The 1069206-nt window shown below is 43.2% G+C and overlaps 6 protein-coding genes, 1 long non-coding RNA gene and 1 pseudogene across 7 annotated transcripts; 1 reads left to right on the top strand and 7 right to left on the bottom strand.

Annotated features, from left to right (window-relative positions):
• Positions 1–6975: 6975 nt before the first annotated feature.
• On the bottom strand, positions 6976–20169 carry UCN3 (urocortin 3). The gene is made up of 2 exons (XM_060776407.2): positions 19787–20169; positions 6976–7804 (listed from the first exon to the last, which is right to left on the bottom strand). Exon 2 carries the CDS (start codon positions 7781–7783, stop codon positions 7319–7321), a length of 465 nt encoding a protein of 154 aa, XP_060632390.2. The 5' UTR covers positions 7784–7804; positions 19787–20169; the 3' UTR covers positions 6976–7318.
• A 27296-nt stretch (positions 20170–47465) lies between these two features.
• On the bottom strand, positions 47466–115519 carry LOC132775611 (collagen alpha-1(VII) chain-like). Its single transcript, XM_067468517.1, has 23 exons — positions 115503–115519; positions 115228–115353; positions 111639–111678; positions 107906–107977; positions 106557–106592; positions 104230–104289; positions 97898–97942; positions 94982–95017; positions 93883–93918; positions 90594–90650; positions 86587–86658; positions 85707–85778; positions 82419–82454; positions 76974–77054; positions 75417–75470; positions 73541–73594; positions 73045–73107; positions 71833–71895; positions 66218–66334; positions 60231–60308; positions 58889–58942; positions 52610–52658; positions 47466–47820 (listed from the first exon to the last, which is right to left on the bottom strand). The coding sequence occupies exons 1-23, from the start codon at positions 115517–115519 to the stop codon at positions 47705–47707; spliced, it is 1434 nt and encodes a 477-aa protein (XP_067324618.1). The 3' UTR covers positions 47466–47704.
• Positions 115520–129750: 14231 nt separating this feature from the next.
• LOC137097103 (uncharacterized) lies at positions 129751–135108 on the bottom strand. Its single transcript, XR_010909980.1, has 4 exons — positions 135032–135108; positions 134886–134948; positions 130454–130489; positions 129751–129805 (listed from the first exon to the last, which is right to left on the bottom strand). It is a non-coding gene; the product is annotated as an uncharacterized lncRNA (long non-coding RNA).
• A 17924-nt stretch (positions 135109–153032) lies between these two features.
• LOC132775617 (collagen alpha-1(VII) chain-like) lies at positions 153033–245558 on the bottom strand. Its single transcript, XM_067468516.1, has 53 exons — positions 245444–245558; positions 238204–238384; positions 233995–234154; positions 232407–232500; positions 230887–231060; positions 230548–230708; positions 226980–227109; positions 222438–222554; positions 220426–220581; positions 218722–218838; positions 214506–214652; positions 214264–214383; positions 208862–209020; positions 206744–206872; positions 204698–204847; positions 203076–203267; positions 201287–201426; positions 199281–199404; positions 198857–199000; positions 198553–198743; positions 196152–196283; positions 195447–195464; positions 193679–193705; positions 191809–191883; positions 191393–191473; positions 191262–191288; positions 189723–189767; positions 188408–188476; positions 185401–185496; positions 184470–184496; positions 181154–181207; positions 179188–179259; positions 175824–175883; positions 175571–175606; positions 173520–173564; positions 173322–173357; positions 173129–173173; positions 171115–171150; positions 168203–168238; positions 167792–167824; positions 165969–166040; positions 165520–165579; positions 164435–164470; positions 162152–162232; positions 160394–160429; positions 160086–160130; positions 158797–158868; positions 156706–156741; positions 156543–156578; positions 155383–155424; positions 153451–153489; positions 153147–153182; positions 153033–153056 (listed from the first exon to the last, which is right to left on the bottom strand). Exons 1-53 carry the CDS (start codon positions 245535–245537, stop codon positions 153033–153035), a joined length of 4545 nt encoding a protein of 1514 aa, XP_067324617.1. The 5' UTR covers positions 245538–245558.
• Positions 245559–280475: 34917 nt separating this feature from the next.
• On the top strand, positions 280476–307599 carry SLC35B4 (solute carrier family 35 member B4). Its single transcript, XM_067469349.1, has 10 exons — positions 280476–280595; positions 287838–287951; positions 288067–288169; positions 290729–290778; positions 292424–292505; positions 294308–294377; positions 296773–296882; positions 298831–298906; positions 300353–300428; positions 303681–307599. Exons 1-10 carry the CDS (start codon positions 280519–280521, stop codon positions 303931–303933), a joined length of 1011 nt encoding a protein of 336 aa, XP_067325450.1. The 5' UTR covers positions 280476–280518; the 3' UTR covers positions 303934–307599.
• Positions 307600–313261: 5662 nt separating this feature from the next.
• Positions 313262–422372, bottom strand: LRGUK (leucine rich repeats and guanylate kinase domain containing). Its single transcript, XM_060776409.2, has 20 exons — positions 422088–422372; positions 414884–414991; positions 411356–411437; positions 408324–408424; positions 401213–401294; positions 389883–390007; positions 384064–384207; positions 380790–380870; positions 373888–373974; positions 370691–370797; positions 363623–363742; positions 357048–357144; positions 355007–355120; positions 351427–351628; positions 349608–349724; positions 341170–341315; positions 336831–336919; positions 324753–324890; positions 316776–316888; positions 313262–313852 (listed from the first exon to the last, which is right to left on the bottom strand). Exons 1-20 carry the CDS (start codon positions 422364–422366, stop codon positions 313674–313676), a joined length of 2511 nt encoding a protein of 836 aa, XP_060632392.2. The 5' UTR covers positions 422367–422372; the 3' UTR covers positions 313262–313673.
• An 18882-nt stretch (positions 422373–441254) lies between these two features.
• EXOC4 (exocyst complex component 4) lies at positions 441255–1020700 on the bottom strand. Its single transcript, XM_060776413.2, has 18 exons — positions 1020569–1020700; positions 985264–985453; positions 975932–976126; positions 947758–947942; positions 947386–947492; positions 938338–938581; positions 912707–912884; positions 825745–825890; positions 817192–817280; positions 698824–698920; positions 559004–559223; positions 536994–537130; positions 526945–527100; positions 522062–522240; positions 490436–490574; positions 482334–482512; positions 481049–481208; positions 441255–441707 (listed from the first exon to the last, which is right to left on the bottom strand). Exons 1-18 carry the CDS (start codon positions 1020652–1020654, stop codon positions 441470–441472), a joined length of 2925 nt encoding a protein of 974 aa, XP_060632396.2. The 5' UTR covers positions 1020655–1020700; the 3' UTR covers positions 441255–441469.
• Positions 733007–733151, bottom strand: LOC137097222 (U2 spliceosomal RNA; annotated as a pseudogene).
• Positions 1020701–1069206: the final 48506 nt, after the last annotated feature.

Below are 1069206 nucleotides of genomic sequence, written 5' to 3'. Positions count from 1 at the left end.
GGCCTTTTTAGCTGCCGCATCACACCTGAAGAGGGAAATGTGTGATAGGAAGTCAGAACTTGAGACGGGACGATTGGGGATCTAAATGTACAATTCCCTTTGCTAGACAGAGGGCTACCAAAGCTTCTCACGGTCCATGTGATGAAGTCCGAGGACTATTCTAGACCTGGATACTCCTATTAATGCAGAGTAGAATTACATTGGCCTTTTTAGCTGCCTCATCACACCTGAAGAGGGAAATGTGTGATAGGAAGACAGAACTTTAAAGGGGACGATTGGGGATCTAATGGTACAATTCCCTTTGCTGGATAGAGGGCCCCCAAAGCTTCTCAAGGTTCATGTGATGAAGTCCTAGGACTTTCCCTGACCTGGACACTCCTATTAATGCAGCGTAGAATTACACTGGCTTTTTTAGCTGCCTCATCACACATGAAGAGGGAAATGTGTGATAGGAAGACAGAACTTGAAACGGGACGATTGGGGATCTAAATGTACAATTCCCTTTGCTAGACAGAGGGCTACCAAAGCTTCTCACGGTCCATGTGATGAAGTCCGAGGACTATTCTAGACCTGGATACTCCTATTAATGCAGAGTAGAATTACATTGGCCTTTTTAGCTGCCTCATCACACCTGAAGAGGGAAATGTGTGATAGGAAGACAGAACTTTAAAGGGGACGATTGGGGATCTAATGGTACAATTCCCTTTGCTGGATAGAGGGCCCCCAAAGCTTCTCAAGGTTCATGTGATGAAGTCCTAGGACTTTCCCTGACCTGGACACTCCTATTAATGCAGCGTAGAATTACACTGGCTTTTTTAGCTGCCTCATCACACATGAAGAGGGAAATGTGTGATAGGAAGACAGAACTTGAAACGGGACGATTGGGGATCTAACGGTACAATTCCCTTTGCTAGACAGAGGGCTACCAAAGCTTCTCACGGCCCATGTGATGAAGTCCTAGGAGTTTCCTAGACCTGGACATTCCTATTAATGCAGCGTAGAGTTACATTGATTGACAACTGGAAAATAGAGGGAGAAAATGTGGAGGCCGTGACAGACTTTGTATTTCTAGGTGCAAAGATGACTGCAGATGCAGACTGTGGCCAGGAAATCAGAAGATGCTTCCTTCTTGGGAGGAGAGCAATGTCCAGTCTCAATAAAATAGTAAAGAGTAGAGACATCAGACTGGCAACAAAGATCCATTGCCTAGTCAAAGCCATGGTATTCCTTGTAGTAACCTACGGATGTGAGAGCTGGACCTTAGGGAAGGCTGAGAGAAGGAAGAGAGATGCTTTTGAGCTGTGGTGTTGGAGGAAAGTGCTGAGAGTGCCTTGGACTGCGAGAAGATCCAACCAGTCCATCCTCCAGGAAATAAAGCCCGACTGCTCATTGGAGGGAAGGATATTAGAGACAAAGTTGAAGTACTTTGGCCACATCATGAGGAGACAGGAAAGCCTAGAGAAGACAATTATGCTGGGGAAAGTGGAAGGCAAAAGGAAGAGGGGCCGACCAAGGGCAAGATGGATGGATGGCATCCTTGAAGTGACTGGACTGACCTTGAAGGAGCTGGGGGTGGTGACGGCCGACAGGGAGCTCTGGCGTGGACTGGTCCATGAGGTCACAAAGAGTCGGAGACGACTGAATGAATAAACAACAACAACAACAGAGTTACATTGGCCTTTTTAGCTGCCTCATCACACCTGAAGAAGGAAATGTGTGGTAGGAAGACAACTTGAAACGGAACTTCTCAAGGTCCATGTGATGATGTCCTAGGACTTCCTTAGATCTGAATGTTCAATCCCTATTGATTCAGCGTAGAATTGCATTGGCCTTTTAAGCTGCTTCATCACACTTATCCTCTATCGACACATTTCATTTCTCCTCCTGTTAATATCTTACTACAGTAGAGTCTCACTTATCCAACATAAACGGACCAGCAGAACGTTGGATAAATTAAAATGTCGGATAATACAGAGTCTCCTACTGTTACCTGTCCAACATGGTGCTAGATACCTAGAATACTAACAACAGGGATTCAAAGAGTTAAGGCAAGGCAATGCTTCAGGGCTAGAGAGGCTGAGCAGGAAGTGCTCGGATGCAGAAGAGGAGCGTGGAAATCACAGAGGGAAGGAGGGAGGACGCTTCCGCTTCCGGTCCTGCCTCTTTTTCCCCTTTCCTCCCCACCTCCTCCTCCTCCTCCTCCTTGTCTTGTCTTTTTCATTGATTGGGAAAGGAGAGAGAGTTGGGAAAATTGAAGGGGAAATGTTGGAGGAAAGGGGGGGCTCGTCGGATAAGACGAAATGTCGGATAAGCGAAGGTCGGATAAGCGAGACTCTATTTCCCCAATGTTGGATTTCATTTTGTCAGTTTTGACCCTGCTGTCTAATCCACGAAGGTCATTTTGGATTGTGGTCGTATTCTTTGAGGTATTTTCTGTCCAGCTACAAAAGCTATAGAAAGGGGGAAAAAGACAGGTAAGAAATCAACTCATTCGAAATGTTCCACGGGAGAAAGGTTCTATGGAGACCTTGTACTGCCCAAGATACAAATGCATGGGTCAGAAATTAAATTGAACTTTTGCTAGGAGCCAAGACAAGTACACCATGGCTGTTGTACTTGGGACATAACAGTTTGGCAAGAGGGCAGGAGGGAAAGAGGGAGATCACATTCCAGATATAGAGAGAAGCCACTTGAGCTGCCATTGTTCAGTGGTATGGGATCCTGTTTTTTTTTTAGTGTGGTGAAGCACCAGCATGCTTTGGGAGCTTCCAAACAGCACTTAATCATGGGTTTTAGTGAGGGGCAAAAAATCTGCACAATCAAACAGGAACACACACTTTCAAACCAGAAACACAACTTTGTTATTATTGACACTTTTTAGAGCCTGGCTGTCTGGGTGTCTGTCCAGACAGATTTGGTTGTGTACTTGTGGCATCAAACAACAGGGTACTGTTCCTGGGTTAGACATGGCTGTTCCAGATTTTTTTTTCTTGTGAAAAGAGTACAACGTCGACTGGGGGGGGGGGGGGGTGTCACAATTTTGTCTTGGCCAGAGAAACCGTGCCCTCCACACGTTTCATGAAGTTTCTGGCACACAAACAAAGTTTTTGCCTTCTACTCAAGTGTCACCTTCTTTTTAGCAACCGACGAATCAGGAACAAACATCTAAAACCCAGGAACAAACCCAGATTAAAAATTCTGTGATTTCCAATTGCAGGATATACAGTAGGCTTGTTTGATAAAAAAAAAAAAGGTTCAAAACTCTTTTCGAAACTTCCGAAACTTCCTAATCCTTCCTTACTGGTTTGAAAGTGTTATTTCCTGTTTCATTGGGTGGTCTTTACTTTGAAAGTTGTTGTTTTACTCCAGATTGGGTGTAGGGGAGCAAAGGGAGGAAATTCATCCACTGGTTTAAAATGGCTTCCCAGGCTTGAGACAAAAAGGAGGGGGGAGAGGAAAGGGAGGAAATTCATCCACTCTGGTTTATAACACCTTCCCAGGCTTGGTACAGAAGTGGTGAGGAAAGAGAGGAAATTCATCCACTCTAGTTTAAAATGGCTTCTCTGGCTTGAGACAAAAGAGGGGGGAGAGGAAAGGGAGGAAATTCATCCACTCTGGTTTAAAAGCCATGATGGCACAATGGGTTAAAACGTTGTGCCAGATAAACTGCTGACCTGAAGGCTGGCAGTTCAAATCCATGAGATGGGATGAGCTCCTGTCTGTCAGATCCAACTTCCCTTGTGGGAACATGAGAGAACCCTCCCACAGGGTGATAAAACATTTGACTATCATGTGAGCAATGTCCTTGCAGATGGCCAATTATTTGGCTTGTTAGATTTAAAAAAAATGGTTCAAAACTCATTTCAAATGTAGGGGGCGCTGGTGGTTCAATTCTAAAGTCAATTCCGATTTTCACAGAAAAAATGTTCAAAACTTCCAAGACTTCCGAATCCTTCCTTAATGATTTGAAAGTGTTATTTCCTTTTTCATTGAGTGGTCTTTACTTTGAAAATAGTTGTTTTACTCCAGAAGTGGGGGGGAGAGAAAGCAAAGGGAGGAAATTCATCCTTCTCTGGTTTAAAATGGCTTTCCAGGCTTGAGACACAAGTGGGGGGAAAGGAAAGGGAGGAAATTCATCCACTCTGGTTTAAAATGGCTTTTCTGCCTTGAGACAGAAGAGAGAGGAGAGGAAAGGGAGGAAATTCACCCACTCTGGTTTAAAACGGGTGCTCTGGCTTGAGACAGAAGAGGGGGGAGAGGAAAGGGAGGAAATTCATCCACTCTGGTTTAAAACGGCTTCTCTGCCTTGAGACAGAAGAGGGGGGAGAGGAAAGGGAGGAAATTCATCCACTCTGGTTTAAAACGGCTTCTCTGGCTTGAGACAGAAGAGGGGAGAGAGGAAAGGGAGGAAATTCATCCACTCTGGTTTAAAACGGCTTCTCTGGCTTGAGACAGAAGAGGGGGGAGAGGAAAGGGAGGAAATTCATCCACTCTGGTTTAAAACGGCTGCTCTGGCTTGAGACAGAAGAGGGGGGAGAGGTAAGGGAGGTAATAAATCCACTCTGGTTTAAAACGGCTGCTCTGGCTTGAGACAGAAGAGGGGGGAGAGGAAAGGGAGGAAATTCATCCACTCTGGTTTAAAACGGCTTCTCTGGCTTGAGACAGAAGAGGAGGGAGAGGAAAGGGAGGAAATTCATCCACTCTGGTTTAAAACGGCTTCTCTGGCTTGAGACAGAAGAGGGGGGAGAGGAAAGGGAGGAAATTCATCCTTCTCTGGTTTAAAACGGCTGCTCTGGCTTGAGACAGAAGAGGGGAGAGAGGAAAGGGAGGAAATTCATCCACTCTGGTTTAAAACGGCTTCTCTGGCTTGAGACAGAAGAGGGGGGAGAGGAAAGGGAGGAAATTTATCCACTCTGGTTTAAAATGGCTTCTCTGGCTTGAGACAGAAGAGGGGGGAGAGGAAAGGGAATAAATTCATCCACTCTGGTTTAAAACGGCTGCTCTGGCTTGAGACAGAAAAGGGGGGAGAGGAAAGGGAGGAAATTCATCCACTCTGGTTTAAAACGGCTTCTCTGGCTTGAGACAGAAGAGGGGGGAGAGGAAAGGAAGGAAATTCATCCACTCTGGTTTAAAACGGCTGCTCTGGCTTGAGACAGAAGAGGGGGGAGAGGTAAGGGAGGTAATTCATCCACTCTGGTTTAAAACGGCTGCTCTGGCTTGAGACAGAAGAGGGGGGAGAGGTAAGGGAGGTAATTCATCCACTCTGGTTTAAAACGGCTGCTCTGGCTTGAGACAGAAGAGGGGGGAGAGGTAAGGGAGGTAATTCATCCACTCTGGTTTAAAACGGCTGCTCTGGCTTGAGACAGAAGAGGGGGGAGAGGTAAGGGAGGTAATTCATCCACTCTGGTTTAAAACAGCTTCTCTGGCTTGAGACAGAAGAGGAGGGAGAGGAAAGGGAATTAATTCATCCACTCTGGTTTAAAACAGCTTCTCTGGCTTGAGCCAAGGCCAGGGACCAGAAGCGGAGAAAAGCTGAATAATTTCCGACTCACTTACTGCTTTGTAACAGTAATGGCGGAAAAAGCTTCGGAAGGGCAAAGGGACTTCCGGTTTCCTTAAAAACTTCGAAATTGCTTCAAAAAGCAAACCTTTCCAAATTTATTTCGAATTACGAAGATTCCGACCAAACCTAACCATGCCTAATATACAGACATGCGGAGATCTGCATATTCTGCTCAAAACCGCAATATTCCTGCATTTGGAAATCTCATGGTTTTTGCCTTTTGTAGCAATTCCTTCCAATGACCTCACTACCTCTGAGGATGCTTGCCATAGATGCAGGCGAAACGTCAGGAGAGAATGCCTCTAGACCATGGCCATATAGCCCCAAAAAAGTACAACAACCCAATTCCTTCCAAGTTTACAGGGAACGGCATCTGGCCACCCTCCTGATTGCTGCAGGAGCTTCTGGGATAAAGGTACTGTCTGGACGGGCCCCTTGTAATACTGTAGCTCTCATGGTTCATTCTTCAGTGTAGATGCACTCTCCATCTTCCAAACATCTCAACACTTGACTTGCTCTCGTTCTAGTAGAGGGTTTAATCTACAAATACAAATTCTATGTGTTTTATTTTTCCTTAATTGTAATGGTTTTGGCCTAAGGAACCCTAGTCCTCCACCAGACTACATAGCCCATTCTGTAAGATAGTGCCACAACAGTTAAATTGTTATGGAACTGGGTTGTTGTAGGTTTTCCAGCCTATATGGCCATGTTCTAGAGGCATTTTCTCCTGACGTTTCGCCTGCATCTGTGGCAAGCATCCTCAGAGGTAGTGAGGTCTGTTGGAAGTAGGAAAATGGGTTTATATATCTGTGGAAAGACCAGGGTGAGACAAAGGACTTTTGTCTGCTGGAGTTAGGTGTGAATGTTTCAACTTTCTCTGTTGTTTTGTTGTTGTAATTCAACAGAAAGGAAGAAACCATGAAAATGAACAAAATCTGGCTACCAGTATTAAAAAACTGAAAAATTACAACGGCAAAAACAACAGAGAGTAAACAATCAGGCACATCAAATCACCTCTCAAAGAAAGATTCCCCCAGGCACTTCCAAGCCATTAAATGCTAATCAAGGTGGTCAGTTTAAACATTCACACCTAGCTCCAGCAGACAAGAGTCCTTTGTCCCACCCTGGTCATTCCACAGATATATAAACCCATTTTCCTAGTTCCAACAGACCTCACTACCTCTGAGGATGCTTGCCATAGATGCAGGCGAAACATCAGGAGAAAATGCCTCTAGAACATGGCCATATAACCCGGAAAACCTACAACAACCCAGTGATTCTGGCCATGAAAGCCTTCGACAATACATTGTTATGGAACTGATATAATTTTCTGGTGCAGATATGCTCTGTTTGATTGTGGCAAACCTCGGTGGACGCATCAATCAAGCGGGAAAGAAATCCAATAAAAAGAATTAGAAACTCAAGAGAATTTGCTTTAATTGCAGCCCGTGTCATGGAAAATGAACAATTTGCCCTTCCTTTTTTTGGAGGGTAAGTAAGTATTCCAGATATTGGCTCCACTTAGGACAGGTTCCACCGAGAGGGGGGGAAATGAAACAGAAAGGGGTGGTGGGGAAAATGAAGCACGAATGTGAAACAGCTTTTGAGGACTGGAAAATATACAGCGCTTGTGTCGTATAGTACAGCAGACAGTTCTTCCGAGTGGGGTTTGGAGGGAAGGAAGGGCAAGAGCAAAGGCTTTCTTCCGGGGCTCAACGGTGGTGGCCCCTTCCCTCTCTCCGTTCCCGGTCTTCATCACTTTCTCCGGCCAATTTGCGCCATCAGCTCGGCGTTGGCGGCCGCCTTGGCCCTCATGTTCTTCGCCTTGGCAATGTTAAAGAGGATGTTCATGATGTTGGTGGGGACGTCGAGGGAGAGGGTGAACTTAGTGCGGCGGTCACTTTTGGCTGGTCCCGGGGGCGCCTTGCCCTTGCCCTGCCATTGGGAGAGGGACTTGTAGCGCGTGACCCCCGGATACGTCCTTTTCCCCTTCTCCTCCTCCTCTGATTCTTCGTCTTCGGCCTCCTCCTCGCCTCCCGACCGCAGGCCAAAGCTCCTCTTTTCCAAGGGGGAGTTTTCCCCCAGGAAGGCTCTGCTGGCGTCTGAGAGAGCGGCGTTGATGCAGCCGTAGATGGATTCGGCTTGGTAGAACTTGAGCGAAAGGCCTCTCCTGGCCACGAGCAAAACCAGCAAGAGGACCAGGACCCTGGGCTGAGCCATCGTCCGTTCTGCCCGACGTCACTAGAGAAGAAGAGAAATGGAGAGACAGAGGTTGAAATCATCTGTGCTATATAATAATAATAATAATAATAATAATAATAATAATCATAGAATCATAGAATCAAAGAGTTGGAAGAGACCTCATGGGCCACCCAGTCCAACCCCCTGCCAAGAAGCATTCAAATCACCCCTGACAGATGGCCATCCAGCCTCTGTTTAAAAGCTTCCAAAGAAGGAGCCTCCACCACACTCCGGGGCAGAGAGTTCTGTAATAAGAAATTCAATGTGCAAATTCAATAAACGTGAATTTAAAATGATGTGTGGGAATGAATGGAAGAATGGAAGGATGTATGGATGGAGATAATAATTTTGGAAACACCAGTATAATATTAAGGCCTGCAATGACTAAATACCTGCTTGCTGCTTTGTGATTAAAACCTGTTAATGAGATCTGAAGAGTAAACTCTGATAAGAATGGGACAGTGATAAAGGAAATGTTTGCAACCTTCCTTATGCTAAGAAGGAAGTCAACATAAGATCAACACCAATCAAGAAGATCAACATCTAGCCAGGAAACTGAGATGGATCCAGGATGGAAGATGTCTATCATTAATTTACAACTTTGGGACTACATCAACAGAATTTTCCTATAAAAGACTCAGACTAATAATGCTCAAATGGTGGCAGACCGAGGAGTCTGTTCCACCCGCCATGCTCTGCTCCATGGGAAGGAGAGAGGTGGTGTATTTAGAGAGTGTCAGATATGCTCTGGGAAAGCATGATTCTGGACACTTTGGGGCTTCTTGCTCAAGGGAAGAAGAAGAAGTGTGCTTTTGGAGTCTTGGATTTTGTGCAGGGAGTCAGGTTCTGCTGTATGGAAAACAGAGATCTGGTCCTTGGCATTGTGCTTAGGGAAAGAAGTTTTGGCATTTCAGCGTTTTGAAGTTAAGGCGTTATGGAAGTTTTGGAACTCTGCTTTGGCAGGCTGCAGGAAAGCAGGGTCTGGCCTTACAGGTGCTTCTCCAAGGAGGGAGAAAGGATATGGTAATATTTGGATGCATGTGGATGAATGCGTGTACATGTGTGTGAATGCTGAGTGAAAATGTAATTCCCCTTTGTTTGTTTGTTAACCAATGTAATTGTAAATCCAATGTAGTTGCATAGAATCTGTATGTCTGTATGTCCAATGTCATTCTTTGTCTAAATGTTTTTCTGTAATCTGATATACCTTCTCACACTGGAAATTGCAATAAAAAGAACCTATGCTTCAAAATCATTGAAAAGTCATTCATGACAGTTCCACTGCTGAACGGCTCTAATAATAATAATAATCTTTATTTATACCCTGCTCCATCTCCCTGATGGGGACTCGGTGCGGCTTACATGAGGCCATGCCCAAAACAACAATTACATGAAATAAAACAAAACCGAAAACGCAAATAATAAACAATAATAACGCAAGTACATAAAACAAAGACAACATAGCAATATAAAATTGCAGTAATCAGTACAGTATTTGCTTTTGCTTGATAATTGCTAATCATAATTTCTGTGATTTGCTAATGGCAATGGCTTGACAAGTGTATTCAATTCGGCAATATTGCAAATGTGTCTTAAACAACACTGTTTAGATTTGCAAAACAACATAGAATCATAAAGTTGGAAGAAACCTCGTTGGCCATCCAGTCCAACCCCAATCTGCCAAGAAGCAGGAATATTGCATTCAAATCATCCCTGACAGATGGCCATTTATTTATTTATTTATTTACTGTGCTTATAGACCGCTGTTCTCAGCCCAGGGGCGACTCACAGCGGTGTACAACATGGAGGGATAGGTGCAAATTACAAGACATAATCTAACAACAACTAGTAATATCAAAAACATTGTCATCAACAGCATCAACATCAACAATCTCGATATCAATAATACAAAAATACAAAAATACAAAAAGTCATTCGCATCGTCTCATCGTTAAACCACAATCCAATATCGTTTCCGCTGTTCCATTCCTGTCATCATTACCAATTTATTGCACATCCAGTCCAACCCCATTCTGCCAAGAAGCAGGAATGTTGCACTCAAATCACCCCTGACAGATGGCCATCCAGCCTCTGATTAAAAGCTTCCATAGAATGAGCCTGCACCAGGGCAGAGAGTTCCACTGCTGAACAGCTCTCACAGTCAGAAAGTTCTTCCTCATGTTCAGATGGAATCTTCTTTCTGGTAGTTTGAAGCCATTGTTCCGTGTCCTAGTCTCCAGGGAAGCAGAAAACAAGCTTGCTTCCTCCTCCCTATGACTTTCCCTCACATATTTATACATGGCTATCATGTCTCCTCTCAGCCTTCTCTTCTTCAGGCTAAACATGCCCAGCTCTTTAAGCTGCTCCTCATAGGGCTTGTTCTCCAGACCCTTGATCATTTTAGTCGCCCTCCTCTGGACACATTCCAGTTTGTCAATAACGCTTTCTGTATATTAATAATTGCCTAATAGCTTAAACTATAATGTAAGTTGGGTTGTTGTAGGTTTTTTCAGGCTATATGGCCATGGTTTAGAGGCATTCTCTCCTGACATTTCACCTGCATCTATGGCAAGCATCCACAGAAGTAGTGAGGTCTGTTGGAATTAGGAAAAAGGTTTATATATCTGTGGAATGACCAGGGTGGGACAAAGGACTCTTGTCTGCTGGAGCTAGGTGTGAATGTTTCAACTGACCACCTTGATTAGCCTATAATGGCCTGACAGTGCCTGGAGTAAACTTTTGTTGAGAGGTGATTAGATGTCCCTGTTTGTTTCCTCTCTGTTGTTGTTTCTTGACTTAAATCAAGAAATAGTTTTCTAAGATCTACAGAGACACTCGCTGGAACACCTCAGCAAGCGAGAGTCCAAAAGTGGCAGGCTCAAACCCAGAACCTCAATCAATGACTGATACCAAATGAGAGACTCCCCCCTGAGCACACAGAAAGCTGGGCGACTTGGAAGGCGCTGTACAGACTGTGTTCTGGCACCACGAGATGCAGAGCCAACCTTCAGAAATGGGGCTACAAAGTAGAATCCACGACATGCGAGTGCGGAGAAGAGCAAACCACTGACCACCTGCTGCAATGCAACCTGAGCCCTGCCACATGCACAATGGAGGACCTTCTTATAGTAATACCAGAGACACTCCAAGTGGCCAGCTACTGGTCAAACAACATTTAATAGAATACCAAGTCTGCAAACTTTGTGTTTTGTTTGTTTGTTAAAAAATGCAATACAACTGTTTGGCTTGCTCCTGACACGATAAATAAATACCATTGCCTTCCTCTGAACATCTACAGACTTTATACCACTGACTTCTTTTGAATGCCCTCCACTGCTTTTCCAGATTGTCCACCATCATCCTCCATTGGACATCATCCAGACTTCTTACCACTGTCCTCCTTTCAATACCCCCATTGACTTCTTTTGAGACCCTCGGCCATTGCCATCTTTTGAATGCTCTCTATCACCTTGGCAAACCGTTTCCCAACACCTTTCTTTAATGTGCACCACTGCCTTTCCAGACCTTTTACCTTGCCCTCTTTTGAATGCAATCCATTGCCTTTCCAGGCCTTTTACAATTTTACTATGAACTGTATTGTCGAAGGCTTTCATGGCCGGAATCACTGGGTTGCTGTAGGTTTTTTCGGGCCATCTGACCATGTTCCAGAATAATAGAATCATAGAATCAAAGAGTTGGAAGAGACCTCGTGGGTCATCCAATCCAACCCCATTCTGCCAAGAAGCAGGAATATTGCATTCAAATCACCCCTGACAGATGGCCATCCAGCCTCTGTTTAAAAGCTTCCAAAGAAGGAGCCTCCACCACACTCCAGGGGAGAGAGTTCCACTGCTGAACGGCTCTCACAGTCAGGAAATTCTTCCTCATGTTCAGATGGAATCTCCTCTCTTGTAGTTTGAAGCCATTGTTCCATTGCGTCCTAGTCTGCAGGGAAGCAGAAAACAAGCTTGCTCCCTCCTCCTCCCTGTGGCTTCCTCTCACATATTTATACATGGCCCTCATCATATCTCCCCTCATCCTTCTCTTCTTCAGGCTAAACATGCCCAGCTCCTTAAGCCGCTCCTCATAGGGCTTGTTCTCCAGACCCTTGATCATTTTAGTCGCCCTCCTCTGGACACATTCCAGCCTGTCAATATCTCTCTTGAATTGTGGTGCCCAGAATTGGACACAATATTCCAGGTGTGGTCTAACCAAGGCAGAATAGAGCATGGGGAGCATGACTTCCCTAGATCTAGACACTATGCTCCTATTGATGCAAGCCAACATCCCATTGGATTTTTTTTTTTGCCGCCACATCATATTGTTGGCTCATGTTTAACTTGTTGTCCACGAGGACTCCAAGATCTTTTTCACAGGTACTGCTCTCGAGCCATCCTCAGAGGATGCTTGGCATAGATGCAGGCAAAACATCAGGAGAGAATGCCTCTAGAACAGTGGTTCTCAACCTGGGGTCCCCAGATGTTTTTGGCCTTCAACTCCCAGAAATCCTAACAGCTGGTAAACTGGCTGGGATTTCTGGGAGTTGTAGGCCAAAAACATCTGGGGACCCCACGTTGAGAACAACTGCTCTAGAACATGGCCATATAGCCCCAGAAAACCTTACTATGAACTGTCGAGGGCTCCTCTACTTTTAATGGTTGTGTAGAAGAGAGAATTGCATCAGGTGTTACTTGTTGCATTGGCAAGCAATACGTAATGAAATTGACTCCATTAAAGGTATAGGAGCCCTCAAAGGATGTTTTGAGCCTGGCAACCTTATCCAGTTCACTATCCTTGCAGTGTATTTAGAAAGGGCCCTTCGATAAAATCAATGGGGCCTAAAGGCTTCATAAAATGCCATGCCATAAGTGGCACTCTTTGTGGACACAAACGCATCATAACAATGCAGACAAAAATGCCTACATCTAATACAAATAATTTTTTAAAAAGCGGGGGAAGTCCTTACTTACAAGATGAAATAACACTTCGTATAAAACGATGTTTATTTTCTAGAGAAACACACATTTCAGTAAAGTTCTTCCACTGAATATAGGACTTTTAAGTGGGAACATTATTGTATCATCTATAATAATGGAAACTTCTTACGGATCTCCATTAGTGGTGATGTTCTGGGGACAAAAAAAAAAGTAAAGGAAGAAGATAATATTCTGAAGGCTGGATACAGGCAGACAAATGTCAGCGTGCTAGAAGAAGCAAAGACCACCAGTATTGAATCGATGGTCCTCTGCCATCAATTCCACTGGACCAGCTATGTTGTTCGAATGTCCGACCTCCGTCTCCCAAAGCAGTTGCTCTACTTCGAACTCAAGAACGGAAAAAGGAATGTTCGTGGGAAGGAAAAGAGTTTCAAAGATGGGCTCAAAGCCAACCTTAAAAACTCTGGCATAGACACTGAGAATTGGGAAGCCCTGGCCCTTGAGTGATTCAGCTGAAGGTCAGCTGTGACCAGCAGTGCTGTAGAATTTGAAGAGGCATGAATGGAGGGAGAAAGAGAGAAACGTGCCAAGAGGAAGGCGCGTCAAGCCAACCCCGACCGGGACCGCCTTCCACCTGGAAACCAATGCCCTCAAGCAGGTGAAGATACGGGTCAAGAATAAGGCTCCACAGTCACCCACCGCCAGGACACTGAACTTGGAGGACAATCCTAAGTAAAGTAAGTATAAGTTAGATTCTTGGGTGGGTGAGCAGGTGTGGCTTTGCTGTGCATTATACGACGGTTGAATGTAAAGTAATGCCTCCACCTTCGTAACTCCTCAACAGATGGCAGTACTGGTATGTGGCAGGTACTGGCTTGTTCAGTAGACTCTCCTCTACAGTTCCATTTTGGTGGGAAGTCTTAACATTGAACGGTTGTGTTGGTGAAGTGCGAAGTATGGAACCCTGCGCAGATGGTCGGTCAATGTGATTTAAGCAACGTGCAGTCATCGAATTCTTGACACAGAAGGTGTCACCCTAAAGGAGATTCATCAGAGAATGCAAGCTGTTTAGGGTGATTGTGTTGATGTGAGTACTGTGCGTCATTGGGTGAGAAAGTTTAAAGATGTTGAGTTGGAAACATCTGACTTGTGTGACTTGCATCCAAGAGTTGGATGTCCTGTGACAGCAACCACTGAGTTTCACAAGCCAAATCTTGACAGATTGATTCAGGATGATCGTCGTATCACTCAGAGAGAAATTTCAATCATAATCGGCATTTCACAAGAATGTGTGGGTCACATTATTGCTTTGCTTGGCTATCGGAAGATCTGTGCACGATGGGTACCCAGGATGAGGAACTGTGAGACGCTGGTTGCGGAAACAGAGTGTTGACCTCTTCCCTGACGGCTTCAGAAAACTTGTTCATCATTGGCAGAAATGTATCCAATTGTCTGGTGATTATGTGGAAAAGTGAATAGTAGTAGTTAAAGAGCACATTCTAAGGATTATTTCTGCGTTTGATTTATTAAAATATTCCCATCCGCACCCAAGTACCGAAGGTGGAGGCATTACTTTTCATTCAACCCTCGTAATGGTGGAGATTGTCATTTGGTGCCACCTTGTGGCCTTAATCAGCCACAAGCAGGTAGATGAGACAGGTATGAAAAAGGGTGCACTTCTAGTGCAGAATGAATACAGTTTGACACCACTTTAACTGCCATGGTTCAATGCTATGGGATCTAAGGTGACACTGAGATATTTAGGATGGAAACAGTGTTCGAACTCTTTGCCTTCCCAGGTAACTTTCAATTTTCTGTTGGCTTCACAGTTCCATAGGTGGAAAGCACACACTTGTGTCTTTGGCCTGTCCAGACAGCACCTTTATTCCAGGAACTTCTGCAGCAAACAGGAGGGCGGCCAAACGCCATTCCCTGTAAACACTGAAGCAATCACTACAAAAGGCAAAAAAGTGAGATTTCCAGGTGTGGGAATTTTGTGGTTTTGAGCAGAATATGCAGATATTCACATGTCTGTATGTCCCTGCAATTGGAAATCTTGAGACTTTTTAATCTGGGTTTGTTCCTGGGTTTTAGATGTTTGTTCCTGATTGGTGAGTTCCTAAAAAGAAGGTGACACAAGTAGAAGGCAAAAACTTTGGGTTGTTGTAGGTTTTTTTGGGCTATATGGCCATGTCCTAGAGGCATTCTCTCCTGACATTTTGCCTGCATCTATGGCAAGCATCCTCAGAGGTAGTGAGGATGCTTGCCATAGATGCAGGCAAAACGTCAGGAGAGAATGCCTCTAGAACATGGCCATATAGCCTGAAAGAACCTACAACAACCCAGTGATTCCGGCCATGAAAGCCTTTGACATGCGGGGACATGAGAGATGCCTCCCACAAGGAGGGTAAAAACATCAAAACATCCGAGTGTCCCCTGGGCAACGTCCTTGCAGACGGCCAATTCTCTCACACCAGAAGCGACTTGCAGTTTCTCAAGTTGCTCCTGACATGACCAAAAAAAAAAAAAAAGCCAGTGCAGCTGCTGCAATATGGAAGTGGTTATCTCCCTGAACAATGCTCCAGTTAGTAACCTGGCTGCTAATCTCTGGACCATTTGAAGCTTCTAAACTATCTTCAAAGGCAGCCCCACGTAGAGAGCATAGTCCAAATGGGATGCGACTAAGGTGTGGACTACCATGGCCCAGTCTGGTGTCTCAAAGTATGGGCACAGCTGGTGCACAAGTTCTAACTGTGCAAAGGTACTCCTGGTCACCGCTGACACCAGGGTTCCAGGGTCAGTGATGAGTCCAGGATCACCCACAGACTGCGGACCTGTGTCTTCAGGGGGAGCACGACTTCATCCAACACAGGCTGTAATCCCACATCCTGATCTGCCTTAAGACTGACCAGGAGTACCTCTGTCTTGTCTGGACTGAGTTTCAGCTTGTTGGCCCTCATCCAGTCCATTACTGAGGACAGGTTCAGGACCAGAATGGCATCCTTGGCATTAGGTGGAAAGGAGTAATAGAGTGGGGTGTCGTCTGTATAAATTTGGCACCGAACTCCAAAACTCCGGATGATGTCTCCCAGCAGTTTCATGCAAATGTTAAACAGCATGGGGGACAGAATTGAACCCTGAGGGACCCCACAGGCCACCCGTCAGGGAGTTGAACAGGAGACCCCCAGCTCCACCATCTGGGTCTGCCCCTCCAAGAAGGACCAGTGCCTCCAAACACCAAGTTTTAAATCATGGAATCATAGAATCAAAGAGTTGGAAGAGACCTCATGGGCCATCCAGTCCAACCTCATTCTGCCAAGAAGCAGGAATATTGCATTCAAATCACCCCTGACAGATGGCCATCCAGCCTCTGTTTAAAAGCTTCCAAAGAAGGAGTCTCCACCACACTCCGGAGCAGAGAGTTCCACTGCTGAACGGCTCTCACAGTCAGGAAGTTCTTCCTCATGTTCAGATGGAATCTCCTCTCTTGTAGTTTGAAGCCATTGTTCCATTGCATCCTATTCTCCAGGGAAGCAGAAAACAAGCTTGCTCCCTCCTCCCTGTGGCTTCCTCTCACATATTTATACATGGCTATCATATCTCCTCTCATCCTTCTCTTCTTCAGGCTAAACATGACCAGCTCCTTAAGCCGCTCCTCATAGGGCTTGTTTTCCAGACCCTTGATCATTTGAGTCACCCTCCTCTGGACACATTCCACCTTGTCAATGTTTTAACTGTATATTGTGGACTGTTATGGCATCGAATGGCTGCCAATCTGTAAGCCACCTTGAGTGGCCTTCGGGCTTGAGAAGGGTCGGGTTAAAAATATTGTAAATAAATAAATAAATAAATAAAATATCTTAGCATGGCTCATTATGTTATCTCCATTCACAATGTTGGCTAGTAATGCCATTTGTGGAACCCTGGATGAGATGTGATGCAGGTACCTAAACCAACTCTCTACAAACCGAAATGGGTTTGACGCATTGTGAAACATGAAGCAAGTCTGCCGCCACACCTGAAATACCAACAACTAGGCTAAAGGAACATACAAAATCATTTTGAATATGGGTGATCTACTCTTCATGGTAGCAACTAAAATCCGCCCTGGGTTTTAGTTTGAACTTCCAAACAGTGCATCTATGCTGTAGAATTAATGCAGTTTGACCCCATTATAATTCTTGCCACTCAATGCTATGTAAATAATGAGAGTTATAGAATCATAGTGTTGGAAGAGACCTCATGGACCATCTAGTCCAACCCCATTCTGCCAAAAAGCAAGAAAATTGCATTCAAAGCACCCCTGACAGATGGCCATTCAGCCTCTGCTTAAAAGCTTCCAAAGAAGGAGCCTTCATCACACTCCGGAGCAGAGAGTTCCACTGCTGAACGGCTCTCACAGCCAGGAAGTTCTTCCTAATGTTCAGATGGAATCTCCTTCCTTGTAGTTTGAAGCCATTGTTCCATTGCGTCCTAGTCTCCAGGGAAGCAGAAAGGAAGCTTGCTCCCTCCTCCCTGTGGCTTCCTCTCACATATTTATACATGGCTTTCATGTCTCCTCTCAGTCTTCTCTTCTTCAGGCTAAACATGCCCAGCTCTTTAAGCCGCTCCTCATTGGACTCGTTCTCCAGACCCTTGATTCTTTTAGTTGCCCCTCTTTGGACACATTCCAGCTTGTCAATAACTCTCTTCAATGTAGTTTTACAAGGTCTTTTGCTTTTTCCGCTCCCCCAAATTACAATTCCCAGGATTGAGCCATGGCAGTCCAAGCAATTGCATTCTACGGTGCAATAACAAGACAAGTTGTGCAAAGTAATAGACCCATTCAGAAGAAAGTGGAGTCGACATCTTTGCTAAAACGTTCAGACTAAAATACAGAGTGGATTTCCTTTCCTATTATGGAAGCCACCGGACGCTCTGGGTTATTAATATTTATGCAGAAATCTTGAAAAACTTGCAATGACAGAGCATCCCTCGACACAGTGGCCAAAGAGTTCCTGATAGGAAAGTCTCTCGGTAAAGATTTTCCGAGCAGGGAAGCCAACTGATGCCGAGATCCATGGCTGAGTCCAGACTCCTTTTTGAATTGGTCTGGGAAAGAGACCCTCCCATTCAAGGGTGCATCACTCAGAGCTTCCATGCCTGCTCTTTCCTTCTTATCCCATCCTCCTGGGATGGTGACGGTCTCCCTTTCTTCTCTTCCTTCGGAATATGATCAAACCAATCCCCCAAAGTGGCTTTTCACGACATGACTGGCACCCCAAATTCTTGATCACGGCTTGCTTTCTGCCCTCTTGATCAGCTTTGAAACTCTGCCCACCTTTTCCCCTACTCATCATCATCATCATCATCATCATCATCATCTCATACCCAAATTTGCAAATTACACCTAAAATCCTAAGAGAAACATCTAAGCCACTTTGGAATCCAGGGATGATTGGAAATTATTTTAATATGCTGTGAGGAATCTTGAAATAATTAGACCCCTTCCCTTCCCTTCTTTCTACCTCCCTTTCATTCCTTCTTTCTCTCCTTGCCACTTTCTGTCTCCTTTCTTCCCCATCCTTCATTTATTTTCTCTCCTTCCTTTCCCTCCTTTTTTCCTAATTGCTTTCCTTCTTTCTCTCCTCCTAACCTTCCCCTTTCCTTCTCTTCTTTTAAAATGTCCCACCTTCCTTCTTTCTTCCCTTTCTTTTCTCTCTCCTTCTATCCTCTTCTTTCTACCTTCTTCTTTTTATTCCTTCTTTCTCTCCTTGCAACTTTCCCTCTTTCCTTCCTTCCCCACCCTTTTTATTTTCTCTCCTTCCTTCCTTCCTTTTTTCAAATTTCTTTCCATCCTTCCTTCTTTCTCTTTTAATATTCCCTCTTTCCTTCTTTCCCTATCCTTTTTATTTTCTCTCCTTTCTTCCTTCTCTTCTTTTTCCCAAATTTCTTTCCATTCTTCTTTCTTTCTCTTTTAACGTTCCCTCTTTCCTTCTTTCCCTATCCTTTTTATTTTCTCTCCTTTCTTCCTTCTCTTCTTTTTCCCAAATTTCTTTCCATTCTTCTTTCTTTCTCTTTTAATGTTCCCTCTTTCCTTCTTTCCCTTCTTTTAAAACTTGCTTCCTTCTCTTTTCTTCTTTCTACCTTTCTCCTTTTCATTCCTTCTTTCTCTCCTTGCAACCTTTCTTCCTTCCACTCCTTTCCCCCCCAAAATTCCTTCTTTCTCTCCTTCCTTTCCAGACCTTGTTTCTAACTTTCTCTTTTTACCCTCCCCCTCCCCTTTCCTTTCCAACTTTCTCTCCTTCCTTCCCTTTATAACTCTTCCTTCCTTCCTTCCTTCCTTCCTTCCCTCCTTCCTTCCTTCCTTCTCTTTCCAACTCTCTTTTCCTCCTTCCTTCCTTCCTTCCTTCCTTCCTTCCTTCCTTCCTTTCTCCCTTCCTTCCTTCCTTCCTTCCTTCCTTCCTTCCTTCCTTCCTTCCATCCTTCCTTCTCTTTCCAACTCTCTCTCTCTCCCTTCCTTCCTTCCTTATCATTGTTTCCAACTTCCTCTTTCTTCCCTTCTCTCCTTTTCCTTCCAACTTTCTCTCTTTTCCTTCCTTCTCTTTCCAACCCCCTCTCTCTTTCTTCCTTCCCATTCCTTGTTTCTAGCTTCCTTTCTTCCCCTTCCCTTCTTTTCTTTTCCAACCCTTTTCTTTCCTTCTTTCCTCCCTCCCTTCCCAGATCTTGTTTCCAACTTCTACTTTCTTCCCTTCCCTTCATTCCTTTTCTTTCCAACCCTTTCTTTCTTTTCCTCCATTCCCTTCCCTTCCTTCCCCTTCCTTCTCCCTTTTTCTTTCCAACTCTCTCTCTTTTCCTTCCTTCCTTTCCAGCCCTTGTTTCCAATTTTCTCTCTTTTCCCTCCCCACCCCCTTTTCTTTCCATCTCTCTCTCTTTTCCTTCCTTCCTTCCTTCCTTCCTTCCTTCCTTCCTTCCTTCCTTCCTTCCTTCCTTCCTTCCTTCCTTCCCTCTCTCCCTCCCAAAGCCCATGCCTTTTCCTAATATCCAGGTAAGGAAGCCCACCTACCTGTGATTCTGGGGAGAAGCCAGGAGGGCACACCCTTCGCCCTGAGCTCCTTCTTGGCAGCGCCTGCTTCCCTCTCTTTCTCTCTCTTTCAAGATAAGAAGAAAGGCATCAGGTGCTTCAACCTGGACTCCTCTCTCCTTTGCCTTTGATGGTTGTGAAAGGAGCCTGCGCTGCTAAGGGGTGGTTATTTTTTAATTCTCTCTATGGAAACACCTCCTCTCTCTCTCTCTCCCACTCTTCCTTCCTTCCTTCCTCCTCCTCCCTTCACCTCCCTTGGACTTCTCTCCTGTATATATGGAAGGTGGGGAGGAGGAGGTAGGAAACGACTGTGGGCTGAAAGCGTAAATCCAAAGAATGAATTCAGACACAATTTCGTTCATATCATTTTGGACGGGCTTGCAACGTCATAGTAGATAGATGCTTTCTGTGTAATTTAGGGACAACCTTGCCTGTGATGGTTGCACACCTTACATCAATGATGCGTCATGGTTTGAGCGCAGGACCACAACTCTGGAGTCCTGGGTTCGATTCCCTGCTCAGTTATGGGAACCCATTGGTGACTTTGGATGAGTCACACTCTCTCAGCTCCAGAAAACCCCATCATAAGGTTGCAATAAGTTGGAAATTACTTGAAGGCACACAGCAGTAATCCCAACATGTTTGTGGATGTGAACGTCCACCACACGGATGGTGTTTTGACTTCTTCTCCTTGACTTCTTCTCCTTCTCCATGACTCAAGATGGAGGATGGAGTTGGATGGGGAAATGGGTACCAAATTCATACCACAAAATAGCTGAAGAAGGGAAGGTCTTCTCATATGTGGAGCAACCCTTCTTTCCTTCCCTTGGGAACCCAGAGCAATTATATTTTGATGGTCTGAATGTAAGAGGATCTATTCTCCTATATTTTGAATCCATTGGCCTATATCGTAGTCTCCAGAGCAGCAGAAAACGAACTTTCCCTTCCTCAATCCTTTCAAATATTCAAAGGTGGCTATTGTGTGTCTCGTGGCTATCATTCCACCTGAACATGAGGAAGAACTTTCTGACTGTGACAGCTGTTCAGCAGTGGAACTCTCTGCTCCAAAGTGTGGTGGAGGCTTTTAAACAGAGGCTGGTTGGCCATCTGTTGGGAGTGCTTTGAATGTGATTTTCCTGCTTCTTGGCAGAATGGGGTTGGACTGGATGGCCCACGAGGTCTCTTCCAACTCTAGGATTCTATGATTCTTCCTTCAGACTAAACATACCCAGTTTCCTAAGCCACTTCCCATAGGTCTTGCCTTCCAGAGCTTTGGCCATTTCGGTCACCTCCTCCGGACATCTTCCATCTTTTCTCTCCTTGCATTGCATTGTCCAGAACTGGACAAAGGGTTATTATTCCAGGTGAGAAGGTCTGATCAAAGCAGGAGGGAGTGAGATGAGGACTTCCCTCCACCTGGACATTTTACTCCTGTTGATGTCCTCCAATATTTCATCAGGGATTTTTAGCTGTCATAGAATCATGGAGTGCCTTGGACAGCGAGAAGATCCAACCAGTCCATACTTCAAGAAATAAAGCCTGACTGCTCATTGGAGGGAAGAATAGTAGAGGCCAAGATGAAGTCCTTTGGCCACATCATGAGAAGAAAGCAAAGCTTAGAGAAGGGAATGATGCTGGGGAAAATTGAAGGAAAAAGGAAGAGGGGCCGACCAAGGGTAAGATGGATCGATGGTATCCTTGAGGAGCGGCTGTGCCCATTCAGAAGAAGACCTACAAGCCACTCTAAATACCTTTGCAGAAGCATACGAGAAGCTTCTCGTATGTCATTGAACATCAAGAAAACCAAAGTGCTCTTCCAGCAGTCACCAGCAGTCACCAATCCCTCTCCAAGGCCAGAGATACAGCTTAATGGTGTAACATTGGAAAATGTTGATCATTTCCACTACACTGGCAGCCACCTCTCCACAAAAGTCAACGTTGACACAGAATTACAACACTGCTCTGCGAGTGCAGCTTTTTTTCCGAATGAAGCAGAGAGTGTTTGAGGACCGGGACACCCGTAGGGAGACCAAGGGGCTTGTTTATAAAGCTATGGTCCTCCCAACCCTTTTATACACCTGCGAGACGTGGACTGTCTACAGACATCACATCCAACTCCTAGAACGATTCCATCAGTGCTGCCTCTGGAAAATCCTGCAAATCTCTTGGGAAGACAAGTGGACAAATGTCAGTGTGCTGGAAGAAGCAAAGACCACCAGCATTGAAGCGACGCTCCTCCGCCATCAGCTCCGCTGGACTGGCCACGTTGCCTGGATGCACCACAATTCAAGAGAGATATTGACAAGCTGGAATGTGTCCAGAGGAGGGCGACTAAAATGATCCAGGGTCTGGAGCACAAGCCCTATGAGGAGTGGCTTAAGGAGCTGGGCATGTTTAGCCTGAAGAAGAGAAGGCTGAGAGGAGATATGATAGCCATGTATAAATATGTGAGAGGAAGCCACAGGGAGGAGGGAGCAAGCTTGTTTTCTGCTTCCCTGGAGACTAGGACGCAATGGAACAATGGCTTCAAACTACAAGAGAGGAGATTCCATCTGAACATGAGGAAGGACTTCCTGACTGTGAGAGCCATTCAGCAGTGGAACTCTCTGCCCCGGAGTGTGGTGGAGGCTCCTTCTTTGGAAGCTTTTAAACAGAAGCTGGATGGCCATCTGTCAGGGGTGATTTGAATGCAATATTCCTGCTTCTTGGCAGAATGGGGTTGGACTGGATGGCCCATGAGGTCTCTTCCAACTCTTTGATTCTGTGATTCTATGATTCTATACCCGACCACCGTCTCCCAAAGCAGTTGCTCTACTCCGAACTCAAGAACAGAAAATGCAATGTTGGTGGGCAGGAAAAGAGATTTAAAGATGGGCTCAAAGCCAACCTTAAAAACTGTGGCATAGACCCCGAGAACTGGGAAGCCCTGGTGCTTAGTCCTCCGCCATCAACTCCCCTGGACTGGTCTTGTTGTCCAGATGCCTGACCACCATCTCCCAAAGCAGTTGCTCTACTCCGAACTCAAGAATGGAAAACAGAATGTTGGCGGGCAGGAAAAGAGATTCAAAGATGGGCTCAAAGCCAGCCTTAAAAACTGTGGCATAGACACGAGAACTGGGAAGCCCTGGCCCTTGAGCGCTCCAGCTGGAGGTCAGCTGTGACCAGCAGTGCTGCAGAATTTGAAGAGGCACGAATGGAGGGCGAAAGAGAGAAAGAGAGAAATGTACCAAGAGGAAGCCGCGTCAAGTCAACCCCAACCCCGACATCAGGCATGGGCAAACTTGGGCCTGCCAGGTGTTTTGGACTTCAACTCCCACAATAGATAGGAAGGAACACAAGCCACAACTTCACATGGAGAACTTCGCTATTATGATAATCCTGACTTTTTGCAACTACGCAGATGGCAGATATTACTAATACATTTACCGCGTTGATGGAAGAGCTCAACATTGATGAAGCATCTTGCAGAACGATAATATATTTATATGCCAGACATGAAGACTTTGGCGCAGGAATGATTTTATTAAAGTGACATCAGAATGAAAGGATACAGGCTCTTGGAAAAAGAAGAGAAGGGATTCGTGTAGTATTTTATCATTCCCAATCAGTTTCAAGGGCAGATGAGCAAAGTCGGAACCTCTCTTTGTCGCCTTTCACTTCCCATGAAATGAGATCTGAAGTTTCCATTGTAAAATTGAGATATGTATATAGAATCAAAGAGTTGGAAGAGACCTCAAGGGCCATCCAGTCCAACCCCATTCTGCCAAGAAGCAGGAATATTGCATTCAAATCACCCCTGACAGATGGCCATCCAGCCTCTGCTTAAAAGCTTCCAAAGAAGGAGCCTCCACCACACTCCGGGGCAGAGAGTTCCACTGCTGAACGGCTCTCACATTCAGGAAGTTCTTCCTCATGTTCAGATGGAATCTCCTTTCTTGTAGTTTGAAGCCATTGTTCCGTGTCCTAGTCTCCAGGGAAGCACTCCTCCTCCCTGTGGATTCCTCTCACATATTTATACATGGCTATCATATCTCCTCTCAGCCTTCTCTTTTTCAGGCTAAACATGCCCAGCTCCTTAAGCCGCTCCTCATAGGGCTTGTTCTCCAGAACCTTGACCATTTTAGTCGTCCTCCTCTGGACACATTGGGAAGTACTGTATCTTATTTTACAAGTGGTATGCATGTAACAATATCGTTACTACGGCTTGCATCAGAACTTGGCCAAGTTAGGTTGTTGTAGGTTTTTTCGGGCTATATGGCCATTGTCTAGAGGCATTCTCTCCTGACGTTTCGCCTGCATCTATGGTAAGCATCCTCAGAGGTAGTGAGGTCTGTTGGAACTATGAAAAGGGTTTATATATCTGTGGAATGACCAGGGTGGGACAAAGGACTCTTGTCTGCTGGAGCTAGGTGTGAATGTTTCAACTGACCACCTTGATTAGCATATAATGGCCTGATAGTGTATGAAGCAAACTTTTGTTGAGAGGTGATTAGATGTCAGGCCATTATATGCTAATCAAGGTGGTCAGTTGAAACATTCACACCTAGCTCCAGCAGACAAGAGTCCTTTGTCCCACCCTGTTCATTCCACAGATATATAGGGGGCCAGACAGCATACATGAAGTGCCTCATACCTTCTCAAAGCAAGGTATGAGTGCAAAATATTATTTTATGCGAAATGCCAGAGCAATCCTGAATGCTTTTTGAGACGCGACAAGGCAGCCATTTTGTAGAACTGCGGTGGTGCAATGGGTTAAACCCTTGTGCCGACTGGACAGGTGACCAAAAGATCAGCAGTTTGTATCCGCGAGATGGAGTGAGCTCCTGTCTGTCAGCTCCAGCTTTCGATGCAGGGACATGAAGGAAGCGACTTGTAGTTTCTCAAGTTGTGTCTGATATGATAAAACATGATAAACATGATATGATAAAACAATGCTATTTTGTGATGAAAGTTTGCTTTTCATTTTACGAGGGTTGAATGAAAAGTAATGCCTCCACCTTCGTCACTCCTCAACAGATGGCAGTACTGGTATGCGGCAGGTACTGGCTTGGTCAGTAGACTCTCCTCTACAGTTCCATTTTGGCAGGAGGAATGGAAGAAGCCTCCCACAGGATGGTAACACATCCGGGCGACCCCTGCGCAACGTCTCTTCAGACAGCCAGTTCTCTCACACCAGAAGCGACTTGTAGTTTCTCAAGTTGTGTCTGATATGATAAAACAATGCTATTTTGTGATGAAAGTTTGCTTTTCATTTTACGAGGGTTGAATGAAAAGTAATGCCTCCACCATCGTAAATCCTCAACAGATGGCAGTACTGGTATGTAGTAGGTACTGGCTTGTTCAGTAGACTCTACTCTACAGTTCCATTTTAGTGGGAAGCATGGAAGAAGCCTCCCACAGGATGGTAACACATCCGGGCGACCCCTGCGCAACGTCTCTTCAGACAGCCAGTTCTCTCACACCAGAAGCGACTTGTAGTTTCTCAAGTTGCTTCTGACATGATAAAACAATGCTATTTTGTGATGAAAGTTTGCTTTTCATTTTACGAGGATTGAATGAAAAGCAATGCCTCCACCATCGTAAATCCTCAACAGATGGCAGTACTGGTATGTAGTAGGTACTGGCTTGTTCAGTAGACTCTCCTCTACAGTTCCATTTTAGTGGGAAGCATGGAAGAAGCCTCCCACAGGATGGTAACACATCTGGACGTCCCCTGCGCAACGTCTCTGCAGACAGCCAATTCTCTCACACCAGAAGCGACTTGTAGTTTCTCAAGATGCTTTCGACATGATAAAACCATGCTATTTTGTGATGGAAGTTTGTTTTTCATTTTACGTAACTACGATTGCATCAAAACCCCAAACCAGCTCAAGTACGCAAATATTGCTCATCCTATCGACAATTTTTCACATTGCAGAAGTATTTTTCCCCACGAAATTGAGGTTTGTTGATTTACCACTTAAGTGATTCCTCAGGGGATTCTGCCTATGAAAGAAGGAAAAGTGATAAATGCGAAATCTGAGGATGGCACTGAAAACATTTTACATGAAACTACGTCGTTGCCCATCTATTTTAAAGCAGTGGTTGTCTTTTATTCCCCTCTGTTTAAGAAGTTATCCCTTGGGTTGAATATTTTTCTCCCCATAGAGTTGGATGCAGACTTCATCATACATTTGGGAAGACCCACGGAAATTAGTATTTCAGTATATATATTTCTATCTATATAAATAAAAATGTAATGTTCGTTTGTGGGATTAACATAACTCAAAAACCACAGGATGAATTGACACCAAATTTGGACAACATACACTTAACAACCCAATGTATGTCCTTCACTCAAAAAAATAATGATTTTGTCATTTGGGAGTTGTAGTTGCTGGGATTTATAGTTCACCTACAATCAAAGACCATTCTGAACTCCACCAGTTATGGAATTGAACCAAACGTGGCGTACAAGACTCCCATGACCAACAGAAAACACTTGAGGGTTTGGTGGGCATTGACCTTGAGTTTGGGAGTTGTAGTTCACCTACATCCAGAGAGCACTATGAACTCAAACAATGATGGATCTGGATCAAACTTGGCACAAATATTCCATATGCCCAAATATGAACACAAATGGAGTCTGGGGCAAATAAGACCTTGATGTTTGGGATTTGCAGTTACTGGGATTTATAGTTCACCTACAATCAAAGACCATTCTGAACTCCACCAATTATGGAATTGAACCAAATGTGGCATACAAGACTCCCATGACCAACAGAAAACACTAGAAGGGTTTGGTGGGCATTGACCTTGAATTTGGGAGTTGTAGTTCACCTACATCCAGAGAGCACTATGGACTCAAACAATGATGGATCTGGACCAAACCTGGCATAAATATTCCATATGCCCAAATATGAACACAGATGGAGTTTGGGGCAAATACACCTTGATGTTTGGGATTTGTAGTTACTGGGATTTATAGTTCACCTACAATCAAAGACCATTCTGAACTCCACCAATGATGGAATTGAACCAAACATGGCATACAGGACTTCCATGACCAAGGGAAAATATTTAAGGCCATCCAGTCCAACTTTCTTCATGAGAGCAAGTAATGTAATTAAAGCCCTCCTGACAAAGAGCCATCCAGTCATAAGTATAGATAGATAGATATGATTCACACACAGAGAGAGATATAGTATCGTAGATTTGAAAGGGACCCCTAAAGAAGGACAATTATATGTTGCACATTCCAGAGTAGGCAAACCAGACACTCTCCACATCAACACTGACAAAGAAACTGCAAGAAATACTGTTTACCCACAAGCAGAAAGACATCACATATATTAGAAACCAACACTTTCACATTACTTTATTTTCCAGATCACCAGACTGGCCACAGCAACGTATGGCAGGGGACGGCTAGTGTGTGTGTGGATAGATAGATAGATAGATAGATAGATAGATAGAGAGAGAAAGGAAGGAAGGAAGGAAGGAAGGAAGGAAGGAAGGAAGGAAGGAAGGAAGGAAGAGATATTCCTTTCATCCGAACCACACAAGTAGAAGCCAACTCTGGGGACGCCTTGATGGAAGTCTAGATGTTGTTTTGTTGTGTGGTCTTCCCCATTTTTCCTACCGCCTTCCACTTTACTGTCAAGCTTAGTGAAACTTTCCCAGTGAGTCTTGTCGTTTCAAGAACAATATTGACAAGCTGGAAGGTGACCAGAGGAAGGTGACCTAAATGATCAAAAGTCTGGAAACCATGAATCCCTCTGAGGAGCAGCTTAGGGAGCCAGGTCTGTTTAGCCTGGAGGAGAGAAGGTTAAGAGAGGACAGGAGAGCCTTTATATATATATAAAAAAAACATATGAAAGGATGTGGCACAGCTAGTTTAGTAGCCAGCTGCAATAAATCACTACTGACTGAGAGATCATGAGTTCGAAACCAGCCTGGATCAGAGTAAGCTACCGACTATTAATAGTCTAGCTTGCTGTCGACCTATGCAGCCCAAAAGACAGTTGCACCTGTCAAGCAGGAAATTTAGGTACCGCTTTATGTGCCTTGATGTTATGGCTCAGCTTGATGAGCCTGAAATGTTCCCTGAACCCTCTTGTGAGCCTGAAATGTTCCCTGATGAAGAGGATGATGGGATTCAGATTTCTGGGCCTGCTTCTCTGCCTTTCTCTGTGCCTCTTGCAGACAGTGCACCGGAGGAGTTGCCAAGTCAGTTCTCATGGGAAAAGAATGCCAGTGAGGCCAGCAAGTTAGATAACATTCCAGGGAGCGGCGTGAGCTTCTGCTGTCAGCCCTAGCTTCTGCCAACCTAGCAGTTCGAAAACATGCAAATGTGAGTAGATCAATAGGTACCGCTCCGGCGGGAAGGTAACGGCGCTTTATGCGGTCATGCTGGCCACATGACCTTGGAGGTGTCTATGGACAATGCTGGCTCTTTGGCTTAGAAATGGAGATGAATACCACACCCCAGAGTCAGACTTAATGTCAGGGGACAACCTTTTACCTAGGTGTAGAGGCCTTCTCTTTCTCAGCCATCTCACGCTGCTGATAGAGAAGAGAGCTTTGATAGTGATTTAATGAGCAGGCAGGAACGTTTAGATTGGTGGGTCAGGAGGAGTTCATGGATAGCCAGCAAGAAAGAAGTTAGGTCGGTGAAAGGTTACCGTAATGCTTTCATGTTGGCAAGAGCGTAATGTTTTCATTGGCAAAAAGTATTTAGGCTTCTGGTTAACAGGGGGAAGGTGTCAGTTCAACGTGGCTTTTGGCATGAAAGCTTCTATGGAATAATCTTGGCTATACAGCGGCACGCTTTGGGCTTCCTGCATCGTGATTCTTGGGTCTTGTGTTTCACTGTTCTTACCATGGACTCTGCTTTGACCATTGCTTAAAGGATTATGTTTTATGTTCTTACCTGAGGACTTTTGGAACTGTGTTTTGTTTTTAACCTCTGTCTTTGAAACTTTGCATTGCGTATTCTATGTTTTGATTTGGATTTTTTCCTCAATAAACTACAAAATCTACAGCTCTTGTGTGGTGGTGCTTGAGAGCAAGGTTTTATTTATCGTGTCATCAGCAACCATACCATTGTATTACAGTTCTAACAGAGCAAAGCAAACACACAGATTAAAAAGAAAAAGAAAAAAAAACACACAGATTTTGCAAACTTGGTTGTTGGTTAAATGTCCTTTGACCAGTATCTGGCCACTTGGAGTGCCTCTGGTGTTGCCGCAAGAAGGTCCTCCATTGTGCATGTGGCAGGGCTCAGGGTGCATTGCAGCAGGTGGTCAGTGGTTTGTTCTTCTCCGCACTCGCATGCCGAGGATTCCACCCTGTAGCCCCATTTCTTAAGACTGGCTCTGCATCTCGTGGTGCCAGAGTGCAGTCTGTTCAGTGCCTTCCAAGTCGCCCAGTCTTCTGTGTGCCCAGGGGGGAGTCTCTCATCTGGTATCACCCATGGATTGAGGTGCTGGGTTTGAGCCTGCCACTTTTGGACTCTCGCTTGCTGGGGTGTTCCAGCGAGTGTCTCTGTAGAGCAAGGTGAAGCCTACTCTGAGTTGCAACACTTGAGTAGAAAAGGGCAGGGTACAAATATTTGAAATAAATAAATAAAATTAACTAATTTACGACGCCATAAAACCTTCCAGCAGCATGCAGAAGAATGAGGAAGTACTCCATTAAAGGACCCGGTGGCACAAGTGGACGGTGAAGCAGCAGTTCCCCCTGTGGCCGGAACCGAGCATACCGTCATGAAGCCGGAAATGCTGGAATGTTAAATTGCCTCTGTGTCTGTCTATATATGTTGTATGTCCAAATGGCATTGAATGTTTGCCATGTATATGTGTATTGTAATCAGCCCTGAGTCCCTCAGAATATAAATACTGTAAATAAATAAATATCCTATGGAAAATGGAGCACTTCTATGTGGGCTAGGCAATGCTACTGCAATTGATTAATTGGCTGGATCCAAAGGGTGTCTTGAGTGGGATTGCGTCCACTTATTTGGCATACTGTTGCATTTGCACCAAAATGCACCCCAAAATGGGAAAGCAGTGAGTCAGCTTCCTTACCTGGGTTCAACCCACCAAAGCCGCATCCGCAGTTACTTGCTCTGTAAGCTGTATTGAAACGTTTCCTTTTCGTGCGTGAAGAAGAGTGACGCATGTCATTTAGCACGCATTCCCATTGCCCCGAATTTATACGCCATTGTGCAAGTCACCCTAATTCTGAGCTGCTGACGTTGAATCTGCAATGAATTCGGGGGACAACCCTTTGTATCCCTCTTCCCTCACTTCTCGAAAAATAACCGTCCTCCCATTTTGTGCAGAGTTAGTCATTATGCTGACGGAATTGTTATCAAATTACTCCATCACGCTGTCCGTGATACAGTGTCAAGCAATTCATTTTTTCAGGTCACGAGGAGAAATAATGTGTCTTCTGCCGCATTGAGGTACCCAGAGTGTGGCCGAATGAAAATCATGCATAGTTCACGTCTTTATCAATCCACACACTGTCTTGCTAGAGAAAAGATATGCCACGCAGATTATCAATAAAGAATAAAGTGTTTACTCTTTGTTATGCAGAGCAACATATATACAGTCAAGGGTCTGGAGAACAAGCCCTATGAGGAGCGGCTTAAGGAACTGGGCATGTTTAGCATGAAGAAGAGAAGGATGAGAGGAGATATGATAGCCATGTATAAATACATGAGAGGAAGCCACAGGGAGGAGGAGGGAGCAAGCTTGTTTACTGCTTCCATGGAGATTAGGACAAGGAACAATGGCTTCAAGCTACAAGAAAGGAGATTCCATCTGAACATGAGGAAGAACTTCCTGACTCTGAGAGCCGTTCAGCAGTGGAACTCTCTGTCCCGGAGTGTGGTGGAGTCTCCTTCTTTGGAAGCTTTTAAACAGAGGCTGGATGGCCATCTGTCAGGGGTGATTTGAATGCAATATTCCTGCTTCTTGGCAGAATGGGGTTGGACTGGATGGCCCATGAGGTCTCTTCCAACTCTTTAATTCTATGATTCTATGAGTCTATGAACAGTTGCGTTGACTCACACAATGAGATTCACATGGTTCTTAGGTATCCATGTGAGAGATCTTCTTTCAGCAGCCCAGAAGCAGAAATTACAAACTGTCTTGGCAAGATTCTGCACAGAAAACCTAAATATGTAACTGCTGCCAAAACACCCAGGCTCAGCTAGCATCTTGGGCATATCCCAACCAATCAGCTTCGTACTTTGCATTTTGCAGTTAACACACTCACCAACTGATTTTTACATGATTTATTTATTTATTTATTTATCGTGTCATCAGCAACCATTGTATTACAATTCTAACAGAGCAAAACAAACACACAGATTAAAAAGAAAGGAAAAAAACACACAGATTTTGCAAATTTGGTATTTGGTTAAATGTCCTTTGACCAGTATCTGGCCACTTGGAGTGCCTCTGGTGTTGCCGCAAGAAGGTCCTCCATTGTGCATGTGGCAGGGCTCAGGATGCATTGCAGCAGGTGGTCAGTGGTTTGTTCTTCTCCGCACTCGCATGCTGAGGATTCCACCCTGTAGCCCCATTTCTGAAGGTTGGCTCTGCATCTCGTGGTGCCAGAGCGCAGTCTGTTCAGCGCCTTCCAAGTCGCCCAGTCCTCTGTGTGTCCAGGGGGGAGTCTCTCATCTGGTATCACCCATGAATTGAGGTGCTGGGTTTGGGCCTGCCACTTTTGGACTCTCGCTTGCTGGGGTGTTCCAGCGAGTGTCTCTGTAGATCTAAGAAAACTATGTCTTGATTTAAGTCGTTGACGTGCTGGCTGATACCCAAACAAGGGATGAGCTGGAGATGTCTCTGTCTTGGTCCTTTCACTATTGGCTGCTACTTCCCGGCGGATGTCAGGTGGTGCAATACCGGCTAAGCAGTGTAATTTCTCCAGTGGTGTGGGGCGCAGACACCCTGTGATAATGCGGCATGTCTCATTAAGAGCCACATCTACTGTTTTAGTGTGGTGAGATGTGTTCCACACTCGGCATGCATACTCAACAGCAGAGTAGCATAGCGTGAGGGCAGATGTCTTCACTGTGTCTGGTTGTGATCCCCAGGTTGTGCCAGTCAGCTTTCGTATGATGTTGTTTCTAGCGCCCACTTTTTGTTTGATGTTCAGGCAATGCTTCTTGTAGGGCAGAGCACAGTCCAAAGTGACTCCCAGGTATTTGGGTGTGTTGCAATGCTCCAGTGGGATTCCTTCCCAGGTAATCCTCAGAGCTCGGGATGCTTGTCTGTTCTTGAGGTGAAAGGCATGATTTACATGATTCAACACAGATAAGTCCTTCTGTCCACCTTCCCCTTCATCTGATGTTGTTGTAATTTATTGTAGTAGAAAAGACTCAGTGATTTTTACGCAATTCACAAAAACACCAGTCGCCACTGGCTCCCACGTCAGTGGGATGAGGAATTCACTCCAGGTTTCCATTTGAACAGAGCTATCCAAGGTGCTGAAGGCTCGTGGGTGAAACACCATTGGTTGCATCATGTTGGTGCAATTATAGGAATGTACTAGCTGTCTCCTGCCACGTGTTGCTGTGGCCCAGTCTTGTAATTTGGAAAATAAAGCAATGGGGATTCTGTGTGGGAAGTTTGCCCCAATTCTATCGTTGGGTTTCAGAGTGCTCTTTGAACTACAGTATAAATCCCAGTGATTACAACTCCCAAATGTCAAGCTCTATTTCCCCCAAACTCCATCTGTGTTCATATTTGGGCAAATGGAATATTCATGCCAAGTTTGGTCCAGATTCATCACTGTTTGCGTTTACAGTGCTCTCTGGATGTAGGTGAACTACAACTCCCAAACTCAAGGTCAATGCCCACCAAACTAGTGTTTTCTGTTTGTCATTGGAGTTTGGTGTGCCACGATTGGTTCAATTCCATCATTGATGGAGTTCAGAATGCTCTTTGATTGTAGGTGAACTATAAATCCCAGCAACTACAACTCCCAAATGACAAAATCTTTTTTTTTGAGTGATGGTCACCCTTTGGATTAGTAGGTGTCTTGTGGCCGCCAAATTTGGTGTCAATTCATTCAGTGGTTTTTGAGTTCTGTTAATCCCACAAACGAACATTACATTTCTATTTATATAGATACAACACTTAGGTCAAGCTGGATGCATGATTTATTAAATGCGCACAGGTCCAATGAGTCTCGTACCATACAGGGATGTTAGAAAAATGGATTTGTATATAAAAGGCTTATGCTATTGATTTATTATCTCAACAGCTCCTGCCCAGCCAGTGTACGATTATGGGAACGTCTCTCTTGGTTCCTCCATTATCATGTTTGGTTGCAAATGTCAGTCGGCTGTAATTGAGTTTCTCAAGTTGATTCGATTGACTGATAGAGATACAAGTGGAGGGATACATTTTTCAAGAGGAGGGCATGCGCTCTCCCTTTATCACAACATAAGAGGACTTTGGAGATGTTCTCTAGTCCATGGACATTTCAATAGATTATACCTCTTAAGTGACAATCTGGCTAAATCTACGTGGAGTGGATCTACCAATATCTATGTTTGTATATATTACTACTAGCTATACCCACCATGCGTTGCTGTGGCCAACCTTCCCTCCCTCTTTCTCCCTTCCTTCCCTCTTTCCTTCCTTTCCTCTTTTTCTTTCCCTATCTCTCTTCTTTCTTCCATGTCTACCTGTTTCTTTCCTCCCTTTCTTTGCTCTTTGGTTACATACTTTCTTCCCTCCCTATCTTTTGTTCCTTCTCTCTTTCCTTCCCCCTCTTTTTTCCTTTCACTTTGTTTATTTCCTTCTCTCCTTCCTTGCTTCTCTATCTTTCTTTCTTTCCTTCTTTCCCTCCCTACATATTTATTATGGTCTTAGGAACCCCTTGGGCAGAGAAGGCTGAAGGTCGCTCAACCTGTCCTTCTCATCCTTTTTGATGTTGGTGAACTACAACTTTCAGAATTCAAAAACAGCCCCCCGATCCCATCAGCATTCAATGTTGGCCATGTAGGTAGTGTGCAAAGTTTGGTGCAGATCTATTGTGGATTGGGTTCAGAGTGCTCTTAGATTGTAGGTTAACTGTAAACACCAGCAGCTACAACTCCCAAATGTCAAGGTCTATTTTCCCCAACCTCCACCAGTCTTCACATCTGGACACATTGAGTATTTATGCCAAGTTTGATCCAGATCCATCATTGTTTGAGTCCAGAGCTCTCTTGATGTAGGTGAACTACAACTCCAAAACTCAAGATCAATGCCCACCAAACCCTTCCACTATTTTCTGTTGGTCATGGGAGTTCTCTGTGCCAAGTTTGGTTCAATTCCACCGTTGATGGGGTTCAGAATGCTCTTTGATTGTAGGTGAACTATAAATCCCAGCAACTACAACTCTCAAACATCAAGATTCTATTTCCCCCATACTCCACAAGTGTTCACATTGGGGCATATTGAATATTTGTGCCAAGTTTGATCCCGATCTATCATTGAGTCCACAGTGATTGATGGAGGCAGGTGAACTACAACTCCAAAACCAAAGGACACTGCCCACCAAACCCTTCCACTATTTTCAGTTGGTCATGGGAGAAATGTGTGCCAAGTTTGGTTCAATTCCATCGTTGGTGGGGTTCAGAATGCTCTTTGATTGTAGGTGAACTATAAATCCCAGAAACTACAACTCCCAAATGGCAAAATATTTTTTTTGAGTGAAGGACATACATTGAGTTGTTAGGTGTCTTGTGTCTAAAATTAGTTCAATTTGCGGGACTGTGACCCGGCCCTCTGTTCAAAAAGTTTGGGGACCCCTGGATTATACCTCTTAAGTGACAATCTGGCTAAATCTACGTGGAGTGGATCTACCATTATCAATGTATGTGTTTATTTACTATTTATCTCTTTTATTATTATCCCAACTTTCTCCTGATATAGCAGTGTTTCTCAACCTGGGGGTCGGGAGTCTGCGGGGGGCGGCGGGGGGGTCACAAAGAGGGTTTCAGAGGGGTTGCCAAAGCCCACCAGAAAATACATATTTATGATGGTCTTAGGAACCCCTTGGGCAGAGAAGGCTGAAGGTCACTTGTAGGCCAAAAACATCTGGGGACCCTAGGCTGAGAACCACTGCAGTGTCGTCGAAGGTTGCCATAAATGAAGCAAAGCAATCACATCACTTTTCTCAATGGATTTATTTCCATACAAGTTATCTCAGGCTTGGGCCAACTTGGGCCCTCCAGGTGTTTTGGACTTCAACTCCCACAATTCCTAACAGCCTACCGGCTGTTAGGAATTGTGGGAGTTGAAGTCCAAAACACCTGGAGGGCCCAAGTTGGCCCAAGCCTGAGTTATCTCCTTTGTTCACAGAACAGGTAAGACCCCCAAACCCAGCTTTTCTTAAACCATTCCATCTGCAGCGTGTAGAGTCTTGGACACCTGCTTCTTTTCACCATCAATTTCTTCTTGTATCTGGTCAACATCTTTGGAGGGATCTTCAAGAGGAGAGAAAGGGAGACACAAATAGTCAAATTTGACATGATTTCCATGATTAAAAAACTCAAGGGTGAGCCTACATAGATTCATAGAATCAAAGAGTTGGAAGAGACCTCATGGGCCATCCAGTCCAACCCCATTCTGCCAAGAAGCAGGAATATTACATTCAAATCACCCCTGACAGATGGCCATCCAGCCTCTGTTTAAAAGCTTCCAAAGAAGGAGCCTCCACCACGCTCCGGGGCAGAGAGTTCCACTGCTGAACGGCTCTCACAGTCAGGAAGTTCTTCCTCATGTTCAGATGGAATCTCCTCTCTTGTAGTTTGAAGCCATTATTCCATTGCATCCTAGTCTCCAGGGAAGCAGAAAACAACCTTGCTCCCTCCTCCCTGTCGTTTCCTCTCACATATTTATACATGGTTATCATATCATGTCTCCTGATACGGTAAGTAGGTGTAACCAGGATGGCGGTCCCTCAGGATTGAAAGTGGTGCTGTTGAACGCCAGATCTGTCAATGGTAAAACAACTTTCATCCAGGATTTAATCCTGGATGAACAGGCAGATCTGGCGTGCATCACAGAGACCTGGCTGGACGAAGCTGGAGGTGTAAACTTGACCCAGCTTTGTCCACCCGGGTTCTCTGTGCAGCATCAACCGAGATCCGGAGGGCGGGGAGGCGGGGTTGCAGTAGTCTATAGAGATTCCATTTCTCTGACCAGGACCCCCATCCCGCAGTCAACAAATTTTGAATGCGTCCACCTGAGGGTGGGTGACCGGGACAGATTAGGGATTCTGCTAGTGTACCGTCCACCTCGCTGCACTACAGTCTCCCTACCTGAGCTAGCGGGGGTAGTCTCGGACCTGGCATTGGAGTCCCAACGGCTGCTTGTGCTGGGGGACTTCAACGTCCACGCCGAGGCTGCCCTAACGGGAGCGGCTCAGGACTTCATGTCTACCATGGCGACCATGGGTCTGTCCCAACAAGTATCTGGCCCCACCCACAGTGCTGGACATACATTGGACTTGGTTTTCTGCCAGGGATGGGAGGAAGGTGGCGGTGTTGAGGAGTTATCCATCTCTCCGTTGCCATGGACCGACCACCACCTGGTCAGCTTTAGACTTACTGCGCCCCCTAACCTCCGCAGAGGTGGAGGACCTATTAAATTGGTCCGCCCCAGGAGGCTTATGGATCCGGAAGGATTCCTGATGGCTCTTGGGGATTTCCCCGCCACCTCGGTTGGTGATCCTGTTGATGCCCTGGTCGCTCTCTGGAATGGGGAGATGACCAGGGCAATAGACACGATCGCTCCAGAACGTCCCCTCTCAAGTAGCCGAACTAAACCAGCTCCTTGGTTTACTGAGGAGCTGGCGGTGTTGAAGCGAAAGAAGAGGGAACTAGAGAGCGTGTGGCGTTCGGATCCGAGCGAGCCAAACCGAACACGGTTTGTGTCCTTTTTAAGGTCATATGCCGCGGCAATAAGAGCCGCAAAGAAAACTTTCTTTGCGGCCACTATTGCGTCTGCAAAGAACCGTCCGGCTGAACTGTTCCGAGTTGTCAGAGGCCTTTTAAAACCCACCATTCAGGATGGGTGCCCTGATGACGCGGCAGCTCGCTGTGAAGCTTTTGCTCGGTTCTTTACAGACAAAGTCGCTTTGATCCGCTCTGGACTGGACACCATATTAACGGCAGTCTCTGAGGATGTAACACGAGCATCTGCTTGCCCGATTTTGATGGATTCATTTCAATTGGTTCAAACCGAAGATGTGGACAAGGTGCTTGGAGGAATGAGAGCTACCACATGCATCCTAGACCCCTGCCCATCCTGGCTTCTAAAGGAGGCCAGAGGGGGATTGGCTGAGTGGGTTAAGGTGGTGGTTAATGCCTCCCTTCGGGAAGGCATTTTTCCAGCCAGCTTAAAGCAAGCTGTGATAAAACCGCTGTTGAAGAAACCATCACTGGACCCCACTCAATTGGTAAACTATCGGCCTGTTTCCAATCTTCCCTTTTTGGGCAAAGTCATGGAACGTGTGGTGGCCTCACAACTCCAGGCATTCTTGGTAGACACGGATTATCTAGACCCGGCACAGTCTGGCTTTAGGCCGGGACATGGTACCGAGACAGCCTTGGTCGCCTTAGTGGATGATCTCCGTCGGGAGCTCGACAGGGGGAGTGTGTCCCTGTTGGTGCTACTCGACCTCTCAGCGGCCTTCGATACCGTCGACCACGGTATCCTTCTGGGACGCCTCGCGGGAATGGGTCTCGGAGGTACTGCTCTGCAGTGGCTCCGGTCATTCCTCGAGGGTCGGTCTCAGAAGGTGTCACTGGGGGACTCCTGTTCTACCCCACAACCTTTGTTTTGTGGGGTTCCTCAGGGTTCAATACTGTCCCCCATGTTGTTTAACATCTACATGAAGCCGCTGGGCGAGATCATCCGGAGTTTCGGAGTGCGATGTCATCTGTACGCAGATGATGTCCAGCTCTGTCACTCCTTTCCACCCGCTACTAAGGAGGCTGTCGAGGTCCTGAACCGGTGCTTGGCCGCTGTGACGGTCTGGATGGGGGCGAACAAATTGAAATTGAATCCAGACAAGACAGAGGTACTCCTGGTCAGTCGCAGGGCCGAACAGGGTATAGGGTTACAGCCTGTGTTAGATGGGGTCGCACTCCCCCTGAAGACACAGGTTCGCAGTTTGGGTGTGATCCTGGACTCATCGCTGAGCCTGGATCCCCAGGTTTCGGCGGTGACCAGGGGAGCATTCGCACAGTTAAGACTCGTGCGCCAACTGCGACCGTACCTTGGGAAGTCTGACTTGGCCACGGTAGTCCACGCTCTGGTTACATCCCGCCTTGACTACTGCAACGCTCTCTACGTGGGGTTGCCTTTGAAGACGGCCCGGAAGCTCCAATTAGTCCAACGGGCGGCAGCCATGGTATTAACAGGAGCAGGGCGCAGGGAGCATACAACTCCTCTGCTGTACCAGCTCCACTGGCTACCGATTAGCTACCGAGCCCAATTCAAAGTGCTGGCTTTGACCTTTAAAGCCCTAAACGGTTCTGGCCCTACATACCTATCCGAACGTATCTCGGCCTATCAGCCCACCAGGACCCTAAGATCTTCAGGAGAAGCCCTTCTCTCCATCCCGCCTGCTTCACAAGTGCGGCTTGCGGGAACGAGAGATAGGGCCTTTTCTGTGGTGGCCCCCCGGCTTTGGAATGCCCTCCCTACTGAAATAAGATCAGCCACCTCGCTAATGGCATTTCGGAAAAAACTGAAAACTTGGATGTTCGAGCAAGTTTTCAACTAATTCCGATGTGATGATGTTTTGATCATGGACTAGCAATCAAGGATAACGAATTGGATTACGACTTTAACTATGAGATGTTCCGGTCTGTATTGGTGGCCCAATACTATGTATGTATATGTATGTATTTTTATATTTTATTTTATATTTTTAAAGTGAATATTGTATTTTTAAATATGTTGTAAACCGCAATGAGTCGCCGCACAGGCTGAGATATTAGCGGTATACAAGTGTACTAAATAAATAAATAAATAAATAAATAAATCTCCTCTCAGCCTTCTCTTCTTCAGGCTAAACATGCCCAGCTCCTTAAGCCGCTCCTCATAGGGCTTGTTCTCCAGACCTTTTATCATTTTAGTCGCCCTCCTCTGGACACATTCCAGCTTGTCAATATATCTCTTGAACTGTGGTGCCCAGAATTGGACACAGTATTCCAGGTGTGGTCTAACCAAGGCAGAATAGAGCATGGGGAGCATGACTTCCCTAGATCTAGACACTATGCGCCTATTGATGCAGGCCAAAATCCCATTGCCTTTTTTTGCCACCACATCACATTCCTGGCTCATGTTTAATTTGTTGTCTACGAGGACTCCAAGATCTTTTTCACACATACTGCTCTCGAGCCAGGTCTCATTGTCCCCCATTCTGTATCTTTGCATTTTGTTTTTTCTGCCTAAGTGGAGTATCTTGCATTTGTCCCTGTTGAACTTCATTTTGTTAGTTTTGGCCCATCTCTCTAATCTGTCAAGATCGTTTTGAATTCTGCAGAATTAATGCATTTGAACTACTGTGGCTCACCGTGATGGACTCCTGGGAGTTGTAATTTCATAAGGCACCAGTACTGTTTTACAGAAAACATGAAAGGCCTGCAACTCCCAGGATTCCATAGAATTGAGCCACAGCTGTTCAAGAGGTGCCAAACTGCTAGATACGAGACTGACAATTTTGGTATGTGCTGTGAATGACCTTTGCTAGGTTTTGCTTGCCTCTGTGGCATTTGCTCTTCCAGTGTGCAGCGGTTCCAGGGAGGTCATGATTGGAAAACCACAAGTCACTTCATGAACCTATCCCACAACATGAACTTCATTGATTCTATAGTGTAAATGCACACTAAAACAAAGGATCTTCAGTGAGGCGCCCTACCTGTTGTTCTCTTGCACCAAAGCTCACACTTCTTCTTGGATGGAAACTGGTTGGCATTCCCACCACAGCCTCCGAAGATGAACGGCCGGCAATGGTTGGCTTCCTGGTGGAAGTACCAGAGGACCGTGTACTGCTTGCAGGCGCCTTCATCCATTGGTAAGACACAGGGATCTACAAGGGACAACATGTAGCTTGACAACTGGAAACCATTCCTTTTCTCCATATTCTGTCCTAGGTTTCACATCAGGACAATAAAATGTTATGATGCACCCATTTCTTTAAGAACAACCCATAGCTAGGACATTAAGATCATCTGGGGAGGCCCTGCTCTCGGTTCCGCCTGCATCACAGGTACGTCTGGCGGGGACGAGAGACAGGGCCTTCTCAGTGGTGGCCCCTCGGCTGTATAACGCCCTTCCTACAGAAATTAGATCAGTCCCCTCCCTATTGGCATTTCGGAGGAAAGTGAAGACCTGGTTGTTTGAGCAGGCATTTGAATAGGCAGTATAACGGACATAGGAATACGGAACAACGGATGATGAGATTGGATCTTGATTTTACTTGAGACGCTAATGGGATGTTATATTCATAGAATCATAGAATCAAAGAGTTGGAAGAGACCTCATGGGCCATCCAGTCCAACCGCATTCTGCCAAGAAGCAGGAATATTGCATTCAAATCACCCCTGACAGATGGCCATCCAGCCTCTGTTTAAAAGCTTCCAAAGAAGGAGCCTCCACCACACTCCGGGGCAGAGAGTTCCACTGCTGAATGGCTCTCACAGTCAGGAAGTTCTTTCTCATGTTCAGGTGGAATCTCCTCTCTTGTAGTTTGAAGCCATTGCTCCGTGTCCTAGTCTCCAAGGAAGCAGAAAACAAGCTTGCTCCCTCCTCCCTGTGGCTTCCTCTCACGTATTTGTACATGGCTATCATATCTTCTCTCAGCCTTCTCTTCTTCAGGCTAAACATGCCCAGCTCCTTAAGCTGCTCCTCATAGGGCTTGTTCTCCATATTGATGTTTAACTGTTTATTATGTTATTATTTAATTGTTTTTTTAACTGTTTTTATGATTCTGAGCATTGAATTTTGCTGTTGTTAACCGCTTTGAGTCGCCTAAGGACTGAGAAAAACTGTATATAAATGAAGTAAATAATAAATAAATAAATAAATAAATAGCACTGGTTAACACACATTTTGGTGTCTCTGATGTTAGACCTGATTCTGGGTATATTTGACCTACTGATTTCAAAAAAAGGCAACAGGTTTCCCTATCAGCTGTTAAGATTTGAGATACAGAGCATATGCCATATACCACTCTTCGTGTGTTGACCATAGGCATTCTCTCCTGACATTTCGCCTACGTCTATGGCAAGCATCCTCAGAGGTAGTGAGGTAGAGACCTCACTACCTCTGAGGATATTTGCCATAGATGCAGGTGAAATGTCAGGAGATAATGCTTCTAGAATAGGGCCATATAGCCCGAAAAAACCTACAACAACCCAATAATAATAATAATAATAATAATAATAATAATAATAATAATGGGTTGTTGTAGGTTTTTCGGGCTATATGGCCATGGTCTAGAGGCATTCTCTCCTGTCGTTTCGCCTGCATGTATGGCAAGCATCCTCAGATACCATCCATAAATGCAGGCGAAACGTCAGGAGAGAATGCCTCTAGACCATGGCCATATAGCCCGAAAAAACCTACAACAACCCAGTGATTCCAGCCATGAAAGCCTTCGACAATACATTATTATTATTATTATTATTATTATTATTATTATTATTTTGGCAATGTGGAACAACTCAGCAACTTAAAAGTGCGGTCTTCCATTGCAGGTGCTTTGGTCAATTTCCAAATGAGAGCAAATGCTTTAAACTAGGTTCTTGTGGGTTTTTTCGGGCTATATGGCCATGTTCTAGAGGCATTTCTCCTGACGTTTCGCCTGCATCTATGGCAAGCATCCTCAGAGGTAGTGAGGTCTGTTGGAATTAGGAAAATGGATTTATATATCTGTGGAATGGCTGGAGTGGGGCAAAGAGCTCTTCTCTGCTGGAGCTAGGTGTGAATGTTTCAACTGACCACCTTCATTAGCATTCCCTGGCTGAGCCTGGGAAAATCCCCTGTTGAGAGGTGTTAAGATGAGCCTGGTTGTTTCCTCTCTGCTGTTTTGCTGTTGTAATTTTAGAGTTTTTTTAGTACTGGTAGCCAGATTTTGTTCATTTTCATGGTTTCCTCCTTTCTGTTGAAATTGTCCACATGCTTCTTGTGGATTTCAATGGCTTCTCTGTGTAGTCTGACATGGTGGTTGTTGGAGTGATCCAGCATTTCTGTGTTCTCATATAATCTGCTGTGTCCAGGCTGGTTCATCAGGTGCTCTGCTATGGCTGACTTCTCTGGCTGAAGTAGTCTGCAGTGCCTTTCATGTTCCTTGATTCGTGTTTGGTGGTCCCTATGGAGACTTGTCCACAGCTGCATGGTATACGGTAGACTCCTGCAGAGGTGAGAGGATCCCTCTTGTCCTTTGCTGAACGTAGCATTTGTTGGATTTTCTTGGTGGGTGTGTAGATAGTTTGTATGTTGTGTTTCCTCATCAGCTTCCCTATGCGATCAGTGGTTCCCTTGATGTCTGGCAGGAACACTTTTCCTCTGGGTGGGTCTTCATCTTGACTCTCGTGGCTTGTTCTTGGTCTTGCAGCTCTTCTGATGTCTGAGGTGGAGTCTCCATTGCTTGGGTTTCCTTCCTCGGTCCCTCTCCGTCTCCATCCTTTAGGGCAGGAGATGCTGGTCTAAAAGCACTTCTGCACCAGTTCTGATATTGAGGCCGCACGGCAAGTGACTCTCCGAAATGCCACTTAATTCCGCGGTTCCACTTCATAATGGGTCCGTCTTTCTCACCGTGAGATGAACCCATTATCTGCTGATCCCTCGGAGCCGTCGCCGCCAAAGCAAATGGAAACTAATGAGGGCGCGCAAATAAATTACCTGCGATTTAAATATTGATTGTTTCCAGGGCTGGCGTGATCCCTTTCTCCCCTCTTCCCGCCCACCCTTTCTCGCCCTCGTTGTAGTACACGCAGCTCTGGATAAAAATGTCACGGAAACAAATCGCCGGGCGGCGGAAGGCTTTGGGGGCAATAAAAAGGACTCTTAATGGCTTTTAACAACTTTGGGGAAAAGGTCGGGTGTTAGTCAGAGAAAGAGAAAGAAGGAAGGAGGTGGAAGCTTTGCCAACAGCTGGGTTGAGAATGGGAATGAAAGGAATATCAGAATGGGGACTGAGAGGTTGGAGAGAGAAAGAGAAGGATGTGCAGAGGACCATTTCCACCCTGAGCATCGCTCCTGACTATAGAACCCTGTTAGATCTGGAATTGGTCCTTCACCTCCTCACCGAGGATCCATCTGCACTGTAGAATCAATGAAGTTTGATACCATTTTGACTGCCATGGCTCAGTGATATGAAATCCTGGGTGTTTTAGCTTTGCAAGGTCTTTGTAAATAGTGCTGGAGCCAGACCAAACTACATTGAGCCATGGCAGTTAAAGTGGCATCAAACTGCATTAATTCTACAGTGTAGATGCACCCTCAGGTATAGTCCCGTATAGACTACTGCAACGCACTCTACGTGGGGTTGCCCTTGAAGACTGTTCGGAAACTTCAACTGGTCCAACGAGCGGCAGCCAGATTGCTTACTGGAGCGACATACAGGGAGCACACCACCCCCCTGCTGTGTCAGCTCCACTGGCTGCGGGTTCAATTCCGAGCACAATTCAAGGTGCTGGTTTTGACCTACAAAACCCTTTAGGGTTCCAGTCCTGTGTATCTGTCCGAACGTATCTCCCTCTACGTCCCACCCCGGAATTTGAGATCATCTGGGGAGGCCCTGCTCTCAACCCCACCACTATTACAAGTGAGGCTGGTGGGGACGAGGAGCAGGGCCTTCTCAGTGGTGGCCCCTCACCTGTGGAACTCACTCCCGGGGGAAATCAGGGCATCAACATCCCTCCCCACCTTCAGGAGAAAGGTAAAGACGTGGTTGTGGGACCAGGCCTTTGGGCAATCTGACAATTAGATATGGAAACCATATGGACAGGACTGAAAGGACTGACAATTGTGGAATTGGAATTTAACTATGAGATTGTGAAACGCTGACCGTCAATGAGGTTTGTATTGGTTTTATTGCTTTTATTGTTTTTATGGTTGTTTTTGCCTATAATAATTATTGTCTTCTGTTAATTGTGGTTATTGCTAGAATTGCTGTCTTGTTAATTGATGTTATTGTCCTTTGCTGTTATGTGATGCGGGCATCGAATTGTGCCTCGCTTTTGTAAGCCACCCTGAGTCCCCCCGGGGTGAGAAGGGCGGGGTAGAAGCAACCGAAATAAATAAATAAATAAATCAGGTGGGCAAGAGTGTTGCTGAAAAGCTTACCTGCCAAAGGTAGGACAGATTCGGACAGAGGCAAGTCCGCTTTGGTAATATTCTGCACTCCACCGAAAAACCCATCTTGCAGAGTCCTTTTCCCCCTTGGCTCAATGTCGGCTACATAGTCAGTGCCAAGGCCTGCCAATCTGTTCGCCAAACGGAAGTTTTTGCCTGCATTAAAGGAAAGGTATTGATATAGTGAGAAGGTTGGTATATTTCTCTCCAGATATCCAAATCCACTTCTATCCCCATACCAAAAAAGGAAACAGTGATAGGGGGAGATATGCCCAATTAAATGCACAATTCCAGAGGTTAGCCAGAAGAGATAAGGAACTATTTTTAAACAAGCAAGGCATGGAAGTGGAATAAGACAACAGAATAGGAAGGACATGAGACCTTTTCCAGAAAATTAGGAACATCGGAGGTAAATTTCAAGCAAAAATTGGCATGATAAGAAACAAAGATGGCAGAGACCTAACAGAAGCTGAAGAGATCAAGAGCAGGTAGCAAGACTATACAGAAGATCTGTATAGGAAGGATAATAATACTGAGGATAGTTTTGATGGTGTGGTGAGTGAATTAGAACCAGATATCCTGAGGAGTGAGGTTGAATGGGCCTTAAAAACAAAGATGGCAAGGACCTAACAGAAGCTGAAGAGATCAAGAGAAGGTGGCAAGACTATACAGAAGATCTGTGTAGGAAGGATAATAATATGGAGGATAGTTTTGATGGTGTGGTAAGTGAGTTAGAATCAGACATCCTGAGGAGCGAGGTTGAACGGGCCTTAAAAACAAAGATGGCAAGGACCTAATAGAAGTTGAAGAGATCAAGAGAATGTGGAGAGACTATACAGAAGATATGTATAGGAAGGATAATACTGAGGACAGTTTTGATGGTGTGGTGAGTGAATTAGAACCAGACATCCTGAGGAGTGAGGTTGAATGGGCCTTAAAAACAAAGATGGCAAGGACCTAACAGAAGCTGAAGAGATCAAGAGAAGGTGGCGAGACTATACAGACGATCTGTATAGGAAGGATAAGGCTGAGGAGTGAAGTTGAATGGGCCTAAAGAAGCACTGCTAATAACAAGGCAGCAGGAGACGACGGGATCCCAGCCGAACTGTTTAAAATCCTGAAAGATTATGCTGTCAAGGTGATGCATGCCATATGCCAGAAAATATGGAAAACACAAGAATGGCCATCAGGCTGGAAAAAAATCAACTTATATTCCCATACCAAAAAAGGGAAATGCTAAAAAATACTCAAACCTTTGTACAATGGCCCTTATTTCACATGCCAGTAAGGTAATGCTCAAGATCCTGCAAGGAAGACTCCAGCAAGATATGGAGAGAGAGTGGCCAGATGGACAAGCTGGGTTTAGAGAAGAGAGAAACGAGAGACCCAATTGCCAATATGCGCTGGATAATGGAGAAAGGCAGGGAGTTTCAGAAAAAAACATCTCTTTCTGTTTTATTGACTATTCTAAAGCCTTTGACTGTGTGGATCATAATAAATTGTGGCAAATTCTTGGTGGAATGGGCATACCAAGCCACCTTGTCTCTCTCCTGAGGAATCTGTATCACAACCAAGTAGCAATGGTAAGAACAGGCCACGGAACAACAGACTGGGTAAAGATTGGAAAAGGAGTACGGCAGGGTTGTATACTCTCACCCAACCTATTCAAATTGTGTGCAGAACACATCATGCGACGTTCAGGGCTTGATGAATCCAAGTCTGGAGTTAAAATGGCTGGAAGAATCATTAACAACCTTAGATATGCAGATGATACTGCTTAGATAGCTGAAAGCAAGAAGGAGGAGCTGAGGAGCCTTCTAACCAAAGTGGAAGAAGAAAGAGCAAAAGCTGAGTTGCAGTTAAACATAGAAAAACCAAGATGATGGGAACTAGACTGATTGAGAACTGGCAAATAGAGGGAGAAAACGTGGAGGCCGTGACAGACTTTGTGTTTCTAGGTGCAAAGATTACTGCAGATGCAGACTGCAGCCAGGAAATCAGAAGACGCTTACTTCTTGGGAGGAGAGCAATGACCAATCTCGATAAAATAGTGAAGAGTAGAGACATCACACTGACAACCAAGACCCGCATAGTAAAAGCAATGGTATTCCCCATAGTCACCTACGGATTGGTAAATAAAGGGGGGAAACGTGGAGGAAGTGACAGACTTTGTGTTTCTAGGTGCAAAGATTACTGCAGATGCAGAGTGCAGCCAGGAAATCAGAAGGTGTTCCTTCTTGGGAGGAGAGCAAGGACCAATCTCAATAAAAGAGTGAAGAGTAGAGACATCACACTGGCAATGAAGATCCACATAGTTGAAGCAATGGTGTTCCCCGTAGTCACCTATGGATGTGAGAGCTGGACCATAAGGAAGACTGAGCGAAGGAAGAGAGATGCTTTTGAGCTGTGGTGTTGGAGGAAAATCCTGAGAGTGCCTTGGACCACGAGAAGATCCAACCAGTCCATACTTCAGGAAACAAAGCCAGTGGAGGGAAGGAGATGAGAGGCAAAGATGAAGTACTTTGGTCACATCATGAGAAGAAAGGAAAGCTTGGAGAAGACAATGATACTGGTGGAAATTGAAGGGAAAAGGAAGAGGGGCCGACCAAGGGCAAGATGGATGGATGGCATCCTTGAAATGACTGGATTGACTTTGAAGGAGCTGGGGGTGGTGACGGCCGACAGGGAGCTCTGGTGTGGGCTGGTCCAGGAGGTCACAAAGAGGCAGGAGCGACTGAATGGATAAACAACAACACATATATATATTGGAGTTGCCAGTTGGTCTTTCAAATTTCTGGATAAGGGATGCTCAATCTGTACCAGAAAATGTGATCTAAGCAGTGACTATTAAAAAAAATTCCCAGTAGCAACAGAAACAACATCAAGTGGATGAAACTATGTGATTCATCTACTATATACATAAAAATGTAATGTTAGTTTGTGGGATTAACAGAACTCAAAAACCACTGGACGAATTGACACCAAATTTAGACACAAGACACCTAACAACCCAATGTATGTCCTTCACTCAAAAAAATTGATTTTGTCATTTGGGAGTTGTAGTTGCTGGGATTTATAGTTCACCTACAATCAAAGACCATTCTGAACCCCCCCAACGATGGAATTGAACCAAACTTGGCACACAGTTCTCCCATGACCAACAGAAAATACTGGAAGGGTTTGGTGGGCAGTGTCCTTTGGTTTGGGAGTTGTCGTTCACCTACAGCCACTGTAGACTCAAACAATGATGGATCTGGACCAAATTTGGCACAAATACTCGATATGCCAATATGTGAAAACTGGTGGAGTTTGGGAAAAATGGACCTGGACATTTAGGAGTTGTAGTTGTTGGGATTTATAGTTCACCTACAATCACCCACCAACAATAGAATTGAGCCAAACCTCCCACACAGAACACCCATGTGGGCCACAGCAACACGTGGCAGGGGACGGCTAGTTGTAAATAAAGTAATAATGCCACGTGTGCATTGGAAGCTTAAAAAGTAAATTCTTATAGAGCTTTCATTCTCTAAGCATATACTGATATAGTACTTGAAATTAGAATTCCAGGCTTATCTTCAAGGTGGGCAAGCAGTAGTAGTTTCTCATTGGATGGCACTCCTGTGTCCAACTCACCAGTGCAAGCTGTGAAACAAGCAGGAGAGATAAATGTTAATAGAGGATGGGAATCCTATTGGAGTTTTCCTCATATATAAAGGAAGTGTCAGGATGCATCTACACCAGGCATGGGCAAACTTTGGCCCTTTCCAGGTGTTTTGGACTTCAACTCCCACAATTCCTAACAGCCCAGGCCCCTTCCTTATCCTCCTCAGCCGGTGGAAAGGGTTTGGTGGATATTTACGTTGAGTTTTGGAGTTGTAGTTCGCCTAAATCCAGAGAGCACTGTGGACTCAAACAATGATGGCTCTGGACCAAACATGGCATGAATACTCAATATGCCCAGAAGTGAACACTAGTGGGGTTTGGGGGAAATAGCCCTTGGCATTTGGCAGTTGTAGTTGCTGGGATTTATAGTTCACCTACAATAAAGAGCATTCTGAACGCCACCAATGATAGAATTGAGCCAAACTTTCCACACAGAACCCCTATGCCCAAGAGAAAATACTGGAGGGATTTGGGAGGAATTGACAATGATTTAGGGGAGAGCACACCTGCTCTCCCCTCCCCGCTTGGAGTCACAGGAACAGCCCTCCCCTTGGCTGAGAGGCCAACCAATCACAGCAGGAGGAGGGTTTTTGGTGAAAGGATTTGCCCTCTGTTTCCAAAAAGGAAGAGAAGGTGAAGAACTCTTCAGCCTTCTCTGCCAAAGGGGTTCCCAAGACAATCAGAAATATAGGTTTTCTGATGGTCTTTGGTAACCCCCCTTGCGTCCCAACCCCCTGGTTGAGAAACACTGATCTATAACATTATCCACCTAAGAATGCTGGTGCAGCATGAAACTACAGATCTCCTGACTCCATAGCATTGAGCCATTGCAGTTAAAGTAGTACCATCCCATGTTATTGGAAGTATGGTGTTTCCTCATTACTTCGCGGTTCACTTACCGCGGACTCACTTTTACACACACACACACACACACACATATATATATGCAGCAAGAGAACATTGTAGCAAGGAGGAAGAAGAGCTGCCCCCTCACCCTCTTTACCTTCCTCTTTCTCCTCCTTGCCATTGCCTGGACCTCTTCCTGCCGCATGGGGCCTGTGCCACCTCCACTGCCTCCTCAATCGCGGTGCCCAAGCAGTGGCAATAGGCCCAGGTGGCAATGAGGAGGACGAAGAGGAAGGTAAAGAGGGTGAGGGGCAGTCTTCTTCCCTCCTTCCCCTCTTTACCTTCCTCTTCTTGCTTCTCATTGCTGCTGGGGTCTCTTGCCCCTGCTTGGGCCCTGTGCCACCTCCGCAATCGCGGTGCCCAAGCAGTGGCAATAGGCCCAGGTGGCAATGAGGAGGACGAAGAGGAAGGTAAAGAGGGTGAGGGGCAGTCTTCTTCCCTCCTTCCCCTCTTTACCTTCCTCTTCTTGCTTCTCATTGCTGCTGGGGTCTCTTGCCCCTGCTTGGGCCCTGTGCCACCTCCGCAATCGCGGTGCCCAAGCAGTGGCAATAGGCCCAGGTGGCAATGAGGAGGACGAAGAGGAAGGTAAAGAGGGTGAGGGGCAGTCTTCTTCCCTCCTCCCCCTCTTTACCTTCCTCTTCTTGCTTCTCATTGCTGCTGGGGTCTCTTGCCCCTGCTTGGGCCCTGTGCCACCTCCGCAATCGCGGTGCCCAAGCAGTGGCAAGAGGCCCAGGTGGCAATGAGGAGGACGAAGAGGAAGGTAAAGAGGGTGAGGGGCAGTCTTCTTCCCTCCTTCCCCTCTTTACCTTCCTCTTCTTGCTTCTCATTGCTGCTGGGGTCTCTTGCCCCTGCTTGGGCCCTGTGCCACCTCCGCAATCGCGGTGCCCAAGCAGTGGCAAGAGGCCCAGGTGGCAATGAGGAGGACGAAGAGGAAGGTAAAGAGGGTGAGGGGCAGTCTTCTTCCCTCTTTCCCCTCTTTACCTTCCTCTTCTTGCTTCTCATTGCTGCTGGGGTCTCTTGCCCCTGCTTGGGCCCTGTGCCACCTCCGCAATCGCGGTGCCCAAGCAGTGGCAATAGGCCCAGGTGGCAATGAGGAGGACGAAGAGGAAGGTAAAGAGGGTGAGGGGCAGTCTTCTTCCCTCTTTCCCCTCTTTACCTTCCTCTTCTTGCTTCTCATTGCTGCTGGGGTCTCTTGCCCCTGCTTGGGCCCTGTGCCACCTCCGCAATCGCGGTGCCCAAGCAGTGGCAATAGGCCCAGGTGGCAATGAGGAGGACGAAGAGGAAGGTAAAGAGGGTGAGGGGCAGTCTTCTTCCCTCCTTCCCCTCTTTACCTTCCTCTTCTTGCTTCTCATTGCTGCTGGGGTCTCTTGCCCCTGCTTGGGCCCTGTGCCACCTCCGCAATCGCGGTGCCCAAGCAGCGGCAAGAGGCCCAGGCGGCAATGAGGAGGAAGAAGAGGAAGGTAAAGAGGGTGAGGAGGGAAGGGGAGGGGGCATCCCTACTTTGCGGTTTTTCACTTATTGCGGGTGGTCCTGGAACGTAACCCTAGCAATAAGTGAGGGAACACTGTAATTGATTAAAACAGATCACGGGTCCTTTCTTTCTCTGCATGGCTATGGATCCCACCAGGGCTACAAGATGTTCTACAAGGCTGAATGAAAAGTAATGCCTCCACATTCGTTACTTGGATTTGGGTGGGAATATTTTAATAAATCAAACTCAAAAATAATCCTTAGAATGTGCTCTTTAACTATCTCTATTCGCTTTTCCACATAATCACCAGACAATTGGATCAATTTCTGCCAATGATGAACAAGTTTTCTGAAGCCGTCACGGAAGAAGTCGACACTCTGTTTCCGTAACTAGCATCTCACAGTTCTCTCAACATCTTCATCAGAAGCATCATGATGTCCCCGCAGATCTTATTTCATTAGTGGGAACAGATGGAAGTCAGGCGGTGCTAAATCTGGACTGTATGGAGGATGCTGTACGGTGGTGAGAACCAGTCTCTGAAGTTCTGCTGTGGTGCGCTTTCATTTCAGGCGTCAGTATCCTGGGTACTCATCATACACAGATCTTCCAATAGCCAAGCAAAGCAATAATGTGACCCACATGTTCTTGTGAAATGCCGATTATGCTTGAAATTTCTCTCTGAGTGATATGACGATCGTCCTGAATCATCTGTCAAACTTTTGCTTGTGAAACTCGGTGGTTGCTGTCACAGGATGTCCAACCCTTTGTCACGCAAGTCAGATGTTCCCACCTCAACATCTTTAAACCAATGACGCACAGTACTCACATCAACACAATCACCATAAACAGCTTGCAGTTGTGGCTGAGATGTTCTGTGATGATGAGGATGATGGGATTCACATTCCTGGCTCTTTTTCTGTGCCTCTGATCTCTGGGCCTGCGGCTCCCACAGACAGGACAGACAGTGCAGAGGCAGACAGTGCAGAGTCAACATCAACACAGCGGTTCTCAGGAGAAAAGATTTTTAACGAAGGAGATAGCGAATAGGTGGGGAGGCATTTGCCTCCTTCCCACGCTGATACTGAAAGTACTGAAAGCCTTGATAGTGACCTGACCCAGCAAGCTCGTCTTGATTTGCAGGTCAGGCGGAGTTCTTGCCTAGCTGGCAGACGAGAAGCCAGCTCGGTGAAAGGTCATCGCAATGATTTCATGTAATGATTTCATGTTAGAAAGGTATTTAGGCTTCTTGCAAACCAAGGGAAAGCATCAGTTCAACATAGTTTATTAGCCTGAAAGCTTCATGGAATAGCCTTAGCCTGGAAAGCAGTACGCTTGGGATTTCTTGCATTGTGATTCATGGGGCAATTGTTTCATTGCTTGTACCTGGGACTCTGGTTTGAACTTTGCCAATAGGATTGTGTCTACTGCTTTTACCTGAAGATCTTTGGAACTATATTCTGCATTTAACCTTAATCTTTGGAACTTTGCAATGCTTATTCTTTATTTTGACTTGGATTTTTTCCTCAATAAACTATAAAATTACAGCTCTTGTGTGGTGATATTTGGAAGCAAGGTGAAACTTGCTCTGAGTTTCAACACTTGCATTCTCTGATGAATATCCTTTGGGGTGACACCTTCTGCTGTCAAGAATTCAATGACTGCAAGTTGCTTAAGTCGCATTGACCGACGGTCTGCGCAGGGTTCCATACTTCGCACTTTAACAACACAACTGTTCAATGCTAAGGTTTCCCGCCAAAATGGAACTGTAGAGGAGAGTCTACTGAACAAGCCAGTACCTGCCGCATACCAGTACTGCCACCTGTTGAGGAGTTATGAAGGTGGAGGCATTACTTTTCATTCAACCCTCGTATTTTCCACTGGAGAAACAGAGTCTGGGACTTGCTGCTTTGTGAAGCCTTATCCCATTGCTTTAATCTGATTGGAAATAAGAGCTCAAATGCCCCTGAAATGATTATCGGGGGGAGGGATACTGTCCAAATCTTGGAGGAATGTCCAGAAAGGAGGATCTCTCAGGGAGAGCTCATTCTTGACAAGCACTGCTCATTGACAATGTCACTATTTGCAAACCCTTCTTCGGCTCTGTTGAGGGTTCAGAGGAATCGACATGGAACTCAATCAAGAGCCTTGCGAGCGGCGCACCACGGGGAAAGAAATGCGCAAAGGTCATGCTTACAAGAGGGACCTCGTGCCCGGCAACGGTTCGGATTCATCTACTTAGCCGGCTAAGCAAAGCAGCCCCATTTGCAGCTAATGGGGTGAAATTTGCTTCGCCAGACGAGGCTGTGCCGGCATTCAAATTGATCTAATTTACAGTATTTGGGCGGTGTGTGTATATGTCACAGTGCCGGGGGTCAGCTTGGACTCGCTTACCGTCTTGGTCCTTTATCTCGGTCCTGACAATATGCTTCACATCTTCGACCTGTAAACGCAAAGGAAACACACAAAAGCAAAGGCTGACTTAGTAACAATCCTTGTCTCTTTAACAATGTCCTATTAGCTTCTTGAGATGCCACTGGTCCCCCTGAAGAGGAATTCTGCCACTCCGTGAAGTTTTCCTGCAATCCTCACATTTCTAGCATTGTTGACTTCCAACAGTGTGTTGACAAATTGGCATGCAAAGAAAAGGGGGAGGAAAAGCTATCTTTGGGGTGTGAACCCAATTGAACGCTATTCAATATCAGATTTGTTGCAAGGCTGGACATTTGGGGAATGAAGGAATATTCCATTTGAGTGGGTCAGAATTCTATTTAGGACCCCCCAACCCCCATTTATGCTGGGGAAAGTGGAAGGCAAAAGGAAGAGGGGCCGACCAAGGGCAAGATGGATGGATGGCATCCTTGAAGTGACTGGACTGACCTTGAAGGAGCTGGGGGTGGTGACGGCCAACAGGGAGCTCTGGTGTGGGCTGGTCCATGAGGTCACGAAGAGTCAGAGATGACTGAACGAATGAACAACAACAACAACCCCCATTTTAGTTCCCTGAAGCTACAGCCCAAATGCTTGCATGATACAAAGGAAAAACCTCCATTCCAAATAAGGAAAGGAAATGTGGAGATATGGCAAACAATCCCACTCATTGAAAAGTTGGCTTGTTTCTGCACCAATCCAAATTCAATTTATGGCAGTTGAGAGAAAGGCTAGTGATGTCACAGAATCATAGAATCCTAGAGTTGGAAGAGATCTCATGAGCCATCCAGTCCAATCCCATTCTGCCAAGAAGCAGGAATATTGCATTCAAATCACCCCTTCCCACCAAGGCGATACCTATTGCTCTACTTGCATTGCATACTTGCAAAGTGCTAGGTTGGCAGAAGCTAGGCTAACATAGAATCATAGAATCATAGAGTTGGAAGAGACCTCATGAGCCATCCAGTCCAACCCCATTCTGCCAAGAAGCAGGAATATTGCATTCAAATCACCCCTGACAGATGGCCATCCAGCCTCTGTTTAAAAGCTTCCAAAGAAGGAGCCTCCACCACACTCCAGGGCAGAGAGTTCCACTGCTGAATGGCTCTCACAGTCAGGAAGTTCTTCCTCATGTTCAGATGGAATATTCTTTCTTGTAGTTTGAAGCCATTGCTCCATTGCGTCCTAATCTCCAGGGAAGCAGAAAACAAACTTGCTCCCTCCTCCCTGTGGCTTCCTCTCATATATTTATACATGGCTATCATATCTCCTCTCATCCTTCTCTTCTTCAGGCTAAACATGCCCAGCTCCTTAAGCCGCTCCTCATAGGGCTTGTTCTCCAGACTCTTGATCCTTTTAGTCGCCCTCCTCTGGACACATTCCAGCTTGTCAATATCTCTCTTGAATTGTGGTGCCCAGAATTGGACACAATATTCCAGGTGTGGTCTAACCAAAGCAGAATAGAGGGGTAGCATTACTTCCTTAGATCTAGACACTAGGCTCCTATTGATGCAGGCCAAAATCCCATTGGCTTTTTTTGCCGCCACATCACATTGTTGGCTCATGTTTAACTTGTTGTTCACAAGGACTCCAAGATGTTTTTCACACGTGCTGCTCTCGAGCCAAGCATCTTCTCCCATTCTGTATCTTTGCATTTCGTTTTTTCTGCCTAAGTGGAGTATCTTGCATTTGTCCCTGTTGAACTTCATTTTGTTAGTTTTGGCCAATCATCTCTCTAATCTGTCAAGATCGTTTTGAATCCTGCTCCTGTCCTCTGGATTATTGGCTCTCCCTCCCAATTTGGTGTCATCTGCAAACTTGATGATCCTGCCTTCTAACCCTTCATCTAAGTCATTGCCCAAGGGCAAGGACATCTAATGTCCTTATCCTTGGGGTTGTGAATCTGTTCTGGCTTTTAGTTTGAATTATATCACCAGAGGCTGTGGTAGTGCAGCGGGGTGCCCTTTTACCTTCCCACCAAGGCAATTCCTATTGATCTACTTGCACTGCATGCTTGCAAACTGATAAGTTGGCAGAAGGTAGGGCTAACAATTGAGAACTCACCCTGACTTCCAGCGTAAAACTGCCAACCCTAGTTGCAGGAAATCTGACAAGCTGGAATGTGTCCAGAGGAGGGCGACTAAAATGATCAAGGGTCTGGAGAACAAGCCCAATGACGAGCGGCTTAAAGAGCTGGGCATGTTTAGCCTTCGGAAGAGAAGGCTGAGAGGAGTCATGAGAGCCATGTATAAATATGTGAGAGGAAGCCACAGGGAGGAGAGAGCGAACTTGTTTTCTGCTTCCCTGGAGACAAGGACGCAGAACAATGGCTTCAAACTACAAGAAAGGAGATTCCATCTGAACATGAGGAAGAATAAAGGTTTATTATTATTATTATTATTATTATTATTATTATTATATAAGTGTGTGTGTGTGTGTGTAAGGTATTTTTCTTTTTTCTTAAGGAAGAAATGAAATGAATGATACAACATGCAAGGAAGAAGACCAGAAGTACAAAAAACTCAATATTTTATTTTCATATCATTTTTTTCTTTTTTTCTTCTTCTCTTTTATATTTTCTCTTTTATATATTTCTCTCTCTCTCTCTCTCTCTCTCTCTTTTTTTTTCCTTCAACCCATTTTCCCTCCCCACTTCCCCTTCTTTCCTCTTTCTTTTTACTGCATCTTGGGAAGTCTGACTTGGCCACGGTAGTCCACGCTCTGGTTACATCCCGTTTAGACTACTGCAACGCTCTCTACATGGGGTTGCCCTTGAAGACAGCTCAGAAGCTCCAACTAGTCCAACGCTCGGCAGCCATTATTTTAACAGGAGCGGAGCGCAGGGAGCATACAACCTCCCTGTTGCGCCAACTCCACTGGCTACCGATCTGCTACCGGGCTGAATTCAAAGTGCTGGCGTTGGCCTTTAAAGCCCTAAACGGTTCCGGCCCAAGCTACCTATCTGACCGCATCTCTGCCTATGAACCCACCAGGACTTTGAGATCTTCCGGGGAGACCCTGCTCTCGATCCCGCCTGCTTCTCAAGCTCGGCTGGCGGGGACGAGAGATAGGGCCTTCTCAGTGGTGGCTCCTCGGCTGTGGAACGCCCTTCCTACGGACATTAGACTAGCACCATCTCTAATGGCATTCCGCAAAAAGGTGAAGACCTGGCTGTTTGAGCAGGCTTTCGAATAATTAGTGCAATGATTGGTTAATGAACACTGGAATGGAACAATGGATGACGAATCTGGAACATGTTTTTGATGACGAGACGACAGTGAATGGGTATTGTAGTAACTGTTTATTAATTGTGTAATGTGTTAGGTTGTTAACTGTTTCTATACTGTAGCACTGAATTTTTGCTGTTCGTATTTGTTGTGAACCGCTGTGAGTCGCCTTCGGGCTGAGAACAGCGGTATAGAAGTAAGGTAAATAAATAAATAAAAAGACCTATAATAATAATAATAATAATAATAATAATAATAATAATAATAATAAAGCTATAATGATAGAATTGAACATTGAAACGGGGACTAGGTAGTAATAAACCAATTAGACAATAAACCAGGACATGTGTAAGCATCATTAAAAGCAGTTAAACATTAATTGCATTTGAAATGGCTAACGCAGGTGTTTATTACAAATGTATCATAGCCAACATATTGTGCAAATTGGTTTGCATTCCAGTGGAGTAGTATCTTAGTCTTCCTTCTCTCCATATGCTAAAGTGCATAGGTGTATCTTCAAAAGTTTCTTAAAGGAGAAGAGGGTAAGGGGCATTTTTATTTCTTTTGTGAGGGAGTTCCAGAGACAGGGAGCGATCACAGAGAAGGTCCTGTCTCTCGTTCCCACCAGCTGAGCTTGACACAGGAGTGGGACCGAGAGTAGGGCCTCCTCCACTGACCGCAGTGCATGAGATTGCCTATATTGGGAGATGCAATTTGACAAATAGCCTGGACCCAAATAGTTTGTTGTTCATTCGTTCAGTCGTCTCCGACTCTTCGTGACCTCATGGACCAGCCCATGCCAGAGCTCCCTGTCGGCCGTCACCACCCCCAGCTCCTTCAAGGTCAGTCCAGTCACTTCAAGGATGTTGTTCATTCGTTCAGTCGTCTCCGACTCTTCGTGACCTCATGGACCAGCCCACGCCAGAGCTTCCTGTCGGCCGTCACCACCCCCAGCTCCTTCAAGGTCAGTCCAGTCACTTCAAGGATGCCATCCATCCATCTTACCCTTGGTCGGCCCCTCTTCCTTTTACCTTCCATTTTCCCCAGCATAATTGTCTTCTCTACCAAATCGTTTAGGTTTAGTGATATTGTATTATTTTTAAACTTTTGTAAATTTAAATAAAGTTAAAATAAATTTCCCCCTACGCAGTTTTATATACTATGTATATAAAACTGCTCTCGCTCCTGCCTCCCTCGCAGGTGCAATTGGTGGGGACAAGGGAGAGGGCCTTCTCGGTGGTGGCCCCCCGACTCTGGAACTCACTTCCCAGGGATATCAGGCATGCCCCAACATTGGCAATCTTTAGGAGGAGCCTGAAAACGTGGTTGTTCCAGTGTGCCTTCCCGGAATAAGGAAATAATTCCCAGAAAAATGTCCTCAAATGCACTTTAACTATCCGCTTGGATTGCGCTCCCCTCACTTCTTAAAAACCCTCCTATTAGATATATCCTACCTTGTTCATGCCCAGCGTTTATTTTTTAATTTTTAACTATTACATCTGGCCTGGCCACAGGCTTTTAAATCTTGCATGTTAATGTTTATATGTGATTTATTTAATTGTATTGTTGCTATTTTTTGTTTATTGCATTCTTGTTTATTGATGTGTTGTCGGGCTTGGCTTCATGTAAGCCGCTCCGAGTCCCCTTGGGGAGATGGAGGCGGGGTATAAATAAAGTATTACTACTACTACTACTACTACTACTACTATTATTATGTCTCTAAATTGGATTAATTATCTGGATTTCAGTCTTCTTGAGCATCAGAGCCAAATTTCAACAACTGCCTAGTATTGAAATAAGGGTCATTTTGTTCTATGGGACATATTAGATAGTTCATCCTTTAGCCTTTGCATTTCAAGGAGATGGAGGCAGCTGGGAAGACATCAAAGGCCCAAATTTTACTTCTGCGGTTATGAATAGCCATCAAGTTGGCTTCAATTTATGGCATCCCTATTAACAAGAGGATCCCCGGTGGCGCAGTGGGTTAAAGCACTGCGCTGCTGAACTTGGTCACTGAAAGGTCCCCGGTTTGAATCTGAGGAGCAGAGAGAGCTCCCACTGTTAGCCCCAGCTTCCGCCAATTGGTCGGAAGCTAACTCTGACCTGGGCTGGCTTCAAACTTAAGACCTTTCGGTCATTAGTGATCTTAATTCAGCTGACTCCCAGCCAGCTGTGCCACAGTCCCGGTGCAACTTGCTGACTGAAAGGTCAGTGGTTCAAATCTGGGGAGCAGGATGAGCTCCTGCTGTTAGCCCCAGCTTCCGCCAACCTAGCAGTTTGAAAACATGCAAATGTGAGTAGATCAATAGGTACCACTCTGACAGGAAGGTAACGAGGCTCCATGCAGTCATGCCAGCCATATGACCTTGGAGGTGTTTACGGACAATGCCGGCTCTTCAGCTTAGAAATGGAGATGAGCACCAATCCCAAGAGTTGGACATGACTGGACTTAATGCCAGGAGAAAACCTTTACCTTTGCCTATGAACAAGACACCTCCAAAATCTATTGTTTTAAATACCCCTACCTAGGTCTTGCAAACAATGCTCTATGGTAGTGGTTCTCAACCTGTGGGTATCCAGATGTTTTGGCCTTCAACTCCCAGAAATCCTAACAGCTGGTAAACTGGCTGAGACTTCTGGGAGTTGTAGGCCAAAACACCTGGGAACCCACAGGTTGAGAACCACTGCACTATGGCATCTTTAATTGAGTCCATCCACTTGTAGTGTGGTCTCTTCTTTCCTTCCAAACACAAAACACGTTGAAGAGATGAGATAAAGGAAAGAGATGAGGCCTTTGCCAAGTCAACACCAGCTATGCTGCAACAACAAGGGCTAAGAGCAGAGCTAAATAAACAAAAGAAAGCTTTTCAGGGCAACACTTTTACCCAGAGATTCCTCCTCTTTCCCTAAAGCTTGTAGACTCTGATCAGAGTCTGAGATCTGGGCAACCCATCGATCCTAGACCTTCACTTTGAAGAATTATTTCCTACGGTCACAATCAATGAATAATACTCACAGATAGTCCAGGGTTTCCTTTCTCTCCTTTCCGACCGATGGAACCGTCTTCTCCCTGTTGAAACAGTTAATAGCAAAGTTACTTTGATGAGCAAAAAGGTGCCATCTTCCTTATATACCTAATACGCCCAAATTTGAATACTGGTGGGGTTGGTGGGAGGGATTGATTTTGTCATTTGGGAGTTGTAGTTGCTGGGATTTATAGCTCACCTACAATCAAAGAGCATCCTGAACTCCACCAATGATGGAATTGAACTAAACTTGGCACAAAGAGCTCCCATGACCAACATAAAATACTGGCAGGGTTTGGTGGGCATTGGCCTTGAGTTTTGGAATTGTAGTTCACCTACATCCAGAGAGCACTGTGGATTCAAACAATGATGGATCTGGACCAAACTTGGCACGGATATTCAATATGCCCAAATGTGAACACTGGTGGAGTTTAGGGAAAATAGACCTTGACATTTGGGAGTTGTAGTTGCTGGGATTTATAGTTCACCTACAATCAAAAAGCATTCCAAACCCCACTAACAAGAGAATTGGGCCAAACTTCCCTCACAGAAGCCTTGTGACCAATAGAAAGAACCCCACCAACAATAGAATTGGGCCAAACTTACCACACAGAAACCCAATGATTAACAGGAAATACTGTGTTTTCTGATGGTCTTTGGTGACCCCTCTGACCCCCCCATGACCCCCAGGGGCCCTGACCCCCAGGTTGAGAAACACAGCTCTACATGATGCATAGCTGTCGATATTAAGGGTCTTCTGCCCTTAGCCTGACTTTGCTCTACTTAGGCAAAGTTGGAGAAACTCTGGAGTGTTCATGTGGACAACTGAATCAGGTCCATTTTGGTCTGATATGCTGTCGAAATGGTCACTCTTTCCCTATGTTGATCAGCAGAGAGAAGACAATGCTTACCCTGTCTCCAAGCTGTTTTTTTCTAGCCTCGGTCAATGGTGAACCAATAGATAACAACAACAACGACAAATTTATTACTTGCCTCTCCCTGAGGCTTAAGGTGGGATACAACATAATTAACACAAGAGATAAAACACTATGAAAAGACATGCAACAAGATGTACAGAGTTAAAATACAAGTTACTGATAACATGCAGATTAAAATTCACAACGAGTAGATAGCAGAATCTCTTTCAGTGTTTGTGACAGTACATGTGGCCTTTGGGGAATGGAAAGGGTAATGTGTTGTCCATCCCTGTAGCAAGCCATCTGATCCTGCCCTGCCATTGAAAGGTGCCTTGTGGACACCTCGGAGCAAGGACTGGCCCCGTCTTAGCAGTCTGCGTTGGCCATCAAAGCAAGAACAAGGCTGGCTCCTCACCTTTCCGCCTTTGTTGCCAGGAGTCCCTGGGGCTCCCTGGAGACACAACGGTTGCTTTCCTCTTCTGCCTCGTTCCCCCTGGAGGTAAAAATACAAACCCATGAGATGCGTTTTGGACACAGTCTAAATTAGCCATGGGCAAACTTAGGCCCTCCAGGTGTTTTGGATTTCAACTCCCACAATTCCTAACAGCCAATGATGTCGAATACGAATTTGGGGGGCCCTGCTTAGGCAGAGACCGGCCAGACCCAAAAAGAGGATCATAGATAGAATCATAGAATCAAAGAGTTGGAAGAGACCTCCTGGGCCATCCAGTCCAACCCCATTCTGCCAAGAAGCAGGAATATTGCATTCAAATCACCCCTGACAGATGGCCATCCAGCCCCTGTTTAAAAGCTTCCAAAGAAGGAGCCTCCACCACACTCCGGGGCAGAGAGTTCCACTGCTGAACGGCTCTCACAGTCAGGAAGTTCTTCCTCATATTCAGATGGAATCTCCTCTCTTGTAGTTTGAAGCCATTGTTCCGCGTCCTAGTCTCCAAGGAAGCAGAAAACAAGCTTTCTCCCTCCTCCCTGTGGCTTCCTCTCACATATTTATACATGGCTATCATATCTCCTCTCAGCCTTCTCTTCTTCAGGCTAAACATGCCCAGCTCCTTAAGCCACTCCTCATAGGGCTTGTTCTCCAGACCCTTGATCATTTTAGTCGCCCTCCTCTGGACACATTCCAGCTTGTCAATATCTCTCTTGAATTGTGGTACCCAGAATTGGACACAATATTCCATGTGTGGTCTAACCAGAGCGGAATAGAGCATGGGGAGCATGACTTCCCTAGATCTAGACACTAGGCTCCTATTTAGGGCTGGGCGGTTTCATTCGTTAATTTCGTAATTCGTTAATAATTCGTATTTAAATTGGCTTACGATCCGATATTGAACCATTCAGGAGCAACTAAAAATCGAAACGAATTTTTAAAATTTATTTCGTAATTGTTTCGTAATTGTTTCGTTATTATTTCCGTATGTCTGGTGCAAGTTTTATAGTTGTTGTTTGTTTTATCAGTGATAAAAAAATAAATTATCACACCAACAGTCAACAACAGAGGGAGAGGGAAGCTTCAGAAGTTCCCCCTGTCCCATTTGGAGGGTTTTTTAGCGTATTGCGCAATCGCATCCGCCATTAACGAATCGATTCGTTATTGTTTCGAAATTGTTTCATAATTTCCAAAATTTCGTAAATATCGAACTTTTTTAAAGAAAAATTTCGGAATTCTTTTAAAAAACGAAACGCAAAAACCCCCTAAAAACGAATCGAGTTTAGAAACAAATTTTTCCGTGGTTGCCCAGCCCTACTCCTATTGGTGCAGGCCAAAATCCCATTGCCTTTTTTTGCTGCCACATCACATTGTTGGCTCATGTTTAACTTGTTGTCCACGAGGACTTTTTCACACGTACTGCTCTCGAGCCAGGCATTGTCCCCCATTCTATATCTTTGCATTTCGTTTTTCCTGCCAAAGTGGAGTATCTTGCATTTGTCACTGTTGAACTTCATTTTGTTAGTTTTGGCCCATCATCTCTCTAATCTGTCAAGATTGTTTTGAATCCTGCTCCTGTCCTCTGGATCCAAAACACCTGGCGAGACAGCAAGCACCAAAGAAGATTTTTCCCTATTTTTTTCCAAAATAAAGTCTCACCAAGTTGAAAGAAAGCCAGCAAGATGTTTATTTCATTCCAGTGGATGACGACCGGAGTAATCTGCCCAGGACCCGACAGGTCAAGAAGGACAGGTATATCATTTATTTATTTCAAATAAATATTTATTTATTCGAAATAAATAAATAATATAATATACATTTAGGCATGTTGTTGTTGTTCATTTGTTCAGTCGTCTCCGACTCTTCGTGACCTCATGGACCAGCCCACGCCAGAGCTCCCTGTCGGCCGTCACCACCCCCAGCTCCTTCAATGTCAGTCCAGTCACTTCAAGGATGCCATCCATCCATCTTGCCCTTGGTTGGCCCCTCTTCCTTTTTCCTTCCACTTTCCCCAGCATAATTGTCTTCTCTAGGCTTTGCTGTCTCCTCATGATGTGGCCAAAGTACTTCAACTTTGTCTCTAGTATCCTTCCCTCCAATGAGCAGTCGTGCTTTATTTCCTGGAGGATGGACTGGTTGGATCTTCTCGCAGTCCACGGCACTCTCAGCACTTTCCTCCAATACCACAGCTCAAAAGCATCTCTCTTCCTTCGCTCAGCCTTCCCTCAGGTCCAGCTCTCACATCCGTAGGTGACTACAGGGTCCAAAACACCTGGCTTTGACTAGGCAATGGATCTTTGTTGCCAGTCTGATGTCTCTACTCTTTACTATTTTATCGAGACTGGACATTGCTCTCCTCCCAAGAAGGAAGCGTCTTCTGATTTCCTGGCCACAGTCTGCGTCTGCAGTCATCTTTGCGCCTAGAAATACAAAGTCTGTCACGGCCTCCACATTTTCTCCCTCTATTTTCCAGTTGTCAATCATTCTTGTTGCCCAGACCATGGATGTATGGCTCTTGCAATGGCTCTCAGTAATAATATTGGATTTAGGCATGTATATTATATTATTTATTTATTTCAAACATTTATTTCAAATGTTCGAAATAAATAAATAATATAATATATATGCCTAAATCCAATATTATTACTGAGAGCCATTGCAAGAGCCATAAATCCATGGTCTGGGCCATGAGTTGCCAGGTTCAGTGTAGAAGCTGATCAGTTCCAATACGACACTTGAAGCATAAATTAAAGAAGAGCAGGGACGTACTTGGGGAAGGGGAGCACGGCTGGCATTCATGCATGGTTAAACAGGTTAGAGCATTTACACGAATAGGAGGAAGGAACAGCCCTTGAAGAGCCCTGAAAGCGAAGGTCTCGATGAGCAAGAGGATACGAATAGATTTATCTTCCTCCTCCTTCATCTCCCCCCCCCCCCCCCACATCCTAAATTATGAAGGAGTCCACGCAGGGGAAATGGGAGCCATCAAAGGACACAGACTTCTTTGGCTTCTTGATCTAGGGATAGGAAGCAGAGGGACAGAAAAGAAGCTTCCCTCCTCCCTCCGTAGGATATCAAAGCGCCTTGGCTCTCATATTCATCGCAGGGCTAGAGATCAAGGCAAGGGGGTGGTGGCCTTCAACGTATGCATATTCTGGGCATCACAATTCAAGAAGGAGATGGACAAGCTGGAAGGTGTCCAGAGAAGGACCACCGAAAAGGCCAAAGGTCTGAAAGTCAAGAATCCATCTGAGGAGCAGCCTATAAAGCTCTAAACCAGTGGATCTCAGCCTGTAACCAGAGCATGGACCTCAGCTGATCCCTAATCCATCTAAAACACAGACATGTGCCTTTCACCTTAAGAACAGACAAGCATCCCAAGCTCTGAGGATCACCTGGGAAGGAATCTCACTGGAGCATTGGAGCACATCCAAATACCTGGGAGTCACTCTGGACCGTGCTCTGACCTACAAGAAGCACTGCCTGAACATCAAGCAAAAAGTAGGTGCTAGAAACAATATCATACGAAAGCTGACTGGCACAACCTGGGGATCACAACCAGACACAGTGAAGACATCTGCCCTTGTGCTATGCTACCCTGCTGCTGAGTATGCATGCCCAGTGTGGAACACATCTCACCACGCTAAATCAGTGGATGTGGCTCTTAATATTATATTAACTTTATTTATACCCCGCAAAATCTCCCGAAGGACTCGATGCGGCTTACAATGGCCAAGGCCGCCAACAAACAACAACATACAAATATAACAGTAAAACTCATAAGCAAATAATAAAACATCAAGCAAAACAATAAAACTCTAAAAACAATGACACCATGACGCATTTAAAACCTAAAGGCCGGGCCAAGTGTAATGGATAAAATTTAAAAGTGCTGAACTTGACAGGAAGGTATGTAGAAGTTTTTGGAGGTAGGTGCAATGTGCAGACAATCTTAGTCTCTAATAAAGTGCATTTGGGACATGATGCCAAGAGTTTCCTAATCTGGAAAGGCACACTGGAACAGCCAGGTCTTCAGGCTCCTCCTAAAGATTGCCAATGTTGGGGCTTGTCTGATGTCCTTGGGGAGAGAGTTTCAGAGTTGGGGGGCCACCACAGAGAAGGCCCTGTCCCTCACCCCCACCAAACGTGCTTGCGACGCAGGTGGAATCGTGAGCACGGCCTCTCCAGATGACCGAAGGGAATGCGTGGGTTTGTATATGGAGATGCGGTCACGCAGGTAGGCGTGGGAAAAGGCGTGGGAAAAGAATGTTTTAGTGGACCTCAATTGACTGATTTGGATTCTGTTTTGAACTGGCGAACTGTTTTGAATTGAATGTTTATAATTGTTTTAATTGTGTTAATTGTAAATGTGTGTTTTAATGTAATTTTTTTGGCATCTAATGACTGCCTGTTCTAAGCTGTCCCGAGTCCCTCTTCAGAGGTGAGAAGGATGGGAAAGAAATGCCCGAAATCTATATAAATAAAAATGTAATGTTCGTTTGTGGGATTAACAATTCAAAAACCACTGAACAAATTGACACCAAATTTGGACACAATACACCCATCAGGCCAACAAGTGGCCATCACTCATGAAAACAGTGGAAAACACAGTGGAAGATACTTTAAAAGCCAAAAAATAAAAAATTACAATGCATGCACATAACCACACATATACACAAATACACAAATATATACACACACAAAACACATATACACAGACTGGGCCACAGAAACACGTGGCAGGGGACGGCTAGTAAATAAATAAATCCATATAAATAAAAATGTAATGTTAGTATGTGGGATTAACATAGCTCAAAAACAACTGGGCGAATTGACACCAAATTTGGACAGAATACATCTATCAGGCCAAAGAGTGACCATCACTCCTAAAAACACAGCGGAAGAGACTTAAAAAGCCAACACATATGCATAACCACATATATACACCTAGAATCATAGAATCGAAGAGTTGGAAGAGACCTCATGGGCCATCCAGTCCAACCCCATTCTGCCAAAAAGTAGGAATATTGCATTCATATCACCCCTGACAGATGGCCATCCAGCCTCTGTTTAAAAGCTTCCAAAGAAGGAGCCTCCACCACGCTCTGGGGCAGAGAGTTCCACTGCTGAACGGCTCTCAGAGTCAGGTTCTGTGAGAGCCGTTCTTCCTCATGTTCAGATGGAATCTCCTCTCTTGTAGTTTGAAGCCATTGTTCCATTGCGTCCTAGTCTCCGGGGCAGCAGTAAACAAGCTTGCTCCCTCCTCCCTATGACTTCCTCTCACATCTTGATACATGGCTATCATGTGGTGGAGGCTCCTTCTTTGGAAGCTTTTAAACAGAGGCTGGATGGCCATCTGTCAGGGGTGATTTGAATGCAATTTTCCTGCTTCTTGGCAGAATGGGGTTGGACTGGATGGCCCATGAGGTCTCTTCCAACTCTTCGATTCTATGATTCTATTATCCTCTCAGCTCTCATAGTCAGGAAGCCGTTCAGCAGTGGAGCTCTCTGCCCAGGGGCATGGTGGAGGCTCCTTCTTTACACATCCATACACACACAAAACACATCTACACAGACTGCGCCACAGCAACACGTGGCAGGGAACGGCTAGTAAATTAAAAAAAGGGAGCTACTATTCATCTGCATGGCCACATGTCATGGTGTGACTTTGAGTTATTTCAGACTTATTATCCTGTGAGTTTCTCAGCCAGAATTGCTCAGAGAAGGGCTGTTCTTGCCTTCCTCTGAGGCTGAGAGAGTGTGAGTATCCCAAGCTATGCCCACCCCCCAAAACCAGGTTTCTTTGTTTGCACAGAGATTGGGACCCTGGTCACCTTGCATCGTAGTCAAGCATTGAAACCATGGCACCATAGTGGCTCTTCAGGGCTGGGTAGTCTATTAAAGATGACTCAATGACCATTTGTTTCAGTGATACAACAAATGTTAGTCCTTACCTTTGGTCCCAGCTCCCCCCGCGGTCCTTGTGGGCCAGGTGGGCCTGCAACACCCACCTTGCCAGGTAGGCCGGTCTGTCCTTTAAAGCCCCCCAGGCCAGGAACCCCCTTGGAACCCTGCAAAATGAGAGAAAGAGGTGTTCGTGCAGAATGTTAGAACAATGCACATAAATATATTCCTACATACAGGAAATAAAGCATGACTGCTCATTGGAGGGAAGGATAGTAGAGGCCAAGATGAAGTCCTTTGGCCACATCATGGCAAGACAGGAAAGCTTGGAGAAGGGAATGATGCTGGGGAAAATGGAAGGAAAAAGAAGGGGCTGACCAAGGGCAAGATGGATGGATGGCATCCTTGAAGTGACTGGATTGACCTTGACGTAACTGGGGGTGGTCACGGTTGACAGGGAGCTCTGGCGTGGGGTGGTCCATGAGGTTATGAAGTCCGAAACGACTGAACGAATAAATAACAACACATTTGAGATAGAGTCATAGAATCATAGAGTTGGAATATACCTTGTGGGCCATTCAGATCAACTCCATTCTGCCAAGAAAAAGGACAATCGCGTTCAAAGCACCCCCAACAGATGGCCATCCAGTTTCTGTTTAAAAGCCTCCATAGATGGAGCCTCCACCACACTTCATGACAGAGAGTTCCACTGCTGAACTGCTCTCATAGTCAGAAAGTTCTTCCTAATGTTCAGGTGGAATCTCCTTTCCACCTGAACATTTGACTAGGACGCGGAACAATGGCTTCAAACTACAAGAGAGGAGAATCCATCTGAACACGAGGAAGAACTTCCTGACTGTGAGAGCTGTTCAGCAGTGGAACTCTCTGCCCCGGAGTGTGGTGGAGGTTCCTTCTTTGGAAGCTTTTAAACAGAGGCTGGATGGCTATCTGTCAGGGGTGATTTGAATGCAAAATTCCTGCTTCTTGGCAGGGGGTTGGACTGGATGGCCCATGAGGTCTCTTCCAACTCTTTGATTCTATGATTCTGATTCCTGTAGTTTGAAGCCATTCCTCCATTGCGTCCTAGTCTCCAGGGAAGCAGAAAACAAGCTTGCTCCCTCCTCCTCCCTGTGGCTTCCTCTCACATATTTATACATGGCGATCATGTCTCCTCTCAGTCTTCCCTTCTGCAGGCTAAACATGCCCAGTTCTTTAAGCCGCTCCTCATAGGACTTGTTCTCCAGACCCTTGATCATTTTAATCACCCTCCTCTGGACACATTCCAGCTTGACAATATCTCTCTTGAATTCTGGTGTCCAGAATTCGACACAGTTTTCCAGGTGTGGTCTAACCAAGGCAAAATAGAGGAGTAGATTTATTTATTTATTTATTTCGGGTATTTCTACCCCGCCCTTCTCAACCCCCGAAGGGGGACTCAGGGCGGCTTCCAACCGGCATACGTTGATGCCTACAATTCACACAGTAAAATACATAGTAACAATAAATTATAACAGTTAAAACATTACATTAATACAATAAAAATACAATAAAATGCCAGCCTGGTGGCCATCGTTTTGCCAAGTCCATAATTAATAAATTCATTCCACTTATCATAGCCCGTTTCCAAAGCTTTAGTCGTCATTTTCCATTGTCAGTCTGCCAGAGTACCCAAAGGCCTAGTTCCATATCCATGCTTTTAATTTCCTTCTGAAAGAGAGGAGGGATGGTGATGATCTAATTTCCCCGGGGAGTGAATTCCACAGGCAGGGGGCCACCACCGAGAAGGCCCTGTCCCTTGTCTCCGCCAATCTTGTTTGTGACAAGGGTGGGGTTGAGAGCAGGGCCCCTCCAGAAGATCTTAAATTCCTAGGCGGGACGTAGAAGGAGATATGTTCGGACAGGTATGCTGGGCAGGTACCTGTCCGAAGGAGATACGTTCGGACAGATACGCTAGATGGATGGACTCAGTCAGGGAAGCCATGAGCTATTGAGTTTGCAAGACCTGAGAAGGGCTGTTGATAACAGGGGGACTTGGAGGTCTCTTCCATGGGATCCCCATAAGTTGAAGTTGACTTAACAGTGGTTTAGTCTTGGATATAAGCCCTCCCAAAGGGGAGGATTTGCACATTCGCCTCCCACTGGAAGAAAACCCACAAAAACATGAGCCGAGTTCTGGCAACTCAAATTTCCACTCTCATGATCAAATGTATTTTGCATTTCTCTGGAGTGATGGTTGAATTTTGCCTGGCTCAACATCCCCTTTGTCAGGTTGAACAAGTTGGGCTTCTTTCCTCATCTCTATAAATAGGAGCGGATCCATCTCAGCTCCGGGTGTTAAAAAGGTGTTGACGCTGCCCAAGAAGTCTCCCAGGGAAGGGAGATGAATGGCTAAACAAAGCCAGTTCCCAGGCACCATGCGCTTCAGGTGGGGGAACCTGGCAATGACGGATGAGATGAATTCCCCGTGTCTGGCAGGCTGCCTTTCCTATTTAGTCCAAGTGACCCCCTGCGACTCGTTGAGCAATTATTACAAGCGACGAGGCAGTGCAAACGGAGAGAGATCGGAGAAGTTGAATGACTGGAGCTATTAGCAAAGAGGTCGAGTGAGGTTGGACTTCTTTGCTTCTTGACTTCCAGCTCTTGACTTCCTTCAAGGCTAGGGTCCACCTCATTTCTCATGTTGAGTAATGTTGAGTAATCACAGAGTGGCAACAACAAACCCCAAGGGCCATCCAGTCCAACCCTCTTCTGCCAGGCAGGAAGACACAATCCAAGCACTCCCAACAGATGGCCATTCAGACCCTGTCTAAAAACCTACAATCAGGAAGAGCTAATCACCTCCCAACAAAGAATTTCCCCAGGCAGGAACAGGGCACAGGAGCTAGGTGTGAATGTTTCAGTTGGCAACCTTGATTAGCATTTGACAGGCCATCAAATGCTAATCAAGGTTGCCAATTGAAACATTCACACCTAGCTCCAACAGAGAAGAGTTCTTTCTCCCACCCTGGACTTTTCACAGATATATAAACTCAATGTTCCTAGTTTTCAACAGACCTCACGACCTCTGATGATGTTTGCCATAGATACAGGCGAAACGTCAGGAGAGAATGCTTCTAGAACATGGCCATACAGCCTGAAAAACCTACAACAACTTAGTGATTACGGCCATGAAAGCCTTCAACAATACGTCTTACATGTATTGTTGAAGGCTTTCATGGCTGGAATCACTGGGTTGTTGTAGGTTTTTTGGGGCTATATGGCCATGTTCTAGAAGCATTCTCTCCTGACGTTTCGCCTGCATCTATAGCAAGCATCCTCAGAGGTAGTGAGGTCTGTTGGAACTAGGAAAATGGGTTGACCAGGGTGGGACAAAGAACTCTTGTTTGTAGGAGCTAGATGTGAATGTTTCAACTGACCACCTTGATTAGCATTTGATGGCCTGGCAGGGCCTGGGGCAATCTTTTGTTGAGAGGTGATTAGATGTGCCTGATTGTTTACTCTCTGTTGTAATTTCTGAGTTTTTTAATACTGGTAGCCAGATTGTGTTCATTTTCATGGTTTCCTCCTTTCTGTTGAAATTGTCCACATGCTTGTGGATTTCGATGGCTTTTCTGTGTAGTCTGACATGATGGTTGTGAGAGTGGTCCAGCATTTCTGTGTTCTCAAATAATCTGCTGTGTCCAGGCTGGTTCATCAGGTGCTCTGCTCTGGCTGACTTCTCTGGTTGAAGTAGTCTGCAGTGCCTTTCATGTTCCTTGATTCGTGTTTGGTGGTCCCTATGGAGACTTGTCCACAGCTGTAGACTTGTCCACAGCTTGTCCTACTTCCAACAGACCTCACTACCTCTGAGGATGCTTGCCACAGATGCAGGCGAAACGTCAGGAGAAAATGCCTCTAGAACATAGCCATATAGCCCGGAAAAACCTACAACAACCCAGTGATTTCGACAATCTATTATTATTATTATTATTATTATTATTATTATTATTATTATTGAAGTAGTCTGCAGTGCCTTTCATGTTCCTTGATTCGTGTTTGGGCAATGCTACATTTGGTGGTCCCTATGTAGACTTGTCCACAGCTGCATGGTATCCGGTAGACTCCTGCAGAAGCGTCAGGATCCCTCTTGTCCTTTGCTGAATGGAGCATTACTTGGATTTTCTTGGTGGGTCTGTAGATAGTTTGTATGTTGTGTTTCCTCATCAGCTTCCCTATGCGCTCAGTGGTTCCCTTGATGTATGGCAGGAACACTTTTCCTCTGGGTGGATCTTCATCTTTACTCTCGTGGCTTGTTCTTGGTCTTGCAGCTCTTCTGATGTCTGAGGTGGAGTCTCCATTGGCCTGGAGAGCCCAGTTGAGGTGGTTCAGTTCATCTTGGAGGAGGTGGGGTTCACAGATACTTTTTGCGCGGTCTGCCAAGGCTTTAATGGGGCTACTTTTTTGACTTGGGTGATGGTTGGAGTTTTTATATAGATACCATGAAGATACCATGGGGGGGGGGGGTGTTTTTTCTTGTGATGGTGAGGTGTCTCTATCCATGTTGGTAAAAGATTAATCCCAACAAGACAGAGGTCCTTCTGGTCGATCATAAACCGGATCAGGCTATAGGGTGGCAACCTGTGCTGGATGGGGTTACACTCCCCCTGAAGTCACAGGTCCGCAGCTTGGGTGTCCTCTTGGACTCATCGCTTACGCTTGAGGCTCAGGCGTCGGCGGTGTCCGGGAGGGCTTTTGCACAATTGAGACTCATGAGCCAACTGCGACCGTACCTCGATAAGGCTGACCTGGCCGTGGTGGTCCATGCCTTGGTCACCTCCAGATTGGACTACTGCAATGCGCTCTACGTGGGGTTCCCCTTGAAAACAGCCCGGAAATTCCAACTGGTCCAACGGGCGGCGGCCAGGTTAACTGGTGCCCCTTACAGTGAGAAGTCAACCCTCCTGTTTAAGGAGCTCCATTGACTGCCATTCATTTTCCAGTCCTAATTCAAGGTGCAGGTGCTTACCTACAAAGTCCTAAATGGTTTGGACCCCCCTACCTCTGTGACTGCATCTCCGTATATGAACCCACACGAGCTCTCTGATCATCTGGAGAGGCCCTGCTCACGATCCCACCTGCTTCGCAAGCGCGGTTGGTGGAGACGAGGGACAGGGCCTTTTCTGTGGTAGCCCCCCGACTCTGGAACTCTCTCCCCAAGGACATCAGACAAGCCCCAACGTTGGCAGTCTTTAGGAAGAGCTTGAAGACGTGGCTGTTCCAGTGTGCCTTTCCAGAATAGGAAACTCCTGGCATCAAGTCCCAAATGCACTTTACTAGAGATTTAAGATTGTCTGCACACCGCACCTACCTCTAAAAAACCTATACATTTGACCTGTCATGTCCAGCATGTTAGTGGGGTAAAAATAAAGTTAATAATAATAATAATAATAATAATACCTATCTCTGTGTGTGGGTTTCCTGTAAACAGTGTGAAAACAAAGACCCAATGAAAGAGCCCCCAAAGGAGGCATTATCCAAGGAGGGTGGCATTTGCCCAGCAGAAAGGACACCTGAGTGCCATCTTTGGCCTCTAATATTATTAACCATGGCTGATTTGTATCCAGAAAAGAGATAATGTGATTTTGTGTATCCAGAAAAGAGATAACGTGATTTTGGGAGCACTAACCTTTTCTCCTTTCTGCCCTGTAATTCCTTGCAACCCATCAGTGCCAGACTCTCCACGTTCGCCCTGAAGAGCAAAAGGCAAATACACAAACTAGAATGCAGGTTTCAAGGATATTCGATATACATACCAATGGAGACATTGAAATATTGAAAGCAGAGTAGGAGAGAAAAGAAATATGCATGGCCCTTGTCCATCCATCATTTTTCCCCTCTGCTGCTCCTCATGCTAAAGATGGCTCTTACTTTTCCTGGATTGCATTTCTGTATTCCAAGGGCATCACTAGGGAGGGGCAGAAGGGACAAATTGCACAGGATGATACCATCCGAGTATAATATTTCGTGTTCTTTTCAGTAGAAAAGCATTAGATTTGAGCACAAATTGATTTTTCTAAGCCTGGGTTGCCTGTATTGTATTAATCATAGAATCATAGAATCAAAGAGTTGGAAGAGACCTCCTGGGCCATCCAGTCCAACCCCCTGCCAAGAAGCGGGAATATTGTGTTCAAATCACCCCTGACAGATGGCCATCCAGCCTCTGTTTAAAAGCTTCCAAAGAAGGAGCCTCCACCACACTCCGGGGCAGAGAGTTCCACTGCTGAACGGCTCTCACAGTCAGGAAGTTCTTCCTCATGTTCAGATGGAATCTCCTCTCTTGTAGTTTGAAGCCATTGTTCCCTTGCGTCCTAGTCTCCAAGGAAGCAGAAAACAAGCTTGCTCCCTCCTCCCTGTGGCTTCCTCTCACATATTTATACATGGCTATCATATCTCCTCTCAGCCTTCTCTTCTTCAGGCTAAACATGCCCAGCTCCTTAAGCCGCTCCTCATAGGGCTTGTTCTCCAGACCCTGGATCATTTTAGTCACCCTCCTCTGGACACATTCCAGTTTCTCAATATCTCTCTTGAATTGTGGTGCCCAGAATTGGACACAATATTCCAGGTGTGGTCTAACCAAAGCAGAATAGAGCATGGGGAGCATGACTTCCCTAGATCTAGACACTATTAATGCAGGCCAAAATCCCATTGGCTTTTTTTGCCGCCAGCAAGGTGGAAAGCAAAACAACAACACCTTAGAATCATAGAATCATCGAGATGGAAGAGTTCTGTAATCAATTTCTTTTGCTTTTCAAAAAATACCCAGCCCCAAGATGTGATGTGAAACAATAGTTCTATGCATCCTTTACACATGGAAGATGGAAAGGACTTTGAAGCTCACCTTTGGACCAACAAGTGCGTCTGCCCCTGGTGTTCCTGGCCTCCCAACACCACCAGTTTCTCCCTAGAGATGGAACGAGACACAGAAACATGTTAACTAGTTCAGTGGCCTTTGACATTTCACTATAGATTTGGAGTCCGAAAGCAAGACCACTAAGAGGTTTTAGTTGCTGTAGCCCAACAAGTGTCAGATGATTTTTCTGAAGGTTCAGAGGATGAGGGGGAATGGGTTTCAAAATGAGAAGTCTGTGAGTGATAGGAGAGAACTGCAGGCAGAGAAGGCTGATGTTTTGGATTCCTGTGCTCATTCCCAGGCAACAGGGGAAAGTGAAAGTTCCCTTGAGAAAAAGCCTTGGGCAGTTGAGGAGTTTTCCCAGGAAACTAGATTAGACCTGAGAACGCAGGGAGTGAAAAACAGGCAAATTAGATATTCTCAGAGAATCTGAGAATATCCAAAAATCCAGAAGGAGAGGACAAATAACATAAACCTGACTTACCTTGATACCATGTGAACCCGGAGGTCCTGTCCTCCCTGGCAAACCACGTAAACCCTAATGACAAATAGTAATCAGATCATGACAACACACATGGAGAACTGGATCTCTCTTCCACCCCCTTGCAATCAGAGCCAGTCATGTGATAGTGAGCCCCACAAATAATATTCTAAGTATTTTACTATGCAGGTTATGGGTCACAGGTCAATCTGTGCCCAGTATCTGGATGATATCAGAGTTTCAAGGTAGGAGGCTTTCTAGTCCCACATGGAATTTTCCATACAAATACTAACTTTTGCATTGGTTAATCTAATCTATATAAATAAAAATGTAATGTTTGTTTGTGGGATTAACATAACTCAAAAACATTGGGTGAATTGGCACCAAATTTGGACACAATACACCTATCAGGCCAACAAGTGTCCATCACTCATGAAAGCACTGAAAAACAGCAGCAGAAGAGACTTAAAAAGCCAAAAAATAAAAATATACATTACAATACATGTGCAAAACCACATATATGTTACAATAAGTCCTTGCAGTATATGTGTGTTGAAGAAAAACCTTATTGTGTGTAATTATCACGAGCAGCTGGCAAAGTAGGTCAACCAGCAAGGGGCTATATCTGTTTGAGTTTTCTTGAATACTTTCTGGAGAACCAGCATGGAGTTCCAGCAGGAGATGCTGAAGGAGAGATGCTGAAGGAGAGCTTCTGGAGAGTCTTTTCTCTGAGGAGATCCATGGACAAAGGCTTTGCTCTGGGGAGCAGTTTGGAGAAGCTACTCTGAAGAAGGCTATAGTGAAATAGCATTTACTCAAGGTTTACTTTGATCACTCATTTGCTGCAAGATGAAGATGCCTTATTTTGTGTTTCTTACAAAGACTGTGTAAAGTTTGTTGCACTGCTTATTTTTGTATGCAACATTGCCAAGTTGATGTTTTCATCTCTGCTGAGTAAAGAGTAAATATTTTTTCTGATCACTTTTATTCTGGTCTGCGAGTCTTTTGCATTTGGGCTTTGGGCGCCAGGACAGTGGGCAAAACACATCCCTGCGTAACAATATATACACATATACACCGACATATACACACACACAAAACACATATACACAGACTAGGCCACAGCAACACATGGCAGGGGATGGCTTGTATTAAGTAAATGGGTTCCTGACTAAGCCAAACCAAAATTTATCCACAATCACAAAGATATATAATGTCAATGATAAATTTATCTAACCCAGTCTCTCAACACACATAGAAAACTAGATCTTCCCTTACTTCTGTTGCAAGCATTATGGGATGGTGAGCTCCATAAATGATATTGTGGTATGCGTAATTTTTCTATGTATGTTTCTGGTTTATGTTGAATCAGTTCAAAGATCCACTTAAGCAAAGCATCTGGTGGGCAGTAGAGTTTCAATACAAGGTTCTTTCTAATCCTAAATTGAGATCTCCTCATAGTCTTCCATCCAAATATTAGCTATGGCTTTGGTCCATGTTCTGTCATCCCAAGTTAATCTTTAGCTTGTAACACCAACTTCTAAACGTGTGATATGTTTTGCTTCTTTGCTCCTCTCGCACCTTCTTGCAAATGACTGGTTCCAAGGAAATGCTGAACATGCGCAGGAATATCCCATATGTACTAGGAAGAATAGTAAAGTCTCAGTGGGGGCATAATAGTCCATTGAACCAACCCAATGTGCTCAACTCTGATTGTCAACAAGGGTTTCAAGCAGGGCTCTTTCCTAGCCATAACAAGAAATCCCTGGTATCACTCCACTGAGGCTTCCCTCCCTTGCAAACACCAGTCCCCATCCTGTTTAGTTCCCCAAACTTGGCTGGTTCAGGATAGTATAGCGGCCCTTACAAGTGATTGTACCTTTGCACCTTTCCGTCCAATGTCTCCTGTGATTCCAGGATCTCCTTTTCCTCCCTGAAAGCAACAAAAGATCAAATGTAGTTTGCACACAACCACAACAATATGATGCAGAGCTGAAATGCAAACTTCAGAAGGCTTAGTATCTGAATTCAGCATTTACCACGGGCAAAAGAACCAATGTTTACATCTGGGCTTGCATCGAGTATTAAATCCCTCCTCTCTTCCCCAGCTATCAAAACATCATTGCTGTTGCAAGGATTTAATAGCAAATATGGCAACTTTCTACATTCCATATATACAAACTTCACGTGGTTGAACAATGCAATATGGTCCATGTAGCCAGGCTTCTCTCACTTCTCTAGGCATTGCTAGGTCTTCCAACATGCTTCTATGGTGGGGAAAATGGGGTCTCTGCCATTTGCATGCACTCACTTTACCCAGGGGGACCCAGTAGTTGGGGAAGGGCTCTTTGTAATTTATTGTAATTCTCATATTCCTTCAAACAGCTTTTGCTTTGCTGATCGGAAGGTTCAAATGGGCCCTAAAAGAGACCCGCTGCGTTGCTGTTACCCAGCCTGGTGCTCCTGCTTAGCTCCCCAAATCTAATCATTATAGTTTCCTAAGTGCTGTTCCAGCAGTCACCAGCCATCCCCTCCCCAATATCAGAGGTACAGCTTAATGGTGTAACATTAGAAAATGTTGACCATTTCCGCTACCATGGCAGCCACCTCTCCACCAAAGTCAACATTGACACCGAAATACAACACCGTCTGAGCTCTGCAAGTGCAGCATTTGCCCGAATGAAGCAGAGAGTGTTTGAGGACTGGGACATCCGTAGGGATACCAAGGTGCTTGTCTATAAAGCTATTGTCCTTCCAACCATACTATATGCCTGTGAGATGTGGACTGTCTACAGACGTCACATGCAACTCCTGGAATGATTCCATCAGCGCTGCCTCCAGAAAACCCTGCAAATCTCTTGGGAAGACAAGCGGACAAACGTCAGTGTGCTGGAAGAAGCAAAGACCACCAGCACTGAAGCGATGGTCCTCTGCCATCAACTCTGCTGGGCCGGCCACGTTGTCCGGATGCCTGACCACCGTCTCCCAAAGCAGTTCCTCTACTCTGAACTTAAGAACGGAAAACGGAATGTTGGTTGACAGGAAAAGAGATTGAAAGATGGCCTCAAAGCCAACCTTAAAATCTCTGGCATAGACACTGAGAACTGGGAAGCCCTGGCCCTTGACCGCTCCAGCTGGAGGTCAGCTGTGACCAGCAGTGCTGCAGAATTCGAGGAGGCACGAGTGGAGGGTGAAAGAGAGAAACATGCCAGGAGGAAGGCGCGTCAAGCCAACCCCGACCAGGACCGCCTTCCACCTGGAAACCAATGCCTTCCCTGTGGGAGAAGATGCGGGTCAAGAATAGGGCTCCACAGCCACCTACCAATCCACAAGGAAACCCATCATGGAAGACCATCTTACTCGTCCAACGAGGGATCGCCTAAGTAAGTAGTTTCCAAAAATTGCTTCCTTCCATATTATTTTAAGATATGCTCACCGGTTCTCCTTTTTGGCCCTGTAGACCTCGGTCTCCTTTTGCTCCTTTCATCCCGTTCTTCCCATCAAGCCCTGCCCTTCCCTGCAATGAAACCATTTTGCTTTCTTAAATAATATACAGACACAGAAAGACTGATAAAAAGTTCCTAGTGTTTTTTAATCCCATTGTCCCAACTAGGGCTCCGTATCTCAGAGCTACGGCTTCCTTCTCTGGTTTTCAGAATGAGATCTTAGAGCAGGCTTGGGCCAACTTTGGATCTCCAGGTGTTTTGGACTTTAACTCCCACAATTGAAAAAGAGTTAGGATACATGACCACCACAACAAGGTTATCATATACACACCAAAAATGAATTAATTAATTAACAACAGCAAAAGAGGAGTGGACGTTAAGACTGAATGCCAAAGCAAACAAATCCTTTGCTTTGATGATAGTAAAATTGTTGGTAAGCTCTTATGAAGACCACAAACTCTTGAACAAAGAGGAAATGATATTATAAGAAAGAATAGGTTTAAGAATTGTTGTTGTTCATTCGTTCAGTCGTTTCCTTGCAGGATCTTGAGCATTACCTTACTGGCATGTGAAATAAGGGCCACTGTATGGAAGTTGGAGCATTCTTTAGCATTTCCCTTTTTTGGTATGGGAATATAAGTTGATTTTTTCCAGTCTGATGGCCATTCTTCTGTTTTCCATATTTTCTGGCATATGGCATGCATCACCTTAACAGCATCATCTTTCAAGATTTTAAGCAGTTCAGCTGGGATCCCGTCGTCTCCTGCTGCCTTGTTGTTAGCAATGCTTCTTAAGGCCCATTCAACCACACTCCTCAGGATGTCTGGTTCTAATTCACTCACCACACTGTCAAAACTATCCTCAATATTATTATCCTTCCTAAACAGATCTTCTGTATAGTCTCACCATCTTCTCTTGATCTCTTCAGCTTCTGTTAGGTCCCTGCCATATTTGTTTCTTATCATGCCCATTTTTACCTGAAATTTACCTCCAATGTTTCTAATTTTCTGGAAGAATTAGTTAGCTTAAATTAGGGGTAGAAGTGTGTATTTTTCACTGGTTTTAAAAACGATGGTAAAGAAATCAGAAAGTTACTGATTTTTTCTTCTGTCTCATTTATTCTGCTTTCATTATCTTTTTCTTTGTTAAGTAACTTTTAATATCCAGAGACATCTTTAGTAAGATCATACAGGAAAGAAGGAAGTAAGGAAGGAGGGAGGGAGGGAGGGACGGAGGAGGAGGAAAAGAAGGAAGGAAGAAAAGTAAAGAAGGAAAGAAGGAAGGAAGGAAGACAGGAAGGAAAGAATGAAAGAAGGAGGGAGGGAGGAAGGGAGGAAGGTAGGCAGGAAAGAAGGAAGGAGGGAGGAAGAAAGGAAGGAAGGAAGGAAGGAAGGAGGGAGGAGGAAAAGAAGGAAGGAAGGAAGAAAAGGAAAGAAGGAAAGAAGGAAGGAAGACAGGAAAGAAAGAATGAAAGAAGGAATGAAATAAAGTAGGGAGGGAGGGAGGAAGGTAGACAGGAAAGAAGGAAGGAGGGAGAGAGGAAGAAAAGAAGGAAGGAGGGAGGGAGGGAGGAGGAAAAGAACAAAGGAAGGAAGGAAGGAAGAAAAGGAAATAATGAAAGAAGGAATAAAATAAAGTAGGGAGGGAGGGAGGGAGGAAAGAAGGAGGGAGGGAGGAGGAAAAGAAGGAAGGAAGGAGGAAGGAAAGAAGGAAAGAAGGAAGAAAAGAAGAGAAGAAGGAAAGAACACAGACAGGAAGGAAAGAAAGAAAGAAGGAAATGAGGTAGGAAGGGAGGGAGAAAGGAAGGAAGGAAGAAAGGAAGGAAGGAAGGAGGAAGGAAAGAAGGAAGGAAGGTGTCCTTCAACTATTAGAGTGGTGTGTATCTACACTGTGGAATTAATGCAGTTTTGACACCACTTCAACTGCCCCGGCTTAGTGTTATGGAATTCTGGGATTTGTAGTTATTCAAGGTCTTTAGCCTTCTCTGGTTCCTCACCAAACTGCAACTCCCAGGAATTTGTAGCATTGAGTCGTGGGGTAAAACTGCATTCATTCTACAGAATAGATGCATTCATTGTTAGTTTTCTTATCGACTAAAAGGTCAAGGGTCTAAACCCTATTTCTGAATGCTCATCTTTGGGAACGGAAAGGAAATTTCAATAATAGAAGGAGAACTTTTAATGGGATGATGGTGGTGAACACTCTCATTTCCTCACGTCATCATAGTTACATAGTTAATTTTCGTCTAGACTTTTCCTGCAGCCATTATAGAAAAGATCTCAATTGAGAAGTGACCCCTGCAAATTCACAAATGCTGCCAAAAAAAGGGAAATGTCAAGAGACGCGGATTGGAAGAACGCGATGCTGAAATTGGACGGAGAAACGCATAGTTAGGAAAACACCTCCTTTCACCCGTTCGTCTTCCTTGCCTGGTATTAACAATTCTATTACATCTCTCAGAAAGGTAATGATTGGAAAGCATTTGCCTCCGATGAATGAGGCAGCGAGTGATTCAACAGCTCTTAATGGATCGCATCAATTTCCAGCCACTTGTGGAGTGAGAAATATACTTGCATTGTATTCTTTGCCCCATCGCAAATTGAATAGCATACCTTTTATTTCAAAAAGGGCATCGCTTATGGAGATGTTTAAGAAAAGAACATTCCTGCGCATCATTCTCTGGCTAATAAGAAGAGTTGGAAGGAGCTAGTGGCGCAACTACACTGTTGAATTAATGCAGTTTGATACCACTTTGACTGCTAAGGCTCAAGGCTATGGAATCCTAGGATATTTATTTATTCATTCTTTATTTACAGTATTTATATTCCGCCCTTCTCACCCCGTAGGGGACTCAGGATGGATCACAATGCACATATACATGGCAAACATTCAATGCCATAGACACACAACATATATAGACAGACACACAGAGGCTATTTAACTTTCCAGCTTCATGAGGATATGCTTTTTGAATGGAGCCATAGCAATTAAAACTGCATTAAATTCTGGCCACCGGGGGAGCTGTTGCTTCACCACCCACTTGTGACACCGATGGAGTACTTCCTCATTCTTTTGCATGCTGCTGGAGAGTTTTATGATGTTGTAAATTAGTTATATTAGCCTCCTGCATAAGTGGTACCTAAATTTCCGAGTTGACAGATGCAACTGTCTTTCGAGCTGCAAAGGTTGACAGTAAGCTAGATAAATGGTTGGGAGCTTACTCCGACCCGGGCTGGGTTCAAACTCATTACCTTTTGGTCAGTAGTGATTTTAATGCAGCTCACTCCCAACCAGCTGCGCCACAACCTTCTCTGCCAAAGTGGGCCAGTGATTCAGTAAACTACAACTCCCAGGACACAATAGGATGGAGCCATAGCAATTAAAACTGCATTAAATCCACAGTGTAGATCAGGCATGGGCAAACTTTGGCCCTCCAGGTGGTTTGGACTTCAACTCCCACAATTCTTAACAGCCTCAGGCAGAAGAGAAAAGGGAAAGGGTCTGAGTGGAACTCTCTGCCCCGGAGTGTGGTGGAGGCTCCTTCTTTGGAAGCTTTTAAACAGAGGTTGGATAGCCATCTGTCAGGGGTGATTTGAATGCAATGTTTCCTCTCAGCCTTCTCTTCTGCAGGCTAAATATGTCCAGCTCTTTAAGCTGCTCCTCATGGAGCTTGTTCTCCAGACCCTTGATCATTTTAGTCGCCCTCCTCTGGACACATTCCAGTTTGTCAACATCTCCCTTCAATTGTAGTGCCCAGAATTGGACACAGTATTCCAGATGTGCTCTAACCATGGCAGAATATTATTTACATGTACAGCCCTAGATTTTATACTTAATGTTGTTTAAGTATACTTAACTAAGTGGCTAACACATGGTTTTGCATTTGCTTGTACACACAAATTAGCTGGGGCTATTTATGCAAGGAAAGATAATTTTCATCAATTCAAAGAAATCTCTGGAAAGATGCAAAGTTCCTTCTTATCGGTTCCAGAGTGAGTTGTGTCCTTACATTTGCCCAGTCCTATAGAAAAGCCTCCCATTTTGTGTGCTCAGGTTTTTATGACTAAGATACTCTATCAGAACAGGATTCATGCTGCTTAGTAGTCTATATTTTTGTTTCCTGGACCAATATGGCCAAGGTTGTTTTCGGCTTCATTTATCAGTTCGCAGGAGCCACTTCCAGGTCTCAATCAATAATTCCTATTCTAAATGACCATTATCGAAGCTTTTCATATCAAACTGTTGTTTGCTTTGGCAGGATTACAGATGCAAATGGCTATGAATATATGCTAACAGATGCACTCTATAACTCAGCATAAGGCCTTCATAATATGGCGGGGCAGATTCTACTCCTCTTTTCTGCAACAATTGACAAGTGCAGTGCCAGAAGCAGGATTCTGTCCTGGGCACGGTCCTGTTCTATGTGAGATGTTGACAAACTGTAATATGTCCAGAGGAGGGAGACTCAAATGATCAAGAGTATGGAGAACAAGCCCTATGAGGAGCAGCTTAAAGAGCTGGGCATTTTTATCCTGAAGAAGAGAAGGCTGAGAGGAGACATGATGAGGGCCATGTATCAATATGTGAGGGGAAGTCATAGGGAGGAGGGAGCAAGCTTGTTTTCTGCTGCCCTGGAGACTAGGATGGAGCAATGGCTTCAAACTACAGGAAAGGAGATTTCACCTGATCTTGAGGAAGAACTTTCTGACTGTGTGTGAGAGAAAGCTGTTGAGCAGTGGAACTCTCTGCCCCGAAGTGTGGTGGAGGCTCCTTCCTTGGAGGCTTTTAAGTAAGAGGCTGGATGGCCATCTGTCAGGGGTGCTTTGAATGCAATTTTCCTGTTTCTTGGCAGAATGGAGTTGGACTGGATGGGCCATCAGTTCTCTTCCAACTCTATGATTTTATGACTAAGGGACTAGTTTGTATAAAATGGTCATTGTTGTTGTCATGCTGCTTTTCTCTAGAATGAGTTGCATAGCAAACATAAATGAATGAATATATAAATAGCTCAGGCAATTTTCACAGGAAGGATATTTTGACAAAATCAGATAGTCTCTGCAAACTTGTAACATCTATTATTATTATTATTATTATTATTATTATTATTATATTTCTATCAAGCTTTTATTGAATTATCTTGCATCTCTTTTTTATTTTTTATTGAGAAAGAAAAATAATAACATATTTGATCAGATAATACTTGTCTATGTAGGCATATATTATCTTGCATCTCTATATTGGATTATTCTTAGCTTAACTCACCCATTTCTGATGCTCAGTAACTGGTACTGAATTCCAACTATTATTATTCGCAACATGTAATTTCCAGAAGTAGAGGTAGACTATGGAAAATGGTGGCTCATGGGCCTGTAAGTGGCCTTTAAATGGTCTTTCTGTTATAGAGTAAAAGACTTTGAGGATATAGTCCAACTTACTGCAAATCCAAGCAGTCCAGGTTCTCCGATTTCACCCTGCAAGAAAATAAGAATGAGCAACTTGGGGAAAAAAAACTGAGTTCAGTAGGGAGAGGAATCCAAACCAATAGGGCAGTGAATGCATTCCTTGAAGGAACTCTCCAGGGTGCTGAAACTACTCTCTGAAATAGCTTCAGCAGTTGGATAGCGCTATTCATATTCAGACTAAACCTTGATCCACCAATTTACTGCCATAGAAGCTACCTATTTTTCAGAGAAGACCTGATCTCATCTCTTGAATTTGGAATTGAATCCACATTTCCAAGATCCCCCCTTATTGGATGAAGTGTCTGTAACTCCTGAGATGTTTGCATGCTTGGCAAATAACCATTGGGTCTGCCCTGAAAGGAGACCATACTGTTCTTTGCAAGGGTCTCTGATATTACTGACACATGCTCAGCCAATGCGTGAAAGGTCTTGGAAATTGGGATTTTAAATATCTAAATACATATGACAGGAGAAGCTGTTGCTCTTAGAGGCTTTGCCCAGGACTCTGGACATCTAGGTACAAATTTCCAAGGAACCATAACATGCATTTTGGGCCCAACATTCCTCTCAACTTGACCTACAGGATTGTTGTAGTGTATAAATTAAGACTAAAGCTGCAAGGATACAAGAGGAGAACCTTGAGGTGATGGCAAGTAATGAATAAATAAGTTGGAAACAACCAGGCACATCTTATCACCTCTCAACAAAAGATTTTCCCAGGCTCAGCCAGGCCTTCAAATGCTAATGAAGGTGGTCAGTTGAAACATTCCCACCTAGCTCCAGCAGAGAAGAGCTCTTTGCCCCACCCCAGCCATTCCACAGATATATAAACCCAATGTCCTAATTCTAACAGACCTCACTACCTCTGAGGATGCTTGCCATAGATGCAGGCGAAACGTCAGGAGAAATGCCTCTAGAACATGGCCATACAGCCCGAAAAAACCCACAAGAACCTAGTGATTCCACCATGAAAGCCTTCGACAATACAATAAATAAGTTACTTATTAGGTTGAGGTTCTCCTATTCAAAATGGATTTGGAGGGATCTCATCCGACTGTTTGCCCACCGGTTGTTGGCAGGGGACTAATGAAAGCCCTCCCACATGAACAGCAAGATGTTTTCACTGCAATTCGTTGGAATGGATTTAATTACTCTTGTACGTATTAGGCTGCAAGCAAGAAAGGGGAAATAGGCCAAGATGCCTCTCCATTTTCCCTGTCCACAAGTACTTTTATATTATACTGTCTTATACTGTTCATCCTCCACATCTACAGATTCAACCCATCTGTAGCTTGAAAATAAATCTTGATTTTTCCATATTTTGGGTCGTGTCAGGAGTGGCTCCTGGTGTGAGAGAACTGGCCATCTGTAAGGACGTTGGCCAGGGGACGCCTGGATGATTTGATGTTTTTATCATCCTTGTGGGAGGCTTCTCTCATGTCCTCGCATGAGCAGCTGGAGCTGATAGAGGGAGCTCATCCGCCTCTCCCCGGATTCGAACCTGCGACCTGTCGGTCTTCAGTCCTGCCGGCACAGGGGTTCAACCCACTGCGCCACTGAAGGCTCCATATTTTTCCATATTGATACCACTTGACTACTCCATTAGGACTTCAGCACCCATAGTTTTTGGTATCCACAGAGGGTCCTGGAACTGAACCCCAGTGGATACTGAGGGCTCACTGTACCATAAGAAATCTTCCTTTAATTTCCAGATTTGTCATTAATTTACTATTTTAACATGCAGTTTTGTTGAAGCAAATACCTCCATCTAATTACAAGAGTAGACTCATTGGGACTAGCAATCACACTGAGGGAAACAAAAGGCTCGGATAGAGTGCGGTGCAGTGGTTTTAGTATTAGACTAGCTGTCCCCTGCCACGTGTTGCTGTGGCGCAGTCTGTGTATATGTGTTTTGTGCGTGTATATATTTGTGTGTATATATATATCTGGTTATGCGCATGCATTGTAATGTATTTTTTATTTTATTTTTTGCTTTTTAAGTCTATTCTGTTGTGTTTTTGAGTGTTTTTATGAGTGACTAGCTGCCACCTGCCACGCATTGCTGTGGCCTAGTCTGTGTATATGCGTTTTGTGTGTATATATATATGTGTATATGTGTGTTTTTATGTATATGTATATTTATGTGGTTATGTGCATGTGTTGTAATGTTTTGGGGTTTTTTTTTGGCTTTTTAAGTCTCTTCCACTGTGTTTTTCAGTGTTTTTATGAATGACTGTGGCCAAACCTTCCCTCCCTTCTTCTTTCTTTCCTTTCTTTCTCTCCTTCCTTCCCTCCCTCTTTCCTTCCTTCCCTCTTTTTCTTTTTCTTCTTTTTTCCCTTTTTCTTTCTTCCTTCTCTACCTGTTTCTTTCCTCCCTTCCTTTGCTCACTGGTTCTATCCTTCTTTCTCTCTTTCCTTCTTTCCTCCCTCCCTCTTTCTCTCTTTTGTTCCTTCTTGCCTTTCTTCCCTCTCTCTTTCCTTCCTTCTTTCACTTGTTTATTTCCTTCTCTCCTTCCCTCCTTCTTTCCCTCTTTCTATCCCTCCTTCTCTCCTTCCTTTCTTCCTCCTTTCAGTGTATATGTATTTTGTGTATATATATATATATATATATATATATATATATATATATATATGCATGTATGTGTGTATATATTTGTGTATGTGTGTTTGTGTATATATGTGGTTTTGCACATGCGTTGTAATGGGTTTTTTGTTTTTTGGCTTTTTAAGTCTCCTTTGCTGTTTTTCAGTGTTTTTATGAGTGATGGACACTCGTTGGCCTGATAGATGTATTGTGTCCAAATTTGGTGTCAATTCGTTCAGTAGTTTTTGAGTTATGTTAATCCCACAAACAAACATTACATTTTTATTTATATAGATGAGGACTCTGGGAGACCAGGTTTCAAGTCCTCACTGAGTTCTGGAAACCCACCAAGTTACCTGGGGAAAGTCACACTCTCTCAGCCTCAGAGGAAGGCAATGGAAAGCCTCTTCCATAGACATTTGGCCAAGAAAAGCCCATGATACGTTGACTCTAGGATTACCCTAATTTGGAAACAACTTGAAGGATCACAACAACATCTTGTGTTCTAGCATGACCCAGAAATTCCTAGAGATATGTTCTCTTTAAACATATTTCTAGGTCTTCCAGCATGTCTGGAAAAGGTTGACAACTGTCTATCTAAGACAAGGTCTAAGTTACTACATAGTTAATCCTGCCCAAACCAAGTTGCATGTGAATACTTGGACCATGATACAGACCTTCTGACCCACTGGTCCCCTTGTGCCAAAGAGGCCCATGACTCCTTTAGATCCCGCTTCTCCTTTCATGCCCTGAAAGAGGAAAACGACGAGGAGGAGGAGACACAAGGGGACAGGCAATGTCAGAACACTACCAGTCAGATAAAAAGCTGGAGAAACAGAAGTCAACAGAACACATCCCATCAAGCAGTGCAACAAATGTGTGCAAAGTCAAGGAGTTTCTCTGCCTCCACAGAGGTGCACTTGGAGCACGCGAAGGATGATTTTAAGTTCCAGGAGACTGCACAATCTATAAGTTATTGATCGGAAGGACAAGAAAGATGAGAGAGGATTCCATCTTTGGGAGCAGAAGGAGCCATGCTTGGATTCTGTGAATGAGCATGAATGAACTCCATGGCTCAATTGAGCTCAAATTTAAGTTAAGCCCATTTATGCTTCATCATATACTGTACCATAAGGCTGTTACGAGTATTTCTGGAGCATTTTTTCCTTTTTGAGCAGAACTTATGTTCCTTTACAAAGTACCGTATGAAGTGGAGAAGGTGGTTCCCATGTGAGTTGGGCACTCAATCTTTCCCAGCCTTTAATATTGACTCTAAAGGAGCAGACAAGTATTGTGAATCTTATTCCTATCCAACACACCCACCCCTTGGTAGCTCCTTTAAAGTTCAGACTAAAACCCAGATTGAACTCATCAATCTGCTGACGTTGGGCTATTGGTCTTCTTCAATAGATCAGAGTTAGGAAAACACTTGAAGGGAGTTGTCTAGATAGCTCTACCAACCCCACTCTCATATCTGAATAACATCAAGTATGGGGAAATCCTGGAAAGTTTTCTCAAGTGTCTTTACAATGTACTAACTTGTCAAAACACAAGTACCTTTTCACCAGCAGGTCCATCTTCTCCTTTCTCACCCTTGTCTCCATCAAATCCGGGAGGGCCCCTTTCACCCTAAACAACAAGGGGAGAACATTTTGTTACATTCTCCACCTGGTCAAAGTCAAGGCACATTAGAACTACTCCTTTTGTTAAGGCTTCTGGAACAATATGAGTTCTACACCAACCTGGGATTCCTCTAACCTCTTCCATATGTTAGAAGGTTGGAAGCTGGCTGTGTTCCCATAGCCTGACACAAATCAGTGACATTGAGAGTTGTGGAGGTCCTCAATGGATCTGACATCCTTGGTCAGGTTGGATCATAGCCTGATACAAATCAGTGGCATTATCCATTGAGAGCTCAAGAGGACCTCAATGGCTCTGACATGCTTGGTCAGGTTGGATCATAGCCAGAAACAAATCAGTGGTGTCATCCATTGAGAGTTCAGGTGGACCTCAGTGGATCTGACATCCTTGGCCAGATTGGATCACACCCAGAAACAAATCAGTAGTACAATCCATTGAGAGCTCAGGAGGACCTCAATGGATCTGACATCCTTGGTGAGGTTGGATCATAGCCAAGTACAAATCAGTGACATCATCTGTTGAGAGCACAGGAGAACCTCAATGGATCTGACATCCTTGGTCAGGTTGAATTATAGCCAGATACAAATCAGTGGCATCATCCATTGAGAGCTCAGGATTATCCCAGTGGATTTGACATCTTTGGACTGAGTCTGAATATGAGAACATAGTCAAACACTTCTATGATGCTATCTGCTTTCTAGAATCCACAGAAGAGCTGTTGGAAGGAGTTTATTACAGTGACACATTGAGACCTGGGACTGGTGAGAAGCAGTTTATTGTCGAGTTCCAAAAGCAGAACTCTTAGGTCTCATGGACAGCTTGGAAAACAAGGATGGGGAGATGCTGGTGGAAGACTCAGTGATCAAGCTGGAAACCAACAGTGGCCAGCAGTTCCCTCAGCCAAGCCTTGAAGAAGCACCCAAGGAAGGAGTGACTACTTCTCAGCCTGCAGAAGTGCAAGAGAGTTCCTTTGAAAAGGGTGAGGAAGAATCAGTTGTTCCATCTTTTGTGCACCTGTGAAGAAAGAAATCTCAACTGCGCAGGTCATTGAGATTAATTGAGGAGCAAGCCATCAACAGGGAGCACCTGTGGATTTAGGATTTAAAGAACTCAATCCTGCCACCTTTTTACTGGCTGCAATGTGAGTTCTAGAAGTGATGGCCTTGGACTCTTGCTATCTCTATTGTGTTATCCTGTTAAGACTTGCACTTTTGTTGGAGTATCAGCTTGACCTCACACTACTGATTAAATCTGCTGGTAGATGGGAGTCGAGGCCTCTGACATAAGCCATTAACAATGATGTAGCATCTCAACCAGAGTGCATTATTAAAAGCAGTGATTCCCAAGCTTTGTTCCCCCAGGTGTTTTTGGACTTCAGTTCCAAAAACACCTGGGGGGTGCCTGGCTCGAGAGAAGTACATGTGAAAAAGATCTTGGAGTCCGCGTGGACAGCAAGTTAAACATGAGCCAACAATGTGATGCGGCGGCAAAAAAAGCCAATGGGATTTTGGCCTGCATCAATAGGAGCCTAGTGTCTAGATCTAGGGAAGTAATGCTACCCCTCTATTCCACCTTGGTTAGACCACATCTGGAATATTGTGTCCAATTCTGGGCACCACAATTGAAGGGAGATGTTGAGAAGCTGGAATGTGTCCAGAGGAGAGCGACTGAAATGATCAAGGGTCTGGAGAACAAGCCCTATGAGGAGCAGCTTAAAGAGCTGGACATGTTTAGCCTGAAGAAGAGAAGGCTGAGAGGAGTTATGATAGCCATGTATGAATATGTGAGAGGAAACCACAGGGAGGAGGGAGCAAGCTTGTTTTCTGCTTCCCTGTAGACTAAGACATGGAACAATGGCTTCAAACTACAAGAAAGGAGATTCCACCTGAACATTAGGAAGAACTTCCTCACTGTGAGAGCTGTTCAGTAGTGGAACTCTCTGTCCTGGAGTGTGGTGGAGGCTCCTTCTTTGGAAGCTTTTAAACAGAGGCTGGATGGCCAACTGTCAGGGGTGCTTTGAATGCAATATTCCTGCTTCTTGGCAGGGGGTTGGACTGGATGGCCCATGAGGTCTCTTCCAACTCTTTGATTCTATGATTCCCAGAATCCTTGGCAGTTGGACAAGCTGGGGGGGGGGGGCTTTTGGGAGTTGAAGTCCCAAACATTTAGAGGACCTAAGGTTGGGAACCACAGATCTAAAGAGCAGCTGAAGCATCGATGTGATGTTCCTACACTCCAGACTACGCGATTGTCTGATCATCCCGCCGGGCCTGACACAACTAGCATTGAAATCATTCACTTTTGTAGAAATGATGTGTCATCTTTCCAGGGACTTGAAACTAAGATTCATTCAGTTGTCACTTGCCTGTCACTGGAGCAAACTTGAGTTTGAACTTTTAATATGCAAACCTAGCTGCCAAATTCAATAAACTTAGTATGAGCTATCCAAGGTGCTGAAGATATTTGAAAGATATCATCTTTCACACTACAGTATAGCCTTAGCCATTTACGTTGGATCCACTGCGGTTCCTATTCTACCACATCCTAAATACGAAGACAGCCGACGTTATTGTTGAAGTTAGACCTGTCTTTCTGTCTGCCTATGAATAACATGAATATGATGTAGTCACATCAGACAGAAAGCTAGTGGGGAGGAAATCGGATTGCATTAAAAGCTAAAGAGAATTAGAAATGTGTCGAGTTGCTGCCTGAACTTCCATTAATTCTAATTTTAAATGTTGAAAAGGACAGCTCTTTCCTCTGTTGGAAACATTTCCTCACCCACACCAGCACCACCACACTCAACTGGCATGTGGATGAATAGCGTTTTCTCAGCCCACATTTCTACCAATGATACAACCTAGACCCCCCCCCCCCCCAACGCCGGAAATAAACTATGCAATTGGAAAGGGCCCCCTTTATGTAGGGATTGCCTCAAAACCTCACTTTGGCTGCCTTTGAAACCCTTTGCCAGTTAAAGTGGCATCAAACTGCTTTAATTCTACAGTGTAGAAGATGCACCTGTTGTTGTTGTTGTTGTTGTTCATTCGTTCAGTCGTCTCCGACTCTTCGTGACCTCATGGACCAGTCCAAGCCAGAGCTCCCTGTCGGCCGTCACCACCCCCAGCTCCTTCAAGGTCAGTCCAGTCACTTCAAGGATGCCATCCAGCCATCTTGCCCTTGGTCGGCCCCTCTTCCTTTTTCCTTCCACTTTCCCCAGCATAATTGTCTTCTCTAGGCTTTCCTGTCTCCTCATGATGTGGCCAAAGGACTTCAACTTTGTCTCTAGTCTCCTTCCCTCCAGTGAGCAGTCAGGCTTTATTTCCTGGAGGATGGATTGGTTGGATCTTCTCGCAGTCCAAGGCACTCTCAGAACTTTCCTCCAACACCACAGCTCAAAAGCATCTCTCTTCCTTCGCTCAGCCTTCCCTAAGGTCCATCCGTAGGTGACTACAGGGAATACCATGGCTTTGACTAGGCCGATCTTGGTTGCCAGTCTGATGTCTCTACTCTTTACTATTTTATCGAGACTGGACATTGCTCTCCTCCCAAGAAGGAAGCGTCTTCTGATTTCCTGGCCACAGTCTGCATCTGCACTCATCTTTGCGCCTAGAAATACAAAGTCTGTCACGGCCTCCACGATTTCTCCCTCTATTTCCCAGTTGTCAATCATTCTTGTTGCCATAATCTTGGTTTTTTTGATGTTTAGCTGCAACCCAGCTTTTGCGCTTTCTTCTTTCACCTTGATTAGAAGGCTCCTCAGCTCCTCCTCGTTTTCGGCCATCAGAGTGGTGTCATCTGCATATCTGAGGTTGTTAATGTTTCTTCCAGCAATTTTCACCCCAGCTTTGTATTCATCAAGCCCCGCACATCGCATAAAGATGCACCTGTAGTTGGTGGAAAAGCAAGGGACCCCCACTTACCGCATCTCCTTTGTTGCCTTTGTAGCCTTGAGGTCCAAAAATCGTCATGGGATCTCCCTGTGGGGTAAACATTGGAGAGAAGAGACTCTGTTGAGTGTTGCTTTATGAGCCAGAGTTAGAAGTAAAGTCAGAGCCACATAAGACCAGGTGTCATAAAGACATTGTGGGTGCTTTTTGCCAGAAAAATACCCAACACTGTGACAAATAACAACAACAACAACAACAACAATGCTTCATTTCTATTCCTCCCTTCTCCCCATGGGGACTCAGAGCGGATTACAGTGTAAACAGATTCCGGCAAACATTCAATGCCTTGTTACAATACAATGAGACACACAAACACAAACAAAGGCAAAGGCTTCTCCTTTCATTTCCAGCTTTGGAGGTGGTGCTCATCTCTGGCTGTTCTCCATTTCCAAGCCAAGGACCCTGAGTTGTCTCCTCCTGCTTGGAGCATCTTATGCCTTTCCCACCGAAACGGTACCTATTGATCTACTCATATTTGTATGTTTTTGAACTGCTAGGTTGGCAGGGGCTAGGTGTAACAGCTGGGCTTTGGAGGTGGTGCTCATCTCTGGCTGTTCTCCATTTCCAAGCCAAGGACCCTGCGTTGTCACCTCCTGCTTGGAGCGTCTTATGCCTTTCCCACCTAAGCGGTACCTATTGATCTACTCATATTTGTATGTTTTTGAACTGCTGGGTTGGCAGGAGCTAGGAGTAACAGCAGGGCTTTGGAGGTGGTGATCATCTCTGGCTGTTCTCCATTTCCAAGCCAAGGACCCTGCACTGTCATCTCTTGCTTGCAGCGTCTTATGCCTTTCCCACTGAAGTGGTACCTATTGATTTACTCATATTTGTATGTTTTTGAACTGCTAGGTTGGCAGGAGCTAGGAGTAACAGCAGGACTTTGGAGGTGGTGCTCATCTCTGGCTGTTCTCCATTTCCAAGCCAAGGACCCTGCATTGTCATCTCCTGCTTGCAGCGTCTTATGCCTTTCCCACTGAAACGGTACCTATTGATCTACTCATATTTGTATGTTTTTGAACTGCTAGGTTGACAGGAGCTAGGAGTAACAGCAGGGCTTTGGAAGTGGTGCTCATCTCTGGCTGTTCTCCATTTCCAAGCCAAGGATCCTACGTTGTCACCTCCTGCTTGGAGCGTCTTATGCCTTTCCCACCGAAGCGGTACCTATTGATCTACTCAGATTTGTAAGTTTTTGAACTGCTAGGTTGGCAGGAGCTAGGGCTAACAGCAGGAGCTCACCCTATCCCACAGATTTGAACAGCCAACCTTCTGGTCAGCAGTTCAGCAGCACAAGGTTTTACACCACAGCCCTGAACTTGTGGGGATCCCATGTCGTAAAAATTGTTCCCAATCAAAAGGTTTGGGTGGAATATCCTTTAAATTAAATGCTTGTGATCAGAACCATCAAAACAACAACAAAACAATGGTGTCACCATCTCAGCCAGCCATGTGGACAATTTTGGATTATTTCAGATTTAGCAATTCCAGATAAGAGGGGCTCAACCTGTAATTGAAATTAGGGAGCATATCATGCTGTACACCTATAGCAGTATAACCCACTTCATTATTATTATGTGTATTGATACCCCGCTTTTTTTCTCCACAGGAGACTCAAAGCAGCTTTAACATCCATGGTTGCCTGTAATGAAATCCTGGATTTTGTAGCTTGATGGAGCACTACAGATGACAATTGTCTCCAGCTGACAATTCAAAACACCCTTCCCTAAACTGCAAATCCCAGGACTTTGTAGGATGGAACCTTGGCAATAATAGTGCTATAATTGCACAAGAAGCCATGATGGCACAATGGGTTAAAACCTTGTGCCGGCTGAACTGCTGACCTGAATGTTGGCAGTTCGACTCCACAAGAGGAGGTGAGCTCCCATATGTCAGCTCCAGCTTCCCATGTGGGGACATGAAAGAAGCCTCCCACAGGATGGTAAAACATCCAGGCGTCATGTGGGCAACGTCCTTGGAGACGGCCAGTTATCTCACACCAGAAGCTACTTGCAGTTTCTCAAGTTGCTTCTGACACATACACACACACAAATTGCACAGTATGAAAGAGCCCAGCTTTTCTTGATGGCACTTCATGGAACAGAAGGACAAACAGCCCAGTCTTCCCCCAAAGTGGCCTTCCAAAATAGACAAGACTGCAATGCATGACATATAAAGTCAGAAAACACTGTGAGCATCCTCGGCTTAATTACGGCTCCCACGCTGGTTTAATCCGCCTCCTTCCTCGTCATGTTTTATTCACACACTTCCTTTCAAGAGGGCATTACGGATTCCTTTATGATGGCAAAGGGCCCTTCCTCCAGTAAGAGAAGATCCAGAATTAATTTGCCTCTCTTTGAAAGGTGTTTTTCTTCCCGAGACAAATTGGCCATCAACTTTTAACAGAGAGCCGGATTCAAAGGGCAGGACTCTCCGTTTCTGTCAAGCTGTTTCGGGGAGGAGGGCAGCTAAGCGAAACTTTGATTATGAATGACTAGAAGCAATTAAGTTGTTCCACTTTATCGAGACAATATGATATTGATATGATATGATACAATGATGTGGTAAACCCCATGGTTTTCCAGGCAACTTTGGAACAAGCAAAAGATAGAGAATGGATTTTCTATGTAAAAATGTAATGTTTGTTTGTGGGATTAACATAACTCAAAAACCACTGGATGAATTGACACCAAATTTGGACACAAGACACCTATCTGGCCAATGAGTGATCATCACTCATAAAACACTGCAAAACACAGCAGAAGAGACTTAAAAAGCCAAAAGATTTTACAGTAACGCATGCTCAAAACCACACACACACACACACACACATATATATACACATATACACAAATATATATATACACACATATACACACACAAAGCACATATACACAGACTGGGCCACAGCAACGCACGTTCTAATGGCTTGTTCTTGGGCTGCTAGAATCAGGCCCTCCTTCGTCTCCTTTTTCAAAGTCCCATTTGTGAGCCACAGCCATGTTTTTTCTTTGTCAATTTTGTTCTCAATTTTTCCCAGGAACTGGCCATGGAGAGCCTTCTTTTGCCAGTTTTCTCTTCTGCTCTGTATTGTGCATTCCCTCTATTATTATTATTATTGTTATTGTTATTATTATTATTATTATTAGTAGAATAAGCAGTTTCTCAAGTCGCTCCTGATACGACAATATGTGTATGTATTTGTGTGTGTACACACACACACACACACACACATACATAAATTACTATTACTATTATTATTACTTACCCGTTCTCCTTTGGGCCCAGGAAATCCAACGTCACCCTAAAATAAACCAATATTTAAGAGAGATATTGACAAACTGAGCACCACAATTGAAGAGAGATATTGACCAGCTGAAAGGTGTACAGGGGAGGGTGACTAAAATGATCAAGGGTCTGGAGAACAAGCCCTATGAGGAGCGGCTTAAGGAGCTGGGCATGTTTAGCCTGAAGAAGAGAAGGCTGAGAGGAGATATGATGAGGGCCATGTATAAATATGTGAGAGGAAGCCACAGGGAGGAGGGAGCAAGCTTGTTTTCTGCTTCCCTGGAGACTAGGATGCAATGGGAAAATGGCTTCAAACTACAAGAGAGGAGATTCCATCTGAACATGAGGAAGAACTTCCCGACTGTGAGAGCCGTTCAGCAGTGGAACTCTCTGCCCTGGAGTGTGGTGGAGGCTCCTTCTTTGGAAGCTTTTAAACAGAGGCTGGATGGCCATCTGTCAGGGGTGATTTGAATGCAATATTCCTGCTTCTTGGCAGAATGGGGTTGGACTGGATGGCCCATGAGGTCTCTTCCAACTCTTTGATTCTATGATTCTATGGATATAAACAATGAGCTGCCTAGTCATCATTAATAGTGATATAACCTGAGACCGTGGCCATTTCTTAGGTTGCACCCACTGCATCTAGATGTTGAATTTGATGGGTTTTTTTTATTAGATCCACCAATAGCTTAAGTCCATTGATTTATCTATGCTGGAAGGACAGGATGTGTTAGTAACCACAATATCAATATGCTTTTGGTGATGATGGCTTAGAGGGTTGGACTGGATGGCCCATGAGGTCTCTTTCAACTGAAGGAGTCTATTATTCTCTGAGGTTTTTGATTAGATCCACCAAGGATGCTTTCGTGATAGATTAAGCCCATTGATTTATCTATGCTGGAAGCACAGGATGTCTTTGTAACCACAATATCCATATGCTTTTGGTGATGGTGACTTAGTGGGTTGGACTGGATGGCCCACGAGGTCTCTTCCAACTCAAGGATTCCATGATTCTCTGAGGTCACGTCTCTATACATGGCTGCTTCTCATCTGTGTCCAGAAAAAGACTGGCTACATACCTTTTCTCCTTTGATCCCCACAAGGCCATTCTGTCCCTAGAAATATAGAAAAGAAACCATGTTGGTAAAAGGCAAGAATGCCTAATTTTGACCATTCCATGATCCATATTACCTTTCAAGTTTTTGGAGATGACTAAAACTACTAGTAACTGTGCAAATTAAAGATATTACAATGTTATAGTCAGTGGGTGGAAGAAGGCAGTTCTGCTGGTTTGTCTTCATTAGCAAAAGAAAAGAAATTGGGGTGTTTTCTCAGATTGGGGTCTACTCTCATTTCTCTTTTCCTTGCATCTGAATCCAGTTGCTTTTTCACTGTCTGAAGGTCTGTAATGTAGTGTGACACTACTTCATTTACCATGGCTCAATACTATGTAATCCTGGGATTTATAATTTGGCACTCTTAGGTAGAGAAGGCTAAGGTCCAAAAGGATTACATGGCTTTGGGTCATAGCAATTAAACTGGTATCGAACTGGATTAATTCTATAGTGTATATGTATCCTGACTCATCTTTCTAACCTTGTACAGGATTTACAGTACAGCAAGGAACACAGAGAATTCTAGTCTGCATCTACATGAATTTGGTCTCAAGCCGAAGGAAAATTGGACTCCCTCTAAACATTAGGAAGAACTTTGAGTCTGCTTTGGACTCTGGTGGAGTCTCCTTCTCTGGAGGTTTTCAGACAGAGGCCAGATGGCCATCTGTCAGGGATGTTTTGGTTGTGTTTTTCTGCATGGCAGAAGAGGGTTGGGCTGAATTGAAGGGAGATGTTGACAAGCTGGAATGTGTCCAGAGGAGGGTGACTAAAATAATCAACGGTCTGGAGAACAAGCCCTATGAGGAGCGGCTGAAAGAGCTGGGAAAGAGCTCTGCCCCGGAGTGTGGTGAAGACTCCTTCTTTGGAAACTTTTAAACAGAGGCTGGATGGCCATGTATCAGGGGTTCTTTGAATGCAATATTCCTGCTTTTTGGCAGAATGGGGTTGGACTGGGTGGCCCATGAGAAGGCCGACAGGAGACATGATGAGGGCCATGGATCAATATGTGAAGAGAAGTCATAGGGAGGAGGGAGGAGTCTATTTTTGGCTGTCCTGGAGACTAGGGTGCGGAACAATGGCTTCAAACTCCAAGAAAGAAAGGAGATTCCACCTGAGCATCAGGAAGAACTTCCTAACTGTGAGAAGGGTTGTTCAGCAATGAAACTCTCTGTTCTGGAGTGTGAATGGAGGCTCCACCACTGAACTGGATACACTTTGAAACAGAGGCTGGATGGCCATCTGTCGGGGGTGCTTTGAATGGGATTTTCTTGCTTCTTAGTATCTTCCAACTCGGTGATTCTATGAAAGGAGACGTGACCACTCCACACAGACAGGAAGCAAAACTCCCTGAGTTACAAATACCTGAGAAACAGGTGTCAAACAAGGAAGCAGCAGGACTTGTACAGACACTGTAAATTATACAGTCATAAGGGACTTGGCCCCCAATGGCTGTATATACAAGAACAAGCCCTATGAGGAGTGGCTTAAAGAGCTGGGCATGTTTAGCCAGCAGAAGAGAACACTGATATGAGACATGATGAGGGCTATGGATCAATATGTGAAGGGAAGTCATAGGGAGGAGGGAGCAAGCTTGTCTTTTGTTGCCCTGGAGAGTAGGATGCAATGGAACAATGGCTTCAAACTACAAGAAAGGAAATTCCACCTGAACATGAGGAAGAACTTCCTGACTGTGAGAGGTGTTCAGAAGTGGAACTCTCTGCCTCAGAGTGTGGTGGAGGCGCCTTCTTTGGAAGCTTTTAAACAGAGGCTGGATGGCCATCTGTCAGGGGTGCTTTGGAGATACAGCTTAATGGTGTAACACTAGAAAATGTTGACCATTTCCGCTACCTTGGCAGCCACCTCTCCACCAAAGTCAACATCGACACCAAAATACAACACCACCTGAGCTCTGCGAGTGCAGCGTTTTTCCGAATTAAGCAGAGAGTGTTCGAGGACCAGGACCTACGTAGGGATACCAAGGCTCTTGTTTATAAAGCTATTGTCCTCCCAACCCTGCTTTATGCCTGTGAGACGTGGACTGTCTACAGACGTCACATGCAACTCCTTCAACGATTCCATCAGCGCTGCCTCCAGAAAATCCTGCAAATCTCTTGGGAAGACAAGCGGACAAATGTCAGCGTGCTGGAAGAAACAAAGACCACCAGAATTGAAGTGATGCTCCTTCGCCATCAGCTCCACTGGACCGGCCACGTAGGAGTTGCATGTGACATCTGTAGACAGTCCACCACTAGCATTGAAGTGATGGTCCTCCGCCATCAACTCCACTGGACCGCCCACATTGTCCGGATGCCCGACCACCATCTCCCAAAGCAGTTGCTCTACTCTGAACTCAAGAATGGAAAACAGAATGTTGGTGGACAGGGTTGGGCTCAAAGCCAACCTTAAAATCTCTGGCATTGACACTGAGAACTGGGAAGCCCTGGCCCTTGAGCGCTACAGCTGGAGGTCAGCTGTGACCAGCAGTGCTGCAGAATTTGAAGAGGCATGAATGGAGGGCGAAAGAGAGAAACGTGCCAAGAGGAAGCCAACCCTGACCAAGACCACCTTCTACTTGGAAACCAATGCCTTCACTGCAAGAGATGATGCAGATCAAGTCACCTATGGACCCACAAGAATACTGATCCTGGAAGAGTATCCTACTCGGCCAACGAGGGATCGCCTAAGTAAAGTAAGAATGCAATTTTCCTACTTCTTGGCAGAATGGGTTTGGACTGGATGGCCCACGAGGTCTCTTCCAACTCTATGATTCTATGAAATTCTAAGCATTCCATCCAACTGCAAATCCCAGAACTGGGTGTTGTTGACATTCATGACACTAATACTATGTAGAAGCCTGCATCCCCTGTTGCTATATCTTACCATAATGCCAATGGGGCCACGGACTCCCACAATTCCTTCTTCACCCTGTTAAATAGAAGATACAGAGATATCAGTGGGCCTATGGACATGTCTGCTCCTGTTGAACTCAATGAATGTTAAATGGTGAGGTTTGTGATTATGATACTAAGAGAAATTTGCACTGAAAAAAAGTACCAACTATTCTGCAAACCCAAACAATATTTTGGGAATTTGATGTTAAATCTCATTCGCAGAGACAAAATCCAATTTAGATGTGAAATAGAGGGAAACGAAAACCAGCAGATGCACCCATCCTGGCCTTTGGTTCTATGAAAAGTCTTTAAACGAATCTAATAGAACGGCGGATTAAATGTCACAGCGTTGCTTCTGCATCTATCCACATATCGATTGATACACTTCCCTGCCTTATCTTCATAGGCCAATGCGATCTATTATCACGCGTGTCTTATTTTGCCCAGTCAATAAAATCGTATTGTCATTACCTGTAATAAATATAAGTTCCCTTTTGAGAAAGAATCGAAACCAAAATGTCATGGATATGTGTGTGTAATGGAGTTACAATCATAGAATCAATCATAGAATCAAAGAGTTGGAAGAGACCTCTTGGGCCATCCAGTCCAACCCCTGCCAAGAAGCAGGATTATTGCATTCAAATCACCCCTGACAAATGGCCATCCAGCCTCTGCTTAAAAGCTTCCAAAGAAGGAGCCTCCACCACACTCCGGGGCAGAGAGTTCCACTGCTGAACGGCTCTCACAGTCAGGAAGTTCTTCCTCATGTTCAGATGGAATCTCCTCTCTTGTAGTTTGAAGCCATTGCTAGTCTCCAGGGAAGCAGAAAACAAGCTTGCTCCCTCCTCCCTGTGGCTTCCTCTCACATATTTATACATGGCTACACTTTGAAATGTACCTGTTCCAACTTACATACAAATTCAAGCTAAGAACAAACCTACAAGTTTGATGGCTTTCCAAGGTGTGGGAAATGGGGACACATGATGACTAACTCAGAAATAATGCATGCATTTCTTTTGGATTGTGTGTCTTGTTTGTATTAAATTTCCTCCAGAAGAACAAGCTGACATTGTGGAGGTTGCACGGATGTATCTTCTTCTCTATGAGTTCCACAAAACACAGGTGATTTACGTAGTAAGAACTTGGAAGAGCAGCTCTGAAGAAACCAAGCAAAATCTTGAAGAAGAAGAAGACATCATAGAATCATAGAATCAAAGAGTTGGAAGAGACCTCATGGGCCATCCAGTCCAACCCCATTCTGCCAAGAAGCAGGAATATTGCATTCAAATCACCCCTGACAGATGGCCATCCAGCCTCTGTTTAAAAGCTTCCAAAGAAGGAGACTCCACCACACACCAGGGCAGAGAGTTCCATTGCTGAACGGCTCTCACAGTCAGGAAGTTCTTCCTCGTGTTCAGATGGAATCTCCCCTCTTGTAGTTTGAAGCCATTGTTCTGCGTCCTAGTCTCCAAGGAAGCAGAAAGCAAGCTTGCTCCCTCCTCCCTGTGGTTTCCTCTCACATATTTATACATGGCTATCATATCTCCTCTCAGCCTTCTCTTCTGAAGGCTAAACATGCACAGCTCATTAAGCCGCTCCTCATAGGGCTTGTTCTCCAGACCCTTGATCATTTTACTCGCCCTCCTCTGGACACATTCCAGCTTGTCAATATCTCTCTTGAATTGTGGTGCCCAGAATTGGACACAATATTCCAGGTGTGGTCTAAGCATTGCCTCCAGATGCCAGAGATGGAAAGAGAAACCTTTGCCTTTGTTTGCGTATTGTATGTCATTGTTCACTGTATAAAAGGCACTGAATGTTTGCTTATATATGTATATACTGTAATCCACTTTGAGTCTCCTTGAGGAGATAGAGCAGAATATAAATAAAGTGTGTTGTTGTTGTTGTTGTTGTTGTTGTTGTTGTTGTAACCCTGCTCCTCGTTTTGGTGATTTTTTCATCCAAATCAAAGCAAACCATTAATTTGTCTTTTCAAATCGACACAAATAAGAGGGTGGCCCTTACTTGGCACGACCCGCAGCACCAAACCACTGCAATTCCTTGCTTAAAAACCTAACAAACTCCAGTTATGATAAGATGCAAAGCCTCACCCTGCCTTGTCCTTCTCTGTCCCCCAAATAGGTTCACCTAGGTTTGAAACAGATGCTGACATTATTACTTTCAGTCCCTGTTGTCAGTTTGGATTTGTGAGCAAGCCTTTTTGCCATTTTGCAGGTTTGTATAAAAAGGGTACTAGGTGAGAAAGATTTATTCCCCAGCCCCTGGGGTTCACAGAGAAATCTGTGTCTTGATGCACAGTCTCATGTAGGACTTTTACTTACTTATTTTACTATGATGGCTTTCCAAGTGTAGTGTCTTGGCAGTGGATAGATACATAGGTGACTGTGGAGCCCTATTATAGAATCATAGAATCAAAGAGTTGGAAGAGACCTCATGGGCCATCCAGTCCAAACCCCTGCCAAGAAGCAGGAATATTGCATTCAAATCACCCCTGACAGATGGCCATCCAGCCTCTGTTTAAAAGCTTCCAAAGAAGGAACCTCCACCACACTCTGGGGCAGAGAGTTCCACTGCTGAACAGCTCTCACAGTCAGGAAGTTCTTCCTAATGTTCAGATGGAATCTCCTCTCTTGTAGTTTGAAGCCATTGTTCCTTGTCCTAATCTCCAGGAAAGCAGTAAACAAGCTTACTCCCTCCTCCCTGTGGCTTCCTCTCACATATTTATACATGGCTATCATGTCTCCTCTCATCCTTCTCTTCTTCAGGCTAAACATGCCCAGCTCCTTAAGCCGCTCCTCATAGGGCTTGTTCTCCAGACCCTTGATCATTTTAGTCCTCTGGACACATTCCAGCTTGTCAATATCTCTCTTCAATTGTGGTGCTCAGAACTGGACACAGTGTGATTCCAGATGTGGTCTGACCAAGGCAGAATAGAGTATGGGGAGCATGACTTCCCTGGTTCTAGACCAGTGGTTCTCAACCTGTGGGTCCCCAGGTGTTTTGGCCTACAACTCCCAGAAATCTCAGACAGTTTACCAGCTCTAGAACATGGCCAGCTCTAGAACATGCCTCTAGAACATGGCCATATAGCCCGAAAAAACCCACAGGAACTGAGTTTACCAGCTGTTAGAATTTCTGTAAGTTGAAGGCCATAACATCAGGCCATAACATCAGGGGACCCACAGGTTGAGTACCACTGATCTAGATACTAGACTCCTATTGATGCAGGCCAAAATCCCATTGGCTTTTTTTGCCGCCACATGACATTGTTGGCTTATGTTTAATTTGTTGTCCATGAGGACTCCAAGAGCTTTTTCACACGCACCGCTCTTGACCCATGCGTCCCCCATTCTGTATCTTAGCCTTTCATTTTTTTCTGCCCAAGTGGAGTATCTTGCATTTGTCCCTGTTGAATTTTGTCTAATTTGTCTATTTTCTAATATTATACTTAAATAGCTTCCTGAAATGTGTTATGAACACACTGATATGTAAAACAAGTCCAAAAGGTTTCTTTAAATATGTTTTTCTTAGTTATGGGATTGTTTTGTTGCAAATGAGATTTTCTGACCACTTTTGGTAATGTTCAAAGCCAAAAGTTGGCATGGAATGGACACTGAAAAGTGCATCCATTCTGTATTAAAATGTGATCACATAGTAAAAGAAGATAAAGATAGTCACCACCTATCTTCGCAATCACATCTCCTTCTATGAACTGGCGTGAACTCGCAGATCTTCCGGGGAGCCCCTTCTCTTGCTTCCACCACTGTCACAAGTACGGCTGGTGGGGATGAGAGAGAGGGCCTTCTTGGTGGTGGCCCTCCACATCTGGAATGCCCTTCCAAGGGAAATAAGACAGGCCCCATCCCTCTCCTTTTTTCGTAAGAGCTTGAAGACATGGTGATTTCATCAGGACTTTGAGAATGAGTAGTGCTAGCACAGCCCTTGGACACTATTAGAATCTGGCCTTGTACCCCATCTACTATCCCAGACAGTCCCCAAATAGGGCCATTTCTGAAATCCTTGATCCAACAGTAATTTTTGCATGATGAATTGAGTGGGCCCAGTTTTTAATGTAATCGTGTTGTTTATGATAACTCTATGCTTATGTTTTGTTCACTCTGTATGTTGTTTTTTTGCTATATGGAATCCACCCTGAGTCCCCGAGGGGAGATAGAGCGGTATATAAATAAAGTTTTGTCATTATAATAAAACAAACAAAAAAAACTCCATACCGTATATGCTCGAGTATAAGCCAACCCGAATATAAGCCGAGACACCTAATTTTACCCCCCCCCCCCCCAAAACTGGGAAAACATATTGATTCGAGTATAAGCTGAGGGTGGGAATCATAGAATCATAGAATCATAGAATCATAGACTCAAAGAGTTGGAAGAGACCTCATGGGCCATCCAGTCCAACCCCATTCTGCCAAGAAGCAGGAATATTGCATTCAAATCACCCCTGACAGATGGCCATCCAGCCTCTGTTTAAAAGCTTCCAAAGAAGGAGCCTCCACCACACTCTGGGGCAGAGAGTTCCACTGCTGAACGGCTCTCACAGTCAGGAAGATCTTCCTCATGTTCAGATGGAATCTCCTCTCTTGTAGTTTGAAGCCGTTGTTCTGCTTCCTAGTCTCCAGGGCAGCAGAAAACAAGCTTGCTCCCTCCTCCTCCCTGTGGCTTCCTCTCACATATTTATACATGGATATCATATCCCCTCTCAGCCTTCTCTTCTTCAGGCTAAACATTCCCTGCTCCTTAAGCTGCTCCTCATAGGGCTTGTTCTCCAGACCCTTTATCATTTTAGTCTCTCTCCTCTGGACACATTCCAGCTTGTCAATATCTCTCTTGAATTGTGGTGCCCAGAATTGGACACAATATTCCAGGTGTGGTCTAACCAAAGCGGAATAGAGGGGTAGCATGACTTCCCTAGATCTAGACACTATGCTCCTATTGATGCAGGCCAAAATCCCATTGGCTTTTTTTGCCGCCACATCACATTGTTGGCTCATGTTTTAACTTGTTGTCCATGAGGACTCCAAGATCTTTTTCACACGTACTGCTCTCGAGCCAGGCATTGTCCCCCATTCTGTATCTTTGCATTTCGTTTTTCCTGCCTAAGTGGAGTATTTTGCATTTGTCACTGTTGAATTTCATTTTGTTAGCTTTGGCCCATCATCTCTCTAATCTGTCAAGATCGTTTTGAATCCTGCTCCTGTCCTCTGGAGTATTGGCTATCCCTCCCAATTTGGTGTCGTCTGCAAACTTGATGATCATGCCTTCTAGCCCTTCATCTAAGTCATTAATAAAGATGTTGAACAGGACCGGGCCCAGGACGGAACCCTGTGGCACTCCACTTGTCACTTCTTTCCAAGATGAGGAGGAAGCATTGGTGAGAATTACCCTCTGGGTTCGTCCATTTAACCAATTCCAGATCCACCTCACCGTAGTTTTGCCTAGCCCACATTGGACTAGTTTCCTTGCCAGAAGGTCATGGGGGACCTTGTCGAAGGCCTTACTGAAATGCAGCAGCTACTGATAAATTTCAAAATAAAAATAAATGCCAATAGAATTACATTAATTCAGGCATCAGTAGGTTAAATGTTTTTGAATATTTACATAAAACTGTAATTTAAAATAAGACTGTCCAACTCTGATTAAACCATTATTCTAACTTTCCTCAATGTAAATGTGCTTACATATCCGTCTAATACTAATGCAGAGAGTTAAATAATAAATGTAGTAATAATAATAATAAAATAATAAATGTAATAAAAATAATAATAGAGTAAAATAATGTAAATGTAGTAATAATAATAATAATAATAATAATAATAATAAATAGGGTAAAATAATAAATGTAATCAAAATAATACTAGTAAGAGAGTAAAATAATAAGTAACTTTGACTTGAGTATAAGCCTAGGGGAGCCTTTTCAGCCTTAAAAGGGGGCTGAAAAACTAGGCTTGTACTCAAGTATATACAGTAAGTGAAAGTTGACGTGATGGCAAACAACAACAAATGAACTCATTGCCAGCCCTGAACCTCAGCTAAGACTGACAACCTGCATCCCGTGCATTTTGGCTCAGTTACTCAAGTTAACACACAAAATTTTGATGCTAACAGTGACTTAGGAAGTATGTGGAGAGGAAGAAGTTCAATGCCTTGGATGGGTCTTTTTAAGGTCAGGGATGAAGTCTAGAATGGATTTAAAGCATCTTTGGCATGAAAGTGAATGGCCACCTCTGTTGAGGATGTGAATGAAGAAGCTGACATGCAAAAGTATTGAAAGGCACCCTACCCGTGGCCCAGGGAAGCCACGTGGCCCTCGTGGACCCACTTTGCCAAGACCAGTCTCCCCCTGCAAAACAGAAAGAAGACATTAAATCATAGAATCATAGAATCAAAGAGTTGTAAAAGACCTCATGGGCCATCCAATCCAACCCCCTGCCAAGAAGCAGGAACATTGCATTCAAATCACCCAGGGAAGTCTCTGGATTGCTTCTTCAAAAATGTATCTATTCTGAGGCTAGGCAATTGATCACAGAGTCACATTGGAAGATGCAGAAATTCCTAAAGAGACCATATTAATCAATGGGTTCTTGTGAATTTTTGGGCTGTATGGCCATGTTCCAGCAGAATTCTCTCCTCTCGTTTCGTTTGCATCTGTGGCTAATGGCAACTTCAGAGGTTCTGTTGGCAGTGAAGCAAGTGGAGTATATATATGCCTGTGGAATAATGCCCAGGGTGGGAGGAAGAAAGAACCCTCCAATGCTAATTCAAGCTTTCTAATTGCAACATTCACATGTGTTTTAAATATCATATGAAAGCTGACTGGCACAACCTGGGGATCACAACTAGACACAGTGAAGACATCTGCCCTTGCGCTATGCTACTCTGCTGCTGAGTATGCATGCCCAGTGTGGAACACATCTCACCACACGAAAACAGTGGATGTGGCTCTTAATGAGACATGCCGCATTATCACGGGGTGTCTGCGCCCTACACCACTGGAGAAATTACACTGCTTAGCCGGTATTGCACCACCTGACATCCGCCGGGAAGTAGCAGCCAATAGTGAAAGGACCAAGGCAGAGACATCTCCAGCTCATGACCTGTTTGGGTATCAGCCAGCATGTCAATGACTTAAATCAGGAAATAGTTTTCTAAGATCCACAGAGATACTTGCTGGAACACCTCAGCAAGCGAGAGTCCAAAAGTGGCAGGCTCAAACCCAGTACCTCAATCAATGGCTGATACCCAATGAGAGACTCCCTCCTGGGCACACAGAAGACTGGGTGACTTGGAAGGCACTGAACAGACTGCGCTCTGGCACCACGAGATGCAGAGCCAACCTCAAGAAATTGCACCACAAAGTGGAATCCATGACATGCGAGTGCGGAGAACAGCAAACTACAGACTATCTGCTGCAATGCAACCTGAGCCCTGCCACATGCACAATGGAGGACCTACTTGCGGCAACACCAGAGGCACTCCATGTGGCCAGCTACTGGTCAAAGACATTTAATCAACTACCAAGCTTGCAAACTTTGTGTTTTGTCTGTTTGTTTGTTTGTTAAAAATGCAATACAACGTTTTGGTTTGCTCCTGACACAATAAATAAATATATGGGTTTTAAACAGACAAGGGTCCTTTCTCCCACCCTGGACATTCCATGGGTATATATACACTCCACTTGTTCCACTGCCAACAGAACCTCTGAAGATGCCATTAGCCACAGATGCAGGTGAAACATTAGGAGAGAATGCTGCTGGAACATGACCATACAGCCCAAAAACCTCACAGCAACCCAGTGATTCCTGCCATGGAAGGCTTTGACAATACGTATCAATCAAATCTATGAACAATCAAATCCACAACTGTTGAACCCACAATGCTCTCACTGTCAAGAGGCTCCTTCTAATGTTCATGTGAACTATATCCTCCTAGAACTTAAAACCAATAGACTTGTTCCTACCCTCTGAGATAGCAGAGAGACAAACCCATATCTTCCTATTTTGGGGGGTTCTTGAGCTATTTCAAGAGGGCACTCAGGTCACCGCTCAGCCCTCTCTTCGCCGGGCTGAACATGGTGAAGAACTTTCCTCATTGGTTTCATTCTCCATACCTCTTTTCATCCTCATTGTCCTTCTCTGGATCTGCTCAAAGTTGCCTATATCCTCCTTAAAATGACTCATTAACCTCTCTGCTAAATGATAAGCTGACACTGAGACAATTCTGCTCAAAGTTGTCTATATCCTTCTTAAAATGACTCATTAACCTCTCTGCTAAATGGTAAGCTGACACTGAGACAATTCCCTTGATTCTGTAGGCCTTCAGTAGTTGCATATGAGTCTTTATTGCTCCCAAGGCTGAGGGCTTCATGATCAATTGCCCCTTCATTGTCCCTTGGACTTCCTATCATCTTGGCTAAAAACCAAGGCCTTTAATTATTGATTGCTTCTCTGTATTGATCATATTTTACAGCACAACAGTGTCACATCACACCTTCATTTGGCATTTGTGTCCCTCACCAATGATAGGTTGAGCACCTTCCCTTTGGTCTTCCTTGAACTTATAGCCAACCAACTTGACTGTGTTTACTCTCCATACTATGTCATGACTCACCTTGTTGCCCTTGATCCCAGGGACACCTGGCATACCCTAAAGAACAAAAAAAAAGGAAGCACAAATCACAACACTGTTTAACTCCAAGATTAAGACCTCCATTACTTCTGATATAAAGGCCTACACTCAGCTGCTAGTCTCAACCAGAATGGACTAGAATCAAATCTGCTGCTGAACGGTGAACAAACACTAATGTAAACCCCATTGGGATTTATTAGCTGGTTCAGGCTCTTGAGGTTGCTTTATATCAAGGCAAACAAACCCCAGATACATTAGTTTAGTATTGCTCTGTAACCGGCGGCAGCTCTGTAGGGTCTGAGAAAGAGATTGTCCCAAATCCTGCGTGGAGATTAAATGTGGGACTTTCTACAACTGGGATGGGAATCATTCATCCACCATGGTTGGCATACAAGACTCACCAGCTCATGTTATATAGCTAAACTTGGGGAATGCTGTAAGGCAGTGGTTCTCAACCTGGGGGTCGGGCCGCCAAGGGGGGTCATGAGGGGGTGTCAGAGGGGTCACCAAAGACCATCAGAAAGCACAGTATTTTCTGTTGGTCATGGGGGTTCTGTGTGGGAAGTCTGGCCCAATTCTATCGTTGGTGAGGTTCAGAATATTCTTTGATTGTAGGTGAACTATACATCCCAGCAACTACAACTCCCAAATGTCTATTTTCACCAAACTCTAGTGTTCACATTTGGGCATATTGAGTATTTGTGCCAAGTTTGGTCCAGATACATCACTGTTTGAGTACACAGTGCTCTCTGGATGTAGGTGAACTACAACTCCAAATCTCAAGGTCAGTATCCACCAAACCCAGTATTTTCTCTTGTTCATGGGAGTTATGTGTGCCAAGTTTGGTTCAATTCCATCACTGTTGGAGTCCAGAATGCCCTTTGATTGTAGGTGAACTATAAATCCCAGCATCTACAACTCCCAAATGACAAAATCAACCCCCACCAACCCCACCAGTATTCAAATTTGGGTGTATCAGGTATGTGTGCCAAATTTGGTCCAGTGAATGAAAATACATCCTGCATATTCATATGACGATACAAAACAATTGCAAAATTACAGTTATGAAGTAGCAATGGTAATAATTTTATGGTTGGGGGTCACCACAACATGAGGAACTGTATTAAGGGGTCGCAGCATTAGGAAGGTGGAGAACCACTGCTGTAAGGTGGACCAAACTGACAAATAATCAAGACTGCAAATGCCCACAAATGTGATGGGCTGGATCTCAACAGAAGGCAGGAGCTCTACCATTGAGCACCACCTCCTCAGCTCAGTCAATGTAGTTTATCACTCTCCTTTTCCACTTAAAGATTCAACGTTTTCTATACCTTTGGCCCAGGTGGCCCAGGGGGACCTGGCAGTCCAGACGATCCACTCCGGCCTCTCTTACCCTGTTCCCCCTAAGGAAGAAAAAACATTTTCAAAAGCTAGGCAAAATCTTTGAAATGTATGTAGCTGATCTCAGTCCTCAGGCATGTATATTACGGAGAGGTGTTCTCTCAAGCCAATGGGATTTTGGCCTGCATCAATAGGAGCATAGTGTCTAGATCTAAGGAAGTAATGCTACCCCTCTATTCTGCTTTAGTTAGACCACATCTGGAATATTGTGTCCAATTCTGGGCACCACAATTCAAGAGAGATATTGACAAGCTGGAATGTGTCCAGAGGAGGGCGACTAAAATGATCAAGGGTCTGGAGAACAAGCCCTATGAGGAGCGGCTTAGGGAACTGGGCATGTTTAGCCTGAAGAAGAGAAGGCTGAGAGGAGATATGATAGCCATGTATAAATATGTGAGAGGAAGCCACAGGGAGGAGGGAGCAAGCTTGTTTTCTGCTTCCTTGGAGACTAGGACGCGGAACAATGGCTTCAAACTACAAGAGAGGAGATTCCATCTGAACATTAGGAAGAACTTCCTGACTGTGAGAGCCGGTCAGCAGTGGAACTCTCTGCCCCGGAGTGTGGTGGAGGCTACTTCTTTGGAAGCTTTTAAGCAGAGGCTGGATGGCCATCTGTCAGGGGTGATTTGAATGCAATATTCCTGCTTCTTGGCAGGGAGTTGGACTGGATGGCCCATGAGGTCTCTTCCAACTCTTTGATTCTATGATTCTATGATTCTAAGTATCATGGTTGTGTTATTTACTCTGTTGTAAGTTGCTCCGAGTCCCCTCGGGGAAATAAGGTTTCAGCGGTGGTCAGGGGAGCATCCGCACAATTAAAACTTGTGCGCCAGCTGCGTCCGTACCTTGGAAAGGCTGACTTGGCCATGGTAGTACACACTTTGGTTACATCCCGCTTAGATTACTGCAACGCTCTCTACGTGGGGTTGCCTCTGAAGACTGCCCGGAAGCTGCAGCAAGTACAACGCGCGGCAGCCAGATTACTAACTGGGGCTGAGTACAGGGAGCACACCACTCCACTGTTACTCGAACTCCACTGGCTGCCGATTAGCTTCCGAGCACAATTCAAAGTGCTGGTGTTAACCTATAAAGCTCTAAACGACTCCGGCCCTGTTTACCTCTCCGAACGTATTCTCCCCTATGAATCATCAAGACCACTAAGATCGTCTGGAGGGGCCCTGCTCTCGGTCCCACCGCCTGCACAAGCATGGCTGGTGGGGACGAGGGACAGGGCCTTCTCGATGGTGGCCCCTCGACTTTGGAACTCCCTGCCATTAGAGATCAGAACTGCCCCCTCCCTCATGACGTTCAGGAAACTAACAAAGACCTGGTTGTGGAATGCGGCATTTGACAACTGATTTAATTCTTTGCCCACATGAAAGGAGGATGATGAATGGGATTGTGATGGTGTCGGACGATTTGTCTCTTTTAACTGTGATGATAATGTTTTAATGTGTATAGTGCTGATATTTTAATCGTGTTATGAAGTGGCATTGTGTTGTTATTGTATATTCTTTGTATGTTAACACATGTTGTGAACCGGTCCGAATCCCTCTTTGAAGGTGAGAGGGTCGGTATATAAAACCTCGAAATAAATAAATAAATAAATAAAGTTGTTGATGTCGTTGTTGTTGTTATGTTACTGAAATAAAAACACAGTATGTCACAGCAAACGAGATCTATTTGCTGGATTTTGTATCAGAAAATCACAAGTCGAACACTTCCCAAGCGTTTAGGACTGTGTGATGTATTTTCAAATAATGTCCACAGATCCAAGTCAGGTGGCCTTTTAGAGTTGACAGATCATGATTTTGCCAATGTTTATTGTTTCCAAATGCGTGCTGAGATCTTTTGGCACGGAATTCAGTGGGCCAATGACCACTGGGACCACCTGGACTGGTTTATGCCAGAGCCTTTGCAGTTCAATTTTGAGCTCCTGATAAATGGCTGACTTTTTCCTGTTATTTTTCCCAAGCCTTTGACAATACAATGCTGTGTAGCTTATAGCCTCTTGCACTCTAACTTGAAGGAATGAGTTTTAATTGAAATCCATATTGTATTGTCCTGACACTGAACACAAGAGAACAGCTCTTGGTGTGCCAGGAAACAGCAATAACCCAGGGAAGAACAACCAAGCAATCTGAGAAGTTAAAACCTGAAAAACGGATGATTATCTTCCTATGTCATTCTGAAAGAACTCAATTACATGGTCATTCATGCAATGGTTGTCCTCCATGAAAGCTCGAAACATTTAAACCAGGTCGGATTGACACAAAGATTTATGAGGAAGTTTAGAGTAGTTTCATTTTTTAAGATGGGAACAAATTCTCTACTGGTTTGCATCTTGGGGAAGGGAATGATGGAAAGGATATGAGTCTTTTGGAGGATCAATTCCAGTGGGAGAAAAATTGTGGAAGTCATGCTCAGAAGGGACTCCCACTGCCAAGGAATGAGGAGTGGTATCTTCTGGGTTATTTAGGCAGGGAACCCATTCTAGGTTTTAGTCTTAACATTAAAGGGGGCAATGCAAGGTGGGTATTAAGATTCAGCACCATGGAGAATTCAATTGAACTTTGAGCAAACAATCCTATCTAGAGAATGGGTTTCAGCACCTTGAATAGTTCCACTATACTTTAAAGGAACAACCCTAGCTGGAGAATAGGATTCAGCACCATGGACAGCACCACTGAGCTTTAAGGAAACTACCCCACTAGGCCTGGGTAACAACGGAAAAATTTGTTTCTAAACTCGATTCGTTTTTAGGGGTTTTTTGCGTTTCGTTATTTTAAAGAATTCCGAAATTTTCCTTTTAAAAAGTTCGATATTTACGAAATTTCGTTAATATTAACGAATCAATTCGTTAAAATGGCGGACGCGGTTGCGCAACGTGAAAATAATAGTTTTAAATAATAGTTTTAACCTCGGAGAAGGAAAGAGGGGGGAAAGAGAGAGAGAGAGGAGGGGGGAAATCTCTATTCTGGTTTGACAATGCTTCTCAATAATAATAATAATAATAATAAAAATAACAAACCCCTTTCTGCCTTCGTGCATGTAAGGCACAGTGAAAGCACTACTGAAAGATGGCCATCCATTCTTAATAATAATAATAATAATGATAATAATAATAATAATAATAATAGTTTTAACCTCGGAGAAGGAAAGAGGGGAGAGAGAGAGAGAGAGAGAGGAGGGGGTAAATCTCTATTCTGGTTTGACAATGCTTCTCAATAATAATAATAATCATAACAGTTTTAACCCCTGCCCAGGAAGGCAGGAGGTTAGGCAGGCAACAGGCAGGTCTCTGAGTGCTGCACTGCTGTGTCTCTTTGCCCAATGCATGCAGGCCAGAGTGAGGAACGAGGTGAGGTGACGATAGGAGAAGAGGAGAATTTGATCCACTTAAGCAGAGGCCAGGGACCCGGAAGTGGGGTAAATGCCGACCGCTTGCAACCAGGGAGAGGGGAGGGAAACAACTATAAAACTTGCACCAGACATACGGAAATAATAACGAAACAATTACAAAACAATTACGAAATAGATTTAAAAATTCGTTTCGTTTTTTAGTTGCTCCTGAATGGTTCAATATCGCTTCGTTATAAAAAAAAACGAATTATTAACGAATTACGAAATTAACGAACGAAACCGCCCAGCCCTATACCCCACCTTGAGAACAGGATTCAGCACCATGGACAGCTCCATTGAACTTTGAAGGAACAATCCTATTTAGAGAATAGGATTCAGAACCGTAGATAGTTCAATTGAACTTAAAGGGAACTATCCTATCTGGAGCATAAGATTCAGCACTTTGATCAGCTCAATCAAACTTTATAGGAACTGGGTTGTAGGTTTTTTGGGCTGTACGGCCATGTTCTAGAGGCATTCTTTCCCGACGTTTCACCTACATCTATGGCAGACATCCTCAGAGGTTGCGAGGTCTGTTGGAAACTAGATAAATCGGTCTGTTGGAGCTAGGTGGGAATGTTTAAATGGCCACCTTGATTAGCATTTGATGGCATGGCAGTTTGTAAGTGTGGCTTGTTACTGCCTGGGAAAATCTTTTGTTGATAGGTGATAGTTTCTTGTCTGGAGTTCCCCTGTGTTTGAGTTTAGTTCCTTATTACTGTTATAATTTTAGAGTTTTTAATACTGGTAGCCAGATTTTGTTCATTTTCACGGTTTCCTCCTTTCTGTTGAAATTGCCCACATGCTTGTGGATTTCAGTGGCTTCTCTGTGTAGCCTGACATGGTGGTTGTGAGAGTGGTCCAGCATTTCTGTGTTCTCAAATAATATGCTGTGTCCAGGTTGGTTCATCAGATGTTCTGCTATTGCTGGCTTCTCTGGTTGAAGTAGCCTGCAGTGCCTTTCATGTTCCTTGATTCGTGTCTGGGCAATGCTGCGTTTGGTGGTCCATATGTAGACTTGTCCACAGCTGCATGGTTTACAGTAGACTCCTGCAGAGGTGAGAGGATCCCTCTTGTCCTTTGCTGAATGTAACATTTGTTGGATTACCTTGGTGGGTCTGCAGATAATTTATATGTTGTGTTTCCTCATCAGCTTCCCTCTGTGGTCAGTGGTTCCCTTGATGTATGGCAAGAACACTTTTCCTCTGGGTGGATCTTTGCCTCTACTCTTGTGGCTTGTTCTTGGTCTTGCAGCTCTTCTGATGTCTGAGGTGGAGTATCCATTGGCCTGTAAAGCCCAGTTTAGGTGGTTCAGTTCGTCTTGGAGGAGGTGGGGTTTGCAGATTCTTTTTGCATGATCTGCCAGGGCCTTAATTGTGCTTTTTTTTTTTTACTTTATAGGAACTACTATCCTATCTGGAGAATAGGATTCAGCAACTTGGATAGTTCTATCAAACTTCAAGGAAACTATGCTATCTAGATCAGTGGTTCTCAACCTGTGGGTCCCCAGGCGTTTTGGGCTACAACTCCCAGAAATCCCACTAAGTTTACCAGCTGTTAGGACAGTGGTTCTCAACCTGGGGTCCCTAGATGTTTTTTGCCTTCAACTCCCAGAAATCCTAACAGTTGGTAAACTGGCTGGGATTTCTGGGAGTTGTAGGCCAAAAACACGTGGGGACCCCAGGTTGAGAACCACTGTGTTAGGATTTCTGGGAGTTGAAGGCTAAAACATCTGGGGACCCACAGGTTGAGAACCACTGATCTAGATAATAGAGTTCAATGCCTTGCAATGGTGTATAGGAGTTACAGTCCAATGGAATCTGGACCATCACAAATGGGTCATTCCTGGTAGACATAGTTTGGGAAGCTTCATCCACTAACAAAGCTTTCTCCAATCTGGTGGGTGCCATATGTGTTGTACTACAACTCTTACTATCCTCAGCTGATGGGAGTCATTATATAATCAAAGCTATTTGCCTTGGGCAATTTCCATCCCTCAGAAAAAAATGCCTCATAAATTTGGTTCCTAAGAACATCATTTCATTGCCTTTTTTAAAGAATAAAAAGCAAATATCTAATCCTTGGCATCTACTGTGAATGGGACAGTGTGTCAACTCTTTCTATCTGTTGCATTCAATATCAGGCTTCAGTACCTTAAATGATTATTTTGGGGTTGAGACTAAAACCCAGAGTTGACACACTGTCCCATTCACAGAGTTGACACACTGTCCCATTTCTGAGGGATGGAAATTGCCCAAGGCAAATAGCTTTGATTATATAATGACTCCCATCATTCATTTATGGAATGCATAACCCTCTTAAACAGTCCCTGATGAAACTTCAAGGCACCTCCTGAAACAGCACTAAAAGGATGACATTATATGAAAAAAATTAAATCATCTTATAAGCAATAAGCAGCTTGTTCCCGTCCTTTTCAGTTGAGCTAATGCCTTCCTCATTCCTTACAAAAATAGTCCCATACTCTCCAATAATGCCCCAATGAAATCCTCTGTTTTCCTCCTGTTACAGCTGTGCCTTAGTGGAGAAGGAGCAAAATTTTAACATAAATAAAATCATAACAACTTTAGTAAAACATAATTCAATAAATGCTCATTAAAACAATGTCCAGTCCTATCATGTAGTTGTTCCGTTCTTATGTCCGTTACTCAGTATTTGCAAATGCCTGCTCAAATAGACATGTCTTGAGTTTTTTCCGAAATGCTAGAAGCAAAGAAGCCGATCCGATCTCCATAGGAAGGGCGTTCCATAGCCGAGGGGCCACCACTGAGAAGGCCCTGTCTCTCATCCCCGCCAGCTGTGCTTGCGATGATGGTGGGACCGAGAGCAGGGCCTCTCCAGGGAGGGGGGTGAGCTCCCATCTGTCAGCCCCAGCTTCCCATGCAGGACATGAGAAAAGCCTCCCACAGGGTGGTAACACATCTAGGCGTCCTCCGATAATGGAACACCTCAGCAAGCAAGCGTCCAAAAGTGGCAGGCTCAAACCAAGAACCTCAATCAATGGCTGATACCCAATGAGAGATGCCCCCTGGGCACACAGAAAACTGGGCGACTTGGAAGGCGCTGAACAGACTGCGCTCTGGCACCACGAGATGCAGAGCCAACCTCAAGAAATGGGGCTACAAAGTGGAGTCCACAACATGCAGGTGCGGAGAAGAGCAAACTACTGACCACCTGCTGCAATGCAACCTGAGCCCCGCCACATGCACGATGGAGGACCTTCTCACAGCAACACCAGAGTCACTCCAAGTGGCCAGCTACTGGTCAAAGGACATTTAATCAACTACTAAGCTTGCAAACTCTGTTTTGTCTGTTTGTTAAAAATTTGTTAAAAATGTAATACAATTGTCTGGTTGCTACTGACACAATAAATAAAATAAATCCTCAAATAATGTCTCTGTAGACAGCTGATTTTTCTCACATCAGAAGTGACTTGCAGTTTCTCAAGTCGCTCCTGACACACACAAAAAATCTTGATTATTTGTTTGGCCATGCATATCCTAGAATCACAGAACCAAAAATCCATTGAGTAGGAAGAGACCCCAAGAGCCATCCAGTCCAACCCCATGCCATGCAGGAAACACACAATCAAAGCAGCCTTGACAAATGACCTTTGCTTAAAAACCTCCAAGGAAGGAGACTCACTGAACTCCAGACAGCCTATTCCACTGCGGAATGGTTTCCAAAGTCCTTCCAAATGTTTTTCCTAGTTTCGTCCATGAAATGTTGGAGGTTTTAATCATCCAAACCAATAGCCCTGGTTACAATAGCCTTGTAAGGCTTGGATAAATGGAAGGTGCCAGTAAACCATTGTCTCAAAGACATCACTTACCTTTTCTCCAGGAATACCCGGTAATCCGGGTGATCCTCTCTCCCCTTGAGATCCTGGGATTCCTGGGTTTCCACGAATCCCCTGGATCCCTTGTGCTCCTGGAGCTCCTGGAGCCCCTGGTTCACCCTGGCAACAAGAAACAAACAAATAAACAATTTTATTTTTATTTTTTCGTGGCTCAAGGGGAGGTAGAACATAGTTAAGACCCACAGAGAAAACACAGTACCATTAAATACATATTAAATATATATACAATAGAGTCTCGCTTATCCGACCTTCGCTTATCCGACATTACGTCTTATCCGATGCTCTTATCTGAAGGCCCCCTTTTCCTCCAGCATTTCCCCGTCAATGAAAGGAGTGCTCCCCAACTCTCTCTCCATTCCCAATAAGTGAAAAAGCCAAGACAAGGAGGAGGAGGAGGAGGAGGAGGAGGAGGAGGAGGAGGAGGAGGGGGGAGGGAGGGAGGGAGGAAAAGAGGCAGAACTTACATACTTATTTACTTACTTACTTACTTAGGTGGATCCCTTGTTGTCTGAGTAGGATAGTCTTCCAAGATTAGTGTACTGGTGGGTCCTTAGGTGACTATGGAGCCCTATTCTTGATCTGCATCTTCTCCCGCAGTGAGGGCATTGGTTTCCAGGTGGAAGGCAGTCCAGGTCAGGGTTGGATTGATGCACCTTCCTCCTGGCACGTTTCTCTCTTTCACCCTCCATTCCTGCCTCCTCGAATTCTTCAGCACTGCTGGTCACAGCTGACCTCCAGCTGGAGCGCTCAAGGGCCAGGGCTTCCCTGTTCTCAGTGTCTATGCCAGAGTTTTTAAGCTTGGCTTTGAGCCCATCTTTAAATCTCTTTTTCCAGGCAAGACTAGAAAGGGAAAGCATCCTCCCTCCTTCCCTACGCTCCTCTTCCACATCTGGGCACTTCCTGCTGGGCCGCTCTAGCCCCCAGGCATTGTCTTGCCTTAACCCTTTGAGTTCCTGTTGTTGCTATTCTAGGTGTCTAGTGCTGTGTTGGATGGGTAACAATAGGAGACTCCGTATTATCTGACATTTCCATTTACCTGATGTTCTGCCGGCCCATTTACATTGGATAATTGAGACTCTACTGTACTACAATATAGAAAATGTTGATCATTTCCGCTACCTTGGCAGCCACCTCTCCACCAAAGTCAACATCGACACCGAAATACAACACCGCCTGAGCTCTGTGAGTGCAGCATTTTCCCGAATGAAGCAGAGAGTGTTTGAGGACCAGGACATCCGTAGGAATACCAAGGTGCTTGTCTATAAAGCTATTGTCCTCCCAACCCTGCTATATGCCTGCAAAACGTGATGTCTACAGACGTCACATGCAACTCCTGGAATGATTCCATCAGCGCTGCCTCCGGAAAATCCTGCAAATCTCTTGGGAAGACAAGCGGACAAATGTCAGCATGCTGGAAGATGCTAAGACCACCAGCATTGAAGCGTTGGTCCTCTGCCATCAACTCTGCTGGGTCAGCCACGTTGTCTGGATGCCTGACCACCATCTCCCAAAGCAGTTGCTCTACTCTGAACTTAACGGAAAACAGAACGTTGCTGGACAGGAAAAGAGATTTAAAGATGGCCTCAAAGCCAACCTTAAAATCTCTGGCGTAAACATTGAGAACTGGGAAGCCCTGGCCCTTGAGCACTCCAGCTGGAGGTCAGCTGTGACCAGCAGTGATGCAGAACTCAAGGAGGCATGAGTGGAGGGTGAAAGAGAGAAACGTGCCAGGAGGAAGGCGCGTCAAGCCAACCCCGACCGGGACCACCTTCCACCTGGAAACCAATGCCCTCACTGTGGGAGAAGATGCGGGTCAAGAATAGGGCTCCATAGCCACCTACGAATCCACAAGGAAACCCATCATGGAAGACCATCTTACTCGTCCAACGAGGGATCACCTAAGTACTACAATATACCCAACAAAGATTAAATCACCAATAGTAATTTTAATAAAGGAAAAATTCATAATTTAAATTGATTGGGTAGGCCTGCTGGGAAATATAGGTCTTTAATTATATCTGAAATGTTAAAGAAAAGCCCATATTATTCTGTTACGATGGAAAAGAGTGCCAATGGCTCATCACACTATATCTCCTATGTGAGTTATTGGTTTTTGAGGCATCAGCATTCTTGGGTAGAGAAGGCTAAAGATCTTGTTAATCTAGATTTCCCATGAGTCCAGAGCATTGAGGCATGTTGGTTAAAATGGCGGTGAACTGCATTAACTCTACAGTAGAGATGCACCTGTAAACAGTCACCGTACTCACTTTTTGCCCAGGAGATCCAGCTTGGCCCACTGGGCCTCGGAAACCAATCCCAGGTTCTCCCTTTAAAAGTAGATAAAAAGAAAACAGAAGTGGGTCCTTAGAAACACAGAACCACAGAGCTGAAAGGGACCTCTGAGGGCCATCTAGTCTAACCCCTTTCTGCCATTAAAGACCTCCTCACAGATGGCCATCCAGATTCTGTATTGTTGAAGGCTTTCATGGCTGGAATCACAGGGTTGTTGTAGGTTTTTCCAGGTTATATTGCCATGTTCCAGAGGCATTTTCTCCTGACGTTTCGCCTGCATCTATGGCAAGCATCCTCAGCTTCTGTTTACAGTCCTCCAGAGATGGAGACCTCACCAGACACCATATTCTACTGCTAGTTTTTAACCTAATCTTTAGGTGGAATTTGGATCCAGGGCTTCCTAAGAGGCAAAAGTCTACATGCCCTCTGAGTCATCCATTCCACCAAATGGCATCACAGTTGCATCTTCAACCATTTTCTGGCCATCAATCAGGAGACATGCTTTTCCCTACCTGGAGGTAGCAGATGAGTGGGAAACCGGGATTGTGGAGCAGCTGGCTGAGTGTCAGCTGCATTAAGATCACTCTGACCAAAAGGTCATGAGTTCGAAGCCAGCCCGGGTTGGAGTAGGTTTCCAACCAATTGTGTGTATTATTATTTATTTATTTATTTATTTACTACGCTTATATACCGCAATTCTCAGCCTACTGGCAACTCATTGTGGTGTACAACATAGAAAAAAGGTGCAAAATACAACATAAAATAAAATAATCTACAGCACATAATTATCAACATCACCAAACGTCGTGGTGGGGAGGAGGAGATGCGGAAAAAGGAGACCTCGAATTTGGCCTAATTCGGACCGTTTATCTACATTAACAATTCCCAACCGGTCTCCTAAGGTAAATTGGTGTAACCAGGTGAGCGGGTCCTCGGGATTGAAGGTGGTGCTGCTGAACGCCAGATCTGTCAACGGAAAAACGACCTGGATCCAGGACCTAATCCTGGAGGAGCGGGCAGATCTGGCGTGCATTACGGAGACCTGGTTGGATGAAGCTGGAGGCGTAAATCTGACCCAGCTTTGTCCTCCAGGCTTCTCCGTACAGCACCAACCGAGATCCGGAGGACGGGGAGGCGGGGTCGCAGTAGTCTATAGAGATTCCATCCGTCTGACCAGGAGCCCCATCCCGCAGACCACAAATTTTGAATGCGTCCACCTGAGGGTGGGTGACCGGGACAGAATAGGGATTCTGTTAGTGTACCGTCCACCTCGCTGCACTACAGTCTCCCTACCTGAGCTAGCGGGGGTGGTCTCGAGCCTGGCGTTGGAGTCTCAACGGCTTCTTGTGCTGGGGGACTTCAACATCCATGCCGAGGCGACCCTCACAGGAGCGGCTCAGGACTTCATGTCCGCCATGGCAACCATGGGGCTGTCCCAACGAATAACTGGCCCCACCCACTGTGCTGGACATACATTGGACTTGGTTTTCTGCCAGGGATGGGAGCAGGGTGGCGGGGTGGAGGAGTTGTTCATCTCTCCGTTGCCATGGACCGACCACTTCCTGATCAGATTTAGGCTCACTGCGCCCCCTAACCTCCGCAAAGGTGGAGGACCCATTAAGATGGTCCGCCCCAGGAGGCTTATGGATCCGAATGGATTCCTGATGGCTCTTGGGGACTTTCCCGCTACCTCGGCAGGTGATCATGTCGAGGCCTTGGTCGCTCTCTGGAATGGGGAGATGACCAGGGCAATTGACATGATCGCTCCGGAACGTCCCCTCTCAAGTAACCGAGCTAAACCAGCTCCTTGGTTCACTGAGGAGCTGGCAGCGATGAAGCGAAGGAAGAGGGAACTAGAGAGCGTGTGGCGCTCGGACCCAAGTGAGCCAAACCGAGCACGGTTTGTGTCCTTTCTAAGGGCATATGCCGCGGCAATGAAAGCCGCAAAGAAAACTTTCTTTGCGGCCACTATTGCGTCTGCAAAAAACCGTCCGGCGGAGTTGTTTCGGATTGTCAGAGGTCTTTTGACTCCCGCCACCTCAGGCGGGAGCCCTGACAATTCGGCCACGCGCTGTGAAGCATTTGCTCGGTTCTTTGCAGACAAAGTCGCTTTGATCCGTTCTGGGCTGGACACCATATTAAATGCAGTCTCTGTGGATGTGACACGAGCACCTGCTTGTCCTGTTTTGATGGATTCTTTTCAGCTTGTGAAGCCCGAGGATGTGGACAAGATACTTGGAGGAATGAGGCCCACCACGTCCATCCTAGACCCCTGCCCATCCTGGCTTCTGAAGGAGGCCAGAGGGGGATTGGCTGAGTGGGTAACGGTGGTGGTTAATGCCTCCCTTCGGGAAGGCAAGATTCCAGCGAGCCTAAAACAGGCTATTATAAAGCCGCTGTTGAAAAAACCATCACTGGACCCCACTAAATTTGACAACTTTCGGCCTGTTTCCAATCTTCCCTTCTTGGGCAAAGTCATGGAAAGCGTGGTGGCCTCACAACTCCAGGTATTCTTGAGAGACACGGATTATCTGGATCCGGCACAGTCTGGTTTCAGACCGGGACATGGTACCGAGACGGTCTTGGTCGCCTTAGTGGATGATCTGCGCCGGGAGCTAGACAGGGGGAGTGTGTCCCTGTTGGTGCTCCTGGACCTCTCAGCGGCCTTCGATACCGTCGACCACGGTATCCTTCTGGGGCGCCTTGCGGAAATGGGTCTTGGGGGCACTGCTTTGCGGTGGCTCCAGTCATTTCTGGAGGGTCGTACCCAGAAGGTGTTATTGGGGGACTCCTGTTCAACCCCACAGCCTTTGACCTGTGGGGTTCCACAGGGCTCTATATTGTCCCCCATGCTGTTTAATATCTACATGAAGCCGCTGGGTGAGATCATCCGGAGTTTCGGGGTTCGGTGTCATCTGTACGCAGATGATGTCCAACTCTGTCACTCCTTTCCACCTGCTACTAAGGAGGCTGTCGAAGTCCTGAACCGGTGCCTGGCCGCTGTAACGGTCTGGATGAGGGCGAACAAACTGAAATTAAATCCAGACAAGACAGAGGTACTCCTGGTCAGTCGCAAGGCCGAGCAGGGTATAGGGTTACAGCCTGTGCTGGACGGGGTCGCACTCCCCTTGAAGGCGCAGGTTCGCAGCTTGGGTGTGACCCTGGATTCATCGTTGAGCCTGGATCCCCAGGTTTCAGCGGTGACCAGGGGAGCATTTGCACAGCTTAGGCTTGTGCGCCAGCTGCGCCCGTACCTTGGGAAGTCTGACTTGGCCACGGTGGTACACGCTTTGGTCACATCCCGCCTCGACTACTGCAACGCTCTCTACGTGGGGCTGCCCTTAAAGACGGCCCAGAAGCTTCAGCTCGTCCAGCGCGCGGCAGCCATGTTGTTAACAGGAGCAGGACGCAGGGAGCACACAACGCCCTTGTTGTTCCAGCTCCACTGGCTGCCGATTTGCTACCGGGCCCAATTTAAGGTGCTGGTGTTATCCTACAAAGCCCTAAACGGTTCCGGCCCAAAATACCTTACGGACCGCATCTCGGCCTACGAGCCCACGAGGACCTTGAGATCATCTGGGGAGGCCCTTCTCTCGATCCCGCCTGCCTCACAGGCACGTCTGGCGGGGACGAGAGAGAGGGCCTTCTCGGTGGTGGCCCCCCGGCTGTGGAACTCCCTCCCTGCTGACATCAGACAGGCGCCCTCCCTCATGGCCTTTCGTAAGGGCCTGAAGACGTGGCTCTTCGAGCAGGCTTTCAACTGAGTGCTATGTTACTGGAAATGACAACCGGAATGAATTTACGACTACGAGATTGATTATGATTCCATAATATGACGCAGCGGATTTTTAGTGTAATTTAAATGTTGTGTATTAGTGATGTTAGTTTGTTGTCCTGATTGCTTTGTAAAGTGTCTTTTTTGTATTGTACACCGCCACGAGTCGCCCTAGGGCTGAGAGCGGCGGTTAATAAATGCAAGAAATAAATACTACAAGATCATTCTGAGTCGTCTCATCGTCAAATTCACAGTCCGATACCATTTCCGTTGTTCCATTCCTATGGTCAAATTACCAGTCATTGCACTTCTATTCAAAAGCCTTCTTAAACAACCAGGTCTTCAGCTTCCTGCGGAAGATCAACAGGGAGGGGGCTAACCTGATGTCTACGGGAAGGGTGTTCCACAGCCGAGGAGCCACCACCGAGAAGGCCCTATCTCTCGTCCCCGCCAGCCGTGCCTGAGACGCAGGTGGGATCGAGAGCAGGGCCTCCCCGGAAGATCTCAAAGTCCTCGTGGGCTCATAGGCCGAGAGGCGGTTAGTTAGGTATCTTGGGCCGGAACCGTTTAGGGCTTTATAGGCCAGTGCCAGCACCTTGAATTGTAGCCTGTTGTCGACCTTTGCAACCCTTTGCAGTAGGAAAATTAGGTACCTGTTTCCAATCTTCCCTTCTTGGGCAAAGTCATGGAAAGCGTGGTGGCCTCACAACTCCAGGTATTCTTGAGAGACACGGATTATCTGGATCCGGCACAGTCTGGTTTCAGACCGGGACATGGTACCGAGACGGTCTTGGTCGCCTTAGTGGATGATCTGCGCCGGGAGCTAGACAGGGGGAGTGTGTCCCTGTTGGTGCTCCTGGACCTCTCAGCGGCCTTCGATACCGTCGACCACGGTATTCTTCTGGGGCGCCTTGCAGAGATGGGTCTTGGGGGCACTGCTCTGCAGTGGCTCCGGTCATTTCTGGAGGGTCGTACTCAGAAGGTGTTGCTGGGGGACTCCTGTTCAACGCCACAGCCGTTGACCTGTGGCGTTCCTCAGGGTTCCATCTTGTCCCCCTTGCTGTTTAACATCTACATGAAGCCGCTGGGTGAGATCATCCGGAGTTTCGGGGTGCGGTGTCACCTGTACGCAGATGACGTCCAACTCTGTCACTCCTTCCCACCTGCTACTAAGGAGGCTGTCGAAGTCCTGAACCGGTGCCTGGCCGCTGTAATGGTCTGGATGAGGGCGAACAAACTGAAACTAAATCCAGACAAGACAGAGGTACTCCTGGTCAGTCGCAAGGCCGAACAGGGTATAGGGTTACAGCCTGTGCTGGACGGGGTCGCACTCCCCTTGAAGGCGCAGGTTCGCAGCTTGGGTGTGACCCTGGATTCATCGCTGAGCCTGGAGCCTCAGGTTTCAGCGGTGACCAGGGGAGCATTTGCACAGCTTCGGCTCGTGCGCCAGCTGCGCCCGTATCTTGGGAAGTCTGACTTGGCCACGGTGGTACACGCTTTGGTCACATCCCGCCTCGACTACTGCAACGCTCTCTACGTGGGGCTGCCCTTGAAGACGGCCCGGAAGCTTCAGCTAGTCCAACGCGCGGCAGCCATGTTGTTAACGGGAGCTGGACGCAGAGAGCATACAACGCCCCTGCTGTCCCAGCTCCACTGGCTGCCGATCCGCTACCGGGCCCAATTTAAGGTGCTGGTGTTATCCTACAAAGCCCTAAACGGTTCCGGCCCAAAATACCTTGCAGACCGCATCTCGGCCTACGAGCCCACGAGGGCCTTGAGATCATCCGGGGAGGCCCTTCTCTCGGTCCCGCCTGCCTCACAAGCACGGCTGGCGGGGACGAGAGAGCGGGCCTTCTCGGTGGTGGCCCCCCGGCTGTGGAACACTCTCCCTGTTGAAGTGAGACAGGCGCCCTCCTTGATGGCCTTTCGTAGGGGCCTGAAAACATGGCTCTTCGAGCAGGCCTTCAATTGAGTGTATCTTGGAACGACACTGGAATGAACTAGGACTATGAATTTTGGCTATGACCCCAGGACTTGACGAAGCGGATTTTTAGTATAAGTATTTGTTATGTCGTATTGTCTGGTTTGTATTGTCCTGATTTATTGTACACTGTCTTTTTCTGTTGTTGTTCACCGCCCCGAGTCGCCCTCGGGCTGAGAGGGGTGGTCAATAAATGCAAAAAATAAATAAAAATAAATAATACCACCTTAAAGTGTGGGGAGGCTAAATTAACTGATTTATGAGGCCATAAAGAAGACTCCAGCAAAGCATTCCAGCGGGGAAGCATGCGGGGAATGCGGAAGTGCTTCATCAGCGTCGCAGATGGACGATGAAAGCGACAGCTCCCCTGGCGGCCAGAAAAAAGTTAAATAGCCTTTGTGTATGTCTGTATATGTTTGTATGTCAAAAATTGGCATGGAATGTTTGCCATAGATGTGTACACTGTAATCCGCCCTGAGTCCCCTGCGGGATGAGAAGAAGGGCGGAATATAAAAGCTGTAAATAAATAAATAAATAAACAATATCCCCGCCACTCCCATTCACTTATAATAAGCAAGAACACTTCATTGCAAAACATAGTTGCAAAATTGGCTGCCTCATAATGTCCTTTATGCCCCCAACCTTAGACCTCCTGTCAATTTTTTGACGGATATTTCAAAATGTTCTCCTACCACTTTGCAAATATTTACCTTACCTGTTATTCTACCTACACATTTACAATTACTGCTGAATATTGTTTCTGAACAGAACCCAGAAAAAACAGTCTTTGGAGAAAGAAACAACAAATATCTCATATCTTCGAAGCTCTTTGCAATTCATGAAGGGCAACACTGCAAAGCAGAAAGGCCAAACCTGTATAAATTCGCTCCCGCACATTTCTTTTTTCTGTATCTTTCCAAGACAGCAACAAGTTTAAGGGATGTGAGGGAAAACGAACTTTTTATAGGGATGCAAATATTTATTTCATTATCTCATTCAAAAATGATGAATTCTAAATAGTTTTTTTCCTGTCTGGAAAGCTGATGGTTTCTCACATTTTGGGACTTCTTTGGCAAAAAAAGAGTACATTTTGTGCAAAATATATGGATTTAATTTCTTGCTATTCTAAGGTCTTAGAACAGTGGTTCTCCACCTTCCTAATGTCGTGACCCCTTAATACAGTCCCTCATGTTGTGGTGACCCCCAAACATAACATTATTTTTGTTGCTACTTCACAACTGTAATTTTGCTATTGTTATGAATCATAATGTAAATATCTGATATGCAGGATGTCTTTTCATTCACTGGACCAAATTTGGCACAAATATCTGATACATCCAAATTTGAATACTGGTAGAGTTGGAGGGGATTTATTTTGTCATTTGGGAGTTGCAGTTGCTGGGATTTATAGTTCACCTACAATCAAAGAGCATTCTGAACTCCACCAATGATGGAATTGAACCAAACTTGGCACACAGAACTCCCCTGACCAATAGAAATTACAGGAAGGATTCGGTGGGCTTTGTCCTTGAGTTTGGGAATTGTAGTTCACCTACATCCAGAGAGTACTGTGGATTTAGACAATAACAGATCTGGACCAAACTTGGTATGAATGCTCAATATGCCCAAATGTGATCACTGGTGGAGTTTGGATAAAACAGACCTTGACATTTCAGAGTTGTCGTTCCTGGGATGTATAGTTCACCTACAATCAAAGAACATTCTGAACCCCACCAACGATAGAACTGGGCTAAACTTGGCACACAAGACCCCCATGACCAACATAAAACACTGTCTTTTCTAATGGTCTTTGGTGACCCCTCTGACACCCACTCGGGACCCCCCCCCAGGGGTCCCGACCCCCAGGTTGAGAAACACTGTCTTAGAACAACTGCTTGAGGCAAAAGTCTCCCCTAATTTGGCTTCTTCTAACCAGTCAATGGAGGATCTTTGGTTTGATTTATTTAATACTAGCTTGGGTACCTGGTGTTGCCCAGGTCGTTTGAAAAAGTCAATTTTAATTGTCCAAAATGCATAAAGTTTTGGTTGAACTACAACTCACATCATGCCAGGTTAACTGTGACAATCTCCATCAGTACTTTTTATTATGTGTATAACTTTGTTATGTTGGGCACGTTTGTGCTAGATGCATCATCGGTGGGGTTCAGTGTGCTCTCTGTCTGTAGGGCAAACTACAACTCCCACCATGGCGAGTCAGTCCCCTCAAACCCCTCCAGTAGGTTGAGTTAGTCATGTGTGCCAAGTTTCATTCAGGTCCATCATCAGCAGAGGTCACAGTTTCTCTGGTTGTGGGTGAACTACAACTCCCAGAAAGGAAGGTCAATTCCTCCCAAACCACTCCAGTAATAAAATTTCGGCATATCAGGTATGTGTATCAAGTTTGGTTCAGGTCCATCAGTGTTTGGGTTCACAGTGACCTCTGGATGTAAGTGAACTACAAATCCCTAAATCAAGGTGAATTTACCCCCAAGACCTCCAGTATATTTTGCTCGCTGGGTGTGTGTGTGTGTGTCTGTGTGTCAACTTTGGTCCAATTCCTTCTTTGGAGGAGTTCAGAGTGCTCTTAGACTGCAGGTGAACTATCCATCCCAGTACATACAACTCCTATAAATCATGGTGAATTCTCCCCAAACCTCTCTAGTATGTTCAGTTGCTGAACAATTCCTCTGTTTGCTGTGTGCCATAGAAAAAAAGATAAGGATAGGCAGTGGGCAGGATCATGCAAATTCCACACTAATGGAAAGAGTAAGAAACACTGGGATGTCTGTGGTGGAGGAAACATATAAAATCTAGGATGAAATGGTCCTCGTATGAAAGCCTTCAACTTGGTGGGCAGTATGGTGTTTGTGGAGGACATTGGCAGGGCTCTTGGACATGTTCAAGGCACTCACTATAACCTGCAATGTCAATGGAGGGAGGGTCATTGGTGTCTCTTGCATAGCTGAGACACCAATGTCTCAGCTGTTTGTGGAGGTGGGAGCCTCTTTGTGTAAGTGGACACTCCAGTCACACACACACACACACATACACCACACACACACACACACACACACACACACTTTTTCACTTTTTATTGTGTGTTTTCACTTTTTATTATGTGTATAACTTTGTAAATAAGGAGATTGTATTTTTTCCCGTTTGGCTCAAACTAAAGTCATTACCGTACCTTTTGACCAACATCTCCTTCCTCTCCTTTGACGCCCTGAAAAGAAATTACCAAAACAAAAGATAAGATTCTTGAACCATAGAATCCTGTTGCTGGAAGAGACCCCCAGGGCCATCTAGTCCAACCCCATTTGGCCATGCGGAATGGTACAATCTAAGCCTTCCTGAAGGAGGCCATCCAGTCTCTAAATCTCTCCAAAGAAGGAGACTCCATCATTTTTGAACAGCTCCTATTGTTAGGAAGTTCTTACTACACTAAAGTCCCACCTACACTGCCATACAATCCAATGTCTGAATCCGGTTTATCTGCTTTGAACTGGATAATATGGCAGTGTAGATCCAGCCTAGGTTACAGTTTTCTTGATTCCACAGATATGAAATAAAATAACTTGCCTTATATGAAATGGAGAACTCTGAGAAGTGGCATACCAAAATCAGAAAGGGATGAGGAACCAATAACCCCAAGTGTCCTGGTTGATCACAGTGTTAGGTTATGCTCAAACATATCTATAATTTTCTATGGGATGCTCAATATATGTTCATTCGTTCAGTTGTCTCCGACTCTTCGTGACCTCATGGACCAGCCCACGCCAGAGCTCCCTGTCGGCTGTCACCACCCCCAGCTCCTTCAAGGTCAGTCCAGTCACTTCAAGGATGCCATCCATCCATCTTGCCCTTGGTCGGCCCCTCTTCCTTTTGCCTTCCACTTTCCCCAGCATAATTCCACTTTCCCCAGCTCAATATATAAGGGAAACAAATCCTGTTCCAACTGTAAACAATACAGGAAGCCCCAAATCCAACTTATTGGGCAGTTATGATGGTAGTGCAGCAGGTTAAACCACCAAGCTGCTGAACTCGGTGGTTGAATTCAGAGCTGAATTCGGTTGTTCGAATCCGGGGAGCAGGGTGAGCTCCCGCTGTTAGCTCAGCTCCTGCCAACCTAGCAGTTCAAAAGCATGCAAATGTGAGTAGATGAATGGGTACTGCTTCTGTGGAAAGGTAACGGCGCTCCATGCAGTCATGTAGGCCACATGACTTTGGACATGTCGGTGGACTACGCTGGATATTCGGCTTAGAAATGGAGATGAGCACCACTTCTCAAGAGTTGGACATGACTGGACTTAATGTCAAGGGGGAAACCTTTACCTTTATGATAGTATAAGATGGGCTTTGTTGCCATATCAAAGAAGGTTTCCACTGGAAAATGCAAGATCTGACAGGCAAATGGCTAACACAGAAGGAGAACGTTGGTTCTGATAGACCTTCTAAACACCTTGTGATGAAAGCACTTGCCCTCACTAGCATTTCAGAAGTCAAGCACGTTATGTTACATTCAGTAGTTTTAATTTAGTTTCAGCTTTCAATCACCACATCCATTACTGCTATGACTTGCATATGAAATTTGGAATATTGAAAGAGTCATTTCTTTGGTGCTTACCTTCTCGCCAGGGTTTCCTGGCTCTCCAGGTTCTCCCTGAAAGAAGGAAGGAAGAAGGAAGGAAGGAAGGAAGGAAGGAAGGAAAGAAGGAAGGTGGTCAGACTATATATATTGCATGGTTTCCATCAAGCTTCTTAGAAATATGTCATATGGGTTGTTGTAGGTTTTTTTGGGCTATATGGCCATATTCTAGAGGCATTCTCTCCTTACATTTCGCCTGCATCTATGGCAAGCATCCTCAGAGGTAGTGAGTCACCTCACTACCTCTGAGGATGCTTGGTATAGATGCAGGCGAAACGTCAGGAGAGAATGCCTCTAGAACATGGCCATATAACCCGAAAAAACCTACAACAATGCAGTGATTCCGGCCATGAAAGCCTTCGACAATACGTCATATGTCTTTAAGGTGGGAGATAGGCAGTACATTTTGACTTTACTTTTCAAATATTGTTTTTAGGGGGGAAGACAGGGAACGTTGTATAGGTGAAAGATACCTTTTCTCCTTTCTGGCCTGGGCTTCCTGGAGAACCCTTTTCTCCCTGCAAAGTCAAATATCCAGTGTTAAGAGACCATGGTTTTTTCTTTCATTGACTACAATCCCATGTTGATTAGAATTGTTAATCTTTCTCTGGAAATGAGAATGCTGAATTGGAGCTGACATTGGCCAAATGTCTCTTAGCATTGGCACATTCGTACTTTCAAGCAATATCCCAATAAAATAGTATTTGGCTGCCAGCAAAAACAAAGCGGAAAGAAACCGAAACTCCTTTGGGAGGGAATGCCATAAATCAAAAAGGCTTTCTCAGTTCATACTGTAGAATGAATGCAGTCTGACACCACTTGAACTTTCATGGCTCAATGCTATGGACTCCTGGGAGTTGTAGTTTACTAAAGCACCTGCAATAAAGACCTGGTAAAACTACATAGAATCATAGAGTTGGAAGAGACCTCATGGGCCATCCAGTCCAACCCCATTCTGCCAAGAAGCAGGACAACACATTTAAAGCACCTCCGACAGATGGCCATCCAGCCTCTGTTTAAAAGCCTCCATAGAAGGAGCCTCTACCACACTTTGGAGCAGAGAGTCACACTGTCAACACTGGTGGAATTTGGGGAAAATAGACTGGACATTTGGGAGTTGTAGCTGCTGGGATTTATAGTTCACCTACAATCAAAGAGCATTCTGAACTCCACCAACGACGGAATTGAATCAACTTGGCACACAGAGCTCCCATGCTCAACAGAAAATACTGGAAGGGTTTAGTGGGCATTGACCTTGAGTTTGGGAGTTCTAGTTCACCTACATCCAGAGAGCACTGTGGACTCAAACAATGATGGATCTGGACCAAGCTTGGCTCGAACGCTCAATATGCCCACATGTCAATACTGATGGAATTTGGAGGAACTAGAGCTTGACATTTAGGAGTTGTAGTTACTGGGGTTTGGAGTTCACCTACAATCGAAGAGCATTCTAAACCCCACCAACGATAGAATTGGGTCAAACTTCCCACAGAGACCCTCATGACCAACAGAAATTACTGATGCTTGCCATAGATGCAGGCAAAACGTCAGGAGAAAATGCCTCTAAAACATGGCCATATAGCCCAAAAAAACCCACAAGAACCTAGTGATTCCAGCCATGAAAGCCTTCGACAATACATAGAAATTACTGTGTTTTCTGATGGTCATCGGCAACCCCTCTGACACCCCCTCGCGACCCACCCAGGGGTCCTGACCCCCAGGTTGAGAAACACTGCTTCAGCCCATAAGGTATCAGTCACTATTCAATGACATGCTTTTACAATTGCAGGAAATATATACTGGCCTTCTGATCTTGACTGGCTCCCAAATCTCCATCCATTGTGTCCGATTCTTGCTTCTAAGGAGAAAGAACATCATTCCCCTCAATGTCTCTCTTATAAACCCCCCATTTTACGTTGCATCTTGAACAATACATTTTTTTCCATCTGAACAACCAGGAAGATTTTCAAATTCCAGCAATTAAGAAATGTTGCACTTCTGTCTGAATATTGCATTGTCTCCTAAACATCTGGGCCCTGTGGAACTACTGCAACCTGTACTGGTCTAAGTGAGCATCTATATTGTCAAGTTTAATACTGTTTGACACCACTTGAACTACCATGGCTCAATACTATGGATTCTTGGGAGTTATAGTTTCCTAAGGGAGCTCACTTTCCCTGACAAAGGGCGATGAGGACTCAGCAAACTACAGCACCTAGTATTCCATAGCACTGAGCCGTGGAAGTTCAGGTGCTGTCAAATCTACATTAATGCTGCAAGGTAGATGCACCCTTGGAGCGCATCCATCCCTGCAATATGGGAAACATTTGTGGATTAGGTAGATTTTCAGAATAACTGCAGTTTTGTAGGAGGACAAACGTAAGTCCTCACCCCTTGTAGGTGCTGCTAGCATTGAACCCAACAGGAATCTAAAGTTCCTTATTAGTCCAAACTTTGTGCAACATAAAGGATTTGGAATGATAATGTTTTTGCAGTCAAGATTTACCTTAATTCTCCTTGTTCCTTGCGCTCCAGGATAAGCCTTGAAAATCAAACAGAGACAGGTGCATACATTATTAAATAAATATACACATTCAGCTAAAGATCAATCTTTTTGGGCTGAGACAGAGATACAGGGTTGAGCACCTTAGAAAGGTTTAAAGTCTAGGGTTTGTATTCACACTGCAGAATTATAGCAGTTTGGCACCACTTTAACTGCCATGGCACAATGCTGTGAAATTCTGGGAATTGTAGTTTTGTAAGGCATTTAGCCTTCTCGATCAGTTAGTGCCACAGCAAACTACAAATCCCAGGATTCCACAGGATGGCACCATGGCAGTTGAAGTGATCTCAGTCTGATATAATTTTGCAGTGTGAATTGGAAGATGTCTTGCTCCCTAGCTCAATGATTCTTAACGTGTGGGCTATGGACTACCAGTGGGCCATGAGGATGAAAATCTGGCCCGTGAGCATCTTTCCTCTTTATTTATTTTTCTGCTCCTTTCGTGTCACCTGCCACTCCTTCTCTGTTGCTGACCATGACATATGTTCTGTATCAGAAACTAGAGTTGATGTGATCTAGCTAATGCAATTTTCTGAATCAGTACCTTCAACCGAATATAAAGTTGACCAAAACCCAATTCATAACCCTTTTGGTAATAATGTTGAAGAGTGGTCCCTGGCCAAAGTAGTCCCTGGTCAAGTAATCCCTGATCAAAGTGGTCCCTGGTCAAGTAATCCCTGGTCAAAGTGTTCCCTTTTCAAGTGGTCCCTGGTCAAAGTGGTCCCTGGTCAAAGTGGACCCTGGTCAAAGTGGACCCTTGTCAAGTAATCCCTGGTCAAAGTGGTCTCTAGTCCAAGTAATCCCTGGTCAAAGTGGTCCCTGGTCAATGTGGTCCCTGGTCAAAGTGGTCCCTGGTCAAGTAATCCCTAGTCAAAGTGGTCCCTGATCAAGTAATCCCTGGTCAAAGTGGTCCCTGGTCAAGTAAACCCTGGTCAAAGTGGTCCCTGGTCAAAGTGGTCCCTGGTCAAGTAATCCATAGTCAAAGTGGTCCCTGGTCAAATAATCCCTAGTCAAAGTGGTCCCTGGTCAAAGTGGTCACTGGTCAAGTGGTCCCTGGTCAAAGCGGTCCCTGATCAAGTAATCCCTGGTCAAAGTGGTCCATGATCAAGTAATCCCTGGTCAAAGTGGTCACTGGTCAAGTGGTCCCTGGTCAAGTAATCCCTGGTCAAAGTGGATCCCTGATCAAGTAATCCCTGGTCAAAGTGGTCCCTGGTCAAGTAAACCCTGGTCAAAGTGGTCCCTGGACAAATAATCCCTAGTCAAAGTGGTCCCTGGTCAAAGTGGTCACTGGTCAAGTGGTCCCTGGTCAAGTAATCCCTGGTCAAAGTGGTCCCTGGTCAAGTAATCCCTGATCAAAGTGGTCCCTGGTCAAGTAAACCCTGGTCACAGTGGTCCCTGGACAAATAATCCCTAGTCAAAGTGGTCCCTGGTCAAAGTGGTCCCTGGTCAAGTGGTCCCTGGTCAAAGTAGTCCCTGGTCAAGTAATCCATAGTCAAAGTGGTCCCTGGTCAAGTGTTTTTGTCATGTCAGGAGCAACTTGAGAATATGCAAGTCGCTTCTGATGTGAGAGAATTGGCCGTCTGCAAGGACATTGCCCAGGGGAGACCCGGATATTTTTATGTTTTACCATCCTTGTGGGAGGCTTCTCTCATGTCCCTGCATGGAGAGCTGGAGCAGATAGAGGAAGCTCATCCTCGCTCTCCCCGGATTCGAACCTCCAACCTGTCGGTCTTCAGTCCTGCCCGCACAAGGGTTTAACCCACTGTGCCACCGGGGGCTCCTGGTCAAGTAATCCCTGGTCAAAGTGGTCCCTGGTCAACTGGTCCCTGGTCAAAAAAAGGTTGGGAACCACTGCCCTAGCTCGACTGGGAGATTCCTGGTGATTGTAGGGCTTGATCCCATCCAGGATCAAGTCCTGCCTAGAATGTGGAATGAGAAAGTGGTGCGTCTACACTGTAGAATGAATGCAGTTTGAACTGCCATGGCTCAATGCTCTGGAACCCTGGGAGTTGTCATTTGGTCAGGCACCAGCACTTTAAAGACCTTGTAAATCCCTGGTCAAAGTGATCCCTGGTCAACTGGTCCTTGGTCAACTGGTTCCTAGTCAAAAAAACGTTGGGAACCACTGCCCTAGCACAACTGAGAGATTCCTTGTAAAACTACAACTCCCATAATTGCATTGAATCAGGGCAGTTTAAGTGATGTTAATGTTCTACAATGTAGACCCACCAAAGATACACCATGTTGAGGACATTACAGTGACTCTGTTGTTCCTTTTCTGATACCCGCTTCTCTGTCTTTTCTTTTCCGTCTTCCTCCTGCTTTCCTAATTGGCAACCAGGATAAATTATATTTTTCCTCCCTATATCTCAACCGATTGCTTGCAGAGAGCCTTTGAAATGAGGACATGCCGCTTTAGGGCTGGAGGTTGCCCACAAACAAACAAAGAAAAGGAGGCTGAGCAAGGAGGTCGCACCCACACATCCAAATGTTTGTCCTTTGCTGGGCGTCGCTTTTGTACTCATTGTTTCAGATGCAATGCCAGTGTCTTTCCTTCCACCTTTTGACTGTGGGGGATAACAGTTCCCAATGTTCTCCAGATTTAAATTGCAAAACACAGTCTTAAAAGGAGCACAAACAACTAAATTCAGTCTTCACCGTCTGGTTACTGAACCAGACATATTGGCCTAGGCTTGTCGAAGAGCCAGACATCCGTCTTTGTCTTTGTCATGCTTTCTTGTGAGGTGAAATGGAAATTTCCCCAAATATTTTCCCAAGTTTGGCTAACTACCCTCCATTTCTACAAATATGACTTCAACTAAAGTTGTATTTTTAAAAGCAAACAACAAGAACAAATAATGTAAAAACATTCACTGTCTTTCACTGGAGGGAGGGTCCAGATAGCTCATTAAACTAGTTTGACATTATTTATGTTTACAAGCAGCAACCTACTAAGACTCCAAGTGGGTACCGCTGGCCTTCCACATTTGTGGATTAAACTTTTGTGGACTCAATTATTTTGAGATTTGATTAATATGGCCTCTCTTTGCATCCTTCAGTGTGACTTTATGGCCAACTTCCACTTGAACTTGCCCATGTGTTGTGTTGTGTTGCCCATGAGATGTGTTGGAGAACCTAAATGTCCCAAGAGAGGACATCTCTAGGTTCTTTATGTTCAGCTTTGGGTCAAAGTTGATCACACAGTTGCATTGGAAGACCCAGAGATACCCAAAGAAGTGACCTCTCAGTTTTCTAGCAGTTTTGAATTAATGGTTTTCCCAATTTCACCAGGGTCCTGTTCTCCCAACCCTTGTAGTCTCTGGTGGATTCTGTGTTAGTAAGGTTTGAATTCAAGTTTTAGCCTGATTATTCAAGGTGCTGAATCTTGTTCCCAAGATAACCATAGCATTTAGAGGACTCCTTTAAAGTTCAGACTAAAGGAGGAAAAGATTAATTGTCCATCTGGCGTAGGAGCCACTAGCTCAATGGTTCTCAACCTGGGGTCCCCAGATGTTTTTGGCCTACATCTCCCAGAAATCCCAGCCAGTTTGCCAGCTGTTAGGATTTCTGGGAGTTGAAGGCCAAAAACATTGGGGACCCCAGGTAGAGAACCACCGCACTAGCTGGTACCAGTACTGGATTCTGGTGGAATTTCCCCTTCAGCCTTACCTAGAGAGGACTCGGATGCAATGTGGAATCTTCAGCCACATCTACGCTGCAAAATAATCCAGTTTCTGAATCCAAATCATCTGGCTTTTGATCTGGATTATATGGCAGTGTAGATCCAGTCTTCTACTTACAAAGTACAGTTTATCTATAACTACACAGTTTATCCCAGAATACTGTGTCCAATTCTGGGCACCACAACTGAAGGGAGATGTTGACTCTAAGGTGGAATATGTCCAGAGGAGAGAAACTCAAATGATCAAGAGTCTGGAGAACAAGCCCTATGAATAGTGGCTTAAAGAGCTGGGCATGTTTAGCCTGAAGAAGAGAAGGCTGAGAGGAGACATGATAGTCATGTATAAATATGTGAGGGGAAGTCATAGGGAGGAGGGAGCAAGCTTGTTTTCTGCTTCCCTGGAGACTAGGATGCAATGGAGCAATGGCTTCAAACTACAAGAAAGGAGATTCCATCTGAACATCAAGAAGAACTTCCTGACTGTGAGAGCCGTTCAGCAGTGGAACTCTCTGCCCCGGAGTATGATGGAGGCTGCTTCTTTGGAGGCTTTTAAACAGAGGCTGGATGGCCATCTGTCAGGGGTGCTTTGAATGCGATTTTCCTGCTTCTTGGCAGAATGGGGTTGGACGGGACGGCCCATGAGGTCTCTTCCAACTCTATGATTCTATGATTCTAACTCAATTGGCTACTCACCCCATTCCCAGCATGAAATCCCATCAGAGTTTCTTTAATTCCAAGAGCTCCTGGAGAGCGGACCTGTGAAACAACAGGAAGACATGAAGTCATTTGCTATCTCAATGAGGTTTTCGTGGGTGAGAAATTGGGGGAAAGGACTTTACCATGAGGTTTCGGTTGTCCACCATTCTTCGAACTCTGAGGCTCCTTGTTTCCCCAGCATTAGCAAAGGAAATGGTACTTTCCTGGTTGGAAGAAGATGTCCAGAGTTAAGAGAGATCTGCATTCCTTTCCTACAAACCTGCTCTTGGTTAGAAGCCTAGCACTTCAGTTTATGCATCATGAATATATCCATGTTGTTCATTCGTTCAGTCGTCTCTGACTCTTCGTGACCTCATGGACCAGCCCACGCCAGAGCTCCCTGTTAGCCGTCTACAGTGCTCTCTGGATGTAGGTGAACTACAACTCCCAAACCCAAGGTCAATGCCCACCAAACCCTTCCAGTGTGTTCTGTTGGTCATGGAAGTCCTGTGTGCCATGTTTGGTTCAATTCCATCATTGGTGGAGTTCAGAATGCTCTTTGATTGTAGGTGAACTATAAATCCCAGCAACTACAACTCCCAAATGTCAAGGTCTATTTCCCTTAAACTCCATCTGTGTTCATATTTGGGCATTTGGAATATTCGTGCCAAGTTTGGTCCAGATCCATCATTGTTTGACTCCACAGTGCTCTCTGGATGTAGGTGAACTACAACTCCCAAACTCAAGGTCAATGCCCACCAAAGCCTTCCAGTGTGTTCTGTTGGTCATGGAAGTCCTGTATGCCATGTTTGGTTCAATTCCATCATTGGTGGAGTTCAGAATGCTCTTTGATTGTAGGTGAACTATAAATCCCAGCAACTACAACTCCCAAATGACAAAATCAATTTTTTTGAGTGGAGGACATACATTGGGTTGTTAGGTGTCTTGTGTCCAAATTTGGTGTCAATTCCCCCAGTCGTTTTTGAGTTCTGATGGTATCACAAACGAACATTACATTTTTATTTATATAGATGCCCAAATGTGAACACTGGTGGAGTTTGGGGAAAATAGACCTTGACATTTGGGACTTGTAGTTGCTGGGAATTATAGCTCACCTAGAATCAAATAGCATTCTGAACCCCACTGATAGAATTGGGCCGAACTTCCCACACAGAACCCGCATGACCAACAGGAAATACTGTATTTTCTGTTGGTCTTTGGCGACCCCTCTGACACCCCCTCACGACCCCCTCAGTGGTCCTGATCCCCAGGTTGAGAAACACTGCTATAAGTCAAAGTGGCCTCAAGGATACATACTGTGGCTGACGTGGCTGTGGAGTCAGGCCTTTGAGGAATGAGACAACACCATAGGACTCTGGATGGAAGTGGATATAGATCCATCTTAATAGGACGACTGACCACTGTAGTTTTATATTTAGTGTATTTTAAAGTTGATGTGTAATTTGTTATATATGATATTTTAATGAATGTATATGTTTTTATGGCTGTAAACCGGGCTGAGTCCCTCAACGAGGTTGAGAAGCTCGGTATACAAAACTGTGAACTAAATAAATAAATAATACTAGCAGCAACAAGTTTGTGATGGAGAGTCATCCCATTGCTGTGGGGTGATCTTCAACAGAGAAGTGAAGAACAGCAAATACTTCTATAGGTTCTCAAACTCTGAAAATGGGTTTCGCTTTGCTTGCTTTCGTGCATGGAGCAGCAATGGAAGGGGACAGAGCATCTGGGGGAAGGAGTCTATGTACCTTACAAAACCCTTGGTTTTGTCATCTTCCCCGGTCCCCTGCATGGCAAGCAATTCTGGCAAGCAGCATGCCAAGGCAGCCACAGGGCAGTCATTGTGTTCTGATTGAGGATTTGTGCCCAGAAAGGGGACACGATCTGGAAAAAACATTAGGAGTGTTGAGCCAATAAGAAGAGGAGAGAATGGGGGAGGAAAGACATCCACGTGAGCTGCAGAGCAGAACCAAAGTGAGATAGATAATACCCTGTTCATTCATCTCTCAGGGAGCAAAACTCCAAAAACAGGACAGAGCTTGAGAAGGGGACCCCTTTAGACTGCTACTACCAGAATCCCCCATGAAAACCAGTTTGGAAGAAGGCAATGTGCAGGTTATTTATTTATCGAGTCATCAGCAACCAGGCAATTATATTACATTTCTAACAGAACAAAGCAAACAAACAGACAAAATACAAAATTTGTGAGTTTGGTAGTTGATTAAATGTCCTTTGACCACTTGGAGTGCTTCCAGTGTTGCTGCAAGAAGGTCCTCCATTGTGCATGTGGCAGGGCTCAGGTTGCATCACAGCAGGTGGTCAGTGGTTTGCTCCTTTCCACACTCGCATGTCGAGGATTCCACTTTGTGGCCCCATTTCTGAAGGTTGGCTCTGCATCTCGTGGTGCCAGAGCGCAGTCTGTTCAGCACCTTCCAAGTCGCCCAGTCCTCTGTGTGCCCAGGGGGGAGTCTCTCAATTGGTATCAGCCATTGATTGAGGTTCTGGGTTTGAGCCTGCCACTTTTGGACTCTTGCTTGCTGAGGTGTTCCAGCGAGTGTCTCTGTAGATCTTAGAAAACTATTTCTAGATTTAAGTCGTTGACATGCTGGCTGATACCCAAACAGAGGATGAGCTGGAGATGTCTCTGCCTTGGTCCTTTCACTATTGGCTGCTACTTCCCGGCGGATGTCAGGTGGTGCAATACCGGCTAGACAGGGTAATTTCTCCAGTGGTGTAGGGCGCAGACACCCCGTGATAATGCGGCATGTCTCATTAAGAGCCACATCCACTGTTTTAGCGTGGTGAGATGTGTTCCACACTGGGCATGCATACTCAGCAGCAGAGTAGCACAGCGCAAGGGCAGATGTCTTCACTGTGTCTGGTTGTGATCCCCAGGTTGTGCCAGTCAGCTTTCGTATGATATTGTTTCTAGCACCCACTTTTTGCTTGATGTTCAGGCAGTGCTTCTTGTAGGTAAGAGCATGGTCCAAAGTGACTCCCAGGTATTTGGGTGTGCTGCAATGCTCCAGTGGGATTCCTTCCCAGGTAATAATCCTCAGAGCTCGGGATGCTTCTCTGTTCTTGAGATGAAAGGCATATGTCTGTGTTTTAGATGGGTTGGGGATCAGCTGGTTTTCCCTTAATAGGCAGCAAGAGCACCTAGAGATTCGGAAAGCTTCTGTTCTACCATCCCAAAGCTCCCTGCTTGAGCAGGTAAAAACCAGAAGAAGGGTTAAGATCATCCACGACCTGCAGTTTTTTCTCATTAGAACTTGCAACACGAGAATGTTTGTTCTCTCCAAATAGTTTGGACTACAGCTTCCATCACTTAGAATGGTCAGTGGGAGTCTGAGAAGATGCAATAGAAACGAGATTCCACTTAAATATTAGAACGAATGTCCTGATGGTAAGAACTGTTCGGCAGTGGAATATGTTGCCTGCGAGTCTAGTGGAGCCTCCTTTTCAGAAAGCTTTTAAACAGGGGCTGGATGGCCAGGAATGAATCATAGAATCATAGAATCAAAGAGTTGGAAGAGACCTCTTGGGTCATCCAGTCCAACCCCATTCTGCCAAGAAGCAGGAATATTGCATTCAAATCACCCCTGACAAATGGCCATCCAGCCTCTGCTTAAAAGCTTCCAAAGAAGGAGCCTCCACCACACTCCGGGGCAGAGAGTTCCACTGCTGAACGGCTCTCACAGTCAGGAAGTTCTTCCTCATGTTCAGATGGAATCTCCTCTCTTGTAGTTTGAAGCCATTGCTCCGCGTCCTAGTCTCCAAGGAAGCAGAAAACAAGCTTGCTCCCTCCTCCCTGTGGCTTCCTCTCACATATTTATACATGGCTATCATATCTCCTCTCAGCCTTCTCTTCTTCAGGCTAAACATGCCCAGTTCCCTAAGCCGCTCCTCATAGGGCTTGTTCTCCAGACCCTTGATCATTTTAGTCGCCCTCCTCTGGACACATTCCAGCTTGTCAATATCTCTCTTGAATTGTGGTGCCCAGAATTGGACACAATATTCCAGATGTGGTCTAACCAAAGCAGAATAGAGGGGTAGCATTACTTCCTTAGATCTAGACACTATGCTCCTATTGATGCAGGCCAAAATCCCATTGGCTTTTTTTGCCGCCACATCACATTGTTGGCTCATGTTTAACTTGTTGTCCACGAGGACTCCAAGATCTTTTTCACACGTACTGCTCTCGAGCCAGGCGTCCCCCATTCTGTATCTTTGCATTTCATTTTTTCTGCCAAAGTGGAGTATCTTGCATTTGTCCCTGTTGAACTTCATTTTGTTAGTTTTGGCCCATCTCTCTAATCTGTCAAGATCGTTTTGAATTCTGCTCCTGTCCTCTGCTTTGATTGTACATTCCTGCATGGGAAAAGCAAGTTGGACTGGATGGCCTTTGGGGTCTCTTCCAGTTCTAGGATTCTATGATTCCTAGAAATGGTTAGAAGGTACACCACCACAACAACAACAACAACAACATGTGATCACTCTCTCCCCACCCATAGTTCCCTCCCTTTCAATCAGATCTTGGGCACAATGATGGAGACGCTCATTCAACAAAAACCAGCCTAGATTGCCTAGGCTATTTTTTGCTCTTGTTTATTATCTGACTTTATGGGAGTTTAATCAAAGCCTTTGCCAAAGTGTTTTTCTAGCCTTGTGGTTTCATTTAAAACGGCTCTTCATTAAAGAATGCTATTGGCTCTAATTTCCCTATATAAAATCACCCGCCAGGGAATGTGTAGTTTATTGAAAACTGCTCCAGACTTAGAAAGGAAGACGAAGCTGACGGGAGGAAAGGGATTCGGGTGCTTTACGATCAATTTGAAATGCCGTAAGCAAAGGGAGTTTTCAAAGAGTTGATGGTTGGAGAGGAGAATATCAGAGATGAATGGAAATGAAAATGGAGCAGCGGACTCGCCCTCAGCTGCCTGAGCAAAACAGACACTTTTACAATGCCACAGGAAGCACTGAAAAAGAAGGTGGACTCTCTGCATAAGGTGCATCCACACTGTGGTATTAATATAGTTTGATGCCGCTCTAACAAGAACCTCCCAGCCATTGTCGTTGTCATCATAATCACCACCACCACTATCATCATTATTATCATTAGACGTGTCTTTCTGCATGGGTTGGATTGGATGACCCCTGAGGTCCCTTTCAGCTCTAGGATTCTATGGGGTTTTTTAATCACAGCTCCCAGAATCCTTCAGCTAATTATCTGATCTGTAGTCCAGAAAATAACTTCTGTAATTTCTGAATTATTGGATAATGCTGTCTAGAGAGATACAAATATAACTTTTTATGTTCCCCGGTTTAACAACTGCATGCCTAATTCTGAATTGTGTGTGTTGGCTACCCTCTAGTGGATGCTATATTAATAGGTACGATTAAGAGTATTCCAATAACATGTGGAGAATTTAAGTGGTCCTTGAGGTCCACTTGGAGAGTGTAAGCTTCAGCAATCCTAGCCAAAGAATACTGGGATCTGTACAACGCAATGCAATGCAATGCAATGCAATGCAATACAATACAATACAATACAATACAATACAATACTTTATTACGGTCACAGACTAGCACAACTGGAATCCGTAGTCCACCAGTATCCAGTAAGCCATGCTATTTCCAGTTTTACAATAAAGTACATGACTGCGCTTCATGCAGTCATGCCAGCCACATGACTTTGGAGGCGTCTACTGACAACGCCGGCTCTTCGGCTTAGAAATGGAGATGAGCACCAACCCCCAGAGTCAGACATGACTGGAGTTAATGTCAGGGGAAAACTTTAACCTTTACCACTTTGATTGCCATTGTTGTGTGCCTTGAAGTCATTTCTGACTTATGGCAGCCTGTGACAAAGCTTCAATAAGCTAAAAAAAGAAACCAGGATCAATAATGGGCATCATATGCTTTGCTTGCTCTATTCAGAAGTCAATTTCTGTGAATGCCATCTCAAAGGGCAAAGGGATTTAAAAGGGGAAGTAACCAGGATAGTGGTTGAGTCTCTTATCTGGGGATTTTAAAAAGAAGGCTGGATGACCATCTGTTGGGAAGGCTTAGATGGTGTTTCCCTACATTGCAGGATTGGAGTTGGACTGGATGGCCTTTGGGATCTCTTCCAACTATATGAGTCTGTCTTATGTATTGTTGTAGAGGTAGAACAGAGGGCCTAAAGTTGCACATGCAAGATCTTAAAATTATATACTTGGAACATATGGACTATCCAGTCCAACTGCATTATGCTATATAGAAACCTCCTGCTAAGGAGGAAATTAAATGAAAAGCAGAAGGAGAAGTTTGTAGAAGGAAGCAGAGCTGGCTTTTGTGTCACATGAACAGTTATTCCTATTTTTTAATCCAGATTTTAAAGGAGCAATCCAGGCTGCATAACTCTACAAAGATGAATCAACTGGCAGGAAAAGAGATTCCATTAGGAAGACCTTCCTGAGAGTAAAAGCTGTTTGATAGAGGAATGTGCTGCTGCCTTGGAGTCTGGTGGAGTCTCCTTCTCTGGGGTTTTTAAAGCAGTGGTTGAATGGCCATCTTTTGGGAGTGCTTTGATTGTGTTTTCTTGCAGGGCAGAATATTGTTGGGCTGGATGGCCCAATTCTACGATTCAAAGGAGCAATCAGGAATTTGGAAACCAATCACTGAACAGGTTCAGCACCTTGGACAGTTCATATAAACTCCAGACTATTACAACCCTTTAAAGAGCATATTAAGTGTCCCACTTACATGGGAATCATCAATCAGAGAGAGTTCCCATCTGTCTCCACATTGCACTCTCTGCATTTCTACTTTATTGATTTTTGCTCCATTTTCCTAAAGGTTTTGAGATTGATAATGGAACCATATCCAGGGTTTTACGTTTCTCATTGTTGATATTCCTTTTGTTAGCTCTCTATTATGGTCATTTGGATCCTGCTCTTGGAGTATGAGCTGTTTGGTATCATCTGCATAGAATCATAGAATCATAGAGTTGGAAGAGACCTCGTGGGCCATCCAACCCTCTGCCAAGGAGCAAGAAAATCACATTCAAAGCACCCCCAACAGATGGCCATCATTCCTTTGGTTAGCTCTCTAATCTATTATGGTCATTTGGATCCTGATCTTGGAATATGAGGTGTTTGGTGTCATCTGCATATTTGATCTGCATAGAATCATAGAGTTGGAAGAGACCTCCTGGGCCATCCAGTCCAACCCCATTCTGCCAAGAAGCAGGACAATCGCATTCAAAGTACCCCCAACAGATGGCCATCCAGCCTCTGTTTAAAAGCCTCCAAAGAAGGAGCCTCCACCACACTCTGGGGCAGAGAGTTCCACTGCCGAACAGCTCTCACAGTCAGAAAGTTCTTCCTAATGTTCAGGTGGAATCTCCTTTCTTGTAGTTTGAAGCCATTTGCTCCATTGCGTCCTAATCTCCAAGGAAGCAGAAAACAAGCTTGCTCCCTCCTCCCTATGACTTCCCCTCACATATTTATACATGGCTATCATGTCCCCTCTCAGTCTTCTCTTCTGCAGGCTAAACATGCCCAGTTCTTTAAGCTGCTCTTTTTTGGTCGTGTCAGGAGCGATAAGTCACTTCTGTTGTGAGAGAATTGGCCGTCTGCAAGGATGTTGCCCAGGGGATGCCAGGATGATTTGATATTTTTATCATCCTTTTGGGAGGCTTCTCTCATGTCCCTGCATGAAGAGTGGAGCTCATAGAGGGAGCTCATTTGCCTCTCCCCAGATTCGAACCTGCGACCTGTCGGTCTTCATTCCTGCCGGCACATGGGGCTACCATGACTTCCCTGGATCTAGACACTAGACTCCTATTGATGCACCCAAAATCCCATTGGTTTTTTTAGCTGCAGCATCACATTGTTGGCTCATGTTTAACTTGTTGTCCACGAGGACTCCAAGATATTTTTCACATGTACTGTTGTCAAGCCAGGATTCCTCTATTTTGTCATCTAAGGCATCAATAAACACTGCCCATAGAAACTAGCATAAAGCAGTTCTTCAACAGGGTTTCCTGAAACCCACCAACCTCTTGAATGACTTGACTATCTTCTTTCTCCTTCTTCCGCTCCCTTCGTCTTTTCTTCGTTGGCTCCTGCACCTCTCTGGGTGCCTGCTCTGAAGAACTGCCTTCCACCTCCAGCTCAGGAAAAGGGGACACCTTTAGAGACAGAAGACAAGAAATGATTTCTTTATATTCCAGGCCCAATTCAAGGTACAAGTTACTTACTTACTTACTTACTTACTTAGGCAATCCCTCGTTGGACGAGTAAGATGGTCTACCATGATGGGTTTCCTTGTGGATTCATAGGTGGCTGTGGAGCCCTATTCTTGACCTGCATCTTCTCCCACAGTGAAGGCATTGGTTTCCAGGTGGAAGGCGGTCCCGGTCGGGGTTGGCTTGATGCACCTTCCTCCTGGCACGTTTCTCTCTTTCACCCTCCACTCGTGCCTCCTCAAATTCTGCAGCACTGCTGGTCACAGCTGACTTCCAGCTGGAGTGCTCAAGGGCCAGAGCTTCCCAGTTCTCAATGTCTATGCCAGAGATTTTAAGGTTGGCTTTGAGGCCATCTTTAAATCTCTTCTCCTGTCCACCAACGTTCCATTTTCCGTTCTTAAGTTCAGAGTAGAGTGACTGCTTTGGGAGATGGTGGTCAGGCATCCAGACAACGTGGCCGGCCCAGCGGAGTTGATGGCAGAGGACCATCGCTTCAATGCTGATGGTCTTTGCTTCTTCCATCACGCTGACATTTGTCCGCTTGTCTTCCCAAGACATTTGCAGGATTTTCCGGAGGCAGCGCTGATGGAATCGTTCCAGGAGTTGCATGTGACATCTGTAGACAGTCCACGTTTCACAGACATATAGCAGGGTTTGGAGGACAAAAGCTTTATAGGACAATAGCTTCCAGGCCCAATTCAAGGTACAAGCTATCACCTATAAAGCCCTAAACGGTTTGGGACCTGCCTACTTTTGTGACCGTATCTCTCTCCATGAACCAACCTGGGCCCTTCGATCTTCAGGGGAGGCCCTCCTTTCACTCCTGCCAATCTCACAAGCTCATCTTGTGGGCACAAAGGAGAGAGCCTTCTCCTCTTTGGCTCCTGTCTCTTCCGCTGCGCCTTTGGCAAGTAGGTGCACAACATGACACTACTGCTCCCCTCAACGCTTCTGTCACTGGAGTATACGCCCCCCTAATGGGAAGTTTAGTTTCACAACCCTGTGCTTCTTTATGAGCGCCCTGCAAATCACTTACTCCTATTTTTATCTCATTTGAGTTTTTTTAACATTTTATCCTGCACATGTGGCCCGCCCACTGTTACTGTGATTGTGTTTATTGGAATGTTATTTTGTTATTGTATTCTTATGTTTTTAAAAAATATATAATTTGGATGCTGTTGCTTGTTGCTTATGTTTGGTTTTATTTTGCTGTAATATGCTGTCCGGGCTTGGCCTCATATAAGCTGCCCCGAGTTCCTGTTGGAACCGTATACTTGACCTGCATTTTCTCCCGCAGTGAGGGCATTGGTTTCCAGGTGGAAGGCGGTCCCAGTCGGGGTTGGCTTGACATGTCTTTCACTTGGCACGTTCCTCTCTTTCACCCTCCATTCGTGCCTCTTCAAATTCTGCAGCACTGCTGGTCACAGCTGACCTCCAACTGGAGCACTCAAGGGCCAGGGCTTCCCAGTTCTCGGTGTCTATGCCACAGTTTTTAAAGTTGGCTTTGAGCCCATTTCTCAATCTCGTTTCCTGTCCACCAACATTCTGTTTTCCATTTTTGAGTTTGGAATAGAGCAACTGCTTTGGGAGACGGTGGTCAGGCATCCGGACAACATGACCGGTCCAGCAAAGTTGATGGCAGAGGAGCTTCGCTTCAATGCTGGTGGTCTTTGCTTCTTCCAGCACGCTGACATTTGTCTGCTTGTCTGCCCAAGAGATTTGCAGGATTTTCCGGAGGCAGCGCTGATGGAATCGTTCCAGGAGTTGCATGTGACATCTGTAGACTGTCCATGTTTTGCAAGCGTATAGCAGGGTTGGGAGGACAATGGCTTTATAACAACCCCCTTGGTATCCCTACAGATGTCCCGGTCCTCAAACATTCTCTGCTTCATTCGGAAAAATGCTGCACTCGCAGAGCTCAGGCAGTGTTGTATTTTGGTGTCGATGTTGACTTTAGTGGAGAGGTGGCTGCCAAGGGAGCGGAAATGGTCAACATTTTCTAATGTTACACCATTAAGCTGTATCTCTGGCATTGGAGAGGGGGTGGCTGGTGACTGCTGGAAGAGCACTTTGGTTTTCTCGATGTTCAATGTCGGGCCGAGCTTCTTGTATGCTTCTGTGAAAGTGTTTAGAGTGGCTTGTAGATCTTCTTTTGAATGCGCACAGATGACATCGTCATCAGCATACTGGAGTTCTATAACATATGTTGTTGTAACCTTGGTTTTGGCTTTCAGTCTGCTGAGGTTAAATAGCTTGCCATTTGTCCGATAGATGATTTCCACTCCGGTGGGAAGCTTCCCATCAACAAGGTAAAGTATCATAGTGATGAAGATGGAGAGTAAAGTTGTGGCAATAATAACACATCCCTGTTTGACACCTTATCACACACACACATACACATACACACATATCGTAACATTATAATGAAGTATAATGGAATAAGCAACTTTGGATGGGGTCTATACCTTGAATGAATCATTGTCTGTCTTCCTTATGTTTGGATTCTCTGTCACCTGAAGCGATGCATTCTCCAGAGAGTAGAACTGAGTCTCCAAATCAATGTGAACAGGGCCAAGTTCCAACTAAAGAGACAGAAGAATCTGGTTGTCAAAGGCTTTCATGGCCAAAATCACTGGGTTGCTGTGAGTTTTCTGGGCTGTATGGCCATGTTCCAGAAGCATTCTCTCCTGACGTTTCACCCACATCTATGGTAGGCATCCTCAGAGGTTGTGAGGGTTGTTGTAGATTTGTAATAAAGTGTTATTATTATTATTATTATTATTATTATTACTTTAACTACCATGTTATGGAATCCTGGGAGCTGTAGTTTGGCAAGGCACCAGCACTGTCTGTCAGAGACAGCTAAAGACCTTGTGAAACTACAACTGCTATTTTTTTCATATCAGGAGCAACTTGAGAAACTGCAAGTTGCTTCTGGTGTGAGAGAATTGGCCATCTGCAAGGATGTTACCCAGGAGGCGTTGCCTGTATGTTTGATGTTTTACCACCTAATTGGGAGGCTTCTCTCATGTCCCCGCATGGGGAGCTGGAGCTGACAGAGGGAGCTCATCCATGCTCTCCCCGGACTTGCCGGTCTTCAGTCCTGCTAGCACAAGAGTTTAACCCATTGCACTTCTATGATTCCAGAGTATTGGGCCATGGCACTTAAAGTGGTGTCAAACTGAATTAATTCTGCAGCGTAGATGCATCTTCTTAGCTAGTTTGGAACTATAACATTGGTATTTTACCTCTCCTTCCATCTCCTTCCTTATTGACAATTCTTCCAGGGAGAAATTTCCTTCCTGAGACTCCAAAGTAGCATTTTCGGCAATTTCTCCTGGCTGTAGGAAGCCATAATTTTCAGCGGTTTCCTCTCCTTCTGGATTTTCTGTTGTTTTCATGGTTTCCATCTGGCCCATCTCGAGGCTGCTGGCTGTTATTTCAGAAGTCCCCGAATTGCTATTAATAGGAGTTGCAAACTTCTCTTCTGCAACAGTCTAATGAAATAAGAAAACAATGTTCACGAGACAGGAGGGAAAACAAGACCAGAAGTATTAAGTTTGCTGCTGACTTGGCATTGTGCCTGGGCTGCAGCGCTAATGGGGCCGAAAGGTAAATAATCATAATTTCTCTGTGCTGAATATTTAGAAAATGATGGGTTTTGGAATTGCTTTCTAAATAGTTTTCAATACAGTTGTTTTTACCAGATTGAAAATTACTGGTGTCTACTCTAAGGGATCATCTATACTGCAGGATTAATGCAGTTTGGCACCACTTTAACTGACAAGGCTCGCTGCTATGTAATCCTGGGAGTTGTAGTTTGGCAAGGCTCACTGCTATGGAATCCTGGGAGTTGCAGTTTGGCATGGCTCACAGCTATGGAATGCTGGGAGTTGTAGTCTGGCAAGGCTCACTGCTATGAAATCCTGGGAGTTTTAGTTTGGCAAGGCTCACTGCTATGGAACCCTGGGAGTTGTAGTTTTGCAAGACTCACTGCTATAGAATCCTCGGAGCTGTAGTTTAGCAAGGTTCACTGCTATGTAATCCTGGGAGTTGTAGTTTGTCAAGGGTCACTGCTATGGAATCCTGGAAGTTGTATTTTGGCATGGCTCACTGCTATGGAATCCTGGGAGTTGTAGTCTGGTAAGGCTCACTGCTATGGAATCCTGGGAGTTTTAGTTTGGCTATGCTCACTGCTATGGAACGCTGGGAGTTGTAGCTTGGCAAGGCTTACTGCTATGGAATCCTGGGAGCTGTAGTTTAGCAAGGCTCACTGCTATGTAATCCTGGGAGTTGTAGTTTGGCATGGCTCACTGCTATGGAATCCTGGGAGCTGTAGTTTGACAAGGATCACTGCTATGGAATCCTGGGAGTTCCAGTTTGGCAAGGCTCTGCTATGGAATTCAAGTAATTGTAATCTGGCAAGGCTCACTGCTATGGAATTCTGGGAGTTTCAGTTTGGCAAGGCTCACTACTATGGAATCCTGGGGGTTGTAGTTTTGCAAGGCGCACTACTATGGAATCCTGGAAGTTGCAGTTTGGCATGGCTCACTGCTATGGAATCCTGGGAGCTGTAGTTTGGCTAGGCTCACTGCTATGGAATCCTGGGAGTTGCAGTTTGGCATGGCTCATTGCTATGGAATCCTGGGAGCTGTAGTTTAGCAAGGCTCACAGCTATGGAATCCTGGGAGTTGTCGTTTGGCAAGGTTCATGGTTATGGAATCCTGGGAGTTGTAGTTTAGCAAGGCTCAGCGCTATGGAATCCTGGGAGTGGCAGTTTGGCAAGGCTCTGCTATGGAATTAAGTAATTGTAATTTGGCAAGGTTCACTGCTATGGAGTTCTGGGAGTTTCAGTTTGGCAAGGCTCACTACAATGGAATCCTGGTAGTTGCCATTTAGCAAGGCTCACTGCTATGGAATCCTGGGAGCTGTAGTCTGGCAAGGCTCACTGCTATGAAATCCTGGGAGTCGTAGCACATTCGGTTGCGCTACATTGCCTTTTGATGCAAGAGTTGCATAACATATTGAATATATAACTCTGGGCTTAGAGTTTTATGCTACGCAGTCATGATATAGGTGTATTAAAATATTGTGGTCCTAATGATTTCTGGAAAAGGGAAAGGAAGGAGAAGGGACAAAGAAAGGGGAAGAAGAAGGAAAAGGAAGGAAAATGACATGGAAAGGGAAAGGGGAAAGGGAAGTGAAAAGGACAGTGAAAGGAGAAGGGAAAAGTAAAGGGGGAAAGGAAAGGAAAGGGAAAGAAAATGCAATGGGGAAGGAAAGGAGAAAAGGGAAGGGCAAGGGAAAGGGACAAATAAAGAGGAAGGGGAAGGGAAAGGGAAAGGGAAAGAAAACTGACAGGGCAAGGGAACAGCAAAGGAAAGGGGAAAGGAGGGGAAGGGGAAGGGAAAGGGAAGGGAAGGGAAAGGGGAAAGGGGAAGGAAAGGGACAGTGAAAGGGGAAGAGAAAGGGAAAAGAAAGGGGAAGGGAAATGAAAGGGAAATGGAAGGGAAAGTGGAAAGGAAAAGGAAAGGGACAGTGGAAGGGGAAGGGGAAAGGAAAGGGGGGAAGTGAAAGAAAAGGGGAAAGGAAAGGGAAATGGTGGGGCAAGGGAAAAGGACAGAGAAGGGAAAAGGAGGAAAGGGGGAGGAAATGGAAAGGGGAAGGGAAAAGGGAAGGGAAGGGAAAAGGACAGGGAAAAGGGAAGGACAAGGGAAAGGAAAGGACAGAATGGGAAGGGAGATACAAGAGAGAGAGGTCCAGTCTCTCAGGCTCTCTTTAATCTAACTAGTTATGGGACAAATGATTAGAGTGCCTATTAACACACACACACGCATTCTTCTTCTTAGAAAAAGAGTGGGAATGATTCAGCCAAACTTCTGAAAAGATTTCTATTCATTGGGTAATTAATTGGTTGTGTAGAAGATGGTTTTTGAAATATGGGATATGCTATATTTTAATCTTTATTGTGTTGTTTTTAAATTATTTGTACCTTTGAAGTCAATGCTGTTTTATTTCAGTGTTTTGCCATCTTTTACCTTCGTCTTGCTTTATCCTGGTGCAAGCCACCTTGAGTTTCATGTTGAGAGAAATGCAAATTGTAAAACTAATTCACTCATTTCAGCAAAAGCTGAAACGTTTTACGGAAGGAACTGCCCACACCCATCCTGTTTCAACTAAATTCAAGAATCTGCCACTTTATTTCAGTAAATAAATACCTCAGTAATAGTGTCGATTGGAAAAGTAGAAGGAGGCAATAATGTTTCTTGGGTTGGATATTCTCCATTGATGCTCAGATCTTCCCTGGGAATTTCTGTGGCGGTAGCGAAAGTCTCGCTGGGAACATCAGACTTTGCTAGAGCCTGCAAAGAATAGACCAAATAGCAGACCGGAGATTACTAGGCATTCTAGCGAATCTTGGGGAAAAGATAGGACATGAATCAATTGGTTTATTGTATTGTTGAAGGCTTTCTTGGCTGGAATCACTGGGTTGTTGTAGTAGCACCCAGTGGCATAATGGGTTAAGCCCTTGTGACCAAAAGATCAACGGTTTGAATCTGACCAAAAGATCAACGGTTTGAATCTGGGGAGCTAGGTGAGCTCCCATCTGTCAGCTTCAGCTTCTCATGTGGAGACGTAAGAGAAGCCTCCAAAAGGATGGTAAAACCTCTAGGCATCCCCTGGGCAACAGCCTTGCAGATGGCCAATTATCTCACACCAGAAGAGACTTGCAGTTTCTCAAGTTGTTCCTGACATGAAAAGAAAATTCTAGACAACAAGCAATCAAGGGCCAGCTAACACCTCCCAAACAGAGGATGCTTCCAGGCAACAGAGGCCAGGCTAACTCTATGCAGATACCCTCACTGATTAACTTTGCAGCTTCATGGCTACTCAAATGCTAATTCAAGCTTGCTAATTGCAACATTCATACTTGCTTCAAACACACAAGGGTACTTTCTCCACCCTGCACATTATTACACTCTACTTGCCTCACTTCCAGCAGACCTCTGAAAATGCCATTAACCACAGAAGCAGGTGATACATCAGGAGATAATGCTACTGAAACATGGGTGCAGCCCGAAAAACTCACAGCAACCCAATTGATTTATTGCTTGATTAATCCCTAGACGTGTCTCTAAACCAGGTATGGGAAGCCTGGGGGCTGGATGTGGCCCCTTGGGCTCTTTTCTCAGCCCCTCCTCTCTCACACAATTCTCTTTCCTTCCTTTTCTCTTTCCTTTCTCCTTCCCTCTCTCTTTCTCCTTTACTTCCACCCTATCATCCTTCCATATTTCCTTCATCTCTTTCCTTCCTTCCTTCCTCCTTCCTTCCTCCCTACCTGACATCCCTCTTTCTCCCTCCCTCCATTCCCTTCCACCCTTTTGTCCTTCCTTCCTTCTCTTCCACTCTTTCTTCCTTCCCTCCCTTTTCTTTTTCCTTCCTTCTCTCTTTTCTTCCTCCTTATCTCCCTCCTTCCTCTCCCCCTTTATCCTTCCATCCTTTTCTATCCTTTTAGCCTTCCTTCCCTCATCCCTCCTTCTCTCCCCCTTTCTCCATCCATCCTTTTCTATCCTTTTAGCATTCCTTCCTTCCCTCTTCCCTCCTTCTCTCCCTCTTTCTCCTTCCTTCCCTTTCATCCTTCCTTCTTCCTTTACTTCTTCCTTCCTTCCTTCCTTCCTTCCTTCCTTCCTTCCTTCCTTCCCTTTCATTCTTCCTTCAACCCTTTCTCTTTCCTTCCATCTGTCTTTCGTTCCTCCTTCCCTTTCTTCCTTCCATCCTTCCCTTCCACCTTTTCACTCTTCCTTCATCCTTTTGCCTTTTCTTCCTTCTCTCTTTCCTTCCCCCTTCCCTCTCTTTCTCCTTTACTTCCACCCTATCATCCTTCCTTCTTTCCTTCATCTCTTTCCTTCTTTCCCCTTCCCTTCCTCCCTTCCTGACCTCCCTCTTTCTCCCTCCCTCCATTCCCTTCCACCCTTTCGTTCTTCCTTCCTTTTTTCTCCCCCCTCCCTCCCTCCCACCCTTACTTCCTCCTTCCTTCCCTTTTCATTCCCTTCTACCCTTTCATCTTTCCCTCCCTTTTATTTTTCCTTCCTTCTCTTTCTTCCTCCTTATCTCTTTCCTTTCCCTCCCTATTTCTCCTTATGTCCTTTTCTTCTATCCTTTCATCCTTCCTTCCCTCTTTCCTCCAGCTCTCCCTCTTTCTCCTTCCTTCCATTCTTCCCTTGCATTCTTCCTTCATCCTTTTGTCTTTCCTTCCTTCTCTCTTTTCCTTCCTCCTTTCCTTCCTTCCATTCTTCCCTTCCACCCTTTCCTTCTTCCTTCATCCTTTTGTCTTTCCTTCCTTCTCTCTTTCCTTTCTCCTTCCCTTTATTTATTTTTATTTATTTATTTCATTTACTTATACCCCGCCCTTCTCACCCCGAGGGGGACTCAGGGCGGCTTACAGTGGGGGCACAATTAGATGCCCAAGACAATTCACAAGCAATACAAATACAAACAATTCAACAATTAATTAAAAACATCAGTACATAATAAAATAATAAAACAGTCTCATGCTCAGGGTTCAGAGTCCATATATCCATTCCATTCCATTTGTCCTTGTCTATCATCAGATCCTTCAGTTAGCTGTCAGAATGACCAAAGGCTTGATCCCAGATCCAGGTCTTCAGTTTTTTCCTAAACGCCAAAAGGGAAGATGACGATCTAATCTCCCCGGGGAGTGAGTTCCACAGGTGGGGGGCCACCACTGAGAAGGCCCTGTTCCTCGTCCCCACCAGCCTCACTTGTGACAGTGGCGGGGTCGAGAGCAGGGCCTCCCCAGAAGATCTTAAGCTTCGAGATGGACATAGAGGGAGATCCGTTCGGACAAATACACTGGGCCGGAACCGTATAGGGTTTTGTAGGTCAAAACCAGCACTTTGAATTGTGCTCGGAATTGGATCGGCAGCCAATGGAGCTGACACAACAGGGGGGGTGGTATGCTCCCTGTACGTCGCTCCGGTGAGCAATCTGGCTGCTGTTCGCTGGACTAGTTGTAGTTTCCGAGCAGTCTTCAAAGGCAACCCCACGTAGAGTGCGTTGCAGTAATCCAGCCGGTATGTGACAAGAGCGTGGACCACCGTGGCCAGATCTGGCTTCTCAAGGTACGGGCGCAGCTGGCGCACAAGTTTTAATTGTGCAAAAGCTCTCCCGGCCACCACTGAAACCTGGGGTTCCAGGCTCAGCGATGAGTCCAGGATCACTCCCAAGCTGCGAACCTGCGTCTTCTTCCTCCTAAGCAGGGAGTGCTAGCATGTGACCCCCAAGCTAGAAAGTTTGCCCATGCCTGCCCTACACTGTAGATGGACTCTCTTTTCCTGGAGTTTGAATCTATAGTACCATGTGTCCTAGTCTCTAGAGCAGCAGAAAGCAAGCTCACTCTTTCCACAATGTAACCTCCTTTCAAATACTGAAACATGGCTCTCATGTCCCTTTCTCTCAACCTTCTTTCCTCCAGGATAAACACAACCAGCTCCCTAATCTGCTCCTTATAGAGCTCAGCTTCCAAACCATTGACCATGTTGATGTCCCTTCTCTGGACATCAATATCTTTCTTGAACTGGACACTGAATACTGGTACTCACCACATAGTCCATGGTTTGTTTGATTCCCTGTTTCTTCCTGGCTGCCTTTCCTCTCCCCTTTTTGGAGGCGGTGATATGTTGCGTCAACATTTCAGCCCCTTCCTGGAGGAGAAGGTCCGTCAATTCCTTCAAAAGAGCCAGCTGTAGGTTAATAAAAACAAAGAGAGGAAAAACAAGATAGGCAATCCTTGGGAGAAAGAGACCTAAAGCAGTGGTAGAGACATGTAGCATCTGGACTTATTTCTGCTTCCTGAATCTCCCCACCATTCACCCAAAGTCTGTTGAGTCTTCCTTCACAAAAAGAAGTTTTGATGCTACAATAAGTTTAATCTAACAGTTTAAAGTATGCATGTTGTAGTTATAGGTAGGATGGGGACATACCTTGACACCATAAGCTTCAAAAAGGTCTTCCAGATCCTATATTTGGAAGAAATCACAACAGTCTTGTTCATTTTGATGTCACATGCCTTCAAGTTGTTTCTGATTTATGACAACCCTACAATGACCATATCTTAAGGAAGATGTGTTCAGAGGGCAGTTGCCTTTGCTTTCCAAAGACAGTGCCTACTGAAGTACAAGCAACCAAGCCACTGAACTGCCACCACAATGCTCCTAGGTCTGCCAAAATTGTCAATGGATGGATGAGTGTTTCTTATCATGTTGCTCAATATTTTTCTTTGTTTACCTTGATATCCATCCTTTTGCCAGGAGGTCCAGGTTCTCCCTTTGGAAAAACAAAACAAAAAGACCATGTGAAGGTATTATCCATCCATTCAAAGAGGAATCACTGAAATGGAACACAGGGTTGTCTAAAATGTGCCTAATTGAGTTGTAGGTTTTGGTTTTTTGTTTTTTTTACTATATGGTCATGTTCTAGAGACATTCTCTCCTGACGTTTCACCTGCATCTATGGCAAGATGCAGAGTCTTTGCAGTTCGATCTTTAAATCCTCATATCGTGTCAGCTTTTCCAGTTGTTTCAACATGTTTCAAGTACAACATCGACAATCCATACTTTTTTTTAACACGAGCGTGTGGTCAGGAGTCTTGTGCTCCAAAACTCTGTCTGTCCGAATCCAGAAGTCCCAGAGTAGCTTGACGTGTTCATTCTCTGTAACTTTTTCCGGCTTGTGATCCCACCAGTTCTTTGTCGCAGGCAGATGGGATTTGTGGCACAAATGGTATTGAGCCTCTGCTTGTAGTCTGTGCGATCTTCTTGCAGCAGCTGAGGATGGGATCTATTGTTTCATCTGCTTCCTTGCAGAGTCTACATTCAGGATCTATTGTCGACTTTTCAATTCTGGCTTTGATAGCATTAGTTCTAATGGCTTGTTCTTAAGCTGCCAGAATCGGGCCCTCCTTTGTCTCCTTTTTCAAAGTTCCATTTGTGAGCCACAGCCATGTTTTTTCTTTGTCTATTATTATTATTATTATTATCATTATCATCATCATCATCATCAAACATACCTAACAAATGATTGCACCAGATGAGACCTAGACGAGGTCAGTGTTCTAACAACACAACATTGATTGTTGCATTGGGTTTTCCAAGCTGCTTCAGTTCTTGCAGCAACCACAATGTAGAGGCAATTGGAGACACCATAAAATCTCTGCTTTGGGGAGGTCTTTGTGAACACGTCTTAAAGGGGGATGAAGAATTCCATGCCTGGTGGGCTTCATTTCACAGAAATCCGGTGTTTGCCGTGACAGATTCCGGTGGAATGAAGGGCACCCAAGCTCTGGATTTGTGGCTAGATGTTTTAACCACTTGGAGGGTCAGTTGGAGGGTGACTATGGTCACTTGGAGGGTCAACAGGACCCACATTTCTGTGGTTTAAAACTATCTTGGAGATTCCTGGAAAGAAATATAATTCTGCCATTGACTTCACATGACTGATGGTTTCAAAACAGTAAGAGAAATATATAGTAAAGGTAAAGGTAGTCCCCTGACATTAAGTCCAGTCATGTCTGACTCTGGGGTGTGGTGCTCATCTCCATTTCTAAGCCGAAGAGCCGGCGTTGTCCGTAGACACCTCCAAGGTCATGTGGCCGGCATGACTGCACGGAGCGCCGTTACCTTCCCTCCAGAGTGGTACCTATTGATCTACTCACATTTGCATGTTTTCGAACTGCTAGGTTGGCAGAAGCTAGGGCTGACAGCGGAAGCTCACGCCGCTCCCCGGAATCGAACCTGTGACCTTTTGATCAACAAGCTCAGCAGCTCAGTGCTTTAACCCACTGCGCCACCGGGGCCTCCTAAGAGAAATATATACACAGCTCAATAATATCAATGAGGTCTATTGGGAACTAGTCTGTAAAATCACCTATGAAGTCCTGGTCCAATTGTAAGCCCACAAGATTATCTAGGGCCCCCTAATTTTGAAATAAAGGTCTTGGATAAAAATCTCCATGTCCTCCATGTACAAGGCAATTTTGCCGGAGCCTAAAGTCTCTATTAGGCTTAGGAAAGGCCTACTTAAACTAGGAAATGTAGTCAGAATTTGGGTCTTCAGCCTAAAATGCCCTCTAGTCTAATGCCAGTTCCCCAACTTTTCTGCAAGTGGCAAATGCCAACGAAGACCACTGGCGAATGATAGGGATGGGAGGATGGACGATACCTTCTCTCCTTTGAGGGTGATGCCGTTTTCCAGAGGAAGAACCTGGAATTATCAGAGAGACAGTAATAAGCAGGAGGGAAGGTGTGAAAGCCCCTTTTATAGTAAAGACATGCCTTGCAGTTGCCCACTCATGACTAAAGACAAATCCCCAAAGTTTGCATAGAAATGCCAAGGAGCTCTTTGGGACCTCATTCTAAATCCCAACAAGTGCAGACCCAAATGACTATTTAAGATTTATGTCGTACACCAAAGAGACCAAATCCTGTCTGATCTTGGAAGCTAAGCAGGGCCAGTCCTGGTTAATACATGGATGGGAGACCACTACCCAGTAGGCCTGTTTGATGAATGAAAAATTTTCAAAACTCATTATGAAATTTGGGGGTGGGGAAAAATAATTCTGAAAGTGTTTCTGAAATTGGACAGGGTCCGTATCGTAACTATAACGAGTTAACTCCTTTTTTATTACTTTTCGTTAAGTAATTGTGCAAATGGGGAAACTTCAGGGGCTCCATTCTCCTGCATTGTCAGAGGTATTGGCAGAGGTGGCCCTAGGTAATTTTCAACAGTAAGCAAACAGTATTTTGGTGCCCCCCCCCCCAACCAATCACTGATCTATATTTTCTGTTCGTCGTGGGAATTCTGTGTGCCATATTTGGTTCAATTCCATCATGTTCATATTTGGGCATATGGAATATTTGTGCCAAGTTTGGTCCAGATCCATCATTGTTTGAGTCCACAGTGCTCTCTGGATGTAGATGAACTACAGCTCCCAAACTCAAGGTCAATGCCCACCAAACACTTCTAGTATTTTCTGTTGGTCATGGGAGTCCTGTATGCCATGTTTGGTTCAATTCCACCATTGGTGGAGTTCAGAATGCTCTTTGATTGTAGGTGAACTATACATCCCAGGAGCTACAACTCGCATATGTCAAGGTCTACTCAGCATAGTAGGTTATGTGGCTCCCATGCCAGGAAAGTTGAAAATCCACTCCAGGTTTTCAAGCAGTTTCTAACAGTCTCAATTATGTTCAGGACCTTGGAGAGCTCCTTTAAAGCCACCTAAAACCTGGATCGGACTCTTTGGTGCATTGACATGGGAGCCACCAGTTGATACTTTGCCTTGGAATATTTTTCCCTGAAGGGACGGAATAATTACTCACAGTTTCTCCAGGCATTCCTGGAGGTCCAGGCTGTCCCTGCAAAGAAACAAAACACATACACAACAATGCAATGAAGTACAAAGCAAGAGATGAATGATGACTGCTATCACAGTACTTCAATGTGTTCTTATGTGGGGCTAGCAAGCAAAATAAGCAAACCTACAGATTCTCCCTTGTCTCCTTTTTCTCCAGTGACTCCCTATGAGAAGAATGAGAGACAGGAAAGTATCAAGTATTTGCAGATCTAAGGGAGTTAACTATATCCTTCACAGCTGCATGCAATCAATCAATTAATGGATCAATTACACTATGTAACATGATTTTTGTTCCTGGTTTACAAATGTCATTTCCTAATTGGTTCTATCATAAAAACATGGAAAAAGCATATTAAACTTCAAAAACTTTGTTGTTGTGATAAGGATATTCCATCTGAACATCAGGAAGAACTTCCTAACTGTGAGAGCTGTTCAGCAGTGGAGCTCCTTCTTTTGGACTACAGATTGGACTACTGTAATGCACTCTACATGGGGCTACCCTTGAAAACGGCCCGGAAATTTCAATTGGTCCAATGAGTGGTGGCCAGGTTGTTAACTTGTGCTCCTTACAGGGAGCGGTCAATCCTCCTGTTTAAGGAGCTCCATTGGCTGCCATTCATTTACTGGTCCCAATTCAAGGTGCAGGTGCTTACCTACAAAGCCCTAAACGGTTTTGGACCCGCCTACCTGCGTGACCGCATCTCTGTATATGAACCCACATGATCTCTTCGTTCATCTGGAGAGGCCCTGCTCACGATCCCACCTGCGCAATTGGTGGGGACGAGGGACAGGGCCTTCTTGGTGGTGGCCCCTCGACACTGGAACTCACTCCCCAGGGACATCAGACATGCCCCAATGCTGGCAGTCTTTAGGAGGAGTCTGAAAACGTGGTTGTTCCAGTGTGCCTTCCCAGAATACGGAAACTCCTAGCAATATGTCCCTAAACACACCTTATTAGTGATCTAGGATTGTCTGCATGCTCCATCCCTCTTCAAAATTTCTATCCTGGTTATATGTCATCTGGTCATGCCCAGCATTATTTTTAAAATTTTAATTATTACATTTGGCCCAGCCATAGGTTTTTAAACATCGCTGTGTTATTGTTAATGTTTATTGCTTATTTTCTGTTTATGAGTTTTATTTATTGTTTGTATTAGTGTGGCTATTGTTTTTATTGTTGTATTGTGAGCTCAGCCTCATGTAAGCCGCACTGAGTCCCTTGGGGAGATGATAGCGGGGTACAAATAAAGTTGTTTTTATTATTATTATTATTATTATTATTATTATTATTATTATTTGGAAGCTTTTAAACAGAGACTGGATGGACATCAGTTGGGGGTGCTTTGAATGCAATTTTCCTGCTTCTTGGCAGAATGGGGTTAGACTGGATGGCCCATGAGGTCTCTTCCAACTCTAGGATTCTATATCCTGCAGCACATTTTGCTATAGTTTTTCAATGAATCACAACTAATTTTCATCGAGTCTCAACCAATTCAACCTAGTTTGTGGCAACCACAACAACAAAGTTTCTGGAGTAGAACAACTACTTTCAAAATAAGCACCACACAAGTAACAGGAAATAACACTTTCAAACCCGGAACAGAACATTTTCCAAATGTTGTTACATAGTGTTATCGATCCCTCCTTCCAACACAAGGCATCTGACAGGCTCTAATGTGGCGCAGCTGGCTGACTGTCAGCTGCATTAAGATCACTCTGACCAAAAGGTCATGAGTTCGAAGCCAGCCCGGGCTGGAGTGGGTGTCCAGCCATTGTGTAGCCCGTTGTCGACCTTTGCAACCTGAAAGACAGTTGCATCTGTCAAGTAGGAAAATAAGGTACCACCTAGTGTGGGAGGCTAAATTTAACTAATTTATGAGGCCATAAAGAAAAAGACTCCGGGGAATGTGGAATGCGGAAGAACTTCATCGGTGTCGTTGATGGACGATGAAAAGCAGCAGCTCCCCTGGCGGCCAGAAAAAAGTTAAATAGCCTTGGTGTATTTGTGTGTTAAATGTTGTTTGTCAAACTGGCATTGAATGTTTGCTATATATGTGTTGACTGTAATCCGCCCTGAGTCCCCTGCGGGGTGAGAAGGGCGGAATATAAGAACTGTAAATAAATAAATAAAATATTCAATGAAGACTGAAGCCCAGAAGCATTACTGGCACAGAAGCCACCACGATTCCTTGGCACCACTTCCTTAGCAAGCAGCTTACATCCTTTCCAGGATCCCCTGCATCTCCTTTCATCCCGCGTTCTCCGGGACGCCCTGGAAGACCGGTTGGGCCCTGCAGAAAGAAAGAGGGGACCATGGGCAACAGAGATCTCATGGCACTAAGGCAGTGTTTCTCAATCTTCCTAATGCCGCAATCCCTTAATACAGTTCCGTATATTGTGGTGACCCCCAAACATAAAATTATTTTTGTTGCTACTTCATAACTGTAATTTTGCTACTGTTATGAATTTTAATGTAAATATCTGATATGCTGGATGTGTTTTCATTCAATGGACCAAATTTGGCACAAATACCCAATATGCCCAAATTTGAATATTGGTGGGGTTGGGGGAGGGCTGACTGAGTTTGTCATTTGGGAGTTGTAGTTGATGGGATAGATAGTTCACCTATAATAAAGAGCATTCTAAACACCAGTGATGGAATTGAACCAAACTTGGCACACAGAAACGCCATGACCAACAGAAAATACTGGAAGGGTTTGGTGGGCATTGAGTTTTTGGAGTTGTAGTTTACCTACATCCAGAGAGCACTGTGGACTTAAACAATGATGGATCTGGACCAAACTTGGCATGGATACTCAATTTATAGTTCACCTATAGTAAGGCATGGTGTATATCAGTGGTTCTCAACCTGTGGATCTCCAGATGTTTTGGCCTTCAACTCCCAGAAATCCTAACAGTTGGTAAACTGGCTGGGATTTCTGGGAGTTGTATTATTATTATAATATTATTATTATAACTTTATTTGTACCCCGCTAGCATCTCCCAAGGGATTCGATGCGGCTTACAACAGGCCGGAGCCCAACACAATACAACAATACAATACATAGCAAATAAAACAGGTAAAGCAGAAAACAATAGCAATAGCAATTGTAGTCCAAATCACCTGGGGACCCATAGGTTGAGAACCACTGGTGTAGATGCACCCTACGCAAAACCCTTCAGCATGTTCTGAAGCACAGCTCGATGAGCTATAAGGTAGCTTGCAATGAGAACTTGGAAAATTTACTTCGTTGGACTGGATCTTCAGCTTCTGTGCATTGTGGTCCAAAACATTAGAATTTCCAAGATCAATATTGCATAGGATACTCTTTCTTACTACGTCTAAAGGACAACCTGCACATGCCAAATCCCCCCTTCTGCAGCAGCTTTGATCCTTCGGGAGGTGTTTTGCCTAAGTTTCCATAGAAAATGAGGACTGGGAACTGGAACATTCAGGGAAATGCATCAATTTATACCCAGCAATACGGGTCCCAGAGAGATTCCTTACCCGGGCTCCTCTCTCTCCTTGCTCTCCAGGAACACCTCCTTCCCCCTAAAAATACAGAAGGATTCACCGTCATTACAATGCTATTTTTACAACATAAATTTTGCAGAAAAGGGATGGGGAAATGCAGGTGACCCCGCATTTTGGCTCTTGCATCCCCTCCATGGGATGCATCAGTGTGCTTGATGTAATTAGATATGACATCATGACACATCTCTTTTCAAATTTGGCTGATTTGAGATTTATGTAGGATGCAATCCACTGTGCTGCAATGGAATCAAAAGAAGCAAGCTAGTTTCTCTGGGCTTTACCTGAACTCCAGGCTCTCCCTTGTTTCCTGGTTCTCCCTGGAACAAATGCAAAGTTTCTGTTTACACTATGTTTACGGTGTACTATCTCGATTATGTGTATCGCTGTTACCCCTTTGGGTGTCTTGGTTATTACTTACTGTTCCAAATGTCAATGCCAATGTATCTTTGGCTAAAATATCGAGGGTCATCAGTGTAATACCAGGATAGGCATTACAATGGATTAGTTTCTAATTAAGAGAATCTCCTTGACAATTATGCTTGTGATGGACCATATGGAGTGGCCATAGAGGAATCTCCACAAGAATCAAGAATCAAGTTCATAAGTGTAAAAGAAAAAAAATCCAAACCTACTTAATACAGTAAAGATTATATGAAATGTAAGTGTGTGTGTGCGCGCGCATCTATATATACAGTATATTCTGGTGTATAAGACTACTTCTTAACCCAAGAAAATCTTCTCAAAAGTCAGCAGTTGTCTTATACGCGGGAGTCGTCTTATATGCCAGGAGTCATCTTATAAAGTGGATGCTGAAACTTCCAATCCGGATTGGAGAATCTGTGGTTGCTGCATATTGTGGGGGGAGCTCAAAAATGGCAGTGGCCATGTCCCTGCCATATGCAGCAACTGTATGAATGCATTACAAGTATTATTGCTGTACAAGTACGGTAGAAAAAAATCCATTCATCAGGATTCGTGGACTTAATGCGGTCCCGATGGTGAGGTGAAGGGGCGCCTCACTGGGAAGGTGTAAGTGAAGGGCGGAGCAAGCTGCAGGTGTCTGGGGTGCCCGGAGTAAGGAAAAAAGAGATAGAGTGCCTCTGAGCCCAGAAAAACACAACTCTTTTACCTGTCTGGCCCGGCCTTGTATCCTATTACCGTACCTCCTTCTCTGCTTCTCAGATCTCGCTCCTGAAGACTGCAGTGAAGTGCTGCAGGTGCACATGTGCGAGATCTGAGAGGCAGAGAAGGAGGTACAGTAATAGGAAAGTTACCATATTTAAATCAAATGTGATGCTTTTACAATTTTTATTTGGTGTGTTATTGGAAGAGGGGTAGTCTTATATCCCAAACTCTATATTTTAACTGGAAAGGTGGGGGTCATCTTATACTCCCAGTCGTCTTATATGCCGGAATATACGGTATATGTATGTGTGTGTTTGTGTGTGTGTGTGCGCGCATATAGAGTAGATAGATAGATAGATAGATAGATAGATAGATAGATACACACACACACACACTTACATTTCATATAAGTAATTCAGTTTTGCAAACAAAACTGAATTACTTTGTTGTGTAAGGATGTGTGTCTAAAAACTTTGCCACCAACATGAAAAGTTTGGAAAGTAGGCATGGGCAATCCATGGTTCTAAATGGTTCTAAAGTACTTACAAAACTAGGGGACGCTGTGTTGCTAAAGTTCTGGTGGTGAAAGTTTCAGAACTCTAACAAAACTTTCAAAATTTCATTATTCTTTCATTATTGGCAATTTTTATGACATAACCAATTAGGAACTGCCATTTATAATGAAATTTTGAAAGTTTTGTTAGAGTTCTGAAATTTTCACCACCAGAATTTTAGAAACACTAAAGAAGCAAAGCACCAGCGCCCCCTAATTTTGTAAGTACTTTAGAAACATTTCGAACCATGGATTACCCATGCCTATTGGAAAGCTCTCCTAAACATTTGGCCCATTTGCCCCCTCTGTCCTTCATTTAGAAATCACAGAGATGCCTCCCCTGCTACATGTTTCTACTTACATCTTTACCTCTTAGGCCAGGCTCTCCTGGTTTTCCTGGTTGTCCTGGATCTCCTTTATCACCCTTAGGACCAATTTCACCCTGCAATGAAAAGTTTGCAACAGAAGGTGTTGTTGGGGGACATCTGCTCAACCCTGCAGCCATTGTCCTGTGGGGTCCCACAGGGATCAATATTGCCCCCCCCCCCCCATGTTGTTTAACATCTACATGAAGCCACTGGAGGAGATCATCTGGAGTTTCAGGGTGCAGTGTCACCAATATGCACATGATGACCAACTCTGTCACTCCTTCCCACCTGCTACTAAGGAATCGGTAGACAAGACGGAGGTACTCCTGGTCAGTTGCAAGGCCGAACAGGGCATAGGGTTACAGCCTGTGTTGGACGGGGTTACACTCCCCCTGAAGACGCATGTTCGCAGCTTGGGAGTGAACCTGGATTCATTGTTGAGCCTGGAACCTCAGGTTTCAACAGTGACCAGAGGAGCTTTCGCACAATTAAAGCTTGTGTGCCAACTGTGCCCATACCCTGGGAAGTCTGACTTGGCCACGGTAGTCCATGCTCTGGTTACAACCCATATAGACTACTGCAGTGTGCTCTACATGGAGCTGCCTCTGAAGACTGTTTGGAAGCTTCAAATGGTCCAACGAGCAGCAGTCAAGTTATTAACTGGAGCAGCACTCAGGGAGCACACAACTCTGTTGCGCCAACTCCACTGGCTGCTAGTTTGCTACGAGGCACAATTCAAAGTGCTGGCTTTAAACGATTAAACTTTATTTATACCCGCCACCATCTCCCCAAAGGGGACTTGGGGTGGCTTACATGAGCTTATAAAGCCCCAAACAGTTCCTGTCCAGCTTACCTGCCTGAACATACCTCTTCCTATGAACCATCTAGGGGAGGCCCTGCTCTCGATCCCGCCTTCTTCGCAGATACATCTGGCGGGTATGAGAGACGGGACCTTCTCAGTGGTGGCCCATCAGCTATGTAACTCCCTCCCTAGGAATATTTGATCCACACCCCCACTCCTGACCTTCCAGAAAAAAGTAAAAACCTGGCTCTTTGAAGCTTTCCAAAAGCTTTGAAGCTTTTGGAAATGAAGGGCAATAGACAAATATGGAATTATGGAATGGGTTAGACGATGCTACCGGAAAATGTGATTAACAGGAAGACTTTGGTTATTTTATGTTTTTAATAGTTTTGTATTGATTTTGTAATGTTGCTTTAAATATTTTTAATTGTACACTGTGGATTGTTATGGCATCAAATTGCTGCCAACTTGTAAGCTGCCTTGAGTCTCCTTCAGACTGAGAAAGGAGAGATAGAAATATCATTTATTTACCACATTTTTATCCCGTCTCTTTCAGCCCAAAAGCGACTCAGGGCTATAATAAATAAATAAATAATACATAATTATTAATTATAATAAATAATAAATAATAAAAGGCTCTGCCATAAACCAGTCCAGGTGGTCCCAGTGGTCATCGGCACACTTGGTGTTGTACCAAAAGATCTCAGCTGGCATTTGGAAACAATACACATTGACAAAATCACGATCTGTCAACTGCAAAAGGCCACCTGACTTGGATCTGTGTGCATCAAGGGTCTGGAGAACAAGCCCTATGAGGAGCGGCTTAAGGAGCTGGACATGTTTAGCCTGAAGAAGAGAAGACTGAGAGGAGATATGATAGCCATGTATAAATATGTGAGAGGAAGCCACAGGGAGGAGGGAGCAAGCTTGTTTTCTGCTTCCCTGGAGACTAGGACGCAATGGAATAATGGCTTCAAACTACAAGAGAGGAGATTCCATCTGAACATGAGGAAGAACTTCCTGACTGTGAGAGCCGTTCAGCAGTGGAACTCTCTGCTCGGAGTGTGGTGGAGGCTCCTTCTTTGGAAGCTTTTAAACAGAGGCTGATGGCCATCTGTCAGGGGTGCTTTGAATGCAATATTCCTGCTTCTTGGCAGAATGGGGTTGGACTGGATGGCCCAGGAGGTCTCTTCCAACTCTTTGATTCTATGATTCTATGATTCTAAAATTAGGATTGTCCACAGCATCGTATGGAGGAAAGCAAGAGGAAAGCAAGTTGATAGGAAGAAAATAAATTCATTTGAGACATGGATCTGGAAGAGTTGTGTGGATACCAGAAACCACTAAAAATATAAATCTAGGGGTCCCAGAGCAAACCAAGCCTGAATTCTCCCTGAGAGATCCTCTTAAACCCTGTTGTCACACATAACTTTCTGTCATTTTAGAACATTGCACTGCTTGCTTTCATGCTCACCTTTGGCCCAGGTTTCCCAGATAAACCAACATTGCCCTGTTTAAATGAAAACATAAAGGTTAACTATTCCAAACTTATTCTCTCAAAAGCCAGCACAGTGTAGTAAGTTGATCTTTGGACTACGAAAATGAAGATCAGGGTTTAAATCTCCACTTGGTCATGGAAATTCACCAATGTTGAAGCCCAAACATGCATTCGTTGAGGTTGCAAACCTCAGGCTTGGGCAAGTCATACTCTCTCAGCCTCAAAGGGAGGCAATGGCAAACTCCCTCTGAACAAACTCTGCCTAGAAAAAGCCTGAGCTCTGCAAGTGCAGCATTTTTCCGAACAAAGCACAGAGTGTTTGAGGACCAGGACATCCGTATGGATACCAAGATGCTTGTTTATAAAGCTATTGTCCTCCCAGCCTGCTATACGCCTGCAAGATGTGGACTATCTACAGATGTCACATGCAACTCCTGGAGCGATTCCATCAGCATTGCCTCTGAAAAATCCTGCAAATCTCTTGGGAAGACAGGTGGACAAATGTCAGTGTGCTGGAAGAAGCAAAGACCACAATCAATGCTCCTCCGCCATCAACTCTGCTGGACCAGCCACATTGTCCGGATGCCCGACCACCGTCTCCCAAAGCAGTTGCTCTATTCTGAACTCAAGAACGAAAAATGGAATGTTGGTGGACAGGAAAAGAGATTTAAAGACGGGCTCAAAGCCAACCTTAAAATCTCTGGCATAGAGAACTGAGAACTGGGAAGCCCTGGCCCTTGAGCACTCCAGCTGGAGGTCAGCTGTGACCAGCAGTGCTGCAGAATATGAAGAGGCATGAACAGAGGGTGAAAGAGACAAATGTGCCAAGAGGAAGGTGCATCAAGCCAACCTCGACTGGGACCGCCTTTCATCTGGAAACCAATGCCCTCACTGCAAGAGAACATGCAGATCAAGAATAGGGCTCCACAGTCACCTATGGACCCACTGCTAGTACACCGATCTTGGAAGACAATCCTACTCAGACAACGAGGGATTGCTTAAGTAAGTATGAAAAAGCTTGTGATAAATACACCTCTGAGGTGGAACTTGGTCCAACTCACCCTCTCTCCTGGTTCCCCTTTCAATCCCAGTTGACCTGGAATGCCAAACCCGGGACTTCCCTGTAAAGGTCAAGACAAAAGAGAGCCTGGTTTAAGGATTTTTCAGCCTAGATTGAAGGATGTTTAAGAGGGAACTTATGGTTGATGGCTTCTATATTACTGGCGGATTTAATCAGTTCTGGGTTGTAATCTGATCAAAGTTCAGATGCAACTCTACGGCTTTATAGAAGTTGAGCAGAGTGATACTGAAGGGCCTAGGCATCTCCAGAAGGAACAATGTAATCAAATCTGTGGAGAATCCAATACTCAAAAATCAAAGCTGTACATGTGGAGAGCTGACTGTACTCCTATGGTTGCAACCGAGTATCGCATTGCCTTTTTAGCTGTTACAGCCCACCCGTGACTCACATTCAACTTCGGAGAGACATGGAATCATGCAATGAAAATACCTTCTCTCCTTTTTCTCCTTGTTTTCCTTGTTCTCCTTTTGGACCTGAAGGACCCACTGGCCCAATATCTCCCTGGAGAAAAGATCAAAAAAGGGGGAAAACATATTGAAACTTGAACAATGTCCAAAGAATGAAGAAGGAGGAGGAAAAGGACGAGGAGGAAAAGGTGATGGAGGAGAAGGAGATGGGGGAGAAGAAGGAAAAGGAGAACAAAGAGGAAGAGGAGAGCCAGAAGGAGGAGAAGGAGAAAACAAGAGGGGAAGGAGAAGGAGAAGGAGAAGGAGGAAGAGGCAGAGGAGAAGAGAGAGGAGGAGGAGGAAGAAGAAAAAGAGAAGGGGCAGAAGGAGGAGAAGAACGAGAAGAATGTGAAGGAGGAAAAGAGGGAGAAAAAAGAGGAGAAGGGGGGGAGGGAAAAGTGACAGAGGAGAAGGAGATAGAGGAGAAGGAGGAGGAGGAAAAGGAGAACAAGGAGGAGGAGAACCAGAAGGAGGAGGAGAAGGAGGAGAAAAAAGAGAAGGAGAAGGGAAGGAGGAGGAGGAGGAGGAGAAGGAGGAAGAGGTGGAGGAGAAGAGGGAGGAGGAGGAGGAAGAAAAGGAGAAGAAGGATAAGGAGGAGGGGAAGGAGAAGAATGTGAAAGAGGAGAAGAGGGAGAAAAAGAGGAGAAGGGGAGGAGGAGGAGAAGGAAGAGGAAGGAAGAAGAGGAAAAGAAGGAGATGGAAATGGAGAAAAAAGAGGAGGGAAAAGAGAAGGAGGAGGTGGATATAGAGAAGAAGGAAAAAGGGGGAAAGACAAGAAGAAGAAAGAGAAGAGGAATGAGAAGAAGGAGGAGAAGGAGAAGAGGGAGATATAGCTCTCTATTTATTTTTTAATGTACGGCACAGTAAAATACATAGATAAAACAGACCATTAAAACACCCATATTTAAAGACAGATTTCAGGACAAAAGAGTGTTCTCTGACACAAATAGTAGCTTTGATGTCATTAAGGACCATCAATCCACTCTGGATTTTGGTTTGAACTTGAAAGGAGCTACCCAAAGTGCCATAAGGACACTGTCTTTAGGAATAACTCTTGTCTTTGGTCCAGGAAGTTTGAAATGTCCCCTAAAACTCATGATTTGTGAAACCATTCAAGGCACTGGGCATTGGAGAGAGAATTCAGCATGCTGGATAGCTCCCAAACATCTTACCTGCTGCCCTAACATCAGAGTCTTGAGTTGACGTTGAACGTAGCCACCATTAAGAGCATTTCAAGATACAAAACACTGTGTGTGGGTATGTTTGTGTGCTTTTAAGAGCCTCTTGATTTAGAATGATCCAATTAATTCTGTAGGGTTTTCTTAGGCAAGAAAGATTCAGAGATAGCTTTGGGAATTCCTTCCTCTTAAATATAGCCCACAGTACCTAGGATTCATTGGCAGTCTCCCACCCAAGTATTAACCGGGGGTGACCCTGCTTAGCTTCCAAGATCAGATGGGAATCTGGTGCCTCTGGGAGATTTAAGGCCCTTCCACACAGCCCTATATCCCAGAATATCAAGGCAGGAAATCCCATATTATCTGAGTGTGGACTCAGATAACCCAGTTCAAAGCAGATATTGTGGGATTTTCTGCCATGATATTCTGGGATATAGGGCTGTGTGCAAGGCTAAATGCATGCCATTCAAATACATCCAATTCTTTGCATGGCTCCTTTAAAGTTCACACTAAAATCCAGAGTGGTCTGGAGAGGGAAGCAAGTGTATAATATCAGCACTAGATCTCACATTGTTGTGATGACCCTCATTTTTTGCACTTGGAAAATCATATATTTCCATGTACTTACCCTGGAACCTTTCTTGCCTGTGGGTCCCACCACCTGTGGATTAAGAGCCCATGTAAGAGACTTGCAAATCAGTCCTAGATAGAAATAATGGGATTTCTGCATTCAAATGACTATTGCTCTTCCATGCTACACTAGTTCTCTCTTTACTTCATTTTAGCCTTTTTTATTTAGACTGGGCTTTCATTATTCATTGGCCCATATTGGATACCTTTCCAGGCAACATTGACAAAGCATGAAACGTGCATCTATGCTGTTGAATTAATGCAATTTGACATCCCTTTAGCTTCTATGACTCAATGTTGTCGAAACATGGGACGAAACTCGTGCTTTTTTACAATTCAAAGAGGATATTGACCATCTGGAACAAATGCAGTGGAGTCTCCTTCTCTAGAGGTACAAAATTAGACTTACTCCCATTGCTGGAGCCCCAGGAAATCCTTGGATGCCCTGACAAAGAGAGAATAGTCTCATTGAGTCACATAGTATTGGCCATAGCAGTACAGCACAGTGTTGCATAATAGGCCTGCATGTGGATCTTAACAGTTTGAGTATCACGTATCCAAAATGCTCTGGACCAGAAGTGTTTTGGATTTTTATCCTGGCATACCTGTATTTGCAAATACATATGCAATGAGATACCTTGGAAATGGGAACCAAGTCTAAACATAATTGGGTTGTTGTAGGTTTTATAGGCTATATATTACTGCCTGGGGGAATCCTTTGTTGAGAGGTGATTAGCTGTCCCTAATTGTTTCTTGTCTGGAGTTCCCCTGTGTTTGAGTGTTGTTCTTTATTTACTGTTATAATTTTAGAGGTTTTTAAAATATTGGTAGCCAGATTTTGTTCATTTTCATGGTTTCCTCCTTTCTGTTGACATTGTCCACATGCTTGTGGATTTCAATGGCTTCTCTGTGTAGTCTGACATGGTGGTTGTGAGAGTGGTCCAGCATTTCTGTGTTCTCAAATAATATGCTGTGTCCAGGTTGGTTCATCAGGTGCTCTGCTATGGCTGACTTCTCTGGTTGGAGCAGTCTGCAGTGTCTTTCCTTGATTCCTGTTTGGGCAATGCTGCTGCATTTCGTGGTCCCTCTGGAGACTTTTCCACAGCAGCATGGTATCCGGTAGACTCCAGCAGAGGTGAGAGGACCCCTCCTTTCCTTTGCTGAACGTAACATTTGTTGAATGTTCTTGGTGGGTCTGTGTAGATAGTTTGTATGTTGTGTTTCCTCATCAGCTTCCCTCTGCAGTCAGTGGTTCCCTTGATGTCTGGCAAGAACCGTTTTCCTCTGGGTGGGTCTTCGTCTTTACTCTCGTGGCTTGTTCTTGGTCTTGCAGCTCTTCCGATGTCTGACGTGGAATATCCATTGGCCTGGAGAGCCCAGTTGAGGTGGTTCAGTTCATCTTGGAGGAGGTGGGCTTCGCAGATTCTTTTTGCACGGTCTGCCAAGGCTTTAATGGTGCTTCTTTTTTGACTTGGGTGATGGTTGGAGTTTTGAGGTAGATATCTATCTGTGCGTGTAGGTTTTCTGTAAACTGTGTGACCCAATTGTTGATCTGGTTTAATCATCATCATCATCATCATCTTTATTTATACCCCGCCACCATCTCCCCCAATGGGGACTCAGGGCGGCTTATATGAGGCCAAGCCCAAACAATAAATTACAATAAAATAAAATACAAGTTACAACAAAACAACAATATCGCAATAAAGGACAAAACATAAGAATACAATAAACAATAAAAACACAGTAAACCAAACATAATAACAGTGAGCAGGCCACATGTACATAAAATGGTTTAAAAACTCAGGGTAAGATAAAGGAGCAGGATTATTTGCAAGGGAGAACTCATAGAGAGAGACAGGGTGATAGACAGACTTCGTACAAGGGGGGAGTGTACTCCTAGGACAAGAACGTTGAGGGGAGCAATAGCTTAAGATTATGTGACTACTCTCCAAAAGCGTAACGGCAGAGCCAGGTCTTGAGATTCATTTTAAAGGTTTCTAAGGTAGGGGCTTTCCTAATCTCTCCGGGCAATGAGTTCCAGAGTCGGGGGGCCACAGAGGAGAAGGCTCTCTCCCTTGTACCCACAAGGCGAGCCTGACAAACTGGCAAGGGCGAAAGGAGGGCCTCCCCCAAAGATCAAAGAGTTCAGGCTGGTTTGCGGATGACTAAGACATCTAGAAATTGCAGTTTTTCTTCCATTTTCTTTTTCCATGGTGAATTGGATGTTTGGGTGGATGCTGTTGAGGTGGTCCAGGTGGTCCTGTTTAGTTTTTCTTCTCCATGGCTCCAAATGTGAAGGTGTCATCTACATATCTGAACCATACAGTGGGCTTTTTGTTGCTGTTTCCGGGGCTTGTTTTTCAAACTGTTCCATGTAGAAATTTGCTATGGCTGGGGAAAGGATTCCCCCAGGCAGTAACAAGCCACACCTAAATACTGTCAGGCCATCAAATGCTAACCAAGGTGACCAATTGAAACATTCACACTTGCCTCCAACAGACAAGTGTTCTTTCTCCCACCCTGGTCATTCCACAGATATATAAACCCAATTTTCCTAGTTTTCAACAGACCTCACAACCTCTGAGGATGTCTGCCATAGAAGCAGGTGAAATGTCAGGAGACAATGCTTCTAGAACATGGCTATACAGCCCAAAAAACCTACAACAACCCAGTGATTCTGGTGATGAAAGCCTTCAACAATACATCTAAATACACCATTCATTTATAATTCACATATACACATAGGCTGAAAGTAATTCTATACAATATTTTTAATAATTCTGTGTGCAAAACAATGTTTGTATACAGTGGACACCATCAGAAAGCAAAGTTGTTGCTATCTTAGACCGCGGAGTAGTTCATAATTCTGGGTAAGGATGCTCAACCTGGAGTGGGTTGAGCCATATAGGCTTACATGGACTTAGTCTCAGAAGTTTCCTTTACAGAAGTATTTAGTTATTCTCCACAGATATTGAATAACTACATCAGTACGGAGACCTTTAGAGAATCCAGATGGATCTCCGCATTTGCTGTCATTACCAGTATTTTGCAAAACTGAGTACTGAGTCTCTTTTGTAATCCTCTCTTTCTCCATGAAAACCTATAAACTATGCAGAGATCCTCAGAGGCTGTTCCATAAGACCAGAAGCAGGCTGCAGAGGTTGGTAATCAATCAATCAATTCATCAATCAATCAAATGTTCAGCCTTTCTCCTTACACAGCAGCCAGGGCATCTTGTATCCATGTTGCCCATCTATGTATGAATCCAGTTTCATGTCATTCCCATCCTTGAGGGAAAGGTCAACGGTTCTTACTTACTTGGTCTCCTTTTGGTCCAACAGGGCCAGGAAGACCCTAAAAAGACACCCAAAAAGGCTAAATGAGTAAAACTATATATATCAATTATGGCAATTATTTTAAAAAACAGAAGAAAATGATTAGGTTTTCATTATAATCTTTACAAAGGAGAGAAGGAAGGAGGAGGAGGAAAAGGGAAGAATGTAAAGCAATTTTAAGACCATCTGGTTTTTATTTTAGCATGAGCTTTTGCGGATATTGTTGGGTTTCATCCCTGGCTGCACAAGCCCTATGAGGAGCGGCTTAAGGAGCTGGGCATGTTTAGCCTGAAGAAGAGAAGGCTGAGAGGAGATATGATAGCCATGTATAAATATGTGAGAGGAAGCCACAGGGAGGAAGAGGGAGCAAGCTTGTTTTCTGCTTCCTTGGAGATTAGGACACGAAACAATGGCTTCAAACTGCAAGAGAGGAGATTTCATCTGAACATGAGGAAGAACTTCCTGACTGTGAGAGCCGTTCAGCAGTGGAACTCTCTGCCCCGGAGTGTGGTGGAGGCTCCTTCTTTGGAAGCTTTTAAACAGAGGCTGGATGGCCATCTGTCAGGGGTGATTTGAATGCAATATTCCTGCTTCTTGGCAGAATGGGGTTGGACTGGATGGCCCACGAGGTCTCTTCCAACTCTTTGATTCTATGATTGCGTCTAAGTCTCTAGCCCTCTATGGGTAGGTAGCCTAAATAGATTAGAATGAGGGATTCCTTCCCCAAATTCTTTGTGCATACCTATCTCAAGAAGGGGCTGAGAAGGGGGGGGGGGGTGTCTTGCGCATCCTGAATGCCACTGTCCAATCTACTGAAGCTATTATAAGTGTAATGTTCAGCACCTTGAGAAGCTCAGGCTTAAAGGAAATGCTGATTGATTGCACCACTAACTTGGAAGGCATCACAAGCCATTTGGATGTTGGCATCACCAGGGATTGGAAATGTCAGCAGTAAAGTCCCCTTCGGGGTGAGAAGGGCGGCATATAAATGTCGTAAATAAATAAAATCTATGTATATAATAAAAGTCTTTGTTTGTATGTGGAGGGAGTGTGGCAGACGTAGGGTGGAGGTGTTTGTGGCAGCTTTCTGATTGGTTACCACTGAGGTACAATTTGCATATGGTCTCTGATTGGCCAGCCTGAAAATTCCAAGACTCTGAGGTGGCAAAGAGGAGAAAAGGCCTGAGGCTGTGTCAGAAAATTGCCAATACAGACCAAACTTGGTACACAGAGCCCACAAGACCCACTCTACACCCTACTGCAGTTTGGAGTAGGATGGACCATGGATGATGGGACTTGCAGTTCCATCACTCACTTTCTGAGACCACTATGACCCTCATCCAAAGACAAAACTTGGCACACTGAGTCTCCATGATGCACTCTACATCCTGCTGAGGTTTGAAGGAGGATGCACTATGGACGATGGGACTTGCAATACCTGCACTCCCTTTCTGAGACCATTATAACTGCCAACAATGATGGATCAGGATCCCAATTCACACAGAGAGCCCGCATGACCCACTCTACATCCTGGTGCGGTTTGGAAGATTTTGGAGATGAATGATGGGACTTGCTGAGACCACTGAGACCCTCGCCAATGGCTGATCAAGACCAAACTTGCCACACAGAACCACACAGAACCCCCATGACCCACTCTACATGTAAGGAGGACATACCACAGATGATGGGACTCGCAGTACCTTCACTACTTTCCTGAGACCACTGCGAGCCATATAAATAACTGATAAAGACCAAACTTGACACACAATTCCTTTCTCAAATAACCCGGGCAGCACCGGGTTCCCAAGCTAGTAATAAATAAAGGCAATGTGGTCTTGTTAGCACTCATTTGGAAAACTAGCTAATGCTTAGTTGATGTTATTAAATTAATTTGGCAGATTAATTACAATGTATACACTTTGGACTGTATATGTATATGTATGACCCCAAATTGGTAACTTCCCCCACTTCCTCCACAAGCATCATGGCCGTCTTACCGCAATTCCCTGGAGACCCTTTGTCCCAGTCTCTCCACGTTCTCCCTGGAAAAGGACAGAATATTAACTCCACAATCATGCAATCAGAAGGCAATTTTATTTCTGCATCAAGAGCAATGAGAAACTGCAAATCGCTTCTGGTGTGAGAAGGCAAATGACCATGTAGAACCCATCTCATAAACAGACTCCTCACCTTTTCCCCCTTCACACCATCTTGGCCTTTTTTACCCTATATTTAAAACACAAATAAGACATAATTAGAGTATGTATTCATAGCCAATAACTCCAATTGCAGAAATGATTTAACTTGTAAATATCTGATTGGATTTGTCAGTAGAGATCTGAATCTTATTGTTGTGCTTATCGACCTCCAAGTCATTCATTTGCTTACCCTCAAGCCAGTTGGTCCTTCAGGCCCTGGCATTCCTCGTTCACCCTAAACAGAAATAAATAATAATGAATGGGTGGGTTATTTTCTACTATTAATGGTATGCTTATTAAATGTATTGATACCATCATAGAATCATAGAGTTGGAAGAGACCTCATGGGCCATCCAGTCCAACCCCATTCTGCCAAGAAGCAGGAATGAGCTCCCTCTATCAGCTCCAGCTCCTCATGCAGGGACACGAGAGAAGCCTCCCACAAGGATGATAAAACATCAAAACATCCGGGCGTCTCCTGGGCAACATCCTTGCAGACGGCCAATTCTTTCACACCAGAAGCGACTTGCAGTTTTTCAAGTCACTCCAGACACAACCAAAAAAAAAATCCTGGCATACCTGTATTTGCATATACATATGCAATGAGGTATCTTGGAAATGGGACCCAAGTCTAAACATAATTGGGTTGTTGTAGGTTTTGCAGGCTATATATTACTGTTTGGGGGAATCCTTTGTTGAGAGGTGATTAGCTGTCCCCAGTTGTTTCTTGTCTGGATAGAATCATAGAATTATAGAATCAAAGAGTTGGAAGAGACCTCATGGGCCATCCAGTCCAACCCCATTCTGTCAAGAAGCAGGAATATTGCATTCAAATCACCCCTGACAGATGGCCATCCAGCCTCTGTTTAAAAGCTTCCAAAGAAGGAGCCTCCACTGCTGAACAGCTCTCACAATCAGGAAGTTCTTTCTAATGTTCCTAATCATATTGTCGAAGGCTTTAATGGCTGGAATCAATAGGTTGTTGTAGGTTTTTCGGGCTGTATGGCCATGTTCCAGAAGCATTCTCTCCTGACATTTGACCTGCATCTATGGCAGGCATCCTCAGAGGTTATGAGGAGGCAAAACATCAGGAGAGAAGGCTTCTGGAACATGGCCATACAGCCCAAAAAAAACTTACAACAACCTATTAATACCATCCTTTCCACCCAAACTGGCAGTTTTTAGCCACGGGTCACAATCGCAGTCACCCATGTGTATAAATTTGGATTTCAGAGTATGTAGTGACGTCTACTGGTCCAAATGACTTTAAAGTTGGATATTTTTATTTGTTGTGTCAGGGCAACTAGTCAATTTTATTACATTTCTAACAGATCAAAACAAACAAACAGACGAAATACAAAATTTGTGAGTTTGGTAGTTGATTAAATGTCCTTTGACCAGTATCTGGCCACTTGGAGTGCCTTGGGTGTTGCTGCAAGAAGGTCCTCCATTGTGCACATGGCAGGGCTCAGGTTGCATTGCAGCAGGTGGTCAGTGGTTTACTCTTCTCCACACTCGCATGTCGTGGATTCCACTTTGTAGCCCCATTTCTTGAGGTTGGCTCTGCATCTCGTGGTGCCAGAGTGCAATCTGTTCAGCGTCTTTCAAGTCACTCAGTTTTCTGTGTGCCCAGGGGGGAGTCTCTCATTTGGTATCAGCAATTGGTTGAGGTTCTGTGTTTGAGCCTGCCACTTTTGGACTCTCACTTGCTGAGGTGTTCCGGCGAGTGTCTCTGTAGATCTTAGAAAACTATTTCTACATTTAAGTCGTTGATGTGCTGGCTGATATCCAAACAGGGGATGAACTGGAGATGTCACTGCCTTGGTTCTTTCACTATTGGTTGCTACTTCCTGGCAGATGTCAGCTTGTGCAATACCGGCTAGACAGTGTAATTTCTCCAGTGGTGTAGGGCGCAGACACCCTGTGATAATGTGCCTGGATGATGTGATCTCACAGTTGGATGATGTGATCTCACAGAAAATATAGACAGCAACTGGTCATGAAGTCCAGTTACCATCTGGGCCATTTATTCAACAGGATGTTATGTGCAACTCAATTGACCTGTTGATCAACACTGTTGGTAAGAAAGTGACTTTGCCTCTTTAAAAAGGAATAAAGGTCCAAATCAACCTGTGAAATTTGCTCACCCTGGATTATGTAAGAGGAAACAGTTTGAATTTCAGCATTGCAACTGCATTCACCCAGGTCTAACATGCAACATTCATTCATTTCAAAACTCACCTTCTGTCCTTGAGGTCCGGAAGGTCCCATCATCCCCTTAAATGGAAACAAACAAAGGGAGTTCAGCCTGGTCATTACAAAATTTGGATTTTGTGGGTCTGAAACTCTCAACAACTTCTAGCTGGAATCTAGAATGCCATACAATGGAAGCATGGCAGTGAAACTGCTACTGAACTGCTAGAATTATGCAGTGTGTATTAGTTCCACATACATCCGTTTGTCCAGAAATCTCAATGGCAAAGGTGAAGCCTACCTTGTCTCCTTCGGCTCCTTTGAAACCAGGGATCCCTGGGACACCAATCCCTGCTTCACCCTGAAACACAAGCCAAGAAAGGTTATACGAGGAGCATGATAACCCCATCTACATTGCTGCATAATCCAGTTTCAGAATCCATATTATCTGATTTGAACTCGATTATATAGAATCATAGAATCAAAGAGTTGGAAGCGACCTCATGGGTCATCCAGTCCAACCCCATTCTGCCAAGAAGTAGGAATATTGCATTCAAATCACCCCTGACAGATGGCCATCCAGCCTCTGTTTAAAAGCTTCCAAAGAAGGAGCCTCCACCACACTCCAGGGCAGAGAGTTCCACTGCTGAACAGCTCTCACAGTCAGGAAGTTCTTCCTCATATTCAGATGGAATCTCCTCTCTTGTAGTTTGAAGCCATTGTTCCTTGTCCTAATCTCCATGGAAGCAGTAAACAAGCTTGCTTCCTCATCCCTGTGACTTCCTTTCACATATTTATACATGGCTACTATCATGTCTCCTCTCAGCCTTCTCTTCTTCAGGCTAAACATGCCCAGCCCTTTAAGCCGCTTCTCATAGGGCTTGTTCTCCAGACCCTTGATCATTTGAGTCGCCCTCCTCTGGACACATTCCAGCTTGTCAATATCTCTCTTGAATTGTGGTGCCCAGAATTGGACACAATATGGCAGTATAGACTCATATAATCCAGCTCAAAGTGGATAATCTGGATTTAAAACTGGGTTATATGGCAGTGTAGATGTCATGAGTGTGTTGAATGAAATTGTATAATCGGGGTCTGGCTAAGGGCCTATTAAGGTTTGCCAAGGCTGAAGACACCATCGTAAGAAATTTGGAACCTGGAAAACTGCATTATGGAGAAACAAAGAAGGTGAAGAAAAGTGCTGAAATGCTGACATAACTGATCTGGGAACTTCTGGTGTAATTAGCACATGTTTACATGGTCAGAGACACATTTTTAAAAAAATTTAAGGCAGTCCAAAATAATGGTTCCTTATTTTAAGGAAGAAAAACAACATCTGCCCAAAATTGATGGAGCATCAGCAAGGTTTAGCTGAACGACAGGTTGAAAAACAATCCAGAACAACAACAGAAAGAAGTTGCTACATAAAGAGACACTTTTCACTTCCAAAAGTGTGGCAGATCTCTGAGGAATACAGCCTGTCTAGTAGTCTACACGTCTCCTTCCAAAATGGCTCTCAGTCCCACCTTCGTCACAAGTACGGATGGCAGGGATGAGAGACAGGGCCTTCTTAGTGGTGGCCTCTTGGCTATGGAATGCCCCCCCCCCCCTAATGATATCAGATTGGCCCACTCCCTTTTAATATTTCAAAAGAGAGTCAAGACTTGGCTCTTTGAGCAGGCATTTCCAAATACAGTGTAAAAGACATAGGAAAATGGAATGGTTGAATGATGACTGGACAATGTTTTCATGAGAGACCCTAATGTTTATGTTTTTATTGATTTTGTTATGGTTTTATTATTTGATTGTTTTTATTGTATTAAAATTGTATTTTATGGTCTTGGCACCAATTGTAAACCGCCCGGAGTTGTCTGTCGGCTGAGAGGGACGGTATAAAAATGTAGTAAATAAATAAAATAAATAAATTGAATGATGATGGATGGTGAGTATGGATGAATAGTATGCATGTGGAGTGAATGCTGAATAAATGTGAATGCTCCCCTTTATGTCATCTCATACAATGCAGTGCAATGCAGTGTAGTGCAATGCAATGCAATGTAACAAAAACTACTGTCACATATAATATCCCCAGGAAAGGGGATATTATATTCACTAGCTCAACCACTCCTTTGTTGCACTCCAGGACAGGAATAATGCTCTGACTTTAAATACCACATGTTGAATAGGAAAAAACAATCCTTTTATTGAAGATAAGTAAAAAAAACCCACAGTAAAGCAAAAAGCACTTTAAAGAAATGGGTAAATCCAATTAGGTAAGAAGATAAGCAGGAGCAAATTAGTCCAAGGTAAAGTTCAGCAAAGTCCATAAACTCAAAGTCCACACAATTTTAAAACAATCCAGAAAATCAGAAATACATTGATCCTAGGCTTGGGTAAGCAATCATAAAATCCAGGAATCAAAATCATGAAACAAGAAATATCTTAGCATGAATCTTTAAAGCAAGGCTTCCATGAACAAGGACAAGAACTTGGCATGATTCTAAATGACGCTTCATCTGACTACACATCCCAAACTTGAGACTTTTATCCTCTTGTTAGCTAGGTCACTAGCAGTCAGAAATTGGTTTCTTTTTAATTGAGGCTTTGTTATTGTTTTCTGTCAAAGCCTATCAGAGCACCGAAGCCATTGCTCGGCTCTCCTGTTTTGACTAATCTCTTCTCATCTATCTCTGGGCTTGTTATCTACTTGCTCATTAACTTTTGCAGCTGGGCCAGGTGCTGAGCTATTTTCATGTTCTCTCTCATGAGAACTCTCTGGTAACTATTCAGAAAGCTGTAAGACTGTAGGTTTTATATAGCAATATTAAATGATCACTCACAAGCCAGTTTTGCTTGGAAATGAATATATTGCTTGTATCTCTGCAGCAAAGAAAGACACTACTGACTTTTTCCCACCACACTTCCTTTTATACACCTTTCCTGCTCATCTCCCCCCTCTTCTCAGTTTCCTCATTAGAACTTGTTGCTTCACAAGTTCCAATACAAGGTTTCCAGCACCCTCTACTGGCTTCAAAATGTTACAGAGAGAAAACTGAGGCAGCCAGGATGATTCAGTCAGGATGTCACGGAGGGAACTGATGATGTCTTCATCATCCCCACACCCCTCAGGGACATTCTCATGGGAAACTACAGGGATCTCCTGGTCATTCTCTGCATCAATATCATTGAGCAAACCATTGCCATCTTGAAACTCATCTTGAACCTCATTAACATCATTCCCCACACCCAAAGCACCCTGATCCGGAAACACAATCACAGGCTGAACTCCAACATCCTTCCACCCTCTTTTGCATGTACACAGGATGAATATCTACTTTACAGAAGAGCTGGATGCTAAACCAGAGCATGCCATTCAGATTATATCACTTGAAAAAAGCAACAGATTTTACAACGACCATCCTGTCAATATAGAGAGCAGTTCTGAGAATATATAGAAATGTATAAATGTTCCACATATGTTTAATTGGGTCAGCAGATCTTTTTTTGCAGAGCACTCTTATGGTTTGGGTTTTCATGTTGAAGTGGGGCAAAGATTGGAGGATGAGAAAGATTGATGGTGAGAAAAATGTTGAAGGTTCCTTAAGATCTATTCCATAGTTCTTTTGGGGAGGAGGTTTATCCTAATGTCCCTTAAGACAATGTACCTTTTCACCCTTTGGTCCAGATGCTCCTGGAGTCCCATCCAGTCCTATTGGTCCAGGTAAGCCAGCCTTTCCCTGCAAAAGAAGGAGAAAGTCTGCTCTCAGAAAAGATTTGAGAGGTTCTATATTGGCATGGCATGCTAACTTAGTCCTAATTTCTTCTCATCTGGTTTTCTTCCTATCTGCTTTCTTCACTTTATGTTACAATCACACACAGAAATGGGAAATTGTGTGCTGGCATGTTGTTTGTTGTTCATTCGTTCAGTCGTTTTTGACTCTTCATGACTTCATGGACCAGTCCACGCCAGAGCTTCCTGTCGGCCGTCACCACCCCTAGCCCCTTCAAGGTCAATCCAGTCACGTCAAGGATCCCATCCATCGGGATTGTGGTGCAGCTGGCTGAGTGTCAGCTACATTAAGATCACTCTGACCAAAAGGTCATGAGTTCGAAGCCAGCCCAGGTTGGAGTGGGTTTCCAACCAATTGTGTGTAGCCTGTTGTCAACCTTTGCAACCCGAAAGACAGTTGCATCTGTCAAGTAGGAAAATAAGGTACCACCTAAAAGTGTGGGGAGGCTAAATTAACTGATTTATGAGGCCATAAAGAAGACTCCAGCAAAGCATTCCAGTGTGGAAGCATGCGGGGAATGCGGAAGTGCTTCATCAGCATCGCAGATGGACGATGAAAGCGACAGCTCCCCTGGCGGCCAGAAAAAGTTAAATTGCCTCTGTGTATGTCTGTATATGTTTGTATGTCAAAAATTAGCATTCAATGTTTGCCATATATGTGTACATTGTAATCCGCCCTGAGTCCCCTGCGGGGTGAGAAGGGTGGAATATAAAAGCTGTAAATAAATAAAATAAACAAATCCATCCATCTTGCCCTTGGTCGGATCCTCTTCCTTTTTCCTTCCATTTTCCCAGGCATCATTGTCTTCCCTAAGCTTTCCTTCTCATGATGTGGCCAAAGGACTTCATCTTGGCCTCTGCTATCCTTCCCTCCAATGAGTAGTCGGGCTTTATTTCTTTAAGTATGGACTGGTTGGATCTTCTCGCAGTCCAAGGCACTCTCAGAACTTTCCTCCAGCACCACAGCTCAAAAGCATCTATCTTCCTTCGCTCAGCCTTCCTTATGGTCCAGCTCTCACATCCGTAGGTGACTACGGGGACAATCTGGCATGGACAATCCTAATTTTACTTTTCAATTATACATCTTTATACTTCAGGGTCTCGTCTAGATCCTTCATACCTGACTTTCCAAGCCCGCAGCTTCTAACACTGACTCAAGTCTCCACTCTGATTGATGAATGATCCAATGTATTGAAATTTTTGAATAATTTCAAAGTCTTCTTTTTCTCTTTTAAGGTTATCTTACTCTTATATAGTTATTATTTGAGCTCTTTAATGTTCAACTGTAAAACTGTCTTTGTACTTTCTTGAGTTTCTTCAGTCATCATTTATGAAGTCTGCCATTTTTTGCTAGTAGTGTGGTGTCATCTACATATGTTGAATAGTTGATAGTCCTTCTTCCAATGTTCAAGCCTCCTTCCCCCAAGTCTAACCCTGCTTGATGCATCATATGTTCATCATACTAGTTTTTTATCATGTCAGAAGTGACTTCGGAAACTCCAAGTTGCTTCTGGTGTGAGAGAATTGGCCATCTGCAGAGACATTGCTTAGGGGATGCCCGGATGTATTACCATCCTGTGGGAGGTTTCTCTCATGTCTCTGTCTGAGAAGCTTGAGCTGACAGATGAAAGCTCACCCTGTCTCATAGATTCAAACAGCTAACCTTCAGGTCAGCAGTTCAGCCAGCACAAGGGTTTAACCTATTGCACCACCATGGCTCCATAGCATACAAGTTAAACTGACAGGATAATGATTACATCATTATTATGTTACCAAAGCCATTTTCCATCAGGATTCCTACAGCAACTTCCCTTCACCTGGACTGTCTGGAACACACTTACCATTTCTCCAGGTTCACCTTTCTCTCCCTTAGTCCCACCTTTTCCTCGAGGTCCCTGCACAACACAAGGAATCATTTAGTTAAAAGGTGAACCCTTTATTTCAAAATAACCTTCAGACCAAGGGTATGTCTACACTGTCAAATGAATGCAGTGTAACATCACTAACTGCCATGGTGCCATCATGTTGATCCATGGTAATGAAAGTGGTGTCAAACTGCATTAATCTAACAGTATAGATTTATTCATTCTTGCTAGCTGTACGTTAAAGTACACATAATTTGTATCTTCTCTTTTCTTTCTCTTCTCCTTCATAGCCAACCAATTATTCAGAAAAAAATGAATTTTCATGGAGGATACATAGAATTATAGAATCATAGAGTTGAAGGAGACGTCATGGGCCATCCAGTCCAACCCCCTGCCAAGAAGCAGGAAAATTGCATTCAAAGCACCCCCGACAGATGGCCATCCAGCTTCTGTTTAAATGCCTCCAAAAAAAGGAGCTTCTGCTTCATTAGACCTCATAGGAACTTCATCGAGCACAAAGATTAGTGACTCATCGTTCCCTGTGCTTTGAAACTCTCTGGGAGTGAGTGTTTGCTTCCTGTTTAACCTATAGAAATCAGGGCCTGAACTCAAGTGGCAGTTGAGTTCCCACAGAAGCTGAGGAAGCAAGAAGCCATCTTTGCTCCCTTTGCTTCAGGTAAGCCTTGTCTTAGAGTGCATTAGAAATCTGAGTGTGAGTTTGAGACTAGCTGCGAGGCAGAGATTGACAGTTTCAGGAAAGCAATTAGTGACTCATTGTTCCCTGTGCTTTGAAGCTCTCTGGGAGTGAGTGTTTGCTTCCTGTCTAACCTATATAAGCCAGGGTCGCGCGCAACTCACACCCTCACTAACCCACACCTTTGCCCCTGCATACAAAAAAACCCCCATAAAACAAACACACTAAGGGGGAAGTTATTAGTAGTCTGCAGACGGAACAAACACAAACTCTTCCCGTCTCATGCACAAGCTGTGGCATGTTCAGCTTCTTCACGCAACAATTACATCTGCCCCAAGTGTAAACAGATCATTCACATGGAACAGAGGATCCAAGAACTCGAGAACCATATTAAGACCCTTAAGGACATTCAGGAACTCGCGCTGTTCTTGGACACCACATAGCACACTGTCCTAGACAGCAACCCACAACACACCAACATTATGGGAAGGATCATGAGGTGATCACTTCAGATGTGGGCAGCCTTTAGGCTTGAAGGAATGTCACCCTTAGAAAGAGACATAGGTCCAGGAAGTCTCCTCAAAATACTTCTACTCAGCTGCAATTACACAATAGATTCCAAGTTCTCACACAAGTTGAAGGAGAAGGAGTTGCTATATTCCTCTTTTTATCTCTCAAGAGACACATAGGGTGGATAACTATGGAGGATCAAGCACAAATCTATGGTAAATTCCTTTAGGTGGGTTGGCAACTCCCAGAATCATCAAATTTTAGTAGTCTTAATATTCATATCCCTCGTTTTCTCTCTCTCATGAGAGACTCAAAGTGGCTAACCATAGAGGTTTCTGGAATTTGTGGCCCAAAAAGGGGACATTTTCAAACTCTGCTGAGTTTGGACACTCATTTGTCTTTCTTCTTCAGACCATTAAAGCTCTGACCAGTCTTGGAGATGAAGGAATATCAACTACAAAAGTTGAATGAAAAGTAATGCCTCCACCTTCGTAACTCCTCAACAGATGGCAGTACTGGTATGCATTCAGTAGACTCTCCTCTACAGTTCCATTTTAGCGGGAAACCTTAGCATTGAATGGTTGTGTTGTTAAAGTGTGGAGTATGGAACCTTTCGCAGATGGTCAGTCAATGCGACTTAAGCAACGTGCAGTAATTGAATTCTTGGCAGCAGAAGGTGTCGCCCCAAAGGAGATTCATTAGAGAATGCAAGCTGTTTGTGGTAATTGTATTGATGTGAGTACTGTGTGTTGTTGGGCGAGTAAGTTTAAAGATGTTGAGGTGACACCTTCTGTAATAAGAAATTCAATGTGTAAATTTAATAAATGTGAATTTAAAATGATGTGTGGGAATGAATGGAAGAATGGAAGGATATATGGATGGAGATAATAATTTTGGAAACACCAATATAATATCAAGGCCTGCAATGACTAACTACCTGCTTGCTGCTTTGTGATTAAAACCTGTTAATGAGATCTGAAGAGTAAACTCTGATAAGAATGGGACAGTGATAAAGGAAATGTTTGCAACCTTCCTTATGTTAAGAAGGAAGTCAACACAAGCCTTGTGTTTGTTAACACCAATCAAGAAGATCAACACTGAGATGGATCCAGGATGGAAGATGTCTATCATTCATTTACAACTTTGGGACTACATCAACAGAATATTCCTATAAAAGACTCAGACTAATAATGCTCAAATCGTGGCAGACCGAGAAGTCTGTTCCACCTGCCACGCTCTGCTCCATGGAAGGAGAGAGATGGTGTATTCAGATAGTGGCAGATCTGCAAGGGAGCAGTCTGGTCACTTTGGGGCTTCTTTCTCAAGGGAAGAGGAAGAAGTGCGCTTTTGGAGTCTTGGATTTTGTGCAGGGAGTCAGGTTCTGCTGTATGGAAAACAGAGATCTGGTCCTTGGCATTGTTCTTAGGGAAGAAGTTTTGGCATTTCAGTGTTCTGGAGTTAAAGCATTATGGAAGTTTTGGAACTATGCATTGGCAGGCTGCAGGAAAGCAGGGTCTGGCCTAACAGGTGCTTCTCCAAAAAGGGAGAAAAGGATATGGTAATATTTGAATGCCTGTGGATGAATGCGTGTACATGTGTGTGAATGCTGAGTGAAAATGTAATTCCCCTTTGTTTGTTTGTTAACCAATGTAATTGTAAATCCAATGTAGTTGCATAGAATCTGTATGTCTGCATGTCCAATGTCATTCTTTGTATAAATGTTTTCTGTAATCTAATATACCTTCTCACAGTGGAAATTGCAATAAAAAGAACCTATGCTTCAAAGTTATTGAAAAGTCATTCATGACACCTTCTGCTGTCAAGAATTCAATGAGTGCACATTATTTAAGTTGCATTGACCGACCGTCTGCACAGGGTCCCATGCTTCGCACTTCAATGCTAAGGCTTCCTGACAAAATGGGACTGTAGAGGGGAGTCTACTGAACAAGCCAGTACCTGCCGCATACTAGTACTGCCATCTGCTGAGGAGTTATGAAGGTGGAGGCATTACTTTTCATTCAACCCTCATATGATGAAAGAGGCATAATATTATAGAAGAAAACAGAAGTAAAACGGATGACCACTTACTCTGATCCCAGGATCTCCTGAGTCACCCTGGAATAGAGAAAAATAATATTATAGAATGCCTAAAGTTTGAAGGAGTTCACAAAAGTTTAATCCTTGTCTAAGAAAGCCCTACAAATACCATTAATGGAAAATCCATGGATACAGAGGGCATATATATGCATATACATACACACACACACATGCCTTCAGTATCCATGGATTTTATCCACACACACACACACACACAGTGTGTGTGTGTGTGTGTATTCATTCATAGTGGTCAGGTATTTTAGTATTTAACCAGTTTGGATCCCCAGATGCTATTGAACGACAACTCCCATAACTTTGGATTACCTCCATGTAGATGGGGATAATGGGAATTGCAAGTCACCAAAAATTGTGTTTCTGATACTGAGGAAAGGTTAAAGAACATTGAAAAGTCAGGCGTCATATCCATGAGCCTTGTATCTCAAAGCAAACTCCATCATCCTGATTAAACTGAACAGACTGCACCCTTCCAGATGTTACTGTACCCAACTACCATCAGCTCTAGACATAATGTGTAATGATCAGGGACACAGGAATTATAGTCCATCATCTGGAGAGCCACATAAAATGACATAGTGGGCCAGATTCGGACTGTGGGCCTTAATTTGATATGAGTCTTGAGACAAGACCATCAAGGGGTTTTCTCAGCAAATCTTGTTCAGTGTGGATTTCCATGTTTCCCACACTGAATATCACTTTCTGTGAACCCAGGCAACACACCAGCAACAAGTTCACCTTAGAGCAAGCATGGGCCAATTTGGGCCCTCCAGGTGTTTTGGACTTCATCTCCCACAATTCCTAACAGCCTACCAGCTGTTAGAAATTGTGGGCATTGAAGTCCAAAACACCTGGAGGGGTCAAGTTTGTCCATGCCTGCCTTAGAGGCTCACCATCCCATACATACCTTGACTGACAAACCAGGTGGTCCTTGAGGTCCAGGTAAACCAGGCAAACCTGGAGGGCCTGCCACTCCTGGCACTCCTGGTTGTCCCTTGTAACCCTGGAAAGATTCAGACCAGATATCAGACCAGAGGTGGATATAGAGAATCATGTGGCCCTGAGATCCTTCCTCCACACTCTCAAATCAGTATCCACTTTAAAAAAATGCCATTTCAAGGAAAATCTTTGCCCCTAAATCAGGCTGAAAGCTCCCCAAACATGTGGAAACTGTTAGGTTGATAATACACTGTTAGACAGGATTGCATTGGCTGTAACCCCATTGTGTAAAATGGTTGAAAATGCAGTTCTAATGGGCATGTGGTCACACACCTAATTGTCATGTATCATGTTCCGCAGTTGATGGTGGCTGGGGGTGGCAGACCTAGCAATTGGTGATGGAAGGGTTAATGTAAGTCTTAGTTCTAAGGAGTTAAGTAATCTCTAAGTCAGAGTTTATCAGTGAAAGCAATTAAGGGTGGAGGCATGAATATAAGGAGCTAACCTTGGGATTGATCTTTGGGAGAAAAGTATTTGTCTTATTTTGGTGGTAGATGCTGCTGGTTTTCCCCCCAAGTTTGTGGATTTTCGTATCCTGACCTGTCTCCTGTACTCGTTGTAAGCCATGTGCCCATTGTAAGCCATCCTGACTCCCCCTTTGGGGGTTGAGAAGTGACGAGATAGAAATACAGTAAATAAAAAAATACTCTTGGAACCCTGGAACCTTGAATCTTTGGACTGGCTTTTGACTACGGTGTAGACTCTTGATCCCTGAACTCTGCTCATTGAACTCTCGGCATTTGACCACCGGACCGGACCCTTTGACTACGGTGTAGCATTTGCTATCAGTTTTTTTTAATATTCTGTGGCTGAGTGCTATCTTTATGTTTTATGTTTTGGACTATTAAAACAGCCAGAAAATAAGTGCTGTTTCAATTAAACTGTTTCATAACAACCTGGGTGTTTGTTTGATTAACCTCTGCCTGAATAACGGCAGAGCCCTGTCATTGTGACACTACTAGAGGGTGTGCAACTGAAGGGTCAGGCAAAAGAAGCAGATTCATGACTATGTGACAAGCATGACGAGGATTGTATCATTCACTGTTGTTCCTGGTTGATGATTAGAAGTAATGGGTATAAAAGACGGCAGCAAGCATGTGTTCTTTCTCTTGCCATGATTCTCTTACTTCTCACTGTACATTAGTTGCTATTATCTGTGTCCTGAGTATATCTCTGTATATGCCATTGACTGATAGGAGATGAGGGGATCCTGATGTGTGTATATAGCTGTACTTAAAGTAATGTGTCAAGATTAAAAGCCTTCACTGTGAATTTGGATGAAACCCAGTGTCAAAGAGTTTTCATAAACAGTGAGTGGCACAAGGTCATGCTGCTGACAACTGATAAAGGACTCTGCTATGTTTGGGTTGATTTTTAAAGCTTGCTTTTGAGACAATCTGTAAGTGTGCAGCATATTTAGGGACGGTGTGATTGTGAAGGAGAAAACTATAAATCATGCATTTATCCAGTGGTTTCTGTCAAAAACATGCAAGTATATCCCTTTCTCCACACCATAAATATCCCAGGACAACCTCCCTTATCCCAAATGGTTCCATTTCCTTCTACTGTCCCTCTCAAAATGGTGTTAGGAAGTGACACAACATAACTTTTTGTTGCCAAGCACTGTAGAGGAATGCAAAGATATTGATTTGGTATAGGAATTGCAGCCCATAGGGGAGAAGAGTTGGGGTGAAATTCCCCCTCAATTTATCTAACCTGAATTAGGTCAATATATTTTTCTATGAAGTACTAAGATTTTTTTTGGAACTGATCCCATTACCAATTAGAAAGTTGGGGTGAGGTATTGATGCATTTCAGGTTATGTCTCATGCCTTTGTTTCCCCAAGAAGGTCATTAGGTTCTGAATGTTCCAGAGTTCTATGTTGTTGTTGTTCATTCGTTCAGTCGTCTCCGACTCTTCATGACCTCATGGACCAGCCCACACCAGAGCTCCCTGTCGGCCGTCACCACCCCCAGCTCCTTCAAGGTCAGTCCAGTCACTTCAAGGATGCCACCCATCCATCTTGCCCTTGGTCGGCCCCTCTTCCTTTTACCTTCCACTTTCCCCAGCATCATTGTCTTCTCTAGGCTTTGCTGTCTCCTCATGATGTGGCCAAAGTACTTCAACTTTGTCTCTAGTATCCTTCCCTCCAGTGAGCAGTCGGGCTTTATTTCCTGGAGGATGGACTGGTTGGATCTTCTCGCAGTCCAAGGCACTCTCTGAACTTTCCTCCAACACCACAGTTCAAAAGCATCGATCTTCCTTCGCTCAGCCTTCCCTAAGGTCCAGCTCTCACATCCGTAGGTTACTACAGGGAATACCATGGCTTTGACTATGTGGATCTTTGTTGCCAGTGTGATTGCTTTGTTGCCAGAGTTCTATATATTTGTTGCATTTCGTGTTTTGGGGAGAGGGAACTTCCATATGACTCTAGAGAAAAGAAGAGTGGCAGGAAGTGACTTCCACTCTGAGGGATTTAGTCCAAACTTTAAAGGAGCTATCCATGGTAAAAGACCAATCCCTGAAGTAGGTTCAGCACCTTGAACAGCTCTTTTCTCGTTCTGAATGAAATCTAGAAGAAATTCAACACTCCAAAGCATGAAAACCACTGACTGCCACTGTTAAAGTATACACAATGAGATGGGACAATTTGAGCATGAGACACAACGGGTTGCTGTGAGTTTTCCGAGCTGTATGGCCATGTTCCAGAAGCATTCTCTCCTGACATTTTGCCTGTATCTATGGCAGGCATGCTCAGAGTTTGTGAGGATGTCTGCCATAGATGTGGATGAAATGTCAGTAGAGAATGCTTCTGGAACATGGCCATACAGCCCGGAAAACTCACAACAATCCAGTGATTCTGACCAAGAATGCCACCAACAACACAGAGACACAATGGTTTGACTTCAGTTACCGGTGGGCCAGGTTGTCCGCCTTGCCCTGGAATGACTTCCATGCTTCCTAACATGTATCCCGGCTCCCCCTGTGGAAAAGGAAAAGGCTACATTCAGGAACAATTCATCTGATGCATTTATTTTTTATATCTATGCCAAAATACACAAATATCTAAAATAACAAAGTTATTTACTCTAAAACAAGAGTATTAAGTAATAAGAATATTGCAAAATCGGACTATGTCCAGAGAAGGGTAACCAAAATGATAAAAGGTCTTGAAACCAAGCCTTATGAAATACAGATTAAGAAGCTAAGGTAAGAGTTTTCCCCTGACATTAAGTCCAGTTGTGTCCGACTCTGGGGGTTGGTGCTCATCTCTAAGCTAAAGAGCTGGCATTGTCCAGAGACACCTCCAAGATCATTTGGCCAGCATGACTGCATGGAGTGCCGTTACCTTCCATGTGGAGCAGTACCTATTGATCTACTCACATTTGCATGTTTTCGAACTGCTAGGTTGGCAGAAGCTGGGGCTGACAGTGGGAGCTCACCCTGCTCTCCGGATTCAAACATGTGACCTTTTGATTAGCAAGTTTAGCAGTTCAGCGGTTTAACCCACTGCACCACTGGGGGCTCCTTTGATTAGGAAGCTGGTGATGTTTAAATGGAAGCCATTTAAATATCTGAAGATGTGTCCTGCAAAAGATAGAGCCAGCTTCTTTTCTGGCTCTCCAGGGACAAGCACACAAACCAATACGTTTACATTACAAGCAATTCCACCTAAAAATTAGGAATAACTTCTTAAATTGTCAGAACTGTTCATCAGTGGAATAGGCTCTCTTGGGAAATGGTGGACTTTCCATCTTTGGAGGTCTTTGAACAGAACCTGGATGGAGACCTTCCAGGAGTGCTTTGGTTTAGTTTTCCTACATGCAAGAGGAGGGATTAAATGGCCTTTAATAATTCAGGTCAGTGCTGGAATGGCTTGCTTCTAAGGTGCAGAGTTGCTAGCCATGGTCCTGAAAGCAAATCAAGAACTTCAAGGGCAGCCAGCTTTCCATGGATCTGACCCTACTGTTCCAGATCTACATCAGGTGAGTGGCATACCTTTTGCCTCCTTTATAGAAGACTGAAGATGAGATCTTCGGCATGAAAAACTTACATACTACACCTGAGATATGGACATCCCCCAGATCTTGGGGAAGTTCTATGGGGGAGGATTTCCAAAACAATGTTTTCAAAACTATGAATTCTTCCACAGGAGTCAATGCATGTTAATAACTCATCCTGTTGTGTCCACATAGATACATAAGAACATTCACAATAGGTAAACTCACTCTGTCCCCCTTTGGCCCTGGTGAGCCAGGAAATCCAGGTGGACCCTACAATGCAAAACAAAGTATGAGACTCAGCCCACCATGGAAACAGGCAAGCAGGATATCAAGAAAACATGTATGAATAGAAAAGCCAGATCTAAAAGCCGATGTATGTCAGACCTGGAAGGGAACTGGTGGTTTCTTCCAGATGTTCGTGGACTACAACTTCCACCATCTCTGGTCTGATGGGAGTCCAAGAACATCTAGAGAACTAATGGTTCCCTCTATCTTTGCATAACTTGAAGCACAATGACTGTCATCAGCATTTCCAATGTTCAGGGTTTCATAGGCACTCATATTTAGGCAGATGCCAAGTTTTGACAGTTCCTTTGGTCCACAAGCTAAAGGAGCACAATAAAAAAAATGGGATATGGAGGAGGACAGGAGGAACTGTGGTGGCCCCTTGGCTATGGAACGTCCTCCCTAAGGAGATTAGATCAGCTCCTTCACTCCTAACGTTTTGGAGACAAGTCAAAACATGGTTATATGAGCAAGCATTCACAAATGCAGAGTAACTGACATAGGAAACAGAATCACTCAACAATGGAACTTGGACAACTTTATTTAACTAGGAGACGCTGATGATAATGATGTTTTTTTATTGTTTTATTGCTTCTATTGTTATTTTATATCGTTTTAATGTTTAATTTGTATTTTGTTGTTATGTGAACTGACTTGTAAACCGCCTTGAGTCGCTGTTAAGGCTGAGAAAAGCAATATACAAGTATAGTAAATAAATAAACTGACATTGTGTTGGATTAACTTCAAGTTGGTTTTGTTGTCATTGTTCTAGGATGACCTCTACAAATTTGTGGTTGAAAGGGATGGATGAGAGTTCTTGGGCTACATGATTGGTTGCCTATTTTGCATTTCTTTGCCCAAACTGAACCTTCAGTGCTATACAATCTGTGTCAAGTATTATCAGTAGCATCACTTTAGAACACAATACAGTACAGACTAACTCAGCCAGTCAGAGACTTCATTGACCCAAGTCCAAAACCATTTATTGGCCTCTATTTACATGACATTAGAATCATAGAATCAAAGAGTTGGAAGAGACCTCATGGGCCATCCAGTCCAACCCCCTGCCAAGAAGCAGGAATATTGCATTCAAATCACCCCTGATAGATGGCCATCCAGCCAGAATGGATGTCCAAAGAACTTCTAACTGTGCTAAAACACAAAAGAGACATGCACAAGAAGTGGAAAAAGGGAGAAATCACCAAAGAAGAATTCAAACAAATAGCCAACACCTGTAGGGAAAAGGTCAAAGAAGCTATTGCATTCCTATCTGCTCAGATTTGGGGGTTAAAAGCCTGCATCATAACAGCACTCACAACAATGGTTCTTCATCATTTTGTGAAACGTGGGGTGCCTTGTCATCATCAACACTCTATGAATTCCCAATTTGACCCAAATATCCACCACACTCAATGCTATTAGAGGAGATCTTTCATGATCCACCAAAGGAGAAGACTGGATGATGTGATTCCAACTTACATGATCCCCTTGAATGCCAGGGAGGCCCTGTCAATTAGCAGAGGGAAAGAAAGGCAGATGTTATCAACACTGTCTACCAGACTTTTGAACATTACTGGCAATGAACATTACTAGCATTACTGGGGTCCTACCATCAGTCCAGGAGAGCCAGGGGAACCTGTTCGCCCAGGCCTGCCAGGCAGTCCAGGAATGCCATCTTTCCCTGGAAGTCCCTAAACAATGATGGAAATAGCAAAGGTCAGGTTCTAGAGAACCTTCCGGGAATTGATGCAAAAATGTGAAACTGCAGTTGAGGACCTCCATCCTGTGTTATCAAAGGCACAGGACTATACCCTATGGCTAGTTCCAATTATGCAGGCCCACTGAATCAACTCACTGTTCAATATCATACTCAGAGGGTTTGCTCTATTTGGGATTAACCTACAGCACTAAAAAGTCACTGATTTCTCAAGATGAGGATCCATTTGCTTGTTGACTTCCTTGGTTACTTGGTATAGCCATTCCATAATAAGAGGCATCGCTGCGCACCTCAGAAGAGGCTACTCACCCGCTCTCCTTTCTCTCCTTTGGTGGCAAAACTGAATGGATCATATCCCCCTCCTGTCTGTAGACCAGCAAAGCTCTAGAAGTTCAGGAAAAATGAAATTTAAAAAGCAAATATATGCAAGTTGGTCAGGAAAAAATAATGAAAATGTTTAGATACAAAGGTCATATGGTAAATACTGCTGTCAGGTCACAACTTTTTTATTGATAGCATACATACATATATAAAGTAACCCTTTGTCTACAACATGATATTATTCAAAATAGTCTCCACTATTGGCAATACATTTGTAGCATATGTGAATCAAATACACCTTGGACACTCAGTCCACTGTCTGGTCCAGTGTCTGATAGCATCTTCTGTTTCACCTACCTCATCAAAGAGACATCTCTATAGGCTTTCCTTCAAACACTTGAACCATTGAAAATCTGTGGGTGCCAAATTGGGGCTATTTTATTTATTTATCGTGTCATCAGCAACCATTGTATCGCAATTCTAACAGAGCAAAACAAACACACAGATTAAAAAGAAAAAGGGGAAAAAAACACAGAGATTTTGCAAATTCGGTATTTGGTTAAATGTCCTTTGACCAGTATCTGGCCACTTGGAGTGCCTCTGGGGTTGCCGCAAGAAGGTCCTCCCTTGTGCCTGTGGCAGGGCTCAGGTTGCATTGCAGCAGGTGGTCAGTGGGTTGCTCTTCTCCGCACTCGCATGCCGAGGATTCCACCCTGTAGCCCCATTTCTTAAGATTGGCTCTGCATCTCGTGGTGCCAGAGCGCAGTCTGTTCAGCGCCTTCCAAGTCGCCCAGTCTTCTGAGTGCCCAGGGGGGAGTCTCTCATCTGGTATCACCCATGAATTGAGGTGCTGGGTTTGGGCCTGCCACTTTTGGACTCTCGCTTGCTGGGGTGTTCCAGCAAGTGTCTCTGTAGATCTTAGAAAACTATTTCTAGATTTAAGTCGTTGACGTGCTGGCTGATACCCAAACAGGGGATGAGCTGGAGATGTCTCTGCCTTGGTCCTTTCACTATTGGCTGCTACTTCCCGGCGGATGTCAGGTGGTGCAATACCGGCTAAGCAGTGTAATTTCTCCAGTGGTGTGGGGCGCAGACACCCTGTGATAATCCAGCATGTCTCATTAAGAGCCGCATCTACTGTTTTAGTGTGGTGAGATGTGTTCCACACTGGGCATGCATACTCAGCAGCAGAGTAGCATAGCGCAAGGGCAGATGTCTTCACTGTGTCTGGTTGTGATCCCCAGGTTGTGCCAGTCAGCTTTCGTATGATGTTGTTTCTAGCGCCCGCTTTTTGCTTGATGTTCAGGCAGTGCTTCTTGTAGGTCAGAGTACGGTCCAGAGTGACTCCCAGATATTTGGGTGTGTTGCAATGCTCCAGTGGGATTCCTTCCCAGGTAATCCTCAGAGCTCGGGATGCTTCTCTGTTCTTAAGGTGAAAGGCGCATGTCTGTGTTTTAGATGGATTAGGGATCAGTTGGTTTTCCCTGTAATAGGCAGTAAGAGCACCCAGAGCTTCGACTGTGGGACATGAGAGAAGCCTCCTCACAGGATTGCAAGACATCCGGGCGTCCCCTGGGCAACGTCTTCATAGACGGCCGATTCTCTCAATCCAGAAGCAACCAGAGACGATTGGGGCTATACGACCAATGTTGTCATGTCTCCATCCCTGCCTTGAGAGTTCATCTTGTCCCAAAGTCAAAGAATACAACAGTGGAGTACTCTTCAAATTCAGCAAGATCTTCCATATCCCCCTAGTTGTGCTGGGTTATAGTACCCCATCACCACTATTATCCACACTAATTCTATTTCCCAGGTTTCTTAAAATGTCACCTTCTTCATCTACCTCCAGATCACTTACCACATCTCCAGGTGGGCCTTGTTCTCCCTGACAAAGAAATGGGGAGATCTTTAGAACCGAGGGAATTTCTAAACAGTCACAGATCAATAAGAATATTGACAAGCTGGAATGTATCATAAGAAGGGTGAACAAAAAGATCAAAGTCCTGGAAGCCATGAATCCTTATAAGTAATGACCAAGGGAGTCAATTCTGTTTAGTATGGAGAAGAAAAGGGTGAGAGAAGGGTACATGAAAGCCATGTGTAAATATTCAAAAGGATGTCTTATGGAAGAGTGAGGCAGTTTGTTTTCTGCCACTCCAAACACTAGCAGATAGAGGGTTTAAATTACAGGAAAAGAGATCTCACCTAAACATTATCAGAGAATCATAGAACCATTGAGTTGGAAGAGACCTCATGAGCCTTCCGGTCCAACCCCCTACCAAGAAGCAGGAAAATTGTATTCAAAGCACCCCCAACAGTTGGCCATCCAGCCTCTGTTTGAAAGTCTCCAAAGAAGGAGCCACCACAACCCAGTGCAGAGAGTTCACTGCTAAATAGCTCTCACAGTTAGGAACTTCATTAGGAAGAACTTCATGATGGTTAAGAGCTGTTCCACAGTGGGGTATGCTGCTGCCTGGGAATGTGGTGGAGTCTCTTTCTCTGCAGGGTTTTCAAGATAGCCATCTGTCGGGAATTCCTGCACAGAAAATGATTAAACTGGATGGACCTTGTGGTCTCATCCAACTCTATGTTTCTGTAAAACTGTGGGCTTCCATGTTTTTGGCGTAGGGGATTCATTCTATATTTTGGTCAGAACTTTAAAGGAACCATTCAAGGAACTCAAGCTATTCAAGGAAATAGTAGAAAAAATGAAATGCAAAGATACAGAATGGGTGACGCCTGGCTCGAGAGCAGTACGTGTGAAAAAGATCTTGGAGTCCTCGTGGACAACAAGTTAAACATGAGCCAACAAAGTGATGTGGCGGCAAAAAAAGCCAATGGGATTTTGGCCTGCATCAATAGGAGCACAGTGTCTAGATCTAAGGAAGTAATGCTACCCCTCTATTCTGCTTTGGTTAGACCACATCTGGAATATTGTGTCCAATTCTGGGCACCACAATTCAAGAGAGATATTGACAAGCTGGAATGTGTCCAGAGGAGGGCGACTAAAATGATCAAGGGTCTGGAGAACAAGCCCTATGAGGAGCGGCTTAGGGAACTGGGCATGTTTAGCCTGAAGAAGAGAAGGCTGAGAGGAGATATGATAGCCATGTATAAATATGTGAGAGGAAGCCACAGGGAGGAGGGAGCAATCTTGTTTTCTGCTTCCTTGGAGACTAGGACACGGAACAATGGCTTCAAACTACAAGAGAGGAGATTCCATCTGAACATGAGGAAGAACTTCCTGACCGTGAGAGCCGTTCAGCAGTGGAACTCTCTGCCCCGGAGTGTGGTGGAGGCTCCTTCTTTGGAAGCTTTTAAGCAGAGGCTGGATGGCCATTTGTCAGGGGTGATTTGAATGCAATATTCCTGCTTCTTGGCAGAATGGGGTTGGACTGGATGGCCCATGAGGTCTCTTCCAACTCTTTGATTCTATGATTCTATGATTCTATCTTGGAGGATAGGTCCTTCAAAGGACCAGGTCCTTCATAGTCTGGACTAAAACCAGAAACAGATGTGCTGCCCTTCTGACCTGACAGCCATCTGAGATATTTAAAGGTAAGTAAAAACACAGCTCAGACCAACAGCCCAAGCATCATATAGCCAAAGTAAGTTGGAACCCTTACCTTCTCTCCTTTCTGGGCCTATCAACAGAGAAAACAAATTGACAACATGCTTGTGAGAATATCCAATATCTTATCCTATACCTGAGGTGGAAAAACTATGTAGCTTTCAAAAAGTATTTCAGATTTTCAGAGAAGAGATATGCAGCTTGTATTGTAAATAAAGACAACCTCAGGTTGTGTGTATAAGGGTCAACAAAACACATATAGAAAGCGTGTAATGTGGTATCAAGTCCAAAGAGCTTGCTTTTTTCTTTTTTTAAAAAAAGTCCCATTTACATATATTTATTTATATATTTTATATTTATTTCTGCTTTAAAGAAATCCATAACATCTCCATACCAAAGATATACATCAGGCATGAGCAAACTTGGGCCCTCCAGGTATTTTGGACTTCAACTCGCACAATTCCTAACAGCCTACCAGCAACTAAGAGTTGTAGTCCAAAATACCAGGAGAGCCCAAGTTTGCCCATGCCTGATATAGATGTACATAAAGTAACATTCAGTACTAAACTACACTCTTGTTAACATAACCTAGATGAAACTTTACCTCATATACTCAACCAAGCAAGACCTGAAGCTTAACATTTATCTCCTATCTGCATACATCCAATAAAACAGTTGTTGCAAAGTTGTGATTTTAATTTCTTGCCCTTAGGCCCATGTAGGTTCTTCAAATATTATGGTTCTTCGGTGTCTGGCTTACCTTGGGGCATCTGAGGCCACATGGTCCTTCTGGGGGCTGGACCACCAGTGGGACAGAAGATGGAACAGAGATGGGCAGGTCTCCTTTCTCACCAAGCAGCAACTCGTCCATCTTTCCTTCCTTGTCATCAAGCTGGGAACAAAAAAAAAATATGAATTAAGGTATTTTGTCCCATGGCAGGTGGCAGCTTCCATATGTGGTGCATCTACTCTTGGTTTTGATCTACATTTTAAAGATGCTATCAAACATGCTAAAGGAAGCATCCAATGTTCTATTCCTTTAAAATTCATATGAAAAGTTCATGCTAAAATCCAGAGCAGATCCAAACATGAGGACCTTTAGCAAGTACTGGTTCAACCCAAAATGTATTATCTTCGCTGGTGAATTCTGAGAGTTCTAGTCCAAATGAAAGTAGCTTCCCCACAATCCATGGAGGCATCCTATTTGTTCTTCCCTCTTGGAGGATAGAAATATGGATGCCACAACACCCCTCCAGATTAGATCGCTGCCTCAGATATGACAATCAACACTATCCTGTTGGAAGGGTTGAAGATCATTCCACCTGCCAGTCCTGGTGGCCTATGGATGTGGAACATGGTGGTCTGAGTATTGGACTTGGAGATAAGGGTTCACATTCTTCTTTACTATGAAAACCTCTCCTGGTTGAATTTAGGCAAGTCACATTCTCTCAGTCTCATAGGTAAATAATAGTAAGTTCTCCTCTGAATTTCTCTCTTCAAGAAAATCCTAGGAGAAGTTCACCATGAGCTGGAGTCAACCTGAAGGCATGTAACAATAACAGCAGGGTATAGGTCAAGTTTTTTTTAGAGTTGAATTAAATTTGAATCCTTGATCAGCCATGAAAATCCATTGGTGACCTCAGGCAAGTCACACTTTATTTATTTATTTATTTATTTACATTATTTATATTTCACCCTTCTCACCCTGCAGGGGACTCAGGACGGATTACAATGTACGTATACATGGCAAACATTCAATGCCATAGACACACAACATATAAAGACAGACACTCAAGGGCTATTTAACATTCCAGCTTCTGGCCACCAGGGAAGCTGTCGCTTCACCATCCGTTTGTGACACTGATGAAGTACTTCCTCATTCTTTGCATACTTCTTGGATATTTTTATGGCCTTGTAAATCAGTTAAATTAGCCTCCCCACATAAGTGGTACCTAAATTTCCTACTTGACAGATGCAACTGTCTTTTGGGTTGCAAAGGTTGACAACAAGCTACATAATTTTGGTTGGAAGCTCACTCCGACCCGGGTTAGCTTCAAACTCATGACTTTTTGGTCAGTAGTGATCTTAATGCAGCTGACTCCCAGCCAGCTGTGCCACAGTCCCGGTGCACATCTTAAAGGAAGGCAATGGCAAACCAATAACTAGCATGGTGTCATTGTTTGAGTGCTGGATTAATTTTACATGAGACCAGCCTTCATGTCCCCATTCAATCATGAGGACCTACTGGGTGACCTCAAGCAAATCATATTCTCTCAGCCTCAGGAGATGCCAGTTGCAAACCTCCTGAATAATTGGTCATCATAAGGTCACCAGAAACAGAGATGACCTGAGAGCACCCCTTGTACCTTGGGAAGTCAGATCTGGCCACGGTAGTCCACGGTCTTGTTACATCCCGATTAGATTACTGATTACACTCTACGTGGGGTTGCCTTTGAAGACTGCTCAGAAACTCCAACTAGTCCAGCGGGAGGCAGCCAGATTGCTCACCGGAGCGGCATACAGGGAGCATACCACCCCCCTGATGTCAGCTCCACTGGCTGCCGATCAAATTCCGAGCACAATTCAAAGTGCTGGTTTTGACCTACAAAACCCGGTGTATCTGTCCGAACGGATCTCCCTCTACGTTCCACCTCAGAGTTTAAGATCTTCTGGGGAGGCCCTGCTCTCGACCCCGCCTCTATCACAAGTGAGGCTGGCAGGGACAAGGAGCAGGGCCTTCTCGGTGGTGGCCCCTCACCTGTGGAATTCACTCCCCAGGGAGATTAGATCGACGACTTCCCTCTTGTCATTTAGAAAAAAATTGAAAACTTGGATGTGCGGCCAGGCATTTGGACGTTCTGGCAGCTAGAGGAAGGACCTTGATGATGGACAGGAATTGACTGAACGGAATGGATTTATGGAACTCTGAACACTGAGCATGAGATTAGTTTACTGATTGTGTTATGTACTGATGATTTTAACCTGTTAATTGTTTAATTGCTGTTTTGTATGTATGTATATTTGACATAGGCATCGAATTGTGCCTTCTTTGTAAGCCGCCCTGAGTCCCCCCTCGGGGGTGAGAAGGGCAGGGTAGAAGTAATCGAAATAAATAAATAAATAAATTTATGACCAATGGAATGATCAGAAAAGATCCTCACCTTGCTATGTTTTGTCACAATAGCGCCTTGCTGGGAGCCAAAGCAAATAGTTTCTATGAGTTCCCTTATGATCTGTGGGAGATCATCAAAAGTGCTGACATAGAAGAGATTTTCCAAATTCTGGTTCACCAAGATCTTCTTCAGTTCCTCAGGGTCAGCTCCTGAAACACCTATAATGATGAGACGAATCCCTGGGGCAGAAAATTTAAATCAGTCAGTCTCTAAACACTTCTTTCCTCCAGATAAGGAAGATCACAATTCTGTGAAGCACACGCTCCTGAGAACCTGAGAACCATAGCTTTACCTAGAACATGGGCCACTTGGGCTGGGGGCAACACATCGTCCTGAGAGGGACCATCTGTCAGCAGAACCAATGTGTGTGGCACTGAAGGCCTCATCCCTTTGGAAGCTTGAAATACCTCCTTCAGCATATAGCGAAGGCCTCTTCCTGCGTGAAATCACAGAGAAATATGACAGAAGGACACCAGCATCAAAGCACAAAGGGGAATAAAGGAAGAGCATTGAAAGGTTACTTTGTTGGACTAGTTTACCCAGAAATACTCAGGCAATAAAAGGCAGCAGCAATTAATGAATTCCATGTCAGTTGGGCAGCACTCCAGGTTTTGGATTGCTTTAAAGGAGCTGTCCAAGGTGCTGAGGTGATTATGAGACTATGATTCAGAACCTTGGATAGCTCCTTTGAAGCCAGACTCATAGTTTGTATTTACCTGTTTTTGTGTTTCCCCCAACATAACGAAGTCTCTTGAGAGCTTTCAGAACACCATTCCGGTCTTTATACCGGTTAAAGTGGAATTCCATTCTGGGTTCTTCACTGTACTGGGTGACAGCAATCTGAGAGATAGAAAATATGGTCAAAAAGGCTGCAATGGACTACAGAAGACCTGCGTAAATTCATGTTATGTGGTTTTTGATATATGCAAAGATCCCCTCCATGGATGAAGAAAGGGGCAGTGGGGGACTAGTAGTCTTTGACAAGATCCCAAAGGGAAGCGCTTTCCTGGGTGCCAAATCTGGCAAGAAAGCTGGTTGTGTACAGCCTGTGTCTTTGAATCATAGAATCAAAGAGTTGGAAGAGACCTCCTGGGCCATCCAGTCTAACCCCATTCTGCCAAAAAGCAGGAATATTGTATTCAAAGCACCCCTGACAGATGGCCACCCAGTCTCTGTTTAAAAGCTTCCAAAAAAGGAGCTTCCACCACACTCCGAGGCAGAGAGTTCCACTGCTGAATGGCTCTCACAGTCAGGAAGTTCTTCCTCATGTTCAGATGGAATCTCCTCTCTTGTAGTTTGAAGCCATTGTTCTGCGTCCTAGTCTCCAGGGAAACAGAAAACAACCTTGCTCCCTCCTCCCTGAGACTTCCTCTCACATATTTATACATGGCTATCATGTCTCCTCTCAGCCTTCTCTTCTTCAAGCTAAACATGCCCAACTCTTTAAGCCGCTCCTCATAGGGATTATTCTCCAGACCCTTGATCATTTCAGTCACCCTCCTCTGGACACCTTCCAGCTTGTCAATATCTCTCTTCAATTGTGGTGCCCAGAATGGGACACAATATGACTTGGTGACTTGGTGCAAAGGAAAGAAATGGATTCCACTGAGAATGGAGTCAGACTGTTTCCTCTACAGAGAGAAGTAATGGACTGGGCTTCTGTCTACCAAGAAGAGAGCCTGTCTCTCAGTGGAGAAAAGGACCTGAAACTTGACTGCATATCTATCTACCAAGAAAGGCAAGATTGTACTTCTCAGTCAATAGAAGCACAACCAGATGCCTATTGTTTCTTTCTGTAGAGGAAAGAGATGGACACTATACTTAGAAATTCAGCCAGTTGCTCCTCTTTTCAAAGGAAAGAGATCAACTCCTTTCTCAACAAAGTCTTCCAACTGGATTTGGTGCCAGGGGAGAAGGCTGCTTTCAGGAGCTATGTATGGACAGACCATGCCCCAATGCATGAGTCTTCACTTCAGCTTATCTCTTCTCCATAGAGAAACAAGTGAAAAGACTGAGGAATACTTCAAATGAGTATTATGCATATTTTCAGCTGTTCAGAAGCATGCTGGCTTGAACGTTTCAGATATTATACAAAAATTACATAACACAAAGAGTCCCAAGCACAGATCCATCATGAAATAAATGGATCTATTGTGGATTGAAGCATTTTTTGTATTTATCTGTCCAGTTTCAAAACAACTGCACATTCACTGGAGGAAAGATGAGGAAGAAACATAACTAGGAAGTAAAATAGGAACCAGGGTGTTGAGAGATGAACTAGGACTCAGAGACCAAGTTTCAAGTCTCCACTTGGCCACATAGATATACTGAGTGTCCTTCAATAAGTCATATTCTCTCAGTCTTGGAGAAAGGCAGGGTTAAACCTCTTCCAAAAGACTAGCATAGGTTTGTCACATGTTTTCAAACTGACATGGTATAGTGCACGCATGGGCAAATTTTGGCCCTCCAAGTGTTTTGGACTTCAACTACCAGCTGTTAGGAATGATGGGAGTTGAAATCCAAAACAACTGGAAGGCCCAAGTTTGCCCATACCTGGTTTAGTGGCTTCAATATTGGACTAAGGGAAACCTGGATTGAAATTCCTGCTCAACTATAGAAACCTTGTTGTGTGTCAATGATAAAGACACATAACAAGAAGGAAAATAAATGATAAAAGCTGGAATGACTGCACTTCACACTCCATGTAAGCCCACATGTTTACCTGTGTCCCTTCAGGCCCAATTTTGGGGAAATAGGAGACAATGCGGAAGAGGAAGTCCTTGACTTTGATGAAGTTGCTTTGTCCGATGCTTGAGGAGTCATCCACCAGGAAGGCAATGTCTGCTTTGAATTTGCTGCAGACTAGAAGGGGGAAAGAAGAAGGTGCTGACGTCTCTCCATAAGAGGCAGCCCTCCATATCCACAGATCCTCCACCCAAAAGTTCAACCATCAATGGTTGAAAATATTCAAACTAATTTCCCCAAAGCAAACCTCGATTTTTTCATTGTATATAGGAGATGATATTTTACTATAAAGTGGGTCATGGTACCACACTCTCTTAGCTTCGGAGAAAATCAATGTATAAATATTTTCAAGAAAACCCTGACATAAGTCAGAAATGAGTCAACAACAAATTTCCTAGAAATACTTATCTGTACATAGTTTCTATAAAGTCCTTTGGGATACCTGTTTCCATATCAATTCAGTGCTTTATTATACAGCAGACTCTCACTTATTCAACATAAATGGGCCAGCAGAATTATTCTAAGTAAAACATTAGAACAATCACCAGAATTAAATGGTCGTCCTACACACCGTCCATTCAAGTCCATCAGAGTTCACTGAACCATAGCTCTACCATCACGTCAGTCTACTCTGCAAAGGCCTGATCTCATAGCCAGGATTTCACCTTTTTCTGTAAGGTCAGGAGGGAAGGAGCGGGTCTGATTTCACTTGTGTGGAAATTACATAGCTGAGGGGCCACTACAGAGGAGGCCCTGTCACTTGTCTCCACCAAATGCGATTGCAATGGTGGGGGGACAGCAAGCAGGGCCTCCCCAGACGATTGTAAGGTCCTAGGTGATTCGTAGTGGGAGATACGTTCAGATGGGTAAACTGGGCCAGAACCGTTAAGGGCTTTATAGGCCAATGGCAGCACTTTGAATTGTGCTCGGAAGCTAATAGGCAGCCAGTGGAACTGATGTAACAAGGGCATTGCGTGCTCTTTATATTCCACTCCTGTCAGATAAACAAAAATGTCAGATAATACAAAGTCTCCTACTATTACCTGTCTGATGCAGTGCTAGACACCTAGAATACTAACAACAGGGACTCAAACGATTAAGGCAAGGCATCACTTCGGGGCTAGAGCAGCCCAGCAGGAAGTGCCTGGATGTGGAAGAGGAGGATGGAAATCAAAGAGGGAAGGAGGAAGGACACTTCCACTTCCAGTCCTGCCTCTTTTCCCCCTTTCCTCCCTTCTCCTTCTCCTTGTCTTGCCTTTTTCACTTATTGGGAATGGAGAGGGAGTTGGGGAGCGCTCCTTTAATTGAAGGGGAAATGCTGGAGGAAAAGGGGGCCGTCAGATAAGAGTGTCGGATAAGACAGAATGTCGGATAAGTCAAGGTCGGATAAACGAGACTCTACTGTAATTATGGATTTACAAGTCATTTATGGTATTCTGATTCTTTCTGTTATGATAGTATATTTAAGATCACCACAAGGATTCTGGATCCGGTGGCACATGCTGAAAATGAGTGAGACAGCATAATCTCTAAAACAGAGGCATTAAACAATAACTGGCAATGTTCTTTGTCCTTGGTTATGTTGGTTAAGGATGCTGGGAGTGACAATTTAACAACATCTGCATTGTTGCGCAGCTCTCTAACTTGGATCCACCAAATCAATTGGGTCTTCAGTTCCCAGAAGTCACAGACAGCATGGGAATTAGGAATTCTCAGGGCTGAAGGTCACAACTATCTGGGGAGTTAACCCTCAAAGATGAACATACTTGGGGCAGGAGTGGTCACCGAGGAGACTGACATCTTAGTGGCTCTCTCTCTTTGTGCAGCGGTGAATCTTGGCCCGAGGGAAGTGGCTGTAGGAAGAGTCAATGGACTGGAACGCATCGGCTGATGTTTTGTTGTGATTGTTTTTTCTGGCATAGCAGTCATAAGAGGGATGGATAGATTCACAGAAGGACCTTCCACAAGAAAAGAAGGATGAGAATGATATAGTGACATCCAAAATACCTGTGCATTTCCGCATCCTTAATAAGAAAAGTACCCCCAGCAGACATCAAGAAAGACTATCATGAAAATCATCAAGGAAAGAGGGAGGAAATTTCAAAAGCTGAGGCGAATTTAGATGACTGTCTCTTGCAGTGGTTCTCAACCTGGGGTCCCCAGATGTTTTTGGCCTTCAACTCCCAGAAATTCTAACAGCTGGTACACTGGCTGGGATTTCTGGGTGTTGTAGGCCAAAAACATCTGGGGACCCCAGGTTGAGAACCACTGCTATGGTCACAAATACTCCAGGGAAAAATGCTATATCGTAACATAACCTCATTCCCAAAGTCATTAGAAGCCATTATTCTGTGCCTTTGTCTCTGGAGCAGCAGAAAGTGAGCTAACTCTATGTTTCAAATAAGACTCTCTGCAAACTCCCTTTCCTTCTTGAAGATAAATACATCTGCATCCCTAAGCCACTCCTCATAGGCTTGGCTTTCAGAACTTTGACCATTTTGGTTGCCCTTCTCTGGACATTTTCCATTTGGTCAATGTCCTTCTTGAATTTCTTTGCCTACAACTGGACACCAGGTTATTCTTCCAGGTAAGGTCCAACCAAAGCAGAATAGAGGGGCACCATTACTTCCCTAGACACTGTACTTCTGTTTATGCAGCCTATTGGCTTTTTTGCTGCTGCGTCACCTTGTTGACTTATATTCAGCTTGTGGTTTATGAAAATCCCTAGATCCTTTTAGATGTACTGTTTTCAGGCCAGGAATAACACGACTTATATCATAATATTACTTAATGACCAGAGGCAATCTCTACCCAGTAGGCTTGGGTAACCACGGAAAAATTTGGTTCTAAACTCGTTTTATTTTTAGGGGGCCCTTGCGTTTTGTTTTTTTTAATAATTCAGAAATTTTCCTTTTAAAATTTTTGAAATATACGAAATTTCGTAAAATTACGAATCAATTCATTAATGGCGGACGCGATTGCGCAATATGCTAAAAAAACCTCCAAATGGGACAGGGGGAACTTCTGAAGCTTCCCTCTCCCTCTGTTGTTGACTGTTGGTGTGATAAAACAAACAACAACTATAAAACTTGCACCAGACATGCGAAAATAATTACGAAATAATTACGAAATAATTTCGAAATAATTACAAAACAATAACGAAACAATAACGAAATAAATTGAAAAAATTGTTTCGAATCTAATTTACTCCTCGCACTATTCCTGCATGGCTCAATATTGGATCGTAAGCTAATTTAAATACGAATTAATAACGAATTACGAAATTAACGAACGAAACCGCCCAAGCCTACTACCCAGTAATGCTGCAATAGGGGAAGAACTCCAAACATCACGTTGCACCTTAGTTTGTAAACTATGCAAATCTCACCAGTGTTTTGAGTAAGTGTTACCACTTTCCCCTCAGAGCTTCCAAACACAGGACAGATGCCAACGGTGTATTGGATGCCAGGCAGCAGATTCTCCAGTTGATGAGCCCGTACACGACTATCGAGGAGAACATTCTTAACAGTATCTCTCACTGAAAAAGAAGAGAGAACTAAAGATGAAAAGGAATTATTTCATTTGGTTCACGTGTTAAAGACAACAAGCTACAGTTGTTGCACCACATTCACCATTTTGACTTTTGTGGATCTGATTATTCATGGATTTGATTGAAAATGTTCTCCGAATCCTCCATTGTGACCCTATAGCCAACTTCCTCCAGTCATTCTGGAGGCCCTAGAGATTACACATCTCTAGAAATCTCTAGGTCAGTGGTTCTCAACCTGGGGTCCCCAGATGTTTTTGGCCTTCAACTCCCAGAAATCCTAACAGCTGGGATCTCTGGGAGTTGTAGGCCAAAAACATCTGGGGACCCAAGATTGAGAACCACTGCTCTAGGTCCTCCAGTGAGATTCCACGGCTAACAAATTCTATTTAAACTAATCATCTTCACCAGAAGTTGCCATATAATCCCACCTTATTCTTTTGTGTCAAGGTTAGCTGGTTATGGCCGAAATTTCATAGTCTGCCAGGGTGGAAACATGTAGGTCCAAACATATTTCTCTGAGTTTTCATTTTTCATATTCTTCAAATGAGACTTGTTGGTTGTTAGTAGTGGGTTCTACGTTATCAAATAAACATCTATCTTTAACCAAGGAATCTTTGAAAGCATCATCAAAACTTAGGTGCTTAAGCCACTCAGCCATAGCAAGCGAAGCTTGAGTCATACCAGAAAAGAAAAATGGGTTCCCCTTACACTGTGGAGACCAAAATCCACTGATTGTGGTAATATGAAAATAGCTAAATTAACTCAATGTATATATTACACATACACATATCAAAAAAACAGGACTGCCACATTCACATTAAGTAGAAATAACTGGTCTTCTCTTGAAATATAAAACACAGTCTTCGTGTGAGTAAATGTCCTGTTCTTTATTCCATATGAGTAGACTCCAGTAGTCACATGAATTGACTCCAACCTACGACCGGTTTCAACTCGCAAGAGCCTTTGTCAGGTGGTTGCGTTCAAATTATCACAAAAAGCTCAACTTTTGAGGTGAGCAATTCACCAAGTGTCTTCTGGAGGGGTGGATCAGCTAGTCTTTGTTGAGCAATATACCCTGCAAAGAGTTTTATTCTGTGGCGAGTATGAGATTTCATAAAGTACATCAGCAGTTTGAAATGGCTAGGCCAGGCTAGTACAAGTAGGACCTGGGGGGCCAGTGGAGTGGGTAAAATACAATAACCGGACCCAACAATGGTCATAGAGGGGCCAGTGACTGCTCATTACCTGAGCCTATTGAGGAACTGACTGGGGTAATTGGTGGGAGTAAAGAGCCAGATTCTAACTAGTGGCCAAAGACTCGAGGTTGAACTAGTTGTTGTTCTCAAAGGCCTGGTGAAACCACCAAATCTTTAAGCTCTTACAGAAAAAGGAGAAGGGATGGGGTCTGCCTTATTTCCTTGGGGAGGATGTTCCAGAGGCGAGGGGCCACCCCCAAGAAGGCCCTCATCCCCACCAGCCATAGTAACGACGGTGGTGGAAGCAAGAGAAGAGCCTCAAAGTTAGCGCTGATTCATAAAGGGAGATACAATCGCAAAGATAGGCGCAGCCTGAACCATTTCGGGTTTTATTGGTCATAACCTGCACCTTGAATTTGGCTCGGCAACTTACTGGCAGCCAATGAAGTTGTTTTAATAGGGGCGTTGTATACTACCCATAATTTGCTCCGGTTAGGAGCCTGGCTGACATATTTAGCCGTTAGATGAAACCAGCCAAATGTGGACTTTGTGCAGCATAAATTCTGAACTGCAACTATTGGTGACAGTCCAGAATTCTTGACAAAAAAAACATTTTTTACCATTTTTGGAATATTTCTAAAATTCCTTTCTGGGCCTGAGACAATGGCAGTGACTCCTCTCTACTTACCTTCCTCTTTGTCATCTGGTTTCCAGGTGATTTTGTATCTGGTGGCCCCAGGAACCGCGCTCCAAGACAGAGAGATGGAAGTACTTGTGTAAGACGTTACCTTGAAAGCAGAGACATAACCCAGAGGAGCTGCAAAGAAAAATCAACATCTCAATGAATTGAGGCCAATGTTGATGAAATATACTTTTCCCAACTTTCTTTGTACCTGCAGTGACAAGTTTTCACACCTATAACAGATGATAAGTCAAATCTGGATTTCCTTGCAAAAGGTGACATTTCAAGAGCATAAAATTGAACCCCCCCCCCCAAATTGTCAAAATAATATCATTCCAATCTATATGTATATAAATACTCTGTTCGTTTTGAGTGACATCTTAACTCAAAATCCACTGGACAAATTGCCAACAAATTTGGCCACAAGATACCTACTAACCCAAGGAGTGACCATCACTCAAAAATTGATTTTGTCATTTGGGAGTTGTAGTTGCTGGGATTTATAGTTCACCTATAATCAAAGAGCATTCCAAACTCCACCAATGATGGAATTGGGGCAAACTTGGCACACACAACTCCCATGACCAACAGAAAACTCTGGAAGGATGTGATGGACATTGACCTTGAGTTTTGGAGTTGTAGTTCACCTACATCCAGAGAACACTGTGGACTCAAACAATGATGGTTCTAGACCAAACTTGGCACGAATACTCCATATGCTCAAATATGAACATTGGTGGACTTTGGGAGAAATAGACCTTGACATTTGGGAGTGTAGTTACTGGGATTTATAGTTCACCTATAATAAAAGAGCATTCCAAACTCCACCAATGATGGAATTGGGGCAAACTTGGCACACACAACTCCCATGACCAACAGAAAACTCTGGAAGGATGTGATGGACATTGACCTTGAGTTTTGGAGTTGTAGTTCACCTACATCCAGAGAACACTGTGGACTCAAACAACGATGGATCTAGACCAAACTTGGCACGAATACATATGCCCAAATATGAAGACTGGTGGAGTTTGGGAGAAATAGACCTTGACATTTGGGAGTGTAGCTACTGGGATTTATAGTTCACCTACAATCAAAAAGCATTCTGAACTCCACCAATGATAGAATTGGGCCAAACTTCCCACACAGAACCCCCAAGACCAACAGAAAATATTTATATATCTGTGAAATGATGTCCAGGGTGGGAGAAAAAAAACTTTTGTCTGTTGGAGACAAGTGTTAATAATATTATCTGCAAGGTTATTCAGTGCTAATCAAGGTGGCCAATTGCTACATTCACACTTGCCTCAAACAGACAAGAGTTCTTTCTCCCACCTTGGACTTTCCACAGATATATAAACCGCTCTTGCCTAGTTTCCAACAGACCTCTCAACCTCTGAGGATGCCTGACATAGATGCAGGTGAAACGCCAGGAGAGAATGCTTCTGGAACATGACCATACAGCCCAGAAAACTCACAGCAACCCAGTGATTCCTGCCATGAAAGCCTTCAACAACACATACTTACTAGGCTTGGGTAACAACGGAAAAATTTGTTTCTAAACTCATTTCGTTTTTAGGGGGTCCATTGCGTTTCGTTTTAAATAATTCCGAATCTTTTCGTAAATTTCGAATTGATTAGTTAATGGCGGACGCGATTGCGCGATATGCTAAAAAAAACCTCCAAATGGGACAGGGGGAACTGAAGCTTCCCTCTCCCTCTGTTGTTGACTATTGGTGTGATAAAACAAACAACAACTATATTATATTATATTATTATATATTATATTATATTATTATATTATATTATATTATATTATATTATATATTATTATAATATTATAATATTATATTATTGTATATTATATTATTATAATATTATAATATTATATATTATTGTATTATATTATATTATATTATATTATATTATAATATATTGTATTATATATTATATATTATTATATTATATTACGAAAATAATTACAAAAATTGGAAAAATTGTTTCGATTCTTAATTACTCCTCACACTATTCCTGCATGGCTCAATATCGGATCGTAAGCTAATTTAAATACGAATTAATAACGAATTACGAAATTAACGAACGAAACCACCCAAGCCTAATACTTACATGTCCTCGCAGTAATAGTGATCCCAGGACCTTCCACCGCACCAAAAAGAACGTAGAGGGAAATCACGTATTCGGTGTCATGGGCCAAGTTTTGCAGGTGGAAAGAGGTGGTGGAGCTGTTCAGAGCAAGCTGCCGGGGACGGTCTCTGCCAAAGAACTCTTGGGAGAAAGAGAAAAAGCCAAGCAAGAAGTAAAGAAAATGCTGCAAACACTTTTCTGGTGCATTTTTCTTGACATCTTTCTCCCCCTCGCAAAGGAAGTCTTTGAAAATGACACTATTTTGGAGCATATAAGTATTTTGCCTTCATTCTGCGCAAAATGTGCATGTGGTTGTTTCGGGCAGAGATCAGCATTCTATGCATATGAAACATCTTTTTCTGAGCAGCAAACAACATGGGAAACAGGGCCTTCTCAGTATTATTTATTATTTATTTACCACACTTTTATCCCACCCTTTTCAGCCCAAAGGTGACTCAGAGCGGTGTACAAACTGGTAACAATTAGATGCCGAACACACATAAATACATCATTAAAAACAGGCCTGAAAATCCATATAAAAGCAAATTAAAACTATAAAAATCAATGACTTCTGGGTTTAAATCCATGTCCATTTGCATCGTTAAGCTGTTCCATATTCGTTCACAATACTGAGTTTATCTGGTTACAATGAGGCTCCAAAAGCTTGCTCAGGAACTCCACCAACGATGGACTTGGAACTAACTTGGCACACAGGACCCTCATGACCAACAGAAAATATTAGAGGTCTTTGGAGGTATTTATAGGAGTTGTAGTTCACCTACGTCCAGAGTGCACTATGAACCCAAACAAAGATGGATGCGGACCAAACTTGGCCTGCATACCTGATATACCCAAATTTGAATATTGATGGGTTTTGAGGGGAATTGGCCTGGACATTTTGGAGTTGTGGGTACTGGGATTTATAGTTCACCTGAAATGAATGAGGGATCTGAACTCCACTAAAGATAGAATTGGACCAAACTCGGCACTCAGAGCACCCATGACCAGCAAAAAATACTGGTAGTCTTTGGGAAAAATTCACCAAATTCACCTTGATTTAGAGGAGTTGTAGTTTACCTACACCCAGAGATCACTGTGAACCCAAACACTGATGGATCTGGACCAAACTTGGCACACATACCTGATATGCCAAAATTTGATTACTGGAGGGGTTTGGGGTTTTTTTTGTTTGTTTTGTTTTCATGTCAGGAGCGACCTGAGAAACTGCAAATCGCTTCTGGTGTGAGAGAATTGGCCATCTGCAAGGACATTGCCCAGGGGGCGCCCAGATGATTTGATATTTTGTCATCCTTGTGGGAGGCTTCTCTCATGTCCCCGCATGAGGAGCTGGAGCTGATAGAGGGAGCTCATCCACCTCTCCCCGGATTCGAACCTGCGACCTGTCAGTCTTTAGTCCTGCCGACACAGGGGTTTGGGTGATCTGACCTTTTCTGGGAGTCGTAGTTCACCTACAACCAAGGAAACTGTGACCTCCACCCATGATGGACCTGAACCAAACTTAGCACACAGAACCCCCATGACTAATTCAAACTACTGGAGGGGTTTGAGGGGACTGACTCACCATAATGGGAGTTGTAGTTTACCCTACCACCAGAGAGCACACTGAACCCCATCGATGGTGCATCCAAATCAAACCTGCCCAACATAACAAACTTTAAGTACTGATGGAGTTTGTCGGGGTTAACCTGGCATGATGTGAGTTGTAGTTTGTTACAGTAAGTCCTTGCAGGACACAAGTATATGTGTGAAGAAAAACCTTATTGTTTGTAATTATCTTATTCAACTGACTAAGTAGGTCAAGCAGAAATCTTGTGCCACGCCCAAGGGGCTACAACTGTATGTGTTTTTTAAATACATTGTGGTGGGTGCTATTGCAACCCAGAGCAGGAAACTGGACCCTCAGTCAACCATCCACCACACGTGACTTCAGGAAAACAATCCTTTTTTTTTTTTTTATGAAAGATGAATACAAAATAGAGGAAAAATGCAAAGGTAAAAAGACACAGTAAAAATCAGCAACAAGAAATGTCCATAAACGAGATCATAAAACCCACAGCAAAACTGCTGAATCCTGGAACCTGTTAGCAATCCACTAACTGTACTTGGAACAACTACAAAACTTCTGAGGAACAAGGCCACTGGAATCAGGAGACCTGCAAAAGCTTGCACATGAATCTGGAACGATGCCTGGTCTAATGCTGCATTCAGGCCAGGCATACTTAAGGCTGAGAAATCCATTGCGAGACACGCCTGACGTTTTTGTTTGCATTTCTCTCAATCTAGCTGACCTACGTAAACTTTGTGCTTCACCCCGGCTCTGCCAAATCTGCCCCCGCCTATCCTCATTAGGCAGACCAGGTGTCAGAGTCTCTGGAGAACTAAGGCTGGGAATAAAAGGGAGTGAAACTTCTCCGCTTGGCTCGGAATGCATGTTCTCATGGGAATTTTGACTTTCACTTTCCAAGGCTGTAGGATTTTCACTACTCAAACCATCATAAACTAAATTGGCCTCAGAATTCACATTGACATCTACATTAGCATAAGGGAATACAATCAGAGAATCGGGTTCACACACAGGCTGAACCCCAACAGGTGCTGGTTTTCTGGTGGGTGCTGGATTTCTGGTGGGCTGCTGCTGGAGTTCTGTTTCACCAGTGTGGAGTATCAGCAGGAGATGCTGATGGTGAAATAGCTATTTACTTCAGGTTGTTTTTATTTCCCATTTGCTGCTTAGAAGATGCTTTACTTTATGTTTATTACCAAGACTGTGTAAATATATTGCACTGCAGATTTTTGTGTGTAGCATTACCAGTTTTGTTTCAACTCTGCAAAGTAAAGAGAGTAAAGATTTTCTGTTTACCTTGGCTATTGGTCTGAGACTATTTTGCATGTGGGTTTTTGGGCGTTAGGACGCTGGAATAAAACATGTGCTGTGTAACATAGTTCACCCACAACCTTATACATTTGGTACAATTAAAAAGCACCCAAGCTTATATATATATAAGCAGTAGATGGTTGAATCCCTGCATATGGAGGGCAAGTGTAGATTTCAACCCTGCAAGCCAATATATCAATTGCAAGGCTAAGACAAGCCACGAAAGTGTGGGCCACTCCATATGCTGCTGTTTCCCCAGATAATGGGAGATAACAGCAAACGCAAATATACTGAAACACAGGAGACCTGGCTTGTCTGTACTCCATCTATCCATCTGTTTATCTCTGCTTATCTCTCGTTTAGCAGCACCATTTCCCCTGCTGCGCTTCCCTCTCAATGCTTAGGGATAATCACCAGTCGCTTGAAAAGACATGAAATAAGTCCAGATTAACAATGGGAGGAAACACTATGGACACTAGAAATGTTGCCAGAATTCCATTCTGTCCACATTTTGAAGCCAAGTGACCAAATCCACAGTCTTCAAACCCAGGCACTGTTCTCTTTCAGATGTCCAAATGCTCCAGAATGTGTAAAGGCATTTCAATATTGCAAGATGATTTAGAGAGTTGAGAAAGTAAGTTGAGAAATATGTGCATAGTATGAAGTTTCATAGAAGGGCAAGGGTCCAGAGCCAACGTGGTCGCCCTCACAGTCCCAAGGAACTCCTCCGCGTACTCAGGAAGAACAAGCCAGAAAGAATCCCACAAAACCAGACAAGCAGATCCCTCGGTCACCTCCCCTGGCACTGTATTCAAACTGGAGTCCAACTCCAGAGGAATCTGAGCAACTGTACCTGCAAAATGGTGCGCAAACCCGCAACACCGAGTTGTCAGGCCATCGAAAGTCTCCTCCACCTCAGGGGGGTGAAGGAGTTCCCCGACATCCCAAAACAACTCTGAAGATCTATTGGATGCAGATGCTATACGGGCAGTCGTGAAAGATTCTCTGGCTACCTGTATAGCCACGGAATAAGCCTTAAGTGAGGCTCTAACCTGTTTTTGGTCAGAGGCGTCCTAAGATTTCCTCCATTTGCTCTCTAGCCTCCTTCTCATACGTTTCATCACAGCCAGCTCCCCAGTGAACCAAGGAGACGGTGTGTCTTGACGCAACGAGATGGGCCATTCGGGAGCGATCGTATCTATAACCCTGGACATCTTGCTATTATAGCGGTCAACCAGGGAGTCGACAGGATCGCCAAGGATGAATGGTATCCTTGAAGTGACTGGATTGACCTTGAAGGAGCTGGGGGTGGTGACGACCGACAGGGAGCTCTGGTGTGGGCTGGTCCATGAAGTCACGAAGAGTCGGAAATGACTGAATGAATGAACAACAACAACATTAGCAACATTAGAAAGAATCCATCTTTCTCTCTCCTATGTGACTCAGTGTGAGTATCTGCCTATAATGTTTGTGACTATTTGATGACTGGTTATTTGCAAGTACAATGAAAGTGGAACTGCATATCCTGTCTGGATATTTTGGGTGAAAACCTGGGTGGGGTTGCCTCTGAAGACTGCCCGGAAGCTGCAGCAAGTCCAACGCTTGGCAGCCAGACTACTAACGGGTGCTGGGTACAGGGAGCACACCACTCCGCTGTTACACCAGCTCCACTGGCTGTCAATTAGCTTCCGAGCACAATTAAAAGTGCTGGTGTTAACCTATAAAGCCCTAAACAACTCCGGCCCTGTTTACCTCTCCGAACGTATTCTCCCCTACGTACCATCAAGATTACTAAGATCGTCTGGAGAGGCCCTGCTCTCGGTCCCACCGGCCTCACAAGCGCGCCTGGTGGGGACGAGGGACAGGGCCTTCTCAGTGGTGGCCCCGCGACTTTGGAACTCTCTCCCACTGGAGGTCAGAACCGCCCCGTCTATCCTGACATTCAGGAAACGGGTGAAGACGTGGTTGTGGAGACAGGCTTTCGATGAATGAGACAGCACCCTAGGATTGTGGATGGAAGATGAGGTATACTTGTTTTTAATATGATGACTGACCACCGTAGTTTTAAATATAGTTGCTATTTTAAATGTGTTATTGTAATTATGAACTATGATATTTTACTGATTGTATGTTTTTATGGTTGTAAACCGGGCTGAGTCCCTCTAAGAGGTGAGAAGCTCGGTATAGAAAACTTTGAAATAAATAAATAATAATAAATAAAACCTGAATCCATGAATTCACTAAAACAGTGTGTAGAAAGGTCAGAATCTAGGAGTTGGACTCTGCTGATAGATGGGCTGAAGCACGTGTGTTTAATGTAGAAGGACTCTTCTGTGTTTGCTGTAAAAAGACTCTTCTGTATTTTTGCTTGCTTTTGGGACAATTGCTATCCAGCTTACAGCAGTTCAGGAAGGTCATGATTTGGAAACTATAAATCACTTTACGTATCGCCCAATTCCGCTGCATATTCCTAACTGCACTTAATTACCTGGAGTTGGGCCCCATGTCACTCGGTATCCCGCTGCTCCTGGGACTGAATTCCAGAAAACCAAGGCGGAATTGGTTGTGATATCTGTTGCTTTCAAAATCTGCACAGCACTTGATGACACTGTAAAGAACAAACAGGTAAGTGGCAGGAAAAGTGCATCAGACTGAATTTTTTGCCTCTGTGGCACATTTAAATGTATGTCGTTGGTGCAGAAATGGTTCTCCAGGTGGAGAGTTACTTACAAGTTGTTGCTTTAGCAGTTACTATGGGACCTTCAGTGGCACCGAAGATGGGGTTAACCGTGACGGTGTATTCGGCCCCAGGTTGCAGACCTTGGATCATGTAGTAGCTGTACGTTTCACCCAAATTCACGTTCTGAACACTGCCTTCTGTAACCCAGAGGGAAATGACATCAATGGAAAAACTTCATGCCATCCCCCCTTTTAAAGACATGAAGGGTCTCTCAATGCATGGAATCAATTTAAAACCATAGAAAACAATAGAAATGATAATTCAAAAGCACATGAAACAGTTTAACAAGCCAAAACAAGACAATTACAATTAGATAAAGCAGTTGAATAGTCAGCATTACATCTGGTCAGGAATGTAATGCTGAGACTAGGATTTGAATCCCCAATCAGCCATTATTATTATTATTATTATTATTATTATTATTATTATTATTATTCTACTGACACAAAAACACAATATGTCACACAAACAAGATATCTAAGCTGGATTTTGTCTCACAAAATCACAAGTCAAACACTTCTCAATCATCTAGGACTGTATGATGTGTGATGTCTGTGCAACTCCTGGAACGATTCCATCAGCGCTGCCTCCGGAAAATCCTGCAAATCTCTTGGGAAGACAGGCGGACAAACGCCAACGTGCTGGAAGAAGCAAAGACCACCAGCATTGAACCAATGGTCCTCCGTCATCAACTCTGCTGGATCGGCCACGTTGTCCGGATGCCCGACCACCGTCTCCCAAAGCAGTTGCTCTACTCCGAATTCAAGAATGGAAAACGGAATGTTGGAGGACAGGAAAAGAGATTTAAAGGTGGGCTCAAAGCCAACCTTAAAAACTCTGGCATAGACACTGAGAACTGGGAAGCCCTGGCCCTTGAGCACTCCAGCTGGAGGTCAGCTGTGACCAGCAGTGCTGCAGAATTTGAAGATGCACGAATGGAGGGTGAAAGAGAGAAACATGCTACGAGGAAGGCGCATCAAGCCAACCCCAACCGAGACCGCCTTCCACCTGGAAACCAATGCCCTCACTGTGGGAGAAGATGCAGGTCAAGAATAGGGCTCCACAGCCACCTACGGACCCACCCCCAGGACACCGAACTTGGAGGACCATCATCCTTGGACTACGAGGGATCGCCTAAGTAAGTAAGTAAGTAAAGATGTATTTTCGAATCATGCGCGCAGATCCAAGTCAGGTGGCAGTTGACAGATCATGATTTTGTCGATGTTTATTGTTTCCAAATGCTGGCTGAGATCTTTTGGCACGGCACCCAGTGCGCCAATGACCACTGGGACCACCTGTACTGGTTTTTGCCAGAGCCTTTGCAGTTTGATTTTGAAGTCCTGATAATGGCAGAATTTTTCCTGTTGTTTTTCCTCAATGCGACTGCCACCTGGTATGATGACATCAATAATCCATTTTTTTCTTTTCCACAATCATGATGTCTGATGTATTGTGTTCCAAAACTTTGTCAATCTGGATTTGAAAGTCCAGACTGTTTCCCACTACCTTTGCAGGTTTATGATCCCACCAGTTCTTGACTACTAGCAGGTGGTACTTGTGATATAAGTTCCAATGAATCATTTGGGCCATAGAGTTGTGCCTCTGCTTGTAGTCTGTCTGTGCAATTTTCTTGCAGCAGTTGAGATGATCCATGGTTTCATCAGCTTTCTGGCACAGTCTGCATTTTGGGTCATCAGCTGATTTATTTCATCCTGGCCTTAATGGTTTTTGTTCTGATGGCTTGCTATTATTATTATTATTATTATTATTATTATTATTATTATTTCTATCCCTCTTTATCTCTCTAAAAAGAGTCATGAAGTGGCAAATACTATACACACACACAAATACAAATATTAAAGCAGGATTGAACATTGAAAGTATTTTTAAAAACAGTTAAAACTATATAAACAGTTAAAACTATATAAACTATAAACCTACTAAGTGACCTTGGTCAAGTATTATTATTATTATTATTATTATCATCATCATCATCATCATCATCATCATCATCATCATCATCATCATTATTACCACTATCAGTGTTAATATTATACCACTAGTATTGTTGCAAAAATAGATGAGTTTTCTTAATATAGATTCACCATCTCTTATTGGGAATTCTGAAATTGGAAATACTGCAAAATTGTCCACATGGCTGGCTTTTTGGTGGTTCAATGTGGACAAATTTTGTTTCTTGCACAAAAATTATGAAAAATATTGTACATAACATATAAATAGCTTCTGTGTTTAGACTTGAATTTCCAAGATATGTCGTTATGTACGTACATGCAAATAAAGGCATTCCAAAATCCCCCAAAAAATCCAAACTCCAAAGCACTTCTGATCTTGGACAAGGGATGCTCAATTTATGGTGTGAAGCCAGACAAATTTACTCCTACCATTAGATGGCAGTATATCCTCATGTTTCTGGCCACACTCTCTCTTTGCTCAGCCCTTCAAAGATGCTGCAATGTTGGTATTATTTATCCTCCCCTCCCATCCTAGTTTATTTTTTTAACAAAACCAAACAAAGCCTCTTTTCTTGTTTGAAACTCAAATGCACCTGGTGTCTCTGGGGCACAGAGGTTAAGCAAACAACATGCGTGCTTTGTAAGGGAATTGTGCTATTGCAACCATTTATAATGATGTGTATAGCTCATTTGTTCTTTTTCTGAGTCCCAGAAGGAGCAATCCTTGCTGAGAGGTATTTGGGCATTCAGGGGAGGGAAAAGTGAATTGTTTAATGCTCCTGGAGTCATTTGAAAATTCAGGTGATATCTCAGGTAACAAACTCCCTCTCCTTACAAAATTGTGTATTTCCCCATGGTGGTATGTAGTCTTTGCTGCTGCACACCTTTTTTTGTAACACAATGGAACAACAAGGTCCATTGCAAAATCCTGGTATTCAACCTGTGTGTTGTGTTGCACCATGACAACACCATGATGTGGGTTCAGGATCTTGCAAAGTCTTGACTGTTGTATTCATCATCCTATCAAAAGCAATTGCATAGGTTCAAAACACTGTGTTTCATTCCACAGTGTAGATGCACCCTGGAAGATAACACCAAAGGCAAATACAAAGGCTTAGGTCATTGAATTGTAGAGTTGGAAGAGACCCCAAGGGCTATGCAGTCCAACCACATTCTTCCATGCAAGAAGACACAATGCAAGCTCTCCCAACAGAGAGCCATCCAGTCTCTGCTCAAAAACCTCCAGAGAAGGAGACTGTGCTGGTACAGCTGTACCAGGAGCTCCAACTTTACTTGCTTTGTATTAAATGTTTGTTTGCAGTCCTAGGTTTCAGGGACTCTGAAGATAGGTGGCTTCCTTCGGTTGCAGTCATAGGGCAAGTCACCTGTTAAGTTTTGGTTCCGCCTCTTGCTCAGGGCAATTGGGAAGGGAGCCATTTTTAGTCAGTCTCAGCAAAGAAAGCTAATGTACAGGACATGTGCAAGCTTCCCGTGTACAAAAGCTTCAACCCTTAAGACTTTCCGGGGGGAAACAGTCTTAAGAGCATCAAGACTTCCCAGGGGGAAACAGTCTTAAGAGTCTCCAAAGATTTCCAGAAAAACAGCCCTAAAGACTGAAGAACTCCAGCTGGAGAATATCTAAACCTTTACTGGTAGGTCCACTCAGTGCTTCGAGACAGTTCGACCCGGTAGCGGAGCCCACATCAGTAAGGGTTAGATTACAGTCAGCCTGGGAGAAGTTAAAAAGGGGATTTTCCATTTAAAGTAAAGAAGAAGTTATTGAAGACAGTTGCCTGTCCTTCGTGGGCAAGATTAGGAAGTCACCAGTTGCATAAAGCTGGTGCAGCATTTCTTTAGCTTTATTGAAGACAAGAGAAGTTTCTGCTTGATTGTTCATTAATAAAGAACTTTGTTATACTTCACAAGCCATCTAAAGGTCATTTGTGGTGGAAAACCTCTGAGAACTTCTCCCGCTGGGCAAAGGTTGCACGTCCTGTTCTAAAGACAATTATTTACAGGCCCAGCATGCAACAGAACAGAGACTCCATCACATCTGTCTTCCTCCATCTATTTCTCAATGTTTTTCCATACCATCCTTCAACAGTCACATTTCCTGGCTGCTTTCCTGGACCCTCTTTAATGATAGAGAGAGATGATTGATATAGTTAGATGGGTAGATAGATACTAGATACATAAACAGACACTCCTGGAAATACAGGTTGGCTTTTCCCACCTGAAGACACCCATGTCAGTCTGTATCCGGATGCTCCCCTGACTTGCGTCCATCTGGCCTGGATGGTATTGGTTGTCTCGTTCTGGAGCCAGATGCTTTTTACAGGCAATAGCTTCACTGCAAAAGACAACAAAGGACGCTGATGGAGATCTCTCTATTGGCTACAATCACTTGTGTATTATCTGAAATGAACCAAACAATATCAGTTCATCCTTATAGGAGAGGGAAACACTACAGAAATTGGAAAAAAGTGCTGTGCTACAACAAAAATTACAATCACTGCAATTGGGTCATGGATAAATCGCTCTCATGGTCAAGAAGTTCCATCTAACATTCAATCGAAATCTACCTTCTTGTAACTGAAAACTGTGAGATCTCCTTCCTTTTGAAGCAACACAGAACAGCCTTGGATGGATACAACTGAAGCCCGTTTAATAGTTTCAGTGCATCTTAACATTCACAGTTGACTCACCACATCTATGAATTCAGCACCCACAAATTCAACCATCTACAGAAAGTGAATTGCGATGTTGCCATTTTATATTAGGCACACCATTTTATTATGCCATTGTATATAATGGGTTTGGAATATTCATAGCTATTTAGAGTTTAACGTACAATGATTTTATCAGACTATACCCCAGTCTCCTTATCATAGAATCATAGAATCAAAGAGTTGACCTCACTACCTCTGAGGATGCTTGCCATAGATGCAGGCGAAACATCAGGAGAAAAATTGCCTCCAGAACATGGCCATATAGCCCGGAAAAACCTACAACAACCCAGTTGGAAGAGACCTCATGGGCTATCCAGTCCAACCCCATTCTGCCAAGAAGTAGGAATATTGCATTCAAATCACCCCTGACAGATGGCTATCCAGCCTCTGTTTAAAAGCTTCCAAAGAAGAAGCCTCCACCACACTCCAGGGCAGAGAGTTCCACTGCTGAATGGCTCTCACAGTCAGGAAGTCATTCCTCATGTTCAGGTGGAATCTCCTTTCTTGTAGTTTGAAGCCATTGTTCTGCATCCTAGTCTCCAAGGAAGCAGAAAACAAGCTTGCCCCCTCCTCCCTGTGACTTCCTCTCACATATTTATACATGGCTATCATATCTCCTCTCATCCTTCTCTTCTTCAGGCTAAACATGCCCAGCTCCTTAAGCCGCTCCTCATAGGGCTTGTTTTCCAGACCCTTGATCATTTTAGTCACCCTCCTCTGGACACATTCCAGCTTGTCAATATCTCTCTTGAATTGTGGTGCCCAGAATTGGACACAATATTCCAGGTGTGGTCTAACCAAAGCGGAATAGATCATGGGGAGCATTACTTCCCTAGATCTAGACACTATGCTCCTAGTGATGCAGGCCATCAATAAATCTCTGCTAACTGTGATAAGGACTCTGCAGTGTTTTGGATCGGACCTAACTGCTTGACTTGAGACAGTTCCATCCCATGCACAGCTTGAGGAGGATGTGAGAGGATTTAGTCACATTCATACGTAGCAGAGGTGACATATGTGTTTACGCTACCCCCACGACATAATGTAACATTTGCTTACTTATAATAATTTCCAGTTCAACATAATTTGTAGCTATACTCCCTGGAGATATGGGTAGTTGCAGTCCCCAAAAGGAACTTATTTAAGCTCTGCAGATTGCATGCATTTCTGAAGCATGTCTGAAGAAATGCAAGCAGGAGAGGACTTACAAGTTCTGCCCATTGTTGACACCGGCTGGCTTGGGCCTTCTGGGTAGACTGCGTATATGCTGACCGTGTAGTCTTTATCCTCTTGCAAGTTTTCCAGAAGGTGTGAGGAGATGCCGCTCCCTAGGATCTTCTCAGAGGTCATCCCAGTCTTGTTGGCTGTGGGATGGAAAGCAGCAGATGCCACAAACCACATAAGATGGATCTCGAAAGGCTCTCAAAATATTGTTGGTGGATTCATTTTATCCCATGCAAGCTGGGAAGTTTTGTACTGGGAGAGGGTTGGGCTACTAAAAGAGAGGACCCCATTGACACCACAATATAATCCACTTTCTGAATCCAGATTAATAACAACAACAACTACTCCTACTACTACTACTACTACAACAGAGAGGAAACAAACAAGAACATCTAATCACCTCTCAACAAAAGATTGCTCCAGGCACTGCCAGGCAATCAAATGCTAATCAAGGTGGTCAGTTGAAACATTCACACCTAGCTCCAGCAGACAAGAGTCCTTTGTCTCACCCTGGTCATTCCACAGATATATAAACCCTTTTTCCTAGTTCCAACAGACCTCACTACCTCTGAGGATGCTTGCCATAGATGCAGGCAAAATGTCAGGAGAGAATGCCTCTAGAACATGGCCATATAGCCCGGAAAAACCTACAACAACCCAGTGATTCCAGCCATGAAAGCCTTCGACAATAATAACAACAATAATAATAATAATAATAATAATCTATATAAATAAAAATGAAATGTTCATTTCTGGGTTTAACATAACTCAAAAACCACTGGACCAATTGACACCAAATTTGGACACAATTCACCTATCAGGCCAACGAGTGACCATAACTAAAAAAAAATTGATTTTGTCACGTGGGAGTTATAGTTGCTGGGATTTATAGTACACCTACAATCAAACAGCATTCTGAAGTCCACCAATGATGGAATTGAACCAATCTTGGGGCACAGAACTCCCATGACCAACAGAAAATACTAGAAGAGTTTGGTGGACATTGGCCTTGAGTTTGGGAGTTGTAGTTCACCTACATCCAGAGGGCACTTTGGACTCAAACAACTATGAATCTGGACCAAACTTGGCATTAAACTTCAATTTGCCCAAATGTGAATACTGGTGGAGTTTGGGGAAAATAGACCCTGACATTTGGGAGTTGTAGTTTCTGGGATTTATAGTTCACCTACCATCAAAGAGCATGCTGAATCCCACCAACGACAGAATTGGGGCAAACTTCCCACACAGAACCACCATCCAGTCCAACTCCCTTCACCGGGGCAAGAACATGTAATTAAAGCCCTCCTGATGAAGAGCCATCCAGCCATAGATATAGATAGATAGATAGATAGATAGATAGATAGATATACAGAAAGGAGGAAATAATGAAAAGGAACAAAATCTGGCTACCAGTATTTAAAAAAAACTCTAAAATTAAAATAGCAAAATAGCAGAGGGAAAACAATCAGGCACATCTAATCACCTCTCAACAAAAGATTCCCCCAGGTACCAACAAGCCACACCAAACAACTGCCAGGCCATCAAATGCTAATCAAGGTGGTCAGTTGAAACATTCACACCTAGCTCCAGCAGACAAGAGTCCTTTGTCTCACCCTGGTCTTTTCACAGATATATAAATGCATTTTCCTAGTTCCAACAGACCTCACTACCTCTGAGGATGCTTGCCATAGATGCAGGCAAAATGTCAGGAGAGAATGCCTCTAGAACATGGCCATACAGCCCGAAAAAAACCTACAACAACCACAGTATTTTCTGTTGGTCATGGGAGTTGTTGTTGATAACTGTCCCCACATTGAAAGAACAAAGTGGGTTACAAACTGAAATTGAAGAATAGGAAACTTACCTAAGGATCAGATTCCTTCCTTGAAGAGGTCTTTAAAATCTTCTACCATGTTCTCTCTCTAGCCATATAAAGCCCCATTTTCTGGACCCAACGTTCACAAAAACCCAGCTAAGCTTTGGCTGGCTGACTTACATTTGGGGATGTAGATCTTATAGCCCTCTAGTTTCCCTAACGGTGGAGTCCAAGCGACCTTGAGGCTTGAAAGTCCTTCTTCAATGACCCGGAAATTGGTCACCGGAGGAATGGATGCTTTAAGACAAGAATACACAGGCATATATGAACCAGCCAGAGTTTTGAGATCCTCAAGAAAGAACTTTCTCCCAGTTTCATGGCATGGGCCAACTTCGCCCCTCAGATTCCCTGAGAAGATGTCAGACCCTACTTTTTAGTGGCTTTTAAACAGCAGTTGGGTGTCCTCTTGGTGGTGGATTTCCTGCAAGAACAGGGATCCTTTCCAACATTGTGCATCCACAATTCTATGGGATGATCACAATAATCACAAATCCCATGCCCATGCCATAAAACCCACCCTGTGAAAACAAAGCCTCATGTAAACATTGGCTGAGCCTTCCATTCAGGGGAATATCTCCAGGCCGGATTATAAATCAAATGGACAAGTCAAGGAAGAACAATTTGCTCCTAAGCTTCCTCTCGGCAAAGCTGCTTAAGATGTGCAGAAATCCACACCTCTCCTGACACATCGGCTCACTATGAGCATCTACCTCTGAGGTGCAAAGCAACGCTTCCAAACTAGCCTGCAGCTGCTGGACGGTGCAAAGAAATTTCCCAAGCAATGCATTAACTGGAAATCCCAGAGTCATTGTTTGGGAAGGTGAGTTTTTTTGGACTATATTTCCTAGAATTTTTCTAATCCCAGCAATGACACTGACACTACTGTTTGGAGAATTTGAGAAATCGTAGCTCCTGCCCCCAAAAGAGCAATTGACATCCTGTTATCTGATGGTGCATTTGCACTGTAGAATTAATTGAGATATTGACAAGCTGGAATGTGTCCAGAGGAGAGCGACTAAAATGATAAAAGGTCTAGAGAACAAGCCCTATGAGGAGCGGCTTAAGGAGCTGGGCATGTTTAGCCTGAAGAAGAGAAGGCTGAGAGGGGATATGATAGCCATGTATAAATATGTGAGAGGAAGCCACAGAGAGGAAGGAGCAAGCTTGCTTTCTTCTTCTTTGGAGACTAGGACGCGGAACAATGGCTTCAAACTACAAGAGAGGAGATTCCATCTGAACATGAGGAAGAACTTCCTGACTGTGAGAGCCGTTCAGCAGTGGAACTCTCTGCCGCGTAGCGTGGTGGAGGCTCCTTCTTTGGAAGCTTTTAAACAGAGGCTGGATGGCCATCTGTCAGGGGTGATTTGAATGCAATATTCCTGCTTCTTGGCAGGGGGTTGGACTGGATGGCCCATGAGGTCTCTTCCAACTCTTTGATTCTATGATTCTATGAGTTTGACACCACTTGTGCTGCTATGGGTTAATGCTATGAAGTCATGGGAATTGTAGTTTGGTAAGGCACCAGCCCTCTTTGACAGAAAAAGCTCAATAATAATAATAATAATAATAATAATAAGTTCTTGTGGATTTTTTCGGGCTATAGGGCCATGTTCTAGAGGCATTTCTCCTGACGTTTCGCCTGCATCTATGGCAAGCATCCTCAGAGGCATGAGGATGCTTGCCATAGATGCAGGCGAAACGTCAGGAGAAATGCCTCTAGAACATGGCCCTATAGCCCGAAAAAACCCACAAGAACCTAGTGATTCCAGCCATGAAAGCCTTCGACAATACATAATAATAATAAGCAGGATTGCAGAGAAACAACTGGAAAAGCTGACACGATAAGAGGATTTAAAGATCGAACTGCAAAGACTCTGGCACAAGCCAGTCAAGGTGGTCTCAGTGGTGATCAGCACACTGGGTGCAATACCTAAAGACCTTGGCCTGCACTTAAACACAATCGGTGCTGACAAAATTACCATCTGCCAGCTGCAGAAGGCCATCTTACTGGGATCTGCATGCATTATTCGCCGATACATCACACAGTTCTAGGCACTTGGGAAGTGTCCGACGTGTGATCCAATACAACAGCCAGCAGAGTGTCTGCTGTGGAATCATCTTGTTGTGTTTCAAATAATAATAAGAGGATTTAAAGATCGAAGTGCAAAGACTCTGGCACAAACCAGTCAAGGTGGTCCCAGTGATGATTGGCACACTGGGTGCAGTGCCTAAAGACCTTGGCCTGCACTTAAACACAATCGGTGCTGACAAAATTACCATCTGCCAGATGCAAAAGGCCACTTTACTTGGATCTGTATGCATTATTCGCCGATACATCACACAGTCCTAGGCACTTGGGAAGTGTCCGACGTGTGATCCAATACAATAGCCAGCAGAGTGTCTGCTGTAGACTCATCTTGTGTTTCAAATAATAATAAGAGGATTTAAAGATCAAAGTGCAAAGACTCTGGCACAAACCAGTCAAGATGGTCCCAGTAATGATTGGCACACTGGGTGCAGTGCCAAAAGACCTTGGCCTGCACTTAAACACAATCGGCGCTGACAAAATTGTCATCTGCCAGCTGCAGAAGGCCACCTTACTGGGATCTGCAACATTATTCACCAATACATCACACAGTCCTAGGCACTTGGGAAGTGTCCGACGTGTGATCCAATACAACAGCCAGCAGAGTGTCTGCTGTGGAATCATCTTGTGTTTCAAATAATAATAAGAGGATTTAAAGATCGAACTGCAAAGACTCTGGCACAAGCCAGTCAAGGTGGTCCCAGTGATGATTGGCACACTGGGTGCAGTGCCAAAAGACCTTGGCCTGCACTTAAACATAATCGGCACTGACAAAATTACCATTTGCCAGATGCAAAAGGCCACCTTACTTGGATCTGCGTGCATTATTCACGGATACATCACACAGTCATAGGCACTTGGGAAGTGTCCGATGTACGATCCAATATAACAGCCAGCAGAGTGATCTTGTTTGCTGTGGACTCATCTTGTTGTGTTTCAAATAATAATCTTTGTTTATATTCTGCTCTATCTCCCCAAGGGGACTCAGGGTGGATTGCAGAACACATATACGTCAAACATTCGATGCCATTATACAGTTAACAAGGGCAGACAATACATAAGCAGAGGTAAAGACTTTTCCCTTCTTTTTCCATTTCTGGCATCAGGAGGCTGTGCTCAACTCTGGCCACTGGGGTGCTGTCACTCCACCTTCCATGCCGAGGAGCTTTGTTGTCTGAATCGTTGGCATGTCCTTATGGGTGCTTTTTATTACCTCCCAGCTTAAAGCACTACCTATTGATCTACACACATTTCTCTTTTCGATCTGCTAGATGAGCAGAAGCTGGGGCTGACAGTGGTGCTCACCCCAACCCAGGCTTGAACTGCCAACTTTTCAATAAGCAGGATTTTCTGCAGCTTGGTGGTTTGACCTTCTCCAAAGTCCGACCCAAACTACAGCTCCCAGGATTCCATAGCACTGAGCCATGGCAGTTCAAGTGGTGTCAATTTGCATTTATTCTACAGTATAAATTCATCATCATTATCATCATCATCTTTATTTCGATTCTGCCTTTTTCTCCATAAGGACTCAAGGCAGCTAACAGTGACATAAGACAATGCAATAGAATTTAAAAACAGGCATATACATATACATGCAAATATAAAATGCATTATGGGTGTAAAAGCTAAAATAAATTAAATTAATTGAAATTACATTAAAAAACTTAAGAGAACTTTGTGTTTATCAGCCTGATGCATGCCCTTTCCCACCCTCAAAATAATAAGAAACAATGCAACATGAATTTACTGACTTAAAATTAACATATGCCCAAAAAACCTTCCTTGCAATGCATATTAATGATTAATATAATGTGTTAACTTTTATTTCAGCCAAGGAGGCATCTACACTGTAGAACGAATGCAGTTTGACACCACTTTAAACTGCCTTAACATAAGGGTTAAAAATAAAGGTTTTCCCCTGACATGAAGTCCAGTCGTGTCCAACTCTGGGGGTTGGTGCTCATCTCCATTTCTAAGCCGAAGAGCCGGCGTTGTCCATAGACACCTCCAAAGTCATATGGCCAGCATGACTACATGGAGCACTGTTATCTTCCCGCTGGAGCGGTACCTATCTACTCACATTTGCATGTTTTCGAACTGCTAAATTGGCAGAAGCTGGGGCTAACAGCAGGAGCTCACGCCGCTCCCCGGGTTCGAACCTGCAACCTTTCAATCAGCAAATTCAGCCGCTCAGGGGGCTCCGGCCATAACATAATGCTATGGAATCAAGGGAGTTGCAGTTTAGTATTGGTACTTCACCAAACTAGAAATCCCAGGAATCCATACCACTAAAGTGATGTCAAACTGCATTCATTCTACAGTGTAGATGCATCCTAAGATTCCCTTATCACATTCACTGATGTCTATTTAACACCAGTAATATTTTTGTAAGCCAATGACACATCTACGTAAGTTTGTGGAATACGTCAAAGTAAATCAAACCCTTCAGAGTTGGAATCCTGCTTGCTGGGGCTCTATTTTACTTTACTTGTCAACAGGAGTGTTTGTGTGTATATATGTGTGTGCGTGTGTGCTAGAACTACCTAGGAGGATGCGTTTGAAAAGGGCAAACTCACTTGTTTTGCCTTTGACGGTTGCTGGCTCTCCGAGAACGTCGGCGTAGACTGCCAAGACGGTGAAGAAATATTTCGTGTTAGGTTTCAGATCTGTCACAAACACTGTGCTCTCGCTGGCATCCAAAACAATCTGTCATGTGCGACCCACACATACACAAAAGGGAAGAGAGCATATGTACACGCATGAACGCTTTGCAGGTTTCCCTTCGCTGGCGTGTCTCAAAATAAAAGCAGTGGATGGAATCCCATTTGTGGAGCCTTTGTAGCACTATGCTTCCGTCTTAACTGCCATGGCAACATCGTGTGGAATTCTGACATTTCATTGCATCTTAGGGTGCATCTACACTGGAGAATTAATGCAGTTTGGCACCACTTTGACTCAATGAGATGGATTTTTAGCCTTACCAAACTGCAACTCCCATGATTCCATTACATTTAGCCATGGCAGCTAAACTGGTGCTGAAGTCGATAGGAAGTTTAGGAGGGTCTACCCCAGGAGGAGAGACCCTGAGAGCCCACCAAAGAGGGATCACTACTTTGGCGAGCAAAGAGAAGCCTGATTTTCAGCAATTTTATTTCCCTAGAAATCCAGATAATCATAATAAATTGTGGCAAGTTCTTGGTGGGATGGGCATCCCAAGCCCCCTTCCCTCTCTCCTAAGGAATCTGTACAAGGACCAAGTCGCAACAGTCAGAACTGACCACGGAACAACAGACTGGTTCAAGATTGGGAAAGGTGTACGGCAAGGCTGCATCCTCTCACCCAACCTTTTTAACTTGTATGCAGAACACATCATGCGAGGATGTGCGGGGTTGATGAATGTAAAGCTGGGGTGAAAATTGCTGGAAGAAACATTAACAACCTCAGATATGCAGATGACACCACTCTGATGGCCAAAAGCGAGGAGGAGCTGAGGAGCCTTCTCATCAAGGTGAAAGAAGAAAGCGCAAAAGCTGGGTTGCAGCTAAACGTCAAAAAAAACCAAGATTATGGCAACAAGAATGATTGACAACTGGGAAGTAGAGGGAGAAAACGTGAAGGCCGTGACAGACTTTGTATTTCTAGGTGCAAAGATTACTGCAGACGCAGACTGTAGCCAGGAAATCAGAAGACGCTTCCTTCTTGGGAGGAGAGCAAGGTCCAGTCTCGATAAAATAGTAGAGTACAGACATCAGACTGGCAACAAAGATCCGCCTAGTCCAAGCCATGGTATTCCCTGTAGTAACCTACGGATGTGAGAGCTGGACCTTAGGGAAGGCTGAGCGAAGGAAGATCGATGCTTTTGAACTGTGGTGTTGGAGGAAGGTTCTGAGAGTGCCTTGGACTACGAGAAGATCCAACCAGTCCATCCTCCAGGAAATAAAGCCCGACTGCTCACTGGAGGGACGGATACTAGAGACAAAGTTGAAGTACTTTGGCCACATCATGAGGAGACAGCAAAGCCTAGAGAAGACAGTTATGCTGGGGAAAGTGGAAGGCAAAAGGAAGAGGGGCCGACCAAGGGCAAGATGGATGGATGGCATCCTTGAAGTGACTGGAATGACCTTGAAGGAGCTGGGGGTGGTGACAGCTGACAGGGAGCTCTGGCGTGGGCTGGTCCATGAGGTCACGAAGAGTCGGAGACGACTGAACGAATGAACAACAACAGAAATCCAGAAGAAATCTCACCAAAGTTGAAGAAGCAATCCCTCTTTGGTGGGGTCTCAGGGTCTCTCCTCCTGGGGTAGACCCTCCTAAAGTTCCTATCGACTTCAATTGGCGACCACGAAGGGACACAAAGTATCAAGCTGGAGAGTTTAAAAGTTGCAATTTGATTAATCTTTATTTGGGGATTGGTTACATAGTTGGGGCTAGTAAAGGAGTGAAAGGAGAGAGCATAGGACTGTAGAAAGTCCCTGGTTGAGAATGCTGCTGGGGCACATTTCATCAGTTTGGCCCAACTTGGCATTCAGGAACTGTGGAACTCCCTGCTGCTGGTCAGACCAGTTTGAAGGCAGGGGTCTGGGATGCCCTCGACGACAGTGCCAAACTGCATTGATTTTACAGTGTAAATGTACTCATAGACATATCTAAATTCCATTATTGCAGGTAAGAGTTCATTAAAATAATTTTAAATATATATTTTATTAACATTCAGGCTTTAAGGGAATTCCTCATAGTAAAAGACTTATTTCCAAAGCAGGTTCAGCACCTTAGACAGTTCCTTTCTCCATCAGACTAATGGCGCATCTACATTGCAGAATGAATGCAGAGAAGGCCAAATAATAATAATAATAATAATAATAATAATAATTATTATTATTATTATTATTATTACTATTTCTATCCAGCTTTATTTCTCCCATAAAGATACCAAGAGTGGTTATTAATAAAAGCAATACAATGTATAATTAATTCTGTTTGAATGTTTGCATGTTTATGTATTTTAAATTGTATGCTAATGCTTTTATGTTAAGCTGGTTTGAATCTCCTTTGGGAGAGATAAATCAATAAATTTACCTCTCCCAAAGAGATATGTATGTGTGTGTGTATTATTATTATTATTGTAAATATAATGATTATTATATTTAATTATCCCTCAATGGCACAGTGGGTTAAACTGCTGAGCTGCTGAATTTGCTGACCAAAAGGTCAGCTATTCAAATCCGGGAAATGGGGTGAGCTCCCACTGTTAGCCCCAGCTTCTGCCAACCTAGCAGTTCTAAAACATGCAAATGTGAGTAGATCAATAGGTACCGTTTGGGCGGGAAGGTGACGACACTCCATGCAGTCATGCCAGCCACATGACCTTGGAGGTGTCTATGGACAAAGCCAGCTCTGCAGCTTAGAAATGGAGATGAGCACCACCACCCAGGATTCGGACATGTCTGGACTTAATGTCAGGGGAAAATCTTTACTCATGATGATGATAATACTGTAATAATAATAATAATAATAATAAATCTCAGCCGGTATTTGGAAACAATAAAATCAACAAAATCATGATCTGTCAACTGCAAAAGGCCACCTTACTTGGATCTGTGCGCATCATTCAAAAATACATCACACAGTCCTAGATGCTTAGGAAGTGTTCGACTTGTGATTTTGTGATGCAAAATCCAGCATATAGATCTCGTTTGCTGTGACATACTGTGCTTTTGTGTCAGTAAAATAATAATACTACTACTAATAATAATAATAACAGCAACAACAACAATAAATACAACCATTAAAATAGAGTTAAACATTGATACTATTAAAAAGAAATAGATAGAACCATTACATCAAATGGAAAAATCTATGCACCTAGCTAAAACTCTTCACAGCACCCCCTGACTTGAATGCAAAAACTTTCACCTTTAAAAGAACTTGCAAAACTACAACTCCCAGGATACCACAGCATTGAGCCATGGCAGTCAAAGTGGTGTCATTCTACAGTGTAGATGCAAGCTCTGGCAAGGAATTCCAAATATGGAAATTGCACATAAGGTGAAAATGTGGCAGTAAAAGTGAGTGCATGGTGCCATATTTGTGTGGTGCGAAAGGACTGGGTAAGGGGGCCAATAGACTTCCTGCGCACAATCGTACCTGTCGCTGATCTACTGGAACATCTTGCCCAGGAGCTGAGAGTGAATCAAAGAGGACTTGGTAGCCAGTCACTTTCCCTGTGGCTGGTGTCCAGGTGAGTCTCAGAGAGTTGTGGCTTTGCTCGCTGACCGTCAGGTCCCGTGGCTTGGTTATCTTCTCCACTGCAAGGAAAAGATGGGAAGCTGAGCGAAACTTCAGGTCAAGAGGGTAGTAGCCAGGAGGGATTTGCAGTGTAGGGAGCAGGGAAGTAGTGCATATTTTGTTTTTCCTGCCTAAGTGGAGTACCTTACATTTCTACCTGTTGTATAACAGATGTCAAAGACAGGTCTTTGGACTCACCATTATCTCTCTGCTTGACCGGTTGTGGAGGCTCTGAAGCAGTGACGCAAAGCCGTCTGGAGAGCTTTCGGGAAAGGCTGCCGAGCTCCTGGAAGTCTTCAGCATAAAGCACATGCTCCTCAACCGGGTCGGATGCTATTTTCCGTAGCTCATTTCGATCTGCATTGTTTATTCCTTATTTATAGGAAGAGGAGGAGGGAGCAAAGCAAAGCAGACTCAGTTCAAGGTTGTCTCCTTTTGAAAGCTAAATAGCCTTGGTCCTGGTTAGTCCTTGGATGGGAGACCAGAAAAATAATAAGACCAAGAAGTTCCAGGTTTAGCTAGGAAGGAATGGGGTCTCTAGGGAACTGTAGCCAACTTCAGCTTAGGATGTGACTTGGTATTAACTGATACATGGAGAGGACTGAGAGGCAAAGTGTTGTATGCCAGCCTGTTCAGCTTGTGATTGTGTCTAATGTTCCTGATGGGAATGTTCCTGATGGTGGGCTGGGGTCTATTGGCAATGGGGATGAGTGTTTGCCTGGGCCTAAATTATGCTGAGGAAAATCAAAGGAAAAAGGAAGAGGGGCCGACCAAGGGCAAGATGGATGGATGGGATCCTTGAAGTGACTGGATTGACCTTGAAGGAGCTGGGGGTGGTGATGGCCAACAGGGAGCTCTGGCATGGGCTGGTCCATGAGGTCATGAAGAGTCGGAAATGACTGAACGAATGAACAACAACAAATTAAGCTCAGACGAGAGGCCCGAGTTGTCTCAGGAAGGTTCACAAGGCCACATTCCTGGGAGAGGCCCTTCACAGTCTTCCTCAGAGGAACTGTCTGAAGATGATTTGCTAGTTGATGAAGTTAATGAGAGTGTAGATAGAAGGCAAGGCTTTTGTAAACAGAGTGTTCAAGTGCAAAGAAAATCAGTTCGTTTACAGGAAAAGAAAGATAAGAAACCTTTATCTGGGGTTAAGGTCAAGATAAATACTTTCCTTTCAGTTTTGGGATCTGGAAAACTTTTATATTGATTCATGGGAAAGAGTTGCCTCAGTTGGGTCAACATTAAAATATGACAGTCTTGCTTTCAAGTGTTCTTAGTTTCATGTACCAAGTTTTTGCCAAGCTCCTGATTTGTGTATTGGATTTTTCATGCTGCCTTGTTTCATGGATTCTGGTGCCTGTTTCATGAATGTTATACCCATGGATCTTGTTTTGCCTTGAAGCTCATGGACTAACCTTTGTTTTGGAACTTTCCTGTTTTTGCTAATTTAACTGCTTTGGTTACTTATATTCTTCAATAAACTGCTTGCTGATTTTACCAAGTTGGTGTGGTGTTTAAGTCAGAGGTGTTCCTGCTCTTGTTTGACAGAATGTTTGTGTTTGTGAGAAAATTGCTCAAATCTTTTCTTTTTGCATGGAAGGGCAAAACTATCAAGGAATTGCATCCTTATGGCACTTTACAGCGCCAAAAATATTGAACCTCCCTGGAATATTGTGTTAATATGATTTAAGCACTTGGATTTCTACTAGACGTACCCACTGCAAATACTGTTACTCCTGCGTCCTTTAGGAGCGTTGCCGGCTCTTCAACTGAATTGGAAGACTTGCCTTCTGTAATTAAGATAATTACCTGCAATTAAACACAGATGAATTAAAAATGGGAAAATAAATATGGAGAACCTCCAGTTCCAGATTTCAAGCCCTTTGTTTCATTCATTCAAGGTTGAATTGGATGGCCCTTGGAATCTCTTCCAACGCTGAGAGTTTATGTATTTGTTATGCTCTAAGACAGGCATGAGCAAACATGGGCCGTCCAGGTGTTTTGGACTTCAACTCCCACAATTCCTAACAGCCTCAGGCCCTTTCCTTTTCCCCCTCAGCCACTTAAGCCTGAGGCTGTTAGGAATGGCGAGAGTTCAATGTATTGTCGAAGGCTTTCATGGACGGAATCACTGGGTTGTTGTAGGTTTTTTCGAGCTATATGGCCATGGTCTAGAGGCATTCTCTCCTGACGTTTCGCCTGCATCTAGAATTACAACAGCAAAAAAACAGAGAGGAAACAATCAAGGACATCTAATCACCTCTCAACAAAAGATCGCCCCAGGCACTGCCAGGTCATCAAATGCTAATCAAGGTGGTCAGTTGAAACATTCACACCTAGCTCCAGCAGACAAGAGTTCTTTGTCCCACCTGGTCATTCCACAGATATATAAACCCATTTTCCTAATTCCAACAGACCTCACTATCTCTGAGGATGCTTGCCATAGATGCAGGCAAAACATCAGGAGAGAATGCCTCTTGAACAGTGGTTCTCAACCTGGGGGTCGCAACCCCCAGGGGGGTCGCCTGGCCATTTCGGAGGGGTCGTGAGGCCACCTCCATTGGCCCCGCCCCAAGGGCGTGGGCCAGGTGAGGGCTCCTTCATGCGAGGCCTGGCCTCGTGCAAAACCCGCCTCACACTCTAGTCATCCAGCGAAGAGTCCTCCGCACGAGGCCTGGCCTCGTGCAAATCCTGCCTCTCTTGCCTTGTGCTCTCGCCATCCAAGGCAGGTGAGGTTGGGGGTCACCACAACATGGTTGGGGGTCACCACAACATGAGGAACCATATTTAGGGGTCCCGGTGTTAGAAAGGTTGAGAACCACTGCTCTAGAACATGGTCATACAGCCTGGAAAAACCTACAACAACCCATTGTGAGAGTTGAAGTTCAAAACACCTGGCTGGCCCAAGTTTGCCCATGTCTGTTCAATAATTATCTCTGGTTTCTGGCTATAGATTCCAGCATGACTTTATGATAGATTTCCAGCAGATATTGAGCATGAATGTGCAATGGAAGACCTACAAATACCTTGAAAGGTGTTTGCTCTATCAACTCGCTAGGTCTTCCAGTTGCACGGGGGGCCTATGGCTTCCCAGAAAGAATGCATTAATAAAATCCATGAATAATCAAACCTGCAAGAATGAAACCTGCAAATGTGGAGAGCAGACTGTAGTCATAAACCAGGGCTGACTTGCCGGCACATGACAAGATTGCTTGAGTTTACTTCTTTCGGCGACTGCAGGTGGCACTATTGCTCTGTGCAATCTCTAATTTTTTGTCTCTCTTTGCCTTCCAGTTTGCTCACCTTTGCTGCATCTCCTCTCAAGGCTCCTGCAGTGATCAATGTGTCAACCAAGAAGGAGAGCGCATGGCCGGTCCTGGCATTGCCACCTTGGAAAGACAGGTCCCGAACTGCCACCAGCACCTCCTCAATTGTGATATAATCTGTCAGGTCGATGCTTATCCTAAGGCCAACACAAGGAAGCACAAAAAGGGAATATATTGTTACTAGCCGTCCCCTGCCTCACATTGCTATGGCCCAGTCTGTGTATACGTGCTTTGTGTGTTCGTATATTTGTGCATGTGTGTATATATGTGTGTTTACACACACACACACACACACATACATACGTGTGTGTGTGTGTGTTGTTTTGTGCATGCATTGTAATGTGTTTTTTATTTTTTGCCTTTTTAAGTGCCTTCTGCTGTGTTTTTCAGTCTTTTTATGAGTGATGGTCACTCATTGGCCTGATTGGTGTGTTGTGTCCAAATTTGGTGTCAATTCATCCAGTGGTTTTTGAGTTATGTTAATCCCACAAATGAACATTACACACACACACACACACACACACACACACACACACACACACATATATATATATATATATATATATATATATATAAAGCTGTCCCCTGCCACGCGTTGCTGTGGCCCAGTCTGTGTCACTGTGTTTTGTGTGTGTATATATGTGTGTGTATGTGTATGTATATATGTGTGTTTGCATATATATATGTGTGTGTGAGTGTGGGTGTATATATTTGTGTGTGTATATATGTGTGTGTATATATTTGTGTATTTGTGTGTTTATATGTGTACATGCATATTGCATATGTGTGTGCTTGTCTATATGCATATTTGTGTGTATATGTATGTATGTGTGAATTTGTATATCTATATGTGTGTATATGTGCATATTTGTGTGTGCTTGTGCATATGTATATGTGTGTATGAATGTGTGCATGTTTATATGTATATGAGTGTATCTGTATATGTATATATGGTGTATGTTTTGGGTTTTTAAGTCTGTTCTGCTGGGGTTTTGTGTGTGTGTGTGTGTGTGTGTGTTTATGGGTGATGGACACTCGTTGGACTGTTTTCGTGTCAATTCGTCCAGTGTTTTTTGAGTTCTGTTAATCCCACAAATGAACATTACATTTTTATTTATATAGATTGGGGTTTATTCACATTGCCAACTCTTCGTTTGATGAATTGAGTGAAAAGACTTAACCTCCTGTCTTGGAAAGATAAATATGCACCAGCTATCCTATGAGATGAAGACTAAAATACCTTAAGGCACCAAATCCCATCTGATCTTGGATGCTAAGCAGGGTCAGTCCTGGTTGATCTTTGGATGGGAGACCACTACTGAATACCAGGTGCTGTAGATTTGATTTCAGAAGAAGGAACTGTGAGTTTCTCTTGCATAAGAAAGCCTCACAAAATTCACATAGTTACCCTAAGTGGTGACATGTGCAAAAACACATTAAGTGTCAGTCACAGCTTCTCTCACAGGTTGCCATTTAAACACACACTCTTAAAATTATCCTGCTTTGAAATTAACATAGAAATGTGTCAAACTACAAAAAAAGGAGATTCTATCTGAACATTAGGAAGAACATCCTGTGAGAGCTGTTCAGCAGTGGAACTCTCTGCCCTGGAGTGTGGTGGAGGCTCCTTCTTTGGAGGCTTTTAAACAGAGGCTGGGTGGCCATCTGTCAGGGGTGCTTCAAATGCAGTTTTCCTGCTTCTTGGCAGAATGGGGTTGGACTGGATGGCCCACAAGGTCTCTTCCAACTCTATGATTCTATGATTCTATTGTCGAAGGCTTTCATGGTCAGAATCACTGGGTTGTTGTGAATTTTACAGGCTGTATGGCCCTGTTCCAGAAGCATTCTCTCTGGCAGGCATTCAAACAGAGAAGAGTTCTTTCCCCACCCTGAACATTATTTCTAGTTTCCAACAGACCTCACAACCTCTGAGGATGCTTGCCAGAAATGCAGGCGAAATGTCAGGAGAGGATGCTTCTGGAACATCACCATACAGCCAGGAAAATTCGCAACAACCCACTAACAATGAAATCTTAACTAACTAAGGTAAAGGTAAAGGTTTTCCCCTGACATTAAGTCCAGTCGTGTCCGACTCTGGGGGTTGGTGCTCATCTCCATGTCTAAGCTGAAGAGCTGGCGTTGTCCGTAGACATCTCCAAGGTCATGTGGCTTGCATGACTGCATGGAGTGCAGTTACCTTCTTGCTGGAGTGGTACCTATTGATCTACTCACATTTGCATGCTTTTGAACTGCTAGGTTGGCAGAAGCTGGGGCTGACAGCGGGGGTTCATGCCATTCCCCAGATTCGAACCTGCGACTTTTTCGTCAACAAGTTCAGCAGCTCAGTGGTTTAACCCACTGCACCACTGGAGGGCTCCTTAATTAACTAAGCCAACCCAAATATCTTTCCTGTCTCTTGTTGTCCACCAAGTGGAAATAATCTATCAGACAGATGGCAAGCTATTCAACCTCAGCAGACTGAAAGCCAAAACCAAGGTTACAACAACAGCTGTTATAGAACTCCAGTATGCTGATGACAATGTCGTCTGTGCGCATTCAGAAGAAGATCTACAAGCCACTCTAAACACCTTCGCAGAAGTATATGAGAAGCTCGGCCTGTCACTGAACATTGAGAAAACCAAGGTGCTGTTCCAGCAGTCGCCAGCCAATCCCTCTCCAATGCCAGTAATACAGCTTAATGGTGTCACGTTAGAAAATGTGGACCATTTCTGCTACCTTGGCAGCCACCTCTCCACCAAAGTCAACATCGACGCCGAAATACAACACTGCCTGAGCTCTGCAAGTGCAGCATTTTCCAGAATGAAGCAGAGAGTGTTTGAGGACCGGGACATCCGTAGGGAGACCAAGGTGCTTGTCTATAAAGCTATTGTCCTCCCAACCCTGCTCTATGCCTGCGAAACGTGGACTGTCTACAGACGTCACATGCAGCTCCTGGAACGTTTCCATCAGCGCTGCCTCCGGAAAATCCTGCAAATCTCCTGGGAAGACAAGCGGACAAACGTCAGTGTGCTGGAAGTAGCAAAGACCACCAGCATTGAAGCGATGGTCCTCCAACATCAACTCCGCTGGGCCGGCCACATTGTCCAGATGCCTGACCACCGTCTCCCAAAGCAGTTGCTCTACTCCGAACTTAAGAATGGAAAATGGAACGTTGGAGGACAGGAAAAGAGATTTAAAGATGGGCTCAAAGCCAACCTTAAAAACTGTGGCATAGACACTGAGAACTGGGAAGCCCTGGCCCTTGTGCGCTCCAGCTGGAGGACAGCTGTGACCAGCAGTGCTGCAGAATTTGAGGAGGCACGAGTGGAGGGTGAAAGAGAGAAACGTGCCAGGAGGAAGGCGCGTCAAGCCAACCCCGACCGGGACCACCTTCCACCTGGAAACCAATGCCCTCACTGCGGAAGAAGATGCAGAGCATGAATAGGGCTCCACAGCCACATATGGACCCACAAGGAAATCCATAATGGAAGACCATCTTACTCGTCCAACGAGGGATCACCTAAGTAAGTAAGTGTCCACCAGTTTAGGGTTGCCAGGTCAGAATTGTTCCAAGCAAGGAGGATTCTGATGCAAAGCCGAGTGACAGCCCCTGTCATTAAATACTATGCATTAAGTATCAACAACATTTTCTCACAGTGCATCATTCAAATACACATACACATGTTTTTCTTGGTTTAGAAATTAAGATAGCCATCAGAGAATCATAGCCTTGGAGGAGACTCAAATGGCCATCCAGTCTAACCCCTTTGTACTTGGCAGGAAGACAATCCAAGTCCTCCCAACCAATCAGGAGACCTCACCAGATTCTGAGGCAGCAACATATTTATTTGATGTACAGCTTTTACCATCAGGAAATCCTAAAATTCAGGTGGAATCTCTTTTCCTGTGATTTGAAGCCATTGTTCCAATGTGTCTCCAGATCAGCAGAAAACAATTCTGCTCCTTCTTCAGCATGTCATTTCTTCTAATATGTTGTCAAAGGCTTTCATGGCCAGAATCACTGGGTTGTTGTGAGTTTTTTGGGCTGTATGGCCATGTTCCAGTAGCATTCTCTTCTGATGTTTCACCTCCATCCTCGGAGGTTTGTTCAGAGGTCTATTGAAAATGAGGCAAATGAAGTATATATATATATATACTGGATGGGATGGATTCCTCCTTTCCTCACCTTGGTTTATCTCCATATAGCACCACACTCACACGGACACCAGCCTTTCCAAACATCGCATTTTCAAAGGTCCGGATGACGTTGTAGATGAAGTCTTTGACCTGCTGGAAGTTGCTCTCCCCGACACTCCAGGACTCATCCACAAGGAACACCATGTCTGCTCTCTCTGCCATGGCACAAGCTGAGGAAAGAGGAGGAAAGACTTGGAAGTGTAGAAATCAAAGACTCGCAGAATTAGAGAACACCCCATGCCAGCCAGTCCCAACCTCTTCTGCCAGGTCATTTTGGATCCATCAATGTTTAACATTTACAGAAATGATCAGCCACTGCCAGAAGGGACAGAAAGTTTCATCTGTGCTAATGATCATGCCATCACCACTCAAGCAGAGAGCTTTGAAATGGTTGGACAGAAGCTCTCCAAAGCTTTAGGTGCTCTTATTGCCTATTACATGGAAAACAGCTGATTCCTGATCCATCCGAAACACAGACGTGTGCTTTTCACCTTAGGAACAGACAAGCATCTCGAGCTCTGAGGATTATTTATTTATTTACAACATTTTTACCTCGCCCTTCTCAACCCCCGAGGAGGGACTCAGAGTGGCTAACACTGACAACAATTCGATGCCCCAATATCACAATATAACAAACAATATAAAATCATAAATACATAATAGATTAAAACAATAACATTAACTATACAGTCATATAGCCGTTTCCATTATCATAACAATCATCATATGGTCCAGTTCAGTGTCCAAAGTGCTGTTATGCCTGCTAGCCAAAAGCCTGGTGCCAAAACCATGTTTTCAGTTTTTTTCCTAAGGGAAAAGAGGGAGAACGCCTCTAATCTTGCTGGGGTGCGAATTCCACAAGCGGGGCGTCACCACCAAGAAGGCCCTGTCCTTCGTCTCTACCAGATGAATTTGCGAGGCCGGTGGGACCGAGTGCAGGGCCTCCCCGGTGGATCTTAAACTACAAGGCGGAAGATAAAGGGAGATATGTTCAAACAAGTAAGCTGGGCCGGAATCGTATAGGGCTTTATAGGCCAATACCTGGGAAAGAATCCCACAGAAGCATTGCATCACACTCAAATACCTGCGAGTCACTCTGGATTGTGCTCTGATTTGCAAGAAGTACTGCTTGACTATCAAGCAAAAAGTGGGTGCTAGGAATAATATTGTATGAAAGCTGACTGGCACAACCTGGGGATCACAACCAGACACAGTGAAGACATCTGCCCTTGCGCTATGCTACTGTGCTGCTATGCATGCCCATTGTGGAATACATCTCACTATGTTAAAACAATGGATGTGGCTCTTAATGAGACATACTACATTATCACAGGATGTCTACACTCAAAACCATTGGAAAAAGTATACTGTTTAGCCGGTATCACACCACCCGACATGTGTTGGGAAGTAGCATCCAGTAATGAAAGGACCAAGGAATTAACATCTCCAGTCCATCCTCTCTTCAGATATCATCCAACAGGCCAACATCTTAAATCAAGAAATAGCTTTCTAGGATCTACAGAGACATTGGCTGGAACACCTCAGCAAGCGAGAGTCCAAAAGTGGCAGGCTAGAACCCGGAACCTAATCCAGTGGCCAATAACATGAAATTGTCGAATAGCCCTGAAAGGCCCATGAGAGACCCCTTTGCCCCCCCCCCCCCCACCGGCCCCTTCTCTACAAAAGGAAGCAAGAGGAGCCATTGAGGATGTCCTTTGACATGTCAGCAGCCACCCTGAACACCGAATTGCCAAGACAGGTGATAACTGCCACCCAGGTAATAGGAAAGAAGGATCACCGACCCACCCCCCTGCAGTATAATTGAATATCACTGTCCTAGAGCTATCACAGCTGGCAGGGAGGTAACCGGCATAATGGGAACATCATTTAAAGCAATGACAAAGGCTTTTTTCCAGCTCTTAACAGGTTTAATCTATTTTAATTGGTTTTCACTGTCTGTATGAATGATATTTCATGGGCCGAGCCCAGGTGAAATGCCACGGAAGCCCAGACGTACACACTCTTGCATCGGAAATCTGGTTTTGAAATGTCATGTTTCTCCCTCCAGTTCCCTCTTTGTTTGGTGAGAAAGAGAAGAGAGACTCATGAAAATGGAAACCCTAACACACTCACACTTAAAATGGGTTGCTTCGCACATGAGAGCAGTACATGTGAAAAAGATCTTGGAGTCCTCGTGGACAACAAGTTAAACATGAGCCAACAATGTGATGTGGCGGCAAAAAAAGCCAATGGGATTTTGGCCTGCATCAATAGAAGCATAGTGTCTAGATCTAAGGAAGTCATGCTCCCCATGCTCTATTCTGCTTTGGTTAGACCACATCTGGAATATTGTGTCCAATTCTGGGCACCACAATTCAAGAGAGATGTTGACAAGCTGGAAAGTGTCCAGAGGAGGGCGACTAAAATGATCAAGGGTCTGGAGAACAAGCCCTATGAGGAGCGGCTTAGGGAACTGGGCATGTTTAGCCTGAAGAAGAGAAGGCTGAGAGGAGATATGATAGCCATGTATAAATATGTGAGAGGAAGCCACAGGGAGGAGGGAGCAAGCTTGTTTTCTGCTTCCTTGGAGACTAGGACGCGGAACAATGGCTTCAAACTACAAGAGAGGAGATTCCATCTGAACATTAGGAAGAACTTCCTCACTGTGAGAGCCGTTCAGCAGTGGAACTCTCTGCCCCGGAGTGTGGTGGAGGCTCCTTCTTTGGAAGCTTTTAAGCAGAGGCTGGATGGCCATTTGTCAGGGGTGATTTGAATGCAATATTCCTGCTTCTTGGCAGGGGGTTGGACTGGATGGCCCATGAGGTCTCTTCCAACTCTATGATTCTATGATTCTATGATTTATTTTCATATTCATAGTGACCAGGGTAAATGGCGCAGTGGGTTAAAGCGCTGAGCTGCTAAGCTTGTGACCACAAGGTCGAAGGTTCGAATCCAGGGAGCAGCGTAAGCTTCCGTTGTCAACCCCAGCTTCTACCAACCTAGCTGTTCGAAAACATGCAAATGTGAGTATATCAATAGGTATCGCTCTGGAAGGTAACAGCGCTCCATGCAGTCATGCTGGCCATATGACCTTGGAGGTGTCTACGGACAATGCTGTCTCTCCGGCTTAGAAATGGAGATGAGTACCACACCCCAGAGTTGGACACAACTGGACTTAATGTCAGGAGACAACCTTTACCTTTACCTAGGGTAAATGGTCTAAATACCAATGTTTACGCAGATCAGAAAGAATTCAGCAGTTAAGGCCAAAAACTGGGGGCAGTAAGAACCAGTTTTTGGGATTAAAAGTTGGCCCTTAGAGAATCTTCTTCAGATCAGGCATCATTTGGAATCAAGCTCAAGTCTCATGGAAACTCCTGTTTCAAGTGGTCTTATCTTTAAGGATATTCTCAGCTTTTCAAGTGGACTAGCAGGGGTTAGTCTGTTCATGGTTTTCTTTTGAAGGCTTTTTAGATATTCGCTGCTTTGGATTATAATTGCAAGCTTTTTGGACATTGCTATTATTCCTATATTGGGACACTGCTTATCTGCTGCATTGTTTGGTCATTGCTTCTGGACTTCCACCTATTTTGTAACCATCTTTCTTTTTGGGCTCCTGTAATTCTTTAATAAAAGAGGATTCTTCCTTCATTCAAGGTGTGGTGTGCTTATGATCAGAGAGCCCAGGTTCTGTTCTGGAGTGCAATAAAACTTTGCTTTCTGTCCAAGGTTTCACTATCCTCTCCCTCATTAACTCCTGCACCTGGAAAATCAATCTCAGCATCATTTTCAGACAGTTGTTCTGAGAAAAGTTGTGAAAGGTCTCTCCCAGGAATGTGGCCTTGCTCAGGCCTCTCTTCTGAACGTAACTCAGGCCCAAACTCTCATCCCCAGGCCCATCATCAGGAACACCATCCCCATTCCCATCATGTGTTGGGGTTCAGCCTGCGTGTGAACCTGAACCTGATTCCCTGATTGCTTAAACTGAACCTGATTCTCTGATTGTATTTCCTGATGCTACTGAACATGTATTTTTCCCTGATGGTAATGAAAATGTTGATTCTGAGGTCAGTGGCTTGGAAAGTGAAACTGTTTCAGAGCCAAGCAGTGATAGCTCTCCAGAGGAGTTAACACCTGGCTTTCTTAATGAGGATAGAAAAGGACAGATCTGGAAAAACAGGAGTGAATCGCAGAGTCTGTGAAGGTCAAGCAGATTAAGGGAAAAGGAAGCACAAGCTTCAGAGCCTGGAGGCGTGTCATGAAATAGTTTCTTCAGTTTTAAGTGCCTCTTGCCGGGTTGTCTCGTTAGATCAGGCATTGTTTAGACTGAGGCATTACCTTGGCAGATTTCCTTGTTTCCCGTGGCCTACATCCCAAGAGGCTTCTAGTGCTCCAAGTATGGTTAGTGGTTTGCTAACAGGTTCCAGGTTCTTACAGTGTTGCTTTTGGGTGTTCATGGATATTCCTGACTGCTGAATTTTACAGTGGTTTTTTGACTTTGCATTTTCCTCTATTTTGTAACTATTTTTCATCAATAAAAGGGATTGTTTTTTCCCACAGTCAGGTGTGGTGGATTGTTATCTTATGGTCTCGTTTCCTGCTCTGGGTTGCAACATCATGAACATAAACATGAGCATCAGTTACAATCACAGGTTGAATAGTCTGACATACAACAGGGTAGAAAAACAACACTATAGCCAAGATCCTATATCTAGAAGGGAGGGCATATCTTTGCTCTCATGGGGTTATAGCAGGCATAAGGCTGTTAGGAAATGGGGGAGTCCAAAACACCTGGAGGGCCGAAGTTTGCCCATGTCTGGTGTAGATGCACCCTCTGTTTCATTTGCACCAAGCCACAAAAATACACAACCCTAAATACCCAACCGTTTTGTCAATATGTTTCAGGAGGGGTCCCCTTCTGTAACAGAACACCGGCTCCAGACAGCTATATTAATCATAAGGGAGATATGATTTTATTTGAGAATTTCCCCTCGCCTCCTAGATTACTCCGTTTCATAAATCAAAAGGTTGCCGGGGACACGTCCAGACGCTGATTTATGGCGCTGTTCCCGGTCCTGAATTAAACGGCATTATAGTCGAGTACATTGGCTTAATTGGCAGCTGGGGATTTAATATGGGCAAAATCTGGATGGAGCTGGAATTCAAACATCCCTTTAACTCTTCAGAGTTTAAAGCTGCACTCTGTTCACACGCAAGTCCTGGTGAGTTGGCATATATAGGAAAATGTATGTCTGCTTTTGCCTGTCTTGCAGATTTCCTTACTGCCTTGTGTCCCAGTGGGTTGTGAATCTAAATGATTTAAAGGGTTTGAAAGAATGGCATGTTTACATTCACTTAAAGTATTTACATGACACTCTTTCATGTCAAAAGAATAATGATTTTTGAAAAACCCAGAGTATTTTGCAGTATGTCACAGCAGGTAATGTATCCAGTTTGAACTGGAGGTAATGTTGGGCCAGAACTTACTTTTATTTATTTACAGTATTTATATTCCACCCTATTTATATCCCCGAATCAACCCACAGGGGATTCGGGGCAGATAACAATCCACATATACATGGCCAACATTCAATGCCATTTAGACATACAACATATATAGACAGACCCATAGGTCAGCTTTCTGGCTTCATGAGGGTATGCTTGATTCTGGCCACAGGGGGAGCTGCCACTTCAACATCCACTTGTGACACCAAGTCATTCTTGCGCACACTGCTAGAAGGTTTTATGGTGTTCCAAATTTGTTAAATTAGCCTCCCCGCACAAAGCGGTCCCTAAATTTCCTACTTAGGTACAACTGTCTTTCGGTCTGTATAGGTCAACAGCAAGCTAGACTATTAATGGTCAGGAGCTCACTCCAACTCAGGCTGGCTTCGAACTCATGACCTCTCGGTCAGTAGTGATTTAATGCAGCTGGCTACTAACTAGCTGCGCCACAGCCCAGTCCAAGAGTGGGAAATGTATGGTGCTATCCACATTTGAGCATGAAGCATGAATTTCGCACATTTAGGATGGGTGACATTTGGCTTGGAAACAGTTCATGTGAAAGGGATCGAGGAGCCTCAATAACTGGACATGAGGCAAAAGTGTGATGCTGCAGCATGAGGCAAAAGTGTGATGCTACATGAGGCAAAAGTGTGATGCTGCAGCTAAAAAAAAACAAATGTGGTTCTAGGTTGTATCAATAGGAATATAGTGTCCAGATGGAAGGGAGTCATAATCCCACCATTGAGAAATTTCCCAGTCGTAGGACACTTCTGCCTCTTTTCAAGCATGGAGAGGCACTGTGAACTGACTGAGAACTGGCAAATAGAGAGAGTAAACATAGAGGCAGTGACAGACTTTGTGTTTCTAGGTGCAAAGATGACTGCAGACATAGATTGCAGCCAGGAAATCAGAACATGTTTCCTTCTTGGGAGGATAGCAAGGACCAATCCTGATAAAATAGTGAAGAGGAGAGACATCACACTGGCAACGAAGATCAGCATAGTTAAAGCAGTGGTGTTCCCCGTAGTCACCTACAGATGTGAGAACTGGACCATAAGGAAGGCTGAGTAAAAGAAGAGAGATGCTTTTGAACTGTGGTGCTGGAGGAAAATTCAGAGAGTGCCTTGGACTGCGAGAAGACCCAGCCAGTCCATACTTCAGGAAATAAAGACTGCTCATTGGAGGGAAGGATATTAGAGGCAAAGATGAAGAATTTCGGCCACATCATGAGAAGACAGGAAAGCCTGGAGAAGACAATGATGCTGGGGAAAATGGAAGGAAAATGAAGTGGGGCCGACCAAGGGCAAGATGGATGGATGGCATCCTTGAAGTGACTGGCTTGACTCTGAAGGAGCTGGGGGTGGTGACAGCCGACAGGGAGCTCTGGTTTGGGATGGTCCAGCAGGCCACAAAGAGTCAGAAGCAACTGAATGAGTAAACAACAACAAGAACTCTTTTCCTCTGGGTGGATCTTTGGCTTGCTCTTCGTCTTGCAGCTCTTCTGATGTTTGTGGTGGAGTCTCCATTGGCCTGAAGAGCTCAGTTTACTGCCTTTTCTTTGCTCTGAAGTTCAAAGAGTTGCCCAAGATCAGCCAAGGATTTCAAGAGCTGATAGGGATTTGAACCCTGGTCTCCACCCACAACTCACTACGCTATGCAGTCCTTTTGTGTTGCGGTTGTACTCCATTTTGCCCAAAATAACCCTCAAAATATATTTCACTTACTTTCTTGCAGAGCCAATATTTTCTGCTGAGCCAGAAGAACAGCCAGAGTGAGGAGGATCACGGGAGGTGACGTTTTCATTTTAGACATCATCATAAAACACCTTCCAGGTGCACAGGCATCATTGAACTGCTTGGAAAGTCAGATTCCTGCAATGGAAAACAAGGGTTTTGCATGAATCTTGTACTAGAAACCCCCCCAAACTCACCGAGCATATTATATATGAAGCTTTCAAAGGCTTTGACAATTAGGGCTGTGTCTACACTGCAGAACGAATGCAGTTTGACACCACTTTAACTGTTTTGTTTCAATGCTATGGAAACATGGGGTTGGTGACTATAGACCTTGAAAAACTAGAGCTCCCATGATTCCATAGTATTGAATCAAATTGCATTAACTGACAATGTAAACACACCCTAGGTTTGCCAGGTTGGCTGTAGATGCATCTAAACCAGGCATGGGCCAACTTGGACCCTCCAGGTGTTTTGGACTTCAACTCCCATCATTCCTAACAGCCTCAGGCCCCTTCTGCTATGGAAACATGGGGTTAGTGAAGACTATAGACCTTGAAAAACTACAGCTCCCATGATTCCATAGCATTGAGCCAAATTGTATTAATTGACAATGTAAACACACCCTATGTTTGCCAAGTTGACTGTAGATGCATCTACAGCAGGCATGGGGCAACTTGGACCCTCCAGGTGTTTTGGACTTCAACTCCCATCATTCCTAACAGCCTCAGGCCCATTCCGCTATGGAAACATGGGGTTAGTGAAGACTATAGACCTTGAAAAACTACAGCTCCCGTTATTCCATAGCATTGAGCCAAATTGCATTAACTGACAATGTAAACACACCCTAGGTTTGCCAGGTTGGCTGTAGATGCATCCTACACCAGGCATGGGCCAAAACACTCCAGGTGTTTTGGACTTCAACTCCCATCATTCCTAACAGCCTCAGGCTCCTTCCTTTTCCCCACTTCAGCGTTGGTTATGGACCAGCACTCAGCTTAACTTTGGTTATGGGCCCAGCACTCAGCATAACATTGATTATGTGCCTGGCATTCAGCTTAAATAGCTGAGAAGGAAAAGGAAGTGGGTTGAGGCTGTTGGGAATGGTGGGAGTTGGAGTCCAAAACTCCCAGAGGGCCCAAGCTTACCCATGTTTGATCTACAAAACTCAAATACAGGGGAACTCCAGTCAAGAAACAATCGGGAACAGCTAATACCTCTCAACAAAGGATTCCCCCAGGCAGTAACAAGCCACACCTAAAAACTGTCAAGCCATCAAATGCTCATCAAGGTAGCCAACTGAAACATTCATACCTCCCTCCAACAGACAAGAGTTCTTTCTCCCACCCGGGACTTTCCACAAATATATAAACCCCATTTTCCTAGTTTCCAACAGACCTCACAACCTCTGAGGATGCCTGCCATAGATACAGGCGAAATGTCAGGAGGGAATGCTTCTGGAACATGGCCATACAACCCAAAAAACCTACAACAACCCTACATATATATTTGTTTCTTCTTTCCTCCATGTGCAGGGTAAACAAATAGTACTATACCCCCTGAGATGGCTGCTTCATGAATTTGAAGCCTCTCTGGCTCACGAAAGTTTACGCTGCAATAAATCTTGAAAGTCCGACTGCACCTTTTAGCATTTTTCATTCTTGTCAGATGTCGAACAAATGGAAAAGGAGGGAGGACTTGCCAAAATAAAGAAGGGAAGCCCAAGGGGAATTAAGGGGCCATTTCATCTTACACAGAGAGGCGATTCTGATGGCATCTCAGCAATGCCCTTGATCTTTTATTGCTCCTCGCCAAGGGTTACTGGGGATGGCTTCCCTCCCCCCTGTTTTTATGGGGATCTTTAAAATTCACTCTGACGCCCCATTATGCCTCTGATCTTCCACATTAGGAAGCTGGCAGAAGAAAGTATTTCCAGTCCCAGATGGGTTTGGGATGGAATTGGGGACTTCAAAACATGAGCTTAAAAAACCCCCAATATATATATCGATATAAATAAAACAGATGAAGGGAAAGAAAAAGTGGGGAAGGAAGGAAAAAGGGAAGAAAAGGAGGAAAGAAGGAGAAAAGGAAAGAAAAGAGACAGAATGAATGAATCATAGAATCATAGAATCATAGAATCAAAGAGTTGGAAGAGACCTCATGGGCCATCCAGTCCAACCCCCTGCCAAGAAGCAGGAATATTGCATTCAAATCACCCCTGACAAATGGCCATCCAGCCTCTGCTTAAAAGCTTCCAAAGAAGGAGCCTCCACCACACTCCGGGGCAGAGAGTTCCACTGCTGAACGGCTCTCACAGTCAGGAAGTTCTTCCTAATGTTCAGATGGAATCTCCTCTCTTGTAGTTTGAAGCCATTGTTCCGCGGAAGGAACAATGGCTTCAAAGAGGAAGGAAGGAAGGAAGGAAGGAAGGAAGGAAGGAAGGAAGGAAAGAAGGAAAGGAGGAAGAAAGAAGGAAGGAAGGAAGGAAGGAAGGAAGGAAGGAAGGAAGAAAAGAAGAAAGGAAGGAAGGAAGGAAGGAAGGAAGGAAGGAAGGAAGGAAAGAAGGAAAGAAGGAGGAAGGAAAGAAAGAAGGTAGGAAGGAAGGAAGGAAAGAAGGAAGGAAGGAAAGAAGGAAAGAAGGAAGGAAGGAGGAAGGAAGGAAGGAAGGAAGGAAGGAAGGAAAGAAGGAAGGAAAGAAGGAAGGAAGGAAGGAAGGAAGGAAGGAAAGAAAGAAGGAAGGAAAGAAAGAAGGAAGGAAAGAAAGAAGGAAAGAAAGAAGGAAGGAAAGAAAGAAGGAAGGAAAGAAAGAAAGAAGGAAGGAAAGAAAGAAGGAAGGAAGAAAGGAAAGAAAGAAGGAAGGAAAGAAAGAAGGAAGGAAAGATAGAAGGAAGGAAAGAAAGAAGGAAGGAAAGAAAGAAAGAAGGAAAGAAAGAAAGAAGGAAAGAAAGAAGGAAGGAAGGAAAGAAAGAAGGAAGGAAGGAAGGAAGGAAGGAAAGAAAGAAAGAAAGAAAGAAAGAGAGAGAGAGAGAGAGAGAGAGAGAGGAAAGGATGGAGAGAAAGAGAGAGGGAAAAGGGGAAGGAAGGAGAGAAAGAGAGAAGGAAAGAGAGAAGGAAGGAGAGAAGAAGGGACAGAAAAAGAGGGGAGATTAGAAAGGAAAGAGGTAGGAAAGGAGGGAACCAGACTGAAGCCACAGCAAAGCATGGCTGGGGGCAGCTAATAATCTATATAAATAAAAATGTAGTTTCTTCATTTATTTATTTGAAACTTTTATGTCCCGATCTTCTCACCTCCGTAGAGGGACTGAGACCGGCTTACAGCAAGGATTCAATGCTACTAATACAAGTTAAAACATCATACAACAATACAAGATTAGAATACATATAGATAAAACACAGATATACCAAATCGCCAAGGTAAAATCGTGTTCAACTCAGTCCGCATATGTGGTCACTCATTTTGGTCTGTAACCAGTCTCAGCCATTATTCTGGGAATGCTTTGTTCCATAAGCAGGATTTCACTAGGACAAGACGGAGGGGGCAGATCTAATCTCGCTCGGGAGAGAGTTCCATAGCCGAGGGGCCACCACAGAGAAGGCCCTGTCTCTCATTCCCACCCAACGCTCTTGTGAAGATGGTGGGATTGAGAGCAGGACCTCTACGGAAGATCTTAACGTCCTTGTTGGTTCATAGGGGAGAATATGTTCAGACAGGTAAAGTGGGCCAGAACCGTATAGGGAATTATAGGTTAAAACCAGCACTTTGAATTGTGCTCAGAAGCTAACTGGCAGCTGTGTGCTCCCTGTACCCAGCTCTCGTCAGTAGCCTGGCTGCCGAGCGCTGGATTAATTGCAGTTTCCGGGCGGTCTTCATAGGCAACCCCACGTAGAGAGTTTGTGGGATTAACATAACTCAAAAACCACTGGACGAATTGACACCAAATTTGGACACAAGACATCTATCATGCCAACAAGTGACTATCACACATAAAAACACTGGAAAAACTCAGCGGAAGATACTTAAATAGCAAAAAAGCAAAAAGACACTACAGCGCATGCCCAAAAATGTTCCCCCTCTCCTGCCAAACAAAACACACCATAGCATATCCACACTCTCTTCTAGACTACAGCTCCCAGCATCCCCTAGACCAAGCCCTTTAGGAGAGGAGGATGACCCAAATGCCCTGCTTCCAAGCTGCAAGCTTTCTTCTCCTTGGATTTCTTTGAGAGCATCCCAACCCTTGCATATATGTGAGTCGTAATATAAATATCTGATATGTAGAATATATTTTCATACATTGGATCAAATTTGGCACAAATACCTGATATACCCAAATTTGAATATTGGTGTGGTTTTTTTTGGGGGGGGGGGTTGATTTTGTCTCTTGGGAGTGGTAGTTGCTTGTATATACAGCTAACCTACAATCAAAAAGCATTCTGAACTCCGCCAGCATTCTGAATAGCCTGGGTCCATTCAGCCTACACAAGGTCAAAGGCCTGTCTGAATATCCATTTTTTCAGGTTGGACTGGAAGGATTAAAGGATGGGGGCTAATCTAATCTCTTTTGGCAGGGTATTCCAGAGCCAGGAAGCAACCACAGAGAACGCCCTCTCTCTTGTCACCACCAACCGTGCTTGAGACGGTGGTTGGACCAAGAGGAGGGCCTCCTCTGTCAATCTCAGGGCCCGAACCGGTTCGTAGAAAGAGACGTGGTTTCAAAGATAGGCTGGACCTGAAGCGAGGAAACCACAATATGAGGTCCAGTTGGTGAATAAATTGAACTAGCTAGGCTTATAAAAGACTAGTGCAGCGTTTCTCAACCTGGGGGTCAGGACCTCTGGAGGGGTCGCGAGGGGGTGTCAGAGAGGTCACCAAAGACCACCAGAAAACACAGTATTTTCTGTTGGTCATGGAGGTTCTGCGTGGGTAGTTTGGCCCAATTCAATCGTTGGTAGGGTTCAGAATGCTCTTTGATTGTAGGTGAACTATAAACTCCAGCAACTCCCAAATGCCAAGCTCTATTTTCCCCAAACTCCCCCAGTGCTTACATTTGGGCATATTGAGAATTCATGCCAAGTTTTGTCCAGATCCATCATTGTTTGAGTCCACGGTGCTCTTTGAATGTAGGTGAACTACAACTCCCAAAACTCAAGGTCAGTGCCCACCAGGGGCGGCTCAACCCATTACGCAAAGTAAGCATTTGCAGTATAGTTGATTTTGCCCAGGGGCGCTCTTGAGGTGCTCTTGGGGGAAAATAGACCTTGACAAATGCGAGTTGTAGTTAATGGGATGTATAGGTTCACCTACAATCAAAGAGCATTCTGAACTCCACCAATGATGGAACTGAACCAAATATGGCACACAGAACTCCCATGACGAACAGAAAATATATATCAATGATTGGTTGGGGGGGCGCCAAAATACTGTTTGCTTACTGTTGAAAATTACCTAGAGCCGCCTCTGGTGCCCACCAAACCCTTCCAGTATTTTCCAGAATTCCATTGTTGGTGGAATTCAGAATGCTCTTTGATTGTAGGTGAACTATAAATCCAAGCATTGCTCTCTGGATGTAGGTGAACTACAACTCCAAAACTCAAGGTCAGTGCCCAACAAACCCAGTATTTTCTGTTGGTCATGGGAGTTCTGTGTGCCAAGTTTGGCTCAATTCCATCATTGGTGGAGTTCAGAATGCTCTTTGATTGTAGGTGAATTATAAATCCAAGCAGTACTCTCTGGATGTAGGTGAACTACAACTCCAAAACTCAAGGTCAAATCCCACCAAACCCTTCCAATATTTTCCCTTGGTCATGGGAGTTCTGTGTGCCAAATTTGGTTCAATTCCATCATTGGTGGAGTTCAGAATACGCTTTGATTGTAGGTGAACTATAAATCCCAGCAATTACAACTCCCACAGGACAAAATCAATACCCTCCCCCAATCCCACCAGTATTCAGATTTTGGTATCTTGGGTATTTGTGCCAAATTTGGTCCCGTGTATGAAAATACATCCTGCATATCAGATATTTACATTACTATTCATAACAGCAGCAAAATGATAGTTATGAAGTAGCAATGAAACTAATTTTATGGTTGGGGGTCACCATAATATGAGGAAGCGTATTAAGGAGTCACCGCACTAGGAAGGTTGAGAACCACTGGACTAGTGGCTTCCCATCCAATTGACAAGCTGGAATGTGTCCAGAGGAGGGTGACTAAAATGATCAAGGGTCTGGAGAACAAGCCCTATGAGGAGCGGCTTAAGGAGCTGGGCATGTTTAGCCTGAAGAAGAGAAGGCTGAGAGGGGATATGATAGCCATTTATAAATATGTGAGAGGAGGCCACAGGGAGGAGGAAGCAAGCTTGGAGACTAGGACACGAAGCAATGGCTTCAAAATACAAGAGAGGAGATTCCATCTGAACATGAGGAAGAACTTCCTGACTGTGAGAGCCGTTCAGCAGTGGAACTCTCTGCCCCGGAGTGTGGTGGAGGCTCCTTCTTTGGAAGCTTTTAAACAGGGGCTGGATGGCCATCTGTCAGGGGTGATTTGAATGCAATATTCCTGCTTCACGGCAGAATGGGGTTGGGCTGGATGGCCCATGAGGTCTCTTCCAACTCTTTGATTCTATGATTCTATGAGAAGAGGAAACCATTGCAAGCTTTCAATTGCTTTACAGGAGCTCTCCAAGGTGCTGATTCTGCTTGAAAACCTATTTAGTGGAGGCCCATGGCTCACTGCTAGGAGAGTTTCAATAGCCTCTCATTTAAACCCTAGGCTCGACCTGAAGCGATGAACCAGCAATATGAGGTCCAGTAAACTACAGCTCCCATATGCAAGTCCTATTGTTCATTCTCCTCCAAACTGCACCAGGATGTAGAGTTGGTCATGGGGGCTGTTTAAAAGCCTCCAAAGAAGGAGCCTCCACCACACTCCGGGACAGAGAGTTCCACTGTTGAATAGCTCTCACAGTCAGGAAGTTCTTCCTAATATTCTGGTGGAATCTCCTTTCTTGTAGTTTGAAGCCATTGTTCCATTGCGTCCTAGTCTCCAGAGCAGCAGAAAACAAGCTCGCTCCCTCCTCCCTATGACTTCATCTCACATGCTTCTACATGGCTATCATGTCTCCTCTCAACCTTCTCTTCTGCAGGCTAAACATGCCCAGCTCTTTTTTTATTATCTTTATTAACAGTTTGGGTTACAAGTGATAAAAGGGAAGGAGGGTAAAGGGGAAGAAAAAATTTAAAAATTTAAAAATCCATACACATAGCAGGAAGTAAAAAAGGAAGCAAGAAAGAAGGAAAGATTTTCTGGAAACCAGAGAGGGGGTGGCCAGAAATAGGAATGTCTAAGAAGCACAGAAGAGGAAGGGTTAGTCAAAATGCATAGGCCAATAAGCCATTCAATTGAATGGCTTATTGGCCTATGCATTTTGACTAACCCTGTATATTAGGTGAAGTAGAGAGCAGAGAGAAAAGGTAGAGTAAAAATAAAAGAAAAAAAAGAAGAAAAAACCGTGAGAGATATAGAAGTGTAAAGCTATGTTTTGACTTCCTCCTTCGTTCCCCTGGGTTGTAATATTTTTCTTTCTTCAGTCCCACATTTGATCTGATCCAGGTCACTTCTTGATCATTGTTTCAAGTTCCTATCTTCATTAAGGAATACGTTTGTAGTCGTTCTTATCTTCGTTAAGGGGAGCCAATATAATGTAGACTCTGTTGAGACTTCAAATAGCCCAGCTCTTTAAGCTGCTCCTCATAGGACTTGTTCTCAGGACCCTTGATCATTTTCGTCGCCCTCCTCTGGACACATTCCAGCTTAGAGTCAACATCTCTCTTGAATTGTGGTGCCCAGAATTGGACACAATATTCCAGGTGTGGTCTAACCAAGGCAAAATAGAGGGGTAGCATGACTTATTATTTATTTATTTATTTATTTATTTATTTACTGTATTTGTATACCACTCTTCTCAGCCCTCGGGGAAGTTCACAATGGCAATGATTCGATGCCCAAAAGCACCATAAAACATTTTAAAACATTAACACATAATATAAAATGGAATTTTATATTATGTGGAATTTGCTTTCCGGGGAAATTAGGTCATCATCATCCCTCCTCACCTTTAGAAAGAAGGTAAAAACGTGGATGTGGGATCAGGCCTTTGGGCAATTAGGTTAAAGGACAATGGATAATGGTTTGTTGTAGGTTTTTTCGGGCTGTGTGGCCATGGTCTAGAGGCATTCTCTCCTGACATTTCACCTGCATCTATGGCAAGCATCCTCCGAGGTAGTGAGGTCTGTTGGAACTAGGAAAAAGGGTTTATATAACTATGGAATGACCAGGGTGGGACAAAGGACTCTTGTCTGTTGGAGCTAGGTGTGAATGTTTCAACTGACCACATTGATTAGCATATAATGGGCTGACTGTGCCTGGAGCAAACTTTTGTTGAGAGGTAATTAGATGTCCCTGCCTGCTTCCTCTCTGTTGTTGTGCTGTTGCAATTTTAGAGTTTTTTTTAATACTGGTAGCCAGATTTTCTTCATTTTCATGGTTTCCTCCTTTCTGTTGAAATTGTCCACATGCTTGTGTATTTCAATGGCTAATGGATAATGTTTGACTATGGCTTGGAAGAGGATTTGGGTAAGTTAAGTGGAGTACTCATAGAATCATAGAATCAAAAAGTTGGAAGAGATCTCATGGGCCATCCAGTGCAACCCCATTCTGCCAAGAAGCAGGAATATTGCATTCAAATCACTCCTGACAGATGGTCATCCAGCCTCTGTTTAAAAGCTTCCAAAGAAGGAGCCTCCACCACACTCCGGGGCAGAGAGTTCCACTGCTGAACGGCTCTCACAGTCAGGAAGTTCTTCCTCATGTTCAGGTGGAATCTCCTCTCTTGTAGTTTGAAGCCATTGTTCCGTGTCCTAGTCTCCAGGGAAGCAGAAAACAAGCTTGCTCCCTCCTCCCGGTGGATTCTCTCACATATTTATACATGGCTATCATATCTCCTCTCATCTTTCTTTTCTTCAGCCTAAACATGCCCAGCTCCTTAAGCCGCTCCTCATAGGGCTTGTTCTCCAGACTCTTGATCATTTTAGTCGCCCTCCTCTGGACACATTCCAGCTTGTCAATATCTCTTTTGAATTGTGGTGCCCAAAATTGGACACAATATTCCAGGTGTGGTCTAACCAAGGCAGAATAGAGCATGGGGAGCATGACTTCCCTAGATCTAGACACTATGCTCCTATTGATGCAGGCCAAAATCCCATTGGCTTTTTTTGCCGCCACATTATTGGCTCATGTTTAACTTGTTGTCCATGAGGACTCCCAAGATCTTTTTCACACATACTGCTCTCAAGCCAGGCGTCCCCCATTCTGTATCTTTGCATTTCGTTTTTTCTGCCTTTTGGGCCATACTTCCCACACAGACCAAAAGAAAATACTGCAGATGGTCTTTGGTGACCCCTCTGACACCCCCTCGTGACCTTCCAGGCGTCCGGACCCTCAGGTTGAGAAACACTGGTCTATGCAAAATCTTTGTTTGCCTTTTGGAGAACCTGTTTCATGGGGAGTTGGATCCTGCCAGCTTTTCAGCCCAAAACTATAGACCTAATGAATCCTCAAGAATGAATATTTCTACACTGCCAAAAGCAAAGGGAAGCAAACCAAAAACCATCCTCACCGCTTGATCCATGCCTTCAGGGTCAAGTTGATTTTGTTCTTAAATGACACATCCTTTCACTCCGGTTGACAGCAAAGACGGTTACGAGGATGTTCTCATAACAAAATTGCCCCAAGCTGGCTTCTCAGCTGCCAGATCAGATCCCAGGATGGAAGGAGAAGGAGATGGAGCACGCGGGGGCCCTCTCACAGGACGGATGGCATCTTGTTAGGTATTTATGTTATGTCAAGTGTCTTACCATCATGGGGAGGTAGATTGTGATGTTGTACAGGCCTCATATTCTACGAATAGAAGGTGAATTTAGCTATGATGCCAGACAGATTGCATGCTCAACATCTCCTGAGGCATAATGGGACAAGTTGCACATTGGGACTCATTACACACAGGGAGATGTTGTGTAAGAGGAACCCGTGCTGCATAATGAGACAGTTTGTGTCGTACCTCGTTGTGTATCATCACAATCTACTGCTTATCCTATCAGCAAAACAGCTACATCACAGAATCATAGAATCATAGAATCAAAGAGTTGGAAGAGACCTCATGGGCCATCCAGTCCAACCCCATTCTGCCAAGAAGCAGGAATATTGCATTCAAATCACCCCTGACAGATGGCCATCCAGCCTCTGTTTAAAAGCTTCCAAAGAAGGAGCCTCCACCACACTCCGGGGCAGAGAGTTCCACTGCTGAACAGCTCTCACAGTCAGGAAGTTCTTCCTCATGTTCAGATAGAATCTCCTCTCTCCATAAAGCCATGCATTGTCACCTCTGGTGCATCTACATTGCAGAATTAATGAAGTTTGACACCTCTTCCAACTTCCGTGGTTCACTTCTATGGAATCGTAAGAGTTGCAGCTTGATGAGGTCTTTAGCTTTCCCCATCAAAGAGAGCTGGTGCCTCGCTAAACTACAACTCCCAGGCTTCCATAACACCGAGCCCTCAGCCCAGTGGTTCTCAATCTTCCTAATGCTGCAACCCCTTAATCCAGTTCCTCATGTGGTGGTGACCCTCAACCATATAATTATTTTAGTTGCTACTTCATAACTGTAATTTTGCAACTGTTATGAATCGTAATGTAAATATCTGATAGGCAGGATATATTTTCATCCACTGGACCAAATTTGGTACAAATGCCCAACAGGCCCAGATTAGCACCAAGACTGTGGCGCAGCTGTCTGAGTGTCAGCTGCATTAAGATCACTTCTGACCACAAGGTCATGAGTTTGACCGGGTCGGAGTGAGCTTCCGACCAATTGTGTAGCTTGTTGTCGACCTTTGCAACCCAAAAGACAGTTGCATCTTTAAAGTAGGAAAATTAGGTACCACCTATGTGTGGGGAGGCTAATTTAACAAAATTTACGAGGCCATAAAAAAGACTCCAGGAAGCACTCCAGCAAAAAGCATGCGGGGAATGCGGAAGTACTTCATTAGTGTCACAGATGGACGAAAGTGACAGCTCCCCTGATGGCCAGAAAAAAGTTAAATAGCATCTGACTGTTTGTCTCTATCTGTTGTATGTCTTTGGCATTGAATGTTTGCCATATATGTAATCTGCCCTGAGTCCCTTGCGGGGTGAGAAGGGCGGAATATAAATTGTGTCCAAATTTGGTGTCAATTTCCCCAGTGGTTTTTGAGTTCTGTGAATACCACAAACGAATATTACATTTTTATTTCTACAGATGAGAGTGGGATATAGTTATGTAAATGCTTTATACTCTGTTCCGCATCTAAAGAAGTTGGTTGGTTTGCACGAAAGCTCATGCAGAAATAAAAGCCATTTAAAGGAGCTGCTAGGTTCACGTTTCCCCTTTTGGACAACAAGGAGACGTGTGAAAACACAGCTGTCTAGATGTGCGTCCCTCTTGCAAGTCTGGCTTTGTCTGGTTTGGGGACATCGCATCACTTTCCCTCCAGCTTTGCTTCCCCAAATACGCTTCCCCCAAGATCTTCTTCCAGTTTGTTCCAGCTGTTTGGTCTGGACCCCAGCCAAAAACCCAGATCAAACATCTGTGCGTTCTTTGTACATTTCGTTGACATCTTAAGAACATTAAAGAACTCTTTAAGACTGAGAACACGCTGGGCCTCTTTTCAGTGTTTGAGACCATCAGGCAAGAGGGAAGGAATTCAGGAATGAGTGGCAACGCATTTCATAGAATCATAGCATTGGAAGGGACCCCCAAAGGCCATCCAGCCCAACCCCATTTTGCCATGCAAGAAGACACAATCAAAGCACTCCCAGAAGATGGCCATCCAGCCTCTGTCAGGCAGGAAGACACCATCAACGCTCTCCTTTTTGACATGGACTGTTTCCAAACCAGATGTCACCCATCTTATATCATGGTTTTCTAGAAGACACGCAAGGAGACACAATCAAAGCACTCCCAGAAGATGGCCATCCAGCCTCTGTCAGGCAGGAAGACACCATCAATGCCCTCCTTTTTGACATGGGCTGTTTCCAAGCCAGATGTCACCCATCCTATATCATAGTTTTCTTGAAGACAAGCAAGGAGACACAATCAAAGCACTCCCAGAAGATGGCCATCCAGCCTCTGTCAGGCAGGAAGACACCGACAACGTCCTCCTTTTTGACATGGACTGTTTCCAAGCCAGATGTCACCCATCCTATATCACAGTTTTCTTGAAGACACGCAAGGAGACACAATCAAAGCACTCCCAGAAGATGGCCATCCAGCCTCTGTCAGGCAGGAAGACACCATCAACGTCCTCCTTTTTGACATGGACTGTTTCCAAGCCAGATGTCACCCATCCTATATCACGGTTTTCTTGAAGACACGCAAGGAGACACAATCAAAGCACTCCCAGAAGATGGCCATCCGGCCTCTGTCAGGCAGGAAGACACCATCAACATCCTCCTTTTTGACATGGACTGTTTCCAAGCCAGATGTCACCCATCCTATATCATGGTTTTCTAGAAGACACGCAAGGAGACACAATCAAAGCACTCCCAAAAGATGGCCATCCAGCCTCTGTCAGGCAGGAAGACACCATCAGCGTCCTCCTTTTTGACATGGACTGTTTCCAAGCCAGATGTCACCCATCCTATATCATTGTTGTCTTCAATAGTGACCCTGCAAAAGGATTTTCTGAGGCTGAGAGAGTGTGACTCACCCAAGTTTGCTCTAAGAGATTCCATGGCTTCAAAGCCTGCTCTCCAAAGCCCAATGCCCATAAAACCAGACCACCCTCATTGCCATGTTTTGCTCCTCATTGACAGCTGAGACTGTAAGCTGCGAGGGAGAAAAAAAAGTTGAAGTGGAAACATCTGGGTAACAGCAGCATCCTTGGGAGCTGTTTGCTAATGTGAGAAGTGGGGCGCTGATTGAAAAAGAACCTTCCCAGATTTGTTAGACTGGAAACAAAATGGGAAATGCAAAAAGCTCAATCACTGCTGCTCATATTCTCACTCATGCAAAGGAAGGAATCAAGTGGAGGAAGGAAACTTGTAGCAACTCTCTGAGAGGCATTTAAGGCTTTCCATTTCTGGAAGATGCCGGTGCGGCGTAGTCTTTTGGGCATTGGGACATGACTCTGGGGGATAGAGTTCAAACAGCCATGAAAAATTGGAGGAAGTTACCCAACAGCCTCTCAAAAATACACAACCACTCTCCATTTAAAGCAAAATTGCCCTCCAGTTGCCCAAAATATATGAAAGTACCTGTAGTCCAACTTCACAAACACTCCAGTGTACAAGATTCCCAGGAAGGGAGGAAGATAAGAAGGAAGGACGGTAAGAAGGAAGGGAGGGAGGAAGGGAGGGAGGGAGGGAGGAAGGGAGGGAGGGAGGGAGGAAGGGAAGAAGGAAGGGAGGAAGGGAGGAAGTGAGGGAGAGAGGAAGGATGGAAGGAAGGGAAGAAGGAAGAAAGGAAAGAAGGGAAGAAGGGAGGGAAGAAGGAAAGGAAAGATGAAGGATGGGAAGGAGGAAGGAAGGAAGGAAGGAAGGAAGGAAGGAAGGAAGGAAGGAAGGAAGGGAAGAAGAGAGGGAGGGAGGGAGAGAGAGGGGGGGAGAAAGGGAGGGAGGAAGAAGAAAGGAAAGAAGGGAAGAAGGAAGGAAGAAAAGAAGGAAAGAAGGGAGAAAGGGAGGGAAGAAGAAAAGGAAAGATGAAGGATTAGGAGGAAGGAAGGGAAAAAGGAAGGGAGGGAGGGAGGGAGGAAGGAAGGGAAGAAGGAAGGGAAGAAGAAAGGGAAGAAGAAGAAAGGAAAGAAGGGAGAAAGGGAGGGAAGAAGTAAAGGAAAGATGAAGGATAGGAAGGAGGAAGAAAGGAAGGGAAGAAGGAAGGAAGGAAGGAAGGAAGGAAGGAAGGAAGGAAGGAAGGAAGGGAAGAAGGGAAGATGGAAGGAAGGGAGGGAGGAAGGAAGGGAAGAGGGGAGGGAGCAAGGGAGGGACAGAGGAAAGAAGGAAGGGAGAAAGGAAGGAAGGAAGGAAGGAAGGAAGGAAGGAAGGAAGGAAGGAAGGGGCATACAGTTTGCAACCAAAATGCCATCAACACCCCTTTGCACCAAATCCATACATCTTTGCCTAACATAGTAAAACCAACCAATATATTTTGAAATGTGGTCAGCAAGCAGCCAAAATTGAGTACTGTACTTTTAGGATGTTCACCTGTAGACCCACCTGTCTAGCAGAAAACCACATTGAATTTCTTTTCCTCTAAATACATAGGTTTGTGACTGCACAACTTGGGCTGCATCTGCATTGTAGAATGAAAGCAGTTTGTCATCACTTTAACTGTCATGGCTTAATGCTATGGAGTCATGAAAGCTGTGATACAGTGAGACATAACACTATTTAACAGTTTTTTTCAATGTCAGGAGTGATTTGAGAAACTGCAAAGTAAGGAATTGAGTGGAGGAAGGCTGTCTGCAAGGATGTTTCCCTGGAGATACCTAGATGTTTTACCATCCTATGGGAGGCTTCTCTCTTGTCCCAGCATGAGAAGCTGGAACTGACAGATGGGAGCTCACCTCTGTCTCTGAATTCGAATCGCCAACCTTTTGATCTGCAGTCCTACTACCGGCAGAAGTGTTTCACCCATTGTGCCACCTTATTTGATAGTGAAAGCTAAAGACATTGTAAAACTACAACTTCCAAGATGCTATAGCAGTGAGCCACTGAAGTTAAAGTGGTACCAACTGCATTAATTCCACAGTGTAGATGCACCCATACTTGCAGCGTTGCAAGACACAATCTCCACCAAGCCCAATGGGACTGATGTGCCATGTTTTAGGATTACTATGTGAAAGACCCACTCATTTTGCAGGAGACCTTTAACCTTTATCATTCCATTAGGACTAAGGCAGTGGTTCTCAACCTTGCTAATGCCGTGACCCCTTAATGCAGTTCCATATGTTGTGGTGACCCCCAACCATAATATTGTTTTTGTTGCTACTTGATACCTGTCATTTTACTACTTTATAAATCGTAATGTAAATATCCGATATGCAGGATGTATTTTCATTCACTGGACTAAATTGAGCAGAAAAACCAAATATACCCAAATCTGAATGCTAGTGGGGTTGGGGGAGGATTGATCTTGTAATTTGGGAGTTGTGGTTGCTGGGATTTATGGTTGCTGGGATTTATAGTTCACCTATAATCAAAGAGCATTCTGAACTCCACCAATGATGGAATTGAACCGAACTTGGCACACAGAACTCCCATGATGATTAGAAAACACTGGAAGGGTTTTGTGGGCATTGACCTTGAGATTGGGAGTTGTAGTTCACCTATATCCAGAGGAGTGCTGTGGATTCATGCAATGATGGATCTGGACCAAACTTGGCATGAATACTCAATATGCCCAAATGTGAACACTGGTGGAGTCTGGGGAAAATAGACCTTGACTTTTGGGAGTTGTAGTTGCTGGGGTTTATAGTTCACCTACAATCAAAGAGCATTCTGAACTCGACCAACAATAGAATTGGGTCAAACTTCCCACACAGAATCCCAATGACCAACAGAAAATACTATGTTTTCTGATGGTCTTTGGTGACCCCTTTGACATCCCCTCACGACCCCCTCAGGGGTCCCGACCCCCAGGTTGAGAAACACTGGACTAAGGGATCTTTAATGTTGGCTGCATTGCACCCTGCTGTTTTAATCTTCATTGGGAGACAAAGAAAGAATCCATATAATATTACTACAGGGGATTTGAAGGCTACTTACCTGTCTTGGGCTTGCTTGGAAAAAAATAACACTAGAAAAATGCAAAAGTATAATAATGAGGAAGCTTGGGCAGGTGCCTTGTCTGTTTCCGAGGTCAAAGGCGGCTCGCAGCTAAGCTCTAGAGGCGACTGGGTCCTTTTGATTCAAAAAACCAAAACATTCCTCCAAAGCAGGCCAGCAAAGCTCCAGCTTGAGAAATCCCCAGGTGCCAGTAGTTCTAGATCCAGCATTTGCAGAAGAAAATAATAAATTCCAAGTTGGAGCCAAGGGGGAAAAATAAAGTACGAAAACTCCAAACAAAGTTGGGAGGAAGGAGAAAGAAGGAGGAAGAAGGGGGTTAGATGCATAAGCCGCTCTCGGCGATAGAGTTCGGTCTTTTATCCCTAGGACGAATAAAATTAGTCCGACTGGCTTTTACGGGGGTCTCTTTTCCCCATGTGATGCTTGCAGTGAGGAATGTGTGAAGGAGGGAGGGAAAGAAGGAAGGAAGGAAGGAAGGAGGGGAGACAGGGCCCCTATATACCTCATGGGCGAAAGGCGTCTTGAACAGCATGCAAGAGGAATTCCTTAGCCAAAAGACTAAGGAATTGCAGGGAAGAGCAGCCCAAGGGAACACCTGAGAAATGGCAAGGAATGGGTGCATATTGTCGAAGGCTTTCATGGCTGGAATCATAGAATCAAAGAGTTGGAAGAGACCTCCTGGGCCATCCAGTCCAACCCTCTTCTGCCAAGAAGCAGGAATATTGCATTCAAATCACCCCTGACAGATGGCCATCCAGCCTCTGTTTCAAAGCTTCCAAAGAAGGAGCCTCCACCACATTCCGGGGCAGAGAGTTCCACTGCTGAACGGCTCTCACAGTCAGGAAGTTCTTCCTCATGTTTAGCCTGAAGAAGAGAAGGCTGAGAGGAGACATGATAGCCATGTATGGATATGTGAGGGGAAGCCACAGGGAGGAGGGGGCAAGCTTGTTTTCTGCTTCCTTGGAGACTAGGACGCGGAACAATGGCTTCAAACTACAAGAGAGGAGATTCCATCTGAGCATGAGGAAGAACTTCCTGACTGTGAGAGCCGTTCAGCAGTGGAACTCTCTGCCCCGGAAAGTGGTGGAGGCTCCTTCTTCGGAAGCTTTTAAACAGAGGCTGGATGGCCATCTGTCAGGGGTTATTTGAATGCAATATTCCTGCTTCTTGGCAGGGGGTTGGACTGGGTGGCCCATGAGGTCTCTCTTCCAACTCTTTGATTCTATGATTCTATGATTCTAATTGTCCATTAACCTGATTGCCCGAAGGCTTGGTCCCACAACCACAATTTTACCTTCTTTCTGAAGGTGAGGAGGAATGACGATGATCTAATTTCCCCGGGAAGCATATTCCACAGGTGGGGGGCTACCACCGAGAAGGCCCTGTCCCTCTTCCCCGCCAAATGTGTTTGAGACAACGGTGGGGCCGAGAGCAAGGCCTCCCCAGAGGATCTTAAGCTCCGAGGTTGAACGTAGAAGGAGATACGTTCGGACAGGTATGCTGGACCAGAGCTGTATAGGGTTTTATAGGTCAAAACCAGCAATTTGAATTGTAAAACTACAACTCCCCAGATTACATGGCATTTAATAGGAGCCCCCGGTGGCGCAGTGGGTTAAACCCCTGTGCTGGCAGGACTGAAGACCGACAGGTCTCAGGTTCAAATCCGGGGAGAGGTGGAAGAGCTCCCTCTATCAGCTCCAGCTCCTCGTGTGGGGACATGAGAGAAGCCTCCCACAAGGATGATAAAAACATTAAAATCATCCGGGCATCCCCTGGGCAATGTCCTTGCAGACGGCCAATTCTTTCACACCAGAAGCAAATTGCAGTTTCTCAAGTCACTCCTGACATGACAAAAAAAAAAGGCATTTAATGATTAAACTGATATTAAACTGCATTAATTCTACACTGTAGATCAGTGTTTCTCAACCTGGGGGTTGGGACCCCTGAGAGGGTGTCAGAGGGGTCGCCAAGGACCAACAGAAAACAGTATTTTCTATTGGTCATGGAGATTCCATGTGGGAAGTCTGAGCCAATTCTATAATTGGTGGAGTTCAAAATATATTTTGATTGTAGTGAACTATAAATCCCAGCAACTACAACTCCCAAATGTCAAGGTCTATTTTCCCCAGACTCCACCAGTGTTCACATTTGGGCATATTGAGTATTCGTGCCAAGTTGGGTCCAGATCCACCATTGTGTGAGTCCACAGTGCTCTCTAGGCCTGTTTGATCAAGAAAAAATTTGTTTCTAAAATCGATTTGTAATTGGGGTGTTTTTTTGTTTCGATATTTAAAATATTTACAAAACTTTCCAAAAAAATGTTTTGTTATTTACGAAATTTCGTAAATATTTACAAAACATTTTGTAAGTATGAATGTTGCAGTAATGGTCACCTTGATTAGCATTGAATGGCTTTCATTTCTCCCACCCTGGACATTCCATAGATAAACTCCATTTGCCTAGTTTCCAACAGACCTCTGAGGATGCCTGCCATAGATGTGGGCAAAATGTCAGGAGAGAATGCTTCTGGAACATGGTCATACACTCATACAGCCCTGAAAACTCACAGCAAAAGAGCCTGGATGGATGCAGCCTTCAATTTGTGGCAATCAGATGGTATTGGTCTCATCTCAGGCGGGCCACGGAGGCAGAGCCGGCGCTGCAGGAATCCCCTCCCCGGCTCCTGCGCTCCGGCTCCGGCTCCTGCGCCCTCCTCCTCCTCCTCCTCCTCCCAGCTGTGTTGCAGGAAGTGCCAGGAGGAGGAGGAGGAGGGCGCAGGAGCCGGAGCCGATTGGATGGCGCGCGGAGGCCGGTTGTAAGGGTGAGCGCGCGCGGGCCGGGCGCCCAACAGGCAGGGGCGGTGCTTGGCTCACTGGGTGTGCGCTCGTGCCGCCCCTTCGCCCCGCCCGCCCCATTTACAAAACGGGCGAAAGCTCGTAAATACTGTGGGAGTTGCCGTTTCGATATTTAAAAACCCTTCCGGGTTTGAAAATATGTTTTGTTATCGTACCGTAAATGCAAAAATTAACGAATGTTTTACGAATTACGAAATTAACGAACGAAACCGCACAGGCCTACTGGATATAGGTGAACTACAACTCCCAAACTCAAGGTCAATGCCCACCAAATCCTTCCAGTCATGGGAGCTCTGTGTGCCAGGTTTGGTTCAAACCCATCGTTGGTGGAGTTCAGAATGGTATTTTATTATAGACGAAGTATAAATCTCAGCAACTACAACTCCCAAATTACAAAATCAACCTTCCCCCAATCCCAGTAGCATTCACATTTGGGCGTATTGGGTATGGTATTTGTGCCCAGTTTGGTCCATTGAATGAAAATTCATCCTGCTTATTGGATATTTATTTACACTATGATTTATAACAGTAGTAAAATGACTGTTATGAAGTAGTAATGAAAACAGTGTTATGGTTGGGGGCCACCACACATGAGGAACTGTATTAAGGGGTCACGGCATTAGGAAGGTTGAGAACCACTGCTGTAGATTCACCCTGAGTCCTCAAAAAGAATAGTAATAATGATCATGTTGAATGATCTCATAGAATCAAAGAGTTGGAAGAGACCTCATGGGCCATCCAGTCCAACCCCATTCTGCCAAGAAGCAGGAATATTGTGTTCAAATCACCCCTGACAGATGGCCAACCACCCTTTGTTTAAAAGCTTCTAAAGAAGGAGCCTCCATCACAGTCCGGGGCAGTGAGTTCCACTGCTGAACAGCTCTCACAGTCAGGAAGTTCTTCCTCGTGTTCAGATGGAATCGCCTTTCTTGTAGTTTGTCCTAGTCTCCGCGTCCTAGTCTCCAGGGCATCAGAAAACAATCTTGCTCCCTCCTCCCTGTGGCTTCCTCTCACATATTTATACTTGGCTATCATATCTCCTCTCAACCTTCTCTTCATCAGGCTAAACATGCCCAGCTCCTTAAGCCGCTCCTCATAGGGCTTGTTCTCCAGACCCTTGATCATTTTAGTTGCCCTCCTCTGGACACATTCCAGCTTATTTTGTTTCCATCCAGGATGCTGTCTGCCTTAAATACCCCAAATGTGAAAAGGCAAAAAAGAATATTCCCAAATTAAAGTGAGTATTTTAACATATGGAAGTGAGATTTCAAAGGAGGGGAAACCAGAAATGGAAAACATTCTTTATTTTTAGGCTTAGCTCTGCTTAGAATCTGTGGTCCGGCCAACATCACGTCTATGCCATTCCAAATCTCTTTGTTTACCAAAAAAAATATAAAAAAACAACCTCCTCTTTTGGACATTTTCCAAATGGTTTTAAACAAGAAGAGCCAACTGTGCTCTGACTTGGTGACACTTTTGTTTATTGGTTCTTTCCCTCATCTCAATCTTTTTCGTTCCCCCTCTTTTCCGGGCTCAATGGCTTTCAAACATGGCTGATCGCTCCATCGGTTGAAACACGCTTCTCTTGGAAGCCGACCAAGAATGCTTCAAGTTGCGTTTATTTTCACATCTCGGCAGCCTTCATTCTGCTTTGACAAGCTCCTTCTTTGACAAGTTTGGGGGAATTGGAGGAGGAGGAGGAGAACAGAGATGGCTAGGAGCCAAAGAAAGTGGGGCCAAAGGGGAAAAGCTTGCAAAGGGATTTTCCAACAGTGCTCATGTCTCCTTCGAAATATCTTCAAAACAATCTGGTCTGGGTTTTAGTCCAAACTTTAAAGAAGTTGTCCAAAAGGGCTGACCATATTTTGAGAATTGACATATCACAGAGTTCTTTTAGAATGAATGAATCCTGGGGTGCATCTATGATGTTGAATTATTTCCGTTTAACACCATTTTAACTGACAGGGCAGATGGAGTTGTAGTTCTACAAGATGTTCAGCCTTCTCTACCAAATGAGGAATGGTGCCTCACCAAACTACATCTCCCTGATTCCACAGTAGAGTAGTTTGTGGAATTAGTTTCTAACATTTCTTTTGTGCCTTTCGTTGCTTCGGGAGCACGGAACAGGATGCCCCTCCCCGTACGAAAATCAGCTCGACACGGAAGCAAGCTGGAGCCTGTTTTCGTCTGCAGCCAAGCGCCTCCCAGAACTTGCCTCCTTGGAAAGAGAGAGTGTTTATGGTGTGCAGGCCTAGAAAGCACGCACATCTGTCAGCACCTGCAGCTGAGTGCCTCTTACTCTAGAGCAGTGATTCTCAACCTGGGATCCTCAGATGTTTTTGGCCTACAACTCCCAGAAATCCCAGCCAGTTTATCAGTTGTTAGTGTTTCTGGGAGTTGAAAGTCAAAAACATCTGGGGATCCCAGGTTGAGAACCACTGTTCTAGAGTAAGAGGCACTCAGCTGCAGGCAATGGCAGGTTTGCGTGCTTTCTGGGCCTGCACAGCAGACACAGTCTCTCTTTCCAAGGAGAGTGCGTGTTTGGCATGACATGTGTAAAGATCCCTTACCTTGCCAGCCTGGATGGCAGGGCCTAGGAGAGGCAGGCCAGATAGTTGCAGCTTTGGTAAGCCTGGCAGAAGGGCAGCTGTAGCCATTTTGGTTCAGGGAAAACACCATTTTAGAGAGGGGAATGTCCTAGGCCTGAGTTAGCATTAGAACAGCCAGGATTGGTTTAAAAAAGGGGGTGGAGTTTAGACTGTTTGGAGGGAAAGAAAGAGGCTTTTTCAATCAGTCTGTTGTTGTTAGAGATTAGTGTAGGAAGATAGTTTAGGAGTTCGTGTTAAGAGAAGGCAGTTTGCCTTAGGTTTGCCAGCAAAAGAAGCTGTAGCAAACTAGTATAGCTATTTAGGGAGAAATAGCTGGATTTGTAGTTAGCTAGGCCACAGTTGAGGGTAGCTAAGCTACAGTTGTATCTTGGCAGAGATTCAGATCCTGTCAAGTGTACTTGGTTTTAAAGAGAAGAAAATCTCTGTGTTGTAACAAAGAAAGAACCATTTACTTGTAACCATTACGCTTTAAAGACAAGAACATTTTCTCTGTAACAGCCAAGCTTATTAAACAGCATTCACTTCCTCTGTATTTTCATCAATAAACTTTTCTTGATTATTTTTAAAACTTAAAAAGTCTGAGTCAAGTGTGCCTTTTGTGGCTATAGTTCTTTCCAAACAACCTCAACTGTTTTCCTTTAAAGAAGAAAATAAAAGACACAGTGCTTGGTGGTCTTAAAAAGCCCTTTTAAATATTTTAAGTCGCTAGAGTGTTCCTGTACATTTGTTTATGGTGGCAGCGGAAGTTAATTAGTGAGAGATATCCCCTCAACGTTATATAGGTGACAGTGAATTCTTTATATTGGAGGGACAGTTGGTGGGATCTGTTTTCCCCCTTGTCAAGATATATTGTTTGCCATTGCCCATTGCAGGCCCAGAAAGCATGCACACCTGGCAGTACCTGCAGCCAAGTGCCTCCTCTAGAGTAAAAACAGCAGCCAGGTAAGAAGCTTCATTAAAGAGTACATTGAGAAGGAGAGCCCATAGAAAACAGATCTTTCAAGGCCCCAAACTGAAAACAGACAACTGCCCTTCCAATTTTGGGAGGCTCCCAAAAAACATCACGGCCCTAACGAAAACTGGGACATGCAACAAGTCAAGTTTTACTCCGAATGTACAACCTTATTCCATAGTATTGAGCCACTGCAGCCAAAGTTGTCCCAAACTGTATTAATTCAACAATGTAGATGAAGCCAAGGTGTCCAAGGCTAAGGGCTAATCCAATACTTTAATTACTCCATCACAATGGACCCCCAGATTAAGAGGAAAATTACCCTTGCCTTCTTCTTGGGCTGAGAGAGTGTCTTACTCAAAGCCAATCAGTGAGTTTCCATGGCTAAGTGTGGATTTGAAGTTTGATCTTGCAGAATCCTAATGCAACACTGAAACCATTGCACCATGCCGGCTCTTTGCTCCAAAATGCAGGGCTGCTCACTCATTAAATGCCAGTTGTAGGTCATGGTTTGTGTACTTATTGTCTCTCTTCCTATGAGCCTCAGCTAAGGTGCATCTATATTGTAGAATGAATGTGGTTTGGCGTTAACTCCTATGGCTTGATTTATACTACCATATAATCCAGTACCTGATACCAGATGATCAGCTTTGAATTGGATTTTTATATTGTACTAGCATTCCGCTGCCACACGTTGCTGTGGCTCAATCTGTGTATAAGTGTTTTGTGAGTGTGTGTGTGTATGTTTTGTGTGTATATATATGTGTGTGTATGTGTGTGTATTTATATGTTTGTGTACATGTGTATATATTTTGTGCATGCATTGTAATGCATTTTTTTTGGCTTTTTAAATCTCTTCTGATGTGTTATTCAGTGTTTTTCAGAGTGATGGTCACTTATTGGCCTGAGAGGTGTCTTGTGTCCAAATTTGGTGTCAATTTGTCCAGTAGTTTTTGAGTTATGTTAATCCCACAAACGAACATTACATTTTTATTTATATAGATTGTATTGTATTGTATTGTATTGTATTATTACTCTGCTTCATCTCTCCCAAAGGGGACGCAAAGCAGCTCTGAATCCATATGAATCTACACTTCCATATAAATCCAGTTCAATGCAGATAATCTGATTGTATGGCATCGTAGATCCCGCCTAAGGATCAATGCTGTGGGGTCACAGGAGCTGTAGTTTTACAAGCCTTCTCTGCCAAAAGAGTGCTGGTGCCTCACCAAACTACAACTCTCACAGTTCTATCACCTTGAAGTTTGATTCCTTTTCATGTCAGGAGCGACTTGAGAAACTGCAAGTCGCTTCTGGTGTGAGAGAATGTCTGCAAGGACGTTGCCTAGGGGACGCCTGGATGTTTTACAATCCTGTGGGAGGCTTCTCTCATGTCTCTGTATGAGAAGCTGGAGCTGACAAACGGGAGCTCACCCTACTCCCCAGATTCGAACCAGCGACCTTTCGGTCAGCAGTTCTGCCAGCACAAGAGTTTAATCCATTGTACCACCAGGGATTCCACTCTTGAAGTGGCGTCAAACTATATCCATTTGACAGTGTAGCTGAACCCTAGGGTGGCCAAGGACTGGGTCAATGTGAGTTGGAGCCCAACAAAATATTGCATCTCCCCTCTCCTTTTGTACAATACGTTGGCACCATGTCTGGCACCGATGAATGGAAGCAACAGCTTCATAAACCGAATCATTTCGACATTGTTTGGAAGCACTGAACCCAAACAGGGCGGCTCAAATCTTTGCCGGCTAATAAATTTGCCAGAAGGAGACATTTGCAACAGTGCAAAAATTAGCAGAGGCTCGGGGTGTTCAAAGGAGCTGTCGAAACACAGTGCCAAAGACCACTGAGGTGTGAAGCGCTCCATCTCGCGGCCATTGACTCCTGTTTGGGTTGAGGCTCTCCTAGAATGAAGGCACCCATTCATTTTAGGCCGTTGTGGGGTGCCTTGGCACGACACTTGTGGCCAAGTAGTTCCAGCTCAGCACCCAAAAAGAAAGGTCTTCGGATTGAAACAAAACCAAGGGAGCGGAGAGGGGAACCCGAGCTCTATAGGTTTGGCAGCACGACAAACATTTTTGGCACAAAGGCCAATATCTGATCCAAATGGATGTAGTGATTCCCAAACTCTAGTCCGCCAAGCATTTTGGGGACTTCAATTTCCAGAAGTTGGAGATGCCTTGGCCTATGATCATGGATTTACTGTAAAACCAGAATTTGGGGCACATTGACATATTTATTTATTTACAGTATTTATATTCCGCCCTTCTCACCCCACAGGGGACTCAGGGCGGATTACAATGTACATATACATGGCAAACATTCAATGCCATAGACACACAACATATATAGACAGACACCGAGGCAATTTAACATTCCAGCTTTTCTTGAGGGTATTTTGGCCACCAGGGGAGCTGTTCCTTCACTGTCCATTTGTGACACTGATGAAGTACTTCCTCATTCTTTGCAAGCTTGCTGGAGAATTTTATGGCCTCGTAAATTAGTTAAATTTGCCTCCCTGCATAAGCGGTACCTAAATTTCCTACTTGACAGATGCAAACTGTTTTTCAGGCTGCAAAGATTGACAGCAAGCTACACAAATTGGTCGGACGCTCACTCCGACACGGGCTGGCTTTGAACTCATGACCTTTTGGTCAGTAGTGATCTTAATGCAGCTGACTCCCAGCCAGCTGCGCCACAGTCCCGGTGCGCAGAGGATCCACATAGTGGATCCATGCAACAAAGGAGAAGAAGGAGCCATAAGTCCTATTATTAATCCCAACTAAAGCTATTGAATCACTTGGGATTTACCTTTGTCTCGACCCAGCATTCGACAGGATTCCAGCCATTTCAAAAGTCATGGCCTGAAAGTACATGAGACCACCTGATTACTGCAATGCACTCTACGTTGGGCTGTCCCTGAAGACCGTCCAGAAACTGCAGCTAGTGCAAAGATCGGCAGCCAGGTTGATAATTGGAGCGAATCACAGGGAGCGGTCAACCCCTCCGTTCAAAAAGCTCCATTGGCTCCAGTAAGTTTCTTTTTAATGTGTATGCAGAACACATCATGCAATGTGCGGGGCTTGAGGAATGCAAAGCTGGGGTGAAAATTGCTGGAAGAAACATTAACAACCTCAGATATGCAGATGACACCACTCTGATGGCCGAAAGCGAGGAGGGGATGAGGAGCCTTCAAGGTGAAAGAAGAAAGCGCAAAAGCCGGGTTGCAGCTAAACGTCAAAAAGACCAAGATTATGGCAACAAGAATGATTGACAACTGGAAAATAGAGGGAGAAAATGTGGAGGCCCTGACAGACTTTGTATTTCTAGGTGCAAAGATGAGTGCAGATGCAGACTGTAGCCAGGAAATCAGAAGACGCTTCCTTCTTGGAGGGAGAGCAATGTCCAGTCTTGATAAAAGAGTAAAGAGTAGAGACATCAGACTGGCAACAAAGATCCATTGCCTAGTCAAAGCCATGGTATTCCCTGTAGTCACCTACGGATGTGAGAGCTGGACCTTAGGGAAGGCCGAGCGAAGGAAGATCGATGCTTTTGAACTGTGGTGTTGGAGGAAAGTTCTGAGAGTGCCTTGGATCATGAGAAGATCCAACCAGTCCATCCTCCAGGAAATAAAGCCCGACTGCTCATTGGAGGGAAGGATACTAGAGACAAAGTGGAAGTCCTTTGGCCACATCATGAGGAGACAGGAAAGCCTAGAGAAGAGAATGATGCTGGGGAAAGTGGAAGGCAAAAGGAAGAGGGGCCGACCAAGGGCAAGAGGGATGGATGGCATCCTTGAAGTGACTGGACTGACCCTGAAGGAGCTGGGGGTGGTGACGGCCGACAGGGAGCTCTGGCGTGGGCTGGTCCATGAGGTCACGAAGAGTTGGAGACGACTGAACAAATGAACAACAACAACAAAGTTTCTAGTCCCAATTTAAGATTCAGGTATCACCTATAAAGCTCTACATGGTTTGGGACTGGCTTATCTTTGTGCCTGCATCTTTCCCTACAAACCTATGTGATCTCCAAGATCTTCAGGAGAGGCCCTTCTATTGCTCCCACCCTCATCACAAACATGGTTGGTGGGGACGAGTGAGAGGGCCTTCTTGGTGGTGGCCCCTCTGCTCTGGAATTCTCTCCACAGAGAGATTAGAGTGGCACCCACTTTGCCCATCTTCCAGAAAGAACTAAAGACGTGGATGTTCCCGAACTCAGTACTGTGCATTATTCAGACCATTGAAGGTTGCTAGATGTTGCTGTGTATTGCACTCTGTGGTTGTTTTATATTGTTTGGAATGCTTTTCATGAATTCTGTTGTTATATTTTAACCTTGTTGAATCACAGGCTTGTTCCCATGTAAGCCGCCCCGAGTCCCTTCGGCGAGATGGAGACTCAATAAGTTATTGTTATTGCTGAAGGTAAGTAGGTTTTGGTTCTGCTTAGGTTAAGTAACAGGGTGCGTCTACATTGCAGTTTGACAGCACTTCAACTGATGTGGCCCAATGTTATGCAAGCCTGAGAAGGCTAAAGGGTGTGGGGATTTGTAAAAGGGCACCATGATGTGATGAGTTGACTGGAAAGATATGTGTCGGCAGCTGATTGGCTGAGTATGCCAGGGGCCAGAATTCTGATTGGCTACTGTCTCTAGCTTGCTGCTGAGAGAAACTGTTTTAACTGCCACTTTCACCTTGGAGAGTGAAGAGAACGCTGACTGGAAACAGCCAGGAAGGAAATGGCTGCCAACTCTCTGAATTCTGATCATTTCTAAGGCATGAAGCACATTTTAAAGACTGTTTAATAGGACAGTTTATTCCCTCTGTTCTCTGTAAGAATTCAGAGAGACTGCTGTTTATATTGTCGCTCTGTTTGACCTTTTGAACTGAAGTAAAGGAGAGAAATGGTTTTAACTGCCACTTTCACCTTGGAGAGTGAAGAGAACGCTGACTGGAAACAGCCAGGAAGGAAATGGCTGCGAACTCTCTGAATTCTGATCATTTCTAAGACATAAAGCACATTTTAAACACTGTTTAATAGGGCAGTTTATTCCCTCTGTTCTCTGTAAGAATTCAGAGAGACTGCTGTATATATTGATGCTCTGTTTGACCTTTTGAACTGAAGTAAAGTTTAATGTATTGTCGAAGGCTTTCATAACCGGGATCACTGGGTTGTTGAAGGTTTTTTCGGGCTATATGGCCATGTTCTAGAGGCATTCTCTCACTACCTCTTAGGATGCTTGCCATAGATGCAGGCGAAACGTCAGGAGAGAATGCCTCTAGAACATGGCCATATAGCCCGAAAAAACCTACAACAACCCACTGAAGAAAAGTTACTTTTATTCATTAGACAAATCTGAGTGACACTTTATCATACTGCAGGGTATATTTTGGTTCAGAAACTGTGGTAAAGCTTCTGTTTAATTATATTTACAACCTCTAACAAAGGGCTTGAAAAACTACAACTTCCAGGATTCCGTAGCATTGGGGCACAGCGATTAAAATAGTACCAAACTGCATTAATTCTACTTATGGATGCACTCCTAGTTTCCCCTGTGAGACTTAGCAGAACCTCACTGAGACAGGTAGGAAACAGTTCAGGTGAATCTGGGTCTTAAAGTCCATTAGGACATTTGAAGCTGGATCTACATTGCCCTATATCCCAGGATATGATCCCAGATTATCTGCTTTGCAATTGATTATAGGAGTCTACACTGCCAGATAATCTGAGATATGAAGATAATCTGGGATCAGATCCTAGATTATAGGGCACTGTAGACCCAGTCTGAGTTTTAGGAATAGCTATCTAAGTCATGGGCAAACTTCGGCCCTCCAGGTGTTTTGGACTTCAACTCCCACAATTCCTAACAGCCTACCGGCTGTTAGGAATTGTGGGAGTTGAAGTCCAAAACACCTGGAGGGCCGAAGTTTGTCCATGCCTGAGCTATCGAATCTGCTCCACGATTGACTCCATAACTGTTCAGTCAAATCCCAAAAACCAATTGAGAAGAACACGAGATTCCTATCATAGCTATGTTTGTTGTTTTGGAGCAGAGATCTTCCTCCATGTTCCGCCTGGACTCGCCGCCCGCATTCCTCATGGCACACACCTGCATCCCCATGGAGCTGCAGTGCTTGGAAGTGGCTGTAAAACAGAGAAAGTGATTAATGGATCTGAGTGACAGAGATGGCTAGGTAGGCGCATTAATACACAGGTATTTTGACAGACAAACTGAAGGTGACCTGAGCTTTACATCGTTCAAGGACAAAAGGGTTGGCGCCTAAGGGTGGATGTGAACTTGTCAGTAAGGCACAGATTTGAACTTGGACCACAACAAATGCTTCAGAAATGACTATACGGTATCTTGTGTGCGGGCAGCAGAGTTGAGCGGTTATATTGCATCTAAAATGGTCTGTGTTAGCAAAAAAAAAAAGTACAATTTAGAGCTTCTGCATCCTGAGAAGTGATCAGAGTCGATGGTTGTGCAAATAATCTTGGGAACTATAGCAATGTGGCACAATTTGGCCTAGGAATCATAGAATCATAGAATAGAATCATAGAATCAAAGAGTTGGAAGAGACCTCATAGGCCATCCAGTCCAACCCCCTGCCAAGAAGCAGGAATATTGCATTCAAATCACCCCTGACAGATGGCCATCCAGCCTCTGTTTAAAAGCTTCCAAAGAAGGAGCCCCCACCACACTCCGGGGCAGAGAGTTCCACTGCTGAACAGCTCTCACAGTCAGGAAGTTCTTCCTAATGTTCAGATGGAATCTCCTCTCTTGTAGTTTGAAGCCATTGTTCCGCGTCCTAGTCTCCAAGGAAGCAGAAAACAAGCTTGCTCCCTCCTCCCTGTGGCTTCCTCTCACATATTTATACATGGCTATCATATCTCCTCTCAGCCTTCTCTTCTTCAGGCTAAACATGCCCAGTTCCCTAAGCCGCTCCTCATAGGGCTTGTTCTCCAGACCCTTGATCATTTTAGTTGCCCTCCTCTGGACACATTCCAGCTTGTCAATATCTCTCTTGAATTGTGGTGCCCAGAATTGGACACAATATTCCAGGTGTGGTCTAACCAGAGCAGAATAGAGGGGTAGCATGACTTCCTTAGATCTAGACACTATGCTCCTATTGATACAGGCTCTCTTTCCAGCCCCCCTCCCTTGACCTTTTGATGGAAAGTACCTTCTTGTACCTGCAGACTCTGCGCTTAACCACAACCTTTGAACTTAACCACAACACAACTACTTCCTATGTAGGCTTGAACTTTGTATGACCTCTACATGTCACATCTTGTTTCTTTAAAACATTTTCTCCTGTGTTGCTCCTTTTCTACAGAGAAAGGGTATATTTCTCTTTTGCTGTTAATTTCATTCAAAGCCCTTTGCTTAGCATTTGCAAATTTCACTCAAAGACCCTTTCAATGGTGTGGATAACGGGTCATGGGGTTTCATCCTGATAGCCTAGATAAGAAGAGTTGGAAATATTAGGCAAGACTAGGCCAGCTAGATGCGTTTAGGGCAGCTTTATGAAGCACAAACAACGGGAATAAATCTTGTTCTACCCCATGTTCACCATCCATCTTCCTTATGGGCAAAACCAAGAATCCCTTCTCTGTTCACAGGCTTTCACTGGGTTTTCCCCTCCCTTTGCCTCCAAAACCTCATCCATCAAGCCGCACTCACCTGCCCAAAGCGGGAAGCCATGCGTCTAATTCCGCCAGGTTCTCCAAGAGAGAAAGCGCTCCAGGTGGAAGCTCTCCGACTTCATTTAAAGAGATGTCAAGTTTAACAACCCTGAGGAATGAACAAGAGGGGAGGGAGAGGGGAAGGAGAAGAGAAAGAAAGAAAGAAAGAAAGAAAGAAAGAAAGAGGGAAATGGAATGATTTCCAACCCGTTTCCCATATTGACAATCCATGCCCTTTCATTTTTGAATGTTTGACTAATGAGATCACCCCCAGGGCAAGACATGTAGGAACATACAGTGGCAATATGGTTCTTCATGGAAGACTGACATGTTTACACCGGGTTTTTCTTTCTCTTCTGAAAAACTGAGTCTGGAAAATATCTTTTTTAGGACTGGAAATTCTGGAATTGCTATGGTGGCTATGCCAGTTGAGGGATTTTGGGAGCTATAGAGACTAATCTAATCTATTTTTTCAATAGAGTTACAAGCTGGGTAGATGTGGGGAATGCCGTGGATGGAGCGTACCTGGATTTCAGGAAGGCCTTCTTTGACAAGGTCCCCCATGACCTTCTGGCAAGGAAACTAGTCCAATGTGGGCTAGGCAAAACTACGGTGAGGTGGATCTGTAATTGGTTAAATGGACGAACCCAGAGGGTGATTCTCCCCAATGCTTCCCCTTCATCCTGGAAAGAAGTGACGAGCGGAGTGCCATCAGCAGGGTTCATTACAGAAGTCTGTTGAAGAACTGGTCCAAGAGTCCAGCAGAGCCTTGACTTCCATTGTGATCATTGTCCCACTTTCTTTGCTAGTTAACTTGCACCCAGTATGCTTTATTATGCCAGTTGTTTGTCTTAGGGCCCATCCAGACAGGACCTTTATCCCAGGAGCTCCCAAAGCAATGAGGAGGGTGGCCAGATGCCCTTCTCTGTAATTGCAACAAAAGGCAAAAAATGCGAGATTTCCAGATGCAGGAATATTGTGGTTTTTAGCCAAAAATCCAGATTTTTGCATGTCTGTATGTTGCTGCAATCGGAAATCACGGGATTTTTTGATCCGGATTTGTTCCTGGGTTTGTTTGTTTGTTTGTTTTTGCTTGTTCCTGATTGGTCGGTTCCTAAAAAGAAGGTGACACTTGAGTAGAAGGCAAAAACTATGTCTTGGGAAGAGGAACTTCACCTGTTTAATGAAGTTTGTGGCAGAAAAATAAAGTTCCTGGGGTGCAATAAGTACTTTCACAGTAATTAGTACACAATGAAACAGGAACAGACACTTTCAAACAAGGAACAGAATGTATAATTACTCAGACCTTGTTGTGTGGCCATCTGTGCAGACAGGTCTCATAGTGTACTTGTGCCAGGGAACAACAGGATGATGTTGCCGGATTATACATGTTGGTTCCTCTTGGGTGTATGCTGAAGTGTTCAGCAGTGGAACTCTCTGCCTCGGAGTGTGGTGGAGGCTCCTTCTTTGGAAGCTTTTAAACAGAGACTGGATGGCCATCTGTCGGGGGTGCTTTGAATGCAATATTCCTGCTTCTTGGCAGGGGGTTGGACTGGATGGCCCAGGAGGTCTCTTCCAACTCTTTGATTCTATGATAACGTGTACAGTTTATGGCAAAAACTTACTACTAGCTGTTGGGACATAGGTGTCCTGGAGAGGAATGTAAATACTGAGAGCCAAGGTCATGCTGGTGGCTAATAGGAAAAGCCATGTGTAACCTAGGAACAGCTCGGAGTTGTTTGATGCCACCAGTACACAACCAAATCTGTCTGGACAGATGGCCAGGCTGTCTGCAAAACGTGGCAATAATGACAAAGTTCTGTTTCTGGGGATTTTTTTGCCCTCGCTAATGCCCGTGAAAAAGTGCTGTCTGGAACCACCCTTAGATAGTTTAGCAACTTGTTTTCATGATTGCCTCTCTATGTCAGATTAAGGAAAGCTTCTGGGAGTTATAGTCCAAAAAAGGAACTTCTCCAAGCTCCAAGTGTGAATGCAGAATCTTATGCAGATGCTGATTGCTTATTCATTTATGATCTCAAATGGTTGCTGAACCAAGGAGGCAAAAGCAAGAAAGGACAACTTTTCTTGGGCCCAACTGACAAGATGCCAATGATTTATAAAACGAAAGCCTTTCGCTCCATTTTTGATTTGCATTGCTTTTTAATTCCATTGAAAAGCAGTTCAAAGGGAGCAATTAGTTTTGTCGGCTTCCTGCCAGGGTGACAATCCATTTATTTTGTAGTGATAGACTTCTGGCTCAAAGAAGGTGAGGAGGCAAAGGAGAAAGCCATGCCAGACCTGGAGGTTATTAATACGCCGTTCGGAGGGGAGCGATCAATCATTGCGAGCGGGAGAATGGCCATTTAATAAGCCCTGGGTGCAGTGGGACGCTTCAAGGAGTCACTCCGAGTTGGGCTCTTTGTTCCTCGCCAATGGGCTGTGAGAGGCATTCATAACACAATTCCTGGAGATTACAGACTGGACTCTGTCCAGTGGCCGGAGTGTTTTCTCTTTCAAAGGAAAAGGGGCACAGCTCAAAAGGCCTCAAACGACAAGTCATTGGCCTCCTTGCCATGGGGGATGCATTGGCATTCATAGAAGGGATCTCAAGGCCATCCAGTCCAACCCCCTTCAGCCAGGCAGGAAGACACAATCCAAGCACTTTTGACAGATGACCATCCAGTCTTATTTTTTTTTATTTATTTCAGATATTTGTAGCCCTCCCTACAAATATCTGAAAAATTTCTGATTTTTATTTATATAGATTTTGTTATGTGTACATTGGAGGCATCGGATTTCAGATATTTCAGATATTTGTAGGGAGGGCTACAAATATCTGAAGTATCTGAAATATCTGAAATTTGATGCCTCCAACGTACACATAATAAAATCTATATAAGTAAAAATGCAATGTTTATTTGTGGGATTAACGTAACTAAAAAACCACTGGATGAATTGACAATAAATTTGGACACTATACCCCACACACACAGACACACACATCCATACAGTGGGGGTAGTGGGTTAAATATAAATGTATATGCATATACACTTATACATTATATATATATATATATATATATATATATATATACACATACACACACACACACACACACACACATCCATACAGTGGGGGTAGTGGGTTAAATATAAATGTATATGCATATACACTTATACATTATATATATATATATATATATATATATATATATATATAGTTATACACACACACAAACACACATCCATACAGTGGGGGTAGTGGGTTAAATATAAATGTATATGCATATATTTATTTATTTATTTATTTATTTGCTTTATTTCTATACCGCATTTTTCAGCCCTTAACAGGCGACTCAATGCGGTTTACATGGTACAATTATCAAACAGTGCCAGTGCAATTAAAACATAACAATGCAACAAACAGGATCAACAGCATCAATCCACAACAATTAACAATCAACAAGACAGATCAACAAACAGACATAACATAATGCCTCAGTTGAAATCAGATCCGTTCTCATAATCCTTGTGCCATTCCTATGTTCCATTTACCGTCTTCCTATGATTGGTTGCACTGCTTAACCAAACGCTTGTTCATAAAGCCAGGTCTTAACCATTCTCCGAAACGTCAGCAGCGAAGGTGCCTGCCTGATGTCTGCCGGTAGGGCATTCCATAGCCGAGGGGCCACCACTGAGAAGGCCCTGTCTCTCGTCCCCGCCAAGCACGCCTGTGACGCAGGCGGGATCGAGAGCAGGGCCTCCCCAGACGATCTTAATGTTCTGGTCGGTTCATAGGTAGAGATGCGTTCGGAGAGGTAAGCAGGGCCAGAACCGTTTAGGGCTTTATAGGCTAAAGCCAGCACCTTGAATTGTGCCCGGTAGCGGATTGGCAGCCAGTGGAGCTGGTTCAGCAGAGGAGTGGTGTGCTCCCTGAGTGCCGCTCCCGTTAGCAACCTGGCCGCCGAGCGCTGGACCATCTGAAGCTTCCGGGCAGTCTTCAAGGGCAACCCCACGTAGAGCGCATTGCAGTAATCAATCCGGGATGTAACCAGAGCGTGGACTACCGTGGCCAAGTCAGACTTCCCAAGGTACGGGCGCAACTGGCGCACAAGTTTGAGTTGTGCAAATGCTCCCCTGGACACCGCCGAAACTTGGGGTTCCAAGCTTAGCGAGGAGTCCAGGATCACACCCAAGCTATGAACCTGCGTCTTCAGGGGGAGTGTAACCCCGTCTAACACAGGCTGTAACCCTATACCCTGTTCGGCCTTTCGACTGACCAGGAGTGCCTCTGTCTTGCCTGGATTCAGTTTCAATTGGTTAGCCCTCATCCAGTCCGATACAGCGGCCAAGCAACGGTTCAGGACCTGGACAGCCTCCTTAGTAGTAGGTGGGAAGGAGTGACAGAGTTGCACGTCATCTGCATACACGTATATACACTTATACATATTGTATATATATATATATATATACACACACACACACAGAGAGAAATATATATATATAATTTAATTATTTATATATATATATACACACACATACACAATTAAGAATAAATATATATATAAGTGATAAGTGTCATTTATCTGCTGTATTTAACAACTCCTTTCACACGATTAAGCCTGGAGAGGGGGGAAAAACATTTATCCCACTGTAAATTTAATGCACTTTGGTACCACTTTAAGCCCCGCTGTTTAATGTATCTGGAGGAGAAGCAGGGGCGAATGGCATTCATAACATTACAGCGCGGTGCTTCTTGGGAAGCGTAGTCCTTACGGCTTTGCAAACCAATACTATTCTATGTCAAAGAAAGAGGGTGACAAACTACAACCAGCGAGAGTGGAGAAAGGCAGGAAACGGAGAGATAGTTTCCCTGAGCGCGGGGTTTTTCGGGATTGGTAGTCCATTCAAAGCGAGAGGCCAATGGTATTCTATGGAGTGTGGCGAGGGAAAGAACTACAACCATAGAGAGAAAATGGAGCCGGGCAAGGAAGTGGGGGTTTCTGTATTGCTCTATTTCCGCCGGCTTCAGCTGTCCAGCTCATTCCTCTCATCCGGGTCCTGAGCGAGAGAGGATGCATCCCGGCCTGGCCGCGGGGCTGGTTTTTGGCGGTTGCTGTAGCAACGTGGTCTTCCTGGAGCTCTTGGTCAGGTGAGGGAGGGGCAGGATGGAGACCCAGAGGGTGTTGGCTTGTGTGTTTATTGTTGTTGTTTATGGCCTTCCAGTTGGGATGGACTGAAGACCACCCTATGAATGAGAAAACCTTGTTTCTCAGCCTATCTGTCTGGAATGAGGCCTACTACTTTACACTAGGCCTACTACTTTACACTAGGCCTACTACTTTACTCTAGGCCTACTACTTTACACTAGGCCTACTACTTTACACTAGGCCTGGGCCAACTTGGGCCCTCCAGGTGTTTGGAATGACGACTCCCACAAAACAATGAGCAAAACAATCACCGCAAAAATGTCAACCCTTCCCTATACCATCCAAAGCTTTACAAATCTATATTTTTGGATGGAATAACACCTCATACAGATGGCAAGCTGTTTAACCTCAGCAGACAAAGCCAAAACTAAGGTTGAAACGACATCTGTTATAGAACTCCAGTATGCTGATGACAACGTCGTCTGTGCGCATTCAGAAGAAGACCTACAAGCCACTCGAAACATCTTTGCAGAATCCTGGAGTTGGAAGAGACCTCATGGGTCATCCACTGTTATAGAACTCCAGTATGCTGATGACAATGTCGTCTGTGCGCATTCAGAAGAAGACCTACAAGCCACTCGAAACATCTTTGCAGAATCCTAGAGTTGGAAGAGACCTCATGGGTCATCCACTGTTATAGAACTCCAGTATGCTGATGACAACGTCGTATGTGCGCATTCAGAAGAAGACCTACAAGCCACTCGAAACATCTTTGCAGAATCCTGGAGTTGGAAGAGACCTCATGGGTCATCCACTGTTATAGAACTCCAGTATGCTGATGACAACGTCGTATGTGCGCATTCAGAAGAAGACCTACAAGCCACTCGAAACATCTTTGCAGAATCCTAGAGTTGGAAGAGACCTCATGGGTCATCCACTGTTATAGAACTCCAGTATGCTGATGACAACGTCGTATGTGCGCATTCAGAAGAAGACCTACAAGCCACTCGAAACATCTTTGCAGAATCCTGGAGTTGGAAGAGACCTCATGGGTCATCCACTGTTATAGAACTCCAGTATGCTGATGACAACGTCGTATGTGCGCATTCAGAAGAAGACCTACAAGCCACTCGAAACATCTTTGCAGAATCCTAGAGTTGGAAGAGACCTCATGGGTCATCCACTGTTATAGAACTCCAGTATGCTGATGACAACGTCGTATGTGCGCATTCAGAAGAAGACCTACAAGCCACTCGAAACATCTTTGCAGAATCCTGGAGTTGGAAGAGACCTCTTGGGCCATCCACTGTTATAGAACTCCAGTATGCTGATGACAACGTCGTATGTGCGCATTCAGAAGAAGACCTACAAGCCACTCGAAACATCTTTGCAGAATCATAGAGTTGGAAGAGACCTCATGGGCCATCCAGTCCAACCCCCTGCCAAGAAGCAGGAATATTGCATTCAAAGCACCCCTAACAGATGGCCATCCAGCCTCTGTTTAAAAGCTTCCAAAGGGTGTGGAGAACAAGCCCTATGAGGAGCGGCTTAAGGAGCTTGGCATGTTTAGCCTGAAGAAGAGAAGGCTGAGAGGAGATATGATAGCCATGTATAAATATGTGAGAGGAAGCCATAGAGAGGAGGCGGGAGCAAGCTTGTTTTCTGCTTCCTTGGAGACTAGGACGCAATGGAACAATGGCTTCAAACTACAAGAGAGGAGATTCCATCTGAACATGAGGAAGAACTTCCTGACTGTGAGAGCCGTTCAGCAGTGGAACTCTCTGCCCCGGAGTGTGGTGGAGGCTCCTTCTTTGGAAGCTTTTAAACAGAGGCTGGATGGCCATCTGTCAGGGGTGATTTGAATGCAATATTCCTGCTTCTTGGCAGGATGGGGTTGGATTGGATGGCCCACGAGGTCTCTTCCAACTCTTTGATTCTATGATTCTAAGGAACCTCCACCACACTCTGGGGCAGAGAGTTCCACTGCTGAACGGCTCTCACAGTCAGGAAGTTCTTAACTGGGGCTTCTTACAGAGACAGGTCATCCCTCTTGTTCAGGGAGCTCCACTGGCTGCCATTCATCTACCGGACCCAATTCAAGGTGCAGGTTCTTACCTACAAAGCCCTGAACGGTTTGGGAACCGGCTACCTGCGTGATCGCATCTCTATTTTCGAACCCACGCAATCCCTTCGATCAACCGGGGAGGCCCTGCACTCGATCCCACCAGCATCATAGGTGTGATTGGTGGGGACAAGAGAGAGGGCCTTTTCGGTGGTGGCCCCTCGACTCTGGAACTCACTCCCTAAAGACATCAGACAGGCTCCAACTTTGGCAGTCTTCAGGAGGAACTTGAAGACATGGCTGTTCCAGTGTGCCTTCCCGGAATAATGACCCATAGCACTTTGCCCTCCAAAGCACTTTACATTTCTTTAAGTCTGTTCATATGCCCTTCCACAATCACCACTATCACCTTCCGTTCATGTCCCAGCATTGTTTCCAATTTTAACTCTACATTTGGCCTTCCCACTGTTTTTAATTATGTGCTGTTTTATTGATAATGTTGTGTATCTTATTGTCTATGTGTTTTTAATTGCTTGTACTGTGTTGTTATTGCTTGTATTGTTGTGTTTGGGCTCGGCCTCATGTAAGCCGCACCCAGTCCCTTGGGGAGATGGTAGCGGGGTACAAATAAAGTGTTATTATTATTATTCCTTATGTTCAGATGGAATCTCCTTTCTTGTAGTTTGAAGCCACTGTTCTGCGTCCTAGTCTCCAAGGAAGCAGAAAACAAGCTTGCTCCCTCCTCCCTGTGGCTTCCTCTCACATATTTATACATGGCTATCATATCCCCTCTCAGCCTTCTCTTCTTCAGACTAAATATGCCCAGCTCCTTAAGCCGCTCCTCATAGGGCTTGTACTCCAGACCCTTGATCATTTTAGTCACCCTCCTCTGGACACATTCCAGCCTGTCAACATCTCCCTTAAATTGTGGTGCCCAGAATTGGACACAGTATTCCAGATGTGGTCTGACCAGGGCAGAATAGAGGGGTAGCATGACTTCCCTGGATCTAGGCACTGGGCTCATACTGATGCAGGCTACAATCTCATTGGCTTTTTTAGCTGCTGCATGACATTCCTGGCTCATGTTCCCCTTCCTCCCCATGAGGACTCCAAGATCTTTTTTGCATGTAGAAAAGACAGGGCCAGGCATTGTCCCCCATTCTGTATCTTTGCACTTCCTTTTTCTGCCTAAGTGGAGTATCTTGCATTTGTCCCTGTTGAACTTCATTGTATTAGTTTTGGCCCATCATTTATCTAATCTGTTCAAATAATTTTGGATTCTGCTCCCGTCTTCTGGAGTATTGGCTATCTCTCCCCATTTGGTGTTTGCAAACCTGATGATCTTGCCTTCTAACCCTTCATCTAAGTCATTAAAGATGCTGAACAGAACTGGGCCCAGGACAGAACCCTGCTGATGGCACTCCACTCGTCACTTCTTCCCAGGGTGAAAAGGAAGAATTGGGGAGAATCACCCTTTGGGTTCATTCACTAAATCAATTACAGATCCACTTAACTATAGTTTTGCCTAGCCCACATTTGAATAGTTTATTTTCTTGTTCATAACTTGGAGAAAATCCTAAACTATTTCAACTCTATCACTTACTTTGGAGCCCCCAGTGGCACAGTGGGTTAGCTTGTTGAACTGAAAGGTCACAGGTTCGAATCCGGGGAGTGGCGTGACCTTCCGCTGTCAGCCCCAGCTTCTGCCAACCTAGCAGTTCGAAAACATGTAAATGTGAGTAAATCAATAGGTACTGCTCCGGCGGGAAGGTAACGGCGCTCCATGTAGTCATGCCAGCCACATGACCTTGGAGGTGTCTATGGACAATGCCGTCTCTTCAGCTTAGAAATGGAGATGAGCACCACACCCCAGAGTCAGACACGACGGGACTGAATTTCAGGGGAAAACCTTTACCTATCACTTACTTTACAATTATCCAAATGGTGGGTTGCTGTGAGTTTTCCAGGCTGTCTGGCCATGTTCTCGAAGCATTTTCTCCTGACATTTCACCTACATCTATGGCAGGGAGCCCCAGAAGTTGTGAGATCTGTTGGAAACTAGACATTATCTCTGGAATAATGTCCAGGGTGGGCGAAAGAACTCTTGTCTGTTTGAGGCAAGTGTGAATGTTGCAATTGGCCACCTTGATTAGCATTCAGTAGCCTTGCAGCTTCAAAACCTGGCTGATTCCAGCCTACAGCAACTGGGATTCATTGGCAGTCTCCCATCAAAGTGCTAACCAGAGCTGGCCCTGCTTTGCTTTCAAGATATGGGGCTTTTACAACTTTTAGGTCCCTGTAATATTGTTCCTACATCTATATGGAGTTGATATCACAACTGGTTAAAGGATCTACCTATGATCTATGGATTCTAAAAAGGGGAAATATCATCATGGTATGAAGAACGGCTGTTGTTACCGATACTAGATCTCTAAGCTATTACGAGCTCACTTTCTCTTTGTTCCTTCTCAGAAATTGTCTAACAACCTGACGTGAAGTCTTGTGTATTCTGCCCTCTGAATTTGCTGTATTTCACTAGCTTGACTCCTCTTTCTGTAGGACACTTCTTTCAAAAACTCGTTTTTCTTCTTCGTCTTGGGAGTTTAGAGCTGCTTTGACTTCTAACCTGGCGGGTTGTCATATAAATCTATTGCATTACCAGTGGCAATAAAAACACCATCTAGAATAACTGTTGACCTAACTGAGTACAACACCTTCTTTATTATCTACGTGAGTATAGCTGTCCATATCCTGCTTGTGTTGGCTTAGTGACAGAAAACATGAGGTAAAGCTCTTCTGTAATGAACTTGACACCATGTCATTCAGTTTGAACCTGAGAAGGTAGAAAGGTTATATAGGGAGGTGGCCAGTTTCTGGATTTTCCATAAATCTGGGAATCCTTCAGTGTCCATTTTCCCATGAGTTCTTATTTTTCAGGTATTTTCTTGGTTTCCTTTTCATTCTTTCAGTTGTCTTTCTGATCCTTTTTTGAAAGTGCAGAAACTATTATTATTGGCTAGCCTTCTGCATTGGAGTTACAGATACGTAACCAAGTGCTACACATCCATAGGTCTGTCCAAACAGTACCTTTATCCCAGGAACTTCTGCAGCAAACAGAAAGGTGGCCAGATGCCGTTCCTATAAACGTGGAAGCAATTGCTGCATAGGCAAAACCCGCAAGATTTCCAGGTGCAGGAATATTGCCAAATATGTGGATTTCTTCCATGAGATCTCTGATTCTAATTTGAGTCCCCAGTTGTGTAGAAGATTGTATTTCTCAGACTAGCATCCTGCATTTTGATCAGAACATATTTGTTCAAGTTCCTATAAGGGCTATTGAAAGAAAATGAGCTTGGAAGTCAAGCAGGGTCAGCAGTAGTTAATACTTGTATGGGAGATCACCAAGTCATACCCAGAGGCAGGGGCTGGCAAACCACCCCTGAATATTCCTTGCCTAAGAAAACACAGTGAAATGCATGTGATTGCTATAAGTAAACAGATACAGGTACATATACATCCACAACAATGCACTTCGCCCTTTGTATCCATGGGTTCTGCATCCACAGATTCAAACAACCTCAGCTTGAAAATATTCACAAAAATTATTTTAAAAGCCAACCTAGATTTTGCCATACATGAAGCACTATGCTGGTGTGCAAGCATATCCTGATGTTGCCTTCCGTCATGTGCACTCCAGCTCTCATTTGAGTTGTTTGTCGTTGTGTTTAAGGGATGCTATTTTGTTAAGCCATTATATTTAACAAGAATTGAATATCCATGGATTTTAGTATCCACAGGGGTTCCTGGAATCAAATGTGAGTGAGTACTGAGAACCCACTGTAAACAATAATAATTGGGACCGTTTGGACAAGGCTTTTGGTGGAAGAACATGGAAGGAGGCCTTCTGAGCTGTTGATATACTTTCTCTTTAGAGACCTGGTTAGCACCAACTAGCTATTAGAGCCTTTTGGGGCATATTTATTTATCGTGTCAGGAGCAAGCCAAACAGTTGTATTGCACCTCACTACCTCTGAGGATGCTTGCAATAGATGCAGGCGAAACGTCAGGAGAGAATGCCTCTAGACCATGGCCATATAGCCCGAAAAAACCTACAACAACCCAGTTGTATTGCATTTTTTAACAAACAAAAAAACAAAACAAAATGTTTGCAAGCTTAGTAGTTGATTAAATGACCTTTGACCAGTATCTGGCCACTTGGAGTGCCTCTGGTATTGCTGCAAGAAGGTCCTCCATTGTGCATGTAGCAGGGCTCAGGGTGCATTGCAGCAGGTGGTCAGTGGTTTACTCTTCTCCACACTCGCATGTCGTAGATTCCACTTTGTAGCGCCATTTCTTAAGATTGGCTCTGCATCTCATGGTGCCAGAGTGCAGTCTGTTCAGTGCCTTCCAAGTCACCCAGTCTTCTGTGTGCCCAGAGGGGAGTCTCTCATCTGGTATCACCCACGGATTGAGGTGCTGGGTTTGAGCCTGCCACTTTTGAACTCTCGCTTGCTGAGGTGTTCCAGCGAGTGTCTCTGTAGATCAGTGGTTCTCAACCTGGGGTCCCCAGATGTTTTTGGCCTACAATTCCCAGAAATCCCAGTCAGTTTACCAGCTGTTAGGATTTCTGGGAGTTGAAAGCCAAAAACATCTGGGGACCCCAGGTTGAGAACCACTGCTGTAGATCTAAGAAAACTATTTCTTGATTTAAGTCGTTGACATGCTGGCTGATACCCAAACAAGGGATGAGCTGGAGATGTCTCTGCCTTGGTCCTTTCACTATTGGCTGCTACTTCTCGGCGGATGTCAGGTGGTACAATACCGGCTAAACAGTGTAATTTCTCCAGTGGTGGGCGCAGGCACCCTGTGATAATGCGGCATGTCTCATTAAGAGCCACATCCACTGTTTTAGCGTGATAAGATGTGTTCCACACTGGGCATGCGTACTCAGTAGCAGAGTAGCAAAGCGCAAGAGCAGATGTCTTCACTGTGTCTGGTTGTGATCCCCAGGTTGTGCCAGTCAGCTTTCATATGATATTTTTTTCTAGCACCCACTTTTTGCTTGATATTCAGACATTTTTGGGGCATGAATGAGCTTATGCAATTTCTACAAAAATAAATTGCTCTTCTCTCTTTTTTCCCCTCTCCCTCCCCCCTGTCGTTCTCTTTCTCTCTCTTTCAGGGAATTTCCAGGATGTGGGAATTTAGTGACATTTGCCCAGTTCTTCTTCATAGCTGTGGAGGGTTTCATCTTCGAAGCGAACTTTGGAAGGAAACGGCCTGTTATCCCAATCAAGTATGGTGATGTTACCAAACCTGATGGGAGGGAAGGGATGCACCTATATTTCCCAATTCTAATCCCCCCACACTGCCCCCGCCCCCACGTTATTGCCTCAATGCTTGCTTTCCAGGTACTACTTCATCATGGTGGCCATGTTCTTCACAGTCAGTGTGGTGAACAACTATGCCCTCAACTTGAATATCGCAATGCCGCTCCATATGATATTTAGATCCGTGAGTTTTACCTTGAATCTTTTTTCTGGGTGTAAAGAAGAACAGGAGTTGGGCATGCCAGGCATTTCAGGTTTAAGCGTCCATCAGTCCCATCCAACTTGAGCAATTATTTGGGATGATTAGAGCAGTAATTATACATGCACCGGGACTGTGGCTCAGCTGGCTGAGAGTCAGCTGCATTAAGATCACTACTGACCAAAAGGTCATGAGTTCAAAGCCAGCCCGGGTCGGAGTGAGCTTCCGACCAATTTGTGTAGCTTGCTGTTGACCTTTGCAGCCCAAAAGACAGTTACATCTGTCTTTACTAACTTCCATCTTGTCTTTACTAATAATATAATAAAGTATATTGTATTTATTTATTTATTTACAGCTTTTATATTCCACCCTTCTCACCCCGCAGGGGACTCAGGGCGGATTACAGTGTACACATATATGGCAAACTGCCCAACTGCTCATTGGAGGGAAGAATAGTAGAGGCCAAGATGAAGTACATCATGAGAAGAAAAGAAAGCTCTGAGGAGTTCTTTAGTTGCGGGTTCATACAATGGAGGGGGTTCGACTAGATGACCTTTGTAGCCCCTTCCACTCCTAATATTCTATCTTTAAGGGAGATAAATAAAACGAGGCTCTCAGAGGACAACAATTCTGTATTGACGGACAACAAATAAACGGTTGAGGACACTGTTCGTCCCCTGTTATATTGAAAATTACACGAAACACCAAGAGATAAGTGCTTAATGGTAGGGATAAAATGTCCAGAGCCTGTATTTGACTTTAATGATAGGGATAAAAGTACAGTCTTGCTATTTTGTTCAATTAGGACAGCCATGGTTCAGTATCGTGATTTGCAAGGAAATTGCCTCAACGCCCATGAGAATTACTGAGAGTAGTAGTCTCTTAACAGACATGTGGACTCATTCAAAATATTTCTAACTACTGTCTATGTTGATAAATTTATTATTATTTATTTACAGCTTTTATATTCCGCCCTTCTCACCCCGCAGGGGACTCAGGGTGGATTACAGTGTACACATATATGGCAAACGTTCAGTGCCAATTTTTGACATACAAACATATACAGACATACACAGAGGCTATTTAACTTTTTCTGGCCGCCAGGGGAGCTGTCGCTTTTATCGTCCATCTGCGATGCTGAAGCACTTCCGCATTCCCCGCATACTTTGCTGGAGTGCTTTGCTGGAGTCTTCTTTATGGCCTCATAAATCAGTTAATTTAGCCTCCCCACTGTTGCATCCCAGATCAGAAAACGAGACCATAAGATTAAATCCACCACACTGGACTGTAGGAAAAACAATCCTTCTTTATTGATGAAAACTTGGTTACAAAAGAAAGGTAAATGCAAAGTCAAAAAGCTACAATAAAAACACAGCAGTCAGGAAAATCTCTGAACTTGAGCAAAATTCCAAAAACCATAGTACAAAAACCAGGAACCTATTAGCATCTCACTAACCATGTACTTGAAAACTAGAAGCCTCTGGGATTGCCGGCCATGGAAACACAGGAATTCTGCCAAGGCACAGCCGAAGTCCAAAACGTTGCTTGATTTAACGAGACAACCGGGGGAAGGCCCCTTAAACCAAAGAAACTATTCCTTGAAACGCCCCTTGGCTTTGAAGCCTGGGCCTGTCTCTCCTGTAATCTATTTGACCTTCGTAGAAACTGTGAATCACTCCTGTTTCTAGCTATCTGTTCCCTTCGGTCCTCATTAAAAAACCCAGGTGTGATTTCCTCTGGAGAGCTATCACGGCTGGATTCCAATACATTTTCATCGAGCTGTTTGGTTTCACTTTCCCCGCTACTGACCTCAGCATCAACAATCAGTTTCAACACTATCAGGGAGAGAAACATGTTCAGTGGCTTGCTCAGTTGGAAATACAATCAAAGAATCAGGTTCACACAGAGATTGGGGCTCAGGTTCACACAGAGGCTGGGCCCCAACACCCACACTTTAAGGTGGTACCTTATTTTCCTACTTGACAAATGCAACTGTTTCTTTCGGGTTGCAAAGGTCGACAACAGGCTACACACAATTGGTTGGAAACCCACTCCAACCCCGGGCTGGCTTCGAACTCATAACCTTTTGGTCAGAGTGATCTTAATGCAGCTGACACTCAGCCAGCTGCGCCACAATCCTGTTGACGTTGTCTTTCAATGTACTGGCCTTTAAGAGTTGTGGGAATTGAAGTCCAAAACACCTGGAGGGCTGAAGTTTGCCCTCTGCCTGATTTATAGTTTTTTTAGTTTGAAAACACAAGGCTGGGGATGTCTTTCAGAAGAAGGGTCGGGAAGCCTTGGTCAAATATTCCTCTTCTGCATGTGTTTGGAAAAGGAAATGTAGAAATCCCAATGGGTTTCTTTCTACCGTTGCCTTGCAGGGACCTTATGACATACAAACCTTTGCTCTGTCCCTTTTTTCCCCACCTGGGCATAATTAGGGGCCTTCTATTCACCCTTTCCTCCTTCTAACCCACCTTGTCTATGTTTCTTTCCATTTCCTCTCCAAATATCTGTCCCCACAAAACTTTTTCCTGCCTTCAGGGATCTCTGATCGCCAACATGGCGCTGGGCATCATCATTCTGAAGAAGAGGTGAGTTGCCTTTGTTTTGCGGTTGCTGCAAATACACATATTTTAAGGGTAGCTTATTTTTATTTGTCGTGTCAGGGCAACCAGTCAATTATGTTACATTTCTAACAGAACAAAGCAAACAAACAGACAAAATACAGAATTTGTGAGTTTGGTAGTTGATTAAATGTCCTTTGCCCAGTATCTGGCCACTTGGAGTGCCTCTGGTGTTGCCGCAAGAAGGTCCTCCATGGTGCATGTGGCAGGGCTCAGGTTGCATTGCAGCAGGTGGTCAGTGGTTTGCTCTTCTCCACACTCGCATGCCGAGGATCCCACTTTGTAGCCCCATTTCTTGAGGTTGGCTCTGCATCTCGTGGTTCCAGAGCGCAGTCTGTTCGGCGCCTTCCAAGTTGCCCACTGGGCAACTTGGAGGTAGCTTAGAAAGGTTGCCTTTGTTTCAGTGGCTGTGAGATTTTGGGATTTGTCATCCCAGAAAAGTAGCTGTCCCAAGATCTATATATATAAATTTCCTACTGGCGTCCAACGGAGAAGCAAAACTCTAAAACCCCTCCACAAAACTCTACCAAAATTGCCATGCCCCAAGGACAACCCACTAGGTACAAACTAATCCACTCAGAAATCAAAACCACACAACAACAACCACAAAAAACGGGAAAGCAACTGAGCATGCGCACTGGCGCAAACTCCCCGACGCGCGCGCACATATGGCCCCTCACCCTCCCCCCCCCGTGGAGCACACGCGCACGCACGCGCCCCCTCACCCCCCGGCGCGGCACACGCACACGCGCGCGCCCCCTCACCCCCCGGCACACACGCGCGCGCCCCCCCTCACCCCCCCCGCGTGGCACACACACACACACACACACGCCCCCCTCACCCCCCCGGCGCGGCACACAAACACGCGCGCGCCCCCCTCACCCCCCCGCACGGCACATACACACACACGCGCGCGTTACCTCCAAGCCCCGCCCCCTTCTAATCTGTCAAGGAAGAAGGGAGAGAAAGAGGGAGGGAAAGAAAGAAGGAAGGAAGGAATGAGGTAGAAAAGGAAGAAAGGAGAGAAAGAGGAAGGGAAAGAAAAAGGGGGAAGAAGGAAAGTTAGAGAAGGAAGAAGAGAAGGAAAGAAAAAAGGGAAAGAAGGAAGGAAAGAAGGAGCGAAGGAAGGGGGGAAGATGTAGAGACAGAGGGAGGGAAGGAAAGATGGAAAGAGAGAAGGAAGAAAAGAGAGACTGCAGAAGAGAAAAAGGAAGAAGGAAGGAAAGAAGGAGCAAAGGAAAGGGATAAGATGTACAGAAAGAGGGAGGGAAAGAAAGGAAGAAAGAGAGAAGGAAGAAAAGAGAGACAGCAGAAGAGAAAGAAAAAGGGGGAAGGAAGGAAAGCGATAGAGAAGGAAGGAAGGAGAGAAGGAAAGACGGGAAGGAAGGAAGGAAACAGGGAGTGAAGGAAGGAGGGAAAGAAGGGGAGATAGGGGGAAGGTTGGCCACAGCAACGCGTGGCGGGTACAGCTAGTAATTTATAAGATGGATATAGGGCTTTATTGACTGCAGGAATAATGTATATTTTCATCACCACCGGCTTGGAAGATTTAGGAACCACTTCGTGTGATCTGGTCTTGATGAAACCTTCTTGTCCCTTCTTTCTGCTACAGATATACCGCCTCCAAATACGCCTCCATAGCTCTTGTATCCCTAGGAATCTTCATTTGCACCTTCATGTCTGCAAAACAAGTGGTAAGAGGCAGCCTCCCTGCCTAGACTCTTTGTATTAATATAAAACTTTTCCATTTGTAGTAATTTTATAGATTTTCCAAATAACAATAACTGGAAATTGAAATTCATGCCGTGTAGGTTTGACATTAAGGAAGTGGTCTGCAAACACTTAGAAAGGAATGTCATCGCTAATAGTCAACATGGATTCATCCAAAACAAGTCACGTCAGACTAATCTGATCTCTTTTTTTGAAAGAGTTACAAGCTGGGTAGATCAAGGGAACGTCGTGGATATAGCATATCTGGATTTCAGGAAGGCCTTCCTTCAACAAGGTCCCCCATGACCTTCTGGCAAGGAAACTAGTCTAATATGGGCGAGGCAAAACTTCGGTTAGGAGGATCTGTAATTAGTTAAGTGAAAGAACCCAGAGAGTGATTTTCCCCAATGCTTCCTTTCAAGAAGTGACGAGTGGAGAGCCAGAAGCAGGGTTCCATCTTGGGCCTGGTCCTGTTCAGGATCTTGATTAATGATTTAGATGAAGGGTTAGAAGGCAGGATCATCCAGTTTGCAGACAACACCAAATTGGGAGGGAGAGCCAATACTCCAGAAGACAGGAGCAGAATGCATAACGCTCTTAACAGATTACATTGTTGACCAAAACTAACAAAATGAAGTTCAACAGGGGCAAATGCAAGATACTCCACTTAGGCAGAAAAAAGGAAATGCAAAGATACTGAATGAGGGACGCATAGCTCAAGAGCAGTACATGTGAAAAAGATCTTGGAGTCCTCATGGACAACAAGTTAAACATGAGCCAACAATGTGATGCGGCAACAAAAAAAGCCAATGGGATTTTGGCCTGCATCAATAGAAGCATAGTGTCTAGATCTAGGGAAGTTATGCTCCCCATGCTCTATACTGCCTTGGTTAGACCACACCTGGAATATTGTGTCCAGTTCTGGGCACTACAATTCAAGAGAGATGTTGACAAGCTGGAATGTGTCCAGAGGAGGGCGACTCAAAGGATCAAGGGTCTGGAGAACAAGCCCTATGAGGAGCGGCTTAAGGAGCTGGGTATGTTTAGCCTGAAGAAGAGAAGGCTGAGAGGAGATATGATAGCCATGTATAAATATGTAAGAGGAAGCCACAGGGAGGAGGGAGCAAGCTTGTTTTCTGCTTCCTTGGAGACTAGGACGCAATGGAACAATGGTTTCAAACTACAAGAGAGGAGATTCCATCTGAACATGAGGAAGAACTTCCTGACTGTGAGAGCCGTTCAGCAGTGGAACTCTCCGCCCTGGAGTGTGGTGGAGGCTCCTTCTTTGGAAGCTTTTAAACAGAGGCTGGGTGGCCATCTGTCAGGGGTGCTTTGAAAGCAATTTTCCTGCTTCTTGGCAGAATGGGGTTGGACTGGATGGCCCATGAGGTCTCTTCCAACACTTTGATTCTATGATTCTATTCTCTCCTGATGTTTCACCTGCATCTATGGAAGGCAACCTCACAGGCTGCCATAGATGCAGGCGAAACATCAGGAGAGAATGCTTCTAGAACATGATTATGTAGCTCGAAAAACCTACAACAACCCAATTCAACATGGCACCCACAAAAACAAAGTTTCTGGAAGTGGAACAACCACTTTCAATGCAAGGACCGCACAATTAAACAGGAAAACACACTTTCAAACCAGGAACAGAAACATTTTGCAAATTTTGTTATGTAGTGTTATTAGAGTCTGTGCTAAACAGGGTCTTACAGGAATGTTTCTATTTATATGCAAATGTATAGATGCTAATCAGCTTTTCTCCTTGCTTTTGTATCTTTAGAGCTCCACTTCGAGTACAAGCAAAGAGGAGGAAGATGAGAGCCTTTCTGCCTTCCTCTGGTGGTTGCTAGGTCTGTATTTTCCCCAGTACGAATATGCCAATGAGGAATTTTGGTATTCAAGATGCCATTTTGGGTTCCTTTCCCCCTCCCCCCCTTGTGGGGCAACTTCGGCCCTCCAGGTGTTTTGGACTTCAACTCCCACAATTCCTAACAGCCTACCGGCTGTTAGGAATTGTGGGAGTTGAAGTCCAAAACACCTGGAGGGCCAAAGTTGGTCCATGCCTGCTGTAGCCTTCCTTGCTCAACCTGGGGGTCAGGACCCCTGGGGGGGGGTCATGAGGGGAGGTCAGAGGGGTCGCCAAAGACCATAAAAAAACACAGTATTTTCTGATGGTAATGGTGGTTCTATGTGGGAAGTTTGACCCAATTCTATTGTTGGTGGGGCTCAGAATGCTCTTTGACTGTAGGTGAACTATAAATCCCAGCAACTACAACTCCCAAATATCAAGGTCTCTTTCCCCCAAACTTCACCAGTGTTCACATTTGGGTTATTGAGTACTCGTGCCAAGTTTGGTCCAGATCTATCATTGTTGAGTCCACAGTGCTCTCTGGATGTAGGTGAACTACAACTCCAAAACTCAAGGTCAATGCCAACCAAGCCCATCCAATGTATTCTGTTGGTGCACCAAACCCAGTATTTTCTGATGGTCACGGTGGTTCTATGAGGGAAGTTTGACCCAATTCTATTGTTGGTGGGGCTCAGAGTGCTCTTTGAGTGTAGGTGAACTATAAATCCCAGCAACTACAGCTCCTGAATATCAAGGTCTATTTCCCCACAAACTCCACCAGTGTTCACATTTGGGCTTATAGAGTACTCGTGCCAAGTTTGGTCCAGATATATCATTGAGTCCACAGTGCTCTCTGAATGTAGGTGAACTACAACTCCAAAAATCAAGGTCAATGCCCACCCAGCCCGTCAAATTTATTCTGTTGGTGCACCAAACCCAGTATTTTCTGATGGTCACAGTGGTTCTATGAGGGAAATTTGACCCAATTCTATTGTTGATTGGGTTCAGAATGCTCTTTGATTGTAGGTGAACTATAACTCCAAAACTCAAAGTCAGTGTGCACCAAATCCAGTATTTTCTGTTGCTCATGGGAGTTCTATATGTCAAGTTTGGTTCAATTCCATCGATGGTGGAGTTCAGAATGCTCTTTGATTGTAGGTGACCTATAAATCCCAGCAACTACAACTCCCGAATATCAAGGTCTCTTTTCCCCAAACTCCACCAGTGTTCACATTTGAGCTTATTGAGTACTCGTGCCAAGTTTGGTTCAGAACTATCATTGTTTGAGTCCACAGTGCTCTCCGGATGTAGGCGAACTACAACTCCCAAACTCAAAGTTAGTGTGCACCAAACCCAGTATTTCTGATGGTCACGGTGGGTCTGTGTGCCAAGTTTGACCCAATTCTATTGTTGGTTGGGTTCAGAATACTCTTTAATTGTAGGTGAACTATAAATCTCAGCAACTACAACTCCCGAATATCAAGGTCTATTTCCCCCCAAACTCCACCAGTGTTCACATTTGGGCTTATTAAGTACTCGTGCCAAGTTTGGTCCAGATCTATCATTGTTTGAGTCCACAGTGCTCTCTGGATGTAGGTGAACTACAACTCCCAAGTCAATGTTCACCAAACCCAGTATTTTCTGATGGTCACGGTGGTTATGTGTACCAAGTTTGACCCAATTCTATTGCTGGTGGGGTTCAGAATGCTCTTTGATTGTAGGTGAACTATAAATCCCAGCAACTACAACTCCCAAATGACAAAATCAGTCCCCCCCCCCCCCCCAACCCCACCAATATTCAAATTTTGGCATATTGGGTATTTGTGCCAAATTTGGTCCCGTGAATGAAAATACATCCTGAATAGCAGATATTTATATTATGATTCATAACAGTAGCAAAATTACAATTATGAAATAGCAACGAAAATAATGTTATGGTTGGGGGGTCACTACAACATGAGGAACTATATTAAGGGGTCGCGGTATTAGGAAGGTTGAGAACCACTGCTCTAATTCATACACACCCTCATTTTGCTTTTCTAGCAGTGGAAATGGGTAACTGCATTTGGGAGTTGTAGTTGCTGGGATTTATAGTTCACCTACAATCAAAGAGCATTCTGAACCCCACCAACAATAGAATTGGGTCAAACTTCCCACATAGAACCACCGTGACCATCAGAATATACTGTGTTTTTTGATGGTCTTTGGTGACCCCTCTGACACCCCTCATGACCCCCCCCCCCCGGGGTCCCAGACCCACAAGTTGAGCAAGGAAGGCTACAGCAGGCATGGGCCAACTTTGGCCCTCCAGGTGTTTTGGACTTCATCCCAAACATTGGGAAATCTTTGCTGTGGGCAGTATGCCTGGCACACTCACACCACTGTTTGCATTGCAGGCATTGCTGCGTTGACCTTTGCACTGCTCATGTCGGCCAGGATGGGGATCTTCCAGGAGACCCTGTACAAAAAATTCGGCAAACACTCCAAGGAAGCCCTTTACTACAATGTAAGTGTCTCCTGCCCTTATAGTGGGTTTGGTTTTTGATACCACTTTAAATGGCTCTGTAGTATAATGAAAAAGCTCGAAATGATACTTTCCAAGTGCTATAATTTATGGTGCTAGAATTCAAACTCCAGGAAAACATACTAGGAAACAAGGAGCCCCTTGTGGGTCAGCGGGTTAAACCTGCTGAACTTGCTGACTGAAAGGTTGACGGTTCGAATCTGGGGAACGGAGTGAGTTCCTGCTGTTAGGCCCAGCTTCTGCCAACCTAGCAGTTCAAATACATGGAAAGATGAGTAGATCAATAGGTACCGCTTCGGCGGGAAAGTAAACGGCGCTCCATGCAGTCATGCCGGCCACATGATCTTGGAGGCGTCTGTGGACAATGTCGGCTCTTCAGCTTAGAAATGGAGAACAAGATAGACTTGAAAATTGCCATAAAGGGGATTCAGTGAAAGAAGATATTTGGGTAGTTTGAATAGGCAGTGCAATGAATTACAATGAATTATAGGAAATCGGTACAACGGATGACGAGCTTGGATTATGATTTTAGTTATGAGACGCTAGTGAGTTGTTTATTGATATTTACTGATGGTTATTTATGTTAATTGCTTATTGTATTATTGTGTTAATTGTCTTTTAAATGGCTGTACGACGTTTGCATTGAATTTTTGCCGCTACTTGTTGTTAACCGCTCTAAGTCTCCTAATTGGCTGAGAAGAGCGGTATACAAATAAAGTAAGTAAATAAATAAATAATAGTTGTTGTTCAGTAATGTGATCCTGTTTTGAGGGGTTTCGGAGGTCAGGAGGTGGAGTTCACAGGTGTGGGATAGAGAGTTATGTAATGTGAAGGTATAAATAATTGTACAACCAAATCTGATTGTACATATGTTTAATGAGCACTGAATATTGACTCTTTTGTAAATCTTTTGCATATTTTTTCATTGTTCATTTTTTTCCTTTTGTTCATTAGTTTTGTTTTCTACATACACTATGAAACAATTGAAAAATTAATAATAATAACTTGGAAATGGAGATGAGCACCACCCCCCAGAGCTGGACATGACTAGGCTTATGTCAGGGGACCCCTTTACCTTTCATTAGGAAACATTTCCTAATGCTAAGAGCTGTTTGACAGTGGAATATACTGCTGTCCAAGAGTCTGTTGGAGTCTCATTCTCTGGAGGTCTTTAAGCAGAGGCTGGATGGCTGCCTATCTGGAGGGCTTTGATGGTGTCTTCCTGCCTAGCTGGAGGTTTAGCACAGCTGGAAAGTCACCAGCAGTTATAAGATCTACCAACTGAAAGGTTGCAAGTTCGAAGCACCGGGTCAGCGTGAGCGGCTGACTGTCAGCCCTGCTCACTATTTACCTAAGCAGTTTGAAAACAGCTTTAGCTGTAATTAGAGAAATTAGGTACCGCTGAAAAGCAGGGAGGTGTTTTACAATGCCATAAAGAAGGATCAGAAAATGTTTGGTGACCAAAAGGAAGAAGGAAGTCCTGACGGATCTTCGTCATAGAAGATGGAACAACAGCACCCCGTGTGGCTGGACTCAACCTTCCTTGGCATCGAAACAACACACCTCCTTTCTGTTCTGTCTGTCTGTGTACTGTCTATACAAAGCAGCATTGAATGTTTGCTGTGTTTGTGTGCTGTGATACGCCCTGAGTCCCCTTTGGGGTGAGAAGGGTGGAATTGTTGTTGTTGTTGTTGTTGTTAGACCTGATGGTCCTTGGGGCCTCTTCCAACACGAGAGCATTGGCTACTATAAGCCCGTTGGATGCTGAGTTTGCATGTAGTTAAACTTCATTAACTCAGTGAGTCTAATTTTATAGCAACGGAGAGCAAAATCTGGGTCAGTATGTGATGATGGGAGATGTTGGCCACCCCATGAATGCAGACACATATCTAAGTCCCTCTGAACTCCTTGCCTTGTTTCTTTCTGGCAGCACGCACTCCCCATCCCGGGCTTCCTCCTCCTGGCTCCAGACATCTACAAACAGGCATTGCTCTTCAACCAGTCTGGTAAGTTGGAGGCTTTCCTGAGGTTGTCTTGTGCTTTGATACCTGATGCAGAATGGAAAATGTATTTATTTTATTTATTTATTTGGTTTACTTCTACCCCGCCCTTCTCACCCCGAAGGGGACTCAGGGTGGCTTACAAAAATAAGGCACAATTTGATGCCTGCATCACACAACAGTAATAAAACAAAATAGCATAAATTAGCAATCAAACCACAATTCTACATTATATCTATAAGCCGATAAAACCAATAAGACCAATAAAAACCAATACAAACCAATTACTCCTTATTGCCGGTCAGTGTTCGCTATCTCATAGTTCATATTCCAATTCCACAATTGTCAGTCCTGTCAGTCCTATTCGTCTGGTTGTCCTTATCTAGTTATAGCAGATTGCCCGAAGGCCTGGTCCCACAACCACGTCTTTACCTTCCTCCTGAAGGAAAGGAGGGATGTTGATGCCCTAATTTCCCCCGGGAGTGAGTTCCACAGGTGAGGGGCCACCACTGAGAAGGCCCTGCTCCTCGTCCCTACCAGCCTCACTTGTGATAGCGGTGGGGTCGAGAGCAGCTCCCCCCCCCAGATGATCTCAGACTCTGAGGTGGGACGTAGAGGGAGATACGTTTGGACAGATACACTGGACCGGAACCGTACAGGGTTTTGTAGGTCAAAACCAGCACCTTGAATTGTGCTCGGAACTGAACCGGCAGCCAGTGGAGCTGACACAACAGAGGGGTGGTGTGCTCCCTGTATGTCGCTCCGGTGAGCAGCCTGGCTGCTGCTCGCTGGACCAGTTGAAGTTTTCGAACCGTCTTCAAGGGCAACCTCACGTAGAGTGCGTTGCAGTAGTCTATTCGGGATGTAACAAGAGCGTGGACCACTGTGGCCAGAATACTCTCCTGCCATTCCATGTATGCATTCTCTGTATCTGTGACCATTGGCTTGACCTTTGAGAGTCCACTTGGTGTTACTAATCCAAGCTAAGTTGGCCATCTCTCTCTCAAGGTCTGGTCCTGAGTTTCCATTTTTTTTGCGGAGCATTTTCCAGGCAGGAGCAAAAATGCATATGTTTTAAGAGGCTCAGCTGCAACCAAGGGGATAAGGTGTTATGAGTGAATGCCTGGCTCACCAGTTTCCAAGGATTCATGAATGATTGCTGCAAGTTGCCAGGACTCTCCAGGAAGCCTATGTATTGGATGTAATGTCTTCCTCCTTTCCTTGCAGGGTGCTAGGTCTCACCCTCTACTCTGCACTGCATCTCCTTTCAAGTAGGCTAGATTAAATGTTCCCCTCTCTAGGCTATGAATTTTGGTACTGCAAGAATTCAGGGAAGAGCCAATGAAGTGTGTTGTGTCTAGTGGATGCATCTCTCCTCTGCTGTTTGCAAAGCTGTTCAGATACCTTCACTCCATTTGGCGTGTTCGTTACCACCTTCTCTTGTTTTCCCAGAATTGTTCCCGGTTCCGGTGCTTGGGCTCAGCCTGCCCATCATGTGGTTCTACCTCATAATGAACGTCATCACTCAGTATCCTTTTTGAACATGGCAGACTAGTGGCTGGTGCTTAATACAGTATGGCATATGTCTGTGTCTTTGTAGAGTAGGCATGGCAACCTTGGGCCCTTCAGGTGTTTCGGACTCCAACTCCCACAATTCCTACTGACTGTTAAGAATTGTGGGAGTTGAAGTCCATAACACTTTGAGGGCTGGTTTGCCCATGCCTGAGGAATCTGTATAATGACCAAGTATAATGTGCTGTGCTACTCTGCTGCTGAGTACGCATGCCCAGTGTGGAATACATCTCACCACACTAAAACAGTGGATGTGGCTCTTAATGAGACATGCCACATTATCACGGGGTGTCTGCTCCCTACACCACTGGAGAAATTACACTGCTTAGCCGGTATTGCACCACCTGACATTTGCCGGGAAGTAGCAGCCAATAGTGAAAGGAACAAGGCAGAGACATCTCCAGCTCCTCCCCTGTTTGCGTTTCAGCCAGCACGTCAACGACTTAAATCTAGAAATAGTTTTCTGAGATCTACAGAGACACTTGCTGGAACACCTCAGCAAGTGAGAGTCCAAAAGTGTCAGGCTCAAACCCAGAACCTCAACCAATGGCTGATACCAAATGAGAGACTCCCCCCTGGGCACCCAGAGGACTGGGCGACTTGGAAGGCGCTGAACAGACTGCGCTCTGGTACCATGAGATGCAGAACCAACCTTCAGAAATGGGGCAACAAAGTGGAATCCACAACATGCGAGTGTGGAGAAGAGCAAACCACTGACCACCAGCTGCAATTCAACCTGAGCTCTGCCACATGCACAAGGGAGGACCTTCTTGCAGCAACACCAGAAGCACTCCAAGTGGCCAGCTACTGGTCAAAGGACATTTAATCAACTACCAAACTCACAAATTTTGTATTTTGTCTGTTTTGTTTGCTTTGTTCTGTTAGAAATGTAATATAATTGACTGGTTGCTCTGACACGACAAAAAACCCAAGTAGCAACAGTCAGAACAGACCATGGAACAACAGACTGGTTCAAGATTGGGAAAGGCGTACGGCAGGGTTGTATCCTCTCACCCAACCTATTCAACTTGTATGCAGAACACATCATGTTATGTGCGGGGCTTGAGGAATCCAAGGCTCAAACTTTTGTACAGTGACCCTTACCTCACATGCCAGTAAGGGAATGCTCAAGATCCTACAAGGAAGACTCCAGCAAGACATGGAGAGAGAGTTGCCAGAGTTGTACAAGCTGGATTTAGAAAAGGCAGAGAACCAGAGACCAAATTGCCAATATCTGGATGCAGGATAATGGAGAAAGGCAGGGAGTTTCAGAAAAACATCTCTTTCTGTTTTATTGACTCTTCTAAAGCCTTTGACTGTGTGGATCATATTAAATTGTGGCAAGTCCTTGGTGGGATGGGCATGCCAAGCCACCTTGCCTCTCTCTCTCCTGTATCACAACCAAGTAGCAACAGTCAGAAGCAAAGGGCTACTAAAGCAAGCCACCAAGCCATTGGTGCCAGCAATTCCAGTAGGAGGGTGGGGCAAGACCATGAAGAGCTGCTACCCATCACAACACACAGACACTCAGACAGATTGTGATTTAGCTTCAGGAACAACAGACTGGTTCAAGATTGGGAAAGGCGTATGGCAGGGTTACATACTCTCCCCCAACCTATTCAGCTTGTATTTAGAACACATCATGCAACATGCAGGGCTTGACGAATGCAAGGCTGGGGTAAAAATGGCTGGAAGAAACATTACCAACCTTAGATATGCAGATGATACCACTTTGATGGCTGAAGGCAAAGAAAAGCTGAGGAGCTTTATAACGAAGGATAAAGTGCAAAAGCTGGGTTGCAGTTAAACAAAACAAAACCAAGATTCTGGCAACCAGATGGATTGAGGACTGTCAAATAGAGGGAGAAAACATGGAGGCTAGGACAGACTTTGCATTTCTGGGTGCGAAGATGACTGCAGACGCAGACTGCAGCCAGGAAATCGAGATGCTTCCTCCTTGGGAAGAGAGCAATGACCAATCTTGATAAAATAGTGAAGAGTAGAGACATCACACTGGCAATGAAGATCCGCATAGTCAAAGCAATGGTATTCCCCGTAGTCACCTATGGATGTGAGAGTTGGACCATAAAAAAGGCTGAGTGAAAGAAGAGAGACACTTTTGAACTGTGGTGTTGGAGGAAAGTGCGGAGAGTGCCCTGGACAGCGAGAAGATCCAACCAGTCCATACTTCAAGAAATAAAGCCCGACTGCTCACTGGAGGGAAAAATAGTAGAAGCCAAGATGAAGTGCTTTGGCCACATCATGAGAAGAAAGCTTAGAGAAGAAAGGAAAGCTTAGAGAAGAAAGGAAAGCTTAGATGCTGGGGGAAAAGGAAGGAAAAAGGAAGAGGGGCCGACCAAGGGCAAGATGGATGGATGGTATCCTTGAAGTGACTGGATTACCTTGAAGGAGCTGGGGGTGGTGATGACCGACAGGGAGCTCTGGTGTGGACTGGTCCATGAAGTCACAAAGAGTCGGAAGCGACTGAATGAATGAACAACACCCTATGGATGTGAGAGCTGGACCATAAGGAAGGCTGAGTGAAGGAAGAGAGATGCTTTTGAACTGTGGTGTTGGAGGAACATTCTAAGAGTGCCTTGGACAGCGAGAAGATCCAACCAGTCCATCCTCCAGGAAATAAAGCCCAGCTGCTCACTGGAGGGAAGGATAGTAGAAGCCAAGATGAAGTCCTTTGGCCACACAATGAGAAGACAGGAAAGCTTAGAGAAAACAATAATTTTGGATGGATGGGATCCTTGAAGGACTAGCTTGACCTTGAAGGAGCTGGGGGTGGCCATTGCCAACAGGGAGCTCAGGAGGTCACCAAGAGTTGGAAGTGACTACAGAGAGTCAACTCTAACTATGCTAGGAGGAACAAAGTTCCCAGAGATATCGTGGTTAACTTCTGCAGGAAGAGCGTTCGTGACGAAATCATCAAGATGAAATCAAAGGATCAGGCAACCTATAAAGGGAGAAAAGTGATAATACTTAAGGAATTCTCAACTTCAAATCCTTGAAGTGGTACTTTATTTGGAAACGACTGAAGGAATAAACAACAACATTAGGAAGTTCTTCCTAATATTTAGGTGGAATTTGTTTCCCTGCCATTGGAATCCAAAGAGTCTGGCTGCAGCTCTTTGGAGCCATGTGTCTGAGTCCCACTGACCCTCCTCGCCATTGTTTTCCCTTAACCTGTCCCTTCCCTCAGATACGTCTGCATCCGAGGGGTCTTCATCTTGACCACGGAGTGCACCTCCTTGACCGTCACGCTGGTGGTGACCCTGCGGAAGTTTGTCAGCCTCATCTTCTCCATCCTGTACTTCAGGAACTCCTTTACCGCCTGGCACTGGGTCGGGACCCTCTTGGTCTTTGTAGGGACTCTAATCTACACGGAAGTCTGGAACAACCTGGGAGCCACGTCGGAGTGGAAGGGAAAGGCAGACGAGAAGAAGCAGGAATGACGCAGAACAACGCCCTTCTCGAGGGAGGCTCGCGTCTTCCTCTCGGAAAGTGGGACCTTTTCTAACTTGAGGTTGCTTTTTTATGATTTCTTATGGTGCAGCGTGCTGGCGGATTCCCTTCTCGTGGAAGCAGGGGATTGATTTTTGTAATACAAAAAATAATTGGGTTTTGGCTATGCCAAGCAAATGAATAGGCTCCCTTAAATGGGGAAATCCTTCAGAAGAAGAAGGTGACAAGTGGAACGGTATTGAGATGAAACCTGCAACGGTTTAGCTCCCAAGTGGAGAACATACAGTCCTCCAGGTATTTTAGAATCGTGATTTCCTTCAGTCATTGCCAACTTGACCAACAAAGTAGGATGATGGGAATGGTAGTTCATTGATACACGATCCCTTACCTTGATACAGTCTTAGCTTGATGTAATTTCTGTCCCAGTGGGAGGATGTGCCATATCGGACACGTAGCTATTCTAGGTGTTGTCGAAGGCTTTCGAGTTTTCCTGGCTGTATGGCCAGATTCCAGAAGCATTCTCTCCTGAAGTTTCGCCCACATCTATGGCAGGCATCCTCAGAGGTTGCGACAAATATTGGAAACTAAGCAAGGAAGGTTTATATATCTGTGGAAGGTCCAGGGTAGGAGAAAGAACTCTTTTTTATTGGAGGCAAGCATGAATGTTGTAATTAATCACCTTGATTAGCATTGCAAAGTCTTGCAGCTTCAAGATTTGACTTCTTACTGCATGGGAGAATCCTTTGTGGGTTGGTGTTAGCTGGCCCTGATTGTTTCATGTCTGGAATTACCCTGGCATGGGCAAACTTGGGCCCTCCAGGTGTTTTGGACTTCAACTCCCACAATTCCTAACAGCCTCAGGCCCTTTCCTTAAGCAGCTGAGGGGGCCTGTGGCTGTTAGGAATTGTGGGAGTTGGTGGTTAACCCTAACCCTAACCCTTTGGCTGTTAGGAGTTGTGGGAGTTGGGGGTTAACCCCTAACCCTAACCCTTTGGCTGTTAGGAGTTGGGGGAGTTGGGGGTTAACCCTAACCCTAACTCTTTGGCTGTTAGGAATTGTGGGAGTTGGGGGTTAACCCTAACCCTAACCAGTCCTCTGGTTAGGGTTAGGGTTAGGGTTAACCCCCAACTCCCACAATTGAAATCCACAAGCATGTGGACAATTTCAACAGAAAGGAGGAAACCATGAAAATGAACAAAATCTGGCTACCAGTATTAAAAAAACTCTAAAATTAGAACAGCAAAACAACAGGGAGGAAACAAACAAGGACATCTAATCACCTCTCAACAAAAGATTGCTCCAGGCACTGCCAGGCCATCAAATGCTAAGTGGTCAGTTGAAACATTCACACCTAGCACCATCAGACAAGAGTCCTTTGTCCCACCCTGGTCATTCCACAGATATTTAAACCTTTTTTCCTAGTTCCAACAGACCTCACTACCTCTGAGGAGGTAGATACAGGCGAAACATCAGGAGAGAATGCCTCTAGAACATGGCCACATAGCCCGAAAAAACCTACAACAACCCAGTGATTCCGGTCATGAAAGCCTTTGACAATATAGCCTCAGGCCCTTTCCTTTTCCCCCTCAGCCGCTTAAGCGGCTGAGGGGGGAAAGGAAGGGGCCTGAGGCTGTTAGGAAGTGTGGGAGTTGAAGTCCAAAACACCTGGAGGGCCCAAGTTGGCCCATGCCTGCCATAGAGTCACACTGGAGGATGTAGGGATCCCTAGTGAGTGAATTTCAATCAAATCCATGAATAATTAAATCTGCAAAAATGAAGCCTCCAATGTGGTGGGAAGGCTGTACTTCTGCCCTACCTCCTCAGTCTTTGGATTATGTTGGGCAATTAGTGCTTGAATGTGTTGTTTTTGTGCGCTGCAAATCCCATAGTCCCTCAACTAGCCTGCTGATTAGGGGATTGTGGGGTTTGTAGTCCAAAGAAGTGATGTGTCCAAGCTCCAATATGCTGTCAAAGCGTTCTATAGATCTACGCTTGAGTTCCCACCAGATTAAGGCATCGAATAATCTGTGCGAATATGAAGCATCGGCAGATTTGGTTTCCTAACCAAGGCAAAGTTTAAAAGGGGCTGCATCGAATTTGGATGCTCCTGTGGTGCTGGGGTGTGTGTCATTATTAGGAGGGGAAGTGGGAAACAGGTCCCTCCAGTGTGTGGCTGTATTATGGATCAGTCAAGGATTGACTTGTACATATTGCATCATCTTAGAAATCCCAGTGCAGCATCTCTGTAACCCAGAGGTGGGATTCGTGTACCTTCTGGAGACCATTGCAATCCAAGTCCTAGCAGCAGCAGCCCTGGCCAACCTAGCTAAGGTTAGGGAATGCTGGAAGTTGTAGTCCATCTGTTCTGATCCCTTATTTTGAACTTGATTCTCTTCGCCAAGTGATTTTCATTTGTTTGTGTCACTCCATTTCCCCTTGAAAGGTAATGTCTTGACAGTGTTTCATGCATATTTATATATAACTTTGTGTTTACAAGCAGAATTGAATGCTATAAAAAACCACAGGGTTCGTTTCCCCATATTTAGCACAGTTAAGTGTTAGATCGTGACATTGTTTTGCATTCTCATGTTACACCGGGAAACATTTGGTGTCCTGTAGTGTTAATAGGCAAAGATTTCTCTGAAATTCTGGCTTACGAAGGAGAAATGCAGCACACTTGTGGATGGCGTACCTTCTGGGATCTGTACGTATCTCACTGCATTTCCATATACACTCATAGCTGGAGTAGATTCCTCCGTATTCACTTAGTCCAGTGGTTCTCAACCTTTCTAACACCCCTAAATATGGTTCCTCATGTTGTGGTGACCCCCAACCATAAAATTATTTTCGTTACTCCTTTATAACTGTAATTTTTATACTTGCACGGAGGACCTGTCGCCTGTCCCACGCCGGATGGCGAGAGAGTGAGGCAGGCTTTGCCCAAGGCCAGGCCTTGTGCCCTCACCTGGCCTGCGCCCTTGGGGCGGAGCCAACGGACGCGGCTTCACGACCCCTCTGAAATGGCCAGGTGACCCCCCTGGGGGTCGCGACCCTCAGGTTGAGAACCGCTGACTTAGTCTGTGGATTGCCGTGCACTAAATATTCACATATCGTAAGACTTGATGTGTTTCCATAGAATCCTGTAAATGGGGAAACCGGTGCTTCGAAATGAAACCAGTCACCTGCGTTTGGAATACCAAAAAGGTACACCTGACCAGGTGCCTGCTCTCAGGTAGCCCCACAATTTAGGCAACTAGAAGCTACCGTCCAATATAATGGTGCATTATTATTATTATTATTATTATTATTATTATTATTAGGAGGATTGCTCCTCCGTTGGCATTAGCAGTCAAGCAAAACTGCACATGATCAAGGTTTCTGCACATCTCTTTGAGCAACCCATCCATGTCTAGATCCCAGAGTTGCTGAGCCAGGCTGAGGCCCTGTCATTCTACGACTGGAATGTAAGGTGTTCCGACTCTTTTTTCTAAGGGAAAAATACCTTTTTCGTACACTTGAAAAGATTACCAGGAACTTGAACAAACTTGCACAAGGAAAAAGAGAGGGAAACGTGGCAAAACAGGGAAAGCAGGAACTCCCCACTGACTGGAAGCGGGGAGAAATATGTACGCTTTAATAAAGGACTTTGCTGCAGATTTTTCTGTTCTACTGTTTGATTTGCATTTGTATGGAATTTGAAGCAGCGTACACTAGGAGTTAAAAATAAAACTCAGCTGAAACGATGTATAGTGGGCCTGTAGGATCTACTATTTCCATTGACTATGGATTGTCACACCCCATATAAATAAATTTACTTACTTACTGTATTTGTATACCGCCTTTCTCAACCCAAAGGTGACTCAAGGCAATTATAAATGGAAGTGATGTGAATGGGGACATGCCAAAACGTCATGTTGCTGTTGTTATTAATACCTAGATTCAGAATCCTAGAACGAAGAGATATCGTGAGCTATCCAGTCCAATCCCATTCTGCCAAGAAGCAGGAATATTGCATTCAAAGCACCCCTGACAGATGGCCATCCAGCCTCTGCTTAAAAGCTTCCAAAGAAGAGCCTCCACCACACTCCGGGGCAGAGAGTTCCACTGCTGAACGGCTCTCACAATCAGAAAGTTCTTCCTCATGTTCAGGTGGAATCTCCTTTCCTGTAGTTTGAAGTCATTGTTCTGTGTCCTTGTCTCCAGGGCAGCAGAAAACAAGCCTGCTCCCTCTTCCCCATGATTTTCCCTCATATCTTGATCATAGAATCCTAGAGTTGGAAGAGACCTCATGGGCCATCCAGTCCAACCCCCTGCCAAGAAGCAGGAATATTGCATTCAAATCAATCCTGACAAATGGCCATTCAGCCTCTGTTTAAAAGCTTCCAAAGAAGGAGCCTCCACCACAGAGAGTTCCACTGCTGAACGGGGCAAAGAGTTCCACTGCTGAATGGCTCTCTCAGTCAGGAAGGTCTTCCTCATGTTCAGATGGAATCTCCTCTCTTGTAGCCCTCCTCATGTCTCCTCTCTGCCTTCTTTTCTGCAGGGTAAACATGCCCAGCTCTTTAAGCCGCACCTCATAGGGCTTGTTTTCCAGACCCTTGATCACTTCTGACAGACCTCTCAAAAATGTTTTTGTCGTGTCAGGAGCAACTTGAGAAACTGCAAGTCGCTTCTGGTGAGAGAGAATTGGCCGTCTGCAAGGATGTTGCCAGGGGACACCCGGATATTTTTGATGTTTTATCATCCTTGTGGGAGGCTTCTCTCATGTCCCCGCATGAGGAGCTGGAGCTGATAGAGGGAGCTCAACCGCCATCTCTGTGGATTTGAACCTGTGACCTATTGGTCTTCAGTCCTGCTGGCACAAGGGTCCAAAACTTTCTCTTTGAATTTTTAGAGTTCTATCTGGTGACGGAGAGCCGTTAGTTCGAAGAAAAAGAAAAGCCACCGGGGGCTCCTTACATCTCAAAATGCCAGCCACAGATACAAACAATACATCAGTATTTTTCACTGTTTGCCTCTCTTGTGAGTTCCTCTGTCATTTTATATCGGCCATAGAGTGCTCAATGATTGCCATGATTTGCCAGGGATAATTGTGATTAATCCTGTTATCATTCTCAGCTGCTTTTCAATCGCCCCAGGTGCCTCTTGCATTCTCTCACTTTAATTGCTGCAAATCCAGTTCAAAAACAGATCACGGGCAACTCAGTTGAAACCCTCACCCTTTCCAGTAGATTTAGGCAAAAGCAAAAGGCTGCGGCCTCTGCTAGCTTTTGTTTTCTTCCTCATTGGCCACCTCAACGACCACATAGACCCCAGTTGTCACTTCTGAAATATGTAGTCCCTGGCGGCACAGTGGGTTAAACCCTTGTGCCGGCAGGACTGAAGACTGAGAGGTTGCAGGTTTGAATTCGAGGAGAGGCGGATGAGCTCCCTCTATCAGCTTCAGCTCCTCCTGCAGGGACATGAGAGAAGCCTCCCACAAGGATGATAAAACATCAAAAAATCATCCAGGCGTCCCCTGGGCAACGTCCTTGCAGACAGCCAATTCTATCACACCAGGAGCGACTTGCAGTTTCTCAAGTTGCTCCTGACATGACAAAAAAAACAACAACAAAACTTCTGAAATGTGGGCGGATGTGCCATAACGAATGAGACAGGGTTTCCATTCATTGCCTGAATTAACAAATGTTAACTCAATCCTGATAGAAGCACAAACCGCAGGGTTGGAACAATCCCTGAGCAACTGGCATCAAGAGCTCTGGTCCCCATCTGATGGAAGCACACCTTTGGAATGGCAATTGCGCAGGTATTGCAAAGAAACAAAATGCATCCCCCGCTGCGCTTTCTATATATAGATCCATTTTAAAGGCACCTTTTTGTGAGCGCTTAGTATTCCTCACACACAGCGTTAACTGGCAAACAGCATGAGAAAGGGGATAATGGTGCTAATGCGTGTGAGTCATGGCTTGGTCCCCCGTTTCTTTTGAATGTCACACCAGGAGAGGCATAAACGTCTTTTGGAGTTCTGCTCCTGTATTAACTGCAAGAAGAAAAGTTTGCGAAAGGCATGTTGCAAAATGCATGAAGCCACACCAGATTGCCTGCTTCCCAAACCGGCAGGCTTTGGGAACCTTGCATTGTGCCCACAATGCAGTTCCTAAGCCTTGCACATACTTGGTGAAAGCTCTGCAGCTCGTATTTGAAAGCTCCCTGCTTTGGGAATGGCTCCCAGCTGGTTCATCTTGAACCCTCTTCATGCTCCTTGGAGATTGAAAGGGAGAGAGAGAGAGACCTGGGTCTGGAGAACAAGCCCTATGAGGAGCGGCTTAAGGAGCTGGGCATGTTTAGCCTGAAGAAGAGAAGGCTGAAAGGAGATATGATAGCCATGTATAAATATGTGAGAGGAAGTCACAGGGAGGAGGGAGCAAGCTTGTTTTCTGCTTCCTTGGAGACTAGGACGCGGAGCAATGGCTTCAAACTACAAGAGAGGAGATTCCATCTGAATATGAGGAAGAACTTCCTGACTGTGAGAGCTGTTCAGCAGTGGAACTCTCTGCCCCAGAGTGTGGTGGAGGCTCCTTCTTTAGAGGCTTTTAAACAGAGGCTGGATGGCCATCTGTCAGGGGTGATTTGAATGCAATATTCCTGCTTCTTGGCAGAATGGGGTTGGACTGGATGGCCCAAGAGGTCTCTTTCAACTCTTTGATTCTATGATTTTATGACCGTCTTTTGGAGGCAGCACACATCTCTGAGTAGTTGGCCTTGGGATCCATTTATTCCCTCTCAGTCACAACGGCTCACAATTCAAATAGAATAACCATCGGGTTGTTGTAGGTTTTTTGGGGCTATATGGCCATGTTCTAGAGGCATTCTCTCCTGACGTTTCGCCTGCATCTATGGCAAGCATCCTCCGGATGCTTGCCATAGATGCAGGCGAAACGTCAGGAGAGAATGCCTCTAGAACATGGCCATATAGCCCCAAAAAACCTACAACAACCCAGTGATTCCAGCCATTAAAGCCTTCGATAATACATAGAATAACCCTCTTTATTTGGCATAGATATATTTAAAAGCCCCTTTTCTACCCATTTTATATTCTACCTATTTTTGAGATTCAAGAGTAATAGTGGAGAGGATGTGGAGCTGACTGCTTGCAACCCAGCGTTTCCAACAGATGGGCTCCGTCACACAGATTTTTGAAAAGCCATGGCTGGCATCCAAAGGAGGCAGGAGGCCAACGTTTGCCTCCAGAGCTCATCATCTGAGTCCTTGGAGGAGGAGGTGGGGTTCTCCGACTTCACAACAAAACCCAGGCCTGAAAATAAAACCCATCTTTAGAACTGTTGTACTTACTTACTTACTTACTTACTTAGGCAATCCCTCATAGCCCGAGGATGATGGCCCTCCAAGTCTTGGCAGTGGATACATAGATGGCTGTGGAGACCTATTCTTGATCTGCATGTTCTGTAGTGAGGACATCAGGTTCCAAGAGGAAGGTGGTCCTGGTAAGGCTTGAGGCGCCTCTTCCTCTTGGCCTCTTCCTCTTCGAATTCTGCAGCACTGCTGGTCACAGCTGACCTCCAGTTAGAGCACTCAAGGGTCAGAGCTTCCCATTTCTCGGTGTCAATGCCACAGTTTTTAAGGTTGGCTTTAAGCCCATCTTTCAATCTCTTTTCTTGTTCACCAAAATTATGTTTCCCATTCTTGAGTTCGGAGTATAATAACTGCTTTGGGAGACAGTGATCAGGCATTCAGACAACGTGGCCAGTCCAGTGGAGTTGATGGTGTAGGACCATGATGGCGAACCTATGACACATGTGTCAGCACTGACACGCATAGCCATTTTCAATGACATTTCATCCTCGGCTCCTACACCAGCATTTTTCTATAATGCCGAGATATATGGCATTATAGAAAAAGCAGGTAAGTTAAATAATTAGTTTTAGGTTTATTAAATACAGTTGTATATTACAATAATATATTTTGTTATTAAACTAGAAATATCATGAAATTATGGGTTTTTTCTCGAAGTGACACCCCACTTGAGTTATGCTTGGTTTTTTGGCGAGTATTGACACAGCAAGCTCAAAAGGTTGCCCATCATTGGTGTAGGAGCATCGCTTCAATGCTGATGATCTTTGCTTCTTCAAGCATGCTGACGTTTGTCCGCCTGTCGTCCCAAGAGATTTGCAGGATTTCCCGGAAGCAACACTGATGGAATCGTTCTATAAGTTGAGTGTGACATCTGTAGACAGTCCATGTTTTGCAGGCGTAGAGCAGGGTTGGGAGGACAATAGCTTTATAAACAAGCCCCTTGGTCTTCCTAAGGATGTCCTGATCCTGAAATACTCTCTGCTTCATTTGCAAAAATGCTGCACTTGCAGAGCTGTTGTATTCCTGCTATTAGGAATTTTCTGTGTGCCCAGGAGGGAGTCTCTCATTTGGTATCAGCCACTGATTGAGGTTCTGGGTTTGAGCCTGCCACTTTTGGACTCTCGCTTGCTGAGGTGTTCCAGCGAGTGTCTCTATAGATCTTAGAAAACTATTTCTTGTTTTACGTCGGCATGCTGGCCGATACCCAAACAGGGGATGGGCTGGAGATGCCTCTGCCTTGGTCCTTTCACTATTGGCTGCTACTTCCCGACGGATGTCAGGTGGTGCAATACCGGCTAAACAGTGTAATTTCTCCAGTGGTGTAGGGCGCAGACACCCCATGATAATGTGGCATGTCTCATTAAGGGCCACATCTACTGTTTTAGCGTGTTCCACACTGGGCATGCATACTCAGCAGCCGAGTAGCATAGCGCAAGGGCAGATGTCTTCACTGTGTCTGGTTGTGATCCCCAGGTTGTGATCCCCAGGTTGTGCCAGTCAGCTTTCGTATGGTATTGTTTCTACCAGGGGACATGAGAGAAGCCTCCTCGCAGGATTGCAAGATATACAGGTGTCCCCTGGGCAACGTCTTTGTAGGCGGCTGATTTTCTCACACCAGAAGCGACTTGCAGCATGCAAACCAGCTTCTTCTGCCCAGACATCACAATACAAAAGTGCTATCTGGTAAAATCCAAAGGCAAATCTCTCAAGCGGACTTTTGCCGTACTAATCACTGTCGCCATGACAACAGGTGTTTTAGCTTTCTCCAATTCCATTTTACTTACCTGGATTATTGACCGTTTCTGACCTGGGTCCTTTTCTGAAGGGGAAAGCAGCCACGGAGCCCACGGTCTGCCACTTTCAGCAAAGGAAGGATGTCCTTTATTGGAAATGGGGTGGCTTAGTACAACTTGTGAGAAATGCTGAACTGAAATAACGCAAGACTCGCATGTCACATTCATTTAATTTATAGCAAAACGGCAAGCTACTTCCATCCTGTCGGGAAAAAAGTCTCTCCCTATCTCTGAGATGATTATCGGTCTGTCTTCTGATAAAGGAAGGTAGAAAAGGTTATAGCAAGTCTCTTAGGTGACGAAGGCGAAAGGGAAGCGTCAGCATCACAGGAGACAGAAGGACTTACATATACATACATTATATATTAATTTAGAAAAATTACTCTCCCAAACTCAAATGGCTTTGGGATCTTTTCAAGAAAAAGGTGCAAAAACCTACAGATGTCCTCCTTGAGATTTTTTTTTCTTTGCCATGGGACCACACCAAGGTTTTGGCATCTAGAAAGTGAGTGGGCCTCTGCTGATCTGACCCTGAGGCTAGAGAAAGAGAGGGAGGAGGGAGGCTAAGGCCTCTGGCAGGGCAGCTGGGCTTCGGAGGCAGACACGGGCTTCTTCCTCCCCGAAGGGATGGGGGGAAGCACCGGCTTGGTGTTGGACCCGGGGCGGACGACGACTTGTGGGATGTGCGGAGAAGGAGGCTTGCGCTTGGTCCTCTTCTCTCTGGTCGCAGGGTGGTCTGGCTCTGCTTCAAAAAGGGAAAGGGATTAGGGATGAGAAAGGACCAAAGACGGTGGTCTAGAAGGAAATGGAAAACAATCTAAGCCTTGGGTTGTTGAACGTAGGTCTTTTGGGCTGTCAGGCCATGCTCTAGAAGTATTCTCTCCTGACGTTTCAGCGGCATCGGTGGCAAGCATCCTCGGAGGTTGTGAGGATGCTTGCCACAACCTCTGAGGATGCCTGCCACAGATGCAGGCGAAACGTCAGGGGAGAATACTTCTAGAGTATGGCCATAGAGCCCGAAAAACCTACAATAACCCATGAAAGCCTTCAACAATATAATCTAAGCCTTATTGAAGCCTTGTCAAAGGCTTTCATGGCCAGAATGGCTGGGCTGTTGTGAGTTTTTCAGGCTGTATGGCCATGTTCCAGTAGTATTCTCTCCTGACATTTTGTCTGCATCTGTGGCAGGAATCCTCAGAGGTCTGTTGGAAGTGAGGCAAATGGAATCCACAGATAGATCAATAGATAGATAGATGATAGATAGATAGATAGATAGATAGATAGATAGATAGAGTGCAGGTACAACTGCACCAGGAGCTCCAATTTTGTTTGCTTTGCATTTAATGTTTGTTATAGTCCTAAGTTTCAGGCACTCTGCAGATAGGTGGCTTCTTTTGGCTGCAATCATAGGGCAAGCCACCTGTCAATTATAGTTAGGTTCCCTGGTCCTGCCCCCTTTTTGGGTTTTAGAGGGAATAGGAGCCATTTTGAGTTCAGTCCACACAGAGAAGCCTTTCACACAGGACATAAAACCAAGAGCTCCTGTAGAAATCTTCGTCTTCTACGGCTTGGCTGGGGAGATATACAGCCCACAGCTTGGCTGGGGAGATATACAGATACACAGCCCTACAGTTCCTTTGCTGAAAGACTTCAGTCAGCCATCACGGAAACCTGATTTCTTTTTCCCCTGGTAAGGGTCCGCTTGGTAAGGGTCACTTGCGGAAGCCAGAAGTAGTTGGTACCGGTTGCAGGGGCTCCACGCCAACAGAGGCAAAGACAGACTGCCCAGATTAGAAGTTAAGGATTTCCCCATTAGTTACAGTTAAGAAGATAGTGCCTGTTCCCTGTGGACAAGCTTGAGAGAGAGCCAATAGACTGCTAAGAAAGCCTCAAAGTACCTGTTTGTTTTCATTAATAAAGAACTTTGTTGAACCTTTAAGCAATCTAACGACTCTGTTTTAAGGAAATCCAAAGGCCTTTAATCTGAGGCAGCCCCAGCGTCCCGTTGGGCACACAGAATTTCTGTCCTGTCTACAGTCTTATGCACAGGTCCAGCGTGCGACTGCACAGATAGATACACACACACACACTCACACTCCACTTAGAAGCATAGAATCAGAGTTGGAAGAGACCTTGTGGGCCATCCAACCCCATTCTGCCAAGAAGCAGGAAAATCACATTTAAAGCACCCCTGACAAATGGCCATCCAGCCTCTGCTTAGAAGCCTCCAAAGAAGGAGACCCCACCACACTCTAGGGCAGAGAGTTCCACTGCTGAGCAGCTCTCATAGTCAGGAAGCTCTTCCTCGTGTTCAGATGAAATCTCCTTTCTTTCCTGTAGTTCGAAGCCATTGTTCCATGTCCTAGTGTCCAGGGCAGCAGAAAACAAGCCTGCTCCCTCCTCCCTATGGTTTTCTGCTCCCATTTTGATCCCATGGTCCTTATCATGTCTCCTCTCAGCCTGAGAGGAAGCCACAGGGAGGAGGGAGCAAGCTTGTTTTCTGCTTCCTTGGAGACTAGGACGCAAAATAATGGCTTCAAACTGCAAGAGAGGAGATTCCATCTGAACATGAGGAAGAACTTCCTGACTGTGAGAGCCGTTCAGCAGTGGAACTCTCTGCCCCGGAGTGTGGTGGAGGCTCCTTCTTTGAAGGCTTTTAAACAGAGGCTGGATGGCCATCTGTCAGGGGTGATTTGAATGCAATATTCCTGCTTCTTGGCAGAATGGGGTTGGACTGGATGGCCCAGGAGGTCTCTTCCAACTCTTTGATTCTATGATTCTCTTCTTCAGGATAAACATGCTCAGCTCTTTAAGCCACTCCTCATAGGACTTGTACTCTAGACCCCTGATAACTTCCAACAGACCTCTCAAGATACCGGTGAGAATGCTACTGGACCCAAAAATTCACAGCAACCCAATCAAGAGATCACTCAACATGCAGCATTTCTTTAGAAGTCAAGATACAACTGGTTGGCTTTGGAAGGACATTCTCTCTGTGTACTTCAAGAAGTACTCTGTTTACTATCGGTTTAAGAAGAGTATTGAAAAGCTAGGTTGGCAGAAGCTGGGGCTAACAGCGGGAGCTCACCACCTATCCCTGAATTTGAGCTGGTGACATTTCGGTCAGCAAGTTCAGCAGCTCAGCGGTTTAACCCACTGCACAAATCTGAGTAGATCAATAGGTACCACTCCGGTGGGAAGGTAACGACGCTCTATGCAGTCATGCAGCCGCATGACCTTGGAGGCGTCTATGGACAATGCTGGCTCTTTGGCTTAGAAATGGAGATGAGCACCAACCCCGAGAGTTGAACATGACTGGACTTAATGTCAGGGGAAAACCTTTACTTTTGCCTAATGAAAAGCTAAAATTTGATAAAGATGATGACAGATCTGAAAACTAAACCATCGTGCTCCAGGGGGAAGGAAACGAAGGGTGCCTCCCGTCCATGTGTGTATCCTTGTTTATCTTCCCTGTAGCTATCTCTGGCTGCTATTCCATGGTTTGGATTGTCTCTTTTTCTCCTCCAGAACACCAAGCAGCAACAACCTGGCTTAACAGCTGCTGTGGGAAAGATGTGGAACTTTGCGCTATGCTCTAGTGTAGGATCCTGGTGTGTGAGCTACTTCTTTTGCAACCAGCTTAGCATTCAAACCATTGATCCCACCTGTTTGGTCCTGCTCGGTGGTAGTCTCATCGGTCGACAAACGAGTGTAACCTGCTGGTGACCGGGGAGATGATCTTCTGGATGAAAACGTTCGAGCCGAGGACATTTTGGAACTGAGAGAAGAAAGGGTCACGTGAAAAATCTAGGAAAGTCAAACTCAGGTGACAAAGATTCATTAGAAGAAAACCAAACAAGAACAGGGGAATTCCAGACAAGAAACAATCCGGGCAGCTAATCGCCTCCCAACAAAGGTTTCCCCCAGGCAGTAAGCAGCGAGACCTTGGCAGAAAGGAGTTGGATGGCCCTCGAGGTCTCTTCCAACTCAATGACTATGGTTCTTCTCTGTTTGAGGCAAGTGTGAATGTTGCCATTGGCCATCTTGATTAGCATTGAATGGCCAAGCAGGAATCACCCAGTCTTTGAAGCTGTAAGGCCATTCAATGCTAATCAAGCTAGCCAATGGCAACATTCACACCTGCCTCAGACAAGAGGTTTTTTTTCCCACCCTGGACATTCCCCAGATATTTAAATCCAATTTTCTTTGTTTCCAACACATCTCACAACTGTCATGTATCATGTTCTGCAGTTGTTGGTGGTTGGTGGTGGTAGGCCTAGCAGTTGGTGATGGAAGGGTTAATGAAAGTCTTAGTTCTAAAGGGTTGAGTAATCTGTAAGTAAGAGTTCATGGGTGAAAGCAATTCAGGGTGGAGGGATGCAAGAGATGGCTTGCAGCTGGGTGTTTCTGGGTATAAGGAGCTAGTCTTGGGACTGATCTTTGGGAGAAAAGTATTTGTCATATTTTGGTGGTAGATGCTGCTGGTATTCCCCCAGGTTGGTGGATTTTTGGTATCCTAGCCTGTCTCTTGAATCCTTGGAACCCTGGAACCTTGAATCTTTGGACTGGCTTTTGACTACGGTATAGACTCTTGATCCCTGGACTTTGCTTATTGAACTCTCGGTGTTTGACTACTGGACTGGACCTTTTGACCACGGAGTTATCTTGAACCTGCAACAGCATTTGCTGTCAGTTTTGTTTTATATTCTGTGGATAAGTGCTATCTTTATGTTTTATGTTTTGGACTATTAAAACAGCCAGAAAGTAAGTGCTGCTTTAATTCAATTGTTTAACACAAACTGGGAGTTTGTTTGGTTCATCTCTACCTGAATAAGGCAGAGCCCTGGCATCGTGATAACCTTGAATCTCTGGGCTGGCTTTTGACTACGGAATAGATTCTTGATCCCTGGACTTTGCTTATTGAACACTCGACGTTTGACCACTAGACTGGACCTTTTGACTACGGTGTTATCTTGAACCTGCAACAGCATTTGCTGTCAGTTTTGTTTTATATTCTGTGGCTGAGTGCTATCTTTATGTTTTATGTTTTGGACTATTAAAACAGCCAGAAAGTAAGTGCTGCTTCAATTCAGCCATTTAACACAAACTGGGAGTTTGTTTGGTTCATCTCTACCTGAATAAGGCAGAGCCCTGGCATCGTGACAACAACCTCTGAGGATGCAGGCAAAAAGTTAGGAGAGAATGCTTCTGGAACATGGCCAGACAGCCTGGAAAACTCACAGCAAGCCAAAACAAAAATGGCTACCTTTGGTGTCCATGAGTAAAAACAAAATCCAACTAAAATGTGGCTAAATTACAGCCCAGTGTTCCTGATATGTCTGCACTCCCAAATAGCCGTATCTCATGATGTGGAAGTTGTGATCCATGCTCTCTTACAGAAGGCATTAAGAATGTATGACCTTCCATAAGAAACTCCTGTCATGCTCCTACCATTGCAACCAATACGAACTGGGCCATTTCCCCATTGCTGCCTTTAGCATGCATTAGGAATGCTAGACCGACCGCGTTTGCTGCTTCTGTAGTCCAGCCACCGTTGCGTCTCCCAGATGCACAACTACTACCAGACTTAGTACGCTGAATGAATGTGGGCCAAGGGCAAGGCTAGCTCATCATCCGTTTGCCTCCATGCCGGGCCAAAGGTTTGGGCTCCTCTTCCTTTTACAGATTCCTCTTCTTTGCAACCCTACCACCTAATAAGACGCAGTGGGATCAAAAGTGCCAAGGCATTGCATCCTTAAGCAAACGCTGACCAAAGGCATGCCGTTATTATCTACCTCGGTCTCCCGGTGGGATTGCTGCCTTTCGGTGCAGCGGAGTAGAGGAAAGGCTCAGGGATCTCACCTTTGTCTGGTGGACCTTCACCTCGTCATCATTATAATCTCTAAGCAAGCTAATCATCTTGAAACAGAAAAGGCTCACAAAACAATACCACCATATTGCACTTACCAGGACATTTTTTAAACTTTACCCGTCCTTTGATCCCAAGCGATGGAAGCATGGCATTTAGAATGAAACTGTGTTATGTTTAAGAAATGAGTGCAAGGGAGAGCGGGGCCAATGCTGCAATCCTCTTTAGCCCCATGGCTCAAAGGCCTAGTGCAGTGGTTCCCTCCCTTCCTAAAGCCATGACCCCTGAATACAGTTCCTCATGTTGTGGGGACCCTCAACCATAACATTATTTCCGTTGATACTTCATAACTAATTTGGCTACTGTTATGAATCGTAAACCACCACCTCCTCCTGAGAAAAATGTATAATATCACAAAAGACTACCACCTTACCCGCCTCATAGGAAATCTGCTACAAAACAGGAGCTTTTTTGTTGAGTTCCAGAGCCAAGGAAGCAGATGGCGGAAACAGATTCAAATTCAAAATATTTATTTAGGTCATTGACCAGCACAGGAAATAGTGTCACATTTCCAGACAAACCTGGCATGTTTGGTACATTAAAAATATAAATATAACTACTAAAAACACAATATGGGTGAGGGAGCAGAAGGGGGAACAGGGTAAAAACATACAATGCCCAGATCCATCACCAAATTGTAGATTCAGGGAAGAAGATTACTGGACACACAGTTGACTTTTGGAACTAGTCATTCCCTGGCGGATTTTGTATGCTGCTGCACAGAACTTTGCGACATTGTAGGTTGTAGCTGAATTAGTATCTGCAAGTAGCAGGGAGGTATAAAATTGTCCTGAATGGCCTGGGTGCTTGTCTATCAGAGGTAAGATAAGCCTGGCACGGGTATCCCTGTAGAACGGGCACTGAAGGAGCACATGTTCTATTGTTTCCACATGACCCGAGTCACAGGGGCAGAGTCTCTCTGGGAAAGGGATCTTCCAGTAGCGGCCTTCGAGTACAGCTGATGGGATAGCGTGGCATCGGGCCAGGGTGAAAGCCCTTCGATGAATAGGAACCTCTAAGTATGTTAAATATGCCATAGGGGAGGCAAGGTATCTGCTGTCTTCACTGATAAGGAAGGTTGGAGCCGAGGCCAGATCTAGTTGGCGCTCTGTGTCTGTGATATGTTGTTTAATAAGTGCTTTGGCTTGATTGTAATCCATAGCTAATAGTAGACCTGGAGAAAATCCCAACGAGGAGATTTTGGATGCTACCGCCTGCTTCCATGTGGATTGGAAGTCATCCTCCATGGTTAGTGATGGCGGAAACAGAAGAAAGGCCTGCCTCAGGGGAGCGTGCTTGCTCCATCCATGTTCAACATCTACACAAATGACCAGCCACTGCCAGAAGTGGACAGAGAGTTTCATCTATGCTGATGATCGTGCCATTACTGCTCAAGCAAGGAGCTTTGAGATGGTTGAACAGAAGCTCTCTGAAGCTCTAGGTGCTCTTACTGCCTATTACAGGGAAAACCAGCTGATCCCCAACCCATCCAAAACACAGGCATGTGCTTTTCATCTCAAGAACAGAGAAGCATCCCGAGCTCTGAGGATCACCTGGGAAGGAATCCCACTGGAGCATTGCAGCGCACCCAAGTACCTGGGAGTCACTCTGGACCATACTCTGACCTACAAGAAGCACTGCCTGAATATCAAGCAAAAGGCGGGAGCTAGAAATAATATCATATGAAAGCTGACTGGCACAACTTGGGGATCACAACCAGATACAGTGAAGACAACTGCCCTTGCGCTATGCTACTCCGCTGCTGAGTATGAATGCCCAGTGTGGAACACATCTCGCCACGCTATAACAGTGGATGTGGCTCTGAATGAGACATGCCGCATTATCACGGGGTGTCTGCGCCCTACACCACTGGAGAAATTACACTGCTTAGCCAATATTGCACCACCTGACATCTGCCGGGAAGTAGCAGCCAATAGTGAAAGGACCAAGGCAGTGACATCTCCAGATCTCCTGTTTGGGTATCAGCCAGCATGCCAACGACTTAAATCAAGAAATAGTTTTCTAAGATCTACAGAGGCACTTGCCGGAACACCTCAGCAAGCGAGAGTCCAAATGTGGCAGGCTCAAACCCAGAACCTCAATCAATGGCTGATACCAAATGAGAGACTCCCCCCTGGGCACAAAGAAGACTGAGTGACTTGGAAGGCGCTGAACAGACTGTGCTCTGGCAAAACAAAATAAAACAAAAACAGAAAACAGGCTACTAAAGTGTATGGACCACTGTTTTTTCTCTGGGCAACTGGCCATCTGGATATGACTGGACCTTCGTCATTGGCTGTGAGTTTGTTTTCATATCAGGAGCAACTTGAGAAACTGCAAGTCGCTTCTGGTGTGAGAGAATTGGCCGTCTGCAAGAATGTTGCCCAGGGGACACTTGGATGTTTGATGTTTTACCATACTTGTGGGAGGCTTCTTTCATGTCCCCGAATGGGAAGCTGGAGCTGACAGAGGGAGCTCCATCCGCTCTCCTCGGATTCAAACCGCTGACCTATTGGCACAAGGGCTTAACCCACTGTGTTACCATGATGATGGAATGGAAACCTACCAACATACGAAGAGGAACAGGACTCTACTTATACCAGGCACATGCAAACTTTGGTCCTCCGGGTGTTTTGGACTTCAACTCCCACAATTCCTAACAGCCTACCGGCTGTTAGGAATTGTGGGAGTTGAAGTCCAAAACACCCAGAGGGCTGAAGTTTGCCTGTGCCTGCTCTACAAGGCTGAAGGTGCTTCATTTCTTCCGTAACCTGTTTCAAAATGGAAAACACACACACAAAGCAGACAGTTCGGTTTCTTGCAAGCTTGCTTCACAATTGATTTCCCACAAGTACATCAGGAGCATTATATGCAAGCATTGGCAGTGCTAATGTGACAAAGCGGTAAGAGGAAAGTACAATTCCACAACCCACAACGGAACGCAGGAGCCTCAGAGCGTTTTTGCCTCCTTCAGCAGCCTTGACAGCAGAGAGATAATCCCAGAGCAGCTTATTATCCTAACTCCCCGCCACATTTTTTGGCTTCTTCCTGCAGCGCAGGTAAGGGAGGCGCAAACTCACCCGCAGCTGGCTGCAAGATCTTTGCAGATGGCTAATTAAAACCATGTAAACAGGAGAAAATAGGCAGCACGGGTTGGGAGGGGGGCACCAGGGAAGTGGGGTAGATCATCTGGCCTCTCGCTGCCTTAAAAGTTGTTATTTGCAAGAAAATGTGGCAAAAAACCCCAAAATTAGAGATAGTCCCATTGAATTTAGTCTAGTTTAGTCCGAGATACTCGCAGGAACACCTCAGCAAGCAGCAGGCATGCAATGCAATGCAACCTGAGCCCCGCCACATGCACACTGGAGGACCTTCTTGCGGCAACACCAGAGGCACTCCAAGTGGCCAGATACTGGTCAAAGGACATTTAATCAACTACCAAGCTTGCAAACTTTGTGTTTTGTCTGTCTGTTTGTTTTGTTAAAAATGTAATACAAATATCTGGTTGCTCCTGATACAATAAATAAATAAATAACCTCAGCAAGCAAGAGTCCAAAAGTGGCAGGCTAAAATCTCAGGTCATGGCTGATACCAAATGAGAAACTCCCCCCTGGGCATACAGAAGACTAGGCGACTTGGAAGACGCTGAACAGACTGCGCTCTGGCACCACGAGATGCAGAGCCAACCTTAAAAAATGGGGCACAAAGTGGAATCCATGACATGAGAATGTGGAGAAGAGCAAACCACAGATGACCTATTACACTGATTCTCAACCTTCCTAATGTCGCGACCCCTTAATACAGTTCCTCATGTTGTGGTGAGCCCCAACCATAAAATTATTTTAGTTGTTACTTCATAACTGTTATTGTAATGTAAATATCTGATATGCAGGATGTATTTTCATTCACTGGACCAAATTTGGCACAAATATCCAATATGCCCAAATTTGAATCCTGCTGGGGTTGGAGGAGGGATTGATTTTGTCATTTGGGATTTGTAGTTGGTGAGATTTATAGTTAACCTACAATCAGAGTACTGTGAACTCCACTAACGATAGAATTGAACCAAACTTGGCACACAGAACTCGCATGACCAACAAAATACTGCAAGGGTTTGGTCGGCATTGACCTTGAGTTTTGGAGTTGTAGTTCACCTACATCAAGAGAGCACTGTGGACTCAAACAATGTTGGATCAGGACCAAACTTGGCATGCGTACTTAATATGCCCAAATTTGAACACTGGTGGAGTTTGGGGAAAATAGACTTGACATTTGGGAGTTGTAGTTGCTGGAATTTATAGTTAACCTACAATCAAAGAGCATTCTGAGCCACACCAATGATAGTATTGGGCCAAATGTATCACATAGAACCCCCATGACAATCAGAAAATAGTGTTTTCTGATGGTCTTTGGTGACCCCTTTGACACTCCCTCACGACCCACACAGGGGTCCCGACCCCCAGGTTGAGAAACATTGACCTATTATAACCTGAGCCTTGCCACATGCACAATGGAGGATCTTCTCACAGCAACACAAGAGGCTCTCCAAGTGGACAGCTCCTGGTCAAAGTACATTTAGTATAATGCCAAGTTTTTAAACTTTGTGTTTTTAAAATATATTTTCAACTGTACCCTTGGTTTGCTTCTGATATTATAAATAAATAGTTTGTTAATTTCCCAAACTGCTTTGGTCACTTCTCCGTGGAATACTGCGTCCAGTTCTGGGCACATCAATCCAAGAAGGATATTTAGACATGCTGAAACATGTCCAGAAAATGGCACTCAAATGTATTGCTGAAGGGTTTCATGGCTGGAATCACTGGGTTGCTGTAGGTTTCTCAGGCTGTCTGGCCATGTTCTAGAAGCATTCTCTCCTGATGTTTTGCCTGCATGTATGGCAGGCATCCTCAGAGGTAGTGAGGTCTGTTTGAAACTAGGAAATGTGGGTTTATATATCTGTGGAATAATGTCCAGGGTGGGAGAAAGAACTCTTGTCCATTGGAGGGAGGTGTGAATGTTGCAAATGGCCACCTTGATTAGCATTTAATGGCATTGCAGCCTCAAAGCCTGGCTGGCTGGAGATAACCATGAAAATAAACAAAACCTAGCTAGCAGTACTAAAAAAATAAATCTAAAATCAGGATGGTAAATAAAATACAATACTCAAAGAGCAGGAGTATTCCAGACAAGAATCAACCAGGGCCAACTAAAACCCCCCACAAAGGTTTCCCCCAGGCAGGTACCAGCCAGGCTTTGAAGCTGTAGGGCCATTAAATGCCAGTCAAGGTGGCCATTTGCAACATTCACACGCCTCAAGCAGACAAGAGTTCTTTCTCCCACACTGGATATTCCACAGATATATAAACCTCACTTGCTTAGTTTTTAACAGACCTCACAACCTCTGAGGATGCCTGCCATAGATGCAGGTGAAACATCAGGCGAGAATGCTTCTAGAACATGGCCATACAGCCTGAAAAACCTATTAACAACCCAGCAATCAAAATGGTCCAAGGGCTGGAAACCATGAAACTCAATGAGGAGTGATTTAGAGGGCTATGTTTAGTTTGGAGAAGAGATGGCTGAGAGGGATAGCCATGTTTAAATATTGGGAAGGATGTCACATTGTTTTGGGAAGTAAAAGTTTCCTGCAAAAATCACCTTAATTCTTAGTCAAAGGAAAGCGTAGAAGAAAAATCCTGTTGTCTTGACTCACCTCTGGTCGGGGCTAGTGGATCGGAGGCCAAAGCCGGTGCTGATGGAGCTTTCGGATGATCCCATGGAATTGAAAGAGGGGGGTGGCTCCAGAAAGTGTGCATGTGTGGACACAATTGCGGGGGCGCCAGCAAGATCCCTGCAAGGAGACGTAAACACTGTGTGAAGACCATTTGTGTGTGCAGGCACCACAGCAGAAGAGGACATTTGGCACTGGCCGCCATGCCAAATCTCCTTAGTGTAGATGCACTATGCCAACACGATGCAACTCCGGATTGGAATAGCATGTCAATAACTGGCCATTGTCAGTTAAGCCTTAATATACAATTCACAACTGCTACACACATCAAGGGCAAGATGGATGGATGGCATCCTTGAAGTGATTGGACTGACCTTGAAGGAGCTGGGGGTGGTGACGGCCGACAGGGAGCTCTGGCGTGGGCTGGTCCATGAGGTCACGAAGAGTCGGAGATGACTGAACGAATGAACAACAACACACACATCACACAAGACATGCATGAAGTTACTATTGGCCAAACTCCATTTCTGCTGCTGTCCATAGTATAAAGTTGTTCGCAATGGAACCTTCTCAGCACTGTAGATATAATGGGATTAGATGCCCACCAAAACCAAGTCACTTCAAAGGGCATCAACTTACTCTTACTATCAACTTAGCTTTCAAATCTCCAACCACGATGTTTCTTCTCTCCGTGTTGCGGGAATCTCGTAAAACATTGCTGTAGCTCCCCTACTTCCACCAATCCTCAGCTTGCTCCCTGCATGTGAAAGCCCTTTGTGAAGCACTACTTCTTTCACTTCCCTTGGTTTGTCCTTCAATCCATCCTAAAAACCAATCTTTTCAGTGAGGTATTTGGCTGCAAGGCCATTGTGATCGGCGACATTGAGCATTGGACTACTGGTGCATCTACACTGTGGAAATAATGCAGTTTGACACCACTTGAAGAGCCACGGCTTCATGCAATGGAATCCTGGGATTTGTCATTCGGAGAGCCACCAGCACTCTTTCGCAGGACAGGCTACAGACCTTGTAAAACTACACATCCCCAGGGATCCCTCAGCATTGAGCCATGGCACTTAAAGCGAAGTCAAGCTGCATTAATTATTTAGGATAAAGGTAAAAGGTAGTCCCCTGACATTCAGTCCAGTCATGTCTGACTCTGGGGTGTGGTGCTCATCTCCATTTCTAAGCCAAAGAGCCGGCGTTGTCCATAGACACCTCCAAGATCATGTGGCTGACATGACTGCATGGAGCGCCGTTACCTTCCCACTGGAGCAGTACCTATTGATCTACTCACATTTGCATGTTTTCGAACTGCTAGGTTGGCAGAAGCTAGGGCTGACAGTGGAAGCTCACACCGCTCCCCGGAATTGAACCTGCAACCTTTCGGTCAACAAGCTCAGCAGCTCAGCGCTTTAACCCACTGCGCCACCGGGAGCTCCATGCATTAATTATTTAGTGTGTGTATGTGTGTGTATGTGTGTGTGTGTGTGTGTGTGTGTGTGTGTATTAGGCCTGGGTAACAATGGAAAAATTTGTTTCTAAAATCGATTCGTTTTTTGGGGGTTTTTGTGTTTCGATTTTTAAAAGAATTCCGAAATTTTTCTTTTAAAAAGTTCGATATTTACGAAATTTCATAAATTACAAAACAATACGAAACAATTACGAAACAATAACGAATCGATTCGTTAATGGCGGACGCGACCGCGCAATACGCTAAAAAACCTCCAAATGGGACAGGGGGAACTTCTGAAGCTTCCCTCTTCCTCTGTTGTTGACTGTTGGTGTGATATTTATAATTTTTTTTCACTGATTAAACAAACAACAACTATAAAACTTGCCCCAGACATGCGGAAATAATAACAAAACGATTTCAAAACGATAACGAAACGAATACAAAACGAATTCAAAACAATTACGAAACGAATTTAAAAATTCGTTTCGTTTTTTAGTTGCTCCTGAATGGTTCGTTATCACTTCGTTATAAAAAAAATAACGAATTTTTAACGAACTACGAAATTACGAAACGAAACCGCCCAGCCCTAATATATATATATATATATATATATATATATATATATATATTACAGTATTTCTATTCCACCCTTCTCAACCCGCTGGGGACTCAGGGAGGATTACAATGCACATATACATGGCAAACATTCAATGCCATTTAGACATACAACATATAGAGACAGACACAGAGGCAATTTAACATTCCTGCTTTCCTGTTTCATGAGGATACAATCAATTCTGGCCACAAGGAGGGAGGGGGGCTGTCGTTTCACTGTCCATTTGTGACACTGAGTCCTTGATGGAGTGCTTCCTTATTCTTACGCACACTGCTGGAAGGTTTTTATGGTGTCGTAAATTAGTTAAATTAGCCTCCCCGCATAAAGCAGTACCTAAATTTCCTACTTGACAGATGCAACTGTCTTTCGGGTTGCATAGGTCAACAGAAAGCTAGACTATTAATGGTCAGGAGCTCATTCCAACCCAAGCTGGCTTCAAACTCATGACTTCTCAGTCAGTAGTGATTTAATGCAGCTGGCTACTAACTAGTTGCGCCACAGCCCGATCCTATGACTCTGGGGACCAGGGCTCGACACCCCAATCAGCCCTGGAAACTTGCTGGCTGCCCTTGGGCAAGTCACATTTTCTTAGCAACTGGGGAGAGCAATGGCAAATCCCCTCTCAACAAGCCTGGCCATGAAAACTCCAAGTTCAAATAAATAGCCTGAGGTCTGCCATAAATCCAAACTTACTTGAAAGCACAAGTAAGCAATTTGACTTCAGCCCTTAGTTGTCCTCTCCAACTAAAACAACTGCTTCTGTACATATTAATTTCCTATTACACCTTTTGCTCCCATCCTACCCCCTCATCCTTGTTTCCCACACATTTGTGGGCAGGGACCTGACTCTTTTGCTCCGAACTTCTGAAAAGTGGCGACTCTTTTGTGGGCACTGCATAGCAACAGCGACAACACAGTAGACCTGTGGCCTGCATCTCATTGTGAGAACCAACTCAAGCAAACTCAATCAGTGGGATTTACTGATACACTGACTCACTGTTTGACAACCGATTCAACATATGTACTCCAGCAGAAGTAATGCCTAGGTTGTTGTTGTTGTTCGTTCAGTTGCTTCCTACTCTTTGTGACCTCATGGACCAGGCCAGGCCAGAGTTCCCTGTCGGCTGTGGCCACCCCCAGGGTCTCCTTTAGAGTCAAGCCAGTCACTTCAAGGCTACCACCCACCCATCTTGCCCTTGGTTGGCCCCTCTTCCTTTCTCCTTCCATTTTCCCCAGCATTATTGTCTTCTCCGAGCTTTCCTGTCTTATGATGTGGTCAAAAGACTTCATCTTGGCCTCTACTCTCCTTCCCTCCAATGGGCAGACAGGCATTATTTCCTGGAGGATGGACTGCTTGGATCTTCTCACAGTCCAAGGCACTCTCAGAATTTTACTCCATCGCCACAGTCTCTCTTCCTTTGCTCAGTCTTCCGTATGGTCCAGCTCTCACATCCATAGGTTACTACGGGGAATACCATTGCTTTAACTATGCGGATCTTTGTTGCCAGTGTGATGTCTCTACTCTTCACTATTTTATCAAGCTTGGTCATTGCTCTCCTCCCAAGAAGTAAGCGTCTTCTGATTTCCTGGCTGCCCTCATTTTTGCTCCTAGAAATACAAACCCTGTCCCTGTCTCCACATTTTCTCCCTCTACTTGCCAGTTATCAATCATTCTTGTTGCCATAATCTTTGTTGTTTTTTTTTATGTTTAGCTGCAACCCAGCATTTACAATTTCTTCTTTCACCTTGGTTAGAAATTTCCTCAGCTCCTCATTGCTTTCAGCCATCAAAGTGGTATCATCTGCATATCTAAGGTTGTTAATGTTTCTTCCAGCCATTTTTACCCCAGTCTTGGATTCGTCAAGCCCCGCACATTGCATGATGTGTTCTAAATACAAGTTGAATAGGTTGGGGGAGAGTATACACCCCTGCCATACGCCTTTCCCAATCTTGAACCAGTCTGTTGTTCCTGAAGCTAAATCACAATATTGATCCATCTGTCTGAGTGTCTGTGTGTTGTGATGGGTAGCAGCTCTTCATGGTCTTGCCCCACCCTCCTACTGGAATTGCTAGCACCAATGGCTTGGTGGCTTGCTTTAGTCGCCCTTTGCTTCTGACTGTTGCTACTTGGTCCTTATCCAGATTCCTCAGGAGACAAGGTGGCTTGGCATGCCCATATCACCAAGGGCTTGCCACAATTTATTATGCTCCACACAGTCAAAGGCTTTAGAATAGTCAATAAAACAGAAATAGATGTTTTTCTGCAACTCCCAGCCTTTCTCCATTATCCAGCATCTGGATATTGGCAATCGGGTCTCTCGTTCCTCTGGCTTTTCTAAACCCAGCTTGTCCATCTGGCAACTCTCTCTCCATGTCTTGCTGGAGTCTTCCTTGCAGGATCTTGAGCATTACCTTACTGGCATGAGAAATAAGGGCCACTGTACGATGGTTTGAGCAGTCTTTAGCAATGCCTAGGACTTTAAGACAATTTGATGCCGTCCCGTTTGGTTTTCTTATTGAGTTTTGATAAGAAGCCACAAGGCATTTTCTAGGAAGCCAATTTTGCCCCGTATGCGGCATGGTTAGATCCAGTTCAAACATGGAGGTTGTAGAAAGAAATGGAAACCCATCAGTTCTGATGGAGAAGCCCCAGCGTGGGGGACGTGGCAGGCTTCGGGCAAGGCAGCTTTGCTCCCAGGAGCCGTGGTTCCCGACTGGCAGCCAGCAAGCTGCTCTTCTCAAAGGCCAAGTCATGACTGAAAGCAAATCAACGTCCTTCTGGTTTTCAATCAGATGGTTGAGACAAACATATGTTTTGCACGGCTGGCTGGAGAAAACATTCTGGCCTCTCCCCTCTGAGCAATACATTTCCATTCATCCTGCCTGGCCTTGTTCACTTGGTGCCCCCTGCGTCTCTCAGGCAGAGAAGAGGGCTGGATATAATTTGTTAGCACTCAGGCTTCCGAATCCGTTGCATAAATTCACATATACGATAAATTACATGCACTATTGTGACTTTGTGTTTCCGTACATAGTCTCCAAGTGTCCTGGTTTGGTAGGCACAGCCCCATTTAATCCTCTGCTGTCCCGTATTTTATCTGGTTTTAAAATGCCCCACTTTCTATGTCCTTCTCCCAATTTTTTCCTTTTCTTCTCAACTTACTTCCATTGCTGTAAACTGCGTAAACCTCTCCCCACGGTTTCATGTAGATGTTAAAAAGCATGGGAGACAAAATAGAGCCTTGTGGGACCCCACAGGTCAAAGGCCAGGGATCCGAGCAGGCGTCTCCCAGCTTCACCATCTGGGATCGACCACCAGGAAGGATCAGAGCCACGGCAAAACCGTGCCCCCGAGACCCATCCCAGAGAGTCGACCCAGAAGGATACCATGATCGATGGTATCGAAAGCCGCTGAGATATCCAAGAGAACCAACAAGGTCACACTCCCCCTGTCTAGCTCTCTACGGAGGTCATCCACCAAGGCGACCAAGGCTGTCTCGGTGCCGTGACCAGGCCTGAAACCAGACTGTGACTGATCTAGGTAGTTGATGTCATCTAAAATTTGTGTCTGCATTCAGACTTCCTTGCTTTCTTTTGCATTTTTCAACTGCATTTGCTTATTCTTTGTGTTTGCTGAAGTAAAGCATTTTTCTTTTACTTTCAAGATTGTATTAAGGCTGTTTTTGAAGGGCATCTCAGGAAACAAGCAAATTGCTAGTGTAGGAGGCTTGTAGAAGGTTGCTATTTCCAACAACAGGAGCCTGGCCAAAGTGTTACTCTTGGAGATACTATCAGCACAGATCTGAAATGCATGGGTGATTTGTTGAAGGCAGGTCTCGTGTCAGAGGAAAAGGACAGGATTTCCAATATCCTCTTGTTGCCACTGCAAGGCAACTTTCTTAGGACACCCACATTCAATCATTATCTGTCTACCTAAGCTTTTTATACAAGCAGAACTTCTCACAGAGTGGCAGAAGGACCCAAGACTATGTCAAGTATAAGGAGGAGGAGACTGAAAAATTTAAAAACTCTCTAGTAAGACCTGATACACATTCCAACAAACTTCTAATTGCCTAGAAGGCGTCTTGAGTTCAGCTTTCCTTTTCAAAAAATATAACAGGTGAATGCTATACCCCCAAAAGGCAATGTCTACTGGCATATTCAAAATAATGCTACAGTGTACTTGGATTACTTTCATGGCAGGACTGGGCAGGTGGATGATGCAGCTGTATTCCACACCTGGGAAATGCAGATATGCCTAGAGCAAAGTGTTCCCCAGGTAGGAAATAGAAAGAGCAAGAAAGAGGAAGCAGTGCTTCATTAACACTGGATGCAGGAAGGCTCAACAGCAGTATGTGTGAAAAAGATCTTAGAGTTCTCATGGACAACAAGTTAGACACGAGCCAGGAATGTCATGCGGTGGCAAAAAAAAATCCAATGGGATTTTGGCGTGCATCAAGAGGAGTCTAGTATCTATATCCAGGGAAGTCATGCTCTCCCTCTCTTCTGCCTTGGTTAGACCACACCTGGAATCACACTGTGTCCAATTCTGGGCACCACAATTGTAAGATGTTGACTCTAAGCTGGATTGTGTCCAGAGGAGGGCAACTAAAATGATCAAGGGTCTGGAGAACAAGCCCTATGAGCACTGGCTTGGGCACGTTTAGCCTGCAGAAGAGAAGGCTGAGAGGAGACATGATCATGTATAAATAAGTGAGGGGAAGTCATAGGGAGGAAGCTTGTTTTCTGTTGCCCTGGAGAGTAGGATGCAATGGAACAATGGCTTCAAACTACTGGAAAGGAGATTCCACCTGAACATGAGGAATAACTTCCTCACTGTGAGAGCTGTTCAGCAGTGGAACTCTCTGCTCCGGAGTGTGGTGGAGGCACCCTCTTTGGAGACTTTTAAACATAGGCTGAATGGCCATCTGTCGGGGGTGCCTTGAATGCACCTTTCTTGGAACTCATGGATTTCACTGGTGGCTTTTGAGCAGAGGCTGGGTAGTCATCTGTCGGGGTTGCTTTGAATGTGGTTTTCCTGCTTCTTGGCAGAATTGGGTTGAACTGGATGGCATACAAGGTCTCTTCCAACTCAAGGATTCTATGATTCTACCTAGTGTCTTGGTGGTGGGTCTGTAGGTGGCTGTGGACCCCTATTCTTGATCCGCATTTTTTCCTGCAGTGAGGACATTGGTTTCCAGGTGGAAGGCTGCCCCAGGGTTGGCTTGACGCAACTTCCTCTTGGCATGTTCTTGAGTTGGGAGTAGAGTAACTGCTTTGGGAAACAGTGATCAGGTATTCAGACAACATGGCCAGTTCAGCGGAGTTGATGGCGGAGGAGCATTGCTTCAATGTTAGTGGTCTTTGCATCTTCCAGCACGTTTGTCTTCCTAAGAGACTTGGAATCTCATCGTCTCCCAAAGCAGTTACTATACTCCCAACTCAGGATTGGGGAAATGTAATGTTGGTGGACAGGAAAAGAGATATAAAAACGGAAAATCCTGCAAATCTCCTGGGAAGACAGGCAGACAAATGTCAGCGTGCTAAAGAAGCAAAGACCACCAGCACTGAAGTGATGGTCCTCTGCCATCAACTCTACTGGACTGGCCACGTTTTATCCCAAAGCAGTTGCTCTACTCCGAACTCAAGAATGGAAAACGGAATGTTGGAGGACAGAAAAGGAGATTTAAAGATGGGCTCAAAGCCAGCCTTAAAAACTCTGGCATAGACACAGAGAACTGAGAAGCCCTGGCTCTTGAGTGCTCTAAATGGAGTTCAGTTGTGACCAGCAGTGCTGCAGAATTCGAAGAGGCACGAATGGAGGGCGAAAGGGAGAAATGTGTCAAGAGGAAGTTGCACCAAGCCAACCCTGGAAACTGATGTCCTCACTGTGGGAGAATATGTAGTTGAGGAATAGGGCTCCACAGCCACCTACGGACTCACCAGCAAGACACTGCACTTGGAGGGCCATCATCCTCAGGCTATGAGGGATTGCCTAAGTAAGTAAGTATTGACCGGGATTGCAGTACAGCTGGCTGAGTGTCAGCTGCATTAAGATCACTCTGACCAAAAGGTCATGAGTTCGAAGCCAGTCCGGATTGGAGTGGGCTTCCAACCAATTGTGTAGCCTGTTGTCGACCTTTGCAACCCGAAAGACAGTTGCATCTGTCAAGTAGGAAAATTAGATACCACCTTAAAGTGTGGGGAGGCTAAATTAACTAATTTATGAGGCCATAAAAAAGACTCCAGCAAAGCACTCCAGCAAAAAGCATGCGGGGAATGCGGAAGTACTTCATCAGTGTCGCAGATGGACGATGAAAGCGACAGCTCCCCTGGCAGCCAGAAAAAGTTAAATAGCCTCTGTGTATGTCTGTATACGTTGCATGTCAAATTGGCATTGAATGTTTGCCATATATGTGTACAATGTAATCCGCCCTGAGTCCCCTGCGGGGTGAGAAGAGCAGAATAGAAATACTGTAAATAAATACATAAATTGATGAAGTCAATGGCAACCAAGTGCCATTTTTGCTGCTGTTCAGATTTGAAGCCAATAGATGGATTTAGGAGGAAACTGCACTAAAATGTATTAAAATATTCTCTGTCTGCACCTTAAGGCAGATCAGCCTTTTTTAAAACGCTGCATTATTCAGGTGGATGTGTAAAGTGTTTTATGACCAAGTGCTCTTCCCCATTTCCTCTCAGGTCCAAAGTGTGCACAACCGATCGGAGCGTGCATCTCTTTAGCACCCTCGCTAAGTGAATGACTTCATGTTCGCTCTATCAAGATGGCACCCGCAGGAAAAAGAAAAGTCAACGCTTTGTCTAGCGATGAGCTCTCAATCAAAAGCCATTTTCTGTCTCCTGGCAACAGAGTGATTGAGCAGAGAATCGCGAAGCGCGTGGAGGTGCCATCGCTGAACTCTCGGAGCAAAGAAACGCTTTCTGTGAAAGAGGCCATTCTGTTCTAAATTAAAGCAGGTGGGTTTTTTTGTCAAGAGCAAAGCTGGGGAAAAGGAGGAGGAGAGAAGAAAAACAGACAGGAATCTATTGAAGCTTTTCCATGATTAGTTTTCAGACAGCGAGCTTTCTCCTTTGAACTAAACATTCACAAAGTGTGAACGCCGACATCAGCCGTGTCTCAGGGCATATTTTTAGAGGGCAGACGATGGCATCGGGGAGATCATCATTTAGTGCCTACTAACATCTCAAATTTGGCACCACAATTGCCAAGAAACAAAGAAGAAGAGTGACTTATTGAGTTTTGCGAGGCCAACCGTTTGCTCATTGCAAGGACATTCTTCAGGAAGCCACAGAGATTGCTCCAAGTGGATGTCATCTGATCTATATAAATTAAAATGTAATGTTCGTTTGTGGGATTAACAGAACTCAAAAACTACTGGATGAATTGATGCCAAATTTGGACACAAGACACCTACTAACCCAAGGAGTGACCATCACTAAAAAATTGATTTAGTCATTTGGGAGTTATAGCTGCTGGGATTTATAGTTCACCTACAATCAAAGAACATTATAAACTCCACCAATGATGGAATTGAACCAGACATGGCACACAGGACTCCTATGACCAACAGAAAACACCAGAAGGGTTTGGTGGGCATTGACCTTGACTTTGGGAGTTGTAGTTCACCTACATCCAGAGAGCACTGTGAACTAAAACAATGATGGATCTGGACCAAACTCTACACAAATACTCAATATGCCCAAATGTGAACACTGGGGGAGTTTGGGGAAAATAGAATCTTGACATTTGGGAGTTGTAGGTACCTACAATCAAAGAGCATTCTGAACCCCACCAATGACAGAATTGGGGCAAATTTCTCACACAGAACCCCCATGACCAACAGAAAATACTTAAGGCCATCCAGTCCAACTACCTTCACTAGGGCAAGAAAACATAATCAAAGTCCTCCTGACAAAGAGCCATCCAGACATAGATATAGAGAGATATATATGATTCACACAAACACACAGATATAGTATCATAGATTTGAAAGGGACCCCTAAAGAAGGACAATAATATGTTGCATGTTCCAGTATAGGCAAACCAAACAGTCTCAACATCAGCACTGACAAAGAAACAGCAAGAAATACTGCTTACCCACAAGCATAAAGAAATTACATATATTAAAAACCAACACTTTCTCATTACTTTATTTTCCAGATCACCAGACTGGGCCACAGCAACGCGTGGCAGGGGACAGTGTGTAGTCAATAAAGAAAGAAAATAATAATGGGATCGGGGTTTTGGGATGAGTGTATGGTCTGCCGTGTGTAATACGTCATGCATTGGCTCTCTGAATGTTATGGGAAAAAAATTGAATAGAAAGCTTAGACTGAAAATAGTGGATAACATGTAGAAATAGCAAGTCTATATGTTTTAAGATAATAATATGTACTCAATGTCAAAATTAACTGGTTGATTGACTAAGATAGATAGGTATGTATACATCAAAAATATTGTTACCTGACTACGACCGTACCTTGGGAAGTCAGACTTGGCCACGGTGATCCATGCTCTCGTTACATCTAAGATAGGCTACTGCAACGTGCTCTACATGGGGTTGCCTTTGAAGACTGCTCAGAAGCTTCAAATAATCCAATGAGAAGTAGAAAGGCTAATAACTGGGGCGGCATACAGGGAGCATACAACTCCCATGTTACGCCAGCTCCACTGGCTGCCAGTTTGCTACCGGGCACAATTCCAAATGCTTGCTTTGGCTTATAAAGTGCTAAACGGCCCCGGACCAATTTACCTGTCCGAACACATCTCCTATGAACCATCGCGGAGATTAAAATCCTCCAGGGAGGCCCTGCTCTCTGTCCCACCATTGTCATAGGTGTGACTGGTGGGGATGAGAGACAGGGCCTTCTCAGTGATTGCCCCCCTGGCTATGGAACTCCCTTCCTGGTGAAATCAGATCGGCCCCCTCCCTCCTGTCCTTCAGAAGGATGGTAAAAACTTGGCTGTGGGACCAAGCTTTCGGGAGAGGGCAATAAGGCAGCAATAGGAAACTTTAACAGGCCAATTTAGATTTGATGGTTTTAAATTGTGCATTTGAATATTTTGATAAATGTTTTTAATATTTATGCATACTTATATCATTTCTTGTCCCGGCATTGAATGTTTGCCGTATATATGCTAGGCTCCGCCCTGAGTCCCCTTCGCGGTGAGAAGGTCAGAATATAAATGTTTTCAATAAATAAATGATAAATATATCTGTTATGATTTGCTTTTCTGTTATGTACCATAAGCTCTAAACAGTTCTGGCTCAGACTACATGTCCGAACATATCTCCTACTGCGAATCATCACGAAGTTAATCTGGAGAGGCCCTAATAGTTGGTGAGTTTTAAATTATTATATGTATTGTATGGGAACCACCGGCGGCACAGTGGGTTAAAGCACTGAGCTGCTGAAACTGCTGACCAAAAGGTTGCCAGTTCAAATCTGGGGAGTGGGGTGAGCTCCTGCTGTTAGCCCCAGCTTCTGCCAACCTAGCAGTTCAAAAACATTCCAGCAGGAAGGTAACGGCACTCCATGTAGTCATGCTGGCCACATGACCTTGGAGGTGTCTACGGACAACACCGGCTCTTCAGCTTAGAAATGGAGATGAGCACCAACCCCCAGAGACAGACACAACTGGACTTAATGTCAGGGGGAAATCTTTATCTTTTATTATGTATTGTATGTTTTTGCACAAACAGAATCCAGGGTTCAGAGGCAATGAGATGTATGTTTGCAATGACATAGCTACATGTCTGGTGTGCTACAAAACTAGACTTCTGTATCTCTTATGGAAGTAGTCTAGAATGGGGTGAAAGTCATGCCAAGTCTCTTTTGTGGGTAATGGCTGCCACATCCTTTAGAAGGGAAGCACAAAACCTCTGTGATCTATTTGCTCAGATTTTGGGACAAAATGATGTTGTTCTCCTCTGATGATGGCAACTCCTTCATCCTTTTGTCTTACCTTTCAAACAGCTGGGAGTAGGAGCTGACCACTTTCCCCATCAGGCCCTGCCTGGCTGTCCGCTGCCGCCTCAGCAGAGAAGCTTCTTCCTGAATAAGACAAACAAGGACATTGTTGTGACCCAGAGCAGGAAACTGGACCCTCAGACAACAATCCACCACACTTGACTTCAGGAAAACAATCTTTCTTTATTGATGAAAGATGAGTACAAAATAGAGGAAAAATGCAAAGGTAAAAGTCACAGTAAAAATCAGCAACAAGAAATGTCCATAAATAAGATCATAAAATCCACAGCAAAACTGCTGAATCCTGGAACCTGTTAGCAATCCACTAACAGTACTTGGAACAACTAGAAAACCTCCGAGGAACAAGGCCACTGGAATCAGGAGACCTGTAAAAACTTGCACATGAATCTGGAACGATGCCTGGTTTGGAGCTGCATTCAGGCCAGGTATACTTAAGGCAGAGAAATCTATTGCGAGACACGCCTGAAGTTTTTGTTTGGATTTCTCTCAATCTAGCTGACCTATGTAAACTTTGAGCTTCTTCCCGGCTCTGCCAAATCTGCCCCCGCCTATCCTCATTAGGCAAGCCAGGTGTCAGAGTCTCTGGAGAACTAAGACTGGGAGGAAAAGGGAGTGAACCGTCTCCGCTTGGCTCGGAATGCATGTTCTCATGGGAATCTTGACTTTCACTTTCCAAGGCTGTAGGATTTTCACTACTCAAACCATCATCATCTAAATTGGCCTCAGAATTCACATTGACATCTACATTGGCATCAGGAAATACAATCAGAGAATCAAGTTCAGGTTCACACACAGGCTGAACCCCAACAGACATCATCAGTATTAAATATCCCCAAATCTGGAGGAATTGGGAAATTGCAAAGGCACCTCGCTCTGGAACAGTAGAGAAAGGAAACCAGATTCCAAATGGGAAGTTCCCCAGTCCCTTCCAGAATCTCCCAGTCAAGACAGTCAGTGGTTATATTGGCTGGAAGATTCTGGGAACTCCAAAATTTCCAAGTTCTGGATCCCACCTGATTCAATGAGCAGAGCAAAATCCAATGCAGTTGGAAACCAAGATATTATTGGAAAGCTTGTCACACAAGGGTTCTTTGGTCATTTATTTTGCACAGGTGAGACTCTGCATGCGCCTATTGCTCTTCTATATAAGTGTGAAAGTTTCACCTGCCAATTCTAAAATAAAGTGATAGATAGAAAGCAAATTGCTGGATTTTTCTTAATGTGGAGGCTGCAGAAGAAATGGTCAGCCAGTGTTGGTGCTGGAGACCAGCACTGGCCTTGGTGGTCTGTACCCAAGACCAGGCTGTAGTGCAACTAGTTAGTAGCCAGCTGCATTAAATCGCTACTGACCAAGAGGTCATGAGTTCAAAACCAGCCCCAGTCGGATTGAGGCCAGTTGGGGTCAGAGTAAGCTCCCGACCATTGATGGTTTAGCTTGTTGCTGACCTATGCAGCCCGAAAGACAGTTGCATCTGTCAAGTAGGAAATTTAGGTGCCGCTTTATGTGGGGAGGCTAATTGAACTAATTTAAGACACCAGTGTGCGTAAGAATGAGGATATGCTCCATCAAGGACTCGGTGTCACAAGTGAACGGTGAAGTGGCAGCTCCCCCTCTGGCTGGAATCGAGCATACCCTCATGAAGCCGGAAAAGCTGGAATGTTAAATTGCCTCTGTGTCTGTCTATATATGTTGTATGTCCAAATGGCATTGAATGTTTGCCATGTATATGTGCATTGTAATCTGCCCTGAGTCCCCTGCGGGGTGAGAAGGGTGGAGTATATATTATGAACCCTCCAGGACTTTAAGATCGTCTAGAGAGGCCCTGCTCTCAATCCAGCCTTTGTCACAAGTACGTTTGGCGGGGACAGAGACAGGGCCTTCTCAGTGGTGGCCCCTCGGTTATGGAACACCCTCCCCAGGGATATTAGATCAGCCCCTTCCCTTTTAACATTTCAAAAGCAGGTCAAGATGTGACTCTTTGAGCAAGCGTTTGCAGACACAATATAACAGACATGGGGAAAAATCGAACGACTTGACGATGTATTGTCGAAGGCTTTCATGGCTGGAATCACTGGGTTGTTGTAGGTTTTTTTGGGCTATATGGCCATGGTCTAGAGGCATTCTCTCCTGACTTTTCGCCTGCATCTATGGCAAGCATCCTCAGAGGTAGTGAGTCACTACCCTTGAGGATGCTTGCCATAGATGCAGGCGAAACGTCAGGAGAGAATGCCTCTACCCTTGAGGATGCTTGCCATAGATGCAGGCGAAATGTCAGGAGAGAATGCCTCTAGACCATGACCATATAGCCCGAAAAAAACCTACAACGACTTGACGATGTTATTGGATAACACTTTTAACTAGGAGACTCAAATTGATATATGTTTATATATATATATGTTTTGATTGTTTTTAAATTGTATTTTATGTCTTTGATATTGACTGTAAACCACTCCAAGTCGCCTGTGGGCTGAGAAGGGCAGTATATAAATGTAGTAAATAAATAAATAACTACATAAATAAATATGCCCTGAAAAATAATTTGTGCCTTTTAAATACAATGCTTTTCAAGAAAATTAAAAGTGGCTGTAACTGCCACATGAGCCATTTGTGGTCAATGGGCCACTCACTCCTTCCACACCCTCGAGTTAAAGAAACTGTTTCTGGGTCTTTGTCTTTTGCTCCTTCCTCCATCCTTACCTCCCTCCACTGTAAGGAAAGCCTTTTGCTAACGGGTGGGTAGCGGATGGGTTTCCAGCTTCTCTTCTCCATTAGAAGCGGTTAGACCGTGGAAAACAAGGGATGAGCGACTTCTACGACAGAGTTCCCCCAGAGCTGCCAGACCGGCTCCGCTGAAGGTCAGCATTATGAGATCATCCTTCTAGAAGGCCAACCCACCCCTCCTGACTCCACAAGGCTTCCGTGAGAGTTCTTCTCCAGCTCCAGCTTGACAAGCTGGAATGTGTCCAGAGGAGAGCGACTAAAATGATAAAAGGTCTGGAGAACAAGCCCTATGAGGAGCGGCTTAAGGAGCTGGGCATGTTTAGCCTGAAGAAGAGAAGGCTGAGAGGGGATATGATAGCCATGTATAAATATGTGAGAGGAAGCCACAGGGAGGAGGGAGCAAGCTTGTTTTCTGCTTCTCTGGAGACTAGGACGCGGAACAATGGCTTCAAACTACAAGAGAGGAGATTCCATCTGAACATGAGGAAGAACTTCCTGACTGTGAGAGCCGTTCAGCAGTGGAACTCTCTGCCCCGGAGTGTGGTGGAGGCTCCTTCTTTGGAAGCTTTTAAACAGAGGCTGGATGGCCATCTGTCAGGGGTGATTTGAATGCAATATTCCTGCTTCTTGGCAGAATGGGGTTGGACTGGATGGCCCATGAGATCTCTTCCAACTCTTTGATTCTATGATTCTATGATTCCTGGGAATGGTCATCCAGAGTATTAAATGCACAGGGAAATAGCGTTGCCTTACACCAGGTATGGGCAAACTTTGGCCTTCCAGATGTTTTGAACTTCAACTCCCACAATTCCTAACAGGCTATTAGGAATTGTGGGTGTTGAAGTCCAAAACACCTGGGGCAAAGAGCTCTTCTCTGCTGGAGCTAGGTGCGAATGTTTCAGCTGACCACCTTCACTAGCATTTGAAGGCCTGGCTGAGCCTGGAGCTCAGATGATGCATGGGCTTTCACCCCATTTGTGGAGTGGTGAAACAGCAGAGAGGAGACAACCGGGCACATCTTGACACCTCTCAACAAAAGATTCCTCCAGGCTCAGCCAGGCCTTCAAATGCTAGTGAAGGTGGTCAGCTGAAACAGTCGCACCTAGCTCCAGCAGAGAAGAGCTCTTTGCCCCACCCCAGTCATTCCACAGATATATAAACCCATTGTCCTAATTCCAACAGACCTCACTACCTCTGAGGATGCTTGCCATAGATGTAGGCGAAACGTCAGGAGAAAATGCCTCTAGAACATGGCCATATAGCCCGAAAAAAACCCACAAGAACCTTGTGATTCCAGCCATGAAAGCCTTCGACAATAAATTCACTACATTGTTTATTTCCTCACTTCAGGGATCGTTAAAGAAAACCATATTGCTTTATACCAGGCATGGGCAAACTTGGGTTCTCCCTCCAAGTGTTTTGGACTTCAACTCCCATAATTGTGGGAACTGAAGTCCAAAACACTGAAGGTCCAAGTTTGCCCATGCCAGCTTTATACTGACTTAAGATGCTTACAGGTGACCCTTTTTAAAAGGAAACATGGGCTTGAGATATAACTAACCATTGAGAGCCTTCTTTTTCTCTTACTTACCACTGGTGTCTTCTGTGCTGAAAGCTTTGCTGCTATGATGGCAGCGTAGTTTTTGGCAGAGGAGTCCAAAAATTCATGGAGAGGTGGCGACGGCGATATCTCAGCCATTCCTCTGATATCGAGGGTATTGCGTGCCATCTCTGGGCCTTTAAAAAAAAGAGCAGCCTTACCCAAGCTGGTAATGTGTTTCCTGCCTTATTTATTTTTAAAGAAGTAACCCGTTCAATCTTTGGCTTCAATCAAAAGTAGGCAGAAGGCAACTGGCCCTGGAAAGTGCTCTCTTATCTCAATGGAAAGGAATTCCCGGTACTTTATTCGACAGAATCATAACCTTAGAACTGAAAGGGACTGCAAGGGCAATCTAGTCCAACCCAATGCCATGGAGATATCCACAAACCCAAATAAGCCACAAAAGCCTTCTTAAAAGACCTCCAAAGAAGAAGAATTGACAGCCACCCTTGAGGCAATTCATTATACTCTTGAATAGCTTTTCCTAATTAAGAACTGGGACTGTCCTACGATCTCTCCTTATCCTTAGAAGACGGTTGGAGATCACTGTTCAGAAAATCATTATCTTCTCCTTTCCAACATGCTGTGTGTTTTGTCATTATACCAAACCTGGACGCTTCACATAGATCCATGGTACCCAATCTTTTCTCCAGCAAAGGATCACCGCCTTGTCGGGGCGCTGGAGCTTGAGCACCTCAATGATGTCATGAGCGAAACCGTGAAGGGCCACCCAAGACGGGACGGTTGTGGCAGAGAGGTCAGACCGAGCGTGATCCCTGGGGAAGGCAATGGCAAACCACTCCAGTATCCTTGCCAAGAAAACTAAATGGACCAGTACAACCAGAGATATGTCGGTATGCCATTGGAAGATGGGACTCCCAGGTCGGAAGATGGCCAAAATGCTACTGGGGAGGAGCAGAGGATAAGTTCAACTAGCCCCAGATGTGATGACGCAGCTAGCTCAAAGCCGAAAGGAAGGCTAGCGGCCGACGGTACTGGAGGCGAACGACGAATCCGATGCTCTAAAGATCAGCACACCATAGGAACCTGGAATGTAAGATCTATGAGCCAGGGCAAATTGGATGTTGTTATTGGTGAGATGTCAAGACTAAAGATAGACATTCTGGGGGTCAGCGAACTGAAATGGACTGGAATGGGCCACTTCACATCAGATGACCACCAGATCTACTACTGCGGACAAGAGGAACATCGAAGAAATGGAGTAGCCTTCATAATTAATAAGAAATTCGCTAAAGCGGTGCTTGGATACAACCCAAAAAATGACAGAATGATCTCAATTCGAGTGCAAGGAAAGCCTTTCAACATCACAGTGATCCAAATATACGCCCCAACCACAGCTGCTGAAGAAGCAGAAGTAGATCAGTTCTATGAGGATCTGCAGGACCTACTGGATAATACACCCAAAAGAGACATTATTTTCATTACAGGAGACTGGAATGCCAAGGTGGGAAGTCAAATGACAACTGGGATCACAGGCAAGCATGGTCTGGGAGAACAAAATGAAGCGGGACGCAGGCTGATAGAATTCTGCCAGGAAAACTCGCTGTGTATAACGAATACTCTCTTCCAACAACCTAAAAGACGGCTTTATACATGGACCTCACCAGATGGTCAACACCGAAATCAGATTGACTACATCCTTTGCAGCCAAAGGTGGCGGACATCCATCCAGTCGGTGAAAACAAGACCTGGGGCTGATTGTAGCTCAGACCATGAACTTCTTATTGCCCAATTTAGAATAAAACTAAAGAGATCAGGGAAAATACACAGACCAGTTAGATATGATCTCACTAACATTCCTAGCGAATATACAGTGGAAGTGAAGAACAGATTTGAAGGACTAGATTTAGTAAACAGAGTCCCAGAAGAACTATGGACAGAAGTCCGAGACATTGTTCAGGAGGCGGCAACAAAGTACGTTCCAAAGAAAAAGAAAACCAAGAAGGCAAAATGGTTGTCTGCTGAGACACTGGAAGTAGCCCAAGAAAGGAGGAAAGCAAAAGGAAACAGTGAAAAGGGGAGATATGCCCAGTTAAATGCGCAATTCCAGAGGTTAGCCAGAAGAGATAAGGAACTATTTTTAAATAAGCAATGCACGGAAGTGGAAGAAGACAACAGAATAGGAAGGACAAGAGACCTCTTCCAGAAAATTAGAAACATTGGAGGTAAATTTCAGGCAAAAATTGGTATGATAAGAAACAAAGATGGCAGGGACCTAACAGAAGCTGAAGAGATCAAGAGAAGGTGGCGAGACTATACAGAAGATCTGTATAGGAAGGATAACAATATCAAGGATAGCTTTGACGATGTGGTGAATGAATTAGAACCAGACATCCTGAGGAGTGAGGTTGAATGGGCCTTAAGAAGCATTGCTAACAACAAGGCAGCAGGAGATGATGGGATCCCAGCTGAACTGTTTAAAATCTTAAAAGATGATGCTGTCAAGGTGATGCATGCCATTTGCCAGCAAATATGGAAAACACAAGAATGGCCATCAGACTGGAAAAAATCAACTTATATCCCCATACCAAAAAAGGGAAATGCGAAAGACTGCTCCAACTTCCGTACAGTGGCCCTCATTTCTCATGCCAGTAAGGTAATGCTCAAGATCCTGCAAGGAAGGCTCCAGCAATACATGGAGCGAGAGTTGCCAGATGTTCAAGCTGGGTTTAGAAAAGGCAGAGGAACGAGAGACCAGATTGCCAATATCCGCTGGATAATGGAGAAAGGCAGGGAGTTTCAGAAAAACATCTACTTCTGCTTCATTGACTATTCTAAAGCCTTTGACTGTGTGGATCATAATAAATTGTGGCAAGTTCTTGGTGGGATGGGCATCCCAAGCCCCCTTCCCTCTCTCCTGAGGAATCTGTCCAAGGACCAAGTAGCAACAGTCAGAACTGACCACGGAACAACAGACTGGTTCAAGATTGGGAAAGGCGTACGGCAAGGCTGCATACTCTCACCCAACCTTTTTAACTTGTATGCAGAACACATCATGCGATGTGCGGGGCTGGATGAATGCAAAGCTGGGGTGAAAATTGCTGGAAGAAACATTAACAACCTCAGATATGCAGATGACACCACCCTGATGGCCGAAAGCGAGGAGGAGCTGAGGAGCCTTCTAATCAAGGTGAAAGAAGAAAGCGCAAAAGCCGGGTTGCAGCTAAATGTCAAAAAAACCAAGATTATGGCAACAAGAATGATTGACAACTGGAAAATAGAGGGAGAAACCGTGGAGGCCGTGACAGACTTTGTATTTCTAGGTGCAAAGATTACTGCAGATGCAGACTGTAGCCAGGAAATCAGAAGACGCTTACTTCTTGGGAGGAGAGCAATGTCCAGTCTCGATAAAATAGTGAAGAGTAGAGACATCAGACTGACAATAAAGATCCGCCTAGTCAAAGCCATGGTCTTCCCTGTAGTCACATCTACGGATGTGAGAGCTGGACCTTAGGGAAGGCTGAGCGAAGGAAGATCGATGCTTTTGAGCTGTGGTGCTGGAGGAAAGTGCTGAGAGTGCCTTGGACTGCGAGAAGATCCAACCAGTCCATCCTCCAGGAAATAAAGCCCGACTGCTCACTGGAAGGAAAGATACTAGAGACAAAGTTGAAGTACTTTGGCCACATCATGAGGAGACAGGAAAGCCTAGAGAAGACAATTATGCTGGGGAAAGTGGAAGGCAAAAGGAAGAGGGGCCGACCAAGGGCAAGATGGATGGATGGCATCCTTGAAGTGACTGGACTGACCTTGAGGGAGCTGGGGGTGGTAACGGCCGACAGGGAGCTCTGGCGTAGGCTGGTCCATGAGGTCACGAAGAGTCGGAGACGACTGAACGAATGAACAACAACCCAATCTTTTTTTTGACCAGGGACCACTTGACCAGGCATCACTTTGACCAGGGACCACTTGACCAGGCACCACTTGACCAGGGACGACTTTGACCAGGGACCACTTGACCAGGGACCACTTTAACCAGGGACCACTTTAACCAGGGACCACTTGACCAGAGACCACATGACCAGGGATCACTTTGACCAGGGACCTCTTTGACCAGGGACCACTTGACCAGGGACCACTTTGACCAGGGACCACTTGACCAGGGACCATTTGACCAGGGACCACTTTGACCAGGGACCACTTTGACCAGGGACCACTTTGACCAGGGACCACTTTGACCAGGGATCACTTTGACCAGGGATCACTTTGACCAGGGATCACTTTGACCAGGGACCACTTTGACCAGGGACCACTTTAACCAGGGACCACTTTAACCAGGGACCACTTGACCAGGGACCACTTTGACCAGGGACCACTTGACCAGGCACCACTTTAACAAGAGACCACTTTAACCAGGGACCACTTTAACCAGGGAACACTTGACCAGAGACCACTTAACCAGGAACCACTTTGACAAGGGATCACTTTGACCAGGGACCACTTGACCAAGGATCACTTTGACCAGGGATCACTTTGCCCAGGGACCACTTTGCCCAGGGACCACTCTCCAACATTAGTACCATAAGGGTTACGGATCAGTTTTTGATCAACTTTAGATTTGGTTTAGTCATTTATGGTGCTGATTCTGAAAATTGCATTGGATAAACCACATCAGCTCTAGTTTCTGATACAGAACGTATGCCATCCATCTGCTTGCCCACATAAAACCATATTAAATAATCTAGAGCTGATGTGGTAGTAGTAGTCTTTTGTGGGTAGTCAGCCTCTCCCCTCTCAACATCCCCGTTGCCTCGACACTATTAGTGTTTTATGAGACCAGACACTCTCGTTGCTGCGTGGTCTTGAGGCAATGGTGTAGTAATGGTGAGCCTGTGGACCATATTTTCGTTTTTGTGGACCACTGGTGGTCCACAGACCACATGTGGGGAATCACTGCTCTAGCTGGAGATCCTGTATTGTGTGCCGACAGGTGGATGACATGACTCAATATCCACAGGTCACAGGTTGGGAACCACTGACACAGATGCATAGGAAGTAGGTTAGCACAACACACTTAGGCACTCACACTTTACAATGCAATACTATCCTTTATCTACTCAAAAGAAAACCCAAGTGTTTCCATTAGGCTGATACCTGGGCTGATACCTGGGCAGACTTGAGTATAGGATTGCAAACCCCATCACAACAAGGCTACTTGGAATATTTTAATTTTAGTAAAATGCAACTGTTCAAGCTTTAGGTTTCCAGGACTTTGGCAGAGTAGAAGACATACAATCACGATGAAAATATACAAAACTTCTATTAAAATGAAAAGAAACTATGCACATTACTTTCAGCAGGGCTACTGCACAAATGAATGGTATTTCTAAACATCGTTTTGATTCCTCCCCATCACCAGAATGAAAATGACTTGGATAGTGGTGACCACGGGCAGCAATTATGCCATTTTAATCGCTGCCTTGATCTCTGCTTCCATCCCTCCCAATGTCCCCGCTCTGTCCATTAAGAAAAACTCTTGGAGGTTCATTAAAAAAAAGGAGACGGAGAGAAAGGTTTTAATAGCCTCCCATAATATCCCACAACCAGCCTCCCTTATTACAACCTCATTGCAAATGTTCGAATCAAGCACCAACCCCGAGGCAAGTTTCCTTAAAAAAATAAAAATAAAGTAATAATAATTCCGCATCATCCATAAAGGAAAGAGGATCTCTCTCTCTCTCTCTCCCGAAACAAGATCATTACATTTATTCGTAACACCTACAAATGAAGCTCTAAATGAATTTAATGAAGCACAATAAATTTGAAAGTTACTTTTATGGAGAGCAAAATTGCCTCGACTCAGCAGTCTTAATGAAGTTGCTGCGACTGGCGAGGAAATGCAAATTGATGGGACAGCAAGACATTACAGGCCATTAACAGCCCCTTGAAGGAAGATCAGATGGTTTATGGCCAAACTCATGATGATGAGGCAAAGGCGCTTTCCTCCTGTTCCTTTGCCCCCCACAATTAGGACATTAAAAAGAAAGTTTGGATTTTGTGAACTTTTGGCTCACATGCCCTAAGGCCTCCTGAAAAAGAACGTTGGCTAAATCTCCTTTATCGTCCAAAGATGGAGTCCTCCAACTGCAAATCTGGAGTTTCGGAATGAGGTGTTATCGCTATGCGGATGACGTCCAAATCTGTCACTCCTTCCCACCTGTCACCAAGGAGGCTGTCCAAACCTTGAACTGGTGCTTGGCCACTGTGTCAGGCTGGATGAGAGCTAACACATTGAAATTGAATCCAGAAAAGACAGAGGTCCTAATGGTCATTCGTAAGGCCGAACAGGGCATAGGGTTACAGCCTGTGTTAGACGGGGTTACACTCCCCCTGAAGACGCAGGTTCGCAGCTTGGGAGTGATCCTGGACTCATCGCTGAGCCTGGAAACCCAGGTCTCGGTGGTGGCCAGGAGAGCTTTCGCACAATTAAAACTTGTGCACCAGCTGCGCCCATACCTTGGGAAGTTGGATCTGGCCACGGTGGTCCATGCTCTTGTCACATCCCGAATAGATTACTGCAACGCGCTCTACGTGGGGTTGCCTTTGAAGACTGTTCGGAAACTGCAATTAGTCCAACTGGCGGCAGCTAGACTACTCACTGGAGCGTCATACAGGGAACATACCACCCCCCTGTTGTGTCAGCTCCACTGGCTGCCAATTCAATTCCGAGTACTGGTTTTGACCTATAAAACCCTATACGGCTCCGGTCCAGCGTACCTGTCCGAAGTATCTCCTTCTATGTCCCACCTCGGAGCTTAAGATCCTCTGGGGAGGCCCTGCTCTCAGCTCCACCTTTGTTTCAAACACATTTGGCGGGGACGAGGGACAGGACCTTCTCGGTGGTAGCCCCCCGCCTGTGGAATTCGCTTCCCAGGGAAATTAGATCATCGTCATCCCTCCTCACCTTCAGAAAGAAGGTAAAATCATGGTTCTGGGACCAGGCCTTCGTGTAATCAGGTTAAAGGACAATGGATAATAATTGACTATGGCTTGGCAGTGGAATTGGATAAGTGAAGTGGAGTAACCATTAGTATATGGCTAAATAACCACCAGATGGGCAATAGCTGAATGGATCGTAAGTATACTGTTTAACTTTTATTTTACTGTTCATGTTTTTAATTGTTATACTTGATATTTGTATTTTATGAAGCGGCATTGAATTGTTGCCAATTGGAAGCTGCCCTGAGTCCCCCCAGGGGTTGAGAAGGGCAGGGTAAAAACGTTCTGGTCTCTTGAAGCTTATAGTGCTGAGACTTATTAAATATGGTTTTCTGTGGGCGAGCAGATGTTGACTACTAGATGGCATATGTTCTGTATCAGAAACTAGAGCTGATGTGGTCTATCCAATGCAATTTTCTGAATCAGCATCCCAAATAACCAATCTGAATCTAAAGTTGACCAAAAACTGATTTGTAACCCTTTCTTTACTAATGTTGGAGAGTGGACCCTAGTCAAAGAGGTCCCTGGTCAAGTGGTCGCTGGTCAAAAAATAAGCTGGGAACCACTGCATTAGATTCATGGAAGAATGGACAGGCCCATTCATGGATATTGGTCACAATGCTTCTCTGGAATTTGCGATAGATAGATAGATAGATAGATAGATAGATAGATAGATAGATAGATAGAGGGTCATTGTGCTATTGTATTGTCATTGTGCTATTTCATGGTCAGAATCACTAGGTTGTTGTAGTTTTTTGGGCTGCATGACCATGTTCTAGAAGCATTCTCTCCTGACATTTCACCTGCATCTGTTCCAAGCATCCTCAGAGGATGCTTGCCACAGATGCAGGCAAAACGTCAGGAGGGAATGCTTCTAGAACATGACCATACAGCCCAAAAAACCTACAACAACCCATTGTGCATTTGTACAACTAAATTAAATGCTTTCCCCAGCACATATTTCCCTGACGATTCCATTTTGTCAAGGACAATCCAGATTAACCCCTTATTGTCCCACTTTTTCAGCTGCTTGTAAAACGCCCCAGTTCTTATCTCTTCCCCAACTTTCCTCCTTTCTTCTCTGCTTAGTTCAGTTGCTTTCCCTGGTCACAGTGGTCCCTGGTCAAAAAAAGGTTGGGAACCACTGATCTACTGCCATGCCCCCTGAGCTTCCAATATATCTTCCCCTTGGCTTCTACAAGCTCACATCTCTCTTTCCTCTCCAACGGCTTCTTCCTCCCTAACCACTTCCACAAACCAACAGGATTTTGGCATAGATAAGTCCCATGGGGTAAAAATTCCTTGGTTTAAAACCAAATCACTGTCAAGGTTAGAATATGGAGGAAAGGAGAGTGCAAAGCCTTGGAGGAAGAGGCTATTGCTGATGACATGTTTCTCATTTTCTGCAAGCCAATGGGGCTGCTGATCGTGCTTGCTCATAGGTAGCAGCTCTGCCAGATCACACTTAGTACCTGAAAGGAAGGAGCTGTCTGATCCAGGAACCATGAGCCCAGATTCAGAAGGTTGTGACAGTCCCAGGAACTCTTCAAGAAGGTTACACAGCTTGATGAAGGCTTCCTCATAATCATCTGTGCATTGAGGGATGGGTGTTTGGAGGGGATGAAAAGATCTGGACATTATAAAGAGCAGTAGTGAAGATCAGCAACAAAGACCAGTCTCTTCTGGCAGAGCTATTCGGATCGTTTGAAATGGTTTATTGATGAATTTTATATGTTTGAATGTAGGACTGGGTTAGTGGGTTCAAATGGGCACTCGGCCAGGGAAAACCTCTGGGTTACGTGAGTAATCAGATTCTTTAAGTCAGTGGTTTTCAACCTGTGGGTGCCCAGATGTTTTGGTCTTCAACTACCAGAAATCCTAACAGCTGGTAAACTGGCTGGGATTTCTGGGAGTCATAGGCCAAAACACCTGGGGAACCACAGGTTGAGAACCACTGCTTTAAGTGTTAGAGGAGGGCAAAGGCAAATCCCATCTGAACAAATCCTGCCAAGAAAAAAAATTGCCCTGCTCTTACTATTCATCTCAGTGGTGGGAATAATGCAGCCATTCATAAGCAACTGGATTACAATTCGCAGAAGTCCTCAGCATCGAGACTGGGAGTTGCAGTTCAACAGCCTCTGAGGCCTTCACAATTCCAACCCTTGATTTATCTGTCACATTTATATGATGCCCTTTTGCCTCCCAAAGAACCCAAGGTGGGATGCATAGTAAAGGTAAAGATTTCTCCTGACATTAAGTCTAGTTGCATCTGACTCTGGGGGATGGTGCTCATCTCCATTTCTAAGCTGAAGAGTTGTCCGTAGACACCTCCAAAGTCATGTGGCTAGCATAGCTGCATGGAGTGCAGGTGGGATGCATGGATCCTCTTAAATTTATTCTTCTAACAAGCTGAATTAGGTTGATACTGGCTCAAAATCTCGTATTGATGGCTAAAGCAGGGCTTGAATCAGGTGTATCCAATGTTAGTCTGAAAGCACTGACCACAAGAGTGGTTCTCAACCTGGGGTCCCCAGGTGTTTTTGGCCTACAACTCCCAGAAATCCCAGCCACTTTACCAGCTGTTAGGATTTCTGGGAGTTGAAGGCCAAAAACATCTGGGGACCCACAGGTTGAGAACCACTGGACTACAACAACCCGCTGTTCAAAGAGGCATTGAGATACATAAACGGCTGCTGGCTTCCCTCTTTAAATATCTTTTGGGCAGACCAGAGTTTGGAAAAGTGACAATTTGGCCTATACCTCCCAAAGTCACAATGACTTTACCAACTAAAGGATTCTAGAAGTTGTGGTTTGAAAAAGAATGTGCCAATGCTCTGATGCGGACAATGGAAGAATCATTCCATTGTCCATATCAGAGTACTGGCAAAATCCTAACCAGGTTCTAATGCCAGAGGAGTGGGTTGCTTGATTGTGGTTCTTCACATGGTCATTTGTATCATCACAAAGTGTCAGCCACACAAAGAAGACCCTCCCTGAAAATTTGACTTCCTCTTTGTGTGTGTGAGTCTGGACACTTTGAGAAAACAAGTGATAGTACTTGATGGATCATATAGTCTGAGTTGGGATTGAACATCTCATGTTCTTCCCCACGACCATTGTGGACATGTACTCCACATCATTTGGGTGTTGGTGCATGTTCCAACACCTGACTTTCAACCCAATTAGTTAGGACAACCAACTGTTTAGCCATTTCGGCTGTTTGCTTTGAGGGAAGATTGTGTGGTCAGCACTCAGGAACAGGAGACCAAGTTTCTGAAAGGCCTGACTAACCTATGCTGAAGACTGCATCAAAGAAGCCTGGACAGTCCTGGTTCAATTTGATGTACATGTCCACCCTATTGACCGCTTCCTCGATCTCTGGCCGGCTGAACAGTCCCTTCCTCCGCAGGTGGCTGGTATATTTCTCTTTGTCCATTGGGATCAACAGGATGTAGCGTGGCTCAAAGTAGGAATTCTTCAAGCTTCTCACACCCTTTGAGAGAGAAGGCGCTAAGTTGGCTTTTGTTCACACATTTTGAGATTCCAGACTTGTTTAATCATGAATGAAAATTTACGTCGACGCAAAAAAGGTGCTAAATGTTCTTTAATCAGTGATGTCAAGTTTGGGTCTTCCAAACTTAGTTGCTAAACAGACTCAGAAGACTTTTTTCTGAATAATTTCTGTATGAATTTTGACTTCTAAACAAAGATGAAGAATTAAAGATTGGGGGAAAATGGATTAAAGTCAAATTATCGTGTTTACTCAATCTAATGTTCACTTGGCAAAATAATACTAATGCTGAGCCAAAGCAAAAGGGGAAGCTGCTTCAGAAGCTGCACCTGGAGCTCTTCTTTGAGGGTCCGTCATATGGCTGAATGCTATGCTATCCTGAGTTTGGAGAAGCATCGGTACTCTTTGGCAGAGAATTGGGAAATCTGACTTGGCCATGGTAGTCCACACTCTGGTTACATCCCATATGGACTACTGCAACACACTCAACATGGGGTTGCCTTTGAAGACTGTTAGGAAGCTTCAAATGGCCCAGCGGGTGGCAGCCAGGTTGCTAACAGGAGCAGCACTAAGGGAGCACACAACTCCTCTGTTGCACCAGCTCCACTGGCTGCCAGTTTGCTACCGAGCACAATTCAAAGCACTGGCTTTAGCCTATAAAGCCCTAAACGGTTCCGGCTCAGCTTACCTGTCCGAATGCCTCTCTCCTTACGAACCCTCCAGGAATTTAAGATCATTTGGGGAGGCCTTGCTCTCGATCCCAACTTCCTTGCAGGTGCACTTGGCAGGGGTGAGAGACAGGGCCTTCTCATTGGTGGCCCCTAGGCTGTGGAGCTCCCATCCTAGGGATATTAGATTGGCCCCCTCTCTCCTGACCCTTCAGAAAAGAGTTAAAACTTGGCTCTCTAAGCAAGGTTTTGGCAACATGGCATAATTGGATAAATACAGTATGATGAAATAACGGACACAGAACAGCTTTTACGATGCAAATGGATAAGGAGTCGAACTGGTAGACATTAATATAGCTTTAATTGGTTTTTATATAGATTTTTATTATGTGATATTAAATGTTTTTAATTAATATTTATGTATGTATGTTTATGGCATATGTATGCCGCCCTGAGTCACCTTCGGGCTGAAAAGAGCGAGATAAAAATGCTGTAAATAAATAAATAAATTCTAAGCAGACTGCAACTGTAATGCGCACATGTTTTGGCCAAATTACAAAGAGCGCACTTTTTGCTGCTGCACATTACATTCAGCAGCAAATCCTTTTTTCTTTTTTGGTTTCAGAGTTTTGAAATTTGAGGTGTGCATTAGATTCGATGGCACATTAGACTCGAGTCAGTACCAGTAAGTATGTGGGCAGTAACATTTCTAAAAGAGATTGTGTATTATTGTGCACTGACACTTAGGATGTCTCCCATATTACGTACACCTAAAAACTAAAGACGTGGTTTTGGAGCCAGGCCTTTTTCTAGTGGGCACAGCAGCACTTCAGACACTGACCTTGGACCATTGGATTGTTATGACAATTGGAAACGGCTATATGACTTGTGATTTGTTCTATCTGATTATTTAATTTTAATTAATATCACTGTTTTAACTGTTATGTAATAGGATTTTATAATGTTGTTATTGATACTGTTGGCATTGAATTGTTGCCTGTGTTAGCTGCCCTGAGTCCCCCCTCGGGGGTGAGAAGGGCGGGGTAGAAATAAATAAATAAATAAATAAATATCCTTTCAAATATTTAAACCTGGCTATCATGTCCCCACTCAACCTTCTCTTCTCTGGGCTAAACATAGACAGCTCCCTAAGTCAATCCTCAAAGGGATTCGGGGCTTCTTGACCTTTAATCATGTCGGTTGCCCGTCTCCAGATGATTTCCAGCTTGTCAATATCCTTCTTGAATTGTAGTGTCCAAAACTGGACACCAGATTCCCAGTGAGATCAGATCAAAACTGCCTTATTTGAAATGTTATCCTATTTAGATAGTTATTTGTTCAGCTATTAGAAGAACTGCAGGTTTAAGCAGTACTGGGCTTCCTATATGCATGTAGTGGCTAGTATTTCCTATGTTGTTAGTATAGTGTTCCAGGTTTGTGATAGCCTTAAAGGAGCTCTCCAAGGTGCTGAACAAAACCACACATGGATTTGTTGCCCGACTGAAATGGGAGCTACCATCCACTGCTGCTGCATGCTTCTATTGTATTTGAAAAAACTTTTCAAGATTTCATTTTGTTTGGAGATAAATTATAATAAATTATTATCAATGATAGACTTATTTATACATGCAGACCATGTGATTTGGAAATAAAAACCCGTAAGTGCCTGTGGTCTTCCCTCTCTCCCTCCTCCTTCTTTAAAGATGGATAAGCCATGGATCCTTGGAGCTCATCTACCTGAAATGTTTTCCTATTTAGTTAGCAAACTTATATGTCTATTGAGAATATATATGTGGATGCAGACAATAAACTCGTCAAGCATATAATTTAAATGTTGCCTTCTCGCTTGCATTGTAGTGAAAATAGTCTCAGAGGGATACGTAAGAGATTTGGCACATTTCTCTGCAAAGCTCTGCTAGGGAAGACTGCCTCTTAACTCAGCCAATCTCGTTCCTTCCCCAAAAAGGGGCCAAGACATAGGGGGAAAAAACCCGTAATCTTAACTGGACTTACTCCCAGTACTGGAGCCAAGCCAGGCAAAATATTTTGTAACGCAGTGACTACAAGCTTGGAAAACAGTAGGTGTGGGAAAGAATGGGCAATACGTACCAATGACATTTAATGCTGTTTTAATGTTTGTATATTTGTAGATTCTAAATTGTATTGAAATGCTTTTAACGTAGGGTGCTTTGAGTGTCCTTGTGGAGAGAAAAAGTGGTGTATAAACAAACATAATAATAATAATAATCAGCACACCTTTCAATGGCACTTTAAAGCCCTCATAGAAAGTGACTGGGGCAGGCCCATATTTGAAGGAAGACCTGTTCACACTGCACAAGTGTGGCACTATGATTCCACTTCAACTACATCTGACTAGATAATTTGGTTGTAGGGGATTCTGGGAATTGTTGTCATGAACATAGCTTTTCCAGGCTCTGGTATAAACCTCCAAGAGGCCATGCCATACAAAGTTTCATATTTTTGGGACTCGGTGTTTATTGTTGTAATGCTTCTTTCTCCATGTCTCTGTTTAGTTTTTGGTCTTCCAATCCACTATTCCTTTTTGCCATAGGCCTAGTTCCCATCAGATCACGACATAAACCCAATTACACAGACTTCTTTGGAACTGAAATAAGGGACAGAAATGTCACTAGTGTCAGCAGACATTCCTATACTCCGGGAGCATCCTCACCTCTATTTCCATATGAACGCAAGTTGCGAGTCCTTCCCGAGCAATGGATTCAATGGTGTCTCGACCTAGTCCGTAGTAGAAACCGCTATATTTAAAAGTAGCAATAAACTGCCCCTGGAATGAAAGAAAAGAGTGACAAGGGGGGAAAAAAGATCCACTTGCACTTGGTTGGAGCTGCATTGCTGACCATAGAGGTTTTCTATTATTCAATGAAAATAAATCTTTGTATATTTCATTCCCGCAAGCCAGAATAAATCATTGTATCTTTCTTCTACTTGCTATGAATCACCAAAACTTGCAATTTTGAAGCATCTGTGAACCCCACCTCCTCCAAGATGAACTGAACCACCTCAACTGGGCTCTACAGGCCAATGGATACTCAAGGGAACCACTGACCACATAGGGAAGCTGATGAGGAAACACAACATACAAACTATCTACAGACCCACCAAGAAAATCCAACAAATGCTACATTCAGCAAAGGACAAGAGGGATCCTCTCACTTCTGCAGGAGTCTACCGTGTACCATGCAGCTGTAGACAAGAAGTCTCCATAGAGACCACCAAATGCAGTAGCATTGCCCAAACATGAATCAAGGAACATGAAAGGCACTGCTTACTACTCCAACCAGAGAAGTTAGCCATAGCAGAGCACCTGAGGAACCCACCTGGACACAGCTTTTTATTTGAGAACACAGAAATGCTGGACCACACCAACAACCACCATGTCAGACTACACAGAGAAGCCATTGAAATACACAAGAAGTATGTGGACAATTTCAACAGAAAGGAGGAAACCATGAAAATGAACAAAATCAATCTGGCTACCAGTATTTAAAAACTCTAAAATTAAAACAGCAAAACAGCAGAGGGAAAACAATCAGGGACACCTAATCACCTCTCAACAAAAGATTGCTCCAGGCACTGCCAGGCTATCAAATGCTAATCAAGGTGGTCAGTTGAAACATTCACACCTAGCTCCAGCAGACAAGAGTCCTTTCTCTCACCCTGGTCATTCCACAGATATATAAACCCCCTTTTTCCTAGTTCCAACAGACCCCACTACCTCTGAGGATGCTTGCCATAGATGCAGGTGAAACGTCAGGAGAGAATGCCTCTAGTCCGAAAAAACCTACAACAACTCAATAGGTATTCAGTTCTTGTGGGTTTTTTCGGGCTATATGGCCATGTTCTAGAGGTATTTCTCCTGACGTTTCGCCTGCATCTATGGCAAGCATAGATGCTTGCCATAGATGCAGGAGAAACATCAGGAGAAATGCCTCTAGAACATGGCCATATAGCCCGAAAAAACCCACAAGAACTGAGTGATTCCAGCCATGAAAGCCTTCGACAATACATTCAATAGGTATTGTTTCTGCAGGAAGGCAATGGCACTCCATGCAGTCATGCTAGCCACATGACCTTGGAGGCATCTACAGACAATGCCAGCTCTTTGGCTTAGAAATGGAGATGAGCATCATCCCTCAGAGTCGGACACAACCAAACTTAATGTCAGGGGAAGCCTTTACCTTTAACCTTTGGTACAGAACTGTGATTTTTCAGTTCAGAAAACTTTCTGTACAAAATAAATGTTTGCAACCCCAAAGTTGCATTTTCTGCACAAACATGCCATTCTCTACCTATACAATGTTGGCTTTTGTGCCAAACAGGACCTTGAGCAAAATCTTGAACTTTGGAGATTTTAATTCCTCTAGGATTTTCTTCATTACAGTTTTGCAACACGTGAGAACCCTGTTTTTTGACAATATTTCAAATGTTATTGAATGCTCTTTATATCTCTATTAAAATTCAAAACGACAATTTTAAAGCTTAGATTGATTATTTAAGCTTACAATTGTGCATAGCAAAAGATGAGAAACAAAGTACTTAAAATTTTGTTGAAGCCATTAAAAACAACTAGGCAGATTAAGAAATATCTGTCAATTTTTGTGATTTTATCACCCATGCAAACCCCAAAGGGATTTCCCTATCCCTAAATCCTAAAGGGAGCTCTGACGAAAGGCAACGGACTCACTCCTTACCGTTTTCACCATTTTGTCAAACTCCTCCTGGGATACGAAATAATAATCCAATCTATTTTCCTCTCCAAAATAGGCACTCCTTGTAGTATGGCAGGGGCTGGGAAAAATGGGAGTGAAGAAACAAAATATGGCATTTTAAAAAGAAGCTATACAGATTCATCGACTAATTCCATGCATTCTTTGTGACATAATTCAATTGATTTCAATGGGACTTGAGGCAAGGCTCAGGCTGGAAACAATACGCATATAGGCACAGTTTGGGATTAGAAAATTATGACTTTTGGGACAGAAAGGTTTTCCTTCATCTCTTTCAAAAGCTTTAGACCAGCAATTGGCAAACGTCGGCCCTCCAAGTGTTTTGGACTCCAACTCCCACAATTCCTAACAGCCTCAGGCCCCTTCCTTTCCCCCTCAGACGCTTAGGATGAGTGACAACTGGCTTGACAACTGTACATGTAAATGATGCCATGTCCAGTTCTGGGTACCACAATTTGAGAAGGATATTGACAAGCAGAAATGTGTCCAGAAGATGGTGAAGGACATCATAAAAGTTCTGGGAATTGTGCCCTGGGTATGTTTAACTTAGAGAAGCTAATGTTAAGAGGAGACCTGATGGCCATGCTTAAATATCTGAAAGGATGTCCTAGTGAAGAGGGAGTCTGCTTGTTTTCTGCTGTTCCAGAGACAAGGACACAATTGAGCATTGGATGCAAACTCAGGGAAAAGAGATTCCAGTCAAATTTTTGGAAGAACTTCCTAATGGTAAGAGCTATTTGGCAATGGAATGTAGGCAGTCCCCAAGTTATGAACAAGAAAGGTTCTGTGGGTTTGTTCTTAAGTTGAATTTGTTTGTTCTTAAGTTGAATAAGTCACAACAGATATATTTTAAAGTGTAACTTCAGCCAAGAAATAGATAGATAGATAGATAGATAGATAGATAGATAGATAAATATGGATATAGATAGAGATTAGATAGAGATGGAGTCCCTGGTGGTGCAATGGGTTAAAACCCTGAGCTCCCGCTGTTAGCCCCAGGTTCTGCCAACCTAGCAGTTTGAAAACATGCAAATGTGAGTAGATCGATAGGTACCGCTCCGGCAGGAAGGTAACAGCACTTCATGAAGTCATGCTGGCCACATGACATTTCAGCTTAGAAATGGAGATGAGCACCAAGCCCCAGAGTCGGACACGACTGGACAATGTCAGGGGAAAACCTTTACCTTTATAGACAGATATATATAAGCTTTGGATAACATAGGGAAGGGTGAACACCCCTGTGGTGTTTCTTTTTCCTGTCTGTGCCTCTTTTCAGAAGATTCCACCTCACTTTCTGTCCCTGTGATCATTGGATTTTGGAAAATTTGGCTTGTTGTGGAAACAAGGATTGATGATAAAGCTTCAGTGGAGACACTTTTTCTCAATGATAATAACTCTTCCAGGAGGAGTAAATTTCCCGTCCAAGGGATAGATTTCTATCACTTCCTGTTGTTTCACCCGTTCTTAACTATGAATCATTTATAAGTCGAATGTTTGTAACTCAGGGACTGCCTGTACACTACCTTGGAGGAGCCTCCTTCTTTGGAGACTATTGGGAGTTTGGCCTGTGATTGTGTTTAAGGATCAGGGTGCTTTGGATGTGGGGAATGATGACAATGAGGTTCATGTGGGTAATGGTGTTTCCAATGATACCGATGCAGAGAATGACCAGGAGATCCCTGTTCAAGGTATATTTTCTCATGAGAATGTCCCTGAAGGGTGTGGGGATGATGGTGTACTCCTTGAATTGCTACCAGAGAATTCCCATACTTGAGAATAGCTCAGCACCTGGCCCAGCTGAAGAAATTAATGAGCAAATAAATGGACAGGATGTTATTAGTCAGAACAGGAAAGCAGACCAGTCACTTAGGCGTTCTGCCAGGCTCGAAGAAAGAATGATAAGGGATTCAAGGCTAAAACGAAACCCATTTCTGGCCGCTTGGGACATAGCATAATGAGGAGATAAAAGTCCCAAGTACAGGATCTGTAGTCAGATGAAGCATTGTTTGGAATCAAGTCAAGACCTCATTCCTGTTCCTGGGAAGCCTTGCTTTGGAAAGATTCATGTGCTAAATGCCTTTGATTCGTGTTTTTAATTCTTGGATTTTATGATCATGTACTAAGTGACTTGGATACATGTTTCCAGTTTTTGGATTTTACTATATAGAAGTTTCTGCCTTTGTTTTTCATGAACTCTGAAGGACTAATTTCCTGGACTATTTGTTCCAGCTTATCTTCCTACCTAATTGGAATTACCTATTCCTTTAAAGTGCTTTTTACTATTACTGCTTTTTAATTATCTTCAATAAACGGATTGCATTTCCACACAACTGTGTGGTGTTTAAAGTCAGAGGGATTTTCCTGGTGTGGCGTGCAACAGAGGCTTTGAAACAGGCTGCATCTATCAAGGATGCTCTGGTTATGTGTTCCTCCAAAGCACAATGGGGTTGTATTGGTCTCTTGTGATGTCTTCCAACTCTACGACTGTATGCCGCATCTTTCTTCTGGCACCCACATTGCCATTTTACAGGAACTGTTCTAATACCCAATAACTGGGTCTCAGGCTTTAGCCATTCCTGCCCCAACCAGGTTCTGGGGAAAGGGATCCCTTTATCCCTCACTGTGTCAAATGAGAACCGTATGAGAGACGTGGCCTCTATAAAACCTCAACTTCAAAGGCTTGGGTTTTCTCAGCAGTTATAAATACACACATCTTGAAAGAGCCCTGGCCAGATGTCTCGAATGGCCTCTTGCTCTTGGTATTACCTGAACCATTTAAGCGTGTTACGAGCTCCTTTCAACAGCAAGGTCATGTTTACATTCAAACCGGCCCAGTCGCCTTCCATAAAACACAACTTTAACGAGTGATCTCTTTAAAACGTTAAGAAAGGAACACGAAAGCTGCAGAAATCTCCACTGAATAATTAAAAGGCAACTTTGCTTTATGGTAGCAATTTTCTGCTCTGCTAAGATTCTGTCATTCTGTTCTTCATATGCATAAAAGTTATGAGGGAATAAAATGTGAAATGAAACAACAAAGCTCTTGGAGAGAGAGAGAAAAAATCTTCGCACACTTAGAAAATCCCCTCCAGTTTTCAATTATTTGGAGGTTTCAGCCAAGCTTTACAAACTGGATAATTTATTGAATGTGTATTATATTCATTCCACATTCTCCCCTTCAGTCAGAAGTTTTCTTTTAAGCATTTGACTTACAAGGGATTTGTCTAGCCCACAGACCAACTGCATTAAGATGGTTATCTAGAGAACTAAATCATGAGAAAAGGTCCACGTTGGAGGATCGAAGCTACAGAAACTCATATCTAACACAGAGGTCACCCAGCAGGACTTCTGATGCTGTAGTGCATTTTAGGGCACCTTTTGGCGCATTCGGTTATGGTTGTGTTTCAAGAGGGCACTTGAAAAGCCTTGAGAAAACTTCATGTATGCTTAGACCAGCATTTCTCAACCTAGGGGTCGGGACCCCTGGGGGGGTCATGAGGGGGTGTCAGGGGGTCATTAAAGACTATAAGAAAATGTAGTATTTTCTGTTGGTTATGGGGGTTCTGTGTGGGAAATTTGGTTCAATTCTATCATTGGTGGGATTCAGAATGCTCTTTGATTGTAGGTGAACTATAAATCCCAGCAACTACAACTCCCAAATGTCAAGGTCTATTTTCCCCAAATTCCACCAGTGTTCACATTTGGCCATATTGAACATTTGTGCCAAGATTGGTCCAGATCCACCATTGTTGGGAGTCCACAGTGCTCTCTGGATGGAGGTGAACTACAACTCCAAAACTCAAGGTCAATGCCCACCAAACCCTTCCATTATTTTCTGTTGTTCATGGAAATTCTGTGTGCCAAGTTTGGTTTCAATTCCAGCATTGGTGGAGTTCAGAATGCTCTTTGATTGTAGGTCAACTATAAATCCCAGAAACTACAACTCCCAAATAGCAAAATCAACCCACCCCTACTCCACCAGTATTCAAATTTGGGTTTATCAGGTATTTGTGTCAAATTTGGTCCAGTGAATGAAAATACATCCTGCATATCAGATATGTGCATTATGATTCATAACAGTAGCAGAATGACAGTTTTGAAGTAGCAACAAAAATAATGTTATGGTTGGGGGTCACCACAACATGAGGAACTGTATTAAGGGGTCACAGCACTAGGAAGGTTGAGAAACACTGGCTTAGACCCTAACATAAAGCAGGCACAGTTGTCTGTCTGAAAGGAAATCAAGGCAAGAGATGAACAATGTAGAGTTTGATGGCGGAAGCGTGAAGAAAAGTGTGTTTTCTGAATTATGCCATCAAAAGATCAGGAGGATTTCTTTGCTATTACAAAATCTGTGAGAGGCATACGCACAACAATATGTATATGCACATGTGTGTGTGTCTCTTTGTGTGTGCGTATCTGTTGGTGTTCAGCCTGTGATTGTGTCTAATGATCAGGGTACTCCGGGTGTTGGGAATGAAAATGATGTTTCTGAGGTTCATGTATCTAATGATGTGTATAATGATGGGGTTGCTCTAGATGCAGAGAATGATAATGGGATTCCTGTTCAAAGTGTCTCTTCTGATGAGAATGTTCCTGAAGGGTTTGGGGATGATAGTATGGTCCATGGAAGAAGTACTGAATTGCTGCCAGAAAATTCCCAGGACTTGGAGCCAGAGAGAAGCTCGGCACCTGGGCCAACTGCAAAAATTAATGAGCCAGTAGATAGAAGTCATATTTTCACTCAGCATAGGCAAACAAGCCAGTCTCTCAGGCGTTCAGCCAGACTGAGAGAGATTGATAACAGAGCCAAGGTTGAAATGAAATCCGTTCCTGGCTGCTTCGGACATAGACTAAATTAGGGAACAACAGTGCCAAGTACAGAATCTATAGTCAGATGAAGCAATGCTGGAATTGAGTCAAGACGTCTTTTCTGGTCCTTGGAAGCCTTGCCTTGGTCAAATTCATGTGTTAAGTGCCTTGCTTGATTTCATGATTCAAGTTTTGGAGTTTTACCTTGGAAGTTTCTGTATTTGTTTTTCATGAACTCTGATGAACTAATTTCCTGGACTATTTGTTTCTGCTTATCGTTTTACCTAATGGGATTTACCTATTTTATAGAGTGTTTTTTTTTACTGCTAGTGCTTTTTAATTATCTTCAATAAAGTGCTTGCATTTTTACTCAGCTGTGTGGTGTTTAAAGTCAGGGGGCTTTCCTGGCCTGGAGTGCAACAATATCAGAAATTTCTCTAATCCAATGAATGTGAAAATTTTCTCTCATGTGATGCAAGCACCCCTTCATCTCCCCATTAAATATATGGCTTGAAAACTGGCAAAAAAGACCCCAAATCACCACAAAAACCTGGGGGTTTGGTAAGATGTCAATGCCACTACTTTCATCATGGACATGAGGCACTGTTACATATTATCTGTGTTGGATGAGGATTCTGGGGGACCAGGGTTCAAATTCCTGCTCACCCACTGAAATGTATTGGATGACCTGGGCCAAGGAATCTTCTATCAGCCCCATAAAAAGGCAATGGAAAGTCTCCTCTGAACAAATCCGGCTAAGAAAACCCTAGAATAGAGTCATTATAAGGCAAGGGTTCCCAAGCTGTAGTCCATGGATCACCAATGGTCCGCAAGAACTAAAATATGGTCCACAGCCTCACTGTTACTACACCGTTGCAAAACCGTCTTGTAGTGCCATATTAAATATGGTTTTCTACAGGCGAGCAAATGGCGACTACTGGGTGGCAAGTATTCTGTATCAGAAACTAGAGTTGTGGTTTGTCCACTGCAATTTTCTGAATCAGCCCCCCAAATAACCAAACCGAATCTAAAGTTGACCAAAAACTGATTTTGGTATAAATGTTGGAGAGTGGTCCCTGGTCAAAGTGGTCCCTGGTATATATAAAAAAAGGTTGGGAACCACTGTTATAAGGAGTTAACTTAAAGTATTGTTGAAGGCTTTCATGGCCGGAATCACTGGGTTGTTGCATTTAATGGCTTGGAAGTGCCTGGGGGGAATCTTTTGTTGAGAGTGATTTGATGTGCCTGTTTGTTTCCTCTCTGTTGTTTTGCTGTTGTAATTTTTGAGTTTTTCACACCTAGCTCCAGCAGACAAAAGTCCTTTGTCTCACCCTGGTCTTTCCACAGTTATATAGACCCATTTTCCTACTTCCAACAGACCTCACTACTTCTGAGGATGCTTGCCATAGATGCAACTTGAAAGTAAATCACAACAACAACAACAAAGCTCCATTTCCCCATACCTGCCAAGATGACTGAAGAAAGCCCCAAAGGCTGTTTGTGTCCAAAATCCAAACCAAAAGCCATGTCACTTCACTTCCAGACACAGCCTTGAATCTCTCTAGAAGGTTTCTGGACCTAAACCAGGTCCTCTTCTGTGATGAATTTGCTCACCCTTGCCCTGTTCTAATATGGAGGGCAATGTAAGGTGAGAAGAACAAAAGGCTGGACAGGAAAGTGATTCAGCCAATCCACAAGGACTCCTTGGTACCCAGCATTGGACTTACCTGTATCTGAAGCAATTGTTGAACTTCCGGCACAAACGATGGCTGAGCTCCCTCTTCCAGCACTCCAGAGGTCCAGTCAGCACCAGCATCGGGTAGGGAGCATCGATGCTCGGCAACGTGCTGCAAGTGCAGAGAGGAGGAAACACATTACCATCATTTCCCCGTCTGTCTGAGAGATACCTCCCCACTTCTAGTTCCATTTGTCTCGCAGGGAGGCCTTTATGGCAGAGAATACATGCTATTTTAATTACTTGAAATATTTCAGTGCTGCCTTTCATGAGATTAGATTTCAGGATGGCTTGGAACATGGGCATATTATTAGAAATCTGATACCACACACATTTAACATCCGTCCGTAAAAGACAACAAATAAACAATCCAGATAAACATTTTCAAAATAGACCAAGAGATAATACCAGTGGGGGATATTTCTCCATTGCTAGGGATAAAGATTTGTAGAAGCTGTAGTGCATATTGTCCGAATGACTAAAGGTTCCTCTATTCCTGGACTGCACAAACTAAAAGTGCCTGGTCTTCAGTAAAGATATTTTAATCTGGAACCCAAGAAGACTGTCAAATAAATGCTGGTCACTCTATTTCAACTAATTTTAATGGTTGAAAACTAGTGTGTGTGTGCTCGAGCAACACCAGAGTTTGGGAAAGATGGCAAAAGTTATGAATGAAGAACAGCATGTGAATAGATAAGCTGCAGCCATTTGCTTTTGCCTTAGATGACTGGGAAGGGCAAAATGATTCTTCCTCCCCTTCTGCTGTGTTAACTAAATGTAAACTGTGTTTGCACTTTACATCCACTGAAGTAAACTGAGGACAAAGGAGGAGAGTGGGAGGAGGAGGAAGAAACTAGGACATTTTAAAAGGAGCTGAAAAAGTGGGACAGCAGGGAATTACTGTAATTGAGACAGTTCAATGATATAGCATTCCTGTTTAGGATTTAAAGCCAGCATTCCACCGCCAAGCCAATAATCTCCTATTTAATCACACTCCAGTTTTAATACAGTTTTGTATTAATGGAAGCACTTTTTCAGGTTTTATTTATCTATTTTGTGTCAAAAGCATTGAATCAATAAATAAGTTCTAAAACTGATAAAATAAAGGGATGACAAGCTGCTAAATAGTTTTAGACCACAAACAGGCAACAGCAACAGTATTGTCTGTAGCTTTAAAGAGTTCTTCCTCTGTGCATGAGGCAGGGCAATGCGGGCAAGCATACAGATGCTGAATTGTTTGTTCTGCTCCACAGTCACACAAGGCAGAGGATTCTTCCAGGTAGTGCCATGATGTGTCCACTTCTGAGTTTGTTCAGTGACTTCCAAGTTGCCCATTCTTGGTTTGCTCCTGGAGGAGGACCCTTGTGGGGGGGGGGGGGGGGAACCCAGTTGGACTCACCTGATCTTGCTGCCCAGAGGGATATTCTTGGTGTTGCTAAATGTTGAGGAACATTAAGGGGAGTGGTAGTTCTCATGAAACGTTTCCTTGATTTAAGTCTACTGGGAGGAAGTTGATAGCCATTCAGTGGGTGGCTTTCCTAGTGTTCAACCTTATGTCTCTCGCACTCTGAAGCAACTTCCTGTCGTACATCAGGGGGGAAGTTGCTGCCAAGCTAGCAATGCCAGCTACTTTATAGAGTCTATCAACAGGTGATTATTCAACATGTCACTCAATGCCATATTTATGCCAGACTTTTTTAGGTGGAAAGAGCACATCCAGCAGACACGGGCCAGTCAATGAGATAATACCTCCCAGATTGGATTGACCCATCTCTATTGGGTTGGCCTTTCAGGATTTGGACCTTCTCTGGTGCCACTTGCATCTCAAGAACTCACACATCTGTTATAAAGCTATGACTTTTATGTTGTCATAAGCATCAGCAGAGAAAAGAGCATGTCTGTCCAACCTCTCTCCCTGCCATGGTTACTATCTTACAAAAATGGGAACAAGAGTAACTGTGCTGGTACGGCTGTACCAGGAGCTCCAACTTTATTTTCTTTCTGTTATCTGTTTGCAGTTATAGGGCAGGCCTCCTGTCCATCATAATTAAGCTTTGGTTCTGCCCCTTGTTCAGGGCTCTGGGAGGGAAAGGAGCCACTTTTTAGGCAGTCTCACACAAGGAACTATAGGACATAGACCAGCTCATCCCGTAGAAAAGCTTCTTTTCTCAAGAGCATCCAGGGAAACAGAGCATCCAGGGAAACAGAAATTCCAGGGGAAAGGTCCCAAGGCTCTGGCTGAGAGCTCACAGCCTCTCAGCCTCACATCAAACAGAGGGAAAACAGCCCTGAAGTTCTAAAAGAATTCTCTGAGGGAGAACAGCACTGCAGATCCACGGAACTCCAGCTGAAATATCTTCAAGCCTCGGCTGGTAGGTCTACTCGATACCCAGATGCATTTGGAATCGGTAGTAGGACCCACACCGATGAGGCATAGATAGTAAACAGCCTGGGAGAGGTTAAAGAAGGGTTTTTCCTACAGAGAAGGTTCAGTTAAATAAAGTCAGGTACCAGTCCATTGAGGACTAGACTAAGAAAGCCTTGAAGTGTTGTTTGAACCATTGAAGATTTGTTGTTTGTTCCATAATAAAGACTTTGTTGTATCATTAAAGACTCTAAAGACCACCACTTAAGAAAAATCCCTGAGAACCTCTCTTTGAGGCGCCCCTGGCTTCCCGCTGGGCTTAAAGTATACGTCCTATAGAAAAGTACAGCTGTTATAGGCCCAGCGCGCGACAGAACAGTAACTCTGTTGTGTATTGGGGATTGTACCACAGGGTAGCCCCAGCCAACATGTCTTAGGACCCGAAGTCCAGCAACACCTGGAGTACCACATGATCCCCATCCCTGTTTTAAGCCACAGTGTGTTCCCTGAACCAAATGATGCACTCACCTGCTCAGCCTCCTTTCCCACATCACATAGAAAAAGGTTATTTTGAGTTTATTTGATACACTTGTATACCGCTAATATCTCAGCCTGTGCGGCGACTCATTGCGGTTTACAACTTGTTAAAATACAATAGTCACTTAAAAATATAAAATAAGATATCAAAATACAAGGCATAAAACATACATAGTATGAACATACTTAGTATCGGGCCACCAATACAAGTCGAAAACATCTCATAGTTAAAATCGTAGTTCAGTTCGTTATCCTTGGTTGCAAGTCCATGGTCAAAATAACCTTACATCGGAAATTAGTTAAAAACTTGCTCGAACATCCAAGTTTTTAGATTTTTCCGAAATGCCATTAGCGAGGTGGCTGATCTTAGTTCAATAGGGAGGGCATTCCAAAGCCGGGGGGCCACCACAGAAAAGGCCCTATCTCTCGTTCCCGCGAGCCGCACCTGTGAAGCAGGCGGGATGGAGAGAAGGGCTCCTCCTGAAGATCTTAGGGTCCTGGTGGGCTGATAGGCCGAGATACGTTCGGATAGGTATGTAGGGCCAGAACCGCTTAGGGCTTTAAAGGTCAAAACCAGCACTTTGAATTGGGCTCGGTAGCTGGTCGGTAGCCAGTGGAGCTGGTACAGCAGAGGAGTTGTGTGCTCCCTGCGCCCTGCTCCTGTTAATACCATGGCTGCCGCCCGTTGGACTAGTTGAAGCTTCCGGGCCGTCTTCAAAGGCAACCCCACGTAGAGAGCGTTGCAGTAATCAAGGCGGGATGTAACCAGAGCGTGGATTACCGTGGCCAAGTCAGACTTCCCAAGGTACGGTCGCAGTTGGCGCACGAGTCTTAACTGTGCAAATGCTCCCCTGGTCACCGCCGAAACCTGGGGATCCAGGCTCAGCGATGAGTCCAGGATCACACCCAAACTGCGAACCTGTGTCTTCAGGGGGAGTGCGACCCCGTCTAACACAGGCTGTAACCCTATACCCTGTTCGGCCCTGCGACTGACCAGGAGCACCTCTGTCTTGTCTGGATTTAATTTCAATTTGTTCGCCCCCATCCAGACCGTCACAGCGGCCAAGCACCGGTTCAGGACCTCGACAGCCTCCTTAGTAGCGGGTGGAAAGGAGTGACAGAGCTGGACATCATCTGCGTACAGATGACACCGCACCCCGAAACTCCGGATGATCTCGCCCAGCGGCTTCATGTAGATGTTAAACAACATGGGGGACAATATTGAACCCTGAGGAACCCCACAAAACAACGGTTGTGGGGTAGAACAGGAGTCCCCCAGTAACACCTTCTGAGACCGACCCTCGAGGAATGACCGGAGCCACCGCAAAGCAGTACCTCCGAGGCCCATTCCTGCGAGGCGTCCCAGAAGAATACCGTGGTCGACGGTATCGAAGGCCGCTGAGAGGTCGAGAAGCACCAACAGGGACACACTCCCCCTGTCGAGCTCCCGACGGAGATCATCCACTAAGGCGACCAAGGCTGTCTCGGTACCATGTCCCGGCCTAAAGCCAGACTGCGCCGGATCTAGATAATCCGTGTCTACCAAGAATGCCTGGAGTTGTGAGGCCACCACACGTTCCATGACTTTGCCCAAAAAGGGAAGATTGGAAACAGGCCGATAGTTTACCAATTGAGTGGGGTCCAGTGATGGTTTCTTCAACAGCGGTTTTATCACAGCTTGCTTTAAGCTGGCTGGAAAAATGCCTTCCCGAAGGGAGGCATTAACCACCACCTTAACCCACTCGGCCAATCCCCCTCTGGCCTCCTTTAGAAGCCAGGATGGGCAGGGGTCTAGGATGCATGTAGTAGCTCTCATTCCTCCAAGCACCTTGTCCACATCCTCGGTTTGAACCAATTGAAATGAATCCATCAAAATCGGACAAGCAGATGCTCGTGTTACATCCTCAGAGACTGCCGTTAATGTGGCATCCAGTCCAGAGCGGATCAAAGCGACTTTGTCTGCGAAGAACCGAGCAAAAGCTTCACAGCGAGCTGCCGAGTCATCAGGGCACCCATCCTGGATGGTGGGTTTTAAAAGGCCTCTGACAACCCGGAACAGTTCAGCCGGACGGTTCTTTGCAGACGCAATAGAGGCCGCGAAGAAGGTCTTCTTAGCGGCTCTTATTGCCGCGGCATATGACCTTAAAAAGGACACAAACCGTGTTCGGTTTGGCTCGCTCGGATCCGAACGCCACACGCTCTCTAGTTCCCTCTTCTTTCGCTTCAACACCGCCAGCTCCTCAGTAAACCAAGGGGCTGGTTTAGCTCGGCTACTTGAGAGGGGACGTTCTGGAGCGATCGTGTCTATTGCTCTAGTCATCTCCCCATTCCAGAGAGCGACCAGGGCATCAACAGGATCACCAACCGAGGTGGCGGGGAATTCCCCAAGAGCCATCAGGAATCCCTCCGGATCCATAAGCCTCCTGGGGCGGACCAATTTAATAGGTCCTCCACCTCTGCGGAGGTTAGGGGGTGCAGTAAGTCTAAAGCTGACCAGGTGGTGGTCGGTCCATGGCAACGGAGAGATGGATAACTCCTCAACACCGCCACCTTCCTCCCATCCCTGACAGAAAACCAAGTCCAATGTATGTCCAGCACTGTGGGTGGGGCCAGATACTTGTTGGGACAGACCCATGGTCGCCATGGTAGACATGAAGTCCTGAGCCGCTCCCGTTAGGGCAGCCTCGGCGTGGACATTGAAGTCCCCCAGCACAAGCAGCCGTTGGGACTCCAATGCCAGGTCCGAGACTACCCCCGCTAGCTCAGGTAGGGAGACTGTAGTGCAGCGAGGTGGACGGTACACTAACAGAATCCCTAAACTGTCCCGGTCACCCACCCTCAGGTGGACGCATTCAAAATTTGTTGACTGCGGGATGGGGGTCCTGGTCAGAGAAATGGAATCTCTATAGACTACTGCAACCCCGCCTCCCCGCCCTCCGGATCTCGGTTGATGCTGCACAGAGAACCCGGGTGGACAAAGCTGGGTCAAGTTTACACCTCCAGCTTCGTCCAGCCAGGTCTCTGTGATGCACGCCAGATCTGCCCGTTCATCCAGGATTAAGTCCTGGATGAAAGTTGTTTTGCCATTGACAGATCTGGCGTTCAACAGCACCACTTTCAATATTCATATGATTGGGACAATAGGTGAAGTGAATAATCAAACATGGCTTTTCTCCTAAATTTGGCCTTGAAATGTATTATGTCAGTGTTCCGCACACCATCAAACTGTACATACATTCAAGCAGAAAGCTGCCTAGAAAACATTTAGCACAGTTATATTTAGGTTTTTCAAAAATGACTCTGTCTCAAGGATGAGAAAAGAAGGCTGAAGAGTACAGATGGTCAGATCTTATTGAGGAACCCTTTTTGTCAATGGCTTGGTGAGCGCTCCTGCTCCGATCTTGGCAAAGCATGCAGTAAAAATCAACAAAAGGATGGGTAGCTATTTTGCCTGCCGTGGGATGCCAGCCTTCTGAAGGGAGGAAGCCCAAGACAAGCCTCGGGAAGCCACCGTTGCAAGCACTCACTGCTCTCTGGAGAGATCTTAACCATCACTGGGAACGGAGAGAGGGTTTTTTTTAATCTCTCATTTATGGTGTGAATGGCCATCTGCTCTGACAGATTGTTTAAAAGGAACGGAGCGGTGGGCAATCTGTCTTGGAGCGCCGAGGTGAGCGACTAACTTCATTTCATAATCTGCTCAGCCAAGCAAGATTTGCCTAATTTCCATGCTGACAGCCGTAGCATTCCCTGCAACGGGTTCCAGCACCCATGAATGAGTGAAAGGAGGAAGGGCAGGAGAGGCCGCAACGAGCAGTCTTTGCAACAGCTTTACTTGAGTGCCATCTCCAGGCCTGAAGGAGAACTAAGAATAAGATTTCCTTTTTTCATGTCAGGAGCAACTTGAGAAATTGCAAGTCACTTCTGGTGTGAGATAATTCACATCTGCAAGGATGTTGCCCAGCGAATGCCCAGATGTTCTGATGTTTTACCATTTTTGTGTGAAGCTTCTCCCATGTCCCCATATGGGGAACTGGAGCTGACAGAGGGAGCTCAACCCACTCTCCCCAGATACAAACCACTGACCTATCGGTCAGCAGTCCTGCTGACACAAGGGTTTAATGCATTGTGCCACCAGGGGCTCTGGAATAGGATTACCTGTTGAAGATCCGCTGGGGCTGCATCATGCTGTACATGATGTGGGTCATGTGGTCCTGGGCGGCCACCACTTCGGGAGGAGGGTCATACTTGTTCACGGCTGCCACCTGCTCCCCGTAATTAAACAGAAAAGTGATCAGAACTAATATTTCCAAAGATAAAGGTTTTCCCCTGAGGTTAAGTCCAGTCGTGTCCGACTCTGGAGGTTGGTGGTCATCTCCATTTCTAAACCAAAGAACCAGCGGTGTCCATAGACACCTCCGTCATGTGGCCAGCATGACTGCATGGAGTGCTGTTACCTTCCCACTGGAGCAATACCTATTGATCTACTCACATTTGCATGTTTTTGAACTGCTAGGTTGGCAGAAACTGGGGCTAACAGTGGGAGCTCAACCCACTCCCCAGATCTGAACCTGAGTCCTTTCATTCAACACATTCAGCAACTCAATGCTTTCATAGCATGATAGAATCAAAGAGTTGGAAGAGACCTCATGGGCCATCCAGTCCAACCCTCTGCCAAGAAGCAGGAATATTGCATTCAAATCATCCCTGACAGATGGCCATCCAGCCTCTGTTTAAAAGCTTCCAAAGAAGGAGCCTCCACCACACTCTGTGGCAGAGAGTTCCACTGCTGAACGGCTCTCACAGTCAGGAAGTTCTTCCTCATGCTCATGTTACCCCACTGTGCCACTGGGGCCTCCTTCAAATAGCAGTGACAAAAGATGTTTAGGTTAGATTTTCCTCCTGGTTACTAGGCGGAATCATAGAAGAGACCCCAAGGACCATTCAGCCTGCCTCCTTTCAGCCATGCAGGATAACACAATCCAAGCCCTCTCAATAGATGGCCATCCATCCTCTGCTTAAATATCTCCAGAGAAGGGAGGCCCCACCACACTCCAAGGCAGAATATTCCACTGTCAAACAGCTCTTGCCATCAGGAACATTGTTCTCAGCCGGCTTTTAGGAGTTGCTAAAGAGTATTTTAATGAGCTTTTAAATTTTTATTTTATTTTTGTATTAATTTGTTTTTTATTTGTCCATTGCCTTGGGCCTGCTTGAGGCCTTGGAGGCGATGCAGAAATATTTTAAATACATTAATGAATAATAAATATGAGATGTTCAATGTGTTGTTGAAGGCTTTCATGGCTGGAATCACTGGGTTGCTGTGAGTTTTCCAGACTGTATGGCCATTTTCCAGAAGCATTTTCTCCTGATCTTTCGCCCACATCTATGGCAGGCATCCTCAGAAGTTGTGAGTTATGTTGGAAACTAGGCAAGTGAGGTTGATATATCTGTGGTATGTCCAGGGTGGGAGAAAGAACTCTTGTCTGCTTGAGGCAAATGTGAATGTTGCAAATGGCCACCTTGATTAGCATTTAATGGCCCTGCAGCTTCAAAGCCTGGCTGTAGGGCCATTAAATGGGGGGAATCCTTTGTTCGGAAGTGCTAGCTGGCCCTGATTGTTTCTTGTCTGGAATTCACCTGCTTTTTACTGTCCTGATTTTAGAGTTTTTTAAAATACTGGTAGCCAGATTTTGTTTATTTTCATGGTTTTCTCCAGCCATGTTTTGAAGTTGCAAGGCCATTAAATGCTTATCAAGATGGCCATTTGCAACATTAACACTTGCCTCCAACAGACAAGAGTTCTTTCTCCCACCCTGGACATTCCACAGATATATAAACCCAATTTTCCTAGTTTCCAGCAGACCTCACATCTTCTGAGGATGCCTGCCATAGATGTGGGTGAAACATCAAGAGAGAACGCTTCTGGAACATGGCCATACAGCCCGGAAAACTCACAGCAGGCCAATAAATACGAGACTCGATAGCTTACTAGATGATCTTGACACAGACTCTTACAATCTAACTTGTATTAGAGGGTCTATCCAATCCCGAACAGTATTCCCAATCAGGTGGCTTTAGGGTAGGCCTTGGCATACTTTGGCTCTCCAGGTGTTCTGGACTTCAACTCCTATAATTCCTAACAGCCAGTATATATGTGTGTGTATATATACGTATACCTATACAAATGTATGTATATATATTCATGTGTACATATGTGTGTATATGCATGCTTGTATGTCTATATGAATGTGTATATATGTCTATATGCATACCTATATGTGTGTAATGTTTGTGTATAGATATGTTTATATGTGTTCATATGTATGTGTATATGTGTAGAATCATAGAATCATAAAATCAAAGAGTTGGAAGAGACCTCATGGGCCATCCAGTCTAACCCCATTCTGCCAAGGAGCAGGAATATTGCATTCAAATCACCCCTGACAGATGGAGCCTCCACCACACTCCGGGGCAGAGAGTTCCACTGCTGAACGGCTCTCACAATCAGGAAGTTCTTCCTCATGTTCAAATGGAATCTCCTTTCTTGTAGTTTGAAGCCATTGTTCCATTGCGTCCTAGTCTCCAAGGAAGCAGAAAACAAGCTTGCTCCCTCCTCCTTGTGACTTCCCTTCATACATATGTACATAAACATGTATGTGCACATGTGCGTATACATACATGTGTGTATTGTGTATGTTTACATATGTAATACAGTTGTATCTATACATGTGCATGTGTATATATGTATGTGTGTATATATGTGTGTACATGTGTATGTGTATATACATATGTGTGTATATATGCATGCCTATGTGTGCGTGTGTGTATATATATTTCTATGTGTATGTGTACATGTATGGGTATATCTGCGTGTGTGTACATATATATGTGTGTGTAGACTGTTGGGAAATATGGGATTTGAATTCCAAAAACACCTGGAGGGCCAAAGTCTGCCCAGGCCTGCTTTAGGAGCTACTGCAAGAAGGTCAGGACACCAGCTTTCCCTCCTCCAGGTTTTTTCACGCTATATAGCCATGGTCTAGAGGCATTCTCTCCTGACGTTTCGCCTGCATCTATGGCAAGCATCCTCAGAGGTAGTGAGGCGAAACGTCAGGAGAGAATGCCTCTAGACCATGGCCATATAACCCGAAAAAACCTACAACAGCCCAGTGATTCCGGCCATGAAAGCCTTCGACAATACATTTCCCTCCTCCCTTTGTCCCTTCCACAATCAGCATTATTTGCAGGTGAAGGGAAAGTGCCAGATCTGGCCAATGCATCCTCTGCTCTTTTCTTCTCATATGTTCTCTGCAAACTCTCCATCTGGATGGCCCTGCTAAACAGAGACTTGCCTTTTCTTGCACTGTGATTTTCTTGTGATCCAGCTCTGTAAGTCGAAGCAGCATGAAAATCACCAGGAGCCAATAATCCGGGTGTTCCTGGTGGAAAGGTGACAAATGGGTTTCAGTTTCTTTTCAGTGAAGAACATTTAAATTCTGCTGTTCCAGCTAATATATAAAAGACTATTTTGTCATACTTTGACAGAAAATGTTAGAAAGGCAGGAGATGACCAAAGCAAATAAAAGTGTAATCCACACAATCTGCTGTTTGACCATCCTTTCCATCACTTCTTCCAATTGGAAGGAGCTGATCCCAAAAAGGTGGAGAAAAGGACAATGCAGCAGAAAAAATAATATCAGAAATGATCCATTCAAACCTAAACTTGTCAAATCCCTTTCCTCTGCATCTAAATGCACAATCTTGTCCCAAGCTTTTCAAATGTATCATGGGGTTTATGAACCTTAGCAATTGACTTAGGGTCCATCTCATCCAATACTACCCAAACTAGCATGGCATTATAACAGGCAATCTATGACCTTGAAATTGAATCCATTGCTCCATGGATCTCAATGACAGCTAATAAGAGTATGGGGTTTGAGTGCTGGATAAGACCCTGGAGACCAGAATTTGAATTCCCTACTTATCATGGAGACCCATTGGATGACCGTGGCCAAGTCACAGTATCTCATGGTACAGCTATACTGCAGAATTAATGCAGTTCTGCACCACTTGGTCATGGCTTGATGTTATGGAATCATGAGAGTCATAGTCTTATAAGGTCCTTGGCCTTTTCTGCCAAATAGTGCTGGTTCCTCACCAAATTACAACTCTTTCTACTCTAAAGATGGGCTTGCCTCCTCAGATGCAAGTGTCACTAGATCTCTAACACTGCCTTTGCCTCTCATCTGTAAGAGCTCTGTATACAAACCCTAAACCAGTGGTTCTCAACCTTCCTAATGCTGCAATCCTTGAATACAGTTCCCTCTTGTTGTGGTGACCCCCAACCATAACATTATTCTGCTGCTAATTCATAATTGTAATTTTGCTACTGTAGTGAATCATAATGTAAATATCTGATATGCAGGATGTATTTACATTCACTGGACTACATTTGGCACAAATACCCAACACATCCAAATTTGAATACTGGTGCGGTTGGGGATTGAGTTTGTCATTTGACAGTTGTAGTTACTGGGATTTATAGTTCACCTACAATCAAAGAACATTCTGAACTCCACCAGCGATGGAATTGAATCAAACTTGGCACACAGGCCTCCCATGACCAACAGGAAATACTGGAAGGGTTTGGTGGGCACTGACCTTGAGTTTTGGAGTTGTAGTTCACCTACATCTAGAGAGCACTGCTGGGATTTATAGTTCACCTACAATCAAAGAACATTCTGAACTCCACCAACGATGGAATTGAACCAAACTTGGCACATGGAATTCCCATGACAAAGAGAAAATACTGGAATGGTTGGTGGGCATTGACCTTGAGTTTTGGAGTTGTAGTTCACCTACATCCAGAGAGCACTGCTTGGATTTATAGTTCACCTACATCAAAGAGCATTCTGAACTCCACCAATGATGGAATTGAACCAAACTTGGCACACAGACCTCCCATGACCATCAGAAAATACTAGAAGGGTTTGGTGGGCACTGACCTTGAGTTTTGGAGTTGTAGTTCACCTACATCTAGAGAGCACTGCTGGGATTTATAGTTCACCTACAATCAAAGAACATTCTGAACTCCACCAACGATGGAATCGAACCAAACTTGGCACACAGACCTTCCATGACCAACAGAAAATAATGGAAATATTTGGTGGGCATTGATCTTGAGTTTTGGAGTTGTAGTTCACCTACATCCAGAGAGCACTGCTTGGATTTATAGTTCACCTACAATCAAAGAGCATTCTGAACCCCACCAGTGATGGAATGGAAGCAAACTTGGCACACAGACCTCCCATGACTAACAGAAAATACTAGAAGGGTTTGGTGTGCATTGACCTTGAGTTTTGGAGTTGTAGTTAATAATAATAATAATAATAATAATAATCATCATCATCATCATCATCATCATCATCATCCTTTATTTATACCCCGCTACCATCTCCCGCAAGACTCGGTGCGGCTTACAAGAGGCCGAGCCCAAATACATCAGAGACAAAAAACACAACAACAACAATACAACAATAAATAATTCATAGCAAAGCAAAACAATAACAAAAATATCACAATGCATTTAAAAACCTGTGGCAGGGCCAAATGTAATGGTTAAATTTTTTAAAAAATGCTGGGCATGTACAGGTGAAATAGGATGGATATTTTAGGGATAAGTGGGTGTGCGGACAATTCTAACTCTCTCGTAAAGTGCATTTGGGACAAATTGCTTGGGATACCTTCATCTAGAGAACACTGATGGGATTTATAGTTCACCTGCAATCAAAGAACATTCTGAACTCCACCAGTGATGGAATTGAACCAAACTTGGCACACAGACCTCCCATGACCAACAGAAAATACTAGAAGGGTTTGATGGGCATTGACTTTGAGTTTTGGAGTTGTAGTTCACCTACATTTAGAGAACACTGCTGGGATTTATAGTTCACCAACAGTCAAAGAGCATTCTGAACCCCACCAATGATAGAATTTGGCCAAACTTCCCACACAGAACCACCATGACCAACAGAAAATACTGTGTTTTCTGATGGTCTTTGGCAACCCCTCTGACACCCCCTCGTGACCCCCCCCCAGGGGTCCCAACCCCCAGGTTGAGAAACACGGGGCCTTAACCAACTTTGAGTCTTTGGCTACTTTTTTCATGTTCACCTCTATTTCTTGCCAATGACAAAGCAAGGCCTTTGGATTGTGAATGAAACTTCAAGCTAACAAACACAAGGTGGACGAGTGGATCAACATTATTTTTCACTAGATGATGAGACCAGTCCAGTGAGCAAAGTATCCTGGACTGAGTGTGCTGGGCCACATATCCTGGCATGTGGTAAGTTTTACGATGCATCAAATGGCAAATCACCATAGAATCTGTGATAAAAATGATCACCCACGTGGGCTCATGGCTGCTTTTTCTTTCACTCCAATCTTTCACTTTGAGTTAATTGAGGGGTTGTTATCCCATGACAAACGATTGTGTGGAAAGACTAAAAATCCCATCTGCGAATGAATATTTTTCAAGGAAGTGTAACAGAGGCTTAATTATCCAAACTGAAATTAGACTGGAATATGCAATATAACAATCCCCATAATTGTGAATGAACGTCGCAGGGATTTTAAGACGAGACAATATAATATATAGGCAGACACTAAATGGTAGCTACAAATTAATAAAAAAATAAACTTTAGATGTCTGAAATATAACTTTAAGGGGGCCAGTAATTAACCATCAATGCGAAAATGAACATCTTGGCAGCCTGATTAGATGTGTTCCTTCAGAACATCCAAGTCATGCTAAATCACTGACACCCAGACCTATTCTGCACTGTCTTAACATAATTGCCACTTCATTAAATAACTGAAAACCCTTGCAAAATAATTGGATAGACGTTTAAAAGGACCAAGACACTGGTTGGAGCAGCTTTATCTAGTGAGGCTTAAACAATGTGAGGCTGAAGACAGTCTGACTGCTCATATTCGCTCCCTTTTTTACTCTTGCATGCCATTTCTCTGTCCATTGCCTTTTGACCTTTCTTCTCTGCCTTCTTGTTATGAGGGTTGAATGAAAAGTAATGCCTCTACCTTCATAACTCCTCAACAGATGGCAGTACTGGTATGTGGCAGGTACTGGCTTGTTCAGTAGACTCTCCTCTACAGTTCCATTTTGATGGGAAGCCTTAGCATTGAATGGTTGCATTGTTAAAATACGAAGTATGGAACCCTGCGCAGACGGTCGGTCAATGCGACTTAAGCAACATGCAGTCATTGAAGGTGTCACCCCAAAGGAGATTCATCAGAGAATGCAAGCTGTTTATGGTGATTGTACTGATGTGAGTACTGTGCTCCAGCTGAAGGTCAGCTGTGACCAGCAGTGCTGCAGAATTTGAGGAGGCACGAATGGAGGGTGAAAGAGAGAAATGTGCCAAGAGGAAGGCGCCTCAAGCCAACCCTGTCCGAGACTGCCTTCCACCTGGAAACCAATGCCCTCACTGCGGAAGAAGATGCAGATCAGGAATAGAGCTCCACAGTCACCTACGAACCCACCGCCAGGACATCATCCTCAGACTACGAGGCATCGCCTAAGTAAGTAAGTAAGTAAAGAGTACTATGCGTCGTTGGGCAAGTAAGTTTAAAGATGTTGAAGTGGGAATATCTGACTTGCGTGACAAACAAAGAGTTGGACGTCCTGTGACAGCAACCACCGAGTTTCACAAGCAAAAGGTTTACAGATTGAGTCAGGACGATCGTTGTATCATTCAGAGAGAAATTTCAAGCATAATCGGAATTCCATAAGAACGTGTGGGTCACATTATTGCTTTGCTTGGCTATCGGAAGATCTGTGCACGATGGGTTGCTGAAACAGAGTGTTAACTCCTTCTGTGATGGCTTCAGAAAACTTGTTCATTGTTGGCAGAAATGTATCCAATTGTCTGGTGATTATGTGGAAAAGTGAGTCCTTCTACAGAGGTTGAGAAGATCAGGATATAAAAGTTCTAAATAAATAAATAAATAATAGTGGTAGTTAAAGAGCACATTCTAAGAATTATTTCTGAGTTTGATTTATTAAAATATTCCCATCCAAACCCAAGTGATGAAGGTGGAGGCATTACTTTTCATTCAACCCTCGTACATAGCTACTTCCCATTATCATTCTTTAGACTTGGGACAGAAGTCTCTTTAGAATAACAACAAAAATGCCCTGTGGATGAGTGGCTCCATGCCACCACATTTATGCAAAGCATCCCTGGTCTCCGTTGACAAAGGCTGGTGGATTTGCCAAAAATTTCGCTCTAACAATTTGCATTTTTCCTCGCAAACAGACACGGGAAGCCCAGCCAACCTGTTATTTTTATTCCCTAGACAAAACGTAAGAGCTACTCTGTGCACAGGAGACATTTCCGGGGACTTGTGCCAAGCCACATCCACACAGAAGGAGTCACAGAGTAATCCTTCTTCCTTGGGAACCATCTCAAAGAGTATCTAAAAAGCCATCAGAACAGAGATGCTGTTGCAGTTAATCTTCCACTCCGCTCAGGACAAGTTCTAAACATGTGTTGTATCACCTGTTTTGCTGGCATTGACAAACGGGATGCCGTGGCTCATTCTTCAGAGAGATTGTCAAATGCCTTGAATGAGAAGCAAGTCCATCTTGCAGCAATTGCAACCCATTCCCAAAGCAAAGGGGCTCAAAGGACATCTTTAAACATCTTCAGAAAGGGGAAGAGCATGTCTGATGACAATTATGAAAGTTGGACGAGACCATAAAGGTCAACTAGTTCAACCCCACTCTGCCAGCAGGAATATGCTCTCAAAGCACTCCTGACAGATAGCCATCCTGCCTCCAGAAAAGGATACCACCATATTCTAATAATATCATATAAAATAATGTAATGTAATATATGGTATATACATTTTTGTTGTTGTTCATTCGTTCAGTCGAATCCGACTCTTCCTGACCTCATGGACCAGCACACGCCAGATCTCCGTCGGCCGTCACCACCCCCAGCTCCTTCAAGGTCAATCTAGTCACTTCAAGAATGCACATCCATCCATCTTGCCCTTGGTCGGCCCCTCTTCCTTTTGCCTTCCACTTTCCCCAGCATCATTCTCTTCTCTAGGCTTTGCTGTCTCCTCATTATGAGGCCAAAGTACTTCAACTTTGTCTTTCGTCTCCTTCCCTCCAATGAGCAGTCGGGCTTTATTTCCTGGAGGATGGACGGGTTGGATCTTCTCGCAGTCCAAGGCACTCTCAGCACTTTCCTCCAACACCACAGCTCAAAAGCATCGATCTTCCTTCGCTCAGCCTTCCCTAAGGTCCAGCTCTCACATCCGTAGGTGACTACAGGGAATACCATGGCTTTGACTAGGCAATGGATCTTCGTTGCCAGTCTGATGTCTCTACTCTTTACTATTTTATCGAGATTGGACATTGCTCTCTTCCCAAGAAGTAAGCGTCTCCTGATTTCCTGGCCACAGTCTGCATCTGCAGTAATCTTTGCGCCTAGAAATACAAAGTCTGTCACGGCCTCCACATTTTCTCCCTCTATTTCCCAGTTGTCAATCAGTCTTGTTGCCATGATCTTGGTTTTTTTGATGTTTAGCTGCAACCCGGCTTTTGCGCTTTCTTCTTTCACCTTGATTAGAAGGCTCCTCAGCTCCTCCTCGCTTTCGGCCATCAGAGTGGTGTCATCTGCATATCTGAGGTTGTTAAGGTTTCTTCCAGCCGGCGAGCTCCCGTCTGTCAGCCCCAGCTTCCCATGTGGGAAATTAGTTAAATATTAGTTTAAAATTAGTTAAATATACTCTTAACGGTGGCATAGTGGGTTAAATCCTTGTGCCAGCTGAACTGCTGACCTGAAGCTCGGAAGTTTGAATCCGCGAGACGGGGCGAGCTCCCCTCTGTCAGCCCCAGCTTCTCATGTGGGAACATGAGCGAAGCCTCCCACAATATGGTAACACATCTGGGCGTCCCATGGGCATTGTCTCTGCAGATGGCCCATTCTCTCACACCAGAAGCAACTTGTAGTTTCTCAAATTGCTTCTGACATGGTTTAAAAAACCCCGGCTCATCTTAGTGCCCAGATGTTGGGGAACAGGGTGCAAAACAATGTCTGGCACTGAGAAAAGTCCTCAACACTTTGTCTTGTGGCACACAAGCATATCAGTTCCACTGTCACAGAAGAGAGTCAGATACTCCTCTCTGAACTATTATGCTTTTCCTCCTCTGGCCTTTCCTCACCTGCACAGGATTTTTTAACAGATTCAGCCCTCTCAGGAGAAGCAGGGATTCAATATATTCCAGCTCCCCCAGCTCAGACACCTAGTGAAGATTCAAAGGGAGAAACAGTATTTATTAAAAAGGAAACGGTGCAAGGAAGGTGAGAAGCAGTCCCTACCAAAAGGGTTGGTGAATCACACAATTATTTGCGAAAGCAGAAAAAGAATCTGAATCAGATAGAGAGACACCTAAACACGACACCAGACATAGAACACGACACTGGACATGTGAATCCTGGCCAAAGATTTCCATTTTTGAAAACAAATTGAGTTTTTTTGTTCTTACTGCTCAAAAGACAGCATGGGTTGTGGCCCTGGGTATCTCAAAATCACAAAAGGCATTTGTAGTAGATTGTGGGTGAAGATATTTATTGTTCCTCTTCCTCCCTTGAATCACATTAGTCCCATGATATATTTATTCCATAGCTGCTATGATTGTATACAACAGCAATAATAGCTCCAGAATAAATTATTCAAACAAGAGAATCTGTATTTATTTAAGTCTCACTCCTCTCGAACAGGTTATAAAAAAGCATGCACATGACTGGGTTGTTGTAGGTTTTGTTCAGGCTATATGGCCATGTTCTAGAGGCATTCTCTCCTGACGTTTCGCCTGCATCTATGGCAAGCATCCTCAGAGGTAGTGAGGCAAAACATCAGGAGAGAATGCCTCTAGACCATGGCCATATAGCCCGAAAAATCCTACAACAACCCAGTGAAGGCCATGAAAGCCTTCGACAATACATTTTCCTCCTCCCTTTGTCTATGGCAAGCATCCTCAGAGGTAGTGAGGTCTGTTGGAACTAGGAAAATTGGGTTTATATATCTGTAGAATGACCAGGATGGGACAAAGCCTTTGACAATACATGCACATGACTTTGGATTATCTAATTTACAGTATATTTATCGTGTCGGGGGGGGGGGGGGGGGGGATACGATAAATAAATAAAAATTTACTGTACATAGATCAATTAGTTTGGATTCTAAGGTTTCCATAAGCCATGTGCTTCTATCTATTGCCAGGTTGACGTTATCTTGTATTTTTAATGGGACTTCACTAATTTTCACTATACCTAAAATCATTGAATCATTGAGTTGGGGGAGACTGCGTGCGCCATCCAGTCCAACCTCATTCTGCCAAGAAGCAGGAAAATCGCTTTCAAAGCACCCTGACAGATGGCCATCCAGCCTCTGTTTCAAAGTCTCCAAAGAAGGAGCCTCCACCACACTCCAGGGCAGAGAGTTCCACTGCTGAACAGCTCTCACAGTCAGGAAGTTCTTCCTCATGTTCAGGTGGAATCTCCTTTCCATTGCATCCTAGTCTCCAGGGTAGCAGAAAACAAGCTTGCTCCCTCCTCCTTATGACTTCTCCTCACATGTTTATCCCTGGCCCTCATCATGTCTCATCTCAGCCTTCTCTTCTGCAGGCTGAACATGCCAAGCTCTTTAAGCCGCTCCTCATAAGGCTTGTTATCCAGACTCTTGATCATTTTAGTTGCCCTCCTCTGGACACATTCCAGCTTGTCAACATTTCCTTTCAATTACAGTGCCCAGAACTGGACACAGTGTGATTCCAGGTGTGGCCTGACCAAGGCAGAATAGAGTGGTGGTGGTGGTGGTGGTGGTGGGGGGGGGGAGCATGACTTCCCTGGATCTAGACACTAGATTCCAATTTATGCAGGCCAAAATTTATTTTATTTATTTATTTACTGTATTTGTATACCGCCTTTCTCAGCCAATTGGCGACTCAATGCAGTTTCCAACAAATCAGTATACATAAAACACAATAGATAAAAAAAACATTAAACAGTATAAGACATCACAAAAGCAATAAAAGCAACATCATCAGCATCTCATTATTCTCAAGCATTATCCAATTCCATTGTCAGGTCATTCGATTTCCTGTATTAGCTACTCTGCATTTGTAAACGCTTCCTCGAATAGCCACATTTTAACTTGCCTCCGAAACGTCAAGAGGGAGGGAGCAGATCTGATCTCCCTAGGGAGGGCATTCCATAGCCGAGGGGCCACCACTGAGAAGACCCTGTCTCTCGTCCCTGCCAAACATGCTTGTGACGAAGGCGGGACCGAGAGCAAGGCCTCCCCAGATGATCTTAAAGTCCTCAGTGGTTTGTAAGGGGAGATACGTTAGGACAGGTAAGTTGGGCCAGAACCGTTTCCATTGGCTTTTTTGCCTGCCGCATGACATTGTTGGCTCATGTTTAACTTCCTGTCCACAAGCCTGAAGAAAGCCTGAAACAGCACAGTTCTGGGGAAAATAACCTTATCATTTGAAAAAAAATGTGTTTAATTATGAAGTCTGGTCTTTTATTTGTATTATTCATCTATTTCACTTTGGTCCAGAATAGTCCAGACTCAAGACAATTAAAGAGAATCATAGAATCATAGAATCAAAGAGTTGGAAGAGACCTCATGGGCCATCCAGTCCAACCCCATTCTGCCAAGAAGCAGGAATATTGCATTCAAATCACCCCTGACAGATGGCCATCCAGCCTCTGTTTAAAAGCCTCCAAAGAAGGAGCCTCCACCACACTCCGGGGCAGAGAGTTCCATTGCTGAACGGCTCTCACAGTCAGGAAGTTCTTCCTCATGTTCAGATGGAATCTCCTCTCTTGTAGTTTGAAGCCATTGTTCCGCATCCTAGTCTCCAGGGAAGCAGAAAACAAGCTTGCTCCCTCCTCCCTGTGGTTTCCTCTCACATATTTATACATGGCTATCATATCCCCTCTCAGCCTTCTCTTCTTCAGGCTAAACATGCCCAGCTCCTTAAGCCGCTCCTCATAGGGCTTGTTCTCCAGACCCTTGATCATTTTAGTCACCCTCCTCTGGACACATTCCAGCTTGTCAATATCTCTCTTGAATTGTGGTGCCCAGAATTGGACACAATATTCCAGGTGTGGTCTAACCAAAGCAGAATAGAGGGGGAGCATTACTTCCCTGGACACTATGCTCCTATTGATGCAGGCCAAAATCCCAGAATGAAAACAGGTGCAGATAAAGAGAAGGAGAGGAAGAGGAGAAAAACAGGTGGAAAGTTACCATGTTAAAACATCATTAAACAAATGACATTAAAAATCACATCAATAAAAAGAATAGTGCCAATCGGTCTTTTGTTTCAGTGGCCACGCAACTGAGATTGGGTTTTGACTGAGATTCCGCTGCTGCAATGTTATGGGAAAGAATGCAGACATTAAAAGTAAAAGAGGAGAGATTACCTGGTTATCTTCTAGGTTGATCTCCTCCAGCAGCGTGTGCTCTTCCAGCCCTTCCAAACTTTTGATCTGATTGCCAGACAAGTCCAAGACCCGCAGCACTTTTAGATCTTCCAAGCCAACCGCTTTTTTGATCAGGTTTGATTTCTACGAAATGGAATTTGAAGCTTGAAAAGCCCTTGAAAGTGGAAATGATAAAGCACTAGCTATGCTGTCTCTTAAGCAAACTAAACAAATTCCAAACTTTGTTGCATATACACCTCCATGCCATTGGATGTCTATATGCTAAACTTTGTGGCGTAATGTAAAATCACACGTTGTTCACGTTTGATCAGCTCACACACTGTCTTGCCAGAGAAAGAAAATATGCCATGCAGATGATCAGTAAAGAACAAGTAGCTTACTCTTCGTTATGCAGAACAACATATGTACAATCATGTGAACAGTTGTACCGACTCACATGTCCTTTTAGAGAGAGTTAGAGCCGTCTTTCGATGTCCACGTGGAGAATCGCCTTCCAGCAGCTCATGAAGCAAGAGCACACTCAAAACTGTCTCTCTCTCACTCTGCAAGCACCTGCACAGCTCAAGCCTGAAAATGTAACTGTAACTAAAACTCCCAGGCTCAGCTAGCATAGCCCAACTGATCAGCTTCATGCCTTTATTTTACAATTAGCACACCAACTGATTTCTTACATGCCCTAACAGACCTCGCCATGGTTCAGATTTTGGAAAACTGCTATTTGCTTGACCACATGGTTGAACCATGGGTCAATTTTGGGTAGAATCCTTTGAAATGCACTGGGCTTGGATCCAGAGATGCCATGCACAAACTGAACATCACTGAACACCGAGAAAACCAAAGTGCTCTTCCAGCAGTCACCAGTCAATCCCTCTTCAATGCCAGAGATACAGCTTAATGGTGTAGAAAATGTTGACTACTTCCGCTACCTTGGCAGCCACCTCTCCACCAAAGTCAACATTGACACTGAAATACAACACCGCCTGAGCTCTGCAAATGCAGCAATCTTCCAAATGAAGCAGAGAGTGTTTGAGGACCGGGACATCCATAGGGAGACCAATGGGCTTGTTTATAAAACTGTTGTTCTCCCAACCCTGCTCTATGCCTGTGAGACATGGACTGTCTACAGACGTCACATGCCACTCCTGAAACGATTCCATCAGCGCTGCCTCTGGAAAATCCTGCAAATCTCTTGGAAAGACAAGCAGATAAATGTTAGCGTGCTGGAAGAAGTAAAGACCACCAGCAATGAAGCGATGGCACTCCGACATCAACTCCGCTGGACCGGCCACGTTGTCCGGATGCCTGACCACCGTATCCCAAAGCAGTTGCTCTACTCCGAACTCAAGAATGGAAACTGGAATGTTGGTGGACAGGAAAAGAGATTGAAAGATGGACTCAAAGCCAATCTTAAAAATTCTGGCATAGACACTGAGAAGTGGGAAGCCCTGGCTCTTGAGCGCTCCAGCTGGAGGTCATCTGTGACCAGCAGTGCTGCAGAATTTGAAGAGGCACAAATGGAGGGTGAAAGAGAGAAACGTGCCCAGAGGAAGGCGTGTCAAGCCAACCCCGACTGGGACCGCCTTCCACCTGGAAACCAACAGGGCTCCACAGTCACCTTTGGACACACCGCCCACTGCACACTGACCTTGGAGGACCATCCTACTTGGACAATGAGGGATTGCCTAAGTAAGCAAGCACAAACTGAAGGCAGGTGAGATATCTGGCCTGCATAAGGAAGGTGGACTGTTTGCTCCTGCCTTCCCTGTTTCATTACAGATCTCATGTGCCCCATCATGTAACATCACAGTGGGCCATTCATAGAATCATAGAATCAGAGTTGGAAGAGACCTCATGGGCCATCCAGTCCAACCCCCTGCCAAAAAGCAGGAATATTGCATTCAAAGCACCCCTGACAGATGGCCATCTAGCCTCTGTTTAAAAACCTCCAAAGAAGAAGCCTCCACCACACTCCAGGGCAGAGAGTTCCACTGCTGAACGGCTCTCACAGTCAGGAAGTTCTTCCTCATGTTCAGATGGAATCTCCTTTCTTGTATCATGCTTGAAGAGCAGCTTTGGACTGCATAGAAGGGAAAGCCAGTAAAATCCTACTGTTCTTTTTATCTTCCTCAAGCCCCAACCTGCTGAATTTAGGCAGTGTGAACATTTAATGTATAGCGTTAAGATAAATACAGTTGGCCCATTTACGGTGCCAACAAGAGCTGCGGCAGACAGGCACATGCAAATAAAGCCTGAGTCTCCTGCATAGAGGATGCCATGAACGTCAGAAATAAAACAATAAGAATATTTTTCTCTTCATTTCTAAGCAGGTTTAATTGAAAACCCCACCTTAAGACACATCTCTCATCAGAAACTTTGAGTTTTTAGGCTTTTATCATTTTAAATCTTTCTTCACACAGACACGGCTGAACCCTGGGTTTACTTTCTGAGGCGGTTTTGCCTCTGTAAATTATGGCTTGCGAAAGGCACCTAATGAATTTGTGGCAGAAGTGGCAACGCTGAATCAGGGACCTGTTGGTTTATAGCAACATCTCTTTGCAGAATTACATCAGCTCTACAATATAAATGTGTTCGATGAAATACCTTGCAAAAAGATATACATTTTCCAACCGTCCTGATTTGGTGTAATTTCTCACAGATGGATACCAATGTGGCACCAAAGGTGCAACTACGGCAATGAATAAATCCACAAGGATTCTTTTTAGCCAGAGGATAGCAAAGGTTTGCAGTCTTGTTTCACTTACTACAATTCAATTAATTTAAGATTCTAGGTTTCATCTCGTATTTCTTGCCCTCTCGGTTCCACCCAGATTCCCTACAGCCAAGTCTTATATCTGTTTTTGAAATTATTAATCAAATCCTAAGAAAGAATCCATGGGGTAATCTGAGGGTTAAGCAATGTTCCTTCCCTGATTCTTTCCCTGCTGCTAATACATTTTGTGCCTTCAGGCAAAAAACAGGACAAATGTCATTGGAGATTCTTCTGTTTGGTAGTTCTCCAAAAAAAAAATCTTTATCAAATGATGCTCTTGTTACCTTAGACCAGTGTTTCTCAACTTAAGGGTCGGGGGTCACAAGGGGAGTTTCAGAGGTTTGCCAAAGACCATCTGAAAACACATATTTCAGATGGTCTTAGGAACCCTTTTGGTAGAAAAGGCTGAAGATCTTTCCTACTGTCCTCTTCCTTTTGGTGTTCATAAACTACAATTCAAAACCAGCCTGCCTCCACCTGCAATAATATTCAATGTTGACCATGTAGGTAGTTGCCAAGTTTGGTATAGATCCATTTTGGGCTGGGTTTGATTGTAGTTTAACTATAAATCCCAGCAACTACAACTCCCAAATGTCAAGGTCTATTTTCCCCAAATTCCACCAGTGTTCACATTTGGGCATATCGGATATTTGTGCAAAATTTGGTTCAGTGAATAGAAATACATCCTGTATATAAGATACTTACATTACGATTCACAACAGTGGTAAAATTACAGTTATGAAGTAGCAGCAAAAATAATTCTATGGTTGGGGGTCACCACAACATGAGGAACTGTATTTAGGGTTATGGCATTAGGAAGGTTGTCATTTGGGAATTGTACTTGCTGGGATTTACAGTTCCCCTACAATCAAAGAGCATTCTGAACTCCACTAACAATGGAATTGAACCAAACTAGGCACACAGAACTCTCATAACCAACATAAACTACTGGGAGGACTTGGTGGGCATTGACCTTGAGTTTTGGAGTTATAGTTCACCTACATCCAGAGATTTGAACACTGGTGGAGTTGGGGAAAATACACTTGACATTTGGGAGTTGTCCTTGCTGGGATGTGTAGTTTACCTACATTCAAATAGCATTCTGAACCCCACCATTGAGATAATTGGGTCAATCTTCCCACACAGAACTCCCATGACCAACAGAAAATACTGGGTTTGGTGATCAGTGATCTTGAGTCTTGAAGTTGTAGTTCACCTACATCCAGAGAGCACTGTGGACTCAAACAATGATGGATCTGGACCAAACTTGGCACGAATACTCAATATGCCCAAATTTGAACACTGGTGGAGTTTGGGAAAAATACACTTGACATTTGGGAGCTGGGATGTGTAGTCTACTTACATTCAAAGAGCATTCTGAACCCCACCAATGAGACAATTGGGTCAATCTTTCCACACAGAACTCCCATGACCAACAGAAAATACTGTGTTTTCTTATGGTCTTTGGTGACCCCCCGCCCAGGGTCCTGACCCCCAGGTTGAGAAACACTGGTCTATTTGGTGTAATTTCCAGGAGAATGGTTAGGAGATGACTGTCGCTGTCATCCGGAGTAACTCTACCACAACCAACTTGATTCTTTACAAGGCAGTTGACACTTTGGACTAAGAGAACCAGACCAATCCTTCAACGTGGGTCTTTTTCAATTCCATCTTCCAAAAATGCCACGTATCTTAGTGATGCAATAAATATATTTCCCTATTAGTCTTAATGCAGAAAGGCCAACCTTTCTGTGCATAAGCAATTATACCCTTGCCGACCACATTTCTCTTTCATTGCTTATTGAAATCCCTTGGGAATCTTCCCATTCTGGTAATAAATATTTAGGGAGAAGAGATGGATGCTCTTTTGCAATTTTGGCTGAGTAGTTTGCCCTTGACATTTCCCCCTGGTTTTTAAATATTTAAGCAGGCTATTAACCTCGCTGTCCATTTCTCTGTAGGCAGCTGTTAAAAATGCACATCTGGGGTGTCTTTGCCATCAGGAGCACAAAGCACAAAAAGGAGAAGGCGTCAGCAGGTTGGGAGGGAAGTCAGAGAAAGAGTGCAATCTGATTTGGGAGCTGACCTGCGCCAGGCCTGCAGTCATAGCTAAGGGAAGGTTAGCAATCTGCACCTGGCCTGTCAGGTCAGACTAAGATGTGAATTTAAGCTCAGATCAACGTTGAACTCAGGTTCTCTTCTAAGCTCTAACTTCCAGTCCTCCTTTCCTTGGTCCTTCTGCTTGATCTGATGCATTACAGGATAAGAGCAGCTCAGCTAATGGGGATCTTTTTTGGGGCTTCTCCAATCCCAGAGCTCATCAGCCAGTCATAGCTGAAGGCTTTGATTTCTTCACCACCACAAAATATCTCTCTCTACCGATGATAGGCTTGGTGCATTAGCAACATAACACCACAAAAACCATCCTTATGACAATCCATGGCCTCTTCATACATCCGAGACTGGCAAACATTACAAACATCATTATGGTCATAAATATTGCATGTCTTAAATAATGCCTGCATGCAGACTGATGTCCATTAGACTCAAAAGGACTTAAGTAAGTGGACCAGAGGTATGATATACCTTTGGATTTTTTTTTCATGTCAGGAGCAACTTGAAAAGCTGCAAGTTCCTTCTGGTGTGAGAGAATTGGCCGTCTGCAAGAACATTGCCAAGGGGACACCCGGATTTTTGATATTTTATCATCCTTGTGAGAGGCTTCTCTCATGTCCCTGCGTGGGAAGCTGGAGCTGACAGAGGGAGCTCAAACCGCTCTATCCAGATTCGAGCCGCTGACCTCTTGGTTAGCAGTCCTGCAGGCACAAGGGTTTAACCCATTGCACCACTGGGGGCTCTATGTCTTTGGATAGCTTTGACAGACTACTTTGATACAACATCTAGAAAATCAGCAAGACTTTCACTAAATCTTACTCCATTTGGTAACCAATCCACAGAGTGGGAAGCTAATCTCATGTATTCTTCCATTGGTAGGTTTTTTTACTTTTTGCAGGAAAAATTGACTTACCAGGCAGAGGGTCTTGATGGGAAGGTTTTTCAGGCCCCTGATTGATGTGATCTTGTTATTTGCCAAGCTCAGGTACGTCAGATTGTGGCACTTCTCAAGTCCTTGGATCATTGTGATATTGTTGTCTGTACATCAGTATTAGACTTAAGGAATAAAACTGCACCAGAATAAAAAGTCAAAAGCTCAACACAGTTAGGCTGGATGTTAGCAGCATATCGGCAGAACATTATGTGAATTCCCTCTGGAAAATGCCAATGTTATCATTCTGGTAAGTCTGTATGTATCTTCAAGTGGGCACCTGTCATTATGTGGCTGAGCCTTGACTCTTGTGGAATAGGAAAGGGTAGTTCTGCTCCCACTAGCTTCGGACAGACAACTAACTATTGTCAATGGCTTTCATGACCGGAATCACTGGGTTGCTGTAATGTTGCAGGGGAAATGTCGGGAGAGAATGCTTCTAGAACATGGTCATTGTGCTGGCACGGCTGTGCCAAGAGATTTGATTCTTTTTCTTGCACTTTTAGTTTGTTTGAATTTATTTGGGCCTTGCATTTTGCAATTGGGTAGCTTTCCCCAGGTTGCAATCATAGGGCCAACAACCTATCAATCATCGTTAGAGCCTTTGGATCTGCCCCTTTCCCCAGGTTTGGAGGGAAAAGCGGACTTTTAGTTCAGTCTCACAGTTTGGAGCCTTACAGCAGGATGTGTGGACTTTTTCTCTGTCCCACCTGCAAAAAGCTTCACTTCTTACAGCTTCTGCTGGGGAAAAAGGAAAAGCTCTACAGTTTTGCTGAAGAGTAAAGTTACAGTTCCACAGCCTTTGCTAGAGGAATACAGCCAGCCTTTGCAGGGGCCAAATAAATAGTTCCTACAGCCTTCGTGGAGAAACTAAAGGACACCAACTTGGCAGATCTACAGCAACCATTGCCTGTTAAGGGACCACTCGGGCTGTCCATAATGCTGCTTGGAGCCGGGAGTTGGGGCCTCACGCCAGAAGTGTAAAGAAAGATTGCCCAAGGAGGGGTCGGAAGGTTCCCTAAAAAAGATAGGAACAGTTTATCGAGCAGTTGCCTGTCCCTTGTCGGCAGATTGAGAAAGCTACCAGTTTTTCAAGATTATATAGCATTTAATTCATTTGTTCGAAGATTTAAGCCTTAATAAAGAACTTTGTTGAACCTATTTTGAGCCTCTACAGAACTTTGTGTTGGGAAACCTATGGAACCCTTTAGCTGAGGCACCCCGGTGTCCGGTTGGGCATACAGAAAGCACGTCCTGTAAACAGACATTGTCATAGGCCCAGCGCACAACAGTACAGCCATATAGCCCAAAAAAACTGTCAACAATCCAGAACCTGTCTTGTTTGTAACTTGAGGACTGCCTGTATAATTTTGCCAGTTGTCTTTGCCTCTGCTTTGACTCATTCCATTCTTTTGGGGCCTATCTGTAGCAATTTTTTAAATTTTGCTAAGGTGATCCTACAATATACTCTGAGTCCCTTTCGGGGTGAGAAGGGCGGCACATAAATGTCGCAAATAAATAAATAAATAAATATTAAGTTCTGAATGCTCTCCAGTCACACACTCTCAGCCTCAACCAAAGGGCAAGGGCAACTCTCCTCTGAAGAAATCTTGCCAAGAAAACCCTGTGATAATACCTTAATTTTTGGGTTCTGTTGGGCCAACTGTAATTGAATATAGCAAACAGAAACAACTCGGAGCACCATTGCACAGCTCCCATTTGTTTTCATTATGTTTGTTTAAGGAGAATTTCCCAGTGCGTGTTAACAGTGTGCCCATCTTCAGCAAGAGGCAATTTGAAATTCCACATCCAATCCCAAAATACCTTTAGCTCTCAGTGGTGATGATTTCCTCCTCATCTGTTCCTTGCCAAACTCGGGGAGGAAAACAAGAAGGAGACAAAAACAATCCCGCTGTAACCTACAAATGAACTGACATGCTGTAAGCGGTTTGCAGAAGATCCGCTGCCGAATTGACAGGAACAAAACGCCTCCTCTTGTACTTCTGGAGACTGCAATGCAGATCGGGGAGGTCATTATGGCTTTCCTTGACAGTTGCAAATAGGCACCCAGCACACACACACCCCAGCACATTGGCATGCACACACCTGACAAGATTATAAATCCGTCTCCTCAAAGGTGTTGCTTCCAAATCAGAAAAGAGGGATACATTCTTTTCAGGCGTGGAGACCTGACAAAGCATTTGCTGCGGGCCATTAATACTCTCCAAATTGGTTTGTTAGCACTGCTGACTGAATTCTCACACTTTATTGATGATCTCGCTTCAAATTCCAAATCCCTGTGGGTTTCAACACACCGGTGTGCCTGCTTCAGCGCTGTCTTTCCTGTTCTCCGTACCATTTTGTTACAGTGAGAACAGCAGGAAGTATGTTTCTTTTCTGGGCAAATAGGTGGATTGTGAATCCAAATTGGATCATGGGTTCCAAAACCCCTCAGATCCTTGGCTAACACAAAAGCCACATTTTGAAGTGATCCAGGGCTGGTGTCATTTGGCTGTCCCAGTGGGCTCATGCCTACAAAACTGGAAATATAAGCAAGGGGCAGTTCAGCCCATTCTCTCCTGGGGTGAAAAGTAGCAGACGTTTTGACAGCGGGCTCGGTTGATTTATTTTTCCTGGTCTGACCTGTATAGAAAGAGCACAGTGTCTAGATCGAAGGAAGTAACAATACCACTCTATTCTGTGTTGGTCAAACCTCACCTTGAATACTGTGCACACTTCTGGGCACCACAACTCAAGAAGGATATTGACCATGTGGGAAATGTCCAGCGATGGCCAAAGGTCTGGAAACTTTGAGGAGTGGCTTAGAGAGATAGGTATCACTTGGAGGGGAGGGGAACCATGATAGCTATGTAGAAATATTTGAAAGGATGCCATATTGAGGAGGGAGCCATAGAGACACAATGCTGTTCTAGAGACACAATGGAGCAATGGGTTGAAGCTGCAGGAAGAGAGATTGGTCTCACTTATTCATCCTCCTCCAATCTCTGCTGTCTCCTCTAACCAGCAGGCATTCTCCCAGATTGCAAGTGAGAGTTTTCCCTGCTCTAAATGAAGATGTCAAAGGCTAAACTTTTGCATGTGAAGTATTTATTATTATTATTATTATTATTATTATTATTATTATTACATGCATTTCTACCCCGCCCTTCTCCCCCCCAAAGGGGGATTCAGGGCGGCCTAGCATAAGCATCATGTGATGCTGTCAACTATAAACAACAAGGGTTACAATTAAAACAGTAAAAATCATTAAAACACATTATACAGATACATTACCAAGTTCATTAAACAATAAAGTAAGATGCCAGTTAAACCAAGACCAAGTCGGGTAAACCCAATGTCGCATATGTCATAACTTTGCTTCCAATTGTTGCTATCCACTAGACGAACACCTGGTCCCACAGCCAAGTCTTCAATTGTCTTCTAAAGGACAGGAGGGAGGTGGCCATCCTGATGTCCTTAGGGAGGGAATTCCACAGATGGGGAAACACTGCCAAGAAGGCCCTGTCCCACGTCCCCACCAACCGTGTTTGTGAGAGTGGTGGGATCGAGAGCAGGGCCTCCTGTGACAATCTTAAGTTTTGTGATGGTTCGTAACAGGAGATAGCTGGGCCAGAACCGTTTAGGGCTTTAAAGGTTAAAACCAGCTCTTTGAATTGTGCTCGGAAGCTGATTGGCAGCCAATGGAGCTGGCGCAACAAAGGAGTAGTACGCTCCCTATACGCCGCTCCGGTGAGCAACCTGGCTGCCGACTGTTGGACTACTTGAAGCTTCCGAGAAATCTTCAAAGGCAGCTCCACGTAGAGAGTGCTGCAGTAGTCTATTCGGGATGTAACTAGAGCATGGACCACCGTGGCCAAGTCTAACCATATATGCTAACCCTGAGGCCCATCTATATTGACTATTTAATGAATTTAATTGAAGAACATGGTTTCACTGTGCAAATGCTTATATAAGACATCCTGGAACCAATTTGAAGCTTGGATGGTGATTACACAAACCACAGAGCTTTCTTTTGCACACTTTTGTGGGAGTTTGTTGTCTGGGTTGCTGTAAGTTTTTCGGGCTGTATGGCCATGTTCCAGAAGCATTATCTCCTGACATTTCGCTTGCATCTATGGCAGGCATTCTCAGAGGTTTTGAGGACCTCACAACCTCTGACGGTGCCTGCCACAGATCCAGGCAAAGCACCAGGAGATAATGCTTCTGGAACATGGCCATACAGCCCAAAAAATGTATAGTGATTCTGGCCACGAAAGCGTTTGACAATAGTTTGTTGTCTGTCCGAAGCTAGCAGGAGCAGAACTACCCTTTCTTATTCCACAAGAGTCAAGGCTCAGCCACATAATGACAAGAGCCCAAAACACAGCAGAAGAGACTAAAAAGCAAAAAAAAAAACAAAAAAAAAAAACAAAACCCCAAAATTAAATTACAACGTATGTGCAAAACCTCATATATATACGCAAACACACATATACACAAATATATACACACATATACATACACAAAAACACATATACACAGACTGGGCCACAGCAACACATGGCAGGGGACAGCTACTTAGTATATATACCCTTCCTCCTTTTCTTTTGCTCACTGGAGTATTTTGGATACTTTGAATAAATTAGACATGGAGATGGCAGGTTCACATGCAGAGGATGTGCAAACTATGCAATGGCTTTCACTAAAGGAAAGGGGAGATAATGTGACACCCTGTTTGGTTTTCATAGAGCTTCATGGCCAATCGGATTAATGTCTGATCTCAACCATTTCTAAGTCTGCTCCTCTTCTATCTCAGAGACTCTCTCTCTTCATCAAGAGGCCTATCACTCAACTGGCACTTTTTGATTTGGGAGCAGGAAGGGAAAATGGAGTGTTTTCTTAGCCCGGCAGCTTCAAATCCCTGTTGTTCTAGGCAGGACGTCACCGTTCATTTTGCCATATTGCTGGCGACAATACAAATGAGCCAAGTCGAGATAGTGAAGTGCTTGCATTCAAAGCAATTCTTTTTTCAAAGGGGAAAAAAGCTCTCTCTCTCTCTATTCAGATGAGCAATTATCAGCCTTGGCCCCCATTTCATTCCTGTCACATTATTTCTGCTTCTGCAAGGGGAAATTATAATTGCAAAGGGAGTGAGCCGCTAGGCCACAAACTGACAAGAACCATGTCAGCCAAATGCCTTGTGAAACACGCAAATAATGTAACCTGAACACCTGGGACTGAGCTCTCTATTGCCCAGCTAAAAACCAGCTGAAATCAAATCTGTCAGGCATGACATTAGGTTCCAATGCATGCTACGTTGGCAGGATATAGGTGACATGGGGGACGAGCACAAGGCAGGGAGGGTACGGGTCCTGGGGTGGGAAAGGAACCGTAGCAAGTGGCTGGAGGCCTTCAAGCAGAATTGAGTTGACTCTGAAGATCCAAAACCAGGGGCTTGGGAGGAAGCCTATGGGCTGCAGTTTAATTGTTTTTGCATTAAGGCAGTGCTGTAGAACCTGTGGCCTTCCAGGTGTTTTGAGCGTCAGCTCTCCAAATTCCTGGTCATTGGACAAGTTGGCTAGGGCTTGGGTTGGAAGGAGGGTCACAAGTTTGACATCTCTGCTTTAAAGGAAGATTTTGGTCAATACCTTTAGTCATGGTATCTAAATGGGACCTCATGGGCCACTGAACAACAGCTATTGCAGAAAAGAGGACAAATAAGATGGAAGTGTTTCATCCTTCATGTCCTATTTGTCAAAGCTATGACCTGAGGCTTTAAAGCCATAACTTGGATGCAAAACTAGGAGTAAGCTTATGGGCTATAGCAGTGGTTCTCAACCTGGGGTCCCCAGATGTTTTTGGCCTACAACTCCCAGAAATCCCAGCCAGTTGAAGGCCAAAAACATCTGGGGACCCCAGATTGAGAACCACTGGGCTATAGCTTAATCACCTTTGCTTTAGTGGTTGCTCCCATCCTTTGGTCCTCCAGGTGTTTTGGATTTCAACACCCACAATTCTTAATAGCTGGTAGGATGGCTGGGATTTCTAGGAGTTGGAAGTTCAAAACACCTGGAGGGCCAAAGGTTGGGAACCGCTGTGAAGATTTTGGTGAAGTCCTTGAGGGCAACTCATTTCACAGGCACCAGCCATGGTCGTTAAATGGAATCTGACAGACCGTTGAGCAACAGCTATTGGGGGAAAATGGATAGATGAGATGGAACGGTTTGTCCTTTATGGGTTTTTTTGTCAGAGAGAGCAGGTTTGTGTCTTTGGGGAGAAATGGGGGTGAGGGAAGGGACCCTCCCAACTTGTTCTCCAGTAGTCTTCTGTGTTGATTGGTGGGCATGAGTGGATGGCTTTGGGCTGGCTGAGGAAGGCAAGAGTGATGGCCCAGAAGGGATTTTATTTTCCATGTCAGGAGTGACTTGGGAAACTGCAAGTCATTTCTCATGTGAGAGAATTGGCCACCTGCAAGGATGTTGCCCAGGGGACACCCAGATATTTTACCATCCTGCGGGAGGCTTCTCTCATGTCCCCACATGAAAAGTGGGAGCTGACAGACCTCACCTCGCTCCCCAGATTCGAACCACCAATCTTTTGATCAGCAGTCCTGCCAACACAAGGATTTAACACATTGCATCATCAAGGGCTCCACATAAGAGATTTAAGGAAAGCGCTATTCTCCCACTAGAATCATAGAATCATAGAATCAAAGAGTTGGAAGAGACCTCATGGGCCATCCAGTCCAACCCCCTGCCAAGAAGCAGGAATATTGCATTCAAATCACCCCTGACAAATGGCCATCCAGCCTCTGCTTAAAAGCTTCCAAAGAAGGAGCCTCCACCACACTCCGGGGCAGAGAGTTCCACTGCTGAATGGCTCTCACAGTCAGGAAGTTCTTTCTCATGTTCAGATGGAATCTCCTCTCTTGTAGTTTGAAGCCATTGTTCCGCCATTCTTCTCCTAAAGGGCCTGGTCAAGGGGATGCTGGGAGCTGTAGTCCATAAGAGTGTGTGGATATGCTATTGTGTGGGTTTTGTTTTTTGCTGGGGGAGTCATTTTTGCGCAAGTGTTGTAGCATCTTTTTGCTTTTTTGGCTTGTTAAGTCCTTTCCGCTGTGTTTTTCAGTGTTTTTATGAGTGATGGTCACTTGTTGGTCTGTTAGGTGTATTGTGTCCAAATTTGGTGTCAATTCGTCCATTAGTTTTTGAGTTATGTTAATCCCACAAACGAACATTACATTTTTATTTATATAGATGTCAAAAGCAACTGACAAATAATACTACCAAGAAAGACCAAAATGTACACAACATAGACAGGCTCCGGGACCCCTTTTAGATTGCACAGTAATTTCTGTAGGTTTCCCCCCTATCACAAGCCTTGCTACTTCTTATGAACCTTCCATAAAATCTTGATAAAACAGGAAAGAGGATGTGGGATTAGATACCTGCTCCAAGAAAACCCTGTTTCAATTCTTGAAGAAGCAGTTACTTTGGTTTCCTATTTTATTTTTACTTTAAACAGTTTAAGATTCGGTCATGGCCCAATGGCATTGAGCAGAAAGGTGGAAATGCTCCATGAGGATGATCATCCATGTCAGAAGCCAGGGCAAGGCGGGCTCACTCTTCATGAACCAGAGCATGGTGTACAAGCAAACTAAAGTACCCTTTTGGCATTTGAAGCGTGACACTGGGCTGGAAAATCCCATTACACTAGGCGGCCTCAGAGAAAATAGCTTTTCCATAGCTCTTAAGACTCAGAGAAAGAGGTAAACCTAGCCCCGAGATTACAAAAATTTGTGAGGATTAAGGGGCTTTCAGGAAAGCAAGCCAATGCACACATTTTAAATGTGGATAGCTAAAGTGTTCCCAATTGAAAAAAAATGTATTATATATTTTAGCCAGAGTCAAGGAGAATGCATAAATGGGGTGAAATAAATGAACAAATGTGCACTTTAGGGAAATTGTAATAGGAAAAATGCGCATGAATTTCCACACAGGAAGAAAAAGCAAAGCCACACAACTCTATACAAAGAGTAGAAGAAAAGTCAAGTGGAATCCAGAGGAACATGATGTAATTGAGAGGCTGTCACAAGCCTAGCCTGATATGGCTCAGCAAGACGAGGAGCCCCTGCACTCACCAATCACCATGGCAGGTGCCTGGCAGGCCATGGAAATGCAGTCATCAACACCACCACAGGATTGCCTTCTCCAGCTGCAACTCTGTGCTTCCTGAGATAGGTCCAATGGGATGCAGATCCTTCATTCTTTCCCACTGAGAATGATGCCTCCAGATGGAAGGGGTGAAACTGAGATTGAGAAGTTCGTTGCCATAGGGCAGTGGTTCTCAAACTTCCTAATATTTATTTGTCGTGTCAGAGCAACCAGTCCATTATATATTACATTTCTAACAGAACAAAGCAAACAGACAGAAAAATACACAACTTGTGAGTTTGGTAGTTGGTTAAATGTCCTTTGACCAGTATCTGGCCACTTGGAGTGCTTCCGGTGTTGCTGCAAGAAGGTCCTCCCTTGTGCATGTGGCAGGGCTCAGGTTGCATTGCAGCAGGTGGTCAGTGGTTTGCTCTTCTCCACACTCGCATGCCGAGGATTCCACTTTGTAGCCCCATTTCTGAAGGTTGGCTCTGCATCTCATGGTGCCAGAGCGCAGGCTGTTCAGCGCCTTCCAAGTCGCCCAGTTTTCTGTGTGCCCAGGGGGGAGTCTCTCATTTGGTATCAGCCATTGGTTGAGGTGCTGGGTTTGAGCCTGCCACTTTTGGACTCTCGCTTGCTGAGGTGTTCCAGCGAGTGTCTCTGTAGATCTTAGAAAACGATGTCTAGATTTAAGTCGTTGGCATGCTGGCTGATACCCAAACAGGGGATGAGCTGGAGGTGTCTCTGCCTTGGTCTTTTCACTATTGGCTGCTACCTCCCGGCAGATGTCAGGTGGTGCAATTCCGGCTAGACAGTGTAATTTCTCCAGTGGTGTAGGGCACAGACACCCTTTGATAATGCGGCATGTCTCATTAAGAGCCACATCCACTGTTTTAGTATGGTTAGATGTGTTCCACACTGGGCATGCATACTCAGCAGCAGAGTAGCACAGCGCAAGGACAGATGTCCAATGGGATGCAGATCCTTCATTCTTTCCCACTGAGAATGATGCCTCCGGATGGAAGGGGTGAAACTGAGATTGAGAAGTTTGTTGCCATAGGGCAGTGGTTCTCAAACTTCCTAATGTCACAACCCTTTAATACAGTACCTTTGCTAGGGTTTTTGGGAGTTGCAGCTTAACAACATCTGGATTGCCCTACACAGGAGTATAGTCCAACATGAGGACTTGACATGTCAGACCTCAGATGTGCTACGTACATGGCGGAATTGTCCAGTTATGCAAAGTTTTTGGTGCAAATATTGATGATTATCAGGGAGACAAAAGGAACCGAAGTCTCATTAGAATCTTATTAATCTATTTGGAAGAAATTGAATCAGACTCAGGTAATGAACAAACTTATTATCTATTGAGGGGAGAGAATATGTTTAGCTCAACAGATGGGAAAAGTCTCGGAGATTATTAATTGTAAAATTGAATGTTAGGCCCCATTTAACTGTATAAAATTAAAGTGTTGGATAAGAGGGCAGGGGAAATATGCACAGGTTTTTTTTTACTTTTAGTATTACAGAAAATATTCTTCTTTAGGAACAATGAATATAAAATAATTGGAAGTATAATAAAATGGTGTAAGTTGAGCATCCCTTACCTGGAATTCCCAAATCGGAAATACTGCAAAAACCGAAACTTTTGGCTCTCTGATGGCTCATTATTCACAAACTTTATTTCACGCACAACATTATTTAAAAATATTGTGCATAAAATTACCTTCAGGCTATGGCTATAAGGTGCATATGAAACATAAATGAATGTCACGTTTGAATTTGGTTCTGATCTCCAATATGTTTCATTATGTAGGCAGGTAAAGGTTTTCCCATTACATTTAGTCCAGTCATGTCCAACTCTGGGGGTTGGTGCTCATCTCCATTTCTAAGCCGAAGAGCTGGCAATGTCCATAGACACCTCCAAGGTCACGTGGCTGGCATGACTGAATGGAGCGCCATTACCTTCCCACTGGAGCAGTACCTATTAATCTACTCACATTTGTTTTCAAACTGCTAGATTGGCAGAAGCTGGGACTAACAGCGGGAGTGCCGTTACCTTCCTACTGGAGCGGTACCTATTGATCTACCCACATTTGCATGTTTTCAAACTGCTAGATTGGCAGAAGCTGGGGCTAACAGCGGGAACTCACTGTAGCACTGGGAGCTCCTTTGGAACTACAGTTAGAATCATGGAATCATAGAATCAAAGAGTTGGAAGAGACCTCATGGGCCATCCAGTCCAACCCCCTGCCAAGAAGCAGGAATATTGAATTTGAATCACCCCTGACAGATGGTTATCCAACCTCTGTTTAAAAGTCTCCAAAGAAGGAGTCTCAACCACACTCTGGGGCAGAGAGTTCCACTGCTGAACAGCTCTCACAGTCAGGAAGTTCTTTCTCATGTTCAGATGGAATCTCCTTTCTTGTAGTTTGAAGCCATTGTTCCGCGTCCTAGTCTTCAGGGAAGCAGAAAACAAACTTGCTCCCTCCTCCCTCTGACTTCCTCTCACATATTTATACATGGCTATCATGTCTCCTCTCAGCCTTCTCTTCTGAAGGCTAAACATGCCCAGCTCTTTAAGCTGCTCCTCATAGGGCTTGTTCTCCAGACCCTTGATAATTTGAGTCGCCCTCCTCTGGAGAGATTCCAGCTTGTCAACATTTTCCATCAATTGTGGTGCCCAGAACTGGACACAGTATTCCAGGTATGGTCTGACCAAGGCCGAATAGAGGGGTAGCATTACTTCCTTAGATCTAGACACCACAAGTTGGAAGATAATAAGAGATAAACCAGAAATAGATGTCCACTGTGGTTAAATAGTTTGAGCTTTGGTTACAACAAGAGTTCAAATCCCCTTGGCCAAGGAAACCCACTGGGTAAGTCACACACTCTCAGCTTCAGAGGAGAGCAATGGTTCTCCCTATCTGAACAAACCTTGTCAAGAAAACCCCATGATAAGTTTGCCATGGGGTTTTCTTAGGGCCAGCATAAGTCGGAAACAATAACAAATACACAGCCTCAAGGAAGTATTGAATGTATTTCAGAATCTATGAATAAAGCCTCCCTGGCATTTAAAAGGGTCATGGGCTGAACTACTAGCGACCTATACAGATTTACTTATACCTACAACTCCACCTTTCCAAAGAAAAAGGATACTATCCAGTATGAGCTTTGTAAGAGCCTGATAGGCACAAAGATCTTGCATTTCTGGGATGCGGTTGTATGCGAAATTCACCACCTGGAGAGGAAGGAAAGGAAGAGCACATGCAGCTGACAGAGACTATTTGGATGCAGTTCATGTATGGACATAATTCATGTGCAGATCTATAAAACTCACCACTTTAGAATCTGAGCAATGGAAGAGACTAAAAGGGCCATGCAGTTCAAACCCATGCTATAAGCAAAGCACTTCTGACAGAAGGCCATCCAGCCGCTGTTTAAACATTTTGCAAACAGGGACAAGACTCCTCTTCCATTTGCAAATGTTAGTGTTGTGCCCAGGATAATATGAACACTAAAGTACTAAGGAATATGACCAAGGGGGGGCTGTTTCATTCACTTCCATGCTGCGGTATGTTCCCAAAGTCTGCAAAACATGTCAAGGCGGAAGGAGTAATGACAAATATTCTTAGATTTCTCTGGCCCCCAAATCATTCTCTTAATACTGCTGGTAGCTAGATATCAATCTCATTTCTTCCAGATATTTCTGTGGTCTTAACCCTCTATGTCAGGCATGGGTAAACTTCGGCTCTCCAGGTGTTTTGGACTTCAACTCCCAGAAATCCCAGCCAACTTATCAGCTGTTAGGAATTGTGGGAGTTGAAGTTGAGGGATGAAGTTTGACTATGCCTGCTCTTTCTCATTATTCTCTGCTTTCTCTATGCCACAGATGGGAAAAATTCATTTCTCCAAGTGTTGCTAGACTACAACTCTTATCAACTTTATTATCTATTTTATTTATTTACAGTATTTGCATCCTGCCCTTCTCACCCTGAAGGAGACTCAGCGTGGATCACAATGCACACATACACAGCAAACATTCAATGCCATTTTCTAGACATACATACAGACAGATAGAGGTATTTTTGGCATTTCCATTTATGCGACTAGAAGTTATACTCCTAATTTCTCTACTCACAGCTCAGCTGTTTTTGAACTGCTTAGGTGGACAGTAAGCTAGGCTTAACAGTCGGGTGCTCAATCCAACTCAGGCTTTGAACTGTTACCTTCCAGTCAGCAGTGATCTATTGCACCTGATGATTAGCTGGTGATTAATCAGCTGTGTTACAGCCCGGCCTCTTTAGGAGCTGCACTTAGATCCTCAAGCATTTCACTTATAAAAATTCATAAGAATTGGGACACCGATTTATTTTTTTGTGTCAGGAGCAACTTGAGAAACTGCAAATCGCTTCTGGTGTGAGAGAATTGGTCAACTGCAAGGACGTTCCTCAGGGGATGCCCAGATGTTTGATGTTTACCCATCCTGTGGGAAGCTTCTCTCATGCCCCTGCATGAGAAGCTGGAGCTGACAGAGGGAGCTCAACCCACTCTCCCCACATTCGAACAACTGCCCTGTCAGTCAGCAGTCCTGTTGGCACAAGGGTTTAACCTATTGCGGACACCAGTGTCATAGCCACACTAAATGGTGTTCAAGATGGCTGATGCTATCAAAGAAGAACACAAAAGAAGAAGCTGTTTTCTTTGTGTGTCATTGTTATTCTACTTTATTAAAAGCATTGAATGTTAGCCTATCTGTGAATGTTGTAATCTGCTCTCAGTCACCTCAGGGAGCTAGAGTGGAATATAAAGTGTATTATTATTATTTGGAACACAACAAGATGAATTGTTGAAGGCTTTCATGTCCGGAATCACTGGGTTGTTGTAGGTTTTTTCGGGCTATATGGCCATGTTCTAGAGGCATTCTCTCCTGACGTTTCGTCTGCATCTATGGCAAGCATCCTCAGAGGTAGTGAGGTCTGTTGGAACTAGGAAAATTGGGTTTATATATCTGTGGAATGACCAGGGTGAGACAAAGGACTCTTGTCTGCTGGAGCTAGGTGTGAATATTTCAGCTGACCACCTTCATTAGCATATAATGGCTTGACATTCCGCGTCCTAGTCTCCTAGAGCAAATTTTTGTTGAGAGGTGATTAGATGTCCTTGTTTGTTTCCTCTCTGCTGTTGTGCTGTTGTAATTTTAGAGTTTTTTAATACTGGTAGCCAGATTTTGTTCATTTTCATGGTTTCTTCCTTTCTGTTGAAATTGTCCACATGCTTGTGGATTTCAATGGCTTCTCTGTGTAGTTTGACATGGTGGTTGTGAGAGCGGTCCAGCATTTCTGTGTTCTCAAATAATATGCTGTGTCCAGATTGGTTCATCAGGTGCTCTGCTATGGCTGATTTCTCTGGTTGAAGTAGTCTGCAGTGTCTTTCATGTTCCTTGATTCGTGTTGAAACATTCACACCTAGCTCCAGCAGACAAGAGTTGTATTGGATCACACGTTGAACACTTCCCAAGTGTTTAGGACTGTGTGATGTATCGTCTAATAATGCGTGCAGATCCCAGCCTTTTGCAGCTGGAAGATGGTAATTTTGTCAGCGCCGATTGTGTTTCAGTGCCAGCCAAGGTCTTTAGGCACTGCACCAGGTGTGCCGACCACCACTGGGACCACCTTTACTGACTTGTGCCAAGAGTCTTTGCATTATTATTCTTGTTGTTGTTATTGTGATTATTATTATTTTGCTTGATCCTTCTGGGAAGGGCAAGATTCCACCCCATCCCTTCTGCACTTCGAATTCTGTTTGCAATAACTCAAGTAAGCTGAGGACAAAAGGCGAATGTGGGAAGAAGATGGAGAGAAATATGGACATTTTAAAAGCAGCTAAAAAGTGGGAGGAGAGAGGATTAATCATGGCTGCCCCTTGCAAATTCAGATTGTTGGGCATTCCTCAGTAATTCCCTAACCTTTCCAATGCACTCCACATGGATACTTTACTCCACCCTTGCCACCTTTCTATTCAGCTTAATGCTGCCTTCTCTTCATCCGCATTGCTTCCCACACAGCTCTGTATCACCGGAATGCCCTTCAGCTGGCATCTAATTCCCTTCCTCTATTTTGTGCATTCATGCATTTGATCAACTGACCCTTCTCCCATTTTATTTTCCTTGCCATTCCTCCCTAATGTGCCTTTACTTTTGGATTGTACCCTACAGACACAGGGCTGTGTTATTACATTTTTGAATGGCAGACATTTGAGGCATCTCAAGAATAATTTCCTCCCAGAGAGCTGGGAAATTATAAGGTCCAATACCCTTTCTCCTAAAATCCTTTTCACCTTCTTGAAAGTAAAATTAACACATATCTAACCATTTTGAAGTGACATTAAGATGGAAACTTTGAGCATTGTGTTTCTAGTGAACCGACAAGTTCTGTTCTGGTGCAAAAACACCAACCTGAAAAGTAGTCTCACAAATCTACATTTCAAAGAGCTCAGCCCCTGCTCATCTTCTCTTTATGGATATTTTAGGCAGGAGAAAGCCCTTTAGCAGTATCACCTGTGCACACCTGAGGATCACCTGGGAAGGAATCCCACTGGAGCACTGCAGCGCACCCAAATACCTGGGAGTCACTCTGGACTGTGCTCTGACCTACAAGAAGCACTGCCTGAACATCAAGCAAAAGGTGGGTGCTAGAAACAATATCATACGAAAGCTGACTGGCACAACCTGGGGATCGCAACCAGACACAGTGAAGACATCTGCCCTTCCGCTATGCTACTCTGCTGCTGAATATGCATGCCCAGTGTGGAATACATCTCACCATGTTAAAACAGTGGATGTGGCTCTGAATGAGACATGCCGCATTATCACGGGGTGTCTGCGCCCTACATCACTGGAGAAATTACACTGTCTAGCCGGTATTGCATCACCTGACATGCGCCGGGAAGTAGCAGCCAATAGTGAAAGGACCAAGGGAGTGACATCTCCAGCCCATCCCTTCTTTGGGTATCAGCCAGCACGTCAACGACTTAAATCAAGAAATAGTTTTCTAAGATCTACAGAGACACTCACTGGAACACCCCAGCAAGCGAGAGTCCAAAGGTGGCAGGCTCAAACCCAGAACCTCAATCAATGGCTGATACCAAATGAGAGACTCCCTCCTGGGCACACAGAAAACTGGGCGACTTGGAAGGTGCTGAACAGACTGCGCTCTGGCACCACGACATGCAGGGCCAAACTTAAGAAATGGGGCCACAAAATGGAATCCATGACATGCGAGTGTGGAGAAGAGCAAAGTACAGACCACCTGCTGCAATGCACCCTGAGCCCTGCCACATGCACCATGGAGGACCTCCTTGCGGCAACACCAGAAGCACTCCAAGTGGCCAGATACTGGTCAGAGGACATTTAATCAACTACCAAGCTTGCAAATTCTGTGTTTTGTCTGTTTGTTTGTTTGTTTTTGTTAAAAATGTAATACAAATGTCTGGTTGCTGATGACACGATAAATAAATAAATACCTGTGCATCAAGTAGATGCTCACAAACAGTGGCTCACTCAACTACAGGACTTCCTTTCCAAGATGTTAACAAAGTACAGCTGTGATCACTGATCACAATTACAAATAAAGTCTATCTATCTATCCATTACGTCAAAGTGAAGAATTTCATTTCAGTGACTTCATTGAGGGCAACACTGTCATGGTGTGGGGCTGTAAAGAACCTCCGCCAATGGTAATAAAGCTGCCACCCAATTGTAGAGAGACGCTACCAACTAGTGAGGAAGCGCCTAGGTTTAGGAGAGAGGAGCCACTGATTTGTAAAAGGCTCTGGTATTAAAGGCTCTGTTTGTGTTGTGAGGTAATTTTGGTAGAGTGGGTGCGCAGAACGTAAAATTAATGGAGATGAGGCAGTTTTAAAAACCAAAGAGAACAAGTTTATTTTTAAACAAAGCGTATGGTTGCAGTATGAAGATGTTAAGCTTGGCAAATACTTGATGGTTACATGTAACTTGGTTGCGATACAATTCAGACTTTCGATGTTACAACTTATGAACTCTTGCTGTGGTGAAGCGCTTTATTAACCAGTGTTCCCTGCAATGAATAGTCTCTCTGTTTGATCTATACTTGATCAAATCACAGATCTCCAGTCTTCCCCCGACTAGCGATCCTAACAAGCCTCTATTAGTTCTTTCTAACTAAAGCAACTAACAAGGTTTTCCCCTTCAGCTTCCTAGCTGAAGAAATCTCTACTATTCACGAACACTAAAACCTGACTCTTCACTTCTTCACTCCTCAGAGTCTAAAAACTGACTCTGCTGCTCTCTCAGAGTCTCCCCTCGGACTCTGCTGCTCTCTCAGAGTCTCCCCCCTGACTGACTCTAACTGTCACTTTTTTTTAAAACCTTTTCTCTCTAAGCTCCTCCCACCTCCTCTTCTGCCTCGTTTCCATGGTAACACATTTCTCACAGCTAGGCCGCTCCAGCCTTAGGGCAACCAATGCAAACATAAATACAGTTATAAGCATATTATTATAAACACTTCTGTACAGGGGCCAACAGCAAAAGAATGAGATCGGAATCAGCACATTTTAGAAGAAAGTTCTTATGGCAATTAGGAAAGGTATGGAACAATATAAAAGCTAAATGTTACCCCTTGACATTAAGTCTAGTCGTGTGCAACTCTCAGGGGTGATGCTCATCTCCATTTCCAAGCCGAAGAGCCGGCGTTGACCATAGATGCCTCCAAGATCATGTGGCCAGCATGACTGCATGGACCCCCGTTACCTTCCCACCAAAGCGGTACTTATTGATCTACTCCAGTGGTTCTCAACCTGGGATCCCCAGATGTTTTGGCCTACAACTCCCAGAAATCCCAGCCAGTTTACCAGCTGTTAGGATTTCTGGGAGTTGAAGGCCAAAAACATCCGGGGACCCCAGGTTGAGAACCACTGATCTACTCACATTTGCATGTTTTCAAACTGCTAGGTTGGCAGAATTGAGGCTAATAGCAGGAGCTCACCCTGCTCCCCGGATTTAAACCACTGACCTTGGTCAGCAAGTTGCACTGGGACTGTGACGCAGCTGGCTGGGAGTCAGCTGCATTAAGATCACTACAGACCAAAAGGTCATGAGTTTGAAGCCAGCCCGGCCTGGGTCGGAGTTAGCTTCTGACCAATTTGTGTAGCTCGCTGTCAACCTTTGCAGCTCGAAAGACAGTTGCATCTATCAAGTAGGAAATTTAGGTACGACTTATGTGGGTACGCTAATTTAACTAATTTACGCCGCCATAAAAAATCTCCAGCAAGCATGCAAAGAATGAGGAATTACTTCAGTGTCACAAATGGACAGTGAAGTGACAGCTCCCCTGGTGGCTAGAATACCTTCATGAAAAGCTGGAATGTTAAATAGCCTCTGAGTGTCTGTCTATATATGTTGTGTGTCTATGGCATTGAATGTTTGCCATGTATATGTACACTGTAATCCGCCCTGAGTCCCCTGCAGGGTGACAAGGGCGGAATAGAAATACTGTAAATAAATAAATAAGTTCAGCAGCTCAGCGGTTCAACCTGCTGCTCTATGGTTTAATATAACTGTGGTATAATAGAGAAAAGAGAACAGCCCTCTAGGCAAATTTAGAAAGTGAGATTGGGACCCAAGAAAAGGCTGTATTTGGCCCACCCTTGAAATATATTGTTGAAGGCTTTCATGGCTGGAATCACTGGGTTGTTGTGAGTTTTCCGGGCTGTATGGCCATGTTCCAGAAGCATTCTCTCCTGACGTTTTGCCTGCATCTATGGCAGGCATCCTATGAGGATGCCTGCCATAGATGCAGGCAAAACGTCAGGAGAGAATGCTTCTGGAACATGGCCATACAGCCCAGAAAACTCACAACAACCCTCCCTTAAAATAATTTGTGGTTGACCTATGTTGAGAATTTTAAGTTTGTTTAAAGCTTTTATTTGTATTTTGGAAAACAACGATTAAGCAATGATAGGATAAGGAAAAACCTTATATAAGGTTGCAAAAAAAAGGAACAGCAATAACCCAAAGGAGTTTAAACAATTAGGCTCTACTTCCTCTATTAGCATACAAAACAGACAAGAACACCAAAAATTTGGGGCTGCGCAACCTTTGTAACTACATTTTAATTTTAAAATAAAGTCAAATCCTACAATTTTTTTCCATGAACCAACATTTTGGGTTATCAGGCACATAAAAGTAATTTGGATTCAAAGACAATGCAGAAAGCTGTATTTTGTGTCTTACTTGTAAATTCTTAGGTGGCTTGAAATTGAAGTACGTGGTAAGTTTGTTATGGGAAGCATCCAGTTCCAGCAAATAAGGCATGTGACTGACACATGAAAGCTCTGGAAACAAGAAATAATAATAATAATAATAATAATAATCTTTATTAGTTTTTTTGCCCTATCACCCCGGGGGGTCTCAGGGTGGATTCCAACATACAATGGCAAACATTCAATGCCTGTATAAAATAACAAATACTGACATAAAATCCAAGGAAAACCCACATATGAAAACAATACAAAACCTAACATCAAGTTAAAGCTAAGAGCAATGAATTAAACTTAACATCAACAGTCAGACAAAAATTATAAAATGACATAAAATCTGAACAAACATCGATATTAATTTACAGAAGCCAACTGGAGTTTACAAAGTTGTGTGGGTTAGTTGTGTGGCCTATGGTGGTAAATTGAGTTGACATAGACTAGCAGAGCCCAGATATAAAATAGTTCTCAACCAGGGCCCTGTAGTGGTCAATCATTGACTAGCCCTCCTCCTCTCTGTATACTAGTGAGCAAAAGTGGATCTTCAGTTGTTTTTTGAAGGAGAGGAGGGAAGGGGCCAGCTTTATTTTCCAGAGGTGAGAGGCCACCACGGAGAAGGCCCCCTCTCTCGTTCCCACCAGCCATACTTTGGATGGGAGGTGGGACCGAGAGCAGGGCCTCCTCCAATGAATGCAGTACCTGGGCTGGTTTGTAAGAAGAGATGCGTTTGGTCAAGTAGCCTGGACTCGAGCTGCTTAGAGCTTTAAAGGTATAAATATGTGAGAGGAAGCCACAGGGAGGAGGGAGCAAGCTTGTTTTCTGCTTCCCTGGAGACTAGGATGCAGAACAATGGCTTCAAACTACAAGAGAGGAGATTCCATCTGAACATGAGGAAGAACTTCCTGACTGTGAGAGCTGTTCAGCAGTGGAACTCTCTGCCCTGGAGCGTGGTGGAGGCTCCTTGTTTGGAAGCTTTTGAACAGAGGCTGGATGGCCATCTGTCAGGGGTGCTTTGAATGCAATATCCCTGATTCTTGGCAAGGATTGGACTGGATGGCCCATGAGGTCTCTTCCAACTCTGATTCTATGATTCTAATGACCAGCACTTTGTATTTAGCCCGGAAGCAGACTGGCAGCCAGTGGAGCTGCCCTAACATGGAAGTTGATCTCTCCCTGTAGAAATCTCCTTTTAGTAGTCTAGCCATCGATCTCTGAACCAGTTGAGCCTTCTGAACTATCTTCAAAGGCAGCCCCACATAGAGAGCGTTGCAGTAGTCCAATCGGGATGTGACTAAGGTGTGGACCACCATGGCCAGATCTGGCATCTAAAGGTATTGGTGCAGCTGTCGCACAAGTTTTAATTGTGCAAAGGCACTCCTGGCCACTGCCGACACCTGGGGTTCCAGGGTCAGCGATGAGTCCAGGATCACCCCCAGATTGCAGACCTGTGTGTTCAGGAGGAGTGCGATCCCATCCAACACAGGCTGTAATCCCAGAAGTTGCATGCCATGAGATCAGCACTAATTTCAATTTTGATATTAGACTGCAGACTCAGTGCCTTAAAAAATAGCTAGGCTGTAACCACCCTGCTTTATGCCTGCAAGACGTGGACTGTCTATAGATGCCACATGCAACTCCCGGAACAATTCCATCAGTGCTGTCTCTGGAAAATCCTGCAAATCTCTTGGAAAGACAAGCAATTTTGATATTAGACTGCAGACTCAGTGCCTTAAAAAATAGCTAGGCTGCAACCACCCTGCTTTACGCCTGCAAGACGTGGACTGTCTACAGATGCCACATGCAACTCCTGGAACAATTCCATCAGTGCTGTCTCCGGAAAATCCTACAAATCTCTTGGAAAGACAAGCAGACAAATGTCAGCATGCTGGAAGAAGCAAAGACCACCAGCATTGAAGCAATGGTCCTCCTCCATCAATTCAGCTGGATCAGCCACGTTGTCGGGATGCCCAACCACCGTCTCCCAAAGCAGTTGCTCTACTCCAAACTCAAGAACAGAAAATGGAATGTTGGTGGGCAGGAAAGAGATTTAAAGATGGCCTCAAAGCCAGCCTTAAAAACTCTGGCATACACACTGAGAACTGGGAAGCCCTGGCCGTTGAGTGCTCCAGCTAGAAGTCAGCTGTGACCAGCAGTGCTGTAGAATTTGAAGAGGCATGAATGGAGGGCAAAAGAGAGAAATGTGGCAAGAGGAAGGCACGTCAAGCCAACCCCGACCGAGATCGCCTTCCACCTGGAAACCGATGCCTTCACTGTGGGAGAAGATGCAGATCAAGAATAGGGTTCCACAGTCACCTATGGACCCACCAGAACACTGATCTTGGACTTGGACAACGAGGGATTGCTTAAGTAAGTAAGCACTTTATACGAAATATGACTTCCATGGTGAACTATTGTGGAGCTTCCTGTCGAGATTTGTTTAGAAGGAGATTTGCTTTTGCCTCCCTCTGAGTGTGATTTCCCAAAAGCCATGCTGTGGGTTTCTAAGGCTGAGAGATAACTTGATCCCTTAGCCCTCCATAGCTCAACATTCAAACCACTCCACCACGCTGGCTTCCTGCCCTAGGTTTAATCCCTGGAATGTCTTGCTAACCTATTCCATACACCAGGATTGGAAAGACCTTTGCAACCTTGGAGAGCAAAGACAGCACTGGAGCTAGATGGGCCATTGGTCTGACTGTTCCTAATGTTTAATCTCAGCTCCAGCTTCAGAACGAGCACGGCTCTTTGCATTTTATTTCCAGATAATAAACTGGACAATAATCTTTATGTTTTAGTTGTTGAGCATATGTCATTATGGCATGTTAGATGGGCTTGAACGTGGCCCTCTTTACATTCTCTAGGGGGGATCCAATCATTCTGCAGAGCCACTTAAGTGGAGCCAGGAACCACTCTTATAATAAGAGAACTATGTTGTTGTCCAACGCATTTTTCCTGCTCTCTGAAATGGCTTTTTCAGTTCACAAGTTTGCAGAAACGACGACCACGTACCATTAATTTTATTGTAGGAAAGATCGAGCTTCTCAAGATGAACATATCTGCAGAGAATGCTAATGTCACTTAAACGTTGATCCTGAGGAGGGAAAAGAGAAAGGGAATTCAGGATGGGAAACCCTGTGGCTGCCAAATATTTCAAGGTGATCCCAAGTTGATGTTCGACTTATCACACTGTGAAAATGTTAAATCTCAGGGGCGTTTGAGGGAGTGAATAGATGAGGGGGAAAAAACAAGCATATGGAATGGGTTTTTTTCAAAATATAATGACCATTGGGTTGCTGTGAGTTTTCCCAACTCCAGTAGCATTCTCTCCTGACATTTCACCCACATCTATGGAAGGTTGAGGGGTCTGCTGGAAAATAGGCAAGTGAGGTTTATCTATGGAATGTCCAGGGTGGAAGAAAGAACTCTTGTCTGCTGGAGGCAAGTGTGAATGTTGCAAATGGCCACCTTGATTAGCATTTAATGGCCTTGCAACTCCAAAGCCTGGCTCATTACAGCCTGGGGGAATCTTTTGTTGGGAAGTGTTAGCTGCCCCTGATTGATTTTTGTCTGGTATTCCCCTGCTTTTTTAGTGTTGTTATGATTTTAGAGGTTTTTTTAATACTGGTAGCCAGATTTTGTTCATTTACTGTATATACTCAAGTATAAGCCTAGTTTTTCAGCCCCTTTTTTAAGCTAAAAAAACCCCCTTGGCTTATACTCGAGTCAAGGTTATTTATTATTTTAATCTGCTATTAGTATTATTTTTTATTACATTTATTATTTTACTCTATTAATATTATTACATTTACATTATTTTACTGTATTATTATATTTATTGCATTTATTATTTTACTCTATTTATTATTACATTTATTACTTTATTATTATTATTACTATTATTATTAAATTTCCATTATTTACTCTATTATTATTTTTATTACATGTTATTACATTTATTATTTTATTCTATCATTATAGGTAATAGGTAAGCACATTTACATTGAAGGAGGTTAGAATAATGGTTGAATCAGAATTGGGCAGTCTTATCTTAAATTACAGTTTTGTGTAAATACTCAAAAACATTTAACCTCCTGATGATTACCAGTAGCAGCTACATTTCTTGCCCTCGGCTTATACTTGAGTCAATACGTTTTTCCAGTTTTTTGTGGTAAAATTAGGTCCCTCGGCTTATATTCGGGTCGGCTTATACTCGAGTATATACGGTACATGGTTTCCTCCTTTCTGTTGAGATTCATCTGTAAGTGCATGAACTCTGTCACATAGGCCATGCAATCTATATAAATAAAAATGTAATGTCTGTTTGTGGGATTAACATAACTCAAAAACCACTGGACGAATTGGCACCAAATTTGGACAAAATACACCTCTCAGGCCAATGAGTGACCATCACTCATAAAAACACTGAAAAACACAGCAGAAGAGACTTTAAAAGGCAAAAAACCCCCCAAAAATGCATTACAACACATGCACAAAACAACACATATACACAAACACACATATATACACAAAATACACACACATATACACACACAAAACACATATATACAAACTGGGCCACAGCAACACATGGCAGGGGACGGCTGGTCACTCATAAAAACACAGCAGAAGAGACTTTAAAAGCCAAAAAACAGAAATTACATTACACCGCATGCGCAAAATCACACACACATATATATGCAAACACACATATACACAAATATATGCACACACAAAACACATATACACAGACTGGGCCACAGCAGGGCGTGGCAGGGGACTGCTAGTCTATATAAATAAAAATGTAATGTTTGTTTGTGGGATTAACATAACCCAAAAACCACTAGATGAACTGACACCACATTTGGACACAATACACCGATCAGGCCAATGAGTGACCGTCACTCATAAAAACACAGAAAAACACAACAGAAGCCAAAAAAATAAAAAAAAATACATTACAACACATGCGCAAAACCACACATTTATACAGAAACACACATATACACAAATATATGTACACATATATACACATAAAACACATATACACAGACTGGGCCACAACAGCGCATGGCAGGGGGCAGCTAGTAGTATATAAATTTAGAAAAGTATTGAGGGAGCATCTTAGTATTGCTACAGTCTTGTAAATGAGCAAGAATAATGAAGATTTATCTAATGCTCCCTATATCTGAACTAGTTGAGCTGAGATTTAAACTCATGCTTTATAGTGGTACCATCTTTCATGAGACTAAAGGAATAACGGGATAGTGCACATGCTAGTATCTTTCATTTAATCCTGACCTCTCCAGAAAAAAGACATGACGAGCAAGAATGATCCTTCTCTGCTTCAGTAAAGATCCTAGACAACTGCATCAGGTTGACAGAACTACTTGGTGAGATGGGATCATTCAATATGGTACATGGCAGCCTTCTATTGGTAGACGTATTAGCTTATTTTGTTATTACTTCTGAATGTAATTATGAGCTTACAGTCTTAGAGAGAAAGGGGAACTTTGGGATCAGTGCAGTGCACACTTTTGGACTCAAAAGAGAAGACGTGTGCAGAACAATGTGATCAGATAGTCTAGAACAGTGTTTCTCAACCTGGGGGTCGAGACACCTGGAGGGGTCGCGAGGGGGTGTCAGAGGGGTCGCCAAAGACCATCAGAAAACCTCACTACCTCTGAGGATGCTTGCCATAGATGCAGGCGAAACGTCAGGAGAGAATGCCTCTAGACCATGGCCATATAGCCCGAAAAAACCTACAACAACCCAGTGATTCCGGCCATGAAAGCCTTCGACAATACACAGTATATTCTGTTGGTCAGGAGGTTTGTGTGGAAAGTTTGGCCCAATTCTATCATTGGTGGGGTTCAGAATGCTCTTAGATTGTAGGTGAACTATACTTCCCAGTAACTATAACTCACAAGGTCAATGTTCATCTTCCCCAAACTCCACCAGTGTCCACATTTGGGCATATTAAGTATCTGTGCCAAGTTTGGTCCAGATTCATCATTGTTTGAGTCCACAGTGCTCTCTGGATGGAGGTGAACCACAACTCCCAAACTCAAGGTCAATGCCCATCAAACCCTCCAGCATTTTCTGTTGGTCATGGGAGTTCTGTGTGCCAAGTTTGGTTCAATTCCATCATTGGTGGAGTTCAGAAGGCTCTTTGATTGTCGGTGAACTATAAATCCCAGCAACTACAACTCTCAAATGACAAAATCAACCCTCCCCCCAACCCCACCAGTATTCAAACTTGGGTATATTGAGTATTTGTGCCAAATTTGGTCCAGTAAATGAAAGTACATCAGATATTTACATTACAATTGATATCAGTAGCAAAATGGCAGTTATGAAGTAGCAATGAAAATGATTTTATGGTTGGGGGTCACCACAACATGAGGAATTCTATTAAGGGGTCGTGGCAATAGGAAGGTTGAGAACACCTGGTCTAGAAGGTGGTATACAGACCTTCTCCCAGGGCTATGTTTAAAGGAAGTGGCTCCAATGGCTTCAAAGCTATTGACATGAACTTACCGAAAGCGAAAGACTGAGGTAGACATGCTGTGTGCCAGGGGCCGAACGCCCCAGTTTGTGCAGGGCTTGAGCAACCATCTCTTCAACCAGCACCCCATCAAATTCCTCCTGGGAAAGAAAAAAGAACAGTTTAGTTATGTATTGTCTAAGGCTTTCTAGGCCGGTATCACTGGGTTGTAGGATTTTCAGGCTATATGGCTATGTTCTAGAGGCCTCTAGAACATGGCCATATAACCCGAAAATCCTACAACAACCCAGTTTGGTTATGCTAAACTAATCAACAGTCTTGATAAAATAGTAAAGAGTAGAGACATCAGACTGGCAACAAAGATCCGCCTAGTCAAAGCCATGGTATTCCCTGTGGTAACCTACGGATATGAGAGCTGGACCTTAGGGAAGGCTGAGCGAAGGAAGATCGATGCTTTTGAGCTGTGGTGTTGGAGGAAAGTTCGGAGAGTGCCTTGGACTGCGAGAAGGTCCAACCAGTCCATCCTCCAGGAAATAATGCCCGACTGCTCATTGAAGGGAAGGATACTAGAGACAAAGTGGAAGTTCTTTGGCCACATCATGAGGAGACAGCAAAGCCTAGAGAAGACAATGATGCTGGGGAAAGTGGAAGGTAAAAGGAAGAGGGGCCGACCAAGGGCAAGAGGGATGGATGGCATCCTTGAAGTGACTGGACTGACCTTGAAGGAGCTGGGGGTGGTGACGGCCGACAGGGAGCTCTGGCGTGGGCTGGTCCATGAGGTCACGAAGAGTCGGAGACGACTGAACGAATGAACAACAACAACAAACTAATCAAAGAAGAAAAAAAAGTCTGAAGGGTAGAACAATGCTTTACAAGATTTAACTCACAGTTTTACTCATATACACACACAAGTAAGAAATAGGTAGTGGTCTGGGCAAAAGAGCCATACCATAACCTATCATTTATTTTTGTGGAGTCCATGTTAGCTCATATTAAGGAATTTTGTCATCAGGCCATACACCAGAGACTGGAGAGATAATGCAAATTTTCTTTTACCCTGTCTGATTATAACAAAATGAATAACGTAGCAGGGTAAAGCAAACAAGTGTTAGCACAAAGAGCTTGACATGAGGTCCCCCATCAATCAGGTCCAGACCTGGTTAGTGCCAACAGCGCAACAGGGATCAGTCCTCCCAGGCCCACTAATTGGCCACAGAGATGCTAATTGCTCAGTGAAGTCCCATTTCACGAAACCATCTGCTGCATCTACTCAGTGGGGTGTGCCATGTTGATGGAACACACAAACACTCCAAGGTTTGCTTTGCTGTTGCCAGGTGACGGTTCCCCCACTGGCATGTCGATACCTATGTATGCCATGAAATACTGATTTAAATTTGCAGAGACTCAAAATTTAATATACTCCTACAGATATTGTTGTTCTGCAAGTTCCAAAATCCCAATGCCAGCACAGCCAATGGCAAAGAACATTGGGAGTTGCAGTTCACAATAACATCAGGATGACCATACAATTTTTATCCAAAAAATGTCGACCCAGGTCATTTTTGGCTCCTGCTGACTTTTCTGTGTCATATCAGAAAAGTCAGCAGGACTCCTCAGAAGCTTCAAATAGTCCAACAAAAGGCAGCCAGGTTAATAACTGGGACGGCATATAAGGATCATACAACTCCCATGTTACGTCAGCTCCACTGGCTGCCTGTTTTAGCTACCGGGCAGAATTCAAAGTACTGGCTTTAGCCTATAAAGCCCTAAATGGTCCCGGCTCAATTTACCTGTTTGAACGCATCTCCCCCTATGAACCATTGCGGAGATTTAGATCCTCCGGGGAGTCACTGCTCTCTGTCCCGCCATTGTCACAGGCGCAATTGGTGGGGATGAGAGAGAGGGCCTTCTTGGTGGTGGCCCCCGGCTATGGAACTCTCTAACTGCTGAGATCAGATCGGCCCCCTCCCTCCTGCCCTTCAGAAAAATTGTAAAAACTTGGCTGTGGGAACAAGCTTTTGGGACAGGGCAATAAAGCAGCTGTAGGAAACCTTACCAGGCCAATTAGATTAGACACAGATGACCAAGATGGTTTAAACAGTGTATTTTAATATTGAGATAATTTTTTTTAATGTTTATGTATGCATATAATGAATTCTTGTCCCGGCACTGAATGTTTGCCCTTCGGAGAGAGAAGGGAGGAATAGAAATGTTTTAGATAAATAAATAAAGATCACCATCATTTGGGGGTCCCAAAGTGATATCATGATCACATTTAGTCAGTTTCAGGGGAAATTTTAGTTGTTTTGATTGTGGGGAATAGAGTTTGGAAGCAAAGCTCTCCCTTAACATTTCTTTTCCCCAAGAGTAATTTGATCTACCAAGTCACCAAGTCTCCATAGGGACCACCAAACGCAGCACCCAAACACGAATCAAGGAACAGGAAAGGCACTGCAGACTACTTCAACCAGAGAAATCAGCCATAGCAGAGCACCTGATGAACCAACCTGGGCACAGCATAGTATTTGAGAACACAGAAATGCTGGACCACTCTCACAACCACCATGTCAGACTACACAGAGAAGCCATCGAAATCCACAAGCATGTGGACAATTTCAACAGAAAGGAAGAAACCATGAAAATGAACAAAATCTAGCTACCTGTATTAAAAAAACTCAAAAATTACAACAGCAAAACAACAGAGAGTAAACAATCAGGCACATCAAATCACTCTCAACAAAAGATTCCCCCCAGGCACTTCCAAGCCATTAAATGCTAATCAAGGTGGTCAGTTGAAACATTCACACCTAGCTCCAGCAGACATAAGTCCTTTGTCCCACCCTGGTCATTCCACAGATATATAAATCCATTTTCCTACTTCCAACAGACCTCACTACCTCTGAGGATGCTTGCCATAGATGCAGGCGAAACGTCAGGAGAAAATGCCTCTAGAACAGTGGTTCTCAACCTGGGGTCCCCAGATGTTTTTGGCCTTCAACTCCCAGAAATCCTAACAGCTGGTAAACTGGCTGAGATTTCTGGGAGTTGTAGGCCAAAAACATCTGGGGACCCCAGGTTGAGAACCACTGCTCTAGAACATGGTCATATAGCCCGGAAAAACCTACAACAACCCAGTAATTTTTCTGCTATTTTAGTTGTGGGAAGCATGACAATATTTAGTATCTACAGCAGAGTAGAATGCAGCATAACCAGTGCTATATGTGAGCTTATGGTTGGAAACAGAAGAGAAAATACACAAGATGCTCTGCTAAAGTTTTGAAAAAGGTAAAAACTTAATTTTACTGTTACAGACAATACATCTTAGATAAAAGAGTAGATAGGCAAAAAAAGTTAGCTAACTTTGACACTGACTCTTCCGTAAGACATCTTGAGACAGAGAAGCCTCCTGGTGCTCCCTTCTCAAAACAAAGGATAATAAAAGTTTTAAGATGTTTGGGAACAAGGAAAGGTGACCTCCCCATGCAGGAAGAAAGCAAGTAAGTTATACAAATCTAAGAAACCAGAAAACTAAGCAGCAGACCTGCACCCCAGGGCTCTCTCTGTCCCCATTCGCTAAGGCTTCTTCACTTCCAACACTCCGCATTCCATCTCCAAAGCCAATGTTCTTGCCAATCTCTTTGGAACTCATCCCAGGAAATCCTAACTCCTTCTGCAATTATCCGAATAGCTCTGTACTACTACTACTAATAATAATAAAAAGCCCTTCCATAATGTTCCCTGGAGAGCTGCCTGTTTATCCAAGAGAAACCAATCTCTCCCCATAGTTACTATAATGTGCAAAGGGAATCCTTCATCAACAAGGTGGCGGTAATTTTCCATGCCTGGTCTCTCAAATTCTCCATGGAAATTCACCAGTTTCCCATAGGTATCAAGGTAATGCAACCCGCAGAACACACAATTCTGATAATTTCCTTTATAAGAATGCCCAAACCACAACTTAACCTATAATTTCAAAATCAAGTAACAAAGTAACCCATAGAATGCATGGTTCTGGTAATTTTCTTTTTTCTAATGGATATATATATATTAATATTAGCAATATAAGTATGCTTATACAATCCGTAATGTTAATAATTTTACAATGTCACTTATATTTTCAATATACTTATTTTACCTATTATTTTACATAGATATATTTATAGATATATAGAGAATCATAGAATCAAAGAGTTGGAAGAGACCTCATGGGCCATCCAGTCCAACCCCATTCTGCCAAGAAGCAGGAATATTGCATTCAAATCACCCCTGACAGATGGCCATCCAGCCTCTGTTTAAAAGCTTCCAAAGAAGGAGCCTCCACCACACTCCGGGGCAGAGAGTTCCACTGCTGAACGGCTCTCACAGTCAGGAAGTTCTTCCTCATATTCAGATGGAATCTCCTCTCTTGTAGTTTGAAGCCATTGTTCCATTGCGTCCTAGTCTCCAGGGAAGCAGAAAACAAGCTTGCTCCCTCCTCCCTGTGGCTTCCTCTCACATATTTACACATGGCTATCATATCTCCTCTCATCCTTGTCTTCTTCAGGCTAAACATGCCCAGCTCCTTAAGCCGCTCCTCGTAGGGCTTGTTCTTCAGACCCTTGATCATTTTAGTCGCCCTCCTCTGGACACATTTCAGCTTGTCAATATCTCTCTTGAATTGTGATGCCCAGAATTGGACACAATATTCCAGGTGTGGTCTAACCTGGAAGCTTTATTTGGTCTTGTCACGATGCCAGGACTCTGCCTTATTCTTCCTTCGCTCAGCCTTCCCTAAGGTCCAGCTCTCACATCCGTAGGTGACTACAGGGAATACCATGGCTTTGAGTAGTCGGATCTTGGTTGCCAGTCTGATGTCTCTACTCTTCACTATTTTATCGAGACTGGACATTGCTCTCCTCCCAAGAAGGAAGCGTCTTCTGATTTCCTGGCCACAGTCTGCATCTGCAGTAATCTTTGCGCCTAGAAATACAAAGTCTGCCACGGCCTCCACATTTTCTCCCTCTATTTCCCAGTTGTCAATCATTCTTGTTGCCATAATCTTGGTTTTTTTTTACGTTTAGCTGCAACCCGGCTTTTGCGCTTTCTTCTTTCACCTTGATTAGAAGGCTCCTCAGCTCCTCCTCGCTTTCGGCCATCAGAGTGGTGTCATCTGCATATCTGAGGTTGTTAATGTTTCTTCCAGCAATTTTCACCCCAGCTTTGCATTCATCAAGCCCCGCACATCGCATGATGTGTTCTGCATACAAGTTAAAAAGGTTGGGTGAGAGGATGCAGCCTTGCCGTACGCCTTTCCCAATCTTGAACCAGTCTCCTGTTCCGTGGTCAGTTCTTACTGTTGCTACTTGGTCCTTGGACAGATTCCTCAGGAGAGAGACAAGGTGGCTTGGGATGCCCATCCCACCAAGAACTTGCCACAATGATGGATCTGGACCAAACTCTACACGAATACTCAATATGCCCAAATATGAACACTGGTAGAGTTATATATATATATATATATATATATATATATATATATATATAAATGCAATGTTAGTTTGTGCTACCATCAGAACTCAAAAACCACTGGACAAATTGACACCAAATTTGGACACAAGACACCTAAAAACCCAATGTATGTCCTTCACTAAAAAAATGATTTTGTCATTTGGGAGTTGTAGTTGCTGGGATTTATAGTTCACCTACAATCACAGAGCATTGTGAACCCCACCAACGATGGAATTGAACCAAATGTGGCACACAGTTCTCCCATGACCAACAGAAAATACTGGAAGGGTTTGGTGGGCAGTGTCCTTTGGTTTTGGAGTTGTAGTTCACCTACATCCAGAGATCACTGTGGATTCAAACAATGATGGATCTGGACCAAACTCTACACGAATACTCAATATGCCCAAATATGAACATTGGTGGAGTTTGGGGAAAAGTATAATCTTGACATTTGGGAGTTGTAGTTGCTGGGATTTATAGTTCACTAACAATTACAGAGCATTCTGAATCCCAGCAATGATAGAATTGAGCCAAACCTCCCACACGGAACCCCCATGTGGGCCACAGCAACGTGTGGCAGGGGACGGCTAGTAATGCAATGTTAGTTTGTGCTACCATCAGAACTCAAAAACCCCTGGACGAATTGACACCAAATTTGGACACAAGACACCTAACAAGACACCACAGATGCAGACTGTGGCGAGGAAATCAGAAGACTCTTACTTTTTGGGAGGAGAGCAATGTCCAATCTCGATAAAATAGTAAAGAGTAGAGACATCAGACTGGCAACCAAGATCCATTGCCTAGTCAAAGCCATGGTATTCCCTGTAGTCACCTACGGATGTGAGAGCTGGACCTTAGGGAAGGCTGAGCGAAGAAAGATCGATGCTTTTGAGCTGTGGTGTTGGAGGAAAGTGCTGAGAGTGCCTTGGACTGCGAGAAGATCCAACCAGTCCATCCTCCAGGAAAGAAAGGCCGACTGCTCATTGGAGTGAAGGAGACTAGAGACAAAGTAGAAGTCCTTTGGCCACATCATGAGGAAGCCTAGAGAAGGCAATTATGCTGGGGAAAGTGGAAGGTAAAAGGAAGAGGGGCCGACCAAGGGCAAGATGGATGGATGGCATCCTTGATGTGACTGGAATGACCTTGAAGGAGCTGGGGGTGGTGACGGCCGACAGGGAGCTCTGGCGTGGACTGGTCCATGAGGTCACAAAGAGTCGGAGATGACTGAACGAATGAACAACAACAACAATTACAGAGCATTGTGAATCCCAGCAATGATAGAATTGAGCCAAACCTCCCACACGGAACCCCAACGCGTGGCAGGCGATGGCTAGTATGTATGTGTGTGTGTGTGTGTGTGTGTGTGTGTGTGTATATATATATATATATATATATATATATAAATGTAATGTTAGTTCGTGCTACCATCAGAACTCAAAAACCACTGGACGAATTGACATCAAATTTGGACACAAGACACCTACCAACCCAATGTATGTCCTTCACTAAAAAAAATTGATTTTGTCATTTGGGAGTTGCAGTTGCTGGGATTTATAGTTCACCTACAATCACAGAGCATTCTGAATCCCAGCAACGATAGAATTGAGCCAAACCTCCCACACAGAATCCCCATGTGGGCCACAGCAACGCGTGGCAGGGGACGGCTAGTAGTAAATAAAATAAATAATCCATAAGAGAAAGGTGGGAAGCAGGGGAAGGTGCCTGGGAGGCCCAAAGAGTCCTGACCTCCAGGAGAGGCTCGGGCTCCGGCTCTGGCTCGGACTCTGTGGACTCCTCCTCCTCGGCCTCTTCTTCCTCGGCCTCCTCCTCTTCCTCCTCCTCGGCCCGCTGGCCTTCGTGGCCGGGTCCCTCCATCTCCCGCGAGAGGCGCTCCCCGACGCGGCCCAGCAGCTGCGAGAAGCCGAGCGGCGAGGAGGCGCCCACCGCCGCCCAGGAGCGCATCAGGCCCAGCACCACCTCGCTAGCGCCCTTCAGGGACAGCCCTTTCCGCACCCCGCCCTCCATGGCCCGGCCTTCACTAAACAACAAGCCTAAACAACACCTCAAGGCAGCGCCATCTTTGTTTACACGCCGTTGCCTGGCAACCACACGGAAGCTGGAGCGACTGCCCAATCAGGAGCGAGGATGCGTTGCCTGGCAACCAGAGGAAGCTGGAGCACCTGCCCAATAGGGAGCGCAGATGCGTTGCCTGGCAACCAGACGCTGCCCAATCAGGAGCGACGATGCGTTGCCTAGCAACCATGAAGCCTCCAAAGAATGGCTGAGGGAACTGGGCCTGTTTGGTTTGAGGCCTTTCCACACAGCCACATAACCCAGAATATCAAGGCCTGGGATTATCCCACAGTGGGATATCTGAGTCCACACTGCCATATATTCCAGATCAAAGCATAAAATGTGGGATTTTATTTGGCTGTAATGGAAGGAAAAAGGAAGAGGGGCCAACCAAGGGCAAGATGGATGGATGGTATCCTTGAAGTGACTGGATTGACCTTGAAGGAGCTGGGGGTGGTGACGGCCAACAGGGAGCTCTGGCGTGGGCTGGTCCATGAGCTTACGAAGAGTCGGAGGGACAACTGAACGAATGAACAACAACAACTATTTAGCAGTGTGGAAGGGGAGATGTTGACTCAAAGCTAAGGGGGAAGATTCAAATTATCAAGGGTCTGGAGAACAACCCTCATGAGGAGCGGCTGAAAGAGCTGGGCCTGTTTAGCCTGCAGAAGAGAAGGCTGAGAGGAGATATGATGACGACCATGTACAGATATGTGTCCTGAGGAGGGCGACTCAAAGGATCAAGGGTCTGGAGAACAAGCCCTATGAGGAGCAGCGGAAAGAACTGGGCATGTTGAGCCTGCAGAAGAGGATGACTCAAATGGTCTGGAGAACAAGCCCTATGAGGAGTGGCTAAAAGAGCTGGGAATGCTGAACCTGCAGAAGAGAAGGCTGAGAGGAGATATGATGAGGGCCATGTACAAATATGTGTCCTGAGGAGGACGTCTCAAAGGATCAAGGGTCTGGAGAACAAGCCCTATGAGGAGCGGCTGAAAGAGCTGAACGTGTTTAGCCTGCAGAAGAGAAGGAGGAGAGGAGACATGATGAGGGCCGTGTACAGATATGTGTCCTGAGGAGGGCGACTCAAATAATCAAGGGTCTGGAGAACAAGCCCTATGAGGAGTGGCTGAAAGAACTGGGCATGTTTAGCCTGCAGAAGAAAAGGAGGAGAGGAGACATGATGAGGGCCATGTACAGATATGTGTCCTGAGGAGGGCGACTCAATCAAGGGTCTGGAGAACAATCCCTATGAGGAGTGGCTGAAAAAGCTGGGCATGTTGAGCCTGCAGAAGAGAAGGCTGAGAGGAGACATGATGAGCACCATGTACAGATATGTGTCCTGAGGAGGGCGACTCAAAGGATCAAGGGTCTGGAGAACAAGCCCTATGAGGAGTGGCTGAAAGAGCTGGGCATGTTGAGCCTGCAGAAGAGAAGGCTGAGAGGAGACATGATGAGGGCCGTGTACAGATATGTGTCCTGAGGAGGACGACTCAAATTATCAAGGGTCTGAAGAACAAGACCTATGAGGAGCGGCTGAAAGAGCTGAGCATGTTGAGCCTGCGGAAGAGATCAATATGCGAGGGGAAGTCTTAAGGAAGAGGGAGCAGGCTTGTTTTCTGCTGCCCTGGAGACTAGGATGCAAAGCAATGGCTTCAAACTACAGTAAAGGGGATTCCATCTGAACATGAGGAAGAACTTCCTAACTGTGAGAGCTGTTCAGCAGTGGAACTCTCTGCTCTTGGAGTGTGGCAGAGGCTCTATGGAGGCTTTGAAACAGAGGCTGGATGGCCATCTGTCGGGGGTACTTTAACACGATTGTCCTGCTTCTTTGCAGAAAGTGGTTGGACTGGATAGCCCATGAAGTCTCTTCCATTTCTATGATTCTATGACATAATAAGAGCCATAATAAGGCAAAAGGCCACCTGACTTGGAGCTGCACGCATCATTCGAAAATACTTCACACAGTCCTAGACGCTTGGGAAGTGTTCAACTTGTGATTTTGTGATACAAAATCCAGCAAATAGATCTCATTTGCTGTGACATACTGTGCTTTTGTGTCAGTAAAATAATAATAATAATAATAATAATAATAATAATGAGTTTTGAAGCAGAATATTCCACAATCGTGGAAAAAAAACAAAGTATGGATCGTCGATGTTGCAATTGCAAGTGATAGCAGAACTGACGAGAAGCAACTGGAAAAGCTTACATGATACAACACTGTTCGAACTGCAAAGACTCTGGCTCAAACCAGTAAAGGTGGTCCTAGTGGTGATCGGCACACTGGGTGCAGTGCTTAAAGACCTTGGCCTGCACTTAAAAACAATTGGTGCTGACAAAATTGCTATCTGCCAGGTGCAAAAGACCACCCTACTTGGACCTGCACACATTATTTACCGATACATCACACAGTCCTAGACACTTGGGAAGTGTCTGACGTGTGATCAAATACAAAAGTCAGCATAGTGATCTTTTTCGCTGTGTACCAAACTTGTTGTATATAATAATAATAATAATAATAATAATAATAATAATAATAATGTGTTGTTGAAGGCTTTCATGGCTGGAATCACTGGGTTGTTGTAGATTTTTTTCGGGCTATATGGCCATGGTCTAGAGGCATTCTCTCCTGACGTTTCGCCTGCATCTATGGCAAGCATCCTCAGAGGTAGTGAGGTCTGTTGGAACTAGGAATTTGCAATGGACCTTGCTGTTCCATTGTGTTACAAAAAAGGTGTGCAGCAGCAAGGACTACCTACTACCATGGGGGAAATACACAATCACATTTTGTAAGGAGAGGGAGTTTGTTACCTGTGATATCACCTGAATTTTCAAATGACTCCAGGAGCATTAAACAATTCACTTTTCCCTCCCCTGAATGCCCAAATACCTCTCAGCAAGGATTGCTCCTTCTGGGACTCAGAAAAAGAACAAATACACATCATTATAAATGGTTGCAATAGCACAATTCCCTTACAAAGCATGTATGTTGTTTGCTTAACCTCTGTGCCCCAGAGACACCAGGTGCCTTTGAGTTTCAAACAAGAAAAGAGGCTTTGTTTGGTTTTGTTCAAAAATAAACTAGGATGGGAGGGGAGGATAAATAATACCAACATTCACACCTAGCTCCAGCAGACAAGAGTCTTTTGTCCCATCCTGGTCATTCCACAGATATATAAACCCCTTTTCCTAGTTCCAGCAGACCTCACTACCTCTGAGGATGCTTGCCATAGATGCAAGCGAAATGTCAGGAGAGAATGCCTCTAGACCAGTGGTTCTCAACCTTCCTAATGCCGCGACCCCTTAATACAGTTCCTCATGTTGTGGTGACCCCCAACCATAACCCTAACATTATCAATTGCCATGTAAATAATGATCTGCAGGATGTATTTTCATTCACTGGAGCAAATTTGGCACAAATATCCGGTATGCCCAAATTTGAATACTGGTGGTGTTGATGGGGGGATTGATTTTGTCATTTGGGAGTTGTAGTTGCTGGGATTTATAGTTAACATGTAAACAAAGAGCATTATGAACCCCACCAACAATGGAATTGAACCAAAGTTGGCACAGAGAATTCCCATGATCAACAGAAAATACTGGAAGTGTTTGATGGGCATTGACATTGAGTTTGGGAGTTGTAGTTCGCCTACATCCAGAGAGCACTGTGGGCTCAAACAATGATGGATCTGGACCAAACTTGGCACGGATACTCAATATGCCCAAATGTGAACACTGATGGGGTTTGGGGAAAATAGACTTTGACATTTGGGAGTTGTAGATACTGGGATTTATAGTTCACCTACAATCAAGGAGCATTCTGAATCCCACCAACGATAGAATTGGGCCAAACTTCCCACACAGAAATCCCATGACCAACAGAAAATACTGTGTTTTCTGATGGTCTTTGGTGACCCCTCTGACACCCCTTCGCGACTCCCTTAGGGGTCCCGACCCCCAGGTTGAGAAACACTGCTCTAGACCATGGCCATATAGCCCGAAAAAACCTACAACAACCCAATAATAATAATAATAATAATAATAATAATAATAATAATAATAATAGATTGACAATTGAAAGCATCATTCTTGTCTCAGTCTCAACGCCACTTGCTCTTTAGTGGAAACATTTCACATTTACCTCAAATTCATCTAGTTGTGGGCTTTCTTAGTTGAACTAGACTTGAAATTATAATTCAAAAGTCATCAGTTGGATCTGCATAAAACTAACGAGTTTCCAATAATATATCCAAGTGCCGTCCAGCCAAGAAACCAAATCTCACTATTAGATTACATTTAAGGTAAATGTGTGTATCTTGTCTGACTCTTCACATAGGGACTAATTAGTAGGAGCCCCGTCAGGTAGGTTAAAGCAAGAGATGACAAGAAGCAATGTTCTGGACATGGGTTTCCCACACTGAAATCTAAATCCAGACTTGGATTCTTCCAGCAGTCAGATTTGATTTGGCCAAGAAAGTCCTCTCATTGTTGGATGACGAGTGTGTACATTTTTCTCCCATTGAAGTGATGCTTCAATGGAGACTCGTGTTTATGAAAGTCAACAATATTTCCTGTGTGATTTGCAACCAAGTGATGACAAGTTGTGAATAATCCCTAAAGACCGGAACAAACATCAAGCGACTTTTGTCCAAAGTCCTTGGCGAGGGAAATCAGTCAAATGGACAGAATTAGCTGGAGAAAGGCAATGTCTCCTTTCCCCGTTAGTGAAAGCAATCATTGTTGACAACTGGAATTGCTAGCTATTGGACGCCCGACTTCTCATTTCCCCAAATGAACTATGATAGACAGCCTGCAAATGCAGCTGGTTTCAACTTACTATTTACCATCAAGTTGACCTGGGCCTTTGGCAAATGACTTATTATTATTATTATTATTATTATTATTATTATTATTATTATTAGAAACACCACAAGATGAGTCCACAGCAGACACTCTGCTGGCTGTTGTATTGGATTACACGTCGGACACTTTCCAAGTGTCTAGGACTGCGTGATGTATCGGCGAATAATGCATGCAGATCCAAGTAGGGTGGCCATTTGCAGCGGACAGAGGATAATTTTGTCAGTGCCGATTGTTTTCAAGTGCTGGCCGTAGTCTTTAGGTACTGCACCCAGTGTGCCGCTCACCACTGGGACCACCTTGATTGGCTTGTGCCAGAGTCTTTCCAGCTCGATCTTTAAATCCTCGTACCGCGCCATCTTTTCCAGTTGCTTCTCATTGATTCTGCTGTCATCTGGGATTGCAACATCGATTATCCATGCTTTGTTTTTTAACTCAATTGTGAGATCCGAAGCATTATGCTCCAAAACTATGTCAGTCTGAATTTTGAAGTCTCAGATTATTATTATTATTATTATTATTATTATTATGTTTATTTATAGACTGCCTTTTCTCTCCACAAGTAGACCTATGAATGAGAGATCTCTAAACTAGGCATGGGCAAACTTTGGCCCTCTAACAGCCCGGTAGGCTGTTAGGAATTGTGTGAGTTGAAGTCCAAAACAACTGGAGGGAGGGCCCAAGTTTGCCCATCCTTGCTCTAAATCATCCTTTTAGGAGCCCCCGGTGGCACAGTGGGTTAAACCCCAGTGCCGGCAGGACTGAAGACCAACAGGCCACAGGTTCGAATCCGGGGAGAGCGCAGATGAGCTCCCTCTGTCAGTTCTAGCTCCTCATGCGGGGACATGAGAGAAGCCTCCCACAACGATGGTAAACATCAAAACATCCGGGTGTCCCCTGGGCAACGTCCTTGCAGACGGCCAATTCTCTCACACCAGAAGCAACTTGCAGTTTCTGACGCCACAAAAAAAAATCATCCTTTTAATCAGTAGCTCTACTCACAGCTTGCAAACTCAGGGCAATTGTGGCTTCCACGATTGAGTCTATCCATTTGTAAGCTCGGAACAAACCCTATAATATGTTTGACTACCTCTTCTCAAACTTGCTTTGGCTTTCCTCTGGCTGTCCGGTCAACAAGATTTCCATCTCAAAGTCCTGCCAAGGCCACAGGGGGAAAGCATGAAGGAAGCTCCATCCGTCAGATGTCCACATTTGAAATCCCATCTGGAGGAGTGGGATTCCCAAGGTGCAAAAGGCCACCTATAATCAGATTAACGGCAAGGCTGGTGAGGCATCTATGGAAGACTGAAGCCACCGGCTTGATGGGCACTCACAAAAGGAAGGGTTAGCCCCCAAAGGTGGGCTCCACGAACTTCTGTGGAACTTGGCATCTCGCCAGCCAAGGTTAATGAGTTCCCTCCATCCGAGGGTCCCGGAGTTTATGTCCCCACCATCTGGAAATTGCCGTCCCTTTCCGCTGGGATTCAGCCCAGAGAAAGGATGATTAAAAACTCCGGACTTCAAAGGAACAACAATAGCTGCCACCAACACCCACCACCTGCTCGTCTTTGGGGGAGAGGGGATGGATGCTCCCTCGCTCATCCTTTGCAGAAGCTTCTTCCATGGCATCTCTCTGCAGCAACTGGCTATTAGATATGTGCCAGATATAATCAGAAAAAGAGTTTCTGAATGATTTAGAAGAAGTGCAGAGAAATGATGGGGATTCTGATGGGCACAGTTAGCCTGAAATCAAAGCTGATACTCAATTGCTGAAAGATGGTAAGAGCTGTTTGATAGTGGAGCAGACTGTCTTAGGAGTGACGGATTCTTTCACTTTGGAGATCTTTAAACAGGATCTCAATGGCCATCTCTTAAGAGTGCTTTAGGAGTGCATTTCTGCATGAGTTGCATCAAATGGCTCTTTTCGTTCTTTCTGTGTTTCGTTACACCCAGAAAGAAAATGAAAGGCTAAGTTCTTCCACCTTGGGGGGTTGTGTGTGTTCCGGGCTCTATGGCCATGTTCCAGAAGCATTCCCTTCTGATGTTTTGCCTGCATCTATGGCAGGCATCCTCAGAGGTTGTGGGGTCTGTTGGAAATTAGGAAAAGGGTTTATATATCAGTGGAATGTCCAGGGTGGGAGAAAGAACTCTTGTCTGTTGGAGGTAGGTGTGAGTGTTGCAATTGACCACATTGATTGGCATTTAATGGCCTAGCAGTTTTCAAGGTCTGGCTTCTTACTTCCCAGGGGAATCATAGAATTGGAAAAGACCTCATGGGCCATCCAGTCCAACCCCATGCCAAGAAGCAGGAAAATTACATTCAAAGCACCCCCGACAGATGGCCATCCAGCATCCAACAATCCTTTGTTGGGAGGTGATTAGTTGGCCCTGATTGAAACAGCTAGGCTTTGAAGCTGCAAGGCTATTCAATGCTAATCAAGGTGGTCAATTGCAACATTCACATCTATCTCCAACAGACAAGAGTTCTTTCTCCCACCCTGGACTTTCCACAGATATATAAACCTCATTTTCCTAGTTTCCAACAGACCTCACAACCTCTGAGGATGCCTGCCATAGATGTGGAGAAGAGAATGCCTCTGGAACATGGCCATACAGTCTGGAAAACACACAGCAACCCAGTGATTCTGGTCATGAAAGACTTCGACAATTCACATTTCCTCCTTGTGGCTCTTTTCCCGTCTCCAACTATTTCTCGGCCCCTGGTCAAGCAAGCATTTTTTGGGTATATTTTTGGTTAATAAAGAGTACAATGCCCCAGGACCAAGGAGTGTATACTATATGAGAAAAGGATCCTTATGCATTTCAACTGGGACTGATGTAAATTAACATAACAACGAAAGTAGATTACACCAAAGTCTAGACAGCCCAGCATCTTGATAGCTGACAACTGGAAGTCCAGAGAGTCACATGAAATGCTAGTGCCAGGCACTCAATAGGTCCTTGTAGGATTTAAATAGGATGTGTGTGCTCATTCAAGACCAAACACTGTATTCAATGAACTACATTGGTTGCCCTTCACTGGAAAGCACCTTGGTCCAAGTTTCAGAGTGAATGTTTTGCCGTGGGACGTTTTAGAGCAGTGTTTCTCAACCTCCCTAATGCCGCGACCCTTTAATACAGTTCCTCATGTTGTAGTGACCCCCAACCATAACATTATTTTTGTTGCTACTTCATAATTGTAATTTTGCTTCTGTTATGAATCATAATGTGAATCATAATCATAGCTTTTAAACAGAGGCTGGATGGCCATCTGTCAGAGGTGATTTGAATGCAATATTCCTGCTTCTTGGCAGGGGGTTGGACTGGATGGCCCATGAGGTCTCTTCCAATTCTTTGATTCTATGATTCTATGATTCTATGAATGAAAAATATTGGATATGCAGGATGGATTTCCATTCAATTGACCAAATGTGGCACAAATATTCGATACTCCCAAATTTGAATACTGGTAGCGTTGGAAGGGAGGGGGTTGATTTTGTCATTTGGGAGTTGTAGTTGATGGGATTTATAGTTCACTTACAATCAGAGAGCATTCTGAACTCCACCAATGATGCTATTTAACCGAACTTGGCACACAGAACTCCCATGACCAACAGAAAATACTGGAATGGTTTGGTGGGCATTGACCTTGAGTTTTGGACTTGTAGTTCACCTACATCCAGAGAGCATTGTGGACTCAAACAGTGATGGATCTGAAACAAACTTGGCACGAACACTCAATATGCCTAACTGTGAACACTGGTGTAGTTTGGGGGAAGTAGACCTTGACATTTGGGAGTTGTAGTTGCTGGGATTTATAGTTCACCTACAATCAAAGAGCATTCTAAACCCCACCAAACTTCCAAACTTCTCACACAGAACCCCCACGACCAACAGAAAATACTTTATTTTCTGATGGTCTTTGGCGACCCCTCCGACACCCCCCTCGTGACCCCCCAAGGGGTCTCAACCCACAGGTTGAGAAACACTTTTTGAGAGTAACATGGGGTGTGTCTACATTTAATGCTGGATGTGTGATCTGAAAAATAGAAGGCAGACTTCATATCACAAAGGCTGGCTGATACAATTTGATGGAGCCACAACTCGTCCCCTTGTCAGATGCATGGGAACACAAAAATAATAAAAAAGTGGCCCTGTTTTCAGCATTAAAGACACTGAGTCGAAGCTCTGTCAGTCCCTGTGATGTTCCTGAATGCAGGGCTGAGCCATAATTACACATATCTAAATAATCTTTCAGATCTCTTTCACTGGCTGTTCCTTATTAACATCTCAGCAGGCTTTAATTTTCGGATAAAGGCTGGAGTATCAATTCGCATGGCCCTTGGAACAGGAGAAGGGGGACTGCTCTCTTTCATGCGCAGATTTGACAGGGTGCCTTTTGTCCTTTTGTGCAGCGATCTTTGCTGTCCCCTCGCCCGCCCTCCTCGCAATTAATGCTCTTATTCCTTCGGAGTTTGGCTTTGATTCCCTTCACTTTGCCAATTGGCCAGATCAAATCCACTTTGAAAGCTAAGAGGGGGGTGAGATTTAGGCCGCTTCGGCGCAGTCTAATTGGGTGCAGACGAAGAGGTCCCCCAGACGGCCAAGAGTCCCGGTAGATGCTGGGCTGATCAGACCACCTCCAGACGGCTCACGTTCCTCATAAAGGTTGGGCTGGTCTGTTTCTTGACGGCATCCTTTGTAGCAGTTGTTCCTGCCCCCAAATCCAATCATACCATAAATATACAGGGTTTCATCCATCATCTTTTATCTCTTTCAGATGTTCTAAACTGCCATCTGCAGATGGTTTTCTTCCCTCTCCACCATTCTCCATGCAACATGCTATCAGTAGGATATATCAGATTGCCCCAAAGTGGAGAGGAAGCAAAACAATGGCTAAGGATGCAGAATATGAATGTCTACCCGCCTTATCATAGAATCAAAGAGTTGGAAGAGACCTCATGGGCCATCCAGTCCAACCCCCTGCCAAGAAGCAGGAATATTGCATTCAAATCACCCCTGACAGATGGCCATCCAGCCTCTGTTTAAAAGCTTCCAAAGAAGGAGCCTCCACCACACTCCAGGGCAGAGAGTTCCACTCCTGAATGGCTCTCACAGTCAGGAAGTTCTTCCTCATGTTCAGATGGAATCTCCTCTCTTGTAGTTTGAAGCCATTGTTCTGCGTCCTAGTCTCCAAGGAAGCAGAAAATAAGCTTGCTCCCTCCTCCCTGTGGTTTCCTCTCACATATTTATACATGGCTATCATATCTCCTCTCTGCCTTCTCTTCTTCAGGGTAAACATGCCCAGCTCCTTAAGCCGCTCCTCATAGGGCTTGTTCTCCAGACCCTTGATCATTTTAGTCGCCCTCCCCTGGACACATTCCAGCTTGTCAATATCTCTCTTGAATTGTGGTGCCCAGAATTGGACACAATATTCCAGGTGTGGTCTAACCAGAGCCTTCATAACTCCCAAATCCCTAGTTCAGTGAATCATTTGCCAAGTTCTTTTCTCACTCTTTCCTTAAAGTCTCAGTTCCTCACCTATAAAATGGGAAGAGCAGCATCCTACACCATGGGAATTGTGAGTGGGAATGGAAGCAAGGAGGAAAAGTTAAGTGGGGCATGTGGTTAGTTGGACAGAGCTTGTGGCGACTAGGTGGTAACTAGGTGGTAACCGCATTGAGTCGCCTGTTTGGGAACCGCATTGAGTCGCCTGTTTGGGCTGAAAAATGCGGTATAGAAATAAAGCAAATAAATAAATAATAAGCAAATAAACCCGCCCATTTTGTGTAAAGGTACAGGTAAAGGTTTTCCCCTGACATTAAGTGCCATGTATCATGTTCTGCAGTTGGTGGTGGTGGTAGGCCTAGCAGTTCATGATGGAAGGGTTAATTTAAGTGTTAGTTCTAAAGGGTTGAGTAATCTGTAAGTAAGAGTTTATGGGTGAAAGTAATTAAGGGTGGAGGTATGCAACAGATAGGTTGTAGCTGGGTGTTTCTGGATATAAGGAGTTAGGCTTGGGACTGATCTAAGGGAGAAGAGTATTTGTCTTATTTTGGTGGTAGATGCTGCTGGTTTTCCCCCAGGTTTGTGGATTTTTAGTATCCTTACCTGTCTCCTGAACCTTTGGAATCCTGGAACCTTGAATCCTTGGACTGGCTTTTGATTATGACTCTTGATCCCTGGACTTTGCTCATTGAACTCTTGGCATTTGACCACTAGACTGGACCCTTTGACTACAGTGTAGCGTTTGCTGTCAGTTTTTGTTTTATATTCTGTGGCTGAGTGCTATCTTTATGTCTTATATTTTGGACTATTAAAACAGCCAGAAAGTAAGTGCTGTTTTAATTAAATTGTTTTATACAGACTGGGTGTTTGTTTGGTTCATCTCTGCTTCTGTAAAGGCAGAGCCCTGGCATCATGACATTAAGTCCAGTTGTGTCCGACTCTGGGGTGTGGTGCTCATCTCAATTTCTAAGCCAAAGAACCAGCGTTGTTCATAGACACCTCCAAAGTCATGTGGCTGGCATGACTGCATGGAACACCATTTATTTTACAATATTTATATACTGCCCCTCTCAGCCCGAAAGTGACACCATTACCTTCCTGCCGGAGTGGTACCTATTGATCTACTCACATTTGCATGTTTTCAAACTGTTAGATTGGCAGAAGCTGGGGCAGACAGTGGAAGCTCACGCCACTCCCCAGATTCGAACCTGCGACCTTTCAGTCAATAAGCTCAACAGCTCAGTGATTTAACCTACTGTGCCACTGAGGGCTCCTTACCCATTTTGTGAGCCTGACCCAAATCACATCCCCACCCCTGCTTTGAGGACAAAACTTTACAATCAGAATCCTAGAGTTGGTGGAGACTTCAAGGGCCATTCAGTCCAACCTCATTCTCCTATGCAGAGAAACACAGAAGAAAAAAACACTCTTGACAGATGGCCATCCAGCCTCTGCTTTAAGATCCTGACAGAAGGCAGCAAGTTCTCGGAGCCAAACAGCTCTTACAGCCAGGAAGTTTTTCCTGATGTTTAGGTGTCTCTTTTCCTGCAATTTTAATCCATTGCTCCATGGATTACTCTCTAGAGGAGGGATAAACATGATTTCCCTCTATCTTCTAGACCAATGTTTCTCAACCTAATGCCGCGACCCCTTAATACAGTTCCTCATGTTCTGGTGACCCCCAACCATAAAATTATTTTCATTACTACTTCATAACTGTAATTTTATTACTGTTATGAATCGTCATGTAAATCTCTGATATGCAGGATGTGTTTTCATTCACTGGACCAAATTTGGCACAAATCATGCCCAAATTTGAATACTGGTGGAGTTGGGGGGGATTGATTTTGTCATTTGGGAGTTGTAGTTGCTGGGATTTATAGTTAACCTGCAATCAAGGAGCATTCTGAACTCAACCAATGATAGAACTGAACCAAACTTGGCACACAGAACTCCCATGACCAACAGAAAATACTGGAAGGATTTGGTTGGCATTGATCTTGAGTTTTGGAGTTGTAGTTCACCTAAATCATGGGAGCACTGTGGACTCAAGCAATGATGGATCTGGACCAAACTTGGCACATATACTCAATATGACCAAATGTGGAGTCGGGTGGAGTTTGGGGAAAACAGACATTGACATTTGGGTATTGTAGTTGCTGGGATTTATAGTTCACCTGCAATCAAAGAGCATTCTGAACTCTACCAACAATGGAATTGAACCAGACTTGGCATAGAGAACTCCCATGATGAACAGAAAATACTGGAAGGGTTTTGGTGGGCATTGACCTTGAGTTGTGGAGTTGTAGTTCACCTATATCCTGAGAGCACTGTGGACTCAAGCAATGATGGATCTGGACCAAACTTGGTACAGATACGCAATATGACCAAATGTGAACACTGGTGGAGTTTGTGGAAAATAGACATTGACATTTGGGAATTGTAGTTGCTGGAATTTATAGTTCACCTGCAATCATAGAGTGTTCTGAACCCCACCAATGATAGAATTGGGCCAAACTTCCCACACAGAACCTCCATGACCAATAGAAAATACTTTGTTTCGTGATGGTCTTTGGTGGCCCCACTGACGCTCCTTTGCAACCCCTCCAAGGATCCCAACCCCCAGGTTGAGAACCACTGATCTAGAATCCAGGTTCCTCTAAATGCAGGCCAGAATTGCATTGGCTTTTTAGCTGCCACATCACATTGTTGGATCATGTTCATCTTATGGTTGAAATACATTTTGTTAGTTTTGTCCCAGTTTTCTCATCTGTGAAGCTTGTTTTGGATTCTGATCCAAACAATGGTGGACAACAAAGTTGAGAAACAATGTCAGATCCAATCAGGGATTTCACGCATTGCTTCTTGTTGGCCCTGAGAAAGCTTTGCTGGCTGAGCAAAAGTAAACCTGGATGTCCATAACCAAACCAGTGCTTCACACACTCGGCTGCGTTGGGAGCACAGGATGACATTTGCATAAGCCCAGGTCCCTGGTGAGGAGCGATGGACACGTGGCGGTGAGCAAGGAAGCCTCTTTCCGCCCCCCCTTTCCTTATGAAGCCAAGGGGCTGGGGAATTGGCAGGGCTGGTTGTAATAAACGCAATCCAGGCAGCTTGATCCCCAGCCGTAATCACCAAATTTGTTTTTCATCAGTGGCAATTTATGGGGATGTTCATTGCATCAGTGTGCACCGTTCAGTCTGTTAGGCACAGGAGCAAGTGGCAATCAAGGGGGAAGATTGGCTTGTTAGGATCTTGGACGCGAACATTTGCAATTTCCCGCACCGAGTGCCACAGCAAAATACCTCTGGCAAATCATCAGCCGCTCTATTAGAAAGTTGCCCTTGCTTGTTCTTGGGTGAACCTTAAATCACAGTTTCTAATAGCAAAAGCGATGTGGCGCGTGTGGCGGGGGCCTTATCATCACAGCCTGGGCCTCTCAGCAAATGTTTCTGGATTGTGTAGACAAGGAAGTTAAAGGAGAGAGCCTTCCTGATTTATAATCCCTGAAGTAGTTTGGAGGACGAGGATTCACCTGCCTGTTGCAAAATGTTCCTATCCTGGGTTTTGCTCACTTTCAGAAATTCAGAAGACCCTTCCCTTTGGCAAATGTTTTGAGGGCCAAGTTAAGCTCAAAGGAGGATGTGTGAAGGCTTAGTAGTTATGTGTGATGCTAAAAGGTGACAAAATACAGGCAATCTAGTAAATGAAACTTCCTTTATCCACACAGTCATTTCAGATGGGCCTCAGTTTGGTTGGTTGTGTCTATACTGAGTCATAGAATCATAGAATCAAAGAGTTGGAAGAGACCTCATGGGCCATCCAGTCCAACCCCATTCTGCCAAGAAGCAGGAATATTGCATTCAAATCACCCCTGACAGATGGCCATCCAGCCTCTGTTCAAAAGCTTCCAAAGAAGGAGCCTCCACCACACTCCGGGGCAGAGAGTCCCACTGCTGAATGGCTCTCACAGTCAGGAAGGTCTTCCTCATGTTCAGATGGAATCTCCTCCCTTGTAGTTTGAAACCATTGTTCCATTGCGTCCTAGTCTCCAGGGAAGCAGAAAACAACCTTGCTCCCTCCTCCTCCCTGTGGCTTCCTCTCACATATTTATACATGGTTATCATATCTCCTCTCTGCCTTCTCTTCTTCAGGCTAAACATGCCCAGCTCCTTAAGCCGCTCCTCATAGGGCTTGTTCTCCAGACCCTTGATCATTTTAGTCGCCCTCCTCTGGACACATTCCAGCTTGTCAATATCTCTCTTGAATTGTGGTGCCCAGAATTGGACACAATATTCCAGGTGTGGTCTAACGTTAAGCTCAAAGGAGGATGTGTGAAGGCTTAGTAGTTGTGTGTGATGCTAAGAGGTGACAAAATACAGGCCATCTAGTAAAGAAGCTTCCTTTATCCACACAGGGCATTTCAGATGGGCCTCAGTTTGGTTGGTTGTGTCTATATTGAGTCAAATTTTGTGTTGACTTGTGCATGTGCCTTCAAGTCTCCTGTTGACCTATGGATTTCATAACATTTTTTTAGGCCAGGAATCTTCAGTGATAGTTTGTTTTTCCCCAGTTCCTTCCTCTGAAATACATTTATTTTATTTATTTATCTCATATACATGTACCCCGCTCTTCTCACCGCCGAGGGGCGACTCAGGGTGGCCTCACAGCAAACACCATTCGGTGCCATCATAATGATAAGAACAAACAACAAATCCTTTAAAACAAAACATTAAATAAACAGTTGTTAAAACACGTCTTGGTCAATTCATTGTCACTTCGAAATTGCTTATGTCTTCTTCATACAAGTCACTTTTCAATGGTCAAATGCAAGGTCCCACAGCCAAGTCTTGAGTTTCCTTCTAAAGGACAGGAGGGAGGTGGCCAGTCTGATGTCTTTGGGGAGGGAATTCCACAGATGGGGAGCCACTGTTGAGAAGGCCCTGTCTCTCATCCCCACCAATTGCGTTTGCAACAACAGTGGGATTGAGAGTAGGGCCTCTCCAGATGATTCATAGTAGGAGATACTACGAATATATCATACAGGAGATATATCCTACAGTACCTGGGATTCATTGGAAGTACGCTAGACAAATATGATTAACACTTTAAGAATTGATTCAGTGGGTTTACTTCAGGCGAACCAGCAGGATTCTAGTCATCCTTCTACATACCTGCACGATCTCTTCGATCTTCCGGGCAGACCCATGTCTGGCTCCCATCCCCACTGCAAGTGCAACTTGTGGGGACAATGGAGAGGGCCTTCTTGGTGGTGCCCCCCAGCTCTGGAACTCGCTATCCAGGGAGATTAGGCAAGCACCCACTTTATTGCAATTGTGGGCTTGGCCTCATGTTAGCCATACCAAGTCCTTGTGGGGAGATGGTAGCAGGGTATAAATAATAATAATAATCCTTTGCCTTTCCATACCCACATTTAATTCAACAGAACCGAAATGATCCTCCAGTGTTACCGCTTGCAGGATGGGAGGGGAGGCTTTTCCTGCTCCTCCTTCTTAAGTGTCACGTCATGGAGGAGGCCGAATTAGCCTAAAAAAGCACCAGTGCATGCAAGCAAACCACAGTACAGTAATGAATGTTTCCAATATTATCCTTTAATTTTCCAGTCGAGCCAAGAGGAAAGCAGCACAAGCAGCAATGGAAAAGGGGACACAGGCCAGACCCGGTTTCGGCTACAAGCTGTAGGTGGCAGCATTGGTATGGAGAGAGGACAAGACAGGCAAGCCATGGAAAGACCAAGGCTCGTGGATCCCAGGGATGGTGCTTTTTCACTTCCACTTTGGACACTGATAAGAATGAAGAGCTGTCTGTGCTTCAAAAGGTGAAAGAGAGCTAAGGGTTTGTGAGCCTGGCTCCTCCACACCTCTGAAAGAAACAGTGCCATGGTGACATTGTTAGAAGGGGATCTGAACTAGTTAGAGCAAGGATGTGCTTAAGGATGTCTAGGTAATAGTTCTGGGCATTTTGAACAAGGTGGAGCTTTGACTGAATTGGGGAAGATCTAGAGCAGTGGTTCTCAACCTGTGGGTCCCCAGATGTTTTGGCCTTCAACTCCCAGAAATCCCAACAGCTGATAAACTGGATGGGATCTCTGGGAGTTGTAGGCCAAAACACCTGGAGACCCACAGGTTGAGAACCACTGATCTAGAGTCTTCTAGAGCAGTGGTGCTCAACCTGTGGGTTCCCAGATGTTTTGGCCTTCAACTCCCAGAAATTCCAACAGCTGGTAAACTGGATGAGATTTCTGGGAGTTGTAGGCCAAAGTGCTGGCCTTGACCTATAAAACCCTATATGGTTCTGGCCCAGCATACCTGTCCGGAATGTATCCTTTTACGTCCCATCTCAGAGTTTAAGATCTTCTGGGGAGGCCCTGCTCTCGGTCCCGCCTCTTGGCGGGGACGAGGGACAGGGCCTTCTCGGTGGTGGCCCCCTGCTTGTGGAATTCACTTCCTGGTGAAATTAGATTATCAATGTCCCTCCTTTCCTTTAGAAAGAAGTTAAAAACGTGGATGTGGGACCAGGCCTACAGGTAATCTTGCTAACAATGATAGTGACAATGATGACAATCACTATGGACATGCTTGATGGAGTCCTACAGAATTTGGCTCAGATAAGACCACCAGGCTGTTATTGAAACAGAAATTTTAATTAATTAATGTTTTAAATGTATGTAATTATTGGATTTTATTATGTATTTTATTATGTGTACGTTGGAGGCATCAAATTGTTGCTGGCTGGAAGCCGCCCTGAGCTCCCCAATCTGGTGGGGGTGGTGGTGGTTGAGAAGGGTGGGGTACAAAAAATCTGAAATAAATAGGCCAAAACACCTGGGCACCCACAGGTTGAGAACCACTGCTCTAGAGAGACAGTACAACTCACAGTGACAAAAGTTTTATGAAAGATTATGGGACCAAACTAAAATGGAAACTTGGTCAACTGCGATCTGCATAGATTAGATCTGCTGCATTAGAAAAGAGGACCTCTTAGATCTGGTGCAGAGGGGGAAGGTTGGCGGGTTTAGGACCCGCCTACCTTTGTGACCGTATCTCTCTCCATGAACCAGCCCGAACTCTTTGATCCTTTTACCCTTGCCAGTCTCTCAGACTCGCCTCGTGGGTACAAGGGAGAGAGCCTTCTCCTCGGTGGCCCCTCGACTCTGGAACTCATTGCCCAGAAAGATTAGGAAAGCCCCTACTTTAGAAACTTTTAAAAAGAGTCTCAAGACCTGCCTCTGCTGTTGAGCCTTCGGAGAGTAGCCACACAACTTCATGCTATTGCTCCCTCAGCGTTCTTGTCCCAGGAGTTCCCCCCTGCCCCCCGTACGTAGGTTTGTTTATTATCCCATCTCTCCATGAGTCCTCCTTATAATTAGTTTTACCCCTTTATCCTACCCGGAGTTTTAAAATCATTTTAAGTACACGCGGCCCGCTCTTTGCCCTTATGTTTGGTTCTTATGTTCTACGTATATTGCTTATATGCTTTGATGTTTTGTACTTTAATGTTAAGTTGTTTATTTTATTGTAATTTTGTAATTTTTGTATTGTAATCTGTTGTTCGGGCTTGGCCCCACGTAAGCCGCTCCGAGTCTCCATTGGAAGAGATAGTGTTGGGGTTTAAATAAAGATGATGATGATTATTATTATGATTATTATTTGTAAGGCAGCTATAAACACCCACGTTCTGTCTTTGAGCAGAAGAGAGGAACTCTAAAGGAAATCCTCTACATAACTACCAAATCTGAGAGAGATGAGTGATGGATTCCAGTTAGTAGTTCCAAGGATGATTTCTGCAAAGAAGTAGTGGTAGATAACCAGAAATTTCATGTAAATGCTTTGTAAGTTGGTGCTCTATAACATCCTTGCTTTGTTGCATAAGGGCTGATATAAATCCAAAGTTGCTAAGGTTATTGTTTGCACACACTCCTTCTTCCTTGTTTTCCATTTTCTGGCATGAATTTTGCCAGGTTCGCTTTATAGACAAGGCGTGAGCAAACTTTTGGTCTCCGGGTGTTTTGGACTTCAACTCCCACAATTCCTAACAGCCGGTAGGCTGTTAGGAATTGTGGGAGTTGAAGTCCAAAACATCCGGAGACCAAAAGTTTGCCCATGCCTGTTATAAACCAATCAAATACTATTCAAAATGACGGGAAACCTCCATCTCAAAAAGGGAGCTACCTGGGAATAAATGTCATAAATATCTGTCACATGACATAATAAATGTCATAAATGCCTGTCATAAATAACACTAGCACAATTAAAAGCTAGGTTATTGGTGGGGAATCTTCACCTTCCTCTGATTTCCACACCTAGGGTTGAATTTGGGCTTGAGTTGTGTTTTTTATAATGAGCAATCTTCAATGCTACCGACTCCGCTGGGCCAAATGAACAGAGCAAATCCAACCTGCCTTTGTTTCCCCTTCTTCACAAAACTAAAAAATAAACAAAGCACCCCACATTTGCATTCAAATTTATCCCGGTGAATCCCATACATCTTCTTAGGACAAATGCAGGCACAGGCAAACTTTACCCATGTGTATTCTAACTGAACCCCTTCCCCACAAAATGTAATAATAACAATCAGTTGCCATCAAGCGTATGCCATTCTGAAGCAGAGTAAACAAACCCCTCCACCGGCCACCTCCTCCCACTTCGCTTCCGCCACGGAAAGGACTACACAGTGGTGATCTTCTTGTCCTTGGTGGCCTGCTTGATGGCTGCCTGCTCACAGATGATCTCTTTCAGGCGCTGCAGCCTCATATTCTGGGTGGTTTGGTCCCCCACGCCGGTCTGGCTGCGGTGGAGTAAGCTCAGCGCATAGATGTACTCCAGCTCGGTGTACTTCACTCCTTGGTCCACCACCAGGTTCAGCAGCTCATCCGCCGTGTTGTACAGCATCTCGTAGTATTGCCTGTAGTTCAAAACAGAATGTTTATTTACTATATTTATTTACTATAATGTTTATTTACTATTTATTTACTATATTTATATACCGTCCTTCTCAGCCTGTTTGGTATCAGCCAGCATGTCAATGACTTAAATCCAGACATAGTTTTCTAAGATCTACAGAGACACTCGCTGGAACGCCTCAGCAAGCGAGAGTCCAAAAGTGGCAGGCTCAAACCCAGAACCTCAACCAATGGCTGAGACCAAAGGAGAGACTCCCCGCTGGGCACACAGAGGACTGGGCGACTTGGAAGGCGCTGAACAGACTGCGCTCTGGCACCACAAGATGCAGAGCCAACCTTCAGAAATGGGGCTACAAAGTGGAATCCTCGATATGCGAGTGTGGAGAGGAGCAAACCACTGACCACCTGCTGCAATGCAACCTGAGCCCTGCCACATGCACAATGGAGGACCTTCTTGCAGCAACACCAGAGGCACTCCAAGTGGCCAGATACTGGTCAAAGGACATTTAATCAACTACCAAACTAACACATTTTGTATTTTCTCTGTTTGTTTGCTTTGTTCTGTTAGAAATGTAATATAATTGACTGGCTGCCCTGACACGAGAAATAAATAAAGCCCACAGGTGACTCAGGGCGGTCAGATCACATCTGGAATACTGTGTCCACAATTGGGCACCACAATTGAAGGGAGCTTTTGACAAGCTGGGATGTGTCCAGAGGAGGTTAACTGAAATTATCAAGGGTGTGGAGAACAAGCCTTATGAGGAGCGGCTTAAAGATCTGGGCATGTTTAGCCTGCAGAAGAGAAGGTTGAGACATGATGAGGGCCATGGATCAAGAGATGAGGGGAAGTCATAGAGAGGAGGCTAGGACGTAATGGAGCAATGGCTTCAAACTACAGGAAAAGAGATTCCACCTGAATATGAGGAAGAACTTCCTGACTGTGTGAGAGAGCTGTTCAGCAGTGGAACTCTCTGCCCTGAAGTGTGGTGGAGGCTCCTTCCTTGGAGGCTTTTAAAGAGAGGCAGGATGGCCATCAGTCGGGGGTGCTTTGAATGTAATTTTCCTGCTTCTTGACAGAATGGGGTTGGACTGGATTGCCCACGACAGTGTTTCTCAACCTTCGGGTCAGGATCCCTGGAGGGGTCGCAAGGGGGTGTCAGAGGGGTCACCAAAGACCACCAGAAAACACAGTATTTTCTGTTGGTCATGGAGGTTCTGTGTGGGAAGTTTGGCCCAATTCAATCATTGGCAGGGTTCAGAATGCTCTTTGATTGTAGGTGAACTATAAATCCCAGCAACTACAACTCCCAAATGCCAAGGTCTATTTTCCCCAAACCCCACTAGTGTTTACATTTGGGTATATTGAGAATTTGTGCCAAGTTCGGTCCAGATCCATCATTGTTTGAGTCCACAGTGCTCTCTGGATGTAGGTGAACTACAACTCCCAAAACTCAAGGTCAATGCACACCAAGCCCTTTCAGTATTTTCTCCTGGTCATGGGAGTTCTGTGTGCCAAGTATGATTCAATTCCATCGTTGGTGGAGTTCAGAATGCTCTTTGATTGTAGGTGAACTATAAATCCCAGCAACTACAGGACAAAATCAACTGACAAAATGACAGTTATGAAGTAGCAATGAAACTAATTTTATGGTTGGGGGTCACCATAACATGGGGAAGCGTATTAATAGGTCGTGGCACTAGGAAGGTTGAGAACCACTGGCCGACGAGGTTTCCTCCACCTCTAGGATTCTATGACTATGTTAAATAGTCATACATCTAAGGGTTCTTCAATGCATAAGAGGGGCAAGTGGCTGCTACAGAATATGCTGGACACGTGTCTCCAACCTGCCTCTCATCCAATGCACTCTGCTTTCAGAAGTCATCTGCCACTTGCTGGGGGATCCGATTATTTTTTAATTAAAATAAACCATTGCTTTAAAGGGGAGGGCAAGGGCAGTGTGCTTGCCTTTCTTTTTAATTGCCTGCAATTAGGGGGGCGGCCTCTTTGGGCCCCCGCTGCCTCTGGCCGGCCAGCCTCCGCAGGCGGCATTGCGGCATCGTTCCCTTGATGAGCGGCTCCGTTCAGCGCCTGCCTCCCTCCCTCCCCTGTCTTTGCAAAGTATTAATAAATATTGATCAGGCGTGCTTCCTGTTTGCCTTTGCCAAAGCAATTCTGATAGGCCTGTCCTCCTGATGTTATCAAATAATGAAATATGGAAGGGAAAGTGGAATTTGCCACTTAGCTGGCCCTCATTCCTTTTTCATAGTTTTTGCCTCAAGCCATTAGAAATGTTTTGTTTGATTTTTTTTGAAAGAGGACGTGGAAAAGACACACTCGGCCGGGCAGTTCTGATCAATGAAAGCTGGGGGAACATCCCTGAGCTGGCATTGTGCATCTCCCTGTCTTGGGTCTTCATGCACAGCTGCCGGGGAGCCAGCAAACATGACCCACAGAGTTGGAAGAAGCCACACGGGGGGGGGGGGGGGACATCCAGTCCAGCCCCATTCCGCCAAGCAGGAAGACACCATTCAAGCACTCCCAAGAGATGGATGGCCATTCAGCTACTGCTTAAAAGCCTCCCCATCTTCATTGCTGTGATACTTCACCTTGTTGATGGGAAGCTTCCCACCGGAGTGGAAATCATCTATTGGACAGATGGCAAGCTGTTTAACCTCAGCAGACTGAAAGCCAAAACCAAGGTCACAACAACATCTGTTATAGAACTCCAATATGCTGATGACAATGTCGTCTGTGCACATTCAGAAGAAGACCTACAAGCCACTCTAAACACCTTTGCAGAAGCATGCGAGAAGCTCGGCCTGTCATTGAACATCGAGAAAACCAAAGTGCTCTTCCAGCAGTCACCAGCCAATCCCTCTCCAATGCCAGAGATACAGCTTAATGGTGTAACATTAGAAAATGTTGATAATTTCTGCTACCTTGGCAGCCACCTCTCCACCAAAGTCAACATTGGCACTGAAATACAACACCGCCTGAGCTCTGTGAGTGCAGCTTTTTTCCGAATGAAGCAGAGAGTGTTTGAGGATTGGGACATCCGTAGGGATACCAAGGTGCTTGTTTATAAAGCTATTGTCCTCCCAACCCTGCTCTATGCCTGCGAAACGTGGACTGTCTACAGGCGTCACATGCAACTACTGGAATGATTCCATCAGCGCTGCCTCCAGAAAATCCTGCAAATCTCTTGGGAAGGCAAGCGGACAAATGTCAGCGTGATGGAAGAAGCAAAGACCACCAGCATTGAAGCAATGGTCCTCCGCCATCAACTCCACTGGACTATTTGGCTCCCAATTTCTGGCAAAAGAAACAGCTGGAGCCAACAGGCAGAAACATGGTGCCAGTCCTTGGCACTCTGGAGAGAAACTCCCACCAGTCTGCCATCTCAAATGGCTGAAGAAGCTCTGTACTAAATGGTCAAGCAGCAAGAAATATGAAGCCAATGGTTGGAGTCCACCCAGGAATAAAAAGCCTGCCTTTCATCTGCCTTACGCACCCTTATTTGGGACTAAGCTACACTTCAAACATATGGAGGACACACTTCTAAACACACTTTGGGCTTGGAAGAGTCTTTGCTCTTAAGGATGCTTCAATGATAATGGCTAGGAAAGGCAATTTGGCCTCCCTCGGAAAGTATTAAATGCAACAGGGGAAATTAATAACAATCTGCTTGCTAATACTGAATGCCTCCTCCAGACATTAAAGACACAGTCCCCGGCTACATATTTTTTTTTTGAAATGATTTTTATTAAGTTTTTCACAATCCACACATGGAAAGAGGGGGAACAAAAAACAAGAAGATAGAACAGTAGGAAAGGGAGAGGTACACACAAAAAAAAACACAGAAACCCACCATATCTAACTACCATCTAATACATACAATACAACTACTCAAACTATTCTAAAATGACTTCCACTCCAACCTCAGGATCTTTTCAAGATATTTCTTCACCTTAATATCTATTCTCATCCCATTGTTTTTTCAGCTTTCTTTTCATAATCATATATCAGGGACCAATCTGTCCTCCTCAAAACTCTTCCTTCATTTCTTCTCAACAAAAAAGTTAGTTCGTCCATGTCTCTTATTTCTTTAATTTTCTTCCACCAGTCTTCAATACTCGGAACCTCACCATTCTTCCAGTATTTGGCAAAAACCATCCTAGCCGCCATTGTGCAATAGGTAAATAATTTATCTTCATTCTCATCCAATTTACAGTCATCATCTGTAAATCCCAGAAGATAATATTCAGGTTTCTTCTTAAAGCTTTTCTTTAATATTTTTTGTAACTCCTCATGAATAATAGACCAGAACTTTGTTGTTTCTTTACATGTCCACCACATGTGGTAAAAGGTGCCTACTTGCTCACTACATTTCCAGCACTTATCTGATACATTTTGATACATATGGCTCAGTCTACTCGGAGTCAAATACCACCTATAAAACATTTTATACCAATTTTCTTTTAAGTCCATAGCATATGTGTATTTTAATTTTTTATTCCACATCCTTTCCCATTCCCCAAAGTGGATGGGCCTTCTTATATTTTCCGCCCATTTAATCATAGAGGTTTTCACCTGTTCTGTTTCTGTCATCCACTGGAGCAATTTATTGTATAATATTGTAACCGTTTTCCTTTGTGTTTTTAGTATTCTATCCCATATATTCTCGTTCCAATCAAAACCTGTTTTTTGATCTTGTTTAAAATAGTCTTTAATTTGTAGGTAATTTAACCAAGTTATATTGCTAAATAAAGTCTTTAATTGTTCAAATGATTTCATCTCTATTGTCCCCTTCACCAATATATCCTTGTATCTTGGCCATGTCCTCCATCCTAGTAGTCTTCTTTGATGCGCTTCCATTGCTGAAATCCATAATGGTGTTGTTTTATAGAAAAGAGCTTTGTACCTCATCCATGTCCGTAGTAGGGAGGCTCGCACGAAATGATTACCGAAATTTTTCTCCTTCATCTCTCTGTTATACCATATATACGCGTGCCATCCCACTCTTAAATCATAACCTTCTAGATTTAGGCACTTCTCTTTGTCTAAAGTCATCCAATCCCTAATCCAGGACAGTGCGCAGGCCTCATGGTAGGTCTTCAGATCGGGAAATCCCAATCCTCCTCTTGTTTTCTTATCTATTAAATTCATATAGTTAATTCTTGGTCTTTTTCCTTTCCAGACGAATTTCATTAAATCTTTCTTCCACTGTTTGAACAGAGTTTGACTTCTTATTATCGGTATATTCTGGAACAAGAACATAAGTTTTGGTAATACATTCATTTTTATCAAGGATATTCTACCCAGGAGGGATAGTTTCAGCCCGTCCCAGTTCTGCAGGTCCCTTTGGACCTTCTTCCAAACTAATTCATAGTTATTCTTTAAAAGTTGTCCATTTCTAGCTGTGATCCAGACTCCTAGATATCTAATTTTCTTGACACCTTCAATTCCAGCCTGTTGTTGAATCTTTATTTGTTTCTCCTTATTCACATTCTTAAATAAAAGTTTAGTTTTTTTCATATTCATCTTAAAACCTGCCACCTTTCCAAAATCTTCTATTTTATTTATCCAACTTTGTAAATTTTTCTCCGGGTTTTCAATTGTACCTATTAAATCATCTGCAAACGCTCGTATTTTATATTCAAATTTACCAATTTTTGTTCCTTTGATCTTTTCATCTTCTCTGATTTTCTTCATCAGGATCTCCACTGCCATAACAAAAATTAATGGGGAGAGTGGACAACCTTGTCTCGTGCCTTTCGTAATTTCAAATTCTTGAGTCACTTGCCCATTTACTTTTACCTTAGCTTTTTGAAATTCATAAATAGCATTAATTGCGTTATTAAATTTCTCTCCCATATCCAACTCTTGTATCAAAATCTTGAAGAAATCCCAATTCAAATTATCAAATGCTTTCTCGGCGTCTATTGACAAAAGGGCAAATTCTTTTTGATGATTGGTCTCATAATATTCCAAAAGATCTAGAACGTTGCGTATATTTTCTTTCATATGTCTATTTGGAAGAAAACCTGTTTGTTCTTCTCCAATCCACTTACTTAAAAAAAATTTTAATCTTGTGGCCATGATATTTGCAAACAGTTTATAATCCGTATTTAACAAGGAGATCGGCCTATAATTTTTAATATCATTCTCCGGTGATCCTTCTTTATGTATCACAGTTATTTCTGCCTCCTTCCAGGAGTCTGGGACCTTTCGAGATTTTAAAGCTTCATTCGCTATAACTTTAAAAATAGGTATCAACTGCTGTTTAAACGTTTTGTAAAATCCTGCCGTGAACCCATCCGGTCCCGGAGCTTTATCTGCATTCATTTTACTAATGGCTTTCTCGATTTCCTCTTCTGTTATTTCTTTGTTGAGTTCTTCTCTATCTTCATCTGTTATTTTATCCAGTTTCATTTGTCCAATATATTCCATAATATCTTCTTTCTTTATATCCTCCTTTGTGTATAGTTGTGTATAAAAAGTCCGAAACTCCTCCAGAATTTCTTTATCCGTTTTCAAGTCCTTGTCCTTGGTACTTATTTTAGCAATATGGTTGATTTGCCTCTTTTTTCTAACCTGGTTTGCCAACCATTTACCCGGTTTATTAGCATTTTCAAAAGCCTGTTGCTTTAGAAATTTCATCTGTCTTGATTGGAATTCCAGCTCCACGTAATTTTTTTCCTGTTTCAGTGTCACCAATTGTTTCTCTGTTCGTTTAGATGGGTTTTTCTTTAACTCCATTTCTTTTACTGCTATTTCTGCCCTCAACTCGTTTATTCTTTTATTTCTCTCTCTATTCCTTCTTGCTCCTTGTTGAATAAAGTGTCCTCTCATGACTGCCTTAAAGGCATCCCAAACCACTCGTGGCTCCATTGAATCTAGTCTATTTGTTTGTAGGTAGTCCTGTATTAACTTCTTGAAATATTCTTTGTCATCTTCCATTTTTATTAAGTTCTCATTTAATCTCCATTTTCTATGATAATTTTTTTGATTTACGACAAGTTCCAGAGGGCAGTGATCTGATAAGTCTCGTGGCAGAATATTAATCTCTTTCACTTTAGTAGAGAGATTCTTAGTAATCCAAACCATATCAATTCTTGACCAGGATTGATGTCTATTCGAGAAGAAGGTAAAGTCTCTTTTATCTTTATTTCTAATTCTCCATGCATCTTCAAGATCGAAGTCTTTTTGTAAGTCCATGAATTTCTGGGGAAGTTTCCCTCCCTTAAACTTCTTTTTCTTCAAACTTTTATCTATCTGACAATCGACGACCCCATTAAAGTCTCCTGCCAAAATCAGTTCATCAAATTCTGTTTCCTTTAACTTAGTATTTAAGAATTCAGCAAATTTCTTCTTCGGTCCATTGGGAGCTACATATGACTACAAATTTCCTGCATTTACACACAGAGGTATCAGGGGGAAAAGGTTTCTCAAGACCTGCTATCTCCCTAATGTGCTTGTATTTTTAAAATAACCTTATTTCTTTCGGAAATCCAACTATGAATTAGTACCTTAAGGGTACCACAAGGCTCTTATGGATAGTGCTCTATCGGACAAATGGCAAGCTATTTAACCTCAGCAAACTGAAAGCAGCCTGAAAGCCAAAACCAAGGTTACAACATCTGTTATAGAACTCCAATATGCTGATGAGAATGTCATCTGTGCACATTCAGAAGACCTACAAGCCACTCTAAACACCTTCGCAGAAGCATACGAGAAGCTCGACCTGTCATTGAACATCAAGAAAACCAAAGTGCTCTTCCAGCAGGCACCAGCCCATCCGTCTGCAATGCCAGTAATACAGCTTAATGGTGTAACATTAGAAAATGTTGACCATTTCCTCTACCTTGGCAGCCACCTCTCCACAGAAGTCAACATTGACTCTGAAATACAACACTCCTGAGCTCTGTGAGTGCAGCATTTTTTCAAATGAAGCAGATAGTGTTTGAGGACTGGGACATCCACAGGGAGACCAAGGTGCTTGTTTGTAAAGCTATTGTCCTCCCAACCCTGTTATATGCCTGCGAGATGTGATCTACAGACGTCACATGCAACTTCTGGAATAATTCCATCAGTGTTGCTTCCAAAAAAAACCCTGAAAATCTCTTGGGAAGACAGGCAGATAAATGTCAGTGTACTAGAAGAAGCAAAGGCCACCAGCATTGAAGCGATGGCCCTCTACCATCAACTCTGCTGGACTGGCCACGTTGTTTGGATGCCACAACCACTGTCTCCCAAAGTAGTTGCTCTACTCCGAACTCAATAACAGAAAACAGAATGCTGGAGGAGAGGAAAAGAGATTGAAAGATGGGCTCAAAGCCAACCTTAAAAACTGTGGCATAGACACCGAGAACTGGGATGCCCTGACCCTTGAGAGCTCCAGCTGGAGGTCAGCTGTGACCAGCAGTGCTGTAGAATTTGAAGAGGTACGAATGGAGGGCAAAAGAGAGAAATGTGCCAAAAGGAAGGCGCGTCAAGCCAACCCCGACCGGAACCACCTTCCACATAGAAACTGATGCGGGTCAAGAATAGGGCTTCACAGTCACCTACGAACCCACCGCCAGGACACCTCACTTGGAGGTCAATCTTACTCGGACAACAAGGGATTGCCTAAGTAAGTAAGTAAGTAAGTAAGGATATTGCTCACTGCTTGAAGAATGGGGATTCTCGGTGTTGTAGTCCAACATTACTTCTCCGACATCTACATGTACAAAGCAGCAGAAGCAAAGGACAAATCCCTGACTCGGAGAGCTTGCCATCTTAGTTTTAACTGTAGTTTGGTGAAAAGACAAAACGAGATTGGATTTCTGAGATCAAGAAGGAAAGTGGGCCAAAACATAAGATGAAACGGCAGAATGGGATGGATTGCATTCCACTTGAAGAACGATAGCATTGGAGAAGCTGATTCATTGCTATTACATTAGGACTTTTTTCTCCTTGAGAAGAGGGAAAAAATCTTAGGCAAATCAGAATTCAATCAGGAATTTCCCCTGATCACTTCTCTTACAAATTTGTGTGTGTGATTTGTTTAGCTTACAGAGGCTGGTCCTGGGTGAGAGGTGAAAATTAGCATTTAAATGGAGAAGAGTGTTGATAGCACTCAAGGGAGGTGGTTTCGCCCTCCTTGCTTTTCCACTGAGTTTTTTTTTAAAGCATGAGAAACCTACCTCCAAGGCAGTCAATTCACAATAATATTGCTTCTCCACATAAACCTTTCCCAGAGAAAAAAGAGGGTTTTTTTTTGTCCTTCCAGCAGTATTTTTTGGTTCAAGATTATGCAACATGTTGTGGATGGAGGGGAAGGCCAAAAGCAATCATAGAATCACAGAATCCTAGAGTTGGAAGACACATGGTGGGCCATCCAATCCAACCCCTTGGCAAGAAGAAGGAAAATCGCATTCAAAACACCCTCAACAGATGAACATCCAGCCTCTTGTTAGAAGCCTCCAATTTATTTATTTATTTATTTATTTATTTATTTATTTATTTAGGGCTTTAAGACGGATGGATGGCATCCTTGAAGTGACTGGACTGACCTTGAAAGAACTGGGGGTGGTGACGGCTGACAGGGAGCTCTGGCGTGGGCTGGTCTATGAGGTCACGAAGAGTCGGAGACGACTGAACGAATGAACAACAACAACAATCCCCTCCTTTCTCAACCTCCATAGAGGGACTCAGGATGGCTTACAAAGTGGCACCCCATGGCGCCCACATCAAAACATAAATATACAATTAACAGCAATGTAATAATAACAACAATATAGGAGCCTCCACCACACTCCACTGCTGAACAGCTCTCTCTCACAACCAGGAAGTTCTTCCTCATGTTCAGGTGGAATCTCCTTTCCTGTAGTTTGTAGCCATTGTTCCACTGCGTCCTAGGCTCCAGGGCAGCAGAAACCAAACCTGCTCCCTCCTCCCTATGACTTCCTCTCACATCTTTATACATGGCTCTCATCATGTCTCCTCTCAGCCTTCTCTTCTGCAGGCTAAACATGCCCAGATCTTTCAGCCGCTCCTCACAGGGCTTGTTCTCCAGACCCTTCATCCTTTGAGTCGCCCTCCTTTGGACACATTCTAGCTTAGAGTCAACATCTCCCTTGAATTCTGGACACAGTGTGATTCCAGATGTGGTCTAACCAAGGCAGAATAGAGGGGTAGCATGACTTCCCTGGATCTAGGCACTAGACTCCTATTGATGTAGGCCAAAATCCCATTGGCTTTTTTTTGCTGCCGCATCACATTATTGGCTCATGTTCCCCTTGTCCACGAGGACTCCAATATCTTTTTCACACATACTGCTCTCGAGCCACGCGTCCCCCATTCTGTCTCTTTGCATTTCATTTTTTCCGCCTAAGTGGAGTCTCTTGCATTTGTCACTGTTGAACTTCATTTTGTTAGTTTTGGCCAAGCATCTCTCTAATGTGTGAAGATAGTTTTGAATTCTGCTCCTGTCCTCTGGAGTCTTGGCTCTCCCTCCCAATTTGGTGTCGTTTGCAAACTTGATGATCCTGCCTTCTAACCCTTCATCCAAGTCATGAATAAAGATATTGAACAGGACAGAGCCCTGCTTATGGCATTCCCCTCGTCACTTCTTTCCAGGATGAAAACGAAGCATTGGTGAGCACCCTTTGGGTTTGTTTGCTTAACTAATTCCAGATCCAACTAACTGGAGTTTTGCCTAGCCCACATTGGACTAGTTTCCTTGCCAGAAGGTCATGGAGGATCTTGTCACTGTCAAGTTTGGTGTTATTGGGTGAAGACTGCTCAGATGCCAACACTTGAAAGTCTATGACATATCCCCCATGCTGCCAAGCAATATCAGAGTGTTGTGAAGAAGGTAAAGGTTATTTCTGAAATTATTCCTTAAGTTTTAAGCTAATATACTGTAGTATTTTGGCCCTCATCGACACTGCCATAGGCTTCACCTGCCACTAACATGTGGCCCCTATAAAACTGCCCAAAAGTGAATGCAGCTCTTGCACCAAAACAGGTTCCTCACTCTTGCTCTTGGGGGGGAATAAACATTAGACATGCCTCAGGTGCCCGTGTACTGAGATGCAAAACGTTCCCAAAACGATGAGTAGGAATAAACACTGTGCCAGAGCTATTCCAAGCAGAACTTCAAGGATGAGAATGAGAACTATGAATGGGGCTTTGAAATAGACCAGGAATCAAGGGGTGAGAGCCTACATTGAAGAGACAGAGTGTTATTGTCAGAAGCCTTGACCTCAAAGACTAGCAGAGCATTAATCCGCAGTCCAAGGTCAAGCTGATAGTCCAACAGAGGTGCAAACATTAACAGGAGAACACAATACAGAGGCCAAAAGTCTGTTCCAGGGCCGTAAGCCAAATACCAGAATGTCCAGAGTACAAGGTTGAATCAGAATCCGTAGCTGAGGTTCAAGGTAAGTCCAGGGTTCAGGGAACACGAGAGATCAGGAGCCCAAGGCCGTAGCCTCTAGAACTGGCATTGCAGGCAGCAACAAGGTGCAACAAGTTCCTTAAATCCAAAATCCACAAGTGTTCCCTGTTGCTGGCTCTCTTCTCAAAGAATCTCAATGACCTACGCAGCTGAGACCTCTCTCTTTACAGATCCACGAAAGAGGGAACAGTTAACTCTCCTTCAGCCTGTTCAGAGGAACTCTGAACAAGTAGGAGCTCCTTCATTGGGTGCGTCTTCAAGACTTGTCTGAGGGAGCTGCTGGGTGCTGCTGGGTCCCAGTTCGATCACAGAGCCTCCCACCACCATCTCCTCATCCCCACTTCCCAAGCTGTCCACTGCAATTATGCTCTGCTTGTTCATATAGGTAAAGGTAAAGGTTTCCCTTGACATTAGTTCTAGTTGTGACTGACTCTGGGGGTTGGTGCTCACCTCCATTTCCAAGTCAAAGAGCCGGCGTTGTCCGTAGACACCTCCAAAGTCATGTGGCCAGCATGACTGCATGGAGCGCCGTTACCTTCCCACGGAAGCGGTACCTATTGATCTACTCACATTTGCATGTTTTTGAACTGCTAGGTTGGCAGGAGCTGGGACTAACAGCGGGAGCTCACCACACTCCCTGGATTTGAACCACTGACCTTTTGGTCAGCAAGTTCAGCAGCTCAGCAGCAGCCACCAGGAGCTCTACTTGTTCATATACAATCTCACTTTTTTTCAGGTCTATTGTGTGTGGAGAACCAGTGAGGATTCTGTAGTTAAAGAACTACAGGGGAAGGCTGATTCTTTGGTATTAAGAATCAGGAAGGTTTTGGCTTTGAGCCAATATAGTTTAGATAAGTCGAGTGACTTATTTATATTAAAAGTAACGGTTGTGGAAAAAGAGGGGAAGCCCTAATAAGCACCTTTATTGTAACAGAACCATCATAAAGAAAGAATAGGCATGTGCCTGAAACAATCTGTTAAAGAAAGAAACATCTTTTAAAAAGAACTAAGTTTGAGACTTGTTTGTTAGAAGAATTAGACCTCCTAAGAGTTATTTAAGAACTGTTATGAATGTAACCTTTGAAGATCTGTACCTCTAAGAGAACGGAAACTTTGAAACCATCAAGCTTCTGGAACTCAATAAACTTGTTACAGTTTCTTTTTAAAGTCAAGCCGATGTTACCATTCCTTTCCAAGTCAAGTCACGCTACATATTGAAGAAAGACCAAAGCAACATTGTAAGCTATTGGTTGTGTCATCAATATAATAAGCCCTCACAAAATGGGGGCTCCTTTTTACCAACACAGAAATACTGGACCACTCTCACAACCACAACCAACAGAGAAGCCATTGAAACACATAAGCATGTGGACAATTACAACAGAAAGGAGGAAACCATGAAAATGAACAAAATCTGGCTACCAGTATTAAAAACTCTAAAATTACAACAGCACAACAACAGAGAGGAAACAAACAAGGACATCTAATCACTTCTCAACAAAAGTTTGCTCTAGGCACTGTCAGGCCATTATATGCTAATCAAGGTGGTCAGTTGAAAAATTCACACCTAGGTTGTTGTAGGTTTTTCCGGGTTATATGGCCATGTTCTAGAGGCATTTTATCCTGACGTTTTGCCTGCATCTATGGCAAGCATCCTCAGAGGTAGCGAGGATGCTTGCCATAGATGGTACCTCACTATCTCTGAGGATGCTTGCCATAGATGCAGGTGAAACGTCAGGAGAAAATGCCTCTAGAACATGGCCATATAACCCAGAAAAACCTACAACAACCCAGTGATTCCGGCCATGAAAGCCTTCGATAATACATTCACACCTAGCTCCAGCAGACAAGAGTCCTTTGTCTCACCCTGGTCATTCCACAGATATATAAACCCATTTTCCTAGTTCCAACAGACCTCACTACCTCTGAGGATGCTTGCCGTAGATGCAGGCAAAACGTCAGGAGAAAATGCCTCTAGAACATGGCCATATAACCCAGAAAAACCTACAACAACCCAGTGATTCCGGCCATGAAAGCCTTCGATAATACATTCACACCTAGCTCCAGCAGACAAGAGTCCTTTGTTTCACCCTGGTCATTCCACAGATATATAAACCCATTTTCCTAGTTCCAACAGACCTCACTACCTCTGAGGATGCTTGCCGTAGATGCAGGCAAAACGTCAGGAGAAAATGCCTCTAGAACATGGCCATATAGCCCGAAAAAACCTACAACAACCCAGTCTCTACATATTGATAGTAGTTATATTTATACATCCTTACAATTTGGTGGCATCATCACAAATTAGTGGCCAAGCCTTTACAATTAGTAGCAGTAATATACGGGTAATATACGGTGCTGCTGGTGAAGGCGCATGACTAAGCCATTGAGCCGCAGTGTGAGATGACCTCTCTGGGGATCCAATGCGTCAGCCAGCAATCACACGTCACGAAGCTGCCAACTTTTGCCTACACACCTCACCTGGGGAACCCCCTGACAATTGATAAATAATTCACAGGAAATAATGTGTGCTTCCAATGGCATTGCACTGCTAGCTAATGAAGGCAATGAACAAGAAAGCAAGAGACAGAAAGGCAGAAGGCATTCATTCATTCCCACCAAATGCTGCTTCCAAACTGTCCTCAGAGACGGGGATCCTTCCCACCCCACGCAAAGGGTCTGACAAAGCCGAGGAGGAAAAACCCCCCGTTTCCCTCCAAGTGCAACTTTATAGGGCGTTAAAGAAACCCCCTCCCTATTTATCTACATCTTTAATTAGTTCTATAATATACTGATGATATCAGGCCTAATTAAATTTATACAGATAAAGGGCAATGAAATTCTAACCAAGTGAGCTGGAAAGTACATATTAAACAGTAAATTTAATGGTTCAGGCCGATAAGTGCAATTTCCGACACAAAAAAACCCTAAATTCAATTTAGTGTGTTGTATTCAAATTGATTCTGCATGTGCAAATTATTGGAGGGGAGGGGGGATACCGGGGGGGGGGGGGGCAAGCAAGCCGGGATCTTGTTCATCTATCAGGGAAACGGCTAATCCAGTCTATTTAAACATCACTTATTAATGCTTGCCGCGGCACGTAAGTCAGCGGGATTTGCATTTTTACTGCACCGAGTACAAAAATTATCTGAGCTCGATGCCAGTTTATAAAGAATATTAAGCAACTTCCCTCCTCTCCAATGAAGGCAGAGGTGGAAATGAAATGCCACCCCGAAGAAGAGGAAGGAGACCGTCAGCACTTTGGTGGGGAGAAAGCCACGGGAAGAGTGTGCCAGTCAGCACAAACACAGAATACAATTTCAGCCGCCCGCTGGGAACGACAAAGGCAGCTCTCGCGGCACGAAAGGCGAAGAGTTTGGGAACTGCTCTTAGAAGCCCGGCGCTGGAACAAAAGGGCTCCACGGCAGCTATCCTTGATCTTGACTGGCCTTGGTTGTCCTTGTCCTTTGCTGGACTTCACTGCCTTTGCCTGAGGAATCTGTATAAGGACCAAGTAGCAACAGTAAGAACTGACCATGGAGCAACAGGCTGGTTCAAGATTGGGAAAGGTGTATGGCAGGGTTGTATCCTCTCAGCCAACCTATTCAACTTGTATGCAGAACACATCATGCAACGTGCGGCGCTTGATGAATGCAAGGCTGGGGTGACAATTGTTGGAAGAAACATTATCAACGTTAGATATGGAGATGATATCACTTTGGTGGCTGAAAGCAAGGAGGAGCTGAGGAGCCTTCTAAACAAGGTGAAAGAAGAAAGCACAAAATCTGGGTTGCAGTTAAACATCTAAAAAAAACAAGATTCTGGCAACCAGACTGATTGATAACTGGCAAATAGAGGGAGAAAATGTGGAGGGTGCGACAGGGTTTCTATTTCTAGGTGCAAAGATGAGTGCAGACACAAACTGCAGTCAGGAAATCAGAAGACGTTTCCTTCTTAGAAGGAGAGCGATGACCAATCTCGATAGAATAGTGAAGAGTAGAGACATCACACTGGCAACGAAGATCCACATAGTTAAAGAAATGATATTCCCCATAGTCATCTACGGATGTGAGAGCTGGACCATAAGGAAGGCTGAGCGAAGGAAGAGAGATGCTTTTGAACCTTGGTGTTGGAGGAAAGTGCTGAGAATACCTTGGACCCCAAGAAGATCCAACCATACTTCTGGAAATAAAGCCCAACTGCTCATCGGAGGGAAGGATATGAGAAAGATGATGTATTGTTGAAGGCTTTCATGGCCGGAATCACTGGGTTGTTGTAGGCAGGCATGTAGCCAGGAGGGGGGGGGGGGCTTGGGGGGCTTCAGCCCCCCCCCCCGAAATTCTCATGGTGGTCCGCGAGAAGGCCTTACTGGTATATTATTTAAACTGTTATGTTTATTCATATCATGATCTGAGCACCATGCTCAATATATCCCATATGCATGGGGGTATTGGGGTAATGATACAAAAGGTTTGCTAGGCTAGACCCTCTTTCACTCAGACTCAGCCCCCACCCCCACGAACCAAACTCAGCCCCTCGCCCCCCGAAACAAAATCCTGGCTATGGGCCTCGTTGTAGGTTTTTTCGGGCTATATGGCCATGTTCTAGAGGCATTATCTCCTAATGTTTCACCTGCATCTATTGCAAGCATCCTCACAACTTCTGAGGATGCTTGCCACAGATGCAGGTGAAACGTCAGGAGAGAATACCTCTAGAACATGGCCATATAGCCTGAAAAAACCTACAACAACCCAAAGATGAATTACTTTGGCCACATCATGAGAAGACAGGAAAGCTTGGAGAAGAGAAGGCTGCTGGGGGAAATGGAAGGAAAAAGGAAGACGGGCCAACCAAGGGCAAGATGTTATTCTTGAAGTAACTGGCTTAACTCTGAAGGAGCCGGGAGTGGTGACGGCCGACAGGGAGCTCTGGCCTGGGCTGGTCCAGGAGGTCATGAAGAGTCAAAAGCAACTGAACAAATATACCACAACAAACTGCCTTTGCCCCCAGGCAGAGGACTCAGGCCGAGGGGCCAGCTTCTTGGACTTTCAACTCCTGAATGAACCCCTACATACCAATAAGGCAAACCTTTTTGAAAAGAGGCTCTGTCTAACGCAGTAATTCTCAATCTTCCTAATGACGCGGCCCCTTAATACAGTTCCTCATGTTGTGGTGACCTCCAGCCATAACATTATTTTTGTTGCTACTTCATAATTTTGTTATTGTTGTAAATCGTAATGTAAATATCTGATAATGTAAATATCTTAGCTGCTGCATCACAATGTTGGCTCATATTCAGCTTGTGGTCCACTGTGGTCCACATGTTCTACACTGTCAGAAAATCCAAGTTATCAAATCAGAAAAATCCACATTATCTGATTTGCTGGATTATCTTAGTCTACACTATATAATCCAGCTCAAAGCAGATAATGTGGATTTTATACAACTGCGCAGAAGGGGCCTAAGACTCTTAGATCACTTTCACATGGACTGTTGTCAAGCCAGGTGTCATCCATCCTGTATCTGGGCATTTCATTACTCCTGCCTTAGTGTAGTACTGGCCATTTCTTCCTGTTGCAATTCATTGGCTTTAGCCCAGATCTTGAACCTATTAAGGTAATTTTGGATTGTGATCCTGTCCTCAGGGGTGTTGGCTACCTTTCCCAGCTCACCTGGAACACTGAAGGATTCCCAGGACAGTGTCTAGAAATCATGTGCATGCTACAGCTACACAAAATCATGTTTAAGAAGATCATCCCTGTGAAATCAGAGCACAGTTTCATGCTCAGAGCTTAGAAAAAGTAACTTCCAAGGGGTGAGCGAACCCAGCCGAAGCCGGCAGCCGGAACGGCCACGTTTCTTAATAAAATAAAAACCAGCCGAAGGCCCAGAGTCAATTCCCGGGCTAATCCGATTCTTAGCAAACAGAATTGAAAGATGAATGGAAAGAAAGGAGCGAAGCCGCTAACTGGATTGTGGGCTGGGCTTTATTTGACAAATACGGGCTTATCCGCAATTTATATTAACTCAAACGTAATTAGATTTAAGCTAATATAGTCAGTGTGTTGGTCTGTCAGGTAGAGATGCATATCGGGATCTAGCAGGGCTTATCTGTTCTGTCAAGTAATGTTCTTGCAAAGCACTATCTCTTTGCAGCTTCCTGTTTCCACCACATACACACAAAGCACAACCAGAACTGAGTTTTTAAAGCCCTGCTAGCAGCAACTACTTCTTCCAAGCGGCCCAACATTTTTTGGTGGTAGGGTGGATTGAATGGCTGCATCACAGAGACATTGGCTGTGTAGGTTCAAATGCTCCCAACCCCAAAATTCAGAAGGATATGAATTTCAATAGGGAGAAATCTAAAGTATTACATTTAAGCAGAAAAATCAGATGCACAGACATAGGACGGGTGATACTTGGCTTGGAAATAGTGCATGGAAAAGGGATTTAGGAGTCTTAGTAGACCACAAGCTGAACATGATCCAACAGTGTGATGCAGCTGGTAAAAAAGACAATGCAATTCTAGGCTATAATAATAGAATCATAGAATCCTAGGGTTGGAAGAGACCTCATAAGCCATCCAGTCCAACTCCCTGCCAAGAAGCAGGAAAATTGCATTCAAAGCACCCCCGACAGATAGCCATCCAGCCTCTGTTTAAAAGCTTCCAAAGAAGGAGCCTCTACCACATTCTGGGGCAGAGAGTTCCACTGCTGAACAACTCTCACAGTCAGGAAGTTCTTCCTCATGTTCAGATGGAATCTCCTTTCTTGTAGTTTGAAGCCATTGCACCACTGCGTCCTAGTCTCCAGGGCAGCAGAAAACAAACTTGCTCTCTCCTCCCTGTGACTTCCTCTCACATACTTATACATGGCTATCATGTCTCCTCTCAGCCGTCTCTTCTTCAGGCTAAACATGCCCAGCTCTTTAAGCCAGTTCTCATAGGGCTTGTTCTCCAGACCCTTGATCATTTTAGTCGCCCTCCTCTGAACACATTCTAGCTTGTCAATATCTCTCTTCAATTGTGGTGCTCACAATATTCCAGGTGTGGTCCAACCAAGGCAGAATAGAGCATGGGGAGCATGGATCATAGTGCCTAGATAAGAGATAAATTATAGTTCCACTTTAATCAGATCTCACCTGGAATTACACTGCATCTCATTCTGGGCAACACAATTCAAGAGAGATGGACAAGATGGAAGGGGTCCAGAGAAAGAACATTTTCCAATGTATGGAAGGAAGAATCCCTCTGAGGAGTTGCTTAAGAAGCTGGAATGTTTAGCTTGGAGAAGAGAAGGCTGAGAAAAGGGGACATGACTGCCATGTTACAATATTTGAAAGGATGTCATACTGAGAAGGGAACAATCATGTTTTTTGTGGTCCTCCATCAGAAACGTCCTCACACATCTCCATGTCTCCATCATAGAACTACAGGAATGGACCAGACTGGAAGGGACGTTTATTCCACCCCTTTCTGCCACACACGAATCCATAATTAATGAACTCCTGAAGATGACCATCTATTTTGCTTAAATTTCCAAAGATGGAGAATCCACATCACTCTGAGGCAATCCATTCTACTGTCAAACAGTCAAGAAGACAGAACTATCATTGAATCCTAGAGATAAGAGACCGCATGGACCATTCAGTCCAATCCTCTGCCAAGAAGCAGGAAAAGCACATTCAAAGCACCCCTGACAGATGGTCATCAAGCCTCTGCTTAAAAACCTTCAAATAAGGAGCCTCTACCACACTGCAGGGCAGAGAGTTCCACTGTTGAACAGCTCTCACAGGAAGTTCTTCCTCATGTTCAGGTGAAATCTCCTTTCCTGTAGTTTGAAGCCATTGCTCCATTGCGTCCTAGTCTCCAGGGCAGCAGAAAACAAACTTGCTGCCTCCTCCCTGTGACTTCCCCTCACACCTTGATCCCTGGCCCTTATCATGTCTCCTCTCAGCCTTCTCTTCTGAAGGCTGAACATGCCCAGTTCTTTAAGCTGCTTAGATCTCAATAGGCATTGCTCTACCTGACATATGGGGGGACAATGCCCCCATTTTGCTCCTCTGCAGCCACCTCTGGCCTATTATTTTGATGAAAATACTTATCCCCTCCCTTTCTCTTAAAGGATGTCTGACAAAATAGGTTTCAGGGTACAAACCGGCACCCTCAATCACTAAAATAAAATGAGAGCTACCCAAATTCTCTGTATAAAAGTCAAAGTATGTACATGTGGATGTTGGTTGGTTGGTTGGTCCATTTGTATCAGAAAGGCTCCTCCATGGCTTGATGGATCTGGACCAGACCTGGCACACTTACTCTTCATTAAATGATTGAGTGGTTCAAACTTTGAAAACTGTCCCTTTCAAGCCCAGATCAGAGGGAAAGAAAAGAAACAAAGCAGATTGGCCGTGGCTATGGGAAAACTGATTGTTCAATGTATTGTCGAAGGCTTTCATGGCCGGAATCACTGGGTTGTTGTAGGTTTTTTCGGGCTATATGGCCATGTTCTAGAGGCATTTTCTCCTGACGTTTCGCCTGCATCTATGGCAAGCATCCTCAAAGATAGTGAGGTAGTGACCTCACTACCTCTGAGGATGCTTGCCATAGATGCAGGTGAAACGTCAGGAAAAATGCCTCTAGAACATGGCCATATAGCCCGAAAAAACCTACAACAACCCAAACTGATTGTTGCTAGGTGAAGTGGCCTTCTGTCACTAGGAAAGAAGGAGGGTGAAGTGGGTTGGGTGCTCTAGTGATATTATGAGAAGGAGGGAGGAAGAGTGGGAGAAAAGTGAAAGAAAGCAAGGGAGAAAGAAGGGAGGTGAAAGAAAGAAAAATGAAGAAGGGAACAAAGAAGGAAAAGGGAAGGGGAAATGTATGAGGGGAGGAAAGGAATATAAAGAGAGAAGGAAAGAGAAAGGAAGGGAACAAAGAAGAGTCAAAGAAAAAGAGGGAAGAAAGAAAAAAAGAAAGGAAGCAAAAGGAAACAAAAGGAAGGGAAGGGAAGGGAGGAGAGAGAGAGAAGGAAGGAAGGAAGGAAGGAAGGAAGTGCCTGAGGAAAATCTAGGGAAGAAGGAAAGAGAGGGAGAAGAGAGGAGAAGGTCCAAGAGGAAAATGGAAGGAAAGAAAGAGCCACAAAGAGAACCCGCTCACTTAATTGGCCCCTTCTCCGAGCTGAAGAAGGGAGAAAGTAGGCAGTCCTTGGACAACACTGGATATATATGCTAGGATCTATTCATTTTTTTAAAAAAGCAGAATACAAAGAAGAGAAAATCTTCTTTAAAGAAAGGCTTTAAAGAAGTGTTTGCACCATCTTACAGGACAAAGAGAAGGCGATCAACCAAGAGGGGATTCCAAGTCCACTAGAGGTGAGAAGATCTGGGCTTCCCAGAAGCACCTGGATGGTCACTGCTGGGAAAGGTAACTCCAGGACTAATCCATGCTGAACTCTTTTTATTCAATGCACTGATCTTACCATTGCTATTTCATTCCTAGTAGTGCCAATGATGTGGTCAATGCGGTATACCATCCATGAGTTGGTGTAAATCCCCCTGAGAACTTTGTTACAGAATGGCCCATGGTCCACAACCAACAAAATAAGTGCCAGTGAAATGGGCCCAGTGGGATTTTGCTCTTTCCCCAGTTTCTACCTGGGTTATTTTGAAAATGAGAAAATGGAATATTCAGTCCATAAACAGTAACCCTTCAAATTCTTCAAGTTTTGGAGTTGAACTTAGGTCTTCATTTGGCCCAAGGCGGTGAGTTGCTAACCACTGCATAGAGACATAGAATCATAAAGACCACACGGGCCATCCAGTTCAACCCCCTGCCAGGTAGGAAAAGCACAATCAGAGCAGCCCCAACAGATGGTCATCCAGCCTCTGTTTATAAGCTTCCAAGGAAGGTGCTTCCACCAGACTCCAAGGCAGAGAGTTCCCCTGTTGAACAGCTCATACAGCCAGGAAGTTCTTCCTATTGTTCAGGGGAATCTCCTTTCCTGTCATTTGAACCCATGACTCCAAGTCCTAGTTTCCAGGGCAGTAGAAAACAAGCCTGCTCCCTCTTCCTTATGACATCCTTTCACGTATTTATACATGGCTCTCATGTCTCCTCTCAACCTTCTCTTCTGCAGGCTAAACGGTCCCAGCTCTTTAAGATGCTCCTCATAGGGACTCACGGTGATTTCAGTCACCCTCCTCTGGACACCTTCCAGCATGTTAATCCCTCTTCTGAATTGTGGGGCCCAGAATGTGTGCCCTCCTCCAATGCCATCTCAGCCCCTCAAGTGACAGAGGCAGCATAAAAAAGCAAGATGTAATTCAACTTCTCAACAAAACTTCATTTCCTTGGAAATGTGGCAGGGAAATTTCTGCCGATCGAAAAGGTCACCAGGCGGTTCCTTACCTCCTCCCTCATCTGGAAAGATTGCTAGGTGAGAAAATGTTCCCCTTTTCCATTTCCCATCTGACATGTTTTTAGTTTAAGAGAACGCAATGTACCTGTTTACTCGCAGCAAGCAAAACGGATCCAATTTGAGGTGGCGAAAAGCAAGGCCAGCGCTATGGGTGACTATACATTTTGAAAGGTTAGAAATGACGGATTAAAATCGGACTCCGGGAAACGCTGAAATGACGATCCGGGTTTTTAAAAATGTCAAAAGGGGGGAAAGCCACCTAAAACAGCTGAGGTAGTTTTGCCGCTTTGTAAACAGGCAGGGCGCCTTTTGTGCAAAGGTGAATCTATACAAACATTTTCATTCAGAATGGAGGAACACAAATCGTAGAGGCAGAGTCTTGGCTTGTACCTAGAATCAGGGAGTGGGAAGAGACCTGGTGGGCCATCCAGTCCAACCGCGTTCTGCCAAGAAGCAGGATAATCCACATTCAAAGCACCCCCGACAGATGGCCATCCAGCCTCTGCTTAAAAACCTCCAAAGAAGGAGCTTCCACCACCCTCCGGAGCAGAGAGTTCCACTGCTGAACAGCTCCTTCTCACAGTCAGGTTCTTCCTCATGTTTCCTGTCATTTGAAGCCATTGTTCCTCGTCCTAGTCTCCAGGGCAGCAGAAAACAAGCCTGATCCCTCCTCCCTGACTTCCCTTCATATCTTGATACATGGCCCTCATCATGTATCATGTCTGCTCTCAGCCTTCTCTTCTGAAGACTAAACATGCCCAGTTCTTTCAGCCGCTCCTCATAGGGCTTGTTCCCCGGGTCCTTGATCCTTTTAGTCGCCCTCCCCTGGACACATTCCAACTTAGAGTCAACATCTCCCTTCAACTGTGGTGCCCAGAATGAGACACAGTGTGATTCCAAATGCCCAGCTCTTTCAGCTGCTCCTCATAGGGCTTATTCGCCAGACCCTTGATTCATTGAGTTGCCCTCCTCTGGACACATTCCAGCTTGTCAATATCTCCCAGAGAAGCAGATGGCGGAAACAGAAGAACTGCCTGCCTCAGGGGAGTGTGCTTGCTCCATCCATGTTCAACATCTACACAACTGACCAGCCACTGCCAGAAGGCACAGAGAGTTTCATCTATGCTGATGATCGTGCCATTACCGCTCAAGCAGGGAGCTTTGAGATGGTAGAACAGAAGTTTTCTGAAGCTCTAGGTGCCCTTACTGCCTATTACAGGGAAAACAGCTGATCCCCAACCTATCTAAAACACAGACATGTGCCTTTCACCTTAAGAACAGAGAAGCATCCCGAGCTCTGAAGATCACCTGGGAAGGAATCCCACTGGAGCATTGCAACGTACCCAAATCCCTGGGAGTCACTCTGGACCGTGCTCTGACCTACAAGAAGCACTGCCTCAATATCAAGCAAAAAGTGGGTGCTAGAAACAATATCATACGAAAGCTGACTGGCACAACCTGGGGATCACAACCAGATACAGTGAAGACATCTGCCCTTGCGCTATGCTACTCTGCTGCTGAGTACGCATGCCCAGTGTGGAACACATCTCACCACACTAAAACAGTGGATGTGGCTCTGAATGAGACATGCCGCATTATCACGGGGTGTCTGCGCCCTACACCACTGGAGAAATTACACTGCTTAGCCGGTATTGCACCACCTGACATCTGCCAGGAAGTAGCAGCCAATAGTGAAAGGACCAAGGCAGAGACATCTCCAGCTCATCCCCTGTTTGGGTATCAGCCAGCACGTCAATGACTTAAATCTAGAAATAGTTTTCTAAGATCTACCGAGACACTCGCTAGAACACCTCAGCAAGCGAGAGTCCAAAAGTGGCAGGCTCAAACCCAGAACCTCAACCAATGGCTGATACCAAATGAGAGACTCCCCCTGGGCACACAGAGGACTGGGCGACTTGGAAGGCACTGAACAGACTGCGTACTGGCACCACGAGATGCAGAGCCAACCTTCCGAAATGGGGCTACAAAGTGGAATCCTTGATATGCGAGTGTGGAGAAGGGCAAACCACTGACCACTTGCTGCAATGCAACCTGAGCCCTGCCACATGCACAAGGGAGGACCTTCTTGCAGCAACACCAGAAGCACTCCAAGTGGCCAGATACTGGTCAAAGGACATTTAAGCAACTACCAAACTCACAAATGTTGTATTTTATCTGTTTGTTTGCTTTGTTCTGTTAGACATGTAATATAATTGACTGGTTAATCTGACACGATAAATAAAAAACATCTCCCTACAACTGCAGTGCCCAGAATGGGACACGGTGTGATTGCAGGAGTGATTTGACGACGGCAGAACCCATGCCATTGCAAACCTGCCTCTTCTTGTGATCCCTGAAGCAGTTCTGCATTTCCTCCCCAAAATAATACCAAGGTTGTTGCTGCTTTTTTTTTAAAAAAAAGATAAAACGAACAGATAAATGTTTTGGAAAGTTGACACTGATAAACCTCCCATGCAAACTGTGCAATTGAGGAGAAGCTGAGTTCATATCATGGGCAAAACGCTCTTCTGATTTCTCTTTTTAAAAAAATAACATATCTTCCTTTATTTAGTATTCTGGCTCCAAAAGGAAGAATATTTCATGGGGACACCCTCCTGAGAAGGAATCTGAAGCCTTGGGGCTGTCGGCTAAGGAATGAGAGAGATATACTGGTTACTTGAGCATTCCCCTGCTGTTTTCTTGTCATCTGAAAAGAGTGTGTTCATGCACACTGAAATGCCACAACTTGTTTTCAGCCTTCAGAGCCCAATACACCGAAATAAATAAAAATAAGCCTTGCTTTTGGGTAACTGGTACTTCCAAGTCTACCTCTTTCCGTTAGATGAGACGCCTCAAGCAGAGTCAAGGAATTGGAAGATCATGAAGCGAAGGTGAGGGTATTTCTGCCTGAAAGGAAAAGCTGGAAAGGAAGAGTCTGAAGAGAGAAGGATGAAAGGAGACACAGGGAGATGGCCAAAGGGAAGTCACTTGGGAAGGCTGGAACCAATTATTTATTTATATTTATCGTGTCAGGAGCTAATCAAAACAGTTGTATTGCATTAAAAACAAACAAACAAACAAAACACAAAGTTTGCAGATTTGGTATTCTATTAAATGTCCTTTGACCAGTAGCTGGCCACTTGGAGTGCCTCTGGTGTGGCTGCAAAAAGGTCCTCCTTTTTGTGCATGTGGCAGGGCTCAGGTTGCATTGCAACAGGTGGTCTGTGGTTTGCTCTTCTCCACACTCGCATGTCATCGATTCCACTTTGTGGCCCCATTTCTTAAGATTCGCTCTGCATCTCATGGTGCCAGAGCGCAGGCTGTTCAGCGCCTTCCAAGTTGCCCAGTTTTCTGTGTGCCCAGGGGGGAGTCTCTCATTTGGCATCAGCCATTGATTGAGGTTCTGGGTTTGAGCCTGCCACTTTTGGACTCTCGCTTGCTGAGGTGTTCCAGTGGATGTCTCTGTAGCTCTTAGAAAACTATTTCTTGATTTAAGTTATTGGCATGCTGGCTAATATCCGAACAAAGGATGGGCCGGAGTTGTCACTGCCTTGGTCTTTTCATTACTGGTTGCTACTTCTTGGTGGATGTCAGGTGGTGCAATACTGGCTAGACAGTGTAATTTCTCCAGTGGTGTAGGGCGCAGACACCCTGTGATAATGCGGCATGTCTCATTAAGAGCCACATCCACTGTTTTAGCATGGTGAGATGTGTTCCACACTGGGCATGCATACTCAGCAGCAGAGTAGCGCAAGAGCAGATGTCTTCACTGTATCTGGTTGTGATCCCCAGGTTGTTCCAGTCACTCCAGAAGTGACCAGAAGCTGGAAGCATAAGATGTGTGGACTGAAGGGGGGGGGGGGGGCAAAGGAAGGCCACAAAAGCTTTCAGAAGAGATGAGGAAGGCAAGGGTGAGTACTTTCTGAATCAATCTTGCCAAGATAACCCTGCAAGAGGGTTGCCATGAGTCAGAAAGACTATGAAAACACACTACAAAGTGGCGGAGAACGGAGAAAGGAGAAAAGAGAAGAGAGAAGGGAGGAGGAGGAGGAGGAGGAGAAGAAGGAAATACTTTTAACTCCACTCTGACCTGATGATTATTTTTACTTCTATTGTGGCTCAATATTATTGAATTCTGGGCCCCGTATTTTGGTAAGGCCCATTTTGGTAGGGCTACTCTCCTTCTACGATCCGCTTTGGAATCTAAGATCATCTGGGAAGGTCCTGCTCTCGATCCCGCCTTCTTCGCAAACACGCCTGGCGGGGAGGTGGCAGTAGATGTAGTGGGATTGTCCCTATCACATCAGGATGCTTGGAGAGTATGAATGACCCCACTCTGAGACCCACAGCACCTTCAACTCCTGCAATTCCTGCAAGAAAGGGGTCTTTTGGCCCAAATTCTCCCTTGAAGACCACAGAGCCATATTCCACGGTCTGGATTGGGCACCGCTGTGTTCCTCGCCTGCGTCTGCGGAGCCTCGCCTTTGATCACCCAACGACGCAAACAGGAACACGAGCGAGAGAAAGGCACCGCAAAGCAGAGGGGCTCAAGCTTAATCCGCCACGGTTGGGGCTTTCTTGTTAATGTAGCACAAGTGCTAATTAGTGCTAATTAAAGCTGTGCCGAGATCAGAGCTCAGCAGAAACTACAGGGGAAGATGACAAACAAGAAGGGGAGAAATTATAAAAGGAAAAGAAGTATTTTGGGGGGAGCCAAGTTCTTAATTGAAAAACTAACCAAAGTGTGTTCTTTGGTCCAAATAGAAAGCAGAAATTCAGGCAAGCTCCATTAAAGCGGGTGTTAATTCCTTTTTTTTCTTTTGCGGTTCTTATATGTCTAGCTGGCAGAAGACCAAGATTTGTCAGGGACTGCCTCCTCTATCAAAAGTCGGCACAGAGATCTCCAGTGAAGGCCCTTCTTTCGGTCTCCCTGCTATGTGTTTTGGAACAGATGTCCCATGCAACCCACATGCCCATGCCATCTGGGGATTATTGGGCTTTCTCATACCCAGAAAAGGGACTTTTCCTATCCTTTGGAATATTATTGAGTGTGGGATGCTAATGCGGTTATCTTCTTCAGCACTTAGGAAGACCTGTAAGGCTGAGAGGAGATATGATAGCCATGTATAAATATGTGAGAGGAAGCCACAGGGAGGAGGAGGGAGCAAGCTTGTTTTCTGCTTCCCTGGAGACTAGGACGCAATGGAAGAATGGCTTCAAACTACAAGAGAGGAGATTCCATCTGAACATGAGGAAGAACTTCCTGACTGGGAGACCCGTTCAGCAGTGGAACTCTCTGCCCCGGAGTGTGGTGGAGGCTCCTTCTTTGGAAGCTTTTAAACAGAGGCTGGATGGCCATCTGTCAGGGGTGATGTGAATGCAATATTCCTGCTTCTTGGCAAAATGGGGTTGGACTGGATGGCCCAGGAGGTCTCTTCCAACTCTTTGATTCTATGATTCATGCTTTCCCTTTAAGTATCTCCTCCCTCTAGTTTGGGATTCTTATCTGGATTTCCCAGTTGTAATTTCAAAAATGACTTTGAAGAATTAAGGATAGCAAAAATATTTGAAACCTCTGAAATTCAGCACTTGTTCTGCAAGAAAATGCACTTGTATTTTGAGCAGAAAACGGCATCTGCTGCACAGAAAATAGCGTTTTTGGAACACACAAGGACGGAGAAAATAGCGTTTTTGGAACACACAAAAACCATTTATTCACAGAAAAAAATTCTGTAGGAAACATTTACTGAGTAGAAAACTTCATTTTATGGATAGATAAGCTAGGAAAAGGTTTTTGTATTGCGTATACATGATAATATAATTCCCTTACAAGAGGAGAAAGAATTGGTTTCTAGTTTGATAACAGCAGCTAAATTGTTAATAGCAAAAAACTGTAAAGAAAAAATAAGAAATTCAATTAGAAGAATGGTATAGGGATTTTGGAATATAGCGATTAATAATAAGCTAACTTGCAATATTAAAATTAAAAGGGGAATATGAAAACAAACAGACTTTTGGAAAATATGGGGAAAATTTATTGAGTATAAGGGAAAGGGGTATAAGTCAGCAAGAGAAACAATGATATTTTGGAATGGTGAAACAACATGAGTTGGTTGGTCCTGGTGAAGGGGGCACAAACTAAGGGTAAGGGGGGGAAAAGAAAAGAAAAAGGAAAAGGTTTTTTTGTTGTAGATCAGCCAGAGGCTGATAGGTTTAACAAATGATTTAAGGAGGATTGTGGGATTTCCTGTGGCACTTCCTATGGTGCAAAGTGAAGGGCTCACTAGTCTAGGGAATTCAAGTCTGGGAAATGATGTTTCTTTTTGTGAGAAAACTGGCTCGGAAAGTGGAGAGCCTCAAGGCCAGTCTGAGGAGTCAGAAGTAGCAACAGCAGATGAGGCATTGAGTGAAGATCTGAGTGATAAGGAGCATTCCTAGGTGAAGCCACCTGTAGCTATGGAGATCAACAAAAGCCTTTGTTTACAAATTAGAGCCAAAATTAGATGAAGACAGTCTGAGAGATTATGTGGCAAAGTTGGGGAGAAAATTTACGGGAGACGTAATGCTTCCATGGGTGTATATTAAACAATAATTTGCATAGCGTCAGAGCAGTTCAGGCTGCATTAGAGTGAGAAGCTAAGCCTGAGTTTTCTGGTTCTTGGTTCAAGTCAAGACTTGGTTTTGGATTTTAATCCTGGAAGTTTTCTGTGTTCCTGTTCATGTACTACTATTTATGTTTTCCAAGTTATACCTTTTTGCTTGTGAAATTATGCTATATCTGTGATTTCTGGCTGTTCCTGGACTTTGTCGCCTCTGGAACTTTATGAAACATTTGGATTGTTGTTTGGTTATCACGTGTTGCTACACCTTTTTGGATTATATATCTTCCTTTCTTATTCCTGCTTTTTATATGCTTTTTATGTGTTTTACAATAAACTGTTTATATTCCTGGACTTTTGTGTGGTGCAGTGGTCATAGATGTTTGCAACGGTTTTCTGCACTAAAAATGAGGTTTTCTGCACATACAAAAAAAAAGTTTCCTGGGGAGAAAGTATTTTCTGTGCATTAAATATTGTTTTCTGAACTAAAAGCATTCCCTGTCTTGAGCATAATAAGGCCTAAACTACAAATAGTTTAGGGCTTATTCTACAAATAGAACTGCAGGGATTTATTTTTTGCGATTATCTTGCAGGAAAGAGAAAATGGCAATGCTATTCAATCCTGTCTTGATCGTGCATTGATGTTGATAGATCCTCAAACCAAGGACTTCAGAGGGTTTAATTTAAACTTGTATAACCAATATTTACTGTTTTTATTTCCTGCATCTATTTAAGAACTGCAAGAGAGAACTGTTCACATATTATCACGCTGAGCTAACTGGTCAACATGGCCATTTGTTCAGTATAATGGTCCTTTTGCAGCAGATGCAAGGAGAGATCCTAAGGGTAAAAGGGCAAAATTAATGATTGGAGCTCAATTACAGGTTTGAAGTGAGCATGAAAGATGGTTCCTGTGTCAGTGACATGGCGAATCAGCTCTGAGTTTTATCTATAACTAGTTGTACCTGCCACACATTGCTGTGGCCAACCTTCCCTCCCACTTTCTCTTATTTCTTTCTCTCCTTCCTTCCCTCCCTTTTTCCTTCCTTCCCTTCCTTCCTTCCTTCTTTTATCTCCTTCCTTCTTTCTCTCCTTCCTTCTTTCCTTCCTTCCTTCCTTCCTTCCTTCCTTCCTTCCTTCCTTCCTTCCTTCCTTTCTCTCCTTCCTTCTTTCCTTCCTTCCTTCCTTCCTTCCTTCCTTCCTTCCTTCTTTCCTTCCTTCCTTCTCTCCTTCTTCCCTTCCTCCCCCCCTTTACTTTCCCTTCCTCTTTCTCCCCTTTCTTCCTTCTCTACCTATTATTCTTGGACTGCAACTCCCAACAGTCCTCCTAATCTATCTATCTATCTATCTATCTATCTATCTATCTATCTATCTATCTATCTATCTGCTGGGAGTAGCAGTCCAGGAATAGGTGGTAAACTGGTAAACTGGCTGGGATTTCTGGGAGTTGTAGGCCAAAAACATCTGGGGACCCCAGGTTGAGAACCACTGTCCTAAAGGGCCTGGTCTAGGGGATGCTGGGAGTTGTAGTCCAGAAGAGAGTGTGGATATACTATTGTGAGGTTTGTTGGCCTGGGAAGTCATTTTTGTGCATGTGCTGTAGCGTCTTTTTGCTTTTTAAGTCTCTTCTGCTGTGTTTTTCAGTATTTTTATTAGTTATGGTCACTCATTGGCCTGATAGGTGTATTGTATCCAAATTTGGTGTCAATTCATCCAGTGGTTTTTTAGTTATGTTAATCCCACAAACGAACATTACATTTTTATTTATATAGATTTTAAAGACCGTCTCTTAGGTGGTAACTCTTTGGAGAGATTACAAATTTACGCTCCTTTTTCGTCAGTTTACAGACCAGGTTGCTGTCAAAAATGGAAAATGATTGACAAGCAGAACCCAAAGCTTACAAATGCAAGACTGAACATGAGATTGTGCTGAGTCAAACGAGAGAAAAGAACCAGGCAGTTGTGGTTGAAAGGGCAGACCAGGGAATGAAAGTGTGCTATCTGGGCATAATTTAGATCTGTCGAAAGAGCAAGTTGCTGGAAAGTGGGTTTTTGAAAGGAAAGTGAAGTCTGTAAGAGTTAATACTCAGGGGGTTGTATTTTAGATACAGTTTGAACAGTAGAATGCATTTCCCAGCACAATGACATGGAAGCCATGAGCAATTCCTGGACCAATGCTGCACCCAATATGTTCATACTCCAGGTATAAACCATTGGTAGTTCTCCTCTGGTTCTCAGGTTTGCACAGGGAAGAATTCCCTGAGAGCATACACATGTAATTGTGATTGACCTACTTCTGGATAATGGATGGAAAAAATCACAACATACGAGGGTTGAATGAAAAGTGATGCCTCCACCTTTGTAACTCCTCAACAGATGGCAGTACTAGTATGCAGCAGGTACTGGCTTTTTCAGTAGACTCTCCTCTACAGTTCAATTTTTACAGGAAGTCTTAGCATTGAACGGTTGTGTTGTTAAAATGTGAAGTATGGAACCCTGGAGAACAAGTCCTATGAGGAGCGGCTTAAGGAGCTGAAGAAGAGAAGGCTGAGAGGAGATATGATAGCCATGTGTAAATATGTGAGAGGAAGCCACAGGGAGGAGGGAGCAAGCTTGTTTTCTGCTTCCTTGGAGACTAGGGTGCAATGGAACAATGGCTTCAAACTACAAGAGAGGAGATTCCATCTGAACATGAGGAAGATCTTCCTGACTGTGAGAGCCGTTCAGCAGTGGAACTCTCTGCCCCGGAGTGTGGTGGAGGCTCCTTCTTTGGAGGCTTTTAAACAGAGGCTGGATGACGATCTGTCAGGGGTGATTTGAATGCAACATTCCTGCTTCTTGGTAGGGGGTTGGACTGGATGGCCCATGAGGTCTCTTCCAACTCTTTGATTCTATGATTCTATCATTCTATTCTATGACAGTCGGTCAATGTGACTTAAGCAACGTGCAGTCATTGAATTTTTGACAGCAGAAGGTGTCACCCCAAAGGAGATTCATCAGGGAATGCAACCTGTTTATGGTGATTGTGTTGATGTGAATACTGTGCGTCGTCTGGCAAGAAAATTTAAAGATGTTGAGGTGACACCTTCTACTGTCAAGAATTCAATGACTGCACGTTGCTGAAGTTGCATCGACCAATTGTCTGCGAGGGTTCCATATTTCGCACTTTAATAACACAACCATTCAATGCTAAGGCTTCCCACCAAAATGGAACTGTAGAGGAGAGTCTACTGAACAAGCCAGTACCTGCTGCATCCCAGTACTGCCATCTGTTGAGGAGTTATGAAGGTGGAGGCATTACTTTTCATTCAACCCTTGTAGATATAGTGAAAGGAAGTTTTGCACATGCATACACAAGTCTTACAACTTCAAAAACAAATGGTTTGGAGCTTCCAACAAAAGCTCCAGCAATGTAGGGCTTAATTTTGTTCCTATGCAATATGCCTTTGAATCACCTGTCAGGGCTGTTATGAGGGCCAAAATCCTATTAGTCCTGACCGGAGTAGAGTTATTAAACCAATTGGCTACATTTGTGTGCTGACTCACCATTCAACAACTGATTGAATGGATCTACTTTGTTTGAGACTACACAAAAGGATCCCATTCAAGCTCATTTCTACATAAACCACAGTGAGCTCTGTGGGCTAAAAGAGACATCCCCATTAAAAGATAAATAAATGTAAATAACTATGCGGCCACCACCAGAAAGCATCAGTAGATGGCAGCATCATATTGCCAAATTGCCCATCGTTGGAAGAGTCACGCTATGGAGAGGAAAAATCCTGCAGCCTCACACAGAACATTAAAAACCACAGAAGCACACAATGATGCAGAAAGAGGAGGGTGACATTTCTTGCAACTCATGGGCACCAAAGCAGACCCACATCTCTAAAATTACAACAGCACAACAACAGAGAGGAAACAAACAAGGATATCTAATCACCTCTCAACAAAAGTTTGCTCCAGGCACTGTCAGGCCATTACATGCTAATTAAGGTGATCAGTTAAAACATTCACACCTAGCTCCAGCAGACAAGAGTCCTTTGTCTCACCTTGGTCATTCCACAGATAAACCCACTTTCCTAGTTCCAACAGACCTCACTACCTCTGAGGATGCTTGCCGTAGATGCAGGCGAAACGTCAGGAGAGAATGCCTCTAGACCATGGCCATATAGCCCGAAAAAACCTACAACAACCCACAGACCCACATCCCCAGTGGAATGCATGATGGCAGCTCGTCAAAACAGTGTTGTCTCATTCACCAAAGATTTCAGTAGAGCCAAATGGTCTGGTGGTGCACGGGATAAACTGCTGAGCTGCTGAATTTGCTGACCAAAGGGTTGGCAGTTTGAATCTGGGAAGCGGAGTGAGCTCCCACTGTTTGGCCCAGCTTCTGCCAAACTAGCAGTTTGAAAATATGACAATGTGAGTAGATCAATAGGTGCCATTTCTGTGGGAAGGTAACGGTGTTCCGTGCAGTCATGCTAGCTGCATGACCTAAGAGATGTCTATGGACAAGACCGGCTCTTCGGCTTAGAAATGGAAATGAGCACTACCCCCCACAGTTGGACGCAACTAGACTTAATTGTTGGGATTCATCCCTGACTGTACAAGTCTCTGGCTCTCAATGAGTAATTAGCCTAGATAGATTAGAGCAGTGGTTCTCAATCTTCCTAATGCCACGACCCCTTAATACAGTTCCTCATGTGGTGGTGACCCCCAACCATAACATTATTTTCATTGCTACTTCACAACTGTAATTTTGCTACTGTTATGAATCGTAATGTAAATATCTGTTAAGCAGGATGTATTTTCATTCATTGGACCAAATTTGGCACAAACATCCAATACACCCATATTTGAATACTGGTAGGGTTGGAGGCGATTGATTTTGTCATTTGGGAGATGTAGTTGTTCACCTACAATCAAAGAGTATTCTGAACTTCACCAGTGAGAGAATTGTGCCAAACTTTCCACACAGAACACCCATGATGAATTGACAGTGATTTAGGGGAGATGTAGTTCCCCTACATCCGGAGAGCACTGCGAACCCAAACAACTACGCAATATGGGTTCCTAAGACATCAGAAATATGTGTTTTCTGATGGTCGTTGGCAACCCCTCTGAAACCTCCTTGAGACCCTATTGGGGGTCCCGACCCCCAGGTTGAGAAACACTGGATTAGAGTGAAAGATTCCTTCCCCAATTTCCTCCACTAAGCTTATCTTAAGAAGGGGCTTAGAAGGGGGTTGTCTTACTCATCTTTGCATGCCACTATCTCCTCCCTCTTTGAATACTTAGCAGTGTGATCTCTTCAGGGAAAATATAACTTCCCCTTTAAAGGTGTTTTAGTGCCCTGGCAAAGCCATGTGGTCAGAGTTCACTATACTGGCTCTCTTTTCCTTTTGTCTTCTCTAGAGTGAGGAAGCATCTTACCATTGTCCATACAAGATGTTATAGATATAGCTACTTTTTATTTTTCCTTTTCCTTAGAAGATAGCTCAGTGAAGCTAGTGAGCTCAAAGAATCTTTCCTATCTAGAATGGATTTCTTTTGTCTTTAATAAGCATATTATTTTTGATCCTATGAAGTTGTGGATCTGCAATTCCGTTCCATCCTGTTGAATGGAAGCCAATCCTTGCTCACCACATGGAAGTTTCTGTTACTTATGAACCGTGAATCTAGCACTCTGCTATATTTTTGGTGGAATCACCCCCAGAGAGGGTTATTTTTGAGCCTTACAGCTCCTGATGGTTCCGTGCAGTCATGCTGACCGCATGACCTAGGTGGTGTCTATGGACAACACTGGCTCTTCGCCTTAGAAATCGAGATGAGCACCACCCCACAAAGTCGGATGCGACTAGACTTAATGTCAAGAGGAAACCTTTACCTTTACCTCTCTGGACACACTTCATCTTGAAAACTCTCTTCTTGAATTGTGGTGCTCAAATCTGGACACAGTATTCAAAATCCTCCTGCCCCTTTAATTTCCCCAGAGCTGTTGCACTCCAGGGCAGGAAAAGCCCTCTGACTTGAAACACCACACAATGAATAGGAAAACAATCCTTTTATTGGATTGTTGTAGGTTTTTTCGGGCTATATGGCCATGGTCTAGAGGCATTCTCTCCTGACGTTTCGCCTGCATCTATGGCAAGCATCCTCAGAGGTATTGTGGGCTCGGCCTCATGTAAGCCTCTGTAAGCCTCACTACCTCCGAGGATGCTTGCCATAGATACAGGTGAAATGTCAGGTGAGAATGCCTCTAGACCATGGCCATATAGCCCGAAAAAACCTACAACAACCCAGTGATTCTGGCCATGAAAGCCTTCGACAATAAATCCTTTTATTGAAGATAATTAAAAAGCAGCAAAGTAAAAAGCACTTTAAAGAAATAGGTAAATCCAATTAGGTAAGAAGATAAGCAGAAACAAAACAGTGCGGAGTAAAGTTCAGCAAAGTCCATGAAAACAAAGTCCACACTTCTCTAATATAATCCAGAAAACCAGAAAACATTAATCCAAGGCATGAGTATGTAGTCATAAAATCCAAGAATCAAAACCATGACACAAGAAATACTTAAGCATGAATCTTCTAAGCTAGAATGAACAAGGACGAGAACTTAACATGATCCCAAACAATGCTTCATCTGACTGTATTTCCCATACTTCGAACTGTTAAGTTATCCCCAGCACTCAGAAATTGGTTTCACGTTAATTGCGATTCCCTTATCTTTTTTTTGTCAAATTCTGGCAGATCGCCGAAGGCACTGTTCGGCTTGTCTGTTTTGACTAATCTTCTGCCGTCTATCTATTTACTCATTAACTTCTGCAGGTGCAGAGTTGTTTTCAAGCCCCAAATCCTGGGGACTCTCTGGTAACAATTCAGGGAGTACACCATCATCCCCACACCCTTCAGGGACATTCTCATGAGAAATTACACTTTGCACAGGGGTCTCCTGGTCCTTCTCTGCATCAGTATCATTGACCAAACCATTGCCATCTTGAAATTCATTGGCATCACTTCTCACATCCAAAGCACCCTGATCCTGAAGCACAATCACAGGCTGAACTCCAACAAGAGCGACCTCAGCCACCCGTGTCTCTGCTGCTCTCCGTTTATGCTCTTGACTCATTCCCCTGTGATGCCAAACGATGCCAAATGTCCTTTGCGCTCGGGTCTCTGCACCGGGTGCCAGTTGCTGTCGGCACATGTTCGAGCCCAGCGCCGCCTGCCAAAAACCTGGGCTAATTTAGTTAACATTTCAAGTTGTGTGTGTATTTTTTTCTACACACAAAAAAGCCATTTTAAAAGGAAATGATTGAATTTGAGAATTATATTCCGGAGAGAATTGGTAATGGAGGTCCCCCCTCCCTCCCTCTCTGCCTCGGGGTTTTGTAATTTCCCCATGTCAATGTTATTATGAATAGGCTAACTCAATAATGAGATCATTCCCCATATGAGAATCCAAATAATTGAAGCTTGCCAGAGGACTTTGTTCCCCCTAAATCTGCTCAAGTCAGACTTCTTCACCCATCTAATTTGGTCTCGGAGAAGAAGGAGACGGAGAAGACAGAGGGGGAAAGGGGACAAAAGGCGGCATGAGTTTCCCTGTCCATTATGGGTAGATTATTCCAGCCCAAAGCGGGGAGGGGGAGGCAGGGAACAAAAGCCTACTCTGTCCAGACAGGCATTTTGATTCCTGACCCCAAAAATATCCTGATGAATATTTCATACATTCAGCTGTCCATTGCTGAAATAACTAATGCTAAGATTAAAGAAACAATTGGACACAGAGAGAGGGCAAGCAAACCAGCGAGCCATGTTTCTCTTATCTATTTGCACAATCAATGCAATTTTTCAAGGAGTGGCAGGTGTGTATGTGCTGTTGATGCTTGTTCCTATTAGTCCATGTGTCACTCCACAACTGACACTGAAAGATTGCACAACTGGGTCTGGAAAAGATGTCCTGACCACACTTCTGTTTGCAAACAGGATCCGCGTCATACAGCAACATCCATGCTGCATGTTTATGAACATAAGGTGTCAGTGTCTTCGAAATTCGAACCACAGACAAGAAGACAATAGGAACGTATTTTCCCCTATGAACCATCAAGATTATTAAGATCGTCTGGAGAGGCCCTGCTCTCGGTCCCACCGGCCTCACAAGCACGTCTGGTGGGGATGAGGGACAGGGTCTTCCCGGTGGTGGCCCCGCAACTCTGGAACTCTCTCCCACCGGAGATCAGAACCGCCCCTTCTATCCTGACTTTTAGGAAACAGGTGAAGATGTGGTTATGGAGACAGGCTTTTGATGAGTGAGACAACACCCTAAGACATGGATGGAAGATGATGTATAATTGTTTTTTTGTATGACAACTGAGTTTTGTATGACACTGTAGTTTTGGATATATTTGTTGTTTTAATGTGTTATTGTAATATGAACTATGATGTTTTTACCGATTGTATGTGTTTTTATGGTTGGAAACCGGTCTGAGTCCCTCAAAAGAGGTGAGAAGGTCAGTATATAAAACTCTGACATAAATAAATAAATAAATAAATAAATAAATAAATGCGTGAATAGTGGTGATACAAGGAAGAATTTAGTGCTTAGCAATCCAAATGGCATGAGCAAGGGAGTCAAGTCATATGTTGCACCTCAACTAGGGCTCATCTTGCTCAAGCACTCATCAGGAAGGCAAGCGTAGTAAAAGACAGTTTATTGAAAATGCACACACAGTAAAAGAGTGAAAAATCCAAATATGGAAGATAAAAGAAGTCTCAAAAATCAGAGATAAATCTACCATGGAAAGGTTAAAACATGAACATTAATCCAAAGAGCAGGGTATAATCATGAGCTTGAGTCATCCAAAAGACAAGGAATAAAACATCAACTTGAGTAGTCCAAGAATCAAAGAGTAATACATGAGCTTGAGTCCATGGTAAAATCCCCAAGACTTAAAGCAAAACTTGACTAGGACATGGCTTGAAGCGGGGAACAAAGCAGAAGCTTCTTTCTCTATTTGCTACGTTGATTGAACAGAGAACTAAAAGCTATTCTTTCCCTAATCCCTTTCCCATGGTCTGTCTTGCACCTGGAATTCTTCTGCCACAGAAGCAGCCTTGATTCTGTGTCCAACTCCCTTCCACCCTTCTCTGCCTTTCAGCTTCTAAAACAGTTTTATTTTCACACAGAGAATCAACCAAATCCCCCTCCGTTCTCCCAACCGAGGAATCACCACCCTGTTCTGACATCCCCTCTGTATGAGAACCTCCAGAAGCATCAGACCCTGCAGGCCCTGCACCCCAAACCCCTCATCATCATCCTCAGCTGGCTGAGCTACAACATCATATACTAAAGATGATGGGTTGAACACCTGATCTGTCACCATGAATGATGAGATAGAGTTTCTTCCTTTCTGTTCAAATTGTTCATGTGCTTCTTGTGGATTTCAGTGGCATCTCTGTTTAGTCTGGCATGGTGGTTGTTGGTGTGGTCCAGCATTTCTGTGTTCTCAAATAATATGCTGCGTCCAAGTTGGTTCATCAAGTGCTCTGCTATGGCAGACTTCTCTAGTTGAGTTAGTCTGCAGTACATTGTCAAAGGCTTTCATGGCTGGAATCACTGGATTGTTGTATGCTTTCTGGGCTATATGGCTATGTTCTAGAAGCATTCTTTCCTGATGTTTCTCCTGCATCTATGACAGGCATCCTCAGAGGTTGTGAGGTCTCACAACCTCTGAGGATGCCTGCTATAGGTGCAGGTGAAACGTCAGGAGAAAATGCTTCTGGAACATGGCCATGCAGCCCAAAAATCTTACAGCAACCTAGTCTGCAGTGCCTTTCATGTTCCTTGATTTGTGTTTGGACACTGTGTAGGGACCACTAAAAACATAAAGGCCCAAACACATAGAATCAAAGAAACAAAGAGTTGGAATAGACCTCATGGGCCATCCAGTCCAGCCCCCTGCCAAGAAGCAGGAATATTGCATTCAAATCACCCCTGACAGATGGCCATCCAGCCTCTGTTTAAAAGCTTCCAAAGAAGGAGCCTCCACCACACTCCGGGGCAGAGAGTTCCACTGCTGAACGGCTCTCCCAGTCAGGAAGTTCTTCCTTGTGTTCAGATGGAATCTCCTCTCTTGTAGTTTGAAGCTATTGTTCTGCATCCTAGTCTCCAAGGAAGCAGACAACAAGCTTGCTCCCTCCTCCCTGTGGCTTCCTCTCACATATTTCTACATGGCTATCATATCTCTTCTCAGCCTTCTCTTCTTCAGGCTAAACATGCCCAGTTCCCTAAGCCGCTCCTCATAGGACTTGTTCTCCAGACCTTTGATCATTTTAGTCGCCCTCCTCTGGACACATTCCAGCTTGTCAAGGAACATAAAGGCACTGCAGACTACTTCAGCCAGAGAAGTCAGCCATAGTAGAGCACTCAATGAACCATTTGAGAACACCGAAATGTTGGACTACTCCAACAACCACCATGTCAGGCTACACAGAGAAGTCATTAAAATCCACAAACACGTGGACAATTTCAACAGAAAGGAGGAAACCATGAAAATACACCAAATCTGTTTACCAGCATTAAAAAACTCTAAAATCATAACAGTAAATAAAGACAGGGGAGCTCCAGACAAGAAACAATCAGGAACAGCTAATCACCTCTCAACAAAGGATTCCCCCAGGCAGTAAGAAGCGACACCTTGAAAACTGCTTGGCTATTAAGTGCTGGCTAATTGAAACATTCACACCTACCTCAAACAGACAAGAGTTCTTTCTCCCACCCTGGACATTCCACAGATATATAAACCCCATTTTCCTAGTTTCCTAGTTACCCGTTGCCCTTTTGCCCCAGGATTAATAGGGGCAGAATGCCCTTCCCACCTTGCAAAGTCCAGGTCGGCTTCTCGTGACATGGTGATGTTGGTCAGGTTCTGCTGGAGGATGAAGATGTTTCGACACATTTTCTTGATGCCTGACTCACTGATGCGCTTGAAGTACTGGGCCCCGTTGATGAGGATGCAGGAGATCAAGTGGCCCAGACCTGGGGGGAAACAGAGAAATTAGGAGAGATTTCACACATAGGCAGTCATAATTAGGTAAAAGGGTCCTCCCCCCCCCCCCCCAAACCCTTGCAACGCAGTGATAACTTGTAAAATAACTTGAATCTGCCTAATGGGGTACATGAAGCAGGTAATGTTCTGCTTTTCGACAGCACCAAATTCTCACGGGACAAACATGAAAAATGTTCAGCATATGTTTGCACTGGGGAATACCTTCAAAGCTAATTTTGCAAATTTAGCTTCCCTAGTTAATAAAATACAAAGGGGGTGGATTGTAATGGAGGGGGTGTTGAAAGCAGACGGGGAAACGTGAGAGTGGGGTTAGCGCTTCATGACGATAGGAGCAAATCAACAGCAACCAACACTACTGGGCTGTGGCACAGCTAGCTGATTGAGGTCATAAGTTCTAAGCCAGCCCGGGTTGGAGTGAGCTTCCAGCCATTAGTCTAGCTTGCTGTTGACCTATGAGCCCGAAAGACAGTTGCATCTATCAAATAGGAAATTTAGATACTGCTTTATGCAGGGAGGTAATTTAACTAATTTACAATGCCATAAAACCTTCAAGCAGCATGCAAAAGAATGAGAAAGTACTTCATCAAAGGACTCTGCATCACAAATGGTGAAGTGGCAGCTGGAATCGAGCATACCTTCATGAAGCTGGAATGTTAAATTGCCTCTGTGTCTGTCTATATATGTTGTGTGTCTAATTGGCACTGAATCTTTGCCATATATATATGTGCATTGTGTGGGGTGAGAAGGGCAGAATATAAATAATGTAAATAAAGAAAGAAAAACCTGGTTGGATCCTGGGACTGATGCTTCTGCACTGGGCATTTACATGGCCAGTGTTTTTTCTGTACCTCTTTCCTTTACAATCACAAATATCTAGAAATCTTAGCCAAAAAATTACCCAAAAAGCTTGGGTTAACCTATCCATAGGTCAATGTGAGTACAGACCCAGTGATTCTGGCCATGAAAGCCTTTGACAATAAATAATCTGCAACTACATATCTGGACTCAGTAAGGTCCTATTTTGATCAGAAAATGACAGTGATTTCCTTCCTTCCAAACTCTAAGGCCCCTCAAATTCCCAGCAGGTAACCTACCTTCAAAGATGTACTGGAACTTGTGTTGCTGAAGGCTGGCGCTCATGGCTTCTTCAATGGCGCTGATGTCCTTGTTGAGGCGCACCACCAGAGGGTCATAGTCCATGCTCTCCACATTGGCAACAATGGCATAGTTTCCCTGCTTGGCCAAAGGGATCAAGTAGTGGAAGCAGTGAACCCTGCGGAGATGGAGATCAATCCAATGGTGACCTGTTTTCGTATTACTTAGTCTCAGAGTATTCCTAATTGTGATTTGGGAGTGCAAATATATGCGGAGTTTCCCTGTGCATGTTGCGCTCTGCACAGGAGATGGCTCTGTTCACATTGATGACACAATGAAGATATGATGTCATGGATTTGTTGTAGAAAATGTTATTTGAGATTAAGATAATTTGGTTTTGCATGCATCTGGGTAAAAGCAGTCATCAGAAAACAAGAAGAGGAGGAGACCACTACAGGTTGAGAAAGAGTAACTTGCCCAAGGAAAGCCAGGAATTCCATCACTGATCCAAACCATTATCTACCACTCAAACCACTACATGACACCAGCTTTGATGGACACATTACTGAACATATAAAATGGTCTGGCTGTTGTCCAAAGATGAGACATGCATACCTTTCACTTTTTAGATGAAACTTCACAGAAAAACAACAAGTTGATTCTATGATTCTAAGTCAATTGCAGGATTTTTTGGACCCATCCCTTCATGGGAACATCCAAGACACATCTGAACCGAATTGTACAAAAGGCAAATTTTGCAAAGTGTGTCAATTACATACATTTATGCAAATAGACTCAATTTCCATAATGCATTCCAATTGCAGATTATGGGGTTTGTGTCTGCCTTGATTGCTTGAATGAGGCAGCTCTGAAGCAAGGACTGAAAGCTGGGAGAGGAAGAGCAAGGGCAAGCATGTGCTGGAGAAAGCCACAGAAGCCCACCCTTGCCTGGGCCAGGAAAACCTGGAGAAGAAGCTCTGTCCACTTGGGCTCGCTGTGGACAGTGGCTGGAGCTGGAGACAGACATGTTGAGGGCTGGAGGTCATGCTAATATAATATATACCATCTGGTCTGGGGGTTTCGTACAGCAGTTGATGTTGCACAGACTCATTTTCTCTTGGAAGTGGAAAGGATCCTAAGGCTTGAACCTGATACAGTTGAGATACTTCTGAGAGATGCTCCTCACGAAGAGCTGTTCAGCAGTGGAACTCTCTCTCTGCGTTGGAGTATGGTGGAGGCTCCTTCTTTGGAGGCTTTTGAACAGAGGCTGGATGGCCATCTGTTGGGGGTGCTTTGAATGCAATTTTCCTACTTCTTGGCAGGGGGTTGGACTTGATGGCTCCTGGGGATCTGTTCTAACTGTGATTCTTTGACTCTCTGGTTCTAAGTTGGCCACAGAGTTGTGCTGGGAGACTTATAGAATCATAGAGCTTGAAGAGACCTCATGGGCCATCCAGTCCAACCCCACTCTCCCAAGAAGCAGGATAACCCACATTCAAAGTACTCCAACAGATGGCCATCCAGCTTCTAAAGAAGGAGCCTCCATCACACTCCGGGGCAGGGAGTTCCACAGCTGAACAGCTTTCACTGTTAGGAAGTTCTTCCTAATGTTCAGATGGAATCTCCTTTCTTGTAGTTTGAAGCCTTTGCTCCATTGAGTCCCAAACCGTTCAGGGCTTTGTAGGTAAGAACCTGCACCTTGAATTGGGATCGGAAAATAAACAACAGCCAGTGGAGCTCCTAAAACAGGGGAGTTGACCATCCAGCCTCTGTTTAAAAGCCTCCAAGGAAGGAGCCTCCACCACACTCCGGGGCAGAGAGTTCCACTTCTGAACAGCTCTCTCAGTCAAGAAGTTCTTCCACATGTTCAGATGAAATCTCCTTTCTTGTAGTTTGAAGCCATTGCTCCATTGCGTCCTAGTCTCCAGGGCAGCAGAAAACAAGCTCCCTCCCTCCTCCCTATGACTTCCCCTCACATATTTATACATGGCTATCATGTCTCCTCTCTGCCTCCTCTTCTGCAGGCTAAACATACCCAGCTCTTTAAGCTGCTCCTCATAGGGCTTGTTCTCCAGACCTTTGATCCTTTGAGTCGCCCTCCTCTGGACACATTCCAGCTTAGGGTCAACACCTCCCTTCCATTCTGGTGCCCAGAACTGGACACAGTGGGATTCCAGGTAAAGTGGTCTGACCAAGGCAGAATAGAATAGAGGGGGAACATGACTTCCCTGGATCTAGGCACTAGATTCCTATTTATGCAGGCCAAAATCCCATTGGCTTATGTTTAACTTGTTGTGTTCTCCAGTGTGCTTCTATTCTATGCTTCCTTGGAAATCGTTCATTCAATACGGTTTAATACTACCTGTGGTGTAGCACTGTCCTGAAATGTTGGATGCGACATTCTGGGAGTTGAAGTCTCCAACAATTATGCTTCCCAAATAATAAATAAATAAATAAATAAATCTGGTTGTGATCTGGGTCATTGATGTCTAAACCTTCCTAGGACTTCTCTTGCCCCAAAATTTGAAACCTTTGAATTTTGAATTCTGTTGAACAGGCTCCTCCATTACCCTTAACTCATAGCTAATAACAAACTCAAAAAACCTGCTTAGTGCCTGGTTTTGTTCCAGGGAGGCCATTCGAATTCTCCCCAAAGGCTGGCTTCTGATATCTTAGCTACAGTTGACAGGGAGGCTGTGTTGCACCCAGTACGCTTTTAGGGGAGAAAATAACGAACTACAAAAGACAAATGTTGTTGTTGTCACCCCAAAGGTCCCATCTCTCTCGCTGCTGAGATGTTTGCATTGACCTTGACGCAACATTGGCATTAAGGTTTTCTGAAAACATTGCTGATTGCACAGCAGGAGGGCTGATTTTTGTGCAAAATGCGTCTTCGGGAACGCAAATGCTGATCTGCGGCTGGCGGCGGAGTCACTAAAAGCCCCCCGAAGGGCAGGCCTTTTATTGAATAAGACTGCTTGATAAAGGTGACATTTTCCGAACAAAGTGACAACTTACTGTTTATTTCTCCTTTTAAAGTTGAACCAAGGGAATAACAATAATGGAGGAAAGGGAGGCCCTGCTTAGTGGTTTCTCTCTTAACTATAACCTGCATTTCCATCTGTCACTCCCGCCTTCTCTATCCATCATGGTGAGAAAAAGGCCCACAGCGTTTAGGCAGAGCATCAATGCATCAAGGGTCCTCAATTTTGGGTCCTCCAGATGTTTTGGACTTCAGTTCCCAGAAATTTTTACAACTGGCCAAGCTGCCTGGGACTTCAGGGAACTTTTTGATAACAAAAAGTTGAGATGGGGTCACAATGCCAACTCCTTTCTCATCTTGACAGTTCCTGGACAGAGGTTTTAGGAAATACAACATTGGGAGACCTTTACGACCTTTACGTCCCGGACCCAATTCAAGGTGCAGGTTCTTACCTACAAAGCCCTGAACGGTTTGGGACCTGCCTACCTGTGTGACCGCATTTCTGTGTACAAACCCACACGATCTTTTCGATCATTTGGAGAGGCACTACTCGCGCTCTCACCTGCATCGCAAACGCGATTGGTGGGGATGAGAGAGAGGGCCTTCTCGGTGGTGACCCCTCGACTCTGGAACTCACTCCCTAAGGACATCAGGCATGCCCCATATTTGGCAGTCTTCAGGTGGAGCTTGAAAATGTGGTTGTTCCAGTGTGCCTTCCCAGAATAATGAACCCTTAAACGCGATTGGTGGGGATGAGAGAGAGGGCCTTCTCGGTGGTGGCCCCTCGACTCTGGAACTCATTCCCTAAGGACATCAGGCATGCCCCATCTTTGGCAGTCTACAGGAGGAGCTTGAAAATGTGATTGTTCCAGTGTGCCTTCCCAGAATAATGAACCCTTAAACGCGATTGGTGGGGACGAGAGAGAGGGCCTTCTCGGTGGTGGCCCCTCGACATTGGAACTCACTCCCTAAGGACATCAGGCATGCCCCATCTTGGGCAGTCTTCAGGAGGAGCTTGAAAACGTGGTTGTTCCAGTGTGCCTTCCCAGAATAATGAATCCTTAGCACTATGTCCCACAAAGCACTTTATATTGATTTAGGACTGCTTGTATTTCTCCATCAACGCCCCATCTCCTGCATCTTGTCCATGCCTAGCATTATTTTTTAAACTTTGATTACATTTGGCCCAGCCATAGTTTTAAATGTGCACTGTATTTGTTTAATGTTATGCTATTTGTGTATGTTTTTTTATTTTTAATTGCTTTGTATTTGTACCTGTTATTGCTTGTATTGCTTGTATTGTGGGCTCGGCCTCATGTAAGCCACACCGAGTCCCTTGGGGAGATGGTAGCGGGGTATAAATAAAGTATTATTATTATTATTATTATTATTATGGGTGCTCTACATGAGATATGGGTGCTCTACATGGAGCTCCCTTTGAAGACTGTTCAGAAGCTTCAACTAGTCGAATGTGTGACAGCCAGATTGCTCACCAGAGCTGCGTACAGGGAGCGAACCAACCCCCCCCCCCCCAATTACGTCAGATCCACTTGCTGCCAATCTACTACCAAGCACAAGTCCATAAATCCCTAAATGATTCCAGCCCAGCTTACTTGTCCGAACGTATCTCCCTCTATGACCCACTTTGGAGATTATGACCATCTGGGGAGGCCCTACTCTCGATCCCACCACCCTCGCAAGCGCAGCTGGTGGGGATGAAAGACAGGGCCTTCTCAGTGGAGGTCCCCCAGCTGTGGAACACCCTCCCTAATGAAATCAGATCTGCCCCCCTCCCTTCTATCCTTTAAAGCAAGGGTCCTCAAACTAAGGCCCAGGGGCCAGATGTGGCCCTCCAAGGTCATTTTCCCGGCCCTCGCTCAGGGTCAACCTAAGTCTGAAATGACTTGAAAGCACAACAACAACAATCCTATCTCATCAGCCAAACGTAGGCCCACACTTCCCATTGAAATACTAATAATTTTATATTTGTTAAAATTATTCTTCATTTTAATTATATATATATATATTTAAGTGGGGTTTTTTTGCACTACAAATAAGATATGTGCAGTGTGCATGGGAATTCATTCATGTTTTTTCGAATTATAATCCGGCCTTCCAACAGTTTGAGGGACGATGACCTGGCCCTCTGTTTAAAAGGTTTGAGGACCCCTGTTTTAAAGCATGGTTGTGCTTTAAAAGGCATTCAAGCAGTAGATGAAGCAACACAAATTACAGTGATTTACTTGACTGAAAATGGACAGATCTGGATTATAACTTGAACTTGCGTAATTTTAATTGGATGTTTTTTTATATTTGATAATTTAACTATTTGTTTAAATGTAAACTGTTACTATAATTGTCTTTGTTTGGGCATCTAATGGTTGCCAGTTGTGAGGCTGCCCTGAGTCCCCCTCCAGGGGTGAGAAGGACGGGATATAAATGTATGAAATAAATATATAATATTAAATAAGGAAGATCCTCAGGTGATATTGCCTAAGTCTGGATGGACCAACAAAAGCTGAGCAAGTGAGACCTTCTACCTGCTATCTCAGATTTTGCATGTGGAAACTGACTGGCACAACCTGGAGATCACAACCAGATTTATTTATTTATCGTGTCAGGAGCGAACCAAAACTGTTGTATTGCATTAAAAACAAACAAACAAACATACAAACAAAACACAAAGTTTGCAGACTTGGTATTCTATTAAATGTCCTTTGACCAGTAGTTGGCCACTTGGAGTGCCTCTGGTGTTGCTGCAAGAAGGTCCTCCATCACAACCAGATGCCATGAAGACATCTGCCCTTGCACTTTGCTACTCTGCTGCTGAGTACACATGTCCAGTGTGGAATACATCTCATCAGGTTAAAAAGATGGATGTGTCTCTTAATGAGACATGCTGCATTATCACAGGATGCCTACACCCCACACCACTGGAGAAATTATACTGTTTAGCCGGTATTGCATCACCTGACATCCGTTGGGAAGTAAGAAAGGAGATTCCATCTGAACATGAGGAACAACTTCCTGACTGTGAGAGCTCTTCAGCAGTGGAACTCTCTGCCCCGGAGTGTGGTGGAGGCTCCTTCCTTGGAGGCTTTTAAACAGAGGCTGTATGGCCATCTGTTGGGGGTGCTTTGAATGCAATATTCCTGCTTCTTGGCAGGGGGTTGGACTGGATGGCCCATGAGGTCTCTTCCAACTCTATGATTCTATGATTCTAAGTAGCAGCCTGTAAGGAAAGGACCAAGGCATTGACATCTCTGGCCCTTTCTCTGTTTGGATATCAGCCAGCAAGCCAACACCTTAAATCAAGAAACACCTTCCTAAGATCCACAGAGATACTTGCAAGAACACCTCAGCAAGCAAGAGTCCAGAAGTGGCAGGCTAAAACCAGGAACTTCAACCAATGGCTGATCCCAGATGAGAAACTCTCTCCTGGGCACACAGAAAATTGGGTGATTTGGAAGGTGCTGAACAGACTGTGCTCTGGCACCACGAGGTGCAGAGCCAACCTTAAGAAATGGGGCTACAAAGTCGAGTCTGCAACATGTGAGTGTGGAGAAGAGCAAACCACAGACCTCCTACTACAATGCAACCTGAGCCTGGCTACATACACAATGGGGGAACCTCCTTATAGCGACACCACAGGCACTCCCAAGTGGCCAGCTTCTGGTCAAAGGACATTTAGTCCAATGCCAAGTTTTTAACTTGGTTTGTGTTTTAAATACATTATAACTGTTTTCTCAATTTTCTTCTGACATAATAAATAAATAATCAGGCTTTGTAGACTCTGCTTCCCTCGGACCCTTTTCCATTTCTCACATTCATTACAAGTCCAACCCTAGATGCCAAAAGTCTGCTTATAAGGAGTTGGACCAGATGGCCCTTGCAGTCCCCTCCATCACTATACAGTAGTTCTATGATTGTTTGGATATATCTCACCAAGAAACCCTCTGGGTAGGATCATATTGTCGGAATTGTTCTTGCAAGTACATAACAATAGCAGGAAAGCAGCAGATGCAAGCCTGACCTTTTCCCTACAGGATGCCATTTCATTCAAAATCTCTCCTTCTCCCCAAGCTGTTTTTATATGCATCTTTCCTCCCACAAAGAGCTGGGAAAAGATTCTTGTAGGGATGTGGGGGATTGGTCCACTATAGCACAGGTTAATTCCTCCCTTTACTACCACTACTACTATGCTAAAAGTAAAGAGCCCATTCCTGCTGCATTAAAATCAAGTAATTCGCCACGTGTTTTCTGCATAACAGTTTTGATTTAAGACACTGTATTCGTTTACATTCTTGCCTCCACCAGGAATTGTCTAGAAAACTTTGGAAAGACAACTGCTTCCTAACTGCAGTCTCCACTCCATTTATATATTGTGAATCTAACCATGATCCATTTTATAGGTTTATTGGAGGGATAAATAATGATTTGATCTGATATCAGAAGGGTCCTTCCAGCACTAGGATTCTAGGGTGTTACTCTATGGCAGGCAGGGGCAAACTTTGGCCCTCCAGGTGTTTTAGACTTCAACTCAAATTCTTAGCATTGTCTGAATGCCAGATCACCATGTCCCAAAGTGGTTACTCTATTCCCAACTCAAGAATGGAAAATTGAATGTTGGTGGACAGGAAAATAGATTTAAAGATGAGCTTAAAGCCAACCTTTTTAAAGGTTGGCTTTAAGCTCATTTTTAAATCTATTTTCCTGGCATAGACACTGAGAACTGGGAAGCCCTGGCTCTTGAGAACTCTAACTGGAAGTCAGCTGTGACCAGCAGTGCTGCAGAATTCAAAGAGGAACGAATGGAGGACAAAAGGGAGAAACGTGCCAAGAGGAAGGCGCATCAAGCCAACCCTGACCAGAATCGCCTTCCACTTGGAAACAAATGTCCTCACTATGGAAGAACATGCAGACCAAGAATAGGTCTCCACAGCCACCTACGTATCCACAGCCAAGACACTACACTTGGAGGACCATCATCCTCAAGCTATGAGGGATCACCTAAGTATGGAGCTTTTAGTCACCTGTGATGCCAAGAATCTATTATATCAAATGGGTGACAAAGGAGGTTGTAACAATGGCTTCCACTCAGTCAATCATATGCCATACCTGACTTCCAGGTGCAGAACCAATAAGCAGCGGTCAGCCATTTCCTGGAAAGATCGGGCCAGTTCAGTGAGGGTCTGCATGATCTGGTCGGATACGGGCGGGAGATCCGTGTTGGCATGCCCATCTTGGCCAGGTGATGCTATAGTATAGACAAAAGAGAAACAGGAATGCCATTAGTGTCAATTCACAGCAGTGGCACCTCCAAAACATCTTGCAAATTGCCAGTCAATTTACTGTCTTGTGAGGTCACAACCTTTGAGGATGCCTGCCATAGATACTGGCGAAACGTCAGGAGAGAATGCTTCTAGAACATGGCCATACAGCCTGAAAAACCTACAACAACCCAATTTACTGTCTGTGATAAGTGAGGATGACAATTAGGACACATCTCAGTAAAAGTCTGCTTGAAAAGGCAGTTTTCCTTCATTTTCTTTTTCCATCGTGAATTGGATGTTTGGGTGGATGCTGTTGAGATGGTCCAGGAACAGGTTTAGTTCTTCTTCTCCATGACTCCAAATGGCGAAGGTGTCATCCACAAAATCCCACTATATGGTTCAGATATGTGGATGACACCTTCACCATGACCAGCACTTTGTATTTAGTTTGGAAGCAGACCGGCAGCCAGTGGAGTGACTAACTTTCTCCAGCTGATTTCTTTCTGCTTTTTTCTGCCCACTGATGAATTTTTGAGCCATTGGTCCAATTCTCTTTGTATTCATGATGCCAATGACATGGGAATCACCAGTCACCATTGTACCATTAGCCTCAATGTTAACTATGAAGCTTTATTTTGTCACTAGCTGTCCCCTGCCACGCATTGCTGTGGCCCAGTCTGTTGAACTGGAAAATAAAGTAATGAGAAACTGTTGGTTTCTAATATATGTAATTTCTTTATGCTTGTGGGTAAACAGTATTTCTTGTTGTTTCTTTGTCAGTGTTGATGTGGAGAGTGTCTGGTTTGCCCACCTTGGAACATGCAACATATCATTGTCCTTATTTAAGGGTCCCTTTCAAATCTATGATACTATATCGCTGTGTGTGTGAATCATATTTATCTATCTATATATCAAAGGCTGGATGGCTCTTTGTCAGGAGGGCTTTGACTACGCTTTCTTGCCCTGGTGAAGGGAGTTGGACTGGATGGCCTTAAGTATTTTCTGTTGGTCATGTGGGATCTGTGTGGGAAGTTTGTCCCCATTCTGTCATTGGTGGGGTTCAGAATGCTCTTTGATTGTAGTTGAACTGTGAATCCCAGTGACTACAACTCCCAAATGTCAAGGTCTATTTTCCTCAAACTCCATCTGTGTTCATATTTGGGTGTATTGAGTGCTTGTGCCAAGTTTGGTCCAGATCCATCATTGTTTGGGTCCACAATGCTCTCTGGATGTAGGTGAACTACAACTCCCAAACTCAGGGTCAATGCCCATCAAACCCTTCCAGTATTTTCTGTTGGTCATGGGAGTTCTGTGTGCCAAGTTTGGTTCAATTCCATCGTTGGTGGAGTTCAGAATGCTCTTTGATTGTAGGCGAACTATAAATCCCAGCAACTACAACTCCCAAATGAGAAAATCAATTTTTTTGAGTGAAGGACATACATTGGGTTGTTAGGTGTCTTGTGCCCAAATTTGGTGTCAATTCATCCAGTGGCTTTTGAGTTCTGTTAATCCCACAAACGAACATTACATTTTTATTTATATAAGATAATGAGAAATAGAAAACGGACGCAAACGTTCAGGTAAGAAGGATTTTCAGGACTCCATCTTTGTTTCCATTGTCACAGTTAGAGCACATCCCACAACTGTCTGTTTTTTTTGTGTGTGGCTAGTGTGAAGGTCAGCAGTTTTATCTAACAGGACTGATTTGAGAGGTGGGTTCTCAGTCAATGAACATTTCTTTCTTCTCAGCTTTAAATGCGATTACAATGACCTGTTCTGACAAACCGAGGAGTGATTCATTCTGGCAAAGTGAAGGGGGCAAAAATTAAGTCATTGCATTGGTTGTCAACCACAATTTCAATCATCTTGTTACTTGAAGCCATGGCAGCCGTGCCTCTTGAAAGACAGTGCCTTGCAAATCAATGGATGCAAATGACAAGACCTCAGGAATAGGGAGCAAAACTTGAAGGGCTCCCAACTCTCTCTTTCTCTCTAACCAACATATATGAAATGCTGCAGCCAATCAAGGCCCATTGTGAAAAATCTTTGGCCCATTTCGTGATTGAACTGAATGCCGGGGAAGACTTTTGAATGGTTTAATAGCAGTGGGAGGAAAAAATCAATTTGGAGTTTCAAACTGGTTTGGTTGCAAAGTGAGGAGAACTTTCTGTGTTTCAAAAAGTGAAAAGGAGCCAGTTTCTACATGCACACAAACTCCGTATGTGGATACTTCCTGATGCAATTTTGGCACTCTCAACAAGGGAAGCAAAGGGTGGCTTTACTTTTAGCAGACAGAGTTATGACAGAACCATATCCATCTCAAATTCAAGTAGACGGCACACTTTCTGGAGACCCTCTGTTTGTTGTATTGTCGAAGGCTTTCATGGCTGGAATCACTAGGTTCTTGTGGTTTTTTTTGGGCTATAGGGCCATGTTCTAGAGGCAATTTTTTTCCTGACGTTTCGCCTGCATCTATGGCAAGCATCCTCAGAGGTAGTGAGGTCTGTTGGAACTAGGAAAAAGGGTTTATATATCTGTGGAATGGCTGGGGTGGGGCACAGAGCTCTTCTCTGCTGGAGCTAGGTGTGAATGTGAATTAGGTACTAATGAAGGTGGTCAGTTGAAACATTCACGCCTAGCTCCAGCAGAGAATATTCACCCCTAGCCCAACTGATAAAAGTCCTTTGTCTCACCCTGGTCATTCCACAGATATATAAACCCATTGTCCTAATTCCAACAGATCTCACTACCTCTGAGGATGCTTGCCATAGATGCAGGCGAAACGTCAGGAAAAAATGCCTCTAAAACATGGCCATATAGCCCGAAAAAACCCACAAGAACCCTCTGTTTGTGTTTCTCCTCCTTGGAGATCATTGTAAGGTTGCTACAAGTGGGGAAGGACTTAAAGAGAGAGTTGCCCCAAAGGTATCCGTTTTGTTATCTTGGGGTCTAAGGAGAGTTCATACCTGATTTGCTCTGAGACCCATTTATTTGTTTTTCTAGCACCAAGATGTCCGTAGAACTGGGTTGGTGTAGGTTTTTCAGGCTGTATGGCCATGTTCTAGAAGTATTATCTCCTGATGTTTCGCCTGCATCTATGGCAAACATCCTCAGAGGATGTGAGATCTGTTGGAGTTAGGAAAATTGGGTTTATATATCTCTGGAATGTCCATGGTGGGAAAAAGAACTCTTGTCTGTTGGAGATAAGTGTGAATGTTTCAGCTGGCCATCTTGATTAGCATTTGATGGCTTGGCAGTTGTTTGGTGTGGCTTGTTACTGCCTGGGGGAATCTTTTGTTGAGAAGTGATTAGCTGTTACTGATTGTTTCATCTCTGTTGATTTGCTGTTATAATTTTAGAGGTTTTTTTAATACTGGTAGCCAGATTTTGTTCATTTTCATGGTTTCCTCCTTCTTGTTGAAATTGTCCACATGCTTGTGGATTTCAGTGGCTTCTCTGTGTAGCCTGACATGGTGGTTGTGAGAGTGGTCCAGCATTTCTGTGTTCTCAAATAATATGTTAGGTCCAGGTTGGTTCCTCAGGTGCTCTGCTATGGCTGACTTCTCTGGTTGAAGTAGTCTGCAGTGCCTTTCATGTTCCTTGATTCGTGTTTGGGAAATGCTGCTGTGTTTGGTGTTCCCTCTGTAGACTTGTCCACAGCTGCATGGTATACGGTAGACTCCTGCAGAAGCGAGAGGATCCCTCATGTCCTTTGTTGAGCATAGCATTTGTTGGATTTTCTTGCTGGGTCTGTAGATAGTTTGTATGTTGTGTTTCCTCATCAGCTTCCCTCTGCAGTCAGTGGTTCCCTTGATGTATGGCAAGAACACTTTTCCTCTGGGTGGATCTTTGTCTTGACTCTCGTGGTTTGTTCTCGGTCTTGCAGCTCTTCTGATGTCTGAGGTAGAGTATCCATTGGCCTGTAAAGCCCAATTTAGGTGGTTGAGTTCATCTTGGAGGAGGTGGGGTTTGCAGATTCTTTTTGTACAGTCCGCCAGGGCTTTAATTGTGCTTTTTTTTTTTTACTCTCCTCCAGCAGCACATTTTGAATGAGTTCTTTTTCTTCCTCTCAACTTTTTTCCAGTCCAGCTTTTTTAACTAGACACAATAATGAGGAACACGATTGCACTGAGTATCCTAGCTTTAGTATTCAATGATATAACTTTATACTTTCTGATCATGTCCAGTTTCTGATCATGTTCTTTTCTAGCTGCTCTATTCAACTCTGGTCAGCCACTGGATAGAGAAAAATATGAAGGGGGAAGACATACTCTCTTTTGCTTCAAGGAGCGAAATGTCTTGGGAAAAACCTCATGCCTTTGAGCCTTTTGAAGAGCTCTTGAAAAATCAAAAGACATGCACATCTTTGTGGCATTTTGGTTGATTCTTGTAAAATTGGATGAGGGTTGGACTGGATGGCTCATGTGACCTTTTTCAACTGTATGGCACTAAGTTTTCCAGCTGAGTAGGTTTTTGTGCCTGGGATTTGCATAACTTGTTAGGGCATGTAAGAAATCTATTAGTGATCATGTGTTAACTGAAAATGCAAAGCACATAGCTGATTGGTTGGGCTATGCCCGGGGAGCTAGCTGAGCCTGGGAGTTTTGGCAACAGTTACATTTTTAGGCTTGAGCTGTGCAGGAGCTTGCATGGAGAGAGAGAGAGAGAGAGAGAGAGAGAGAGAGAGAGAGAGAGAGAGAGAGTTCTTGCTTCATGAGCTGCTGGAAGGAGATCTTCCACATGTACACTGAAAGACCATTTAAATATCTCTCAAAAGGACATTGTGAGAGTCGATGCAACTGAAGAAGCAAAGACCACCAGCATTGAAGCGATGGTCCTCCACCATCAACTTTGCTGGACCGGCCACGTTGTCCGAATGCCCGATCACCGTCTCCCAAAGCAGTTGGCTCTACTCGAACTCAAGAATGGAAAATTGAATGTTGGAGGACAGCAAAAGAGATTTAAAGATGGGCTCAAAGCCAATCTTAAAAACTCTGGCATAGACACTGAGAACTGGGAAGCCCTGGCCCTTGACCACTCTAGCTGGAGGTCAGCTGTGACCAGCAGTGCTGTAGAATTTGAAGAGGCAAGAATGGAGGGCAAAAGAGAGAAATGTGTCAAGAGGAAAGCGCGTCAAGCCAACCCCGACCGGGACCGCCTTCCGTCTGGAAATCGATATCCTCACTGCGGGAGAACATGTGGGTCAAGAATAGGGCTCCACAATCAGCTACGTACCCACTGCCAGGATACCGAATTTGAAGGACAATCTTAGTTGCACAACAAGGGATCGCCTAAGTAAGTAAGTAAGTAAGTAAGTAAGTAAGTAAGTAAGCAATGCAACTGATCACATGATTGCATATATGTTGCTCTGCATTATAAAGAGTAAACTCCTTGCGTTTAGTCCTGGGGTTGCCTTTGAAGACTGTTCGGAAACTTCAAGTAGTCCAACGAGCAGCATCCAAGTTACTTACTGGAGCGACATACAGGGAACACCCCCCCCCCCCTCTTGCTGTACCAGCTCCATTGGCTACCAGTCCACTTCCGAGCACAATTCAAAGTGCTGGTCTTGGCCTATAATGCCCTATACCAGTGTTTCTCAACCTGGGGGTCAGGACCCCTGAGGGGGTCGTGAGGGGATGTCAAAGGGGTCGCCAAAGACCATCAGAAAACATAGTATTTTCTGTTGGTCATTGGGATTCTGTGTGGGAAGTTTGACCCAATTCTATTGTTGGTCGAGTTCAGAATGCTCTTTGATTGTAGGTGAACTATAAATCCCAATAACTACAACTCCCAAATGTCAAGGTCTATTTTCCCCAGACTCCACCAGTGTTCACATTTGGGCATATTGAGTATTCATGCCAAGTTTGGTCCAGATCCATCATTGCATGAATCCACAGCACTCCTCTGGATATAGGTGAACTACAACTCCCAATCTCAAGGTCAATGACCACAAAACCCTTCCAGTGTTTTCTAATCGTCATGGGAGTTCTGTGTGCCAAGTTCGGTTCAATTCCATCATTGGTGGAGTTCAGAATGCTCTTTGATTATTGGTGAACTATAAATCCCAGCAACCATAAATCCCAGCAACCACAACTCCCAAATTACAAGATCAATCCTCCCCCAACCCCACTAGCATTCAGATTTGGGTATATTTGGTTTTTCTGCTCAATTTAGTCCAGTGAATGAAAATACATCCTGCATATCGGATATTTACATTACGATTTATAAAGTAGTAAAATGACAGGTATCAAGTAGCAACAAAAACAATATTATGGTTGGGGGTCACCACAACATATGGAATTGCATTAAGGGGTCACGGCATTAGCAAGGTTGAGAACCACTGCCCTATACGGTTCTACATCCTCCCTTGTAGTTTAATATCTTCCGGGGAGGTCTTGTTCTCGGTCCTGCCAGCCTCGCAAGTGTGCTTGGCGGGGAAGAGGGACAGGGCCTTCTTGACGGTGGCCCCACACCTGTGGAACTCGCTCCCTAGCGAGATCAGGTTGGCTTCTTCCCTCCTTTCTTTTTTGGAAGAAGGTTAAGTCATGACTCTGGGAGCAGGCCTTTGGACAGAAAGCATGACAGCACTTTGGAAGTTGAATTGGACTGGAATTGGCTATATGGTTGATGACAATGTTTTAAACGTGTTTTTAACTTAATACTTTACTTACTGTGGTAAACTGTTGTTATATGTGTTTATATTGTATTATGTCGCAGCATCGAATTGTTGCCGGTTTGTAAGCCACCCTGAGTCCCCCCTCGGGGGTTGAGAAGGGCGGGATAGAAATGTTGGGAAAAAAAATATTTTCTTTACTGATCGTCTGCGTAGCATATTTTCTTTCTATGGCAAGACAGTGTGTGAGCCGATAAAATGTGAACTACGTGCGATTTTCATTACGCTTGATGAATGCAAAGCTGGGGTGAAAATTGCTGGAAGAAACATTAACAACCTCAGATATGCAGATGACACCACTCTGATGGCCGAAAGCGAGGAGGAGCTGAGGAGCCTTCTAATCAAGGTGAAAGAAGAAAGCGCAAAAGCCGGGTTGCAGCTAAACATAAAGACAACCAAGATTATGGCAACAAGAATGATTGACAACTGGGAAATAAAGGGAGAAAATGTGGAGGCCGTGAAAGACTTTGTATTTCTAGGCGCAAAGATGACTGCAGACTGCAGCCAGAGATGACGCAGACTGCAGCCAGGAAATCAGAAGACGCTTCCTTCTTGGGAGGAGAGCAATGTCCAGTCTCGATAAAATAGTAAAGAGTAGAGACATCAGACTGGCAACAAAGATCCATTGCCTAGTCAAAGCCATGGTATTCCCTGTAGTAACCTACGGATGTGAGAGCTGGACCTTAGGGAAGGCTGAGCGAAGGAAGAGGGATGCTTTTGAGCTGTGGTGTTGGAGGAAAGTTCTGAGAGTGCCTTGGACTGCGAGAAGATCCAACCAGTCCATCCTCCAGGAAATAAAGCCCGACTGCTCACTGGAGGGAAGGATACTAGAGACAAAGTTGAAGTACTTTGGCCACATCATGAGGAGACAGCAAAGCCTAGAGAAGGCAATTATGCTGGGGAAAGTGGAAGGTAAAAGGAAGAGGGGCCGACCAAGGGCAAGATGGATGGATGGCATCCTTGAAGTGACTGGACTGACCTTGAAGGAGCTGGGGGTGGTGACGGCCGGCAGGGAGCTCTGGCGTGGGCTGGTCCATGAGGTCATGAAGAGTCGGAGACGACTGAACAAATGAACTACAACAACACGTGCGATTTTCATTACGCAACATACTTCCTTGAACAAGTGGTGTAAAGCACCGTCCTGGGCATCTCAGCTGGAATGGCAACCCCATCTTGCCAAGGAGCTTACACCACATGCTTGGTTTTTAATTGATGTTTCCCGGACTCTGCCTAACCTGCTTCCAACCTCAGGGGCTGAAGAAGAAGAAGGAGGAGAAGGGAAGAGCCTGGCTGATGAATAGACTGAGCCAGAGAGGTGGAAAGAAGTCTCCCCAGGTATTGAAGAAGGTGGATGACATGTTAACAACAGAGAAAGCTGTTCCCCTTCCAGCGCTGAGAGGAGGGACCCATAAATCTCCGCAGCTAAGTACAGGCAGGCAGGAGCTAGTGTTCAAGGCGAGAGGGAGCAAGAGAAGGAGGGCCAGCCCAGCCGGAAAAAAGCCCGACAATCTCATTTGCGAGGAGTGGCGATAAGCCAGGCTGGGGCGGTGGCCCCCATCCGTTCAGTAAACACTAATGATTGGGCGAGTGCCGACTGTCACCAGTGATAAAGAGCCGGCTAAACACTCTATTAGTTTTTCATTTTGCGAATTAATGTTCGCCATGGCGTGTGTGTATGTGTGTGTGTGTGTGTACACTTGCTGGCTAATGAATTGTCTCGTTAGAACTGCCTGGGGTGCTCCTCAGCTGCCTCTGCTGGCAGGCATAAATTTCGCAAAGAAATTAGCACTTTTTAAAAAGGCAATAATTCCTTGAATGGGGATGAGGGGGGCCGACGAGAGAGAGAGCGAGCGAGCTTTGATTTCCATTTCCTTCCTGCAAACATACAGCTTGGGGGACACAGATCACTCTGTACAGGGTGAACAGGCTCTGGGAGAAAAACAGTTGCACAGAGAAGACATAAAATACAAACAGAGAACGCCATGGATCAAGGAAATTAATGCGCAGGATGCGTGAAAGGGCGCACTCAGAGCTCGCTTCCTGACTCAAGCCACTGCATGCGGGCACATAGATCTGAAGAATAACAAAACAATATGATACGTAACACCCACTTCCTTTTTAAAAATTGAGCTTCTTTCAGTTGCCGAGCTTGTTACAAACCTCCATGGTATGTTATGCATCATATAACGGAGGCAAGCAAGCTCTCCCTCGGAATAACTCGGAAATAATGAGAGTGCTTTGGAAAACATTGGAGAGAACTTGGGTTACTTTCTGAATCTACTGGAGTAGTTCTGTCATCTTCCCAAGGCAAGGAAGGGAGCAGACATGTGCAGTGTGTCCAGGAGGCCCACTTGCTCCATATATGGCCAAATTTCTGACCCAAAGTGACCACTGGGAGTGGCTGCCCTGCCTTCTGGTAGTTTCACCCTTTCACTCCATTTGTGGGGCTTTGGCCCCAGAATGGGATTTTTTGTTAAGCTGGGTGGCTACCTTCTGTTGAAAAAAAGTCAAGGATTGGCCTTTAAAAAGAGCGGAGCATGTGCTTCAAAGGCAACAAGACAACCAACTGCAACCCCAATATTTGGGGCAGACATTTTTTTTATCTTTTCTATCCCTGCTCGGAGCCCTCGGTGGCGCAGTGGGTTAAAGCACTGAGCTGCTGAGATTGTTGATTGAAAGGTCGCAGGTTCGATTCCGGGGAGCAGTGTGAGCTTCCGCTGTCAGCCCTAGCTTCTGCCAACCTAGCAGTTCGAAAACATGCAAATGTGAGTAGATCAATAGGTACCGCTCCGGCGGGAAGGTAACGGTGCTCCATGCAGTCATGCCGGCCACATGACCTTGGAGGTGTCTACGGACAACGCTGGCTCTTCGGCTTAGAAATGGAGATGAGCACCACACCCCAGAGTCAGACATGACTGGACTTAATGTCAGGGGACTACCTTTACCTTTATCCCTGCTCTCGTTACTGCCGTCATCACAAGTACGTTTGGCGGAGACGAGAGACAGGGCCTTCTCGGTGGTGGCCCCTTGGATGTGGAACGCCCTCCCTATAGATATTAGATCGGCCATCTCCCTTTTAACATTCCAGAAAAAAGTCAAGACGTGAGTTTTTGAACAAGCGTTTGCAAATGCAGAGTAACTGACACAGGAAAATGGAACGACTAGACATTGAGTCCGGACAACGTTTTTAACAAGGAGACACTATGAATTTATATCTTATTGATTTGTTTAGTTTTGTTTAGCTGACAAAATCACCATCTGCCAGCTGCAGAAGGCCACCTTACTGGGATCTGCATGCATTATTCGAGGATACATCACACAGTCCTAGACACTTGGGAAGTGTCCGACGTGTGATCCAATTCAACAGCCAGCAGAGTGTCTGCTGTGGACTCATCTTGTTGTGTTTCAAATAATAATAATAATAATAATAATAATAATAATAATAATAATAATGAAGAAGTAGTAGTAGTAGTAGTAGTAGTAGTAGTAGTAGTGGGAAGTTTCCGACATGTGATCCAGTACAACAGCCAGCAGTGTGACTGCTGTGGATTCATCTTGTTGTGTTTCAAATAAGAAGAAGAAGAAGGAGAAGGAGAAGAAGAAGAAGAAGAAGAAGAAGAAGAAGAAGACGACTGTGGCACAAGCCAGTCAAGGTGGTCCCAGTGCTGATCGGCACACTGGGTGCAGTGCCTAAAGACCTTGGCATGCACTTAAACACAATCGGTGCTAACAAAATTACAATCTGCCAGCTGCAAAAGGCCACCTTACTGGGATCTGCACGCATTATTCACTAATACATCACACAGTCCTAAACACCTGGGAAGTGTCTAATGTGTGATCCAATACAACAGCCAGCAGAGTGATCTTGTCTGCTGTGGACTCATCTTCTTGTGTTTCAACAACAACAACAACAATAAAACTACAGACTATGCAGAGAAGCCATTGAAATCCACAAGCATGTGGACAATTTCAACAGAAAGGAAGAAACCATGAAAATGAACAAAATCTGGCTACCAGCATTAAAAAAACTCTAAAATTACAACAGCAAAACAACAGAGGGGAAACAAACAGGCACATAAAATAACTCTCAACAAAAGATTCCCCCCAGGCACTTCTAAGCCATTGAATGCTAATTAAGGTGGGCAGTTGAAACATTCACACCTAGCTCCAGCAGACAAAAGTTCTTTGTCCCACCCTGGTCATTCCACAGATATATAAACCCATTTTTCTTGCTTCCAACAGACCTCACTACCTCTGAGGATGCTTGCCATCGATGCAGGCGAAACGTCAGGAGAAAAATTGCCTCCAGAACATGGCCATATAGCCCGGAAAAACCTACAACAACCCAATAATAAAACTATTTGTATTCCGCCTCCATCTCCCCAAAGGAACTCAGGGCGGCTAACATGGGGCCAAGCCAAGCAATTACAATAAAGCAAAATAAAATACATATAAGACAGACTACAACATCAAATAAAAATGCTTATACAATAACATAATAAGTCAATGAAGTAGCAACAATAACATAATAAATCAGAATATAAAAACAGTACAAGAATTTAAACGAGGGTGAACTGGACCAAGTGGAAGGAATAAAAATTGTAAATACAAATACAACTGCTTTCCTTAGCCGAAGTCTCCATAAATGCTAGATTGCACCCCCAGCTATGTAAGTGGGGGATGATGGGACCTGCATTCCAAGATAGAGGCCTTCAGCTTCTGAAAAGCTGCAGTGCAGAATAGTGAGCAGATTCTTGGCTCCCATGTGATGTTAGAGCAATTATTTGTCACTGAGAGAGAAATAACCATAATTTTATTCATGTCCCGAGGAAGTATTGTCAAATTTGTTAATGGATATTAATTCTGCAGCCTCTCCTCTCCACTGTCTTTTTAAAGAATTACAATACTGATATTAAGCACTGCCACACATATAAATAAAAGCATTGCTGCCACCCAAATGCTCAAGATGACCTTGGGATGTGGAATGGAATCAGAAAGGGATCAGACAGACAAATGAAAAGCTTGTAGGGGAAAAGTAACTTCAAATATCCCAGAGAGCCTGGAGAAAGATATGGAAAGAGGTAACTATATGATATGTCTGTATGCCAGGAGAAAGTATCTTGGATGTGGCCAGAGGGGAGACAACCCTGGACTTAATTCCAAGTGGCATCCGGCGCCTGCTGTGAGACAGAAGGGTTGGTGAAGTGACAGTGGCCAGCGATCATCAAATTCAAGCAATATAGAAGTGGACAGTCACAACAAATCTGATTCCCAAACAGGAAATGTTTATGAAGAAGGAAACTATACGGAACTTTTGGCATTCTAGATGCTTTGGTTCTCACCAGTGTATGGTGAATGCACGCTTATGTGAAAAGGCAGTATGTCGAAAACCAATGAAAGGCACACAACAGCAACATGAAGAAGTTGATGCAAAGTTGTGTTCTGCTGCTACCGAAGAACACACACCAATGGATCAAATGGCAAGAAAAGAGATGCCACCTAATCTTGAGGAAGAACTTCCTGGTGGTAAGAACTATTTGGCAGTAGAAAAATCTATGTCAGCGGGTGAAGAACTCTCCCTTTTTAAAAAAGAGTGCTTAAAAAAGAGGATTAATCACCATTTTGGGGCAATGGGTCAATTTGTTGTTGTTTATTCGTTCAGTCATTTCCGACTCTTCGTAACCTCATGGACCAGTCCATGCCAGAGTTCCCTGTCGGCTGTCACCACCCCCAGTTCCTTCAAGGTCAATCCAGTCAAGGATCCCATCCATCCATCTTGCCCTTGGTGGGCCCCTCTTTCTCTTTCCTTCCATTTTCCCCAGCATCATTGTCTTCTCTAAGCTTTCCTTTCTTCTCATGATGTGGCCAAAGTACTTCAGCTTTTCCTCTACTATCCTTCCCTCCAATGAGCAGTCGGGCAATATGACCTCCATAAATACGGGACTGGTATCCATGGTTTCAGCTACCTTCATTCAACAAATATGTCCTCTCTTGGAATTTTCTAGGTCTTACAGATGATTCTGTAGTATGCTTTTATTGGAAGGTATCATAAAGTTAAACTGGAGGAACCAGCAAATGGCAAGAGATGATACCTCTAAGAATATTTAGATCCTCCAGGGTGACTCTCTGTAGGGTTCTGCTGGAAGTAATGCATTTCAGCAGGGTTTGCTTTCATCTTGGTTTCATGGTATGTTCAGAAATGTATCCCTGCACATATGACGGACATGTTCCTTCATGTCAAGGGGTTGGAGTAGATGGCCCTTGCGGTTCCTTCCATCTTAATAATTCTTTGATTCAGTAGTGACAACTAGATGCAGAACTTGTTCTCTGAAGGCACCTTCCAGATAGGATGATTGTCAGAGCAGCTACTTCTGTCTAAAACATGTACAGGATGAATACGAGGGTTGAATGAAAAGTAATGCCTCCACCTTCGTTACTTGGGTTTGGATGGGAATATTTTAATAAATCAAATGCAGAAATAATCCTTAGAATGTGCTCTTTAACTACCACTATTCACTTTTCCACATAATCATCAGACAATTGGATATATTTCTGCCAACGATGAATAAGTTTTCTGAAGCCGCCACGGAGGAAGTCAACACTCTGTTTCCGCAGCCAGTGTCTCACAGTTCTCTCAACGTCTTCATCAGAATGAAGCATAATGATGTCCCCGCATATCTTCTTTCATTATCGGGAACGGATGGAAGTCAGACTGTGCTAAATCGGGACTGTATGGAGGATGTCATATGGCGGTGAGTTCCAGTCTGTGCGCTTTCATTTCAGGCGTCAGCATCCTGGGTACCCATCATGCACAGATCTTCCAATAGCCAAGCAAGCAATAATGTGACCCACACATTCTTGTGAAATGCCGATTATGCTTGAATTTTCTCTCTGAGTGATACGATGATCATCCTGAATCAATCTGTCAACCTTTTGCTTGTGAAACTTGGTGGTTGTCACAAGATGTCCAACTCTTTGTTTGTCACACAAGTCAGATGTTCTCACCTCAACGTCTTTAAACTTACTCACTCAATGACGCACATACTCAAATCAACACAATCACCATAAATAGCTTGCATTCTCTGTTGAATCTCCTTTGGGGTGACACCTTCTGCTGTCAAGAATTCAATGACTGCACGTTGCTTAAGTCGCATTGACCGACCGTCTGCACAGGGTTCCATACTTTGCACTTTAACAACACAACCATTCAATGCTAAGGCTTCCCGCCAAAATGGAACTGTAGAGGAGAGTCTACTGAAAAAGCCAGTACCTGCTGCATACCAGTACTGCCATCTGCTGAGGAATTACAAAGGTGGAGGCATTACTTTTCATTCAAACCTCGTATTTTCTGTATATATCCTAAGTGCATCTCGACTGAATGCAGTTTGTCACCTCTTCAACTGCTATGGCCCAATGGTATGGAATCATGGGAGTTGTAGTTTGGTGAGGCACCAGCACTCTTTGGCAGAGAAGGCTAAAGATCTTCATCCTAGAACAATCTTTTTTTGACCAGGGGCCACTCTCCAATATTAGTACCAAAAGGGTTATGAATCCTTTTTTGGTCGACTTCAGATTTGGTTTGGTTATTTGGGATGCTGATTCAGAAAATTGCATTGGATAGACTACTTCAGCTCTAGTTTCTGATACAGAACATATTCCATCCAGTAGTTGTCATCTCCTCATCCACAGAAAACCATATTTAAGAGGGTTTTGTGAGACCAGTCGCTCTCACTGCAATGGTGTAGAGCCGTGGATCATATTGGTCCATGGATATGTGGTCCATATCCATGGACCACAGGTTGGGAACTACTGTCCTAGAATATAGGATGCAGGTCTATTTATAACATCATCCAAGAAAATAACCCCTTGCTAGTTCAAGTACATCTTGGAAACCATTGTACATTCATCTCAGGAAAATGTTTCTCTCCAATGTCCTGCCAGTTATACAGCCTGGTTGTCCTTTGATTTAAGAACACACCGTTTTAATTGCAGCTTTGCTATGGTATACGGTCCCAATATTTTGTACAGAATGGGGAAACAAAATAACTTCAAACAAAATATTATAAACGGGACATCACAGCTTCAACCAAAATGAGCTTCTAAATGGAAACTCTTAGTCTTGCAAGTTGGATATTACTTTGCTTAACCCTAATTTGTTTCACTTCCCATTAGACTGACTACCCTGAGGGGATTTTCCCCTTTTCCCTCAAGCCCCGGCATCTTTTATTAATACATAATTTGGTTTCAAGCCAGAATCAAATATTCTTTAGTGTTTTGCTTGACCTCAAACAGTTATATCCAGTCCTAATGAATGTTAGTGTTTCATTACGGCAATAAATGTGGGTTTTAAGAGGAGTTTTATGTGTTTTCCCCACCATTCCCAAATGTAAATCACCTCTTACTATTTTACGCTAATAAATTCCAAGGGCTTTTTATTCTCTTGTCAAATTTCTGTTCCACGGACAGTGCAAGACGGACCGAAAGCTCTCAGGGGCAGATGATAAATCTTACACACTTGCATTAATTTTTTCTTGAAGCTGAAAGCATTGGGCCAGCGTTTTCCTCTCAAGTCTACCGAAATGACCAGGTATGTACTCTGGCTACCTTGCCTCACCCTTGTGCCTTTTAAATTAACCCCTTGACAGAGCCAAGCGACACATAGTCTATATTTCCTCTTGAACTTCCTAACTAAAAATGATCACAATGGGCCCCGCCCATTGTGTTCAATTATTGTGATTTTATATTGTACTAGCTGTACCCGCCACGCTTTGCTGTGGCCAACCTTCCCTCTTTCTCTCCTTCTTTCCCTCCTTCCTTCACTCCCTCTTTCCTTCCTTCCCATCTTTCCTTCTCTTCTTCCTTCCTTCGTATCTCCTTCCTTCCCCCTTTTTCTTTCTCTTCTGCTGTCTTCTTCTCTTTTCTTCCTTCTCTCTTTCCTTCCCTTCCTCTTTCTCTACATCTTCCCCCCTTCCTTCGCTCCCACTTTCCTTCCTTCTTTCCCTTTTTCTTTCCTTTTCTCCTTCCTTCCTTCTCTAACTTTCCTTCCTTCCCCTTTTCTTTCCCTCACTCTTTCTCTCCTTTCTTCCTTCTCTCTTTCCTCCCTTCTTTCTCTCTTTGCTTCCACGCTTCCTTCTCCCTTTCCTGCTTTCCCTCCCCTTTTCTCTTTCTTTCTTTCTTTTCTCCCCTTCCCTCCCTCCCTCTTTCTTCTCTTTTTTTCTGTATTGTCATTTACCTTTTCATCATTTAGCTTTTGGGGTCTTTTTAAGTCCCTTCTGCTGTGTTTTTCAGTGTTTTTATGATTGTAGGACATACATTGGGTTTTTAGGTGTATTGTGTCCAAATTTGGTGTCAATTCTCCCAGTGGTTTTTTAGTTCTCTTAGTCCCACAAACGAACATTACATTTTTATTTATATAGATTTTGTGTTTACTTTTTTTGTATTATTATTTTATTGCTGTATTTTTGTTGTATATTTGCTTTGTTGTAATTGGCCTTATGTATGCCATCCCGAGTCCCCTTGGGGATATGGTGGTGAGGTATAAATAAAGATTATCATCATCATCATCATCATCATCATTATTATCATTATTATTATCAATGGTAAGAGAAGTGAAGTTTGCCCACATTTCAGGATTCAATTTGACTCTAGTATAATGTCAATATTATTCTAGATTGCATCAATAAGAGTACAGACTCTAGAAGGAAGTCATCGTCCCACTCTATTCCACATTGACCTAATCTGGAGGAATCCTGTCCCAGGGTCTGGAAACCATGAATCTCTATAAGGAGTTGCTTAGGAAGCTGTATATGTTTAGCTTGAAGTTTAAGATGGGCTGTGATACCTATATTTAAACATTTGAAGGTATGTTATATGGAAGATGGAACCAGCTTGTCTTCTGTTGCTCCACAGCAGTGGATTTAAATGCAGGAAACGAGATTCCACCTAAACATTAGGAAGAACTTCTTGGTGGTCAGAACTGTTTGACTGTGAAATATGCTGCCTTGGAGTCCGGTGGAGTCTCCTTCTCTAGAGGTTTTTAAGCAGATACTGGATGGCCATCAATCAGGAGTACTTGGGTTGTGTCTTCCTGCCTGGCCGAAGCGGGTTAGACTGGATGGCCCTTGGGGTCTATTCCAGCTCTAGGATTCTATGGCTCTGGGGACCCATACATGTTCCCACACCAATCAGAGCTTCTTTTCTTGTTGAGAAGCATTGGACAGCCTTCATTCTATTCACTTCCCTACTGAGCACCATTTGGCAAAAACAGATCTTCAGGAAATCAGCAGGAATAACGCACTCTGATATTAAACATGGTTCTGAAGCAGCAGAAGACAAGGGAAGCCAAGTCAGCTACCAGCAGCTTAGGAATGCTTCAGGAAGGCATGAGTAGCATGTGAGGACAGCAGGCTAAGTTTGAGAGCCTGGCAGTAAGAGGGACTGAAGCTGGTTCAGCAATCATAAATGATCTGAAGGACATAAACAATAGCTAAAGATTTCAAATAGAGATACATCAAGAACTAATACTCGTGGTCTTTCCAATGCTGGTCAGAACCACTTCCCTGTTGATTAAAGTTCTTAGATGGGTCCTTCCAAAGCAGGCCTTGTGTCCTTGTGATGTGTCCTTCCAAAGCAGGCCTCTCTATCTGAGAGAGCGTTCAGGTGAGCTATTTCCGTCTCTACTGCTTTTTGTGGCTGTTCTGATGTTGAGCGGTCATGCCCAACTAGCTGCTCTTTGGCTGTGGCTGCTGACCCCCTACTCTTTCAGGATAGCAAAGCCAGGGAAGATGGATTTCAGGTCTGATGAGGAGTCCGGGATGTGGAAGATGGCAAGAAGAGGATTTAGTGGTGTCAAGTAATCCATGGGTTGCCTTTAAGGAAGTGCAGGTTATTGCTCTGAGCAAAAATGCCAGAGGCAGGCCCAGAAGCCTTCTGCAGGGAAGTACATTTGCTCTGCCACTAAATTATGGCCTTTTCCTTCAAGAAAGGTCCTAAATTAATGGTGTACATATGAAACGGGCCATCCGCTCCTATCATGAATGTAGGCAATGGCCTTCCTATATGATGTAAATGCCAAAAAGGAAGATTATATACTATAATGGGCTGATTTTTTTTTATGGTGAATGTGTTCATCACAGAAGGGTACAGTTATTAAAGTTTTGAAGTTGTGCTGTCACCAGGTCAGAAAATGAGAGCACTCACTGCTCTCCTCCACATGCAGCTGTCTTCTTGAATTCTTCTTGTTGTTGTTCATTCGTTCAGTCATTTCCGACTCTTCGGGACGTCATGGACCAGTCCACGCCAGAGCTCCCTGTCAGCCGTCACCACCCCCAGCTCCTTCAAGGTCAATCCAGTCACTTCAAGGATACCATCCATCCATCTTGCCCTTGGTCGGCCCCTCTTTCTTTTTTCCTTCTATTTTCCCCAGCATCATTGTCTTTTCTAAGCTTTCCTTAGAGAAGTGGCCAAAGTACTTCATCTTGGCCTCTATTGTTCTTCCCTCCAATGAGCAGTCAGGCTTTATTTCTTGAAGTATGGACTGGTTGGATCTTCTCGCTGTCCAAGGTACTCTCAGAACTTTACTCCAGCACCACAGTTCAAAAGCATCTATCTTCCTTCGCTCAGCCTTCCTTATGGTGCCGCTCTCACATCCATAGGTGACTACAGGGAATACCATTGCTTTTACTATGCTGATCTTCATTGCCAATGTGATGTCACTACTCTTCACTATTTTATCGATACTGGACATTGCTCTCCTCCCAAGAAGGAAGCGTCTTCTGATTTCCTGGCCACAGTCTGCATCTGCAGTAATCTTTGTACCTAGAAATACAAAGTCTGTCACGGCCTCCACATTTTCTCCCTCTATTTCCCAGTTGTCAATCATTCTTGTTGCCATAATCTTGGTTTTTTTTAATGTTTAATTCTTAATTTACATAATTTCTACATTTTAGTCTTTAGGACTGCATCTCCTCAAATGTCATGCACATGTGTTAAGTAGTTCCTTGGGCTTTGGCTGCAGCAAACTTGTAGCCTTCCTCTACTCCAGAGCTGTAGCTCCCCACAATAAGAATTCTGCACTTCCAACGAAGCTTTCAGTACAGTCTTCCCTCACTTATTGCGGGTGTTACATTCTAGGACCACCCGCGAAAAGTGAAAATCCGCGAAGTAGGGATGCTATATATGTATATCGAGTTCTGAGGGTGAGGCAGAAGTGAGGAAAGATTGAAAGGCACCACTCATCTTTTTTTTTTTTGCTAGCTATATCTGCTTTTCTTTGCAATCTCTCTTGATTGACTGCCTCTCTCCCAAGGGGTGGCACCCCTTCCACACTCCATCGTTGCAAAGAGGCAGGATTAGAACACCAGTCTGGGCAATGGCAACCATTTATAAACTGGGAGGCAAAATCCCGTGAAACAGCGAGTCTGCGAAAAGCAAACCACGATTTACTGAGGGAATACTGTATCCAGGCCTGTAGCGAGGGGGTGGTTTTAGGGGTTCAACCCCCCCCCCCGAAATGTTTCATATTTTTTTAAAAAACCTGGTTTACTCATGAATTTTAACTGGTTAACCAAATCCCCATGCTAAGTCTATGAGATGCGAAAAATTAAGAGTCCCTCCAGAACTGCAAGCACTATCTCAAGCAAATATTGGCAATTTATTCACACTGTCATTACTTGCAGCAATAGCCGATGTAGTGAAGCAACCAAGTTGTGTGTGTGTGTGTTGAGCTGTGAGCTGCAGGCTATTGAAGGTTTTCGACCCTCCCCGAAATTTTCAACCCCCCCCCCCGAAATTTTCAACCCCCCCCCTCCCCCCCGGCCGAAATTGTCAACCCTCCCCGAATTTTTTTTCTGGCTACGGCCCTGACTGTATCTACTTTGCAGCAACTCTTGAGGCATCCAGAGGGCTAGGCAATGTGACCAAGAGAATGTGCACACAGCAAATATGAGAGTTGGAAGCATGAACTATTTCCAATATTTCACTCCCTACAATAGTAGAAACTTGACGGCTGAAAGAAAATTATATGATTGGTATGAATCCTGATCTGGTGGGGGCAATGGCAACCTTAGGTCTCATCTTGAGAAGAAGGTGGGATATAAATTCAACCAATCAACCAACTAATCAAGGCCTGATTTTGCTCCCTGCACACCTGAGCTAGCTACAGCCATGTCCCAGTCTGGTTTTTCTTTTACGAAAACTGCAGTGATTTAGCTCTTTTGGCCAGAGCACATTCTTCTATTTTTTTTTTCCTTCTGCCCTCAGTAAAGGCTCACTTTCTTGAGGGCACCTTAGAAAAAGGTTGATGCCAGGGTTATTAGCAATCGCTGCCCTTCAAAACCTCTGCATCAAATATTGAAGAGGCGGGAATGAGGAAACCAGTCTCCAACCGGGGCTGCTGCACAGAGTTGATGGCTTTTCGGCCCAGAGTTTGCAGCTGCTGCTCTCCTGGAGATTGATGTTCTGTCTTGGGATCAACATTTTAGCCAGAGGTTATGATTACGCTAATTGCTCCGTGCCCCACTTTCTCTCCCTCCTGCCGACCTTCCAACTGTGTGTGGGGAGAGAGATATCACATAAAGTTGCAACTTTTCATTGGCGGTGTAATCCGAATGCTATCTGTAGAAAGCATGGCTACAGATTGCAGGGCTATTGGTTCATGAACTATGGAGTGTTGCATAGTAGGGGGAGAAATGATACCTCATTTTGCTCAGCGACTACCTCCAGATCATGTGGAGACTCCTAAAACAGTTCTTTAAGGCTTCTTTCAGTCTTGGAGGAAATGTTTGGCCTTATGCTATGACTGGGAAGTTACCAACTGGGAACTCTTTCAAGACATTGTTTGCTTTCTTTATCAAGATTCTATTCACCCCTCCCAACCCTCCAAAAGAACTAATAATCAATGTGATGAACAAATAGCACAAAAATCCCACAATAACAGAGCCCTGTTCACTTTTTGATGAAAATCATTTCTCTAATTTGTAGCCTTTATGACACAGATATGCAGATGATACCACTTTGATAGCCAAAAGCGAGGAAGAGCCGAGAAGCCTTCTAATCAAGGTGAAAAAAGAAAGTGCAAAAGCTGGGTTGTAGTTAAACATAAAAAAACCAAGATTATGGCAAGCAGACTGATTGATAACTGGCAAATAGAGGGGGAAAACGTGGAGGCAGTGACAGACTTTGTGTTTCTAGGTCCAAAGATTACTGCAGACGCAGATTGCAGCCAGGAAATCAGAAGATGTTTCCTCTTTGGGAGGAGATCAAGGACCAATCTCGATAAAATAGTGAAGAGTAGAGACATCACACTGGCAACAAAGATCCGCATAGTCAAACCAATGGTAACCTACAGATGTGAGAGCTGGACCATAAGGAAGGCTGAGCGAAGGAAGATAGATGTTTTTGAACTGTGGTGTTGGAAGTAAATTCTGAGAGTGCCTTGGACTGCGAGAAGATCCAACCAGTCCATCCTCCAGGAAATAAAGGTCAACTGCTCATTGGAGGGAAGGAGATTAGAGCAAAGGTGAAGTACTTTGGCCACATCATGAGAAGACAGGAAAGCTTAGAGAAGACAATGATGCTGGGGAAAACAGAAGGAAAAAGGAAGAGGGGCCGACCAAGGGCAAGATGGATGGATGGCATCCTAGAAGTGACTGGCTTGACCTTGAAGGAGCTGGGGGTGGTCACTGCCGACAGGGAGATCTGGCGTGGGCTGGTCCATGAGGTCACGAAGAGTCAGAAGCAACTAAACGAATTTTACCACCAAAACCCCCCCAAAAAACTGGGAAAGCTTATTGACTCGAGTATCAGCTGAGAGTGGGAAATAGAGCTACTGGTAAATTTCAAAATAAAAATAGATACCAATAAAATTACATTAATTGAGGCATCATCAGGTTAAATGTTTTTGATTATTTACATAAAGCTGCAATTTAAGATAAGACTGTCTAACTCTCTAACTCCGATTAAACCATTATTCTAACCTTCTTCAAAGTTAAGTGTGCTTATGTATCCTTCCACATCATGAGAAGACAGGAAAGCTTGGAGAAGACAATGATGCTGGGGAAAATGAGGTAATTCTCTTCCTGGCAGCCTTTCTACTGTCTTGCTTTTACAAGTACTGACAACTACTTGCTTTTACAACTACTGAAATGAAAAGTACAATGGCATGGACAATCCCAGCATTAGAGTTGAATGATATAGCTTTACATGTAATGGTCTTTTCTAGTTCCCTCAGCTGCCTTTCCAAGTCCAAGTCTTCTTCTGATTTCCTGACTCCAGTCTCTATTCCGATCAATGACTGAGCCAAGGTAGGGACAATCCTGAGCTATTTTAAAGTCATTAACACCTGTTTAAAGTTATGTAATCCACCTGTAGTCATTAAGAGTAGCAGTCAGATCATTTAATAACAAAATTATTTTGCAACTCATTTTAGAGTGCTGAGAATAATGTATATACTTTTTCTTTTCACCACTAAAGGGGGAAGAAGCTTTTTCTGACTTTAGTGTCAGAAAGGTTCTTGGGAGGGCCACACACCAGTAATAAGCAGAATAAAAGACAAGATGGAGTATATATTTAATATACAGCCTTTACTGAGAGTAACACAGCCTTCCAAGAGGCATTTCAACTTTCAACTCTATACAATTGCTGGGAAATCATCAAATTAAGGGAGAAGAGAAGGCTGAGAGGAGATATGATAGCCATGTATAAATATGTGAGAGGAAGCCACAGGGAAGAAGGAGCAAGCTTGTTTTCTGCTTCCCTGGAGACTAGGGCGCAATGGAACAATGGCTTCAAACGACAAGAAAGGCGATTCCATCTGAACATGAGGAAGAACTTCCTGACTGTGGGAGCCATTCAGCAGTGGAACTCTCTGCCCCGGAGCGTGGTGGAGGCTCCTTCTTTGGAAGCTTTTAAACAGAGGCTGGATGGCCATCTCTCAGGGGTGCTTTGAATGCAATATTCCTGCTTCTTGGCAGAATGGGGTTGGACTGGATGGCCCATGAGGTCTCTTCCAACTCTTTGATTCTATGATTCTATGAGGCAAAGTCCAGAGGGACAAATTGGGAATTCAAGAGGGCTAGATCAAAGGCTGGAGCCTGATATTCCCCAGCATTCCTGTAATCCTCCAACATGGCAGGTAAATAGCATCATTAATATATGGGGTGATGGTAGCGGAGGCTGAGGGAGGCATTAAGAATTGTTTCATGAGTTCATGCTATGCAGAGCCCATAATCTCTGATCTGAAGCTCTGTCGTCAACGTTTCTCAGGTGAAACGTCAAGCTCGAACTATTCTAAGCAGTGCAAGGGGCAGAGGACGTGTTAGGATGCTTCACACATCACACACAAAACAACAGCACACAATTGCATTCCATGCTATTGGGCATGTTTAGCCTGAAGAAGAGAAGGCTGAGAGGGGATATGATAGCCATGTATAAATATGTGAAAGGAAGTAATAGGGAGGAGGGAGCAAGCTTGTTTTCTGCTTCCTTGGAGACTAGGACGCGGAACAATGGCTTCAAACTACAAGAGAGGAGATTCCATCTGAAGATGAGGAAGAACTTCCTGACTGTGAGAGCCGTTCAGCAGTGGAACTCTCTGCCCCGGAGTGTGGTGGAGGCTCCTTCTTTGGAGGCTTTTAAGCAGAGGCTGGATGGCCATTTGTCAGGGGTGATTTGAATGCAATATTCCTGCTTCTTGGCAGGGGGTTGGACTGGATGGCCCATGAGGTCTCTTCCAACTCTTTGATTCTATGATTCTATGAGGGACAAATTGGGAATTCAAGAGGGCTAGATCAAAGGCTGGAGCCTGATATTCCCCAGCATTCCTGTAATCCTCCAACATGGCAGGTAAATAGCATCATTAATATATAGAGTGATGGTAGCGGAGGCTGAGGGAGGCATTAAGAATTGTTTCATGAGTTCATGCTATGCAGAGCCCATAATCTCTGATCTGAAGCTCTGTTTTGCAATCATTATGCGTCAACGTTTCTCAGGTGAAACGTCAAGCTCGAACTATTCTAAGCACTGCAAGGGGCAGAGGACGTGTTAGGATGCTTCACACATCATACACAAAACAACAGCATGCAATTGCATTCCATGCTATTGTTTGAGAGGAATACTGAAGAAGATGGTAAAGGGGTCTCTGAAACATCTTGGGAACCATGCTACCTCGGATGCTTTAGACCTGGGTGGAAATTGTGATGCTTGCAGGTTGTAGGATGGGAATCAAGTTTGGTCTCAGGAATCCTGGTGACCAAACCAAGCCCCACAGCACCCTCATCCATCTCTTTTCAACTACAAAATCTTTTGAGTTTTTTTTAAAAGGATACCATAGATTTTTTACAAACATGCTCTTCTGAAAAATCAATGGCTCTTGATACCTTCCTGCTGCCAATTCAGACTCCTGCAAGGTGATCGGTGCTCATTAATGCCGGGGCAATCAGCATAATCAGGGCCTGATTGCACAAAGATCAGAATTGGTTCCTTGGATTCAGCAGCATCCTGAACTACTTTCCCCCCTTCTCAGTGACAGAGGATGGAATTTGTATAGAAATAAAGCTGAGCTTCAAGAGTCCCACCATTTGGACCTCTAAACAGATCTTTGTTCCCGAGGAGAACTTTCTTGGAGGTATTAGGCATGGGCAATCCATGGTTGTAAATGGTTCTAAAGTACTTACAAAACTAAAGTTCTGGTGGTAACAACTAGGGGGTTCTGGCGCTTTGCTTCTATACAGTGTTCATAACAAAACTTTCAAAATTTCATTATAAATGGCAGTTTCCTAATAGGTTCTGTCATAAAATTGCCAATAATGAAATAATATTAAAATTTTGAAAGTTTTGTTAGAGTTCTGAAATTTTCACCACCAGAACTTTACCAATACTGTAGAAGCAAAGCACTAGCACCCCCTAGTTTTCACCACCAGGACTTTAGTTTTGTAAGTACTTTAGAACCATTTACAACCATGAATTGCCTATGCCTAGTGGATATAGGTACCCCTCTAAGTAGGTGCCAGTTTTGCCTATGTCTTGAATGTCTGTTATTCTCTTGGGTTGGAAGGGGTCTTGCCTCATTCTCCGACTCAGTAGTAAGGCCACCCTAGACTCTAAGAGAGAGAGAGAGAGATGAAGCTTACTAGGTTTTTTCCAAGAGGGACAGTGGCACACACAAGCAGGCATGCATCTCTCTTGCTTCCCATTGTGCCATCTCAACAAGGTGCTTGTGATCCCTTTCTTCTTCAACTTTCTACTCTATCTGGGAGACATCTGTCAGGACTCTTCCAAACTTTGGGAAAAGATGTCCATTTGGGCTTCTCTGATAATGGGTTCAACTTTGGCTTATCCTCCTCTTGTGTATTGAAGCACAAGTTCTTATCATGGACGTGTTCACAACAGCTTTTATCTTTCCTCACAGAAACGAATCTTACAATGGCCGTGCTTCCCAAACAACTAAGCACTGTGCGACCTGTTCAGCCAATTATTATAGGAATTTTACAAGCACAATACAGTCCAGATTGATTCATTTAGGAATGTCTTTCTTTATGTTTCAAGTAATACCTGCAGTTCTGAAATTCTTCAAGAGGTGTTCCTCCTGGGAGAAGGGAGTTGGACTGGAAGGCCCTTGTGGTCTCTTCCAATTCTCACCATCATCATAGGAAATCAATCCTGGCCAAGTCTGATTGTCTTACAAGGGCAGATCCTTCTGCTGGGTCTGTAGAGACCCATTCTAAATCCACATGGTCTTTCACAGTGAGGACATTGATTTCAGATGGAAAATGGTTCCAACAAGGGTTGGCGTGACATTCCTTCCTCTTGGCACAGTTCTCCTTCAAACGTGGCATAAACACTGAGAACTGGGAAACTCTGGCCCTCATGCATTTACTCTAATTGTAGGCCGGAGCTTCCCAGTTCTCAGTGTTTAGTCCACATTTTTAAAGGTTAGTTTTAAGCCCATCTTGAAATCTGTTTTGCATTCCACTGACATTCTGTTTTCAGTTCTTGAGCAGAGAGTAAAGTAGCTGCTTTGGGAGAAGGTGATTGGGCATTTGGACAATGCGGCATTCGGTCCAGTGAAGAGGATGGCGGAGGGTCATAGAATCCATGTTGGTGATCTTTGCTTCTTCTTCCAAAAGGTTGAATTTGTCGGCCCGTCTTCTTCCCAAGATATTTGCAGGATTTTTTTGAAGACAATGCTAGGGAGTCTTTTCAGAAGTTGAGACTGACATTTGTAGACAGTATATGCTTTGCAGGCATACAACAGAGATGGGAGGTCAATAGCTTTATAAACGAGCATCTTGGTATCCCCACAAATGTCCAATTATTCTAGATAGTTAGCTCCAAATTCAAAATTCAGAACTGATTATTTATTTAATATCAAAAGCATTGGATAAATTAGTATAACATTGATAAAAATAGAAGGAGCGTAGGTGGCTAAATATCTTTTGACCAAAAATGGGCAACAGCAATGGCACTGTCTGTAGCCTCCAACAATTCTTCCTCTGTACATGAGGCAGGACATAGTGGACAAGCATACAGATGCGGAGTTGTCTGTTCTTCTCCACAGTCACACAAGGTGTGGAATTCTTTTAGGTAGTGCCATTTTGCCAGGTTGTCTTTTGATCTGCCCACTCCACTTCTGAGTCTGTTCAGGGACTTCAGAATTGATGAGAAATATTATTGATAACTCCCATGATCCCCATAATTCCAGCCATGTGATGAGACTTAGTAACCTACGGTACCTTTCTCCAAAGTGGTGCCTTCCAGACATGTCCCAATATGAGTTCAGCCATGTGATGAGACTTGGTAACCTACGGCACCTTTCTCCAAAGTGGCGCCCCTCCAGACATGTCACAATATCTTCTCCATTATCCTCAGCCAAGCTGGGGGTGATGGGAGTTGGAATTCCCACGTATCTGGAGGGCATCACGTTGGGGAAAGACTGTTTGATCGAAGACAAAAATGCCTGGGCCGTATCTGGCTGGTTTGGGAAAATACAAAAATCCAATTCTGAAGAAGCGCAGATAAGGGGAGCGCTCTGGAAGGGCCATCAGCTTAGCAAACACTAAATAATGAACAAGGCACAGACTGCCTCGGGTGTGATAAAGCACTCCATTAGCCGGGCTGGTTTTAAATGAGTGATAATTGTGGCAGGGACGCAGAAAAAAGGTTATTGAATTTTTATCTGCAGGAAGCGGTGACTTTTGACAGACTGCACCTAAAGTCCCTCTTTTCAGTTTGTATACCGTTACAACCAGTCTTTGACTTTTCAATTCTTAACCTGAAATCCTGAAGACATCTTAGGAGAGAATGCTTCTGGAACATGGCCATACAGCCCGGAAAACTCACAACAACCCAGCGATTCCGGCTGTGAAAGCTTTAGACAACATATTAAACCTGGAAAGCATTTTGGTCAGTGGAGGTGACGCTCCTTCGCCACCGCCTCCTCCAGGCCATGCATCAGAACCTCTTCTTTTTCGTATTATGTTTATCCCAGACTATATTGGGCCCATTTCAAATGAGACACAAGTCTCCGGTCTGCTTATAGGACCCTGATGCCTCTTTTCCTAAGATGAGGCTTGCAAGATAAATCTATCGCATAATCATGTAATGAGAGCAAGCTTATGTGCTTAATAAAACTGCTAGCAGAAAATTCAATAGAAAAACAAAAGGCTCTCCTATTACACAAGCTGTTTCTGGTGGGTTTCAAAATAGCTCATCTCCTACATTATAAGCCATGAGAGGGTGCTAGATTTCTTTCCTACTTCTATTTCTAGTCCATAACGGTTCCACTCCATTGCCTTTGCCTATTGCCGTTGTCATGCATGCTGGCAATATGAATAGCTCCCAATTTCTGTATCTCGAGTTCTCCGGTATTACAACCCTTCTTTTCCTCCAGTCTTTGCCTCTATTATGCTTCTTTTATATCCTTTCCACATTGCCTTCCAAATAATCTTCCATCATCCCTCTCCGGTCCTACCTGATGCACTTCTGGGTCAGTGACCGCATTTTCTGCTTTCCATTCAATGCCGATGCACTCGGGGCCCTCAACAAAGGCCAAATTGCAAAAAAAGTTATGATGAGTTCAATGCCCCCACATACAAGATAATAAATACATTAATTACATATAAATGATACATTAAATTAGTTTAAAATTAAAACCATTTAAAATAATACCGGCTGTCTAGCCTTATCTAGAATCGAATTTTGCAAACAACAACACAACCAGAAGCCTGTCCGTAGTTCATTATCATCATTGTCATTATCGGCGTGCTACCCGAAAGCCTGGTCCCACAACCACATTTTCAATTTTTTCCTGAAGGAGAGGAAGAATGTAGTTGACTTGATTTCGCTGGGGAGCGAGTTCCACAGGTGGGGGGCCACCACCAAGAAAGCCCTGTCCCTCATCCCCACCAAGTGTGTTTGGGCCAGAGGCGGAGTCGAGAGCACGGCCTCTCCAGAAGATCTTAAACTCCTAAACTCCGAGGTGGGATATAGAGGGAGATATATTCGGACAGGTAAGCTGGACCGGAACCGTATAGGGTTTCTATTTATGATATAAGTTTCTATAGGTTACGTGCTAATTTACAATTCAGAACTGAGAACGGTCTTGATTTTACAGGTGCTGAAGCGATGGTGTGAGGTTTGAGAATGGACCCAGTGGAATACAGAACAATCCTCAAGTTCCTTTACTTGAAAGGCCGCACACCAAAGGAGACATTCGATGAGATGAAACAGGTTTGTGGTGATGATTCCCCATCATATGATGTAGTCAAGAATTGGCATTGTCAGTTCAAATGTGGTCGGAGTTTGTTGGAAACAGCTCCAATTCCAGGGTGATCCCACTCTGCTGTTGATGAACATTAGCAGAGTGGGGTCACCCTGGAATTGGCACTGATGAACACACCATCCAGCAAGTAGAGATCACCATTTTGGAAAATTGCAGTGTAACCATTTGCCACCTAGCCCAAAATGTCAAGATTAGTGTGGGGTCCATGGAAAAAATCATCCAAGACCATCTTCACATGCATAAGGTATCTGCTCACTGGGTCCCCTGGCTGCTCACACCTTTCCAGAAGCAGGAACGAGTCAAATGCTCTCAGGCTCTATTGACAGTGATGTGCCAAGGAAACCAGGAAGACTTTTTCAACAGACTGATCATACAGGGTGAAGGCTGGTTCCATCACTCTGATCCTGAGACTAATGTCCAGTCGATGCAATGGAGGCATCAGGACTCACCGCCTCCAAAGAAGGCACGTGACCAACTCTCAGCAGACAAGGTCATGCTCACAGTATTTTGGGACCAGCATGGAGCAGTTTCCCAGCAAAGGGTACCATGATTATTGGGCCATACTATATTTTACTGTTGTGGAAGTTGCAGGAAGCCATCAAAACCAAGAGACAATGTGGCTTGCTCACCAAAGGTGCCTGCCTTTTGCAAGACAATATACCAGTTCACAACTCACATGTTGCCCAAATCGAAGCATGCTCCTGTGGCTTTATAATTCTCCTGCACCAACCTTATTCACCCGACCTCGCACCATCGGACTTCCACCTCTTTCCAACAATGACGTTATTTTTGAAGGGCAAGCATTGTTCAGGTGATGAGACTCTGATTTCCAAAGTCACAACATGGCTTTTGGAGCAACCTGATGACTTCTACGAGCGAGGAGTTTACAGTTGCTTAAAAAGATGGGAGAAGTGTGTGTCCCGAAGTGGCACCGATGGAGAGAAGGACTCAGAACTGGGCCAAGTTTCATTGCTCTCCGTCCACAGGAAGTGGGTCAGGGGAAATCTTTCATGAATGGCCCTCATAGTTAAAAACAAAACTTTAGGCAATCCACTGATTTTAAGTTAAGGGTTTTTTTAAATCTTTAAGTTATGTTTTAATGTGTTTTAACTGTTGTAATTGAATGTTTCTGAATTGAATTGTTTATTTAATGCTTTTTAAAACTTCTATAATGGGAGCCCCCGGTGGCGCAGTGGGTTAAAGCACTGAGCTGCTAAACTTGTTGAGCGAAAGGTCGCAGGTTCGAATCCGGGGAGTGGTGTAAGCTTCCGCTGTCAGCCCCAGCTTCTGCCAACCTAGCAGTTCGAAAACATGCAAATGTGGGTAGATCAATAGGTACCGCTCCGGCGGGAAGGTAACGGTGCTCCATGCAGTCATGCTGGCCATATGACCTTGGAGGTGTCTATGGACAACGCTGGCTCTTCAGCTTAGAAATGGAGATGAGCACCACACCTCAGAGTTGGACACGACTGGACTTAATGTCAGGGGACAACCTTTACCTTTACCTTAAAACTTCTATTCCAAATACAGTTTAGTGGACTTTGTTGGTGATCAGCTTTCTTGGCCGGTTATAAAAGAAATACAGGGAATGCTTGGTGTCCTTGCAGCTAGGAAAGTTTTGGGAACATGTTTTACATGCCAGTTAGTATCATGCTTCCCTATATGTGAGAAAGTTTAGGAATAGCGTTTCATGTATGATAGTAGCATCTAGTCACCCTTGGATGCCTGTAAACAAGTATGGCATCAATTGTCCTCAATGTCCAATTAACAGGCTTCAGAAAGTCAGGCTGTTCTATGAAGGCCATCTGGTTGCCTGACCCTCCTTATTGCCGGAAATGCCTGTCTGCTCTGTAAGTTTTCTCAAATAATGATGTTTCTCCTCCTAAGCAGACCTGGTCCTGACCTTTCATTTCCTTGGTATCTCCTCCCTCCAGAAGCCTGTTGCTGGGAGCAATAAATGGACACAAATACAGTACCAAACCCTGGCACGCTAGAAAAAATATAATTGCTGGTTGCCTACATCAGATAGTTTATGAAGCACAACTTTTAAAGGATATCCCTGAGAAACCGAATTGAACTAATGGTCAAAGTGATTGGGTCCTACGTGCCTCTCTCTGCTGCCAAAGGAGATGTGCTTCAAGGCTGAAAGACAACCATTCTCTATCTATTGTTCCTAGACTTTAAAAATCACTTTTTTAGTTGCTCATGAAGCGGTATTGGAAAGACAGTCAGCTGATATTAATGTGTATACCTAGCTCATGTTCATATCCAATGAACTCATTCCTCATTTCTAAATCCTCCTCTCCTTCCCCATAAACATATTTTCAAAAACTAAAAGGTCACAAGACAGCATGGATGGAAAGGAGAGATGTTTACACTAAGGAGAAGAAGGAGTGAATTGGTGTCAATGGTGAAGAGAAGAGAAAGAAGGAGAGAGGAAACAGATAAAAATACAGGAACAGGAGGAAAAGAATGAAGGTAATATCAGCTTAGCTCACTATCCTTGCAGAGGAAGAGAATAGATGAAACTGAATGGGAAGAAGTTTAGAATATGTGCAAAGGTGGGGCCACCACCAAAAGACAGCTTAGCTCTAGAAATGTCAAAAAATCACTGCACCGGAGAATGATACCCAATAGTGTGACCTCAAGGAAGAAATTGGCATTCAGTGGAAGACTTCCTCTCTGAATGCGGGTTCCATTTTGCTTTCATGTCTATTAATCCCTGAAACACATGTCCTTCATGACTGCTTTCCAAACCTACTGCATAGTGTACTCATCACAACTTCTTATGGCAGTGAATTCAATATGTGCAATAAAGTGCTGAAACGTGGCACTTTCCATACATGTTGGACTTCAAGTACCATCAATTACAGGCACCATGGCCATGTGGCTCTGGGATGATCGGATTTGCAGTTTAATCACATCAGGAAGCACCATGCTTGGGGGAGAGGATGACACAGACAGTTATTTGACCCAGTGGGGTTATTCTCACATTCCTTATTTCCCTGAAGATCACTTACTCTGTGCCAATGGAAGGTTGGAGAACGCTGCTTTCATCCGTCCAGAGAGCCACTCCAAGCTTTCATGCATATTGGCTAAGGCCTTCAGGTCGCTGACATCACGGAGGATCTCTTGCTGGGGGATCAGCTTATCTCCCAGGTTCCCAATGAGCACTTCGGACTCCTTGCCAAAGGCAGTCCTGAAAGACAGGAAAATGTAAGTGCACGGTACTTATTTTCACATGTGGTGGTCGTGTCCAAAAGCAAGACTATATTGGAGAAAAATCTATAAAATAACACAAAAAATGCTAAGTGTGAAATTACTATTCAGACCAGAGGTATTTTTGCTAGGAATATTAGATGCAAAAACTGAAAGAAACACAGACAAACTTCTCTTCTTGTTGAACACGGCTGCAAGAATGTGTTATGCGAAACTCTGGAAGAAAGAGGAAATCCCAGAAACAAAGGACTGGATCGAAAAAGTATTAGACATTAAAAATATGGATAGATTAACGTATTTGATAACTAAAAGTAACGGAACCCCAATAAAAGAAACTGATTGGACAAAAGTGACAAATTATATTGACACATAAATAACAACACAGAAGAATAAGTAGAAGAAAACATGGTAAAGAAATTAAGGACAGAAGAAGGAAAAGGTAAATCCACTCGGAAGATATGAAGGAGGTCAACGAGACATTTTTCATCTGTCTCCAACTTTTATCTGTTTTTAACTCTATTTTCTTACTTGCTTTTCTTTCTCTCCTTCCTTTTCTTCTCTTATTTACTTTCCTCTTTCTCTCTTCCTCTCTTTGCACTCCTATCCCTTTCTCACCCCTCTCATTCTCCTTTTCTCTGATTTCTTTGATTCACATTTTCTACTCTTTTTTAGCACGCTTTGTATTACAAAGAAAATTTTCAATATATATATATATATATATATATATATATATATATATATATATATAAAATAAAATGTAAGTGCACGGCCCATACAAATAATGTCAAACCAAGTTAATAAAGAGACCACCCTGGGAAGACATGTTTTGGAGGGATGAGGAAAGGGCAGCTTTCATGCCAGGTGCAGTGAATCTTCTCTGGGTTTCCTTTCAGGCTTAAAATCTCCTCCCCAAGGTACTAAATCCTATCCCCAAAGGTGTTTAGCACCTTGGAGAGCTCACTGAAAGTCTGGAATAAAACCTACTATGTGTTGCACTCTAGCTAGAGTTCACCTTGTCCTTAGCACCAGCCAGGAATCCAAAAGCAGTGGTAAAATAGTTTATTGAAGAGAGTACATATAAAAAGGGAAAATCACCCAAAGGAATAAGAAAGGCAAAATCCAACAGGTAATCAGAAATGGTAGTCAATACATAAAAACCCTTCCAAACTGGCAAGGAGTAAAACATTTCAAAGGCAATGATCCAAATGATCCAAATTGTACAGAAAAACAAGAATCAAAACATGAGCACAATCCAAGGAAACAAGAATCAAAACATGAACACAAATCCAGGAATTTCTTAAAACATGAATCAAAACTCCCAGGAACTTGAACTGGAAACAGGACTTGATATCCTTACTATTAAACAGTGTTGCCTGATCTGAAATCTCAACAAGATGCTCTCTAATTTAAGGACTGCAAAACATGAAAGCATTTCTTTGACTTTGAAGTTTTGGCTTTGTGAAACTTTGTGCTTCTTTCTCACAGATTCTTTTGGATTTCCTGTGCCTGATTTTATTCCCTTCAGATTCAGACTGATATCCCTTTCTAACCCAGCTGTTTCCTTGGATGAGCTATTGTCGCAACTCAGGGTAGTTTTCACCTTGCTCAAGACACCAACACACACCAAGGCTGTGATTTTATAGTTTATTGAGAAAAAGCAAAAATCAAAACAGAGAAATAAAGCTGCAGAAGTTCCAAAGGCAAAACAGAGTCTTAAAAGCAAAAGCAAGGTTTCCAGGATCCACAGGCAAATAACATGAAGCATAATCCCTTAGCAATGATCAAACAAGAGTCCATGACAAACAGGTAAAATCAGGAACAGAAACCCAGTCTTCAATAAGCCAGAAATGGTCCACAAAAGCCAAGGCTATTCCACAGCAGTTAATGGGGAAGAAGTAACATTGAACTGACAACAAATGCCTGTCAGCTACACCATTAAATAACCCTCCCAAACATGAAAGCATTGCGTTGACCTTTGGCTTCCCTCTTGCTAGCAAGACGTGTGCTTCGGCGGACTCTTAATTGCAAACGGTCCTGTCTGCTCATTAATTCACTATCTTCAAACTCTTTATCTCGGCCCAGCTGGGCCGATTCACTCTGGAAACTGAAAGAAGTCTCTAGCTGCACTTGTGAGATTTCACTGTCTCTATCTAAAGATACATTTCTTTCCTCAGGAAACAGGCTTTCTGTTTCTTCTTCAGAAGGCATACTACCAGCCCCGTCTGGAGCATGTACAGAAATCTGCAACCCATCAGTCATCTCGTCATCCTGCCTAAAATCATGCTCAGGCTCAGAAAACCCAGGCCCAAAAGGGCCACACAGTTCAGTATCAGACTCAGACCCAGACTGAGCCACAACAGCTATCTTGGTCTGCCTGGTCTTTATCAGAGGTTGCTAAGCTAGTTGTGGGCGAAAGGTCCTCTCCCTGTCTGCTGGACTCCAAAACAGTTCCACTTTCTGACTCCGTCTCACATACACAATCATTTCCCTCATTGAAAGAACCCTCCACCACTTTCCCAGGCTCTGAAACACCAATTCCCTCATCTTCATCTGTCTGAACCACAACCATATGTGTCACCACCTACTGCTTTGAAGTGCTTCTATTGGAGCAGGGTGTCATCTTTGCTCAGTTGAAGCCCAAAACTATTGTATTCCAGTTATACTCTGGAAAAGTTATCTTTTTTGGACATCAGCTCCCAGAATCCCATAATCACTATGTTACCTGAGACATTCTGACAGGTGTCATTCTCTCCCCCTCCAGTTTTTCAAGTTTTATAACAGTCTGCCTGATACTCTGGACTCTTAAAACAAGGGTAATTTGAGTGAATACTTGAACATATTAAGTTGGCTCCAGACTAAGTAAACCATAATTGAAGTCCCATCAAAATCCATGGCAAGTTTGTCATGACTAGCTTGTTCTGATCATTTCTGTGGGACCAAAGTATGAAATTCAACTTAGACCAGATCCAACCTATTTTATTATGTTTTTATCCTGCTTTTTAGCTGAAAGATGCCTTGAGCAGTTCACTGTCAGGCATTTAAAATAATAACCAAGCAATAGTAGTTGATGAGAGTAAATGGCACCGCAATCAAGCAATCCATACTCCTTTCTAATGCCGGTGAAGTACTTTGACTAGCTCCAACACCATGCCAGGCTGGCTCCTGATGACATGAAAGGAATGAGAATTCCTTAACATAATTTTCTTAATGGATTCCAGTAAGTTGCACTAACAAGGCTCTCATTTATCGCCAGGGATTTCTAAAACAACTTAGGAGCTCATGAAGAGGCTTTTCCAGCTGTCTCAGGGGTGGGCAACGGGACGGAGAATGCTCACAAAATTGATCATGAGGTCAACGGTCAAGACTGAGTCATCCACTAAAGTAACACGCATTATTAAGTAACTGGCTATACCCAAAGGGGATGTTGAAATATTCCACTCTACTTCCTGGTAAGAAGCAACCTCAGGGAAATTCAGTCATTACATTCAAAGGATTTGAGGGCAATGTGCAGACAGACACAGACACAACGGATGAATTGTCTCAACCCAAAAGCCACAGCCCCAGTGTGTAAAACCAGGACAAAGCTATCAATAGCAGTTTCTCTTGGACATCCCTCATTCATAGGACTGCCATACATACTATGGCACTTAACAACAATATGTATAAACACATAGCTCGGCGTGTCATTGAACATTGAGAAAACCAAAGTGCTCTTCCAGCAGTCACCAGGCAATCCCTCTCCAATGCCAGAAATACAACTTAATGGTGTAACATTAGAAAATGTTGACCATTTCTGTTCCCTTGGCAGCCACCTCTCCACCAAAGTCAACATCGACACCCAAATACAACACCGCCTGAGCTCTGCGAGTGCTGCATTTTCCCGAATAAAGCAGAGAGTGTTTGAGGACCGGGACATCCGTAGGGATACCAAGGTACTTGTCTATAAAGCTATTGTCCTCCCAACCCTGCTCTATGCCTGCGAAACGTGGACTGTCTACAGACGTCACATGCAACTCCTGGAACGATTCCATCAGCGCTGCCTCTGGAAAATCCTGCAAATCTCTTGGGAAGACAAGCGGACAAATGTCAGCGTGCTGGAAGAAGCAAAGACCACCAGCATTGAAGCGATGGTCCTCTGCCATCAACTCTGCTGGGCCGGCCACGTTGTCCGGATGCCTGACCACCGTCTCCCAAAGCAGTTGCTCTACTCCGAACTTAAGAATGGAAAACGGAACATTGGTGGTCAGGAAAAGAGATTGAAAGATGGGCTCAAAGCCAACCTTAAAATCTCTGGCATAGACACTGAGAACTGGGAAGCCCTGGCCCTTGAGGTCAGCTGTGACCAGCAGTGCTGCAGAATTCGAGGAGGCACGAGTGGAGGGTGAAAGAGAGAAACGTGCCAAGAGGAAGGCACGTCAAGCCAACCCCGACCGGGACCGCCTTCCATCTGGAAACCAATGCCTTCACTATGGGAGAAAATGCGGGTCAAGAATAGGGCTCCACAGCCACCTACGAATCCACAAGGAAACCCATCATGGAAGACCATCTTACTCGTCCAACAAAGGATCGCCTAGGTAAGTAAGTAAGTAAGTAAGTAAGTAAACACATAGAGAATTGGGAAGGCAGCCAGCTCTTTGGTCATTCCATTGAGTAGACTTTTTAAAATGGGTTAGGAGTAACTCACCTGACGAAGTCTTCTTCTTCCTCCCTCTTTGGTCTCAGTTGTTTGGGCTGGGCCATGCTGATCCAGTTTGGAAGAGACTTCAAGAGCCGGGTGATATCATCATCTTTGGCCCAAGAGGCACTGATAACCAGCTTTTCATCAAATTGAACAATGCTCCTACAGACAATCAGATATGGCTATATTAGTGACATTATTGCCCCTATATCGCTTTGGGGTCCCTCATAGTTTGGGAAGCAATACATAAATTATGCTCACACATACATAGAAATTGTGACATTATAATGAAAAAATCTGAATGTACAAATATTGGCAGCCTAATCATTTAATCTTCTGAGTCAGATTGAAAACTGGAATAGAAAGAATTTCCAAAAACATTCAAAAACTGAGTTCTGAAATGAAGTATCCTGGTTAAATGAGAATCCTGATGGTTCAGGACTAATTTGGTATTAAAAAAACACAGGGGATAATGCAGAAAATATTACTTTTGGATTAGAAAATAAGTTCCTTGTGCAGAAAACAAAATTGTCTGAGTAGATAATAACACCTATATGCAGAAAATGCTGCTTTCTCTACAGGAGCTGTATTTTCATGCACAGAAATGTTTTCTAATGATCCCATAGCACTTTTTTTAATGATCCCATAGCACTTTGTCCTCCAAAGCACTATACATTTTTTAGATCTGCTCGTATGCCCTCCCACAAACGCCACTATCACCTTTCGTCCATGTCCCAGCATTATTTCCATTTTAACTTTACATTTGGCCTTCCCACTGTTTTTAATTGCATGTTGTCTTATTGATAATATTGTATATTTTATTGTCTATGTTTTTATTTTAATTGCTTGTACTGTTGTTGTTTTGCTTGTATTGTTGTATTCGGGCTCGGCCTCATGTAAGCCGCACCGAGTCCCTTGAGGAGATTGTAGCGGGGTACAAATAAAGTATTATTATTATTATTATTATTATTATTATTATTATTATTTTCTGAACAGAAAGTGTTTTCCTCCAGAATTTTTTTTTTCTATACAGACAATGTTATTTTCTAAGCAAACCCCTCATATGCCCCTTTTTGGGGCATGGAATAAGTTCAGAACTATGTGCAGTTTTTGAAAATGGCAAAGTTTTGATTAGTTTCTCACAAGTGGGAAAAGGTAAAAAAAAAAAGTTGTGTGGAAGAGCCACATTTATGGAGATTTACACCCCACTGAGGAACCCCTGGTGGCGCAGCAGGTTAAACCATTGAGCTGATGAACTTGCTGACCAAAAGGTTGGCGGTTCAAAGCTGGGGAGTGGGGATGATCTCCTGCTGTTACGCCCAGCTTCTGCCAACCTAGCCTTTTGAAAACATGCATATGTGAGTAGATCAATAGGTATCGTTCTAGCGGGAAGGCAATGGTGCTCCATGCAGTCATACCAGCCACATAACCTTGGAGGTGTCTACCGGCTCTTCGGCTTAGAAATGGAGATGAAAGCCACCCCCCAGAGTCAGACACGACTAGACTTAATGCCAAGGTGAAACCTTTACCTTTACACCCTACTGACTTACGGCAAATGGGAATTCAGATTTCAGAAGCTCAAGTATCCTATACCTGAGGGAACAGCAGAAGGTGGACTATCGTCTCTGGAGAGTTTCTCCTGATTTCCCATTTGTTTAACAATGGCAACAACTCAATGACCCCTTTTGCTCAATGAGAATGTCAAATTGTATGAAGTTTTAGAAGTCAGGAACCTGGAGTTGAAGAACTGTGAGATGCATTCAGTCATTGCAGGCACAACCAATCTCTCTCTTTAATGCACTGGAATTTAGTTGTGGAAACCCACTGTTCCTAGTATATACAGAGCTTGAAGTCTTCCCAGTCTTGCTATACACTGTGCAATTGGGTTAATTATACACAATTGTGTAATGTGTATAACTAAGAATCAATTATGTTGATGAAGAATTCTTTGTGACTCAAAGTCTTGCAAAGTCTTCTAATAAACAGATTGGGTTCGGTAAGAAGGCCGCCAACCTATTTTGCAGTACCTTACTTTCGCCCACCAAAAGCAAAATGACACAGTCTGATGTTCACAACTGCTGCAGGTCCCCAGAGCTGAAATCTCCATTTCAGCCTTCGCTACTCTCTGGAACAATGTGCTTTCCCATTTCTTAAATTATCAAGCCCTGAGCTACACCAGAAACCAAAGCAACATTGAAAAAGAGATAAAAGCAAAACCTGCCTTGAACAACAAATAACCCTGCAGCTTGTTCTGTCGAAAATCCCGTGTTTCCTCCTCATATTTGTGATAAAACAGGTTGAGGGGGGGAAACCCCTAAGTGTTTTCAGATGGAAGAGATGAATTTGGTCATTCCTTCCATTTCCTTGCCAATGAACACCCATTTGCCAGACTACATTAACCAGTATGCTTTGACTACTCGAGTCTGAAATGACAACAGCAATGAGGCTGCAACTTCTCTGGGGCATTTATTTCACAGTCAAACAAATATAACTATTTTCTACTCAATTTTGCATTCCAGAGATGGGCTAGTTTTATCCTACGTGCCTCCCAGACATGAAGCTTTTGTAAAACTCCCTCCACCCTTTTTAGGATTTTCTAAAAATTCAAGGACAGTAACAATCCAGTGTGCAAAGAAAAAGGGACGCTGAGAAAATCACAATGCCATGAGATCGAAAGGCAACAAGCCAGGTATCTATCACACTGTGTCTTTCACCTAAAACTCCATCACCGTTCAAAGTTGTTGAGATGGCTTGCCAGTGTTTTGTTTTTGTTGTTTTTGTTGTGTCCCTTCAAGTCATTTCTGACCATGTAATGTTCGTTTGTGGGAGAAACATAACTCAGAAACCACTGGACGAATTGACACGAAATTTTGACACAATACACCTAATAGTCCAACAAGTGTCCATCACCCCTAAAAACACAAAATAAACCCCAGAGGAATGGACTTAAAACTCCCACAAATATAGCATATATACATAAACACATACACACATATATATCTATACACATGCACATATAAATATACACATATACATTAACCAGTATGCTTTGACTACTCGAGTCTGAAATGACAACAGCAATGAGGCTGCAACTTCTCTGGGGCATTTATTTCACAGTCAAACAAATATAACTATTTTCTACTCAATTTTGCATTCCAGAGATGGGCTAGTTTTATCCTACGTGCCTCCCAGACATGAAGCTTTTGTAAAACTCCCTCCACCCTTTTTAGGATTTTCTAAAAATTCAAGGACAGTAACAATCCAGTGTGCAAAGAAAAAGGGACGCTGAGAAAATCACAATGCCATGAGATCGAAAGGCAACAAGCCAGGTATCTATCACACTGTGTCTTTCACCTAAAACTCCATCACCGTTCAAAGTTGTTGAGATGGCTTGCCAGTGTTTTGTTTTTGTTGTGTCCCTTCAAGTCATTTCTGACCATGTAATGTTCGTTTGTGGGAGAAACATAACTCAGAAACCACTGGACGAATTGACACGAAATTTTGACACAATACACCTAATAGTCCAACAAGTGTCCATCACCCCTAAAAACACAAAATAAACCCCAGAGGAATGGACTTAAAACTCCCACAAATATAGCATATATACATAAACACATACACACATATATATCTATACACATGCACATATAAATATACACATATACACACATATACATATACACAGGCACACATACATACACACATATATACACACATATATGCATAAACACATGCAAACACATATACGCAATATACATACACACATCTAAACGGACAAATACACAAATATATACACACATGTATACACACACATATGCACACACATCTATACACCAACACACACACACATATATATGCAAATATACATATATACACACAAAACACATAAACACAGAGTGGGACACAACAACACATGGCAGGGAATGGCTAGTAAATAATTGAATATGCTGGGGTTCTTAGTTTATCTACAAACCCACCAAGAAAATTCAACAAATGCTACGTTCAGCAAAGGACAAGAGGGATCCTCTCACCTCTGCAGGAGTCTACCGTGTACCATGCAGCTGTGGACAAGCCTACATAGGGACCACCAAACGCAGTATTGCCCAGACACGCATCAAGGAACATGAAAGGCACTGCAGACTACTTCAACCAGAGAAGTCAGCCATAGCAGAGCACCTGATGAACCAACCTGGACACAGCATATTATTTGAGAACACAGAAATGCTGGACCACACCAACAACCACCATGTCAGACTACACAGAGAAGCCATTGAAATCCACAAGCATGTGGACAATTTCAACAGAAAGGAAGAGACCATGAAAATGAACAAAATCTGGCTACCAGTATTAAAAACCTCTAAAATTACAACAGCAAAACAACAGAGAGGAAACAACCAGGCACATATTAACACCTCCCAGCAAGAGATTTTCCCAGGCTCAGGCAGACCTTCAAATGCTAATGAAGGTGATCAGTTGAAACATTCACACCTAGCTGCAGCAGGGAAGAGCTCCTTGCCCCACCCCTGCCATTCCACAGATATATAAACCCATTGTCCTAATTCCAACAGACCTCACTACCTCTGAGGATGCTTGCAATAGATGCAGGCGAAACGTCAGGAGAAATGCCTCTAGAAAATGGCTCTATAGCCCGAAAAAACTCACAAGAACCTAATGATTCCAGCAATGAAAGCCTTCGACAATACATCGTTCTTAGTTTATGTTTCAAAGGATGGTTTGATGCCATTTTCAGGTGAAACATTATCAAAATCAATGCCATTTTAAAAAGAAATTAAAGTTGATTTTAAGAGGTTCTGAGAGCCACAAAGGGGAGTCTGGGGGGCTACCTTTCCCATCCATTTTTTTTGGTGCTATCCAGCATATGTGCCCTGGTTTCCATGTATCCTTACAAAAATGTGGTTGACAAGAAACATAGAAATTACCCTGACTAAAAAGATCGGCAGAGGTCCTGATTTGAAAGGATTGGGGTGGAAAAGAAGCCATGTGGGGAGGTGCGGACTACTGAGAATAGAGCTGTGATCTCAAATGGATGTTGGAATCCATCCTCCATCCCACTGCCATGACCAGGGCATCTCCGCCTCTGTCCTCAATTTCCGTAACAGGGTTAATGGTTACTCCTGGCATGACAATCTCACAATTAGTTCTTGGCTCAATGGGCCACAGAAAGAGCCATCTGTGTGGCAGTGCTGTATCAGGCTCCCAAGAGGGGACAGGGATGGAGCAGATGAACAGGTGACAGGGCATTGCTGGGGAAGGCCTCACTTCCTTCACAGCTCAGCGCCCGGGTACACCAGACATCTGCCTGAAGCAGCGGAGCAGAGCCAGGCTTGTGTGGCTTCCAAAATTTGAGCAGTTGCCCTGCTAACACGCCCTGGAAACAAAGCAGGGCTGAAGGAGATGGGTGGGCCTTGGATGATGGGAAGCAGCTGGAGGCCATGGGAGCTAATTGAGACACAGGTAATCAGCGAGAAAGGCCCTCTGGGGATCCGTGGCCAGGGCTCTTCATTTTCAAGGCCAGGATTGGAATGAAAAATGCAAATTCAGCAGGAGATACTCAGAGTGTTGGGTATGTTCAGAATAGAAGACTGAGAGGTGACATGATTGCCACCTTCAAATATCAGAAAGGATATCCATCCATGTCAGGAACTAGACTTGTGCGCCAGCTATGCCCGTACCTTGGGAAGTCTGATCTGGCCACAGTGGTCCACACTCTGGATGCATCCCAAATAGATTACTGCAACGCACTCTATGTGGAGTTGCCTTTGAAGACTGTTCGGAAACTCAACTAGTCCAATGGGCGGCAGCCAGATTGCTCACTGGAGCACCATACAAGGAGCAACCCCCCCCTCCCCCATTATGTCAAATCCATTGGTTGCTGGTCTTGGCCTATAAAGCCCTACTCCGGCCCAGCTTACTTGTCCGAATGTAGCTCCCTCTATGTTCTGCCTTGTAGTTTAAGATCCAACAGGGAGGCCCTGCTCTCGGTCCCACCAGCCTCGCAAACACATTTGGTGGGGACGAGGGACAGGGCCTTCTTGATGGTGGCCCCCCACTTGTGAAATTCGCTCCCCAGTGAGATTAGATTGGGGCCCTCCCTCCTTTCCTTTAGGTAAAAACTGAAATGGTGGTTTTGGAACCAGGCTTTTGGCTAGCAGGCACAACGGCACTTTGGACACTGAACTGGACAATATGATGATTGTTATGATAATGGAAATGACTATGATTGTATTATTAATGTTATTGTTTGAATCTATTGTGTTTTTATGGTTTTATATTGTTGTTATTTTGTGATATTGCGGCATCAAATTGTTGCCAGTGTTAGCTGCTCTGAGTCCCCTCTTGGGGGTTGAGAAGGGCGGAGTAGAAATGTTGTAAATAAAAAAATAAAACACAAACGAATGGATGGAAATGACAAGAGATCCCGTTTAAACATTAGGAAGACCTTTTTCTATTGTAAGAGTGAGAGTGGAATCAATTGTCGTGGGGTGGTGGACTCGCCTTCTTTGGAGGTCTTTAAAACGCGTTAAGTGTGCATCTTTCAGGAATGCTTTAGTTGTTCATTTTCTACAAGACAGGGGCTTGCACTCTGTGGCCACTTCTAGCTATCTAAGTCTTCTGAATTTATTTTCAGGGTCCTTGGAGGCCATGCTTTCAGTAGGGATCTGTTGCACCCCATAGCTGAGTAAAAAGAGAGATATTGACTAGCTGGAATGTGTGCAGAGGAGGATGACTAAAATGATCAAGGATCTGGAGAACAAGCCCTATGAGGAGTGGCTTAAGGAGCTGGGCATGTTTAGCCTGAAGAAGAATCAAAGAGTTGGAAGAGACCTCATGGGCCATCCAGTCCAACCCCATTCTGCCAAGAAGCAGGAATACTGGATTCAAATCACCCCTGACAGATGGCCATCCAGCCTCTGTTTAAAAGCTTCCAAAGAAGGAGCCTCCACCACACTCCGGGCAGAGAGTTCCACTGCTGAACGGCTATCACAGTCAGGAAGTTCTTCCTCATGTTCAGATGGAATCTCCTTTCTTGTAGTTTGAAGCCATTGTTCCACGTCCTAGTCTCCAGGGAAGCAGAAAACAAGCTTGCTCCCTCCTCCCTGTGGCTTCCTCTCACATATTTATACATGGCTATCATATCTCCTCTCAGCCTTCTTTGAACAGTCACTTTGAACAGGAATCTCATTGTCATTCTCTGCATCTAGAGCAACCCCATCATTATGCACATCGTTAGATACATGAACCTCAGAAACATCATTGTCTTTCCCAACATCCAGAGTACCCTGATCATTAGACACAATCACAGACTCAACTCCAACGGGATGAGCAAAATGATGGGGCAAAAATGCTAGAATCTTCTATATGAAAGCTTTTATTGCTCATAATGATGTCACTGATGCAGTATTTCCACTTATTCGAGTGGGAAAATAACTGAGCAAAAAAACCATGGTGTCATTGGGAAGAGGGGCAACTGGTGAAGCAAAAAGGGTTGGATTGTGATCCTGAAATATGTGGATTAGGCCCCAGACTCCCCCCTCTGAAAATGTTTTCAGCTAACTGGCCTGGGAAACTTTGATATTGGAACTGATGGGTGGAGCATAAAGATGCACCAACTATTTACATTCTGGGTTGTTGTAGGTTTTTCCGGGCTATATGGCCATCTTCTGGAGGCAATTTTTCTCCTGACGTTTCGCCTGCATCTATGGCAGAGGTAGTGAGGTCTGAGAGATAGTGAAGTATTTACATTCTTCCTCCCATATCCCCATTATCCTCTTCCAAATCCCATAAGCAATAGTATGGTTTCTGCCCGTTTCTATAATTATCTGTTGCCAGCTCATTGACTCAGTATGTTCTTTTTATGTCTCCCTCCTCCTGTCATCAGGGACTGGTCATCAACATCAGGGCTGCCCCAATTACTCCTCAGCAAGTGCCTTCTCCGGGGAGGAACTTCCAAGGCAGGATGGATGTTGAGCAAGGCCACAAACAATAGGGAAATTGCTCACTGTGGTCCAGAGATCTCTTTCTGCATGCTCCATTTGCACAGCCCACTTTCTTTCTTCCTGCCCTGTTTACAGTAAAGTGGTATCTTATGGATTATGGGACCCAGGTCTCACTTGTACACTAGGCAAAGTGGTATTTGCAAATTAGTGACCACTGGAAAGAGGACAACACAATGAATATGGAGCAAGGATTCTCTCTTACTGTCCTACTGCTATAGGAAGGGAAAGAGTCGATTTTTGGCAAATGTTTTGTATGTCCTTTCACTACATTCAGCATGGAAAGCCCGCTATTTTAAAAAAAATGATGGCCAGTAAAAGATAATTTCACATCTGATTAACTGGGTTTCAATTCATTAACAACAATCTAATGCACTTATAGCCTCTGGTGGTGCAACGGGTTAAACCACTGAGCTGTTGAACTTGCTGGCCAAAAGGTTGGTGGTTTGAATCCAGGGAGTGGGTGAGCTCCTGCTGTTTAGCCCTAGCTTCTGCCAACCTAGCAGTTCAAAAACATGCAAATGTGAGTAGATCAGTAGGTACCGGAAAGGTAACAGCGCTCCATGCAGTCATGCTGGCCACATGACCTAGGACAGTGTTTCTCAACCTGGGGGTTGAGACCCCTGGGGGGGTCACGAAGGGGTTGACAGAGGGATCGCCAAAGACTATCAGATAACACAGTATTTTTGTTGGTTATGGGGGTTCTGTGTGGGAAGTTTGGCCCAATTCTATCATGGGTGGGGTTAAGAATGCTCTTTAATTTAGGTGGACTATACAACCCAGCGACTAGAACTCCCAAATGTCAAGGTCTATTTCCTCAAACTCCACCAGTGTCCACATTTGGGCGTATTGAATATTCATGTCAAGTTTGATCCAGATCCATCATTGTTTGAGTCCACAGTGCTCTCTCGATGTAGGTGAACTACAACTCCAAAACCCAAGGTCAATGCCTACCAAATCCTTCCAGTATTTTCTGTTGGTCTTGGGAGTTCTGTATGCCAAGTTTGGTTGAATTCCATCATTGGTGGGGTTCAGACAGCTCTTTGATTGTAGGTGAACTATAAATTCCAGCAACTACAACTCCCAATGACAAAATCAATTCTCTCCAGCCCCACCAGTACTCAAATGTGGGTATATTGAATATTTTTGCCAAATTTGGTCAAGTGAGTGAAAATACATCCTGCATATCAAATATTTACATTACAATTCATAATAGTAGCAAAATTACAGTTATGAAGTAGCAACGAAAATTTTATGGTTTGGGGGTCACCGCAACATGAGGAACTGTATTAAGGGGTCACGGTATTGGGAAGGTTGAGAAACATATAGTATTTACTGACCTAGGAGGTGTCTATGGACAACGCTGAGCACCCCCCCCCCCTCCCCCAGAGTCAGACATGACTAGACTTAAAGTCAAGGGGAAACCTTTACCTTTATAATGCACTTATATATTTTGATGCTTAGGTACTTTATATACACACTTACAGAGGGGCGGGAGGAGGGGGAAAATAATATTTTGATCTTTTTGTCCTGGTTGGATTTTGAAAACCAATCTGCATTTGGACAAATCTTGGCTCACAGTCATTTGTCCATTCAAAATGGATCTACTGAAGACCATACCACATTATCTCTACATTAAGTGTTTGAAATAACCAAGGTGGCTTTCTTGTTAATCCTAAATTAAAACATCTCCCTCTTTATAATGTAATATTTAAAAAATCATATTCTTGTACTTATTCCATAAAGCTGATAATATTTACCGATACTCCTTCCTTTTCTTTAAGTAGCACTTTGGTGGCTTTCTAGATGCACTGGATAGCTAAACTGAGCTGATCTTTTCTTTCTTTCTTTCTTTCTTTCTTTCTTTCTTTCTTTTGGCCAGTTATTTCTCTCTATGGTTTGTTCCCTAAACCATGTATATAGTTTGACCCGTTTTTCTTTCTTTCTAAGCAAGATGTTTTAGTTGTTCCTCATGGGAAAAGCAACACATGAACATTGGACAGATCTCTCTCATGCAACCCAATCTCCCACAAGCCTTACCTGTAGGCCACAGTGCAAGTGTCCTTGTACTCCTGGAGTTTGATGCACACCATGTTGAGGAACTGGTCGGAGTACGCACTTAAGTCATGCATCAGGTTCATGAGGTCTTGGACGGTTTTCTCCACAATTACTGTGCTCTGAACAACCAACAAAACGAAAACAAGACCAAATCAGGAACACCAGAAAGACTCAACCTCAAGACAAGCATTTAAAAAACCACCCCCAGATACAATTCAAGAAAAACTAACTAACCAAATTATTTACTTCGTTAGAACATTGGATTATGACTATGGAGGCTAAGGATCCATTCTCCACTTGGCCATGGAAAACCAATGAGAAACCTTGAGCGGGTCACACACTCTCATCTCCACTAAACTGTGTGATAGGTTCTCCTTAGGGTTGTCATAGTTGGAAACAAGTTAAAGGCACACAGCAACATTTAAATACAGACATTCAATGGAAAAGCATGCATTTTGGTTTCTCTTTAATTGATATTGTATTAACCTAGAAAGGGATGAACAACCCCTTCCCATTCAAAAAATAGCAGACAACACAGCAACTAGCACTTCCTTGTTGCAAAACTGGAGGCATTTAATCATGGAGAATTCCAGTCCAAATTTACTATCACAACGATCCAACATCAGGGCTGTGAACCCTAAATGGTTCTGGCCCGGTTTACCTGACCAAACACATCTCTTCCTATGAACCATCTAGGTGTTTAAGATCGTCTGGAGAGGCCCTGCTCTCAGTCCGGCCTTCCTTGCAGATCCGTTTGGCGGGAACGAGAGAAAAGGCCTTCTCAGCAGTGGCCCCTTGGCTATGGAACACCCTCCCTAGGGACATTAGATTGGCCCCCTCTCTCCTCTCATTCAAGCAGGCATTTGCAGACGCAGTATAACTGATTGATTGAGACTCATGGAATGACAAGACGATTCGACGGAAAATGATTTTAACGATGAGACGCTGATAATTGTATGTTATGGTTTTAATTGTTAATTGTTTATTGTTTTTACATAGTTATTTTATATGTAATTGTTTTTGATTGTATTTTTATCTTGTGGGGCATTGATTGCCAAATGTAAACCGCCTCGAGTCGCCTTCGGGCTGAGAGGGGCGGTATATAAATCAAGCAAATAAATAAATAAATAAATCTCTTCATGCAGAGTTACACACGTATTGTGTCAGAGAACCCTTATGTTGCATGGCAGCACAATGTGACTCAATGCGTGAAACCAAATGGGCAACTTCTTGTACAAACTTCAACTATTCAACTGCCTCCCATCCACATGAGAAATGGTGCCGTTCTGTAACTTTGACCTGAATGAGGACATCCCATACGGGATAGAAATGCCTAATCATCTCTCCCAAGTGGACTTATTATACACGTGTAAGACACCAACAAGATTCCAGGCCAGGCTGATGTTTATTAACTGATTTCTGAACATCCCAAATGTTGCAGTGCAGCTTAAAATATACTGAAACATGCTTAAACATATGATTTAAGTGAAAATAATGAAAATAATTGGTTTAATGTATTGTCAAAGGCTTTCACAGCTGGAATCACTAGGGTGTTGTGTGGTTTCTGGGCTGTATGGCCAGTGTGTTCTAGAAGCATTTTCTCCAGAGGTTTCACCTGCATCTGTGGTTGGCATGTCCTCTGAAGCCATAGATGCAGGTGAAGTCAGAAGTCATGCTGTTCCTCTATTCGATGATTCTGTGTCCAAGGCTTTACTGCCCAGAGTGAGTAGGCCTTGCAGGTTCTGCCAGTGTGAGTTTGGTTGGCTTTAGAGTGTTTTGCATGCAACCTGTATACCTGCACACCTCTCCTTTGTGTGAGCTGTGCTGATGATGTGATGGAGCTAAAATCCCAAGGTAATATTAGCCTCGCAGGCAAGGCAGGATTAGTTCCTGAGCTGTGTACTTAGAAGCCAAGAGGCCAAGGCATCTTTCACAGCTTTGCCAGTGTTTACATACTGAATTAAAGTCCTCCATGCAGCAGATTCCACTGACTGTGACAGGCCCGGTATTCTGGTTCCCCCCTCCCGCCTCCCTTTCCCTCCCTGCCCTCATTGCAAAGGCAAGAGAGATGGACACTTTTGCATTTGAAGTTGCAAAACCTCATCAGAGTCGAAGAAGTGGGAGCCAATCCCCTCCCCTCCCCTTCTCCCCGAAGCCCAGCTTCCTTCTCGGCATCGATTTTAAGATTAAAGCACCGCAAGAAGGACCCAGATCCATAATCCTGTTCCTGCAGATTTAGCGGTGAGTGACAGGAATTGATTCTGTGCTCCAGCCCGCTCAAAAGAATCAGGAAGCCGCATCCTCGCTCGGTGCTGCAATGGGGCCCTTTGCATGTGCGGCACGTTATCCCGAGGAAGGCTTGACAGTCGTCAAAGGCACTTTGCTGAAAGTGTCCTTGGCTGGGAAGAGATGCGGGGAACACTTCAGCTCATCACGGGTTTTGATATTCCCTTGTTGGCCTGCAAAGCTCAGGGCGTGCTGAGCTATGGGAGTCCCTGGACTCAGACCTTCTTTTCCCAGTTCAACCTGGGCTTCAATAAACTGGTGCTGCAGCAGACACAGGGTAGGTGAAAAGCCATACAGCCTAGGGCACTACAAGAGCCGGGGATGAAGCCGCAGATAAGGTCACAGATTGTGTAAGTTTGGCATATGAATGTTGTTGTTCATTCATTCAGTCGTTTCCGACTCTTTGTTTCTGACTCTTCGTGACCACGCCAGAGCTCCCTGTCAGCTGTCACCACCCCCAGCTCCTTCAAGGTCAATCCAGTCACTTTAAGGATACCATCCATCCATCTTGCCCTTGGTTGGCCCCTCTTCCTTTTTTCTTCCATTTTCCCCAGCATCATTGTCTTCTCTAAGCTTTCCTTTCTTCTCATGATGTGGCCACAGGACTTCATCTTGGCCTCTACTATTCGTCCCTCCAATGAGCAGTCAGGCTTTATTTCTGGAAGTATGGACTGGTTGGATCTTCTCGCGGTCCAAGGCACTCTCCTCCAGCACCACAGTTCAAAAGCATCTCTCTTCCTTCACTCAGCCTTCCCTATGGTCCAGCTCTCACATTCATAGGTGACTACGGGGAATACCATTGCTTTGACTATGCGGATCAATGTTGCCAGTGTGATGTCTCTACTCTTCACTATTTTATCAAGATTGGTCATTGCTCTCCTCCCAAGAAGTAAGCGTCTCCTGATTTCCTGGCTGCAGTCTGCAACTACACTCATCTTCACACCTAGAAATACGAAGTCTAGCACTGCCTCCACGTTTTCTCCCTCTATTTCCCAGGTGTCAATCATTCTTGTTGCCACAATCTTGGTTTTATTGATATTTAACTGCAACCCAGCTTTTGCGCTTTCTTCTTTCACCTTGATTAGAAGGATCTTCAGCTCCTCCTCACTTTTGGTCATCAAAGTGGTGTCATCTGCATATCTAAGGTTGTTAATGGATGGACTAAATTCCGAGCTTCTGCCATTTAGTATTTGTTGTTTTCTGCCTTCAAGTTGTTTCCAACTTGCCAAGAACCGAATACGAGATATTTCCTTATGAGATGGACCTTGCATATGTGCATGCATGGGTGGGAGGGAAGGAAGGAATGAAAGCAAACGAAAGCCCCTCCGTCCATCCCAACTGCCACTGCTTTGGACTTGGAGCCAGAGCAGAAAAGGCACACACGGCTCCATCATGCCTAGACCCAGAAGGAGATGGCCATCTCTCCATCCCAACTACCACTCTCCTGGCCTTGGATGGAGAGAAGAGGAGGCTGCATCTGCTGAACCTAATCCCTTCCCACACTGCCATCCCCTTTTCCTTTGGTGTCATGTTTTAATCTATCTATATAATAAAAGTGAATGTTTGTATGCGGCTCTCACTTTCTGATTGGCTCTCACTTTCACAGACCACAGGGACCAGCATGGGTGACGTATCTGGACCAAACTTGGCACACATAACACTCATGACCCCCTTTACGTCCTGGTGAGGTTTGGGGGGGGGGGGGGAGAGGATGAACAATGGATGATGGGATTTGTAGTACTTTCAAACCCTTCATTTCCCACAGACCACTGTGGCCCCCAACAAAGACCGATAAAGACCAAACTTGGCATACAGAGCCCCCATGACCCACTCTACATCCTGCTGCAGGTTGGAGGATGGAAGACTATGGATGATGGGACTTGAAATACGTTCACTCACTTCCCCAAGACCACTGCGACCCTCATCAATGACTGATCAAGACCAAACTTGGCACACAGAGCCCCCATGACCCATTCTACATCCTGCTACAGGTTGGAGGATGGAAGACTATAGATGATGGGACTTGAAGTACCTTCACTCACTTCCCGAGACTGCTGCAACACTCATCCAATGACTGATCAAGACCAAACTTGGAACACAGAGCCCCCATGACCCACTCTACGTCTGGGTGGGGTTTGTGGGTCAATGGACCATGGATGATGGGACTTGCAGTAGCTTCACTCACTTCCTAAGACCATTGCGACCCGCACCTATGACTCATCAAGTCCTAACTTGGCACCCTGAGCCCCCACGACCCATTCTACATTTTGGTGCAGTTTGGAGGAGGATGGATCATAGAGCTATACTTCAGCTGCACCCACTGAACCCAGTCAACATTGGGTCTAGACTAAACTTGGAGCACAGACAAACAATGCCTTTCTCAAATCACCCAGGCAGCGCCGGGTCCCCAAGCTAGTTAGATTATAAGCTAGAGAGCACAAAACAGACAGTAATGGCATTAAACAAACAAACAAATAAATAAAGATGGCAACAACGACAACAAGAGCAAGGTTTTATTGTTTTTCATTACTTTTCCTCACCTGCTCTTCTGCTGGTGTTCACGTGCCATTAAATTCACAGCTAAGGTTTTGGGAAACGTGATGCATTTTCTCTGTTGCGGTGCTGATGGGGGTCTATACAGCAGGGGATTGCAGTGACCCATGATGGGGGCAGAATGCATTTGGGACAGGAGCGACAACTATATCAATCAACATGTCAAGGGAAGGAATCCTGGTCTAACCCTGTGGGAATGTGTGTGATTCACATAGATTTGTTCCATACAGAGCCTTTTGACTTGCCGTCAGCATCATCTACCCTCACACTAATCAATTAGGTTGACAAGTGGGTTGTATGGTTTTTTAAGATTGTATGGCCATGTTTGAGAAGCAGTCTCTCTTGACGTTTTGCCTGCATCTATGGCAGGCATCCTCAGAGGTTGTGAGATCTGTTGGAAACTAGGAAAATTGGGTTTATGTATCTTCGGAAAGTCCGGGGTGGGAGAAAGAACTCTTGTCTGTTGGAGCTAGGTGTGAATAGTTCAATTGGCCACCTTGATTAGCATTTAATGGCCTGGCAGTTTTTAGGTGTGCCTTGTTACTGCCTGGGGGAATCCTTTGTTGAGAGGTGATCAGCTGTTTCCGATTGTTTCTTCTCTAGAGTTCTCCTGTGTTTGTTTTGTTCTTTGTTTACTGTTGTAATCTTAGAATTTTAGGTTGACAAGATCCTCCTATGAATTGGTTTAGCTCTGGCTTCTGTGCCTTCAGGGTGATATACACCAAGGGGATGGCTACAGGAGGAGGGAGATGTTCCCCCATGGAAAGGTTATAATTGGGAAACCGTAGCATTTAACCACAGAGGATAAGACTTGGTGATGCAATCTGGGCATTGGACTGAGACTCTGGAGACCAAGGTTCGAATCCCTGCTTAGCTGTGGAAACTCACTGAATGACCTCAGGGAACTCACTCTCTTCCAGCCTCAGAGGAAGCTCTCTCCTGAGTAAATGATAGGTTTTCTGAAGGTCCACCACAGGCTGAAAATGGCTTCAAGTCAATTTTACCATTTTTTGCCATACATGAAAACATAACCAAAGTACTCCTGAAAAATAGCCATCCAACTTCTCTTCAAAGACCTTCAAAGGACAGTCAACCATCTTTGCCTTACAACAGTACCAACCTAACAAGGTCCAACCTGTTTTGATCAGAAGGTATTGAGCTGCTGAACAAGGGAATCTTATATTTGGGAACGTGGATTTTGTGTTATCATATGCATATGCACAGACTTCTTTTTTGAAGGTTCACTCCTTCCAACCCATAATCTATTTGGCTCCAATAGCCTGTTTTTCCTGTTCCAGCATTTTGATTTGTCTTGAGAGACTTTCCAGAGATAGTAGCTGCACTCTGCCACCACAGTGTTGTGAGGACTCCTAATGAATTTGGGAGAAACTTCAAAGGAAAAAGCCAAGCTTTATTACCTGTTTTGTTCCCAGTTCAACTCCTGGCCATGGGAGGTTGACTTTTTCCTCTACATACACTTTCTTCTATATATCATCTGAATGCAAACATATAGGTATTGTGGCACCAGATTGTTGCTTTCCTTCTCCTGCTGTTTTATTATCCATTCCTAACTAATTAAGAAGGCTTGCCAACTTTGAAAGCCAATGTAATACATTTTGTGCCTTTTGCATGGCCTAATAAAGGTATTGGGAGCCAGTGTGGTGTAATAGAAGGAACATCGGACTACAACTCAGCCATGGGAATTGAGTAGGTGACTTTGGGTAAGTCACAATACCTCAGAGAAAGGCAAAGACAAATCTCTCTGAACAAATATTGGCAAGGAAGTCCCATAATAATTGGTCAGAAATGACTTGAAGGAACACAACAAGGATGGTATCAACATAAGATGGGGTGGACTTGGGTTTTCACTGAAAGGCTAAGCTTAAAGGTTATCACAGAGACTGGGCTGCTGTGTTTTCTGGGCTGTATGATGATGCTCCAGAAGCATTCTCTCCTGACGTTTCACCCACATCTATGGCAGGCATCCTCAAAGTTGAGGAGTCCAACAGACCCCTCAACCTCTGAGGAAGCCTGCCATAGATGTGGGTGAAACTTCAGGGGAGAATGCTTCTGGAATATGGCTATACAGTCTGCAATACTCACAGCAATGTAGTGATTCTGGCCATGAAAGCCCTTGACAACACAGTACCACAGAAAGCTTTGGGTTTCACTGTTGGAATAATGGGGGGATAATTTGTGGAGCTCAAATTCACCACAGGTCTCCAGATGGTGGAGAGACATGTTGTGCCAGTTCTAGCCCGTGTACTGTTGTAGGTCATGATAAGTGAAAATGATTAAAAGTCTCATGACTCAGGTCTGGGAAGCTGGGAATAACACAGCAAGGGAATGAGCATCCCAAAGAATATTCCTGGTACACTGCTTACTTAAAATGTTCCATCTGAACACGAGGAAGAACTTCCTGACTGTGAGAGCCGTTCAGCAGTGGAACTCTCTGCCCCGGAGTGTGGTGGAGGCTCCTTCTTTGGAAGCTTTTAAACAGAGGCTGGATGGCCATCTGTCAGGGGTGATTGAATGCAATACCCCTGCTTCTTGGCAGGGGGTTGGACTGGATGGCCCGTGAAGTCTCTTCCAACTCTTTGATTCTATGATTCTATGAATCTATCTCAACACTTTTGCTGAAGCCAGCGTGGTGTAGGGAGCACGGCTCAATCACTCTGGAAACTAGGCTTCGAATCCCTGCTCAGCCATGAAACCCACTGGGTGATCTTCAGCAACTCACTTTCTCTTAGCCGGAGGGGAAAGAAATGGCAAACCTCTTCTGAACAAACCTTGCCAGGAAAAGCCTGTGGTTGGTTTGCTTTGGGATGCCCATAGGTCAGAAACAACTTGAAGGCACACAACAACAACTATCTTAATCTTTCTGTACCCGAGGAGATGTCAAAAATGAAATTCCATTAAGAAAACACCATAATGTAGGTCTAATTAGCCTTGATTGGCCCATTCTTTGCTTTCTGGAACACATGGCAGGCCTTTCTTCCTTTGGACATCTTCAGAGAGAGGTTGGGATGCTGGCTGGATTTCCTGCACTTAGAGGGATGAAGGCAATTTTGGATCCAGTGTCCTATGGGTCCCTTTCCAACTCGACAATTCTATGATTCTTAGTGGCATGAGCCATCTGTGTGTCTCTTTGTGTGTGTGGCATTCTAGCAAGACCCCATGGTAGCCTGGCCTTTTCCCTGATTTATAACTCCAACCAAAGCAGATGGCCTCCCACAGATCTCGCTCTACGGAAGTCCCAGGCAGTTGCAGATTTCACAGAGTAAGCATTTCGGTTCTGTCTTGTGCTCATACATTATTTTCCCCATGTTAACGACAGTCAAGTTACTGTCCTGTGAAAAAATCCATTTAGCTCAAGTGACGCTGGCTGCAAAGCGGGAAATGAAGGGCACCAGGGAAGCCTAAGCTGGCACCAGGCGAGCGTGGGCACAGCCATCCGCAAAACACTCATCCATTACCCAATCAACGGCATTTCCAAACCCAGCAGGGTCCAGCCGGGGTCCTGCTGGGAAACAGAAATTAACTTGGAATGGAGGTAATTCATCTTCAGGCGCTCGCCATTTTTATGAAAATCTGCATGGCAATAAAGAGGAGTGATCCAGAAGGAACGTGGCACTATGGAAAGCAAGGCTGATGGGTAGGCTGGCAGTACCTAAGAACAGAGGAGTGTGCTCTACCCCTGCTTTTCTTTCTCAACAATCACAATGTATTACAAACCAAAGAGAAACCGGGAGGTGTGTTTAAACGAGATTACCTACACAATGAGTCTAGTGGGCTTAAGTTGTATTTCAGACAAAGCAATCCAAATTGAACACACAGGTGAAGAGACTAAGAAGGTGCCCCAGGTGGTCATAGAGATGCTGTAGCATCTTTTCCTCAGTCCTCTCCTCAGTACTAGTGTCAATTATTGCCAAATACTTCTGAAAACAGTAGGGATTCTACAAATGTTGCACTTTTAGACTAAAACTGGACGCCCACTTTCTAGGGCCGTGATGGTGAACCTATGACATGCGTGTCAGTACTGACACGCATGGTTATTTTTTGATGACACGTGGCCACATGCGGCCGCATACAGAGAAGTACACCTTATAAGAGCCAATCTAATTCCATCCTTAAATTTGTAAAAGGCTCTACAAATTTAACACCTGCATGTTTGAGCATTGTTTACTCCATAACTTAGCATGGAATATACATTTTTCTTATTTAAACTATAAATATTGCAAAATTATGGGTTTTTTTCCGTCAAAGTTGACACCCCACCCAAGTTATGCTCAGGTTTTTGTCAAATTTTGACACACCAAGCTCAAAAGGTTGCCCATCACTGTTCTAGGGGTATGTTTACAGTGGATTCTTGCATTGGTAGGGCGTTGGAATAAGTGTCCCTTGGTGTTTCTTCCAGTTGAAATGTGGAGAGATCCAATGGGGAAGCACATGGTTGGGGGTGCTGAGATGGGATGAGAAGGGCAGTCTCAACAGATCATCTGTAACAGGGTTACAGCCAGTATTTGGACAGGGTTATATTAATTGTATTGTTTATTTTGCTTTTTGCCTGTTGTTTTTGATGTATTGATGTGTTATTGGGCTTGGCCTCATGTAAGCCACTCTGAGTCCCTTGGGGTGGCGGGGTATAAATAAATAAATAAATAAATAAATAAATAAATACATTATTATTATTATTATTATTATTATTATTATTATTATTATTCTCCCCCTGAAGACGCAGGTTTGCAGCTTGAGAGTGATCCTGGATTCATCGCTGAGCCTGGAACCCCAGGACTCAGCAGTGGCCACGGGAGCTTTTGCACAATTAAAACTTGCACCAGTTGTGCCCATACCTTGAGAAGTCTGACTTGGCCATGGTAGTCCATGCTCTGGTTACATCCCAAATAGAACACCGCAACATGCTCTACGTGGGGTTGCCTCTGAAGACTGTTTGGAAGCTCCAATTGGTCCAACAGGCGGCAGCCAGATTGCTCACTGGAGCAGGATACAGGAAGGATACAACTTCTATGTTATGCTACCTCCACTGGCTGCCAGTCTGCTACCAAGCACAATTGAAAGTGCTGGCTTTAGCCTATAAAGTCCTAAATGGTTCTGGCCCTGTCCAAAAGTATCTCCCTCTACGGACCATCATGGAGGTTAAGATCACCCAGTGAGGCCCTGCTCTCTGTTCCACCTCCTTCGCAAGTGCAACTGGTGGGGATGAGAGACAGGGCCTTCTCAGTGGTGGCCCCTTGCCTGTGGAACTCCCTCCCGACTGAAATTAGATCAGCGCCTTCCCTTTTGGTCTTCAGAACATGGATGTGGGACCAAGCCTTTGGGAAGCAAGCAATGCAAAAAAAAAAAAAAAAGTACAGGGTTATGTGCTATTGACTTTTGAAAAGGCCTTGAACTTTGGCTTCTGGATTATTTGATTTTAATGTTTTATATCTATATTTTTTAATTCCACGTTTAAATGTCTAGATGTTGTGTTTCTCTATTTAATGTGGTTTAATTTAATTTATAGTTATATGTTATAGTTGCTTATATACTAGATTTTTATATAGCATCATAGAATCATAGAGTTGGAAGAGACCTTGTGGCATCCAGTCCAGTCCTCTGCCAAGAAGCAGGAAAATTGCATTCAAAGCACCCCCGACAGATGGCCATCAAGCCTCTGCTTAAAAGCTTCCAAAGAAGGATCCTCCACCACACTCCAGGGCAGAGTTCCACTACTGATCAGCTCTCACAGTCAAGTTCTTCCTAATGTTCAGATGGAATCTCCTTTCTTATAGTTTGAAGCCATTGCTCAATTGCATCCTAGTCTCCAAGGCAGCAGAAAACAAGCTTGCTCCCTCCTCCCTATGACTTCTTCTCACATATTTATACATGGCTATCATGTCTCCTCTCAGCCTTCTCTTCTTCAGGCTAAACATGCCCAGAGCTTTAAGCCTCTCCTCATAGGGCTTGTTCTCCAGACCCTATGTTGTAAGGCACTGAATTTTTGCCGTGGCTACCGTGGGGAAGAAAAGTGGTATATAAAAGAAATAAATACATAAATAAATAAATCTCCATAAGGAGTAAGAATTGATGGTTGCACAGCTTCCTACAACATGGAAGGTTATTTCTGAAACAGTCCAAAGACTCCAAATGGCATGTTAAAGGATTCTTTTGTATCCCTTTAAGACATCCGGCGCTGGAATCTTGGTCCATCTGGCTGACCTTTCTTAGACTTTTGTCACGGCCAGTTATTAAGGTCAGATTATTATTGATCCTGGCCAGATAATGCGTCTCCCCCAAAATGTCATCAATGCTTAGACAGCTGGCAATGAGGCACACATACTATAGAGCATATTGTCTGTATTCTTCGTGGCCTTTTCTGCATTATGGAGCATGGGGCAAAGCGGTGAGTGAAAAATGTGTTATTGGAGAATCTTCAGAATAATTTTGTCAACACCAAAGTGCTGAAACCATACTGTGTTCGTGTAGACTGAAAGCTAAAAATGGGCTGGATTTTTCCTATGACTTGTGAGCCAAGCTGTGTTGAGTTGCGTGTTCTCCCTTGCGTGGTTGCCTTTTCCCATTCCTTTGTGAGTTTTCCCTACTGAATTTGTCCTTGCACAAAGGGCAGCAAGCACAGCTAAGTGACCACCAGGTTTGCTCTACATGCAAGTCTAGCATTAGGCAGAGTGATTCAGTGGCCTCAGGGGACAAATGAAGGAAAGAGGACAGTCACAAACAAATGTCATGCAGCAGTGGGGAAAGATTATTTGACAATACTTGACTAATAGTTAAAAAAAAACATTTCTTGAGTTTCTTGGGCTGATTGGAATCTTTGCAGTTTGGGTCACATTCTATGTAATAGTGACATGTGGCATTTTTGCGCAGAAAAGAGCATTTCCTTTGCATGAAATATTTCTCCACATAAATACATTTTTTTCTGCAAATATCTTGTGAATTAGCTGAGATGGTCAAATTGACTAGAGTGTCCTGAGTTGCCCTTCGAAAACAGCCTTTAGACAATGTTGAAAGTAAAAAAAAATGCTTTACTTCAGCAAACACAAAGGATAAGCAAATGCAATTGCAAAGTGCAAAAGAAAGCAAGGAAGTCTTAATCCAGACACAAATTAAAGTCTCTTACAAAGTCCCAAACGAAACACCAGTCTTTAATCAGACAATGGACAATGAACTAAGTCCTTAGCAGCAGACACAAAGAAGATTCAATTGGAGTATTGAATTTATTACTATTTAATAGTTTAAAATTCTGTACAAAAACAATAGCTTGTAAGAGGGTTCATCAGTATCAGGGTCGTTGTTACCAGCGAAAGCTTACTGCTCCTGCCTCTGATTTATAGCCCTGAATTCTACACACAGGAGGTGCTAGGACGTCTCCCAATTAGCTCAGCGTTTTTAGCAGCTATTCTGGCTGAATGCCGTCTGTAATTGGAGTGAAAACATCAGTATCAGGGTCGTTGTTACCAGTGAAAGCTGACTGCTCCTGCCTCTGATTTATAGCCCTGAATTCTACACACAGGAGGTGCTAGGGCGTCTCCCAATTAGCTCAGCGTTTTTAGCAGCTATTCTGGTGGAATGCCGTCTGTGCTCTGTCTCTTTTCATCTCTCTAGAAATGTGGGTACTTTCAAATCCTCATCGTCTGATTCTTCTCCTCCCTCCAATTCCTGCGCACTTCCCTGCTCCCCTTCCTCTTCCGAAGATGAGGAATCCCCAACATAGAGTGAGCAAGGAGAAACATTTGTCCAACCTTAAGATGGATGCTTGACTTTTGATGTTTGATACATTTTAATTATTTGGAAGACTATTTAATTGATATGTTTTTTTACAGTTTCATAATATTGTGTTTTATTGTTCTGTTATTGTCTGAATCTTGAATTGAATTATTGCCATCGTCTGTAAGCTGATATAAAACAAAACAACAATGTATGTGCGTAACTCGCAAAAATATAACAAAAATATAATTTCTACAACTCTGCCTAAGAGTAAGTTACTTAAAGCTGTATTACTATGTCAAAAATATTTCAAAAATTACCAAAGTAAAGGTGCAATTCTCATATTATAACCCAACGAAGGATATACTGTTCACGGAATAAGTAACAGACATAAAGTAAAGCATATAGAAACATCAAAATCCCAATAAGTCCTGGAGCTGTGAAAGGTCTTGAGTCCAAGATGTGCAAATGTCCATCCTAGCAGGACTATGTTGTTGTTGTTCATTCGTTCAGTTGTCTCCGACTCTTTGTGACTTCATGGACCAGTCCACGCCAGAGCTCCCTGTTGGCCGTCACCACCCCCAGCTCCTTCAAGGTCAGTCCAGTCACTTCAAGGATGCCATCCATCCATCTTGCCCTTGGTCGGCCCCTCCTCCTTTTACCTTCCACTTTCCCCACCATAATTGTCTTCTCTAGGCTTTGCTGTCTCCTCTTTATGTGGCCAAAGTACTTCAACTTTGTCTCTAGCAGAAGTATAGCCAAGTTTAAATTAATTTCCAATTCTGTGCCTTAATGCCTGCAGCTGCATAGATCAAGACATCTCTTACATGCAACCATTGATCATACACTAAATTCATATTGCAATTCATGTGCAGTCGCTGCGCAGTTACAGCATCAGGCAGCTGTGTGGGCATGGCTATGCGCGCTCCTTCAACCAGAAGGGGTTATTTCCCATCTCCCACAGCAAACAAGAGGCAGCATTTTAATTGGCAGGCTTCACATTCTTTAGGATATAATTTAGCATCAACATGTTAGAAATTAATGTACGGATCATGGTGCTTGAACAATTTCAGTCGTGCTTTTTTAATTCTCGGAGTGGCAAACTCTTCCCCTTCCCAACTCATTGCTCTTTCAATCTTCCCTTGCGCTGAATGCTCCCTTCTCATGAGCGAGAGGAAAAGAGGGAGGGAAATGAGGTCCTTCAGAAGGCAACTTCCTTAGCTATCCATTTGAGAAGCAATTCATCTTGCTTTTGTCTCTGCAAGAGGTTCCTGTCACATTACGGATGACATTTTTAACCAAAATAAAGAAAGAAAAAAGGAACAGGTATAATTATGGATGTTAAGAAATGCGAGAAACGTGGAAACCAGACGCCAAAAAGTAGCAGGAATTTTACAACCTGTTAAATTTTAGCGTACGGATGGGCAACTCTGATGGGTCTGTGGGTGGTTTTTGCCTCTGGGATCCTCAAGGAATGGCAATGACTGCCCAAAATGGCAAATCATGGAGCTGAAAACCTGCAAGTTGTTAGGTGCCTCCGTGAATGGATCCTACAGCAAATCAAGCTTGAACTCTGAGGATGTCCTCCATAGTTGCAGGTGAAATGTCAGGAGAGAATGCTTCTGGAACACAGCCCGGAAAACACACACAACCCAAGCTTGAACTCTCCTTGGAAATGAAGGCTATTGTACTTTAGACACAGCATAAGTTGGTGTGATTGATTGGAAAAGGCTTTTACTTAGGTGATCTGTCGTAGCTCGAGGATGATGGTCCTCCAAGTGTAGTGTCTTGGTAGGTGGTTGTGGAGCTCTATTCTTGCTCTGCATGCTCTTCCGCACTGAGGACATCAGTTTCCAGGTGGAAGGCGGTCCTGGTCAGGGTTGGCTTGACATGCCTTCCTCTTGGAATGTTTCTCCCTTTCACCCTCCATTTGTGCCTCTTTGAATTCTGCAGCACTGCTGGTCACAGTTGACCTCCAGCTGGAGCGGTCAAGGACCAGGGCTTCCCAGTTCTCGGTGTCTATGCCAGAGTTTTTAAGGTTGGCTTTGAGCCCATCTTTCAATCTCTTTTCCTGTCCTCCAACATTCCATTTTCCGTTCTTGAGTTCGGAGTAGAGCAACTGCTTTGGGAGATGGTGGTCGGGCATCCGGACGTGGCCGGTCCAGCGGAGTTGATGGCGGAGGACCATCGCTTCAATGCTGGTGGTCTTTGCTTCTTCCAGCATGCTGACATTTTTCTACCTGTCTTCCCAAGAAATTTGCAGGATTTTTCAGAGATAATGCTGATGGAATCGTTCTAGTAGATGAGCGTGAAATCTGTAAACAGTCCACGTTTCGCAGGAATATAGCAGGGTTGGAAGGACAATAGCTTTATAAACTAGCATCTTGGTCTCCCTACAGATGTTCTGGTCCTCAAACACTCTCTGCTTCATTGGGAAAAATGCTGCACTCGGAGAGCTCAGGCGGTATTGTATTTCAGAGTCAATTTTGACTTTTGTGGAAAGGTGACGGCCAGGAGAGCAGAAATGGTCAGCATTTTCTAACTTCAACATTTTCATGGTGTTGGAAAAGGTGGTGGTGCTTAGGAAAAAAGGAAGGCAATGGGAAAAGAAGACCACATCACAGAGCTAACTGAAGAAGCCACAGCTCTGATTTTGAAAAGAGGAAGTTGAGAAATAGGCCTCTTGCCCATTTTGCTGTCTAGTGGAGTGAAATAGGAAAAAATATATAATGAAATTTGAGGAATTTCCAGCCTGTATGTGAACGAGGGGAGAAAGCAGCCACACAGATCTGGTTGAAGGGGCAAAAATGAAGATTTATGAGCACAATATGAGCCTTGTGAAGGCAAGCTTGTCCACGCTGCTGGGCTAATTAAAATAATCCATCACACAGTGTGTGTCTTAAGGCCAGGTCAGATGAAAAGCTAGGGATGAACCAAATGTCAAAAGGTGCTGACAGAAAAACACACATACACATATGCATAGATATGTGAGCATAGGCGTGTTTGTATTATTTTGAGAATGTTCCAGTGCATTTTTTGGTTATTATTCAATGAACAGCCCCGAATTCCAAAATAATGAGTTAGTCTGCATGATATTACAGCTACTGCTGCACGCCTTGTGTATAAAAGATAACTTCTTTTGTGTATTGTGCTTTAATTTTAGATCCAAGCACTACAGTTGTGGGTGTGAGAATATGGAGTCACAAAGGGGACTGCTATGCTTGTGTTGGCTTGAAATAAAAATCTGGAATTGAGTTTGCGAGTGGCTACAAACTTTGGGCCTTACACTTTTTGATCTAAATGCAGCAATAAAACTTGTTGCTGAGCTTGGAGGAATATACTGAAAACATAGGGGAGGACTCTGTGAACGTACAGAGTCTTTGTGGTTTTAACAGAAAGAAAGACCAACAGATGGGACACAGAGTTCGCCTTAGGGAACAAAAAAAAACCAGGCTGGCACATCTATTTTTATATGATTTTTGCAGAATGTATACAAGCAAGTGTTGTGAGGAACCTGAGGAAGTAGACACCGTCTACAAGACATATGCTACCAACTGTGTTCCCTTAATTAGTATCTAAAGTGATACAAGACCCCTTTGCACACATATCCCAGACTAACACAGCTAAGTGCCATGAAGGTTTGTCTAAAGGGTTAATGCGAAATTTGGTGTAAATGCAGAATTTTGAAAATTGATGACATTGCCTTGGAATGGTCTATTATTTTTCTTGATCTGGATATTGCTTATTACTGGCTGATTTGGCTGAAATGAAATGCAAAAATACAGAATGAGGGATGCCTGGCTCGATAGCAGGACCTGTGAAAAATATCTTGGAGTTCTCGTGGGGAACAAGTTAAACATGAGCCAACAATGTCATGTGGCAGCTTAAAAAGTCGATGGGATTTTGGCCTGCATCAATAGGTGTCTAATGTCTAAAGATCTAGGGAAGTCATGCTACCCATGCGCTATTCTGCCTTAGTCAGACCACACCTGGAATACTGTGTCCAATTCTGGGCACTGCAATTAAAGGGAGATGTCGACAAGGTGGAATGTGTCCACAGGAGCGCAATTCAAATGATCAAGGGTCTGGAGAATAAGCCCTATGAAGAGCGCCTTCAAGAGGTGGGCATGTTTAACTTGAAGAAGAGAAGGCTGAGGAGACATGATCGCCATGTATAAATATGTGAGAGGAAGTCATAGGGAGGAGGGAGGGAGCAAGCTTGTTTTCAGCTGCCCTGGAGACTAGGACCCAATGGAACAATGGCTTCAAACTACAGGAAAGGAGATTCCACCTGAACATGAGGAAGAACTTCCTAACGGTGAGAGCTGTTCAGAAGTGGAACTCTCTAGCCCGGAGTGTGGTGGATGCTCCTTCTTTGGAGGCTTTTAAACAAAGGCTGGATGGCCATCTGTTGGGGGTGCTTGGAATGCGATTCTCCTTCTTGTAGTTTGAAGCCATTGCTCCGTGTCCTAGTCTCCAGAGCATCAGAAAACAAGCTTGCTCCCTCCTCCCTATGACTTCCCCTCACATATTTATACATGGCGATCATGTCTCCTCTCAGTCTTCTCTTCTTCAGGCTAAACATGTCCAGCTCTTTAAGCTGCTCCTCATAGGGCTTGTTCTCCAGACCCTTGATAATTTTAGTCACCCTCCTCCGGACACATTCCAGTTTGTCAATATCTCTCTTCAGTTGTGGTGCCCAGAATTGGACACAGTATTCCAGGTGTGGTCTAACCAAGGCAGAATAGAGGATGGGGAGCATGACTTCCCTGGATCTAGACACTAGACTCCTATTGATGCAGGCCAAAATCCCATTGGCCTTTATTCACACATACTGCTCTCAAGCCAAGCATCCCCCATTCTGTCTCTTTGCATTTCGTTTTTTTCTGCCTAAGTGGAGTCTCTTGCCTTTGTCCCTGTTGGACTTCATTGTGTTAGTTTTGAACAATCATCTCTCTAATCTGTCAAGATCGTTTTAAATTCTTCTCCTGCCTTCTGGAGTATTGGTTATCCCTCCCAATCAGGAATGGTTGGATTTGGGTGGGTTGCAGGAAGCTTCCTCAGCAGCACCTTTTCTTTCAGATTAGTTGTACCGTTCGACCCTCAACTTTTCTGAGGCCTAGGGACGCACCATCGAAAGTGAAAAATTGAACAGCAAATCCACAAAGAACCATATTCACATATGCTTGAGCTAGAAACATGGAAGGATAACTGTCCCACCATCCTAAGGGATCCACATTGCATGCAAGGAACTTACAAAGTTATTCCAACAATAGCCCAGTGCTTTCCCTAGAGAAATTGTGCACTGGTGGTATATCATTGGTCTTCCTACTTCCTCCGTTGCAATGCCAAAGAAGCCATCTTCTTCCCACCTGGGATCACGGCAGCGTTTCCTTGGAATGACTGAGTTTTGACATGGCTGTTTGATTTGGCTTCTTTAAAATAGATTTGATTCCCGGCCACCTTCCTTTGGCTTCTTCATGCATGATGGAATATCAATGTTTTTGCGCAAGTGGGCAGTCGAGTAAAATGCCTTGCGAAGGATGCCGGCACAGCTGCTTCTGCCATAATGACTTGCCGGAGATGATAATGAGGCCGCCGTTGCTGGGATTGGGTTTCTCTCTCGCTTCTGGGGAAAGAAAGGCCACTTGTGGCTCTCCCAAGAAAGCCTTGTCACCAGCCGCGAAGGCATACTGTTCTCATCTTGTCAGATTACTCTGCATTAATCAGATGGATGCCGCTGACAGGCGCCTTCAAATGGCCGCCAATTGTTGCCAAGCGGGTTTTGTCGTTTAGTGCCATAAACAAATGAGTTTTCTTTCAGGTTCATTTGCAGCCGTAACCAGAAACGATTAGGCTACAGTTGTAGCAGATCAATTGTGCGTCTTGGGGGTGAGGGTGACCTTTGAGGCTCGAGTGAAAATTCTGATCAATAAATAATGCTTTGCAGCAGTGTAGTTATTTTCACTCTTCGCAGAAGCGCTTTGAATGTTTGGCACACAGGCATTCATTCAGTCCCCACCCCTCTCTCTCTCCGTAAGGCTCCCTCACTCTTGGTTCCCATCTTTTGGAAGCTAGACCGAGACACCAAAAGGATGTGTCACAACCAGAAGGTGCCTAGATCCCAAAACAGATGTAGGAAAGACTAAGTTGAGGATTTCTCTAAAACAGTGTTTCTCAGCCTTCCTAGTGCCATGACCCCTTAATACAGTTCCTCATGTTATGGTGACCCCCAGCCATAAAATTATTTTTGTTGCTACTACATAACTGTCATTTTGCTACTGTTCTGAATCGTAATGTAAATCTCTGATGTGCAGGATATATTTTTATTCACTTGACCTCACCCAAATTGTGCTTCAGTAATTATATTTATATTTTTAATGTACCAAACATACCAAGTTTGTATGAAAATGTGGCTCTGTTTCCTGTGCTGGTTAATGAACGAAATAAATTATTTGATTTGATTTGACACTTGACCAGATTTGGCACAAATACCTGATATGCCCAAATTTGAATACTGGTGGGGTTGGAGGGGAGATTGATTTTGTCATTTGGTAGTTGTAGTTGCTGGGATTTATAGTCACCCTACAATCAAAGAGCATTCTGAACTCCACCAACGATGGAATTGAACCATATTTGGGATGCAGAACCCCCATTACCAACAGAAAATAATGGAAAGGTTTCCTGGGCATTCACCTTGAGTTCCCAGCATATCTTTCCATTATTTTCTGTTGGTAATGGGGGTTCTGCATCCCAAATATGGTTCAATTCCATTGTTGGTGGAGTTCAGAATGCTCTTTGATTGTGTGGGCATTCACCTTGAGTTGAGGAGCCCCCGGTGGCGCAGTGGGTTAAACCCCTGTGCCAGCAGGACTGAAGACCGACAGGTCGCAGGTTCGAATCCGGGGAGAGGTGGATGAGCTCCCTCTATCAGCTCCAGCTTCTCATGCGGGGACATAAGAGAAGCCTCCCATAGGGATGATAAAAACATCAAATCATCTAGGCGTCCCCTGGGCAACGTCCTTGCAGACGGCCAATTCTCTCACACCAGAAGCGACTTGCAGTTTCTCAAGTCGCTCATGACACGACAAAAAACCCCAAAAACCTTGAGTTTTGGAGTTCACCTTCTTCCAGACAATAGCGTATGCAAACAATCATAGGTCTGGACCAAATTTGGCACAAATACTCAATATGCCCAGATGTGAGCACTGGTAGTGTTTGGAAAAAATAGAACGTGACATTTGAGAGTTGTAGTTGCTGGGATTTATAGTTCACCTACAATCAGAGAGCACTCTGAAACCAGCCCACAATGGATTTGCACCAAACTTGGCACACTACCTACATTGCCAATGTTGAATACTGGTGGGGTTGGGGGGGGGGGTATTTTTAGATTTTGGGCATTGTGGTTCACCAACACCTGCTTATTGGCAGGGGGTTGGACTGGATGGCCCATGAGGTCTGTTACAACTCTATGATTCTATGACTGATGACAGCCTGCTCTCATAAGCCCTGTTCTGCTCAAGTCCTGTTTCATTAGCTATTAGGCTTGTGCATTTTGGCTGAACCTCAATCCGTTTCTGCTGGCCAGATTCTGGTAGACCGTGATATCCGTTTTCATGCACCTCCTGAAAACAGGTGGCTAGCCCGATAGCCGTTTTCAGGCCATAGCCGAAAAATGCGGCTAGATCCTGCCCATTGGCAGCAATGGGGAACTTACAAGGCTTTCCTTTCCATTCCTGGGATGCTCTCTTTTTTCTATTCAAGGGAGATTGGGTTTCAGCAATGAGGTTAAGGAAGCAGACACAGCTTGCGTAAGACATGTCATGGTGTTCTTCAATTCCAATTGTCCCAACGGGCAGCACTCAAAGGGAAACCCCATGAGGGCAGCACACAGAAGCCACTCCACACAACGCATAGTGCTGAATAGGGGAGGGGGAGCCATGATTGGCTGCCATATGGTCCCATTACGGATGGAAAAACGTGACGCCTGGGCCCTTACCATTATGGCCATCCGACCAAGCTGAACAAGCCACATTGGCCGAAGGGAACCAACCACTCCGAATCCATGTACAAGCCTATTAGCTACGAAATCATGGAATTTTCTTGACCAATAAAGATCAGAAACTTATCAATAGAATTTGGATAATGTCAAGGATGTATTCCCATGCTTAGCCTTTCAGTAACACGGAATTCACAACAGTTTTGATGGCAAATTCTTCTTTTAGAGATTTACTCTGTGTATATGTCATCCGTTGACTTATGGCGACTTTATGAATTTCATAGGAAGTGAGGTACTTCAATGGCATTCAGCCATATCCATGGTTTCATGTAACTGTTGTCCAGTCAGGAACATTTCCCCCATGGATACCCCACTATCCTAATTCACGAAAACTTGACGCTTCAAACAAAGAAGGGGAGGACTATACATCATTCTGCATTTATGAGACCCACTGCATACTAAATTAACGTAAGTGCAAGGCAGGAGATGGGGCCTCCAGCATCCCATAAATCAAATAAATCAAATAAATCCTGATTGTGTAAATCAGGATTACACAATGTGTTCAACCACTGCTATTTGCATTTCTCGTATTTGTATGTGTTCAATCAAAATCCATTCAAATACGAGAAATGCAAATAGCAGTGGTTACAAAATATAAATAAACTTTATTTATACCCCGCCACCATCTCCCCAAAGGGCGGCCCACAAAAGCACTCAATAGTGCAAACACACAAAATACAACAAGTGCATAAACAATGGCACAATACCAATAACAAATGGCATAACATCATAAAACCCCACTAGTTAAAAATTCAATAAAATGCAACCATAGCAGCAGATATAAAACAACTGCAATCAATATCAGTCCCATAAAGTGCAAGGTGAAATAATCACTAAGTCCTCGAGTACAATCATTAAGGATTCCTAAACAAGGTCAAAGGCCTGTTTGAAGAGCCATGTTTTCAAATTTGTTTGGAAAACTTGGAGAATAGGGGCTAATCTAATATCTTTGAGGAGGGAATTCCAAAGCCAGGGGGGCCAACTCAGAGAAGGCCCTCTTTCTCGTCCCCACTAACCACTCTTGAGACAGAGGTGGGACTGAGAGGAGGGCCTCCCTGGCAGATCTCAGAGCTCATGTCAGTAAAAAGCAGTGGGTTAGTGGGATTTATGTCGGTAAAGCAGTGAATCTGTTCTGGGCTTTAGGTCAAGCTTTAAAGGAGAACCAGAGGTGTGGATGCCTCTCTCCAGACTAGGTTTAACACCTCGCAACAGATTAAAACAGATTATTCAGATTATTCAGATTAAAACAGAGGACTTTTATGACCATTTTCAAAAGGAAAATGGAGTGCTTTGGCTGCATCTTTTATAGTTTTAGTACTCTCTCTTCCTTATGCAAAATCTATTTCAAAGGTGTATTGCACTTACTTACCTGCAAGAGAGGTCTCTGCACTCCAAGCATCTTCATGGTGTCTGCGTTGGCCAGTATCTTCAGTGGGTCAGTTATTTTGGTGACCCCTTCTATTTCCTTGTTGATTTCTCCCAAGACTTGGCTGAGAAAGATGTTCTTGATATACATGGTGAGGAATTCCCGGAGGGGACACTGCTTGGTTGGACTGAGACCCAAAGCATGCTCAATCTCTTGAATAAATCTGAAACACATTAAAAGAGCGCAGACTGACATTAGCATCTTGTCCAAGAACTAAAACGAAGTCCTCCATATGGAACCAAAACAGCTCAAAGTTTAAGAAACTCCTTCAAAAAACTCATCAATTCTCCACTGGCCATGTGAACTTGAATTGATACAATAGGGCTGAGAGGGAATTTATTTGGCACTGTAGGGGCCATTGAAGTCATCCATGGGCACTGGAATCGTATTCACTTGCAATAGCTTCCTTCATCAAATATTTATTAGTGCTCAGTAAAATGAAAAGAAGGTTAAGAGGGGACATGATATTCATGTTTAACCATTTGAAAGGACATCAAATTGAGGAGGGAACAAGTCTGTTTTTGCTTGCTCCAGAGACTAAGGCACAATGGGGCAAGTGATTCAACCCACAGGGAATTAGATTCCACCTAAACCTTCAGAAAAATATCCTGTTTTCTACATGGAACACTCTGAAAAACAAGCCCTGGAAACGGCAACAAAAAAGCCCTCAATATGGTTCAGATATGTGGATGACACCTTCACCATTTGGAGACATGGAGAAGAAGAACTCAACAAGTTCATGGACCACCTCAACATCCACCCAAACATCCATGGAAAAAGAAAATGAAGGGAAAATGCCATTTCTAGATGTCCTAGTCATCTGCAAACCAGATCAACAATTGGGCCACACACTTTACAGAAAACCGAACATACATGGATAGATACCTACATAAAAACTCCAACCATCACCCAAGTAAAAAAAAAGAAGTGGGTTGTTGTAGGTCTTTCGGGCTATATGGCATTCTCTCCTGAAGTTTCGCCTGCATCTATGGCAGGCATCCTCAGGGGTTGTGAGGTCAGGCGGGGCCATGGCCATACAGCCCGAAAAACCTACAACTCAGTGATTTCGGCCACGAAAGCCTTCAACAATACATCAAAAAGGAAGCACAATTAAACCCCTGGCAGAATCTGCGAACCCCACCTCCTCCAAGGTGAACTGAACCACCTAAACTGGGCTCTCCAGGCCAATGGAGACTCCACCTCAGACATCAGAAGAACTGCAAGACCAAGAACAAGCCACGAGAATCAAGACAAAGATCCCCCAGAGGAAAAGTGTTCTTACAATACATCAAGGGAACCACTGACTGTAGAGGGAAGCTGATGAAGGAACACAATTTACAAACTACAACAACCCATCCTGTTAATAATATTGCACTGCTTTGGATTGTGGTGGAGTCTCCTTCTCTAGAGGTTTTCAAACAGAGACTAGATGGTATTCTGTTGGGAGTGCTTCAATTGTGTGTTCATGAATGGGGTTGGCCTGGGTGGCCCTTGGGGTCCTTTCCAACCCTATGATTCTGTCCCACATTTGGTCCAAGGGGATCCAGTGCAATCCCAATATTTGCAGATAGTTTCCTTGTGCCGGCAGACTGACAAGTTGGAGGTTCGAATCTGAGGAGAGCGCGAATGAGCTCCCTCTGTCAGCTCCGGCTCCACATGTGGGGACATGAGAGAAGCTTCCCACAAGGATGGTAAAACATCAAAACATCTGGGCAACGTCTTTGAAGACAGCCAATTCTCTCACACCAGAAGCAACTTGCAGTTTCTCAAGTTGCTCCTGACATGAAAAAAAACACTATTTCATCAAGAAACAGAAACCTCCAGATGTAAATTTACAAGGGATTCAGAGTCTTGTTCCCTGCAGTTCTGACTGAACCCATATCAGACAGCAGAAGAAAATGGATGCAAAATCCCATAAAGCTAAAGGGGAAAAAGAGACTGATATGCTGTGGGGCCTATTTTTTCCATGTGAGAGAGCACGTGGCAAGTCAAGGATGGAAAATTCCCTCCAGGCATGGTAATTACACTTATTTAACATAACAACAGCAGTGCTCCTTCTTGTAAAATGCTAAGGAGATTTCTGCAAATCAAAATGCAAAGCAAGGTACATCTTGGAATTGTTGGACAGTGATCCCAAATGGGGAGAGAAGGAGGAGGCTAAAAACCCAATAAAGTGTGCATCCATCTATCCATCTATCCATCTATCCATCCATCCATCCATCCACCCACCCATCTATCTATCTATATGGGGGGGGGGGGGGATAAGGAGTCTGCTTTCTTCCTTCTGTGCTGGTATGAAATATCCGAAAACAAAAAAATTGGGTACGAGCTGCAAAGATACAGAAGGGAAAGCTAAAAATCTCCATCTCATATCCAATTCAGAAGGAAGCACTTGCCGAGTGATATACAAATTTAACTTGTTTTATCTTTCTAGGAAAGCATTCAAGGTGATTTGTGACTACAATTAAGCGGTCCCTCTAGACGGAAAAGCACTTTAGGTAAAAATCAACTCTCTTTTCTTTATTTTTGTGCAAATGACAAGTCACTGGGAATGCGGGCAAGCACACACACACACACCAAACAGACTATTATTTCCTAAAAGTTTAACTCCCAACTTTATTGCCACAGTTAGCTTGTTATAAAGATGAGACAGCTAAACATATACGGTAGAACAGATCAGGAATACAGTCTTTGGCAGAGAAGGAGTCTGGTTTTGCTTTTCCTTGTGGTACTTTTTACCCAGGAAATATGTAAAACAAAGGGCAGCTCTGTGAAAATTCAGCAAAGGAACACCTCTCCTGATAAAAAATGGGTCTGAAACAGCTCCCTGGCTGACAAGACCTTTGGGCCATGTTTTTCATTAAACGTTAAAAAAAGAGACGGGCTAGCGCAGCATGTTAAACCACCGCCTATAGAAGATCCTACCAGCCTGAAGGTTGGCAGTTCAAGCTCAGGTCGGGGTGAACTAGTCAGCCCAGCTTCTATTCACCTAGCAGTTCGAAAACAACCATGTAGGTAGATAAATAAATACCACTTTGGTGGGGAGGTAAAAGGTGCCCTGAAAAACATGCTGGCAAAAATCTGATCAGGAAAGGTGTCCATGTGGAAAATAGGGCTGGGCGGTTTCGTTCGTTAATTTCGTAATTCGTTATTAATTCTTTATTTTTTTGATAACGAAGCGATATTGAACCATTCAGGAGCAACTAAAAAACGAAACGAATTTTTCCAATTCGTTTCGTAATTGTTTCGTAATTGTTTCATAATTGTTTCGAAATTGTTTCGAAATCATTTCGTTATTATTTCCACATGTCTGGTGCAAGTTTTAGGGTTGCTGTTTGTTTTATCAGTGAAAAAAATATATAATTATCACACCAACAGTCAACAACAGAGGGAGAGTTTTTTTTAGCGTATTGCGCGATCGCGCCTGCCATTAATGAATCGATTCGTAATTGTTTCGTAATTGTTTCGTAATTTCTGAAATTTCAAACTTTTTTTAAGGAAAATTTCGGAATTCTTTTAAAAATCGAAACGCAAAACCCCCCTAAAAACGAATCGAGTTTAGAAACTAATTTTTCCATGGTTGCCCAGCCCTAGTGGAAAACAAAACAACAGGACCTCCCCATTGCTGAGTCGAGCACAGACGGATGCTGGAGATGAAAAGAGGAAAGCCTTGCCTCTGTTTATGTACTGTCTGTCTCTGTCAATTGTACAATGGCATTGAATGTTTGCATATATGTACCTGTAATCCACTCTGAGTCCCCTTGGAGAGACAGAGCAGAATATTAAAAAAGTAAATATATATAAAACGAGGGTGTTCAACCTATGTTGCAGCAAACTCCAGGCATGACTCCCTGAAAAAAAGCCAACATTCTGCTGGTTCCCAAACTCTGGACTTCTAGATGTTTTGGACCCCAACGTTCTCACTTCCAGACTGTGGGCCAAGTTGACCGGTATTGGTAGACGCTGTCCAAAACATCGAAGGACCAACGTTTGGGAGCCATTCTAGGATGGAAATGAAAATCCCTATAAGTCACATATGATGCAATTGTGTACCATACAAGGTCTTGAATCCACCTGACCTTCTCCTTCTACTGTTTGTTCGTGGCCAAATAATCCTTTCCTTTACCATTCCTGAAAGAAGAGTAGGGTACTTTGGAATATTTACTAGGAAACATGCTCAAATGTCAATGGGGTACTCCTCGGTAAGCAAAGACTTCTTGATTCCTACAAGGTTTTGAGAACTGATTGTCAAAATAGTGTACTATTGAGCAGCAATAGTAATGACTAACAAATACTACCATGAATTGGATGTTTGTTTACAGTCCACTAGAACAATCATGTTCAGAGTCATCAACTGCCAGATTTAAGATGATAGAGATCTACTTCGTTTTTACTAGAACCCCAAAACACCAAACAGAGTCAAGGACAAAAGAGCAGTGAAAGTAGCAAATACATCTTTAGAAAGAAAGGACAGGATGCTTTTGAGCATCCACTCGACCCAGGAATATGTTTTTCCTCAAGCTATTTTAGGGGAAATTCGCATCTTAATCCCCCCACCCACATAACTAGGTATTTGGCTATTTCTCTCCTTAAACAGTATAATTATGTCAAGGAATTTATTAGGTGATCCAAGATTACTTTATGGTAACTTCTGGGGGGTGGGCTTAGCACAGCAGGCTAAAATGCTGTGCTGCAGAAAAATTCTGCAGATCGAAAGGTTAGTAGTTTGAGTTCAGGTCAGGGTGAGCACCCACCATTAGCCCTAGCTCACCTGCCCACCTGGCAGGTCGAAAGCAGAAATGTGAGTAGATAAAATAGATACCGCTTTTAGCGGGGAGGTAATAAAGACACCCTTAAGGACATCAACTGGAGAAAAGCTCCTCAGCATGGAAAATGAAGCAACAGCACCTCCCTGTGGCCGGAGTTGAGCACAGCCTACAAGATGCCAGAAGTAAGATAGGAAAAAGTGCCTTTACCTCTGTTTGTGTTGTGTGCCCTTTGTGTTTGGTGTCCTTATTCATTGTAAATTGGCATTGAATGTTTGCCGTATGTTTCTCCTGTAAAGCCGCTCTGAGTCCCCTTTGGGGTGAGAAGGGTGGCATATAAATACTATAAATAAATAAATAAGTAAACAAATATACCATAGAATTGGATGGAGGACCTAGAAAACTCTTTATATTGTAACAGAGTGTATTGCTTCCATTATGGTTTCTGCGCATTGTCCTGAAAAGCTTTAAAGTGTGAAAGTGCAGCTTAGGGATGTTATAATAAATAAGGATGTGAGCGGAGCCTCTTTATTGCTGCAGGTTTCCCCACTGTCCCCCTTGCACACCTTTGTTGGATCTAAACTAATCTCACGGATGCTCTGGAAGCGTCAGAGGATGCTGACGATTAAACATATATAAGTATAATAAACATAAGACACCTACAATACTGGATGCACCAGAAATCATCTGCTACTGAAGGCACGCTTACCGAGAAGACACTAAAAGGAGAAATGCACGGCATTCGGAGAAAAACTAGACCCTGGGGATTTGAGCTACAGTATTATCACTTACTGTAGAACAGATATGGCTCTTAAGAGCAAGCTGGTGACAAATACCTTATTGCATGCAAAGATAAACCATTTTGTCTCTATTGAGAGCTCCCCAATTTCCTGGGTTTCGCTCTCCCTTTTAGCAGCGTTCATTCTAGTTTTACTGCCATAATCCATCATGTACCTATTCCCTTGAGTCCAATGCCTTGTTGATGGATAACTACCATTTTATGCCACCCATTTTGGGGTATTGTGAGGAGGAAGCATGGGACAGCAGATAAGGCATTGACAGCCCCCACCCCAAGTCTGCTGTGACTGCTAATGGAGATGGAAAAGAGTCAGGCACAGCCCTATTGTGCATTGACTCCAACACTTGATAAGAGCCTCTCCATTTATGTTGCCACAGCCATTGCCCCAATCTCTGAGTGGAGAAGAAAGTAGCCAAGACTTGCTGTACTTGATTTTTGCCCAACCATCTCCTTTTACCTTCATGTATCATGTCTTAAATTGCAAACTTGAGGGTGATGTACTGTCAAAGATTGTAAGGCTGATGGTGGGAACTGTGGCACCAATATGTGAGCTGGGAGACTTTGTGGTTGAAGAGCAGGGTATAGATAGACAATTAAAACTTGTGCGCCAGTTGCGCCTGTTCCTTGGGAAGTCAGACATGGCCATGGTGGTCCATGCTCTTGTTACATCTAGGATAGACTACTGAAACACACTCTACGTGGGGTTTCCTTTGAAGACTGCTTAGAAGCTTCAAATAGTCCCTTCCCTCCTGTCCTACAGAAGAATGGTAAAAACTTGACTGTGGGACCAAACCTTTGGGACAGTACAATAAAGCAGCGATAGGAAACCTTACCATGCCAACCGGATTCATTGCGGATGATTGAGGCGGTTTTAAACAGTGGATTTTAATGTCGAGATAAATGGTTTTAATGTTAATGTATGAGTATAGTCTCTTTATGTCCCGGCACTGAACGCCTGCTATTTATATGTTGTGCTCTGCCCTGAGTCCCCTTCAAGGTGAGAAGGGCAGAATATAAATGCTTTAAATAAATAAATAAATGGCCAAATGATGGGTTAATAATTAAATTTAGGTGTTCTAATTTTCAAAAGAAGAATATTCCTTGAGGCCATGTTGTGTCCCCTGACTGAGGATGCATTAAAAAATATGGGGGGGAGGGGGGAGTCTTATTATGTCATTTTTGTATTCAGAATTTACATTTTTGCCTAGATTTCTTGTTTTACCTGCTATTTCTTTGTTGTTTATTAAATGCACATTTCATGCTTCGTTAGCAGTGCCTTTCCAAAGTGTTCTTGAAAAGGAGAGAAGCAGGATTTGGGAGGAAATTGAGAAAGTGTGGCGACTAGGATGGTCTGAAGAGACCTTGGGGACGCTGGAAGCATTTCAAGACTTGGCCCCATGTAAGTTGCCCCGAGTCCCCATTGAGGAGATTGTGGCGGGGTATACATAAAGTTATTATTATTATTATTATTATTATTATTATTAGACGTAATATAAAAGCTACCAATTTTTGGAAGATGTAAGCAAAGGACTTGAGTGGGTATGGTTTTAAGGAGAATTCGTCTGGCAATTGTAATGCATCAAGACAGCCCTTGTAGTAGAACTCATCCATCTTTCCAAACCAATCCCTTTGACCACTACAAGGCTGAGCATCACGTTATTAACAGCAATAAACTATCATAGAACATAAAAACCAAATGGACTCTGGGGAGCAACGTGCGATTGCAATTTTAGTTAAACCGAGTGGTAACTAACCTCAACTGCTTTGGCTCATTGAGGTTTTTAAGAATACAAACTGTCATTGTGCTACTTTAAAAATGGCAAGCAAGACAAGAAAAGGCATAATCCCATGCAGAGCAAAGCAGGTTGAAATCCCATAATATATGAAGAACTCAACGTACTAAAATACGTTAGATTTGAATGGGGCTGCAATACACAGCTTAATGTTGGTTAATCTTTGACGGAAAAGAAAGACCAGCAGTTTCCAAATGGAGGATAATCCACACAGTGAAAGACGCTGTACTTTATGAACGTCAGTCTTCACTTGTTTCAGGTGAGAATGAGAAACTGTGGACAATTCTCGTCTGAGAAAAGAGTAAGCAATTTTCCACCAGTATTAAGGGAGTTTTTGCATTTGCAAAGATGGTTTTTGAGCAAATTGCCTAAATTGCACAAATTGCATAGGTAAAATACAGCAGTTGCTGCCTTGAGGCATAGTTTTCTCAAAATCAGAGGCATTGGAAGGGTGGTTTTTTATCATTTTGGTGGGGTAAGAAGCACAAGACCCCCACTAAAAGTAATAGTCATGAATAAATCAATTTCTTTCCTTTTTTTTCACCTGAAAGAAGACCTACCTAGGGATCTCTAGGTCCTCTGGCACAACTCTATGGGCAATTTTTGCCAGAGGTTTACCATACAATCAGTCTGAACGGTCTACAAATGCCAACAGATGTATCAAGAGATTCCAAGAGAGAACATATAGCTTCATCAGACTAGGGAATGAATCAACTTTAAATCTGGTTGCTGCCTCCTGCAGAACTCTGGGGTTTGTAGTTTAGGGAGGAGACTTTAACAGCCTCACTAAACTACAAACCCCAGAGTTCTGCAGGAGGCAGAAACTGTATTTAAAGTGGATTCATTCTCCAGTGTGATGAAGTAGCCAGTGATCATATCCACAAATAATAAAATTGCAAAATTGAAACCCACAAATGTGGAGGGACAACTGTACAGTGTCATCCCCATATCTGTTCCAAGACACCTGAAACCACGGATAACACCAAACCCTATGTTTTGACTATACTTGGGCCATGCAAACACCACAGAATAGCAATTGAGGGTCCAGGGGGGCCAACAAACGCTTCCAGAAAGAACTGTATTTTGGAGCGTTTGTAAATGAAACTGTGGATATCAAATTTGTGAATATGAGATCATAGTGTAATTTTCTGTAGATACATTTTTGTGCATACAGAAATAATAATCTATATAAATAAAAATATTTGTGGGATTAACAAACACAAAATTCACTGGACAAATTGACACTAAATTTGGACACAACACACCTATCAGGCCAATGAGTGACCATCACTCAAAAAAACACTGGAAAACACAGTGGAAGAGAATTAAAAAGCAAAAAAACAAAAAATACATTACAACGCATGCACATAACCACATATATGCACATATATACAAATATATGCACACACATATACACAAAACACATATACACAGACTGGGCCACTGCAACACGTGACAGTGGATGGCTAATAATAATAATAATAATTATTATTATTATTATTTATTTATATCCCGCCATGATTTCCCCGAAGGAACTCAAGGCAGCTAACATGAGGCCAAGCCCAAATAATTACAATAAAGCAAAGTACATACAAAACAGACTATAACATCAAATAAAAATGCTTAACAATAACATGGTAATGGAATAATTTTTTTTGGGAGGGCCTTTAAAATTTCTCAAATATTTTGCCCAAGAAAGAACCCCTAAATTTGGTTAAATTTTACTGTTCGGGCAAACGACTTCCTGGAACAAACTTTTGGGAAGGTAGTAGGAAAAGAGGAAAATGGGTAGATAGACTCAACCGAGGAGTCCAAGGTCATGGTCTTGCAAGACTTGAGCAAAGCTATGGATCAGAAGGTGACTTGGAGGTCCTTCAATCACAGAGTCATCCATCCAACGTTGACTTGGTGGTAATTAACAACAAAATAAAAACATTTGGCAGGCATCCTGTATCATGCACCCTAAACCTATATATCCATTGCAGCTGCTAAAGAAGATTGTTGAATCTGGCAAGTGAGAGTGAGGCATTATCGTGTTTGCTAAATGCTTAGAATTCTGCTGAGCTCCGTATGATGATAAAATAGAGAGAGCCCTTCTGTGAGAATTAGTTTTGGAACAGAATAGATCACAGTCCAAGAGATAAGGAGGGAAAAGAAAGATAGAGCTGTGGACGAAAGAGGGAGATGTGCAAAGTTCAAAACATTAACTGCAAACATTGTTGTCTAAGGCATCTAAATAAATAAATATCTGGTTGCCACTGCAGGAAACTAAATGCGGAACCAGATTGCACGTTGATCTGATTCAGCAGAGCTCTTACGTTCTTACAGTAAGCATATCAGATGGTTCGAAACTGGTAATAACACTTACTAGAACGTACAATGGTGCAAATTGGCCAAGATAATGGAAGGTCACCCGATTGTGTATCTCTTCGAAGAGGAGGAGCTAAGTAGCAATTGGCTTACCCAAGCTGTGAAAAAGGCTTGTCGGTCTTTGTTAAGAGCCGCAAGGCCATTCTTGGTCAGTAAGGAGCTCTACTACCTCAATCCAACGGAAAAATGAACAGATTGTAATCACAAAATGCTCAAGAACGGCCATTATCTTCTTGGCCTGAACCAAGCTTTTTCTGTGGCACTACTAAATATTCCAGTCCCATTAGCTCACTTACCTGCAGCCCAATTCTACATCTCCCCTACCCGACGTTATCACCAGACAGAACAATTCCCCTGTCCGTACACTCAATCCGTTTCCATTAGCCTTAATGAGAGTCAAGCACGGGCACTGAAGGATGAAAGGACTTCATAAAAAAGAAGGAATTGGCTCTTGGTAAAGCTAGTTTTCGGTCCACTTCTCCAACCAGAGGAAACTGTCATTAAGAAGCTGTGGCCCAGGTGCTGGCACAAATGGCTTCCATTTACGCAGCATTCCTCTTAAGACTCTTTGAAAGTAGGGTTGGAGGCAGCTTCATTACAGAAGTAATGGAGCCTGCAGAGTGAAATCAGTGCCTTGCAAATGGGAGCAAGGTCCAACCTGGATATTTCCCATGCAGCACCGTTTCCATTGCTGCCTCCTTCCCTCCCTCCCCAGTCAAGAGATAAATCGCCATCTGCACCATCGCTGAATCCCTTGGGTAGCAGATGCGCTTTAAGTTAGAGGCACCAAGGGTGAAACAGAAGATCCAACACCAATGGTGGGCAAACAAAGAAAATATCAATGAGGGCATTTCATAGAATCATAGAATCAAAGAGTTGGAAGAGACCTCATGGGCCATCCAGTCCAACCCCATTCTGCCAAGAAGCAGGAATATTGCATTCAAATCACCCCTGACAGCTGGCCATCCAGCCCCTGTTTAAAAGCTTCCAAAGAAGGAGCCTCCACCACACTCCGGGGCAGAGAGTTCCACTGCTGAATGGCTCTCACAGTCAGGAAGTTCTTCCTCATGTTCAGATGGAATATCCTCTCTTGTAGTTTGAAGCCATTGTTCCATTGCATCCTAGTCTCCAAGGAAGCAGAAAACAAGCTTGCTCCCTCCTCCCTGTGGCTTCCTCTCACATATTTATACATGGCTCTTATCATATCTCCTCTCAGCCTTCTCTTCTTCAGGCTAAACATGCCCAGCTTCTTAAGCCGCTCCTCATAGGGCTTGTTCTCCAGACCCTTGATCATTTTAGTCGCCCTCCTCTGGACACATTCCAGCTTGAAAATATCTCTCTTGAATTGTGGTGCCCAGAATTGGACACAATATTCCAGGTGTGGTCTAACCAAGGCAGAATAGAGCATGGGGAGCATGACTTCCCTAGATCTAGACACTATGCTCCTATTGATGCAGGCCAAAATCCCATTGGCTTTTTTTGCCGCCACGTTACATTCCTGGCTCATGTTTAACTTGTTGTCCACGAGGACTCCAAGATCTTTTTCACACGTACTGATCTCGACCCAGGCGTCCCCCATTCTATATCTTTGCATTTCATTTTTTCTGCCCAAGTGGAGTATCTTGCATTTGTCACTGTTGAACTTCATTTTGTTAGTTTTGACCCATCTCTCTAATCTGTCAAGATCGTTTTGAATCCTGCTCCTGTCCTCTGGAGTATTGGCTCTCCCTCCCAATTTGGTGTCGTCTGCAAACTTAACTGCTCTTACCTCTAAGTGCATTCCTGTCAACAGACATTTCTAAGAGGAACCACTCGATAGACATTCAAAGAATAGTCTCTATTCATTCCCATTTCTCAACTGAAAAATGGGTTTCCCAACAGTCTGGAAACCCTTTTGGGAAGAGTCATAATGACTGAAAATTTTTCACAGTTTCCCCCTCAGTATTCACACATGAAGTTACCTGTGCAGAAAACACAGTTTCCTATGAAACTGGAGTGAAATAATAATAAATAACAATTTCCTCAAACACTTTTATTAATGTGGCTTAAAATACAAATACCACCCACCCACCCACCCTGCATAATATTGTTTATTCAGGATAGACAGATAATCATTGCTGTAAAATGACAAAAGTGAAGACGACCAACATCACCAGCATTACCAAATGTTTATAACTAACAATAATCCAGACCATTAAATTTATCTGACAATAATCTATCCATATATATATAAATGCTCTGTGCATAATGAGTACCTTAAAAACAAAAGAACCAATGAACGAAATCACACCAAATTTGGCAACAAAACGTCTCACAACACAAGGAGTGACCATCACTCAAAAAATTATGATTTTGTCATTTGGGAGTTGTAGTTGCTGGGATTTATAGTTCGCCTGCAATCAAAGAGCATTCTGAACTCCATCAATGATGGAATTGAACCAAACTTGGCACACAGAACTCCCATGACGAACAGAAAATAATAGAAGTATTTGGTGGGCATTGACCTTGAGTTTGGGAGTTGTAGTTCACATACATCCAGAGAGCACTGTGGACTCAAACAATGATGGATCTGGACCAAACTTGGTACAACCACTCAATACACCCAAATATGGACACAGATGGAGTTTGGGGGAAATAGACCTTGACATGTGGGAGTTGTAGGCACTGGGATTCACAGTTCACCTATAATTAAAGAGCATTCTGAACCCCACGAACAAGAGAATTGGGCGAACTTCCCCAATGACCAACAGAAATTACTTAAGGCCATCGAGTCCAACTACCTTCACCAGGGCAAGAAAACATAATCAAAGTCCTCCTGACAAAGAGCCATCCAGTCATAGATATAGATAAGTATGATTCACACACACACAGATATAGTATCATAGATTTGAAAGGGACCCTTAAAGAAGGACAATGATATGTTGCATGTTCCAGAGAAGGCAAACCAGACACTCTCCACATCAACACTGACAAAGAAACAGCAAGAAATACTGTTTACCCATAAGCATGAAGACATATATTAGAAACCAACATTTTTTCATTACTTTATTTTCCTGATCACTAGACTGGGCCACAGCAATGCGTGGCAGGGGACAGCTAGTATTAACTAAATCTCCAGACGTTGTGGACTTCGGGTCCAAGCATTCTCAACTGTTGACCAAGCTTCTGGGAACTGAAGTTCAAAACAGCCACAGGACAAAGTTTGGGAATCATGGAACTAAATTAATGTTAAAGGTAGCTGTAATACACTTTTTTATGGATTGTGGATTTAGTTCTTTTTTTCATAGCCAATGGAGTTGTATGTGGAACCTTTGGGAGCACATAATGAGAAGGACCCTCCCGGTACAAAAATCAGCTCAACACGAAAGCAAGCAGAAGCCGATCTTGGCTCCTCGATAGCTTTTCATGAGCATGTGGTACTCCATAACTCCTTGCCTTGGAAAGAGTGAGTGTGTAGCATGCAGGCTCAGAAACCTTCTCAGTGGTGGCCCCCCGGCTGTGGAATGCTCTCCCTGCAGATATTAGATCGGCCCCCTCCTTACTGGTATTTTGGAGGAAATTGAAGACCTGGATGTTTGAACAGGCATTTGGCTAAGCAGTGTGATTGATTGATTGATTATTGGAACATGGAATAATGGATAACGAGTTTGGATACTGACTCTAGTGATGAGACCTGATGGATTTGCTATACTGATGTAATGTTGTATTGATGTTATGTTTATTGATTTGTGATGTTATTGTTTTTAAAGGCCTATTGGCTGTACTATGTATACTGCTGAATTGTTGTTAACTGCTCTGAGTCGCCTAAGGGCTAAGAAGAGCGATATACAAATGAAGTAAGTAAGTAAGTAAGTAAGTAAATAAAATGACGAGGAGACTGGGGAGCCAATGGAAAACCGATCTTTCAGCACCCTAGAGCGAAAACGGGTATTTGCTTTCCTGATTTCAGGAGGCTCCCAAAAAATGGATCAGGGCCACCATCGAAAACCGGGACATGAAATGGGTCAAGGTTAACTCCAAATGCACATCCCAAATAGCCAACATGACTACTTCTGAATGTTGTTCCTGTAATACACAATATCATCATTCAATTGGTTAGGGATATAAAACATTGGGGAGGATAGACATCCTCAGGTTGCTTTTGTATGTATTCTAGAAAGGGATGTCATTTTGCCAAGCTTTTAGGAAATGGAAGCAGAAGTGATGAAAAACTTCCCTATGCGTAAGACTTCCCATACACATGGCATAGTTCCAATCTGGCAAGTTTGGTTTTATTAACTAGTGAAATGTTGTTATCACAACATTCAAATAGCTTCTAGCAGGGAGAAAGAAGTAAGACGCCTAAACAATTTATCTTTTTTAAGGACTCCGTTTTAACACATCAGGCCCAGCAAGAACTTTATGAATGGGGCCCATTTTAATGCAATTAACCTTTAATTACAGCCCACTGCAAATGGCATGGAATGCAACTGAGCATTTAGAAGAAATGCCAACTCCAAGCAAACTGACCATTGGCCAGGAACTTCCAAATGGCACATACCTCCCTGGCAGACCACCCATGCACTGAATGTCAGACACAATCAGATCAAGTCAATCTCCGTCGTCCGCTCCCCTGGCGGCTGGTCCCCCTCTCCCCCTTCATCTCAGCCCCCCCCCCCCCTTTTCTAATCAGATAACAAACAGTCTAATAACTGACTGTGTGTCTGTCAATCCAATTATTTCCTATTTGGGATGTGCTGACACTCCATTAAATAAAGCAGACAGATGGCGAGATCTTTCATTATCGTTCAGCTGACTGATTAGCCGCTTATGCACAGCAAAGGGGGGGGGGGGGGGCAGGAATCAATGTAATCAGGTGTTAGGCATCGGAAAGCTCCAGAGGGCAAATGCCGGAGGGTGCATGCATCAGTGGAGCCCCGCATACCAACAGGATTATAATTGAGATCTAATGTCCTCTGTGGCCCCCCGCTTAGCACACAGGCACATCTCTGGGATGGAGGAATGAAGGTTGCCTTGGTAATTCGGCTTATTCACATACAGTTGGGTCTCCGCATTTGCCAAATTGTTTTTTGTGGATTTGAGTACTCACAGATTTCATTGAAATTGTCAAAGTGGAGGATCTAGATCAGTGGTTCTTCACCTGTGGGTCCCCAGATTTGACCCACAACTCCCAGAAATCCCAGCCAGTTTACTAGTGGTTAGGATTTCTGGGAGTTGAAGGCCATAACATCTGGGGACACACAGGTTGAAAACCAATGATCTTGAGATTTCTAGAGAGAGCACATCTCTAGAAACTATGAACAGTTCTAGATCTAGAACACATATCTAGGAAACTTTAGATTCTATGTTCAGCTTCTATACTGTTGACCACAGGATCATGAACATGCGAGTGCAGCATTTTTCCGAATGAAGCAGAGAGTGTTTGAGGACCGGGACATCCGTAGGGAGACCAAGGGGCTTGTTTATAAAGCTATTGTCCTCCCAACCCTGCTATATGCCTGCGAAACGTGGACTGTCTACAGACGTCACATGCAACTCCTGGAACAATTCCATCAGTGCAGCCTACGGAAAATCCTGCAAATCTCTTGGTAAGACAGGCGGACAAATGTCAGCGTGCTGGAAGAAGCAAAGACCATCAGCACTGAAGCGATGGTCCTCTGCCATCAACTCCGCTGGACCAGCCACGTTGTCTGGATGCCCAACCACCATCTCTCAAAGCAGTTGCTCTACTCCGAATTCAAGAACGGAAAAAGGAATGTTGGTGGACAGGAAAAGAGATTTAAAGATGGGCTCAAAACCAACCTCAAAAACTGTGGCATAGACACTGAGAACGGGGAAGCCCTGGCCCTTGAGCGCTCCAGTTGGAGGTCAGCTGTGACCAGCAGTGCTGCAGAATTTGAAGAATATTCTCTCTGGTAAAATAAAATCACAAAGGGTCCTGTGCACCTAACCCTAGTGGATGTGGAGGGCTAAATGTTGAAAGGAGTGTCTCAAAGCATCAGAGAGGTGAACTAATCATTGTATATCTGGCACTAGAATTAAAGAAACTTGTTTGGATTGTTGTTTCCAGTTCTGGACACCAGAGTTGAAGAAGGACACTGACATGGTGGGACACATCTAGAGGAAGGTGATTAAAATAGCAAAACGGGTCTGCAAATAAAACCCTAGTTGACTGTCAAAATATTATAAAGCAACCCCTCTACCCCCCCCCCCCCCAAAAAAAAACCCAACCGCAAACTGAAGTCAACTTTTGTATCTGACTGTCCTAATTTATATTCTCTCAAAATGTAGGTGGGCAAAAGGTGGTCAGGAGGATTCGTGCAGCCCTCTAACCTCTTACTGCAGCTTCATAGAAGTCCATAAAAGACCTGCCACAGATCATTTTGCCCAATTATCATTCAAAATCATGGAGCAGCATCGCTACAATCATCTCCCACTGCTTCTGAATCTCTTCCAAATGCCTAAAAATAGGCCAAAAGCGAAATCACATCAAGCACATCTCTGTTAATAAAGCCTCTGATAAAGAAGCGAAGTCTTTTCGTATCCAACTAATTCCTCCTTTCCCTTTTTCTGTATAGTTGGAAGAGTGTTTCTAAATAGCAGTTTCGGCACCAGGACAATGGGGAAGGAAGGCTGTAAAAATACAAGTTGAAGCAGAATATCTGAAGTATGCAGTGCAATAGGGCTTAGGCTGATCAAGAACAGAATTCGGCTTTATTTGAGCATCACAACACTCTGAGATGATATAGGGGTGAGAAAAGCAGTATATAAATACTCTAAATCAGTGTTTCTCAACCTGGGGGTCGGGACCCCTGGGGGGTCACGAGGGGGTGTCAGAGGGGTCGCCAAAGACCATCAGAAAACACAGTATTTTCTGTTGGTCCTGGGAGTTCTGTGTGGGAAGTTTGGCCCAATTCTATCGTTGGTGAGGTTCGGAATGCTCTTTGATTGTAGGTGAACTAGAAATCCCAGCAACCATAACTTCCAAATGTCAAGGTCTATTTCCCCCAAACTCCACGAGTGTTCACATTTTGGCATATTGAGTATTTGTGCCAAGTTGGTTCAGATCCATCATGTTTTAAGTCCACAATGCTCTCTGGATGTAGGTGAACTACAACTCCAAAACTCAAGGTCAATGCCCATCAAAACCTTCCAGTGTTTTCTGTTGGTCATGGGAGTTCTGTGTGGGAAATTTGGGCCAATTCTATCGTTGGTGAGGTTCAGAATGCTCTTTGATTGCAGGTGAACTGTAAATCCCAGCAACTACAACTCCCAAAGGACAAAATCAATCCCCCAAAACCCCACCAGTATTCACATTTGGGCATATTGGGTATTTGTCTCATATTTGGTCCAGTAGAATGGAAATACATCCTGCGTATCAGACATTTACATTGCAATTCATAACAGTAGGAAAATTACAGTTATGAAGTAGCAACACAAATAATTTTATGGTTGGGGGTTACCACAACATGAGGAACTTTATTATGGGGTCTTGGCATTGGGAAGGTTGAGAACCACTGCTCTAAATAAATACATTTAAAGCACATAATTTTATATTTAGGCATCAAAAACTGTACATTTTCTCATTGAAAGTCATCCCTCAAACTAATATTTCTGTAAGATTTGGTAATAAAAGACAAACATACATGCCAGACAAAAGTTGAGCATGGAACACTAATGGGGAAAAGGTACCATCTGGTGGCTTTACCTTGTCAAAAGTTGTCACGAGAATCTGATGTCAGGTTCTAACCTTCTGTAGTCAGATGGTTCGTTTGCTCACCTTGGGAATTGTTGCTGTTAATTTTATTTATGTATGTATGGCATCTGTAAGCTTGCCTTTCAGACCCGAAAATCCGACATCTTGATAATGAACCAGACCTTTTAAGTTACATTTCGAAAGCTAGGAGATTGAGCCAAGATATATCTACAAAGAATAGGACTTGATAGGATTTTTCCTCTTTGGGGAGAAGTTGGGAAAATGGTTGACTCCACAAGTATTAGGATTCTATTTTTCTCCCAGTTATTCAGGTTTCCACCATAGTGAATACTTTCCAAACCTTTAATTGAGATGTGTAAAAGTTCAACCAGATGTTTGGAAGCATAGAAAAGAAAAATGGCAGTTGATACGAATTTGCCAAATGCAAGGTTCACCTTTTATTTTATGCTAAGCCATATCTAAGCCAAGTATCATTTGAACCTTAATCAGGCTCATTATTGAATTGGCAAAGAAATGTGGCCCAATGGCACTGAGCAATATTGCACTTTAAAGACAGAGGGAAAATCCATCTAAGGCAAACAGCTGTGCCCAGCTACGAATGAACAAGGTTATTGTCAAAGGCTTTCATGGCCGGAATCACTGGGTTGTAGGTTTTTTGAGCTATATGGACCTGTTCTAGAAGCATTCTCTCCTGACGTTTCGCCTGCATCTATGGCAGGCATCCTCAGAGGTTGTGAGGTCTGTTGGAAAACTGTGGCTATATGGTGTGAAAATTTGACATGTCTTGAGCTTTTTCTAAAATGTTAACAGGAAAGAAGCTGATGTAATCTCTTTAGGGAGGGCGTTCCATAGCCGAGGGGCCACCACCGAGAAGGCCCTGTCCCTCATTCCCACCAGACGTACTTGTGACAAAGGCAGGACCAAGAGCAGGGCCTCTGGATGTAGGTGAACTACAACTCCAAAACCAAAGGACACTGCCCACCAAACCCTTCCAGTATTTTCTGTTGGTCATGGAAGTTCTATGTGCCAAGTTTGGTTCAATTCCATCATTGGTGGGGTTCAGAATGCTCTTTGACTGTAGGTGAACTATACATCCCGGCTACTACAACTCCCAAAGGTCTATTTCCCCCAAACTCCACCAGTGTTCACATTAGGGCATATTGTGTATTCATGGCAAGATTGGTCCAGATCCATCATTGTTTGAGTCCACAGTGCTCTCTGGATGTAGGTGAACTACAACTCCCAAACTCAAAGTCAATGTCCACCAAACCCTTCCAGTGTTTTCTGTTGGTCATGGGAGTCCTGTGTTCCAAATCTGGTTCAATTCCACCATTGGTGGAGTTCGGAATGCTCTTTGATTGCAGGTGAACTATAAATCCCAGCAACTACAACTCCCAAATTACAAAATAATAAAATTTTGAGTGATGGTCACTCCTTATGTTGTGAGACGTTTTGTTGCCAAATTTGGTGTGATTTCGTTCATTGGTTCTTTTGTTTTTAAGGTACTCATTATGCACAGAGCATTTATATATATATAGACTAAGCTAAGGGATAGAAAAATATTCACCTATTTTGAAGTCTTCCTCATTCACTTTAACACAATATACATTCGTCTGGACCCATTATTTTTTGCTTTCTGAATGTTCAGCTGTATTCCTACTCCTTGTTGTTGAAGTGGAAGCGTTACGATGGAAGTCTTATCAGATTCAGAGGAATAGTGGTGGTGAAGTGATAATTATTTGCCTTGTGTTCAACCAAAGGACAGTAATGTAAAAGAAATGTGAATCAAGGAAATAAAAGGGAAGGGGCTGTCAACACGTCTTAAGGCTGATGAAAGCGGGATGCTGGGCCAGATGGATCTTTGATGTGACAGTATTTCCCTACTGGCCTTGCTAGGAATATGAAATAGCATCTTCTTTATGGCACAATTTGGGATGCTAATCCTTGGTTCAACAAACACCTCTCACAGCAAAGACGTTTTCCAGGTAAGATTACTAAATATTTTGACAACTGTCAACCGAGGGATTGCAAGAGAAGAGTTTCTGATCTCTTACTGTAGACTGAGTTATGAATAAGGAGGCAGAACTAGGGTTTCCTTTGTGGTCTTGTGATGAGAACAAGATTTAGACTAACAAAACAATTTACTGAATCAAATGATACCAATGGTATTTATTTACAGTATTTATATATACAGTAGGTTCTTTTTGGTTTTTTCGGGCTATAGAGCCATGTTCTAGAGGCATTTCTCCTGACGTTTCGCCTGCATCTATGGCAAGCATCCTCAGAGGTACCTCTGAGGATGCTTGCCATAGATGCAGGCGAAACGTCAGGAGAAATGCCTCTAGAACATGGCTCTATAGCCCGAAAAAACCAAAAAGAACCTAGTGATTCCAGCCATGAAAGCCTTCGACAATATATATACAGTATTTATATTCCACCCTTCTCACCCTGCAGGGGACTCAGGGCGGATTACAATGTACAAATACATGGCAAACATTCAATGCCATAGACACACAACATATATAGACACACACTCAGAGGCTATTTAACTTTTCAGCTTCTGGCCACCAGGGGAGCTGTCACTTCACCGTCCGTTTGTGACACTGATGAAGTACTTCCTCGTTCTTTGCATACTTCCTGGAGATTTTTATGGCCTAAAAAAAAATCTCCAGGAAGTATGCAAGTATCTTTCCTGGTGTGACTTCCTTTATTATTATTATTATTATTATTATTATTATTATTAACTTTATTTATACCCCGCAAAATCTCCCGAAGGACTCGATGCGGCTTACAAAGACCAAGGCTGCCGACAACAACAACATACAATACACAATAAAACTCATAAAAAAATAAAATAAAACTCATAAGCAAATAATGAACCTCAAGCAAACAATAAAACAGTAAAACAATGACACCGTGATGCAATTTAAAACCTTTGTAATAGACAAAATTTAAATGTGCTGAACTTGACAGGTAATATGTAGAGGTATTTGGAGGTAGGCGCAATGTCAGATAATCCTGAATCTCTAACAAAGTGCATTTGGGACTTGATGCCAGGAGTTTCCTATTCTGGGAAAGCAAACTGGAACAGCCAGGTCTTCAGACTCTTCCTGAAGACTGCCAATGTTGGGGCTTGTCTGATGTCCTTGGGGAGAGAGTTCCAGAGTCGGGGGGGGGGGGGCCACCACAGAGAAGGCCCTGTCCCTTGTCCCCACCAAACGCGCCTGCAACGCAGGTGAGATCGTGAGCAGGGCCTCTCCAGATTATCGAAGGGAGTGTGCGGGTTCATAAACGGAGATGTGGTCACACAGGTAGGCAGGACCCAAACCGTTTAGGGCTTTGTAGGTGAGCACCTGCACCTTGAATTGGGACCTCCTTGACCTCTCTCTGTAAGGAGCACCAGTTAACAGGAGCACCAGTTAACATCCTGGCTGCCGCCCGCTGAACTAGCTGAAATTTCCAAGCTTTACTTAGGTAATGAAAGGAGACATGAATTAAGGGAGGATCTTATCCATATAATGGGGAAGGAGAACTCACGAACATTTAGATGTTATGACTTGGCCACGGTGGTCCACACTCCAGTTACATCCTGCTTAGATTACTGCAATGCGCTCTACATGGGGTTGCCTTTGAAGACTGCTCAGAAGCTTCAACTGGTCCAGTGGGCGCCAGCCAGGTTGCTCACCAGAGTGGTGTACAGGGAGTGTACCACCCCCCTGCTGCGTCAGCTCCACTGGCTGCCAATCTGTACCAAGCACAATTCAAAGTGCTGGCTTTAGCCTATAAAGCCCTAAATGGTTCCAGGTCAGCCTACCTGTCCAAACGTATCTCCTCCTATGAACCATTTCGTAGGCTAAGATCATCTGGGGAGGCCCTGCTCTCGGTCCCACCTTCATCGTAAGCGTGGTTGGTGGGGACAAGAGACAGGGCCTTCTCAGTAGTGGCCCTTCAGTCATGGAACTCCCTCCCTAGTTATATCAGGACATTCCCCTCCCTCCTGGTGTTTCGAAATAGAGTCAAAACCTGGCTCAGGCATTTTAAAGCTAGAGCACCGCAGGAATATTTATTATGGAAATATGTACTGACCTCGGAATGCTGGATGACGTGATTTATTGAATGTATTTTTAAACTATGATTATTATGTTTCATTTATAATGTATGCTTTTAATTGATGTTTGTATGTAAAGCACCATGGTGGTGTGATTGTAAGCCGCCTTGAGTCCCCCTTGGGTGGGGTATAAATAATAAATAAATAAATCAAACTACAACTTCCATCATTTCTCTGGCCCAAACCAATGGGCACCGGAGCCCAATATCACTAAAGGCCACGGACAGAAAGAACTACAGAATGGGTAAGAAATCTAGCAAGCTATAGTAGGACTGACAAGATATGGATCAAGGTTGTTAAACGTACAATGGCTTGAGGCTGCAACTTTTCAGAATTTAATCCAGAAAGCGAAAACATCCCTTGTGGCTCTTGAATCTATACAAACATATAGACTGAAAATGTATTCGTGTTTGGGCTACATAGGGACCACCAAACACAGCATTGCCCAAACACGAATCAAGGAAAATGAAAGGCACTGCAGACTACTTCAACCAGAGGAGTCAGCCATAGCAGAGCACTTGATGAACCAAACTGGACACAGCACATTATCTGAGAACACAGAAATGCTGGATCACTCTAACAACCACCATGTCAAGCTACAAAGAGAAGCCATTAAAATCCACAAGAAGCATGTAGACAATTTCAACAGAAAGGAGGAAACCATGAAAATGAACACAATCTGGCTACCAGTACTAAAAAACTCTAAAATTGTAACAGTAAATAAAAAAAAACTCAAACACAGGGGAACTTCAGACAAGAAACAATCAAGAACACCTAATCACCTCTCAACAAAGGAATTTCCCAGGCAGTAACAAGCCATACCTAAAAACTATCAGGCCATCAAATGCTAATCAAGGTGGCCCATGGAAACATTCATGCCTACCTCAAGTAGACAAGAGCTCTTTCTCCCACCCTCCACAGATATATAAACCCAATTTTCCTAGTTTCCAACAAACCTCAAAACCTTTGAGGATACCTCATCATCATCATCATCATCATCATCATCATCATCATCATCTTTAATTATTTATTAATCGCCCTCCATCCAAGATGCTCCAGGTGATTTACATTGCAGAAATTATACAGGATAAAACACATACATACAAATATTAAAATTAACATGGATCAAATGCTCTACTAAAAAGCCAGGTCTTAAGTGCTAGGATAAAATGCCCTAAGTCACGCATGGCTCATCTCAAAGAGGGAGGCAAGGAAGTCCATAAGGCAGGGGCAGAAATAGAAAAAGCCCTGCGTCTGGTGCTTTCCAAGTGCACTTCCCTAGGACCCGGTATATAGAGCAAATCGCGTTGGGATGGTCGTGGCGACCTCCGATGATGGTAGAAGGAGAAACGGTCTCTAAGATACAATGGACCCTGGCCATGTAAAGTTTTAAAGGTCAGGGCCAGCATCTTATACAAACCACGATACTCAATTGGGAGCCAGTGTAGATGCCGCAGCACTGGTGTTATATGGCATTTCATGGGCGTTTTTGTGAGTAACGTGGCTGCAGCATTCTGGACAATACGGAGCTTTCGGGTCATAGAAATAGGAAGGCCAACATACAAGGCGTTACAATAGTCCAGCCTAGATGTGACCGTGGCATGGATGACTGTTGATTCATGTAGGAACCAATGATACTGCAAGGCATACGTTTCAAAAGATCACAAATGATTTTCGAGCTCTAGGAGCAAAGCTAAAAGAATGTAATGTACAGGTGGTCTTTTCATCCCTCCTCCCTGTTGTAAGACACGGACCCACAAGAGCCAGAAAAATAGTACAGGTCAATGACTGGCTTAGAAAATGGTGTCAGGAGGAACGCTTTGGCTTCCTCGACCATGGCCTGCTATTCCAGGAGGATGGCCTACTGGCAAGGGATGGGGTGCATCTCACACAAGTAGGAAAACACCTTTTTGCTCACAGACTCGCAAACCTCATTAGACGCACTTTAAACTAGGTCCACCGGGGGAGGGGGACAACAGCCTTGCGAACACTACTTTACCCATAATGTCTCGGAATCGCCAGAAGGCTAAACGGAGGGCTGCACAAACACAACAAGGACCAAGTACCAAAAGCACAATAATCCCAATTAAACAGCTCAAGGGAAGATCTCAGGGGCTCACATGTCTTTACACTAATGCACAGAGCATGGGAAATAAACAAGACGAACTCCAACTTTTAGCACAACACCACAAATATGATATCATAGCCATCACTGAAACCTGGTGGGATGACTCCTATCGCTGGAATGTAGATATCGAGGGGTATAACCTCTTTCACAGAAACCGAACAAAGGGGAGAGGAGGCGGAGTAGCCTTATATGTCAAAAACTCTTATGCTGCAGAAGAGATTCAAGACAGCAATCTGGGAAACCAGCTTGAAATCATCTGGATAAGAATCAAGGGAACTGGGACTCAAAAAGATGTTGTTGTAGGCGTCTACTACAGACCCCCAAGCCAGGAGGAAGAACTTGATGAAGTCTTCTGCCAACAGTTGACCAAACAGGCACAGAGAAGAGATGTAGTAGTCATGGGCGATTTCAACTATCCCGATATCTGCTGGAAAACAAACTCGGCCAAGAGTACAAGGTCCAACAAATTCCTCGCTTGCCTTGCAGACAATTTCATGGTCCAGAAGGTAGAAGAGGCAACAAGGGGATTGGCTACTCTTGATCTCATCCTAACAAATGCGGAGGACCTGATCGATGCGGTCGAAGTGGTAGGATCCTTAGGGGCAAGTGACCATGTGCTCCTGCAATTTGAGGTACAAAGGAAGGCCGAAACTAAGACAAGTCAAACCCGCATTTTGGACTTTAGGAGAGCTGATTTCCAAAAAATGAAGGAAACGCTGAGCAGCATTCCGTGGACACAGATACTAAAAGACAAGGGAGTTACGGATGGATGGGAATTTCTCAAGAGTGAAATACTCAAGGCGCAATTGCAAACCGTGCCAACAAAGAGAAAAAATAGGACAAGTGCAAAGAAGCCAGAATGGATGTCCAAAGAACTTCTAACTGTGCTAAGACACAAAAGAGACATGCACAAGAAGTGGAAAAAGGGAGAAATCACCAAAGAAGAATTCAAACAAATAGCCAACACTTGTAGGGAAAAGGTCCGCAAGGCTAAAGCAAAAAACAAGCTCAGACTTGCCAGGGACATTAAAAACAATAAAAAGGGCTTCTATTCTTATGTCAGTAGAAAAAGGAAAAACAAGGAGGCGATAGGACCTCTTCGCGGAGAAGATGGGGCAATGCTGACAGGGGATAGGGAAAAGGCAGAACTACTTAATGCCTTCTTTGCCTCGGTCTTCTCACAAAAAGAGAGTCTTCAACCTCAGCAAGATAGAGTGGATGAGGGATTGGAGGACATCCAACCCCAAATTGGGAAAGAAGTCGTCCAGGAATACCTGGCCGCTCTTAATGAGTTCAAGTCCCCAGGGCCAGATCAACTACACCCAAGAGTATTGAAGGAACTAGCGGAAGTCATTTCGGAACCATTGGCAACCATCTTTGAGAGTTCTTGGAGAACGGGAGAAGTTCCAGCAGATTGGAGGAGGGCCAATGTGGTCCCAATCTTCAAGAAGGGAAAAAAGGATGACCCAAACAACTACCGTCCGGTCAGCCTCACGTCGACACCGGGCAAGATTCTGGAAAAGATTGTTAAGGAAGAGGTCTGCAAACACTTAGAAACAAATGCGGTCATCGCTAATAGTCAACATGGATTTATCAAAAACAAGTCATGCCAGATTCATCTGATCTCTTTTTTCGATAGAGCTACAAGCTGGGTAGATGCGGGGAATGCCGTGGATGTAGCGTACCTGGATTTCAGTAAGGCCTTCGACAAGGTCCCCCATGACCTTCTGGCAAGGAAACTAGTCCAATGTGGGCTAGGCAAAACTACGGTGAGGTGGATCTGTAATTGGTTACGTGGACGAACACAGAGAGTGCTCACTAATGCTTCCTCTTCATCTTGGAAAGAAGTGACAAGTGGAGTGCCGCAGGGTTCCGTCCTGGGCCCGGTCCTGTTCAACATCTTTATTAACGACTTAGATGAAGGGCTAGAAGGCAGGATCATCAAGTTTGCAGACGACACCAAATTGGGAGGGATAGCCAATAGTCCAGAGGACAGGAGCAGAATTCAAAACGATCTTGACAGATTAGAGAGATGGGCCAAAACTAACAAAATGAAGTTCAACAGTGACAAATGCAAGATACTCCACTTTGGCAGAAAAAATGAAATGCAAAGATACAGAATGGGTGACGCCTGGCTCGAGAGCAGTACGTGTGAAAAAGATCTTGGAGTCCTCGTGGACAACAAGTTAAACATGAGCCAACAATGTGATGCGGCGGCAAAAAAAGCCAATGGGATTTTGGCCTGCACCAATAGGAGCATAGTGTCTAGATCTAAGGAAGTAATGCTACCCCTCTATTCTGCTTTGGTTAGACCACACCTGGAATATTGTGTCCAATTCTGGGCACCACAATTCAAGAGAGATATTGACAAGCTGGAATGTGTCCAGAGGAGGGCGACTAAAATGATCCAGGGTCTGGAGAACAAGCCCTATGAGGAGTGACTTAGGGAACTGGGCATGTTTAACCTGAAGAAGAGAAGGCTGAGAGGAGATATGATAGCCATGTATAAATATGTGAGAGGAAGCCACAGGGAGGAGGGAGCAAGCTTGTTTTCTGCTTCCTTGGGAGACTAGGACGCAATGGAACAATGGCTTCAAACTACAAGAGAGGAGATTCCATCTGAACATTAGGAAGAACTTCCTGATTGTGAGAGCCGTTCAGCAGTGGAACTCTCTGCCCCGGAGTGTGGTGGAGGCTCCTTCTTTGGAAGCTTTTAAGCAGAGGCTGGATGGCCATTTGTCAGGGGTGATTTGAATGCAATATTCCTGCTTCTTGGCAGGGGGTTGGACTGGATGGCCCATGAGGTCTCTTCCAACTCTTTGATTCTATGATTCTATGACTGTTGCCAGAGCCTCATCCAACAGGTAAGGTGCCAGTTGCCTTGCTTGTCATAGATGGAAAAAGGCGTGTTTGCTGGCAGCAGAGACCTGAGCCTCCATCGTTAGCTGCGAATCCAAAATGACACCTAGGCTCTTAACGGTAGGCGATGGAGATAGAGCAGCGCCATCAAAGGTAGGTAACGGATGGGTCGGACCTATCGGGCGGTCATGCCACAGATGCAGGCGAAACACCAGGAGAGAATGCTTCTATAACATGGCCGTACCGCCCGAAAAACCTACAACAACCCATATAGAGTGACATCAAGAGATATCTATAAGTAGTGTCTACCTGCATCTTTATACTTGAAACCTCCAGATCAAATCTCACTTCAGTTACAAACTAAGTTGTTCCTTTTTAGCCTTTGCCCTGAACCAAATCTGCAACATGCAGATAATTATGCTAGCTTACTATACAAGATCAGTGTAAGTCTAGCTAAGATAATGCATAAGGCATACCTTAATAAAACACTGAAACAACTCTTTTGTTTTACGCTGCTGAAATTTAGACCGAATTCTCCGCAGGGGGAACACGGGGTTTCATGTTTGCAGCTTCTTGCTTTTCTTTTCCTTCAGGAATCTTATCAGCAGCACTCCAGAGAGCCTTCTCCATTTTCCTGCCCATTTTAAACACTCAGTAAAAGCACGAATCGTATATTGGAAAACCACAAAAGTACCAGGTATAGAAGAATGGGGAAATTATATTATTGAGTTGATAAGAATGGATAAAATAACTTTTCTTTTAAGAGGAGAATAACTAGAGGATTTCGTCAATGGCCGCCAGTGATCCAACACCTCAACAAGAAATTAAATTAGATGTAAAGATGCTCATTAAGGATACTATAAGGTGATAGGCAAAGAGGAATCTGTTATTAACTTAGAACCTATGATGCCCCTTTTCTTACCCAAACAGAAGTCAGAAGGTCCTTAAACAAAGACAATAGGGGAGAAATGTCAATGAAATATCAACTACTTGAAAATATAACACTGTACACAACAAGCATTTACATTCTATGCCTATCTTAATAAATATAAGATTTTAAAAACTCAGTAAAATTAGCCATGAAGCTTAAGCCCACTCCTAATTTTCTACCTTTTGTCTGCCTTAGTCCAAGCAACAGTGCAATGGGCCCCTTCTACAGTGCCATATAAAATCCAAAATATCAGTGTAGAGTCATATAATCCACCTCAAAGCCGATAATGTGGATTATTTGCTATGATAACCTGGATTATACAGTAATGTAGAAGGGTCCTCAGAGAGCTCAGGAATTGTTTATGGCCTCCTTGCCACATTAATAGGACCCCAACTTGGAATTATGACTTAAAACATGTCCCTGCAACTTGGATGACAATGAAAACAACAACAACAAAATGTTTTGCCACATTTACCATGATCAGACATGATAATTGAACTTTAGGTAAAGGTAAGATAAAGGTTTTCCCCTGACATTAAGTCCAGTCGTGTCTGATTCTGGAGGTTGGTACTCATCTCCATTTCTAAGCCGAAGATCTGGCGTTGTCCGTAGACACCTCCAAGGTCATGTGGCACTGTTACCTTCCTGCTATTTATTATTATTATTATTAAATTTTATTTATACCCCGCTACCATCTCCCCAAGGGACTCGGTGCAGCTTACATGAGGCCGAGCCCACAATACATCAATACAAGCAATAACAACAACAGATTAAATAAAACTCACAAACAAAAAAGCAATATACAATGACAATAATACAACACACAATTAAAATCTATGGCTGGGCCAAATGTAATTAGTTAAAAATAATGCTAGGCTTGAATAAGGTAGGAGAGATGGGGCGTTAGTGGGAGCGTACAACAATCCTAAATCGGTGTAAAGTGCATTTGGAGGCCACCATGCTGAGAATTCATTGTTCTGGGAAGGCACACTGGAACAACCACGTTTTCAGGCTCCTCCTAAAGACTGCCAGAGTTGGGGCATGTCTGATGTCCTTGGGAAGTGAGTTCCAGAGTCGAGGGGCCACCACTGAGAAGGCCCTCTCCTTCGTCTCCACTAGTCACGCCTGCAATGGAGGTGGGAGCGCAAGGAGGGCCTCTCCAGATGAACGAAGAGATTGTGTGGGTTGATACACAGAAATGCTCACATTTACTCACATTTGCATGTTTTCGAACTGCTAGGTTGGCAAAAGCTGGGGCTAACAGCGGGAGCTCACGCTGCTCCCTGGACTCGAACCTGAGACCTTTTGGTCAGCAAGTTCTGCAGCTCCATTTCCATACGCTTTGGAAATGGAGCGCCATGGAGTCCCACCGGGACTCTGATGGGAGTCTGGGGGACTCCCAATATCCAAGCACACTGAAATGGAGCATGCAGACTATCTAATAAGGTCCTTGAACTAGAAATCAAAACAATATCAAATTTTTATTTATTTTATCATATCAGGTGCCTGATACTATAATACTGATACTGTTGCTATAAGAAGGTGATCCCCAGGTTGTGCCAGTCAGCTTTCGTATGATATTGTTTCTAGTGCCCACTTTTTGCTTGGTATTCAGGTAGTGGTTCTTGTAGGTTAGAGAACTGTAACTCCCAGGTACTTGGGTGTGCGGCAGTGCTCCAGTGGGATTCCTTCCCAGAAGCAACCAGAAGCAACTGTCAAATGTTGAAGTGTCTACCATGATTTCCTATAAGGTCTAGCCACCTTTTCTCCTCCCAGCAAGCATCCTACTTGACTTGACCTGCAACTTAACACTGAACTTAGACAACAACAAAAAAATCTGTCAAATTTTAAAGCACTTAGCCTGGTGTTCCAATGAGTTTTGGCTGCCACAGGCAGGCAGATAAAAACACAAGCATGCTCTTTTATTTTTATAGATCGCAATCATTCCAATACTCAGTTTTACTAGCATTTATTTAGTCTAACATTCTTTAAAGATTCCCTAAAGTGTTGACTTATCTGGTAACCAATCTTCTTAGAATCATGGAGTTGGAAAGGGCTTCGTGGGCCATCAAGTCCCACACCATGCTATCACTTCCAACAGGTTTAACATGTGGATATATATGGCTCAGTGACCCGGGTTCTTTTAACACCAAGGAAGCGTTCCCCCATTTAGCGCAAGGTTTTCGTCTCCTGACTTTTACTACAGGCACATTTCAAGCTCAACAATGTTGTGTTAATTACAGACTCAAAGGGAAGAAAGCAGAAAGTATGGTTGGAGCCAGCCGGTGCTCACAGCTCTCCAGATGGAGAACGCAAAGGATGCCATATTGCTCGGGACTGACTCTGTGGGGAAAGGCAGGAGGGGCTGAGGAGAGGACTGTGAACAGAAAGTTAAACCAAGCGGCTAAAGTTTCTCTCTTTTCTTTCCCCTGGGGCCATATTCCAAACCTTATAAACATGTTCTTTTGGAGTGTGGACATCAATGAGACACCTGTGCATGAATCTCTTTTATGTGCAGAGATCAGTGCACAACTGATCAACACACAGTCTTCACAGAGAGAGGATCACATCCACTGGCAAAGTTAATCCAGAAAAGGTCTCTACAGTCATCTACGGACCCACCACCAAGACTCTACACTTGGAAGGCAATCATACTCAACCATGAGGAATCACCAGTGTTGATCATGGTGATGATGATAATGATGATAACTTATGTACTTACTTAGGCGATCCCTTCTTGTCTGAGTAAGATTGTCCTCCAAGTATTGTGTCTTGGCGGTGGGTACGTAGGTGACTGTGGAGCCCTATTCTTGACCTGCATGTTCTCCCACACTGAGGGCACTGGTTTCCACGTGGAAGCTGGGGTTGGCTTGACGCACCTTCCTCTTGGCACATTTCTCTCTTTTGCCCTCCATTCGTGCCTCTTCAAATTCTGCAGCACTGCTGGTCACAGCGGACCTCTAGCTAGAGTGCTCAAGGGCCAGAGCTTCCCAGTTCTCGGTGTCTATGCCACAGTTTTTAAGGTTGGCTTTGAGCCCATCTTTAAATCTCTTTTCCTGTCCTCCAACATTCCGTTTTCCATTCTTGAGTTTGGAGTAGAGCAACTGCTTTGGGAGATGGTGATCGGGTATTCGGACAATGTGGCTGGCGGAGGAGCTTCAGTGCTGGTGGTCTTTGCTTCTTCCAGCATGCTGACATTTGTCCGCTTGTCTTCCCAAGAGATTTGCAGGATTTTTCGGAGGCAACACTGATAGAATCGTTCTAGGAGTTGCATGTGACATCTGTAAATAGTCCACATCTCACAGACATATAGCAGGGTTGGGAGGACAATAGCTTTGTAAACAAGCACCTTGGTTTCCCTACGGATGTCCCGATCCTCAAACACTCTTTGCTTTATTTGGAAAAATGCTGCACTCGCAGAGCTCAGACGGTGTTGTATTTCAGTGTCAATGTTGCATGTGACGTCTGTAGATAGTTGTAGGAATTGCATGTGACGTCTGTAGATAGTTCACGTTAGCTTTATAAACAAGCACCTTGGTATCCCTATGGATGTCCTGGTCCTCAAACACTCTATGCTTCATTCGGAAATAGTATTCAAAACCGATCTGCCGTGCAAAAAAAGAGGCACTAAACTGAAGGAAACAATACTCTAGATATCGAGATATCTTAGTCTTCAGTTTAGGAAGGGGAGAACCAACACCACTGTTCAAAACTATCTATCTTCTTTTCTCTACCTTGATGTAATGGCCAAGATCTGAGGACATGGTTGCGCAACATACCATAAATCTATATTCATGTAGCTGCATTGTGGTTGTGCTATAACATCCTTCTACTGAATAATGGCATTATGGAAGCAGTATCTGCAGTTCGCATTTATTGTCCTGTTGTGTGTGGGGAAGGCACATTGCAGTAAATCATTGGGATACATTGGGATGCAGTAAATCATTGGGATATAGTAAATCATCTGCCATTCCAGTAAATCAAGGGATACACTGATGATGCAGACAAATAGTGATGTCCCATCAAGAATGCCCGACTGTAGGGCTGGGATCTCGCTGTTTAGCTTTACTTGGATTCAATTATTGGTGAATCCAACTCTACTCTAGCTGGGACTATTAAACTGAGCCCCCCCCCCCCCCCAGTATTAAAAAACTCTACCAGTATTAAAAAAAAACCTCTAAAATTACAACAGCACAACAACAGAGAGGAAACAAACAAGGACATCTAATCACTTCTCAACAAAAGTTTGCTCTAGGCACTGCCAGGCAATCAAATGCTAATCAAGGTGGTCAGTTGAAACATTCACACCTAGCTCCAGCAGACAAGAGTCCTTTTTCTCACCCTGGTCATTCCACAGATATATAAACCCCTTTTCCTAATTCCAACAGACCTCACTACCTCTGAGGATGCTTGCCATAGATGCAGGTGAAACGTCAGGAGAGAATGCTTCTAGACCATGGCCATATAGCCCGAAAAAATCTACAACAACCCAGGATACTAGACGTTACCTTCAGGAAATGTTCTTACTGTGTCTCTCTCTAGAGACGCCCTGCTTCATGCTCTCTCCCATGCAGTTGCCAGTGGTATAACCCAAGAACACTTTGGGTGGCTTATGTGCTCTTAGCTGGAACAAGGGCATGCCCTCAATGCGCCACAGTAATGAAAAACAAATCCCCATTGCAGTTCCTTTGCCCTTATCGCCATCACACAATAAGTGCTGCTGATCTTCTCATAAGCTGCACACGGCTGTTTTCATATAGCTACCCAATCAAACTGACTTTTGAAAAGGTTTTACCTGAGAGGCAATGCTGCGTATAATACAAAGTTCATCCTAGGTGCAATGCAGTCAGGTGGGGAGGGGAGCTTTTTTTAACATGCTCATTTTTCCAGGCTGGGGAATTCGAATATTTGGATTTAAACGTTTGCCCTCATGTTGAAAAAAATGCTAAGTGGATAGAATTTTTTTACAGCGACTGCAAAAGGAAGACACAGTCACAGAAATAAACATAGCCCGTAGCACTTCAGGAAACACAAAAACAATAATCTTCTAATGCAACTTTGGAATGGAAATGTAAACTCCCAAGGGGATTTTCCATTGACGGTGCCCTGCGATGCGTGAATTACACTTGCAGGGATGGGTTAATAGGATTGGGCTTGATTGCTTCATCACCCTTCCATTATTTCAAATCTTCTGAAGGCGGAAGAAGACTTCACAGACACATATGTAGTGGCCTTGTTCGGAAGCACAGAGGGGGGATTCAATCTCATCAGCCCCACAGACAAACACGGCCCTTGCCGTGAAATCATAATTAATGCCATAACAATCCCCTTATAAGCCTCCAAAGCAGCCCAGATGGGGATAAATTAGGAGCGGAATATTGTTAGTATTCTATTTAAATAAAGCAGAAGTGTCTCTGACAGAAGAAGAAGAAGAAGAAGAAGAAGAAGAAGAAGAAGAAGAAGAAGAAGAAGAAACCCTACATTACAGTCTAATAAAGGGATCTGATGAAGCCATTATACAGGAAGCTGTCATTTGTTCGGTTTGTGTCGCACAACTGGAAGGCCCCCGAGGTGCGCATGTGCAAGATCACAGGAATTATGTGCAAGCTGGGCCTGGCATACCAACAGCTGGTGTCACCTGCAGAGATGGAAGTGGTGAGCCTCCCAAGATGAAAGAGATTCGATGTTCTAAATGAAGAGCCTCAACACATCAGATGTTCCTGGTGGGGTTTCTATTAAGGAACAAGAATTGAAGAACTGCGGTGGAATAGAAGCTATATTGGTCCTAACTCAGCGATAGCGTGGTGACCCTTAATCATTCCTCCAAATGATGCTGTAGGGCATTGACAAACTGCTGGTTCAGGGATGAATATGAAGGTCTTCAAGAACAGGAGTGGTCATCTTAAGGGGCTGTGGTAGCACAGCGGTTAAACCCTTGGCTACTGTATTCCACCACTGGCTTGTTCAACCACCATTGTCATTGTTGCTCTTGGAGGAGATGCTGTGGCTTACCATCACTCAGTGTTTGAGCTCTTATTAGCAAGACACCCCCTTAACCCCCACCCCAACCAAATGGACTGATCTGGGCTAAATAGACTGAACCAGCTGGATGCCTTTTTGGAAATCAGGGCGGATCACAATGCACATATACATGGCAAACACTCAATGCCATAGACACACAACATGGGTGTGATCTTGGACTCATCGTTGAGCCTGGAACCCCAGGTTTCAGCGGTGACCAGGGGAGCATTCACATAGTTAAAACTTGTGCGCCAGCTGCGCCCGTACCTTGGGAAGTCTGACTTGGCCACAGTAGTCCACGCTGTGGTTACAACCCGTATAGACTACTGCAACGCTCTCTACGTGGGGTTGCCTTTGAAGACTGCTCAGAAGCTTCAAATGGTCCAGCGTTCGGCAGCCAGGTTGCTAACAGGAGCAGCACTCAGGGAGCATACTACTCCTCTGTTGCGCCAGCTCCACTGGCTGCCAGTTTGCTACCGGGCACAATTCAAAGTGCTGGCGTTAGCCTATAAAGCCCTAAATGGTTCTGGCCCTACTTACCTCTCCGAACGCATCTCCTCCTATGAACCGGCTAGGACACTAAGATCATCTGGGGAGGCCCTGCTCTCTGTCCCGCCTGCATCACAGGCGCGCTTGGTGGGGACGAGAGACAGGGCCTTCTCAGTGGTGGCCCCTCGGCTGTAGAACACCCTGCCTGCAGATATCAGATCAGCCCCCTCCTTGCTGGCGTTTTGGAGGAAAGTGAAGACCTGGCTGTTCGAACAAGCATTTGATTAAACATTGTAATTGAACATAGGAATACGGAATAATGGATGATGAGACTGGATTCTGATTTTACTGTTGAGGCGCTAATGATTGTTATACGGATGTTTAATGATTTATGTTACAATTGTTTTTAATTGCCCTGTACTTGTCTCGTGATGTTTTGTATTGATGTTGTTCACTGCTTTGAGTTGCCTGAGAGCTGAGAAAAGCAGTATATAAAATAAATAAATAAATAAATAAACAAACAAACATATATAGACAGACACACGGAGGCTATTTAACTTTCCAGCTTCATGAGGGTATGCTTTTTGAATTCCAGCCACTGGGGGAGCTGTTGCTTCACCATCCACTTGTGACACCGATGGAGTACTTCCTCATTTTTTTGCACGCTGCTGGAGAGTTTTTATGGCATCGTAAATTAGTTAAATTAGCCTCCGCACTTAAATGGTACCTAAATTTCCTACTTGACAGATGCAACTGTCTTTCGGGCTGCAAAGGTCGACAGCAATGAAAATAATTTTATGGTTGGGATCACCACAACATGAGAAACTGTATTAAGGAGTCGCTGAATTTGGAAGGTTGAGAACCACTGGACTCGATGATCTTTGCGTTCCTCACATCTCCATGAGTCTATATTTTATGAGATTATGTGACTGAGTCTCAAAGTCTTTCAAATAATATAATCACAGTACTATGTTTCCTCTTTACCTGCCCTGATTCCATGGGGAGAACTATCAGCCAGAGAGCTCTAATACTTCATAAAGTACAAACTCCAGGATTTTGCAGGATGCAGCCATAGCAGTTTAAAGTGAAGCCAAAGTGATATAACTGTACAAGTCTCCAGTTACTAGTGTTGCCCTGATGCCTGCGTGTGAGTTTCTCAGAGAGCTCTGGTCAGTTGCAATGGGAACAAAATGGGCAAGTTAGGCCTTTGGTCTGATCTAGGAAGGCTCTCTCCTTATGTGCCTTATGTGCCTGTCACACTGGTGCCATCAAGCATGAACAGTCACAGGGGACTGGCACACGCTGTGCTGTTTCAGAGTGCCATATGGATGGGCTTCCCGATGCCAGGCTCTTTACGCCCGTTGTCTTTATGAGATTGCCAGCAGAACAAGAACACAAAAAGCCTCCCAGATGTTGGCTGACATTTACCGTACGTGACAGGCTTTTTCTTGACCTCACTGAGACCCAGAGGAGGTGCCAATAAAAATAAATACATGAATACCATCTTGAAATAGTGTAATTTCATCTGTTTGCGAAATCAAGACCATTCCTTGCTTTTGCAAAAAAACAAAAAGGGGGAACTAGTGAAATACTGGACCGCAGTGGCGCAGTGGGTTAAACCACAAAGCTGCAGAACTTGCTGACCAGAAGGTCAGTGGTTCGAATCTGCTGTACAGGGTAAGCTCCCATTGTTAGCCCTGGTTTCTGCCAACCTAGCAGTTTGAAAACATGTCCATTTGAGTAGATCAATAGCTATCGCTTCAGCAGGAAGGAAACACTGCTTCATGCAGTCATGCTGGCAACATGACCTAGGAGGTGTCTATGGACAATGCTGGCTCTTCAGCTTAGAAATGGAGATGAGCACCACTACCCACTATACAATTGCTATGGATTGCTGCACAGATTGCTTTTTGGGTGTAGATGGCTTCCAGGCAGATTGGGCATTGCTGTCCACATTACAACAGAAAAGGATATTTGGGGATATTGAAGAACATGCAAGAAAAATGGCTCCAAAGAGGGTGGATAGTGAAGTGGCTAAAGCAGAAGGTAGATGCATGTCAGCGATCCGTTATTTCTTAGAGGCTGGATGGCCATCTGTCGGGGGTGCTTTGTATGCATTTTTCCTGCTCTTTGGCAGAGGTTGGACTTGATGGTCCATGAGGTTTCTTCCAACTCTATGATTCTATGAATTTCTTTATCATTTTCAAATTACTATGATAATTTTGGGGTAATTCATGACAGAGTCTTGGCAATAGACTAGCACAGTTGATGGACCCATTTCTGGAACATCTCAAGAGAACAAATGGGCTTGGGATCCAATAGATCAATCCTGTCTCAGACTGCCTCCTGATGTATACTTCTTCCAAGTCCTACTGTAGTTTGGTTGGTGGGGAACTAAGACACTCTGGCTAAAATGATAAATAATTGTTCCCAAACTCTAAATCCCAGGAAGTCTACCAAGACAATTAAAATGGAATCCCAACACTAACACTATGTAGTGTGAAAAGGTCCTGAATGCTCAAGCCTGCCGTAACTCAGTCCCTGGAGTATAAAGAATTGGTTACAGAGGCGATTGCCATGGCAATAGCTCCAGATAAATGGCAATTTCTCAAATCCAAGGAGCTCAAGGCTGAAAGAGCTGGACTCTCCCATCATGAGATGTGGCACACACGAAGAATACACCCCTATCATTTGAAGTTCACCAAAGAGATGAGAAGTTTCCAAGAACCCAAGTCCTGAGTAATCATGATACGGGCAACCATTAATCTCCGACTTTCTTTGTGTGATGTTGACCTTTGGACTGACTCATATGAACTGCTCGGTGTCTTAGTTTTACCTGGACTACTGACTCAGGACAGGCAAAAGATCTTGCTCCTGATTCTCTCTTCATCTTGGTGGACTACCTGCAAATAACTTGGATTGGTCTGTCTACCCTGTAGCTCTTTGCCTTCCAGACACTTCCCTCCTGGCTCTCTTGCTCATAGGGCAAAGCACTCTGCCTTTATCCTATGTCGGTTTTATCATCACTATCATGTATGTTGGGTTAAATATGCCACTAGCAGATGTAATAGGAACCTGGCAAAGGGATTAATGCTTTTCCTTAGCCAGTTACTCAGATGCCACATGTTGAAAGGTAAAGCCAAGACTCCTACCTGGTTTGTACTATTTCCTTTCCTCTTTCACCTCTTTTAAAATCACAGGGGTTGGAATGAGTTGGTAGGTAAACAGATGGAAAATTTTAGCACATTGACATCTAGATCAGTGGTTCTCAACCTGAGGATCGGGACTCCTGGGGGGGGGGGGGGGGTCAGAGAGGTTGCACAAGACCATCAGAAAACACAGGGGCTTTTTGATTGTGAGTGACCTACAAATCCCAGCAACTACAGCTCACAAATGTCAAGGTCTATTTTCCTCAAACTCCACCAGTGTTCACATTTGGGCATATTGAATATTCGTGCCAAGTTTGGTCCAGATCTATTATTGTTTGAGTCCACAGTGTTCTCTAGACGTAAGCAAACTACAACTCCAACACTCAAGGTCAATGCCAATCAAACCCTTCCAGTATTTTCTGTTGATTATGGGAGTTCTGTGTGCCAAGTTTGCTCAAATTCCATCATTGGCAGAGTTCAGAATGCTCTTTGATTGCAGGTGAACTATAAATCCCAGCAACTACAACTCCCAAATGACAAGATCTATTTCCCCCAAACTCCACCAGTGTTCACATTTGGGCATATTGAGTATTCGTTGTTTGAGTTTGGAAGTAAGCAAACTACAACTCCAAAACTCAAGGTCAATGCCTACCAAACCCTTCCAGTATTTTCTGTTGGTTATGGGAGTTCTGTATGCCAAGTTTGCTTCAATTCCATCATTGGTTAAGCTCATAATGCTCTTTGATTTTAGGTGAACTATAAATCCCAGCAACTATAACTCCCAAATGACAAAATCAACCCCCACTCCCCAAATCCACCAGTATTCAAGTTTGGGCGTATCGGGTATTTGTGCCAAATTTGGTCTAGTGAATGAAAATACATCCTCCATAACAGATATTTACATGACAATTTATAACAATGGCAAAATTGCAGAAGTAGCAACAAAAATAATGGTCTGGTTGGTGGTCACCACAGTATGAGGAACTGGATTAAGGGGTCATGGCATTAGGAAGGTTGAGAAACACTGATCTAGATGATGATGATGATGATGATGATTGTTATTATATTTATTTATACCCTGTTTTATCTCCTCCGAAAGGAACTCAAAGACCATTCTATATAACTCTAAATTAATCCACAATGCCCCAAAAGGGGATTTTGCCTGATTTGTGCCTTCTAGGCTGTTCTTAAATGTTCTAAAACCTAGAAAGAACTGGATCGGTAAGCACAACAAATCCACAGGGCTAGCCACAGCCTGAAGAGAAAAAGAAAGAATGGAGGCTTCCTTTGCTGCTATTACACTGTAAAGGTCACAACGAGAGGGCAATCCTTCTTCCTCTTAGCAAAGGAACACAAGCAAACATTCACAGGGAATTACGATCTTCCAAGATCCCCACCAGCAGGACTGACAGCAAAATTGTTTCCTTGTTCTAAGGGTCTGAGCCAAACCCTTGCCAGTAATGCCTTCCTCGGCCCGCAAATGTCAGTCGAGCAACAGAGTTCAAATGGGAAGATTTGTGAAACTTGACAGCCCTTCTTCTTACAAGCCCATAATGAGTAACAGACCCATGGAGCAAGTTGGGAAGGCTGTGGACAAGGCAATGGGTAATACCCTTGAAGGAGGAGGTGAGTTACTTTGATCCCAGAGAGTTCACAGCATCTTTGCAATGCAGAAATTGATTAAAAGGATTCCCAGTGGCTGGCAGGCAAAAGGGAATCTAGATTAATTGTCAGATTAACACTCCATGTTTTCATTGTTAATTCTGCCAAAGTGATTTAATTTCAAGGGTGGGTGGGGGGAACCAATGGGGATGGGCCAGGGAGAGAGAGAAGAAGGGAGACTCTCCTGTCCTTCAATTTCCCAGATGTGTATTAGAAATGACAGCCTATGATTGCTGTAGACAACATCTAATTAACTGCCATTATAAAACACATGTCAAAGCCTGAGGCCCAGACTAGATCGGCTGTCTAATTGAGCTCTAGAATATTAAAAAGGCCCCCTTCGCTTTGCCAGGTTGGTGAATGAATCCTGTTGTCTTCTTAAGCAACTCATTCCCCATTCTTCCCTCCTCCTGAATCCTTTCCCCCTCCCCAAACACTCTCTGCTTGCATTAAAACATGGATAACAGAGGGGAGGGGAGAGAATGATGGGTTTTGAAAAGAACTTCCCTGCCTGCTCCTGACTCTGCCGATTTGGAGGAGGATCAGAACGTAGATATGACATGAAAGGGGAAGCTGCCTGTAAGACGATTAGAAGACTAATGAAACAATTATACCCAAACAGCCATGGCAACTGCTTACAGGGGCTCGTCTTCTTAGTGCAGAACCTCACGGTTAGACATGAGTTCTCCTCTTTTATTAATTAAGAGGAAGGAGACACTAATCAATCTCTGCCTCTGTTCAAGTGGTTGGCGGGAAGTGTGGGCCACTCACTTTTCAATTACTACCACTGCATCCCTTTCTTTCGCCTTACCCAAGAAGGTTGCCTACTCCGCTGGCCAATGTGACTGCCACTCATGCAATAAAGAGGGGAATTAATAAACAGATGCAAGGACCAAGAGCCCTTCATTAACCCAAAGGTGGTGGATTGTCTCCCTCCCACAGCAAATGAGGGTAAAGTCACTACGAAAGAAGAGTGATTTCTACCACATTGCTGTAACTAGAAGCAGTAACAGAGAATAATTTCTTTTCCACATCCTGACACGTCAAATTCACATTCAAATCATTTATTTCGGTCATAGACCAGCACAGGAAATAAAAGTCACAGTTTCAAACAAACTGGGTATGTTTACTTCTTGGGAGGAGAGCAATGACCAGTCTCGATAAAATAGTGAAGAGTAGAGACATCACACTGGCAACAAAGATCAGCATAGTAAAAGCAATGGCATTCCCCATAGTCACCTATGGATGTGAGAGCTGGACCATAAGGAAGGCTGAGCAAAGGAAGAAAGATGCTTTTGAACTGTGGTGCTGAAGGGAAGTTCTAAGAGTGCCTTGGACAGCGAGAAGATCCAACCAGTCCATACTTCAAGAAATGGCAAGCATCCTCAGAGGCTATGGTAAGCATCCTCACTACCGCTGAGGATGCTTGCCATAGATGCAGGCGAAACATCAGGAGAGAATGCCTCTAGAACATGGCTATATAGACCGAAAAAACCTACAACAACCCAAGAGTATAGTTGCAAACATAGAATCACTGAGAAAACACATCATTCTATTCAATACCCTGTCTTGCGTTGCTGTGTCTACATGGAATGAAAGGAAAGGAAAAGAAGGTTTTTTTTATTTTTACAGAAATCATTTTTATTGTAAAGCTAGTGGACTGACTGCATTTTTGGTTTGTCCATTTTCGGCATAAACATAAAAGAGACTATTTACCGACTCTTGAGTATGCGACATATAAACACCCATGACAGATGCAATTGTTTCCTAAATACAAATTGCACACTTGCAAGGATTACCCCTGTGCTTTATTGATATTGATAGGTTGTTATTTTTTGTTACTGCTGAGATAAAAGGAAAGCTGCATAGCAATTGGATTGCTCAGTTTTAATTTCTTATACTGCTGTGGTAAAATGAAAACTAGGCTATGAGTGGTTGCTTTCGGCATCACAGATTCCACTTTGTCTATTCCCGGTTTGCTAGTTTTTACTCTAAATACACATGTGTTTTTGAATGCAACTTTGTGTCCAAATTTCAGTGTTCAGTTTTAATTTCTTGTACTGCTGGGGTAAAATGAAAGCTAGGCTATGAGTGGTTGCTTTGGGCATCACAGATTCCACTCTGTTTATTCCCGGTCTGCTAGTTTTTACTCTAAATACACATATGCTTTTGAATGCAATTTTGTGTCCAAATTTCAGTGTTCAGTTTTCATTTCTTATACTGCTGGGGTAAAATGAAAGCTAGGCTGTGAGTGGTTGCTTTGGGCATCACAGATTCCACTCTGTTTATTCCCGGACTGCTAGTTTTTACTCTAAATACACATATGCTTTTGAATGCAATTTTGTGTCCAAATTTCAGTGTTCAGTTTTCATTTCTTATACTGCTGAGGTAAAATGAAAGCTAGGCTGTGAGTGGTTGCTTTGGGCATCACAGATTCCACTCTGTTTATTCCCGGACTGCTAGTTTTACTCTAAATACACACATGTATTCAAATAGAGTGAACAGCAGCATCCATATGGCTTCCCTCTCTCTGTTCAAATGCTGCACTTCAGATAGTTCAGGCTGAATTCTAGATGTGTTAAAGACAACAGCATTGCATTGGACAAAACTGGCACTATTCTTTGAGCATGCCAAATTGTTCATTTAACTTGGAGGCGCATTGCATTTCTAAGAAGAATTAAACTGTTGATTATGGTAAGCAAATAATAATTAAAGCTAGTGCATACAGTGCTAATTAACAAGGAATTTAATTAAACTAATACGCCAACATAACAAGACGCATGACAAAGTAATTGTGCTTTGGCAAGCTCAGTATTCTTACACTACTTCAAAGTTTATTTTGTTCTGTGGTCTTTCTAAAGTGAATGTCGGGGAAGCATGCAAGAAATTACAAACAGGCCTATCACAACATATTCGACACTATAGAAAGAAAGGAAAACACACACGATGACATGATTTAACCAAAGTGGCTTCCGTCTAGCTTTAACCTTCTTGCACATAAAAAGGGATTTCAAAACGTGCTGTGCCTGTTGCCAAACAACAACACCTGAGTCATATTGACTTGATGGGCTTCATATCTATTCAAAACAGATTGTATCTGTATTGAAAAAGAGATCTATAAATCTATAGTTCCATTCACCTGTGTAATATAACCCCACTATTTAAAGATGTGCTTAAAACCAAACTTAGAAACTGTGACATAGACACTGAGAACTGGGAAGCCCTGGCCCTTGAGCACTCTAACTGGAGGTCAGCTGTGACCAGCAATGCTGCAGAATTTGAAGAGGCACGAATCGAGGGTGAAAGGAAGAAACATGGAAGAGGAAGGCGCAGCAAACCAACCCTGAGCAGGACCACCTTCCTACCTGAAAACCAATGTCTTCGCTACATGAGAACATGCAGATCAAGCATTGGGTTCCACAGCCAGCTATGGACCCTACACTTGAAGGATCATCATCCTCGAGCTATGAGGGATCGCCTAAGTGAGTAAGTATAATCCCACTGGATCATCCATATCACCCGAGCTTGAAAATGGTGAGACAAAGGAGAGGACACTAAAGGACCCCACAATGGGTCAAAGCACTATGCCAGAATGGCAGAAACCCCACCTTCTCAAATTGCCACTGTCTTCAGCCCAAGTGGCCACTTGATGTGACACAAAAGGCATTTCAAGGGAGGTTCTTTTAATGGCGCAGGTTTGTATTCATCAGTTGACTGACACCCCCCCCCCCCCCAATCATCAGGAAAAATACAATTTTATTTCAAACAGTAAGTTTGGGATTTCAAGATATAGATCACAGACTGTCTTGACTCCCTTTTGAAACTCAGACAGTAAATTGATTTTGACGATCACTGTTCTTAGCATTTCCATTTAAACTCACACATACAAATTTAGTCTCAGAAACCAACAACATGGTATAAATTACAGAGCATTACGAGGTAACTCTGCAGACATTCTCTGGAGCTGTTTTGTAACTCTTACAAGATTTGCTTGCTATGAAGAAGACATAGATCATTTTAGGTTTGCTAGTATATTGAGATGTATTCCATCAGTTAAATGGCATATATTCATTTGATTAAAATGTCCAACAGGTAATGGTACTTTTGTTTGGAGTGGCTTGGCATGATTCTAGTTAGTTGTTTCACTTCATTATTTGTGCTCTTTCTACAAATAACCCAGACAGTGTAGTTGGAGATGAACAATGAAATGTAAACACAACAATGGCCTGTCCATATGTGGACATGTTAAGTCCTCCTGTACCTTTAATTACAATCCCTGTACCCTTAATTAAAATCAATTACACAGCCTTTCTTTATTATTCCAATATCATTTTCTGTTCCAGAAGGAAGGTTGATTGGGTTGCTATGAGTTTTCCGGGCTGTATGGCCATGCTCCAGAAGCATTATCTCCAAACTACAAGAAAGGAGATTCCATCTGAACATTAGGAAGAACTTCCTGACTGTGAGAGCTGTTCAGAAGCGGAACTCTCTGCCCTGGAATGTGGTGGGGGCTCCTTCTTTGGAGGCTTTTAAACAGAGGCTGGATGGCCATCTGTCAGGGGTGCTTTGAATATGATTTTCCTGCTTCGTGGCAGAATGGGTTTAGACTGGATGGCCCATGAGGTCCCTTCCAACGCTATGATTCTATGACATTTCGCCCACATCAATGCTAGGAGGGAATGCTCCTGGAACATGGCCATACAGCCCAGAAAACTCACAGCAACCCAGTGATTCCGGCCAAGAAAACCTTCGACAACACAAGGAGGTTAAGTGTTATCATAGTTGGAAGAGACCACCTGGCTGGCCATCTAGTCCAACCCTAATCTGACATGTAGGAAAAGCACAATCAACGCCCGCCCCCCCGACCATCCAGCCTCTGTTTACAACCTTCCAAGGAAGTAGCTTCCACCCAACCCAAGGCATAGAGTGTTGTATGCCAGAAGATGAACACCTGTCTTTAAACACCACACCAATGTAGTAAAATCAGCAAGTAGTTTATTGAAGGACATATGTAAGCAAAGCAATAAAAATGGTAAAAACGGTATAGTTCAAAGCAATGGTATTCCAAGATAAAAATCAGTTCATAAACTTCCAGGTAACAAGATAAAAACACGAGGTCCACGGTACAGAATCCATAGAACAAGGCATCATGAAAATCAAATGAGCAGAACAGGAACTTGGCAAAACTTGAAACATGAAACTAGAAATCCACTTGGAGAAAAGAGACTGTCATGAAGTATCAACATTGACGAGACTAAAGTGAAAATTTCCCTGGTATCAATATAAAGCCTTTCCTGGTCCCTGAAATGAAAGGAAAGCATTTTGCTTGCCCTTACCACCAGATAAGGCTTTCTTATCTCTCTTCTCCAGCAGACGAATTGACCTTCGTAAAGCCTGAGAACTATATCTCTGTTTACAAAAGAATAGTCCATCACATTAAATTCTGCAACTGACAAATCATCTTCAGAGAAAGACTGCTGTGGCCCGTTCCCAGGAATTTGTCCTTGTGCATCTGCAGAAGAAACGCTCCATTCATCAGACAGCTTGGGCCTCTCTCCTCAGCTGAATTCAGCCCCAGCAAAACCCTCATCCTCATTGACAACATACACAGGTCCAGAAGAACCCTCATTCCCATTGACATCAGACACAATCGCAGGCTGAACTACAACAGAGAGTTCCACTGCTGAACAGCTCTTCTTACAGTCAGGAAGCTGTTCCTAATATTCAAGCGGAATCTCTTTTTCTGTAATTTGAACCCGCAGGTTTTGTTTTACTTTTTTAGAGTCCAACCCCACCCCCTGAGGAAAACCGAAATCATTGGGTCAACAAAGAGGGTTTAATAAGTTATTCATCAGTTATCCCACTGCTCTGCTTATCAGAAATTAAAATAGCTAACAAATGCAAAGCTTTTGATCTTGAATGGAAAGGACATTTTCCAAATGGCATTTACTTTTGTTTGAAAAAAAAATTAAAAGCATCTTGGTGATGAAGAAGGGCACTGCTGGGTAATCGAATGTTAAATGAAGTGCTGTGTGCCAATTCTGGTTTGCTTTTACTTTTGAATAATTAGAGCTCTGCTATGAAGCAACTTTAATTTTAACTGGAAATGCCATGTTTTCTTTAAGTGCCACTGAGCACCTTTCCGGGCAATGTCAAGGTATGCAAACATGCTTTATTAATTGAAAAATCCCAGATGTTTAAGTCTCCTGAGAATGTGCAATGATGGAGCACTGCCAGGACATATTTTCCAACATTGTGAGCCAACAGCAGCAGCCCACTAATTGCCAGTGAGATGCTTTTGTGCTGCTGGACAAACCAGGATCCCAGGTGATCTCGACCATCTCTATTTGTCTACTCCAAATTGGGGGTGACAGGTATTTCCAATGCCCTGAATCTCAGAAGACTCATTTAGCATCTGAATATTTGAAATTAATTAATTAACATGTTTTGGTGACTACTGGAGAAGAAAATTCTACCTTGAAAGGGAACCCACGCCCAAAAGCACTCTTTTAACCTTAGATGCTAAAGTTAAGAAGGTACTAAACCTTTAGGGAAGATAGCTGAAATGTAGAAATATATGTGTATTAAGTCAGGCTAGACTCAAGTTGTTTATAGACTTTCACTGATATCTTGGAAGTAAACAAAGGTGCCATTCCTAGTGGTAGAACCTTCCTGTCATGTTTTCCAGGCAAATCATAATTGACAAGAGATGCAGCACAAAGATGAAAAGCATTTTCAAAACTATTGGGGAAAAAACTCCAACAACTACCATGTCAGATTACACAGAGATGCCAATGAAATCCACAAGCATGTGGACAATTTCAAAGAAAGGAAGAAATCATGAAAATGAACTAAATCTGGCTACCAGTATTAAAAAAAACTCTAAAATCGTAACAGTAAATAAGGACAGGGGAGCTCCAGACAAGAAACAATCCGGGACAGCTAATAACATCTCAACAAAGGATTCCTCCAGTCAGTAAGAAGCCACACCTTGAAAACTGCTAGGCCTCTAAATGCTAATCACGGTGGCCAATGGAAACATTCACACCTACCTCCAACAGACAAGAGTTCTTTCTCCCACCCTGGAAATTCCACAGATATATCAACCCCATTTTCCTAGTTTCTAACAGACCTCACAACCTCTGAGGATGCCTGCCACAGATGCAGGCGAAACGTCAAGACAGAATGCCTCTGGAACGTGGCCATACAGCCTGAAAAACTTACATCAGTCCAGTGATTTCGGCCATGAAAGCCTTTGACAACATATTGGAAAAAATACTGAAAAAAATGTTTCTCAAGTATTGGGACAATCTTAAAGAAAATTCTGGACTGATGTCAATCTTTACAGTTCAGGATTTATTCAGTGCAGAATTCTCATATCAGGTTTGTTTGGACAGAAACAATTTTCTGGGCAGAAAAAACCCAGTATGTTCTGTGTAGAAAATGTTCCTACACTAGCAAATTTGGCTCACAGTACCGTAAGTTCTCAGCTAGAATATTTTCTGTGCAGAAATCAGGAACAATATATAAGGTAAAGCCCTAAACAGTTTGGGACCTGCCTATCTTCACGATCGCATCTTCTCCTATGAACCAACACAAGCCCTAAGATCATCTGGGGAGTCCCTCCTCTCACTTCCACCTCGTTCTCAGGCGCAGTTGGTGGGGACAAGGGAAAGGGCCTTCTCAGTAGTGGCCCCCCGGCTCTGGAACTCTCTTCCTAGGGAGATCAGACTGTCATCTACCCTGCCCTCCTTCCTCAAGAACCTAAAAACATGGATCATAGAATCATAGAATCAAAGAGTTGGACCTCATGGGCCATCCAGTCCAACCCCCTGCCAAGAAGCAGGAATATTGCATTCAAATCACCCCTGACAGATGGCCATCCAGCCTCTGTTTAAAAGCTTCCAAAGAAGGAGCCTCCATCACACTCCGGGGCAGAGAGTTCCACTGCTGAACGGCTCTCACAGTCAGGAAGTTCTTCCTCATGTTCAGATGGAATCTCCTCTCTTGTAGTTTGAAGCCATTGTTCCGCATCCTAGTGTCCAGGGAAGCAGAAAACAAGCTTGCTCCCTCCTCCCTGTGGCTTCCTCTCACATATTTATACATGGCTATCATATCCCCTCTCAGCCTTCTCTTCTTCAGGCTAAACATGCACAGCTCCTTAAGCCGCTCCTCATAGGGCTTGTTCTCAAGACCCTCGATCATTTTAGTCACTCTCCTCTGGACTCATTCCAGTTTGTCAATATCTCTCTTGAATTGTGGTGCCCAGAATTGGACACAATATTCCAGGTGTGGTCTAACCAAAGCAGAATAGAGCATGGGGAGCATGACTTCCCTAGATCTAGACACTATGCTCCTATTGATGCAGGCCAAAATCCCATTGGCTTTTTTTGCCGCCACATCACATTGTTGGCTTATGTTTAACTTGTTGTCCACGAGGACTCCAAGATCTTTTGGAGTCCTTGTGGACGATGGTTCGTGGGACCTTTGATTAGCCAGTTCAAAGCAGCAATTCAAAAGCTAGGTGGTGATTGGTGAGGATAGGGAGAAATTGAAAATGTTAGCCAGTATCTGGGAATGTAACAAAATGGACTGTCGGGTTGTTCTCATGGGAAACCGTGCCATGATTCGTGTTGTGTAGATTTTGTAACACAATTTCTGGGTCAGCTTTAGAACAGAGAATGCAACTGTACAATGCCACCTCCGCAGAATTCATCTGCCAGAGGATCTTATTAGTGCTCTAAAGGCTAATTAAACCAGTTCATCATTTCAGAGATTGGCCATCTCTCCAAACGCTCATCAGGGGCTTCTTCTATGCTTCATGCACTCACTGGCTCTTCATGAGCTTCAAGGTAAACAAGCGCCATCATAACAACAACACGCTAATCTCTCCCAGGATGTTCAGCAGTCCACAAAAGGCCCAAACTCACAAAACTGTGCTGGATCATGCTGAGTGTGTTCCTCCTCAGGCTAGGCAGCAACGTCCCACAAAGCCTTCGCTAGGATTATCTGCATTGCTTATTATTTGGGGGATGAATGGCCTGAGGGGCTTTTGGGTTATACATCCAGAGCTTTATTTTCTTTTTCTCTGTTTCCTTGGCACTCTGTGGGAGGACTGGCTCTTATACCCGCCCTGCATGCGCACAAAACCACACACGCCATGGGTAGCTACAAAGCACTTCCTTTGTAACGTGCCTTCAGTGGTGACATGTTTTTCTGGAGGCATTGTTGGCATCGCTCTGCACAGGCCACATGGTGCAATTATGAGATGTCAAATGTAAGCACAGGTTTGCCAAAGACATCAGGGCCCACATGGGAAGTGTGGGAACAACTATTTTTGTCTGAACTGTTTACTGTTATTAGCCGTCCACAAAAGCTGCAGGTAGGTTTGGGTTGTTGTTTTTTTTTTTTGTAATGGATCTCATGCCGTGAACTCCAACATTACAGTTCTGTAAGAACACTTATCTGAATGCTTTTCGTTTCCATTTTCAGTAGGGCTCTACCAAAAGAAGCCATTGCTCACATTAAGTCAAAGGATCCTGAACAGAGACCATATTTTGGAATAGATGGATCACATGCAAATTTAATTGTTTGTAGTCTTGAGATTGCATGTGGAGAAGTGGGTGGTTTTACATATTTTTGGGGGGTGGGGGACTTAATGAATTTACTGATGGGAAATAGTTAAAATCCCATGCCGATCAAATAGTCAGGAAGTGCACGATACAAAACAGAACGCAAAAGATTAGGAATACCTACTGAAAGAGTAAATGTCATGCAAGCCGACTTAAGAAATTCCAACAGTTATCTTGCTTCTAACAGATTTATCTTTACCTGGCTTTCCAAGAAGGAATGGTTTGATTTATCTATGCACATTTTTTATTCAACTGTGTTGTTGTAGGTTTTTTCGGGCTATATGGCCATGTTCTAGAGCAGTGGTTCTCAACCTTCCTAATGCCATGACCCCTTAATATGCTTCCTCATGGTATGGTGACCCCCAATCATAAAATTAGTTTCATTGCTACTTCATAACTGTCATTTTGCTGCTGTTATGAATAGTAATGTAAATATCTGATATGCAGGATGTATTTTCATACACTGGACCAAATTTGGCACAAAGACCCAATACACCCAAATTTGAATACTGGTGGGATTGGGGGAGGGTATTGATTTTGTCCTGTGGGAGTTGTAGTTGCTGGGATTTATAGTTCACCTACAATCAGAGAGCATTCTGAACTCCACCAACGATGGAATTGAATCAAACTTGGCACACAGAACTCCCATAACCAACAGAAAATACTGGAAGGGTTTGGTGGGCACTCACCTACATCCAGAGAGCACTGTGGACTCAAACAATGATAGATCTGGACCAAACTTGGCACAAATTCTCAATATGCCCAAATGTAAACACTAGTGGAGTTTGGGGGAAATAGACCTTGACATTTGGGAGTTGTAGGTGCTGGGATTTATAGTTCACCTACAATCAAAGAGCATTCTGAACCCTACCAACGATTGAATTGGACAAACTTCTCACACAGAACCTCCATGACCAACAGAAAATACTGTGTTTTCTGGTGGTCTTTGGTGAGCCCCCTGACACCCCCTCATGACCCCTCCAGGGGTCTCAACCCCCAGGTTGAGAAACACTGTTCTAGAGGCATTCTCTCCTGACGTTTCGCCTGCATCCATGGCAAGCATCCTTTTATTCAACGTTTACATCTTTGCAAACAATTGAAATGTGCCCTTGATATGTGCCTAGAAATCTGACTAACAAGCTTGAAACCTGGTGCCACATGAGAATTTCCCCTATACCGTGTCTCTGCCAATGTTGAGCCTTGCTCATGCGCTGCACAATCCTCCTGCTAAGTGTCTGAACCGCAAAAACAGCAAGTACAGTGAGGCTTGGTATGAAAATGGGAAACCTCAAGCTTTCTAAACCCATTTGCTGTTACTCTCCTTATTTCACTTTCTCCTTGAGGAGAAAAAAAAGGAGCCAGAGAGAGCGCGCTGAGCTGCTTAACCAAAGCTCTAAAGCACTATTATGTTCCACGACTTCCTTTTGACGTGGAAATCCCTTCCCGGCCCTAATCTTATTCTCGAGCCGGGATTGTGCTATCTCGCGATGAAAGACGCTCACCCAAAAGAAAGATGAGCCTCATCCCTGTTAAGCCAGGATGTTGGCGCGTGCTTATCCTTTCTCACGCTCAAGGCAATAATCTGTAATAACGCAATTTAACACAAAATAGATTTAGAAGGAAATTCTCCAGAAGGATGCAGGGAATGCGTGCGCCAAGTCCTTCCTTTTAAGGCAGGGCAATGAGTTACTTTGGAGTGTATGATCTGAGAGGGTTTTTATCTCTACACCTTCCAAGGAAGACATCATTCCTGCAATCAGCTGAAAATGCTCTCTGAGTGCACTTAAGGAGCAGGGTAACAACACGTTGGTGCAATTTATGAATGCTTTAAAAACTGGGGTATTGTGAGTAAGCTGCCACATTCGCTTTCCATTGTGGATATGGTTGTTTTGCCAGTATGGACAACAATCACCAACTTTCCTTCTGACTGCCTTTCCTCAATTTACTGCTACCACCATCACCGCCTATTCAACCCACTTATTTTCCCATTTTCTCTTTGCTCATAAGAGTAGAAAGTAATCAGTTGCTAATAGTACAAATTTCTGGAGACATTTGGCAAAGAGAGGAGGGAAACAGCTGTTGCATGAGCACCAAAAGTGTGTGTCTATCCATGACTTGGCCAAGTTGTTTAAGCAGTGGAGACAGCATTGACTGGCAACAATCAGATTCAAAATCCTCGCCACTATTTATTAATTCAGTTCAAGTGGGATTAACATAACTCAAAAACCACTGGACAAATTGACACAAAATGTGGACACTAACAGATAAATGAGTGCCCATCACTCATAACTCTCCCCCTAAAAAACAGCAGAAAAGAACGTTAAAACCCAAAAAGCTAAATGATGATAAAGCGCATGCGCGAAAATGACAGCTCCCAGCATCCCCCAGACAAGGCCCAAATGCACTGCTTCCAAGCTGCAAGCTTGCTTCTCTTTGGATTTCTTTGAGAGCATCCCAATCCATGCATATTTCCTATTTATGGACTGCAACTCCCAGCAATCCTCCAGATAGAAAAATTAGATAGAAATAGATAAGTAGGTAGATAGATCAGTCAGGAGAACTGCTGGGAGTTGCAGTCCAAGAATAGGTAGAGGAGGAAGAAAGGAGAGAAAGTAAAAGGGAAAGAAAAAGGGAGGAGAAGGAAGGAAACAAGTAGAGAAGGGAGGAAGGAGAGAAGGGAAGAAAAAAAGGGAAGAAAAGAAGGAAAGAAGAGGGGAAGGAGGAGAGAATGAAAGAAAGAGATAAAGAGGGAGGGAAGGCTGGCCACAGCAACGTGAGGCGGATACAGTTAGTACATTTACCTATATTACCCAGGTCCCTCCTTTTTCTCTTTCATTCCTCCCTTTCTCTTTCCCTCTCCTTTCTCCCTTCTCCATCTCTGAGGAAACCAACAGGGCTCTCTTTATGGCTCTTTCTTTCTTTCCTTTTTTCCTCCCTTCCCCTCATACACATTCACCTTTTTTTTTGTAGTGACACCAGAGGGCCACTTCACCTATTTATTTATTTCGGGCATTTCTATCCTGTCGTCCTCACCTCCGAAGAGGGACTCAGGACGGCTCACTGCACGCAGCCATTAGATGTCAAAAAACAATACATTAAAACACACAGTTACAAGTAACACAATTAACACAATTATAAGCATTCAATTAAAACAGTTCGCTGGTTCAAAACAGCATCCAAAGCAGTCCATTGCGGACCACTAAAACATTCTTTTCCCAGTTGATCCATTTATTACACAAACACTTGATCCTAAAGCCAGGACTTGAGTTTTTTTCTGAAAAGTCAGGAGGGAGGGGGCAAATCTAGTATCCTTGGAGAGTCCCACAGATGAGAGGCCACCACGGAGAAGGCTCTGACTCTTGTCCCCACCAGTTGTGACTGTGAAGGAGAGGTCAGGAGGGAGGGGGCAAATCTAGTATCCTTGGAGAGTCCCACAGATGAGGGGCCATCATGGAGAAGGCTCTGACTCTCATCCCCACCAGTTGTGACTGCGAAGGAGAGGTCAGAGGGAGGGAGCAAATCTAGTTTCCTTGGAGAGTCCCACAGATGAGGCCACCACTGAGAAGGCTCTGACTCTCGTCCCCACCAGTTGTGACTGTGAAGGAGAGGTCAGGAGGGAGGGGGCGAATCTAGTATCCTTGGAGAGTCCCACAGATGAGGGGCCACCACGGAGAAGGCTCTGACTCTCGTCTCCACCAGTTGTGACTGCGAAGGAGAGGTCAGAGGGAGGGAGCAAATCTAGTTTCCTTGGAGAGTCCCACAGATGAGGCCACCACTGAGAAGGCTCTGACTCTCGTCCCCACCAGTTGTGACTGCGAAGGAGAGGTCAGGAGGAAGGGGGCAAATCTAGTATCCTTGGAGAGTCCCACAGATGAGGGGCCATCACGGCGAAGGCTCTGACTCTTGTCCCCACCAGTTATGACTGTGAAGGAGAGGTCAGGAGGGAGGGGGCGAATCTAGTATCTTTGGAGAGTCCCACAGATGAGGGGCCACCATGGTGAAGGTTCTGACTCTCGTCCCCACCAGTTGTGACTGCGAAGGAGAGATCAGGAGGGAGCGAGCGAATCTATTTATTTTATTGTTTATTTATTTACATCGCTTCTACCCCGCCCTTCTCACCCCTGAGGGGGGACTCAGGGTGGCTTACATGGGCAACAATTCAATGCCATAATATCAATACAACAACATAAAATCAAATACATAGAAAATTAACAATAACATTAATTAAAATCACATACTCATATACTAACATACTCACCTAATCAAAATCACATATTCGTTTCCTATTGTCATAATCCTGTCATAGTTCAGTGTTAAGTGCTGCTAAGTCCACTAGCCGAAAGCCTCACTCCAAAACCACGACTTTAGTGTTTTCCTAAAAGTGAGGAGGGAGGATGCCGATCTAATCTCATTGGGGAGCGAATTCCACAAGTGAGGGGCCACCACTGAGAAGGCCCTGTCCCTCATCCCCACTAGACACGTTTGTGACACCGGTGGGACAGAAAACAGGGCCTCATCCTTGGAGAGTCCCACAGATGAGGGGCCACCACGGAGAAGGTTCTGACTCTTGTCCCCACCAGTTGTGACTGCAAAGGAGAGCAGGGCCTCCCTAGCAAATAGTAAATCCAGTAAAAACCAGAGGGCCACTTCACTTAGCAACAGTCAATCTAGTGACATCAGAGGGCCACTTCACCTAGCAACAGACAAGTGGACTTTGGCATTTATACTTATAGATCAATTTCTAGCTAAAGGAAAGAAAGGGTGGAGAAGGAAGGAAATATTCTGGTCCCAAAGAGCAGAGAAAGTCAGATTTAGTATTCTGACAAATTTTGTTTTTGAAAGATTCTGTCATTTTTCTAAATCTTCTATTCCAACCATTTTGGGGCCCTTTTCAGAAATCAGTAGATGAAAAGCTGTAGCCTATTCTCAGCCTCTTGTTTTATTTTGGTGCTCCCTCGCCTGCCCCACTCCCCCCCCCGCGCCTTCGGCCGTGGCCCAGATATTGAGCTAATTGGGACTGCATATTTCCAGGCTCAGTCTTTGGCTGTAATTTGGTGCAGCTGTTTTAGGGCTGTAACTAGGAATCTGAAATGATTTAATTATAATGTGCAGGCATCAGGAACGGCAAGGCAATTACAAATAACAACCATAGAAATGCTAATAGAGAGAGCTTTGTTGGGAAGGAGGAAGACAAGCCACTGTTTCAACGCGAAGCAATTACTGGGGACCACTGTGTGCTGGAAAACGAACCGGACTTGAAAACATTTTGATGGTTCCATTTGCAGATAAAATAAAAGGTCTTCAAAGGGGAAAGCCTGATAAAACCGAGTGTGGTGGGAAGAATATCCAGTGCATGACTCACACGCAACAACACTCCACGTTGTGGCATGTGCACATGAAACTCAGCACAGTTGCATGGCTTGGTATGTTCATATTTCAACCTGCATGCCATCTTCCCGTATTCCAGTGGTTCTCAAGCTTCCTATTGTCATGACCCCTTAATAGAGTTCCTCATGTTATGGTAACCCCTAACCATGAAATTATTTTCATTGCTAATTCATAACTGTAATTTTGCTACTGTTATGAATCGTAATGTACAAATTTGATATGTAGGATGCATTTCCATTCACTGGACCAAATTTCGCACAAATACCAGTGGGGTTGGGGGAGATTGATTTTGACATTTGGGCATTGTAGTTGCTGGGATTTATAGTTCCCCTGCAATCAAAGAGCATTCTGAACTCCACCAACAATGGAATGGAACCAAACTTGACACGCAGGACTCCCATGACCAACAGAAAATACTGGAAGGGTTTGGTGGGCATTGACCTTGAGTTTTGGAGTTGTAGTTCACCTCCATCCAGAGAGCACTGTGGACTCAAACAATGTTGGAACTTGGCATGAATACTCAATATGCCCAAATGTGAACACTGGTAGATTTTGGGAGTTGTAGTTGCTGGAATTTATAGTTAACCTGCAAAGAGCCAAATCCCACAATTTGGCACAAATACCCAATATGCCCAAATTTGAATACTTAGGGGGTGGGGGTTAATTTTGTCATTTGGGAGTTGCAGTTGCTGTGATTTATAGTTCAAAGAACGTTCTGAACCCCACCAATGATAGAATTGGGCCAAATTTCCCACACAGAACAGCAATGACCAACAGAAAATACTGTGTTTTCTGATGGTCTTTTGCAACCCCTTTGACACCCCCCCTTGCGATCCCCAGGATGAAAAACTCTGCTGTATTTGGTAAGGCCTCCTGCAATTAAGATCTATTGGTTTATTCACTTTCATCCTATTTTTTCCTTAAAACTGGGCCCAAAAGCTTGCATGAAGTAAAAAAGATATAGATAACAAAACATATACAACACAAAAAAGTGATTGTTCGATTCAGTTAAAAATATATATAGCGTTAAACACATTTTAAACAAATCCATTAAAAGACAAAGGCTAAAAATCTGCAGAACAACAAAGCACTAAAAGCCTTTCAGTTCAGTTCCTAAAAGCTTGTTGGAACAGAAAGGTTTTTGTGTTGGCGGATGACGGAGTTACCCTAGCCTCCCAAGAGAAGGCTTTCAAAACACTGAGGAGGGATCTCCACCGCTTTATATCTCGGAATCTGATCCCAGATTATCTTCTTTGAGTCTACACTGCCAGATAATCTGGGATAATCAGTGAATCTGGTTTCAGATTCTGTGATATAGGGCAGTGTAGATCCAGTTTGAGAAGGCCATCTTCCAGGCTTCTTCTATCAGAGGTGCCTTTGAAGTTGGTGGGACAAAGAGATTGCCCACCCTTGAAGACCTTCAGAGCATTTTCAGGCAATTGCTCATCTACATAGATAATGAATAATTCTTCATACATTTTAGTTGCTCCCTACAATCTGAACATGGCGGTTCTATTATACTGAGGATTGACAAATGGAAAGATGTAGAGGGCAACTACACTTTTAATGGTTGGACAAAATATGGAATTTCAAGAGTTGTCATTTGTCACATAACCAAATACAGGAGTATTGTCAAAGGCTTTCATGGCCAGAATCACTGGGTTGTTGTAGGTTTTTTCGGGCTATACGGTCTAGGTCTAGAGGCATTCTCTCCTGACGTTTCGCCTGCATCTATGGCAAGCATCTTCAGAGGTAGTGAGGTCTGTTGGAGCTAGGAAAAATGGTTTGTCCCACCCTGGTCATTCCACAGATATATAAACCCAATTTTCCTAGTTCCAACAGACCTCACTACCTCTGAGGATGCTTGCCATAGATGCAGGCGAAACGTCAGGAGAGAATGCCTCTAGACCATGGCAATGTAGCCCGAAAAAACCTACAACAACCCAAATACAGGAGTCTTCTTCAGTTCACTTGTGTGCCTTTTACACACTAAATTGAGCACCCAAGTTTCTACCTATTGTCACATGCATGAATCTTTCCTCTGTTTCAAAACAAGCAAAATGAAGCACATCTCACAGGGTTCCATATCACTTTGGTAGCTGGCATTTGATGCCCCATCTAAAATAAGAGACACCTGACCTCAACCCCACAGGTAGAGGATAACTTCAAATCAACTCAAATGGGCCATTCTCTAAGTTATGCTGGAGTCTTCTGGTGCATCTATACTGTAGAATTAATGCAGTTAGACATCACTTTGACTGTCATGGTTCAGCACTATGGAATCATGGGAGCATTAGCCTTCTCTGCCAAGGAGTGCCAGTGCCTCACCAAACTACAAATCCCAGGATTCCGTAATATTAAGCCATGGCAGTCAAAGTGATGAGTGAAAAAGATCTTGGAGTCCTCGTGGACAACAAGTTAAACATAAGCCAACAATGTCAAGTGATGGCAAAAAAAAAAAAAAAAGCCAATGGGATTTTGGCCGGCATCAATAGGAGTCATCCTACCCATGCTCTATTTTGCCTTGGCCAGACCACACCTGGAATACTGTGTCCAATTCTGGGCACCACAATTGAAGGGAGATATTGACAAGCTGGAATGTGTTCAGAGGAGGGCATCTAAAATGATCAAGGATCTGGAGAACAAGCCTTATGAGGAGCGGCTTAAAGAGCTGAGCATGTTTAGCCTGAAGAAGAGAAGACTGAGAGGAGACATGATCGCCGTGTATAAATATGTGAGGAGAAGTCATAGGGAGGAGGGAGCAAGCTTGTTTTCTGCTGCCCTGGAGACTAGGACGTGGAACAATGGCTTCAAACGACAAGAAAGGAGATTCCATCTGAACATTAGGAAGAACTTGCTGACTTTGAGAGCCGTTCAGCAGTGGGACTCTCTGCCCTGGAGTGTGGTGGAGGCTCCTTCTTTGGAGGCTTTTAAACAGAGGCTGGATGGCCATCTGTTGAGGGTGCTTTGAATGCGATTTTCCAGCTTCTGGACTGGATGGCCCACAAGGTCTCCTCCAACTCTATGATTCCATAATTCTGCAGCGTATGAGATGCTCCATTCTTCTCCTAGTGCTTTAGATAGAACTGAACTTAAGGATGTTGTTGTTCTACAATTTGCAAGTTGCATCTGAAAGGACTGCAAGGCAGCAGACTGTACTCTGGGATGCTACAACTACATTTGTTCGCATTCTTATATGGACATTGAGAAGATTTGTATTAACTCTCCTGGGCCACCAAGCCCTGGTATTGCGGTCCTTCTCCATTAAGTCAGATTCTGGGACTGGAAAGAGATCCCTTCTGCATTCAAAGCACGTTCCAGTAACCACTGAAGCAGAGGTCCAAGGAGTTCAATCTGGCCTTGGTTTTTCCAATTTCTTTTTTTTTAAGGAACAAGACTGTATTATTAATAACATGAAATAATCAAATCTTGACCATCTTCCACAGATGTCTCTGTGCTGGCAACCCAAGTCCCTTTTGCACAACATTTCTCACTCACACTTTTAAATTAATTCTGACACTTCCCACACAGAAGCTGAAGAGCTTGGAAGGCGAGGGAGCGACGGGGGTGAGAGAGGAATGGAATAAATACAGATATTACAAATCTCTTTCCTTTGCAGCAGTTAAGAGTTAAAAGCCAGCTATGCTTAGAGTAGTGGGTTCCATTTCATGGCCTGAAACACAGTCTGTACAAGTTCCAGGGCTGTCATTCAGGGAGGGATCATAAAGAAGAAAGACACCTTGGTTCCCTCTCCCCCTCCCCAAAAGACCCCTGCTTGATGAAACAGAGGGGGGAAAATGAAAAAAAAAACCCACATGCTTCGTTTGGATTAGCTCTGCTATCAGTTCCTCAGTTAGCAGCTTTGTGTTGCTCTTGTGAAGCATCCTGCTTAGAAAATGGGACTTGATGATGCAAGATCCTTTCTATTACTTTACTTACTTAATTACTTACTTAAGCGATCCCTCATAACTCAAGGATGATGGTCTTCCAGATGTGGTGTCTTGGTGGTAGGTCTGTAGGTGGCTATTCTTCATCCACATGTTCTCCCGCAGTGAGGACATTGGTTTCCGGACGGAAGGTAGTCCCAGTCAGGGTTGGCTTGATACACCTTCCTCTTGGTACATTCCTCCCTTTCACTCTCCATTCATGCCTCTTCAAATTCCGCAGCACTGCTGGTCACAGCTGACCGCCATCTAGAATGCTCAAGGGCCAGGGCTTCCCAGTTCTCAGTGTCTATGCCACAGTTTTTAAGGTTGGCTTTAAACCCATCTTTAAATCTCTTTTTCTTTCCATCAACATTCCATTTCCCGTTCTTGAGTTCAGAGTAGAGCAACTGCTTTGGGAGACGGTGATGTTTGGGCATTCAGACAACGTGGCCAGTCCAGCGGAGTTGATGGTGGAGGAACATCACTTCAATGCTGATGGTCTTTGCTTCTTCCAGCATACTTACATTTGTCCCCCTGTCTTACCAAGAGATCTGCAGGATTTTTTGGAGGCAGCACTGATAGAATCATTCCAGGAATAGAGTGTGATGTCCGTGACAGATCAATTTCGACAGATGAGTAAAAAAAAGTGCATGTGGTAATGAAACCTGCTTTTTCTAGGTGTAAACATGCATGTGTATCATGTTCTCCAGTGAAGACAGCCTGGTTGCCTTCTCTGGACACCTTCAAGCTTGTCAAGAAGAGGCTACAACACTTCTGACTTTGTATTGAGGTTCCCAGATTCAACTGGGAGAAACCAGCAAGATAGATCAGATGGAGATGTTGGTGGATCCATCAGGCCCCACCTTACAAGATGAAGAGCTTGAGAACTTTACTTTCTTAGATCAAACTCACAACAGGTTTGGCATTCACCCAGGCTTTGAATAGGTTCTCCAGGCATTTTCTAGTGTGCAGACCACAGAAAACATGTGCTTGAATGCCCTGATTCCTGCACAGACCTTTTGGCAGATATACAGGGTGAAGATGAGTGAAGGCCATTGATGTCAAAGAAAAGGCTAACCAGGTAACTGAGCAGAGCACAGCTGCGAGAGAGCGGAGCCTGAATCAAAATGATTGTTTCCCTGCCATCTTGTGCCTCAAAAACAAAATGGCACTAATTTGACTTCCCGCTTTCTTTTGTGGCAATGTTGACACGTCTTCCAGTCTAACATCACCCACTCCTTCAATCAGGCTTCATTTTCCTCAAGATGTGGGTGGCGGAGGAAGGAAGTTACAAGTAATTATTGAAAACTCATAAGCTGCAGCTTTAGCCTAATTAGCCCCACTCTTCTGTTTTAATTTTTGTATTGATTGCTTCCAGCAAATGTAAAATTATTGACTCAGCCTCCGGAGCCTGGAATCGTGGCGAGAAGAGCAGAAAGAAACCACAGTTGAGTGACCGATAAAACTGGACTCTGCAACTAAAAATGTGGCACAACACTCATTATCACAAAATTTTCACACATTGCGCCCATGTCGTTCCTCGGGATCCATGGCGCCCAAATGACAAGCGACGCTCCAGTGTTATGGCTGCTTAGCAAATTTTCAAAACGACATTTACAGCAAAAATTGTGCATCATATGTGTTGGCTTTATACTTCTGGGACTCCATGGGATTTCACAGGGTTTTCTTAAGTAAGAAATATTCATAGGTGGGTTTGCCAATTCCTTCCTCTGAAATAAAGCCTACAGCACATGATCCCCCTCGATGGATTGTCACCTTGCCATGGTGAGGGAGCTTGCATGTTCCAATGAACCTGTAGGCATAACCACCAGAGGTTCCAGATAGAGCACAATCCAAAGACTTCAACAACAGAACAGGTGGAGGATAACATGGTACATGTTACAACAGCTGTGAAGGCAGAAGAAAGCCACAGTCGTCATGTTTACCATGCCACTGATTGGGACCCTCACTCTGTGAAGACTGTCTGTTGATCAGCTGTGCACCGGCCTACACACATTTAAAAAAACTCACGCACAGACATCTTCCAAGAACTTGGAAGACCATCATACTTGGACAATGAGGGATCCCCTAAGCTCAGCACCTGATATCTTTTGGGTTGTTTCACATCCAGATACTAAACACAGCTGGTCCTATGTATTGTCGAAGGCTTTCATGGCCAGAATCACTGGGTTGTTGTAGGTTTTTTTCGGGCTGTATGGCCATGGTCTAGAGGCATTCTCTCCTGACGTTTCGCCTGCATCTATGGCAAGCATCCTCAGAGGTAGTGAGGTCTGTTGGAACTAGGAAAAAGGGTTTATATATCTGTGGCGGTCACGAAGAGTCAGAGATGACTGAACGAATGAACAACAACAACAACATATCTGAGGAATGACCAGGGTGAGACAATGGACTCTTGTCTGCTGGAGCTAGGTGTGAATGTTTCAACTGACCACCTTGTTTAGCATACAATGGGCTGACTGTGCCTGGAGCAAACTTTTGTTGAGAGGTAATTAACAAAAGAGGTCCTAGTTAGCTTCCAAGATCAGACACAATCTGGGGGCTTTAGGGTATTTAGACTAGACAGCAAAAACTGGGGTGAGGACACTGTGGCCCATGTGCCACTCAGGGCTGTCTGTGGCCCACAGGACACCTCCAAATTCGCAAACTTTTTTTTTATATAAGGGGAAGGACAAAACCACTATATCCTCAATGTAAACATTGCCCAAACCACCACAAACAGTTTGCCCAAGACACCACAAACAGTATTTTTTTTAGTTTCCCAAAACTAAAACTAAAAATAAAAAATACAACTAATTTGTAGCCAAAACTGTGAACCAGACATGACAACACATGACTGTCCTCAGATATACCAATACCCCCCTTATGAAGATGCCCTTCCCTGATAAGAACATACAAGGAACAATGCAATCAACATACCAGGAAGGAAGCATTTTAGCTCTGCTTGCCTGTCACTCAACAATGTTAAAAATGATGGTTTTGAAGAAAAGAGCATCTCCTCTTCTAGAATAATATTGTTATTCTCGAATGATAATGATCAACCCAAAGGGTATCAAAGTCTGAGGAATACAACCTCAAAAGCCGATCTTCTCTTTGCTGCATTAACTTTTGGAGTCTTGGTTGAACCGAAGGCTACCTCAACACTTTTTGAGTTAATACCCATTTGTCCTATATTACCCGGATGTCAATCCACAAGGGGGGAAAACGCCTGACAAATTATCTCCAGGTAAGTGACTCCAAAAGATCCTATTTAAATCCTGCCATTTCTTGTTTGGACATAATGGAAATGGCAGCCATGAGGCACTGCTCTCCCATGCTGGTTAATGTGCTAATGACTGAAGGAGATGAACATTCATTTCAGATTATTACGGCGGCTCTCCCTCTCTCCCTCCTAGACCTCTTCGAGAAGAGTGCAAGTGATTTCACAAGTTCTCCCTCACCCAATAAAGCTAATCTAGGTGGCTAGACTGAGAAACAGCCCTTCTGGTATCAAGACTGCTGTCTGCTTGCAACCTAAAACAAGAAGCTTCACCCACATCCTCTAATCTGATTTGCCAAAGGTGTTATCCTCTGGTGTCTGGCAAGTGGTCTGAATAAAAATCCATATATTCAACTCGGAAGGAGCAACAATAAAATATCATCCATGACAGAACATCAATGCCAGGAATTTGTACAATAACCTTTGCCATTTTTATTTATTATCACCATTTTATTATTTATTGGCAATATTTGAGATCAGAGGAAGAAACTTTTCACCAGCTCACCATATTGTATTAGAAAAGTCCACATTTGGGCTGGGTGCAGGGTCCTTGCAAAAGTGGAAAACCCACCAATATTTGTGTAAATTAAAAATGCAACTGCTTTCAATATATTCTTCAAACGTATTAAAATACTGTGACGGTGCGAGTGGCGCCACCTATGTATAGAACTGTTAGTTGTAAGATTTAAACTGTTGTATCATGCTTAATCCTGCCCTTTTTTACCCTGCTTATGTATAGTTGTATGGATTGGTTGCTTGTAGCTGTCAACCAGTACTGTTTGGCTCCACCTCTTCCTGCAAGAGGGGAGAGCTTCCTTTTTCTTCTCATTCTGCCATCAGAGTTTGTACCAGATGGATGTGAGTAAGAGACCTGACTCTAAAGGACCCTGATTTAAGTTACCTCTTAGCACCAGTTCTTTTGGTGTGAGAGAATTGGCCGTCTGCAAGGACGTTGCCCAGGGGACGCCCAGATGATTTGATGTTTTTATCATTCTTGTGGGAGGCTTCTCTCATGTCCCCACATGAAGAGCTGGAGCTGATAGAGGGAGCTCATCCGCCTCTCCCCGTATTTGAACCTGCGGATTTGAACCTGCGACCTGTCAGCCTTCAATCCTGCCAGCACAGGGGTTTAACCCACTGCGCCACCGGGGGCTCCTTAATCCATGGCTGATAATCAGATTAGAAACTCCCTCCTGGACACATAGAAGACTAGGCAACTTGGACGGTGCTGAACAGACTGCGCTCTGGCACCACGAGGTGCAGAGCCAATCTTAAGAAATGGGGCCTCAAAGTGGAGTCCATGACATACGAGTGTGGAGACGAGCAAACCACAGACCACCTAGTATGATGCAGCCTGAGCCCTGCCACATGCACAATGGAGGACCTTCTTATAGCAACATCAGAGGCACTCCAAGTGGCCAGATACTGGTCAAAGGACATTTAGTATAATGCCAAGGTTTTTTTTAAACTTTATGTTTTTTAAATATACATTATAACTGTACCCTTGCTTCGCTCCTGATATGATAAATATATCCAGTGGGTTTTAATGGTCAACCGGGGACTCAAATTCTGAGTTGGAGTCCAACCCTTCAACCACTATGCCATACTCTCCAAGAACTAATGTCTCAACTCTTACACTAAACTCCCTTTGACATTGTTTATGATTATTGAGTATAGAGTATAAATAAAGATGATGATGATGATGATGATGATGATGATGATGATGATGATGGGACCGGCAGCCTAGCAAGTTCTGGAAGGCCAAACTTTTGTCCATCCCTGTCTACACTCACAGAGTTTGACAATATGTAGTATGCTCTTACCTGTCTGGATTTCCTTCTCAATAACAGGAGGAGGAAGAACCAATATTTCCTCCCCAGAATAATGAAGCCAATATTAGATATTAATTTAATGATAATCCATTTCAAATAATGAAATTTATGCTAATTCCATCACTTTAAATACTAAGTTCCAGCTTTTAAAAATGGGTTTCTATACATGCAAGGTAATATGCATAAGTCTATACCAGGAGTATTTACTGTGTATAAACTAAGCTAGGAAGCCAGAGGGAAAACAATATTTTAAAAAGTCAATATTAATATTTTCCTTCCTATTTTTATTAAGTGGTTTTTAATGGGATGCTCGGAACGCATTTCTAGGTGCAATTAGAGGTTTAATGAGATATGCCGATAGATTGTGTTGGGAAGCCAACAATGAAGTAGCCCAAAATAGCTGGAGTTATAATTGAAAGTAGGGGGTTTATACATTTCTTTGGGATTCTTAATTTCACCTATAAGCAATAATATGCCTTTGTCACCTGGGGGAAACCTTGACACTCCTTTCATGCAAAATAAGGAGTTTTCAGACGGTCTTAAAACTTTCCACCTTGTTCATTTCAGCTTATGGGAGGGGCAACAGTATGGAACAGTATATGCTTCGAAAGCAAAAGATCCTAAGTTAGAGCTATGACATTCCCTTTTCAAAGGATCTTAGGGAATAGGGCTGAAAGGTCCTTGGAGAGGGACAGAACATACATTTTCTGGACTAGATCTACTTTCTACATCTTTCGTTTGGTAAGGTGATGACCATCTTGGCTGAGGCATTCTGAGAGCTGATTTAGTGCAATCATCTCTGGTCAAAATAACTATCTGGTATCAGAAATGGGTCTCTTTTCCAGTCTAATTCCGTGATAACCATGAAGTTGGAGATCCAAGATAGTGAGTCTGGAGCTTTCCTGTGTATTAGGCATGAAGTCAACCAATGTTGTGTATCCATCTCTATCTCTCTCACTGGGTTTTATTTACTTGTTATGCTGTCATCGGCCTAAGTCAGTGTTTCTCAACCTTCCTTAACACAGTCCCTCATGTTATGGTGACCCTCAATCATATCATTGTTGCTACTTCAAAACTAGATTCTTGTAGGTTTTTCGGGCTATAGGGCCATGTTCTAGAGGCCCTATACATGAACATGGCCCTATAGCCCGAAAAAAACTACAAGAACCTAGTGATTCCAGCCATGAAAGCCTTCGACAATATACTTCAAAACTGTAATTTTGCTACTGTTAGGAATCGTAATGTAAATATCTGATATGCAGGATGTATTTTCATTACTGGACCAAATTTGGCACAAATACTCAATACACCCAAATTTGAATACTGGTGGAGTTTGGGAAAAATAGACCTTGACATTTGGGGGTTGTAGTTGCTAGGATTTATAGTTCACCTACAATCAAAGGGCATTCTGAACTCCACCAACAATGGAATTGAGCCAAACTTCCCACACAGAACCCTCACAACCAACGAAAATACTGGAAAGGTTTGGTGGTCATTGACTTTGAGTTCTGGAGTTGTAGTTCACCTGTAGGAGCACCACGGACTCAAACAATGCTGGATCTGGACCAAACTTGGCACAAATACTCAATATGCCCAAATGTGATCGACGATGCAATTTGGAGAAAATAGACCTTGACATTTGGGAGTTGAAGTTGCTGGGATTTATAGTTCACCTACAATCAAAGTGCATTCTAAACTCCACCAACAATGGAATTGAGCCAAACTTCCCACACAGAACCCCCACAACCAACGAAAATACTGGAAAGGTTTGGTGGGCATTGACCTTGAATTATGGAGTTGCAGTTCATCTATATCCAGAGAGCACCGCAGACTCAAACAATGCTGGATCTGGACCAAACTTGGCACGGATAATCAATATGCCTGAATGTGATCAACGGTGGAGTTTGGGGAAAATAGACTTTGACATTTGGGAGTTGAAGTTGCTGGGTTTTATAGTTCACCTACAATCAAAGTGCATTCTGAATTCCACCAACAATGGAATTGAGCCAAACTTCCCACACAGAACCCCTACAACCAACAAAAATAGTGGAAAGGTTTAGTGGGCGTTGACCTTGAGTTTTGGAGTTGTAGTTCATCTACATCCAGAGAGCACCGCGGACTCAAACAATGCTGGATCTGGACCAAACTTGGCACGGATACTCAATATGCCCAAATGTGATCAACGGTGGAGTTTGGGGAAAATAGACTTCGACATTTGGGAGTTGTAGTGCCAGGATTTATAGTTCACCTACAATCAAAGGTGATTCTGAACCCCACCTATGATAGAATTGGGCCAAACTTCCCATACAGAACACCCATGGCCAACAGAAAATATTGTGTTTTCTGATCGTCTTTGGCGACCACTCTGACATCCCCTTACAACCCCCCCCCCCCCCCCAGGGATCCCAACCCCCAGGATGAGAAACGCTGGCCTAAGTCCAATTGTTAGTTCAACCAGTAGAGCCCCATTAAATCAATGTGCAGACTTGCCATTCAGCAATTGATTCTATGACTGTAAAATCCCAAAAGTGAAGAAAGCGGAAAGGAAGGGAATCAACTCATTTGTAATGTCATGCTGGAAGAGATATAAATACCATAGACTGCCAAAATGTATTTTGGCCCTATCAAGAAATGACATGAAAAGATTATAAAGTTTGGCTATGCTGAAGAAGGTAGGGAAAGAGTAAGGCCACATGACTCAAAATGTCCTGAGTTTGGAAACCTTGAGCTGAGCTACTGATGACTAGGACTCATTGATGTCTTTTTCCATAGGATCACAAGAAGAAGAACAGAATCAGTAGATGTATTGTCGAAGGCTTTCATGGCCGGAATCAATGGGTTGTTGTAGGTTTTTTCGGACTATATGGCAATGTTCTAGAGGCATTTTCTCCTGACATTTCGCCTGCATCTATGGCAAGCATCCTCTGAGGTAGTGAGGTCTGTTGGAACTAGGAAAAGGGTTTATATATCTGTGGAATGACCAGGGTGGGACAAAGGACTCTTGTCTGTTGGAGCTAGGTGTGAATGTTTCAACTGACCACCTTGATTAGCATTTGATTGCCTGGCAGTGCCTGGAGCAATCTTTTGTTGAGAGGTGATTAGATGTCCATGTTTGTTTCCTCTCTGTTGTTGTGCTGTTCTAATTTTAGAGTTTTTTAATACTGGTAGCTAGATTTTGTTTATTTTCATGGTTTCCTCCTTTCTGTTGAAATTGTCCACATGCTTGTGAATTTCAATGGCTTCTCTGTGTATTCTGACATGGTCATTGTTGGAGTGATCCAGCATTTCTGTGTTCTCAAATAATATGTTGTGTCCAGGTTGGTTTATTAGGTGCTCTGCTATGGCTGACTTCTTTGTTGGATTTTCACACCTAGCTCCAACAGACAATAGTCCTTTGTCCCACCCTGGTCATTCCACAGATATATAAACCCTTTTTTTCTAGTTCCAACAGACCTCACTACCTCTGAGGATGCTTGCCACAGATGCAGGCGAAACGTCAGGAGAAAATACCTCTAGAACATGGTCATATAGCCCAAAAAAACCTACAACAACCCAGAATCAGTAGATCTCATTTATTCAGGTCTACCCATTGGATTCCTACAATCATTACCAGCTTCAAGGATCTAGGATGCAGAGTGGTGCATGCTGGACATGGAAGGGCATTGCCAAAGAAGAAATCAAGTAGATCAGTGGTTCTCAACCTGCGGGTCCCCAGATGTTTTTGGCCTTCAAGTCCCAGAAATCCTAACAGCTGGTAAACTGGCTGGGATTTCTGGGAGTTGTAGGCCAAAACACCTGGGGACCCACAGGTTGAGACCAACTGATTAGATGAAGAGCCCATTCAAATAAGTTTCAATCTCCACTACCCTCAATTTGGGTGGGGGGCAGCTTTGTTCTCCCCTATGGAGCTAGCAATGAGATAACAACTCCCCTCTGTTCTTTTGTCTCATAATTTTTCATAGACCAAAAAGGATGCAATTGAGTTAAACAAAATACACAACCAATATAAATATGATGCTACATTAAGTTGTGGAATCCTTAACTAAAGACAACTAAACGTACAGTCTACAGCTATGCAGGGAGACTCTGAGCTCTAAAGGAATGAATTGAGAGCACTGGAAGTGAATGTACAGAGGCACACTTGGACATGAGATGGTCCATAAATTTCCCTGGATGAAATAAATTGACTCAGTTGGGCAGCATTGTCATTCAATAGGAGACAATGGTTTTCTATAAATAAGAGAGAAGGATTCATACTAGATTTTAGTATTCATCTTTCACAAGCTCCAAGAATCAATACATGCCAACGATGCAAACACTGGCCTCAAGGAAATGCAGGTGCCAACCCCAATCAATTATTCTCTTCCACATTAAGACCACATATTTACAAAGTGGCAAAAGCTGGTCTGCACCCAAAAGGCCTTGCCAGGAAAGGCAAGCATCACTCTGTCTGGTGGCAAATCTTTCACACATCGGCCAGCAGTTTGCAGCATCTCAGCTGTCGGCGTCATCAGGAAAAGTGCCTTGAAGGTTTTCCCTAAATTTCAGTGCTAAAACCCTGATGCTTGTTGTCAATCACAGGAAACGAGGAGACTAGGGTTTTGAAAAGCAGTTACATAGGAATTAAGTAAGATCCTCAAGTATAACTGAGTACAGCAATCAGGGTAACCCATGCCATTGTGTTTCTGATCTCTATGTATGGCCAGGGGTGGATAAAGTATAGTTCGCAGGTCATATACTGCTCTTGGGACTCCCTCCTGTACTTCTCCCAAATTCCCAGACCCTTTAAAAAACATCTTGATGTGATTTCCTGTCAATTTTACACTTCAAACCTGGCTAAAATTGCCCCCAAACACCTACAAATGTAGTGCTCTGGTATCCATAATCCCCGAAGCTCCCTCCACCCTGCCCAAGATAATTGCAAGGGGTTTTCATTCCTGTTATTTTGCTGCTCGTTTGTATTTGGGATTCTGAACTGATGAATTATTGAATGCAAAGAACAGTATGGAACAGAGACAGAGAAAGTGGCTCTCCAGATGTTGCTGGACGACATCCCCATCAGCCCCAGTCAGCATAGCCCATAGCTGAACAACATATTGCTCACATGATCTCTAAACTGTAAAGGTAAATGTTTCCCCTTGACATTGAGTCTAGTTGTATCAGACTCTGGGATGGTGGTGCTCATCTCCATTTCTAAGCCGAAGAGCTGGCATTGTCCGTAGACACCTCCTAGGTCATGTGGCCGCATGACTGCATGGAGTGCCGTTACCTTCCCACCGGAGTGGTACCTATTGATCTACTCACATTTGCATGTTTTCGAACTACTAGGTTGGCAGGAGCTGGGGCTAGCAGTGGGAGTTCACCCCACTCCCTGGATTGGAACCACCAACTTTTTGGTCAGCAAGTTCAGCAGCTCAGTAGTTTAACTTACTGCGCCACTGGCGGCTCTCTAAACCATAATTCCCAAATATTCAGGGTAAGTTCTTTTCATCAGTGGTACTAGATATCCTAAAGGCACCAAATCCCATCTGATTTTGGAAACTAAGAGGGACCAGCTTTGGTTAGTAGTTGGATGGAAGACCACCAACGAACACCAGATGTTTTAGGAGGCTATGATTCAGAAGAAGGAAGTGGCAAAATCGTCTCTGAGGATCCACTAATGGCGAATCCGTTGAAATGGAGGACTAACTATACACATACACACACACACACACACATATATTACATAGTGGTAGGTGCTCTTTAGTTTTTACCTCTTTTGGATCCCCAGATGTCATTGAACTCCCATAAGTTTTGGTTATCAGTCATGGGGACTGGGAATAATGGGAACTGCAACCCAACAGCACTTATGAACCTGCTAGGGCTTTAAGACCGTCTGGGGAGGCCCTGCTCTCGATCCCGCCTGCGTCACAAATACATTTGGTGGGGACGAGAGACAGGGTCTTCTCAGTGGTGGCCCCTCGGCTATGGAACGCCCTTCCTAGGGACATTAGATCGGCCCCCTCCATCTTAACATTCTGAAAAACAGTCAAGACCTGGCTGTTCGAGCAAGTGTTTGAAAATGTAAAATAAAAGACATAGGAACTTGGAACGACTGGATGACAAGATGGATGATGTTTTAAATTAGGAGACGCGAATAGCTTATGCTTTTATTACCCTTGTTATGGTTTTATACTATGTATTAATGTTTTAAATGTTTTATGATGTTCTTGGGCATTGAATCGTTGCCTCTGTAAGCCGCCCTGAGTCACCTGAGGGCTGAGAAGGGCGGTATACAAATATAGTAAATAAAATAAATAATATAATTGTGGCTTTGAGGTTAGGGAAAAGTTATGGGACATTTGAAAGATAGACTTCATATCCGCAAGCTTTGTATCTAAATCCAAACCCCAGTCTCCTGACTAAACAGAACCAACTGCAGCCTTCCAGATGTTTCTGTATCCCAACTCCAATCAGGTCTGGTCATGATGCTTAATGATATTTATTTTTATTTATTTATTTACAGCATTTATATTCCACCCTTCTCACCCTGCAAGGTACTCAGGGCGGATTACAATATACACATATATGGCAAACATTCAATGCCAATTAGACATACAATGTATATAGACATACACAGAGGCTATTTAACGTTTACTGGCCGCCAGGGGAGCTGTTGCTTTTATCATCCATCTGCGACACTGATGAAGTATTTCCGCATTCCCCTCATGCTTTGCTGGAGTGCTTTTTGCTGGAGTCTTTTTTATGGCCTCATAAATTAGTTAAATTAGCCTCCCCACACATAGGTGGTGCCTAATTTTCCTACTTGACAGATGCAAAGGTTGACAGCAAGCTACACAATCACTCCAACCCAGGCTGGCTTCGAATCATGACCTTCTGGTCAGAGTGATCTACTGCAGCTGACAGTCAGTCAACTGCACCACAATCCCGGTGATAATGAGTATAGGCATTGTAGTTAAGCATCTGGGGGGCCAACTACAATGATAGTGTTGGCCAAATTCAGCCTGCAGGTCTGGCATTTGACACATGTGCCTTAGGCCTAATGTACCAGCACATAAAACTAGGATAGAGAGTATGGCTATACACTTTATTGCCAAGGTTAAAGCAAAAAAAGCCAACGGAGACTATCACAGTAAATTATCTGGAACGCATTGGATCAGTTTTGACACACTAAACTCAAATTCCTCAACATGTTAATAATGCATTAGAATTAAATGTAAATGCTAAAGCAACATTTGGCTCATAAATAATATCCATAAAGAATCCCATCTTCTCCCTCGGAGGAATAAGAGTAAAAGCGTTCTGAAAACAGATGACGGTTGACCTGGGGGAAAGGTTTCACACGCTCTTAAATAATATATGTAAACCTGCAATTCACACTGATGTGCACTCATTTCTCTTGCTATGACACCAAAGTTGAAATAATCCAATCGACAAGACAGAGTGTACTTCTCGGTGAAGCCATTATTCAAACAAAGGCAGTTCAGGTTCTCAAAGAAAAAGAAAAACATACAGCAATTTGGGGCAATTTTGAGCAGCGATATTATGGGCCATTTTGTATTGTGATCAGCTGAAAATTTCCAACATTGATCTTAAAATAGCTCAGCTGGTTAAATGCTGCCTATACATGATTCTTTCCACTCCTCTTGACTTCTCAAAAGAGCAGGAAAGTTGCTTTACGCAATACAATGGTTGTCACTCCTCTTGATGGTAATAATTTTATTACTAATGTGGCTCAAGCTTTGAAAAGTCCAACTAAATCTTTGTGGGGAAAATATAGGAAAGATTAATCATCCAAATGTATGTTTAACTGTGCCACTTTTCCTTTCCAAATATGAGATTTTCTTTCTTGTCACGGAATATATCTGATCACTATTCCCTGACACAGAGCTGGAGCAAACAAAATATTACAGAAATTGCTTGGGGTGCGGGTGAGGACGACACTATCACAATGAGGAAAGAACCTGAGATTGGAAATAGACTGCTGGAAATCTGAAGGTATGGGTATTGTAACAGCTCTATTCAGAAGGTAACTATGAGCTTACAAGTGTGGAGCATGAGCTGAGCTATTAAACCAGGAAGAGAAAAGCTACAGTACGTTTCCTGTGGTTGACCATGAATGGCATTGACACTGAATGCCTTAGAGATATGAATGGCTTAGACAACGATTTCTAGGTTAATGTGAAGCAGTTCCTTGCTCAGATGTATTTCTGTTCCCCTTTACAGGGATGTGTAGAAGCTTCCTTTTGATGGAGGCATGCTATACGTTCAAGTCAATGGCTTCAAACTACAGGAAAGGAGATTCCACCTGAACATGAGGAAGAACATCCTGACTGTGAGAAAGGCTGTTCAGCTGTGGAACTCTCTGCCACGGAGTGTGGTGGAGGCTCATTCTTTGGAGGCTTTTAAGCAGAGGCTGGATGGCCATCTGTCAGGGGTGATTTGAATGTGATTTTCCTGCTTATTGACAGTACTATTTATTTATTTATTTATTTATTTATTTCCTGACTCTTCTCATAGCTCAAGATGTGGTACAACATAGTTTAAACAGCAAGATTAAACAGAACACTTTTAAAATGCATATTACAAATGTACACAAGGAAACTGAAGATTAAAATTATCGATAAAATGCAAGTTAGAATTCATAAGTTAAAGTTGACTGGACAGGCCTTCCAGAAGAGTTGTGTCTTAAATTACGACAGCTGATATAGCTGTCAAATCTCTTCTGGCAGGTCATTCCAGTCTTCTTTTGGGGCAACCCATAAAAAGGTCCTCTGGGCAAGGGTCTCCCAACGGTTTTTGGCTAGATGGGAGTAAGCATTTGCCAGAGGACCTACGTGTCCTGAAGGGAGGATTGTATGGGAAAAGGTCATCCTGTAGGCAACCTGGAACCAAACCATGTAGGGCTTTAAAGGTCAAAAGCAACACTTTGTACTTTGCCCAGAAACTCGCTGGCAACCAGTGGAGTGACTTTAGTATAGGTGTAATATGTTAACTCCTAGGTGTTTCTGTAACCAGTCTGGCTGCTGTGTTTGAACTAACTGGAGCGCATTGCAGAAGTCTAACCTTGAAGTTACCAGTGCATGCACTACCATCTTTAGGTCCTCCAAAGCTAGGAAGGGGTGCAGCTCATGGATTACCTGAAGCTGGTAGTAAGGACTCCTAGCTGTCATATTTTTCTGGCTGACCTTTGAGGATGACACACCTCCACCTCCAGATTAGGACCCTTGATGGCAAACACCTCTATTTTCTCTGGATTCAAATTTTTTTTTGGTTTTTACTTATCCATCCCATTACCTCCTCCAGGTATTCATTCAGAGAAGACACACTATCTTTAGCTGAGCCTGTTTTTGAATGCATGAAGAAATATATTTGGGTATCATCAGCATACTGATTAACCTCCTGTCCATGTCTATGGATGATCTCTCCTTGTCAGCGTCAAGACATAGACAATGCACTAGCGCAGCAGTCTCAGCTCTGTATCCTGCTCTGAAATCAGTTTGAAATGGGTCAAGAAAGTATGTGTTACTTAAGACTGCCTGGCATTGCAGGGCAATTACCTTCTCAATACCTTGCTCAAAAAAGGAAGGTTAGAGACTGGTCTGTAGTTATTGAGGTCCAAGTCATAGTCTCCCAGACAAAGAAGAAGACAATGGAAACCCTTTCAGAATAAATCTTATAAAGAAAACTGAAAGAGAGAGCTGTCCTAGGTCAGAGTCAACATGAAGGCCCTCAACAACAACAGCAGCAGCAAATAGTATTTAAGATGTGCCTATCTACATAAATAAAAATGTAGTTTGTTTGTGGGATTAACATAACTCAAAAACCACTGGACGAATTGACATGAAATTTGGATACTATATCCCTAACAGACCAACAAGTGACCATCACTTACCCCCCCCCCCCCAAGTGGCAAGGACCTAAATGATGAAAAGATAAATGACGATACAGAAAAAAGGGAAGGAAGAGGGAGGGAAGGAAGGAAGGGGAAAAAGAAAGAAAGAAAGAAAGAAAGAAAGAAAGAAAGAAAGAAAAGAAAGAGGGAGGGAGGGAGGGAAAAAAGGAAAGAGAGAAGGAAGCATGGAGGCAAAGAGTGAAGGAAGGAAGGAAAGCGGTGGAGATGGAAGAAAGGAGAGGAAGAGGAAGGAAAAGAAAAAGGTGGGAAGGAAAGAAAGAGCTAGAGAAGGAAGGAAGGAGAGAAGAAAAGAAATAAAGGAAAAGAAGGAAAGAGGGAGCGAAGGAAGGAGGGGAAAAAGGAGAGACAGCGGGAGGGAAGGAAAGAAGAAAGAGAGAAGGAAGAATCGAAGCAAAAAGCAAAGGAAAGAAGGAAAGAGGTAGAGAAGGAAGAAAGGAGAGAAAGCAGGAGGGAAGGAAAGAAGGAAAGAGAGAAGGAAGGATGGAAGCAAAAAGCGAAGGAAGAAAGGAAAGAAGTAGAGAAGGAAGAAAGGAGAGAAAAACAAAGGAAAACAAAAAGGGGGAAGGAAAGAAGTAGAGAAGGAAGGAAGGAGAGAAGGAAAGAAGAAAAGGGAAGGAAGGAAGGAAGGAAGGAAGGAAGGAAGGAAGGAAGGAAGGAAGGAAGGAGGGAGCAAAGGAGGGAAAGAAGGAGAGAAAGAGGGAGTGAAGGTTGGCCACAGCAACACATGGTGGGTACAGCGAGTCTACTCATCTAAAACACAATTCATGCAAATGAGAGAATGCCATCAACATGGATTGTTTGGTTTTTTATCATATACATTCCTCAAAAATATGGTTAAGATGCTACAAAGAAGGTGCTGAAGAGAGCATCTAGGAAGACATTCCATCCTTATTTGCTGAGATGGGAAACAGTGTCCCCCTCCCTCAGAGATGCTGAGCATTGCGCTGGCAAGTGGGTGATGACATGCTGAATCTTCTCCGTAACTGAATTCTTAGAAATCCTGATTGGAAAGAGGCCCCAAAGCTCTCCAATTTGCAGAGGTCTGGGGCAAAGCAGGTCAAGCCTTGACAAGGCTGCCCTCTCCCTTGAGGAAGCCAGAGAGATTTCTCCTGATCAGGTGGAAAAGTTAGAGAAAAACACCATTATTACCAGAGAGGATTAAATTTTGGAGCTGTCACTCTGTGCAATGGCCTTTTCGTTTGTAATTCTAAATCCCAGCAGGTTGAAAAGCCACAAAAAAAGTGTGGGGGGAGCCCTGTCCTTGGTTCCTTTGAAACAGCTTGCTTCTTTATAATGGGTTTCTTCAAGCAAAGGGGAGCCGTAAATTGCAAGGTGATGGAGCAGCTGATAAATGTGCAAATTAAGAAGGTTGTTCTTAATCGTCCTGCAGAAAGAAAGCCTGTTCGGAGGGGCTTTGGCTGGCAGAGGGACACAAAAGGCCCACGATTAATTCTGCAGAGAATGAGAGCCAGTCTCCTCCATGTCCTATTCTCCGGTTAATTGGATCTATCAGCGAGAAAGGATGCTGCAGAATTTATAAGGGAAAGAAGGGAAAGGAAAGAGTTCCTTGTCATCTCTCCACTTCTCATACAAAGCTTGGAAAAGGCTTCAAAAACAAATTACTACCCCCAGAATGGGAACCCTGCTGGCACAGTGGGTTAAACCGCTGAGCTGCTGAATTTGGCAGTTCAAATCTGGGGAGCGAGGTGAGCTCCCGCTGTTAGCCCCAGCTCCTGCCAACCTAGCAGTTTGAAAACATGGAAGTGTGAGTAGATCAGTAGGCACCACTTCTGCAGGAAGGTAATAGGGCTCCATGCAGTCATGTTCGCCACATGATCTTGGAGGTGTCTATGGACAATGCTGACTCTTCAGCTTAGCAATGGAGATGAGCATCACCCTCAGAGTCGGACACAACTAGACTTAATGTGGAAAGTGTCCAGAGGAGGGTGATTACAATGATCAAGGGTCTAGAGAACAAGCCCTATGAGGAGAGGCTTAAAGAGCTAGGCATGTTTAGCCCGCAGAACGGAAGGCGGAGATGAGACATGATGAGGGTCATGGATCATAGAATTATAGAATCCTAGAGTTGGAGGAGACGTCATGCGCCATCCAGTCCGACCCCCTGCCAAGAAGCAGGAAGATTGCATTCAAAGCACTCTCAACAGATGGTCATCCAGCCTCTGTTTAAAAGTTTCCAAAGAAGGAGCCTCCACCACACAGAGAGTTCCATTGCTGAATGGCTCTCACAGTCAGGAAGTTCTTCCTCATGTTCAGATGGAATCTCCTTTCTGGTAGTTTGAAGCCATTGTTCTGGGTCCTAGTCTCCAGGGAAGCAGAAAACATGCCTTGCTCTTTAAGCTGCTCCTCATAGGGCTTGTTCTCCAGACCCTTGATCATTTTAATCCCCCTCCCTGGATACATTCCAGCTTGTCAATATCTCAAGATGGGAGGGGAAGTCATAGGGAGGAGGGAGCAAGCTTGTTTCTGCTGCCCTGGACGCAATGGAGCAATGGCTTCTAACTATAGGAAATGAGACTCCATCTGATCATGAGGAAGAGCTTTTTAACTGTGAGAGTGGAGCTCTCTCTCTTTGCCCAAGAGTGTGGTGGAGGCTCCTTCTTTGGAGGTTTTAAAGCAGAGGCTGGATGGCCATCTGTCAGGGGTGCTTTGAATGTGATTTTCCTGCTTCTTGGCAGAATGGGGTTGGACTGGATGGTCCACGAGGTCTCTAGGATTCTATGAATGACCTTCAAGAGCCCCAGTCATCAATGTTTTGCTTAGGGCTAGTGAATGAAGGGTGAAGACGTCCTTGATCTGATCAATATATGTGCCCCATATGCATATATATGTGTGTGTGTGTGTGTGTGCGCGTTCGCACATGCGTGTGCGTGCCTTATATATTCCTATTGCCTCCCACTTTACAGTGTATTCATCCCTTCTCCAATGAGTCACATCACGTCATGATATGTCCAAAGTATGACAGACTCAGTCTACTTAACCTGGGTTCTTCCTCAAGATCAATTAAGAGAGATTCACCATTTCTTTATCTAAGATTTCAGCACCCTGGTTACTCTATAATGACTTGTTCTAAAGGCAACGTAGGTATGTGTTAGCTATTGAAACATCCTGAAGATGTTCTCTTACTTTACAAAAGTAACACACATCAGTAGACCAGAAAAAGTCTATTGTAAGCTATGAAGCATCTCCCTCCTCTGCTAAAGTGTTTGTAAATTAATTTCTCAAGGTACGTGTGTGTCTATTGAAAATCACTGCCAGCATGCAAAAAGGGATATATATTTAGCCACTGCGGCATATGGGAGATGTTCACAAGGAAATCATGTGTTTGCTTTTGCATTTTAGCAGACGCAAAGGTTTATTCATACAACCAAGGGAACTACTCAATCTGTGCCTCACCCCCCAAAATAATTCTCTGTTCGCCTTTGCCTGAGCCTTTCAATCCGGCTCTACAGGTAGCAAATTGAAATGTTTAGTGGTCCATTGCAGACAGATTGAATCTGAAAAGAATACGGCAATAAGAACGAAGCCCGGCATCAATATCATATGGTAAAGCTCTCATGCTCAAGATGCCAATGATGTCGGATGAATGACTGAGCATTTGTTAAACTCCTGCCATTGTGAAAGCAACCTATTATTTTCCTGGTTGTGCTCTGAAATGCCTCAATCACTGACTGAACAAAGTGAGTGAGAAATAATACTGTTCCTTTTCTATTGCCTTTGTTCAATAGAGCCATTGTAGTGCAGCACATCCTCCATGCAGTTTTTATCAACAACTTTGCTAATATTCTCTCACCACACACACACACACACACACACACACACATGCACAGATTCTTTTTTTAACTTCTTATTTTTTGTACAGCAGTATTCTGATGAATGGCGGATCTATTTAAAAGGTTTATGGCTTTGGAAAAAAAGAGATTGCTCCATTTCCGCACCCCTTAACATACAGATGTCTGATACAATCCAGTAATATGACAAAGATTTCACTTAAAGATTTTTCGTTTTAAAAAACCGAGCAAAAATAGCAATAGGTTTAAGATTACGTGACGGTTACAATTTCAACAGTTGCCCAAAGCTTTGGAGTTACAAAAGGGCCGGGCTTTCACACTGATGGTTAATCACCAGCAGCAATACATCTTACCAACTGAAAGGTTGGCAGTTCGAAGCCCAGGTTAGGGTCAGCACCCGACCTTCAGCTCAGCTTACTGTCCACCTAAGCAGTTCGAAAACAGTGGTGAGCTGTGAGTAGAGAAATTAGGCATGAGTATTTTACAGCACCATAAAAAGAAATACCACAAAACGCCGCCGATCAAAGGAAAGAGGAAGTCTGTGAGCAAGACTCTTTGTCATAGAGGATGGAGCAACAGCACCCCTTTGTGGCCGGAATTGAGCACAACCTCCAGGATGCCAAAGCTCGGGAAAATGCCAACATTAGAATCATAGAATCAAAAAGTTGGAAGAGACCTCATGGGCCATCCATATTATACTGGTGATTCCAAAATTATTAGCTCCATCCATACATCCTTCCATTCTTCCATTCATTCCCACGCATCATTTTAAAATCACATTTATCAAATTTGCACATTGAATTTCTTATTACATATTCCCCCTCTTGCATATAGATTTCATTTTTAAATCTATATGCAACATATATATTAGTGCAGCTTCAAATTTCAGTTGTATCAAAATCTCAATTTCTTAAAGCAGAAATACATTTTCACAATTACAAGTAACCATATCATCATCCTGCCAAGAAGCAGGAATATTGCATTCAAATCACCCCTGACAGATGGCCATCCAGCCTCCAAAGAAGGAGCCTCCAACACACTCCGGGGCAGAGAGTTCCACTGCTGAACGGCTCTCACAGTCAGGAAGTTCTTCCTCATGTTCAGATGGAATCTCCTTTCTTGTAGTTTGAAGCCATTGTTTTACGTCCTAGTCTCCAAGGAAGCAGAAAACAAGCTTGCTCCCTCCTCCCTGTGGCTTCCTCTCACATATTTATACACGGCTATCATATCTCCTCTCGGCCTTCTCTTCTTCAGGTTAAACATGCCTAGCTTCTTAAGCTGGGCATGTTTAGCCTGAAGAAGAGAAGGCTGAGAGGAGATATGATCTCCTCTATCTGTTGTGGTCCAGCCAAATGAAGATGAGAGGCTTGTGAATTCAGGGCCTTTGGAGCAAGATGGTTCCCCAGTTGAGGAAACAGAGAGGGTACTGGAGCAAGATGCTGTTATTGAGACAGAATGTGAGAGTGAAACTGTTTTGGAAGCCAGGAGGGGAGGATAACATTAGCTCATCCGAGGAAGCAGCTGGCTTAGACAGAAATACCAGGCTGCTTCTGGGGGGGCAGAAATTCAGGTGCAGAAAAGCCCGTCAGAAAGACAGGCAGAAGCAGACCTCTCAAGGTCAAAGGAATGTGTTCATGTTTTGTAGTCCTGTTGCAGAGCTGTTCGGATTTTATTTTATTTTATTTATTTATTTATTTCTTATTCGAACTTATATGCCGCCACTCCCCTGAGGCTCGGAGCGACTTACAAGAACAGGCTAAAATATAACACAATTTTAAAACAATTTAAAACAATTTAAAAACAGCAATATTAAAAGTCAAAGGCCTGTCGAAACAGATATGTCTTACATGCCCTTCGGAAAGCTGATAAGTCCCGCAAGGCACGGACTTCAGGTGGCAGAGTATTCCAGAGTGATGGTGCCACTGCTGTGAAGGCTCTGCGTCTGGTTGCTGTTGGACGCAAGGTCTTGACACTGGGAATTTCCAATAGATCTTGGTCCTCAGAACGGAGGGATCTCTGGGGTTGGTAGGGGGTGAGGCGGTCCCTCAGGTACATCGGCCCCAGACCATGCAAGGCTTTAAAGGTGAGTACCATCACTTTGAAAGTGATCCAGTGCTCAATTGGTAACCAAGGCAGCAACCTTGCTACTGGAGTTAGAAACTTTTGTTTCATGCCAGGCTCAAGACCCTGGTCAAGTTTAGCTCCCAGGCTCAAGGTTCCTGGTCAAGTTTAGCTCCTTGTTTTATGGATTTGCCTATGGATTCATGCTCATGTTCTGCTCTTTGTTTTCTGTATTGATGCTCATGTTTTAACCATTGTTTTCTGGATTTAACTATTGCCTTTAGGACTTGCTTCTTTTATTAACTTTTGGATTTTTACCCTTCTCTATGCTTAATGTGCCTTTGGCCCCTTTTATATGTGTTTGATCAATAAACGGATTATTACCACGTTGAATTTCTTGGTGAGTGCTATGAGCAAGGCGAACTCCTGCTGAGGTGCAACACTATCTGTTGTCTGTCCTATCTGTTTAATGGCATTGGATGTTTGCTGTGTATGTGTTCTATGTTCCACCCTGAGTCCCCTTTGGCCAAAATATAAATGGTATAAACAAAGAACCAACCAAATAAATAAAGCCATCCCTGGGTTGTTGTAGGTTTTTTCGGGCTGTATGGCCATGGTCTAGAAGCCATACAGCCTGAAAAAACCTACAACAACCCAGTGATTCCGGCCATGAAAGCCTTCGACAAAGCCATCCCTGTCTGAATCTGTGTAAGAGAGGTCACAATGAGTTGATTAGTGATGACTTCTCCTATCATCACATCTGGTTAATCAAAGACACTTCTAGATGTATCCTAATGTTTTCCACTTCTTAGGAACGTCTTTAGGAAATGTGGCTCCTTCTAAGTCTAGAAAAGGCAGTTTTTCTTAAACTGCCGCTCTTGAAATGTATTGGAGAACAATTGACATTAGCCTGATTCAGCATGGCCAATGGAAATACAGACTGCAAATGATAAGATCTATTATCTGATACGTATGCAGGACACCAGATGGAAGTCCAAAGATGGAAGTCTGTAGAAGCCAAATGTTCAGTCTTATGAGTTAGTTGGAACTGGCTCTGTCCACCAATGGCTAACAAATTTGGACTAAGAGCTACATGGGTTAAGGTTGAAACCAAGTCTTTTCAAACGTTAGGGAAGTTGTGGAACTAGGGAAAAAAATTCAACTTTTTGCTGTTCATTATAGGATTTAGGAAGCAATTTGTTATCATTAATTATTGTTTAATCCTGGCATTTCAGCACTTCTAAACCTGTATCAAATGCACGGGTTAGATATGCCGGATGCCTGCAACACTCCAATTGTTAGAAGAATGTACTCTAGGAATCTAGTATTATTTCTCCTTAAAACTCATTATGTAAATTAAAAAGAGGATATGACTAACTGCTTACAGGCAATTTCACTAGCAGACCATTTTAAAAATAACAGCATTAGAATAACTATTTATACTCTACAGCACCCGTCATCTGTGTATGCATGTGCCTTCAAGTCACCTACTGAGTTATGGACAGCTCTATGAACTTCATAGGATTTTCTTAGACAAGAGGTGGATTTGGTAATTACTTCCACTGCAATAGGGCCTACAGCCTCATTCAAGCCATGCTTTCAAATAGATCTACTCCATGGACCACACATGACCTTCTCCAAGGCCATTTTGGAGGTTCCCAAGAGTCTCAACCCCCCAATGTTAGAAGTTCAAACTTTATTTTTTTCTACTGAAATGGTCAATTGTACTCCAGAAAGCAACTGTATTAAGAGAGGGGGGCTCACAAGTCTTAGACCAGAAAGCCACCCCCCCCCCAGCTATATGGCCTCTTAAGATCAGGCACCAGATCCCCTCACTAGACCTCAGAGTATATTGAAGACTATGTCCACTCATCCTTGAAAGCTCTGTAGGATATGTGAGAGTAGTTTTGACATTTTGAGGGGAAGGAGTTGTTTCAGACTCAACTTTCTTCCCATTATAAAAAGCTTTAAATAACCCATCCCCTGGGCTTTAAATAACCCATCCCCACAATATATGCATATGACAACACTGGCCTCAGATTTTTAACCTATAAAGCTCTAGACGGTTCGGGCCCAGTTTACCTGTCCAAATGTGTCTCCCCCTACGAACCATCAAGGACTTTAAGATCATCCAGAGATCCCAGCTCTCGGCCCCATTGCCATCACAGTTGCGTTTGGTGGGGACGAGAGACAGGGCCTTTTCCGTGGTAGCCCCTTGGCTGTGGAACTCCCTCCCTAAGGAGGTTAGATCTGACCCCTCCCTCTTGACCTTCTGGAAGAAGCTTAAATTCTGATTGTGGGAGCAAGCGTTTGAAGCTTAGACTGTTTTTATTGGCAATGATAAGATTTTATTGGACTGTAATTTGGATGACGTTTTAACCTGGCAAACAGTTTTAATGTATAATGTATATTTATAGTGATTTTTAAGGCATTTGATTGTATTTTATTATGTGTTTTATTGTTTTGGCATCAAATTGCTGCCTGTTGATACCCATCCTGAGTCCCTCCTTGGAGGTCAAAAAAGGACAGGGTATAAATGTTCCAAATAATAAATAAACAAACTAGAGTTAATATTGTGGGCTTGTCCACACTAGCATAAGGACATTTCAGACCACATATAAGTAACACATGGTGGCACTGGCAGTCCTTCTGAGCTTCCAGTCCAAATAATGAGGAGAGACAGACCCCGTCTCTGACACTGTTGATCTTACAACTTGATGTCAAGTTTCTTCACAACAGGATGAAACATAGAATCATAGAGTTGGAAGAAACCTCATGGGCCATCCAGTCCAACCCCCTGCCAAGAAGCAGAAACATTGTATTCAAAGCACCCCTGACAGATGGCCATCCAGCCTCTGTTTAAAAGCTTCCAAAGAAGGAGCCTCCACCACACTCTGGGGCAGAGAGTTACACTGCTAAACGGCTCTCACAGTCAGAAAGTTCTTCCTAATGTTCAGATGGAATCTCCTTTCTTGCAGTTTGAAGCCATTGTTCCGCGTCCTAGTCTCCAGGGAAGCAGAAAACAAGCTTGCTCCCTCCTCCCTGTGGCTTCCTCTCACATATTTATACATGGCTATCATGTCTCCTCTCAGCCTTCTCTTCTTCAGGCTAAACAGGTCCAGCTCTTTAAGCCGCTCTTCATAGGGCTTGTTCCCCAGACCCTTGATCATTTTAGTCACCCTCCTCTGGACACATTCCAGTTTGTCAATATCTCTCTTCAATTGTGGTGTCCAAAATTGGACACAATATTCCAGGTGTGGTCTAACCAAGGCAGAATAGAGGGGTAGCATTATTTCCCTAGATCTAGACACTATGCACTATGATGGTAGCAGTTACTCAAGGGTAGTGGCGTCCAGTGTTGGGACTAAACAAAGTCTTGCAGAAGGTCACATAGAAGGCCACATTTGCAGAAGGCCACATTTGATGTCATACTGTTGGGACAGGTGGAGGTCCTCATATTTGGTGACAGTGGTGGGACAGTTGAATAACCCCCCACAACTGCTGGAAGAGATGGGGTTAAGTAGACATCCTCAGAGTGATGCTTGTCAATACCTCTCTTCAATTGCACTGCCCAGAAATGGACACAATATTCCAGGTGTGGTCTAACCAAAGCAGAATAGAGGGGTAGCATTACTTCCTTAGATCTAGACACTATACTCCTATTGATGCAGGCCAAAATCCCATTGGCTTTTTTGCCAATGGGATTTTCTAGAGAAGTGGATCTTAATTTCTGGTCTTCCCAGAATTTTCACCCACTGGATATATTAACTGGAATCTCTGGGAAACATCTAAAGGCCCTAAAAATATGGTGTGGAACATTTAGCAGAGATTTCATTAGCTTTGTGAAATGCATCACTGAAATTCCTCTCTAGGAGTAGGTTTGGATGAGAAGAGCAAGTGTGTATTTTATCAACACAGAGTTAGAAAGAAGCCTTGACTGTAAGTTCTACCATGTTTACATGTGGAAGACTAAACATCTGGTTTACCTGGGCCTACGCCTATTAAACACAATGGAACTTCCTGCCAACAACTGCACCACATGAGTAAAAGAAGTCTAACCAAGCTTCTGTTTGCAGACCATGAAACTATCAATGACTGTGTTTCATCTTGGGTCTTCTAGACATCTTGTGATGAAGTGTTTACTTGGTGGAGAAGAAAGAAGGATAGTTTCTATGCTCTAAATGAGATGGCATGGATCTTTGAGTTGAAGTTCCTTACTTTTATGTGGCCCGGTTCCAACCAGAACCCTTTTTTTGCTTTAAGCCCGCTAGTTTCCCTCGCTTCTATTCAGGGAATAATACAAGGACTAAAGTAGCAGAGTATAAAAACAAGGTAAAACCAGCAGCAGAGAATGAAACATTTTCAGCATATAAAGCCAATTAAACCCAGCAATGGGATACTAGGACTGGAAACAGAACTGAAACTCTTTCCAAATGATCCATTCCACACCTCCTGAGACTCGTTCTGTCAAAAAGTGCACATGGCCTCAAAATTTGCACACATGTCTAGCGTTTTAAAACTTCAGAACAAAGCTTATTCTGCAGTTACATCTGGTGGCGACAGAGGCAATTTCTTTCCCTGTAAAGGAGAGAAGGGAAATATTTGAGCCACTCACCAGGGGTTCTCTCCAATCATCTCTGTTAATTTGCAGCCTCTAAGAGATCGGCATTTTCACATGTGAGATGGTGAGATGTGTAGTTCAACACAGGTGAACACCTCTAGATTGTGGAAAGATACTAGACCTTCAGGATGGTTTTTGCTATTTCACAGAAGCCTAGAGTTGGAAGAGACCTCGTGGGCCATCCAATCCAACCCCATTCTGCCCAGAAGCAGGAAAATTGCATTCAAAGCACCCCGACAGATGACCATCCAGCCTCTGTTTAAAAGCCTCCAAAGAAGGAGAATCCACCGCACTCCGGGGCAGAGAGAAACTTCCACTGCTGAACGGCTCTCACAGTCAGGAAGTTCTTCCTAATGTTTAGGTGGAATCTCCTTTCCTGTAGTTTGAAGCCATTGTTCCACTGAATCCTAGACTCCAGGGCAGCAGAAAACAAACTTGCTCCCTCCTCCCCATGACTTCACCTCAAATCTTTATCCATGGTCCTCATCTTCTCTCCTCTCAGCCTTCTCTTCTGCAGGCTGAACATGTCCAGCTCTTTAAGTCGCTCCTCATAGGGCTTGTTCTCTAAACCCTTAATCATTTTGGTCGCCCTCCTCTGGACACATTCCCGCTTAAGAGTCAACACATCCCTTCAACTGTTGTGCCCAGAATGGGACACAGTATTCCAGGTGTGGTCTAACCAAGGCAGAGAAGAGGGGTAGCATAACTTCCCCGGATCTAGACACTATGCTCCTATTTATGCAGGCCAAAATCCCATCTGCTTTTTTTCCCGCTACATGACATTATTGGCTCATGTTTAACTTGTTGTCCATGAAGACTCCAAGGTTTTTTTCACACGTACTGCTGTTGAGCCAGGCATCATCCCCCATTCTGTATCTTTGCGTTTCATTTTTTCTGCCTCAGTGGAGTACTTTGCATTTGTCAGTGTTGAACTTCACTTCATTTTGTTAATTTTGGCCCATCATCTCTCTAATCTGTTCAGATCATTTTTAATTCTCCTCCCGTCTTCTGGGATATTGGCTCTCCCTCCCAATTTGGTGTCGTCTGCAAACTTGATGATCCTGCCTTCTAACCCTTCATCTAAATCATTAATAAAGATGTTGAACAGGACCGGGCCCAGGACGGAGCCCTGCTGATGGTACTCCACTCATCACTTCTTTCCAGGATGAAGAGGAAGCATTGGGGAGAATCCCCCTCTGGGTTCGTTCACTTAACCAATTACAGATCCACTGAACTGTAATTTTTCCTAGCCCACATTTGACTAGTTTGTTTGCCAGGAGGGACCTTGCCAAAGGCCTTGCTGAAATCCAGATATGCTACATCCACGACATTCTCCGCATCTACCCAGTTTGTAACACTTTGGTAAACTTCACCTTAGCCAGAAGCCAAAACAACTCTAAGGGCAAGTGAGTCTAGAGAATTCTTTACCTTAGCTAGAGACAACAACAACAACAACAACAACAAAACATTTAAGAATACAGAACCCTGAGGATCTTTCCTTACCTTGTCTGGAGGTAAAAACACTTGTATGGGTCAAGAAGTCTTCTACGACCTCACAATCTTTATGAGTTGTTGAAGGCTTTCATGGCCGGAATCACTGGGTTGTTGTAGGTTTTTCCAGGCTATATGGCCAAGTTCTAGAGGAATTTTCTCCTGACGTTTCGCCTGCATCTATGGCAAGCATCCTCAGAGGTAGTGAGGTCTGTTGTAAGTATAAACCCATTTTCCTACTTCCAACAGACCTCACAACCTCTGAGGATGCTTGCCATAGATGCAGGCGAAATGTCAGAAGAAAATGCCTCTAGAACATGGCCAAAACCTACAACGACCCAATCTTTATGAGAATGGAGTAAACTACACATCATCCTGGTGCCCTACATGGCAAATGGAGTTCCCAGTTTGAGGATGCTTGGGCAATGCCTTAGTATTCGCTACTGCTTGGTTTTAATATTTAGATGGCACCAAAACAAGGGGAATAAGATTCTTAACTTTTGAAGGGCACTTAAAAACTTTTCGTACAGAGGTTATTCTGCAGTTAAATCAAGCGTCAGGGTGGTGGAGATGTTTTCCCTGATAAAGAAATAAGAAAAAAAAATCATAGTAATTTCCCCTCCAGTGTTCTGTCTTTTGTCTGACATGAAAATAAGGCTGTTCCTCTTGAATCTTCATAAAGATTCATGGGATTTCACCACCTCTTCCACCTCTGCGGAGCTTACCCAATTTCACCATTCCTCCGGCCTTTTATTGTGTGCCAGGTACTGAATTTTTACAAGCCCAATCTGCTTCTAGTTAAACACAAGCCTTTGATTGTGGTTTAATATAATGGCCCATATGTTCCTAGGCAGCTGTCTTTTGTGCTCAATACCCACAGCAATAGGGAGAGCTCTCCTCGACAACAATGTTATTTCCCTAGGAGGAGGAGAAGGTTGTCTGTGGCGTAATTTACTGGAGACGGGGCATCTGGTCTCCAGTACAGTGTGAGAAACTGCCACGCAAATGGCTTCAATCCAAGGAATATTTAGATGAGGTATAGAAACTGATCCTTTATGGCTACCAAGAGGGCTAAGCGTGCATTACGGGACACTAGAGGACTTTCAATTTCATTTCTGCATCCGTATTGTCCCAGATAGAGCTATTTATATTACAAAATACAAAATCCACAAAAAGGTGATACCACCATTGGGTCATCTAAAAAAACACAAAATACATTTGCAATCTGTAAGTGGCAATAAAAGTACTACTGAGCTAGAAGTACCAATGACATGACTCTGTCTGTCTGTCTATCCTTCTATCAATCTATTTGTCTATCTATTGATACTTGACAGGCATGAGCTCAAAAAGAGAATCTACTTATTGAATGATATGGTGCAAGTGTTGCGACCCTACTTGCTGAAATGAGATTAAAAAATAGTTGCTGGCTGAGTCACTGGATAGAACAACACCATTATGCTCTAGTCTAAAAGATGAAGGGAGGGTATCATGTGTCCCTCAAGATAGTGGTTCTCAACATGTGGGTCCCCAGGTGTTTTGGCCTACAACTCCCAGAAATCCTAGCCAGGTTACCAGCTGTTGGGATTTCTGGGAGTTGAAGGCCAAAACATCTGGGGACCACAGGTCGAGAACCACTGCTCAAGATGATGTTCAGCTGCAAGTTGCAGGAAGCCTACCTAGCACGGCTAATGGTGAAGACGATGGGAGTCGTAATATGAACGCATCTGCGATACTACATGATTCCAACTCCAGTTCTAAGATGATATCCTGAGCTATACCTTTTTTAAAAGAGTGAGTTTGTGTCCGCAAAATATTCAGATTTTTTTTACAAAATAGCAACACGGGTCTGACAACCCAGGAAGCCATGAAGAAGAATATGTTATTGCACTTAGGGTTCCTTGACTACCATTTCCATTTCAATCAGACTATATACAGAAAGCTTAATGAAAGGTGAAGAAAGTCATTTGCTATCTCATGGGGCTGTAGGGGTGCTTTTCTTCTGAACTTTGAATGTTTTAGTAGCATACCGAAAAGCTTAAAGTAAGTCAGAAAAGAGGTCTTAATTGTCTTTAGCAATTCTATGTCTACATTAGATAAAGGGGAAAGGCTGGCTTTTAATAATTTAAATCGATATACTATTTCAACTATTATACCCTCTTCACCCCACATATAAATAAACCCATCCTGGAAAGAAGATTACTCTATGGAACTAATATTAAGTTGATATTAATTTATATGGTGCATATAATACACAGCAACTTTGTAACCTCAGTCCAGCTGTTAATCAGAATTGAGACTGCAGTCGAGAAATCAGAAGACTTGGACTATGAGGGAATTAAGACAAGATCTAGAGGTGTCAAGGTGTATTAGTGAAAATTAAGAATGCCCATGCCACCGCATTCCTCCTTTCTATGAGTAGTTGTGAAAGCGGATAGAATGAAAATCAACTCCCTTGAAATGTGGTGCTGGAGAAGAGTTCTACAGATACTATGGACTACTAAGGAGAACAATAAATGGACCCTAGAACAAATCAAGGCTGAACTATCCCTGGTAGCTAAGATGACTAAACTGAGGCTGTCATAGGGTTGTTGTAGGTTTTTTGGCCTGTGTGGCCATGTTCTAGAAGCATTATGTCCTGACGTTTCACCTGCATCTATGGCAGGCATCCTCAGAGGTTGTGAGGACCTCACAACCCCTGAGGATGACTGCCATAGATGCAGGTGAAACGTCAGGAGAAAATTCTTCTAGAGCATGGCCATACTGTCTGAAAAACCTACAACAATCCAGTGATTCCAGCCATGAAAGTCTTCAACAATACATTGAGACTGTCATACGTTGGCAGTTGTATGAGAAGACATCACAAACTCGAAAAAAACCCCCAATGCTTGGTAAGCTAGAAGGCAGCAGGAAATGAAGATAGCCTCATTCCAGATGGAGAGACGCAATCAAGGAAGCCATGTTTGCCCTGAGTCTCCAAGACCTGCGCTTTTGATAATAGGATGATTTGGAGGTCTCTAATTCAAAAGGCCTCCATAGGTCTATGTTGACTTGAAGGCAATTAACAACAAAAACAACCAACACAACTAGAAAGGTAATTGTCTTATATGCCCTCCCATACAAGCAAATGAGACAGATGAGTGGTATATTAATCACCGGAATGTTAGGAAAATTCTCCCAACTCTCTACCTGTTTGCAACTCTCTACCTGTTAGATCAGCCCCCTCGCTAATGGTGTTTCGAAGAAGATTAAAAACTTGGATGTTTGAACGGGCATTCGGATAAACAGTGCAATGAATGTGATGATCACAGGAATGGAAATATGGACGACGAATTGGATCACGACTCTAGTTATGAGATGTATTGTGTTGTTTATTGTTGTGTCAATATTGTATACTATGCTCTTATGGTTTTAAATTGTATATCGCTGATTGATTTTTATCCTTGTTGTAAACCGCATTGAGTTGCCTGTTGGGCTGAGAAACTGCGGTATACAAGTAAAGTAAAGTAAATAAATAAATAAATAAAATATGATTTATATGGTTGCCTGAAAACAAATCTCATTCCACATAGGTGACTAGGCAAATGGTTATTTCCAAAGTAAGCCGTAGGCTATCCCTGTAGATCAGTGGTTCTCAACCTGTGGGTCCCCAGGTGATCTGGTTAGAATCACAGAATCATTAAATCAAAAAGTTGGAAGAGACCACAAGGGCCATCCAATCCAACCCCTTGTTGTGCAGGAAAACACAATCAAAGCACCCCCCAACAGATGACCATCCAGCCTCTGCTTAAAAGCCTCCAGGGAAGACTCTGAGGCAATTTTCAACTGCCAAACAGCTCTTGCTCTCAGGAGGTTCTACCTAATGTTTAGGTGAAATCTCTTTTCCTGCCATTTGAACCTATAGCTTCATTGTGTCCTAGTCTCTAGAGCAGTGGTTCTCAGCCTGTGAGTTTCCAGGAGTTTTGGCCTACAACTTCCAGAAATCCCAACCAGTTTACCAGCTGTTAGGATTTCTGGGAGTTGAAGGCCAAAACATCTGGGGACCCACAGGTTGAGTACTACTGCTGTAGGTAAAATATAAAGAAGGTAATCTCTATATATATATAAATGCTTTATGCATAATGAGTACCTTAAAAACAAAAGAACCAATGAACGAAATCACACCAAATTTGGCAACAAAACGTCTCACAACACAAGAAGTGACCATCACTAAAAAAATATGATTTTGTCATTTGGGAGTTGTAGTTGCTAGGATTTATAGTTCACCTAAAATCAAAGAGTACTCTGAACTCCATCAATAATGGAATTGAACCAAACTTGGCATGCAGAACTCCCATGACCCAACAGAAAATACTGGAAGGCTTTGATGGGCATTGACCTTGAGTTTGGGAGTTGTAGTTCACCTACATCCAGAGAGCACTGTGGACTCAAACAATGATGGATCTGGACCAAACTTGGCACAAGCACTCAATACACCCAAATATGAACACAGATTGAGTTTGGGGAAAATAAACATTTGGGAGTTGTAGTCACTGGGATTCACAGTTCAACTACAATCAAAGAGCATTCTGAACCCCATGAACGACAGAATCGGGGCAAACTTCCCACACAGAACACCCATGACCAACAGAAAATACTTAAGGCCATCCAGTCCAACTCCCTTCATTAGGGCAAGAAAACGTAATCAAAGTCCTCCTGACAAAAAGCTATCCAACCATAGATATAGATAGATAGATAGATAGATAGATAGATAGATAGATAGATAGATATTATTTACACACACACAGATATAGTATCATAGATTTGAAAGGGAGCTGTAAAGAAGGACAATGATATGTTGCATGTCCTAGGGTGGGCAAACCACACACTCTCCACCCACAGTCCACATCTGCTGATTGGCTATCACAAAAGGCTCCCCACTGGTCATTCTTAATGGAAGGAGATATGCAGTTCCACCTGTTGCTTGCTCTGCAAATTCCACACCTTCCTGTAAATTTAAACAGATAGAAGGGGCTCCCAATAATTTTTTAACTGAGGGGGTTAAGATCAGCAATAAAAAAAATCTTGTGTTATGAAGAAGATTTATTTCATCACTTCAGCACAAAGCAAACACCATCTTCATGTCAATAATTTCATCTCCCTTCAAATAAAACTTTATTCATTTAAAAGCCATTGCTCGACTGTTCTTTGGACTCCGCAGCCTGCAGTGACAGTTACCGTGCCGAATACTAATGAGCAGCATAATGGAGCGCCATTTCAGTCTCTGGAGCTCTCCGGGGAAGAGTAATCATCTCTGAACTGTCATTGCTAATGCAAACGACTACCGCTAATCCACTGGGGCTTTGAGCAAAAATGCTGGGAGCTATTGTTTCACATGCGCCCCCCCCCCTTTTCCCAGATCCATTTCCCTCTCGTAGAAGCCTCCCAATTACATTAAATGCACATAAATAAAATAGATTACAGCAACAGAACACACAAACTCATTAGGTACACACACCTCTCCCCACTTAATGGATTGCCCATGGCAGGGACCTATTGTGACGCTCCTTTTTTTAAAAAAGGTCTGTCACTAAATGGTCTTCTTCCTGGAAGGGTATTTCTTAGATTAGACAGCATTTTTAGTTGAAGGGTCCAGATGTGGTGCAAGGAACCCAAGTTCTTTGTTTTGGTGCTACTTGCCTTTTGTGAAAAGAGAGAAAAAATATACTTTTAATTGTAAACAAGTGTCATAGCTCAGTCAGCTGAGGATGAAGATGAGAGGTTTGGTGAGCCAGCTGAGGATGATAAAGAGAGGTCTGGAGATGCTCAGACAGAGGGGAATTTGGGTGATTGTGTGAAAACGAAACTGTTTTAGAAGCTGACAGGTAGGAAGGGAGGTTAGATAGAGAATCAAGGATGCTCCTGCAGGGGCAGAATTCCAGGTGTAAGCCAGGCTACGGGAAAGTGAAAGCGAGAGCGACTACTGAAGGTCGAAGGAATGCTTTCATGCTTAGCTGTTCTTAATTTGGGAAAAAATAGCTTTTGGTTTTCAGATCAAGCAACGTAACAGATAGTGCAAGGAACTTGGTTCAAGCTTCAAGCCATGTCCTGGTCAAGTTTTGCTTTAAGTCTTGGGGATTTTACCATAAACTCAATCTTATGTATTGGTCTTGATTCTTGGATTACTCAAGTTGACGTTTTCCTTTGTCTTTGGATTATTCAAGCTCATGATTTAGCCCGTCTCCTTGGATTTATGTTCATGCTTTAACCTTTGCATTGGAGATTTATCTCTAGTTTTTGAAACTCCTTTTATCTTACTGATTTGGATTTTTTACTCTTTTACTGTGTGTGCTTTTTCAATAAACTGTTTATTTCTATGTTGGGCTTCCTGGTGAGTGCTTGAGCAAGGTGAACCCTAGCTGAGGTACAACAACAGGAGTGTCAGTCAGTGTAAAGAAAAAGGCATGAACTTCCTTCCCTACAAATGGCCAAAGGCATACCAACAACATACTGTATATACCCAATGCATAAGTCTAGAAATTGTAGTCACATAATCACACACACATATACACTAGGTCGACTTATCTCTGGGTCAGTGTAAGTTCTGTATAGTAATTCTTATTTTTTTAAAGGTGCTATCATCTTCTCTACTGAAAGATGAGAGATCCTTGCACAGGATGTCCCTTGAATTAAAGAGAGTTATAAGGACATGTTTACAGATGTGGCCACCTGTCTACTATATCTATTCCACCTTGATTATAGAGATGGAGCTAGAAGAACATGTTTTACGTAACTGCACACCTAAATACTATGCCTACTTCACAAGTAGTACAGGTGTCTAAATAAAATGAGAAAGGTGAAAAATCCATTGCAGTATATTACTCTTGTAGAAGGGTATTATATCAAAGGAGAACAAATAGTCTCCACTGGATGAACTTACTTCAGATTCCAGTGTGAGAGTTCAATTCAAAAAGAACCACAATTGTGAGCAAATGCAATGGATCTAGCTGTCAGAGAAATGGGATGGAGTGAAGGCAATGGATTTATACATACAGGCTGTGTAAATATCTTTGTTTTCTGGCTCTAAGGAGGGAAAGTCTCCCTGCATGTAGATCAGTGGTTCCCAACCTGTGGACTGGGGACCACCAGGGGTGTGCAAGAACTAAAATATGGTCCGTGGACTCACCATTACTACACCATTGCAACGAGAGCGACTGGTCTCACGAAACCTTCTTATAGTGCCGAGGCTTATTAAATATGGCTTTCTTTGAGCAAGCAGATGGCAACTACCGGGTGGCATATGTTCTGTATCAGAAACTAGAGCTGATGTGGTCTATCCAATACAATTTTCTGAATCAGCACCCCAAATAACCAAACTGAATCTAAACTTGACCAAAATCCGATTAGTAACCCTTTTGGTACTAATTTTGGAGAGTGGTCCCTGGTCAAAGTGGTCCCTGCTCCAAAAAAGGTTGAGAACCACTGATATAGATGCTGATTTAAACTCTTCAGTAAGAGCTCTCACCTACAAGTAAAGAACTGATATGGTGGCTGATAACACAGCCAAAAGAGCAAGAGGTTGTTGTAGATTTTTTCAGGCTATGTGGCCATGTTCTACAGGCATTCTCTCCTGACGTTTCGCCTGCATCTATCGCAAGCATCCTCACAACCTCTGAGGATGCTTGCCATAGATGCTGGTGAAACGTCAGGAGGGAATGTCTCTAGAACATGGCCATATAGCCCGAAAAAACCTACAACAACCCATTGATTCCAGCCATGAAAGCCTTCGACAATAAAAGGAGCAAGGCATTTGTAAGACCACTGTGAGTCAGGTTTGGCACCAGCCCACCCAACCAATTGTGTACCCTAAACTATATGGGTCTTAGCAATTCTGCATCACCATTGTTTCTACTATGCCTTTTGAGAGTTACATATATGCTGTAGTAGGGGAAAAATGATAGGGCAAGTCTGACTTTCCAGCTTACATATGGAGAAACTTTCCACAGTGATCTATGAAACACAGGTAACATGAACACTAGAATATACTCTCAGAACTATTGATCACAACAAAATGGATAGCAACCCCTTTGAAAGATTTATGAAAACGGCAACATACTAAAGAGCCAGTGGGTGCTAATGTATAACCATTACAGAACAATCCCACAAATCATGTGGCAAGGAACCATTTCAAGGTGCCTACGATAGATTTGTTTGACAGATGGAGAAACATTAAAATGAAATAAACAAATCTAGCACAGAGCAGCTGTCGGACCAGAAACAGGGATGGGGAAAGCAACGGAGAAAGCATGCTAACACCTGGCTCACACTATGGAGAGACACTACAAGCCAATCTGCGCTCCTTCACCATGGTGGCATTTCAGAAAGCCCAACTCTAAGCAAGTGGGTCTCTTTTTTTCTGGGGAAAGGAAGGTACCAAGAGAAATGATTTGGGATGATTTGTTTCTACAAGGACCTGAAGTTTGCATCAAAATGGAGGGCAAAAATAATGTTGGTTAGTACTAACTAGGTTAGACTTGCAGAGTATATTGCTCAACAAAGACTAGCTGATCCACCCCTCCAGAAGACTGTTGGTGAATTTCTCACCTCAAAAGTTGAGCTTTTTTTGATAATTTGAACCCAACCGCCTGACGAAGGCTCTTGTGAGTCGAAACCAGTTGCAGGTTGGAGTCAATTCATGTGACTACTGGAGTCTACTCATATGTAACAAGGAACAGGACATTTACTCACACGAAGACTTTGTTTTATACTTCCAGAGAAGAACCAGTTATTTCTACTTAATGTGAACGTGGCAGTCCTGTTTTTGTGATATGTGTATTTGTAATATATACATTAAGTTAATTTAGTTATTTTCACATTACCACAATCAGTGGATTTTGGTCTCCACGGCTTCAGGGGAACCCATTTTTCTTGTTGGCATTTCAGAAACTCTAAGCAAGTGGGTCTTTTCTTGTTGTGTTTCAAATAATAATAATAATAATAACAATAATAATAATAATAATAATAATAATAATAGTTGAAGTTACAATAGCTCAGAATAATCAGAATCCAGAAGAGAAGTGGAGTGAAGTGGAGTGGAGTGGAGTGGAGTGGAGTGGAGTGGAGTGGAGTGGAGTGGAGAGGAGAGGAGAGGAGAGGAGAGGAGAGGAGAGGAGAGGAGAGAAGAGAAGAGAAGAGGAGTGTGCCAGTTGCACCCATACCTTGGGAAGTCAGACTTGGCCATGATGGTCCATGCTCTTGTTACATCCCGAATAGACTACTGCAACACACTCTACATGGGGTTGCCTTTGAGGACTGTACGGAAACTCCAAGTAGTCCAATGGGTGGCAGCCAGAATGCTCACCAGAGCAACTTACAGGGAACACACAATGCCACTGTTAGGTCAGCTCCACTGGCTGCCGGTTTGCTATCGGGCACAACTCAAAGTGCTGGCTTTAGCCTATTCCAGTCCAACGTACCTGTCCAAATGTATCTCCCTCTATGAACCTGCTAGAGTGTTAAGATCTGCCGAGGAGGCCCTGCACTCAGTCCCACCCACTTTGCAAACACAACTAGTGGGGATGAGAGACAGGGCCTTCTCAGAAATAGCCCCTCAGCTATGGAACTCCCTCCCCAACAATATTAGATTGCCTCCCTCCCTCCTTGTCTTTAGAAAAAAAGTTAAGACCTGGCTCTGGGATCAGGCATTCAGGAATAGTGCAAAACAGAATTGATATGCAGAAATATGGATCGTTATAGGTATATGATTTTAACAAATATTAACGGTTTATGTTTATTTTCTTGATGTTTAATGTGTGTTATTTTATATACTTTGCACTGAAATGTGGCACTGAAGTGGCCAATCGGTAAGCTGCTCTGAGTCCCCCTCGGGGTGAGAAGAGTGGGTATAAATATAGGAAATAAACAAATAAATAAGAGTAGAGAAGAGAGAGGTGGGAGCAGGCAAAAACCCCTGGAACCAGGATATCATATCTATAATGTACATTTCCCCTCAACACATACGTTATCTCATATGTGGCAAAATAGCTCCTTTGGTATGAAACTCTTTGACCTCAATGTGTTTTTTACAGCTAGATTTTCAAGGCAGCCTTGTTCTTCTCCAGTCTCATCTGCCTGGTGTCTAATGCCACAGAGCCAAGGTCAAGTGCTTCCACTCTTACATTAATGACTCTGGAGTGATGACCAACTCAGAACAATGTCTGTCAATTAGAATCTCTACTCTGCCCATAAGTGGGAATGGAAAAACAGAAAAACAAGCCAAGAAGTACGTGTGAAAAAGATCTTGGAGTCCTCGTGGACAACAAGTTAAACATGAGCCAACAATGTGATGTGGCGGCAAAAAAAGCCAATGGGATTTTGGCCTGCATTAATAGGAGCCTAGTGTCTAGATCTAGGGAAGTCATGCTACCCCTCTATTCTGCTCTGGTTAGACCACACCTGGAATATTGTGTCCAATTCTGGGCACCACAATTCAAGAGAGATATTGACAAGCTGGAATGTGTCCAGAGGAGGGCAACTAAAACGATCAAGGGTCTGGAGAACAAGCCCTATGAGGAGCGGCTTAAGGAGCTGGGCATGTTTAGCCTGAAGAAGAGAGGCTGAGAGGAGATATGATAGCCATGTATAAATATGTGAGAGGAAGCCACAGGGAGGAGGGAGCAAGCTTGTTTTCTGCTTCCTTGGAGACTAGGACGCGGAACAATGGCTTCAAACTACGAGAAAGGAGATTCCATCTGAACATGAGGAAGAACTTCCTGACTGTGAGAGCCGTTCAGCAGTGGAACTCTCTGCCCCAGAGTGTGGTGGAGGCGCCTTCTTTGGAAGCTTTTAAACAGAGGCTGGATGGCCATCTGTCAGGGGTGATTTGAATGCAATATTTCTGCTTCTTGGCAAGGGTTGGACTGGATGGCCCATGAGGTCTCTTCCAACTCTTTGATTCTATGATTCTATGAAATAAAGAATTAAATAAACAAATAAATAAATAAGAGTAGAGAGGTGACAGCAAGCAAAAACCAGAATATCATATTGGGCGGGGGGGGGGGGGGGGGCGGTGTCAGAGATTTGGAAGAAAACAAGCTAGAGAAGAACTTCTATGGAAATGCTGGCATGGAAAAGCTCCTATAATGTACGTTTCCCCTCAACACGTATGTTATCTCACATGGCAAAATAGCTCCTTTGGTGTGAAACTCTTTGACCTCTATGTGTTTTTACAGCTAGATTTTCAAGGCAGGCTTGTTCTTCTCCAGTCTCATCCGCATGGTGTCTAATGTCACAGAGCCAGGGGTCAAGCGCTTCCACTCTTACATTAATGACTCTGGAGTGATGACCAACTCAGAACAATGGCTGCCAATTAGAATCTCTACTCTGCCCATAAGTGGGAATGGAAAAACAGAAAAACAAGCCAAGAAGGTCTCACACTCCTTGATGCCCAGTGCCTCCTAAAGAGAATACAAGGGGATCATTAATCTCGCACTGCGTCCACACAACCAAAGGAAGTTTAAGGAAGAATTTGAAAAATTACAGGCATCCTTCAGTCAAGAAAAGCACTGACAAAGAACCTATGATGTACAAGAAACCTTTTTATACCCGTCCAGTTCCCTTTTTCCTCTTTGTCTTCTGCTTAGCTGGAAGATTTCAGCAGTTTGGCACTAAAAGGACAGTGAAAAGGGCTGGAGAAACACAGGATGGAGTAGCCTGCCTGCGACACACGATGCACCAAATCTTAAATTAGAAAATAATGTAGGTAAAGGTAAAGGGTAAATGTTTTAAGTCCAGTCAAATCCAACTCTGGGGGTTGGTGCTCATCTCCATTTCTAAGCCAAAGAGTCGGCGTTGTCCGTAGACACCTCCAAGGGCATCTGGCTGGCATCACTGCATGGAGCGCTGTTACCTTTCTCCCGGAGCATGTTTTCGAACTGCTAGGTTGGCAGAAGCTGGGGCTAACAGCGGAAGCTCACGCCGCTCCTCGGATTCAAACCTGTGACCTTTCGATCAGCAAGTTCAGCAGCTCAGTGGTTTAACCCACTGCGTCACTGAGGGCTCCTAAGAATGGGATTCCCACAAATCTGACCATAGATTAAATCTGGCCACTAAAATAGAACTCACAAGAAAAATGGAGGCTGGAGAAAAAAAGAAAGAAAAACATCATCTGTGGATGCATTTTGCAAGAAGCTTTCAAGTGGTCGATAAAAGGTTTTAAAATGTTTATTCCTTAGTCAACCTCACTTGACTTCACTTTACTTTGTGAATTCTGAATTTTAAAAACAATTTTCTTTGGTGGTGGTGGGGGGGGGGGGGTATGAACATATCCCATTGTTTCCATGCTATTTCTGCCTCTGGTAGCTAATGCCCAGCTTATTCAACCGAGACATACTTGTAGATCTTTCTAATATTTTTTCACACGTCAGTGTACAAAAGATTGCCGTTTGGTGAGGTGCTTAGAATTCTCCGCTCAAGAGGTCTAGTGCTATAGCTAAGGAAGTGCGCCCAAAATAAGTGGACTTTTAAGTGTATCAATGAACTATAAATCCCAGAATTAAACAGGATGGGTCTGTGACAGGTAAAGTGGCATCGAATTGTTTTATGTGGCAAAGATAAAGGCTGAGCTACATTCCATCTACCTAGTCACTATTAGCAGATTTTAGATTAGGAGACCTGACATGGCTAGTACAAGTGTTTCCCAAAATGAGTAGCACTAGCAGAATGCCAGAGGCCAGTACCATGCTCATTCCTATCGGTTACAAATATGTAAAAATTACTGCAGACGCAGCCAGGAAATCAGAAGACGTTTCCTTCGTGGGAGGAGAGCAATGACCAATCTTGATAAAACAGTGAAGAGTAGAGACATCACATTGGCAACGAAGATCCGCATAGTTAAAGCAATGGTATTGCCTGTAGTAACCTATCGATGTGAGAGCTGGACCATAAGGAAGGCTGAACGAAGGAAGAGAGATGCTTTTGAACTATAGTGTTGGAGGAAAATCCTGAGAGTGCCTTGGACCACAAGAAGATCCAACCATTCCATCCTCCAGAAAATAAAGCCTGACTGCTCATTGGAGGGAAGGATATTAGAGGCAAAGATGAAGTCCTTTGACCACATAATGAGAAGACAGGAAAGCTTGGAGAAGACAATGATGCTGAAAATGGAAGGAAGAGGGGCTGACCAAGGGCAAGATGGGTGGATGGTATCCTTGAAGTGATTGTCTTGACCTTGAAGGAGCTGTGGGTGGTGATGGTCAACAGGGAACTCTGGTGTGGGCTGGTCCATGAGGTCACGAAGCGAAGGAAGCGACTGAACGAATGAACAACAAAGCTCATTGGAGTGAAGGATATTAGAGGCAAAGATGAAGTACTTGGCAACATAATGTGAAAACAGGAAAGCTTGGAGAAAACAATGATGCTGGGGAAAATGGAAGGAAACAGGAAGAGGGGCTGACCAAGGGCAAGGTGGATGGATGGTATTCTTGAAGTCACTGGGTTGACCTTAAACAAGTTGGGGATGGCGATGGCTGACAGGAAGCTCTGCTATGGGCTTGTCCACGAGGTCACGAAGAGTTGGAAGCAAATGAATGAATAAACAACACCAACAAACAACCAACTATGTATTCCTTTCCTTTCCTGCCATGATCCAGCAGCCAATAGATCACCAGTTCATGGACAACCATTTTGAGTTCTACAATCCAAAAGGTTGATGAAGGCATGAAACCATCTTGCTAAATGGTCTTTCGCTATTAATCTATTAATCTAAACTTGGGCTCTCAAGGTGTTTTGGAATTCAACTCCCACAATTCCCAACAGTCGGTAGGCTGTTAGGAATTGTGGGAGTTCAAATCCAAACACCTGGAGGGCTTTCCCAATCGATATTCCACGTTCTGTGGACCTTCCCAATCGATATTCCATGCTCTGTTCTTGAAATGGTTGCACTAAATTTAGTGCAGGCAAAAATGTCATTGGGATTAACCCTGATGCATATCCAACCCTGATGCAAATCACAGTGTATGCAAAGCAACTGAAGCAAAAGCATGAGACAAGACTACCTGGGATTCAGTAACTTCACAGGCAATTTCAATCAACAACTATACAACAACGTGGAATTGAAAGAGAAGCTTGTTATAAAAAGGATGCTCGTTCTTACTTAGGGATATGTGTTATGAAAGTGAAGCCCGACCAAATCAATAGCACAAAAACGACTTTTTCCCTAAGCTTGGGAAACTTATTGAATTGATATCAATCTTGAGTGTGCAGGGAAGCTGAGAATAATTGTGCCTGTCTGTTTGCACATTCTGATGAGCACCGGCCATTGTTCAATGCACATAAAATGGTTATTGGACAAGCAGTGGGTTGTCATCCAGAATATTGGGGAAGGATAGTGGAAGACATACCGAAGTTTCCCAAATGCCAGGTATTTCTTTGTAAAAACTTTAAATTACAGAGTAAAATATTGACTGGATGATTGCCAGAATCAAGTGCAGAGACGCATTTCAAGTCTGAGCATAATACACCTGATATACTTGCCCTAAATCCGGTACTATTTGTATAGTACATGAGCAAGCGGCAGATGAAAGCGAAGATGGATAGTTACCAAAATGAGGCATGTAGAAAAATAACAGTGCGCTCATTTACAGCTGTAAAACATGGAACAGAAAGGATGTGAATTAGTTCCTCCCACAGATCTGGGAATAATTCTAGGTTATTCTCTGAAAACGTTAGATATTGTGGCTCTCATCAGACAGGGAAAAAAAAACAGAAAAGGAAAACGTGTTTGAAGACTTTAGGAAAAGATTACAGAGTTGGGCGAGGGACCAATTATGCTACCTTTGAAGGCTTGGAAGACAGGCAGGACAAAAGTGTAATGATGAAGTAGCGCTTGGGAAAGTTCTTTTTTACTATTGCAGGTGAAAGCAAATTATGGGCTGCAGGATACATGCAGACCCTGGGATCATCTTTCATGATGGAGACATGATAGCCATGTATAAATACATGAGAGGAAGTCCTAGGGAGGAGGGAGCAAGCTTGTTTTCTGCTGCCCTGGAGACTAGGACGCAATGGAGCAATGGCAAGAAAGGAGATTCCACCTGAACATTAGGAAGAACTTCCTGACTGTGAGAGCCGTTCAGCAGTGGAAGTCTCTGCCCCGGAGTGTGGTGGAGGCGCCTTCTTTGGAAGCTTTTAAACAGAGGCATTCTCTCCTGACGTTTCGCCTGCATCTATGGCAAGCATTCTGAGGTTTTGAGGTCTCAAAAGCCTTCGACAATACAATGAAAATAATGTTATGGTTGGGGGTCACCACTACCATGAGGAACTGTATTAAGGGGTCGTGGCATTAGGAAGGTTGTCTGGGCGGACATTTGGGTATTCTACTGTAGAGCTTCCAAAATAGCTTTAGCTGGGTATCTGTATGGATTCTGCAGACACAGAAGATAACTGTAATTACACAGGCTGAGAGGGGGTGGAGTAACGCCTCACACTTAAAGTAAGTGATGCCTATTCTCTGATGTGTCACACACTATTTTTTTCCTCACCTCGGTGTGCATTCCCCTCTTTTCAAACTCATTATACCCCAATCCAATGGACAAAGACTTGCATTTGCAGTCAGGTATTTAAATGGCATGCAGGGACAGACAAAGCAGAGTGGAGCTGGGATCATTATTTCTCTGCTTGAACCCTGTCCTTCTGCCTGCAGAGAAAATGATCATTGGCTCGGCTCCTACAACACCCGCACGGGAGCCATTATTTAATGCATTAAGGTTTCACAGTGCTAAGTAAATAAATAGAACCAAAGTGCTAAATGTCTTCCTCAAAATGAATTGTGTTCAGAGGTTGCAATTGTTCCTTTAACTCAAGCAAACACTTGAGTTAATAGGCACTCTATAAAATACTGGGTTGTGGGTGTATAGTGTGTTGGCAGGTGTGTGTGTGTGCTCATACTGAAACAAATACAATCCAATGAGTCAGCTGTGACTTTGTGAGACTATGGGTTTGCTAATAATAATAATAATAAGGAGGAGGAGGAGGAGAAGGATGTATTTGAATCTTCCAAACAGTCTACAAAGGCAACCCCACGTAGAGTGCGTTGCAGTAGTCTATACAGGATGTAACCAAAGCATGGACTACCAAGGCCAAGGTTTTGGGAGGGTTTTGTGAGATCACTTGCTCTCATTGCCACGTAGTTTTGAAACAATGGTGTAGTAATGGTGAGGCCGAGGACCATATTTCCGTTCGTGCAGACCACTGGTGGTCCACAGACCACAGGTTGGGAACTATTGGTGTAGATATATCCATTCAAGTGGAATTAAACTGTCAAGAACACTAGGAACAATTTAAGCAGAATTAAAAGTAATATAAAGTAGTTTCAAACAACATAGCACTTTTCTTCCTTTAAAAACATTCATTTCCAAAGTCCTTGTTGAAATAAAAAGTACAATTAAAAGAAGAAATATGAGTAGGGTTTGCCATGGCTTGCTTTTCAAAAAAGAAGTGTCAGTTGCCCTGGGCTTTCCGTCTGAGCCAGGGCGTGCGTTCCTAGAAAAATACATTGGAAGCTTCATTATTTTGTGAAATAAATCTAAGTTCGTTGCTTGTCATGGGTTGAGGAAAGGAAAATAACCCCACTGAAATCTGTCTCCCAAATCCTTCCACCTCATTTCCAATTTTCGCTTGCATGCAATTAACATTTCAGGTCTATTCTTTCTAATTCTACATAGACACGCTCATAGCAATCTTTCTCTTCTTCCATTTTTGCCCTTGAACTAAAAGACATCAACTTTACCCGGCAGCAAGGAAGAATGCAGAGCGAGTAGGGAACTGGAATTAATAAGTCTGAAGTCAAAGCTAAATACTTATTAATGTTTCACAAGTTTTCTCTGACTATCTAGGGACCCACGCAGGTTAACCAAAGTTTTCTTAAGATTTATCGATATCAGCCAGGCCTCCAGAGCGAATCTTTGACTTTCTATCTAGGAGAAGCCATTTGCATATCTTCAGATAATTATGAGTCACAGACACATTGCCGAGCCTCCTCCTGTGCATGTTCAAACAATGGAAATATCTGAGATGAATTGGAAAATTGGATATTCTTTATTGAGGGGAAAAAGCCAAGACGGGACTCAAGTCTAACAGTGGAGGAGAAAAAGAAAGTAACTGGGTTATCTCCTCTTCAACACTTATTAAGGAGTGTACCAAAACACATTTTCTGCTTTGTAGGCATCTCAGAAGGTTCACATCAACACCAAATGGCACATGGAATCTCACCAAGAGCATTGTTATTCCCTAGATTGTCCCCACATTTGATATGCACAGCAGTTCTGGAGTTATAAACACAACGAACAGGAAAATAAGGATTCCATTAGCACGCCTGCCAAAGGGAATGCGTGAAGATGGTTATAGAGAGGTAATTAAGGGGACGTCAGGTGGCCAAGGGCTGACTCGAGACGATGACACGGTCAATTGGTGCCACCATCCTTACCCACATTATGGAGAGGCAATATCAGGAAGCCCTCCAGTTCCATGCCCAATCTTTTTCAGGTTAAAAGGAAGGCTGGGCGGTTATTGTCTATATCCAGAAACTCTTGACACTGGTACAAAGCTAATCCTTTTTACCCTTTTAAGAGAGTCCTAATATGCGTCCGATGCTTTGAATTGCCTTCAGTTCATGGAGTGGCTCTGGAGGCTAATATTATAGTGTAATGAATACTTTTTACCATGGCCCATACTGTAGAGGTGGTTTATTTACCCACACACAAAGTTCCTTCTATTGATACTTATGCAGCTGAGGCAGGATTATTTATTTATCTATTTACCCTATTTATACTCTGCCTTTCATGTTGACCATTTCCACTACCTTGGCAGCCATCTCTCCACCAAAGTCAACATCGACACCGAAATAAAACACCGCCTGAGCTCTGCGAGTGCAGCATTTTTCCGAATGAAACAGAGAGTGTTTGAGAACCGGGACATCCGTAGGGATACCAAGGTGCTTGTCTATAAAGCTAATGTCCTCCCAACCCTGCTATATGCCTGCAAAATGTGGACTGTCTACAGAAGTTACATGCAACTCCTGGAATGATTCCATCAGCGGTGCCATGGGGGCTAAACAGAAGCTGTGTTTAGCCCCTATGGCTCACAACTACTAGAAGACATGCACTCTGTGAACTTGTGCAGAATCAACACATTAATCAAGCAATGTTCAAGGAAGGAAAATGCTGAAACAACTGCAGCCCAAGAATTGCAATGGAACTTACGGAATCTTTCACAACGGCCACAGGACTATCATGCTTTAACCTCAGTTCAGAACTTCACGAACAGTTTTCAGAAAAACAAAAAAAACCAAAACAAAACAAAACACACACACAGTATGACATGGCCTAATGCCAGTTCAACATCCTCACTTGTTTCAGCCAAATAACCCAGTCCATCTTTTTCTGATACACTGGGAGAGAACTGTATGGACTTTGTAAGTATGTGGTTTTGCAGGAATTATATGCACCGAATGGATCTTTGTGGCTATCCAAGTCTTTGCAAAATGCACATTTAGTCCCTCTCTTGTTCTTGGCAATGTTTCCTATACCCCTCATTGTTACATCTGTCATTCTCCTTACTAAATGGACAGAAAAAATGTACAGTTTTGCCTCAAACTATGCAATCAGCAGGGCTCAATACCAGAAATTTCAAAATTGCAAAAATACCAGAAATAGGTCAGTTGTGGTGCAATTCGGCCATCTGCCGTCACTCAGCTTCTGGCAGATAAAGGGCTGTCTGTGATGTGAATCTAGAGGTGCTATTTAATGTCAAAGAATAATGTCATTTTGACCTTTGTGAAAGGAACATCATGAGCATTGCTTTGAGTCAGATACAACCTGAGGACAGAGAGGAAGCTTCACAATGACAAATGCCATGGCTTGGCAAGGTGTTGCCTTTGGAAAGCAACACTCTTCCATCTGAAAGAAGTCCTGAACCATAAAACGCTCAGAGGAACAAGAGTGTGGAACAAGTCTTAAAGTTAAAAAACACTGGTGCTCACCATTCAAGTAGCAGAACCCTCAACCTATAAAACTATTTCCACTGATGTAAGATTTGCGCCACCAGCAAAGGATCGCTGCCTTGTCACGGTGCTGGAGCTTGAGCACCTCAATGATGCCATGAGCGAAACCATGAGCGAAACCCAAGACGAGACGGTCATGGAAGAGACGTCAGACCAAGCGCAATCCCTGGGGAAGGTAATGGCAAACCACCCCAGTATTCTTGCCAGGAAAACTAAACGGATCAGTATAACCAGAGATATCTTGGTATGCCATTGGAAGATGGGACTCCCAGGTCGGAAGATGGTCAAAATGCTACTGGGGAGGAGCAGAGGATAAGTTCAACTAGTCCCAGATGTGATGACGCAGCTAGCTCGAAGCCAAAAGGAAGGCTAGCAGCCAACAGTGCTGGAGGTGAATGACGAATCCAACGCTCTAAAGATCAACACACCATAGGAACCTGGAATGAAAGGTCTATGAGCCAGGGCAAACTAGTTTTTATTATTGGTGAGAGGTCAAGACTAAAGATAGACATTCTGGGAGTCAGCGAACTGAAATGGACTGGAATGGGCCATGAAGATCAATTCGATACTGATGGATTCATTCGTAGATAAGAACCCAGTAAGGTTTATAACTGCATATGAAAGCAAAATGGACAGCTGGTACAACTAGATTTCTATACTTCTTCAGATTTGACCTGCTCATGTTATTAAGATGATGACCATCATAATGGTACATGAGAAGTTAGATAAGACTAAGTCACACTCAAATCATAGAAGACACTCTGCAAGAATTCACAGACATAGACATAGTCTGGATCAGTGAGCAAAGGGATCTTGTAACACCTTTGAGACTAAGTGAACAAAATAAGTTGGTAGCATAAGCTTTAGTAGACTTAAGTCTACTTCATCGCATGCATGGAGTGAATGGTCTCAGAACAGACTAAGCTATGAATGAGAAGGCTGTATGTGTGAATAGCATTAGAAATTTAAATTTGTGGGTATGGTGTTGACATTACAAGGTCAGTTCAGAAAAAGGGGAAGACCCTATTGCAGATGAATAGACACAGCCAAGGAAGCTACAATCCAGAGTTTGCAGAATTTGAGTAAGGCAGTCCATGACAGGGAGTCTCATTCATTCAGTTGAAGCCAAATTCTTGGCAATTAACAATGACAATGAGTTATTGTCTACCACCAATGAAGTTTTTTTTTTTAAGTGAGAAAATACACAAAACTTGTAACAAATATAAAAAGGAGGTTGCATAAGTCAGCAACCCATAATAGCACATCATATAAAACAATACCATAATGAAAGTGTTGTCCACAATACTGATTCCAATGTTCTTCTGACCTTGAATAAGCACTATTGTTGTTGTTAAAAGGCTTGAATGAATTGTTTCAGACAAGAGGTGAAAGAGCATCCCAAGATACAGGGATGGGGACCACCAAGAGCCTCATCAGAAACAGAGGCCATCCCTTTTTGATTCCATGTGCTGTTTTGAACATGACAAACACTCAACTGGAGAAAGGGGAGAGTAACTTGAAATGAAGCCACTATAAGGCCCTAAGAGGCAGCCATGCACAGAGCTGACCATGTTTCCGACATGTACAGCAGCTGTGACATAGAGGCCTCACCCTCCCTCCTCCTTTGTGCCGCCACATGAACTTACCACAGCCATGCCTTGAAGCTTTGTGCTTGGAGCATGCATCCCATTCACCTCTGAACAACATGTGCTTCTTGGCAGGCCCAACGTGTCACCATGCGAGGCTTTCCAACAACTCAAATGTGAAGCCCCTCTGGGCCAATGACCACTCCAGCATGCTGCTTGAGCGAAAGGGCCTCTAAGCACATGGGCTCACAATGTCTCTTCCCCTCCAATGCTTCCACATTTGCAAGGGGGATCTCTATGCAGCTTGCCAAAGGGAGGAGACCTGCCAGGTTGACTTAGAAAATTATATCCACTAATGGCCTATGACATGCTGCCTTCTGCACACGGGGGTCTCATGTGAAGTGAGAATGTGCCTCCCCCGCCCCCTTTAACTTATAGCAAGGATATATAGTTACTGAAACATATATTCAAAAAATATGTCCAAGGTCATATTGAAAGTTATGGGTGGGTTCATTTCCCTCTTGTCCTCTCCATGATATTTGTCTTAGTGGTCTTAAATGATGGACAAGAACTAGGATAGCACCAATAAAGAAGGGAGAGAGAAAGGTTCCCTACATTTAGTAAAAAATGTATAGTGTATCACGTACATCTTCTACTGCAGCTGAAGACAGTAGTTTTTTGGTGTCACAGCCAATGAGGAAAGGAAGAGCAATACCTCCCAGAAAGTACTAACTTGAAGAGTCCAAAAGTCTAGGCTGGCTTTCTACCTGGGTATCCTGCTCTCTTTATATGGCATTTCTGTCTCTCTCAATGGAGAAAGGTAACACTGCCTTTTGGAATTCTCTTTCCAGGAACTAATCATGCAGGAGTTTTCCATGTCAAGGAGTTTACTACATCAACAAGCCTGTTCCTTAATTTATTTGTGCAGCTGTGGCTGAATTGCCTCTCTATCCCAAGCTTTGTTTTAGCCAGCTGGCACTTCACTCTGGGCTTCTAACCTGCAGGGCATAAAATGGCAAACTGATGGCAAATTATATTTCCCGTTGCAGGGAGGAGCAACAGGTAAGACATGGGGTGGAAAATGCCCCCTCGGATACTTTGATGGTGCCCATCTTAGAACAGGGCAGAGCAAGACTGTGAACCTGGGCCTTCAGAAAGAGGGTGACCCCTTCAAGCATAGGCTGTAACCCTATACCCTGATCTGCCTTTGACTGACCAGGAGTACCTCTGAATTCTCTGGATTTAGTTTCAGTTTGCTGGCCCTCATCCAGTCCATCACTGCTGACAGGCACCGGTTCAGGACCAGAATGACATCTTTGACATTTATCTTTACTGCTCTCTCTTTGTCAGCAAAACAAAAAGCTAGAAAGCTGTGCTCACTCAACAGAGGTACACCAACCAGTGCTGAGCCTAAATGAAAAAGCATAAAGGCAACTTAGATTACCCCCATATATGTATTTTATCAAATTATGATGAAGATAATGAAATTGCACTTTGTCTTATATCTTATATCTACTTTGCTGTAAACAGGAAGGACAGAAATAGCAAGGACATGGAAGAACTTAGCAAAGCTTAGTCATTCACTGCAGATTAAAAGGAGACATGAAATACGGAAATATTTGAAGGGATGTTATATGGAGAAGGAAATATTCTTGTTTTGTGTGGCTCCAGAGTTGAAGACATGGAGCAACAGATTCAAACAGGAAAAGAGATTAATATTAGGAAGAAATTCCTAAGCTCTTCCAACAGTGGAATAGGCTGCCTCAGACCCTCCGTCTTCTGTAGGTTTTTAAACAGCTATTGGATGAAGTGCTTTGATTGTATTTTCTTGTCCAGCAGGAACCTGGATGGCTCCTGTGTCCCTCCCAGCTCTATAATTCTATGATAGTAGGCTACTATCATAACAAGCACTCATTTGGGTGTTGATTATATCTTGTCTAATGATATTAGTGACATTAATGAGGCAGTGACAGACTTTGTATTTCTAGGTGCAAAGATTACTGCAGATGCAGACTGCAGCTAAGAAAGCAGGAGACACTTACTTCTTGGGAGGAGAGCAATGACCAATCTCGATAAAATAGTGAAGAGTAGAAACATCACACTGGCAACAAAGATCTGCATAGTTAAAACAATGGTATTCCCCATAGTCATCTACGGATGTGAGAGCTGGACATTAGGGAAGGCTGAGTGAAGGAAGAGAAATGCTTTTGAACTGTGGTGCTGGAGGAAAGTTCTCTGAGTGCCTTGGACCGTGAGAAGATCCAACCAGTCCATACTTCAGGAAATAAAGCCCAACTGCTCATTGGAGGGAAGGATAGTAGAGGCAAAGATGAAGTCCTTTGGCCACAACATGACAAGAGGGGAAAGCTTAGAGAAGACAATGATGCTGGGGACAATGAACCGAAAAAGGAAGAGGGGCCAACCAAGGGCAAGATGGATGGCATCCTTGAAGTGACTGGATTGACCTTGAAGGAGCTAGGTGTGGTGACGGGCGAGAGGGAGCTCTGGCATGGGCTGGTCCATGAGGTCACGAAGTGTCGGAAATGACTGAACAAATGAACAACAACAACAAAATGATATTAGTTGTCTCATTGCGCATTGGATCTTAAAATGTTGGTTCTCATGGAGGGGGGAATTGCATATTGTTAACAAGCCATCCCCTGCCACACGTTGCTGTGGCCCAGTCTGTGTATATGTGTTTTTGTGTGTGTTTATGTGTGTATATGTTTGTTTGCGTACATATATGTGGTTTTGTGCATGTATTATTTTTTTTGTTTTGGCTTTTAAAGTCTCTTCTGCTGTGTTTTTCAATGTTTTTATTAGCAATGGTCTGATACGTGTATTGTGTCCAAATATGTCCAGTGGTTTTTTATGTTAATCCCACAAATTAACATTACATTTTTATTTATATAGATTAAAACAGATTTTTTTTTTAAAACGTAGTAACTATGGAATATGTTTATCTTTGTTTGGAAAAGGAAATCTTCAGAGCCACAGAGATGGAGCTGCCGTCACTTTGGCAGTAGGGTTGACTGCCCTACTTACTTGAAGGCGCCACAGAGGGGCCTTCCACAAGGGTGCCCCCGTGAAGGTCTCTGAAGTGACAACCCCAAACAGTTCTGACATCTTGACTTTTCTGTGGGCCTGGAGCTGCTGAGATTGGCCAGGAAACACAAGGCGAGCCATCACCGCAGGACACACTGCCGCCATGGCCCTTGTGCGGCTCTCAGTAGCTTGCTCCTGCCTGCTTCAGCTGGAGAGGGATTTATGCCTGTTGGGCTCCCATGAAATGTATGTTATTCCAGTTTTAAAGATGGAAAAAGCAGCGGTGGGCAGGGAGAGCACATAATTTCTTTGAAAACAGAAAATCAGCGTCACAATTTTCTGAACAACACCAACAAATAAGCACAGATGTTCTATATGTTGGGCTGTTTGTAGGCCCAAGAGAGGAGGAAGTAGGCTGGGAGAAAAACAAATCAATGTATTGAGCGTGGGAGAAATAGTGTTCCAGGAGTCCTTTTTGAAAAACAAAATGGGTCTAACATTGATGGATATGAGAGAAGAAGGAGTGTCGAATTTAGGGGTAAGGTGATGGAATGGCAAAAACATGGACACAGAGAGGGAAGAACTGACAGCAAGTGAGGTTGAACAGAAATTTTGGTCTATGAAAAAAAAGAGTGGGAAAAGATATGGAAAGAGAGAAGCGAAGCTGTCAAAAGATTTAAAAGGGATATTGTGCTGCAGCACCCAATTCAGCTTTAGTGCTCAGAAAATATATATTTCATTGTCTGGAAAGGCAAGGAGTGCAATCTTTGAAATGAATGCCTTTCGGAGACAACTTTTCATTCGGCGCAACTAGCTCCTAAATGTAAACTCGGAAAGAGAATGTGAAGCTTAACTGGCAGGAAAGGATAAATAAAATAAAAGATAGAGAGAGGAGCACTTGCTCTTGGGCGAAAGTGTGGCCTTTCTGCAAAGGTGAAGAGCAAAAAGGAAATCTTCCCTCCTCCCTCTGTAAACCTTTCAAAACTTTGGGCGAAATTCAAAACTTTCCCATTGTTCGCCCGGATGTTTTGATCTTCGGTGCTGTGATCCTTTCTTGCTGCCTGGGCCCTAACTAGACCAGGGTGCTGGGAAAATGCTGTCAGTCCTTTTCATCAAAAATGAAACCTGGCAGAAGGGTGAGTCTGTACCTGGCGCTCAGGAGACCTATTAGGCACAAACTGGACCCGGCCATGCCTTTGGATCTTTTCGACATTCTCACAACATTCGGTGTTATTTCCAGAAGGCTTCAAAGAAACTTCTCATAATCACACTAATGGTATTGACAGATCGTTCTCCCTGTATTATTCGTCATTTCAGCACTGCAAGAATATCGAAGATTTCCGAGAAATACAGGATGCCGCGGACCTCATTATTCAACAATGCAGCTAACAAGAACAATTGTGGGAGTTTTTTTCCCCAAAGAGAAAAGAAAAACACCTTACAATCTAGGGCACATTATGAAAATTGAATTGGCCAGTGGGTCAAAAGGAGATGGGTCAAGCACTCAGGGAAGAAACAGCAATCCCATTCATTTCGGGGGAGTCTCTAGATCTCTTATCACAATTATTATTACTGGTATGTAGCAGCAAACAACAAGAAGAAAGCAAAAAATTAGGAAGGAGCTATCTACCTGTTGCACCATGAGCTCTATCTTTAAACAGAAGATAGATGACCATCTAATGCAGTGTTTTTCATCCAGGAGGGTTGCAAGGAAGGTTTCAGAAGGGTCGCCAAAGACCATCAGAAAACACATAGGAACCTCTTTGTCAAATAAGGCTGAAGATCTCTCTGCCTGTATTTCTCTTCCTTTTTCGTGTTGGTGAACTAAAACTTCTAGAATTCAAAAACAGTCCCGCAACTCCACCAGTATTCAGTGTTGGCCATGTAGGTAATGTGCCAAGTTTGATGCAGATCCATTGTGGGCTGGGTTCAGACTGCTCTTTGATTGTAGGTGAACTATAAATCCCAGAAATTACAACTACCAAATGTCAAATTCTGTTTTGCCCAAACTCCAGAAGTGTTTCCATTTGGGTATATTGAGTATTCTCGCCAGGTTTGGTCCAGATCCATCATTGTTCGAATCCACAGTGTTCTCTGGATGTAGGTGAACTACAACTCCCAAACTCAAGGTCAATACCCACCAAACCCTCCCAGTATTTTCTGTTGGTCATGGGAGTTCTGTGTGCCAAGTTTGCTTCAATTCCATCATTGGTGGTTTAGAATGATCTTTTATTGTGGGTGAACTATGAATCCCAGCAACTACAACTCCTAAATGACAAAATTAATCCCCCTCAACCTCACCAGTATTCAAATTTGGGGTATTTATGCCAAATTTGGTCCAGTGAATGAAAATATATCCTGCATATCAGATATTTACATTACGATTCATAGCAGTAGCAAAATCTGAGTTCCGTAGTAGCAACGGATATAATTTTATGGTTGGGGGTCACCACAACATGAAAAACTATATTAAGGGGTCACGGCATTAGGAAGGTTGAGAACCAGTGACCTAATGAATGTTTTAGTTGTGAATTCCTGCATAGTCCCTTTCCAACTCTACGATTGTATGATCATCAGACAAAAGGGATATTCAGTTGGGGCAGTTAGAAGAATATTGGAGCAGTTAGAAGAATGTTTAAGACTGTCACATTCAATGTGAATTTGAGAAAAGTATTATAAGCCTTTACAGTTTTTAATTCAACCTAGGGAACTTCAGACATCACAAACATCATTCCTCTGAGGAACTCATCAAAGCTGCCCAATGCTATTCACGTCACATTCCCCTTCTTGAAAACGACAGACTGTAAATCAAGAGGTTATTTTGTAGGTGATGCTAAGGCGGAAGAAAGGGCTTCGGAGAGGAATATTAACCAGGAGGTATGGCTTTTCACAAGATGGAGTACAGGAAGGAGAGGACAGAAGGGAGAAGCTCCTTAAAGTAGGGACAAGGAACAGGAAGAGTTCACTGTAATGTTATGGGCTTTCAGGAGGGAAATGTTGTTGGGGTTTATTTTATAAATTTAAATATGATTATCTGTGTGACCTTATAAAATCTACTGTGAGTGAGAATTAGTATTGAATTTCGAGAGTAACTGGTGACTGTCTGGATGAGTAAGAGCTGCTAAGAGAGGTAGTCCGAGACAGAGATCTCTAAGACTCAGGTCAATTAGGATTAGATGTGAGAGAAGGGAATTCGGAACATGAGTGAAAGAAATTAGTTTCTTAGGATCAGTCAGGGCCCTACTAATCTAATTTCAGGATGAACAAATACTTAATGAAGTACAGCAGAGTCTCGCTTATCCAACCTTCGCTCATCTAATATTCTGTATTATCCAATGCAGTCTGCCTCCCACCGAGATCCACAGCTGTTTCAATACATTGCAACATTTTGGTGCTAAATTCGTAAATACAGTAATTACTACATAATGTTACCGTGTACTGAACTTCTTTTTCTGTCAATTTGTTGTAAAACATGGTGTTTTGGTGATTAATTTGTAAAATCTGGCTTTTCCTTAATCCTTCCTTATTTTCCAACATTTTCGCTTATCCAACGTTCTGCTGGCCCATTTATGTTGGATAAGTGAGACTCTATTGTATATTTGCTATATAGACCTTTGCCTGTGACAGCACTACATAGACACTACTTGAATCACTAGAGTTTGGACACATAGGCCCCATCTACACTGACCATTTAGTGCAGTTTCAAGCCATTATTAAAAAATCCTGAAACAAGTTTGGGGGCCCAGATGGGGATAACACAAACCACAGAGCACTTATGAGCACTGCAGGCTTTCAATAGGAGCATAGTGTATAAATCTAGGGAAGTAATGCTACCCCTCTATTCTGCTTTGGTTAGACCACACCTGGAATATTGTGTCCAATTCTGGGCACCACAATTCAAGAGAGATATTGACAAGCTGGAATGTGTCCAGAGGAGGGCGACTAAAATGATCAAGGGTCTGGAGAACAAGCCCTATGAGGAGCAGCTTAAGGAGCTGGGCATGTTTAGCCTGGAGAAGAGAAGGCTGAGAGGGGATATGATAGCCATGTATAAATATGTGAGAGGAAGCCACAGGGAGGAGGGAGGGAGCTTGTTTTCTGCTTCCCTGGAGACTAGGATGCAATGGAACAATGGCTTCAAACTACAAGAGAGGAGATTCCATCTGAACATGAGGAAGAACTTCCTGACTGTGAGAGCCGTTCAGCAGTGGAACTCTCTGCCCCGGAGTGTGGTGGAGGCTCCTTCTTTGGAAGCTTTTAAACAGAGGCTGGATGGCCATCTGTCAGGGGTGATTTGAATGCAATATTCCTGCTTCTTGGCAGGGGGTTGGACTGGACGGCCATGAGGTCTCTTCCAACTCTTTGATTCTATGATTCTTTTACATGCTTCTGTGGGAAATTGTTGCCTGCACTGCAAGCTTTGAATTGCATTAAATGGTCAGTGCAAATGGGGCCACAAAGTCTCTGACGGTAGAAGTTACTCAAGGATGGTGGCGTCCAGTGATGGGACTAAACAAAGTCTTGCAGAAGGTCACATAGACGCTTCCCACATTTGATATCATACTGTTGGGACAGGTGGAGGTCCTCATATTTGGTGGCAGTGGTGGGGCAGTTGAAAAACTCCCACAACTGGTGGAAGAGATGGGGTTAAGTAGACATCCTGATAGCGATGCTTAGGAAAAGCCAGGAATTGAGCTTCACAAGGGATGAGGGAAGCCAAGAATGCTTGAGGGCTGGAATCTCTCAGATTGCTTCTAAACAGAGAGACAGATCTTGGGTTGCAGCCAGGTTCCATGTAGTAAACTGATTCTCCAGGAGACAATGTGTAAATAATTACTCATGCAGCAGCTTGCTGTCACATTTCTGGTGGTTGTGGGTTTTGGAGAAGGGGAACAGACGTACAGGTGTTTTGCGTCTTCTGTATGAGACGAGCCACCATCACCATCACAATGCAAATAGCATTTTTGGTACGTCTTTCCCCAGTAGGACTCACATTCCACAAGAAAACCAATAGAAAAGCCTAATAGAAGATGTTCTTTCATAGTGTAAAAGGCATCACAGAACTGCCACTTCATTAGTTCTAAGTGCTGTTCTATGAAGAAGCACTGAAGCAATTGTTTGGTTTTTTTTTTTTCCCCAAGCAAAAGAATAAAAAGGTAACACCCTTGCATTCCTCTTTGCCATTTATTTCACAGAGGAAAAACTCAGAAGCCACGCAGTAACCCAAATGACATAAATAAGTCTAAATCAGTAGCATTATAATGGTGTTCGCTGGCTTTTTACAAAAGCTGCCAGTATCAAGTAGTACAATTGAATTTAAGGGTTCATTTCACAAATTAAATCCTGACTTCTTTGTAACAGCCAGGCTGGAACTGTTTATTAGTGGGTCACAGTTCCCCACCTGAGCTGGGATTCACTCGAAATGTTTTCCCATTAAAATCCGAGAACTCTTCCAGGTTTGAACCGGCCATCACTCCCTGCCAAAAAGGTACAACAAGAGCAACGAGATTCAAGGCACAGTTCATAGGGAGCACCTCCTACGTGACCCTCGTTGAAACAAATGACAGCAAGACCACAGGCACAGAAGCTGGTTCATTTGTTTCAGGAGACATCCCTTGATACGACTGTGTTCTGTGTTTTACTATAACGGAAATAAAGCAGTCAATCTTAGGAAGCTGTAAAAGAAACAGATAACACAACTCTGCTTTCTTGTATTCGGTCTACCCTTTTGCCCTTTGTAGGCCACTCAATCTGTTGAAAGAGGAAAACTAAAGGAGGTCTTGATTTGTATGTTAACAAATCATGAAATATACATACATTGGAAGGGGGGGGGGGGATGACCAGAGCGGATTTGGGAAGTATGGCTCTCCAAAATCCTAGGCTTCCTGTGGAATTCTAGGAGCGAATTCCAAATGCTACATGCTTTAGAAGTCCAGCATGTAGCATTTGGGGGGAAATTTTATTTATTTGTTTCGTATACTTCTACCCCGCCCTTCTCAACCCCCGAGGGGGGACTCAGGGCGGCTTACAAAAAGGCACATCTTGGTGCCCACACAAATACAATAACATATAAAAACAGCAATTAAATGGTCAACAATTAAAACGATTAAAACAACAATATATCTCACAATCGATAGCCAATCTCAGACACAGCGTTCGCCAGCTCAGAGTCCATATTTCGTTCCACATTGTCCATTCCTATCCGTAGTCATAGTCCTTTATTCATCTGCCAGATTGCCCAAACGCCTGGTCCCACATCCATGTTTTTAATTTCTTTCTGAAGGAAAGGAGGGATGTTGCTGATCTAATTTCCCTGGGGAGTGAATTCCATAGGTTCCGGCCCAAAATACCTCTCGGACCGCATCTTGGCCTACGAGCCCACGAGGACCTTGAGATCGTCCGGGGAGGCCCTTCTCTCGATCCCGCCTGCCTCACAGGCACGGCTGGCGGGGATGAGGGAGAGGGCCTTCTCGGTGGTGGCCCCCCGGCTGTGGAACACTCTCCCTGCAGACATCAGACAGGCGCCCTCCCTCATGTCCTTTCGAAAGAGCCTTAAGACATGGCTCTTCGAGAGGGCATTTAATTAAGTGCTAACATTACGGTAATGAAGAATTGGAATGGAACATGGAATATGAGACGGGTTATGATTCCACTATGAGACGAAGCGGATTTTTTAGTGTAGTCTGTAAGTGTTGTTAGTTTAGATGTTGTTGAAACTGGCTTTGTAATTGTCTTTTATGTGTACTGTACACCGCCATGAGTTGCCCTTATGGGCTGAGAATGGGGGTTAATAAGTGCATCAAATAAATAAATAAATAAATAAATAGGTGAGGAGCCACCACTGAGAACGCCCTGCTCCTCATCCCCGCCAATCTCACTTGTGACAGAGGCGGGGCCGAGAGCAGGGCCTCCCCAGAGGATCTCAGACTCCGAGGTGGGACGTAAAGGGAGATGTGTTCGTACAGATATCACATTTGGTGCACGTTTGTACCAAGGTCTGATAGGAAGGAAAGAGAGACTGGTAATAACGATCTATATAAATAAAATGTAATGTCAATTAGTGGGATTAACATAACTCAAAAACCACTGGACGAATTGCCGCCAAATTTGGCCACAAGACACCTACTAACCCAAGGAGTGACCATCACTCAAAAAAATCGAGTTTGTCATTTGGGAGTTGTAGTTGCTGGGATTTATAGTTAACCTACAATCAAAGAGCATTCTGAACTCTACCAGTGATGGAATTGAACCAAACATGGCACATAGCACTCCCATGACCAACAGAAAATACTAGAAGGGTTTGGTGGGCATTGACGTTGAGTTTGGGAGTTGTAGTTCACCTACATCCAGAGAGCACTGTGGACTCAAATAATGATGGATCTGGACCAAACTTGGCACAAATATTCCATATGCCCAACTAGGAACACAGATGGAGTTTGGGGGAAACAGACCTTGACATTTGCAAGTTGTAGTTACTAGGATTTATAGTTCACCTACAATCAAAGAGCATTCTGAACCCCACAAACTATAGAATTGGGGCAAACTTACCATACAGAACTCCTATGACCAATAGAAAATACTTAAGGCCATCCAGTCCAACTCTCTTCACCAGGTCAAGAAAACATAATCAAATACTGTTTTATCCACAAGCATAAAGAAATTATAACACTTTCTCATTACTTTATTTTCCAGATTACCAGACTGGGCCACAGCAATGCGTGGCATACATAGAATCATAGAGTTGGAGGCCCTAAATGGTTCTGGCCCAGCTTACCTGTCCGAAGGTATCTCCCTCTATGAACCATCATGGAGGTTAATATCATCCAGGGAGGCCCTACTCTCTGTTCCACCTCCTTCGTAAGTGCGACTGGTGGGGATGAGAGACAAGGCCTTCAGTGATGGCCCCTTGCCTGTGGAACTCCCTCCCTACTGAAATTAGATCAACGCCTTCCCTTTCGGTATTCAGAAAGAAAGTAAAGACATGGATGTGGGACCAAGCCTTTGGGCAGTAAGCAATGCAAAAAATGTACAGGATTATGTGCAACTGACTTTTGGAAAGGCCTCTGACTTCAGCTTCTGGATTATGTGATTTTGATGTTTTATATCAATGTTTTAATTCCACATTTAAATGTCTAGATGTTGTGTTTCTCTATTTAATATGGTTTAATTTAATTTATAGTTATAGTTTATATACTGGATTTTTATATAGAATCATAGAGTTGGAAGAGACCTTGTGGGCCATTCAGTCCAGCCCTCTGCCAAGAAGCAGGAAAATCGCATTCAAAGCACTCTGTTTAAAACCCTCCAAAGAAGGATCCTTCACCATACTCTGGAGCAGAGAGTTCCACTGCTGAACAGCTCTCACAGTAAGGAAGTTCTTCCTCGTGTTCAGATGGAATTTCCTTTTTTGTAGCTTGAAGCCATTGCTCCATTGCGTCCTAGTCTCCAGGGCAGGAGAAAACGAGCTTGCTCCCTCCTCCCTAGGACTTCCTCTCACATATTTATACATGGCTCTCTTCATGTCTCCTTTTTGCACTCTCTTCTTCAGGCTAAACATGCCCAGCTCTTTAAGCTGCTTCTCATAGGGCTTGTTCTCCAGATCCGTGATCATTTTAGTCACCCTCCTCTGGACACATTTCAGCTTAGAGGCAACATCTCCCTTCAATTGTAGTGCCCAAGAGCCCCCGGTGGTGCAGTGGGTTAAACCTCTGTGGCAGCAGGACTGAAGACCGACAGGTCACAGGTTCGAATACGGGGAGTGGTGGATGAGCTCCCTCTATCAGCTCCAGCTCCAGCTCCTCATGTGGGGACATGAGAGAAGCCTCCCACAAGGATGATAAAAACATCAATTCATCCGGGCGTCCCCTAGGCAATGTCCTTGCAGACGGCCAATTCTCTCACACCAGAAGCGACTTGCAGTTTCTCAAGTCGCTCCTGACATGACCAAAAAAAATATAAAAAATTGTGGTGCCCAGAATTGGAGACAGTGTGATTCCAGGTGTGGTCTAACCAAGGCAGAATAGAGCATGGGGAGCATGACTTCCCTGGATCTAGACACTATGCTCCTATTGATGCAGGCCAAAATCCTGTTGGCTTTTTTTGCCACCACATCACATTGTTTGCTCATGTTTAACTTGTTGTCCACGAGGACTCCAAGAACTTTTTCACATGTACTGCTCTCAAGCCATGCGTTCCCCATGAATAGAAAAAACAGACTGCAATCTTAATAGAGCCTCTAAATATCCATGCAAAGACAACTGAACACACAAACTGCAAATATTCACAAACACCATGAAAAATGATTTTGGGGAGCGGGGGGACACTTGACCAGTATTCAAGCTTATCAAAATACCTTTGTGAGTAAAACCTCACACATCAAACCCCATAGGCATCCCTCATGCCTGAGTATTTTTAAAGAAGGAAATACTTTTGCAGACTTTTAAATGAAATGCATTATCACAGAGTGCCATTATCATAACTGAACATCATGCTGAAAAACCTGGATCACTATGGTAACTGTAGTGCCAAATAGATAACTATGCATCCTAGCCGGGAGTAATCATTATCAGGGAAAATGATGAGTCCTTTCGCATTCCTTTTCCACCTGTGGAATTGCAGCTTTATTATCAAAATCAACCGTAATTGGGACATTTGGCACCTCTTTAATGGCAGACCGATAAAACAATTACTGATTGTTCGGTATGCCAGATGTGGAGATCTGTCAAATTTCCAGTTATGCTTTTGCGACTCAAAAGACTGAGGCAACTCTGGTCACACTCCATAGCATAGTTAGTGAGAGTCACAGTCCTAAGAAAGCATCACACCGAAGGCAAAAATGAGGAAACCATAAGGCAAAGATTTGGACCCCGACATTTTCACTAATCTAATTTCACTCTAGTCAGGTCTCGTCTTGTATCTATACATTTCAAGGCTGGGATACGTACAATCTTACCAGGCATCACTGAACAGGGAAGAGAGTCCTCCCCACTGCAAAAGCTGACAACACACAGTGAACACTATTGTGTTTTTGCTTTTACTAAAGAATCCACCCATCTTGTAAATAAGCAATTCAGAAGACTTTCCGAAAGAGACCAGATGCTTTTCACAGCGGGTCTCCAAAGGATGCTTGCGTTGCCTTTATGATGTTAAAGATATGGCGACACTGCTGCCCTCGGCTGACAATGTGTCGGGAGCCAATTTTACCTGCATCAAAAAACCTGCATGGGAGAAATATCCTGCTGAATGCCTATGCAAAGGCCAATATTATTTGAAAATGCCTTGCTATAAGGAGCAAAACAAGAGTATCACACACTCCCAAAAGAATTCTGCTGGTCGAGATGAAATTCTCAAATTTGGTCCTTATCTGGTACCACAGATAATGAGACACTGACATTCGTCACTTCTAGAACTCTGTGTTGCTATGATTGCATTTCATCAATTAACTATGCCCATTTTTGCCAGATGCCTAATGGTATTTTGAAATGCTTAGTTGACGTTACTGGAATGCTAAGAATTTGAGGGCTACCAAAAATGTCACTGGGGAAGGCAGAATTCTTATTTAAGGGGCAATGGCTTCAATTCACTCCTTCCCCAGCAGCTACACTGCTGTATGTAATTAACTCACATCACAATGCCAGGGCTCTGCCTGTACACAGGCAGAGATGAACCAAAACAAACACCCAGTTTGTATCAAACCGTTTAATTAGAGCAACACTTACCTTTCTAGCTGTTTTCATAGTCCAAATTTAAAACATAAAGATAGCACTCAGCCACAGACTATAAAACAAAGACTGATAACAAACACCAATGCAAGTTCAAGAGAACACCGTAGTCAAAAGATCCAGTGGTCAAACGCCGAGAGTTCAATGAGTAAAGTCCAGGGATTAAGAGTCTATACTGTAGTCAAAATCAAGTCCAGAGATTCAAGGTTCCAAGGGTTCAAAAGACAGATCAGGATACTGAAAATCTACAAACCTGGGGGGAAACCAGCAGCATCTACCACCAAAATAAAACAAATACTTTTCTCCCAAGATCAATCTCAGGGCTGGTGCCTTACAACCAGTAAAACCCAGCTGCAACCTATGACTTGCATGCTATAGCGAAGATCAACGACACACCGGGCAGATGGAAGACCAATCTCACCACTGCCCACCAGTGTGAAGATGTTAACGTTCAGCTGGACACTACTTTAACAAGGATATATGGCTGTGACAAAGGGGGGAAGACTCTCTTATCCCACCTTCGTAATATTATTCAGTGACCAACTGTATTAACGTTGTTAATGACCGATGTACTAGGTAGATTCGCCGCCACCACCTCAATATATGTCTGAGGAAAACATGAGTGTGAATGTGAATTTGGTAAAGTTTGTTCAAGCCCTAAGTGCTTCTTTAAAGACTGCTTCTTTCGCTGATTGGACTGAAGTTAAGTTGTCTTTAGGCTAGCTGAGATCTAATGGTTGTAATAGACCGAGGCAGACACCAGTTTAAAGATGAAATAAACAACAGGTTTATTGAAACTTGGTGAACAAATCAACTCTAAATAAGAGTGGTACAAAAGCTTAATGTGGTTACTTGAGGCTTAGCTGGTTAAACAGGCAGTCTTCACTCAAGACTTTAACTTTCCAGGCTTCGGCCTTCCTGGCAAAAGGTTAGATTCATGACACATGCCTTCACCCGTAACAGCTTTCACCTGTAAACTTTTATTTACAGATGACTCATTCAGCCCTTTAGAACTAAGACTTACATTAACCCCTTCCATAGCCAACTGTTAGGCCTGCCACCACCAACCACCATCAACTGTGGAACATGATACATGATAACTAGGAGCAGAGGGAAATTATCAGTCCATTCCAGAATCCCAAATGCTCTCTATATAATACTTTATCTTGACTTATGCTACCACTTGGTAACATAAGTACAAAGCAATTTCTGAGATTTTATACACAAATTATTTAACACAAACACGGGCTTACTGGGGGATATATCTTGTGTTATCGCAATGTATTTCCATTGCTTCGAATCCAGGCAACTTTGCCACTGCCCAGTCTAATGTGATCCTTGCTCATGCTCTTTCCCATAACTATGGGATCATTTCTAATATAGCTGCAGTGAAATGTAAGTTGGTTTCTAAAACCTTTCCTCCATGGGAAATCAAAGGTATGCCTTGTCCAAACTCAAGAGTGTTTAAGTGTACATGAGAAAAACAAGAGCTGGTTAGGGACAAAAAACACATTTGTGCCACTGACAACATCTTTTTCTTTCTTTCTTAGAAGCTCACCAGAGACCAGCAGCTCGCAGGCTGGTAATGGTCCACAGAGCACTACTTTGAGAAGCAAGGATGCAGAATATGGAGCAAGTTTGTTCTCTGCTGCTGCAAGGAATAGGACATAAACCAATGAATTCTAATTACAAAAAGAAAAGAAAAGAAATTTGACTTAATTGGATGACTCTCCTCAGAGTAAGAGCTGCTCAACAGTGGGATGGATAACCTCTGAAGGCAGTGGATTGTTGTACTTTGGTTTTGAAACAGAAGTTGGATGTCCATCTCTCATAGACAGTTTAGCTATGTATTCCTACCAGCAGGCAGTTGGCGTAAATTGCACAAAAGTTGTGCTATCATTGATAGTAGAAATGTACTGGGTTGAGCACCTTTGGTATTGCACTTCTTTTCAGTTGTGCAAATGCACCGATTTGCCCATTCACTGTCTTGCGATCATGCTTCCACATACCGCCCGTAATTCCACCGCCCCACACTATCGCTGCTCTTGATTTATTTATACTTTTAGAGCAATTTTGTAGGTCCAGCTTCAAAAAAATAACAATAAAAGAGAAATATAGAATTATAAAATATACAATAAATGGAACACGGTCACCTGGGGGGGGGGGGATCCTGCCCTCCGATGTCACATTACTCTGACATCTCAACACAAAAGTGGAAGGGACCCATCACATCAAGGTAGGTGAAGGGAATCTTATGGGTTGGGGAGCTATTACCCATTAATAGCAAGGGATAGGATAATCATGGAAGGAGGGAGATAGGATGCCCACAGCTGCAATGCCAGTTTGCCTGCCTCATGTGAGAAAGTCCACAAGTTCAAATGGAAATACCTTAGGTTCATGTATTTCAACAAAAAGAAATGGGGGGTGTGAAACAACTCTAGCAATGGATTACATGATCAGGGACTGCCATGAAGACATTTTCCATCCAAGTTCCTCGTTGCAAACCCAAATCTCACACTTGCACCTCATGTAGTAGTAGTAGTAGTAGTAGTAATAATAATAATAATAATAATAATAATGGCTGGAATCACTAGGTTCTTGTGGGTTTTTTTCGGGCTATATGGCCATGTTCTAGAGGCATTTTCTCCTGACGTTTCGCCTGCACCTATGGCAAGCATCCTCAGAGGTAGTGAGACCATATAGCCCGAAAAAACCCACAAGAACCTAATAATAATAGTACTTGCTAGCAAGTGGAAGACCAAGGAGATACCATCAATCGATACCTGGCTTCTAAAGATCAGAGACTTAATGGAACTGGACACCCTAGCGACTATGACATATGACACCAGCAAGAAATGCAGGATCGACTGGCAGCCGTTTAGGCGCTATCTAAAGGAGAGGAAAAACATCACTCTAGGAGACTAGGGAGGCTGCATGGAGGACATAGAAATATGCATTAGTTATCCCCTTTTCGACTAAGCTTGCTCTAAGCAATATATTCTTGCTGTACCCACTTTGGGAAGCCCAACTGCGGTCGACTGTCTGTCGACCTCTACTTGTTGTTCTTTGATTGTTGTATGCATGTTTTCTATTGAAGGAATGTTTCCTAATCTTAATGTATTTCATTGTCTTTTTCACTTTCTCGTATCATCCCCCCCCCCCCCGCTTCCCTACAACCTCCCCCTCCGCCCCCCCTTTTTCGCCCCCCCTCCCCTCTCTCCTCCCCTCCTGTCCCTCTGTTACCCACCCCCCCCCCCCCAGCCCCAACCTCTTGTTCGAATGTTTTAAGGATAAATGTATTTAATTGTATGTCATAAATTTATAAAAGCTAAATAAAGACTATTTTCAAAAAAAAAAGAACCTAATAATAATAATAATAATAATAATAATAATAATAATAATTTATGTATACCCCACCACCATCTCCCCAAAGGGGCTTGGGGCAGTTCACAGAATCACTTCAAAGTACTGCACATAAAACATATAATACATAAGCATATAAATTAACAACATAAGTCAATAAACAACCAACATACATAAACCCCATCTAATAAAATTATAAAATTCATAAAACACATTAGAACATGCGAATAAAACTGGCTGTCTACAATTGACAATCCAAAGTGCCTGAGTGCAGCAATCATTAAGTCCTCACTTCTGACCATAAATTACATAAGCCATGTTTTTAAACTAGCCCGAAAGGCTTGGAGAGTGGGGGCTAACCTAATTTCTCTAGGGAGGGTATCCTGGAGCCAGGGGGCCGCCACCAAGAAGGCCCTCTCTCTTGTTCCCACCAACCGTGCTTGAGATGGCGTTGGGACCGAGAGAAGGGCCTCCCTGACAGATCTCAAATCCCATGCTAGTTTATAGAAGGAGATGTGGTCTCGAAGATAGGTTTGACCCAAAATGTATAGGGCTTTATAGGTGATAACCTGCACTTTGAACTGGGGCCGGAAACTTATTGGAAGTCAGAGGGGCGTGGTATGCTCCCTATAGCTAGGCCAGTTAGTAATCTGGCAGCCGATCTTTCCACTAACAGCAGCTTTTGAGCTGCATTCAAAGGCAGCTCCGCATAGAATGAATTACAGTAGTCTATTCTGGATGTAACCAAGGCGTGGAACACTGTGATGAAGTCAGGTGTAAACCACTTGGAGAAGTTTGCAAACCAGTTTTGTTCTTCCAGATTGGTTAACCTGAGGTGAAAAGTTGCTTCAATTGGACTGCTGTTGTTGTTCATTCGTTCAGTCGTCTCCGACTCTTCGTGACCTCATGGACCAGCCCACGCCAGAGCTCCCTGTCGGCCGTCACCACCCCCAGCTCCTTCAAGGTCAGTCCAGTCACTTCAAGGATGCCATCCATCCATCTTGCCCCTCTTCCTTTTACCTTCCACCTTCCCCAGCATAATTGTCTTCTCCAGGCTTTCCTGTCTCCTCATGATGTGGCCAAAGTACTTCAACTTTGTCTCTAGTATCCTTCCCTCCAATGAGCAGTTAGGCTTTCTTTCCTGGAGGATGGACTGGTTGGATCTTCTCGCAGTCCAAGGCACTCTCAGTACTTTCCTCCAACACCACAGCTCAAAAGCATCTCTCTTCCTTCGCTCAGCCTTCCCTAAGGTCCAGCTCTCACATCCGTAGGTTACTACAGGGAATACCATGGCTTTGACTAGGCGGATCTTTGTTGCCAGTGTGATTGGACTGCTACATGCCCACATTTCCCAAAGATTTCTGCATGTTTCAGATTACAACAGAGGCACCAAAACCTATAGACATTCTCTTTGTGTGGATGCAGCTGTGTCAAAATTGGAAGCTAAGATTACACGAAGCAGGTTTTGCTTTGCCTTCTCAAGCGGGTTAAGCACAAAGAGTTCCTTGCCTCCCTCCACAACCCCTTGGAAAGAAGAAATAAAGAAACTCCGTGATAACTGTATTCTCTTTTTCAATGTTAAAAACACCTTATCAGAACAACCTGCACTTTTGTGCTACCTCTAAGCACCACATATGACTGTCAGCCGCTGGTATAACAGGATGTGTCAGAGCATGTATATTATTTAGTCTTGCACTACGTTTGTTTTGCGGCAGAGGAGAGAGAAGAGGCGGCTTTGGAGAGGGAGAGGCAGCCGATGACAGCCTGTCTTGATTTATAGCACAGACGAAACATCTTTGCAAAATCCAAACTTGACTGATCAGATGCAGCGCCTTCCTTGACAAGACGGGAACAAGACAAATGCATGGCGGAGGGGAAGGGGATTTCTTCGCTTGGTCCGCTTCCTGGCGCTGGCGCGGGGAGGGGCCCCTTGATCGCCGGGTGGGAGAAAGGAGCTGCCGCACCTGAAGGATTTTCATAAACTGTCACCTCTAATAAGGCATGGGCGGCAAGACTGTCAGCTCTCATAAAGCATTAACAATGGCACAAAAATGAATCTGCAAGCTCACCACACAGGCACGGCGCCTGTAATGACCGGTTTCACAATCTCTTAGAAATGTCAAGACGACTGGTTTCACTCTGTTTTAAATTTAAATCTGCCTGTATAATTCAGCTCTAAACGGCACCAGCTTGTGAAGACCCAGGCGAATGAACTGACAGAAGTAATAACCTGGTTCTGACATCTGCTATGTCATAACCAGGGATGGGCAACTTCAGAAGACAAGGGACTTTTCCCTCTCAGCATTCCCACCGTGGGCTACAATGGTGTACTTCATCAGCCTAGAAGTGTTATAATGCAACAACAAAGGATGGACAGAAGGGCAAACGACAAGGTTCTGGCCCAAAGGCGAGGCTGTGACGGGACCCCCCCCCCCCACACACACACACACACACAAACACAAACACACACAAAGCCAGAAAGTGGGAAGCTACCACTGTATATTAATTATTTCCTTTGCTGCCACCAAATATTCATTAAGGTTTTTTATGCTGCCACCAATTTCATAGAATCATAGAATCAAAGGAACCCCTGGCAACAAAGATCTGCATAGTTACAGCAATGGTATTCCCCATAGTCACCTACGGATTTTGAACTGTGGTGCTGGAGGAAAGTTCTGAGAGTGCCTTGGACTGCAAGAAGATCCAACAATAGAATCATAGAATCATAGAATCAAAGAATTGGAAGACACCTCATGGGCCATCCAGTCCAACCCCATTCTGCCAAGAAGCAGGAATATTGCATTCAAAGCACCCCTGACAGATGGCCATCTAGCCTCTGTTTAAAAGCTTCCAAAGAAGGAGCCTCCACCACACTCCGGGGCAGAGAGTTCCACTGCTGAACGGCTCTCACAGTCGGGAAGTTCTTCCTCATGTTCAGATGGAATCTCCTTTCTTGTAGTTGGAAGCCATTGTTCTAGTCTCCAAGGAAGCAGAAAACAAGCTTGCTCCCTCCTCCCTATGACTTCCTCTCACATATTTTATACATGGCTATCATATCTCCTCCCAGCCTTCTCTTCTTCAGGCTAAACATGCCTGGCTCCTTAAGCCGCTCCTCATAGGGCTTGTTCTCCAGACCCTTGATCATTTTAGTCGCCCTCCTCTGGACACATTCCAGCTTGTCAATTATTTCATAGGCCACCTCCTTCAATTGAACGTTTAAAAAGCCATAGGAAGTTTTCAGTTGAAATAAAACAGGAATATATTGTTTAATTTTGTTCTCAGACAGTAAATAAGCGTAGTGGTTTCAATAGATTAACAGACTTTACTTTTTGTCAGAGAATGGTCTTATATTTTGAGTTTCTTAAACAAAGTTCCCCATACATAAATACAAACTGTTTATTTTAAACCTTTTGATTCTTCTTTCCTCACCAGCACTCTAATCACTATAGAGGCCTATTTTCCTCAAAGAATTATCTTTTAACAACAAACAGTTCCTAAAACTCTTCCTTCCTTCTTTCCCTTCAAAACTCTTAACTTTTCTTCAAACTCTAAACTGAATTAAAATGGCTGCATTTCCTCCTTCTCTTTCCTTAAGGGTCCCCAGATGTTTTGGCCTCCAGAATTCCAGAAATCCTAACAGCTGGTAAACTGGCTGGGATTTCTGAGAATGGTAGGCCAAAATACCTGGGAACTCACAGGTTGAGAACCACTGCTCTAGAGACTAGGACACAATGAAGCCATGGATTCAAATGTCAGGAAAAGAGAGTTCACCTATACATTAGGAAGAACTTCCTGAGAGCAAGAGCTCTTTGGCAGTGGAAAATGCTGCTGCCGCAGAGTCTCCTTCTCTGGCGGCTTTTAAGCAGAGGCTGAATGGTCATCTGTTGGAGGTGGTGGTGGTGCTTTGATTGTGTTTTCCTGCACAACAGGAGATTGGACTGGGTGGCCTTTGTGGTCTCTTCCAACTCTATGATTTCATGATTCTATTATTATAATTAAATTACCACATTCAGGGACAACTGGTAATCTGGATGGTTTTGGTCATTTTTTTAAATAGGGGAGAGGTCTGAGAGCTCTTGATGACTTTGAGGTTAGGCCGAGGGCCACATGCAGCCCAGTGGCCAAAACCTCACTATAGATTGTTCACAAGCGAGATCAGGAAATATGGACTGATGCCAAAGCACAGTTGGACTGGGTGGCCCACAAGGTCGCTTTCAACTCTAGGATTCCATGATTCTATGATATGGACATCACATTTTGCACACATTGTAAAAAAAAAAATGTGATTATAGAAGAATATGGAGGTGGTAGTACTGTGATCACAACCATGATGCCTCCCCATTAGACCCGCCAGTGGCATCCCAAAAGTGTATGTAGATGGTGATGGTGGGTTTTACCAACTGTTTCACAAGGACACACAAAACCTGCACGTGTGTGCAAGTTCTTTATAGACATGCCAGGGCATTTCAGAGAGAGAGAAAATAACCAATTTGTGCTTGTTAGATAAGAGTGCTAAATGTCAACAGCTAGGGAGTCCTCGACAGAGGGCATGTTTGTGCTAATTATTTGCTCTGGATCCGTGCCCACCAAAGACCTCTGCAACCTCTATCTGTCCAGCTGTGTCTTCACTGACATGGTGAGAGATCGAAAAATACAGCTGAAAATTGTACTGGGTTCTATTTACTGCAACGTGCCCTGTAAAATGGGAGACAAAGCAGAGGGGGATAAAATATTCCACTTGCTGCTGTTCTTGTGTACTTTAAAGTCACTACTCGCTTATGGCGGCCCCAGGGCAAACCTATTCCAGGATTTTCTTGTCAAGATTTATCCAGAGAATGTTTGCCAGTACCTTCCTCTGATGCTGAGTATGACTTGCTCCCAAGGAGATCAAAACCCTCAGCCAGGTCTCGGTCTAGCACTGATACCTATACACCACATTGGCTTTCCAGTCGCCTCTTATATAGATGTATTTATTTTCCTTCTTATTCCTTGGCAATCAAGTCTTGATTGCCCATTACTGGTTCTATTAAAGAGAATTAAAGCACCAGATGAAAATAGCTATTCTGACCATTATCCCAAATTGTCGCTGCCAGGATTCTAATACAGCACTTAAAAATGAAGCATTTATGTAGACGAAAATGCATAAACCTATTTATATATCAGCAATTAGTTTATATACGATATTGCATCTATCATATCTGAATACAGTATATACACCCGTGGCTTTTACCACAGGCTTTCCATTTTATGTCCCATCTGCACCAATTGAGATATATGCAGTATGAAAACAAAGCTTGCTGGGTAAGAAAAGCTGTTGGTTAAGTTTCAAAATCTAATTCAAGATTCCAAGATCCCCACTGATGTTTGGGTGTCTATTTTTAAAAGGTAATGATCTAACAATCCAAAAGTGCACAAGTCATATTTTATGAAAAATGAAAGCTGCATTTGGCCTATCATTCAGTTCGGATCCTGCTTATCTTTGCAACCGTATCTCCTTCTATGAACCGGCGCGAGTGTCAAGATCTACTGGGGAGGCCCTTCTCTCACTCCCACCTCAGTCAAAAGTATCGTTGGTGGGGATGAGACAGGGGCCTTCTCGGTGGTGGCCCCCCGGCTCTGGAACTCTCTCCCCAGGAAGATTAGATTAGCCTCCACCATGTCCACCTTCTGGAAAGACTTGAAGACTTGGATGTTCCAACATGCTTTTGAATAATTGTTCAGTTACTGATTAAGTCGGCCTATCCCTAATCTTTTGGTTGGATCTCAAGAACTTTATTCCTAGCCCGGCTCTGCAGATTTGCCTTTGCCTTTGTTCTGCCCTATTAGTTTCAAATCTGAATATGCCAACTTTTTATGATGTTTTAATATATTTTACTGTTGTATGTTTTAAACTGTGTTATTTGTAACCTTTGTTTACATTGGGCTGGGTCCCCAAGTAAGCCACTCAGAGTCCCTTCAGAGAGATGGAGGTGGGATATAAGAATAAAGTCATCATCATCATCATCATCATCATCATCATCATCATCATCAATATCATTCAAATACATCAACTAGAAGTATGGAGCCCCCGGTGGCGTAGTGGGTTAAACCCCTGTGCCGGCAGGACTGAAGACCGACAGGTCGCAGGTTCAAATCTGGGGAGAGGCGGATGAGCTCCCTCTATCAGCTCCAGCTCCTCATGCGGGGACATGAGAGAAGCCTCCCACAAGGATGATAAAAAAAACATCAAAAATAATCTGGGCTTCTCCTGGGCAACGTCCTTGCAGATGGCCAATTCTCTCACACCAGAAGCGACTTGCAGTTTCAAGTCTTTCCTGACATGACAAAAAAAACCCCCAAAAATCTAGAAGTATGAACACATGATGTGTTTTCAGCAGAGCGCTCTAGATCCCAGCAGACTCTGCAGCTGATTGACTCACCCACTATGTTTTTGTTGTTAACTTTATGTATACCTTGCCTTTCCTCTAACATTGGGGCTCAAAGCAACCTCTACATTAAAAATAATTACAATATAATCAAAAGCATAAAAGAGGAAACATTAAAACTGAACAAAATTATTGACTACATGAAAACAATTTAAAACATACACTTAAACACTAAAACTGTTGAAGAGCACAATTATAAACAGTACAGGTCTTACAGCCCTTTCCTTTCAAAACCTTCCTTACTAAAAACCTATTTTCACCTTCCTGCAGAATGAGAACAAGGAGGGGGCCATTCTAGACTCACTAGAGATGGAGATCCAAAGTCTAGCCCAGGGGAGTCAAATTCCTTTTCACCAAAGGCCACATCACCTTTATGGTTGCCTTCAAAGGGCCAGATTCGGAGAGCCAGATTCGGCCCACAGACCTTGAGTTTGACATATTTGGTCCAGGGGGTTCAGAAAATGTGATGGGATTCTGAAAAAGTCTCACTTAGGGGTCTTATTGCTCAAGACAGAATCAGATTATGGATAGCTTCTTTAGCTACTACAGTGGTTCTCAACCTGTGGGTCCCCAGATGTTTTGGCCTTCAATTCCCAGAAATACGAACAGCTCGTAAACTGGCTGGAATTTCTGAGAGTTGTAGGCCGAAACACCTGGGGACCCATCGGTTGAGAACCACTGAGCTACTACATCTCTCTAATCCAGTGGTTCTCAACCTGGGGTCCCCAGAGGTTTTTGGCCTACAACTCCCAGAAATCCCAGCTGTTTACCAACTGTTAGGATTTCTGGGAGTTGAAGGCCAAAAACATCTGGGGACCCCAGGTTGAAAGCCACTGCTCTAATCAAATAAACTTCATTAGCATTTGATGGAGGAGAGAGAATGTAAAAGATGCTCAAAGGGAGTCTCTGCCATTTTATTACTCAGAGCTGTTACTATAGAAGAGACTTTCCTAAGAGAGTGACACTCTTCTCGGATTTGTTTGTTTTGTCTCCGAGAGGCACTTTCTTGGCATCCTCCAACAAGCTTACCACGCTGATAATGGCAGCTTTCCTCCAGATATTGACTTTATCCAAGACGAAATCTCAGTGGCGCTTTAGCCTTGCCGTCACTAAATCAAAGGCAGCAATCCAAGAATCGCTGATGGATGTACCACTGTCAACTTTCCATCCGGCACTCGGTTGCCTGACAGATGCTGCCTTCTTCTAAGACTGGGAGAGAAAAGGCTGAGATGCCAACATAGTTTAACTTCTCCACCTTTTTCGGTGACATACAAATGAAGTGATTTAAAAAGAACTTCTGCTTCGAGGCCAATGAGCCCTTTTGCTCTTTGCTCCTTCCCCGCAACGGTTTTTAATTGCTGCCTGATATTAATGAAGTGTGGCTGATACAAGATCTCCTCGCCGCTTTCAAAAGGATTAGGACTAATGGCATCTCCACAGCCTGAAAGGCTGCGGCCTCCCGCCCTCGGCCGCCTGTCTCCATCTCCTTCGCTGCCTTCTCTCCACCAGCCTCAAGACTGAAGCCATCTGTTCTCCAATTGTCTGGTAATAAACAGAATCCATAAAGCATATGTAAAATTATTATTGCCCTGAAGAGCCAAGTGCCTTTCAAACGCCAGCTGAAACCAACAAAAGGAAGATTCACTGATGTCGAACAAATGTTGTTGGCCCAAGTGAGCCTCCTTAGCACACCCACCAGCTTACACGTTTTGGTCAACCTCATTTCCTGATGGCCAACAGGAAATGATCAACCACAGATCAAGACTGATCTCCCTCCCTGGGAATATTAGCGCCTGAGCAGATGTCGACTATCAATGGACAGCAGACGCAGCCACCAGCCTTTTTTGCGTAGTCCTAATTTCCATACTTCAGCACCTCCTACAATATCTAATCAGGGAAGGAATCGTGTCTGTGAGTCCATCAGGCTGGAGGTCTAATTAGCTTTTCACGTGTTTTTTTAAAAAAGGAAAAGAAAGTCTATTCCCAGGAATCAACTCTTTTCAAAGCACCATGTGCTTGTTGGAAAAATAATATCTGCGATTCATTTATTACATACAAGTGAGTTCCATTAAGCGCTGGTAATTAATCAGGGCCTCCGTGCATTACATTTATCCTGCTGGAAATTAGGTTGTCTACCCCAGGGCCAACACATGCCTCCGTTTCCCATTTCTGCCTTGGTGTTCCCAATAAAATGTTCTGAACTAAGAATGCAAACTCTTTGCATTCATACACATTTTTTTTACAGATAAAGTAAACTTCTTCCTTTTGTTGTTGTTGTTTATTCATTCAGTCGCTTCCGATTCTTCATGACCTCATGGACCAGCCCAGGACAGAGCTCCCTGTTGACCATCACCAACCCCAGTTCCTTTAAGGTCAAGATAATCACTTCAAGGATAACATCCATCCATCCACCTTGCCCTTGGTCAGCCCTTCATCCCCTTTCCTTCCATTTTCCCCAGTTTCATTTGCTTCTCCAAGCTTTCCTGTCTCCTCATGATGTGGCCAAAGTACTTCATCTTTGCCTCTATTATCTTTCCCTCCAGTGAGCAGTCGGGCATTATTTCCTGGAGTATGGACTAGTTGGATCTTTTTGCACTCCAAGGCACTCTCAGCATTTTCCTCCAGCATCACAGTTCAAAAGTGTCTCTTCCTTCCTTCACTTAGCCTTACTTATGGTCCAGTTCTCACATCCATAGTTTAGGTAAAGGTAAAGGTTTTCCCCTGCCATTAAGTCCAGTCGTGTCCAACTCTGGGGTGTAGTGCTCATCTCCATTTCTAAGTCCGTGGACACCTCCAAGGTCATGTGGCTGGCATGCCTACATGGAGCACCGTTACCTTCCCGCCGGAGCGGTACCTATTGATCTATTCACATTTGCATGTTTTCAAACTCCTAGGTTGGTAGAAGCTGGGGCTGACAGTGGAAGCTCACGCCACTCCCTGGCTTTGAACCTGCGACTTTTCGGTCAACAAGCTCAGCATCTCAGCGTTTTAACCCACTGTGCCACCGGAGGCTCCATCCATAGGTTACTACAGGGAATATAATTGCTTAACTATATGGACCTTCTTTGCCAGTGTGATGTCTCTACCCTTCACTATTTTATCGAAATTGGTCATTGTTCTCCTCCCAAGAAGTAAACGTTTTCTGATTTCCTGGCTGCAGTCTGCGTCCGCAATAATCTTTGTGCCTAGAAATACAAAGTCTGTTGCTGCCTCCACGTTTTCTCCCTCTATTTTTTCCCTCTCCCTCTCCCTATTTTCTCCCTCTCCCTACGTTTTCTCCCTCTATCAATCAGTCTGGTTGCCATCATCTTGGTTTTTGTGATGTTTAACTGCAACCCAGCTTTTGCACTTTCTCCTTGGTTATAAGGCTCCTCAGCTCCTCCTCACTTTCAGCCATCAAAGTGGTATCATCTGCATATCTAAGGTTGTGAATGTTTTGTTAAGCAATTTTAACTCCAGCTTTGAATTGATCAAGCCCTGTACATCGCATGATGTGCTCTGCATACAAGTTGAATAGGGAGGGTGAGAGTATACAGCCCTGCTGTACTTGTTTCCCAATCTTGAACGAGTCTGTTTTTCCATGGTCTATTCTTGCTGTTGCTACTTGGTCGTTATATTAAATGGATCAGTACAACTTATTCCTTATCACCTACATATAATATTAGGGTGAAACCATGCAACGTGGAGAAGAAGAGTCCAATTTATACTAAGTAAAACCTGGACAGCAAAGTATTATGCAGAAGTACTCAGAAATCGGGTTGTAAAGAATGTTCACGAACATTATCTTTCTCAGTGAGAAAAGGTATCTCCAGACATCTTAATAGGAAACATTTCATACATTTCTGGTGGTTTTTGCATATTTCAATACTTTTTTTGGAAAACATTTGTGAAGGAAAACCCTCCTTAGCCATAGTAACACAGTGCTTAGCCACATAAAGGAAGCAATTTCTTGCAATGCTGCTGTCTTGATAGCCCATGCCTGTTTGGCTTCCATCACGTCCTTCTTTCGCCACTATCTATTAAATGGAAGGAGGAGGGTTTCTTCTATGAAACTGCTTTCCCCCCTCTAACAATTATTGCTGTGTTATTGGGCAAAAAATGCAAGGAGGAGAGAGAGAATGGTTTAAGATGAAGGAAATGCCATCCACCTTTATGACATCCACCTCTATGACAAGTGCACTGAACAATACCACAACATCGTTCCATCATAAATCTTGCCCAAATCATGTTTACGACATGCATTATTTCCACTGCCTCCCCTTCAAACTGGTAATGAAACCATAGTGTGTCATGTAAATTGCAATTCAAAATATGTTGTTTGTGTCTGACAGAGGCTGGGAGAAGAAAGTGAGGAGGAGAGGAAGAGAGGAAGAAAGAGAAGGAGAGAGACAAAGACCACGGAAGTTTTTCTCCTATTTTATATGCTTCTGGGATGTCAGCAATGAAGATAATATCTGATTGCTTGTGACAAGCTGACAAAAACACTAAAGATGATCAGTCAGAACTACACATCGCAGTGAAGCGGTCACTTTGGAAGAAGTGTTTCCATAACAGTCCTCATCCCTGTCACAACACGGCGGCTGAGGATGGCATGAAATGAGCTTGAAGCCAGAGAGAGTTTATTGGCATCCCAGTCATTAGCAGCAAGCGCTTCACAAACACAGGGAATCTAAACAGATTACTTGCCAAAAGATTATGGAATGAAAGAAAAGAACTCCCTCCTCCACAAAAATCCCAAGTTCTATAGGTTTATCGTCGAAGGCTTTCATGGCCAGAATCACTGGGTTGTTGTAGGTTTTTCCGTGCTATATGGCCATGTTCTAGAGGCATTTTCTCCTGACGTTTCACCTGCATCTATGGCAAGCATCCTCAGAGGTAGTGAGGTCTGCTGGAAGTAGGAAAATGGGTTTATATATGTGGAATGACCAGGGTGGGACAAAGGACTTTTGTCTGCTGCAGCTAGGTGTGAATGTTTCAACTGACCACCTTGATTAGCATTTAATGGCTTGGAAGTGCCTGGGGGGAATCTTTTGTTGAGAGTGATTTGATGTGCCTGATTGTTTACTCTGTTGTAATTTTTGAGTTTTTTAATACTGGTAGCCAGATTTTGTTCATTTTCATGGTTTCTTCCTTTCTGTTGAAATTGTCCACACGCTTGTGGATTTCAATGGCTTCTCTGTGTAGTCTGACCTGGTGGTTGTGAGAGTGGTCCTGCATTTCTGTGTTCTCAAATAATATGCTGTGTCCAGGTTGGTTCATCAGGTGCTCTGCTATGGCTGACTTCTCTGATTGAAGTAATCTGCGGTGCCTTTCTATAGGTTTGCACATCAATTACTTGGAAAGGCACCAAGGGGTGGAAGAGAGGAAGAAGACTCAACCATGGGGAGCTGGCACAGTCTACATCAGGCATTCATATAGGTCCGAGTTCATGTAATAAGGGCTGTGGAGGGTTGTGGAGACTTTATGGGGAATTCCTCCCCCTCGCCACTTGCTTCTTGACATCCTCCACTTTCCTTAGAGTCAGACAACCTACTCCACTGGTAACTGCTCCACTGGCTGATGGTCCATTTCCATCATCATCATCATCATCATCATCATCATCATCATCATCATCATCTTTAATTACTTATTAATCTCCCTCCATCCAAGATGCTCTAGGCCATTTACAAGCTAAATTGTAAAAGATAAAAATACATACAGAAATTAATGATTAACATAGATCAAATGCTCTAGTGAAAAGCCAGGTCTTAAGTGCTAGAGTAAAAGGCCCTAAGCCATGCATGGCTCTCATATCGGGAGGCAAGGAATTCCACAAGGCAGGGGCAGAAATAGAAAAAGCCCTGCGTCTGGTACTTTCCAAGTGCACTTCTCTAGGACCAGTATATAGAATAAGTCACGTTGGGCTAGTCGTTGGGACCTCCAATGATGGGAGAAGGAGAGGCGGTCCCTAAGGTATGATGGACCCTGGCCGTAAAGAATTTTAAAGGTAGAACTAGCATCTTATACAGGCCACGGTAATCAGTTGGAAGCCAATGTAAGTGTTGCAGCACTGGTGTTATATGGCATTTCATGGTCATTCTTATGAGTAACCTGGCTGCCGCATTCTGAACAATACGGAGCTTTCGGGTCATAGACATCGGAAGGCCAACATACAAGGCGTTGCAATAGTCTAGCCTAGATATGACCATGGCATGGATGACTGTTGCCAGAACCTCGTCAGATAGGTAGAGTGCCAATTGCCTCGCTTGTCATAGATGGAAAAAGGCCTGTTTGCTGGCAGCAGCCACCTGAGCTTCCATTGTCAGCTGCGAATCCAAAACGACACCTACGCTCTTAACAGTGGACGATGGAGATAGGGCGGCACCATCGAAGGGGGGTAGCGGATGAGTCAGACCTGTTGGGCGGTCATGCCAGAGAATCTCAGTCTTTGCCGGGTTCACCTTCAGTCTACTTGCACGTAGCCAGTTCAACAGAGCCTCCAGACATAAAGTGAAATTGTATGTCTGGTATTGACGTTGTCCAGGCTCCAAGCGCAGAAGGAGTTGGGTGTCGTCTGCATATTGGTAGCAGTTCAGGTCGAAACTCTGGACCAAACTAGCAAGGTGTCTAATGTAGATTTCCAGAGACAATAGAAAGTCCTTCTTATGATCTATGTAGCTTGGGTCCAGGATATTTTAATAACCAGGTGTGTATATATGCTTTCAAGTCACCTGTCAACTCATAGATTTCATTGGGTTTTCTTAAGCAAGATACTCACAGGTAGTTTGGCCAGTTCCTTCCTCTGAAATATACCCTTCAGCACCTGGTACTTCCTGAATATTCTCCATCCAAGTACTAACCAAGACTAACCCCATTTATCTTCCAAGATCAGATGAGATTTGGTGTGTTTACAATCAGACTGTGGCCAGGAAATCAGAAGACGCTTACTTCTTGGGAGGAGAGCAATGTTCAGTCTCGATAAAATAGTCAAGAGTAGAGACATCAGACTGGCAACCAAGATCCGCCTAGTCCAAGCCATGGTCTTCCCTGTAGTCACCTACGGATGTGAGAGCTGGACCTTAGGGAAGGCTGAGCGAAGGAAGATCGATGCTTTTGAGCTGTGGTGTTGGAGGAAAGTGCTGAGAGTGCCTTGGACTGCGAGAAGATCCAACCAGTCCATCCTCCAGGAAATAAAGCCCGAATGCTCACTGGAGGGAAGGATACTAGAGACAAAGTTGAAGTACTTTGGCCACATCATGAGGAGACAGGAAAGCCTAGAGAAGGGAATGATGCTGGGGAAAGTGGAAGGCAAAAGGAAGAGGGGCCGACCAAGGGCAAGATGGATGGATGGCATCCTTGAAGTGACTGGACTGACCTTGAAGGAGCTGGGGGTGGTGACGGCCGACAGGGAGCTCTGGCGTGGACTGGTCCATGAGGTCACGAAGAGTCGGAGACGACTGAACGAATGAACAACAACAAACAATCTTTAGGACTTGAAAAACTTTCTCACTTCAAAAGCCCATTAGAGTCTAAGGAGAGACCTTTCTCTTGGGTTGGATCTATACTGCCAAATAATGCAATTTGAACTATACTATGTGGTCAATGTAGACTCATATAATGCATTATTTGGCAGTGTAGATCCAAGTCTTTGTCTTATTAGGTATTCTGGCCACCAGGGGAGCTGTCGCTTTACCGTCCATTTGTGACACTGATGAAGTACTTCCTCATTCTTTGCATGCTTGCTGGAGATTTTTATGGCATCGTATATTTGCCTCCCTGCAGAAGCGGTACCTAAATTTCCTACTTGACAGATGCAACTGTCTTTCAGGCTGCAAAGGTGGACAGCAAGCTACACAAAGAGGTCACAAGCTCACTCTGACCCGGGCTGGCTTTGAACTCATGACCTTTGGGTCAGTAGTGATCTTAATGCAGCTGACTCCCAGCCAGCTGTGCCACAGTCCCGGTGGACTATAATACTAATAATAATACTAATACTAATAATAATTGTAACGTGCCCCTCCCATACCCTTGAGTGCCCCCCCACAGTTCTTTGACTCCTCCTATCAGTGCCCCCCCCCCCCCCCCCCCCCCGCACCCGGAATCATACCTGATACATTAACCTGGGTTTTCAAACTGTGATTTTAAACTGTTTTCTAGTTTTCTAATCTGTGGAGCTGTGTTTCCCCTTCCCAGGGTGCTTGTGCCTCGCTTTGTGCTGGTCAGTGACTATAATAAAGTTTTGTTGTTGAAAGAAAGGTATAAATGAATAATAATATTGCAACCATATAAATGAATATAATATTGCAACCAGTAGTAATGGGGAGCTGTGTTTGTCTCAGTCTTTAAGAATAGCCTCAAGGCACCCTTTCCTTTCTGGTGCAATACCTGCTGCAAAGAACAGGATTGTCTGCCTAATAGCTGCTCCTAAAAAGACCTAAAACGCACCGATATAGTGCAAAGTAAGAAAAAAAAGGAGACAAAAGGTATAGAACAAAACCGAGAAACATATACGAACATCAGCAGACAAAATGTATTAGCTACCAAACAAGGAAGCCAACCTCCTTTGATTTAGACACTGATGATAAAAGGCAAAATAAATCATGAGAAGGTAGAAATGGGGAGATTAAATCCAAATGGTGCTCTATTAAGCTTCCCATTTCCACCTTACTCAGCTCAGGTATTTGCAAGTCCTAGTAGCCCCTGATGAGTTTCCAGCTGAGGATTTCTAATGTATTTTAATAATTGACACTCGGCTTCCAAAGGCAGAGTGGCTTCATTTGCAGTTTTGAAAAGTTGAAAACGGTTTATCAAGAAATCAGCTTACCTTGCAACGTCTGGAAGGTTCACTCGCAGCTTATTAATCATAACTGGCAGTGAATGATAAACAATTGGCTATGAGCTACAACTAAACTTTTCCCCACGCCTGATCAATAATGAATTACACTGTTTGCCGCCAAAGGGGGTCAAACAGACAAATAAACCCAGAAAGATTGCTATTGAGTTTTTCAGAAGACAAGGGAGTGCAACGGCAGCAAGGTTACGGGGAAAACTACACAGCCACATATGACAGACGTATGAACACCTCACAATAAAGAGATTGCTACACCATAGGTAGAGAAAGCTTTTGCGCATCTAACATTTCTCTTTGACAGCAACATAAGCATTTATTATTATTGTTGTTGCTGTTATTATTATTTTCTTCACAGGTCATTTATTACACAATCCACACATTCATTCAGATTAGTGTCTGATTTTAACTAATAAATGATTCAGAATATTTCTAGCTGTTTCCAACTGATTTTACTCATAGCTGCCCTACTGTCTTTGGAAATATAGATTGGCATACATGTTTAAATAAAGGTAAAGGCAAATGTTTTCCCCTGACATTAAATCTAGTCGTGTCCGACTGGGTGTTGGTGCTCATCTCCATATCTAAGCCAAAGAGCTGGCATTGTCTGTAGACGCCTCCAAGGTCATGTGGCCAGCATGACTGCATGGAGCCACAATACCTCCCCACAAAGCAGTACCTCTTGATCTACTCACATTCGCATGTTTTCAAACTGCTAGGTTGGTAGAAGCTGGGCCTAACAGCAGGAGCTCACCCTGTTCCCCGGATTTGAAACCCCAACTTTTTGGTCAGCAACTTCAGCAGCTCAGCGGTTTAACCCACTGCACCACCAGGAGCCCTTTGGAAATACAATAAGGTAAAGATTTTCCCCTTTGGGGGTTGGTGCTCATCTCCATTTCTAAACCAAAGAGCTAGCGTTGTCCGTAGACACATCCAAGGTCATGTGGCCGGCATGACAGTATGGAGCGCCGTTACCTTCCCTACAGAGCGGTACCCATTGATCTACTCACATTTGCATGTTTTCGAACTGCTAGGTTGGCAGAAACTGGGGCTAACAGCGGGAGCTCATGCCACTTTCCAGTTTTGAACCACTAACCTTTCGGTCGGCAGCTCAGCACTTTAACCCTCTGTGACACCAGGGGTTTGGAAATATAGGATGGCATAAATGTTTAAATAACAGAAGGGAAATCCCCTGGCTGTTGCTACCATTTTTGAATGCCATACAAACTTTTTAAAAAGCCATAAGTGGCACCACATTGGAAAGAGTAAGAAGGGTCGGTACCCCTTTTAGATTCTCCTGGGATGGACTAAGCTCTTGACTTTCACCATTCTGATCGGGAAATTTGATGGTTTCTTTTTTTGCTAACAGTTAAGGTACAGTACTCAAATTGACTTGTGGGTTAATATTTTTTGACTAACACTTCAAGACTTCTACATGAGTATAAAGGGCAATTTACGTTGTCATCAGGATGGGACATTATGGCCACATCAGTGTTCCTCATAAGTAATGTTAGCCAACACTCATGTTAGACAGTACATTTTCATTATTTCTATAATTTATCCTACTATCTATGAAGAAGGACAAGGAGGCTGAAGGGTCACCAAAGCCCCCAGATAAGCAGAACTCTTTCTCCGTGTTTCAGAGAATTGAAGAATCATTGCCAGATGCTTTTATACCATGCTTCATATCCATATCGAGTAACAACCTGACTTTCATAATCAGGCATGGGCAATATGTGGACCTCTTGATATGACCTGACTTCAACCCCTATGCAAACGTGAGCACTGACAGGTGTCGCAGTCCAGAAAAGTTTGGAGAACCTGGGCATTTCCCACCTTTTATAAAAGCAAGATAATGAACTTTAGATTGAATTCTGTAAACTATCCCAATTTACATGGTTTGGCTGCACTTGTATAAACAGCTCAAAGTTTTGCAAACAAATCCAAAATGTGGTCAATGGCAAAAACTGCTGTATGTATGAGTCAATCTGCATGCATGAAGGTTGAAAAAGTGTTACCTTAGAAGCGGGTGAAAGATGATAGTGATATTTCGGGCTCCAGGCTTGCAGACAAACTTTGTCCCTCCGCCTTCTATTAAGTTGTCATCGGGTCCTCCTTGAAAAGGAAACAAAGAGAAAAAAATGATGGTTTTCTGGCACTGCTCATTTTCCCATGCACTGAACTGGCATTAACAAGATCACCTTTTGAAGTCAGATTCGGCAAGCGAATGGGGGAGAAACTGTTATTAATGTATTTGCAAGAGCATGCAGGTGTACTTCATGAGCCCGGAAAAGCCATCTGCCCCATTTAACAACTCTGTTTAAGGGATAACGCCAAATGTTCTGAAAGTGAGGAAAGACAGGGAGTCTTCATTTAAGAGGCACTTTAATGGGTTCTGAGTTCATGCTAATTAACATCAGATCCTCTACTTGTAATTTTGACAGGTTGAAAGACTTGAAACCTTTCCTGATCCAGGTAGACTACTATTGGTCTATACTCCTACAATAAATGTGAATTATCATTAGTAAAATCATATTGTGACATTTTCTTGGGATGCCACCTTCAGCAATAGGTCATGAAGTTTATGTTGATTTATTGAGCGTTTGATCAAAGGCACAAAAGCAAAACCCCCCCGAAGCGTACGACCTTAGTCAGCTCCAAAGCCTGGAGCAGCTCTTATCTTTTATTGCAAGTACTAAAACTACCGACTATTTACAGAAGTAGCAAAAACACGTCTGTCCTCCTAGCTGTACATTGGAAGTGAAACCGCATGGCTATCTGATTCTGTGGAATGTAAACACGTTACAGGAAATCTCCAAAGTTATGCTCTAGTAATCAAGCACAGCTCCATGCATTTATTTTATTTTATTTTATTTATTTATTTACTTTGCTTATATACCGCTGTTCACAGCCCAGGGGCAACTCACAGCGGTGTACAACATAGAAGGAACAAGGTACAAAATACAAGACACAATATAAAAAATCTACAATCCATCATTAACAAAAAACATCATCATCAAAAGCATCATCGTTACTACGAAAGCCATTCCGCGTCGTCTCATCATCAAAACCACAATCCAATATCATTTTCCATTGTTCCATTCCTATAGTCAATTACCAATCATTGCACTTCTTGTTCGAACACCTTCTTGAACAGCCAAGTCTTTAATTTCCTGTGGAATAGCATCAGGGAAGGGGCCAGTCTGATGTCCACGGGAAGGGTGTTCCACAGCCGAGGAGCCACCACCGAGAAGGCCCTATCTCTCGTCCCCGCCAGCCGTGCCTGTGAAGCAGGCGGGATCGAGAGCAGGGCCTCCCCGGACGATCTCAAAGTCCTGGTGGGCTCATAGGTCGAGATGCGGTCAGAAAGGTATCTTGGGCCGGAACCGTTTAGGGCTTTATAGGCCAACGCCAGCACCTTGAATTGAGCCCGGTAGCAAATCAGCAGCCAGTGGAGCTGGTACAACAAGGGGGTTGTATGCTCCCTGCGTCCCGCTCCTGTTAGTATCATGGCTGCCGCACGTTGGACCAGTTGGAGCTTCCGGGCCGTCTTCAAAGGCAACCCCACGTAGAGAGCGTTGCAGTAGTCTAAACGGGATGTAACCAGAGCGTGGACTACCGTGGACTAACTCTTACATTGCATTGCTACACCACACAGTTTAAACCATGACAATATTTCATCGCATTTAAACCCATGTTCTAACAGTTTACACAGAGAGAGAGACATGGTCCCCAGTATCTGTTAATCTATGCAAGACAATCTTGAGAACCAATGAGGTATAAGGGTTGGGACTCTGGAGAACAATGTTTGAATCACTGCCTTATCAAAACGAAAACCAACTGGGTTGTTTATACAAATGTAGTCTCCAACTTACAGCGACCATGGGGTTTTCTTGCCAATATTTCCTCAGAGGGGTTTTGCCCTTGCTGTCTTCTGTGGCTGAGATAGTATGCCTTGCCAAGGTCTCCCTGTGGGTTTCCATGGCCAAGGGGGATTTGAACCCTTTTGTTCAAAGATCTAGTCGTATGTTCAAAGTGGTCCATCATGCTGAGTCATGGGGAATTTTACTGTACAAGATATGGCAATGTCTGGTAGCTTAATAAAAGACTGAATAAATTCATGGAAGGAGATCTTAATGAAGTGATCTTGGGTCAATGAAACCAGCATCATCTATGGCAGTGGTTCTCAACCTGTGAGTCCCAGATGTTTTGGCCTACAACTCCTAGAACTCCCAGCCAGTTTACCAGTTGTTAGAATTTCTGGGAGTTGAAGACTAAAACATCTGGGGACCCACATGTTGAGAACCACTGATCTACAGTAAAGCTGTTGTTGTCATTGTTGTTGTTGTTGTTTTCTTGCTCTGAGATTGAGAATGTGATTTGCACAGAATCACCTAGTTGGTTTTCGTTTTGATAAGGCAGTGATTCAAACATTGTTCTCCAGAGTCCCAACCCTTATACCTCATTGGTTCAATTAAGTATGACAACTCTCCTAAATTAAGTTTTAAATTCTTCCCACTATATTGTTTTCTTTGCATTCATGCAAGCATGAGAACTGAAAATGTATGGAATGTTAGCAACTTTTATTGAAAGGTGTCCATCTCTACCTAGCAAAGTGAAATAATCATCTAAGACTCCAGTCACATAAAGATGTTCAGACTGATGGAAAAGTCCTAGCCTGGAATATTGTGCCAAATTCTGGGCACCACAATTAAAGAGAGAAATTGACAAGCTGGAATGTGTCCAGAGGAGGGCGACTAAAATGATCAAGGGTCTGGAGAACAAGCCCTATGAGGAGCGGCTTAAGGAGCTGGGCATGTTTAGCCTGAAGAAGAGAAGGCTGAGAGGAGATATGATAGCCATGTATAAATATGTGAGAGGAAGCCACAGGGAGGAGGGAGCAAGCTTGTTTTCTGCTTCCCTGGAGACTAAGACGTGGAACAATGGCTTCAAACTACAAGAGAGGAGATTCAATCTGAACATGAGGAAGAACTTCCTGACTGTGAGAGCCGTTCAGCAGTGGAACTCTCTGCCCTAGAGTGTGGTGGAGGCTCCTTTTTTGGAAGCTTTTAAACAGAGGCTGAATGGCCATCTGTCAGGGGTAATTTGAATGCAATATTCCTGCTTCTTGGCAGAATGGGGTTGGACTGGATGGCCCATGAGGTCTCTTCCAACTCTTTGGTTCTATGATTCTATGATTTGTTCTTTCTGATTTTATAATAAGTTCAATAAAATGACCTGGGAGCAGATATAAAAAAGTTTCTAATCATAGCAAAAGCTGTCAAATAATATTTTGGGATAAACAAAATGTGTATGGCTCTCTAAAAACAAAATCAAAAAGAACTGGAACAAAATAGGAGACTTTCTGCCCTTTATAAAAACAGTTTGAATGCTCCCTTAGCAAATACAGGGTGAAATTAAGTATAAGGGATGCTCTTGTAACAGTGAATCAACCTGCACTAATTAATATTCTGATGGAGATGAACTTTCGAGTGAGAAATTAAGCAATCCGTCTTATCTTCTCCGGCCATGCTATTCAAGGATCGGCTTTTGCAGAAAGAGCTTTCTGTTCTTCTCAGCTCCTGAGATTTTCAAATAATAATAAATGCTATCTGCAAATAGGATAATCAGTGCTCAATGTAGGTCCTCAGGACCATAAGATTGACTCTTTCTAGCCATTAACAGCCAGGGCACCACCCTGACCTTCCTCTGAGCCTGGACTGTGACCTGGGATGCTCAGCTTCCCTAACTCTGGAATCCCTAGTAGGAAGACGAACCAGAAATTGAAAGCATATTCACAATTTTAGTTTCCAGATCAAGGAGCATCCACCACACTCCAGAGCAGAGAGTTTCAGTACTGAACAGCTCTCATAGTCAGGAAGTATCTTCCTAATGTTCAGGTGGGATCTCCTTTCCTGTAGTTTCTGCATCCTAGTCTCCAGGGCAGCAAAAAACAAACCTGCTCCCTCCTCCCTATGAGTTCACTTCACATACTTATACATGGCCCTCATCATGTCTCCTCTCAGCCTTCCCTTCTGCAGACTAAACATGCCCAGCTCTTTAAACTGCTTCTCATAGGGCTTGTTCTCCAGCCCCTTGACCTTTGAGTTGCCCTCCTTTGGACACCTTCCAGCTTGTCAACATATTTCTTCAACTGCGGTGCACAGAATCGGACACAGTGTGATTCTAGGTGTGGTCTGACCAAGGCAAAATAGAGGGGTAGCATGACTTCTCTGGATCTAGACATTGTACTATTTATGCATGCAAAAATCCCACTGGCTTTTTTGACTGCCACACGACATTGTTGGCTCATGTTTAACTTGTTGTCCAGGAGGACTCCAAGATCTTTTTCGCATGAACTGCTGTTCCTTGTAAACTGTGGAATCTGGAACAAGTCCCCAGTATAGGAACAGGAATGTGGAGAAGTTTCTGTTTGCCCAGTGGATTTGCAATGAAGTTATGTTTTGTGGGTTGTTGTAGGTTTTTCGGGCTGTATGGCCATGTTCTAGAAGCATTCTCTCTTGACATGAGGTTCTCACAACCTCTGAGGATACCTGCCACACATGCAGGTGAAACATCAGGAGATAATTCTTCTAGAACATGGCAATATAGCCTGAAAAACCTATAACAACCCAGTGATTCCGGCCATGAAAGCCTTTGACAATTCAAGTTTTGCTTAATTTTCTTAGCACTTCCACTGTGTGTTCCGATTCTAATGTACAAAGCTTTAGCTCACCGATCTAGATTAAAGAAGCCTGGGCTGATTTTACAATTCTTTGTAAAAAGAAAGAACCATGTTTTCCAGCATTCTCTGCCTTGGCTGAAGCAGTAGTACCTCTAGATCCCAAACTTACATAAAGTTTTGGATCCATGACCAAGTAATGGATTAATCCTAACTGTTGATCAAAGTCATATGGACTGTTCCCAGGACTAAAACAAAGCAAAGAGAGAAATATTTACTATAACTGATCAAATATAGTTTGAGCATTCCTGATCTGGCATTCCAAAATCTGAAATATTCCAAAATCCAAAACTGTCCATATGACTGACTCAGAAAGTGAAATCTTTGGTTTCTGAAGGATCAACACACCTAAACTTTGTTTCATGTACAAAGTTATATATTCAACCAGAGAAATCAGCCATAGCAGAGCACCTGATGAACCAACATGAACACAGCATTTTATTTGAGAACACAGAAATGCTGGACCACTCTCACAACCACCATGTCAGACTACACAGAGAAGCCATTGAAATACACAAGCATGTGGACAATTTCAACAGAAAGGAGGAAACCATGAAAATGACCAAATCTGGCTACCAGTATTAAAAACTCTTAAAATTGCAACAGCACAACAACAGAGAGGAAGCAGACAGGGACATCTAATCACTTCTCAACAAAAGTTTGCTCCAGGCACATTCAGCCCATTGTATGCTAATCAAGGTGGTCAGTTGAAACATTCACACCTAGCTCCAGCAGACAAGAGTCTTTTGTCCCACCCGGGTCATTCCACAGATATATAAACCCTTTTTCCTAGTTCCAACAGACCTCACTACCTCTGAGGATGCTTGCCATCGATGCAGGCGGAACGTCAGGAGAGAATGCCTCTAGAACATGGCCATACAGCCAGAAAAAACCTACAACAACCCAAAGTTATATATTTTTTTAAATCTATAAAATTACTCTCAGGCTATAAGAAGTAAATGAAACATAAATTAATTTGGTGTGTAAATTTGGTTTCATCTCTAAGATAACTCATTATGTATGTACCTATAAACAAATGGAAGTATATCATAGTTCCTAAAAATCCAAAAGACTTCTTGTCCCAAGCAATTGAAAAAGGGATAATCAACCAGTATCTGTATTTCTGTACTATTAGTAGACCTTTCGTTTGGATTAGTACACATGGCTTATTTCTGAGCCATTTTGACCATGACTGCAGTCAGGGCAATACAAGGTGGCTGCAAAGAGAAGGCTCGATAACTGTCACCTTAACGAGAAACATTTTTATTGTTCAGAATTCCAGGAACCCTGGCTTTTGTAGCCACCTCACCATTCCCAGAAATCTCTTTTGAATACCAACTAGTCTTGTATTTTTCATATCTTTATGGCCCACAGTGGGTTACGGCGGCCTTTTACAGCAAGCAGAAAAGCATTAAATGTTTTCCAGCTGCTGTATAAAAGAAAGAGTGCCAGCGTGGTGATTTAATTTGTCTGGTAATAAACTAGAAGGGCTTCTTGTTGAGGATAGGTTTTTCTCTCTCTCTCTTCATCTTGCAGGAACAAGGCATGCTGGAGATGAAGCCAAATGCATCACGAAGTTAAGATTAGCTCCACTTTGCTGATGCTCTCAGCCAAGTGTGCCTACCTGGATGCGGCCGTGAGTGGGAGTCGAGAGACGGGTCCATTAGCATGGCAGCTAAATGTTTCTGTAATGAAGCCTGAAATGTCAGCGCTCTCTTACGATCAAAAGTGTGGGAGATGAACAGGCCTTGCTAAGGAGGCATTTTAAAAAGAGTCAGAAGAGACGGCACGAAGACTTTGCAAGAGCCTGCCACATACAGAAACACAATTTAATATTTCTAAAAGAAACTTAGTCCATGAGGGGCAGGTTTACTTATCTCTATAGCCATCCTTCCCAAACTGAGTGTCTATGGGAAGACGATCGAAATGGTAAAAGGACTGGAAACCGATCCCACTGAGTAACAGTTGAGGGAGCTGGGTATTCAACGGCTGTGTTTATCCCAAGCATGGGCAAACTAAGGCCCAAAGTTTGGATACCTCAGATCCTCCTAATTTTCCCTGTCCACAGCGACTTGTCATGTCCTTAACCTACAAAACCTTATACTGTTCTGGCCTGGTTTACCTGTCCGAACGTACCTTCCCCTATAAACCATCAAGGACTTTAATATCTTCCAGAGAAGCCCTGCTCTCAGTCCCACCACCTTCGCAGGTGTGTTTGGTGGGGACAAGAGACAGCCTTCTCTGTGGTGGCCCCCCAGCTATGGAACTCTCTCCACAGAGAGATTAGGTCTTCCCCTTCTCTTCTGTCCTTCAGGAAGCATCTAAAATCCTGACTTTGGAGTCAGGCATTTGCAGTTTGATGGATAATCTGATATAAACTAGTAATTATTTGACCACAAGGTTTTGGACTGAGTTGGATGTTGTTTTTAACATTTAGCTCACCAAGGACATTAGTCATGCCCCAACTTGGGCAGTCTTTAAGAGGAGCCTGAAACGTGGTTGTTCCAGTGTGCCTTCCCAGAATAAGGAAACCTTAAGGAACATGTCCCTAATCGCACTTTACTAATGATCTAGGATTGTCTGCTCGCTCCATCTCTCTCCAAATACCTATCCTAGTTATATGTCACCTTGTCATGCCCAGCATTTTTAAAATTCTAATTATTACAATTGGCCCTGCTATAGGTTTTTAATGCGTCGTGGTGTTATTGTTATTGTTTATTGCTTTGTTTATGAGTTTATTTATTGTCTGTATTGCTGTTGTTGCTTTTTTTACTGATATATTTGGGCTCGGCCTCTTGTAAGCCGCACCGAGTCCTTAGGAAGATGGTAGTGGGGTATAAATAAAGGTTTATTATTATTATTATTATTATTATTATTATTATTATTATTAATTGTTTCATATGTATTTTAGAACTTATTTATTGTATGGCATTGAATTTTGCTGTTAACCTTTCTGAGTTCCTCCACGGAGGTAGAGAAGAACGGGATTTAAAATTTCTAAATAAATAAATACAGACAAAAAGATGGGAGAGGAAGGCACGAAGCAGCTGAGAGCCCTCTGGAGTGCTCTCAGCCACCATGTGTCTCACCCTCCTCCCAGCATATAGCCAAGAGGATAGTTCGAGGATTGGAGGAGGAGGATCGGTGCAGTCGCCATGTGTCCTGCCTTCCTTTCAGCTTAAGGATGGGATGAGCAGCCCCGTTCTTATGCTGGGAGGACAACCTGAGGATGTCCCTGGCCTCTCCTGGCCTTCCCTCTCCTGGGTCGTCCCCCCAGTGTGTGCCTAGCCCCTTCCCTCCTGGGCAAGCAATGTGTCCAATGGCAAAAATGTTTTCCCATGCCTGGTTTAGCCCATGGAAGAGTGATAGGATAGGGGGTAGAAAACCTGCCATCTCTGAGAGCCAACATGATGTAAGGATTTGAGTACTGGACTCTAGGAGACTGCAGGTCAAAGAGCCATTGGATGACCTTGGCCAAGTCACATTCCCTAGTCTCACGGGAAGGCAGTGGCAAACCTTTCCAAACTAAAATTGACAAGAAAACTATGAGACAAAGTTGCTACAATTCAGAAATGAATTAAAGGAACACAACGAGAAAATACAAGAGGAATAGAAGTCAAGCAGCCCTCTACAATACATTGTTCTACTGCAAATCCCAGCAGCCACAGCTTAGAGTAGTCTATTATTATTATTATTATTATTATTATTATTATTATTATATACAGTTAAAGCAATATTAAACAACAAGCAATAAAACAATACACCAGGACACAATAAAACTGGGCCAGGCTAGAGTAATGGGTACAGATTAAAAGTGCTGATGTGACAGATGATATGTAAGGATTATAGGGTAAGTGCAGTGTGCCAACAATCTTAATTTCTAATAAAGTGCTTCTGGGACTTGTTGTTGGAGTTTTCCTATTCTGGAAAGGCACATCGGAAGAGCCAGGTCTTCAAGTTCTTTCTAAAGACTGTCAACATAGGGGCCTGTCTAAGATCTTTGGGGAGGGTGTTCCAGAGTCGGGGGCCCGCCACAGAAAAGGCCCTGTCTCGCGTCCCCACCAGACGCGCCTGATGAGAATTGCTGGAAGCTTGAGTAGAACAGCATCTGGAAGGCTACATGATTCCCAGTCCTGAATTATAATAGTAAATACCATAAAGCTGGAAATATGTGACAACAATTTGCACCATTCAAGTGTTCCAAGTGCTTTACACATATTCACGCTGTTCTTTATATACATTCACTCTGCCGTTCTCAAGCAACCATCCTGACAAAGCAGACCAAGATTTCCACTGAAAAGCAAGTTATTCAGCTAACTCCTTGCAAACAAAACCTTCAATTTGTATATGAATAAGTGAAAGCTGCAGAGAAATTGCGTGCCTGGTTCCAGTTTGAAAACCTGCCCAAAAGACTCCTTGTTCACATCTTGTTGGATTTTATCATCAGAGGAAATTTGTACTCAGTGGAAGTTCTAAATATTTTAATACAAAAGGGAAGGGGAAAGCTTGCAGCAGTTATTTAATGGTACCTAAGATAAAACAGTTCGACAACATTGTTAGCAGTGAAAAATCCAGAAGCTATTCCCCTGGAAACCATTCCCTGACAAGGTGCCAGGGCCATTAAAAGTGTAAATACACCTTCCTAGCCAAGGACGTTGAGAGTTCGGCTCCAGGAACACCATTGCCAGCAATCAAGGGAAGAAAAAAGGAACCTGGAAAAGTAGAACATATAAGGCTCTTCTTATTTGAGAATGCAACTTCTCAAGATGTAGTTAGATTATGATAATCCCTAACATTATAGAAATATAAATTAAAAAGAGCAACCAAATGGGATTTGGGGGGCATCTGGCCATCTTTTCCAAGTCCTTTAAAGGCTTTTTCAATCTGGTTATAAGGAGGAATCATTCATTCCAGCATGTTCAGAAAGTTTACCTCTTTCCTATCTTTTGAGATATACCAGATAGACATTCTCCAAAAGGAAAAGAAATGCCAGATCACCTATAAACCCAGCTCATTCACAGCTGGGAAAACAAGGAAGAAAAATAGCTCTCCTTGGCGCTTGTTTTTATGAAGCCGTATTTTCAGACTGCTTTAGTTTTATTGTCCTTTAAGTGACATTTTTATTTGTGATCCGCCTTGAGTGCCATATGTCTGTCAAGAAAGAAGCTGAGAATTATAGCGATAATCAAGTGCCATATATTAAACTTAGACATCTACCGCTTCTACTCAACATAAAACAAAAATGTTTTGTCTTCTGGCAATACTTTCCCTTGTTCTTTTGCTGTTGTTTGTTGTTTATTCATTCAATCACTTCTGACTCTTCGTGACCTCATGGACCAGCCCACGTCGGAGGTCTCTGTCGGCCGTCACCACCCCCAGCTGCTTCAGAGTCAAGCCAGTCACTTCAAGGATACCAGACACTTGCTTCTTGGGAGGAGAGCAATGACCAATCTCGATAAAATCGTGAAGAGTAGAGACATCACACTGGCAACAAAGATCTGCATAGTTAAAACAATGGTATTCCCAATAGTCACCTACGGATGTGAGAGCTGGATCATAGGGAAGGCTGAGCGAAGGAAGATAGATGGATACTGGTTGGATCTTCTCACGGTCCAAGGCACTCTCAGAACTTTCCTCCAGCACCACAGTTCAAAAGCATCTCTCTTCCTTCGCTCAGCCTTCCTTATGATCCAGCTCTCACATCCATAGGTGACTATGGGGAATACCATTGCTTTAACTATGCGGATCTTTGTTGCCAGTCTGATGTCTCTACTCTTCACTATTTTATCGAAATTGGACATTGCTCTCCTCCCAAGAAGTAAGCGTCTTCTGATTTCCTGGTTACAGTCTGCATCTGCAGTAATCTTTGCACCTAGAAATACAAAGCCTGTTGCTGCCTCCACATTTTCTCCCTCTATTTGCCAGTTCTCAATCAAACCGGTGGCCATCATCTTGTTTTTGTTTTGTTTTTTTATGTTTCAACCCAGCTTTTGCATTTTCTTCTTTCACCTTGGTTAGAAGGCTTCTCAGCTCCTCCTCTTTTTTGGCTCTCAAAGTGGTATCATCTGCATATCTAAGGTAGTGAATGCTTTTTCCAGCCATTTTAACCCCAGCCTTGCATTTGTCAAGCCACACACATCGCATGATGTGTTCTGCATGCTTCATATTTTATTTTATTATGGAAAGTTATTACAATTAAGTAATGCTAAATGTATTTTTTTAATAAAAGTGAATAGAAGAAACATTATTGAGATCCTTTCTCCGAAGGAAGCCCTCTCAATTGACTTTGCACAGTCATCTTTGGGATTGGTCACAGAGTTGCACCAAAAGATCTAGAGAAGTGGTTCTCAACCTGTAGGTCCCCAGGTGTTTTGGCCCAGACTCCAGAAATCCCAGCCAATCTACTAGCTGCTAGGATTTCTGGGAGCTGAAGGGCAAAACATCTGGGGACCCACAGGTTGAATACCACTGATCTAGAGGCTACGAGATAATATTTTTAATTTTTCCACTTTTGAGACCCTAACCCCAGTGAATGTGGAGGGACTATAGATGTGTTTCTGGGCATTAGTTCTTCCACAGAAAAATGTGATACCAGAGGCAGAAACAGCATGGAAATAACAGGGATAGGTTCCTACACCACAAAGGAGGAGGAGAAGGAGGAGGAGGAGGAGGAGGAAGAAGAGGAGGAGGAGGAGGAGGACTGCTCAACATCTTTTAACAATCTTTTAATTCAAAACTGAGAATATTCATGCATAAAAGGAAACAACCTGATCATGCAAGCCTTGGAAAAGACAAGAACCTGTGGATACTTCAAGAAACTACTTGAAGACTTAATTCAAAATACATCCAGGAATGAATTTTTATTTGAAAAGTATGAAATGGATAAAACAGGTATAAAATGAACTTTGTAAAAAATAACAGCTTCTGGGTCAAAGTTTTTTTTTTAACTGAGGCGCCTGTTCTGTCTCCAAAGATGGCTCGGCAGATAATGTGCAGACAATGCCTTGACTCCAATATTACCGCTGCTCCCCAAAGCTGCAATCATCTGACGTCTACCAAGACATGAATTCCAATATGATGCTTAATATTTCAAAACCTGATATATTAGTCACTCTCAGTCCACCGCAAAGAATGGAACATGTGGGAAGAGAAGCTGCAGTGTGCACTTTCATTTCGCAGGTTGTACAAAAGGTTGTGGTTCAATTTGTCTGTACTTCATCATTTGATCACAGCATCGAGCACATATATAAAATGCTTCTCTGCTTCACAATCTGTTTAAAATGTAAGCATCTCTTACAACTCAGGACTCAGCAGCAGGAGGTATGATTAATGTGTTTGTCATCTCTCATATATACCGTTTAGGTTAGGCTCTCTTAAATCCCTATGTACACGGAATCTATACACACAGGGAAATGCAGTCATGTAGCAAGACGGGAGGACAAACCCTCCCTTCACCACAAACTTCCCTGGGAAAATGAGACAATACTTTTTCTCCTAATGTGCAATCAACAGGATCTGCAATATATCTTACATTTATATTTGGTTTCCTCTCATTGCACAGTACAATAAAAGAATAGCATTTCCTCTAATGCAGTGAAGAGAACAAGCAAGACAAACTTCAGATATCTGAAAACATTATACTTAAATGCAATATCTTCCAGTTATTTTTAATACATAGGCTGAGTATCCCATAACCAAAACATCTGGGACAAGAATGCTTGCATTTCAGATTGTTTACTTGCATTCACATATACATTTGCAATGAAATGTCTGTGTAGATTCAACCATCGTGACTGTGGAGAAGAACAGACAACTCCGCATCTGTATGCTTGTCCATTATGCCCTGCCTCATGTACAGAGGAAGAATTGTTGGAGGCTACAGACAATGCCATTGCTGTTGCCCGTTTTTGGTCAAAAGATATTTAGCCACCTGTGCTCCTTCTATTTTTATCAGTTTTATACTAATTGATATGAAATAGATAATACCATCGGAAACAAAAGTATAACTCTCTCAGCCATCTATTTGGATGATATTTGATTTCGGAGCATTTCAAATTTTTAGATAAAGGATGCTCAGCCCGTACACCTGCATATCCACTATTTTCATATTTAGCATTAATAGCACATTGCCACCAATCTTCTTCATCACAGGATTCCAGGTATACAATTGAATACAATTAATCCAAAATGTTGAAAGACAATTAAACCACTAAATCGTTTTTTTTAAAAAAGGTAAGTGTATTAAAATATAAACACAACATACCTCATTAAAAGATTCACCTACTGAAAAAAGTTAAAAGCCCTTTTAAGGTCTTCCTAAATAGCAACCTCAGTTGAAAGACAACAGAGGGGAACAACTAAACCTGCTGTAGAAGAGAAGCCCATCATTTGGGAGCAGCCACAACAAAGGCTCTCTCCCACGTCTTCAAAAATATTCCAGAATAACATCCCGAACCGAAAGGAGTATTATGAGTATGGACAAATCAAGAGGGAGCCAAGGATGGTTCAGTGGTTTAAGTATTGGAGATTGGACTCTAGTCACCCTTCTCTGGACATGTCTCAGCTTGTCAATATATTTTTTTAAATTGTGGAGACCTGAATTGGACACAGTATTTCAGGTGATGTCTGACCAAAGCAGAATAGAGTGGGACTATGACTTCCTTTGATCTAGACCAGTGACTCTGGGAGGCCTACTCAACCATGGAAACTGACTCACACAACACATTCTCTCAAAATCCTTGGAAACTAATGACAAATGTTGTTTGAACAACTCTTGCCAGAAATGAACCCCTATGATAAGTTCACCATAACCTGGAGGAGACTTGAAGATAAAAGAAAAATAGCAAGCTAAAACTATTGCACACTTGAATGCACAAAGAAGGGCCAGGGGAGGAACATCATAAAAAGGTGGTCACCAATTAATTCCAGTGATGATTAAATATGTGAAGTCCTTAAGTGCATTTTCCAGAAAGTGTTCATGTGTGTGAGAGAGAAACAATGGAGTGAGATTCTCCAAGGTTTCCTTCAGCCTTATGCAGACCCTTCTCCTCTGACAGTTGCCCGCTGTTTTCCTAGGACAGGATAGGTCTGATATACTATATTTATTGTTTCAGCTTTTATATTCCGCCCTTCTCACCCCGCAGGAGACTCAGGGCGGATTACAGTGTACACATATATGGCAAACATTCAATGCCAATTTTGACGTACAACATATACAGACATAGACAGAGGCTATTTAACTTTTCTGTCCGCCAGGGGAGCTGTCGCTTTCATCGTCCATCTGCGACACTGATGAAGTACTTCTGCATCCCTCGCATGCTTTTGCTGGAGTCTTTTTTTTTATGGCCTCATAAATTAGTTAATTTAGCCTCCCCACACTTTAAGGTGGTACCTAATTTTCCTACTTGACAGATGCAACTGTCTTTCGGGTTGCAAAGGTCAACAACAGGCTACACAATTTGTTCGAAATCCACTCCAACCCGGGCTGACTTCGAACTCATATGCATATATGAGTCTACCTCATAAGAATAGGTTCAGGGCTGATTGGGTGGTCAAAATTAGGTTTTGATATGACCCATAGAGGTTGAGGGTCATTCCATAGAGAAGAGAACATTTCAAACCCCCCTACAATCTTCACCTTTTGGAACACAACTCAAATGTTCAAAAAGCCAACAAGATGACAGGACCTATGCTTCTTTTAGGTTCTCCAAGGCTGAATTAAGATCTCACCTTTCCAACATTTTCCACCACTTTACTCAGAGAAGGGGACCCTTTTTTATAAGGGTTTAGGCACAGTACTCCCTTTGACCTATGGAGAAATTGTCAGGGATTTTTTTTGGTTGATGTTTTGACTAAAATTTCAAGACTTACACAAGAGTATATCGGGTACTTTACTTTCTGGACTGCCAAAATGGCAGAATTTCCCCCAAACATACACTAGCCCAGAGCCTCATCTTTGATAAGCCGGATGATGCCTCTGAAACCTGAAACATCATGCTGCAGACGGGAATTGTTTTAGAACAGCGATCTTAAGTCAATACTGCTATTATCATTTACTCCTAATCATGCAAATTGGGTTAATAAAAACCCACGGACAGTGTGTCCCCATGCATAATGTTAAATAGATTTAATATGGCAACTGTGGGAGCGATACAACAAATGGCACAAGATTAAGGAGCTTTGCCAGCTTCCAGGGGTCACAGTGGCGGCTGAATCCCGGGAGGCAGGTTTAACAAATTGTTCCTGACGCTGGTGGATTCGGTGGGACCTCAGCCAGCGAAGGTGCAGGTGCTGCTTGAAATCTCTTACATCAAAGCCCCAGCAAGAGAAAATCATTGGCTTGGCTTTTCTGAGCTATGATATCTCTATCTGTCTGCATGAACAAGGGATTGGGAAGGTGGCAGGGAAGAGAGAGAGAAAGACTGCTATTTCTTCCCCAAACACAAAAGGGGGGTCTGAATTAATTCATTATCAAGTAAATGTGTACACAGAATCTGGGTAATAATACGGACTTTCCCCCCGAGGGAACTCTAAATGGATTGTCTTTGCCTGCAAAGCACAAAGTACAAAGCTACAACTCCCATCTGCAGCCGAAATGATCAGATTGTTCAGAACCGGAGCTGTCAGATGGTATTACTCAACCTGTTCATCCATAATCTTTTTCAGAGGGGCTTTTTCCCACCTCCTCATTTCGCCGCTTTGTTTTGCCCAAGATTCAATCAAAGGTGCATTAGGCATTCGAAAGCATCCCACACTCGGGCTCCCAAGCGGCATCGCAGACCCCGGAGACCCTGGCGTTAATTTGGTTACAGCTTAATCCGTGAATTTCAATGCAGGCGCAGCTACCCGACAAACCCTGCTTACCAATAGTGGCGAGAAAACACAGAGGGCTCTCCCCCATCGCACCTCATGCCCCGCTTGCAAACGAAACCCGTTCACCAATAGCCAAGATGGTAACTGAACCCCCGCAACAGATATTAACAATTGTGGGAAAGCAGCCAGAAACTTTAATCGCAATTCTTTGAAAACACAGCCGGGGATTTGGAAATGCTGCTAGTCCGGGATATGATCCTAATACCATGCTTAATCAAAGCCATGGCAGGCACCAGAGCAACCTGCAGACTTTAATAAAAACCAATTCCATCGAAGTCGCTGTGTCAGAAACACGCTGAACCCTCATTTTGTAAACTCTTGAGGGAAAGGAAGAGGGGGAAAAAAGTTTATTCTTCCATATATTTCTGAGTGAAATATACGAAAAGGAACCGAAGGCCAATCCGTTTGGGAACACAGTGCGTCTATAACCATCGTCTTCTAGAAAGCAACTTTGAATTTATTCTCCCCGCTCTCTATTTTGCTATTTTCCTTCCCTTGCAATCCTTCAAGAAGAAGGGCCAGGAACTCAATGTCTGGCCAGAGTAGGAAGTAATAATTTTGTGACTTATTCTGGCATTGAATGAAAAGCAGCAAGACGGAGGGAAACAAGGGCAAGGGGGAAAACGCACATGGAAACAGACGCTTCATTTCACAAAAAGAGCCAGAGCTTTTCTCTCAGATGTCAAGGGCTTCTGTTGCAAGATTTGAAAGGCTGAGCAGACAAGCGTCCAAAAGCAACTGAACCCAACCTGTGAATGGATTTTTGTACATTTAACATGGATTTTGGTGCTGCAACCAGTGAAAAGGCTGGCCTCATGAATGTTTTTCTTTTAAAGGCTCTAACATCTGCTTCAACTTCACCAAAAGCCATTTCCTAGAACTGCATTGTAATCTGATGGTGATCCAAAATACAGTGGGGATATGCCCTATATACACGTGCATAACTCTAGCAATCCCAGTCAAAAAACCAACCTCAAAAAAACTGAATCAATATATCCATGGGTCAATGCAACTACTATATCTTAGCTCTTTATCAAAAAGGAACCATCTGCTTATATATAAATTAATTATTCCATCCTCTCATATAAGGATGAATAAATAACCAGGTTTTTTTCCACACTCTGGGAGAAAAGTATTATTTTTGTGCATACTCTCCTTGTGTATAAACATCATAAAACATCTATGATGACTTTCCTGCTCAAATAAACATGTATTTTTGTACCAGCTCCCACATCTCCTGTGGAGAGAACGCTGTGTGTTTCTTTGCATAGAAAAATCCTCCAGAACAGTCTGGGGCATCCAAACACTGGGAGAAGACTTTGCAAAAGTCTTGCTGCTCTCTTCTTCTTCCTTATACGATGGTTATACCAGGAACTAAGTCGCTTCTGGTATATCATGCTACTCTGCTGCTGAGTATGCATGGCCAGTGTAGAACACATCTCACCATGCAAAAACAGTGGATGTGGCTCTCAATGAGACATGCCGCATTATCACGGGGTGTCTCCGGCCTACACCACTGGAGAAATTACACTATTTAGCCGGTATTGCACCACCTGACATCCACCAGGAAGTAGCAACCAATAGTGAAAGGACCAAGGCAGTGACATCTCTGGCCCACCCCCTGTTTGGATATCAGCCAGCACGCCAGTGACTTAAATCAAGAAATAAATTTCTAAGATATACAAAGACACTCACTGGAACACCTCAGCAAGCAAGAGTCCAAAAGTGGCAGGCTAAAACCCAGAACCTCAATCAATTGCTGTTTATTCGTTCAGTCGCTTCCAATTCTTTGTGACCTCATGGACCAGCCCATGCCAGACCTCACTGTCGGCCATCACCACCCCCAGCTCCTTCAGAGTGAAGCCATTCCCTTCAAGGATACCATCCATCCATTTGCCCTTGGTCAGCCCCTCTTCTTTTTTCCTTCCATTTTCCCCAGCATCACTGTCTTCTCTAAGCTTTCCTGTCTTCTCATTATGTGGCCAAAGGACTTCATCTTTGTCTCTAATATCTTTCCCTCCAATGAGCAGTTGGACTTTATTTTCTGAAGTATCGACTGGTTGGATCTTCTTGCGATCCAAGGCATTCTCAGAATTTTCCTCCAACACCACAGTTCAAAAACATCTATCTTCCTCTGCTCAGCCTTCCTCAATCCACGGTTGATGCCAAATGAGAAACTCCCTCCTGGGCACACAGAAAACTGGGCGACTTGGAAGGTGCTGAACACACTGCATTCTGGCACCACTAAATACAGAGCCAACCTTAAGAAATAGGGCTACGAAGTGGAGTCCACAACATGCGAGTGTGGAGAAGAGCAAACCACAGACCACCTATTACAATGCAGCCTGAGCCCTGCCACATGCACAATGGAGGACCTTCTTAGAGCAACACCACTCCAAGTGACCAGCTACTGGTCAAAGGACATTTAATATAATGCCAACTTTTCAAACTTTGTGTCTTTTTTTTAAAAAAAATACAATACAACTGTTTGGTTTCTACTGGTCAGTCGTAAGGCCGAACAGGGCATAGGGTTACAGCCTGTGTTAGATGGGGTTACACTCCCCCTGAAGACGCAGGTTCGCAGCTTGGGAGTGATCCTGGACTCATCGCTGAGCCTGGAAACCCAGGTCTCGGCGGTGGCCGGGAGAGCTTTTGCACAATTAAAACTTGTGCGCCAGCTGCGCCCGTACCTTGGGAAGTCGGATCTGGCCACGGTGGTCCACGCTCTTGTTACATCCCAATTAGATTACTGCAACGCACTCTACGTGGGATTGCCTTTGAAGACTGCTCAGAAACTCCAATTAGTCCAGCGGGAGGCAGCCAGATTGCTCACTGGGGCATCATACAGGGAGCATACCACCCCCCTATTGTGTCAGCTCCATTGGCTGCCGATCCAGTTCTGAGCACAATTCAAAGTGCTGGTTTTGACCTACAAAACCCTATACGGTTCCGGCCCAGTGTATCTGTCCGAACGGATCTCCCTTTACGTCCCACCCCGGAGTCTAAGATCTTCCGGGGAGGCCCTGCTCTCGACCCCGCCTCTATCACAAGTGAGGTTGGCGGGGACGAGGAGCAGAGCCTTCTCGGTGGTGGCCCCTCACCTGTGGAATTCACTCCCCGGGGAAATTAGATCTGCAACATTGCTCCTTTCCTTCAGGAAAAAGCTGAAAACATGGACTTGGGACCAGGCATTCGGACAATCAGGCAGATGAAGAAAGAACTTTGATGATAATTAGGAAATGATTAATGGATTAGAATTATGGAACTCTGAAAGACGGAACGCTGAGCACGAGAATAGTTTTTATATGTTTTTTTATATGATGTGTTATGTACTAGTTGTGGATTGTTTTAATTGTGATAACTGTTTTTAACTTTGGTTTTGTATAATCGAATTGTGCCTTTTTTGTAAGCCGCCCTGAGTCCTCCCTCGGGGGTTGAGAAGGGCGGGGTAAATCTACCTGTAATAAATAAATAAATAAAATTCTCTTCTGATACGATAAATAATAAATAAACCAGGAACTAAAACAAAGAACATGATTTTTCAAACGGGAAACACATAACAGGATATATTCTTTCCGTCTCTTAATATCCAGAAATATTTTTTTCCCAACCTGGATTGGATGGACTCCTGGCAAATTGGTAGTCTAAGGGTCACTGCAGCTATTACACTGCCAATCTTTTAAATGTGTTTTATTTTGTTTATTGTTTGTGTTTATGAGATGAGACACCCATGAAACATGTTCCCTCAGCGTTGCAGAACCATTCATAGACAAAACAGGAAGACCATAAAATCTAACATGAATCTAAAAACTTAACAACACAAAAGCCAGCATGGCGGATATAATACAAATGCAAAAGTCAAGCCAAGGAATAAAGACAGAAGCCAAGAGCACAAAACGCTAAAATGTCACAGGGATTAAAACAACAAAGATCTCTAAAAGCCAGGAACGACAAAAAGCTTCACTCTGGCCTTCTGCCAGGTACAGAAGTCCCAAACCTCAGTGCTTTATGGATCAACACCAGGCCCACAATTGGAACTGAGCTCAGAAAGAAACTGGAGCAGAAAAGACATGGCATAATATATCCATATGTCCTTGAACAAGGGATCATTCTCAGAGACGTATTTTTTTCACCATCTAAAGTTTCAGATCATTTTTCCTATCTTGCAATGCACTCAAGACAAATGAGATGTTACTAGAGAATGCACAAGTGCAGCCAGGTTATCTATCACCATTTCAGCTAATAGCTGGGGTGCATAAACAGGATGCATAAACTGGTAAAATTGAGTCATTTGAATAAAGGCCACCTCATCGATTCTTGGACGTAAGGGAGCCAAGAGCACCTCCCAATCACACACCTGGCCCTTCAGGTGGAATACAACCCTTACCCAAACAGCCGGAATCCCATTTATTCAGAGTGAGAGATCATCCACTAGAGCAGTGAATTCTCTCTTGTTCAGACTGAACCTCATCTTATTTTCATGAGCCCGAGAAGATAAAAATCCAGTTATTATAGGGTAAGAGAGAGCTCTGGATACCTTCACAGTCAGGCCTATAGCAAATGAGAAGTTCAAATTGTGACAGATAAAAGTTATTTTTACCCTCAAAAAGATTTTCAAAATTGTCAGAGCATTTCTCCGGAGAGTCTCCGGCATTCTCAATTGGAGCAGGTTTGGAGAAGCCCAGAATCACTTTGACAAGTGACCTTCAGAGGAGGCAACGATGATGACAGTGAAGAAGACCACCACTGTGTAGGTATCATAAGGAGTTTGAAGTCTCAATTGCCCCTCGTTTATAGGTGGGTCAGTGCTATGTCTAGTACAGAGGTCCTCAAACAAGCCCTAGATGACTGAATCTAAGGAGTGCCAACAGTAAACTGAACCATCATGAAGCAAAGGCATTTCTATCTTATCCACCCATGCGGACAATTTCAGATTTGGAGTGTTTCAGGTTTGGATGCTGAACTTGCAATGCAATAATGATGAGAATGCTAATGGGCAAAACAGTGGAAGACTAGTTCACGAATAGCCAAGATCACTAGATCAAAGAGTAGGCAATAGCAGATACAACAGAGATTCAAGGGGGCTTAAATGTCAAAGTTATATAACCCCAAATTTAGGATGTGCTCTGCTCCATGTTTCAAAACACGGACAAGCTGGAGCGGCTGTATGAGTTGTGTCCTCTGCTTTGAAAGGTGTTGCCCAGAAAGACAGAATCAAGTAAATATTTTAACTCACTCTGAGTTTTTAAATCATTTTATGTACATGTGGCCTGCTCACTGTCATTATGTTTGGTTTCCTGCTTTTTATGTTTTGTGTATATTTTTATTGTATTTATATGTTTTGTACTTTACTGCGATGTTGTTTATTTCATTGTAATTTGTATTTTATTTTGTTGTAATTTGTTGTTTGGGCTTGGCCTCATGTAAGCTGCCCCAAGTTGGGGAGAGAGTGGTGAGGTACAAATAAAGATTATTATTAATAAATAAATAAATAAATAAATAAAATATATGCATCTTTCGAGTTAAATCCCACCCATGAAAGCCCCTGGTTGCCTTTTAAAAGATTATTGTTGTAAGAACGATGTGCAAGAAAAATATTGCAAGATACTTATTACCAAAATGGGCACAATAGAATTATATATTTCAAATTTCCTGCAAACCTCAAACCTCTAAAGACTCCATCAGCCCACTTCTTTTTCTTCAAAGCCCAGATGCATTTCAAGAAAATATCAGTTTAAACCATTTACAGAATCATCTTTCTAGAACAAACTGTAACCTGGGGTGCCATTGTTTCCTAATGATCTGTCTTTCCTTTCTGCCTGCTAAGTCAATTTAAGGAGCTTGGACCATTCTGGCTTCAAGGAAGTAAAACATTATAGTTTTGTTTAGGGGTAACAAGCCGGTTGGGGGAAGAGTAGGGTTGTGCGTGAGGAAATGTCAATTCCCTGAAGGACAAGAAGAGAGAAATGGCAACCCTGATTCAAGCTGAAGTCACTATATTTTATAATGAAATTTCATTCCACGTCCAGCCCTCGGGGCGGCAGCGAAAGGGAACTGCTCACACTAATCAAACTGCAGGGCTGCTCTTTCCCTTTTTTTAAAGGATTGAAACAAATGCAAGAATGTGTTCTTGCAGCCTTCACATGGTAGCGGCCAGAAATGTTAGATTAGCTCTAAAGTTTATGTTACATGTGCAGAGAGAGAAAGAGAAACTGAATTCTTTCACCATAAATATTCAGCTACATAGGTTGAGCATCCCTTATTCAGAAAAAAACCCAAGGTAGTGACATCTCTGGTCCATCCTCTGTTTGGATATCAACCGGCACGCCAATGCCTTAAATCAAGAAATAGTTTTTTAACATCTACAGAGATACTCGCAGGAACGAGAGTCCAAAAGCGGCAGGCTAAAACCTGGAACCTCAATCAGTGGCTATTCAGAATTTCAAAATCTGAATTGTTCAAAAACCCAAAATTGTCCAGATGAGCGCCTTAGAAAGTGACACCTTTAGCTTTCTCATAGAAAATTAAACCATCATAAAGCAAATGTGTCACTCCCTCAGGTACACATGTGGCCGATTTCATGCTCAAAATGATTAAAATATTACGTAACTTCAGGCTATGCAAATAAGGTGTATGTGAAACATAAGTGATTTTTGTGTTTAGACCTGGATCTTTTCTCCAAGATAATTTATTCTGTCTAAAGATATTTTGTTGTTGTTGTTTATTTGTTCAGTCACTTCAAACTCTTGGTGACCTCCTGGACCAGCGCAGGCCAGAGCTCCCTGTCGGCCATGGCCACCCCCAGTTCCTTCAAAGTCAAGCCAGTTACTTCAAGGATATCATCCATCCATCCATCTTGCCCTTGGTCGGACCCTCTTCCTTTTTCCTTCCATTTTCCCCAGCATCATTGTTTCCTACAAACTTTCCAGTTTCCTCATGATGTAGCCATAGGACTTCATCTTTGCCTCGAATACCCTTCCCTCCAGTTAGCAGTCGGGCTTTATTTCCTGGAGGATGGACTGGTTTGATTTTCTTGCAGTCCAAGGCACTCTCAGGATTTTCCTCTAGCACCACAGTTCACCTCAGCAAGCAAGAGTCCAAAAGTGGCAGGCTCAAACCCAGAACCTCAACCAATGGCTGATACCAAATGAGAGACTCCCCCCTGGGCACACAGAGGACTGGGCGACTTGGAAGGCGCTGAACAGACTGCGCTCTGGCACCACAAGATGCATAGCCAATCTTAAGAAATGGGGCCACAAAGTGGAATCCACGGCATGCGAGTGCAAAGAAGAGCAAACCACTGAACACCTGCTGCAATGCACCCTGAGCCCTGCCACATGCACAATGGAGGACCTTCTTGCGGCAACACCAGAGGCACTCCAAGTGGCCAGATACTGGTCAAGGGACATTTAATCAACTACCAAGCCTGCAAATTTTGTGCTTTGTCTGTTTGTTTGTTTGTTTTTGTTCTGTAAGAAATGTAATACAATTATCTGGTTGCCCCTGACATGATAGATAGATAAATAAATAAGTAAATAAATACAGTTCAAAAGTGTCTATCTTCCTTTGCTCAGCCTTTCTTATGGTCCAGCTCTCGCATCCATAGGTGGTTACGGGGAATACCATTGCTTTAACTATGCCGATATTCGTTGCCAGTGCGCAAAATCTTAAAAAATGAATAATCCAAAATAATTCTGATTCCAAGCTTTTGAATAAGAGATCCAAATGTATATGGCATCTTACTGTATCGCATTTTGTAAGCATATATTGTCTTCCAGTAGACACCTTTGTCTGTCTGTCAGTCTCACTCTCACACACACACAATCACTCTGTGTCTTGGCAGGGAGCTATGAGTGAAAACTCCATGCATTCTCATTCCATCATAGATGGACTAACACAACCTGTGTGCTACTACCTGGCTAAAATTCCCCACATCATGGCAATTGGTGCCATGCTCTCCACCCCAGGGGAGGAACCCACTATGGAAAAGGCAGGGCTAGTAGGCCTCCTCCTGCCTCTAGCACTAGTGTAGTGGAGAAGGGAACATCCTAGAAGCAGAGAAGACTCACACATGAAGACAAGGAAATGTTCTAGAGAACAGAAAAGAAAAGGCAACATCTCCTGGGGTTCTTTGCTTTTTACATCCACATCACTGTCCCAGTACGTTTTTCTGGTGAGTATTTTGGGCAAGAGCGGGCAATAAATGTTCCACCTTCAATGCATGCGTGGAGTCATTCCCTCTCCTTGTGCCTACATGGTGTTGGTGTATTTTGGACACATGGTAGTGATATCGTTTTGGCTGATTTCCCCTTTCTTTCCAAGTTTTCAACGGCTCTAAGTGATTGGAAAAGCAAACTGCCACATTTACAGAAAGAGTTTGGGCGGAAGACCTTTTTTTGAAAATTTCCAGTTTAAAATTAACTCATTAAACAGATGTAGGAGTCTGGGGACTTTGACAGGTTTCTGGGGGCTTGGGGGAAGTGAACTATGCCACTGGCAGGCAGTTTGGAGCATCTTGTGTAGATCTGGGGTGAAAAATCCTCCCAAAATCACCCACCTTTCAAGGCTTCAGGGAGCTTCAGGGACCAGACCTTGTGGTCCCAACGGCTGTATGAGACCCATCAGTCATATTTTGCCCACTAAATATTTAAACACCATTGAATCATAGATCCCATCTACTTTAGCTGCCATAGCCAGAAGTAAGGGATGACAAGAGTTATAACCAAGCAAAATCTGGGGGATTACAAGCTATCCAATACTGATTAATTAATTGCTTCATTCATTCATTAATTCCTACAATGTATATCCTGACTCACAACCTCCAATGATGGCTGTCATGGATGTGGGTGAAACGTCAGGAGGGAATGCTTCTGGAACATGGCCAGACCGCCTGGAAAACTCACAGCAACCCATTATACCCTGACTTTCTCCTGGTATGGTACCCAACAAAATACAACCATGCAACTAAAAACGGAGGCTGTCATTCTGCTTTAAACATGATGGTTTTCTAACTGGTCTTGTGTGCAGACAACATTGAATGCAGTAGTCTTTCATCGCTCATATTCAGCTAAGGACTATTGTGATGTTACAACAATTGGGCCAATGAGCAAGTGGGCATCCCCGATGCACATCTAGGCACAAACAAGAAATGCCAGAGTATCACAGGAGTGACCGATATTCATCTGTAATGCCCAATTCCCAACAGAGGTGCTCAAAGCACACTGGAGCCCTCTTGCCAGTATGCTACATACATCTTCTCAATTCACAAACAGGGCTTTGTTGCATTTCTGTAATGCAGTGATGGATTCATAAAGTTATGAAGTGTAGGATGCGATGTAGGATTTTGGCTCTAGTAATGAAAAGTTTAAAAACCACTAAAGAAGCAATCCTGTTAAAACACTACCTTAAAAGACATTGGAGACATGGTAAAGAGGATAGAAATAGGTCTCGGAAGAGGTTGTTTCATCTCCTCGATTTCTTCATCTAAGGCAGATATGTCAGGGGGAGGCCTGCACATATTCAGAGGCCCAGCCTTCTGACTGTACATTTTGCTGTGTCCTTTCCTGATCTCAGATATTGGAGGGCTTGCCTTCTTTTGATTATAAAACTTGCTGTGCCTGCTTGACGGCGTTTGAACCAATGTGAATTCCCACCATGAGAGTGGTGGCATCTGACTTGGCCATTATCCATCCACAGAGCTCCACACTCTCCGTATCATCTGTGACTGTGATGGCAGGCCAGTAGGAGACACAACCTTACAATTATTCTTGCTCATTATTGGAAAGGGTGGCTTAGATCTACCTTCATGGCAAACTCCATGTGGTACGGATAATCACGACTAGGACAGGGATGAAAAAACACATGTAGCCATGCACTATGGATCTCTACTATCTCTACGTTTTCTGCATGCTGACTCAAGCATGCTTTTAAACTGTTCTCTCAAAAATTAACATTTTATGTCATCATTACTGGATGCTGCTCTGAGGTGAAAGGTACACATTGCAGAGAACTGTGAAGGTTGCCAATGAAAATGGCAGCTCATGGAGAAGTCTCACTCGTATAAACCTGGAGAAGTTGAAGCTTATGTGATTTCACAATGTTTGTTTTTCTATCCCTGCAAATGCCATCCCGTGATGTGGAATGCTGGAGATGTTCTTAGAGAAATAACATTATTTCACAGAGTAAAATGAACTACGTTGTGATAGTTCCAATGTCTGCTGGTCTGCTTCCAGGCTAAATACAAAGTGTTGGTCATTACTTTTAAAGCCCTACTTGGTTCAGGTCCAGGCTATTTTACCAATCACATCTCCTCTTACAAACCAGCCCAAGCACTGCGGTCAGCGGAGGAGGCCCTGCTCTCGGTCCCACCCCCATCTCAAGTACGGCTGGTGGGAATGAGAGGACTTTCTCCATGGTCACCCCTTACTTCTGGAACTCCTTCTCTAAAGAACTAAAGCTGGCCCCCTCCCTCCTCTCCTTCAAAAAACAATTGAAGACCTACTTCTGCTCACTATCATATGGAGAGGAGGAGGATTAGATAATAAAGAGATCAGTACCACGCCCTGGTTGAGAACTATTTTGTATCTTGGTTATGCTAGCTCATGTCAGCCCAGTTACTATTACTGGCCACACAACCAACCCACACAACTCCATGAACTCCAATTGGCTTCTGTAAATTAAGGTTGGATATATTGTCGAAGGCTTTCATGGCCAGAATCACTGGGTTGTTGTAGGTTTTTCGGGTTGTATGGCCATGTTCTAGAACAGTGGTTCTCAACCTGGGGTCCCCAGATGTTTTTGGCCTACAGCTCCCAGAAATCCCAGCCAGTTTACCAGCTGTTAGGATTTCTGGGAGATGAAGGCCAAAAACTTCTGGGGACCACAGGTTGAGAACCACTGTTCTAGAAGCATTCTCTCTTGACGTTTTGCTTGCATCTGTGGCAAGCATCCTCACAACCTCTGAGGATGTTTGCCACAGATGCAGGTGAAACGTCAGAAGAGAATGCTTCTAGAACATGGCCATACAACCCAAAAAACCTACAACAACCCACTAAGGTTGGATATTTGTTCAGATTTTATGTCATCATATAAGTTTTGTCTGGCTACATATGTGCAATTTATTGATGTTAGGTTTTATATTGTTTTCATATGAGGGAGTTTTCTGGAAATTTATTTCAATATTTTTTTGTTTTCTGGAGGCATTGAATGTTTGCCGTTGTATGCTTGAATCCGCCCTGAGTCCCCCTGAGGAGATAGGGCGGAATACAAAGAAAGTTGTTGTTGTTGTTGTTATTGTTGTTGTTGTTATTATTATTATTATTATGTATACAAATGAAGTTTTATTATTATTATTATTATTAGTAGTAGTAGTAGTAGTAGTGTTATTACGTAGTTTTGATAGGGAATACTCAATATAGATAGGGAATACTCAGTACTCAAAAACGTCAGGGGAGAATGCCTCTAGACCATGGCCATATAGCCTGAAAAACCCTACAACAACCTACTCAATATAGGATTGCCATTTTGGGGATGTCATTTTGGGCTTCAGCATTGTGATTTTGTGCCACACTAGCAATAGAAAATAACACCATCAAAATCAATAAACCGATCTCCCACTACCCCATCTAAGTCCCAGAGTTGTGAGAATTATTTAGATCCAATGGAACTACATTCATGGTAAAGATGGCTGACATACAAGTATGAAGGCTGAAGAGAAGACAGCTCTTTTCATAGTAACGTAAACTACCAAAGAGATGCCAGTAGCCAGTAAGATAAAAGGACAATGGTGCCTTATATCAGATACACAGTACTTCTGGTTTACCACAGGGCAAGGTAAGGGCTCCTACATTATTCACTGTATAGTTTAATTTAGGAGAGATTCCTATCCATTTTCATACACCTATTTCTTCCTCCGAAAATGCTACGAAAGATGGAAAATAATGGTTTGACTTTTGTGCCCCCTCTTCTGTGTTAGACTCCTATTCGTTTTCCTCTTAGCGAGTTGACCTTTTCTCTTAAAAATTTCAATCTGTATGCCTCATTGACATTTGCTGGACCATCTGCTGCTCAGTTTCCATTCTGCCTTCACGAATATTTTTATTTCTTTCCTGTAAATTGGTGCAGTCAAGGAAAATGTATGCTGGTTGGTCCCAATAAAGCGACCCACCAGGACAGAGGTACACAACTTCTCTGGGATTTCAGACAAGTCACATCTTGCTCTTTGATGTTTTCTTCAGAGCCAAAAGAGTGGAACTTCAAATACAACTTTTCCATTTGCAGGCAATCTGTGAAGGCTTCACAAGACATCTTAACCACACGACAAGGAATTGGGCAACTTGGGATAAGCTTTGAAGGCATTCTTAACTTTCATTCACTGTAACAATGTGTCACTTATTTCCCTGTGATTATATTCAACATAGGATCAACTGTATGTTGAAGTTAATAGTTGCCATAAGAGGATGATCTCAGAATAAGACCTGGAAGAAGTATTAAAGATAATCTAGTACATGGTATGTATCATGAAGTTGGCTTCTACTTATGGTGGATCTATGAATGAAACCCCTAAAGACATCTGGACAGAATCAGTCTATTGCAATATTTCTCTTTTCCTGTTGCTTTGGGTATGGCTCAAAAATCATGTGAGAGATGCCTTGAGGAGAATTCAATAAATAAGTTATCTGAGGGATGGCTCCTCGGTGAAAATAGTACTCAAGATGATATTGCTTAGAATTGTGACATCCTGAAGGAAGCCTCATTTCCCTTTTGAGGACAGCAGTGGTGAAGGCATATGTAGTATTAGATGGAAGCTCAGAAGAAGCCGCTGGGAGAGATCATCCCGAGTTTTGGGGTCAGATGTTATTTGTATACAGATGATGTTCAATTCTGTCACTCCTTTCCACCCACTACTAAGGAGGCTGTTCAGGTCCTGAACTGGTGTTTGGCAGCTGCGATGGTCTGGATGAAGGCTAACAACTTGAAATTGAATCCAGACAAGACAGAGGTACTCCTGGTCAGTCGTAAGGCCGAACAGGGCATAGGGTTACAGCCTGTGTTGGATAGGGTTACATTCCCCCTGAAGACACAGGTTCACAGCTTGGGTGTAATCCTGGACTCATCGCTGAGCCAGGAATCCCAGATTTCAGCAGTGGCTAGGGGAGCTTTTGAACAATTAAAACTTGTGTGCCGACTGTGTCCGTACCTTGGGAAGTCTGACTTGGTCACAGTAGTCCATGCTCTTGTTACATCCCGTTTAGACCACTGCAATGCACTCTACATGGGGTTGCTTCTGAAGACTGCTCAGAAGCTTCAACTAGTCCAACAAACAGCAGCCAGATTGCTCACCGAGGGTACAGGGAGCACACAACCCCCTGTTACGCCAGCTCCACTGGCTGCCGATCTGCTACCGAGCACAACTCAACATGCGGGCACTAGCCTATAAAGCCATAATCGGTTCTGGCCCAGTTTACCTGTCCAAATGTATCTCCCTTTACGAACCCTCAAGGACTCTAAGATCATCAGGAGAGGCCCTGCTCTCAGTCCCACCATTCTTGCAAGCGCGACTGGTGGGGGCGAGAGATAAGGCCTTCTCAGAGGTGGCTCCTCAGCTGTGGAACTCCCTCCCAAATGATATTACATGGTATTCCAGGGGAAAAAAACCCCACAAGATCTGGCTCTGAGGTCAAGCCTTTGAGCAATACATATGGTGATTTGAATGTGATTGACCGATGCGGCCAGCAATGGACTGATATTGGATCACGATCTTAAACTGGTGATATTTTAGAATTTTATATCTTTGATTATTTTATTATGTTTGTTAATTCAATGTCTGGCATCTAATGGTTGCCTATTGTAAGCGGCCCTGAGTCCCCCCTTGGGGGTAAGAAGGACAGGGTATAAATATTTGAAATAAACAAACAAACAAACAAACAAATAAATAAGAGATCCCAGATCTTGGGCATAGTCCACTGCCGAACTTCAGGCTTCTGACTCTGGCAACTGAATGAATTTCCCCTTTTCTTCTAATGTTCTTTTCGCAACTGAAAAGTGTTAGTGAGCTTACATGGCTAAGGAAGAGCACATTGAGCCCATATTTGAAGGTCAAGATTCATTCACAAATTATGTCAGAACAAGATTCCCTAGGTTTTTTGGGGGATTTCTGCTTTTCCAACTTGATCCTCTCTGCTCAAAAAACTAGTAAAAATGGACAACTATATTTTACATCTAAGACAGACTTCAGGGAAACATGTGCCCAGACCTCCAACCTTATTTACAGTGGGAAGGATTGGAAGTATTTGGAATATAACATAAAAGCACCAATTAAGCTTCAGAGACCAATTTTATTTTCTGCAAGATCAACATTGTTTCGGTCTTATCTTGTCCTAACCTTCTGCTTATCATCCTTCGCAATATTCGATTTTGTTTTACTACTGATTGAGCGGCAAGAGCTGCGTGATTGAAGAGATAGTGAACTGCGATGGTGCGAGATAGATTGGGGCACCTTGAAACAAGGCACTGTAAATGTTCCAAGCAGATTATCAAGAGCAGAGGCAGAGATGACGACGACCCAAAACAAATCTGATGACGGTGACTCCTAGGAAACTAGGATCAGAAAGTTCCCATATCACTAGTTCAGGGACTAAATTTGGAAGGGAATATCAGGAACATAGAATAGTTTGGCCAAAGCAAGAGAAAACATGAGTCATCGTGACAAAAAGTGATGATGAGAAAAGTGGAAGGCAGTAAGAAAAATGGAAGACATAGACGACTTAACTCAGTCAAGAAAGCAATATCCCCGAGTTGGAAGGACCTCTAATTAACAACTGCTAATATCCTGCATCAAATGAATAAATTGAGCTACAAATGACCCAAATAACTGAACCCCTTAACTTTAAATTAGAGGGAGAAACTGCAGACAACTGAGATCTGAAGCACTGTCAAGCTGGACAAGATAATGTGGTCAATTGCATCCCTTCAGGAAGAGAGTGGTTTAGGGTTGAGTTTGGCTATTTGATCTTGACGCACCCTGGTCTGTGAGCGCTCCAGCTGGAGGTCAGCTGTGACCCGCAGTGCTGCAGAATTTGAAGATGCACGAATGGAGGGTGAAAGAGGAAGGCGCATCAAGCCAACCCCAACTGGGACTGTCTTCCATCTTGAAACCAATGCCCTCACTGCAGGAGAAGATGCAGATCAGGAATAGTCAACTATGGACCCACCCTGGAGGATTATCCTACTCGGACGACGAGGGATCGGCTAAGTAAGTAAGTAAGTAAGTAAGTAAGTAATCAAATGCAGAACATAGTGCTGATAAATGGATATCCTCTATCCCAGAAATTATTATTATTATTATTATTATTATTATCTTTATTTGTACCCCGCTAGCATCTCCCGAAGGACTCGATGCGGCTTACAAAGGCCAAACCACAATAAAACAACAATACAACAATACACATAAACCATAAAGCAAATCAAAACATTAAGCAATAACAGTAAACAGTAGAAACAATACACCTTAGCACAATAAAACTAAGGCCGGGCCCAGTGTAGATGGGTACAGATTAAACGCGCTGAGTATGACAGTTGAAATATAAGGATTTTTGGGTAAGTGCAATGTGCGGACAATCTTAAGTCTCTAGTAAAGTGCTTTTGGGACATGTTGCTGGGGTTTCCTATTCTGGAAAGGCACACCGGAATAGCCAAGTCTTCAAGCTCTTCCTAAAGACTGCCAACGTAGGGGCCTGTCTGATGTCCTTGGGGAGGGCGTTCCAGAGTCGGGGGGCTATCACAGAGAAGGCCCTGTTCCTCGTCCCCACCAACCGCGCTTTTGACGCAGGTGGGATCGCGAGCAGGGCCTCTCCAGATGAACGAAGGGAGCTTGCGGGTTCATAGACGGAGATGCGGTCACGCCGGTAGGCAGGTCCCAAACCATTTAGGGCTTTGTAGGTGAGCACCTGCAACTTGAATTGGGACCGGAAAATGAACGGCAGCCAATGGAGCTCCTTGAACAGGAGGGTTGACCTCTCTCTGTAAGGAGCACCGGTTAACATCCTGGCCGCGGCCCGTTGGATTAACTGAAATTCCCGAGCCGTTTTCAAGAAACACTTGAAGAAAAAACAGAAACAAGTTCTAAGTGTACCTGCGCATATCTCTTCTCTCAAATAAATGATTGCCTTATAAATACTTTGCTGGAATTCTAGCACAGCCAATATTTGCCTAGCTTTAGCAGCTACATCGCAAAGTGTACATATTAATTGCCCAATTCTTCACTCCTTCAACACACTGTTGTCCCAGCCGTAGGTGTGCCACGCTCTTGCTTCTTTTCTACCCGGTTCCTCCATCTTTACCCAGTCGGAACAAAACTATTTATGGATGCTCCAAGACCACAGAAGTAGTGGCGTGTCATTAATATTTTAATTGAAACCTATGAATATTCATAGCCTTTTGGCTTCTTTCGCGGAGACAGCATGATAACTAAATCATTCCAATATGCAAATACAATCCTGACATGACACCTTGTCTTCATCTACATTACAAAACTACAGCATTTTTAGCTCTTTCATTATTTATGTAATCCTTCTGGTTTATTTTCAGATTAACAAGAGCTCTTCAAGGCAGGCAGCCTTTTCTAGGGAGGGGGCTCCCGCATTATGAGGAAGGGTGTCATGAAGCCATACCTTTTCCTTCACTCGGAGGATGGGAGACGAAGTGGGGAGGGAACGCCTTACATTTTTATGTTTTCAAGTTAATTTCAACAGTATCTTAATACCTGATATTTACCACAGGCCCAGAGGGAGAATGTGTGCAGGCAAAAAGTTATTAAAGTTTTCATCATTTTCAGGCCCTGAGAAGGATTCAGTAACAGCAAAAATAGATTGCTTGGTGTGATGGATCGAAGTGCCAACTTCTTAAATTCTATATTACTTTGATTTGCTGCAGTAACTAAATGCTAGGGAACGCAGCATACTCGCAGACAGACAGACACACACACACACGGAGAGAAAACACCTTGTATGGTTGAATGCATACGGTCATTATGACTTTTTCCTCTACCTGCATATCCTGGAGTGAGTCATTAGCACCAGGCTCAAAGGGAAACCATGTCCAATAGCTTTTCTGCCTTTTTTTCCTTTTTAAAAGAAATGTTACCCTCCACAACTACGTCTTTGTGGAACCCCAGAGAGAAATGGCCGCCATCAATACACATCACAAAACTGGCTCCTAAGAGTCCAAGAGCCTTTCTCAATATGTGAGTTTTGATCAAATCTGTAATCATAGGGGGGAAATGAAAGAGAAAGACTATTCCTGCAAAAGCTCCAAGACGATTAAACCCAGACACCAGAAATTTGGGACAGATATTAAGAGGACCCTAGGGGGTGTGTATTTTAGTGGGGTTTTGTAAAAAATGAAATAGGTGCATTAATTTTAATTGAAATCTGCCAGCATCTTACAACATTGATTGCGTCGCTGGGTGGTAGACACCATGTTTGTGGAATAAAAAATCAGAAGGAAGAAGAAGACTCCTCAAGAGATAGGCTTGAATCAAGAGTAGAAAGACTTGAGGTTTGGTCCAAATGCAGTTGGCTTAAAGTGGGGCTAAAATCACTGCTGTAATAACACAGTTCCTGTCTACTGCATACCCTAGCTTGCCAATTCCAATCACTGCCTTTCAATTAATAAGCATTATGGAAGAAGCTGGCAAAGTATGATTCCAGGAACTCACAAAGTTGTTTTGGAAGTCCATGAGTGATGTACTCCAGAGCAGGTACACCCCTGATCTTAAACACCACATCAGCTTGGTATAATCAGCAAGCAGTTTATGAAGAATACTAGCTGTCCCCTGCCACACGTTGCTGTGGCCCAGTCTATGCATATGTGTTTTGTGGGTGTATATATTTGTGTAGGGTAAAGGTAAACGTTTTCCCCTGACATTAAGTCCAGTCATGTCCAACTCTGGCTGGTGGTGCTCATCTCCATTTCTAAGCCGAAGAGCCAGTGTTGTCCGCAGACATCTCCAAGGTCATGTGGCCGGCACGACTGCATGGAGCGCTGCTACCTCCCCGTCAGAGTGTTATTTATTGATCTATTCACATTTGCATGTTTTAGAACTGCTAGTTTGGCAGAAGCTGGGGCTAGCAGTGGGAGCTCATGCTGCTCCCTGGATTTGACTGTGACATATGTGTCTTTGCGTATATATGTGGTTGGCAGAAGCTGGGGCTAGCAGCAGGAGCTCATGCCGCTCCACGGATTTGACTGTGACATATGTGTCTTTGCGTATATATGTGGTTTTGTGCATGCACTGATATCATATATATATATATAGGCTTTTGAAGACCCTTCTGCTGTGTTTTCCAGTGGGGTTTTTTTTTTTTGAGTGAAGGACATAGATTGCTTTGGTTGGTGTCCAAATTTGGTGTCAATTCACCCAGTGGTTTTTGAGTTCTGTTAATCCCACAAACGAACATTACATTTTTATTTATATAGCTATGTAAGCAAAGCAGTAAATTGGTGAAAACAGTATAGTCCACATATAAAAGATAGTCCATGAGCTGCAAGGCACAAAGGTAAAACACAAGATCCAAAGGTATACAATCCATAGAACAAGGCAGCATGAAAATCTAATACACAGATCAAGAGCCTAGCAAAACTTGGAACATGAAACCAGGAACACTTGGAAACAGTAACAAAATTACAGTTATGATACTACACTTGATCTTAGCCAAAAGGCCAAGAAGCTTAGAGCGGACAATTACTGGTGTAAAATCAATGTAATGGAGACTGATAGACTCCCAAAATTGTGCCTACTAGAACAGATAAAATCCCAACTACCGACCTCCTGGATTACACAACTGACAAATTATATAAGAAGTTGTGGGCTTCCTGTCTCCTGCGCCTCAAATGACCAAGTAAGAAAGGGTGCTATACACAGAATTTTGGATATAGAAGCACAAAAAAGATATAGCCACCCTCAGTAAGACTGCTAACCTAAAATGGCTGAGTCAATACGTACCTTTCAAATTGCTAACTACCTAAAAATGCAAATACCAAAACATCTCAGGGAGGTATTCACTCGAGCCAGATTTGATCAGCTCGAGACAATGGTTAGATATGGGAGATTTAACATCCCTTATAATGAACGGAGTTGTATCTGCGGGGCACCTGAAATTGAGGATATAGCACACATATTGTTTGATTGCAAATTGTATCAAAAGGTGAGAGACTTCCACCTTGGTCCATATATCAAACGGACAATGTATTGGGATTCTCACATCAGAACAACATATTTTATGTGTGGCCAAGACCCAAAAATAACATATAAAACAGCTCTGTACTTAAGCAAAACAATACGTCTGAGAACCACATATGTAGGGCTGATTGGGGTGAATTGTAGGGGTGATAATGAAATACGATGTATATACTCAGCTTGATCAGTTTATCAGTTTTATCCTGTCTTATCATATTTATTATTTATTTATTTATTTGCTGTGCTTTTATACCGCCGTTTCTCAGCCTAAATTGGCGACTCAACGCGGTTTACAACTCTACAAACAGTCACAATATTCAGTTTAAAATGCATTAAAAACAACATACAATACATAATATTGGGCCACCAATATCATCCAATGCATCTCTTAACTAGAATCGCAGTCCAATTTCATCGTCCATGATTACCAATCCTTAATCATCAAATTCCTTGCACTGGACTAACCGAATGCTTGTTTGAACAACCATGTCTTCAATCTTTTCCGAAACACCATCAGCGAAGGGGCTGATCTTACCTCTATGGGGAGGGCGTTCCAAAGCCGAGGGGCCACCACAGAAAAGGCCCTGTCTCTCGTTCCCGCAAGCCGCACCTGTGAAGCAGGCGGGATGGAGAGCAGAGCCTCCCCCGAAGATCTTAGGGTCCTGGTGGGCTGATAGGCCGAGATACGTTCGGATAGGTAAGTTGGGCCAGAACCGTTTAGGGCTTTAAAGGCCAATGGCAGAACCTTGAATTGGGCCAGGTAGCAGATCGGCAGCCAGTGGAGCTGGTGCAGCAGAGGAGTTGTGTGCTCCCTGCGCTCCGCTCCTGTTAGTATCATGGCTGCCGCCCGTTGGACTAATTGGAGCTTCCGAGCCGTCTTCAAAGGCAACCCCACGTAGAGAGCGTTGCAGTAGTCAAGACAGGATGTAACCAGAGCATGGACTACCGTGGCCAAGTCAGGCTTCCCAAGGTACGGTCGCAGTTGGCGCACAAGTTTTAACTGTGCGAATGCTCCCCTGGTCACCGCCGAAATCTTGGGTTCCAGGCTCAGCAATGAATCCAGGATCACACCCAAACTGCGAACCTGCGTCTTCAGGGGGAGTGTGACCCCGTCCAACACAGGCTGTAACCCTATACCCTGTTCGGCCTTACGACTGACCAGGAGTACCTCTGTCTTGTCTGGATTCAATTTCAATTTGTTCGCCCCCATCCAGACCGTCACAGCGGCCAAGCACCGGTTCATATGCATTTACTGTATTGTTATAAGTGTCTTATTTTAACTTTTTACGTGGAGTGTGATCAGGTCTTGCCAGGCCTTGTTGTTCTGTTTTTTATTGTGATATGGCCTAAGGGCTAATCAATAAAATTACTACTACTACTACTACTACTACTACTACAGTTATGAAGTAGTAACAAAATTAATGTTATGGTTGGGGTCACCACAACATGAGGAACTGTATTAATCTCCAAGATGGTTCATAGGGGTATTAGGAAGGGTGAGAACCACTGGACTAGAACATCTTTTAGATGCCACGCTGTGTCTATTTTCCAAGGAAGCAGCCAGTGAATTAGGCTTTGGAGCCAGTCTAACTGGCACAGCTTCTGCTGTATTGTGACTAACCTTCTATCTTAATATGTTTCAAAAATGGTCCATTAATTTCATGCGCACTATCTCTGGGTTTCAGAGAGAGGGATGAGCATCAACTGCACAAAGGGTATAATGCATTTTCCAATAACCCTAAAAGCAAAATGGGCTTTGAATTGTCTTGCCAAAATGGCAAGCATGCCTCCCTACCGTCCCCAAAACCTAGCTCCAGACCATATGTGCTAAAATGGGGTGGAGTGGGGGGGGGGGGGTGGAGGAGAGAAAATAATGCCATTCACACTTCCACAAGAGCAGTTGGCATTTGCTCTATGCCAGTCTGTACTAACATATTGATGCTTTCTTTAAGGAAGGAAGGTGGGGGGGGGGGGGGGGGGAACCAAGGAAAGAAATGGTAATTCACTGGAAAAGAATAAATAAATTACAAAGAGAGAGAGAAAACCCAGCACCAAATGGAGCTTGTCAGAAGGTTTGGGGGAGGAACCGCGATGTGGAGAGTCCCCCCTTTTCCGTACACCCCCTCAACTGATAATGTTGGCAAAGCTTGGCACTCCGAAGCATAAGGAGCATCCAGAGGTCCCGAACATTTTAAACATTCAGTGTGACCATCTGTCACTGACAGAGTCTCCGAACAGAACGAGCAATTATGGAAGCCACTTTCAGATGGAAGCCGTCAACCACAGCCGGCCTGGCTGCCAGGAGGCATCGGGCCAAAGCATATGAAAGCAGATGGGTCTTCAGGGAGTAGGGATCAGCTCACCTGAGCAGGTGAATAAGGAAGAGGCAATGGGGGACTGTCAACCCCCAAACACTTCCCTTGAGGGAGGGAGAGGGGGTATCTGTCATTTTGTGATGCAGGCAACAAAAGGATGCAATTCAAGCTTTTGGAGAAGATATGGCTGAGGAGGGGGAATGTGGGAGGGAAAAAACACTGTCAAAAGATGTCAGCCAACATTCCTGCTGTTCGGGACAGAGAAACAGAAGGCAAAGCTTGGATCGACCATCCATTTCAGGTAAGAAGAGATACAAGTGCATTTATCTTGCTGTTAATTACTAGCTAAAGGCCCATCAGCATTGGCAGGCACGGGCAGGAGGTTCCAGTTTTTTGTCCAATTCCTCTTCCTAATGACTTCACAGGACTGCTTTCCCTTTCCAAAGCCAGATTTCGTACTGATTTGGACTACAATGTCCAGTTCAATAATCATTCATTTATTAGCTCTACTCGTCCACGCTTTGCTGCGGCCCTCAGAAAAATTCCGGACATGAAACAGTCTGGGCCAGGTAACACCTCCCAACAAAGGTTTCCCACAGGCAGGAAGAAGCCAGGGTTTGAAGCTGCAAGGCTATTCAATGGTAATCAGAAAACAGAGGAATTCCAGACATAAAACAGTCTGGGCCAGGTAACAACTCCCAACAAAGGTTTCCCACAGGCAGGAAGAAGCCAGGGTTTGAAGCTGCAAGGCTATTCAATGGTAATCAGAAAACAGAGGAATTCCAGACATAAAACAGTCTGGGCCAGGTAACAACTCCCAACAAAGGTTTCCCACAGGCAGGAAGAAGCCAGGGTTTGAAGCTGCAAGGCTATTCAATGGTAATCAGAAAACAGAGGAATTCCAGACATAAAACAGTCTGGGCCAGGTAACAACTCCCAACAAAGGTTTCCCGCAGGCAGGAAGAAGCCAGGGTTTGAAGCTGCAAGGCTATTCAATGGTAATCAAAAAACGGAGGAATTCCAGACATCAAAGAGTCTGGGCCAGGTAACACCTCCCAACAAAGGTTTCCTGCAGGCAGGAAGAAGCCAGGGCTTGAAGCTGCAAGGTTATTCAATGATAATCACAAAACAGTGGAATTCCAGACACGAAACAGTCTGGGTCGGGTAACACCTCCCAACAAAGGTTTCCTGCAGGCGGGAAGAAGCCATGGTTTGAAGCTGCAATGTTATTCAATGGTAATCACAAAACAGAGCAATTCCAGACAGTCTGGCCCAAGAAACACCTCCCAACAAAGGTTTCCTGCAGGAAGGAAGAAGCCTGGGTTTGAAGCTGCAAGGTTATTCAATGGTAATCACGAAACAGTGGAATTCCAGACATGAAACAGTCTGGGCCAGATAACACCTCCCAACAAAGGTTTCCTGCAGGAAGGAAGAAGCCAGGGTTTGAAGCTGCAAGGTTATTCAATGGTAATCACAAAACAGTGGAATTCCAGACATGAAACAGTCTGGGCCAGGTAACACTTCCCAACAAAGGTTTCCCGCAGGCAGCAAGAAGCCAGGGTTTGAAGCTGCAAGGCTATTCAATGGTAATCTCAAAACAGAGGAATTCCAGACATGAAACAGTCTGGGCCAGGTAACACCTCCCATCAAAGGTTTCCCATAGGCAGGAAGAAGCCAGGGTTTGAAGCTGCAAGGTTATTCAATGGTAATCTAGGTGGGCAATTGCAACAGTCAAGCAGAAAAGTATCTTATGACCACGATTAGAGAGGACCCCAATTTATTTATTAATTATTTATTTGTATTTATTTACTCTATTTATACCCTGCCTTTCTCTACCCTGAAGGGGACTCAAGGTGGCTTACATAGAGGCAATTACTCAATGCCTCTATGTAGGCATTGAGTAATTTAATTCCAAAAAATAAAATTAAAACAGATTAAAATTAAAAACAGATTAAACATTTAAAAATATTCCATTCCATATTGAAATCATGCCGTTCATAGTCATAGTCCCAGCCGTTCCATAGTCAATCAATATATTCCAGATCTGTTAATTGCATGGCAGTATTCTCCAAAGGCCTGCTCCCACAGCCAAGTTTTTACCTTTCTTCTTAAGGCTAGGAGGGAGGAGACTGATCCAAACTCACTGAGGAAGGAGTTCTATAGGCGAGGGGCCACCACTGAGAAGGCCCTGTCTTTCGTTCCCCCAGTCACGCCTGCGAAGGAAGCAGGACCGAGAGCAGGGCCTCGCCGGACGATCTTAATCTCTGAGATGGTTCATAGGGAGAGATACATTCGGATAGGTAAGCTCGGCCAGACCCATTAGGGCTTTAGAAGCTAAAGCCAGCACTTTGAATTGTGCTCGGAAGCAGACTAGCAGCCAGTGGAGCTGACGTAACAGGGGGGTTGTATGTTCCCTGTACACTGCTCCAGTGAGCAATCTGGCTGCCACTCATTGGACCATTTGAAGCTTCCAAACAGTTTCAAAGGCAACCCCACGTAGAGTGCATTGCAGTAGTCTATTCGGGATGTAACCACAGCGTGGATTACTGTGGCCAAGTCTGAATTCCCAAGGTATGGGCGCAGCTGGCGCATAAGTTTTAATTGTGCAAATGCTCCCCTGCTCACTGCGGAAACCTGGGGTTCCAGGCTGAGCAATGAATCCAAGAAAACCCACAAGCTTTAATCTATATATATATATAAATGCTCTGTGCATAATGAGTACCTTAAAAACAAAAGAACCAATGAACGAAATCACACCAAATTTAGAAACAAAACGTCTCACAACACAAGGAGTGACCATCACTCAAAAAATTATGATTTTGTCATTTGGGAGTTGTAGTCACTGGAATTTATAGTTCACAACAATCAATAGTTCCATCAACAATGGAATTGAACCAAACTTGGCGCACAGAATTCCCATGACCAACAGAAAATAATGGAAGGGTTTGGTGGGCATTGTTCTTGAGTTTGGGAGTTGTAGTTCACCTACATTCAGAGAGCACTGAGAGCACTGTGGATTCAAACAATGATGGATCTGGACCAAACTTGGCACAAGCACTCAATATGCTCAAATATGAACACAGATGGAGTTTGGGGGAAATAGACCTTGACATTTGGGAGTTGTAGTCACTGGGATTCAGAGTTCGCCTACAATCAAAGAGCATTCTAAACCCTACAAACGACAGAATCGGGGCAAACTTCCCACACAGAATCCCATGACCAACAGAAAATACTTAAGGCAATCCAATCCAACTCCCTGGATGGCTCTTTGTCAAGAGGACAAAGAGCCATCCAGCCATAGATATAGATAGATATGATTTACACACAGAGAGAGATAAAATATCATAGATTTGAAAGGGACCCTTAAAGGACAATGATATGTTGCATGTTCCATGGGTGGGCAAACCAGACACTCTCCACATCAACACTGACAAAGAAACAGCAAGAAATACTGTTTACCCACAAGCATAAATAAATGACATATATTAGAAACCAACACTTTCTCATTACTTTATTTTCCAGATCAACAGACTGGGCCACAGCAACGCGTGGCAGGGGACAGCTAGTGATATCTATATCTGTCATTCCCGGATTGTTTGTATCAAATTTCTTCCAAACCTCTATGGGCAATTTCTGATATTTGTATGGCCCCATTTAGCAAAAGAGATGACTACCAGGTTCAGAGGAAAGCAGGGACTTGGAAACTAGTAAGCCAAATAGGAAGAAAAACAAAGGCTTACTTTCTTATTTTCCCTTTCTTGCTCTATATGAGCTGCAACTTTCAAGCAAAAGAATGGCATTGACCAAAATATATCTCTGTACATAAGCACGGCTGCACTCAGCACATATTTGGCTGCCAAAACCTTAAAACATCTTTCAAACTCCCATTTCTCATGGAATACAAAATGCATTTTCTGTATTCCCTTCTGAGCTTGGAAAATGGAAAATACATTACTGAAAAGGGTCTCCACCCCTGGAGTGAGTGATAAGAGTCCAGCCCATTGAAGAAGGTGAGGACACAGTGACATAAAAGGCCCCTTTGAAGCCTTCTTGGAAAACAGGATACATTTAGCCAGGACTGTTGTGTGGAGCAGCAATCCTTCTCTACTAAGAGCATCCCTTACAAGACCTTCGCTGCTCAAACGAAAAGGCTCAAAACAAGTGTTAGCATCTATTGGAGAGAACAAGTGTGTGTGTCATGGGTGCAGAAGACATCTGAGGAAAGTTTGACTTCCAACCCAACTTCTGCTGAAAGTACAGGGAGTCTCCAAGTTACAAACAAGATTAGTACTATGTATTGTCGAACGCCTTCATGGCTGGAATCACTGGGTCGTTGAGTGTTTTCTGGGCTGTCTGGCCATGTTCCAGAAGGATTCTCTCCTGACATTTCGCCTGCATCTATGGCAGGCATCCTCAGAGGTTGTGAGGTCTGTTGGAAACTAGGCAAGTGGGGTGATATATCTGTGGAATGTCCAGGGTGGGAGAAAGAACTCTTGTCTGTTCGAGGTAGGTGTAAATGTAGCCACCTTGATTAGCATGTAAAGGCCTAGCGGTTTCAAGGTCTGGCTTCTTACTGCCTGGGGAATCCTTTGTTGGGAGGTGATGAGTTGGCCCTGATTGTTTCTTGTCTGGAATTTCCTTGTTTCTAAGTGCAAAGAGAGAAATCAATATCTCGGACCATTCATCATACAGAAGACTCACTGGGATCCCCATATCAAAACTAGATTCTTAATGGCTGGCCAGAATGCTAAGATAACACACCAAACAGCCCTTTTCCTTCATAAAGCAATGCAGCTGAGAACTGCGTATCTGGAGGCGATTGGGGTAAACTGTAGGGGTGACGCAGATATCTGAAGTGGGATTGGGATTGTGTAATAGCTGGTCTATTTTAACCTTCGTTTTAACCATCGTTTTTAATTTTTGTGGTGTGAAATTTTACCTTGGCATTTTAATGATGATATTTTTAATTATCTTTTAACTTAATCAAATTTGAATGTATGTTAGTTCACTATTATGGAAGTCTTAGGATAGTGATTATTACATATTTGTGCACGTTTCTGTTTTTGTTTTTAATGTTGATACGGTCAATGGACTAATCAATAAACTTTACCATTGTTTCTAAGTGTTGTTCTTTATTTACTGCAGGAGTGGATTTCCCTTCCTAGGGGTTGATTTCACTCGCTTCCTGATGTCTCACCCCTGTTCTTAAGTAGGAGTTGTTTATAAGTCAGATGTTTGTAACTTGGGGACTGCTTGTACTTCAAAAATCAAGTGCAATCACATCAACTTCAGAGTTTGATTGCAGACATCTTGGAAGAATGCATTTGGCCAGGGCCGCAGAGGCAGTAACATGTACACCAACAATGTAAAAGGGAGAAGGAGCTGCAGCACTCCCCAAATAAGCTCACTTTTCATTTGGGCTCTGCAACATCATTGGCAGGAACATTGCAGCAAATGCTGATTTTACAGCAGGCCGGGCCCCTCCGGAATTGGCTAGCTAATTATTTCTTGACTCTGCAAAGACCGAGCTCATGTTTAGACAGCTAAAGAGTTAAATAATTCTCCTTCAAATGATTGCTCAGTGGTCTTGGAAGTGGCTGAGTCCAAGGAGCAGAGAGAGAGTTATAATGAGAGACAGCGAAAGGGGAAGAAGAGAGGAAGAGAGAGGAGAAAAAGGAAAACCAGCAGGTGGTATAAGAATAGCTTTGATGAATGAGCAAACCCGGCATTAATGAGAGCTTATAATTTAATATTTCTTGAAAATGTCAGTAGTTAGGAATGCATGGAACATCTCCTTAGCCAAGTGGAACATGGCAAATGTTACGACATTACGTTGCATTCCATTATCTGTTAAAGCTCAGTCTCTTTTTTCAAGGGCCTCAAGAATACGTGGTTCTTTCCCATCCTACTTCCCCATCGGTCAAAGGTAAGCCATACATTCCTTATCCTCATAGCAATCAATTGTGATCGGTCACTGAGACAGATGATTGGCTAGGATTACTAGGTGAATTCAGGTATGTGGCTCCCATATCTTTAATAACTGGGCAGAGAAGGTGGTTTCAATAGGTGTCACTTGTCACATAAGCTTCAGCTGATGAAATAACTTATTATACTCCACCATTGAAGGCACTGGGCAACCCTATCATTGGCCAACCCTATCATTGGCCCACAATCTTCTAAAGAACGTCCTAGCTCCTAAATCTGTGCTAATGCTGGACTACAAGGAGTGTCTGGATGTTGTAACGGGCTTCACAAGGGCTAATAGACTGTAGCTGGATTCTAATGGAGACCCTAGTGATCTTTGAACCCAGGAATTGGGTAAACACAGCCTATCTTGAATAGGGGTGCACTCACCCTGAAAGCCCTGCTGCGTAGCTTGGGAGTGCTTCTAGATCAGCCATGAAGCGACTTGCAGTTTCTCAGGTCGCTCCTGACATGACCAAAAAAAGCCATGATTAAACTTTGGCCCTCCATGTGTTTTCGACTTCAGCTCCCACAATTCCTAACAGCCTCAGGCCCCTTCCTTTTCCACCTCAGCCGCTTAAGAGTTGAAGTCCAAAACACCTGGAAGGCCAAAGTTTTCCCATGCCTGTTGTAGATCCATCCCTGTCATTAGAGCCCCAAATGGACTCTGTGGCTCAGAATGTTTCAGTTTTTCTGGCCATAGATAACCCACCCAGAGTAGCTCATACACTGGCAACCTCTTGATCAGACTACTGCAATATTTGCCACATGGAGCTGCCCTTGAAGAAACTTGGAAGCTGCAGCTAATGCAAAATGCACAGCGTGACTGCTGATGAGGGTATCATATAGACAGCATGTAATACTAAAAAGAATTGTACTGGTTGTCAATATGTTTCCAAACTGAGTTCAAGGTGACATATGGCGAGAGGCCCTTCTAGAGGTCCAAAGTCCTAAAGGGCTTTGGATCTCTAGACGGGCCTCTCACCATATGTGTCTGCCTGAGTCTTGAGATCTGGCTGAAGGGGCTTCTTCTATGTTCCAGCAATAAGTCCAATAAAGTTTGTTCAAGGGCCTTCTTAACCATGGCACTCCAATTGTGGAATGCCTTTCCTTTGGAGACCCAATTGGCTTCAACATTCATTTCGATTAGGTCACAAGTTAAAACTTGGCTATTCATCAAATCATTTGGACCTCATTAATTCATCCAAAATACTGTGGTATATGATTGGTTGGTTTAAAAAAAAAACATTTCAAATCTATCTTTATTTAGGTTGTTGTAGGTTTTTCAGGCTGTATGGCCATGTTCTAGAAGCATTCTCTTGTGACGTTTTGCCTGCATCTATGGCAGGCATTCTCAGAGGTTGTGAGACCTCACATTTTCTGAGGATACCTGCCATAGATGCAGGTGAAACATCAGTAGAAAATGCTTCTAGAACGTGGCCATACAGCCCGAAAAAACTACAACAACCTAGTGATTCCGACCGTGAAAGCCTTTGACAATAAATATCTTTATCTGTTTTTGTTGATTTATTTTTATTTTATGAAACAGTTCAACTTGTTTTAATGTCATCTACAATATTTTTTTAATATAAGGGTATTCATCTTTTAACAAGTAAGTCCATTAATACAATGTTAGGAAACAATCTGTCTGTCTGTGTGTACATGCCTTCAAGTTGCCTATTGATTTCTAGTCACTGGGGAAGGAGTTCTATAGGTGAGGGGCCACCACTGAAAAGGCCCGGTCTTTTGTTCCCACCAGTTACGCCTGCGAAGGAAGCGGGACTGAGAGTAGGGCCTCCCCGGATGATCTTAATCTCTGAGATGGTTCATAGGGGGAGATACATTCAAATAGGTAAGCTGGGCTAGACCTATTAGGGCTTCATGGGCCCATCTTTTAATATAAGGGTATTCATCTTTTAATAAATAAGTCAATGAATACAATGTTAGGAAACAATCTGTCTGTGTGTGTGTACATGCCTTCAAGTTGCCTATTGATTTATAGTCACTGGGGAAGGAGTTCTATAGGCGAGGGGCCACCAAGGAGTTCTATAGGCGAGGGGCTACCACCATGATTTTCATAAGCAATGTGGTTCTTTCTCTGATATAGAGCCTACACCATGCAGTTTTTACTGGTGATCTCCCATCCAAATAATGACCAGATTTGACCCAGTTTCACATGATGGGACTGGGGAAGCGCAGTCCACTCGCCATGATTACACAAAGGCCAGTGCAGCATTCCTACTCTCCCTGGTAATGGCCATTCTCTGTTCAAAAAGACCATACACAAATGTTCACAGGGGAAGCAAGTTTCTCTAACTCAAATATACAAATGTATTGATCTAACTTAAATTACTACTTTTTGTAATAGTTGAACTATTAAGAATGAAACACACTAACCTCACCACTTTATGCTCTCTCTCTCCTTCACACAGGCCCGCCCTATCATGCTTGGCTGATTCTTGATGTCCTCCTTTTCTGGAAGAAAGACCCCCACTGCCTCGAATAAAGGGTTTTCTGCGTGTGTCCCCAGAATCAATCTCAATCATGGCCTCTCCCAGCAGACCAGCACGCGTCGCTAATGAGTCTCTCTATTATTAAAATTAATTAGGGAGGTATTTGCTTTGGCCACAGGGGGCTAGCAAAGCAACAAAATATGAAGACTTGGGAAATGAAAGTTAAAAGCTTGTATTAAGTGGCAGGAAGATTAAAGAGCAGCTTCCCTCTGTATTGCTGAATCCACCCAAGTAATAGAGGCTGGGGAGAAATCAGGAAACGACATTTATGCCATTCCCAACTAAAAAGCAATGGGGCTCTGAGACCTTTCGGCTCCCTTTGCCTGCCAGGGCTAAGAGCATGCAAGTTCTGAATTAGAGCAATGCACAAGGCTATAGACACATGGTTAGAAAAGTATGAAACCGTTCCACATTTATGTAGGAACCTTGAGCCATCTAGGACAGTATCATCAACTCTGATTCACAGTCCTTGTTTGGACTGTGTATCTTTTAGGAAAGATTGTTTTCAAGGCCTACCAGAAGATCCCGGGCTTTAGCACAGTGGGCTAAACTGCCAGCTGCAGAATATCTTGCCGATCGAAAGGTCAACGGTTCAAGCTGGATTGGGATGAGTACGGACTGTCAGCCCCAGTTTCTGCTCACCTAGCAGTTCGAAAACAGCAATGTGAGTAGATAAATAGGTACCGCTTTGGCAAGGAGATAATTAAAGGTGCCCATGGGGACATGCCGGTAATTCGATCGGGAGAGCATCTAAGGACAACAAAGCTTCTTGGCATGGAAGATGGAGCAACAGCACCTCCCTGTGGCTGGAGTCAAGTACAGCCTCCAGATGCCGGAGATGGAAAGGATGGGAAGACTTTACCACTGTTTATGTACTGTCTGTCTTTGTTAAATGTAAATTGGCACTGAATATTTGCCATATATATGTACTGTAATCTGCCCTGAGTCCCGGAATAAAAATAAAGTATATTATATTATTATTACCTCTAGTTTTCCTTGGTGGTTACCTTCCAACATAAGACAATATTACATTCATGGTGCAGAGCAGGTCACTCATTAGTTACAACAGCTTCGCTGGCTACAGGCCTGTCTCCAGGTGCAATTCAAACTCCTGGTAATAAATATAAAGCCCTAAAACTGTGATTTCTAATATTTCATCCTCCAGGTGTTTTGATCTTCAGCTCTCAGAATTCCTGAGAGTTGGCAAACTAGCTGAGGATAATAGGAAGTGAAGTCCCAAACACATGGAGGCCAAAGACGGGAAACTAGTCTTCTAGAAGACTTCGGACAATATAACTGTGCCTTTAGAAGGCAACTTCTTCCTAGCCAGCCACCATCCGAGACTCATTTGGCAGTATCTTGGCCAGCTACCCAATTCTTTCTTGACTTCCATCAGGAAGCAATACCACAATATTCATTTGGCTTCTAAGTTGATTTCATTGCTGAGTGCATTTTAATTGGAAGATTCCCTCCCTTCCTTCCAGAGGTATTCTCATTGTGAAACTAAACTCTAGTTTAGTTTCATAGGTTACATATGAACCTTGTCTACTATCCTTGAGCCACCATACACCATAATGTTAGTAGATAGTTGATAGGTAAATTAAATAAAGAATACCTGCAGATTATACCGTCTGCCCTGTCAGAGAAAACTCCAAGAAGGGACAGATTTCTATGCAAAGTTAATCTCAGGTGAAGCTAGGCATGCATGGATGAGATGGCAATATAAAGGAGAACTGCTAAGTAATGGAAAATGTTTGGGGATGACTTTGTTATCAAGTGAGAGACCTCCAAGAGTCCTGGCCACCATCTGCCTGGCTCAGATCTTGCAAACTCAGAGCAGCTGAGGATTCAATATTCAATTAATCCACCAGGAATGACGTCTTACTCTTTTCCTGCTGCCTTCCATTCTACCAAGTATTATTATATCTTCCAGGGTGTCGTGTCACCTCATGGTATGTCCAAATGTATGGCAGTCCCATAGTAACCCTATGACAGTTTCAGCTTAATCATCTTCATGTTAAACCGGAATTCAGATTTGATTTGCTGTAAGGCCCATTCATTGGTCTTTAAGTTTGTGACCTTTTTTCCCCAATACCACACTTCAGATACACTTATTTTCAACCAGACAGTTTTCTTCACTTTTCACAAACTTAGTATGTTTCCCCCTCCCACAAAAGCTCCAATTGACCTGTCAGCTCAGAGCAGTAAGTATCTTGGTATCTGACTTAAAAAAGGTGCAGAGAAGCTTAGAAAACCTAAGTTAGGCCATGAAGAAGGCTCAGTCTCACATCCTAACTAGCCATACCTGTGAATGTGATGGAACTGAGAAAAGGTCTCACCTAGGGAACTCAGGGCCTGGGCGAGCTCATGGGGGAAGTCTACTCTGTTTGTTTGTTTTATCAAATAAGCAATGTATAGGTTTCACACCAGAAGATGTGAGGGAGAGAAAATCAGCCTCCAGACCTGCTGGAGTTCCGCACGCCTTGTGTTATAGGAAGGAATGGTTTTGGCAAGAATGAGCTGCCTGGTTGAGATCTTAAAAATAAATGTGTGAGAAGGGATATAATTGTATGCATCCCACCATACAGCAGTTGACAATCAACTGGGAGCAGCTGGGAAGATCCTAGAAGCTTTACTTGATCAAATGAGAACAATACTGTATTTCATTGATTCTAAGAGGTGTTTTTATCCCCAAAAATGTGGCTGTTGTAGTCTGGTGAGCATCAAAGGATCTTTCCGAATGTTCAGAGGATGAGGGGGATGATAAGTTTCAAAGTGAGTAGTCTGTGAGTGGTTGGAGAAAACTGCAGGTGGACAAGACTGATGTTTTGGATTCTTCAGCTCATTCCCAGGCAACGAGGGAAAGTGAAAGTTCCAGCTGCCTTGAGAAAAAGCCTTGGGAAGATGGGGAGTTTTCCAGGGAGAACAGATTAGAGTTGAGAACACAGGGAGTGAAAACTGGCAAACTAGATATTCTCAGAGGATCCGAGACAAGACCTTGAAGTCCAGATGTGTCAAGCCTGATGTCATGGGTGTCTTAGAGGGCTTAAATTAAGTGGTTTGGTTTCAGGCCTTTCAGAGGAGGTAATGTTGCTATATGAGATCAGTCTTCTGCCACCATCTCCCCAATGGGAACTCGGGGCGGCTTACATGAGGCCAAGCCCAACAGCGTATTACAATAAAATAAAACCAAAACACAATAACAATACAGTGAAATACATGCAACATATGAGTTCCAAAAAAACCCCACAATAAAGCAAAATCATACACAATAAAATAACAATGAGTGGGCTGCATGTGCAAAATAAAAACTAAAATACTAAAAATACTAAAATCAGGATGAGACAGGGATGGAGCAGATTGTTTGTGAAGGAGAAACTCATTAAGGAACGTGGTCATAAAAATAGACCTTCATACAGGTGGGGAAATATACTATGGGGACAAAAAACCATTGAGGAGGAGCAACTGTGTATGATAGTATGGCTACTCTTCCTTGGCTTTGTGTTCTATCCTGGCATTTTATGGATTACTGCTTCTGAACTCTAGCTTCTTTTGATAATTGCATTTTATATCTGTATTGACTTTGGTGGACTTGTCCCTTTTTCCCTTTTTGTATTCTTTATTTAATAAACATTCTTATATTGGATCACTGGTGTGGTGCTGGGGGGGGGGGGGGTGTTCCAGTGCTAGGATGCAATAGTGGTTCTAACATTGTACTGCATCTTACAATTGTAGGGGTTTTGAATTTTGCATGGTTTGCTGTTGTAAGACTTTCCAAAAGGATTCAAAGATCCTGATGTCCTGTAGAAAAAAAGTCAATTAAAGATTGTGAAAGAAATGATTTAAAGATCCTAACTGTTGATGTATTGAAAGAACGGAATTAAAGACCGCACATGATCCTCTATATTTATTATGTTTCTCTTTTATTGTTGTTACTATATTGGATTCTATTCAGCCCAGTCATAGCTAATTTCTACATGGAACACTTTGAAGAACAAGCCCTGGAGACAGCAACCAAAAAGCCCATGATATGGTTCAGATATGTGGATGACACCTTCACCATTTGGAGCCATGGAGAAGAAGACCTCAGGTTCCTGGACCATCTTAACAGCATCCACCCAAACATCCAGTTCACCGTGGAAAAAGAAAATGAAGGAAGACTGCCTTTTCTAGATGTCCTAGTCATCCGCAAACCAGATCAACAGTTGGATCACACCGTTTACAGAAAACCCACACACACAGATAGATATCTACATAAAAACTCCAACCATCACCCAAGTCAAAAAAAGAAGCACCATTAAAGCCTTGGCAGACCATGCAAAAAGAATCTGCAAGTCCCACCTCCTCCAAGATGAACTGAACCACCTCAACTGGGCTCTCCAGACCAATGGAGACTCCACCTCAAACATCAGAAGAGCTGCAAGACCAAGAACAAGCCACGAGAATAAAGACGAAGATCCACCCAGAGGAAAAGTGTTCCTGCCATACATCAAGGGAACCACTGACCACAGAGGGAAGCTGATGAGGAAACACAACATACAAACTATCTACAGACCCACCAAGAAATCCAACAAATGCTATGTTCAGCAAAGGACAAGAGGGATCCTCTCACTTCTGCAGGAGTCTACCGTATTCCATGCAGCTGTGGACAAGTCTCATAGGTACCACCAAACGCAGCGCCCAAACACAAATCAAGGAACATGAAAGGCACTTCAGACTACTTCAGCCAGAGAAATCAGCCATAGCAGAGCACCTGATGAACCAACCTGGACACAACATTTTATTTGAGAACACAGAAATGCTGGACCACTCTCACAACCACCATGTCAGACTACACAGAGAAGTAAATGAAATCCACAAGCATGTGGACAATTTCAGCAGAAAGGAGGAAACCATGAAATTGAACAAAATCTGGCTACCAATATTTAAAAAAACTCTAAAATTACAACAGCACAACAACAGAGAGGAAACAAACAAGGACATCTAATCACCCTTGGACATTCAGCATGATATTCTAGGAAAAATATATTTCCCCTAAATCAAAGCTCCAAAATCAGACAGTGTCTTAGAATAAATTAAAAAAAAGACTTTCCCTTAAATTGGGCTCCAAAATCAGGCTGCATCTTGGCATTGATGGTGTCTTAACACTGATGAAATATGGTACATACATTGCTAAAACGTTCTGTCAGTGACAGAAAATGAAATGTCTATATTTTTAAAAGGTTGTTAGCAGTGATTCTATTATCTTTTAAAATCAATTTTTTTAAAATGCTTCCCCAAATTAGGCTCTTCTTTCTCATCTACCTGTATGTACATGTGGGCGCAGTCAGAGAGGAAAAGAAAAAGAACATGTGTAGAAAAATGTTGAAAAAGGAAAACACCAAAACTCTTTTGTTTATGGATCTGTGTTATCTTTTCAATGTGAAACCTGTGCTAGGAAAACACAAGCAATTGAAAACAAAGGGACACACGTATTAGATGCTAACGGTGACCTCTTGAATGCTTGTTTCAGAGCAGTATGTTTTTCCAGATCTTGTGTGAAAACTATCACAGACAAACACACGCACATAGCACCGGTTGAGCCTGGAAACTTGCCAGGAATAGAAACCTTATTTGGAAAGAAAGGAATTGACTCGACATGTCTGTGGCAATTTCATTTCGGATGCAGACCCGCCACAGGACACGGCCGGGAGTGCCCGCCTGAAACCGAAACGCAAGCCATTAGCTTGAGCCAAGCTCAGAGCAAATGGCTGCAGAGGCAACTGCTGGCTGCAGATAATTAGTTTAGAACTTATTTGAACATGAATATTTTATCACGCCGCACAAAACTCGTTATGGAGAAGAATTAGAGAGCCAGGACGTCTGGAAGCACGGGAGAGGTGATCCGTCAGGTCCCAATAACGAACATTCCTGGAAAAAAGGCCAGCGAAGTGATTCAGCACACGCGGCTTTCATTAAAGCTGCAACAATCTATTAAGAAACCTATCTGGTCAGCATGGAGTTGGCTGTGTTGAAATGCTTCAACTGTAAGGAAATAAACTCTGGCCACCAAACGCAGTCAAGGAAGACAGCCCTGTTTAGTATGCTCTTCTTAGGAGATCCAAATTTTGTTTGTATACTTGGAGTTTTTTCCCCCCAAAGGAGCAATTTGGATGGTTCATGGCAGTCCTTCTACTAAATAAAACCACTTTGTCATTCTTTGAAACCAGTGCTCATTAAAATGGTCCTCTTATAAGCCAAACATGTGGAAAATAGTAAGTGGACTGTGGAAATGGAGCAGCAGATAACTGGATGATACAATTCTGAAGGGCTGGATATCCTGGCAGAATCAAGGGCGCATCTACGCTGCAGGATTAATAATAATAATAATCATCATCATCATCATCATCTTTATTTATACCCCACCACCATCTCCCCGATGGGGACTCGGGGCAGCTTACATGAGGCCAAGCCCAAACAAGTTACAGCAAAATAAAACCGAAAATGCAAACTGAAAACGCAGACAATAAACAACAACATCATAATAATGCAATCTAACACCATCTTTAACTGCAATGGCTCAGTCTTGTGGAATCCTAGGATTTGTAGTGTAGTAAGGAACCAGCAGTCTTTGGTAGAGAAAGCTAAAGACCTCGTAAAACCACAACTCCCAAAATTTCAGAGCACTGAACTATGTCAGCTTAAAGCGCTGTCAAACTGCATTAATTGACAGTGTAGATGCAGCCACAGTATCCTGTCCTGACCCAGGACTAGATCTTTGGTTGACTGCTCCCAAGAGGTTGCACTCTCATCAACCAGATTGCGTACAATTCCTCAAAAACTGATTAACATAGAATCATAGAGTTGGAAGAGACCTCATGGGCCATCCAGTCCAACCCCATTCTGCCAAGAAGCAGGAAAATGCATTCAAAGCACCCCAGACAGATGGCCATCCTGCCTCTGTTTAAAAGCCTCCAAAGAAGGAGCCTCCACCACACTCCAGGGCAGAGAGTTCCACTGTTGAACGGCTCTCACAGTTCTTCCTAACGTTCAGATGGAATCTCCTTTCTTGTAGTTTGAAGTCATTGCTCCATTCCGTCCTAGTCTCCAGGGCAGCAGAAAACAAGCTTGCTCCCTCCTTCCTATGACTTCCTCTCACATACTTATGAATGGTTATCATGTCTCCTCTCAGCCTTCTCTTTAAGCCGCTCCTCATGGCTATTTCAACATCACTGTAAGCACAGCTTGAAACCCTTGTTCTTTTGATCTTCCAACTGTCCAGTTTTCAAGGGACTGTCCTGATTAATCCTCTGTTATCTCACTTATTTATCTGCGTTTTAAATGTCCCTACTTCTCTTCTTCCCATTTTCTCCCTTGATATTCAGATTATTTCAAATCTAAGCAAACTGAATTGAACATACAAAAATATTATTCAGAGGCTGAGAAGAAGAAAGGGTGGAATTTCTCCCTTCCCAGGAGGCTCAGGCAAAAGCAAACACTACCTTTGAGGATACTTGCCATAGATGCAGGCAAAATGTCAGGAGAAACTGCCTCCAGAACATGGCCATATAGCCTGAAAAAACCTACAACAACCCAAAAGCAAACAGTTGGAGCCTCTCCTAGTTGTGTAAACATCTTCACTCATGGTGTTTGCCATCTTGACCACACTCTGATGTTGCTTGGCCAAACATAGGCCAGTTTCTACCTGTAAAATGTTGGAAGTCATCAGTCTTGTCTCTATCTTGTTATATGTATTTTACCAGTGTTGTATTTTTAAATAGGTAGAATCATAGAGTTGGAAGAGACCACATGAGCCATCCAGTCCAACCCCGTGTCATGCAGGAAAAGCACAATCAAAGGCATCAAGCCTCTGTTTAAAAGTTTCCAAGTAAGGAGCTTCCACCAGACTCAGAGACAGAGAGTTCCACTATTGAACAGTTCTCCTTACAGTCTTCCTAATACTCAGATGGAATTTTCTTTCCTGTAATTTGAACCCATTACTCCTAGACTCCAGGGCAAGAGAAAACAAGCTTGTTCCCTCTTCCTTATGACATCCTTTCACATATTTATACATGGCTCTCATGTCTCCTCTCAACCTTCTCTCCTGAGGCCAAACATACCCAGCTCTTTAAGACACTCCTCATAGGAATGATCTGTGGTTTGTAATACTAGCAGCCAGATTTTGTTCATTTTCTTGGTTCATTTTCAAACCGGACACAGAGTATTATTTGAAAACACAGAAATGCTGGACCACTCTCACAACCACCATGTCAGACTACACAGAGAAGCCATTGAAATACACAAGAAGAATGTGGACAATTTCAACAGAAAGGAAGAAACCATGGAAATGAACAATATCTGGCTACCAGTATTAAAAAATCAGACTATTTAAGTCTTAGTTATATGTAGTAATCAGTTATTATGATGGGTTGTTGTAGATTTTTCCAGGCTATATGGCCATGTTCTAGAGGCATTTTCTCCTGATGTTTCGCCTACATCTATGACAAACATCCTCAGAGGTAGTGAGGTCTGTTGGAATTAAGAAAAAAGGGTTTATATATCTGTGGAATTACCAGGGTGAGACAAAGGACTCTTGTCTGCTGGAGCTAGGTGTGAATGTTTCAACTGACCACCTTAATTAGCATTTGATGGCTTGGCAGTGCCTGGGGGAATCTTTTGTTGAGAGGTGATTAGATGTGCCTAGTTGTTTACTCTCTATTGTTTTGCTGTTGTAATTTTAGAGTTTTTAATATTGGTAGCCAGATTTAGTTCATTTTCATGGTTTCCTCCTTTCTGTTGAAATTGTCCACATACTTGTGGATTTCAATGGCTTCTCTGTGTAGTCTGACATGGTGGTTGTGAGAGTGGTCCAGTTATTATGATCTCTATGCTTTACTATATGTTGGCATTGAATCTTTGCCATTAATATGTTGTAAACAGCCATGAATCCCACCAGGGGTGAGAAAGATGGTATATAAACTCCATAAATAAATAATAAATAAATACTGTGACTCAAGCTGGCCAATTGCAACACAACCTCTGAACATTCCTGCTACAGATGTGGGTGAAACATCAGGAGAGAATGCTTCTGGAACATGGCCATACAGCCCGGAAAACTCACAGCAACCCATTGATTCGTAAAGCAGTGGAACTCTCTGCCCCAGAGTGTGGTGGAGGCTCCTTCTTTGAAAGCTTTTAAACAGAAGCTGGATGGCCATCTGTCAGGGGTGATTTGAATGCAACATTCCTGCTTCTTGGCAGGGGGTTGGACTGGATGGCCCATGAGGTTTCTTCCAACTCTTTGATTCTATGATTCTGGCCATGAAAGTCAAGTCATTCGCTTTCGACCTCAGTACCCCCTTCTGTAAATTAATTAGAGGGTTTTTTTTCTTTCTGTTTTAATTTCATATGGCTTTTGATATACATTGTGTGAGTAATATTCCCACAAAGGAGCTGGCATCGTGGTTTTACGTTGCGACAATTCATCTGAACTACATTCCCTTCACACCATTTCGAACTGGCTTATGCTTGCTGTCTAATGGTGTTTTGATATAGTGACAATCTATGTGGGTTTAAAAAAAAAAAGAACTGACACTGCAATTTTTACTTTCTGGTTTCATTATTTTTGTTTACTGCCTTGAATGCCATTTGGGTAGGAAGATGGCATATAAATATTTTAAGCAATGAATAAATCAGACTAAGAGTCTCCGAAGAGATAAACACAAGACTGCGCACCCATCCTGGATGAGAAGCGGTCTTGACAGTGAATGACAGCAGAACCAGACGGAAAATGGCACCTATTTGTCTTAACCTCAGACCCCGCAGCCTAGAATGCGTTCTCCTCCCTTCCCAAGGTGCCTTGACATCAATAATCTAACATGGATCCTCCTGTGAGAGATGTCTCATTGTAAAGCAAGTGCCTTTTGGATAATGAGACCCAAAATCGGCTTGTTATTTCTGTTCTCAAGAGGACTGTCTATTCTGCTTAACTCTGCAGCCAGAAGCATATTTCAACCTGTGCAGCTTTGTGACCAGAATTCACAGAACAACTGAGCTCCCATCTTATACAGAGGTCTTTGCATTTTAACACACACACATACACACACACAACCCCAGATTTATATTAAACTGTACAGCATAATATAATGAAGACTAGATTCAGGAATAATAAGCTAAAACAGTGGCAAGAATCAGGCAGGTGAAAAATAATAACGGAGGTGCAACAGTGAATGGTCTGCCACACCAAGTGACAAGAACAATTCAGTTGTGTTTACATACATGCATTCCACCTGTAAGGATGCTTTCATAGAATCACAGAGTTGGAAGAGACCTCGTGGGCCATCCAGTCCAACCCCATTCTGCCAAGAAGCAGGAAAATCGCATTCAAGTCACCTGTTGAAGTATAGTGACGCCATGAATTTCATAGGGTTTTCTTTGCAAATGGAAACAGAATAAAATGCATGAGAGGTTTGGGACCCGCCTACCTTTGTGACCGCATTTCTGTATACGAACCCACACGATCTCTTCGATCATCTGGAGAGGCCCTGCTCGTGCTCCCACCTCCATCGCAGGCGCAATTGGTGGGAACGAGAGAGAGGGCCTTCTCGGTGGTGGCCCCTCGACTCTGGAACTCACTCCCCAAAGACATCAGGCATGCCTCAACTCTGGCAGTCTTTTAGGAGGAGCCTGAAAACATGGTTGTTCCAGTGTACCTTCCCAGAATAAGGAAACTCCCAGCAATATGTCCCGAAATGCACTTTATCAATGATCTAGGATTGTCTGCATGCCCTTTCCTCTCCGAAATTCTATCCTAGTTATATATTTTACCTGGTCATGCTCAGCATTATTATTTTTTACTTTTAATTATTACATTTGGCCCAGCATAGGTTTTTAAGCATACTATTGTTAATGTTTACTGCTTGTTTTTTGTTCATGAGTTTCATTTTATTGTTTTGTATTGCTGTTTTTGTTGTTCTTGCTGATGTATTGTGGGCTCGGCCTCATGTAAGCCGCACCGAGTCCCTTGGGGAGATGGTAGCGGGGTACAAATAAAGTAGTTATTATTATTATTATTATTATTATTATTATTATTATCGTTGTTGTTGTTTATTTGTTTGTTGTTCATTCGTTCAGTCGTTTCCAACTCTTTGTGACTTCATGGACCACTCCACGCCAGAGCTCCCTGTCAGCCGCCGCCACCCCCAGCTCCTTCAAGGTCAATCCAGTCACTTCAAGGATACCATCCATCCATCTTGCCCTTGGTCGGCCCCTCTTCCTTTTTCCTTCCATTTTCCCCAACATCATTGTCTTCTCTAAGCTTTCCTTTCTTCTCATGATGTGGCCAAAGGACTTCATCTTGGCCTCTACTATCCTTCCCTCCAGTGAGCAGTCAGGCTTTATTTCCTGGAGGATGGACTGGTTGGATCTTCTCGCAGTCCAAGGCACTCTCAGAACTTTCCTCCAATACCGCAGTTCAAAAGCATCTATCTTCCTTTGCTCAGCCTTCCCTATGGTCAAGCTCTCACATCCGTAGGTGACTACGAGGAATACTATTGCTTTAACTATGCGGATCTTTGTTGCCAGGGTGTGTATCACAATTAATTTAGTTTCTTTTAAATCCATACGAACAGTCAACATCACAAGGTTAATTTTAATACAAAATTAAAAAAATAAATCTAGTAGTAAATAAGTATTTATTTGTCGTGTCAGGGCAACCAGTCAATTGTATTACATTTCTAACAAAACAAAACAAGCAAACAGACAAAGTAAATAAGTAAGCCAATATGAGTGGGGTGATTTTAATGAATTTAATAACACTTAGTGAAAGATTTCTTAGATTAATTTCAGTCCATTTTAAAATGTATTGCTATTTGTCATCCATGGCAGTTATAGGGTAGTCATGGGCCCAAAATGTGTCCCATTCGTTTCATTCGTGTTTCTGTTTCATTCCGGCCATTCGGATGGCATGAAACGGAAAGGCTACTCCTGAAACGAAAATGCAATCAATACAAAAGTCAGGCCCGGGCGCATAGGTGCCTTGGGCCTATGGGTGAAGTGTCCCCTCCCAAAAGAATGTCATAGAATCATAGAATCAAAGAGTTGGAAGAGACCTCATGGGCCATCCAGTCCAACCCCCTGCCAAGAAGCAGGAATATTGCATTCAAATCACCCCTGACAAATGGCCATCCAGCCTCTGCTTAAAAGCTTCCAAAGAAGGAGCCTCCACCACACTCCGGGGCAGAGAGTTCCACTGCTGAACGGCTCTCACAGTCAGGAAGTTCTTCCTAATGTTCAGATGGAATCTCCTCTCTTGTAGTTTGAAGCCATTGTTCCGCGTAAATGAATGATGAATTGAAAATGAATTGAAAAACAAATATCTGACCTCTCGATTTCGGGAGGTTCAGATGAAAATGGATCGGGGGGCCCACCGAAAGCCAGGACACGAAACAGAAAAAGGTAAGTCGCGAATAGGGTGCCAACCCAGCACATTCAATTCAGTCTCAGGTTTTTAATGATTATTACCGTCCTTCCAGCCTTGAATGGACAGTGTGCTTTGGGAAGTACTCACAAACTTTCTAAATACCAAATGACAACAAAATCAACATCTGAAAGGGAAAATACCGTATATATATATAAACGAACACTGGTACTTCTGTAAGAAGTTGCAGGGATTTTTTTTTTTACATTCTTTTTTACACTGCTATAAACAAACTATATAGAAGCAGGATATAAAAAAAATAGTTTTCTTTCTGGTAAAAGATTTCGCATGCAAGCATATCTCCTTTTGTTTAACACTCTATTTCTCTCTCTTAAAGTATGGATGAGCACAGCTTCTGCCAGCTATTTACTAAGAAATCTACAAAATGCGGCCTGCATATTATGTATTTCCTCACCATCTATTAAACCATGAATATACTTGAAAACACAGTAGTGTCCGAGATAGATATGAAGGCACTATCAAGAGGGTAGATGCATAGCAGCAGCAGGGGGGAAATCCTATACAATGCAAGCTACTTTTAACACACACACACACACACACAACCACAACCACCACCAGTGTAGTCTAGCAATGTTTAGCCTGAGTTTTTCGAAGGAAGAACTGCCACAGCTGGGGGAAAATAGTTGCAAAATCCCCCAGAAATGTTAGGACCAAATACTTTAAACAGATATAGCCTCAAGAGAAACAAATGTCAGGACTAAAGACAACATATGGCTATTCTTAATCCTTTCAGATTATCTCCGGGATGCATGAGACTGTTTAAGCAGTCCCTGTCTTTTCTGGAAGACAAGATACCATCCTCCCCAAAGTATATTATGAATGAACTTGTAATTATCCTACTGCAGACTTCTCCTTGGAGGTTTCATCCATAATGTCATCAATCCTTTTTTGCATGCTATATAAACAAAGACTGTCCTGCAGCACAAAATCAGATGTAGACCACTGTGTTCATGGTGTGCACAAGGTGTCCATCCTGATCATACGATTTTTGCAGTATCCAGTTGCACAATGCCTTTGGATAAATTGAATCCTGACAAGACAGAGGTCCTCCTGGTGAGTCACAAGGCCGAACAGGGTACAGCATTGCAGCCTGTGCTGGATGAGGTTACACTCCCCTTGAATGTGCAGGTCTGTAGTTTGGGAGTCCTCCTGGACTCATCACTGTGTCTGGAACCTCAGGTTGCAGCGGTGGCTAGGGGGGCTTTTACACTATTAAAACTTGTGTGCCAGCTGCACCTGTACCTTGGGAAGTCAGACTTGGCCACAGTGGTCCACGCTCTCATTACATCTAGGATAGACTACTGCAACGTGCTCTACATGGGGTTGCCTTTGAAGAGGGTTTGGAAGCTTCAAATAGTCCAACGAGAGGCAGCCAGGTTAATAACTGCGGCAACATACAGGGAGCATACAACTCTCATGTTACGTCAGGTCCACTGGCTGCCTGTTTGCTACTGGGTACAATTTAAAGTGCTGGCTTTGACCTATAAAGCCCTAAACGGCCCTGGCCCAGTTTACCTGTACGAAGACATCTCCCTTTACGAACCACTGCAAAGACTAAGATCTTTTGGGGAGGCCCTGCTCTCGGTCCCGCCACCATCACAGGCACGTTTGTCGGGGGCGAGAGACAGGGTCTTCTCAGTGGTTGTCCCCCAGTTATGGAACTCCGTTCGTGGCAATATTAGAACCACCATACACTATCCCAGAATACGTGTAGGGTACTACTGCCATTTGAACTCTCTTCTGGATTGTGGACTTTATGACTCATTGTCTTCTCACCTTATTTTAAAAGAGTTTGTATTGCATATGCTTCCCTGAAACCTGTATATATTGGGATTTTACAACTGTATGTTTGAGAGCGGTTGCTCCTTTATAATTTACTTTATATGACTGTATTACATGAATTATGTTTGAGAGCAGTTGCTCCTTTTCATTTCACTCTATGTGAATACATTGAATTACACTGAATTATATAATGAATATCATATACTTTACACTCCCTGAGTATTTTTTCCTGACATAGATTATTTTGAACATTAGAACCACTCCCTCCCTCCTGTCTTCAGAAGGATGGCTAAGATTTGGCTGTGGGACCAAGCCTTTGGGGCAGTGCAATGAAGTGTCCTGAGATGGTTTTTAAGCAACTGATTTTAAAGTGGATATAATTGATTTTAATGTTTGTATATATGGTTTTATATATGACACTGAATGTTTGCTGTATATATGCTGTGCTCCGCCTTGAATCCCCTGCAGGGTGAGAAGGGTGGAATATAAATGTTATAAATAAATAAATAAATAAGTGCCAGTTGACAATCTGAAAGCAAATAGGACTGAAAGTAGCAGAGATTTTCCCTGGAAAACTCAGTGACAGAGGAAATAGGAGGATACAAGTTGGTGTTGAAAGAATAACATGTGGGCATAAATCTTGCAAAAACCCAAGTGCTACCAAATGAGGCCTGGAGATTGGGAACAAGAGGGTCTTTATTGGTTTTCATCCTATGAAATGCTCTCCAACAGAAGTTAGCCATGCACCTAGATGCCTATTTCTCATTTTTGAGTAAGGCCTTTCTTGCAGATGACTATTTCCAACCACTGTTTTTACCGATATATAAACGTGTGTGTGTGTGTTTGTGTGTGTATTACTTTAAGTTTTGTATTTGTTTGTTTTACTCTAGTCCACAGAGTTCCAGATGAGATGGCATGGTGTTGTGATGAGCCAGTGCAGTCTGACATGCCAGCATGGTCTAGTAGTTTGAGTTTTGGACTCTGACTCTACAAGACCAATCCATGGAAGTCTACTGAGCTGCCTGGAGCAAGTCAATCTCACTCAGCTTCAGAGGAGGACAATGTCAAACCTTCTCTCAACCAATCTTGTCAAGAAAACACCATGATAGGTTCAGTTGAGTCACCATACGTTAGAAATTACCTGAAGGCACAGAACAACAACAGGAGAATAAAACAAAAACGATTCTGCAGCACAGCCAGAGATGGATGAAATATCCCATTAAGGAATGAAGGGAGAAGAAATCTAGTTCTTCTTGTAGACACAACATTTTTCATGAGCCTATTACAGTTAAATTCATTCCACCTTGTCCTTCAGCACTTATCTGGTAGCCAAAGGCCAAGCTTGAGAATCATGGGGTTCTACTGACATTATTGAACTACATTTCTTAACAGCCCTGCATTTCCTAACATCAGGAGGGTCAGTTCAACAACATCTAGAGGGTAGCACAATGTCTTCACCTGCCACTTAGGTAACTACTGAAGGTGAATGTATTGAAATCTCAGAAAACCAATGAATGGATTGGCAGAAGAGGGATGGGATGTCCCACCTCCAGACAACACAGATGCCAAGCAGGGCAGAAAAGCTCTTTCCTCTCTGGCCACTCGTGTGCCAGTCCCTATAGGCAAGCTACTATTGCCTATGGTCTTTGTATTCATTGCCATATTAGCCATAAAGTCGTCCAAAATAAGGTACTCTCTTCCAACTGATTACAAAACCGCAACTGGAAAGGAAATGGACCTCCAGCTCGGCTAAGAAACAAAAGGTTATAAAGAGGATGCCTAGAGGGGGACCAGATTCTGCGCTAATGGTGTTCCTGTTAAATACTTCCCGTGTAGTAATTACTGTAATAAAGTCACTCACGTATAAATGTCAGCGGCAGAATCCCGCTGTCTTATTTTCATTACACCACTGATATTCTCCCAGTCCCTTTATCTTTCCTGCAGATTTTAGAAGGGACAATAAACCCAGCTACATTTGGTACACATCCAGAAAGGGATGCCTTATGAAGATTCACAGGCTTTGACATGAAATCTGTATTTGACAGCATTCTGGGATGTGAAAGCAAGAAACGCTGGCTAATGCTGTACAAAATCCTACCTCGACCAACCTCAGAAATTTGAGATTTCAACTCCAAGTAAAGTTGAAATCTCATCAGAGTCCATACTCTCTATCTATCTGAAATCTCATCAGGGTCCATGCTCTCTCTCTCTCTCTATCTCTCTATCTACCCACCCACCCAACATTGTTGATTCCATTTTAATTGCCATCTATGTAGAGATATGGGATCCAAGGCAGTTTACCAGGTTAATAATATAAAAGTTTAAAAATAATTACACAAAGTATCACATCCCCTGTTTGGGTATCAGCCAGCAAGCCAACAACTTGAATCAAGAAATAGTTTTCTAAGATCTACAGAGACACTTGCTGGAACACCTCAGCAAGCGAGAGTCCAAAAGTGGCAGGCTCAAACCCAGAACCTCAATCAATAGCTGATACCAAATGAGAGATTCCCCCCTGGGCACACAGAAGACTGGGCAACTTGGAAGTCGCTGAACACACTGCGCTCTGGCACCACGAGATGCAGAGCCAATCTTAAGAAATGGGGCCACAAAGTGGAATTCACAACATGCAAGTGTGGAGAAGTGCAAACTACAGACCACCTGCTGTAATGCACCCTGAGCCCTGCCACATGCACAATGGAGGACCTCCTTGCAACAACACCAGAGGCACTCCAAGTGGCCAGCTACTGGTCAAAGGACATTTAATCAACTACCAGGCTTGCAAAGTTTATGTTTTGTTTGTTTGATTGTTAAAAATGCAATGCAACTGTTTAGTTTGCTCCTGACACAATAAACAAATAAATAAATAAAATCATATTAAAACACTCACTAATTTAAAACATCAAAAGAAATCATAACAATAAGAATAGGAAGTAAAGTCCTGCTGCCATTAAAAGACTTAACTGCAAAATTCAGGTTGAGTACCCTGTAACAAAATATTTAGGCCTAGAAGTGTTTTTGGATTTGGGATATCTTTGGAATACCTATATTTGCATACATATACATAATGAGATATCTTGGAGATGGAACCCAGGTCTAAACACGAAATTCATTTATGATTCATGTATACTCCTTATACACATAGCTTTAGGGAATATTTTACAATATTTCTATGCATGAATCAAAGTTTGTGTAAACTGAATGATCAGACACTCTATAAGACATCCATGAGGACAACTGTGGATATGGGATTATTATAGATTTTGGAATTCTGGATAAGAGATACTCAATCTATACGTAAATAAATCAAATACCTGTTTAATTGTTTATGTCCTAGGGAAGCAGGGCCCTGAACTGGGAGTAATCACTGTAATAAGTAGAAAAGTGGTAAGACTTCAAACAGACTTAAACAGGTCTAGTTTAAATCACCCTTGAAGCCATGACACTCATTGGGTGAGTCTGGCCAAGCTTATCTTATTTTATCTATATTATTATTCAGTTCTTGTGGGTTTTTTCGGGCTATATGGCCATGTTCTAGAGGCATTTCTCCTGACGTTTCGCCTGCATCTATATATTATTATTATTATTATTATTATTATTTTGCAATTTTTTGCATATATTTTTTCTTCTTTCTTCTTTCTCTTTTTCACGCTTAGTTAGTTTCTAGTCACTATAATTTCCTACTTTACTATCTTCTTGAAAATATTCCCCCTCTTTCGCTGTATATAAGAAAAACCTAATAAAATGTATTAAAAAAGGATTAATATGAAAATTAAAATGGAGAGAGATTATTATGAATCCTCTCTCAAGTTTCTTGAAGGGAGAATGGAACATAGGGGCCGGGCTTAGAACAGCAGGCTAAACCTCTGTGCTGCAGAAAAAATCCTTCCAATTGAAAGGTCGGCAGTTCGAGCTCGGGTCGGGGTGAGCACCTGCGGTTAGGCCCAGCTCACTTGTCCACCTAGCAGGCCAAAAGCAGAAATGTAAGTAGATATAATAGCTAGGCTTTTAGCGGGGAGGTAAATGTATATATATGTAGTAAATAATAATAATAATAATAATCATAATCATAATCATAATCATAATCATAATCAAGGGGCTCTTAAGGACATCGATTGGAGGAAAGCTCCTCATGACCAGAGTCGAACATAGCCTCCAAGATGCCGGAAATAAGATGGGAAAAACTGCGTTTACCTGTGTTTGTGCTGTCTGTCATTGTTAATTGTATAATCAGTATTGAATGTTTGCTGTATGTGGGTTCTATAAGCCACTCTGAGAAGGGCGGGGTATAAATACTGTAAATAAATAATAAATAAATATAACATAAATATTCTGATTTTTTTATGTATTTGGATTTATTCAGACTGGTGAATTGGGCCCTGGAAACATCAATTTCCCCTACAGTTGACTGATCTGAGGACTATTCAAGACTGAAGAAGTACCAAAGAGAGTATTTTCTCCACAATTTTGCCTATTGTACCCTCAAGTTATTACCCACCAGAACCTGAGTTACGTAAAACCCCAGTGAAATTAATGACAGTTCAGGAAGGTGACAAATACATTCCCGCAGAACTGGTGTGAAAAGTACAGAAACAGCTTTAGTCGGAGACTGGCAAAATGATTTTACCTTAATTCAGCACCAGGGAAACCAAGAGAAGCTGCAATAGCCAGGAGCTCAGCTTCAAAACATTAAATCCCTTTTTGTGCATCTCGCTTTAATCCAAAATAGACATTTAACAAGAACCTTTTCAACAGCTCAGAAACTTCCAAGCCGTGCTCTGCCTCAGATCCTGAAGCTTTTATCAGCATTATAAGGGGGGGAAATCACAGCGAAGAGAATGAAGGGCAAAAGTTGGCTTCCTAATAACCTAAACCAGATCTCTATCTTCTCTCGTACCTCTAAATGCAAAGAACTAAAGCATACGCTGCCAGGGAATACATATACACACTCCTAAAGATGAAACGTTTTTCCTAAAAGCTTTGCTACCTTAGTTGCTCAATAGCCTGTAGCTTAATCGGGGAGATGTTTAAAAAGAAAGGGTGTTATTTTCTCTGCATTAAACAGAAAAAAATGTAACGCAAGAATGTCTGTTGATTTTATTTTGATACTATGGAACTATACTATACCAATGGAAGAGAAATTATGCACTACACGAGACTGCAGAAATGCTAAAAGCCAATCAACCTGCAACATAATGCGATTCTGAATTAACATGGCACAGAGGGAAAACGGAGATAAACAAGTTGCAACTGTAAAATGGCAGATGCTCAGAATGAAGAGTTAATGGGAAGAATCTCAGAGTCGCACAGGGCCAGTCCAGTGGCGTCACGGTGAAGCAAGGCGGTCAGCTTGGCACCTCCATAATGATGCCATTCCACCTTTTAATTCCCACAATTTGCCCTAAATTGTTTAGTTGCTATTACCGGCTCTCCACCTTGGCAGGTTTCACTTTTGAGGGTTTGATTATTCACATATTTGATTCACGCGTCCTCTCTCCGAATGTCTAGGTCCTCCACTGCAACGCTATGGTCAACTTCCCCAATAGAGCTGTATGATAGGACCTTGTGATTCCTATAGAGAAGACTTCTCTAGGCATTGGTGGAACCTCCAGCATGATCCTTTGGTCTGCCCCTGATGCTTGACTATAGAGTTGTCAAGACCCAGAAGCCTCAAGAACGCCAAACACAATATAAAAGGTCCAAACACAGGTTTATTAAACACAAAAGGCTTTAGAGACACTTGCTTCAGTGTCTCTAGCACAAATTAAAAGTCTATAGCAAACGCCATGTGAAAAACTCAACTTAAATATAATCCGGATTATCCCGGAGTATAATCTGGGATAACGAAAATATACAGCAAACTGCTTGTAATTCAAAATGTCCAAAAGGCACCAAAAAACAATGTAGGGGTAAGCAAAATCAGAGTCCAAAGTTTTGGAATTTCGGCGTTTTGAAGTTTGGCGTTGTGGAACTACATGTTGGAAGGGCTGCAGGAAAGCAGTGTCTGGCCCAATGTCATTCTTTGTCTGATGTACCCTCACATCTGGAAATTGCAATAAAAAGAACCTATGCTTCAAAGTTAGATGCTTTTGAACTGTGGTGCTGGAGGAAAGTTCTGAGAGTGCCTTGGACAGCGAGAAGATCCAACTAGTCCATTCTTCAAGAAATAAAGCCTGACTGCTCACTGAAGGGAAGGATAGTAGAGGCCAAGATGAAGTACTTTGGCCACATTATGAGAAAAAAGAAAAGCTTAGAAAAGACAATTATGCTGAGGGAAATGGAAGGAAAAAGGAAGAGGGGCCGACCAAGGGCAAGATGGATGGATGGGATCCTTGAAGTGACTGGATTGATCTTGAAGGAGCTGGGGGTGGTGACGGCCGACAGGGACCTCTGGCGTGGACTGGTCCATGAAGTCATGAAGAATCGGAAATGAATGAACGAATGAACAATAACATGCTTCAAAGTTATTGAAAAGTCATTCATGACACTAATGTTCCTCGCTCACTTAAGCTTTTTTGGCCTACAGTTTTGCTGCCACTAAGCTCATAAGATTTCTTATGAAACTAAGAGCCGTCGCAAACTCTGTTCCTGCGGGAGCAAACCTTGCTAGCATGTCCCTGACGTCATGAGACTCCGTCTCTCGCCCCGCCCCTTTCTCCGCCTCTTTCTCCTTGCGAGAGTGGTTTTTCCTTTGCTAGGGCAGCATTGCCAGCATACTCTCTCAGTTGGCAGAATTCAACTGAGAGAAAATGCGGGCAATGCTGCCCTAGCAAAGGAAAAACCACGCTGGCAAAGAGAAAGGGGCGGAGAAAGGGGCGGGGCGAGAGCCGCAGGCTCATGACGTCAGGGATGTGCTAGCAAGGTTTTCTCCCGCAGGAACAGAGTTTGCGACGGGTCTAAGAGCCGTAGAAAACTACTGGAAGCAAGAGCGAGCTTGTGCTCGAGCTCACTCCGAAGACCCGCCTTTTTTCCCCCGAGGCTGCTCTCTTTCTTGCTAGTGTGCCTGTTTTCCCTTGCTAGGGAAGCGATGCGAGTGTACTCTCACAGTTGGCAGAATTCAACTGTGAGCGTATGCTCGCATCCCTGCCCTCTGCAATGGAAAACAGGCACGCTAGCAAGAGAGAGAGCAGCCTCGGGGGGAAAAAGGCGGGGCTTCGGAGTAAGCCCGAGCGCAAGCTTCCTGTAGTTTGCTGCGGCACGAGCATATGCTTGCAACGCTGCCCTAGCAAAGGGAAAGAGGCGGAGAAAGAGGCGGAGCATCGCTCGTGCTGGCTTAGTTTGCTCTCGCAAAATCCTAGTTTGCTACGGCTCTAAGTCATGAAACTGAAACTATTGAATTGAAGAATGGGAGCCAGGTTCATGGAACCATCACAGGAGTGGGGGTTTACTTATTAATTTATTTATGACATTTCTACCCCGCCTTTCTCACCCCAGAGGGGATTCAAGACGGTTTTACATACAGACAACAATCTGATGCCTTAAAATACAGTGTACACTTAAATCAATATTAAAATAGAATTAAAAAGTATATTAAAAACAATGGAAACATTTAAAAACAATAGATTCAGAGTTAAATACATAATCTAGGAATGTAATCCAAGCCATTCCAATGGTCATTGCACATTGTTCCAAGTCTATCGCACAAGTTCTCTAACGGCTTGGTCACAAAGCCACGTTTTCACTCTCTTACGGAAGGTCAGGAGGGAGGGGGTTGATCTGATATCCCTGGGGAGGGAGTTCCACAACCGAGGGGCCACCACTGAGAAGGCCCTGTTTTCTCATCTCTGCCAATCATGCCTGCGAGGGAGGTGGGACCGAGAGCAGGGGCTTCCCAGATGATTTTAAACTCTGTGGTGGTCCATAGAGTGAGATACATTCAGACAGATAAGCTGAGCTGGAGCTGTTTAGGGCTTTATAGGCTAAAACCAGAACTTTGAATTGTGTTTGGTAGCAGATTGGCAGCCAGTGGAGCTGACGTAACAGGGGGGCTGTATTTTGATTTTAGTATGAATACACATCTGAAAGCTGTGAAAATGACTCTGAAAAACAGAGAACCCATCCAGTTGGAAACTTTAAGTATTAGGTATTTCATTCTGCCAAACTATAGTTTGTTTATTTGCTTCATTGCACTGGAGAATCTAGATACTCTTCCAGAAATGTTCTTTCAGTTTAATGAAATAGTGTTTTTTATTTGTCTTTTTCTCCCTAACCCCAGTGAATGAGGAAGGATGACTATAGACATATGTTTTTATAAAAAGACTGGATTTTCTGTAAACTATCCTGGTAACATATTGAAAGGCAAAACAAATGCAAGAAAAGATATAACTTGATAAGCATCATATCTTTCTCCAAAACCACTTTACAACATCCTGAGAATTGCAGTTTGGTTAGAGAGGTAAGCCAGAAATTTTGAGATGGAGACTGAACAACAAAGAACAAATATGTGTATGTTATTTAAGCCTGTTAAATACGAATTAAATGTCACTATATAAAATTGAAAAGTAAAGGTCTAGCACTTGCCAGTTATCCCAGCAAATTTGCATTGACTGGACAGATGGGTGGGATTACGTGCATATCTTGGTGAGAAATTGTGTAAAAAGTTGCCTACATTTTCTCATTATAAGGCTTCCTCCCACCACCACCAACTAACCCCAGGGACCTTGTGGCTCTGGCTCTATTTCTAGATCTTTCACAAAACCACAATTTGCAAACTTCCCAAGAGAAAGGTTATTAGATGAATCTGTAAAGGAGGTAGAGCATAAATGTGTGGGCACAAGTTAGAGACATTCAATACAGAAGGTGCATCCAGAAGAGGGAAAGGGTTTCTGGAACTATCAAGAATTTCCCAGTTCTTTTTTAATTTAATCTGCATGATCCTAGGGTTGCATCCAAACTCTTCCTTAAAAAATGCCGGGCTTTGCTCCCTCCTTTCCCTGTATCCCCCTCCCCGGTGATCACATTCAGAAGTTATTACTAAAGTGCTTGAGAGATATTACACTAGTCCAACATTAAGATTATAGAATTCTAGAGTTGGAAGAGATCTTGTGGGCCACACAGTCCAACCCCCTGCCAAGAATCAGGAAAATCGCATTCAAAGCACCCCCGACAGATGATCATCCAGCCTCTGCTTAAAAGCCTCCAAAGACAGACCCTCCACCGCACTCCAGGGCAGAGAGTTCCACTGCTGAACAGCTCTCTCACACAGTCAGGAAGTTCTTCCTCAAGTTCAGATGGAATCTCCTGAACAAGATGCATTCCTCTTTCCTTCCCTTGACATCTACTGAATCTGTGTCCTGGAAACAATAGCCGTGTTTGCTGATGGCATCCATCTTAACTAATTCCATGATAACACAAGCAAATAGCCAAGTACATTAGGCTATAGGGCAGGCATGGGTCAACTTTGGCCCTCCAGGTGTTTTGGACTACAACTCCCACAATTCCTAACAGTCGGTAGGCTGTTAGGAATTGTGGGAGGTGAAGTCAAAACCACTGGAGGGCCAAAGATGGTCCATGCCTGCTATAGGGCATTGGTGAGGCAAGTAAGCTGGATGTACCTCAAGACCATTTTTGAATTCCCCCAAGACCTACCCAAAATATGTAGATTTAAAAAAAAAACATACCAAATCTATGCACTTGGAGTTATGAGAGAGAGTAAAAACCTTCAACCTATAAACATCATGGTGCAAGGACTAGGGACACTGTCGGAATTGTAGTTTCATTTTTTTTAATTGGGCGTGAGTTAACTGTTACAGTAAGTCGTAGCAAGATCAAGTGTGTGTGTTAAAGAAATCCTTATGATGTTAATTATTATGTGCAGCTGGTAATGTAGGTCAGCCAGCATGTTTGGGCCACACCCGATGGGGTATACAGTATGGTTTTTAGAATACAGTTTGGAGAAGCAATACGCTGCTATGAAGGAGATGCAATGAGCTGTAATGCTGCTATGCTCTAACAGTGATGCTCTTTTGTATGGTGAAATAGCTATTTACTCAAAGTTTATGTTTTGCTCTCTCATTCGAATGAAGATGAAGAAGCCTTATTTTATGTTACTTACAAGGACTATGTAAGTTTGTTGCACTGTTTTCATTTTGTATACAACACTGCAGGTTTATGTTTTGCTTCTGCTGGGAAGAGTCAAGTTTTTTCTGTCCTTTTTTCCCTCTTGCCTGTGTGTCTATTGCATTGGACCTGGCTAAAATCTGCTTCTGTGCAACATTAACCCCAGGAAAGTTTTTTTTTTCCTGGGATTAACTGGACTGATCTCCTGGTCCAATAGACACTCTTGGGTTGAAACAACTACTGTCACCGCAAAATAGCAAAACTACCCACACATATTCTAAATAATGCTGGAGGTGAAAACATTCAAGGTCAAGTGGAAATGATCCTCAATATACTCCAAGATCTGCTGAGAGGATCTAGTGCCCGGTTTTTGGGAGGCAGCTGGCCTCCCTAAAAGGGAGAAAAAGTCCGAGGCCCAGAATGTTGATCCTTGAACTTTTTGGGGGCTGTGACTCTTGGTGAGCTTCAAAGTGGCCTTGGAAGTCACAGATGGTATATGACAGGTCCATGGGGTAGATGTATTTATTGGATATCATGGCTTGAATGCGGCTATCGGTTCTACTGCAACGCGCTCTACGTGGGGTTGCCTGCTCGGAAGCTTCAAATAGTCCAGAGCGCGACAGCCAGGTTACAGGGAGCATACAACTCCGCTGCTGCGCCAGCTCCACAGGCAGCCAGTTTGCTACCGGACAGAATTCAAAGTACCTATAAAGCCCTAAAAGGTTCCAGACCAGCTTATCTCTCTGAACGTATCTCTCCCTATGAACCTTCCAGGAAGTTGAGATCATCCGAGGAGGCCCTTTTTGTCAGAGTTTTATGTTATGTAGATCATTTCTTAAGTGAAAAATGGATAAGTGGTTGCAGGAATCATGTCCAGTCATTGTATGACCAGCACCTGTGAGAGCTTAGCTACTACAAATTGAGAGAAGAAACAGAGAAAGGGTAGAGAGAGCAGAGAGAGCAGAGAATGAGCAGAGAATGAGCAGAGAATGAGCAGAGAATGAGCAGAGAATGAGCAGAGAATGAGCAGAGAATGAGCAGAGAATGAGCAGAGAATGAGCAGAGAATGAGCAGAGAATGAGCAGAGAATGAGCAGAGAATGAGCAGAGAATGAGCAGAGAATGAGCAGAGAATGAGCAGAGAATGAGCAGAGAATGAGCAGAGAATGCTGATGCTGGTGATGAGAGCAATAGATTCCTGTAAAAGCTCAAGGAAGGTTTGCTGGAGTATTGGGATGGACTGAAACTGTTATTTGTTACTGTGGCATAAACATTTACTTTATTTGAAGAAAGTTTGTCTTCTGTGGATTGCATTATTTTCTCAACGGGGCGCAGCTTCCAAGAAGGTGGTTTGAATGTTTGAATACAACTCCAGCTATAAAGCAGCAACACCATAGCTGCGACACTTTTCTCAATCCCGCCTTTTTCACAGGCACGTCTGGTGGGGGCAAGAGACAGGGCTTTCTCTGTGGTGACCCCTCAGCTGGGGAACTCCCTACCTAAGGATATTAGATTAGCCCCCTCCTTCCTGACCTTTCGAAAAGAGTGAAAACTTGGCTCTTTGAGCAAGCATTTAGAACTTCAGCATGACCAGATAAACTCAAATTGGAATATGAACTAGGAATGGCTAAGACGATGGAACGGTTGAAGATTTGAACAAGAAGACATAGTGTTTATAACTTTTATTGCTTATTGCTTTTATGGTTTTTAAATGTATTGTGATGTGATGTGATTTATTTATTTATTATTTTGCTTTTAACCTCTGTATGTATTTTTATATATGGCATCTAATTGTGCCGATTTGTACACCGCACTTAGTTGCCTTCGGGCTGATATGATATGGGATAAGTGACTGTGACGATGTGTATTTTTATTCCTATGGTTATGTGTTGTTTAAACAGTAGTTAATAAATGGTAAGTATGTAGAATTATATTTTGTTAGAGATGGTGGCTGGTTTGGCCTGAGTTGCCATAGCAACGGGGGTGGAGCCAACTGTCACCTAGCTGCACGGCTGTTTGAAATAGGCAGTCTGTGACCATTAGAGTTGCAGAAAGGACTGATTTCTCTAGTGGGAGAAACAGGGAAGAGTCTGTGACCGTTAGAGTTACAGGGAAGACTGAAATCTCTGGGTGGAGATTCAGGGAACTAATTTGTGACCAAAGGGGTTACAGGAAAGGGCCCAGTAGTGATAAAGCTACAGGGGGTTATTGATTCTGGGTTAAGAATCAAAGTTTGGCTGGGAGCCAATTCTGTTAAATAAGCCTTTTAGCTTATTTGTTTTATTAGGACAGTTGTCCAGGAAAGATACATCTGCTTACAGAAACCTCTTAAAATCTGTACCTAAAGTTACTCATGAAACCTTACTAATGTAACCAATCAAGATTTGTGCCTCTTGTGAAGAAACAATTGAATATGTTATACTCCTGTTAAATAAACTTGTTACTGTTTTCCCCAAGCCTTGCCTAATACAGTTTCTCCTAAGTCAAACAGCCTGCATAAGAAGTAAAACCAAATCGGGGACAGTAAACGCTACGCTATCAAATAAGTAAATCCTTCTTTGTAAAACAGCTCCTAAGTTGATGCTGAGAATTACTGGGCTTTCCTCATAAATTTGGTGGCAGTAATTTTATGCTCCTTTACAGTGACGTAAATAAAAATAAATAAATATTTCAGAGGAAGGAACCGCAAAACCATCTCTGAGTAGTCTTTGTCTAAGAAAACACAATGATATTTAAAGAGCTGACCATAAGTCAACAGATAACTCGGTGGCATATATATGCATTGGTGAGGGATGCTGTGATGTGGTTCCCAACCTGTGGGTCCCCAGATGTTTTCGCCTTCAACTCCCAGAAATCCTAATAGCTGGTAAGCTGGCTGGGATTTCTGGGAGTTGTAGGCCAAAACACCTGGAACCCACAGATTGAGAACCACTGCATATAGAGCATAAATGGCTCCTCTAATGTTGTTTTTTAAGGATCTGCTAGTGAAATTGCCAGCAAGCAGTTAGTCACACACTCCTCTTAATTGACATTAATACAATTATACTACAATTCACATAGTATGTTATTTTAACCATTGTAGCATTCCAAGTGTCCAATGTATTTGAGGAACCCAGGTTCATAAGCACTTTAAGCCTCTATCTTTGCTATTCAATGAAAAGCCTGGATTCATCAATGCAGGAGAACGAAGTACTGTAGTATAATTTTAAACCAGCACATGTCAGGTTAATTATAAGACAGAGAACATTAATTTGTCAGGGCTATCGAGCATGACAAGAAATATGAAAAAGTTACACATTTGAATTATTTTTGCAAATATGTGTATTGCTTAGGTTAACAAAATTACTGGCGAGGAATGAGGAAGCAGATAGCCAAAAGGGTCTTTAGCGTGAGTGGCATTTGTGAGGGATTCTCGATTTCCAATATTTAAACGTGATGCTGACTTCTATAAAAAAAAATGAGGGCATATTTATTATTCTAAGATGCCAAAGGGAAATATAAAGAGACACACAAAAACTGGCCTCTGGGAGCAGCTGAACTGCAGGGCAACAAGAACATTTACCATTTCCCCCAGTCAGGATCGTTGCTCATAGAATCATAAAAGCCTCTTCTCTCTGGCCTGTCTCCAGACATTTGATTATTCCTCACAATTATCTATATATCCTGCCTTTCAGTACACAAATCCTTCCAAGGTCACTTGCAAGTAACCACAATGGCTTACAACGGGAGGTCAACAACAATCATAAATAATCTCTTCAACATTCTCCCTTCCCCTTCTTCAACTATAAAGGCTGGATATTATCATCCAAAACGTGTAACATTCATTCAGCTTTAATTAAGTATTTCAATCCATTCAAGAATCACAAGTGATTTCCCTTGGATGTAATGATCGCGATTTAATTTTATGGGTTATGTTGGTTTGTTTAATGAAGTTTGCATCTAGCAAGTGGCATGAGATTAAGCATGTAAGCAAAGATCCTGATATGCAGGGATCAACAGATTTTGGAGCAAGGAATTACTGCGAAGACCTTGAATTCCACCCATTATAATGCTAAATAAAGATGGGAAATGTTGGACTTCACTAAAGAGTCATACATATTATACAGGTAAGGCCAAAAAGTCATCATGGCACAAAGCTTTTGATGGTAGCAAAAACAGAATTGGGTTGATAACAGCAGAAGCGATGTTACACAGGCAGCCTTGTCTTTGCAAGTTGCACATTGTGGTTCTGCATCCCACACTGTGCATTCTGGCCATGCATCCTATGCTTTGCATGGTGGTTGTGCATCATGCCTTTCACATTGCTCAGAAGCATCCAGTCATTGACGTGTTGCACAATATTGTTATTCTGAATAGGGGTTTGATGAAGTCCTTTGGCCACATAATGAGAAGACAGGAAAGCTTGCAGAAGACAATGATGCTGGTGGACATGGAAGGAAAAGGGAAGAGGGGCCAAGGGCAAGATGGATGGATAGTAACCTTGAAGTGACTGGCTTGACTTTGAAGGAGCTGGGGGTGGCCATGGACAACAGGCAGCTCTGGCGTGGGCTGGTCCAGCAGGTCAGGAATAGTTGGGAGTGACTGAACTAATAAACAACAACAACAACAACAATTGAGGTTTGTCTAATTTCGTCACAGTATACGTCTGCATGTAGGTATTTGTGCTACAGTAAGAGGATGATGACTCTTGTCATTTTCAGATCCTTCCAGGTTTTTGGGAGGATAAATGTACCAAGGTGCCATGCCCTCTCAGAAATGCTCCCCCCAAATGTCCTCAGGTCAACCATGCCCATTTGCTGGGTCATCCCAGCAAAGCCCATTCCTGTGCTCCAGGAGTTGGCCCGTGGGGTGTGGGATGGACACGAGATGCTTTAAATCTTAAATTGTTTTAGAGATCTCACATCCATCAATGAGGGTAAATAAGGGAAGGAGGCGGATATCCTGCCTACATGCCATATTTTGAGGACCCCTGCTGTAGCCCTTCATCCAAAAACTGGTTTCAGGGGATAGCAGGCTTTTGCAAAAGGGAGTCAAGATCTATCTATCTATCTATCTATCTATCTATCTATCTATCATCTATCTATCTATCTATCTATCTATCTATCATCTATCTATCTATCTATCTTCCTTTCTCTCTCTCTCTCTCTATCTCTCTCTCTCTCTCTCACACACACACACACACACACACACACACTGTATACAGGAGGCACTCCATCCATGAGATACCACCCCATTCTCTCCTGATTGGTAGGTCCGAAGCTTCATAACCAAATAAGATTATCACACATTCTTAAGAAATCCAATAAAGAGATTATGATACAATAAATGATAGAATTATACCTCAGTAAATTCTCTCAGGATGCTAACAGCAATTTTGAAGTCCTAGTGATAATTATAATTATAAAGCATCTTGCAAATAATCATAATTATTGTAATTACAATAAGATAATTATCATAATTTTTCATTTGAAATATTATGTATCACTCTCCAGCCAAAGTGGATTAAGTAAAATCCATAAAACGCAGCAGCAGCAGCAGCAACACCTACTTAACCACAGGTTTACTGTCTAAAATAGGAGGAAAGTGGAAGAAAGAGGAGGGGACAGTGGAATAAAGAGAGCCAACATATGTAGAAACCCAATTATTTGAGGAATGTCACACCGTGAGCTGAGAATCCTCACTCTTGCAGGCATTCAGCAAGTTGAATGAGTACTTAAGCGTGGACTTTGACTTTGTTGTACAGTATGTTACACTACAAGTCGTAGCATTCCAGCAAAGGGATTTCTGGGTTGTTGTAGGTTTTTCTGGGCTATATGGCCATGTTCTGGAGGCAATTTTTCTCCTGACGTTTCGCCTGCATCTATGGCAAGCATCCTCAGAGGTAGTGAGGTCTGTTGGAAGTAGGAAAAATGGGTTTATATATCTGTGGAATGACCAGGGTGAGACAAAGGATTTTTCTCTGCTGGGGCTAGGTGTGAATGTTTCAGCTGATCACCTTGATTAGCATTCAATGACTTGGAAGTGTCTGGGGGGAATCTTTTGTTGAGAGTGATTTTTATGTGCCTGTTTGTTTCCCCTCTGTTGTTTTGCTGTTGTAATTTTTGATTTTTTTAATACTGGTAGCCAGATTTTGTTCATTTTCATGGTTTCTTCCTTTCTGTTGGAATTGTCCACATGCTTGTGGATTTCAATGGCTTCTCTGTGTAGTCTGACATGGTGGTTGTGAGAGTGGTCCAGCACTTCTGTGCTCTCAAATAATATGCTGTATCCAGGTTGGTTCATCAGGTGCTCTGCTATGGCACTTACAGACCCACCAAGAAAATCCAACAAATGCTACGTTCAGCAAAGGACAAGAGGGATCCTCTCACCTCTGCAGGAGTCTACCGTATATCATGCAGCTGTGGACAAGTCTACATAGGGACCACCAAACGCAGCGCCCAGACACGCATCAAAAAATTGCCTCCAGAACATGGCTATATAGCCCGGAAAAACCTACAACAACCCAGTGATTCCGGTCATGAAAGCCTTCGACAATACAAAGGGATTTCTGTTTCAACAAATCTGAAGGGTACCAGTTTCAGAAATACCACAAGCTCTTTGTTGTTTTGGGTGTCACAAACAAACACGGCTACCCTACTGAAAAATTACAGTTTTTGGAAGGTCGATGCTTGACTGCTTTGTGTAAGCAAAATCACTCATACAACTGAGAGAGACAGACAGAGACAGATGACGAAGGTAATTCCATGCATGAAGTTAAAATCCAGCAGAGAAAACAATTCTGAGCCCTTGATTAAGATTTGCATTAAACTATCAGGAACCATTAAAAAAATCCAACTGATGAGTAGCTATTTGGCCACACACAGAGCTATTATTTTCCATCCACTTTAATAATCAAAGAGTTCAGATTCACTATGAACACAACATTGATGAACAGGAATGATGCAGCCATTTGACAATGATGAGCAACGGTGACAGGCTGTGGTTTGATTAAAATTAGCAGCCGTTATTTTCCCGTGGACGACCTAACAAAATGAGAAGTTGGGAACCTTGCCTTCAAACTTAAAATCTCTTTCAATTTCAGAAGAAAGGAGAGCAACTGGTATTTTTGCTCATCACAGGAAAAGGAAGGCAATGAAGGACATATTGAAAGACGCCAATGTTATCTTTACTATTCAACCCTACATCATTTATGAAGATGCCATTAAAATTATGTGAGCTTTCTTAAATGAACTCATTTACAGCCCTTCCTTTCTTCTGGATTAAATGTAGAACTTCACAGTAATTTTCTGCTTCTTCTAATCACCACGTTTTCTGCTCTTACTATGTCAACCTTTGAATGTCTTGTTGTTTATTCATTCAGCTGTTTCCTATTCTTTGTGACCTCCTGGACCAGCCCATGCCAGAGCTCCCTGTTGGCCGTGGCCACCCCCAGCTCCTCCAAGGTCAAGCCAGTCACTTCAAGGATAACATCCATCCATCTTGCTCTTGGTCAGCCCTCTTCCTTCTACCTTCGACTTTACCCAGTATCATTATCTTCTCCAGGCTTTCTTGTCTTCTCATGATGTGGCCAAAGTACTTCATCTTTGCCTCTAATATCCTTCCCTCCGGTGAGCAGTCGGGCATTGGAATTGGACTGGTTTGATCTTCTTGCAGTCCAAGGCACTCTCAGAATTTTCCTCCAGCACTTGAATGTCTTAGTGATAGATGAAACAGATCACAAAGTGGTCACCAATGTTTGCTCTTCATCCTGCAGAGGTGTGACTATTCTGGCCCAGTGTTGTTCAGAACATCATAAATTATATAGATGGATGAATAGAAGGGACATTAATCAAATTTGCAGATGGCACCATATTTGTGTGTTTCTGTGGGGCTATTAGTTAATACCCCAAAAGGACAGGATGAGAATGCAAAATAATGGCTTGAAAAGTTGGGTTAAAACTAAAAAAAACTGAACAGTGATAAATGTAACATACTACATGTAGGTAGGAAAAATGAAATGCAGTAGAGAAGTGAGATTTAGCTTGAAAGCAATACATGTGAAATAGATCTAGGCGTCTCAATGGAGTACAAACTACACATGATTCAATAGTGTGATAGGAGCCCCCAGTGGCACAGTGGGTTAAACCCCTGTGCCGGCAGGACTGAAGACCGACAGGTCGCAGGTTCGAATCTGGGGAGAGGCGGATGAGTTCTCTCTATCAGCTCCAGCTCCTCATACGGGGACATGAGAGAAGCTTCCCACAAGGATGATAAAAACATCAGATCATCCAGGCGTCCCCTGGGCAACGTCCTTGCAGACGGCCAATTCTCTCACACCAGAAGCAACTTGCAGTCACTCCTGACACAACAAAAAAAAATAAATAGTGTGATGCAAATGCCAAATAAGCAATACATATTTTGGCTACATGAACAGAAGTACAGTGCCCAGATGAAGGAAAATAATAGTACACCTTAGTGGCTTGGCTCACAGTTCACTTGGGATGCTCCATCCATTTTTCAGTATCACTGTGCAAGAGGAGACTGTGAAGCTTGACCAGGTTCAGACAAGGGCAACAAATGGTAAACAGTCTGGAAATCAAGCCTTAGGAAGAATAACTTGGGGAGATGGATATGTTTAGGAAATAAGATTTAGATGTGATATGATAGCTATCTTTGAATATATCTAGTGGCAACATGCAGAAATGGAGTGAGTCTATTTTCTGCTGCTGCAGACTACAAACTTACTAATGGCTTCTGTATAGAAAAAAGATTCTGCCTAAACATTAGGAAAAACATCTTTATTTTAAAATCTGTTGGATAGCGAACAGGTCTTTAAAACAAGGGTTGGATGGATCTATGGCAGGGGGTTGGACCCATGTGGTCTCTTCCAACCCTTGTTATTCTATTATTCTATATTTCAGGAATATGTAGATCCTGTATTTTTGCATGAAGGGGGTTGGATGAGAGAATACATGTTGAAGAATGGTTTGAGTTTTGGACTGCAGCTCTGGAAACCAGAGTAAACCTTCTCAGCCATGGAAACCTACTGGGTGAGTTTGGGCACATCACACTCTCTCTGTCTCAGAGGGAAGCTAAGGCAAACTCCTCTTAAGAAATAATTCCCAAAATAATGCATTTCGTTAGGGATGTCATAAGTCAGAAGCACAACAACAACAACAACAATGTGTCCATCACATTTTGATTCCACCTTTTACCTTACTACACAGTCTCTGAGGACCTCTGGTTGGATCTGTTTACCGTAACAGTTTAATATTCTATTTTAACCCTTCAACTCCTCCAGTGTTCTTGGTATTCAGGCAATCTCATTCACACAGCTATAGGTGGGTCTACAAACCCCATTTAGTCAGAACGTTTGCTAGCTGTCAACATTTTCGGGACCTCTGAGGAACCTCCTTCTGCAGCACCAGGCACCAGTATAATTATTTTGTTCACTAGAGACAATCATTGCCTCGTTTGAAGTAATGAGATAATTCAGATGTGAATTCATTTTTGAGCAAGGATGTTAATAATGGCTAATCTAGAAAATTGTATTACAAACAAAGGAAAATTTTGTTTATAAAGAAAATGAATGAATAACTATGGAAGGTTGTGGCCATTCCAACTAATTTACAGCTGGGAGGGTATTTCAGGAGGTCCTGTTTGGCAACCACAGAAATTTTGCAGGTGAAGCAGCAATAAAATGGCCTTTTTCTTTCCCACAGAAATAAGAAAATGCAGGCTTGGCAAAGCTGGAAGTCAGGTGTGCTCTTTTAACAAACCAGCTCTCCAGAAATGCTAATTACAACTTCGGGGAAATAGAAACTCAAAACAAGTCATGAATGAGAAGTATACAAAACCATGTATACAAAACCATGTATACAAAACCATGTTTATTAATTTACTGAAATATTTTTGTCATGCCACTAAAAAGACTCAATAGCACCAACAACAACATTTTTGAAAATGGTGTGATGTAAAGCAAACTGAATTATTGTACTAATACCACTTAAGAACCTGCTTAATCAGAAAAAAACTGCTCTGCAAATAGAAATTGTTATGGTTTCACCCCAGAGGCACTGACAAACAGCATTCCCAATTCAGTCAGAGAACCGTAATTTCTGAAGACCATTACTGTATCTTCTAACTTCTGGATTCCTTCTGGATGTATTTCCTACTTTCTACTGGGGGCAATAGCATCCTAAACCATAGAAACCTCCCCAGGAAATCCATTCAGGTTGGCCACCAAATAGGATCTCCCCTATGAACGAACCACCTCTGAGATTAAGATCTTCTGAGGAGGCCCTACTCTTGATCCCACCTTCTCAGTGGTGGCCCCTTGGCTGTGGAACTCCCTCCCCAATAACATTAGATCAGCCCCCTCCCTTCTAGCCTTCAGAAGAAAAGTAAAAACCTGGCTCTGGGACCAGGCCTTAGGACAGTGTTTCTCATCCTTCCTAATGCCACGACCCCTGAACACAGTTCCTCATGTGGTGGTGACCCCTAACCATAACATTACTTTCATTGCTATTTCATAACTGTAATTTAACTACTGTTATTAATCGTAACGTAAATATCTGATATGCAGAATGTATCTTCATTCACTGGACCAAACTTGGCACAAAGAACTGCTACATCCAAATTTGAAAACTGGTGGGTTTGGCGGAGGGAAGGGGGTGCATTTTGTCATTTCGGAGTTGTAGTTGCTGGGATTTATAGTTCACCTATAAATCAAAGAGGATTCTGAACTCCACCAAAGATGGAGTTGAACCAAACTTGGCACACAGAACTCCCATGACCAACAGAAAACACTGAAAGAGTTTGGTGGGTGGGCATTGATCTTGAATTTTGGAGTTGTAGTTCACCTACATCCAGAGAGCACTGTGGACTCAAACAATGGTGGATCTGGACCAAACTTGACACGGATACTCAATATGCCCAAATATGAACACCGGTGGAGTTTGGGCAAAATAGACTTGACATTTGGGAGTTGTAGTGACTGGGATTTATAGTTCACCTACAATCAAAGAGCATCCTGAACCCCACCAATGAACAAATTGGGCCAAACTTCCCACATAGAACCCCCATGACCAACAGAAAATACTGTGTTTTCTGATGGTCTTTGGCGACCCCTCTGACACCATCTCATGACCCCCCCAGGGGTCCCAACCCCCAGACTGAGAAACACTGCCTTAGGAGAACCAGTGCAATAATATAATAGAATTAGAATATGTGCAATGACTACGATTTTTGGATAGCATAATTTTAATACTGAATGTAATTTTTTATTTTTTTATTGAATTCAATGGATTTTAAGCTTTATGTTGTATGTGTTCAAGGCACTCAATAATTGCCATATATATCTTGAGTCCTCCTTGAGGTAGAGAAAGGCAGGGTACAAATAGAATAAATAAATAAATAAGCACAAGTGTATGTTCAACATTCAAAAGGGATCCGGTATGGCTTTGAGTCTCTTCCTAAAAGGGAAATCTATGCACACAGCTTTTGTCAAGACTTGTTTCCTTCAAATGCCAGGAAAACAAGCAAAACTGCATCTTGATTTAAGTTAAATCAGTGATCAATACGATGGCCTTGACACGCAAGTGTACTCTCCAAGCTGTAACACATACTTATTATTCCCTCTCAAGGACAGCAGCAGCCATTATATAAATCCCCCATTCACTCGTTTAAATGCCAAACTTATAGACAGTAAGATTTGCTACCCTGGGTCAAGACCCACACAGCTACGCAGTGTTGTATTATTTTACAAAAAATTCTTAACATGGCCATATGGGTGTCCTTGGGAAACACCAATGACGAACATATTAATCATAAGTAAATGTTTATTTTCTGACTGGCAGCTGTCTCCCTATGAAAAGAGAACCTAACCACCATTTTATAGACTTGAGAAACTCACAGAAGAGATAAACTCTGACACAGTATTTAATCTTTTAGTTCTTATGGCAAATACAAACCATTTGAGAACCACAGTGAAACTTGCTTAACCTATTTGCAGATGAGCACAGTAAACACTTCTGAAGAAGGAAGTTTCTAGGGAGGAATGAAGCTCTACTCAACCAAAGCTACATATGGTGGATACTCTAGATCAGAGGTTCTCAACTTGTAGGTTCCCAGATGTTTTGGCCTTCAACTCCCAGAAGTCCTAACAGCTGGTAAACATTCTGGGATTTCTGGGAGTTGTAGGCCAAAACATTTGGGGACCCACAAGTTGAGAACCACTGATCTAGATTAATACGCAAAAGGCCTTTGTACCATCTTTTAAATTAACTAAGGTTTGAAATATAAGCTTTTGTAGACTAAGCCCACTGAACACTTGTGTATGAAGTGCATGAATGCTTGTGCTACAACCTTGTGCTACAACCAGTTTGCTACCGAGCACAATTCAAAGTGATGGCTTTGGCCTATAAAGCCTAAAATGGCCCCAGTCCAGGTTACCTGTCCGAATGCATCTCCCTCTACGAACCACAGCAGAGACTAAGATCCTCCGGGGAGGCCCTGCTCTCGGTCCCACCATCATTACTTACAGGTGCAATTGGCGGGAACAAAAGAGAAGGCCTTCTCAGTGATTGCCCCCTGCTATGGAACTCTCGCACTGGTGAGATTAGATCAGCCTCCTTCCTCCTGTCCTTCAGAAAGATGCTAAAAACTTGGCTGTGGGATCAAGCGTTTAGGATAGTGCAATAATGGTAATAACAGGAAACCATCCAGTATGGATGCACCGGGACTGTGGCACAGCTGGCTGGGAGTCAGCTGCATTAAAATCGCTACTGACCAAAAGGTCATGAGTTTGAAGCCAGCCCGGGTCGGAGTGAGCTTGTGAACAATTTGTTCAGCTTGCTGTTGACCTTTGAAGTCCAAAAGACTGTTGTATCTGTCAAGTAGGAAATGTAGGTACTGCTTATGCGGGGAGGCTAATTTACAACGCCATAAAAATCTCCAGCAAGCATGCAAAGAATGAGGAACTACTTCATTACTGTCACAAATGGACAGTGAAGCGAAAGCTCCCCTGGTGGCCAGAATCCCCGCATGAAAAAGGTGTAATATTAAATAGCCTCTGTGTGTCTGTCTATATATGTTGTGTGTCTATGGCAATGTATATGTACATTGTAATCCACCTTGAGTCCCCTGAAGGGTGAGAAGGGTGGAAAATAAATACTGTAAATAAATAAATAAATACATTTTAACAATTTGATTTTAAATGGATGCAACTGATTTTAATGTTTGTGTATATTTATAGTTTGTTTTATTCTGGCATTGAATGTTTGCCATAGATAAGTTGTGCTCCGCCCTGAGTCCCCTTCAGAGTGAAAAAAGCAGGAATATAAATGGTTTAAATAAATGAATGAATAAATAAAGCTCTTTCTGTTAGTCTCAAAGGTGCTACAACATCCCTTTGACAACTAAAGCTTCATAAATTTGTGCATAATATTGCATTATTCTTGTCTTGGGTTTTTTGCACTGTAAGTAAGATATGTGCAATGTGTAGAGGAATACATTCATGCTTTTTTCAAACAATAGTCCATCCCACCAAGAGTCTGGACTATTGTTTGAAAAAGTCAACGACTTAAATCAAGAAATAGCTTTCTAAGATCTACAGAGACACTCGCTGGAACACCTCAGCAAGCGAGAGTCCAAAAGTGGCAGGCTCAAACCCAGAACCTCAATCACTGACTGATACCAAATGAGAGATTCCCTCCTGGGCACATAGAAGACTGGGCGACTTGGAAGGCGCTGAACAGACTGCGCTCTGGCACCACGAGATGCAGAGCCAACCTCAAGAAATGGGGCCACAAAGTGGAATCCACGACATGTGAGTGTGGAGAAGAGCAAACCACTGACCACCTGCTGCAATGCACCCTGAGCCCTGCCACATGCACAATGGAGGACCTTCTTGCGGCAACACCAGAGGCACTCCAAGTGGCCAGATACTGGTCAAAAGACATTCAATCAACTACCAAGCTTGCAAACTCTGTTTTGTCTGTTTGTTAGAAATTTGTTAAAAATGTAATACAATTGTCTGGTCGGTACTGACACAATAAATAAATAAATACCAAGTGTCTGAGGAACCGTCAACTGCTCCTCTGCTTAAAATGTTTCAGGATCCCTGATTTAGATTGATAACAACTATTATGAGACTTATTTTCAAAAAGAGTTATCCTCCCATCATGTGGGAATAAATTCCATGACAACATACAGTATGTTTAAATGGGGCAGATTGGATTTGTACAATCACATTAAAATGCTTTCCCATTCCTTTCTTGACTCACCAAATGTGTTTTTCCTGTTGCTACAGCAAATAAGGTAAAGTATTCAGGGAAACTTCTATTATTTTCACCCCAACAAGTCTTGTCTGGTTAGTCAAAGTCAATTTATGCCACCTCAACAGGTATGTGAAGGTGACATTATTTTGCTCCTCAAGTGCTCCACTCCTTAATTTGTTGTACATTTAAGGCCAGTTGTAATGTTTTGAGCTGATGGGAGAGACACAGAGGAGGAGAAGAAAGGAGGTTCCAAACTCAGAAGAAATAAATCAGTGATAATACAAAAGTTTTGCTACAGTTAAATGACACGGAGCAGAAAATGTACTCCTACACAACTACCTCTTCAACTATCTTGGCCTTCTTTTCCATCACCTTGACTCAAAATGAAAGGGAATAACGCTGACCAAACCTATGTAAGATTTTTATCTTGATTGTGGGACTCATTCTGTTTTATATAATTACCTTCCTATGTACCGTTATCAGTTCTCCTGAGCTTTCCACATCACCATGACAACGCGAAAATGGAGTTTACTGTTATATTCAGGACACGTTCAAAAAAATGAACCATTTAATTCCTATCATCTTGATGCCTATGCACATTCACACGGCACATCGCTGGTTGTCTTGGTAGTGTTTTGCTTAGTTTTTTAGAGTAATGCTAACAATAAAAAAGATAATTTCTTCAACTTTATGGAAACTACTCAATTTTGTCTCCTATAAGTTGTTTCTTTTCCCTCACACGACACATCCCCTATCTGCTGAGAGGTAATTCCCATGAGCCTACAACCCATGATGCTAGATATGAATGTTTACGTCTCTCTTTTTCTCTGTTCATTGTAGACAAAATTATCATTTAAGCACTCTAGTAGGGAAAAATAAACCACAAGCCACACCCAAAAACTGTCAGGCCATCAAATGCTAATCAAGGTGGCCAATTGAAACATTCACACTTAGTTCCAACAGACAAGAGTTCTTTCTACCACCCTGGACCTTCCACAGATATTTAAACCCAATTTTCCAGTTTCCAACAAACCTCACAACCTCTGAGGATGCCTGACACAGATACAGAAAATGGCCACACAACCTGAAAAACCTACAACAACCCAGTGATTTCGGCCATGAAAATCTTCAACAATACAAAAAACCCCATAGTTCTCTATTCCACCAAAAAAACATGGTTACCTGAATCATATCCAATAATAATAATACTTTATAACTTTCCCTCTCTCTGCAAAGGGACTCAGTGCAGTTTCCAAAAAGTAACACAAATGGCAAACATTCAATGCCCTAATCTAAACAAACAACAATCAAGGTGAAACATGAAACAAAACAAACTCAGTATAACTTATGACACCACCAAAGCCAAAGGTTAAACTGATTTGCACATAATAAACACAAGGAGTAAAACCAATTAAAACATACTAAGTTAAAAGCAAAGTATAATGTATGAAATCTGCAAGCTGAGGTAAGTAATGGGTGTCTAAGTGGGGATGCATTTGAGATATACTAATCCTCCTCCTCTCAGTAAGCTAAATTGCACAGATAGGTGTTTACAAGCTTCTTAAAGGAGATGAGAGACGAGGCCATTTTTTAGCTCTTTAGGGAACAAGTTCCAGAGGTAGGAAGTAGTCACAGAGAAGGCATCTTCTCTCGTTCTCACCAACCACACTTCAGACAGGGGTGGGACCGAGAGTAGAGCCAGATTACTAACGGGGGCTGGGTACAGGGAGCACACCACTCCGCTGTTACGCCAGCTCCACTGGCTGCCAATTAGTTTCCGAGCACAATTCGAAGTGCTGGTGTTGACCTATAAAGCCCTAAACGACTCCGGCTCTGTTTACCTCTCCAAACGTATTCTCCCCTACGAACCATCAAGATTATTAAGATCATCTGGAGAGGCCCTGCTCTCGGTCCCACCGGCCTCGCAAGCGCGCCTGGTGGGGACGAGGGACAGGGCCTTCTCAGTGGTGGCCCCGCGACTCTGGAACGCTCTCCCACTGGAGGCCAGAACCGCCCCATCCATCCTAACATTTAGGAAACAGGTGAAGACGTGGCTGTGGAGTCAGGCCTTCTATAAATGAGACAACACCCTAGGACTCTGGATGGAAGATGATGTAGACCTGTTTTTAATATGACGACTGACCACTGTAGTTTTATACATAGTGTTATTTTAAAGCTGTTTTTGTAATTGTGATATATGATATTTTAATTGTATATGTTTTTATGGTTGGAAACCGGGCTGAGTCCCTCAATGAGGTTGAGAAGCTCGGTATAGAAAACTTTGAAATAAATAAATAAATAGAGAAGCAGGCCAGAACAATGGAGCTGACAATATGGGAGTGGTTCTCTCCTGGTACGGCTCTCCAGTGTAAAAATAACAATAATATTTATTTATGTATTTATTTCCCTCCTCTCTTCATGACTTGAGGCAGGTTATAGAATAATTAAAACACATAAATATTGCAAAAACACTACTGATACACATATTAAACCGTATTCCTATAAAAGCTACATTTTAAAATGTATTTTTATAAAATACATATTAAAATACACAAAATAGATATTAAACAAAGGACACACATTTAAAATTCATGCTTAAAGACTGTGTGGGCATATGCTCTTGGACTGGAAGTACCAGCAGCAACTACCAATATTAAGGGATGCTGTGCATTCAAGTGCAGCAGCACCTGCACAATCTGCACTCCTGGGTTACATCTTTTCTAAGTCCAGCTCCTATCAAAGGAAAGGGAGACAAATGAAAAAGCCTAGAGACTTGCATGTCCATGAGCTGATATTGTTTTCCAACTTGTTGGCCTCAGGAGAGGGTTGAGAACAGAGATCCCCCCCCACCCCCCCACCCCACTTCTTGTATGCATACTCCCCGGGAGTCTTTCTATTCTATCGGCTTAACAAATATTATTGTTTGTTTGCAGCCAACAGAGCTGCACAAATTTAACCAGGGATGATTCTGATCCATTCCCTTGGTAACACAAGGGAGCAAACAGGCAAACACTATCAGAGCAATGCCGTGTGACAGCAGGAACCCAAAGAGGCTATTAGAGCCCAAAAGGCTCTAGACTGAAAACATGTCTATGCCGCAGGCCCTGCTGGCATCACCCAGTGAAACCAACAGATCACTTCAGGATGCAGGGGTGCAAAGCATAATGCAAGCTGATTTATACTTGGGTACTGTGCAATGGGACAATGGTTCCAGTATTACTGTAGCAATCCAACTGGAGTCTCTCAACCTTCACCAGGGTGCATCAACTATGAACATACCAAGCCAATGCACAAAACATCAGGGCACAGTTGGGCAGATCCAGTGGACAACATTTCATGATGACACATTTTTGTATCTCTGAGGAATTTTAAGAAAACCTTTTGCATAGAAAGAAGGACGGAAGGAAGGTCACACCAAAAGGTTAGGGTTTTTGAGAATCCCTACTCATAAAGACATTTTGGAGAAAACTGAATTTCTTTGGAGTTGTGGAAAAACAATGACTTTGCTTCAGGGATGGCAGGCGAGAGCCAGTGTCATCTGACTGGCAGACAAAAGGTTGTACTCCATGTCTCTGGGAAAGAAGATACAGGAAGGCAGGAAAACCCAGAAGAGAAGAGAGTATATACTCAATCAGCACCCTAGCCCTTGTCATGGAGAGACTAGTGCAGTGGTTCTCAACCTGTGGGTCCATAGGTGTTTTGGCCTTCAACTCCCACAAATCTCTGTCAGTTTACCAGCTGTTAGGATTTCTGGGAGTTGAAAGCCAAAACATGTGGGGACCCAGAGGTTGAGAACCACTGTACTAGTGGCTCAGACACAATATCCAGACCAGATTCTGTGGTGTTACAGTAGAAGATGTGAAAATCCATCAACCAAGTTCTGTACCAGAATGGACACTGATCTTCTTTGGAGAAACACCCTGAAGGAACGGAAGCTGGAAATGCCTGGATTACTGAGCTCGTCAGGAAATACTCTTCCAAGAGAAGTCATAGGAATGTCTCGTAAGCTGGCCATGGGTCTATCTAGCCCAGTATGGTCACTCCTGACTCATAGCAGTTCTCCAGGGTTTTAGGAAAGATTTTTTCATAGACCACCATAGAAAGGCTGAAGTCTAAACCTGTTAATTTCTGAATGAAAAAGTCAACCCTCAGTTGCAGACTCTTCAAAACCTTGTTACATATTTCCATGAAGAAGAGATCCCACAAATAGGAAAGTAACCTTTCCAAGTTCTGGAAGCTTTGTACCTCCCTGTATGCATCCCTAAACTACCTGTAGTCATTCATAGAGAGCATTCCTGATCTATCCTATCATGTCAAGGGACTTCAAGAAGTTTTTCAACAGAGTCACAGCAAAACATAGACATTATAAGGTAAAGCCTTTAATGGCCAAGTGTACTTCCACTAGAGAGGTTAGATTTCATCCATAGTTCTCCACACGCACTACGTAGCACTGATGGAGAAATTCTTGGACCTGGAATCTTTTGTGCATCCAGTATCCTCTGTATTAGTACATATATACTTGGTAAAGTTCTGGCCACTACAGTTCCAGAAGGATATTGACAGTTGGCAAATGCCCAGAAAAGGGTCACCAAGATGATCAAAGGTCTGGAAGCCAAACTTTTTGGAAGACTGAGTAGTAATCTGATATCTGAGTAGTAGTATGATATTTGAAGGGATGTCCCCTAAAATATGGAGCAAGCTTGTTTTCCACTGCTTCATCAGTTTAGGACACAAACAAGTGGATTCAATTGCTAGAAAAGAGATTCCACCTACACATTAAAAAGAATTTCTTGATAGGAAGCTGCCTGAGCCAGACAGCTAGCTGCCATCCTTTTGGCAAATCATATCAGCAGTGCCAAAGAGCAGCACATAACCATATTAAGGGACCAATCAAACTATAGAATTTTCTATCAGATGTAGTGATGGATGCCAGCTTGGACAGCTTTAAAAGAGGATAAAATAAATTCACGGAGGATGAGGAGATATCTAGTCACTAGTCATGTATATGTTTTATTTGTCACTGTGTTATCCTGTCATTGCTCTATGGAGCTATAGATCCCCTTCTCCTTACTTTTATGATCCAAACATCCTGCGAGATACATTAAACTTAAACTCATTGGCGCTTGGACACAAACGAGCTTTGAGCCCAAGTCTCTTCACTCCTAGTCCAGCAATCACAGCATTATATCATACTGACTTTCTAATACCAGCTGAAAGATCACATTAGAGTACCTCTGTGTCAGAAGCACTCTGCCTCTAAATTAGATATGTAAATCTTCTGACTATTTTGGCCTCACATCTGAGAACATTTTTTTCATCTTCTCCCCACTGTAAAATAAGAAAAAAGTTTCCAGACACATTTTTGTATATACAGTAGAATCCCGCTTATCCAACCTTCGCTCATCCAGCGTTCTGTATCATCCAACGTAGTCTGCCTCCCGCCCGGATCCACAGCTGTTTCAATACATTGCGAGGTTTTGGTGCTAAATTAGTAAATACAGTAATTACTACATAACTTTACAGTGTATTGAACTGCTTTTTTTTACGATTTGTTGTAAAATATGATGTTTTGGTGCTTAATTTGTAAAACCATCAGGTAATTTGACGTTTAATAAGCTTTTCCTTAATCCCTCCTTATTATCCAACCTTTTTGCTTATCTAACATTCTGCTGGCCCGTTTATGTTGGATAAGTGAGATTCTTCTGTATATGAAATATACAAGGAATTTTGTATTTAGATTGGGGTCCCATCTCCAAGATATCTCATTGTGTACATACAGGTAGAGTATCCTTTATCGAAAATGCATGGGACAAAAATATCCATATTTTGGATATTTTAATTTTGGAATATTTGCATATACATGATGAGGTATCCTGGGGATGGGATGCAAGTTGAAACTCAAAATTTATTCATGTATCATATATAGATGAACTGGAGCCCCCAGTGGCGCAGTGGGTTAAACCCTTGTGCTAGCAGGACTGAAGACCAATAGGTTGCAGGAGGAGAGGCGCAGGGGAGAGGCGGATGAGCTCCCTCTATCAGCTCCAGCTCCTCATGCAGGGACATGAGAGAAGCCTCCCACAGGGATGATAAAACATCAAAATCATTTGGGCGTCCCCTGGGCAATGTCCTTGTAGACAGCCAATTCTCTCACACCAGAAGCAACTTGCAGTTTCTCAAGTCACTCCTGACATGACGAAAAATAAAATAAAAATACATGGACCACGAGAAGATCCAACCAATCCATACTTCAGGAAACGAAGCCCGACTGCTCATTGGAGGGAAGTATATTAGAGACAAACATGAAGTCCTTCGGCCACATCATGAGAAGACATGAGACCTTGGAGAAGACAATGATGCTGGGGAAAGTGGAAGGCAAAAGGAAGAGGGGTCGACCAAGGGCAAGATGGATGGATGGTATCCTTGAAGGGACTGGCTTGATTCTGAAGGAGCTGGGGGTGGTGACGGCTGACAGGGAGCTCTGGCATGGGCTGGTCCAGGAGGTCACGAAGAGTCAGAAGCGACTGAATGAATAAGCAACATCGTATATACTACCTTATACACACAACCTTAAGATAATTGGGTTGTTGTAGGTTTTTCTGGCTATATGGCCATGTTCTGGAGGCAATTTTTCTCCTGACGTTTCGCCTGCATCTATGGCAAGCATCCTCAGAGGTAGTGAGGTCTGTTGGAAGTAGGAAAAATGGGTTTATATATCTGTGGAATGACCAGGGTAATGTTTCAGCTGATCACCTTGATTTGCATTCAATGGCCTGGAAGCACCTGGGGGGAATCTCTTGTTGAGAGTGAATTGATGTGCCTGATTGTTTACTCTCTGTTGTTTTGCTGTTGTAATTTTTGAGTTTTTTAATACTGATAGCCAGATTTTGTTCATCTTCATGGTTTCCTCCTTTCTGTTGAAATTGTCCACATGCTTGTAGATTTCAATGGCTTCTCTGTGTAGTCTGACATGGTGGTTGTGAGAGTGGTCCAGCATTTCTGTGTTCTCAAATAATATGCTGTGTCCAGGTTGGTTCATCAGGTGCTCTGCTATGGCTGATTTCTCTGGTTGGAGTAGTTTGCAGTGCCTTTCATGTTCCTTGATGCGTGTCTGGGCGCTGCGTTTGGTGGTCCCTATGTAGACTTGTCCACAGCTGCAAGGTACACGGTAGACTCCTGCAGAGGTGAAAGGATCTCTCTTGTCCTTTGCTGAACATAGCATTTGTTGGATTTTCTTGGTGGGTCTGTAAGTGGTTTGTATGTTGTGTTCAACCCAGTGATCCCGGCCATGAAAGCCTTCGACAATACTTAAGATAATTGTATCTTAAGGTTGTGTGTATAAGGTAGTACATATGATACTACCTTATACACACAACCTTGTAAGAATTTTGTGCCAAAACCAAATTCTGTGCATATTAAATCCCCTGAAAGCAAAGTATAACTATCTCAGACACTTATGTGGACAAACTTTTTGGTGTGGAGTCCAAAGCACTTCTTATCCCAAGCATTTTGAATAAGGGATGCTCAACCTGTAGTAGATGATTAACTCTTGCTACGTTTTTATTTGGCTGAACTCTCAAGCAAAAGCGTAAAGAGTTAATCCCATAATATATCTATTTTGCAGAACTCTAAAGCTGAAAATAAATATAGGCCTGAAAATTAGCCAGTGTGCTTTCAGCAGCATTCTGCCCGTTGCGGCACTCTCCAGCACATTGCCTTTCTGCAACTGCGTCATTAACTCCCAATACAGACAATCAAACCCCATCATTCCAACACCACACACTTTCATTAAAAAGTATTAGAATTTGCTTAGCTGCTACCATTTGCGTCCAACTTCATATTACGAAAGAGAAGGGGAAAGGGACAAGTACACTCTCTCTGCGTGTAATTCAATCACGCGGCATTACTTTGCCATAATGAAGCTCCACAGTGTGCCTGCATGGAGGATTACCGGACAGTGGTACTAATCCAGGAGACATTGAGCAAAGGAAGACGAAAACCAAAAAGAATGGAAACACACTGTCTCCAGATATAAAGTATTAGGGTGACCTTCTCAAAAAAGTACACTGAAAGCAATCTTTAGCTTCTTGATGTAGCTTTCAAAGTAATACTGTCACGAACTCGTGCACTTTGTGCTAAAAATGACGACCAAAACACTCCTCTCTACGTCTTTTGATAAAGCTATCCAAAAGCTTGTGCTAAGACAAATAAAATAAAATTCTGAGACTTATCTTCATTTTAAGCAACATATCCTGAGGTCATTAGTCACCAGGAATAGTAAGTACTCTCAAGGACACGGAAACCCAACATTATTCAGATTCTTAGAAGCTCTGCTCAGATTTCTGAGAGTTTATCAAAAATGGACCAGGTCCAAAAGTCCTTTGATTCATATTTCTTCTTCCTTCGACTTTCTGGCTAAAAGCCTGCTTTTAAAAAAATAAGGCCCAAATTATCTATGAAGTGGTGTGTGTGTATATATATATATATATGATGTAAAAAAAATCCAAATTCTGTATCGGATAACAGATTGGGAATTCTTTACTACCCACAGGATTATGCATCACTGTCAGATGGAAAATCAAAATAATAATAATAATAATAATAATAATAATAATAATTCATTTCTGTTGTTTCCAAGGTTCTCATTTTCTCTGAAAATTTAACAATTATTATTATTATTATTATTATTATTATTATTATTATTATTATTCTGCTTTTCCATCTGACAAGCCATTCGAACCAATGCCATCAAAGTCAGAATTGAAAAGTCGACAAGAGATCCCAAGTGTAGACTCTGCAAGAAAACAGATGAAATAATAGATCACATCCTCAGCTACTGCAAGAAGATCACGCAGACAGAATATAAGCAGAGGCATAACACCGTTGCTCAGATGATCCATTGGCACTTGTGCCACAAATACCATCTGCCTGCGACAAAGAACTGGTGGGATCTCAAGCTGGAAAAGGTTACAGAGAATGAACACACCAAACTCCTCTGGGACTTCCGGATTCAGACAGACAAGAGTTTTGGAGCACAATACTCCTGTCCTCACAATCGTATTAAAAAACAAAGTATGGATCATCAATGTTGCAATCCCAGGTGACAGCAGGATTGAAGAGAAACAACTGGAAAAGCTGACAGGATATGAGGATTTAAAGATCAAATTGCAAAGACTGTGGCACAAGCCAATCAAGGTGGTCCCAGTGGTGATCAGCACACTGAGTGCAGTGCCTAAAGACCATGGCCTGCACTTAAATACAATCGGCACTGACAAAATTACCATCTGCCAGCTGCAGAAGGCCACCTTACTGGGATCTACGCGCATTAAGGTGGCCTTCACCAATACATCACACAGTCCTAGACACTTGGGAAGGGTCCGATGTGTGATCCAATACAACAGCCAGCAGAGTGTCTGCTGTGGACTCATCTTGTTGTGTTTCAAATAATAATAATAATAATAATAATAATAATAATAATAATAATATACTTTTTAAAATATTGCACTCTGTCTCCCCGAGGGGACTCAGGGCAGATTACAGAACAAATATTCAGCAAACATTCAATGCCATTATATGATTAACAGGATAGACAATACACAAACAAAAGTAAAAGCTTTCCCCATCTTTTTCCATTTCCGGCCATGGGGGGGGGGGGGGGACTGTCACTCCATCTTCCATGCCAAGGAGCTTTTGTCATCTGTAGACATCCTACTGATGTCCTTATGGTGCCTTTATTGCCCCCCAACTTTCAAAGCGGTACCTATTTATCTACTCACAGTTCTATTTTTTTTTATAAACTTTATTGAGAGTTTCAAATGCATATAAAAAGGTGATAAGGTGAGAATGGGAAAGGGTTAGGGTAGGAATAAGGGGAAGGTAAATGGGAGAGGGAATGGGGGGGAAGGTGGGGTGGCAGGGGGGGAGCGAGAGGGAAAGAAAGGGGTATAGTGGTGGGAAGTTACGACGCCGACGAGAAACAGAAGGGGGGGGGGAAGGGGTAGGATATAAAAACGAACTTCCAGATGAACAGACAGATAAATGTTTTCTTATTTACAATAAAGTAACTAAGAATATAGTAATTAATAATATATATCAGAGTCTTTCTTAACATGTCGTCGAATTCCCGCTTGAAATTTCCTGAGTCCTATCTTTCTTTTTCGAGGTATTCGATGAAATTACTCCAATCCGTTTGGTTTTTCTTTTGTTCTTTCATTGACAGTCTCTGGGTCAGAAGGTCCATGTTCATCACATCATAGACTTTTAATGTCCATTGCTCTATTGTAGGGACCTCTCCGGATTTCCAGAGACGGGCCAATTGTATTCTGGCCGCTGTTGAGAGGTGGAAAAGAATCTTACTGTCATTACTATCAAGGTCGAAATCGGTAATGCCCAACAAAAAATATTCAGGTTTCATGGGGAATTTCATTTTTAGAATTTCTCCAGCTTCTTTATGGAATGCTCGCCAAAAGGCTTTCACCTTTTTGCACTCCCGCCACATATGTATGAAAGTGCCGGTAGCTTTTTTACATTTCCAACATTTAGCTCCTATTTTCCCCCTACTGAATTTGGAGAGCTGGACCGGGGTCAGGTACCATCTAAAAAAGATTTTGTACCAATTCTTCTTATAGTCATTAGAGTATGTACATTTTATTTTTTTCAACCAAATTCCTTCCCATTCCTTAAAGGTGATAGGACGGCCAAGATCTTTCGCCCACCTCACCATGTTGTCTTTAACTTGTTCTTTTTCCGTCTCCCATTTGAGCAAGTGTTGGTATATTTTCCTTATATGTTTAGCTTCAGACTGGATAATTGTTTCCCAGAAGGCCTCGCTTGATTCGAAGCCAATCTTTTTATCTAGGTAATAGCTTTCCTTTATCTGATGGTACTGGAACCATGAGAGAGTGGAGTCATATTTTTTTTAATCCTCCAGAGATTTAAGTAACGGTTCATGTGTGTTCCCCTTTATTATCTCTTTATATGTCAGCCACTTGTCTCTACTTGCTCCCCTGATCTGACTGGCCTCATTGGGTGAGAACCATAGCGGAGCTTTTGTGTAGAACTTATTTTTATAGTTTTCCCAAATTTGAATTAGAGGGGCTCTTACAAAGTGGTTTTTGAAGTTACTTTCCTTTTTGGCTTTTCCCCTCCATAGGTAACTGTGCCAGCCTTGCATTAAATCGTGGCCCTCCAGGGCTAGCAATTTCACCTCTTTAAGACTTATCCACTCCTTTACCCAGCATAAGGCTGAGGCATCGTGATATAAACGTAGGTTTGGGAGAGCTAGTCCTCCTCTTCTCTTACTGTCGCATAGATTGGTAAAGCTAATCCTATGTCTTCCCCCTTTCCATATGAATTTTTTGATGTCCCTATGCCAAATTTCAAATGTCTTTCTGGTTTTAATAATCGGGAGGGTCTGGAAGAGGTAAAGTATGTCGGGGAGGATGTTCATTTGGATGGCAGCTATTCTCCCTAGGAGGGACAAATTCAGAGCTTCCCATCTTTTCATTTTATCTCTGATTTGGGGCCATTTTTTCTCATAGTTATTCTTATATAGGTGGGCATTTTTCGCTGTTAAAAAGACCCCTAGATATTTCACTTTTTTAACCACTCTGAATTTCGTTCTTTTTTGAAGTTCTTCTTCTTTCTTTTTCGAGATATTCTTTATCAGCATTTGCGTCTTGTCATTATTGACTTTAAAACCCGCCACCGCACCAAATGATTCCAGCTCCTGACACCATTTGTCTATAGTTTTAAGAGGATCTTCTATCACACATACTAGGTCATCCGCAAATGCCCGGATCTTAATCCTGTATTTCCCCAACGTTAGGCCTCTTAGTTCATCATTCTCCCTTATGTTGTTGATTAGTAGTTCCAATGTCAGGATGAAGATGAGGGGGGATAAAGGGCATCCCTGTCTAGTTCCCTTTTCGATTACAAAGTTAGGTGATATTTGGTTGTTAATTATTATGTTGGCATATTGATGGGAATATATGGCATCTATTGCTTTATTAATGTTGTAGCCAACATCCATTTCCTTTAAGGTCTCTTTAATCAGGAACCAATTGACGTTATCAAATGCCTTCTCGGCGTCCACGAACAGGAATGCCACTTCCTTATTTATCTTCTTGTCATAATACTCGATTGCGTCTAGTATTATGCGTATATTGTCTCTTATTTGTCTTCTGGGCAAAAAGCCTTTCTGATCTTCTCCTATCCTTTCTGATAGTACTTCTTTCAATCTTTCTCCTAAGATGCTGGTAAATATCTTATAATCATTATTGAGGAGAGAAATTGGTCTATAATTCTTGGTTTTGGTGTTATCTGTGTTTTCCTTGTGTATTAAGACTATGCTCGCTGTTTTCCAGGTGTCAGGGATTACTCCTTCCTCCAGTGCTTTATTCATAACTTTTAAGAGGGGGTTTGCTAAGTGATCTACGAATGTTTTATAATATGATGTCGTGAAACCATCCGGGCCGGGTGATTTATTAGAGGGTAACTTCTTTATTGTTTTTTGGAGCTCTTCTCTCGAAATTTTTTTATTTAGGCTTTCTCTGTGAGCTTCTGTTAATTTTGTTATGTTCCGTTTACCTAGGAATTTCATTACGTCTTCTTTGTGAATCTTATCTTCTGCATAGAGTTTCTTATAATATGTCGTAAATTGCTCTAATATTTCCGATGTTTTATGAAAGACCCTTCCTCCCTCTTCTATCTGTGTTATTCTACGGGATTGTCTTTTTATGGCTAACTTTCTCGCCAACCACTTGCTTACCTTGTTGGCGTTTTCGAAATAATTCTGCTTAACATACTTTAGTTTTTTTTCCATCTCCTCTAGTTCCAAAGTGTTCATTTGTTTCCTTACTATGTCAGTCTGATGTAATATTTTTTTGGAGGATGGGTTTTGTTTTGCTTGTGTCTCTAGGTGTTCTAGCTCTTTCTTAAGTTTCTCGTATGCTTGTCTCTTTTTTTTTCTTTTCCTGGCTGCATGTTCCATCAAGTGGTCTCTCATAAAGGCCTTCGAAGCGTCCCAGATTGTTCTTATGTCAGTGTCTTTTTCCGTATTAAAGGTAAAAAATTCTTTTATAAGGTCATTATATCTAATTTGATTCTGTTCACCTTTGATTAAGTATTTGTTTAATTTCCACGTAAAGGTCCTTCCTTCATTATTGTTTTCTCTGATTGTTATTAGGATAGGGGCATGGTCTGATGTCAATATTGGTAGTATTTTGGATCTTTCTATCTTATTTACAAAGGATTTCGTACACCAAACCATGTCGATACGTGACCAGGTTTGGTGACGATTGGAGAAGAAGGTATAATCAATCTCCGTCTTATGTTGAAGCCTCCATATATCGACCAAATCAAGTTCTTCTAGGGTTTGAGTGCAGGACCTGGGCAACATACCCGTTGCGCATTTATTTCTATTTCCTTTTTTTTTTGATGATTTATCTTTCTGGATATCGAGGACCCCATTGAAATCTCCCATCACCAGCAGATCATCATATTCTTGTTCTAGTATATAGTTTCTTAATTTCTGAATAAATTGCACCTTCCCCCCATTCGGCGCATAGATATTACACACCAATGTTTTAGATCCATATACCTCTGTCATGACTCCCAAAATCCTTCCCTCCCCGTCCTTGAAGGCTAATTTAGGCAACAGATTCTCGTTAACATAAGTCTTGACTCCCCTTTTTTTCCCCCCACTGCATGAGTAAAAGAGTTTCCCCAGTCTGATTTGTTCTAGGAAAGCCACATGTTTCCCTGAAATGTGGGTCTCTTGGATACATAGTATCTCACACTTCTCCTTTTTCAGGGAGTGCCATATTTTCTTCCTTTTACCCGGGGAATTCAGTCCATTGACATTCTGGGATACTATTTTTATTTTTGGGCCCATTTTAGTCTATTTTTAAATACCTTATCTGTGTCCACTTGAATTGGTTCTCCAGTCCCAGCCAGGTGTTGAGGCACTCGGGGTGATTTCTTCCTCGGTCTTTTTCTCTTTTTCTTGACCAGACCTAGCACAGTCGGGGATTCTTCCTCACTATTTTCTTCTTCTCCATCTTTCTCATCAGTCTCCGGGGTTTCTCCCTCACTTCTCTTTAGCGGTGTCTGCATGCCTCTATTTTCATCTCCTTGTATTTTTCCTAAAAAAATTTTTGCTTCAGTTTCGGAGGTTACCCAGAATTTTGTGTCTTTCCAGGTGATCATTATTCCCTCTTTTTTCTCCCACCTAAAGCGGATATTCCTTTTCTTCAGTTCTTCTGTTAGGAAGTGATATTTCCTTCTTTTCTCCAGAATTGTTATGGGGATTTCTTTTAGGATCGCGATCCTACTGCCTTTGTAAAGTGTTGGGGCTTTTGCGTTTTCTCTTAGTATCTCATCTCTTTCAGATTTCCTAGTGAAGTGCACCAGGATATCTCGAGGAACTTTGTTTAACTTGGCATAGTTAGAATTGACCCTGGTAACTCTATCTATGATCTTTCTTGCTGATTCTGGGCTTGATTTTATTATCATTGCCACCAGGTCAGTTATCAAGCCTCTTGTGTCTTCATTCTCCTCTTCGTTTATATTGCGAAACCTAAGTTGAAATTCCTTCTCTCGTAATTCTTGTGTCTCTTGTTGGTGCTTTAAAGTGGTAATTGTCTCTTCCATTATCTTCATCTTTTTCTCCAGCTCTAGGTGGGATTCTTTAACCTTCTCATTCTCATTCTTCAGTGTCTTGTTTTCTTGTTTCAATCTGCTTATGTCTTCTCTTACTGTTGTTATCTCTTTATTGAGGGCCAGGTGTAATTCCTCCTTTATGTCTTTCTTCATCTCCTTTAATTCTCCTTTTAGTTCCTCTTTCAAGGCAGTGTTTTGTTTGTCGTTCTTGTCTTGCATGCCTTGTACTACAGTATGTAGTTTCGTTATCTCCTTCAGGATATCACTAAGGTTTGGTTCTTCTGTTGGAGTCTCTTTTTTTGTCCCCCCTTTCTTATCTTTTTCCTTTTCCATTTTCTCTGTCTTCCTTTGCACAGACATGTCTTGTTATTTATATTTGTAGTTGGTATAGAGTGGGTAAATATGTGCTTCTCCTGTTTTCTTTATTCTCCCCTTCGAACTTTCCCTTCCCTCTCCTACCTTTTGCAGAGGCTTCTCCTTCTAGTAGGGGTTATCTTTCGGCTTTTCCATCAAGTCCTCCGTCAAGTCCTCTCTTTCAGCTTCTCTTCCAGCCAGCCTTCTGTTCTCCTAATTCCCTTCCTTGCACCAAGTTCCGCGTTCCTCTCGCGAGCTTTCCTGTTCCCTCGAGGTTTCCCTCTCGCGCGGGCTTTCTCACGGGGTTTCGCTGCTGCTGCGCCGCCGCTCTCTCCTGGCCTAGACGCCCTCCTCTCCTCCTCTCCTCCGTTGCCTGCCGCTCTCCTCCCCGCCCTCTCCGCCACAATCGCCGTTCTGGGGGGCAAACGGGCAAGAAGGCAACCCGTGGAGCCCACAGTCTCCTCGTAGGTGTTTCTTCCCTTGTTTTCTTCTCTTTTTTTATTATTGTTTTTTTTTTCCCGTCTTTTGGGGGTGCGGGTGGGAGGGTCGGCGTGCGGAAGGAGGGGGCTGAGCGGATGGAACTGTGAGGTTTCTTGCACTCTCTTGCGCACCCTCTCCTGCTCCCCTTGACTCAGCGCCCTTTCCAGAATTACGGGGGTGAGCTAGCAGTTAGCGGTTCCAGTTAGCTTACCCCGCTTTTGCTTCACCCTTTGCTGTTTCTCCTTCTCTTTCTTGTCCTTCTTGTCTGGATTCTCGAACTTTTCTCTCCCACTTCCTCTTCCAGTAGCTCTCTGCTCTCTTTAGATGCTCCTCTTCTTTGGTTTACTCCTTGCTTTACTCCTTTATTTTCTATATTCCATTTTACATCCCCTGTCGTCTTGGAGTCTTCTTCCTCTATTTAATAATACTCAGCGGCTTCAACTTTTCTTAGCCCCCGTTCAGTCTTACTCACTGTACTGCTCTGTTCATCTTCTTTCTCTCTTTCCTCTTTCCAGGTATATTGTTTTTAAAATGCAATGGTGGCTAGCGTCTTGGCCCGGTTTCTCCAAGTCCCGGGTTCCTACGTTGAGTCCCACCCCTGGCTGAAGTTCGGGGGGGGGGGGGCCTCCAAAGAGGCTTTCCAGCTCAGGGTCTTGCTGCCCTGTTATTTCCACTGGGCAGGGGGAAGTCAAGCTCCCCTGGGACCTTCAACTGGGAACAAACTCCGAGCAGCGTCAGGAGTTTGCTGTCTCCGCCATCTTGCCACCACCGGAAGGCTCCACATTTCTATTTTTGATGTGCTAGAGAAGCAGAAGTTGGGGCTGATGGCCAGGGCTCACCCTGCCCCACGCTTGAACTGCCAACCTTTCAATCGGCAGGATTTTCTGCAGCTTGGTGGTTTAACCCACTGTGCTAAACCCAGCCCATCCTTCTGCATTTGCTTTTTTGACTTTTTTGACTTGGATTGGATTCAAATGTTGTATCTGGGAATCTTTAGGTCTTCTGAAACAACTCTATTGTCAACTACCTCTAGTCATGCTGCAAACCTACATATTTCTAGAGGTTTCTAAGTCTCTTAATGTGATTCTACTGGCAAAGAAATTAGTCTTAGAGTCATGCTGGATCACCTAGAAATTCCCAGAGAGGTGTTTATCAGGGGAAAAGGGGGCAACTGCTTTAGTCACATTTTTCCACATTCACAGGGCCCTATTCCCCTAACCCTGCGAATGTGGAAGGCTAACACTAAAAGCTTGAAGGAGTGATTTATTTATTGAGTCATCAGCAACCAGTCAATTATATTACATTTCTAAGAGAACAAAGCAAACAAACAGACAAAATACAAAAATACAGAATACAGAATACAAAATTTGTGAGTTTGGTAGTTGATTAGATGTCCTTTGACAGTATCTGGCCACTTGGAGTGCTTCTGGTGTTGCTGCAAGAAGGTCCTCCATTGTGCATGTGGCAGGGCTCAGGGTGCATTGCAGCAGGTGGTTAGTGGTTTGCTCCTCTCCACACTCACATGTCGTGGATTCCACTTTGTGGCCCCATTTCTTAAGGTTGGCTCTGCATCTCGTGGTGCCAGAGCGCAGTCTGTTCAGCAACTTCCAAGTCACCCAGTCCTCTGTGTGCCCAGGGGGGAGTCTCTCATTTGGTATCAGCCATTGGTTGAGGTTCTGGGTTTGAGCCTGCCACTTTTGGACTCTCGCTTGCTGGGGTGTTCCAGCGGGTGTCTCTGTAGATCTTAGAAAACTATGTCTTGATTTAAGTCGTTGACGTGCTGGCTGATACCCAAACAGGGGATGAGCTGGAGATGTCACTGCCTTGGTCCTTTCACTATTGGCTGCTACTTCCTGGCGGATGTTAGGTGGTGCAATACCGGCTAAGCAGTGTAATTTCTCCAGTGGTGTAGGGCGCAGACACCCCGTGATAATGCGGCACGTCTCATTAAGAGCAACATCCACTGTTTTAGTATGGTGAAATGTGTTCCACACTGGGCATGCATACTCAGCAGCAGAGTAGCACAGCGCAAGGGCAGATGTCTTCACTGTATCTGGTTGTGATCCCCAGGTTGTGCCAGTCAGCTTTCATCCCAGCCACATGGGACGCAGAGACAACTTAACTGTCCTTTAATAAACAAGTGTGCTACAGATGTCCCATTGTAATTTACAGGATCTTTGCTTACGAAAAGGAGTGTAAGAGTAAGAGAGAATACTTAAAATATTAAAAATATTAAAAATATGCACTCAAAATATTGTCCAGTCGTCTTTGGATAAGAAATACCTACGAAGAGATTTTTCTCTGGTGCCCATCAAGAGTTTTTTTTTTTAATTCTAGGTCAGGTGGGTCAAATATATCTAGGAGAAAGTAGTTTCCTACCCTTTAAAAAAAATTAAAAGGGAAAATTCCAAGCTTCAGAGCATCAAGCCTCTATTATCTCATTGTCAAACAATCAGCCTAGAAGTCAGAGAAATTAACAAGTACAGCAGAAAGTACTTGAGCTATTCCCATCACACAGAATAACAGTCTAACCAGTGAAGGCGCTTCCAAGTCTCTCAGGATGAATTGCCATAAGCTGGTGTGACACAGAAATACCTTCTGTCGTCCAATCACAAGTTTTTCAACAGCAAAAATAGTTTCGCGGCTCAGTGGAGATGAAATGAGGCAGAGTTTTCTAGTTGACACATTACAGTGCAGACACCGCCAAGGCTCTCCCATGGCCCTTGTGGCACCATATGTAGGAAAGCGCGGTTTTGGAAAAATAACTTTTGGGACTGCAATACTTAGCGTTCCCCCAGTTTAATACTACACATAATTTAAAAATGTTCTGTACTTGTGTTTCCTTAAATGTTTTCAATATGCATCTGCTTTAACTTTAACTTTTGTAAACTACCTTGAGTCCCAGCTCAGGGGAAATGGCAAGATATAAATGAACAAAATTATCATTGTTACCATCAACAATAACAAATGCCACTACATGTTATGTCTTAACAAGCTTCCAGCTAAAATAATCCAGGTTGCCAGATGTGTGCATAGGGAACAGCAAGGAGAATGAGCTGAATTCAGTGAAGGAAACTAGACAGATGTTTGGCTAAAGAGAGTTGGAGCAAGTACAAACAGGAGTAGGGACCTTGAAAAATCCTCATGATGGCTTCAACTACAATACAATTCCAGTATCTGGAAGGCTAGTACCTGCAGATTCACTTATCCATGTTCAACAAAATAGACCCTCCCTAGCATTAGTTATTCATTTCAATAGGTTCGTTGCAATCAGTGCCTGAATATCAAGTAAAAAGTGGGTACTAGAAAAAACATCATACGAAAGCTGACTGGCATAACCTGGGGATCACAATCAGACACAGTGAAGGCATCTGCCCTTGCGCTTGACTGCTCTGCTGCTGAGTACGCATGCCCAGTGTGGAACACATGTCACCATGCTAAATAGTGGCTCTTAATGAGACATGCTGCATTATCACAGGCTGCCTGCACCCTACACCGCTGGAGAAATTACACTGTTTAGCCAGTATTGCACCACCTGACATCCCCCGGGAAGTAGCAGCCAATAATGAAAGGACCAAGGCAATGACATCTCTAGCCCATCTCCTGTTCAGATATCAGCCAACACACCAACGCCTTAAATCAAGAAATAGTTTTCTAAGATTTACAGAGATACTCACTGGAACACCTCAGCAAGCAAGAGTCCTAAAGTGGCAGGTGAAAACTCAACAACTCAATGGATGATACCAAATGAGAGACTCCCTCCTGGTCACACAGAAGACTGGGCAATTTGGAAGGCGCTGAACAGACTGAGCTCTGGCACCACGAGATGCAGAGCCAACCTTAAGAAATGGGGCCTCAAACTGGAGTCCATGACATGCGAGTGTGGAGAGCAAAACACAGACCACCTATTACAATGCAGCCTGAGCCCTTCCACATGCGCAATGGAGGACCTTCTTATAACATCACCAGGGGCACTCCAAGTGGCCAGCTACTGGTCAAAGGACATTTAATATCAAATGAGAAACTCCCTCCTGGTTACACAGAAAACTGGGCAACTTGGAAGGCACTGAACAGACTGTGCTCTGGCACCACGAGATGCAGAGCCAACCTTAAGAAATGGGGCCACAAACTGGAGCCCATGACATGCGAGCGTGAAGAGCAAAACACAGACCACCTATTACAATGCAGCCTGAGCCTCGCCACATACAATATGGAGGACCGTCTTATAGCATCACCAGGGGCACTCCAAGTGGCCAGCTACTGGTCAAAGGACATTTAATATCATGCCAAGTTTTTAAACTTAGTGTTTTCTCAAATACATTGGTTTGCTCGTGATACGATATATAAATAAATTGCGATCAGTAGTTTTGCAAATCCATGCAAAGTATTCCCTATGGATAAGGAGCCATGTTGTATTCCGAATACATGACCCAAGAAACAACAAAGCCAATACTAAAAGCCTCCACACTGTTTTTCTAGTCTAGTCTTTCCTGTTGCCCACACGTATATAATTTGGACAGCCTTGCTTTAAATTGTGATGGCTGTGAGATGGCCATCCAAATCTTCTTGTCTCAGTTTACTATGTCACAATGGAGGCTGACTGTATCCTTCCCCACAGACTTATTATGGGATAATCTAGGTGTCATTTATGAAGACATCTGTATACTAAATACACCAAAGAAGAACACAAAGCATCTTCAACTTGAACTCTCCAAACAACACTCAACATTCACATTAAATGCAAACAACTAATTTCGAAAACATTTTTAAATAGCTCTTGAGTTCCACCAATGTAGGAAGGGCAGAACTCTCGTCAAGTGCTCACCAAAGAGCTACAGAACTGGAGTGAGGAGAAGCTCCACAAACAAGTACAAGCCAACCTTGACAAAGGGCACCTCACAAGTGCTTACATTATTTTTAGACAAGTTCACAAAGATCACAACTAGAATGCAAAGTACAGACAAGAATATAATATGCAACAGAATAAAATAAGACATCCCAAAGCCCCAAGGAGACTGCTTCATGTAAGGTCTATCTAAATATGCTTTTAAAAAAAAATTAGCCAGTCTAAGAAGCTGAAGTATAAATGAAGTGTATGCATCTCATGCATGTTTATTGAAATGAGAGTTCCTCTGAGTTCAAGAGGACTATCTATCCAACAAGTTTGCAAAGACAGAAACTCTAGAGGAAGACATTCCCTTGGGTAGGGGCATGAAAGCTTATTCCTTTGCTTCGTATTCTATTCAAAGGTCAATGAAATAAAGAAGTAGGAGGGTGACGTGGAACATAGCTTTCTTGTATTCGTACCATCATAATATGTACAGAAATGAAACAGAAATATTGAAAATCTGTTCTCCAAGGATAACTGGTCACTGAGTGTTAAATATTCCACCAAACCAGGCATGGGCAAACTTGGGCCTTCCTCCAGGTGTTTTGGACTTCAACTCCCATAATTCCTAACAGCCTACCGGCTGTTAGGAATTGTGGGAGTTGAAGTCCAAAACACCTGGAGGAAGGCCCAAGTTTGCCCATGCCTGCATCAAACTATAAACATGGAATCACTGTCATTACAGCTTTCAACAATCAAACCTACAGTTTATCTTGCTAGTACACATTTACCTATTCAACCTGCACTTTCCCAGTTAAAAATCAAATTTTCTGTCACTAGAGACCACCTTTATATCTACCAACGCTGACCTATACTGGTAACAACATGTGCCCTTTTCTACTACCTATTATTCCCTATGGCTACCATGCTTTTTCTTCACTATACTGAGCACAGTAAGTTTGGACCTCACTCCCTCTGAGGATGCTTGCCATAGATGCAGGCGAAACGTCAGGAGAAAAATTGCCTCCAGAACATGGCCATATAGCCCGGAAAAACTTACAACAACCCAGTTTGGATTATGTTTATTTATTTGTTTATTTATTTCGGACATTTGTATTCCATCCTATCACAACATCCGCAGAGGGACTCAGGGCAGCTAACAACCGGCACACCATGGTGCCCACAACCGAAAGCATAAATATACAATTTAAATAAAAACAGTATAAAACATTCAAAAAGTCACCGATTTAAGTCATCATCCTAAAAGCAGTCCATCAAGTCCATTAAAGCCGTCGCTTTGCCAGCAAGTCAGCCTAGTCAGCAAAGGCCTGATCCCATAGCCAGGATTTCACTTGTTTCCAAAAGGTCAAGAGGGATAGAGCAGATCTAATTTCACTTTGGAGGGAATTCCACAGCCAAGGGGCCACCACAGAAAAGGTCTTGTTCCTTGTCCCCATCAAACGCGACTGCGATGATGGGGGGACAACGAGCAGGACCTCCCCGGATGATCTTAGAGTCCTAAGTGGATCATAGCAGGAGATACATTCGGATAAATAAACTGGGCCAGAACCATTCAGGGCTTTACAGGCCAAAGTCAGCACTTTGAATACTGCTCAGAAGCTAATAGGCAGCCAGTGGGGCTGGTGTAGCAAGGGCTTTGTGCGCTCCCTGTACCCTGCTCTGGTGAGCAACATGCATCATGGCATCATGGCCAAACATTAAAAGCTGTCCAGTGGCATGAAACAGTGAACTTGCATTCATGACCTTGTTTGATAGGTTTTGCATTAGAATGGCATTGTGAGGTTGGGAAAAGACATGAAAGCTGGAGTGCATTTTCCCCTATGACTAACATGTCTGAACAGATCTGTGGGCATGGTGAAATGGGCTATATATTGTCGAAGGCTTTCATGGCTGGAATCACTGGGTTGTTGAAGGTTTTTCGGGTTGTATGGCCATGTTTTAGAAGCATTCTCTCATGAATTTTTGCCTGCATCTATGGCAGGCATCCTCAGCAGTTGTGAGGTTAGACCACTGAGGATACCATAGATGCAGACAAAATGTCAGGAGAGAATGCTTCTAGAACATGGCCACACAGTCCTAAAAACTTACAACAATCCAAAAATGGGCTATGCTTGTGGACTCTTGATTTTCCTGGTTTGGCACCACACTGTATAACAGTGGTTCTCAACCTGGGGTCCCCAGATGTTTTTGGCCTTCAACTCCCAGAAATCCTAACAGCTGGTAAACTGGCTGGGATTTCTGGGAGTTGTAGGCCCAAAACATCTGGGGACCCCAGGTTGAGAACCACTGCTGTATAAGCTTTGGGAGTTCATCTTCTATTGGGCTTGTCCAGGGAGGTGCACCCCAATCCAGGGGTCCCACTTAACCAGAGATGGGAAATTTGATCGCCAACCAAAGTAGTCTAGATAGAATTAGTTGTTTAGGGATGAAGTTCTACCATTGCTTGGTATCATTTACCACTAATGAAGCTTATTTTATAAGTGTTAACGAGTGCAAGCACCAAATTATTTCCCAAGGAAACCTATCTCTTTCCTCAGTTCTGGAACAGGAAAACTCTGGTCCATCATTCCAGAGATTAAGGTCCAGCACATCTTTTTGAGTCTTGCAGAGACTTTACTGTCTTGTTGATGTAATCTACACAGCTCTTGTCTTCCACCTTCCATATTGTCTGTTAAAAGCAGAGCTTGGACAAGTTACTTCTTGACTACAGCTTCCAGATCTCACCCACCCATCCTCACATGTTGGCTGGAAGACTGTGCAAGTTGTGGCCCCAAAAATTTAAAAATAACCTTCTCATATTTTGGGTAAAAGTTGCAGTATAGTACAGCTGCCCACCAGGGAAGTTCTGGACCAAGAATGCATTCCGTTGTTAAGTTAATTGGGACTTCTGTTCACATCTCTATAGAAATAGGATTGGAAACAAGATGAAGACAGTTTTACTGCCAATCACAGTTTAACACTTTTAACCTTCCAAACTTCAGATCTGAGGAAGCACGAGGGAGTAGAGACATCCGTTTTGTCTTTGTTTCTTAATTGAGAAGCTTAGAACTATGGATAAAAGGAGGAGCCCCTCTACCTTATGGATCTTTTACTCTAAAGAAGAAAATTCACCACATGATATTTTCTTCTTCCTCTGAAGGAGAAGAGCTTGCTTTCATGAATACTTTATATACATATACAGGATAATGTATTTTTATTATAGTCATTTATGTTATTAATATTTATTTTATTTTAAATCTGTCTCATTTACAAAAATTCTGTAGCAGTCTCAAAAACTAACAACCGTTGCCTTACCAACTGGTCAGTCAACCAACTTCTCTGCTTCTTCCTAATGATTTCTCAGCTCTTCTAACTTTTTATAAAGTTTTCTTCCATTCTGGAGACACTGGATACTATTGAGCATCCCAACTCAATTTCCCATGAAATGAAGACAGGGGACAGGATTCTTCATAGAAAGGGTTGCATTGGAGGGCAGCGAAAAAGAGGTGGGGATTGATGAGCCATTTACATTTGTCTTAGTCAGGATAATGCAAAACGATTTATACAAACAGGAGGGAGAGCAGCACAGGGATAAACTCCAGAGGTGGTGCATGGCAAGTCCTTGAGGTTAATTAACAAAAATTAAATCCCACAAGGCCAGGAGGCCAAGGACGTGTTTCAAATTGCAACATGAGGTATAGCAGAGATAAGAAAGGTCTGCGCCGCTAAGGAAAGTATCTTCATTTTGCTGCACAAGAGGAAGGGAGAAGTGCAGTGTTTTGGTTGCACTCACCTCAACTCTTTGGAAATATTAAAAAAAAAACAATGGTATATATTTCAAATAGCAGATGTGCTGCAAATAAACAGATTTTAGATAAACTCATCTTGCATAATATATTCAGAAAGGGAATACTGACCAAGGGAATTATTATCTTCTGCCAGTATGATTCCAAACCCCACTAAGCATATTTTGTAAATCTGAAGAGATAAACCTAGAACCCAACTGAACATGTGCAGAAACTTCTGATTACAGCAGCAGTTCAGCAATGGAATGATTCATTAGAAAGTTGGTGGGCCTCTTTCTATGGATGTCTTCCAAAAGAAGCTGGAGAGTGACTTGCTGTAGATGCACTCGCTGGATTTCCTGAACTGAATGTAAGAGTGGATTCAATGGCATAGACCGCCTTTTTCAGCCCAATAATTATGCAATAGCATGACTCCCTGGAAAAGGATGATAACGCACAAAAAAGTGAAGGCAGTAGGAAAAGAGAAATATTACCTTCCAAGACGATTGATTCACTCTTGTTTTCTGCTGCCCTGGACACTAGAACACGGAACAATGGCTTCAAACTAGAGGAAAGGAGATTCCACCTGAACATTAGGAAGAGCTTCCTGACTGTGAGGGCTGTTCAGCAGTGGAACTCTCTGCCCCAGAGTGTGGTGGAGGCTTTTAAACAGAGATTGGATGGCCATCTGTCAGGGGTGCTTTGAATGCATTTTCCTGCTTCTTGGCAGGGGGTTGGACTAAGAGATTGTGGGAGTTGTAGTAAAGAATATATCCGAAGGATCAAAACTTCCCCACTCCAGTTCTGCTTCCTGCACTCCATGACAGCAATTAAGCCACTCAATGATTTGCATAGGCAATATTAAGATAGTCTGCTCATTATTACAGACACTTAAGCCCAGGAGAAAGTTTATTTTTTGTTTTTAATGGCCAAGAGCTCTTTACAGCAACAACAGATCAGAAAATGGCTGAAGCCTAAAAGGCAGAGAAATAATACAGTTCTGCCTAATGCAGCTCAGAAAAGGCGGTGTGATAATCGGAAAGCTCTTTGCTCCCCATAGGCTACCAGTATTTTGAGCATTTATATAAAAAAAATTGCGATGAAAAGTGTCTGTTGGAAAGTGTGCAGCGGCTGCTACAATCTAATAAGGTCTCGCTATAATTCAAATGCTAAAAATGCTGAAGATGCTTTGTTTAACAAGCAGGACACTAATGAAACCAAGGGTAAATCCTCTGTTGCCATTTTCAAAGCAGGTCCCCTCTCAACCCAATTTGAATAGAGAAAAGAATTGCTTATTGTGAAAATTGATTTTCTGGAGTACCTCTTCCTTTGCACAAGTAGAGCTTGGTGACAATAGTACAAAAAACTTAAAAGGTAGATCCCTCCTAGCAAGAGGACATTCAGCACGTAACACTTATTGTAAAAGCATTAATCAAGGAGAGGAAAAAGCAACAAGTGTAGGGGACTTCCAGTTCAAACTGAGGCAGGGAGAGGAAGGCAATTGCATACTGCAGTTTTACAAAATGTGTATGTCACTACGCAGCCCTCTCCTTTCAGTCCCCTCTTGGAAGAGGTCTAGAGAAACAGAAGCACTCATTGTGAGGTTGTAGCAGTGTGTCTAGATTAAATCATTCCACAAAATTGGAGAAGGAAAAGAATTGGATTTTTTCTCTACCCTATTCTATTGTAGCCATATGTGCCTTTGTATTACAGGCAAAGCAAACAGCAGCTACCGCCAGAATCCCTTGCTGAGCTAAATAGAGAAAAGGGAGGAACAGAAAAGCTTGCCCTCACCAACTATCCCCAACGTGTTAAAAAAAGCACTGATCAATCAGACTGACCACTAAATAGGGACTAATGAGAAAAATGGAAGCTGGTGAAATTGAAGTACATTGGGAAATTAAAAATAATTTCCCAATGTACTTTGGAAGAAAGCTTTAAGCGGACTCTGGAAGGATCTTATTTCAGGTGTTATCCAGAGAACTATGTTTGATCTTATTGATCCTGAAAATCACCTCCTTGCATTTTCCACCCTTAGGCCATTGCTCCAAAAATACAAATAGGGGGTCAGCAAACACTAGAATCACAGAGTTGGAAGAGACCTCCTCGTGAGCCATCCAGTCCACCCCCTGCCAAGAAGCAGGAAAAGCAGGCCTTATAGTATTGTATATCACAACCAGACACAGTGAAGACATCTGCCCTTGCGCTATGCTACTCTGCTGCTGAGTATGCATGCCCAGTGTGGAACACATCTCACCACACTAAAACAGTGGATGTGGCTCTTAATGAGACATGCCGCATTATCACTGCGCCCTACACCACTGGAGAAACTACACTGCTTAGCCAGTATCGCACCACCTGAAATCCGCCAGGAAGTAGCAGCCAATAGTGAAAGGACCAAGGCAGTGACATTTCCAGCCCATCACTTGTTTGGGTATTAGCCAACACATCAATGACTTAAATCAAGAAATAGTTTTCTAAGATCTACAGAGACACTCACTGGAACACCCCAGCAAGCGAGAGTCCAAAAGTAACAGGCTCAAACCCAGAAACTCAATCAATGGCTGATACCCAATGAGAGACTCCCCCCTGGCCACACAGAAAACTGGGCGACTTGGAAGGCACTGAACAGACTGCGCTCTGGCACCACGAGATGCAGAGCCAATCTTAAGAAATGGGGCCACAAAGTGGAATCCACGACATGTGAGTGTGGAGAAGAGCAAACCACTGACCACGTGCTGCAATGCAACCTGAGCCCTGCCACATGCACAATGGAGGACCTTCTTGCGGCAACACCAGAGGCACTCCAAGTGGCCAGATACTGGTCAAAGGACATTTAATCAACTACCAAGCTTGCAAACTTTGTGTTTTGTCTGTCTGTTTGTTTGTTTGTTTGTTTGTTTTGTTAAAAATGTAATACAAATGTCTGGTGACTCCTGACACGATAAATAAATAAATAGTATTGACCAACCGGAAACAACCCCATACTATAGTGCACCATGCTTGCCATCCTTGTGACTGCTAGACAAAGCAGAAAGTGGCATTGCTTATATTTCCATTGAAATAAGAACTGTGGCAAATATGAGACCCATTTCCAAATGTCACTGGAAGTGCCAATTTGTTTTCTGGCTCTCACTTAGCCAAGACACTGAAAGCAGTGGAGAAATGGGGAGATGGAGAAAATGGAGGTATCCAGGCTTGGGAAGAAGAAAAGGTAACCCCATCCATAAGCTCCAGAAAATTTGAAATAGGAACTGCTTCCATCTCCTCTCCCATCAGAATAGGTTGCCCCTCAATAAGAAAAGAAGGGGCTAAGCATTGAGGAGTCGTTCTCCTTCAGAGAGAATTCTCTGTCGATTTACTAGCAAACTGTGAAGTGAAAGGATAAACAAGTTATTTTCCTACACAAAGCCCTTTGCCGTTCTCTCCGCAGCCATCTCCTTTCCTTTGCTGTCAAGTTATCTGACCTCTGTTTGATAATCTCATTTCCTTAAAATCAAAATACCGGAAATTTAAGCTTCCTAGAGTGTTAATTGTGACCCTGCTCCATTGCTAATCAAAAAATTGGATGTTTTGCATGAAAATGGTGCTCTAATTAATTCTCAGTCATAAAGCGCCCTGGTTTTAATAACCCCTTCTTGATTGGATAGCCTTTGAAGAGACGGTTGCAGTTAATCCGCTAAACTAGAAAAACCACACGCAGAGGAAATAATAAGTGGGCTTATAAGGTCTGAATAAGATGATTGCATTAACACAGCCAAAGTGAAGAAGAGCGATCTCTCTGCCCCGGCCTCAACTCCGACTCCCGTTGCGATGGAGAGGGGCAATCCAGGCATCTGATGGAACACTTGGCCTCACATCTACATTCCGCAAGGCAGAAAGAGCTCCTTGTTTCCCATTTTGGAGTTCTTCTTTGAAGGGGTGTCTACCTGTCACAAAATCTCTTTTATTAAAAAGTGACACAAATGCCGCTCATATCGTCCTCCCTCCTCCCTATCATCGCTGAATGACAGCGCATTATCATATGTAATTCTGAGAGTGTTGAGCAGCATTTTCATTACTCCAAACGTCAAGATCGGTTTGTGTCACCAGAGAACACAAAGAGTCGGTTCAGGCAGGCTTTTTTGTCCTTGTTAGTGAATTCATATTTCACAGCAACAATACTGCGGCTTTGTTGATGAATCGGAAGCTCCTGGAAATTGACCTCTTGTCAATAAAGGGTGATCTTACACAATTGACAAAATCAGTAGTCTGTCCTAGACTGTACTAGATCACGCTTCAGGTGCAGACGTTCACAGTGGGTCTTCAAAGACTCCACGAACATAGAGAAAGCTAACAAAAGGAGGCAACAGAGAAAGGGGCAAAGAGCGATGCAACCAAGGGAGAATGCACTCTTCCGGATGTTTCATTCTTAAAACAAGAACTACTCAAGAGAGCCTTGTAATGATTACCAGAGTTTGGCAAGCCTAGAGATTGGAGGATGCCTGCAGGCTGCTTTCCTTGAGATTTTGTACTGCTGAAGCTCTTCACATTCTTTCACTGCAGACATGAAGCTTCTTCGTAGACTCAGTTGGCCAAGTGATCTGAAAGCACTGATTCAATGGGGTGAAACTACCTCTGCTGACTCCCTATGGAGAAATATCACTGGTATATCTGACCGAAGTCTACAACTCACTGTCTTTGACAAAAAGATGCCACTTTACTGGCAAGACACAAGCTGCATCTCTCTTTTTCAAAGTAACAGCATCTTTCTGCTGGAAAGCTGAATCTGCTTGAAATGCCACATGGAGGAATACTCATCCCAAAACAAGGAAAACAGCTACCAGTAGACATTTCTTTCCAGTGAAAACAAATTATACGTGTGGCCCACATGAAAAATAACCATTACCCCTAATTTTCTAAACGAATTAATTCCAGACTCCTGATCAACTTGCTCTCTAAGAAACCCTCTTAAAAGTAGTTTGAGATTAATTACCTTTTGAGGTGGACTATCTTTCCCAAATGCCTCCAGTTATCATGGACCACTAGCCATGCTGGACAGAAGATTTTTGGAGCGGAAGTCTTTCCCTAAATGAGTCTTCTCTAGTGCTGTGTTGTTTTGTTGATTTGTACAATGTTCCTTCAAGTCACCTCTCAACTTATGGAAGCCCCATGAATTCCACAATGATTCTTTAGGCAAGGAATGCTCAGAGATGTCTTGCTATTGCCTTCCTCTGAAGTATAGCCTCCTCTATCTGGTATTCAATGGCGGTCTCCCATCCTAATACTAACCAGAGCTGCTTAACCTCCAAGACAACATGTAACCTGGTGCCTTCAAGGTATTGGTTTTGTTAGTTTGCTTTGTGGGATTGTATATAACTTTAATTAATTTTAATACCTTTAATTTGCAAATTGTTTTTTTAATAGCTTACAGTTACAGTAAGTAAGTATGTAAGTAAACTTTATTATGGTCAATTACCAGATCACATCAGGGAGAACCAGTTCCACACATCCACGTCAAACCCAAGGGTTATATACTTCAAACTTCAACAAATTTTAAAATCTAAGCTAACAACCACATACAAGTAGTTATTAAAACCCAACTCAACCCATGAGATCATCCAAAGGCAGTCTAAAGAGAGATAGTGGGGATGGCACCAGGGAGGGGGAAATATCCAACACTATAAATATAAGTTACAGTCATCCCTCCACAACTGGGGTTTTTTTTTTTTACTTTAGTGGATTTGATTATTCATGGATTTGATTGACGTGTTCTTGCTAGGAATCTCTAGGTCCTCCAGTGTTACTCTACGGTCAAGTTCTTCCAGTCATACTCGAAGATCAGAGATTTCTAGAAATAACACCATTATTCACAGTTTTACACTTTGGGGATCTTGTACCCCTAAACCCAGTGAATGTGGAGGGATGGATAGATGGATAGATGGATAGATGGATGGATGGATGGATAGACAGACAGACACAAACACAAACACAAACAAACACAGAGATATCTTTGCATAGTTTGCACTGCTTTAAATAAGTCGAAAGTTGTCATGATTCTCATTAAACGTTTACCTATTACCACCTGTTTGCAGCTTCTTCCCATGATCATCATCATCATTCATGATCAACAACAAACAATTATTATTTTGATGATGATGATGATAAGAAGGAGACAAAAACAGCCCTTTGGCCTTGGGAGTTTTCTATCTCAAATATTCACCATTGCAAAACAAAATAAAAAAATAAAAAAGGAAAGAAAAGACAGGATTGTAATTGGGAAGACAAAGGAAACCAGGGATGAAAGTGAGCAAATGCAATTACACAGTTATTCATTCTGCTTGGGGAATGTGTGTGAACATGTCGACCGAGGGGTGAGCTGCAATTAAAGCAACAACCTAATAGGGAAAGGTGAGATGTTGGTTTTCCAATGATAAAAATATGTGCGGAGGTTGAAAAACGTATCTGCTTGAATTTTCCATTAGATCTCTAATAGCCTTCTTATTCGTTACACTCACCGTAGAGATAATTCTACCGAGCTGCATGGTCTTCAAAGAGCTACATAGCACAGCAGTCACCTTTCTGGTAATTAATGAAGTGCCCTTTGCATGACAGAGACTATGGAATTTAATTACTGTTGCTACCCGTACCCCCTACTGATTCTGCCTCTGCCACGAAAGGCTCAGCCAAAGTGACTTGGAGGTGGATGCTCAGATTTTTAAGAGAAACAACTGCAGATGCTCTTTTGTCAGCCAGGATTTCTTGCACTGAGAAGAGGGCTGGGAAAGTAGCTTTCCTTCACTTACTGAGTGAACTGTTGTTAGCTGTGCTATTCTCTCTCTCTCGGATTCCCCACTGACTGTGGGGTAGTAAATCTGATGCTGCTGTAGCAATGGTTTAAGTTGAATAAATCTCCACCAAGCTCTTGGGCAGTGTCACAGAAGAAGTGTGGAGGGCAAGGCAGAATGACCGTAATTTTGGTGTTTGGCTGATTCATAGCAACAAAGGCAAGTCTAGGTACTTCTGTAGGAATAGCTTAGGAGCAAGATATTTCAGTGCTGCCGTCCTACCCAAATAAGGCACAGTTAAGAATGTTGCTTAATTGGCCATGGTGGTCCACGCTCTGGTTACATCCTGAATAGATTACTGCAACACACTCTATGTGGGGTTTCCTTTGAAGACTGTTCGGAGACTTCAACTAGTCCAATGGGCAGCAGCCAGATTACTCACTGGAGCGCCATACAGGGAGCATACCACCCCCCTGCTGCGTCAGCTCCACTGGCTGCCGGTCCACCTCCGAGCACAATTCAAAATGCTGGTCTTAGCCTATAAAACTCTATACGGCTCCGGCCCAGCTTACTTATCCGAACTTATCTCTCTCTACGTTCCGCCTCGTAATTTAAGATCTACTGGGGAGGCCCTGCTCTCGGTCCCACCAGTGTCTGGTGAGGACAAGGGACAGGGCCTTCTCGGTGGTGACCCCCCGCTTGTGGAATTCGCTCCCCAGCAAGATTAGATCGGCGTCCTCCCTCCTTACTTTTAGGAAAAAAACTAATGACGTGGTTTTGGAGCCAGGCCTTTGGCTAGTGGGCACAACAGCAATTTAGGCACTGAACTTGGACAATAGGATTGTTTGAAAATAGGAAATGGCTTTATGACCTGTGATTATGTGATCTGTTCTATGTGGTTATGTAATTTTAATTAATATCACTGCTTCATTGTCATGTAATGGATTTTATATTGCTGTTTTGATACTGTTGGCATTGAATAGTTGCCTGTGTTAGCCGCCCTGAGTCCCCCCTCAGGGGTGAGAAGGGCGGGGTAGAAATGGTCTAAATAAATAAATAAATAAATTGGTAAAAAGGAGCATGATGTGCAAAATGTGGCAGCACTCAAGATACGGGATATCCCTCTTTCCGCAGTGAGTGAGATACCTACCCATCACAAAACTATGAAGTAACCTTAGAACTTACCATTATAACACAAAAAGGATGAAGACACACATTAATAGAATTTTATTATACCCTTGACTATGGGAGAAAGGAATCACCACATATTCCTGAGTGTATGTCCCTTCGCCATATCTCAACAGTTTCTGATTCTTCATCTTCTCAACATTTCTCCTCTGTCCATGTCTTCCTGACTTATTTTTGATAGTGTGAAAAAAAGCTGAAATTGGCTGCTTCATTCAAGTGAGTAAACTCTGGTTTCCTTCAAACCAAGATTTAAAGACTACCAAACCCATATTTCAGCATTGCAACAGAGTCACCTGATAGACGAGTGAGCCCACACACCCTAATTTTTTATTTACTGTATATACTCAAGTACAAGCCTACCTGAATATAAGCAGAGGCACCTAATTTTACCACAAAAAACTGGGAAAACGTAATAATAATAATAATAATAATAATAATAATAATAATAATAATAACAACAACACTTTATTTATACCCCGCTGCCATCTCCCCAAGGGACTTGGTGTGGTTTACATGAGGCCGAGCCCGAATACAACAATACAAGCAATAACTACAGTACAAGCAAATTAAAATAAAACATATATATATATATATATATATATAACATTATCAATAAGACAACACACGTATTGACTCGAATCTAAGCCAAGGGTGGAAAATGTAGCAGCTACTGGTAAATTTCAAAATAAAAATAGATATCAATAAACTTACATTACTTGAGGCATCCATAGGTTAAAGTTTTTGAATATTTACATAAAACGAATTTAAGATAAGACTGTTCAACTCTGATTAAAACATTATTCTAACCTTATTCAGTGTAAATGTTCTTATGTATCCTTTCAATAATAATTAAGAGTAAAATAATAAATTTAATAAAATAATAATAGAGTAAAATAATGGAAATGTAATAATAACAGTAATAAGCAGAGTAAAATAATAAATGTAATTAAAAATAATAGTAATAACAGAGTAAAATAATAAATAACCTTGACTCAAGTATAAGCTGAGGGGAGCTTTTTCAGCCTAAAAAGGGGGCTGAAAAACTAGGCTTATACACAAATATATACAATATTTATTTATTTATTTCCCATGCTTGTACCCCGCTCTTTTCACTCTGAAGGGGACTCAGGTTGGCTTCACAATTGGCAGCAATTCGATGCCCAGCAAGCACATTCCAAACATAACAATTACAATTAAAACCAGCAATAAAACATACAATGTTAAAACAGCAATCAAAATCCCGCAAGTTCAAAATCATAGTCCAGAATCAGTCCATTAGTCCGTCACTTTAAGAGTTCTCAAGTATTGCAATGGTATAGCTACTGCTCAAATGCTTGGTCCCATAACCATGTCTTTTTCCTGAAAGATGGACGGATGGAGGGGGCTATTCTGATGTCACTGAGGAGGGAGTTCCACAAATGAGGGGCCACCACTGAGAAAGCCCTGTCTCTCATTCCCACCAGTCGCCCTTGCGAGGGTGGTGGGACCGAGAGCAGGGCCTCCCCAGATGATCTTAATCTCCATGGTGGTTCACAGGAGGAGATACTCTGGACAGGTAAGTTGGGTCGGAACTATTTAGGGTTTTATAGGCTAAAGCCAGCACTTTAGTTGACTGTCAGCCAGTGGAGTTGACGTAACAGGGGAGTGGTAAATCCCACCAAGTGGAAAGAAATTCCCTCTAAATCAAATATCATCCTAAAATCCTAAACACTTTTAAATTGCCAAATATGACTGGAGAGGAAGAGGAGAGGAACTAAAATTATATTTCACATTTCATTTCAAAGCCTAGTTCTACTATGAAATCTAAATATCACATTTTGCATTAACTGCTGCTATATTAGTACTAGTACTACATGTTCACCTATATTCAGTGAGTATAACATAAATTCACAGTGGAACGCTGCCTCTGAGAAGCGGAAGATTTGCTATCTCTAGTTTAAAGTTTACACAGATACACACACAATGTATATAGCAATTTTAAATGCATAACCCATATGTAGTTCTAATATATTTCTTAAAAGCTAGCAGCTCACAATAGCGGGGTAAAAGTGACCTTTCGTAAGAGGTTCATATAAAATCAAATTTCCCATCTCGCTTAGCCTACCTTGAAGTTCACCACTCCTGCTGTAGAGCTCCCGCCTCTGTTCCCGCAAATAGGCACTCATGCTAATAGCGTGGGAAGATGACTCAAACCTGCAGCAGAAAACCACAGAATACCAAGAAGCATTACAAGTAGACCATAGGCACAAAATCCTTCCCCTGTAGAAACCAAAGTCAAGGCCAGTAGGATATACATCATATGTCAATATAAGTCTCTCAAGAGGAGAAGTGGCCACTAACCGTGACTGATCAAAGCCAAACAACTTCATCTTTCTTTGAGCATTTGTTCAATAAATTCAATTGCTAAAGCCAAACTAAATGTAACAAGAAGCAAGTTCAATGTATTGTCGAAGGCTTTCATGGCTGGAATGACTGGGATGTTGGAGGTTTTTTGGGCTGTATGGCCATGTTCTAGAAGCACTCTCTCCTGATTTTTCACCTGCATCTATGGCAAGCACCCTCAGAGGTCTGTTGGAATGTCCAGAGTGGGAGAAAGAACTCTTGTCCCTTGGAGCTAAGTGTGAATGTTTCAATTGGCCACTTTTATTAGCATTTGATGGCCTGACAATTTTTGGCATGGCTTGTTACTGCCTGGGGGTATTCTTTGTTGAGGTGATTAGCTGTCCCTAGAATCATAGAATCATAGAATCAAAGAGTTGGAAGAGACCTCATGGGCCATCCAGTCCAACCCCCTGCCAAGGAGCAGGAATATTGCATTCAAATCACCCCTGACAGATGGCCATCCAGCCTCTGTTTAAAAGCTTCCAAAGAAGGAGCCTCCACCACACTCAGGGGCAGAGAGTTCCACTGCTGAACGGCTCTCACAGTCTGGAAGTTTTTCCTCATGTTCAGATGGAATCTCCTCTCTTGTAGTTTGAAGCCATTGTTCCACGTCCTAGTCTCCAGGAAAGCAGAAAACAAGCTTGCTCCCTCCTCCCTGTGGCTTCCTCTCACATATTTATACATGGCTATCATATCCCCTCTCAGCCTTCTCTTCTTCAGGCTCAACATGCCCTGATTGTTTCTTGTCTGGAGTTCCCCTGTGATTGAGTGTTTTTCTTTAATTGCTGTTACAATTTTAGAGTTTTTTAGTACTGGTGGCCAGATTTTGTTCATTTTCATGATGCCTTCCTTTCTGTTGAAATTGTCCACATGCTTGTGGATTTCAATGGCCTCTCCGTGTAGTTTGACATGGTGGTTGTTATGCATTTCTGTGTTCTCAAATAATATGCTGTGTCCCAGTTGTTTCATCAGCTGCTCTACTATGGCTGACTTCTCAGGTTGAAGTAGCCTGCAGTGTGCCTTTCATGTTCCTTAATTCGTGTTTGGGCAATGCTGCGTTTGGTGGTCCCTATGTTGACTTGTCCACAGCTGCATGGTGGACAAGTCTGAACAGCATGTTGGCTGGTTTACACTCCAATTGATATACATAACATTTCTGAGGAGGAGGCTCCATAAATTGAGCTGCCACAAAGTTCTCCATCTTCCTTCCATTGCCAAATGAGGCCAGTTCCAATGCTAGAAGTAATCCAGCCTGCAGGAAAGAGTACCCAAAGTGACTGGAGCATAAGGAAGGTGAGCTGTGGGTGGGCTTCTCACTCTGACAATTTCATGCTAATGGAAGGCCATCATGCCCATCAGACAGTAAGATGTGCTTACTTCAGTCTTATAACTCTGATCCCAAGATGCAGTTTATTTCACGCTGTTTTGCAATCACTACAGAAATGCTCCGCAATCACTCTAGAAGTGTTTAGTAATCACGACAATGCTGGAAGAGATTGATGCAGCTCTTCTAACAAGCTGCTTAGGGCGGCATATGAGGTGCACTTTCCAAAGTACAACCCCACATTGTATACAACCTTCCCAGCTCACTGGGAATTTGTACCTAATTAACACTGGCCCAAATCTAACAATTCAGCTGAATCTAGCTATCCCTGTCCCAAGTCCAGCTGTGTCTAGATATCACAATAAACCATAATATCATGTGATAGCCTTCATCCAACCTAGTTTATAACTTATGACCTACAACAGTGGTTCTCAACCTGGGGTCCCCAGATGTTTTTGGCCTTCAACTCCCAGAAATCCTAACAGCTGGTAAACTGGCTGGGATTTCTGGGACTTGTAGGCCAAAAGCATCTGGGGACCCCAGGCTGAGAACCACTGACCTACAAAGTCCTGTACAGCAAGGGTCTGGAGAGCAGCGATTCCCAAAGTGTGTTCCTTCAGAGTTTTGGACCCTATCTCCCAGGATTCCTGGCTGTTGGCCATGTTGGCTGAACCTTCTGGCAGTTGAGGTCCAAAACCATTGGTCTAAAGTATCATGAAGACTATATTTATTACATGCAAATCCATATTAGATTTGAGATTTTATGGAGAGTCCTCACTATCATCTTCAAAAGGACATTTAGCAAAGGCATGAGAAAGCACCCTTTTTGTGCCTACTCTACAATAGGATAAGCTGGTCTCTTCGAAAAGTAGAAGACAATGATTATCTTCAGGTGGGTCTCTGGTAACTGACCTCCTGCTAAGGATAGGATCTTAACATGTGAGTGTTACACTACTCTATTGCTATTATGATGTGCTTTTTATGATCTAGACAAAACAAAATCATATAATGCTGTTTTAAAGTATCCACTGGCTGTCAATACACCTCCGAAAGAACTCTTGTCTGTTGGAGGTAGGTGTGAATGCTTCAATTGGCCACCTTGATTAGCATTGGATGGCCTTACAGTTTTTAGGTGTTCATTCTCCCACACTGGATTTTCCACAGATATATAAACCCAATTTTCCTAGTTTCCAACAGACCTCACAACCTCTGAGGATGCCTTCCATAGATGTGGGGGAAATGTCAGGAGAGAATACTCCTAGAACATGGCCATATAGCCCAAAAAACCTACAACAACTTTTATGAGATGTGTTTTTATTATTTACCTGTGAAGCATTGAATTTTTGCCGGATTTGTAAGCTGCCTTGAGTCCCCTCTCGGTTCGAGAAAGATGGGGCAGAAATGAAGCAAATAAATAAATAACTCTGATTTTTCTTTTAAATGTTGCAATGTTTTAAAGTTTTATATTCTTGGTCTGTGACCATAACAATGAATTCATTCATTCAATCAGTCTAATGAGCTTTGCTGTACGCTGTGCTAAACTTTCTAAACAGAAGTGGGATCCAAATATTAAAATAAATATATCTTCTGCTGTTCAACCAGGGCAATCTAAAATGCAGAGACTCAACTGACAGGTAAGCAGGCCGCTAAGCAGGAAACTGAGATGGGAGACATTGTAAGACAAATGCCAAAGAAAGGACAAACAGCACATCTGAGGCATTATCAAACAGGGACATCTCTCGACAGGATGTGAAGCGCCATTTCAACAGAGATCACCACAGATGTGGTGACAGCTGACAGATAACACAACCTGAGATCCCAGCAAGTACAGCTGTCACTGCGGTGAGAGCAATGATGGGAGAACGAGCATCAAGGGACCTGCTACTCTTATTAAGCAATTATGCCTTACGTCATTTCCATCCTACAGAAACAAGCAGAGGGGTTTACTGCAATGAAGTTGATGTGTTAACATACGAGTGGGATGGGAATTAAGATCATCCTGAAGAACGTGAAAACTAAATTTGCAGTTAATCTGCATGGGAATCTCAGAAATCTACTGTCAGGAGAAATAAACAGACTTACTTTCTAGAAAGGTGCAGGTTGAATATCCCCTTATTTTAAATGCTTGTGTTTTGGATTTTGGACTTTTTTTCAGGTTTTGGAATACTTCTATTTACATATATGCACATAATATGAAATCTTGGAGATTGGATCAGAGCCTAATCTAAACACAAAATTTACGTTTCATATACACTTGAAATGCACAGCCTGAAAGTAATTTCATACAATACTAGCTGTACCCGCCACACGTTGCTGTAGCCAACCTTCCCTCCCTCTTTCTCTCCTTCTTTCTCTCCTTCCCTTTTATTCTTTCCTTCTCTCCTTTCTTCTTTCTCTTCCCTTCCTCCCCCCTTTTCCTTTTCCTTCCTTTTTCTCCCCATTCTTCCTTCTCTACCTATTCTTGGACTGCAACTCCCAGCAGTTCTCCTGATCGATCGATCCACCTCCCTATCTATCACTATCTAATCTATCTTATCTATCTGGAGGATTGCTGGGAGTTGCAGTCAAGGAATAGGAAATTGGGAATATGCAGGGATTGAGATTCTTTCAAAGAAATCCAAGGAGAAGAAAACTTGCAGCTTGGAAGCAATGCATTTGGATCATCCTCCTCTCCTAAAGGGCCTGGTCTAGGGGATGCTGGGAGCTGTAGTCCAGAAGAGAGTGTGGATATGCTATTGTGTATTTTGTTTGCCGGGGGGGGGGTCTTTTTGCGCATGCGCTGTAGTGTCTTTTTGCTTTTTTGGCTTTTTAAATCCCTCCCGCTGTGTTTTTCAGTGTTTTTATGAGTGATGGTCACTTGTTGGTCTAATCGATGTATTGTGTCCAAATTTGGTGTCAGTTCGTCCAGTGGTTTTTGAGTTCTGTTAACCCCACAAACGAACATTACATTTTTATTTATATAGATTTTAATAATTTTGCGCATGGGCAAAGTTTCCTTTTCACATGGACTTCTATTGAGCCAGGAATCACTCCTTCTATAACTGGGCACTTGATTTTTGTGCCGAAATACTCTATCTTGCATTTATCCCTAATATTATTTTAGCCCAGCTCTCCACCAAATAAATCCCACCATGAATCCCAATTCTGTCTTCTGAGATAGTAGCTACCTTGGCAGGTTAGTGTCATTTGTAAATCTGATGGGTCTGCCATTTATTCCGCCATTCAAGCCATTTATGAAGACATTAAATAAAAATGGTCATGGGACATTACCCTACAGTGCCTCACTTGTCACTTCTCTCCAAGAAGACAGAGAAGCATTAGTGAGCGCACTTTGGCTTGGCGATCAACCTCCTACAAATTCACCTAGTTGCAACATCGTCTAGCCTATATTTTGACACCTTCTTTACAGTATAGTGCCAGTCCTCCTCCCTCCCCACCCCTCACTTGCTACCTTCCAATCATGAGTCCCATCCTGCAATACTGAAGTATAGAAGAGGACTCTGAAAGTCAACCATGTAAAAGACAATAATTAAACCAAAGCAGTACTTTACTTGGTGTTAGTTCCAACTATCCCATCGATGGAGATATGTGTTCTCGTGTTCTACTTCCTCTAACTTATAAAGATTATATACTTCTGCTTTTTTAATTCATCTACTATTCTTCAAAACCAAATACTGCTGGCCTCTTGCAATATTCTTTCAAATACACCATTAAAGCTAGCTACGCTTCCTTGAAGTTCAAAGGTGTCTTCTCTTCAATCAACATCATCAATTTGTCAGTTTCTGTCAAATCACACATTTTCAATTGTGTAGCCGTTTTTTAGCTGTTATTATTATTTAATTTACTTTATTTCTATTTTGTGTGCAGTTTTTGTGGTTTGGTTTGTTTGTTTGTTTGTTTGTATGTTTATATAATTACTTTATGTAATCTTATTTATGAGAAAACTTTTTTTTTTCCTTTTCAATACATTCAGTTTAAAACAACAGTGCTTCAGCGATTCAGGAGAAGCATCATTAAAAGAAAAGCAGACAAACAAACAAGGGCCCAAGGACAAAATTGTAGGGTCAAGCACCACCATGGAAGAGAGGAAACATAACCTTCAACACAGACCAAGATTTATCCTTGTCCTTCAAATGCTTTGTGTAACTGTTCCCACACAAAAGAAGATACAGAGAATTATATAACATGCCAAAGTCTTAGAGATAGAACCCAAACAATCCAACAGTTTCAACCAATACTAGGTATTAGCAACCTTCCTCTTTTTGCACATATCAGATAGGGTTGTGCTCTCTTTTTACCAGGAGTGGCCAAGGGATTCTGCTCAACCTTCCCACCTGCCTTTATAGCGAATGAGCCTTAGGGTAGGTGAAGTGAGATGGTGGGCCAGCCTAGACTGAATTATTATTATTATTATTATTATTATTATTATTATTATTTAGAGCATTTGTATCCCGTCCTTCATAGAATCATAGAATCAAAGAGTTGGAAGAGACCTCATGGGCCATCCAGTCCAACCCCATTCTGCCAAGAAGCAGGAATATTGCATTCAAATCACCCCTGACAAATGGCCATCCAGACTCTGTTTAAAAGCTTCCAAAGAAGGAGCCTCCACCACACTCTGGGGCAGAGAGTTCCACTGCTGAACGGCTCTCACAGTCAGGAAGTTCTTCCTCATGTTCAGATGGAATCTCCTCTCTTGTAGTTTGAAGCCATTGTTCCGCGTCCTAGTCTCCAGGGATGCAGAAAACAAGCTTGCTCCCTCCTCCCTGAGGCTTCCTCTCACAAACTTATACATGGCTATCATATCCCCTCTCAGCCTTCTCTTCTTCAGGCTAAACATGCCCAACTCCTTAAGCCGCTCCTCATAGGGCTTGTTCTCCAGACTTTTTATCATTTTAGTCGCTCTCCTCTGGACACATTCCAGCTTGTCAATATCTCTCTTCAATTGTGGTGCCCAGAATTGGACACAATATTCCAGGTGTGGTCTAACCAAAGCAGAATAGAGGGGTAGCATTACTTCCCTAGATCTAGACACTAGGCTCCTATTGATGCAGGCCAAAATCCCATTGGTTCTTTTTGCCTTCTCAACACTCAGGACAGCTTACAATTGACAATCATTAGATGCCGACAAAGAAACAATTAGAACACAACAATTCACATAAGCAAGTCAACAGCAATAAAAATACATTTAAAAAGCAATAAAATACATTAAAATATTGGCACTTAAAATATTAACACAACCAAGTCTGAACCATTCAATCACAGCTTATATGCAGGTTACAGTCTAGAACAGTGATCCTTCAGGTGTTTTGGACTTCTGCTTCCAGAATCTCCAGCTGTCTTGAGCAATGATCAGGGATTCTAGAAGCTGAAGTCCAAAACAGCTGATAGACCAGACGCTGAGGAACGCTGCTATAGAGGTTTGCTGCAAAAGGATGAATAAAGGCAGTCAGAAATGGAGTGAAGGTGAGTTAGGAAGACAGAAATGAATAAGATCTGAGCGGGTTTGGGGAGTGGGGTTTGTGGTGATTGTTTGAGTTCTTCAAGTTTATTTGTTATATAATAAATAAATATTATTTTCAATAATGATCTGTTTTCCATTTCTGATTGAGAAGGGAGAACTGCTCATCTTTTTTGCCAGATTGAGCCCACTAATCAACACTAATCACTATAGCCTCTTGTCCAACATTAAGGCCATCTTGGGGCCCGGGTACAAGATCTAGGAACGGATCTTGAGGTCAAAGGGCAAGTGAGTAACAGGAGCCTAAGGTTGGAACTATGGAACCAGGCTGAGTACAAGTTCTTTTAGGAAGAAATTGAAGTCATGGTTTTGGGACATGATAGCACTTTGGATGTCGAACTGGATAGGAAATGGCTTTATGGGTTGATAATAATGTTTAAAAGCCTGTTGTTGACCTTTGCAACCCGAAAGACAGTTGCATCTGTCAAGTAGGAAAATTAGGTACCACCTTAAAGTGTGGGGAGGCTAAATTAACTAATTTATGAGGCCATAAAAAAGACTCCAGCAAAGCACTCCAGCAAAAAAGCATGCAGGGAATGTGGAAGTACTTCATCAGTGTCACAGATGGACGATGAAAGTGACAGCTCCCCTGGCGGCCAGAAAAGTTAAATAGCCTCTGTGTATGTCTGTATATGTTGTATGTCAAAATTGGCATTGAATGTTTGCCATATATGTGTACACTGTAATCTGCCCTGAGTCCCCTGCGGGGTGAGAAGGGTGGAATATAAATGCTGTAAATAAATAAATAAAATGTTTAATGTTTTTTTAAAAAAAATTACTGTTTATATATCGTTTTAAATTGCTGTTATATTTATTATATCTGTTTGTACGTTGTGGCATCAAATTGCTGCTAGTGTAAGTTGCTCTGACTCTCCCCTCGGGGGTTGAGAAGGGCGGGGTAGAAATGTTGGAAATAAATAATAAACAATAAATAAGGGTGTTGATATAGGAGAGAGCTACAGTGGGCTCCTCAGATTTCTTTTCCCAATACACCTTCATCATCCTTATACACCTCTTGCACCAGTTCTGCTTCTCCTGTCCTTCTTAGAAATTTCAAGCAAGAGGTCCCAACTTTATATGGAAACAGTACTTAGGTCAATGAAGCAGCTTTAACTTATATATAGGTTAACTATCCTTATCTGGAATTTTGGAATCCAAAATCTAAAATTGTCCATATTAGTGACTGAGATAGTGACACTTTCACTTTCTTATGGTTCATTGTGCACAAACATTATTTCAGGCACACAGTTATATATTTCATATCTCATTTTGTGCATATATGCAAAGATCTAAAAACATATCTGGAATACTTTGGGATAGTCAACCTCTATAAAATCTTTTTTTTTTTCATATAAAAGAGGTCTTGGAGATGAGAGACTTCCAACTCAACCCAAAGTACAGATTGGGAAAGAGCATGGAACTGTACGTACTTGAACAGGGTGGTTTTGGGTCTCTGAGGTTTCTTTTTGGCAAAGAATGCTGCAAATTCCCGTCCCGAGCTGCCATAACTAAGCTGAGCTGATGGCTCTGAGGATGTCCGGGTATTTTTCATATCCAAGTACTCTGTAAGCAGCATCTGGAGAGAAAAAAATGACATTTTAAGAAACTCATTCAAAATGTTTTGCAAAGAGATTACCGTAGGCTTCTAGCAAAGCGCGCTAAGACACACAGCTCAAAGGTTGGTTGCCACATTGAAGTATTGTCTGCAGAAAGTCTGAAAAAACAAGTCCCAAATATTAAAGATGCAGAGTCTCACATGCCAATGTTGTCACATTCATCTGGGAAGCAATTTCAGGAAAATACAGGTTCATAAAGTTAGAAGAGGACTCATAGGGCATAGAGGCCAAACACTACACAAAGCAGGAACTCAAGTCAGAGCATCCAAAGCATGTAGCTGTCCAGACGTGTTCTGAAGATGTCCAGAGGAGGAACCCCACCACCTCTTGAGGTAACTGGTTCCATTGTCAAACCACTCTGTTGGGCAAGTTGTTCCCTCTAATGTTCAACCAAAACTTACAGCCTAACAACTAAAACTCATTAGATGTATCTTATTCTCTAGACCAGTAGTTCTCAACCTGTGGGTCCCCAGATGTTTTGGCCTTCAACTTCGAGAAATCCTAACTGCTGGTAAACTGAATGGGATTTCTGGGAGTTGTAGGCTAAAATACCTGTGGACCCACAGGTTGAGAACCACTGCAGATCAAAGGGAAGTTCGGGGAGCAAAACCTTTTGTCATATCATTGGTCCTTATACCAAAGCTTTTCGGAAACTCTCAAATATGCAGACACTTTCCACTGTAATTTCAGCAAATGTTTGACGGGAACATAGATCTGAAAATTTAAGCTTTTGCTTTAGAGCCAAATGCTGTTGAATTTGTAAAGGACCAATTTCCCCAGATGATTGACAGGGCACATTGGCACTTGAGATCTAGTTTAACTATCATTTCCTCTCTGCAAGGAATACTGGGAGGTAGATTTCTAAGAAGATTTCTCAGCAAATCTTCTTGAAGGCCTTGATTAATGAAATTTAAACCAATGTAAAATGTGCATGCTTTAATGCAAATAGAACCTAATGTACAACTGTGACTCCGGTTAAAGGGGACAATTTAGTTTTTTGGTAAAGGGGAAAAATGAAGGATGTGGTCATAAAAGTAAATTAATTTTGATCAAAAACACAGGAATGCACCTACATTATTATCTGAGCCTCCTAGGGATGCAGTGGGAGGATTTGACTCCACATTTTAGACTGCGAGGAAGCTGCCTAACCTAATAGAAGTGCACTGTAGGTAACAAGTGGAACTTATCAGTGAAGCAAAGATCTTATTTAAACAAATTAGCATGAAATAACAACCCAGCTGCTAATTAGACACAACTGAGATTTTTTTTAAAAAAGGATACAACACAATTAAATACAGATAGCCTGATTTTATCCTTCAATATCTCAATTAGCATACCAGCAAAGAAGCTTCTAAAATATCCACCTTACAGTGTAAAGGAGGTTGTTTTCTCACTATAAAGAACCTACTTCCTTTCTTTACTTTTAACTATTAAATTGTTTAAACATAGTAATGAAAATATTTTTGAAAATATGATTTTAAAGAGAAACCAACAATTTGCAGGCACAGCCTCACAAACAACAGGGAATGAGTTTGGAAATATATCCACTGAGAGATGAAAATTTACTTTTGTGCAGCATAAATATAATAACGTACATGTCAGGGCACTGAGTAATAGTAGACTGGCTCTTGATAGTATAGAAACCCATGGTTGGTCTTGAAAAGGTCGGTTGGTTGGTTTGCTTGTTTGGTTACATGCTGCAAGTCGCTTCTGGTCACTTCTGGCACGCCTATGCCTTAAATCAAGAAATAGTTTTCTAAGATCTAAAGAGACACTTGCTGGAACACCTCAGCAAGTGAGAGGCCAAAAGTGGCAGACTAAAACCCAGAACCACAATCAATGGCTGCAATAAAAAGAGAGACTCTCCTCCTGGGCACATAGAAAACTGGGCGACTTGGAAGTGTCATATGTTGGTTGGTGATGGAAGGGTTAATGTGAATGTTGATGGTTGGTGATGGACGGGTTAATGTGAGTGTTAGTTCTAGAGGGTTTGGTAATCTGTAAGTGGGAGTTCATGGGTGAAAGCAATCAGGGGTGGAGGTGTGCAGGAGATGGGTTGCAGCTGGATTTAAGGAGCTCACCTTGAGACTGATCTTTGGGAGAAAAGTATCTGTTGTATTTTGGTGGTGGATGCTGCTGGTTTCCACCCCCAGGTTTGTTGGATTTTTTGGTATCCTGACCTGTCTCCTGTAATCTTGGAATCCTGGAACCTTTGGACTGGATTTTGACTATGGTATAGACTCTTGATCCCTGGAGTTTGTTTATTGAACTCTCGGCATTTGACCACTGGACTGGACCCTTTTGACTATGGAGTTGTTTTTGCTATCTTTATGTTTTATGTTTTGGTATATTAAAACAGCCAGCAAGTAAGTGCTGTTTTAATTAAACTGTTTGATAAAACTGGGAGTTTGATTCATCTCTACCTAAATAAGGCAGAGCCCTGTCAACGTAACAGGAAGGTGCTGAACAGACTGTGCTCTGGCACCGCGAAATGCAGACCCAACCTTAAGAAATGGAGCTACAAAGTGGAGTCCACAACACATCAAGTGTGGAGAAGAGCAAACCACAAACCACCTATTACAACGCAGCCTGAGCTTTGCCACAAGCACAAGAAGGACCTTCTTATAGCAACACCAGAGGCACTCCAAGTGGCTAGCTACTGGTCAAAGGACATTTAATATAATAAGTTTTCAAACTTTGTGGGGTTTTTTTTGTTTTTTAAAAAAATACAACTGTTTAGTTTGCTCCTGATATGATAGATAGATAGATAGATAGATAGATAGATAGATAGATAGGCAGATAGGCAGATAGGCAGATAGGCAGATAGATAGATAGATAGATAGATAGACAGACAGACAGACAGACAGACAGACAGACAGACAGACAGACAGATATTATTTTGCATGCTGAATTCCTTTTTCAGTAACTGATATAAAGTGAATACTAAGGGGGGGAAATAGAAGAGACAAAAACCAGGCCATTTTTAAAAGCTGCTGAAAAGTGAGAGGGCAGAGCGTCAAATCAGGACTGTCACACCAAATCAGGACATTAGGAGGGTATGTTATTACTGCTTATGAAAATAAGGAAAAAGGTGTACTAGGTATATTAAAATTCCCAACTAACCCCCAATATCAGAGAGAAGGAGGTAAAGAATGAATCCAAGAGCAGTTGCTTGACTTATATTTTGCAGCTGGAATTCGGAGGGCGGGAGAGATAGCTGCAAATGAGTTGCTCTGTAATCCCGGTTTTTTTCTGCTCACTGAAGTGATTAGGCATCCTTGCCTGGGGATGAAGTAAGGCCACGAGTGTTTGGTCCTACAATGTTTAATTATTCGTTGCAAAGCCATCCATCAAAATCCTTGTTAGACGTTAATCAAATGCGTAAAGAGCAAGATTTATGAGTGAATGTACAGTTTGCCGCATCCCATCCATCTATAACAAGGACTTCTGACTTCCTGTTCAACAGAGGTTGAATGTAGCCATCCGTGTATTCGGCACTAATGGCAAACAAATCTGGACAAGACAGCACAGAGACTTGGGGCATCATTATTTCTTTTTTCTTTTACAAAAACTCCAACTGAAAGCTGCGTATTTTAGAAGAAATCCTGTTAGCCTGTTGAAGTAGCAACAACTACATTTTACTGTCCTGTGGCATTTTACTGATGAATGCATCTGGAGTGGTGTGGAATTCCATTTTTTAAAAATATTCTTTCCTTCTTTCAATGGGTTTAAGGTAACATAAAAGCAATAGGTTGTTGTAGGTTTTTTCCGGCTATATGGTCATGTTCTAGAGGCATTCCCTCCTGACGTTTCGCCTGCACCTATGGCAAGCATCCTCAGAGGTAGAGAGGTCTTTTGGAACTAGGAAAATTGGATTTATATATCTGTGGAATGACCAGGGTGGGACAAAGAATTCTTGTCTGCTGGAGATAGGTTTGAATGTTTCAACTGACCACCTTGATTAGCATTTGATGGCCTGGCAGTTTTTTGGTGTGGCTTGTTAGTGCCTGGGGGAATGAGAATATATATAAATATATATATATATAGAGAGAGAGAGAGAGAGAGAGAGAGAGCAATCTATCTCCCATCCACTTTATAGTCACAAGCAAACCTATGTTCAAGAGTGACTTGGTCAAGATTACACAGTACGTTTTATGGCTTAATATGAAACTCAAGAGAAATCGTCAAAGTGTTAGTTCTTGTATATTGTTTTAACACTCTAGCTCTCTAATTAAGGCACTTACTTCAAACAGCTATATTTATTTATTTATCATGTCAGAAGCAAATTGAGATTACGTTATAATGTATTAAAAAATCACAAACAAAGTTGAAAACTTGGCATTATACTAAATGTCCTTTGACCAGAAGCTGGCCACTTGGAGTGTCTCGTCACATTTTTGTAGGTGGTCAGTGGTTTGCTCTTCTCCACACTCGCATGTCGTGGACTCCAGACATTTTAACTTGCAAGAATGAAGCCAATGTCCCAGATCCACCAGGCCCCCAAGAGATGGGCATACCCCAACTGGGGGGCCACTTTGGAGAAAGCCCTCTTTCGCTCCTTATCCATTCTAATTCTTAATTTACCAGTAATTCCCAAACTTTGATATTCAACTCCCAGAAACCCCAGCCAGCTTGTCCAATGGCCAGGAATTCTGGGAGCTGACGTCTAAAATACTTGGAAGATGAACATTTGGGAACATTTGGGAAGTACTCAAATGTTCTATATCATGACAAACTAGAAACAACACACGCTAAAGGGCTAAACAACAATGACCAAATTGGACAATTGCTGTAAAAATACTCATTCTAAGCAACACTAATGATAGCAACAGAAAGAAGAGAGGAATCTAATCATGCCTTCTATTCAGTTCCGTTCAGCTGATAAACGTATAGCCCATCCTTCAGTGCATAAGTGTTTTGGTGATAATTGCAAGGCTAAAAATAAACACGACAATAAAATCCCAAAACCACAAGTAAAAAAAAAAAACAGAGCAAGGGAAAACAGTCAATAAAGGATGACTTCTAAGGCTATCTTATAGGACTGAGAAAAGAAAAGGGCCATCATCTCGTACTGTGAAACCCTCAGGAAAATATTACAAGAAATAAGGGGTCACAGCAAAAAAAAGGGGGGGGGCTTCTCTTCATCTGATTTACCTCGGACACTGCGGTCATTGGAGGAGGTCCTCCTCTCAGTTCCACTCTTGTCCCAAGCACAGCTGGTGGGAATGAGAGAAAGGGCCTTCTCCGTGGCTGCCCCCCCCCCCGGAACTCCCTTCCTAAGCCCCCTCCCCACTTTCAAGAAAAAGCTGAAGATGTACCTTTGCTCACTGACTTACGAGGAGGAGGAATAATTAGAAATACTACAATTATACTTCTGATTAATAGCTACCATCCATATCCATGCCCTGCTCACCACAACCAGCCCAATAGATATATTGAGCAGTGATCAATGTATTTACCCCAAGGAACTGGGAAATTGTTGCTTCTGTTCGATGTTTTGTCTTATGTCTGTTATAACAGGCTGCACTTTTTATTTAATTTTAGTTGTTAAGTCGTCATTTATGTTTAAATGTTGGGTTGTTAAATTTTGTTAGTATGTATGTATTGTTGTTGTATTCGGGCACTGAATGTTTGCCTTTTATGTTTGAAATCCACCCTGAGTCCCTCAGGGAGATAAAGCAGAAAATAAATATATTATTTACCTTCCATATGTTGCATTTAGAGAATGACTCCTGTCTCCCTCATTATTTATCTACATTGAGTCGCCAATGTAGGCTGAGAAACAGCGGTATACAAGCGCAGTAATAATAATAATAATTATTATTATTATTATTATTATTATTGATTAATTAATTACCTTTCAGAGTAGAAGGACCATAAGGAAAGCCTACCTCTCCGGTAGACAAATCACTTGAAGACATGTACTGTCGAAGGCTTTCATGGCCGAAATTACTGGGTTGTTATAGGTTTTTTGGGCTGTATGGCCATATTCTAGAAGCATTCTCTCCTGGCATTTTGCCTGCATCTATAGCAGGCATCCTCACAGGTTGTGATGTGGTTATTTCAAGTGTTGTATATATTAATTACTAGCCGTCCTCTGCCACGCGTTGCTGTGGCCCACTCTGGTGGTCATGGGGGTTCTGTGTGGGAGGTTTGGCCCAATTCTGTCGTTAGTGGGGTTCAGAATGCTCTGTGATTGTAGGTGAACTACAAATCCCAGTAACTACAACTCCCATATTGGGCATATTGAGTATTCATATAGAGTTTGGTCCAGATCCATCATTGTTTGAGTCCAAAGTGCTCTCTGGATGAACTACAACTCCAAAAGCAAAGGATACTGCCCACAAAACCCTTCCAGTATTTTCTGTTGTGTGCTAAGTTTGGTTCAATTCCATCGTTGGTGGTGTTCAGAATGCTCTTTGATTTTAGGTGAACTATAAATCCCAGCAACTACAACCCTCAAATGACAAAATCATTTTTTTTTGAGTGAAGGACATACATTGGGTTGTTAGGTGTCTTGTGTCCAAATTTGGTGTCCACAAATCTAGGACTCACAAAATGCAGGGTGCTGCTCCAATTTAAGGTTTGTCCTTTCCACGAAGAGCCCAGGGAATTTTAAATGGCACACTGGCTCCCAAATAAAAATGTATAAATGCAGCATTTCCTGCATTTATTTGTGTTGTACAAATTCTCTGTGATCTATTCCACATTTTCCAGGAATTCAATTCAAACGCCGTATTTGTTTTTAAAGATCCTTGAGTGCTATCATTCGAAATAAATTGTTTCGAGCCCATTACGTTACAAGGACTTAGCAATATTTTCCATAAAGTACCAGAAATTAAACGAAGAAATGCTTGGCTAATGGAAGGAATACCAATCCTGCTGCATTCATTGTCAATACTAATTGCTCAATTAGCATAGACCTGCAAACCTCTCTGTTCTGCAATGAGGGAGACAGGAGTCATTCTCTAAATGCAACATATGGAAGGTAAGAAATGAGATCCTTGCATCTGTAAGATTCGGCTGTGGCTGGATTCTGCCACTGCCGAAGTGGCAGTTCTAAGGTAATAGAATAACAACAACAACAACAACAACAACAACAAACTTTATTTGTACCCCGCCACCATCTTCCCAACGGGCACTGGGGAGATGGTGGCGGGGTACAAATAAAGATTATTATTATTATTATTATTATTATTGCTGTCATAAAATACCTCTGTTAGTGGACCTGGCAGAACATGGGAGAGGTAAGGCACACACAACCAACTTTATCTGGACTACTATATTGTCTTTAGGCAGTGGTGTCAAACTTGTGGCCCTCCAGATATTTGGGCCTCCAACTCCCAGAAGCCCTAGCCATCTTGTCCAGTGGCCAGGAATTATGGGAGCTGAAGTCCAAAACACAAGGAGGGCCACAGGTTTGACACCACTGCCTTAAGGAAAGGTATTCTACATTGATTCAGACACATAATTTCTGTATATTCCAAAGCACTCTTGCAAGTGTAACACCAGTTAGGAATTTTCACTATATCCTGTGAACTGGAAATCCGGTGTCAGATTAAGAGGCAGAGTTAGATAAACTGCGTCAAGTTGAAGGGGCTCCATAATATTACTGGGAAAATGTATATTCATTTACCTTTGTTTGTTTTTAAAGTTTACATTATGTATCAATGGGGTCTTCTTAATCTAGTAACCTAAAGCTAGAGCTCACGTAGTGCATGCAAACATCCAATACCTGATACGTACAACCCATATTACCTGACAAGCAGTGCTTGACATGAGCAAGGGCAGCACAACAGTTTCTGAGATAAATCAAACTGGGTAATTGTTTAATATTATATGATTTATCTTTTAACGAGTTTATTTGACCATAATGCAGAAAAAGTTAAGGATGGTAAAAAAAGGAAACAGGTAAAAAAGGTAAAGATTTTCCCTTGGAATTAAGTCTAGTTGAATCCGATTATGGGTGGTGGTGCTCATCTCAATTTCTAAATCCAAGAGCCGGCATTGTCCATAGACATCTCCAAGGTCATGTGGCTGGCGTGACTGGATGGAGTGCCACAATTCAAGAGAGATATTGACAAGCTGGAATGTGTCCAGAGGAGAGCGACTAAAATGATAAAAGGTCTGGAGAACAAGCCCTATGAGGAGCAGCTAAAGGAGCTGGGCATGTTTAGCCTGAAGAAGAGAAGGCTGAGAGGAGATATGATAGCCATGTATAAATATGTGAGAGGAAGCCACAGGGAGGAGGGAGCAAGATTGTTTTCTGCTTCCCTGGAGACTAGGACGCGGAACAATGGCTTCAAACTACAAGAGAGGAGATTCCATCTGAACATGAGGAAGAACTTCCTGACTGTGAGAGTCGTTCAGCAGTGGAATTCTCTGCCCCGGAGTGTGGTGGAGGCTCCTTCTTTGGAAGCTTTTAAACAAAGGCTGGATGGCCATCTGTCAGGGGTGATTTAAATGCAATATTCCTGCTTCTTGGCAGAATGGGGTTGGACTGGATGGACCATGAGGTCTCTTCCAACTCTAGGATTCTATGATTCTATGATTCTATCTTCCCACTGAAGCAGTACGTATTGATCTACTTCCACTGGCATGTTTTCGAATTGCCAGGTTGGCAGAAGTTGGGGCTAACAGCGGGAGCTCACCCTGCTCCTCAGATTCGAACCGTCAAACTTTTGGTCAGCAAGTTCAGCAGCTCAGTGGTTTAACCCGCTGCACTACCGGGGGCTTCTAGAAGACTAGATTACAAATAAGCTGAATCTATAATAGTAAGTCACAAGCCTAAGTATGCAACACCTAAACCGATTTGTTAATGACATAATCTTTGAGAAGTCCACTTGTTGGTAAATAATCAAAGTCCCATATGAATCAACATCGGCTGATATATTTCATTCCGACATTTATAATGACACATCACACTAAGGAGAGTAGAAATTTAGCACAGCAACACATGGCATTTCAGTATGGACAATACAGTCCAGTATATTGCATAGGTACTACCTCACAAAAGCTAAGATATTCTAAGGGTACCAGATCTCTTCTGATCATGGAAGCTAAGCAAGACCAGCCCTGGTTAATACTTGGATAGGAGACAACAAATGGATTTCAGATAAAAAGCCTTCAACAGTTGCAAAACCAATTCTGAGCATCCCTTGCATCAGAAAATTCTATGAAATGCAGAGATTCCATAAGTCAACAGGTAACTTAAAGACATATACACAGGCATAACTATCTCAAAATTGGAATGAAATGGCCCAGGGAGTCTGTGGAACCTGATACCTCAACACTTATAATTTACTAAAACAGCTGGGGGATGGAACTCTAATCAGGAAAACCAGTGGGAAAACTAACTCATCAACCCTACTCACAACAGAACGTTTGCAGTGCAAGGTCAATTTTGCTAAACATCAGCAAAAGAGCTTGATCTGTCCTTGAAACCAGGCACAATCTGTGCATATATGTGTCAGTCCTCGAAAAAAAATGCCTAAAATTAACCTTGAATTTCCTGTTAAGACTGTTGAGACACTAATGATTGTTATACTGATGTTTAATGATTTATGTTACAATTGTTTTTAATTGCCCTATACTTGTTTCGTGATGTTTTGTATCAATGTTGTTCACCGCTTTGAGTCGCCTGAGGGCTGAGAAAAGCGGTATATAAATAAAGTAAATAAATAAAGTAAATAAATAAATAAATAAATAAAATAAACTCTGTTGACAACTTCATTCAGTAGCAACATACTACAGGGACAGTGCAAACACTACACAAATGGCATCCAGTAATATGTCCAACACTACTCCAATAGATGGGCTGACGTCTTGATGCATTGTACACAAAATTAAACATCATGAGTAGGGTTGTCAAACAGCTCATTAAGTTTACCTCATTAATAGATTGGCTTTTAACCAAATTAATCAATTACATTTTGATGAATATGCAGATTACCAAAGGTACACGAAAGGGCAAGATAATACACAGTGTGTTGAAATATGATATTCATCCTGGAACTTGTTTTGATGTTTTGGGTGGGAAAGGGAACGTCCTTTTGAGTAGCATGTCAGGAACCAAAAAAGATCCCTGAATGCGTCGGTTTCCAGCCCTTCTGCTGAGATTTTGCTAACTTTAATTATGTGGTTCTTTGTTGATTAATCTGTTGTTGAAAATGTACAACTCTTGTTGGCCAGGTCTGGGTGTTTATACCTATTAGCCTGGAGCAAATGGCATCTCTAGTTGATCTACTTCACTAAACAAGAAGGTACACAAGTCAAAGGCAAATAATCTCTGCCTTCCTCAAAGAGAAGGGTGTTAAGCATGCTGTCTTTTCTTTCCGAGCCTATGGGGCGGGAGGAGAGGAAGAAGTGGATTGATAATGGATAAAGAACTTGAGAGCGACAACAGCAGACATCTGTCAGCTGTCACTCTTCAAAGCCTTCTCCATCAAAACATCCCTTCAAGTGTATTACCAACTGCAAGTCTCTTAAGAAACACCACCCATGAGTACAATAATTAATTACCAAGTGTCCTTTGTAGTTTTGGTCGCAAACACTTTAAAAGCAGTTGGAGGCAGAGATGAAAAGAAAAGCACAGGGATTCTTAAAGTAAGGAAGAGGGGGGAAACCAGCTTCTTCCACCAAAGATATGTAAAGAACAAATAATCCATTACAGTTTTTTAAATAAGTGCCGGAGATTAAATACATTTCAATCTTTTTAAAGCCTCCAAATTAAGTATCAGATGAATTCTTAATGTCAACTCTCACAAATGAGCATAGCTCATGCACAATCATTCTCTATATGTGTTGGGAAATCACATATATACTATGATTCAGCAGGTGTGCTCAGCAAAGGAGTTTTGCGATGGTGGGAAGGGAAGCAGATAGAAATGCCTCCTTTTCTTCCTCTTATTTTTTTTAATACATCAGTATGACAAGCAGAGACCAGGATAGTTCTGTTATGTTCTATTTATTAGTTGTCAAAAGGCAATCAACAGGTAGTTCAGGACAGAAGAAGTGGTTATCAGCACGAACCCACACGTTCACTTCGGTCATCTGGAGAGGCCCTGCTCGTGATCCCACCGGCGTCGCAAGCACGCTTGGTGGGGACGCGGGACAGGGCCTTTTCCGTGGTGGCCCCCCGACTCTGGAACACCCACCCCAAAGACCTTAGACAGGCCCCTACATTGGCTGTCTTCAGAAAGAACTTGAAGACCTGGCTTTTCCGATGCGCCTTCCCAGATTAGGAAATCTCCACTACCAAGTCCCATAAGCACTTTATCAGAACCAATGATTGCTGCACATCGCACATCGCACTTGCCCTAGAAGCCCTATATACACCTCTTGTCACATCAGCACTTTTAATCTTGTACCCATTCTCTGGCCCGGCCCAGTTTTATTGTGTTTAGTGTATTGTGCCTGTTGTTTATTTTGCTTTATTCTGTTTTTAATTGTTTGATTTGCTTAGATTGTATTGTTGTGTTGTGTGTTGAGGCCTCGGCCTGTGTAAGCCGCATCGAATCCTTCGGGAGATGCTAGCGGGGTACAAATAAAGTTTAATAATAATAATAATAATAATAATAATAATACTCTTCTTTCCCATTGAGAAACTAGACAGGCAGTCCCTATGTTACGAACAAGATAGGTTCTGGGTTGTTGTAGGTTTTTTTGGGCTATGTGGCCATGTTCCAAAGGCATTCTCTCCTGACGTTTTGCCTGCATCTATGGCAAGCATCCTCAGAGGTAGTGAGGTCTGTTGGAACTAGGAAACAGACCTCACAACCTCTGAGGATGCTTGCCATAGATGCAGGCGAAATTTCAGGAGAGAATGCCTTTAGAACATGGCCACATAGCCCAAAAAAACCTACAACAACCCAGTGATTCCGGCCATGAAAGCCTTCGACAATGCAAAGATAGGTTCTGTAGGTTTATTCTTCAAGTTGCATTTATATGTAAGTCAGAAAGGTAACTCCAGCCAGGGAAGGATTAACCACCCCACCCACCCCCGGTGGTGTTTGTGCCCGTTCCAAAGATTTCACTTCACTTTCTGTCCCTGTGATCACTGGATTTTGAAAAATGTGGCTTGTTGTGGAAACAAAGATTACTGAGAAAACTTCAGTGGAGACTCCTTTCCCCCATGAGATCTCTTTCAGGAGTGATTTCCCTTTCCTAGAGGTAGATTTCTCTCACTTCCTGTTGTCTCACCCCCCGTTCTTAACTATGAGTCATTTCTAAGGCAGATGTTTGTAACTCGGGGACAGCCTGTACCCAGCTGATTCTCATTTAATTTCTCTGTAGCATCTTGGACTGTGGTCTCTTTATAGAGAGTGATCTCTCTCGTGTAGTATAAAAAGGTTGGGTTGTGATTACAAGTGAGGCATTTGCCAACTTAAGATAACACAAAGCCTGGAGAGGGAACTCTGTTTAAGACAGAATCAAGATACAAATGGATCTTGATAGACTTCAAGGTCTCTTCCTCTCAGAAATATTAAAAATTAACTGGGTATTTTATTACAAAAGTGTGAGTCAAGTACTGAAAGAGTGAGTAGGCCGAAACCTGTTAGAGTTAGTGGGCCAAAGTTAGTATTGTCCTGAGGAGTGTGAGGCAAACCTCTGTGTGAGAGAAACCTCGTGTGAGAATGTTCCAGTGTAAAGGCTACTGTGTGTAAAGCTACTGCGTTTTTGTTTATTTAAAACAGATAGATTTGAAACAAAATAGAAAGACAAGGCAATAAATGAAATATTTTAAGTGTTTATTTTTGTGAAAAACATTACTGAAGATTCAAATGACACAGTCCTATCATTTTAATACAAATCAATTAAGTATTTTGAGGAAATCTTTGTACATTTGTCAAGAATATATCCAAAGGAAGTGTTCCTACAGATAGAGATCTTGCAAGATATTACAAATGGAGACCAAAAGGAGTCCCTATGGTTGTAAATAATGCAACCATATAATTTTACTACAAAGAAAAAAGATAACATTGGTCTGTGTGGGTTGTTGTAGGTTTTTCCGGGCTATATGGCCATGTTCTGGAGGCAATTTGGAGGCAATCATTACCTCTGAGGATGCTTGCCATAGATGCAGGCGAAACGTCAGGAGAAAAATTGCCTCCAGAACATGGCCATATAGCCCGGAAAAACCTACAACAACCCATGGATTCCAGCCATGAAAGCCTTCGACAATACATTGGTCTGTGTGTTTTATTTTATTTTATTTTTATTATTACTATTATTATGTTATTATTATTTTAATGTCATTTTGATAATGTTGTTGTTGTCTGATGTATATGCTTTGATTTTATTGCTGTATTATGTTGTCCGGGCTTGGCCCCATGTAAGCTGCTCTGAGTCCCCATCGAGGAGATGGTGGCAGGGTAGAAATAAAGATTATTATTATTATTATTATTATTATTATTATTATTATGGTCTTTTTATTACTTTGAGCTACTGGTGCTAGGTCACGCTGCTGAGTTACTCTGTTGTGCATTTATGGGGACAGTCTTTAGTTAATAAGCCCTCTCACCTAACACTTCCAACTGCTATGTGTGGCCCTACATACAGAGCATCCTAAATTATATAAATCAATAACTTAATCTGATACAAGGAAGCTCAAAACTGTGGGTATGAGCCACTCAAATTTGAGAAATGTGAAGTTCTGAATCTTTTGAATCAGGTAATGAGTTGAACAAAGGATCACAAGACACAAGATCAGTTCCAACAGACCTCACTACCTCTGAGGATGCTTGCCATAGATGCAGGCGAAACGTCAGGAGAAATGCCTCTAGAACATGGCCATATAGCCCGAAAAAACCTACGACAACCCGATCACAAGACCTTCTCAGCTTCTATTTATTTGATATATGTTCACCAGGAAGAAAGGATTAGTGGACATGAGCTTCCTAAGTAGATATTCGGCAACAAAGCTGTGTGTTCTGCTGAATGACGTGAAAAAAACCCATAAGAAATGATCCAAAAGTAAAAGTCTGCCAAAAACTTGACTCAATGGCATCTTGTACACTCAATCTACACTGAGTAGCAGAGTTCGTCTTTTCCTCTATGTTTTGAATATTGTGGTGATACAAAAGATCAAGTTGCTCAATATGTGGAACGTAATTCATTACAACGTCCTGTGCCAAAATACTCTGCAGGCAGGTGTTTGATTTAGATGCTAGGATTCGCAATTCAGAAGCAGGGGAGGAGGGAATAAGAGGAAAGAAAGGAGGAAAAACAGTATATTGTTTAAATGCCAGGCATGTTAACTCTTGGATAATACAGTATGTTTCGTGTTCTTCATCCTTCCAACTAATTGCTTAAGACATCCCACTAGAGCTGAGATAGTAACAGTGTGTGCCCTTCGTCTTCATTAAATGCCACTGCTTAATAACAGATCCCCCCGCCCCGGAAAAAGGGGCTAAGTTGCATTTACTCCAAGCTGCTGAACTTTAAAAAGTTGTTAATCAGGCTCCTATGTAAATGGAATGACGATTAAAGGTTAAGTACAGGTTTCGGAAATTTCAGAAGTTGAAGATATATTGCCCTTAAAATGGGTGGTGGGGGGAGGCGGGAGAACATAAAGGAGTATCAGGCTCCAACAGGAACTAAACATCTTAATTAAAATGCTCAGAAGTACAGTACTCATTTCTGCATAAAGTTCTATTTTCAAATGTCAAATTTAATCAGGCACTTGAGTAAAAATGTGTAATATTCCTGTGGCAAGGAAGAAGGGAAGGAAGCGCCTTGGGATTCTCCTTCCCTTTGCATAGTCTTAAAAATATTTTCCTTTCTTGTAAGCAACAGATTGTATGCAGAGGCCTCTTGCCACAACACAGCCTTTCCATTCCACAACCAAGTAGCACAACAGAATTGTGGTTAGTCGTTCGTCGTCGTCCCAAATGCATGTTGCCTGCTAGCACTTAGTTGTGTGTTCCTTCATAGAAGGGAATGAGATTAGATACCACTTGGGTCCCTTCCAAATTTAAGATTATATTATTCTCATTGCAACACAACAGTCAAACACCTCGCAAAGCAACCCATGGGTTTAGGCCTGCTCCAGTAGTAGACCAGATTAGTGTCAAAGTCCTGCTTAGGTATAAGCATATTTGCCTGCTGTGGAAAGGAAAGCAGGTGGAAAGCCAATTTTCCAAATAGGACAAAATCCGCAACAAGTGAGGCTTTAGTATATTTATTGTCTCTTCGGAATCAGTGCATGGCATGTTGATGAATAAATCAAGAGCCTTCATAAATCTGATTCAAAAGGATTTATGTTCCCTGGAGAATCTCTCATCACTTGCCATAAAAAACAAGAGTATTACAAAAATCAGGGATGGGGAAAAGTAACCTAGCCCTGTGAGGCAGCGCTGAGTAGATGAAAATGAGAGAATCAGCTATGCCACAGTTGGGAAACCAAGTAAAGAAGACTCTGCCATTAGATCTCAAGATTGGTTTAGCATAGTTGTGTCTGATTTTTCAGATTTTGAGAAGCAAAGAAAGAGATGGCAACAATGAGATGTACTGAGCCCTCTCTTAGCCATCACCTCATATCCCATCCAGAGTTGGGACTCTATTGACAACTCATCCTACAGAATCCTGGTGGCACAAGGAAACCAGCCACCCCACAGAAAGTGCCTACAAAGCAAAGACTGCTTCTGGGTTGTTGTAGGTTTTTTGGGATATATGGCAATGTTCTAGAAGCATTCTCTCCTGACGTTTCTCCTGCATCTATGGCAAGCATCCTCAGAGATTGTGAGGACTTCACAACCTCTGAGGATGCATGCCATAGATGCAGGCAAAATATCAGGGGAGAATGCTTCTAGAACATGGCCATATAGCCCAAAAAACTTACAACTTACAACAACCCAGTGATTCCAGCCATGAAAGCCTTTGACAATACAAACACTGCTTCTTTTTCCTCTTCCTCCTCAAGTTGGAACCAGCCTATTGAGTCCAACCTCCTGCTCTATGCAGGTTTGAGTTCCCTGTTGAACGCAAGAGCATTCCAAGCAGGCAGCTGTTTCTGAAGACCTTCAGAGAAGGAGACCCTGCTACCACTCTAGGCAACTGGGTCTATTGCTGAATCACTCTTACCATCAAGACATTTCTTCAACTGTGCATTTCAAATCTACTCTCCTGTAATTTAAAACTATCAGAACTAGTCCTATATTTGGGAACATCAGAAAACCAACCTATAGCCTTATCTCTAAGACAGTCATTAAAATACATAAGGGGTGCTGCTCTTCTGCATCTTCTATCCATCAAGCTGAATATGCTGAACTCCTTCAACCTCTCCTCGTGTGTCCCATTCTCCAGACCTCTTGTCCTTGTTTATTTATCATTTATTTCAGGCATTCTATCCCGTCCTTCTCACCTCCAAAGAGGGACTCAAGACAGCTTACAGCAGGCAGTCATTACATGCCAAAACCAATACATTAAAACACACTGTTACAATTAACACAATTAAAACAATTATCAGCATTCAATTAAAAACAGTTCGCTGGTTCAAAACATAATCCAAATCAGTCCATTGTGGTCCACTAAAGCATTATTTTCCCTGTTGATCCATTTATTGCACAAACGCTTGATCTCAAAGCCAGGATTTCAGTTTTTCCAAAAGGTCAGGAGGGAGCGGGTGGATCTAATATAATTGGGGAGAGAGTTCCACAGCTGAGGGGCCACCATGGAGAAGGCTCTGTCTTTCTTGTTGCCCTTCTCTGAATCGATTCCAACTTGTTCATATCCTTTTTAAAATGAAGTATTTAGAACTGAATTCAGTACTCCAAATAAAATCTGATTAGTGCAGAATATTGATTTATTTCCACCTTGTTATCAGTTAAGGCAGTGATTCTCAATCTGTGGGTCCCCAGGTGTTTTGTCCTTCAAATCCCAGAAATCCTAACAGTTGGTAAACTGGCTGGGATATCTGGGAGTTGTAGGCCAAAACACATGGGGACTCACAGATTGAAAACCACTGAGTTAAGGACTCAAGGCAGCTCACAACAATGACAAAAACAGCTAAAATTCATAGCACGCAAAAATTTAAAATGTAATTCAACTATCAAAGTGATAACAGCAAATAGAAAATAGAGTGCAATATGCATTTTTTACTTGAGCAATCAATACAAAAGACATGTTGAAACAAAAAAAGTAAATTTAATCTCTCTGGGGAAAGAATACCAGGATCTAAAGGCAACCATCAAGATGGCCCTCTCCTTTGTTCACATCAGATGTACCAGTGGGGATTGTGGGCTACAGAGAAGGGCCTCCACAAAAAATTCTCAAAACTCAAATATAGTTTTTAAAATAAGAGCATAGTCCTTTATATATCATCAACCTGAGTCATATATAATAATACTATCGTAGTCCTTATACACAGCTCAGGATTTGCAGTGCCTAGACATATGGGTAAGATTAGAAAAAGATCAACATTCCAGATCCTATTTAGTCTCGGTTGGTGTCAAGCCAGGATCAATCTCAATGGGGTCCCTACTGGTTTCTCCTGTAACCTAAGTCCTGCTGTACTGGTAGCTATGATACCACTCACAGGTCATCTTTGGTGCTGATGCTACATCGGTTGAGAGCAAGTAAACAACAGCTCCTACAGCTCCTAAAACAGTGGTTCCCAACCTTTTGTTTTGACCAGGAGCCACTTTGACCAGGGACCACTTGACCAGCGACCAAGAGCATCCAGGCCCTATGACTTTAGTCCTAAATTATGATACCTTATAGAAAGTTTGTATGAGAGAAACACATAACCTGCTAGTTAACCATATGTTGATAGCACTCGGCCAGATGATGGCAGTGGTGGTGAGAGTGATGGTGATACCAACAGCTGATCTGTGTTTAAATAGAAATCCTGGGATGAACAGTCTCTCAGTTTACACTTTATCCTCTCACACTATATTTTGAAAAAGACATATTTGTATCTCCCTATCTGAAAGACACCAAACAGCAAAAATACTATGCCACTAAAGAAAACCTTAGATGAAAATGCCTCTTGCATGGCTTAATCTGTTAAAGCTACAGTGAATGAATTGTCAAATTTTATGCCGAGAGGTTGTTTCCGGTTCCATATGGGGCTCATGGGAAACCTGATCTTCTCAAGCAGACTTTGGCAAAGCAGTAGTAACTGAGAGTATTATTTTATAGAGAGACAGAGAGAGAAAGAAGAGTAAAAAAGGCCAATTCTATGCTGATACACAGAAGAATAATGTCCTGCTGCTGGCCAGTGAACAAGAGGGTTCAATTCTAGCAGGAGAGGAACAATAGACTATGCAGCTTGAAACCAAATCCCTGGGGAAGTATAAAAGTGACAATGGAGGGCTCATTGCGGGGGCAAGTAAACAGTCTAACAAAAGCTGAATAGCCAGTGGATTGATAAAAAACATCTTTAGATAACAGGTCCTGTAATACTGTCATTTTGAATTCAATGAACTACCTCATGAAAACCCAGAAATAAACTTTGCAGAAGGCTTAAAATATGAGATGCATTGATTTTGGTACTATAAATCTGAGTTTACATGAATTGGAGCTGAAGGAGTTCAGTGAAGAGGGGGCTAGGCAAAGCACAAGGACACCAAGGCTCAGAGTATTATTTTTTAAATTGACAAAGGTATAACAACAGTAACAACAACAATAATCATCTTTATTTATATCTTTATAATAATCTTTATATTGGAGTGGCTCAGTTAGTTTTGATGTTTAATTAATCTGAATTATGTTTAATGATACTTGTTCTAATTTGATGTTATTTTTAGCTGCTTTGATTCCCATGGTGGGGGTTTTTGGAGGGGGGGAGGAGATCAGACTGATGATTCATAGTTTTTACAGCTCTTAAAACAGTGGTTCCCAATCTTTTTTTGACCAGGAGCCACTGACTAGGGACCGCTTTGACCAGGGACCACTTGACCAGCGACCACTTTGACTAGGGACAACTGGACCAGGGACCACTTGACTAAGGATTACTGGACCAGGGACCACTTGACTAGCGACCACTTTGACTAGGGACAACTGGACCAGGGACCACTTGACCAGGGACTATTTTGATGAGGGACTACTTGACCAGGGACCACTTTGACTAGGAACCACTTGGCCAGGGACCACTTTGACCTGGGACCACTTGACCAGGGACCACTTTGACCAGGAACCACTTGACCAGCGACCACTTTGACTAGGGACAACTGGACCAGGAACCACATGACTAAGAACTACTGGACCAGGGACCATTTTGACCAGGGACCATTTTGACTAGGAACCACTTGGCCAGGAACCACTTTGACCAGGGACCACTTTGACTAGGGACCACTTTGACCAGGGACTACTCTCCAACACTAGTACCAAAAGGGTTATTAATCAGTTTTTGGTCAACTTTAGATTTGGTTTGAGGTGCTGATTCAGAAAATTGCATTGGATAGACCACATCAGCTCTAGTTTCTGATACAAAACATATCCCATGGTCAGCAACAGGGAAGGAGTAGCAGGCGTTCTGAAACGAGTAGAAAAAAATAAAATAAAATAAAATGAAGAGGAAGGAGGCTTGCGGACCAGATTTTCGTCCTTGCAGTCCACAGGTTAAGAACACTGTCCTTAAAAGAGCATAGAGCCAGTTTGTGCACTGGACTAGGACACGGGTTCAAAGTCCCGCTCAGTTATGGAAACCTATTAGGTGACACTAGGCAAGTCACCCTCTCTGTCTCAGAAGAAATCAAGGGCAAATCCACTTGGAACAAATCCTGCTGAGAAAACTCCTTTGAGTGGCCGTAAGTCAGAAATGACTTGAAAGCAAACAATAACATAGCAATACAAACAACAACACAAGGTGAATTCTGTTTATATCTTCTGGGGGTTTGGTACATTATCAATATCTACAAGGGTCAAATCTCCCTTCAGCACCTGTCCTTCCTCTTTTTTTTTCAAGCTGTTTACCAAGATATTTTAACATTCAGCTAAAAACACCTTGTGGATCACCAATTCTCTCCAGATTGCAAGCAAGGATTTGATGGTTGGAGTCTATCTTCAGGTACAACCCATCAGCCATCTATAAACAGATACTCCCCCTTCAATTCACACTTTCGGGAGAAGTATTTTCTTGCCTTCCTGGGTGCTTTTTTTTAAAGGGAAAAAAGAGAAACGAATACCATTGGGGGGAGCTCACAGCAAAGAGAAGATTCACAAGGACGCCACTTAAGGTAGAGGAAATATCTATGTGTGAAATTGCAGAACATCAACTAGCCATTTTCTTTCTCTTTTCTTTTTTGCCTTTTCAAAAGAAGCCTTTCTGCTCCACCCCACATTCCTTTTGTCATTTGCACTCCGCTATGAAAAGCACAACACTGGGCTACCAAAATGCCACCGTTAAGCGGATTATAATGTTTCCAAACATGCTCCATTACAGCAGAAGCGTAAGTGTGTTTCTGCATCAGGGAGCCCTTTTGCCAGCCTTCCTTTCATCAACTTATCAAATGAAGCTAAACAGCACGGCTTGCATCTAATGATATTGCTGGCCCATAATGGGATTAGGCAAAACACCGTTGTCATTAGTTTCAAGGTGGTGTGTGCAGCCTGGCCTACAATCCTCAGTCCTCGCTCTGTGCTCTCAAACAGAACGACCATTAAAAGACACATGCCAGCATGATAGGAAACACTAAATTATCTGCATTGCTTTATGCAAACGAGAGCACCACAGGAGTCCGTGGTACAAAGGTTAAAACACAATGGCCACTCTGTTGTTGCAAGTGACCTGCAGTATGGGCTCAAACACAAGATTTTCCAGTTGTTTGTTGATTTGATGTCAGCATGATGTAGTGCAAACATGGGTAAACTTTCTAACTTGTGGGCCGCATAGTAGGCTGGAGCAGGGTGGGCAGGCCAGGAGGAAAGGGGTTCTCCCCAAGTCCCCTCCCTGCCCTTTCCTCCCCTTCCTATTCTCTTTCAGAGGCAGAAAGTGAAGGAAAGACAGGCAACGTGTGGGTCCGAAAAGGGTTCACCTTGGTCAGGATGAGATGGTGGTATCCATGAGACCGCATATTGGCTACTCCTGATATATAATCCTAGAATCCTAGAGCTGGAAGAGAGCCCCAAGAGCCTTCTAGTCCAACCCCCACATTGCAAGAAGGCACAATCAAAACACTCCCAATAGACAGCCTCTGCAGAAAAGCCTCCAGAGGAGACTTCAGTACACTCCAAGGCAGACTATGCCACTCTCCAACAGCTCTTACTCTCAGGAAGGTCTTACTAATATTTTCAGTTAAATCTCTGTCCATGCCATTTGAACCCATTGCTCCCTTGTGGCCTGGTCTCTAGAGTAGCAGAACGTCGCCCCCCCCCCCCCCACCCCTTCTTCTCCTCAATGGGACATCCTTTGAAATGTTGAAACATGGTTCTCATGTTCCCTCTCAACCTTCGTTCTCACAGCTAAACATCCTCCAGAAGGAAATGCAGAAGGAAAAAGAGAAGGAGGGAGAGGAGGAAGGAAGGATGGATGGAAGGGAATGCTTTGAGGGAGGGAGGGAGGGAGGGAGGGAGGGAGGGGGGAGGGAAGAAAGAAAGAAGGAAGGAAGGAAGGAAGGAAGGAAGGAAGGAAGGAAGGAGGAACGAGGAAGGGAGGGAGGGAAGAGGGAAGGAAAGGACAAAAGAGTGGAAGGGAAGGAGGGAGGGAGGAAGAGGGAGATAAGGAAAGAAGGGAGGGAGGGAAGGATAGGATAGTGAAAGAGAGGAAGGCCTGAGAAAAGAGCCCAAGGGGCCACATCTGGCCCCCAGTCTGGGTTTGCCCATACCTGATGTAGTGGTTTGAGCGTTAGACTGTGATGCTGGCAGGGGCAGCTCAACCCATTACGCAAAGTAAGCATTTGCAGTATAGTTGATTTTGCCCAGGGGCGCTCTTGAGGCACTCTTGGGGGGAAATAGACCTTGACATATGCGAGTTGTAGTTACTGGGATGTACAGTCCACCTACAATCAAAGAGCATTCTGAACTCCACCAATGATGGAATTGAACCAAATATGGCACACAGAACTCCCACGAGGAACAGAAAATATATATCAGTGATTTTTGGGGAGGGGGGGGGGCAAAATACTGTTTGCTTACAGTTGAAAGTGACCTAGAGCCGCCTCTGGATGCTGGAGACTAAAGGTCAAATCCCCACTCAACCATGGAAATCACTTAGTTGGGTTGGGGGAGGGCTTCAAACAAAGGTTGGATTGGCATCTTTCAAGAGTGCTTTAGTTTTGTATCCCTGCATAGCATGGCGTTGGACTAGATGGCCTTTGCAGTCCACTCTAACGCTATGATTCTGTCATTCTAGATAACCAATGCTTATGAAGCATATGGCTTAAAACATTAAATCCAGCTCCTTGCAATTATTCTTCCCAGGCCAACCAGTAGCCACCACACCTCTCCAACAACTGTTACACCTAATGTAGAACTTGTGTGATAAAGGAGGGTGCAAATTTGATAATTAATATATACAATGCTTGAAATAACCAACTTGGCGTTTGCAAGAACACATGACTTTCTTGACTCTTATCTCTATGATCCAGAAAGGAAAATAGTTTATTTATTTACTTCATTTATATACTGCTTTTCTCAGCCCTTACGCGACTCAGAGCCGTTAAGATCAAGGTGCAAGATTTGTGGTTCCAAAAGAGCATTTGTGTTTCTATGTTGTCAACCTGGATACAGAGAATATCATGATGGTGTTTTTATTTAACACCCTCAATATCCTCCTGTATGTCAGTCCTGTGTTCTGGAAAATAACGTTAAATGTTTATCTACATTTTGCTGTGCGCATTTCATTCCCACTGATGTTCCAGACTGAGTTCAATTCATATCTGCACCCCCATGAGATCTTTTCTTACTTGCTCCAACCTTATTGACTGCACCATTCTGAAAGAATTCTCTATTCTTATGCTCATGGGCATTTGTACAGCTGCAAAGGAGAGAATGAAGCAAGCGAAAGGGAAAAGATGACAAAAGTACCCATACAGAGAAGGAGAAGCTAGTACTCATATGTACATTAAGATAGTTGTGGCTTCCTTATATATATTTTTTCTGCTTTGTCCTTTATCCAGTATTACATCTAGTCTGACAAACATCCCAAGCAACTGAAAAGAACCAAAGCATCATTAGTAGAGCAGAGACAGAAAAGCAAAGAACCGAACACGAGGCTAAGCTATTCAAACCAACGGGTACAAATCTCCCCGTCTCAAAGGCATTATGTAAGGAAACTTTCCCAGCCTTCAAAACCAACAAATAGAGACAGGAATATGGCACTTGATTCCAAAGCAGATACTCCCATCTCTGCCAGCATTGGTTCTGTGATGCGGTTCAGATCCCAAGCCTTACAAAGAACTGCTGCTTCATCATCGCAGTCAAGCCACAAAATGCGGTGACTCAGACAGACAAAAGGCAAAACATTTCTACAGTTCAGAATAAGGCCACGAAGCCAAGAATAAGACTCGACTGAAAAGAGATGCCTGGGATACAGAGGAGGTTAATGCTTTAGATGGTACTATGATTTTCTACAGTTTTAGATTATTCAAAAAGATGTATGAAGGCCTAAATGGCTTAGGATCAGTACATCTTTGGTTAGCACTGCTCACCTTATGTGTTCTCTTATTCTTTAGTAAGCCTAGATCAGCTTTTTAATAGCATACTATAATTTTTTTTTGTTTTTTTCATGTCAGGAGCAACTTGAGAAACTGCAAGTCGCTTCTGGTGTGAGAAAATTGGCTGTCTGCAAGGATGTTGCCCAGTAGACACCCGGATCTTTTACCATCCTGTGGGAGGCTTCTCTCGTGTTCCCACATGTGAAGCTGGAGCTGACAGACGGGAGCTCACCCCGCTCCCCAGATTCGAACCACCGACGTTGTGGTCAGCAGTCCTGCAGGCACAAGGGTTTAACCCATTGCACCACCAGGGGCTCCCTACTAGATGCATTTTTTTTGTCGTGTCAGGAGCAACTTGAGAAACTGCAAGTCGCTTCTGGTGTGAGAGAATAGGTTGTCTGCAAGGACGTTGCCCAGGGGACGCCCGGATGATTTGATGTTTTTATCATCCTTGTGGGAGGCTTCTCTCATGTCCCCGCATGAGGAGCTGGAGTTGATAGAGGGAGCTCATCCGCCTCTATCCAGATTCGAACATGTGACCTGTTGGTCTTCAGTCCTGCCGGCACAGGGGTTTTACCCACTGCACCACCGGGAGCTCCACTACTAGATGCTAAAAAATGCAAGTCACAAAGCTTCAAACTGAGCCATTTTTGGTACCAGCTCCCCTGTTTTGAAACTATTTCCCACTAATCCCTGCAATATGAGTACGCTCCAAATGATTGGCGAGACCTATATTGCTGGCTTCAGCTTAACAATAGTAATAGCAAGTTTATTCGATGCTTAGACCATAGGTCTTTCACATATAAGGCAAATAGATAAATACATTAAAACCGGATTATTAAATACAATATAAAATACACAATTAAAATCCTAATGGTGAGCACCACAGGGCTACATTTTGCCATCCAGTCCTCCTCCAATCCCAACTAATACCGATATTTTTACACAAAACACGTGCATACATACCACCTAGGTATGCTAATTTAACTCCAAACCGGAGCACCCGGTGGCGCAGTGGGTTAAACCCCTGTGCCGGCAGGACTGAAGACTGACAGGTCGCAGGTTCGAATCCGGGGAGAGGAGGATGAGCTCCCTCTATTAGCTCCAGCTCCTCATGCAAGGACATGAGAGAAGCCTCCCACAAGGATGATAAAACATCAAAAATCATCCAGGCGTCCCCTGGATGAATTGGCCGTCTGCAACGTCCTTGCAGACGGCCAATTCTCTCACAACAGGAGCGGTTGCTCCTGACACACATACAAAAAAAACAAAAAAACAAAACACCAAACCACAATGCAAAAAACAAAATGTCAAGAAAGTGCCAAGATAACAAAGTTTATGAGTTGAGCATGATTCTTTTTGGTCTGCCAGGATTAGTCCCAAGATTGGTCTGTACTCTATCCAATAATGACTCTCTTTTGTGTGTGTCATGAGTGACTTAATTTATTTATTTACATTATTTCTATCCTGCCCATATTAACCTGAAGGCGACTCAGGGCGGTAAGAAACAGCAAGATGCTTCTGGTGTGAGAGAATTGGCCATCTGAAAGAACGTTGTCCAGGGGATTTTGCTGCAAGGATGCTGCCTGGATGTTTGATGTTTTGCCATCCTGTGGGAGTCTTCTCTCATATCCCCGCATGGGAAGCTATAATTCAACAAATGGGAGCTTATCCTGCTCCCCAGATTCGAACCGCCAACTTTTTGGTCGACACATTCAGCTGGCACAAGGGTTTTACCCATTGTGCCACCAGAGCCTCCAATGGCTCTCTGCAATCTCTGCCATGGGTCTTGCCCAGCCCTCCTACTAAAGAAATGTCAAAATTTTGTCTTTTGCATGCAAAGCAGATACTGAAACACTCCCCTGCCTAACTCAGGCCACAAAATCTCTGAACAGCCAAGACACAAAATATTCTGAAAAGTCTTACTGAAAATCATTCCTGGGATATCTATTTATTAGGAATGTGAAGATTATTCAGAAAATTTATTTTTCTTCGCAGAAAGAATCTACCTTAAGTCATCCAATATACCTGAAACAAACAGTTACCCAGTGTTTTACTTTTCATTGAGGTCTCGGTAAATTCCACATAAATGCAGCTAAGTATCTAAGCAATATGACATGCTCTTCTGATGCCAAGTGCATCTAAACAGACACACCAAACAGGAAGGTGACTGATGGATAAAGGCCTTTGGGAGAATATACTACAAGGGCCATAACAACATTCATAACAACAAAGGTACATTTCTTCCTCCAGCGGAATAGAGGACATCCTATGCCAGCAATTCCCCTTTAGACTCTACACAGGACAAACAGGACAATGTCTACATAAGAGGATTAACGGAGACAAATAACATGATAGAAAGGTGACACACAGTGGACGGGCCAAATGCATCCAGATAAAATTGATAAAACCCTGGATGAGATAGTTAACGGGAAAGTATATGTCTGAGGGAGGGGCTCAAAAGGGGCAAACAATGGGGTTGGACCTTCATTAAGGGTGGGGAGAGTGCATCATGAGGATGGAACTGTAGTCGGAACAGGCATAATATGGAATATGTGTTCACTCGTCAAAGGCGCATTGGAAGAGCCAAGTTTTTAGGTCTTTCTTGAAAGCTGCCAGGGTGCTGGCTTGCCTAATCTCACTAGGTAGCGAGATCCAAAGCCGAGGGGCCACAGCGGAGAAGGCTCTCTCCCGCGTCCCCACAAGTCGTACTTGTGATGAGGGTGGAAGTGAAAGGAGGGCCATTTTGCCCAATTAATACAATTGAACAAAATTATTTCTTGCTAATGCAAAAACAGTGGCAAACATTTCACCTTTCTCAGAGGATGCTTGCCATAGATGCAGGCGAAACGTCAGGAGAGAATGCCTCTAGACCATGGCCATATAGCCCGAAAAAACCTACAACAACCCAGTGATTCTGGCCATGAAAGCCTTCGACAATACAGTGAAGAGATTGTTTTGTTTTGTTTTTTGCACTTTCCCCTATGCAAATAAGAGAGAGAGAGACAAGCAAAGATTTACATCCCTAGCATTAATAGAACATGTATGTGTCATTAAAAAAACAGCCCATTGAAGAGTTACCTCATTATCTAGCTCTGCTATGGTTAATTTATTTTTATCACTCTCTGACTTGGTGGGTGGGGAGATACCTTGCAAGCTGGATTCTCAGCCGAGACAATGGGGATGAGAACTGAGGGGAAAAATGAGTAGGCAGCAAGCCCACATTAACTTGCCTCTGTTTTCTATAATTTCTTGCACATTTTTAAAAGATGTTTCCTACCCACAAGGGAGTCTGTGAATTTATTGTCTTCCGCCATCTAATAAATCTGGCAGCCATGAGCATTCCCTATTTACTGATGTGACAGCAATTTATCTCTCCCAGATAAAAACGTAGCTCTTTCAACTGGTTAAAAAAAGCACACAAACACAGAGGTTTGGGTAAGTGCAGCCTCCAAGCAGCAGAAAGAGTAAATTACTCAAAGAAAACAAAACAGCCTCAGAAATAGTAGCAGAACTCTCTGCACTCGGGGAAATGCTTTTTTACCTGGAAGATACCCCATGGACAGAATGAGAGAACTGGTTGTTCAACTTGGTCAAGAAGGCAGCATGAATAAGCTGATAATAAGCAAGGAAAGATGCACAGCCCAAAGACGGTCGTGGGCATCGCACATTTCAACACCAACCCTGCTATCACTGTGCTGACATGCGCTGGGCCTATAGTAATTGTCTTTTAAAACAGGATGTGCTCTTTGTGCCCAGTGGGACGCCGGGGTGCCTCGGCTGAGATGCCCTATGGATTTTCCTAAACAAAGTCTTTAGAAACTTGGAAAGTTTAACAAAGTTCTTTACTATTGCTTAGATCTTCAACAAAACACACAAATTCTTCTTAACTTGCCCACAAAGGACAGGCAGCTTGCTTTGTGAACTATTTCTTTCTTTTACAAGGAAAACCCTCTGACCCCTCCCTGGGCAATCTGTCTTTAGGCTGGCTGGCGTGGGGACTTACTCCCGGTTCCAATTTGCTTTTTGGGTACTCGAGTAAACCTTACCGTCCAAAACTGTAGAGATTTTCCAGCTGGAGACCTTTGGATCTGTAAAACTGTTTTCTTCAGAAGCTTTAGAGCTGTCTTTCCCAGAGGCTTGTAGAGTTGTGAGGCTGTAAGTTCCCCAGCCAGAGCTTTGAGAACTGTCTTTCCCAGAAGCTTTGGGACTATTTCCCCCCAGGAGCTTTGTAAGAAACAGAGCTTCTCTACAGGTGGGGAAAGCTCTCACGTCCTGTAACTGAGCTTCTAAACTGTAAGACTGAACCAAAAACTTTCTTTTCCCTCCCAGAACCCTGGGGAAAGGGGCAGAACTAAAGAACTTAACAATGAGAGGCAGGTGGCTGGCCCTATGGCTGCAGCCTGGAAGGAACCACCCAACTGCAAAATGCATGGCCACAACAACCACATGCATAGAAAGAAAATTTAGGCTTCTGGTATAGCTGTATCAGCACAATCACAGATTCATTAGTACAATCATGAGATAGAAAGCTTGCCTGGTTGATTGCAAACCCATGAATGCAATAACATATATGCATCTTCTCAGCCCTTTGGATTCTCCAGTCATTCATCTGCAAAACTCGAAGACCCTCCTGTTCTAAATTCTTGCTGCCATGGCATCAAAATCCCTAATAATCCTACTCAATCCATTCCCTTGTTCAATTTTGCTCCTTCTTCTACCACTCTTCCTCTTTCTCATATTTAGCTAAGCAATTTTCAGTTGACCTTCTCCTAACTTTCTATAACCTGTCTTAATTTTCTTTCGGGAAAGAGAAAGGCAGGATATAAATAAGGTAAATTAATAAATTAATCAAAGAATCGCAGTAGAGGAAAGTTTAAACATTTCTAATGAAGAAGTGTCTACTGTCTTCTGAGTCTATTTTGGCATTGTGTGTGTGTTTGTGTATATGTGTGGCAGGAGTGACTTGAGAAACTACAAGTTGTTTCTGTTGTGAGATAATTGACTGTCTGCAAAAATGTTGCCCAAGTTGCTCCTGACACACACAAAAAACAACTTTTTAAAAAAGAATTATATATCAGGGGGGTCAGGATTTTAGAGAGGCTGGGGGGGGGGGGGCAAAAAACATGTTGGGAACCACTGCTCTATGTGAATAAACACTTTTTTTCAAAGCTACATTGGAAGAAAAAGCAGGTAAACAAACACAAATGCATTTTACCTGGAGAAATACAAAAGTGATGTTTACCATTCCAGAAGTTCAGAAAAATCTCTTGTTCCAAGTATGCTGGATCACTCTTGCACCATATCTTCCAAGATACTTCTTTGCTGTATTGTCACAGGCTTTCATAGCCAGAATCACTGGGTTCCTGTGAGTTTTCCGGGTTGTATGGGCAGGTTCCAGAAGCATTCTCTCCTGACATTTCTCCTGACCCACTAAGAAAATTCAACAAATGCTACGTTCAACAAAGGACAGGAGGGATCTTCTCACCTCTGCAGTAATCTACTGTGGGCCGTGCAGCTATGGACAAACCTACATAGTAACCATCAAACACAATGCCTAAACACGAATCAAGAAACACGAAAGGCACTGCAGACTACTTCAACCAGAGAAGTCAGCCATAGCAAAGCACCAGATGAACCAACATGGACACAGTATATGATTTGAAAACACAGAAATGCCGGACCATTCTGACAACCACCATGTCCGACTACACAGAGAAACCATTGAACTCCACAATTTTTATTTATTTATTTATTTGGTTTACTTTTACCCCGCCCTTCTCACCCCGAAGGGGACTCAGGGCGGCTTACACATCCAAGGCACAATTCGATGCCCATAGCATACATAATACACAATAATAAGCAATAAAACAAAATAACAAATTAGCAAACAACAACAACAACAATACATTGCATCTAAAACCGTTAAAACCAATAAAACCAGTAAAATTTCATACAAACCGATACAACCACTTCTTCCTTCTTGCCAGTCAGTGTTCGCTATCTCATGGTTCAGAGTTTTCTTCCACATTTATCAGTCCACATATATCAGTCCTGCCGGTCCTAATTGCCTGGTTGTCCTATCTATTCCGGCGCCACACGCGCTCTAGCCACCTCTTCTTTCGCTTCATAGCTGCCAGCTCCTCAGTGAACCAAGGGGCATGACTAGCCCGGTTACTCGAGAGGGGGCGTTCCGGAGCGATTGTATCGATTGCCCTAGTCATCTCAGAGTTCCAGCGAGAGACCAAGGCATCGACAGAATCGCCAGCCAGGGAAGTGGGAAGCTCCCCAAGAGCCGTCAGGAATCCGTTTGGATCCATAAGTCTCCTGGGGCGGACCATTTTAATGGGTCCACCACCCCTGCGGAGGTTGGGAGGTACAGTAAGTCTAAACCTAATCAGGAAGTGATCGGTCCATGGCAACGGAGCGATGGTCAACTCCTCCGCCCCGACCCTGTCACCCCATCCCTGGGTAAAGACCAAATCCAATGTGTGTCCGGCCGTATGGGTGGGACCAGATACTAATTGGGACAGGCCCATGGTTGCCAAGGCGGCCATAAAGTCCTGAGCTGCACCTGAAAGTGGGGCCTCGGCATGGACGTTGAAATCCCCCAGGACTAAAAGCCGCTGGGAGCCCAGCGCCATATCCGAGACCACACCTGCTAACTCAGGTAGAGAAACTGTCGTGCCGCGAGGTGGTCGGTACACTAACAGAATCCCTATCCTGTCCCGGTCACCTAACCTGAAGCCGGCACATTCAAATGATGATGATTGTGGGATGGGGCACCTGATCAGGGGGATAAACTCCTTATAGACTACTGCAACTCCTCCTCCCCGCCCTCCGGGTCTTGGTTGGTGCTGCACAGAGTAACCTGGCGGGCAGAGTTGGGAGAGATTCACCCCTCCCCCTTCGTCCAACCAGGTCTCCGTTATACATGCCAGGTCAGCTTGTTCTTCCTGGATTAGGTCTCGAATGATAGAGGTCTTTCCATTTACTGACCTGGCATTGAACAGCACCACCCTTAACCCAGAGGGGCCACCATCCTGGCATCTCAGCTGTATCTTGTCGGGAGGGTTTTTTGGAGTTCCCAATATATTCTTGTTATTTTCAGGCCGAATTGTTTGTTGAGTTGTGGTATGGATTTTTGGAATTGCCAATGTTCTATTGTAAATTTTGGGCCAGATTTGCTTTTGTCTCACATTTTTGTCACATTTTGAGCTTGCCGAATTATTATTATAAATTTTGGGCCGAAAAAAGTAATTTGTTCTCCCTTTCCCGTATCTCCCTCTACCTGTCACCACCTCTATCGCAGCCCCTCCACCCGCGGACTCACCCGCCCCGGAGGAGATCCCTCCATGATCTTCAATTACTATCTCAGTTGTCAATGTATCATAACAAACATTGTTGTGGTTGTAAATATCTGGACCCTGAGGGTCCCCCCCTTCAATCCTTCCTAAACCCTCCAGTGTGCTATGTATCATAAAGTGCGTTTGTGCATTACTGGAGGGGGAGGGAAGCTGATGAATATCAGTAATAGCAAGAGTAACATATGAAAACAAATGAAACAACAGCAATTCACAGTGTGAGCCAGGGGGTTAGATGAAGTCACAGTGTTTGTCAAAGTGCAGTAGTGCTACCAGCAGCAATAATGGTGGTTGGGACCAGTCGCTAGTTTCTGACAGAACCAGGCAATCTAAAGTGCAGGGCTAAAGTGCTAGATAGTATCTATGGCTCCAGTACTGATAGGACCATATGAGCTAAAGTGCTGGACTAAAGTGCTTAACAGTTTCTACAACTCAGAGACAGTCCTTCACAATTTCCCAAAGTCACTCAGCTAGGACAGTCAATACAGAACATAGGTCCCAGCCGCAAGGGCCCGTGGACAGCAAGCCGGCACCCTTGGTCCGGTTCCTAATTCTTCTCGATCGTCCAGGCGAGGAGTTGGTGCAATTTAGTGGGAGATGGTCCTTATAAAGTGAGGCAGTGGCTGAGAAAATATAGCACCCGTTTTCAGCAGCAATGTGGAATGATGTTATTTACACCTCCGGCCAGAGAGGGCAGTGTTGGAAAACTCAGGTCTTATTTTCCTATGAGTTGGATGACACAGGCAAACGCTGGGCCCTGTAATAATTGGGCCTTCCAGTTGGTGTGGCCGATCAGCCGGGCCCACTGATGGAAAGGAGTCCCGATGATGGAAAAAGAGGCCCGATGGAAAGAAGGCCTGCTGAACGCTTCGTCCCTCCCACACTCGGTGCAAACAGAAGCCAGATGGAACAGCGCCAAGCAGCTGGGCCCACAGGTAGGCCCGATGGTCTCTAGATTGCGGGTCCACTGGGCGCCTCGGCCCCCACAACTCACATAGGCCCTTTGTGAGGCCTATAAGGCTTGCTGGGCGCTTCAGCCCCCACCCCGATGCTGCGTGGCCGGGCCTACCGGCGGGGAAGGGCAGAAGGAGGGAGGCGTCCGATAGGCCTTGTTTGCTTGCCCAGCTCTTCGCCCCAGATGGAACCATGGGGGCCAGGGAGCCACGGGAGCCACGGGGGAGGGGGGCCAAAGAGAGCCGGGAGTCACCACAGGGGCCCGCCAAGCCCCAACCCCAGCGGCGGAGCGGCGTCTTCGTGGCAGCAACTCAGCCGGCTCGTCAGCCCTCCGGCAGCAATGGCGGCCACGGCGATGTTGCAAATCGCGGTCTGCCTTCTCCCGATGACCTGGGGGAATGGTAGGGGACGGCAGCGCCTGTCAGGAAGCCAGCTCACTCCCTGCCAGTATCCACAGAGAGCCCCTGCAGCTTTGGTACTCCGGTGAGTTCATAGGTCTTAAAAACTTGAGGGAGCTAGCCGCGATGTAATGGCGGCGCTCACCTCTTCTTCTTCCCCCTCTGCTTTTCCTTCTCCCTTCTCCTGGGTTCCTCCGGACCGCCAGGACCTCTTTCGAGATCCCTGACTACTCCGGATCTCCCTCTTTGAGTTTGGGAGGGTCGCGAGGGAAGGGTCACCTTAGATTCCCTTGGATTTGGATTTCATCAGGCGCAGCTCAGGCTCTTGCTGCTGTCCGCCATACCGGAACCGGCCTCCAATACACAAGCATGCGAACAATTTCAACAGAAAGGAAGAACCATGAAAATGAACAAAATCTGGCTGCCAGTATTAAAAAACTCTAAAATTATAACACTAAGTAGAGAACACTACTCAAAAAACAGAGACATTCAAGACAAGAAACAATTGGGGCCAGCTAATCACCTCCCAACAAAGGATTCCCCCAGGCAGTAAGACGCCACACCTTGAAACTGCTAGGCCATTAAATGCTAACCAAGGTGGTCTACCTCCAACAGACAAGAGTTCTTTGGCCCATCCTGGACATTCCATAGATATATAAACCCAATTTTCCTAGTTTCCAACAGACCTCACAACCTCTGAGTATATTTGCCATAGATGCAGGTGAAACGCCAGGAGAGAATGCTTCTAGAACATGGCCATACTTGTTTGCTGTTTCCTTTAACCAATACAATCTTTCTCTCCACTCCACACCTCATCATTAAATATGATTGAACTCAAGAAATGAAAAAGTTTAGCTCTTCTCTTTCCTCAAATATGATTTTACCCAATTTTCAAGAACTCAAATCGCCCTTGATGATCTCTAACCAGAAGAATTTTATGTTAAAAACATCCTTTGCAGGGGAGTTATCTAAAAAACTTTGTCGCAATGGTTTGTCTGAGAAACACTGAAATCTGATTATCCTCATTTAAAATTTTTAAACTGTTGAACTTTCATATGTTTTTAATCTTTCATAAACTTCACACTTTTAAAATATTCACACTTTCAAAATGTGGCTTCGTAATTGCTTCAATAATGAGTTACAGCGTCTATTTTCAGTGGCACTCAGTGGATTCAATAATCCCCTACACGTGATAGAGGTGAATATCTATGGAACTGCATATATTTTACGTCATCCAAGACACAAATTAAAAGAAGACTCAATCAACTAGAAAGCTGCTCTATCAGGCTAAGTACCTATGTAGATGTTCTTCTGACCAGGACAAGTATTTGTAAACTGACCCTAGGTAAGTAGACTATCTTTCACAACAGCAGATACACTATTTATTTAGCATTGCAGGTGCTAAATCCATGAGTACTCCCTAGCATTTCACTCCATGGCTAATAAGGAGGAGGAGAAATCTTCTCCCAAAAAAGCGTCTTGTTCCGTCAACCTTATTTCAAGTTTTAGAAATATGGTCCATGCCAACCACCATTATTTTCACATCTTTGACAAGCGGCGGTATTTCTGCCTAGAAAAAGAGGTAATGAACACATTTCAATCTTTGATGTGCTCACACAAATCACTGTCAGCGTGAACCATCGTTTTTTGAATGCTTCTCTGCTTATATTACAGCTTGCAGTGTTTGCCTTCAGCCTGCTTCCCACCCCACATTTCAGAAGCTGAAAAAGCGGTGGTGGGTGCGAAGTACTCCATCAAGGTGACCAACTTTGATAGATCCAGGAGCCGGTGATAGTATGACAGCTGGGTCCCAGTGCTGATTGTGCAACATCGGTTGTGAATGAGGGAAGCAAACTAGTGTCCGGCCACATGGTTGAGAGAGGGGACAGCATGAGACCGGCCGGAGTGAGAGACCTAGGGGGAATATACACGGGAAGATAGTTCGTTGTTGTATTAGAATGAAGGATAGAAAGGAGGGGAGAAATAGGAGGAGTGGTCTAAAATCAATCTCATCCACTTATTGAGCAGTTTCAGACAACGGAGCTGGCCGTGACTTTTTTCCAGGGAGATAAAATCATTGCCCAACCCCATCCAGTTTGTGGGCAGACTGGATGTGGGCTGGGAACAACATGGAAGCGTTTAATCATCTTTTCAGTCTGATTAGTGATTTCTATCCTGTTTAAGGTCTTCCCAAACCGTTTCCCAAACCGTTGCTACCCATTTTTCATTAAAGGCCTTTTACATTCCTCCACTGCTATCTGCCCCCCCCCCCCACGTTAAATTTCTTCAGTGGTATCGTCCCGCCCCTGCGTTCCGCAATCTGTATTCCTGAAGCACCATTTCGGAAACAGCATAACGCTCGCAGCACTGGGACCCAGCTATCATACAATCACCCAGGAGCCCCTGGAACCATCAAAGTTGGGGTATTAATAATACAGTGGGATATGAATACTACCAAAGTTGGGATATCAGTACCACAGTGATTCATTTCTGATGTTGATAAATGGGGAAAGTGTGGTAAAGTTAACAGAGAAAGGACGATGGCCTGTCACCTACCTAGTGGTAATAAATCATACTACAACTAGAGGCTTCCAAGGAAGATATTTACATCCTTTTTAACAGAAAAAGGAGCAGAACGCTTTGGAGATTGTGGTGCATAAGAAACACTGATGATATATCCCATATGCCATTTTCCCCACCTATACTCTAGATCAGGGGTCCTCAAACTTTTTAAACAGAGGACCAGGTCACAGTCCCTCAAACTGTTGGAGGGCCAGATTATAATTTGAAAAAAACATGAATATCTTATTTGTAGTGCAAAAAACACTTAAAAACAATACAATTAAAATGAAGAACAATTTAAACAAATATAAACTTATTAGTATTTCAATGAGATGTGTGGGCCTGCTTTTAGCTGATGAGATATGATTGTTGTTGTTGTTGTGTGCTTTCAAGTCATTTCAGAATTAGGTTGACCCTGAGCGAGGGCCGAGTAAATGACCTTGGAGAGCCATATCCCCTTGGTCTAAGTTTGAGGACCCCTGGCTTAGAGTCTAAGTTGCATGGGCTTCCAGGGCTTAAGAGTGTGTGACTCACCCATGGTCAACCAGTAGGCTTCCATGGCCCAAAGGAGAATTGAATCCTGGTCTCCAAAGCTATAACTCAACATTAAAACCACTAAACCATGACACCCTTGCCGATTGCCTACCCTCTTCTATAGCTTGACTCTGTGTCTATGCCTCTCCTATACTTATTATAATTGGCTACTACATCTCTCTCAGCTGGTACAGTATTGCTTTCCATCTCCTCAATATGCGATTGAGCTCACAGATATCAACGGAAGATAGACGCTTCCGTATGTGAGAGATGAGGACCTTGGGTCAATAAGTCCAGTGTGGGCTAGCTTGCCCCTAAAATATATTGGCACACTTTAGGATGGCGGCTGACCTACAGCAAAAGGAAATGATCATGTCAAAAAATGATGGATCGGGTCTGGATGGAGTTGATTTCCAGATGTAATTCTTCATTCCCTTCCTGGAAAGACATTCGTTGCTTCTTGCTTAGCTGTTCCACTCCACAGTCAACCTCTGACCAGTCCTATGTACCTTCAATACCAGAAGCACAATGCTTCATAATTTATTTATTACTTATTGATAAAAAGCACCAGACATTAAATAATTGATCCCAAAGATGCCTGTTAATCAATTAATATACATGTAGGAAGACTGCTATTCTTTTTCCAAAAATATCTTCTTAAACATGCAATCTGTTTGGGACAACGGAAATATGAAATTCATTCGGTGAACATTTTCTATGAGGGCATCCATTCCTATTTCCCAAAACTGGTATCTGAGAAAAGCTCATATTTCCTCCAAAATCTATTTCCAAAGAATTTGTTTTAATCAAAGGAAACAAATAATGCATTTGAACAATGTGCACAATCCCAAACTTGTGGGTTTCAAAATATTTAAAAACACATATTCTGGGGAAATGCGTAAAGAAAGCTGCATGTTATTTAAATAAATAAATATGTGTGTGCAAACAGATGCCTTCAAGTTGCGTCTTCACCAATGGTGATTCCATTAATTTCATAGTGTTCTTTTAAAGCAAGGTGGTTTTGCCAGTTCCTCATCAAAAATATACTCTACAGCACTTCGTATTTGTTGGTGATCTCCAACCCAAGAACTAACCTGGTCCAAACCTTCCAAGATCAGATGGAATCTGGTTCCTTAAAGACAGTGATTCTCAACCTATGGGTCCCCAGATGTTTTGGCCTTTGACTCCCAGAAATCCTAACAGCTGGTAAACTGGCTGGGATTTCTGGGAGTTGCAAACCAAAACACCTGGGAACCCACAGGTTGAGAACCACTGCTTTAGGATATTTAGGCCAAAATATAACGGCGCTCCATGCAGTCATGCCGGCCACATGACCTTGGAGGTGTCTACGGACAACGCTGGTTCTTCGGCTTAGAAATAGAGATGAGCACCACACCCCAGAGTCAGACATGACTGGACTTAATGTCAGGGGACTACCTTTACCTTTATACTATAGGAAAAATGTGGACACAAATATGCATGTATTTCATTTTGGAAAGAAAAATATCACAACCCATAAGAAATGGGACAGTACAAGAACACTAGGAGGATTCTCAGAAATGCAAAGAAAATACAACTGTCAAATACCCTTGACACAGCAGCCACTTTCCTTGTCAGCCCCAGCTTATCACAACCTATAAAAGGTAAAGGTTTCCCCTTGATATTAAGTCTAGTCGTGTCTGGGGGTTGGTGCTCATCTCCATTTTTAAGCTGAAGAGCCGGGGTTGTCGGTAGACACCTCCAAGGTGGTGTGACCAGCATGACTGCATAGAGCGCCATTACCTTCCTGCATGTTTTCAAACTGCTAGGTTGGCAGAAACTGGGCCTAAGAGCAGGAGTTCATCCTGCTCCCCGGATTTGAACCTGCGACCTTTTGCTCAGCAAGTTCAGCAGCTCAGTGCTTTAACCCACTGCGCCACCAGTAAACCTATAGCTTTACCATTAAGCCACTGGTAAAGACACAGTCTCTATTCCAGTTGCTACATTTCCCCTGTTAATATCTTGTCTTGTTTCAGAGAGAAAAAAGAATTATATTTGCATAAGGAGACTCATTGTTCCTGTTCAATCTTTTGTTAACATGCCTTATTCCTTCTCCCTCTTTCTCTGTGTCTCTCTCTTTTTCCCAAGCAGCCAGAAGAAGCTCCTTCCCCCTGCTCCCGGAGAACGTGTCGGGTCAGCCTGGCATCACATCTCCGGTTGTATCAGAAAGAACGTGTCTTCTGTCTTCTTTAATTGCTACTTACATTCCCGTGCACAGTCATGGCAAAATACTCATTTCAGTCATTTTACCCAAGCTTCTGATATCTTCAAAGCCGGTCTCTTATTTTAAAGAAAAGAAAAAGTCTACTTTTTGAAGTATGTCAAACTAGCTCAATACAATACACACACGCACACACATTCAAATGACCTCAGTGATCCAAAAACGTGGGGTTTTTTTGCAGAAATGAGACTGTTACAAGCCAACTTTGACTAGAAAACAACCTTGTAGTGTACCACTGTCTGGAAGACGAATGTTCTAATACTTGGTTGTTTTCTTTCGAATCTGTTTCTCCCCAGCAGCATACGCCTCCCTGCCCAAGGCTGTGATCTACTCATGCTCTTTGTGAATAGGATGAGTTATAAAAAAATAAATATGCTTCTCCCATTAACCTTCTCCCATTTCATCTGCCACACCTTTCCCCTTTCAATTGCTTCCATCTTCTTTACTGCTTCCAGCACAAAGTACTCATGAATAAATCTTTTGAACTGCATAAACAGTGCGCTGGAGCCCCAATCTGACAGGTCAAAATCCTGTCCCACTTATTTATCTCTTTTAAAAAAACGCTTTCCTTATGAAAAGATTTTTTTTTCACTATGACTACCTGTGATTATTGATCTAGATAGCGAGACATAGCATTCGTCATAATAAGTGAAAAGCAATGAGTATGAGTTGCCAAAAGATGAAGTGTGCCAGAAACAGTATGATGTTCAGATTGTCATATCCTTCAACAGCACTGGGACATCAGCATGAAGAAGAACCAGATATTCAGACGAGGGAGAGACTTCACCATCTGTAGAGATGCCATATCCAGGACCATCAATGAGCTTCACAGAGCTGCCTTACAAGTTCCACAGTCCAGAAGCCCTGAAGATAAGACTTCTGAATTAAATTTCCCCCCAAACTTGAGGATCTTTTGAGTCATGGATCTTGCTTCTTTGAGAGGTGATTAGCTGTTCCTGTTTGTTTCTTGTCTGGAGTTTCCCTGTGTTTGAGTTTTGTTCTTTATTTACTGTTACGATTTTCGAGTTTTTAATACTGGTAGCTAGATTGTGTTCATTTTCATGGTTTCTTCTCCTTTCTGTTGAAATTGTCCACATGCTTGTGGATTTCAATAGCTTCTCTGTGTAGCTTGACATGGTAGTTGTTAGAGTGGTCCAGCATTTCTGTGTTCTCAAATAATATGCTGTGTCCAGGTTGGTTCATCAAACTTTATTTTTATACCCCGCCACCATCTTCCCCGAAGGGACTTGGGGTGGCTTACAAGGGGACAAGCCCTAAACCTACAGAATTAAAACAAACACAATAAAATAAAATCAACAACACTTTTTCATCACTTTTTATGTCTCTAAAAATACCTCTAGATAGCATAAAATATTTCAAGAGTAGAATCAGGTAATCAGAGACTGGATCATTTTCTGGAGGTAGAAAATGGGCCTGACAGAAACATGAAAACAGCAGAGTAAGCATTTTAAAACATCATTAATAAACCCATCTTTAGTTGAAAGCAAGACATCATCATGATTGTGAACACCCACTCAATTCTGCCACTGGGAAGCCATATTAATCGAACTTAATATATACCCTATTTGGAACCAATTAGCCAAGCTTTAAGAACTAGAAATGACTTCAATCAGCTACCTTGCTTTTTGATTCTCAACACCATCATCATGCTTCTAAAGAATTAACCTATTCTGGAATCGATAGAGAATCTTCTGAAGAGTAACAGTACTTAAACAAGGCAATGGCGGATAGAGGGACATGGCAATTAAATGAGTTTAGGTAAGAAAAATATTATTATTTGGAAGCTACAAATAAAGCACTCTTAGATCAGTAGCATCTCCCACATTAAATCAGTAAACTCAGCATAATTCCTCAATAGTTAACAGCACCATTCCCTTCTTTGCATGGAAACAAACAGAGAGGGACAACATCTTGGAACTTGACCTTACAGAGGTGGTTTATGTGCTAGTGCTGTGGTTCTCAACTTATGGGTCCCCAGGTGTTTTGGCCTACAACTCCCAGAAATCCCAGCCAGTTTACCAGCAGTTAGGATTTCTGGGAGTTGAAGGCCAAAACATCTGGGGACCCACAGGTTGAGTGAGAACTACTGTGCTAGAGGAATAGAGATATGGCTTCCTTCTTTAGCATCCATAAAGATACCACAATGTCTTTGATCAATTAGTCTTCACACTCTCTGAATTCACATGTTTCCTAACATTAAAAAGAAAGGGAGACGGCACTGAGCATTGTGTTTTATTCACATGAGTCAAGCATTCATGTCACATATTGTGTGAAGAGGTGTGGGGAACATTCCCATTTCACTGTATATGTTAAGCAGATCACTTGTTGAATATGGACTCGGCCTTTCACTTGAAGAAGAAACAATCTGCTTACCTGCTACTGTCATTTTTCCAAGTGGACATAATGACATCAGCAAGGGCTGACAATGAACGTGTATTTAGTCATAAATCTGTGCACAACATTTTTTTTATTCTTTTACATGCACACAGTTTCAAATGTTAGTACTTAAAATCTGAACTTCGTGTTCATTTAATCCTAAAATAGCAGTTTGTCTAAAATATGCATTTCTGCAAATATTGTACCATGCATTCATAGTTTTTTCAGCCAACAAGTATTGCATGGTCCCAAGGGGTCATTGTGTTCAGATCAATGGACACACCAATGCACTGCAACCGATCTGGCAATGTGGCAACTGAAAGTTGTAACGATGGAAGAACTAAACCTTCCTTCTGCCCAAGGCTCCCTTCACTAAGTGCCCACAGAAAGATCCTAGTCAAGTGGACAATCTAGAAAGATATTGCTCTTTTCCAGAATCACCAGCCAACTGTGTTTCCCATCCAGGAAAAAGGTGCTTGACTGGGAGGTTAAGGTCCTTAGGACTATGCAGTTTCAAGACTACAAATCTTTGAGACCTAACGCTCCCCAATCTTAACGTTTCCCATGGGAAGAGAGCTCATGAAAGGAGCAGACTCTTGCAGAATGAAGAGTAAGATACCCAGGGAGAATATTATCCCAGTGATATCATCATAGCCACTTTTTGTCTCCTTGTGTAGAGAAAAGGCAAGGCATAAATACAAATAACAAGAAGAGTTGTCTAAAAGAAACATGCCATCATGTGAGTCTGGCCAAACACTGCGTTGAACGTCTGAAGCTCTCTTCTGGATTCCTCTAACACAGTGGTTCTCAACCAGGGGTCCCCAGATGTTTTTGGCCTACAACTCCCAGAAATCCCAGCCAGTTCACTAGCTGTTAGGATTTCTGGGAGTTGAAGGCCAAAAACATCTGGGGACCCAGGTTGAGAACCACTGCTAACACCTCAATTTAGGTTGATGAAGACTAGAATGAGGAAATGTTTTTCTTTAGTCAGCCCCCCTCCAATGGTTTGTATGAACTGATAAACGGTAGTTCTATTCATTTTAGTAAATGGTATGTAACTTTAGGGTGGGTGGGTTGTTGAGCTGCTTTATCTCTCCTTTTATTCCCATATTTTCATTCTTTGACAGTCAAGTCTTCCACATTTAGTGTGGTTTGGGGAACAGGACTCCAACGAAAGTGGGGAAACCAGAAATAACAAATTTGCTAGAGTTTTTTTACCAGAGAGAACACCTATCTAGGAATCTCTAGATTCTCAAGCATGAGTCTATGATGAACTTCCAATAGACTTTGACCACTGAGTCACACCAGAGTTCATTCCCTAGTAATATGTAAGTACTCCAGCATGATTTTCTGACCTATTTCCAGTGAAATGTGATCATAATATCTCACTGGAGGACCTAGAGTGGCTCCAGGAGGGAACATGTTAACCAAATCAAGAAATAATCAAATCTGCAAATATCTATTTTATTTATTTATTTATTTATTTATTTATTTATTTATTTCGGGCACTTCTACCCCGCCCTTCTCAACCCCCTAGTGGGGACTCAGGGCGGCTTACAACCGGCACAGTTCGATGCCAACAATTCATCAGATAAAATACATGACAGCAATAACCACAATAATTAAAACATTCAATTAATACAATAACAACTTAAAAGCCAATCTAGTGGCCAACGTTCACCGAATTCTAAAATCCATAAGTCCATTCAGCATTACCATAGTCCTTTCCAAATTCTGGTCGTCATTACCTTGTCAGTCTGCCAGATTTCCCAAAAGCCTGGTCTCATATCCATGTTTTCAGCTTCCTTCTGAAGGAGAGGAGGGATGTTGATGACCTAATTTCCCCGGGGAGTGAATTCCACAGGCGAAGGGCCACCACTGAGAAGGCCCTGTCCCTCGTCCCCACCAACCTCACTTGTGATAGAGGTGGGGCCGAGAGCAGGGCCTCCCCAGAAGATCTTAAACTCCGAGGAGGGACATAGAAAGAGATATCTAACCTCTAACCGTGGAGGGCCAAGTATGGCATATTTGCCTGAAGGTTGCCCTCAATATCTTTTACATGAAAAAATACCATTACTTTAAAAGTATAATACCAGACTTCAATCTCCCCTTAGTGTCAGTTTCTACTATTTTCCTGGAATGACACAAGTCCTGGTGTTTTATGAACATGCGTAACACACACAAAGAGAAAGCAAAACTTTGCCTATTTGAAACTGGTGATCTTTTGGGTCAGAGGCGGTGGCTTCAAGTCAGGCTCAAAGCTCAGCACCAGATATTTTTCAGCACAACCTCCAACAGGGAAGGGCCCTTGAAAATGAAACACATTAAGTGGGACCAAGCTAGTTCTAATCATTATTTTCCCGCACTGCCTCGATGAAGGATATTTGAACAACAGAGTGCTCACTCCTGCCCTCTGAGACTTTAAAAACATTCCACCTCTCCGTTTGCCTTGATTGGTAGGGCTCACATCTCCCACATACTCAATCAGATTTGAATCTACATTTGTATAAAAATTACCCTTTTGTGCTGACCTAGTGAGTATAATCGTGTACAGCCCCGCTAGGCCCACGATGAAAACAAATCAGTCAGATTGGATGGGTCGCCAGCTTGCACTGCTGCCATATAAAACATAATTTACACAAATTGTTTTTTGCCTTGAATTGACGCTTTCGCTGTAAAGTTAATCCTCCACGCTGTGCCAAGAGCTGACACTTGGCAGGTGGTAAATACTTGATATTGCTATATGCAAAAAATATATAAAAATCTTATAATGCCAGTAATCAACATAAAGAGCAACATAATCAGACCTTCCTATCTGCATAATCATAATGGCGGGGAGGGGGGAAGGAGTCATCATTAAGTAATATTCTCAAAGGGGAACACAGAGCAAGATCTGCTGGAAACATCCATACCCATGTGCACAACCTCTACACTGGGAAGCACAATGGTGGCATATTGTAATATGTAGTCTGAGACTCACCAGTGGGTCACAGAAGCCTATAAAGGGGCTGATAACATGACTTGCCTGGCTTTTGGGATGTGAGCCATTATTTACTCTGAACTCTAACCAGCACTAATTAAGCTTGAATACAACATAAATCAGACGTAACACAGGCATTTGGCTCCTTCTGTACTATCTTTCACAGAGAGATGGTTGCCAGTTTCTAGTGGGCTATGATTTGTCATTATACTAGCATTTATTTGTTCATTGTTGGACTATGAGAAACAGTGGGTATCCCTACACCAGAGCAGGAACCCCTCTTGACCTTAAACACCACATCAACAAGCGGTTTATTAACGAATATATGTAGGCAAAGCAGCAAAATTAGCAAAAATGGTACAGTTCCAAAACAAAGGATAATCCATGAGCTTCAAGGCAAAACAAGATACAAAAAATCCATGAAATAAGGCACAAGAATCCATGAAACAAGTAAGCATGAAAAATCCAATAGACCAGTGGTTCTCAACCTGGGGTCCCCAGATGTTTTTGGCCTTCAGCTCCCAGAAATCCTAACATCTGGTAAACTGGCTAGGATTTCTGGGAGTTGTAGGCCATAAACATCTGGGGACCCCAGGTTGAGAACCACTGCAATAGACAAATCAGGAGCTTGGCAAAAACTTGGTACATGAAACTAAGAACACTTGAAAGCAAGACCGTCATGAAATTCCAACATTGACCCAACTGAGGCAGTTCTTTCCTATGAATAAATATAAAGCTTTTCCAGATCTCAAAACCAAAAGGAAAGCATTTCTCTTGACCTTAGACCCAGATAAAGGTTGTTTATCACTCCCATCCCATCTCATGATGAATGAACTGATCTTCTTTGCGCCTGAGCACCCTGTCTCTGTTTTGAAAAGCTTTGCTTTCTATCTACACTCTCATTAATTTGACTCTCATTAACTTCTGCACCAGACAAATCATCTTCAGAGAGTTCCTCTGAGAAAGATTGTGAAGGGCCACTCCCAGGAATGTGACCTTGTGAATCTCCCTGAGACAGCTAGGGCCTCTCATCTCAGCTTAACTCAGGCCCAGGCAAATCCTCATCTCCACTGCCAACAGACCCAGGCCCACCATCAGGAACATCATATCCATTCCCATCATGAACATCAGGCACAATCACAGGCTGAAAGGTTGACTTACAACAATCCCCAAAAATAGCTCTCCCTTCCTTAGCTTGCAATATTTTTCTGCATCCCTAGGAAAGAATCTCAGTAGGCATAGCAATTCTTGTACCAGGAACATTCCAAGTTAATACAAATTAGTCCTCAACATACAAGACAATGATTGCCTACTAGTTCAATGGTATCATTCATACTTTTAAAAGTTTTATCACATCGATCCCATGATGAATCACCCAGTTCTACAGGTTAACAAAAAACGCAAAGTGTAAACTTAGCAATTGAGATAATAACCATATTTAAATACCTAAAGGGATGTCAAGTAGAAAATGGAACAAGCCTGTCTTCCGCTACTCCAGAGAATAAACATGACTCAAATGACAAGAAAAGATGTTCCACCTAAATAGTATGAAAAACTTGACTATAAGAGCTGTTCCTCAACTTCACTGGAGGATGATAGACACTTATCTGCACATCTTTAACCTGGGGTTGGATGAGAATCTTCAAAAGTACGGAAATTGTGGTTCTACATGGTAGAAGTAGATGGGCTTTGTGGCCACCTCAAACTCTAAAATTCGACTTGCTGCTTAGGAGGACACTTATTCTGATTATGACAATGGAGTTGGGTTGGGGAGAGGGGAATGAAAATGGTAAAAACTAGCATTGTCCTAGAAAGAATAGAACATGAGTTGCTTGCATTCAAAGACCTCTTTCAACACACAGCCATGACCATCCAAAAAACCTCCACTGTTATTTCCACAACAAAGCCAGATGCAAAATAACCATCAGATCTTTGTAGCAACAGGGCTAAATAAGGATTTTGAGTGACATGTGAAATTGGGAGAGCCCATCTATATTATTAGTGACATAGCATCTATTAGCTTCACTGGTGTTTAAAACTGTTGGGGTGGATCCAGCCTTAGTCATACTTAAAATTACAAGCTGCTTCAGGTTCCACTGATTTCAACGATACTGCATCTCTTCCTTCCTTTCTTTTTGTCTTGAATGTAAACCTCAGCTTCCTGTTGGGATGAGACCTAAGGTGGCTTTATTTGTCTGCCTACTTTGTGCTATGAATTGCAAACAGTAATACTACTATTACTACAAAGTCTGGGTGGCCATCTGTTGGGGTTGCTTTAATTGTGCTTTTTCTGCATGGCAGAATGGGGTTGGACTGGATGGCATCTGGGGTCTTCCACTCAAATACTGTTAGGTTTATGTAAAATTAAACCAATAGTGAAAGGACCAAGGTAGTGACACCTCCAGCCCATCCCCTGTTCGCATATCAGCCAGCATGCCAATGCCTTAAATCAAGAAATAGTGTTCTAAGATCTACAGAGACACTCACTGGAACACCTCAGCAAGCAAGAGTCCAAAATTGGCAGGCTAAAACCCAGAACCTCAACCAATGGCTGATACCAAATGAGAGACTCCTTCCTGGGCACACAGAAAACTGGACAACTTGGAAAGCATTGAACAGACTGCGCTCTGGCACCACGGGATGCAGAGAGCCCTGCCACATGCACAATGGAGGACCTTCTTATAGCAACACCAGTGGCACTCCAAGTGGCCAGCTACTGGTCAAAGGACATTTAATAGAATGATAAGTTTGCAAACTTTGTGTGTGTGTGTGTGTGTGTGTTTTTTTAAAGAAATGAAATACAACTGTTTGGTTTGCTCCTGACACAATAAATAAAGAAATAGATTATATAGATTATACAGGCCAGCATTGTTATTATTTACACCATTATTATTATTATTATTATTATTATTATTATTATTTCACAGACAATGGAACAACAAAAATATTGTATACCCACAAGCATTATGAATTTATTTATTTATTTATTTATTTATTTATTTATTTATTTAAAGCTTTTATATCCCATTCTTCTCTACCTCTATGGAGAGACTCAGAACAGCTAACAGCAAGAATTCAATGCTAACAATAAATAACTTTATAACATCATACATAAACAATAGGTTAAAAATTACATATATTAGAAACCAGCTCTTCTCTTTTCTTTCTTTTCCATTTAACCAGAATGGGCCACAGCAATGCATGGCCAGATGCCGCAAGTGTAATATTTAAACATTTCTTGAGGTTACACGAAAAACTTTTGCTTCAAAAAAGGGCTCCGAGGCTGAAAAAGTTTGAGAACTCCTGTACTAGAGGCTTTCTCTTGTCAGTGATGTTTTAGGTAGGTAATAATTCCTACAAGTTCAGCTTAATGGCTTTAAATATACTGCCATTTGCAGGACGAAGGACCCTGTGCTTCTAACCATTTGGAGGATCAGATGAATTACAAGTATGATCTCTACTACTCTGGTATTCTCTTGAGAGGGCAAACCATCACCTCTTTGTTGCTGTTGGCCACTCCTGCTGTTGTAACAAGGAGGGACACAATTATTCCTACAACATTCCTTTTTTATATAAAAAAAGACCAAAACATACATATAATTCACTGCGCAATCACAACATCGATGTATACCTACATAACAACCCAGTCCCTCATTAGGAACCTATCTATCTTATGTGGATACTGTTCATCAGTATCCACAGATGAACAACCAGGTAGACTTGATTACCAGGGCAGGGGTTGGTGACAGCCTATTATGTTTAGTACAGAACATAACCACACATATCAGTTCAATACATAAATTACCTTCTGTTGAAAGGCCTTGTTTTGGTACTTTTAAAAAATGACGCAAAAGGGAAAGGGGGAAAGAGACAGGAAATAACATGCACAAACAGCTTGCCATTGAGAGGTCGCAGAAGTACCGGATCTAACGTAGCTGAAATGCTAAAATGCAAAGGGACATTGTAAGTCGTCCTCTTATCCTGACCACTTAGGATACAAACAGCTCAAGGAGAAATTACATCAAGAACGGATGATTCACTGGCTGACCCAATAAAGAGGTCCAGCTGCCTATCTCTTTCCTTCTTTCTGAGAAAAGAAAAACAAAAGGAACTTTTCCAGCAGCGAATGATGACCTTCCCTGACATTGCTTCCTCCATCTTGTCTTGCGGATTATTATTTTTCTGATACAGCAACATTGCTAAGCAGTCTTCAGAACATCATCTGCCTAATTTTACCAAGTTTCTAAACTTTGTCTATAATGTAAAGGGATTTTCAACATAACACGAGGTTGGTGTGGTCCTTGTGACAATTTAACTCTAACCAATGTATCATGATTAATAATAATAATAATAATAATAATAATAATAAACTTTATTTATACCCCGCTACCATCTCCCCAAGGGATTCGGTGCGGCTTACATGAGGCCGAGCCCACAATACATCAATAATAAAAACAATAACAACAGTGGGTTGTTGTAGGTTTTTCCGGGCTATATGGCCATGTTCTGGAGGCAATTTTTTCCTGACGTTTCGCCTGCATCTATGGCAAGCATCCTCAGAGGTAATGAGGACCTCATTACCTCTGAGGATGCTTGCCATAGATGCAGGCAAAACGTCAGGAGAAAAATTGCCTCCAGAACATGGCCATATAGCCCAGAAAAACCTACAACAACCCATGGATTCCGGCCATGAAAGCCTTCGACAATACAATAACAACAGTAATACAACCAATAAAATAAAACGCATAACAAAAAATAAGCAATAAACATTAACAGTAACACAACGACGTTTAAAAACCTATGGCTGGGCCAAATGTAATAATTAAAATTTTAAAGATAATGCTGGCCATGAACAAGTGAAATATGACTAGGATAGAGTTTTCAGAGAGGGATGGGGCGTGCAGACAATCCTAAATCATTAATAAAGTGCATTTAAGGACATATTGCTGGGAGATTCCTTATTCTGGGTAGGCACACTGGAACAACCACATTTTCAGGCTCCTCCTAAAGACTGCCAGAGTTGGGGCATGCCTGATGTCCTTGGGGAGTGAGTTCCAGAGTCGAAGGACCACCATCGAGAAAGCCCTCTCCCTCGTCCCCACCAATCGTGCCTGTGATGGAGGTGGGAGTGCGAGCAGAGCCTCTCCGGATGATCGAAGAGATCGTGTGAGTTCATACACAGAGATGCGGTCACGCAGGTAGGTGGGTTTAGGGCTTTGTAGGTAAGAACCTGCACCTTGAATTGGGACCGGAAAATGAACGGCAGCCAATGGAGCTCCTTAAACAGAAGGGTTGACCACTCCCTGTAAGAAGCACCAGTTATCAACCTGGCCGCCCCCCGTTGTACCAATTGGAAGTTCCGGGCCGTCTTCAATGGCAGCCCCATGTAGAGTGCATTACAGTAGTCCAATCTGGAGGTGACTAAGGCATGGACCACCCTGGCCAGATCCGCCTTCATGAGGTACGGTTCACTGGATTTTGAATCTTTGTATTCAATTGAAGCCAGAATTGTTTTTATGGGGATAACAGATGAACAAATAGAGAAGACACGTCAAAGATTACTACAATACATGTTCACAACAACGAGATTAGTGCACAAATAGGAATGGAAAAATAACCTAATTCCAAAAAATGAGCACTGGATGTTGAAATTGACTGACCTAGATGAAATCCATAGTCCAATGGACAAGAATGAATAGACAGAAGTCAGTGCAATATTTTCAAAAAACTGGGAAAAATTGGTTATCTTTTTGCAAAAAAAAAAAAAAAAAAAAAGAACAATGTCTTAGCTAGAGCTTTGATCATTAATAAGTTAAGATATAGAAATATATGATTGGAAATTATAGTGGAAGATATCATTTTATACAGCAGGATGTTTAACAATTAGTAAAGTTGGAAGACAAATGTAAATTCCTTTTCTTTCTAATAATAATAATAATAAACTTTATTTATACCCCGCCACCATCTTCCCGCTGGGGACTTGGGGCGGCTTACATGAGGCCAAGCCCAAACAACAAATTACAGCAGAATAGAACCGAAAATGCAAACAATAAACAACAACATCATAATTACATAAAACATATGAATACATAGCAATATAAAATTACAATAAACACAGTCACAATGACAATGGGCGAGCTACATGTAATGATTAAAAGAAAACTAATTAAAAACTGATTCAACTTTCTACATTGCCTTTTCTTCTTTTCTTCTTTTTAGTCTTTTCCTTTTCCTTTTTAGTCTTTCTTTTTGTTTCTACATTTTATTCTTACTCACTGTATGTACTTCATTGTGTTGGAAATTGTCTAATAAAAATATCACTTTAAAAAAAAGACAACCCCATTTATTTCAGCATGAGCTCTCACATGTGCAAAGAACAGATATAGGGAGGAGTCTACAGAAGCTTGTGCAGAAATAAATATGCCAGTCTTAAAAGTGTCACTTCTTTTTTCACCCATCTCCCTTTCTTTTTAATCTGAATCAGATTACCCATTCCTTGCACCAGTAACTTGGCAAGTCAGATTTGGCCACGCTAGTCCACACTCTTGTTACATCTTGAATAGGCTACTGCAACACACTCTACGCAGGATTGTCTTTGAAGACTGTTCGGACAGTTCAGTCAGACCAATGGGCAGCAGCCAGGTGTCTAACTGGAGTGGGTTACAGGGAGCACACAACTACCATGTTACACCAGCTCCATTGGCTGCCAGTCTGCTACTGAGCACAATTCAAAGTGCTGGCTTTAGCCTATAAAGCCCAGCTTACCTGTCCTAACAGCTCTATGAAACATCTCAGAGGTTAAGATCATCTGGGGAGGCACTGCTCTCAATCCCACCCTCAACGCAGGCACGACAGGTGGGGATGAGAAACAGGGCCTTCTCGGTGGTGACATCTCAGGTATGGAACACCCTCCCCAGGGAAATTAGATCAGCATTTGGACAATGATTCCCAGTACAACAATGATATCTCAGTGCAATAATGAATAATGCAAGTCACAACCAGAATGGCTCTTGGGATATGCTTCTGGATTGTGTGATTTTAAGTAATTGTTTTTAAGTTGAAATGTTTTAATTATGTGATTTTAAAGTATATGTTGTTTTATTTTTATATGTACTCAAGGCATCAAAATGTGCCTTTGTTTTGAGTCTCCCTGAGTCCCCTTCGAGGTGAGAAGGGTAGGATATAAATGTGGTAAATAAATAAATCTAAATTTTTGAAACAATTCTCCACATCAAATTATTGAGGAGCTTACACAACCTACAGTTCCTTTCTGGCTAGAGTTTGCAGTCTTTTACTCCATCATTTCTCCCTAAATGAAATGCTTTTCATCTTTATGAATGCAAGAAAACCAAATTTTCAGTGTAGTCAAGGCTTCTTAAATTCTGTGGATTCTTTGCATGAGGGCAAAGCTACTGCACCCAAGCAATACATGTAGGCTCTGGAAAAAATGTTAGTCTCCGTCCCTTCTTCAATTGTGTGTGTGTGCGTGTGTCTGTTAAATTTATAGAGTGCTTGAGAATGAGAAATAGAAATTCAGGGGATTATTAATGTGACAGGTATGTGACACATCAGGAGTAAATAGATCATACTGTAATCTAGAGGACATGATGAATACACAATTGGTGGGCCAGAGCTGTATCGCTGCTGTTAATGCCTGTGAATCTATCGCTCAGATCTTTGGGGGGGGGGGGGGCAGTTAATTACACTGTCAGGGCAGGAACACAAACACAAAGGAGGAGGAAAAAATGTCCAACAAGAGCTGGGTAACCAATGGCCATCAAAATTGTTTTTCAAGTGCAGGCACATAAACATGCAGTCCTACTGTTTCCTGTGTAAATAGCCTACTGCCTCTTACTGCCTATTACAGGGAAAACCAGCTGATCCCCAACCCATCTAAAACACAGACATGTGCCTTTCATCTCAAGAACAGACAAGCATCCCAAGCTCTGAGGATTATTACCTGGGAAGGAATCCCACGGGAGCATTGCAGCACACCCAAATAGCCGGGAGTCACTCTGGACAGTGCTCTTACCTACAAGAAGCACTGCCTGAACATCAAGCAAAAAGTGGGTGCTAGAAACAATATCATACGAAAGCTGACTGGCACAACCTGGGGATCACAACCAGATACAGTGACGACATCTGCCCTTGTGCTGTGCTACTCTGCTGCTGAGTACGCATGCCCAGTGTGGAACACATCTCACCACACTAAAACAGTGGATGTGGCTCTTAATTAGACATGCTGCATTATCACGGGGTATCTGCACCCTACAGCACTGGAGAAATTACACTGCTTAGCCGGTATCGCACCACCTGACATCCGCCGGGAAGTAGCAGCCAATAGTGAAAGGACCAAGGCAGAGACATCTCCAGCTCATCCCCTGTTTGGGTATCAGCCAGCACGTCAACGACTTAAATCTAGAAATAGTTTTATAAGATCTACAGAGACACTCGCTGGAACACCTCAGCAAGCGAGAGTCCGAAAGTGGCAGGCTCAAACCCAGAACCTCAACCAATGGCTGATACCAAATGAGAGACTCCCCCCTGGGCACACAGAGGACTGGGCAACTTGGAAGGCGCTAAACAGACTGCGCTCTGGCACCACAAGATGCAGAGCCAATCTCAAGAAATGGGGCTACAAAGTGGAATCCACGACATGCGAGTGTGGAGAAGAGCAGACCACTGACCACCTGCTGCAATGCAACCTGACCCCTGCCACATGCACAATGGAAGACCTTCTTGCAGCAACACCAGAAGCACTCCAAGTGGCCAGATACTGGTCAAAGGACATTTAATCAACTACCACACTCACAATTTTTGTATTTTGTCTGTTTGTTAGCTTTGTTCTGTTAAAAATGTAATATAAATGACTGGTTGTCCTCACACGACAAATAAATAAGCCCACTGCTATTGATGTCCAAGCTGCACCTATCCGTGTGCCATTTTTCCATCTTGTCGTACATGCTGACAGTCATAAAGCAATGCAAATGTCTCCTTCACAACAAACTCCCTCTGCAAATATTCTTTGTTGATGTTGTGTGCCTTCAGGTTGAATGACTTTTGGCGACCCTCTCCTAAGTTTTCCTCACAAGGTTTACTGAGAAGAGGTTTGCCATTGCCTTCTTCTCAGACTGTGAAACTTGCCCAATTTGCCCCCAAGTCCTTGCATTAGTCTCAACAGTCAATCATAGAATCATAGAGTTGGAAGAGACCTCATGGGCCATCCAGTCCGGCCAAGAAGAAGGAAAATTGCATTCAAAGCAACCCTGATAGATGGCCATCCAGCCTCTGTTTTAAAGGAGCCTGCACCACATTCTGGTGCAGAGAGTTCCACTGCTGAATGGCTCTCACAGTCAGGAAGTTCTTCCTCATGTTCAGATGGAATCTCCTTTCTTGTAGTTTGAAGCCACTGTTCCGCGTCCTAGTCTCCAGGGAAGCAGAAAACAAGCTTGCTCCCTCCTCCCTATGACTTCCTCTCACATATTTATACATGGGTATCATGTCTCCTCTCAGCCTTCTCTTCTTCAAGCCAAACATGCCCAGCTTTTTAAGCCGCTCCTCATAGGGCTTGTTCTCCAGACGCTTGATCATTTGAGTCACCCTCCTCTGGACACACATTCTAGCTTGTCAATATCTCTCTACAATTGTGGTGCCCAGAATTGGACACAATATTCCAGAGATCTTGTCTTCCAAAGCTCTGGTCGAACATGTAAACCACTTCTCTCTACTGATCCTGTTCATATTCAGTATGCCCATCTTGGTCAGGACATATTCCCTAGGCATCACCATATCTGACTGACCTCAGTCCAGAGGACGCCTAATTACTCTATTACAAAGCCAATCAAGGTATACAAAACAAGACTCTTTGAATTACAGAAACCATTATTTCCTCCACTGAATATGTTTTTGGCCACGTTTATAATGTGAGTTTATAATGCACCCTACAGAAGGAAGTACAGGGTCCAGCTCGTTATGACAGAGGACTTGAGAGAAGGACAGTCCATTCTCCCCAGTGCTTCAACACTACCACTGCACATAGTAGCAATTCAACTACTAGCTAAGCAAAAGTCAAGTGACATTATAGATCAATGAGGTTCATTTTACTTTTAGTCTAGCTTCTCCTTACAGGTAGCGGTCAACCCTCCTGTTTAAGGAGCTCCACTGGCTGCTATTCAATTCCAGTCCCAATTCAAGGTGCAGGTTCTTACCTACAAAGCCCTAAACGGTTTGGGACCCGCCTACCTTCATGACCGCATTTCTGTATACGAACCCACACGATCTCTTTGATCATCTGGAGAGGTCCTGCTCGCGCTCCCACGTCTGTTGCAGGCGCGATTGGTGGGGAGGAGGGAGAGGGCCTTCTCGGTGGTGGCCCCTCGACTCTGGAACTCACTCCCCAAGGACATCAGGCATGCCCCAACTCTGGCAGTCTTTAGGATCAGTCTTTTGCTGATGTATTGTGGGCTCGGCCTCATGTAAGCCGCACCGAGGCCCTTGGGGAGATGGTAGCGGGGTACAAATAAGGTATTATTATTATTATTATTATTATTATTATTGTGAGCAGCCAACTAGCCCAAGCACAAGCACCCAAGACTCATACTTTAGAAGTATCTATGGACACACACCCCCTATTATTTTTACCACAAATGAGTAATAAATGAGTTTGAGAGCAAATCAAACTTGAATTCAACACAGAAGAAAAGATGACTACACTGATGATATTCTACTTTGTCCGTAATGTAGGAAAACATGACTCACTAGAAATACAATGATGTTTAATAAGGTAGAAGGCAGCAGGAAAAGATGAAGAACACATTCCAAATAGAGGGGTTCATCAAAGAAGCGGTGGTCCTGAGTCTGCAAGACCTGCTTAGGGCTAATCAGGATGATGTGACCTCTTATTCATAGAGTCGCCATACACCATGGCAGCTAAGAACAAAATCTTTATCAGTTTTGCATGTAATTATTATTTTCCTTCCAGTTTAAGTCATGCAAGGAAGTGTATGTCATTCAGCTCTCCTGTCATAAATTATCTGAAAGTATTTCCATAAATATATGTTCTCATATAAAAGTTTAAAGCAATTTGAACAATTAAACTTTATTGATTCCTCTCCCATCCAAATAGAGTTCAATGACAATTTTAGGCTGGTTTATAAACAAGTCAGGTAAAGGCTTCAGTTTTTTTAACTATTTGAGTGTTGAAATATTGCTGTGCTACTCAGCTGCAGCAAAACCAGCAAGGAATCGAGTAGCACTTTTGAAAATCACAGGCATATGATTAAAGTGGCGTCCATGAAACCTGTAGTCCATGAAGATTTATGACAATCAAAATCTGTTACGTTTTTATGGAGCCACAAAACTTCTTATAGTTTTTCCTCCCAGAGCACTCCTCAATTAAGAAAGGAGCTCAAAATAACGTTTTTATAATCTGGCTTTAAAATTGTTTTACGGGGTGTTAAGAATTTTTATTACTCTTTTGTGTCTTTCTGTTATTACTGTTTATTTTTTATTTACTCGTTCATCTGTTTCAGAAAACAATATACAGACAAACCACAGTTAGCAAAGCCTCTGACAAAGGAGTTCTTTTTCACTAAGTGTTTTTATACCTACCATTTCCTTATTATCTGCATTTTTTTAAAAACAGCATCAGCACTAAGAGGATGATGAAGATATGAAAGGCAAAAACAGGTTTTTTTGTGTTGGTCTGCAGCAACATGTATTCAGTAAACAATGATGCAACACTCCACACCTGTATACTTGTCCACAATGCCCTGCCTCATATACAGAGGAAGAATTGTTTAAAGCTACAGACAATGATGTTGTTGTTGCCTAGTTTTGGCCAAAAATTATTAAGTCACTTGTGTGCCTTCTATTTTTAGCATATTTATACATCTGACATGAAATAAATAAATAAATTTGGGAAAGAATGGGATTCCACTTGAACCAATCCTACTGTAGCAGTGTGTGCCAGCATATAACAGGCAAGGTAAACTGCAGTTGCCTACAAAATTTCTTACTTGTTGTACCCCATGCCTGAAGCCACCAATGACCACAGCACTATCACATAAGAGTATAAGCAAACAGTTTATTGGAAAAACACATAAAAGATATGTAGAAAAATCAGATATAAGGAAATAAGGTGTATAATCCCAGCAAAACATGATAACCAAACAGGAAATCCATTCTCTCTTGTAAATCCAAAGGTAACACAGTCCAAAGATAGTCCCAAAATGCAAAGGCAGCTTAAGTCCACAAGCAGAAGATATGCTTAGCAAAACAGAAACAGGAATACAAAACAAGAACATGGAAAACTCCCAATATACTTATATCCAAGTTCAAGGTTTGAAACATGAACCAGAGAATTCAGACCTAGCTTCTAACTTGAATGCTATGTTCCCTGAACTGAAGTCAGAGTGTACGTTAGCTCTTAATAAATGGACATGAAATGATTACGTCTGCCATGGAATTTCTGTTTCCCACAAAGCAGTGTTGATCTACGAAGCTGGCTACCTGCCCTAATTTGCTTAGGTGGTTTCCCCTGAGAGTTTCCTGCCAATAGGTCTTCACAGAACCCCTTATGTAGGGAGGATGATTCCAACTTCTGTGACTGACCTTGAGGCTCAGAGGCAATTATATTCTCTGGGTCTACATCACTATCTGAAGTGGTTTCATTTTCTTGGCCTTTATCATTCCTTTGACCTGTAGAATCATAGAATTGGAAGAGACCTCGTGGGCCATCCAGTCCAACCCCCTGCCAAGAAGCAGGAAAATCACATTCAAAACACTATATATCACTATGAATCCCAGGAAAGCCCACATTTCCTTCTAATTCTAAATCATCAGTGAACCCATCGGCCCCTGGCTGCTGTGACTGCTGCTGAGTGAAAACATTACTGATGGTTCAGTGTAGACAAACTTTGTTTTATGCACTAATTTCAAATATGAAATTACTTTCAAGTTATGTGCATAAAGTGACAAGGAACTATAAATTTGGGGTTTAGACTGTTTAGGTCCAACTTACCTATCAGAACGTATCTCTCCTTACGAACCATCCAGAACACAAAGGTCTTCTGGTGAGGCCCTGCTCTCGCTCCCGCCTTCCTCACAGATGCGTTTGGTGGGGACGAGAGACAGGGCCTTCTCAGTGGTAGCCCCTCGACTGTGAAACGCCCTGCCTAGAGAAATAAGATCCCCCCCCCCCGGTCCTTTCGAAGAATGGTAAAAACCTAGCTTTTTGAACAGGCCTTCCCAAATATGGCATAGATGTATGATATTATGGACAATTGACGACACAACTGGACAATGATTTGAGATGGAGACAATGTTTTTGAATGCTGTGTATGATTTTTATGTTTTTATATTTCTGTTAGTATTTTTAAGTATTTATCATTGCTTTAATTTGTTGTAACTGTCCCGGCATCAAATTGTTGCCTATTGTTAACTGCCCTTGGGCTGAGAGGGGCGGTATATAAATGTAGTAAATAAATAAATAATAGATTTGGATCCTATTTCCAGGATATTTCATTACACATGTATATATAAATACAAAATTTCAAAATCAGGAAAATAAATCTGAAATCCAAAACACTTCTGGTTGTGTGCATTTTGGATACGGGATACTCAACCTGTTCCACTTTTTGGCAAGACAGAAATATTTGCAGAAATAATGACACTTTTTTCATTACTGAAAGGAAGCGTAACATTACTTTATTAATACACTAGCTCTACCCACCATGCATTGCTGTGGCCAACCCTCCCTCCCCCTTTCTCTCCTTTCATCCTTCCCTTTTGTCTTTCCTTCTCTCCTTCCTTCCTTCTCTACCTCTTTCCTTCCTTCCCTACCTACCCTTTATCTTTCACTTTTTTCTTTCTCCCCTTTCTTCCTTCTCTATTCTTGGAATGCAATTCCCTGCAGTCCTCGATCGATCGATCTACTATCTACTTACCTATTTCTATGTAATCTGTCTATCTGGAGGATTGCTGGGAGTTGCACTCCAGGAATAGGAAATTGGAAATATGCAGTGTATTGTCGTTTAGCTTTTTTGGTTTTTAAGTCCTTTCCGCTATTTTGGGGGGGGGGAGTTTATAAGTGATGGTCACTCATTGGTCACTTAAGGGTGTAGTGTCCAAATTTTGTGTCAATTTGTCCAGTGGTTTTTGAGTTATGTTAATCCCACAAACGAACATTACATTTTTATTTATATAGACTAGTCGTCCCCTGCCACGCGTTGATGCGGCCCACAAGGGGTTCTGTGTGAGAGGTTTGGCCCAATTCTATCATTGGTGGGGTTCAGAATGCTCTTTGATTGTAGGTGAACTATAAATCCCAGTAACTACAACTTCCAAATGTCTAGATTCTATTTAGTGTTCACATTTGGGCATATTGAGTATTCTTGTAGAGTTTGGTCCAGGTCCATCATTGTTTGAGGCCACAGTGATCTCTGGATGTAGGTGAACTACAACTCCAAAACCAAAGGACACTGCCCACCAAACCCTTCCAGTATTTTCTGTTGGTCATGGGAAAACTGTGTGCCAAGTTTGGCTCAATTCCATCGTTGGTGGGGTTCAGAATGCTCTTTGATTGTAGGTGAACAATAAATCCCAGCAACTACAACTCCCAAATGACAAAATCATTTTTTAAAGTGAAGGACATGCATTGGGTTGTTAAGTGTCTTGTGCCCAAATTTGGTGTCAATTTGTCCAGTGGTTTTTGAGTTCTGTTAATCCCACAAATGAACATTACATTTTTATTTATATAGATTTTGATCAAATAGAAGTTTACCCTTGGTTTGTGCAATTTTTAAAATGTATTAATTAATCTTACTATAAGAACGATCAAAAGCTATGTGGGGTATCATCAAAAGAACAGTCCTGATTTTATTCCTCGTAATTTTTAAGCACAGAAAATTAAGGATGCCTCCGCGAATATCCTGAGATGAGTCACAAAGGTCTGAACACTTCGTACACAGAATTGTTCAAAAGCATTGATTGAGACATGGCCATCTCACCCACAAACACATGTCCTGGGATGCACAGAGCATAAGATGTACTCATTATCTCTCCAGTCCCAAATGCATAGGTGTCTTGACCACAAATTATAAAGAGCCTATTCATTCTACCAGCAGGACATCCCCCAATTGGAAGGAAAAGACATCACTACCAATAAAGGTAAGTTATCATGAGTAGCTCACAAGGGAGAACAATTCCAAGTGCACCATCATGTATCACTTTGGCAGCTAATGCGAGCAGGAAACGCAATTTTTCTAACCGGGTATCAGACATGTGACATTCTGATTAAACGGCAAGGAAATGCAGCACCAAATCACTGTAATAAAGTGAGATCATCCATTTATGGTGTCCCAGCTAATCATTTGTAAAACTGCCGGTTTTACAGCCTTTTGTGAGCCATAGGGAAAGACCCGGAATATTATGCTTAAGGGACAAGAGTGATTTATCTATTTACCAACCTGCTGGGAGGCTTTATCTGATCTGGATTATTCAAACGTTTCTCATGCAGAAACCTTTTCAGTGTTGGAGGTAAGAGGGCAAGCATAAAGACAAGATTAAAATTTGCAACAAAGCAATCAGTTGGCCAGACAAGGGTAAGAGCTTTCCCCCCTTGTACCTGCATCCATTGCTTTTGGATTATTTCTTATTTGGGATTACACTGCATTTCCGCAGAGATCTAACTCATAGGCATTTTCGTTAACATTCAACTGTTCTAAAAACTGAACAATATTTATTTACTTACTTACTTACTTTACTTGTATACCGCTCTTCTCAGCCATTTGGCGACTCAGAGCGGTTAACAACCAGTATCAGCAATACAGTACAAAATCATAATCATTTAAAACAGTAATATCAATCAGTTAACATCAACATCAATACAGCAATACAGAAAACAACAATCCATCACGTCTCATCAATAGAATCAGCATCCGATCTCATTGTCCATTAATCCATATTCCAGTAATCAATCAATTGTACTGCTTAGTTGAAAGCCTGATCGAAGAGCCAGGTCTTCACTCTCTTCCTGAATGCCAATAAGGAGGGGGCCGATCTAATGTCTGTGGGAAGGGCGTTCCACAGCCGGGGGGCCACTACTGAGAAGGCCCTGTCTCTCGTCCCCACCAGGCGTGCTTGTGAAGCCGGCGGGACCGAGAGCAGGGCCTCCCCAGATGATCTTAACGTTCTAACTGGTTCATAGGAGGAGATGCGTTCGGACAGATAGGTCGGGCCAGAACCGTTTAGGGCTTTAAAGGATAACGCCAGCACTTTGAATTGTGCCCGGTAGCAAATTGGCAGCCAGTGGAGATGGCGCAACAGAGGAGTTGTATGCTCCTTGAGAGCCGCTCCTGTTAGCATCCTGGCTGCCGATCGTTGGACCATTTGAAGCTTCTGAGCAGTCTTCAGAGGCAACCCCACGTAGAGAGCGTTGCAGTAGTCTATACAGGATGTAACCAGGGCGTGGACTACTGTGGCCAAGTCAGTATTCCCAAGGTACGGGCGCAGCTGGCGCACTAGTTTTAATTGTGCGAATGCTCCCCTGGTCACCGCTGAAACCTGGGGTTCCAGGCTCAGCTGTGAGTCCAAGATCACACCCAATATTCCATCACAGTTTTATTGATGTTGACATGAATATTTTGTAAACAAATGTTATTTTTATTGCAATTTTCAGTGTGAGATGGTGTATCAAAATCTTTACAGAATTTTTACACAAAGAATGGCATTGGACGTACAGCCATACAGATTCTATCTAACTACATTGGATTCACAAACTACTTAGTTTTTGTTGTTGTTCGTTCATTCAGTCATTTCCAACTCTTCGTGACCTCATGGACCAGCCCACGCCAGAGCTCCCTGTCGGCAGTCATCACCCCCAACTTTTAATGAAACTATCCAAAGTCCAGAACCCTTTGTTGTTGTTTATTCGTTCAGTTGCTTCTGACTCCTCATGAGCTCATGGACCAGCCCACGCCAGAGCTCCCTGTCGGCAGTCACCACCCCCAGCTCCTTCAAAGCCAATCCAGTCACTTCAAGGATGCCATCCATCCGTCTTGCCCTTGGTCAGCCCCTCTTCCTTTTTTCTTCCCTTTTCCCCAGCATCATTCTCTTCTCCAAGCTTTCCTGTCTTCTCATGATGTGGCCAAAGTACTTCATCTTTGCTCTAATATCCTTCCCTCCAGTGAGTAGTTGGGTTTCATTTCCTGAAGGATGGGCAGTTTGGGGAGGACTATTTGAGGGGGAAAACGTGGAGGCAGTGACAGACTTTATATTTCTAGGTGCAAAGATTTCTGCAGACTCAGACTTTAGCCAGGAAATCAGGAGACGCTTACTTCTTGGGAGGAGAGCAATGTCCCATCTCGATAAAACAGTGAAGAGTAGAGACATCACACTGGCAAAGAAGATCCGCATAGTTAAAGCAATGGTATTCCCCATAGTCACCTACGGATGTGAGAGCTGGACCATAAGGAAGGCTGAGCGAAGGAAGATAGATACTTTTGAATTGTGGTGCTGGAGGAAAGTTCTGAGAGTGTCGTGGACCACAAGAAGATCCAACCAGTCCATACTTCAGGAAATAAAGCCCAACTGCTCATTGTAGGGAATGATAGTAGAGGCCAAGACGGAGTACTTTGGCCACATCATGAGAAGAAAGGAAAGCTTAGAGAAAACAATTTTGCTGGGGAAAATGGAAGGAAAAAGGAAGAGGGGCCGACCAAGGGCAAGGTGGATGGATGGGATCCTTGAAGTGACTGGATTGACCTTGAAGAAGCTGGGGGTGGTCCATGAGGTCACGAAGAGTGGGAAACAACTGAATGAATGAACAACAACAACAACAAAAACCCATCAACATAAACCAGAATGTCCTGCTATCAATGCATTGTAATCCAGAACCCCTGTAAAAATTTGGAACATATAAAATTACCATGATATCAATAAAAACACATGGAATTAATAAGCTGTCTACCCATTACTCACTTTAGTACTCACTTCTTTGCACTCACTATGTTTTCTTCTCCCACAAAGTTATCTGCCTTAAAAGTAGCAGTAATTTCAGTGTTCCATTTCAGACAAACAGAACAGCTATTAATTAACGCACAAAGGCACCCTGTCAAACATACTGAAGGAAACATACTGTGTTGTTTTGAGTAAACAGAACAAAACACGAGTTTTTAGCACACATCACTATCTATCAGTTCTAAAAATTACTATGCTTTTTGTTAATGCTAGTTTTATGTTCTGAAAACCAAAGCTCCAGATCCAGAAAGAAAGTGTGAATATGCATGAAGCAATCGCATCTTTCAGATAAAAGGCACCAGCTGGGCTCAGAAGTAATGTCAAATCCTGATCTGGATCAATATGAACAAGCCATATGCTCAGGCTCCATCCTCTCTTTGTCCTCCCATGTTCTGATTCTATTAATTCATACTTTCATACTCACAAAAAACCCCAGAACTTACCATCACAACAGCAAACTATGTTTAGTGCCCTCCAAACCAAGACTGCAAGCCATGGATCAAAGACAGTTTCCAATCTGGGTTTAGAACAGTGTTTTTCAACCTGGGGAGCAGGATCCCTAAGGGGTTTGTTGGGGGGGGGATGTCAAAGGGGTCACCAAAGACCATCATAAAACACATTGTTTTTTCTGTTGGTCATGGGGGTTCTGTGTGGAAAGTTTGGCACAATTCTATTGTTGCGGTTCAGAATGCTCTTTGATTGTAGGTGAACTATAAATTCCAGCAACTAGAACTCCCACATGTCAAGGTCTGTTTCGCCCCAACTCCACCAGTGTTGACATTTGGGCATATTGAGTATCTGTGCCAAATTTGGTCCAGATCCATCATTGTTTGTGTACACAGTGCTTACTTGATAAAGGTAAACTGCAACTCCAAAACTCAAGGCCAAAGCCCACCAAACGCTTCCAGTATTTTTTGTTGGTCATGGGAGTCCTGTTTGCCAAGTTTGGCTCAATTCCATCATTGATGGGAGTTCAGAATGCTCTTTGACTGTAGGTGAACTATAAATCCCAGTAACTACAACTCTCAAATGACAAAATCAATCTTCCCCAACCCCACCAGTATTTAAATTTGGGCATATTGGGTATTTGTGCCAAATTTCATCCAGTGACTGAAATTACATTCTGTGTATCAGATATTTACATTTTGTGTATCAGATATTTACAACTCCCAAATGACAAAATCAACCACCACCCCTCCCCCCGCCCGCCAATCTCACCAGTATTCAAATGTGGGCATTTTGGGCATTTTTGCCAACCTTTGTCCAGTGAATGAAAACACATCCTGCTATCAGATATTTACATTACAATTCATAGCAGTAGCAAACTTACAGTTGGGAAGTAACAATAAAAATAATTTATGGTTGGGGTCACTACAACATGAGAAACTATATTAAGGGGTTGTAGCATTAGGAACGTTGAGAACTACCGGTTTAGAAGAATGCAGGGACACATGAGAGATGGCCACTTCCGATATTTTGGCAAAATGGGACTTGCACTCAATGGAAAGTAAATAATTGAATAGGACAGAGCAAGTACAAGGCTCACTCAAAGTAACACCATCGTATGTAATTTACAGAACTTGGAAATAATTAGCTATAACTAACAAATGCCGATATAAGGTATATATATGTGTGTGTGCAATTGTGTTGTTATTTTAGACTTTATGTAATTAGAAATGTATATTGTGTAATTTGATACGTTATCGTTCCTTAAGTATGTCTATGTTTATGAATGTATAAGTATTGTTATTTTTCTTTGTGTTTTTGTTACATTTTTAATTACAATGGTTTTTTTTCAAACTATCAAATGCCTTGCAACAGTTTCTCCAAATAACAAAATCATAAATAATTGCAACTTTACTAGTAAAAATGTAATCCTTTCTATAGTACACCTAGACTTTTTACTTTCTTTTTTAATTAAGGGGGCATGATTTGGTTAAATTGCAGAAGACGTAGGAAATCATGTGGTTTAAGATCTGAGTTGTGCTCTATAGGACATTTTGAAGACATGAGAACAATATTCTCAGGTTGAAAATGCTCCTGCATGATGCCTGGTTGAGGAATAGTAAAACAACTGCTCTTCAGGATTTTGCTCTGGATGAGGATGTTTGTTGCATGTTGCAAGTCGCTTGACTTTGCTTCTATCACAGGAACCCGTCAGGAGAATGTACATACATGAATCTATTTCAGTTTGCTCATTTGGATCCTCTGTGTAACACCCAGCAAGACACTGAAGGGGAGATAAGAAGTAGAAACAAGAGTGGTCTACGATGAGTCTATCTCCCTGACAAGATGTCTTGCTTTGAGTGGACAGGTCTACCGCTCATTCTTCCTCAAAATAGCCTCTCTTCTCCCTAAGCTAGCCAAGGTGGTCTGAGCCTTAAAGTTATAGTCTCCTCAGCTTGTGATTTTGGGGAACTCCAACTTCCATACTGAGATTGTGTTGTCGAAGGTTTTCATGGCCAGAACCTTTGGGTTGCTGTGAGTTTTTTGGGCTGTATGGCCATGTTCCAGCAGCATTCTCTCCTGATGTTTCACCTGCATCTGTGGCTGGAATCAACAGACCTTGGAAGATGCCAACCACAGATGCAGGTGAAATGTCAGGAGAGAATGCTACTGGAATTATAAATGTAACTACCAGGTATTCACTTTTCAAAGTAATGTTCCAACTAGGGAAACATCTTCTTGCTAAACTTTCAATTGTTTTCCCTTCCACTTTTCTTTTTGTAATCTCTTCCTTGCTGTTGCTTCTGTTATCTCTTTCAGAGACAGAAGAATCCTTTAGCTCAGTTGACTCAACGCCCTGAATGGGTAGCTGTTAAATATTGTTATAATCAATGATAGCAGGAAATGTAGTTGAGAACATTTATCTTGGAAAGTTTCTAAAGTATGTGGTCCTTGGACCACCATTGCCCTCAACCATGGATCAACCATGGATCAATCCTGGACATTTACTTCATATACTTCATATCAAGGAGAACGACACTCCAGGGATTCTCTCCAAGAAATTATATTCCTCCAGTGGTTCTCAACCAGTAAGTCTCCAGGTGTTTTGGTCTACAACTCCCAGAAATCCCAGCCAATTTACCAGCTGTTAGGATTTCTGGGAGTTGAAGGCCAAAATATCTGGGGTTCACAGGTTGAGAACCATTGCAAGTAATGGTTCTCAATCTTCAATTCTTTGAGATGACATTTTGGACATCACCTCCCAGAGATCCCTGCCAGTGTGACCAACTCTCAATAATTCTGTGAGCTGAAGTCCAAAACAACCGGACTTCCCAAAAGATGGGAATTACTGCTCTAAAGGAAGGCATGAGTCTCCCTGTGGAGAAAAAAAGTGGGGTACAAAGAAACATAATAATAATAGTAACAACAACAACAATGCAGTGGTGGGCAGTACAATTCTTCAGAAGCCTTTGGACAAAATAGTCATTGGTAAATAATGTTGGGGTCTGCAGTCCAGTAACATCTGGATAGACAAAGTTATTTCTTAAGATAAGGGTGCTTTTTTGGTGTAAGCATGTTCTCAAATCAGAAACTCCTGTCATTTAAGGTAGGAGTGGGTGATCTACAGACATATGCAGCCCATGACAGATCTATAGAGGTCAACATTAGCTCCCAGGGCCTTTAAAGGGGCCCTGACCATTGCTCTTCGGCAGTATGGCTTCCATATTACAACAGTCCAAGATATCCCCAGTATTGGGAATGGAGACAAAAACCAAGGCAGCCCATGTGCTGGGAAATTAATAGCCATCATGCTCAAAGTGGACAGCTGCCCAAACAGGCTCACAGCAATGGTCAGCAACTCATTTCCTCATCTGCAAGGTTTGTGATGCTAGGAAGTGTCAACTCTCATCACCTCTCAACCCTAATCACCATCATCCAAAGCATGTATTAGCTCAGACCATCAAAATGACTGTGGTTTATGGCCGTAATAAACCCCTGGGCACAAGTGCTGATTAATTACTCAGAGCCTTAACTAATTTGCTTTCTGATACAGGCAGAGGATTCTAACAATCTGGAAACAAGGAGTTGGACCTAGCGGGAAGTTTCAGTTAGTAGAGGTGAAAAAGCATCTTGAAGAAAAGGAACTCCACTCTTCTACACATTCCATCTCCAAAGTTTGCATCCCAATCAAATATTCCAAATTGCAACATTCAGAATATGAATTTGAGGCCCTTTCATGTCCATGTCCATTCTTACAAACATCTGCATGCAGGCAGAAAGATGAACATACTAAAATAGAGTCAAGCAAATATAGGGCCTCATGAAATCTGATTGCCATCATGCTGGACCAATGGTCCATCCCTTGGCTCTACAAATGATCTATGTTCAATCGTAGAAGAAACAAGACACCAAAGCACTGGATTTAAGCTTTTCACAGCTGAGAAAATGTTCCACAAACTATATAAATAACATTGTTATCCTGTATATTTGTTCTATCCCAAGGCCTGGCATCCCTTCAGCACGTTTCCATTGAACTCTAGCATTGAGGTTGCCATTTTCACACCACATCAGACTCCAGTAGTACCTAACCACAGCACTTTATTTAGAGAAGCATATACAAAAGGGAATCCCAAAAAGCAGTAGGAAAGGTGTTATGAAAAAGTAGTAGTCCATATATATGAAGTTCAATAGTCCATAAAGGCAAGGTACATGGAATCCAGGAAATCAAGATCATAGACACAAATCCATAAGCATGGAAACAATAGCTTTTCCAAGGTAAAACTCTTACAGCAACATAGGCAAACACAGGAAACAAGATTCATGAGCATGAGAGCTGATCCAGGAACTTGATGCTATGGCAAAGTTGTCTGCTCTAAGAAAACTTCATAGAATCATAGAATCATAGAGTTGGAAGAGACCTCATGGACCATCCAGTCCAACTCCATTCTACCAAGAAGCATTGAAAGCACCTCGAACAGATGGCCATCCAGCCTCTGTTTAAAAGTTTCCAAAGAAGGAGCCTCCACAACACTCCAGGGCACTGCTGAACAGCTCTCACAGCCAGGAAGTTCAGATGGAATATCCTTTCTTGTAGTTTGAAGCCATTGTTCCGTGTCCTAGTCTCCAAGGAAGCAGAAAACAAGCTTGCTCCCTCCTCCCTATGACTTCCTCTCACATATTTATACATGGCTATCATGTCTCCTCCCAGCCTTCTCTTCTTCAGGCTAAACATGCCTAGTTCTTTAAGCCGATCCTCATAGGGCTTGTTCTCCAGACCCTTGATCATTTTAATGTCTTGAGACAACTGGACACATTCCAGCTTGTCAATATCTCTCTTCAATTGTGATACCCAGAATTTGACACAATATTCCAGGTGTGGTCTAACCAAGGCAGAATAGAGCATGGGTAGCATGACTTCCCTGGATCTAGACACTAGACTCCTATTGATACAGGCCAAAATCCCATTGGCTTTTTTTGCCGCTGCATCACATTGTTGGTTCATGTTTAACTTGTTGTCCACAAGGACCCCAAGATTTATTTCACACGTACTGCTCTCGAGCCACACGTCCCCCATTCTGTATCTTTGCATTTCATTTTTTTTCAGCATAAGTGGAGTATCTTGCATTTGTCACTGTTGAACTTCATTTTGTTAGTTTTGACCCATCTCTCTAATTTGTTAAGATTGTTTTAAATTCTGCTCCTGTCTTCTGGAGTATTGGCTATCGCTTAATTTAAGCTCAGGCCCTACCAAGAAGCCATGAGGTCATCCCTTTGACACCTGGGTTTGAAAGACTTCTCACAGAGTTTCAAGGACGTTTCGCCTAAATCTATGGCAGGCAGGCCCGTAGCCAGGATTTTGATTCGGGGGGGGGGGGGGGGCTGAGTCTGAGTGAAAGAGGGTCTAGCCTAGCCAACCTTTTGTATCATTACTCCAATACCCCCATGCATATGGGATATATTGAGCATGGTGATCAGATCATGGTATGAATAAACATAACAGTTTAAATAATGTACCAGTAAGGCCTTTTTGGAGACCATCATGAGAATTGGAAGCTGAAGAACTGAAGCCCCTCAAGCCCCCCCCCCCTCCAGCTACATGCCTGATGGCAGGCATCCTCAGAGGTTGTGAGGATTCCCCCAGGCAGTAAAAAGCCACACCTTGAAACTGCTAGGCTATTAAATGCTAATCAAGGTGGCCAACTGAAATATTCACACCTTCCTCCAACAGACAAGAGTTCTTTCACCCACCCTGGACATTCCACAGATATATAAACCCCATTTTCCTAGTTTCCAACAGACCTCACAACCTCTGAGGATGCCTGCTATAGATGCAGGTGAAATGTCAAGAGAGAATGCTTCTGGAACATGGCCATACAGCCCAAAAAAAAAAAAAAACTTACAACAACCCAGTGATTCCAGCCATGAAAGCCTTTGACAATACATGGGTGAGAAAGTTTCAGTGGAGACACTTTTTCCCCATGGTAACTCTTTCAGAAGTGGATTTCCCTTGTGAGGGATAGATTTCTCTCACTTCCTGCTGTCTCGCCCCTGTTCTTAACTAGGAGTCATTTTAAGTCACATGTTTGTAACTTGGGGACTACTTGTGTATCTTCTAATGCTATCACTCCTCTGGAAGAAAAATATTTCTTGCTATGTACTTCTAAAGCTTTGATCTCGAATGAGAGGTGTAGGCAAGGCAGCGATATAAATGAGCTTCAATTTTCCAGGACAAAAAACCACTAGTTTTGATAGAGGTTTCTTTCCTTTCCTTTTTAAAAAAACAAAGACGACTCCATTATTTGTACTACTCTTCTGAACCTTGAAATTAAAAAAAAAATCCCTTACTAATTTAGTCCTTTCTTATTTGATGAACATCTCTTTTTTCCCTCTTGCATCTCTAATGGAGCTTAAAATTAATATGACTTTTGCGTTCAAAGCATAGACGGCACACCCACGCCCTCGTGATGAGAGTGAGGTTCCACAAATGGACCAAAAAGTTAATCATTTTCTATCTGCACCTTGCTTTTCAAAGGAAAGGGGACCAGAGCTTATTATCAATCATCTATGCATGCAGCCCTCTCAATGTAGAAAGTGGTATTCTCATATTTACTCTTTATTATTTTCATTTTAAAAGCAGGAAGAGGAGGAGGAGGCTGAAAAAAGGTTTGTACAAAAATATCTGGCTTATGCCAGGGGGATTTTTAGCAGTAATATTTTTACTGCACGCCAGTTCTGCTGCACTCAAGCCTTTTTTCTATATTTTTGCAGCACATGGATTTAATAAATATAGACACAACTTCTATCAGCTGTTAGTTGCTGAATAGCCATTGTCATTGGAGCTCAGGGAGTTTGACAAGTGGAGAGACAACCTAAGAAAAGAATTTGTGGGCCATATTGCACCAGTATCGTTTTCCACCGCTGATCCTTGCAAGGAGCTTTATGGGCAATAAATAGCTCTCTTTACAATAAGAGCAGTAAAAACATCGCCATCTTGCACATTCCAACAAAACTGATTTCAGGTCCTTCATACCAGAACTCATCAATCTGACTTTTGTACTAACATCTCTCACCAACAACATCCTTAGCATTTTTTTCTGGCTGAATTGAAGGCTCTTCAGATGATATCAGGGGCGCATTATGGAAGTTCTTCTCCATATGCCACATCCTTGACACATACTCTCATATCTAACATTTCAGTTAGCATGTGGGAGTACTGCAAACTACTTAGAGTAACAGGGGTCCAGTAAAGACGGAGCTGAACATTGGGTAGTTAAAGGTAAAGGTAAAGGTTTCCCCTGACACTAAGTCTAGTCATGTCCGACTTGGGGGAATGGTGCTCATGTCCATCTCTAAGCCGAAGAGCCAACGTTGTCCGTAGACACCTCCAAGGTCATGTGGCCAGCATGACTGCATGGAGCACCATTACCTAGAACCGAGCTGTGGAGCAGCTAGTTAGTAGCTAGCTGCATTAAATCACTACTGACTGAGAGGTCATGAGAGGTCATGAGTTCGAAGCCAGTTCGGGTTGGAGAAAGCTCCTGAACATTAATAGTCTAGCTTGCTGTTGCCCTATGCAGCCCAAAAGACAATTGCATCTGTCAAGTAGGAAATTTAGATACAACTTTATGTGGGGAGGCTAATTTAACTAATTGACAACGCCATAAAACCTTCCAGCAGCGTGCGTAAGAATGAGGAAGTATTCCACCAAGGTGTCACAAGTAGACAGTGAAGCGGCAGCTCCCCCTGTGGCCAGAATCGAGCATACACTCATGAAGCCGGAAAGCTGGAATGTTAACCGCTTTGAGTCCCCCCAGGGGTAAGAAAGGCAGTATATAAATACTGTAAATAATAATAATAATAATAATAATAATAATAATAATAATAATTAATAATAATAATAATAATTAACTTGCCTCTGTGTCTATCTATGTATGTTGTATGTCTAATGGCATTGAATGTTTGTCATGTATATGTGCATTGTAATCTGTCCTGAGTCCCCTGCAGGGTAAGAAGGGCAGAATATAAATACTGTAAATAAATAAATAAATAAACCTAATACCTTCTCGCAAAAGCGGTATTTATTGATCTACTCACATTTGCATGTTTTCGAACTGCTAGATTGGCAGAAGCTGGGCATAATAGCAGAAGCTCACCCTGCTCCCCGGATTCAAACTGGCAACCTTTTGGTCAGCAAGCTCAGCAGCTCAACAATTTAACCCACTGTACCACCATTAATTTCTCAATGTAAACCATGTTTGGTAATCAGCATTTTTTAATTTCTATTTTTATTGCAGCCTGCATTTCTTCCAATGTTGGGGCACAAGGCAGTCAACAACATAGTGAAACATCTGAGTAAAACACGGTAAGTTATAAACACTATAATACACATAAAGGTATCAGTAGAAGTAGCGGTGGGAATGTCCAATGATCTCTCTTTCCTTCCTAGCTCTCATTCTCTTCAATTAGAAATGTACTGAACTTGGGTATTAGTACTAAGTGGTGTCAAAAATTGACATCAATCAATCATTTCAGGAAGCAGATTCTGAAATGAGGGCAACTGCACCCTGAATCCATGTGTCTTCAACTTCAGTTGTCCCAAATCATGCCAAATATGGCTTGTGCTGAACCCCAAAGACTAACTTGTTACCATAGATGGAATGGACAATGTTATCATATCATCTGTGCTGAAGCACAATATAATGACAGTGTTTTCTAGTTTCTCTACTGGGAGTGAAGGGAGGCACTATCTCATCATTTGTTTCAGGTAGCAAACGATCTCAGGACAGGCATGATAATTTCGTTGCCTACAGTTGCCTGGTACTGAATAGAAGGAATTCACCCAGAGCTGGCTCAAACTGTCTGATCCATATTTATTGAAAGGACAAGTACAGGTCCACTACAAAAGGCACCAAGCCCAAAATGTACAGGACCAATTTTATGAGTCATAAAAACAACAATGGAGTCTCTGATCTTAAAGACTGAGATACGAATATACAGCAATTCAAAGGTGAGTTGAGCTAGGGGTAATGTCAGACACACCTATAGCACTGTCGTGGCAGGTAATAGTACAGGTTAATACGATTCAGACTCACACTACTGTAAGCAGATAGTAAGAATTAGGAAGACAGAAAGCTGCCTCCAATTAGACTGCTGTGGTTGCCCATCTAGCCCAGCATTGTTTTAGACGTATCTAAATGATGATACCATTACCTTCTAATTCAGCGGTTCTCAACCTGTGGGTCCTCAGGTGTTTTGTCCTACAACTCTCAGCCAGTTTAACAGCTGTTAGGATTTCTGGGAGTTGAAGGCCAAAACATCTGGGGACCCACAGGTTGAGAACCACTGTTCTACTTGAACCTTCGGAACTAAAGATGAAAGAGACTAGAACTTGGATCTTCTGTATTTTACACCATACCACTGTGAATACAACCCGATCACATGTGATTCTGAGAGCTGCAGACTTGGTTATTTCTTGGATGGAATACTACCAGGGAATACCAGAGTCCAAATTCAGTTGAATCTCAACTAGAACTTCACCTACCAAGGTAAAAGTTTTCCCCTGACATTAAGTCCAGTCGTGTCCAACTCTAGGGGTTGGTGCTCATCTCCATTTCTAAGCTGAAGAACCGGTGTTGTCCATAGACACCTCCAAGGCCGGCATGACTGCATGGAGAGCCGTTAATTTCCCGTTGGAGCGGTACCTATTGATCTACTCACATTTGCATGTTTTCAAATTGCTAGGTTGGCAGGAGCTGGGGCTAACAGCAGGAGGTCACCCTGTTCCTCGGATTTGAACCTGCGACCTTTCGGTCAACAAGTTCAGCAGCTCAGCGGTTTAACCCACTGCACACACCTACCAAATCAGTTGCTAAACAGTAAGTCAACACTTTTGAGAAATCCTACTTTTCCAACATGTCTGTTCTAGTCAATGTCAATTGGATTTAATCAAGAGATGTCCTTCTAGGGCTAGGATTATACATGAAAGTCTATAAGGTTACTGCCAGTCGAAGTGGACAACTCAGACAGATAGAACAATGATCTGAATGACTAAAAGGGCAGCTTGCAAAGCCTATGCTCTACCACTCCACTAAAAATTCAAGCAAGCATACAACTCCAGATGACGAACACAGCAGGGCAAATCACAAGCTGTAAGAGAAGCCCTATGCTTATGACCTATGCATAACACTACTCTCATGTATAGCATTGAGATGACTTTGGACATGAGGTTACTGCATGGAAAATTGCACAAATATACCCACTACTTACTTCTGCATTCAAGAAATGGGACAGAATGCTATGTATGTGTGTCAAGGACAATTCTCTTGATAGGTCCCCATAGTAAAAAGCCTCGAAGTAAGCAAGAGGAATGAGATGAATCAGTCTATGTACGGTGGAGTTTCAAAAGTTAACGAACACCATTTTTAAAAGTATGGTGGAAGGGTCAGACGTGTTTTAATCTTTCTTTAAAGGGAATGTGTAGTCCTTAGATTCTGGAAGGTGATACAATTCTTAAAGGTCATTATTAAACTTGTCCTATTTCAACTTTTCTGCTAAGAATGCCTTAAAGTCAACTGATCTGACGAAGCCATTGTTTCAAGTAACACTGTGTGAGTGTGCTAAAGCAAGCTGTAAAGAGAGGCAAATGTGTTCTTCTGAGAAATACAACAAAATTTATATCAAAGAGGCAAGAGGCTAAAAGTTTGGAAGTCTTGCTTTGAAGAGCTGAATGCCTCCGGAGTATTATTTTGTTCCCCGCCAACTCCAGCTCTACCTCAGCTGCATTCTTCAGCTGCTGCAGCTGTCAATCACCATCTGCCAGCCACACTCTCAATTAAACAGAAGAACAATGTTAATGAGACCACAGCATTCAGATTTTCAAGGGCATGAATGGAGCACATTTGTCAGCCAGGCAGAAAGCAAACGAGAGGCAAAACCCTTCCATTTTGGAAAAAAACTACAAGGCGGCAGCTTTCTGTAGCTTTGGGAACGAAGTTCTGTTCCTGAATCATACAAACCTGGAATATTGTGTCCAATTCTGGGCACCACAATTCAAGAAAGATATTGATAAGCTGGAATGTGTCCAGAGGAGGGCAACTAAAATGATCAAGGGTCTGGAGAACAAGCCTTATGAGGAGCAGCTTAAGGAGCTGGGCATGTTTAGCTTGAGGAAGAGAAGGCTGAGAGGAGATATGATAGCCATGTATAAATATGTGAGAGGAAGCCACAGGGAGGAGGGAGCAAGCTTGTTTTCTGCTTCCCTGGAGACTAGAATGCGAAGCAATGGCTTCAAACTACAAGAAAGGAGATTCCATCTGAACATGAGGAAGAACTTCCTGACTGTGAGAGCCGTTCAGCAGTGGAACTCTCTGCCCCGGAGTGTGGTGGATGCTCCTTCTTTGGAAGCTTTTAAACAGAGGCTGGATGGCCATCTGTCAGGGGTGATTTGAATGCAATATTCCTGCTTCTTGGCAGAATGGGGTTGGACTGGATGGCCCTTGAGGTCTCTTCCAACTCTTTGATTCTATGATTCTATGAATCATAGAATCATGAAAGCACAAAGTCATAGAGTTGCAAGGAATCCCAAGAGCCAAACTCCTGACATACAAATAAGCACTCTTGGAAGATGTCCATCCAATCTCTGTTTAAAGATCTCTGAAGGAAGAGAGTCCACCTTATTGTTGTTATTGTTATCCCACCTTTCTCCCATGGATGGGACTCAAAGCAGCATACAGTAGTTAGGAGCAACAGAAATTACATAACATACACATTCATACAAATTCAATAAAAAATCATAAACCAAATAAACAAATTGTCCCTACATAAAATATAGATAACAAATTAATTGTCTACATGGGACCACCAAACGCAACGCCCAAACACGAATCAAGGAACATGAAAGGCACTGCAGACTACTTCAACCAGAGAAGTCAGCCATAGCAGAGCACCTGATGAACCAGCCGGGACACAGCATACTATTTGAGAACACAGAAATGCTGGACCACACCAGCAACCACCATGTCAGACTACACAGAGAAGCCATTGAAATACACAAGCATGTGGACAATTTCAACAGAAAGGAGGAAACCGTGAAAAGAAACAAAATCTGGCTACCAGTATTAAAAAAAACTCTAAAATTACAACAGCACAACAACAGAGAGGAAACAAACAAGGACATCTAATCACCTCTCAACAAAAGTTGGCTCCAGGCACTGTCAGGCCATTATATGCTAATCAAGGTGGTCAATTGAAACATTCACACCTAGCTCCAGCAGACAAGAATCCTTTGTCTCACCTTGGTCATTCCACAGATATATAAACCCTGTTTCCTAGTTCCAACAGACCTCACTACCTCTGAGGATGCTTGCCATAGATGCAGGTGAAATGTCAGGAGAGAATGCCTCTAGACCATGGCCATATAGCCCAAAAAAACAACAACAACCCAGTGATTCCAGCCATGAAAGCTTTCAACAATACAACAAATTAATAACTTACGACATATACCATTAAATTTCCCTAAACCTAAGACCACTGGGGTTATCCATAAAAACAGTTGTACTAAATCTTAGGAACTCCACCTTCATTTTAGGCTGTGTCCAAATAACATTCAGAGATGTATATTACCAGTAATTATCTGGTCGTTGCCTGGTTCCACAAGAAGGTTTTAATTTGTGAACGAAAGGCCAACAAGGAGGAGGCCAATCACTCCTCTCTAGGAAGGGAGTTCCAGAGCTGCGGGGCCACCACTGAAAAAGCCCACTTGTTCCCACCAATCACACTTGTGACGGCGGTGGGACAGAAAGAAGGGCCTCTCCTGATGATCTCAGGGCTCGTAGAAGGAGATGCAGTCCCTCAAGTAGGCTCCCAAGAGTCTGCCTATGAGACAGCATGGCAGACTCTTGAATTGTCAAACACAGTTGGTACAACAAATACATTATTCCTAATGTTTATGTGGAATCTCTTTCCATCTAATTTGAATGTACTGGCTTCTGTTTTATTTATTTATTTATTTATTTACAGCATTTTTACCCCGCCCTTCTCAACCCCCAAAGGAGGACTCAGAGCGGCTAACACAGGCAGCAATTCGGTGCCACAATCTCAATAAACATCAATGTAAAACCATAAATACATAAAAGGTTAAGAACAATAACAATTAATTATATGATCACACAACACATAATCATACATCCGTTTCCAATGATCATAACAGTCGTCAGGTCCAGTTCCATGTTCAAATGCTGCTGCGCCCACAAGCTGAAGGCCTGGTTCCAAAACCACGATTTTAGTTTTTTCCTGAAGGAAAGGAGGGAGGACGGCGATCTAATCTCACTGGGGAGCGAATTCTACAAGCGGGGGTCACCACCAAGAAGGCCCTGTCCCTCGTCCCATGTGGAACTGAGAGTAGGGCCTCCCCAACAGATCTTAAACTATGAGGTGGAGAGTAGAGGGTGATACATTTGGATAAGTAATCTGGGCCAGAACCGTATAGGGCTTTATAGGCCAAGACCAGTACTTTGAATTGTGCTCGGAAGAGGACCGGAAGCCAGTGTAGCTGACATAACAGGGGGATGGTATGCTCCCTTTTAGTCTTAGGAGGTCATAGAATCATAGAATCATAGTGTTGGAAGAGACCTCATGGGCCACCCAGTCCAACCCCCTGCCAAGAAGCAGGAACATTGCATTCAAAGCACCCCCGATAGATGGCCATCCAGCCTCTGTTTAAAAGCTTCCAGAGGGAGCCTCCACCACACTCCAGGGCAGAGAGTTCCACTGCTGAATGGCTCTCACAGTCAGGAAGCTCTTCCTAATGTTCAGATGGAATCTCCTTTCTTGTAGTTTGAAGCCATTGTTCCGCATCCTAGTAATGTAAATCAGATCAATGTCAGCTTATTATACTGTGGGTATCTAATGTTTTGAAAGTGTTAAAATGGCAGAGAATTGTATGTTAGCATTATTAGTAACATGCATTTATGTTCAATGAGTCTTCATTCTGCTGCAAATTAGGAATGTGCAATTGGATCCATTTTCCATTTTCCTACTGACCCCTTCCTCTCAGTCAGCCCTTCACTTTTTACGCTGCAAGCAATGATAAGCTAGGCTGGAAGCAGAACAAACACAAGGTGTCCAATGAAATGATCACTCTTGCCTCTTGTTCAAGCCCTTAACTACTAAGGAAGCCTTGTGTTTCCCCAATGGCAAGTTACTGCCTCCAATATGACCGATCTGTGGTAACCAATTTCAGTCACAAGCTCTGGCTGCATCGAAGTTTTCACATCTGTACAATTTTGCTGAGTGGAGTAGAGTGAAAAGAGTAAAGCATTGGGGTAGCTTTTGAGGAAGTCACTTTCTTGCAACCTAACCTCTCCCACAAGGACACTTAACTGAATAGAGGCAGAGAAATAAATTGGACATCATAAATCCGTCTTGTAAAAATCCAGGTGCCTGGCAGCCATCTTTAGAGTTGCATGTGATCTCTAGAACTTGCAGTTAAACCGAGGAGGACTTCGGCACTTCCCTTTCTTCTAAAGCACCTTTTTAGGTCAGGTCCATAAGCAAATGTTCTGATTCAGCATGAAAAGATTTCCCAGCTGAGCCTTCATAGCCAGCTCCTCCCTTGACCTCCTTTCTGGAGGTCTTGGACACAGCATGGGGATGGTTGTAACTTTTGAATTAGGTCATTTACCCATGCAGCCTAAGTTTGCTATTGCCGAAAAGGTGATCTAGGCTCTGCAAAGACTCCAGGCCCCTCCTTGAGGTCAAGGCAAGGGGTTCCCTATAGCTCACCAATCTGAGCCAGAACAAGGAACTACACTTGATCTCCCTTATAGAGTGTGAAACAAAGCAACTTGTTGAAGCAATGATTGCAGGTGACTTCAGCCACAAACCAAGGTTTCTCCCAGATCCCTTCTCTAGGAACAACTCCTTTGAAAAGAATATTTAATTGCTACCTGTTATATTATCTGATGAACGCTTTGCTAGCCAACTCCAAAAACTCAGAAAAAAATCTACTTAAAAACTATACTCCCAGCTTCTAGGCTACAATTCTTAGATTGATGATTTGGGGGACTGTGAGAGCTGTTCAGCAGTGGAACACTCTGCCCCGGAGTGTGGTGGAGGCTCCTTCTTTGGAGGCTTTTAAACAGAGGCTGGATGGCCATTTGTCAGGGGTGATTTGAATGCAATATTCCTGCTTCTTGGCAGAAGGGGGTTGGACTGGATGGCCCATGAGGTCTCTTCCAACTCTTTGATTCTATGATTCTATGAAACAATAATCATCCCAAGCTCTACCAACCACTACATATCTGCCTTCTCTTTGCCACCATTAATACTACTCCCACCACATATCCCTCTAGACTTCCATGATGACTCTTCATTCTGCCTTATTGACATCTGTTGTTATTAATATTGGGCTTTTCAATGGGCCCATTTGATCCACACCCCCTTTACAGATCGTCCTGGGTAATTTGATGCTTCAAGGAAACACCACACAGTCAAGGTGAGTCAGGAAAAAGAAAGGGAAAAATATACAATTCCCTGCCTTTTATTTTATTTCATGTCAAAAGCATTGCATAAATAAGTATAAAACCGATCAAGTAGAGGGAGCACAAGCGACTAAATATATTGTATAATATTGTGTTATATATATATATATTGTATAATATATTGTATATACATGTAATATTGATAATATTATACTGTAATGCAATATAATACTACTAATAATAATGTGATATTATAATTATATATTAGTAATATTTAATACTGATATTGTACTATGCTAATAATATAGTATGTTGTATGTATGTGTGTGTGTGTGTGTGTGTGTGTATATATATATATATATATATATATGTTGTAAGCCGTTCTGAGTCCCCTTCGGGGTGAGAAGGGCGGCATATAAATGTCGTAAATAAATAAATAATAAATAAATTTAGACCGAAAATGAGCAACAGCAACCATATTGTCTGTAGCTTTGTCTGTAGTTCTTCCTCTGTGCATGAGGCAGGGCATTGTGAGCCAGCACATAGATGCTGAGTTGTTTGTTCTGCTCCACAGTCGCACGAGGTGGAGGATTCTTCTAGGTAGTGCCATTTTGCCAGGTTGTCTTTTGATCTCCCAACACCACTTATGAGTCTGTTCAGGGACTTCCAAGTTGCACATTCTTGGTTTGCCCCTAGAGACAGATCCTTGTGGAACACAGAAAGAGCCTCCTCGAAGACTGAGTAAATACAGTCGGGCATTCCCTGGGTAATGTTTCTTGTAAACAACTAATCTTTCCCACCAAAAAGCATTCCCTAACTTCAGAAATGTGGAAGCCCTAGTAACTATTATTACAGTAAATCGTAACAGGATCAAGTATGTGTGTGTGTTAAAGAAAACCTTATGCTGTTAATTATTATGTGCAGCTGCTAATGTAGGTCAACTAGTAAGTTTGGACCACACCTGGTGGGGTATAACTATGGTTTTTAGAATACAGTTCAGCTTTTGCTCTGAGGAGCCTTTGCTCAGGCATTTTGCTCAACCCATTTCTACTGCCCTCTCATTTGGATTAAGATGAAAAAAGCTTATTCTGTACTAGCTGTACTCGCCACGTGTTGCTGTGGCCAAACTTCCCTCTTTCTCTTCTTCTTTCCCTCCTTCCTTCACTCCCTCTTTCCTTCTCTTCTTCCTTCCTTCTCTATCTCTTTCCTTCCTTTCCCCTTTTTCTTTCTCTTCTGCTGACTCTCTTTCCTTCCTTCTCTCTTTCCTTCCCTCCCTCTTTCTCTACATCTTCCCCCCTTCCTTCGCTCCCTTTCCTTCCTTTTTTCCCTTTTTTCCTTCTCTAACTTTCCTTCCTACCCCCTTTTTCTTTCCCTCCCCCTTTCTCTCCTCCCTTCCTTCTCTCTTTGCTTCCATGCTTCCTTCTCCCTTTCCATTCTTTTCCTCCGTCCTTCTTTTCTCCCCTTCCCTCCTTCTTTCTTCCCTTTTTTCTGTATTGTCATTTAACTTTTGGGGCTTTTTAAGTCCTCTCTGCTGTGTTTTTCAGTGTTTTTATGAGTGAAGGACATACATTGGGTTGTTAGGTGTCTTGTGTCCAAATTTGGTGTCAATTTGTCCAGTGGTTTTTGAGTTCTGTTAATCCCACAAACGAACATTACATTTTTATTTATATAGATTGCTTACAAATACTATGTAAGTTTGTTGCACTGTTTGTAACATTGCAAGTTCATGTTTTAACTCTGCTGATAAGAGTAAAGTTTTTCTATTTTTTCCCTCTTGCCTGGGTGCAATGTTATTGTGCCTTCTGCATTGGACTGGACTGAAATACGGTTAGTGCAACAACTATTACCAGAGAGTTGTAACTCATTTTGGTGTTGTTTTTTTTCTTTTTCTCATTACTAACAGATTAAAATCTGAGCCTAGTAGACATCTTATTCCCCTCGCTTTATGAGGTGAAGACAAAACCTGGCAGATGCCAGCATCATTTTACATATTATATAGGACAAATCTGAGTTTGCCATCATGTGAACAATCCACAGGGCGATGCAGTTAACTCTGGTTCCTTGGCACGCATATCTATATTCTGCATGTTACTCATCACTTTCGTGCTGCAAACGCAAATTACACCTTTGGTAGAGAGCAAAACAATATGAGACGCAGAAACCCTACAGAGCACAAAATGAAACTAGCCCGTTTCAGGAACCATCTGGCCCAACTCCATTCGATCCTTCTTCCCAGAGCGCTATCTGGAACGAGCAATGCTTTCTACAGCTTGGTATGTAAAGATTTGAGAGAAGCATCTTAATTGTGCCAGAAGAGCCTGAAACTCTATTAATCATATTATTCTCAAGCAGCTTATCCCTGCTATTACATCTTTAACTGGAGGTGTCTTATTGTTCTTTTCAATCAAATATTTAGTACTGCAGTAATTATGCTCTCAACGAACTGCTAAATTAAAGAACTAAATTAGCAACATGCCTAAAATGTCAAGGAAAAAAATCTAATATCTCTATTACTAGAGAGTGCAGGCGCAGAGATTCATCTCAAAGGCTGCTGCAGACGCAGAGGAACATTAGCAAAGAAACAAAAGTCAGTTGACAAATGAGGGAACACGGAGAAGAAAGCAGAACAAAACAAGGGATCTGGAGGGGGGGGGGGGACCCAGAGAAAACCCTAAGAAAAAGTAGAATTAGATAAGGTTGTTACAGGAGATAAGGCCAATACAGAGTGAGACACACTTGCCTGTGCGTGCATGCTTGCACCCCCACTTAATTACTTACTTATTTCTGCATCTGGTGGCATGAGAGTTAGATACAAAATATAGCACCTGATACATGAATGGCAGAGTCTTTTCAGAAGTGGCACCCAGCTGATTTCAAGCCTTTAAATCTTTATCCTTGAAAGAAATCTGGAGCAGCAAAAAACAAACTGGCTCCATCCTCAATATGACATTTTTTTCATATATTAAAACATTGGTGTCATGTCACTTCTCAACATTCTCTTCTCCAAGATGAACATACCAGCTCCTTATAGATGCCTCTTATAGGGATTCATAGTTTCCAGACCTTTGACCATTTGGTCCTCTCCTCTGGGTATATAAATATAGAGCTACCCCTCTATTTTGCTTTGGTCAGACCACATCTGGAATATTGTGTCCAATTCTGGGCACCACAATTCAAGAGAGATTTTGACAAGCTGGAATGTGTCCAGAGGAGAGTGACTAAAATGATCAAGGATCTGGAGAACAAGCCCTATGAGGAGCAGCTCAAGGAGTTGGGCATGTTTAGCCTGAAGAAGAGAAGGTTGAGAGGGGATATGATAGCCATGTATAAATATGTGAGAGGAAGCCACAGGGAGGAGGGAGCAAGCTTGTTTTCTGCTTCCCTGGAGACTAGGATGCAATGGAGGAATGGCTTCAAACTACAAGAGAGGAGATCCCATCTGAACATGAGGAAGAACTTCCTGACTGTGAGAGCCGTTCAGCAGTGGAACTCTCTGCCCCGGAGTGTGGTGGAGGCTCCTTCTTTGGAAGCTTTTAAACAGAGGCTGGATGGCCATCTGTCAGGGGTGATTTGAATGCAATATTCCTGCTTCTTGGCAGAATGGGGTTGGACTGGATGGCCCATGAGGTCTCTTCCAACTCTTTGATTCTATGATTCTATATCCTCCCTGAATTGCAAAGCCCAAAACTAGACACAGTATTCCATGTAATCACTAGAGGTAACCTGAATCAAGCAAAAAGTGGGTGCTAGAAATATCATGCGAAAACTGACTGGCACAATCTGGGGATCACAACCAGATACAGTGAAGACATCTGCCCTTTGCACTTTGCTACTCTGCTGCTGAGTAAGCATATCCAGTATGGAATACATCTCACCACGTTAAAACAGTGTATGTGGCTCTTAATGAGACATGCTGCCTCATCTCAGGATGTCTACGCCCCACACCACTGGAGAAATTATACTGTTTAGCTGGTATTGCACCACATGACATCTGCCAGGAAGTAGCAGCCAGTAATGAAAGGACCAAGGCAGTGACATCTCCGGCTCATCCTCTGTTTGGATATCAGCCAGCATGCCAACACCTTAAATCAAGAAACAGCTTCCTAAGATCAACAAACATACGTGCAGGAACACCTCAGCAAGCAAGAGTCCAAAAGGGGCAGGCTAAAACCTGGAACCTGAATCAGTGGCTGATACTGGATATGAAACTCCCTTCTGGGCACACAGAAGACTGGACAACTTGGAAGGACCTGAACAGGCTGCGCTCTGGCACGATGAGATGCACAGCCAATGTTAATAAATGGGACTGCAAAGTGGAGTCCATGACATGCAAGTACGGAGAAGAGCAAACCACAGACCACCTACTACAATGCAGTCTGAGCCCTAGCGCATGCAAAATTGAGGACTTTCTCATAGCAACCTCAGAGGTAGCCCAGATGGCCAGCTTCTGGTCAAAGGAGATTTAGCATCATGCCAAGTTTTTAACTTTGTGTTTTAAATATTTTAACTGAATCCTCAATTTGCTTCTGACATGATAAATAAATAACCTGTATCAGAGGGAAGAAAATGTAACCCTGTCTCATCCTGTGGATCCCTAGATGTTTTGACCTTCAACTCCCAGAAATCCTAACAGCTGGTAAACTGGCTGGGATTTCTGGGAGTTGTAGGCCAAAACACCCGAGGACCCACAGGTTGAGAATCACTGCTGTAAGCTGTATACTGTCCATTAGTGGTGGTCTTTGTGGTTTTTGGTGCCACGTATGATTTTTTTTCTTAATTAAATAAATTACAATGAAAACTGAGTGGCATTTGAGATAAAAAATTATTTTATAAAACCTAATTCTGGTGTGGTCTAGCCCTCCAAGATCCCCTGGGGATGTCAATGTAGACTTGTAAACAGGAACAGTTGTCCAATTCTTGGTCTCTTTCCTGCTCCCTAGGATTATTTTTTCCCCATCTTCAGTTAAACCTTTTCTGAACTCAAATATTTTCTAAGATTTCTTCTGACTATTCACATTCTTCCCCATTTTACAAAAACCCAGTAAATAGTTGGAAAAATAAGATGGGTATTAATGGGTCGAGAGATTTCACTTGCAACATGCCACATCTCTAAGCTGAAGGAACATATCTGCGAGGTAAAGCACACAGCATACCATGTGGGCGTGATTACACTAATCTTGACAATTGCTTCTTCACCCATTTTCTGCCCACTACTTCCATCTGCTCACAAATGCATCAACACATCAATGTTTGGGAAAGATTCAGACACCCACAAAGCCAATCCCACCTGTCAGAATCATGTTCTGTGGTGCTCTCTTTTCAAAAGCGTTAAGGTTATCCACAAATTAAGAGTGCTCAAGTTGAAGCTGTGAACAATTCAGTAATATTATTTTTAAAAACAGTCATTCAGCTAGCTCTTAGAATAGGCATGGGACTCCAAGCCCCCCTCTGGCCTGAGAATAACCTATGGACAGCCATCTCGACCAAGATTTAGTAGTTGAACTCTCAGGGTTCTTAATATGAGCAACAAGCAAACAATTTCTAGTTGAGCTGTTCATTGGCCAAATATTGTAAAGTTGTATTGATTACTGAAAATATTGCTTTTTTAAAGAAAAATATGTAAAACAGCTAAGTTACAGTCTTCTAATCACTGGGGATATTTTGGACTTCAGCTCCCCAAATCCCTGATCATGAAGCATGCTAAAAACACCTGGAGGACTCAAGATGGAGTACCACTGTTCTATATCATGCTCAGAAACAAGGTTTACCCACAGTCTTAAAAATGTTCAATGTGTTGTCAAAGGCCTTCAAGGCCAGAATCATGGGGTTGCTGTGAGTTTTCTGGGCTGTACAGCCATGTTCCAGAAGTACTCTCTCCTGACATTTTGCCCACAGCTTTATCAGGAACCCTCAGAGGTTGTGAGGTCTCTTGGAAACTAGCAAGTGGGGTTTATATATCTGTGGAATCTGTGGAAATCACTTGCCTAGTTTCAAACATGGCCTTAAAATGTTCAATGTGTTGTCAAAGGCCTTCATGTCCAGAATCATGGGGTGCTGTGAGTTTTCTGGGCTGTACGGCCATGTTCCAGAAGCCATCTCTCCTGACGTTTCGCCCACAGCTATATCAGGCACCCTCAGAGGTTGTGAGGTCTCTTGGAAACTAGCAAGTGGGGTTTATATATCTGTGGAATCCGTGGAAACCTTTTTGCTTGAAACTTGCCTAGTTTCCAAGAGAACTCACAACTTTTGAGGGTGCCTGATATAGATGTGGGCAAAACACCAGGAAAGAATGCTTCTGGAGCATGGCCAAACTCACAACAACCCTTTAAAATGTTTTCTGTCACATGTGGCAGAGATCCAGTTTTTCCAGTAGCAAATACACTGGTCTGAATTCCTGTGATGGTCCCACAAAAGTTAGAGGAAACACAACTCAAGCAGTCTTATGGTGATTGTTATTTGTACAAGGAATGTACACTGTTATTCCCAGAGTAACCAAAGCAAAGGATACATCCCTTAACCTAGATGGATCCAATCTAAAACTGTCCTGGAATACATACATACATACATACATACATCTATATAAATAAAAATGTAATGTTCGTTTGTGGGATTAGCATAACTCAAAAACCACTGGATGAATTGACACCAAATTTGAACACAAAACGCCTTTCAAGCCAACGAGTGACCACCACTCATAAAAATATTAAAAAACATAGCGTAAGGGACTTAAAAAACCAAAAAACAAAAATACATTACAATGCATGTGCATAACCACACAAATACACATATACTCAAATATATACACACATATTATACACATGTATGCAAACACAAAACAAATATACACAGACTGGGCCACAGCAACACATGGCAGGGGACAGCTAGTACATACATATATTTGTAGGGAATTCTATCCCACTTTAGAAGGACCAATGCAGTCAAAATGGCAGATGAGCCAAAAAAAATCTCTGCTACTTGATTTAGCTCAAGTTAGTCTCAAGTAGCTCAGCTTAAAAATTAAATGGAGCAAGTACATAGGAAGCAACTCACACAATCTAACTTCCAGAGTTCTCATTATTAAACCCACTTCATCTCTGGAGGGCTATTGACCAGATGTTCACATAAGGAGTATGAACAATGACACCAATATGTGGTAAGACGAATTGAGACATGTGGTTGATATATCCTTTGTCGCCCCAGTTCCTCTATGCAATGATATTTAGAAAGAAACTAGCTAGAAGCATAATACATACAACAGCTCCATATGAAGCACGGTGGGAAAGAGCCAAGATCAATTCTCTGCTGGAAATCTCAGCGTGGAGCTATCCAGCAGCTACAACTAGAGCATGATGATGGGCAGAGACAGGTGTTTTAAAGCCGCAGCACTTTTGCAAACAAGAAGGTGGTCCCAACGTTAAGTACAGGCTGGCTGAAATCTGCTGATACAGCAAGGGAAGATGCTGAGGGCATTAAAATGCTGAGGAACTTGGTGATCTTTAAACAAAACCCCTACAAATTCAAAGCAATCTTTCAAAACGGCACACAAAAGACTTCAAGTTCAGAATGCCAATGCTTACAACACTGTCAAGGACACAGAAGCTCTGGCAAACCTGCAGGCAAATTTTCAGCGACTGTTTTGTTCCTATTATACAGCATTTCACACGAGGCAACAGAGAGCATGTATTCAAGCACCTCGTTAGGACATGGCATTCAAGACTTATTTGATTTCTCCATCTAGGCTAGCGTTTCTCAACCTTGGGGTCGGGAACCCTGGGGGGGTCACGAGGGGATGTCAGAGGGGTCACCAAAGACCACCAGAAAACACAGTATTTTCTGTTGGTCATGGGGGTTTTGTGTGGGAAGTTTGGCCCAATTCTATCGTTGATAGGGTTCAGAATGCTTTTTGATTGTAGGTGAACTATAAATCCCAGCAACGACAACTCCCAAATGTCAAGGTCTATTTTCCCCAAACTCCACCAGGGTTCACATTTGGGCATATTGAGTATTCATGCCAAGTTTGGTCCAGATCCATCATTGTTTGAGTCCACAGTGTTCTCTGGAGGTAGGTAAACTACAACTCCAAAACTTGTGCTGGTGCCAGCAGAACTAAATAACTAAATAAAAGATCTCGGATTTACACTTTAGCTAAAGCAAAATCCAGGCGTGTAGAAGGGTCAGTTCAGGGGAAATGAACACAGTAGTGACAAAAATGTTTTGTATAAGACACTTTGGGAAATATGGTTTTAAAAAGAATAAATATCTGCATCAGTGATGGACATCCAGTCAGCCCTCCATATCCATGAATTGTGCCCTCCGTATCTGCAATGGGGGATTCAAACAGCAAATCTTTATTTTGCCATGCAATTAGCACTACATTGATGTGAATGTCAGCAACTCTTGCCATAACTTCCCATGATTTTGCAGATTCTCAGGCTCTTTCTGGAACTTGTTTGAGCTGTTTACCTGTTCATACGTATAAGGAATGCCATTTTACTACACTGCTTTTTCTAGTGGGACTGGATTCTCCATTGATTTTGGCATCCACGGGGGATCCTGGAACCAAATTCCTGTGGATACAAATTCCTCTGGATACTTCCTGAGGTCTCGGTGTACACCAGCATTTCTCAACCTGGGGGTCGGGACCCCTGGAGGGGTTGCAAGCGGGTGTCAGAGGGGTCACCAAAGACCATCAGAAAACACAGTATTTTCTTTTGGTCATGGGGGTTCTGTGTGAGAATTTTGATTTATGGGGTTCAGAGTGCTCTTTGATTATAGGTGAACTATATATCCCAGCAACTACTACTCCCAAATGTCAAGTCTATTTTCTCCAAACTCCATCAGTGTTCACATTTGGGCATATGGAGTATTCGTGCCAAGTTTGGTCCAGATCCATCATTGTTTGAATCCACAGTGCTCAATAAAGGTAGGTAAACTACAACTCCAAAACATAAGGCCAATGCCCAATAAACCCTCCAGTATTTTCAGTTGGTCATGGGAGTTCTGTGTGCCAAGTTTGGGGTACCACAACATGAGGCACTATATTAAGGGGTCACGGCATTAGGAAGGTTGAGAAACACTGATCTAGCCACAAAAAGGTGCCTACAGACAGGCCTGTAGCCGGGGGGGGGGGGGTGTTAGGGGTTCAACCCCCCCCCCCCCCCAAATTTCAGGTTAAAAAAAACCCTGGTTTACTCATGAATTTTAACTGGTTAACCAAATCCCCATGCTAAGTCTATGAGATGCAAAAAATTAAGAGTCCCTACAGAACTGCAAGCACTATCTCAGGCAAATATTGACAATTTATTCACACTGTCATTACTTGCAGCAATAGCCGATGTAGCGAAGCAACCAAGTTGGGGGGGGGGGGTGTTGAATGCTCTCATTAAGGAGGCCAGACTTGGTGGAGGTGGTTGACAGGGGTGGAGCTGCAGGCTATTGAAGGCTGCTCTGCCCCCTGCTGTGCTCTTTGCTTCAGAATGAGCTAAGAGGCAGGTCTCAACCCCCCCTCCCCCCATTTTCACCCCCCCCCCCGAAATTTTCAATTCTCCCTGAAATTTTCAACACTCCCCGAAATTTTTTTCTGGCTACGGCCCTGCCTACAGACCCCAGGTGGGTATGATGTGTAGCCCAGAAAGCAGTCCCACTCAATGCAGTAAGATCTATCCCCAACCAGGCCACAGATTCTATGCTAGATCTTTCAATACAATTCTATGGTAACTCCCAAGGTAAGAATTGCTCAAAATTTGTGCTTTTAGATAGATGTGTATATCTCTCTGTGGTGCTTACCTGCAAGACATCCTGGATCTTGACCCACACATCCGCCATGTCATACAACTTGATATCACCATCACACTGACTGGAAGGAGAAGCCACGGTCTGCTGAAGATGCCCCAGGACAACAGCATGAGCAGCAGCAACAGCATTGAATTTGTCAAAAAGCAGTTCTAGAAGTTCCAGAAGTAACCTAAAATCATTTGGGGGAGACAAAAAGGGTTTTGTCACTTTTTAAATTCATTCTGGGGGGGGGGGGGTAGAAATGGAAGAAAATGACATTACAGCAACCGGGTCATTATCTAACCTGGTCATTACTTTAAATCAGATGGAGGTAGTTAAGAAGAGGGAGAAATGCAGTCATATGAGTCTCTTGTAGTTTACTATGCAATGGTTCAATGCATGCAATCTATAATTGTGAAGTATCTATAAAAAGGACTACATCTCTCAAAAAGCTCCCTTGTCAGCAGCTAGTCAGCTAGTCTACTTGATTTGAATACTGGAGGGAGGGCAACATGTAAGGAGGCACTTTAGGATTTTTAGAGCCTTGGGAGCAGTCACAGAGGAAGCCCCGTCTTGAGTTCCCACTAAACATGTCTCTGAATGTAGTATGACCAACAGAAGGACATCTCCCAAAATACTTAAAAGCCCATGCAAAAAAAGTATAACGGGGAAATCTGTTCCTTCAGAGAGTCTAGATACCAATCATAGAAATCAGTGCTATTCAATGTGGTGGTCCATGGACCATTGCCATCCCATGAGAAATCATCCATGGATAATTGCAAGAGTAGAAAAACTCCACATATAACATCGTTCGTGACCCCATTTGGGGTTGCGACCAATGGGTTGGGAACCACTGTCTTAAACCTTATACAAAGTATACATTAATAGTGGGTTGCTGTAAGTTTTTACGGGCTATATGGCCATGGTCTAGAGGCATTCTCTTCTGACGTTTCACCTGTATCTATGGCAAGCATCCTCAGAGGTAGTGAGGTCTGTTGGAACTAGGAAAAAGGGTTTATATATCTGTGGAATAACCAGGGTGGGACAAAGAACTCTTGTCTGCTGGAGCTAGGTGTGAATGTTTCAACTGACCACCCTGATTAGCATATAATGGCCTGACATTCTGCAGGAGTCTACCGTGTACCATGCAGCTATGGACAAGTCTACATAGGGACCATCAAATGCAGCGCCCAAACACGAAGCAAGGAACATGAAAGGCACTGCAGACTACTTCAACCAGAGAAGTCAGCCATAGCAGAGCACCTGATGAACCAACCTGGACACAGCATTTTATTTGAGAACACAGAAATGCTGGACCACTCTCACAACCACCATGTCAGACTACACAGAGAAGCCATTGAAATACACAAGCATGTGGACAATTTCAACAGAAAGGAGGAAACTATGAAAATGAACAAAATCTGGCTACCAGTATTAAAAAAACTCTAAAATTACAACAGCACAACAACAGAGAGGAAACAAACAAGGACATCTAATCACCTTTCAACAAAAATTTGCTCCAGGCACTGCCAGGCAATCAAATGCTAATCTAGGTGGTCAGTTGAAACATTCACACCTAGCTCCAGCAGACAAGAGTCCTTTGTCCCACCCTGGTCATTCCACAGATATATAAACCCTTTTTCCTGGTTCCAACAGACCTCACTACCTCTGAGGATGCTTGCCATAGATGCAGGCGAAACGTCAGGAGAGAATGCCTCTAGACCTTGGCCATATAGCCCGAAAAAACCTACAACAACCCAGTGATTCTGACCATGAAAGCCTTCGACAATACATTATACATGAATACTTTAGGAACTACCATAGAATCAAAGGGCTAATCAGTTCAGCCCTCTACCACGAAAAAATAATATCTTCATTTTGACCACAAGCAGAAGATACCATACAAAATTTTAGAAGACTTAGAATCATAGAATATTTATCAGATGTAACTTGAGTTCACCCAAGAGGAAACAAGACATCAGGCAATCATCTTCTATGAACAGCTTTTCAGGCTCTAGGCTAGCTAATTTTCTTCCATTTCTGCTTAAAATAATAATCGCAACTGATGCTTGGCATGGCATTTCATGTACTAAAGATTTGGAAAATTTCCTGTTTTGGAACAACAAATTCCAATTTTGCAAGAAACATGCATGTCTTTAATCTAACAGATTTTAATATTAAGGACTATCAACAAATTAGTTAAATGTTTTAATAAGGATCTGAACTCTTCAGTAATGAATCACCATCATACTTAGATTTAGTCATATTAAATCTACATAATGAAAAACACATAAAAATATTTGTGATCTCAAACCTTTTTCATTTATTCAATTAATTTTATGGAAGATAATTTCTCTCTGTTTGTTCTTAATTTCCATGCTCTTCTGAGAACTAAAGGTTGGTTGTTTTTGTGTACCTCCAAGTCATTTTCCAATTAGGGAGACCCTAAGGCAAACCTATCGTAGGGTTTTCTTGGCAAGATCTGTTCAGAGATTTCCCATTGCCAACCTAAACTTAACTCTCTTTTTTTAATAGTCACTTAATTTGTACATGGTAGGAATATGGTGGATGTTATTTATCTGGATGCTGAAGTTAAAAAAAAAAGACTAATGTTATTTTAGTTTGCATTAACAGAAGCATAGCTTCCAAATCATGGGAAATCATAAGACTAAGTAACAAAATTGGAATTTTCTGTTCCTGGTTTGAAAGTATTACCGTATATACGCGAGTATAAGCCGACCTGAATATAAGCCGAGGGACCTAATTTTACCACAAAAAACTGGAAAACGTATTGACTCGAGTATAAGCCGAGGGTGAGAAATGTAGCTGCTACTGGTAATTGTCAGTAGGTTAAATGTTTTTGAGTATTTACACAAAACTGTAATTTAAGATAAGACTGCCCAACTCTGATTCAACCATTATTCTAACTTACTTCAATGTAAATGTGCTTACCTATTACCTATAATGGCAGAATAAAATAATAAATGTAATAACATGTAATAAAAATAATAACAGAGTAAATAATGGAATTTTAATACTAATAGTAATAATAATAAAGCAATAAATGTAATATGTTAGATAAATAACAGATGCAATAAATATAATAACACAGTAAAATAATGTAAATGTAATAATAGAGTAAAATAATAAATGTAATAAAAGTATTGTCGAAGGCTTTCATAGCTGGAATCACTAGGTTCTTGTGGGTTTTTACGGGCTATAGGGCCATGTTCTAGAGGCATTTCTCCTGACGTTTCGCCTGCATCTATGGCAAGCATCCTCAGAGGTAGTGAGGTCTGTTGGAATTAGGACAATAGGTTTATATATCTGTGGAATGGCTGGGGTGGGGCAAGGAGCTCTTCTCTGCTGGAGCTAGGTGTGAATGTTTCAACTGACCACCTTCATTGGCATTTGAAGGCCTGGCTGAGCCTGGGAAAATCTTTTGTTGAGAGGTGTTAAGATATGCCTGGTTGTTTCCTCTCTGCCGTTTTGCTGTAATTTTAGAGTTTTTTAATACTAGTAGCCAGATTTTGTTCATGTAATAAAAGTAATAATAGAGTAAAAGAATGTAAATGTAATAATTATAATAGAGTAAAATAATAAATGTAGTAAAAATAATACTAATAGCAGAGTAAATTAATAAATAACCTTGACTCGAGTATAAGCCGAGGGGATTTTTTTCAGCCTAAAAAAGGGGTATATACAGGAGTATATACAGTATTTCCTGTTTAATTGTGTGGTACTTACTTTGAAAGTAGTTGTTATACTCTAGAAACCTCAGTTTGTGGCTGCCATTTTTAACCTTTCATATGTCATTTTTAATCTTCTGTGTTGACCACAAAAACAAAGTTTTTGCAGTTTAATAAACTTTTTCCATGTTTTTATGATAGAAACAATTAGGAAATGACATTTATAACCCAGGAATAAAAATCATGTTACATATTGTAATCCCACTACATTATTATTAAGTATTATTCAGTTCTGGACACTTTACTTAATGATAAAGACAAGTCCAAACAAATTCAAGCCAGGGCAATAAGGATAATAAGACGTATGGAGAACAAAGAATATGAGGAAAGGTTGAAGGAGCATGATCACACTCTTTCACCACTTCAAGGGTTGTCACAAAGGAGAGGATGTTGGCAAGTTCTCTGCTGCAGAGATAGTAGGACCAGGTCTAATGGTTTGAAGTTACAAGACAGTAGATTTCACTATAACATTAGTAGGAACTTCTTAACAGTAAGAGGGGTTTGGGAATTTAATGTAATTGCTTATAGACGTGGTGAAATTTCCTTCTCTAGAAGTCTTCAAAAGAGGTTGGACAGCTACCTGATGGGAATGTTTTAGCTGGAGATCCCGTATTGAGCAATGAGTAGGACCTCATGGTCCACGATGCCTCTCCCAATTCTACAATTCAATTACTGTGGGTTTCCAGAGCTCAGAAGGGATTTGAAACCAGGGCTCTCAAGTTCTACTTCAATGCTCAAGCCACTATACTATACTGTACTATACAGGCACATTTGGAAGCTACAAGGCGTAGAGCTTTTCCGATCTATGCTCCAATTCTGTGGAACTCATTGCCTCCATATATTACAGCAATGTCGGAGTTGCGACCTTTTGTAAAGGTGCTCAAGACTTGGTTGTTTGGTTGTGCATTTAAGTAATCGGATCAAATTTTGCCGTTGTCACTGCTGAATGTTTTTATGTTGAATGTTTTTATGTTGAATGTTTTTATATTGTGTATAAGCTATTTTAAATTGTAAGTCGCTCGGAGCACTTTGGTGGAGAGCAACTAATTAAGAAATAAAGTGATGATGATGATGATGATGATGATACTGCCTCTCTAAAATTCTATACAAATTCCAGTAATTTCCCTTGTCTCGCACAATTTCCAAGCAGATATCACTTTTGTTCACACGTCACAGAACAAGTGCTATATATTGGTTAAAACTGAACATTGTTGTTCATAATTTTCCAAACAATAGTTTTGCAAGGTATTATTTAAGATCCTTTTTCTAAGGAGTATTTGAGATATGGTGCTGGAGAAAAATTCAGCAGATACCATGGACCACTACAAAGACAAATAAATGGGTCTTGATGCAATCATGCATCAATTCTCCTTAGAAGCTAAGGTGACTTCACTGAAGCTATCATACTTTGGACACCTCATGAGAGTGCATGACTTGTTGGAAAACATTATAATGTTTGGTAAAGGAAAAGCAGAAAAAGAGAAATATTGCATTACTGATGGATGATTTGATAAATGAAGCTAAGTCTCAGAGTTTGCAAGACGGGAGCAGAGATGTTGATGGCTGGGTCTTTCATTTACAGGCTCGCCATAAATCAAATTGACAGCGAATAACAACAACAAAGGAACATTTCATTCATTCTATGAGAGAAAGTAGCTCATAAACATTGTTTGAATGTCCATATAAGTTTTCCTTTATCATCTGTGTTTAAATATGGTTGTATGTTTTGTTATTTCATGTGTGAAGTTTCACCTCTGTTTTTCAAACCTTGCACACAAGTTTACAGTCTGAAGAACAGTAAAATAAACTGAAATCAATACTGAGCTTTTTCTTTTTCTTGTGTTTTTCCACTGCTTTATTGGAAAAAGGAGTCCACATTTTCTTATCTCCAGCTCTACGCACACCTGATACAGTAACTCTTGTGTACTGGATTTATTAAGAGTGCCAATATTTGAGAGTATATAAAGGTATTTCATCAGAACTGCAGCAACCTTCTTTGTATTCTGCAACCGATATTTGGAGAAAAGGCTTAGATCCAGATGCACAAGACCAGAAACCTGAAATCTCAAGGCTCATCAGCTCATACCAATTATCAAGATTTTACTATTATAGATCAGGTGTGTACTGCTATATCCCCATCAAAATGTCTTCCTAATTAGGTGTCCCTATGCCTTTTAAACAACCCAATTATTGTAATTAATGTACCATGGCAAAACCTATAACTATTTTGTGGTCAGGCAGCCACTTGCCTCCTTGGAAATTTAACATTACTTATAAAACAGAACACTTTCTCTGTCTAATGCTGTTTACTTTCTTAAGCAGGCAGATGGAAACTTACAAAAACAGTTTTGACATCAATAGAATGGCAGTGGAGTGCCAGATAATAACTTCACTAAAAATGATTATAGTTAATTATGCATTTGGCAAAGAATGGGAATAAAGATGAATCCCATCCGGCAGAAATCAGTAGAGACACTTCAGGGTAGTGATAGCAAGGCCTTCATAGATGATGCAAGTGTTTTTCATGATTGTTTTAATAACATATGCCAGTTGGAGCACTTGCAATTGTGGCTTTGATTCTTAGGGAACTGCTAAAATATCCAGTGACCCCATTAAACAAGGTTTCAGAATCCAAGGGCATATGGACATGTATCACAATCACAAGATGAGGTGTGACATTAACATTCCAAAAAGCAAACCTAGATTTTGCTATTTTACATAAATGGCATCATTTTACTACATCACTGTATATAACAGGACGAGCCTCCATGGATTTTGATATCTATGGATTGTCCTGTGTGATGAATTCCCTACCTGGTAGGCTAGGAAACGCTCAAAAAAGTAGGCCCAGGAAGTTCAGCAGCCATTTTAGGACAGTGCCTGGGGGCATCCATCTTAGAAACTCATTTCCTAGAGGAGGCGGTGCTTATGAGCAACCTGGAGGGAAATGTAGGAACTTTGTGATTGGCTGGGAAAGAGTGGGCGGAGCTTAACTTGTGAAAAGGAAAAAAATCTGACAGTTCAGTTAGAGATGAAGGTTTGGAACAAAGGAGAGAGGAGTCAGTGTGTGTGTGTGTTGGAGGAACAGAGTTAGAGAAGCCAGAAGTTGGTCAGTTAGTCAGCAGAGTTAGTTAGTGAGAAGATTTATAGCTTAACAGCTGATGGAGTGGAGAGACAGATCCAGAAGGAAAGGACTGTCTGTGCGGAGTTTCAAGAATACTAGACAGAGGGAAAACCTATTAGTTTCTTGTTGGAGTGGAAAAGAATTGAAACTAAGTGCTGAACTGTTTATTGAAAGTAACCTCAAGCTTTTATTCAATATTGCAACCACTAAGCTAGTGCCTGTACTGTTCAAGTTTTCTCAAATAAACAACATTGTTCTTTGTTCATAACAACTGACTCAAGCGTGCCTCTATGTGAGAAGTTTTACAGCGGTTTACTGAAAAAAGCAGAGTTAAATGGTGGCAGCGTATATTTAAAAAGAAATCTCTTCATTGTTACCTCAGAATACAGAGCCTGAGTGCGAATCAAGCACATTCTAGCCTTAATCAAACCACAAGTCAAGCCAAGGGCGAAACATTTCTTTTAAGTGTGGTGGTAGCCAGTGTTCTTTTAAAAGGTTTTCTGGCCAGAAGATCATTCCAGCTTATTCAGCTTTTGATTTGAATTACTTAAGCCACAGTCTATTTCAAGTGGTGGTACAGCGTTGGGATTTTGTTACTTAAATAATCCATAGCTTTAATATTTATTGGTTTGCAGCACTTGGGATTTATTGCCAAATAAGTCCCAAGCTATTATACCTGAAATCAAACTGCAGTGGATACCAAGGACGCATAGTATATTGCGAGTCCTTACAGCTCAGTTTGCAATGGGTCCTTGGTATCTATTGCAGTTGTGCATCACAATGTAGAAGTAATGCCAATATAGCAGTTCTACCATAGTCTCCATCCTCTTTTCCCACTTTTGGTGTATTTGTCTGTCTTGTTTGGCTAGCTCAACTAAATCAATTAACTCAGTTTATTTCCAGTCTTCAGCAGTTCAACCTGTAGCATTTTGTTTCCTTTTTTAATCTGTAAATATGTTTAAATTGATCAGCTAGTGTGTGGCTTTAGAATTAAGAATGGCAGTCATATATTAAAGAGAAATGTTAGAAGCATATTAAGGCCTGATTTTGAATTGCTGTTGAGAAAACAGAGGTCTTGAGAGTGCCGAGATTTGGCACAGATTAGTAAGTGAAACAAGCTGCCCAACAACCAGTGCCCAAGTGCAGAATATAAACAAGGCAGCTCATTTTGTTTCAATTCAGATTCTAGCATTGTGCGACATGTGGCATGTATATTTTAAGGTGAAATAGATGAGAGCTTGGCAGTAACAAAACCAAGGAAAAACAAGTAACCAGAAGGAGGAAGACCACTTTTCCAGGAATAGACAGGAAAGCAAAGAATGATAAGAATTTTGCATAATATTATCATTTCTTTTGGGGGCGGAGCTAAAAACTTTTAAAAATATTGATTTGAGAAATGCAGAATACCAGCTCAGTGACTATACCTTAACGACTGATATCAGAATGCAGCCATCAGTGTTAATTCATACTGGCTGTCCTAGTCATTTTCAACATTTCCTAAATCAAACCAAGGGATCATTTTACTTTTGCAACTCTTAGTTCTCTCTCACCCTGGAGAACAAGCCTTATGAGGAGCAGCTTAAGGAGCTGGAAATGTTTAGCCTGAAGAAGAGAAGGATGAGAGGAGGTATTATAGCCATGTATAAATATGTGAGAGGAAGCCACAGGGAGGAGGGAGCAAGCTTGTTTTCTGCTTCCATGGAGATTAGGACAAGGAACAATGGCTTCAAACTACATGAAAGGAGATTCCATCTGAACATGAGGAAAACATGAGAACTTCCTGACTGTGAGAGCCGTTCAGCAGTGGAACTCTCTGCCCTGGAGTGTGGTGGAGGCTCCTTCCTTGGAAGCTTTTAAACAGAGGCTGGATGGCCATCTGTCAGGGGTGATTTGAATGCAATATTCCTGCTCCTTGGCAGGGGGTTGGACTGGATGGCCCATGAGGTCTCTTCCAACTCTTTGATTCTATGAATGTTTGTAAACACATTTAAACTGAATAGTGTATGGTGTGAGCATCAACGTTCAGATGGATCCGGATCACAACGCCATCTAGAGTAATATGAGCAAATCTTTTGCTGGACAGTATAAATACTCTAATATTGCGACAGCACCTTTTTTGCAAATAGGTCAACTATCCATGTTCAACACTCTATGGGTACCACTAACTTAGTTGTTTGGATGCCAAAGCATTTGTTGGAAAAGGAAGCATAATCTATACAGCTTTCTGTCTGGAAATAACAAGGAACTCTCTGGCTTTATTGGTATGGGCACAATATTGGAATGGGGAAATTCTACAGCCTTGGAACTGGAGTGGATCTAAGTTAGGAATCAAATGAAAACGTAAACAAAAAGGTAAGAGACCAAAGAAACTAGTAGAAACACTGTCTCCATTACAAAAGGTGGGAAGATACAATGTGAAGAAAAGGAAAGCTGGTAATATGGAAACTAATGTCTCAAGAGAGAAAACAAGAAGCTTAAATTAATCAAAACATTAGTTAATGGTTTCTATTGCACACCTTAACTTTACACACTGATCTGAAATAATTACTAAGATATCTGACTACTATTTTCCACCACCAGTCTCCATTTTGAGCACCACCAATCCTCAGCAAATTAATTAAATATACTATGGTGTGATGTACTTTCAAATCTAATTCTGGCACAATGAAAAGAGCTGAACAGCTATCTAGTTGCATCATTACAGTAAGTTTGCCAATCAAATATCACGCCTCTCCTTCTTTCCAAACTTGCCCTATTGTAGTATTCAAAGATGAAAAACTCCTAAAGGTTCTCAGGATTCTTGCAAAATGTTAGATAAGGTGACCAAAACAGGTGGTAGGGGAGGAATCAAACATAAAAAAGAGTATTTCTTTCCCTTTTGCCTGCACAATGGCAGTTGGTTTGTTCGTTTTAAGGGGAAGTGACCTCCACAGAGCATCCGTCCATGTTGACGAAGGTCCATTTGGGCAGTTTGACAGCCCAAGTTCACAGCAGCACCACAAAAACACAGTAAATATGTCAACAGAAAGTGACACATGCCCCCAAGGCTGTTCCTCCTGTTTGGGCACTAAATGGGCACAACTTGATGCAATATGACTGCTGATACTTGAACGAGGTCACCAGTGGTGATTCACAAATGCTTCCATCGTCAACACGCTCTTATAGATCAGGCTAACTTTCCTCAGCAAAAGATGGAAACAGCACAGAACTCAAATTTACCAAACAAGAAGTTGTCACAGGTGGCAAAGCATCTGGCTGCTGGACTGAAATAACTCCCTTAGAATCAAACAAAACTGGCAGAAAAAGGATGCCCCTGGGTGCTAAACACACGTCAATCTCTACAATGGTTTCCAGTGCAAAGGATGAAGGAGTAGGAAATGGGATGGCCACTGCACCACTAATTCCTTGAGTCTTAAAACAAGTTGATGTTCATAATGTCACAGTTCATAATGCCTACTTAGATCCCAAAGAAATACATCTCAGTTGCAAAAAGAGCCATTCTGGACACTTCTCAGTGAACTACTGTTTTTAGATTTACTCCATAGAGTTGTTAACTGTGCAGCTAACATCGTGAATATATAGATACTCTTTATGGTGGTGGTGATGTTATATTTAAGCTGTTTCCAACTATGAAGACACTAAGGCAAACCTATTGCAAGGTGTTCTTGGCAAAATTTATGTTCAGAAGGAGTTGGCCTTTGAACTTCTCTGAAGCGAAGAGAGTGTGGTTTGCTCAAGATCACAAAGTGGGATTTCCATGGTTAAGTGGGGATCCGAACTTTGGTCTCCCAAAGTTCTAGATCAATGGTCAAACCATTACACCATGCTGGTTCTCTTCATATATAGTCCATACAGATCTGTATAGCCTTCCCAATGAAATGTACACCCAATAACTTTAAACACACTTAAAACTTTAGTAGGAGAATACGTGGTCATGTTTTTGCCTTGTTGTGTACCTTCAATTTATTTCCGACCTATGGTGACCCTAAAGTGAATCTATCATAGGCTTTGCTTGGCTGAATTTGTACAGAGGAGGCTATTCCTTTGCCTTCCTCTCAGGCTGAAAAAGGTAGAACTTCATCAAGGTGAAGCACAGTAGCAATTTTCATCAATTCTGTCAGAGAAAGAAAGAGGACCACAGAGAAACAGGAAGATACGAAAAGTGAACTGGGATCCCAGAGGGATTCCACTACACCATGGTGGCTACATACTTTTGCCTGTTTTATCTTTAAAGTAATGATCACATTATAATGTTTTCAATTATAAGACGTACCAATAACAAGAGATGTGAAGCTGTGTTAATTAGAAGTTATTCAGAGTAGGTTTATCTCTTTCTGTAAAAATGTTCACAATAACTCTTATAAAGAGCTTATCTTGTCTGCGTATTGTGTGCTTAAGAATACATGAAACACAATGCAGTCAAAGTTAAACATTCGGGGCAATTGGTATGAGTAAAAAGTTACTTAGGCGATCCCTCGTTGGACGAGTAAGATGGTCTTCCATTATGGATTTCCTTGTGGGTCCGTATGTGGCTGTGGAGCCCTATTCTTGCTCTGCATCTTCTTCCGCAGTGAGGGCATTGGTTTCCAGGTGGAAGGCGGTCGCGGTCGGGGTTGGCTTGACGCGCCTTCCTCCTGGCACGTTTCTCTCTTTCACCCTCCACTCGTGCCTCCTCAAATTCTGCAGCACTGCTGGTCACAGCTGACCTCCAGCTGGAGCGCTCAAGGGCCAGGGCTTCCCAGTTCTCAGTGTCTATGCCAGAGTTTTTAAGGTTGGCTTTGAGCCCATCTTTAAATCTCTTTTCCTGTCCACCAACGTTCCGTTTGAGTAAAATTGGTATGAGTAAAAAGTTACATACACTTCTAAACCTATACGGCTCCGGTCCAGCGTACCTGTCCGAACGTATCTCCTTCTACGTCCCACCTCGGAGCTTAAGATTGTGTGCTTAAGAATACATGGAACACAATGCAGTCAAAGTTAAACATTCGGGGCAATTGGTATGAGTAAAAAGTTACATACACTTCTAAACCTATACGGCTCCAGTCCAGCGTACCTGTCCGAACGTATCTCCTTCTACGTCCCACCTCGGAGCTTAAGATCGTCTGGGGAGACCCTGCTCTCAGCCCTGCCTTTGTCTCAAACACGCTTGGCGGGGACGAGGGACAGGGCCTTCTCAGTGGTGGCCCCCCGCCTGTGGAATTTGCTCCCCGGGGAAATTAGGTCATCATCATCCCACCTCACCTTTAGAAAAAAAGGTTAAAACGTGGCTGTGGGACCAGGCCTTTGGGCAATCAGGTTAAAGGACAATTGATAATTTTTGACTATGTCATGGAAGAGGATTTGGATAAGTTATTCATTAGCAGATGGCTAGCTAAACAGCCACCAGATGGGCAATAGCTAATCAGAGTGTAAGTATACTATTTTAATCTTTATTTATTAATGTTCATGTTAATTGTTATATTTGTTATTCTGTATTGTATTTTATGATGCGGCATTGAATTATTGCCAATTGTAAGCCGCCCTGAGTCCTCCTAGGGGTTGAGAAGGGCGGGGTAGAAAGGTTCGAAATAAATAAATAAATAAATAAATAAATAACTTAAAACCAACAGAACATAAACATACTTAATTATACCTTGAGCATGTTAACAGTATTTATTTTATGAGAAAGACTCAACTTCTATGTATCAATAAGAAGCAGAATTTAATGCTCCGTATAACAAAGAATATTATTTAAGTAATCTTTAATCTCAGAATTGAATAAGATGCCCCAGCTACCATGAGGAATTATTCACATTGTCTTAAAACTATTAATATGAGACAAAAAAACAGGAACACGGGCTTGAAATATGTTGTGAAATTCAAAACTAATCTTACAACTAATGAAGACGCATTTCCTTTCATACCTTTTGGTAACAAATGAGTACATTTCTAGAGTATCTCAATATTGTTTTATTACAGCTGTACTGTTCATGTATGCTATTTTAATTTCGGTTTTCAATGTCAATATTCTCCCTTTTACTCTCGAGTGAAAACAAAGACCAATTATAATTCATGAATCCACTGCACAGCATCTGTATTTCAGAAACAGCATCATAAGACAAAAGTCAATATAAATAACATTTTCCTTCCAATGCGTCTTATCCAAACAAGAGCATACATATTTACGCCAACAAACCACACTCCTGGGAAATGAACATTCCTAATTTTTCAACATCTTTCAAATAAATGTCCTCCAGCATAAAAAATAGAGGCATGTTCCACTTGAAATAAAGATCAAGTACAAAAGCAGAGAGAACTAACAAGATTCTGTGACAGTCTCACCACAATAGATTAATGCCTGGAATGTTTAGGACTTCTTTTCTACTGATTGTGTAAAGGTTGGGTATGAAATCATCTGGATCCCACCCCTCTATCCCACAGAGCTTTCTCTAAAGAGTTTCTAAGAATCAAAACAACAAATAACTTCAGCAAACAATACTGACATCAAAGCAAGTCACATAAGGATCTGTGTTTTTATTGGTTTTATTACTTACTGATTTTATTTATGTTAAATATTTTAACTGTTTTTATGTTATTGTAGGCATCAAATTGTGCCATTTTGTAAACCGCCCTGAGTCGTCCTCGGGCTGAGAATGGTAGTATATAAATATAGTAAATAAATAAACATTTTATGTATTTGTCGTGTCAGGGCAACCAGTCAATGGTATTACATTTCTAACAGAACAAAACAAACAAACAGACAAAATACAAAATTTGCGAGTTTGGTAGTTGATTAAATGTCCTTTGACCAGTAGCTGGCCCCTTGGAGTGCCTCTGGTGTTGCTGCAAGAAGGTCCTCCACGGTGCATGTGGCAAGGTTCAGGTTGCATTGCAGCAGGTGGTCTGTAGTTTGCTCTTCTCCGCACTCGCATGTCGTGGATTCCACTTTGTAGCCCCATTTCTTAAGGTTGGCTCTGCATCTCGTGGTGCCAGAGCGCAGTCTGTTCAGCGCCTTCCAAGTCGCGCAATCTTCTGTGTGCCCAGGGGGGAGTCCCTCATTTGGTATCAGCCATTGGTTGAGGTTCTGGGTTTGAGCCTGCCACTTTTGGACTCTCGCTTGCTGAGGTGTTCCAATGAATGTCTCTGTAGATCTTAGAAAACTATTTCTTGATTTAAGTCATTGACGTGCTGGCTGACACCCAAACAGGGGATGAGCTGGAGATGTTTCTGCCTTGGTCCTTTCACTATTGGCTGCTACTTCCCGGTGGATGTCAGGTGGTGCAATACTGGCTAAGCAGTGTAATTTCTCCAGTGGTGTAGGGCGCAGACACCCCATGATAATGCGGCATGTCTCATTAAGAGCCACATTCACTGTTTTAGCATGGTGAGATGTGTTCCACACTGGGCATGCATACTCAGCAGCAGAGTAGCATAGCGCAAGGGCAGATGTCTTGACTATGTCGGGTTGTGATCCCCAGGTTGTGCCAGTCAGCTTTCGTATGATATTGTTTCTAGCACCCACTTTTTGCTTGATGTTCAGGCAGTGCTTCTTGTAGGTAAGAGCACGATCCAGGTTTTTGGGTGCGTTGAGACAAGAGCAACATCTCAAAGAAAAGTCTTATGAAACTATGGCTTTTTCACCTTCTACAAAGGACAGAGTGTCATAAGTATATTTTCTGTGGGTCCCCAGGTGTTTTGGCGTACAACTCCCAGAAACCCCAGACAGTTTGCCAGCTGTTAGGATTTCTGGGAGTTGAAGATCAAAACATTTGGGGACCCACTGTTCTAGAGCAACAGGAACCACTACAGTGTGAAAAGATCTTGGAGTCTTGTGGACAACAAGTTGAACATGAGCCAACAGTTTGATGCAGCAGCTAAAAAGCCAATGAGATCTTGGGCTGCATCAAAAGGAATATAGTGTCTAGATCGAGACAAGTCATGGTGCCTTTTTATTCTGCTTTGGTTAGACCTCACCTGGAATATTATGTCTAATTCTGGGCACCACATTCAAAAGAGGTATTGACAAGCTGGAGGGTGTCCAGAGGAGGGCAACCAGAATGATCCAAGATCTGGAGACCCTGATTCCCTATGAGGAGGGTTTTAAAGAGCTGGTTATGTTTAGCCTACAGAAGAGAAGGTTGAGAGGAGACATGATAGCCATGTATAAAGATGTGAAAGCCATGTATAAAGATGTGTCACAATGAAGAAGAATCAGGCTTGTTTTCTGCTCCCCTTGAAACTAGGACTAGGAGCAATGGGTTCAAATTACTGTAAAGGAGATTTCATCTAAACATTAAGAAGAACTTCCTGACCGCATGAGCTGTTCAACAGTGGAACTCTGCCTTGGAGTGTGGTGGAAGCTCCTTCCTTGGAAACCTTTAAACAGAGGTTGGATGGCCATGTGTCAGGGATACTTTGTGCTTTTCCTGTATTACAGGGGGTTGAACTAGATGACCCATGTGGTCTCTTACGACTCTATGATTCTATTTATTTATTTATTTATTCATGACAGGAGTGACTTGAGAAACTGCAAGTCGCTTCTGGTGTAAAAAAATTGGACATCTGCAAGGACATTGCTTAGGGGACGCCCGGATATTTTGATGTTTTACTATCCTTGTGCGAGGCTTCTCTCATGTCCCTGCATGGGAAGCTGGAGCTGACAGAGGGAGATGATCCACGCTCCCCCAGGATTCAAACCTCTGACCTGTCAGTTTTCAGTCCTGCCGGAACAAAGGTTTAACCCGTTATGCCACCAGGGGCTCTTTATGATTGTATGATAATTGCTTATTGAAAATGCTTGGGATCAGAAGTGATGATTCAAGTTCCTACATTAGGAGTAGGCAAAATGTGACCCTAAAGGTTATTTTTGCAGCTCTTGCTCTCTCCATGATCATCCTTATTCTAGCCACAAAATGAAACACCGCCTAACTTGAACGCTTGCAGAAGAAGCAATTAACTTTTAAATTGGTTATAAAGGGTCTTGTACTGTTTAATAACAAAAAGAAGAAAAAAGAATCAGCCTACTAATGTTTAAAATAAACGTATCACTTGCTGGGGGTGGAGAAGGGGATTGGGTTTTTGATTTCAAGGAGGATTGGTTGTGTTGGCAATCCATATGGCTCCCAGAGCCACTGCAGTTGCCCATCCTGGCTTACGCCGATCTTTAAGACATTGTTGTATATGTCACAGCTTTCTCATTATGTTCTATCAAATGGTTGGTGGAACATTCAACTTCAAACAGTTGGCTTTCTCATGAAAGTTCCTGCTTCATGATACTTCACTGGAGTGCTAACAGGAATCCCTCATTCACCAAAAAGCAATGGCAGCTGCTGGGCCAGAATTGTTTTCAAGTAGATCTGTGCAAAGTTCTGACTACTACTGGTGAAGAAACTTCAGCCTGTTCTTGAAGGGGTAACTGGCACAGGAGCAAAGGATAACATTCATTTCCAACTAGGTGAACTTTATAAACTACTGTCCTTATGCACTGTAAACAAATAAAATGGGAAGCTGGCCTTATAAAACAGTTTAAGACATACTAATGAGTGCTATGAAAGCCAACACTAAAACCACTTCCCAAAAACCCAATATGAATAAACAATAGTAATGGTCAGAGTCCCAGCCACAGAATAAGAGAATTGGAAGCATGTACTCCAACCACGAATCAAGGACAGATGCTCCATATTTATCTGGCATTACCATAGTTGATGCATTCCCTCAATGCCCCTTTTGGCCACGGTGGTACACGCTCTGGTCACATCCCGCCTTGACTACTGCAACGCTCTCTACGTGGGGCTGCCCTTGAAGACGGCCCGGAAGCTTCAGCTAGTCTAGCGCGCGGCAGCCATGTTACTAACAGGAGCGGGACGCAGGGAGCACACAACACCCTTGTTGTTCCAGCTCCACTGGCTGCCGATCTGCTACCGGGCCCAATTTAAGGTGCTGGTGTTATCCTACAAAGCCCTAAACGGTTCCGGCCCAAAATACCTTGCGGACCGCATCTCGGCCTATGAGCCCACGAGGGCCTTGAGATCGTCTGGGGAGGCCCTTCTCTCGATCCCGCCTGCTTCACAGGCACGTCTGGCGGGGACGAGAGAGAGGGCCTTCTCAGTGGTGGCCCCCCGGCTGTGGAACACCCTCCCTGTTGACATCAGACAGGCGCCCTCCCTTATGTCTTTCCGTAAGAGCCTAAAGACATGGCTATTTGAGAGGGCATTCAACTGAGTGCTACATTAACTGGTAAGGACAACTGGAACGGAATATGGTTTATGAGATTGGTTATGATTCTACGATAAGACGGAGCGGATTATTTAGTGTAATTATATTATTGTGTATTAGTGATGATTGCTTTATTGTAAATTGTTTTTTTTATATGTTGTACACCGCCGTGAGTCGCCCTAAAGGGCTGAGAACGGCGGTCAACAAATGCAGCAAATAAATAAATAAATAACTAAATAATAAATAAATTTTCTAATGAACTAGCAGGCTGTATCTTATGCTGTAGGGGTCTGAACGAATTTACGCAAATAGGAAACTACACTAATCTTCTACAGCCTAATGTTGTGTCATAGAAGAAACCCTTTACTATTAAATAGGACCCTCTGAAAACATTAATCCAGCCCACACCCTAAACTTTAGACTTAAGAGTTGCCCTAAATCTTATTTATTTATTTATTTATTTTCATTTCAGGAGTGACTTGAGAAACTGCAAGTTGCTTCTGGTGTGAGAGAACTGGCCATCTGCAAGAACATTGCCCAGGGGATGCCCAGATGTTTTTTGATGTTTTACCACCCTTGTGTGAGGCTTCTCTCATGTCCCCGCATGGAGAGCTGGAGCTGATAGAGGGAGCTTATCCGCGATCTCCCCGGATTCAAACCTGCGACTTGTCGGTCTTGAATCTTGCCGGCACAGGATTCAAGTGGCCCCCGGTGGCCACTGTGCCACCGGGGGCTCCTTAAATCTGAAATGACTTGAAGCATACAGCAACAACAACAATCCTAATTAACCTATCTGGTCAAAAGCAGGCCCACTGAAATACTAGAAAGTTTATGTTGGTTTAAATTATTCTTCATTTTAAATATTGTATTGTTTTTTCATGCTTTTTTGCATTGCAAATAAGATATTTGCAGTGTGCATAGGAATTTGTTCATTTTTTTTTCAAACTATAGTCTGGCTCCCCAACAGTCTGAAGAACCATGAAGTAGCCCTCGGCTTAAAGAGTTTGAAGGTCCCAGAAATAGGATGCGCCATGTTAGAAAATAAGGAGCTTCTATTATGTCTTTTGAAGGGTCAGGCAGGTTTGCCACCAATGCAAAGAAAGCATCTAAGATTCCCTACAATCAGCACACAAAGGGATCTTGTAGCACCTCAGAGACTGAGATGACAGGATCCTCTACATCTTGTTACATCCTGATTAGACTACTGCAATGTGTTCTACGTGGGGCTGTCTTTGAAGACTGCCCAGAAGCTTCAATTAGTCCAACGGTTAGCAGCCAGGTTACCGGAGCGGCGTATAGAGAGCATACAACTCCTCTGTTATGCCAGCTCCACTGGTTGCCGATCTGGTTCCGAGCACAAGTCAAAGTGCTGGTTTTAACCTTTAAAGCTCTAAACGGTTCTGGCCCAGACTACATGTCCAAATGTATCTCCTACTACAAATCATCACAAAGCTTAAGATCATCTAGAGAGGCCCTGCTCTCGATCCCATAGCTGTCGCAAATGCAATTGGTGGAGACGAGAGACAGGGCCTTCTCAACAGTGGCTCCCTGTCTGTGGAATTCCCTCCCTAAAGACATCAGACTGGCCACCTCCCTCCTGTCCTTTAGAAGCAAACTCAAGACTTGGCTGTGGGACCTTGCATTTGACCATTGAACAGCAGCTTGTATGAAGAAGACATAAGCAATTTCAAAGTGACAATGAACTGACCCGGATTCAGATTTTAATTGTCGTGTTTTAACAACTATTTAATGTTTTGTTTTAATGAATTTGTTGATTGTTCTTATCATTATGATGGCACCAAATGGTGTTTGCTGTGAGGCCGCCCTGAGTCCCCCCTCGGGGGTGACAAGGGCAGGGTACAAGTATATGAAATAAATAAATAATACATCAGTGGTTTTCAACCTGGGGTCCCCAGACGTTTTTGGCCTTCAACTCCCAGAAATCCTAACAGCTGGTAAATTGACTGGGATTTCTGGGAGTTGTAGGCCAAAAACATCTGGGGGTTGAGAACCACTGGTCTACATACTGATATTCCAGACTAGCATGGCTATCACTCTGAACCATCAACCCAAACTTCCAGGAGCCTGGCATTCAAAAATACTGTGTATTTACAAGCAGAGGGTCAAATAGAGTCAAATTCAAGTTCATAAGCCTTCTCTACAACAGTGAAAGCCCTTGTGTGGTCAGAGGTTTGTACTAAAAGGCGTTGTGTGTATGTGTGCACGCTCACCTTCAAGTCACATGCTGACCTATAGCAACCTCATGAATTTCAGAGTTTTCTTTGGCAAGGAATACTCAAGGGTTCACTTTACCTGTTCCTTCCTCTTAAATATAAATTACATCACTTGGTATTCAGTGGTGGTTCCCAACCAAGACTAACCAGGGCTGATACTGTTTAGCTTCCAAAGATCAGATAGGAACCTTTAGGGAATTTAGGCCAGTCTAAATTTTCTTTCCAGTCTCCATATTTAGATTCTATGATAGGTTCTCCATTTAGGTTCCATGTTATAACCAGAAATGATAGGCTCTTTACAGTCCTGGTTACATTTCAGTATCGCAGACTATTTTTTTAAGCGCCTGCTCATGGAAATTGGGTTGTGTTAAGAGTACAGAGCTGAAGCTCTCTGGAAGCCTTCCAAACAGGCTTCGGGGGAATCAAAAGGGTACGAAAGTAACCCTGCTGAAATAGCACTGCTCAGTTTGCCCCTGTTGAAAGGACACTTGCTGCTAACAAGATGCCTGGTTTTTAGCTCAATGTGGTGATAAGACCCCTTTGGGTCTGTCACTTTTTATTAGTCATTTTATTGGGCAGCAATAATAATTTTATGTTTGCAAGCACAGTAGCGAAAAGCCAGACAAACCGTGCCTGAGCCATTAAAGGCCCAGAGCCCTGAGTCAGGACAGTGGCTCTCCGATGAACGAAAACTCAAGCTCTGCCAAGTCTTGAAGTCATTAGCTACCCCGGCCAAAAGCCCAACAGGCCTTGTTAAAAATTTAAGCAGTGCTATCAGAAGTTCACCCTGCTCAGGTTTTAACTTACTCAAGCTACAACGTGAACGGATTGAATTCAGCTTTCACGAGAGAAACAAAAAACCCCATTGTGCTAACTTGCATCAACTGACGTTTGATTCCAAAAGTAATTAGCTGGCATCTGTTGAATGCTGTAATGTTCACCTTAGAGATCTCCTGCCTTACAAAACACACCTCTTTGCTGATAATTCCTTCCAGGAAGAAAAGCAATCCGTGCTAGTACCCAGCTTTTTATGTAGGAATTTTCGTTTTTATATCTTGCATCCAGCTTTAACCGTTTCATACTCATAGCTTTTCTGTATATTGGGTTGCTGTGAGTTTTCTGGGCTGTCTGGCCATATTCCAGACATATATATGGCAGGCATCCTCAGAGGTTGTGAGGTCTGTTGGAAACTAGGCAAGTGTGGTTTCTATATCTGTGGAATAATGTCCAGGGTGGAAGAAGAACTCTTGTCTGCTTGAGGCAGGTCTGAATGTTGCAATTGGCTACTTTGATTAGCAATGAATGGCCTGCAGCTTCAAAGCCTGGCTGTTTCCTGCCTGGGGGAATCCTTTGTTGGGAGGTGTTAGCTGACCCTGATTATTTCCTATCTGGAATTCATCTGTTTTCTGAGTGTTGTTGTATATTTACTGTCAGGATTTTGGGTTTTTTTAATACTGGGAGCAAGATTGTGTTCATTTTCATGTTTTCTCCTTTCTGTTGAAATTGTCCACATGCTTCTTGTGGATTTCAATATCTTCTTTGTGTAGTCTGACATGGTAGTTGTGTTCTGTGCATGTCTGTGTTCTCAAATGATATGCTGTGTCCAGATTGGTTCATCAGGTGCTCTGCTATGGCTGATTTCTCTAGGTGAAATAGTCTGAGGTGCCTTTCATGTTCCTTGATTTGTGTCCGGGCAATCCTGCATTTAGAATATATTGTTTTTGGACATCGGCTGACAGGATCATATGAAATTGTTGAATGATATGATTGGACAATGCTTTTATTAGGAGACTCTAATGTTTATGTTTTTTTATTGATTTTGTTATGGTTTTATTATCTGATTGTTTTTTATTGTATTGAAATTGTATTTTATGGCCTTGGCACCAATTGTAAACCGCCCGGAGTCGCCTGCGGGCTGAGAGGGACGGTATATAAATATAGTAAACAAATAAATAAATAAATTCCTAGAGGCTAATTAGATAGACAACTTCATCAAAAATTACTACCTAGATGGATGCATCACCGTTTCTTTACCTTAACGAGTCCGACGTAAGTTAAGGCTCAGAGAGTTGTTAGGGACTGATAATTTTTCTTTGAGGATACAATCATGTAACGTATTTAATCTACTATTTCACTTGCTGATTGACAGCTTTGGAGGCCATGGCAACAATACCTCAATACAATGTGCACAGCTAAGAAAGGATTGTTGTTTCTAAAATCCTTTGACATTTTTCCATCTCATAAAATCCTGGAGCAGGAAGAGATCCCAAGGGACGTGTGGTCAAAGGGTCATCAAGCTATTGTCGCAAAGAATAGATTTTAGCAACAATGTACACTGAAAAAACTAAAAAAAAATTCTGGTCACAGAAAGTTCTAAACATTGTTGCCTGACACATATCTTCTGGGAAACATTTACACAGAGGCCGTGGCACAGCTGCTTCTTCTGGCCACAGGAACAGCAGTCACAAAGACACAACCGCAGCCCATCTCCTGCAGCAGGAAAGAGGAACACTGCAGCAGCTGGAAGGGAAGGACGGAAGATGGAGGACATGGGAGGTAGAGGGGGAGCAAGACACATTTTGACCAACCAACACACATTCTCTCTATTGGCTAGCTGTAAAAGGGTTTCAGAAGCCAAGCACACTATGGGGAACCAAACATCATTTCCAAAAAATGCTAAAAGGGGGATCATGGCCTGATCTGACAATACAGTCAGTCTCTATCAAGGTTTCTGGATTGCTTTTCCAAGAGGACTATGGGACAAGAAGACACACAAACAGAGCTTTTAGGTTTCCTTGTTGTTGTTCATCCTTTCAGTCGTTTCCGACTCTTCATGACCTCATGGATCAACCCACACCAGAGCTCCCTGTCGGCCGTCACCACCCCCAGCTCCTTCAAGGTCAAGCCAGTCACTTCAAGGATACCAACCATCCATCCACCTTGCACTTGCCCTCTTCATTTTTCCGCATCCTAGTCCCCAGGGCAGCAGAAAACGAGCTTGCCTTGCCAAACTACAACTCTGTTGTTGTTTATTCGTTCAGTCACTTCCGACTCTTCGTGACCTCCTGGACCAGCCCACGCCAGAGTTCCCTGTCAGCCGTCACCACCCCCAGCTCCTTCAAAGTCAATCCAGTCACTTCAAGGATGCCATCCATCCATCTTGCCCTTGGTTAGCCCCTCTTCCTTTTTCCTTCAATTTTCCCCAGCATCATTGTCTTCTCTAAGCTTTCCTCTCTTCTCATGAGGTGGCCAAAGGACTTCATCTTGGCCTCTAATATCTTTCCCTCCAGTGAGCAGCCAGGCTTGATTTCCTGAAATATGGACTGGTTGGATCTTCTCGCAGTCCAAGGCACTCTCAGAACTTTCCTCCAGCACCACAGTTGAAAAGCATCTCTCTTCCTTCGCTCAGCCTTCCCTATAGTTCAGCTCTCACATCCGTAGGTGACTACGGGGAATACCATTGCTTTTACTATGCGGATCTTCATGGCCAGTGTGATGTCTCTACTCTTCACTATCTTAACGTTTCCTTAGGTTTTACTTAACTGAAAAAAGAGTTCTGATTTTGGGTAGTATGACCATGTTCTAGAAGCATTCTCTCCTGACGTTTGGCTTGCATCTATGGCAGGAATCCTCATAGGTCCTGCTTTTCTTTTTCTTCCTTCTCTGGCCCTGTCCTTTCTATCCCATGCCTTTTACACTGTAGGTCTATGAACCCCTGTTCCTTGCAGCTTTTTCAAGGAAAGACCTGCATAAAAACACCGTGGATAAAAACAATGGGCTGTCCTTGCATGCATTCTAGTTCAGTTTGAAGAGACCTGACAAGCCTTTCTTTCTGCTTCAGAAGGCTCAAGCGGAGAAACTTCTGAGAACTGCCCCTCTGTACTGATATCGGCTTTGACAATAAGCAAGACAGACAACAGAACAGACCCTTAAAAGCACCATCTTTGGCACCTGAAGGAGTATGCTTTGGAATTGAACGAGACAGCCCACGCTTCAGTGTCAACGGCTTCAGGCTGGCAGTTAACTAAGACCGTCAGCTTTACTTCACTCACACTTTCCATCTGAAAGGCATTATCTGCAGCCTACTAGTCAAGGAGAAACTGGGCAGCATCGGTAATGACAGACGTGCCACAGTGATGCAGACACATTGCACTATTTAGCTATGCAGATGACATGATTTGCACATCACTTCCATGAAAGTGGCAAATGTCAAACTACCATCAATAAAGTGCCGTGTAGTATGATATAGGGAGAAATCTTCTATGAGGGTGTGTGGCATATATCTCTGCATACAGAATTACAGATTAATTGTCACAGGTGCTGAATGCACAATGGAACCACAGCACCAAGTGTCGAACTCAAGAGACAAGTAAACATGCATGTGAATCCATGCACAATAAATCATACACGTGCAAGTATGTTTCTGCAAACTAAACACAGATGTTCTTCATGGGGACAATAAAATCCCAACCTTTTCCAATGGGGAACTTATACATCCATAAGAACATGATTCCAGGCACAATATGTTTTTGTTTTTGGCAGTGTTGACAGTGTTAACCTTTTAACATGAAGGATTATCCTGGAACATGAAAATCGTAAGTTGAGAAGCAAAATAAAACTATTCACATAATCTTATTTTTCTTTTAAATATTTCTCCAGCAATCTTGAGAAGATAAAAAATATTTTTAAAGATTTGTGGGATCTTTAGCTAAGATTGACCAAGAGTAAGTTAAAAATGCAATCCATATGTCAGGTCTAAGACCACAAGGCATTGTTTCCAATTGCCCCATGTGCATACTGTCTGGCACTTCACATTAACCTTGGCCTGGAAACATTCGATAATGTGATTAAATTTTAAAAGGGCAGCAGGAAAGGCTTTTGGAAGCCGACCAGGTATTTTTGCAGGACACCAGCAAATTATATGTAGAATAGATCATGGCCACCACGTGGCATGACAAAGGAATGCAAAAAGCAAAACTGGGAGATGAGAAGACTGACTAGACGAGAGGAGTGATAGCTATCTTTAAACAAGTGAAGAAGCATCATGTAGAACACATGTGCCAAACTCAAGACCCGCCATGTTGTCCCTCCAGATGATATCCTGAATTCCTCATCATCAGACATCATGACTAGAGCTGATGGGAGTTGTGATACAGTGACATCTGGAAGGCTGCAGTCGTTTCTTCGGTTTAGTAACGTTAGTGAAGTTTGAATTTAGTTACATGGTTTGTGGATATGACTTTAAAATATCATTTAATCTTTCCTCAACCTTAGAGACGCAACTGCTGTTGAGTTACAATTCCCAGCCTGTATGGCAAATAATCAAAAGTGATGGAAATTGTCATTCAATAATATCTGGGAACCGAAATTTGGTAAAAGCCAAAGAGCACCAACCCCTATGTAAAAAATTATGGCTGGCCCTCTGTATCCACAGATTATCCGCCCATGAGCCCTCAATGAAAATGAGTTTGACACCCCGATGTAGAAGCTGGAACCACCTAGTTTTCTGTTGCTCCAGAACATAAGACAATGGCTTCATATTAGAAGAACATAGATTCTGGGTTGCTGTGAGTTTTCTGGGTTATCTTGCCATGTTCTAGAAACATTCTCTCCTGATGTTTCACCCACATCTATGGCAGGCATCCTTGGAGGTTGAGGGGTGAGATGGAAACTAAGCAAGTGAACTTTTGTCTGCTTGAGGCAAGTGTGAATGTCACAGCATTCTTTCTCCCACCCTGGACATTCCACAGATATATACATCTCACTTGCCTGGTTTCCAACAAACCCCACAACCTCTGAGGATGCTTCTCCTGAAACATCAGGAGAGAATGCTTCTGGAACATGGCCATACAACCCAGAAAACTCACACCAACCCAGTGATTCCAGCCATGAAAGCTTTTGACAACACATCAAAATATTTCTATCTAAACATTAGGGAGAACATCTTTGACTATAAGACTAGAATGATAGCAGAATGGATTGCCTCTGAAGGTAGTGGACTCTCCATTTTTGGAGTTCTTTAAATTTATTTATTTATTTATTTAAAAGTTTTATATACCGACCTTCTCACCTCTCTTGAGGGACTCAGACTGGTTTCCAACCATAATATACATAAAGTCAATAAAACATCATACTTCATACTTAAAGAGAGGCTGAATAGCATCTTTCAGCACTGTTTTCCTTGTGTATTTCTGCCTTGCAAAGGTTTAGTCAAAATGGCCTTTGTGGTCCCTTTCAATTCTAAGATAATAGAAAAGCTTTGGTACATGTCAATATTTTCCCAAAAAAGAATCTGGTGGCCCAGAATCTGTCCTAAGGTCTTACTGAATGCTGTGCTCTTACCTAGGTTGATTTTCCTGGGCTACATTCTCCCCCTTCTGGTAGCCACTGTCTGCCACTTGAGTAGTAGACCTCTTAACAATCTGCTTCAGTTCTTGCTCCAGACGATCCTGGATGGCCTTCACTGTCTCTGGGATCTTCTTCAGCTTGGCCAAGCCTTTGATAAGGATGCCCATGAAGACCGAGCTGTTCTCTTCTGGATCCAGGTCCAAATCTTCTTTGATTTCCATCAAACTGACATCTCTCCCTGGGAGAATAGTGGGGGAGGGGGAGGGGGGGAGAGAAAATCACCATAAAAATCAATAAAGAGATACTTTCTCTGTGTTGGAAATTTGAGATTTCAGAGGATTTGAGGGTAGGTTGTATCTGTCTGACTGGTTTTCTCTCTCTCTCTCTCTCTCTCTCTCTCTCTTTTTAATACCAGGTCCTTCAAACAATAAACAATTTGCCTTTGGGAAGACTGATTAGTTTTACTGCCATTTCCAACATAATGAAATGCTGCTCTTTGAAAAACACAGACCAAAAATGAGTAATAAAATGTGAAATGTCCACAAACAATACCTGGCAAAATTAAAAACAAGGTGTTAATAGGTTATATCACATTCCATTGTCAATACCAATTTTCTACTGTCCTGGTGCCAGCAGAACTGAATAAGGGATCTGGGATTTACAATGCACACATCTAGCTGATTTACTTTGGAAAAGAAAACAAAGCTACCAACCAACAATTCATAGTTCACTTCAGCTTTTGAATCAGTCTAGAGCTTGCAGCTATAGCAAAATCGGGGGGTGCTGAAGGGTCAGCTCAGTGGAAATGAACACAGTAGTGGCAAAAATGTTTTGTATAAGACACTTTGGGAAATATTGTTTTAAAAAGAATAAATATCTGCATCAGTGATGGACATCCAGCCAGCCTCCATATCCATGGATTCTGCAATCTGTATCCGTGGGGTGGGGGGGATCCAAGCAGCAAATCTTTACCATGCATTTAGCACTACACTGACGTGAATGTCAGCATACCTTGCCATATCCTCCCACAGTTTTTCAGATCCTCTGGCTCTTTTTGACACTTGTTTGAGCTGTTTACCAGTACATAAAAGGAATGCCATTTTACTACACTGCTGTATCTAATGGGACTTGACTCTCCATTGATTTCGGCATCCACGGGGGATCCTAGAACCACATTCCTGAGGTCTCAGTGTACACCAGCATTTCTCAACCTGGGGGACGGGACCCCTGGGGAGTTGCTAGGAGGTGTCAGAGGGGTCGTTAAAGACCATCACAAAACACAGTATTTTCTGTTGGTCATAGGAGTTCTGTGGGATAATTTTGGCCCACTTCTATTGTTGGTGGGATTCAGAATACTCTTTGACTGTAGGTGAACTAAAAATCCCAGCAACTGCAATGTCAAGGTCTATTTTCCTCAAACTCCACCAGTGTTCACATATGGACATATTGAGTATTCGTTTCAAGTTTGGTCCAGATCCATCATTGTTTGAGTAGGTTTAGTAGGCTCTCTGGATGTAGGTGAACTGCAATTCCAAAACACAAGGTCAACGTCCACCAAACCCTTCCAGTATTTTATGTTTGTCATGGAAGTTCTGTGTTCCAATTTTGGCTGAATTCCAATGTTGTTGGAGTTCAGAATGCTCTTTGATTGTAAGTGAACTATAAATCCCAGCAAAGACAACTCCCAAATGACAAAATCAATCCCCGCAACCCCACCAGTATTCACATTTGGGCATATTGGGTATTTGTGCCACATTTGGTCCTGCGAATGGAAATACATCCTGCATATCAGATATTTACATTACGATTCATAACAGTAGTAAAATGACAGTTATGAAGTAGCAATGAAAATAATTATATGTTGGGGGGTCACCACAACATAAGGAGCTGTATTAAGGGGTCGTGGCATTAGGAAGATTGAGAAACACTGGTATACACCAACATCTTCGTAAAGTGGGGTTGACATAATGAAGATAACGTCTACACCAGTGGTTCTCAACCTACCTAATGCCGCGACCCCTTAATGCAGTTCCTCATGTTGTGGTGACCCCCAACCATAACATTATTTTTGTTGCTACTTCATAAATGTAATTTTGCTACTGTTATGAATCCTCATGTAAATATCTGATATGCAGGATGGATTTCCATTCACTCGGTCAAATTTGGCACAAATACCCTATACGCCCAAATTTGAATACTGGTGGGGTTGGGGGAGATTAATGTTGTCATTTTGGAGTTGTAGTTGCTGGGATTTATAGTTCGCCTACAATCAAAGAGCATTCTGAACTCCACCAACAATGGAATTGAATCAGACCTGGCCACACAGAACTCCCATTACCAACAGAAAATGCCAGAACAGCTTGGTGGGCATTGATCTTGAGTTTGGGAGTTGTAGTTCACCTAAATCCAGAGAGCACTGTGGGCTCAAATAATGATCGATTTGGACCAAACTTGGCAGGAACACTCAATATATGCAAATGTGAACTCTGGTGGAGTTTGAGGAAAATAGACCTTGATATTTGGGAATTGTAGTTGCTGGGATTTATAGTTCACCTAAAATCAAAGAGCATTTTGAACCTCACCAATGATAGAATTGGGTCAAACTTCCCACACAGAACCTCCATGACCAACAGAAAATATTGCATATTCTGACGGTCTTTGGGGACCCCTCTGACACCCCCTTGTGACCCCCTCAGGGGTCCCGACCCCCAGGTAGAGAGAAATTCTACAGCCAATATTTTCCCGTATTGTTGCTTGCCGATACAATGAAAAACTGCACCAAAAATAAGACTGCAAACTCAAAGCCTTGCAAAAAATGGGTAAAGATTTTATAGGAGCCTCACAGTTCCCAAAACACTGCTATCACACCATCAGGCGTGCCCTTCCACCTTTCCCTTGCAAATGTATCCCCAAACCCCTGCTGAGGATTTTCCTACCCAGACATTTATTTATTTAGGTCACGAGGGAGGTTTAACACACTGCAGGTTTAGATTGCTAACATGTTCCTGCCTCAATACAAGCTGACCCAGGACTAAGATCACACTGTCCTCTTAATGTCACGGTAGAATCAAAACAAATCCTGAACACGGAGGTGTTTACACTGAATGCAAACACTACGGGAATCGATGACATTGATCGCTGAAAATTCGTCACCCTCTAATTAACTAACCATTTTTCCACGTCCCTTCCCACTTCGATAAACCATCTCATAAAGATAGATTTCCTACCTCTATGGCAAACTAATCTGTATGATAGCAGCATATCAACAAAGAAGGACATGGTGCCATTAATGCCGTACAGGTTTCCTCCCTCTGCCCACATCAACACTGAGACCATCTCATCCGAGGAACGCCCTCCTGGGGCTTGTTTTTTTATGGCCGTGTGTGTATGATCAAATGTTGCTCCTATTTATCAGAGTATATTTCAGTAGGTGTCTGCTTTTTATGGCAGCTAGTAAAATTTTATCTCCTGCTCTGCATAATTTATGGCTTCTCAGATTATGCCCTGATTCTACTGGATCTTTTTATCTCAAAGGGCAGAGGTTCACGGAGCCCCACTGGTCCACTCGGAGAGTTTTAAAGAAAATACCCCGCCCAGCGTAATTCCCACTGCGAAATTCCCCATGCTTGGATTTCAACACTAATAAGCAACAAACCAAAGGAGAACTTCAAAGCATCTCAATGATTTCCTGCCCCTTTCTATTTGTAAGGGATGATCTACTCAACCATATGCAAGAAATCTTCAGGAATGTTCCATAATGGGGCATATGGCCCAAGCAAACTCAGTTACAGCCACCTTCTCTACACCAGGAAAACATAGAATCATAGAATCATAGAATCAAAGAGTTGGAAGAGCCCTCATGGGTCATCCAGTCCAACCCCCTGCCAAGAAGCAGGAATATTGCATTCAAATCACCCCTGACAGATGGCCATCCAGCCTCTGTTTAAAAGCTTCCAAAGAAGGAGCCTCCACCACACTCCGGGGCAGAGAGTTCCACTGCTGAACGGCTCTCACAATCAGGAAGTTCTTCCTCATGTTCAGACATAGTTTCAATTGTGCGCGCGTGCGTGTGTGGGTACATACACACATGCTAAAGTAAAGGTTTTCCCTGACATTAAGGCTAGTCGTGTCTGACTCTGGGGGCCGGTGCTCATCTCCATTTCTAAGTCGAAGAGCTGGCGTTGTCTGTAGACACCTCCAAGGTCATATGGTCGACATGGCTGCATGGAGCGCCATTACCTTCCCACCAGAGTGGTAACTATTGATCTATCCTCATTTGCATGTTTCTGAACTGCTAGATTTGCAGAAGTTGGGGCTAGCAGTGGGAGCTCACCCCAGATTTGAACTGCCAACCTTTCAGTCAGCAAGTTCAGCAGCTCAGCAGTTTAACCCGCTACACCACTGAGGGCTCGAGGATATACATATATATACATACACACACACACACACATATATATATACACACACATACATATATATATACACACACACACATACACACACGTGTGCACCATTTTGCAAACACAATTACAGAGTCTAAAGTGGCAATGACTAATCAGGAAAGAGATATTGGGGTTGTGATGAACAGTTCACTGAAAACATAAAATCAGTATGAAACAGAAACAAAGAAGTAAAAAACGTGGAAATCCATTCTGGGAATTATTAGAGATAACCACTATAATTGTACCTGAAGTAAATGCTACATTCTTTTCACTACTCAAAAAGGTTATTATAGGCAAGGGAGGAAAAGAACAAAAAAATGATCATGGCCCAGGAAAACAGCCTAAAAAAATTGTGAGTTTTCTGTTTGGAAAAGAAGATGATGAAGAGAAACATGGGATAACAAATTGTGCACTGGGTCGCAAAAGTGAAAAGAAACTTGTCTTCTTTTCTCTAGCAGTTGGGACTACAAATGGTCATCTTTTCGAGATGTTGGTGGTACTACAGAAGGAAGGCATATTTTCTGCAGGTTTTCACAGCACAATGTCAGGATGGGATGTCTCTTCCTTATGTCATTCAGAAAGTGGCTGAGGAAGAAAGCAAAGATGTTTGGAGGAGTACTAGGTTCTGGGGTTTCTGAAAAGATGCAGGTGTTTTGGCATGTTTTCAATCTTTGGGAGGAATTCTGCATGGGTTTAGACCAATAAAATGCTTGAAAATCATGCTGATTTTTTAATAAAATGGGAGACAGGGATGATAAAATTATGTTTCAACCTAACTGAAACATCCTCATCAAAGATAATTAAACAATTTGTCCTATGGAAACACTACTCATTTTATAAAGCATTAAATATTTTTAAACTTAATATTAAAGAAGCATTATAACACACATACCTTATAAAACTATTTTATATTAATTGCATTGGTTTGCCCTTTGTATTGTGCTTTTATCTCTTTTTATTCATGTTTATTAAATATTATAACCATAAAAATAAAAACATTAACTGAAAAGTAAAATGGATACAAATCTGCCAATGACAAACTACAATGTGCAAGAACAAATATATAAACACAGAAAAAGGAGGAAGAGAAGAGAAAGAGAAGGAAAAGAAGAAAAAAGAAAGTTAAAAAAAGGAAATATGGCTTTCCACTTTTCTACTAGCGAAGTAACTTTTTAAAATTTATACTATCTACCATTGCTTTTATATACTCTTTATACATTCTTCAATTGTGAGGGAGAATTAGTTTGTGCCTTTATCTCAGAGCCTTAATTCCCTGTTTTATCTGTTGTGAGTTAAACAAATCTTCAATTAATTACACTCATAAACAACCTCCAGTCACCTCTGGTTATACTCTCTGGGCCACTCAGGCACGCAGGGAACTTCATTTGGAGCTATCATAACTAGTAGCCACTGATAAGACTTATCCTCCAAGAAAATCCATTTGAAGCAAATGCAGAATTGGCAAAAGCTAGTGTCCTTCACAGAACACATCATTAATTCATGGAATGCGTGACCACAAGGTGAGGAGATGGTCACTATCTTAACTTTATGAGGAGACAGATCTGTATGGGGAATAGCAATACTTATTTGACATGAATGCTAAATGGAATAGGAGGTATTTCTCTGAATATCAGGAGATAGAGACTAGAAGAAGGCTTTCACAATAATAACCTGGAGCTTCTCAGAGTTGGCTGGATGACAACCATTGGGAACTGGATGCTTGACCTAGCAGTCTAATGTTTTTTTTCATTTTCTAATATTTATTTATTTGTTTGTTTATTTATTTACAGCTTTTATATTCTGCCCTTCTCACTCTGCAGGGGACCGAGGGCGGATCACAGTGTACACATATATGGCAAACATTCAATGCCAATTTGACATACAACATTTACAGACATACACAGAGGCTATTTAACTTTTTCTGGCCGCCAGGGGAGCTGTCACTTTCATCGTCCATCTGCGACACTGATGAAGTACTTCTGCATTCCCTGCATGCTTTTGCTGGAGTCTTTTTATGGCCTCATAAATTAGTTAATTTAGCCTCCCCACACTTTAAGATGGTACCTAATTTTCCTACTTGACAGATGCAACTGTCTTTCAGGTTGCAAAGGTCGACAACAGGCTACACAATTGGTTGGAAACCCATTCCAACCCGGGCTCGCTTCGAACTCCTGACCTTTCGGTCAGAGTGATCTTAATGCAGCTGACACTCAGCCAGATGCGCCACAATCCCGGTGCATGGTACCTCTCATGGATCTCCCTGCAAATGGTACGTATATAAAACTAATGGTAGCTCTCATGGATCTCCCTGCAAAGAGTACATATATACAACTGAGCAGGTAATCCATCCATATTAGTGCCAGTAGAAAACATATATTAGAATCTGTGATCATCCAAGAAAGCTTTCAGGATCGACCACAGGATATACAAACTTTTCAACACGTGTAACCAATATGAGGAGAGGGAGTATAAACGGTCCTCTTTTCACAATGACAATAGGTCAGGTTACCCTTTTTTGCTTAGTCAGCTGGGGTGAGAAGGAGGGGGGTGGAGAAAGATGGCATGAAGTGAGGATAGCAAGCCAAAAGCTCCAGCACAGAAGGACTTACTGGAGCCAGGGAAATATTTATATTTTGCTAAAATGGCATACAAAGTACAACAATCTACTTAGAAAGTCTTAATTTAGCAATCCATGCAAAGTGAACTAACAGTTTTGCACATTTCATCCCTCTATTGCTATTGCATCCCTCTACTGCTGTTCGACTAAACAAGCATCAGAATGCGGTTTTTGTTTCCCCTAAAATTATGAGTGCTCCCACACTACAAATGCCAAGAGTCCTTCCAGATGAGGCTTTATTTGTCCCCCAAATAAAGTTAGGAATAAAAGATGTGGCTGATTCCATCAGCCTTAGCAAGCATAGCCAATAATCAGGGATGATGAGGAGTACATTCCAACAGCATCATTCATTTCCCATTTCTAAATTAGCCCAACATAGATATGTATAGTAAAGAGTAGAGACATCACACTGGCAACAAAGATCCGCCTAGTCAAAGCCATGGTATTCCCTGTAGTCACCTACGGATGTGAGAGCTGGACCTTAGGGAAGGCTGAGCGAAGGAAGATCGATGCTTTTGAGCTGTGGTGTTGGAGGAAAGTGCTGAGAGTGCCTTGGACTGCGAGAAGATCCAACCAGTCCATCCTCCAGGAAATAAAGCCCGACTGCTCACTGGAGGGAAAGATACTAGAGACAAAGCTGAAGTACTTTGGCCACATCATGAGGAGACAGCAAAGCCTAGAGAAGACAATGATGCTGGGGAAAGTGGAAGGCAAAAGGAAGAGGGGCCGACCAAGGGCAAGATGGATGGATGGCATCCTTGAAGTGACTGGACTGACCTTGAGGGAGCTGGGGGTGGTAACGGCCAACAGAGAGCTCTGGCGTAGGCTGGTCCATGAGGTCACGAAGAGTCGGAGACGACTGAACGAATGAACAAGATATGTATTAAGGGAGAACAATTAGTATATCTCAACAGTCTCTAGATATAGAAACTTGATGACACATCTTCCTGCCATTAATCTCCTGTACTCAAGCTAAAGGTATCTTCGTTGTTTATTTGTTCAGTCGCTTCTGATTCTTTGTGACTTCATGGATCAGCCCACAGCAAAGCTCCCTGTTGGCCATCTATCCATTTTACCCTTGGTTGGCCCCTCTTCCTTTTCCCTTCCATTTCCCCCAGCATCATTATCTTTTCCAAGATTTCCTGTCTTCTCATTATGTGGCCAAAGGACTTCATCTTTGCCTCTAATATCCTTCCCTCCAGTGAGTAGTTGGGAATTATTTCCTGAAGGATGGACAGGTTTGATTGTCTCATGGTTCAAGGCACACAGAATTTTCCTCCAATATCACAGTTCAAAAGTGTCTCTCTTCCTTTGCTCAGCCTTCCTTATGGTCCAGCTCTAGCAACCATAGGTGACTATGGGGAATACCATTGCTTTAACTATGCGGATCTTCATTGCCAGTGTGATGTCTCTTCTCTTCACTATTTTATCAAGATTGGTCATTGCTCTCTTCCCAAGAAGGAAACATCTTCTGATTTCCTGGGTGCAGTCATCTTCACACCTAGAAATACAAAGTCTGTCACTGTCTTCATGTTTTCTCCCTCTATTTGCCAGTTATTGATCAACCCAGCTTTTGCGCTTTCTTCTTTCACCTTGGTTAGAAGGCTCCTCATCTCCTCCTCGCTTTCGGCCATCAAAGTGGTATCATCTGCATATCTAAGGTTGTTAATGTTTCTTCCAGCAATTAACTCCTGCCTTGGATTAGTCAAGCCCTGCACGTCGCATGATGTCTTCTGCGTACAAGTTGATTAGGTTGGGGGAGAGTAGACAGCCCTGCCGTATTCCTTTCCCAATCTTGAACCAGTCTGTTGTTCCCTGGTCTGTTCTTACTGTTGGTACTTGGTCGTTATACAAGGTACCTATGTGCTGGAAAAATACTTCCTGGCCTCAAAACAATATGTATCTAATGGGAAATGACCATGCACAAAGATAATAACAAGAAGAAGAAATCTGTGGAAATAGCTGTACTATTTTGCCACTCACCACTGATGCTTCCTGGGGTACCAAACTGAGAAGTGTCAAGAAACTTGCGAGGAGTGGACAAGTTAGTTACATCAAGAAGAGGCCCAGGAGAGGCATCCTTCAGCGAACTGCAATGAAAAGAGATGAACATAAGATGACACTCTGCAAGCATCAAAAGTGTCCCCTGCAGGAGCCAGCAAAAGGAAGAGATGTAAATGAGATTACTGCTTTTCATAGGCATTTCAAAACTGATCCTTTGTCCGTGGATGAGCACTATGTGGCAATGATGGTCCTAAGGTGTGACTTAGTTTGCACAGCCTTTTCCCAAAATAAAATCTTCCTTGTCACAAAAATGGAGCTTTATTCAATACAGTAAAACTATTTCAAACTAACCTTACTCTCCCCTTTTCTTTGTTCCGCTGCCCAACCCTACTGGTTGATTTGATGTAAAGATGGCGGTGCAGTTCATCTATGAGGACCAAGTGCATATTCATCTTCTTACTATGAAGTTCCAGTCTCAGATCGCTCAGTCCCTCCACTTGAAGGAGGGGTCCTTCCAGGGAATCGACTGCTGATACCTATGGAGAAAATTCAAGATACATTTGAAGTGCTTCTCAAAATTCCCTTATTTCACTTAACAGATAGCTTTGTTTAGGTCAAATTATCATGAAAGCCTGATCAACCAAAGGCCACCACTTGGAAGAGGCAGAGGCAAAGGCAGTAGAGGAAAATGCATAGTTCCATTACAGATAGTGGACAAGAGGGATCCTCTGCAGGGGTCTACCATATACCATGCAGCTGACAAGTCTACATCGGGAATGCAGCACTGCCCAACATGAATCAAGAAACATGAAAGGCATTTCAGACTAATTCAACCAGAGGAGTCAGTCATAGCAGAGCACCTGATGAGCCAACCTGGACACAGCATATTATCTGAGAACATAGAAATGCTGGACCATTCTAACAACCACCATGCCAGACTATACAGAGAAGCCATTGAAATTCACAAGCATGTGGACAATTTCAACAGAAAGGAAGAGACCATGAAAATGAACAAATCTGGTACCAGGACTAAAATATTCTAAAATAAGGACAGTAAATAAAGAACAACACTCAAAAAACAGGGGAATTCCAGGCAGGAAACAATCAGGGCCAGCTAACACCTGCCAACAAAAGCAGCCAGGTTTTGAAGCTGCAAGGCCATTCAATCCTAATCAAGGTGGCCAACTGCAGCATTCACACTTGCCTCCAGCAGACAAGAGTTATTTCTCCCGCCCTGGATATTCCACAGATATATAAACCTCACCTTCCCAACAGATCTCAAACAAAAGGAGTCCCCCAGGCAGGAAGCAGCCAGGTTTTGAAGCTGCAAGGCCATTCAATCCTAATCAAGGTAGCCAACTGCAACATTCACACTTGCCTCCAGCAGACAAGAGTTATTTCTCCCTCCCTGGATATTCCACAGATATATAAACCGCACTTTCTTAGTTCCCTACAGATCTCACAACCTCCGAGGATGACTGCCATAGATGTGGGCAAAACATCAGGAGAGAATGCTTCTGGAACATGGCCATACAGCCTGGAAAACTCACAGCAACCTAGTGGACTGCTCATCATTGGATAAGAGCATTGTGGGCTTGGAATTAGTTGCATTAGGATAGTAACATCTAGATGTATTTCTGATTAATAGGCTTTCCCTTAATTCCTCCTTATTTTTTCGCTTTTCCAACGTTCTGCCGGCCTGTTATGTTGGATAAGCAAGATTCTACTGTAAGTAGAATCTTGCTGTGCCAAATCCAGATGCTGTGCCAAAAGTTATAAGCCCTGCTCTAAAGTTAAAACATTTGACAGGGAGTATTTTGTTGCAGCAAAAATAATACAGTGCCATTGTGCATACTCCATGCCAATGAAATGGGTTTTCACCCATTGCAATCTTGTGCCAATCAAAATTTGTGAGCCTTTGAGTTTCCATAGGACTCCCTGTTGTTTTTGCTGATCTGTTTTGTTCTTTCTACACGGAATCGGGAAGTCAATAAAAAGCTTGATTCCAATGAAAGGTCAAACTGGTGGCTCTCTCAACATTACATGTGACACAATGTTTAAGGTGCCTTTCCATGAGCCATGATGTAATAAAATCAGGGGCTGATAAATGCTTCAGTAATTCTGTTTAATTTTATCAGTTCATGATTCCCCTGCAGCACTAGAAATACTTCATCACAAAGCAATTAAAACAAAGGTGACCGGCAACAAAAAAGAAAGCATCGTTTTGCAGGAATTCAGTGATCATGCCTTAAGAAATGCAAGAGGTAAGCAGGGAGCATAAATAGCTTGTGGCAAATTAAACGATATTTCATTTAATAATCCAAGTCATCATTAATATGAAAAATAAACTTCATTTTGGCACATAGTTCACTGAAAGACGCAGGCTTTGCAGATGATGGACGGAGCTACAAAAGTCTAGTCTCTGAGGCATTCATCCCGGGAGTTGTTTGTTTAATAATTTAAAAAAGAGGAAATGGAGCTCAAGTCTATCCCATTATAAACAGAATTTCTTGTTAAGTTAATCAGTTGGGTGAGAAAACAATAGATCTACACATGCTCAGAAATACATTTTCTCTCTCTTTATATAACAGGAAAACTTATTCCAAAGCCAAACCTGGCATTGAAGACATATTACGAGTCAAGTCTATTTCCAACCAACTTATTATTTACAACAATAAGCCCATCGAACATATGTGAGGCTCTCTTATACTACTGAGCTGCTAGCTGATATAAAGACTAGGGATAGGCCTTATTCAGGGATCCAGTGACCTTCAAGTCCTATATTCACTTCCCAATTCAACATTTCTTGATGGTCAAACAAGAACAATGTTTCTCAACCTGGGGGTCAGGACCCTTGGGGGGGGGGGGCACGAGAGAGGTTTCAGAGGTGTTGCCAAAGACCATCAGAAAAAAACATTTCTGATAGTCTTAGGAACCCTCTTGGCAGAGAAGACTGAAGATCTCTCCACCTGTCCTTCTCTTCCTTTTTGGTGTTGGTGAACTACAACTCTCAGAATTGAAAACAGTTGCCCCCAACCCCACCAGTATTAATGTTGGCCATGTAGGTAGTGTGTCAAGTTTGGTGCAGATCCATTGTGGGAAGAGTTCAGAGTGCTCTTTGATTGTACGTTAACTATAAATCCCAGCAACTACAACTATCAAATGTCAAGGTCTATTTTCCCCAAACTCCACCAGTATTCACACCTGGGCACATTGAGTTTTCGTGCCAAGTTAGGTCCACATCCATCATTGCTTGAGTCCATAGTGCTCTCAGGATATACATGAACTACAACTCCAAAACTCAAGGTCAATGTCCACCAAACCCTTCCAGTATTTTCTTTTGGTCATGGGAGATCTGTGTGCCAAATTTGGCTCGAATTTCATCATTGGTGGAGTTCAGAATGCTCTTTAATTGTAGGTTAGCTATAAATCCCAGCAACTACAACTCTCATATGACAAAATTAACCCCTCAACCCTCCCAGTATCCAAATCTGGGTGTATTGGGTATTTGTGCCAAATTTGGTCCAGTGAATTAAAATACATCCTGCATATCAGAATACATCCTGCATATCAGAATATTTTAATTCACTGGACCAATATTTACATTACAATTCATAACAGTAGGAAAATTACAGTTATGAAGGAGCAACGAAAATAATTGTATGGTTGTGGGGTCACCACAACATGAGGAACTGGGTTAAGGGGTTGTGGCATTAGGAAGGTTGAGAAACACTAAGCTAGACCATACATTAAGGACATATGTTTGTCATATAATATGCTTTTACTCATATCCTTACTTTGCAACTGTGTGATTTACCATAATAATAATAATAATAATAATAATAATAATAATAATAACTCTATAATAGTAATAGACCTCACTACCTCTGAGGATGCTTGCCATAGATGCAGGTGAAATGTCAGGAGAAAAATTGCCTCCAGAACATGGCCATATAGCCCGGAAAAACCTACAACAACCCAATAGTAACTCTATTCTTATATCCCGCCGCTATCTCTCCGAAGGGACTTACAGGCGGCACAAAGTGCTTAAAAACAATAAAATAAATACAATAAAACAAAACAGATATGCATCAACTCAAACCAAATAAAACTGAGGTCATCAGCCAGTGGCGGAAAGCTGTTGTAAACATGGCCAAGCTGTAAACAACAGGAATGGAATAGAGTAGTCTCACTTAGCCAACCTTTGCTTATTCGATGTTGAGTCTGCATCCTGCCCAGATCCACAGCTGTTTCAATACACTATGATGTTCTGGTGCTAAATTTGTAAATACAATTATTACTACATAATGTTACCGTGTATGGACTGCTTTTTCTGTCGATTTGTTGTAAAACATGATGTTTTGGTGCTTAATTTGTAAAATCATAATGTAATTTGACGTTTAATAGGCTTTCCCTTAATTCCTCCTTATTTTTTTGCTTTTCCAACATTCTGCCGGCTTGTTATGTTGGATAAGCGAGACTCTAGTGTAAGCGCAAACTGAAACAATAGAGAGAGAGCATTGGATAAAGTGCAAGGATGTGTGACTACCTTGTGATATGTCATTAAAAAGCAGTCACATGGTTCATTTCCAAATGTGACCAATGAGCCACAAGACTCTTGGGAATTCCAGCTGAGTGGAAAATAAGGTTTATTGCAAGGAATAATAATTCCCCTTAACGCTGAAATTGAGACAGGGCCATCTTTAGATTTAGACCTTTTGGCTCAAACTAGGTTTCCGCAGATCATCGATTCCTTCAATTCATTCCTGCTTGATCCTTCTACTTGGGCTCAATTGTATTTAATGGCAATGATTCTGAGGAGCCATGAGTACAAACTCAAAGATGGTATTTACAAGGCACTTGGAAGAGCAGGAGGGGGCTCCCAAGTCTTGCACAGAAGTTATGTTTAATATTAAGACTCTTTTTCATTTTATCTATTGGCTCAAACTGGGTTTCCGCAAATCATAGATTCTCTCCATTCATTCCTACTTGATCCTTCTATTTGGGCTCAATCGTATTTAGTGGCAATGATTCTGAGGAGCCATGAGTACAAACTCAAAGATGATATTTACAAGGTACTTGGAAGAGCAGGAGGGGGCTCCCAAGTCTTGCACAGAAGTTATATTTAATATTAAGACTCTTTTTTCACTGCCTTCGCATGCAATCTGGCCCACAATGGCTTTTTCCTGGTTTTCTTTAATAGAAAAGCTACACACAAAGGCTAAACTATTATATCAACATAAAGCTCTCAAGAAAACCTTGAGAAAAAGCAAACAGAGGAGTCAATCATTTACTATAGTATTAAAAGCAGGCAGGTGAAGAAGCCAACAGAGCTTTAATTTTCTTCTTTGGTGAAAAATGCAGCCATCTTTTCCTGAAAAACTGCCCGTGTGACACTTCATATTTGCAGAGACACATGCCGGGGAGTTATGGCCTTGGTAACACCGCTCTTAGAGTGATTGAATTCTTGAGGCAAACACCATAGCCATGGTGCAATGTTAGGCAGACTTAAAGCTTCTTAAGAGTGAGAGCTACGCTTCAGCAAACCCCATTTAAACAGCCGCCCCCAGTCCTGCCACCCAACATATTTCATTCTTCATTACTACCCATTACCAAGACACTTATCTCTAATGCAAACCAGCTCTACTGAAAAAAACATTCATGGGCAAAACAGAAAAACCAAGTTCATTTCAAGAGCTGAAACTATCACACTGATGACAGCTCATCTAAATATGACCATTTCTCCAGCTTAGAACATTTCTCTCAGAAAGGCTTAAAAGCCTTGCGGTTCCATTCCTCCCAATTATCACGCTGTGAAATCATGACAGTATATGCTTTAAATGAGTTCATCAATATTTGGGAATCAGCAAGACACCACGTTTCAGTACATAATTCTACCAGTGTTACCAAAAGGAATAGGAATTGTGGGGAGGTGGTGATGAGACAATTTGAAGTCAACTGTGTGTACTGCACTTTCATCCCATGCCCTTGTTCTTTAGCTACAACTTGCATTATCCTAGCTATTATTATTATTATTATTCCAATTCCCTTCTCTTGTTTATAGTCTGCCCATGTCTTCTGAGAGTTGTCACCACAGGTTATTGGGTGTTGTTCTGAATTTTAAACTGTTGTTTTCATACGTTATATGTTTTTCCTTATTGTATTCTACGAGGGGCATTCATTAAAGATTTCCCCTGACCCAGTTCTATGTATGACATGTGTAATAATGTAAGTCTCTATAGGTCATGTGCCAATTTACAACTCAGAACTCATAACCGTCTTGATTTTAAAGGTGCTGAAGTGGTGTGAGGTTTGATAATGTACACAGTGGAATACAGAGAAGTAATCAAGTTCCTTTACTTGAAAGGCCGCACACCAAAGGAGATGAAAGAAGTTCATGGTGATGACTCCCCATCATATGATGTAGTCAAGAACTGGCATCGTCAATTCAAATGTGGTTGTACTTCAGTGGAAACACCCACTATCTGCTAACAGGTCTGCATATAACAATGAAAGGCAGCAAATGCTTAACTAAAACACATTTAGAAATATTCTGGAGCTGAATAATATTTCCCCTTTGAACAAACCTAGGAAATAGTTAAACTATTTGTCTCAGATAAAGTCTAGCAAGTGTTAAGAGTCACCTGGCTGAGAGCATCATGTAAAAACACACGGAGCAAACTTCCACAACCAAGAAGTCAGTGTTTGCCTCTCAGGGCTCTTCATTTTTCTACTCAGAGTACCCAAAATTGTTGACTGCACTGCTTATCTTGTGAATTGATGCAGACAGTGTCACAAACGGTTTAAAAACAGCAACGCTGTGCACCAGCTGTCAAAGGTATCATTCCTAAATTACAGAGGGATCCATGCTAAAATGATATCTGTATTGTGCATACCAGGAACAGAGTGAGATCACAACAGGGGGGAAAAAATCACACCATGAAAGCGAGATATAAACAAATCCAGGAGAACAGATGTGACTGGCACTCAGAGCATGCCAAGAGACAAAACCTGTAATCCTGTTGATGACATATGCAGACATTATCGCAAATTATGCTGGCATAAGGTCTTTATTGGCCATTGTGAAGGTAGTCAGCACCTTCATCCAAAAGAAAACCTGTGCTCTTCATTTACCAGTCTGCAGTAAGGCCACTCCCTTCACAGCCTTTTTTGGTGGGCATCCTACAGCTGGATTTGCAAAAAAGCAGGTAATCTCTGGGAAGCCCAGGAGGAGGACGCCAGATGCTGCTTACCTGGCTCCTTGCTATTCTCTAGTCTCCAGACAACCATGAGGGCTTTGCACAGTGTGTTGGACCTACGCAAAGCAAGTACTTTATCTACAGACACAAGTTATTGTACAGCAGGTCTGCACAACTTGGCCCCTGTACAACTTGGCCCCTTCCTCCCTACCAAATGGGAAGCCCTGCCCCTTCCCCAGCTTCATGCCATTCCTCTGGGACTGGTGCAATGGGCCTGGGCATCTCATTCGCTGGTCAGCCCTTAGCTAGTCGGGCCTTTGCTGGCCAGATAGGCATGTGAAGTTACTTGTCCACTCGCCTCTCACAACCAGCAACATTGCAGCAAGGTATCACCATCCGCAAAAGTAAATATAAGTAGAACTATATACAACAGTAGATTAAGACTGTGTGAGGGATGGAAAGAAAAGGAAGGTTTCCCATTCCTCTTCTTGTTGAACCTCCCTGACAGCATGATGAAGCAAGAAATTTGGGGAATATTCAAAACATAATTATCCACACAATTTAATCCAAGTAAACCTCTGTGTTAAACAGTTCCCATCTTAATGATCTTTGTAGAGTGTATCCTTTAAAACAAAGTCATGAGGAGAAGGTTCCGCAGATTTAAAAATGATTCCAATAAGAAATATTGGCATAACATCTCTATGACTTTTTATTTGTTGTGACAGTAAAATCTGGAGAGAGAATTTTTATTTACTTAGTGAAACATGTTACCAACTTTAAAAATACAGCACGTAGCACTTAAACTCAAATGCTTTCTGGAGTTTGTTCATTACAGACATATAGCTTTTTCTGTTTTCATTTTTCATTTCTTTTCTCCAGCGAGTTTTTCTGACCTGGAGATTCATGGTGACAAATATTGTGCCAAAAATAATATATTTACTAAGAGTACACAATGAACTCTCCTGTTGTATTTCACATAGGAAAAATCATTAAAAGAATATGCAAATATTCTCTCCTGCAAATAAATAATACATACACAAATACATAGGATATTTTTGGATCCTGTTTTGTCTATACAAAAGAAACCACTATCCAACCCTCAATTAGGAGACATTACTTGCAATATGGAGCCCTTTCAATATTATAAAGAACTAATTGTCCAGTCCTTAAATAATTATTATAATTATAATTATAATTCAAACTTATATGCCGCCACTCCCCTCGGGCTCAGAGTGGCTTACAAGAACAGGCTAAAATCTAACACAATTTAAAAATAATATAAAACAATTTAAAAACAATTTAAAAACAACAATATCAGAGATCAAAGTCCTGTTGAAACAGATATGTCTTACATGCCCTGCGGAAAGCTGATAAGTCCCGCAAGGCACGGACTTCAGGTGACAGAGTATTCTAGAGTGATGGTGCCACTCCTGTAAAGGCTCTGCATCTGGTTGTTGTTAGATGCAAGGTCTTGACACTGGGAATTTCCAATAGATCTTGATCCTCAGAACGGAGGAATCTCTGGGGTTCATAGGGGGTGAGGCGGTCCCTCAAGTACATCGGCCCCAGACTATGCAAGGCCTTAAAGGTAAATAGCATCACTTTGAAAGTGATCTGGTGCTCAATTGGTAACCAATGCAGCTGTAGTAAGATTGGTGTTATGTGGCATCTCATCGGAATTCCCGCAAGAAGCTGATAAGGGATATCTGGCAATCATAAATAACAATAGGGATATGAGAAGCAGATATGTTGGGTCTATTCAAAACCTGGATGTCAGGCTGCCTTGTTTCCTAACATGAAGGGAAAGGTATGCCATCAATGTACTAAGTAAATACATGGTTAATATAGGACAAACAAACAGGATATGAAATTATGAGAAGGCAGTTATCCAGCTTTGGATAATCTTTTATAGTGCTTATATAAGATAAATTATATATTATATTCGAGCACAGAATACACAGGCAATCATACAGCTGACCGGCCAAATCCTAAATACACACACACATAAGCAGTATACAAAGATGGAGGAATGAAGGCAACATAAAATGAAGGCCCTGAAACTGGCAGGGAAAAGTTTCCATAGAACAAAGTACAATCATTCCAGCCACTGGCTCGGCATTTAAGAGTTAAGAGTTTAAGAGTTCATAAACATATCCAGTGTTTATGAACCTTCCAACACCTTACAAAGGATAGGCTACCAAAATTGGTAAGAATACATTAACCAGAGAAGAATACACAGAGCCATTCAAGTATATGGCATCTTTAAAAATCAGTCTAGATTCTCTCACATTGTGTTGTACTCTTCTCCCCAAGAGCGCAATCGTTTCATCTCCTTTTGCAAGAGTTTCATTAGTTTACAAGGGACAAGATTAAAGCCCGTAAATCAGAACTTGAGAAACAATCAAAATAATATCAGAGATCCAGAAAATATGTTTTGGGGCTGCATTCTAGGGAAAATTGGGGTGGTTACAAATGAGACAATGTCTAATACCAGAGGCCTTAACAAATGGACCTCATAATAAAAATCTCTCTGAGGTCTTTCTGGCAGAAGATGGCTTTTCATTACATTTTTCCCTCATGAACAATGTCAGCTGCAAATCTGACACGTTCAAGACAAAATACAAGCCAGTAGTTATGATACTTCCCGGCATTCAGGGATGTCCCCATCGCATAGCAGTCGGGCTTTGTCCACCCATTTGAATACATGGGTGGTCAACAGGATTGGTTTGTTTTCCCCACAATAACAGACCACTGCAAAAATATTTTCCCTTGGATCTGAAGAATATTCAGAGGCCATTCAAGATTTTGAACTCTAAACTTGCTGCCTATAATTCTTTTTGTATTTGCCCTTGAATTTGCTGCAGCTTTTATTTAAGTCCCTCTAGTATGAATAACAATAATATTTTATGCTCTATATTTGTCACTCTAATTCTCCAGGTCAGAAAGACAAATTAGTAGAAAGAAAACAAAAGGAAACATAATATTCCTGCAATAGAAAGATTCCAGAAAGTAGTTTTACTGCCACACAACTGAATATTTGTGAAATAAGTAGCATGTTCCATCAATAAAATTAATGTACAATGTGGTAATGCGATGCCATACAATTATTTTAACAGAGGGTTAAGAAGCCTTTCAACTCCCCAAACCATTTGACTAAATGTCCATAATCTATTTGTCGGGATCCAGGCGCCTTTCAAGAGCCAGACACAAGGATAAGGTCCAAACAAAGTTAAGGCAACAAAAAGGACTCAGGGACACTTACTTTAGTGTTCCTGGCCAAAGCAAAAGGTTTCAAGCAGTTTGCAAGACAAAAACATAACTTGGTAAACAATCTAGAATAAACAAAAAGTTGAGCAAAACGCTCCAAAGTCACAAAGTTCAAGGTTTGCAAGTAAACAAGGTGGAAGAACACAAAGCCGTAGTCCAGAAACAGTCTGAAGTCAAAGATATTAAGAGTCCAAAAAGCAGCGTCGGTGTCCAGGCAATCCGAAGTCAAAAGAGGGGAAGTCAGCATTTACAGGAATCCAAAGCCAGTCAATAAACAGAGAAAGCAGCAACCTGTAGTTCCAGGACCCAACAAGAGAAACGGCAGCAACAAAGACCCAGACACGAATCCAACACTTTGCCTACTGCAAAGTCCCATTACTCCAATGCCTACATTTATCCTACAACTCATTATCTGTTGATGAACTGTCCTCTGCCCTTTCCTCATCGCTATCAGCTGCTCTAGCCTCCACAGCTGAACTCCAACGCCCCTCTCGCCAGCTTTTCCATCTCTTATCAAGACTTAGGTCTCCCCATGTATCACCAGATTGCCAGTCCCCAGAAAACCCCTCAAAAGTGTCGCTGGACGTAGGTTGTGTACACACATCTCTAACTTCTTGCACACGAGTCCAATCCAACCCATCCTCCTCCTCGTCACTACTCCCACACCCATCACTTCCAGTGAAGCCCATAAAATATTATTCAGTTGGAGCAGCAAGTATATCACGGATCCGTTTCCTCTGACGCTCTTCGTCAGACTCTGCTCCCGAGTAATCTGTTTTACACCCCTGCTTTCATCTCCTTCCTCTTCCATTTCTCCTTCTGAGAAACCCTCAAATGAGTCATCGTCTGTAGGAGACATGAATATCTCCCTAACTCTCTTTCTTTGTTGCTCCTCATCCAAACTCTGAGCACCTCTCTTTCCTCCTCTACTACTCTTATCATCAGTGGTGACATTACTAGAACACTCAACTACAACACTATTAGCATTCCCAATGCTTGTTAAGGCTACTGGGAGTTGAGGTCCAGCACATATGGGCAGTCATTGATTTTCTATTCTATCATTACATGGAGAGAAAGTTTGTTTTCTTTTGGGGGACAATGTTGCAATGTACATTAAATCTATTTCTGAAATCTCCCGTAGATGTACCTCAGTTAAAAGGATAGCTGGTCTCACTTCATACCCATGAAAATAAACAAAGAACACATTTTGAATAAATAACCCTGTTGTTGTCCGAAATCTTGGGGTCGGTCTTGGCGTGCCAGCTCCAATGCTTCCCAATCATGACACAGAAATGAGGGCAGACTCACAGGTTTATTGCTTAATGGCCAAGTTCACAGACTTTGACATTTTATAGCCATTGGTAAACTAGAAACATTGCTTTGTATTGTCGAAGGCTTTCATGGCTGGAATCACTGGGTTGTTGTAGGTTTTTTTCGGGCTATATGGCCATGTTCTAGAGGCATTCTCTCCTGACATTTCGCCTGCATCTATGGCAAGCATCCTCAGAGGTAGTGAGGCCCTCACTACCTCTGAAGATGCTTGCCATAGATGCAAGCGAAACGTTAGGAGAGAATGCCTCTTGAACATGGCCATATAGCCCGAAAAAACCTACAACCCAAACACTACTTTGATTGGTACAAATTACAATCTGCAGTTTCAGTGCTTCAGTGTGAAGAGAAACTTAATCAAGGACTTCATCCCATGCAATCTTCTCTTTGTTGCTCTATGCTGCTGAAACAAGAGTCCTATGGAGACTATCCTATGACATAAAGACACTTCTGATGGTTGCCCATGGGACTCCATTGCAGCAGAGCAGAGAAATGGAGGAAAGAATGTGTTTTCAGGAGTCTGGTGTTAACCAACTCCCAACGAGAGAAAACAGAGAGAAGTCTTATAAAAGTGTGGAAAGGTGGATAAAGGATGTGTGGCGACTGACTGTTGCCATCATAAAAGACGGAAAGGCATGGGACCTCGATGGAAGGGAAGGAAAGAAGACTCTGCTTTCTCCACTTACCCTCCCTCCACGTGATAAGGTCCTATGTCTTACTTTAGAAGAATCTTGTGTCCATCTTCTGTATTCACATCAACCCCTTTCCGCCAATAAGGGGCTTCTTGGATAGGGAAGCAATCACTCCGAGGAACAACGGTCACCGATTGCTACTGGAGTTGGGGAGGGGCCACCACAGAGAAGGCCCTGATATGGAAGTGGAGAAAAAGGAGAAGTTGGCAGTACTACTTGGTGTGGCTTTTTTCCCGCTTCCGAAGCTGAGCAGGGCAACATTTACCAGAACCCACACTTTTTGACGTCCCAGTTTTGGATAACACTGTTAGTTTGTGAATTTTACTCATCCCATATCAACAATTAGTTTTATAAGAAAACATGCCTCTAAAAAAGATATGGGATGGCTTTTTTGTTTTCACGGTCACAGTTTGCAAAATGTAGTCTCTCTTACTCCTCAGTAGCCAAATGGAGCATGCCTACATTACAGCTAATACCAACTGCATCTCTCTCCTCCAAATTGCCTCCATCCTATTCCCACCAGTAAGTCCCTATAGCAATAGTAGCTATTTCTAAATTTTGACAGCCAATGGACATTTAAAGGCAGAATATTACATTACACCTATCTTATAAAGAATCTCAGCTTGGGCAACTTAAGTGAGGAAATGCTATAGGTGGTAGCAACTCTTCTACATAGCTTCACCTTTGCCTTGTTTCACATCATCTTGGTGATTGTGACCACTTCTATACCAAACTCTGTGAATCAAATTGGATGAATAGCATAAAAACCTGGGGATGATGTCAGTTACCACTATTCCAGCACCTTCATTTACCACCCATTTTATTTAATAAACCTTCATCATCTTAAATGAATGGCCGTTATTAGTTGAGCTAACAGGCAACCGGTAATGCTCCAGAGAGATATCAGTGCTTGTAGATGCATTAACGGAAAGAGGAGAGAGGTCAAGCACGCGTCAATGCAAATGAGGTACTGGGGAGGTGCTAACAGTTTAATGCAAACGAACGCCTCAGATAATGGAATTTACAAGATTAAAAGGAAAGAGATGAAGTTATTGATAAGTATATTAAAGAGGGAAGAAGTGATAAGATGTTACAAAGGGTTGATAGGGGAGAACTCCATTGAGGCATTCCTGCTTTCAAAATATCTTTACATCTCAGTGATGAAATTAACAAAATAAAACTTGAAGAGGATTAGAAAATGGGATTAGAAGCAATAATGAAAAAGCTGGCTGAGTATAATACTGAGCACTTCTGAGATACATTTTGTTGCACCACCCTCAGAAGCAGTCTCTTGCTGTTCATCATTTGAACATTTAGAGGATCTCATTAAGAACTATTTCCATTCAGCATATGGGGGAAAGCTATGTAAAGACACATTTCCATTAAAAAAGCAGCAAAAGCATTGTGTGAGAAAGGGAGGGAGAGAAATACAAGGACTATTCCCAAATTCCTTATTCATCCTCTGGCATCTTAACTCTCAGACCTACCACAATCCATTCTTCAAACTGCTAAGAAGGAATACTACTTTCACATAATTTGCACAACAGGACAGACCAAAGAAAGAGAACAACTCTGGGTAAGGACTATATGTGAATGAGTATCTGGTTGAGGATTTGCTACCATTCCGAAGTGCCAAAGGCACAAATCATGAGATAAGGTAAAGGTAAAGGTCTTCTCCTAACATGAAGTCCAGTCGTGTCCAACTCTGGGGGTTGATGCTTATCTCCCTTTCTCAGTAGAAGAGCCACCGTTGTCTGTAGACAACTTCAAGGTCATATGGCCGGCATGACTACATGGAGCGCCGTTACCTTCCTTCTAGAGCGGTACCTATTGATCTACTCACATTTGCATGTTTTTGAACTGCTAGGTTGGCAGAAGCTGGGGCTGACAGCGAAAGCTCACGCTGCTCCCCGGATTCGAACCTGCGACCTTTCGGTCAACAAGCTCAGCAGCTCAGTGATTTAACCCACTGCGCCACCGGAGATGATGATGATGATGATGATGATAATAATAATAATAATAATAATCTTTATTTATACCCTGCCACCATCTCCCCAATGGGGACTCGGAGCGGCTTACATGGGGCCAAGCCCGGGCAACATGTTACAGCAAAATAAAACCAGAAGATAAACAGCAAGCATCATGATCAAAATTACATAGAAGAAGAAAAAAGTATAAACACAGTAACAAAATAACATTCCAATAAACACAAAGATAGCCTTTGTTATTCAAGAGACAATAGTGCAACACCAAGTTTTCTTAAACTGAGTTGACCTCATGCTGTTTCATGAGTGTACATTCAAATTACAACCCTGCATTTGTCTTTCACCAAATCTCATACCAAGTGAAGAACAAGGGGTGGATGCCCAGCCAGAAGTCAAGAACCTATCTGAGGAGCAGCCCAGAACACATGTCCCCTTGAGAAAGGAGAAAAAAAAATCACTAATGTCCAAGTAGACAAATCACAAAAGCAGTATGTGATCCTCCAGTAGTCCATGGAGTGCCTAGTTGGTCATACTGACATAACTCCCCTAATCCTTGCTGTTGATATACAATTTTTTAAATCATCCAAGTAAACTGCATTAGAACCCTACTGGATGACACCAAAAGTCACGACTATAAAATGAAAGCCTTCATCGTGTGCTCCCCGATACTAGAGCTGACATATATCCATCCTACTAAGAGCCTTTGGTGGCCTCATTCTCCACAAATATATTCAATCCCCATTCAACTAATTTCTCTACGTGGCCAATGCTGCCATTTTTATCAACAGTGGGGCAAACATGTTTTATTTCCATCTCTAGGTTGTTGCTAATGTTTCCAATATTCTTCTATGAGGGATGCTGTTTGCAACTCTCGGTGACTCATTCTTGGAATGCTAAACTATGACTTCAGTGACTCTGGACCGTGCTCTTATCTACAAGAAGCATTGCCTGAACATCAAGCAAAAAGTGGGTGCTAGAAACAATATCATACGAAAGCTGACTGGCACAACTTGGGGATCACAACCAGATACAATGAAGACATCTGCCCTTGCGCTGTGCTACTCTGCTGCTGAGTATGCATGCCCAGTGTGGAACACATCTCACCACACTAAAACAGTGGATGTGGCTCTTAATGAGACATGCCGCATTATCACGGGGTGTCTGTGTCCTACACCACTGGAGAAATTACACTGTCTAGCCGGTATTGCACCACCTGACATCCGCCGGGAAGTGGCAACCAATAGTGAAAGGACCAAGGCAGAGACATCTCCAGCTCATCCCCTGTTTGGGTATCAGCCAGCACGCCAACGACTTAAATCCAGACAAAGTTTTCTAAGATCTACAGAAACACTCGCTGGAACGCCTCAGCAAGTGAGAGTCCAAAAGTGGAAGGCTCAAACCCAGAACCTCAACCAATGGCTGATACCAAATGAGAAACTCCCCCCTGGGCACACAGAGGACTGGGCGACTTGGAAGGCGCTGAACAGACTGCGCTCTGGCACCACGAGATGCAGAGCCAACCTTCAAAAATGGGGCTACAAAGTGGAATCCCCGACATGCGAGTGCGGAGAGGAGCAAACCACTGACCACCTGCTGCAATGCAGCCTGAGCCCTGCCACATGCACAAGGGAGGACCTCCTTGCGGCAACACCAGAAGCACTCCAAGTGGCCAGATACTGGTCAAAGGACATTTAATCAACTATCAAACTCACACATTTTGTATTTTCTCTGTTTGTTTGCTTTGTTCTGTTAGAAATGTAATATAACTGACTGGCTGCCCTGACACGAGAAATAAATACTTCAGTGCATCTGAAATGATGCACTGAAAAAAAATAAGAAAACATAAATCTAAGAGCCAAGTAATATTTGCACAGTTTCCCAAACACTTTTTTGTCCTCTATCATGACCTCGTCCTCTTACCTTTTCTTTCTAGGCCGTCGCTGTGATGATGTGCAAATGTACATAAACACCCATCCACACAATGCCCATGTGTCCCGTATCCTTTCTCCACTTAAATCTAGACATCAAAACTGACAAAACGTATCAGCGCTAATGGATAACGTAAATCCCACTCAATAATAAGCCAGCAGTGGCAAGGGTCAGATGCTTACTGATGACAGCATGTCAAATAAAAATAGAATAATGCTGCCAAAGTCAGATCCACTTTTTCTCTCTCTGAAGACAGACACTGTTAGTCACTGATTGAGGAAGATTACAGCCTGTTCTTCAAATGCACATGTCTTCCTGACAAACCAATGCCATTTTACATAGCTAAGAAGAGAAATTCACTGGGGAAGCAAACCTGGATCTGTTGTTTTGGCTACCAACAGAGACCAATTAATAGAACAAAACATGTGAATGTTAATCACACAATGCTGTTGATGTCATGAAGTTTCAAGCTGAGTCTACCATATAGTGTCCTTGTCAAAATGTCTTTAGAAAAGGTATGCTATTGTCTTCTGCTTGGTTTGAACGAGTGTGACTTTCTCAAGGTCATTCTATTTGTTTCTATGGCTGAGTTAGGATACAAAATCTGGGTTCCAGGTTTTAGTCTCACACTGCTTCATAATTAATTATTATTTCATAATAATCCTTTCTTACGTATCCTACCTTGTTGTGCATCACCTTGAGGATTCTTTCATAGCAACAGTCTTGTGTTTGTTGTTCATTCATTCAGTCGTTTCCGACTCTTCGTGACCTCATGGACCAGCCCATGCCAGAGCTCCCTGTCAGCCATAACCACCCCCAGCTCCTTCAAGGTCAATCCAGTAACTTCAAGGATCCCATCCTTGAAGCAACAGTCTAGCTACTATTATATTCTGGTAGTCTCCACAACTTTACTCATATACCTGGTATACTTTTTCAAATTATTAGGAGACTTCTGCTGGTCCATGCTACAATTGTTAGATTATTTGGATCAAACATATCATACTGTGTTTTTCTGACACTAGTTCTTAAATTGCTTCCATGACTACAAGTCTGTCAACCTATTTCCAAGCAAAATTCAAAGGATGCCCAATACAGCTTGGTGACCAGGAAGCTAAAGAATTGGCTATTCTAATGTGAAGATGCACAAGAATCAAATATCATATTCTCAGGCCTTCTCCAGATACTCCAACAGAATGACACGAGGAAGGTGACACACAGAAAAAGGTCTTTTTCATCTGCAATGTCTCATTTGTCAGACTCTTCACAAAGAATCACATTCTGTCTCAGGTCAGCTGTTCTACCTGACCCAAGTCAAAAATATTTTTATTTACCCAACTCCATCTATGCCTTCTTGCTTCAGCCCTTTCCTGCTGTTGTGCCTGTTCTTTCTTTTCCTAGTAACAGCTTTCAGATTGCATAGCATTGCAATTTAACATTTTAACTCTCTCTTTTCCGTGTCATAAGTGACCCTCAAAGTACTAGTGAATCTGGAGAGCAAGATACAAAATATCATAACTAAAAAGCAAGTACTAATTATGTTTTATAAGGCAGTGAAAGAGAATAAATAAATAAATTATTGTTAAAAGTTTGGAATCACTTTCTTTCAATATAGCATTTTCAGGATAATGTCACATATCAGACACATAATGCACACTCACACCCACATATAACACATGCATCCATTCTTAGCATACACCTCCATTATAATCATCATCACAAATCCCACCTGTTCTGTGGACATCAATTAAGTTTGAAAAATAGAAGGTATACTTTCTTATTCGCAATTTCTTTTTCCCCACTAAAACATAATTCCTGCAGGGGAGAAGCATTATGAAAAGCTGAAATTATTTATAGCGAAACCTGTAACAAAGTTTGCAACCAGTGGTTCCCCATTCCATGTTATAATGCAGTGGTTCCCAACCTTTTTTTTTTTTTTTACCAGGGAACACTTGATCAGGGACCTCTTTGACTAGGGTCAACTCCAACATTAGTACCAAAAGGGTTACGAATCTGTTTTTGGTCACCTTTAGATTCGGTTTGGAGTGTTGATTCAGAAAATTGCATTGGATAGACTTATTTAAGGTGCAGGTGCTTACCTACAAAGCCCTGAACGGTTTGGGACCAGCCTACCTGCGTGATCGCATCTCCGTCTACGAACCCACATGCTCTCTTCGTTCATCTGGAGAAGCCCTGCTCGTGATCCCACCTGCGTCACAAGCGCGTTTGGTGGGGACACGAGACAGGGCTTTTTCTGTGGTTGCCCCCCGACTCTGGAACACCCTCCCCAAAGATCTTAGACAGGCCCCTACATTGACAGTCTTCAGAAAGAACTTGAAGACCTGGCTGTTCCGATGTGCCTTCCCCGAATAGGAAACCTCCAATACCAAGTCCCATAAGCACTTTACTAAAGCCAAGACCGCCGCACACCGCACGCTGCACTTGCCCATAAGCCTCATATTTCACCCGTCACATCAGCACTTTTAACTCTTGTACCCTTACTCTGGCCTAGCCCAGTTTTATCGTGTCTTAGTGGATTGTTCATTGTTTGTTGTTTAGATTGCTTTAATTGTTTTTAATTTGCCTAGTTTTTTGTATTGTTGTATTGTGTGTTGAGGCCTCGGCCTTTGTAAGCCGCATCGAGTCCTTCGGGAGATGCTAGCGGGGTACAAATAAAGTTTAATAATAATAATAATAATAATAATAATAATAATAATAATAGACCACATCAGCTGTAGTTTCTGATACAGAACATATGCCATAGTCAGAGACAGTGAAGGAGTAGCAGGTAGTGTGAAAGGAGCGAAAATAAAATAAAATAAATAAATAGTGAGGAAGGAGGCTCACGGACCAGATTTTCGTCCTCGCAGCCCACTAGTGTTCCACGACCCACAGGTTAAGAACTACTGATAGAAAGCAAAGGTATAATATGCATCCCCTGCTTCTGGTGTTGTTAAACTGCATATCCCAGCTTTTGATTTCTTCTTCTGTTCTAATCAGCTAAGAAAGCATATGGTGGTAGGCCATGGAAAGAAGGGTGTACAGTCCTGGTGTTGGAGTCGCCAAGTTTGGTTTATGTTTGTGGGTTGGGACCTGGGATCTAGTCTATTGGTACTATGTGTTCCTCATTCTCTAAGTTTATGCCCAGGTCACTGCAAACTTCCAAAGACATGAGAACCTAAAGAGGCAAAAAAAGTCTCATCTAAGAAGAATAGCAGTCTGAATATCCAAATGCAAGAAAAGATAACAACGTCATCTTGTCTTGCCTTCTAGTCTCCCCACTCCAGAACCTGAACAGCAACCCATTTGAGAACATGTGGTTGACTTCTGGTGTGTCCTTCTCTGGTTGTTTCAGAACCTGACTTCAGCTCTTTGTTGATACTCCATTTGCCTCCAACACAAACAGGAGGGTTGGTTGGCTTTAATCAAAATAAATAATCTACCTTTCCATTAGATAACAGGTGGGAAATCCTCATGGTTCCTGCTTTTTGCTTCACAGCAGAAAGCAATGAGATGCAGTTTGACCAAAACCAGAAGAAACATCTCACAGCTTAATGAGGCAGTCTCTGAAGCTGCAGCTCAAATATCACCGTGAAAGAGGTGCAGTGGGAAAACTTGCCACGCTTCAGGGGTTGCTGTGTCAGCACAACAATGGAAAACAAGCTAATTTGACTGCAAGCAAGTCTGTTCTGAACAAATTATTTTTAGGCTGAACACATTCAAATCGAACTCAATAGCAAAGAGATGGCTTCACCTGCTCAATTCTGTAAACGAAACAGAAGGTGGCAGCAATGCAGGCTTTGGTCCATGAAGCACAAAAAAATTTTAGCTCAGGAGGAACTCTGAATGTTATTATTCACCTCTGGAAGCAAAAATAAAGTGCTGTGTGATCTTTCCACAGATTCAGAAAAGCCAGAACAATGGCATTCAGAACTGCACAGCGCAGAAACTGGCCAGCATTTCTCTCAGCAAAAAAACAAATGCAACAGAAAGTAAGCAATAAAAGGACTGAGTGTCTCCCATCTCAAAGACAAAACTAAACAAGCTGCTTCCCAGTCTCCTTTGGTCTAGCTTTCATGACCACAGTATCTATGTAAATGGGACTATGAATGCCTTTTCTTGAAATGTGTGTTGGCAGCACACAACAAAAAAACAAGGCCTTGCTATGTAAGAACAATCACACTCTAGGCCTTTTCCAATTGTGACCAAAAGAGAATACAGGGTACCAAAGGAAGTCCCTTCCAAGCTGAGGGAAGAATGGCTACTGGTCTGAAGACCTGGAGCCAGTATGTCTAGACCTGAAGCCCAATGGTCACATGCAGTTCCCTAAGACACAACTGTTTTGTGGTTTCTCAGATTCTGAATAGGAACTTTCTCCTCATCTTAAAAGACTAAAATGCTTCTCCAAAACTTCACTTAAAAGCAAAGAGCCATAAACTCAAATACACTGACATTTCGTTTTCTTCTTCCACCTTCTAATCTTCAAGAGTTTTTCTGAAAGGAAGTCTGGTCCTCCCATTGAAGACTTATTATTATTATTATTATTATTATTATTATTATTATTAAACATTGGAACAACCATGTTTTTAGTCTTTATGGAAAACAGACAAGGGAGGGTGCTTATCTAATCTCCCTAGGTAGAGAGTTTGAGAACCAGGGGGCCACTACCAAAAAGGCCCTCTCCCTCATCCTCACCAGCCGTGCTTGAGACGGAGGTGGGAGCCAGAAAAGGATCTCCCCGGCAGACCTTACAGGTTCATAGGGAAAGATGCAATCGCAAAAATATTTTGGCTTATTGCGGGGAATGTTACCTAAGGGGGGCTCTGGTAAGGAACAGTTGCCCAACCCAGGTGTGGACAATATTGAATGAGATGGACCAGAAGTATGACATCATATAAAGCATGGTAACTGCATGCCCCCATTATGTTATTGAGCTGCCAATCCCTTGCCAAAACACCCAATAGTGAGGAAAACAGAGATGCAATCCAACAACACTTTGAGGGCTATATGATTCTCACTTCCGCTATTTATTTATTTATTTATTTACTATATTTGTATACCGCTCTTCTCAGCCCTGGAGCGACTCAGAGAGGTTAACAATAGCAAAAATCAATGCTCAAAAACATCATAAAACAGTTAAAAACAATTAAGAACAGTAGCATAATAAACAGTCAATATAAATCAATAAAACATCTCATTAGCGTCTCATAGTTAAAATCAAGATCCAGTCTCATCGTCCATTTGTTCCATATTCCTATGTTCGTTACACTGCCTATTCAAATGCCTGCTCGAACAACCAGGTCTTCACTTTCCTCCAAAATGTCAACAGGAAGGGGGCCAATCTAATATCTGTAGGAAGGGCGTTCCACAGCCGAGGGGCCACCACTGAGAAGGCCCTGTCCCTCGTCCCCGCCAAACGTACTATACACAGAGAGTAGAATGGTACTTATTCTTCTTGCCACCAGGGTATTCCAGACTCACCAAAAGAAAACTCTGATCAGATCTAACAAAGTTCTTATGGAATTAGAGGAATGAGGGTGAATACAAAATGTTAACCTAGTATGTCTATGAACAAGACTTATTTCCCAGAATAAGCATTAATTTAACTAATGGGACCTGCATCATGTTTGTGCATTAATGGCAAATTGCTGCAGCATTCCAAATTTATTATTGGATTTATTCATGGAACAAAATATACTGAACTTCCTCTAGTTAATTTGTCAAGCTCATCTCTGCAAGTTTAAAGCTGATATAAACAAGCGACTACAAGCACACATTTTTCTTCATCTAGCTTCATATAAATACCAGCCATCACCAAAATCACTCTGCTTCTTTGCCCCTGCTTCTGGGAAAAGGTTGCCTTTCTTACATTAATAAGTCTTCCCAGAATTAATCATTGTACATTAGAACCAGCTGGAGTGTTTTGAGTGATAATGAAACCTGTAACAAGTCATCTTCAGACGTCTTTGCCAAACAATAAGGGAATTAAAATTTCAATTTAAATGCAGAGGTTGGAAACACGCTTCAGTGGCAAAATTACTTCAATTAATGTGAGTGGAATACAAAGAACAGACTGCAGAAATGTGATGCAGCAACCAGAAATTATGCCATTAATGCGCTTGCATCAAGCCCACACAATGACTGCAAAGGTCTAATTTAGACTGCACATATCACAAAGCTACAGGCAACAATATTTATCAGTTCTCCCATTTCAACATGAGAGCTATCAGCGTCTTTGTTGGATCATTTCTGGCTTTCGATAAGCCAACAGCTGTTTACCTTGAGGACAAAGGACAAGGAGATCCAGAAACATTATGCATCCCTGACAGTTTAATAATTATTTTATATGCTGCTTGGATGATACAATGAAGGAGAATGGAATTACCCAACAGCAAGAGCGCAATTATGGCATCATTCTGATGTGGAGAATAGAGCACAGACTAAAGGAGGCTAAAGTCAAGGAGCTCCATTCTAGATGCATTTAACGTCTTGCTATAGAAAGGGGAAAATAGCTATGCTATCAGAGGAAAAACAGGATTGCAAGCCCATCATGTGGGCTGGTGGTGCAGAGTGCATTCTAACAAATCTAATGGAAATTTAGTTTTCACTCAACCCATTACAGATCAAAGGAATACACAGTCTGAGGACTGCCACACTTTTAAGTTATATGGAAAGGGAGATAATACATAATAACAGAGGGAAGGAGAGGGGCTTTAGATGTGGAAAGCTTGCATTCAGGCTCCACTGATAACTATGGAGACACACTGTGAGTGAGACTTTGCCCAAAATCCTCTTAGCCTCAGATTCTAAATTGGAACTGTGAAGATACAGAAGTAATGTGTGCAAAATTACTCACAAATTAAAAGATAATGTGGGACAGAGCCCAGGTTGACAACTCGTGCAGGTCTTGGAGCCATATGTTTGCCCTCCCTCGCACCCACCCTGGTGGGCCACGCATCCTTCTATCTCCCCAAAATAAATAAACAAAGAAGCAAGTGGCTTACCAAGATTATGTTGGGGGGAGGGCAAGATGTGCCATTTAAATTTTATTATTCCTCCAGACTGTTTTAGGCCAGAAAAGGTCTTTTTTTAAAATAGTAGATCTAACTTGTTTAAAAGGTGAGAGTGCAAGGTGCAGCCTACACACCCACTCTCCTCGGCAGCAGCTACACCTCCAATGAAGTCTGCCTCCCACCAGGTTTCACAATTGTTTCAATACACTATGATGTTTTGGTGCTAAATTCGTAAATATAGTAATTACTACCTAATGTTATTGTGTAATGAACTGCTTTTTCTTTCTATTTGTTGTAAAACATGATTTTTGGTGTTTAATTTGTAAAATCATAACATAAATGGATGTACCAATAAATGAATTATAGGAACACGGATGCATATTTGCTGCTCCTATATGGGATGTGAGGCAGAGCAGGTGCCTTTCCTTGCCCTCGTTGGATACCTAAACAACAAAGCAGGTGGTGATTGGCTAAATGTTAAAGCAGAAAAGAGTCCAATGGAATCCAAAAAGCCCCCAATATCTGCCCCAATGCAGGTAGACTGTGTTAGCTTGACCACCCCATCATTTGCATCCTACCAGGTTAAATCCCCTCATTTTGGGTCTTGATGCCCTTGGGATTAAATACAACCCAGGCTCCTCCTCTGAGATCAATTCTTTATCTTACTATTGATTGGCTCCAGATTAGATGGGTATTTGGTTTATTTACAACTTGTTTGTTTTGGCTTTGAATGTTTGCCAATTTGTGACATTGCTGGAAAGTGCCCTGAGTCCCCCCAGGGAGAAGGGCAGATTATAAATAATATGATGATTATTATTATGATTATCTGTTTTTCTGCAGTGCCCCAAGACTGCATTCATAATCATAAGCACTATAAAGAGGGGTACATTAGTATAGGAAGCCTATTCCTTCAATGTGTTCTTGTTGCTCTGTGCCTTCAAGTTAACCCTATTGAAGGGTTTTCCACAACCTTCCTCTGAAGAGAGTGTGGATTACCCAAATCAGCCTGTAATTTCCATAACTATATAAGGATTTGGATCCTGGTCTCCTACAGTTGTAGTCTCACTGAAGCCACTACACCATGCTGGCTGAGCACACACTGTAGTGAATTACACATGCAATACTGTCTTCTTCAGAGGCTGAGTGGGTGTTACTCACCCAAGGTTTCTCAGAGAGTTTCCATCTCGAATCAGGAAATCAAACCCTGATCTCCCAGAAACCTAGTCTTAATACTCAAATCACTACTCTACAATGGCTCTCCTTCCCTCAACAATCCATACATAAAGGTCAACAGATAGAAATCTTTGAATATTAGAACTAAGGGAATGGAGTACATGCAAGACAAGTTTGAAAAAATTGGCTTGTTGTAGAAATTTATTTATTTATTTATTTGCTTTATTTCTATACCGCGTTTCTCAACCTATAATAGGTGACTCAATGCGGTTTACACAATATTAATTACCACAACAATAACAATTAAAACACAGCATACCCAATAACAAACACACAACCATTCATACAATGCCTCGATCGCAACCAAGATCCAGTCTCATATCCTTATACCGTTCCTATGTTCAGTTTACCGTCATTCTGTGTACAATTGCGCTGATTAGCCAAACGCTTGCTCAAAAAGCCAGGTTTTGAGCTTCTTCCTAAATGCCAGCAACGAAGGGGCCTGTCTGATGTCGCTTGGTAGGGCATTCCATAACCGAGGGGCCACCACCGAGAAGGCCCTGTCTCTCGTTCCCGCCAACCGTGCCTGTGACGCAGGCGGAACCGAGAGCAGGGCCTCCCCGGACGATCTTAATGTCCGTGTCGGTTCATAGGAGGAGATGCGTTCGGAGAGGTAGGTGGGGCCGGAACCGTTTAGGGCTTTGTAGGCTAATGCCAGCACCTTGAATTGTGCCCGGTAGGGAATTGGCAGCCAGTGGAGCTGGCTCAACAGAGGAGTGGTATGCTCCCTGAGAGCTGCTCCTGTTAGCAACCTGGCTGCCGAGCGCTGGACCATCTGGAGCTTCCGGGCAGTCTTCAAGGGCAGCCCCACGTAGAGCGCGTTGCAGTAATCTATGCGGGATGTGACCAGAGCGTGGACTACCGTGGCCAAGTCCGACTTCCCGAGGTACGGGCGCAGCTGGCGCACGAGCCGAAGCTGTGCAAATGCTCCCCTGGCCACCGCTGAGACCTGAGGCTCCAGGCTCAGCGATGAATCCAGGGTCACACCCAAGCTGCGAACCTGCGTCTTCAGGGGGAGTGTAACCCCGTCCAACACAGGCTGTAACCCTATGCCCCGTTCGGCCTTTCGACTGACCAGGAGTGCCTCTGTCTTGTCTGGATTCAACTTCAATTTGTTCACCCTCATCCAGTCCGACACAGCAGCCAAGCACCGGTTCAGGACCTGAACAGCCTCCTTAGAAGTAGGTGGAAAGGAGTGACAGAGTTGGACATCATCTGCGTACAGATAACACCGCACCCCGAAACTCCGGATGATCTCTCCCAACGGCTTCATGTAGATGTTAAACAACATGGGGGACAGTATTGAACCCTGCGGGACCCCACAAGACAAAGGTTGTGAGGACGAGCAGCTGTCCCCCATCAACACCTTCTGGGTACGACCCTCTAGGAAGGACCCGAGCCACTGTAAAACAGTGCCACCAAGGCCCATTCCCGCGAGGCGTCCCAGAAGGATACCGTGGTCGACGGTATCGAAGGCCGCTGAGAGATCCAGCAGGACCAACAGGGACACACTCCCCCTGTCGAGCTCTCTGCGGAGATCATCCACTAAGGCGACCAGGGCTGTCTCGGTACCATGTCCCGGCCTAAAGCCAGACTGTGCCGGATCCAGATAATCAGTGTCTACCAAGAATACCTGGAGTTGTGAGGCCACCACACGTTCCAGGACTTTGCTCAAAAAGGGAAGATTGGAAACAGGCCGATAGTTGACGAATTGAGTGGGGTCTAGTGATGGTTTTTTCAACAGCGGTTTTATTACAGCTTGTTTTAAGCTGGCTGGAATATTGCCTTCCCGAAGGGAGGCATTAACCACCACCTCCACCCACTCGGCCAATCCCCCTCTGGCCTCCTTTAGAAGCCAGGATGGGCAGGGGTCTAGGATGCATGTGGTAGCTCTCATTCCTCCAAGTATCTTGTCCACATCCTCGGGTTTCACCAATTGAAATGAATCCATCAAAATCGGACAAGCAGATGCTCGTGTTACATCCTCAGAGACTGCCGTTAACGTGGTATCCAGGCCAGAGCGGATCAAAGCGACTTTGTCCGCAAAGAACCGAGCAAATGCTTCACAGCGGGCCGTCAAGTTGTCAGGGTTCCCATCCGGAGTGGTGGGGTTCAATAGCCCTCTGACAACTCGAAACAACTCCGCCGGACGGTTCTTTGCGGACGCAATATTGGCCGCAAAGAAAGCTTTCTTTGCCGCCTTTATTGCCACGGCATATGCCCTTAATAGGGCAACAAACCGTGTTCGATTTAACTCGCTCGGGTCCGAACGCCACACGCGCTCTAGTCTCCTCTTCCTTCGCTTCATCGCTGCCAGCTCCTCGTTGAACCAAGGTGCTGGTTTAGCTCGGCTACTTGAGAGGGGACGTTCCGGAGCAATCGTGTTTATGGCCCTAGTCATCTCCCCATTCCAGAGAGACACCAGGGCTTCAACAGAATCACCAACCGAGGTGGCAGGAAAATCCCCAAGAGCCGTCAGGAATCCGTTCGGATCCATAAGCCTCCTGGGGCGGACCATCTTAATGGGTCCCCCACCTCTGCAGAGGTTGGAAGGTGTGGTGAGTCTAAATCTGACCAGATAGTGGTCGGTCCATGGCAACGGAGAGGTGGATAACTCCTCAACACCGCCACCTTGCTCCCATCCCTGACAGAAAACCAAATCTAATGTGTGTCCCGCACAGTGGGTGGGGCCAGATACTTGTTGGGACAGCCCCATGGTTGCCATGGATGACATGAAGTCCTGAGCCGCTCCTCCTAGGGAAGTCTCGGCATGTACATTGAAGTCCCCCAGCACAAGAAGCCGTTGAGACTCCAATGCCAGGCTCGAGACCACCCCCGCTAGCTCAGGTAGGGAGACCGTAGTGCAGCGAGGTGGGCGGTACGCTAACAGAATCCCTATTCTGTCCCGGTCGCCCACCCTCAGGTGGACACACTCGAAATTGGTTGACTGTGGAATGGGGCCTCTGGTCAGAGGGATAGAATTTTTATAGACCACCGCAACTCCGCCTCCCCGCCCTCCAGGTCTCGACTGGTGCTGTACAGAGAATCCTGGCGGACAAAGCTGGGTCAAATTAACTCCTCCAGCTTCATCCAGCCAGGTCTCTGTAATGCACGCCAGATCTGCCCGTTCCTCCAAGATTAGATCTTGGATGAAAGATGTTTTGCCATTGACAGATCTGGCGTCAATGGCCAGAAACAAGGATTAGTGCTAAAGCTTTAGTGGAGACCCCTTTTCCCATGATAATAACACTTCCGGGGGTGAATTTCCCTTCTGAGGAATAGATTTATCTCACTTCCTGTTGACTCACCCTATTCTTAACTATGAGTCATTTGTAAATCTCATGTTTGTAACTCGGGGACGGCGTGTAAATGTAGAGAGTATCAGTGGTGAAGTGCAGAGACTTCATATGTGTGATCACTGCAATGGAGGAAGAACTATTCTGAAGTAACTGACAAAAGGAAAACAGACTTGAGGAAGGACTAATAGGGAGGAAGGCGCAGTTGCCTCGAAGAACGATGTGCAGAAACAGGGACAAGAAAGCAGGCACTTTCCTTGGGGGCCAAAATGATACTGACAGAAGTGAAGAGAAAAGGAGGAAAAGCTAGCAGTGGAAGCCACAGACAAGGGAGAAGAAGACCGGAATAGAGGTTAAGGACACGGAGTCAATGCCAGCAGAGCTTTCAAAGCAGCCAAAGAGGTTAATAGACTGAGGATGGTGAGGAGGGGGAGAGGTGAGTGACAGAAGAGGGCAAAAGAGAAAGGCAAGGAGAACAATACAGCAGGGGAGTAAATGGCAGATCTAATTACTCAGGCCCAGATAGCAGATCTAGCGGACACTTATCAGACAGCTGTCTGTCAAGCTCCGGCTATCACCTCTTACCAGCATATCTGTGGCTGTAAGGTAGTGTTTACTGGCCATGCACTGCTGCAGCTTCTGGGGCACCTGCTTGATGTTCTCAATCTCATCCAGCAAATTCAGAACATGCTTGTGCTCGATGCCTTCGATCCACAGTTTGCGCAGCTCATCACGCTTGCAGTGCAGAAGCATCTTGCAAGACAGCAGATTCTCCTTGACCTGAAAACATACCCAAAGGAACTTGAGTGAGTAAAATTGCTTCCATGTTAATAACAGAAACTCTTAAGATTCTCTACCCAAGCATTATCAAAATATCCCACCAGTATTATCAAAACATCCTCTTTCCAGTGTTGAAATGTTGAGTTCAGTGGCTTATATAGACATAAAGTGTAGCACCCAAGAAGAAGAGGCAGGTACCCGTGGGACTTGAAGGTTTGTTTTTGTTGTTGTTGAGTGCCTTCAAACCAATTCCAATTTATGTCCACCCTAAATCAATACTATCATGAGTTTTTCTTGTTCAAAGTGGGCCTGTCATTGCCTTCCCCTGAAATTGAGAGAGTGAGACTTGTAAGTCAATTACTCCGCCTTTTTAAGCCAGGTCATCACTTCACAGAATCATAGAATCCTTGAGTTGGAAAAGACCTCGTGGGCCATCCAGTCCAACTCCCTGCCAAGAAGCAGGAAAACTGTATTCAAAGCACCCCCGACAGATGGCCATCTAGCCTTGGAGTTTAAAAGCTTCCAAAGAAGGAGCCTCCACCACACTTCGATTTTCACCTCGTTCTTGTTGGAAAAGTGTTTTCCACCCAGATGTTCTTTCAATTTAGTGAACAGATAGTCACTAGGTGCGAGATTGGGGCGCTGAAAGGGGTGGCTTCACACATCCCAACCAAATGAAGTCAACAATTCATATGTTGCATGAGCGGTGTGCGGACACACATTATCATGCAGGAGATAAGACTCCCGCCATCAGCATCTCAAAACAACATTTGTTTTGGATGGCTGTGTGAAGTTTCTTCATGGTCTTACAATATATTCCATACCCATGTATTGTTGAAGGCTTTCATGGCTGGAATCACTGAGTTGTTGTAGGTTTTTTAGGCTGTATGGCCATATTCTAGAAGCATTCTCTCCTGATGTTTCACCTGTATCTGTGGCAAGCATCCTCAGAGGTTGTGAGGTTATTCCATGCCCATTTTGCCACATGCTGTCTTGACATTACAGCCTCTCCATAAATTGAAATGATTTCGCAATTTAGATACCATATTACAGTGCAAACTTTGAACTAGGAGAGAAATGAAATGAGAAAGCTCATCTCTAACCTTCACCACAATGCCAGTTGATGAGCTACTGACAACTGGTACTGCTCCTTCATTTCTTCTGACTTCCTGCTACACAGCAGTGATACCAACTTCCTCCAAGAAAATTCCCGTGTCTTCTAACCTTACTTTCTGGATAACCCTCGTAGAAGAGCCTCAGATGTTGCTAAAAAACATTGATCTCATAATCAAGTGAGTTTGTAAACGGAGGATTTTTAAAAAATTGGCCTACCACAATATAGACTCTTGTTCTGTAAACAGTTCATTTTTTGAAGTAACATATACATCCTGGAACAATCCTTTTAAGCAGAAGAGTACAATGGAAGAGGGATCACCAGAGATGATGATGATGATGATGATGATGATGATGATGATGATGACAACGATGACGACAACAACAACTTTATGTATACCCCACCACCATCTCCTCGAAGCGACTCGGGGTGGCTAACATGGGGCCTGACAGTGCAAGTGCTTCTGAATAACAGACGCAGAACCCCTACATAACTATATCCCACAGAAAGCAGTGGAATGTCTTTTGGTCATAACTAACTGTATTCCTACTAATTCCTCCCAGTTTTGCTACCCTCTGCCCAATTTAATCTAAAACTCTGTGATCTTCCTTTTGAAAATGCAGCTCTCCGCACCAGCCCACGGCCTCCCCTCCCTGTTCTAACAGGTGGCTTGAAAGGTAAGCAACACTTTCCATATGGATTTATCAGGGGGCGGAAAATGAAACAGGTTGAAGCACAAATATGGAATCACATCCAATACATGAAAATGTGTTTAAAGGAACCTGATCACATACACCTCCACGCCACCGCTGCTGCTCCAGCTGCTATGAAAGATTGCAAACTCCCATTCGCTTTTAATGGAAGAATACAACAATGGAAACAAAAAGCCACAGCATTTCCTTACCTTGGCCAGGATCCAAAGGGATACTCAAAACCCCTTCCACACCTGATGCACAACAACAGTTCTTCTGACAATGAGGAAGGAAATGTTCTAAAGCAGCATATTAATAAGGCACAGGGCTTTGTTCCTAAAGGGGAGGAGGAAACCCAAAACCCCATCTGGCAGGCCTTAAAAGTAACTCTTTGGATTCCAGCCTTAGTTTTACAGCACGCACGACCCTCCAGGTGTTTTGGACTTCCAATTCCCAGGAATCCCAGACAGTTTACCAGATTTTAGGAATTGTGGGAGATGAAGTCCACAATCCTGGTATACAGGATGCTGCTGTAATATCACCAACACAAGCCACACCTACCATATTGTAAGTCTACCTTTTGTATAAGTCAAGGGCAGGTTTTTGGGCCAAAATTGTGCATTTACATAAGACTCGTGGATAAATCAAATATCATTCCACAGAGGGGAAAGCACCAATGCCAACTCAGAGGGCCAGCTGCCCTTGGTGACTGTAGAGAAATGTTTATTATAAAGTGTTTATTATACTGTGTTTAAACTGTATTTATGTTTTACATTGGTTGCCATGGCCTAGCTGTGAGAGATAGGTTGCCATGGTGACAAGGCAGAAGAGGAGGTGGGCGGAGCTTAAGGAGAAAAAGGTTTGAAAGTGACAGTTAATTTTGAGTCAGGAGGATGAGACCCTGAGAGGAGGAGCAGAGTCAGATAGGACTCTGGAAAAGTAGTTTAGTCAGGAGGAAGAGACCCTGAGAAGAGGGCAGAGTCAGTTAGGGCTCTGTGGTGTGAAGCAGTATAGATTCAGTTAGTTCTTGGTATTTGTGAATATTTCTTCAGCAAGGGAGCTGAAGGTGAAACCTCGTTAGATTGCTTGAGTTAAAAAGAATCTAACAGAGGGGGTTTTAGGATCGCCAGTAGTGGAAGACTGGGGATCAGTGGTTTGATCCGGTATAGGACAAACAGTGTGAATATTCACAACAGGGAACACTGAAATAATAAAGCACTTCACTGAAGAAGGAGTTTATAAGATTGTAACATCTAAAGCCTGAATGTATCTCAACCAAGCCATATTGTAACCATCAAGCATGTGCCAAGTTCAACATCTCAATATTGCAACAATTACGCTTTGTTAATAATAAACTTGTTCTCTTTGTATTTTAAACCTGCCTCCTCCATTGATTTTACGTTCGGTGCATTCCACTCTACCAAAGTTACCTCACAACGCAAATAGGGATAAACAGAGACTTTAAGACCAGCGTCTCTAAACATATTGGTGGCAGTTTAATTTAATAGCAGTCTAGGAACTTCCTTACATTTTTGGTGGTCCCATTTGGTGGGATTAACGCACGTCTTTACATTTTATTGGTGGCATTGATACGTCTTTACAGTGACCAACACCACCATTTCCCCATCTAGGCATTTGGAAAAGTATTGCAAGAGAAAAAATAGAGGGGATTAGTGCCCCTTTTAGGTCCTGTGATGGACTTCTCTTGCCTTTTGCCTCTCTACTCAGAGAAGGGGAGGTTCCCTTTTTGGTAAGAGTTTAGGTACTTGCACTGACCTATTTGTATGTCAATCCAGTTCTTTTGGGTTGATTGTCTGACTGGCATTTGTAGACTTAAACATGAGTATATAAGGCATGCAACAGAGAGGAAGAGTCAGAGAACTCAGTAGCAACTGGCACCTACAAAGAAAATGTGCCTAGGGATGACCCCTTTAGAAGTCTCAGATGGCTCTTCCCATAAGGCTTTAAATTTTCATGGGAAGACTTTTTGGTCTCATTTTGGGAGAAAAGTCATATGTAGTCAAGTCAAACCAAATCATGGGTTGCTGTGAGTTTTCTGGCCTGTATGGCCATGTTCCAGAAGCATTCTCTCCTAACGTTTTGCCCACATCTATGGCAGGCATCTTCAGAGGTTGAGAGGTCTGTTGGAAACTAGGAAACTGGGGTTTATATGGAATGTCCAGGGTGGGAGAAAGAGCTCTTGTCTGTTTGAGGCATGGGTGAATATTGCATTTGATCACCTTGATTAGCACTGAAAATTTATTTATTTATTTAGCAGTTTTGTATACCAGTCTTCTCACCTCCATCGAGGGACTCAGGCCGGTTTCCAACAGTAATATCACAAACAGTCATTAAAAACATCATATTGCATATTAGACTAAAAACATTAAAATAGCAAAATACAGTCATATAATTACAATGGTCAGTTGTCACAATAAAATCGTTGTTCGTCATCATCCATCCATATCACAGAATATTGACTCACTCGTCGAATGCCAATTTCCAGAGCCAAGTTTTCACCTGTTTTCTGAATGTCAAGATAGAAGGGGCAGTTCTGATCTCCAGTGGGAGAGAGTTCCAGAGCCGCGGGACCACCACCTGTCCCTCGTCCCCACCAGACGTACTTGTGAGGCTGGTGGGACCGAGAGCAGGGCCCCTCCAGACGATCTTAACAATCTTGATGGTTCATAGGGGAGAAAACGTTCGGACAGGTAAACTGGGCCGGAGTTGTTTAGGGCTTTATAGGTTAACACCAGCACTTTGAATTGTGCTCGGAAGCTAACTGGCAGCCAGTGGAGCTGGTGCAACAGAAGAGTAGTATGCTCCCTGTACCCCGCTCGTGTTAGTATTCTGGCTGCCGCAGTTTTAAGACTTGGCTGCATCCTGCCTGGGGGAATTCTTTGTTGGGAGGTGTAAGCTGGCCCCGACTGTTTCCTGTCTGGAATTCCCCTGTTTTTGAGTGTTGTTCTTTCTTTACTATTCTGGTTTTAGATTTTTTGAATACTGGCAGCCAGATTTTGTTCCTTTTCATGGTTTCCTCATTTTTATTGAAATTGTCCACATGCTTGTGGATTTCAATGGCTTCTCTGCGTAGTGTGACATGGTAGTTGCTAGAGTGGTTAAGCATTTCTGTGTTTTCAGGTAATATGCTGTGTCCAGGTTGGTTCATCAAGTACTCTGCTATGGCTGATTTCTCTTGTTGAAGTAGTCTGCAGTGCCTATCATGTTCCTTGATCCATGTTTGTGCACAGCGCTTGGTGGTCCCTATGTAGACAAGTCATGTTTTTGAAACATGGCCATACAGCCCGGAAAACCGACACCAACCCAGTAATTCCGGCCATGAAAACCTTCAACAACACAAATCAAATCATTTTTGCACATATCTTTCTGGCTGGGTTGTTGGCAATTTCACAAATGTAGTAATAGCTTAAGCAGATGACAAATATGGAGAGAAATTACCAAGCAATATTGGTCATCGTTTCCACAAACATTACAAATCCAATCCAGAGTCTGCCACTCAGCTGCTTGTAGGCAGTTTGATTTTTTTCCACTGCCATGCCCTTAAGTTTATCAAAAATATTTGCTACCAAAGAAGTAGTCCCATATTTAGAGGTCGGTTTTTGTTCCTTCCAGCAAAAATTTGAAGTATTCATAAAAGACACACAATGTTTAGATAGCTTAATTGGTGACTAAGGAAGTAACAACATTAAGTTGGCTCTATCCATGATATTCAGACAGTTTTGACAGTTCAGATAAAAAATCCAGATGGTATCTGAAAAATAGAAGATAATGGTATTCTGCCTCACAAAACGTTGGTAACTGAGCAAAAGAAAAGTGTGTAACTTAATTTAGTTAACAATAAATTAGGACACCAACAATTCTGAATCATTTAATCCTTTCACATGTTATATTTTTTCCCTTGAATACTAAAATGTAGAAAACAAGAAGGTTAGAGTATTATGCTGAAAATACAGCATTGATTGTGACTGGCTTTGAGATGTTCTGTCTCCCTTCTTTCTCTGCCACATCTACCTCTCAGGGCTGATGGGAAGGTTAATAACATGCTTTTTTTAAAGATACCGATAACCCATATTGACCTTTGGGGGATAAAGTACTATATACTTTTTAAAAAATACAAAAGGTAAGAAAAAGCAAACACCAAAGCCAATCTCTAATCTTCCCCCTTTAACCCCCTCAGACTCCATTTCTCCAAGGGCATTGGCAAAGAGGTCTGGACAATATACTCATGATGAAAAAAACTTTATCCAGGTCTGCAAAATCTATCTCCTTATGGGGAGAGAGAACGAACACAAAAAAGGAAAAGGCAGCTAATTTAAAAGATCAATCTGGGGAGAAAGGGGAAAAAAATTAGATCTAATATGCTGTCTGTCACTTCTCCAGAGGTTAAAGAAAAGCCCCTTCAATACATGTTGACTGAATCTAATCAGGAACAGTAAATACCAAAAGGTCCTTTATCCTCTGTGGTTATTTTAAGGGGGTACCTCAAGGTCAGTATGCCTATACATTTGCTTTTGACCTACCCAGAGCTTGATTGTATTGAGTAAGCCAGGGCTATAGTTTATTTCAAATTTCGTGTAATTGATCTCTGTCTTCACAGAGAGCTGAGCATTGTATATAAATCCCTGAAATGAACTCCTACCCTTGGAAGGGATCAGGCTAGCTTCGCTCCCCTTTGAAAACTCTAAATGAAACTGAAAGTTCAATAAGGGGTTACCATGTACTGGTCTCAAGATGCCCTTCTGTTCGCAGAATGCCAGGCTGAAAGAAGTCATATTCTCTACCTGGGATGAGAAAAACATTAGGCTCTTCTCACACTGTGCCTGTCTGTATCTACCGGGACCATTCTCCAACATTAGTACCCAAAGGGTTACAAATAAGTTTTTGGTCAACTTTAGATTCAGTTTGGTTATTTGGGATGCTGATTCAGGAAACTGTATTGGATAGACCAGGGGTCCTCAAACTAAGGCCCGGGGGCCAAATGCGGCCCTCCAAGGTCATTTACCTGGCCCTCGCTTAGGGTCAACCTAAGTCTGTAACGACTTGAAAGTACACAACAACAACAACAACAACAACAACCCTATCTCATCAGCCAAAAACAGGCCCACACTTCCCATTGAAATACTAATAAATTTATATTTGTTAAAATTGTTCTTCATTTTAATTATTGTATTGTTTTCAAGTGGATTTTGCACTACAAATGAGATATGTGCAGTGTGCATATGAATTCATTCATGTTTTTTTCCCCAAATAATCCGGCCCTCCAACAGGTTCAGGGACTGTGACCTGGCCCTCTGTTTAAAAAGTTTGTGGACCCCTGGGATAGACCATGCCATTCAGTAGTCACCATCTGATTGCCCACAGAAAAGCATACTTAATAATCTAGAGCTGATGTGGTAGTAGTAATCTTTTGTGGGTAGTCAACCTCTTCCCTCCAGACATCCCTATTGCCTCGGCACTATAAGAGGGTTTTGTGAGACCAGTCGCTGTCGTTGCTGCATGGTTTCGAGCCAACAGTGTAGTGATTGTGAGGCCGCTGACCATATTTTCGCTATTCCCCAACTCTGGAATTCACTACCTGGAGAAATTAGGAAAGCCCCTACCCTAGACACTTTTAAAAAGAACCTCAAAACCTGGCTCTTGTGTTGCGCCTTTGGTGAATAGGTACTCAATCCCACATTATCCCTCATGTGCAATGTTCTATCACTGTATTTGTGGAATCAAGCTTTCCCACATATATTTCCCCCCTCGTGGGAAAGCTTGATTCCACAACTCCCACTATAATGAGCCCACCTCCACAAGCAATTTGTCTCTCTTTTATCTCACCTGTGCTTTTTAACCAGTTTTAATTAGTTCTTCTTTTAACCATTACATGTGGCCCGCCCATTGTCATTGCGTTTGTGTTTATTGTAACTTTATATTGTTGTATATTCATATGTTTTTTGTAATTATGGTGTTGTTTATTGTTTATTGTTTGCATTTTCAGTTTGCATTCGGTCGTTCTTTATTGTAATTGTTGTTCGGGCTTGGCCCCATGTAAGCCGCTCCGAGTCACCATCAGGGAGATGGTGGCGGGGTGCAAATAAAGATTATTATTATTATTATTATTATTATTATTATTGACCACAGGTTGCGATCCATTGACTTAGATGCGTACACAATACCAAGTATCAAAGCAGTGTTAGAACAACATTTCAGTCACAAGAATTGTTACTAAGCAGGCAATTTCAACTTTTCATTTATGTGTTGTTGTGTTTCCAACTTATGATGATCCTACAGTCAGACTATCACAGGATTTTATTGGACAGATTTGTTTTTGCTTTCCTAGGAGAATGTAACTTGTCCGATGAAGTAGGGAGGGAGAAATGGGAGGTAAGGAAGAAGAGAAAAAGGGAAGGAGGAAAGAAAGCAAGAAGGAAGGAAGGATAGGATGGTGAGAGAGAGCAGGGCCTGAGAAAAGAGCCCAAGGGGCCACATCCAGCCCCCAAGCCTGGGTTTGCCCATACCTGGTCTATGCAAACTAGAAGCCCTTCTTTAAGGGCATCAGGAAAAGACTATTCTGTTAACCTTTGATCCTTTCAACTTGGTACTGAGGGCTGAAAAATAGATGCATGGAAACATGGCTCACTCCTGCTTCTGAATCTCATGGCTCACCCAAGAGTTTGCAGGTTGCTTAAATATATTTGCCTGTGCGATACAGATCCCAAGAAAGCTGGCATACAAATTCTTAGGAGAAATTAGCCACCTTCAACTCATCTAGAAGGGATCCTTCTTCAGAAAAAGCTGCTGAATTTTTACATGTGTCTGGGAAATGTAAACTATGCCCTGCTTCCTATTTGAGGTGTAATTTTAACCATTACATCACAATGAATGTTAAAGCCTTGTTGCAACCAACAACAAACCGACTTCAAGTGTCTTCAGACACTGCCATAATAGTTTAGTGAATAATGTTTCAGCAATTCAAAACTGGAAACCACCACAATAGGCAAGCTTGGCACAAGTACACAAAAACAAGAACTTTTTTTTCAATATCTTCCCAATGTCATTGTTGTTACGGAAAAAATAACTTCCAGCTAGAGGAAATATGGGCTGATCAAGTGCAAGCAGCTTTCACTGCCAGGGGCTTCATTAACTGAAGCATGATTGTATCAGGACCAACATTCAATCCTGAATTTTAAAAAAGTAACAGGGGGTGATTCCATTCAACTTTGGGAACATTTTTACCAGGAAGTTGTATGTAGAAGTAAATAAGTGCACAAATTGATAAAACATTTTGCTTTTTCTGCTCAGATTAGCCCAACATTTTCTTTCACCTGCTTGATCTTGTTGCGCGAGTTGGTAATGCGCTCCGTGATGCTCTGGTAGGTGCGGATGGCAGTCGTGAGCTCAGTGTAGTGCTGCACAATCAGCTCGTCCAGATCGTGATCACACTTCTCATACGCCTCTTCCAGGCGGCCCTTCTCGTTTTCCCTGTCCTCGACATCATCACTGGTCGACAGTGTCCTAATAAACAAGGGAAAAAGCACAAATGAAGAAGTGGATTCACAGAACAAAAAGGTTCCTGCTTGGAAAGGTACAACTACAGTCTCCTTCCACACTTGCATTTTTGACTGTTGTGGAATTGATCATTCACAAGATTTGACTAAAAATGGTCTCTCTAGGGATCTTTAGGTCCAACAATGTGACTCTATGATCAACTTCCACCAGTCATGTTACTGGACCAAGAGATTTCTAGAGAGAATATCTTAGAAATATCAAAATCCTCCAATATTGCTATCAGAGATTAACTCGAAATTTTGGCATATGATTGTATGGTCAGCTTCCAGCAGAAGTTCACCACAGAGTGGTGCTGGAAGACAGAAAGTCCTTCAAAGTTTTTCTCTCAGGTAAAGAAATGGCAATTCCTTTATATATTTATATTTCTTTCACAAGGGATGTTTGCCCTATCCCCAATGAACATGGAGGATAGACTGTAGTTTCTTGCTCTTTATCATTTGTATGTTTATATAAATTCATATTATTTTCAGAACATAGCTCTGCTGTGAAGCTCCATCACACCCACACAATGCACAAATAAAAGGTCCTCAGAAATCGTTAAGCTTTCACACCATAAGGATTAATAAGGATAAGTCTTCATCACATCTGAATAGAAACCATCTTTTGCAGAGGCCCAATGAGTGGGGATACAGCACTGATGTGTTAATGATCCTTCTGGTTGCCTTAAACTCTGTTTCTTTAGTAGAAAAGTGGGCAGAAATTTAAAACGAAATGGAATACTGAAACCATGAATGACAATATATTTTCAGTCTCAAAATCTTGGCAGTCTCACAATTGCTGTTCTTTAAAGTACAGTATTTTCAAACTAATACCTTTTAGGAGTAACCATCAAGAAGAATGAACCTGGACGATCACCTCTTTCAATTGCCAGTCACCCATGTTTGTGACCAAAAGTATTTGTCTATTTCCCTGTCTATTTCCCTTTCAAGGTCGTCTCTGATAGTTAGGAACAATAGGTCAAGTGGTTTGAAGGGAAAATCACAGGTCAGAATAGCTCTCAACACCTGCACAATCTGGGCGTCCATTTCTGGAGTTGTTAAAACAACTGAAAGCTTGACAAGGTTAAGACTGTAATGCAATGAAGACTCAGAGAAGAAAGCAAGAAACAACTAAGGATAAATGACTTTTATTTTTGATAGAAAAGGGCCTACAAGAATTACCATACATGATGAGAAAATGGAAAGGAAATTACTTCTCAATTGTATCCAAAAGACTGATTTACTAACAGTAGAAATAAGAATAAGTAGACCAGAATTCAATGCCTCCTTAACAGGAACCCTCAGACATAAAACTCTCAAGTGGACACGTCCTTCTTTCAGTGATAATCATTTGTCTAAATCTGACATCTCTGGGTGTGTAACATTAACAAGACAATGTTTAATCAAAGGAAAAATAAAGAATACTACAGTGGCAGTAGAAATAATAACTGAATGTGTGTGTAACATTTGTAAGACATTTAATCAAAGGAAAAATGAAGAACAATACAGGAACAGCAGAAATAATAAGTGGATTTGTCATTTTTAGCTCAGTTAGAGATGTATTGTCTTGGTGGGGGAAAAGAGGAACGAACACACACACACACCACATACCAAGGCTCACTTTTCAAATTTTAGAATGATGAATAAAATATTTAAAATAAGATGTTCATATATGTATTTCCTGGTATAAAATATTTAAAATTAGATGTGCATATATGTATTTCCTTGTACAAGTTATTTTAAAACTACTATGTAGTAGATAGGCTCTTTATGTAAATACAGTATATACAGGAGTGTTATTCAAACCGGTGGTACATTGACCAGTGTCAGGGGATGAGCTGGAGCTGAAGCTGGCTTCAGAAAAGGCAAAAGCTGCACATCGCAAGTGCTGAATCTGACCCAGCACATAGAAGATGGCTTTGAAAGGCAGCAGATCACAGGAGCTGTCTTCATAGACTTGTCAGCAGCCTATGATACTGTGAACCACCGCCTCCTCCTGAGAAAAATGTATAATATCACAAAGGACTACCACCTCACCCGCCTCATAGGAAACCTGCTACAAAACAGGAGCTTTTTTGTTGAGTTCCAGGGCCAGAGAAGCAGATGGCGGAAACAGAAGAACGGCCTGCCTCAGGGGAGCGTGCTTGCTCCATCCATGTTCAACATCTACACAAATGACCAGCCACTGCCAGAAGGGACAGAAAGTTTCATCTATGCTGACGATCGTGCCATTACTGCTCAAGCAGGGAGCTTTGAGATGGTAGAACAGAAGCTCTCCGAAGCTCTAGGTGTTCTTACTGCCTATTACAGGGAAAACCATCTGATCCCTAATCCATCTAAAACACAGACATGCGCCTTTCACCTTAAGAACAGACAAGCATCCCGAGCTCTGAGGATTACCTGGGAAGGAATCCCACTGGAGCATTGCAGCGCACCCAAATACCTGGGAGTCACTTTGAACCGTGCTCTGACCTACAAGAAGCACTGCCTGAACATCAAACAAAAAGTGGGCGCTAGAAACAACATCATACGAAAGCTGACTGGCACAACCTGGGGATCACAACCAGACACAGTGAAGACATCTGCCCTTGCGCTATGCTACTCTGCTGCTGAGTATGCATGCCCAGTGTGGAACACATCTCATCACACTAAAACAGTGGATGTGGCTCTTAATGAGACATGCCGCATTATCACGGGGTGTCTGCGACCCACACCACTGGAGAAATTACACTGCTTAGCCAGTATTGCACCACCTGACATCCGCCGGGAAGTAGCAGCCAATAGTGAAAGGACCAAGGCAGAGACATCTCCAGCTCATCCCCTGTTTGGGTATCAGCCAGCACGTCAACGACTTAAATCAAGACATAGTTTTCTTAGAACTACAGAGACACTCGCTGGAACACCCCAGCAAGCGAGAGTCCAAAAGTGGCAGGCCCAAACCCAGCACCTCAATTCATGGGTGATACCAGATGAGAGACTCCCCCCTGGGCACTCAGAAGACTGGGCGACTTGGAAGGCGCTGAACAGATTGCGCTCTGGCACCACGAGATACAGAGCCAATCTTAAGAAATGGGGCTACAGGGTGGAATCCTCGGCATGCGAGTGCGGAGAAGAACAAACCACTGACCACCTGCTGCAATGCACCCTGAGCCCTGCCACATGCACGATGGAGGACCTTCTTGCGGCAACACCAGAGGCACTCCAAGTGGCCAGATACTGGTCAAAGGACATTTAACCAAATACCAAATTTACAAAATCTGTGTGGTTTTTTTTTCTTTCTTTTTTTTTCTTTTTCTTTTTAATCTCTGTGTTTGTTTTGCTCTGTTGGAATTGTAATACAATGGCTGCTGATGACACGATAAATAAAAATAAATAAATAAGGGGATGAGCCACTGGCTACCAAGCCAGAGTAAATTTTCAGATATTTTTATCAAATACCATAGAGTGAGAAGAACTGTGCTTCCTGATCTTGATTTCCTTTTCTCGGTTCTTTTTATGAGAAATAATGTTTTATATCCCTTAATATTAAGAAGAACTAGTGAAGGACTCAAAGGAGTTGGGATTGGCATCGGCCAACAAGGAACTCTGGCAGGGCTGGTCCATGAGGTCACAAAGTGTTGGACTGAACAAATAAACAACATAAAGTGAAACTGAAATAAGTTTCTTTTTTTTCTTTTTTTGCTACATGTAATGGGTGATTCTGCGTTTCTTGGGGGGAGGCTTTTTTGAGGGTTTTCCCGTGTTTGTCTTATTTTGCTTGATTCTCATGCAGACACTAAACCAAAGTGGTTCCTTACAGTTCCTCTACAATATTTCTGATTATGTACATAAGGGTGAAAGTTGAACAGTTTTCTAAAAAGCTGACAGAAAGCAAATCAATACATATGAAAAGTAGTGTTGAGAAGAGGTTTTTGTAAGTAAGAACAACTAAGACCCTGCACAAGAAAATGCTGCTTGCAAAACTGCAGCCAAGAAATCAGAAGCTGACTAGGATTTAGAAAGGCAGCTATGAAGGAACAAGAGAAGATCCTGAAGTGTCAAGATATATCACTAAATACGAAAGTCAGGACTACTCATGCCACCATATTTCTAATTTCTATGAACTGTTGTGAAAGCTGGACAGTGAAGCTGATAGGAAGAAAATCAACTCATTTGAGGTGTGGTGCTGGAGGACTGCTAAATAAACATATAAATGGCTTTGAGAGAAAATCAAACCAAAACTCTAATTAGAAGCAAAGATGATTCAATTGGTACTGTTGTACTTTCGATGAATCATGCTGCAAGTCGCTTCTGTGCTTCTGGGCGCTTCTGGAGTGAGAGAATCAGCCGACTACGAAGACGTCGCCCAGGGGACGCCCGGATGTCTTGCAGTTCTGCGAGGAGGCTTCTCTCATGTCCCCCCCCCCCCCCAAGCAAAAAGTGGGTGCTAGAAACAATATCATACGGAAGCTGACTGGCACAACGGGATCACAACCAGACACAGTGAAGACATCTGCCCTTGTGCTATGCTACTCTGCTGCTGAGTATGCATGCCCAGTGTGGAACACATCTCACCATGCTAAAACAGTAGATGTGGCTCTTAATGAGACACGCCACATTATCACAGGGTGTCTGCACCCTAAACCACTGGAGAAATTACACTGTTTAGCCGGTATTGCACCACCTGACATCCGCCAGGAAGTAGCAGCCAATAGTGAAAGGACCAAGGCAGAGACATCTCCAGCTCATCCCTTGTTTGGATATCAGCCAGCACGTCAACGACTTAAATCAAGCAATAGTTTTCTGAGATCTACAGAGACACTCGCTGGAACACCCCAGCAAACGAGAGTCCAAAAGTGGCAGGCTCAAATCCAGAACCTTAATCAATGGCTGATACCAAATGAGAGACTCCCCCCTGGGCACACAGAAAACTGACTGACTTGGAAGGTGCTGAACAGACTGCGCTCTGGCACCATGAGATGCAGAGCCAATCTTAAGAAATGGGGCTACAAAGTGGAATCCACGACATGCGAGTGTGAAGAAGAGCAAACCACTGACCACCTGCTGCAATGCAACCTGAGCCCTGCCACATGCACAATGGAGGACCTTCTTGCGGCAACATCAGCGGCACTCCAAGTGGCCAGATACTAGTCAAAGGACATTTAATCAACTACCAAGCTTGCAAACTTTGTGTTTTGTCTGTTTGTTTGTTTGTGTTGTTAAAAATGTAATACAAATGTCTGGTTGCTCCTGACACGATAAATAAATAAATAAGATGTATCATGAGGAAAAGACAAAGACCACACCACAGTTGGATACACTCCCTCAAGAAAGCCACAGCCCTAAGTTTGGAAGACCTCTTGGCAACTGTGGTCTTGAAGGTCTCTATTCATTTCTTTGGTCACTATAGGTCAAAGTCAACTTGACAGCAAATAACAAAAATAACAAACAGACGAGGACCTTGCAACTCCTTCTGCAAGATTTATTACAAAAGAAATCAATTTGTAATTACTTTCAGAATAAATTATACTTTTAATATGCCAAACCAAGTTATACATAACACACTGTGTGTTCCTAACATAATAAAAAGATTTTTAATATTTCATGAGGACTAATATTGAATTTTATTTTAATTTTTTTAAAAATCCTGCTTGGGAAAAATATAGGGTTTTCCCCCCTGTGGTTTCCAAATTTCCAGAAGATGATAGCTCATTATATTTAATCTTTATATATGATCTTTATTTTAATAATTCCTGACTACCTTTTCTACTTTGCAAGTGCATATGTTGGGTGAAATCTATGCTCTAATTATATGCTCTTAGTTTTGGCGATCTTACAACACTCTATAGAAAGCTCAACATAAAGACTGACGGAAATGGACAGGGGGAGGCAGAATGGAAGAAGGGGCTGTACATTACTGCCTCTACCTCGAAACATATACGATATTTATTTTTATTTTGTATCAAAAGTTTTGCATAAATTAGTATAAACTGGTAAAGATAGAAGGAACACAAGTGGCTAAATATCTTTTGACCAAAAACAGGCAACAGTGAATGCACTGTCTGAGGCCCGAAACAATTCATCCTCTGTACATGAAGCAGAACATTACAGACAACTATACAGATGCTGGGGGGGCCCGGTGGCGCAGTGGGTTAAAGCACTGAGCTGCTGAGCTTGTTGACTAAAAGGTTGCAAGTTCGATTCCAGGGAGCGGCATGAGCTTCCGCTGTCAGCCCTAGCTTCTGCCAACCTAGAAGTTCGAAAACATGCAAATTTGAGTAGATCAATAGGTACCGCTCCGGCAAGAAGATAACGGCGCTCCATGCGGTCATGCTGGCCACATTACCTTGGAGGTGTCTATGGACAACGCTGGCTCTTTGGCTTAGAAATGGAGATGAGCACCACACCCCAGAGTCAGACATGACTGGACTTAATGTCAGGGGACAACCTTTACTATACAGATGCTGAGTTGTCTGTTCTGCTCCACAGTCACACAAGATGGAGGAATATTTTGGGTAGTGCAATTTTGCCAGGATGACTTTTGATCTGCCCACTCCACTTCTGAGCCTGTTCAAGAACTTCCAAGTTGCTCTTTCTTGGTTTGCACCTGGAGAAAGACCCTCGCGGGGGACCATCCAGTTGGAATTTCCTGGTTTAACTGCCCAGAAGGATACTCTTTCTGTTGCTAGAGGAACATTAAGAGGAGTGGTGGTTCTCATGAGGCTTTTCCTTGATTTGAGTCTATGGGGAGAAGGTGGATAGCCATGCAGGGGATGGCTTTCACAGTGTTCAACCTGATTTATCTCACAGCAGCAATTTCCAATTTCCAGTCACACATTGGGGGAGGGGGCAATGCTAGCTAGCTTGTAGAGTTTATCAACAGTGTAGGTTTAAGACATCTTATGATTATTCTGCATGTTTCGTTCAATGCTATGTTCACCTGCTTTGCATGGGCAGACTTGTGCCAAACAAGGCAGACATACTCAGCAGTTGGATAAGACAAGGCCACGGCTGGCGGGGACGAGAGATAGGGGCTTCTCGGTGGTGGCTCCTCGGCTGTGGAACGCCCTCCCACGGACATTAGACTAGCACCATCTCTAATGGTATTCCACAAAAAAGTGAAGACCTGGCTGTTTGAGCAGGCGTTCGAATAATTAGTGCAATGATTGGTAATGAACATAGGAATGGAACAATGGATGACGAATCTGGATTATGTTTTTGATGATTTGACGATAGTGAATGGTTATTGTAGTAATTGTTTATTAATTGTGTAATGGGTTAGGTTGTTAACTGTTTTTTACACTGTAGCATTGAATTTTTGCTGTTCTTATTTGTTGTGAACCACAGTGAGTCGCCTTCGGGCTGAGAGCAGCGGTATATTAGTAAAGTAAAGTAAATAAATAAGGCCAAGGCTGATGTTCTTATTAATTTTGGGTGTGCACCCCATGCGCTGCCAGTGAGTTTCCGCAGGATGTTATTGCATGCAGCTACTTTGTGCTTGGTGTTCATAAAGTATTTCCTATATGCTAGCGCTCGATCTAAGGTGACACCAAGATATTTAGGATGGAAACAATGTTCAAGCTCTTGATCTTCCCAGGTAACTTTCAATTTCCTGTTGGCTTCATGGTTCCAAAGGTGGAAACCACACACTTGTGTCTTGGCAGGGTTAGGCTTCAGGTGGTTATCATTAGGAAATTGGATTTCAACTATTTCAAAGTATTTTGCTTCTGTTGTTAGGCCAAGATCATCAGCCTATAAAAAGTTCTTTGTGAGTGGTGGCTTTGGCTGATTAGTAAAGATAGAATCATAGAATAATAGAGTTGGAAGAGACCTCATGGGCCATCCAGTCCAACCCCCTGCCAAGAAGCAGGAATATTGCATTCAAAGCACCCCTGACAGATGGCCATCCAGCCTCTGTTTAAAAACCTCCACCACACTCCGGGGCAGAGAGTTCCACTGCTGAACGGCTCTCACAGTCAGGAAGTTCTTCTTCATGTTCAGATGGAATCTCCTCTCTTGTAGTTTGAAGCCATTGTTCCCTTGCGTCCTAGTCTCCAGGGAAGCAGAAAACAAGCTTGCTCCGTCCTCCCTGTGACTTCCTCTCACATATTTATACATGGCTATCATGTCTCCTCTCAGCCTTCTCTTCTTCAGGCTAAACATGCCCAGCTCCTTAAGCCGCTCCTCATAGGGTTTGTTCTCCAGACCCTTGAAGACTCTATTAAAGATGTTAAACAAGGTCGATGCAAGAATGCTGCCTTGGGGTAAACCATTCTTTTGCCTCCTCCATCTACTTTTCCTGCCTTGGAACTCCACATAAAAGCTGCGGTTTTCTAGGAGGGCCTGGACCATTTTTGTAAAATCATAGACCCGGGTAATATGTTAGACTGTCTGAAGCATTTTCCTATGTTGCATCGTGTCATAGGCTGCCATAAGGTCCAAACTCAAAAGCATTACTTTTAAACAAATATAATATCTATCTTTATGTGAAAAGGTTCTTCATTCCTGGTTTCATAGCTTTTAAATCAGAGTCTATTTCAAAGCTTCCCAAAATTACCAAGTATGAGTGAATGGAGTCAGCCCAAACATTACATCCCCACACAGAATAGCAGAAGAGACACTTAATATTCTCAGTGACTGTACATCCATCCCTGCTGACGCTGCATAAAAGTAAGTGAAGGGCATCTGAACTGTCACTGTGCTCCCATTAAAATGCTGGTTGGGAAAAAAAGTCAACAAGGCATTTGTAAAGGAGACAGAAGGGAAAATCAACTATTAACTTTGGGGGGCAAACTTGTCTGTTTTTAAATTTCGGAAATGTGTGCCGCAAACAGAAGACAGGATAATAAATACATTAATATTAAAAAGCTGGTGTACACTTGATGGCTTGCTGTAAACCAAATACTGCAGAAATTAATATGTCCAAACGAATGAATTATCTAGATTAAATATATATGCACAGTGTAGGAAGAAGATACTCTGCGGTAAGACTGATTTGCTTTAGTAATTGTCACTTTTCTAAAATAGCAACTCATCATATACAAGGTTTTCAGGAGCTCGTTTAAATGGATATTTGTATGTGTGCATACTAACCCTGCATCTCACAGGGGAACAGGTTTGCCCCACAGAGGAAGGTGATTCACAAAAACCTAAATACACATTTAATCCTGAGTAGAGTGGATCTACTGAATGCATTTATCTATTTATTGCCCCATCTTTCAACAACTAGGGTCTACTCTAGTTTTACGTACTTACTTAGGCGATCCCTCGTTGGACAAGTAGGATAGTTTTCCATGATCAGTATTCTTGTGGATCCGTAGGTGGCTGTGGAACGCTATTCTTGACCTGCATCTTCTCCCACAGTGAGGGCATTGGTTTCCAGGGGGAAGGCGGTCTCGGTCAGGGTTGGCTTGACGCACCTTCCTCCTGGCATGTTTCTCTCTTTCACCTTTCATTCGTGCCTCTTCAAATTCTGCAGCACTGCTGGTCACAGCTGGCCTCCAGTTGGAGCGCTTAAGGGCCAGGGCTTCCCAGTTCTCAGTGTCTATTTCAGAGTTTTTAAGGTTGGCATTGAGCCCATCTTTAAATCTCTTTTCCTGTCCACCAACATTCTGTTATTGAGTTCCGAGTAGAGCAACTGCTTTGGGAGATGGTGGTTGGGCAACCGGACAACGTGGCCGGTCTACTCTAGTATGGATTAACCAACAAAATGCCAGCCCTAGGAGCTAAGCTACATATTTTTTCATTGGAAGCTTTTTAACAAAGGTTTGATGGTCGTCTGTCAGAAGTAGTTAATGGTAGATTCCTGTATGGATAGGCAGTTCCACTAGGAAACTCCGGATATTTCATATTTCTTCGAACTCTATGCTCCAGGAAATCATATGCATTGGATCTGATACTTCAAAAACACATTAAGCAATTACTCTTCTGCTTGAAATCTACCAGGACAATGCCTAAAATTTACCAAAGTCTTGATCTGATCATGTTCAATGCCGTAATATGTATTCCCTAGGTCACATCAGTCCATTCAGACAAGGAGCTGATTTAGGCAAGAATGTGATACTTCATTGTAATTAATCTTTAAGGATAATCTTGAAGAAATCCTGAATCATCTCTCTTTATTTTGAAACTGAATCTATTTGATAAACCTTGTGTTCTTAGCATATTATGCTTATAGTCAGCCCTCCACATTAGTGAAAATGGAAAAAGTGAAAATGGAAAAAGCTATTGTTTTCACTTGAGAGAATACCTGTCTAGGAACAGGTAGATCTCCCAGTGAGAGTCTATTATAAAATGTGGACGTTGACATTGAGTCTCAGTGGAGGATCTAGATCAGGCATGGGCAAACTTCGGCCCTCTAAGTGGTTTGGACTTCAACTCCCATAATTCTTAACAGCACGTAAGCTGTTAGGAATTATGGGAATTGAAGTCCAAAACACCTAGAGGGCCGAAGTTTGCCCATGCATGATCTAGAGACACCATATTTGTCATATCTGCAAAAGTTAAACCCACAAATGAGGAGAGCCACCACCAGGTTGTTTATTGAAGTTGGCATGACTCGCTCCACTTGCTGCAGGTCCATTTCTGAACTTTTGTGTTCCTTTTAATGTATACTGGTTTAAATGTGTTTTTATACAACTTGAATCATATTATTAGAAAAAAGTGAGATATAAATGATTGAATAAAATAAGTAAAATACACACAAAAATAAACACCCTGCATACAGGATGAATAAGAAGAAAGCAAGGGATGGCTAATGTTTTGAAGTCTACATACTTTTATGGAGGAATTTCATTCAAGGTTGAGAAACTGACAAGAGGTTGAAAAAGCTGGGCAATTTGTCACCACTTTTTACCTTATTAGAAAGATCCAGGAAGGAGTGATTGAGGTCATGTGTGCTATATATCAAGATATTGAATGCAAAAAACAAGAAAATAGAAAATGATAATTCACTCCACTGATCATTTCTTTCTGCCAAGGGTGACAGTATAATGGTAAAATATGGCAGAGCTTAATCTGTGACGTTTACTTTACAAGTTTGTTAATACATATTTTAAAAAATCTAATCAGAGTGTTTCCATTGCTTTTTCATCATGAGAAATACTGTACACTGAACTCATGTTTCCACAGCTCTATCACTCTCATAACAAACTTGGGTGACTGAATTTGGAAATAAAATGAGACCATCACAACGTAGCATTTCTACATACTTGGTACAGAGCATAAATTTATTTAGGATTTTTAAAATTTTAAAGTTTTTAAACATGGATAGAAATCTGCGAGCTTATATAGTACGGATGACACATCGGTCCACAAGTCTACAGCTAAGGAAGCTTTGGGATATGGGACAGAAGAGAAAATGGACTTAGAAACATCAATTGTACAATTGGAAGGAATTCCAAGGCTCACCTAGGCCAAACTACTGCCAATGTAGAGAAACCATCACCAAAGCACCCTAAATGGTCATCATCCAGCAACAGAAATGCCACCACCTTCTGAGGTAGCCTATTTATCAATCTTCTATTCCTACCATCAGGAGGTTCAACCTCTACTTTCTTATAAACATCCAAAGCATCAGAAAACCAGCTTGTTCAGATTTCTGAAGATAGTTATACTACCTTTGGGTCCAGGCTATTTGTCCAATCGCATCTCCCTATATAGACCATCTTGTGCACTGCAGTCAGCGGAGGAGGCCCTGCTCTAGGTCCCACCCCCATCACAAGCTTGGTTGGTGGGAAAGAGAGAGGGGGCCTTCTCTGTGATCGCTCCCCATCTCTGGAACTCCCTCCCCAAAGAAATAAAAATGACCCCCACCCTCCTCTACTTAAAAAAATTGTATCTTGTTTATCATTTTGATGTCATTATTATGATCATTATATTGCATTATTGTAATAGTGTTTTTGTATTTGTCTGGGCATTGAATGTTTGCCGTTTTGTAAACTGCTCTGAGTCCCATCGGAGAGAGAAGGTGGTCTACAAATAAAGGTTATTGTTGTTGTTGTTATTATTATTATTATTATTATTACTTCATACTATACTAAAACCATCATGGTGTAGTAGTTTGCATTTTAGATTATGACTTCAGGAATCCAGAGTTCTAATTGCATTGGATGATCCTGGGCAAGACATACACTGGAGGTTTAGCAAAACGGGTAAATCATCAGCAATTATAAGATCTATCAACCAAAAGGTTGCAAGTTCGAAGCCCCGAGTTGGCATGAGCTGCCAACTGTCAGCCTAGCTCATTGTTTACCTAAGCAATTCAAAAACAGCTTTAGCTGTGATTAGAGAAATTAGGTACCGCTAAAAGTGGAGGAGGTGTTTTACAATGCCATAAAGAAAGAAGATTAGAAAATGCTGGGCGACCAAAAGGAAGGAGGAAGTCCTGGCAGCTCTTCATCATAGAGGATAGAGCAGTGGTTCTCAACCTGGGGTCCCCAGATGTTTTTGGCCTTCAACTCCCAGAAATCCTAACAGCTGGTAAACTGGCTGAGATTTCTGTGAGTTGTAGGCCAAAAACATCTGGGGACCCCAGGTTGAGAACCACTGGGATAGAGCAACAGCACACCCTGGACTCGAGCCCAACCTTCCATGGCACCTCCTTCTGTTCTGTCTGTCTGTGTATTGTCTATACAAGACGGCACTGAATGTTTGCCATGTATGTGTACTGTGATCTGCCCTGAGTCCCCTTCAGGGTGAGAAGGATGGAATACAAATAAATAAATAAATAAATAAATAATGTTGTTGTTATATTATTATTATTATTATTATTATTATTATTATTATTATACACCTCCAGACTCATAGGAAGGCAATAGCAAACCTTTGAACAAATTTTACCAAGAAAATCCTAGACCGGTTCACCTTATTTATTTGTCGTGTCAGAACAACCAGTCAAATTATGTTACATTTCTAACAGAACAAAGCAAACAAGCAGATTACAAAATTTGTGAGTATGAGAGTTGATTAAATGTCCTTTGACCAGTATCTGGCCACTTGGAGTGCCTCTGGTGTTGCTGCAAGAAGGTCCTCCCTTGTGCATGTGGCAGGGCTCAGGGTGCATTGCAGCAGGTGGTCAGTGGTTTGCTCCTCTCCACACTCGCATGTCGAGGATTCCACTTTGTAGCCCCATTTCTGAAGGTTGGCTCTGCATCTCGTGGTGCCACAGCGTAGTCTGTTCAGTGCCTTCCAGGTCACCCAGTCCTCTGTGTGCCCAGGGGGGAGTCTCTCATTGGGTATCAGCCATTGGTTGATGTTCTGGGTTTGGCCCTGCCACTTTTGGACTCTCGCTTGCTGAGGTGTTCCAGTGACTGTCTCTGTAGATCTTAGAAAACTATTTCTAGATTTAAGTCGTTGACGTGCTGGCTGATACCCAAACAGGGGATGGGCTGGAGATGTCTCTGCCTTGGTCCTTTCACTATTGGCTGCTACTTCCCGGCGGATGTCAGGTGGTGCAATACCGGCTAGACAGTGTAATTTTTCCAGTAGTGTAGGGCGCAGGCACCCTGTGATAATGCGGCATGTCTCATTAAGAGCCACATCCACTGCTTTAGTGTGGTGAGATGTGTTCCACACTGGGCATGCATACTCAGCAGCAGAGTAGCACAGCGCAAGGGCAGATGTCTTCACTGTATCTGGTTGTGATCCCCAGGTTGTGCCAGTCAGCTTTCGTATGATATTGTTCACCTTTGAACTGCCATACAATTGAAGCACACAACAATAATTGTAACAACTTCTCAAACTTTTATTGCTCAAGCTAAACATACTCAATTTCCTTAGCCTCTCTTCAGAAGATGTGATTGCCGGAAACATTTATGATCTTGGTCACCTGTCATTGGACCCACTCCAGCCTACTATTTTTTTCATTAGTTTTGTGCCCACAATTTCACACCGTACTCAAGGAGAGGTCTGACTAGAACACACTAGTACTATTATTTCCCCCGATAATCAATTTAATTCATTACAGAAGAGCATTGTGTATCTGTGAACATGATATACATCCCACTGGATCAAACACTTTGTTCTAGTTGGGTCTGACCAATGGGATCATGCTAAAATTTTGTTATTCTTCATGTCACTTGGGAATATTGACCTTTAAGAATGTTAAATAGCTTCCTCGAGCCTTGACCAAGATCTTTTCTGCTCAGGAAGTTAGGGAAATTCCTGGGGGGAAAAATCAAGGAAAAATATCTAGCAAAATCCTTCACCATAACTAGCACTCAATAGCTTCAAGGGGAACCATTCAAAGAGAGCCACATGTTCCACCAAATGCAACCCTGTCCATGGTATAGTTCCATAGCAGTGTGGTGCAGTATGATATGAATAAGTTAAGTTTTTTTTTAAAAAAAAAATGATGTGTTTTTTTCCACTGGTGATTCATTGCTGGCCTTGACCATTTTCATTCATTTCTGAACTGGGAATGCTTGTGATTTTTCCCCCTGAGAATAAACAATTTGTCAGTTTTATTTACTTGAAATAAACTGATGTCTGCATTGCATTTTCTTGGAAATATCACTTGCACTGAAGTAATGCAATATTTATTTTGATTAATGAGTTAAAGCAAGACACTTAATCGACTAAAACCTTTGATCAGTTGACAGCCCCAATTCACAGAAGAAGCATAAGACTATATTAAGAAGTAGAACTCACCCGGAAAGCCAACAGAATGCATATGAACTCCACCACATTCTGCAGCTGAACAATAGACAATTATTACACTCCTCTGTAATATGAGGCAATCAATCAGAAAACAATTTGATGATTCTCCAGCCCTGACAAGCTGTTACTTTCGAAACATGAATTGGAAGTGAACTGCTGTCTTGAGGTTGCAATCGTGACAATTACATGTGGAGAAAGAAGATACCACAGAAATAAAGAGAGGTAGTGTGCTCAGTTTTCTCACCCAAAGATTGATTACAGACTTTGCAAACTTCATCAGACTACCATCTGTTCTCCAGGCTTATATAAAAAGCTCAGGCTTTGTATGGACATCTTCTTATAATGATTTTTTTTTAAAGTGGAAAGTATCAAGCAAGGATACTTTCCATTTAAGGAATAAAGTGCAAGATAAATATAAGGAATAAATCAAACACTTTTACCTACATCCAACATTAATCAGAACTGAATCAATAGGAACTTGATAGGTCAACATATTCACCTAAATATTCTAAAGATTCCATATGACCAGGGCTGTAGCACAGATGGTTAATCACCAGCAGGAATGCATCTTACCAATTGAAAAGGTTGGCAGTTTGAAGCCCCGGTTGGGATAATCACCCAACCTTCAGCCCAGTTTATTGTCTACCTAAGCAGTTCGAAAACAGCTATGAGCTGTAAGTAGAGAAATTAGACACTGCTTAAGTGGGGAGGTATTTTATGGCACCATAAAAGAAATACCAGAAAAATGCCGGCTATCAAGGGAAGGAGCAAGTCTGTGATCAAGGCTCTTTGTTATAGAGGACTAGCTATCCCCTGCCACGTGTTGCTGTGGACCACTCTGGTGGTCATGGGGGTTCTGTTTGGGAGGTTTGGCCCAATTCTATCGTTGGTGGGGTTCAGAATGCTCTGTGATTGTAGGTGAACTACACATCCCAGCAACTACACCCAAATGTCAAGATTCTATTTTCCCCAAACTCCACCAATGTTCACATTTGGGCATATTGAGTATTCATGCCAAGTTTGGTCCCGATCCATCATGCTGTGCTCTCTGTGTGTAGGTGAACTACAACTCCAAAATCAAAGGACATTGCCCACCAAACCCTTCCAGTATTTTCTGTTGGTCATGGGAGAACTGTGCCAAGTTTGGTTCAATTCCATCTTTGGTAGGGTTCAGAATGCTCTTTGACTGTAGGTGAATTATAAATCCCAACAACTACAACTCCCAAATGTCAAGATTTTATTTACCCCAAACTCCACCAGTGATCACATTTGGGCATATTGAGTACCCGTGCCAAGTTTGGTCCAGATCCATCATTGTTTGAGTCCACTGTGCTCTCTAGATGTAGGTGAACTACAACTCCCAAACTCAAGGTCAATGCCCACCAAACCCTTCTAGTGTTTTCTGTTGGTTAGGGGAGTCCTGTGTGCCAAGTTTGGTTCAATTCCATTGTTGGTGGAGTTCAAAATGCTCTTTGATTATAGGTGAACTATAAATCCCAGCAACTACAACTCCAGAATTACAAAATAATATTTTTTGAGTGATGGTCACTCCTTGTGTTGTGAGACATTTTGTTGCCAAATTTGATGTGATTTTGTTCCTTGGTTCTTTTGTTTTTAAGGTACGAATTAAGCACAGAGCATTTTTATATATCTAGATGGAGCGACAGCAACACCCAGTGGCCAGAATCGAGCACAACCTCCAGGACGCCGAAGCCAACATAATATCTCTATCTCTTGTCTGTCCTGTCTGTTTAACAGCATTGAATGTTTGCCGTGTATGCGTTCTGTAATCCACCCTGAGTCCCCTTTGGAGTGAGAAGGGTGTAATAAAAATGCTGTAAATAAATAAATAAATACATCTTGGAAGCTAAGTAGGGTAAGCCCTAGTTATTACTTTAATGGGACAGTAGTAATGAACACCGTTATACTATTTTTTCAGATGAAAGAACCTCTGAGTACAATGGGTTTGCAGGATACACGGGAGTTGAGTTCCAGAATCCTACAGATACAAAAAATGAAGGTAACCGTGCCCGAGATTATTAAATCGTGGCACCGTGAACGCACATGCTTCAGCAAGTCAACATACACATTGCTAGTATTTTATAACATGGGGCATGATGATCTGAAGTCAGTGGAAATCACAGAACCAAAGGGGCTTTGTAATCCTTGCCTATGATAACCCTATGAAACTCAAAGGGTTACCATAAGTCAACAGGTGAGAGGCGGATGAGCTCCCTCTATCAGCTCCAGCTCCTTATGCAGGGACATGAGAGAAGCCTCCCACAAGGATGATAAAAACGTCAAATCATCCAGGCGTCCCCTGGACAATGTCCTTGCAAACGGCCAATTCTCTCACAGCAGAAGCGATTTGCAGTTTCTCAAGTCACTCCTGACACGACCAAAAAAACAAACAAACAGGTGACTTGAAGGCACATACACATGCAAGTCAACTCATATTAATGTTCAACTGATTCAAGGGTTCTACTCTAATTGGGACTAAAAACAGATTTAGGTATCTGATGTTCTGCGCAGAGTACACACCCTCAATGTCTTGACATGACTTCATTCTTTCTCTTTACATTACATTGAAACGGCTTTTATTTCAAGGATTTTCTGGGTCCATTCTACCAGGGCAACATCTCTTCCACAGCCATTTCCACCCTCCCTTGCACAGATCTGCAGCTATATATTCCTTCTCACAGCATTTCATAATTAATTCATCAGCAAGAAAAATGATGAATTAACTAATAAAAGCTAAGTTAAAATTTAAATGCATAATCAGAAAACTAAAAAAGGCATTCAGTTGCATGAAGATCCACTACTCAAAGAAAGCAACCATGCAGTTTTCTACCTCCTGAAAGCCAGATATGACTATATTTCTTTAAAGACCCAAATCTGACTGAATAAGTAAATCTCAAAGATGACATTTCAAGAGTATGTTTGGTACTGTTTTAGAAAAGGTAAGATGCAGAGGATCATTAAAATAGTGATGTGACATTCAAAGCCACCTTTTTTAAAGGTGAGATATTGAAAGTACAGCTGCAAACAGTTCCAGCAAGAAGGAAAAATGGACGTCAAAGAAAAAAACAGGGTGGATAAACAATGAAGTAAGATTTCAAAACGTCATGTGTAAAAAAATGGAAAAGGCGGCAATGAAATATATATAAGTAGACATCATATACAGAGAATTTTAAAAAAATATTTTATTTTTTACCCGCTTCTTCTCATGGTTCGAGGTGGGTTACAGAATAATTAAAACACATAACATTGTAAAAAGAAAAATACCACAAATGCACATATTAAAATGTATGTCTATAAAATATGTATTAAAATACACAAATCAGAGATTAAACAAAGGAAACACGTTTAAAAGGTCAGAAAGGCTAAAGCTCAAACTGAAGTTGGGGAGTTAGGTGTGTTTGGAGGAAAAGGAAGAATAAGCATGTAGAATATGACAAAGGATGCGACAGAAAAGAGAACTCTTCAAAATGTATTTTGCTCTGTGCCTTCTCAATGGAAAACAATGTTCAAATTGGTGAAAATAAAATAGATGAAAGAGCACAGGGACTACATGCTAAACTGCTAAAAGGCTAAAATGATAGCACATATCTACTTTAAATGGGATTAAGACTCCACAGTGAAATGAACCCCATTCAAAGTTTCTAAAGGAACATACAGAGGTATTTTGAAACCCTCGCCTATTGTATGTGGGAATTCTTGGAGAACATGAAAGGTCCCAACCTGTTAGTTGAAGGCAAATTTATTTATTTGTTTGTTTATATGCCACTTTTCTCACTCCTGGGGAGACTCAAAGTGGTTCCCAACATAGTCATGGCAAAAAGTTAATGCCAAAAATACATGTGAAAAACCAAAACATAAAATCAACAATAACATATAACTATGAATTAAAACTATTAAACCATAGAAAACCATAAAACATAAGTAACATTTAAACATTAAAAAACAGAATTAAAACATACTAATCTAAAAATTAAAATCACATTAATCCAAAAACTGTAATCCAAGGCCATTCCAAATGTCAATTGCACATAATCAGTTCTTGCATTGCTTACATTCAAAGCACCCCCGACAGATGGCCATCCAGCCTCTGTTTAAAAGCTTCCACAGAAGGAGCCTCCACCACACTCCGGGGCAGAGAGTTCCACTGCTGAATGGCTCTCACAGTCAGGAAGTTCTTCCTCGTGTTCAGATGGAATCTCCTTTCTTTTAATTTGAGGATAGGAAGGAGGATAGGAGCAGATTCAGTTGGGGAGGCTTTAATGGTTGATTTGGAAATTATAAAGATTAAGCTTTAATACGCATAGCAATATTTTTGGTTATCCTTTCCAAACAAAAGAGGTATACTCCATCTTTAATTCATTATAGCTGTTATAGCACCCATTTGGATCTAGGGATTCAATGTTAGACTAGAATTCTTCAAAACCAGGGTTTGAAACCCCACAGCCTAAGAAGAATCCAATCTTAAAACTCCTCTCAATCAGTTCTGCCAATAAATCCCTAGGATAGTGTCGCTATAAGCAGCTGACAACTTAAGGTACACAGCCACAACAACAACAAATCGTGATACTGAGAAGAGTAGGATCTCCACAACCACACTGTGTGAATCACAGGCCTGGAAGTAGTGAATATTATACAAACAATGTGCCCACACAAGTGTCTCTCTACTATTTTCAGAGTACGGAAATCTTATTTGAATTTCATAATTGAAAAGTTATTTTAAAGGATAAATCCCAAGTGAAATTATCTACAGCTTCTGGCTGTACTTAACCTCAAAATGCATATCTTATAATATATTCTGAAATCTCGCTGAAGCAATTACACAAATCTGAGAGAAGAAGAATAATTTGTAGATACCCAAGATAGAAGGAATAAGGTTATTTAGTGATTTAACCAAAATACACAACAAATTTTCTCATTATTTCTTCAATTTCATTAAGCACACCTATTTAAAAAGGAGAAATGGGAGAGAGCAAGGGCAAATCATGAAGAGTCTACAGATTAAAATGTCTAACAGATAAAATATGCACCTTTGGGAGCCAACTATGTGCTGGAAGGAATATCAGTTTGTACCTGTTAATAGAGACGGACTGTGAGAATTGGATATATCAATAGCAGGAGCTGCCAAGTGACTGGAAACACGTAAAACCCTGTCCTCGGTGGAGTTTGTGATACAGCTCCAATTCTCAGAGAGGAGAATGTGCTGTCAACTGTTATCACACTGCCAGAACTGAAAAGCTCTCTACTGCTTGTATCAGACACAGAGGGGGAGAGAGCTCCTTCTCTAGCAGAGCTATGATGATGGTTTGGTATTCGCAGTTCTTTGGTATGGTATTATCCTCCACGAGAACTCAGCTCAGTAACAACTGAATACCAAGTAGATGGCCTGAGATAAATCAAGCTTCTCCCGACTTCAGCCTCTTACACTTTCTGAACTACCACCACAAAGGTCTTTGGACACCTGAAATTATGATGATGATACCAAAAGCAGGGTATAAACATAATAATAAGAAGAAGAAGAAGAGGAAGAGGAAGAAAGTTTGGATTATTGATATCGCCATACCGGGTGACAGTCGCATTGAGGAAAAACAACAGGAAAAACTCAGCTGTTATCAGTACCTCAAAATGAAACTGCAAAGGCTCTGGCATAAACCAGCGCAGGTGGTCCCAGTGGTCATCGGCACACTGGGTGCCGTGCCAAAAGATCTCAGCTGGCATTTGGAAACAATGAACATTGACAAAATCGCGATCTGCTAACTGCAAAAAGCCACCTTACTTTGACCTGCACACATCATTCGAAAATACATCACACAGTCCTAGATGCTTGGGAAGGGTTTGACTTGTGATTTTGTGATACGAAATGCAGCAGAGATCTTGTTTGCTGTGACATACTGTGTTTTTGTGTCAGTAAAACAACAATAATCTATATAAATAAAAATGTATTGTTCATTTGTGGGATTAACAGAACTCAAAAACCACTGGATGAATTGACACCAAATTTGGACACAAGACACCTAACAACCCAATGTGTGTCCTTCACTCAAAAATTGATTTTCTCATTTGGGAGTTGTAGTTGCTGGGATTTATAGTTCACCAACAACCAAAGAGCATTCTGAACGCCACCAACGATGGAATTGAACCAAACTTGGCACTCAGTTCTCCCATGACCAACAGAAAATACTGGAAGGGTTTGGCGGGTAGTGTCCTTTGGTTTTGGAGTTGTACTTCATCAACATCCAGAGATCACTGTGCACTCAAACAATGATGGATCTGGACCAATCTCTACCCGAATACTCCATATGTCCAAATGTTAACACTGGTGGAGTTTGGGGAAAATAGAATCTTGACATTTGGGAGTCGAAGTTGCTGGGATTTATAGTTCACCTACAATCAGAGCATTCTGAACCTCACCAAAGATAGAATTGGGCGAAATTTCCCAGACAGAACTCCCATGTGGGCCACAGCAACGTGTGGCAGGGGACGGCTAGTAATAATAATAATAATGTTTAAGTGGCGTCCAACCGCATTAATTCTGCAGTAGATGTGCCTTGAGACAAGGAACCAGCAGCGGTTTCTTTTTTTTACACTGTGTCAGGGACTGGTGCCACATTTGTAACTAGTCAGTACAATTTACTGTACTAGAAATTCACCTTGGACTAGCACCAGTTAATGGACCCAAATTTTGAGCAGCAATAGACTATGGGTGGTTGAGAGCGGCTGGTGTTGAAAAGCAGCTGGTTGCCTGAAGAGATAACTGAGCTAAAGATTTACTAACACAAACCATAAGCAACCACATTCCACCAAGCACAAACACATCTAGATACTATAGAAATCATATCAACAGCCAGGTTGCTGATTGTATTTTGAGTCATGCCTTGAAAGGTAACCTGTCCTCGATCCATTTCATTTAATATGGATAATACAGAAAGTTGAACCCAAGGACAGGGTTGGAACAAGACATTCACTGCTTAATGGGCAGAAATGTTAGATAGAACTTCAGAGTCAGCATGATAAGTTGGCCTTTTTTTCAACTGCCTTCTGGCAGTTTTTACCAAACAGACACGATACTTTAAACTCATTTTATGTTCCATCCTGGCATCAGTATGTAGGTGCTCTCTGTATTTTCTCCCTAATTATCTCAGTATGCATTATATCATCACCAAATTAACTTATTTTGTTGTTGTGTGCCCTCAAGTCATTTCTGACTTATGGTAACTCTAAGATAAGTATTTGATGATGTTGTTGATGATGATGATGAATCACTTTATTTATACTATGCCTTTCTCCCTATGGGGACTCAGAATCATAGAATCATAGAATCAAAGAGTTGGAAGAGACCTCATGGGCCATCCAGTCCAACCCCCTGCCAAGAAGCAGGAATATTGCATTCAAATCACTCCTGACAGATGGCCATCCAGCCTCTGTTTCAAAGCTTCCAAAGAAGGAGCCTCCACCACACTCCGGGGCAGAGAGTTCCACTGCTGAACGGCTCTCACAGTCAGGAAGTTCTTCCTCATGTTCAGATGGAATCTCCTCTCTTGTAGTTTGAAGCCATTGTTCCGCATCCTAGTCTCCCAAGGAAGCAAAAAACAAGCTTGCTCCCTCCTCCCTGTGGTTTCCTCTCATATATTTATACATGGCTATCATATCTCCTCTCAGCCTTCTCTTCTTCAGACTAAACATGTCCAGCTTCTTAAGCCGCTCCTCATAGGGCTTGTTCTCCAGACCCTTGAACATTGCAGCTAACAACCACACAATCTGGCAGAATTTGATCGGGGGGGGGGGTACCTCTGCTCTTCTGAGGCTGAGAAAGAGTGTGCTTTACCCAAGGTTATCCAGCAAATTTCTATAGCCAAGTGAAGATTCGAAGCCTAATCTCCCAGTATCCTGGTTCAACACTCAAGGCACTCAACTGCACTCATTAACTTACTGCTCAGAAGAAAATACCAAGTTGAAAATACCACTTTCAAATAACTGCTTATAGAATTTCAGCATCCAGATGCATCCTTCTACACAATTTCCATACATCCTTTTCTGAAATTAGAACTTCATGGAAGAAACAAGAAAGAAGGTACAGAATTCCTTTTTGACATTTAAAGAGTGTCCCAATGACTTCCTGACTGTGAGAGCCGTTCAGCAGTGGAACTCTCTGCCCGGAGTGTGGTGGAGGCTCCTTCTTTGGAAGCTTTTAAACAGATGCTGGATGGCCATCTGTCAGGGGTGATTTGAATGCAATATTCCTGCTTCTTGGCAGGGGGTTGGACTGGATGGCCCATGAGGTCTCTTCCAACTCTTTGATTCTATGATTCTATGACAAGTCCTGCATGATAGTCTCAAAAACTCTGTCTTTAAGTTATAACTAAAGGTGGGTTTTAAGCTGTTGAATAAGGCCATAAAAAGCCAAGGGAGAGTGAGTGTATGTTAAAAAACCTTTACAGCCTACTCTTTATTCAGAGGTAAATTTCACCATTTCTGATGTGGCTTACTCCCAAGCAAGTGTTCATAGACCTGCTGTACCTTTAATTGGAAAAAGAAACTCCTAACAAAAAATAAATAAAAAGACAGGTACATCCACCAATTAAACACAAATCTGACAAGTTCTCACCCAAGAAACAACATTTGCCAAATGCCAACTAGCTTGTTTAAGAATACAAAACCACTTCCAACCAAGTGCAGAAAAAACAAAAGGTTAGAGAAAGGGGTAGAAATTGATCCAAGTATAGAGACCGATCCCCTAGAAGACAATTGTCTCCATCAGTAGAGTGAAATTCTATTTCTGTGCAATACATTTTAAAGAAACAAACTGAAATCCATTTTTCTCCAGCATTTTAACCACTCAGCAGCTTTTGGACTGCAGGTGCCACAGTAGACTTTGGGCTTTTAACATCTACTAGGTAGCAATAATTCCATGTCTCTGAAAGTATCTCTAGCACAATTTACCCTGCCGTACTGTCGCTTGGAGGATAGTAAAACACGTAAAGTACTGAGACAGTAACAAAAGCAAGAAAGAAAAGGCAGTAGAAAATTTACTATCACTTTATGGTTGTGAATAGAAGTTTTGAAATAGGAGTTTCAACGCCTTGGAAAGATAAACAAAGAAAAGGCAATTTTCCCCCTGAAGTCATGATTTGCAACTGATGGTATGACTTTAAAGGCTGGCTGATGGCTCCCTCACAGAATAAGAAGGCAAGATGGGGGGAATGGTTCAATGAATCCAGCTTCAGTCAGCCAGTCTGATTTTCCACACATTAATCGGCATATAAACACACAAAGCAAGTCATGTAATCCAGACCTCATATGCTGAAATTAATGGAGACAAAGAGCAGACATGGTGTAGGGTGTCAATTGCAAATACATAACAGGTTGTGTGATATGATTCACAGCTAGGAACAAAGCCAAAGCAAAATGCCCACAACGCCTACCAGTTAGTTGTTTATTTTTTTCCCTTCGGAAGAGGAGGAGCCGAAAGAGAAAGAAGGTGATAATGCAATCAGAAGTAGAAAAGCCTCATACTGCGTTACTTTCTATCCCAACTGTTTGCTGCAGGTCAGGCTGAGTCTCCAACCTTTCCTAAGTTCTCCATCTCTGCCATAGCAAGACATGGCAGGAGGTTGGACTTGTGGTTGCTTCCAACTCTATAATTCTCTCCCATTACTACATTTGGAAAAGGATAAAAATGGCCGAAGAAGTGATTGTTGTTATTCTTCTGCAGGGCTTTATGCAGATGAAAAGGATCATCTATTCTCCAAGATCCTCGGACATTGAAGAGTAGGTGGTCCTTTCCACCTGCTGGTGACAAGGAGGTGAAGAGGCCTAGCTTGGATGTCAAGTTTGTGTTTATATACTCCTACATGTATATTTGTACAATGATTTCATATCCCCAATATTATATGCCCTGAGACTCATTAAGTGATTATAATTCGGAATTCAAAGATATCAAATACATGCTGGCTGAAGGCCACGGTTAGGCAACAAAGAGTAGTGGCACATCTGGGGACAGGAGGATACGTGAGTTCAGTTAAAGGGCACCTGCCAAGGATTATACTACTTAGTAAGCCATTCCAAGGTAGTTAAGCTGAAAAGAAGTATAAGTAGTACTTTTCTGGACAGACAACTGTTATACTGGAGACTTGACTCATGGAATTTTCAACTTCCACAGCAATATACACAGAAGTAATAGATCAATTTAAAGCATAAACTTTAAGCAATCTAATTGACGTAAATATGATTCCCTTATCTTTTTTTTCTAATATTTCCTCGAACATGAAAAATTTGAACTCTCTAAAACAATTTAAAACCATTCCACTTGGGAAATGAATCTATTACACTTTCCATAAAGTAAAACTAATTAACTAAATAAATAACTGACATGCTAGGCCAGGCAAAAAGTCAAAAGTACTTGCCCCATTTTCATGACCTAGTGGCATGTATTCTACCAACACTTTTAATTTTCAGCAAATTTTAGAAGACATATCAGCCTCAGGAATCCAGAACATGAAAGTATTTCACTGTGACCCTTAACAGCAAACATTTATTTAATGCCACCAGAAATTCCAGCCAACATGAACAACAGCTTATTTTCCTCTAAGGATTTCAGAAAACAGGAAAATGTGGTGTCTGTTGTTCCGCATGTTCTTTTTTTGTTTTGTTTTTAACCTGCACTCCTGGTAAAAGAACATCCACTTTAATTTCCTTTGTGCCATTTACTTTTTGCAGTCAGCCTGGACAATAAAATTAATAGGTCAGCTTCCATTTCCAGTCAATTTCACTTTCAAAACCTCATAGTATAGCTCGGTGCTGCAATGCCTCGACAGCAAACACGGCAGGAGCAAGCTTCCAGTGCCCACACAAGAACTATTTCAATCGATTTCTTTTGTACCCTAAATGTCAGAACTCATGAGATCAGTTTTCATTAACAATCCTATTGTATAATATTTTAACTTACATTGTCAACCTTAGGTACGGATATGAATGAACCATATTCGATTAGGTCTCTAAAAAGTACATCCACAATATGGAAACTTTGAAAACAAGCAAATTACCAAAGTATCCAGTTAAATGCTCACTATATGGTCACCAAAGCATGGCCTGATAATTTGGAGATGGAAGCTCAACAACTTTGTTTCTATGAACACTGGTATCCCACATATACTATACTGTACACATCATGGTGCTTCTTTGAGACTGATATGAAGAAGTTGATAATATAAGCCTTTGTAGACCTAAGATGAATTCATCAGATGCATGAAGTAGACTTAAGTCTATGAAAACATATGCTTCCAAGTTCTTTCTCTCAGTCACAAAATGATTTAGACTAACATGGTTATCTTTTTGAATTTTATACATATCATGGGAAAGCATGACTCACAAGAATAAATAATAATGTTTGTCAAGATAGAAAGCTGAAGGAAAATTATAAGACACATTACAGATGGGTAGATTTAATCCATAGCCCTAGGTTTGCAAGACCTAAGCAAGCCTGCTGCTGACAGATGACTTTGGGAACTCTCATTCATAGGTTTCATCACATGCTGAAATCAACTAACAAATATCCCATGTAACCAAAATCAATTATAATAACAGTCCACATACATAACTGTCTGAGGATTAGGTCTGAACATGAGAAAAACATATTCAAATTTCAGCAAAAACTATGAAACCTTGTTGTTGAGTACCATCAAGTAGTTTCCAACTTAAGGTGGCCCTAAGGCAAACCTCTCATGAGAGTTTTCTGTGGTTTTTTGCAGAATTTCTTCAGAAAAGGTTTGCCATTGTACTCATCTAAGTCTGAGAGTGCACTGACCTTTCCAAGGTCACATAATGGCTTTTCATAGTTAACCAGGGATTAAATCCTGGTGTCTCTGAGTGCTAGTGCAACACTGAAACCACTATAGCATGTTGGCTATTACTGGTTAAACTTCATAAAAAAACGGAGTTGGATAACAGCTTTATTTAACTCAGCCTCAGCTTGAAAATGGATGGGCTAGATCAGGCATGGGCAAACTTAAGCCCTCCAGGTGTTTTGGACTTCAGCTCCCACAATTCCTAACAAGGGAGTTGAATAATAACAATAACAACAACAACAACTTTATTTCTAACCTGCCTCTCCTTGGGGTTCGAGGCAGATTACAGAATAATTAAAACATGTAAACACTGTAAAAATACCACAAATACATCTACTAAAACGTATTTCTATAAAATACATATTAAAAGACATAAAACAAGACAAAAAAGGAAGAACACTAATTTACAGTTCATGCTTAAAAACTGGCTGAGTAGGCCTGCCCAAAGAGATAGGTCTTTGCATGGTTTTTTAAATTCCAATAGCCCATTTACCTGTTGGAGCTTTTCTGGCAGGGCGTTCTACAGTTTTGGGGTGGCCAATGAAAAGGTCCTCTGGGTGGTGGTTCCAGTCGCTTTCTGGGTGGTTGAAGTTACCACCTTCCAGAGGACCTAAGTGTTCAGGGCAGATAGTATGGGGAAAGGCCATCCTTTAGATAACCTGGACCCAAACTGTGTACGGCTTTAAAGTTCCAAACCAATACCTTGTACTTTGTCCAGAAAATAATTGGCAGCCAGTGGGGTGAGTTTAGGATTGCAGAAGTCCAATCTTGAGGTTACCAGCGCATGCACTACCATTTTTAGGTCCTCCAAATCCAGGAAGGGGCACAGCTGGTATATGAGCCAAAGCTGGTAGTAAGCACTCCTGACCGTCGCATCTACCTGGACTGACATTTGGAGACACGGATCCAGAAGCACTCCTAAGCTACGAACACAGTATTTCAGGGGGAGTGTAACCCCATCCAGGACTGGCTGGCACACCTCCATCCCCAGATGAGGACCCTTGATGGCAAGCACCTCTGTTTTGTCTGGATTCAGTTTCAATTTGTTTTTCCTCATCCAGCACATTACCTCCTCCAGGCATTAATTCAGAGACACACTATCCTTAGTTGAGGATATGTTTGAAGGCATGGAGAAATATATTTGGGTGTCATCAGCATACTGATAAGACCCTGCCCCATGCCTACGGATGATCTCTCCTATCAGCTTTATGTAAATATTAAAGAGAATTGGGGATAAAATGGCACCTTGTGGAATACCACATAACAGCTTCTTTTTTGAGAAGCAGCTATACCCACCATCTTGAACCTGCCTGAGTGGTCTGATCAGAACCACTGCAACACAGTGCCTCCGATTCCCAACCCCCCCCCCCTCCCCACGGTGTTCCAGATGGATACCATGATCCATGGTATCGAAGGCCACTGAGAGGTCTAGAAGCACCAACAGGGACACACTACCCCTGTCAGTGTTGAAATGAAGATCATCCACTAAAGCGACCATAGCAGTCTCAACTCAGTCTCTTGCTCTAATGCCAGTTTGAAATGGGTCAAAACACCTGGGGGCCAAAATTTGCCCATGCCTGGGCTAGATTCATTAAAACACATCAAATTAAGATTCTTGTTTCACTGCATCCTCACACTAGGCAGAGCTCAATTCATAAGTAAAATATTGCCCTGAATCATCTGCAGTCATAGTTAGATTCTGTATATATACAAAACATCCACTTTTATTCCAGCTAAGTATTTGAGTACCCCTGCCCGCCCCAGTGCCATTACCTTCTACCAACATTTCATGAAGCACTGTTAGCACAACAGGCAGATGGAGCAGATGGGATGTCATAATTCACCAAGAGTGGGCAGGTGCAACAAGTTAGAACACTACTAAACAACAAATGTGGGAGGGGAGCAGCTTCAGAAAGCCACAATGTGGAAAACATCCAGTTAGCCTACTCACAAGGCAGAGGGCATCAGCTAATATCAACTTAGCTCAAGCTGCAGAAGGAAAATGGGCAGAGAGAACTCAGGAAGGCCCTCCTATCCATCCTCAAATAATGTCTTTGTCCCTGCATAAAATATGTGGTTGAATCTGTAGCTTACTTGCAGATTTCCCCTTTAGCTTGAAAGCTTTCCTCCAATGCAGATCACAAAAGCTCTCCGTGTGCTGCTGGACTGCTACACCTAGTATAATTCATCATTAGTTATGCTAGCTAGGGCTGCCTTATAATGTTTAGAAGGCTGCAGGACCCCCATACCTCTCTTAATGCCTAATATTTGGGGGCCAGCCATATTTACTGAGTGATGTATGGAAGGCACTCTGTGTATATCTCATTAGCATATTTCTTATTATTTAATTTGGTTTCCAGCTAAAATTTAATTCTAGAATGGGGCTTGTGACCCTTTGAATAGTCCCCTTGAAATTCTCCTGCTCTATAAATCTAAGGCCACTTTTGTATGGATTCACAAGGGCAGCCTATGCAAGCACAACACAGCTTTTCCTAAACAACACACATTAAGAGGAGATGTAAGTCAGAAAGGCTTTTATTGGTGCAAATTTTGTTTCTATTTCTAAATTAAAGAAAATAGATCTGACTACGGGGTCACTACAACTCACTCAGTCATACTCTGAGCTTCAGGAAATTGCTCATTGCTCTGCAGCACAGCATTAGTCTGCAGGAAATTGCCATTATTGTCACCTCTCAGTCATATAAGAGCCTTTCCGCTTGCTGGCCACTGTCCTTTTTTTAAAACTCTGGTAAAGCATAATGCTCAGTTAGGATGGAGTCCCATAGGAGATATAGAAAGGATGATGATCAAACAGATCACCACCAGCCAATCAGTGATCTTCTTGGAAGGGCTGAAATGTATCTTCTGGGATCCAGTGGCCATCATCACCATTACCAACAATAGGCTTGTGCATTTTGGCCGAACCTCGGTCCATTTCTGCTGACAGAATTTTGTTAGGCCGCAGGATTCATTTTCGCGCACCTCCCGAAAATGGGTGGGTAGCTGAATAGCCATTTTTGGTCCACAGCTGAAAAATGCGGCTAAATCCAGGCCATTAGTGGTCATGGGGTTATTCCAGATGAGGTCTGAACAAAGCAGGAGTTAACATATTACACTAATATTCACTCCACTGGTAATATTCACTCAATTGAGTTTCTGACCACCATCTCCCAAAGCAGTTGCTCTATTCCAAACTCAAGAATGGAAAACGGAAAGTTGGAGGACAGGAAAAGAGATTTAAAGATGGGCTCAAAGCCAACCTTAAAACTCTGGCATAGACACGGAGAACTGGGAAGCCCTGGCCCTTGAGTGCTCCAGCTGGAGGTCAGCTGTGACCAGCAGTGCTGTAGAATTTGAAGAGGCATGAATGGAGGGCGAAAGAGAGAAACGTGCCAAGAGGAAGGCACATCAAGCCAACCCCGACCGGGACTGCCTTTCACCTGGAAACTAATGACCTCATTGTGGGAGAAGATGCAGATCAAGAATAGGCCTCCACTGTCACCTACGGACCCACCGCCAGGACACTACACTTGGAGGATCATCATCCTCGGACTACGAGGGATCGCCTAAGTAAGTAAGTCCAGTCTAAGACAAAGTGTTGGCTTGGACCTTTAAAGCCCTATGGGTCCAGGTTATCTAAAGGATGGGCTTCTCCTATACCATTTGCTATTTAGGACACTGCGGTCCACTGGGGGTTGGCTACCACCTCCCAGAGGACCTAACTGTTTCGGGCGGATAGCAAGGGAGAAGGCAATCCTTTAGATAACCTGGACCCAAACAGTGTACTGCTTTTGAAGATAGTTCAGAAGCTCCAACTGGTCCAGGGATCGGCAGCCAGATTACTGACTGGGGCGCTGTACAGGGTGAGAACCACCCCCGTGTTGCAGCAGCTCTACTGCATGCTGGTCTGCTTCAGGACTAAATCCAATATGCTGATTATTATCTTTAAAGCTCTAAACCAGGGATCCTAAAAAAATTTAAACAGAGGATCAGTCACAGTTCCTCAAACTGTTGGAGGGCCAGGTTATAATTTGAAAAGAACATGAATTAATTCCTATGCACACTGAACATATTTTATTTATTTATTTATTTCTGTTACTTATACCCCGCCCTTCTCACCCCCGAGGGGGGACTCAGGGCGGCTTACAAAAAAGGCAGAAATTCGATGCCCATATCAAATACATACATATATAAACAATTAAAATAATTAAACAATTAACAGATTAAAACATCAGAATAAACACAAGGGACAATAGTAACAGTCTCATGGTCAGTGTTTCGAGTTCCATAGGTCCATTACGTTTCGTCATTATTTGCCCATCATTGTGGTCTTTCTTCTAGCTGCCAGAGTTTCCAAACGCCTGGTCCCACATCCAAGTTTTCAGCTTTTTCCTGAATGAGAGAAGGGAAGCCGATGATCTAATCTCCCCGGGGAGTGAGTTCCACAGGTGGGGGGCCACTACCGAGAAGGCCCTGCTCCTCGTCCCCGCCAATCTCACTTGTGATAAAGGCGGGGTCGAGAGCAGGGCCTCCCCAGAAGATCTTAGGCTCCGAGGTGGGACATAGAGGGAGATCCGTTCGGACAGATACACTGGGCCGGAACCGTATAGGGCTTTATAGGTCAAAACCAGCACCTTGAATTGTGCTCGGAATTGGATCGGCAGCCAGTGGAGCTGGCATAACAGGGGGGTGGTATGCTCCCTGTATGCCGCTCCGGTGAGCAATCTGGCTGCCTCCCGCTGGACTAGTTGGAGTTTCCGAGCAGTCTTCAAGGGCAACCCCACGTAGAGTGCGTTGCAGTAATCCAGTCGGGATGTGACAAGAGCATGGACCACCGTGGCCAGATCCGACTTCCCAAGGTACGGGCGCAACTGGCGCACAAGTTTTAGTTGTGCAAAAGCTCTCCCGGCCACCGCTGAGACCTGAGGATCCAGGCTCAGCGATGAGTCCAGGATCACTCCCAAGCTGCGAACCTGCGTCTTCAGGGGGAGTGTAACCCCGTCTAACACAGGCTGTAACCCTATACCCTGTTCGGCCTTCCGACTGACCAGTAGGACCTCTGTCTTGTCTGGATTCAGTTTCAATTTGTTAGCTCTCATCCAGTCCGACACAGCAGCCAAGCACCGGTTCAAGGTCTGGACAGCCTCCTTGGTGACAGGTGGAAAGGAGTGACAGATTTGGACATCATCCGCGTAGAGATAACATCTCATTCCGAAACTCCGGATGATCTCTCCCAGCGGCTTCATGTAGATGTTAAATAACATCGGGGACAGAATATCTTATTTGTAGTGCAAAAAACACTTTAAAACAATACAATTAAAATGAAGAACAATTTTAGTATTTTTATGGGAAGTGTGGGCCTGCATTTGGCTGATGAGATAGGATTGTTGTTGTTTCAAACTTAGGTTGACCCTGAGCGAGGGCCAGATAAATGACATTGGAGGGCCGTATCCAGCCCTTGGGCCTTAGTTTGAGGGCCCCTGCCCTAAAGAGTTCAGGCGCAGACTATTTGGCATTGACTGTATGCCAATATCTGTTGTAAACCACCCTTAATAATAATAATAATAATAATAATAATAATAATAATAATAATAATCAGTGAAGGGGTATCATGAGGAAGAAGGAGCAGGCTTGTTTTCCTCTGTCCTGGAAACTAGAACTCGGAGCACTGGATCCAAATGTCATGAAAGGAGAGTCCACTGAACATTAGGAAGAACTTCCTGACTAATGTATTGTCGAAGGCTTTCCTGGCCGAAATAATTGAGTTGTCTTAGGTTTTTTGGGCTATATGGCCATATTCTAAGATAGCTTTGGCCTATAAAGCCCTAAAGGGCCCCAGCCCAAATTACCTGTCCGAATGCATCTCCCCCTATGTACCATCGCAGAGATTAAAAACCTCCAGGATGGCCCTGCTTTCCGTCCCACCATTGTCACAGGCGCGACTGGTGCGGACGAGAGACAGGGCCTTCTCAGTGATTGCTCCCTGGCTATGCAACTCCCTTCCTGGTGAGATCAGGTTGGCCCCCTCCCTCCTGTCCTTTAGAAGGATGGTAAAAACTTGGCTGTGGGACCAAGCTTTCAGGACTGGGCAATAAAGCAGCAATAGGAAACATTACCAGGCCAATTAGATTTGATGCGGATGACTAGGACTGTTTTAAATGGTGTATTTTAATATTCTGATAAATGTTTATTGATGTACTGTGGGCTTGGCCTCATGTAAGCCGCACCGAGTCCCTTGAGGAGATGGTAGTGGGGTATAAATAAAGTAATATTATTATTATTATTATTATTATGTTTTTTAATGTTATGTATGTGAATTTGTGTCCCGGCATTGAATGTTTGCTGTATATATGCTGTGCTCTGCCCTGAGCTCCCTTTGGTGTGAGAAGGGCAAAATATAAATGTTTTAAATAAATAAATATTCTAGAAGCATTATCTCCTGACATTTCACCTACATCTACAGGTCAGGTCATTATTATTAAACTTTATTTGTACCCCGCTAGCATCTCCCGAAGGACTCGATGCGGCTTACAAAGGCCAAGGCCTCAACGCACAATACAACAATACAAAACATAAAGCAAATTAAAAACAATTAAGCAAACTAAACAACAAGTAATAAACAATGCACTAGGACGCAATAAAACTGGGCCAGGCCAGAGTAATGGGTACAAGAGTTAAAAAGTGCTGGTGTGACAGGTGGACTAAAGGCTTATAGGGCAGGTGCAGTGTGCAGTGTGCGGCATTCTTAATTTAATAAAGTGCTTATGGGACTTGGTATTGGAGGTTTCCTATTCGGGGAAGGCACATCGGAACAGCCAGATCTTCAAGTTCTTTCTGAAGACTGCCAGTGTAGGGGCCTGTCTAAGATCTTTGGGGAGGGTGTTCCAGAGTCGGGGGGCCACCACGGAAAAGGCCCTGTCTCGTGTCCCCACCAACCGCGCTTGCGACGCAGGTGGGATCATGAGCAGGGCCTCTCCAGATGTGCGAAGAGAGCGCGTGGGTTCGTAGACGGAGATGCGATCACGCAGGTAGGTTTGAATCATAGGTTTGAATCCGGGGAGAGGCAGGTGAGCTCCCTCTATCAGCTCCAGCTCCTCATGCGGGGACATGAGAGAAGCCTCCCACAAGGATGATAAAAACATCAATTCATCCAGGCATCCCCTGGGCAACGTCCTTGCAGACGGCCAATTCTCTCACACCAGAAGCGACTTGCAGTTTCTCAAGTCGCTCCTGACACGACCAAAAAATAAAAAAAACCCCTACATCTATGGCAAGCATCCTCAGAGACTGTGAATCTCCTGACTGTAAGCGCCGTTCAACAGTGGAACTCTCTGCCTTGGAGTGTACTGGAAGCTCCTTTCTTGGAAGCTTTTAAACAGAGGCTGGGTGGCTATCTGTCAGGGGTGCTTTGATTGTGCTTTTCCTGCATGGCAGGGGGTTGGACTGGATGGCTTTCAGAGGTCTCTTCCAACTCTCATTTTGTTTTTTCTGCCTAAGTGGAGTATCTTGCAGGGACAAATGCAAGATACTCCACTTAGGCAGAAAAAAACGAAATGCAAAGATACAAAATGGGGGACAATGATGCCTGGCTTGAGAGCAGTACGTGTGAAAAAGATCTTGGAGTCCTCGTGGACAACAAGTTAAACATGAGCCAACAATGTGATGTGGCAGCAAAAAAAAAGCCAATAGGATTTTGGCCTGCATCAATAGGAGCCTAGTGTCTAGATCTAGAGAAGTCATGCTCCCCATGCTCTATTCAGCTTTGGTCAGACCACACCTGGAATATTGTGTCCAATTCTGGGCACCACAATTCAAGAGAGATATTGACAAGCTGGAATGTGTCCAGAGGAGGGCGACTAAAATGATCAAGGATCTGGAGAACAAGCCCTATGAGGAGCGGCTTAAGGAGCTGGGCATGTTTAGCCTGAAGAAGAGAAGGCTGAGAGGAGATATGATAGCCATGTATAAATATGTGAGAGGAAGTCACAGGGAGGAGGGAGCAAGATTGTTTTCTGCTTCCTTGGAGACTAGGACGCAATGGAGCAATGGCTTCAAACTACAAGAGAGGAGATTCCATCTGAACATGAGGGAGAACTTCCTGACTGTGAGAGCCGTTCAGCAGTGGAACTCTCTGCCCCGGAGTGTGGTGGAGGCTCCTTCTTTGGAAGCTTTTAAGCAGAGGCTGGATGGCCATCTGTCAGGGGTGATTTGAATGCAATATTCCTGCTTCTTGGCAGAATGGGGTTGGACTGGATGGCCCAGGAGGTCTCTTCCAACTCTTTGATTCTATGATTCTATTGTTGGAATTGTGGGAGTTGTAGTGCAAAACACCTGGAGGGCCCAAACTGGTCCAGGCCTGCAGTAAAGAAGTAGGCCACATTCCAGACAGAGAAAAAGGATGCCCTCTAAACCTTCATCCAAGTCATTGATAAGGATGTTGAACAGAACTGGGCCCACGAGCCCTCTTCATGGCTCCCAAAGAGAGAGAATCCCCCTTTGGGTGAAGATATTGCTATGAAAGCGGATGACCCGAGGCGGGAGGAGGCTCCTGGAAGAGCCCCGAGAGGAAGAAGCCGGCCTCCTACCTGATCACGGAGATGAGGAGGCCGGAAGGGTCCTTGCTTTTACTCATCGTACTCCTGAATCGCCCACTCGCCTCAGACGACGCCATCTTGGACTCAGCCCTCAAGTTGACCGCGGAAGCCGGCCACGCCCACCACGCTCCTCCGCCTGGCCAATCCGCGCGCACGCCCGTCCTTAAAGCGTCCAATGGGAGCCGCGGAAGGGGAGGGAGGACCCGCCCCCTCTGCGTGGGTCTTGGCGCGGTGCATTCTGGGCCGGAGACTTTGACAGTTGAGAGGAAGGAGGGAGGGAAGAGGGTGCAGGCCAGGAAGAGGAGGGAGACACACCTCCTCACCTATTATTATTATCATCATTATCATTCTTCTTATTATTATTATTATCCCCTTTCTCCTCATATATGGTGTATTATTGTTATTGTTATTATTATTATTATATGGTGTATTGTTATTGTTATTATTAATATTATTATTATCCCCTTTCTCTCCATATATGGTGTATTATTATTATTATTATTATTATCCCTTTTCTCGCCATATATGGTGTATTATTAGTGTTAATATTATTATTATATGGTGTATTATTATTGTTATTATTAATATTATTATTATCCCCTTTCTCTCCATATATAGTGTATTATTATTATTATTATCATCCCTTTTCTCGCCATATATGGTGTATTATTATTGTTATTATTATTATTATATGGTGTATTATTATTATTGTTATTGTTATTATTATTATTATCCCCTTTCTCGCCATATATGGTGTATTATTATTGTTATTATTATTATATGGTGTATTATTATTATTGTTATTATTATTATTATCCCCTTTCTCTCCATATATGGTGTATTATTATTATTATTATTGATATTAATATTATTGTAATATTATTACAATTATTATTACAATTATTATTATTATTATTAATATTATTGTAATATTATTATTATTATCCCTTTTCTCGCCATATATGGTGTATTATTATTGTTATTATTATTATTATTATTGTTGTTATTATATGGTGTATTATTATTATTGTTATTATTATTATTATTATCCCCTTTCTCTCCATATATGGTGTATTATTATTATTATTATCCCTTTTCTCGCCATATATGGTGTATTATTATTGTTATTATTATTATTATATGGTGTATTATTATTATTGTTATTATTATTATTATTATTATCCCCTTTCTCTCCATATATGGTGTATTATTATTATTATTATCCCCTTTCTCTCCATATATGGTGTATTATTATTATTATTAATATTAATATTAATATTATTGTAATATTATTACAATTATTATTACAATTATTATTATTATTATTAATATTATTGTAATATTATTATTATTATCCCTTTTCTCGCCATATATGGTGTATTATTATTGTTATTATTATTATTATTGTTGTTATTATATGGTGTATTATTATTATTGTTATTATTATTATTATTATCCCCTTTCTCTCCATATATGGTGTATTATTATTATTATTATTATTATTATCCCTTTTCTCGCCATATATGGTGTATTATTATTGTTATTATTATTATTATATGGTGTATTATTATTATTGTTATTATTATTATTATTATTATCCCCTTTCTCTCCATATATGGTGTATTATTATTATTATTATCCCCTTTCTCTCCATATATGGTGTATTATTAGTGTTAATATTATTATTATATGGTGTATTATTATTGTTATTATTATTATTATTATCCCCTTTCTCTCCATATATGGTGTATTATTATTATTATTATTATTATATGGTGCATTATTATTGTTATTATTATTATTATTATTATTATTATCCCCTTTCTCTCCATATATGGAGTATTATTATTATTATTATCCCTTTTCTCGCCATATATGGTGTATTATTGTTATTATTATTATTATTATCCCCTTTCTCTCCATATATGGTGCATTATTATTATTATTATTATTATCCCTTTTCTCGCCATATATGGTGTATTATTATTGTTGTTATTATTATTATCCCCTTTCTCTCCATATGTTATTATTATTGTTATTATTATCTCATAGGTAGTCCCCTGACATTAAATCCAGTCATGTCTGACTCTGGGGTGTGGTGCTCATCTCCATTTCTAAGCCGAAGAGCCAGCGTTGTCCGTAGACACCTCCAAGGTCATGTGGCCGGCACGACTGCATGGAGCACCGTTACCTTCCCGCCGGAGTGGTACCTATTGATCTACTCACATCTGCATGTTTTCGAACTGCTAGGTTGGCAGAAGCTAGGGCTGACAGCGGAAGCTCACGCCGCTCCCCGGAATCGAACCTGCGACCTTTCGATCAACAAGCTCAGCAGCTCAGTGCTCTAACCCACTGCGCCTCATATATGGTGTATTATTATTATTATTATTATTATCCCCTTTCTCTCCATATATGGTGTATTATTATTATTATTGTTATTATTATTATTAATATCCTCTTTCTCCCCATATATGGTGTATTATTATTGTTATTATTATTATTAATATCCCCTTTCTCCCCATATATGGTGTATTATTATTGTTATTATTATTATTAATATACCCTTTCTCCCCATATATGGTATATTGTTGTTGTTGTTGTTGTTATCCCCTTTCTCCCCATATATGGTGTAGTATTATTATTGTTATTGTTATTATTTATTTATTTATTTACGACATTTATATGCCGCCCTTCTCACCCCGAAGGGGACTCAGAGCAGCTTACAAGTCATAAGTACATACAACATACAACATACTATATAATACATAACTAGTATAGTACTATTACATCATTCATAACACTCGTACTACATAATATTACATTATTGCTAGGGGAGGGGCGCTGATGTCACAGGGGACAAGATGGCAATGTCCTCCTGGCTCTCCTTCTTTATTTCTTTCTTTATAATATCACCTTTCTCTCCATATATGGTGTATTATTATTATTATTATTATCCCATTTCTCTCCATATATGGTCTATGATTATTATTGTTATTATTATTGTTATTATTAATATTCCCTTTCTCACCATATATGGTGTATTATTATTGTTGTTGTTATTATTATTATTATTATTATCCCCTTTCTCTCCATATGGTGTATTATTGTTGTTGTTGTTATTAATATCCTCTTTCTCACCATATATGGTGTATTATTATTATTGTTATTATTATTAATATCCCCTTTCTCGCCATATATGGTGTAGTATTATTATTATTATTATTAATAATAATAATAATATCCCCTTTCTCACCATATATGGTATATTATTATTATTATTATTATTATTTAATGTTTTGTCGAAGGCTTTCATGGCTGGAATCATAGGGTTGTTGCAGGTTTGTAAGTCATCCTTTCACCCCAAAGGGGACTCCGAGCGGCTTACAAGATATATATACATACAATATATTATATTATTAGCATAGTACAATATCAGTATTATATATTATATTGTACTATACCGTTATATTGTAATATTAATATTAATATTAGAAGTAATATAAAATATATAATTATAATATCATATTATTAGTATTATATTGTATTACATTATAATATAAATGTTATTATATATATATACACGCACACACACATACATATATTATATTACATTATATTATATTATTAGTATAGCACAAGGTGGAACTGTCCCCTGGCCCCCTCTCTCTTCACTCTGGCCTAGTGCAACAGTTGGTGCTGAGGGGAGGGGTCCCCAACTGATGACATATGCAGGAGACAAGATAGAACTGTTCCTGATATAGGGTACATCTACAGCATTATTGTTGTTGTTGTTGTTGTTGTTATTTATTTTATTTTATCCCCCTTCTCTCCATATAGGGTGCATTTACACCTCTTATTATTATTATTATTATTATTATTATTATTATTATTTGATTTATTTTTATCCCCTTCTTCCCCTTTATTTGTATTCTGCTTCTCTCCTAATATAGGGATGCAAGGCGACTAACAGCATACATGGCTTGATGCAATTAAAAACAGAGCAGATGTATTTTAATATGAATATAAAACAAATTGAATATAAAAATGAATGCAATGTGAATATAAAATAATCTATATAAATAAAAAATGTAATGCTCGTTTGTGGGATTAACAGAACTCAAAAACCAATTGGCACCAAATTTGGACACAATACACCTAACAACACAATGTATGTCCTTCACTAAAAAAAAAAAAAGATTTTGTCATTTGGGAGTTGTAGTTGCTGGGATTTATAGTTCACCTACAATCAAAGAGCATTCTGAACCACCAACGATGGAATTGAACCAAACTTGGCACACAGAACTCCCATGACCAACAGAAAATACTGGAAGGGTTTGGTGGGCAGTGTCCTTTGGTTTTGGAGCTGTAGTTTACCTACATCCAGAGATCACAGTGGACTCAAACAATGATGGATCTGGACCAAACTCTACATGAATTCTCAATATGCCCAAAAGTGAACACTGGTGGAGTTTGAGGAAATAGAATCTTGACATTTGGGAGTTATAGTTGCTGAGATTTATAGTTCACCTACATTCAAAGCATTCTGAACCCCACCAACGATAGAATTGGGCCAAACCTCCCACACAGAACCCCATGTGGGTCACAGCAACGCGTGGCAGGGGACGGCTAGTATGGATATAAAAATTGAAAAAAGTTTATTTACAGTTTGTAGTTTATATTGCAATTTGACACCACTTTAACTGCTACGGAATTCTGGGAGTTGTAGTTCTGCAGAGTCTTACTAAAGTTTTTTGTGTGTGTGTGTCAGGAGTGACTTGAGAAACTGCAAGTCGCTTCTGGTGTCATACTTACTAAAGTATCACAGTGCCTCACCAAACTACAGCTCCCATGTTTTCATACCACTGTTTAAAGTGGAGTCAAACTGCATTCATTCTTCGGTGTTGATGCGCTCCTAGATCAAACAAAGAAATGACAAAATCCACCAATAGTTCTCCTTTTTCCCTTTTCAAATAGATTTTTTTTCCAAAAAGCTGATATTTTTCTCAAAGTTTTCTGAGCGAACTTGGCTCATCACGTCCGCAGCCAATCGACAAAGTTGCAATTGGACAATCAAGGAGATGTTCCTAACCCAAGGCTACACATTTATTGCTTTTTCTCTTAGCAGATAGACGTCAATATGGGTTTTATTACATCCTCTCCAGTCTCTCTTCTCTTTACTCCATGAGAAGGGGGTGAAACCACCCTGACAGCCATGTTATTCTCCTTTCTGCAGCTATCGATTATTTTCTGTTTATTTTCTTGGATTCACAGTCTGTTACGAACCCTGCTTATTGAATCTGTTCCTTGTTTCAGTGGTACATAAATTATAGGACTTGCTGGGAAGGCACATTGCAGTGGATCCTTCCATCTCAAACTGAAGCTTATTCCAGCTACAGGGAAATCAAAGGACCAATCTATTCCATAAGCAGTGGGTGGGTGCATCTACACTGAAGAATGAATGCAACTTGACACCATTGGAACTTCCATGGATCAATGCTATGCTATTTATTCGCGTTGTAGTTTGCCAAAGAGTGCTAATGCCTAAAGAACTTGTAAAACTACAACCCCTTGGATATCATAGCATTGGGCCATGGCAGAGGGATCTACATTAACCATATAATGCAGTTCAAGTGGTGTCAAACTGCATTCTATAGTGTAGATTCACTCCATATCACAATTATAATGCTTTGATACCACTTTTAAACTGCCGTGGATGTATGCTCTGAAATGCTGGGATCTGTAGTGTCATCCTGCACTAGAATAGTGGATCTCAACTTTTGATCCTCCATAAGGTTGACATTTCAACATAAGGTTGAACTGTGGTGTTGGAGGAAAGTGCTAAGAGTGCCTTGGACTGCGAGAAGATCCAACCAGTCCATCCTCCAGGAAATAAAGCCCGACTGCTCATTGAAGGGAAGGATACTAGAGACAAAGCTGAAGTACTTTGGCCACATCATGAGGAGACAGGAAAGCCTAGAGAAGACAATTATGCTGGGGAAAGTGGAAGGTAAAAGGAAGAGGGGCCGACCAAGGGCAAGATGGATGGATGGCATCCTTGAAGTGACTGGACTGACCTTGAAGGAGCTGGGTGTGGTGAGCTCTGGCGTGGGCTGGTCCATGAGGTCACGAAGAGTCGGAGACGACTGAACGAATGAACAACAACAACAAGGTTGACACTTCAACTCCCAGAATGCCTGACTGTTTCAGGAAATATTGGGACTTCTGAGACTGAAGAGTCCAAGACCAAACACTGAGAATCATTGCACTAGAGCTTGCTGATAGAGGTTTCCAACTATCTCATGAAACTACAAATCCTATGTTTTAGTTTCTCCCAACACAGGATTCAAGGCAACTAGAATCTGCTTTGAACTATCATGGAGCCATGGCAGTTGATGTGGAATCAAGTGTGTAACAACACTGTGGAATTAATTGAGTTTGACACCACTTAACTGCCATGGCTCAACAACAACAACAATAACAACACAGCAATTATGTTTGGTTTATAGTTTTGTTTTCCTTCTTTTTATGTTTTGCGTATATTGTTTATATGCTTATATGTTTCATATTTTAATGCAATGTTGTTTATTTTATTGCAATTTGTATCTTATTTTATTGTATTTTGTTGTTCGGGCTTGGCCTCATGTAAGCCGCCCCAAGTCCCCATTGGGGGAGATGATGGCGGGGTATAAATAAAGATTATATTATTATTATTATTATTATTATTATTATTATTATTATTATTATTATTATCATTACTTCTTACTTGCCAGACACATAAAATACAACACTACTAAAATGTACATATCAAAATACACACAAGGCCATCAACAAAACAAATATAATATAAGTTACAGTTCACAATTTAAAATCGACTGGGTAGGCTTGGTGTAAGAAAGAGGTTTTCAGTTACATCTTGAATTCTGACAGCTCATCTGGTTGTCAGATCACTTCCAGCAGATCAATCCACAGTCTTGGAGCAGCCAATGAAAATGCTCTGGGATCATGGGATTTATAGTGAAACAAAGTCTTTAGCTTTCTCTGCCAAAGAATCCTGGTGCCTCACCAAACTACAATTCCCATGATTCTATAGTTTTAAGCCATGGCAGTCAAAGTAGTGTCCAACCACCTAAACTGGGCTCTCCAGGCCAATGGAGACTCCACCTCAGATATCAGAAGAGCTGCAAGACCAAGAAGAAGCCACGAGAGTAAAGATGAAGATCCACCCAGAGGAAAAGTGTTCCTGCCATACATCAAGGGAACCACTGACTGCATGGGGAAGCTGATGAGGAAACACAACATGCAAACTATCTACAGACCCACCAAAAAAAATCCAAGAAATGCTACGTTCAGCAAAGGACAAGAGAGATTCTCTCACTTCTGCAGGAGTCTACTGTATACCATGCAGCTGTGGACAAGTCTCCATAGGGACCACCAAACGCAGCAGCATTGCCCAGTCACAAATCAAGGAACATGAAAGGCACTGCAGACTACTTCAACCAGAGAAGTCAGCCATAGCAGAGCACACGATGAACCAAGCTGGATTATTATTGGAGATTATTATTGGAGAAGGCAGAAATGCTGGACCACTCTAACAACCACCATGTCAGACTACACAGAGAAGCCATTGAAATCCACAAGCATGTGGACAATTTCAACAGAAAGGAGGAAACCAGGAAAATGAACAAAATCTGGCTACCACCATTAAAAAAACTCTAAAATTACAATCAGGGAAAACAATCAGGGACAGCTAATCACCTCTCAACAAAAGATTGCTCCAAGCACTGCCAGGCTATCAAATGCTAATCAAGGTGGTCAGTTGAAACCATTCACACCTAGCTCCAGCAGACAAGAGTTCCTTGTCCCACCCTGGTCTTTCCACAGATATATAAACCTATTTTCCTAGTTCCAACAGACCTCACTACCTCTGAGGATGCTTGCCATAGATGCAGGCGAAACGTCAGGAGAGAATGCCTCTAGAACATGGCCATATAGCCGGAAAAAACCTACAACAACCCAGTGTCAAACTAGATTACTGCTGCTGGAATTAAAGCTCTAGCCACTCGTTTCTTTGAATGCCACTCACAATGCAAAAAACAGAGGCTTTCTGGGTTACAGCTGCATCAAGTGGCTTATCCGTCATCTTCTCCCAGACCACGCCTTCCTGTCAGGTAGTTTCTTAGACAGATGCTTGTTGCTGTCATTAAAAGTTATTGCAATTTAGTGTTTAGTGGGGTTTTAAAAGATTTCTTAATGGCTTGTTTGTTGGATGCTTTTGGCATATCCCGGACTTTATTTTGATCTGCCGCACAGCTGCCGGCTTCGCATTTGAAGACGGTGGCATATGTTCGCTCCGCAGGGTGCTGCGGCAGGGATTTTAAAAATTGCATTTGTGTACCAGGTAAGCTGGCACATTGGCACGTCAATATCTTCAGAAGGGAAGAGGGGAAGGTGGAATAATAATGAGATTTGTTTCCCTTCACAGTTCCGTGGAAGTGTAAATTTGCAGCTCAAGTGTTGGCAAAGTGATGGAGGCAAGGCAATTGGATAATATCAAACTGGTTTGGAACTTCGGGAATTAGGGGGGATTTTTTTTAATTAGCATGGAAATAGTTTGAGCAGACATTTGTTTATTTTGCAAATCTCTTCCACATTCCAAAGGGGAGGAAAACATTTAAAATGCTCCCAAAGAGTAGCACATGTCTGTGTTACAATTGAATTTAAATTGCCAATACTTTGTCACTGCACCAGTCCTTATATATCTTGCTAGAAACTATCTATTAAGACTTTGGCAAGTGCAGCTCTGTCTCCCAGGGTTCATAGTTTTGCTTCAACGACCCTTCACTATTCCATGGTTGACATAAGGTGCTTCTACACTCTATAATTTATGTAGCTTGGCACTGCTTTAACTTATATGGCCCACTCTTATGATGAAATTTGATGAAGCACTGAAATCTTTGATATAGAAAGCTAAAGATCTTCTGAAACTACAACTCCCATCATTCCATAGCAATAAGCCATGGCAATTAAAGTCATGTCAAACTGCATTCACTCTGCGGTGTAAATGTAGGAGATGACAGTTGCATCTGGCTATAGGAGTATAGCCAGATGGGTTTAGAAAACGCGAGGAACAAGAGACCAAATTGCCAATATCCACTGAATAATGGAGAAAGGCAGGGAGAACATCTATTTGTGTGGATCATAATAAATTGTGGCAAGTTCTTGGTGGAATGGGCATACCAAATCACCTTGTCTCTCTCCTGAGGAATCTGTATAATGACCAAGTAGCAACAATCAGAACTGACCACGGAACAACAGACTGGTTCAAGATTGGGAAAGGTGTACGGCAGGGTTGTATACTCTCACCCAACCTATTCAACTTGCATGCAGAACATATCACGTGATGTGCAGGGCTTGACGAATGCAAGGCTGGGGTGAAAATTGCTGGAAGAAACATTAACAACCTTAGATATGCAGATGACACCACTCTGAAATATCAGGAGTCCTAGGCACTGGGAACCACTGCTAGGATAACCTCTGTGAGCACTTGCTTCTTATAGTCATAAGAGCCTATGACTTCAGACTCCTCTCAGCAAGAGTAATCCATTAACTTAACAGGATTGATATAAGGGTTGATTTATGTAACCATTGATTCCATGATATTTTCCAGTTGCGACTGGCAATCATCTTTGTGCTTTGAAGCTTTGCCATGCATGTACATTTGTAATTCTTTAACTGAATCAGACAAATTTTTGATGGCAGTATAGAGATTTATTGAGTTAATGTTCACTCTTCCAGTCAAATAAGCCAAAGAAATGAGAAATAATTCTGTAAACAAAGGAGAAATGAGACATAATTCTGTAAACAAAGAAAACATAGCCATCGCCATCCTGCCTAAATGAGAGGCCTCTTCCGTTTGAGACTTGATGGGATGTGAAGGAAGAGAAGGCATGGAAATAACCACAACTGCTGAGACTGAGAGACATCGCTGAGATAACCACAGAGATGTTGTTATAGAGATTGTTTCTATCTATCTATCTGGAAAGCAGGAATATAATAATGAAAGCCTAACGGTGCCCTTTCTATTGTGCAACTCTTTGTGGAGAAAATGTGCAAAGATACAGACTGGGGGACAATGCCTGGCTCGAGAGCAGTACGTGTGAAAAAGATCTTGGAGTCCTTGTGGACAAGAAGTTAAACATGAGCCAACAATGTGATGTGGCAGCAAAAAAAGCCAATGGGATTTTGGCCTGCATCAATAGGAGCCTAGTGTCTAGATCTAAGGAAGTCATGCTACCCCTGTATTCTGCTTTGGTTAGACCACACCTGGAATATTGTGTCCAATTCTGGGCACCACAATTGAAGAAAGATATTGACAAGCTGGAATGTGTCCAGAGGAGGGCAACTAAAATGATCAAGGGTCTGGAGAACAAGCCCTGTGGGGAGCGGCTTAAGGAGCTGGACATGTTTAGCCTGAAGAAGAGAAGGCTGAGGAGATATGATAGCCATGTATAAATATGTGAGAGGAAGCCACAGGGAGGAGGGAGCAAAGCTTGTTTACTGTTTCCATGGAGATTAGGACGCGGAACAATGGCTTCAAACTACAAGATAGGAGATTCCATCTGAACATGAGGAAGAACTTCCTGACTGTGAGAGCTGTTCAGCAGTGGAACTCTCTGCCCTGGAGTGTGGTGGAGGTTGCTTCTTTGGGAGCTTTTAAACAGAGGCTGGATGGCTATCTGTCAGGGGTGATTTGGATGCAATATTCCTGCTTCTTGGCAGGGGGTTGGACTGGATGGCCCATGAGGTCTCTTCCAACTCTTTGATTCTATGATTCTATGAAATGCAAGCGCAATAAAGATGCAGACGACAGTTAGGACAGCCAAGGCTGTGAAGGACAAGGGGCATAAGCACACAAGGCAAGACAGTGGGAGGCTACCACTGTATATTACGATATATATTTCTTTGCTGCCACCATTTAATAATTCATTAGCCACCTCCTTCAATAGAATGTTCAAGAAGACACAACATTTTCTAACGTTACACAATTGAGTTATATTTCTGGCATTGCAGAGGGATTGGCCGCTGCCTGCTGGAAGAGCACTTTGGTTTTCTCAGTGCTCAATGAGCCGCCAAGCTTCTTGTATGCTTCTGCAAAGGCGTTTAGTGTAGCTTTCAGGTCTTCGTCTGAATTAGCATATATAACATTATCATCAGCATACTGGAGTTCTATAACAGATGTTGTGGGGAAGTTGGTTTTGGCTTTCATTCTGCTGAGGTTAAAGAGCATGCTATCTGTCGGATAGGTGATTTCCACACTAGTGGGAAGCTTCCCATCAACAAGGTGCAGGATCAAGATGGAGAATGAGGTGGGGCAATTACACATCCCCGTTTGACACCTGAGTCCACCTTAAATGGGCTGATTTGCTTTGCTGTCAGTGTCTAAGACTGTTGCCATCATGTCATCATGGAGGAGCTGCAGGATGTTTGCATATTTGTCAGGGCATCCAATTTTTTGGAGGATGGTTCAGAGAGCACTGCCATTCACTGTGTTGAATGCCTTTGCAAGGTCAATGTACAGAGGTTGATTTTGTTCCCTGCATTTCTCTTGGAACTGTTATACAGTGAAGATCGTGTCCACTGTCTCTGGAGGGGCGGAAGCTGTTCTGGTAGGGTGTCTTCTGAGAGGGGGAGAAGGCAGTTTGCAAGGATTCTTGCAAGGATTTTCCCAGCGGAGGTTAGAAGGGAGATACCTCTGTTCTTTCCCCTTTTTTGAAGAGGGTGATGATGGTGGTATCCTTGAAATGTGCTGGGATTTTCTCGGTCACTCACACTTTTTCTATGAGCTGGTGGTGTTGTTTCAGCCCAAGTCCACTCTCTTTAAAGATTTCAACAATGATCCCATAATAGTCCAATGCTCAAATCACTATACCTTTAACTTAACATAGCATTAAAGACCATTTATTCCAGCGGGTTGATTTTTTAATTTATTATTCTTAAATTGTGAATTTTAGATCACACACTAGTTGTTTTAATAATATGTGTTGACTGTATGTGTTCTTTTAAATTGATACCTTAACTGGATTATATGTTATGTATTTTGTATTTGCAAATAGAGGGAGAAAACGTAGAGGCAGTGACAGATTTTGTATTTCTAGGCGCGAAGATGACTGCAGACGCAGACTGTAGCCAGGAAATCAGAAGATGTTTACCTCTTGGGAGGAGAACAATGACCAATTTCCATAAAACAGTGAAGAAGAGAGTCATCACACTGGCAACAAAGATCCGCATAGTTAAAGCAATGCTATTCCCTGTAGTAACCTATTGATATGAGAGCCGGACCACAAGGAAGGCTGGGCAAAAGAAGAGAAATGCTTTTGAACTGTGGTGTTGGAGGAAAGTTCTGAGAGTGCCTTGGACTGCGAGAAGATCCAACCAGTCCATACTTCAGGAAATAAAGCCCGACTGCTCATTGGAGGGAAGGATAGTAGAGGCCAAGATGAAGTCCTTTGGCCACATAATGAGGAGAAAGGAAAACTTAGAGAAGACAATGATGCTGGGGAAAATGGAAGGAAAAAGGAAGAGGCACCAACCAAGGGCAAGATGGATGGTCTCCTTGAAGGGACTGGCTTGACTCTGAAGGAGCTGGGGATGGTCACAGCCGACAGGGATCTCTGGCGTGGGCTGGTCCATGAGATCATGGAGAGTTGGAAGTGACTGAATGAATAAACAAGTTTGTATTGATTGTATATTGTATTTGAATAATATTGTTCCATGTCTTGATTCATGGGGAGAACTGGAAATAGAGACAACAACAACAACAACGCCATCATCACCACACTAGCTCTCTGCCATGGTTGCTGGCCTTTATGGTTTTGGGTTGGCACTTACAATCTTGGCACTATGATTCAGTATTAGCAAATATGGAGCTGTTACGGATCTGTAACTCTAGGTTATAAACCCATAACTGCAATACAGGAAACCAGTGTAAATAAATAAATGGTTGCTTGTCCAATAACTGTTTTCCCCTCCAGATATCATTTTTAAATATTTTACCTAGCACAACCACAAATTCTGGAAATGTTGTATCCATTTATTTATGCACATCTGCAGATACACATTTCTGCAAAGCGTTGGAACACAGCCAATGTAAAGGGCAGAATCCTTGGATGCAGTCCAACATCTGAAGTAATCAAATATTGCCCAAATTGCAGAATTACTCACCTTTGAAAGTTGTTTGCTCCACAATTAAAGTAGCCCTTCCTTGTCAAGTCAGCTTGCTGTACATGGAGTGATTTCTGTCTGTTTTATATAATTAGCCAAGTGAACCAGCTAATGTAACATTAAGAGTGAACTCAGGTATGGCATTGCCAGCAAACCAACACAATTAACATTTAATGGTGTCTTTCTTCTGCACTCTAAGCTATTTGCCTTGAATACCTTTTAGACGAGGGATTTCAGGACTGCACAGGATCTCCAGTCATGGGGTGGCAAATCCTCTCTTAGTTTCAGACTTATTTTTAAGGGAGATACACAAGTGTTGAAACCAATTGGGTGGACAGACTTAGCATGCATCACTGCACTGCACAGCTTGACTTCACTTTAACTGTCATGGCTCAGTGTTATGGAATCCTGGAAGTTCAGCAGTGCTGTTCAGCAGTGGAACTCTCTGCCCCAGAGTGTGGTAGAGGCTCCTTCTTTCATCATCATCATCATCATCATCATCACTTTATTTCTTAATTAGTCGCTCTCCACCAAAATGCTCCGAGCGACTTACAATTTAAAATAGCTTATACACAATATAAACATTCAATATAAAAACATTCAGCAGTGATTATGGCAAAATTTGATCCGATTACTTAAATGCACAACCAAACAGCCAAGTCTTGAGCACCTTTACAAAAGGTCGCAACTCTGACACTGCTCTAATATATGGAGGCAATGAGTTCCACAGAATTGGAGCGTAGATCGAAAAAGCTCTATGCCTTGTAGCTTCCAAATGTGCCTCCCTGGGACCCAGTATGTATAGAAGATTTTCCTGGGTGGATCGAGGTGACCACTGATGGGGAAAAGGAATGAGGCGGTCCCTAAGATATAAAGGTCCTTGGCCATTTTGAGCTCTAAATGTCAGGATCAGTATCTTGTAAGAGGAGAGTCTGCTGAACAAGCCACATAGCAGTACTGCCATCTGTTGTGGAGCTATGAAGGTGGAGGCATTACTTTTCATTCGACTCTCGTATTTCATAATTTGGGGTCCTACTTCTTGATATCACAACGATAAAATAGGGATGGGAACCAGGGTGAAGCACTGTAAATCCCTGCATCCTTCAAACCTGGTCATGCTGGCCATGACTGATGGGAGATGCAATCCTTCAAAAATGTCCATACCCCTGAAATAAACCAGATTCCACTTTAAGGAGCATGTCTTTGTGTACCATTTTGATTCTGCAATTCAGGCAGCAAAGCATTTCGACAGCCCTGCGTTGTCATTCCTTGCAGTGTTTTTTTCTTCTTCTATTTCAGCTCAACAGGTACTTGATTAAACCAAAACCTTTAAAAAAGAAAGAAAAGAAAGTTAAGTTATGCAAATGAAGGGAAAGGTTATGCGAAAAAAGGGCATTTGCATTAATTACGTCAATTTGCAGAGTTCATTTGGCACACGCATCCTGGCTATAAAATTTCAGGAACTTTTCAGGCAGCCTGTTGTGTCAGCGCCGAGTTCACGCTGCAGGCCGTGCAAACTGCTGCGATCTTCAACCTGGGGGAGAACGTTAACACTTCCATGGCCCATCAGGACACAATCGGCTGATTACCTGGTAAGATGCTCATTTCTATGCAGAGGCCATTTCCTCTGCTATTAAAAGCATCTGGGGGTTGTCCTCCTGCGATAAACCTCTTTCAAGTCACCTTCAAGTAACTCTGACCTTCACATAACAGAAGCTGATAAGGAAAAGCAAGGACAAATCCTATCGGATGTTGTGTCATTTCTGACCTATGGTGAGTTTCCTTGACAGGTATTGTAAATCTGGAGCCATGGCTTCCTTGATTGACTCCAATCAATAACATGGCTTTCATTTTTCTTTCTTTCTTTCTTATTGCTTTCCACTTTTGTTGATGTTAACTGCCATCAAGTTGACTTTCATTCATGGTGACCCTATCAATGAGATGAGAAGCTTCCTGGTCACTCTATCCTCTGGTCAAATCCTGCTTCTCTGACTGAGTCTCTCCTTCTGAAATCCTCCCTCCTTCCTCTTTTCCAACTGCCTTCCACTTTATTGAGTGTTGTTGACTTCTCTAGTGAATAATCTATTCTCATGATATGACCAAAGTACAACCGCCTCAAGGTCACTCTACAAGGTAGAATAAATATCATTTGATACTACTTGAATGGCCACGCCTCCTGGGAGTTGTAGTTTGATGAAACACCAGAACTTTTTGCCAGAGAACACAAATAACATTGTTAAAACTACAACTCCCAGCATTCCATAGCATTGAGCCGTGGCAGTTGTATCTGCTGGAAATAACAACCTTCTTCGAGCCTCCACTAGTTATTTGTTATGTATATAATTCAGATTGTTTACTGTATTGTATATGTGTGTATTGGAATGCAGTTTTCCTTAACTCTATGTGCTGTCACACGCTGGGCCTATAGCAGTTGGCTTTTGAACAGGACGTGCTCTTTGTGCCCAGCGGGAAGCCGGGGTGCCTCGAGTGAGAGGCCCTAAGGATTTTCCTATACAGAGTCTTTAGAAGCTTGAAAGGTTTAACAAAGTCCTTTATTATTGCTTAAGTCTTCAACAAACAATCAAATACTTCTTAGAACTTCAACAAATTAAACAAATGCTTCAAGGCTTTGAATCAACTGGTGGCTTTCTTAATCTTGTCCACAAGGGACAGGCAACTGGCTTCATGAACTGTTTCTTTTCTTTAAGAGGAAAACCCTTTTTAAGCCTTCCTTGGGCGATCTACTTTCTAAACTTTGCTGGTGTGGGTTCTACTCCCGGTCCAAACTGCTTCTTGGGTCCCAAGTAGACCTACCAGATTCTCCAGCTGGAGTCCTTTGGAACTGTTTCCCCCCGGAATTTCCCCCGGATGCTGTGAGAAACGAAGCTTCTCTACAGGTGGAGCTAATCCACGTTCTGTAGCTAAGCTTTCCAATGCAAGACTGACCACCTCTCCAAAAAAGTCAACATTGACACTGAAATACAACACTGCCTGAGCTCCGTGAGTGCAGCATTTTTCCAAATGAAGCAGAGAGTGTTTGAGGACTGGGACATCCATAGGGATACCAAGGTGCTTGTTTATAATGCTATTGTCCTCCCAACCCTGCTATACGACTGCGAAATGTGGAAGTCACATGCAACTCCTGGAATGATTCCATCAGCGTTTCCTTTGAAAAATTCTGTAAACCTCATGGGAAGACAAGTGGACAAATGTCAGCGTGTTGGAAGTAGCAAAGACCACCAGCATTGAAGCGATGCTCCTCTGCCATCAACTCTGCTGGACTGGCCATGTTGTCTGGATGCCCGACCACCGTCTCCCAAAGCAGTTGCTCTACTCCGAACTCAAGAACAGAAAACGAAATGTTGATGGGCAGGAAAAAAGATTTAAAGATGGGCTCAAAGCCAATCTTAAAAACTCTGGCATAGACACTGAGAACTGGGAGGCTCTGGCCCTTGAGCGCTCCAGCTGGAGGTCAGCTGTGACCAGCAGTGCTGTAGAATTTGAAGAGGCACGAATGGAGGGCGAAAGAGAGAAACATGCCAAGAGGAAGGCGCATCAAGCCAACCCCGACCAGGACCGCCTTCCACCTGGAAACCAATGCCATCACTGTGGGAGAAAATGCAGTCCAAGAATAGGGTTCCAGAGTCACCTACGGACCCACCGTCAGGACACTTGGAAGACAATCTTACTCAGACAACGAGGGATCACCTAAGTAAGTCTCTAGCATCACATTTAATTTCCTTCACTGTTCAGTTTTCACAACTATCCATAGAAATGGAATCAGATTATAATATGTCCAAAGCAAAATAGCCTCCATTGAATAATTTTGGCTTTTGGAGAGAGTTCAGGTTGGATTTACCCTCAGGTGCCCCTCCTTTTTTTGGCAGTCCACGAAATCTGAATCACTCTGTTTTTGGGAAGCAGCTCCCCCATCTCTCTGATGATAAACAAATAGAACAATTCAGTTCTCATTTTTAAAAATCCTTTTCATGTTAACTCAGAGAACAATTTGCTTAGATCACTCTTAACGTACTCAGAGCCTCCCCACCCACAATCCGTTAATATGACGACTTCGCCTGATATAAAAAACACTCTGCCATTTTAATCAATGAAGCCTTTCCCCCCTTCTTTGGGTCTTTGACAAGAACAATACGTCCAATGAGCACTCTCACAATAGTTCCTATCAATCAGGCGTCCTTTGCAACATCAAAAATGACAATCCAACCTGCAGCATTCAGGAAGCTCGGGTGCGGGAAATTAATCAGGGATCGGATGCTCTCAAAGATAAATGTGTTTTTAGTAAATTAGATTTGAGAGCTGCTTACAAGCCATTTCAAGCCAAAGGATGGCTGCTTTTGATTTGCATTGACAAGTCCCTGGAGCGCTCACCCAAATTACATCAGGGACGGGTGACATCCTCATTTAAGAGGAAAGTTGAACGTTGGATAGGCATCGCCCAATCAGTCTGATAGGAAAGATGGGTTTATATCAGGACGAGGTAAATGGCCACCCTTCTGATATAGTTGGACTTCACTCCCCATCAGTCTTATACAGCATAGGAACTGGATGCTGGGAGATACTGTTGCAACTCAGGGTAGCATTTACCTTGCTCCAGACACCCCACACCAAAGCTGTAGGTTTTGTAGTTTATTGAGAAAAAGGCAAAATCAAAACAAAGTATAAGAAATGCATAAGTTCCACAGGCAGGACAAAGGCTTAAATGCAAAGACAAAGTTCCCAAGATCCAAAGGCAAAAAACATGAAGCATAATCCTTTAGCAATGGTCAAACAAGAGTCCATGGAAAACAGTTGAAAACAAGGCCCAAATCCCAGACTCAGGAAGCCAGAAGCGTGCTGCTAAAAGCCAAAGTTAATCCACAGAAGTTTGCATGAGAAGAGCTAGGTTGAACTGACAACTCCTGCTTGTCAGCTAGAAGGCTAGATACCTTTTGCAGACATGAATGCATTGCATTGACCTTTGGCACCCTTGGCTTCTCACTTGCTAGCCAAGCGAGTGCTTCTCCGGAGCCTTAATTGCAGACGATCTTGTCTGCTCATTAATTCATTATCTTCAAGGCTCTGCAACCCCTTATCTTGGTCCAGCTGGATTGGATCACTGTGGGAAGGTAAAGGCATCCCCATATGGCCGTGTGGGATTTCACTCTTGTTATCAGTCTCACTAACATTCCTTTCCCCTGGGAACTGACTTGCTGTTTCTCCTTCAGCAGCCCCACCGTCAGCCCTGTCTGAAGCATGTACAGATATCTGTAACCCATCAGCCTCCTCATCATCCTGTAGGAATTCTGGCTCGGAAGGCCCACAGAGCTCAGCTTCAGACTCGGAGTGAAGCTGAGTCACAACAGATACCATCTATTAACATCTTGACGGTTATATGATGATTCTCAAACTTGACTTACATCTAGAAACTTTTATGGGCATTAAGATTTTGTATCAGGTTCTGTCCGATCTTGGAAGCGAGGTCTTGATTGGGAGACTATCAAGGACTACTAGGTCCCACAGGCTACGTTTTAGTGGAAGGAATAAGCAAAATGAAGTCTAAGTATTCTTTGAGGAAACCTTATAAAACACATGGGACCACCACGGAAACCCACTGCGTGACCTTGGGTTGGGTGGCACATACTCATCACCCCAGGATAGGGCAGCATGGACCAACTTTGGCTCTCCAAGTGTTTTGAACTCCAACTCCCACAATTTCTTACAGCCGGTAGGGCCCATGCCAGTAGGGCCCACAATTCCTTATAGCCGGTACTGTCCATGTTACACCTGAAGTTGGCCCATGCCTGGGATAGGGTCACCAGCTGTTAGGAATTGTGGGTGTTGAAATCCAAAACACCTGGAGGACCGAAGTTAATCCATGCCTGGGATAAGGTCACCTGAAGTTGGAAACCACTTGAAGGCCCACCATAACAAGAGATGAAGATCCAAATCCATCTGAAAGGTCTTTAGATGCACCTGAGGCCACTTCATCCCATCATTGAACAGTTCTTTCAGTAAAGAAAGTTCTCCATAACATTTAGGGGGAATCTATTTTGTTATTTCCTCATTCCATTTCCTTTTCCTTCAGCTGTTCCTTACCACCATGTCTCTATCAGTGATTTGGAGGCCTACAACACACATACAACCGGCTATTAGGAATTGTGGGAGTTGAAATCCAAAACACCTGGAGGGCTGAAGTTAATCCATGCCTGGGATAAGGTCACCTGAAGTTGGAAACCGCTTGAAGGCCCACCATAACAAGAGATGAGGATCCAATTCCACCTGAAAGGTCTTTTAGATGCACCTGAAGCCACTTCATCCCATCATTGGTAAAGAAAGTCCTCCATTGTGCATGTGGCAGGGCTCAGGTCTCTTTGAATTCTGCAATACTGCTGGTCACAGCTGACCTCCAGCTGGAGTGCTGAAGTTAGAGCACTTACTACAATGCATTCTGTGCCCTGTCACCTGCACAATGGAGGACCTTCTCACAGTGACACTAGAGGCATTCCAAGTGGCCAGCTTCTGGTGAAAGGAAATCTAGTATAATGCCAAGTTTGTAACTTAAATACATTATAACTGTATTCTCTATTTGCTTCTGACACGATAATAAGGGAAGCGCCAGCCTTGCTTTGTTTGCCTCTGGACTCAACGGCATGATGTGAGCTTGCCTTCCAAAGTCATCTGCTGGTGTGGAAGGCCTGTTCTCCCGCAATTAGGCAGCTAATTAAGAAGTAGAAATGTATTCTGCGCCCCCTCCCCCAATATAAATTGATAAATGAAGGCTGGCGCTGTTAACATCAGGGATAAATTGAGCAGTAATCTGCAAAGGATGTTATTGCTATTATAAAAATAAAGATCTGTCTCCCCAGCCAATCAATTCAGCAGATATATACCAACAATCAAATTGTTAAAAATGACTTCCATAAATTACCCCGTCTTCCACCTAATGGAGCCAGAAACAGCTGTGAGACAATTTAGAGCCGGCATAACCACGGGCTGGCGATGCTCCTTCGCCCAGACCGCGTCCCTCCCATCCCCTCCAAATCTGCCTTTGTTTAATGCACCCCAGTGAAAACAGACTATATTTCACACCACAGGTTAGCAAAGTAATTTGGGCAGAACTGCTCAGGAATATATGCATTTAATATGGGGGGAGGGGGGTAATTCAATTTCCTTCCTATTATTTCAGCTGTGCAGTTACAACTACCCTTAATTCTTCATTAAACCCTCTGAGCTCCGGGGATGTTGCCGTGGTTTATTATCTGCCATCCCTCTTTCACATGAAAATGAAAGGACACACCAAGGAGCAGTTACCATCATGTATTTCTGAGTTGGATATACTAGCAACTCCAGTTAAATCAGGACAATTTAGCACGTTTGTTTGGGTCACAGCATGCTTGCTTATTGTCTCATCCTGTTGCTTTGACCATCATTCATAGCTTGCCGTGATACAGATAGAGAGATTTTATCTTCCTCCCATCATAATGTTGGTTTTATTTGGTTAATGCTCAGTTGACTGAGTGGCTGTTTATCACCCATCTGCGGTTATCATGCAGTGGATTAGTTCAAGGACCAAGAAATTCTGGCTTATTGTGATGGGGCACTTGTGAATTCATTGACTCACATCTTGTGTAGTATAGCATATCTACATTCACATAGTTACTGTGCTTGTACGGCTGTACCAGAAGCTCCAGCTTTATTTGCTTTGTATTAAATGTTTGCTTGCAGCCCTGCATTTCAGGGACTGTGCAGATAGGTGGCTTCCTTTGGTTGCAGTCATAGGGCAAGCCACCTATCCATCATTATTAAGTTTTGCTTCCGCCCCTTGCTCAGAGCAATTGGGAAGGGAAAGGAGCCATTTTTAGTCAGTCTCAGCAAGGAAGGCAAAAGGAAGAGGGGCCGACCAAGGGCAAGATGGATGGATGGCATCCTTGAAGTGACTGCTCTGACCTTGAAGGAGCTGGGGGTGGTGACGGCCGACAGGGAGCTCTGGCATGGGCTGGTCCATGAGGTCACGAAGAGTCGGAGACGACTGAACGAATGAACAACAACAACAGCAAGGAAAGCTAATGTACAGGACGTGTGCAAGCTTCCCCTGTACAAAAGCTTCAACCCTTAAGACTTTCCGGGGGGAAACAGTCTTAAGAGCATCCAAGACTTTCCGATGGAGAACAGTCTTAAGAGTCTCCAAAGATTTCCAGGGAAACAGCCCTAAAGACCAAAGAACTCCAGCTGGAGAACATCTAAGCCTTTACTGGTAGATCCACTTGGCGTTCGAGAAGCAGTTCGACCCGGTAGCGGAGCCCACAACAGTAAGGGTTAGATTACAGTCAGCCTGGGAGAAGTTAAAAAGGGGGCTTTCCTTTAAAGTAAAGAAGAAGTTATTGAAGACAGTTGTCTGTCCTTCGTGGGCAAGTTTAGGAAGCTACCAGTTCCATAAAAGCCTGGAATCATTTGTTTAACTTTCTGAAGACAAGAGAAGTTTCTGTTTGGTTGTTCATTAATAAAAGACTTTGTTATACTTCACAAGCCATCTAAAGATTATTTGTGGTGGAAAACCTCTGAGAACTTCTCCTTGGGCCCCCTGGCTTCCCGCTGGGCAAAAGTTGCACGTCCTGTTCTAAAGGAAATTCTTTACAGGCCCAGTGCGCGACAGAACAGTTATACTGTTGCAACATGATGTTGTTGTTCATTCATTCAGTCATTTCCGACTCTTCGTGACTTCATGGACCAGTCCACGCCAGAGTTCCCTGTCGGCCGTCACCACCCCCAGCTCTTTCAATCCAGTCACTTCAAGAATGCCATCCATCCATCTTGCCCTTGGTCGGCCCCTCTTCCTTTTTCCTTCCATTTTCCCCAGCATAATTGTCTTCTCTAAACTTTCCTTTCTTCTCATGATGTGGCCAAAGGACTTCCTCTTGGCATCTACTATCCTTCCCTCCAATGAGCAGTTGGTTTTATTTCCTGAAGTATGGACTGGTTGGATCTTCTGGCGGTCCAAGGCACTCTCAGAACTTTCCTCCAGAACCACAGTTCAAAACCATCTCTCTTCCTTCGCTCAGGGTTTCCTATGGTCCAGCTCTCACATCTGTAGTGACTACAGGGATGCAGCATGATAGGAGAGATAATATCAAGAGAGATCCTTTCTGGAGAAAGAAAAGTTTGGTTTTATTTCCAGTTGGGACCCTGGAGTGGAGCTGGTCCAAAAGCAACCAGAGTGCCAGATAAAGGTGTTGACTGTACCTTCTATACCCCTACAAATGCAGGCAAACAAAGAAACATGCTTCTACATACATTGACATCATTCACAGATCAGAACCAGGATACTTGTGCTCCCTTCTTCTAGGAGTTAGTCTTTTATGTCTCTTTGTCTTAGAAGGGAGTATCCATGAGACTTGGGGTGCATCTATACTGTCAAATTAATGCAATTTGACTCCACTTTAACTGCCGTGACTGAGTGCTATGGAATCATGAGAATGATACGGTAATTTTACAAGATCTTTAACCTTCTCTGCCAAGGAGTGCTGGTGCCTCACCAAACTGCAACTCCCAGGATTCCATAACATTGAGCCATGGCCGTTAAAGTGGGGTCAAACTGTGTTATTTCAACAATGTAGATGTATCTTTGGAGTTGCATCCCAATAAATATTTGAAGCACTACCTTTAGCTTAGTCTGCATATAGAGCACACTGTTTCCATCCTCCAAAACTTTCAGTGTGATAATATTTTGGAATGTCAAGTTTCCAAAGGAAACAGGAAAATCACATTCAAAGCACCCCTGACAGATGGACATCCAACCTGTGTTTCAAAGCTTCCAAAGAAGGAGCCTCCACCACACTCCGGGGCAGAGAGTTACCCTGCTCTTACAGTCAGGAAGTTCTTCCTAAAGTTCAGATGAAGCCTCCTTTCTTGTAGTTTGAAGCCATTGTTCAGCATCCTAGTCTCCCTGTGGAACTTCTCACCCTTTAAGAAAGTGGGGAGCAGATGGCAATGCTTTCCCTTTGTCTTCTTTACTGTCCTGCTTTGTTTAAAAAGGCCAAACTGTGAAAGGAGCCGGCCATGTTTACGACAGCATGTTGCCAACGATCCTTGGATCTTGCCACCACATTTTACATGGGTGCACTTGAGAAACATTCATCAGAACAGCAGGCGCATTGTAGCTGCACATAACAAAACATTTCCGCTTCCAACCGAGCTGTTAAGGGACACAGAGCACAGTGAATGGCGAGCATGATAGAGACCATTGGAGGAAGCCAAAACACAAAAACCTTTGGCTCTACTCAATGGATGGGTCTCATTATGCATCTTAGTCATCAGCAATTCATTCTTCCTTTTATTTTTTGCAAACAATTAGCTTGTACTGCTTATAAAAGGGATTTGGATTTCATGCAATGTCAATGGACTTCTGCAATTATCAAGTGATTCGGTATAGTATTTCCAATGAAGGTAGAACTTATCAGGAAACCCTATAGACTGCAACCTTTCACATGTGAAAACTGGATCATGTGTGGCCAGGCAACATCAGAGTTTGGTCAAGATGGCAAAAGTGATTACACATCAGCAAGGAGAATCTGCAGCAGTTTGCTTTGGGCTAAATCTACTGGTATTTCTCGAGCTCAAAAGTTTATGTACAATGAAAAGACTTCAAATAAGAAAAATGTTTTCTCCTTGTATTGTCGAAGGCTTTCACAGCAACTGGATTGCTGTAGGTTTTTGGGGCTGTATGGCCATGTTCTAGAAGCATTCACTCCTGATGTTTCGCCTGCATCTATGGCAGGCAACCTCACAACCTCTGAGGATGCTTGCCACAGATGCAGGCGAAACGCCAGGAGAGAATGCTTCTAGAACATGGCCATACAGCCTGAAAAACCCACAACAACCCAATTTTTCCTTATTTTTTAAAAGATTTCCCACAGCTCCAAAATTGCACAATGTTGAAGCTGCTAGAGATTCTGGAAGGACCGAGCAGCAGCTGTACCCCAACTCTATTAAATCTAAACCTTTAATAAATGTATCAACTTGGTATTTTATGTGGAACTTGTATTACTTGTATATCATTTCAGTTCTTAAATGCATAAAATGTATGGATTGTATCTTGAAGGTCGCTACCTCCCCAAGCCCTCAGTTTGCATAAGTCATTGAGAACGGAGATCATGGTCAGGGCCCCTCCAGCTCTTTCCCAAGTCAGGTAATATCAAAATCTTTGTGTGTATTATATGTAAGACAGATGATCTCCTTTGTCACCAAGACAAGCTCAGGATGTTTGTCCATTTAACAGAGGCTGAAAGTGTGCCACTCCCATGGAAGAGGAGGCTCAGCAAAAATTAATTTATGAATTTCTTGAATTGGCAGGCAACACCTGATTATCTGGGACTGCCACCTTTGTGCTTTGAATTTTGCCCCCTTTGTTTCAGCAGAGCTGGACATTTAACAAGGGGTCATCTGCATACCCACATCACCACTTTCTCCAGGTTCATGCTCTCCAGCCATCAGCTGTCTCTCCTGCCATGGTGTCATGTATCATGTTCTTCAGTTGTTGATGGTTGGTGGTGGTAGACCTAGCAGTTGGTGATGGAAGGGTTAATGTAAGTCTTAGTTCTAAAGCAGGGGTCCTCAAACCAAGGCCCGGGGGCCATATGCGGCCCTCCAAGGTCATTTACCCGGCCCTCACTCAGGGTCAACCTAACTCTGAAATGACTTGAAAGCACACAACAACAACAATCCTATCTCATCAGCCAAAAGCAGACCCACACTTCCCATTGAAATACTAATACGTTTATATTTGTTAAAATGACAATTAAAATGTCATTTTAACTATTGTATTGGTTTTAAGTGTTTTTTGCACGACAAATAAGATATGTGCAGTGTGCATAGGAATTCATTCATGTTTTTTTTTTCAAATTATAACCTGGCCCTCCAACAGTTTGAGGGACCATGACCTGGCCCTCTGTTTAAAAAGTTTGAGGACCCCTGTTCTAAAGGGTTGAGTAATCTGTAAGTAAGAGTTCATGGGGGAAAGCAATTAAGTGTGGAGGTATGCAGCTGTGTGTTTCTGGATATAATGAGCTAGCCTTGGGACTGATCTTCAGGAGAAAAGTTATTTTGGTGGTAGATGCTGCTGGTTTCCCCCCAGGGTTGTGGATTTTTGGTTTCCTGACCTGTCTCCTGTACTCTTGGAACCCTGGAACCTTGAATCTCTGGACTGGCTTTTCACTACGGAATACACTCTGGATCCCTGGACTTTGCTCATTGAACTCTTGGCGTTTGACCACTGGACTGGACCTTTTGACTACAGTGTTATCTTGAACTTGCAATAGTGTTTGCTATCAGTTTTGTATTATATTCTGTGACTGAGTGCTATATTTATGTTTTGGACTTGGATGTTCGAGCAAGTTTTCAACTAATTCCGATGTGATGATGTTTTGATCATGGACTAGCAATCAAGGATAACGAATTGGATTACGACTTTAACTATGAGATGTTCCGGTCTGTATTGGTGGCCCAATACTATGTATGTATATGTATGTATTTTTATATTTTATTTTATATTTTTAAAGTGAATATTGTATTTTTAAATATGTTGTAAACCGCAATGAGTCGCCGCACAGGCTGAGATATTAGCGGTATACAAGTGTACTAAATAAATAAATAAATAAATAAAACAGCCAGAAAGTAGGTGCTGTTTTAATTAAACTTTTGATACTTTTGGTTCATCTCTACCTTAATAAGGCAGAGCCCTGGCATCGTAACACATGCGAGTGTTCTCCTGAAACTCAGTTCTTGTGGGTTTTTTCGGGCTATATGGCCATGTTCTAGAGGCATTTCTCCTGACGTTTCGCCTGCATCTATGGCAAGCTTCCTCAGAAGTGAGACCTCACCTCTGAGGATGCTTGCCATAGATGCAGGCGAAACGTCAGGAGAAATGCCTCTAGAACATGGCCATATAGCCCGAAAAAACCCACAAGAACTGAGTGATTCCGGCCATGAAAGCCTTCGACAATACGTTCTCCTGAAAGCTGTGGCATCAGGAGAACCCTGGCCAATCCCTCCCTGGATCCTAGCCAGCCTGGCTTTTCAGCCAGTCAGGAGAGGGAGCAGGAAGTCTGAATAGCTGCAAGAACTGCATAAAATGTCATGTATTTTTCTGTGAATGTGTGCTTGTACTTTTTTGAAGTATTTTGCTTATACTTGCATTCTATTTGGCCAAATCATACTGAATCTCTGTAGCTTTGCTTCCAACCCAGAGTGCTTGTTCTCAATCCTGGCTGATCTAGTTAAGCAGAAGCCTGCCGGGCATGGACCTCCTATATCTGCAGTCCTAACTAAAATCACCACACTGGGAAGGGCAAGACTGTACCCTCTGCTCTCCTTTCCCTGCTATAATTGAATTAATTGCGTGCTTTTTTGAGAAATTTTTGCACTTTCAGAACAGTTTGCAGCCATTAAAATAAGTGATAAAGTAGAAGGAAGATAGAGAAACTGGGATGCTTTGCAAGCTCAACTAAATATTTATACAACAGTCCCTCTCTATATTGCAGATATCATGAATCTCCCTAATTTTAATTCATATGTACATAAGTCTGCTTATGAAGATTTAACTTCTGCACAGGATTCCAGCCATCATGTCGGCATCATTGTCATTATTATATTCATTTGTTTCCCACTTTTATCTTTGTGATTGAGACACAAAGCGGCTATTATCCCTAAGGCAGCCATTCGGCATGGCAGGTAAATCCATTCCGACATTTTAATTAAGATGATTCAGTAATTATCTATATTATAAAGGTGTTTTGCATTATGTAAATGTTTGATAATTTCTGCTCTTCATTTTAATAATCAAAAATAATGCCTGCAAATACTTGGAGGATGCACAATTTCCTGAGGTTGAATGACAGTCTCTTTAGAATCAATTAAGGTAGCTTTGCCTGTCAAGTGAAGTAACATTTGTGGCTCATAATGAATTTACTATCATTAATTACTACTTATGAAACCATAGGGTACGTTTGCTATGTTGATTTTGCCCATTTTTCAAAATACCTCCTAGTTTACTCAGAGCATTGTAGTAACCCCACGTTTGCTGGAGTTAGGGGTGCACGACCCTACAAAAGGGACAGAAGCACAAACAAAAATACCATAACACTTAATATTTACCTAAAAAGAACACCTTTCTAGAAATGCCTATATCAGTTGTTCTCAACCCTGCTAATGCTGCGACCCCTTAATACACTTCCTCATGTTGTGGTGACCCCCAACCGTAAAATTATTTTCATTGCTACTTAATCACTATAATTTTGCTACTGTTATGAATCGTAATGTAAATATCTGATATGCTGGATGTATATCAGATATACATCCTGCATATCAGGATGGTTCACTGGACCAAATTGGGCACAAATACCCAATACACCCAAATTTGAATACTGGTGGGGTTAGGGGACGGTCCTATTGATTTTGTCATTTGGGAGTTGTAGTTGCTGGGATTTATAGTTCACCTACAATCAAAGAGCATTCTGAACTCCACCAACGATGGAATCAAACCAAACTTGACACACATGACCAATTGAAAATAGGTAGACAGTAAGCTGGGCTGAAGGTCAGGTGCTCACCCTGACCCGGGCTTCTAACTGCTAACCTTTTGATTGGTAAGATCTATTGCTGCTGGCGATTAACCAGCTGTGCTAAAACCCAGCCTGATATCAACTCCCACAATTCCTGAATATTGTAAGGAGTGGTCTGAACCCTTACAAGCATGCTTTTTTTGCTCCTATACACAGAAATTGCCTGATACTTCTTAGATGGAATTTTTTTCTATAAAGACAAATAGTGTTGCACACCAGGACAGGAAACGCCCCCTGATTTTAGAACACCACACTGTTGAATGGGAAACAATCTTTTTATTGAAGATAATTAGAAAGAAGAAAGTAAAAAAGCACTTAATAGGAATAGGTAAATGCAATTAGATAAGAAGATAAGGAGGAGCAAAAATAATCCAGGGTATAGTCCATAAAATAAAGTCCACACTTCTCTAATATAATTCAGGAAAACAGGAAACATTAACCCAAGCCATGAGTAGACATTCATACACTCCAAGAGTCCAAATCATGAACGAGAAATACTTATGTAATTATGTTTAGTGACGTGTGGACTTTGTTTTTATGGACTTTGCTGAACTTTACCCTGGACTATTTTTGCTCCTGCTTATCTTCTTACCTAATTGAATTTACCTATTCCTATTAAGTGCTTTTTTACTTTCTTCTTTCTAATTATCTTCAATAAAAGGATTGTTTTTCAATCAACGTTGTGGTGTTTACAATCATTTAAGATAATTAGAAAGAAGAAAGTAAAAAAGCACTTAATAGGAATAGGTAAATTCAATTAGGTAAGAAGATAAGCAGGAGCAAAAATAGTCCAGGGTAAAGTTCAGCAAAGTCCATAAAAACAAAGTCCACACGTCACTAAACATAATTCAGGAAAACAGGAAACATTAATCCAAGTCATGAGTAGGCATTCATACAATTCGAGGGTTGAATGAAAAGTAATGCCTCCGCCTTCGTGACTCCTCAACAGATGCCAGTACTGGTATGCGGCAGATACTGGCTTGTTCAGTAGACTCTCCTCTACAGTTCCATTTTGGTGGGAAGTCTTAATATTGAATAGTTGTGAATAGTTGTGTTGTTAAAGTGTGAAGTATGGAACCCTGCGCAGATGGTCAGTCAATGCGACTTAAGCAACATGCAGTCATTGAATTCTTGACAGCAGAAGGTGTCACCCCAAAGGAGATTCATCAGAGAATGCAAGCTGTTTATTGTGATTGTGTTGATGTGAGTGCTGTGTGTCGTTGGGGAAGTAAGTTTAAAGATGTTGAGGTGGGAACATCTGACTTGCATGACAAACAAAGAGTTGGACGTCTTGTGACAGCAACCACTGAGTTTCACAAGCAAATGTTGACAGATTGATTCAGGACGATCATCATGTCACTCAGAGAGAAATTTCAAGCATAATTGGCATTTCACAAGAACATGTGGGTCACATTATGCTTTGCTATCAGAAGATTTTTGCACAATGGGTACCCAGGATGCTGACACCTGAAATGAAAGTGCAAAGACCTGAAATTTGCCAGGAACCATGATGGCTTCAGAAAATATGCTCATCGTTGGCAGAAATATATCCAATTATCTGGTGATTATATGGAAAAGTGAATAGTGGTAATTAAAGAGCACATTCTAAGGATTATTTCTACTTTGATTTATTAAAATATTCCCATCCAAACCCATGTAACAAAAGTGGAGGTGTATTGCTGAAGGCTCTCATGGCCAAAATCACTGGGTTGTTGTAGGTTTTTTCGGGCTATATGGCCATGTCCTAGAGGCATTCTCTCCTGACGTTTCGCCTGCATCTATGGCAAGCATCCTCAAAGGTGGAGGCATGAATTTCATTCAACCATCGTATGTACAAATATAAACCCCACCCCAAATCCTGAACAGTCTAGGTTAGACACACTTTGAATAAGGGACACCCAGCAGGTGGCAGGCTGCATTACAGATGGATCGATCCAATCAAGGATGTCATAGCCCTCAGTTTGCAAGAACCGAGCAGGTTCTTGGAGGTCTCTCTTTCACATAGCTGTCATCAATCAAAATCAACTTGATGGAAAATTGCAACGGCAACAAATCTTTACCTGTCATAATGCTATTGATGGCCAAGAGTCATGACTGCCGTGTGCAGCTTTCAGGAACAGAAGGAACATGGCATTGAATGAGAACTTACTCCTTTGCTGCGTCAGCTCCACTGGCTGCCAATTAGCTTCCAAGCATAATTCAAAGTGCTAGTGTTGACCTACAAAACCCGAAACGGTTCCGGCCCAGTTTACCTGTTTGAACAGATTCACCCCTATGAACCATCAAGGTTGTTAAGATCTTCTGGAGGGGCCCTGCTCTCGGTCCCACCTCTTTCGCAAACGTGTCCGGTGGGGACAAGAGACAGGGCCTTCTCGGTGGTGGCCCCTTGGTTGTGGAACTTTCTCCCAATGGAGATTAGATCTGCCCCTTCCCTCCTGACCTTCAGAAAACTAGTGAAATCCTCGTGTTCAGATGGAATCTCCTCTCTTGTAGTTTGAAGCCATTGTTCCGCGTCCTAGTCTCCAAGGAAGCAGAAAACAAGCTTGCTCCCTCCTCCCTGTGGCTTCCTTTCACATATTTATACATGGCTATCATATCTCCTCTCAGCCTTCTCTTCTTCAGGCTAAACATGCCCTGCTCCTTAAGCCGCTCTTCATAGGGCTTGTTCTCCAGACCCTTGATCATTTTAGTCGCCCTCCTCTGGACACATTCCAGCTTGTCAATATCTCTCTTGAATTGTGGTGCCCAGAATTGGACACAATATTCCAGATGTGGTCTAACCAGAGCAGAATAGAGGGGTAGCATGACTTCCCTAGATCTAGACACTAGGCTCCTATTGATGCAGGCCAAAATCCCATTGGCTTTTTTTGCCGCCACATCACATTGTTGGCTCATGTTCCCCTTCCTCTCCACGAGGACTCCAAGATCTTTTTCACACGTCCTGCTCTCGAGCCAGGCATTGTCCCCCATTCTGTATCTTTGCATTTCATTTTTTCTGCCAAAGTGGAGTATCTTGCATTTGTCACTGTTGAACTTCATTTTGTTAGTTTTGGCCCATCTCTCTAATCTGTCAAGATCCCTTTGAATCCTGCTCCTGTCCTCTGGAGTATTGGCTATCCCTCCCAATGTGGTGTCGTCTGCAAACTTGATGATCCTGCCTTCTAGCCCTTCATCTAAGTCATTAATAAAGATGTTGAACAGGACCGGGCCCGGGACGGAACCCTGCGGCACTCCACTCGTCACTTCTTTCCAAGATGAAGAGGAAGCATTGGGGAGAATCACCCTCTGGGTTCGTCCATTTAACCAATTACAGATCCACCTCACCGTAGTTTTGCCTAGCCCACATTGGACTAGTTTCCTTGCCAGAAGGTCATGGGGGACCTTATCAAAGAAGGTCTTACTGAAATCCAGGTACGCTACATCCACGGCATTCCCCACATCTACCCAGTCCCTCTATAGAGGGTGAGAAGACCGGGGTATAAAAGTTTTAAATAAAAAATAATAATAAATAACTTAGACATTTTACTTTTGGACTAAATGGCTCTCTTGGCCAGCTAATCTTGTTTCAGTTCTGGCCATTTGCTCCAGCAACGCCTCTTTCCTGCCCTTTTTTTCTCTCAGCATCATTCAATGATCTCTTTGAGGTTCTGTATCATTGCCTAAACTGCTTTATCCGTCACTCTGTGGGATTCTGCCTGCGGGGAGAGAAATGCTTGGGGGCACGGTTCCTTTTCTGCAGATCTGAGCAATGGCGATGTTAGGCTCACACCTCTGTTTCATCTTTTTGCTTCACCTAAACATCATCCCAGTCGCAGTGATAATGAGATGGGAGACCCCTCCTCTCTTCACCATCCTTCTATGTTGCCGCTATCCTGCTTAAATATCCTGAAGGCATCAGATCCCATCTGATCTTGGAAGCTAAGAAGTGTCATCCCATATTAGTACTTATACTGGAGCCTGTCAAACGATGCCTGGTGCTGTAGGCTCTATTTCAGAGGAAGGAACTGGCAAAGCCACCTTTGAGTATTCCTTATTTATTTATTTACCATATTTATATACCACCCCTCTCAGCCCAGAGGCAATTTGGAGTGGTTCACAACTAGGCAACAATCTCTGTTGCGCACAATAACTGCAGCCCAGTGTCAAAACCAAAGCCATTTGGACCGGAAGCACTATTTTACTAGCTCACCTGGGATCTTGGCCGATGTCTTCTGTGCTGTTGCGAGCTAGGGCTGTAACAGCTGTACTTTTCTATAGGATGTATACTTTAAGCCCAGCGGGAAGCCAGGGGGCCTCAAAGAGAGGTTCTCAGGGATTTTTCTGAAGTGATGGTCTTTAGAGTCTTCAATGATACAACAAAGTCTTTATTATGGAACAAACAACAAATCTTCAAAGGTTCAAACAACACTTCAAGGCTTTCTTAGTCTAGTCCTCAATGGACTGGTACTTGACGTAACTTTGATTAGCTAAACTTTTTCTGTAGGAAAACCCCCTTTTAACCTCTCCCAGGCTGCTTTCTATCTATGCCTCATCGGTGTGGGTCCTACTACCGATTCCAAATGCATCTGGGTATTGAGTAGACCTATCAGCCGAGGCTTGAAGATATTTCAGCTGGAGTTCAGTGGATCTCTAATGCTGTCCTCCCTCCGAGAATTCTTTGAAAGTTCAGGGCTGTTTTCCCTCTGTTGCTGTGAGGCTGAGAGGCCGTGAGCTCTCAGCCAGAGCTTTTGGGACCTTTCTCCTGGAATTTCTGTTTCTGTATCCCTTGATGTTATTGAGAAAGGAAGCTTTTCTATGGGACGAGCTGGTCTACGTCCTATAGCTTAGCTATCTTGTGTGAGACAGCCCAAAAACTGGCTCCTTTCCCTCCCAGAGCCCAGAACAAGGGGAGGGACCAAAGCTTAACTATGATGGACAGGAGCCCTGCCTTATGATTGCAGACTTTAACAGAAAGAAAAAAAGTTGGAGCTCCTGGTACAGCCGTACCAGCACATCTTCTTTCCAGGAAGTGAAGGTGCTTTTAAAAAATCTGCTGGATAATGGAAGAAAATAAAAACACGATGGTGCCTTTATGAACTGTTTCCTTCCTCCCTTGCACCCCCTCCCTTGCTCTGCTTTTCTAAATGCTAGTAAAAACCAGGTAAGCCAGCAGCTTTACTGCTCTAAAGTTTGTTTATTTCTCACAAAGACTTACCTTTCAAATAAAGGGCAAAGTAACCTTTTTCTTCCTTTCCCAGGCTCCAAACAGCTGTGATTTCTCCAAGAGGAATCGGTATATTGTTCAGTTAGCCGCACCAGCCTTTTAATCTTCCAGAAGGTTCAGCTATTAGCCCGCCTGCACTGGGAAAAACTCCACGTTCTTTTGGATGTTTCTTTGCAGCAGATCTTTAATTAATCTAGAAGAGATAGGCCTTTAATTTTTTCCTCCCTTTAAGAAAAAAATGCTGTGTATATTCTCAGCCCATACAATCTTATCAACCTGACCTCTGCAGAAAATCAATTCCAGCAGGCTGCCTTATTACATTTAAATATATGTACTGAAGTTGATACGGTGCATAGCGGCAAAGTTCAAAAGTGGAAGGAAAATAGTAGCCAAAATTGTTGTTCATTCGTTCAGTCGTCTCCGACTCTTCGTGACCTAATGGAGCAGCCCACTCCAGAGCTCCCTGTCGGCCGTCACCACCCCCATCTCCTTCAAGATCAGTCCAGTCACTTCAAGGATGCCATCCATCCATCTTGCCCTTGGTCGGCCCCTCTTCCTTTTGCCTTCCAGTTTCCCCAGCATAATTGCCTTCTCTAGGCTTTGCTGTCTCCTCATGATGTGGCCAAAGGACTTCCACTTTGTCTCTAGTCTCCTTCCCTCCAGTGAGCAGCCGGGCTTTATTTCCTGGAGGATGGACTGGTTGGATCTTCTCGCAGTCCAAGGCACTCTCAGAACTTTCCTCCAACACCACAGCTCAAAAGCATCGATCTTCCTTCGCTCAGCCTTCCCTAAGGTCCAGCTCTCACATCCGTAGGTTACTACAGGGAATACCATGGCTTTGACTAGGCAATGGATCTTTGTTGCCAGTCTGATGTCTCTACTCTTTACGATTTTATCGAGACTGGACATTGCTCTCCTCCCAAGAAGGAAGCGTCTTCTGACTTCCTGGGCACAGTCTGCATCTGCAGTCATCTTTGCGCCTAGAAATACAAAGTCTGTCACGGCCTCCACATTTTCTCCCTCTATTTCCCAGTTGTCAATCATTCTTGTTGCCATAATCTTGGTTTTCTTGATGTTTAGCTGCAACCCAGCTTTTGTGCTTTCTTCTTTCACCTTGATTAGAAGGCTCCTCAGCTCCTCCTCGCTTTCGGCCATCAGAGTGGTGTCATCTGCATATCTGAGGTTGTTAATGTTTCTTCCAGCAATTTTCACCCCAGCTTTGCATTCATCCAGCCCCGCACATCCTCGCATGATGTGTTCTGCATACACGTTAACCAAAATAGTAGAAAGTAGTAGCCAAAATAGTAGAAAAAAAAGAAAAGAAAGTATGGTTGGAATAGTCTCTCCTTTCTTAAAATATGAGCCATGACTGTGTTCATGCAGTTGCATAGTGGTTGAACTATTTATTTATTTTTATTTGGTACGCTTATATACCGCTAATATCTCAGCCTATGCGGCGACTCATTGCGGTTTATATACCACCTTTGTGCCAAACGACCACAATGTGCAACCACTTCTGGTGAAAAGCCAGGATGAAGACAATCTTCATCCTGGACACAACCTTCCAGGTGAGGTCTGACCAAAGTAGCCATAGCCTTCTAGCATGCTGACATTTTCCCGCTTGTCTTCCCAAGAGATTTGCAGGATTTTTCGGAGGCAGAGCTGATGGAATCGTTTCCGGAGTTGTATGTGACGTCTGTAGACTGTCCACGTCTCGCAGGCGTATAGCAGGGTTGGGAGGACAATAGCTTTGTAAACAAGCACCTTGGTATCCCTACGGATGTCCCGGTCCTCAAACACTCTCTGCTTCATTCGGGAAAATGCTGCACTCGCAGAACTCAGGCAGTGTTGTATTTCAATGTCAATGTTGGCTTTTGTGGAGAGGTGGCTGCCAAGGTAGCGGAAATGATCAGCATTTTCTAATATTACACCATTAAGCTGTATTTCTGGCATTGGAGAGGGTGTGGCTGGTGACTGTCAATAAATAAATAAATAAATCAGACTCATTAAATAAATCAATATTACTTGATTGGGGAAGTAAAGAAGGTGGCTTCACGAAGGTCTGGTTGCACTTTATGTACCGTAATGATGGCTTCAACACACAGTTGTTTTTCCCAATATCCTCCAGATCTTTCCCTAGAGACAATTTCATTTTCTACAACAGGAAAGGAAGGGGAAAAAAAGTGGTGTATTCTTGCCCGTGTTCTGCATGCCAGCATCTCCTCTGCCTCCTTTTTTATCTATTTAATATGTAAGTTATCTCGCTTTCCCATAAAGTTGTGTTCAATAAATGCTAATGGCATTTATAAAACTCATCATAAAGCATCAGTGAAATCTCACTTTCAGCACATAATGGATCACAAAGTACCCGGAACGCCGAGCGGCATCATTAAAAATCCAGATGCAGAAGCCAGGCACCATCTTGTTCTCCTTATCAGGAGGGGGAAACCACAACGGAAAATAAGGTATTGTGCAGTCACATCACGAACAGACATATACAGAAATGGTTGCAAGCCTGTATCGTGCACCTGAGTCACAATAATCCTCTCTGGTTTGGACAGATCCCTTTTTACCAGATCGACTCTACAGTTCCAAATACTGAGATCCCGCAACTCACCCAACTAAATCTGATTCTGGGTTGGGTTTATGGTCTTTAGGATAACCAGGCCTGGGCAAACTTCAACCCTCCAGGTGTTTTGGACTTCAACTCCCTCAATTCCTAACAGCCTATCAAATCCTCACAACCTCTGAGGATGCCTGCAGGCGAAACGTCAGGAGAGAATGCTTCAGGAAAATGGCCATACAACCTGGAAAACTCACAACAACCCAGTCTACCCAAAGATTGTGACTACATTGTGTTGTCGAAGACTTTCATAGCTGGAATTCCTGGGTTCCTGTGAGTTTTCCATGCTGTATGGCCATGTTTCAGTAGCATTCTCTCATAACGTTTTGCCTGCATCCGTGGCTGGCATCTACAGAAGTTCTGTTGGCAGTGAGGCAAGGGGAATGTATATATAATTGTGGGAGAAAGACCCGTAGTCTGTTTATTTATTTCGTATTAAAAGAGGTTACATAGAGGTAACTTGGCCTCTGTTGCCTGGAGGCATCCTCTGTTTGTGTTGGTTTGCTGTCAGTAGTTCTCCTGTTTTGGAGTGGTGCTCTTATTTACTGTCTTGATTCTGGTGGTTTTTTTTGTATTTTCTTTCTTGGCAAGGAAGTGTGTGGACTGATCAAACATGAACTACACGTGGTTTATTTTATATTACGCTACAATAAGGACAGTGTAGAAAAGGCCTTGGACATCCAGAAATTGTACAAGGGTTGAATGAAAAGTAATGCCTCCACCTTCGTAACAATTTATTCCCCGACAGATGGCAGTACTGGTATGCGGCAGGTACTGGCTTGTTCAGTAGACTCTCCTCTACAGTTCTATTTTGGTGGGAAGCCTTAGCATTGAATGGTTGTGTTGTTAAAGTGCAAAGTCGGTCAGTCAATGTGACTTAAGCAACGTGCAGTCATTGAATTTTTGACAGCAGAAGATGTCACCCCAAAGGAGATTCATCAGACAATGCAAGCTGTGTTGATGTGAGTACTGTGCATCATTGGGCGAGTAATTTTAAAGATGTTGAGGTGACACCTTCTGCTATCAAGAATTCTATGACTGCACATTGCTTAAGTTGCACTGACCGCCCGTCTGTGCAGGGTTCCATACTTTGCACTTTAACAACACAACCATTCAATGCTAAGGCTTTCTGCCAAAATAGAACTGTAGAGAAGAGTCTCCTGAACAAGCCAGTACCTGCCGCATACCAGTACTGCCATCTGTTGAGGAGTCACGAAAGTGGAGAAATTACTTTTCATTCAACCCTCTTACATACCTAATTTGTCTTTGTACATATAGTAGAGTCTCACTTATCCAACATAAATGGGTCAGCAGAACCAAAATAGAACTGTAGAGAAGAGTCTCCTGAACAAGCCAGTACCTGCCGCATACCAGTACTGCCATCAGTTGAAGAGTCATGAAGGTGGAGACATTACTTTTCATTCAACCCTCGTATGTATGTAATTTGTCTTTGTACATATAGTAGAGTCTCGCTTATCCAACATAAACGGGTCGGCAGAACCAAAATGGAACTGTAGAGAAGAGTCTCCTGAACAAGCCAGTACCTGCCGCATATCAGTACTGCCATCTGTTGAGGAGTCACGAAGGCGGAGACATTACTTTTCATTCAACCCTCGTATGTACGTAATTTGTCTTTGTACATATAGTAGAGTCTCGCTTATCCAACATAAATGGGTCGGCAGAACCAAAATGGAACTGTAGAGAATTTATTTATCGTGTCAGGGCAACCAGTCGATTATATTAACATTTCTAACAGAACAAAACAAACAGACAAAATACAAATTTGGTGAGTTTGGTAGTTGATTAAATGTCCTTTGACCAGTATCTGGCCACTTGGAGTGCTTCTGAAGCGACCAGCATGCAAACTGTAGAGAAGAGTCTCCTGAACAAGCCAGTACCTGCCGCATACCAGTACTGCATTCTGTTGAGGAGTCACGATGTTGGAGACATTACTTTTCATTCAACCCTCTTATGTACATAATTTGTCTTTGTACATATAGTAGAGTCTCGCTTATCCAACATAAACGGGTCGGCAGAACCAAAATGGAACTGTAGAGAAGAGTCTCCTGAACAAGCCAGTACCTGCCGCATACCAGTACTGCCATCTGTTGAGGAGTCATGAAGGTGGAGACATTACTTTTCATTCAACCCTCGTATATCTGTATTTTCTTGCATTATCTGATGAATCTCTTTTGCGGTGACACTTTCTGCTGTCAAAAATTCAATGACTGAATATTGCTTAAGTAACATTGACCGACCATCTGTGCAGGGTTCCGTACTTTGCACTTTAACAACACAACCATTCAATGCTAAGCCTTCCTGCCAAAGTAGAACTGTAGAGGAAAGTCTTCTGAACGAGCCAGTACCTGCCGCATACCAGTACTGCCATCGGTTGAGGAGTTACGAAGGTGGAGGTATTACTTTTCATTCAACCCTTGTACAATTTCTGGATGTCCAAGGCCTTTTCTACACTGTCCTTATTGTAGCATAATGTAAAATACCACCTGTAGTTCATGTTTGATCAGTCCACACACTTCCTTGCTAGAGAAAGAAAATATGTTACTCGGATGATCAATAAAGAGCAAGTAGTTTACTCTTTGTAATTCAGAACAACATATGTACAATCATGTGATCAGTTACATCGACTCACAAAATGTCCCTTTTGAGAGAGTTCCATACTTTGCACTTTAACAACACAACTGTTCAATGCTAAGGTTTCCCGCCAAAGTAGAACTGTAGGGAAGAGTCTACTGAACAAGCCAGTACCTGCCGCATACCAGTACTGCCATCTGTTGAGGAGTCACCAAGGTGGAGACATTTGCATTCAACCCTCGTAGTTTTCCTTCGTATTTCCGCCTCAAACCAACTCACAAATAATTTTGCACCTTGAATAGCTCTTCAGTAGTAAACCTTAAAGCAATTTATTACACGACTTTCCACTCTCTACTTTTTCTAAAGCATAGCTCCAGCCTACAAAGTTATTATTATTAATATGGGGGCCAGGAGGTCTAATTACCCTGCCTCTCTTTAATTGTGAAAGAAAGAAAGATGTTCTAGTCATGCATTTGATTTGGGTTCAGGAGATTGGACAGCTCCTATCAATTTTGGGCTGAAACCCAGAAGAGATCCACCTACTCGCCTGCCCTCCACCACCCTGGGATTCAGCAAAACATCTCAGAAAGAGACAAGAGTATTGACACTTTACACATCAGGAACAAATGGAAGTTCGACAAGGGGGAAAGCTACAAACCAAATCAAGGCAAATTCATGCATAGAGAGAAAAAAGAATTTAAAAAATTGCATTTCCCCCCCTCTTATGCACCTAAAGTATTGAACACTTGTCTGTCACTTAGATTTCAGCAGTCAGTGGCACTGAATAGATGTCGGGAAAGCGCCGTTGGCCCCAGAGAACAACTATTATTATTTTTTGGTGATAAAGCCTTGCAAACTATAATTTAGCTGCCAAAGTCATAATCAGGTGTTGACTTAATTAAAATCCCTTGAAGTGAGAGAAAAACACTTTTTAAGAAAATATATAGAAGCATCTCTCATCGGAGATTATCATTGCCTCTGGCTCTCCCACGAAAATGCTACAAGGAATACAAATCAGCTTCCCTTCGTGATTCAGGTTTGCTTTCTCCTCTTGGAAAAGATTTGTGCAAACACTTTTACCCATCCAGAAAGTCTGGATGAGTAAAAGAATTTGGGCCTTCTCTCCCAATACAAGCCACTGCCCTCCCAGTAACAATGTCAACATGTCCTGTCCCCCCCCCCCCCCCCCAAAAAAAGACAGTGTTTTATTGTTGCAACCCAGATCAGGAAACAACACCGTAAGATATTAATCCACCACACTTGACCAAAGTCATAATCAGGTGTTGACTTAATTAATTTCCGAAGCTCTAGGTGCTCTTACTGCCTATTACAGGGAAAACCAGCTGATCCCCAACCCATCTAAAACACAGACATGTGCCTTTCATCTCAAGAACTGAGAAGCATCCCGAGCTCTGAGGATCACCTGGGAAGGAATCCCACTGGAGCATTGCAGTGCACCCAAATACCTGGGAATCACTCTGGAGCGTGCTCTGACCTACAAGAAGCACTGCCTGAATATCAAGCAAAAAGTGGGTGCTAGAAACAATATCATACGAAAGCTGACTGGCACAACCTGGGGATCACAACCAGATACAGTGAAGACATCTGCCCTTGCGCTGTGCTACTCCGCTGCTGAGTATGCATGCCCAGTGTGGAACACATCTCACCACACTAAAATAGTGGATGTGGCTCTTAATGAGACATGCCGCATTATCACGGGATGTCTGCGCCCTACACCACTGGAGAAATTACACTGTTTAGCTGGTATTGCACCACCTGACATCTGCCAGGAAGTGGCAACCAATAGTGAAAGGACCAAGCCAGAGACATCTCCAGCTCATCCCCTGTTTGGGTATCAGCCAGCACATCAACGACTTAAATCCAGACATAGTTTTCTAAGATTTACGGAGACACTGGCTGGAACACCTCAGCAAGCGAGAGTCCAAAAGTGGCAGGCTCAAACCCAGAACTTCAACCAATGGCTGATACCAAACGAGAGACTCCTCCCTGGGCACACAGAAGACTGGGCGACTTGAAAGGCGCTGAACAGACAGTGTTCTGGCACCACAAGATGCAGAGCCAACCTTCAGAAATGGGGCCACAAAGTGGAATCCTCGACATGCGAGTGTGGAGAAGAGCAAACCACTGACCACCTGCTGCAATGCAACCTGAGCCCTGCCACCTGCACAATGGAGGACCTTCTTGCAGCAACACCAGAGGCACTCCAAGTGGACAGATACTGGTCAAAGGACATTTAATCAACTACCAAACTCACATATTTTGTATTTTCTCTGTTTGTTTGCTTTGTTTCTGTTAGAAATGTAATATATTTGACTGGCTGCCCTGACACGAGAAAAAACACACACACTTGTCTGTAGGAAAAAACAATCCTTTTTTATTGATAAAAATGGTTACAAAATAGAGGAAAATACAAAGTCCAAAAAGCCACAGTAAAATTCAGCAGTCAGGAATATCTATGAACTAGATCAAAATTCCAAAAGCAACACTAGAAAAACCTGGAACCTGTTAGCATCTCACTAACGTTACTTGGAAACTAGAAGCCTCTGGGAATGCAGGCCATGGAAACCGGGAAATCTGCCAAGGAAATGCCTCAGTCTAAACGATGCTTGATCTAATGAGAGAGCCCGGGGAGAGACACTTAAAACTAAAGAAACTGTTTCGAGACACGCCTCCAGGCTTTGAAGCCTGTGCCTCCTTTTCCTTTAATCAGCTTGACCTTCGCAGACTCTGCGATTCACTCCTGTTTTTCCAAATCCGTCCTTTTCTATCCTCATTAAAAAAGGCAGGTGCTAGCTCCTCTGGAGAACTATCACCGCTTGATTCAGAAACATTCCCATCAGGATGCATAGTTTCACTTTCCAAGCCACTGACCTCAGAATCAACAGTTTCAACAGTTTCCAAACCATCACGGACAAATTCATGTTCAGTAGCCTGTTCAGCTGCATCAGGAAATACAATCAGAGAATCAGGTTCAGGTTCACACGCAGGCGGAACCCCAAAACTTATATTAATTTTTGCTTCCAAAGATGTTCTAGGTCAGTGGTTCTCAACCTTCCACATACCGCGACCCCTGGATACAGGTTCCTCATGTTGTGGTGACCCCCAACCATAAAATTATTTTCATTGCTACTTCAGAACTGTAATTTTGCTACTGTTATGAATCGTCATGTAAATATCTGATATGCTAGATTTATTTTCATTAACTGGACCAAATTTGGCACAAATACCCGATATGCCCAAATTTGAATACTGGTGGGGTTGATGTTGTCATTTGGGAGTTGTAGTGGCTGGGATTTATAGTTCACTTACAATCAAAGCGCATTCTGAACTCCACCAAGGATGGAATTGACCCAAACTTGGCACACAGACCTCCCATAACCAACAGAAAATACTGGAAGGGTTTGGTGGGCATTGACCTTGAGTTTGGGAGTTGTAGTTCATCGACATTCAGAGAGCACCGTGGACTCAAACATTGACCAAGCTTGGCACAAATACTCCATATGCCCAAATATGAACACAGATGGAGTTTGGGGGAAATAGACCTTGCCCTCTGGGAGTTGTAGTTGCTGGCATGTATAGTTTACTTAGAACCAAAGAGCATCCTGAACCTCACCAGCAATAGAATTGGGCCAAACTTCCCACATAGAACCCCCATGACCAACAGAAAATACTGTGTTTTCTGGTGGTCTTTGGCGACCCCTCTGACACCCATTCATGACCCCTCAGGGGTCCCGACCCCCAGGTTGAGAAACACTGCTCTAGGTCTTATTTTCAGGGAATGCCTTATTTTTATGTGAAGAAAAATTCACATTTATTTTTGAACCAGAAAAAAGAAAAAAGAAAAAGAGGAACATTGTATTGTTGAAGGCGATCAAGGCTGGAATCACTGGGTTGTTGTAGGTTTTTCGGGCTACATGGCCATGTTCTAGAAGCATTCTCTCCTGATGTTTTGCCTGCATATAGGGCAAGCATCCTCAGAGGTCGTGAGGTCTCAGTTTTGGAAGAAAGCCTCACTAGCAATTCCTTTCAACTAGGCAAAATAGGGACTGAAGACTCCAGCCACCTCATTTAGTTATTAGGGATGGTTAATAGCAATGCATCTAATTGTAGCGTGCGAAAGATTGATTGTTGATTGCAGTTCTACTGGCTAAAGTGATGATCATTTCAACACACCATCTGCTGATGGCTACTTTAAAAGCATTGAAATAGAAATTGCATTTACATAGCGTCTGGCTGCAGCGTCTCTGCAGACCTTCCGGATAGAAGAGGTCTCTCTGGATGACCACCAAGAGTGGAATGCAAAATGTTATGGCTTCCCCTGCCAAACTTGCTGATACAGAGAGTACAATGCATTACACAGATATAAGCACTGGGACTGTGGCACAGCTGGCTGGGAGTCAGCTGCAGTAAGATCACTACTGACCATGAGTTTGAAGCCAGCTCTGGTTGGAGTGAGCTTCCGACCAATTTGTGTATCTTGTTGTCGACCTTCAGAGCCCAAAAGACAGTTGCATCTGTCAAGTAGGAAATTTAGGTACCACTTATGTGGGGAGGCTAATTTAACTAATTTACGAGGCCATAAAAATCTCCAGCAAGTATGCAAAGAATGAGGAAGTACTTCATTGGTGTCACAAATGGACGGTGAAGCAACAGCTCCCCTGGTGGCCAGAAGCTGGAATGTTAAATAGCCTCTGAGTATCTGACTATATATTTTGTGTGTCTATGGCATTGAATGTTTGCTATGTATAAGTATGATTCTATGATTCTTGGGCTAAGTTGTCACCTGTCCCGTCCTGCAGTTTTGTGTTTATCAAAAAATCCTTTTATGCAATATATTAAAAACTTGCCATTCTCTCATTGCCCGTATCCATTTACTTTAGCTGCAAGGACAGCTTAGAGAGATGTGCCATCTGCTACCTGTTTCATCTGATCCGCTGTCACCGTCACCCAGGCTTAATTTCCCAAAAATTGTATTAACCTGTTGTTTATCAAAGTGCCAAATGAAAGGAAGAGACTTAAGCGTGGTGTTGCAGAAAGGCAGTGAAATGATCACGCCAGTCCCTTACCGAGTAAATAATCTGCTCCAGTCGCACACAATTAATCAATTTGCTGTTTCGTGGGGGAATTGGCAAGTCTTGAACTTCCCGTCAAGAGCGGAGGACTGCCTCGGCTAGTTTCTGCAGAGGCAAGCAGTTAACTGAACTCTCGGCTTTCCCTGGAAGGAGAAGCCGATAAAAGTGCTGGAATTACACCTGGCGCTTCTCAACTGCAGTCAGCACAAAAGTGAGAGCCCCAGAGGGTCCAAGGAGGGAGCTGGCTTTGGGTGACTCCTTGTGTACTTTTACTTACTTTACTTACTTACTCCTGGTCGATCGTAAACCGTATCGGGGTATAGGGTGGCAACCTGTGCTGGACGGGGTTACACTCCCCCTGAAGTCACAGGTCCGCAGTTTGGGAGTCCTCTTGGATTCATCACTTACGCTTGAGGCTCAGGCGTCGGCGGTGTCTGGGAGGGCTTTTGCACAACTGAGACTCGTGCGCCAACTGCGACCGTACCTCGCAAAGGTTGATCTGGCCGGGGTGGTCCATGCCTTGGTCACCTCTAGATTGGATTACTGTAATGCACTCTACATGGGGCTGCCCTTGAAAACAGCTCGGAAATTTCAGCTGGTCCAACGGGCAGCAGCCAGGATGTTAACTAGTGCTCCTTACAGAGAGAGGTCAACACTCCTGTTTAAGGAGCTCCGCTGGCTGCCCAATTCAAGGTGCAGGTGCTTACCTACAAAGCCCTAAATGGTTTGGGACCTGCCTATCTGCGTGACCGCATCTCCGTTTATGAACCCACGCGTTCTCTTTGCTCATCCGGAGAGGCTCTGCTTGCGACCCCTCCTGCGTCGCAAGTGCGTTTGGTGGGAACGAGAGACAGGGCCTTTTCTGTGGTAGCCTCCCGACTTTGGAACACCCTCCCCAAAGACATCAGACAAGCCCCTACGTTGGCAGTCTTTAGGAAGAGTTTGAAGACCTGGCTGTTCCGATGTGCCTTTCCAGAATAGGAAACTCCAGCAATATGTCCCAGGAGCACTTTATCATAGTTTTAAGACTGTCTGCACATTGCACTTACCCTAAAATCCTACATCCACCTGTCACACCCAGCACTTTTTAATCTGTACCCATTACATTTGGCCCGGCCCTAGTTTTATTGTGTTATGGTGTATTGTTTTTATTGTTTACTGCTATTGTTTAATGTTTGATTTGTTTTAAGTTACATGTTTTGTTATGCTGTTGTGTTATTGAGGCCTTGGCCTGTGTAAGCCGCATCGAGTCCTTGGGGAGATGCTAGCGGGGTACAAATAATGATGATGATAATAATAATAATAATAATAATAATAATAATAATTGTTGTCCGAGTAGGATTGCCTTCCAATATCGGTGTACTGGCGGCGGGTACGTAGATGTCTGTGGAGCCCTATTCTTGACCCGAATGTCCTCCTGCAGTGAGGGCATCGGTTTCCAGGTTGGGGTTGGGGTTGGCTTGACACACTTTCCTCCAGGTGTTTTGGACTTCAGCCCTTACCATTCCTAACAACCTAGGTTGTTAGGAATTGTCCCACAATTCCTAACAGCCTAGCAGTTGTTAGGAATTGTGGGAGTTGAAGTCTAAAATACCTGGAGGGTGCAACTTTAGCCATACCTGGCCTAGGTTGCATTCCTTTGTATACATTGCAGATTGGCTGTTTAAGGATCTATTCTGGAACCTTTCCCAGGTTTCATGTTAAGCTGACAGTTGCGGGAGGACATTCGGGTCAAGAATAGCCACCCTTTCTATAAAGTCTTCCATTACCAGGCATCATCAAGAAGCCTTCAACTCCAACGCCCATCACTTGGTAGGTATGGTTGTCTTCCAGTGAGGTGAGGAATTTGCTCCCTCCAAATGTTTAAAGAGCTAGCTATAATGCTGAATCAGGAAAGAGGACAGAGTGCTCCATCTTGGAAAGGTTCTTTGAAGTTTGGACCATCCCCATGAGACTATTCACCATCCATACTCACATGGGGGCTAACAGATGAAAAGTGGACTTTAGTAGCAGAATATTAAGGGAAATGTTTTCTAGATCATCCAGGAAATTCTATGGTGTGCTTCCTCAGAGTCATAGTGGAGGACCTAGCAGATTCCTCGAGAATGCCTCTAAAAGTCCTCCAAGGCAACTCTGTCATATGCTGGGACTGAAAGACAGGAAATTAGTGGTATTCAACTTCTCTGTACTTTCTGGTAACCACATTCCAGCCAGATATGTGAGTCTTCTAGCCAGATATGGGGGTCTTAAAGTATTGATGCATTGTCCTTTAGATTCTCTTCTCTAAGCTAAACATACCCAGCTTCCTAAGCTGTTCCTCATAGGGCATGTCTTCCAAAGTAATCAAAATTTTAGTTGCCGTCCACTGGACATGTTTCAGCTTATCAATATATTTTCTGAACTGAGGAGCCCAGAAATGGGCACAGTATTCCAGGAGAGTTCTGACCAAATACAGTAGTGTCTCGCTTATCCGACATAAACGGGCTAGCAAAATGTCGGATAAATGAAAATGTCGGATAATACGGCGTCTCCTACTGTTACCCATCTGACACGGAGCTAGACACCTAGAATACTAACAACAGGGACTAATAGGGTTAAGGCAAGGCAATGCCTCAGGGCTAGAGCAGCCCAGCAGGAAATGCCCAGATGCGGAAGAGAAGCGTGGAAATAACAGAAGGAAGGAAGGACACTTCTGCTCCCAGTCCTGCCTCTTTTCCTCCTTTCCTCCCTCCTCCCTCCTCCTCCTCCTCCTTCTCCTCCTCCTCCTCCTCCTCCTCGTCTTGCCTTTCTCACTTTTTGGGAATGGAGAGAGAGTTGGGGAGCACTCTTTTAATTGAAGGGAAAATGCTGGAGGAAAAGGAGGCCGTCAGATAAGAGTGTTGGATAAGATGGAATGTTGGATAAGCAACGGTCGGATAAGCGGGACTCTACTGTAGTTTTATCTCTAAGGAGCCATGAAGGGAACACCTACATAAACAAATAGTATACCTACATTTCAATAAGAATTTATTTCCCCCAACTATGCTCTCTCGGCAAATCCCTAATGGTCTTGCAAGGAATCCTCTCATTCCAGTGAATCCTGGCTTAGCACCCTTAAAGGAGCTCTCCAAGGTGCTGAACTCTAGCCTACAAGGAGATTCAGCACTTTGGAGAATTCTTCTATAGTCTTGGATGAAATTCAGAGTAATTTCACTGCAGACATTTGACCAGCACTGTTACAACATAAAAAGTGCTTTTGGGGGAAGCGTAAGACGAAGATGCCTTTCAGCAATCATATAATCTGCCTATGTGTATACATATCTATATAAATAAAAATGTAATGTTAGTTTGTGCTACCATCAGAACTCAAAAACCACTGGGGGAATTGACACCAAATTTGGACACAAGACACCTAACAGTTCAATTTATGTCCTCCACTCAAACAAAAATGATTTTGTCATTTGGGAATTGTCATTGCTGGGATTTATAGTTTACCTACAATCAAAGAGCATTCTGAACTCCACCAATGATGGAATTGGGCCAAACTTAGCACACAGGGCTCCCATGACCAACAGAAAAAACTGGAAAGGTTTGGTGGACATTGACCTTGAGTTTGGGAATTATAGTTCACCCACATCCAGAGAGCACTGTGGACTCAAACAATGATGGATCTGGACCAAACTTGGCACGAATATTCCATATGCCCAAATATGAACACAGATGGAGTTTAAGGGAAATAGACCTTGACATTTGGGAGTTGTAGTTGCTGGGATTTGTAGTTCACCTACAATCAAAGAGTATTCTGAACTCCACCAATGATGGAATTCAACCAAACATGGCATACAGGACTTCCATGACCAACAGAACACACTGGAAGGGTTTGGTGGGCATTGACCTTGAGTTTGGGAGTAGTAGTTCACCTACATCCAGAGAGCACTGTGGACTCAAACAATGATGGATCTGGACCAAACTTGACACAAATATTCCATATGCCCAAATATGAACACAGATGGAGTTTGGAGGAAATAGATCTTGACATTTGGGATTTGTACTTACTGGGATTTATAGTTCACTACAATTAAAGAGCATTCTGAACCCCACAAACGACAGAAATGGGGCAAACTTCCCACACAGAACCCCCATGACCAACAGAAAATACTTAAGGCCATCCAGTCCAACTCTCTTCACCAGGGCAAGAAAATGTAATCAGAGCCCTCCTGATAAAGAGCCATCCAGTTATAAATATAGATAGATAGATAGATAGATAGATAGATAGATGATAGATATGATTCTCACACACACAGAGAGATATAGTATCTTAGATTTGAAAGAGACCCTTAAAGAAGGACTATGATATGTTGCATATCCCAGAGTAGGCAAACCAGGCACTCTCCACATCAACACGGACAAAGAAACAACAAGAAATACTTCTTTACTCACAAGCATAAAGGAATTACATATATTAGAAACCAACACTTTCTCATTACTTTATTTTCCAAATCACCAGACTGGGCCACAGAACGTGTGGCAGGGGACAGCTAGTACATATATATCATGGCCTGGATTTTTTGCACCAACAATATTCTCAAACTGCTTATTAACTTTGTTTCTTCACCAGAACAAAAGAAAGAAATAGGTTTGAAGGTCAATGCAGATAAAACTCCTGATTCTGATTGACAAGACAATGTTAAAACAAAATGGAAAAAAAACCCAAACTGCTCCCGAATGCCGTCTGGGTAATGATTATGCAAAGTCACATGTTTTCAAGCTCCAGATATAATTAGTCCCTTTATTGAAACTTGCAGGTCACTGATGCATCCCTGACTGAGCTCAGCTCCTTTTCCTCTGCATCTCTTCCATTATATAGTTGGGAGATTTGGGACCAGCCTGAATGACCTCTCAGAGGTCCCTCTAACCCGGTCAATCTGATTGCAAAAGTTTAGGAAACTGCTGATGGAAAAAAACACCCCAGTATAGCTGCATCTATCCTTTTCACGGTTAACTTAATGGATTTCAAGTGCAACTTTTGAAAATGGAACGAGAAATTGGCAAGAGGCCTTACTTTTTTGTACTCTACCTGGCCAAGAGGAGAGTCACAAGATAAGGTCATCACCTAGGAATGGGCAAAGGAAGCAGCATCTGGAAAACACAAGAATGGCCATCAGATTGGGAAAAATCCACTTATATCCCCATACCAAAAAAGGGAAATGCGAAAGACTGCTCAAACTTCCGTACAGTGGCCCTTATTTCTCATGCCAGTAAGGTCATGCTCAAGATCCTGCAAAGAAGACTCCTGCAATACA

The sequence above is a fragment of the Anolis sagrei genome, chromosome 5 (assembly GCF_037176765.1).
Source record: "Anolis sagrei isolate rAnoSag1 chromosome 5, rAnoSag1.mat, whole genome shotgun sequence".
Classification (NCBI taxonomy): domain Eukaryota; kingdom Metazoa; phylum Chordata; class Lepidosauria; order Squamata; family Dactyloidae; genus Anolis; species Anolis sagrei.
The sequence above is the reverse complement of the archived record's forward strand: the minus strand, read 5'-3'. Positions and strand labels throughout refer to the sequence as shown.

Coding starts and splice junctions, on each gene's coding strand:
- UCN3 (XM_060776407.2), bottom strand. CDS start 7,783: ATGGCTCAGCCCAGGGTCCTGGTCCTCTTGCTGGTTTTGCTCGTGGCC.
- LOC132775611 (XM_067468517.1), bottom strand. Junction 85,779..86,586: donor ATGGACCTGCTGGTGAAAAG/GTACTTGTGTTT, acceptor TTCCTCTTTCAG/GGCATGAAAGGAGAAGCGGG. Junction 47,821..52,609: donor CGAGATAAAGGACCAAGACG/GTAAGCGAGTCC, acceptor CTTGTTTCACAG/CTTGCACTGGTGAGTTGGAC.
- LOC132775617 (XM_067468516.1), bottom strand. CDS start 245,537: ATGATGATGTCTAAAATGAAAACGTCACCTCCCGTGATCCTCCTCACT. Junction 185,497..188,407: donor GCGGACAACCTGGCCCACCG/GTAACTGAAGTC, acceptor GAATCTTTCCAG/GGTTACAAGGGACAACCAGG. Junction 155,425..156,542: donor CAGGAATGCCTGGAGAAACT/GTGAGTAATTAT, acceptor TGATAATTCCAG/GTTCTTCCTCTGGAAAACGG.
- SLC35B4 (XM_067469349.1), top strand. CDS start 280,519: ATGCATCCCGGCCTGGCCGCGGGGCTGGTTTTTGGCGGTTGCTGTAGC. Junction 298,907..300,352: donor ATTGCTCTTCAACCAGTCTG/GTAAGTTGGAGG, acceptor TTGTTTTCCCAG/AATTGTTCCCGGTTCCGGTG. Junction 300,429..303,680: donor ATAATGAACGTCATCACTCA/GTATCCTTTTTG, acceptor CCCTTCCCTCAG/ATACGTCTGCATCCGAGGGG.
- LRGUK (XM_060776409.2), bottom strand. CDS start 422,366: ATGGAGGGCGGGGTGCGGAAAGGGCTGTCCCTGAAGGGCGCTAGCGAG. Junction 363,743..370,690: donor CCCCAGCGGATCTTCAACAG/GTAATCCTATTC, acceptor CTGCACTTGCAG/CACGTTGCCGAGCATCGATG. Junction 351,629..355,006: donor GCGTTCATATGGAAATAGAG/GTGAGGATGCTC, acceptor TCTCTCTCAAAG/GGTGTGAGAAGCTTGAAGAA.
- EXOC4 (XM_060776413.2), bottom strand. CDS start 1,020,654: ATGGCGTCGTCTGAGGCGAGTGGGCGATTCAGGAGTACGATGAGTAAA. Junction 559,224..698,823: donor ATCTTTCACCCGCTTCTAAG/GTAACACTTTTT, acceptor AATGTGTTTCAG/ATTTATTCAAGAGATTGAGC. Junction 481,209..482,333: donor GTTCCAGTACATCTTTGAAG/GTAGGTTACCTG, acceptor GTTTCCCCCCAG/GTCTGGGCCACTTGATCTCC.